The 1153433-nt window shown below is 44.9% G+C and overlaps 8 protein-coding genes and 1 long non-coding RNA gene across 47 annotated transcripts; 5 read left to right on the top strand and 4 right to left on the bottom strand.

Moving 5' to 3' along the window:
• The first annotated feature begins 1562 nt into the window (after positions 1–1562).
• On the top strand, positions 1563–18635 carry LOC132593825 (uncharacterized). Of its 11 annotated transcripts, none has more exons than XR_009559743.1 (6): positions 1563–8672; positions 9328–9522; positions 9606–10669; positions 11136–11177; positions 11258–11518; positions 11792–18635. It is a non-coding gene; the product is annotated as an uncharacterized lncRNA (long non-coding RNA). The 11 variants fall into 11 exon arrangements; XR_009559744.1 differs by having other exon boundaries at positions 11132–11177; XR_009559737.1 differs by having other exon boundaries at positions 1563–5733; positions 6402–8672; positions 9606–11518.
• Positions 18636–32401: 13766 nt separating this feature from the next.
• WASF3 (WASP family member 3) lies at positions 32402–122906 on the bottom strand. 6 transcript variants are annotated; one of them, XM_030882641.2, is made up of 10 exons: positions 122792–122906; positions 89086–89180; positions 71710–71852; positions 54223–54357; positions 51765–51918; positions 48097–48214; positions 43031–43206; positions 38922–39185; positions 37250–37617; positions 32402–35542 (listed from the first exon to the last, which is right to left on the bottom strand). In XM_030882641.2, the coding sequence occupies exons 3-10, from the start codon at positions 71840–71842 to the stop codon at positions 35385–35387; spliced, it is 1506 nt and encodes a 501-aa protein (XP_030738501.2). In that variant the 5' UTR covers positions 71843–71852; positions 89086–89180; positions 122792–122906; the 3' UTR covers positions 32402–35384. The 6 variants fall into 6 exon arrangements, with proteins under 6 accessions (XP_030738501.2, XP_060143738.1, XP_060143734.1 ...); XM_060287755.1 differs by lacking the exon at positions 43031–43206 and adding an exon at positions 39977–40143; XM_060287751.1 differs by lacking the exon at positions 122792–122906 and adding an exon at positions 120228–120358.
• An 85117-nt stretch (positions 122907–208023) lies between these two features.
• On the bottom strand, positions 208024–329304 carry CDK8 (cyclin dependent kinase 8). 6 transcript variants are annotated; one of them, XM_030882642.2, is made up of 14 exons: positions 329128–329304; positions 277151–277226; positions 265695–265805; positions 262269–262409; positions 244019–244076; positions 241557–241688; positions 234785–234928; positions 232291–232360; positions 231411–231483; positions 228728–228825; positions 228048–228126; positions 227766–227924; positions 209894–209988; positions 208024–209078 (listed from the first exon to the last, which is right to left on the bottom strand). In XM_030882642.2, the coding sequence occupies exons 1-14, from the start codon at positions 329253–329255 to the stop codon at positions 209015–209017; spliced, it is 1428 nt and encodes a 475-aa protein (XP_030738502.1). In that variant the 5' UTR covers positions 329256–329304; the 3' UTR covers positions 208024–209014. The 6 variants fall into 6 exon arrangements, with proteins under 6 accessions (XP_030738502.1, XP_030738503.1, XP_030738510.1 ...); XM_030882643.2 differs by having other exon boundaries at positions 227766–227921; XM_030882650.2 differs by lacking the exon at positions 234785–234928.
• A 14831-nt stretch (positions 329305–344135) lies between these two features.
• On the top strand, positions 344136–354201 carry RNF6 (ring finger protein 6). Of its 15 annotated transcripts, none has more exons than XM_030882659.2 (5): positions 344136–344393; positions 345088–345149; positions 346741–346951; positions 347850–347945; positions 351406–354201. In XM_030882659.2, exons 3-5 carry the CDS (start codon positions 346759–346761, stop codon positions 353106–353108), a joined length of 1992 nt encoding a protein of 663 aa, XP_030738519.1. In that variant the 5' UTR covers positions 344136–344393; positions 345088–345149; positions 346741–346758; the 3' UTR covers positions 353109–354201. The 15 variants fall into 15 exon arrangements, with proteins under 15 accessions (XP_030738519.1, XP_030738513.1, XP_060143934.1 ...); XM_030882653.2 differs by having other exon boundaries at positions 345088–345161; XM_060287951.1 differs by having other exon boundaries at positions 345088–345165.
• An 18183-nt stretch (positions 354202–372384) lies between these two features.
• Positions 372385–401773, top strand: LOC115866783 (phospholipid-transporting ATPase IB-like). The gene is made up of 5 exons (XM_060288155.1): positions 372385–372451; positions 383800–383849; positions 387266–387335; positions 390272–390356; positions 399673–401773. The coding sequence occupies exons 2-5, from the start codon at positions 383800–383802 to the stop codon at positions 399708–399710; spliced, it is 243 nt and encodes an 80-aa protein (XP_060144138.1). The 5' UTR covers positions 372385–372451; the 3' UTR covers positions 399711–401773.
• Positions 401774–439551: 37778 nt separating this feature from the next.
• Positions 439552–445908, top strand: SHISA2 (shisa family member 2). The gene is made up of 2 exons (XM_030882671.2): positions 439552–440794; positions 443731–445908. The coding sequence occupies exons 1-2, from the start codon at positions 440464–440466 to the stop codon at positions 444282–444284; spliced, it is 885 nt and encodes a 294-aa protein (XP_030738531.1). The 5' UTR covers positions 439552–440463; the 3' UTR covers positions 444285–445908.
• A 19612-nt stretch (positions 445909–465520) lies between these two features.
• LOC115866786 (phospholipid-transporting ATPase IB) lies at positions 465521–994964 on the bottom strand. 2 transcript variants are annotated; one of them, XM_060287727.1, is made up of 37 exons: positions 994815–994964; positions 907034–907178; positions 877687–877786; positions 877118–877216; positions 876140–876185; positions 875087–875127; positions 870610–870683; positions 868662–868731; positions 867873–868000; positions 866555–866666; positions 860331–860496; positions 857166–857293; positions 856268–856345; positions 853717–853805; positions 848717–848761; positions 846255–846330; positions 843744–843849; positions 843305–843387; positions 840354–840403; positions 839330–839399; positions 837412–837496; positions 835994–836133; positions 834641–834779; positions 827147–827211; positions 748207–748379; positions 677711–677894; positions 673408–673518; positions 622498–622572; positions 615552–615674; positions 613512–613590; positions 595757–595818; positions 595041–595097; positions 593353–593460; positions 521019–521107; positions 514534–514638; positions 479266–479357; positions 465521–467931 (listed from the first exon to the last, which is right to left on the bottom strand). In XM_060287727.1, exons 1-37 carry the CDS (start codon positions 994840–994842, stop codon positions 467834–467836), a joined length of 3519 nt encoding a protein of 1172 aa, XP_060143710.1. In that variant the 5' UTR covers positions 994843–994964; the 3' UTR covers positions 465521–467833. The 2 variants fall into 2 exon arrangements, with proteins under 2 accessions (XP_060143710.1, XP_060143709.1); XM_060287726.1 differs by lacking the exon at positions 994815–994964 and adding an exon at positions 981795–981955.
• A 19627-nt stretch (positions 994965–1014591) lies between these two features.
• On the bottom strand, positions 1014592–1049288 carry NUP58 (nucleoporin 58). Of its 3 annotated transcripts, none has more exons than XM_030882673.2 (15): positions 1048973–1049288; positions 1044730–1044872; positions 1040123–1040272; positions 1039360–1039497; positions 1037792–1037902; positions 1036078–1036102; positions 1034701–1034766; positions 1034208–1034382; positions 1030762–1030841; positions 1029006–1029124; positions 1028505–1028587; positions 1025143–1025344; positions 1019680–1019778; positions 1017991–1018086; positions 1014592–1016756 (listed from the first exon to the last, which is right to left on the bottom strand). In XM_030882673.2, exons 1-15 carry the CDS (start codon positions 1049077–1049079, stop codon positions 1016587–1016589), a joined length of 1764 nt encoding a protein of 587 aa, XP_030738533.1. In that variant the 5' UTR covers positions 1049080–1049288; the 3' UTR covers positions 1014592–1016586. The 3 variants fall into 3 exon arrangements, with proteins under 3 accessions (XP_030738533.1, XP_030738535.1, XP_030738534.1); XM_030882675.2 differs by having other exon boundaries at positions 1039360–1039488; XM_030882674.2 differs by having other exon boundaries at positions 1044730–1044869.
• A 14621-nt stretch (positions 1049289–1063909) lies between these two features.
• Positions 1063910–1092082, top strand: MTMR6 (myotubularin related protein 6). Of its 2 annotated transcripts, XM_060287967.1 has the most exons (15): positions 1063910–1064066; positions 1075044–1075160; positions 1076885–1077047; positions 1078317–1078474; positions 1078688–1078816; positions 1080070–1080204; positions 1080862–1080975; positions 1082342–1082474; positions 1083448–1083557; positions 1083968–1084093; positions 1086620–1086669; positions 1087117–1087317; positions 1087699–1087830; positions 1087918–1088044; positions 1089884–1092082. In XM_060287967.1, the coding sequence occupies exons 1-15, from the start codon at positions 1064043–1064045 to the stop codon at positions 1090142–1090144; spliced, it is 1980 nt and encodes a 659-aa protein (XP_060143950.1). In that variant the 5' UTR covers positions 1063910–1064042; the 3' UTR covers positions 1090145–1092082. The 2 variants fall into 2 exon arrangements, with proteins under 2 accessions (XP_060143950.1, XP_030738540.1); XM_030882680.2 differs by lacking the exon at positions 1080862–1080975.
• The last annotated feature ends 61351 nt before the right edge of the window (positions 1092083–1153433 follow it).

Here is a 1153433-nt window from a genome sequence, read left to right as displayed (position 1 = left end):
TTTCTAAATTGTTTTGGGTTTGTTATTGTAGGTCTTTTCCTTCTCTTGTATTTCTTGCCTAGAGAAGTTCCTTTCGCATTTGTTGTAAAGCTGGTTTGGTGGTGCTGAACTCTCTCAGCTTTTGCTTGTCTGTAAAGGTTTTAATTTCTCCAACAAATCTGAATGAGATCCTTGCTGGGTAGAGTAATCTTCGTTGCAGGTTTTTCTCCTTCATCACTTTCAGTATGTCCTGCCAGTCCCTTCTGGCTTGCAGAGTTTCTGCTGAAAGATCAGCTGTTAACCTTCTGGGGATTCCCTTGTGTGTTACTTGTTGTTTTTCCCTTGCTGCTTTTAATATGCTTTCTTTGTATTTAATTTTTGACAGTTTGATTAATATGTGTCTTGGCGTATTTCTCCTTGGATTTATCCTGTATGGGACTCTCTGTGCTTCCTGGACTTGATTAACTATTTCCTTTCCCATATTAGGGAAGTTTTCAACTATAATCTCTTCAAATATTTTCTCAGTCCCTTTCTTTTTCTCTTCTTCTTCTGGAACCCCTATAATTCGAATGTCGGTGCATTTAATGTTGTCCCAGAGGTCTCTGAGACTGTCCTCAGTTCTTTTCATTCTTTTTTCTTTATTCAGCTCTGCAGTAGTTATTTCCACCATTTTATCTTCCAGGTCACTTATCGTTCTTCTGCTTCAGTTATTCTGCTATTGATCCCATCTAGAGTATTTTTCATTTCACTTATTGTGTTTTTCATCGTTGTTTGTTTCATCTTTAGTTCTTCTAAGTCCTTGTTAAATGTTTCTTGCATTTTCTCTATTCTATTTCCAAGATTTTGGATCATGTTTACTATCATTATTCTGAATTCTTTTTCAGGTAGACTGCCTATTTCCTCTTCATTTGTTAGGTCTGCTGGGTTTTTATCTTGCTCCTTCATCTGCTGTGTTTTTTTCTGTCTTCTCATTTTGCTTATCTTACTGTGTCTGGGGTCTCCTTTTTGCAGGCTGCTGGTTCGTAGTTCCTGTTGTTTTTAGTGTCTGTCCCCAGTGGCTAAGGTTGGTTTAGTGGGTTGTGTAGGCTTCCTGATGGAGGGGACTAGTGCCTGTGTTCTGGTGGATGAGGCTGGATCTTGTCTCTCTGATGGGCAGGTCCACGTCTGGTGGTGTGTTTTGGGGTGTCTGTGGACTTACTATGATTTTAGGCAGCCTCTCTGCTAATGGGTGGGGTTGTGTTCCTGTTTTGCTAGTTGTTTGGCATAGGGTGTCCAGCACTGTAGCTTGCTGGTCGTTGAATGAAGCTGGGTGCTGGTGTTGAGATGGAGATCTCTGGGAGATTTTTGCCGTTTGATATTATGTGGAGCTGGGAGGTCTCTTGTTGACCAGTGTCCTGAAGTTGGCTCTCCCAGCTCAGAGGCACAGCACTGACTCCTGGCTGCAGCACCAATAGCCTTTCATCCACACTGCTCAGGATAAAAGGGAGAAAAAGTAGAGAGAAAGAATTAGTAGAAGTAGGAAGAAAGGAAGGAAGAAGAAAAGAAGGAAAGAGGGAAAGAAAGAAAGGACGGAGGGAGGGAGGGACGGTGGGAGAAAGAAAGAAGATAAAATAAAAGTAAAATATAATGAAGTTATTAAATTAAAAAATAATTATTAAGAAAAAAATTTAAAAAAACAAGGATGGATAGAACCTCAGGACAAATGGTGGAAGCAAAGCTATACAGACAAAATCTCACACAGAAGCATACACATACACACTCACAAAAAGCGGAAAAGGGGAAAAAATCATAAATCTTGCTCTCAAAGTCCACCTCCTCAATTTGGGATGACTCGTTGTCTATTCAGGTATTCCACAGGTGCAGGTACATCAAATTGATTATGGAGCTTTAATCCGCTGCTCCTGAGGCTGCTGGGAGAGATTTCCCTTTCTCTTCTTTGTTCGCACAGCTCCCGGGCTCAGCTTTGGATTTGGCCCCGCCTCTGCGTGTAAGTTGCCGGAGGGCGTCTGTTCTTCGCTCAGACAGGATGAGGTTAAAGGAGCCACTGACTCGGGGGCTCTGGCTCACTCAGGCCGGCGGGGAGGGAGGGGCACGGAGGGCGGGGCGAGCCTGTGGCGGCAGAGGCCAGCGTGACGTTGCACCAGCCTGAGGCCCGCCGTTCGTTCTCCCGGGGGAGTTGTCCCTGGGTCCCAGGACCCTGGCGGTGGCGGGCTGCACAGGCTCCCTGCAAGGGGTGTGTGGATAGTGACCTGTGCTCGCACACAGGCTTCCTGGTGGTGGCAGCAGCAGCCTTAGCGTCTCATGCCCGTCTCTGGGGTCCGCGCTGTTAGCCGCGGCTCGCGCCCGTCTCTGGAGCTCCTTTAAGCAGCGCTCTTAATCCCCTCTCCTTGCGCACCAGGAAACAAAGAGGGAAGAAAAAGTCTCTTGCCTCTTCGGCAGGTCCAGACTTTTCCCCGGACTCCCTCCGGCCAGCCGTGGCGCACTAGCCCCCTTCAGGATGTGTTCACGCCGCCAACCCCAGTCCTCTCCCTGCGCTCCGACCGTAGCCCGAGCCTCAGCTCGCAGCCCTGCCCGCCCCGGCGGGCGAGCTGACAAGCCTCTTGGGCTGGTGAGTGCCGGTCGGCCCTGATCCTCCGTGCGGGAATCTCTCCGCTTTGCCTCCCGCACCCCTGTTGCTGTGCCCTCCTCCGTGGCTCCGAAGCTTCCCCCCTCCGCCACCCGCAGTCTCCGCCTGCGAAGTGGTTCCTAGTGTGTGGAAACCTTTCCTCCTTCACGGCTCCCTCCCACTGGTGCAGGTCCCGTCCCTATCCTTTTGTCTCTGTTTTTTCTCTTTTTCTTTTGCCCTACCCAGGTACATGGGGGGAGTTTCTTGCCTTTTGGGAGGTCTGAGGTCTTCTGCCAGCGTTCAGTAGGTGTTCTGTAGGAGTTGCTCCACGTGTAGATGTATTTCTGATGTATTTGTGGGGAGGAAGGTGATCTCCGCGTCTTACTCTTCCGCCATCTTCCCCTCATCCCCTGCCCTTGATGGTTGAATGTAGTTAACCATGTGTCCTGGGTGGGCCAGAGCTGAGGCTCAAACTGTCCAGAAAGTAGAGTCCGTGCTTCTTCAGGAACCTCTTTATGGCCCTAATTTTCAGCTGGGGGCAAACACCCCACCTTTGTCTACAGCTGACACCCAGACGTCTACAGGCCCATGTGACATACATGACGGGGGTGGCAGATCGAGGTCAGTTTTCAGTGAGCGCTATCGCCTCCCAAGAAAAAGTGCACCACGGGGACGAGGAGGTTGCGCAAAACACACAGCCCGCCCTCCAGGTCGAGTTTCCAGAGGGTGTGGTACTTAGACCCACCCTCACCAAGACACCCGGCCACACTCATGGTGCGGCCTGAGGAGCAGAGTAGCTGACTCTGGGACGTGCGGGGGCCCCTCCCCGAGGGACCATCAGGGTGGTAGGTTCTCTTCTGTCTCTGGATGTCACTGACTGGGAGAAAACTGCAGGGCCTGACATGCAGGCAGAGGAAGATATGGCCTACCAGGTGGAACACTGGTGGCCCTGCCAGCCCTCCACAGAGGGTGGGTGGCACCTGGCCTCCTGTGCAGGGTGCCCAGAGTCACCCAGGACCGCTGCGTGAGGCCTGATGTCAGTGTTCGAATGATTGCTTTCAGACCAGCGGAGAAGCCAAAGCCTTGGGTGGTTTGTGGGGGGGAAAAAAAAAAAAAGAAAACCACAATCTAAACTACAAAAAAAAACAACCACCACCCAAGTAGGGAATGTTCGTCCTAGAGATCGTAAGATAGGGGCTTGAAAATCGCCAGGCCGCACGCAAGCTTCTTGACTTGAAGCCACAGACTTGAGGCGGACGTTCTAGGCAAACCTTCCAGGAATCTAATCAGAATCACACTGAGCACCCGTCAGTCATTTTTCTGTAAATGTCTGCCCCTTAAAGACGACGTCTTGCTCGGCTGTGACCTCTCTCAGTGCACCCGTGTCACAGCCGCCCTGGCGAAGCTCCCAGACCCTCACAGCCGTCCCCGGAATCTCACTGAGGGGCGTGGGGACCTGGGCACACATCGTGGTGCCCAGAAATGCCAGCCCCTCCGCGAGATCCCAGCAGCCACAGGAGGCAGGAAGCCTGTGGGTCTGAGCCCAGGCGCTGGGGGCACGGAGCCTTTGCCCCAGAGGAGAGGGGTGAACAGACTGCAGGCGTGACAGACGCAGGCTGATAGCTTTTAAGCCGCCCCCCTGCACCTGTTCACGGCTGGTTGGGAGCCCCCTGTGGTACGTTTTATGCCTGTGAGACATTCGAACCACAGGAGTCCCTCCCAGCCTGTGCACGACCCTCGCCCTGGCCCCAGTCCCTAAATACCAGAAAAACCCCACGCCCGTCTTCCCCTGCAACCTCATTTGGGGACCTGCTTGGGAAGCCTGCCCGCTCTCCCCAGGAAGCCTCCTTGTGTGAGTAAAGAACCTTCTGTACCTTCTTGGCGTGTGTGGGGTTCATCGTTTAAACCCCTGGGGCCAGCTTCCGACGAGACCCACCCTGGTTCCGCAGGTGCCCCCAGCGTGGCCACAGGGAGCACGGCCTTGGGCTCTGGATTAACTAAATGAAGTTCAGCTGTGAGTGGGGACGCAGGTGGGCCCCTCTCCCCACTGGACTGTGCACACAGCTAGGACCGGGGGCCAAGTGTGCCTCAGGAGACATTTGCATAAAGCTTTTAATTAAAGTCACTGGCTGAACAGAGGCTAGTGGGATGGGGACGCCCCACCCGACAAAGGGAGAGGGAGAGGGCGCTGACCTGGATGAGGGGGGCCGTGAGGACGGAGAGAAGGGGATAGTGTCCAGATGTGTCTTGCAGGGCGTGTTTGCGGAACCCAGCACCTACCCTGAGCATCGGGAAAGGAGCCTGTGGCCATCTCCTTAGTCTTATGCGTGTGGCCCATAAATCTTGCCTATGTCCCTCAGCGGCATTATTAGTGGCAATATTGCCGTGTCCCTTAGCCTGTTTTGGTGCGTGTGGCAGCTAGAGCCACCCACCGTTACCTGTGAGATATGGGCGGATCCCTCATGTTAGCATTTATGTCAATAATGGGGGCATTTCTATTTTGAGCCAGAGGACAAGGGATCTAATATCCGACATCTTGATCATTCCTTCAAGAGCTTAGTTCATTGCACATGATCAATATTTAATATAACTTCCTCAGTTATTAAAGCTCTGCTTCTTTAAAAACAATGATGTGCCCTCTCCTGCCACGGGATTCAGTGACACCGGAGCCCTGGGAGCCTGTGATGCTGGTCACTCTGTGGTAATGATGGATTCCCTTCTTCTGCAGGTATATTCTTCTCTTTGTAAAACTGCACTTGATTGGGACAAACGCATGGATGATGTCTTGAAAAATGACCCAAACTGAGCTTTTGGGAGAGAGTAAGATCTCAGTATAACCAATCTTTGCAAAGAAGAAAGACAGGAAAGTAATAAGTGACTCAAAAGAACACTAGGGTTGGGGACAGGAAGGACCAAGGGCTCCCCAAATAAGAGGCTTGTTCGGTTCAAAGTGCTAGTGATGGGATCACCTTCCAACGTGGTCCTAGGAGTCACAATGCTTGGGTTTCAAATCCTCATTCTACCTCTGTGACACAGGCACGTGAACTCAATCCTCAATACTGCTCCCCCTTCCCTGTGTTCCAGATGGGGAAACTGAGGCACGGAGAAGTTAACATATGCAGAGAACTTAGAAGATGGCTCAACACGTGGTGAGTCCAATATAAATGGTAGTTACTTGAAAACTGGCAGCTGGCTAAGGGCTACGCACGAGATGAATAGGGTTCATCTCCTAAACTACCAGCAACGGTAGCAAGGTTGCAGGATACAAGGTTAATACACAAAAGTCAACCACTTTCCTATTCACCAGCACAACCTGGGCACTGGGACTTTCAAAATCACCCCAGTTGATTCTTATACACAGCCAATGTTGGGAACCCCGGCTCCAGGGCATTCAGGCACCCCTGACCCACCAACCGAGGCCTGATGAACAGGCGGCTTTACGTGATCATAATAGCAAGTTTGCATCCTGCTAAGAAAAGTCAGCTATCTTGCTATTTCGCCATCCTAATCATCCTAACATTGGAGTGCGTGGCATAATTTGCAATCTTAATGAGAACTACTTCCTTAGTCTTAATTGGATTCCAAGTTACATTAATTCTTTATAAAAATCTCTCAATATATTATGCTTACTAGGCCAGAAATATTTTGTTCACGCTGCATTTTAAACATGAGAGAGAGAGGGAAAAGAAAAAAGAACAGAGCAGATAGCTCATTTAAAAATACTCTAAAAGGCAAAAGCAGCCCTTCACACACGCCAGCGTGGCAGACGTGGATTTAGTCCCAGCTCATGTTGTAGAAACAAGACTTCTTTTTGCAGGAAACGGAAAACAGCAGCCCAGGAAGCAGCGTGACTCGGGGCTCACGACCTGCCCGGCTGGAGACACACCCCTGCCGAGGTCACCTAACCTCTTTGAGCCCCTGTTTCCTCAGGTCAGGAAAGAGAAGAAGCCAGCTCTCACTACCTGTGTGGGGCAGGTGCTGGGCCAGGCCCCTGTGTTTACAACTTAATGAGAGAAATTCTAAGATTTGCTTTAACTCAGGTGAAATGGAGGCCCAGGCACATGAAGTGAATCGTCCAAAATCACATAACCAGGAAAGGCAGAGACAGGACTCAAAGCTGGGCACCTCTGAGTGCAAAATCCTTCTGTCTGCATCACTCTGGCTTAACAATTCCAACTGAGATTAAAAAAAAAAAAAAACCAGTTCAGATCTGAAGACACCACGCCAAGCGAAATCAACCAGACTAAAAGGACAAACACTGGGTGACTCCGCTGACACGAGGTGTCCAGAGCAGTCAGATCACAGAGACAGAAGGTAGGATGGCGGGTGCCGAGACTGGGCGTGGCAAGAAGGGAAGTTAGTGTTTAACGGGGACACAGTGAAACATTTCTGGAGATGGATGCCCAGGGATGCGGACACACACGACGCTACTCAGCTGTCCACTTAAAGATGGCTAGGATGGTAAATTTTATGTTATGAGTATTTTACCACAATAAAAAAAGATAAACTATATTTAAAAAAAACCATGTGCCGAGAAATGAGCAAATAGAGGGACTGAGACCCACTTTAGGGCATGAAAAGCAGTGGAATGCCTGAGCCCACGACTGCCTGCCCGGCAGCTGGCTCCTCCCACCGAAGGCTGAGCCCAGGGATTCGTCCTCCAAGGCGGGAGGGAGAGGAAACCCAGAGCTCCTGATGTCAGGTGCCTGGTGACCTGGGACAGCTCCTCAGTAACTTTTCCAAACCCCACCAGGAAGCCAACGGCACCAGGTGCCATGAGACGCGGTAAGATGCGGCTTTGCTTCAGGCTAAGCCCCTCACCCCGGGGGAGGATGATCCAGTGGCCGGGGCAGGTGTGCTGCACCACATCCTGCAGGGGTTCATCCACTGGGGGCCCGACTCAGCAACGGCCCCACTCCAGACCTACTGAATCAGAAGCCCAGGGAGGGACCCCGGCCATCTGGGCTTTAACATGCCCCCCAGGTGAGTCTGCCGGCCGCCGGTGTTTGAGGACCAGCTGTGTGTCTCGCTCCCCATGAGGGAAACACAGTCACTTATGTACTCACGGAATCGCCAACAGAGCCTTTAGAAAACATTAGAAACAGGGAGACAGGAGGGCTGTCATGACAAATGTACACTCAGTGTGGACCGGCCTTGGTGACAGTAGCAAACGTTGCCAGAGTGGCCAGGACAGTCAATGTGGTCAGCGGTTCGAGACAGAGACGGGACTCGTAACGCTGGTGACCGTTCTGAGAAGCCAGGGAGACCAGGGTCTGTCCTCAGAACAGGGCAGATGAGGGAAGGAAAAGTGGGACCTTGGAAAGGAGGCACTGAGCAGGGTAAGAAGCGTACCGGAGTGAAGACCAGTGAGATCGCGCAGCACCCAGATCGTAGGGGGCAGAGAGGCGGGGCGACAGCCGCAACGTTGGGGGTAAGAGTCACAGACCGTTCTTCCCAAGGCCACGCGCTCTTGGTGTCAGACCCTGAGCAACACAGACAGCGAGAAACCCCTCACACAGTCCCGTGTGGGCAGCAGGTGTCCCTGGTGGGCACACCGTCAGCGGCCGATGCTGTGTGCTGTCGACTGTCCTATTGTGGCCTCACCCTTCACCCCGGATCTACTGGATCTGGAAGCAGAGGGGGGTCACTTTCATGTCTTTGAGCAGAATAGTACAATTCTCAAGGCAGGACTTATGCTGGTGAGACTTGTGTGTTTGGGACTTGCTGGCCCTCGTCCTCTCGGAAAGGGATCCTGCAGCATCTCGGGTTGCACCCCTGCTCACACTGTGACGGACAGGGTGTCAAGGGCTGTCACCTGAGGCCACATCGGGGATTATTGCACCCCTGCTCACACTGTGACGGACAGGGTGTCAAAGGGCTGTCACCTGAGGCCACATCGGGGATGACACCTGAGGTGAAGGTCAATAGGTCATACCTTATAATCCAGAAAATCCAGTTTCATGTTGCTCTCTCTTTTTTCTTCTTTCGAGCTTCCTGAGGCTTAGAGAAAGGCTTCTCTGAAGTCCAGCCTGGTCTTAGTCACACTCTGGGGATATGAAGATACAGTCATCAGTCCCTGCGTGGCTGAGTAAGTATAAAAACACATACAGGGCTTCCCTGGTGGCGCAGTGGTTGGGAGTCCGCCTGCCGATGCAGGGGACACGGGTTCGTGCCCCGGTCTGGGAAGATCCCACATGCCGCGGAGCGGCTGGGCCCGTGAGCCATGGCCGCTGAGCCTGCGCGTCCGGAGCCTGTGCTCCGCAACGGGAGAAGCCATAACAGTGAGAGGCCCGCGTACCACAGAAAAAAAAAAAAAAAGAACAAGAAAAATCGAGAAAAAATACTTCAAAACACGTATTTTGCTCACAAGTCCGCAGTTTTGGCCGGCAGATCTCAGGGCGGGTGGATGTCCCTGCCCCAGCGCGTGTCAGCTGTGGCAGTTCATGGTGGGGACTCGAGAGTCCTCTGAAGGGATCTTGCCCACTCACGGGGCTGGCAGGCGATGCTGGCAGGCGATGCTGGCTGGGACGGGGAATGGAGTTGACGGACCCAGTCCACTCTGTCTTCCACAGATGCATTTGGCTGCAAGGAAAGAGGCTTAAATTAATCAAAGAACAGTGGCTGAAATTATAAGGACTTGGCTGTGGAGGGAGGGAGTTGCAGGGTGAAGGAATTCAGAGGCTCAGTGAATCCCAGGCTCTTGACCGGACCTGGGAAGGGTCTGACGTTTTATCTACTTGCAGAGCCACTGTTTCATGAACACTGGCGGCCACGGCTCCTGACTTCACACAAGATCTCAGGATGAGAAGGGAGGCAACCAAGGTCTCTTCAGGCTAAACTGCAGTCCAGAGCTGGAGAACTGACATGGTCTTGAGTGAAGAAGGTACAGGTGAACTAGTGATACTGGTCCACGAGCAAGTCCACTGTTTTATCAGAAGGTCAGTCTCTTCTCACAAGCTCCACGCTGACTGCTCCCAGGTTCCAACGCGAAACCACGGCTCCATTGGTTCTGTTTCTCCAGGGAATCCTGACCAGTACGGGGACATGAAGACAACGGTCTGCATCCGGGCAGGCTCACCCTGCTTCATACCTATTTCTCTGGACGGTGGGAAGCGTGCATCAAGCCCGAGTAGCCACAGGACTCGGGGGACCTGGCCCCAGGGGACCCTCACTCTCACGCTAGGACATTCGCCGGGACCCTCTGCTTCAGCTCTGTCCCGTAGGTCGGGGCTGAATGGCAGAAGGAGGGAGCAGCTCCGGCCACAGCCAGGCTCTCGGAAATGGGGCTCGCCACCTCCACTTGCAGATTCCCAGGCCAGGCAAGGTCAGGTGCCACAGGGACAGGCCCTGTTTCCTCCGCTCCTGCCTTCCTCTGCTGAGCCTTCTTACCAAGCCCACACGGCAACATAATCCTCCTCACAGCACCAGCCTGCCCGGAAGCTTCGGCCCTCAGTGCACCTCGGCTGGAAGACGTGACGGCTCAGAGTGAACGAGGCCAGGCCCCCACGATGCAGAGCTGACAGGGCAGGGAGGCGGGGAGTGCGCTCAGCTGGGAGCCCAGCCATGCGGAGGGTTTGCGTGGGGAGCAGATCAGGGTCAAGGGCAGAACGGAGGTGTCCACCTCCTAGAACCCGGCGCTGAGAACCCGTGGGACTGGTGGATGCAGGGCAACTTCCTGCCGACGCTTGTCGACCTCCACAGGTGGGTCTTGGCTTCCAAAAGAGACTAGAACTTAGGGATGATAATCTTGTCTCACCCACCGTGCCCTCCACGGAGCTGTGTTGTCACGGAGGCAGCTCAGTTGAGATTTCCACACTGTAACGTGTTTAGAATCAAAGCACTGATTCAGAAGAAATCCTCCGAAACCTTACGTGGAGCCAGCCCGCCTGCTCCGTTCCTTTGCACAGGTACCCTAACCTCCAGCGCCAGAGGGCCAGTTGGTATGTGCCCGTTTCCCTCTACTTCTGGGAGAAAAGAAAAGTACTCGAAAGTCTTCAGCGAGGTGAAGCACAAAACCAGAGAGCCGTAATGAACCTGCTGGCAGGAAGATTACGGTGGATAAAGGGGTTTCTCAGACCCAAGGCGGTAAGTAGCAGAGGTGGGGACCAATTCATTCTTTCACTTGAGGTGCCTTTGGCCATTCAGCTGCTGAGTCCAGGAGACTCAGGGTCCCCTCCCACAGTGTAAGGGGTCCTCCTCCCATCGGCCCAGGGATGGGAACGGGATGCGGGGGCCAGGGAGGCGAGGGAAAGGGGACGGGGGTGCACACGATGCGGCACGGCCAGAATCCTCCCTCGCCATCCTCGGAGGCCGGCCCTCCCTCCCTCCGTCCAGCCCCCAAGAGGGCCTCAGGGTCCCAAAGCACAGGTGCAGGTAAGTCTGTGGCTCTCCTCCCCCACCCAGCCCCCATCCCAGCCCGTCCGGGGGCCACGGCAGCCTCAGCTGGCCGGTCCAGCTTGCTCCAGCCTCGGTTTCTCTTGTACAACAGCCTGGCAGCTCCGAACAGGGAACTTACTTACTGTGCTTCTTGTCACTTCTGTTTTTGAGTCAGCGGCTCCGTGGAGCAGAAGATGCTGTGGGGAAAAGCTTCCAGGTCAGGGAGGCGCTCACCCACCGGCTGCTCGGTCTGAAGTGACAGCCACCTTCACTGAACACGCAGCTCTGTCCACACAGCCCCCAACCCCCCATCGAGGTCTCTTAAAGTGTCCTTCGTGCCCATCAGGCAGCGGTTAGAGAGTAGACGAGGGCTACGTGACACAGCATCCTGCCTGTGAGGACCCGCCCGCTCAGACCCACGTCTGGACGCAGAACTGACGGCCTGCAGTTGGAGGAGGGCGATTTAATACCTGCTCCTTCCAGGCAGGAGTGAGGACCCAGGCCGGGCACCAACACCACCCCGCTCTCCCAGGCTCCATCAGGGGCACGTTCCATGCGGTAGGAAATGCCTATTTTCAGGCAGAAAGAGCCTTGGGAAGCAGTTTTGGGTTAGACCACTCTGACTGCATACCCTACACGCAGAAGGCTCAGCTGGAGGGCCGGGAAGCCGCTGGGCTCCAGACCCCGGGGTGGAGGACGGGCCCAGCGGCGATGTCCACCTGCACTGGGCAGCTGGTCACTTGAGGGCAGGGGATGACAAGGCGGGTGGGAGGCCCCGCAGGGGTGCTGAGGGCCCCTGCGCCGGGTGACACCTCATCCTGGTTCTTTCAGACACATCCAGGCGGGAAGCTTCCGAGGTGCACGAGGCAGTGCTGACCCCTTGTGGAAGGTCCCTGCACTTCTCCGTGAACTAGCTTCCCAGCCAGCTGGTTCCTGACAGCACGTGTAGCAGCGGCGCTAAAATCCACGTATCGCTGGATTTGGGTCCACCGACGCTCCCGCTATGGAGTAGGCATCATTCTCACCTTGTTACAGGCGAGGAAACTGAGGCTCAGAAACCGTATGTGAGTAAGGCCAGCAGGTCCGGGGAAGGGCCCAGGGAGCCGGGCGGAACCCCCGCCAAGGAGGCGGATGCAACCGACCGGTCTTCCCGCTCCCCGAGGGGCGGAACCCCCGCCAAGGAGGCGGATGCAGCCGACACCCAACCTTGCCACAACACCCGAAAGGTTACCACAAAAGGGGGCTGCTTCACACAGCAAGCGCCTCCCCTGCGTCCGCTCGATAAATTTTGTTGGCGCCCGCACCCGGGCGCGACTTCTCTGGCCCCTTTCTCTCGGACCAGTGAACCTCGCCCGGGAGCGCTCCCAAATAAAGCTTGTTTAAGCTCTCCTCCGTCTTTGGTGCCCTTCCTTACATTTGGTGCCGAAACCCGGGAGGGGTACCCAGCCCCACAAATTACTGCAGGGCCATCCCTCCCCGGCCCCCCAGGGGACGACTGGCGACCTCTGCTCACCCACCCGATCCGGCAGAAGCGGGGTAAGTTCCTCCTTCGTTCCCCTCGACCCCCGGGGTCCCTACCCACTGGACTCCCTGTCCTTAACCGCGGCCGCGTCAGGGACTCCTCCATCCTCCCTCCGAGCCTCGGGCGATTGTGGAGACGTCCCAACCGCCTGACTGCTCTCCCAGCCGCCGTGACCAGAGATTGAGACCGGAGACGTCTCTCTCTTTCTCTGTTCACCCGGGGACAGACCGGAGGTCATGGGGACTTCAGAATCCAAACCAGATCCTAAGGCACCCCTGGGGTGTCTCCTGGCCCACTTTTCAAAACTCGGCTTTTCTCAAGATCTCCGCCGCAGGCGGCTCGTATTCTATTCCACCGAGGCCTGGCCACGGTACCCTCTAGAAAATCAATCTAAATGGCCTCCTGAAGGGACTTTCGATTTCAACATCCTCCGCGATTTAGATAACTACTGCCGCAGGACGGGTGAATGGTCCGAGGTCGCCTACGCCCAGGCCTTCTGGTATTTACGCTCCCGCCCTTCCCTCTGCATCGATTGTTCCACTTCCCAGATCCTTCTTGCCAAACAGACATCTCCTACATCCAAGCCCCTAATTTCCTTTGACGATGACCCCTCTCCACTCGCCGACCCACCCGAATCTCTCGCCTCTCCCCCGTCCAGAGCTCCTCTCCAACCCCCACCCTACCCTGGACCGGCCCCTCTCCCTCCCGAACCCACTCCAGCACCCCCCCCCTCACCTCTCCCCCGCTTCCTCTCCCTCAGTCTCTCTCCCATCACCCCTCTCCTCGCCGGTCAGCTCACACACCCACTCTCACCACCACGACTCCCAAAACCCAAACCTTCTCTGTCCCTTAAGAGAGGTGGCCGGAGCGGAAGGATTAGTTAGGGTTCATGTTCCCTTTTCCTTCCAAGATCTCTCTCAAATAGAAAAGCGATTAGGCTCCTTTCCTGCCGAGTCCTCCCGCTACATCAAAGAATTTCGCTACCTCTCTCAAGCTTATGATCTAACCTGGCACGACATCTATGTGATCCTATCTTCCACTCTGACCCCCCGAGAGGGAATGAATTCAAACTGCTGCCCGTAACCACGCAGATCAGGTCCACCTCACTGATAACTCTATGCCCGTCGGAGCCTCTGCCGTGCCTGGCACTGATCCGGGCTGGAGTTATCAGAACGGCCAAGACGGTCACCGCAAACGCGATCTAATGATCCAATGCCCCTTGGCTGGTATGCAGGCTGCCTCCCACAAGATTGTCAGCTTCGAAAAGCTAAAAGAGATAACCCAAGAGCCCAGTGAAAATCCAGCCGTTTTCCTCAACCACCTTACAGAGGCCCTAACTCTCTACACCCGCTTGGACCCTGACACCCCCGCAGGCGCAACGGTCTTGGCCACCCACTTTACCACCCAATCAGCCCCTGATATCAGAAAAAAAAACGTAAGCGGGCAGAGGACGGCCCCCAGACTCGCATTCGAGACCTGGTAAAAAAGGCCTTTAAAGTCTACAATGCCCGTGAAGATTTGGTAGGGTCCAGCCGGCAGGCCCGGATGCACCAGGAGGTGGCCCTCCAAGCCCAAGCCCTCGTAGCCGCCCTGCGGCCGGCCATCTCCCATGGACAACATCCACGGGACCCGCCGAAGGCAACCCCACCAGGGGCCTGCTTCAAGTGCGGAAAGGAGGGGCACTGGGCTCGCCAATGTCCCAATCCCCGGCCTCCTTCCAAGCCCTGCCCTGGCTGCGGGCTAACAGGCCATTGGAAGAGTGACTGCCCTACGGCCGGCCCTCCCTCAGCGCCTCCACGCGGAGGGCGAACCGACCCAACGGCTCTACCACTCGAACTCCTGGGATTGGCTGACGACTGACATCACCCGGACTCAAAGACCCCCATCACCCTCGCCGAGCCCAGGGTAACGCTACAGGTAGCGGGTAAGTCCATCTCATTCCTGGTGGACACGGGGGCTACTTATTCGGTCTTGCCTACATATTCTGGGCCAGGTTTTCCTTCCCAGATCTCGGTTATGGGCATCAACGGTAAGCCGTCCTTCCCGCTCCAGACCGGCCCCCTCTCATGTTACATCGAGAGGCTCCCTTTTACTCATTCTTTCTTAGTCATACCTCCTGCCTGGTTCCTCTGCTAGGTCGTGATGTTCTCTTCCAATTAGGGGCCTCTCTCCAACTGGCCAGGCTTGATCCTAAGGCCCCCTCCTCTCAACTCCTGCTCCCCCTCCTCGGTCTGGTAGCGGAACCCTCTCCCTCCTCTCTCCCTCCTCCCATCTCCCCCAACCTGATAGACCCCCAGGTCTGGGATACATCAAAACCCATAATAGTGATACACCACCCCCCCTGTCCTAATCCATCTTAAACACCCCTCCAAGTTTCCATCCAGGCCCCAATTCCCCAGCTCTGAGACTCATCTAAGGGGCTTACAGCCTATTATCACCAGACTCTTAGACCAGGGGCTCCTCGTCCCCACGGACTCTCCCTGCAACACCCCCATCCTGCCTGTCCGCAAGGCCTCAGGAGATTACCGCCTGGTCCAGGACCTCCGACTGACCAATGAGGCGATAATTCCCCTCCACCCAGTTGTGCCAAACCTGTACACTTTGCTCACCCATATTCCCCCGTCCACCACCCATTTTACGGTCCTCGATCTCAAAGATGCCTTCTTTTCTATCACCCTGCACCCTGATTCCTACTTCCTTTTTGCTTTCACCTGCACAGATCCGGACACCCAGGCTTCCCGCCAGCTCACCTGGACGGTTCTTCCCCAGGGCTTCCGCGACAGCCCCACCTCTTTGGCCAGGCTCTGGCGCGGGACCTCGCTTCCTGCCCTCTCACCCCCAGTATAGTCCTCCAATACGTGGATGACCTCCTCCTCTGTAGCCCATCTCTCAGCCTCTCAAAACAGCACACTGCTGACCTCCTCAATTATCTCGGCTCTCGCGGCTATCGGGTCTCTCCAGCCAAGGCCCAACTGTCTACACGCTCAGTAACCTACCTGGGGATTCACCTTACCCCCACAAGGAGCCTGACAGCCGACCGCACCCAGGCCATCCGCGACCTCCAATCTCCAGAGACAGCTGACCAGATTCTCTCCTTTCTGGGCCTAACAGGATTTTTCCGACACTGGATCCCTAACTTTGCTCTTCTTGCTAAGCTCCTATATTTAGCTGCTAAAGAAACCCCCCAAGGACCCCTTACCTCTCCCTCCACTGTTCAACGGGCCTTTCTCACCCTCAGAGACACCCTGCTATCCTCCCCTCCCCTCTCTCTGCCTAACCCAGACCGTACTTTCCACCTCTTTGCAGATGAACGGACCGGAATAGCAACTGGACTCCTTGCCCAACCCGTAGGGCCTTCCTTTCGCCCCGTGGCCTACCTTTCCAGACAACTTGACCCGACCATTCGGGGACGGCAACCATGCCTCCGAGCTGACCAAACAAACACTCAAACTGACCCTGGCCCGCCCCTGACTGTATTCTCCTCCCACCGACTGGCCGACCTCCTAGGCCACAAGTCTCTCTCTCTCTCGGGCCCCTCCTGCATCCAGGAATTCCACCTGCTGTTCATTGAAAACCCTGCTATCTCCCTCGACCTCTCCCCCCGCCTAAACCCGGCCTCCTTCTTGCCTATCTCCGATACCGGGACCTCCCCTTCCCACTCCTGCCCCCAAGTCGTAGAGGCCCTCAGCCCGCCGAGGGAGGGACTCTTTGATGCTCCACTGTTAAACCCGGACCGCACCCTCTTCGTAGATGGCAGCTCAATACTCGGCCCCGACGGACGCCGCCGGGCGGCCTACGCGGTAGTAGCCATCTCAACCATTATCGAGGCCAACCGCCTCCCAGAAGGGACAACCTCTCAAAGGGCTGAACTGATCGCACTCATGCGGGCCCTTGACCTCTCTAAGGGCCAAAGGGTCAATGTCTATACAGATTCAAATACGCCTTCCTGATCGCACACAGCCGTTCGGCTCTTGGGAGGGAGTGCGGATTTTTGACCACCAAGGGCTCCCCGGTGGTCAACGCCTCCCTCATCGCAGAACTCCTGGATGCCCTCCAGCTGCCTGAGGAGGTGGCAATCACCCACTGCAGGGGCCACCAGGCTCCCTCTAACCCAACAGCACACGGTAACTCAGAGGCCGGCTCCGTGGCCCGCGAGCTCGCCAAAGAGGCCCCTCCAGCTCCGATCTTGTTCCTCACCACCTCAATCCGACCCGCATACGACCCCCACGAAGAGACGGCCCTACTATCCAAAGGGGGCCACCAGGCCGAAAAAGGATGGATTTTTATGGACAACAAAGTTGCCCTCCCTTCAGCCCAAGCGGCCAGCCTCCTAGCAGACATCCACAAGTCCCTACGCATTGGCCCGAGGGCGATGTTCCGTTTCCTAGATCCCCTCTTTTACATGCCTGGACTCGAGATGCCATCTCACAAACTCACGCGGCTTGCCAGACTTGCGCGTCCGTCTCTCCACAAGGAGGCCTACGGCCCCGAATCCCTACTCACCAGATGCGCGGACACCAACCTGGCGAGGACCGGCAGACTAACTTCACCCATGTGCTCCGCCATAAACGCTTCCGATATTTGCTCACTCTCGTTGACACCTTTTCAGGTTGGATCGAGGCCTTCCCAACGGCCCGAGAAACGGCAGACACGGTCGCCACCATCCTTCTGCAACGTATCATCCCCCGATTTGGCCTGCCGATCTCCATCCAGTCGGACAACGGACCCGCCTTCATCTCACAGGTGGTTCAACAGGTTTCTCCGCAGCCGTATACAAGAAGTCTGTCGGGTGGCGGTGAATCAGATGCTCCTCCACCCACATGCCTTACTACCCACAGAACCCCCCGCTGCCGCCCTCCCCTAACCTCCGGACCGCTGGCCGCCCGACTCCCTTCCGGCGCCCCCGTACAGCAGGAAGTAGCCAGAGACCAAACGTCGCCCCATTACACCAAAGAAGTCGGGACGTAGGGCCAGCAAGTCCGGGGAAGGGCCCAGGGAGCCAGACAGAACCCCCGCCAAGGAGGCGGATGCAGCCGACCGGTCTTCCCGCTCCCCGAGGGGCGGAGCCAACGGCTCTGAGGCTGATGCAGCCGACACCCAACCTTGCCACAACACCCGAAAGGTTACCACAAAAGGGGGCTGCTTCACACAGCAAGCGCCTCCCCTGCGTCCACCCTATAAATTTTGTTGGCGCCCGCACCCGGGCGCGACTTCTCTGGCCCCTTTCTCTCGGACCAGTGAACCTCGCCCGGGAGCGCTCCCAAATAAAGCTTGTTTAAGCTCTCCTCCGCTTTTGGTGCCGTTCCTTACAGTGACCTGCCCAGGGCCATGCAGCCAGCGGAGGGCCGATGGGCGACCAGAGCTCCGGCCACAGGCAGGGCCCTGCTCCCCGCTCTACCTCCGTGCTGCCCCTCCCCTAACCCCACCCTCTCCTGATCACTGCAGCGTTACAGTGAGTCTTCAGCAGGAGCGTCAGCCCTCTGTTTCCTCCTTCAACATCGTGCTGGCCGCTCTTCTCAGACCAGCCCTGGCCCAGCCACACCCTCTCCTGAGCCCAGCCCCCCTGCACCGCACCCTCTGGCCAGGCCAGGCGCCTGCCTGCCCATCCTCCAGGAATAGTGGCCGCTGTATAGACCAGTGCCAGCCCACAGCCTGGCAAAGGGCTTGTTTTGTCTGAGTCTGGTTTCCCCCCAGCAGACTGCGGGTTCCTGCGGGACCGCCGTGTGGGAGGGGTCCCTGCCCTAATCCTTCATTGCCCCCTCTTGCCCAGCCGAGAAGCAGTAGCTGTTCTTTCATACCTCTTACCTCTGTACTCCTCGGGGTCCTCTTAAGGAATTAACCACCTGGTAGGACTTCACCTGTTAGGAATTAACCACCTTGTCTTGTTCTGCTTAATAATTCTTTATAGAATTCCCTGGTGGTCCAGTGGTTAGGATGCCACATTTCCACTGCGGGGGGCACAGGTTCAATCTCTGGTCGGGGAGCTAAGATCCCGTAAGCTGCAGGGCCAAAAAAAAAAAAAAAAAATCTTTATATTAAAATACCCCTGTTCAAATAACCAGTAAATTTCTGTCTCCCAATTGGACACTGACAGGCCCCCCGGCCGAGCTCCAGGCTGGCAAGAGGGGGAGTGTCTCTGGCAGACTCCCCGCCCCAGGGCACAAAGCAGAGTGGGGATAGGGGGTTGGGGGATGGGGTGTGCCTGTGGAGATACGGGAGAATCACTCAACAACGAACTGAGGGTGAAATAAAGATATTTTCAGATGAAAAGAATGAGTTTTTTTCCATCAGCAGATACTCACTGAAACAAATTCTAAAATAACATACTTCAGGACACAACGAAGTGATCCCAGATGGAAGTCTGAAATATGCAAAGAAAGGATAAGCAAAAATAATGATAAATATTGGGATAAATCTAAAAGGACATGAAACAATGCTATCTTATGAGGTTAAAAAAAGGGAACACGCAAGTCAGACGGTGGGGGGGAGCTATGGACAGAATCGTATTTCCCCAAAATTCACACGTTGAAGCCCTACTCCCACTGTGATATACCATTTGGAGGCAGGGCCTTTGGGAGGTGATTAAGTTATGAGAGGGGCCCTCATGACGGGATCGGTGCTCTTATAAGAAGAGACCCCAAGGACTTCCCTGGCCGTCCAGTGGTTAAGACTCCGCCTTCCAGTGCAGGGGGTGCGGGTTCGATCCCTGGTCGGGGAGCTAAGGTCCCACATGCCTCGTGGCCAAAAAACCAAGACATAGAACAGAAGCAATATTGTAACAAATTCAATAAAGACTTTAAAAATGGCCCACATCCAAGAGTAAATCTTAAACAAACAGAAAAAGAAGAGACCCCAAACAGCTCTCCCTCTCCCCCTGCCCGGCCGTGTGAGGACACAGTGGGAAGGCGGCTGTCTGCAAACCAGGACGGGGGGCCCCACCAGAATCCAGCCACACTGGCACCCTGATCTTGGACTTCCAGCCTTTACAACTGTGAGAAAATACATTTCTGCTGTTTAAGCCACGCAGGCTGTGGTACTTCATTATGGCAGCTGAGCTAAAACAGGGATAAATGCTGCAAAGACCCTTGTATTGTCCTGAAGGAGTGAGCAGACAGGGCTGGCACCCAGGCGGCGTGAACCTGTACATCGTCCCAAGTGAATTGGCCACTAGGGTTCTGATTGGTCCGTGTGTGTCATAAAACAAATATTTTTATCACCTCTGCAGAAAATTATTGACTAACTTTAGACTTTGATAAATTAAGCTTTCATATTATAATTCTTAGAGTAATGACCCATTAAAATTTTTCCATTTAAAACACAGAAACTGTCAGAATGAGGAAAATATCCAAATATTTGCTAACAAGAGGCATATCTAAAACATAAGAATACAGACGTTGAAAGTAAAAGGACAGTAAAACATGCAACAGGAAGATGTTAATCAAAAACAAACAAGCCACTGGAACATTATAAATATTAGACAAAATAGATTTAAGGCAAAGATAATCACCAGGACGAAGCTCGTGTCATAATGACAGAAGCTCTTTCAGTAGAACAATGTCAGTTTGGTTAAAAGAACAGGTTCCAGAGTCAGTCTGTTCAAGTTCCAGCTCGGCTACTTACTATACGTGTGATCTTCAGCAAATTGCTTCGTCTCTGTAGTTTTCAGTTTCCACACGTAAACGGGATACTAATAGTAACTACCTCGTAGGATGGTTAAGAGGATAACAGAGTTAGCATATATTTAAAGCACTTAGAACAATGCCTGCCATGTATGGACACAGTAGGCATTACACACATAGGGCATGAAATTGCAAACCCTAATAACATGCATCAAAATACGTGAAGACAAGTTTAACAGAACGACAGAAATGAACAGATACCAGTCCAAATTCTCAATGGGCTATTTTAAACACATCCTCTGAGTGATTAAAAATTCAGTAGCAATATGGAAGAGTTGACAATACAAAAAGTCTATGGACACATAAAACACTGCATCCGATAACGTATACGTTATTTTCCAAAATTTGCCGTATACTGGGTCGTAAAGTGAATCTCATCAAATTTCCTACAAAGCATGCGTGAAATCATGAGAGACATGTTCTAGAACTACATGCAGTAAAGCTAGAAACCAAGAACAAGCCAAAACACCTAGAAAATCCTCATCTGGAAATTAACATTTCTAAATAATTCACACAAAGTGGAAAATGTCTTGAACTGAGTGCACCATCACTCCCCACTGTACAGAGGAGGAAACTAAAGAATCGGTCATTTGAGTAACTGCCCAAGGTCACAGAGCAGAGGCAGGACTTGAACCCCAGAAGCCTGATTCTAGAGCCTCACTCTTTACTGTCGTACTTTACTGTTTCCCTTAATTATAGAAAAATAAGGTGAATGTTATAATGGTCAGCAGCAGTCTTTCGTCTCTATATCACCATGTCTAGCATATCAAAAGGCCTTTATACATTTAAAAATAATTGATCAGTTTTTTTTAGGTAGGTGAACATTTACTTGGTTACAAAATTGACAGGTACTGAAAGGGGAACATAGCAGAGATTCCCCTCCCCACCCCCAGACAGCCGGGTGCCCTCCAGAGGTAATGCTGTCACAATCTTATGGGTCCTTTCAGAAATGTTTTATGCACATATAAACAAAGACATATATTTTTTCTTTTTATCTAATGAAGAGCATATATGCACATTTTCCTGCTCTTTGTTTCTTCACTTTAATGATCTATCTTGAAAATCACATGAATGCATTTGAAACATCCTCATTCTTTGTACAGTTGCAGAGCATTCCATTGTGTATGTACTATAATGTCATCCATATTCTGTTGCTAGAACAGTAGGTTGTCTCCAATCTTTTGTTATTTTAAACCATGCTGTGGGGAATATGTCATTTTGCACATGTTCAATTAAGTCTGAAATACCTATCCGTCCCAGTTACTGGAATCTGTCTCGGTTCCTAAAGATGTATAACCAGTTACACCAAATCTGAGTTACCTAAAATGATGGCATTTATTTCTGCTCACAGATCTGCAGTTTTGCCCTGATGAGCTCTGTCGGGATGGATGTCCCTGCCTCAGCAGGTGTCACCTGTGGCAGTTCATGGCGGGGACTCTGAAGGGGTCTTGCCCACTCATGGGGCTGGCAGGTGATGTTGGCTGCTGGCTGGGACCATGGCTGGAACCAGACTTTGCATGTGGCCCCTCAGGTGGCCTGGGCTTCCTTACAACATGGTGGCTAAGCCCAGAGGGGGGTCCTGAGGGAGAGCCAGGCTTCTTGCCTTTGTGACCTTGCCTTGGAAGTCAGGCCTGCAGTGAGGCAGCCCCCAAGTCCCATCAGCTCCAAGGGGAGGGAAATAGAATCCACCTCTTGACAGTGGAGGGGCAAAGTGCTGGAGGAGAACATAGGGCTGAAAATACTGTCCTCACACTTTTGGAAAATCCACTCTAGATGTAGATTTGCTTGATCACGCATATGTACAGTCTTTTTTTTTTTTTCTTTTTTGTCCTTCTTTGTTGGCATTGCCTACCATTATTACTATTATTATTATCATCTTGGCTGTGTTGGGTCTTCATTGCTGTGTGCGGGCTTTCTGTAGTTGTGGCGAGCGGGGGCTACTCTTTGTTGCAGCGCGCGAACTTCTCATTGTGGGGGCTTCTCGTTGCAGAGCACGGGCTCTAGGCGCGTGGGCTTCAGTAGTTGCGGCACGCTGGCTCAGTAGTTGTGGCTCGTGGGCTCTAGAGCGCAGGCTCAGTAGTTGTGGCGCATGGGCTTAGTTGCTCTGCGGCATGTGGGATCTTCCCGGACCAGGGATCGAACCCGTGTCCCCTGCATTGGCAGGTGGGTTCTTAACCACTGCACCACCAGGGAAATCCCCTACCATTACTTTAAAAAAATTTTTTATTGGTGTACAGTTGATTTATCAACACAGTGTTGTGTTAGTTTCTGCTGTACAGCAAAGTAAATAAGTTATACGTATACATACATCCACTCTTTTTTAGAGTATTTTCCCATACAGGTCATTACAGGGTATTGGGTAGGGTTCTCTGTGCTATACGGTAGGTCCTTATTAGTCATCTATTTTATATATAGTAGTGTGTATATGTCAATCCCAATCTCCCAGTCTATCCCTCCTCCTCCCCCCGGTTTCCCCCCTGGTAACCATGTTTGTTTTCTACCTCAGTGACTCTATTTCTGTTTTGTAAATAAGTTCATTTGTGTCGTATTTTAGATTGCACATATAAGCGATATCACATACTTGTCTTTCTCTGTCTGACTTACTTCACTCAGTATGACAATCTCTAGGTACAGTCAGTGTTGACAGATGTTTGCTAACTGCCCTTTGGAGAATGTGTCCCAATTCACTCCTAAGAGCAGGGCGCGAGAAACACATGCAGGACGGATTGAGGGAAAGAACGGGTTACGTGCCGCAGGAGTGAAGCTGGTGCACCATGTGGCCACTGGGGGGCGGAGCTGCGCCCTCGGGAGGCTCCCTAGCACTTGGTGACACGCACTTTAGCAGAGGGAGGCCGGAAGCTCCCTGCATCCGGTCCGTACTTCGGGGTCACACGGCACGGATGCCTCGGTGGACGGAAGAGGGGAGCCGGGATCACAGATTTCCGTTTCTCTAGCTTATCTGTACAGGGGGCGTCTGTTCCCCGTGGAGAGTCCTCCCAAAACCACAGGACCGGGACTCAGAACCCACCTGTCTTCTGCAGGGACCTCAGGGGGTGATGCAATTCCTTTAAAGGCAGGTTTCCAAACGGCCTCCGTGTTAAGCCGGGAGTCGCTCCGCCCCGGGAGAACAGGAGATGCTGCTCTGCGGCCCAGAGACCGTGCGGATACTGAGCCCCGCGCTCCGGCTGTTGCCCAGGTGATTCCAGGGGCGCTGCTCCTCGCCCCGCCCTCCTGCGTGCAGAATCCTCAGTCGCTTCCAGGGACCCCAGACCAGAGGCCCCCGAGACCACGGGCGTCGGCTCCGGGCGTGGCATCCTACAGGCAGCAACACCCACTCTGCAGACATCTGCCCACACGGTCGTTTGCGGAACCTCGCATCCTGAGATGCAGGCCCGCCCTGGTGTCATCATCATACAGATGCCTACTCCTGACAGACCCAGTGGGGATGTCCGCGTCCACCACTGAGACCCGGGCGGGGCTCGGGACCTGCTGGAGTCAGGGAGGGTCGCGGGAAGCAGCACAGCGCCTCGGGACATCCAACAATTGCTTTTAGTCCAAAGTGGGGGACGAGCAGCCTTCTTCCGCCGAGCCCTGCCGCCTGCCATGAAGAGGCCGTGTTGCCCCTTGCACGGACTCGTCTAGTTCTGGGGTCCATTTGTGCCCCAGCCCCTCGCTTCCACCTTGCAGTCCAGCCTCAGTCCGGCAGCGGGGAAGGCTGCCCAACGAGTCCTCCTGCAAATTCCTCCAACGCCTGGGAAGGCGGGGGCGCGGAGTCCCATCAGGAAGGCCTGGTTTGAACCTCAATCCTGGGACCCTGGGCAGGTGATGTGGCCTCACTTTTCTCACCTACGAAACGGATCACAGCCCCCACGGCACAGAATCGCTGTGTTCAGTCAGAAAGCACACGCAGCCATCCTAGCGTGAGGCCTGCCACGGGGGGCGGGGGGGCCAGCCCCTGTGCCAGTCCCGCCACTCTGGCCCTGCCCTGACCTTACAGCTCCCAGCCCTGATGCCTTCGTCCAAACGGGAGATGCAGGCGTCCTGGCCACACTCACAGCAGAGGCGGGTCACGCTGAGACTCAGCACCAAGGCTGCCGGGGCTCACGAGCCTCCCTCCAGCTTCCCCTCCACGCTGTTTCTCCAGCTGATGTGGACGGGCCCTTGGGGACACGGCAATTGCTCCCCCTGCATCACCTGTGTTGGGGGGCAGGTTGAGTGTCAGGCCCCGGGTGCCGGCTCCACCAGGGCCCAGCCCCGCCTGACTCTCTGCTGGACTAAATGGATGCTGGACTTGGCCCTGAGCCCGGTGCTGGTGGCTCCAGGCCACAGAGGGGTGGGGTGCCCTCCTCTCCATGCCGTGGCTGGCCCCTCACTGCCCTCTATCCACATCCACTAAGGAGCCTGCCTCCTACCCTCCCAGGTCGGAAGCGAGGCCCCTGCTAACCTCCTTTCGGGATTGCTTTCCTGCGGTGGCCTCGGAACAGACTGCGTATGAGTCCAGCGGGCAGGGCCGGGAGGGGTGGGGGCTCCAGCAGGCTCCCTGGGCCCCCAGGCCGAGCACAGGCGCGTCTTTTTCATGTAGAGGTGGAGGGCCCGGCGGGGCGTTCATTAGTCTCTTTGACCGCTTGTCTTAGCAGAGGGCACATAACCATGGTACTAGGTGTGGGGCTGACTGGAGGATGTTTATTCTGTTTCCCACTTAAAGGCAGTTACCACATGGGAAAGGACAACCTAGGATGCTCCCCACCCTGGACCGGTGGTTAGGGACCCACCCGCCTGGGTCAGCTCTGCACACCAACTGCACCCGGGGCAAGGAAGCCCCCTTCCCCCCTTCCCCGCCCTGCGTGACGGGCCAGGACCCCACAGCAGCATCTTTGTAAGACACGCGGCCCAAAGAAAATCAAGGAAGTGCTTGGCTCTCTTTCACGCCGCCTTTGACGCTGCCCGGCCCCGCGGGGCCGAGGGGCAGGGCACCCCCCGCCATCGTAACCTGCCCCACAAGCTGGTTTTATGGGCCATGAAGGGAGATAAGGGAACCTTTAAGAGTAGGTGCTCACAAGCCCAGGAGAGAAGTCCCGGGAGCCTGGGGCCAATTCACACACCTGCGTGCATCACGCCACCTTGTTCCCACCCCAAGGACCCCATGGCGGTAGAAACAGAGCAGAGACTCAGACTAACATCTCCCAGTCCAGCCACGGGAGGACGAAGCCCTGTCCAGTGAGTGACATCAACGGGGACAGCCCCCAGGCAAGGATCAGGCCCCAGCATTTGTCTTCCCAGGTTCTGAGGCCAAGAGCTCAAAGGGGCTCCTAACTTACCTGCCCCGAGACCATAACATCTCCCAGGGGCTTTGGGCAGCCAGGACCCGTCGATATAAACAAGTGAGAAGCTTGGTGGAGGTGCCGAGCCGCAGGCAGGCTTGGAAGCGAAGGGACAGCTGCCCTGAAAGGAACATGGAGCTGGGCCACCGGGTGTGAAATCAGGGATGGTGATTCTGCATCCCTGCACCTGGGGTCCAAAGACGAAGATGGCCAGCAGGGACTCAGCTCGCCCCTGAGTGCACCAGGGCTGCACAGAGCCTCCTTCAGGAGCCAGAGTGACACACAGCCCCCTCCTGTGGTCTGGGGCCCAATGTCCAGTCCGCTTGGTGCCTCCGCCGGCTGAGCAACAGCCTAGGTCACCACAGGGGCATCTCTGGGCTCCTATCAACCATGGAAGGGCAGGTGCTGACCTGGCGTTTCTGGAACTTTGGTGTCCCTAAGAAACACCTGCGTGACGGGATAAACTGTGGATTCCACAGTCTCGTGCTCAAGGTTTGGGAGAGGGCCCGGAAATCTGCATTCTAATACGCATCCCAGGTAACTTTGAGGTGGCTAGGGTGGGGGACCGCCCTGGGAGAAAACCCCGGCTCTGCTGGTAAGACAGGGAAGGGGCGCCTGGCCTGGCTCCTCCCCCCACATTCAGGAGCACCTCGGCTCCGATGCCAGGCTGAGTCCTCTGTTAACTGCCTTGGGCCCCTGTGCCCCCAGCGTTGCCTCAGAACCCGCTGTGGCCGCCAGCTGGCCGCTGGGGCCCGGGGGGGGGGGGGAGGGGGGACGGTGGCGGGCGCGGGGGGAGTGGAGGGGCGGGAGCGCCCTGGAGGGGATTACGAGAATACCCCGCGGTGACTCGCTCAGCTCTGCCTCAATGCACAGCCCGTTGAAACTCTCTAACTTACAAATCAAATGAATGCCTGGGTCCTTGAAATATTTCAAAGGAGCTCAAAGGTAACAACACCCGACCTTAATTATCAAGGTCATAAAGTCTCGATTTCGAGAGGGTACATTTCGAGCCACCGTCACGCGCGCTCGCAGAAGGCAACGTCTGATCCACGCAAACGCTAAGTTACGCTCACGTCTGCGGGATGCGAAGGCTACGTACTCTTCAATTGCCCGACTTCAACTTAAACTGGTTTTAGGCCAGAACAGCCGAAGCACATCCTAGAATATTAAATGCTTTGAAATGTCACTTCATGGGAAGGCTTGGTAGGCTTTAAATTACTCTCAAAGGGCATATTTTCTTCATTTATCTTCATTGTGAATCCGCTACCAATGCACCACCTCTAGCTAATCACGGCGCTGTGTTTGACGCTAATTACTCATATCCCAAATGTGCGGGACGGATGCAGTGGGGGACCTGGAAAGACGACAGAAGCAAATATTCACGACAGAGCTACTGTGTTCGGGCAAATCCATGTCCAGCAGGTGTCAGCTCTGTGAAGAAAGTGTACTTTCAAAGCAAATCTCTTTCTCATCTAAGTCCCTGTCAAGACAGATACCTCTACAAGTTACTCACACCTGCAAATTCAATACGTAAGTCTTCTCAAGCTTTGACATACCTCTGTATTAGCACTGCCTTTGCAGAATACAAAACCGGCGCACAGTACAATGCGCTGTTAGCGGTGTGAATGCTTCTTGGTCTAAGGATAAGAAAATCAGAGAGTGATGATGTCAAGCAGTGGTTCTCAAACTGTTAAGTAGTGAAACCATATTTTCAAAGGAACCCCCAATAATAGAATTTCCATTTCTAACACTCAATGAAAACATTAAGGTTCTTTGGGGAACATAAAAATTTGAGACTGGGGTTAATTAAGGCCGGCAATTTGCAAAAGTAGCTTCAGTCTCCACATTATTTATGTACTGTGTTTTGCCGGCGGTTTAGAGAATACCCTGATTCACAGACACAAGGAGATGCATACAGCACGTGTTTCAGAGCACACCATGCGTGCAACCCTTCTATACCATATGAATAAAGATATCGCAAGTTTTATTGCAGAGTCCTTGCAAAAACAGGTTTGCCTGGTAGAAAATCTGAACCGTTGGTGGTCTGTTATATTTTGGTATTCAACAACAGTCTGCATTTTTAAAAATCACATTTAAAAATATTTTAAAAATAAACATTGCATCAAATATTTACAGACTGAGGGCTCCTGGGAATGAAGGACTAACCCATTCCAGACCAATTCTTTACAGAAAACAATTATAAACTGGACAAAATAGACCTCACAACTATTTAAGGCACTGGAGAGAAATCAAAAAGACAGTAGAGGAAGTTGACGCTTGGAAGGAAAGAAGTTTGGTGCATTTCCTGTTTTTTAATGGCTTTTTTGCCTGAGGACAGGCTCCGTCCTGCCAAGCAGGGCAGCTAAACTTGAATAGAAACCCTGAAGCCTTGCTGGCGTATCCCAAAGTCCACTGGCTCAAAGAATAAGAGGACTAAGTTCAGAGAGACCAGAGTAGATAGAAAGTGAAGGAGGATCCAAGAAAGGAGAGCCTGAGAAGGGACCCAAACATTCTGTGAAAAACTGCCCACCTCCCGTTGATCCTGCAACTAGGCCTGAGCAACGCAAACTCCAGGCAGCCTGACTAAACTAAAAGAACCTAAAAGATTTCTGCTGTTATACATTGCAAGGGGAGTGGGGAAGCACTGGGAGCTTAATTCTAGCCATGTTAACTGTCTCTCTTAAAAAGAAAAAAATTGGCACTTTTCAGAGGAACATAATGGAATCCAGAGTCTCTGAAATGCGTTATTCACCAAGTTTAGGATACAAACCCAAACTACTAGGCCTTGTGCACTCAGGAGAAGAGGCCATCAATAGAGACTCATCCGGAAAAGATCCAGATGTTGGAATTAGCAGGCAAAAATTTTTAAAGAGCTGGTGTAGCTATGTTCAAAGAGGTAAAGGAACATAATTCTTATTTTTTGGCCGTGACGCGAGGCAGGCAGGATCTTGGTTCCCCGGCCAGGGATCGAACCCGTGCCCCCTGCACTGGAAGCTCAGAGTCTTAACCGCTGGACCAACAGGGGAGTCCCGGAAAATAAGCTTTTAATAAATGAACAAGTAGGAAATCTCAGCAGAGAAACTATAAAAAAAGAACCAACAGCAAATTCTAGAATGGAAAAAAAAGAACAATGAATAAAAGATATACTAGATGGGCTTAAGAGCAAATTACAGATTACATATGAAGATCCAGTGAACCTGAAGATGGAGACATAAAAATTATCCAATCCGCAAAACAGGAAGAAAAAGAATTTTTAAATCGAAAGAGTCCCAAGCAATTGTGGGCCAACATCAAAAGGTCTAACATATGTATACAGGCAGACCTCGGAGATACTGCGGGTTTGGTTCCAGAACACTGCAATAAAGCGAGTCACGTGAACTTTTTGGTTTCTCAGTGAATATAAATTTATGTTTACACTATACTGTAGTCTATTAAGCGTGCAATAGCAATATATCTAAAAATTAATGTAAATACCTTAATTTAAAAAACTTTATTGCTAAAAAATGCCAAAACAATTAAAAATAGTAACATCAAAGATCACTGATCACAAACCACCATAACAAATATAATAATGAAAAAGTAAAATATTGAGACAGTTACCAAAATGTGATGCAAAACATGAAGTGAGCAAATGCTGTTGGAAAAATGGCACCGACAGACTTGCTTGAGGCAGGGTTGCCACAAAGCTTTGATTTGAAAAAATTTCAGTATCTGTGAAGTGCAATAAAGCAAAGCACAAAACGAGATCTGCCTGTAACAGCAGTATAAGAAGGCAAGTATGGAAAGGGGCAGAAAATATATCTGAAAAAATAATGTCCAAACATTTCCCAGATTTCATGAAAGACATAAATTTACAGATTCAATATCAGTGAACCCCAAGCAGGATAAATACAAAGAAAATCACATCTAAGGATGTGGAGCAACGTTGCTGATGGCGATGAAACAGTATATCCACTTTGCAGAAGTCTGGCAGTTTCTTATAAAACTAAACAGGCACCTACCGACGATACAGAAATGTCACTCCTAGACTTTTATCCAAAGATAGATGAACACGTATGTCCAGAAGGGACTTGTGTTAAGTCTTATCCAAGAAAATGGATAAACCCACTGTGGTATATTCATACAAAGGAACAGTACTCAGCAATAAAAAGGAACTAACAATTGACACATGCAATAACGTGAATGAATTTCAAGAACATTACGCTCAAAGAAGCCAGAAGCAAAAGGGCACGTACTGTTTTATTCTATTAGATGAAGTTCTAAACAGGCTAAATTAACCCATGGAAAACAAACAAACAAACAAAAAGCTAGAACAGTGGTTGCTCTGGGGACTGGAATAGGAGAGAACTGAATCTGAGAGCGCCCGAGAGAGCTTTCTGAGGTGAGGATAATGCTTCTATCTTGATGGGATTTGCACTACACGAGCGCACACATTTTAAAACTCATTGAATGCTATACCTAAGATGTGTGCATTTCACTCTAAGTATCTTTTACCTTAAAACATTAAATACAAATATTAAACTCTAATTTATGATATACTGAAGTGCTCAGGGGTGAAGTATACTGGAACTTTGAAATGCATGAAATAAGGTGGATTGATGGATGGGTGGATGGATAGATACGGGTGCGTGGGCATTTACTGAACAGGTCTGCTGTGGAACAGGGGCACCACCGTTTGAAAATAAGACTTAAGAGACCAAGTTCTGCAACCCAAGCGATGGCCAGATTCCCCATCTTTAAGGCTAGGGAGCTGGACTAGCCTAGCACTAAGAAGCCTTCTAAATATAATATAAATAAATAAGTAAAACTGACCTAAGTAAAACTAATACGCTACATAGAGTATTAGTACTAAGGCACGAGGCTGTCGAGATCAATGAATAACCAACATGCTGCAAATATGGAGAGATTTTCTATACGTTTGAAGCTGCAGCTGTGGTGGCTTAAAAAGCCCCCTCAGGGGCTTCCCTGGTGGCGCAGTGGTTAAGAACCCACCTGCCAATGCAGGGGACATGGGTTCGAGCCCTGGTCTGGGAAGATCCCACGTGCTGCGGAGCAACTAAGCCCGTGCGCCACAACTACTGAGCCTGCGCTCTAGAGCCTGCGAGCCACAACTACTGAAGCCTGCACGCCTAGAGCCCGTGCTCTGCAACGAGAGGCCACCGCAATGAGAAGCCTGCACACCGCAACAAAGAGTAGCCCCCGCTCGCCGCAACTAGAGAAAGCCCGCGCACAGCAACGAAGACCTGATGCAGCCGAAAAAAACAAAAAGCCCCCTCGGTCCTGAGTACTGGGCCCAGGAAGGTCTCCACCCTATTTGTACCCCATCTCATGACACTGTCCTTCTTCTCGCTCCATTTCACTGATCCCTGGGTTCCATGGTCACCTGTCACGGTCTTTCCCACTCAGCAAACACCAACGCTGTCCCCGCTATTGAGAAACCCCCTCCCTGCCCTTGGCTCCCAGCTAATTTCTGTCCATTCCTAGACCTCAGCTTCCCCTGGTCCAGTCTAGACTGAGCAGACCTCACCTCACCCCTGAGTAAAGTACACAGACAATGATCAAAATTACTTATTCGACAACATATGACGTCTTTCTCTTTAGACGAGATGCTCCATGAGGGTTAAGACCGACCTGTGCCTCATCTTCAGCAAGTGGCCTGCAGATGCCTACAGCCAACATTCCCATCTGTCGACAAGGTGTCCAGCACAGTTCTGTGCACTTTACGCGGGTTATTGCATTTACACTCTTCTTAAGCCTTCGAGTGTGTGTTGACGAAGGCTTCTCTTCTGCTCTTTCTTCTGCAAACGACCATCAGTCAGTAAAGATGTGTGGGCCCCTAGGAAGTACCAGGTGCTGTGCTCAACAAACAGGCTGTAACAGTAAACACGAGGCCCCACGTCTGTGCTGCGGAGCCCAGGCTGTTGGGAACACACCCAGACAGAGTGGGAGCCGTGCGTCCAGGGACAAGGAGGAAACACGGGGTACCTGGCAAAATGCTTCATGTTGTAAAAATGGCACACAATTAACTTCTGGTGAAAAAAAGTAACTGGAAAATCTGTCATTCATCCAATCACTGCACAAGCAGCTGCTCACCATCGAGGGGTCGGGCCGTGCCGGGAGGGTCTCGGGACATGCAGAGGAACGTAGCACACGCGGAGCACACCATGCACACGGGCAGCTCGGGGCAGCGGCCACAGCAGCCTCGACGCCAGCCTGCTCCTGCTAAGGCGCCCCTCTTACCCCCCGACCCCCCGCAATGCTGCAGTTCAGATCCCCCGAGAACCTTCCCCGGGCCAGCAGCTGATCTTCACTCCGTTCCCTCCCACAGGACGCAGAGAGGATGCCCCTTTCAAAGGTTAAATGGAAGCATCTCAGAAGCAATCAATGCTCAGGGTATCAGTCGCTATGATAACTGAGACTGGATGCGGTCGAGACGCCTCTGTCTTCCAGGCAGGCTGCTTCCTGCTCTGGGAACGGCTTCTTCTTTCTAACTGTACCAGTGCTTTCCCGACTCACTCGAGAATCCAACCTGAACTCTTGGCTACACAAGAATTGTGCAGAAATTTAAATGGAAATCAGAGCAGTATCTTCTGTTACCTAATAAGGAAAATGCTAATTAAAAGCCCCACCTTTGGGCTTCCCTGGTGGCGCAGTGGTTGAGGGTCCACCTGCCGATGCAGGGGACGCGGGTTCGTGCCCCGGTCCGGGAAGATCCCACATGCCGCGGAGCGGCTGGGCCCGTGAGCCATGGCCGCTGAGCCTGCGTGTCCGGAGCCTGTGCTCCGCAACGGGAGAGGCCACAGCAGTGAGAGGCCCGCGTACCGCAAAAAAAAAAAAAAAAAGCCCCACCCAACCCCCAACTTCCCCCCCTCCCCGCCAAAGATGAAACATACAACACTGTTATAAATAAGCAAAGGTGTTTAGGGTGAAAAGTGTAGTTTTATTTAGATGTTACTTGTACATAATCCATAGTAAGATCTACAAACAGATAAAAATTGTTTACTAGGAGGTTTTTTTTTTTATACCACTTTAAATTCAATGTACAACAGCATTGGTAATACTGCAAGATGACAGACTCTGGTTTAGAAAACAAAAATTACTTGCTACTGTCGCTGACACATTCCCATGAGTGTTCAATGGATGAAAATGTATCATGGATTTCAGCTGCAAATTATTACAAAACTTTCACAACCTAGCCACTTGGTGCTCAGAAAAGATTTCGATATTCTAAAAATTTACTGAAATGAAAATGCTAATTCTCCAACAGTATACTTCTACTGAAGAAAACCAAAAGTGACCAAATCTTATGGTTTGGGGCCAAGAACAGAAAATCAACCACATCATGGGTGGTTCTGAGGAATCTTCTCATCCCTCTGCCTGATCTATGACGTGAGGAAAAGCTTGTAAGAAATTAAACTAAATACATGCCGGGGGAAACGGGACAATTTAAAATAACCTTACCACATACAACTACTTTAAAATGTAAAATCCATGGATATGAAGGATGCATTTACATGTTTTTCTCCATCTGTTTTGTAAATACTTTTTGCAAATGAGAACGGACAATTCAAAATAGTCACTTTTTCCTTTTCATGTACTATCATATTAGAAAAAGTCTGGATTTCATTTTTAGAATAAATCAAATGCGCTGAGAAAAATACTGCAAAAAATAATCTACACTGGATTTTAGTCCTCTCCCCTTCTGTTAAGGGCTACGTAACACATCAGGGCGAAAGCTTTTTCACTAGTCAGAACATCAAGTTGAAAATAACTTGCTAATTAAACTACAGGAAGACAACCAATACTTAACAGGCTCATGAATATTTACGGATAAAGTGCCACTAATTTTATCGTGATGAGATATAAACAGAAGAAATCCTGACACGGATAGTAGCTTTACGCATTCTCTCCATCCTGAGGACAGAAGGGCCGTAAGAAAAACCAAAGAAGCATTCCAAATACAAGTTCTAGAATGACACAGGTGACTCCTTATCCAAAGTAAAGCTAAAGACGAAATATTATAAGAAAGACAAAATACGATCGAAAGTGGTAAAAGTCCCAAGGAAAATGCCAACACAGTTGGCCTCCACACTGGGGAAAAAAAGGAGAGAAATTAAAGAGAGAAACTGAAAAGTTCATTAACAGCTACTACTTACAGGCAATAAACGTATGGTGACGAGCTCCAAGACACAGAAACTCAATCAAGAACCACGTGCCCAGACAGCTGGCTTTAGCTGAAAAGACTCAGATAACCTGGCCCGGGCACTGGGAAAGGTAATACAGACCTGAGGCTTTTCAGAGTTCCAACCTAGGTGACTAAAAGCCCGTCAGGCTGGCCTTACAGGATGACCACGACCTTCCACAGGCCACAAGTGTCCCTCGGGGACACAGACGTGATGGGGGGGCCGGTGACGTCCTGAGGAGAACTCATTAACAAAAGCCGGCAGTCAGGGTCCTGCTGACATTCTACCATCCACCCAAACACCTCTGTCTCAGCTACAGATTCCTGGGCCACAACTGAGTCACTAGGACCCACAGTCCGTTTGACACACGGTACAGACGAAAGAACTGCTCAGTGGGTAAAGTGTCTCGTACATCTGTGAAGTTATATCTGAGATCAAAGCCTGGGATGTTTATTCCTTCCAAACAAGCAGTTACCCTTCACCCAGCATTACAGAATGTAAGCTCTCATTCATGAGTTTCCCAGGGGTTTGCCTTGGGCAGGAAAATCTGCCTGGGCTCGCGTGTCACCACGTGGGAGGGGACAAGGAAGGGACATGACCTGCTCCAGCGAAGGGGCGACTCTCCTCTGAGGTACCTGGTCCAGCCTCATGTGCTGACAACCGTGTGGGAAAGGGACCGATGTGCTTCTAGGACAGAGCGAAGGCCCTACTCGTGCTGGGTCCCTAACTGGCCATCGCGCCAGGAAAGGTGAAAAGCTGCCCCAGTCTCCTTTCACCTAAACTGAAGCTGTCAGGATTCAGACCAGGTGGGGCGAGGTGCCGCCCGGCCCCTCCTCTGCAGCACCGAGGCCTCCACGTGGCCTCACTTGGCACATGGCTCCGGAAGAGAGGTTGTGCAGGGCTCTGCACCCGGGGCCACCCGGGGCCGGGCAGGCTGGCACCCGAGCTGCAAGGACCGCCAAGGGCTCTGCATGCCATCGCAGACGGCAGTGGCCCTGAAGGAAGAAGGGCTGATCTCCACTTTCATTACGGCTGCGCTGCTGAAACCTCTTACAAAACTCCTCAACAAGCACCGGCTCCACGGATGCCCACAGGGGATCCTGCCTGCAAAGGGCCAAGTTCCCATTTCACAAGAGGGAGCAAAGGAAGCGCAATTCTTCAACAGAGCGTTCCCACGCACAGAGGCTACCAGGCCGAGAGACTGAAAACAGAAACATCTAACTCTCCTACTTGTCAAATCTTTCTCTTTAGAACCAACTTCTTCTGAAACACATTTAAAAAAAAAAAAAAGTGGAAACAATATCTCTTACGGATGGGAAGACATCAGTCTGACGCACAGTCATTAATCTTGCAAAGACCAAACATCAGGCAGCTTCACAAACGCACAGCGAGTCTGCAGGATTCTAATGATCAAGGGGAGTGAACCCAAACTGCACTAAGTACTCTCGTGGCCAGGAGGAAGGAAGCAGAAGGCTGTTTTCGGGACAATGCAATAGTTACAGCTTATTTCCTCGTGTGCAGCACGGTTTGCTATGTTTCGTGGCACTTAAGTATTCCACAGTAAATACTGAAAAACCCAGAATTTTTGCATGTGCAAGAGCAATCTCACGTTATCGATACAAAAGTCGCTAAACTACGGGATTATAATACCACTATGTGGGCGCCGGGGCCACAGAGATCGTCAGCACACTCCCCAGCCCGGGGCCCTGGGCGCCAGCCTCAGTCGGACCAGTCGTTCTCGTCCAGCTCCGAGTCATCGTCCGAGTCGCTGTACTCGACGGCGATGCGGCGGGACAGGATGGTGGCCACGTCGTTGCCCACGGGCTCGCGCTTGGCTTCCTGCTCCTGCAGTTCTTGCACCTTCTTCAGCTGAATTCCTGGATACACGGGACACGGCTTAGAACGACACCCCTTGGCTTACCGCTCCAATCACACAGAACGGACAGGGAAGTCTACCCGGCTGCTGTTCTCCCCACTGACACTCTCAGAAAAAGCTTGAGAAATCTGAGGGGAGAAGCTTGGGAAACAGAGTTTCATGAGCAAGAAAAAAGGAATGTGCGAAGTCATAAGGTTCTTTACAGCGGTGCATTGAAATGTAAGAAAGTCAGTTACAATTTCAGCGCACACAAGCACCGTGAAAGAAAACTCCAGGACGGCACAGCCTGACCCGGCAGCCACCGGGCACGAGAGGCTGTTTCAAGGTAGATTTACGGTGGCCGGTGGCCCCCATAGTGGACCGTGTTCCTGGACAGCCTGGGACCCAAAGGCTTGGAAAACAGAGCCAAGCTTCTGGCTAAGCGGGCGAGGTAAGTGAGAAAGCTCAACTTCAACAATTACCGTTGAAAATGGGTATGAGATCGCAATCACCTTACTCTCTTACTTTTGTAAGTAACAAAATGGGATATCTAACAATGTGCTGTGTTATTTCCTTAACCTTTTCTTTCAGAGTAATTTCAGACCTATAAACTAGCCGTAAGACTAGTAGAAAAACGTTCCCATATAACCTACTCAGATTCCCCAACTGGTAACATCTGACCAAATTTATCCTCTTTCGCTCTCATTTACACACACACACATACTTTTTTTCTGGACCATTTGAGAGTTAAGTGGCATATAATGTCCCTTTGCCCCTAAAATACTTCATGTGTCTTTCCTAAAAAAAAAATTGATCAAAATCAGACTAGCAGCAGAGATACAATAGTACCATCTATTCTACGAATTTTATTTAAATTTTGCAAATAGACCTAATATAACAAACGAAAAAAGTTTTCCACCAGGTTTGGGATCCGCCATGGGATCTCACCTGTTACATTACTCGCCACGTTTCATTAACCTCCCTTAGTCTCTGTGTTCTACGACCTTCACGTTTCTGTAGGACGTCCCTCGATGTGGACCCCTCAGAGGTTTCCTCTGACACATCCAGGTTACGGATCCCTCTCATTGGACAAGGCTCACAGGTGTCAAAAAGCAAAACACTGTCCTACCAGGCCCGCAAACGCGTGATCAGTGAGGTATTCTGACTCTGGGACTTTCTTCTTGACAAAATCATCGTGCGTCAGTAACGTCAATGCATACAAGAGCTCCCCGCCCTGATCTGACCAGAGACGCTCCACTTCTTAAGGTTTCGTGCTCTGGGGTTTGGTGTAGGACCTTCACCTGACAAGGGTTTTGCTACTTAAATAAATGTTGAAAATCTACTGGCTTAGTACATCAAACTAAAAATATGAAAAGGCTAAGTAAGTTACATCCTAGGTTTCTAAAAAAACTAAATCACTGACATGAGCTCATTTTCTTTCATTTATACTTTGGCCCTTAGAGTAGAACGCAGAGAAAAAAGATCCAATTAACTAATGATCATTTTTATTATCCGTTTCTGCTCAAGTAAAGCTTTCCTGAATTCAGTGCTTTATCACTGAGCTTACTTTGCACTGAAAAAAAAATGTATCCACTATTAAGAAAAAAGAAAACCAAACAAGGCTCCTTCAACCCTCTTCTACCGGCCCTCTGGGGCAGAGGGGGTCCCTGGAAGCAGACGAGGCTGCAGCCGCCGGGACAGGGGGCAGCGTCCCGGGACGCGCACTCACCCATCCGAATGGCAGCGAGGAGGTCGCTCCGGGCGTCGCTCACGGGCGGCTGCGCAGCCTCCGGCCTCTTTGCCTCGGCTCCCGGCGGGCCGTGCATCGGGGAGGGGGAGAGCGAAGAGCCGGCACCTGGAGGGCCCGGCGGCGGCGGCGGGGGGCCCGGGGGGGGCGGCGCCGTGACCACCAGCCCACCGGAGGGAGGGTGGGTAGGACCCGCGTAGGAGGGGCCGGCGGACGCTGGGAAGGGGGGCTGCGTGGGCATCTGGAGGGGGCTGACGAAGGCAGTCTGTGCGGAAGGGATCATGGGCGGGGGCGGCGGCGGCGGGGGTCCTGAGGGGTTGTAATACTCCATGATCTGTGCCGGGAGCATCCTGGCGGAGACACGAAACAAGAGTCACCAAAGAGCAACCCAGGGTCCCAACCTCGGAGTTCCCGCACGCCTCGGAGAGGGGCCTCCCCGGACAAGACGCACACTGGCAGCTGAATTTACAACACTGCAGGACACGAACATCCACGCTTTGGACCACAGGACCACACAAATCCCTAGGTCGGAATTCAAGAGCATCTACTGACGTGCACCAGAAAGTTAACCACTGAAAACGTAACTTTCTGTGGAACACTGGAACAGCTGACTGCAGAGGTAAGAAGGCAGCACAAATGCATCCTTTGCACGAGGCATCTCAGAAGTGGGGGCTTGAAAACCCATCTTACAAGGGTTCTGTGGCCAATCAGATTGGACACTTCTGTATTTTATATCGCGTCTCCACGGAAATTCCCCAAGCCCATGACGCCCATCAGAACATCCAAAGCTTTGAAAACCCCTCCAGCCGAGAAATCTGCTGAGTTCCGCGTAGCCAAGAGCTTTCCAAACCAGCTGGACCGCAAACCCTCCCTGCCTGATACTTGGGAAGAGCCACAGAACACACTCTGGGGATCCTGACTTAAAGAGAAGCAACCACGGGAGAAAACCTCGGGGAGCTGAGGGACCGACATCCAGAACGTGACCCACGCTGCTCTGGAGTGAAGAAAAACAGTCGATGGGAACACATTTTCAACTTCCCTGGGCGCTGACTCGGAGGGGCTAACTCTTTAAAGGCTGAGGTGGTGCGAAAACCACAGCCTATCAAAACACAGGCGGGGGCTTCAACGAACAAACGCTGAACAGGAGGGTCTTTGTTTAGGTGGTGTTCGAATTTTTCCCCAACGACAGAAAACAAGAGGACCTGGTGGCAGAAGAGTATTTGGGTACCAAGAGGTCCGGGTGACATGTACAAGTGTGGCAAGCGCTGCACTGTATAGCTTTCTCCTTTGAGATACGAGTTCTCTGCGGTTCGCCCGGCATATCAGAGAAACACTGGAGCAGCTGGGACAGGCTCACAAAACCGGCAGCTCATCCTTTGTCAATGCCTTGGCTCAGTCATTCAGACATAAAGGGAACGTGTGTTTGCGAATACAGACACCAACCTGAGGTTTATCTGTAATAAAAAGGGGGAGTAGCATGACACTGCATTTTTTCACACAGGATTTCTCACGACTGACAGTATCCGTATCCGGTCATTCTGGGCTGCATCCTGGCCTCCACAGTGTGATTACTCAGTGAAAATTCTTCCACCACGCACAGCAAGACCCCAGTGCAATGGCAAGGCACGGTCAGAGCCCGGGAGTGGGGAATTACCCGTAGTCGGCGGGAGCCAGGGGCGCGGGGGCCTGCGACACCTCTGCGGCCTGCGGCGGGGGCGGAGGCGGCTTCTGGGGCCGGTTCAGGGCCAGGTGCCTGGCCGAGGCCGACGGGGGCCGGAACTCGTGCTCGGGGGCCTGGGCTGCCGGCCCGCGTGGCGGTGCGTCACCGGCTCCGTGGGAAGGCGTCCCGGGCTGCGGGTGCAGAGAATGGTTGGGGGTGGCAGGATACGAGTAATCCGTGACGTCCGACGCGTGGGACCTGACGGCCAGAACCAGGGGTGGGAGAAAACGACGTAAGTGAAAAAGATTTCCCCTCCCAGGCATCAGCATGTATTTGAATAATAACACGGCCGAGGCACAGAAATCACACGCTTTTTCCCTTTCCCATCAGCTAGATCCAGGCCCACAAGCGACAATGTAATCACGACTTTGGCAGCAAGCGCCAGGGTCACGCGGATTCAGAGCCGCAGCTTTGAAGTGAGTGCATCAGACGGACACGGACGGGCAAGCGGCAGACAGCAGAGCCCCCTCCCTCAACACCGCAGCCGACTCTCTTCTAAGAGAGGCTGCAAGACACACTGTGCTTAGCTTGAAAATGGCATCGGAGACCTAAGATTTTAGTGCAACGAAACTGACAGCATATGATGAGACCTTATCAAACGGCAGACGAACCGGATACATATTAACAGTAAGAACAGAAAAAGAAATCAAGGATGCGATACGGTGAGTCGCGGTTTTCTTAAACAGAAGAAACATATTTAGCCAAAAAGGAGAGGAGGAGTGCGGTGCCACGCGCAGAGGCCCTCTTGCTGTCTCTGAACGCACGGGTGGGAGGGAAACTCTGAAAGGAATGCGCGTCTTGTTTTAGTCAGCAGGGTTCAGGAGGATGCTGGGACCCGGCCGCTGGGGGAGGGGAGGGCTCGGCAACGTCACACGGTGTTAGTCACCCGGGTTACGGGACGCGTGGTCAGTACAGGGGGCACATCCTCTCGTGACGCCGAAGCAGGGGGCTGCTGAGGCTGCGATCCAAGAACAAGCGGAGCGACAAACCCTCTGGGCGTCCTGTCGTCTCCCGAGCTCCCTGCCTGCTGCAGTTTCCTGGCGTCACTCATAAACTCAATGCCCATCTTCCTTCTCTCCCACTCTTCTCTTCTCGTTCTTACTTTTCTCACACTTACTTGCTGGTTTCTGTTAGGATTCAGCTTGTGTCTCTCCCTCTGAAGGAAAGAGGCAAACACACATCGGGTCTTTGGAATTCAGACAGTAGCGTCCCTGGAGCGTCACACCACACAGAAAAGTTCTTTAAATGGCAAAAGATCACTGGCTTTTTTCTTTTTCCTTCCCTAATTACAATATAATAATAACCTGTAACTCACTTTCTTCTCCCCTAAGTGCCCTATGAACTCTAGCTTACAGTGCGCGTGTGCCTGCCTTCTGAACTGTGGCAACCGCTTGCTGGTCAGAGAGTTAAAAATATTTTCAACGGGGGAAGACTCTGACCTGTATTTAGATTTATCTTATTTTAAAAACGTAAATACCTAAAACTCTGGAGTCCTTGACGATGGGTGCTTGGCTCTGTCGGGGGGGCTGCGTCATAGACTGGGCATAACTTTCTAAGGGAAATGGACTCGTCTACAAAACACGGACTGCTGCTGAGGGGATGAGAAGCCAGGAACTGGGAATATTCTGGCACCATTTGGAAAGCTGTCCTGAAAAGCAGCTTGGTGATAAAGGGCCGAAAGGAGGCAATACAAACGGCATAATCGGACGGAGGAAAGGAATGGGCGGTGAAGGTCCGACATCAAGAATTACAGCAGGAGAGCGGGAAGGACAGGGCTCTGACGAAGGGTGGGTGGGAGACGGGACCGGTCACTCGACGGGTCACTGCCCAAGTACAGGGGACACCGGTGGGCTGGAGGAGAGGTGAGGAGGGGGGTGACCTCTGAGAGACAAGGACCCCTACAGGAAGGCAGAAATCAGCCACAGAAGACACGGCACTAGTGTGGGCACGAGCGGGTGGTCCTGAAGCTGCATGAGCGTCAGGAATTATCTGTTACGGGAAAGAGAACTTGGAGGAGTGAAGACAAGATGGAAACAGGAGGAAGTAGGTGTAAGCAGTGGAGACCCAGTGGGAGAATCAAACGAATCCCGCAGGGTTCTGTGGGTGGGAGGGTGGGCAGAGTCGGGCGTCTGCAACACCCAGGACAGGAGGAGGAAAGGGGCGAGGATGGTGGGCAAGGAGGCATCCTGCTTCCGGGTCGCTGGGGAGAGCAGTGGACAGGCACTGCATCAAGTCTCATCCTAAACGTATGCTTAGAATCAATCCATCCCTGACCATCTACAAAGAGAGTAAAACTTATCATCAGTTCATGCAATCAGCTTAAAATATGTAGGTTATATGAACAACTTATACACGTACCAGGATACCTGATACTCAAATTTCCCTCAGTTATCCTGAATACATCCACTAAAAACCAAGTTTCTAAGTAATACTTAAAACGTGAATACAAGAAGTTAAAAAATCAGAAGATAGAAAACAGAGCAGGATTTCACTTTTGTAAAAAAAAAAAAATTTGCACATTTACAGAAAAATGACCAAAGAAAGAAATACACTAAAATGCAAAAAAAGTGGTTTCTTTGGATAACAGGATTATGAACACTTTAATTTTTTCTATAATTTGCAAACATGGAAAGTTTATCTTATTTCATAATAAGAAAAATAGTGATATGCTTTAGTCAAATAAAAAATAAAAATTTCCAAAATAATTTAAGGGATCAATTGTACACCCAGTATGGCACAATCTAATCTCAGATTCTAGAATAAATATCAATTATTCAACTGAGGGATTAAAAAAAGTCATTTTCCATCTACCTACTGAAATGAAAGGGAATATATGGAGAATTGCAAAGTATATGTTTTGCATGAGTCAACAGTCACAACTAAGTTAGCTGGGAAAAAACAAAACCCAAATGGCCCTCCTGGGACCGATCAAGTTCGAGCACTTCTCCCACCCAAAGAACTATGGGCACAAGTGTGTCATCATTCTTACTTTCCACAGAAATAAACTGACATAAAGATTAAAACTTGAGGCCAGGGCTCAGTTAAAGCTCCAGTAATTCTCTGATAGCTAACCGATCGCAGCTTGTACAGAAAAATGACCTAGACCTGCCTCACAGGCAATGACTGACAGCCCTTGTGGTGTAGGAGCATCTATAGGGCTGTAACCACCAAATATCAAAAGCATCTTCCATCTGTCAGTCTGTGCTAAACGCTGAGGTTAATAAAGACAAACATAAAAAAACCCAAAAACCCAGATCTAACGCAAGGTCCAGGTTGTTGCTGTTTGTGAAACATCCTTGAATCATGTAAGAATTCTCTATTCACATTTTTAAACACTGACGGAAGACTCCAACTTTACAGAAGCAGAAATAGGAAATTAACCGTAAGTTACAATTGACTGGTCAGTTCTTCTCCTTCAGTGAAGCCCTTTTGGGATAAGTGCTGCTTACTGACCACATCTTTCACATCTGCAAGAGAGATTTTTACTTAATTGCTAACAAATTTTTAAAATAAACTTCCACAGAATTCTCCTCCTGCAATTAGAATACATAAGATTAGCGAACTGAAGGAAAAAAATCTTTGTTCATCACTTTTAGAAAAGGTTATCAAAAAGAACAACAGTTATTCCTTGATCACATCAGCTACCACCTACCAATCGGTTCAGATACCAGGTGAAAGGAAAGGCAACATTCTAAGCAAAAGAGGCGGAGAGAGAATTAAATGATTATTAAAATTAAAAGGGTCAGTCATAGGCAGTTACGATGCCCAAATTCAGAATCAATGTTAAAACAGTGCATCTAGGTTAACGGAATGCTCGAGTTAAGCCAGAGAGACAGAAAATCACACAAGTAACCCAACGTCACAGAAAGCTGCTGTGAACTATTACTTCGAAGTCAAAGCATATATACGTTCATTTTTGAGGAAAGTTTGGAAACACACTGTGGGCCAGAGAAGCACAATGCTACCGTGCGTTTCCATTCACAGGGACGCCAAGGCCGGCTCTGCACACACACATGCACACGAACACGCACACGCACACACACCTAGTGTCTGGGGACAGGGATCCCTCGGAAGATGCTCCGTGGTGTACGCTCTGCGACAACCTGGTGTCGGGTCTAAGCTCTTTGTCATACGCCATCATATTCCATTCCTGGCGCCTGTTTCTGGCTTTTCTAACCTTTTTCACCTCCCGGGTTGTGCCATCTATGCGCTTTTGCTCCTGACGTCCGGGAAGGAAGGCAAGCGTGCCGAGACAGAGGGAAGGAAAAGAGCGGGTTAGTGCAGCGGCCCCGGCAGCCACGAGCCTGGTGTGCAGGCAAGGCAGGCCCGTTTCCATCACTCCCGGGTCAAGAACGTTCTAACATGCTTACCCAACTCAGACCCGACCAAAATAACACATACCTAACGATTTAATGTCGACACATCAGAGTTACCGTGCTGCAACTTCAAGAGTCGCTTACCGTCATTTTGGATCAAGGATTCTCACTTCACTAGGATTTAGCTCGTTTTCAATGTACGACACCTTTTAGATCCCTATTACACACATGAAATACCTGCCCACACCAGACAGAGAAATCGTTTCCCACCCCCACACCATTCTGACTTGTTAACGTGCAATCATCTTTCAAAACATAATTTTAAATGCTCCATTTCAGTTTGAAAAGGTTATTGCAGAATATTTAAGCGAACCCTGCAACTAGCTTAACAAAAAAAAAACAAGATAAGAACTTACCTTCCGTCCCGTACAAAGAATCATTCCTGCTCCAGCCCTACTTTGCCAGCAAAAATGTCTTCGATAAATAACTTGGGTCCTACGCAGGTGCTTCTTTAAAGGTGAGGACAGTTACTTCTACATGTGTTTACGTCCCTCCTGCTTCCCCCGTGAGACCTGCTGACCTTTAGGGAGGTGAACTATGCGCCTTTATGTCCTACGCTCCCCTCACGGCACCTCCACGCTCAGTGAACGCGGACTGAATGATCACGTGCAGGTGAGCGATGGTGCTCACTACGTCCCAGCACCTGCCAGGCCCGGACGGTACAAACGGCAAACAAAAGAAGACAAGGATCTGCCCTCATGGAGCTTGAGGTCCAGCGGGGAAGCCCACAGAGTCACACAGGTAAATGCACAATTATGAAATGTGCAACAACACGATTGTATTACACAGAGAACGCTGTCCGGTCTGGAAGTCAGGGAGGGTGCCCGAGAGGCTGGGACGAGCTCTGCAGGGTGAGGAGGCCTGAGTCCTGCAGAGGAGGGGGGCAGACGCACGCAAGAGGCCATGGGACAGCATCTCGCCAGGAGAAGCGACAGAAGGCGAGTGTGAATTCGGGCGAACGGTGGGTAAGACCCTGAAGGCTGTGTAGAAATGTTGTTCTTTATCCCAAGAGCAACGGGAAACCATGAAGACTGAGAGGGGAGGGGCTGGCACGTGAGAGGAGCCCCTGTGCTGGGGACAGAGTCCACGGGGAGAGGCAGGGATGCCGGGCAGAAAGCTGCTCAGGTGTCCAGAAGGAGAGGAGGCCCATGGGAGAGGAGGGGAGCCGTTAGCCCAGGTACCCAGGAGGCTCAAGTGATGTGCTGGCAGACGACGTGAACGTGAAATTCACAGAACACATGCCAAGTGTTAATAAAGACACGGAAAGATGTGCCATTCGTATTTGATTTTTTGGGGGGTGGGGAAGCTCATCAAAAAATAATAATAGTTCATCAGCAGATGAATGGATAAAGAAGATGTGGTACATATATACAATGGAATACTACTCGGTCACAAAAAAGAACGAAATAATGCCATTTGCAGCAACATGGATGGACTTGGAGGGCATTATGCTCAGTGAAATAAGTCGGACAGAGAAAGACAAGTACTGTATGATACACTTATATGTGGAATCTAAAAACTACAACAAACTAATGAACATAACAAAAAAGAAGCAGACTCACAGATATAGAGAACAAACTAGTGGCTACCAGTGGTGGCGGGCACGTAGGGATGGGGGAGGGGGAGGTGCAAACTAGTGGGTGTAGGGCAGGCTCGAGGATGTATGTACAACATGGGGAATAGAGCCAATATTTTGTAGTAACTGTAAATGGAAAGTAACCTTTAAAAGCTGTAGAAAATTTTTTTAAAATTTTTAAATAAATGAAGATAATGCCAGATAATAATAATCATCTTCAGGACTGGAGGAGGCCTGTTAGGAGTATAAGCTGGCTCAGTCCTTAAAGGGTCAGGAGCAATAGGATGGGATCTTTCCAATTTTCAAGTTCACATTGCACTTCTGGGAATTTACTCTGACGAAGTATGTGCACATGAGTACAGGTACCCCCTACAGTGCTGTAACAGCAACAATTTAGAAGCAACCTAAATATTCGTTAATTCGGTAATGGGTAAATAGTTTATGAAGCCTCCGAACTTTGGAATATGACACAACTATTAAAAAGCATGAAGTCCACCTTTATTACGTCACTGTATGTATATGTCTGTGTGTGTGTGTATACAGGTCAATTCTAGGAATAAAAAATACTCTGTGAAGTGTGTACACATGTATTTATGAACGCCCTACAAGGCCGAAAAGTATGCACATGTGTTACCAGAGGGTGGTTATGCCTGGGCAAGGGAGAAACTCACCCCCAAATTTTCTAAACAAATGTGTTTTACTTCAGGGTAGGTGGGGCATTTTACAACTGGCATGTATTGTGTGAACACTTTTAAATCCAAAAGAGAGAACAAAGAAGGGAGACCTCAATGGACTCCAATATACATCTCACTCAAGCGTCACTGTATTACACTAATTGATAACTATCACCCTTACTTTTAAGAGATGTATGCTGACACATTCAGGGATAAGTGTTATATCTGCCACTTTCTTTACAATGGTTTAGTCTCCAATCTACCCATCAACACACACCCGACACACACACACACACACACACACACACACACACACACACACACACACACACACACACCCCAACTATAATAAAATGCTAACCATGAGGCATCTGCATCTCAGCTACGCTGCCTAGGTTAAAATCCTGAGGCTACTGCAAGCTGTTTCCTGCCCCAGGATGATCCTAGCTGCTCCTACCAATACCTGAAAGCCCCTCGGTCTGCCCAGCACGCCTCCGGCATCCCCTCTCATGTACATGCACGCACAGTCGCACACACATTCACTCTGCGGAGCTAACTTCTGCTATCAGTTCTTGCACCTCAGCGAGCAACACCGAGGGGCCTTCCTCAACTCACCACCTCACCTTCTGCACTGTCACCCCACCTGCTGCTGCCACCTCCCCCAAGGCTTCTCCTTCCCAGCACTGTAACTACAGCCTCACAACGACATAATTATTTGCATAACTTAAAAAAAATGTTCTTAGACCATCAAACCAAGGAAATTTAATGTTCAGAAACAATGGATGTCTTATCCCCAAATTTTCTAAACTAATTCTTCCTTCAGATAGAATTGTCTGTTCCAAAGTGAAAGTGACTTTTGGGTTTCTAAAATCCTGCGAAATTAAGGATATCTTGCCTCATTTTCTGTTCCTGTATAAAGCAGATTTGTATTAAAATTTTCAAATTTCTTTCCCTCTTTGAGTTCCAAAGGACAGCATGATTATCTAATGTTTGTTTCCCCCGCTATATTTTCATCTCCATGAGGGGGATAATCCTTTCTTTTTCATCACAGCATTTACAAGCCATTCAAAAAAGAACCGTTATATAAACGAATGAATAAGAAATTCTCATCAGAATTTTATGTCTTTGAGGAATATGGAATGAGACAAAACTGCCAAGGAAATGACAAATAACTTTGAAGACACAGTAACCACACAGAGTAGATTAAGACTAAAGAACAGTGGCAAAAAAGTTAAATATTTTTGTCAAAAGTATCACTGATGCTTCTAGGAAATCCCGGGAGGCCACTTTAAAAGCAGGAGATTTTTAAAGGAGAGTACTCTTAAAAGTACTTGGGGGTTTGCCCTGTTACCATAAAAGAGTTCGGGGATTCAGACCAACAGGCCTTTAAATCTCTGTTCCTTTTCCTTTGGAGAGATTAGTATCTTCTCTTTCTTCACCTGAACACTTTGCAGCTTCTTTGCTTGGATATTTCTCCGCGTGAATACCCAGCAACTCTTCGAAGATTTCCCATTAACTCTCCCCAACCCATCAGCACGAGAAGTGCACACAGATAACCAAGTCTGTGGAATTCTCTCCCAGAATTCGTGGTAACCTCTCATACTTGCAGTCTGCAACCTATTTCCATGTTCCCTTTCCTAAATCCTGTTTTCAAATCTCAAGTTCTCTTCCATCTCGAACTGTCACTCCTACTGGGCCAATACACCTACTAGATGTCTCAGAACCTTCAGGCAGCCAGCCCACAACATGCTAAGCTCTTAATTCACACACCCTAATAGTTGTCAAACAAAGCAGGTGGTCATTTTTTAAAACACAGCTCACATATAAAAGGCTTGGCAAATATCTGCCTTTGGAGAGTTAACTCTGATTTTCAATGGTTGAAGTCTAATTTCTGGGCCCCAAAGGGATAATTTTCAAAACAGAAGTTCCTTAATCTGAGAGTGGGTTTGTCCTCCCAAGAGCGTTTGCAGTACAGATGTCTCTCAACCTTCCAACTTGCAATTCTCCTGCCTACGACCACCCCACCAAAGGGAATCTCATTTTTAGTAAATACTACCCTCCTCCAAGTGTGCAGATCACACACGCTTTTCAATCCAATATGAACCTCTCACCACGGTCTTAATTACAGTTAGGTGACAACCCAACAATTAATAATGTTAAAAAGACCAAAGCAGAAAATTCTAACTGATACGGAATGTTGACTACTTTACGAAATTTGAAGAGCAAGAGAAAAGTTATAAACCACAGTTACGAACAAAACTGTATTTATTAAAGCAAGTATTAGAGAACAAATCAACAGTATTTATTGAAAACAGTATTACTGTGTTAGACTGAATGGTATCTTCATGTGACAAATGCAACCTCTAAAACAACTTCACGAAATTCAACATCTCAACTGTTTAAAGAATTTACTGATTTTAAACTTCTAATTTCTAAGGGAGAATCCCATTTATACGCACGTTTCCCATACTAGAATTATTTACCTTTTGACGTCTTTTCTCTTTCCTTTTGTCTTCTGTGTCCTGTAGCATTTTTTCTTTCCAGAGGTCAAAGAAATAGGAAGGATCAGTATAGAACTTCAGCCCGTCCTTTTTATCATCTCTATAAACCAATGTATTACAAGTCGGGGGGGAGAAAAGGTCGTTAGAGAGTTTCATACGGGGTAAACATTAATGTTAATTCTAAATCATGAGATGATAACATCTACGTGAGGAATTTGAACTGTCCTTATACACTGTTAAGTCTCCCAATTTTCCTTATTTGGAAAAATGTGTGAACATGCAAGAACAGCACTTTTTTTCTAGAATAATGAAGTAAAAACTACTCTTGCAAATTTAGATTTCGGTACAGCAAAGTGCTGCCCAAATCACAATATGGCTCGTAAACAGCAACATTTAGTTCTACAGTTATTTCAAGGTATGTTCTGTTTATTCCAATGGGGGCCACACACACAGATGGATTCTTAGTATATATGTACATTCACTTCTACTCTGGAGCGACAATGTTATTAGGATAAAAATTAGCAAGTACTCTGTGCTTTTCTCTTAATCAGGTTTGCCCAATGTCTACAATTCAATTAGGAAAGGAGCAAAAGGTTCATGGTGTATAAATGTAACTAGGATAAAAAGTGATGACCTAGATATTTTTTTAAATGGAAGTAACCGACAAAGAAAATTCACTTGTAGCCATTTCATTGTCAAGAACTGCTACAATTACTATATTCTAAAAAATACTTCAAGTCTTTTTTTAGAAAATTTATTTATTTATTTTGAGCTGCATTGGGTCTTCGTTGCTGTGCACGGGCTTCTCACTGCGGTAGCTTCTCTTTGTTGCAGAGCACCGGCTCTAGGCACACGGGCTTCAGTAGTTGTGGCTCACGGACTCAGTTGCTCCACGGCATGTGCAATCTTCCCGGACCAGGGCTCGAACCCGTGTCCCCTGCATTGGCAGGTGGATTCTTAACCACTGTGCCACCAGGGAAGCCCCAAGTCTTTATATAAGTTATTCATTTATCATAAAGCCAATAAGAATGCAGCCAATATGAATCCACAGTTGTAATATAAATCAATAGACAGCAAAGCTCAAAATAATCATGATAAGGAGGGAACACTCTATTTATTCTACTAATGCTTTAAAAAGTATCTGGCCTGTATATTACCTTCAAGAGAAGGCAAAACATTTACATTTAAAATTAGCATGTCAGGGACTCCCCTGGTGGCGCAGTGGTTGGGAATCCGCCTGCCAATGCAGGGGACACAGGTTCGATCCCTGGTCTGGGAGGATTCCACATGCCGTGGAGCACCTGAGCCCATGTGCCACAACTACTGAGCCTGCGCTCTAGAGCCCGTGAGTCACAACTACTGAGCCCATGTGCTGCAACTACTGAAGCCCGTGTGCCTAGAGCCCGTGTTCCGCAACAAGAGAAGCCACCGCAATGAGAAGCCCGCGCACCGCAGCGAAGAGCAGCCCCTGCTCGCCACAACGAAGACCCAATGCAGCCCAAAATGAATTTATTTTTAAAAATTAGCATTTCAATTAGTCATTTAAGGCATACAGAGAAAGAAAAAAAAAATCAGAGAAATGAGTATAGAAAAGAGTTTGTAGCCACACAGTCAAAGAAAGTGACATGAATTACTCAAGGAAACCTGGTCTTGAAGTTCCTGCTATGCCGTGTTCTGTAAGCTTCTCAGCATCAAATAAAGAGACCCAGGCTTTCATGAGGGTCATCTGGTAGCTCTGTCTTAAAGTCGCTAACAAATCAGCACAATTCACTCTGTACTTTAAACTTTAATTACTTAAAATCCTTTCTTTTCCAAATTTCCTAAGTGAGAAGCAACCTGCACTATTGAGATTTTATTAATAACATGATTGTGAAAAATATAAATTATTTCCCTAAGATACTAGGCCTTCAATACAGGTGAAGACAGAAAAACTGAGCAGGAACTTGCTGCAATTTTAAGACGTATAAAATGCACCTTCTTTTTTTCAAAAATGGAGCTAATACTTAATGGAATAAATATGTTTAATAACTTAAGCAAATGTTAACCTTGACATCAGAATATAAGCAGAAATGTCCTATGTTTATCGCAACTAAACATTCGATTTTTCAGTCACATTGTACATCTCATATTTAAGACTGCATTGTGACTGTGTCATATTTAAGTCCAAATGCAAAAGTTTATGTGCTTTCTTACCCCAAACATTTCTGTATTAATAAAAAGTAGATTTGAGCTGGCACTACTATTCTTAAATACTATTAAAAAGTCAAAGACATTTTTCTTTTCCATAAAACTGAGTAAACACACAATAATATAATATATAAAGGTCGATTCATTTTTTATGCAATTAAACATTTTAAATCACCACAAATATTTAATCATGATCTTGAATAATCAAACACAAGTGGTTCATTGAATTTTCTGGGTTTCTTTTTTCCTTTAGAACAAAGTATTTACTGAGGTTTCTTAGGAAAATTTTACTACGTTCTCATGGCTCTGGGCTAATAAGTAAAACTGAAATTGTCCCAGAAAAATGTCTATTGAACAAAAGCAAAGTCACAAGTTAAAACGTTAGGCTTACAATACCACTATTCATCTACATCTTTAAGTGAGTGCGCTAAAACCTCCAGAAAAGTGTGCTTGTTTCATATAAAAATGTGGTACCCTGGTCCTCTCCCATCACGGTTTCCGTGGAATCTCTATTACATTTTTTGGAGAATCTTTCTGTCCATGCTGAAAGACAGGGATGCAGTCTGAATTACTGCTTTACTAGCAGAGCCACAACAAAGCACAGCTCCAAACGTCTCCTTTTGGACCCTGCGAAAGGATAGTTAATTCAGACCCAAAAAACCTCTGGGCACTCCCTGAGAAGGGCCACTGGGCCCAGGAGGACAATAATGGACGTGAAGGACACAGTGATTTCAGGAAGGCCTCTGCAGGGGTACTACCCAGCAGAGCTAATCCTGGGGGACCGTAGGGACCCCACCACCAGCCTGACTGAGCTCATCAGAAGCTGGACCAGTGAGCTCGACAGTGGGGTGAAAAGACAGGGAAGTACATGAAATGGGAAAGAACACACGGATGTGGCCGGCGGGAGGAGAGGAGTTCTAAAGGGCATTTTTAGTTAGTTTCTTAATATTCATTTTTTGCACATTTTCTCTTCTTTTTCCTGGAAGTCTGGTCCTAATAATGTGTCCTACCACTTCACACAGAAGGTTAATTTCTTGACTATATATTCACTCTTAGAAACCTCTAATGCTGTAGAACATGTTTTTCTGAATTCAGTAACAAACGTCTGCAGGGCTGAAATGCTGAGACAGGTGTTTTGCTGCATTAGAAGTGAATTATGCAGTTCCTTTAAACTTGCTTTTGCATGCGAGGAACACCACAATCCCACAGGGTTATTACATAATGTGCCCACTTCTGCTCTAGATATCTGCGTTTAAAAGCGAACATGAGCGCTCCCACTTCTCTTGGTAAACTTATTTATATTTTGAAAGACTCAGACTTTAGCAATTCTGTAAGTAACTAATTTCACTGTGGCTGACACCGCAATTATCATTCTCAAAGTCTGAAAAGATATTTTCACCGCACTGCTCGCCTCTCTCAACTCATTTACGCTGAAAAGGCTCTGGGGATACACAAGGCCGTACCTGTACGGTGTAAGGATATTCAGAGGAGGCGGTTTATCACTCTGGTTGTAAATGTCAGCAACAGGATTGGGAATGCTGTTCTTTGAAACCACCTGCTGGTCTTGGACTGTGGAACTTTTGAAAGCTTTTTTCATGTTGATATCCTGTAGTGACACTATGTAGAGAAAAGTCCAAGTCGGGTTATATGGAAATATTTTAGAAACAAGTATAATTTGACTCACAATCATAAACATCTCCTAGAACAGCCAAATAATGTCTTTTATTGTTCACTTAAAACCATGCTTAAATAGTACATGCATCCTCTCCCTCTGATAAACAGTCATCTCTCTAAGTCGCGCCTTTCCTTCTTCTGTAGCGATATAATGATTTCATTGAACCTAATATTAGAGCGTCATTCTTTACTTAAATAGCATTTCTCAGAAACCACACAGGAATAGAGTTATGAGTATAACAGGAATGTAAACACAATACCCCTGGGTATCTTAGGGGGGAAAATCACTCAAACAGTTAATACCAGTTTAATTACAATACATGTGGGAAATACTTCTGCAAAAAACACACAAATGGAAAAACTGCATTAAATTTTTCTGACACTAACATTAAAGAGAGGGCAAAGCTTTTCAACCTACCTGTAGTCCTAGAAATTAAGCAGCATGATACGAATCTACACTAAGGAATGAGAGAACCAGGCTAAGTATCCTCGTTTCCTGAGTTTGTACAACATGTTACATCTCAGGTTTCAACTCATCTGACCTCCACACAGACTTTTTGAGGTGGGTAAACTGTTGCATTAACCCACTGGACCAATGAAGCTGACGGTCAGGGGTGTTAAATGACCTCTCCAAGGTCACCCGCAGAACAGTGGCAGGCCCAAGGAGAGCACAGATCTCCTAACTCGGCCGAGGGATTTTTCTACAGCTACATCCACGGCAAGGAAAGTAATAAGGTAAAATCTTGATTGGCAAGAAATTTTAAGGATATGAGATATGCTGTGGAATCTCATGAGATTTAACCTACAGACTAACCTTCTCCAGTGTAAGGTTTATCACAGGCGTTACAACTGCAAGAACCAACAAAAAACTGAAGACAAATATTTTTTAAAAAAATACTTGTGATACCATTTGAAAAGTGAATGATTAATTTAAAATGTTAAAAATTTCTTATCTGAATAGACCAAGCAGCTATTCAAATTTTTATTTTTTAAAATAAGAGATAAATTTTAAAAATCAGATTAAAAAGAGCACAGCTTCCGCTTGCTACTTATTGTTCGAAGAGTCAGTAAGAAATGCTCGTAACAGATATTAAATATCAATGTTCTACATTTCTGTTAAATTTTTAGTTTGCTAATTTAATTCTGACCTTTGAAAAAGATCTGAACATGAGAAAACATGTTTTTCTTAAATGATGAGGGATGAATTCCATAAACAACTATATTAAAAAAAAGAAAACCTTCTTATTACTACTACTATTAAAGGCCTAGTAGAAAAATCAGATGCTAGGATTGTTTTAATGTAACAAGAGAAATTGTAAGTACCCTTACATAAAGGTAAAAATAACTTTTCAAAGTAAATATAAAATGGCATATCTTGATTTGGGGGACAGATTTTTTCCAGTCTAATTTCAGTCTTTTGTTCAAAAGAGACAGCAAGTGGAAAAATTTTAAAAGGAATTGTTGAATATTCATTTTGTTGAAACTACCCCAATTTCAGGGTATGACCACCAATTAACTACACAGCGCCTGTCAACACTAACTTTGTTTTAAAACCCTGAAGCCTAGAGGCCTTCAGTAAATGTTATTTCTGGGTAGTTAACCCAGCAGGATCAGCGGCATGACTTAGAAGCCTCGGCCCTAAGGAGAGCAGCAGGTGATAGCTCACCCTCCCCCTTAGCTGGACAGAGTCTGTGATTTTTAGGTAAGAAATTATCTTTACTACCAATAACTACCAATGACGTCCATGAGGACTTCTAATACCGAATGCATTCAAAGAGTCCTTTAAAACAAATACTACATGTGTAGTTTATTTAAAAAGAGAGTGTGGGGCTTCCCTGGTGGCGCAGTGGTTGACAGTCCGCCTGCCGATGCAGGGGACGCAGGTTCGTGCCCCGGTCCGGGAAGATCCCACATGCCGCGGAGCGGCTGGGCCCGTGGGCCATGGCCGCTGAGCCTGCGCATCCGGAGCCTGTGCTCCGCAGCGGGAGAGGCCACAACAGTGAGAGGCCTGCGTACCAACCAAAAAAAAAAAAAGAGAGTGTGGCACACAAGGCTGACAAGATAGGACTCTCTTAATTACTAATTAACCCCATTGTTGTGGGTTTTCCCCCTCATCGTTCTTCTAGAAAAAGACAAGATGAAATAACAGCATACGACCCCAAGGAAGAAGCAGGAATTACCCTGCGATTAACCACTCCTGTCCCGTCCGCATCATTTCCAGCTCACAGCTCTCAGGCAGTTACCTACCCTCTTCCACTGTTGAGTCCAGCTGGGTGACTTTGACAGCAAGGCGATCGATTCTGTCTTGAAGAGAATTTGCTCGGATGTAGAAGTTGTTGGCCTCATTAAACAACTCACCAAATATGTCTTCAGCATGTTTGCCTGGAGAAGGAACGCACGGGAAAGGCCACCTGGTCAGAACCCACATTCTCACCCAAGCCAAACTCCAATCTCAACACGTGGGGTTTTGTGCAAATGATCACAAAAATGAAGTATCACAGTCAAAGGCCTGTAGAATTTTTCAAATTTATTAGGCATGTTCCACATATCTGAGACTGACCCAAAGTTGTAGAATTTTAAAATGCCCCAAAATGGTATAGAATTTTTACTTGATTGTTCCATGAGCTATTCCACCAGTTGCTTTCCATTAAGTTTCTTTAGAAAAAACTACTCTCTCATTTTGCAGGCTGCATGTATAAACATCTCAGGACCTACGGTTTCCCTTTACTTCCCAAGGTAATTCGGTAAATCATGTTGTTTTCTAAACTTAGGATTTTACCTCATTCACAATCGGAAATGTTAGACATCTTATATGGCGCCGACAACTTTCCAATGGCATTAACGTCTTCTAATTCATATTTCAAAATCTAGGTATACAGTGCTGACTCTGGCCCTCCCTAAAAGTCGACATGTTGAATCCTGAGTTACATTTTTCTCTGTGGATCACCTCTTCATGCTTGTGAGTTTTAGACATACTTCCCAATTTTTCTTAAAGTGTAATTAATAACATTTCTGAAAGTTTAACAAGCAAGATAGGAATCAGTACCTTACGATGAATTTCCAAATCCGAACGCTATCCCTTTATTCTCTCAACAATCATTTAGTAACTACCTACTTGAGTGTACAAGGCATGCCTGCATCCTCTCTCCCCGGACAGAGATACCACTATTTTTTTTTTTAACTAGATTTCATTTTTTAGACAGTTTTAGGTTCACTGAAAAACTGGGCAGAAAGCAGAGAGTTCCCACGTAACACCTGCCCCCCACACACACAGCCTCCCCTGCTATCAGCACCCTGCACCAGATGGCACGTGTTATAACTGATGAACACACACTGACATGCCATTATCACCCCAAGTCCACGGTCTACATTAGGCTTCACTCTGGTGTAGGACATCCTATGGACTTTGACATGTATATACAATGAGGGGGATCCACCACTGTAGTTATCATACAGAGTAGTTTCACTGCCCTAAACATCCTCTGTGCCCCAGCTGTTTACCCCACCCCATCTTGGCAACCACTGATCTTGCTTTTACTGTCTCCATAGTTTTGCCTTTTCCAGAATGTCACAGGATTGAAGTCATATAGTAGAGAGCCTTTTCAGACTGGCTTCTATCACCTAGTGATATGCACTTAAGGTCCCTCCGTGCCTTTTCATGGCCTGATAACTCATTTCTTGCTGTCACTGGATAACATCCCATTGTCTAAAAGTAACACAGTTTTATTTATCCATTTACCTACTGAAGGACATCCTGGCTGCTTCCAGTGTTTGGTGATTATGAATAAGCATTTGGGTGCGGCTTTCCGTGTGCATCTAAGTTTTCGACTCACTTGGGTAAATACCAAGGAGCATGACTACTAGATTCTACGGTACGAGTATGTTTAGGTCTTTAAGAAACAGCTAAACAGTCTTTCGAAGCGGCTGCACTCCCACCGGCAATGAACAAGAGTTCCTGTTGCTCCACGCCCTTGCCAGCACTTGGTGGTGTCAGTGTTTTGCATTTTTGCCATTCTAATAGGTGTGTAGTGATATCTCGTTTTAATTTGCACTTCCCCGATGACATATGATGTGGAGCATCTTTTCATGTGCCTGTTTGCCATCTGTACACCTTCTCTGGTGAGGGGTCTGTTCAATAAAAAGCCTGCACACAAATTACATATGTTTTAAATACTGCAACTAGACGTGGCACCAGAGTTAACGTTTGTTTGCTGCCTTGTCAACTCTTTCCTGAGCAGACCTGTGCATCTAATGACCTCATAAACATCTCCACATGGATGTCCTGTAAGACTCTCAACGCCAGCACAAGTTCTCATAGGAACTCGTGTCCACCTTAACTCAAACGTGCACCCCCACGTGGAAAGGCACGGACCACCCCGAAAGAAGCCCAAGCGAGAACACAGTCCTCCGGGACAGCTCCCTCCCTCCACGGCCACTGACACCAAACCTCGGCCCCTTACGCCCCCAGCCCCTCGGCTCTGGCCCTCCTTGTTTCTCGCCCAAATTACATCAACAGCTTTGTTCTTCTGCCTCCAGACTGACCTTCCGCCCTCAAATCCCTGCGGCACGCTGCTACTGCGCCGACCCTGCACGGCTCCCAGCAGCCTAACGCCACCCCTGAGGCTCTCAGCAGGACACGGGGGGCCCTGTGCACCTCCGCGCTGCCCCTTTTCTGGGCTCCAGAAGAACGCACTGGCGAAACCTGCCCCACTTGCTCACAGACCCTGTTAGTCCCTCCTCAGGTTCGAACCCGTGCACTGTCACCTCGCTCAGAAGACGCTGAAGGCCAGTGACGGCCCAGAAGGTTCTACGTGGTCCGGCTCATCTGCCTCGCTGGCCCATCCCCTGCTTTCCTCTCCCTCCCACGCCCCACGCGGGCCACACTGGCCCCTGCTGACGCTCAGCTGCGCCGGCCACGCCCGCTCCTCCCCAGGCTCACATCTCCTGTCCCTCCTGCCTGGGCCACTGCTGCCATCCAGGTCTCGACCCAAGGTCACCTTCTAAGGGAGGTCTCCTCCAGCCACTACATCTAAATGACCATCGCCTCCCGCCCACTCTCACAGACGTAAACAAACACACAGGCAGCCCGTCCCTGCCGGGCTGTATTTTTCTCCCGAGCACTTACCACCACGTAGTAAGTTACACACCCGTACTTATTCATCCCGTTTCCTGCCTGGCTCCTGCCACTAGGACATACGATCCGGAGAGGAGGTCTCTCCTCGGTCTGTGCGCTGCTGTTTCAGTCGCCAAGGTCTAGGGCGTGCCTGGCTCATCACAGGTGCTCAAAAAGAGTTTTGAATAAACGAATAAAAATGCATACACTTAAAATCAATCCTTCCAGATGCAGACTGGGGTCTGTGAGATCAGAGGCCCCTCTCTGTGTTCGCAAATACAGTAAGTCTGTTACATACGAACCTTCAAGTTGTGAAATTACAAAGACCCGAACATGCGTTCCCAGGTCCAGTCGTGTAAGTTAGTTCGCGTGTCTGGCGTACATGGTCACGTGCGTGCGTCCTCTACATGTGGCTGTGCTTTTGTGTGCTTTACTGTGCAGTACGGTATAGAGCACAGCAGTACAGTCCCTTTATTTCAAGCCCAGGACATCCAGAAGCAAGTGTAGAAGCAGCAATGATGTGGCTGGTACTACTGTACTTTTCAAGGTGCTGTACTGTAAGATTAAAAATGTTTTATTGTTTGTGTTTGTTTTTTATGTATTATTTGTGTGAAAAGTATTATAAACCTATTACAGTACAGCACTATATAGCCAACTGTGTTAGCTGGGTACCCAGGTTTTGTTGGCCTTATGAACAAATTGGACTTACGAACGCACTCTCAGAACAGGACTTGTTCACATGTCAGGGACTTACTGTACCCAAAGGACGCCTCAGTCACAGGACGCATCACATGCCCCTATTCTTGTCTTTATTGACGGAAGTTCTTTAAGGGTGTGAGCCATGCCTTATCTGCATTGCTTCTCTGCATTGTCTGTGCTGAGCCTGTGCTCACTATCTCTTGAATAAAAACACATAACCTGTACCAGTGTTTTCTTGTTAACAAGGACACAGCCAATAAAGGCTCCCTGCTCATGTAAGTTTGGGAAATGCTGGACTAGAAGGATTAAACATGTATTTATGCCTCAGGGCATCTTAAAATCTTTAATACACTCGTGTGTGTTAGGATTCTGCAGAAGCCCCTAGCACACCCTGTTTTCAAACTGACTGGGCCTGGAAACACCAGTAACACCTTTCAGAAATACTGTTTTCTGAAGCCCATTTGGGAAAATGCCTGCCCGTGCACCGGGATGACCTGTAGACAGAGCACCGTGTTCCGAATGCTTTACATCCAGGTCTAGGAGTTGTTTATTTGGAATGCCAGACACAGTCAAAATGGAACCAACTGATTTTTGTTTTTCTACTTGCCCATTCATGGTTAGAAAAAAAAAAAATTCCAGTGCAACTCCAGAAGAACCCTTTTCCCTTCAACTCTGCAGAAATCTAACTAATAGGGACAGCATATACCAGCAAGAACACAGGCATATACAGCACAACCTCTTGCAGAAGAGACATCAGTGTTCTCAAAGCACAGCAAGCGCTGCTGAGAAGCACACTCTGCGAGATGCTAAATGAGCTGAAAAGGGCCAATAACACGGGCCCTTTACCTTCCATGCTTAACCGTACTTGAAAAGAACACACAACTGCTGCCATACTCCCACTGGAAGTTCTCAATTTATAAAAAGAAACAGAAATTAAAGACTTGCATACTTAATCCCTTCCAGCTGCTGAAAGCTGACGAGTGACTGAAGAGAAGGAAATGGAAGAACTATATTTTCCGATGAACAAAAATAAAGTGTTGCAATTACAGCATTCCGTTTTGCAAACTGCAACTTATTCGAAAAGCTTAATTGTACTCACTCTTCCAGTGGCAAGTCCAATAATAGCTACACTAAAATAATTCTGAATTGAATTAAAGACCACACAGAGGTAAGCACCATTTATTCATTCTTTTCTGACAAAGGATCCATTTACAGATTTATTGGCACCACCACGAGCTTACGTCCAAGTGTGTCAGGTCGCGAAGTGCGCCTCCCAACTGCCAAGGCATCAAAATTATGTGCGGATTTTCTGTTGTATTTAGGATTTTCGGGGAACAATCAGTGTGTCTGTGAGAGTCCTTTCTGCGGAACAAGGCACCAGTCATAATGAGGTCCTTCAGAAATTTTAATCCGTACACCTAGCACCTTGATCTTGGGTTCGTCACGATTTTGGCTTTCCATTTTCCACTAAAAGGAACGAGGCTCCTTGAAAAAATGACGGATTCTAGGGATGATGGTGAAAAAGTACAAGATGTGCTTAGAATATCTTGGTGTGCTTTTCAAAAAAAGCAAAGAAGTATTCAGAGAGTGGTGGGGACATGTCAAAAGGACACAGGAGCCAGCATGAAAGGGTCCCACTGGCCAAGTCTGGGAAAATGTGAGTACTAAGACAAATAATCAAGATGACGGCTTATAATCCACGGAATAAGAGTCCATGAGTCCAGACTGTTGTAAATAAACGAATGAATGAATAACAGGCAAAGAAGTGAAAGCACTTACATCAGAACTCCAACTAGTAAACGCAGAAGAAATTAGGGAATGACAAAAATCACCATTCTGTGACCCCCCCCAATAATAAGTGCTTTGGCCAAGGACCATCCGTGGATGCTAAGACTACTGGGTAGAACTGGGACAGAACATGGTCTCAAAGTGTCTCCCCACAAGATACTTACTAATTACATAGGGGATAAAACTTTACAGTACAGGAACCCACAGACAAAATGTTAACCAAGCAATCAGAGTTCACAGGGGCAGTTACGGGACAAGCCAGTAACGTGAGCTTCCAGATAGAATGCCCTGAGTAGGAGGTGTCAACCCTCTGTGACAGTCGTGAGAACATCTTAAATCTAGTCATGAGGGAGCATCAGAAGACAGACCAAGGAATGGTCCATAAAACCATGGCTGGTTCCCCTTAAAATGTCAAGATGTCAAGTCATAAAAGTCAAGACAGACTGAGGAACTGCTCCAGATTAAAGGAGAAAGATAGAAATAGATACATGTTTGTATATATAAGAACTATATATGTATGTGTATGCATGTATGTACACACAGACACAGGAGGGGACAGAGGAGGAGAAAGCAGGACAGGAGGAAAAGAGAGGAATTTCTGAGAAAAAGAAAAGATGAGGTAAAATAATATGTGGGTGAAAGTTTGAGAATTCTTCATTCTCTTTTTGACCTCTTTGTAAGTCTGAAATCATTTCAAAATTAAAAATTAAAAAATAGGGCTTCCCTGGCGGCGCAGTGGTTGAGAGTCCGCCTGCCGATGCAAGGGACACGGGTTCGTGCCCTGGTCCGGGGAGGATCCCACGTGCCGCGGAGCGGCTGGGCCCGTGAGCCATGGCCGCTGAGCCTGCGCGTCCGGAGCCTGTGCTCCGCAACGGGAGAGGCCACAACAGTGAGAGGCCCACGTACCGCAAAAAAAAATAAATAAATAAATTTATTACTGTGTCTGTAATAAAGTCCAACTGCTTCTGAATTCCATGAAATAATGCCATAATTATTGGGCCCTACGTTATTTTTTTTTCCTTTTTAAAGTTTCACTTTTTTCCTACTATGAAAGTAATCCATGCTCACAAGAAATGTAGAAAATATGGAAACGTAAACAATAGGAAAAACAGCCCAAAGTCCAACCTAAGGCAGCAACTTCTCACACTCATTTCTTTTGTCTTTGTTGTATTTATAAGTATGTATAAAAGTTAAACAAACAAACAAACAAAACAGGGTTTCCCTGGTGGCGCAGTGGTTGAGAGTCCGCCTGCCGATGCAGGGGACACGGGTTCGTGCCCCGGTCCGGGAAGATCCCACATGCCGCGGAGCGGCTGGGCCCGTGAGCCATGGCTGCTGAGCCTGCGCGTCCGGAGCCTGTGCTCCGCAACGGGAGAGGCCACAATGGTGAGAGGCCCGCGTACCAAAAACAAAAACAAAAACGTAGCATACAGCCTGATTCTCTGAAATGTCTTTGTGGGTATATAAAAGCAACACAAGCTCATGGAAGAAAATTTGCAAAACTCAGAGAACAATAAAAAGTAAAAAATGTCATGCATAGTTAACCACAGTGAACTTTTTCGTACACTTGTTTACAACACCCTTTCTAAGCATTTTATAAGAACTAAGACAACAGATGCTGATTGTTATGCATTTTCAGCTTATTCAGCAAATATGTATCAAACACCCACTGTGTACCAGGCACTATGCTAGTCACTTGAAGAAATACAGCAATGAACACAGCTTTTATTATATGCAGACAATACCACACAGACCATAAATAAACACACAATCCATCACATGACAAGTGGTATGAAGAAAACAAAACTGCAAGAGAATATGGTAGGAAGTGGGTGACACTCAGGTGGTCACAAAAGGCCTCTCTGAGGAGGTGACGTTTGGGCGGACGGTGGCTGGAGGTGAGGGGGCACCTTCCAGGCAGAGACAGGCTGCAGGTGAGGACAGCGTTCAGGGAGGAGGGCGAGTGGCGGAGGAGGACGGAGAAAGGGATGTCCTTCCCTCGCGGTGGGGGGAACCAGAGTGGGGCGGGCAGGTCCCACAGGGCCCCCGTACAGCAGGGCTGGGGCAGCTGGGACCAGAACTGCGGCAACAGAGGTAGGAGCAGGTGTGCGGATTCAGAACACACTGTGAAGATGCAGGAAGAGAGAAGGGAAAGACCACGGCAGCCGGAAGAGCAGAGCCCCCACCTGCTAAGATACATGGGGGGGAAGAGAGAAGAAAATCATTATTTCGGTTTGATCACGTTGCACGTGAGATGCTTCCGGAAGCAGCTGTACACACAAGTTTGAGGTCTGGGGAGAGGTCGTACGTTTGGAAGCCGTCAGCGTGAAGGTGGTATTCGGGCCACGGCGGGTGAGGTGGCCTGGGAACCGGGAGCGGGGGAGGGCTTGTGGCCACACCCTGGGGCCCAACGATGCAGAAGGGCTCGTGAGGCGAGAGACACCCTGAGGGTGCTGGCCCGAGGCAGGTACGGAAGCCCTCCAGGACGGGGAGGGAGTTATCAGGGGTCAAACGGTGCTCAGGCATCAGGCCACACGCCTGAGACTGAGCACGGGACTTAGCAACGTGGGTGTCACTGTGGGTGACCCTGACAAGCACAGTCTCAGGAAAAGATGCGACAGAACTTCAGTGGGGACAAGAGACAAGCGGGGGTAGGGTAAAGGCAGGAGTGGTTCTTTCAAGGAAGCTTGCTGTGAAGGGAGCAAGAAATGGGGCGACGGGGAGAGGATGACCTGAGCGTGATTTCTCAGTGTGTTAACATTCAGTAGGAATGATGCGGACGGGGGTGGGGTGGAGGACACGGGAAAGATGGAGCGTAACCCAGTCCTGGAGTGAGTCCTGGGGTCAGCACTGTAGAGCAGGGGGGGCAGGGCGCCGGTGCACAGGCAGGTCGGAGGGCTGACCTGGCAGGAGGGGGCTGTTTGGTTCTCCCCTGAATGCTCTTATTGTCCCAGGGAAATAAGCAAACCACCAGCTCAGAGTTTGGGGTGGAAAGAGAAGATGTGACACAGGCACCTCCGGGCGGGGAAAACTAACGAGCGAAGGAATTTCAGCAGGACTGCCAGGCAACCGAGTGTTCACCTGAGGAACGCTCGTGATTTGACATCTCTCTTCTTTCCTGATACAAGCATTTAAAGGTACAAATTTCCCCCTAAGCACCTCTTTACGTTAATCTCACAAATACACTGGGGATTCTGTGTGTTCATTACCCACACAGTTAGAGACAGTTTGCAATTTCCTTTTTGATTTCTTCTTTGACCCAAGGAGTTATTTAGAAGCTATTGCTTGGTTTTCCAATATGTGAGAAGTATCTAAAAAGGTTATTGTAATTATTTCCTCATTAACACCACACTCTTTATGGTATCAGTCCTTTCAAATGTATTATTCTCTGGCTAAGCATATGTCCCACCTCGAGGAACATTCCATGTGGACGGAACATTAGAAGAACGTGTATTCTACAGGTGGGCGTTTAGTGTTCTGTAAAGCTCCATCAGGTCAGATTGGGGGGGAGTGTTGTGCAAAACTTCTGTATCCTGGTGAGTTGTGATTCTCAGAATCTGTCTGTCTTTCCAAATTTGGGGGCAGCGGTTTGTCCTGTGACCTCAGTTCTCTGAAGGATCTAAGAGAAGCTGGTGGATTTCGGTTTGTTGAGCTCTTTTCCTGTTATGCAGGTGGGAGTGGCTTCTAAGTTCCTGAAACGCCGGGCTGGAGTCATCTGTGGATCCTGTTGCTACTAACCTCTCTTTCTCTTAATTATGAGTCATGCTTTTCTCCTTTCCCATGTGTCTCCTATTTTAATTTTTTGCTGGACAACGTGTGTAAAAGACTAGTCAAGAATGAAGTAGACAGGGCTTCCCTGGTGGCGCAGTGGTTGAGAGTCCGCCTGCTAATGCAGGGGACACGGGTTCGAGCCCTGGTCTGGGAGGATCCAATATGCCGCAGAGCAACTGGGCCCGTGAGCCACAACTACTGAGCCTGCGTGTCTGGAGCCTGTGCTCCGCAACAAGAGAGGCCGCGATAGTCAGAGGCCCGTGCACCACGATGAAGAGTGGTCCCCGCTTGCCACAACTAGAGAAAGCCCTTGCACAGAAACGAAGACCCAACACAGCAAAAATAAATAAATAAATTACTGAACTCCTACCCCCAACATCTTCTTTAAAAAAAAAAAAAAAAGAATGAAGTAGACAACATTTACTCCTATGAAAGGTGCTATGTCGAGGAGGAACACGACTCAACTCAGGACGCTGGTAATCACAATCGTGGACCTGAGAGGGGAGTGATCATGGTTAGGACAACTTTAGAAAACAACATTAAAATCCTTGAAAATCTTCCCTCAAAGTTTTTAGATGATAATAACAGTGTAAATCACAACCATCAGGAAGACACCTGTAAGTCACTGAAGACACGTTACCATAAGCCTATGAACTCACGAAATGGAAAGAATACCGATGACAAAAGCAGAGAGGTTTGACGGCAGACTTGACTGAACATTCGGACGTGGCTAGCTCTCCACCTGTGCTCTGGACAATTAGTCTACACTTAAATCCTGCTATGTCGCAACCTGTCCAGGGCAAGAAGTGAGAAACGGCCCCCTCGTCGTTTCTTCTGTGAAGGAAGTGTTTCCGATGTTCCAGGTGGGGCGGTAAGTGCTTGGATTCCCAACAGTCCTGCCTTTGTGGGGGACTCTCATTATACTCACCTCCAGTTCTACGGCTGACGGAGTTGTGCCTTATACTTTCCTAAGTACACATTTCTCTTACCTCTCTTCACTGGCTTCCTATTTTCATCCACAAGTAATGCAAATACTTATCTCAGATTGAAGCAGTAAACTTTAAAAAATTCGTGCTGTTTCCTCCAGTCAGCTCTGTCCACTACATTCACACGTTTCCTCTTAAAGTACCTCAACCCAGCCTTAACCTGCATGGAAATGAACTTATGACCTATTTCTTGCATATACTGTGTTTACATCTTCCCTTTCACTTCAAAAATCCCATTTGGCTAAGACCATCCAAGAAATCTATTCAGTGCATGCCTTCAAAATACTTAAATCTCTATTCTAACTAGAACTGCACTTGGTATAATCAATTAATACAACCCTGAATTTCAGATCCAATTACATAAAGCAGATGTATTATACTGCAAGCCCTCAAGGAAGCATTTTTATGACGATTTGGCATTTGGTTTGATACGAGACATAATACATACCATAAGGAGTAGCAATAAAAAAAATAATCACTAATTAAAATCTGAGAAGAAAACAAAATTTCTTTCTCATTTATACAAGTACTCAATATAGAAATTAATAGAAAATAGATTTTGTAATAACTTTTTTCAGAGACTCACATTTAAAATTAATGGAGTCTCAAAATTTTAGACCATTTGTAAGAACGATCCTAGCTCTTTGTGAGGAAGTTTGATGACCTATAAGATGTAAGAAATCTTAAAAAAAAAAAAAAAAAAGTGCCAAAAAAGACTAGTGCCTCCCTGACAAAGAAACATACAGTTATGTCCAACAGCAAGATAATGGTTAATGATACTGTATCAATATAACACAGTAACCTCTAGCTATTAAAAATGTGTCTTAGAAGACTCAACAAAGATGTTTACTATATACAAGTGAGTATAGGCTACAAAACCGTATGTGTGAGGTATCATTTTTATAATGATATATACAAAGCATTATCAATGATTTCCTGATTAATAAAAAAATTGTAATTTTTTTCCTTTGTGTTGTCCTGTGCTAAGTTCTCTATATGATCTTATTAGTATCATCAAATATAACCAAAAACTTTGGGGCAGGGGAGGCACCTAAGGTCTAACTCTTTTCCTTGTGACATACTCTTAAGAAAGGAAAGGGAAGACAGCTATAATCACAAGAACGAAGTGAAAGAAGTGGAAACCAGCCTGGGAGGTATTGAAGTGGATTTGCGTCATCCTTGGTACAAATGCCCTATTTCCTTTTTAAAGCAAATTATATTAAAATTACATTATAATATCAGTAGGAATTTGATTGCAAGACACTGTAATTTTTTTTTTTTTTTTTGCGGTACGCGGGCCTCTCACTGCTGTAGGCTCTCCCGTTGCGGAGCACAGGCTCCGACGCGCAGGCTCAGCGTCCATGGCTCACGGGCACAGCCGCTCCGCGGCATGTGGGATCTTCCCGGACCAGGGCACGAACCCGTGTCCCCTGCATCGGCAGGCAGACTCTCAACCACTGTGCCACCAGGGAAGCCCAAGACACTGTAATTTTAATTGAGCAACTAGCTGATAAGAACAAGAGCACTCAGATAATTAATCAAGGAAAACGATGAAAAAGCACTCCTGATTTAATGTTAATTGCTACACTAAACTGTCATTATTTGAAGAAAAAAATATCAATATTCCATTACTGGAAAACCAAGTGACACACTAATTTTTTTTCAATGAAGTAGAGTTGACTTACAATATTATTTTAGCTTCAGGTATAGAGTATAGTGATTCAGTATTTTTACAGATTATATACTCCATTAAAAGTTATTACAAGATAATGGCTGTAATTCCCTGTGCTGTACAATATATCCTTGTTGCATGTCTATTTTATACCTAGCAGTATGTATCTCTTAATCCCATACCCCTATCTTGCCCCTCCCAGTGGTTACCCCACTGGTAACCACTAGCTTGTTTTCTATATCTGTGAGTCTCTGTTTTGCTAGATACATTCATTTATTTTTTCGATTCCACATATAAGTGATATACAGTATCTTTTTCTGACTGATTATTTCACTAAGTATAATGTTCTCTAGGTCCATCCATATTGCTGCAAATGGCCGAATTTCATTCTTTTTTATGGCTGAGTAATATTCTACTGTATATATGTACCACATCTTCTTTATCCATTCCTCTGTCAATGGACATTTAGGTTGCTTCCATGTCTTGGCTGTAGTGAATAGTGCTGCTATGAACACTGGGGTGCATGTATGTTTTCAAGTTAGTGTTTTCATTTTTTCTGGATATAAACCCAGGAGTGGAAGTGCTGGGTCATATGGTAATTCTATTTTTAGTTTTTTGAGGAACCTCCATACTGTTTTCCATAGTGAATTCACCAATTTATTGATACATTCCCACCAACAGTGTACATATCCTCACTGACATTTGTTATTTGCAGACTTTTTGATGATGGTCATTCTGGTAAGTGTGAGGTGATATCTTGTTTTGATTTGCATTTCTCTAATAATTAGAAAAGCTGGATATATCACCCTCCCAGACTTCAGACTATACTACAAAGCTACAGTAATCAAAACTGCCTGGTACCAGCACAAAAATAAACACACAGATCAATGGAACAGAATAAACAGCTCAGAAATAAACCTACACACTTATGGTCAGTTAATCTACAACAAAGGAGGCAAGAATATACAATGCAGAGAAGACAGTCTCTTCAACAAGTGGTGCTGGGAAAACTGGACAGCTGCATGTAAAAGAATGAGATTAGAACATTTCCTCACACCATATACAAAAATAAACTCAAAATGGATTAAAGACCTAATTGTAAGATGTGAAACCATAAAACTCCTAGAAGAGAACATAGGCAGAACACTCTTTGACATAAATCACAGCCATTTTTTTCATCTGTCTCCTAAGGCAAAAGAAGCAAAAGCAAAAATAAACAAATGGGACCTAATTAAACTTAAAAGCTTTTGCACAGCAAAAGAAACCACTGACAAAATGAAGAGACAATCTATGGAGTGAGAGAAAATATTTACAAATGATATGACTGACAAGGGATTATTATCCAAAATATACAGACAGCTCACACAACTCAATATCAAAACAACCAACCAACCCAATCAAAAAATGGGCAGAAGACCAGAACAGACATTTTTCCATAAAAGACATACAGATGGCCAACAGGCCAAGTAACACACTATTAAGCAAAACCACTTTAAAAAGTGGCTTTCCTTCTCCCTCCCACTCCCCTCCCCACACCGTCACTCATATTAGAAGTTAGTAACACTCAAAGGAAAAAAATCTGAAAACTACTAAACACTAATTTTTTATTTTATTGGACAAAGCTTTGAAAGCTTTTGATACTTATTCTCTAATTATAAGGCTGTTCAAGTTACAAATTTCCTCTTCCTCATTTCTATGACTGTTCTTATACTCAATACCAATAGGCAACATTTTTTCATTGAAAAGAAACAATTCCCTGAAAAGCCTGGGAAATATCTAGTTCTGACAAAATTTCTGGCCCTTTAAAGTCAAGTGTCTAGTTTGGATGTAGTGGGAGCACTGTAACCGGTAAAAACCTAAAGATTTCCCCAAAGTTACGTAGAGTCACTGGGGCTTCAAAGGCCTATCTGGTACCAGGACCAGGTTCTCTTGTTTGATGTAAAGTTATTTAAACCTTCATGATGACCCTGAACTGTTCCCCCATAGATGTGATGAGAATCAGAACGATCTGGTGAATCGGGCCCTCAATTGCTAGTCTTCCTTTTTGGAAAAGACCAAAGAAACTCCTTCTGGCCCCTTGGTCTGTTCTTCCTTCCTTAGACCGACTAGAGAATTAGTTACTCTGGATTACGGCAGGAGGACAAGTCTGCTGCTCAGGCAGGTATGACCGCTCTAGGATCAAGGCAAATCCCTAAAGTTCCCCTTGGGATTCCCCCAAGACGGCCTTTGTAGACAAAGTCTAGCCTCCCTCTGTATCACTTATAGGAAGTTCAGATGACTGTACATCACCTGTCCTAATCTGGGAGTGGAGGCGCTGGGGCAGGGTGGGCAGGAGCCTACTGAATGACGGTCAGAAACTCAAAGGAATAAAAAAATAGACTCTGTTTTGACTTTATCTTGAAAATTCATCCTCAGTAATAGACGAATTTTAATATGACAGACTCATACTTTCCTAAAACTTCACTTTAAAAATAACTGATGAATGATTAGAAAATTAGAAAACAACACAAAAACTCTACTCAGTGCTCTGTGGTGACCTAAGTGGGAAGGAAATCCAAAAGGAGGGGATATATGTGTATGTATGGCTGATTCACTTTGCTGTACAGCAGAAAGTAACACAGCATTGTAAAGCCACTATACTCCAATAAAAATTTTAAAAAAGAAATCTATTTATGTCCAGGAAAAAAAGGAAAAAAACATTGTTTTATTGATTTATAAACATTCTTTTAAATTCTTATTTTCCTTAACAATTTTAGATCATAAAAATTTTTTTGCATATACCTTTTCTCATCTCCTGTATTTCCACTCAGTGGGAAGAAAAACCTACAAAAACTAAAGATTCACCCAAAATGTAGACGCCACTCATCATGTGCGAGAGTTTATGGCAGGTCATAATTGCATGTTGCCTATTGTATGACCATATTGACGTCAATTATATATGCTTTTGTAACTTCTAAGTGGGGGCCCAGTTGACTTTATTTGCTGTAGGCTGCACCTAGAGGAGCACCAAGTGAATAAACAGGAAAAAATAAATCACTGGTTATCAGTAATTTGCTGCTCCACCACCAATAAACAACCATCCTAGTTTTCTGAAGTTACACCCTTGGTTCTCACGCCCCCGTCCTCCCTGGGCGGCGAGCACGGGGCACCTGGGCACCTGTGAGGGTCTGCCGTGAACCGGCCACGCGGCTCCTTGACTGGGCGCGGGGCCATCAGTGCAACCCTCCTGCCTCGCCGGCCTGGGGCCTCGCTTGTGCCCAGTGCCTGTTTCTCTCCCTGCGCCCTCCTGCCTTTCTTCGTCCGCTGGCTTCCTCTAGCTCCTTGAGGCCTCCCTCTAGCTCCTTGAGGCCTCCCTCCACCCCCCGCAATAACCACGCAGGCCTGCGATGGCCACCGGGACCTCTCGGTCCTGGGCCACACCCCAGCGGTAGATCCCACGATAAACGAGCACACGCGCTGTGTCTTAGTTCAAACTTCCCGACAGAACATGACTGGCCCAGACAGGCTTTTCGATCCAGACACGCAGCATCTGACTTCGTAGGTCACCCCGATCACGATCCCTGCAGTGATTCCTAGCATCTTCTGTTCAAGCTCCCCCAGTGATTCTAGCAGAGAATCAGGGCTGAAGCAGGCTGACTGGGGTTGGACTGTGCTTGAGGCCAGGACCCATGCCTGGTCCACTCACGAGGCTAGAGCAGGATGTGTGTACAAAGTGTCACCACGGCTCCAGTGGTGCACTGTTTCCTACTGCTGCTGTAACGAATTTTCACAACTTCAGTGGATTAAAACAACACAAAATTACCATCTTACAGCTCTGGAGATCAGACGTGTGAAATGTTACCACGGGGCTGAAATCCAGGCGCTGGCAGAGCTCTGTTCCCTTGGAGGCCCCAGGGGAAGGTCCAGTTCCCAGCCTTTTGCAATGTACAGAGGCCACCTGCACTCCTTGGCTTGTGGCCTCTTTTCCTTTCTTCGGACCAGCAACGGTTGATGGATCCTTCTCACATCCTATCACTCTGACACTCCTTCCTCCCACTTAAAAGAGCCCCGGGATTACATGGGGCCACCAGACAGCCCAGGATAACCTCCTTCTCGTGAGGTGAGCTGACGAGCAGCCTTAATCCTCCCCTTGCCCGGTCACACAGCACATCTGCGGGTTCCCAGGGTGAGGATGCAGACATCCTCAGAGGGGCTGTGATCATTCTGCCTACACACGGACTCTACAGAACAAAACGTACCCTGCGGGTAGTTTCACTTAGAAGAGACTGTGGCCAGGCAGGCACCTCTGATGTAACCCTGCGCACGAGGCATGGTGTGATTATTAAAACCTCAACAGTTCATGTTGGTTTTCATCACTTAGACCTTATGCCAATAGACGTTTCAGCCATAAGAAAACAAGAGACTGAAAAAACATTCTCGTGGAGATATATGAATGCACACAGAAATACTTTCACCCTTCAATAATTCACAAGGTATCCTCCTGTAATTATACGAATTTATACATTTTGCCAACCACCACTACCAAAAATCAATTATAATTAGTTCAGATTCCAGAAGAAATCTATTTTGAAGCACATTTTAAGCAATTTCCAAATTACTTTTGTTTAGCCAATGATTATAGACATAATATATCAAAAATATACCAATAATGATGCGCTACAATTCTTCTAAAGAAAAAAAAACTCATCCATAGTGTTTCTTCTCCAAAACAAATAAAAGCACTTGAGTTGTTTTTAAAACCACTCTCCCCGGCTTGACGCGGCCAGGATGTGAAATTTCATGGAGGATTTTCTCATTATTAACAGAGGTTCTGAAAATTTAACTGTGAAAACCTGTCATCCAAAATGCAGTGTGAACCATCTAAACTGAAAAGGAGTGGGACGAAGTGAGAAAATAAGATCACGACGTAAATGTAAAAGTTAGGGAGAAAGACTGCAACTTCAAAAAGCTCTGAAGGAAAAGCATTTTCATGCATATGTGAGTCTTAAGAAATAGAATATTTCTTGGGTATTTCATATTCATGTTCAAAATTAGAGTAACAGGAAGTCCTCTCTTCCTTACGCTTGTGTTTGCTTATATTTCTATAATCTGTGTATGCAATGTGTACATGGCACTGCGTACGTGTAACCATCAGCTCATCTGCTGACCTCAATCTGGAAGTCAACACCTGCATTTTAACCTTCAGTAGGTTAAAATCAGCAAGTCTCACTAGCTTGGGGCTTTGATTCTTTGATTCATTTGGAATATTATTCAATCAACAAACATGTATTGAGCCTCTATTCTAACGCCGGGCATATCACAGGTGTGACCTAGTTTTCAATTCGTTACACTGAAAAATAATTAGTCCTGTCCAAGTTTAATGCATAATTCACATTTTTGAAAATGCCAATTATTTTATCCTCATTTTTAATAAGCTTTTAAAAATGAACACTACTTTAAATCTACACGTTTGGTGGTACCTAGTGACTTGTGAACTGGTCAATGCTAACTTCGTAACATGAAGCTGGTAGCAACAGACCAGTGAGGGGGCCACAGCTGATTGCATGCTGGGAAATTCAAGAGGGAGGGAGGGAGGCTCTCTCCTTCAAAGCTGCAGGCCTCTTCTCTGGACAATCACATAACTACTGAATTGAAATCAATTTGCTAGTTTGTTGAACTATGTCACTGGTAATCAGAAGAAAGGAGTCCCGAGGCAGGACACTCACTCAGACTGCTCAGCTGACGTATGATGGCGGCCAGGGTGCTGTTGGTCACACACTCGAGTTCACTGGGGATGCCCTCGGGCAGGGCTCCCCGGCACAAGTGCCGGGGTTCGATGTTCCTCTTCACTAAAGGCATGGCTCACAATCTGAAAATTAAAAAGACAGTTTTAAAAGCTCATATTCACGTTTTAACAAGCCTAGAGTTTCAACTCCCTGGAAAACTGACTCTTTTCCAGGAATCTGCATTATCCTGTCATTTCTATGTGAGAGAATCGGCTCAATATGCAACAGATGTTGAATTCCTTACGTGAATGCCATAGACTTCAGAGATATATGGACAGCACAATCCCACTTTTATAGAAAAGGGATGCACGCGAGATTTCCAGTGAAGCGTTAGCGACTGAATACATGCATTCTTACCCTCCCCCACTCCGCTAAAATGACGAGAGAGAGGAAAGGCACAAGCCCACACGTACTAAGAGAGGAAAGGACACAACAGCCCAAAACCACAGGCAGCGCTTACAGACTAGGACACAGGAAAGGCCGAACCTGGGCTGCCAAGGAGGGAGCAGGACGGAGCCCACCTACCTGGGCGAAGGGTCACCAGACACTCAGGAAAGCCTTCCCCGTTATCCTGGGAATTCAATCCACTTCTCTCCTCAAAAAGTACGTTATACATCCAATGACATCTCAACGTTTTGTTTAAGGAGGTATATAGAATTTCAAGCCTACCACCTATACAAATCTACTGCCCCCTACAGCAGGAGAAAACCCAGTGACTGGGACACACTGTCACCCTGACAGGGCGCCCACAAGGCCCAATTCACAGGAGCAGCACCAGAAAAGCCAAGGAGCCTGGTGGCGTCTGAGCAATTCTCGCTACGTGAGACAAATAATACCCTGTTCAAGGCACTGTTGCTGGGTGTTCTGTTACTGAATTAAATTTATTCCCAACTGGTACAACGGCTCACCTCAAGAAGCCGGAACTAGCGAGGCACACGGTAAATCTTTCTTTCCTTCCTCCCTTCTCCATTACCTCTGTTCACGCATCCCATAAACACCTGCTGAGCACTGACCCGACACCAGGCAGTGTGCAAGGTGACGAGGACCCCGTGGTGAGTGAGACAGACAAGGCCCCTTCCCGCCCCCCCGGGGAAGTGAGACATCGGTCCAACCGCCCAGGTCAGTGGACTCAGGCTATGAAACCCCCTGGGGGACCCTGGGCAGCCTCTCTGTGGACGTGACTGCTGAGCTGAAATCAGAAGGGTGGACAGGGGCTATCTCACAGGGCTCTAGCAGAGGGCGAAAGGTGGGGGCAGCTGTAGAGGAAAAGTTCTGCTCAACTGGCCAGTGTTTTTATCGACTATTTCCGCCTCTTGTCCATTAAGGGGCTGGTTGAGCACACCGACCACATCTTCCAACCCAAATACTACTTCATCCACCGACCTAGGTGCACAGCCTGTGGTACATCACTTCACCCCTCCATGCCTTCCTTTCCTCCCCACAAAACGGGGACAACGGGACCTACCTCACGGAGTGAGGACTTAATGCGTTATTACATAATAAACCACTTAGAACAGGGCCTGGCATATAGGGACACTCAAACAATGTGACTAATTATATTAATTTTATCATACCTCATATGTTGTTATGATGTTAATTCTGACTCTGATTATAACAATAAAAAAGGAACAGTTCACTGGTTGAAAATAAGGCTGAACCACAGAAGACGGATAACAATATCTACATTAAAATTATGTCTAAGAACATATATACACTACTATGTATAAAACAGGTAACTAATAAGAACCTGCTGTATAGCACAGGGAACTCTACTTCACTTTGCTGTCCAGCAGAAACTAACACAACACTGTAAAACAACTATGCCTCAACTTAAAAAAAAGGAAGGTAGAACTGCACGTAATCTCAACAGTCGTGGACCCATCAAACACTGAGCACCGACTGTGTACCGGCCCGATGCTGACGTCTGACACCTTCATAAATTCAAGTGGGAGACTGAGAGGTACCAAAGGAGAAGGGCCTGGAATTATCTAGAAACTGGAAGAAGTGAGGAGAAGCCCCCGACCCTTTCAACTGAAAGCCTGTGGGCCTCCTTCCGTGCAGACACTGCGGTGTCCACTGGGCAGGGTGGGTTTAACAGGCCTCATGATGCTCTCACTGGCCTTCCAAGGCCATCCCATTCCCCACTCCCATCCAGAGCATCAGACTGGGATGTCCCAAAGCCACATCACTGATGGGAGGATATCTGAGTCCTATTTGGGGGACTAGTTTGGGGAAGTCGGGCACCCAGAGGAACTGTTAGAGTCTGGTTCATCTCAGTGATGTCAGCCATACTTCTACATCCGTTCCTAAAATTGTTTTTCTTCATGTACACATACGCTGACATTAGGAAGACATGGGCACTGTCTCCCACCCCGTCCTTAAACATCTCATGATTATTAAGAATAAGAAAGGGACCAGGTGGTGACGAGAGAACCTTTATATGCATAAAGATAAACTAAAAATCTCCCAGAGTGCCAGAAAAAAGAAATGATGTCAAGGAAGAGGTACACATCCAAGGAAAGCGTGTTAAACTATGAAAATTCTAGATATACTAGTCTCTAGTCAAACGTGTAGCTATGATTTATGCCATTTCTTCCTGGGAGAATCAATTAGAGCAAGAGGCTGGTAACTAGTCATAATAAACTAGAAAATCTCCTAAGGAAAAAAAGAAAAATCATTAACAAACTTAATAAAAGCATAAAGTATAGGAAAGAAAAATACTGAGAACCAATCAGCAGAGACTGGAGAACTAGAAGGCAATTAGGCAACAGCAACTACCAGGTACATAAAGAGGCGGCGAGCACTGCGGGGGCGGGGCGGGGGTCGAGCTTCTACAGACGCAGGTGAGCAAGGGATGCGGATGGGACCGCAAGGCTCTGAACCCACCTGCTCAGGACGCTGCTCAGTGAGAACGGCCCACGTGTGAACTAGCTCTCGAGTAAGTTCTCACAAGAGGGTTGTACAAGGGCTTGGGGTAGACATGAGCTCGGAGCTGAGCGCCGACTGTGTATATAACATTCTCTTCCACGTGCATTTGTATTTATTCAAGATGGAATGTCCCTCCTTCCGCATATTTTTCGACCTCTGACAGCCCCAAAACTTGCCAGTCTGACACCCCCCGGCCCACCACCCGTATTTCTTTGGATCCGCCGTCGTTCAGATACACAAAATCCTAACTACACACGCACCCCGCAGACGTCCCCCCTGCACGTGCAAAGCAGGCCAAGCGGTCATCACGTCCCCCTCCTTCCCTGACTGGGTGGCTCTCCGACGTCAGATGTGCCGTCACGTCGTCGTCCTGGCGAATCTGGAGCTAACACTGCCGTTTCCCACAAGCCGTCCTGAAAACCACACCAGCCTTTTCGGAGCCTCCCCTGCCCTGCCGCCCTGCCCCGCCCCCGCTGAAGTCCTTCACGTTTACACCTGAGACACCCGCTCCGGCATCGGTGAGCTGCCTGGAGCCTCCGTGTGTCCCTAACAGACGTGCTGAAGGCGCCCACGCGAACACTCGCCTGTGATGCTATCAGGGCACAAAGGAGAAGAGCTTAAGTCTCTGCAGGGGCATTCACCACATCTTGTCTTTTCTGGATTCTCATGCTTCGACACCTGAGCCCAGGCTCAGCCTGCAGGGGCTGCCCCTCCCGGGACCGGCCAAATCCTGAACTCGCCTCACCCATCCAGCCCACCAGCACAGGGCCCTCGCCACCACCTCCACTGCTCCCAGCAGGCCACCTTCCACCTGCCCTAATCACCCGGGCGCCAGACACCAGGGGTGACCTCACACCCCAGAGCCCCTGAGATTATTCAAATGAGCTGCTCCTAAACCCGCTCACCCTGCCTCACCCGTGCCTCCGAGAAAATCCACAGTACAGGCTCCTTCCCCTGATCCCCCCCCACTCCCTCTGCCTCCGACGGCCCTGGTGCTTCCCCGTGGGGCCCCCGCCCCTGGGAGCGACTCACTCTCTTGTCAGTGGCAGTTGTCTCTGGATCCACTGGCTTCACTACACCTCGTGTTTCCTATTAACACACCATATTCTAAACAGTGAGAGGTCTGAGAAGGATTCAGAAGAGGCTGCGTTGTCAGACGCTCACACAGCTCCCCGCTTACTGTCCCCAGCACCCCGCAGAGCCGGTGTGCCTGCACTGGGCCAGCACAGACGGCGTCTCTCCCCGCAGGGCAGACCGTAAACTGCCCAGATTTCGGGGCTGAGTCTATCGACTCTGTTCCCCACAAAGCCCTTCACAGCCCACACCATGGCTCGAGCACCCCAATGATGCCTGCTGACCTCGTGCCCATATACATACACACGCATATGTCTATCTGCCCCTCCCTGGGCACCTGGCCTATTGTTCAGTATTTCAGCTCTAATTAATCCCAGCCTTCACTTCTCACTGTCATTATACCTAGATGTGGGGTTCCCGCACCTGTCTAAATACACAAGACAACAGAGAGAGAGGACATGCTGCCGTCTGTATAATTTTAGAAGAAGGGTTGCATTTCACAGATCCTTTTGAAAGTTCTAATCACCCAGCAATGACTTTTATGGCTTTCCTGTCAGTGTGAAGTACTCTAACAGATGTATTTTTTCCCAGACAGCCTTTATCTGACACGAATCCAGTTTTGAATAAATGGAAGCGCAAGGAAGAGGTAAAGAAGAAAATGTTGAGTCAATCGATTCTCTTGAAAACGCTTTGCAGTTACAGAAACAGACATGGAATGAGCGAATCCACCCAGTCACCAGCAAACAACTTCCATGCGCTTCACCAGCCCATCCCTGGAACATCCCAACCATGCTTCAAAGCCACCCTACGTGCTAAGAAAAAAATCTAACACTGCTAACCAAATGCTCAAGGACTATCCGAGGTAGCATGAGGTTTACTGCTAAGCCTGCAGTTTGTCCAACTTTTCTGGGAAATGTCTCAGTTTACAGACACAACCTGGTTCACGCAACTGTGGACTAGATTCCAAGGCACAACCAAAACCAGGCCAGGGTCCCTCCCCAGGAACCTGGAAGTGGGACCACGATGTCCAGATCAGTTGCTGCTCTTTGGAGCAGCAGAGATGGAGAACTCTTCACCACTTGAGAGGGAGGCTGACGGTCAGTCAGCAGCAAGAAATGAGAATGGGACAGCTGAGGGGAACCAGCAAAGACCAAACAGTGACGGGGCTCCCAGTGGCTCTGCCCAGGCTCCTGCAGACCTCAGCCAACCAGGACGGAACCTTCTCCTACACACCCACCCCGGGGTCGGACGTGCATCACGCAGGATGCCTCTTCCAGCCTCCTCTCCTCTTTTCACACAGGCACATCCCCCATCAAACTTTTGCAGATGGGATCCCATAAGGACACAGAATAATATAAGCGGACATTAGACTTTGATTTTTGTGTCACCTTTTCAAAATAACCCCGAGTCAGTGTGTACTAATTACACCTTCTGCGGGTTCCTTACAGGCCGTATGGAGGCTCGCGTGAAAACGTGTGCTGGGCAACAACATGTAAGATACTAATGATCTTATTACTTTAATATTAATATCACGTTCATTACTGAAATAAGATACTTAATATTTCCCATCCAATTTTGCTTATTGTACAATTAACCTAAACCTGAATTTTTCCTGTAATTTTACTCATTATGCAACTAAATGTCTGCAAACTGGCATTTAACTTCTCCAAGTAGTACTCTTGTGATTAAAGTCAAAGGATTAAAGAATTTCAGAACCATATCAATGTGTTTTCTACTTTCAAACTTTCCTATCTTCCAATAACGTATTTCACCTCTTTTTAGAATTCCATAAACTGAAACTCTTCCGTTTTCCTACAGCATCATTAATTGGAATGCTTCTTTTTCTTAAAAAAAATTATAGAAGCAATTCCACAGATGTTTAAAATAGTAAGAAGTTCTCAGAATGTCCCTTTCCACAGCCATTCCTGTCCATGTGAACCATCTGGAAGATCTCTTTCGGGCGAGCAGTCGACTTAGTAATACAAACACAATGAGTGGGTTTTTCCAGATATCCCACTGCTGGTGGTTTTCAGTTGAATTTCATTGTGTTCAGAGGACAGGCTTTGTCTGACTTTAACTCCCTTACATTTGCTGAGAATTGTTTTATGGCCCAGAAACCCACGATTGTGATCATTCCCCAGTTTATATTATGATTGTAGAAAGGGTTGATTGGATGCAGAGTGACTTAAAGAAAGTGCACTAAGTCCTTATTACATATTTAAAACTATATTACTGATAGCCCTGTCTGAGTGTATAAAACTGACAAAACTGTGATGGATTTCTGCCTCCACCCTGCAGCCATAGAGACTTCCTGAGGCTGGAGAACACGCACAGCTCAGGAACCTGACGGTGCTAATGATGCTTTCTTTTCTGCTCCCGACGTGCTGGTAACCTCTGCTCCGACTGCCACAGGCCTGGCAGTTACAGCGCAGCACGTAGCAGAGGAAATCACGCGCCCAGACTCTCCTGCACACAGCAGACTACACGTGTGCCTACTGCACATGTCTGGATTTTTAACCACATTGACTTGTATGTAGGAGTTGTGTCCTCAGAAAAAACGTGATCCCAGCACATGTGGCCCCATCCCTGCACCCACACAGAGCCAGTCCTCTGATTCCCACCATATTTCCCGCTGTGCCCCCTTTACTGTGAGGGGCAAGGACCGTGTCCGCTCCTCCCTGGCTTTACGGGACCCCGCCTGCCTGCTGACATTCCCCGGAAGGTACCCCCAACGCCGTCACATTCCCGCAGCCAGAGGAAGAGCCTGGGCCTCCTCAGCGCCCACCCTGTTCTGTGGTCTTCTAGAGCGACACTGCCTCACCTCTTTTACGTGAGCTTCAGAGGCAAGTCGTGATGAAGTCGGGGGGCGAAGTGGGGGAAAGACTGCATAAGTGTAACAGTTGTGTTTCACTGGGATAAATGTCTAGGCTTTGTTACTAGAACATGGTCTGTAGGCTCCTGCATGATGAGGGACAGAAAGGCGCAGAGGAACCGGAGGCCCTGGGTTCCAGGCCCAGTTCTGCCACCAGCACTGCGTGACCCTGTGCAGGTTTCTTAACCAAGGTGGGCCTCGGTTTCCTCCTCCGAAAAAACAGATTTGCTCTCACAGGGCCCCCGAGGGCTGGCGCGCTTTCTTTCCTTCCAGTTAGATATACAGCTGGCTTCCAGAAATATCCACATTGGATTCAAACTGTGCTCCAAACACCTTGTGCATTTTTATTATACTTTAGCCAATGGAAATACAAAGAATAAACATCAAAAATAAGACAAAATCCCTTTCCTGGAGGAAGTAATGGTTCAGTGAGAGAGGCAGGCATATCAATAAAGTTACAATCCAGGGTGACAAGCACTAGTTTAAGGTATTTCTCATACCTGGGAAATTAAAACACAACTGGAGGGCTTCCCTGGTGGCGCAGTGGTTGACAGTCCGCCTGCCGATGCAGGGGACGCGGGTTCGTGCCCCGGTCCGGGAAGATCTCACATGCCGCGGAGCAGCTGGGCCCGTGAGCCATGGCCGCTGAGCCTGCGCGTCCGGAGCCTGTGCTCCGCAACGGGAGAGGCCACAGCAGTGAGAGGCCCGCGTACCACACAAAAAAAAAACAAAACACACAACTGGAAAGACTCCACTGGGGGATGGGGAGGTCACACCGCTTCACCGACCCTGCAGCGCACGCTCGGCACACGGAGGCTACTCAGGAAACATCAGGTGGCGGAGGAATGCAGTTCGTTTCCAAGGGTTGGAAAGTATCATCTCGTTTTTGCTCAACAGCCTCAACAAGTAAATAATAAGTACCCCAGGGGAAAAAAGCAGATGTATGTCTGTGGAATAACATAGTGATATGAAACCCCTGTCAAGTGCTTATTTTTGGAGGACGCTCAGAGATAAGAAACGGTCGCTTGTCTTTTATGGGCTACAAAACATCACCTGGACATTTTTTCAGGTGGACGCTAACATCTGGTTCTAACTGAAAAGGCAGAGAGTAGAGGTCGAGGCTGAGATTCCTCTGCACCAGCGTGTTCACCACTGGCTCCTGTCTTGTTTTTGTCTGCTGTAGAAAGAAACCTCAAGGCCAGAAAAAGTGAAGAAAATAACCTACCACGAGTGGGATATGGAGAAGCAAGTGGTGAAGAGCATCCAGTAAGTGAAGAACAATCCGCGGTCTCTGCCCCGTCCTCCTCTCCTGGGCATCACGGGGGTGGCCATGGGGCTCAAGAAAGCTTCTCTTCTAGAACCTTCCACCAGTTATCTGCGTATCTATATTGAAATTGACTTTTAAGCTCTGTTATGTCCTTCTTTAGTTTGGACTGGTTTTTTTTTTCAATTTAAAGTGATGAAATAAAATTATTTTTAAGGCAGAACAAGAAAATGTTTAAACATAAAATTTTCTCTGCCATTTGAGCCACTACCCTCCCCCCCTCTTTAGTGTGCACTTTGCATCTGTATCACACATTATATTAACTGGATCCCCTTAAAGACACAGGAATGCCTGCTCACCCAAAAAAAGCAACTTCCTACTGGTGCCAGTGATGCAATGACTTAGGAATAACACTCCTTTCTCAATCCTGCAAGAGGTCACCGTGACCCACGACTCGCCTTGTTGGGCTCACAAACTGCCAATATGTTCCTCTGATGTATGACTCTTTGTCTCAAAAACTTACATAACATGTGCTTTGACCTCCGATGAGCAGAGTCTTCAGAGATTTCTAAAAGACTGCCTCCTGGTTTTAATCTTCAGGATGGCCTGAATAAAATTTTCTCTTTCTTTCTTAGATTGACTATTGATTAATTTTTCATCAACAAATTACTAAATTCCTTTTAGATGTAAACCGCTTTAAAAATATATTCGTATTTTATTTCTAAGTCATTTTATAGTGTCTTGGTATCCATATAATCAGACACTCAGTACATTTGGGACTGTAGGATATACTTTATATTTGAGCCTACACCTGTTTTCTATTTCTCTGTTGCACATGAAAGTTTATTCTGATTCACGTTACTAATCCAGGAACCTCAGAGATGCTTTCACCGGGAACTGCCTTCCTTCCCTGTTTTGACCAGCCAGACAAAACCAGCTACTTAAATAAACTTTTTTTAAGATAAATGGAACCTGGGAGATCTAGACTGTAAAATAATCCCAGTCACTCCCAAAAGCTTCATTCTAGAGTAAAGGGGGAAAATCACTAGTAAAATGGATGAAAGTACAAATCACTTATTGAATGAAGGTCTTATATGCAAAACATACAAAGAACTCTCAAAACTCAGTGATAAAACTACCCAATTAAAAACATGAGCAAAATATATGAACAGACACTTCACAGCAGACAGACAGATGGCAAATAAGCACCTCAAGGACATTTCACACCATCAGTCATTAACCATGAAGGAGATGCAAATTAAAACCACAAGGAGATAGCACTGCACACCTATTAGAATGGCTGAAGGCAAAACCACTGACCACACCAAACATCGGTAAAATGTAGAGAAACCAGAACTCTCTGCTGAAGGGGATGTAAAACAACCCAATCACTTTGGAAAACAGTCTGGCAGTTTCTTAAAAAGTTAAACGCACACTTATCAGAATGACCCTAGGAACCATTCCACTCCCGGGAATTTATGCAGAAGAAATAAAAGCATATGCCCAGGGACTTCCCTGGTGGTACAGTGGTTAAGACTCCCAGCTCCCAATGCAGGGAGCCTGGGTTTGATCCCTGGTCAGGGAACTAGATCCCACAGGCATGCCGCAACTAAGGAGCCCGCCTGCCGCCACTAAGACCCAGCACAACCAAATAAATAAATTAATTAAAAAAGAAAAAAAAGCACATGCCCACACAAAGACCCGTACATGAATGTTCATACAGCTTGATTTGCAAAAGCCAAAATCAACCCAAAAGAGAAACGACCCCAAAACCCATCAACGGGTGAATGGATAAACAAACTGCACTGTTTTTTTTTTTTTTTGGGGGTACGCGGGCCTCTCACTGTTGCGGCCTCTCCCGTTGCGGAGCACAGGCTCCGGACGCGCAGGCTCAGCGGCCATGGCTCACGGGCCCAGCCGCTCCGCGGCATGTGGGATCCTCCCGGACCGAGGCACGAACCCGTGTCCCCTGCATCGGCAGGCGGACTCTCAACCACTGCGCCACCAGGGAAGCCCAACAAACTGCACTTCTTAGCAACAACGTGGAACGAATTACTGATACGGGAAACAACAAGGATGAATCTCGGATGGTTATGCTGAACAAAGGCCAGACAAAAAGAGTACACACTGTAGGGTTCCTCCTATGTAACTATGATACTGTGATTTATAATAACAAATACGTATTCTGTCTTCATCACCACTAATGGCACAGAGCTCCTAAAACTTAGAATTTCCTAAGTGATAAGAGCTATAAAGGGGTCTTTTGACACAAACCAACCCCTTTGAACCACACTTGCGTATGTTAATGAAGTGACTTCCGGACCTTCCCTAAGGATGGGGGCTGGTTGCCAGGGGAACCAACCCAGTGATTAGAAGGTTGGAATTTTCAGTCCCACCCCCAGACCTCTGGGGAAAGGAGAGGGGCTGGAAACCATGTTCAGTCACCCACCGCCAATGATCTAACGAATCGTGCCTGTCATGAAGTCTCCAGAAACCCTCCAAAAGGATGGGGTTCAAGAGCTTCTAGGCTGGTGAACCGGATGCATCCACGTGCCAGAAGGGTGGTGCACCCCAAACTCACGGGGTTCTGTGTCTCATCATCGAGCCGCTCACTCATATCCCTGAAGGTCCTTCGCAACGGCCTGGTCGTCCATCTAGTGGGTAAACTGGTTTCCTGAGTTCTGTGCACCATCAGGCCCAGACAGGGGTCACGGGAACCTTGGATTTACAGCCACTCGGCCAGAAGTGCAGGTAACAAAGGAAGCTGGGGGGCTTGGCTGGGGGGATCTTGTGGGACAGGCCCTTCACCTGTGGGATGGGTGCTCTCTCCACCAGATAAACGTCAGAACTGAGTTGAACTGCAAGCCACCTGGCCGGTGTCACCAAACTGCTTGCCGTGGGGACACTACATGCCTGGTGTCAGAGTGAAGAAGCAGGAGACACACAGAGGACTGCTTTTCCTTTACAGTAACATTCTGGAAACGCACACCAATCTCACGACAGAGAGCAGATCCGTGCTTGCCTGGAGGTGCGGGAGAGACGGTGGGGAGTGGGGAGGGTGACAAAGGCCGGAGGAACCTTCCATGGGCGACAGCGTGCGCGCTCACGGCTGCGTGCACAGGTCAGAACTCACCAGACTGCACCTTTCAAACATGCATCATTTACTGTTGGCCAGTTACGCCTTATTGAACGAAGGTCTTATATGCAAAACATACAAAGAACTCTCAAAACTCAATAATAAAACTATCCAATTAGTTTAAAAACTGGATCCGTGGGGTTGGATAAGAGATAAGAGCAGAATACAAATTGGGAGATGCCTGGAAAATTATTTCATATTTAGATTTTGACACGATGGTCAGGGAGAAAGAATTACTGTGAGCCACAGACACGGGACGAAAGACCACGACAGAAAAAAAACAGAAAAAGATAAATTTAGCAACTCGTCAGGCGCCACAGTTAATGGCTCGATGAATACAGCAAACGGAAATGCTAACTCACTTCCTAGGAAAAGTTTTCCTCCTACAGAGTTCCATCCTCCAGAGTGGATGTGTCCCCGCTCCACCATCAGGGATGGGCAGTGCAAACAGTGAGCACAGACAGCCGTCCTGAAAGGGGCCTGGGCCTGGCACAGCAGCCGAGCAAGCCAGACCAGCGAGCAGAACCCAAGTTCTTCAGGAGCTCAAGCCCACTACACCCCAGTCCTCACCTCCAAGATGGAAGCAACGCCTGCCTGCTCCCCTCCGAGGGCTCCGATGAGACCTCTGATGACGTGGTACACCAAGGCCACAAACAGCGTAAAGCGGATCCCAAACCCCAGATGCTACCCCTGTGAAGGAATCCGTGCTTACCTGACACATTAGAAAACGAACTCTGTACCTCCCTTTTCCCGTTAGCTGGACAAGGAGGGGAAGAATGGTTTAGCAGCACCACAGTCAGGCTGCGATCACACTGAGATGCGTAGGAAAGGCTCACAAGCTGCTCAACGCGATGTTATTGTCACTATTTATGACCCCCACTAAGTATCTGTTACATGAATGCCCTTTTAAATAAAACTGAAACTGTCAGCTTCTTATTCAAAGTACAATAAACATAGGACCCATGGACACTTTCTAAACACAACATTAAGCTGAGTGAACACTGCGTTATTTTCATAACATGAAACACGTGAATAAACCCTCAGAAGCTATAACCATCCAGAGTGGCTTTAGCACTTGTGAGGGTGAACTGATCTCAGAGAATCTTCAGGGACTCAGACTCTACCTGTATGACCTATGACCTCAAGGTTTAATTCTCAAAAGCCTCTAGTTTTTGTTTCTATTTACTCGACCATAAATTGAAAGTCTTCTTGAAGATTAGGCAGCATCTCCTCTTCTTGTTACGAAAGATGCAGCACTTATTTTTCTCTGTCCTACTCTTTTGCACCAATTACTTGAGAACAACGTTCACCAAACAAATTAATGAAGCAAATCCAAAATGCGTTAAAAATAAATGTAAGCTCCTAGAGGAAACAACAAATTATAAGATACAAAATTAGATCATTTACCAAGTGTGTAAAGAAAACACTAACAGCAGAGCCTGAAATATCCACTTGGACCATATGGAGCTTCCACTTTTGTTGGTCAAAAATAGCCACACGTTGGCAACTCATACGAACGACATCCTGAAATAAGGTCAAAATAGCAGAAAAGCTGTAGAACCTACCAACTGTTCCCTAGCAGACACGCTACAGATCTTGAGCCTGTATTTTTAGAAACCAAAAGCATCCTGGTGGCAATATTTTTGGCAACTAGAAGCTGCGTTCATGAAAGATAGTTAAGATAAACTGAATGGTTATTTTAGTTAACCACTCCCAACTGTTGGCACTATGCAAGTACCAGAGAAATACTAGTAAAATATCTAACATTTGCAACACTTGGTCTCAAAACATCAAGCCTGGCACCCTATCGGCTTCATTCTTCTCAACACAGTCCAACAGGTGAACCGTGACCATTCGGGGTTTCTAGTTCACCTTATAGAAAATCAACCAAAGAAACAAAATCATAAAGCTAACGATGGTAACCCCGTTACAGGTGATAAAGGGGAACATTTTACATACCTGAGCATTTTATTATATACGTTATGTCATTTACACCCCACTACAACCTTATGGGTTGGCACTGCCCTCGCTTAACAGATAAAGAACTCAGGGCTCAAAAATTAACTTATCCAAAGTGACATGATTCATAAGTAGAAGAACTTAAACTCAAAACCAGTTCTGCCACATGCCGTGGAGTGGCTGGGCCCGTGAGCCGTGGCCGCTGAGCCTGCACGTCCGGAGCTTGTGCTCCGCAACGGGAGAGGCCACAACAGTGAGAGGCCTGCGTACCGCAAAAAAAAAAAAAAAAAGTTCTGGTGGGTGCCAAAGTCTTATGATGTTTCTGCAACTAAGACCCTCTACCAGCATCACCATCCGAGGGTCCACGGTCTCTCAGATGCTCTGAGGAATATTTTCAATGTTTTCAGCAGCTTATCAAGATTATTATCCTCCTTTTACAGATAAGGGAAATGAGGATCAAGGATTTACGTGGATTTTGCTCGAAAGCTTAATTAAGCCTCTATGTTTTTAGCATTTGGACCCAAGATCTTCCGTAACTTCTAAATTTACACTCGTCCCCTGTGCTATACCAAGTACCGAGCACCAAGTGACAGGGCCGGTAACATGTAATGAAATGCACACAATTATTAAATTTGTTTAAGATTTGTAAGTATTCTACTTAGGCCGAAAAACAATTTCATTGCAAGAGACTTAGAAATGATTCCAGTAAAACCACCCAGAGATGCTGTCCTGTCATAATTCTCCCAGACAATTGGGACCACGACTCAAGATTCCCTCAGCCCCACACTGCCAACCACCGCAAAAATGAGCAAGTACTTGGAAATTACATAGCAGCCATTAAAAGGCACAATATGTGTCTTATATTATTACACAAAACACGTCTGTATAGTCTAAGAACTGTTAACTCCTCCAAAGTTAAGTGAGGGTTGTAACAGATTTAACAAATAACGTTGTTTGCCCTCACAAAATTTTAGAGGACATCTTTATATTGTTTCAGATAGCCTTCTTCTTTAACTTAAAAAACAAAAGCTATTTAATGAAGTTTAAACCAATGTGTAACTTTTAAATACTACACGTGGCTTTCCAGTTATATCAACGGAAAGAAGAAGATGCTGAAATAAGACTCTCACAATAGATTATGCTGACTTTTAAAACTTTAAAGAACAGTAATTTAAACCCACAAGTGATATAAATGTTGCCTTGCTTTTATGATTTTCAGATCATGACCACAGAACCCAAAATGTAGTAGATTTTATGTGCTGGCATTCAACAGCTATTCCCCAACTCCTGCTCTCCCTTCTATATCACAGAGGCTGGCAGGCTAAAGCAACATTTCTCAGGCCCCTTGCTAGGGGAGTTCTAAATTTGCTTTTGCTTCTTTCCCTAACCATATGCCTTTTACTTCTTTTTCCTGCTTTATTGCACTGGCTAGGACAATTCTGAGTAGGAACGCTGAGTGACTAGCCTTGCTCCTAATGTCAGGCAAAAGCATTCAGTCTTTCACCCGTAATTGTAATATCAGCTGTAGGTTCTTCATAGACAGCTTTTATCAAGTTCAGGAAGCTCCCTTCTACTCCAACTTTTTTGAGAGTTTCCTTCTGTTCTTAGTTTTCTGAGTTTTTAATCATGACCGGATGATGAATACTGTTAAATGCTTTTTCTACATCTATTGAGTTGATCATAGGGGTTTTAAAAATTCTGTTGTTTAGTTTGTTGATATTGTGAATTATTCCTGCATTTCTGGAATAAATGGTCCTTGGGCATGATATATTACCCTTTCTATATAAACTGTATTTAATTTGTTAATATTTTGTGGCGAAATGTCCGTTTTTTGTATCAGAGTAATACTGACCTCATAAAATAGTGTTCCTTTCCTTCTGTTTTCTGAAGGGTTTGTATATAATTGGTATTATTTCTTTCTTAATAGGTTGGCAGAATTCACCAATGAGACCATGTGGGCTCAGAGCTTTCTTTTGGGGACAATTTTTAACTACAAATTCAATTTCTTTAATAAAGAGCTATACAAGTTACCCATTTCTTTTTTTTTTTTTTTTTTAAGATTTTTTGATGCGGACCATTTTTAAAGTCTTCATTGGATTTGTTACAATATTGCTTCTGTTTTATGTCTTGGCCTTTTGGCTTGCGAGGCACATGGGATCTTAGCTCTCCAACCAGGATCAAACCCGCACCCCCTACATTGGAAGGCAAAGTTCTTAACCACTGGACCGCCAGGGAAGTCCCTATCCATTTCTTCTTGAGTGAGGTTTGGTAGGTTGTATCTTTGATGGAATTTGTCCATTTATCTAAGTTATCGTATGTATTAAGTGGCTCATAATATTTCCTTATCTTCCTATTAATATCTGTAGGATCTAGATTGATGGTCTCTCTTCTCTCTCTTTTTCCTGATCACTATGACTACAGGTTTGTCACTTTTATTGATCTCATCAAAGAAACAGCTTTTGGTTTCACTGATTTTTCTCCTATTTTTTTTTCCTGTTTTTTATTTCATTGTTTTCTGCCCTTATCTTTATTATTTTCTTCCTCTGCTTGTTCTGGGTTTAATTTGCTCTTTGCCTTCTAGTTTCTTTTCTTTTTTTAATTAATTTTTTTGAAGTATAGTTGACTTACAATGTTGTGTTGATTTCTGCTATACAGCAAAGTGATTCAGTTATAAATATATATATTCTTTTTCATATTCTTTTCCATTATGGTTTATTACAGAATATTGAATATAGTTCCCTGCCTTCTAATTTATTTTCTTTTCTAACATCTTTATTGGAGTATAATTGATTTACAATGGTGTGTTAGTTTCTGCTGTATAACAAGGTGAATCAGTTATACATATACATACATCCCCATATCTCCTCCCTCTTGCGTCTCCCTCTAACCCTCCCTATCCCACCCTCTAGGTGGATATAAAGCACTGAGCTGATAAAGTAAAAGTTTATATTATTGTTTCAAAACTTCTGTTTTCTAATATAAGCCTTTAACACTATAAATTTCCCTTTGAAGTACTGCTTTAGGCACATCCCATAAATCTTGATATGTTATATTTTCATTTTCATTCAAGATATTTTCTGATTTCCCTTGTGACCTCCCCTTTGACCCGTGGGATCTTTATAATGTGATGTTTAATTTCAAAATATCTGGTGATTTCCCAAACATCTGATACTGATTTCTAGCTTAATTCTGCTGTGGTCAAAGAATTCAGACATACTCCTGGAAAATTACCTGTAACATGAAAGTATGGGAATCAACATCAGTTTTTTGACAGGAAGTTACTGGAGTGCCAAGGTCAAGGTGAGGCAGGATTAGAGGTCAAGGCTTCTGGCGTGCCCCACACACAGATATCAAGAGTAATACGTTCTCTCTCAATACCAACTCAGAACCAAGACTTGTTATTCTCCCTCTACCCTTAATGCAAAAAAGGACAATTCCACAAACATCAAGTGATTTTTTTCACTCTGTAAAGCAGGCAAGACAGACGGCAGAATTTTGTACAGAAGGAAAGTGAGGTTCCGAGCAGGACCTGCCTTCCTAGTACACCATCCTCGTTACTCGAGGCATTCCTCAAAGATAGGGAAATACAGGTCATTTAAACCCGTAAATAATTCAAAACCTCATTTGAGCCACTGTTGGAATCACCACTTCACTTCAGAGTGAGTTACAGTAACACCTGAGGAGGTTTAAGTCTTATCATCTTGGCTTCTCATACCCACTCGTTATTAACAAGATCCAAAAAATAATGAACTGGTTAAACGTCAGGAAACAGAAAGTAAATGGGCAAGATATATGGGGGGGGAAATGAGACCCCAGTTTAATGAGTCAAAAACTGCATATCCATACTTGTTCACTTAAAAATTAATAGGAAATGAATATATCAAATTATAGTTTTTCTCTTTCAACCTCTCACTGTTGATTAGGACCAAAAGCTCTAAAATATTATCTGCTGTTAATATTTATATATTAAAATATATTGATATTTTGAAACACTAACATATTTTATCCTACTCCATTTCAAATTCTAAACTATAATGTTATAGAAATTAAATGGCTTTAAGGGTAAAAGGCACACAGTCTTACCGTGTAACTGTTGACTTATGGGTTGCAGAAATGTCGCTCAGGTAGCATCACCACTTTGGCTCAGATATCAGTAGTAACAGCAATCAAAATTAAAACTAAGAAGAAAGAAAAAAAAAAAAATTAAGTACCGGCAAGCAAAATGCATTCACGTCTCCAAGAAAGTCTTAAATTCAAATTTCACATTCCAATAATTTCGTCAAGGGAGCTCTAGTCCCAGAACTAGTTCTTTTTAAGTTAGTTTAAGCAGGGAGCTAATAAGGCATGTGAATTCTGGTATAATTCCCACTCTCTATCCTGGAATAAGCTCTGAAATTAACTTCAAGGTATCTAGTAAATAACAGCCGAAGGGAAGAAAAACAAAAAAGCCCAGTATACCACAGGTCTATTCAACTGAACTGCTTACACACATTTTAGGTTTGTGACCGCCCACAATTAACTGAATACAGATCATTTGCATAAGAACACAAGTCAATAAAAATCTTGGTGATCACTTCACAAATATTTTAATAGTACACGTGGGGATAAAACAGTAACGACGACGTAAAACCGGCTGAATTGACCCTAGAAAGTGTTTCCAGGATAACTGATATTAACAGCAAGCCTACAGAGTTATCTGAAGATAAACACTGTTTGTGGTACCAAAAATATAGTACAGTTTCCTACCCAAATAGAGTTACCATTCACTTAGGAGAATACATTTAAGAAACATGTAGAGAACAAGCATTCGTTCATTCGGCAAAACATTTCTAAGCATCTTGCGTAAGCTGGCCCGCCTTTAAACCCTGCAGACACAAAAATGACTGAGAAAACGCCTGCTCACGAAAGAACTGAGTCTTGCAAGGGTGACTGATGCGCGTAGATAATTATAATACAACACAGTAGATTCAGGAAAGAGCAGGGCAGCCCAGAAGTGGGCTGGGGTATAGCAAAAGCTTCGTGGGAGGTCAAGGAAGGGTGGGGGGAGGGGGAAAGGCCGTGCAGGCCCTGGAAAGGAGGGGGTGTGATGTCCGTAGGAAAGGAAAGCAACTTGAAGTCTAGAAGGGACTGTCTGGCTGTGCGTGAATTGTATGTGGGCCAGTGGATAACGAGAATGTCCACAGTTAAGACTGTCACCATCCTTTTGAAAGTGTGAAAAAAAAAATAGGAAGGTCATTCGATAATACTACACATGTCCTCCTACTTTGCTCAGTTAAAATTAAAAGCAGCACATGATTTTCTCTCCCTTCCTTCGGAGCGGCTGGACAGCACTTGATGATGCAAAATGCAAAAGTGACTCTTTCCTGTCGTTTGCAGAAGTGATCATCCTATTTCCAAATACAGAGAAGCATCCCTGGGCTTTAGATTATCCAGGCCAAATTTCACCTGAACCAGATCACCTTATTTGCATGATTTTGAAAGTAACCAGCACTATGTGACTATACAACTAACTGTACCTAAGGGCAATCCAAACGTGTGTGCCCTGGACGCCCCTTCACATTCGCAATCACGTGTTAACTCTTCCTTTGGGAAACACAACTATGCATTTTCCCATTTGTGTGAAAGGTTAAGGTTATGTTACTAGTTACCACTTGGTGAATGCCTTACTGAGGACTAAGCAGAGCGCTGAGTCACCTATGAGTAACTTAATCTTCACAAGGCAGGACGGAAAAATGTTGCCCGCCATCAAGCTAGCAGCCGCTGCAGCTGCCCTGATGGTGCGCCCTGAGGGGATTCAGGACGGAGAAAAATAGGATACTGGTCCTAGATAGTTAAGATGCACATCTAAGGAAGAATTTCAAAGAGCCCAGACTCTTGCATCTTCCCATACACAGAAAGACACTAAAATCATTAACTTGAGATGTTTGGTTTTTGCGATCGGCAGTCATCTTTAGATGTTCCACTACATGCCCCAACCCCACCCCCACCCCCACCCCCCCACCCCCCCGCCAGCAAAAACTCCTATCCTGGCTCCCTCCTCACCTCTTTGGAATACTTCCTCAGAGTATCTGAGAGGCTGTCTCCCGGGTTATAGTCCTCGGTAAATTCCCAAATAAAACATAACTCGAAGCATTTATTTAGCTTGTGTGATTTTCTTCAGTCAACACAGGTAACATCTCCATTAAAAAATGAGGAAATTGAGGATCGGAAGGTGACTTGCCCCAGCCGACACAGCTTGGAAGAGGCAGAGCCAGGACAGGGCTGTCTGGCCACCGTCCCTGTTCTTAATTACTGTATCAGATGGCCTCCTCTGGACGTGCATACGTGCCTTTTTCTTTCCTGCTGAGCTGATGACCCGTCTAACCTAAGTCAGGAACCACGAAGGTCTTGAAGAGTTAACTGGACTCTGTGAATGTGCTGCCTTACTTTACAGGGGAAAAGCGCATGTTGAACTCCTCTGAAGGTACAGGTTAAGGTTGTTAAGTGTGAAACGCAGCACCTCTACTAAGAGGTGTTGCATTAGCACAGGGAAACACATTTATATGAAGCACCAGGATTTACATGGTTTCTGTCCTGGTTAAGCCCTGGCCATGGTGCTGAACATGCCACTCCGGCTGCACCTGGGAGCACAGCCACCCTTAACTTCCTGCCAACTGGCTTGCACCTGTGATGCTCCCCTGCCACGAACGCCTCTCCTCGTGTGGCTTCCGTGCATCCAAATTGGCTCCAGTCTTTACAGCGCAAACTGTGAAGCCTCCTCCACCCACCGTTCCTCCCTCTATCAGTTTAATAAACACTTGCCTGCTGTGGTGATGTGTCGGGCTTCGTGTGCCCCGACCCTGGACAGCCAAAACCCAACCCTGCACCCCCAAGAACCTCTTGATCCCCCAGAAGAAAGGCTGTATCAACAAGGAATTGGTATTCAATGTGACAACTGTGTGTGTGTGGTACCGACAGAGGGGGGGAGGGGCAGGGGGCAGCCGGGGGCGGGGGCAGGGAGGCTTCACAGCTCTGGTAACACTGTGGCCTTAATTCAGATGACAGATGACCCAGACCTACAATAAGATGGGAGAATTTATGAATGGGAATGAACTTGGGAGAGGTGGGCACTGAGTGCTAGAGCGGATGGGCACCGAGGGGTCTCGGGGTGGAGCCCAGGAGCAGAGGCGGGAATGCCAGGCTCAGCCCCCCGCAGTGATGGGCGTGTTCCACACGTGGACGCCGGCCCACGTGGTGGGCCCAGTCACAGAGAGCACTCGACCGACCACTTTGCCTGTGCCACGTGTGACTGAGGGACTGAGTTTTCCATTTTCTTTCTTTTTAATTAATATTGACTTGAATAGCAATACGTGGCTAATGGCTACGGGACTGAACAGTGCAGCTCCTAACACTGCAGACGCGAGATTCTGAGCTGAGGGGTTGTCACCAGACCTGGGAAAAGGATCCCCAAGAGAAAGGGACGCGGACACGCAAATATTTGTTGAATAGATGGACGAACAGGCCAACGGACAGAGTAACAAAGTGGGTGGTCTTAAAGGGTTCCTCCCTTTAAAATCCCATCAAGAGGTGCGTGTCCTCGCCATTCGGGTCTTGAGTGATGCCCTCAACATGGCAGCATCCACACGTACTCATGCTGGCTCCAGGTCGCAGCCTCATCCTTAAAACACTACTGCTACCTTACAATTCCCTGCACTACGAATTCCTCATACTCTGAAGAAAGCAAAAGAGAGACAGAGAAAAGGGGGGAAAAGGAAAAGCTATATTTCTGAAACCATAATTTAGAAAATAATCATAGATTAAAGATAATCAATGAAGCCAGGATAAATTGCTGTCTAGTAAAATACGTTATTTTCTAAAAACATGAAAGGAAGCAGGGAGGGGAGAGGAGTAGCAGCTTTACCATGAGCTCAGGTAATTTCAAATACATTACAGACCCTTCAGCTCCTAAGCAGTTCAGCTGACATTTGGTCTACACTCTTCTGTACTCTGATGAGAGAAAAGACTGAATTTACTCATGAAATACCTTATTTTGTTCTAGAGAGCATTTTAAAAGGTCAATGATAATAAAGTTTTTCCTAGGAATATGCCCTTTCCTCTTAGTTACCTACAACATCCAAAGTCAACATGAAAGAAAGAACTCTGTGACATGAAAACATTTAATCTGAGAACAGATTGTGTCTAAGTAACTCACTGGTAATCTGCCAATATTACCCTAATCTGATTGTATTAGGATTTGTGTACTATTTTGGTCCTTGCCATCTCACCTAAGCTTCTGAATTCCAGCTTTCCAGAAATGGGAAGCCGCGTACATACAACACACACACGTGGTCCAGGATAGCAGTTTCTGCACTGCATTCCGGGGCCACCTTCTTCACCAGGCTCAGATTCTAAGTTCCTCTCCATCCAGGAGGTCGTGTCATCAACGTTCTTCACTATGCACAGAGCAAGCTCTACTTACAAGACTGTTAGACACTCTGCAACGTGCAGACTCCACTATCTTCAGAGAAACACGCATCAGCACATCTAACAGGAATGTTTTCAGCTAGAAGCGTGTCCAACAACACGACAAAACAGCAACCTCCGTGCTGCCTTGCCCGGCCTCTCAGTCGGTTATCTGAGCTTCAATTCCCACGGCTAGAACTGCCCTGCATCACTTAGATCAGAGCCACAAGGAACACACTTAGCTGGCCCCGCAGTTCACCTCAACGCGTAAGTGAGCTCTCACGTAGGAGGGATGAGGAGTAAGACACGGTCCTGGTGCCCAGAGAGCTTTACCTGCTGAGGAAGGATGTCTGTGTGTGTGTGTGTGCGCGCGTGCGTGTGCCCGTAAAACAAGCAGCAGTAGGAGTACTGCTGTACACAACACAGCAACAACGTCGGTCGACACTGACTTAACATCTACATATAAGCCCATTCCCAGCTAGGGACACATTCAGTTAACAATTAATAAAACCACATTCATTATTCGATGAGGGTGCAAATGAAAAATTCTCCCAGTTTTTTTTTTTTGCGGTACGCAGGCCTCTCACTGCTGTGGCCTCTCCCGTTGCGGAGCACAGGCTCCGGACGCGCAGGCTCAGCGGCCATGGCTCACGGGCCCAGCTGCTCCGCGGCATGTGGGATCCTCCCGGACCGGGGCACGAACCCGTGTCCCCTGCATCGGCAGGCGGACTCTCGACCACTGCGCCACCAGGGAAGCCCTAATTCTCCCAGTTTTAAGTAATTTGTTCATTTAAAAAGTATGTACCACAGACCTAAATACTAGCATCATAAAACAATAGTTTCTTCCCCTTAACCTGATGAACAGTAACTACCTAGTGAAATAGGAAGACAAAATGATCAATTCTTGATATAACATGGCTGTGCAGAGAGCCACAGCTGGCCCATACCTCTGGGCTAGCGGTCCCCGGCCAGAGAATCGAATAACGCAGATCAGGATCTGGGCCACATCAACCGCCCATGATCTATTCAGACACTTAGTTCCTTTCTACAATACAGGAGCAACGCAGCCATGAATCAGGCAGCAGGGACACGACATCCAGAAAGACAGCACACCGAGGTCCGAAAGTGCCAAGTGGCAAGAGAGATTGTGCACGGTGTCGTGGGAGGAAAGGACCAATGCCGGCTTCAATAAACAAGACTTATAATGTGCGTGCGGAGCAAAGCGACACCGAGAGACTGATTCCTGTCCTCCGAAACGCACAGAGGATGCGAGGTTAACATAAAGACAAGCGCTACCTCACCACCTAAACATGAAGACATCACGAGGGGGTCCAGAAGTTCCCAGGTCCAGAGCTTGCTCATAAAATAGAGTGTGTACTGCCCGCCTGGGCAGCTACAGGATACGTGCAGGCCAGAGCTGTAAGGGCCCAGAGACCCACCCGCCGTCCAGTGCCGACTCCCCTCTGCCCCATCCCTGGCTGCTTCTCGTGAACACTGTCCAGGGAGAGGAATGTGTAACCTCTCGTTGAGAACCCAAGCTCTGTATTCGGTTAAAGCCTGTATCTTTAACACTTCAAACCAATGCTCTCTGTTCTGCCCTCTGAAACCAGAGAATCTACCAAAGCCTTCAACTCTGCAAGCTTCCAAGGGTCTGAAGGCACTCTGGCCTTTCCCAGTGCTCCAGTCTGCCCTTCACAGGCGCAGGGACAGCAGGGGAGCCGAGGGAAGCAGCACACCCTCTGTTAACGCGGCCCGTCGGCCTGTTCCATCGGCTTTACCTTGGGGTCCCTGACACCGCCGCCCTGCCCCCACAGGGACAGGCCAATTCCTGGGCAGGGTCTGCAAGCTTCCCTCCCATCACTCCTCCCCACACTGCCTTCATGCACACACCCTCCACACCTGCATCTCCCCACACCTGCATCTCCCCACACCTGCATCTCCCCACACCTGCATCTCCCCTCCCCACACTTGCAGCTCCCCACACCTGCATCTCCCCTCCCCACACGTGCACCTCCCCTCCCCACACTCGCAGCTCCCCACACGTGCATCTCCCCACACCGGCCCTCCTGCCCTCTACCTTCTGACCAGCGAGGAGTCACTTCCACCGCAAAGCTCTGCTCAGCTGCCGGCAGAGTCCACCCCCTCCTCTGTGCCCACCAAGTCAGCCAGGCGACACAGGATGCCATGGTGCAGTGGGCTCTCAAGCCAGGATTCAGCTCAAACTGGCCTCCCACTTACACCCTCTAAGGCAGGTTATTTAAGCTTAAATTCCCCGAAATACAACGAGAGCGAGAATCAAAGGAGTGATCCCTGGGACAAGCCTGGCCTCACACGTGGTAACAAGCCCCTGAGAACATCCATCACTGACCCGGCACCACTCCTGCCTGTTGCTCTGGCACTGTGACGGCCCCCAGCGTGGGAAGAGGGTCACCCACGTCCTTATGCCCGCAGGGCTTCACACAGAAAGGAGCTCCGAAGCCTCCCGAACAGTGTTGAGTCCAGAACAAAACAAACAGTGAATCAATAAACGAGCAAACAAAAGCCTAAAAGCAAGATGACTGAAGAAGCCCAGATTTAGTTCTGGTCTTACCCGTTTGCCTGGTTACCATCACTGCAACACAAAGTACCGCGCTGCCGCGAGAGCAAAGAACTCAGAGGCGGAAAAGGTTCGGAAATTCACGGTAAACCATCAGTTTTCAAAGTGCATATTCTAGTTATGTGTCGCTTCTGCCTACCTATGACTGTTAAGCTTTTATAAAATATATATATATATATATTTTAACACTCATCGCAGAGAGGTCTGGCCCTGCGCCACCACCGGAGTCCTAAAACTGCACTCTTCACTATCAAAGACCTTTCTCATTTTCTTTTTTTTAATTCCTGGCTCAATGTTCGGCACACAAGCAACACTCAAAAAACATCTGTCAAATAAGTGAACTTCCTCAAATGACTCGGTTAAAAAAATCATCATGCATCTCCGTGACCTACTTCAGCCAGCAGTGTCCTGCGACCCGGTGCTGGCCCCGTGGTCACCATTTCAAGGGCTGCGCTCCGCCCAGGGAAACAGCAGGAGAACTGGGGTCAACAGAACACCACTTTCAGGGCAACCAAACAGTTAATGAGCTTTTGCGGAATGGGCATAAAAAGATAAAATAATAATAACTTGCACAGGATAAAAATAAGGCTTCCAGCTTGAAGAAAGATTGCTGACTGGGAGCAAGTTTTCAGAAAGCTGTTTAGCAACATTATGGAACAATCCACAACCACTAAACACAAATGTGGAGTGGGACCAACTGGCAGCAGCACGCCATTTGCTTTCGCAATATTCACAGGCAGCTGGAGAACGGAAAAAACAAAGGAGCGGCAGGACAGATGCAGGAGACAGAGGGACAGAACTGACCATTGGGGAGGGATGGAGGACAGGAAAACAGGGGGAGGCCTCGGGACACCTGAACACTTGTTCCAGAGTCCCGCAGATGACAGTTACAACAAGCTTACCCGTTAAGACATCCCTTCTTAGAAATGGGACACTGTGTCCTCGGCCGAGGTCCTGGCACCCTTCCTGTTGCTTGTGACCCCACAGGGATGACAAGCCAACGATTCCGGAGGGGGCAGGGGATGGCTGAGGATAATAGTCTAAACCCTGAAACAGGTCCAACTCAAGTAAAAGATTTTCTTGCCTAAACGATGTTATATTTTTCTCTGCTTTAATTACTGAATCCTGTAACTGGAATTTCACCACTGATTCAAAGAGATGCTAAAAATAGTCTGTTCTAGAATGAGGAATGAGAAGTATCGTGTAATTTTGCTACTAAATGGACTCCTGTTTTTTTCACAGCTCAGTAACTTACTCTTCAAATATATTTCCTCTTTTTATTAACCAAAAATGTAAAGCACTTCAGATGCATATTAAACATTAATTTTCAACACTAATTATGTATTTATAAGTTTATAAGTAAAAACTCAGACATACACCAACCTTACTTAAAAACAGTCTCTTTGACTCTTTTCCTCAACATCTAATCATGACCTTCATTAAACACCTCTGACTGCAAGAATACAGTCTCATTTCCATACGATGAATGAACAGAGCTGTGATCCAACAGGCTCCCGCTGCAAATGGCAAATTATTAGTAACACCTCACATTTGAATCCATGGTGCCGTTTACAAAGGGTTTTCACGTAAATCATCTCGTTTAATCTCTACAACAACCCTGCCACAAACAAGCAAGGCAGAAATTACTTTAACCAGCTTACAACTGAGGAAGCAGGCTCTGAGAGTGAAACAGCTTGTAAAGGTGGGACAAGCCCTCACCTACGTCCTGCTCACGCTAAGTCCCACCTCGTATTCCAAACTCAGCCCCTCCTAAGACTCACACAATTCCCATCCTCCAAGTCCAACAGAACTCAGGATGAGCAGAACCCAGGTGACTCCCAGCACCTCTCCTTTCCACTGAGGCTTACGTCCAATGCACAGGCTCTGTCTTCTCAACTCAACTAGAAGCCCTGGAGGGTAAAAATGGAATCTCACGTTTCGTACTGTCTAGAATGATAGCACGCACATCACAGGGATACACTGAATTACTGTCATGATGCCACCTGATCATGATGCCATGATCAACATCTCTTGATCAGAGAGTCATCAAGGAGACCAAGGTCTAACTCCAGCACCCCAACGATGGCATGACTCTTGGCTTCGGCCCACCTTCCTAGCTGCAACTAGGTTGGAAAATCCTGGAAGTCTGTCCCAGGCCATCGTAAGTAAATATAAAAGAGGTTTCCTTAGCAATGACTAAAGTTGCCTTACATCTTCAACTGGTTTGAGTCTTTGCTGCTCCCCCACCCCCGTAAACGGTCCCTGGATTCTGACTGTGTGTTGGTTCCTGAGCACCCGGGAACGGGACCCACTGGGTGTCTCCATGGGGTCTATTCGCTTGATGTGCCCCGCCTTGACTCCCATATTCACCTGGCTTCTGTTCCCGCCAGGACCCACAGCTTGAACTTCCAGCCCCACTTGGTTCTCTCGAGCCTGGCTTCCCAGCCCACCCTCACATCAACCACAGTCGGCCCGTGCGGGGACCTGCGGAGCTCTACAACTGACCGAGAGAGGGGTCCAGCCTACGTTTTTATCTTCAGCTTAGACCTGGAGTTCTGCATGTCCACAACTCCTTCAAGAGAAGGACAGACGTAACACAGGTACCAGAGCAGTCACTCTGACTCCCCCCCCCAGTGACACAATGTCCTTCCCTCCTCAACCTCAGACTAAACAATATAACAACCTCCTAAAATACCATACAGGCAGCAATCAACATGCTGTCAGATACCAAACAGATCATAACCAAATCAGGATTACTGTTTAGTTTCATTAAATATGCTGAATCTTAAATTTGGACCAAAAAATTATTACATAAATATACAAAAATACTTAGGAAATCTGCACATTATCAGATGGAAACAGCAGATGTAAATGCCGCATGGCAGACGGCTGGGTTTTTTTCCGATCACCATGACGATTTTTACATATTCCAGAATCAAAATCTATTTCAAAGCTTTCTGTGTAATGTTAAACCTGACATAAAGATTACACAAGCAATTCAACAAGTAACATCAGTTATTTTTCTCCCTGAGGAAAGTATAGTAGCAGCCGCTGTAACAAATGGGTCCATAAACGTCCCCCCACAGGTGACCTGTGCGTTCAAACAAGACTGACACACGCAGCTGTCACGTTCAAGTCTCCCGAGCCCCCAGTCATACCTTGCCATGGCTGCGTCTGGGGTGTGGGAGCTGAACGGCTCAGCGCACACAGTGAGAAGGAAGAACACAGCCCACGAGAGGAGACAGAACAAGGGGAATGATTACCGCCCAGAAAGGAAGACAAAATTTCAGTCGCCTGTGGAGAGTAACTCATCACCACTGAATAAACAGGAAAAGGGAAGGACTGAGAATCACTCCCCCACCTCCAACCTTAATCTGTCTCAAAAGGGAGCAGAGGGCTTCCCTGGTGGCGCAGCGGTTGAGAGTCCGCCTGCCGATGCAGGGGGCACAGGTTCGTGCCCCGGTCCGGGAAGATCCCACATGCGGCGGAGCGGCTGGGCCCGTGAGCCATGGCCGCTGAGCCTGCGCGTCCGGAGCCTGTGCTCCTCAACGGGAGAGGCCACAACGGTGAGAGGCCCGTGTACAGCAAAAAAAGAAAAGAAAAAAACTAACAAACAAAAAAAAGGGAGCAGAGCAGGGGAGAGCAGGTCGCGATGGAAAGACAATAATTACACGCTTGGAGGTGGAGAACTGACGTGCAGGGGACCTCCAGATCACCAGTGAACGCAGAGCTGAGGCTGGAATGAGAAGTCACAGGCCTCCAGCACTGCTGTAATTGAGGGAATGGAACAGAGACACAACAGATGGCAAGGCCAAGGGGAATGAACACGAGATGGGGAGAAAATGGCATCAGAGACCAAATTCCAGGGAAAAGGGGATCTCCTAAAATGTCAGTGGGGGCATAAATTGTGCCACTTTTGTTGTCAGTATGTGTTAAGAGCCTTAAATTATTAAATTATTTAAACTACTAATTCTTTAGCAACATATCCTAAAGGAATAAACACAAATGCGGGCAAAGATTTATACATAAAGTTGTTCCCCTTAGTGTTACTTGTGATAACAAAACACAAGAGAAACTAAATGTGCCAAACAAAAGAATTAAAGTAAATTATGCTAGATCTATCAGATAAATTATTACGCAATACCCACGTTGCATTTTAGAAGACTTTCAAATTATGTGATAAAAGTCTTATGACATGAGATTACATGCGAAAGCATACAAAATAGTATATACAGTATTTACTTATGAAAGAATTATTTGTTGAATACCTTCTATGTACTAGCACCTAGGTACTGGGGAGAAAATGCAATAAAAGAAATAAGTCCTTATTTCTGTGGAGCATGGATTCTACTGGTAAGTGTCCCAGAAAGGGTAAATAAATAAATCTGCAAGAGAACCTCATAGGAAATAAATGCTAACAAGGCAAACATAACAGGTGATGTAAAAAGAATACTACCAACTATAAAAAGTACCTGAAATTGACTTAAAATAAATAAACTGCAAGATTAATAGTAAAAAATAATGTCAACTGAAAACCAAAAGCAAATTTCAGGTGGCTTAATAAATGGTCTAGAAAAAGAAAGGTGGCATTGTTATAACCGGAAAGTGTCCGGGCCCTTTATGGTTTACCCTTCAGCATCCCCAGAAGGCAGAACTTACAAGCTCTCCCCTTTCTCAACCTCAAACATAAAAATCAGGAAGTGCACGAAAGCAGCCTGGCTACGGAGGCCTGTGCCCCCGCTGGACTGCTCTGGACCAAAACGATCTCCTCCGTAATTTCACAAGAGAAGTGATCCTTCCAAACACAAGCTAGGACGGTATTTGGTACCTTTCCATTTTCACGACAGATCAACCCCCCCTCCAACACACACACACACACACACACACACACACACACACACACTCACTTACCTAAGTTTGTTCATTCATTCATTGAACCAATATTATAGGGCAGGGACTCCCTCAAAATCACAACATCCCCTATAGAAACCAAGGACCAGTTCCCCAAATGCAAAATGTTCCATTCCTTAAGCATTTGTGAAAACACTAAACTGAAGGAAAGCACTGAGAATACTGACGCGAGCTGTACAACATCTTACACAAACGCTCTGAAAAATAATGCGTCTATACTTAAAACACATGCACAACTCGGATGACATTTATCCTCCAAACAATTACTCTTCAGCAGATAACTGGTAAGAATGTCCTCATAGTAGGTATGGAGAAATTGAGAAAACATTGTAAAGTAAAAATACTATATAATTCCATGAGGAAAACTACTGCAAAAAGCCACACAAATATTCCCTGTATTCTGGAATATTTCCTGAAAAGTAAGATTTAAATGCATACTAATTACTTATATTTTTAAAAAGTCAAGTTTCAGAATGAGATATTATATTATGGAGGTTGGTTAAATAAAGCATTTTGCAGAGGTAGGTGACATCATAAACTTCATTAAAACCATAATACAGGAAAGTTTACCCTATGGAGATCAGGCAAAGCCCGGAGCAATCTAGAATCACTCTGACGTAGGAAGCAAAAGAGAAAACCAACTTCCTCTTTCCTTCTAGGTCCTTCTAAGCTACTCCCTGATAAATATTTCCTTCCATCAGGCGGTCAGCCACCCACCCTGAAGAAGCAGCTGAGCACACTGGGGGTTAATGCAGAACACAAGGCCCCACAGCTCAGTCCCTGGACCTTTGCTCTCCTCCATCACAGCCCCTCCTCTCAGATCTCATCCAGTCCAGACAACCGCCAAGTTCACATCACCAGACCAGACCACTGCCCTGAATTTCAAAGCAGTGCCCTCGCTCTGCTCCCTGCTCTCACCTATGGCTCCGCCAAGCCCCCCAGCCTGGTCTCCACTTCTCACCTTGACTCTGCTGGCCCCAACCTGATCTCCCACCTCCACCCTTGGCTCCCAATAGCCTGTTCTCCACTCGGGAGCCAGAGCAATTCTGTCAACAGGCAAGTCGGATCCTGTGTCTCCTGGATTTGAAACTCTCTCAGGGCTGGTCACCTCACTCCGACAGTACACGGAGCGTGACAGGGAGTCAACAGCTAGCTGCTGGGAGTTTGCGTGGCATTTCATTCCTACTTTTTATACAGAAGACACTAGAGAATTGTGAGATTATCAGACTTCTGATATATTTATTTGGAACGTTTCTTGGGTGATCTCATCTAGTAACCTCATCTATATCTGCCTGTACTTAACTCTCAGCCAGATCACCTTCCACGAGTAGATTTTTAGGGGATATTTCTGGTTTAAGATCTACATTTAAAGATGAGATCTGTAGGGAGAAAGACATTTTCAAAGAATCATCAATTCTCCACCTTACGCCTCCTTTTAGTGTTTTCCTCAAATAAAAAAGGTCAACATTCCAAAAAAATGACTGAAGCAGAAGTAAATACGTTACATCTTTCTACAGAGAGAGGCGGCAACCTCACCAGTACAGAAACCATTAAAAACAGATATCAGGTGGTTTACCCTTTTTTTTCTGAATATGATTAAATGGGGAGGGGAGACCTTCTCAGCAGAGGATCACGGATAAGAAATGAACAGGATGGAAACCAAGCACCCCGGCCTACGGCCAAGAATACCCTGACAGCGTCTTGTAATGAGAAACCCTGTTGCTGCACTACTCAGACAGGGCCCTTCAGCGTCAGTTTCCCCAAAGGAACTGGGTTCATTCACAGGGGGAGGGAAAGTTACACACACAAGAACAAAGGCATGTTTACATTTTCCATTCACTCCTGTAACCTGAGCTGATGAGGCCACATCCGCTGGCACTGGGGGTAGGCGGGGGGCAGTCAAGGAACTAATGCAGAAACGGGACACTGCTTTGCTCCAATTCAGTATAAGAGGCACGACAACAGTGCTCGCGGATGCTAAAATCTAAAGAAACATCTAAGCCCCGAGACTCTGTGTTCAAGACAATCCAAAGCACGAGGTCTAACGTCCTCTCGGAGGGAGAAGGTTCACTCCAACCCAACCTCCACCAACGGGACTGTTTTTAATTTAATTTCAAGAGAGGTACACACATAAATTTGCCCAGCTCTGTGGCGCTTTGGAGAAATAACAAAAGGGAAGATTTAAATACCAGATATAGCAAAATCATTCCCTAAGTATTATCATGGTACCGAGTTTCCTCTTAGAATTCTATTAATGCTGAAGCAGCCACCCCTCCTACACATCCATCTATGGACAGCGCTGCGCCAGGCTGGAATCTCTGACCTTCACGGAATTTTGTCACTTGAGACATCAGGAACTGTCTAGACCAGCAGTCCCCAACCTTTCTTCCACCGGTTTCGTGGAAGACAATTTTTCCACGGACAGGGGCTGCGGTACGGTTTCCGGACCTTTCAAGCACATTACATTTATTGTGCACTTTATTTCTATTATTATTACATTGTAATATATAATGAAATAATTATACAACTCACCATAATGCTGACAGGAGGCGGAGCTCAGGAGGTAATGGGAGCGACGGGGAGCGGCTGTGGATACAGATGAAGCTTCGCTCGCTCGCCCGCTGCTAATCTCCTGCTGTGCGGCCTGGTTCCTAACAGGCCACGGACCACTACGGGTCCGTGGCCCAGGCGTTGGGGGCCCCTGGTCTAGACCATACAGCTCCTGAGGCCCACTGGGCTCAATGTGTGGTCTACCGATGCACCCATCACAGCGGTTCCCACCAGACACGCTGCTCCCCCATCACTTCCTTCTGTGCTTTGCTGGCACCTGCCCACTCCCTCTGCCCGAGGCAGTCTCGAGATGAACCATTCCTAGTGCTATATTTGATGCCTGATGGAACAAGCTGAAACTTCTCCCAAACGATTCCTCTAACAAAACAGAAGACTCCCTGCAGCCCAGAGATTCAGCTGAACAAAAACAGAAGAGAACCACGTCACACTCCATCCAGCGATTAACAGAAAAGCAGGCGTGAAGAAACGCCCGACCTCGAGTGACATCCATATACGCGAATGAAAGCCGCAATGCCATACACTCTTTTCACTTACCGTATCAGCAAGGACTGAAACACGAAAACCCCCGTGTTGGCCAGGCTGGGGTTCCTCAGGCACTCTGACACTTCACTGGCACAAGCAGAAGCTATAAATGAGGCTCTTTTTAGACTGCAAAGGGTGCCCAGGATCAAATTAGAATCTAAGGGAAAAAATATGTATTTCCCAAAAGGTAGTCTGTGATTGCTGACACAGAAGTCAGTTTGGGATGCTGTTTAACGCTGGCGGAAACCGGAAGGGTTAGCGTGACACCCCACACTCCCCACACTTCCTGGCCACGCGGTGACCAGGACGGACACAACCCAAAACGGGCCAGTCGGCTTCCCTCCCAGGAACGGGGATCTGAGAGCCCGATTCTGGTGGAGTCTCATCACGTGAGCTGGAACGAAGGAAACTGAACTCACATCGAGAGCTTCATCTAAAGAAGTCCCGAGTTCCTGGCATATTCTCTTCCTGCTTAGCACACAAACGGCATCTGGATTCAGTGAACCGACTTTCACTTTGAGTTTTTCAAATTTATACTCTAGGATTATTTTCTGCTTATGTCCTCGTTTTTCCTAAACTCCGATTTCAACCAGTTTATTTGACGACCATATTGACTTCCTGTTTAAGAGCATGATGAGCTATGTTTCTTAAACAGACTGGGTCTGGTGCAGCTAGATTCAACAAATCCCCAAACTCCCCCTCCGCTTCAGAGTATTATTCTGATAGGATTATAGGATTTCTGGTCAATTTTTTGAGGTTTTTTTTTTTTTTAAGTCCTATAACAATTTTAAAATCAACGAATCCTGAAAGTAATTTTCCAAAGGGGGCAAAAAAAGAATTATCGTCTCCTCATTTTTAAAACTCACTTTAATTTCATGGTAACTGCCGTTCGCCAACAGATGAAGGCCAATTTTCTCTCATCATTTGTTCCATTATTTTCCAACCTGTTACAGAATTCTACAGACTATAGATGCGATGTGCCCTTCAAAATGTGAAGTCTGACTTTAGAAAATTAACATAGCCTGGCTTGTCTTCTCCCATAATCATTCGTCCAGGGCTCTCCCCCAACCTCACAATGAACACTCAGAAAGGGAAGAAGATATATACATACTTATTTCAATCATAATAGTCAACTATGACAACACAAAGAATTCAAGCTTTCAAAGCACTTAATTCTGCTGAAGATGCAATCATGTTACATGCTTCGAAAATAACGCACTCCCCCATCCTGTTTTTAGAGAACTTTGAAAATCTAGACAATATGCTTCCTTTCAAAACACCAACTGCTTCCAGAGAAAAAGAAAGAAACAGACAAATGATCTTGCCAAGAACCATCTCTGCAGTTTCTCTTGGTAGAGTAGCCCTTTCAGTGGCTACAAAGATTTAAATTCAATCCTTGATTGGATTGATGATATACCACCTTTCATTTACTTAGAACTGGATTTTAGAACAAAAAAGAGCTTAGAGTACTCTAATTCAGTTGTTTCCAACTTTTGCAAGGACGAGGACCCTTCTGTGATGCTAAAAAATGTTAAGGATTCTTACAATAGCTGTGTCTAGTGATTGAGAAAGTAAAGAAGAAAACCATGAGTGCACAGTAATTCTTTAACAGCCACCTGCAAACACCTGTAAAATAGTAACACATGAATCTTTTTTTCTTATTACAGAGCAAGTTAACGTCAGAACTGAGTCTAAAAACAAGTCTCCAGACTTACGACACAGATGGGGTTCTAAGATTCCAGAGCATCACTCAGCACAGAGGAAGGTTTTCTCTAAGTATCCCCAACAATCCGCTTAGGAACTACACAAAGCGATCTTCAAGTTCTTACGGGAAAACAAGCAAAGATCCGGAATTCTGAAAAAGACGACTGAAGAGTAGAGGGCATCCCTGTCGGCTATGAGGCGCTGTACAGCTACAGTGACTAATCAGTGTGCCTCAGTGTGCCGCTGAAACGCAGAAATGACTCCTAACACCTCGGAACGCAGTATAAAATGGGTGTGGCATTTCGTATCGCTGGAGTAAAGATCATTCATTAAATGCTACTGTAACAATCCATGGGGGGAGGGCAATCAAACGGAGTCCGTCCTTACCGCTCAGGCCAAAAGAAGCTCCAAATGGAACCAACAAAGGACCAGAAGAAACACAGAAGATTTTTTTTTTTTTAATAATCTTGCAGTGGAGAAGGTCTTGTGAAACATGATTGAACAACAGAAGCCAAATGTTAAACTACTTGAAAAAATCAAATATTACTTCATTACTGAAAATCCGACAAACAAAGCCAACGTCACCCACCGAATGAAGCCCCTCCGGAGCGTTACAATTCTAACCATCAGACAAACCCAGATTCTCTGCCATCCAAGCACAGCACTCCTTCTGTTTGCCATACAATCCCAGATTCCTCAGAAGATAGTTTTAAAACCATGAAAAATTAAATCTCACAGAATCCATGGAAACGACCTCACCTAGGCCTGTGGAGTGAGATTTCTACAGCACCACCCTCAGCTGTGACCTCTACTCACACTAGAAACCATCAGCAACACAGTAAGTCTTTCGTAGGCATTGGGGGCCACAGTTTAACTTTAGCAAAACGTACACGGGGCAAAGCAACAGGCATTTTTTCCGAGTAAGTCTGCTCTGGGATGTATGGTCTCACAGTCAGCATGCAGACTCAGCAGTGAATGCTCACCTAGTTTACAATGTCAACAGACACTACTGGGCGCCTCCTGCATGTAAGCCAGCTCTAAGATGAAGAAGAACCAGTCTTCTGCCTTCCAGAAGCTTACCATCTAATTTATCCGCGAAACAAACCGTGAGGAACGGATGTCCTTATCAACAGCGGCAACATATGTTTCAATCTTCATATTTCCCCACGTGACTGAGTAAAGCAAAATTACAGTTATCTAATGTATTACTTATAAGCAAATCCCTTCTAACCATGGGATTTTTAAAAAGTTAGTTTACGGGTATACCTAAGTGACTCGGCCCCCAAACCGGAAGGCACCACGTAACAGCCCATCAGCTGAGCGGGTGCTCCATCTGCAGGGAAATGTAAACAGCTGCTATTTAAACTCAGTCATCATTCAGTATCATATTGGTCCAGAAACCAGGCAATTTTTACCTCTTGTGGACTTTTCCCCTTTATCCCTATCTGGTATTCCACCAAATTCTCATCCATTCATTCTTTCTCTTTGACATGAAAATATTACCTGTTACAATTACGTATTCGCTCACTTCTGTCAATTTTTTCAAAGTTTTTCTTCCTCTTTTGCTTCCCACACTATCGCTTGGGAGGACGTTGTGTATTTCACGATGAAAGCTCTGATTCAGAAGGCATCTGCCCAGCCCCCCCTCCCCCCCATCTCTTCCCAGAGGCTGGACGCTACTTCTCCTCCATAACCTTGGCCAAATGGCACCAGCCATCAGAACTATCAAAGGAGGAACTGTTTTCACTTCGTTCCATTTACAAAGACTTTGAAACAGTTCTGACTCTCTGTAGGATCATCTACAGGGCAATTCCGACTTTGCAAGAGATGCCAAGACCGCTTGTCCTATATGTACCTTCAACGCACAGATACTAGCAAGTAAAATTCCTGAATAATTATCTCACGTGTTTCTTTGCCGCCCATGAGTGCTTCCCAGATAACATAAAACGGAAAAATATTTTATAAGTTCCTTATTTTAATTTGAAGAATGACTGAACTCAAATCATCCTTTTATCTGTTAATTATAAAGAAATGAATGAAATTATAAGTCAATCCCAATAAGCTATCCTTAATAATCTGTAATAAATAATTCTTTGGTTAACAACCAGACCCTCAATATTCTACAGTGAACGTATCACCTACAGATTAGGTTAACAGAGGCCATACAGTCTTAATTCTAGATCCCATGAATACTGTTTCAGAAAAATTATGTTCACTGCCTAGTACTGGAAATTAAAGTCACACTTTTACTCTAAAAATAAGCGCTCTAGAGAAGCACTCTTAGCAAGTACTTCCCGTGAATTGTAAGACACCCTCATTTGCCACAGTCAAGGATTTTCATAGTAAGATCTTTAAAATCCTGAGATGTTTCATTTGTATTCCAGCAGAAACCATCAGCCCTCAAGAAAAAGCAAGAGAAAGGCTCCCCATTCTGTTAATTTACTGGTCCCCGGTGACTAAGCCATGATGAAGCACCTTTGCTATAATGCTTGCTAGATCTCCATAATCCTGCAAAACCAAGGGTGTCTTTTTTTTTTTTTCCTGGAAGGGAGGGGGATGGTAGGAGAGCACCAGAGGTACCACTTAAAAGTTAGAGATTTAAGTAAACATTAGGAAAAAATGCAGCATCTTCCAGGAGGTCAGAGATTCACTGCCCTGAGCCCAAAAGGAACTTCACTGAACTGAGTTCTCAGGATCTTTCTGAGCAGATCACTTCCTGGTGAGCCGTGGCTTCTGCCCTCCAAACCTTTTCGGGCTCCTGAGGCAGCACCCACACTCCGGATGCCTGTTACCATCCGCTCCCACTATCTGAGGGGAATGAAACGGTCCTGACACAGCCTCCCGACCACAAAGGCAAATTTCAAGAAAGCAAGAGTGGCTTCACAAGACTGTCACAGCTTTAAGGAGGAAGAAGGGACATTCTACAGATTACAGAAGGATAATTTAAAGACAGCTCCCAAGCCCCAGTACAGTGTGTTTAGGGCCACTTTTCTGAAAAACTGCTCAAAGAAGCGACAAAAACAGGAAATATCATCAAATTCATAATTTTAAAAAAATGCTTTTTAATAGAACAAGGAATTTTTAATGAAAACACCACCTAACATAAAAGAACTCTGCTTGGGTTTGAGGATCCCTGGGCCCTGCTTCCCCCTCACCTGTGCCGACTCTGACTACGGCCTTCTCTGCATCTTCTGTGGGACCGTTTTGGGCACAGACAGAATAACAACAGGTGCACAGGAGAAAGGGCCCCCCGCTGCATCAGGTCCTCAGCCAGCACTACCCATTCACCCGCTGCTTGAGGCCCAGGAGCAGTTCTCTGTGTCTCATCCATTAAGGAAAATCATCCTACTTTTTCCCATCCTTGCTTGTCTCTGTTGCCTCTGGAACTTGCCCTCACGTGATCTGGTACCATCTGAATAAAAAGCTCCCGCAGAGGACTGCCGTAGACATCAAATTTGATCACGTAATGAAGACCCCTAACACGTAAATCATCAGACGTGCACTCTTCTGAGGGCTGACACACATCGCCCACACGAACTCTGTCCAAGCCACGGCACCTTAGCTGTTACCCTCTTTTCACTAAGACCCCAGGCTGCAAATTACCACTTAGCATTCATTTCTTTCTGCCCCATTTTTAAACGTCCATAGAGGTGCCCTTCCACAGCTTTCTTAGTGACTAATTATGCCCTCAAGGTATTGACCCTCTTAGGAGATCTGTTAACAGCTAAGAAGGACATCTAGGTTGTTCTGCCCTCTCTTCCAAGGTGTGGTCCCAGGACGCACACACAGGTCTGAAGGTTTCTTAGGAATTTTCTTGCTGTTGCTATTGTTCTTTTTTCTGCCGATTCCTGGGCGATTTTTTACTCTCAGTACAGAAGTCGACCCTTCATTCAGTATTCACGTGGCTTCCTTTATTCCTTCCATCAACTCTGCGGGGCAGGTGCTGTTTTCTTAGACAAGGAAGTCAAGGCTCACGGAAGTTAAGAAATGGCCCCCAAACCACACAGCTAATAAACGGCAAAGCCAAGATGTGACCCCAAATCAGTCTGGCCCCAAACACCGGCTCTTGACTGGGTTGCAATTCTGTCTCTCATCGGGTCTGAGAGGCACTCAATCATCCAGCCCTGTGCACATCCCACTGTGTTCCAGAAACAAGACAGCATTTATTGGAAGTAGGTGAAAAAAAGAAAAGGAAAATAAGAATAGAAGCATTAAATGAGCTAGAAATGAGACACATACAGAAGGCATCCCTTAGATCCTGCACATCTGCTTCAGGTGAGCCACAAATCTGGTTCAAGAACCTGTAAAGGGGAATCTAAGGTTTTACAGAATAGTGTCCACAAGCCACACATCTACCAACTACTAAACCAAAGTGCCTTTACTCCTGATTCTAAGAGCTGGAAGCAATTCCAGCAAACACAGAGTCCACACCTACTGACATCCTATCCCAAAGCAGGGGCTGAATAATCCCCAAGGCATATTCCTCTTTCTTCAATGTTCCAAATGGCCCCTCTGTTCTGATTCCAGAGCCTAGCTGGCATAGCATCATAGCAAATGACTGTCGAGGAAAGAATCTCTAGTAAATGGTCATTAAAAATAAAAAGCCAAGAAGCTCTGATCGTCTTCCATTGATAATGTAAGTTGGGACCCCTTGCCCACAGAGCAGTAGTTTTGTAACTTTTTTTTTTTTTTTAAAACAAAATTTTCACCAGAATGCCAAGCAGCCAGAAGGGAGTAACTCTGGTTGGAACTAGAGTGAAAGCTTCCAACTGATTTCTTCATCATAACTTCTCTGAAACTTGGCAAGTCACTCAGGACTGTCCCCTGCCCTCCCCGACACTTACAGCTAACCCACCTCCTACTGCTTCCTTCAAAGTTTATCGCTTGTTTTCCTTCCAAAAGGAGCAATTAGCAGCAAAAGTGAAACTCGGGGTGGTAAGTCTATTAAATAATACACTTCTTAAACGTACATACAGGATATCTCAGCAAATTAAGAAAACTAAAGCAATACGCAACTTACATATGGCAGCAAGGAAATAGGAGTGACTAAAAAAGTTATAAAACTATGCTAGATTTAACAGTGAGAGCATTAAAACATAATCTTAGGATACAGCATTTACCGTTTATACATCTGGGGGAGAGGGAAGGAAAACATCAAAAAGCTCTGGTCAACTCAAACCTCTCTGGGTTTCTATTTATTCAACTTTCCTAAAATGTGATTTAACTAACTACTGTTCATATCCCTAACACTTCAGGAATTCTGGGAAGTTAAATGTAAATGAAATTTGCCGAACCTTATGATTTATTTTAGTACTTTCATGAGAAGACCAGGATGAATCAAATTTCACTCAATTTAGGAAAAGAAATCACATTCCATTCATCCAGATAAGGAAGGATTCCTCATTCCACCAATGACCAATGCGTGCAAAACAAACATCATCTTTAAAAACAACAGAAAGAAATTCCAAAATTACCAGAAATAATTTGAGGCTGACACTAGAATTAAAGGGGGAAGAAAAAAGTCAACAAGCACCAAAATGTATTAGATGAAATCCAACACTTCAGAAATAATATTTGAATGCTAACTGGACCTACAAACGCATATGCGTCTAATGCTTGGCCGCTTTTATACAAAGCCCGCTGAAAGTGGGAGTCCATTCACCGAGGTTCTTTGAGATGTTCCAGACAGAAACAGCAACTGCGCAAATGTTTAAGCTGCTTTATGCTACAGCACTTCTGAGGGAAAAACAGCATGAAAGCCAACTTTTGAACATATTCATATTAATAAAAACCTATCCCAATACCCTTCTAAATGGAAAACCTTAAGAGGTTATTTTTAAATGCAAATTTACATATTGGAAAGCCAAAAATACGCAGCAAGAAATGACTGGAAATACAGGCATCTCTACTCTTCAACATCTAAGGTTTCGGAAACGCAGTCAATCTAGAAATCACGTGTTTTTCGGCATGATTCAGTTTCATTTTTTCTGGGCTCATTCATTCGTTTCTGATGACCATGCACAATCAGTGGGCACGCTAACCGTTGGGAATGCTGTCTCCTGGTGGAAAAGGGTCATCACAGGGGTGTATATCATGTCTAAAGATCACCGTAAGGTGGGGACAAAGAAGGAGCAAGATACAAAGAGAATAATGCTTTCCTTGTCTTTCATTCTTTTTCCCCCAAAAGTTCAAAGAGACAAAAAAATAATGGTAAACTAGGCACGGTGATAATGGACGTGAGATTTTGTTTTATCTGCAAAACAACCCAAAATATCAATGTCTCCTCAGCGAAAGAGAACTGTTGTTTTCAACCTTATTTCCCATTCTTGGCACTTCAGTTTAGTGTTTGTCTGGAATCAGGCTACTCACCTGTGTAATCCATGGAACGTTAAAATATTTGAATTTTGTCTGTCTATCATCTCAAATTACTCAATAAAAGGAAAGCAAAAAAAAACCAATCATTAAATAATTTGCTTATAATGAATCATAACCAGCCTTCCCCTTCTCTAGCTTGGATATTTTATTGACTTTTGTATTTTAATCTAGTTTCTCTCTTCTTGTTGTTTTACAGTTTCACAATAGAAAGACAGTTCCGCACAACTATCATTCTAAAATTCTATAGTCTAAAACACAGTCAACATAAATAGGTACATAGATGATTTCCATCATTTCCTTTAAACTCATTTCCATTTTTCCTCTCACTTTTAACTTACCAAATCAAATTATTACTGAATAACATTTTAGCCTCAGATAAGCTCTCAAATGTTTCTTTGAAAAGATGACTGTTAATTTCAAAACAAATGCTTTTCACCTCTCTTTAAAAAAATAAAAAGTAAAACACAGTCACAGATCATTTTTCGACAATTTTGAGGTTAAGTTCTACCTAGATGTTAGGAGATTAACAAAACTGACAAACCTTTAGAATGACCACACACACACACACAGAAAAACGAGAAAAATCACACGCTGGTAAAATCAAGAATGAAGAATAGACATTGAGGGGCTTCCCTGGTGGCGCAGTGGTTGAGCGTCCGCCTGCCGATGCGGAGGACACGGGTTCCTGCCCCGGTCCGGGAGGATCCCACATGCCGCGGAGCGGCTGGGCCCGTGAGCCACGGTTGCTGAGCCTGCGCGTCCGGAGCCTGTGCTCCGCGGTGGGAGAGGCCACAGCAGTGAGAGGCCCGCGTACCGCAAAAAAAAGAAAAAAAAAAAAAAAAAAAAGAAGAATAGACATTGATCACTACCAACCAGAAAAACTTCACAAGGATTACGAGGGAATACTCTCAAGAAGTTTATGCCACCAAACCAGACAACTTAGATGAAAAGGAAAAATCCTGGAAACATACAAATTAACAAAACTGACTTAAAAAGAAAGAGATAAGCTGAATAAATGTATAGCAAGTTAAGAGATTGAATTAGTAATTAAAAGTCTTCCCACAGAGAAAACCTCAGGCCCAAATGACTTCACAGGTGAATACCTAAAACAGAAATACCAATCTTTCACAAATTTTTCTAGAAGAGGAAACACTTCCTAACTCATTCTATGAAACCAGTTTTATGCTGACACCAACGCCAGACAAAAATAGCACAAGAAAACTACAGATCAGGGCTTCCCCGGTGGCGCAGTGGTTGAGAGTCCGCCTGCCGATGCAGGGGACGCGCGGGTTTGTGCCCCGGTCCGGGAAGATCCCACATGCCGCGGAGCGGATGGGCCCGTGAGCCATGGCCGCTGGGCCTGCGCGTCCGGAGCCTGTGCTCCGCAACGGGAGGGACCACAACAGTGAGAGGCCCGCCTACTGCAAAAAAAAAAAAAAAAAAAAAACTACAGATCAATATCCCTCATGAATTAGATGCAAAACTACTCAACAAAATATTAACAAATCAAATCTAGAAACACAGAAAAAGAATTACATACCATGAACAAACGGGATTTATCCGAAGAATGCAAAGTTGGTTTAACCTCCAAAACTCAATTAGTACTATATGTCATATTAATAAACGACAATACTACATGGGTGTCTCAACAGATACAGATTTTTCTTTCACAAAATCCAACACCCATTTGTGGTTAAAAACTCCCAACAAAGAATTTAGCATCTATTCATTCACGGTCAGGGCTTTCTATTTAAGACATTTTTCCCTGCTCTAGGCCATGAAGCTACCCTATATTATTTTTTATCTTTCATCTTTAGATCTACAGTCTGTCTGGCATTGATTTTTGTGTATGTTATAAAGTAGGAGTCAAATGTCATCTATGGACATCCATCTCAAGGGTCACACACCAATGACCGAAAAGACCAGCCTTTCCAAACTATTTTACACTTAACATAATCAAATGTCTACAGATGTTTGGTTCTGTTTCAGGTCTTTCTGTTCAGTTTCATTCATCTGTTTGCCCACAGTTGTGACAATACCACATGGTCTAGAATATTACAACTTTATAAACTCTTGATATCTGATAAGTCCTGCCACCTGTTGTTCTTCAAGGGTGTCTTGAAATTCTTTGCCCTCTACATTTATATAAATTCTAGAAACAGATAGTCAATTTCCACCTCCTAAGATTTTTTCATGCTATGGACTAGGGTTGAACAGTATCGATATCAATTTTGGGTGAACGGACATCTCTATATTTAGTCTTTCATACCATGAACATGGTATATTCCCTCTTTTCTTACCTGTTCCTTAAATTCTCTAAATATTTTACGGTTTCCTATGTAAAGGCATTATAAATTTCTTACAAGTTCTATTCCTATATATTTGGATTTTTAATGCTATTATAAGTAGTACCTTTATTAACTTCATTTTCTAATTGTTTACGGCTATAGAGAATCTAGCAACCATGCTAAAGACACACCTTAAGTCTAATAACTTACACGGATTCTTTTGGATGTTTCTGCATACACAATAGTTTCACCTGCATATACTGAATTTTTTTCTTCTTTTCCAACTCTAGTATTTTTTATTTCTTTTTCTTATCTTACTGTGCTGGCAAGAACCTACAATATAATGCTGAATAAATGTGGTAATTACAAGCATCCTTATCTCATTTCCAATTTTAGAAGATAACTTTTCATTATTTCAACACTAATATGATATTTGCTCTATGTTTTCTCACCGATACTCTTCCTAGTTTGCTTAAAAGTTTTTCATCATGAATAGATATTAAATTTTAGTGTTTCCTGCATCTAATGATGACTGTATAGTTTTTTTCTCCATCAATATGGTGAGATGCGTTGGATTTGTTGAATGCTAAACCAACACTGCATTCTAGAATAAACACAAATTGTTCATGATATATTATCATTTTATGTTGATAGATCTAATTGTTATTTTAGGATTTTTGCAAGCATGTTCATGAATGAGACTGTCCTATGATTTTTTTCTTGTAACATCCTTGACAATATTAGATATTAAGATTATGCTGGCCTGGCAGGACTTTCAGGCTCAGAGGATTTTGTCCACCTGCTTCCAAATCTCCTCATACATTCTCCCTCCAAAACATACACAAGGAGAGCAAAAGAATCCACATATGATCTATGCCTTCCAGCATTAATATAGGAGGCAGAATACAACAGCCTTCAAATCATCTGTAAGTGGAGGGATAAACTAACTGAATTCCAGCAGAGCTTCCAACACACACCACTGCAAGCCTGGAGATGCTTCTCGTGCTGAGTCACTGACACGTTGCATTATTCACGTAAGCCCACCACACCTAAAACACCAACTTGGGAGGCTCAGCCATCACCGAAAGTACAGGTTTTGTTGTTTTCATTCCTGATCCTCATGTAGTTTTGATTCTCATTATTTATATACAGCTTCATTATGATGAGTATTTCCTATAAGTTCATTCAAATCTTTATTTAATGGGGGACAAGACAGACAAGCTCCCACCACTTACGTCCAATAAAATCATAAGCATCTCAAACAGTAAAAAATTGCATAAAGTATACATTCCATTAAAAAAAACTGTACATGCAACTTTTACTTATACACAGTTGATCTAAGTTATATCAGTGTCCAAAAAGAGAAAAAATGCTGAGTAAATATTAAAATGCAGGGCAATACTGTTTGTCTCAAATGAAATTTGACTATCAGTAGCAACCAAATAGCCTAAGAAATAAAGCCACAAACTTCTAAACTGCATAGCAGAAAAAGTAGCCATAAGTGTAGTTTAAAAGAAAAATTCTGTCCTAAACCCTTTAATGCCTGAGCCCCAACACAATTCTTCCAAATGATACCCTAAGTTTTGTCATGGCCATAATCTTTTTTTTGGAGGGGCAGAATGGAAGGAACTGGGCATATTGGAAGTGGAAGAAGGCTTTAATTAGCCTGTGTGATGCAGTGGACAAACAGCACAGAAGCTGTGCGTTTTTAATTACAGCTCAGGTAGGGACTTCATTATCGCTGATAAGCCTTGTAACCGTTCAAAATTACAATGCCAATTTTTAAAAAAAGAAGTAACGTTTTAATAATCTTCCTCCCTGGGATATCTCAAAGAACAATTCCCACTTTAGTCAAGCCTTTGGAAACAAAGTTGTTTGCAGTGTGTAATTAAAATCTGAAGGCAGGTGACTGGGGAATTTGGGGGTTTCTGTGACTGCTGGTTTTTAAACCAATAATCAACGTAGTTAACTCTAAAAGGTGTACAAAAACGGGAGACAAATCCTATGGAAAACTAAGAACCAAGATATGTTTTAAATCTACAGGGTTGGTTATAAAACAAATGTTTTCCCATTTCTACTGAAACAGACGAAGGTCCTATTCTGAAAAATTACAATCATGCCCCCCAAATTAAGGTCTTACTTTGCAGAGATGGAAAGTGAATCTATTCCTCCCCTTTCTAGGCTGTGGACAGCCTCGCACAGGATGAGACCAACGTGAGCACAGGCTCTATCTCCTTGCAACCTTCTGGTTAATGTCATCCTCCCTTTGGATTGGACATTTTGCTCCCTCCTGTTTAGACACTATTCCTTCCATGCACCACGGGGAGTAATTCAAATCCATGGCCTCTCCTTAAGCATTCACTCTAACCTGAGGAAAGAATACCACCCAGCAAAGAGTTACAAAGTCAACTGAAAGCTGATATCTGCCTAGGTAATTCCCTAACACAGGACTACATAAGGTAATAGGCAAAAACCAAAACCCCCTGTGTCATACACATATTTTGAGGAGCTGAAAAAATAAGTGTGACATTAGTAGGGCAAGATGACTCAGATCAAGTTTTTAAAATTACATAGTAGGGGTAGTGTTCTGCTTAGGTCATGAATCAAAACTTATGACATATTCAGTCAATGAAAAAGTATCTGTTGAAGCTCTTCTATGGCAAAGAATACACTATTACATCCACTTAGCTGATAAAATACGGCTACACGGGTTGTGGCTCACAGTCAATCACATCCACACTTTTATACTGCAACAGAATTTCACGGAACTGTTCACGTGCACAGAAACAAGTCCCAGCACTCATGGGAGGATGCTATGAGATGAACTAAAATGCAACGGTTGTAGCAGGCGATGCAATCTTTGCATTGCGCTGGAGCACAACTTTTATAGGCCCAACACGGTTTTCAGAAATCAGAAGTACTCAGAGACCAAAGGTCACATCCGCTGGGGGAAGACAATGTGTGTTATCACTGGGAGCTAAGGCTATGACCTAACGAGGTCTTTACCTGAGGTTATCTGACAAAGGCAGACACACCTACGAAACAGACACCGAGATGTCTGGTTGTTGACCAGAAGGGAGTTTATAGTTATGTGAGCTGGACAATCGACCCTCTGCCTCACCTCTCTAGCTTTTGACGACAGGACCTTGGCTGTATCAACACTGTTATCACCAGTAACTAGCGTGATACACAGTAGGCACTCAAACACGTGTGGACCTCCTGAAAAGAACCAGAAAGCAACAACTGAAAGAAAGAAATTAAAATAAATAAAACACTGAAAAAGTTCAAGAATATAGCTGAAGACGTCTTTACATTAGTTTCAAGACCACTGCTCCAGAAGGTCAAAGGGCATCCCAACAAGAGGAGCAAGGGACAATGTCACTCGTCCAAAGTTTAGAAATGATCCCAGATGCTGTGCTCAGGGTCAAGGCCCAGAGGCTCTAGTAGACCTGAAAGGTGGGGAAATACCCTGGGATGTTTGGGATGTTTAAAATTAAAAAAAAAAAAAAGTCAACAGAAGCAAAGAGCTAACCTCAAAGAGAACAGGCACAGGTCGGGGAAGACGAAACAGAACAGGGCAGCTCTAAAGATCAGGCCTGAAATCCGAGTACATGGAAAAATATTCTAATCTAGGGACATCTATTAAGTTAGGAGGATAGGCTCTGACACAAAACAAACAAGACTGGCCTTGAGGTAAGTGGCTGAGAAAGCACTGCCAGGACAGGGCAGCAACGGAGAGGACGTCACAGATAATGTGACCCCAGAGGACACCAGGACCTGGAAACAGACAAGGCTGTGCGCACATAAACCCACCCTTGGAAGGACCACCCACCCTAGGAAAAGCATGCCTTAAAAGGAAAACAGCATCCTAAAAAGTTTGTTTTTAATAAGAGAGAATAAAGTCACTGTTAAAAACATTCCACCCTGCGCCAGACGTTCCTCTCTAGTGAAGGCCCTTCTCTCCTCTTCAAAATCCAGCCTCCCCTGACTGGCTTCACCTCCTTAGCACCACCACCCCTTAATCCACGGCAATAAGGCTCCACTGTGATGCCTCTTGCCAAAATCAGTAATTACATCCTAGGGCTAAAACCAATGGAAATTTTGAAACCACCATCTAGCAACCTCTGTCTAGCAACCTCTCTCTCTTGGTACTTTAATATACACAAGTCCCTCCATTAAAAAAGAAAAGAAGGTCCCCCTTCACCCACCCTCCCCTGTCACCCTTCAGCACCAGCACACTTCGTGGCCCCTGCTCACTAGGAAGCCCTCTTACAAACCAGCCATCTCACTCCTGTCCCCATCACTGTGTCATCACTGCCGTCAGCTATGTTACAATGACCTGGCTGTTATCATCCCTCTTTGCTGACGTTTTCCTGGACCATGGCTTCCCAGACACCCAATCCTTTCAGTCTCAGTGTGGGAGCTTATCTTTTAAACACAAGAGTCCTTCAGATCCCATTCTCCCCACTCCTTTTCTTTACGCATGCTCTGCACAAGCTTCTTGAATCTACTCCATTAACAAAGGCAGAGGTTCTAGAACTTTCTCTTCTCACTGCACCGGTTCGCTCAGCCCTGATTGCAAGGACAAATGCCTACTGAGTAATTGAACCATTAGATACTGCAAATAACAAGTATCTATGTCCTAGCAACTTAGTACCCATTTGAAAACAGCACACTTCAACTGAGAGAAAGTGGGTATTTCACTTCTCCCTTCAGTAAAACACAAACAGCATAATTTCTCACACCTTGGAGTCAGACTGGATAGCACCTCCCCCGTTCCCTGGTCCACACCGATCTGCACGCAGAACAGCAACCAGTGAAACCCCAGCTTTGCAAAGATGATGTCATCAGAAGGAACGTGACATAAACTCCTGGAGAAACCGAGCAGGCAGGTCCCGCAGGGTTGACAGCTGTTTGCACTGCTGAGCGTCCTTCATCGAACTCATACTCCCTGCGAGTTCACTGTGGCAAGCAGTTTGGGAACCGGTGCTGAGAACTCTCACGCGCGTGCCTCCAGTCCAGACACCTCCCAATATCCGGATCCCAGTGCAGCCACTGACCGCTGCGTCCCGCAGGCACCTTGAACTTGACAAGGGCAGCATCTTTCCCCCAAACGGCGGCTGCTCGCTGTCCTGGGGCCTAAGGACGGCCTCACCACCCACCAGCCGCCCAGCCACAACTCGGCACTGCCCTGTGCCCTCGCTCTCCCAGCACACGCGCGCGCACACACGCGCGCCGACCACGCCGTCCTACCCCCTCAGGCTCCCCTCCCTCCAGCCTTGCCCCGCTATCCGTTCTCCAAGGGCACGTCTGACTGCGTCCTTCTTCGGCTCGGAAGGCTCCGGCCGTTTTGGTCACCCAGCAGGGAGGCCAGGCCCCTCCTAACGGGCCTCGCAGGGCCCCGGAGGCCCGGCTCACCCCTCCTCCTGCCACGCGGCACCCCGGCCCCCTCCCCCCACGCAGCCCTAACCTTGGCTCTAGCTGCTCCAAAGCCTCGTGTCCCCGACAGGCCTCTGTACTCTCTCCTTCCCCCCTGGCACTTCTGGGGGCGCTTTCCTCGTCTCTCCGAACCGGGAGCTCGGGTTTCTGGTCATCCTGGGAGCTCCGCGAGGGCCCGTTCGGAGCACACTGCGCCGTGACCAGCGGCTCCCACGGTCGCAGATGCCGCCGAACCGGGAGCTCATCCGGGGCCCACAGAGGCACCTGCCTTGTTCCCCTGTGTCCCCGAACACCCCGTGAACCCTGGAGTTCGCTGAATGAATAAAGCGGGCCAATGAGTGGGTCCGGCCACTCACGGGATGCTCCACGGGCCTCACCGCGGGTTCTGCCTCGGTAGCCGCCGCGTTGCACGCGAACTGTTCGTCTCGGCACACCACGAGCATCCTCAGAGCTGTCGTCTCTTATTTCTGCAATCCCAGGATTGAAATAGCAGCGCCCGGTACTTCGCAGGCATCCACTAAAGGGCTTTTGAATAAAAAAGGTGACTACCCCATGGCATTAAGTGCGGTTACCCCTGGAGAAAGAAACAGGACCAGACGGGGGGCGACAGGACCAGGAGGAAGGGGGAACTCAGACTTCCGGCTCCACTTATCTCTACAGTGACAGTAAATGTATGTTACAACATGCGTTATTTACGCATTGCTGGTCTACGATATTCCTGCATTACCAGCCTTAAATGAAGGCAGGGGTAGAGAACCAGCGGGGACGAGGCATGCATGGGTCCCAACGCCACGAGCAGCTCCCGAGAACATCTGCCCTCTAAGAGGAAAACCAGGCCTTAAGAAAAAAAGAGGACTTAAAAGAGAAGTCGAACATTTGCAGTCTGTCCAGCCATATGGAGGCGCTCCCAAGAAAACATAAGGAATGATAGCAGCCTGTGAGTGAAAAACACAATCTCGAATATTCTCCAGAGAAAGTCCTGGGAACTCTAAAAGACCATTAGCAGTGGCCCACGAGCTATACGTTGAATACTTATAACAGGCAACTATTTCAATCAAAATGTTCCAATAACCAGAAGGTTCCTTGCCACATGAAGGCTTCCATGGGAAGGGTAAGGCGCGTCTACAAGGACACACTGAGAAGAGATGGGTGCTATAATGTTGGCAGGACCGCTCGGCAAAGTGTCTTTTTTCACCTTTATTTTCAGAATTTTGTAAAACTGGGGTAGCACATCATTGCCTATTAGGCCATAAATCTGAGGCAAACAGAGAAAACAATGCTATAATGCAACTTCATGTCAGCAACCAGACATGAAAGAACAATTTTTATAAGGATATAGTTCCAGAACGAGCTTCTTTTCACTGTGTCAAGAAAACAGAGACTACAGGTCAGACGGTAACTATATAAAGCCAACCAAACTTTCCAACCTAGTGAGCTTGAAACATCTGAAAAGACACAACTCTCATGAATATCAATTAAGGAGGTCTTTAAAAAATAAAGAAAAATGAGTATGACGTGGACGCTCTTAGGAAGGAGACCAGACGCACAATGAGAACTGCCTATGGGAAAGGCCAAACCCGGCTTTCTTTCGTTTAACCTCTCAAGTAGATAAAAGAACTAGCTTTAAAGAATCTCTGCATTGTTTCACTGCTAGAAAAGGAAAGTTGGGTAAAGCACGTACAAAAAGAAGCCACCAGCATTCAATAGAATTTGCCCTAGAGGCAATAGAGAAGTAAGTCAATTATAACACTTTGAACCTAGTTTTGACAGAGAAGCAGACATTTTAAGTTTTAGACAAACCTAATTTTTTTTAAGATGCAAAACATTTCTAATGGCTGGCTCCTGCCCTTAAAAAATGTGGATTCCGATTCTTTTCATGCCCCACGACGCATTTGATTTGAAGAGCTTCACAGCAAAAACAGGCCTTTTTAATTGTCAGTTGTTAAAAACGTAATAATTACTGCTGGTAATAACTGAGAATTTAAAATTCATCCCCAAATGAGAAAGAATTCCTATTCCGCCCAATAGCGGCTAAGAAACGAGATGCTCCATTCATCCTTAAACCCACAGCTGAGTTTCTTAATAATTAAGAACTCTGCTCTCCACCAGGGAACTCTCCCTTGCACAGAAGCTGAACCAAGAAGAAATCGCCATTGCCGGTTAAGCAGCACACACGGAACACACACGGAGAGGCAAAGGCTTTCCCCTCACCGAAGCCCCGGCGCGGAGGAGGCACGAGAGCCAGGCCCCGCCGGGAGAACCTCCCGAGAGGACGCATCCCGGCCCGCGGGCCCCGGCGCGCCCAGTCCTCGCGCCCCGCAGCGGGCCGTCGCAGGCTGCCGACCCCTTCCCGGAACCCGGAGCCCAGCCCGGCTACCGAGGCCGGGACCAAGACCACGGGCGCCCGCAGCCCCGGGGGAGGGGGCACCGGCCGCGGGGAGGGCGAAGCCGAGGGGAGAGGGCCGGACCCGGGCGGCGGGCACGCGGGGACTGGGCCAGGTGCGGCGAGACCGCGCGCAGCCCGGAGGGACGCGAGGCTCCTGGACGCGAGGCAGCCCCGGGCCCACGCGTGCGGCGCGGGCCGAGGCCCGGGCGCCACCTGCGGCCGGGATGGCGAGCGCCTGCCCCGCAGCCGGGTGGCGCACACCGGGGCCGGGGGGCGGCGCGGGCGAGAACGGCGCCGGGCCGCGCGGCGACGGCGGGAAGCCCGGGCCGGCGCGGGAGGATGCGCCGGGCTGCAGGGCGGGCGCGGGCGGCGGCGCGGCCGCAGTGGGCCCCACCGCCCGCCCGAGCGCCCGGGCAATGCAGCAAGTTCACTTGGCCGCGGGGCTGCGGGGCCCGCGCCCGCCTCTGCCCGCGGGGCAGCCGCCCAGCCCGAAGCCGAGCAGCGCAGGGGTCAAGGCCGGGTACAGGGAGCCGGCTGGCTGCAGCCCGCACTCACCGGTCCGCGGTTCCGCCGCCGGCGCCGGCGCCGCGCTCTCAGCTCCATGGTCCCGCCGCTTCGCGGCCGCCCGGCGCCCCCACCCCGCACCGCCCCGCACGCAGCGGCGCCAGCGACGCCGCCTCCGGCCCGGCCACGGCCGCGGCCACGCCCCCTCCCGGCGGGGGGCCAGGCCGGAGCGAGAGGGGGGCCCAGCGCCGGCTCCACCAACCAGGGCCGGCTCACCGGCCGCTGCTCCCGGATTGGCGAGCGCCTCGACCAATGGGGGCGCGGCAGGAGTGCGGCGCGTCGGCGCCGGGGGGCGGGGGATTGCGGAGGAGGTGGCTCTAGCCCTTCGTCCTCCGCCCCTGGGGTCGGGCTGAGGCTTTAGCCGGAGTCCCTCCCGGAGTGGACAGGTAGGGATTCTTTGGGCAGAGTTTAGCCTGGGGGCCGTGCAGCACCTCCGCTAACGATGTACCACTGCAGTCCCTTTGGGTTTCCACCCATACTCTAACCTTCCCTGGGTTTGAGGGCTCTTGGAGACAGAGGTCCATCTATCTACCTGTGTGCTGCAGAGTTGAGGGTTCACAACCCTGAGAGGATTACAGCCATGCCCTCGGTTGGTCTTATGCCCTTCTCAAATCCGTCAGCATTCTGCCTGCAGAATCTTCTCATTCCCTCTGCAGATTCCACTCTTCTTTTCCCCCCCGCCCCCGACTTCAGTCTCCGTCCGCCCAAATGTGAGAGAATCCACAATACCTATTAAATACAGGGTATCCCTTAAACTGCCCAGCCAAGCCCCCTGGCAGTGGGACTTGATTGATGACTCGGGGGTAAGCTTAAGGAGGAGGAAAAGGAAGGAAAGGAAAATAAGAAAAAAAGGAAAAGCCAATTATGTTCTCCTAGGTCCTGAAGGAAAGGTGTTTAAAAATGGAAGTGTTATTTTTATTTTACTTGCCTTTATGCTTTTTGGTTTACCAATAAGGTCACTAAATTGAAAAGCTTTTAGGAAATAAGTTCAAATCTCAATAAAGAGTCCTAGAAAAACTAACTCAGGTTGTCTTTACAGACATGTGATAACTACCCACATCTGATCCGGCTCCTAACAGCAACTAAATGCTAGGGAAAATGCATAGCAGCTGAAAACAATTTTAGCAAAGTTTGAAGCACCAGAAATGCAGAAGAAAACTCATGCATCCCTCTTCATGTGTAATCTATTAACCTACATTACTTCCAAAGGAAGCGTTTTTAAAGCTCTATTTTAAGGTGACATATATTTAATTTCCATACCATGTCAACATGAAATATTCTGGTCATTAATAAGGTAAACAGGGTTTTAGTGAATTATTACAGTGCTCTGTATTTGTAATATTGATAGTAGGGTGATAAATTTCTGTTGCATTCAAAGCTGACTTGTTATTCAAGTTGAAATGGCTTTCCTTCATTTTATCTTCATTTACCCAGGGGAATAGCTTCCAGGTCTATATTTAGGTCATTGATTTAGAATTCAAAAATGTGAAGGTGTAAGATACCCAGAGTCTGTTTTCAGGGTTGCTAATCACATTTCCCTTGCTTCTCCTGTCTTCAGTGACCCCCCCCAACTTTATATGAACTGCTGCTACACTGAATTCACACCCACTATTAGCCCTTAATTGTACTGTCCTGAAGTGTTCAGGATTGTTTCATATAAGTCGGTTTTATCTCTAATTAGATGTTAAGTTCCATTAGGGTAAGGTCCTTATTTTATACTACGGTTTCCTTCCCCCGTGATGTCTAGTGCAGTGCTGAATATGTAGTAAATATAACCCTACCCTTAGTATTGTGTCCATATGTAGAGAATTTTCTTCAAATATAGTACTTCTGTGAACCAGCCCTTTAAGTAAAATTGCTCAGAGCAGTTGCCTGAAGGGGCTAATGCCTCATACTTAGCTGGAAAAATGTTGCCAAATCAGGGAGTAAATTGGTTGCCTGTAACAGAAACTTGAGTAAAGTGCAGACCAACAGGGGTTGCTTCTTACCACGTGACAGGAAGTCTGGAGACAGCCTGGAGGGTCTGCAATATCTCCAGGGTGTCAGTATATCTCAGGCTGCTTCTCCCCGTTGGCTCTGCTGTCCTTAGCATGTGGCTTTGTCTTCCTCTCACAAGATGGCTGCTCCCCTTCTGGACATTGTATCATATTCTGGAAAATGGTAGGGGGATGGGTAAAGGACGTAAGATCAAAGAGATGCCCGCCAACTGAATCTTCCCCTTAACAACCTTTCTGGGAGGCCCCAACCAGCACCTTCTGTTTGCTTCTTATTGGCCAGACCTGTGTCACACTGTGACATACCCCTGAGTGCCAAAGCGTCTGAAATACTAAGTAATATAAGCCAGGGACCTTGTCTGCAGCAATGTGAGGGTTCCGTTAGTAAGGGAAAAGGGGAATGCAGTTTCTGCCACAGTTGCTGAATAGATGACATTCTCTATTCACTCCTGTTTATTTATTCATGAAATGACCCACTTTTTTTTTAAGCCATTCAAATTGCAATAAGAAAACAACCCAGTATAAAAATGAGCAAGAGATCTGAAGAGATGCCTCATCAAAATAGAGATGGCAATATTCAGATGTCAAATAAGCATTATATGTCAGAGAATTGCAAGTTAAAACAATGAAATGCCACAACATACCTTCTAGAATGGCTAAAATTCAAAGAGCTGATAATACCAAATGCTGACAGGGATGGGGAGCAACTGGAATGCTCATTCATGGCTGGTGGGAATGCAGAATGGTACAGCTGCTTTGGAAGACAGAATGGCAGTTCTCCACAAAGCTAAGCATAGTCTTACCATACAATCTAGCGATCGGGCTCCTTGGTATTTACCCAAATGAGTTGAAAACATAGGTCCACATGAAAACCTGCATACAAATGTTTGTTTATAATTGCCAAACACTGGAAGCAACCAAGATGTCCTCCAGTAGGTTAATGGATAAACAAACTGGTACATCCAGACAATGGGATGTTATTCAATGATAAAAAGAAATGAGCTATCAGGCATGAAAAGACATAGAGGAAAAGGCAAAACTATGGAGACAGTAAAAAAAAGATCAGTGGTTGCCAGGGGTTAGGAGGAGGGAGGAAAGTACAGGCAGAACACAGAGGATTTTTAGGGCAGTGAGACTGCTGTGTATGATATTATAGTGGTGGACTCCTCATTATACGTATGTCAGAATCCATAGACGGTACAACCCAATGTATAACACAAAACGGGACCTTCATGTAAACTATGGACTTTAATTAATAAAAATGCATCAGTCTTGGTTCATTCATTGTAACCACACTAAAAGAAGATGTTAATGATAGTAGAAACCGTGTGAGGGGCTAGAGGGGTAGCGGGTGGGTATACGGAAGTCTATGTACTATCTGCCCAATTTTTCTGCTAATCTAATCTAAAACTCTACTAAAAAATAAAGTCTGTTAATCATTTTTTTAAAAATGGGAATCATAGTTACCGTAATAATGTCAACATACTGAGGTTACCATTATAAAGAGAAAAAATTTGCTTTGGAGATGTCACCTTTGTTTTATTTATGGACCTTGAATGCATTCACAGACAAATTCTATTGCCCTTCAACTATGGCTAAATCTTAAAAAATTCTTCACATATACTTTTTTTTTCAGTTTTAGTTCTGGGTAAAAGATTTACCAATTGTCTGCACATTGCCCCTTTTTTTCCTCAATCTTTATCAGTCTCTGTCTCCCTCCCTGTCTCCCACTGCCACTTTATCTCTGTCTCTCTACCTCTCTGCACACAAGCAGTTTTTTGTTACTCAACCACTGAAGGTGAATTGCAGACACCCAGACACTGTACCCTAAATATTTCAGCATGTATCTGCGAGAACAAAAATGTCTTATTCTATAATAAGAGACAAGCAGAGCCTACGAAATGGGATCACAGAGACTAGGTATCTCTAACTTCTCAAGACTTCATCACTCCCTTTTTTTTCCCCTGTAAGTATTTGTCCAACCTGATATATAGGTGCCTTTATCCCCAGGAACTGATATGCTGAAGCAGGAAAATTAAATTTGGGAGCATGGGAGGTGATGATAACGCATCGCGCTAAAGAGAATTCTGGGGATGTGAAGCGATCAGTCATTTCGTGTTCCGTGAAATGATGTGTGTGAAGCACGTGGTGCAGCCGGTCCTGACCCGCCAGTGAGCTGAATGCACGCTGTCCCGTGTTATAACACCTGAACAAGCTCTCAAGCATGTTCCTAATGAGATCCTCACAGCTATATATTTTTAAACCTTTTGAAATGTGCCATCTTTGTTCCACTTCCCTCTTGCCTGGTCAAAATCTTGGATAAATTCCCAAAGTTAAAATGTAGGCAGCTTTAGTGTCATCTTTACTTCAAATCAGATGAATCTGGGAGTGATGACACGGTGACTTTTTCAAGACGCTTTATAAATGAGATACGTACTCAGTGAGTTACTTAAGTTCTCTTTTGTCATTACGAAGTCTTTAGTGGAAAAACAATTGTCATTCTTTTTACTTAATAGCATGTCATCTTACGTAAAAATTACAAACTGTTTTGCATTAGGAAGTGAATTCAGTCTCACTTCAGGGGAAGCAAAAGAACAAGAGTGGTTACTAATTAAAAGAACATAATTAGAATACGTAAGAAATCAAATTATAAGAGCACAATAATTGTCGGCATTTTTGACATGTTCATCTGTACTTGTTCTTAGAATGAAGTGAAATAATGGCTATAAATACCTCAGTTCTCAGGAGTTAATTTAGCTCCACACGTAAATCTTCATAAACACACTTCACTCATTTAGCTTTCTTTTGAAGGATAGTATCTATTTTTATCTTGACCCTAGAGTGAGATAAATACACATACCTACATACCCACATCTCACAAGAATAAAATCTACCCCAGAAAAATGAGGAACTTTACCTTCAATCGGAATATTAGCCCAATTATCTCACGAGAGCAGGGCAGCATATTGATATTAACCTTATTTTCAAGTGAGGAAAATTACGGGAAGGTGAGAATAATTCACACATATTGACAATTCATAATTTGCAGTATGATGTGCTTGCTCTATTTAACATTCATAACATCTATTCAGTACATGGAATTACGCCCATTTTACAGATGGGGCACAGAGAAATTACGTTCTTTAACCAGGGTCGCTCAAGAGTCGGTGATATTTTTGTGGAAAAGCTATTTTTCCAATGAACCAGGACAGCTGTGAAAATGGCCACGTGTACACACTCTTCTACGACCACAGCTGGTATGTCCCTTGTCTGTTCCCTGCCCTCCTTTCCTAGTGCCACTACCCAAGCTGAGGGCACTGCCACTGCCTTCTGTGCTGTAGAATATTTCTAACACATGTACCCTGGCTTTATTCCTCTTCAGCCTGTCTTCACATTATTTTATGGGTGATTTTTAAAATTCATATAGATCTGATTGCACCTCTCTGCTGCTCAAAAACCTTCAGAGGCTCCTACCGTCTACAAGATAAGTCAAATCATTTTCCAGCTCCAACCAGTTTCCCTAAAGCATCCTGAACTACTAGCATTCTCCCCATGTGCCTGGGCTGTCTGAATACCTGTGGTGCCCTTCCCTTCTGCACCTGGGAAGCCCACCTTTCACAAGGCAGCTCAAACGGCACCCTCTCCGGAGCCTTCTTGCATTTATCCACGTCTGCCTCTGCGCTCACATTGTACCCCTCCGCCTGCCTTTCCTCCCACAGTTATTTCACTGTCCCCCACCAAACAGGGAGTCCCTATAGGGCAGAGGCTATTTCTTATCCATCTTGAATTCCCAGCCCCTACGGCATGCTAGGCATATAACTAATGTTTGTTGAATGGATTTCATGATAGCAGAGGAATAGCTAATGTCCGAGCCATCCAAACAGCACTTAAAGACAGAGGGCTCCAAGACATCAGTCTTACAAATTTCCATGGTGAGCGCATGGGAAACAGGCTTCCATTCCCCGCGAAGGCCATGAAGCTGATCACGGCAGCAACAGGAAGAGGGAAGGTGTCTGGGTGGTGGGCAGCCTGGCAGCGCGGGCCTGTGTGTCCTGCCTCCTCCACACTGCCCCAGCCCCGCGACACTCGTCAGCTTCTCCTGACCCTCATCCAATAGCCTCACAGTCTGACCTTGCTGCGGGGAAAGCATCTGGATCTGAAGTTACCTGGCTGCCAAGTGCGTTACAGCAAGATAAGCACGGGCCATAATTAGACGCCATTTATTGTCTGCTCACTCTGGGCCCCAGAACCTTGGGAGGCGGGGGGGATGGGCTGCAGACAGCGTGAGCTCTTGAATGAACCCCTCAGGATCTGCACTCCACACCCCTGTTCACTTAGGACAGTAACTTAGTGTCTCTGAGCCCCCAGTTACCTCAGATAAAATGAGCATAAAAGTGGTTGTACCATTGCCAGTGTTCAGGGAATGTTAATCACTCCTCTTCTCTGCCCTCTCCCTGTCCAGACAGCACTTATTTATCAGCTCTATTCCCTTCTCCACCTGAAGGAAATCTGTTTTAAGTCAGTATTTTACAAACAATGCAGAGGGTTACCTGGAAATGACTGAACCAAAGCTATGACGCGGACTCAAGTTCACAAGACGTATTTATTTATTTATTTATTTATAAAATAAATTTATTTGTTTATTTTTGTCTGCGTTGGGTGTTCGTTGCTGCGCGCGGGCTTCCTCTAGTTGCGGCGAGCGGGGCCTACTCTTCGTGGCGGTGCGCGGGCTTCTCATTGCGGTGGCTTCTCCTGTTGCGGAGCACGGGCTCTAGGCACGCGGGCTTCAGTAGTTGTGGCGCACGGGCTGAGTTGCTCCGTGGCATGTGGGATCTTCCCGGACCAGGGCTCGAACCCGTGTCCCCTGAATTGGCAGGCGGACTCTCAACCACTGCGCCCCCAGGGAAGCCCACGAGACGTATTTAAACAGATAGTAAATTGGGTATAGGATGAGCCTATGTATTGCAATAATGAATTAAAAAAAAATCAAACCCTGTAAACGGATGTCGCTGAGGGCAATGACCCTGTGCTGGTCCCGTTGCAGCCCACAGAGAATGTGTTCATTCCTATCTGGGAGTGATGTTGCTTTTAGATCCACATGTACATTATTTTCATATTATTACAAAAATTGAAGAGCACTTGCTCGGAATTCGGTTATTAAACTACAGAGTCTTCATTTTGCTGCTTGGGTTATTACTGTTCCTAATTTGCTTCTGAAACAAGTATACAGCTGTCTGTTGCACTGCAGACTGCAGAGTGCCCCGCTACAGCTGCTGGGCTGGCTTTGGTCTCGTGTGTGGTGAGGTCGAGTTAGAGAAGCCACCAGGGCCCTGACGGAAGAAAACGGCTCCCAGGTAGATGCTACCTGAGGAACGTGCCTTTGTTATCAGACGTTCCCCTTGACCACTGGGGCCTAGGAGTTTTGCTAGTTAACCATTCCAAACCCATTTATATGTGGGTTATTATGCAATGGATTTCCTATAAAAATTAAAGAGCTTAACAGATTTGGGTGCTTTTTACATTTTACTTTTTTCTTAGAAAAGCCCTTGAAGATAAAATATTTGATAGATAAGGCATCTAAGGCTCAAGGAAGTTAAATAACTTGCCTGGGGTCATAGAGGATTTTTATTTTAATAAATCCCAGAATATTTCCTAATTGCCTTAGCTCCCAGTCTGAGTCATTTTGGGTGGAAAGGGCTGTTTGACTCCTCTTTGCGATTCCCCATGTCAGGTCCACTAGCCCTCACTACCCATAAGCGATAGTCAAGTGTTCTTACTTACTACAAAGCGCTGATTATATTCAACAAACTTTTCTAAAAGGAGACAGGTTGCAAGGTGTTCTGGAGGGCGACAAGCCAAGTATCATGTTTCTTCCTGCCACCAAGGAGCATCCCTCCAGCTTGGAAGGGGAAACCCAGGAATGTTATCAAATGCAAACATTGTTAGTCAAGGAAGAAAGGTAGTAGGTTCTAGGAGAGAAGTCAATTATAAATTAAATTCCACTGGAACGTCATGAAGGGGGGAAATAGATCTATCCGAGTGGAAGCATGGAAGAGATAACCTTCAAGTTGAACCTTCAAGGGTAGATGTCATTTTGACAAGCCGACATGTTGGAGGAGGACGCCCCTGTGTGGGAAATGGCAGAGTTGGGGAGAAATGGGAGAAAGTGGTGGAGAAGCTGGAGGAAGAGATTAGGACTTAACTCTGTAGGGTCATGAATGTCTTGCTAAGAAATTCAGACATTATTGCATAGATGGTGAGGACCCACCAGAGGCAGTTCATCCATCCAACCACGTGTGTGAGCGAGCAAATTGGCCCAGCGCTGCAGGAAGGAGTTGAAAGGATGAGCACCTGTGCTTTGGTAGGGCTCCTGCCCTGCCCGGATGGGAGGTGGGTTGGAGAGGAAGGACCCGAGGTGAGGAGGTGAGTTATTAAGTTCTCACAGTTAGTGACAGGTAACGAGGGTCCAAACTGGGAAAGCAGCAGAGAGAGCAAAGAGAAAACGTGGGTGTGGGGCATGGGACAGGGGTCCAGCCCCAGGATTTGGTCCTGGACTGGAAGGAAGAGGAGAGGAGGTTAAAATGTCAGAGATGGGCTTCCCTGGTAGCGCAGTGGTTGAGAGTCCGCCTGCCGATGCAGGGGACATGGGTTCGTGCCCCGGTCCGGGAAGATCCCACATGTCGCGGAGCGGCTGGCCCCGTGAACCATGGCCGCTGAGCCTGCGCGTCCGGAGACTGTGCTCCGCAACGGGAGAGGCCACAACAGTGACAGGCCCGCGCACCGCAAAAAAAAAAAAAGACACTTCCCACTCGCTTGCCAGTGGACACCAGGAGAAGAGGTCAGGCTCAGCCAGGCTGGGGATACCAGCAGTGCCCCATGATCTGTCTGTAATTCCAGTTTTGTTTTGTTTTTTTTGAAAGAGAGAGAAGCTTCAGGCAGGTGCCACAAAACATGGCTCCAGACACCAGGACTGAGGACCTGAAACCATCAAGTCTCTGGGACCTGGCAGCCCTGTTTGTTTAGTGCTGCCCTGGCTTCTTACCTGGAGTCCACACACTGCCTCTCTTCCTTGCCCTAGAGTCGGGTCTTTAGAGCTGAAATTTAACACAGCATGAATCTATTCCTCTCCCCATCTCAGCGCCCCCCATGCAACAGTGACCGTTCTCTTCATATGATTCACAATGAAGTCATCATCTCTTTGAATGGTCCCTATTGTATTTCTTCAATTATAACTGAAAGCTAAAGGCTTTCTGAATCAATAAATGATCCATCTTCATTCCCAACAACTTTACCCATTTGACCTACATAGTTTCCCAGTTTCCCATGTTTGTTTTCAAACTAAGCAGACAGCCATCCACCCACCCATCCATCCATCCATCCATCCATCCATCCATCGACCCACCCACCCACCCACCCACCCATCCATCCATCCATCCATCCATCCATGCTTTAACCCCTCCCACACACGCAGAGGGGTCCCAAGAGCCCAGGGGAAAGGCAGGAATGCTTCCAGAAAAACAAAGACCCTGGGTCAAAGCCAGGACAGACACCTTCCCATCACCTCCACATCACCCCAGCGTCCTGCTGCCCAGAGGTGACCCCAAGAGGTGGGGCTCAGGCTTCAACACAGGAATCCACGGGCCGTGACGTCCCAAAGCCCTGTGCTACCTTCCTTCACGTCTTCATTTTCTTTACCTGCTTTACAGGGTCACACCTTCTAGCCCAACTCAGAAATTATTTCTCCTGTTAAACCCATACGCTCCTCACGCATAGACACCGTTTCTGTTCCCTCCAGACATTGAATAAATGTCACAAGGCAACCAATCTATAAGCATTTGTTGAGCACCTATTCTATGCCCAGGGCAACAGCAGCCCTTGCTGGTCAGTTTTCAGTGGGCTTTGGGCAGGAGGTGGTGCGGAGGGCCAGTTAACCCAGACGAAACGTGCTCGTTGTGTGGCCTCGAACCCTCATGCTCACGTCAGTGTGTGTGGTTAACACACAGCCTTGGGCAAAGAGGTACCCGCCTTGCCGACCACTTCTCACTGGCAGGTTTTGCTTTTGGTTTTTTTTGAAGTTTGTTTTATTAAAGTACAGTTGATTTACAATGTTGTGTTAGTTTTCGCTGTGCAGCAAAGTGATTCAGTCATACATTCTTTTTCATATTCTTTTCCAATATGGTTTATCACAGGATATTGAATATAGTTCCCTGTGCTACGACAGTAGGACCTTGTTGTGTTTCCATTCTATATATAATAGTTTGCATCTGCTAATCCCAACCTCCCACTCCTTCCCTCCCCTCCCCACCCTCCCCCATGGCAACCACAGGTCTGTTCTCTATGTCTGTGAGCCTGTTTCTGTTTCATAGATAGGTTCATTTGTGTCATATTTTAGCTTCCACACATAAGTGATATCATATGATATTTGTCTTTCTCTTTCTGACATACTTCAGTTAGTATGATCATCTCTAGGTCCATCCATATTGCTGCAAATGGCATGATTTCATTCCTTTTATGGCTGAGTAGTATTCCTTTGTATATATTTACCGCATCTTCTTTATCCACTCATCTGTTGATGGACACTTAGGTTGCTTCCATGTCTTGGCTGTTGTGAATAGCGCTGCTATGAACATAGGGGTGCATGTATCTTTTCAAATGATAGTTTTGTCTGGGTATATGCCCAGGAGTGGGACTGCTGGGTCATATGGTAGCTCTCATTTTTTGAGGAACCTCCATACCGTTCTCCATAGTGGCTGCACCCATTTTCATTCCCACCAACTCACTGGCAGGTTTTGATGCCGTCCTACAATCAAGATCCTGCGGCTCCCCGGCAAATGGGACACAAAAACGTTTGAGAAGGAAGTACGGTCTAGATGGAGAACAAAACGACTTACAGTTTATTTGCCGAGAAGTGCAGGAGGGAAGTGTCAAACACAACTGTAGCAAGTCTAGCATTTTTCTTCTCCAAATATACTGCAGCTGACTGCGCAGCCCCACCTAAACAGCCCACTTCCTCGTGCTAACATGGGCCGAGAATGACAGGCCACCACTGCTCAGCACAGACATGCCATCCCAAACATTTGCAAGTTTGTGGCCAGACACTGGTTTACTCAGTCAACCTGCAACCTTATCTGCAACCGACCTTGCAGATAGCGAAGATCTTAATGGTGGAACTCTTTGAAACGGCCAGGCTTTACACGTGACCAACGATCAGATTTTGAATGTGCAATTAATCTTCCTTACAGGTGTGAAGCAACAAGTGAAGGACAGTTGCCTCAAAGCACTAAACCTCAGCGTTTCACAGGTGCCCAGCTGGGAGATTTTTGTAGGGCCAATTGGTTGTCTTCAAAACGTGCGATTCAACTCAGACAATTCATGTGTACTACAGCCTGGCAGCCATGGCACAGTTTCCCGGCATATGGTTCCAAAGAGGAATAAAACAAGTGCCCAACTGACTGGCAGAAGGCAGGCACATTCAGAGTACCTGGTGTAGAGTGACAGACAGATGCAGGGGAAGGTTCGGCCACTCCTGGTCGGAGGCTCGGAAGAGGAAATCTTGAGTAAAGGATGTGGCGTCTGAGATGGAGTTGAAAGGCTAGATGGGGGACTTCCCTGGTGGTCCAGTGGTTAGGACTCCACGCTTCCACTGCAGGGGGCGAGGGTTCAATCCCTGGTCAGGGAACTAAGATCCTGCCTGCTGCGTAGAGCGGCCAAAAATGAAATAAAATAAATCGCTTTAAAAAAAATAAAGAAAAGAAAGGCTAGGTGGGACTTCGGAGATATAAAAAGGAGGAACCTGAGGGGTGTTAGAGGGCCAGGTGGGTCCTCAACCCAGCCCTTCTCTCCCTAGGAGCTAACTGATTGCATACTTATTGTATATCAGACACCATTTGAAGTACTTATTACACAATATGATCCATTTAATCCTCAAAATATTCCTCTGAGATTATCCATAAAATAATCTTATCCCATTTTTCTTATCAGAAAAACCAGGCACAGAGAGGCACGACATTCTACCTTGTTCTCGTTGCCCAGCAAGGCTTGACAAGTGGCCCCTCTAGGGCTGTAGGACCACAGACCCCTGGCTGGGTGCCGGCTCTGATCTGTGGACTTCCTGTCTATCGGAACCTGAACATTTCCACACACCCCCCATCACGGGACCCCTCCAAACCTTGCTCTGGGTTTCAGTGTGTTTGCTCACATGGCTTCAGACACCGTGTTCTGCCTGCCAGATGGGCTGTCCTTCCCACACCTGTACCTTACCTGGGCCTGTCCCACCCAGGGCCTCCGTACGGCAGGAGTCAAGCAGGCTCCCCGCATCATGTCCAAGGACACTGCGGGAAAAACAGCAAGATGGGCAGTGAGAGGAAGACAGGCAGGCCACTGGGTGGAGGTGGGCTCAGCCAGGACGTCCAGGGTCTCAAAGAACAGGACGAGGAACCCGGCCAACTCAGAAGTCAATGGAGAGCCATAGGAGGTCCTAAAGCATCACTACAAAGGTTCATCTGGAAGCAGTACGGAGGACGGATGCAGGGGCAGAGGATCAAGCAGTGCTTAATTCTGGCTTCTCTGACATCCCCTGGGAAGCTTCTGGTTTGCCCATCTTCAGAGACTCTAGTGTAACTGGTCTAAGGAAGATATTTTTCAAATACCGTGAGGGTTTTCATTGGGAATGGGGAGTCTTAAAGAAAGAACATATCCCCAAAACACAGCTGAGTGGTCTACTCATTTTTTTTAAAAAAAGCAGTCAGCAGAACGCTATCTCCAGGATCCAGTTCCTCCTTGGGTTTCTGGTTCCTGCTCTCTCTTCTGCGTTTGTTCCTGAACCTGGCACCCACCCTCATCCTCTGCCACCTTCATCCCTACTCAACAGTTCCTGCTCACCTGACTCTCGGTTGGTCACCCCACCTCTTGGTAATTAGCCCTGGCTACGCTTCCAAACTCTGCATTTGCCGCCGGAGTTGTTTTGACATCTACCGTCGTCTTCCCTGCGAGCCCACACCCCCAGCCTGAGTGGAGCAGAGAGCGGGGGAGGGATGTGAGAGGCATCGCGAAAGGAAGCACACAGGTCTCGCAGCTGATTAAAGTTGACAGCCTACCACTGAAGAAAGAAGAGCGAGACTTCACTGAACAGCCACGAATGCCTGCAGCGTATTAACATTTCCTGAGAACACAGAGTGCGAAGTCTGTAGGAGGAAAAACATCTCCTCGCCTCCACGTCCTGGGCTGTAGGAGGGTTTGCGTTTCTGGCAACAACACGATGGTGGTGGTGAATGATGGGAGGGGGGTGAATTGACAGGTGTGGAGAGCAGAGCAGGAGCCCATCAGGAGGAAAAGATAAGAGAAGATTAGTAAACCCACGGCGGCTGGATTAGAAACACGCAGGAGGTCCGGCTCCTGAGAAGCCAGAGCGAGGCCAAGGCTCTGCGTGAAGGAGAGTTCCGGGCTTTGACTTGAGCCGTGATTTGAGTAGAATGAGTATCTGATAAGGATTTTCCCTCCTGGTATAAAATGAAATGATTACAGGTGTGGAGGCTTAATGTTTAGATTTCCTCTGTGAGTCTGATGCTTCAGATGGGCTCAGTTTGGAATTGGCACATAAGACAAGGACGTTCTGGTCTGATGGGAACAGAGCTGTGCATTCATGGGTGGAGAACCCCTAGTCCGCTCTGAGACGTTCCGGGGAGTCCACAGGCCCACACAGCCCCCGTCCAGAGACCTCAGCCTGAAACCCAACAGTCTGTATTCATCTCCTTATGTGCCTTCCCCTTAGGTTCTCTTTTTAAAATTCACTCTCATTTAGAGACAACACGTTAATCACATTTGCACCAAGGTGTTAATGATTTCTCAGATCTCCTTTCCTGATGACAGAATGTTGAGTAAAGGGTGAAATCACCAGAAACCTGGATTACAAATCAGAAGGAAGGAGAGGGAGGGAGGAAGAGGAGAGAGAGTTATTTGTATAGATGTTCAGAGCAGCATTATTCACAGTAGCCAAAAGGTGGAAGGAACCCAAGTTTCCTTTGGGGGATGAACAGATAAACAAAATGTGGTCCCACCATACAGTGGAATATTATTCAGCCTTTAAAAGGAAGGATATCCTGACACACGTTACATCATGGATAAACCTTGAGGACATCGTGCTAAGTGAAATAAGCCATCCACAAAAAGACAAATACTGCATGATGCCACTTATGTGAGATACCGAGAGCAATCATAGAGACAGAAAGTAGGATGGTGGTTGCCAGGGGCTGGGGGAGGGGGGGTGGGGGAGGTCAGTGTTCCATGGATATGGAGTTTCAGTTTTGCAAGATGGAAAAAGTTCTGGAGACTGGTTTCACAACAATGTGAATATGTTTAACACTATGGAACTATTCACTTTAAAATGGTTAAGAAGGGAAATTTGATGTTATGGGTTTTTTTTTTTTTTAATTCAGGGTAGTGAAAGACAAAAATAAATTTTGCCTATTTTGAAACTCTGCACAGAGCAGGCCCTGAATGGAAATTTTTTTGTTTTATTTGGGTTTATTTTTGGTCTCGTTCTCTTTTTAAGCGACAGAAGGGAGAGATGCATCGTCCTTACTGCTTTTGTGCCTGGAGCTCCCACCTCGGAATCCTCGTTGGCAGGTGTTAGGGTCTGTTTCACCATCGTTGTCAAGTTCAGTTCCTACAGACTGAAGACCTCCTACGGCGTCCGTGCTCCAGGCAGCTTCTCTCTTGTGAGTCCTCACAGCGGTCCTAAGGAGGCAGGGACCACTACTGTACAGCTGGAGAAACTGAGGTCCCTAATCCTCCAGGGTCCAAGAGCTGGTGTGCCGAACTCGTTTTGGAGAGGTTTTTGCCTTTGTTTTTTGGCCCTAATCAGTGTTTGTATTCCCCACATCTTCTTTACTCACCTCTGAAGATGACAGAAAACCTGGAAGTGGAAAATAAGAGCCTTCATAGATCTCCTTGAAAACAAGTGAGAGACGCAGCGTGAGCGGAGGAGCGCAGCTCAGTGACGCCCGCCGTGAGCACGCCTCCCAGCCTGCGTCCTATGGCTGCACGCACGTTCACACCATGAGTCCAGTCGAAGCCCAGAACAGGCACGCGCCCCTCAGTGTGAAGACACGTGCCTGCAAAGTTAGCAAATGTCCTTGAGATCTTGTGACATAGCCTGTGGGCTGGGAGCCGAGGACTTCTGAGCTGGTGGTCTTCCCTCTTCCTTTGCCTTCAGCAAACAGCCGTGTTTCCCTGCGTTTACACTTCAACACCCGAGGGTAGAGAGGGCTCCTCCCCTCTCCCCGCTCCCCTCCATCCTGCTTTCACTCCTATCCCAGCCAGACCTTCCACTGGTTCTTCTGGACTTAGGTCAGCGCCCAAACGCTGCCCCACAAGGCTCTTTCGAGGCCCCGCCCCCTTCCAGCCTCCTTGCTCTTGGCTGACGCACACGTGGCCAGATCCACACTTGTTAAGCTGCTTGTAGTTCCCTGAACACATCACTTTGTCATACCTTTTACATGGTAATAATTGTCTCTACTTATCGAGTGTGTTAAAGGCTTCACATATGTTATCTCCTTTCATTTGTAGAGCGATGCTGCAAGGTCAGTATCATTGACCCCGTTTTACAGATGCGGAAACTGAGGCTCGGAACTATTCGTCAGTTTGTCCATGATCACAGAGCTTGTAAGCGGCAGTAAGAAGTTGAAACAGGGGACTTCCCTGGTGGTCCAGTGGGTAAGACTCCACACTCCCAATGCAGGGGGCCTGGGTTCTATCCCTGGTCGGGGAACTAGCTTCTCACATGCATGCTGCAACTAAGCGTTTGCAAGCCTCCACAAGGACCCCGCAACTAGGACCCGGCGCAGCCAAAATACATAAATAAATAAATATTTTTTTTAAAAAAAGAATTTGAAACAGGCCTGCCTGACTCCAAAGCCAGTGCTCTCAAACATGGCCAAGTGTGCTTCTCAAAATGCTACAAATCCTTCTTCAAACCCTCCTTGAATCCCTGCCCTCCCCGCTTGCAGGCGCGTTCCGTGACGGATCCTTCCTGCCTTCCTGGTTAACGCCTGTGTACTGAGCGCCTGCCGTGGGCCAGGCCTGCGCGGTGTGCGGGACAGCGGTAAGTAACTGTCAGTCCCTCGAGGGCAGCGCCTGGGCTGTGTTTTGTTGCTTGCCCTCATTTTGCACAGTTCCCCGGTTGTTGAATAGATCGACCTGATTGTCAGCCTGGAGGCCATTGGTTAAGAGTATTTTACTCATGGAGTAAACCAGCTTTGTCAGTTTCCTCAGGGGGGTTCTTCTTCTCTCCAAATCCTTCGGGACCCCCCCCACCACCACACACACACAACAGGGCTGTCCAGAATTAGGCTCAGGGCAGCAGGTCATGGACCCATTTCCCCCGCCCCCAAGGTGTGTGGTCATCATAATCCCCAACTAATCATTTCCTTTAATAGATCCTTTCAAAATGATATCAGTCCAAAAACAATCTGGCTGCCAGATGACTTCTAAGAAATATTCTGCTCAAACTTGCCATGAACCGATTGCCTGGGCACGGGTGACAAAGAGAGAAAGCCAGGTGCTCTCTCCTCCAGAGGCCATCAGTGCCAGCAAAGCACAGGACACGTGGCGACCGGCCTGTCCTCGAGTCCTGCCAGGGCGCTCAAGGTGCTGGCTGTAAGAGCAGGTGTATCCACCATGGGCGCCCGCCCATTCTCTGTTGACTCATTCCCACGTCCGTGAAGGGATCCAGTCTCCTGTCCTGACCTCCGGAGAGCAGCCAGGTCACCCATCCAGAGTCCCGCATCCCGTCCATCTGGTCAAAGGAACGAGATGCCCGGTGCCAAGGATTCTGCCCTGGATGGTAGCCAGAGGGAAGCTGCTTGAACTCTTTTCGGCCATGAAAGTACCATTTACCAGATTACAGAATGTTCAGAGCACCTGAGTCGTGGAATTACATCCCGGGAGTCCGTGGTTCCACTAAAACGTGTGAGAAAGGAATCAACCAGCACACAGAAGACTTGGCTGTCTATTCTGTGCCTGGGGAATCATGTCTGCTTTGCGAAACACTGCAAACCAGGGCATTTTATCATGTTTTATGAAAATCCAGTCTCCTGATACCCTGTTAACAGGTCACCCGTGGTAGGTGCCGCCTGTCTACCTCTCGCCTAACTTGAGTCGTCGGTGTGGAACACTAAACAGCCTTTGGGAAAAAGTGCTTAGACGCTGGCAGAGGCCTCCTTATATAGATACAACCTCAGGACTGAGATTCTTTCTTTCTTTCTTTCCTTCTTCTTTCTTCCTTCCTTCCTTCCTCCCTTTCTTTCTTTCTTCCTTTTTTCCCTCCTTCCATCCTTCCTTCCTTTCTCTCTCTGTCCCTCCCTCACTTTCTTTCTTTCTTTCTTCCAGGAAACACTCCGGAGGGCACATCAATTAGTCATGTAAGCCCAGAGCTTTCACGCCATTTTCCTTCCATTGAGACATGTTGAATTTATGAAGCTGGGCTTACAGAGTAAATATTTCCAACATCTCATGGGAAGCTCTTTTTTTTTTTTTTGCGGTACACAGGCCTCTTAGAGTTGTGGCCTCTCACATTGCGGAGCACAGGCTCCGGACGCGCAGGCTCAGCAGCCATGGCTCACGGGCCCAGCCGCTCCGCGGCATGTGGGATCCTCCCGGACCGGGGCACGAACCCGTGTCCCCTGCATCGGCAGGCGGACTCTCAACCACTGCGCCACCAGGGAAGCCCCTCTTTTTTTTTTTTTTGCCATTTTGTATTGTCTAAACTCTAGATATTTCAGGTGTTTCTTTAAAAAAAGACAATATTAAAACTTGTATTCTCACTGAGTTTCAGTCAATAATTTTTCTTCTGGAAGAATGTTCCGTAATATGGCAGGAATAAATTGTGGTTATTTCTGAAGAAAGGAAAAGGGAAGCAGGTTCAGGGGTGATAACAAATGGGATTCTACTCTTTTTCTAACTGTTGAATGCTTTCTAAAGAAGTATATACTCACGCACTACCAACATAGCTACAAATTAAAATTTAAGTAAATATAAACAATAATGTGTTACATTTAGGTCTTTAATCCATTTGGAGTTTATTTTTGTGTATGGTGTTAGGGAGTGCCCTGATTTCATTCTTTTACATGTGACTGTCCAGTTTTCCCAGCACCACTTATCGAAGAGACTGTCTTTCCTCCGTTGTATGTTCTTGCCTCCTCTGTCGTAAATTAGGTGCCCATATGTGCGTGCGTTTATCTCTGGGCTTTCTATCCTGTTCCATTGATCTATATTTCTGTTTTTGTGCCAGTACCATACTGTCTTGATTACTGTAGCTTTGTGGTGTAGCTTGAAGTCGGGAAACCTGATTCCTCCAACTCCTTTTTTCTTTCTCAAGATTGCTTTGGCTATTCAGGGTCTTTCATGTTTCCATATGAATTATAAAATTTTTTGGTCTAATTCTGTGAAGAATGGCATTGGTAGTTTGATAGGGATTGCATTGAATCTGTAGATTGCTTTGGGTAGTAGAGCCATTTTCACAATATTGATTCTTCCAATCTAAGAACATGGTATATTTCTCCATCTGTTTACGCCATCTTTGATTTCTTTCATCAGTGTTTTATAGTTTTCTGAGTACAAACCTTTCGCCTCCTTAGGCAGGTTTATTCCTCGGTATTTTATTCTTTTTGTTGCAGTGGTAAATGGGAGTGTTTCCTTAATTTCTCTTTCTGATTTTTCTTTGTTGGTGTATAGGAATGCCAGAGATTTCTGTGCATTAATTTTGTATCCTGCAACCTTACCAAATTCATTGATTAGTTCTAGTAGTTTTCTGGTGACATCTTTAGGATTTTCTATGTATCGTATCATGTCATCTGCAAACAGTGACAGTTTTACTTCTTCTTTTCCAATTTGTATTCCTTTTATTTCTTTTCCTTCTCTGATTACCGTGGCTAGGACCTCCAAAACTATGTTGAATAAGAGTGGTGAGAGTGGACATCCTTGTCTTATTCCTGATCTTAGTGGAAATGCTTTCAGTTTTTCACCATTGAGAACGATGTTGGCTGTGGGTTTGCCTATATGGCCTTTATTATGTTGAGGTAGGTTCCCTCTATGCCCATTTTCTGGAGAGTTTTTATCATAAATGGGTGTTGAATTTTGTCAAAAGTTTTTCTGCATCTACTGAGATTATCATATGGTTTTTATTCCTTAATTTGCTAATGTGGTGTATCACATTGATTGATTTGTGTATATTGAAGAATCCTTGCATCCCTGGGATAAATCCCACTTGATCATGGTGTATGATCCTTCTCCTGTGTTGTTGGATTCTGTTTGCTAGTATTTTGTTCAAGATTTTCACCTCTATGTTCATCAGTGATATTGGTCTATAATTTTCTTTTTTTGTGATATCTTTTTCTGGTTTTGGTATCAGGGTGATGGTGGCTTTGTAGAATGAATTTGGGAGTGTTTCTCCCTCTGCAGTGTTTTGGAAGAGTTTGAGAAGGATGGGTGTTAGCTCTTCTCTAAATGTTTGACAGAATTCACCTGTGAAGCCATCTGGTCCTGGACTTCTGTTTGTTGGAAGATTTTTAATTACCATTTCAATTTCATTACTTGTGATACGTCTGTTTATATTTTCTATTTCTTTCTGGTTCAGTCTTGGAAAATTGTACCTTTCCAAGAATTTGTCCATTTCTTCGTGGTTGTCAATTTTATTGTCATATAGTTGTTTGTAGTAGTCTCTTAAAATCCTTTGTATTTCTGCAGTGTCAGTTGTGGTTTCTACTTTTCCATTTCTAATTTTATTGATTTGAGTCCTCTCCCTTTTTTTCTTGATGAGTCTGGCTAAGGGTTTATCAATTTTGTTTATCTTCTCATAGAACTGGCTTTTAGCTTTATTGATCTTTGCTATTGTTTTCTTTTCTTCTATTTCATTTATTTCTGCTCTGGTTTTTATGATTTCTTTCCTTCTAATGACTTCGGGTTTTCTTTGTTCTTCTTTCTCTAGCTGTTTTAAGTTCAGGGTTAGATTGTTTATTTGAGATTTTTCTTGTTTCTTGAGGTGAGATTGAATTGCTATAAACTTCCCTCTTACATGTAAGACCAGACACTATAAACCTCTTATAGGAAAACATAGGAAAAACACTCTTTGACATAAACCACAGCAAGATCTTTTTGGACCCACCTCTTAGAGTAATGGAAATAAAAACAAAAATAAACGAATGGGACTTAATTAAACTTAAAAGCTTTTGCACAGCAAAGGAAACCATAAACAAGACAAAAAGACAACCCTCAGAATGGGAGAAGATATTTGCAAATGAAACAACAGACAAAGGATTAATCTCCAAAATATACACACAGCTCATGCAGCTCAATATCAAAAAAACAAACAACCCAGTGCAAAAATGGGTGGAAGACCTAAATAGAAGGTCTGTATGTTTTTCACCACGGAAGACATACAGATGGCCAAGAGTCACATGAAAAGATGCTCAACATCACTAATTATTAGAGAAATGCAAGTCAAAACTACAATGAGGTATCACCTCATGCCGGTCAGAATGGCCATCATCAAAAAATCTACAAACAATAAATGCTGGAAAGGGTGTGGTGAAAAGGGAACCCTTCTGCACTGTTGGTCAGAATGTAAATTGATACAACCACTATGGAGAACAATATGGAGGTTCCTTAAAAAACTACAAGTAGAACTGCCATATGACCCAGCAATCCCACTACTGGGCATATACCCTGAGAAAACCATAATTCAAAAAGAGACAGGTACCACGATGTTCATTGTAGCATTATTTACAATAGCCAGGACATGGAAGCAACCTAAGTGTCCATCAACAGATGAATGGATAAAGAAGATGTGGCACATATATACAATGGAATATTACTCAGCCATAAAAAGAATGAAACTGAGTTATCTGTAGTGAGGTGGATGGACCTAGAGCCTGTCATAAAGAGTGAAGTAAGCCAGAAAGAGAAAAAGAAATACCATATGCTAATGCATATATATGGACTCTAAAAAAAAAAATGGTACTGACAAACCTAGTTGCAGGGCAGGAATAAAGATGTAGACGTACAGAATGGACTTGAGGACACGGGGTGGGAGGGGGAAGCTGGGGCGAAGTGGGCGAATGGCACTGACATACATACACTACCAAATGTAAAATAGCTAGCTAGTGGGAAGCAGCTGCATAGCACAGGGCGATCAGCTCGGTGACCACCTAGAGGGGTGGGATAGGGAGGGGATATGGGGACATATGTATGCATATGGCTGATTCACTTTAGTGTACAACAGAAACTAACACAGTACTATGAACCAATTATACTCTGATGAAGATCTATTAAAAAAATAATAATGTGAAAAATGTAACTGATTTGGAGGTTGACATCGTTTCCCCCAACACAGTTAAACTAACTCCGTCCCGGGTCCTTGCTGCCTTCTGAGGAACATATTCAGTCTGTACCAGCTGCCCCGTGCTGCTACCTGGCCAGGCCTGTGGACAGCACCCTGAGTGCCGGGCACCTCTGTCTCCTGGCAGTAGTTTCTGCCACAACCTTCAGGGTGATGCTGGCTCTTCCCAGGGGGCTGCTTCCAACATTCCCAAAACTGCAAACTCTTTAGGAGTCGAAATAGCTTCCTGTTCCGTTCAGGCCTCCCAGCCCTAGGGCCTTTCTTTTTGTGCATGAATTGGGGAAATATTCCTCTCCCTAAGGCCCATCTTAGCCCTTGGGGCTGGGATGAGCACCGGGTATGAGGTTTTCTGCTTCTTTTCCTTGGCGTGACTTGAGAATTTACCTTGTTCATTGTTTGCTCCAAGCACCTTCAGAATTCTCCCTTTGAAGACCTTCTTCCCCTTGCAAATCATTCAGGAAGATGATTTGGGGGGAAAAAAATGAATTCTCCCTGGCTCCATATGCAAATAGCTTAGATTCAGTCATATGTTTACTTTATACGTGCATGTAAGAAAATATATATGTGTGTATTTGAAAGCGTGAAACCATATTTATATATATGCAGATGTGTGTGAACACACAATTCAAACAGAGATTCAGGCAACCACTAAGAGCAGTGCCCAGCTCATAATCTGACAACTTGTTGCTTTTAGAATTTTATTTTCTTGCAGTCCAGTACATCCTTATTAAGGTAGTTCTAGCTTATAATTAATTCTCAGTGGGACACACTATTTCAGTATGTTTGGAAAGATCTCCTTAGGCCTTTAAATATTGCTTTAAAAAAACCCAAAACCTGGGACTTCCCTGGTGGCGCAGTGGTTAAGAACCTACCTGCCAATGCAGGGGACGCGGGTTTGAGCCCTCGCCCAGGAAGATCCCATATGCCACGGAGCAACTAAGCCTGTGCACCACAACTACTGAGCCTGTGCTCTAGAGCCTGCAAGCCACAACTACTGAGCCCACGTGCCACAACTACTGAAGCCTGCGCACCTAGAGCCCAGTGCACCACAGCAAAGAGTAGCCCCTGCTCACCACAACTAGAGGAAGCTTGCATGCAGCAATGAAGACCCAACACAGCCAAAAATAAAGTAATTAATTAATTTTTAAAAACCCCATAACCTTGCAAATGTCATAATGGAGTAAAAAGATTTCAAAATACCAGAGGTTTATTATTCATGCTATTTTACAAGTTACATTATACATTAGGGTTATGTATAAGGTAAATGATAAGAAATGATGGTACAAAATTCAGTAACTAACCATGATTCACAGAGAAAAGTATGGGCGGGTGCTCATCTCATGTTTTCAACATTCCTGTATCCACTACATCTTTTTTTTGAAATGACATGGATATTACTGCTTATACAGTAAATATATATCCCTTTATAGAAACATATCTATGGGGCTTCCCTGGTGGCGCAGTGGTTGAGAATCCGCCTGCCGATGCAGGGGACATGGGTTCATGCCCCGGTCTGGGAAGATCCCACATGCCGCGTAGCGGCTGGGCCCGTGAGCCATGGCTGCTGAGCCTGCGCATCCAGAGCCTGTGGTCCGCAATGGGAGAGGCCACAACAGTGAGAGGTCCGCGTACCGCAAAAAAAAAAAAAAAAAAAAAAAAAAGAAACATATCTATGTGCATAAATGAGAGAAGCAATGAAAATATTCTAAAATAAAGGAACTTATTTGATTTCTTAGAGAACTCATTAAGTTAATCTCACTTTGTTCTTAGGGTGGCTAAGCTTGGAAAATCAGGTCCAGGAACATCTGCTTCACAGAGGAAGAATCTGTAATTCAAGGCAAAAGAATACAAAAAGGAGACAAAATGTTCTACAGCTCATTTGGCTGGAACACACAGGCGTTTCAGGTTTGTAGGGGAAAGGAGTGTGTGCGCACATCTACCTGCATCTTTGATTTGCAGAGGTTTGGTTCCCGGCATAACCCAGACACCCAGCAGTAGGAGATGGCATGCTTAATTACTTAAGAGACCCAGAGAATAACACCAAATCTTTATTAATGGAGGCGTTTTGAGCTTCCTGCGCTCCTTCCTTCGATAAGCTGATTATTGCATTATTGGTACCGGTCTTGTCAAGACCATGGACAGCTCCATCACAGCAGGGAGCCTCATCGCTGCCTCCTTCTACTGGTAGAATTTTAGAGGAAAATAGACCTGAAAGGTTAACTGTTTTCACACCTCACTGTACAGATGCCCAAACGGATGCTCATAAAAGTTAAATGACGTGTTCAAGGCACATGTTTAAATCCAAAACGCAGTCTCTCCCCCGACATAGCATAATTTAGGGAAGGGATCACTTAGAGTAAGTGGGTTTAAATCCACATTCTGCAGAATTCGGGCTTCAGTTTCTTCATTCTGTAAAATGGGTGTAAGGATGCCTTCCATGCAGTGTAGTGAGGATCAGAGGTGACGCCTGTAACATGCTGAGCTCAACTTGACAAAAAGTAAGGCCTCCATAAACAGTAGCCAGGGATAAAATCAACACAACCCACGTACCACACTGAGAAAAGAAGAAGTGCAAGATACCACTCAAGGTGCGGTTGGCACCCCAAAACGAGTAAGACTGGATTCCAGAGAGCCCAGATTTCTACCTGACTTACCCTAAGCCGTATGCTTGTCCTTTAAGGCAAAGAGTTTCAAAGATGACCACACTTCCTCTTTCTTCCTCAGGTCATAGGTTTAAGTAATAACAAAAACATATGTACATAACTGAGTAGTTTGAAGCCGGATTTAGCAACCTTAGCAAACTGGGACCTGCTGTTTAAGGTCGAAACCTGTGCTATAGCCTTCCGTACTGTGTGCTCCCCATCAGTCTCTCCCGCTCGCTTAGACGGCACTAACATCATTAATATCCGTCCTCACTTTGTCTGCACCCACCTCCTCCAGCCATATCCTTTGAGTGGGGTGTTTGCTGAACACCTGCTGTGTGCCAAGTACCAAGTGAGAAGGCAGGCAGAGCTCCCGGCTTCATGAAGCAACCATCCGAGGCAGGAGACCAGCATTCAATAGGCTGTTACCATAAAGCAGCAGTGTTATCACCTGTAAGTTTCCCCCTGTTTCAAAGTGAAAATATCGGGTTTCGCCAAGAAGTTCGTTCGGATTTTTCTATAACATTGTATGGAAAAACCCAAGTGAACTTTTTGGCCAACCCAATAGCTCTTTCTTATACAGGACTCTCATCCAAACTGAAGAAAAGTGACAGAAGAAGTCACCTCTACGTTATAATAGTTGTCATGTCTACAATGGACGCATGTGGCAAAACCCAGCATTTCAAATCTCATAAAATGAAATATATGTATTTTTTTTAGTGCTGTCAACGTTTTCCTTCACTGGAAAAAAACATCCGAATGGGGTCCTTTTAATGTATCTAACAAAAAAAGGAAAATCTTCTAGAAGTACATTAAAATATACATCACAAAGCCCTACCCCGGGCCAACAATCGAACGCACACAAAGGATTAAAATTCAGATTATTGGGGCTTCCCTGGTGGCGCAGTGGTTGAGAGTCCGCCTGCCGATGCAGGGGACGCGGGTTCGTGCCCCGGTCCAGGAGGATCCCACATGCCGCGCAGCGGCTGGGCCCGTGAGCCATGGCCGCTGAGCCTGCGCGTCCGGAGCCTGTGCTCCGCAACGGGAGAGGCCACAACAGTGAAAGGCCCGCATACCGCAAAAAAAAAAAAAAAAAAAAATTCAGATTATTGGCAGTCCAGTCTGGAGTGAGCGTTTTTGATTTTATATGATTAATGTGAATGATGAATATGTACTTTGTACATGGCTTTTCTATTTTTGAACCATGTTACTTAATTTGTTGTGTAAATTTCACATCTAAGGCTTATTGTACAGAGCATAGCCAATACTAATAAGGATTTGTGTGTAAATTTTCATCCTCAAAGTACTCTGTAAGCATTAATTGATACATTCAGCCCCTTGTTGAAAGAGATGTGCTTTGTAGCCCTATTTTGAGAGGCTCAGGACACCATACACTTCACCACAAAGCGCTAAGGGAATTAGTGATGGAATGTGGTTATCTCAGCGTTTAAAATCCTCAGTGTGTGTGTGTGTGTGTGTGTGTGTGTGTCTAAGTATGTCCTCCCTCGCTCTCTTTAACTTATTTCTTTTCTCTTTTTCCCATTTTTTTTCTCGCCAATCTTAGAGCTCAGCAGTTTGAAAACAAGTTATGTTAGGAAGAAATCAGCAGAAGAAAAAGAAGGGAAATGGAAAAGAAAAATTATTTAGTTTGTAAGTAACTCATACTAACTTGTATAATACCTACCATTCCTTCCCATGATCCCCTACTGTTTGACTTAAGATGCTAACAGCTGTCCTGCATTGCACGACTTATATACCAGGCATTGTGGCAGGCACCGAGGATAAAGTGGTTTTTTTTTTTAATGGAAGAGACAGGCCCTTGCTTTCAAGGGATGTACGGCATACTGGGAAGACAACCTCGGGAATGGGTAACTGTGATGTCCTGCAGTGAATGATATGATAGTTGCACTCACAGCGTGTAAAGCCAGCATATAGAAGAAGCATTTGATCTCGTCTGACTCAGTCATGGGAGAATTCCTAGAGGAGCTGAAATCTGGGCAAAGTCTTATGAGATGAATAAGAGCTATGAGGGTGAAGTGGGGAGAGGCATGCCAGGCCAGGAGTGCAGCGTGCTCTGTGTGCGTGTGATGGGCAGGGGTGCCTGGGGGCAGAGGCAGGTAGAAGCGGCAGCAAAATGTTTCTCTCTGTTACAGCACGATGATCAATGCAAAGAGTAATAGGACTTACATCTGGAATATAGACAGAAGCCGTCTGTAACTAACGGGAAGCCAGCGCTTCCCTCCGCCGGCTCTGCATCACCTGCACTGTGCACATTTTATGGAAGGAAGCTGCGTTCCTGAATATAGTTTTCATAAAATTTGTGTCTCTCATTTGAGCCTCCAGTGGCACCGGCAGCTACAGTTTCTCAGGATGCCAAATGAGATAAAGACTTTTCTGTTCCGTCATTCATTCTACAAATATTGGAGTCAAGCGCTGCACTGGGTGATAGGGAGTGAACACTAACGAGGTCACACTACATCCAGGGAGCCCGTGACCCGGTGAAGGGAGGAGGGAGGTGAGAATACCAACATTTCTCAAACTCCGAGATACAAACCGATAGACGGTAGGGGTTTCTTTCTCCTGAGGCCTCTCTCGTTGGGGTGTAGATGGCCACCTCCTCTCTGTCTTCACGTGGCCTTTTCTCTGTGCACGTGTGTGTCTGGTGTCTCTTCCTCTTCTTATAAGGACACCAGTCATATTGGATTAAGGCCCACCCAATGGCCTCATTTTCGTCACCTCTCTACAGGCTCTCTCTCCAAATACAGTCACATTCTGAGGTCCTGGGGGTTAGGACTTCAGCATATGAATTTGGGGGACACAATTCAGCCTATAACACTAATAAAACTTTATTCCCGTATTTGCGCTGCATTATGCATCAACACAACTAACTCAGCCTCAAAAAAAAAAAAAAATTAGTAGAGCTACCAGGAAATCCTCTTTTCTAGTTACTCTGAAGCCACTGACAAATATGTTGAGAAAACAATTGCCTTTATCCGGCTCCTGCACTTCCCCACCCACTCGTACACACACATCCAGGAGATCAAGTCTGGCTTACCTCCTTAAACATCTTTGGAACTTCTCCCCTCTTCTGCCGCTGCCTTCATTCAGACCTTCATGGTTTCTTTCCTGAATAACAGCACCCTCACCAGTCTCCCTGATGAGGGCGTGATTTCCCTGAAACACCCATCCCACCTTGCCGCTCTCCTGCCCACATCCCTTCAGCCGTGCCCCCGTTGACTTCCAGGATTCAGTCCAAACCCTCCAGCATGGTTTAAAAGGAGGGCAACCAAACCAAGGATGTCAAGCGCTGGTGAGGACGCAGGGCCACCGGAACTCTCGTACATGGCTGGCAGGAACGCAGGATGGCTAGCCGCCTTGGAGAGACAGTTTGGGAGATGCTTACAAACTAAACACACACTTTGCCCTATGAGCCAGCAATCCCACACCTAGACAATTACCCCAGAAAAACTAAAACCTACATCCACACAAACACCTGCATAAAAATGTTCAGAGTGGGCTCAGTCATGATTACCAGAACCTGAAACAACCCAAATGTCTCTTAACTGGGGAATGGATAAACAAAGTGTAGGGCATCTATGAAACAGAATACTCTTCAGCGGGAAAAAGAAACCACTCCTAAAAAAAAGAAAGAAAGAAAGAAACCGCTCCTGCTACACACAGCAACATGTATGAATCTTGTACGAACTATGCTAAGATGTCAGGTTGAAGTCAGTCAGTTATAACTAATAGACTTAGTTAATACATTTTTTAAGATATCTATTCCGTTAAGTGTAAAAACTTTCAAAATGTCTAGTCATTTTGGCAGAATACGTTTCTAAGCTGTATGTATAAATGCAGTACAACGAGTCGTATTTTATCCCCTTGTTGACTCCATCAGGCCGTGCCCATCTTAGTTTCATATCAGGTCGGAATGGGGCACGGCCAGGCTCTCACAGACTTGAGAATACAGGGCTCTCTGCCTTTCCCCCAGCTGGTCCCAGGATGCTGTGCTTGGTGAGGACTTTCATTGCTTTTAGGGTTTGGTTTGGTTTTGTCTTTTTCTCCTCCTACTCTGTCAGGCTGTGATTTCCTTCCATTATTCATGTTCTTGCCTCTAGAAGTCTTCTGCATTCTTCTTCTTTTTTTTTTTTTTGCGGTACGCGGGCCTCTCACTGCTGTGGCCTCTCCCGTTGCGGAGCACAGGCTCCGGACACGCAGGCTCAGCGGCCATGGCTCACGGGCCCAGCCGCTCCGCGGCATGTGGGATCTTCCCAGACCGGGGCACGAACCCGTGTCCCCTGCATCGGCAGGCAGACTCTCAACCACTGCGCCACCAGGGAAGCCCTGCATTCTTCTTAAAGGTGCTTCTCACTGGCCGTGAGTTGAACACCAAATAACCAAGTCTGTTGGAATTCTATCTAAAGATTCATGGTTTTTTGTCACAAATGGTGTGACATCTCTTTTAACTTTTCAGAGATGCTCTAACTTCCTTCCTAGATCTTGGTGGTGTCACAGATACTTGAGATGGCTGCCAGATAAATGAGATGTTTTTTAGCCAAGATGATGGCTAGTCCTTCACAGGTGTCACTAGTTGTTTCCCAGGGCTCCAGAGTGTGAGGTTCATTTATACCTTTCAGCTGTGTTCTGTCCACCTTATCAGAGAGCCCTGGGGTCTTTCACATGTGTTGTCTGTTCCATGGAGTTGCTGTCAGGAACGGTTCCCTTTTTGCCTTCCCAGACTGGCATTCTGCTGACTTTATAACTCTCATAGAAGACAGATGCAATTAATCTTCCTACATCTCTATCAAGATCCAGAAAGATACCCTAATTTGTCAGAATTCATTCAGAACCATCACAAAAATCAGGGCCCACAGACAGGCAAGGCAGTTTTTTAAACGTCAGAACAAAAATTGTCTTGAGGACCAAAATTGAAGTTGAGCAAACTGGCCCGTGAGACAGCATCTACCAACACTGTGGCTCCCATAAGGGCTGGGGCCGTGCTGGTACCTGAGGGGAAAATGTCGAACCCTCTGTGCTTTAGTTTAAATGAAGTGATGAATCCCTCTGAGCAGAGCTGCATTAGGTACCCTGACAAGTTGCTGACCTCGCTGACTCTATAGATTGCTAAGCATAGTCACAGTGGATCAGGGAGGGCAGGAGGAAGTGGACAGATCATCCTTTCAGCCACGTCCACTGCTACCGAACCACAAATCCTTCTACTCTCCATGTCTCTCCAAGGGTATTTTCAACCTGGCATCCTTACTCTGTTAGCAGATGTAGGGAAAAGATACGTTTCTGGTTTATTTTATGCATCCATTATGGCCCAGATAAGCCAATTAACCATTCAAGGCGGGATTTGTACTCAAAAACACAGGCACCAAATGGCAGAGAAAGCCAACGATCTACGCCCGGCCACGTTCCCACCATCAGCTAGTAACCCATGTAGGCGCCAGTCGCAGTGCCCTTGTGGAATGCTGATCCACAGGCCTGCCTGCCGTTGGGATGAACAAGATGGGGCTCTGTGACCGGGGGACCATCAAAGAGCCTTCCTAGGGTTTCAGGGTCCTTAGAAACGATGTGCGGAGGTTATACTGTTGAGAAGTCTGTTTTTCATCAATATGTATTCCATAAATAGTAAGCACCTTCTATGTGCAGCGCACTGAGCTGAGCACCAAGGGAGAGGCTAATAAGGCGAGTCAGACAGGAGCCCTGTCCCCAGAGAGCTGCCGTTCAGAGTTTAGCGGGGACAGAGAATCGTACAGAAGTGCTTAGACCACAAGATAGAAAGCGGTTGGTGTCGTGGTGGATTCAAGATGGCCAACAATTCTTCTCCAGTGGAGGTGGGGTTGTGTTCTCCTGCCCTTGAACCCAATTGGCCCTGTGGCTTGTCTGGACCAATTTCATAGGTGACAATGACACCATGTGACTCCTGAGCTGGCCCTCAAGAGATCTGCACCTTCTGCCTTTGCTGTGTGAAGTGCTCCCTCTTAAAAGTCAATATGGTAGGGCTTCCCTGGTGGCGCACTGGTTGAGAGTCCGCCTGCCGATGCAGGGAACACGGGTTCGTGCCCCAGTCCGGGAAGATCCCACATGCTGCGGAGCGGCTGGGCCCGTGAGCCACGGCCGCTGAGCCTGTGCGTCCGGAGCCTATGCTCCGCAACGGGAGAGGCCACAGCAGTGAGAGGCCCACGTACCGCAAAAAAAAAAAAAAAGTCAATATGGTAGTTCGACATCCCTGAGACCGCCATGCTGTGAGGAAGCCCAAATTAGCCACGTGGAGGCAGGGCCCGTGGAGGAGGCTGCTCCCAGCCTCATTTGTAGCAAATACACACTGATGTGTATAGATGTCAAGGGGCCAAATATATGGCACTGACTCTCAAGTACTTCAGAGAAAGTCATCTCTAGCTCCTATTACATATGATATGATAGAATATAATGCAATATAAGGTAATATATGTATGTTAGAGAATGTGCAAATAATAAAGCAAACAGAGCAACACATTAGCAGCAGGTGAATCTGGGAGATATGGGGATTCTGTGTACTATTCTTTTCTTTTTCTTTTTCTTTTTCTTTTTTTTTTTGGGCCACACTGCACAGCTTGGGGAATCTCAGTTCCCTGATCAGTGCCCTGAATTGGTGCCCTTGGCAGTGAAAGTGCAGAGTCCTAACCACTGGACCGCCAGGGAATTCCCTCTGAGTACTATTCTTATCCTTGCAACTTTTCTGTGTATTTGAAATTACGTGATTTCAAATTAAAAGTTACTAAAGAACAAATCCTGGCATGGACGTATTTTTCCTTGTGGATACACAGTTCTATTTACACAGCGTTGACTCATGAATGAGAGCGGCCCAGAGAAGCCACTCAGCCTTGCTGGGCTGCTGGGTTTCCGCTAACGAGAAGGAAGCCCCCGCGTTCAGTCAAGCCCTCTGGGTGACCCAGCATAAAAGCTGACACCTCCCCGGAGGTCCACGTGGGTTGGGACGCAAGTGCAGGTGTTGTGTTTCGTGTATGTTTGCCTTGGCTCCAACAGGGCAGGGACTAGGCCGCTGGCATTCATTCGTGTAAGCAAGCATTCATTTACTCACATATGCATTTAATTTAATCTAACGCTTATGGGACGCCTACTCTGATCATCAACCTGGCTTTCCTCTCTCATATGAGCTAGAATAAGTTCACACCTAACGTGTTTACTCAAATGCTAAGTGCCATGCCCTAACGCGGGCTGGCGCGGTGGCCTCTGGGGGAGAGGCTGAGGGCGTTCCAGATGCCATCAGATTTTGCCTGGGCCACAGGTGGGGAAACAAACCCCAGCTCTCCCTCTTCAGATTCAGGAACACTGGCCTCATTTCTCTTGGCACCTCCTATGGTAGAGCCACTCAGTCCTGCTGACTTAAGGGGAACCCCGCCCTTATCTTCATGGCTCTCAAGCATTCAATGCTGAGCTGACTTTGGAAGCCACCATGTGCCCTGTGCTGTATCTTAATTCATGGTTAGGAAGGGGTGGTATCATAGAATTTTTATTCGATGACTTCTGTAGTTCCCATTTCATGTAATTTTCACAGGAAGAAGGCTCACGTGAGCCCCCTGGTCCTGATCTGCGCTTTACTCTACGACCTCCTGAATCTCGGATTTCTCAGCCTGTTTCCTCTGCAGCAGGGGCTTGTCTGGTGCAATCAGAGGCGACCTTAATTGGAATCTAGATCTAACATCTCCCTCCGGTTAGTTTCAGAAAAAGACCGCTCTGAGGAACCTGCAGGCTGCTGGGCGGTGGTGAGGAGAGGAAAGATGACACTCACGTGACGGATGGAGGCTCAGAGTTAGGGGTCCCTATGCTTCCGAGTGGTCCCCGTGTTCAAGCACCTCTGGCAGGAGAGAATTAGCTTGGGGACCTCCCCTCCTGTGCTCGTCCCTTCCTGGCCCTCTCCTCCCGCCTCTGACCCTGTAGGTTTGGTCCAGGGGGGAACAGGACAGGCGGAGAAAAGGAAGAAAGAGCAGATTGGGGATGCGGTGGCTGCAGAGGAGGGAAACGCTCACCTCTCCCTCCCCCAGTCCAGCCTGTAGCTGAAAAACAGCTCCTGTTGCTTTAACTTAACTCTAACCTCCCCGGCTGGGGGTGGAGAAGCCTTCTGCACAGCAAAGCTGCTTTTAGCGTTTGCCATTCCAAGCTGAGAGGGGAATTACGTGAGGAAAGCACTCTTATTTCGTCTCTCCCATCCTGGAGGAGAGTCTCTTGCAAGCAAATAAGAAAACTGTTTAAAAAACAACAAAAAGCCCTTCAACAGACTGTACTCCTAGACGTATGCCCTAAGAAATTCTGTAAAATAAAGCTGACCTGAGGGGGTCATACAATGAATCAGAAATATTGCCAAACAGGAAAACGGATGGAACAGAATATTGAAAATATTACCTGCCTATAAACCTCTGCTCGTCGAACACAAGCCACCTGGGATATACCAGCTGGTAAGCTACAAGCCAGCTTCCACCAAGCACACCTACTGTCATCTACATTTTAATTATCACATTTTTATGAGGCTGTTACATCTTAATGAAATACAAATTTGTTCACCCAAAATTCTCTTTGCCATATGGCTCAATAATTGGGCCTGTCTCGTAAGCTTCACGGGGTCAGGGAGGAGAATAATGATGCTTCAGGATAACACAATCTTCCAGAAGAATGCTGTCCCAGCCGTAACCCAGAGGTGCTGTCCAGTCCACCTCGGGAGCCGGCCTTGAGGGCTTAAAATGCCATTTGAAAAATCTCTCTTCAGAAGAGATCTCCACTGTTGCTCTCAAAATGTGCAAGGGATATGAATTGACTTAAAAGTGGACAGAAAATACAGAAATCACCCTCACATCTCGCAGGGAAGGGCCTCGTCTGAGGTTTTCCCATTCCTGACAAAGGAACATTTTATTTCGTCAGAGTAGAAAACGGTTTAGCTTTCTCCTGAAATGGCGTATTCTGTGGGGAGATAAAGACTCCTTCTACCTTGCAAGGAGGAGAAAGCTTTCTAATAAATCCATCTCTCCTTCCTTTCATTTAGAAATTCTCTCCTGGAACTATAGTCAATATCCTGGGATAAACCATAATGGAAAAGAATATTAAAACAAGAATGGATGTATATGTATAACTGAGCCACTTTGCTGTACAGCAGAAATTAACATGACATTGGAAATCGACTCGACTCCAATAAAATGTTTAAAAATCTCTCCTGGTGACCCTCAGTCTGAAGGCCCGAGGGGTGAGTGGAAGCTCACAGCCTCAGGGGTTCTCCATGGCTCTCACATTTCTTCTGTCCTGATCTTGTGCTGCCCCAACGCAGACAAGGGATGAAGAGGCCTCACCGTTTGCACAGGAAGGACAGCTGTTCTTTCCCTGTGTTAACAGGAACCGAAAGGCCACATGCAGAGCTGGGGTGTATCAGGGCTCAAAACCAAGCACAGGACAAACGGCAAGGACCTCTCTCTGATTTAGCCCAGAATCGGGCTGGAACCGCTCGCCATTCTCGCTGTCACCCCAAATTGGTCCCAGTGGCTGGAAAAGGGTTTAATCCAGAGGCCAAGGGCCAAAGTGGGTGGTGGGTTGCAGTGAGCGTGTTGGCCAAGGATTAAGGAGGGGGAAGGCAAGAAGGTACAGCCAAGCTGATTCTAACTCTGGCTGCGGCAAGGTGACCCCGGGATGCAGGGTTGTGCCCCAGGCAGGGGCTGCCAACGGGAGCAAGTGCGATGCTCCCGCAGGCCTGGCCAGGCAGAGATTCCAAGGGTCGCCTCTCCTTCCCTGAGCTTTGTGTAGTGCTTCCTGGGATGGTGACAATCACGATCGTCATCAAAGGCATCTTTATCGTTCGGTCAACGTTGCAGTCACGTCACACACACATCGCATCAGCGTGAGGTAGCCTGGGTGGCTGGTCACGACCCATTCAGAGACAGAGAAACCAAAGCTCAGTAAGGGTCAGTGACTTTTCCCAACCTCGCAGCAATAAACTCAGGATCTGAGTTATTCAGAGTACGTGACTCCGAATCCTATGTTCTTTTCAACACCAAGTTTTCTTCCTTAAATCACTCCAAACGAAACAAAACAAGAAAACCCTAATATGAGAAAAGAGGGCTGGCCTTTCAGGAACAGCTAGTCATCGTGCTGAGTCACGTGTCTGGCCAGTCAAGGGCACGATTTTCGAACTAAGGTCATATATCTCAAAGCCTTCTGTCTAGACTTTTGCGGTACGCGGGCCTCTCACTGTTGGGGCCCCTCCTGTTGCAGAGCACAGGCTCCGGACGCGCAGGCTCAGCGGCCATGGCTCACGGGCCCAGCCGCTCCGCGGCATGTGGGATCCTCCCAGACCAGGGCACGAACCCGTATCCCCTGCATCGGCAGGCGGACTCTCAACCACTGCGCCACCAGGGAAGCCATGTTTAGACTTTTTTATTTGACAAGTTCAATGTTGCCTGGAAACAGAGAGCAGAAGAAATGAAAAACCAATATCACCTCTTTTTTTACTCCCAATATGTAATTCAATTTATTACTCAGATGGGAATTCTGATGTTAAAAGTCTATTTTTATATAGCCTTCAGAAAGGCAGCCTCCCTTCACTTTAATAAAATTTATCTGCAATGACTCTGTAAATCTACAAGCGCCTCTGAAATCTCATTGACGGCAACAAAGCTTTCTATTAATCAGACAATGCTGTGTCCTGTGGGGAAGGGAATATTACATGGAATACTTAACCCTCAAGCTGCTTATCATCTAGTGGGGATTGGGGGGAGAATCACCATTTCACACGTGGATGAGTGAAATCCAGGAAGGCCAGGGGCAGTGAGGAGGTGAACAGGGCGCACACATCGGCCCCTGGAGGCTGGTGGGTGGGAGAGGACCGAGGACTTTGCAGGCCTGGGAAAAGCATAAGCGCACAGGCACGGGCGCACTGGCAGGGAGGGGTCTGAGGACAGTGTTCTGACAGGCTGGAGGAAAGGAGAAGACTCACGTGGACAGTTTGGCCAGGACACGTTCTGACACGTCAGACGACGCAACAGGGCTTTACCTTACACACAGTGCAGGGCCCTGGAAAGCTTTGGAGCAGGGATGCTAACTGGTCTCGTGGTTCCTATTGCGGTGAACCTGGATGAAGAGAGCCTTTAGGAGGTTGTTGGATCAGAAGTCAGAGAGGAAAACGATGGAGCTTCTCCAGACATGTTTCTGCCTTTTTAAACACTCCTCAGCCCTTTCCTGCCTCTCCGTCTTTAACTTCAAGGACCATCCGTCTGTCCATCCATTCGTCCACTTAGCCTGTCAACGACTCAATGTTTACTGTGTCCCATAAGAGCAGGAGCCATCCTCGCCTGCTTGAGGACAACTGATTGATTTAAGTTTCCTTGAAGGCATCAGTTTCTAGCCCAGAATACCTGGGAACTCTTGAATCAAATTTTCATGACGCTGATGAACTTTCAGTTCCTCCTTGAAGACTTCCTATGAGCACCCAATGTCAGCTAATGAATCAGAAATTGGCCTAGAAACAGAACTTTTTAGAACTGGAAGGAACCTTAAAGATCATCTCTTTTTACAGAAAAGGGAGCAGAAACCTCCAAAACGAAGATGCTTTTCCAAGGGCTGCCAGCTGTTGGGTGATGGTCCGGGGCGGGCACTGCGAGATGGCCAAGTCCTTCCCACCTCCTTAACTCCTTGGCGTTATTTATGTCTGATTTCCAAATAGTGCTAGTCGGTTGTAATAATAGAGTCTACAGAAGAGTTTCTGCCCCACTGCAATCTGGCTGACCTCCCGGCAGTTCTCTTTTGCCAGATGCCGGGTAAAGTCTGAAGGGAAATTAACAATGACGTTGATTTTTTTTTTTTAAAGGTTAAAACCTTGATTTTAGTTTTCAGATCACTGCCATTTTATTTCAGCTTTGAAGTTTTTCCGGAATTTCCAGATTTTTCTTATATATGAACATACACCACTTTCAAAACTACCCAAGCAACCAGGAAGTAGTTAAAATTAACCTATATAATAACTAACAGGAATGTTATGTGATGCTCAATTCAAGATATCTTCAAAGATGAGTACAGACTATGCCCGAACAAGGATTTTTTTTCCATCTTCTCTGTAATTTAAGGTTGCATGGTTCAATAGTAAACAGCTCCCAGCTGCAAAAAGGAAGTTGGAGACAGACTATAATTTCACATCAAACACAATTCCAAAGAGGTCTGTAATTTGTGATAACGGTATTGTTACTCTGACTGCTTCCTTATATACCGCCTTCCCTTTAACACAAACCTTTACAAAGGAGGCCATGTTTCGAAGCATTAGCATCTCCTGTGAAAGAACCCAAGAATTTTAAATGTGCCCACAAGCCCTCAGTCTCGCCATTTGGGTCAAGTGCCTAAGCCCAGCAGATAGACACTATTTCCAGAAGCTTCTGGGACAGCCTTAAATTAAGCTGAGGTGAAAAGGACATGTCTTTGGTGGTCTTTTGTTATAAACAGATCCGGTCGTATAATCATTCCTATGTTTCCTCAGAGTACAATTCAACTGTGTACACAGAGCCGTGGTCTGAAAGCTATCAGGGCACAGAACTTGGTGTTTAAAAAATACCCAAATGAGGCAATTTTATGGCCTAGGGTTTCTAATAGAAAACACGCCGAGAGCTAAGGAGGTTTCAAAATGTCCCCTTCCTCTTCAAATTCCAGGGTAAGGCTCCCCTAAAGCCTCCGGAGATGGTTTGGAATAAATGCCATGAATTGCAAAGCCAGGGCAATCAGATGCTGACGATGTGGAAAAACACGCGTTAGCAGGACTGGACTACAGGAGGTCTGCGGCCTTTCCCGGGTCAGCTCTGAGCCTTTGGAGGGAGCATCAGAGACAGGGATTTGCCTGCTGCTTGGGCAGGGCTGGGGAGCGGGGTGTTGAGGAGGGGAGTGGAAGAGAACCTAGGTGCCCTCCAGCCACGGTGGAGACAGGACTTAGGGACAGTGTGGTTAAGACAGAGCAGTGCATTGTTCTCTTCCAAACTTCTGGGGATTCAGGTAGATCTTTTTTTTTTTTTTAATGTTTATTTTGAAATAAATTTCACACTTACACAGAAAAGTTGCAAGAATAATACAAGGATTTTTCATGTACCTTTCACCCAAATGTTAATATATTTAAAATTTTTTATTTTATACAGGAGTGTGTTTGATTTACAATGTTGTGTTAGATTCAGGCGTACAGCAAGGTGATCCAGTTATGCACATGTCTATTCTTTTTCAGATTCTTTTCCCACATAGGTTATTACAGAATACTGAGCAGAGTTCCCTGTGCTGTATCACAGCGATCTTGAAAGGGGGAAAATCCTAACAATGATGGAGAGAAAGAGAAGGAACTGGCAGAGAGTAAGCAGAGGGGAAGCCAGGCTGAGTCTCCAGCTGGTCCTGGAGAGCAGATGAACACGTCCGGGGGACACTCAGGAAGCAGCGGGTGCCTTTAAAACTAGAGACTGAGGGAGCTGCGTTTCAATAGGAGACAATGTTCCCGGCTATCTATTTTTAAAAAGAATGTCAAATCACCCCCAACACAGGCCAGAGCCAATTAAGCTGCTTTTCTTCATCTTCAAAGCCCAGGAGAAGACAGGCCTTGATATTTAACTACTTGTCTTTTTCTTTTCCCTTTGCCCAAAGAGGGGGAAACCCCTGCTTTAGCCAAAATGGTAAGGAATTGTCCAGATGGGCTGGGGTCAGTGTTTGTATTTGAAAAGCCAATGCCATTCAAACAAAGCAAAACAAACCCCTCTTTAATCTGGTCTCTTCAAACCAGAAACTAACAAACCTAGTTTTAGGAAATTCATCACCTGGAATTTGCACCTGTAGGAGTTTCTTTAGATTCCCAGGGCTGCCAGAGCAAAGTACCACAAGCTGGGCAGCTGGGAACAAGAGAAATTTACTGTCTCACAGTCCTGGAGGCCAGAAGCGTAAGATCAAGGGGTCAGCAGGGCCTCGCTCCCTCTGACACCCGTGGGAAAGAGTCCGTTCCAGGACGCATCCCCTCCTTGGGCTGCCGGTGGCCTCAGGGCTTCTTGACTTGTAGGTGCCCGTCTTCTCCCTGTGTCTTCAGGTCATCATCCCTCTGTGTGTGTGTGTGTGTCCGGGTCCAAATTTCCCACTTTCAAGAGGACACCGTCACGCTGGATTGGAACACACCCTCATGGCCTCATTTTAACTTGATCGCCTCCATAAAGGCCTTGTCTCCAAACAAGGTCACATTCTGAGGTCCTGGGGGTTTAGGACTCAAACATTTCTTTTTCGGGGGACACAATCTAATATATAACAGGGTTTTGAACGTGGATGGGGGCATGATACTCTGGCCTGACCTGCTTCCGCCGGAGGCTGTGACCACCCCGAGGGTGGACCCTGCCCATCTCCAGAAGCACTGCCGAAGGCCCCAGGGCTGAAAGCTCCAGAGGCCCTAGGTCTGTCCATATCCAACCCTCTCCCGCAGGTTTTGAATTCAACCTACAGAAGACTTTTTTTCTTCCTAGGGAATTCATTTTCAATTTTAAAAGAAAAATTAGTAGAAAAATGGGGTTCACTTACCTTCCATTTAAACGTGACATATATTTTTTTTACATCTTTATTGGAGTATAATTGCTTTACAATGGTGTGTTAGTTTCTGCTTTATAACAAGGTGAATCAGTTATACATATACATATGTTACCATATCTCCTCCCTCTTGCGTCTCCCTCCCTCCCACCCTCCCTATTCCACCCCTCTAGGTGGTCACAAAGCACCAAGCTGATCTCCCTGTGCTATGCGGCTGCTTCCCACTAGCTATCTACCTTACGTTTGGTAGTGTATATATGTCCATGCCTCTCTCTCGCTTTGTCACAGCTTACCCTTCCCCCTCCCCATATCCTCAAGTCCATTCTCTAGTAGGTCTGTGTCTTTATTCCTGTCTTACCCCTAGGTTCTTCAAGACATTGTTTTTTCTTAAGTTCCATATATATGTGTTAACATACGGTATTTGTCTTTCTCTTTCTGACTTACTTCACTCTGTATGACAGACTCTAGGTCTATCCACCTCATTACAAATAGCTCAATTTCGTTTCTTTTTATGGCTGAGTAATATTCCACTGCATATATGTGCCACATCTTCTTTATCCATTCATCCGACGATGGACACCCAGGTTGTTTCCATCTCCGGGCTATTGTAAATAGAGCTGCAATGAACATTTTGGTACATGACTCTTTTTGAATTCTGGTTTTCTCAGGGTATATGCCCAGTAGTGGGATTGCTGGGTCATATGGTAGTTCTATTTGTAGTTTTTTAAGGAATCTCCATACTGTTCTCCATAGTGGCTGTACCAATTCACATTCCCACCAACAGTGCAAGAGGGTTCCCTTTCCTCCACACCCTCTCCAGCATTTATTGTTTCTAGATTTTTCTATGATGGCCATTCTGACTGGTGTGAGATGATATCTCATTGTAGTTTTGATTTGCATTTCTCTAATGATTAATGATTAAACGTGACATATTAAACACCAACTTTTTATATTTTTTATAAGTTTATTTATTTATTATTTTTCGCTGCGTTGGGTCTTCCTTGCTACATGCTGGCTTTCTCTAGTTGTGGCGAGCAGGGGCTACTCTTCGTTGCACTGCGCGGTCTTCTCATCGTGGTGGCTTCTCTTGTTGCGGAGCATGGGCTCTAGGCACGCGGGCTCAGTAGTTGTGGCTCACAGGCTCAGTAGTTGTGGCTCGCAGGCTCTAGAGCACAGGCTCAGTAGTTGTGGCTCGTGGGCTTAGTTGCTCTGCAGCATGTGGGATCTTCCCAGACTAGGGCTCGAACCCATGTCCCCTGCATTGGCAGGCGGATTGTTAACCACTGCACCACCAGGGAAGTCCCAACACCAACTTCTTAATCTCTTTTTTCTCCCACACCCTGCTAAGTATTAACAAAGATTCCAAGTATATGACATTCTGGAAAAGGGAAAACTATGAAGAAGTAAAAAGATCAGAAGTAAAAGGATTGGGGGAGGAGAGAGAGGAACAGACAGAGCACAGGTGATTTTTAGAGCAGTGAGAATATCTGCATGATACCATATTGATGAATACATGTCATTACACATTTGTCCAAACCAGAGAATGTACACCACCACGAGTGATCCCTGGTGTAATCTGCGGGCTCTGGGGGATGAGGATGTGTGAATGTGGGTTCATGGATTGACTGGAACAAATGCACCCCTCCCGTGGGGATGTTTATTGGGGGGCGGGGGATGCTGCCTACGTGGGGCAGGAGGTATATGGGAAATCTCTGCATCTCCTGCTCAGTCTAGCTGTGAATCTAAGACCACTCTAAAAGATAGTTTAATTATTAAAAATATTAATTAACCCCAAAGACAAGGAGGGAAACTAGACACAGTTTGGAAGGCTCACATTAGGAGGAGTGGATGAAGAAGCGTGGGTGGGCAGGGCTGCGGGAGGACCGGACTCAGCCCCTGAGCATCCCCGGCCTGCCTGTGTGCAGCGGCTTGGAGGCGTGCCCAGGTGGCGGGTGGGTCCGCGCAGTGATGCAGAGCCGGCGGTCACAGTGGCCCCCTTGCACGCTGGCCGTCTTACTGAGCTGGGACTCTGTTGCTTCTACAGCCCTTTTCACCTGGAGAGAAGCCCTCCGCTGGGCCGGCTGTGGTGGGGGGCATGAACGGCCCCCCCGGTGGGGAAGGAGGCCGGAGAGGGTCTCATGCCCTCGCGCTCCCGTGATCCACTGTGCTCAGGGTCACCTCACCCGCTTCCGGGGCCCGTTCCTGAGACCCCTGGCTCTGCGGAGAGCGAGGCGCAGGGCGGCGGGGGCCTGTCCCCCACCCACCTGGCAGGCGGCCCCGCGGCAGGAATCACCTGCTGCTTCACCTGCCCCGCACCCCGTCTCCCTCGCCTTCATTTTGTGAATAGATGACCACTTAACCTGTATCAAAATCCAGACACTTGTTTGGCTGGACCTAGAGTGTATTATGTTTAGCAAATAAGTCAGATGGAGAAAAACAAATACTCTATGTTATCACTTGTATGTGGAATCTAAAAAAATGAAACAAATAAATGAATATAGCAGAACAGAAACAGACTCACAGACATAGGGAACAAACCAGTGGTTAACAGTGGGGAGAAGGAAGGGGGGAGGGCAAGATAAGGGGTAGGGGATTAAGAGACACAAACTACTGTGAATGAAATCAAGAAGCAACCAAATATAGTGTACAGCACAAAGAAATAGAACCATTATTTTGTAATAACTTTAAATGCAGTATAATATAAAAAAAGTTGAACCACTATGCTGTACACCGGAAACTAATATAATGTTATAAATCAACCACACTTCGATTAAAAAAAAGAAAAAATCAGTGATAAAAAAATCCAAGTACTTGTAGAAAGGTGTGTATTTTGAGATGCCTTCCCTCGGCTCCTTCTTTTCCCACCCATCCCCCTTTCCTCTACAGGTAACGATATTTATGGGTCTTTTGCATCTCCCAACCTGTCCTAGTTCCCTCCCGCCTTCATTGGGTGCAGGGGTGGGGGGGGTTATGGTAAGGTGTCAGGCTTCCCACTCTGCTAAATTGGTTTCCACTCATTTCATTTTCCAAATATTTGTTGAAATACTCTGTCATCTGCTCTCTCATTTTTTTTTCCTTGTGAGTTTATACTTCAAACAATTTCTTTATTGTCATTTTAGTGGCCTCATGGGGGAATGGAGAAAAAAGCAGCAGGAGATTTCATTCCTGCACCCTCATGCTCTCTCTGTTAACCCTGAACAAATTGCAAAATAGAACTGACTGGAAAAGACACAAAGCTGATGTGTACAGTTTGACACCTAAAGGGCAAATGCTCACGGAACCATCGCCAGGCCCAAATATAGGACATGACTGAACCACAGAAGACCCCCCCATGCCCCTGACGCCCACAGCTCCCGCCCCCATGAGCACTTTAAGCTAATGACTGTCACCACGGGGAAGCTGGGTGAAGGGTACGTGGGACTCTGTCCTGTTCCTGCAACTTCATGGAGGTTTATAATCATTTCAAAATAAAAAGCTTATACATATTTATATATATAAAATGATGAATTACATGTACATCAAAATGTGAACCGATTGTTATACCTCTTGTGAGAGTTGCATTCACATACCCAACTGGATAAGTTCGCTTGGGATAATTCAGAAAAATTATTTGGAAAAGCACATGTTCACCATTTGCTGTCTGTTTAGAAAATATATAAGAAAAACTGGCAGGCAAGGAAAGTAGGAGAATTCAAAATTTGTAGACACTATTACTATCTCCATTTTCGTGATGAGAAAAGAGAGGTGCTCTGTAAGATGCCCAAGGTCACACGGCTTGCATGGAAATGGCCTTGGTGCCTGTCCAGTGTGAACCTTATGTTGTTGTCACTCAAACTTACAGGGTGTCACTTCCCCAGAGACACTGGTGACCCATCTACAACCACCTTTAATGCTTCACGCTCTCCAAAGCGTAACCACTTTTCCTCCAGAGTGGTCACTATCAACCGACACCGCATTATACACTCACTCATATGCTTTTTACTGGCCATCTTCCCCCTCCCCGGTATATAAACCCCATGAGGGGTTTTGTCTGCCTTATTGATCTCTGATCCCTAGTGCCCGGAAAAATGCCCGACACGTAGTAGGCATGCAAGAAATAGGAGGTTAATGTAAAAAAATAAATTCATTTTTAAAACAAAGGAATGTATATAAACCTTAAGAGAAAAGTAGCTCTATAGGAGTGCCCTAAATAGTTTGAAACCAAAGGCTAGGGAAAAACTTGTCTTCCTCATTATGGATTTTTTTCCAAAATCTCAGACTGGGTGTGTATCAGAAAACCATCAAAATGTTGCAAGCAACGTAATATTAACAGGGCATCTAGCATTTCCTACTAGCTTCATGTCCTTAAAAAGTTAGTAATTGAATTAATAAGTGTAACAACGGTTATCATGACATCTACACTGTCACTGAAAAGTCAGCTTTCCTCGTTGGCATGTTCGAATCCCCTCTAGCCTCTGTAGGCAGCCGCCCACGTTCTCCTGGTTTGTATGCAGCAGGGGCCCTTTGATCACGGTGCTGATTCCTTGCGTTTAGCTGTTATCCCTGTTAGTTAAGACAATATTTCCCCAACTACGGTCCATGTAAGAAAACATTTCACTCGAAAAGAAATCCTTGGGACTTCCCTGGAGGTCCAGTGGTTAAGACTCCGAGCTTCCAGTGCGGGAGGCACGGGCTCGATCCCCGGTTGGGGAACTAAGATCCCGCGTGCTGCGTGGTGTGGCCAAAAAGATAAAAAAAAATAATAATAAATTTTTTAAAAAGAAAAGAAATCCTATATTTTCGTGTACTTGAAAAAAGGTAACTGATATTCTCACAAGCTGGCCCAAGGAAGCCTGGCTATTACGCTGAGTCCCTATGATAACGCGACACAGAAAGCCATTTAGCGGTAATCAATTTCCAAGTAGTACTCAACTTTGAAGTCATTCTTTTCACACCCCAGTCTTTCTGACACCTCTTACCTCACTGCGGTCTGAGAGAAGTAATTTCCAGGCAGGAGAAGGAGAAGCACGGGCCTCTCCGGAATCTCACCCCACGGAGGCAAATCTAGCCCATGGGGGAGAGGGAGGACCCTCATTCTATCTGGATGGGTTGCTCAGCATTTATGTGCCCCCATTTCCTCATCTCTAAAATGGGGATATACTAGTAGTACTTATCCAGTAGGGCTGGGATGAGGATTGAACAAGTTAACACATTCACATACCTAGTAAACGTTAACTCTCCCTGTCTCACTAGAACTTAAGCTTACTGAGGGCAAAGACGTGGTCTCTTTTGGGGAATGCAGTGCTCCAGGCCTGGCAATGTGGTGAGCACTCATGAAAATATCTGCAGCATGAATGAATGACAAATTCCAGCACAGCAAGGATCTGTGCAGTAGCACAGTAGGAAGGGCAGCAACTGTATCTATTGAAATAATGCCGAGAGCTGCATAGTTAATATCTGAATTTAAGCAATTACAAAGGAAGAGTTCTGTCTATGATTGGCAAATCCACGCTGATAGAAGGGAGTTAGGTCCCACTGCGGGCTGGCACTGGTATGAAAGAGCACACGGCACATACAGCATCAAAACCAGGGCAACAGATAAGAGCAGTGACTTTTCCTCGATCACTCCTGGATAAAGATATCAATTCCCCAGGAAGGAGGGATTTGATGTTAAGAACAAAACAAGGTTCCAGTTTCCCAAACATTTGAGGACAACCAGCTGGCCGTGGCATCTCTTTCCCCAGCTCTGCACACCCAGCTCCAACTTCAGCTGCCCCATCACATGATTCTCAGATTCCTCACTGCCCTGAAAGTACTCCTACGTACTTTCTGGTTGTCTTAACACGTGGTTCTGGATGGGAGACTCTGCATGCTACCAGCCGGCACAGAGAACAGCAGGAGTTCTAGAAACCACACTTTATTAACACCAACTAACAAGCAGCAGCTGTCACAGTGACTACTTCCCACTGGTGGACTCCTGGGAGACTCCGGCTGAATCACTAAACCACCAAGTCCTCTACACTTGGCTTCCTTTCAAGTCAGGTAGCTGCCTCCCAGGTCTGGAAGAGCTAACTGTCTTAGGCAGTCAGTGGAATATTTTTCCTTTGGAAAGTTATATTCATATTTTCTGTTATAAAAATTTAATTATGGAACTGATGGGAATTCCCCAGTGGTCCAGTGGTTAGTACTCTCCCCCTTCACGGCCGAGGGCCCGGGTTCGATCCCTGGTTGGGGAACTAAGATCCCGCAATCCAAGAGGCCCAATAAATAAATAAATACAATTTTAATTATGGAACGAAAAATTTAGAAGAGAAAGAAATCATCCATGATCCTGCCGCCCTTCTGCCATCACTGTTATATTGTAGCAAATCTGATGGCAGGTGTTTTTCCGTCTCTATCGAGTACACGAATACTATCAATTTTACGGCCTAATTTTTTCCCGTGAATTTACCATCTTCTTGTCTTTTGTAATGGCTGAATAATATTCCTTACAGGGGATTTACAGGGTTTATGTAACCATTCTTCTGTCATTAAGCATTTAAAGTGTTTACTGTTCTTTCATGCTAGTAAGCAGTGCTATAATAAGCATAGTCGTGAACGCAGAGTTTTCAGGATTTAGGATTATTCACTTAGGTGAATTCCCAGATTACTTGCACACTGGATTGGGGAAGAGATTGACCTTTTTACCAAGGACCAAATAGACTAAGCTGGTTTTTGAGAAAATCAAGTTACCCATCTCCACGGAAGCCCTAAAATAATTGTTATTATTATTTTTTTGCGGTACGCGGGCCTCTCACTGTTGTGGCCTCTCCTGTTGCGGAGCACAGGCTCCGGACGCACAGGCTCAGCGGCCATGGCTCACGGGCCCAGCCGTTCCGCGGCATGTGGGATCCTCCCGGACCGGGGCACGAACCTGTGTCCCCTGCATCGGCAGGCGGACTCTCAAACACTGCGCCACCAGGGAAGCCCTATTTTTCAAAAAGTTTTTAGAAAGCAAATATTCTTACGGAAGCTAACAATGAGGCAGAATTCAACGAATCTGGGAACCACGCTTCTTGGCTCCGAGTTGGAGCAGGTTCTCGTCGGCCCTCCCGTCTGACTAGTAAATGGAATGAGGGTGAACATTGCCTTTTCTCTCTTAACACTCTGAGGTCCATCATCTATATTTCACGTCAAGTTGCAGAGGAAGCGGGATTGATACACCCTGTGGGTCCATCTCCCTGTTTAGCCCTCCCCGACTTTATTATCAAGAGCCCATTTTAATGAGTGTCAGCATAATTGATGAAGGACAGGATTGCCGTGAGGGGTGGAGTTTTGCCTCCAGACCCGGGAAGGCCTGGGGATCGCATCACCCTTCCCCTGCCCGGCACCATCCTCCCAGACCTCATGCCTCTCCCCCCGCCCCAAGCACTGGGTAGAAAAGCTGGGCTGCAGGAGAGCTCATCCCCTACAGTCCCAACACCAGGGATGGTTCTAATTACCTAGGAGTTCCTTCCCTCACCGCCCGTGGAAATAAACAGGGTCGTGGAGACTGGGGACCAGCTGTCACACCGTTTGTGCCTCTAAGAATGGAAACCCACCAGCTCTGTTCCTCTCGCCTAGTCTGGCCCTTCATCCAGGGGTGTCTGACACTCCCTCCCCACAAAAAAAAAAAAAAGGCCTCTTAGGCCCCTTGACACTGTTCCCTTCACAGGTATTTATTTTGGCAAGAGAAAATGGCACGGGTCACACTGTCTGAAAGAGGCAGGCAGGATGGGCTGCACACGGGACTTGAAGGCACCAGGAACTTCAGGCAGCCTGGTGACTTACAGGCCATCACAGCGCTGTCTGCGATGCTGGAAGCCTTCCTGTGCTTTGCTTTTCTGTCTTTGATTCAGGAGAAGAGAAGGGCGGGTGGGAAGCAGGGAGGATGCAGAGCCAGCCCTGGGAGGTGCCTAAGTGTCTCCTGCTGAGCATCTGTGTGGCCAAGGTCCCTCCTGCACCTGTGCTGGGGACTGGACGTTGTGCCCCGACAACATTCTTAGGCTGGATCCCAACCCCCAGGGTGATGATGTGAGGAGGCGGGGCCTTTGGGAAGTGATAAGGTCATGAGGAGGGAGCCCTCGTGAATGGGATTAGTGCCCTTATAAAAGAGGTCCCAGGGCTTCCCTGGTGGTGCAGTGGTTGAGAGTCTGCCTGTGGATGCAGGGGACACGGGTTCTGTGCCCCAGTCCGGGAAGATCCCATATGCCGCGGGGCGGCTGGGCCTGTGAGCCATGGCCGCTGAGCTTGTGCGTCTGGAGCCTGTGCTCCACAACGGGAGAGGCCACAACAGTGAGAGGCCTGCGTACAGCAAAAAAAAAAAGGTCCCAGAGAGGTGGGGTCACAGGGAGAAGGTGACCATTGGCGACCCGGGGAACAGGCTCTCACCAGACACCAGATCTGTGGGTGCTTTGATCTTGGACTTCCCAGCCTCCAGACTGTGAAAAATAAATGTCTGTTGTTTACGTCACCTAGTAATTTTGTTGTAGCTGCCCAGACAGACTAAGACAGACACTTAAAACCAGGGCTGGTTGCCTAAGCCCCGAGCGTACAGGGCTGTGTCCTGTCCTCAGGGCAGTGCTGGGGGGTGGCAGGGTGGGAGGGTAACAGACTGGACTGGTACCCTCTCTGCCTCTGACATCCCGTGTAACCCAGGGGACATCACTCAGGCCTGCGGGGTTTGGGGTGCTCATCTATGAAACACATTGTGTAGAGTGGTGGATGATGTGGCCTCCAAGTTGTTTTGGAGCTGGGACAGCCCATGAGTCTGCGACACCGATTGTTAATTGCACAATGGACTTAGTTCTAGGGACCACGCTCAACCCAGCGGCTCTCTCGTCTCCAAGGACCTGAGGTCCGACTGGCACCAGGCAGGGATGCCACCAGCCCCAGCCTGCCCTGCTGGGCTCAGGTCTATAAGTGGCATCTGCCTTCCCGCTGGAGAGCAGTTCCCCCCGTCACTTCAGGTACACTTTCAGGTCTTCTGGAAAAATAACATTCCATTGCGAGCACAGGGCGAATGAACGTAAGCAACTTTGGTTCCAAAAGTGGTTCCTTCAGGGTCATCATCCTTCCTCACCAGAAAAGAAACAGCCTTCTGAGTTCAATGAATTCCTCTGCCTGTTAGGCTGCTCACAAATTGCTGGGCTATCAAGGGAGGATTGGCGTTTAAAGCATCTTTTACTGGCTATCAGCCACAGTTTCATCTACTATTGGAATTCGATATTAGCAATGACTTCTTGGAGACGGGAAGTGTCTGAAATTGCCCTGTCTAGAAAATGCGGGTCGATGATTTCTTCATAAATATGTAAGAGCGAGCACTTCTGTGAATCCAGGCTGACTAATGCCAAGTGGTAATTAACTTGCGTGCATTCTTGGGTTTTCAAAGCCAAGTTGGAACAACTTATAAAACGAACGTTTTCTCGTGAGAGGGGGAATTGCAGGCTCGTGCCAGACCCCGCTCCTTCTGGGAAGTGACCTAGTGAATCTTTCAAACTCATTCACTTCCTCCCAGGAGCTGCTTGTTTCCTCCTGGTGATGTTAGAGACAAAACTGGAGGCCTCTAGGACTTGAACTTGGTTTCTGTAAGATGGTTAGAGATGAGGGTGTGGCCATGTATTCATCCAACAGTGTTGAGTGGCCATCAGGTACAGGTACTGCAGACACAGTAGGTCAAATTTAGTCCAGAGGTGACAATGGAGGGTGATTATTAGTAGCCTGGAGATGCCGTAGGAGCACCCCAAAGGAACTGCTCTGATACCTAGGGTGACACCTGAGGGTTGTAGACTGTCCCTGAGCAGATGAAGGTGGTGTGTTTGTGCTCCAGGCAGAAGGAACAGCATATGCAAAGTCCCCAACGTAGAAGAGAGCACGGAAAGAGTGGGCAGCAGAGCAAAGTGTGGGCCGGGGGTAGAGGGGGGCGGAGGTGAGGGAGGAGGTGTCTGATGACAAGCCGGTCAGGCACTGGAGAGCTTGAAAGTGCAATGAATGGATCTGGACTTTATTCCAGAGCAGGGCTTCTCGGCTTTGGCACTGCTGACATCTGGGGCTGGAGGAGTGTACTGTGGGGCAGGGCAGGTGGCCGTCCTGTACCTTGAGGGATGCTCACCAGTATCTCTGGCTCACGCCCACAAGATGCCAGCAGCATCTCCCCAGTCATGACCATCAGAAGCGTCTCCAGGGCTTCCTTGGTGGCGCAGTGGTTGAGAGTCCGCCTGCCGATGCAGGGGACGTAGGTTCGTGCCCCGGTCCCGGAGGATCCCACATGCCGTGGAGCAGCTGGGCCCGTGAGCCATGGCCGCTGAGCCTGCGCATCCAGAGCCTGCGCTCCGCAACGGGAGAGGCCACAATGGTGAGAGGCCCGCGTACCGCAAAAAAGAAAAAAAAAACGAAGTGTCTCCAGACATTGACAAATGGCCCCCTGGTTGTTGGGGGGTGGAAAACCTCCCCCTGCTGAGGACCCTTGCTCCAGGGGCCACGCGGAGCGTGGAAGGGTCTCGAGCGGCCCCAAGACCCTGAGAGCAGGGAAGTCTGCAGCATGAGTTGACAGTCCTTTCCTCTGCTGTCGCTCCCCATCTCCCTTCCCTCCTCTGAGGGTGAGCTTCTTGTGGGCATCAAACGCTGCAGGAGAAAAAGGAGTTGCTGTGTCTTTCAGAAACTGGAACTAGAAAGACTTTCCTCTTCTGATGAATTGGTGTACTTACCTTTATGATGCCAGAGCCCTGAACGGTTTCCCAAAAGCATAGACTCATCTTTCCACTCAGCTCCATCAGCCTCTCTGAGCAGGTGTGAGTTGCCCACTGGGGCCCAAGGCGAGTGGACACAGCAGACGGGCAGGCGGGGACCTCAGGAAACGATGTTGCGTGTCTCCGTCTCCCGTCCAGCTGTGGGACCACTGCGTAGGATTTTAGAATTCTTCAAGGAAAACAGGAAATCCAGACTTCTGTGTGAAATCTCCCAATATTTAACTACTGGCAATAAATTAAAATGTGTTTAAGGTATGTGCCAGGCTCAATCCAACAGTCTTCGGGATTTTTTCTGCTCAAAGCTTGTTTGTAACCTCTCAACCCGTGGTTTTTGTTTTGATCTTTAAAAAAAAAATGTATCCTTTTTTCTTTTCTTTTTCTTTTTACATTTATTTATTTATTTGTCTGCATTGGGTCTTAGTTGCGGCACTCGGGCTCTCCAGTTGCGGCAAGCAGCCTCAGTAGTTGTGGTGTGCGGGTCCTAGAGCCCATGGGCTTAGTTGCCCCGAGGCAGGTGGGTCTTAGTTTCCCGACCAGGATCAAACCCGCGTCCCCTGCATTGGTAGGCGGATTCGTAACCACTGGACCGCCAGGGAAGCCCCTATCCCTTTTCTCTTTTTGCTCTGGTTTTAAATTTTTTAATTTCCTTTTTTCTTCTTTGAAGTAGAGGATTGTGTTGTGTGTCCTTCTGTTAGCCCCACCCAATTCCATTTCCATCTTTCCCCACCTCGCCCTGGGTCCCGGGAACAACGGCAGGTCTCGCCTGGTGACATTGGCAGGGTTCAGGGGGCGGAACTGAGTTGGAATAATTGCTGACCCCCTGTGGGAGCCGCTCAGGTTGGGCGATCTTGCCCACAGCCCCCTCTCCGGGCCCTGGAATCTGCTCTCTGCTCCCCGTCCTTCTAGGGCAGGTGACCCAGGAAGCCTTGACACCTTCACCATAATCTCATTGGTTTCCCTCAACCCTGCCCAAATCTCTGTGGACAGCCCCATCATCTCTCCTCAATCATCTAGCCTGAGGGTCCCATTTGCTTCCTGCCAGGGCATGAGACGGACAAAGTATAAGTCATCCAAAGTAGACCATGGGGAGGTTGGGGGACTGGGTTTGTGAACAGAACATAAATACTAGGTTGGTCTCAGAGGATGGGTACCAATAGGACGGATGGGAAACGATAACCACAAGGTAAACAGGGCAAGTGTCTAGATCTTCTTTATCCAGTCAGGTCCCCCTCACCTGACATGAGCTTGAACCCTTCGTTTAGAGCAGCTCTTGGTATTTTCATGTGGAACAGCGTTTGTCCTGTGTGAATATCATCGTTTCCAACGTGGAGAGCCTTCCCTGGAGGTGAGCCAGTGCGTGAGGAATTTCACAGAGGCCTTGCTGGCCTGCTCCCACCCCCGCCCGCCCCCCACCCCCAGGCCTTATTTCTGCCTCTTTCTCCACTTCTTTTCACTCATCATAACCATCTGGTCTTTTCCAGGCGGTGCAGTGCGGCAATTAAGAGCAATTGCTTTTAAATTAGGGACTTTTGTGTTGCAGTCTCAGCTGTTGTCATTTTACCTGTGTGGCTGGATACAAGGTATCTGGTCTCTTCAATTTCCTCATCACACAGACCTCTTTGGGTGGCCAAAAGGATTCAATCAGAAAATGTAAGGACAGCACTTTGCACTGCTCCTGGCATGGAGGGTGCCCGGTAAATAGAAGAGATTATCAACCACTCAACCCCTGTTGCCCAGGAAGCTGTGAACTGTTGACAGTTCATGTGTTTATGGGAACATCTGTCTGTTTCCAGCACACAGTGACTTTCGTTTTGTGCAATGACCCTGAATCAATGCACGATACTAAATGGTCCTCCGGATCATCAAAGAGAGACCGTGTTACATTCAGCCTAGTGGTCAATAGGTCCTCACTGTTTCCGCATTTTGAAAAGTCCTACGACGGTTTCAGTGTCCAGTCCTTCTGTCCTCCCATCCTCTCCCGTGTGTTTCTCGAGGATCGAGATGGAGGCTGACAGGTGACACCTGCAGATCCATTAGCATCACAGGGACGGTTCCCCCACCATCTCCATCGGGAGACCCCGACTCACTGAGAGCAGGACGTTGCCTCCTTCTGCCTCTGCACTGATTGGGGACTTGCCGTTCCCTTTCTATGTGCCCATTTCCGTGAAAAGCCTGTTCTCCCGATGTCCTCTTAACTTGCCACGACGACAGGTTTCACATTAAAATCAGCGTGTCACTTCCTGGGGCCATAAGGCCAAACACGCTGAGTTGGGAGAAAGGAAGACGGGAAGGCAGTGGTGATTCAAACCCAATAAAGCTGACACGGATTAAAGGGAAATATTGAACCCCCTCCTGGTGTTCAATGTGAGACTTGATTCACTCTTAAAAACTGGATTATGTGCCCCTGCAATCCGCACCCCCCAGTAGCTCTACCCCTTAGCCTCTTACTCAGGGTGAGGCGGTACAAAGTCACGATCCTGGATTACAGGCTGTGCTGTCCCATTACACAGCTCCCGGTTCCTCATCTGTCAGTTTGACTAATAAAATCAGCAATGTCTTGATTGGCATTTATTGGATATTTACCATGTGCTAGTCTTTGTGAGGATTATCCCTTTAATCCCCCCCAAACAAACCTATGAAATAGAGACTCTTATCGGCTACCCTATTGGACAGCACGGTGCCCGACAGTGGTGAAATCTGCGGGCTGGGCAGGATGACTTAAGATGCATTTGCAGGCCTTCCCTGGTGGCGCAGTGGTTGAGAGTCCGCCTGCCGATGCAGGGGACGCGGGTTCATGCCCCGGTCCAGGAAGACCCCACATGCCGTGGAGCGGCTGGGCCCGTGAGCCATGGCCGCTGAGCCTGCGCGTCCGGAGCCTGTGCTCTGCAACGGGAGAGGCCACAGCAGTGAGAGGCCCCCGTACCACAAAAAAACAAACAAAAAAAGCAGAAATGACCCCAAACTAAGACATTAAAAGGAACAACAACAACCAAAAAAAGAGATTAAGAAGGACAAGATGTAAGATGGAAATTTAAGAAAGATCATTTGTTTTTGTGGAAAAATGGTTAAGACAGGTAAAAACTAAAATGTAGATAAGAAAAGGGTGTGAGCTTAAAGAAATTTAAATGATTTATAAGTCACAGTAAAAGGAATTTTTAAAAGCTACAAGTTGAGGGCTTCCCTGGTGGCGCAGTGGTTGAGAGTCCGCCTGCCGATGCAGGGGACGCGGGTTCGTGCCCTGGTCCGGGAGGATCCCACATGCCGCGGAGCGGCTGGGCCCGTGAGCCATGGCCGCTGGGCCTGCACGTCCGGAGCCTGTGCTCCACAACGGGAGAGGCCACAACAGTGAGAGGCCCGCGTACCGCAAAAAAAAAAGATAAAAGTTGAGGCAAAATAAAGAGAAGAGAAAAATTATAAACAGTGGCTGGAAGGCAGTTAAAAATGGATAAAGTTATAAACCAAAGACCGGAAGAAAATGTAAAGACTTAGAACGATAAGGAAAATAAGCACTAGACTATGTGCAAACTGATAAAATATTCTCAAAGAGTACCCAAAACGTAAGGCTCTTCAGGCAAAGGTGATTGAAAGCACAAAGCAGCCGGCTGGGAGCCAGGGTGAGACGAGAACCACCCTCTGACCTCTGTGCCCACGGTGAAGGGGCCCAGCCGGTGCCACTGGGTCTGGGGTCCAGGATGCCCCCCGGGGCCTCGGGCAGCCTGTCTGTTGTCTCTGCTGGGCTGGCCAGGGCCCGGGACTCTCCTTCGAAAAGAGCTGCCGCCACCAATCCGCCCGAGTCTGCCTCAAGCCCCAGCGCCCAGGAGCCCCCATACTAGGAGGGAGAGCCCCTCCCCCCGACACCCTCCACCCCCTCCCACCATTGCAACAGGATGCTTGACCCACACACTCCTTCCAGGGCACAAACACGGGGGAAGGCCCTCCTGGGCTGAAGGGGAAAACCCAGCATGAGAAGGCAGATGAAAGAAGGGAAGAGAAACCACCATGGGTCCATACTGAGTGCTCGGCGTTGTTCGGTGACGCGCAGATGCTGCTTCCCTTAGGGACCCTCCCAGCGCAGCCGCCAGGTAGGTGCAGCACTGTGCCCACTGCACAGATGGGAACCCTGAGGCCCGGGACCCTTTGCTCACCCCCTCTCTAGCCTCTGCAGCTCTGGTGCTCTGTGCTGACTGTGGAACTTTCCCCACTGATTCTCAGCTCCTTTAACCCCCTTGGAGCTCTTGCAGCGTCTACTCTCTTTTCAGCCTGTTCATTCTGGCCGACAGTCAATTCCGACTGGTGCTCAGCTTCTCTCCTGATATACGTGTGTTACACGGACATTTTGTACCCAAGTATCAAGAGATGGAAGCTCTGGCATCAGATTTAATGCTACTTCCATTTTGCCCACTAAACAATAAGAAAGCCCCCCAGGGGACCCCTAACAGGTGAAGATTTCCACAGCCTCCCCAGGATGTGAGCCGTCGCCCTAAATATAGCTGAATGATTCTGCCATTAATAACGACCCTTTCTAGGAGCGGGAGCCACACAGGGTCCACAGGAGACCAATGCCCCTAATTCACTAACAGTTTTTGAAAGGTAAGTACCCAGAGAGAAACTGCTAAGTCAACCCACGGACAGTATTTGCCAGGCGTCAGCTCGTGGGCAGGCACAGCGGGCTTCCAGAGCGCCTCTCCTCCCTCGAAGAGCCTGTCAATGGATTAGGAGAGTGACGCAAGGTGGGACTCCTGCCCTCGAAGAGCCTGTCAATGGATTAGGAGAGTGACGCAAGGTGGGAGTGATTAACTGCTAGCAGTGTGGAGATGCTGAAAGCCAGGAGTTCAGAGGCAGATCCCGACTCACCTGTGACGTCGGGCTTCTCGCTTATAAACGCATAATAAGGCCTGTAAGCATTCCCAGAGCTCATTTCTGCAAAGCATTGCTGGCACGTGGTCGTGTGATGAAGGGTAGCCGTGCTTGCGAGTAGGTTAGACGTGACATGTAGACAGCGTGGATGCCATGGGCTGGACCGAGCGAGCTGCCCCCAAGAGGAACTGGGTGGGATTGCGGCTCCGCTCGACGGCAACGTGACAGTTCTGTGCTTCCAGCTCAGGGCTCCTCCACCAGGGCAGTGTGGACATCTGGTGATGTCTGGAGATGTGTGGTTACTGTCACCACGGGTGGGGAGTGGGAATGGGGGAGGGGTGTGCAGGCATCCAGTGGTTGGAGACTAGGGATGATCCTCACCACCCTGCAATGCACTGGGCAGCCCCACAGCTGAGAATCACCCAGCCACGCGGCAGGAGCGCTGAGGTTGAGACGTCCAACTGAAAAAGCTTTAGCTGGTGAGCCTACCAGGCGGGCTGTGCTGGGCATGACCCCCAGAGGGTCTCGGTCGGCAGGTTTCAGGTGAGATCCCCGCCCCAGCATACACAGCCAGAGATACAGAAGCAGGCGGCCCAACACTGCTCTACAAGGCGGAGGTTAAACTTGGCAAGTGTGGAACTACTCACAGGGGCTTTGCATCCTGAAGTTTTCCAAACTTCCCCAAGTACCTAACTGTACTGAGTCCTGAAGAAGTCTTTGACGGTCGGTATCAGGCCCCTTATACAAATGAGGAAGTGGAAATACAGAAAGTCTGACTTGCCCTAATAGCCTAATAGCCACCAAATGGCAAAATCAGGACTTGAATCCAGCACCCAGCTCGTTGCCTTGCATTCAATAGCAAATTCTTGTTGACCGAATGAATAATTGAATAATTATTCATTAATTCAAATAATTGAATTATTATTCAAATAATAATAATTGAATAAATTCAATTTATAATTGAATAATTGAATAAACCATGCAATAGGGACTTCCCTAGTGGCGCAGTGGTTAAGAATCCACCTGCCAATGCAGGGGACACGGGTTAGATCCCTGGTCCGGGAAGATCCCACATGCCACGGAGCAACGAAGCCTCTGTGCCACAACTACTGAGCCTGCGCTCTAGAGCCCGTGAGCCACAACTACTGAGCCTGCGTGCCACAACTACTGAAGCCTGCACACCTAAAGCCCATGCTCTGCAACAAGAGAAGCTACCACAATGAGAAGCCCGTGCACCGCAACGAAGAGTAGCCCCCGCTCACCGCAACTAGGGAAAGCCCGCGCGCAGCAACGAGGACCCAACACAGCCATAAATAAATAAATAAGTAAGTAAATAAATAAATAAATAAAACAAGCAATAAATTCAGTACTGACTTAAATGCATTGTCTTTCCACTCTTGCATGATGATTCTTTAACGCTCGTAAGGTTTTAGAAGATGAAATCATGAAACTGAAATTATATGAGTTACACTAAAAGGTGATAGGAACAAAGAGCTTCTTTTTTGAACTGATTTTTAAAATTGTCAAGACATCCTCACCCAGGAATGGAAAATTATCTTAGTTCATCATGCCAAACTTTCAAAGAAAGGGAAGAATGGCCTTTTGAGACTTGAACTGTTAATACGTGATGTTAATAAACAGCGCAAATCTTATCTGTCTCTGAGCATTTTTTTTTATTTAAAAGAGACTATTCACGCAATAAAGGGTTACACGTCAAGGCTAATGGTTTAAAATGAGCACTTTAAAAGTTTGCCCTCTACTGGACAGAGGTAAAAATGCATATAATGTCTAGAAAAGGTTATGCCTTCCTGATTCCTGCGCTTTGCCTCCGTGCTCGCCTGAGCTCTCAGGAAACAGGAGAGCGGCTGCTGAATCATGTCACATTCCTATGTCGAAGCCCCACGCCAGTGCCTCAGAACGTGGCTGTGTTTGGAGATGGGGCCTTTAAAGAGGGGATTCAGTTACAATGAGCCCTTTGGGGTGGGCCCTAATCCAGTCTGCCTGGTGTTCTTATAACACAAAGAAGCACCAGGACGACGGTGCAGAGAAGAGAGAGACCAGCTAAGGACACAGGGAGAAGGCGGCCATCTGCGAGCAAGGAGAGAGGCCTCAGGAGAAACCGGCCCTGCTCTCACCTTGATCTTGGACCTCCAGCCTCCAGAACTGTGGGACATAAACATCTGCAGTGCAAGCCACCCGGTGTGTGGTATTTGTCACGGTGGCCCTCGCTGATTCCTACAGCTGCTACTTGGGAACAAGCTTCCCCACTGATGAGAAGGTTAAACAGCTGGTACCACTGAGCATCTGCTCTCTACACGTGTGTCCTACCTCCCAAGGGGCCTCTTGCAGGGTTGATGGCCGTCTGACTCAGGTGAAGCGCCTGCCAGGTGTCCTGTGAAGAGGGCAAGCCCCACGTGGCTCTCACCCCGGCTGGTTTCTTTGCGGCTGCCCCAGCACCCCATCCATGGGTGCGTTACAAACGTGTGTTAACACTCGACTTGGCAGATCTGCTAAGGGAAGAAAATTCATCTAATGCTTTACACAGTAACACCTAAATAAGTGTGAATTTTCTGTTTCCTACCTCTGGCTGCGCATTAATAGGGGGAATCTAAAATTATCTGTAAGGGGAATGTACTCAGGCCATTTCCTCACCTACCACTTTGTTGGGGAAGGAAGTGTGTTTTCAGGAACTCTGTTACCCCTTCAAAGGATGATGCTTCCTGTGTCAGAAACAAGACATGACTCCTGTGGGTGAACCCCTCGCAAGCGATCATAAAGTGCGTCCTAAGTACACGGAGCACATTCCAAGGGGCCTTTTCAAGCCACGTGTGCCTTGAGGTGTCCCTGGTCCCGACACCTCTCTGTGGTTTTCCCTCTTAGTATCTCCTTCCCAGCCCCGGCATCCACCTGGGCACTCTCATTGGCCAACACGTCGCCCTCCCTCCAAACACACATGTGCTGGACCCACTTCCCTGTGTGGGCCAGGCTCTGTCCAGGACCCACACTGCCATGGCCCAGGGGGCTGGGGACACATGTAAACGGGGAGAACTGAATTCGACCCTAATCCAACTTTAGGAGGTTGACGTCCATTCTAAAATCCAGCCATGACATTCGGGATTTCAGACATCCAGATGGGGCAGCAGTGAACTAGTTGGCAGTAGACACAGAGGTGTTTCCCTGAAAGGGAGGCCCCCTTGCCCGAGAAGGAGACCCCGGGGCCATGTCTGACCCAGGAACACGCGGGCCAGTCGGTCATCTTGGGGTCGCTGCTGTGTCCCCTGGGCTCCATGGAGCAGGCCACCGCCATCGTCATCCTAGGGGACCCTCACGAAAGGAAGCCCAGGACTACAGCCCAACAGGGGTCTAAGAGGAGGGGCTGCCAGCTGGAGGGGGCGTGTCCTTGCTGGAGCTCTACGAGGCCACGTGGAAGGACCAGGGCTGAGAGGGAAGGAGAGGAGCAGGATAGGAGCACAGAAGATGTGGATGAAGCACAAATGGGAAAACCTGGGGACCACACGTGATAAGAAGTACACACACCATGGCTGACAGCTCTGGATCCAAAAGGTTAGGGATGGTCGCGCTTAAACTCACACTTCCGAGTGCATGTTGGATGCCTACTTCAAGACAGCCATATGTGGAAGCTTGGAGCAGGCAAAGATCTTTTAAGAAAAACTCAAACGTGCTACCCATAAAGAAAAAAGTTGGTAAATTGGGCTATATTAAAATTAAGAACTTCTGTCTTTAAAGAGACACTGAAGAGGGTGGAAAGGCCGCCCACAGAGGGGGAGAAGGCACATCATCAGGGAAAAACACACTAAAATCACCACGAGAGTCTAGTGCACACTCACCAGGATGTCTGAAAGAAAAACGATGGGCAACATCAAGTGCTGGTGAGGGCGCAGGCAACAGGAACCCTCGTAAGCTACTGGTGAGCGTGTAAATGAGTACAACCACTTCGGGAAACTGCGCTTATCTAAGACTGATCGTGTGCATATTCTAAGGCTTTGCCCCCAAAGACACGCACAAGGTTGTCTAGAGAAGCACTGTTTGCAACAGTACAAGACCAGAAACCCAGCCGCCCATCAGCATGAGGACGGACACATCAGTGGTGGGATGTTCCCACAGGGGAACGCCATTCAGCAGTGGTTCTCAAAGCGTGGTCCCTGGACAAGCAGCACCTGCGTCACAGGGCAACTTGTTAGAAAAGCAGACCCTGAGGTCCCAGCCCAGACCTACCGAATCTGAAATCTGGGGACAGGGCACAGGTGCTAACGGGTCAGCCACATCACCTACAGGCACACCTGGTAAAGAAAGGGTCCCCGTCCCACACCTGCCCTCCAGGAAAGCCGTGGTTTCTGTCTGACTCCATGCTTCTGTCTTAACCTTCTGCCACTCTGAGCTCTAGGAATGGCCGGACCCACCTTCATTTTTTCATACAAAGGGGAAATGTCCCCACTGGCTGTGCTTCCTGAGCTGGGCTGGGGATGGTGACAAGGCATGAAGGAGGCCAGACTCCAGGAAAATCAAAAGCATTCTGCTTAAATGCACAACAGTGTTCATTGCAGCTCTATTTACAACAGCCAAGGCGTGGAAGCAACCTAAGTGTCCGTCGACAGAGGAATGGATAAAGAAGACGTGGTACGTATAGACAATGGAATATTACTCAGCCATAGAAAGGAATGAAGTAATGCCATTTGCAGCAACATGGATGGACCCGGAGATTATCATACTAAGTGAAGTAAGTCAGACAGAGAAAGACATATCATGTGATACCACTTATAGGTGGGATCTAAAAAAATGATACAAATGAACTTATTTACCAAACAGAAATAGACTCACAGACATAGAGAACACACTTATGGTTACCAGAGGGGCAAGGGGGGAGGGATAAATTAGGAATTTGGGATTAGCAGATACACATATAGATGTATAAAATAGATAATCAACAATGACCTACTGTATAGCACAGGGAACTATACTCAATATCTTGTAATAACCTATAATGGAAAAGAATCTGAAAAAGAATGTATGTATATGACTATATATATGAATATATATATGACTGAATCACTTTGCTGTACACCTGAAATGTAAATCAACTATACTTTGATTAAAAAATTAAAAATCGAATATTAAAAAAAAATTTAAAAAGCATTCTGTTTAGATTATCAAGAAAACATGAACAAGTCATCCTGGTGTCTCCCGCCTGGATACTGGATGAATCTGATGGGGGTGAGGACAGAATGAGCCCCACTGAGTCCTGAGACGCTGACCCTGGGCCCGGCAGCGGGAAGCAAGCAATGAATGACAAATGGCTCCTTTGATAACGGTCTTTCCTACCGCAAAGGCCTGGGACAGCCTGTGTAAACAAGGACAAAAGGGAGCCAGAGGGGCTCTGCTCTCCCTCTTCTGGGTTCTAACCTACTCTGGGGACAGATCCTGCTTCTGACCCTCAGCTCCGACCTGGGAAACGTAATGACCCAACCAGGCCAGGCAGAGGGACCATCCCGATGTGCTGAGCGGCCAGCGGAGAGTAACTCTGTGTCTCTTTCACCATGACTTCACTGTCTAAACGCCCCCCGAATTTTCTTGAATACGTAAGTATTTCAGCAAATGTGTTATCCTCTCTTCCTCAAAAGGACACTGTAAAGCGCCTAGTTTCATTTAGTTCAGGATCCAGGTGCTTATGTGAGGAATCATTTTAGGGATCTGTTTGTCTCTGTTTAGAATGCAACCGCTTCCCCTACCCCCGGAGCCTCCAACCTTGCAGTACAAAAAAAGTAAACTGTCTCGTGAGTAATCTGAACACCTGTTGAAATAATAATATTTCAGATATATTGGGTGACATAAAATATATTAATTTCACCTGCTTCTTTTTTGCCTTTTTTTAGTATGGCAACTAGACAATGGAAAAGTACACGTGGCTGGCGTATTTCTATGGGACAGCGCTGGTCTGTGGGGCCCTATGTGATCTGATACTGGTGCCTTTCTGGATTCATCTTCTTCCTTCCTCTGCCTCACTTGCTCTGTCCCCACCACACTGGCCTCCTTGACGCTTCTACGAAGCACCCAGCAGGCTCCTGCCTCAGGACCTTTGCATGTGCTGCTCTTCCTACGTACACCCCGTGTGGCCGGCTCCCTCCCTTCCCTCCCGTTTCTACCCCACGGTCACCTCCATGAGGGTGGTGACTGCTCTGGCCTCCCTCTCTAAAAGGTGAGCATCACCTCCCAAATTCCTATCTCTCTCCCCTGCTTTATTTTTCATGCTTAATATGTATCTCTAGCCAAAATCGTGCTTGTCCACCTTGTTTACGGTCCATGTCCCCCACAGCAGGAAAGCTAATAAAGTCAGGGTTTTTGTCTCTTTTGTTCTCGGCTGTATCCTCTGTACCCAGAGAGAAGAGTGCTTTGCACAGAGTAACGCTCAATAAATATTTGTGGAATGAGTGAATACAGAATACAGGCTTTTAGCCTCAGAGTCCTTACTCCAAGTGAGAGAAGTCAAATATATATAACAGATAAAAACGGTATCAGGGTAGGGGGCAGTGAATGGAGCAGGGGAGAGTCCCATGGGGGGTTGAGAACTCAACCTGCTAAGGAGGACTGGCCGTGGCTAAGAGGCACTCAGATCCACTCAGACCCACTCAGTCCTGCTGTCGGATGGTGGTGGGTGGAGGGTAAAACTGGCTGGAAAGTGGAGAATGGAGAATTTGTGTTTTTCAAAAGCTTTCTATAAGATCTGTGGGACTCACTCGCCGAGACCAGCCCTTGGGGCTGTGGCTTATTTTTATAAGTGTGACGGGACACAGCGGATGAAGACTTGGCCTGGTTTGTAGGGCAAGTGGTCCAGAACTTGCTGCAGAGGCCCAAGGCCCATCCCAGAAATGCTGATTACAATTTGTGTTGAATCCTGCCCCCAGGGAACTCTGTGTGTCTTGCACCTAAAAATGTAGTCAGGGGACTTCCCTGGTGGCGCAGTGGTTAAGACTCCGTGCTCCCAATGCAGGGGGCGCAGGTTTGATCCCTGGTCAGGGAAATAGATCCCGCACGCATGCCCCAACTAAGAGTTCACATGCAACAACTAAGGAGCTGGCAAGCCGCAACTAAGGAGCTCACTGGCCGCAACTAAGGAGCACGCCTGCTGCAACCAACACTTGGTGCAACCAAATAAATAAGTAAATAAAATAAATATTTTAAAAAACATAGTCAGTTCCATCAGCGGATGAATGGAGGGACAAAATGTGGTCCATCCATACAATGGAATATTATTCATTCTTGAAACGGCAGGAAATTCTGACACCTGCTACAACATGGATGAACCTTGAAGACATTGTGCTAGGTGAAATAAACCAGACACAAAAGGACAAATATTGTACAATTCCACTTATCTGAGGTACCAGAGTAGGCAAATTCATAGAGACAGAAAGTAGAAGGGTAGGGCTTCCCTGGTGGCGCAGGGGTTAAGAGTCCGCCTGCCAATGCAGGGGACACGAGTTCGTGCCCTTGTCCAGGAAGATCCCACATGCCGCGGAGCAGCTGGGCCCATGAGCCATGGCCGCTGAGCCTGCACGTCCGGAGCCTGTGCTCCGCAGCGGGAGAGGCCACAGCAGTAAGAGGCCCGCGTACTGCAAAAAAAAAAAAAAAAAAAAAAAAAAAAAAAAGAAAGTTGAAGGGTGGCTGCCAGGGGCTGGGGGGGAGGGGCAGGGAGAATGGGGAGTTGGTGTTTAATGGGGACAGAGCTTCAGTTTGGGAAGATGAAAAGTTCTGTGGATGGATGGTGGTGATGGGTGCCCAACAGTGTGAATGTACTTAATGCCACAGAACTGTACCCTTAAAAACAGCTAAGACGGTAAATATTATGTCTGTATATTTTACCAAGTCTTACAAGTGTTGACAAGTCTCCTGGGCCGGGGCCTGGGAATCTGCATTGCCAAGGAGGCTTCTGAGCAATGCTGATGCTGCCTGCCCGGGGACCTCTAGCGTAGCCGACACAGGTGAGTACAGCACAATCGACCTCCCCACCTCGCAGCTTCTAGGTCCGGTGTCCAGCCAAGGACCAACATTGCGTCTGCTGCCCCCCAAGCTCGGTCCTCTCGGTTAGGACCAATTTCAACAGTAGACACAAGGAGCCTCGCAGCTCCACGCCCTGCATTCAAGGAGCGACCGCTCTCCTTTAAAGGTCCTGTGGAAGGAACCTGACTTCAACAGCTTCTCCACCAGAGTATCCACACAGGAATTTCTCACCGGCGTGAAGGGGGGTGTGCTCTGGGTGGCGGTGTGTGTGAAAGTTGACTGTAGAAAGCTTGCACGACAAAGAATGAGTAACACCCTAATGGGAAAATGGCCAAGAGCAGTCATGAAGAGGCACTCAATGAAATAAGAAATACAGATGGCCAAGAAGTGTCAAAAGTGATAACTCTCATGAGTAATCAAACAAATGGAAGAAAACATTACAGGAATGCATTTTTCATATATTGGTTTGGAAAAAAAATTAAAAGAATAATAACCAGTGTTGGCATGGGTGTGAGGAAAATGATCACCTTCTCAGATTGGAAGGACCATAAACAGGTACACTTAAGGAACAATCCAGAGAGATGCAGCAAAAGTCTTCATAAGATACACAATCTTTATGTTACTCCCTTTCTGGGAGTTTGCTCTTAGGAAATAAGCAGACACGTGCACCAAGATACACGCACAAGACTGCTCACTGCAGTGTTGTTCAGAGCAGCAAGAGTTATCCAAACCTCCTAAATAATTGGAAAACACACTGAATCTGTCTATAGTGGCAAAAGAGTACTCTACGGCCATTTAAAAAGATACCGTGGATCACAGTTCTATCTTTACTTATTGGGAAGGATGTTCAGCATATATGTGTCGGGAAAGCAAAGAGCCATGTGTATAATGTGAATGAAATCTGTTTAAAAAGCACATACATATTTACCTTAAAAGTCAGGAATCAATCTTACTGGGGTTGTCCCTGGGTGGAAAGATTTGGATTATTTTAATCGTATCTCTGGTTGTTGCTTACCTGTATCATCTAATTTTTCTACAGTGATTATGTATTACAAGAGGTTTTGTTTGTTTGTCTGTTTTTAAATCTCTTGTTTTGGCGCATGAAAAGGAGCCCACAAAGGAAACCAGTTACAAAGACGAAAGGTGTTTGCCAGACTGAGCTCTTGGGTATATTGCGGGGTCACTGCAGGTGAACTGAACAGGCGGTAATTAGACTGAACGTCAAGAGATGAGGCATTCAGGGGAGCCGCAGAGTCGCCGGTGGTCACCGAATGCCAGAGGACCCTGGGAACCAACCGCAAACGCGGGGTGCTGCGGGAAGAAGTAATCTGCCTCTTGCGCCCCCGAAGCGGGCATCTCGGGATGGGCGGCGCCGGCCGGGCCCTGGCGATGACCCCGGGCGGGGATGTTGCCGCGCGGATGCAGAATGCTCCAGCCTCGCTCATCCCAAGGCCTCCTCTCCGCGCGCCCCCGCCCCGCGCGTGACACCCCGGGGTGCGAGCCGAGCCCGGCCGGGCAGGGAGCGAGGCCATCTTCCCCGCCCCTGGCACAGAGCCGGGTCCCTCCCATCCTGCCCGCCCTGCACAAGTGGTTCACTTTGCGGCCGCTCCGCGGGCTCCGGTTTGGTTCCCACGGCAACCTGGACACGGCCCAACGATGCAGTGAGAGAGGGCAGCCCAGCTGGAGGCAAGGTCACGGCCACGCACGAGGCCGGGAGGGGGGGGCGGGGGGGCGGGGAGCGGGCAGAGCAGCCAGCCCCGCCCAATGACCCCTCCGCCCCGCCCCCCGCGGGGCGAGTCCAGACCCTGCCCCGCCCTCCGGGGCGGCGCAGGTCCTGGCGCCCGACTCCTGGGGGCGCTGTCCCCATAGACCACGCCAGGAACGGCGTTTTCTGGGGACTTGTGCCACGGGGGCCCCCACTCCCCCATAACGACCCTGCACCCTAAAAGGAGGACAGTCTGTCGGGGACCCAGACAACAGCTCGTTTCCTCAGAACTCACCTTTTCAGCAAACTCAACCATACCGAACACAGCCAAGAACTGGATGGGAAGCAGAAAAATCCGAAGTAGGAACAGCGATTTCTAAAGCCAGCCTTGAAAAGCGCTCCTTAGCAAGTCAGTCGGGCCCCCAGTGAGAGCTACCCGCTCTGCTCTGGTACATCCCCTGTTTCTGCACCAAAGCAGCACAGACTGGGCAGCTTGCGAGAGCAGGAATTTATTTCTCGCAGTTCTGGGGGCTGGACGCCCGAGATCAGGGTGCCAGCCCGGCCGGTTCTGATGAGGGCCCTCTTCTGGGTTGCAGCCTGCACACTCCTTGTCTCCTCACATGTGTGTGGGGCTCTCTAGGGTCCCTTTTATGAGACCATTGATCCCCTTCACAAGGGCTCCACCCTCATGACCTAATAACCTCTCAAAGGCCCCACCTCCTAAAACCATCTCGTCGGAGGTTAGGATTTCAACATATAGACTTGGGGGGAACACAAACATTCATGCCATGACATCCCCCAAGTCAGTTTGGTCATCTGGTTTCCCAGCCAATGGAAGAGCAGAAGAGCCTGGGAGCGGAGTGGACGCCCCACCCAGGCCCCTCTTATTGGACCGGGGCAGCCGGCTCCCTACACCCCGCCCCCCAGCCCCCAGGAATATTGGCTGCTAGGGACTCACAGGTGTCCCCTTCTTGGGAGACTTGTCTTTGGCAGAACCAGATCCAACTCACCCCGGGGGATTAGAAGCATCCACCGTCCCTCCCCCAGGCAGCCCACAGCCAATGACCGACTGACAGAGGGGTACCCTTTGCCTCCAGGTGCAAACAATTCCGTGCGGTTCTGCCCCAGGGCTCCCAGCCGAGACCACAGCCTTCCTAGCTCTCAGCATCCCGGCCCTCCTCCCTTCACTGCCTTCTCCCGAGAGCACACGCCCTCCGCGCGTCTTGGGCGTCAGAGTCCTCTGACTGTGCTTCCAGCAAACCTGGGCTACAAGTGAGAGCTTGGAAGAGATGCGCCGCTAGCAGAAATGGCGCCTCCGCCTCCCACCGTGTCCAAGTCAGACACCTGGGTGTCATCTTCGCCCCTCCCTCCCCCCCAATCGGGCGCCTCGTCTTGAGTCTGTCCACTTGTCTAGGCCCTGGGACACCACCGTTCAGGACACCTTCGTTTCCCACGGGTCTTGCTGCTGCCCGTTGTGCTTCTCTCCAATCTGTTCCCCTCGTGTCATCAGAGAGGGCAAATCGGGCCGTGCCTCTCCCCTGCTGTGTCCCTCCCCTTGTCACACTGCTGGGTGACATCCACTTTATTCATACTGCAGTCTTCTGTGATAGGACCAGACACGACCAGGCCACTCTCATCCCCCTGCCATCCCCCCACCTCCAGCAACCCCACACCATCACCCCCTCCGGACATCCGGCACCATTCAGACAGTGCCTTGAATAAGTGCAGGACCCCTGGTGCCCTGGGCATGATCCACTGGAAATCTCTTCCCCACCCCTTTGCCTGGCCCACTCCTTCCTGTCCCTTTTTCAAGATGGGGTTTGGGCATCTCTTCCGGCCAGAAGCCACCTAGACCTCTCTGTGCCACCTCACCCCTTATGGCCTCCATCAGAACAATTCTTCGTATTTTTGGCATTCTCAAGCACATGAGGTCAGGGCTGGGAATGTTTGTTCGTGGCTGTACAATGGGCATTCAGTAGTTAAGTGTGTAATCAATGAATGAAATGACAGTGGATGGCCTGCCATCAAGAACTCAGAAAGCCGGGACTTCCCTGGTGGTGCAGTGGTTAAGAATCTGCCTGCCAATGCAGGGGACACGGGTTCGAACCCTGGTCCGGGAAGATCCCACATGCCGCGGAGCAACTGAGCCCGTGTGCCACTGAGCCTGTGCTCTAGAGCCCGCGAGCCACAACTCCTGAGCCCGTGCTCCACAACTAATGAAGCCCGCACGCTTAGAGCCCGTGCTCTGCAACAAGAGAAGCCACTGCAATAAGAAGCCCGTGCGCCGCAACAAAGAGTAGCCCCTGCTCACTGCAACTAGAGGAAGCCCACACACAGCAACGAAGACCCAATGCAGCCAAAAAAAAAAGAATAAAATAAATAAATTTATTAAAAGAAAAGTTAAAAAAAAAAAAACTCAGAAAGCCATCTGGGGCCGCCTAGGGTGGGACAGAGCCCTAGCCACTTACTTCCATGGCCCCTGAAGCACTCCTACACCAGAATTCAGGGTGGTCTCTTCTGACACAGAGAAGGAGATGCCAGCAGGGTCTCTGGGGAATTCTAAGTTTACTGGGACGTGTTTCAATTCTCTACTTCAGTCACTCTGGCCTCCTTGAACAAGCAAGTGTGTTGTACCCCAGGTCTGTGGTTCCCCCCAGGCACCTGCATGGCCTGCCCCCCACCTCCCTTACCTGTGAGGTGACTTAATACCTTCCCGTGAGATGTTCCCAGATGGGCTATTTCCAATCTCCACTGCCCTGCGCCTCGAGATCCAGCACCCAGTCCCCCCTCTGCTGTGCTCTCCTGCACCGAGTTATCGCCCCCAACACGTCAAGTATTTACTTGTTTGCCTTGTTTATCCATTAGATAAGATTAGGTTTCTGGGGTTTTTCCCCCATTTTGTTCAGGGCTGAACCACCAGCATATACAGCAGGTGCTCGGTAAATCTTTGTTAAGTGAATGTGTGAGATCAAAGCATACAGTTGAGAATGGACCTGCAGGACGGAGTAATGCAAATTGTGAGACTGGATTCAGGAAGCCTAAGCCTGGAATCTTTGACGCTGTGCTTGGCCAGTGGCCCGATGGCAGAAGAGAGCTTGGAGAAGACAGAAATACTCAATCCTAGTTTTCTCCCTTTGTCTTCTTCTCTCTCAGTGAAAATGATCTTAAAGCCGGAAGGGGAGGAAGCCTTATGAGATGGTGTAAGTTAGCTCTGAGGCGCTCGTGAGGGGAGACAAGCCACTTTCTTCACATTTTCTCCATCACATCAAGCCTCCTCCTCCCCCTTCCCAGCCTGAGCAGGAAAACCAGTCTCCGTGATTTTGTGGAGGCCTCTTCCCCACACGGTCATTCAAGAGTCCCGGCAGGGCATGTTTAAAAGTGCCCTGCAGGCCCCTCTCCGTGTCTCCTGGCCCTGCCCCAGGCCACGCATGAGAGGGCGTAGGCCCCAGGCAACATCCCCACCCCCTACTTCCAGACCCGGCCCCAGAGACCCACTTCCAGTCCTGGCGAACAGCGAAGTGGGGTCCAAGAAAGGAGAGGAAATAGGCACGTGGCACTGAGGGCTTTCCACCAAGTCAGATACGCAGGTCCAAGTGAGGCCCTTCTGGGGAGCCAGGGGGAGGCTTGCTGGCGGCACAGAGACAGGAGTCTTTGAGAAATCACAGGGATGGTGAGAGGCAAAGGACTGAGGATACTGGCGGGGTCGGGGGGCAAGAACAAGGTGGACACCAAACCACAGACAGTGAGTGTGACCTTGAGCACTAACATACGTCGAGGTTAGATTAACAAACCAATGTCATGTTACTAAGCCAATGTTTCACGTACATTAAGGAGAAGAATGAATGTTTCTGGGGAATTCACTTGTGTCCAGCTAACCTCATACTTCATTACATTTCTTGCTAGATCGAAAGGCTGCGGGATGAAAGAGTGTCTCCATTTGGACAAGAGGATGATTTAGGCTTCCTCTCATCTCTAGACAAGTTGGGGAAATGTCAGCCAGATGAGTTATCCACACCACATACCCCTCACACCTACTGCGCGGAGCTAGACACTGAAATCACAAAAACGGATCAAACACGGTCCTCGCCTTGGAGAAACTCAGCCTGGTGAGTGAGACAGCTGTGTAAAGAAGTGATGATGATACAGTTTGATAAATGCTGTAACTGAGTCATTTACAAAGTGCCCTGCTCCACAGTCCAAGTGGGTAACTTTGTAGCTGGTGGAAGAACATTACATTTTCAACATCAAGGTGGAGGGAGGTCTCTATACTGCTTCACCACAAAGATTTATATCAATTCTACACTGTCCAAACTCCTTTTAAGAATTTACAGGAGGACACTGCGGTCATTCTGATCCAGTTTGCCGGTGACATCAACTTGTGGGGTACGGGAAAGATGTCGGTGGTAGACCAGGACTCAGAGAAACCGCCAAAACCTAGAAAAGCTATGTCAAAACTAAAAGATGAAATTGAGAAAGGAAAAATGTAAAGTCTCTACTTGCATTCAGATGTGATTTTAAGAGAGGTTCTGTGACAATGTTCTAGAGGGTGTAGACATCTACAAGGTCAGCGTAAACCAGTCTGACTATAGGACCGCTACGTTGACTGGGAGGTTTGGGGGCTACAAAGCTAGCAGTGGTGTCCAGAACAAAGAAGGTACTGGCTCCACTCTGCTCCATACTGATTAGACAGCTTCTGGGATATTGTGTTACTGACTGAAGGTGCTCAACCAGGGTGGCAAAGAGTCCTTGAAAACTGAGAGGTAGCTGGAGGCCCGAGGACGTGGCACCGGCCCCATCCTGGAAGCACAGAAGCCCCCAGTGAGACCCAACCCTATGTGTAGTCCCTGGCTGCCCCCGCAAGAATGAAGGGGCCCGTGCGGATGACTGCCCTTGCCCCACGAATGAACGGGATCTAGAAGTTGTTTTTACAGCTCCGCGCTGAAAGCTATTCTGATACTATTCTGACACTGTGACCCAGTAGCTCCTTTTCTTTCCCTACGTGGAGGGACGGCTGACTTCTTTCTGCTCAGGTCTCCTGGGTATTTTGAGGTTTCCCCGGACCGGTTTCCTTAACTTCATTTGGTACCCAAGGCTGGCTGCCTGCCTCTCTCTTCCAGCCCCCATTTCTGAAGGTCAGGCTCTCCCCACCAGGTGGAGTCGCTTGGATAAGCTGGTCTGGTGTCAGCGCTGCCCGGCTTGTGCACACCCGTCCTGTCCATCCTCCCCAGCCTCAGTGGCTGCTGGACCTGGACGCACCAAGCCCCCATTTGATCTCTAAATGTCAGCTTCCCTTCTGCCTCATTCCTGCTCCGGCCAATCCCCCAACACATGCAGGGGTGCATGCTTTTGTACACACACACACACACACAAGCACACACACTCCTACTCACAACCGACCGACCCCCCTGCCCTGGGCTGTGTCCCCAAACCCTCACATTCAGAAGGCTTTCATTTATTGTGCCAAGGGGTAAACCAGGGCAGACGGGTAAACAGTTCTCTGCGGCAGATTTCAGCTCAGGAAGAGAAACAATGCTGTTGGCTCAGGAATATCGTGGAAGGGGTTTCTATGATTCTATGGGGGGAGTTAGACCAGGCCAGTGTCCCCAAATCCAGCTGTCCAGCAGCTTCCCGAAACGCAGCTCCCAGGGCCTGCTCCAGACCTACCATGTCAGAACCCAGCATGGGAGGTAGGAATCTGTATTCTCAGCAAGTTTGCCAGGTTATTTGATGCAGCTGGTCCTGAGACTGGCATCTGAATTAGATGATCTTGCCTCTGAAGATCACATTTATGCTTTTTTATAATGATGCCTCTGAGAGATCAAGATACTGTTCAAAACGTTAGGGCTTCAAAGGCTGCGTTTCAGAGCCGCTTGCCCCGTAACACTGCCGGCAGAGTCAGCACTGCTGCTCTGCCCATTCGGGGATGCGGCTGCTGGGATTACTTCCTGCTCACATACCCCTGAAAGGTCAAGTGCACGAATGCCAGACCTTGGCGAAGGTTGCCCCGCCAGAGGCTGGGGGAATTCCCCTGGGGCACTGGCATGACCTTGCCTTGTGAGCACAGCCCTGGCCAGGGCCTGCCTCTGCCAGCGCTGGAAACAGCCCTGAACATCCACTTCCCTCCTGAACTCGTGAGCCTGCGTGCGAATCCTCGGTGCCAGGGCCAGGAGCCAGCACGCGACAACTGTTCCTAATCGTGCAGGAGATCAGACCCCACCTCCACTGGGAGAACAGCCCACACTCCTTTGTCTCACAGCCTGGCCTGGGTTTGCCTTCTCCTTAAAGAAAAAGAAATTTTGAACTGCCATCATTTAGTACTTGAAATTAGCCTCTCTCTATAATTACATAGACAGATAGATACAACAGGCACATAAAATGTAAGTGTAATGTATATATATTTCTATCTATTTCTCTACCTCTCTTGTCTATGACGTCTAACAATGATCTGGCCAGTTCCTAACCCTTCCGTCAGGAACAGCCACTTTTTTTCAGCATGTCACCTGACACAAATAAACATTTTCTCATCTCCAAAAAGAGGCTAGAAACCGCATCACCCATAGTCACCGCAGACCAATTCTACTTGTTTCATTTCATCCCACGATACACTGAGATTCAGATAAATATACACAAACAAACAAGAACACACTGCACTAACCTTGGATTAAAAAGGACAACCTTTTATTGAACGAGCCCCTAACAGATGCAACAATACCCGTGACAGCCTGCACACTGGGGACGGAAAGAGGACAGGCGAGGAGGGACATCCAAGGGCTTAGATGTCCTTGGAGCTCTCCGTGGGAACGAACGTGCATTCAGAAGTCAGAAATCCCATGACAGCTGCTCAGGGCCTCTGATGCCCATGAAATCCACCCTCCATCAACCCGGGGCCTTGGATGGGATTTATGCAGGAATTTGGAGGCAAGACAAGGATTTTCTAATTATCAAAGCAACACACCCAGGGAGTCAGAGACTCTTCGGCGCTCTTGGAAAAGCAAAAGGACCTGCAGGAACATGCTCACCCACCCTGGGCAGGACAGGGAAGCGTGGGCCCCCCTCCCCCTCTGGCCCCGCCCACGGGCCCTGGCATCTCTGGGGGGCCCCGTCGTGGGCCTCAGAGAGCACTGGGGGCGGGGGTCGCAGGACGCGGCAGCATGTCACTCTGTCAGGGGTGTCGCTGGTAGAGAAGTCAGCCAAGCAGAAGCCCTGTCCCCCTGGTCTTGGAGGCTCCTCAGCACGTCCTGAGGCCAGGGAGTTCGCAGCTCACGGGGCCCGTGGATCACGCTTGCTCTTGGGGGAATCACCTTTCTGTTTGTCGGCGGTGTTATCAACCCGATGTGTGAGTCACTGTGCGTCAGATGCGTAAGAGGGCAGCAATGGGACGTTGGCTCGTCGCCACTTCCTGCCGCAAATCAAGCGCAGCGTGGTGGAGGCGGAGGACGGTGTGTGGACGGGACCAGCCAGTCAGGCGGCCGGTGCCACGGGAGGGCCCGCAGGAGAGTCCTCTTGCCCTAAAACCTCTTTCTCAACAGGACACCGTGGTGCCTGAGTTCCCGCCATTATAGTTACTTCTTCAGTTGAATTACGCCATAAAGCTACTGCCCAGCTGGAAGGAGTAAGGAGTTAATGCAGCAATTCCGTGAACAGTCGTCTAGTCCCAGTTAGCCTGTAGGATGAGTTAAGCAGCAGAGAGGAAGGGCAGGGGAGCTTCGGCGGAGGAAGTCAGGACCACTTGTGTGGCTCGCAGGACGCCTCCCCCTGTGCCTGCTCAGACGCGCAGAGACGGAGGGAGGGCTCTGGGCCACTGGGGGTGGGGGGAGGGGAAGGGGGGAGAACGCGGAGGGAGGAGTAAAATAGGTCGTAATAGGCTGGGGGTCTTGAGCATTAATAATGTTCATACAAAAGTGATGTCACAGTGGACTCTAGCCACAATTTCTGTTAAAATGAGATGGAGGCTGTAGATCCCCTACCACATGTATGCCACAACTAAGAGTCCACGTGCCGCAACTAAGAGTTCACCTGCCGCACATGCCGCAACTAAGACCCAGCGCAGCCAAAATCAATCAATCGATAATTTTAAAAATGAGGTGGAGGAAATGCAAGTAGACTTGGTCCAAAAAGCAGCACAAAATCATCATCAATAAGTTGAAAAACAACTTGTTTCCATCCCCAGGAATCGTCTGTTGATTGTTATGCTTAGGATCTGAACAAAAGGGTACCGCAGATTCCATGTCTGCCTCCTTCAAAGCTTGCCAGTCAAAGAGAGACACATAAGCAGGACACAGAGAACAGGGAAAAACACTTAACCTGGATGGGCTGTGAGGTCATTACAGCGCGTGTAACTCTGGAGTGCACAGCTGCAATGCGCAGCACGGCTGGGAGAGGGCAGTGCGCGGCCCCGCCGCCAGCTCCGCCTCCGTCTAGTCCCGCAGCCGCCAGAGTGCCGGCCGCGCGCCGAGCCCAGCGCCAGGAGCCTTGAGGTGTGTAAAGAGGAAACAGACACGGTCCTTACTCTCAAGGAGGTTCCCATCCAGAGGAGGTTAGACATAACACGCGATGGAGTGGAAACAGCACAGATGTGAAGGCTGCCATCAGAATTCAATTTCATAGTGCCACTCTGAGCAACTGTTTCATCTTCTGTAACAAGGAGTAATAGTATACACCTCCCAGGTGTAAACCTTGTGTAAACCTTGAAGGAGCTAATAAAAAGTCTCAATGCGATGAATGATCTAATAAATGTTAAGTTTTCCTCCTTCCTTTCACAAACGTCTCTAATGCAAGGCAGAAAGTGATGTGTCGCAAAAGAAAAGTGTTCTGAGAGCTCAGAGAATGGAGGTGCAATTACTTACAGCTGGGGAAGCTCAGAAAAGAGTTCACGGAAGAGGTGGCCTTTGAACTTGAAGATGGGTAGATTTAGAAATGGAGAAACAGGAGACGAGGAGCTCCAGGCAGAGGGACCAACGTGGACCAAGTTCGGGGGCAGGTGAACGCTGGCACGGGAGATAACGTTGGGACGTGACCAGGGTCATCCACTGAGGGCCTTGATGTGAGGTTAAACCTCAGGTGTAATCAAAGGTATTTGAGCAGGAAGGTGAGATTGGTCAGAGCTATGCTTTACAATTATGAATCTTAGAGCTGGGTTTCTTATCAATTGGAGAGGAATCTTACCAGTTCTAGAGGCCAGAAGGTATGCCAGTAGGTACTGGTGTGGAGGTGCAAGTGAATAGAAGGTAGCTGGGAGATTCCACAAGCAGGATGTGTGGGTGAAGAGTGCAGAGGAGCCCTATGGTACTGGAGCCTGCGAGACTGGAAGGACAGAGCCCCTTGAACAGAAGGAGGAAATGCAGACAGCAGAGAAGATGACGAGGTCAAGCTGGTGGATTCTATTCTGGACTATTCAGAAAGGACCTGCAGGCAGCTGAGCCACGGCACTGGAGCTCAGGAGAAGTCCCGCGTGGAAGTGTGTGCTTTTGAGTCACCAACGTCAAGGTCGATGGAGCTAATGAAGGGAAAAGACGGCAGAGGTCAGAGCTCTGGGACGAGGTCATCGTGGGAGTGGGGGAGGAAGAAGCAAGGGACAGTGCAGCCTCGGGGAGGCCACAGAAAAGAGAGCCCCTGGCAGAAGAGGAGGGCACCTCTGGTCATTAGTGACCGATGGTGCAGAGACGCTAAAGAAAATGCGGAACAAGAACGTAGGCTTGCGATTCAAAGCTCATCGACAGTAATTCTTTCAAACTCCATTCTTGTGGATGAAATTTTTTTTTGCTTTTGGATTTTGCATGGATAACTTTCGTAATAACAACAAAAATTACTAATGATCCTGACCAGGTTAAAAGCTCTCCAATTGTAAAGGCCTTGGGATGGCACAAAGTTAGGAAGTATAAGTGATGGTTGTAGATTGCTCTTTGAGACGTTTCATCACCAAGAGGGAGAGAAAGATGGGCCAAGTAAGGCAGAGTCAAGGGAAGGCTGCAGTGATGTCCCAGAACCCCCCTACTTTGGGGACAGCTGATTATTACATTTTCAGGAATTCCATGAGCATCGTGTTACAACTGGCTTGAAACAGTCTCACTATGGGAGTGTTTACACTACAGACATTGGCAAAGACTACAAATCAGCCACGCCCCCTCACCCCCGCCCCCCTGCCCCCCACCGCCAATTGTTAAGATGGGAAGGCGAGCATGTTTCTACTGGGTAGATGAATAGGATGCAGGAAGAGACTGGAAAGTAGGTCAAGGTAGAAGGATAGGAGGTGGGCCAAGGGAGGGGAAGCACTTCCAAGGTCTCGTGAGGCCCCAGGTGTCACTAGGGCAGGTGGGGATACGGAGGTTATGGGGGATGTGGGATTGTGAGGACAGGATGCTGGAAGCATCACCTCATGGACTTGGATGAAGGAGTGAAGATATCCCCTAACCCACCTGACCCAGCTGGTGGGCCAGTAAGCTTCAACTCCACAGCTCAGCCAGGAAAGAAATTAGGTCAAACTGAAAAACAAATTATGCCTGAATGAAAAATACCTTTACCTGAAGTTGGAAAGCCACGCCTTCACTATGGTGTGGCATATCCTTGGGTTGGTGTGTCTAATGCCTTAGAAATGTCATCACTGTCAATGTGAAGGCTTGTGGTGGAATCTCTGAGCTTATAGGACACCTCAGTCCCATCACCAGGAGTACGGTCTGAGCGAACATGACCTCACATATAACACGCTCTGTGTTTTCTTACTTAGGGGAAAATGAACAGTCCAAAAATCATCAGAATGTGAGGCTAAGATGGGAAACTTGGTTCTGTGGAGACTGGACCCCTAAATCCAGATTGGAAGCATCTTTTCTCAGATACAGTGTTTGAGATTTGCTCTTTCCTGATACTCCCATGACACATTCCTTGACCTTTCCGAATTTTTATTTAATGTTAAGAGGAGTTACGATAAAAGTACATTTTATCCTAAATATATTTAACCTACATGGTAGGTTTTATTAAAGCATAGGTTCACACACACACAAAGAGAGTACAAGGGGGGTGCAGAGAAAGACAAAAGTAGAGAGACAGAGAGAAGGACAGAACAGAACACACTTGGCAGCTCTCAGGCCAGGACCCAGCTGTGATTTAAGAGCTTTCTGTGGGACTTCCCTGGCGGTCCAGTGGTTAGGACTCTACACTTCCACTGCAGGGTGCATGGGTTCAATCCCTGGTCGGGGAACTAAGATCTCGCATGCTGCATTGCATGGCCAAAAAAAAAAAAAAAGACCTTCCTGTAAGGACATCACATCTCTCGGGTCCCCTTGTGGGCTGTTGAAAACAAAGGGATTTCACGCCATTTCAGGGCCAATTGGAGGAGAGAGCTACCAACTGCTTCCTCACTTAAGATGGCAGTCCCACTTGCAAATGTCAGACCAGACGAACATCTCCGGAAAGACATCCTCAGGGCAGCTGAGGGCACTGGCTTCTGTTCCCGTCACATCAATGATGTCTTCTGACTACACGCCTGGCCCTCTGCTGCTGAGATCTCCAGCGGGGAAGTCTTCCCAACTCCATATGATACATCGTCTGGCCCATAAATGAAAACCTGCTTTTCTCTCCTTTGAGGATAAACAGTGTCGTCAGTGGACGGGGGAGGGACTTCCATTCTCAAAGTAAGACAGAGCCCAAGATCTTGGGCTCAAAAGGGACGGGTCACCCTCTTTGATTGAAGGTTTAAATTAAGGAGACTTTCACTACCAGCTCAATGTGAATGAACTCGGAAACGTGACACTCTGTGAAAAGAAGCCAGGACGACATTTCAAAGAAAGGAATAATAGTCATAACAGAATCTGGAAAACTGCGAAGCGGGTAATAAGAGTTTCTCAGTGTGTCCGTGCCACTGTCCCCAGCGGGGAGAAAGGGAGGGTGACTTGGTGTCTGACCTGCTTGGCATTATCATGAACTAATAATTTGCTACCCTGGTTTATAAAGGGGTGTGAGTCTGTTCACCAGGATTTGAATAGATCTAGGTTGTAAGAAAACTTCTGAATCTATTTCCCTTTAAAAGCAATAAAAGCGATGGTTAATATGTACGGAGACTTCACCCCGTGCCAGGCACTGTGCAAAGAGCTCTGAACACAAGGTCTCACACTTCAGGGCAGCGCTGCTGCTTCCTCCGCTGCTTCCACCACCATCTCATCACCCCCATGTACAGATAATGTTGCGGCTTTAAGAGGTTGAGGAACTTGCCTAAGGACAGCAGCTCCTAAGTGGCACAGCTGGGATTTGAGCCCGGGGTTTATTTGGCTCAAAAATCCAAGCATTTAATCACTTACTGAGACCATGAGGCTCAAAAGAGCTGGATGTGAAAGATGCAGAATAGAAGAGACCTTCACAGGCCAGAGTTCAGAGCCCCATTCTGCAAACGAGATTCCGTATAACCTTGGACAACCACTTTTCTAAGCCTCGGTTCCCTCGCTTGTAAAGTGAGGACTAACTAATAAGCTAGTGGTATTGACCTCGAAGTTACTGGAGGATTAAATGAAACAACACTCACAGAACACCTTGTTCATAGGATGCTGGGCAGGTGCTGGCCCACTGGGTCAGAATCCTGGGTCTCTCTCTCCGCTCTTCATTCTCTTATTCATGCGTTCATTCATCTATTCACTCATTCATTCATCAAGTTACTAAGAACCTATCATTGTTCCAAGAGCTAGGGATACAGCATGAAAAGACAGTCCTTAACTTCAAAAGTTTACAGTCTAGTTAAGAGATATGCAAGTAATGAGGTTCTGGACCCAATTCCAATGTGTGGATGGGAGGTTTCCCCCCGACACCACCAAGCAATTCTCTGGACAACAGCTGAGTGTCCTATAATTCAACTGAATTCTGACCCTATCTGCCCGGAGATGTCTGCGTTGTTACCTGTGCTTCTGACCGACCGGCTATAGATCAGAGGTTCCCACAACCCCCTCTTTGGGTTCAACTAGTTTGCTAGAGTGGCTCACAGAACTCAGGAAACCTGTTTACTTGCTAGATTACCAGTTTATTAAAAAGGATATTAAAGGATACAAACCACCAGCCAGATGAAGGGATACAGGAGGGTCAAGTCCCCAACGAGGTGGCACATGGAAGGGTTTGGGTTCCCCAACCGAGAAGCTCTCCGAACCCCATCCTTTTGGGTTTATGTGGAATCTTCATTTTATAGGCATGATTGCTCAAACCATGATTAAATTATCAGCAACTGATTCAATCTCCAGCCCCTCTCCTCTCCCTGGAAATCAGGGGGTGGGGCTGAAAGTTCCACCCATTTCCTGGTTGGTTCCCCTGGCAACCAGCCCCCATCCTAAGTACCTTCCAAAAGTCACCTCATCAACCTAAACCCAGTTGTGGTGGCAAGGGGCTTATTATGAATAACAAGATACCCATTTCACCTTGATGGCTCTGAAGCAATTTCAGGAACTGAGGACAAGAGACCAAATATTGTAACAAAAGATGCTCGCATGGCTCTTACTGATCAGGAAATTCCAAGGTTGTCAGAGCTGTGAGCCAGGAACCATGGAAGAAAACCACAGTAGAGATGAGAAATATATTTTGGTCATCTGAATGACCAAATGTATATTTCTTATAAATCACAATATCACAGCAAGAAATTCTACTGTGACAAGATCATTGCTGTAACGGAAGTAGGGGAGAGTGTAGGAGGAACGTAGCAGAGGGAGCCCCCAGGCATGCCTGTAGAGCCAGAAAATGCTGAACAGAAGAAGGCTTGGCTTTGCCCGGAGGCAAGACCCTTCCAAGGAGAGAGAAGAGCATGTACGGGGAGACAGAAGGAGCTAGACCAGTCTGCAGGAGCACAATGGTCAGAGATCGCTGAAGGGCCATGGAGCAGTGATGGGGGGCGAGCTGGAGGGAGAAGGGTCCAGAGCATGGACCACAAAAGTGCACCTGAGGGTGGACTCCTTCCTGTGGAGTCCTGTGGTCACTCCTTCCTTGTATATTTTCAACTTCTACTCCACTGGCTTTTCCTCAACAGCCAATGAAGTTTGTCAAGTCTCCCAATATTTTATAAAACAAACACTTTGATCCTACACCTCTCCCTACCTACTCACTACCTTCCTCTCTCTTTCATGTCACAGCCAAACTGCCTGCTGACTGTCCGCATTTCTTTCCATCTCACTCATAGCTTGGCCTTCTGCAATCAGGCTCTGCCACCACGTCATAGGAACCACCTTGGCACATAACAGCAACGACCTCCCGCTTGGCAGTTCCAATGGCCTCTTTCTTGTCTTCATCATGTTTGACCTCTAGGTGGCACTGGACAGTGTTTGACCATCTTTCTCTAACATCTCCCTCATTCGTCTGCTTCTCCCCACCACACTCTTCCTGCTTCAGCTGCGCCATTATTTCTGGGACCGTCATTTCTCAGCTCCTATGAAGGCTTCCCGTTCTCCACTCATCCCTTTCATAACCTGCCCCTCTGCGTTCACCCTCATTCACCCCTTAGCTTCAGCTGCCATCTATGTGTGGATGACTTTGAACCACACATCAAGTCTGGATCTCTCTTGAATTTTACTCTTGGGTATTCAATTTCCTTTCAGACACTCTACTAGAACGGACCGTTATAAAACCCAACATGCCCCAGACTGAACTCATCTTTCCCTCCCAAACTCACTCTTCCTTGTATTCACAATCTTGACAAAAGTCACCACCAGCCGCCCCGTCACCCAGGCCAGAATCCAAGGAGTCCTCTTTGCCTTTCTTCCTTCTGTTATGCACACCCTCAGACACATTCTGTCCAGTTGTACCCCCTTAATGCCTCTCATCACTCTTCCCTCTGCAGCAGTCTACTCCACAGAACAAAACTCATGGTGTATCTTATCTGAATGATGGCAATAGTCTTTTTTTAAATACAATTTCTAAAGGTGGCTTTCCATTTACAGCTATTACAAGATATTGCAATTACAAACTATTCCCTGTGTTGTACACTACATCCTTGAGCCTATTTGACACCCAACAGTTTGTACCTCCCCTTCCCCACCTCTATATTACCCCTCCCTCCCCTCCCCACTGGTAACCACTAGTCTGTTCTCAGTATCTGTGAGTCTGCTTCTTTTTTCGTCTTATTAGTTTTTTGATTGGTTTCTCAGCCTTCAATCTTGCTGTCCACTCCAATCTGTCCTCCTCCCTGCTTCCAGAGTAATATTTACAAAACACAAAGCTGAGTATGTTTATTACAGCTTAAAACTATTCAGCAATTTCTCTTTGTTTATAGGATATAACCTAAGTGCCTTAGTATGTGGTATGAGACCCTTCAAGATGTACTGCCACCCACATTTTCACTTCCGGACATGCTCTTCCTGGAACCTTAGGTTTCAACCAACCACTTGCATTTCCTAGAATCTGGCTGGCTATTTCCAGCTTGTGAGATTTTGTTCTTCTGCCCACGCTGCCTAAAATTGTTTTCTCTCCTTTATTACTCGGCAAATCGTTATCTATCCATCTTTCAAGACTTGGATCAAACACCCTCCAGCCTGTTCTCCCTCTCATGGTTAGAACCAACTTCTCCATCCTGTGTACAGATCTCTATCTGCAGCACAGGCAGAAGACTTCAGTAATTTTCTTGGTCAGCTTCCTTGAAATATAATTTACATACAACAAAGCTCACCATTTTTAATTAAACAATTCAGTGAGTACTGACAAGTGTATACAGTTAGGTACTAACAGCACAATCATGAGAATATTTCCATCTCTCCAAAAGTGCTCTCATGCCCCTCTGTATTCAATCCCCCTACTTCTACTGCCTGACCCGTGGCAACCTCTGATCTGCTTTCTATCACCAGAGTTTTGCCTTTTCTAGAATTTCACATAAGTGAAATCAAATAGTCTATAGCCTTTGTGTCCAGCTTCTTTCACTTAGAAGAATATTTTAGCGATTCATCCATGCTAACACACACATCTCTAATTCATCCTTTTTCCTTTCTGAGTAGTATTCCACTGTATGGATGTACCACAATCTGTTTATCCATTCACAGGTTGATGATCATTGGAGGTATGTGCAGTTTGGGGCTGTTATGAACAAAGCTGATAAGAACATTTGAGTGCAATCTCCTGTGGACATATGGTAGGAGTGAAGGTCCTGGATCCCATGGTAAGTGTATAATTAACGTTATAAGAAATGGTCAAACTGTTTTCCCAAGTGACCGTAATGTTTTTCATTCTGACCATCGGTGCACAGGAGTTCCAGTCACCCCAGATCCTTGCCACAGACTTTTTACCTTTAGCTATTCTAGTAGGTATCTCATTGATTAGTAAGGTTACAGCATCTTTTCATGTGTTCATCTGCCACACACACATCGTCACTTATAAACATACTTTAAATCTTTTGTCCATTTTATTAAAACATTGGGTTGTTTTCATTTAGCTGTATGCATTCTTTATCCATTGTGGATGTAAGTCCTTTGTCAGATACATGTTTTGGAAATACTTTCTTCCAGCCTGTGGCTTGCTTTTTAATTTTTTAGCACCATCTTTGGAGGAGGAGAAGTTTTAAATGTTGATGAAATCTAATTTATTAATTTTTGCTTTTTGTGTCCTATTTAATAGATCACTGCCTATGTTAGGTCACTAAGATTTTTCTCCTCTGTTTTCTTCTAGTAGTTTTATAGTTTCAGCTCTTTTGCCTTTTATTTACATCTGTGTTCCATTTCAAGTTAATTCCTATCAATGGTATGAGATAAAGGTGTATATATACACATATATATATATATATATATATGGCTCTCCAGTTGTTCCAGCATCATTTATTGAAAGATTATTCTTTCTCCATTAAACTGCCTTAGTAATTTTGTCAAAAATCCAATGGCCAGTTATCTATGGGTCTATTTTGGAGTTCAATATTCCGTTTCATTGAACTACTTGCCTGTCTTTACGCTGATACTATTTTTTTTTTTTTTTTTTTTGCGGTACGCGGGCCTTTCACTGTTGCGGCCTCTCCCGTTGCGGAGCACAGGCTCCGGACGCGCAGGCTCAGCGGTCATGGCTCACGGGCCCAGCCGCTCCGCGGCCTGTGGGATCTTCCCGGACCGGGGCACGAACCCGTGTCCCCTGCATCGGCAGGCGGACTCTCAACCACTGCGCCACCAGGGAAGCCCCGCTGATACTATTTTGACTACTGTTGCTTGTAACCAGGGAATGTGAGTCCTCCAAGTTTGTACTTCTTTTTCAGAGCCGTTGGACTATTCAGGGTCTTCTGCATTTCCTTGCAAATTCTTGAAGCAGCTTGTTGATTTCTATTAAAAAAAAAGCTCGCTGGGATTTTGATTAGTATTGGTATTGCACTCAATACATACATGTCAGTCAATTTGGGAAGAACTGACATAATTTTAGTTGAATATGTGAACTCCTTCTACATATAAGGTGCTTAAACCCACTCAATTTTTATAGCACTTGATAGTTTCTAAAGCCAGTTCATACACATTATCCCATTTGATCCATCACATAACCAGAGGAAAATGCTGGCCTCACTTTGCAAATGTGAAAACTGAACCTCGGGAGACTTGACTCGGGTCAGCCGGTTGGGTATGTGGTGGCGGGAGTTGACTCGGGTCAGCCGGTTGGGTGTGTGGTGGCGCCGGTTGGCCTGGCTCTTTCATTTCACGTCGACAGTATATGGGATGCTTCATCCTGTAACTATTGATCTGGTGTATCTAAAATGCTGGCATGTGGACCTGGGCAGAGAGGACCTGGCAACACAGCAAATTCAACCCCTACACTTTTGCTCCCTCTTACTTGGGTAAAGTAGTGGCTGGAGACCCAGTCACCCTGCTTCCAGACCAGCCCTGGGGAGCTGGTCCAACCATCTTGTGCATCTCAAATAGTCGGGGAGCTTTAAAAATGCAGATGCCTCAGCCTCACCTCCAAAGTTTGGATTCAGTTGTTGGGGGTAGGGCCCCAGTATTAATATTTCATAAAAACTTCAGAGGTGACCCTAATATACAGACAGGTTTGAAAACGGCCATTCTGGTGTTTCCAGGGAAAGAAAGAGCAGGAAAGTCAGGAAAGATTTCTGAGACTTGGGCAAAGAGTGAAAGGCCTGAGGGTCAGGGGTCACCAGCATAACTGGCCCTCTGATCAGAAGGGAAGGAAGATGACAGAGCTGGACGGAAGGTCTTGCCAGATTCCTTAGCAGAACCCGGAAGAGATACTAAACACATGACAATTCCCCTCCGGGGACTGATCCCCATTCCTTTAAAAATATCCTCACCCTCAGTGAATAATAAGAAATTCAAGTCTCATAGAATCAGATAAATTCCTAACAGGAAAATTCGTCTAATTTTCTTCTCTCTCAGATAGGAAAACCAAAGTCCTCCGAGGCTACCGGCTGCGTCAGCGCTGTGCCCCCCGCCTCACCCCACCCCACCCCGGGGCTGGACTCCCCACGCACTCCTTCTGCTGCTCTGTGTAGCCTGGGCCATCCGCTCACATTTTTATGGGGAGGTGAGGCCTACTGGGGTGTGGGGCCGATTTCTGGGCCATTCAAGCCACTGGCTTCCAAGCCTTGGTGTATCCAAATCACCAGGGAATTTAAAATACAGATTCCTGAGCGCAGCCTAGAAGCCAGATCTCTGGAGTGGAGACTAGGAATTTGATTCACACCCTTCCCTACTCTTCCTTCGCTCCCTGTGGGCCCGTTTTGTCTTGCTTAGTGTTTGTGAACTCTGGAGGGTCTGACACTGGAGTATTCGGTGACCCCCGGGTTTGGTGATCACCTGTGAATTTTACTTGTGGAAACATCTCTGCCCCCATGTGCAATCAGGAGTGAACAACACTAGATTTATAGCCTGATGCAACCAGGATTTTCTTCCTCATTTCCACGAGCTGAAATACAAACTGAACATAGCAATCATTTTAAGGCCACGGAAAAGCGGATGCCACGACCAGAGCTTTGGGCAACCACGGAAAGAGCAGGACCTGCCCCAGCACCCAGGCATCTGTCCTGCAGGGTGGGCGGGCACTGCCCAGACAGTGGACATCCGGGTGCCCCCAACCCTGCAGGTTCTGGGACCACCAACCCCTGGCCAGGCACAGTGCTGGATTCCCAGCCAGCACCTGTGGGTGACCCGTCTTCGAATCCCTGCACTGCAGCTGCTCAGTGGCACCTCTCAGGTCCTCATCTGCAAAAGGGGGCACTGGCGGCTACTTTATACAGTGCTTGGGGCAGCCCTGCCTGCCGAGCTGAGCTGTGAGGCTCGGGCCATCACAGTGTCCCTCGGTGCCTGCCGTTGAAACCGCCTGGCTGAGGGCCCTGGGGTTTGCGTATCACAGAAGCAAGAAATGCCACCTCCCCACACCAGGCTAGACCGAAGTAGATCTGACCCCAAGGATTGCCCACAGTCTGTGGGGAGACAGGTGGGTTTACAATCCATTATAACGCAGTGACTTGGTGCTGAGCTAACAGGCGGGGAGGGTGGGGTGACCAGGGTCAGGAACAGAAGTGCTAGAAGTGTCTTCAAGCTCCACCAGGAGTTTTAAGGCAAAGACCAAGGGCCGAGGGGTCGGCATGCTGGGCAAGGGTGCCACGTGTGACACAGGACAGGGTGTGGGAGCTCAGGAGGTACGGCTGCTGGACTCAGGGAACAGCCAGTCTCCACCGGACCCAACAAACGCTGCCGGAGAGTGGGCGGCACCAGGAGGGTGGCGTGCTCTCGTTTCCTCCGCAAAGCAGGCAGATAACTGTTCAGTGATAACCACACGGCCCGGGTAACACTGGCTGGGAGACAGCTGGGGACGCAGAGGTGAGCGCGGGCCAAGGGCCTGTGACAGCGTAGGAGCTCTGTGACCTGTTCTTTGATTTGTGGACCTGGATCTTGCCCTGGGACCCCAAGGGTTACAGGAAAGGGTTCTCTTGACAACCGCATTAGCCCAAGGGAAGGCCATCTAGATTCCGAGCAGCTGGCAAAACCCTCTGCATCTTTGCCTGATTCTGCGCTGCCTCCTCCTCTCCCGGCCCGGATTCCAAGCGCAGAGCCTCAGCTAGGGCCACATGCTCCTTCCTCTACTCCCCTCAGAAGCCCTGTAGGGCAGCATCTGTATCTGACCCTCCTGGAGGCCAAGGTCCAATAGCCGTCCCGGCCTCTAAGCGACGGACTCCCACCTTGGTCCTCGCCTCTCCGGGGCTCTCCCTGCTCCTCAGGGGCCCTTCACCACCCCCAGCCCCCCATTCCCGGCCACCCCCAGGGCCCCTCTTCCCCGCCCCCTTCTCCATCCCTCCCCAGCCCCGCCCCTCAGGCCTCAGTAGCCGCTCCCCCGACCCCACGCCGCCCTGGGGAGCCCAGGGGCCCCCTTTCCTCCAGCTCCCACTTCAGGGCGGCTGTTGAAGCCCGCGAGCACAAAGGGGAGACACAGGACGCGGGGCCCCGGCCTGGAGTGGTGGCGCCAAACCACAGCCCTCACGCCTCTGCCCGGGCCTCGGCCGCCGGGAACCCAGCCGCCCCGCCGCCGCTGCATCCTCCGTCCTCCGCGCGCGCGGCGGCAGCATCCTTCCCGCGGCGGCGGCATCCCCCATTCTCCGCGCGCGCGCGGCGGCGGCATCCTTCCCGCGGCGGCAGCATCCCCCATTCTCCGCGCGCGCGGCGGCAGAATCCTTCCCGCGGCGGCGGCAGAATTCTTCCCGCGACGGCAGCCTCCCCCATTAAACGCGCGCGCGGCGGTAGAATCCTTCCCGCGGCGGCGGGCTCCGCTGAGCCGCGCCCCGCACTGTCCTCTCCATCAGGTCCCGGGCCCTCGTTGGTCCCGGGTGCAGCCTCTGTAGGTGCTTTGCTGGTGACCGTGAGAGTGTTCAGCTTTGGGAAGAGAAAGTGGAGGGTGTAACCGTGAGTCAGGACAGCCGGAGGAGCCGGGCAGGACAGCTGCTTCTTCCTCTTTCCTGTCCAGGAACCAGCCACTGCGTCCCACTGACTACACCTCCTTAACGCTTCTTTTTAATGCGGTAAAATATACGTAACATCAAAGTTACCATCTTAACCATGTTTAGGTGTACAGTTCAGTGGCATTAAGGATATTTTCCTTGTTGTGTAACCATCACCCGCTCCGTCTCCAGAACTCTTTCCATCTTGCAAAACTGCAACTCTGTCCCCATTAAGCATGAAGGCCCCATCTCCGCTGCTCTCCAGGCCCTGGGAACCACCATTCTACTTTCTGTCTCCAGGAATTTGACTTATAAAACAAGAAAGAAAGCAAATTGCCATAGAGCTTTTATTGACAAATAAAAGTCAGTAAGTGGTAACAGTATAATTTTTTGTGAATGAGGGAGGAGTGGCTGGATCTGGGAGCCCAGGTCTCCATGACCTTCACCTTCCCTGGGGGGCTCTGTGCTGCCTTGGAGGGGGCTCACCCCTTCACCCCAAACAGCGAGGGGCCCAGTGCTGGGGGACAGAGCGCTGGACACATCTTCTGTGCTCCCTGCGGCTGTTAGGAATCACTGGGTGATCTTATGCAAAGGCGCAGTCCGTGTTCTGAACAAGTTCTAGGCGAGGCAGACCTACTGGCCCAGGGACCACACTCTGAGCAAGGCCTCTCTCCACCTGGGTGAACCTTGCCACCCAGGCCAGGCAGGACCTCTTTGAGGTTCAAAAAGGCCAGGCCCGATTCCTTTTTTACTTTTTATTAAATCACCTGATATATTTTTTAAAATGAAGAATGCCAAAGCAGTTACAAAAATATTGGCGTATTTTAACAGTTCACAGTTTAACAAATCAACAGATTTGTCACGCCTGCACAGATACAATGCATATAATTGTGCCTGTCACAAAATAATTACTGCACTAAAAAAACCAGATTAATTCCTAGGGCCCGGTGGGTGTGAGGAGTGGGGATGGGATGCAATTTTAAGGTTGTGGGATGAGCAGCTTCCACTCTTGTCAGTTTCCTCTGGGTCTGCGTGTGTAACTTCACTGGGAAATAGTGTTGAAGGGCCTGCACTGGAGGCTCCTCAGGGACCAGGGGGCCCAGCGGTCCTGCAGGCTCCCGGGCACACACCTGGTGAGCGAGGCTCGGAGACCAGAGGCCTGGCCTTTCCAGCGGGGCTGCGGTTGTCCTGGTCCCGGTTTGGGGACCCTCTCTTTCCAAAAGATTGTCACAAGCCATGTCTACTTCCTCCAGAAAGTCCCGACACTCTTTCATCCGCAGAGGTGTGGGCTGACTCTGGCCTCCGCTGGACGTTGCAGGCCATGTCACAGCAAGTGGGAGAGATTCACTTGGAAACCTCCGGGAGGGGGCCTGGGGGCCATGCGGCAGGCACTCTCCAGGGGCTGGGCGGGGTCTGGCGCACATCTGGAGGATGAATTCAGAAGCTGAATCCAGCTGCTCTAAGGCTTCCCAGCCCCTCCGTGGGCCTGTTTCTCAAGCCCCTGGTGTTTACAAATGGAATGACTTTGTGTTATAAAATTTCTCATTTTAGGAACGGATTAGGACAACATTTCTGTGAATAAGAAGCTAGTTTAGCACATGCAAAATATTATTCGACTCGCAACACAGACCACCTTCCCCTCACCCACCCAACAAACACACACACTTATTCTCCTTCATCCTTGGAATCTAACACGATGTCTGGCTGGCCCCAAGGAATGAATGAAGTTTTAAGGGCAGCCCGAGGAGACTCTAACATCACAGCCACTGTCTGTCTTCAGTCTTCACCTTGCCGACTCTGCGGGGACAGGGCCCACCTAAACCCACAGAGGGGTGCAGGCACGTCAGGACCATGGGCCAGGGTCTTCTCGCCTGGTCAAGATTCCATCAGGGTGCCTGTCCTCCAGGAAACACCTGGTCCCGTTGTCCTGTCGCTGGCTGTCCTTGTCACTTAAGCAAACCTGAGCCACAGCACTAGGGAAATCAGTCCTCTGTGGGCGCTGGAGCCCAAGGTGCTCCCCCCACAAGAGCTGGGCTTGCTGTGAAGACCTTCATTCACCCACATCTGTAGGTCTGTCTTCTCCAGGTCACATGCACCATGGGCACTGCCGGCTCATGACTGCCTGCTCACCCCCCTCTCTCCAGCCAGGACAATTAGAGCTACCCGGAGCGTCCCCATTTGGAAGTGTCTGGAATCCCTCCCTGCCTGCCCATCCAATTTCCCAGGCAGGGCTGAGCAGACTCCTTAGTAAATAGGTTAGCATAATACCAAACTCTTTCAGCATTCAAACCCATTTTCTCCCAAGCCACAGCTCACCTGGCTGTGTGATTACCCTTTAGACTGCTGCTTTCTCCCATCCTCGGGGCTGGGAAACAAATCGAGTGCTTCCTGGTGGACTGAGAAGGTGGGTTCTGTGTAAGGATAAGAGCACCATTTAGACATAATCAAGGATCCAGAAGAGACTTCGGCTTGGACAAAGACAGACCATTTCTAAACCTGTCACTGCTGTCTGAACGTGGTGGACTCTTCCCACAAGGCTGCGACTGTGCAGCTCGCAAAGAAATCAATCAGCCTGCAAGTGAGTGTGAAAGGGCTTTCTGCCCAGACAGCACGCTTGTGGTGCGCCACCAAGAAATGAATGTTACCTCTTTCTCCATGTAGAGCCGGACATTTCATAAACTCTTAGGGGCATGAAATAAACACAGAAGTTAAAACAGGAAAAGAAAATATATTCACGAGAACAAAAGCATGTGAACACATTTTGAATCATCTATTGGTGTAGTCTGATTTCCAATTGGCATAAGATAAATATTTGCTAACATTTCATTAATGAATATGTTCCTGCGGAAAAGAAGCACCTCTGTAAATAATTAGTAAGTGGAAGACGCAGCAGTAATGAAGGACCGCAGAGCCAGCTCGCCCAGTGTATATCAGTAAGAGTACTTTCTATTACAAAGAGCCAAACACCAACTCAACATGGCTTCAACAGTAAGGCTAGGGCTTCCCTGGTGGCGCAGTGGTTGAGAGTCCGCCTGCCGATGCAGGGGACGCGGGTTCGTGCCCCGGTCCGGGAAGATCCCACATGCCGCGGAGCGGCTGGGCCCGTGAGCCATGGCCACTGAGCCTGCGCATCCGGAGCCTGTGCTCCACAACGGGAGAGGCCACAACAGTGAGAGGCCCGCGTACCACAAAAAAAAAAAAAAGAGTAAGGCTATTTGTTATGGAATTTGCAAGTCCAGCGAGGGGACAGCCTTCCAGTGGTAGATCCACCTCCAGCCCCCCGGCTTCTTGTGGTCTCTGCTCTGCCATCCTCGGGGTCAGCTTTGTCCCAAGACTGCTGCCCCCCTCTCCACTGACTTAATGGAACAATATGACATCACTGATTCACTGTGGAGGTAAAGATGCCAGCTCCAGAGGCAGCTGGGCCTCAGTGGAATCCTGGCTCTGCCGGAGCTGTGCATCCTGGGTAAAATGTGAACCTCCTAAGCACCAGCTTCCTCATCTGGAAAATGGGAATAATAATAGGGCCTGTGGCCTAGGATGGCTGTGAGCATTAAATGAGATGGTGAGATGGTGGCTGACATGAACAAGGCACTTATAAATGTCAGCGCCCACTGTGTCTTTACGGAACGTATTCAGTGCTCACAGAGCGTGGGGCATCGTGCTGGCTTACGGAGACAAGAGCCAGGGAGAACACAGGGGAGGAAGTAGGTGCCCTGCCCTTGATACCCTCACCCCCAAGACAGGAGCAGGAGTGGGGACCTGACGGCACCTGGTGAACAGTGGACAGAGAAGCAGGGAAGCAGGGGGGAAGGCGACACTGGCCTCCAGGGCTGCTTTCAGGCTCCTTTATGTTCGGCACAGACAAACCAAGTACAGCCAGACCTCAGAGACAGCACGGGTTCTGCTCCAAACCACCAAGAAAGGGAAGATCACAGGAGAGCAATTCACATGAATGTGGGGTTTCTCAGTGCATGTGAGTTAATGTGTACACCATACTGCGGTCTATGAAGTGTACAGTCAAATAGCATTATGTCTAAAGAAACGGACATGCCTTAATTAAAAATAATTTACTGCTGAAAGATGCTTACCATCGTCTGAGCCTTCAGTGAGTCACAGTGTTAACATCAAAGATTCCTGATCACAGACCACCATAATCAGACGTAACACGTAACAGTAACGAAAAAGTTTGAAATATTGTGAGAATTGCCAAAATGTGACCCAGAGACAGGAAGACAGGAGCAAATGCTGTTGGAAAAACGGCTCTGACAGACCTGACCAACACGAGGTCGCCACAGACCTTCAGTTTGTAAAAAACGTAGTATCTGCGAAACACATTAAAGCAAAGTGCAATAAAACAAGGTCCGCCTGTACTGGTATCGTGAAATTAGAAAAGCAAAACCCTCCTACACTGTTGCTGGGAATGTAAATGGAGCCAAATGCAAATGCAGCCACTATGGAGAACAGTATGCAGTTTCCTTAAAAAACCAAAAACAGAATCACCATATGATCCAGCAATCCCACTCCTGGGCATACACCCGGAAAAGATGAACACTCTAATTTGAAAACATACATGCACCCCAATGTTCACAGCAGCACTATTTACAATAGCCAAGAGGTGGAAGCAACCTAAATGTCCATTGACAGAGGAATGGGTAAAGAAGATGTAGTATATATATGTGTGTGTGTACACACACACACACACACACACACACACACACAGTGGAATATTGTTCAGCCTAAAAAATAGAGTGAAATATGCCATTTGCAGCAACATGGATGGAGCTAGAGATTATCCTACTAAGCAAAGTAGGTCAGACTGAGAAAGACCAATATCATATGATATCACTTATTTGTGGACTCTAAAAAAATGATAAAACAAACGTATTTACAAAACCGAAACTGACTCACAGACATAGAACACAATCTTATGGTTACCAAAGAGGAAAGGAGTGCAGGGGAGGGATAAATTAGGAGTTTGGGATTAACACACACACACTATTATATTATAAAATAGATAAACAACAAGAGCCTACTGCAGAGCACAGGGAACTATGCTCAATATCTGTAATAACTTAAAATGGGGAAGAACTTGACAAAGAATATATATATACATATGCATAACTGAATTACTTTGCTGTATACCCGAAACTAACACAACATTGTAAATCAACTATACTTTAATTAAAAAAAATAAGATAAATTTTTGTTTTTAAAAAGCAAGAAAGAATTTTCTTGACTCAAAGGGACCAGAATACCTTTTTTTTTTATCCCAACACAAAGGAACACAACATTTTCTAGGATTGGAGACAAAAGCCAACCACACCCTGCTCAAGCCCAGAGAACCTGTGTGGTGCAGAGCCATGCGAGGTAACAGGAGCAGGGGAATTATGTCCCTGGTTATTTATTCTGGACGATGTTAGGCAAGTACTTAACTGTGCCTGGAAATGTTCCATGCTTTTAGTAGATAACGAAAATCAAAATTTTTGATATTTAAGCAACTTCCCCCAGGAAGAGAAAAAGCAATGAGAATCTATTTTAAATAACCATAGAAGTGAAGACATTTGACCTTGCATCTACTGCTCCCTTCTCCCTGCTGCCTGATGCCCCCCATCCTGAGTTCTGCTCAGTGGGGTGTAGAGGGGGGAAACGTCGACTAGAAACTGTAGCTGTAAACATCATCTTTGTAGATGAACTAGTTAAACTGACGTTTAACCATCAAGTGCCCCCTCTCTGCCTGCCGCCGTGCCGGGTGCCACCCCTGGGTGCCAGAGTTCTCGGGGAAGCACATCAGGCTGGGTACTGCTCCTGTGAAGCTCGCAGAGGGTGGGCGGTCCACGCAGACAGAGGATGCTGTGAGCTCAGGAGATTCCTGCCCCAGACCCTCTGGGAGGCTCAGCTCGCCCATGCACACGGGTACTGGGACTCTGTTGAGACGCCAGCCACAGCTTGGGATTCACGAGCGGCCCTGAAGTCCTCCTGTTTGGACCTGTTACTCTCCACACTCCCTGTTTCATGCAGGAAAACCCGAGCCCCAGAGCAGCAGACTGATTTGCCCCAGTGCTTCCCCAAGAGACCAGCACAGGTCGGAACACAGTTCCACATTTCTTCCTCCAGAACTTGCCATTCCCTTGGGCAAGGAGCAGACGGCCCATTTTCAGTCTCACTCTGGACCACAGGTCATCATTCAGTATAAACTACTGTGAAAGAAATCAAGTTGTAAAGGAAAGACCGCCGGGCATCTTTTCAAGTTGGCTTGATAGTTACAGGATGAGAGAGGATGCTGTGAACGCACTGGCCCCGGGCGCACTTGCCCTTAAGAATGGAAACACCAGAGCACCGAGGAAGTGCCATTTGTTAAATTATAGTTTAAAAAAATTTCTTTCTTTAAGAATGTGAAATCGATCGCATAAAATGAGTCACCGGTGTGGGAGCGGGTGACAGGGCTGGTAGGGCTCTGGTTAATGTCAGTTGTCTGGCTGGTAGGGGAAGAACTGTGCTGGAAAGGAAAGCAGGGATGCTCTTTAGGGATAGGAATGTGTTGGAAGAAATGCCTTTTAAGCCAGGGCATGAAGAAGTTTCTGGCCCAAGCACTCTGGCCCCTACCACCTTGCATCAGCCTCCAAGGTGGGGAGCTCTCGAATTTTCCTCAGAACTAGCAGTGTCATCTGCCAGCAAGATCAGCAGCTGCTTTTCTAAGTAAAAAGGAGGAGGAGGAGGAGGAGAAGAAAGCAAGCAAGCAAGCCAGAGAAAATCACTGCATTAAAGAAGGCAGTGAATATTTTCACTGTGTGGAAAGGATATTTCCAGCACATCTGGGCAAGAACTTAAACCCTCCAAGTGGTTAATCTAAGATTCTCATGCTTCCCAGGGATGTTTTATTGTGTTACTTCCAAGTTTTATCACTTTACTTCCAATTTGTATCCTTGGGGATGGAACAAAAATGATTTTCTGAATCACAGGAAATGATTCAAGCTGGGTACAATTAGATATTAACCGAGGGTACTCAGGAACCACAGATGAACTTAGCAGTTTTTCATAGATTCTAAAATGGGATTCAAAGTGGCAAACATTATTTTTTCCTCCTAATTCAATAAAGTGACAGAACGAGTTAAGTTATTAAAGATCTGACACCCCACCAGGATTCCGCAGTACTGGGGTAAACTCAATTACTCTTTCTAAATAATATAGCAGGGGAAAATGAAAGCATTATTGTGACCATGCCCAAGAATAAATGAAGAAAACATGTTTAGTTTTATGAAGAAACTCAGTCCTCAAGACTTATGTTTTCGTAAAACAAACAAAGAAAAAACAGTCAATTGGATTAAAGAGATTCTTTAATCCTAGATTTCCTCTTAGATCCTACCGACTTGCTATTTAAATTGCCTCGCAAGCATGTGTGGCTTAGGAAATACCTACCTACACTTTGTGCAGTCAGGATGGTGGTGAGAAAGATGACATTTGCCTTTGAAAACTGTCCGTGTGCCGAAAGGCTCAGGGAAAATAAAGCTGAAAATATGAAAAGAAAAGTGAGCACGCTCACCCAGTCCAAACCCGTGTTAAGGACATCGTGCTTGAATTAGTAATACGGGTTCTGGTGGCATATTCAGAAAATTGGTGCACTGAGTTTTCTAATATTTTATCCTCTGAATTAACTTCCACCTTCCAGCAAGGGAAAATGCCTGGAAATATATTTAAGAGTGCTTATGGTATTACATACTTAGGAAGAAAATGATGGAGGACATTACTGCTCATGCCTAAATATAAAGTGAGGTCGTCTCTCAATATTATCACTCAAAATAGAAGGAATCATCTGATAAGCAATATCTTAGAAAGATTAATTGAGGTAGGCACTGGTCTAAAATAGGATCGTCGGATTTGACAAAGAAAAATCTGTAGTTGGGCACTCTGTATGCCCAGTTAAATCTGAATTTCAGATACACAACATTTTTTTTTTTAGTATAAGTATGTTCCAAACAATATGTGGGGCATTCTTACACCAAAATGTATTTATTGGTTACCTGAAATTCAAGTTTAAGTGGACACCCTATATTTTATCTTGCAAGCTGAGTCTAAAATGACCTTAAAACACTAGTTTTGGATGATTATAGAGGTCATTTGATGGAATGGATTTTGAAAAACAGAGACAAAAAAATTGAACAGGTTTAGTATTTAGTAATTATTCTTGGGGCTGTGACACTCGATTACAATTGTTTATATTGTTAACAATGCTTAGCCACAAAGTAAGTGTTTTACACGTGGTGATCACTAAGTGAAAACAAACAGAAAAAAGACAAGCACAGAAAGGCAAGCCATTTCCTTGTGGCCTGCGTAAAATTTCCAGAGAGAGCAACATATACTGAAAGTCAAAAAGGGCCGCGCTTCATACAACTTTGATGATATAAAATGATGTTTTAGGAAACTCAAAAAGAGATAATAGCAAGGACAAAATTACTAAAGCCAAAGACGCATATAAGTGATTGAATAAAATTATTTCATGTTAAGTGAGAGCAGGAAAAAGCAATATTCTAAAATCATGTTAGTTTATCTAATGTGTAATTTTACATACTTATAACTGAAAGCAGATATTTAAGCATTCCATCTCCATCTCTTAAAGGATATCTATATCAATGTCTAAATCGCTATCATCCATCTGTATATCATCTATCTATCCATCTAAGCTTTTCCTTTTTTAATCTTCTCATTGGGAAACTAGAGGATCCCATTATATACCAGACTGCCTTATGTTTGGTCATGTATGACACAGAGTACACAGATTTTAGGAAAATGTACGGACTGTCTTATCAAGCTCAAACTCACTTATATCATGATGCTAATAAAACTTGTGACTCTGCCTAATGTTTGACCCACCTAACAAACTGTTTCCGGGTGTGACCCCTGCTTCCAGCCAAGATGGAGTAATGGGACCAGGTGTACCCTCCCCCCTTAAACAATTCAAAAATTGGACAAAATATATTTCAAAACTGGTTTTCAGACATCAGACAATGGACAGCACAAGTACTGTTTCCCCAAGAAACAAAGTGAGTCTTACTGTTGCATGAGCTTACTGCTTGAAAGCAGTTCCCAGTACAGGAAAGAAGAATCTGAATAAAGTCCAGTGTGCTTGGTGTTTTGAGCAGATGGAAGTTGCACTGCACGGAAGCTAAGGTGGCTGGAATTTAAGGGCAATGTTTTGGAGAGCGAGAGCTGCACAGAGGGCGAGCTTTGGAGATCTGCAAAAGGGTCCCCTCAAGTCAAAGTGATGCATGAGAGGCCTCTACCAGAGGCTGAGAACCACTTCCTGGAGTTCACACAGGGCTGAGAATAGGCTGTGTCCTACCAGTCAGAGTGGTAGCTGGGGCTTCTGGCAGAATTCTCAGAAGGACATTTCTTTAGCAGCGGGGACTAATTAGCCCTAGACTTAAAGGCAGTTCTAGACTTGATATATAAGCTTAGAAACAAGTATCAAAAGGATCCAGTTCATTTAACAGCGTGCCAAAACAAAATTCAACACTGAGCAAATATAACGAGGTCTAGCAACCAACAAAGCAAAACTCAAACTATCCAGCATCCAATTAAAAAAATTACTAGGTTGAGAAATTAAGAAGATGATCCCTTAACAATGCATCAGTGAGAATAAAATACCTAGGGATAAAGTTAACCAAGAAGTGAAAGATCTGTACACTGAAAACTATATGATTTGATGAAGGATAGTGAGACACAAATAAATGGAAAGACACTTTGATCATTTTTGGGAAAGAATTAATATTGTTAAAATGTCCATACTACCTAAGTAATCTACAGATTCAATGCAATCCCTATCAAAATACCAAAGGCATTTTTCACAGAAACAGAAAAAATAATCCTAAAATTTGTATGGAACTGTGGAAGACCCAATTGCCAAAGCAATCTTGAGATAGAAGAGCAAAGCTAAAGATATCACACATCCTGATTTCAAAATATATTACAAAGCTATAGCAATCACAACGATATGGTACAGGCATGAAAAAAAGACATATAGATCAATGGAACAGAATAGAGAACCCAGAAATAAACCTGTGCATATACGGTCAACTTATTTACCACATGGGAGCCAAGAATATAGAATAAATGGGGAAAGGACAGTCTCCTCAATAAATGGTGTCAGGAAAACTGGACAGCCACAAGCATAAGAATGAAACTGGACCCCAATCTTATACCATGCACAAAAATCAACTCAAAATGGATTAAAGACTTAAATTTAAGACCTAAAATCATAAAACTCCTAGAAGAAAACAGAGAGGGTAAGTTCCCTGACATTGGTCGTGGCAATGATTTTTTGGATTTGACACTAACCAAAAGAAAAGGTAACAAAAGTAAAATAAAAGTGGGAAGTATCAGGTTGGCCAAAAAGTTCATTTGGGTTTCTCCATAAGATTTTGGCCAACCCAGTACACCACGCTAAGAAGCTTCTGCACAGCGAAGAAAGCCATTAATAAAATGAAAAAGCAACCTACAGAATAGGAGAAAATATTTGCAAATCGTATCTCTGGAAAGGGTTTTATATTCAAAATATTTAAAGAACTCACACAACTCAATAGCAAAAAGCCAAAGAATCCAACTTTAAAATGGAGAGAAGACCTGAGACATTTTTCTAAAGATGGCATACAAATGGCCAACAGGTATATTAAACGGTGCTCAACATCACTGCTCATCAGGAACATGCAAATCAGAGCCACAGTGAGATATCACCTCACACCTGTTAGAACAGCTATTATCAAAAAGACAAGAGACAACAAGTGTTGGTGAGGGTGTGGAGAAAGGGAGCCCCTGTGCACCTGCTGGTGGGAGTGTAGTGGGTTGGCCAAAAAGTTTGTTTGGGTTTTTCTGTTACATTATCTTATGGAAAAACCTGAACTTTCTGGCCAGCCCAGTAATTGGTACGGCCACTAAGGAAAACAGTATGGAGGTTCCTCAAAAAATTAAAAATACAACTACTGTTGTATTCCCACTTCTGGGTATCTATTTAAAGGAAATGAAATCAGTATCTCAAAGAGACAGTTGCATCCTCGTGTTTATTGCAGCATTGTTCACAATAGCCAAGGTATGGAAACAACCGAAGTGTCCATCAATGAATGAATGGATAAAGAAGATGAGTGTGTGTATATATGTAAAAATACACATACACACACATCTTCTTTGTATACACACACACACACACACACACACATATTTTTCCCATGCTGTTCAAGGGCCCCAACTTCTTCATAATCCAATCCAATGACCCACCTGTAGCTCATCCCAAACCACCACAGGGAAAATCTTAGTAAATTGATACTACTGCGAAGCATAGCCTAGCACGACCTACTTGACCAACAATGGCTTCCTCACCGCTGACATCTTTTGAACACACTTTTTTAGCCTGGATTCCATGCTACCCCAGTGCAGAAGCCAAGACAAAGCATTGTGCGCAGTTGATTTACGTGTGAATGTGATCTCAGGGAGCAGTAGTGTCAGGTGAGGGAGAGAACAAGGAAGGAAAACCAATTCAAGGATGCATTATTCGGTTGGCTGCCACCGTGGGTGACTGGGGCTCAGTTCTGTCAAGACCTTCTAAAGTGCCTTACGAAATGCCTCTCCAAACTGTTCTGCTTTGGGAGATCAAAGGAGGAAGCATCTATATATTGATTCTTTTTTTTTTTTTAATTTTTTTAACTCTTTATTTTTCAATTTAATTTTATAAATTAATTAATTTATTTTTGGCTGCGTTGGGTCTTCGTTGCTGCACGCGGGCTTTCTCTAGCTGCGGCAAGCGGGGGCTACTCTTCGTTGCGGTGCACGGGCTTCTCATTGCGGTGGCTTCTCTTGTTGGGGAGCACAGGCTCTAGGCACGTAGGCTTCAGTATTTGTGGCACGTGGGCTCAGTAGTTGTGCCTCACGGGCTCTAGAGCACAGGCTCAGTAGTTATGGCGCACGGCCTTAGTTGCTCCGTGGCATGTGGGATCTTCCCGGACCAGGGCTCGAACCCGTGTCCACTGCATTGGCAGGCGGATTCTTAACCACTGCGCCACCAGGGAAGTCCGCCATTGATTCTTTTAATCCATTGGTCAAGGGTAACACCCTGGGCATCAGTTGCCCCTCGTATCCTGAGTTCAGAGTGGGTCCTACGAGCATTCTGCACGGATGAGGCATCAGAGAAGCTCCACTGCCGCGGGCCCCGGCAAAGCACCTGCCCGAACATGGCTGCAGCCCATGTGGACACAGTCACTGTAATAGCAGCTGGAGGATGAAGGGGCCCGGAGGAGTCTGACGTGCACAGGAGTCCTGCGTAACTTGGCACAGTGAAAGCCTCTGACGACATCAGAGAAAAATTTTAGTTGTCTGTTTTTGCCTATGTAGAGCATATTTTCCGCCAGTGCAGAAATTCAACTGGAAAAGCAATTACCGCATATTAATCAAGCAGATTTTAGGGCCTACTGAACCCAGAGGCAGGTTTTAAAATCCCTTATATTGTTGAGTATGCTTTCAACAGACATTATCAGTAACTAGTAAAATACAAATTCTTTTTGTACTTTGTAATTTAAATGGGAAAGCACACCAAGAAATGACCTCATCTGAAAATAAAACAGCCCTCGCTGGCAGCCCACAAGCTTATTTATTTCATCTCTGGCTCCTGCTGCCCAGGACATGTTCTGTGCTCTGGACAGATGCACACTTCACCCTGTATGACATTCCTAGGCTTATTCCTTTCTCTGAGTCCTGGAAGCTGAGGTAAAGCAAATCTGACTTGGTCACATAGCTGAATAAGTTTGAGCAGGGCACGGTCTCTCAGAACTTCATTATTCTCATTTGCAGAATGGGGGAAAATACTACCTAACTCACAAAGCTTTCGTGAGGAGTAATTCTGTGTGTAAAAGGCTTCACGTAGTGCCTGTCACGTGGTAGGCATTCGCTGTAACTTTAGGGTCCAGGCGACATAATAAAGCTAATTATGCAACTTTGAAGCGTGATGCATAGTTTGCTCTACGCAATGCCTTCTGGCGTTTCTGTGACAGTGAAAACATCATTGTTACGATTACAATTCTTATTATTGACAGGGGCTTGGAAAAGGCGAATGACTTGACCAAGGCTGACATTAAGTAAGCGGCAGGGCCAAGACCTAGGTCTTCTGACCCCAAGCCCCGTGTTCTTCAGATGCTCCACACCAATCCTCCCCACCCCAAACCCTTCCCACAGTGCCGCTTCCTCTCAAGACGGGAGAGTCATGGTTCCAGCCCTTTGCTTAGTGCTTGATCCCGTCATGGCGTCCACTATTGTGTTTCCTGTGTGTATCCTGACTCCTCAATTAACTGTAAATGTAGTTCCTTGAGTGTTTGAGGACGGCGATTGAGGTTTGTTTCAGTTCTGTTTGGCTACAAGTCCTAACGGACTATCAAACACTTACCAAATGCTCAGTAAATATCTAGTGAATTCAACTCTCTTGCTCGCTCAAAGAACATTCAGGTTATGAGCAAATTCATACATGAGATGAAGATTGTATTAATTGTTTAGTAACACTTTAGAAAAGCAGGAGCCCCAAACCCTTGCAGAATTAAAACAAAAAAATCTTAATGAAGACTACTGAATTCAGGGGGACCTTTGAATATTCCAGCCTTGGGATTATCAATGCGCTAGCTCTCCGTTTCGCTCATTGAAACACTCTAAGCTGATTCGTGAGAGGCTAGGAAACGTCTGGTCATGAAATGACTCCAAGTTTAACTTACCTGCTAGAACTAGGTCATACTATAAGTCTTAAGAAAAAAGTCGGATTTCCATTTGGAGAAAACACTAATAATAGCTAACATTTATGCACGCTTAAAAGCTAGGCATGTGCTAAAGCTTTACAAATACTAAATTTTAAATCAAGTTTAATGCGCAATTTACATACAAATCACCAATTTAAAGTGTACAGTTTGATGAGTTTTGAAAAACGCATATATGCGCACGTGTAACCACCACTACAATCAAGATTCTACCAAACTTTCATTTTTATTGCTGAATAATTTATTTCACTGCATGGATATCTCACAATTTATCTATTCATCTGTTAATAGACATCCATTTGCGGGCTATAATATAAAGGCATTTTGAACATGCATGTACAGACTATTGTGTGGACATGCTTTCCTTTCCACTTTCCTAGAGTGTGATTGCAGGGTCACATGGTAAGTATACGTTTAACTTTATAAGGAACCATCAAATTGTTTCCCAAAATGGCTGTTTTTTATATTCCCACCAGTAATGTATGAGCATTCCAGTTGCCAACACTGGATTTTGTAGGCTTTTTTTTTCCTATTTGTTTTTTATTAAGGCTGAGTTTAAAGCCACTAAGACTCACCTACACAGTTCTGAGGATTTCTGCATTCACTTGCGCAGCAAAAATCAAGATACAGAACGGCTGCATCACTCAGAGAAATTCCCACACGTCCTTTTGCAGTCAATCCCTATCTCACTCTTGCACCCCGGCAGCCACTGCTCTGTTTTCCGACCTCATGGTTTTGCCTTTTCCAGAATGTCATATAGGTGGAATCATGAGTATCAAATCAACACACTGTACACTTTAAACTTACATAGTGTCGTATGTCAATAATATTTCCATTTTAAAAACAAAACCAAAAACCTGCCTTTGTGGAGTTTACCTTCTGGGGCGGGGCGAGGAAAAACAAGAGGCAAGTGTACGTTAGTGATGGTCAGTGCCATGTAGAAAATAAAGCCGGGCCAAGGGGGCAGGATGCTGGCTGGTGTGGGGAGACGAGGACAGACTGCAGTCTTATACACAGTGCAAGGCAGGAGCCTCTAATAAGATAAGATCTGAGCAGACCTGAAAGAGGTGAGGGAGGAAGCTGAGAAGCTGGGGAGAGACAGATGCGGATGGAATAGGAAGTGCAGAAGTCTCGAGACCACAAGCGCATGGCAGGTTCCAGGAACAGCGAGGACAGCGCTGGAGCTGGAGCAAGCAGGTGACGGGGTGGGAAAGACACAGCAGGACACGCAGAGCCTTGTTGGGCACAGTAAGGGGTCTGGCTGCCACGGATGGGGGTGAGAGGGGGAACGGCAGGAGGACCGCCCAGGCTGCTGTGACGAAGAAGACAGGTGCGGGGAAGGGGGAGGAGACAGCAGCTGGGAGCCACTGAAGGAAGAGCCGGGTGTGGGGTGGAGGGGGTCGTAGGCGTGCGCGTGTATGGAGCCAAGGTCTCCCTGTGGCTCGGACAACTGGGAAGGCGGGTAAGTCTGTAGGACGGCAGGCTGGACGGTCGAGGCAGGAGGCAAGTTTGGGTACATTCAGTCTAGAGAGAATCTGAGTCATGGGTCAGATGTGCCAGACAGGTCTGGGCTGGGAATCTGGGACTCGGCAGCCAGGGAGCAAGTGTGAAGAGGAGAGGCCTGGGATGGAACAGGGAAGGGACAGAAAGCAGTCAGGTGTGGATGAGAGGTGCTTCGTGGAGAAGCAGAGCCAGGGAGCAGGCTAGAGAACCACAGCAGGTGTGGGTGTCTGTCGTCTGTCACAGACGCAGTTAAATATATGAGTCTGCAGCTCAGGGAGGAAAGAGGCTGGACTTGTGAATTTGATGGTCACCAGCAAGACTGGGCAGGGCTGCTCAGCGAATGGGGGTTGATAAAGGAATAAAGAAATCTGAGGACCGTGCCCGAGACGTTTCCAACACTTCAAGTGGAACTTGTTATTGTGGGTTTTGCTTTTTGAAATTCACGCAGGAGAAGATGGCTGTCAACAGAGCAGCCCTCTCTCCGAGCCACTTAACTGCTACTGTTTGCTCAAGCTTTAGACCAGCCTGGGAGCGTTCCTCGTGCGTGTCCCTCAACTACTGCATCAGAACCAACTGGGGACCCTGTTGAAATCGAGGATTCCATGTTCCACCCCAACCCTACCAAAACAACCTCGGGGGCCAGACCCCGAGAAGACAGAAAACTCCAGATGATTCTCATACACACTAAGTTTAAAAGCACTTCATTAAAGGCAGGGAGAAAAAAGCAGAAGACAATCAGAGCGGAAGGGAAATACAGGTAAGACTGACGGCGGTGACACAGCGGGGGAACTCTGTAGCCAGATCTGGGCATCGTGTGCAGAACTGGGGTGGGAAGACTCAACACGGAAACACGGGTTCAGCTCCTAAAGACCACCGTTACCGTTAGGGTCAGGCCACTCACTATCGGAATTCCTCAGTTCTTAACATGTTTTCGAATAGCTTTATATGAATGAGTTGAATTTTTAAGAAAAGGAGTATGGTAGTTTCTTAATCTTCTGTATTTTGTGTCGAAGGAGGAAGTAAAAATAATTGTTTGGGATAAAAGAGTCAAAGTAGGCTCAGCATATCACAGAATTTGGCATTATTCTAGAAATGGAAGGCTCATTATGATTTCTTTCTACTAGAAAGGTGTCTATTTCACATCTTGTATTATAGCACTAAGTGTAACAAAGAAACGAATCCGTATCTAAACCATAAGTCATTAGTTCATTATGGAGGCAGAAGATCTAGATATTATTAATGAAAACAACTGAAGAGATTTATTTGGAGGCCACCTGTTAAGGCACGTTTTAAAATAAAACACCTTTGTGTATATAAAAATACAATTGACTCCATATTTTGATTTATGAAAAATAAATTTATTACATAACACCTTGTTTTTAACAATGTTCAATTTCTTTAAATTCAGAATACTTGTGTCATTCATGTAAAATAGTTTGATACAGTACATTGTATGTTATAGGTTTTCTTTTTTCCTCAAAAATTCTAAGGCTCTCCTACTCCTTCTCCTTTGCTGAAGTAAGGGCACCCTAAACAACGTGCGAACAAGTTTTTAAAAAGAAAATGAACTGAACAAAATTTTAGTAGCACTACACCAACCAGCTTTCAAATCAGGACAAAGTATCTGAATTGGATGCCGCACCTTTTTAAGGAAGTTATCATTCATGCTTTTTTCATCTTTAAAGCATGCTCACAAGTCAGCAACACCAACAGGAAAAATGAAACACCGTCTATGACAATCAGTTTAGTTTGTTTGCTGAACCAAACAGGTTTATATCAATGACAACATATTTAATTACTATCAATAGCAGCTTTAATACCAGTCAAGTCATAGATTAAAAGTAAAAACAAACTCATAAGTTGGAAATCAATCTTTGGGAGTTTTGAAACCTTCCTGGAAAAACTATGTGGCTTCTTGTACTTTCAAAAAATTCCAAGCAGTATTCTTGGTCAAAAAACACTGATTAATGTAGAAAACGAATCAACCCACTGTTAAGACACTAAAATGAACGGTGAACCGAAATAATCTCATTTTGAGTCTTGGTTACTTTGTTACCATATACTGTATGTTTCAAGTACCAGTTAAACTTTTGTGTGTGTGTGTACTATTGGTCAGACAATGTTGTTACACTGGAAGAATTCACCACATACAACGACAAATGCTCGCCCCTAGCACGTTTCACAGCTTCAACTGCTACAGACTGTCACTGAAAAAAATGCATTGGTCAGTCTGAACCATGTCAAGTAAACTATGGAAGTAGCAAACCCACAACACAAACTGTGCTAGCACTTTCTTCTCAAGTCTAACTCCAAAAAGGTACAACTTGGAAGCCACTACCCCAATCTGTGAAAAGTGGTGGAACTCGGCTACCGGACATTTGACTACGTGGCTGCACAGTACATTCTCATGGCCCATTCCAGGTTCCCGCCGAGAGCCGCAGGCAGCCCTGCAGCACAGCGACAGTGCATGGACAGTATCCGATGCAGCTCAGTACCGGTGTGTCTGATGAGAGTACTGTGGAGGCTGCTGGGAGGTAGTTGAGTATCCCATGCTGCTCTGTGGCTGTGATGTGCTTGGTCCAGGGTTGGGATAGGCAGCATGTGGATTGGAACGCTGGAAAAGGAGAGGGAGGGCAGATGTGACTCAGGTGTTCTATGCGCTGGCTGTATCCTGAGCCAGCAAGGCTTATGTGTGGTTGAAATGTCTTCTATTTTACGGCAGTAAGAATTTTAAAAGTCTTGTGCTATGTATTGGCTTTAGAATTAAAATGACAAAACCCCCAAATCTTTTAATATCAGCTTTTCTTTATGAAGGTCAGAAGTATTTCTGGTAAAATAACACTAAGCTGAGTCTTACTACTGTGCTGTGCAGTTCAGTTTTTTTCTATAACAGGAACTCCCTTTTATGCTGTTTTGTATCTACCTGATAAATGATAACTAACTTGCCTGGGATGCTTACTCTTGAACTCAATGATGTGTACGTTAAGAAATTCAAAGCTAATCTACATGCTTGTTTCTTCAATAGAAAACTCTCAGCACACACGCATGACTAAAGAACAAAAATGAATATGACAAAAAAGGGTACCGCAGAATCATTTCTTCAGCATTAGATATTTTTACGCCCTTTACATTAATGAATCTTACTTTCTGCTACAAGTGATATACAAAAGTAAAGTTACAATTATTAAAATGTAGGAAGAGTGGTATTCTCAATTCTACAAACAGTGCAAGGGGCAGCGTTCAGAGTCCTCTAGTTTTGATCTCTCCTATTGCTATTCCCACGCCTGCACCTCTCTCTCATACTGTTAGTTCCCCAAGACAAACACTACGAAAGATTAACCGTGATTTAATACCTTCTTCTTTCAAAGCATGTTTAATAAATCATGTAATTTGAAATTCTGCCAGCCCTAGCGAAAATAACATTTTAAAAAGAGTGGACATGTGAAATTGTAGTCAGAAATGCTATTTTTGAAACCACCCACAAAAACCACCACAATAATAACGTCAACAAACAGAAGCACGGCAGCATGCTCCACCCTGCTCCATTTTCACGCTCAGGACGCACCACCTGGGCGTGCAAACAATCCTCGTGCCGAGGATTGCGTTCTTTCCCTCCAGGTGGGGAGGAAAAGGTAGTGGAGCAAACATCAACCCACAAGACGCCTGTCTGTGAGCTTACAGGAGGACAATTACTACTCGGGCAGACGATGATTCCCAGGGTTTGGTGGGCCGGACCTCCCGTTAACCACAGCAAAGAGTTCATATCTAGTTCTTGAGGTGGAGCCGCAGGCTCTGGGAGCCGTATTAGTTTACTAAGACCTCTTTCTCTCTTTTAGTAGGGAAATAACTCTAACTGGTCAAGTTTTCAGTATGCTTCCACACTGAAATCCAGATCAGTTGAGAATAGGATTAGAACCAGCAGGGAGGTGGTACACGATGTTCAAAATGGGTCTGTCGGCAAAGGACCTGACCATGTCACTTGAGAGGATCCACAAGTGGCATCGGAGCCACCCCCAGCAGATCTGAGTCTGCGTCCTGAGTCTGCCTCCAGCTCGTGGGGTGAACACGGGAAAGGGGTTTAACCTCTAGAGCCTCAGTTTTCTGAAACGACAATAATGCTGACCTCACAGAGTTGTAACGCTTGGAGGAAATGATGTCTGTTTCACACTTAGTAGAAGAGCTGGCACATGGTAAGTACTCAGCAAGCTCTTCCCATGATTACAGTCACCACCAGCACCACCACCAGCACTCAGGAAGTGTGTCCTGTGCACTGTGAACGCTACTAAGAATTCTAATGATGACGACGATAATAAGAACGAATAGGTGAGTGGTGTCATCTACTAAATGCCTGTCAGTCGGGCCGGCCACTGTCCTTAGCTCACGTCCGCTCATGGAATCCTGACCACAGCCTCACGCTGACCATCATCCACATCCATCCGACAAATGAGGAAACTGAGAACATCTGAACCACCTACTCAAGGTTGCCCAGAAGTCAGTGGCGGGGCTGGGATTTGGAAGCCTGAATCCTTAATCACTGTGGTTTCAGAAACGACAGGCATCATTTCCTGAGCGCCCACTGTACGCTGGGTGCTGAAGTTCACCACAGCTGTTCCCACGGCAACGGCAGGTTAGGCTTCGCCCGTCTCATGTTACAGATGAGAAGCTAAAGCCTTGTCCAAGGTCACAGAGTTAATGAATGGCGTAATTTACGTCTGATCATGTCAAGTCTGGCTAAGCCCCCTCTACTGTACCACCAAGTGCTTTCAATGCCAATAACTTCATGTCAACGTGTTTCCCAGGCATGTAAAGGTCGGTATTTTCTTAACGACGTCGCATTTTCCAGTGGTCACAAGCCCACATGCAATACTGACAAGGCAGGTCAATGCGAAACAGACGGGAAGTACCTGATAGTCTGAGGTCATGATCAGTCCACCTGAGGTAGTGGTAGGAGGGACGACTCTCACTTTCTTCAGCGGGGGCCCCTGGGTGTGACTGCTGTCTTGATTCCCTGGGTGGCCGGTCCCATTCGTGTGGTTATTGCCCTGCTGCTGCTGCTGGTTCTTCTCAAGTGGTTAAACACAAAAATAAAGCTCAGCTCAGGAGGAGAACAGAACATGTCCAAGCCAGGAAACGGCAGAGTGGCACCGAATCAAACAAGAAGCGGCCAAGCGCACTTTAATACTTACTTTGTCTCCTTTGTCATCAGGCTCCTCTTCTGTTAAAAATTCTCGCTTGGGGTAAGGGATTTGACAACCGGCAAAAACGCTGATCATAAGAAAAAAGAAAAGTGATTTCGGGTATACTAATCAATATTTCAAATGCTGCATTTAAGTGGTTTTTGTTTTCATCTTTTAAGATGGACTCTCTGCCTGCTTATTTGTGATATAAGCACCTTTCATGCCTCTGTGACACAATGAATCTCTTCTTCTAAGCAGTGACATCACAGCAGGTCAAGGGAGGGCTTTTCATTGTATAAAAGTAATCAATAATCATCTGATAGGACTCAGCTTTCTTCTTTGATCCCAGGCTCCTTTTTCATCACCACAACCAAAAGATAGATTCCAGCTGGAATGTCACTATTTTACTCTCCAAACTGCATTTAAAATGAGAGTATGGAAACACAAATATATTTGGGAATGGAGTCTGCAACTGGAACACAATACTGTAACTGCAAGCAGTGAGCCAGCTCAGGGAGTCTGAAGGAGTGACAGCTGCAAAACCCCTGACGACACTTCAGTCATCAGAGCTCATTTTTCACTTCTCATAAGGATTTCCTTGGGTCCCCATGTAAGAGCAATGGCAACTGAAATAAAGCATGCGGCAAAAAAGTCTATCATGCTAGTGAGTTAATAAATTGATCACTTACTCTGATGTAGGAAGTGGGTCTTCTAGGAAATAGGGGTCCTGCATAGCCTGCTCTGAGGTAATTCGCTTTATTGGGTCCATGGTAAGCAACTTCTGAAGCTGAAACCACAAATCATGAACACATCACTGCATTACTTCCCTTTGCTTTATACTCTTTGGCACATTTTTGGGAGGCATATGTTTTTTGATGAATAACACCAGAATTTGGAGGGTATTTATTCCCCCAAACTAACAAAAAAAAAACTCCCAATTGTTCCATTTAATGTAATAATTCACATTTTAGTCATTCTAAGACTCATTATCTCACTTGGTTCTCCTACAAGAAGTAACTAAACTTATGTCTTCTTACTCTAAACCAATGACCTTTTCCCTAAATTGCTATATCCAATTTAAAATGGGACTAAAATTCTTGTATTTTCTGTTAAGGGGAAAACTTATTATAACACAAATAATACACCAGCCACATGTGGCTATTTAGATTTAAATCTAAATGAATTATAACCAAATTAAACCAAATTAAAAATTAATTAATTAATAACCAATTAAGAAATCAGTTTCTCAGTCATGCCAGCAAGCACACGTGGCTGGAGCTGCCCTACCAGACAGCACGGGCGTCTGAGTCCTCCTGACAGTGCCGCGCTGGTCTGAATAAATGTGGTGGCTGGCACAGAGCTCGTAAAGTGCAGAGGTGTAGCTATGAATTTATTAGTTGAGAGATTCTGAACAAGTTACTTAACTACTTTGTAACCCCATTTCTCAAATGGAGATTAAAAACAGTACCTTTTATCATAAGTTTATTTTCAGAATTAAACGAGTTAATAGGTGGAAAGCAATTATAGCAGTGCTGGGCACAAAGAAAGCACTATATAAGTGTTAGCCATTATTATTACTATTATTACATAAAGCAATGTCACACTAACGTGAAAACTCAGTATCTTTTGGCTGAAATATAATTTACTGAAGGCTCTATGAACTAGAGTATTTGATGTAAATATGTGATTTAAGAGATGATCTAAACAGTAGTCTCTTAGCTTAGATCTCTGATCTAATGCAGTGTTTTCCAAGCTTTAGAGTACACCAGAGTCATCCCTGGAGCACTTCCTAACAACTCCCAGATATCTCTGGTGCTGCTAACCTATGACCATACTCTGAAAACCAAGCAACTAGCAGACATGTGGAGACAGTGGGAGATGACACAATCAGAGAACAAACGGACAGAAAATATTTTTAAATGCAGATGAAATGCTGGGATGCTGAGACTTTAATTTTAATGAGCTGATATTTCAGTGGAAGCACAATTTATTTTGAGATTGAAAGGAAAAGCATGCATTTGCTACTTAAAATACTCTACAGTTTTAATGGAATTGTATTAGAGCTTTCAGATGGAACCACCCAAGATAGGTCACCCTAGTAAAAACAAGCAAGTAAGCTGTAAAGGAAGCCTATCTCTCTACACTTCTTGGTGGTGGTGGTAGCGAGAGTCTCCTCAGACTAGACCGAGTAGCAGTCAATTGGGGGGACGTAAGATAATTCCCCTAAATTGTGACTTTTGTTCTACCACTATTATCATTATTTTGTTAGAATAAATAAGGCCATAACTTTGAAGGATCTAACTTACCTTCCAATTTGGGTACTATTTTAAGTACATTATAAGAAGCCATGATTTGGATAATAATACACTGTGTGGTAATATGGTCAGTTAAGCACTGCTTTTTAAATTGCTGATTAGATATGAAATGTATGATACACAACATGATAAAAAATTACTGAAGAAGATGCAGAAGCAGAAGAGGAGAAGGAGAAGAAAAAGCAGAAATACAAGAAATATTTGCCAAGGGGCCTGGTACTGTAATAAAGGAAAGCTTAATCCTTTCAAAGTAAAAAAATTCCCATTTAATGAACTCATTTAAAAATACTGGGAATAAAGGATTAAAAGAATTTAAAGCCAAGCAAAATATAACCCGCTTCCCCAAATTCCCCCTTTATATTACTTTTTTTGAAAACTGAAAAACATTTTTAATTGTTATGATGTAAAAATGGAAAGTTTACTGTAAACAAGTTTAAATTGACAATAGTTGAATATAATGTCACAAATTACCTTGATAGTGCAGATTCATTTAGATTCTAGGTCAAATCATTTTTCCATTATATACTATCTATATACTACATTTCTCATATTCTTCCAGAAAAAGCACATAAAGGTCCCTGAAGGACCTTTAACAGCCAAGTCTATAAGAGGTAAACTTATAAAGAGGTAATCTGTAAAGCTTATTTCTGAACAGTGGGATTGTTTTCATCTTGATTCTTCTTTGAAATTTTAAAATAACTGATGAAAACCAATAAATGGAATTTTAAAAATGACTTGACAGACTTGGTACACTGACTCTCTTTAGAAAATCTAATGTAACCAAACATTAAGTCTGTGAATTAATGTTTAGAAAAATTAGTATTAATTTTTCTAATTAATTAGAAATTCGAATTAATTTTTCTAATTAATGGGTTTAGAAAAACAAGTATTTGATATCTTTACTATATGCACCAACGAGATCTCTGCATTAGTATTACTATTAAAGAACTCTAAGAGTGCTGAGTAACCACAGAAATTGTCTCAAAAAAGCCTCAGTTGGGCTTACCGGGGGAAAAAAATGCATTAGTACTGTTTAGTACTTTTCTCTAATGCTTACCAAGTGGAATGCTTTACTATCTGGTTTAACTTTATGTTTTTCCATATACTTGATAAGGCTGCAGTTGGTATACCTGAAAGAGAAATACTATGAAATAGCTATATTAGATATGAGGTTAATTTTACATTGGCTGAAGTTTTTCCAAACAGAATTATTTTAATGATAACCAACACAGAACATATACTGAAAATGGTATTCAATCAATTTTATATTCCATTCAGTATTCACACCAGTCACTTCTGAATGGATACTGTGGATTAAATGCAAGATAATTTCATGAATAATGTACACACTGTTTGGCTTTGTTCACATGAATGCTATCTCAACAATTATCTTAAATAACATATGGGTCAAGAGTTTAACTCAGCCTTATTAGTAAGTTTAAAATAAATACAAATTTAAAAAAATTTGTCACAGGTCTATAAAATCCCTCTCCCAATCCCCTTGATCTTACATTGAGAATAAACGAAATATTCCTTCTTCTCCATTAAAACGTACTTAAATTTACAACCAACCTGGGTGGGTAGGCAGGTGGCTATCAGCAAGGTTTGTTTATTTCAGTCTCTTACTGCTTCAGCTATGATACTTTCCATGGATGCACAGCTTCCAGAAAGTAATAAATATGGAAAGAAATGAACTGACTTTTTTTCTCATATCCAAATCAGCTAATATAAGATATTCACCTTCTTTCTATCACCATTCAAACATCTTAAGAAATGAAGACTATCATAATGCAAAAGTATTTATTAGACTAAATAAGTAAAATTATTTAATAGAATGATCTTGTGTTGAGTATTCTACCATGTTGAGTATTCAATCTTATACTAAGAATTCTAGAAAAGCAAAAATCAATAAAAGGTCTATTTTCTTTCCAACTTACGTATTTCTTCTGAAATCTTTCATTAATGTTGAATGTTCAGGCATCTTTTTTATATCTTCCCAATCTTTATCTGTGAAATACATTGATATAATTTTATATTGTCTAGGTTCCTATTCTCAAGAATTTTAATAAAGGTTACTTCACTTTTCATTACCTGTCCTATACTTTTAACTTCCATGAAAGCACAGACTTCAAATAAATGGTCAGCTATAGTAAACATCTTAAACATGTAAATGCAATTCCCCATACCTTGTACTGAGTTCAATCTATCTCTTTTTAACTTTACTTTTTGAATGCCTACTTTCTACATGTTTTACTATAAGTTACCTCAATTTCTGTAACAACAGAGGAACAAGTTATAAACAAATATTTCTGTTATTTAATAGTTCTATTTCTATTTGTAAAACCACTTTTGTTCCACCAAATTTCTTGGTTAAATCAGCACCCAATCTCCTCAACAAAAAGTGTACTATCTTCCCCCTCAGTAGCTTTAAGCTGTACCTCTTTTCCTATGGCCCTCCTCACTTTCCCCTCATTAAATACACTGGTTTATGTGGTCATCAAGGTAAGCAGTAGCAGCTCTTTGAGATGGAACAGAATAGGATGCAACTAGCATATTAACAAGTCAGCTGGTGCCTTGGCTAGTTTCCAGCTACTGGATACATTAGGTGGGAAATGCCTAGATCAGTCTTGCTGGCATTAGAGCTACTCAGACACCACACGCTTTTTTAGAAGCCTGCTGTCACCCTCAGGGCACTTCACTGCGAGCCCACAGGTGCCCGCACTCTACCAGGTAGCTTCACAGCACTTCAGCTTTTAAATGACCTTCAGAGGTTTGCTTTCCTTTCAACTGACTTATAAAAATATTTGCTACCTAACCTCCAGATATCACATATTGTAAACTAAACACATACTTTAAATTCCTAAATGGCATTTTCTCCTTAACTACTTCCTTGTTCAATTTCTCAAGCTAGAAATCCTGAGATAATCTTTTATTCTTTCCTCAATTACATGCTTCCTGTCAAAAATTATATCTTTATTCTTTCTTCTCCAACCAAATCACTTTATACCTGGAGTACCGCTACAGGTAAGCAGCTGGTTTCCTGACTTGAGTTACCTTTCTTAAATTGATTTTTACATACCCCTGCCATACTAATCTAAGATTGAACATAAGCCATGTCACTAGTTCTCAAGGACTTATCACAGAGTCTCATTCTTTAGCACAAGTCTAAATTTTGCTGCCTGCCTTTTAGGTTCCTTATAAGCTAAGCCTACCCTAACTGTGGAACCACATACTAAGAACTATTTTAGAACCATCACCAATGGAGGCTGCCCCCCAACTCCACCCCTGTAAGCCATGCTCTTTCCCCTGGGGCCTCTGAAATGATGGGTACATTCAGAGGTGGGAAGAAAAGGCCATTCTCCCCATTACTCAAACTACTCCCATTCTCTCAACATTCTCCTTAGAGCAGTTCAATGTCAACTCCAAGAGGGCAAGAGTCATGTCTGTTATATGAACAATATTTCATATTTAACACAGTGCCTGAAACATGGCAGGTGCTCAATAAATATTTAGTGAATAAATGAAATTCCCATCACAACAAAGCAATCTTTGTAGAAATGTCAGTCAATTTTGGAGAAAGGTAGTTATTCTGCATTTACTGATAATTAACACTTACAAGGGATGTGGAATTATAACTCCCAGATATTTCTGTATTAGTTTTGAGTTACTGACCTAAGAAAAATTCATAATAAGAAATAACGTCTAATAAGTACTTGACTAGCCAGAACTATGTAGGGGTTTTAAACAAATTTTCTTTATTCTGGACCTCTGGGCAGAGTTTCTGGTGGGTGATGAACGGCTGTCTTGTGGCACAAGGGACTGGGATGCAGCTAGAGATCTAAAGCCTGTGACGGGACACCCAACAACTCCCTCCCTGCTGCAATCAGTGCAGGCATGGCCACTGTGCAATGTGAGCCCTTCACTCCCATCCTGACTGTTCTAACTTCAAAGAATGTTCTTACTGACAAGAGTTATATAGCAAAAAACGCTATTATTCAATACAATGTACTGCACAGTGCCCTAAATAGAAATACTGTTCAAAATTTGTAATCAAATACCAAGTAATGACATTATTATATATATTGCCAGACAAAAATATATACTACTGAATTTTATTTCATCTCCAATGGTGAGAACTAAAGGCACCTTTTAAATACAGATATTGCAATCATTTTAAATATGAAACAAAACAAAACCCAAAACCAAACAAAAATACACCCTGCAAATTCAAGAAACCCCTAAATATTTTATGCTAATATGTGAACTCTACAAATTTTGCTATTTCTATGGGTCTTTGATTAATGCAAGTCATCAACACAGAGAATTGAGTAAGAGTAGCTTTCATCAGCTAAAAATATACACCTTTCCAATGAAGATATCTAAGTTCAAACAACAGTGATTTAAAAACAAAAACAAAAACATAATGTGTACCTGCAGGAAATCCCATTACATTGAATATTCTGTCCAGCTGGTCATGGTGATAAGGATTACTAGTTTTGATGTCCTCTTGTCGACAGTGAAATATTGGTTCTGACGTTAGTAGTTCTGCAAATATACACCCTATAGCCCAAATATCTTTAAAACAAAAAGAAAGGAAAAAAAAGGAAAAGAAAAGAAAAAAAAGGAAAGGAAAAAAGAAAGGAGGAAAATAAAGTGGTTCTTTCCAAAAGAAAATGCATTTTTATGTTGGCAGGGAGTGTTTTTTAGTTCTTTTTCTCCCCTAATAAGCCATATTAATTCCTAGCAATTATAAATATCAAGGAATATTGTCTGCACATACATATTCCCACCCCACCCACCCCAGTGTTTCATTCCCTGTTAAACCTCCATCCCACCCAGTGGTCTCAGTCCAAGTTTAATTGAATTTATTACCTAAAAATTTTGGTGAGTGTAAGTGCTTCAAACATTACCTTATCTGTGAAATACATACAAAGCTGCAGATGGAACATGGGAACCATAAACAAATAAAGCGAAACGAAAAAATAAACAAACAGAAAACCCAAACAGCCTGTGAAATTGTGCATACTTGCCAAAAACAATCAGCACCATTTTTTGAGGTAAAAAATATTTTTTATTCCTATCTAGTTTATGTACTTATTAATTTGTGAAGCTTAACAATTATCCTGCCATGTTAGCACTAGTTAGCAAGGTACTGTTCCAACAAGAAAAAGACAATGCCTAGCCTCAAATATTCTAATGAAACAGTATTTATACTGGAAGAGCTTCTTGTTCAAGTGTTTCTCCATGCTATAGCAGAGTCAGACTTTGCAAGTTTAAGTGTTTTATAAAGACAAGAGAATATGGGGCAAAATACTACCTTTAAATAGGCACAGAGGTGACAAATTCATAAGAATTATTTAAAAGCCAGGCAAATGGATTCCTCTTTATACAACAAATTTCCTTCACTCACTTTAAGACACAGGCTAACTTTCATTCACATTAAATTCTTACTAAGAGAACTATTGGCAGTGGAAAGATATACATGCCAACCTGGAATCTGAAGCTGCAAGCCTCCATTTCTACTCAACAAATCCCTAAATCGACCATGGTAACTTCCCTACACTCAGCACAATGCTGTGCACACAGCAGCCACTCAGTAAGTGGTTTCTCACTGACCTAACCAATACTGTGGTAAACACAACTACAGAAGGACAAAGTAACATCACTATTTTATTAAGGCTGATTAGTCAGGTATGTTAATAATGGTCACTTAAATAGAAAGTGGGAAAAATGTTAATTTATAAATAACTGAAAATTCCTAAAATCTACAACTGGAATATAGATATTTAATTTAATGTAAAATTATCACACTTACATTTCAAAGTAACAAGTTAAACATCTATTTACTTTAAGATGACAAATGAGACTACAGCAAGTGATTTTAAAAATGACACTGTCTGCCCATCAGTTTTCTCCCCCATCAGAGAACCAAGTCTGGCCAACACTACCATATGGAAAAGTCTCATCAAGAAATAAAAGCCAAGCTATTTTCGTTTTACTACCAGAGAGTAAGCGGGAAAATTAATTATTTTGTGATTATTCTTTATACATGGTTATCCCATAGGAAGCTGACCTTTGATCATCTCAATCCAAGGGAAGATAGGCAAGCTGAGTGGGGTCACCAAGAGGGCCGGGGGGGGGTCAGTCTGCATCTGTAAAACGCTACTCATAGCACCCAAGAGACACTGTAACAACTCAGCTTCGTTATGAAAACTCGAACAAAAAAATAAAACATGTAAAGGAAGATGAGAGGTAAGTAAATAGTTTAGCTATCCTATGTTGCTTTAAAAAAAAAGTCAGGAAAGTAGGATTTCCATAATTACTTTACTGAACCTTGCTTAACTTTACCCTAAATAACCTCTCTCTTCCTATCTTTTCTATTATCTTTCACCTTCTATCAATTTCACCATCCTTCCCTTCTTCAAATCCAGACATTAATCACGAATTTGAGTTAGCTGATCAGGCTATTACTTCGGATAAATTTCTAAATCTTTGTAAACAAGTCTCTCCTATCTTGCCTATTTTTTCAGATTGTGCCAAGGGAAAGTCCCTTCCTGCTCACCTACCTGTCAAACTCCTTCTAGAAAGACTTTCCAAATTAAAAACATACAAATCCCATCTATTTCTCAAAGTATGTGAGGTTCATGTGTAGCTACTGAGCTAAGCAGGCAAAGTGGACCGCAACTGGGGGCTGCACAGAACCAAATGGGGGGAGGAAAGATGTGTTAAATTTGTTTTCATCAACAAGTGTACTAACAGTTAGCCTCCATCTCAATGAAAGAGGAAATTCACATCCTCCCGGTTTCACTGAAGTTCAGACTTTAGTAAAACTTTTAAGACTGCCCTAGTTGACTGTTAATTAAAGATTGATACCCCTCTTTCAGCCTTCTCCACAAGGTCAATCAAACAAAACCCCCAACAGTCAAAACTGAATTAAACTTTGTCCCCAGGAGCACAGTGTTGACTAAGCTATCATTTTCTCTCTTGGGTTCAATGACTCGGCTTGCAGTTCCATACAATGGAGTGAATGAGCGCAGCACTAAGATCTATTCGCCACGAGGGTGGGAACATGCTGGCTGATGTGCTCAGATTTCCCCTATGCTCTCTTGCTTCTTCTTAGCACCTTTAGTCTAACATAACCCACCAAACTCCACTGGCAGATTTAACCCTTCTAAATGAGACCACTAAAATGAACGTACATCCAGCAAATAATAGGTAAATTCAACCACGAAGGTTCTTCTATCTGCTGAGCCTACTACAACTACCAGACAGGGAAGTCAAAACGCTGGGCAAGTGCCTTCAGGGTGGTGGTGGGGATGTGCTGAGTGTTTACTGCATGCTCAGGCTACCCACCTGTGGAGCTGGAGGAACGAACCGTGTGAGAGAGACTGGAAGCAAGGAAGACGTTTCATTTTCTACTCCTGGATTCTATTTTTTAAAACTTATATTAAAAATGGCTTATATATGATTTCTGTCTCTCTCTCAAACAAAAAAGCAATTTGTAAGATATCTACATTATCACTTTTTTGAGCAAACATTTTGATAGAAGAAAGCATTTTCCAGTATTGCTCTGGGCCAGGCCAGGCATATGCGGAGGGACTCGGACTGACCTTGGTCTCAAGTCATCTGCCCTCAAGTCAGTTCCCTCTGTGCTCTCGCTACCTCAGAAGGCAGTGGTTTCTATCCAACGTCACAGAACTTTCAGAGTTGAAGGGGATCTGAGAGATGATTTAGGCTAAATTCTCATCTTCAAAAAATGAGGCCATAAAGGACTAAACACCTTGCCTAAACACCGTCCCCCTCCCCGAGTGGCAGAGCTAAGGCTACAAGTCAGAGCATTAGTCTTGGTTACTTCTGTTGTTCAAAGATGACAACATAGTTTATGCACACAGTCATACTGTTGTCTCAACTGGATGGAGATCCCTTAAGGGTAAACGACATAATCTGCGTTCATTTTGGTTTTAAAAAGTCTAACAGTTATCCAATAAATTTTGATGCTGATGAGAAGGAGGAAGCCCTTCTCTTTGCTAAATTATAAAGCCATTTGAACAAAGGAATCTATCTAACAGCTGGTAGTCTAGCTTTGTGACAAACAGCCCTAACCTAAAACTGCTAGACTGCAGACTGTCCTGGTAAATAACAGCTTATACAATTCTCAATGCTCACAATAAAATATAGATTTCTTAAGAAAAAAGTAATAAATGATGAGCCAGAGTCACAAACCTATGTTATAGTTTATTTTTTACTCAATTTAAATCAATTCAGTGTTGAGTTTTCTGTTAACAGCAGCTGAAATTAGGTAATTATTTCCTTATTTGTATAGCCTCTTAATATGTCTTACCAAAAGTAACACTGCTTTTAAATATTCATTTTCTAGGTGGAAAAAATATCTATGTGTCATATTAGTTTTCATGCTTAACCATTTAGAATACCTTTGTAAAAAAGATAACCAAATAAATGTGTGCTTAGGTAGTAATATACATTCAAAAACAGGGCTAGCTTCAGTAACTTTTATTTTTCCTCCTAATTGACTTTTAAAAAAATAAATATTTTATTTTGGAATAATTTTAGATTTTTAGAAAAGTTGCAATGGTATACTACAGAAAAGTCTTATACCTGACTAACTTAATCTACCTTTATTTTTCTATACAATAAAATGTGATCTCAAAGCAGGTATAAAGATTAGTGAACATAAAAGATTTTGTGAAAAAAGACATGCTGGATTCAAGATTAATATGGGGGAATGATTACAAGTATTTTTCCTTTCCTCTTCTTGAGTATATATTGAAATGACAGCAAAGAAATAAAGGTCCAAATCCACAGTAATAGAGAGAACCAGAGGAGACCATCAGGGACAAGTCCCATTCACTCACTCAGCAGAGTACTCAGTTCTCACCATGCAGGTAATGGCCTCCAGTGGTGAACAGCTGGTCAAGGCTTACCCATTTAGGGGATTTCAGACAGGAAGACGGAAGTGTGATGGGTAAGGCTGATGGTGTGACCAAGGAAGTTCTCTCTGAAGAGGGAGTATTTTGACTAAGATATGGATGAAAAGAGACTGGACATATGCAGACTTGATCTAGCAGAGATACAAATAAAAACACTTCTGCAAACAGTTCAGAGAAGGCCCCAGCCCGCAGTATTACTGCTGAGTGGGAAGCAGACTTGCCCCGCACTGCTCTGGGGAGATTCTGTGCTCGGAGAATCAGCTACAAAGTCTGTATTTTGAACACTTGATCCCTCCCCACCCACTACTGCCCTGGGGCTACCAGGTACACAAAGCTTGGGCCAAAAGTTGGAGATTCTTCCCTTAAAGAATCTGAATGTCCTCAGTGCAAAGACATGTGCATACTGGCATTTAGGATTCCCCAGTTAATGGCAGTTCTCTGCTGGATCACCCTGAAGTAAAGCCTGCCAATCTATGAGCCCTCTGATCCATGTACACTAAGTTCCCAAGCAGCTTTTTGTAACCTGATTCTCAAATGCAAAGAGACATCAAGGGTCAACAAACAGTTCAAGAACACCAGCCACATGAAAGTGAGAGAACAAGACATATCAGTAAAAAAAAGCGACTATAAAGAAAACACAGATAATTATTCCAGAAATATAGCAAATTACAAACAATTCAAAAGCATCTTTATCACTGTCCTCACAGTGTATTTAAGAAGCTTTTTTTTTCCATAAAGCAATACAATATGTTAAAAAAAATAATCAGAGAATAAGAAGGGGTTCTTAGAAATAAAAAAGACAAAGGCAGAAAAGCATGAGAAGAAAAGTGGTATAAAGGATCAATCCAAGAAATCCAACATCTGCCTATCCTCAGTTTAGGAAAGAGAAATAAAAACACAGAGGAGCCGATCAAGACTAGCTCAAGGGGATTTCCCACAGACATGGGACATAAACTTCGAACTGAATGTGCCTACCAAGTGGCCAGCACACCACTGTGAAATACAAGGGTGAGAAGTTCTATTTGTTTTCAGAAAGGACAAAACCCCAGGTAATTCACCACTGAATGAGAACAAGATCAATGTGAGACTTTCCATTAGTAACACTGACGCTAGAAGACAATGGATGAACATCACCAAATTCTGAGGGAAAATCATTTTGTACCTATAATTTTAATCCCTACCAAACTGGAAAGTATCATGAAGGCATTTTTTTCAGAAATACAAGAACTAGAAAATTTACCTCTAAGATAGGTTACTTAAGAATATGCTGTAGCAAAGTAAGGGATGAAATAATGAAATCCAGAAAGAAATAGATCCCACCCAGAGGAATAAAAAAAGGAAAAACTGGGATGAAAACCAATCCAGAATAGAGCGAAATATAGAAGACTTGTGGGTGGAGTTATCCAAAAAAAATAAAAATGGGTTTAACACCATCCTGGAGAACACAGAACAAGTTAAGTAAGCAATAAAGGCACATAAAAAAGGAAAAAAGAAAGGCAAAACACGTAAGAAAAAACTACATGATGATAACATTCTACCAAATAAAATGAAGCAGAATAAAGATGTCATTAATGGAAAAGTTGTGATAAAAGGGTTGTGGTAGTTGAACACCAAATCCATCAGAATATGCAGCCTAAGTATAAACAACAGTGGGCATTATGGTTTGCAAACAGAAAGTAAATGCTGTAAACACCAACAAAGTGGTGATGATGATGACAATGGCACTAGAAAGTGAGAGGTTGGTGGGGGAAGAAGGAGAAGAGCACTAATTTCCTAATTCTTCAAAGTAGGGAGATAATCAATGCTATCAAAAATTGAAAAGTGAATTAAGATGTTCTAAACGCCTACTTATTTTCATAATCTTTTTTCCTTAATTTTAAGGGGATCTCTTAGAAGCTAGTATTTCTTTTGGTGAAAGAAAACATTTGTTTGAAGTTCAACGATTAAGAAATTTTACTGTATTTATTTCTCTCTTCAAGTAAAATTAAAATACTTTTTACTTAGAATTCATAGTATAGTCCCATATATTTAAAAACTTTTTTAGCATCTATTTATCTATCAGAAAGGGATGTCTGGAATGGTACACCCCTAATGCTAATGATGGTATTTCTAGAGAGTAGAATTTCATGTTAGTTTTTGCTCTTACTTTTATAATTTTCTATATTACTTGATTTAAAAATATACAGAAATATGTATACTTTACAACAACAAAGCCACTTTTAAAAAGTCATGGAATTTTAATTAGTTCTACTCACCAATAGCTTTGGTATAATGTCTTGCTCCAAGAAGTAATTCTGGGGCTCGGTACCAGAATGTTACGACTACTGGATCCAAATCTGCTAAAGGCTTCAAAGGTGAATTAAATAATCGGGCAAAGCCCATATCAGCTGTAAAGAAGTAACAGCAATGCTAAGGACACAGATTTTTACAAATTTCATTGATTACTCTAATTTTACTATTATTATTAAGATATGAAAAATGTGAATTCCAGGGGGAGAAAACTAACAAAACCAACACAACATCTCACCCCTTTCAGAGTCTAAATATAAAACAAGTTTGAGATCTTCATTCATTGCCAACTATTGTCACTCACTCTTCCACTGGGTTACAGACACACTCTGCTGCCAGAGGTCAAGGGTGACCCTACCCCTCCGGGCAGATTTCCTTCCATCTGTCTTACCACCATTGGGACAGGGCTGTGAAGCTGCATTCCCATTCTTTTTATTGGTCACAAGCACCAAGAAACTAGATCAGTTAGGGTGAGCCTTTCCATTATTTGCACCAATAAGCATGTTCACTGGTATAATCAGAAGCTGACTGTACAGTATAATAATACCACTATTTCCCCCCATTTATTTGGGTGGAGTTTTTTCTTTAAAGAATCATGCCTGTTTTTTAAGCTGGAAAAGACTTTAAAGATCATATAATTCAATCACCTCCTTCTTCAAATGAGGAAACTGAGGTTAGAAGAAATTAAGTGATTTGACAAATGTCTTAAACTCGTATCTCAGAGCTGGAGCTGTAATGAGATACAGTTCACGGCATTTCACACGGTTTAATACATAGCGTGGTAATTCGGGCATGGACATTTTTCCTAATAAACTGCCACCTTCTTATAGGCAAAAACTGTCTCTTTTTCATCTCTCTCCCCCTTTTAGCATCAAGTACAGTGTCATTATACATTGCTTTTGCCAAACACACGCTGAATGAACAATCACTATTCATACCACCTATTCGAAAATTTCAAGATTCATCCACCATTTGTTTAATTTTGCTCTCCTAATATATATTTTTAACGAAGTAGGCCCCAATCTAATCTACTTAATTACAGAGGATAAAAAAAACCCACAGAAATTTGGCAAAGAATTAAAACCATGAGTCGGATTACTAAATACTGGTTTACAGAAGAACTAATATTTTTTCTTAAATGTGAATACTTTAAGCCGTTAGTGGCCCCCAAACCTGCCAACATCATACATGTTACACAGAAGTATAATTCCAAACTAGATTACTTTTAACATATAAAATTCCCCTAAATCTTACAGTAAAGAACACATCTGTAAATACTGTTTGGCTGGGTCTTTTAGATTTTGCATGCTTTGAACTTACATTTGACTTTGATACCACCAAGGTGGATTGGATGAAATCCTTTAAAAGCACATGTAAGGACTTAACAGGCATTTGATACTATGGTAAGCACTGACAGGGCCTGGTTCTCAAAGCAAGTCAATGACTAGGAGCATTTCGAGGTGCGTCAAATGTTCGCACTACTAAAACACTTGCAAAATTTATATCAAGAGTATTTCGAGAGTCTAATTAGAAGTAGAAAATGAGACTTGGGGAATTTATAGGGGAGGGGAGGGAAGAAGGGTTAAGAATGCCTGGGCTTTTCTTTGTTGGTGAGGTGGTACAAATCAGCTGATAATTCTAATGCATGTTAAATCTTACAATCAGAAGTCCCTATTTACTTTGTTACATACTCCCATAAGCCTGCTTGCTGCTCTTAAATTAATATAATTTAGTGACTACATTTCTTCTATCCACACACAAAACAAACTGAATAAATGTGACAAACACAACTCGGAAATGACAATGAAAAAATAACCAGTTAGGAAAAATAAATCTAGTTCTATCCTTACATGTTATCAGACCAGGAATGGGTAAAATTTTGCATTGATATATAAGAAAACAGAGCTATTAGAAAACATGCCGGGGTAGAGAATGCTTGTTAATTTTTTCCCTTCAGGCAAAGGCTCATTAGAACCTACTCAGCCTCAGTGGTATCCTTAGTTTGTAATTCCTAATCTAGATGAGGCTAACAGAGGCATATGTTCTCATCTAATGTGGCTCAGGTAAACAGAACCGATGGTATAATTACTAGTACACTGTATGCCCTTGTGACTAAAGGTGAGGCTGGCTTCTAACATGGATAGAAGCCACTCACCTCTATAGGCTATTTTTAATGAAAGCAAAATTTCTAAGAAACTTGCATGGCTTATTTTATAATTAGAACACTTCAGTCTCTAAAGATTGTCTGACACCTTTCAAGAGTGTGAAACATTTTTCACTTTTAATGTATACTCTTTAGAAATGGCTTCGATCACATGGAACTATATGAATAAATGCATATTATTACAGCAAAAATTAGAAGTGATAAAGCTGCCTGCAAAAGTTTTAAAAGAGTGCTACACTGTGACTTATCAAAGATATAACATACCAATTTTTACTCTTCCTCGCTCAGGACCTTCACCCATAACTAAAATATTAGCAGGTTTCTGTGGAAACAAAATAGTGTTTTTTTTCAGTAGACAGTAGTGGTTTCTTTTAAATAGACAATATGCCAATATAACATAAATCCACCTTTAAAAAAACCACATTTACTCAAAAATTAAAATCAAACACAGGAAGTCACCAAAGAAACTTTATGTGTATATATGCAAAGCAATATGCAACTTCATGAAGGCCAAATATGGCAGTGCTTTTCTCCAGGCAGAGCTAAGGCTTTTCTTGGCCCTGTTATCAGTCTGCTTTCACTACTGCGGAACAGCTGGCAGAAAGTTAAAATGCTGTGCTTCCTTCTAACTCTTTCAGTTACATAAAATGTCCTGCAACTTCAAGGGAAAATGTATCTTCAAATATAATTTAACACTAAGCAGCAAGTTAATTATAGGGAAGGGACCACCTGATACCCTTTTTTGCAAACCGCATAATATGTACCTATGTTTCAAGTAAATTATAGAGAAATCAATTTAATAAAGTCTCTTCTAAATGAGTTAGCAGAGTAATAGGAATTTTCCATGACCTGAACATCTTTGAGGTTTTCATTTTTAAATAAAAAAGGAAGCTAACATTTAAAGTGAGATTTTACAAAAGTAGTATTTCAAACAGTTCTTAAGTCTCTAGAAATAACAAGGTTAACTGCCATCTAAAATGTGTCACAGTGGCGTCTACTATACTAACACAGAAGGGTTGTCCCTCTTCAAGGAGGAGAGAGGGAAAGGAGGAAGAGGCAGTCTCCAAACGTCTCTCAGGCTGCCACCCTGCCATCGGCCTGCTCTGACTGCAGTTCTACCAGTCTGCTGAATAAAAGTGAAACCAGATCACGACGCCTTTCAAATACCCATCAAAGCAATCTTGGAATCAAGTTAAAGATTTTAATGAAGGCTGTTTACAGTGGTAACCAATTCACAGGCTTCCCTGACCATATTTAATGACAGCCCCTATGCTATTACTGATAAAACGTAACTTACAGTACCTTATTCTACCAACTACCAAAGACCAAAATTATTTTTTTATCCTCAGTGCAAAAACACTGCTGAAATGGTAGCACATACATTTCAAAGGCTGAAAATTCCTAGTTTTTAAGATGAGGAAACTAGGCACCAGAGCGAGTGCATGACTTGCCCCAAGTACAATCACGGAGATGGGGGTGGGGGGGCAGTAGCAGGATGTGCCCCGTCTCTGAGCAGTGCAGTGCCCCTTCCTAATAGACCCTTCTGAAGGTCATTTATGTAGCAAGCTTTAAATGGACGTGTATTACCGTAACTATAATGTTCTGTTCAAGAAAATGTTTTCAGAATGTCCATCATCACACACACGCTCCCGCCCACTGAGATAGCTGGTGAAGCACCGAGAGGCAGCGCAGCACTGACAACACTCCCTGTGAGCCACGTGGGGCTGCCAACAAAGCTGCTCATCAGGGACACTGCAGAGCTCAGCCTGCTTCAGAGGAAGCCAGGTCTCAGAGACTCGTGCGAAACGCCGACAGCGTGTGTGTGGGGTGCCCTCCAAGAGAAGAGGCAGCCCGTCTGTCTGGCTGAGGGAAAGGCCTGCTCTCAGTCACAGTGTGGCTCAGGAGGGGACTGGATATTTGGGCTAGAACTCTCTTCTCATGGTTCATCAGGGCACGACTCCCTAGACATCTCTTGAACCCCATTTTGATTCTCCTCCCGTCAATTCAGTCTTCTGTACTATTGCCAGGGTTACCTTCCTAACAGACAAAGCTGATCACATCATCACTCCCTTGTTTAAAATCTTCCACAGTAACAGAGGAAATTATTAGGAAAACAGTGGAACAGAAAATTATATATAGACTGTGATTACAACTGGGTTAAAAAAAAAAGTGTTGAGTAAGGACTAGAAGAACAAGAAAGGTTAGAGTAACAGAGGCAGGGACGACCTTTTCAAAGCTTCTTTGAATGCTGTTGCTGTGTTTTATTACTAAAGTATTTCACCTTTACGTGGCCCCTCACCGCCTGTGAATAAGGTAGAAGTCTTTATGATGGAATGCCAGGCACCTACAAGCTCTTACCCACTGAGCTCTCCTGCCCCGCCTTCCACCACTCTCCTGCCACATGTGTGTCTGCAGCGTTCTGTGACTAGACCTTACACAACTATGTCAGTGCTAGCCCGTTATTTCTACCGTAAGAACTCTCCTCTGCATTACTTGGGAAAACCTGATTCTCCACGCCTACCCTCTAATGATGTAAGTAATACATGAATACGCTCTGATTATAAACAATTCGAACTATGAGGCCACATAGAGTTAAGCGTTAAAGGCTCTTTTACCACCCATCACTCCTCCACCACATCCCGAATCCCACTCCCTCCTCCACAGTTACAAGCCGATTAACTGGCTTGCTGTGATGGATTTTTCTAGCACTTAAGTGCTCCTAAAAGATTACTTCCATATCTGGCAAAAGCACAAGCACACATGGGCATCACTTTCCTCCTTCTATTTTAGATGGAGTGGAAAAGCTCTCTCTCTCTCTCTTTTGCTTTCTTACTCATTCAGCAGCCGGACCCAGATCTGAGAAGCCCTGGGATGGGTGGTACTGGTCAGCCTGCTACTAGGCAAAGGGGGAAAAACTCCCTCTCTTGGTCTTCATTTTATTATAGACTCACTGGACTGGCCAAGTCCCAAGCCTGGGTTTCAGCATTGGTGGGGAACAGCTTCTCTGTCAAAGTCTTTCCTAGTATTAGGGTTTGGGGCCAAAGCTCCAGCTAATAATTAAAACTTGCTTTGCAAGACAACTCACTGCCTATTGCATGATCTGAAGTAGATCTTGGGGCCGAGAGTCACCACGCGCACTTAAATTAATGGGTTTAAGTTCAGTTTGGGCATGCTATGTAGTCATAAACAAAAGAGAATGGTTTTAAGTGCTGTTTTAATAAAACTGTTTATAAACAACGAGTCCCTCCTCATGGTGTCTCCCACGGTGGTATCCATATGCCCCAGGGCGTGATACTCTGATTTAGTAGACACATCCCACACTAAATTTCTTTTGTGAATGTGATCTAATGGAAATCTCAAGAGAAACTGGCAAAAAAGCCATAGAGATCATGAATACTCTTGTCAGTATTTGTTTTGTTGCTTAATCAGTTTTAAGGAAGTCTTCAAAAGACCTGACGGATAATTTTTGTTTTCGTACTTAATGCCACATTGAAACAATATTATATTCTCCAAAAAGCTAATTTCTTTTCTTTCTTTTTTCAGTGGGAGAATTTGGTAGCAGTTTTAAGCTCTAGAGCCAAAGCATCCAAGTAACTGGTGATAATTGATGAAACAATCAGTACTAACCATGACTTTGGTAAATAGTCTGCGATCTTTCATGTGCCATCAGACATAATCACCTTAAAAAAAACATACTTTGCTGGTGACATTTTGATGAGGCACATACTCCATTAAACTATTTGTTGCTATAGAGAGCAGAGGTCCAACATGACTTAAAAGTACTATAACATCATGATAACATCTTCGAGAAGAGTTATCTTATGCACAGAAATGATTACAGAACACCCTTTACTGCCTGCTGAACAATGAAATAGATCAATGAGATACTTGTTTGAAGTATAATTATTTGATTGTTTGAAACTACGATAGCCTTCTCTTGCTTTATTTCTCCCAGAAAAAAACTGTTTGTAATTAAAAGAACATGCCCTTGTTTTACAGTCTCATGTTTTTTCTTCTTGTTTTATGTTGTTGTGCTCCAAAAAAAAAACCCCACTGACATTTCCTAAAGCAAGATGTCTGTGTTACAGAGATAACCATCCCTGTAGAGGCTTTCTGTCCTCCAGGCTCTGTCACGATGGGAAACGGCACACTGATGATTCTGGCATACAGCAGGGATGGCAAACTGGTTTCATTTAAGGGGCCAACTCTGGTAGAAGACTAAGGACCGCAGGGAGCTGCATCTTGAGAAAGACAGGAATTGGGCTGGTCTGGAAACTTCCATCACCAATCAGAGGTACCTCACACAGGTATGGAAGTGCAGAACACTGGCATCTCTGTCAAGTTAACAACTTGTTATTCTAGGAGTAAAACCAGAGTCTTCATATTCACTAACGTTATCAAGGCAAAATGGAGACTCTGAGTCAACAAGAAAAGCTGGTTTTTAATGGATCTGTCTATGAAAAGAAGACAGGGATCCCTAAGAAACCACCGTTAAGTGCTGTTCTCCAAGATTTTTTCAGAACTAAACTTACACACTATAAACAACACAACCTGGTGGCACACTTTCTGGACACTCAATGACTTTGTTTCAGTTTGGCTGTTAATCATTTTGTACTACGACACACACTGATCTGTATCTCAAATGGCACATTTTCAATTGATGTCTAATAGCTAAAAAATAAAATTCTGCTTTTACTTGTTTTTTTTATTGTGTTGAGAGATTAATGTAGAATTTGTGTCTTTGTGAATACTTACCATGAATATCTTCATCTTCTAGTACACACTGAACTTTTCTAGACATACATTTTTAGCAAATGGTTTTTCTTTTTTTTTCTATTCTTTTTATTTTTTGACTGTGCCACACGGCTTGTAGGATTCTTAGTTCCCCAACCAAAGACTGAACCTGGGCCCTCGGCAGTGAAAGCTTGGAGCCCTAACCACTGGACCACCAAGGAATTCCCAGTGAATGTTTATTTTAAAATATGTTCTTTTATATAGTCCTAAATGCCAAGCAATTCTATTATATCACATTGCTTCATTCTATAATTTTTGCTCATTCTTTATTTAAAAAATTTTGTCAAAATCTGATTTAAAGAATGTCAAAGTACACAATTATATATTTCTATTTCCTTTTGTACAGCTGCCAAATTGAACAAACCGTAAGTTCTTTGGTGTATATCCATTATTTTAATCATTCTGCTGTTACAAAATATGTTTCAGTCTTTTGAAATAAAATATACTTTATCTGATACTATAATATTTTTCTATATTTGAATAGACACAGACTTTAGACCAATAGTTCTCAACTTTTTTCTTCCCCTAAACATTTGAGGAATATAATAGACTTCTTCAGAAGATGAGGAAGTATGGTTAAATGGTTAAGAACAGGCTAAAAGAAAATCAAGGATGCTATCAGCTATTAGTTCTATGACCTTCACCTCCATTTTCTCATTTATAAAATATGGATAAAAATAATGACAAGTTAGCGTTGCAAAGATAAATGTTACTAATGCACATAGAAGACTTAATACGATGCTTGATATATTAAAAGTCCAAAATATATTATAATGACAGCTAACACTATAATCTGTTAATAGTGACTCACAACTGAAGTGATTCTTAACTGAAGACTTCTGGGGGGCGAGGTAACCATGCATGATTGGATAATACCTCCAAGATGATTTCTCTACATCTCCCTATGAAATGCCCCTAATTGTTTTTGATCACCTTTCTAGCTTCTAGTTACTTATGCCTTTTATTGATTAAAAAACTGTTTATTATTAGCAATAGCTTTTTAAGAGTTAAAGTAATAAAAATACACATCTTGTAGAAAATTAAAATACAGAAAAGTACAAAGAAAGTAAAATTTATCTGAAACCTCACCTCACAGAGTTAGGTCATTGCAAGTATTTTGGTGGACATAATTCCAGATTTCTCTATATTATTTACATTTATATAAATATCCTAGAAAGGCTTTTTTTTTTTTTTTGCGGTACGCGGGCCTCTCACTGTTGTGGCCTCTCCTGTTGCGGCGCACAGGCTCCGGACGCGCAGGCTCAGCGGCCACGGCTCACGGGCCCAGCCGCTCTGTGGCATGTGGGATCTTCCCGGACCAGGGCACAAACCCGTGTCCCCTGTATTGGCAGGCGGACTCTCAACCACTGCACCACCAGGGAAGCCCAGAAAGGCTCTTTTGATTCCTGTATTTGTTCACTCAACAGTGAACAAATAATAAATAAATGCATAGTACTATTGTATTGATCCTATTTTATTTAGCCTCCCCTATCATAGTTACTTAGGTTACTTTTAGACCAGAAAAGTTCCAGGACATTGTTAAATAATAGTGGTAACAGAAAGGTTAGAACAGAGAAGATAACAAAAGGTAACAGAAAAGATAACAGCTGTTGATTTGGTATGTACACTTTTTTATGCTTAGAAGTTTTCTTCTTTCCTTATTTTTATAAAGAATTTCAATCAGAAATGAATATTAAACTTTGTCAAACATTGAATTTTGCAAAAGTTTTATATTTATAACTATTGAGATAACCACAGTGTTATTCTCTTAGCATTATTAATATGAATTCTGTTAATAGGTTTCCAAAGATTGAATCATCTTCACATTCTTGAAATGAACTTCATTTACTTGGAGCACAGTAGTATTCTTTTAACATTCCTCTGGATACTATTTGCTAATATTTTATATAGGATATATGCATAAATATTTATACATGACACTGACCTACTATCTTTATTAGGTCTGTGTCAGTGTTATGCTTTCTTCCTACAAAGTTATTAAGGAAACTTTCTTTCTGGAACAGTTTATATAATGCAGGATTAACTGTTGCTTCATGGTTGAAGCAACTGTGAAAAATGTGCATTTGTTACATTTTTTTAGAGGTAGCCCTGTGACAAATGTCTTTAAGTCTTCCACAGTTGCCAGTCCATTTAGTTTTTCTACTTTTTCCAGGGTCAATTACGGTAATTTGTATTTATTTTAAAATGTTTATTCTATCCAGGGTTTTGTAGAACACCAGAATAATTTAACAACTATTAAAGAAATTTAAATGATAGTCAAAAATCATCCATCCTCATTTCAATGCACCAGAAACAGTTTTACAGATGACTTTTACCAACCTTTCAAGAATAAGTAATTCCTCTATTATACAAGCTATTCCAGAGACTAAAATCATTTTCTGAGGCTAGTATAATCATGATAACAAAAAAAAGAGTACAAACAGATCACTGACCAACTTCACTTGAGAATATAGACACAATAAAGTATTGGCAAAGGGAATCCAACAGCAACTGGAGAAAAGAAAATCAAAACCAAGTAGGGCTGATCCCACTAAGACAAGGATGGTTCAACATTAAAACTGAAATAAAACCTTATAAATGTCAGCTACCATATTAACAGATTAAAGGAAATAGCCATATGACCATCTCAAAAGATGAAGAAAAGCATTTAATAAAATCAATTCTTGATTTAGAAACAAACAACTTAATTGGATATAGAAGGGAACATTTTTAACCTGATAAAAGGTACCTACCAAAACCCGAGAACAAACATCACACATAATGATGAAACTTAACAATTCTTACTAAAGACAGAAAAACAGTTACCTCAATCATTTGCCACTGCACTAGTAATTAAGTCCTAGCTACTTACCATTACCAAATGTCAAGGGAAAAATGCACTTTATGTATTTTTACTTTCCTTTTAAAATTTTAATATTTCTGTGGCTGGGTTCTGTCTTATAACCTCCATGGTATGACAGTCAAGTTGCCAGCATGTTTTTTCTATCTTACTGATACATAAAACAATGCTGCAGCTTGCAGCTCTCCAGTCTTCGCAGCAAGAAGATATAATAAATATTTAGGATAGACTTTGAGTACACCTGTCTCACAAGCAGGAGGCTACTGAGGAATTTTAGGTAGGGGAATGACATGGTGTGATTTGCTTTTTAGAGCGATCATTCTGATTGCTATGTAGACTGGACCATAGGAACATAAGACTGCAAGTAGGGAAGATTCACTTGGACATTTTTTCAGTAATCCAGGTACCATGGATTAGAACAGTAGTGACAGAAATGATAAGAAGCAAAGTCAAGAGGCAGTAAGTGGACTGCAAAAAACTCAACTGTGTGAACTGTATGAACTGGGAGGTCAGGTTACTGTAGGGTTAATGAACAGGAATTCACGAATGAGCACACCTGGAAGTCCACCTGGAAAATCCAAATCCATATCCTGGCAGTGAGGGGTTTTGGAATCTCCCTGTTAGTCGGCACCTGTTCATTGGACTGACCCAGAGACACTAGGAGGACTCCAGAATCTCTGCTAATTTGCTCTTCCCTTCATGGCTGTCTCTTCCCACAGCTGTTTCTCCCTGAAAACAAGCACTACAGGTCACTCTTATTTGAGAAAAGACACTGGTCAGATGACTGGGACCAATGCCAACTGCACCACATTCAAATCTCAGTTATAGGACCGTCTTACTGTAGTTCAATCTGAGATATGTTTTGAAGGTAGCATTGATAAGAATCCAGTTATTCAATCAATCAATATTTATTGTGCAGCTAATATGTGCTACTCTGGGTAATAATGATACAGCAGTAAATGAAATGGATAAAGTTCCCGCCCCTAAGGTACTTATTCATAGTTCTAGGGCAATGTGATGATGGACTGAAGTAAAATGCACTTACTGAACACTTATTATGTGCCAGACAGTCCTAATACTTCAGATGACTCTCTATCAAAGAGATGAAAAGACAGGTCTGGCTCCATTTTATGTTAAAAAAAGAGAAAAGATACCAATGTATGTGACTTAAAACTCAGATAATCCTCTACTTCTAGTCAATTTTTAGGATTACTCAAAGATATTATCTTACACTCCATTTTTTTTAAAGACTCAATTAAATTATTTAGAATATCTGTTCTTGATTGGTGAGAAATCTGACTTAAAAGATTCTAGCATTGTGCTGATAAAGTGTCTGAAAAGACTCAGACTCTAAAGAAAGTAGATTAGAAGCAATATGCAAACTAAGTAACATAATATTTTCATAATCAACTTGTAATCTGCCCATATAAGCAGGTACGGTATTTGCAGCTGTGCTATACAGCAAAATTAAGTAGGCCACTTTTTCATTATGTAAAACGATAGAACGCAGTTCACTGTGTATGCTCAACATCAATATCAAAATTACACAAACATGGCACATATCAAGAAATCAAACAGACTGTTTACAAACAATCAAATACTTCCAAGAAAGAAAACTGCCCAATTGGTCATTTAAGTAAATATACTATAGAATAAACACAATTCATTATGTTAACTAAAATTAATGCAAACCTCATTTAAGTTTGCCTTAACCCATTCTTATCAATAAAACCTATGCTTTATCTTCAAGCCTAAATTTTATGATCACAATTTTACATGTTTTACTAGTTATAGAATTAGACAAATAAGAAAATTAGAGTAAATCCTTGGAGATTTATTTACTTTCATTCACTCCCAGTAAATGAAGCAAATCTCAAGTAATAAGCAGCGATTAAACCTGACAGTCACAAAGCATTTTTCTTCAAAAAAGCTCTGTTGTAAAGAAACATGCTTAATATATTCCCAACACTCATTTCAAGGAAGCTAAGCACAGAGAAGGGGCAACAGCAGTTAGAACAGAGGCCAAGAACGCAGGCTCCTTTCTTCCCAGCTGGTCAATTATTTTGTTGCTTTGCCTCTTTCAGCATTTGGACAGTGGTAGGGTCCTTTCTGCCTTTTTCTTTCTTTTTTTTTCTTTTTTCTTTTTTTTTACCCTGAAGAAGGTACTGTCCTCTTTTTTTAGGCAGGAAAAAAAGTGTATGCATGGCTCTTTTTTTTCTTAATAGCAATCATCCTCTACCATAAAATAAATACACTAAAGCACACTCAACATCATGTGTGAACTTTCAATAAAGACTAAATAGAATCTTCCTCTGTTTTCTTCCATATAACAATAATATATGTTAACTGCAAACTATGCAGACAATTTAGAAAGGTATTAAAGGAGGAAGGTGAAATTTGCCTGAAATTCTCCTACTCGTAAATAAACCCTACTTAGAAAAACATATTTCCTACAGGGCTACGGCTATTCAAAATATTTTATTATCAATGTCAAGAAATTTGCATAAAACATTAAAGTACTTATAATTTGGGACAAAGTGTTTTCTAAAGATTTGACTACTTTTTTTTCCTTGATGTTCTCTTTTCCTAACCATATCAAGGACCTTTTGGGAAACAGTCTAGTGCAGCAGCTTTCAAACCTTTTTGAACACAACCCACAGGAACAAAAATCACTTAATATTGTATGACCACATTCACATATACCCATGTATAACTGAAACAAAAGTTTCATGAAACAATAATTTCCCTCAAGACATATGATGCACTCTGATATTTTCTCTATTCTACTCTACTCCATTAAAAAAATAAAAAGGCTGGTTGTGTTGTGTGATTTCCCAACTCATTTATGGCTTTTACAACCTGCAATTTAAAAATCATTGATCTAGAGGAAAAATTCCCTAAATTCAGTGACCCAGCTTTGAAAACAGTTCTCTTAAGTAACCAGAATCAGGTCACTTAATCTCTTTCCTTCTGAGTCTTCCACTTATTGTACAGAGCTCAACAGTCAATAAGAAAATGCATCTAGGGAGATCAGCTCGGTGCTTTGTGTCGACCTAGAGGGGTGGGTAAGGGAGGGTGGGAGGAAGACCAAGAGGGAGGGGATATGGGGATATATATATATATACACACATATATACGTAGAGCTGATTCACTTTGTTATACAGCAGAAACTAACACAACACTGTAAAGCAATTATACTCCAATAAAGATGTGAAAAAAAAAAAGAAAGAAAATGCATCTAAAAAACCCAACAAACCAACTAACCATATCATTGTGGGCAAACTTTAGTATTAGTAAGCAAAACTAATAAAGCAGGCAATCTCACTCAAGAAGAATCAGATCCAAAATACCCCAATAATTCATCACGTTACCATCAATACATAACTAGGTGCCTTCATAAAGTAGGCCCTATGAAACTGAGTTTGAGTCAATGGCTCACTCCAAGATTTTGACTGTATTGAACAGGAAACCAACTCATCCTTCACCAAACAGCTAAAACCCCACCAAGTGATTCCAAGTTACCCAGTATAATTAAAATAAACTGCATGGCAGCGGCACTATCAGATTTGTTTTTAGTAAGTCAGATTAAAGCTCTGAAATAGCTCCAGCATCTTTTAAATACGTTTATGCAATGGCCCACTGGGCTATGTCACATCACATACTACACATGATAGCACATCCCCACTGGGATACTCCAAAGGAAATCTCTACAAAGATTTATTTTCTAGGAAATTTTACTATGGCAAACAACCACACAAAAAAACAAAGAGCCTATTTTGCAGTCAAATGCTCTGCCACTGAGCTATACCCCCCCCCCAAAAAAAACTACTTTGAATTGGTTTAGGGCAGGAGTGACAAACTAGCAGCTAGTTGTAATACTCCAAAACACTCCAAAGTTTGTATACAGCCTTGTAATTCAGCTTAAATGAAAAAAGAAAACAACACAGTGGAAACTTATATTACAGTATATCTCACTTAATACTATATTATAGTATATAATATAATACACTATGTTATATTATCCACTTAGTGCCACAGGACAAAAATACAACCCTATGTGTCTGGTAGTTCCAAGTTAATTAACACTATGATAAAACCATTAAGGTAATAATTCAAATGAAATTTTGGACATTAGATTTTTTTTTAAAGTAGAACACGTTAATGACCATATGAGAACCTGATATATACTTAACGAAAATTAATGGTAAATAGGCCAGTCATCATAACTACTTCTCCACTTTCTATTAAGTTCCTTAGGAAACATGTCAAAAGCCCAAGTCTATAATACTTACTTAAATACAAGTCTGATTTGAGTGTAAATCATTTCTATGGTATATCTGATACACTGCATGAATATTTTCAACAAAAAGCACAAAATTCAGCCAACATTGAGTTCACTAGAAAATTTAAAATGAACAACTATTAGCTAGATATTAAAATATTTACATTGTGATTAGTAATGAACTGGTCAGTTAAATGTAGTATTAAAGTGAAACATGAGAGCTGCAAGTTCAGAACAGCTGGGATGTATAGGAGAAGGGAGGTATGGGCCCCTCACCTACAATTAAAGAATAATTCACACAGAAGGTACTTTAAGACGTTCTTGAAAAAAAGTGAGGGATGTAAACGAACTATGATGGAAATGTTCGACCCTTAAGATTAAAGGAAAATTGGAAAAAATAAATGACATGAAGAGAAGAACATCAGAACAGACAAAGGGCCAGGAAATAGGTCTCAGTGGGAGGAACAAAAATATGGGGTAGAGGAAGAGTGCAATGGAAAAGGTCAACAGATCAGTATCATTAGCTGAATGGTCTCTGAACTGACTGCTAAGAGCGAGCTGAGCTCTTTTAGGTGGAAAGAGGAAGGCTACTGAAAGGACTTAAAATGTAGTATAAATAGAAAAGAACTTTTTCTGCACTGTTCCACTGCACTGAATCACAGCAGAGATAAGAGGGAGTAAAAGGAAGAAACACAGCAGAGTCTCTGTGTGTCTGCAGATATGGACCAGCATCAGGTAATATCAGAGATAAGCTATGGAGAATAACCTTGGAGGCCACTTTGCTTCTGTTACAAATGGGCTAGTTCATTCATTCAACAAATATAAGCAATACTGTATACACTAATGTGTATTTTGCTAAGTGCTGGGCAGGATACAAACATATACAAAGTCACAGTCTTTGCCCTCAGGACTTACCATCAAACAGAGGACATACAATTACCAAAACTAGCAAGTGCCCCAGGGGTAGTTCAAAGTAACTGCTACAGGGTGTAGAAGTAAACATTCTCCCTCCCAGCTAGTGTGACTGGGGTGGGAGTGGGGGAGTGGAGGTGGAAGAGGGGTGCACTTTACTGATGAGGTAGCAGGAGCAGAGCTTTAAAGGATGAATAGAATTTCAGATGCTGGAGATGAAGGGAGCAGGGATTCAGGAAGGCAGCGCAACCTTGGGGTTGGCTGGAAAATAACTATAAAGAAAGAGAGAAAAGAAAAAAAGGAGACTGGAGTCAGACTGTACTGGTGTGTTTTTTTTTCGGTCTTTTTTGCCGTACGCGGGCCTCTCACCGCCGCGGCCCCTCCCGCCACGGAGCACAGGCTCTGGACGCGCAGGCCCAGCGGGCACGGCCCACGGGCCCAGCCGCTCCGCGGCACGCGGGATACTCCCAGACCGGGGCACGAACCCGTGTCCCCCGCAAAGGCAGGCGGACTCCCAACCACCGCGCCACCAGGGAAGCCCTGTACTGGTGTTTTTAATCTCTAGTTCACTAACACCAGCATGCATACGTTTGACAAGCGTTTTTCAAATTCTTAATCTATCACAGAATTTCTCCTAGGAAAAGAAAAATTAACTGAGTTTGAAATTTCACGATTTCACAAGAAAACCATCCCTAAATTTAGAAAGTTTTATAAAAAGTAATCAGTTCTCGGCTTCCCTGGTGGCACAGTGGTTGAGAGTCCGTTTGCCGATGCAGGGGACACGGGTTCGTGCCCCGGTCCGGGAGGATCCCACATGCCGCGGAGCGGCTGGGCCCGTGAGCCGTGGCCGCTGAGCCTGCGTGTCCGGAGCCTGTGCTCTGCAACGGGAGGGGCCGCGGCGGTGAGAGGCCCGCGTACCGCAAAAACAAAAAAAACAAAAAAACAAAACATCAGTTCTACTGAAAGAGGCCAGATAGAGTAAACTGGCTGGATGTCCTCACACAGGTCACAATGGAGTCACTGTTAGTGAGAACTTCTCACACTCTGTCCGTGTGCTTTAACTCAATCCAGGAGGACTACCTCTCACAGGAAAGAGTTCAGTCACTACTGCCAAATCAAACTTAGCTTCTACACAAAAAGTATCGAATATGATTTTGGTGTTTCAAGTTTTTTACTAGACTGGGCTCAGAAAAAAATCACCAAACTCAATACAATCAGGCTAACAGATCTCAAACCTTTCCTTATTCTGAGTCACTTAAACATATCTTTATTTGAAGCTTTCATAATATTTCACACTTAGTTTCTCTTTATGATATCTGGCAAAAAAATCTTAGTATTCCTTAAGCCAACAGAACACTCCTATTTTAAATAAACAGCAGATAACGGGGGTGGGGTGGGGTGGATGGACGACGTGACCCAGCAATGCCTTTTCTCACAATACCTTAACGGGCGTCTTGGCTAACCGACTTGTATGGGGTGCTTATTTTATCTGTCACCTTGGCTGGACCACAGTGCCTGCGTATCTCGTCAAACAGTATCCTGGATGTTTCTGTCAAGGTGGTTTTGGATGAGATTAACATTTAAATGGGTGGACTTTGAGTTAAGGGGATTACCCTCCATAACGTGGGTGGCTCTCATCCACCAGGTGAAGGCCTTAATAAAACAAACTGACCTCCATGAACAAGAAGGAATTCTGCCAGCAGACTGAGTTTGGACTCAACTACGCCTCTTCCCTTGGGTCTGTCAAAGCTGCCAGCCTACCCAGCAGATTCTGACTAACCAGGCCTCCACAACTGCCTGAGGGAGCTGCTTAAAAGAAATCTCACTCTCTCTAATATATACACATTCTGTCTCTCTGGAGAACGCTGATTAATACAGATGGTAATGCCAGAACCAGGACTACAGACTATTAGTCAAACGATTTTACTTTCCAAGGAGAGGAGAAAAAAGAAGAAAGGAGAAGGGTGTAGTCAAAGGAAACAACATAGCTAACTTACACACACCTCTGTTTTTATTTCTCTCTACTTACAGCAAACAGATTAAGTGTATAAGCAAACCAACTTATACATACATATTTTAATGCTCTAAAACTAGAAAGTTTACTTTGGATTCATAAATTATCTCACAAAATAAATACTGAATGTTTTTCCTTTCTAGCCCGTTTTTCTTAAAACATCCACACATGTGTACACATTACCACCTTCAGCCCAACAAGAGTTCCAGAATTATTAGATCTCTATTTCCTGCCAAGGATGACAGATCCCAGTTACTGAGTTACTGATCTGCTACTACATAATCATTAGTAGTGACAAAATTAATCTTTATTTATTAAATAACAACTATATATATCAAAGAACTTCATAACTCTATCATCTCAAATCAGTATTTCTATTAATAATAAAGCCAATGCTATTAAGCAAAAGCTTCAGTAACATTCTGGGCTACTTTCAAATTGTGTTTTTAGGCTGTCTATGCCAATTAATCACCTTAATATGAAGTTTCTTGTGGCAAGTCAGCAACTTAACCAATTGGTTCAATTATTAACATTAGAAATCTATGTAGGGAATTCCCTGGTGGTCCCAGTGGTTAGGACTCCACATTTCCACTGCAGGGGGCACAGGTTTGATCCCTGCTTGGGTAACTAAGATCCTGAAAGCCATGTGGCACGGCCAATAAATAAACAAACAAATATCTACATAGATCTATTAAGGTTGGTATCGTCTCATTTCATCTAAACCTGACTGAAAGGAGCAAAGAATATAATTAACTCGTAATTATATTCATTCTCATAGAGTAAATATCTCATCCGCAAATCATAACAACTATTTGAGAAGGGGTTAAAAAAAGGCATATCATACAGCTTCTAAAGAATGTTCTTCAGAGTAAATACTTGATTACTCCATATATGAATATCTTATGTAGCTATCGTTGAAAAACTATATAATATCAAACTCCAAAATTTAATTTTCAGCTGGCAGGAAGGTGAGCACGTATTTTTTAAAAAACTATGATAATGAATCTTTCCTTCAAGAACTGAAGAATAATTCAAGAGGCAGGTACCTGAAACAGTAAGATCCAGCCTGGGACAGAGGTTATCGTTTTAAGGAGACGATGGTGCAGTGTGCCTGTGATGCACAGAAGGGTCAGGAGTTTGGAAGGATCACTAAGAAGTCACGCACAGACAGTACAGGAAACCACACTTCAGATGGGAAAGCCAAAGGAGGCAGCAGCAGAAAAACAACCACTTACATTTTACAAAATATTTTGGATGAACACACTTTTAAACAGAGAGCAGTGGCATATCAAGAAGGGCACAGGAGTAGGAACAGTTTGCCTCAGTGAACAGGAATATTTTATCACTGATACTGTTCAGAATTGCCAGCATACGGTAACAATAAAAAGTAACGGGCCTCCCTGGTGGCGCAGTGGTTAAGAATCCACCTGCCAATGCAGGGGACACGGGTTCGAGCCCTGGTCTGGGAAGATCCCACATGCCGCGGAACAACTAAGCCCGTGCGCCACAGCTACTGAGCCTGCGCTCTAGAGCCCGCCAGCCACAACTACTGAGCCCGCGTGCCACAACTACTGAAGCCCGCGCACCTACAGCCCGTGCTCTGCAACAAGAGAAGCCACTGCAATGAGAAGCCCGCACAGAGCAACGAAGAGTAGCCCCCGCTCATGGCAACTAGAGGAAGCCCGTGGGCAGCAACAAAGAACCAACGCAGCCAAGAATAATTAATAAATAAATTTTTCAAAAGTAACTACTTTTCGTCTGTTTATTATTTTTAAATCAGCTACAGACAGTGCATCCCTCTGTCACCTGCACCTAAGTGCACTGCTCCACTGCATCTGTCTCCTGGTACACCACCAACAGAGACTTCTGAGATGACCTGCTCTATACCGTCTCTGTGCCAAAGACAACTTGTTCTGGCCGTATCAATAGAAAGAGCTCTCCCAAGAGAGACACAAAAGAAATCAGACTTTGAAATTATTTTCACTACTGTAGTTAATACTAATGTGAGTAGTTCAGGTATATTATACATTAACATAAAAATTAAATACTGGTTTAAAAATCAGTTTGTATTCATCTAATGAACATACATATTTTAGTGATGAGAAAATACTTACATTAGAAAGAAAATGTAGCGTTATCGTAGCATAATTAACTCTATGGGGAAAAACCAGATTCTATTCTTTTAGAATCATAAAAAAGGTCAGTAACTCAAAAGTAGTAATAGTTTTTCCCTAAGTTCACTCTACCCCTAAAAGCTGAAATTTATATTCAGTTTCATAGAGCGACAAAGGATTTTTTTTTTTTTTTTTTTTTTTTGTGGTACGCAGGCCTCTCACTGCTGTGGCCTCTCCTGTTGCGGAGCACAGGCTCCGGACGCGCAGGCCCAGCAGCCATGGCTCACGGGCCCAGCCGCTCCACGGCATGTGGGATCTTCCCGGACCGGGGCACGAACCCGTGTCCCCTGCATCGGCAGGCAGACTCTCAACCACTGCGCCACCAGGGAAGCCCACGACAAAGGATTTTTCACATTCATGTTCTATAAATTCATTGTTTATAAATAAAATAACCTAATTCTATTAAAAATAAAGGAAAATTTTTTGCATAAGGGAAAAAGTTATTTCAACCAAATTTCTGATGTGTTATTGGTCCTACTCTAAATGGTTTCTAGATTTGACAACTGGAGATAAACTAACTACCACTAAACTTATTTCAAGATTTACTGAAGACAGATGAAAGAACTAGAAACTAAAACACCTGACTGAAGGCCAGAGACTGAATGCAGAGAGCATTCAGAGCAGCCTGGAAAGAATATCTGCGTGAGGGGCAGAGCAGCTCCACCTCCAAGTTGGCGACGGGTTTTTTCCTAATGTACACATGTGACTAGAGACCAAGTCATCACTTCCAGTATTGTGTTTATAATTGTTTGAAATGAAGGCACACTTTACTAGAGTTACTACATTACGCAATATGAAAGGGGAAAAGGGGAATTTGAGATTTACATAATTTAAATCTATGAAGATTTAATGAACAATGCACCATTTAATCACCAATTTAATGCTATATGGGTTTTTTTAAAAAAGGGCATAAACTATTCTGCCATGTGAAATAAAAATAAAGTCAGTTTCTGAAGTTTCTAAATTCGTAAAAATTTATTGCAGCTTAACATGACAAGGCACTCAATAATGTACTCAATCATGATTATTAAAGGCTGTTGGCAGAGAGACTGCTACTAACATAGTGGGTTTAAAAATAAGCAGATGAATGCTCCTCTTCTAATATACAACTTAGGATACAGTAGGCTCCAAAGGGTTATTTTCAAGTTACTCATAAACATACCAACTTCTAGAGTTTGCCTGGCATATAATATTCAATGTAAAGCAGGCCAATACGTTATTTACAGACTTGAAGAAAACCCCGAAAGCTTAGCAAAACAAATGTGCCCTCTTTCACCTCTTCAGCACCAGCTTAACGTATGTCAAGAAGCAGGATGCATTACACAAAAGCACAAGGCTAGGCTAGTTTTGAGACTAGCATTCCCACTTCCTCTATAAGGTTTGCAGGCCTGTATAGCACTGATATCTAGAGACAACTAAAAAATCATCCAACTCCAAATGCATCTTTCTGGCTTAAACCTAACTATATTTCAACTTACCAAATCCCTGTGCAACACCCAGTTAGCATGCAGGTAGTGAATCCCATCTAGGATCTGATACAATAGTGACTTCACCATTCCCCGAGGTAACTGTACTGGCTTCTTGTTTGCTTTAGACGCTCTGTGAAACTTGATTATATGCTGAAACAAAGAAAAATATCACCAGAAGCTTAAAAAAGGAAAGACAGTTTGATATATAATATTTTCCTAACAGAAAAACACTCAGGGATTTCCAAAGATTTGAAAATATAATTTCACGTTCTGCTGGATAACATAAATAACCTTAAATTTTCCAAATAACTAGAGCTAAAATGTCATTTCCTAAGCATATGATACGGTCTCAGAAAATAAATGATGACAACAGAGAAGTAATGTGATTTTATTTTTAAAGTATAATTAAAAATTACTTTCAGAGTTACTTGACCCCTGTTTATCTGGTGAAAATTTTCAAGAAAAGAGTATTTTTTATTCTGCAGTGATTAAATGAAAAAAAAAAAAGAACAGATAGAGTTCTGGTTGGTTGACATAGCATAGATGTGGTACCTATTTACAATACATGAGTTATAAAGAAAGCAAATGGGAAAATATTTCAATTAAGTACACCCAAGCACAAAGGAATAACACGTAAATGACCAATTCACACTGGACATAATTAGAAATATGAAAGCTTCTTCAGACGAGGAAAAAAAACAGCCTTGTAACATCCATCAAAGGTTTCTAGGTATCAATATAATGTTAGTGGACATCCGGTAAACACAATACCACTTTATAAACAGAAAAATCATTTTACAAATAAATGTACCTCAACAGAAACAAGATACAATGTTTCAAACTCTCGACAGGTTTCATTTTAATTAAAGTTCTCTTAAACTGCAAGAAAATCTACAAGTCAGCTGCAGCCAACTCTGCTGTGTGCACCACTGTGCACATGCCTGTGTCTAACATGCGCAAGAGCAGACTCCTGACCAGTATTTGTGAGGGAATATCAGGCGTATTCTTGAACTTAATAAAAATAATTAAAAGAGGAGTGAGATATTTAATATTATACATTAACCTTTTCATTTCTACTTTCTTATGATATAGAGGTAGAAAATGGGTAAGAAATAACTAATGACTAATGAGTGAAGGAGTTTTATCTTCCAAAGAAAAAATAAAAAGCAAAGGTTTATTTCAGAAGGTAAGGGGTATCAGTCAGTACATATGTAGTATGATTAATCTATGCTTTCGTAGCAGCATTACATTATGTTAACTTCCTTCTCAGTAATTTTTTTAAAGTATTTAAGAAAAGGCAAACAAAACAGAGCTACAATAACTCTTAATAATCTAGACTGTTTGTCACCTATCCTAAGAAATGATGTGACAATCAAGTCTGTTCACCTTAAGAAGAACCAGTGGCCCTCAGAGCTTAAAAAAAAAAAATTAAAATACATTAAAAAAATTAAAACCTGCCAGAGTAAGAATGAAAGGAACAAATATTTAGGGAGGTAAGATAACCAACTGATGCCATATACCACTTCTTTAGTTATACTCTCATTAGGGTATTACATATTACTTTGTAACCAATATTTTATAACTACAAAAAACTACAGTAAGAGAATTTTTTACCTTCATTTTTATTCCAGGGCAATATAACAAATGTGCACTATGTATACCATAAGGTTTCACCAACACCTAAGTGATTTCTTTAAATGATCTTTTTACTGCAACTGTTTTCTTACCCTCTGCTGCCTTACCCCATCTAATTCATTTCAATATCCAAATTAAAATAAGAAAATAAAATGGATAAAGAATAGGTTTTAATAAAATTGAATCACCATTTGGTTTTTATTAAAATGAGCACTTAAAGTACTTATTTGGCTTAAATGAGTATTAATAAGATGATGATAAAGCCAATGGTGACTATATGCACAACATTACATGCAGTATAATTTGTGAAAGCATAATTATACCTACATATAAAATTAAATATTACATACCAGTTTGTGAGAAACCATAGTGAATACAATGCGATCTCCTATGCTCAACTATGTTTTATTACAAATCACCTTTACAAACCAGCCTGGATATTTTCTCATAAATTTGGATTATATAATTTGATTTTGTGTTAGATTTCAGTATGATGAATGTTCAATTCAATACTGGCCACCCTGATGTAATGAATTTTTATTAACAGAATCCTAATTTGATTAGATCTCTTTTAAAAGAACAGAAGCCAACAAGAAAAAAATATTTACAACCAGTATGAACCCTGGACAATAGTTTCATAAAACAGAGAGAAAATTTCATGTGTCTATTTTCTGTTTGAAAACAGTTCTTTCCAGACAACTTACAAAAATAATTTGAATCAAACCACATTTAGTCATGGAAAACAGGAATCTACAAACAGTATGAAAACATTTTTTTCTAAATCTGAAAGCATATGACACCAAAATAAGTTTCAGTTTCTGAAGTCTGTTAAAGTTAAAATTATGTAAATGAGGATACTTCTGGAAATTAGCAAAAGAGTTTAAAACTATTTAACTATTTTCAGAAGGTGAATTTACTTTTAAACAGTTTTACTAGGATTTGTGCTAGTTTTATTTCAAAATTTTGTATTTGCATTTACGAACTACAGCTGAATGAAAGAATAAATTATTTTGAAGATTTTGAAATTGAGCCCGGATACTATAATCCCTTGCATGTTTTCTCTTTTATTTAGCTCAATAAATGCAGTCACGCTAACTTAGTAAATATAGATAGGATGCAAAACACAGTGAAATATTTAAAGACCTTATTACTTAGTAAATATCAGAAAAATATATCTCACAGTACTGAAGTAGTTGCTAATGAATTAACTTGACGTAATACTGGGTTTTGTTTACTTGTTTTGTTTTTTAAACTGAAATCTGTGTTAACATGTTCTTCACCCAAGACTGATCAGGATATAAGTTTTGTATGTTTCAAAATTATTTGGGCTATCCTATTATAGATTTTCATCTATATATATCATTAATCTTATCCCCAAGATGGCCTTTCAGGTTTTTTTTAAAAAATGTAGCTGTTATATTTAATAAAGGAGTAAATTTTATAGTTACTTAAGGCTTCTGTAAATCCTATTTTAAAAATAATCTGCTGAGGGCTTCCCTGGTGGCACAGTGGTTGAGAGTCCACCTGCCGATGCAGGGGACACGGGTTCGTGCCCCTGTCCGGGAAAATCCCACATGCCACGGAGCGGCTGGGCCCATGAGCCATGGCCGTTATGCCTGCGCGTGTGGAGCCTGTGCTCCGCAAAGGGAGAGGCCACAACAGTGAGAGGCCCACGTACCGCAAAAAAAAAAAAAAAATGTAAATCTCATACGAAGATGAGCTCCCAAAATTGTTTTCAGTCAGTCCCTCTTAATCCCCAACTGAAACCATGGCTCCATGTCCACCAACAATTCACCTTACCCAAAGGTCATGTTCAGCGTAGTCAAACAGAAGCCATACTTTCCTATCAGCATGAGACAGAAACACCTTCTGAAGAGAGATGACATTTGGATGCTTAAGCTCTCGAAGTAACTGCAAAACAAAGGCGATTCATTAAAAATCTTTGCCATAAAAATAGCATTAAAAACCCCATACCATTTGTAATTCAAAGGCAATACAAACCTAATGGCAATCAATCCTAAAATTCTAATAAGTACCCATACAATTTTGAGATGCCCATAAAAATGAGTAAAAATCAGTGGAGAAAAGATACTGAAAAGATATAACTGTGTAAATCTGTCTGTATGGTAGCTATTGTTTAGTTGGTTTCTTTTTTTGTTTTGTTTTAATGTTTTTATTATGGTAAAATATATACATAACATAAAAAATCACCATTTTAACCATTTTCAATTCAGAAGCATAAGTACACTCACAATGTTGTGCAACCGTCCCCACTATCCATTTTAGAACTGTTTCATTATCCTAAACAGAAACTCTGTACCCATTAAACAATAACCCCCCACTTTCCTCTCCCCCTCAGCCCCTGGTAACCTCTATTCTACTTTCTGTCTCTATGAATTTGCCTATTCTAGGTACCTTATATAAGTAGAATCATACAGTATTTGCCCTTTTGTGTCTGGTTTATTTCACTTAGCATAACGTCTTTAAGGTTTATCCATGTTGTTGCATGCATCAGAATTTCATAGCTTTTTAACGGCCAAATATTGGGTTGGCCAAAAAGTTCCTTCGGCTTTCAAGTATAAATTAAAGACACATTTTTCAATTTCACCAAGAACTTTACTGAACAACGTATTCACCGTTTTGCTCCACTACTTCTGCCATTTTTCAGGCAACTTCATAATTCCATCTTCCCAAAACTTTTTATCTTTTTGAGCAAAGAACTGTTCCAGGTACCTTTTACAGTCTTCCAGGGAATGGAAATTTTTTCCATTAAGAGAATTTTGTAAAGACCGAAATAAATGGAAATCCGAAGGTGTAACGTCTGGTGAATACAGCGGATGAATCAGAACTTCCCAGCTAAGCTGTAACAGTTTTTGCCTGGTCATCAAAGAAACATGTGGTTTTTGCGTTATCGTGATGGAAGATCATGCATTTTGTTGACTAATTCTGGAAGCTTTTCGTCAAGTGCTGCTTTCAGTTGGTCTAACTGGGAGCAGTACTTGTTGGAATTAATCGTTGGGTTTTCCAGAAGGAACTCATAATAGAGGACTACCTTGCAATCCCACCATATAAACAACCTTCTTTGGATGAAGACCAGCCTTTGGTGTGGTTGGTGATGGTTCATTTCGCTTGCCCCACGATCTCTTCCATTCCACATTACTGTACAGTATCCACTTTTTTTTTTTTTTTTTTGCAGTACGCGGGCCTCTCACTGCTGTGGCCCCTCCCGTTGTGGAGCACAGGCTCCAGACGTGCAGGCTCAGTGGCCGTGGCTCACGGGCCCAGCCGCTCCGCGGCACATGGGATCTTCCCGGACCGGGGCACGAACCCGTGTCCCCCGCATCGGCAGGCGGACTCTCAACCACTGCGCCACCAGGGAAGCCCCAGTATCCACTTTTAATCACCCGTCACCATTCGTTTTAAAAATGGAACGTTTTCACTACATGTGAGTAGAGAATCGTATGCAGAAATACCTTCAAGAAGGTTTTATTCTCTTTAACTTATGCGGAACCCAAACATCAAAGCGATTCACACAACCAAGCTGGTGCAAATGATTTTCAACGCTTGATTTGGATATTTTGAGTATGTCAGCTATCTCCCAAGTGATGTAACGTTGATTGTTCTCAATTAAGTTCTCGATTTGGCCGCTATCAACTTCAACTGGTCTACCCGACTGTGGAGCATTGTCCAGAAAGAAACCTCCAGCACAAAACTTCGCAAACCACTTTTGACACGCTCAATCAGTCACAGAACCTTCTCCATACACTGCACAAATCTCTTCTTCGTTTCAGTTGTGTTTTTACCTTTCTTGAAATGATAAAGCATAATGTGCCAAAAATGTTGCTTTTTTCTTCCATCTTCAATATTAAAAGGCTACACAAAAACTCACCAATTTTAATGTTTTTTTTTAAATGCACACTAATATGACAGCTGTCACAATACAATCTAACAAAATTGATTCTAATGAAGTTAAAGACAACTCAGTGTTACTAGAGCTGTCTTACGGGAAAACTGAACAAACTTTTAGGCCAACCCAATACATTCCATTCCATTTATATACCACATTTTGTTTATTCATTCATCAGCTAATGGACACTGGTTGTTTCCTCGTTTTGGCTACTGTGAATAATGCTGCTATGAACATTGGTGTACAGGTACCCGAGGCCCTGCTTTCAATTCTCTGGGTAAATACCTAGGAGTGGAATTGCTAGATCATATGATAATTCTATGTTTAACTTTTCGAGGAACCACCAAACTGGTTTTCACAGCAGTTCTACCATTTACATTCCCGTCAGCAATGCATGCGAATTCCAATTTCTCCACACCCTCACCAACTTTTATTTACCTTTTTAAATTTTCTTTTTGTAATAGTCACATCCTAATAGGTATGATGTGGTATCTTGCTGTGCTTTTGATATGCAATTCCCTAATGACTAATGATAAGCATCTTTTCATGTGCTTACAGGTATATCTTCTTTGGAGAAGTGTCTATTCAAGTCTCCTGCCTAATATCTAATATGCGGGCTCTAGAGTATAGGCTCAGTAGTTGTGGCTCATGGGCTTAGTTGCACGCGGCGTGTGGGATCTTCCCGGACCAGGGCTCAGACTGTGTGGATTCTTAACCACTGTGCCACCAGAGAAACCCTCTCTGCCTATTTTTGAATTGGGTTTTTTGTTGTTCCTATTGAGTTGTAATTCTTTACATAGTCTAGATATTAATCCCTTAGCAGATATATGATTTACAAATATTTTCTCCCATTCTACTAGTTGCCTATGTTTTGACATCACAAAACAATTAAACTTAAAACAAATCTGTAGCTTGTAATTATTTAAAAAAATTATCTACAGTCGTCCCTCAATATTTGAGGGGGACTGATTCCAGGATCACCCCTCAACCCCACCCTGCCCTAGGAGGGTACCAAAATCCCCCAATGCTCAAGTCCCTTATACTTTAAATCATCTTCAGATTACTTATAATATCTATTACAATGTAAATGCTATGTAATTAGTTGCTGGAGCATGGTAAATTCAAATTTTGCTTTTTGGAACGTTCTGGAAATCCCCCCCCCAATATTTCCTATCCATGGTTGGTTGAATCCATGGATGCAAAGGGACAACTGTAACAGCAACAATAGAAAATACAAAATTCATCGCCACCAAATATCAGATAAGAACTAAGATCTGTAACTCTGTGAGATACAGTACCTATTTTTTCTATAAATTACAAAGGAAAGTTGAATAAAATTTTGTAAACTTTTCACGAAATAATAAAGAGCTTATACAGACAGAAACTTGCAAGTAGAACACATTTGCATGGGTTTATTAACCTTTCTCATCTCCTAGAAAGACATTCTTCTATTTAAAATCTTTCATCTCCTTATTTTATCTCCATTTAATAACCCAAGTGGCACTAATGATCCGTAAGTTAAAAAGCATTCCCACCCCACCATGCAAAAACAAATACAACAGCAACAATGACAAGAAAAAACTTCTCATGAAGCCTGATATTCTGTCTCTATCAGTTAGAACTGACTTAGTGCCTTGCAAATGTGTTCCAAATACATGACAGACATGTAAGAAAGCCAAGGTTTTAGAACTTAGGACTTCAGTACCTTTTCTAAGAACACTCTTCACCAAAACAAGTATCAAGGTAAATGTAATGTTAACAATATATTAGGGGCTCTGAAATGAATTCAGCAAAGGAAAGACTATGAATGGACTATATATTAAGTCATTTATATTAATGATTACTCTCTGGAAAGTGATGGTTATTTTATTCAGGAGCAAGATTAAATTCAAGTTATATATTTCTGCTTTCAGAATATAATTTACAACTTATGAAACTCCAGAGATATACACAAGTTCTCAGAAACTTAAGGTCAATATCTAAAACTGACCATTTGCTAATTAATAAACAAGGCAAAGAATGTGATACGGGAAAGCCTGGACTTCAGGGTCGCCCAAGCTCAGCCAGCTGGCTGGAAGAGTGGACCTGGCCCTAAGTGCACGTCAGTTCTGGGTCAGGGTTTTCTCCATTACCTCACAACTGGAACACACTTCTCAGCTGGGCAGCTATTTCAAATCCTTTCTGGAAATCAGCAGGGTAGAAATTATAACAAACAAACTCCAAAGCTTTGGCAAAAGCTCTCTCCAATGATTAGAAACCTACATATAAAGCTATTCTTAGATGTCACCTCCATCTCACCTCCAAGATGAGGTTTAGCTCTTGTATTAAAAAGGAAACAGCAGCAACCATTTTATTAAGCTCTTCCTAGGCGCCAAGTATGGGGCTAAGCATACAACATGCGCCATCTCACTTAATCAGGAATTACCCTATGAAATATTTATACTCTTACTTTACAAAGAGGAAATGGTGGTGTAAGGGGATTAAATAATTTGCTCAAGGTCACATTCCTAGGTAGTGGCTAGAATCAGGATTCAAATGCTTTCAAAATTAATTAATTTCTAAAATACAGAGTAATTTGGTCTAACAACAACACGTCCCAAGACCTAACACCCAGGGGGAGTAATTCTTATCATCCAGAGACACAGATATTTTAAAAATATACTAGGTTATGAACTGGACAATGGTAGGCACTGTGTCTAGCTCAGCACCGTACTGCTAGTTTCTAGCACACTGCCTGGTACGTGCTCATTAAATACCTGGTAAAGACATGAATAACTGAGTTCACGAATAAAGAAAATACACCAACTAAAGGGCATCATACAACACACCCTTTGGCTTCTAAACTGTGGGCTAAGATCAATGCTTTCATCAAAAAATCAATCCACTTTTATTTTTAAAAAATCTGATTAGTCAAATATTAAGTCTTTGAGGGCAATGATTTTAATAGTAAGTGCTATTACTATGGTAGTAAGTAATGGTAAGTGTTATGGGCTGTCCTCCCAAAATTCTTGTGTTGAAGCCCTAACCCCCGGAACTTCAGAATGATTCTATTTGGAGATAAGGCCTTTAAAGAGGCAATTAAGTTAAAAACAGGTCAGTAGGATGAGCCCTAATCCAATCTGAATGGTGCGCTTACAAGAAAAGGAGATTAGACGCACAGAGAGATGACCACATGAAGAGGCCACAAGAGGGTGGCCACTTGCAAATCAAGGAGAGAGGCCTCACAAGAAACTACTCTGCAGGCACCCTGATCTTGGATCAACAGCCTCCAACAGTAAGAAAATAAGTTCCTGTTGTTTAAGCCACCCAGTCTGCAGTATTTTGTTATGGCAGCCTTGGCAAACTAGTACAGTAAATACCTATTACTACTGAGTAAGTACAACACGCTATGCTGGGAGATGGGTCTCTGCGGGATTGGAGATGGAGCTGAGAGTCTCAGTGGCGAAATGCCTCTAAGTAAATATTTACACTGAAGCACTTCCAAAAGACCAGGAAGCTGGGCTACATTTAGCAGAGCTAATGCCTGCCACATGCCAGGCCCTGCGGCAGATGCTGCACTAGGTGCCGGGATATAAAACGTGCTGAGACCTTCCGCTGAAGTCCTCTGGCAGCAGACAAGTTCAAGTGAGCAGGCAGTTCGCGTGCTGTGGCTGCAGCAGTGCTAACTGGCATTGACTGAGGAACTAACGTGCACCCAGAGTTTACTGTGTCCCAGAAGTGACCTACGCTCCTCACACACTAAAACCCTATGAGATAACTATTATTCTCATTTTACAAAGAGGAAACTACAACACGGGGAAATTACATCACCTGCTTTGGGTCCTACAAGCCAGTTGAGTGGTAAAGCCAGAATGGGAGCTCAGGTAACCCGGAAAGGGTCTTAAGTGCTCCATGGAACCCCGTGAGGCGGGTGCTCCGACACTGGGGGTGGCGAGCAGTTTTCATACCTGATGGGCTTCAGCACCCCACACAGAGCCCATGGGCTGCAGATGCCTCTTCTTGGCACTGTATAAGATGTTCTTGCCTTTTTGAAAATTTTATGTCCAAAAATGTTTAACGGAAAAAGGTTTAAATAAATTTATACAATGGTTTCATCACAGAAACCACCTAAGTTTTCCTAATTCTACTGGGAATAAAATCTTATAATTTCCTGAGTACTAAGATCACTGGTAAAAATACAAATGTTTTAAAACATCATTCGTCATAAACTTAATTCATTCTAATTAATGCCACACAATATCACCCTTAATCTGAACTCTAAAAGTACAAATAAAAAATAAATAGCATTTAAAACTATCTTGTCAATAAATACCACTTACATGGTGAGTGAGAAATAGGTAAGAAAACCTCTAATATTCTCAAAATAACATTGATTTCTAATATTAAAATTTTACAATATAGCAAAAATAATAAATTCTAAATGTATGCCCTAAGTATGAGAGTTGAGTTGAAATTACTATAAAAGCATCAGTAAAATTATTCCAAAATTATTTGTTTTTTTTTAAGCTGTGGAAACTTTTCTTCAATTGAATTCTTGCAAATTAATTAAAGAAAAATTTAAAAAACCTGAGGTGCCTAGGTTAAAGCAGATGTGAGCTTTAACAGCAGCTGAACTACAAGGCAGCCCCTTGGTACACCGAGAGCCCACTGAAGAGTTCTGAACACCACTAAGCTAAAGGGATCATGACTCACAGGAAGCTCTGGAAATACAGAGCAGGCCTCTTAGAATACAGTGAGGATGAAGACATGCAAAGCTCTTCACTTCAGTAGAAAGTCTCGGAGTTCTTTCCTTCTTCCCTCCCTTTTACAATTATTTACTAAACAAAAGACTATGCGTGAGAGCTAGCACACACTGGTGAAGAAATGCATTCCAGTCAGGCAGAGGTAGGACCACAAACAGAAAATAAGTTAACAAAAAATAAAAAGAAACTCCTTGTAATTATAATTTGTAATAAATGCTATGAAAGGAACAAACTGGGTGTAGATCGTAAGAGAATAATGGAGGTGACTGGTGGGGAAACCAGACTTCTCAGACAATGGACTTCCATAATAAATGTGAGGTCTGAGAAGACTTGTCAGACAGATGGGATCCTTTTTCCTTTTGAATTTTTATTATAGAAAAATTTTCAAAAGTAAATAGAATAGTAAAATAGAACCACCCCCATGTATCATCATCCACTCACAGCCTCTCTCATTTTATCGATATTCATATCCGCTCCTCCCACCCCACCCTGAATTATTTTGAAGTGAATCTCAGACATATGATTTCATCTATAAATATTTCAGTATATATTGCTAAAATATAGTCTCTTTTCTCTGACTGCAACAGAAAAAAATTAGTAGTTGACAACAATAAATTATCTGGAAAGCCTCACATATTTAAAAATTAAACAATATATTTCTAAATAATCCATGAATAAAAGAAAAAAATACAAAGAAAATGGAAATTATTTTGTACTAAATGATAATAATAATACAATGTGACAAAATTTGTGGAATGCAAGTAAAACACTACTTGGAGGCAAATTTATAGTTTTAATTGCTTATATTAGAAAAGAACTGTTTTTAAAAATCAATGACCTAACGGTCCACCTTAAGAAGATAAAAAAGAGGGACTTCCCTGGTGGTCCAGCGGGTAAGAATCCACGCTACCAATGCAGGGGGCCTGGGTTCGATCCCTGGCCAGGGAACTAGATCCCACATTCATGCCGCAACTAAGAGTCCATGCCACATCTGAGAAGTACGCATGCCACAACTAAGAAGTCCGCATGCCGCAACTAAGAGTCTGCATGCCGCAGCTAAGCATGCCACAGCGAAGATCCCACGTGCCGCCACTAAGACCTGGTGCAGTCTAAATAAATAAATAAATATTTTAAAAAAGAAGAAGAAGATAAAAAAGAAATGCATGCTAAAAGTAAGTAGAAGAAATAATAAAGATAAGAGCAAAAATCAATGGTATAGACAGAGAACACAAGTCCACAATGAAACAGGGACACCACTATAGGAGCCACATTTGTGAAAAGATAATAAGAATATTATTAGCAACTTTGTGCCAATAAATTCAGTAACAAACAAAATGAACAAATTACATAAAAAATAGGACTTATCATACACAAGACCAAATATTAAATGTGAAGAGCTCTATATCTATTAGGGAAATAATATTGGTCGGTGAATTCTGTCCAACATTCAAGGAAGAATAACTGCAGCCATACAGAAACTCTGTCAGAATGCAGAGGATGAAGAAAGGCTGCCTAACTTGTTCCGTGAGGACAGCACAACTTCGATACCAAAGACAAAAACATTACAAGCACGATAATCACAGGCTAACGTTCTTCAAAAGACCTAAAACTCCTCAGCAACACATTAGTAAATCAAATCAAGTGATATATAACCAAGCAGGGTTATTTTTGCAAAATATATATTATATATATAGGGTTATTTTTGCAAAATTATTGCAAAACTGCAAAACTGGGTAAATGTTAGAAAATTAATCAATGTAGTCTACCAATATAACAGAATAAGAGAAGAACTATATAGTCATTTCAGGACATGTAGAAAAAAAGCATTTGATAAAATTCATTACCATTTACAAAAAATAGAAGGGAACTTCCTAAGCCTGACTGATGGTATCTATAAAAAACTTATAGCTAGCATTTAACTTGATGGTGAAACACTGAAAACACTTTCCCCCAAGACTGGGAACAAGTAAGATGCCTGCTCTCACCACCATTCAACATCTTCTGAGAGGCTCTAGCCAATGCAAAAGAAAAAAATCAAAAGCATAAAGAGAGAAAGAAGTAAGACTATTCCTATTCATAGATGACACAATTACTTATGTAGAAAATCCCAAAGACATCACCAAACCTACCAGTGAATTTAGAAATATAATGTATATATTTTTAAAAAATCAATTCTGAATACAGAAGCAAATACAGAAGCAAACAAGTGGAAAACAAAATTTTAAAAATAATCCCATGTATAATAATGTCAGAAAACATAAAATCCTTAGGAATGAATTTAACAAGTGTGTAAAGCCTCCACACTAAAAAACTATAAACATTGTTGGGAGAAATTTTTTAAAAGCCTTAAAAAATGGAAAAGTATGTCTTTCTAAGCCATGAAAGAAACACATACTTTCATGGCTTAGAAGTTTCAATATTATTAAGATTCAATTCTCCCTGAATTGATGCAAACCATAATGTTAGCAGGCATTTTTTAGAAATAAAAATTACTAGCCAATTCAACAATGTACATGCTAATGCAAAGGACCTAAAATAGCCCAAACAATCCTGCAACAAAAAATAAAGCTGGTGGCATTATACCACTTCACTTCAAGTCTTGCTGTATGTAAAGTAGAGTTATCTGGTATTGGCTGAGGATAGACAAAGTGATCAATGGAACAGAATAGAGCCCAGAAATAGTCCAACACTTACAGTCATTTAATTGTTTACAAAGATGCCAAAGGAATTCAATGGGAAAGAATCTTTTCAAAAAATGATGCTACAATTGTACATTCACATGGGGTGAGGGGAGGAGATGCTCAAACATTACATCAGACTACAAACAGAAATGAAGTGAACAGATCATAGACTTAGAAGTAAAGCTAAAATTGTAAGGCTTTAGAAGAAAACAAAGGGAAACATCTTCACAATTAGTGAGTAGATAAAGATTTCTTCAGCCAGACACAGAAAACAACAGTCATAAAAGGAAAACACTAGTAAATGAGACTTCATCAAAATTAAAAATTTCTGCTCACCTTAGGTTGAAGAACCACAATCAAGTACGTTAAAAATAAGCTTTCATACTCCTTATTGTGCTTAACTGCATTTACAGTTATCAAAATAGATAAAAAGCTAAGAATGTCTGTTCCTGAAATGAATGGAGTTTTGTTTGATGTTAAAACTTTTTGCTGAAGAATAATAAAGACAGAGGAAAGCACATGAACAGCTCAGTGAGTTTTCACATGTGAAACCCACATGACCAGACCCAAAGCAAAACCAAGAAACAGAATAGCACCCTGAAAGCTCCCTCTTGTCTCCCCTCTGGTTCCTCCCTGCCCCTCTAAAGGTCATCCCTATCATGATGCCCAACATCACTGACCATAGTTCAACAGATTTTAATTCTTTAAAAGCGACTGCAGAACTGACAGTTAATGTACAGATATCTTGCCTCAAGATACAAGAGTATAAGAATTTTATCAATGAAATGAAATATAATTTCCAATACAGCATACCTTTCGTGAAGAATGCCCTCCATCTCATTCCTATTCTTCCCTCATCGAGGTAATTCTTACGTGTCCTCCAAAATCTGAAACCTTCCTTGATTCTCTAGTTTAGATACATATACCCTTTTCCCATTCTCTATTCCCTGCTACCACAGTGCTCGGCACACCATTCCTATTATTAGAAGAATTATAAGCCTTTCCTCATCAGTGTGCAAACGCTTAAGGCCAGGGATCCTGACTTGCTCTACGTGTTCTATGTTTACTTCTTCTTGGTCTAGTTCCTGTCAACATGATACACAATAAATGACTCTTAGTTGAAAACCCAGTGGTATAGAATCTGTTAAAAGAGTAATATTATTTAAATTAATACCTCCAGGTCGCAACAGCCTATATCTGTGTAGACAGAGGGCTGAAAGCAATAGAAGTAAAGATTATTACAATATATATTCTAGAATATTCTGATTAAAGACAGAAAAGACAAGTTTGGACCCATAGTTTCACAATAGTAAAAGCTGAAGTAAAGTCTCAGAGAATACTCACTTTAAATGTAAGAATAATTATTTAATAATGCATTAACATGAAGAATATTTTCCTTCAGAATCAAATTGAGATTCTAATTACCATATGGCAATGGTATGCCTCCAAAAAGGGGGGGTATATAATTTTACTTATTCAAATGAACAGACAGATACAATGAAAATCAAATAATCTCATTTTAAGTTCATAAGTAACGACATTAATCTCATCTTATTAAAATAGAAATATTAATTTTATATGAATTAACATATAACATAATAAACAATTTTATTGCACTCAATGAAATAATAATAACTGGATCCTTAACTATTTAGTGACATTTTTTGGAAAAATATATAGTTACATAAACAACTGAGATTTACTTAACCCCAAATACGTGAATTTACATAGAAATTTTTACTAGAACTACATGCCACCTTTACTTCTCTTTAAAAAACAAATATATTTTGCTATAGATAGTAGATATGAAAAATATTTCTCAACTTTCAATTAATGTGTGTATGTGACAAATACAATTCAGAGACCTATATAGATGACACCCATAAATCAGCTGACAGTAACGATGATAAAAAGAGCTTCACTTACTGCTATTTCTCTACATGCCGACATAGAGATCCCGGTTCCTTCTATTTGTTTTAAAGCATAGTCTTTATCATCTTTCCTGTAAAAACAAAGTTATTTTAATATACAGATAAATCTAAATGTATGTGCATTTTTAATAAAATAAAAAATAAATATAAATCACATACACTTCGACACCTTTCACATATAATCACATAATTTCATATGGGAGAAACTTCAGGTAATCTATTCCAATCCCATTACTTGATGAGGAAAGTTAGATTCCAAGGAATAAAAAGACTTGTCCAAGGCTCTATGGTTATTTGCAGAAGAGAAAGATTCAGAAATGAAGCTCCTGACTTCCAATAATAGGTTCTTTCTGCTCTAATATGTATACACTTCCTGTGTGTGTGTGTGTGTGTGTGTGCGCGCGCGCGCGTGTGTGCGTGCATATATAAAACACGGTCTCTTAAAGCCCATTTGGATATTGGGGTGTCAAAAAAATTAAGAAATGAATGCATCATTCATAAAGTACAAAATGGTTATAATTTAAAACATGTTATATAGTTCATATCCCCAAATACCTTCAAAGGGATTCACTCGACATATGTTTACTGAGCACTTACTGTGTCTCCAGAACTGTGCTAAGTCCTGGGGATACAAGGGAATTCCTTCCTTTATGGAGCTTTCTGTGGCTACTGGCGGTGAGAGATAACTAACCCACCACAAGACAATATGATAATGCTGTGACAGAGCAAGTACGAACCGCAGAGCTACCCAAAAGTCACTCTTTTGCCTGGAGACCCAGGCAAAGCCTTCTCAGAGGAAATTCCATCTCACTGAGGCCCAAATGGCAGTCCTCAGACTTTCTGGACTCAGGACCCTTTTACTCTCTTAGATGTCTCTGAGGACCCTGAAGAGGTTCTGTTTGTTCTATCAATATTAACCCTCTTAGAATTGAAAAATGGGAACTCTTAAAAAACACAACCTACGAAAGCACATATCCATTATCCACCAGAGCAATGGCATCATCACGTGTCACGTCACCTTTGAGAAAAACCCACTGTACACTCGTGAGAATCAGCATGAAGAAAGGCATATAACATAGCACTGTTATGAAAACAGTGTTGACCTTGCCGACCCTCTGAAAGGATTTTGAGGACACCTAGAGCTTCTCAGATCGCACTTTGAAAACTGTGCTCTGTGTGTGTGTGTGTGTGTGTGTGTGTGTGTGTGTGTGTGTGTGTTAAGAGGGGAACAAAGTGTGAGGGCACATGAGGTGAGGGAAAAGCACTTGAAGAACATACATTAAACAACGGGAGATGAGGATGGGGATACAGTTAGGAACCAGATCATAAAAGTCTTTTTATACTCCAAGAACAAGAGGAGACGCTCTGTTAACAATTTTTAAACAGGAGAATATCAATCCTCCTCTGCTTTGGCGGCCTTTTAAATGTTGGGGGGCAGTAAATAAAGACAGGAAACCGAGAGACCAGCCAAGTCCACAGTGTCCAAACTACTCAGGTGGGAGATGATGCTGGCTGCTGCCAAGGGGACAGACTGGAGCGACGGAAGGCAGACCAGCAGCACAAAGGACAGAACCCTGGGAATGAGGAAGGAGATGGGGTCAGACATAATGACTCCTGCCCCAGGGAACAGGCCAACACAACATCATCCCCCGGAACAGGAAACACAGCAGGAGGAAAAGGTCCAAGGGAACAGGAGGATGATGGCTCCACTGTGCGCAGGCTGAGTCTGGTACCTGTGAGACACCTACGTGGGGATGGCAAGCTGAATGAGCACGTCTAAAGCTCAAGAGAAAGCTGAAGATGTCAGCATATGCACACTGTCAACCAACCCAGGAGAGTACATGAGGCGAGACCAAAGAGCAGGACTGGTAAGAAAAGGATTTTCCAAAAAGGGCAGAACAGTAAACAGTATCCAAAGTCGCCGAGAAGTCTAGTGAGGTGAGGAGCGAGCAGTGTCCACTGAATTTAGCAACGATCAAGTCACCAGGGGACACTGGACTAGGCAAAAATAGTCGCAGTGACGTCTGGCAGATACTGCAGAAGGCTGGGGAATGAAGGGGGCATAAGTTAACTGAGACAATAAAAGTAGGTAATTCTTTGAAGGTGATAAAATAAGGCAGCAGCTGGAGGAATGCACAAGGTTAAAGAATTTTTTTTAAGATGTAAGAGGCTTGATTATGTTAAGTACTGAAAGGAAGAACCCAGAGAGAAGGAGATGAGAGGGAGAAGAGCAAAGACTGAAATGCTGGGGAGAGATTAGATTCAGAGCGAGAAGGAGAAATGTGTCTTCCACTGTTAACAGGAAGACAAAGGAGGGAGGAAAGGATAGATACCGGTGCAAAGAAGTTGGTTCAGAGGCAAAAAGTCAGGGGAGTTCTCATTTTGATGGCTTTCATTATTTTTCTGATGTTGGAAATGAGGTCAAATACTAAAAGTAAGGGGGCTTCCCTGGTGGCGCAGTGGTTGAGAGTCCGCCTGCTGATGCAGGGGATACGGGTTCGTGCCCCGGTCCAGGAGGATCCCACATGCTGCGAAGCGGCTGGGCCCGTGAGCCACGGCCGCTGAGCCTGCACATCCGGAGCCTGTGCTCCGCAACGGGAGAGACCACAACAGTGAGAGGCCCGCGTACTGCAAAAAAAAAAAAAAAAAAAAAAAAACTAAAAGTAAGGGCAGAGTGATAGAGCCGGAGTTAAGGTTTGACTGAACAGATGAGTAACTCCTTATAAAATCAGTAAGTTTAATACTTTATCATTTTAAGTTATCCATAAAGTTTATGTAACTTTATCTTTCCTTTTATAACATATTTACACCACATCCTTAGTTGTAAAAACAAATCACAATTACATTATTTTTCTGAAAAAAGATTTGTTTTACGACAATCAGATTTACAAGTACTTTCCTGTAAAGCACCATGGGCACACATTATGTTAAAAATACACTAAGAATATCTGTACTTAATGTTCACCAAGTCTGAATGATTTCTGAAAGAATTAAAGGAGACATTAAAGAGGGTGACACAAAACTAAAATGAAATTGGGATCAGAATAAATCTGTTAGAGATTAGACAGTTCATGTGCATGGTACTGATTTAACCAGATGGTCAACCCAGGAGTGTAACAGGTTCTGTTATATCTACTGTTGAGGATAACTTCCTAGACTTGAGCCTTCTAAGGAAAGAGAGAGAGAACGGTGGGGAAGGAAATAAATTAAACCAGAGACTAACTCACCTCCTTGACAACACCCCCTGGACTTTCTCTTTGTTAAAGACAGCCATGTGAAAATGTCTTCAAAATGAGCTAAAAAATTCTAATCTGCAATCAGTTCTCTCCCCCATCCCAAGTAGTTAATGTTTTATATTTTATAAAAGTAAGTTATCAGAAAGAAAGGTAAAATGGGAGAACAAAAAAACTTTGAAAAGATGTGATTATCAAAAATGCAACTGCCTCTTAAAAATCACCTAATAATAATTACCATCATAACATAATAGTGCTTTGTGGTTTACAGAGCACACTTATCTCTCTAGCCATGCACACAACACTTTTTTGTAAAAAGGCACCCTGGAGAGGAAAAAGATTCGTTCCCTACGTTCAGTCATGATCCAGTCGAAGTAGTCAGATTGTATCAGTGATAACTGCAGTACAGTGCTCTATATAATAGTACCATAAACAGAGGGAATGATCAACTAACTATACCTTGAAGGGTTGAAGGAAGATGAAAGAAAGCTTCAGAAAGAGTCTACTTAAGCAGAGATTCTTAAGACTTAAGAAGTTTGTCAGGAAAGGAAGGAGGGGCTGGGAAAAGAAATCAGTAGTTATATGAGGCATCCCAGGGAGTGGGAAAAGCATGTATAAAAATACAGAAGCACAGACAGGATCTGGCATGCTCAGAGAACAGCAAAGACCGGCAGCAGCTTAAAATCATGGAAACACATGGACAGCCCTGAGGTTTGCCTACCTTAGAAACAGACAGAGGTAGGGTGGGAGGGGGACTTTCATGCCAGCTCTCTCCAAAGGGTGCAGAATATGTATACTTCACTTCAAGGAGTGTACAAAACAAATGAGTATGACAAGAAAACATCACATTTAAAAATAAATAAACAAAGTTGAGAGAAAGTGTGTCATGTGAGAAGACCAAAAAGAAGAGAGCACAGCCATGATGAACACTTGCCTTTAACAGATGGGAGGGGAAGTCAAAAATATAAAATGGCTATAAAGGAGTGGTTAAAAAAAAATGAGTAGTGTTTTGGTAAAATAGAGTACTGAACACATATCAAATTTCACTCCCCTCCTAACACCCTACTAAGACTATGGCAAAGAAAAAATTTTAAAGACATAAACCCATAAGGATGAAAAATGAGAGAGAAGATAGCATAAAAATTTGGAAACTAGAATGTAAGTGGACAAACAGTAGAACAGTAGCTGATGACAAGGATCCAAGAAAACCAAATAAGAAGCTGATAGCAAAGAAAGCTGAGAACCAATTAGATTTGCAGAGCCAAATCCTCCAAAGCAGAGACTTGAGAGGACAAGATCCATCTGGAAGCAGAACTGGCTGGGTAGAAGATAAACTGAAGAGAGAGCCTAGAAAACAGAGCAATAAAACAAAGTTAGAGAAATGTGAAATAAAAATAGGGGAACTAGAGAACCAGTCCATGAAATCCAACACACAAATAATTAGGAGTTTCAGAAAAAAAGAACAGAGAAAAGAGAGGAAGAAAACTTACAAAGTAATTCAAGGAAACTCCCCAAACTGAAGGACAGGATTTGTAAACCTGGAAGGGTTCAGTGAGTTCCTACCACAAATGAATTAAAACAGATGCACATCAAGACAATATTTAGGCATTTCAGAAAAGTGGAGACAAGCAGTAGATTTTACAAGCTTCCAGTGAAGATGGGTAACGGCCACTTAAAAAGGGTCAATATTATTCAGCCACGAGAAAGAAGGAAATCCTGCCATTTGTGGTAACATGGATCATGGGTAGACCTTGAAGGCATTATGCTAGGTGAGACAAGTCAGACAGACAAGGACAAATACTGCATGCATATCACTTATATGTGCAGTCTCTCGTAAATACAGAAAGTAGAATAGTGGTTACCAGGGGCTGGGGGCTAGGGGACTGAGGAGATGTTGTTTAAGAGTAAAACTTGCAATAAGAAGATAAAAAATCCTGGAGCTCTAATCCCGGAGATCTACTGCACAGCACAGTGATTATATACAACAATACCGTATTACAAACTTCAAAGTTGCTAAGAGACTATATCTTAATTATTTCCATCACAGAAAAGAAATGATAATTATGTGACATAATAATTCTGGTTAACAAAATAATTTTCCAGAACTGTTCAACCTTATCACTGATGTAAACAACTATCTTCCCTTGCCAGACACTTAATCAGCTCTACATGCGCTCGGATTAGGTGTTTGGCTATTTTTGAAGCATCATTAGGGAAAGACTGTACTTGAACCCCCATGGAAATGACCTTGCCATATTCTGCAGTAAAACTCCTTGGATCCATAGCTCTCAATTACAACAACACAACACTTCCTCAAGTTACTGGAAGACTGTCCAGCCAGAGACCCCAAATTGAGGATTGCTAAGAATCGTCCAGAAGATGGTCTTAGAATGAGAAAGCTTATACCCAAGACCTTTGGATCAAGCAGCATGAGAGAGAGAGCTTCCACCCCCAGGGCTTATGGAACAAAATCTAAATGGCCAGAACCAAAGACAGTCAGGCTTTAATCTGCATGCTTTCCCCACCTTCCCGCACCGCCAGCTCTTCCCTTCCTCTCTGCTGCTTTAAATTTCTGAATTTTTAACAGATACTTGTTATCTCTAACAATGATATCTATAATATTGCTCTTTGCATCCCCAGTCACTCCTTGTATGAGTCTCATACCTGGCTGCAATTTGCTCAGGATTTCACTAAAATATGCAAACAAGCCAACTGTTGAGATTGTAGCCACTTTCTTTTGGGTGCAACTCAGCTCACTCTAGTTCTTGGGCAATTACACTCAACTACTAAGCAACTCTTTCTTTTGTTTTGTTTTGTTTTTTATTTCTTTTTGGCTGCACTGGGTCTTTGTTGCTGCTCGCAGGCTTTCTCTAGCTGTGGCGAGCAGGGGCTACTCTTCGGCACGCGGGCTCTAGGTGCATGGGCTTCAGTAGTTGTGACGCGCAGGCTTCAGTAGTGTGGCTTGAAGGCTCTAGAGCGCAGGCTCAGTAGTTGTGGTGCACGGGCTTAGCTGTTCCGCAGCATGTGGGATCTTCCCAGACCGGGGCTTGAACCCACGTCCCCTGCATTGGCAGGCAGATTCTTAACCACTGCACCACCAGGGAAGTCCATAAAATGGTAAACTAAAATAGTAAATAAGACAGACAGCCCCTCTGATGTCAAACCTAGGAAAGTTTCTGTCTACACCAAAACCACACTTGGGACCTTGGCTCTTGGCTTAGAAGTAGACTACAAACTGTCCGTAATCTCTCAGCATTTGTCAGTGTTCTAGAGTTCAAATGTGATCTCCAGAGTCTTATATGTGCACAGCCATTTTTGCTTTGCATGATTCAATAACTGACCCCACAACAACAAAAAGTAGTCACAAAGAACTGACTGCAGTCCAACAGTAGATGAGACTCTCTGAAGTCTCCTGATCAACAGAATTCCAGCACAGAGAAGATCTGGATTTCACAGAACAATATCCTCAATGGCTGAATCTGGCCAAAAAGAGGGACTAAGAAAGTGAAAATAAACCCCACTGAAAATCAGATTGTGATATCCCTAACAGATTAGCAGCAAGGCCTCTGTAGAAAAGGCAAACAGGAAATAAAGTTTTGCCCAAGGCCACACCAGAATGGCAAAATGACTAAAATGGCCCTTTTTTGAGTGATTACTGCTCTCTTACCAATGAGTCCCCAGCTCTGCTTCATTCCGCCTACCTCTGAACAGAATACTCAGATACCCAATTACCAAACTGACCCCACCTCACAACAGTATCCAATGCAGAGCTGGTCTACTTCCCAATCTCTCCTTAGAATCATTCAGCCCAAACCTACCGACGAAGCCCCACTTGCTCTGGTTCCCAGGTTGTGCACTTGCCCTTGCTGCAGCAGGCAAGTAAACTTTCCTACAGGTGCATTCGGTGGCCTGTAACATTCATGATGCCCAATTACCTTACATGAAGTCACAATGCATTAAAGCAAATTGAAACACCAGTCCCTTTAATTTACATCGGGTCAGCTCTTAGAGAACACATTCTAACTAGCCATGCTATACTTTGCTTAAAATTCCTTGTCGTAGTTAACATGTTTTGCTCTTTTGATCATTCTGACAAATGAAATCCACAAGTTAACTTGCTGGTTAATGACATAAGCTTATTTAAAAGATTATTAGACCTACTAATTCTTGATTTGGGGGCATTCCTGTGCTCGGCACAGCTATAGTACCTGAGATACACCAGTGAGCAAGATAGACCCAACAGGAGGTACTTTCAAGTCTCTTGGCAACTCCAGAGGCCAAACTCCAAGAAGTTACAAAGCTTCTTGTAAACCTAGCTATGAATCTCTCTCCTCTGCATTATCTTGTGGGATTTAAGCTCAATTTGTTAGCTCTCATACTTCAAACACATCTTTACCTTGTTTGGAAAAAAAGCTATGCAGAGCTTAAAAAGTATTTCTAACCTTGGAAACTGGAAAGAAACTCCTGGTCCTTTCTGTCTGTTTAGTTACAAGATTACAGTAACATGATCAGATATCACTAAATGTAGGGGGTTTCCATCAAAGACAACTACCAACCTATCTTTCTTAGATCACCTTCCCAGTGTCATTTTTCTGAACATAACTCTACAAAGAGTAAAGTTATATAATCAGGCATCCTGACTTCAAGAACTATATTTTGACACTGGTCATATAATCATTCTTTTTCTCCTTAATATTCGTGCTAGAAGAAATGAGCAACAATGAAAACAGAAATTAATGTGTAATATTTTCCTCCCTAATAACTGGTCTTCCCTGCTATTTCGCATATCTGCCTAATTTATTTCTACTTGGCCCCAAACATTTTCTTCTTAAAAGTAGCATTACATCGGGCATGTGAATACACCTGAATATTTCTTAAATATTAACGTGTTGTACTCCAAGTATTATTGTGAATAAGTACTCAAGATTGATGTGCTATTAAGGTACCCTATAAATGTTTTTCCCTTAATCTACCTTTTAAATTCATAAGAATGGGAGCCTATTATAATGGAAGAAGAGAATGGGACAGAGATGAGAGGATGAAAAATAAAGAAAAACGTAGGGCCTTGTACAGACTGACAATGCCAGGATGCCATGTATCGAGCAGTATTTTCAACTCAATTCCATGTACAAAAAACAGCAAAAACAATCAGTTAAATGGAACTATCACTACTCAAGTACAAAAATAAAACTTCCTAAAATTACGGGGGAAAAATTATGGTGGGAGGAGAGTTAAATTTGGCAAATGCCAAAGATATGTAAAATTTATGAAAATTTCAACAGAATTACATAGATATTTGACAATGTTAAACACAATAAAATTAAGATCTGATTAGATTAGACTTAAAAATCACACAACATCAGCACACACTAGTAGGATCAAGATTGGAGGCAAGCACATAGCACAGGGAGATCAGCTAGGTGGTTTGTGACCACCTAGAAGGGTGGAATAGGGAGGGTGGGAGGGAGACGCAAGAGGGAGGAGATATGGGAATATATGTATATGTATAGCTGATTCACTTTGTTATAAAGCAGAAACTAACACACCATTGTAAAGCAATTATACTCCAATAAAGGTGTTAAAAAAAGAAAAAAAAGTTGAATCACTATGTTATACGCCTGAAACTAACATAATATTGTATATCAACTATATTTCAATTTTTTATAAAGTGTATTAAATCCATGCAGTTATACTTTATATTTGTTGAATACCATAATGAATAAGAATTGTCAACCTCAATCAGAATTAATCTCAAAATCTAAAAAAAAAAAGATTGGATGCAAGAATGTTAATTAGGAAGCTATTGTCAATAATCCAAAAATCAAATAACAAGTACCCAAACTATAAATTTTGCTATTTTCAATACATAAGTGAACAGCAGTGGAATTAAAGAGTGATAAACTCAAGCCGGCTGCCTAAGAACAATCCCAGATACAGGTGCTGGGCTTCACAGGAAAGAAGAAACCTGTCTCTTTCTCCCGTTTCCTTCCAGCCCTGCCCCACCTCAATCACACATAAGGTAAAATTGGCCAGGGACTCACTGTAATTAGCTAAGGATGTAACATCTCACCAGAAACGAGATGGCTGCACAGAATAAGAAAAGATGCAGTATATCTCCAAGTGGGCAGGGCTGGGGGGGCACTAGCTGCCGGCCGGGGTCGGGTCAGATTGGAGAAGCTTACGTCTTGCAGCAATATCAATAGTAATCTTTTGTATTTGGCACTTTCATACCATTCTGCAAAAAATCACTCTACTAGTAGATTTATAAGCCCTGTGTTCTCCTAATTCTGGGAGCAAGGTCACCTGCGGGGAGGAAGCAGAGACATTTCCCAGGAGTGGGAAGCATACCTCTGCCCTCAACTTCCCCAAATACCAGAAAGCCTATTTCTCCACAAGTGTATATTCAACAAATGTGACTTCCAGACAGGGAGACAAAGAGTGGGACTCCCAGGAGATGATGACAATGCGTAACAAGCACTTTCCACATACCAAGTACTACACTAAGCACTTAAGATAAACACATGTTAAAGTCCATGCCTCACATGATCTGGAACAATTTACATAAAATGTGTTTTGCGTGTATGTAGTTATGTATAGAGAGGATGCATACATGCTTTCTGTATAAATATTTATGCACGTACATAAATATATTTAAAATACATGTGTAAATGTGTGTACATGTATACATATATAGTGTATACATATATACATGTATACTTACCCATATATACAGAGAGATATATACAGATATACATCCCAATATACATGTGTGTATATGTATACACAGAGGAAGAGGAAGAAGAAAATAATTTTTTAGTATAGTTAAGTTACTAACTGGCCATTGTACTATTTTAACTCAAATAGACATGAGAATAATTATACAGGTGTTTCATGAAGAAAAAATGTACCATGGTTATTATACAGTTTACATAGCTATGACAGATTATCCCTTATACAGCAAGAGTTGTGTTTAATAATGACTCACAACAACTTACAATCATTATCCTATCTTACATACAAGGACAGAGAATCCAAAGTCACAAGGCTAGACAGCAGCAAACCTGGACCTCAAACACAGGCAGTCATTCCAGAAAATATCTCCCCACAAGGCTCTATCAGTTTGTTCTGAAAGTGTGGCTACCAACTCGTTTACAAATTGCTTCCAGTTAAAATACTCTCAGGCAGCTTCACCACAGTGCAAATGGGTCACGTGTGAATGAACACACCTCCTCTATCTACATGAGCTAACACACTATTTTGCTTGTCATTAAAACACACAAACACACACACACACACTCTCAAACTCTGCTCCTGTCAGTGTCTAACTAACAACTTATCTGGCAATGAGCAGATATAAGCTATCAAAAACTTTTCATTTAAAGCTGTTGTCATATATTCTATGAACAACAAAAAAATAGGTCTGATACCTTAAAATAAAAGACCACCTGAATGTTCAAGTTTTATTTGTAGCATTCACATATCTATAATCTTTCAATTGTATAAAACTGAAAGAGAGCAAAGAGGTGAAAAAATTTTAATTGTGTATAAAACCTATGATTTAACAAATTAACATTCTGAGTGGTTTGAAGCCAAGAGAAAAGGCACAATAAGACTACAGGAAAGGAGGGAAGTACCCATAATTATCAGAACTAGATTAATCCCAAAATGTAAAGGTAGTGGGAAAAATTAATTTCCCACTTGGGGAAAAAACCCAGCTTGGAGCTTTTCACCATTGAGTATGATGTTAGCTGTGGGCTTGTTATATATGACTCATTATTTTGAGGTACTTTCCCTCTACACCCACTTTGTTGAGAGTTTTTATCATTAAAAAAAGGCTATATTTTGTCTAATGCTTTTTCTGCATCTATTAAGATGATCATATGATTTTTATCTTTCATTCTATTAACGTGGTGTATCATACTTACTGATTTGCGTATGATGAAGCATCTTTGCATGCCAGGGATATATTCCATTTGATCATGATGCATAAACCTTTTAATGTAATGCTGACCTGGGTTTGCAAATATTTTGTTGAAAATTTTTGCATCTATATTCATCAAATATTGAACTGTAGTTTTTCTTTCTTGTAGTGTCCTTACCTGGCTTTAGTACCAGGGTATGTTGGCCTCAAAAAATAAATTTAACAGTGATCCTCTCCTCTTCAATTTTTTGAAAGAGTTTGAGAAGAACTGGTGTTAATTCTTCTTTACATGTTTAGCAGAATTCCATAAGGAAACCATCTGGTCCTGGGCTTTTCTGTGTTGGGAGGTTTTCAATTACCGATTCAATTTCCTTACTCGTTTTGGTCTCTTCAGATTTTCTATTTCTTCATGATTCAGTCTTGGTAGGTTGTATGTTTCTAAGAATTCGTCCATTCTTCTACGTTATCCAATTTGTTGGCTTATAATTGTCCATAGTAGTCTCGTATGATCCTTTGTATTTCCGTGGTACCGTTTGTAATATCTCGTCTTTCATTTCTGACATTATTTGAATAATCCTGTCTCTTTATTTTCTTAGTCTAGCTAAAGGTTTGTCAGTTTTGTTTATCTTTCAAAAAACAGCTTAGTTTCATTGACCTTTTCTATCGTCTTTCTAGTCTCTATTTCATTTATTTCTGCATTGATCTTTGGTATTTCCTTCTTTATGCTAACTTTGTGCTTAGTTTGTTCTTTTCCTAGTTCCTTGAGGTGTAAAGTGAGGTTGTTTATTTCAGATCTTTCTTGTTTCTTATTGTAGGTGTGTATCACTATAAACTTCCTTCATAGAGCTGTTTTTAACACATCCCAAAAGTTTTGATATGTTGTATTTCCAGTTGTGTTTGTTTCAACGTATTTTCTTATCTCCTTTTCAGTTTCTTCTCTGACCCATTGGTTGGTTATTCAAGAGTGTGTTAATTTCCACATTCTGTGAATTCTGCAGGTTTCTTCCCGTTACTGATTTCTAGTTTCATACCACTGTGGTCAGAAAAGTCAGGTGATATGATTTCAATCTTCCTAAATTTGCTAAAACCTTTTTTTTTTTTTTGTAGTGAAGCAAGTAAAGTGTTTATTAGGAGGAAAAAGTACAATACGTGTGGATAGACACACAGGCAGGTTCAGAGAGGGAGTCACACCCTTGTGGTAGTTGCTAATACCTGTTTTATAGCTTAACATATGATCTATCCTGGAGAATGTTCCATGTGTGCTTGAGAACAATGTATATTCTGCTGCTGTTTGATGGAATGTGATATATATATATATATGTCTGTTAGGTCCATTTGGTCTAAAGTATGGTTCAAGTCCAATCTTTCCTTACTGATTTCTGCCTGGATGAAAGTGGGTTACCGAAGTCCCTTACCATATTGTATCATATTTCCCCCTTTGTATCTGTTAGTTTATACTTAATATATTTGGGTGCTCCAACGTTGGGGGGTATATATTTATGATTGCTATATTATTCTCTTGGTGAAATAAACCCTTTACCATTGGCTTTTAAAGAATCTCTTGCTACAGGTTTCGAGTTAAAGTCTGTCTTATCTGACTTAAGTATAGCTACTCCTGCTCTCTTTTGGTTTCTACTTGCATGGACTATCTTTTTCCATCCTTTCACTTTTGTGTGTGTGTGTGTGGTACGTGGGCCTCTCACTGCTGTGGCCTCTCCCGTTGCGGAGCACAGGCTCCGGATGTGCAGGCTCAGCAGCCATGGCTCACGGGCCCAGCCGCTCCACAGCATGTGGGATCTTCCCGGACCGGGGCACGAACCCGTATCCCCTGCATCGGCAGGCGGACTCTCAACCACTGCGCCACCAGGGAAGCCCTCCATCCTTTCACTTTGAGCCTATGTGTGTCCCTTGACACTAAAGGGAGTTTCTTACAGGCAACATATAGTTGGGTCTTGTTTTTTAATTTATTCAGTTACTCTATGTCTTTTGATTGGAGATTTTAACCCATTCACATTTAGAGTAATTATTGATAGATAAGGACTCACTAATGTTACCTTAATAACTGTTTTCTGGCTTACTGGTAATTCCCATATTCCTTTCAACCTCTCTTGCTGACTTCCTTAACGAATCAATGATTTTCTGCAGTGGCATGTGTTGATTCCCTTCTCTTCACCTTTTGTATATCAACTGTAGGTTTTTGCTTTGTGGTTAACATGAGGATTATAACAAAGATCTTAGAGATATAACTGTCTACTTTATACTGATAACTTCAATTGCATACAAATTGAAAGTAATATGCCCACGTTTACGAAAGGTAAGAAGGATCAAAACAAGATGAGCACAGAAGCACCAGAGCATACAAAGAGGGTTAGAGGTTAGAAAGGAGAAGGGACACCTTCAAGGAAAAGTGACAAATACTTGCTGTCACAGGGTCTGGCACAGCATATATGCAGTTGACACTGTTGGTTACTTACCCAGTATCCATTCCTCCTGATTCCTTCTTACAGAATGCTGTTTTGTTCAGGTTTATTTACTCTTCCTTAATGTAACTATGTGCCTCAAAAGAAGATGAGCCCTGGGGATTCCCTGCTAGTGCAGTGGTTAAGAATCCACCTGTCAATGCAGGCGACACAGGTTTGATCCCTGGTCCAGGAAGATTCCACATGCCACGGAACAACTAAGCCCGTGCACCACAACTACTGAGCCTGCGCTCTAGAGCCCGTGCGCCACAGCTACTGAAGCCCACGCGCCTAGATCCCATGCTCCGCAACAAGAGACGCCACCGCAGTGAGAAGCCCGCGCACCGCCAAGAAGAGGGGCCCCCGCTCGCCGCAACTAAAAGAAAGCCTGTGCACAGCACCAAAGACCCAACACAGCCAAAAACAACTAAATAAAACTTTTTTTTTTTTAAAAAAAGGAGCAAGACCGGTTTGGTGCACTATATTAAAAAAAAACAAAAAAAGAAGATGAGCCCTCCCTAGCCCTCAGGTGGGCCAGAATGGTCCAAAAGTAATTTTACTTCCCTTGCCTATGATTAGTTCAGAGACAGGCTATGAACCAATTCTGGCCAATGAGTCATGTGAAGACTGCTGGGTGGCTTCCCTGAGAAGGAGGGGCGGGGGCGTGACTTGATCATCAAAGAGCCTCTGGAAGAGAGAATCTCTCTCTTAGGAAGCGGAGCCCCACGTGCCTGTAACTATTTTACCTGCATGAGAGGATCTGCCTCAGGATGAAGCTAATGCTGAAGGCGACAGGACAGAGAGGGAAGGAGCCTGGCATCTCAATGACAACAGTGAGGTGCTGCGCCTGGAGAATGGCTGGAGGCTGCCTTAAATCTTGATTTAAGGGTTTTGTAAGATATCGAAACTTCCTTACTGAAAAATCATTTTGAGATAGAATTTTCTATTATTTGAAGCCAAATGCATTGTAATAGAAGAAAGGGCAAAGAGGAGAACTAGAACAGAAAGCCACAGTAAAGAACAAAGAAAATGTGAGGTAGCTCTTTAACAAGGTCTAAGGTGAAAAGAAGGCAGGATAAGAAATCTCTGCTGGGTGGCCCCCTTTTTTCCAATAAAATATAGATAGAAAGTTTGTTTTCACTTATTCAACTGTTTTAATGCATATTTATTATTTGTTAGGTCTTATTCCAGATGTTAACATCAGCAGTCCACAAGGCACCAGGTTCCCTGAGGCAAGAAGGAACTTGGTGCTTAGGAGGGGCTGAAACTCGTCCAACAGGGAAGGGAATGATGAGAGGTGACAATGGAGGTGAAGCCCAATCACCCAGGACGGGGAGGGCATGTGAAAGATTGTGAGTCATCACAAAATGCAATGAGAAGCCAATGAAGAGACATGATCAAAGTGACATTTTAAGAAGATCACACCAGCTGTTATGTGGGGAAAACTGAAATGAGGGAAATATGATGGAGAGAACAGGTTAAAAACCTATGGCTCACAAATACTGTAAGTCCACTTACGTGAGGTACTAGAGACAAAAAATGAAACGGTGGTCTTCAGGGGCTGGGGGAGGGAGAATGGGGCCTTAGTGCTTAATGGGGACAGAGTTTCAGTTTTTGCAAGATGAAAAGAATTCTTTGGACAGATACAGGGTAAGTACCATTCAATACCCTTTACATGAAGTTTAAACACATTCACAGCACTACTTAACACATATATGGTATGGAGGGATAAAGGCATCCATAGCAATTTTAACAGCAGCATGTTTGTTACTTCTAGGGTGAGAGATGTAAATTTGATCAGGGAGGGTGTATTAGCTTCTTATTGCTGCTCTAACAAGTTACTACAAACTTGGCTTAAAATAACACAAATGTATTATATTACAGAGCAGTAAGTTGGAAGTCCAACATGGGTCTCAGTGAGCTAAGATGAAGAGTGCCAGCAGGCTGCACTCTTTTTGGGAGGCCCTGGGTGAGAATCAGTTTCCTGCCCTTTCCAACTTACAGAGGCAACCACCACATTCCTTTGCTCATGGGCTTCTTCCTCCATCTTCAAAGCAAGAAACAATGGGTGAAGCCCTTCTCATACCATGCCGCTCTGACCTGGCTTCTGCTGCCACATCTCTTCCATTTCCCTCTTCCACTTTTAAGGATCTTTGTGATTACACTGGGCCCACTCAGTTAATCCAGAATAATCTTCCTATTTTAAGGTCAACTGATAAGAAACCTTAATGCCATCTGCAAATTTAATTTCCCTCTGCCAGTTAACTGAACATATTCAAAGGCTCTGGGGCTTAGGACATGGACATCTTCTGTGGGGGTAAGCATTACTCTCCCTCCCACAAAGGGCGCACAAGGAGCTTGAACTTTCTAATGTTTTATTCCTTAAGTAGAAAAATAAAAGTGTTCATTATGTTTTTTATTATGTCTCTTTATATGCCTCAAATATGTTTAAAGGCTTCTGATGTGAGGTTTTCTTTCAAGACAAATTTTTTAAACTTTCACAGAGCCTTAAGATTTTAATGAGATCACTCAGGAGCAGTAAGGGGAAAAGGGAAGGAAGTACAGAAGAATCAAGGCCTTGGCCCTGCTTCAACCTAAACAGATCCTCTTTTTATTGCTTCTTACTTTTCTACAAAACATTTCATTTGAAAAGAAAAAAAAGGATTCCAATTATTCAAACAAACAAATAAAAAGAATATCACTGGCCTGAGACTGTAAGAAAAACTATAATAAAATAAAAACAATTTATATGGTACAAAAAGTAGATAATTGACAAGCTAACTCAGGATTTAATGATAGCCAAAGAGATATGTTTAGCTCTACAAAGAGGCTATTGAGGAGCTGAATGATGCCTCTGATAGCCCTGCACGACTAAGGAGATAAAACTTACAGTCCAAGGACCACTAAAGCCAAGGAGAAAGAAGGAAAGGGTGTCAAGGAGTGCCCATGCACTTTTGATTGACACCCTAAAGAGCAGTACTCTAAGAAACAAGAACTATACTGACTCTCACGAGGACTGAAGCTCAGCTTCAAATATCAAAGCTTGAAAACAGATTAATGTAGTCCCAGATTGCTAGCTCCTTCAGGCACCAGATAAAGGTGCTCATTGTTAGAAGATACTACCTCCTAGGCATAAAGTTATTTCGACAGAAAAGTTTCAAACACAATGTCTAAAACACAGTTAAAAATAACCAAGCACACAAGGAGACAAAACAACTAGCAGAAACTGCAAACAATACAAATAGACTCGTAAGGGCTAACTAAGCATACAATATTCAAGATGATAAAACACTGAGAATTCTGACAGAATCTCAAATGCCCAAGAAAAGAACACAACAGATTTTTGAGGAGAAAAGAAAAAGTTCTAAAACTGAAAAAATGACTGCATTTAATAATACAATGGACGAACTTAAAAACAGAAGAAGTACAGCAGAAGGGATTATTAATGAACTGGAAGCTATATCATACGAAAATATTCAAAATAAAGAATAGAATGACAAAATGATGAAAACCATGAAGGAGAAAATCAGAGACATAAGTAATACAGATGAGAAGGGCTAGCATGCATATAATTGGATCCCATCAAGAGAGGAGAAAGAAACAAAAGAGAGACAGAGGGTACAACCAATATTTAATAAGACAATGGCTGAGAATTTTTCAAAACTAATGACAAAATTACAGATTCACGAAGCATTATGAATCATAGCAGCCTAAGTAAAAAGGGTGATCTTCAGGTAGAGAAAATGATCCAAAACGAAGCATGATAATGCAGACACATTACCTGCAAAGGAACAGTTCATTAGACCAACAGCTGATTTCTTGACAGAATCAACACAAAACAGAAGAGTAACAATATCTTAAAATACTGAAAGCAAAAAATTGCTAATCTAGAATTCTACACCCAGTAAAATGGTGGCATTTTCAGACAAACTAAAAGAGAGAATTTGTTAAGAGTACCACAGTAAACAAAATACTATGGCGTATTCTTCAGGTAGAAAGAAAATGATCCAAAAAGGAAGCACAATAATGCAGGAAGGAATAAGAAATGGAAAAAATGGTTGTAATTCTAAAGGAATATTAACTGTATACAACAATGGTAATATCTTGTAGAGTATAAACTTACAGAATTAAAAGATACAACACTGTCATATTAAGTCAGGGATGGGGGGAGTAAATGGGGTTGAAGTGCTCTAATATTCTTGTACTATTTGGGAAAAGAGTAAATGCACCAATTAATATTACACATGGTTAAGTCAAAGATGCATCTTTTAATACCTAGAATAACCATCAAAGGAATAGCAGGAGTATAGAACCTCCAAGTTAATAAATGAGTCTCTTGATAAAGACACTTGTAGATACTATAATTAGAAAGGACAATGGAAAACCAATAGTTCTGCCATTGTTAAGAAAGTGAAGGATAAAAAAAAAAGTGGGTGATCAAGGAAGGGGATATGATGGAGAATGTCACATTTTATCCTTAAACTCACAAGGAGAAATTTCTCTAAATATTAAAGGACAACCTTGCAAAATCCGTATTACTTCTAGTGCTGTAACAATCTTAATTAAACCCTACCACTATTACGGAACCTCTCCCTTGGAGCTGACAAACAACTTCAGTGGTGGCACCTCTAATAACCTCCAGACATTCTCACATACTACCCTCAACTCACTGGCAGGCTTTTAACAGGAACATTTTCTTTCTCCTATATGATACCACTCCAGGGAATTTAACAGGGAGGAATCTATTGGTAAAAGGAATTACTAGATTAAATGTTCTCCTAATGGCCCATTCCTTGAAATCTTCCTAACCAATAATCAGGTCATAGCTAATTTACTGGTGTCTCCTTATTTAAACCAAGCCCCAATTCAACACTGTTAGGAGTCTGACTTTTTGTGTGTGTGTGGGGGGAAAGTCTACTGATATTGGCAGCTTTATTAGGGCTAAACCCATCAAGGCCTGGATTACCTCATCCAAACGTCTACCCAAATTTAGACAATACTCTCTAAAAGCAGAAGTTAAAAGGACTAAAACCAACAATTGAAAACCTTGCAAAGAACTCATACCTCACACTAATCCTTGTAATACTCCCATCTTCATGATTAGAACAAAAACAAAATGGAAAGGGATATAAATTTATTCAGTATCTCAGGGTCACAAATAGGATAATTCATTTCCCCTCCCATCTCACTTTCCTACAGAACCAAACCAAAATATTATCTTCACTGCCTCCTGAAGCTGTATATTTCACACTTGTAGATCTGTGTCTTTCTATAGTGTTCCTTTAGATCAAAATAGTCAACACTTGTTTGCCTTGGGAAAGTCAACAATACATCTGGATAGTTATGCCCCAAGAGTTCACAGAGGCACCCTCCAATTTTTCAGCAAGTCCTCAACCAGTACCTCAAGGATCTTAAATTTGCATGGGCTTCTACTCTAGTCTAATATGTGACTGATCTTTCATTGTGTTCAAAAAGTGAGGTAAGGGACTTCCCTGGTGGACTCTGCACTCCCAATGCAGGGGGCCCAGGTTCGATCCCTGGTCAGGAACTAGATCCCACATGCATGCTGCAACTAAGAGTTCACATGCTGCAACTAAAGATCCCGCATGCCACAACAAAGATCCTGTGTGCCGCAACTAAGACTCAGCGCAGCCTAAAGAAATAAATATTAAAAAAAAAAAAAGGGTGAGGTAAGATCTAAGATTGATTACATTTTTCTATTTTAGCTCAGAAAGGACATAAGATTTCCAAAGAGAAGTTATGACATTATTAAAGTATACTAACTAATACATGATATATCCTACGGAGGTAGATCCCTTATTATTGACAAATTACAAATTGTTCAAAACTTTCCAAGGCATGTAACTAAGAGACAATTACAAAGACTCCTAGATCTCACTGACTACTGCAGGCAATGGGTTCCCATTTTCCTATAATTGTATGATTATTAATGATTTAACCAAGTCCTCAATGATTACAGCTCTTCCCTGGAAACCTAAACATGAACAGATCTTTTGCAATTTAAAATGAGCACTTCAGCAACTTTCTACTCTGAGATTACCTAATCATCATAAACTTTTCTACCAATCCATCCATGAGAGATCTGAACAAGCCCTCAATGTACTGACTTAACTTCATGGGAGTCATAAGAGATCAAGAGGTTACTAAAATTTCTCTTGACCCAGTGGCAAAAGACTACCCAATCTGTCTAAGAATAGCCACAGTAGTCAAAGTCTTCTGTCCACTTCGTTTGAGGATCTTCTTTCAACTCCAAGGTCCTCCTGCTGCACAATCTTTATTGCTCACTGGAAAGACAGAGTATGTCTCAGCAAGAGGATAAGCTCATATAAAATCCTATTACTTTATCCCTCACACATTTCCATTCATTGTTGTAATACTTCAAGGGTCAGCAAACTATGGTCCATGGGCCAAATTCAGCCCAAAAGCCTGTTTTCACACTGCCCATAAGCTAAGAATGTTTTTTTTATACTGTTAAAGGATTCTTTAAAAAAAAATAAAGAATACACGACAGAGACTGTTATGTGGCCCACAAAGCCTAAAACATTTACTGTCTGGCAGAAAAAGTTTGTTGATCCTTGCTACTCCTCCATTCCATAAAAAAGGGGAAATTAGTCTCTGTTGGCAAACTGTGCCCCAAATAGACTTAACAGAAACTCTTCTAGAAAATTCAGACTTAATCTTCATTGTTGATGGGTCATATATTAAGAATGAAACAAGAAAATATGAGGCAGAATATGCTGGGACACATCTCATCTCAGCGCCTAGAATGTGACCCCTTGCTACAGGCAAAATATGCCCAGATGACAGAAGTAAGTGCATTCACCAGAATTTGCCAGTTAGCTAGCTGTTTAGCTAGAGATAAAAGGATTAATATATATAAATTGAGAGTGGTATGCTTTTGGGTAGTCCATAATTTTGTAATGCCTTGGAAACAATGAGGATTCTTGATTTAGACATTAATGCTTCCTAAAACGATAACTATTATAAAGATAGAAGCCCATTAAACAAAGAGAGATAACACAAAGGTAGAAGAAAATGTCCCGGCTGATCATTATGGCAGACAGGAAACCCTCACTAGGATCCTAGCCCTCGTGACAGGATAAGACTAAATCTTTAAAGAGGTTCAAAAAGGCTAGTACAGAATGCCAGTGGTTATCTCCAGAGTTGGAAAAGGAAGGGGTATTGGGAGAAGCCTGGGTGCAAATTACCCAAGTTAACCTCTGAGGCTCTCAGGACAGTCTGTGGCATCAGAGGTCCTCAAATGGAACCTGTGAAAATTTTTTGCAATACATAAATACTCAATAAAGATCAGGAATTCCTACAGGTCAGTAAGGAAAAGGTAGACAAACCAGTAGAAAAACAGGTAAAAGATCTGAATGAGATTTCACAAAAGAAGATATTCAAGTGGCCATTAAGCATATGAAAAGGTGCTCACTTTCACCAGTTATCAGTTAAAAAAAAAAAAATCACACTGAGGTACCACTACATGCCACCTGTGGCTTAATGGCTTAACTTATAGACAGATAACACCAGGTTCCTACGGGAACCACTTTGAACTACTCACTCTTATAGAACCATGGGACCTGTATAGTTGCTAGTGCCCCCATCTCACTGTTCCCAAAGCTTTATCAATGCAGTCTTCTGCGGCACTCAGGGCTCAGCTGCTAATGAGAACAGGATCTCCAAGGAGAAATACGTGAAATATTCATAAAGTAACATAGTCATTCAAGGTTACTTTTAGCGCTACCTTTGTTATAGGTTTCAAAGGAATATTTGAAAGTTTAAAACCACCATTTATAAAAATCATCCCTATAAAATAATTTATAAAAATACTTATAAAAATAATCTCACTGAAAGATTTATATTTAACAAATTGTCATATACAGCTATATAGAATTATGATACAGTCATTAAAAGTCATGCTTTTGTGAAAATTAATAAAGGGAAATCTCACTAAAATGGAGTCAGAAGCCAGAAGGGGAAGCTTTTAAGCAGTGCCACTTGACTTCAAATAGAGAAAAACTATCAATTACAGACCCCAAAAGAATACTCATCAGGACTTCCCTGGTGGTCCAGTGGTTAAGACTGTGCTTCCACTGCAGGGAGCACGGGTTTGATCCCTGGTCAGGGAAGTTCCACATGCCATGTGGAACAACCCAAAAATTAAAAAAAAGAACACTCATCAACAGGAAAGAATCAAGTACAGGCCCCAACAGGAAAAGTGTACATTGCATCTCCTACATCAAATCAACTACCCCAGCAACTCAGCCAATAAGAAAATGTCATCACCCTGAACTCTCACTTTTCTCCAATGGACTTTCATTCAAAACAAACCCTTCCAACTTCCTCCTTTTTCTCTATAACGTTCCTCTCCTTTGTTTGTCGGATTTGCCTGATTTTTGCTATGGCTTGCTTGTCCCAAATTGCACTTCTCTACTATTCCCAAATAAACCCATTTTTGCTGGCAAAACAGCTGTTTTAAGGTCAACACTTCCAAAAAATTTATTGTTTGAAAATTTTAAACCTAATGAAGAATTGAAGGAATTGTATAATAAATACCTATGGATTTAAGTTAAACATTTGGGTGAGAATACATCATAGGTGATTTTTTTTCTTATTGCATCACATCGGAAGATACACGATATGGGCTCTCCCACTACCTGTGATGCTGAGATTGATAATTTTGTTAAGCTGGTGACTGTCAGATCTCTCTGTAAATAAAGGGACATTTCTCCTTTACAAGTAGTAAATTATTTGTGAGGTGATATTTGAGACAAAAGGAGTATTCTATTTCCCAAGAAACTTTTACCAAATGACTTTAGTATCCATAGATGATTCTTGCCTGAATCAAGTATTACACTTCGAGTTACAAAATGCTTTTTCTGATTCTATCATTCCTTCTACATTTATCGATTGGCATTCTTGTGTAAAGAACTCTCTCTCCCTCCGTTTTTTACTACCAATGGGGATTCATGGATTCTTTATATAACACGTTATAATCTATTATTCTTTTTGATGCTCAAATCAACCCGAATTTGTCCAAAAAACCCTCTTCAAGTCAGCTCCTATTCCTTTTGAAATAATTTGACATCTTTGAAGACAAGATGTCACTAGAGGCCAATCAAAATTCAAAACATACAGAATTAAATCAGACAAACAATATAAGACAATTTAATAAGACTGCCCCACACAGCTTCTTGTTCTTCCAAGTCTTACCTCATCTCTTCATTAATGGCACCACCATCATTGACTCAGTTGTTCAGGCCAGGCACCGTGGAATGACTCTCCACCCTCCCTTTCCCTTACTACTAGCTGGAGAAGTAAACATGATGGTTGGAGGAGTGGAGAGCCACTACTTTCCACTTCATGCCCTTCTGTGTACTACGTATATACTGTTTATACTTTTCCTATGACCATTTCATTATGTTTTTAAAAATTTAAGTATTGTTTAAAAAATGTAAAGCAAGTTTGTGGCTCATTAACTTTTAAAGGTAAAGCAACCATCTGCAGGTTTCAGCTTACCTTACCGTACTTTTTCTAGATTTAGCCCGTTTGGTCCAATGTTCTCCAACTGATTACGGTTCCGGATATTTTATTATAAAAATTCAGAGCTGACAGGACTATACTTGAGTTTCCTCTACAACTCCATCAATCTGTCATTCAGGATATACTGAAGCCATGTGTAAAGAGAAAGAATTCCCTACCTTTCATTCCATGTTTGGACAACTTTGTTACAAAACTGCTCCTCATGTTAACAGTGACAAAGTGTATCTTCTTTAGTTTTCAGTCACTGGTCACAGTTCTACATCTTGGGTCACAAAGTTTTGTTCCTCTTCCACATACTTGAAACAGCACCCATATGGGAAAGTAGGCTTATGCCCCTTGATTTAAACCTCAGAAGACTGGGGATGAAGCCCCAAATTCCATTTAGTGATTAATTATAGATCTATCATTCATGAATACATCTAAACTTTCCTAGAAATTCATTATGTTTTCAGCAGCAAAGTAAAGTACTGTAGAGCTTCTATCCCACTGTCATATTTCAAGATTGGGATAGAAGGAAACAACACGTCATAAGCCTGAGATCTAGAAACAAGCCCACATTCAACCTATCTATATAGTCACAGTTTTCTCTACAGTCAGCCCTCAGTATCCACAGGCCCTGCATCTGCGGATTCAACCAACAGTGGATAGAAAAATACTCATGAAAAAAAATTCCAGAAAGTTCCAAAAATCAAAACTTGAATTTGCTGCACACTGGCAACTATTTACATATGATTTACATTGTATTCATTACTATAAGTAATCTACAGGTAATTTAAAATATGGGAGGATATGTAGAGTTTATGTGCAAATACTACACTTCATTTATTTGTTTATTTAAAATTTTTGGCCACGCTGCGTAGCATATGGAATCTTAGTTCCCCGACGAGGGATCGAAACCACACCCCCTGCAGTGGAAGTGCGAAGTCTTTTTTTTTTTTTTTTTTCATTTTAACATCTTTATTGGAGTATAGTTGCTTTACAATGGTATGTTAGTTTCAGCTTCACAACAAAATGAATCAGTTATATATATACGTATGTTCCCATATCTCTTCCCGCTTGCATCTCCCTCCCTCCCACCCTCCCTATTCCACCCCTCCAGGCAGTCACAAAGCACCGAGCTGATCTCCCTGTGCTATGCGGCTGCTTCCCACTAGCTATCTACCTTACGTTTGGTAGTGTATATATGTCCATGCCTCTCTCTTGCTTTGTCACAGTTTACCCTCTACCCTCCCCATAGCCTCAAGTCCATTCTCTAGTAAGTCTGTGTCTTTATTTCTGTTTCACCCCTAGGTTTTTCATGACATTTTTTTTCCCTTAAATTCCATATATATGTGTTAGCATACGGTATTTGTCTCTCTCTTTCTGACTTACTTCACTCTGTATGACAGACTCTAGGTCTATCCACCTCATTACAAATAGCTCAATTTCGTTTCTTTTTATGGCTGAGTAATATTCCATTGTATATATGTGCCACATCTTCTTTATCCATTCATCCGATGATGGACACTTAGGTTGTTTCCATCTCCGGGCTATTGTAAATAGAGCTGCAATGAACATTTTGGTACATGACTCTTTTTGAATTATGGTTTTCTCAGGGTATATGCCCAGTGGTGGGATTGCTGGGTCATATGGTAGTTCTATTTGTAGTTTTTTAAGGAACCTCCATACTGTTCTCCACAGTGGCTGTATCAATTTACATTCCCACCAACAGTGTAAGAGGGTTCCCTTTTCTCCACACCCTCTCCAGCATTTCTTGTTTCTAGATTTTTTGATGATGGCCATTCTGACTGGTGTGAGATGATATCTCATTGTAGTTTTGATCTGCATTTCTCTAATGATTAGTGATGTTGAGCATTCTTTCACGTGTTTGTTGGCAGTCTGTATATCTTCTTTGGAGAAATGTCTATTTAGGTCTTCTGCCCATTTTTGGATTGGGTTGTTTGTTTTATTGTTATTAAGCTGCATGAGCTGCTTATAAATTTTGGAGATTAATCCTTTGTCAGTTGCTTCATTTGCAAATATTTTCTCCCATTCTGAGGATTGTCTTTTGGTCTTGTTTATGGTTCCCTTTGCTGCGCAAAAGTTTTTAAGTTTCATTACGTCCCATTTGTTTATTTTTGTTTTTATTTCCATTTCTCTAGGAGGTGGGTCAAAAAGGACCTTGCTGTGATTTATGTCATAGAGTGTCCTGCCTATGTTTTCCTCTAAGAGTTTGATAGTTTCTGGCCTTACATTTAGATCTTTAATCCATTTTGAGCTTATTTTTATGTATGGTGTGATCTAATCTCATACTTTTATATGTAGCTATCCAGTTTTCCCAGCACCACTTATTGAAGAGGCTGTTCTTTCTCCACTGTACATTCCTGCCTCCTTTATCAAAGATAAGGTGACCATATGTGCGTGGGTTTATCTCTGGGCTTTCTATCCTGTTCCACTGATCTATCTTTCTGTTTTTGTGCCAGTACCATACTGTCTTGATTACTGTAGCTTTGTAGTATAGTCTGAAGTCAGGAAGCCTGATCCTTCCAGCTCCGTTTTTCATTCTCAAGATTGCTTTGGCTATTCGGGGTCTTTAGTGTTTCCATACAAATTGTGAAATTTTTTGCTCTAGTTCTGTGAAAAATGCCAGTGGTAGTTTGATAGGGATTGCATTGAATCTGTAGATTGCTTTGGGTAGTAGAGTCATTTTCACAATGTGGATTCTTCCAATCCAAGAACATGGTATATCTCTCCATCTACTTGTATCATCTTTAATTTCTTTCATCAGTGTCTTATAATTTTCTGCATACAGGTCTTTTGTCTCCTTAGGTAGGTTTATTCCTAGATATTTTATTCTTTTTGTTGCAATGGTAAATGGGAGTGTTTTCTTGATTTCACTTTCAGATTTTTCATCCCTAGTGTATAGGAATGCCAGAGATTTCTGTGCATTAATTTTGTATCCTGCTACTTTACCAAATTCATTGATTAGCTCTAATAGTTTTCTGGTAGCATCTTTAGGATTCTCTAAGTATAGTATCATGTCATCTGCAAAGAGTGACAGCTTTACTTCTTCTTTTCTGATTTGGATTCCTTTTATTTCCTTTTCTTCTCTGAGTGCTGTGGCTAAAACTTCCAAAACTATGTTGAATAAGAGTGGTGAGAGTGGGCAACCTTGTCTTGTTCCTGATCTTAGTGGAAATGCTTTCAGTTTTTCACCATTGAGGACAATGTTGGCTGTGGGTTTGTCATATGTGGCCTTTATTATGTTGAGGAAAGTTCCCCCTATGCCTACTTTCTGGAGGGTTTTTATCATAAATGGGTGTTGAATTTTGTCAAAAGCTTTCTCTGCATCTACTGAGATGATCATATGGTTTTTCTCCTTCAATGTGTTAATATGGTGTATCACATTGATTGATTTGCGTATATTGAAGAATCCTTGCATTCCTGGAATAAACCCCACTTGATCATGGTGTATGATCCTTTTAATGTGCTGTTGGATTCTGTTTGCTAGTATTTTGTTGAGGATTTTTGCATCTATGTTCATCAGTGATATTGGCCTGTAGTTTTCTTTCTTTGTGACAACCTTGTCTGGTTTTGGTATCAGGGTGATGGTGGCCTCGTAGAATGAGTTGGGGAGTGTTCCTCCCTCTGCTATATTTTGGAAGAGTTTGAGAAGGATAGGTGTTAGCTCTTCTCTAAATGTTTGATAGAATTCGCCTGTGAAGCCATCTGGTCCTGGGCTTTTGCTTGTTGGAAGATTTTTAATCACAGTTTCAATTTCAGTGCTTGTGATTGGTCTGTTCATATTTTCTATTTCTTCCTGATTCAGTCTTGGCAGGTTGTGCCTTTCTAAGAATTTGTCCATTTCTTCCAAGTTGTCCATTTTATTGGCATAGAGTTGCTTGTAGTAATCTCTCATGATTTTTTGTATTTCTGCAGTGTCAGTTGTTACTTCTCCGTTTTCATTTCTAATTCTATTGATTTCAGTTTTCTCCCTTTTTTTCTTCATGAGTCTGGCTAATGGTTTATCAACTTTGTTTATCCTTTCGAAGAACCAGCTTTTAGTTTTATTGATCTTTGCTATCGTTTCCTTCATTTCTTTTTCATTTATTTCTGATCTGATTTTTATGATTTCTTTCCTTCTGCTAACTTTGGGGTTTTTTTGTTCTTCTTTCTCTAATTGCTTTAGGTGCAAGGTTACGTTGTTTATTCGAGATGTTTCCTGTTTCTTAAGGTAGTATTGTATTGCTATAAACTTCCCTCTTAGAACTGCTTTTGCTGCATCCCATAGATTTTGAGTTGTCGTGTCTCCATTGTCATTTGTTTCTAGGTATTTTTTGATTTCCTCTTTGATTTCTTCAGTGATCACTTCGTTATTAAGTAGTGTATTGTTTAGCCTCCATGTGTTTGTATTTTTTACAGATCTTTTCCTGTAATTGATATCTAGTCTCATAGCGTTGTGGTCGGAAAAGATACTTGATACAATTTCAATTTTCTTAAATTTACCAAGGCTTGATTTGTGACCCAAGATATGATCTATCCTGGAGAATGTTCCATGAGCACTTGAGAAAAATGTGTATTCTGTTGTTTTTGGATGGAATGTCCTATAAATATCAATTAAGTCCATCTTGTTTAATGTGTCATTTAAAGCTTGTGTTTCCTTATTTATTTTCATTTTGCATGATCTGTCCATTGGTGAAAGTGGGGTGTTAAAGTCCCCTACTATCAATGTGTTACTGTCGATTTCCCCTTTTATGGCTGTTAGTACTTGCCTTATGTATTGAGGTGCTCCTATGTTGGGTGCATAAATATTTACAATTGTTATATCTTCTTCTTGGATCGAGCCCTTGATCATTATGTAGTGTCCTTCTTTGTCTCTTCTAATAGTCTTTATTTTAAAGTCTATTTTGTCTGATATGAGAATTGCTACTCCAGCTTTCTTTTGGTTTCCATTTGCATGAAATACCTTTTTCCATCCCCTTACTTTCAGTTTGTATGTGTCTCTAGGTCTGAAGTGGGTCTCTTGTAGACAGCGTCTTGTTTTTGTATCCATTCAGCCATTTGTCTTTTGGTGGGAGCATTTAGGCCATTTACATTTAAGGTAATTATCGATATGTATGTTCCCATTCCCATTTTCTTAATTGTTTTGGGTTCGTTATTGTAGGTCTTTTCCTTCTTTTGTGTGTCTTGCCTAGAGAAGTTCCTTTAGCAGCTGTTGTAGAGCTGGTTTGGTGGTGCTGAACTCTCTCAGCTTTTGCTTGTCTGTAAAGGTTTTAATTTCTCCAACAAATCTGAATGAGATCCTTGCTGGGTAGAGTAATCTTGGTTGCAGGTTTTTCTCCTTCATCACTTTCAATATGTCCTGCCAGTCCCTTCTGGCTTGCAGAGTTTCTGCTGAAAGATCAGCTGTTAACCTTATGGGGATTCCCTTGTGTGTTATTTGTTGTTTTTCCCTTGCTGCTTTTAATATGCTTTCTTTGTATTTAATTTTTGACAGTTTGATTAATATGTGTCTTGGCGTATTTCTCCTTGGATTTATCCTGTATGGGACTCTCTGTGCTTCCTGGACTTGATTAACTATTTCCTTTCCCATATTAGGGAAGTTTTCAAATATAATCTCTTCAAATATTTTCTCAGTCCCTTTCTTTTTCTCTTCTTCTTCTGGAACCCCTATAATTCGAATGTTGGTGCGTTTAATGTTGTCTCAGAGGTCTCTGAGACTGTCCTCAGTTCTTTTCATTCTTTTTTCTTTATTCTGCTCTGCAGTAGTTATTTCCACTATTTTATCTTCCAGGTCACTTATCCGTTCTTCTGCCTCAGTTATTCTGCTATTGATCCCATCTAGAGTATTTTTCATTTCATTTATTGTGTTGTTCATCATTGTTTGTTTCATCTTTAGTCCTTCTAGGTCCTTGTTAAATGTTTCTTGCATTTTGTCCATTCTATTTCCAAGATTTTGGATCATCTTTACTATCATTATTCTGAATTCTTTTTCAGGTAGACTGCCTATTTCCTCTTCATTTGTTAGGTCTGGTGGGTTTTTATCTTGCTCCTCCATCTGCTGTGTGTTTTTCTGTCTTTTCATTTTGCTTATCTTACTGTGTTTGGGGTCTCCTTTTTGCAGGCTAAAGGTTCGTAGTTCCTGTTTTTTTTAGTGTCTGTCCCCAGTGGCTAAGGTTGGTTCAGTGGGTTGTGTAGGTTTCCTGGTGGAGGGTACTAGTGCCTGTGTTCTGGTGGATGAGGCTGGATCTTGTCTTTCTGGTGGGCAGGTCCACGTCTGGTGGTGTGTTTTGGGGTGTCTGTAGACTTATTATGATTTTGGGCAGCCTCTCTGCTAATGGGTGGGGTTGTGTTCCTGTCTTGCTAGTTGTTTGGCATAGGATGTCCAGCACTGTAGCCTGCTGGTCGTTGAGTGAAGCTGGGTGCTGGCGTTGAGATGGAGATCTCTGGGAGATTTTCGCCGTTTGATATTATGTGCAGCTGGGAGGTCTCTTGTGGACCAGTGTCCTGACGTTGGCTCTCCCACCTCAGAGGCACAGCACTAACTCCTGGCTGCAGCACCAAGAGCCTTTCATCCACATGGCTCCTTAATTTGGGATGATTAGTTGTCTATTCAGGTATTCCACAGATGCAGGTACATCAAGTTGATTGTGGAGATTTAATCCGCTGCTTCTGAGGCTGCTGGGAGAGATTTCCCTTTCTCTTCTTTGTTCTCACAGCTCCCAGGGGCTCAGCTTTGGATTTGGCCCCGCCTGTGCGTGTAGGTCGCCAGAGGGTGTCTGTTCTTTGCTCAGACAGGACAGGGTTAAAGGAGCCGCTGACTCGGGGGCTCTGGCTCACTCAGGCCGCGGGGGAGGGCGGGGCACTGCGTGAGGGGCGGGCCTGCGGCGGCAGAGGCCAGCGTGACGTTGCACCAGCCTGAGGCGCGCCGTGCATTCTCCCAGGGGAGTTGTCCCTGGATCCCGGTACCCTGGCAGTGGCGGGCTGCACAGTCTCCCCGGAAGGGGCATGTGAATAGTGACCTGTGTTCGCACACAGGCTTCTTGGTGGCGGCAGCAGCGGCTTTAGCGTCTCATGTCTGTCTCTGAGGTCCGCACTTTTAGCCACGGCTCGTGCCCGTCTCTGGAGCTCCTTTAAGCAGCGTTCTTAATCCCCTCTCCTCGCGCACCGGGAAATAAAGAGGGAAGAAAAAGTCTCTTGCCTCTTCGGCAGGTCCAGACTTTTCCCCGGACTCCCTCCCGGCTAGCCGCGGTGCACTAATGCCCTGCAGGCTGTGTTCACGCCACCAACCCCTCAGCTCCCAGTCCCGCTCGCCCCGGCGGGTGAGCAGACAAGCCTCTCGGCTGGTGAGTGCCGGTCGGCACCGATCCTCTGTGCGGGAATCTCCCCGCTTTGCCCTCCGCACCCCTGTTGCTGTGTTCTCCTCCGCGGCTCCTAAGCTCCCCCACTCCGCCACCCGCAGTCTCCACCCGCGAAGGGGCTTCCTAGTGTGTGGACACTTTTCCTCCACAGCTCCCTCCCGCTGGTGCAGGACCCGTCCCTATCCTTTTGTCTCTGTTTATTTTTTTTCTTTTGCCCTAACCAGGTACGTGGGGGGTTTCTTGCCTTTTGGGAGGTCTGAGGTCTTCTGCCAGCATTCAGTAGGTGTTCTGTAGGAGTTGTTCCACGTGTAGATGTATTTCTGGTGTATCTCGGAAGTGCAAAGTCTTAACCACTGGACCACCAGGGAAGTCAAAAAGGAGATGAGCATCCTCGATTTTCGACATCCAAGGGGTCCTAGAAACGACCCTAACCCCCTCCCCACCGTAGCGAGGACCAACTATATGTCAAATCCAACCCTGTAACTTCCAAGCTGAAAGACCAAATCCTTTTAGATTATATACTATGGTACCCTTCTCCCAATCATTTTATTTGCCTTTCTCCAAACCTATTCTAGTTCTTGTCTTCCTACAACGTGACGACACTCGTCAAAAGTAAAAAGGTACTATGATTTTGTACAACGGTAGGATTACATTTTCTACTTGATTTTCAACACATGATCTAAATGGTACAGTGAATATAGTAGTCCCCCCTTACCAGTGGTTTTACTTTCTGCGGTTTCAGTTACTCGTGGTCAACCACAGTCCGAAAATATTAAATGGAAAATTCCAGAAATAAACAATTCATAAGTTTTAAACTGTGTGCAGTCCTGAGTGTCATGATGAAATCTTGCATCTTGCCAGGGATGAGAATCATCCCTTTGCCCAGTGTATCCACTCTGTGTATGTTAGTATACGGAAAAAACATAGTAAATACAGGGTTACATTACTATCCGTGGTTTCAGACATCCACCAGGAGTACTGGAACATATCCCATGTGGATAAGCGGGGACTACTGCTTCATCTGCACAACTCCCACCTCCATACATGTGTTTTTCTAGAGACACCCTCCCCCTGGAATTTTCAAGCCATTCAAGTGCTTTAACAAGAACAACGTATTTGTACAACTAGATCCTATCAATAAGCACAGTTTACTGAGCAGAGCATCAACACCTGCACTGAGCTAGAACAATAACAGTATCTCAATCTACAAAATGGGTCATCTGGTCACTTGCAATCAACAAATATTTACAGTACTTACTATTTAGCCTGTACTGGCAAATATAGGCAAGTCTCTTATAGCATGAGTTTTTACAACATAATATGGTTATAACATCACTGATTAATTAGGGGTAAAAAACCACCACACAAAGGCATTATTATTAGGATGCAAACTGGAATCAGCACAGAGTAAACAGGAAAAATAACAGTTGCATGCAAAGAACAGCCACATACAGATGCATTGTTGACTGTCTGGGTGTTCTTCTGGAGTGGAATTGTTTTGTTTACCCAAGCATTCTTTTATTCTTTTACTGCTGGCAATGGTAACAGTATTACAAACAAGACTGCACAGTCAAGGACAAAGATGATAGGGGAATCTAAGAACCTTCTGAGTAGATTACATGGTAAAGGAGGAAACATTCAGTTTATTCCTATCATTTTTAGTCAACAGACGTATTCCTTTTAGATTACAACTATAAAAATACTTGTATCACAGCAAGTTCAACAGAAACCCTCTAGCCCCCTTACCCCAGTGAAACAGCTGTTTTTATAAGGGATTTTTCATAAGAGATTGCTCAGAAACACAACCATGACATTGCAGGCAGAAGCACTATAAGTTACCATCTGCAAAAAGACATATTTAGGAAAATTAACTACTAATAAACATCACAAATTCTTCTTGAAAAATATAAATTAACATAATTGGGTAATGGAGAAACAGGGAATCACAAATGACTGAACAAGTGAGATTAATTTAATAAATACATTAAAATATATGTAACTTACATGTAACTTTTCAAGCTCTTATGAGAGCTTGAAAACTTTCTCTACGTGTCTTGTCTTATTATACTACGCAAAGGATCTCTGTGGGATGAATTTATTTTACAGACAAAAAATCCAAAGTGCTCAAAGAGATTAAATGAATTGTTCAAGCTGGTATACTGCATACATCCATCTCATAGCTAATAATGTTATGAGAATAAAAATAAGAGTTCTTACCTAACAGAGAAACACTAGAAACATTCCCATTTAAAATCAAAAGTAAGGCAAAAATACCCGCAACACTACCATTATTAAAAAGTTACAGTCGGGACTTCCCAGGTGGCACAGTGGTTAAGAATCCGCCTGCCAATTCAGGGGACACGGGTTCGAGCCCTGGTCCAGGAAGATCCCACATGCCACGGAGCAACTAAGCCCATGCGCCACAACTACTGAGTACACATGCCACAACTACTGAAGCCCGCGAGCCTAGAGCCCACGCTCCGCAACAAGAGAAGCCACCGTAATGAGAAGCCCATGCACCGCAACGAAGAGTAGCCCCCGCTCGCTGCAACTAGAGAAAGCCTGCGCGCAGCTACAAAGACCCAACACAGCCAAATATTAATTAATTAATTTTTTAAAAAAGTTACAGTCAATGCAATAACATCAGATTTTCTAAAGTTGAAGTACTAGAAAGGAATTAATAATATTCGTCAGTATTTGCAGTTGTTATGAATATCTACCTAGAAAAACCAAGACAGTGAACTAAAAGTGTTCAGAACTAAATATATGAGAAAATAAGTATTTTAAAAATATAAGATGAAACTCACAAATACAATTAAAGATTTTAACTAGGTAAGAACAGTAGAAAGGTAGATTAATGGGGAATCACTGAACTGTCTTTACTTTTGGGTAATATTTTTTAAATTGTATAATAAATAGCTAAAGAATCATTTTTTAGTATGTCAAAAATATTACATGAGACCAAATGACACATGAACTTATGCGTGACTACCAAATAAAACAAAATACACAGTAATAAACAATATGTAGGCTCTATATGAAGAAAACTGCAAAGCTTTATCAAAATTCATTAAGATAAAATTTGAACAAATGAAAAAAACATAGCCATACCGCTGAGTATGGAGAGTAATTAATCAACACGTTTAACACAGTTTAAACCCAAGTAAAAAAATATATTTTTTAGAATTTAAATTGTTGATTTTAAAGTTTAAATGGAAGGGAAGTTTATGGAATAAATAAAAGGAAGAGAAAGACTATCATTTTTTTAAAGAAGAGTGATGAAAGGGTATGGTCTTACCAGGTATTATAAATCTGCAAGACTTAAAACAATAGGGGAGTAACAAAGGAATAGATCAATGAACCAGTAGACAAGGTCCAGTATTCAAGAGAACTTAGGGTAATGGTGAAGGTGGCATTTCAAATCAATTGTAAAAGAATTATTCAACAGTATTAACAAGACTAGAAAAATTACAGTTAGAACCCTAATAACATCTTATACTAAATAAATTTAAGATTAAATAATTTAACTGCAAAATTTTTTTAAACTTTAAAAATGTTAGAAGGAAATGTAAGAAAAAATGTCTACAGAGAAGAAAAATCAGAAGCAATGAAAGAATGACCGATGATTACATATTAAAATAACATAGAGTCAAATATCATAAATACAGTCAAGTCTGTGTCCAGAATCTGACTTTTGTGCTTTGTGTAATCATAGAATTCATTGCTGCTGATTTCTATCATAATTCACATTGTCATGCAAAGTGTTTCTTAATAACTGAAGGCTGTCGATATCCTGTGATTTCACCTTTTCTATAGTCTTACTCCCATGGAGAACTTCGGTTCTGATGGAGAAACAGTGAAGAGCTTTAGTTTTTTTCTCCAGATATCTTTATATTTCTATTGTATTTTTAGTTGTGTACTGTGTGCTACAGATTTTTTTCAGTTTGTTACAAACACAATTTGGTAATTTCCTAAATTGGTTCTGCCTGCCTTCAAAGAGAAACATCTGTATAACCTTATAGGTATAAACTACTTTCTGGTAAAATGATCAGAATAAAATGAGCTCATGTCTTCCTGAAATTTGTGAGAGGATATACGGTATTACATGTTCCAGCAAATCTCGCTGTTTGAGTTTGACACTTGATTCAATATTTCTAGTATTCAGTAACATATGTGTTTGTTAGTTATTCTAATTTGGGTCAGTTTAAAAGATACGTTGTGGGCTTCCCTGGTGGCGCAGTGGTTAAGAATCCACCTGCCAATGCAGGTGACACGGGTTCGAGCCCTGGTCCAGGAAGATCCCACGTGCCGCGGAGCAACTAAGCCCGCGAGCCTAGAGCCGCGCTCCACAACGAGAAGCCACTGCAATGAGAAGCCCGCACACCACGATGAAGAGGAGCTCCCGCTCGCCGCAACTAGAGAAAGCCCGCACACAGCAACGAAGACCCAACGCAGACAAAAATAATAAATAAACAAAATAAATAATTTTTAAAAAAAGATACGTTCGTTGCAAATTATGCATAGAAAATGTGGGCACCGTTCCTGTTTGCCTCTTGATCAAAAACTTCAGCAGGGCAGTAAAGAAGTCCATGTGATTCAAACTGATCTTTAGTTGCTGTAAGAAGTTAAATGTAAAAAACCATTTTTAGTTTTAGGCCCCTTTGAAAAACCTTGAAACATGGAGTAGAGGCAGGGAACTGTACTCACTGAAGTAGAAATGACTGCCCACTTCAGAATCTTCATTGTATTTATACACAAATGCGCTTACATAAATCAGAGGCATTTTGTAGACGCTTTGCTGACTTGTTCACCTCTACAGAAACACAGAAACCAGACCCATTTTGTAAAGCAGAAAGTCATGTCACGTGGAACATGTCCTGTATGTATTTCCTACATGGTAATGGAGTCTTAATGATAAGTGCAAGGTGATAATTTAATGATGGGATTAGTCTGATCACTTAATATACACAATCCTGGAAGTGAATTACTTGCATCAGATATAGTGGTATTTATTATTCTGTACAGAGAGGAGAGTACATATAAAATATATGCTTACGTTACATGCATGCAGATTTCATGCTCCATAAATCTTTTCTATTTTTTAATTTACCTTTCTCTAAATGATGTGCATGGAATATGCCTTATTACAGAAAATGCTGTTCATAATTTGACTACGAGGAAAAGTGCCTATATGGTGGTAACGCTAGTTAAGGCAAATGAGACAAATTATCAGTTTACTACATCACCAGTTAACATTTTATATTGTGATGTTCAAAAAAGAAAAGTTTAAATCTCAAATGTATATTTTATTTTACAATCAGTTGTGGGATTGGGGTGGGAGTATGGGAGGGTTGGGGAGGAAAGGTTAATTCACCATGGCCACTGATGGGAATCTTTTTTATATACCCACTGTGTTTCTATGTTTGCCATTTCTGGTAACTATCATGACTAAATTGGATAGCTTTATTTTACAAAGGTATGGAAACTTTACAGAGCAGTGTCTAAATCTACATTAGTTGCATTTGCACTATATGTTAATGATATACTTTTGCAAATTATTCTGTAAATAAAATGATTACAGTAAAAATATCTGTATTAAAAAAAGAAGAAAAAAAACAGATACATTTTACCTTCAGATAATTGCACTGGTACTTCACTAGGGTTAATCCTGCCCAACCAGATTTAGAAATGAGTTGGGGAATATGAAAGGAGTTTAAAAGAGATCAAAATTTGGAGAGGTACCAGCCCTTTAGACAACATTCAGGCCCTCTAGAATTATTTCCATATGGCTAATTCCTACATACTGAATATACATGATGTTTTCTCATCCACAGTTATTTCCCACTTCTCTTCCCCAAGCAAAAATAAATCATCTTACTCTCTCTTCTACTCAGTTACTCTTTTGTACTGTGATAGAAACTTGAAAAATATTGGTGATGAGGGGTTTTGTCCCTGAGTGTCCACTGTACAGTTCAAGAGAGCACAGTGTTTCACCTGGAATTCAGGGCTCCTGATTTTCTGGTGGAGGGTGATCACAGCAACTCTTGATTTGGGTTCGCCACAGGGGTAGCCAGACCAAGGAAGAGGATGACTGGGAGGGATGCAGGAATACAAAAAAAGGGAAAGGAGGAACGGGGCCCCCATTTGCTCAGTTTCATTAACTAATTTGTACTCCTATACAACATCAGTGTCAACTGCTATTAAGAAAATCTTAGTTGGGCTGAGCTGGTTCTCTTGTGAAATTGTGCTGGTTATCTTTAAGCTTATCAGTTGTTTGTCCAATTAAACACTTTCACCAGTATTTGATCCAAGTTGTACACACAATGTATTTGGATTATTGTCATTGTTCATCTACAAACTCAAAACAATCATTTTAAAGTATCTTGGGAGTGTGTAGAGTGTAACTATTCTAAATACCTTTATGATCCTGATGATATTTTTTAAAAATAATAAAGTTGGGAGGTTCCCTGGTGACGCAGTGGTTAAGAATCTGCTTGCCGGGCTTCCCTGGTGGCGCAGTGGTTGAGAGTCCGCCTGCCGATGCAGGGGACACGTGTTCGTGCCCCGGTCCGGGAAGATCCCACATGCCGCGGAGCGGCTGGGCCCATGAGCCATGGCTGCTGAGCCTGCGCGTCCGGAGCCTGTGCTCCGCAACGGGAGAGGCCACAACAGTGAGAGGCCCGCGAACTGCAAAAAAAAAAAAAAAAAAAGAATCTGCCTGCCAATGCAAGGGAACGTGTTCAAGCCCTGCTCCGGGAAGATCCCACATGCCGCGGAGCAACTGAGCCCTTGCGCCACAACTACTGGGCCTGCGCTCTAGAGCCTGTGAGCCACAACTATTGAGCCCACGTGCCACAACTACTGAAGTTCGCATGCCTAGAGCCCATGCTCTGCAACAAGAAGCCACTGCAGTGAGAAGCCCTCACACCACAATGAAGAGTAGCCTCCGCTCGCCGCAACTAGAGAAAGCCTGGGTGCAGTAACGAAGACCCAACACAGCCAAAAATAAATAAATTAAATAAATTTAAAAGAAAAATAATAAAGTTGGATCTTCCATGTTACAATCACAAAATTAAAACCAGTATTTAAAAGTGGAAAAGTATTAAAATATTATGGGGAAAAAAAAGAAGCAAAGAAAGAATGACAGATGATTACATATTAAAATATAAATAGAGAAATAAAAATTGGAAATACTTGCAACATGAATAAAAGAATTTAATACTCCAAGAAGCAAAGTACTTCACAAAAAAAAAATTTAAGAAAACTATTATAGGAAAATGGGTAAAATATGATCAGGCAATTCACTAAAGAAATTAAATAATGAAAAAACAAGAAACTGTAAGTTTAAATATTAATGAAACAAATGTAAATAAAACCATGATTCCATAGCTTTCCTATCAAATTTACAAAGATTAAAAGAAAATTATTTTAAAGATTAAATAATAAAAACACTGATCAAGGGAGTGGCAAACATTACTCCTGTTCATTATGAATGAGAGGATGAATTAGTTCAAACTTTCTAGGAGAAAATCTGGCTAACTAACTCAAAATGGATCCATGGCCTAAAGAACTAAAACTACAAACTACAGGCTTTACAACCTTGACTTAGCAATGATTTCTTGGATTATGACAACAAAGGCACAGGAAATAAAAGAAAAAATAGACAAATTGGACTTCATGAAAATTTTTCACATTGATGTGTCAAAAGACAATATCCACAGAGTAAAAGGCAACCTACAGAATGGGAGAAAATATTCGTAAATTGTATATCTTATAAGGAATCAGTATCCAGAATATACAGAGAACTAAAAACAAAAAACCAAACCACCAGATTAAAAAATGGGTAAAGGACCTGAACAGACAGTTTTCCAAAGAAGATATACAAGTGGCCAACACTTTTTTTTTTTTTAAATAGTAGCCATCCTGGGCTTCCCTGGTGGCGCAGTGGTTAAGAGTCCACCTGCCGATACAGGGGACACAGGTTCGTGCCCCGGTCTGGGAAGATCCCACATGCCGCGGAGCAGCTAGGCCCATGAGCCATAGCCGCTGAGCCTGCGCGTCCGGAGCCTGTGCTCCGCAACGGGAGAGGCCACAACAGTGAGAGGCCCGCGTACCACAAAAAAAAAAAAAAAAAAAAAAAAATAGTAGCCATCCTAACAGGTATGAAGTGATATCTCATAGTTTTGATTTGCATTTCCCTGATGATGCATCTTTTCACGTGCTTATTGGCCATTTGCAAATCATCTCTCCGATAAGGGTCTAGTATCCAGAGTATAGAAAGAACTCCTATAACTCAATAATGAAAAAGATAAATAACTCAATTTTTTTTTTTTTTTTTTGCGGTACGTGGGCCTCTCACTGTTGTGGCCTCTCCCGTTGTGGAGCACAGGCTCCGGACGCGCAGGTCCAGCGGCCATGGCTCACGGGCCCAGCCGCTCCGCGGCATGTGGGATCTTCCTGGACCGGGGCACGAACCCGCGTCCCCTACATCGGCAGGAGGACTCTCAACCACTGCGCCACCAGGGAAGCCCAATAACTCAATTTTTAAATGAGCAAAGGATATAAATATGTTTTTACAAGAAGATAATCAAATGATCAATAAGTACATGAGAAGTATTTACTGATACTGAATGATACAATAAGTACAATTCATCATTAGAGAAATGCAAATCAATACCACTTGATAGCCGTAAGGACAGCTATATTAAAAAAAAAGGGGCGGGATCAGTGTTGGCAAAGATGTGGAGAAATTGGAACACTTGTGCATTGCTAGTGGGAATGTAAAATGGTGCAGCCACTGAGGAAGCAGTTTGGTGGTTACTCAACAGTTAAGCATTCAGTTCCCATATGATCCAGCAATTCCACTCCTAGGTATATATCCAAGGAACTGAAAGCAGGGACTCAGATACTTGTATACCAATGTTCACAGCAGCATTATTCATAATAACCAAAAAGTGGAAATGACCTAAATATCCAACAACTGATGAATGACTAAACAAAATGTGATACATGTTAAATCATGGATAAGCCTTGAAAACATTATATTAAATGAAAGAAGCCGATCACTAAAGACCACATATTAGATGATTTCATTTAAATGAAATGTTCAGAACAGGCAAATCCAGAGGCAGAAAGCAGATTAGTGGCTGCTCAAGGCTGGAGGGTTGGAGGGACAGGGGAATGACTGCTGATGGATACCGGATTTCTTTTAGGGGGGATAAAAATATTCTAAAATTAAACTGTGGTGACAGCCACACAACTCTGTAAATACACTAAAAGATGGTGAACTGTACACTTAAAACAGGTAAACTGTATGGTATGTGAATTGTATCTCAATAAAGCTATTAAAAAACCTTATGAAGTATAAATGTGTAACTTCTTAAAAGGTTTTACTAATATTTCCTCCATGAAGACAACTGGTATTTAATTTCCCTACTTAGTACACTGCAACTAAATCAAAACTACTTTTTAAATACTTTAAAATAAATAATGAATACCTAGTGGCAAATGTTATCTTACATTCCAAAGCATTTCCGGGGTAATCATAGCACAGAATCTCACTCAGGAAAAATGTAATTGTACTGCATTCTGATTTAAAAGCAGCAAGCATACTTAAACTCAGTGAGTCCAGTTCTCACAAAGTGCAACAGAAATAGGGCAAACGCTACATGATCCAAGTCAAATAAAGGTTAAAAAGTGGTATACTTGGTTAGTGGTTTTTGCTTGCAATGAAAACTTCAAGTACTTAAAGAAGATCAGGTTGAATCACCTTCCGAAACTGAACGGTCCCATCCCACCCCCACAAAAAAAAATCCAGAAGAGAAACAGATGAAATATGTGAAGTGTGTGCTACTTTGACAGACTTCCTTATGTTTTCCACGTCTGCATGTCCAAGCCTAGCACATGTCAAAAACCTAAAGGGGCTCTGCAGGTCAGCTAGTCTCGGCTAAAACAGGACAGTAGTAACTTTTGGCTACAGGGTACCTGGTTTAAACTCTCAAGCAGCCCTGGACTCTTGTGTACTAAAATAGATTTTCAGATAAAAAGATTAAATGTTTGCGTACTTTTTCAGCTTCTTATCTATCTATAAGGAGTAAGTACTTTCCAACTTCTGTTGAGGAGAAATTATGTCTATGAAGAAAGAGTTATGTTTAGCAGTACTTAAAACTTTCTAAAAGTCTCTTCCAAATTAATAAAATACATCAGAACTGTCTAGTAGATAATCAGCTGCCTGCTTACCTACATAAATAATTCCCTCTGCTGAATACACAAAGTCAAGAAATTCCATTGGCAGCAGAAAAGGAGGCCAGTCCAGAGGGGAATCCTACTGAGACTGGTGACAAGGAGCAAGGCCAAAGCCAAAATCAGTATCAAACAGAAAAAGCAAGCCAAAAAGGGGAGAAAAGGAAAAGACTGGGTATAGGAAGGTCAGTGCTGGTCAGGAAATGAAAGGATGACCAAGGCCAAGCAACAGGAAACAAGAGAGAAAGATCATCTGATGAAAGTGAACATAAAATAACATGTAAACTTAATAATGACTGTAATCTTAAGTATCCACAAGACTCAATTTTTTTATGCCAACCAGTAATCTAAAATACATAGGACTATGTGGGGAAAGAAAACCTAAGGCAAAATTTCCAAAAGAATAAACAATTCCAACTTTACAATGCATTTAACCCCAGGACTCAAGCATGTCATTATTATATTTATTTCCATTTCTTCCTTCCAGATTAAGTTTTGTTTTGGGAGTTTTGATGGGAGTATAAATGGTGCATAAGATTGGACCTCCAAAGAGCCTGAAGCCTACGCCTGTTAAAGAGACATTCCGGGGAAACTGACCTGCACTGCAGCAGTCTAGCAGTTATGTACTGAGTCGTTACCAGTAACTTGTGCTTGGGCGTGATGATCAGTCTCTAGAACTTTTGAGAGAAGCCAGGAGGGATAAAACTCCCTGTGGATATAGCAAGGGAGTTTCTCTTGCTTCATGAAGACTTTGCTCCTTGCCAGTGGTATCATCCACAGCAAATATCCCTGTGGGGAACTTTCTGGGTACCTGCGAAGTTCTATCTCCATCTGAGAGAATGTTGTGTGGAAAGACTGATACAAAGGACATTTATTGCAGTACTGCTTAAGGGCATAAAAAAAAAAATGAAAGCAACCTAAATGTCCTTCAACTGGATATGTATATTACATTATGTTCATAAAAAAGAATGACGAGCTGATGAAATGAATTACGTTACATGTGCTGTTACCAGTCTCTAAAACATATGAACTGAGAAAAGCAAGGAACAAAATATACGTATACGCCATCATACATTTTGTGTTTAAAGATGACATAAAGTCCTTTCTAACTAATTCTTACACATAACCCAGCAGCCACTGATAAATGTGACTTTATAAAAATAAAAGAGTTATGCATGAAAAATAATACCATAAAGTCCAAAGATGTTTGTGTCCACAAACTGGAAAGCATACACAAGAAACGTATCAGTGGACAGCTGTGAAAGAAGAAATGAGTGCCTGGAGGAGAGAGAGGTGAGAAGACTTAAGTTTTCACTTCCTCAGTATATTTACATTTTTTGCATACTCATGTATTATTTGCTCAAAATGAATGAAATAGTAAAGTAAATTTTAAAGTCGATCCAGACATGTATCTGCTCCCATACGCATATATACAAAGAGGGGCTGACAATGATCTTCCGGCATATTCTTACACACTGTTTGAATTTTTATCCTGAGAGTTTATTAACTGTATAATCCAATCTTATTTTATAACAGAAATACAGCTGTTGAAAGTATACAATCTTTGACCCTAAAATTCCACTGCAAGAGCTTGATACTATGTTGAAGAACTGTAGTCATATTTTCTAGGAGGTACTTCCCTAACTGCAATGGCTAAAATTTAGAGACTACTTATATTTCATCTATCACTAGAGAACTGGTTAACTGGATACATATCTACTGTGTGTGTGTGTGTGTGTGTGTGTGTGTGTGTGTGTATAATGTGATGCCAGCAATAATTAAAACTGATGATTTAGAGCTATATTTACTGACATGGAAAGATGCATAATATGCTTTTTTTAAAAAAAATCAACGTTCTCCATCCGATGGATCTATTTATTTATTTATTTATTTTTTGGCTGTGCAGCATGTGGGATCTTAGTTTCCCAACCAGGGATCGAAGCCACGCCCCTTGCATTGGAAGCGTGAGTCTTAACCACTGGACTGCCAGGGAAGTCCCGCATAATATTCTTGAATGAAAAAAAATAACGTCACAGTAGATTTCATTAATCATTTTCTCCATCACAGCTGTATACCACTGTATTGTAATTACCTGTTTACTTGCCTGTGCCCCTCAAAGTCTTTAAGTTCCCTAACGACTTACAACTATGGCCTGTTCACTGCTGAATCACCTATACCTGGCACAGAACCTGGCCCATTAGACATTCAATGAACAGAGACCAAATAAACTGTAAATACACATATTTGCCCTCCCGCAAAATTACAGCTAAAGAGAGACTATAATGGAACATCAAATATTTAAATGACTTAATTTTACATTTAAAAGAACCTTCAATGTTAAGTCAGCACTAGAAAACAAATACAAATACTCCTTACTCTGTGCTTAACATTTTCTTGGAAAATGTGTATAAACTGAATTTTTGGCAAACTGAGTCACAGGATAAGTATGCTAGGAGAGCTCCCTTACTTAAAGGGCTTCTTTCATAAAGTGAAAAAACTCCAAACAAATGTATTTATTCTACACGAGCTTAAATTTTGCACGATTTATCGGCTTTCCTTAAAACAGAAGCCTCATAAAAATAATTTTTCAATACCTACCTCCTCTTTCCCCTAAAATAATGACTTGCTTAATATAAACCATAATACCACTGTTTGACAAGTTTGGGTTTTTGGTTTTTTTTTAAAATCCCTTAGTTCTCTAGAAAAGCTATAAAATTCAGGTGTACAGAAACACCCAGAGTAGGCATCATGATGTGAAGAATTCCTCTCCTTAGGATTATTTGTTAGAATTCATGGGCTATAATAAAGTTATGGATTTTAAAGAGCTTATCTAGAGAGAGGAGTAACTGAGTTACCTTGAGTAGTTGTTAAACTATATAATTTTTTATTCACATAACAAAAGGAAACTTCAAATATGAAACAACCACAGAGTTTAAACAAACTAAATGTCAACTCTGGTTCAGAGACTAATTATATTTTCCTTAAGGTTAGAAATATAGGTGTGATCCCCATGTAAACTGATTCATTTACAAGGTATACTTTAGAAAATACTTTATTCTTTGTAGTGGCTCAATTTTTCAAATACCTGGGACTTCTATTTGGTTCAGTCAGTTAACAAAGCTTGCATCTGCCTTTGGCCTTTGGTTTTGTTCAATTCTGTTCCTGGTATCAATTTAACCAGCCCATCAAACTTTGCTTCTCAGGGTATTTTCACAAGGCGCTGCTTTTCTATTCCAAAATATGCTCAAGTTTTTAAGTCTAGCAAGTTTAAAAGGAAAATTTTCAAATATGAACTTTAGGTACACCAAAAATTAAGAAGTATTAAATACCTGTCGACATTTGACAATATGCCAGGAAGTAAGGGGAACACAATTACTGCCCTAGAGGAAATCCATAATATCTAACCCATAAACCTTCACCAGAAAGACCCAAAGGACATATAAACATTAACCACATATACACTAATGTAGTTACATAATATATCTATGAAGAACTAACTGTTTTGCGGGGTGGTGAGTGAAGAGAGAATTACTGGAGTTGTATGTTAAGATAAGGTAGTTAAGATTTCTGAAGCTAAATGTTAGAACCAATTTCAGCTGAGGGAAAACTGCTCCCAGCACAAGGTGCTGCCTGAGAACAAGCTCGGAAGGCGGTCTGATTTGATGGAGGAGGGGCAGCTGGATTAGTCTGTATTGCAGAATCGCCACAATAGACTAGTGTGTGAACACTTCCTGGGAATAAGGTGGGCTACTGATTAATAAGGTGCCCTGGGAATTAAGGTGTCCAGGTTTTGTGGACAGAGGACAAATCATGGTTCTAAACCAAAGTCAAGGTAAAGCCACTCAAAAGTGGTTATCAGCTGCTTTCAAAAGTTTGGCAGTTTCTCAAAAAGCTAAACATAGAGTTACCATATGACTCTGGGTATTTGCCTAAGAGAACCAAAAACATATATCTACACAACAATTTGCGCATGAAGGTTCATAGCAGCATTATTCATAATAGCCAAGAAGTAGAAACAACCTAGATGTCCACCAACTGATAAATGGATAAACAAAATGTGGTCTATCCATACAAAGCAATATTTTTCAACCATAAAAAGGAATGAAACACTGACACATGCACAACATGAATGAACACTGAAAACGCTATGCTAAGTAAAAGACAAATGGCCACATACTATATATTTCTATTTACATGACATGTTCAGAATAGGCAAATCCATAGAGAAAGAAAATAGATTAGTGGTTGCCAGGGGCTGGGAAGAGAGGGAATGTGGAGTGACTACCAATTGATACGGGGTTTCTTCTGACACGATAAAAATGTTCTGGAATTAGGTAGTGGTGATGATTGCATAGCCTTGTGGATACACTAAAAGTCAGTAGACTGCACACTTTAAAAGGGTGAATTTTATGGTACGTGATATATCTCAATTTTAAAAAGGGGATTCTCAGCATTTTTTCTGTGACAACACACCTGAAGGACAAGACATAACTCTTATCAGTAAAAGCAGCCTACTACAGCAGGGACTGGTTTTGTGACTTTGACAATCACTATACTGAAGAATCTTGAGAAAATGATAACTTAAAGGTCTTTAAGCATTAAGATCAAACTAACGGGTGAAAGTCACTTTTTAGTGACAACTTCAAGAACTGCCTTGAGGTGACAACAGATATTTTAAGACAAAAAATATCACAGTAGTTTCTAAATAACAAAGAGATGGATGGCCAAGGCCTACTTAAGCTGCTGTGAAGGAAAGGATTCACAAATTGTTCTGAAAGAGGTAAGGACAGTAGGATTTTCATTCTCTAGCAGCAGCTAAGAACAGAAAAAGAATAAAAACATAAAGAGACAATGAGGGTTGGATTCAACAATACAAGGCACTACAAAAAAGATGACACCAGCCACAGGGAAGAATATATATTTATCAACACTGATTTGGCATATACAGTCCCAACTTACATATGGATCATATTTCAAATGTTTGTAAATCATAATTCTGAACACAACTGCCAAGAGAACTAATTTTTGAAAAAGTAGGTAAGCTTGCAAATGACCTACAGTAACTTCTAATAATTTGTCATTATTTCTATTTTCCTAGCTGAAATTCAGTTGCCGGAAGCCACCTCCCTACCATCTTCTCACACAACTGAGAGTCCCAACAAGAGGAATTCCCCTCCGACCTGTTGGCCACCACCATCTCAGCAGCACAGAAAATTCTGGATGCCTACTCCTCATGGAGGTGAGGCCAAAGGAGAGTCATCTGCTATCCAGAGCCACTGTTCTGCCATGGCAGTCTTACATATGAGAGATATTCCTAAATCAGACAGTTGGATTTCAGAGGCTGCTTGTACCCTGATTCACCAATGTTCTTGTGATGGGAAACTGCCACAGAGACAATTAAGGTGCTCAGTACATGCTGATAAATGTATCCCCATATTGAATCACAGAGACTTCATCATGTCCAGTGGGTACAACGGAACACCTGTAGCACATGTATGTAGCACTACACAAGCAGCAGGAGCTCAAAGATGCCGGCAACAGAAAAGGTGCGGCGAGGAAAGGCATGGGAAGAAATAATTCAGACCCACAAAATTTGTTGGGGTGTTTAAGAGCACACACAAAAAAAACCCTTTGTCCTATTCCTCTTGAAATGCCCTTTCTGGGACTTCCTTAGCAGTACAGTGGTTAAGACTCCACCCTTCCAATGCAGGGGACACAGGTTCAATCCCTAGTTGGAGAACTAAGATCCCACATGCCCTGTGGCGTGGCCAAAAAATTAAAATTAAAAAAAGAAGAAAAGAAACTAAGTTAAAAAAAGAAATGCCCTTTCTGATGAAATCTTCCCTGTCCTTCAAGACTCAACGAAATGCTGCCATCTCTGAGAGGTTCATCCTGAAAACCCTAAGCAGTTGGGAGCTTCCATGTCTGTGTTCCAATAGCACCTTGTATTAATTATCATAATGCTTATTAAATTGCTATAGTTTATTTACGTTTGTTTCCTCAGTAGGTGTCTTCTGAAATAATGGAATATTTTATTCATCTTGGCATTCTCAATACCTTGTACAGTGCCTGGCAGATAGAAGGGTCCAGTAAATATTCGCTGAGTGACTGAGGGAATGGATTTCTTCCAATGTTAGAAGAAACAGTAAAATAATCAAATAAGCAAATGCAAAATGAATTAATTTGTCAGTTTGCTACTAAGAAAATGGGCTCTGGGACTTCCTTGGTGGCACAGTGGTTAAGAATCCACCTGCCAATGCAGGGGACACAGGTTTGAGCCCTGGTCCAGGAAGATCTCACATGCCGCGGAGCAACTAAGCCCGTGTGCCACAACTACTGAGCCTGCACTCTAGAGTCCGCGAGCCACAACTACTGAGCCCGTGAGCCACAACTACTGAAGCCCATATGCCTAGAGCCCGTGCTCCGCAACGAGAGAAGCCACCGCAATGAGAAGTGTACGCACCGCAATGAAGAGTAGCCCCCACTCGCTGCAACCAGAGAAAGTCCGCGCGCAGCAACAAAGACCCAACGCAGCCCAAAATTAATTAATTATTTTAAAAAGGAAAAAAAAAGAAAATGAGATCTAAGCATGAAACCTCAAAGTGGCCTACCCAGTGGATCTGAATGCACTGAGTATTCAGGCAGATAAATTCAACTGCAAGTAGATAAGAAATGCATAGTGAATATTCTGCTTGTCCCTTTCCATCACATTTTTTAAATGTTATAAGGAATATTCCTTATTGGGCATGCAAAATCCCCACTGATGGGGATTATTACATGTTGTATTGGGCATTTCTGACATCTAAAGAAATACTTAATCAAACTGAGCCTAGATACAGGGTTCAGCAATATTCAGAAGAAAAACTATTCAAATCCTTCAGGGGAAATAAAGGGTTCCACCCAAGTTCTGACCACAGCTAAGGAATTAAAGCTGACTTAAAAGCTCTAGTGCAGATCAAATCAGAAGCGTTCCTCGTGCTAGCCACCAAATGAATGGTTCACAGGATGGGAGCAGCCACATAAATCCCACACCTTAAGATGTAAACAGGAGGGAATGCCACAGTGGTACAAGGCATGTTAGGTAAGGGAGCTGACAAGTCTTTGGAAGCTACTTATTTTCTTTTTGGCAGTTGATGAGAACCCACATTAAAGCATGAGATTAAGAAACATGGATGTGTATTACTGTCTAAAGTAAAATTTTTGTCTTAGTGGTTGCTTACCTGATCTTGCAAAAGTATTTTATATTTTTACTTCCTCAAATTATAATACTAGGAAGGCCCTAAAAATGATCAACTCAAACCCTGTAATTTTAGAAATAAGGAAACAAAGGTCTACAAGGGCAAATGATTTGCCCAAGGTCATACTGGTGATCAGAGGCAGAGTCTGAACTCAAACTCAGTTCTCCAGTCTCCCCAACTTAGAGTTCTTTGCACTACATGAAGAATTTTCACATCCTAACATGCCCTATTAGAGTCTGGTCCTACACACACACACACACACACACACACACACACACACAGAGACATACACGTATACGTGTGTGTGTATACACCACATAGCTACACACTTACTTTTGCAGCACTAGAAAAACTAGGGCTGTTCAGAAACATACTAAAAAAGTATCAGTTAATTGAAAAGACTAGTCCTGTGATAAGGCATTCATGTTTTCTGAATGACCCACTAAAACACCAAATCCCCATGTCTATGTTTATATTTACCTTAATATGAAGCATAATGGTTAAGAGCCTGGGCTGTGGAGTAAGAGACCAGCCTGTAATCCCCCAATTCCAGCTCTGACATTTAATTAGTCATGTAACCATGGACAAATTTGCTTAACCTTTTAAAACTTCAGTTTCCTCAACTATAAAACTGAAAAAACACAACTGACTTGTATGGTACTTGTGAGGATTCAACAGATGATGGCTGTAAAGGGCTCTGCCCAGATCCTAAGACTTACTCAGTAACTTAGCTATTATTATCATTACCACTGCCTACTAATCTCTGTGCTGTCTACAAAAGTGCCCCAACAAAAGTTTTCTGTATATTTCTCTCTCTCTCTCTCTCTCTCTCTCTCTCTCACACACACATTCACACACACACAATCCCAATTATATAGTATCTGTTCTTTTGAACACAGAGTACAGCAGCCTAAGAACCCTATTCAAGAAAAGTCTTTTTGCTTTTCTTATTTGGAAATCAAACTCTTACCCCAAATTAATTTTTAAATTCTACAATGTTCAGTGCCAATAATGAGAATTTAGAATTTAAAAACACAAACTGTTTTCTGGTTCTCACACTTTTCCATTCCTTTAAACAAGATAAGTTTGGTTGCCTAAATTCTGCAAAGAGGAAATGCAATTGACTCAGAAAGAAAATGAATCCCCCTGCTTCCCACTGAGTACCCTTTTGGTGTTCAGACACAAAGGACACTCTCTATCTCATTTATGGTGACAGCGAGAGTGAATTATTCCCAAGATTTACTGTGCATTTATGTTTTAACTCTATTAGAATCTGAAAATAACACAACTATAAAAGGCCCCCTTTCCATGTATATAATCATGCCTCAAATAAAGTGTTCCACCTTCCCCACATTCCTTAAAATGCTGAGTTTACCAAAAGTGTGGTATACTAGCAGGAGAGTATTATTAATACTTAAAATCAAAGAAATGACCTTTCAAGCTGTTTTATTTCCTAAAACAATAATTTAAGCAGCTAACTCCTCTGGTCTAAATTCCATTACTAATTATTCATGTCTATGATGCTCACTGGACAACTGAAAGGATACATTTAGATACCTTCATTTTAATAGCCAAATATATCTAAATGAAATTTATTTCATCTTATTGTAAATCTCAGTATTCTCTTTGAAGGTGTTATTGTCTGGGTTCCTAGAGTTCTCTGAAATTCCAGTTGCAGAATATATAATTTCATTTGAAAGTAAATCAATACTAGAAACAAATTATTTGATCATCATCTTTTTATAAAAGATTAAACAGCCACAAATTTTATTTTACCAGGACTAAAATGCACTAAATTACATTTCACTGACATAAGATCAAAAGAGCTTCATAAATACAATGCTTCATTTTACCAGAGTGAGGTTATAAGAAGCCGAAAAACATTCCCTCTGGAGCACAAAAACTGTTTTAAGTAATTTTAAAACTCTCTTGACATTTCATCCATTTTTTAAAAAACAGTTCTTCCTATATACAAAATCATTAGAGGCTACTGGAAAACAAGCCCAAAGAATTATAAACAAAAAGTTAACTTTTTCCAAAATGCAATGCTACCTACTTTTTGGTTATCATGAATGACAAAGAAGTGTTCATATATTATACATTCAGCTAATTTTAAACTGTATAATTTAATCTTCTAAAATTATTCTTAGCCTAAATTAAAACTTGACCATGAGATATAAAATGTGGTCAAAAGTACCTCTTGCTAGTAAACAATATTATAGTTTTTCATAAAATGTAAATTCAAAATTAATAAAATTTATATGTTTTATTAGCTTAAATTGGTAATTGATGAAAATAGCACTGGTTTTTCTCAGAGAGATTAGAAAGAAATTAAGATCACCAGAATTTTATAAAAAAGATGACAGACTTGTCAAATGCACTACAATGTCTAATCTCATGGGATCAGGGATTTTATGAATATGCCCCAAATTACATAATATTGGGGGACAGGGAGATGGTGTAAGTCCTTTAAAAAATATTTTATGGGAAGTTAACAAGGATAACTTTTTAAATATGTACGTTATTACAGAGTAATACTTCAATGAGAAATATAATTAAACAACAGAGTCAACAACATCTCCAGAAGCTGATTTCTCAAGTGTCACCAGACTATCCATTCTGCTAAAGAGTACTTTTAAAGACATGCAGCACCCACAGTATCAAGTTTTCAAATCCCTACCTTCTGCATATACCAGTACTGCTTTACTGCTGCATGTAAGCACTGAAATGCACATTCCAAATTAATGAGAATTACTATCTTCTTCCTCTTAGAGTCCATTTTAAGTTATTTTAAAAAGATATCTCAGTAAATCTAAGAAAAAATGTTGAATAGGTAGATCCTTCCTTCGCCAATATTTAGAATACTAAAGTATTTATAAATATGGCTTCCCCCCCAACCCAGGTAACTTCAGCTTTTTGAATGGTTTCATTTTTTTAGTGCTAATATAGTTCTGAACATACCCTCCTGTGTGATTTGGGGGGAAAAAAGCAATTATCTTAAACGTTAAACAGCAGCTAACCAAACTAACAGCGATGTTCAAGTAAACCTACTTTGTTTATAATAAAATCTAAAGATTATATAACAAGCTTTGACGTTCTCTTTCCAGCAGTTTCCTACAGTGTCAAAGGCGATAAAGACAACATCCGTTTTTAGAAGAGGAAAACAGGAGTTAATAAATTATATTTTCTCAACTAAGAAATGCCTTCTCTTTTGTCAATATCACAAGCTATTCACCTAGCGACAAAGGAAAAATGAACACTTCACCTGCCCGTTTCGGAAACTAAATTGGGAGCGTTACCAGTCATAGACTTAATATTTCTCGGGAAGAATATCTGAAGCAAAGAGATTATTGAAAGTTCATTGCCAGCTGCTACATCTGGGGGGAACGGCCTGAACAAGACTCCCCTATTTGTCATCAGCCTTTTTCCTCACCACCCACCCTGCACCAAACCCCCATTGTTCTAGGTAAAACTCACAGCTAATGATATCGAAAGAGTAACTACTACGTTTCTGCGGCAGGTGATCACCAAGAGGAACTCTTCAGAACCACACTGACTTGCTGATTTTTTCCCCCAAAATAAAATCCGAATTTGATCGTAAATCAATCACAAACTGGTGGGGGAAAAGGATCCCAGCTTCCCTTCCAGACTGATGGATGTCAGTCCAGAGGCAGTTGAGGAAAGCCCCAGAAGGTTCCCATAACAAATCGACCCCCCTTAAAGATCATTTAAACTGACGTTTCATAACGAAATTTTAAAGAAATCTGTACCGAAACCCCTGAAAAAAAAAAGTACACAGCTCCCTTGCCCGACGAGCGGCGCCAGGAGAGACAGAGGCAGCGGCTCGCCGGGTCTCTTACGGGCCCGGCCCCCTCGGCACCAGCTCCTCCCCGAGCCCGGCCGGCCGGACCCAGGCCGGAGGGAGGCTGCCCACCTGCCCGGCGCCGCCGCCCGCCCGACGCCGACACTCACCCATCCTTCCGCTTGGCTTTGTAGACGTGACCATAAGTGCCTCGGCCAACTTTGCAGCCCTCGTATTCAAACAGGTCCTCAACCCGCTCCCGCTCGCTGCTCAGCTTCACTTTAAAGTCATAGTCCATTGTCACGGCCTGCGAGGCCGGGGAGCGGGGTCGCGGCGCCGCGGGGCGGGGGTGGGGACCGGGGAGGCTCTGGCAGCCGCGGCCCCCGGGAACCCGCCCGCTCTACGCCCGGCGGCCGCAACGCCGGCCCGGCCGCGGCGGCAGGAGGAGGCCCCGCGAGGGCGCCGGGGACATCCAGGGGGGCGGTGGGGCGGGGGCCGGCCGGGGGGGACGGCGCGGTCCCCGGGCGCAGAAGGGTGAGGGACGAGGGCTGGGGGCGGGGAGCGCGGTCGCTGCCCTTGTCCCCGCGGGCTGCGGGGCGCCGGACCCTGCGCTCCGGCCGCGCGCTCGGCCCCCGCGGCGGGCAGCGGCAGGACGGCGCGGCGGACTGCCCCTCGGGCGCTCGCGCCTCGCCGCGCTCACACACGTTCACACTCACTCACTCGCTCGCTCGCTCGCTCTCCCATCCACTCAGACAGAAAGGCAGCGCCGCACAACAGCCGGTACCTCCTCAGAGAGCGGAGGGAGGGGACTCGCGGAACACGGCCGCGCTGTCGCAAAAACGTCGCGAAGCCTCGGGCTGCTCGGCCCTCCCTGCAGCCCGCGCCGTGCCGGCCGGCCGGCCTCCCCCACCGGGACCCGCTCCCCGAGGGCTGCGCGGACAGAGCGCGGTAGCCGCTGCCCAGAGCGGCCGCCACACGCACCACGTGGGGCTTCCCGGCGGCGGCTGGGGCCCCAGACTACAACGCCCAGAATGCACGCGCCGCTGCCGTGGCCGGCCCCCCTACGGCTCCACCCCCCGCGGTGGGGTTTTGGCAGCGTTGCATGATGGGATTCGTAGTCCAAGGGGAGGTGAGTCGTTTCAATCTCTAGGGGAAAAAAAATTTTTTTTTTTTTTACAGCGATGTCTTTAGAGTCTGATTTGGGCTAGAAACTTAACCAAAGAAATTTAAGTGTGAGGGAGGCTAGTTTGTATTAGAATCACATTTTGCGCCACTTCCGAACTCCAGAGTTTAAAGGGCATTATCGTTATCGAAAAAAGTCGAAGTATTGGTCAACAGCTCACAGACTATTATTTGGTGTATTCTAGTCGTTCACAGTCTGATAAGGGCTGCACAAAGATAGCAATGTGTTGACACACATTACAAACATCAGTAAAAGTGAGTCAGCGAGGTGTGGCTACGCTGCTCCTGAAGAGCACCAGTCTTGTGACAGACGACCATCCCAGTGCGCCCCATCCTTTCAGAGGGGACGTTATTTTGAGTATGACCTGTGCACCACTGCCCATACGCGCAGCAATTTTTAGCCATGATTACAGCAATTGATCTAAATCCATGGAAACCGTTGATAATTTTGAGGTAGGAAAGGTGTCAGCTGCAGGAGTCCTGATATCTTGATAATAATCCCTCATGTTGTTTTATCCCCCTTATTTAGACGTCTGTTTTTCATTTTTTGATTTTATATTAATTTTGTATTTATATTTATTTTACTTTTCCCAATCGCTATCGTTTCCACGAAAGCTCCCCAGCTCCCAAAGGACATATAATCTCTCCCATTTTTAACCTCCATCACACATTTTTTTCATTTTTCCTGTGGTACTCATCAAATTCTGTTTTGTCTTTTATTTCCTCTCCCTTGCTCGATTATAAATTCCTATAGGAAGTAATATTTGCATCTTCCATAACACCTAGTATCATGGCTTGATTTTGGTGCACAGTAAACATTTGTTGAATTAATGAGTAAGGATGTTTGTGTCCAAAATATCTATGTACAAATGATGACCATGATACCATTTTATGAAAAATCCTCAGAAGGGATCTTATACAGATTTCCCTGGAGAAAAGAGTGACTTCACCACTGGTTTAAACAAAGTTGGTTTTCCTAGTACATCAAATACTGTTTAGTGTTTAAGCACACTGACCGGTTAGGTGGGCCTGGGTTTGAATCTTGATGGGCCATTTATTAGCAGTATGTCCCTGGACCCTCAATTCCTTTCTTTGCAAAATGGAGATATAAAAGACCTCAGCTTAGGGTAAGTGCACCAGAAAATTAAGCTTTCATGAATGGGGCGTTATATGTTTCCAGTCAGTGATGTCAGTTGGGTGATTCTCTAGCGGGACTGCTCCTTTGCATAATTACAGAATTCAATTCTTTTTCCTAAATATGATTTTAGAATAGACTTCCTGAAACATATATATTTTGTATTTCTTCAGTGCTGTCTTTTTGTCCAAGTTTTTACTCATAGATCTTGAGAAACCAAACCACGACGCTAGAGAAAAGGTTGTAAGAAGCATGAGACTGGGCTTGCCCCACCTCACCCCTGCACCTGTCTCCCACAGCCCCTGCACACGATATTCCTGAACCCTGAAGGTCTCTGGCTTCTTAAACTGTACTTTTGACTACTGCTTTGACTCTGTCCACCCTGTGGATGAAGATAAGACCTTCCCATGAAGAAACAGAGTGTTTTTTAAAAATAAAAATTATATGGATTTAAGAGGTACGATGTGATGTTTTGATACACGTATACATAGTGAAATGATTACTATAGTCAAGCTAACTAACAGTGTTCTTACTATGAGTAATCCCGGGACAGGAAAGGACGCCAGCCTAGGACCAGGGAAGAGAATGGCTTGCTTTGCTCTCTGCAGCTATGGTGTGAGTTAGGGGTCTGGACTCCAGGTCGGGGGCACACGGTGGTGTGAGGTAAGCTGGCCCCTTAAAGGAGCATCACGATGGGGAGCAAAGGAAGAGAGAGCCACGAGGGTCCCTTAAAGGGGAGCTTGGCTAATGTGTTAGGAGCAGTACTATCTAATATCCAGCTTGAGGTTTTTCTTTTCTGCGTGGTAATTCCCTTCTGTTATCCCCGAGATACCAGCTGGGTCTTACCTGTGGAGCCTGTGTCCAGGCTTGGAGGAAAGGAAAGGGCAGCAGCCGGAGACTCAATTACGGGAGATAAGAAGTAGCCTGCAGAGCCAAAGCAATGAGCTGGGAAGCCCTTGGGGCACATGCTTGTATTCCAAAAACTTGAGGGAAGGAAACTGGTTTTGGGAAGGATTTCCTGTAGATCGGGGGACCCCAACCCCCAGGCCATGGACTGGAACCCCGTGGCCTGTTAGGAACCAGGGCAGGTGAGCGAAGCTTCATCTGTATTTACAGCCGCTCCCCATCGCTCGCAGTACCACCTGAGCTCCGCCTCCTGTCAGATCAGCAGTGGCTTTAGATTCTCTTAGGAGCGCGAACCCTCCTGTGAACTGCGCATGCGAGGGACCTAGGTTGCGCGCTCCTTATGAGAATTGAACGCCTGATGATCTGAGGTGGAGCTGAGGCGGTGAGGCTAGCGCTGGGGAGCGGCTGCGAATACAGATTCTCATCAGCAGAGAGGTTTGACTGCACAGACACCATAATAAATCAATTGCTTGCAGACTCATATCCGTGAGTGGCAAGTGACAAGCTGCATCTTACGGAGTAGACTGGACATAAGCAACACACTTCAGGTGTCACTGTCTCCCGTCACCCCCAGATGGGACCATCTAGTTGCAGGAAAACAAGCTCAGGGCTCCCACTGATTCTGCATTATGGTGAGTTGGATAATTATTTCATTATATATTACAATGTAATAATAACAGAAATAAAGTGCACAGCTCACCATAATGCACTTGAATCATCCCGAAACCATCCCCACCCCCGTCCGTGGAAAACTTGTCTTTCATGAAACTGGTCTCTGGTGCCAGAAAGGTTGGGGACCCTGCTATAGATCAAAGAATCAGGTTCAGACTTAACTGTTATTTGACTGAATTGAACACATCAGGGACCTAAGAGCTGCTGTTTCAGTTTGATTTTCAGCCTCCGGTCATCCTGATATCATGTCTCTTTGCTCCACGATGACCTCTAGTGACACTGTAGAGTCTGTGACCCTCGTTGGTCCATGTCCCAGACAATGCGCAAATCACGCTCATGCTTCTTTTCTTAAAATGTGGTTCTTTTCATTCTAAATTTAACATCTCCAGTCTAAACATGCCTCTCAGACACCAGCCCCACATTTCCACTGCCTCCTGTTCAGCCTCAGGGGATAATGTGCTGTCATCGCAAACGTAAAATTTCTGAAACTGAACATACCATACCGTGTCCTGAACCTCCCAATTCCCCAGCACAGTGATGCCAGTAGACAGACGTTCTGTTGTTTTCCTGCCAACCCTACGAGCTCAGGCCTTCATTAGCTGCTCAGTGTGCTTCGTGCTCATGCCAAGTATACCTTTGTCCAATCCTCAAAGGCGGGATGCTTCCTCATACCATCTCTGACCTTTGCAGGCCTACCCATCCTCCAAGATACAGCTCAAATGCCTAAGTTAGTCATGCAGCCTTTCCTGGTTCTTACAACTGAATATGAAGTTTCTCTACCGTGAACTCCTACCCCAGCCCTGGCACCATTGCACTTTATTTGTAACTCACATAGAAACATCACAGCTGCCTTGTATTGTAGTCATTTATTTTATATACTTAAAAAAATAGCTTTCCTTTAATAAACACCTTAACGACTGAGTCTGTAACTTATCTTGTGTCTCCCCACAGTGCCCAGGACATAGTTTGCATAATTATTTAGAATTAGAATGTGTTTCACTGGCTTGGTTTCTATAAAGATTGAAATGGACCTTAATAATAATAAAAGGGGACAGTCATTTTAAACCATTTGGCATTTTTCCTCAGTCCTGCCTCTGAACACATACTTTTTTGCAGCATGCAGAAGGGTTTGGTGCTTCGTGATATATGAACGTAAGAGAGTCCTACTGGGCCTTCTCAGTGGTGATCACTTGCTGTCTCTACAACTTTTAATTCCGTTTTCTCACTCAGTATCAAAGTGTGATTTAAACGGAAAATATCTACTCTCCCTTCCTGCAGGTAGAATACACATCACCTTTATTATCGAAAAGCACATATTAAGCATCTATATTTGAGTGTAATGTTAGACACAAGAAATAGCAAGTTAAATCAATCAACGCTCTAGTCTTCTATAATTTTTCAAAGAAAATCCTGATGCAAAAAGTTTCTCAACTATATAAGCATCCAGAATTTAATTCAGACCTCAGAAACAGTCAGAACCAAAAAAACACTTTCAAAAATAACTTCCTTTCTCCCCTTCATCATGTGAGTGTCATTTGTTCTCACAGAGTCATTTGCTCCACATGACTCGACACATGACCACTAACTGTTGCTGAATTTGATGTAAGATGCCTGTCATTAGAGAATAATGGATTCTGCTTCTCAATTCCAGTTCTGAAAATCCCAGGAAGGGCTCTGGACCAACTAGGTTAGGGGCCCATCCTGGACCAGTGAAGTATGGCCACAGAGCCAGGGTCATATAAGAATATGAGAGCGCCTTCATTTGGAGGGATGAGGAAGCAGGGGGTAGGGAGCTCACAGGAGAAGGGAGAAAGCTCGAAGTACCACGAAGAAGTGAAACAGGGCAATGAATGGAAAGTGGGTCCGTGAGGAGATTCCTTAAATTGGGTGGATGGCCAAAGACGCTCTGAGATGAGACTTCAGCTGAGATCTGAGTGATGAGAAGCAAAACCTGCTAAGGGGAGGGAGCAAAGTGGTCCAGGTGGATGGAGCAGAGGGACAGCAGGTGCAAAGGCCTTGAGCTGGGAGCCAGGGAGCAGAAAGAAGGCCTTGTGTGATAGGAGTGTCATGAGTGAGGGGGGAGGTTGTGTGACATAAGGACAAAGAGGTGGGCAGGCGCAGGTTATAGAGCCTTTTAACCCACTTCCCCTCTCAGCAGTCAATCTCACCCTTCCTTACATTGCCTGGGAGGGCTCTCAAAGGGCAAAGGTAAAGGCGTAAGGTCTCTTGAAGCCTGAGCTCTACAACTGACACAACGTCACTTCTGCCACATTCTGTTGGTGAAAGCAAGACTCAAGACCAGCCCAGATTCAAAGCGTGGGCAAGTAGACTCCACCTCTTGTTAGTAGGAAATGCAGAATATCACCCATGCCTTTCCGTCTCCCCAGGCGCAGATACACATGAATCTGTAGATGTGGTGCAATTAGTTCCCTTGCAGATGGCTTTGGTTTTCTCTCGAAGGTAAAAGAAAAGTTCACCTGCTGTGAATGAGCAGACGGGGTGGAAGGAGAGAAAGCAATGGTTTCATATCTGAAAAGGCTGTGGGTTGAAAACAATCTTTCGGCAGAATCAGAGAGATAGCTGGCAGATCATCGTAGGACTTTCTAGCCAATGTCAAGGGCCCGTTTGCAGGTGCAGCTATGCATTGTATCAATATCCATCTGCCTTGTTGTGAGATTTTCATCACCAGCACTCAACAGCCCAGGTGGAGACCGGGTAAAGACAGATGTTGGATTCATCCGGGGTTAAGGCCCTGCCAGCTGGGTATGATGAAAAGAAGATGAGGGGCGGGGAGTGAGGATTATTGGCAGCAGAGTAGTTAGAATAACAGATCATGACATTAAGCTGGGTAAGGAGCAAAATGAAGACAGGATTTCCCCTCTTACATCCTAATACTAGCTTGAAGTTTTTCATTTAATTTTTTGCAAAGTAATTTTAAAAATAAATACCTACCCTCATTCCTTGCTTCATTAATATCTGTATATGAGGCCAAAATCCTTCCATCAAATACATACTAAATAAAACAGACAGCTGAAAAAGTAATATAACAGGTTAAAAATGATTTCTCCTTTTCTTAGCTGAGGGATTCCCATTCCAGTGACCGGTAAGACCATCCCAAACTGAAAACCTCTCCCATTTGTTGATGACGAATTCTGCTCTCACGTTCTATAAGTATTAAAGAAAGTTTACCTCTTTAAATTGATATTCAGTACTATAATCTTGTCCTTTTCTCCTTGAATAAGCATATGACTTTAATTTTCAGTTCAAAATATACTTTGCCACACAACAGCGTAGCAAGTCATCTCTAGAACACCATTTAGGTTTGTGTTCAGGTTTTCAAGGTGTAACATTACTCTGGATTCTCCTCTCATTCCAATATGTTTCACCTTCCAGGTAGCTGGACTATGTTACTCAGACCCAATCACGAGAAAAGCTGAGTCTTTTCTGGCTGGTTTCTGTGCAAAACTGGATCTCCTGTGAGCCACAGAGGTCTCTTTCTACGGAACATAAACACGCTTAGGTCATTTCTGCAACCACCTGATACTTGATACCTGGGGTTATTTGTTTCCGTGCAACTCCATGCCCAGAACCTCTGGGACTTTTTCACCCTCAGTAGCCTTTGCCCCTTACCAGCCAAGGTCAAGTTCCATCAGGTATTGTCCTTCTTGCTCTGAAACCCTACATCCTGTTTAAATTTTAAAATGCTGTTTTATTTACATCATTACTCTGCTCAGAAATCTTCAAGGACCCTGTGTGACCTCTCATCACCTACAGCATAAAGTTCAAACTCCTTCCTCTAATATTCCAGCCTCTGTATTTACTTTAGCCTGACTTATGAAAATACCTTAAGGCAGCTTGCAATAGAAACGTTAGAATTAGATTAATCAGCTCTACATAGCTAAGTTTCCCACAATCTGAGCTCTTCTGTTATCTCTAGTAGGGTTCTAGCCAGTTTCCCCTGTGCTGCTTCCCATCAAATAAAACAGTGGTTCTCGACCTTGGGTGTCCACTGGAAACATCTGGTGAATCACCCTAGCAATTCTGGTGTAATTGACCTGGGCTACGGCTGGGTGTTGGGATTTTTTTTTTTTTTTTTTTTTTGCGGTACGCGGGCCTCTCACTGCTGTGGCCTCTCCCGTTGCGGAGCACAGGCTCTGGACGTGCAGGCTCAGCGGCCATGGCTCACGGGCTCAGCCGCTCCACGGCATGTGGGATCTTCCCGGACCGGGGCACGAACCCGTGTTTCCTGCATCGGCAGGCGGACTCTCAACCACTGCGCCACCAGGGAAGCCCCTAGTGTTGGGATTTTTAAAGCTCCCTGGTGATCCTAATGAGCGTTCAAGGTTGAGAACCGCTACATTAGGACAAGTTTATTGATTCTCCCTGAAACATTCGTCATTCCCCTCCTTCCCTATCCACACTCTCCCTTTCTTCTTTACTTCTCTAAACCCTATCCCCTCTTTGATATCCAACTCAGGTACTGCTGGGATCTTAACTTATCACCCAATGCCAATACATTCCCATAGCAATACCATTTACACTTATTTGGCACTTTGCATATACTTCTTTTTGTGTGTTTATCCTGTCTCTTCAATGGGATTCTAAGGTGTAGAAGAACAGGGCCTGCATTTTATAGCTCTTTTTGTCCCCAGAACATAACACAATGCCTTTCCAACTAGGTACCATTGTGTGATTTATGGGAGATGGTGATGGTGATGACGATAATGATGATGATGGTGATGATGGTGGTGGTGATGATGATGACAGTGATGGTGATGATGGTGGTGGTGATGATGATGATGGTGATGATGACAGTGATGGTGATGATGATGGTGATGATGGTGGTGGTGATGATGATGACAGTGATGGTGATGATGATGGAGATGGTGATGATGGTGGTGGTGATGATGGTGATGATGACAGTGATGGTGATGATGATGGAGATGGTGATGATGATGATGGTGATGGTGGTGGTGATGATGATGATGGAGATGGAGATGGTGATGTTGGAGATGGTGATGGTGATGATGATGAGAGTGTTGATGGTGTAGCAGATGCCAAGTCAATGCTCGGACCATATCCGTTCAGATTTCTTTCTCTCTTTGTAGAGCTACCACCCTTAGGCTACTGGAACGCCTTTTCACACACAAAACTGAAGTTCTAGGAATTAAGCTCACCCCCACCTTAGTGACTGTGAGTGCAAGTATGAATACTCCAGCTCTCATGACCTCTGATTGGGACCACACTGGGGTAACTTGCACTGTCTCCTGTGTCCCGCTGAATTTAGGTCTGAACTGGTATTAAAACCCTGACTTAGGCTTCTTTTTTCCCAATTCTACTCCCTCACTCCCTTACTGGTGTTTCCTGGGAACACTTCCTAAATCATTTTCACATGAATCCTTGTCTAAGGTTCTGCTTTTCTGGGGGTAGGAGGGAGCCAACCTAGGACAGATGATAATATAATAGTAATAGCAGCTAATATTTATAGAATATTTTCTACGTGCAAGGCATTAACTCATTTCATCCTCAGAATTAGGTAGGTACTATGGTTATACTCATTTTACAGATTAGGAAATTGAGGCATGCAGAGATTAAGTAATTTGCAAAAGGTCACACAGATAACCAAAGAAGGAACTGAAAAAAGAAAAGGATAAACCTACAGGTCAGGCACAGTAGGGGATCAAATAAAATGAAAAATGAATTTCAATCAATTACCACTTAAGCTTTATGGGCAACTTAGAAACTAAACCATCATGTATAATAGTATCAGTTATGGCCTTGGGACCAGCTGCAGCAGCAGGGACTGTAGGTTGGCCCATCACCCTCCTCTTATAAAATTTCCCAGATGTTGTGGCTAATAAGAATTCTGGAGAAACTGTGCTTAGATGGAGTACCTTTATGCAAAAAGCAAGCGATCTGAACATTGCAAAGGTGGAAGACAGCGCCCTGCCCAAACCCACTTATAAGCTAGTGCATCTGTACCCCAGCTGCTGTGAGCATTGGATAACCATTCCAGATGCCACCTTCTCTTGTCCTCCTGCATCGAAGACCTCATCCAGGGGTAATGGGGGTACAAAAAGCTGGCCTTCTTGGATAACACTTGCTGGTGAATTGTGTGGGATCAGCTGAGGCTCATTCTTATTTCCTTGCCTTCCTGGCCAATCCTGCTTCCTTCACTCGCCTTTTCCAGAGAGCACTCCCCTCATAAAATCACTTGAACAAGAATCCTTGTTTCAGGCTCTGTTTCTAGAGAACCTGACCCATGACAGTCTCTGGCTGAACTGGATAGGTGAGATTGATGAGAATGACATTGGGTACTTTCAACCTCCTTGCTCAACCTCCATTCTTCCCTTCTTCTGGTGTGCCATCTTGTATAAAGCCTGGAACACTAAAAATGACGTTACCCAGGCTTTCTTGCAACCACAGCTCTGGATGCAGATTAGGTTCTGCCAGTTAAAAGGGTTCAACAAGATGTGGAAAACTGAGCTGAAGGAGAAGCTGTATTTCTACCCGCTTTGGGCTGTTTTCCTGTTGGTAAGCAAGGCTCTGGAGTGTGAGGATTTTCTGCAGTAGTGATTCAGCATGGTTACCAGCTTTGACGGTGTTAAGAGATAACCCATGGCTCTGGGAACAGGATTTCTGCTGTTGGCTTCCAGATCGCTGTATTACAGCAGCTGATGCCGGACATTCCTGAACCCAGGACTCCAGTGGCAACCTGAGAGGTGGTAGCTCTCCTCTGAGGTCGGTCCTGAACGTATGTGGGAGTTGGTCTGAGGCTCAACCCACAGCCCACACTCCTCTGTCCATTGCAATGATTTTGTAGGTACCTATTTATTCCCTGTAATAAATACCTTTCTGCTTTAAAAATGTAAAGTGATTTTTGCATCCTGCCTTGAATCCTGTTTGATTCAGAGGAAGAATTTTTAGCTGCAAGAACCCCAGTAAAATAACCTAATTAAAGACAGAGAATGGGGCTTCCCTGGTGGCGCAGTGGTTGGGAGTCCGCCTGCCGATGCAGGGGACGAGGGTTCGTGCCCCGGTCCAGGAGGATCCCACACGACGCGGAGCGGCTGGGCCCGTGAGCCATGGCCGCTGAGCCTGCGCGTCCGGAGCCTGCGCGTCCGGAGCCTGCGCGTCCGGAGCCTGTGCTCCGCAGCGGGAGAGGCCAGAGCAGCGAGAGGCCCGCGTACCGCAGAAAAAAAAAAAAAAAAAACAAACAAACAGAGGATGATGTAAAGGAATAGGAGAATCACACAGACCCATTTGTTGACAAAGTAACGGAGCCCCTAGGGAACTGGCAAGCTCTCTGTTCCTTTTCTAATTACTGTTTACATGCTCATGGCCGCCATCTGAGAGGTCTTAGCCTGTTCATCTCTATGACCTTTCAGTTCTTTCACTCACAGTTAACTGACAAAATCTCCATGACAGAATTCCAAATTCCCAGAAAATCTGGAACATGTACCTTATCTCAAATAGCCATGGCCAGAGAGGTGGGGTCACATGGTCTAGAATGGTTCCTTGCAAGCAGCTGGCAGGTTCTCTGAAAGGAAATGATGAACTTCTCTAGAACACAGGTTTAGGAGTTCTACTGCTCCATTTCCCTGGGCACATGCTTCTATCTGGAGGAGTTTCTGATAGAGTAAAACTCTAAGCTGTTGATGTAAGGGGTGCATTAGTTTGCTAGGGCTGCCATAACAAAACACCATAGACTGAGCGGCTTAAACAACCGAAATTTATTTCTCACTGTTCCGGAGGTTGGAAGTCCAAGATCAAGCTGTCAGCAGGTTTCGTTTCTTCTGAGGCCTCTCTCCTAAGCTTACATATGGCTGCCTCCTTGCTGTGCCTGTACATGGCCTTTCCTCTGTGTACACACATCCCTGGTATCTTTTCACGTATCCAGATTTCCTCTTCGTATAAGGACACTGGTCAGATAGGATTAGAACTCACCCTAATAGCCTCATTTTAACTTAATTAAGACCATAAGGCCCTATCTCCAAATGAAGTCACATTCTGAGATGGGGGCGGGGTGGGGGGGGAGATTAGGGTTTCAGAATATGAGTGGAGGGGCACATTCAACCCATAACAGGGGGTGTCCTTGGAGGTGGTTTTCATATGCAGAAAAAGGCTATTAAGAAGTTTCTCTTTAGGAATGGAGCACTGACCCAGGCTGCAATATGGATGGCCCTTTAAAACAGGGCTAAGTGAAAGAAGCCAGGTGTAAAAGGCTGCTCTCGGGCTTCCCTGGTGGCACAGTGGTTGAGAGTCTGCCTGCCGATGCAGGGGCACGGATTCGTGCCCCGGTCCGGGAAGATCCCACATGCCGCGGAGCGGCTGGGCCCGTGAGCCATGGCCGCTGAGCCTGCGCGTCCAGAGCCTGTGCTCCGCAACGGGAGAGGCCACAACAGTGAGAGGCCCGCGTACCGCAAAAAAAAAAAAAAAAAAAAAGACTGCTCTTGCATGATTCCATCTATAGGAAATGTCCTATAAGCAAATGCACAGAGACAGAAAGTGTCTTAGTGACTACCAGGGGCTGGGAGTGGGGTGGGAAGGAATGGGATGACTGCTAATGGGTGTGAGATTTCTTTTAGGGGTGATGAAAATATTCCAAAATTAGACTGTGGTGATGACTGCACAACTCTGTGCATATAGTAAAAATCACTGAATTGTACACTTTAAATGGGTGAATTTTATGGTATGTAAATTATAGCTCAATAAAGCTCTTTTAAAAAAATATTTTAAGAGGAAATTAATAAAATACTCTTTGAAAAAATCTTTGCTTTAAACAGTTAATATTCAACTTATCAAATTCCAATTCAATGCCCTACTTAAACCTTAGGCTTTTAAATCTAGTCTACAGCTCTCATTATTCTAGTAATAAGTAAACTTTAACAGTCATTTGGAATTAGACTCTGACTAAATTTAGATCTCATTCACATACTTATTTAATTAATACTTATTTAATTAATCATCTTCAAACAAACATTTTAAACTGTTTATAAATGTAATATTTTTTCATTCATAAGTACTTCAAATGTTGGATTTAATGTCCTCCTGAATCCATAAGTACTTCAAATGTTGGATTTAATGTCTTCCTGAATCCTTAAATAATAATCTTAAAATTAATCAGAAAACAATATGATGAGCCTAAAATTCTCTTAGCTGTTCTTATACTGTCCACAAACTTATTAAGATTTCAACTTAAGGGAATTCCCTGGTGGTCCAGTGGTTAGAACTCGTGGCTTTCACTGCCGTGGGCCAGGGTTCAATCCCTGGTGGGGGAATTAAGATCCTGCAAGCCAGGCGGCACGGCAAAAAAAAAAAAAAAAGATTTAAACATAAAAGTCTAAATCAACATCTCAGTTTGGATTTTAAATTTTAATTAAGGCTGTCATTCTAAGAAGCCAAAATCACTTAAACACTATAAGTACATAAAATAGCAAATATACAGAAAATCCTTTTAATGTTATGGTTTTCTTTTATACCTTTTTATTCTTCACTGTAAAAAGTCCTGGAGTTAAAAGACGCCTACACACTAAAAAGGCCAGGTAGCATCCCAGTAAACGAGGTTAATTAGACCAAAGATTTTGGCAGGTTATGAGAGCTGGAAATACAGATATCCAGAATGATCCACCTCTCTGTCCCAATTATCATATGTAGAACCCTTTTATAGTCACTTTGTCTTGGGCTACAAAATTGAAGCAAGGTATTGGATTAAAGTTCCATACATTATCTGACTATCTATCCACAGAAATCTGCAGCCTGCCACCAGGTAAATCACTTGATGAGACTTTGTATTTTTTGACTCTTAGGATATATACACGTCTTTTCGGTTTAACGTTTTAAAGTATTTGCCCTTGATGGCGTATTACACTCATTACAACTCGTATAGGTATTTAAAATGATTTCTGCTTGAATTTTGGATATCTCACGTGTGATTTTCTCAGACGTGTACTCGGAATTCCTGAGGTCATTGTACTAACATGCATTAATCCTGTTTGTAACAAGTTTGCATTTTTCTCTGCTCATCCTTGCAGTTGGCTGAGGGGCATTTCGTGCCAGGTGCCATGCTGAGCTCTGGGACTCTAAAAATGAATAAATCCATTTGTTTGAACTGAAGGAGTTTGGACTCTTAGATGGGAGAGAACTATAATTGAACAGAAAATCATTGTAGGTACTCGTTCAGTGGCTGTCTTTTTCCATTCAAAAGGAGGGCACGGGCCTGGTTTGTCTTATCTTCTGCTGTTAGCGTGAGCACCCAATTCCTAGCGGCACCCAGTAAATATTTGTTAAATGAGTAAGTGCTAAAATAATTATACAGAGGAAGCTAAGAGAGCCACCGTACTAGGGACATGGGCCTAGTTTTACGCGTGGCTGGACGATGGGGTTAGAGCGCCACTTCAGAGGTATCAGAAAAAAAATCCCTTGACCATGAGATATGAAATGAGTCCTGCGAGATAAAGGAAATTAGGTAAAAGTGGGGTTGGGAGTTGCTTAATTGAACTTCAAGTAGTTCCAGAATGCCAAGAAGCACCCAGTCTGTAGTGGTATACAGCAGAGATATCGTGAAGGGCCTTGAAGACTGCATCGTTTATGTATTTCCATTTTCGTATCTATAACAATATGCCGATTTTTAAAAAAATCTTGTCCCTTCTATCCCTACTACACTGGTAGCTCATGGATGCTAAAGTTTGTTACCCAGGCGCTAAGCATGAGAGCCGGGATAGATTAGCTCCTCCAAAGTTAAGGCAGGAATGAATGAACGAACGAATGAATGAACGAACGAATGAATGAATGAACGAACGAACGAATGAAGAATCACAGCACCGTGAGGACGGTGCAATGATTAAATCTTCTAGCGGGTAGGGAAGTCGGGGAGCCTATACCAGGCTGGGCAGGGACTCAGTCAAGGGCGTAACTAGTGGTGAGGCGAGTTTGGTAAGCGTCACATCTCAGAAATAAAACCAGAGACACGACTGTGGGGAGGGGTTGTGGGTTCAAAGTGCATTCCTAGCGGGAATTCACTTTTTTCACTGAAACCCGAGTAGAGGCACTCGAGAATTGATTAGGGTTTGTAATTTCCGATTGGCAATAAGGGAAAGCGCCTGGGTGGTGAGCTACGTGGTACCCAGGCAGTCAAGGGACAAGAACAGACCGCTGGGTTGCACTCCAGCCCAAGTCGTCCTTGGGCCGCCGCACTCGGGCTGGAGAGGCGTCCACGTGACATCAGCGCTGGCGCGAGCGCCGAAACCCGGAACGCGGCACGCGGCATCCGGGATCCCACCGGACGCAGTTTCCACTCGTACAGGCTAGCGCCCGGCGGCGGCTGAGCGTCTCCTGTCGCGCAGGGGGCGGCCCGGCCGTAGGGAGAGACGGGTGGGGCCTGCCGTCCCTCCTCCAGAGCCTCCGCTCCGGCTGGACCGTCCCGCTGCAGCAGGCTTCTCTTCAGCAGACGAGCAGAGGGCGCAGCGGCCTCCGGAGGCGCGGATGCGAGCTCCGCCCGCCGCCCGGTCACAGCCTCCGGGGCCGCACGCTTCTCTCCAGGTAGCGGGAAGACGGCCAGGTCCCCGGCGTAGTGAGCTCAGGGGAAGCTCCAGGCCCTCCGCGGCTTCCGGGAGACGCGGGGACCGCAGGCCCTCCCTGGGCCCCGCCTCTCCTGATTGGCTACCTGCGGTCTAGATGCCCTGCCCTGGCCGGTGATTGGCTCCGAGGCCCCGCTGTCACTGGCTTCCTTGTGGGAATCTAGGTCGCTAAGCGAAGCGTTACTCCAGGACCGGTTGGGGAGAGGTTGGTTGGGCACGAGTCCAGTTTGTTTATTGTACTGGGGGCCCTACCCCGGCGCGAGCTTCTGTCGCAACTTCCAGGAAGAGAACCGGTATCGGGACGGAGGGCAGGGGTGGCGAGCGAGTGAAGGTTTAGAAGTAAGCTGGAGGCCCCTAAGCCTGGCAACCCCCGAGTGGTAGCGGGGTGGGAAGGAAGGCCTTGAGAGAGGAGTTGTCATCCCAAGAGGGGTGACGGTGGAGGAAAGAAAGGCCTAGTTTCTGTTGTGGCAGAAACGGGCCGTGCGGGAGCTTTCCATGACCTAATTGTTTGGGGATCTCATTTTCTAGGTGAGTTTCTAACAGAATCCACTGGAGATTTTGCTTTAACTTTACAGTAGAGTTGGGAGACGACTAGCCGTTCCTAGCCTTCAAAGAGGCAACTTATTGAATAATTCGACTCTCTTTTATCGCTTCAGATGGGCAGCTGTCAAAAAAAGCACAAACAGTGGAAGGATGGATACCATTGCATATATTAGAAGTATGTGGAAAGGCAAGTAAGGTATTCACGTGGATTTAATTGTGGTTAATTGCACGAGAAAATTACCACTTAAGGAGAAGCTCTTAAAGTTTTGAATAATATTAAAGTAGCTTGACTCTATGATAGGTTTCAGATATTTAAACTGTTTAATCCAAAAAGCTTATTACTGCTGTACCTACCAAGTATGCTCTTTGCTAATGATGGTCTAGTCCTAATTATTCTGAAAATGGAAAGAAATCCGTAGTTTTTGATAATGTTAATTTGCATGTGACTGGATAGTGCTACTAGATCTTTCCTTAAACAAATGACATAGGGATCACCGTGAAAAAAGCCTTTGAAGATGTAATTTAATGTCAGAATGTGCATGAGAGTGGTTAGTTGCTAACTCATACAATAATTGAGACTTGTAGGCTAATTTCACTCTGTTTTTAAAGTAGTTTGCTTATTAAACACTGAGTCCTAGTTACCGAAGTTGCTCCCCTGGTCACCTAGTCATTCGATCCTGCAGCCTTTATTAAGTCATGTGCTGTATTACACATACCCTTTAGTGACATACCAGAAATTGTCAAGGAATGGTTTATTTCAGCCACAGAACACCCAGATTAGCTCTCGAAGGTAGACCTGGGCCCTACCCTGGAAAATTCTGACCTAGGATTGGGGGTGAGCTCTGGGCATCTGTAGTTTAAAACATTTCCTCAAGGGTGTTTGATGTGCATTCCCAGTTGAGAACTGTAGCTTTAACGACTTAGTAAATAGACGTGTTTAAGAAATTCTAAGATATTTATGAAACAATTACTTTCCCCCCTTGATTTCCTTATGGTTTAAAAGTAAACTTCTCAGGAATGACATTTCAGTATAATCCAAAAGCAGGGTTTGCCTAGCGGGGTCAGGAAGTTTCACTGGCACTCAGAGACCTCCGGGACTAACCATTCCAGGCTTAGGAACAAGGTTTCCTGTGGGGAAACCCAAAAGCTCTTACGTGCTTTTACAATCCCCAGAGCTGTGCACAGAGTGTTGTTTCCTGTTGGCTGTAAGAGAAATCAACTCCAGGTCTGTTCAGCTAAGTTATTTTTACCTCAGCAAAGTGCAGGGGGGGTAATATTACATTTATGAACTTTTTTGGGGAAGAATACCCTTACTGGAAATAAATGTAAATGATACCCTCTTGATACCCAATAGTCCTTTGCTTATGAAGTAAAGAACGTGCATAATGCAAGCTTAGAATTTGTGTGGTAATGTGAAATACCCGGATATTTGGAACATCAGTGGGGGCTTTGGGGCCAACAGGAGAGTCAAAGACGTAGAAAATGAGATAATCACTTTGATTTTCAGCTGTGAGAAATGTGGGGTGAAACCAAATCCAGCCTGACTTAGAGGATGGCTTTAGGCAAAGAAGTAGGTCCAGTTGTGTTCTATCGCCTAGGAGCTGCTATTCATTTTATATGTAAGTTCTTCACTGCAAGATTTGGCATATGAAGTATTTGAGTAGCGGACAGAATTTTAAAATGAAAATGAAAAAACGAAGTTAAAATATGAAGCCATGTGTAGTCCACGGCTAATACCTTGAATTTTGTATATACTGTTTGAACAGAAAGCCAGGAATCTCAGCATGAATTGGTCTAGATCTAGACCAGATGGTGGTGGTGAAGAAACCTCATCTCAAGACCAGAATCATCATGAAAACGAGAGAAGGTGGCAACAAGAGCGTCTCCACAGAGAAGAAGCCTATTATCAGTTTATTAATGATCTCAATGACGAAGATTACCGGCTAATGAGAGACCATAATCTTTTAGGCACCCCTGGTAAGAGATGGGTAAAAGAGGAAATACCTTTTTCAGCATTATTAGAAGTTTCAAAATAAGGAGGGGTTTTTACCCCATCTTCCCTCTCTCAAAATATAGTGTACTGTTTTTGTGACCTTAAGAGCATTGTAACATAACAACATAGAAAATCACTGGCTTACTTCTGTATTTTATAAGTAGGTAAGAATATTGAACATATAGCACTGTTACACAAGTGTCAAACCAACAGGTTAACGTACATGATAGTGTCAGATATTTATGTAGTCCTATGTCTCTTAAGTAATATTTGTACAAATAAAATATTATTCATTTAAAACCTAATTCTAACTCATTTGAGGTCTTATCATTTATTTATTTATTTAGCTGAATTAATGACTCCCAAAAAGTTCAATGTGCTCCATTAACTTTTTACAAATTAATTTCACAGATGAACTAATTGAAACTGTATGCTTGTATATATTTGTGTGTTGCATATTTGCATTCTGTATACATATATAATGAAGGGCATTCATTACCCATATAATGAACTAGGTAGAATTCAAGTAAATAAAGATTTGAAATTTTCTCTAGAAGTACTCCCTTCTTAATTTCTTTTTAAGTCTGACGAAAATCCACAGAATTATAGCTTATAGGTTCTAAGTATATCAACTAGGAGCACTTCATTAATGATTCAAATTAAATCTTATTTTAATTTAAATAAAACATTAATAAATGAAACAACGAAAATGATGTGTATTTGCATGAATAAACGTTTTTTGTTGTCTTCAATTTATAGAACATGAAAACAATAGAATGTCTTCTACAGATTGCTAAAAATTAGTCTTACCCTTCATGAGTTTTCATAAAACTTAGTAATTTAAAGATTTTAACTTTAGTGGGCACTTTTCCATTGTTTTAGGAGAAATAACATCAGAAGAATTACAGCAACGTTTAGACGGAGTCAAGGAACAGCTAGCATCTCAGCCTGACTTGAGAAATGGGACAAACACCAGAGGTATTGTAGATTCCTTTCCATAAGGAACAGGTTTGATTGGAGTAATTGCAGAAATGAACTTACAGGACCTTGTACAATGTTTGTTTTTAGTGTTTTCCAGATTAAATGTGATAATCATTCAGGTAGTATTTACATATTATATGCTGAGCAGTATAGTTAGGTAATACAGGACAGGGGTTGCATATAAAGATGTCTTACACACCCATTGCCTTCAGGGAGCTCATGTGTATGAAATAGTATACAATTAATTACCAGCAGAGTTCTTTTTAATCTTAGACTTTACACACTACTGTTTTTTTTTAAGTAATATAACTAAACTTACCTTCTAAAAATTTATACAGAACAATACAGAAAGACTGAGTCAGGAAAACCTATTTTTGTTGCTTTGTTTTATTGGTTTTGTGTTGTGTCATTTTACTGAACAGACACTAAGTCATAATATAAGAAATTCTTATAAAAAAACAAATCGGGGCTTCCCTGGTGGCGCAGTGGTTTGGAGTCCGTCTGCCGATGCAGGGGACACGGGTTCGTGCCCCAGTCCGGGAAGATCCCACATGCCGCGGAGCAGCTGGGCCTGTGATCCATGGCCGCTGAGCCTGCACGTCCGGAGCCTGTGCTCCGCGACGGGAGAGGCCACAGCGGTGAGAGGCCCGTGGACCGCAAAAAAAAACAAAACAAAACAAAACAAATTACTTGTAAAAAAACAAAATTCAAACTAAACAGAAGTGTATAGAGTTAAAAGTAAAGCCAACTTTAAGGTCCCTCTTACCAGTTCTACTTCCTTCTCCAGAGGTGTTCGTTAGTAGTGGTTTCACATATTACATCAGGATCATGGTATTGGTTAGGGTGAAGACTATTAAACACCCCAAACGCATCGGCTGATGAGATGGAAGTTTACTTCCGTTTTGTGCTCAGTCCAGGGCAGACACACGTCAATCCATAAAGCCTTCTGGGACCCACGCAGCCAGCACAGTGCTTCTACAACTGTGCTGTCCAGTGCGGTAGCTACCGGCCACATGGGCCTATTTAAATTTAATAAAATTGAAAATTCAGTTCCTCAGGCACATTAGCCACATTCAAGTGTTTAATAGTCCCCTGTGGCTAGTGGCTTCTGTACTGGACGGCACAGGTACAGAACATCTCCACTGTTGCAGAAAGGTTCACTGGGCACTGACTGCTGCTCCAGGTATGGTTTGCATGATCAAGCTAAGTCACAGCCACTTCTAGCTTCCAGCTGGCAGTTCCAGGTTCCAGGAGAAGGCCCAGGCCCCTGCCCGGAAATGAGCTCCCTCACTTCTACTCCCGTTCCATTGATGAGAACTTAGTCCCGTGGCCACACCCAGATGCCAGGTCGTTCACAGGACACTGCAGTGCATTTCCAGTGGAAGAATGGGGCGACGGATTTTGTGAGACATGAGTGACCTCTTTCACACACTGCCATCACTATATTCTAGTAATTAAAGAAAGAAGTGGCATCTGGAATGACTTCATGTTTACCTGCCCTTTACTTATATCTTTTTGCAAATTAAAATGGAAAGTGGATGTTAACCTTTTTCTTCTTTGTGTTTAGATATGCAAATTGTACTATATTGGTATAGCTGGTAATACTGGCCCTTTGAATATGTTTTGATGGAGAATGTACTCGTCATGTGTGCAGTAGCTTATACCTTTAGAATGTGGCTGCGGTTGCTGTCTTTATTGATGCCAGCAGCTGATTAACAGGTTTAACTTTAATATTTAAAAAAGTTTTTTATGAGAGATTGCAGTAATGAAATAAAATCAAAGCAGACTCATTTAACAACTGTTTTTGAGAAGAGCGAACTTGGTAAAGTCTGTGTAGTTAATGTGCATTAGAATGCTTTTCACTGAGTTTTGTACTTTATATAATCCACTGGTTAAAATGGAAAACTTAAAGCTTCCCACAGTAGCACTATCATACTCAAAGAAGTTTATTAGGGGCACATTTCTTTCTTTCTTTCTTTTTTTAAATGTGTATATATTTTAAATTTTATTTTATTTTTGGCTGCGTTGGGTCTTCGTTGCTGTGTGTGGGCTTTCTCTGGTTGCAGTGAGCGGAGGCTGCTCTTTGTTGTGGTGCGCAGGCTTCTCATTGCGGTGGCTTCTCTTGTTGCGGAGCACGGGCTCTAGGTGCACGGGCTTCAGTAGTTGTGGCTCACAGGCTCAGTAGTTGTGGCTCGCGGGCTCTAGAGCGCAGGCTCAGTAGTTGTGGTGCACAGGCTTAACTGCTCCGCGGCATGTGGGATCTTCCTGGACCAGGGATCAGATCCGTGTCCCCTGCATTAGCAGGTGGATTCTTAACCAGTGCGCCACCAGGGAAGTCCCAGGGCACATTTATTTCTAAATCGATTCATTCAACAGTATTAATTGAGAGTCTGATTTGTCCCAAATACTGTTGTAGAGGTTGGGGATTTAACAGTGAGTAAAATAAGGCAAAACTCATTGTCTTCATGCAGCTCATGTTCTAAATGAACAGAAAATGTATTTTATTGTATTATATATAATGGCTAACATTTATTGAGTGCCTCCTATGTGCCAGATATTATACTAATCATTTTATATACAGTGTCTTATTTTATCCTCATGATAATCCTTTGACATCTGTACTATTATTATCAAGTTTACAGATAAGGATTTAGCCAGAGAACTTAAGTAACATGCCTGAAGTCTCCTATCCTCACATGAAGATATGATGTGGTTCTAACATTTTACTCATGAAGCCATATTTCTTGACTTATACATTTTGGGCAGTTTCTGAGAAATAGGATAAAATTCTTAAGGTTGCCAAAAATACCTAATTGCAAAAAAGATTGAGTTACCTTTACCAAAGAATTCTAAAAATTCAAGATAAATTATACATAAGTTTTGCCACTGTATTTTATTGATACTGCCATATGAATAACGCAATTTTTAAGATTTTTATTTAGTTGCAGCGGGTCTTAGTTGTGGCAGGTGGGCTCCATAGTTGTGGCATGCGAACTCTTAGTTGCAGCATGCATGTGGGATCTAGTTCCCTGACCAGGGATCAAACCCAGGCCCCCTGCGTTGGGAGCGTGGAGTCTTATCCACTGTGCCACCAGGGAAGTCCCAATAAAGCAATTTAAATGTACAGTTTTGATACTGGATATATTTTTCATTTGCCTTAATATTTTGCCAATAACAGGCATATAGAAAGCAAGAGTGAGGATTTCTTCACACCTTTGCACAAATAGTATTTAAAATTTTATAATTTTGATACAGTGTGTATTATAGTATGCTTATAGTATACACCTTTCTTTTAGAAAGTTCAGCTTTTTGGCCATTTTTCATTCATTAAAATGCACAGATGTTCTTAATTATATTTTTAATTTAATAAAAACGTAGTTTATCTTACAAGCTTTCAATAAAGATCTAAAGATAGATTTTAGGAATTGATGTTAAGTTGATTTGGTTTGCTTTCCAGACTCAGGGGTCCCTCGAGAAAGTTCAAATGAAGAGTCTCTGCTGGAATGGCTCAACACCTTTCGTCGCACGGGAAACGCAACTCGAAGTGGACAGAATGGGAACCAGACTTGGAGAGCTGTGAGTCGAGCAAACCCACACAGTGGAGAGTTCCAATTTTGTCTGGAAATCCACATAAATCACGAGAATAGAGGATTTGAAATGGACGGCGAAGATTATGTGGGCGTTCCACTTTCAGATATTAGCCAAGATCACACCGCAGATGGGCCACAGAGATCAAGTAGCCCTGTGGCCAGGCGAACCAGGAGCCAAGCCGCAGGGGCTCTCAGTGGTCGTAGTGCCAACGTTCCGAGAACTAGGCTTGGATCGAGGGGGCGGAGTTCAGTAGAAGGATCTTTGTCAGCACTGGGTAGATTAAGAAATGGAATTGGGGGGGCAGTTGGCACCCCTAGAACTGGTGCTGCACGCGCTAATCCATCAGGTGGTAGTGAACTCAGGCAAAGGGAGGGGCAGCGATTTGGAGCAGCCCATGTTTGGGAAAATGGGGCTAGAACTAATGTCACAGTGAGGAATACAAACCAAAGATTAGAGCCAATAAGATTACGGTCTACTTTCAATAGCCGAAGCCGGTCACCGATTCAGAGGCAAAGTGGCACTGTTTATCACAGTTCACAAAGGGAAAGTAGACCTTTTCAGCAAACTAGTAGGCGGTCTGTTAGGAGGAGAGGTATAACTCGTGTCTTTCTAGAGCAAGGCCGAGAAGGCAGAGGTACCGCATATACTCCATTCTCTAACTCAAGACTTGTGTCAAGAATCACAGTAGAAGAAGAAGAGTCCAGCAGGTCCTCCACTGCTGCACGACGACACCCAACAATCACACTGGACCTTCAAGTGAGAAGGATTCGTCCTGGAGAAAGCAGAGACTGGGACAGTATTGCAAATAGAACTCGATCCAGGGTGGGGCTGGCAGCAAACACAGTCACTATCGAAAGCAGTAGTGGGGGCTTTCGGCGCACCATCTCTCGTTTAGAGCGCTCAGGTATGCGAACCTACGTTAGTACCATAACTGTTCCTCTTCGTAGGATTTCTGAGAACGAGCTCGCTGAACCGTCATCAGTGGCTCTTCGATCAGTTTTAAGGCAGATCATGACTGGATTTGGAGAACTGGGTTCTCTAATGGAGGCCGAATCTGAGTCAGAGGCCCAGAGAAGTGGTCAGCGTCGGCCAGAGACACACTCAGAAGTGAGTCTCCTCGGTGAGGCCGTCAGCCAGCACAGGGGAGGGTCCCCCCAAGGCAGGTGGACCCGAGAAGACAGCCCTGACACCCCGCCTCGTGCCCCAAACAGAGGTGGCAGGCGGTCGCAAAATTCAAGTAACTTGGTGGAAACTGGCACCCTACCTATCCTTCGCCTCGCTCACTTCTTGCTTAACGAAGGGGAGGATGATGACCGCATGCGTGGTTTAACCAAAGAGCAGATTGACAGTCTTTCCACCCGGAGCTATGAGCACAGCGGTATCGATAGTGAACGAGGGAAAATCTGTAGCGTTTGCATCAGCGACTACGTAACTGGAAACAAGCTCAGGCAGTTACCTTGCATGCATGAATTTCACATCCACTGTATCGACCGGTGGCTCTCAGAGAATTGCACGTGTCCTATCTGTCGGCAGCCTGTCTTAGGGTCCAGTACAGCAAACAACGGGTGACATGCTGGATCCAGTCAAATGTTGCATCTTAGTAGAGCTGAGTATTCAGGCATTCTTTTGTTGAATTATTTGTGATGAGCTAACCAGGATGAAAAATAACAGATGATTATAGTTTGAACTATTTTTTTGTGTGCTTTTTTAACTTGTTAAAAAGAGAAAATTTATAGAAAATTTAAAATGCAAATGTTAAATTATCCTAAAGTACAGAATAGTTAATATTGCTAGAACCAAATAACTTTTAAAATGTTTTTATTTTGGTAATTTTGTCATGCTGAGCACTTTTGTATCTGCACAACTCAGTAGGTTACAAATCAATATTCTTTTTCTGAGAAGTCCAGCAGATTTTGCTTGGACTTTCAGGCTTCGTACCATGTCCAGACATTGGTGTCTAAATAAGCCTTTCTTTAACTTTTTATTCTAAGGACAGTATCTTTTCATGAAAGAATATTTGGCTGAATGTTTGCTAAATGCATTAAAGTTACTTGAAATATTAAATTTAATATGCAGCATATCACGTGTGTATATATAGGTATATAATTTTAAGGATAAAGTATTCAGTCTAAAAACTACCAGTTTGGTTCTTATTTCAAACTGTTGGGCTATTACTGCATATGGCACAATGTTTAATACTTACAGGATCATCTCTGGGAGGAAGTAGATTAAGATATTTAAAAATAGACATAATTTATGAAGCGTCTCTGACAATCTGACTTATTAGACAGCAAGCAATATATAACACTGAACAAGTATTTCTTTTTTCAGAAATGGAACGTGGACATTTTAGAACATAGAGGTTATTTAACTTGAGTTCTACCTTTTTGTGACATTTTTGAAAGTGCAAACAATTTTTTGGATTACATTAAGTAAGATATACAATATGCATGGTTTTCAAATTTAGTTTAAAATCTAAAAACAAGGGTCTATAAAGAATCAAAGGCATAGATAATATGTTAAGTTCAACTGGAGACCAAAAAACTCCAAATGAAACAATAACAACAACAGCAAAAAAAGTTAAGAGAATGTAGACTTTAAAACACAAAGTATGCATTGAAGATCTGTTTCTACCAATAAATATTAAAATGTGTCAACTGTTCTTTATTGGTCCACCGTGGTTTATTCACTGAAAGAAGTAGTTATTTCGCACTAACTCGATGCAAGGCAGTGTTACTGGTGTAGAGGATTCAGTAGAGGACAAAGTCCCTGTCTTCATGGGAAAGACATATTTGCTCTTAGAAAATTGGAAATCGAGCAATACAATGAGTTACTGTTCTGACTTTGATGTTTGTTTATGAATAAATGACATAGTTTGCTATGGTGATACCACTTGGACAAAATCACAAGAACAAATACCTCAAGGCCGATTCTATGAAATTTAGGTATATCTCAAGGTTTAGTTTTTGTTTCCAATTAGTGATTATATGTAGTTCGTTCAGTAAGATGCATGCACAGGACTTGTTAGGGGGTGCATTTAGCCCGTGGAGTGAGAGGTTTTAGTAAAGGTGGTGACTTTGTTTGGAGTAAACGGTTTCTGTAGGTCACATATGGGACATAGGACTGGGGAGTTTGATTTTAAGGCTTTAGATACCAGACTTACGGGATTTTTGCTCTACAGAGTCTAGATGGCTCTTGATAAATCGTATTGGCGAAGGGTAAGATCACTTTTCATGTTTCAGGAAGATTGGTGCGGTGCAGTGTGCAGAACGCGGTGGAGTGGAGAGAGATGGGAAGCAAGAAACCAATAAAGGAAATATTATCAATTTTTACTATCAATTATCATCATCAGTTATTATCTAACCTAGGTTGATGGAAGTGAAACTGGAAAGAAAGAAAAGGGCATAAAAATGTTGGGAAAAAAAAGACATTATTTGGTTTCTAGTTCACTGTGAGGAGGTGGGAGAGTCATGTGTTCACAGGTGGAGAATCTCTGAGTGGAGGAGGGCGGACAAGTTACAAGCTCGGCCAGTGTAGACATTGACCTGAAATGGAGCCGTATTCATGTATCTATCACACTCACTCTCGTGGCACCATTTGTCCCCAATAGGACAAGAGACTAAATCCAGCAGTTACTGCTCATATGGAACCCTCCTCAGGAAGTTCTACCTCCCCTGGTTTGAGCAGTTCGGAAAATCAAGAGGAAAACAAAAGGGGAAATGAACAAAGTAAGGATAAAGAAGAGAAAAAAGCATGTTGATCCTCAGTCGTTTGCAAGACATGGGAGGACCAGCACGTGAAGGGATTCCCGAGTAGGCACTGGAAATAGGATTGTGCACTGTATGGAAAAGTCCCTGAAAGCAGCAGGAAAGCCTAATGAATTTGGTAGATTGGTACCCTAGTTGGGAACAAAGAAGTGTTTTCTTTAATATTTTCATTCATCTCCCAGTAAACAAGGCTGATGACAAACACAAAGGCTCATTGTCTATTTATAGCATCTACTCAGCAAGGATTTTACCCTTTGTGCTTCCAATAAAGAAAGGAACAAATCATTTAAATTCTTCATTTGGGGCCTTCCCTGGTGGCGCAGTGGTTAAGAATCTGCCTGCCATTGCAGAGCCCTGGTCCGGGAAGATCCCACATGCCACGGAGCAACTAAGCCCGTGCGCCACAACTACTGAGCCTGCGCTCTAGAGCCCGTGAGCCACAACCACTGAGCCCACGTGCCACAAGTACTGAAGCCCACACGCCTAGAGCCCGTGCTCTGCAGCAAGAGAAGCCACTGCAATGAGAAGCCCACGCACAGCAACGAAGAGTAGCCCCCGCTCTCCACAGCTAGAGAAAGCCCGCGTGCAGTAACGGAGACCCAACGCAGCCAAAAATAAAATAAATTTGTAAAAAAAATTCTTCATTTGACTCTTTTCCATGACATGTCCTTAGAGCTTGTTCTATATAGTGTGGCTGTCTTGTGAACTTCTGTTTCTAAACTGTCAGCTTCCTAGCTGCCTTCCTACGTATTACATCCTTTTACCCTCTTTTTCTTGTATCTCAGAGTTTTATAATTTCCACTAGCATTGTTACGACTTGATTATCTTTCACTCTTAGGTTGTGTTTCTTTCAGTCTTCAACATGAATTCCTAGTTTAAATCTCCCATGCTCTCCTTGAAATATTATTGCCACTTAACATGGTAGGAGGCAGAGTTAGAGAGTCAGTCACAGGACCATTTGCCTCCAAAGCCTGTGCTCTTTCCACTACCCTGCATCCTGGAGAAGCTGAAATGCTTTGGGAAGTTTTCAGCCTAACTCCTTCCCAAAGATACTTGTCTAATTTTGTAACTTTGTTATATCATGTGTTTGTTTCCATGTGCAAATACACCTTTTCTTTCCCAAGAATGAAAAGAGAAGGACCACTCCTGAAAGATATCAAACAGAATCTATACTATGAGGATGAATCCAGCAAAGAGATGAATGAGGCATCTGAAGATGCTGTGTTAAGGTCAGAGTTAAGAAGCTGTCTGAGGCCTTTCCGTGAATATTTCTCCCAGACAAGAACTTACAGTGAACTTCTCATCTTCCTACATGTCTCCATTTGAATAACCTCTGGCCAGAGGAGGAAGAAATGGTGTAGAAATAGGAGCCCATGTGAAGTGGGTGGTTGTTACCTTTGCAGTGGCAGCAGACTCCTGTAGGGTCTCTCCCTCAACCTTGTATGACTCTGGCAATCAGAGACCTGGGATATCTCTCAACACAGATGCACAGATTTCCCAGGAAGCCAGAGCCATCTCTCATCGAGAGGGCCAAACGTTCCATGTTCCAAAGGACATGACTGAGTGGCAGTGGTGCTCGTTTCCTTGATGTCGTCAGACAGGTTGGGGGTGCTTTTCAGTGACTGAGTGTATTAGGCCTTGATGTATCTGCCCTTGTGATAACTGGGGATCCATAAATACTTACAGCAAGTATGTTTGTTGTTTTATTTTGAGCATTACATCTCTGAAGACTCTTGAGTTGGCCCCTATAGTTTTCTTTCTCTTTTTTCATTTTTAAAAAAACAACAGTCACACTTCTGGAAACTCAACACTTTCAGACGTATTTTTCCTCTATTAATGTCTCATTTGAAGACAATTACATATTTAATCACAAAATGTTCCTACTTGACTATAATCCAACTGTCTTCTGTGCAGCTTCAGACATGTTCACATTCTTCCCGGTGGGAGACGGTCCAAGGTCATGTGTAGCTTCTGTAGTGTGAAGTGACACAATTTTGAGTTCAGGTTCTCTGGATGGTGTCCGTTCTTCCGTTAGCTTGGATCTGATAATAAGCGCTTTTTTTTAAATTTATTTATTTATTGTTGGCTGCGTTGGGTCTTCGTTGCTGCGCGCGGGCTTTCTCTAGTTCATTAGCTTGGATTTGATCAGGTTTAATTTCAACTCCTCACCATCCAGCTTATGGGATAAATGATCCATGTAGCTTGTATCTACCTGCTAGAGTGAAGTGGAATCAAGATCAAACTAGAAAGGGGGAAGGACGTGTCCCTGAGCACATCGATTGCTGGTGCAGAATATACACCAGGCCTTGCTGAGCAAGCTTAGTAGGATGAATGGCAGAAACGGTCTCATGGCATCTCTTTGCTGCCTCACTTAGCTGGACGTGTTTGGTCAGCCAATACGGCTGGTTCAGGTCCTGAGTCGGGGCCCCTTCAGAGAGGCCCCGAGGGCTGAGTTCCCTGTTGGCGCTGGTGGCGGCACCAGTGAAGGCAGGGGCGGGAGGGTTTGAGGGGTGCTGGTGAGCACGTTTGATATGCGTGCTTGGTTCGGGAACTGCTGCAATATTGAACAGTCATAACTCTGTGGAAGGGGCTGAGGCTTTTGTGACAGTGCAGCTTCCTTAAAACTTTAATTAGATCCTTAACAACTTCATTTGGGGTCTTGCATCCAATGCCAGAAATCTTGTCTTATCCTTGATTTGCTTGGGGGAATAGCCATGGCCGTAACACCTTAGGTTTTTGTTTGTTTGTTTTTCGAATTTTGTTAGGAGTATCCTTCTATGGCTCTAAATCTTAGTTAAATAAGGTATTGTTTCTGGCATAGCCGGGAGCCTTTCGTTAATCTTCCCTTGACCCTTTGCTGCATTTCAGACCAGTGTGCCTTACAATCGGAGGGCACCATCTTCATTTTCGTCTGCAGGATGAGGCAACGGGACCATTGCACTCTGACCAGCTGGGGTCAGGTCATGTGGCCGGTCCACTGCAACCATGTAGATTGCGAGGGGATCAATTCCATTCTAATTCCCAGCACTGAATTACCTGGTGCTCCTGACAGCTCCCTGTGTTGGAGTTTCCTGAGACCACTTCCAGGTTAGTGGTTGGCTAGGACTCAGGACTCAGCATACGGTCGTGCTTACAGCTCAGATATATTACAGGGGAAGAAGGCAAAGCACAGTCAGCAAAGGGAAAAGGCACATGGGACAAAGTCTGGAGGAAGCCAGGCCAGCTTCCAAGACTCCTGTCCCCGTGGAGTCACACAGACGTACTTAGTTCCTCCAGCATCGAATGTGACAATGTGGGAGAAATGTTGTCTCCCACGGAAGCTCATCACTGACTCAGTGGCCGAGATTTATTGAGGGCTGGGCGTGTAGGCATCCTCTGCCTGGCACGTACTAAAATTCCAAGCTCCTGGAAGGGAAGCAGGTGTTCAGCGTAAACCAGATGATTTGCACAGATAGTTCAGGCCCATCGAGACACGCCTGTCAGGGAACAGTGGGGACACCCCCAAGTCAAGTTCCTGGATGCTAGCCAAGGGCCAACCTTGCACACAGGGCTTTCCGAGGACGTCTGAGGCTTCTACGTGAATTCTTCTCTGCACACTCCTGCATCACATCTCCATCTCTAGCTCAGAACGTTCTCCTGTACTCCAGGACTGCATTTTGACAGCCTTGGTTAACGTCTGCTAGGCTGGCCCTTTGGAACCTGAGGGTCAGTATATTCAGAACTGAAATAATCTTCACCCAGAGTGTTACTCACTTTCTTTTTCTGAGCTCAATGCCTCTGCCATTCACCAGTTCAATGAAGGCAGGAACGTCTGATCCCCTTTCCCTGTGGGGAGGTCAGGTGGCACTGGCTTGCTGAGGATGGTTCCAAGGGGTCAGAATGAACCTCCGCCTCATGGCTGTGAGTGCAGAGTCAAAGTTCAAGTACAAAATTGTGATCAATACACTGATAAGCCTGATAAGAGGTGGAGAACTGGGTTTAAATAGGGTGTCAGAACAGGAGGGATTGGAGAGACGGTCAAAAACCAGGAGGAATTAGTCCAATCCGATGAATGGGAGAGTGATCAGGAAAAATCCCTCCGACGGTGGCTGTTCCCATAGCTGGTTGGTTGCTTGCCTTGAGTTGGTGTATGTTTGACGGGGAGTCAAGCACTAAAGAAAGGGCTGAGAAGGGGATAAATAAGAACCCGGATTCCTGCCTCTTTCCTCACATCCAGTTGAGCAGCCTGCGTCCTTTGGAATCCTCATCGTCTCCTTCCCATTGTGTCAGGTCAACGAGGGCCGTGCTCGTGTCCCACGTCACCCCGTACGTGGCGGCAACCCCCCTGCAGTCTCTCAGGGCAGTCCTTCCACAGGCTCATTTGGGTGCGTCCCATGTCCACGTCCCCAGCTGTCTCCCTTACGTCCTCACTGTTCTCACAATAACATATAAGATCTTTATATTTTTGGCCTCTGCCTACCTTTCGCAACTTCATTTTCTACCATTTAGGGTGCCTCTTGGGGTCCTCACCTTGCCCTTCGCACTTCCAAGTTTGTGACCGTGCTGTTTTCTCTTCCTGTGACGGCCTTTCTGGTTAACTCCTGTTTATCCTTCGACTCTCACCTCCAGCATCGCTTCTGCAAATGCTCCTCTTGTCCTGTCTCCAGGGCACAGCAGACACGAGGTCTGGGACCCGCACTACTTCTTAGGGGCCCATGAAAATGTTTTAATTTCTTTTAAAATCATCAAAATATATACGTATATGTAACTATGATGTAACCTGTATCACATTTATCATTATACCAACACAGCAGTAGAATATAATTTTGATATTTTTTATGGAGGAAGGGGCCAAGGTAAAAGCGCCGAGAATCATGTCATCCCCCATGTAGGAGCTTCGGCTACACTCTGTCTTCCCCTGAGAACCGTGAGCTTCTTGAAGTCATCCTCAGCCCCTAGCATGAGGCCAGGTACACAACAGGTCACTCTATGTATTTAATAAGTAATGGATAAAAGTTTGGGTATGTAGGTAGACGCTGGCTTACAAATAGCTTGTATCAGTACATTAAAAGTTGTTGGTAAGATTTTCTTTTGGAAATTCAGAAAACATTTACCATGGAAATAATACCACACGTTTGTACTTTGAGGCAAGAGGAAAAGGCTTCTGTTCCAGGCCAGCCCACAAAAATTTACATTACTCAGAGAAATGTCTATTTAGGTCAAGAAAAATCTCAAATAAACAATCTAACCCTACACCGAGATCAACTAGAGAAAGAAGAACAAAGAAAACCCAAAGTCAGTAAAAGGAAAGAAATCATAAAGATCAAAGCAGAAATAAATGAAATAGAAACAAAGAAAACAATAGCAAAGATCAATAAAACTAAAAGCTGGTTCTCTGAGAAGATAAACAAAATTGATAAACACTTAGCCAGACTCATCAAGAATAAAAAGGGAGAGAACACAAATCAATAAACTTAGAAATGAAAAATGAGAAATCACAACTGACACCACAGAAATACAAAGGATTATAAGAGACTACTACAAACACTTATGTGCCAGTAAAATGGACAACCACGAAGAAATGGACAAATTCTTGGAAAGGTACAATTTTCCAAGACTGAACCAGGAAGAATTAGAAAATATAAACAGACCTATCACAAGTAATGAAATTGAAACTGTAATTAAAAATCTTGCAACAAACAAAAGTCCAGGACCAGATGGCTTCACAAGCGAATTCTATCAAACATTTATAGAAGAGCTAACACCGATCCTTCTCAAACTCTTCCAAAACATTGCAGAGGGAGGAACACTCCCAAATTCATTCTACGAAACCACCATCACCCTGATACCAAAACCAGAAAAAGATATCACAAAAAAAGAAAAGTATTGACCAATATCACTGATGAACATAGGGGCAAAAATCCTGAACAAAATACTAGCAAACAGAATCCAACAACACATTAAAAGGGTCATACACCATGACCAAAGGGGATTTATCCCAGGGATGCAAGGATTCTTCAATATATGCAAATCAATCAATGGGATACACCACATTAACAAATTAAGGAATCAAAACCATATGATCATCTCAATTGATGCAGAAAAAGCTTTTGACAAAATCAACACCCATTTATGATAAAAACTTTCCAGAAAATGGGCATAGAGGGAAACTACCTCAACATAATATAGGCCATATATGACAAACCTACAGCAAACATCATACTCAATGGTGAAAAACTGAAAGCATTTCCACTAAGATAAGGAACAAGACAAGGATGTCTACTCTCGCCACTCTTATTCAACATAGTTTTGGAAGTCCTAGCCAGAGCAATCAGAGAAGAAAAAGAAATAAAAGGAATACAAATTGGAAAAGAAGAAGTAAAACTATCACTGTTTGCAGATGACATGATACTATACATAGAAAATGCTAAAGATGCCACATGAAAACTACTAGAACTAATCAATGAATTTGGTAAGGTTGCAGGATACAAAATTAATGCACAGGAATCCCTGGCATTCCTATACACCACCAACGAAAAATCAGAAAGAGAAATTAAGGAAACACTCCCACTTACCATTGCAACAAAAAGAATAAGATACCTAGGAATAAACCTGCCTTAGGAGGCTAAAGACTTGTACTCAGAAAGCTATAAAACACTGATGAGAGAAATCAAAGATGACATAAACAGATGGAGAAATACACCATGTTCTTAGATTGGAAGAATCAATATTGTGAAAATGACTATACTACCCAAAGTAATCTACAGATTCAGTGCAATCCCTATCAAACTACCAATGGCATTCTTAACAGAATTAGAACAAAAAATTTTACAATTCGTATGGAAACACAAAAGACCCCAAATAGCCAAAGCAATCTTGAGAAAGAAAAACAGAGTTGGAGGAATCAGGCTCCCTGACTTCAAACTATATCACAAAGCTACAGTAGTCAAGACAGTATGGTACTGTCACAAAAACAGAAATATAGATCAATGGTACAGGATAGAACGCCCAGAGATAAACCCATGCACATATGGTCACCTAATTTATGACAGAGGAGGAAAGAGCATACAATGGAGAAAAGACATCCTCTTCAATAAGTGGTGCTGGGAAAACTGGACAGCTGCATGTAAAAGAATGAAATTAGAACACTACCTAACACCATACATAAAAATAAACTCCAGATGGAATAAAGACCTAAATGTAAGACCAGACATTATAAAACTCTTAGAGGAAAACAGGAAAATCACTCTTTGACATAAACCACAGCAAGATCTTTTTTGACCCACCTCCTAGAGTAATGGAAATAAACACAAAACTAAACAAATGGGACCTAATTAAACTTCAAAGCTTTTGCACAGCAAAGGAACCATAAACAAGACAAAAAGACAATGCTCAGAATGGGAGAAAATATTTTCAAATGAAACAACAAAGGATTCATCTCCAAAATATACAAACAGGGCTTCCCTGGTGGCGCAGTGGTTGAGAGTCCGCCTGCCGATGCAGGGAACACGGGTTCAGTCCGGGAAGATCCCACGTGCCGCGGAGCGGCTGGGCCCGTGAGCCATGGCCGCTGAGCCTGCGCATCCGGAGCCGGTGCTCTGCAACGGGAGAGGCCACAGCAGTGAGAGGCCCACGTATCGCAAAAAAAAATAAAATAAATAAAATAAAATAAAATAAAATTGGGAGAAGACCTAAATCGACATTTCACCAAAGAAGACATACAGATGGCCAAGAGGCACATGAAAGGATGCTCAACGTCACTAATCATTAGAGAAATGCAAATCAAAACTACAGTGAGATATTATCTCACACCAGTCAGAATGGCCATCATCAAAAAATCTAGAAACAATAAATGCTGGAGAGGGTGTGGAGAAAAGTGAACCCTCCTGCACTGTTGTTGGGATGTAAATTGATACAACCACTATGAAAACAGTATGGCGGTTCCTTAAAAAACGAAAAATAGATCTACCATATGACCCAGCAATCCCACTACTGGGCATATACCCTGAGAAAACCATAATTCAAATAGAGACAGGTACCACAGTGTTCATTGCAGCACTATTTACAATAGCCAGGACATGGAAGCAACCTAAATGTCCATCGACAGATGAATGGATAAAGATGTGGCACATACATACAATGGAATATTACTCAGCCATAGAAAGAAACGAAATTGAGTTATTTGTAGTGAGGTGGATGGACCTTCACTCATACAGAGTGAAGACAGAAAGAGAAAAACAAATACCATGTGCTAATGCATATGTATGGAATCTTAAAAAAAAAAAAAAAGGTACTGCTGAACCTAGTGGCAGGGCAGGAATAAAGACGTAGACATAGAGAATGGACTTGAGGACATGGGGGGTGTGGGGGAAGCTGGGGCGAAGTGATAGTAGCATGGACATATATACACTACCAAATGTAAAATAGCTAGTGGGAAGCAGCAGCGTAGCACAGGGAGATCAGCTTGGTGCTTTGCGATGACCTAGAGGGGTGGGATAGGGAGGGTCGGAGGGAGGCTCAAGACGGAGGGGATATGGGGACATATGCATGCCTATGGCTGATTCACTTTGTTGTAAAGCAGAAGCTAACACAGTATTGTGAAGCAATTATACTCCAATAAAGATCTATTAAAAAAATATGTAGGGCTTGGTTTGCTCAAATTGTCTCAATCATGTTGTATCTTTTATGATCCAAACTCATGTACAAATAAGGAAATAAAGCAAGTTGTGGTCACCTGCCCCAGAAGGATTACACTTTGCCCTATGGGAATGGGAACCACTGATCTTTGCTAGTAGTCGTGCCCAAGTTCCCTGAGTTGATACAGGTAGTAAAAGAAAAGAGCCATCAGAGTTCTCCAGAACCTTATAGAGAACTGAAAGGATGATATCATTATCATTCCACTGTTTACACAGACAGCATTGTACCACCTTTTAGTTCTCATTTTAGACCCTGCCCCCTCTTATAATACAATTTCAAGTTTCAACTCAGCACACCCCCTTAGGGACCAAACAAAATTTAAAAATAAGAATCACTGAGAATGAAGTATCATCAAAGGATACAAATTTGTATCCAACCAAAACAATGCCAGAAACACTTCCAGCAGTCATTAAGGTCTTGGGAAATATGGCTGAAGTTGATCTGCAGCCAAAGAAGTCAGAATTTGAGTCTTATTCTGAGTCTTAAAGGCAAACACGCCTAAAAGAAAATACACAAACTTCAAAGATCATTTTGCAACAAAGTATCCAAATAAGAAAGCCAAAGGGAAGGAGAGACCTCAAATGTTAATTACAAAATGTATCCATTTCCAAACAATGGAGAGGTGGAGTCAAGATAATTCACTCCACCAATGAACTTTCAACTTTACAGTAACAGCCGCAGAACCTCTAGAAGCTGGATTGAAAAAAAGCAGATTTTCATTTTCTGTCAGAAATTTGAGTGAAAATTAGTTAGCTTTATTTACAGTATTTCAGTTCATCTATCTTTTGGAAGCAGCAGTACAGAACGTGAATGCGAATTACACAATCTATTCCCAGCTCCCAGCATGCATACGGCAGGGCTGAATTTAGACCGTGGGAAAAGGGGGAGAATTTAAGTTAAGTGACTAAGAACAAACACCTCGATGATCTTCACCCACCGGAGCGTCCTCCTGATTTTATAGGTTGCCACCCCCTGGAGCTCTGCAGGAGACGCAGGTAAACTCAGTCACAGGAAGCTAGAGGCTGTTTAGCTCCAAGTTTTGTAGCCTGTAGAGGTGTAGCCTCTTGTTTTCCAGGAGCTTTACAGATAGTGTGGGGAGATGCCAGAGCAGTGCTACCCCATTGCCACTGAATTCCTAGTCTTCTCAGTGCCTTTGAGAAGACCTCTATTTAAAACTAGAGTAAAACACCCAAAATATGCCCTACCCACAGCCGGACGCCCAAACTAAAAGGCTTATCTGCCCCAGTTCTCCTCTTATCTGGCTGCTGTCTCCCCTCTAGCCTTTATTTATCTAACTCTACTCATCTTGGAAGGATCAACTTTTTTCAGGAAGTCATCTTTGTTTACTCTAATTGAAACTTCTCTCTCACTCAAATTTTCTCTCCCCCAGGCCTAGAGTAAGATTTTCAGAGGACTGTGGGTGTGAGGTTTTGATGCTCACCCATTATACTTCAAAGCAAAAACAACCCTAAAATATACAATATGTGTACAAAGTTTCTAACTTCTTCCTATAATTGTTACTGTTTTTATAAAGTTTTTCATTTAAAAATAATAAATTTGTTTTTGGCTGCATTGGGTCTTCGTTGCTGTGCGCGGGCTTTCTCTAGTTGCGGCAAGCGGGGGCTGCTCTTCCTTGCGGTGCGCGGGCTTCTCATTGCGGTGGCTTCTCTTGTTGTGGAGCACGGGCTCTAGGCACGTGGGCTTTAGTAGTTGTGGCACACGGGCTCAGTCGTTGTGGCTCATGGGCTCTAGAGCACAGGCTCAGTAGTTGTGGCGCACGGCCTTAGTTGCTCTGCAGCATGTGGGATCGTCCCGGACCAGGGCTCGAACCCGTGTCCCCTGCATTGGCAGGCGGATTCTTAACCACTGCGCCACCAGGGAAGCCCTGTAATTGTTATTTAGATGATTTTTTAAAAAAAAATCCAATTCTTTCAAACGCTGTTTTGGTACCCTTGATTTGATGGTACTCAGGGCAGTGCTAATGCTGTTTGTTGGATTAACCACCTGTTTCCTTCACCAGAAGGAATGCATTATGAGATTAGGGACTTTGGCTGGTTAATTACTGTATCTCTGAAGCCTAGAATAGCATGCACATATAATAGGTTCTCAGTATGTTCAACTCATGAGTAAAAGGGAAATCTTCTAGCTGTGTTCAAATATTTTAAGAACTTCATGTGGCAGATGTGTAAGTGGGGATACCGGGTTGGGTTTTCTTCTGTGCTTCTGAAGGCAAAGAACTACGTATGGGAACTATTGGGACTGAACATACAAATTTTCTGATATTTAGAGCTGGTCATTATTACCTCTAGATTAGAGTTAGAGTTGAACATTACCCTCGGCATCCTCATAAGGCAGTGACCTCTCCCCATCGGTGGAAGTACTCAGAGTCAGAGCAGCATCTGTCAGGGGATTCCTTCTTGCAGAAAGGAGTAGACAAAATAATCCCCCCGCCCCTCCAGCTATCCATGTCCTAATTCCTAGAACCTGTGACTGTGACCTTACATGGCAAAAGGGACTTCCTAGATGTGATTAAGATAAGGACCTTAACATGGTGAGATGATCCTGGATTATTGGCAGGGGGTTAGGGGTGCTCAATCCAATCACATGTGTCCTTCAAATCAGAAAACCTTTCCCGGCTGAGGTCAGAGTCAGAGGATGATGTGAAGGAGGGTCAGAGAGATGCAACGTTGCTGGCTTTAAAAAAGGAGAAAGGGGGCCACAAAACAGGTAATGCAGTTAGCCTCTAAAAGGTCAGAAAGGCCAGTAAAGTTCTCCCCAGCAGGAGCCTCCAGAAATGAACATAGCCCTGCCCTCACTCCGATTTTTTTGTGACATGTGTTGAAGTTTGGAATTCCATTGGAATTCCAAAGGTACAGAACCGTAAGAAAATAAAGTCATGTGTTTTCATCCATCAGGTTTGTTGGAAAACGAATACAATGACCTTTAAGATTATTTGCCAGATTTGAGACTCCATAAGGCTAACCTGTCGGAGGAGGGATTGGATTAGAACCAGGAAAACAATTCCCAAAGTGAGGGTCATTAAACATGGCGGTGATTTATTAAGCAGACTGTGAAATCCCCATCTCTAAAGAGCTTAAAGATGAGAATGGATGAATGTGACCTGTCTAGAACTCAGTCTACAGTTCCATCATCCAAGAGTCCAGGGGATGAGCGAGATGAATCCCTACTCTCTGGAGTCTATGAAAGGAGCCCAGTCTATGAAAAGAGGCAGGATTTCTGTAAGACTGGTGCAAATTGCCTTTAAATGGAAACAATTTCCCTTCTGAAAGCATTGGGGTATTAGGTGAAAATGTCCAAATTGAAGCAATTTAAAACCTCCGTTTCCTATTTGGCATGAGTTATGAAATTTCATATGAACATATAGATACATAAACAATGTAGCCATTGATATTATGCCCAAACTGAGCCTGTCATTTGCTTTTGAGTGATGGAGCAAGACCGCATATTTCCACCCAGGGATCTGTTACAATAGGAACCGTTTTGATTATATCTTAAATTTAAAAAAAACTCCCTCTTACCTTGGGGGAGTGCAGGCCTCTGAGTCTGCAAATCAGTTTGCATACAGCCAACACCCTCTTCGGGAATCTGTTCTGTCTTGCCCAACTAAGGTCCCCACAGAGAGGGAGAGAAGAGCTGCAGATTTCACTTAAAAGTTCCCCCAGTCTGCTCTTCTGGGTGCCTTAAGCAGTGACTGGAAGGTCCTGCTCTCTTTTCTTTTTTTTTCTGATAGGAGGGAATTTTTCTTTTTCTTTTAAAAAATTAATTAATATTTATTTTTGGCTGCGTTGGGTCTTCGTTGCTGCGCGCGCTTCCTCTAGTTGCGGCTAGCGGGGGCTACTCTTCGTTGCGGTGCACGGGCTTCTTATTGCGGTGGCTTCTCTTGTTGCGGAGCGCCAGCTCTAGGCGCGCTTCCGTAGTTGCGGCTCGCGGGCTCAGTAGTTGTGGCTCAGTGGGACTGCTGATAATTCCAGGAGTAGGTACTCAGCTCTCTCTGAAAGTGATCAGTAGCGCTTTGACCATAGATTCGCTCCTCTAAGGAGTCCGCTTCTCTTCCCTAATTGTGCCGCACGACTAAGTTCTTGTCTATGTCTGTTTGAAGGGAGGGTGGGAGGGTGGCTGGGCTGGGGGGGGACTGATGTCATAACTGCCTCCCTTGCACCGTCAGCATTTCTCATCTGTCCTTGTCTACCGACCATTTATTCTTGTAGAATCTAGTTTCCCATCAGCAATGATGAGGACACCTCACCTTGGAGCTGCTGCGTCACCGTTAGTATGGGCTGGATGGTGGCCTGCAAACGACCTTACACTCCCTAGCATTTGTAGACCTTGGACATTAACCCCACTTCTCCCAGGGGAAACTGTAGTCTTGTTTTAGGTCACCTGGTGACTTCTAGTCCAGTGTGCTTATACTTCAGGGCACTGTGGTCCAAGCCAGCTTCAAATAGGGCTCAAGCTAAACATTTCAGAGAGGGATCTAGCATGACTCAACCGAGACTCTCTGGAGTCTAAGTAGTCTGGGTTTGAATCCTGAGGGCCACTTTTGGCAACGTGACCTTGGGTAAGTTACTTAACCATGAGTTTACCCACAAAGTCACTGCTTCCAGACTTTGGCTTAACCCCTGGGAAAGGGAACCCCAAGAATAAATGCGGTAATTTTAATTTTTTACGCAATCCATCAGATGGGGCAGGGAAGGGTGGGCTGCATGTAGCTCAGAGTGGTCAGAAATTAACTGAGATCCAGAAAGTTAAGAGGCGTGATATTTCCTGCACACCTGAGCGGACATTCGTACCGATACACCAGACACCTCGAGAACTTCCGTATCCCGCCATCCCCACGGCTATCAGCCTCGCCCGCCCACCAAACGGTCACCCCTTCTGGAGCCGGCTCAGTTTTCCGGGCCTTTCCCCTTCCTAGGCGTCTCCTGCGGGTTCCCAGTCCGAAGGCTGAACCCCCACGTCGCAGCCGTGGCCGGAGGCGCCCACGGCGGCGAGACTAGCGGTCCTCCGGCTCGTGGCCCGAGCACGGTCCGGCAGCGAACCTCGGACCAGTAGAGGCCCTCGGGAAGCCCCCGCGCCAGGGTCGCGGATCGGCGCGTGGGCGGGCAAGAGGCCGGGGCGTGGGGGGGTCAGTCCCGGCCACACCCCTCCCCGCCTCGCGCCGGCGCTCTGGCAACTGGGGCGGGGGTGGGGGGCAAAGGTGGGCCAGCACCGCCCTCGCACCGCCCCCGCACCGCCCCCGCACCGCCTACGTTGGGGGAGAGGGCGGTGCCGCGACAGGAGGGACGGCCGAGCGCGGACGGCGGCCGAGGAGTCCCAACCTCAAGCCCGGTGCGTGCGCGAGTGTGTGCGGGCGGGGCGGGGGCGCGCGCGCGTCCTGACAGGCTGGTGTCAGCGGCGGCGCGCCCCTCGGCGCGGCCGGAGCTCCAGCTCCAAGCCAGAGTCTGCCCTCCTCGTCTGGGGGAGTTTTAACTGTTCAAAGCTGCACACGCTCTGGCCGTTCAAATTTCCAGAAGTGTCTTGATTGCTTGCTTCCTTTTTTTCACTTTGTTTTGAAATCTTGACCTGCAGCGTGTTATGTCCTGGCTCTCGGACACGCTTTAGGCAACCAGGGCATGAAAAATGGAAATGGAAGCTTCCGTAAGTGATCTTGAATTTCTACCCCTGATGAAAACCTGTGACTGGCTCCCCCGTTGCATTTTTAGGTACAGTCTAAAACGCTTCCACGGTCTCCGGGTCCCCAGGGGCCCGGTCCAGCCCCACCCGGCGGGCCTCACTCCCTCCCCGCAAGCTCCGGGCACATGGACCTTGTACAGTTCTTCAGCGAAAAGAGATCTCCGCTCAGCTGACACTTTTGCCTTGTTTCCCACGACTGAGATTCCTCCTCTTCCTCTCTGCCTACCTCATTCTCGTCCTTTAGATTTCAGATCAAATGCCACTCCCTCGGAAGGATTTCGCTGACCTCTCGAAACTTTATTTTCCTTGGCACTTAACAGTATATCATTAAAAAAAATGTTATCTTGTGTTTATTTGTTCAATGCTTACGTTTAGTAGACTGTAAAGTTCAGGAAGGGACGACCATGGCTCTTTTGCCTTTTACTGTACTTTCAGAACCTCGCAGGAGGTGGGACATAGTGGATATTCCCCAAATATGTATTGAAAGTACAAAAGACCTTTCCAAGCATGTGATTACAGACCTTTGATTCTGGGAACGTGCAAGGTTTGCAGTTTGCCCCGGAGGAGACAAGTTTCGAATCACGGCCTCTAAACTTTTTCCACGGTACCTTACTTTCATTAACAAATTTTTTTTTCTTGCACTCCAAATATATGTATATTTATTTATTTACAAATTATAAAAGTGTAGTGCATGCTCATATATATTTATATATTATTATAAAGCACACACAACCAAACAGAACCTTTTTAAAGCTAAGATAAAAATAATAGCTATAAATAAAAGTTCTACAATTTTTTTCCTGCACTATGCTTTGGAGCCCACTATGCAGATAATTTGTGAGAAGAGGGCTGCCCTCTCTTGGTAGAGGGCAGCTAAAGACACTTGCTTTGCATGGCCCGAATTCCTCAGGCTTTCACAGGGTTACCGTTTTGTGACCTCTCGTATACTCAGCATTCCTGGTCTACACTATTTTCATTCAAGGAAAATATAAAGCGAGGCATTGTTTTAAGCCAGCACATTCTTTAAAATGCAGAGGTACTCGTATTATGCACTTATATTGGACCAGGAAACAATGAAACATACGCATGTATAAATGTCTCAAAACTGAGTGTCCATCTTTATAACACCATGGTCACTACTCTATAAACGGAAAAATAATTAATCTGTTCTCATGTTTCAAGGCTTACAGAATTTTCACCTTTGAAGGCAACTGAATTATATTATTTTAGGTTTCTTTCTTTTCTTTTTCTTTCTTTTTTTTTTTTTTTGGCAGCGCTGTGCATCTTGTGGGATCTTAGTTCCCCAACCAGGGCCCACAGCAGTGAAAGCCCGGAGTCCTAACCACTGGGCCGCCAAGGAAGTCCCATATTATTGTAGTTTTGATGGTGGGATATTCCCTACTGACTTTTATATTATATATATAATCTATCTATACTGTATTATACATTTATAATATAATTATGTCATATTATAAATGTTTATACATTTATATATAAATAAAGCCTTATACACTTTAAGCCTTAAGAACTTCTAGGGTAAAAGCATAACAGATTTCTATTATACAGCATGTCTTTTGGACTTAAATAGTTCAGTGTTTGAACAAATTCTGAAATGCGTTTATGTACGGGTGAAATGGGGGAGACCAATCATAACATCGTCCTAGGAAAATATTACAGATCTATGTATGAGAATTTCCAGCAAAGTCAGCTACACCTTCTGAGAGAGCTAGGAGTGAAACATGTAACATAAGTCAAAACTGCAATTGTTCACTAATTGTTTACAATTTCCAGTTGTGTAGATAAATAATTCACTTAACCATTATTTATTTCTCCAGAGCTATTTTTTGCTACTTGATCAACATATTCAATTTTACCTTTTCATTTCTACTTCTGCAAAAACGATTATGTTTTAGAATCTGTCTAAACTGCCCCTATTTTCAAGTTGACACGTGTCAGGCAGGAATATTACGCAGGCAGTGCACAATCCAACCACAGTTCCCCAAGGGTACCAATCTCCCAGAATTGCTATGTCAAAGCCCACATCCTAATCCAACATTCCCATCCCTCTGCCTATTCCAGTCACCAAAGGAATTCTTTGGGGGTATGTTGTTTTACTCGGGCTCTACGGCATATCGAGTTGCATGTTACCAGAGTTTCTGAAAATAGCAGCTCACTTATTAATTACACACGGGAAAAGGTGCCATTACGATGGAGAGAATTAGAGGACACTGTTTTAATTAGAAGATCAGTGTATCATCACCAACAACTTGTGGAGCCCTAGCTGGGCCTCCTCCAGCCGCAGGCGGGCACCGCGACGGCTCTTCTCTCCCGGGGGCGTGGCCCACCCTGGGTGAAGGGACGGAACCGCGGTGGGTGCTGAGTGATGGTTCCGCGACCTGGTCGTGGGGCCTCCCTGGCTCGCTCCCCGGAGCTCCCGGCAGCCAACCGGTGACCCCATGCGCCGGCAGGAGACGCGCCGCCGAGGCCCCCAGCGCACCGACTGCGCAGGCGCAGAGCCGGGCAGACCCGCGGCGCAGGGGAGGCCGGCGGGGCTGCTGCTCGCTGGCCGCGGCCCGTCCCGAAGAGCCGGGGCGCCCGGGGAGGCTGCCGGAGCAGCGGCCGCAGACCCATGGAGGAGCGTGCTGGACGCACGGGGGAAGCCGCTTCGCACGGGCTCTGAGGAGAAGCCGAGCTCGGCCGTTCCCGGCCTGGGTTTCCTCCTTTGTGACCCTGCCTCGCGGGGGCCGTGAGGGAGCAGTGTCGGCCGCGTGGCCGGTGCGCTTGAAGAAGAAGGTGACGGGAAAAAGGCGCGGGCAGAGCGAGCGGCCGGCAGGCTGTGTCCTTGTGTCACCTCCCGTGGGAAAGCCGCCCGCGCCCAGGCGGCCGCTGCGCTGGGTGCTCGGGCGCCGGATCCCTGCGGTCGTTGGTGGTGGGAGCCGGGCTGGGGACCCTGGGGACGGCCTTGCTTCCTTGCTCACACCGTTCACATGACATTTCATCGCAGCCTTCAGTGTCGACGTTGGACTTGAGTGAAAGTTCATCTCGTCCAAATATTTATTGAATGACTATTCGAGAATTATTTTAAAAATCTGAGTGCTTAGGCGAGCGCCTGGCACCCAAAAGGGTCACATTCCTGGTTTAATACCGTAACCTCACAAGGCCCTTTTTCTTCATCCGTAAGAGTGACTCCACCGCCCAAGGTTGCCCAAGGTCACAGGCCAGGGAGCTGCAGTGCTTGCTGAGAGATTTTTTTTTTTTTTAAGATTTAAAAAAAAAAAAAAGTACAGTTGATTTAGTGTTGTGTTAATTTCTGCCGTACAGCAAAGTGATTCAGTTATACATATACGTACATTCTTTTCTTTATATTCTTTTCCCTTTTGGTTTATCACAGGATATTGAATAGAGTTCCCCCTTGAAGCAAGGCGTTTGGCCTCCAGGCTCTGTGCTCTTAGTCACAACAGTTAGTGACTAAGGAGCACGTTTTTAGATGCATTCTGCAGGCTCTTCTTCTATTTTATTTGTACTTCTGTTAGATTAGGAGATAAATCACTTTGGATGGAATCTGTGATCTATCAATCCTACGTGGACCTTAAAAGTGCAGTGGATTGAGATTCCTGTGTTTTTCACCTCGTCTTAGGGCACAGTGTGGTTGTCTGAATTACTTCAGTGTAAATGATATCCACACTCAAAATACACATAGGCAACAGAAGGCAACTACAAAGCTCACAGGACTCAAACTTTCTAGGACCCACTGGGTCATCGCTCATCTAAAGGAAATTGTAGCTGTAACTGCTGGTGAAACTGAAGGGGTGCAGGTATAATCTCCCCTAGGAGGCTGGTTGGGCATCTCATAGAGGCTGTACTTCCAGAGGTTAGTCGTTTATGAGATTTGTTCTGTTCTTTGAAGCTACTCATTTCAAAAACACTTCTTCTGAAGGCTATGTATTCCTATAATGTATTCCTTTCACTGATTTCTGTGCTAGAGGAAATGAAGGTAATCAGTGGGGTGTATGTGAGAAGACTCTTCAGGGGAATTTTAAACAGTTGGCCAGAGGGCAGTTCACCAGACAGCTGGCATTGTTGCATGAAGAACGATGGGAGCAAATATTAGACTCTTGTTAGGGGTCACGGTTGGGTTTTCAGGCATTTCCTGTTAAATCATGGTAAAGAATGCACATTTGTGCATTAGAGGGGCCTATTCTACATGTTAGAAACAAGACCTTTCGGGGAGTACAGTTATGCTTTAGGAAGTGTGAGCCCATTGTGATAGGCTGAAAGTGCCCCAGGCCCCCGACCCCAGGATATCCACAGCCTAATGCCTGGAACCTTGAATGTTACCTTATTTGGAAAAGTCTTTGCAGATGTGATTGACTTAAGGATCTCGAGATGGGGAGGTTCTCCTGGATTACCTGGGGGTGCCCTACATACAATCACAAGTGTCCTTAAATAAGAGAGAGGCAGAGGGGATTGGATACAGGAAAAAAGAGAAGGAGGCCATGTGAAGATGGAGGCATGGACTGGAGATATGGCCGCAAGCCAAGGAATGCTGGCAGTAATCAGAAGCTGGAAGAAGCAGGGAACAGATTCTTCCTTAGAGCCTCCAGCGGGAGCACAGACCCCCTGATACCTTGATTTTGGTTCACTAAAACCGATTGTGGATTTTGGCCTCCAGAACTGTGAGAGAATACATTTCTCTTAGGCCACCAAGCTTGTGATATTTGTTACTGCAGCCGCAGGAAATTAATGCTCGTGGTTAATTCAGGGAACTAATAGATCTCTGAATCTGTCTAACAAGGAATTCGTTGATACTAGTTTTGTCCCTTTGATACTATTTTCCCTTCTTGGAATGCTTGGCTTTGTGGTTGATGGTATAGAGACTGACTTGGTGACCCTGAGTCGTGTGGCTCCATCCCGTACATTCAGGTGTTTTTGTTTGTTTGAGTGGTCAGGGATAGCAGTATAAATAAGACAATGTCCATATCCAGGCCATGAGGTCAGTATCTGCCTATCAAATGTCAATATTGGCCTCAGAATATTAACGTTAAAATTAATTGCTCACCTTGGCTCACCACGCACTAGTAGGGTTGGATAAGCTTCACAATCTGACTGGGGTTATAAGGAGGACCAAGCCAAAAGAAAAGAAACCCTTGGTTATATACATTTAGCACTGTGATATATTTATGTTATACTGGGTTTGTAAATCATTACGTCTAAACATACGCATGAAGTCAAGATTGAGTCAGGAGCCCAGCGGGCCAATTCTGGCTCCTCTACTTTAGGCAACTTAGTTAAACTTTCTGGAGAGTGGAAATAGCATGAGATATAATAATAAATATTATTTAATAAACACGTATGTATCAGAAACTGGACTAAGTGCTGTACGTATATAATCTTATTTAATCCTTGTAACAACCCCTAGCAATAAGTGTTATCCTAATTATATAGATGAGATTGATGTTCAGAAAAAATTAAGAAAACTTGTCCAAATCTGCAAAATCAGTGGCTGAACTGGAATCTGGACACAGGATGTCTTATATCCAAGTACATACTCTTTTTTTTTTTTTCCAATATTTATTTATTTGGCCACGTTGGGTCTTAGTTGCAGCACGCAGGGTCTTCGTTGCTGCGTGTGGGATCTTACTTGCAGTGTGCAGGATCTTTGATTGCAGCATGCAGGGGTCTTTACTTGCAGCATGTGAACTCTTAGTTGCGGCATGTGGGATCTAGTTCCCTGAACAGGGATCGAACCCGGGCCCCCTGCATTGGGAGCATGGAGTCTCAGCCACTGGACCACCAGGGAAGTCCCTCTAACTACATACTTTTTTTTCTTAATAATTTTTTAATAGATCTTTATTGGAGTATAATAGTTTCACAATACTGTGTTAGTTTCCATAGTACAACAAAGTGAATCAGCCATATGCATACATATGTCCCCATATCCCCTCCGTCTTGAGTCTCCCTCCTATCCTCCCTATCCCACCCCTCTAGGTCATCGCAAAGCACCGAGCTGATCTCCCGGTGCTACGCTGCTGCTTCCCACTAGCCGACTATTTTACATTCGGTAGTGTATATATGTCGATGCTACTCTCACTGTGCCCCAGCTTCCCCCTCCCACCCTGTGTCCTCAAGACCATTTCCTATGTCTACATCTTTATTCCTGCCCTGCAACTAGGTTCATCAGTACCATTTTTTTTTAAGATGCCTTATATATATGTGTTAGCGTACGGTATTTGTTTTTCTCTTTCTGTCTTCACTCTGTATGACAGACTCTAGGTCCATCCACCTCACTACAAATAACTCAATTTCGTTTCTTCTCATGGCTGAGTAATATTCCATTGTATATATGTACCACATCTTCTTTATCCATTCATCTGTCAGTGGACATTTAGGTTGGTTCCATGTCCTGGCTATTGTAAATAGTGCTGCAGTGAACACTGTGGTACCTGCCTCTTTTTGAATTATGGTTTTCTCAGGGTATATTCCCAGTAGTGGGATTGCTGGGTCATATGGAGTTCTAATTTTAGTTTTAGTTTTTTTTTTTTTGCGGTACGCGGGCCTCTCACTATTCTGGCCTCTCCCCCGTTGCGTAGCACAGGCTCGGGACGCGCAGGCTCAGTGGCCATGGCTCACGGGCCCATCTGCTCCGCAGCATGTGGGATCTTCCCGGACCGGGGCATGAACCCGTGTCCCCTGCATCGGCAGGCGGACTCTCAACCACTGCACCACCAGGGATGCCCCTATTTTTAGTTTTTTAAGGAACCTCCATACTGTTTTCCATAGTGGTTGTATCAATTAACATTCCCACCAACAGTGCAGGAGGGTTCCCTTTTCACCACACCCTTTCCAGTATTTATTGTTTCTAGATTTTTGGATAATAGCCGTTCTGACCGGCGTGAGGTGATACCTCATTGTAGTTTTGACTTGCATTTCTCTAATAATTAGTGATGTTGAGCATCTTTTCATGTGCCTCTTGGCCATCTGTATGTCTTCCTTTGTGAAATGTCTATTTAGGTCTTCTGCCCATTTTTAAATTGGATTGTTTGTTTTTTGGATATTGAGCTCCATGAGCTGTTTGTATATTTTGGAGATGGATCCTTTGTCTGTTGTTTCATTTGCAAATATCTTCTCCCATTCTGAGGGTTGTCTTTTTGTCTTGTTTATGGTTTCCTTTGCTGTGCAAAAGCTTTGAAGTTTAATTAGGTCCCATTTGTTTATTTTTGTGTTTATTTCTATTACTCTAGGAGATGGGTCAAAAAAGATCTTGCTGTGGTTTATAAACGTCAACGAGTGATTTTCCTATGTTTTCCTCTAAGAGTTTTATAATGTCTGGTCTTACATTTAGGTCTTTATTCCACCTGGAGTTTATTTTTGTGTATGGTGTTAGGTAGTGTTCTAATTTCATTCTTTTACATGTAGCTGTCCAGTTTTCCCAGCACCACTTATTGAAGAGGCTGTCTTTTCTCCATTGTGTGCTCTTTCCTCCTTTATCCTAAATTAGGTGACCATATGTGCATGGGTTTATCTCTGGGCATTCTATCCTGTACCACTGATCTATATTTCTGTTTTTGTGACAGTACCATACTGTCTTGATGTCTGTAGCTTTGTGGTATAGTTTGAAGTCAGGGAGCCTGATTCCTCCAATTTTCTTTCTCAAGATTGCTTTGACTATTTGGGGTCTTTTGTGTTTCCATACGAATTGTAAAATTTTTTGTTCTACTTTTGTGAAGAATGCCATTGATAGTTTGATAGAGATTGCATTGAATCTGTAGATTACTTTGGGTAGTATAGTCATTTTCACCATATTGATTCTTCCAATCTAAGAACATGGTATATTTCTCCATCTGTTTATGTCATCTTTGATTTCTCTCATCAGTGTTTTATAGTTTTCTGAGTACAAGCCTTTCGCCTCCTTAGGCAGGTTTATTCCTAGGTATTTTATTCTTTTTGTTGAGATGGTGAATGGGAGTATTTCCTTAATTTCTCTTTCTGATTTTTCGTTGGTGGTGTACAGAAATGCCAGATATTTCTGTGCATTAATTTTGTATCCTGCAACCTTACCAAATTCATTGATTAGTTCTAGTAGTTTTCGGGTGGTATCCTTAGGATTTTCTATGTATAGTATCATGTCATCTGCAAAGAGTGGCAGTTTTACTTCTTCTTTTCCAGTTTGTATTCCTTTTATTTCTTTTTCTTCTCTGATTGCTGTGGCTAGGACTTCCAAAACTATGTTGAATAAGAGTGGTGAGAGTGGAGATCCTTGTTTTTTTCCTTATCTTAGTGGAAATGCTCTCAGTTTTCACCACTGAGTATGATGCTTGCTGTGGGGTTGCCATATATGGCCTTTATTATGTTGAGGTAGATTCCCTCTATGCCCATTTTCTGGAGAGTTTCTATCATAAATGGGTGTTGAATTTTGTCAAAATCTTTTTCTGCATTTATTGATATAATCATATGGTTTTTATTCCTTAATTTGTTAATGTAGTGTATCCTACTGATTGATTTGCGTATATTGAAGAATCCTTGCATCCCTGGGATATATCCCAGTTGGTCATGGTATATGATCCTTTTAATGTGTTGTTGGATTCTGTTTGCTAGTATTTTGTTCAGGATTTTTGCATTTATGTTCATCAGTGATATTGGTCTATAATTTTCTTTTTTTGTGACATCTTTTTCTGATTTTGGTGTCACAGTAATGGTGGCTTTGTAGAATGAATTTGGGAGTGTTCCTCCCTCTGCAATTTTTTGGAAGAGTTTGAGAAGGATTGTGTTAGCTCTTCTCTAAGTGTTTGATAGAATTTGCCTGTGAAGCCATCTGGTCCTGGACTTTTGTTTGTTGGAAGATTTTAAATTACAGTTTCAATTTCATTACTTGTGAAAGGTCTGTCTATATTTTCTAATTCTTCCTGGTTCAGTCTTGGAAAATTGTACCTTTCCAAGAATTTGTCCATTTCTTCGTGGTTGTCCATTTTACTGACATATAAGTGTTTGTAGTAGTCTCTTATAATCCTTTGTATTTCTGCAGTGTCAGTTGTGATTTCTCCTTTTTCATTTCTAATTTTATTGATTTGTGTCCTCTCCCTTTTTTTCTTGATGAGTCTGGCTAAGGGTTTATCAATTTTGTTTATCTTCTCAAAGAACCAGCTTTTAGTTTTATTGATCTTTGCTATTGTTTTCTTTGTTTCTATTTCATTTATTTCTGCTTTGATCCTTATGATTTCTTTCCTTCTACTGACTTTTGGTTTTCTTCTTCTTTCTCTAGTTGTTTTAAGTGTAGGGTTAGATTGTTTATTTGCTATTTTTCTTGTTTCTCAGGGTGAGATTGAATTGCTATAAACTTCCCTCTTAGAACTGCTTTTGCTGCATCCCATAGGTTTTGGGTCGTCGTGTTTTTGTTGTCATTTGTTTCTATGTATTTTTTTATATCTTCTTTGATTTATTCAGTGATCTCTTGGTTATTTAGTAGCGCACTGTTTAGCCTCCATGTATTTGTGGTTTTTACAGTTTTTTTCCTGTAATTGATTTCCAGTCTCACAGCACTGTGGTCAGAAAAGATGCTTGATACGATTTCAATTTTCTTAAATTTTCCAAGGCTTGATTTGTGACCCAAGATGTGATCTATCGTGGAGAATGTTCTATGTGCACTTGAGAAGAAAGTGTATTTTGCCACTTTTGGGTGGAATGTTCTATAAATATCAATTAAATCTATCTGGTCTAATGTGTCATTTAAAGCTTGTGTTTCCTTATTTATTTTCTGTTTGGATGATCTGTCCATTGGTGTAAGTGGGGTGTTAAAGTTCCCTACTATTATTGTGTTGCTGTCGATTTCCCCTTTCATGGTTGTTAGTATTTGCCTTATGTATTGAGGTGCTCCTATGTTGGGTGCATAAACATTTATATTTGTTATACCTTCCATTCCATTAGACTTACAATAGATTTACAGAGCTTGGCAAGAATGACAGAAACAAAGCCATTCCAGAGTTCCTTCAAATTAAGAAAAAGATTTCTTAGGTGACAACCATGTGTTGACTGAAGTTAATACTTCGTAAGTTGTGACTGAACAAATATTCCAATTTGAATGTGGGGTTGTAACTTTTAGTTGTTTTTAAAAATATTTTTCTTTGAAATAAAATTCTTGCTGGATGTCACCTGAACATGTTTCTCCCAATAGGTCAATGAACTACCATCATTTGGAAGAGGATATTATTTTAGCAACCACAAAATTAGACAAAGTCCTTTCAAATATTTGTATTCTCATTTGATTTTTGCAGTAGCTCTATGAGTAGTGCTGCGAGGTCCCTGTTACTGCTCCCATTTGATAGATGTAGTAACTGAGACGCACTCAAGGCCACACAGCGTGTCTGAGGCAGAGCCAGGATTTGAAAGCCACGTCTTCCTAATCACCTCGATGTTTGTTTCCACGTGGCTTTGCTTCTCCTGAATTGACTGCCAACCTATGTGAGAAACTAGCACATACGGGTCCAAAACCAAGTATTCTTGACTCTCCACTGTGAATTTTTTCTAAATGTCACGTACATTGGAAGATCAGGGGCAGTATAGATTTCCTGAAAATTTTTTGAGCCAAGTTCTGATTGTGTGGCTTGGCGATTTTGTTTGTTTCCTGCAGGATGAAGATATGCATTTTAAGGGAAATAATGTGTACGCCATGGCCAGAGCATCCAATCTTAATGAAGAGCTTGGGCAGATGAGGGCCTCTCCAGGGCTGAGCAGGGTGATGGGAGCTTCACAGAAGGTGGATTCAGGGAGAGCATGTGCGGAGTTCAAATGCTAAATGTCGCCATGGGCTATAGATAGTATGACACACACGTGGAGCTTCAGGAGTACAGTTTGTTCAGATATTAATAATATTGCATCATGGGTTGCAAGTAGAACAGACCAAATACAGGTTATTATGTGCTTACGAAAGAGTGGAAGAGCTGGAGGGATAGGTAGGAAAAGCTGTGGGGAGCTCCCAGGGTTTCACTTATCTCTGAGGGAGCCACAGGGACCCTGGAGCCTGGGAGGTGGCCATGATTATGCCTCCCTAAGGCAGGTGACCCACAGGGAAGCATCCAGAAAGTGCTGCAAAATTCCATACCTGCCAAACCCATGCATCTGCCCACAGCTGCCAGAAGGGAAGCAGTAGAACTTCTAGCTCTTTACTGAAAATTCCTCTCAATGGTAGAAACGAACCTGCTGACAAGAGATTGGGAGAAAGGTAGCCTCGGGCCTCTAGACCCTGCCATTCAATAGCAAGAGGCAGGAATGATGCCAGGTTACCAACAGACAGATGTTGGTTACCTTTTAAATGACACTGGCATCTTTACAAGTTAAAATTCACCTTTAAGAACTGCCACGATTTTTTGTCAATTATACTACAGTAAAGCTGAAAAAAAAAAAAGGTACAACAACTCTCACAGTTGTATAGTATCTAAAAGGAGAAAGACTTGTAATTGTTAAGTTTTTTCTATCTATTTTTTGTTCTCAATATATTTTTTTTTACTAGATTATGATTTTCCTTCTTTCAATTAATTGGAGGCCACATATAAATTATGGTGAAAGGCAGAATTTTGGAGTTAAACTTCCTGAATGTGAATCCTGGTTTCACCATTTACCAGCAGAGACAAGGACACCACAAGAAAAGAAAATTACAGGCCAATATCCCTGATAAATTTGGATGCCAAAATCCTCAACCAAATATTGGCGAATCAAATTCAACAATACATTGAAAGGATCATACATCATGATGATTTATTCTATGAGTGCAAGGCTGGTGCAACATCCACAAATCGAACAGTGTGATCCACCACATGAACAAAATGAGGAAGGGCTTCCCTGGTGGCGCAGTGGGTAAGAATCCACCTGCCAATGCAGGGGACACGGGTTCGAGCCCTGGTCCGGGAAGATCCCACATGCCACGGAGCAACTAAGCCCATGCACCACAACTACTGAGCCTGCTCTCTAGAGCCTGCATGCCACAACTACTGAGCCCACATGCCACAACTACTAAAGCCCACGTGCCTAGAGTGCATGCTCTGCAACTAGAGAAGCCACCACAATGAGAAGCCCGCACACCACAATGAAGAATAGCCCCCACTTGCTGCAACTAGAGAAAACCCTGCATGCAGCAACAAAGACCTATTGCAGCCAAAAATAAATAAATTAAATAAATACAATTTTTAAAAAATGATGGATAAGAATCATGTAATCATCTCAACAGATGCAGAAAAAGCATTTGACAAAATTCAACATCCATGTATGATAAAAATGTCAACAAAGTGGCTACAGAGGGAACATATTTCAACATAATAAAGGGTGTATATGACAAGCTCACAGTTGAAATTATACTCAATGAAAAATTGAAAGTTATTCCTCTAAAATCAGAAATAAAACAAGGATGCCTACTCTCACTACTTTTATTCAGCTTAGTATTGAAAGTCCTAGCCACAGTAATTAGGCAAGAAAAATAAATATAAGGCATCCAAATCAGAAAGGAAGAATCAAAGCTGTCTTTTTTGGCAGATGACATGATATGTATAGAAAACCCTAAAGACTCCACCAAAAACCTGTAAGCAATAATAACTCCAGCAAAGTTGCATGATACAAAATCAGTTGTTTCTAAAAATAAAAACAAATAAAAGTTTTTGAAAGCTTATGTGAAAGCTTCTGCCTTTTATTATAATTTCTGGTGACTTTATTTAACAAATAGTTAGTTGGTATCGGTCTATTCTTTCTGAATAATACAAAGATCTTAAAACTGTTTAACTCCACATTGCTTTGCAGTATTTGTTGGACAGAAATGATCACCTACAGAATTTCCATTTGTCTTTAAAACGAGTATTATACTTGTGATCATGATTAAAATGGCTTTGGGTTTGGTTTTCTTTTTCATCTGAGATATACATATACATATATATATATATATCAGTATATCAGTGTCTATCTACTTAGTGTTTTCTAGATACTTTTAATGAGATTTCTTGTGGTAGGAAAATGAACTTGGACTTCTGAATTTCTTAGGTTTGATGACTTGAAGTTCACTTTGTGTATTACCATAGAATTTCACCTCCAGTGTACAACAAAGAGAAGAGTATGGCTTCTGAAAGAAATAAATATTACATATAGAATTCTTATAGACTGAACTTCTTGTTTTCTAAAAACTCACATAATTTGAGGGTTTAAAGAGAAAGAACACCATCTTTGCTCTCTAAATACTTTTTTTTTTTTTTTTGCGGTATGCGGGACTCTCACTGTTGTGGCCTCTCCTGTTGCAGAGCACAAGCTCCGGACGCGCAGGCCCAGCGGCCATGGCTCACGGGCCCAGCCGCTCCGCAGCATGTGGGATCTTCCCGGACCGGGGCACGAACCCGTGTCCCCTGCATCGGCAGGCGGACTCTCAACCACTGCGCCACCAGGGAAGCCCCAACGCACTGTTTTTTTTCCTAGTAGTAATTCAATGGTTAGAGATGCTCACTGGACGTTGAGTCCTTGCTAGAATGGACTGATTAATTCATCTTTATATCACATAGATATGTATATAAATATCATACATCACATTTGAACTTCTGCAGTGGTGAAGCTGAGAGCTGGTAGATGCAGAGATAAATTGATCATGGTTACAGGAATCCAAGAGGCCGTAACTGGAAAAATTTAGAAAAGAATGCATATTTCATTGGTACATTTTTTAGCATGCTACCTCTTTTCATGTTTACCTCTTCAAATTATCTAAGCATTAAGGATTTCATTTGATCCGTGCAATTTTATTAAAAGATTTATTTGTTCTCATTTCTCTCTGCTGATTTTCTCCCTTACTGCTTGTAACCTTACAACATGAGAGTGTTCATACAATGTTTCTAATCGCTCGGATTTTAGATGGAAGAGAGAAGAGGTGTTTCAGTCTTAAATTGTCACTGTCAGAAGCACTTTTGCTAATATTGCCTAGGTTGCAAACAATATTCTTACCAGAGGAGGGCACCATTATCTCATCGGACTTGCAGGAAGATTTATATTTTGAAAAAGATATGTATTTGGAGGGTAAAACTTGTTTGTGATTGGGAGAATGAGTTATTTTGTGAGATGAATACTTTTTTCCTCAGGTAAGACTATGTTGTCTTATCTTCTTGTAGATGGGAGAAGAATTCACATTTGAAATTCTTATTGTCCTGGAGTTTTCTAGGTAAGCTGCCTTTTCATTCTATTTGTGTATTTCCCAGGGCTCTTTCTGTGACTATTCAACTGAGATTTGGCAATGTAAATCAAAACCTTAATACAGAATCCTGAAATTCTAGTTAGCTTCTGCGCGCCCTTTCATCTCAGCTCAGTCTTCTCTTCTCTAGTAAAAATTCCCTTTTGTAGTTGGTGCAGGTTCTTGACCTCTCCTTTCTAGCACTTGTCATAGTCAGAGCTGCGATTTCAAATCTGGGTTACAACTTAACAACTGTGTCGCTAACTAGACTGTAAGTTCCAGGAGGGCTGGAGTCACCTCCTGCAGGGGCTGGTATCCAGCAAATACTCAATAAATATTTGGTGAATAGATTTTTGCCTTAAAAAGCAAAATTCAACTGAGTAGATTTTAAAGATCTTACTGGCTTTATTCAGTGATTCATGAGTTGGGCAGCATCCCATCGAGCAGATAAAGTACCTCTCAGGAGTTGTACAACGTGGAAGACTTTTTAGGCAGATGGGGCGGGACAGAGAATACGAGCATAAAGTAGATTGTTTGGGACAAGGTCATCTTCCTCACCCTGAGGTCTGTCACTCAGGTTACCTCACTAGTGCTGACCAGGTGATTCCACACTGACTGGTTAAGATTAGATTCCTGGGAGAGTCTGAAATTGCAGTTAGGTCAGGTATTGAGTCTCAGTTTGGGGTTGTGGGCTGAGCACACGACTCCATTTTGGGCCTATTGTCTCTTTTTTAACAAATGGATATTGAACATTATTTTCACAAATAAACCAAAAACTGTTTCTTTAAAAATAGACAGTGATTTGATTAATTTTTTCCCAAACGATGTGCATCCTTCTTTCCTCTTACACCCCAGCATCTGTGGCCTGATTCCCCAAAGCATGTTGTCAGGATATTGGTGATGGTTTTATTTCCATTGGATTTTCCTCCAGACTCATGAAGTCATATCTCTTGGACCATTTCACTATTTCTAATGTGAAATTTGAAAAATTAGAAAAGGAAATTAATAAGTAAATCATTCGTTCTTCCTTAAGTCAGATGATTTTTTTAATTGTATTTTTAAGCCTTGTTTCCCAATGACATTAAAAAAAAAAAAAACCCTTTAAACCTCAGAAAAGTTTTTGTTACCCCCTCTCTAGGAGATTTTTTTTTTTTTTTTTTTTTTGGCCATGCCAGGTGGCATGCAGGATCTTATCTCCCCAACCAGGGATTGAACCTGTGCCCGCTGCAGTGGAAGCATGGAGTCCTAACCACTGGACAGCCAAGGAAGTCCTAGGAAAGATTTTTCTAAGAACTTTGTTACAAGAAGATACATCTCAGTATTCATTCTAATTTTCTCCTTTCTTAATATTTGACTACTGCTACCACTAGAGCAGTCATTTCCTGTCATTAACACCTGCTCTCCTAGTTAGGTAACACTTAAATGATTCATTTGCTTTGAGTAGTGTTCTAACAGCTTTCTAAGTATTTAAAACAATTGCTAATCCTTTATCCCTGTTGGAAAGTCCCTTCTAGATGAAGCGTTCCACTGTAAGATTGGTCACCGGGACCATCCCTGGAGGGTGGGAGCTCTAGCTTAGACTGTTGGCAGTGAGGTGGGGACAGATGAAGACTGTGTTTTCGGCAGGCATGGCCATGGGGCTCCTGGGGGGTGGGAAACATCTTTTCTTACTGGACTCCCTGCTTGGTGACCTGGCAGAGTTGCCATCTCAGCGGCTCATTTTGCTCCTTGGTGGCTATATTGACAGAGGCCAGCGGACCAGAGAAGGAAGAAGGGGAGAAGGGAGATGACAAGCATGGGTGCATGTGGAGAGGAGGGTGAGAGGGTGAAAAAAGCTTGGGGGACAGAGGAGGGAAAAGGATCACTTGTGGTCGTAGTTGTGGTTCTGTTACTTACTAGCTCATGACCTTCCTGGCCACCTAACCTCTCTGTGCCACAGTTTCTTGATCTATAAAATGGGGCTAGCAATGGTGTCCGCCTCAAAGGATTGTTGTGAAGATTAAATCACAATGCCCGGCACATAGTAAAAACTGATAGAGCACTTGGTATGAGTGTTTATTATTACTGTTATTTTAATTGGAACACTCTTCTCTGAGGCTTGTTTGGATTTCACTAGGGTTTTCTTCTCCCTGAAGGAGATCTTCCTTCTCTCCTTCGGCAATCATTTCTATGAACCTCTTACTTCTCTTCCAAGCTTGAACGTCCTTTTCTTGATCAATCTTATTCCTGAAGACAAATAAAATTCTTTCTGTTGGAAGAGCTTGAAAATGTGGAGGAACTAATGACTGAAAGCCCAGCTGGTCTGCTGGACACACACAGAGCAGTCCTCCTAGGCCAATGGTGGTCACTGCACTTGAAGGACCGGCAGCTGGGGCTCCATTTAAATGACCTTCCCAAAGTCACTAAGCAAATAAGTGGCAGAATCAGGGTTCAAATCCAGGTCTATCTGGTTCCAAAGTCCTTGGTATTGTCAACCAATCTGTGCCTCCAGAGGTGAAAGAAAAGTTAAAGAATGTAAAAAAAGCAAACAAAACGTATTTTCGTCTTCATGGGGAGAATTGCAGTCTATGCAGCTACAAATATTTTTCTAGAATACTGTTCTAGGACTAGGGTGGACCACCTGTTTGTGGGGTCCCCTGCTTTAGTAAACAAACAAGGTAATTCCCAGTCGTTAGCAGGGTGATAAAGAATATTGAAGAGTATCTGATGGAGACAGCAGTACCACTGGTGGTGGAGGTTTATCTCTGAGGGGCCTGGGAGCCTTTGTGGGGAGGTGGGACTTGGGCTGATAATTGAACGATGACAGGAGGGTGAAGCGTGGGCGAATGAGATGGTGAGGAGGAATTTAACATCTCTGTGCAGCAAAGTGGGGGCAGGACGGCCTAGTTGATAAAGATGGTGTGAGGACCGAATAATACACAGACCCAGGGCTGCTTTCCCCTTTCCTCGTCAAATTTTCATGATTATATTATATATATTACATTTATATAAAATTTATGTATTATATTATAAGTAATATTTGTACATATAAAACATAAGAAAGGTATATTACATTATATATGTCATGTACTATGTTATAATAGTACATATTAATATAAAATATCATAATATATCTGTAATTATATTAATATAACATATCATAATAGAATCTATTACATACATTTGTGTCAGTAAACTTCCATGGAAGAAAAGAACAGTAGGAGAAGAAGGTGGAGGTTTATAATTAGAATCTCAGTTAAAGGAAGCAGGTAAAGAAGAAAGAAGAGGCTGGCAAGAAACATGCTGGCCTTTTCAGCAATGAGCAGCTGAGGACTCGATTAGAATTCTTTGGACTTTGAATTTTTGTGTGGGTATTAGTGTCATGTACTGAGGAAACTAGAAACTAATAATACACTCCATTGTTTTAGTACTAGAAAGAGGATGTCTGTAATTGTGCGAACTCCTACAGGACAGCTCCGGCTCTACTGCAAAAGGGCTGTAAGTTCTGGGATTCGGTTTTTGGGGGGTTTTTTTGAACAGTTTTATTGAGCTTTAATTTCTACACCATGAAAACACTCATTTTAAGTGTACAAGTCGATGGTTTTTAGCACATTTACAGGGCTGTGCAATCATCAGAATCCGATTTTACGTCTCCATCACCCCGACAAGATCTCTCCTGCCCGTTTGCAGTAACTCCCTAGTCCTACTTCCGGCTCCCAACAGCCACGAATCTACTTTTTGTTTCTATAGATTTGTCTTTCTTGGACTTTTCATATAAACACAGTGGGATTCATTATTCATGTAACTCCTTCCCTCTATGTTCCAACAACTTACAGGAAGCCTTTTACAACTTCACAATGTTTTATTTTATTATTTAATTTTTTAAAAGCAAAGAATGGTTTATTGCAGGGCCAAGCAAGGAGAAAAGTGGCTCGTGCTCAACAAAACCCCCAAACTCCCACAATATTTTAAAACGTTGTTACTTTGTATGCGCTGTTATCACTGGTTGTTAACAGCATTACCCAAGATTGAAAAGTCTCGGGCAACCGAGAAGGCTTCCCGCCCCCCGCCCAAGCTGAGCCCATTGAAATTTGTGGTGGCTCACACCATAATTTTACTAAACTTTTATGTCAGTGAAAACTTGCTGTCACTCAGTTGTTTTTTTGAGAACCAGTGATTAGATGGTTGACGCTAAGGGTTTGTAGCAGGAATGTTGATCCCAGTTCCAAGCCCAAAGTGCTTGGATTTGGTGTCTCAGGAATTCGCTTTACGTCTGTAAATCCCTTTTTATAAAGCACCTATGTATTTGTTCACTACCGTGTGTACCTTAAGAAACCCAGCTTTACTGAGGTAAACTTGACATAAAATAAATGGTACATATTTAAAATGTACATTTTGTTAAGTTTTTTTTTTTTTTGCGGTACGCGGGCCTCTCACTGTCGTGGCCTCTCCCGCTGCGGAGCGCAGGCTCAGCGGCCATGGCTCACGGGCCCAGCCGCTCCGCGGCAGGTGGGATCTTCCCAGACCGGGGCACGAACGCGCGTCCCCTAGCATCGGCAGGCGGACTCTCAACCACTGCACCACCAGGGAAGCCCCATTTTGTTAAGTTTTGACGCTGATCTGCTTTCTGTCACTATAGATTCATTTCAATTACTAAAGTTTTATACAAAGTCATATAGTGTATATGACTTTCTGTCTGGCTTCTTTCACTCATAATTAATTTAAAATTCATTCATGTTGTAGCTTGTACCAGTAGTTCATTTCTTTGTATTGCCGAGTAGATTCCATTGAATGGATATACCAGCATTTGTTCATCTGTTCATTTGTTGCTGGACATTTTGTTTGCAGTTTGGGCTACTACAAAGAATGCTCCTATGAGCATTTGTTTGCAACTCTTTGTATGGACATATGGTCTTATCTCTATTTGATAAATAACTAGGAGTAAAGTTACTGTATCATGTGGTAGGCATATTTCAGCTTCTTAGGAAACCACCAAATTGTAGTTACATTCCTACCAGCAGTTGTCACCAACACTTGGCCTGGTTAGTCTATTTAATTTTGCCGTTCTAATAGGTGTGTACCTCATTGTGAATGTAATTTACATTTCCATGCTGACTGATGATAGCAAACATCTTTTCATATGTTTATTTGCCATCTGTGATGGGGCTTCCCAAGACCACCCCTATGCTTTTAGTGAATCTCTAAAAGGATTCATGGGACTAAGCATATAGTTGTGCTCATGGCTAAGATTCATTACAGCAATGTAATAAAGATATACAGCTAGATCACAAAAGAAAAGACATGAGCAGTGTCTGGAGGAATCCCATGGGGGTCACACAGGGAAAGTTTGTATCAGTTTAGAGAATTGTTTACCAGCCAAATTTCTAGATGCCAGCCAAGGGCCAATTTTGTAAGTAGGTCTTTCTAAGGATAGCAGTCTCTGATCTGCCATGTCAACTCTTTTTTACACACCATCCACTTATTTTCCTTGTTAAAACGTGTTTAAATAGTTAACTTTTTTTTTAAGTAACTTTTTTTCTTATTGAGTTTTGAGAATTCTTACTTATTTTAGAAACAAGTCCTTTATCAGATATATTACTTGCAAATATATATATACATTTACATCTTTATTGGAGTATAATTGCTTTACAATGGTGTGTTAGTTTCTGCTTTATAACAAAGTGAATCAGTTATACATATACATATGTTCCCATATTTCTTCCAGTCTGTGGCTTAACTTTTCATTTCCTTAACTGTATCTTTTGAAGATCAGAAGTTAGTAACTTTGATCTAGGTCAATTTACCAATTTGTTCCTTCAGATTTCTTTTGATTAGTATTAGTATGGTATAGCTTTTTCTTTCCTTTAACCCATTTGTGTCTTTAAAGTGTGTTTCTTCTAGGGATCATGTAGTTGGTTCTAGTGTTAAATAACAAGAAAAATAATGTATATATACTCATGTGAATACCATTTTCAGTGCTCTTCAGACCCATGTTAACATTTGGTATAATGATTTTTATCTGAAGGGGTTCCTTTACCATATCTTATACAGTAGATCTGGTGGTGATAAATTTTTTCAGCCTAAGTTGGAAAAAAAATCTTCATTTCATCTTCATTTTTTTCTAATCTTCATCTTGAAATCAATTTTTGCTGAGTATAGAATTCCAGGCTGACCATTTTTTCTTTCAGTGCTGTAAAGACTTTGCTCCGCTGGCTTCCCACTTGCATTGTCCCAATGAGAAATCTGCTGTGTTCCTTGTCTTTGTCCCTCTGTATGTAGCATATTTTTTCCTGGAATTGTGCCTTCACTGGGGCTGCTTCAGCTCCTTCACATCTATTAGCTATAACAATAAAATTGTAGAATAGTATTTATAATTTAGACTGTCATGCTTAAATGTTAATCACAGTGTGTGTATTTGTGTGTGTTTTCTATAGGATTCAGTGATTTATGAGAGACTTTCAGAAGATTCTCTCTTTGTGGAGGAGACTTTAGCCCATCTGGAATGTTTTGCCAAAGAAGGTAAGTGAAAATTGTTTAGAATCGATTTCCCTTTCGTAATGCTGTTCTCAACTGTTGAAATTGTAGTCTCAATGCATGTCACTGATGCTCAGGCCCACAGGTGGGCAAGGGGGAGCTTGTTGGTATGTGAGACCTTGTATGCCTTCTGTTTGCTTAAAAATAAATGGTTCCCCAAACAAACCCTGTCAAGACATTACTAGTATTTTCCCTTCCTCCCACTTCCAACGGTATTTTGTGCTTATGCACAAACAGTAAAATGTATGTTTTTACTATGTGGCTCTTCCTTTATTCCTAAGGCAACATCCTCAGTCTATTATCTGTTTCTATCTGCTAAGCATTACCTTTTATCAAGCTGTAGTAGGAATGACGCCTATAGTTGGAGAAAAAGGGAGGTTTTTCCAGCTTGTTATGTATTTTGAAGTTAATTATTTTGTGCATATAACTCAGAATGCTGACATAGTTGATATTTTCCTGCCATTCTCTTATCCGTCTGATTTTGACTTATCATCCATCTCTTAAGGAAAGAAAATTCCTTGAGTGAGTTTTGAATAAGAACCACATCTACTGAAAGGTTTATAGAAGCTTTGCAAAGCAAGGTATAATATCAAGTAAGGGTAAAGCTAATAATACCTTGAAAGCTGTAGCCCACTTTCTCCTTTTAGTTTATAAGCTGCTGCTTCCTACAGACACGTGTGTCTTGTCTGAAAGATGGATAGTTTGCAAGTTTGCATTTTGGGCCTCTTACTGCTATCTGAAAATATACCTGTGCTGTAAGCAGGTTACAATAGGTAGAAGCGTATGGGAACTATATTGCAATTGAGCTCAAAGCAGAATAACAACTTCTATAGCTCTTCTGCAGAGCATTCGTTTCTAGGGAATCCTTAAGTATTTGAATGTTTTACAGGAGTTAGCCTAAAATACTACAGTCTGGTGTAAGGAAAAAATGTTTTTCAAACAAGTCCTTGCAAAATGGGATTTAGATTCATTTTCTGTTATTTTGGTGATTTTCTGGCGTACTAACTTGGAAACTGAAGCCTCATTGGTTCTTTCCTTCATTCAACAAATAGTTATTGAGCATCTGTTCAGTGCCATGCACTGTTCTCAGCTTCCAGGACAGAAGTGAACAAAACATAGAGAGCTAATGCCCTGTGGGAATTTGCCAGTAATAGATGATGTCGTGGGGTGATGAGTGCTATGCAGAGGAAGTAAGCAGGATGAAGGGAACAGAGGGATGGGGTGCTCTCTGTATGGGGTGAGTTAGGCAGAGACTGCAGGAAGGGAGGGAGAACCACGGGCTCTCCAGGAGGAAGTGTTCCAGTAGAGGGAAAAGCAAGTCCGAGTGTTGGGAAATAAGAGGACTGGCAGGGCGCCACAGTGAGCAAGGGGGAGGGGACGAAGGAGGATCAGTAGGGAGGCCAGGGCAGGTCCGGCAGGGCCACGCGAAGGCCTTCTCTGTCCCACGGGCTCTGAAATGCTTTCGGATTTTGTTTTCAATTTCTCCTTCTCCCTGATCCCTGGAAGCCTGTCCAGGTTATCCCTCTCTCGCAGGTCTGAGAACTCTGTGTGTTGCCTACATAGATTTAGCTGAAAGTATCAGCAGTGCTTGGTGATGTATAAAGAAACCAGTACAGGGCTTCCCTGGTGGCGCTGTGGTTGAGAGTCCGCCTGCCGATGCAGGGGACGCGTGGTTCGTGCCCCGGTCCGGGAAGATCCCACATGCCGCGGAGCGGCTGGGCCCGTGAGCCATGGCCGCTGAGCCTGCGCGTCCGGAGCCTGTGCTCCGCAACGGGAGAGGCCACAACAGTGAGAGGCCCGCGTACTGCAAAAAAAAAAAAAGAATGAAAGAACTTTGGAATTCAGTATTGAACATCCTTGCCCTTGAAAGTTAAATGGCTAGTTCTGTTAAATATTTTTTACTGTATCATTTTCTTAGACTCATTTTTAAAGAATTCTAAATAGATTTCATTTATTCCTTTTCTGACACTTCCTTTTAAAAAATGTAGGTCTGAGTTTCTGACATCATTCTTCTCTACGAAAAACTTTAAAAAATATTTCTTACAAGGCAGATCTGCTGGCGATGGATTTCCTCAGTTTTTGTTTGTCTGAGAAAGTTTTTATTTCTCTTCCACTTTGAAGGTTAATTTCACTGGATATAGAATTTGAGGTTGGGGTTTCTTGTTCTTTCAATACTTTAAATATTTTACTTTCTTCTTGACTGCAAGGTTTGTGATGAGAATTCTATCATTTCTTATCTTTATTCGTCTACAGGTAAGGTGGATTTTTTCCCCGCTCTGGATTCTTGCAAGATTTCCTCTTTGTTTTTGGTTTTATGTACTTTGAATATGATATGCCTAGGTGTAGATTTTTGGCATTTATCCTGCTTGGTATTTTCTGAACTTCCTGGGTCTATGCTCTTGTGTCTGCAGTTAATTTTGGAAGATTTTCAGTCATTAGTACTCAAACTTTTCCTTCTGTTCTCTATTTCTTCTTCTAGTATTACAATTGCTTGTATGTTAGACCTTTTAGATTGTCCCACAGTTCTTGAATATTCTGTTGTGGTTTTTTTTTTTTTTTTTTTTCCTCTCTGAATTTCACTTTGGGAAGTTTCTGTTGACATATCTTTAAGCTTGTTAACTCTTTCCTCAGCTGTGTCCAGTCTACTGTTGAGCCCATAAAGGACATTCTTCCTTTCTGTTAGTGTTTTTACAGCCCTGTGGGTGTGGTGTTAGGGTGTGTGGGAGGGGAAGTGTTCTGTAATCTTACGATTAAATCTCAGTCTTTAACTGAAACTGTGCCCCTGTGTCTTCATAAGTGTTTCTTAGTGCTTTCTTTCTCCCCTTAGGTGAGACAGGGAGGCCCAAGGGGGCTGGGGTTGGGTAAATGCCTTTCCCTCCAGGTGGGATAAGGTTCTGGTAAAGTCTTTAACCTGGGAGACTAGGCTTTTGCAGTGGAGAATGCTCTGGGCATATTTCAAAATTGTTACTTTTCCCCTCCTTCTGCTGAGCCATGAGGGGAATTGCTTTAGCTTTTCACCATGAGAATCTCACTGTGAGGTTCTCAGAGGTAAGCGCACAGAAGTGTGAGGGCCACCTGCTAAGATCACACTCACTTTCGTACTAGTCCACACTCAGCCTCCAACAATTCCTCAAAATTACTCTTTAAGTGTTCCTACTCGCTCTTGGCTCCAGCTTCTGCTCCAGATAAACAGATCTCAGCTGTAATTCTCTGTGTCCACACGTCTGTCCAGATTCTGGGGTGGCAGTTAGTCGTGTAACCTCAGTTCTCTGACGGATGCAAGCGGAGTTGATATTCAGTATGTTCAGCTTTTTTGGTGTAAGAACGGCAGTGACATTCTTACAGAAACCTAGAATCGTAACGGTTTATTTCTTACCCTCTACTGAACTTTTATAGTTTTCCTATACACTCATTTAAATGTATTTATCTTAATACGTTAAATCCTCATAAGCCAATGGTATAATTTTTGCTTTAAACAGTTCAGTGTGTTTGAAAGAAATTAAGATAAAAATAGTCTTTTATACTTTACTCATAGATTGACATAACTTTAGATTTTCATGGGGTTTTTTTTCTGCTTTTTATGTTATATTCTATTTCACTAAGTGTATATTTTTAATCTAAACCATTTTCCCCCAGTTTCTTGATTTTTATGTATCAAATAATCACTTTTTATTAGAACTTTAAGTTTTCTTCTGAGTAAACACTTTTATTACATGTATAGCAGTCATGGTTCTTAACTGGAAGCAAGTGTGTGTGTGTATAAAGATTCATTGAGCTGTACGTTTAAGATTTGTACATTTTACTGTCTGCCTATTATACCTCAATAAAGTATTCAACATAATATAAGAAAAGTAATCTCATCATGTTTAAGGAGTAGTCAATTCATGTCTTACCTCTTCATAGCATATAATAGTGATGGTATCTTTTCTATCATTTTTCTTTATTTCTCAATTTAGTTTGCATGTGTTTGGGGTTGTATATAGCTTTTGTACTATTAATAAGGCCTTTAAAAAAATTAATTCATTTTTGGCTCCGTTGGGTCTTCATTGTTGCATGTGGGTTTTCTCTAGTTGCAGCGAGCGGGGGCTACTCTTTGTGGCAGTGTGTGGGCTTCTCATTGCGGTGGCTTCTCTTACCGCGGAGCATGGGCTCTAGGCGTACGGGCTTACAGTAGTTGTGGCGTGTGGACTTACTAGTTGTGGTGCGTGGGCTCTAGAGCGCAGGCTCAGTAGTTGTGGCACATGGGCTTAGTTGTTCTGCGGTATGTGGGATCTTCCCGGACCAGGGCTCGAACCCGTGTCCCCTGCATCGGCAGGCGGATTCTTAACCACTGCGCTACCAGGGAAGTCCCATTAATGACGGTTTTAAAAGTATAACATAGAGCAGCATCTTCTTATGTTTTATAAAGCCCCTCCATGGTTAAATATTAGATGAAATCTGAAGTATAGTTTTTATTTCTCCAAATTATATACACCAAAGGAAACTGAGACATATGTTCAAATTTGTGTTTACAAAATTTGTGTACATTTTGGTCTCGATTACATAGGTAATTAGAATTATCCAGAAGCTAGTCTTAGTGTAGCCTACTTTGGAAGGCTTTATTTCACTTAAATATTGTGGTTTAAATAGTGATCCTGGTACTTTGTCTCTCTAAGCTTTTCTCATGTTTTAAGTTCCTGTAAACTTTAAAGTTATATCATTTTCAAAGCTCGTTATCCCTAAATAATCATTATGAAATTACTGATGTACTTGTTTTACATAATTGAAGCGTATAAAGCAATTTTCCCGTATAATGTGCTGCCAGTTACCAAACTGTATTTTACGTCATTAATTTCAGAAAGTCAGTCACAAAATCACATTCTAGAATGAACTATGTCAGAATTGGCTTAACTCCTGTTGGTACTGGCAGCAGAAGCAGTGGAAAAGAGAGACAGATAAATAAATTAGGGACGAGAGAAAAAAATTAGACATTAAAACTGACAGTTTTAGCTTGAAGCATTTAGTGTTCCTAAGCAATTGTAAAATTGAAAACAATATGGTAATTAGAAAAGCACCAAGTTTTGGGTTCAGTAATCAATGAAACGTGGGAAAAGTTATTAAAGTAGAGGCAGCCTTCAATTTTGTCAGATTCCATTTGGGGGAAAGAACAATTGCAGTCACTTGAGACCATTCACAGGACATTCAGTCAACTGTGTGGAAAGAGTAGAGATGGAAATGTTTAATATGATGTATACGTTATATTACACTTAATAGTTCCTATATAGTGTGAAATCCAATTTCATGCTTTTGAATTCCATCCGTTGTTAGACCTTCAAATTTATCTAAAGGCCTCAGTAATTCAAGGATTATTAAATTACCTTTTAATTCAGGAAACACACACAATTATTGCATTTGAGTAATAAGTAATGAAGGCCTTTTGAGAAAAAGAGGCTTGAGGATTATTTTATTAAATCTTTTGGTGCTTGATACCTGTTGTGCTTTTTAAAATTTTTCCCCAAGTGGCACATTTTGTTAAAATTTCATTTATTAATATGTTAAGGAAAGTAGAGATCTTACATCTCCTCTATCGATCATTGAATATAAGTGAAAATTATAGTTCAGAAAAATAATTAAATAATAAACTCTTAAATATGATTTACTACTTTATGGCATTCATTTTAGCGAGTCGTAGAAATAAAGCAGATACCTCAATAAACATTTGGTACACTCATCAGGTCCACCAGTCTTTCAATAAATGGCGATAACTGACATTTTTCAGTTTTTTTTTATTCTACTTGCATTTGACGAAGGAATTTTATTTACTGTTAATCTATATCACTTAAATTTTTATTACATGTTTTGGTGGAAATACTCCACTACTTGAATTTTTGACTCTGTCACTGGCATGGGAGTCATCTGTGTAGAATTTTGAGCTTTCAACAGTTTATGTGAATTTTGAAGGAAAGAAAGGATGGGGTAAAAAAAAATAAGGTACAGGAGGTGACTCCTGCATCTTAAATCGAGTCTCTACAACAATCCTTCTCTCTATAACAGTCCTTCTCTCTTAGACACCTGATACCCAGTTTTACAGAGGTCGACCCCATTATTCTGTTCCCATCTTTTAAAGTTTTTCCAAAATTTCCCCAAACTTCCTCGTCTGCTATTAGCACCCTTCCATATTTTCCAACTAAGAATTCACTCCTACTTACATACCTTTTCAAAAACAGCTTTATTGAGATATAATTCACATGGCATAAAATTAATCTGTTTAAGATAATTCAGTGGATTTAAATGCATTTACAGATATACGCAACCATCCGCAGAATCAATTTTAGAAACTTTTCATCATCTCTAAAACAAACTCCGTACCCTTTAGCTGTCATCTCCCTCACCCTCCTTCCCCTCACCCCTGAACAACACTCACCTACTTTCTGTTTCTATGGATTTGCCTCTGTGGACTTTTTTTTTTTTTTTTTGCGGTACGTGGGCCTCTCACTGTTGTGGCCTCTCCCACTGCGGAACACAGGCTCCGGACGCACAGGCTCAGCGGTCATGGCTCACGGGCCCAGCCGCTCTGCAGCATGTGGGATCTTCCCAGACTGGGGCACGAACCCTTGTCCCCTGCATCGGCAGGCGGACTCTCAACCACTGCGCCACCAGGGAAGCCCTCTGTGGACTTTTATATTAACCAAGTCATATAACAGGCAGTCTTTTGTGACTGGCTTCTTTAACTTACCATGTTTTCTAGGTTCATCCATGTTGTACCATGCATTAGCACTTCATACCTTTTCTTATAGCTAAAGAATACTTCATTCTATGGATATACTGTGTTTTGTTTATCCATTCATCAGCTTGTTTCCACTCCTAGGTTAATTATGAGTAATGCTGCTGCTTGTACATTAATATACAAATTTTTGTGCAGACATATGTTTTCATTTCTCTTGAGTGTATATACGCTAATGAGCGGAATTGCTGGGCCATTCAGTAATTCTACATTTAATCGTTTGAGGAACTGCTGGACTATTTTCCGAAGTTGCTGCACCATTTTACGTTCTGACCAGCAGTGTGTGAGAGTTCTGATTTCTGTACATCCTCACCAACACTTGTTATTATCTGACTTTTTAACTTTAGTCATGCTAGTGGGTATGAAGTGGTATCTCATTGTGGTTTTGATTGGCATTTACCTGATGACTGATGATCTCAAACATCTTTTCATGTTATTTATTTACTTTTAAATTTCAATTCTGTGAGATTTTCACAGGGAAGAAGGAGCTAAACATACGCCTTAATCTATCATCTAGACTCAAAAGGTCTTTTCATTTATATTTAAAATGATAAAGATAACGTAATTTCCCCCTCTTTGTTTTAGGCAACACAACAAGTGATTAATCAGAACTGCCAAGATCTTGGAGCCTTGTTAAGTAAACAAAATGACCTGGCCCTAATCATTGATGGTAAAACATTGGCGCATACCCTCCACTTTGAAGTTAAGAAGAGCTTCCTTAATTTGGCCCTCTCATGCAGAGTAGTATTATGTTGTAGGTAAGAATATATTCGCTGTTGTGTTTTTCCCTGCTATATTTAATATTATTTATGTGAAGAAAATATAGGCATGGAAATATAAGTTTTTGTAGAGACAAATTTCCTTCCTGGGAAAATATTTGCTCAAACTGAAATGAAAAGTCTGAATTTAATTCATATTGTCAGGTTTAAGATTTATTCAAAAGCAGTTTATAATTTTTCAGTGGTACATTGTTCATCGATGTAATGGCCAAATGAAAGAAGTCTTTCAGGTAGAACAAAGGCCCTCCGTTTATTTCCAGTGAGGGGCAAATTTAAAAACAATTCACTGACACCTAGAGGAAAATGAAGTTATGAATAGGAGTGCAAGCAAAAACATTGTTCTTTTAAAAAAGCAAATCATCTACAACCAAGATGCCTGGAACTGAGAAAATCATGAAACTATGTACAGAATAGTTGTTCCTTGCTCCTCGGTAAAAATAGTAAATGGACCAATTCTTAGAGCGTGTTAGGGCACTGGACTCGTCAATATTATCACAGGCGTGCTCGTCAATCAGTGCGGTCCGCTCTACGCTTCACACACCTCCCTTAAATGTCCTTCTGTGCTCACTGTCATTCAGCATCTACTAAAAATATTCAGCAACTTCTGTTCTTCACTCTGCTTTCCCCTGAGCTGTCTGTAGTTTATTTAGCCTTCAGGATTCTTTGTGACCTAGTCTTCTATCAGTTAGAGCTGACAGACATGATGGAAAGCTGAATTCAAATCCAGCTTAGGCGAAAAGGGAATTTATTAGGTCACATAGCTGAAAACTCTGCAGGTAGAACTGACCTCAAGAGAAGCAAGCAGGGCTTCCCTGGTGGCGCAGTGGTTGAGAGTACGCCTGCCCATGCAGGGGACACGGGTTCGCGCCCCGGTCCGGGAAGATCCCACATGCCGCGGAGCGGCTGGGCCCGTGAGCCATGGCCGCTGAGCCTGTGCGTCCGGAGCCTGTGCTCCGCAACGGGAGAGGCCACAGCGGTGAGAGGCCCGCGTACCGCAAACAAAAAAAAAAAAAAAGAGAGAAGCAAGCGAACTCATTAATAATCAGTTCGCCAAAATGGTTTCTTTCAACCGTTTAGATTTGATAAACCGGGTTTCCTTTTGCATCATAACAGTATTTTGAGGAATTCTCACTTTTTCTCTGCTCTCACTCCCTACGCATGCTGGTGGAAACTGGAAGGGACAATGAAAGGATGTACCAGAGAAGCAGAGAGGGGAAACACAGCAGCTGATTTTGCCGCTAAGGATGGATATTCCAGCAGTTGGCTTGCGTGGACTATTGGTGGTTTGTCCTAAATCTGGCTTCACTTAGGGTTTGATGTGGGCTCAAACAGTGTCTCCTGTGTGATTCATCTGGTGCAGGCTTTATCCCCAGGCTGGTTCCCATTTGGCAGTGGCAGACCCGAGCCTCGCATCCTCATAGGTTTGTGTCCAGAGGAAGATTTGCATACGCTCTCTCCCAGAAATGGGGCATCATCTCTCATTGGCTCTGAAAGTAAACACTTGCTGTCAGGAGCCTAAAATGAGAAGCAAAACAGAGGGATTATTTACATGCTGGTAACAGTGAAAGCGCTGCTGTAGACCTAGGTCTAAAGGGATCAGAGGAGGTCGTGGTCACTGGGACCTGAAAGGAGAGCGTCCTGCAGAGTGGGCTGCCCTGAGAGGAGCAGTGAGCTGTGGCGGACAGACAACCAGATGGGGAGGACATTGCAGGGAGGAGCGCGGAATGACCAACCTGACCTCACTCTCTTTCCCTTCCAGCTTCTGCAGGGGTCACTCACCAGCCGGCACAACTATGACTCCAACTCTCAATTATCCAGGCTTATGTGATCCGGTGCCTTGGTTTCTCTGTGTCCTCACTCTTAAGTGTCCGCATCAGATGAACGGTAAACATAAATGCACGTAAAAGTGAAGTCTGCTGACTGACCTGTATGCTGAGCTGGTGAAAACAACTGGGTATGGAATTGGCTGAAACTGTTACTTAAAAGAGGAGTGGAGGGCAGTAAAAAAGAAGAGAGGCTGCGTCTCCAAACATCCTTCATGGCTTTAAAATTTTATGATTTAATTTTATTTTTCTACACATTCTGCTAAAATTTCATTAAGAATTTTTAGTCTATGCCCCTGAAGGATACTTCTTTGCGGTTTTATTTCCTTTCATGTCTTTGACTAGCATTGGTATCAGGACAATTCCAGCCTGATAAAATGAGTTGGGAAGTGTTCCTCTGTCCTCTGTTTTCTAAAACACTTTCTGTAGTATTAGTGTTATTTCTTCCTAAGATGTCTGATACATTTCACTGTTGACACAATCTGGACCTAGACTTTCTTTTTGACAGATTTTGATGAATAATTCAATTTCTTCAGCAGATATTTAGATATTTTCTACTTCTTCAGTTAGTTTCGGCAGTTTGTGTCTTTCAAGGAATTTGTCTGTTTATCTAGCTGTCAAATTGGTTGGCATAAAGTTCTTCACAGGGTTATTTTATTTTTTACTTTTGCGTAATTTGTGGTGGTATTCCTTCTTTCCTTCCTCATGTGGATAATTTGTGTTTACTCCTCTCTTTTTTTTTCCTTGATTAGTCTAGCTTGGGCTTCACCCATTTTGCTGATCTTTTCAAAGGGCCAACTCTATGGTTTGTCCAGTTTCTATTTGCATTCTGATATGTATAGCATATATAATGTGTACATATATATTATATATATAACATTAATATGTATATAATATAGTCATATAATGTATAATCATAATATATAATAATATAATATTCCAATATATAATACAACATATTCATATCTGTATTATTTTCTACTTTCACCTTATTTTAGATTTCATTTCTTTTTCTTTTTCTAGTTCTTTAAGGTAGAGGCTTTTATAGTTGATTTTAAGCTTTTCCACTATAAAGCATTTCAAGACATAAATATTTCTTAAGCAATGATTTAACTACAGCTGACACATTTTGATATGTTGTCATTTAGTTCAAGGTACAGTATTTTCTCATTTTCCTTGCAATTTCCTTTTTGACTCATGGGCCATTTAAATGTGTGTTGTTTAATTCCCACACATTTAGGTATTTTCTATCTTCTTTCTGTTATTGATTTCTAACTTAAATCTATCGTCAGGGTAAATACTCAGTTGTTTTTTTCTCTCCATACTTTGAATTTGTCATTCTGTTGTCTTCTGGCTCCATTGTTCCTGACGAGAAGGTCACCTTACTGTTGTTGCCCTGTATGTGATGTATCATCTTCCTCTTGCTGCTTTCCATATTTTCTCCTTGTCATTGGGTTCCTGCAGTATGCCTATGTTGCCACTAAGTGTAGTTCTCACTGTGTTTATTCTACTTTGGATTCATTGTATCCCTAAATTAATGTGTTTTAACCAAATTGCAAAGTTTTCAACCATTATTTCTGCAAGTATTTTTCTGCTGCTTTTGTTTTCCTTTACCTTTACTCCAATTTCATATATGATTGAATGCTCGATGTTGACGAGAGATCTGTGGCACTGTGCATTTTTCTTCAGTTTTCCTCCCTTTCTTCTTTGGAATAGATTTTTTTTTTTTTTTTTTTACTGGTCTAACTTCAGATTAGTTGATTCTTTCTTTTCCCATCTCAGATCTGAAGTTCATATAGTATATTATTTCATCCCTAGAGTTTCCATTTTTTGATAGTTTACATTCTTCTTTTGGGATATCCTGGTTTTTGTTGATTTATAATTGTCATAAGTTTCTTTGATTTTTTTTGGAAAGTAATAATGTCTGTTCAGTTGAAAAGGGTAGGAATTAGCTGTTCAATGTCTATTTTGAATTCCTACTGTGTTTTAGGATTATGTTTTCTTATTGCATTATATAGCATATTGACTTTTTTTTTTCTATCCCTAGTAGATTTCTCCCCCTTATTTCAGATATTGTGAAATAGAACACTTTGGAACTTCTGTGCTGTTTCAGCCAATAGAATGACAAGATGAACTTTTCCAGACATGACTGTAAAGACTCTCGATTGGGTATAATCAATTCCAGGATTAAGGAGATTTGGCTTAATGCCCACATATGGAAACATGACTTAAAATATTTTATTGATTGAAGCTCAACTAACAGATAGTTGTTAAAAGACTAATATTATTTTAGGCTGGATTTTCATATATGGGTGGGGAGCTCCAAAATCAGAATTGATAGTCCAGTGCTCTCCTTAACTGGTCAGAGCTGACTTGGAGCTTTGGTAAAGGGTGCAGAACTGCTTGAAGAAGTGCTTGAAGGACTTGAGGGTGTGTGGCAGGGGGCAGAGAAGGCTTACTGGGCTGGTCCCTGATATTGGGAGAACTTGGTTGCCAAGAGGATGGAATTAAGATTTGAATTAAGACATGAAGAGCCACACTTGAGATTAATCAAACTGAGTTAGTTTTTTTCCCCTTCACAAATATCACAGTCTAAATATGAAAGTGATCATCAGTCTAAATGGTGAAGTTATTTTCATTGCAAGTATTTCAGTAAAAGGACCAGTATCTCTTGATGGGAACTAGGCTTACAAATGGTCTCTAACATCCTCTACTTCAGAAACTTTTCATATTATACCTACAATGTAGTGATGGTAATGCATTATATTCTCTTCATTATGAAGCAAAAGTTTTTACCAACAGTGCTTCTACCTTAAATTTTGGAGTGTGTTCTAATCAAGAAACCCTTCTCTCTCCTCAGTTTTTAATAATCTCACCTGAAGTTTGAAAAGGTTAAATTTAAATTAGTTTTTAGGAGCTGTTCTGTGGGAAGAGAATGATAACTGAGATCATTTTCTTACTAGAATATAAAACCCTTGTGTGCCCTTATCATTTTTGATGAAGTGCGTGTCTAGCTTGCTGAGTGAATGAATAAATGAGTGATAAATAAGAGGTAAAGTTTTGCCCTCCTTCCTTGGCATATTTGTAAATATGTTACGGGTAGACAGGGTCTGCTATTCTGAAATTTTTTAGGAATATAAAATTTGCTTCTGTAGCTTGTCTCCGAAAAAAAAGGTATCAATGACGTACCCTAATCTGCAACGGACACATCACAGGAGAAAGAAACAAACTTTTGTTAAGTCACTTAGCTTTTGTTTGTTGCTGTTGTTTCCACAACATGACCTTGACTCTCCCGACTGATAACCTTCTCGTTTTTATGTCTCCTTGTATTTTTCAAGTAGTTTGATTTTCAGAGGCTACTCTGTGTTCCAGTCTTTGGGTACATGCCTTCATACAGTTTCAGAAATAGTAGCCCTCCACGTCTTCCTCTCACGTATGTAGATAATGTAAATTAATATAGCAGGCCAGCGTGAGACAACAGGTAGTGGTGGGGAAAATGGCAAACTCCATGTAAACTGGGCAACTAATATTGTGTATTTCTTTGGGGATGTTAAAGCAGTGACTCTGTGTTTTTTTGGTTTTACTTTTTATTTTGCTTTGTGTTTTTGGTGGGGGTAGGTAGGAACTTTCTTATATCTGTAAAAAGCTTACTTAATGAATTGGGAAATTTACCAGTAACTGCCATTTGAATGTGGCTGTGGGTAGATTATTGCGGACTCCTTTGTAAAGCCTTTCAGAACAGGATGAAGTAAAATGAACCAAAACAGAACACTAAAACATGGTCATTTGTCTTTTTTTTTTTTTTTTCCAGGTTATCTCCCCTCCAGAAGGCTGAGATAGCAGATATGGTTAAGAAACATGGAAAGGCCAGCACCCTGGCCATCGGGGACGGATGATCCAGACGGCCCACGTGGGTGTGGGAATCAGTGGGAACGAGGGCACGCAGGCCACCAACAACTCGGATTACGCCATCGCACAGGTCAGTGGCGTGGGTGGTCAGGTGGGCGTGGAGAGGGTTGAAGACCTCGGATCCACCCCCCGAGATGTACCCCACCCTCTAAGCTCCTTTCTGTAAGAAACTACCAGCACTTTGTTACCGAGGCCAGGCTCGTGCTGCTCGCCACATACAGGCCAATAAATGGAGAGACAAGGTGTTGGGACAAGGAATTGCAACTTTTTTTGAAAAGCCAGCAGACCAAGAAGATGCCGGACTTGTGTCCCAAAGAACCACCTTGCCTGGGTTAGAATTCAGGCTTCTTTTATACTGAAAGGGGAGGGAGAGAAGTCAAACACTTCTGGGTTCTAGTCAGCCTCTGGAGGGGCTGTGTTAATTTCTCCCTCCTGCAGTCATTCGCAGGTGGGCCTGCTCAGGATGTTTCCTGTGAGCTAAACAAAGGTGTTTTAGCTTAATGCTCATGACCTGGGGGGCAGGGGTCCCAGAGATGGGCCCTTACGTGTAATTTAAGCTTCTAGGCAACATCCCTTTAGTGATGAACTTGTAATAGAATACAAAGATTCTTTCCTATTACAACATTTGGGGTTCTCTTTAGTTTTGTCCTTATGCACTTTGCATAAATAAAATCTCTCCATTACCAGCTCTGGAGTTGGCAAAACTGCTGCCACTGAGAATCTGTAGCTCTACTAATATAACCTCCAAATCCTCAGTCTCTCCAGTCTGTACTGTGTGCTTTGCTTTGTGGCGTCTCTTGGTAAAGACTTAAAATATCCCTATTTCCTTTTTTTTTTTTTTTTTGAAGGAGACACTGCCTCTTGGCAGGCATTTTTAAAAATTGTGTTTTTAGAGGAGTTTTAGCTTCACAGCAAATGGAGCAGAAAGTACAGATATTTCCCATATATCCCTGTGCCCCCCTACACAAAGCCTTCCCTATTATCAGCATCCTCCACCAGAGCAGTACGTGTGTTATAACTGATGAACCTACACTGACAGGTCATTATCACCCAAGGTCCATAGTTTACATTAGGAGTTACTCCTGGTGCTGTACAGTCTGTGGGTCTGGACAAATGTTCAGTGACACACATCCACCATTACAGTGTCATAGAGTAGCTTCACTGCCCTCAAAATCCTCGGCACTTCACACATTCATGCCTCCCTTTGCCCTAAACCTTGGAAACCACTGATCTTTTTACTGTTTCCGTAGTTTTGCCTTTTCCATAATGTCATATAGCTGGAATCACACAGAACGTAACCTTTTCAAATGGGCTCCTTTCACTTGGTTATATGCATTTAAAGTTCCTTCAGATCTTTTAAGCCTTGACAGCTCATTTCTTTTCAGTGCTGAATAATATTCCATTGTCTGGATGTATCACAGTTTGTTTATCCATTCACCTGCTGAAGGACGTCTTGGTTATTTACAAGTTTTGTCAGTTATGAATTAAGCTGCCATGAACATCAGTGTGCAGGTTTCTTCTTTTTTGGCTGCGTTGGGTCTTTGTTGCTGAGTGCGGGCTTTCTCTAGTTGTGGCGAGCGGGGGCTTCTCTTGTTGCAGAGCACGGGCTTTAGGCACGCGGGCTTCAGTAGTTGTGGCATGTGGGCTCTAGAGCACAGGCTCAGTAGTTGTGGCGCATGGGCTCAGTTGCTCCGTGGCATGTGGGATCTTCCTGGACCGGGGATCAAACCCATGTCCCCTGCATAGGCAGGCAGATTCTTAACCGCTGTGCCACCAGGGAAGTCCCAGTGTGCAGGTTTTTGTGTGGACAGAAGTTTTCAGTTCCTTTGGGTAAACATCAAACAGTGCAATTGCTGGGTTGTATGGTATGTATAAAAGTATGTTTAGTTTTGTAAGAAAATGCCAAACTGTCTTCCACAGTGGCTGTCGCATTTTTGGGAAGGTGTTTAAGAAGAGTGCATGGTCCTATGGTTTAAACCTCCTGCATGTTTATGCACCATCCTTTGCTGTTAACAAGAACACCTCCTGTGTCTACATTTTAATATTTTTACTTTTGAAGAATATTTTAATGAACAATTAAGATATTTTTGGAACAATGTTTTAATAATTTAATATTGGCTTTTAATAGACGTAATTTTTTTAATCATATTTGAGCAATGAGCAGTAACGCTCTCATTCTTGCTGGATTCAGGAACCACATGTAATTCTTGAGCAGCTCCCTAGGAATAACCCTGGGCCTCTAGGTAGGCCATCCCTAGGGGGCTGTTCTTATGGTGGCTGTCCCTGAGAGGCTAGCTGATTTAGTAGTCTGTCCAAAGGTAAGTGGATGCCTAAAACTAGAGTGGTAACAGCATGGATTGTTAGGGCTTTGCCACATAGATGGAAAGCATACGGTCTCGATGTCTGAATCAGGTCAGTTCTAGAATCTTCTCTTTACTCATGGATTAAGTGTCCTGGTTTTATAGATGGGAAAACCGGGGCTCCTATGTACGAGGGAGTTAAGGAAAGCGTCAGTGGATTACCATCAAAGCACTCCTGTCTGTAAACACAGGAGTGTTCGCACCACACTCACCTGTTTCCTTCACTGCTCAATGCCATTGGGATACATGCTTCCTGTGAGCTCAGCAATTACATGTGCTGTAAACACTGACCTAGTAAACACCCCAGCTGCACACAGCTGGCCGGAATCAGGTGTCCTGGGCCCCCGGGGAATATCTGTTCACCATTTTCTCTAGGGAAGGCAATTCCAGAGTTCTCTTCTTATACCAAATGTTAAAAGGGTTTAGAATTGCAGCTGCAGCTGTGATCAGGCAGATGGTATAGGATTCCAGGCTTTCTTTTCTTCCTTCCACCCGCCCTGAGTCGCCTCACCAAGCCAGTCACTAATGCGGGAGACTGATCTGACTCATGCTTTGACCCCTTTTTATTAAAATGCTATTTCAGGTTAATGAAAACACTTTGAGCTCCATCCGTTTTTCTTGTTGTTTGTTTTTCAGTCTCGATTTTACCTGAGAGCAGCCCTTTGACCGGAGCTGGGCAGAAGAGTGTCCTCCACGGTGTGGGCTGTTTCATACTCCCCCAGGATGAGTCTCATTCCCAGGGCCGTAGTGGCCATTCTCCCATTTCCGCCCCATCTGCCCCCCCACCCCCACCCCGCCTCAGGTGGGCTGGAGCAGAGGGTCCAGCCGTCTTTCCTTTGCTGCCTCTTGCAATGCACGACTCTCCCTTCCTCAGAGGATCAGTGTAATATTCTGCTCACAACCTAGATCTTTTTCTTCTCAGAAAAGAGTAGAGTATTTGTTTCTTCCTCCCTAAACTTCTTAATATTTTAAAACCATCCCAGGAAATGCAACTTTGACTTCAAATGTCTTTGTCCCCCCTGCAGATAAATCAGTGCAAAGCTAAAAGTTGGGGCAATAGGAGTGTTGTCTATAATGACTGGTTTAATAAACAGCTCTAGGCAAAAACAAAAGCTGGCCGCCTTCCTGAATTCACTTATTTCAGTGTAGCCGCACATTTCATGACTCAGCATCTCCCCCCGCCATCCTGACTCTCATATTCCAAATTCTTTTTTTTGGTACACGGGCCTTTCACTGCTGTGGCCTCTCCCGTTGCGGAGCACAGGCTCCGGACGCGCAGGCTCAGCGGCCATGGCTCACGGGCCCAGCCGCTCCGCGGCACGTGGGATCTTCCCAGACCGGGGCACGAACCCGCGTCCCCTGCATCGGCAGGCAGACTCTCAACCACTGCGCCACCAGGGAAACCCCTCCAAACTCTTAAGCAGTCTTTTCTGAAAGGCTATTTTTCCCCATATGTACCACCTTATGCCACTTGGAGGTATTTAATTTTCGTGGTCACAATTACTGAATTGTCTCATTTTGTGGAATAATTCTCCCAAATATTCATCCCCCCAAATGTTTATTGAGTGCTTCTCACATCTTAGGCATGAATCCTGGGTGTAAGCAGTGAGTGAGCAGTGAGCCCTGCTCACTTGCTGAAGGTGCAAAGTGCTGTGGAAAAGGAACACATAGATGAGGTAAGGCAGCTGAGGCGTGCTGCAGAGGTCACACGTTACCTCCTTTATAATTTTACTTTTTCTCTTTATATACTTATTACAGGAAATGGGGGAAGTGATTCCCATAAGTCTTACGATTCCTATAAGACTTGATCAGACGGAAACATCCATGACAGAGGTTCTTGTTTCCAGGTTCTTACTTCATTAAATAATCCTGACCCCCTTCTCACGATTAAGGTCCTAGATGTGGATCAGATTAAATTCAAAGCCTTGTAGGTGACAAGTGAAAATCCAAGCAGAATTTGCTGGGCAAAAAAGTGATGTTTATTCATTTATTTTAATGATAAAAGTTAATTTTATAAAGCTTTAACAAAATTCCTTTATAGTGAACAGTCATGTCAGGTTGTCTGGGAATAGGTTTCATTCTGCTTCTCTCCTCCAGAGTGGGAACTGCTGAGCTGGGAAAACAACACTTTGTGGAATTTGTCTGTAAGTGGTAGGTTCCTTTGAACTCCATTGACCATTATTTCTGTCTTTTAGTTTAGCTACTTAGAGAAGCTTCTGTTGGTTCATGGAACTTGGCATTATTTTCGAGTGACCAAATGCATATTGTATCGTTTGTACAAGAATGTTGTGTTATACATCATTGAGGTAAGAAAGGAGATAACGCTTTCTTTACTTGAGGAGTTAGATCTTATCTTTGACATAGAGCTTGATAATTTACGTTTTTTTGTATTTATCTCACTTAAAATACTGTTACATAATCCTGCTTTAAGCTTTTGCTCACATAAAATCGATTTAACATTTTTGCTTAACATTTTTTGTTATGATATCATGATAACTTGTTGACATAATCTGTGCTTAAAAAAAAATATCCTGGGCTTCCCTGGTGGCGCAGTGGTTGGCAGTCCGCCTGCCGATGCGGGGGACACGGGTTCGTGCCCCGGTCCGGGAAGATCCCACATGCCGCGGAGCGGCTGGGCCCGTGAGCCGTGGCCACTGGGCCTGTGCGTCCGGAGCCTGTGCTCCGCAACGGGAGAGGCCACAACAGTGAGAGGCTCGCGTACCGCAAAAAAAAAAAAAAAAAAATCCTGTTTGGAACTGAAGTGCATCTCTGCGGGCTCCAGACCCTCCTGGTGATTAAAGGCACCAGAAATCTCTGGGCTTCTGAGCTGTCTTCCTCCTGACACGGGAAATCTTGTCCCAAGGCTATTGTTGCCTTCCTGACATCCCACTAAGGGACGGGAAGGGCCTTGTTCTCGCAGACGCACGCTCTTTCCTTTTGTGTCTCGGCTGCACTTAGCACTGGTGGTTGAAGCAAGTGGAAAAAGAAAACTTTTCACTAGCATTGTCTCCACATGAACAAAATAACGTGAAAGAAACCCGTCCCCGCCCTCCTCTCCGTGTTGGGGGCAGCGGGGCCGTGGCTTCCACACTGCAGCCAGCCGTGCTGCCTCCGGGGGGCTGCCCTCCTCACAGCCACACAGGCACAGCGCCCGGCAGCAGGGCCTCTGTTTTCCTGAAAATGGACCCAAGAAGAGATCCATAACTGCATTTTTCACGGGCTCTGAAAGTTTGCCATGCCTTTATTGCTTCTGAAAAAGCATGTTTTCTCTAGTGTGTAGTGCATAAGGGTTATGGGATATGGGAAGTGAATCTTCCTTTTTTTATTGAAGTATTGTTGATTTGCAATATTAGTTTCAGGTGTACGACATAGTGATTCAGTAGTTTTACAGATTATACTCCGTTTAAAGTTATTACAAAATAACTACTGTATTTCCTTGTGCTGTATAATATATTCTTGCTACTTTTTAAAAAATTATTATTTATGTATTGGTTTTTTTAATTGAAGCATAGTTGATTTACAATACTATATTATTTTCATGTGTGCATGCTTAATTTTTTTATACATGGTAGTTTGTGTCTATTAATCCTACACCCCTATCTTGCCCCTCCCTCACTTCCCTCTCCTCATTGGTAACCACTAGTTTGTCCTCTCTGTCTATGCCTGTTTTGTTATATACATTCATTTGCTTCAATATTTAGATTCCACATAGAATCTATGTTAACATAGAGTATTTGTCTTTCTCTGTCTGGCTTATTTCACTTAGCATAATACTTTCTAGGTCCATACATGTTGTCTCAAATGGCATCATTTCATTCTTTTTTATGGCTGAGTAATATTCCGTTGTATGTATATACCACACCTTTATTCCTTTGTAGATGGGCACAGTATTTACAATAGCCAAGATATGGGAGTGAATCTTCTAACTACCGTTCTGACTTTAAAAATACCTGTGTAAGCTTTAAATTTGGTTGTGGAAATATGTTTTGAAACATTTTATTTTGAAGTAATTATAGATTCACAGGAAGTTACAAAAAATATTTACAGGAGATCTTGTGAACTCTTCACCCAGTTTCCCCCAAAGATAACACTGTGTATAATACAGGTGTTAGTATGAAAACCGGGACATTGATACTGGTACAACTTACAGAGAGTATTCAGATTTCATCAGCTTTACATGCACATGTGTGCATGTGTGCATGTGTGCCGCTCTAGGCACTTTTATCCCTGTATAGACTCACATAATCACCAGAGTAATCCAGATACAGACCTGTTCCAATAAAAGGTAGAATCCTGCCCCATCACCACAGGATCCGCCTTGTGTCATTCCTTTATGTCCACACCCACCCCTAACCCCTGGCAGTGGCGAATCTGTTCTCTTTTCCTACAACTGAGTTCTTGCAAGAACGTTATAAAAGTGCGATCACATAGTACGTAACTTTTTGAGACTGGATTGTTTTCACTCAGTATAATTCCCTTCAGATCCATCCAAGTTGTTGCACGAACAATCATTTTCCCTTTTTATTGCTGTGTAGTCCTTCACCTGTTGAAGGACATGTAGGTTGGTTCCAGGTTGGAGCCATCATGAATAAAGTCCTGTTAACATGTATATAGGCTTATGTGTAAACACGAGTTTTCACTTATTCAGGGTAAGTGTCCAAGAGTACATTTGCTGAGTCATATGGTAAGTGTATGTTTAGTCTTAAAAGACACTGCCAAACTGTTTTCCACAGTGACTTTACCATTTTAAATTCTCACTGGCAAATTATCTGTTCTCTTGTTTTTCTAGATCTTTGCCAGCATTCGGTGTTACTACTATTTGTTATGTTAGCCATTCTGATAGATGTGTAGTAAGATCTCACTGCGGTTTTAAATTACATTTTGCTAGCGGCTAATGATGTTGAACATCTTTTCATGTACTTATTTGCTCTTTGCATATCTTCTTCAGTGAAATGTCTCTTCATATCTTTTGTCATTTCTAACTGGATTGTTACGTTTTTTCACTGTTAACTTTTGAGAGTTCTCCACATATTCTAGATATTAGTCCTGTGTCAGAAATGAAGTCTGCAAATATTTTCTCCCAGCCTGTATCTTGTCATGTTGTGTTTTCATGGTATAATGTTAGCTGTAGGTTTTTTTGTAGCTGCCCTTCATCAAGGTGAGGAAGTTCCCCTCTTTTCCTAGAATGCTGAGAGGTTATTTTTTGTTTTTTTTAGCATCTTTATTAGAGTATAATTGCTTTACAATGGTGTGTTAGTTTCTGCTTTATAACAAAGTGAATCAGTTATACATATGTTCCCATATCTCTTCCCTCTTGCATCTCCCTCCCTCCCACCCCTCTAGGTGGTCACAAAGCACCGAGCTGATCTCTCTGTGCTATGCAGCTGCTTCCCACTAGCTATCTATTTTACATTTGGTAGTGTATATATGTCCATGCCACTCTCTCACTTTCTCCCAGCTTACACTTCCCCCTCCCCGTAACCTCAAGTCCCTCCTCTAGTAGGTCTGCATCTTTATTCCCGACTTGCCCCAAGGTTCTTCTGACCTTTTTTTTTTTAATTCCATATATATGTGTTAGCATATGGTATTTGTTTTTCTCTTTCTGACTTACTTCACTCTCTTTGACAGACTCTAGGTCCATCCACCTCACTACAAATAACTCAGTTTTGTTCCTTTTTATGGCTGAGTAATATTCCATTTTATATATGTGCCACATCTTCTTTATCCATTCAACTGTCAATAGACACTTAGTTTGCTTCCATGTCCTACCTATTGTAAATAGAGCTGCAATGAACATTTTGGTACATGACTCTTTTTGAATTATGGTTTTCTCAGGGTATATGCCCAGTAGTGGGATTGCTGGGTCATATGGTAGTTCTATTTGTAGTTTTTTAAGGAACCTCCATACTGTTCTCCATAGTGGCTGTATCAGTTTACATTCCCAGCAACAGTGCAAGAGGGTTCCCTTTTCTCCACACCCTCTCCAGCATTTATTGTTTGTAGATTTTTTGATGATGGCCATTCTGACCGGTGTGAGATGATATCTCATTGTAGTTTTGATTTGCATTTCTCTAATGATTAATGATGTTGAGCATTCTTTCATGTGTTTGTTGGCAGTCTGTATATCTTCTTTAGAGAAATGTCTATTTAGGTCTTCTGCCCATTTTTGGATTGGGTGGCTTGGTTTTTTTTTTTTTTTTTTTTTTTTTTTTTTGCGGTACGTGGGCCTCTCACTGCCGCGGCCTCTCCCGTTGCAGAGCACAGGCTCCGGACGCTTAGGCTCAGCGGCCATGGCTCACGGGCCCAGCCGCTCCGCAGCATGTGGGATCTTCCCGAACCAGGGCACGAACCCGTGTCCCCTGCATCGGCAGGCGGACTCTCAACCACTGCGCCACCAGGGAAGCCCAGTAATGGTATTTCTTTAAAAATTTATTTTTTGGCCACGCCGTGTGGCATGTGGGATCTTAGTTCCCCGACCAGGGATCGAACGCGCACCCCCTGCAGTGTAAGCACTCAGTCTTAACCACTGGACTGCCAGGAAAGTCCCAATGACAGTATTTTAAAATCTCCTTTTCCAATTGTTCATCGTTAACATTTAAAAATTTAAAAAAATTTATTTATTTGGCCTTGCCGCGTGACGTGCGTGCTCTTGAATTCCACGTGCACTGCAGTGGAAGCAGGGAGTCTTAACCACTGGACCACCAGGGAAGTTACTGTTTTGAAGTACAATTTTTATAATTACCTTATAGCTCGTGACTTGCTAAATTCACTAATCATTCTCGTAGCTATTTTTTTTCTTTATTAAGATTTTCTCTATATACAACCATGTTGTCTGTGGATAGAGAGGTATGCTTCTTCCTCATTTATTTTTATTGCATTAATGCACAGGCTGGGCCATCCAGTACAGTTTTATTTATTTATTATTATTATTTATTTTATTTATTTTTTGGCTGTGTTGGGTCTTGGTTGCTGTGTGTGGGCTTTCTCTAGTTGCAGCGAGCAGGGGCTACTCTTCATTGAGGTACGTGGGCTTCTCATTGCGGTGGCTTCTCTTGTTGCGGAGTATGGGCTCTAGGCACGCGGGCTTCAGTAGTTGTGGTGCGCGGGCTTCAGTAGTTGTGGCACACAGGCTCAGTAGTTGTGGCTTGCGGGCTCTAGAGCGCAGGCTCAGTAGTTGTGGTGCATGGGCTTTGTTGCTCCACGGCATGTGGGATCTTCCCGGACCAGGGATTGAACCCGTGTCCCCTGCATTGGCAGGCAGATTCTTAACCACTGCACCACCAGGGAAGTCCCTTGGAGTCATTCTTAATTCTTCCTTTCCATTGCATTGTCTCTGCCATCTCATTATATTCAGTCTGGTCACTTCCCACTCACCCACGCCACTGCTGGCACATGGTCTGAACCACTGTCGTATGTCTACACTGCTTCAAAAACCTCTTAAGGAGTTTCCTGCTTCTACCCTTGCCCCTCAGACAGCAACCAAAGTGATGCATTAAAATTATGTTAGCCCAAGCACATCGATTTTCTGCCCAAAACCCTGCAATGGCCATCCATCACGTTCAACGTAGAAGACTGCCAGTGCCCGAGAAGACTGACTTATCTGGATGCCGTACTTTCCTGGTGTCGTCTCCTACTCTTCTCCCTCCTGCCTCATCCCACTCCAGCCTTTGTGCTCTCCTCACACTGTACCAGGAGTACTCCTGCCCTAGGGCCTTTGCACTGGCTGGCAGCTCTGCCTAGAAAGCGAATCCCTCATACATCTGTGGGGCCCCCTCCTTCACTTCCTTCAAGCCTTTGCCCAAATATCAACTTCTCAATGAAGCCTACCCTGACCGCTCTCTTGCTACACAGCCCTCACCCCTGATTCCAGTTGACTTTTTTATTTGTTCATAGCACACTCTTGGGTGCTATATGATTCACTTTTTATTGCATTCTTATTTATTATCTGTCTTCGTGGCTAGACTGTAAACTCCATGAGAACAGGATTTTTTTTGTTTCACTGATTCATTCCAAGAATGCTATATCCAAAAACAGGAATATTTCCAGCATTATGGATTCTCTACCAAGTTTAATATTGTCTGTTGTCCCCCACCATGTTTTCAGCTTCATAAACTACCTTTCTGGGTTCTAGTTGTAAGTTTCAGTTTCAAGACTCAGACGTTTCTAGGGCCTCTCCTCTTGAATGGCGGTGGGAAAATGAAACGAGGGACCCCGGGTCACGGTTTCAGCTGCTCAGACAAGCCCCATATACAGGCATGAGCCACCCAGCCCCTCAGCCAGGCTGCATCCTCCAGGACACGTTTCTCATGTAGGGCCTGGCACTACAACAGAATTCCTGGGAGGACTTCAAAAGGCACACACCGATGTCCAGCCACCCACAAATCAATTGTGGCCCCAGAAAGAAGGCTGTAGGAAAGGCTTCTTCAGTGGTTCTCATGCAGCCAGGTCTGCAAATTGCGCCATCACCAAGCCCTCCCCAGACTACCTGCCTCCGTCACTGGCCTGGCTGACATAGCCTCTGTATCCCAGTCCAGTGGGAGTTTTGATGCCTGTCACCGGAATGTTCACTTGGATGTGTTAGTCGTCTGACAGAGCCCCCTGTGCTTTGCTCTCTTAGGTGGGTACGGATTTTCTCAAGCAGAACATGCTGTGATTTCTCAGGAAGAACTAGTCCGTTCTCATGACGCTACCAACAGCAAACCCCGGAGGACTTTTTCTCCTGCCTTTTCCACGTCCATCACCGAGTAAGATCTGGGTCCCCGGGTCCCGCACTTATAGGTCCTTCCCTGAGATGGCTACAATGAGCCAGTACCCCTCAACACCCCTTTCTGTGACTGGCCAGTTTGTTATTTATGTATCGACTGAGTCACGATCCTTGGGTATAAATAATGGAGGAAACCTATTGGCTTTTTCTTAATTTACCTTCAGTGTTTTACCTCATTTATTTATTTTTCTGTGGCTGTGAGATAATTTGTCAGTTCGGTGTAAAGTATAAAATTAAAAGCACTATGTTTTACCAAAATTTAAACTTTGGTACAAGTTGTTTTGGGGAAAAAAGGTAAAGGATGTTATGTTGCATAATAAGCTTGTCTTGCTTAATTGGAAAGGGGTCAGACAGAAACTATCTTTTGAAAACTGACAGATTAAGGGTACAAGGCACCATATAAAACATCTTTCTAAGTAGAGTGTCCTGTCCTGTCCTGTTTGAGTTATATTTGATGTGTATAGAATGTGCACTGTAGTCTTGATTTCAGTGAACTCACATAATGAGTGTAGCATAGACTAATCTTGGGCCTCAAAATCAGGTGTGCAAGAATTACCATATCTCATTAATCTCCCTCTGGGTACCCCCCACATTAGGGCTAGTAGAAAATTCAACCCCAATCACTCTTGTGGCTCTGCCTTAGGTGTGTACAAACTTCCCAGGGTTTCAGACACTGCAGAGCACTGGCTCCTCCATCCTTCTGTCATCTGCCCACACAGGTCACCAGTAAGACACACGGTTTCTTTTGGCCACTTGATGAGGGTTCTGTGCCAGGTATGGGGCATTGGAACCTTTGGGGAGGTTGAGATGCCCACGCCTGTGGTCTAACATTCCTGTCCTAGAGAACATCGTCTCCCCAGCACACTTTGAGGGAACGAAGAGGTGTCTTTCAAATCCCTCCTCTAGTCCAGGGTAGAGCCCCCTTTCTCAAATCCTATTCTACTTAGTTTTTAGAGGTCAAGACGAAGAATTCTTGTAAACTACCTCTGTTTTCTGTGCTGCCAAGCGACCCTTCTGAGCAAATGAACTAAAAAGCCTGACACCTGTTTGAATGGAAATAAGGCAACAAGGAAACACTGGGAGAAAAAGCCCAATAAACATCTCAAAAAAGTTATTCACAAATAGATAAACAAAATGTGGTATAGCCATACAGTGGAATGTTATTCAGCCTTAAGAATGAACTACACACAACATGGATGAACCTGAAAAACATTATGCTAAGTAAAAAAAGCCAGTCATAAGGGGCCACATACAACATGATTCCATTCACAGGAAATCTATAAGCAAATCTATAGATGTAAAGTAGATTAGTGGTTGCCTAGGGCTGGGGGCGTGGGGTTGAATGGAATGTGGAGTGATTGCTAACGACCACAGTGCTTCTCTTGAAGATGATGAAAATGTTCTTCCTTTGGACGGTGGTGGTAGTTGCACAATTCTGTAATATTCTAAAGAGTATTGAATTATGCACTTAAGGGTGGATTTTATGGTATATGAATTATATCAATAAAGCTGTTAAGTTTTTTAATCACCTATTTAAAAAGTAATAAATAAATTCAGAAATTGTGAAGCTACAAGGTCCGTATAAAAATCAATTGCATTTTTATATATTACCAACAAACAACTGGAAAATGAAATTTCTTTTAAGATAACATTTATAGCATCAGAAGACAGGAAATAAGTATAGGTCTAAAGAACATATGTGCAAGATCTATATACTAAAACTACAAAACACTGATGGAAAAAAACTAGGCAGACGTAATAAATGAAGAGATATACCATGTTTTTGGATCAGAAAGCTCATTATTGTTAAGATGTCAGTTCTCCCCAAACTGATCAACAGGGTCAACAAAATCATAAATAAAAATACTATTTACAGTAGGGATTTACATGTAGGAATAAATTTAACAAAATAATACTGAACACCGTAAAACATTGCTGGGAGAAATGAGAGGTGATGTAAATAAGTGGAGAGATAGGGACAAACACATCCTATAGATGAATAAGTGGAAAGAGTCCAATCCTTGGTAGAAACATATCAGCTCTGGTCAGACTACCGTAAGCCGCTAATTTGAGAGGAGCCGGCCTGGAGGCAAAGCCAGCCCTCAGAGGTTGGTGGATAAAGAGATGGAAAAAACCTGGGTCCTTTCCGTGATCTAGTTGAGCAGGTACCAGGGGATGGGGGTGGGAGGGTGGAAGGCAATTGAGTTAGTATGAAGGAACTGTGAATAGACAGGGTGTCCTCGCTGACATGTGGGTTACATGAGTGACTTTCAGGAATGCCAGACTCATTCTACGATTCATCAACACTTTTATGTGTTTGCAGTAAATATTTGTTATGTAGATAGTGCATACTGCACCTTTCGCTAGGGGTAACCGCAGGAAACAAGAAAAACACGTTGCCTGACATCATGCAGGTTACAGTCTGGTTAGGGAAAAATTATTACATACATACTTTAATTTGACAGAGTCTTGCCTATTCCCTGAAAAATGTCGTTTCCCCAGCCAGTAAGGCTCACTGAGGAGAAGATTTCCTGACCCAAAACTAACCCAACTATGGACCATCCTACGTAAATTATCTGGAGAAATTTCTTCTTCCAAAGCTCCCCGTTGAAGCTTTATTTCTGCTCAGGAAGCCTATTTTGGAGGTTTCCTGGTGGAAACGAACTTACTAAAGACCTGTGTGCAGTCTATTGCCAGCCTGTGCTTCCCAAGGCTGGGTGCTCAAACTTCCTGTCCGTTGCCGCTGTTTGGTTGGTTTTTCAACTAGTAGGACACTAGGTGGAACGGGTGGTCTGTCCATTTCCGGTCAATACAGGCCAGCCACAGGCCGCCTTTGGGTGCTTGGTCCACTACGGATCCCCAACCTAGTAGAATGAAATGCAACATTAACCAGGAAATGAATGATCTCACGGCACCTACAAGATCAGGTCTTCCCTGAATTCGAGTTTTTAACCCCTCAAGTTGGCATTTTTATCCACTTAAAGTTTTTACATTTATGAATCGTGCCCAGAAAGACCAGCCACATTCCATACTTTGAAAACTAAAACAGAAATTGCTTAAGACACCCTGGGACAAGTCACCTCTCAAGAATCTTGTTTGTGCGGAACAAGGAGGCCATCCTTTGGAGTCCCTGGGAGCTTTAACATCTGGGAGCCCTCCTTTCCCTGCAGGGGGCTGGGGGACTTGGAGAGACCCAGGACGCTCCGGAAATCCAGGACCAACCGGGCGCGGGGCGGGGTCGAACGAAGAGGAGGGGCGCGGCCCGGGGGAGGGTGGTCGTCCGCGCCGGGTGCAGGCCCGGAGGTGAACGCCGCACTGGCGCGTCCTCCCCGCTCGCCCGGTAGCAGGGCACCCGGAGGGCAGGAAGCGGGCCTCCTAAAGCGCCCCCAAGGCTCACGGCAGGTGGCGCCCCCGCCAGCCACACCCTGCCCCGGCTCTTGCTAAGCCGCCCAAGTTCGCGACACCCTCTTCTCGTTTTACCAACCCGGGGCCTCCTCCAGCCGCGCCAGGTGAGTGGGGTCGCGCTGGGCCGGCGGGGAGGGGAGGGGCCGGACTCGGTGGGGCGGGGCGGGGGCGGGCCTTCCCTTCTCCGCGCCCCCCGGGCAGCCTCGGGTGAGCAACCTCGCAGCTCGCGGTTACCGGAGGAGGAGATGGGCGCCGGTGTGTGCACAGGTGTGTGCGCCGCCTGCACGTGCACGTGAGTCCGCTAGAGGGGAAAAGCGCCCCGACACCCGCCGGGCGCCGTTTGTCCCCCGACCCCGGGGGTAGGTCAGCCGGGGCAGGCGTTGGTCGCCGAGCTCGGAGGCGAGGAAGCGGCGCCGGGCACGTTCACCAGCCACCCGGCCTCGGCCTCCTCCTCCTCCGAGACCCAAGCCCGCGGCGGTTCTGCGCGGGGGCGGACAGCGCGGCGTCCTTGGGACTCGTTAGAGACGCGGGTTCGCTGCCCATCCCCAGGCCGCGGAGTCGGAAACTCGGCGCTTCCCGCACGCGTCCGTGTTCGCCGACCAGCTCCGCGGGGGTTCCCACGCGCAAGGGCGCCCCGCCCTCGGAGAGCCTCAGCCTGGGCGGGTTTGCACCGTCCATGCGGGGAGAGCGCGGGGCTTCGGACACACCCGCAAGCCGGTCGTTAGTTCACCGGCTCCTTAGGCGCCCAGGTCTGGCTGAGCTGCCTGAGGACAGCCACGTCCGACACGTGGTTGATGCCCAACTCGGAAAGAGCAGTTTTACATGCTTAGGGTTTCCCTGTCCGGGGTGGCCCTGCAGTCTGGCCAGGGCTCAGCCCCTGCTGTTGGAAGCCGCTGGGTGGTATTCACAGCGAGGAGCCCTGAACCCCTGGGCTTCGCTGGGCGCGGAGTAAGGCTTCAGGGAAACAAGCTTTTGGGTTTAGACAGTGGGGAGCATGCTGCCCTCCACTGACGATACAACTAAAATTGTCCCCGGTTCCTAAAAGTGAGTGTGCTTCTCGGTTCATTTACTATGCACAGCTGAAGGTTCTTCTGCTGGGCATCGTGCACGTTCTTTGAATTCTTGGAAAAAGGAAGGCGTGGCTGCGGATTTCACCTGCCCCCTGTCAAGCGGGCAGAAGCTTTGGTGTTGTGAAAGTGTTCTCCCTGGGCCAGGAAAACATCAAAGTTGTGGACTTAAAACTTCTCGCTTCAATGTAAGCAAATCCTTCTGATTCTTTGGGTTAACTTAAGTCAACCGGAGGGGGGGTATTACACAATAAAGGGCCACTATTAGTTTTCTTTCTTCCTTTTTTTTTTTTTGACACTATTAGTTTTCTTCTGCCTTTCAGTAGGTTCTCTTTGAAAACAGTTGAGTTATCTCATCGTTTTGTTAGCTGTTAAGCCTTAGGAAGGTTTTGAGCAGACACACAAATTGTTCTCTGAAAAGCAGTGCCTTGTGACCTTATCTGGGTGTAGGGAAGCTGGAAAGGTGGAGTAAGTAGATGGAGACTGACCGGCAGGAATATGCTAGAGGGCTGGGTAGGTAAATCCCAGCAAAATCTACACCAGCGTAGGAAGAGTCAGCTGCTCAAAATGGCCCAGGCTGCCGCAGATGGCATTATTTCGTGATGTAGCGAAGTGATCACTATTTGTATGTGTGGGACCTCTTTAATGCCGCGTCATTTGCCTTGGTCAGTCCAAATTGTGCAAAAACGAACCTTTCCCGGGATCTCGTGTGCACCTGGCGTGGTGCTGGGGGGCTCAGGCCTCAGGCTTGAGCAGAGGGAGATTTGGCTTTGGATGCGGCAAGTAGGGAAATCGATTGTTTGAGCCCTGTGTTCTGTTCCCTCCTCCCACCAAAAATCACGTACACGAAAAATACTTTCCCAAAGTCTGCTGTCTGGCCTTTAATTTTGTTCGTGTTCTGTAGATATTTAAACTTTTTAAACATCAAATTTCTGAAGCTTCTAGTACAAGTGGTAACAGCAAATATAAACCATTCTCTTCATTCTTCTGATCACATTATTTTGATTATTTCTCTGAAATGGGATTTCTTTCCTTAATGACCTCTTTCTGTTGCTTTGTTTTGAGAGCTGCTTATTTGACTGTCTGTCTTAGATCTATACTAGGTTAGAGCAATATTCAAAATTACCAATTCTACACAGCCATCAGCAAACACCCGACCTCTTGTCGTACTTAAATAGATACTTGAATTATTATAATAATTAAAAAACTGTCTCATAAGTAAGGATGGGGAATTAAAATTCATTTGCTGTTCTAGGAATTGTTCTGAATTAGGGAAAAAGCCACAGGAATCTTTTCCCCTGAAATAATGATTCAGAAATTTTAGAATACTGCAAGGCAGACCGAAAGACACCAGGGGGCAGGAGAGACTTTTTTCCTTTGGTCAGCTCTTTCCCTAGTTTATGAAGAAAGAACACACCTCCCGTGTTACATCTGTAGCTTTTCCACCTATGAGATCTGCGTTTGTTTTCTTCACAGTTTACATATTTTCCTGTTATGAACTGGCTTTTCCCCCTGCACTCGGTAAAAATCTAATTGGCTGTGTATTAACTGCAAATCAAACATCTGGCCCAACAGATGAATATTTGTTTCACATAATTGGCTCCCAAAGCAGCAGCTGAGGCCTGGAAGTGCGTTCTCTTCTGGTCAGGCCGCATCCTTCTTCTTCAGAATGTTAGGATGTGTTCAAAGGGGGCTTTAGGGAAAAAAATATGCATAGAGTAGGAAGTATTTCCTAGAAAATAGGAACTGGGAAAAAAAACCCACCGGTAGCCAAAACAAAATGTGAATAAATGGTAGGCATTATATTGTGTTCAATAAATATTCCTTACCTGGATGAATTTATAAAACGTGCTTTGGGAACAGTACTGGTCAACATTTTTAACCCCATATACCCAATGATTAAAAGTAATTTTCCTGTCCCTTCTTGTATGATATTGGGAAATTTCAGAAAAAATGGTTTGCTTCATCTTCCAAGTAGGCAGTGGTCTTAAAACAGTGAATTTTATGCCTGCCCCTTTCAGAGATTCTGAAGTGTCTGCCTGCTTTGGTTGGGGAAATAATCATCATGGTGGGAGCAACTAGGATGTGTTGTGTAACTAATGGGAGACAAATGTTGGTTTGCTTCTCTTGTGGTCCCTGATCAAGCTCCCTGCCCTCTTTAGCTCACCTGTCCAGGCCATCTTCAGACTCCCGGTAGAGTTATCAAACGATGACATAACCTTGGCACCTCTGCTAGAGGTAGTTGAACACCCCACCACCACCTGCCTGCTGGACCTCTCCTCCCTGCCCTGGGCTGTAGCACCTCCGCACGTGCTTCTCCGGTCAGGACTCCCTACCGCCCATTTTCAGACCCATGTGTCTTTGCAGGGGCTCCCCTCCTGCCTGAGATGCCCTGTCCCCCTCCTTCACCCAGCCTAGAGATCTTCCTCCAGTCTCCTCTGAGCTCTGTTTCGACCAGTTTTTTGTTTTGTTTTGTTTTGGGTTTTTTTTGGCGGTACGCGGGCCTCTCACTGCTGTGGCCTCTCCCGTTGCGGAGCACAGGTTCCGGACGTGCAGGCTCAGGGGCCATGGCTCAGGGGCCATGGCTCACGGGCCCAGCCGCTCCGCGGCATGTGGGATCCTCCCGGACCGGGGCACGAACCCATGTCCCCTGCATCGGCAGGCGGACTCTCAACCACTGCGCCACCAGGGAAGCCCCCGACCAGTTGTTTTTAACATCACACGGTCTTGTCTCCATCCTGTAGACTAAGTGTCTGTTTACTCACATTACCAGCGCCTCACACATGTCTTCCCTATAGTAGATGCTCAGTAAATGCTTGCTGGGTAAATAGAGTTCTGGCCAGGTCCACGGCTGAACTTTTCCGCAGGTTTAGTTGACGTTCTCTGGCAATGAATGATCCATACGTTTTAACTGGACCTTTAAAACTCATTCTTATGGAAAGCACAGGGAAAAAAATTCCAGATCTGAGTAATCACTTGAACCCATCACGTTTATTGTATCAGGCACTTTTGATTGCCGTCCCGTATTTCGGGCGGAGTTCCTGAATGCAAGTAGACAGCTGGCCCTGGCCGAGCATTCAGCAAGGAGCCCACCCTCCCTCGAATCTGTACCAGCTGCTTCTCAGCTTCTAATTCCACAATCTGTTAAATCCCCACCAGTTGAATTTCTTGATACTGATTTCGGAAGTAGCTTTATAACAATTAACTAAAAGTTAGGCTATTCCAACAAAAAACTCTAACGTAGGAAATAAAATTATGTCATGTTTCTTCTACTGGGTGTGCCGTTCCTTAACTTGGAGGGAGAAAAGGGTTTGTTGTTTTCTGTTTTTAATCTTCTCCGGTACATAATATTACAATCCCCTCCCCCTCTCACATACTCTTCTGCAGTTTTAAAATAGCAACTACAGCTGCCAGTGGAGACTCTTCCGGGATTTTAAGGCCACTAATCAATTTCACAGCTGGGGCAAAGCACTTTGCTGGGGAATAGTTTGCCGTGACATACCAGGTGCTTTGAGCTTGTCAGGGCGGCAGAGGGTTAGGGTTAACGAGCAGGGGGAGCTGCGGCCACGTGATGAGGCCAGCAGCGCCGACTCCTGCCCCCCCTTCCCTGCACTGTGCAGGAACCGGGCCGGGGGGACCCCAGCTCCTCCGGGAGCAGAGAGCTGAGACCAGGGGAACCCCAGCTCCTCCAGAAGCCTCCGGGAGCAGAGAGCTAGGACCAGGGGGACCCCAAGTCCTCCAGAAGCCTCCGGGAGCAGAGAGCTGGGACCAGGGGGACCCCAAGTCCTCCAGAAGCCTCCGGGAGCAGAGAGCTGGGACCAGGGGGACCCCAAGTCCTCCAGAAGCCTCCGGGAGCAGAGAGCTGGGACCGGGGGACCCCACCTCCCCCAGAAGCCTCCGGGAGCAGAGAGCTGGGAAGGTCAGAGCTGCCGGTTTCCTCTCTTGCTGAGCACAAGCCGCAGACTTGAAGTGTGTGAAGAAGCGAAGTCTGCCTTGAAGGACGCCTCTTACCCGCTGTTCCTCACCCTCCACAGGCATCGGAGCTGCGGAAGTGTTCCCTGGAACACGGATTGCTGGGCCTCATTCCAGAGTGCTGACTCCATTGGTCTGGAGTCGGGCCCGAGAATCTGCATTTCTAACCCATTCCCAGGCTACGCCAGTGGCTTTGCTGGTCCTGAAACAGACCATCGTTGGAACTTCTTCTCTAGCCAATCAGTTTGCTTTCTTTCACTCAAATATTTACTCACAAGAGAGTTTGTTTCCCCCAAACAAACACGTAGATACAGAGAACAGAGTGGTGGCTTTACCAGAGGGGGGTTGAGGGGAGGGTGACATCGGTAAAGGGGGTCAACTGTATGGTGACCGATGGGAACTAAGTTTTTGGTGGTGAGCATATTGTAGGGTAGACAGAAGTGGAAATAAAATGTACACCTGAAACATATAAATCAATGCCATTTCAGTGATGTAACAGTTTGTTTCCTTGTGTCCCTTACAAACACTCTGCTTCACTCACCAACACTTCCCTCCAATGTTAGACTAAGATCCATATGGTCAGATAATTGCTCTTGCCTAATTTTAGACTAAGTGTGTCGGGAGAATAACAGGACTGTGTTAGAAAATCATCATTGTAACAAATTTCCTTTCTTTAAACATGTTTTTAAAGGTATCTTTGGTATGTAAGTTTCATGAACTCAAGGCACTTTAATTTTGCATCTGAGCCAGTGTGTGGTGGGATAGAACACTTTCTTCTATCCAGACTCCCTTTTCCCAGAAGCTCAAGTTAGTTTTAATAGCAAACGGAGGGGGTCTCTTTTTCTTTTTCTTTTTTTTTTTTTCGTGCACGGGCCTCTCACTTGTTGTGGCCTCTCCCGTTGCGGAGCACAGGCTCTGGAAGCGCAGGCTCAGCGGCCATGGCTCACGGGCTCAGCTGCTCCGCGGCATGTGGGATCCTCCCGGACCAGGGCACGAACCCGCGTCCCCTGCATCGGCAGGCGGACTCTCAACCACTGCGCCACCAGGGAAGCCCCGGAGGGGCTCTCTTAATTTCCTACCAGGAATAAGCTCTCCGTCAGGTCATAGGGTGACTTATTGTAAAGTGAACTTCTCCATCCTCGCTGAGCTCATCCCAGAGGCTGTCAGAGAGAGAATGTAGCTCAGTCTTTAGAACTCAAGTTCTGGAGTCAGATTGACCTGACTTGGACCTGAGAAAGCTTCCAAACCCTCGTGGGCCTCAGGTGTGTGTGTGCGCGCGCGTGCGTGCGTGTGCGTGCATGGGCGTGCGCGTGTAATTCTAAATTGGAGACAGTAACTCTTACCCTATAGAGATGCACCACACACGTGCTTGGGCTGACTCCTAAAATGGTCACATGGCAAAGTCACTGAGGCCAAAGCCAAATATCGCCATCACGAAATAGATTTCTGGGATGAAAGAATAACCCTGGTATTGCTATTAGAAAGTAATCATTAACTGTACCAGGTGTCTATTGCCACGATAATGCTATGTAACCAGTAACTACAAAACTTGGGCGGCATACGATAATTAGCATTTATGGTTCACTGTTCTCTCGGTCCTCTGGGCAGTGGTGCTGATCTGGGCCAGCCCCGGGGCATCTCAGCTGGGCTCCTGTCTGCTCTCTCACAGGGCTTCTGTGACCTGGGGGCTGGCGGTCCAGGGTGGTGTCAGCCCCAGCATCACGACTCTGCTCTGTGTGGTCCCTCATCCTCAGGCAGACAGTTGAGCTTGTTCTCAGGGTGTGGTGGGGTTAAAGAGTGAGAACTGAAGCATGGTAGCCAGCAAGGCCTGTAGAGATTAGGCTCAGAACTGGCACATCCGTCACTTGTGCTGCATTCTGTTGGCTAATGTGAATCATAGAGCTGTCCAGGTTCAGCGCGCCGGGAAAATAGACTCCACCTCTCGAAGGGAAGGGCCTCAAAGTTGCATCACAAAGGCTATGACCATATGGAGGGGTAGAGAATTCGAGTTGCTTTTTCAGTCAACCTACGACATTAACATGCTTCTGTTATTAAAGTTTGATCAGTCAAATGTTATAAATTTGACATGATGGTGAAGAAACAATAATTTCTCCACCGTCAGCTGCTAGATTTCCTTTCTGGTAGCTACCTACCTATTTCCAACACTAGATAGAAGCCACTTTCACCTGTGATTGGTAGAGAAGCAAGGTATTTAACTCATTTTAAAATAAATATTCTACTTTAGTCTTCGTTATGTCTGGATCAGAGATAATTTATCACATGGGCATTGTCGTAGAATAATTTGGGAGTTTTTCCTTGTGAAATTTTAGGTGGCAGAGTTGCCACGCTGATTTTAAAGCACCCATACAAAATTGAAAGAATTTCCAAATAGTACTTTTTCTTAAAAGGATTATGACTTACGTAGAATTTTTTTAAAAAACAAATACAGTTCCTTTTTTTTTGGGCTGCGTTGGCTCTTCGTTGCTGCACGTGGGCTTTCTGTAGTTGCGGCAAGCGGGGGCTACTCTTCATTGCGGTGCGCGGGCTTCTCATTGCGGTGGCTTCTCTTGTTACGGAGCCTGGGCTCTAGAGCGTGGGCTCAGTAGTTGTGGCTCACAGGCTCAGTAGTTGTGGCTCGCGGGCTCTAGAGCGCAGGCTTCAGTAGTTGCAGCATGCGGGCTCAGTAGTTGTGGCTCACAGGCTCAGTAGTTTTCGCTCGTGGGCTCTAGAGTGCAGGCTCAGTATTTGCGGCACATGGGCTTAGTTGCTCGGCATGTGGGATCTTCCTGGACCAGGGCACAAACCCGTGTCCCCTGCACTGGCAGGCGGATTCTTAACCACTGTGCCACCAGGGAAGCCCAATAAATATAGTTCTTAAATACCACTTTATTTAATGTTAAGAATGCTAGTTTACCAAAACATTTGAACAAGGTCTAGAATTATGATACAATCTATTAATCTTTATTTTTCTGCTACATATTATCATTTAAATTTGCATTTCGTTTGCTGACTCACAAAGGATATGTATCCTGAAGCCAACATGCTTTCTTTTACCTAATCTTCACAGTTTTCACACTCGTTGTAGTCTTGTAATAACAAATGTAGATTTATAATTCAACTGACTGGTAGAATTCCAACCTCTAAACACACAAAAGAGGCTTTCACCCCAGATTTCATTGTAGAATGCTTATCTATATTTGCAAGTAAATACTGTCTTTCAATCTTAACAACAAATCTAAATATCGCACCTTGTTTGTATCTCTGATGTCATTAACGTGATTAAATGTGGTGGTAACCTATGCACGCAGATGACCCTGGATCATACACAAGTTCAGGGAAATACCGTTGAAACAGCCTCTGATATTTTCAGTGGATTCCAGCTGCACAGCAAAGCCGAGGCTGAGCTGCGGGTGTGACTTTACTGCCAAATGGGGTTTAGATTAAGTGAGGCAACGTGTGTAGACAAGGTATGACACACAGTAGGTGTTCAGCTGATGCCAGGTACTACTTCCTACTATTTTAGCCTTTGGTCAGGATGAGTCATATCATGACATTGTATTTCGATGCCTAGTGAAACTTATCACCAAAGCTTCTGGAGTCAGAGCAGGCAGGAAGTTAAGATGGGGAATGTCTGTGCAAAAAAAGATCCCTTCCCTTGGAGTTTTAAATTGAATATTGTGTAGAAGGCTGTCTCCAAGCCTTGTTGCCTCTGTGAACCCAAATATCCATGTTTTACTCTGCTGTGACTATCACAGCATCATGACAATTATTTCACCTCTTTTAACGGTGTGCTGCAAATACGATTAAACCCAGAACGGGCTCCCGACACGTATGGAATCTATAGATGGAATCTGTATAATTGTTTATGATGATGTTTCAAAACCAAATGGATAACTATTGGTTTTGGATGTAAAGTACATACTTATTATAGCCCATTCCAAGTCTACACTAGTAGGATTCTAAGTGGATCATGTGTTTCTGCAAATAGGTTGGATTTGAGGAGCAAATTTAAAATGTGACTAAATAGAGAGATCTATTGATATAGGATTTTGGCTACTGAAAAGCTATTAGTGGGACTTCCTGGTGGCGCAGTGGTTAGGAATCCGCCTGCCAATGCAGGGGACACAGGTTCGAGCCCTGGTCTCGGAAGATCCCACGTGCTGCAGAGCAACTAAGCCCGCGTGCCACAACTACTGAGCCCACATGCCACAACTACTGAAGCCTGCACGCCTAGAGCCCGTGCTCTGCAACAAGAGGAGCCACCGCAATGAGAAGCCCGCGCACTGCAATGAAGAGTAGCCCCGCTTGCCACAACTAGAGAAAGCCCACGTGCAGCAACGAAGACCCAACACACCCAAAAAATAAATAAATTAAAGCTATTAGTTACTAGATGTCTAGCTATTGTGTACTGTAATGATGTATTACTTTAGTATTTGTGTATTTCAGGTTCAAACTTTAGCAGCATATGCCTGCACATGTTAACCAAGGACAAATAAACTTATTTCTCATTCGTCACTCATTCAACAAGAAGCTGTACAGTCTATGGATGACGCAAAGGCAAATTGGACTGGGGTCTTGCCGTCAAGTAGCCTAGATCTAGGAGTTGTGACTTGGAGGAAGGTTGCTTAAGATTTAAAGTAAAATCATGGTGGGCTGCTGATTGCTCCCTATCACTGGTACCCGGCGTTTACCCCCACGTCACCTTCCCCTTGGCCAACACCAGACTGACATTCCAGGTAAACAGAGGGGTCATTTCAGCCTCCTAGTCATCTTCTTTCTGATCTTTCTTTTTTCCTGTGGATTTAGTCCATTTTCACTAGTATAAAGTCAGAGCCTCTTTTTTGTTTAAATCTCGTTCCCAGGATGCTTTATGTTACTTAATTGATTGTAACAATTGGTTACAATTTAACCGTCTCACATTCAACTTTTAGCCAGAAGGCGGCGCTCAAGAGCCAAAGACAGGAAATCTTGGAAAGTTTATGGCTTTCGTATCTTTTTCTGTTTTTAAAGGTCTGGAATTATACTTTTCAATTTAGCACTTAGAGCCCAAAGTTCAGTAGCAAAATATGTGTGAAGTTAGCCAAGCTGTTAGGAATCGGTACTCAAATAATGAGTTTTAACAAGCATAAGATTGAAATTTAATAATTTGTTGACAATAGGGAAAAAGCGTAAATCGATCACCAGCATGAGAGAATGGGGTTTGGTTCTCTTCTAACAAGCAATGTACAATTAGTAATGTTGGCGCTTTGGTGTACATGTCTGTGTGGCAGATCATCCCAAATCAGAAGGAGCAGGGTTCATCCATTTTTGTGAGTCACTGGCCATAAAACAGATTGCCCAGATGTTAACAATCGTCGACCATGGTAAAGGGGTATAGAGCAGAGTGCTTTAGCTGTTCTTATTTCTGCAGCTCTTTCTCCAAGTTTGAAATTATTTGCGAGTAAAAAGTAAAAGCAAACAAAAAACCAATTTTCCTAGTTTATAGAGTCGAGCAGACATGGTCTGATTTTATCCTTTGGTTAAAAGCAGCACTTACACTGCCCTCAGCTTACTTTGTAGGGAAAGACACTCAACTACTGGAGTTGGCTGAAATCTACAGATAATTGTGAAATGATACATCATGAGCGTTCGTTAGGGGAGTTTGAAGATTTGACATGTGTCAGTGATCTGAATCCCAAGTGTCGATGATCCAGGGAATCTCGGCGCCTCCAGTGAGCTGAAGCCGCGGCAGAGAGTGGCAGAATTCCTCCACGGAGGCGTGGGGAAAGGTGAGGCACTGGTTCTTGGCGTTCTCTGTTTGTCTTTTAAAAAGCCTTCCAGCGTCATGAGCTCACTCCTCATCCATGACTCAGCCACTGTAATTCCAGCATGTGTCAGAGCATCTGCTCCACACGCCAGAACCCACAGGTGGTTGTGCCTCCAGACCTGGAGCTCTGTTCCAACGCTCGGACTTTAGAGTAAACCAGCCCTGACCTGTAGCTTCACCTCCAAGACGACCAAAGCAGGACCCACCATAATGAAAAAAGCAGCAGTTGAGGGCTCTGCTTGGAGGCGGTTACCCATTTTTTTTTTATTACTTGGAGTCTGTCTTAGTCTTTCTCTTCCTATCAAGCAACATGTGGATTATATTTTCTCAAAACTCAGGCTGAGTTTGGCTGCCCCATACAGTTTCTGGAAGCGTATCGATGAGTTCAGGAGGAAGCGGGTGTTTTTTTTGCTTGTTCGTTTGCTTGTGTTTTGTTTGTTTTGTTTCTGAGCACTTGATATTCGTTCTCTACCAAGAGGATATCGGATATGCAAGTGCCTCTGCAGTAGTACCGTAGATGTTGGAAGTTCAATTTCAGCGGTGGAGTTTGCCCCTCCTGTGGTTTTAGCTCTCAGTGTCAGGACCGCTGTGTTCAATCCCGTTGGCACGACCGCTTCATGTGGAGTGAGAGACGGGTTTTTACCGCACTCTATAAATATGACCATTTATTGGCCCCAACATATTTATGTGCCCCTTCATTCAGTGCTCACTTAAACTGTCCAATTTGCTTGACCTGGTCTATAAATGTAAATTGCCTAATTCTGAAACTCATTCTGGTTGCCTTCCGAATGTGCAGGAGTTGGATTCTCATTACCTCAGCGGACGGACAGGGACCAGGTCTCAAGGTAGCCCTTGAGCAGGGGCTCACCTTCTCACTCTCTCTTCCCCTGAACACTCAAAAGTGCTAAAAATGCATATTATTCCCAAACTTTAATTAAAATATTACAGGGATGGGATGCCGGATACATTTCTCTAGGGGCAGCCATCTCATCTGGTTTTAAAATGTTTTCTTTGCTGAAGGATGTCAGGAAGTTTGATTGACGTCAAAAGAACAAAGATGAACCGCGTTTGCTGTTTTCCTTATAAGCCTAACGCTTTGACATTGCCTAGAAAGATTCAAGGAATACTAGTAGGAATCTCAAGAATTTAACTAGTCCTGGCCCTGTCTAAGGCACGGCTATCCTAAGACACCCCTCGTCCTTCCGAGGCTGGAGTTTATTTAATAAATTCTTAAGGAACTTAGGGGCTGGGGAATTTCATCCCCTCTTTTCATTCTCTTGTGTTACTGCTTCTGCATCTACACTGGTTAGAGAGTGTGCTTTAAATATCACTTTCTGTGACCCGACTCCGCTTCCTCTGGTCTGCCTTCTCTGTGCTGGAGACTAAGGGCCCCCCTAAAATAATCCTTTGCGTGGTTAAAGGGAGTTTTGAAGCAAACTCCGTCACCTTTTTTTTTCCTCAGCACCTGAAGTCTTTCTATAGTTTTCTGCTTTCTGTTTTTCTAATATTTTCTTCTGGACCTCGTGTCTCTAAAGCTAGTCAAGCTACTTGCAGAAATAAAAGAACTGAAAATATGTATACCTTACAAAGTCAAACTGCTGTGCACCAAAAAGGAAATCGGTAATAGAAATTAAGAATGCCAGTGATTGGCGTCTTTCTGCTAGGACATCTCATTTGTGTAACATTAGAAACCACTTCATTGACAATAAAGGCTGGGAAAGGAATCCTAATGTTACTTGTGTTAAGATTAATTGGATGACATTCTCCGTAGGCTGGAAATTCCTTTTTAACTTCTTTGGAAATTTTAGAAGAGTAGATGAATTTAAACCTTTTTTTTTTTAGCTTACTAAATAACAAACTTATTAGGAGAGACACTGTAATGATAATCAAAGAAGTTAGCACAATGCCTGGCACATACCAGATGCTCAGTAGTCAAGGGTCCTTATTAGCTGACTGAGCTTCAGTCTTAGAGCTATTCAAGCATATTTTGGAACATAAAGACATTAAAAAAAAAAAAACAACCTTTCTTCTAATTAGGTAATGAAGGCTAGCAAGTTGGAGACTGTCCAGAGAACAGTTACATTATACGAGAACTTACACTATCAAGCAAGAAGTGTTCTCAGTGCTGTAAAGCTGCAAAGTGGTCTGAAATACTTAACAAGTCTTAAGGTGTAATTGGGACGCTAACATTTGTAGGACATGGAACTCATCAAACCCTTTTCTGCTCATTTGAATACTTGCACAATGCAGGGCGCTCTCCCTTTATTCTTTCAACAGAGACGTTTTGAGGAAACGCAGATGTGAGGCGCTATCCAAGGACTTTTAAACAAATATGAAGTTTAATTCAGTTGTTTCCTGAGAGGTTGACTTCTTGCAAAAGCCAAAGAAAATCTCTTACTAATCCAAAAGGTACCCCCCAAAAAAGGTTGATGCCATAAAATGGGGGGAGGGCTCGGTTTCAGAAAGTTAAAGTATTTGGACAGGGATAATTACGAGGGCTGTGAGGCTGCACTGTGAATCCCATCATTCTGTTTCTGCTCAAATAAGCAGCACAGTGGTCCTTTTATCTTTTTATGTTTTTACCAGGAGACTGGTGGGGCAGCTTTGATGAAGGAAATTCCTGTTTACGCCAAATCTGAACACCCAGGATGATTGGGATTTTTTTTACGATGACCCAGGCATATAAAAACAATGATCTTAAGGGTCAGAAATCCCAAGGAACCTATGACCCCAAAGTGCCTTTTGAATTATTTCCATTAAAAATATGCAATTCCAGGTCTGTGTAAAACAGCATCATTTCATGGGACGTAATATTAGACATTACTCCACCTTGTCTTGCTTTGCAGGGACCAGCCCTGCTGCACCCGGAAACTCCTCTTTGGTGTGGGAGTCCCCGCAGAGTGACCCTGTGCTTCTTAGACTCGCCTTTGTGGTACCCACGGAGGCTGGCAGCATCGTGGGCCAGCCCTGGCTCTCAGTGCTAACCAGAGCCTCGGTGAGCTGGCTCGTGCCTGTGGAAGGCCTGGTGATGTCCACGGCCACCAACACTGCAAAGGAGGCAACCTGCTGCCACCGATTCTGTGGACGGCAAACGTTTCCATGTCACCAGGTGACACCCAGGAAACAGCTTGTTCCTTTCCTCATCTCCCTTCGTTGCAAACCACTCTCACCTTAAGCCTCGAAAGTATTCTGTGGGGCGGGGCCCTGGGAGGCTCCGACTAGAAATTCCCTGCCTCTGAACCCGCTGGCCAAGGATTTCATCCCCAGCGCCAGGTTTAGGACCCTAGTCTTACCAGATATTTTATCTCCAAATTGCTACACTCAGAATGGCTTTCGTAACTAGGTGCATTTTATTGAATTCAATTCCTTGAAAGTAACACTTCAGTATTTTTGTGCCTGGCGTATAGCACGTGCTTCATAAACCAAGCCTGCTCCAGGTCTACACTGTGGGACCCAAAGATGAACAGGATTTGATCTGTGCCTTCAAGGAGTTATTGTCTAGACAGCAAGACAAAAGGAATCGTAATCCCAGTTATATCAATAGAGACATGAATACACCGTTCCGGGGGAAATTGAACCTGGATCCGGGGTATCCAACCCCATTCTCCAGCCTATTTTTTTTTAATAGAAGTGTAGTTGACTTACAGTGTTGTGTAATTTCTGCTGTACGGCAAAGTGATTCAGTTATATATATATGCATTCTTTTTTTCATATTCTTTTCCATTATGGTTTATCACAGGATATTGAATATAGTTCCCTGTGCTATACAAGAGGACCTTGTTTATCCATTCTATAGATAATAGTTTGCATCTGCTAATCCCAAACTCCCAATCCATCCCTCTCCCACCCCCTACCCCCTTGGCAACCACGAGTCCGTTCTCTATGTCTGTGAGTCTGTTTCTCTTTCATAGATATGTTCATTTGTGTGGTATTTTAGATTCCATATATAAGTGATATCATATGATATTTGTCTGTCTCTGTCTGATTTACTTCACTTAGTATGTGGATCTCCAGGTCCAGCCATGTTGCTGCAAATGGCATGATTTCATTCTTTTTTATGGCTGAGTACTATTCCATTGTATATATTGATGTATACCACATCTTCTTTATCCATTCATTTGTTGATGGACGTTAGGTTGTTTATGGTTGTTGGCTGTTGTGAATAGTGCTGCAGTGAGCATTGGGGTACCTGTATCTTTTTGAATTAAAGTTTTGTCTGGACATATGCCCAGGAGTCGAATTGTCCAACCATTTTGAATCAGCATACATTTACCTTAAGTACCATATTCTAAATGAATATCTAGTTTCCTCAAACTGTTTCTAGCACATACTCCAGTCACTGCAGCTCCTCCCTCTGTGGTCCACAGGTATAGGGCTATGACCCAAGCTGCCTCACATTTTAGGAAGACCTCAGTTGTCTTATGCATTCCTGCCATCAGTAGGTTAGAAGGAGCAGGGAAGGAAGAATGTATTGGTCAGCTCAGGCTGCCATAACAAAGTACCACAGACTAGGGCGCTTAGACAACGGAAATTTATGTCCCACAGTTCTGGAGGCCGGAAGTTTGAGATCAAGGTGCCAGCAGGTTTGGTCTCTCCTGTGGCCTCTCTCCTTGGCTTGTAGACGGCCGTCTTCTCATTGTGTCCTTACTGCTCTTTCTTCTGTGCGTGCCCACCCCTGGCATCCCTTCCTCTTCTTGGAAGGACAGCAGTCCTATTGGCTTAGGGCCTTATGGCCTCATTTAGCCTTGATTATCTCCCTAGCACCTCCTGTATTTGCCTCTCCACATACAGTCACATCGGGGGTTAGGGCTTCAACCTATGAATTTGGGGGTGGGGTGGGGACATAATTTAAGTCCATAACGGAGGTTTTGCAACATTCATCTTAGAGGCTTGGAATTACATTCAGAAGTATCTGACTGTGACACAGAACTTTTTAGCTGATCATCTTTCAGTGCCATTCATCATGAGGAGAATAGAGTTTTGAGACTGGATTAGTGAACCTGCTTCAGGACCTTCATGTGACATCACAGGTAGATGGCCAGTTTCACAGCTGCAATCTTTTTTTTTCTAGATTCTTCTTTATTGTGGTAAAATACACATGAGATCAATTTTACCATTAATGTGGTTTAGTAGATTCACAAGGTTGTGCGACTATCACCATTTCTAGTTGCAGGACATTTTCAACCCAAAAGGAAAGCCTGTACCCATCAAGCCATCACTTCCCCTTCTGCCCTCCCTCCCCAGCCCCAGGCAACCACTGACCTTCTTTCTGTCACTGTGGACATTTCATATAAATGGAATCATATATTATGTGCCTTTTTGTGTTTGCCTCTTTGATTTACCATAGCGTTTTCAAGGTTCATTCATGTTGTAGCGGGTGTCAGTATTTCATTCCTTTTCATGGCCAAATAATATTCCAGTTGTATGGATAGACCACATTTTGTTTATCTGTTCACTGGTAGATGGACATTGAGTTGTTTCTACTTTTTGGCAATTATAAATAGTGATGCTCTGTGTACAGTTTTTAAAATATTGTCCAATTATCTTTTATTTTTAAAATATATATTTATTTATTTTTATTTTGGCTGAGCCAGGCTGGACATATGTTTTCAACCCTTTTGGGTATGTATACGTAGGAGTGCAACTGCGGGGTCACATGGTAACTCTGTGTCCAACTTTTGAGGAACCGTCAAGCTGTTATGCACAGTGGTTTTATATTCCCAACTAGCAAAGTGCGGGTTCCAGTTTCTCAACATGCTCTCCAACACTTGTTATTTTCTGTTTATTATTATTACCATCGCCATCTTAGTAGCTATGAAGTATTATTGTGGTTCTGACTTGCGTTTCCCTAATGACTAATGATGTTGAGTATCTTTCCGTATGCTTGCTGTGTGTCTTCTTTGGAGAGATGTCTGTTCAAGTCCTTTGCCTGTCTTTTGATTGGGTTGTTTGTCTTTTTGTTGTTGAGTTGTATATATACTCTGGATACTAGACTCTCCTCAGCTGTATGATTTGCGAAAACTTGCTGCAGGCTTTTGGACGTTATGTTGATTTTGTTTACGCCACCCTTTTAGATACTCTGGCGTTACTGGAAGAAGTCCTGGGTGGTTTTTAACTCCGTATTTTCAAAAAGAAAATATACCAATAGTAAACATCAAAATCAACATAAAAATGTTTCAGTAAAACTCTGGGGTTAGGGGCTTCCCTGGTGGCACAGTGGTTGAGAATCCGCCTGCCAATGCAGGGGACACGGGTTCGAGCCCTGGTCTGGGAAGATCCCACATGCCGCGGAGCGACTAGGCCTGTATGCCACAACTACTGAGCCTGCGCGTCTGGAGCCTGTGCTCCGCAACGAGAGGCCGCGACAGTGAGAGGCTCGCGCACCGCGATGAAGAGTGGCCCCCGCTCGCCGCAACTAGAGAAAACCCTCGCACAGAAACGAAGACCCAACAGAGCCCAAAATAAAAAACAAAACAAAACAAAACAAAAAACTCTGGGGTTAGGGGTGAGGATGGGGCAGGGAGAGCAGAGTATGTCAGATGTTTCACGTTAATAGTAGATGAGAAGAAAAAGAATTTTAAGTATGGAAATTACTTTTCTGAAAGTATATTAATTACAAGGAAAAAACAGGAGGATGAAAGATGAAAAACTTTTAAAGCAACAAGGCAGATTTTTTTTTTCAAAATTTTATGACCGTTTTTATTTTCAGATGAGGTTAAGTAAACCACAAGACAAAATTAAAAGAAATGTAAATTAACATATTTGTTTGGGTTTGCGGTCTCATTTGTTAACACAAACACTTTAACTTAAAAGAACTTCTGGTAAACCCAAATGTGAGTTTTCAGTACTACTCCTGTTTATAAAAGAGGAGGGAGAGAAGTGAATGAACCCAGGGAAAGCCATTTTTCTTAAACAGACTGCTGACTGGTGTGCAGATGGTAGGAACCTCTGCTCTTCCTGAAATACACAGAAAATCACTGTAGATCTTGCAGCTTTTAGAACTGCCAGCCAAAGGAAATATGATTACCTCCATACGATTTGCATCAACTCCAGTTAGCCGAGTTATAAGTAATCATTTCTTTAGTCCTATGACTTGGTACTTGTACTCTTAAAGATATATCAGAAGTTTGTTTTTATATCAGTTGTATTTTTTTTCCCCTAGAGGTAAAATATAACATTCTGTTAGCTGTTACAATTAAAGTTAACAATGCACTAATATTGAGCAAATGATTTTCTATGTTTTAGAAGGATAAGTGTTTTACTTAGCTCCTCCGGCTGCTCTCTTTTATCAAGAAAGTATGTCATTTGCACATTCGAATTACGTAAATTCAACTACTGTGTAGGAGCTTGGTGGAAAAAGAATAACGAGAGGGAGAAATAACGATGTAAACAGTGTGTGTGATTTTGCCCTCATTCCACTCAGAAGACACACATATCACAGTGATTGTGAATCAAGCAACCTGAAGTGGTTTCCTCCCCCTCGTGCCTCTCGCAATCATGAGCCTCTTGCCGCACTGAGCCTGATTCAGGGATAAAGCTGACTACGTCGTTTTTTTCACCATATATGCTGATGCTACACATGAGTGCTTTAAAATGGGGTTGGTTGCAGCCCATGTCACAGCTAGGAATCCCATGTGAACAAGCAGAGTGAAAGGTACTAAGAAACATCTTAAACTGAAGAGGAAAACGTCCAAAGGCAAAACAGAGGTACCAAATAAGAATCAAGTTCAGTTCGAGCAATCAAAAACACGAAGGTCAAAGTCGGTAGATGGTGATAAAATGCATTTTATTCATATATATATATATATATATATAGAGAGAGAGAGAGAGAGAGGCACAGACTGAAAGGCAAAATAAACTGAAAATATACTTCTGCAGGTAGTATCTACAGAATTCAACTTTTTAAGAGGGAGGAGGGCACTCCTTCGTAGGTGTTTAAATCTACTTAGGCAGACTGCCTGACATTTAGTTTTGATTATAATAAATTATTACTACTACCTGTATGTTTTGATAACTAGTTACGGTTGCTCAGAAAAGACTAGTAAAATAGTTTAAGACTGTCAAGGATGGTGAGGGAATTCCTTATGGAAGGTACATCGCCACCTTAATATGACCCAGTGGCACCTCCCACAGAGATGCTCAGTAAGTACTTGACAACTTACGTTATAAAAAATTTCAATACAACGTACTAGATACACAAAGAAAAAGTAAAATCAAGTCAGAGGGAGGAACAGAGTGGTATAAAGTCTCTATGAGCATGGATGACAAGCAACCACCACATTGAGTAACCATGAAACAGGCCTCTCCTTCACTTTTAGGGAATAAGGGAACACAGCAGTAAAAACAAGAGCTCAAAGCTCTGCACTTCCAAGTCTGCTGATTGTGGACTAACCATTCTAATGGTTCTGAACCATTTGGGAAAAACTTCTTGGGTTTAAGCTCTGGCATTACCAGGTCATAAATCAATTTCAGGATGAAAATGGCCAACAGTGCTTTCTTCATCAATAAACTGACAAATCATGGGTGCTTTGGAGAAGAGGATAAATGGATAGTGGAAGGAGGATATGGCATAAGTACTGTCTGAAGAAATGGACAATGCCCTTGCATTAATTTTTTTCCCAAAGGCAAAAAAAAAAAAAAAAAAGTAAAGTATTAACCCTCTGAACCCCACCCCAGTCATTTTCTGGTGCCGTAGGAAAATAATGATGCCTCGCCATCTGGTGATCGTGCAGAGTCAGCAGTTAATTCCGGGCTTTCTGTGGTGGAGACTGGTGACCAGCAGCGTGGTGGGCAGGCTTTGGAGTTCAGGCAGACTGTGGCTTTCTGTCTGTAAGGACTGGGCAAGTTATCCTCACCAGCAAAGTGAGGCGAGTAGTTACGTCTTCTTTGTAGGGTTGCTGTGAGGATTAAATGTGCACGTAAATCTCAGCACAGCGTCTGGCGTGGAGTAAGCCTTCAATACACGTTAGCTCGCAGTACCAATGTTTTCTAAGAAAAAGACTCAATCTGAAAAACTGAGTCTTCCCTTGGCTTCTTCTAGTCCAAGTGCTGTTGCTCTGATGATTTTTCTGATCCCGCTCGCCTCCAGGGATCCAGCACATAACCCCCAGGTTATGTGCTTAAACTGACCCTGTACATCACCGATCGTAGCTTTATAATACTTGTGCGCTATCTTTGCTTATTCAGTTCTTTGTCTCTCTGTCCAATTTCCAGAGACTTTCATCTCTGTTTGAAGGAAATGGCCACGACGTCTGGCTTCTTGGAGAACCCCCCGGACCCAACACAGAACACGGTGTACTGTAACCGCTTAGCTTGTAGTTGTGGAACGAATAATTCGATATTAAAATCTCGTTCATTTCCTAGGTTTAGAAAAGTTCGTGGCCGGTGCATTTAAAATACATAATTTTATGAAGCTAAAAATACCCCTCCCCCCGCCACAAAGTCTAATGAAATCAAGTGCAGTGCTTGGAGACGGGTTTACTGAAAAGAGTAAGGTGTTTGCTTCCAGGGCGTAGGGTCGGTTTTTCCTTTTGATTCCGTGGGGCGAGTGGCAGGGTAGCCAACCTGCCCCAGTCCGCGCGGTGACCCGGCCCGCCCAAGTGCCCGACCATGCCTGAACAGCGGCGTCTTTGCTGTGAATAAAATTGCTTTGTGTTCCATAGACACGGACTTGGGGGGGAACCTCAGTGGTCAGCACCTCTTATGCTCCACTTTAAAGATGAAGATTCTTTTTCTGGTCGGGCTGGGCCTAGATGTCAGGTCGCTGACTTCCAGACCGTGTCGGAAGGGTCACCAGATCCTTTAAAAATAATCACGGCGGCTTTAATAGCATCAGCACCTGTTGTTTCAGCTTCCGCAAGGCAGGAGCTATTAATCTCTCCTCCTCAAAGCCGCGTTGCTGGTCTGTCGGAGCCTTGTTTGCTTCTTCACGCAGCTGTCTACACCATCGGGGCCAAATGTGGAGCCGAGGCACCTTTCTGCTTAAATCCAATAAATCGCTCTGCCCAAATTTAGAAAGAAAAGCGACACAGATCATCCGGACAGCGGCCTAATCTGGCAAGTCTCCACCCCACCTAGTAGAAGCCCGAGCCCACCACGCAGCCCCAGGCCAGTGACCGGCCGTGGCCTGGACATCGGGCTGGGAACTGGAAGGACAGTGAGTCTAAGTGGCAACTTCAGCGTCTGTAAATGGAGCGCAGTTATCATCCTTCTTTGGGAAGTTGTGAGAATCCGAACTGTGAATGCCGCCTAAGACCTGCAATGAGCAAGTTGAGTTGGCCCCTATTGCCGTTACTGCTGTTGCTGTGTTAGCTCGAGCGCCGTTGTCTCCCGCGCCCTTTCTACCCGGCAGCCCACGGCCCGCGGCCGCTCCAGCCCGAAAGTGAAGGGCTCGCGGCCCCTGGGGCGGCGAGGGCGGGGCGGCCCCAGCGCGCATGCGCGCCCGCGGCGCCAGCTCCTCTTAAGAGCGCGGCGCGGCGGCGCGGCGGGCGAGTCGGGGGTCGGGCGCGCGGGTGGGTGGGCAGCTGCTGCGATCGGCTTGTTCCGCAGCCCCGCGGGCCAAAACTTCCGTGGGAGGCGTCCAGCGGTGCGCACCTACCCAGGGCGCAGCGGCGGGGGGGGAGGGGGAGCCAGACGGAGCGCGCCGAGGCCGGAGAGCAGAGGAGGGGAGCAGGGCGAGCCGCCTGCCTGGACCCGCGCCCAGCAGCAGCCGCGGCTGGCTCCCGGGACCCCGGCAGGGCGCGTCGGTTCTCGTCCGCGATCCGGACGCCCGCGTGCGCCGGGAGGATCGACCGTCCGGCCCGCGGAGCGGAACGTGGTGGCTGCACCCAGGGGGCGGCCCGGGCGGCGCGGCCGGAGCCATGCGGACCGAGTTCGGAGCGCAGGAGGCTGAGCGCCGCCGGCCGCTGCACTTGCTGCCCGGAGCTCTGTGCCTGCTGCCCGCCGCCTTGGCCTCTTCAAGCCGCCCGAGGGGGGAATAAAGCCAGGAGACGCGCCACGACTAGCGCGCAGGACCCCGAGGCTTAAACTGTGCGGCAGCGCCCTGGCTCCGGGTCCGAAGCGGCGCGCCCAGTGGTCCTCCGGCCCGAGCGAGCGTCCCCTCGGGGATGCACGGGGAGGGTCCTGTCGCGGGTGAAGCCTCCGGGGGCTGCGGAAAGGCAGCCCCGGGGGCCCTCTGAGTCGCACCCGGAGAGCTCCATCGGCGAGTGCCCACGAGTTACAGGCAGCTCCTGCTGGGGCCGGGCCGCCGGCCGAGGGAGGGCATGGCTTAGCTCCCGGACGTCGCGGCGGGGGGGGCGGGGGCCCGCGCGGAAGGCGCCGCGGAAGGGACACTCAGCGCAGAGGTCCCGGCCTCAGCACCGCCGGGACCGGGGCGCCGGGCCGCCACCTCCCGGAGTCGGCCCTGTGCCCTCTGGAGACGCGCCGCCCGCGCCCAGGGTGGTGCCATGTGGGGCGGACGCCGCCCGGCCGCCTCCTCCCGGGACGCCGCTTCGCTCCTGCGGCTGCTGCTGGCCGCGCTGCTGGCGGCGGGGGCGCGGGCCAGCGGCGAGTACTGCCACGGCTGGATGGACGCGCAGGGCGTCTGGCGCATCGGCTTCCAGTGCCCCGAGCGCTTCGACGGCGGCGACGCCACCATCTGCTGCGGCAGCTGCGCGCTGCGCTACTGCTGCTCCAGCGCCGAGGCGCGCCTGGACCAGGGCGGCTGCGACAACGACCGCCAGCAGGGCGCCGGCGAGCCCGGCCGCGCGGACAAAGACGGCCCCGACGGTTCGGCAGGTAGGCGGGCCGGGCGAGCAGAGAGGGGAGGAAAGGGCTCTGCCTCGCCGGCGGGACCCGGCAGCCTGGAGAGGGGGAGGGAATTCGGAGCCTGCCATTTCAGGAAAGGGGCTTGGAGCGGGAGGCGATGCCTGCGTCCCGGCGCAGCCTTTACCTTGTGTGGAACGGGACAGCGGTTCAGCGCCCTGGGCCTCAGTTTCCCCATCTGTCAGCTAAAGAGCGGCTTGGCTTGGGTTTTCCGGAAATAACCCTAACATCCAAAGCATGGCGGGCCGCAGCCAGCCCCACGTGCCTCCTGCCCAGGGGTCTCCGTGCCCCCTCCCGGGTCTCCTGTCTCTATGGGTCTAAGTCCGAGGACGGGGTCATGTTTCGGCGGCGCCCCCTAGCGAGAGGGCTGGCCGGGGAACCCGAGGGCTCCTCGGAGGGAAGGCCGCTCCTTGGGTCTTCCCGAGGGTGATGGGCTCTACCAGCCCCCGGGGGAGAGTCTATCCCTCCCTAAGATGCACCTCCCCCACCCTGGCCTCCTTACCACGTCGGACTCGGAAGGTGTGACATCAGAGCCGTGCCATCCCTGCTCTTTGTGCCCTTGATTCTTTAACTGTATTTTTTCAGATTGCCCAAGTTAGAGTTGGAGAAACAAATGCGTGAAAGCATTTGATAGGTTCTACTGCCTCCGCTTGTCACCAGTCTCCCAGACCCTTCTCTTGAGGGCCTATCCCATAATGTGTTTGGGAGGGAGGATGTGGTCCGAGTGGAGGTGGAAGGGCACACATGGCCCGGAGGGGCGTCTCCGCCCGTTATGAAAAGGAGAGGACTGTTATATTAATGCTGTCTCCCCCCCACCCCAGCCCAGGGTTCCAGCCGCCTGAGCCAGGGCCCCGCTGGTCCCTGTTCACAGAGCTGGCTGGGGCTGCTGAGAGGCAGCTCGTTTCAGTCCTTCCCTTTGCAGTCACGCATTTTATTAGCTACTCCTACTGGTCGGCTGCTGCCTTGACTCTGAAGAGGAGAAGGGAGGGGAATTCCAGAAGAGGAGTCGTCTTAGCGCAGCATAGCGGGGTGTGTGGCCTCCCGAATAAACCCGGGGGGACGAGCCATGGGCACACTGCTTGACTGCCTTCTCTGTGTGTGCCAAGATGGGTTTTTGCCGGCCTCCTAGAAGCTGGGATGACTGTGGACAAATCAGTAGGCAGCCGACTTCTCAAGACGCCGTGGTATGTGGGGATGCTTTCTAAATTCCACTTTTGAATCTTTTTTCCTAAAAATTCTGCACTCAAGAAGGACAGCGCATGTCTAATTAAGCAGAGCCGAGGGCTTCCAGGAACACTGCCTTCTCTGCCCTGAGTTATTTACTCTTCCAATTAAAATCCTGGAAAGAGAACAGTGATATCTCCCCCAAACTCATTATATGGACTTAGACTGCTTTGGGGGTGTTTTTTTTGTTTTTCTTTCTAACTGTTATTTGTTTATTTGATAACATATAAGGCTGGTATCTTTAATTTAGAAAATGAAGCCTTCAATCGTCAGCCTTTGGTTACATACTTGATAAGGTATGTTTACTTACAAGGCCTCATTTCTCCATGGCTCCGTGTGGTACTATGTTCTAGAAACACTGACTGCAGGAATATCGGTTCTGTCCAAGGAGCGTGATTAGAACGGCTGCTGCCCTAGCGGACAGAGGGCGTTGCGTGTGTGTGACTTCAGGCGAGGGAGAGCTGAGCGTCTCCCTGGACCACGTGCTGGCACTGCCCTTTGCCAAGACCAGCGGGACCAATCCCTGTCCTCGCGTGGCGTCTAATCGAGTAGTCAAGGAGATGGGCAGGAACGCGTCGAAAGACATGGGTTCTTGGTCATCTAGGGTGGGATTCCACAGACCCCTCCCTCCTGATTCTCGGTCCCCATCAGCCAGTGTGTCCAGCTTCTGAAACTCGGTAGTGCTAGGCCCACGGCACCCCAAAGATCTTTTTAAGTAAAAGAATTGGAAACTGGAGTTCGCTACTGATTTTAGTAAAGTGTCTATTTTTATCTTGACAGTTTTCTTTTCTGGAATAAACCTCCCTCGTTAAGTAGGATGCCCGTTGCCTTTTGCTCTGCGGGCTTTTCCCTGTGGTTCTTCACACGGAATCCAGTGTCCTAACTCCAGACCTGACAGCTCCGCCCCAGCCACGTGGTCCTGCCTGGGGCCTCGGCTCACTGTGGGCTCTTTCTGGAACAGATGTCAAGCCTTGTCCTCCTGCTGCCTGGACAGCCTCCCCCCAGCCAGGCGCACATTCCAGGGACCAGCCTTCAGCTAAGTGTGTGTGGAGGGCTTTTTTTTTTTTTTTTTTTTTTAAACCCGTCTTTGACCTCTGTATCTTAACAGACTCTTTTCGGAAATGGCTGTGACTAGGGTCTGCCCGAAATTTTTGATTTATCTGCCTATGAAACAAGAACCTGCGAAAAAAAGTTCAAAGAGGTTTACGAGAAATGTAAATAATTTTCTGGGGGGAGAAAAGACTTTGAAGTAATTTCAACTCGTTTCTGTGCAGACCCTACAAACTGTTAGGGTAGACTGAAATGTGGGCAGTTCCGTTACTCTAGGGATTTTAGAAGAGTCTTAAACCGGTAAACTCATATTTTTGCTAAATTGGGTATTTGCCTCCATGAGCGTTGCAGTTGGTGAGTCTAGCTGTCAGTGTTAACAGCTTTGCTTTGGGGGCTGATCCCCGCTGCCTGCCTGCAGTAGGCAGGCCCTACTGCGCCCTCCTCCCCATCCCTAAGCACTTGATAAAGGACGGTGCTTCCTGTGTGCGGCCGATAAGCGCACACACCGGGCCTGGCCCAGGTTCCTGGCTTCTGGGTACCAGCGTTGTTCATTTATCCATCTCCGCTGCCCATCCCTGATTTTTACTGCATCCTTACAGGAAGTCATCACAGTATGTCTCTCTCCTTTTCTTCAGTCCCCATCTATGTGCCCTTCCTTATCGTCGGGTCGGTGTTTGTCGCCTTCATCATCTTGGGGTCCCTGGTGGCCGCCTGCTGCTGCAGATGCCTGCGGCCCAAGCAGGAGCCCCAGCAGAGCCGGGCCCCGGGGGGGCCCCGCATGGTGGAGACCATCCCCATGATCCCCAGCGCCAGCACCTCCCGAGGTTCCTCTTCCCGCCAGTCCAGCACGGCCGCCAGCTCCAGCTCCAGCGCCAACTCGGGGGCCCGGGGGCCCCCGACCAGGTCGCAGACCAACTGTTGTTTGCCCGAAGGCACCATGAACAATGTATACGTCAACATGCCCACAAACTTCTCCGTGCTCAACTGTCAGCAGGCCACCCAGATTGTGCCCCACCAGGGGCAGTACCTGCATCCCCCCTTCGTGGGGTACACGGTGCAGCACGACTCGGTGCCTATGACCCCGGTGCCGCCGTTCCTGGACGGGCTGCAGACGGGCTACAGGCAGATACAGGCCCCCTTCCCTCACACTAACAGCGAACAGAAGATGTACCCAGCCGTGACTGTGTAACGCAAGGTGAGGCCGGGGTCCGGTACCAGACAGAGGAAGGCAGAAGCCGTGGGCTTGGGAAGGATTCTCAACGTGGAAGTCCCAGCGTATCGCTGGTGTTTGTGGCACAATTCTGTTGGATGGCTTGCTTTGCCCCCAAACTGTATGAAAACATCTTTCTCCAAATGAGCGTTTCTGGACATGTTTCATCCCAGTGCATGATTGATTTATGATGGAGAAGAGCATCCCCTGGAGATGGCTGTGTGGTCGCCAGTGGTTGTGTGACACATGTGCGCCCTTAAGTGCCCTTGAGGTGTGGCTGTCAGAAGAATTTTGTAAACTGATTGTTTTTATTATTTCGTTACTGTTACTTCTTTTTTATTTTTTATTGTATTGGTACAAGATCAGAATAGTTGTTCCTTCCCTTTTACCTGGGCCAGTTTCTAATAAGTATCCAAAATTTTAGGGGGGATGCGAAGAGCACAATTCTTATAAAAGGAAACCAATCTGGACTCTGAGGTTAGTCCTTGATCTCAGTATTTCCCAGACACACCTTAATTCATTGTAAAAAGATATATATATATTGTTTATTTTTGTGCTTTTTTGGGGACTATTTTGTGCTTTTTTACCTTGTGTAGAGATCTTATTACAAAGTGATTTCCTACATTAAAAAGAGGCTGAAAGAAATTGTATAGTTACTTAACTGATGACATTTCAGAACTCTGGGATTATTTTAATCTTGAAGTAGAGTGATGGTGTAGTAATAAAACCATTCAGCCCCTTCTCGATTGTATCTTTTAAATTTCTGACTTTACATTGACATCTGAGAAGAGTAATAAAGTGTTTTCATATTGAAATCATAAACTATCACCTGCCCCTTCTCCAGATGACTCTTCATTTTGCTGTGTGGTGTGGTTTGGCGTTTCACTCTGGTGTTCAGACCTCCGTGTCCATATAGTACTGAGTGCCGGTAATTACTGTTGTTATAAATGAACGTCAGCCTTTCTGCCTAGATCTGATAAAACATTTTCTTGTCTTCCCTAGAAAAGCTCAAAGAAACGCTTGCAGAGAGAGAGAGACTTAATATCGCTCCTCAGCCCAAACCTGAGACTTGGGATGAAATTTAAACCGCAGATTCGATTTACTTCGCAAATCATAGGCTTTTTATACTGTCGTTATCAAAATGTCTTGTTTTTCAGGCAAGAGAGACTATCAAGTTGAGAAGAGCTTTTCAAAGAGATATTGCCTTTCTTCCCCACAAAGTTAGTTCTTGTTTTCCTCTCTCTTTTAGTCCTCAACAAGCACTGTATTCATTACCAGTCTTCTGAATTATGAAATTCAAGTGAATTTATTTGTGTATTGTTCCCTTACAAGAAGTAAGTTGAAGTTAATTTCCAACTGCTAGCAAAACGAAGATTTGTAATTAAACGGTTGTAAGGTATGGTCTTCTACACATATTTATATCTGTATCTATGGCCATCTGTCTATGGTCTGTCTACCTTTTCTATCACCTGTCTGTATCTCTGTCTATCTCATGACTGAAAAACGTAAAACCATTGTTGGCAATTGGTATCAACAAAGATACCCCGTCAAATCTTTTAATAGCCAAAGGCAGGGGAAAATCATCTTACTTATTAATAAATGTTTTATGGCATGAATTCCTAGAGGAGTTGGGTTTTTTCATTTTCATTCTACTTGGTAATTTTTCAGATGGTCTGTTAAACCTGTTAATAGGGGGAAATTGCTAAAAGTCATAAACATTGCCTTCTAGAACCAAGAGCCTACCTTTAAAAGTGATTGATATCTGTGAAGTCGATAGTATGTTCTGAGTCAGTGGGTATTTTATGTGCTCTATGGGAAACGCTGACAGCGCAAAACAAACAGTTCTTTTGGGGTCATTATATTAGCAGGCTAACGTGTGTTCTGTACATTATCTTTGATGGAGGAGTCCAGCTTATCTAAGGAAGTAAAGTGCTTAGGAATTTGGAGGTGAAAGGGGCCTTAGAGATCACCCAACCTGGGATTGGCAAACTTTTTTTTTCAGTGAAGAGCCGGAGGGTAAATATTTTAGCCTTTGCACGTTGTGTCTGAAACGACTCAGCTCTGCCGCTACAGCACAGAAGCGGCCACAGAAGGTACATAAATGAGCCTGGCTGCGTTCCAATAAAACCTGATGGATGGACACTGAAATTTGAATTTCATATAATTTTCACATGTCACAAAATATTCTACTTTTGATTTTTTTTTTCCCCAGCTATTTCAAAATGTAAAAACCATTCTAAGCTCTAGGGCTGTGCAAACCCAGTGTGCCAGATTTGGCCATCAGGCCATGGTTCACCAGTCCCCAATCTAGTCCACTCTTTCCTAGTGCTAGAGTCTCCCCTGCGACGTTCTCAGCAGCCCTTTCTAAACACAGGGATGGAGAGTGCTCGCTTCTCCTTACGAGACTGTCTAAGTGTAACTTCGTTTCAATATCGTGATTCAAGCAAAAGTGCACTTTAATAAAAGAAATGAGTTTTTCACTTAGTGAATGCTACTTGGTCTTTCCAAAACATGTAACATCCCTAGAAGCAACCTCAGATCTCTTCAGTTTTCATCAGAACTGGAGACGTTTAGGTGACAAAGTAAGAACGTTCAAATATGTGGTTTCGGTATACCTTCCTTACTGTCAGGAAATCAGAGCCTGTAAGGTGTAACATGCACCCCGTAGAAACATTGTAAACTGTTGGAAAAACGAAAGGAGCACGTGGAGATAGAAGGTGGTTTGCTGTTGCACGTCTTCTGTATGGAAGCCTTCAGTGTCGGTTGGTTCATGATGGTTCGGGGTGCGGGGGCATTTTGTATCCCTTGTGTAGGAAAGTCAGACCCTTTGATTGCAAGGAAGAATGAACCAGTTCTTTGTGTCCACCTAAGAGCCCGGAAACTCGGCATCTCCTATCACTTCTGCTGCCGCTGGGAAAGTTAAAATTTAACAAGAATATCAACATCCGAAGTGGCGAGAAGACCATTAAGACAAATAAATGCATTTTCCCGGCGTGTTTACTCTGCGATGCTCAGCTTCAAGCCAGCCTTCCTCTTCCGATTAGCCTCCTGGAGGAGAGACCGAGGACATAGTCCATCTATTAAATTTACCTTGAGCTCGTTTTTTTTCAAGATGGCACTGTTTTATTCCATGAATTCTGTGACTTGGATTTTCTCCGTGTTTTGTCACAAGTTAGGATTTAAGTTTCCTCCAGAAGCATTTCCTGAGGAACCCACGAAGGTGAGAACGGGGTTGGCGAGGCAGATCGGGCAGATGTTCACGAAGGGACTGGACGCGGGGAGAAAAGTTTAAATGGCGCTACAGTTGGGGGTCAGAAGGTTTGAACACCCCGCTCTCTCCTTGGGTGGCCCCTACCTAGGAACAGCGATCACACTTCGTCCCCCCTTTTTCTCTCCCAGGCTTTTTCGGTGTTCCTTGCAGATTCGCAGCAGTCTTTTGCTTGCATAACGTCTTCCCAGCCCACACTCCCTCAGCTGTTCATGAACGTGGTGTAAGCTAACGCACGGCTGCTTGCTTTTAGTTGCGTGACCTTCCTAAGCGCCTAAAAGGAACACGTTTGGTTCTCTTTAATGGACTTTTAACATTGTGACTTCCCAGGAACTTAGCCTGGCCCTCCTCTAGCCTGTCAGAACTGCGGCACTAACGGGAGTCCTGGGTGTTTGATCCCACTGTCCATCTACTCCCAGCCTGTGCCTGGGGTCAGGGGGGCAGACCTGGGAAGAGGGGTTTTGCAGACCCAGAAGCCAGACCGACCCTGTCAGTCATCAGGACAGAAAGCAAGCATCCCGGGCACCTGCCCGCCCTGCTGGACTTGCTGAGTTGCTGCCCGGTGAACCAGGTGTCTCCTGCAGATGCACAGCAGTCTTTTGCTTACATAACATTTTTGTTTTGAACTTTTTCTTTTATATTGGAGTATGGTTGATTAACAATGTTGTGATACTTTCAGGTGTACAGCAGAGTGATTTAGTTATACGTATACATGTATCCTTTTTCATTTAGGTTGTTACGTAATATTCAGCAGAGCTCCCTGTGCTCTGCAGTAGGTCCCTGTAGAACCATCTCCACTTTAAATGTAGCAGCGTGTACCTGTCAATCCCAAACTCCCTAACTGTCCTCACCTCTGCCGCCAACACCCGTAACCTTAAGTTCCTTCTCTAAGTCTGGAAGTCTGTATACCACCCTGAACGCGCCCGATCTCATCTGATCTCGAGAGCTAAGCAAGGTTGGGCCTGATTAGCGCTTGGATAGGAGCTTTTAAAATGTGATCACTTCCCTGTTTTGCTTATGTCCTCTGCCCCTTGAACAGGAGCAGAATCACAGCGCCCGAGGAAGCTGCATCATCTTGAGTGGAGGAATCTTCCAGACCCAGAGCGGGTGGCAGCAGGAGCTTTAACAACCCAGGGAAGGGTGCGGACGCCCTGGGACCTGCCTGCCCAGAGAAGGGCCTGGGAGCCCGGAAGTGGGTCGGAACCTGGCCGCTGGGGAGGGCACGCCCTTTGGGCTCCACTTTCAGAGCCCTTGCATTTTTAGAGGAGCAGCCTGAATGCTGCAAGGAGGGAATGGATCGCGCATGCGAGTGAGAACCCCACTCATCATCAACCTTAATCCTCCTTTTCTTCCCGTTCTCAGATGGTAGAGCCCAGAGGACAGCTCCATCCTTCGCCTTCTCTCTTTTTTAAGAGCCAGAGAGGAGCTATTTTCATCAGCCCGTTCATTCCAAAATACTTACATAGAAAATTTCTTTGACTTCTGAAATTTTTTTCTTAATTCAAAACTCGGATGTTATTGTGATTCCAGGGCCTTGAAGGGGGTAAGTGAAAGACGACAGAGTTAACGCCCTTTCCTGCAAGTCATGGCAATACACTGGGCAAATACGTGTCCTGCAGTGGTCTGCATTGGCTTCCCTTTATCCTCTGTTCCTCTGGGTAGAATCATTTATCAGTGAAAAACGGAAAAATAAAACCCTAGAAAAACAGTCCCTGCTGTCTAAAATGTTAGGTATTTTTGAATCTTAACTATAACCCACAGCACCACGACAGAATCACTTTGAGATAAAATTCCAAAGTCTTATGTAAGGCGTTGGCTGTGATGGTCATTTCACTTTTCACAGTTGAATGTCTTCAACACTTATACCCCAGAATTGAAGGACATAGATTCAAATCAAGAACAAAAAATACAGAATTCGTGTTTAAAAAAAACCAAACTTTTAAACGAGAGAGGAAAAAAAGGGGTAAAAACTTTATGATGGCAGCCTTCAGATTGATTTTAAGCATAAAACCGGCATCTTAATTTCAACCATCTTGAAGTGCAGGTCTTTCCATTTAGAAAAATCATGGGTTACACAAGACATTATTTACTCAGTAGACATAACAGCCATAGAAGACTGATCGCCATCTGTAACATGTATATAAGACTGCCACATGTGTGTACACATATGTGTCCAGAAGGCGCCCAGGGAAATTTGAAACAGGAATGATTATTACATGAGGCTATCTCATCCATGACTCCGCTCTCGGCCCTTGACTGGTATTTTGAAACTGGAGTTTGTTTGCAGTGCTCAGCTTTCCCTGTCGCAGATGTAACTGGTTCTGTCTAACCCTGCTGGAGATGGATGGACCCAAGTTCGAACCCATCGCTACCACCGGTGGTGTGGCCTTGGAGGAGGGCTCTCCAGGCTCGGAACCTCGGTGTGAATTCTGTAAAAGGGGATTAACACCCACCTCCTAGGGTTGGTGTGGGGACATAGGAAGTAGCATCGCACAGAGCTGGTGGCATCCAATAGGTTTTTATGATACACATATAACGTCAGATATTTTTAACCTCAATATAGAGAAATATATAATTTATATTGACAAAATATGTCAAATATATATGTGTATATATACATAGCTCCTTATAAGAGAACTAGCTTAGGAGAGTTCCCTTATTTTTGTTTCAACAACTAATGAATTTTACCTAGGTTAGTCTACATTTCTTGTGTCTTGGGGTCGCCCAGCAGACTTGTACGGAACTGGCTTTCTCCGACCCTGGAGACGGTCCCACTCTTTGTGCCCTGAGAGCCTCCCTTATTTCTGTGCCACTGTTGCTTTGTGAAATCCCAGGCGCTCTCTCCTCCCGTGTCTCTACTAGGCTTGGCGGTTCCTACCAGGCTTTCCTACTCTGCCACTTGCTATCGCTTTGAAGCAGTCAGGCTTCAGTCCGGAAGCTGGACTGAAACATTTTATTTTTAATTTTTTACTGAATTGTACCCTCCACACTGCAGAGCGCATGCATCTTAAACGTACCTCACAGTGAACCATCCCCCAGATCAAGAGAGAGAAAAAATCCACTTGATAGCGCCCTTGGAAGAAGAGTGCTCTGTCACCATAGAGTAGCTTTGCCTCGTGTGGAACTTTGTATGAATGGAATCACAGAGTATGTACCCTTTTGTGTCTCAATGTTATGACCAGTGTTGAATGGGGCTGTATTTTTCTTTTTCACTGCTGTGTAGTACTCAACCCTAGGAATGTACTGTAATTTTTTATTGACTCTACTATTGATGGACACTCGGGTTATTTTCAGTTTGCAGGTGTTAGAAATATGCAGTTAGGGACATTTTTAAACATGCCTTTTGGGAAACATAAGCACTCAGTTCCCTTGGGTGGGATTCCAGGAGTAGAATTGCCATGTCGTAAGATACATTTGTACATTTGCCTTAGTAGATATGGCCATTGTCACACCAGTTATTTTTAACAGAGGGAATTTGTGTGAATATTGGTTAAACAGGTGCGAGAGGCCTGGAACCGCAAAAGGGGACGCTGAGGTGACAGAGAGAGAGAGAGTGTCATTACCTGCCCGAAGCAGTTACTACCCCAGGGCCAAACCGCAGGGAAGAAGTTGGGGTGTTGGAATCTAGAAGCTTGAAGACCTGTCATGCTCAGAGAGGGGGCACCTGTGGACTGGTGCCTGGGGGGACACAAGGAGGCTGGTTCTAGGAATGCCCCCCAAACCTGGAGCTGGGTGCCAGCTGCTGCCAGGTGACGGCCGGGATGGTGGGCACTGACCGCAGCTGCCAGCCTGGCCTCGCCCCCTGCTCCCGGCCTTTCGGGTTCCCTCCAGTGCCCCCTATTGGCAGGGCCCAGTGTTGGCCCGAAAGCCCAGGGGAGGGGCTGTGCAGGCCCCCAGGCTCACGTGGCTGAGTTGGGAGGGAGGGGCCGGGGGCCAGGAACCGGCATCTCTGCCGCGGAGACGCTGCTTCGCGGCTCCAATGGCTGTTGAGATCTTCGTCACCTTTCTGACGTGTGTGTTGCAAACGTGTCAATCTACTCGCTACGGTCGTGTGTGTCGCCGGTGATTGAACTTAAAGCAGCACGTCCGTCCCATCCTAATGCGGAAATGAGACTAAAGGCTCCGTCGGAGGCGAGTTCGGGGGCCTCCCCTGGCCGGGCCGGGGGGCGGGTGGTCTTCGCAGGCATCCCTTTCGGAACAGCTCTCGCACACTCCTTGGAAGGAAGAGCACTTCGGAGGCGGTGACAGTGGCATTCAGAGCCCTCTCCCGCCCCGGGCCAGTGCGTGACGACCCCGGGGGCCCCTCTGAGCTCCAGCTGCTTAATGTGGGACACGGCTCACCTCTCCCCACGGGGCAGCCGTGCCTGCACCCAGCTTCCTAACGCGAGTGGCTCCGGGGACTGCTTCACAGGGACTCTGATTGATGTAGGTGGCGGGGATTCGGGTTACGTTTGAAACCGTCTTCAAGACCGCACCTGGCCGCGTTCTGCTGGGTTCCTTTGCTCCTCTGCTCTCGTCTTTTCCCATATTCCTTAGACATCGGGCCGCGGGGCCGGAAGGGCTGGAGGGCGGGGCGGGGACAGGGCTGTCCTCTGCCCCTCTTTCCCACGCTCGGTGTGAACCTCTTTGTTCTCCGTCCCCATAGCACTGGCTTGTACCCTTGTGTCATGCTGCCTGGGACCACATTTAGTGTGTGCGTGTCCCCTGGGGTGGTGAGTTCCTTGAGGAGAGAAATCAAGACCTCATCAATGAACAGCACCTCAGCACCTAGTACAGGGCCCGCATACACTACACACGCCGTTATTAATTGCAGAGGTAGAAAGAAAGAAGTGGACATAAAGATTTCATGTACTTCAAAAGGAATTTAATAGGAGGTATCTTTAGGCCAAGGCAATACCATTTATAAACTTGTAAACTTGTATACACACACATATATATTTACAGACACTTACGTATATGTATATACATTGTCTGATACAAGGAGGCGTTACGTGGACTCGCACACAGATTTTCCTTTGATCACAAAAATGTTCAAATAGCTGCTCAGTTAACAATGCCTGAGATAGAACAGGAACTTTCGTCCTATCTGCTTTATTCTTGGACCCTTCTTATGGAGACCTTGGCGAGAAGGTTATCTCTTGCTCTGTCTAGATTTTAGTCACGGGTTGACTCCAAATATTTGGTCCAACACAACCAAGTGAGGCTGGCTGAAGTTTGCGATTGCCAGAGCCATCTCAAGACAGTTTCTCCTAATTATAAACTGGAAGGCTGTGATCGGGGATGGAATTTTCCTCGCTTTTATGATTAGTGAGAGTTTTCATTTTTCTTCTTTTTTTAACCAGTACAGTATTTCTCTATTAGTTTTAGTGTTAAGAAGTTTTATATCTAATGAAAGGTGTATTGGAACAAAAACACCCCTCGTTGAATGTCTGAGGATCAATACTCATTCAGCCATCATTTATCGAGATGTACCGAAACCTCATCTGACTCGGCACCTTGTCTTTTTCACAGTGGGGTTGTAAGAAAAAACCGTGCTTGACAAACGGTATTTGAACCCACATACACTCGCTACTATACCCGGAAGTGGGGTCCGGCTGCTCGCCGCTCAAAAGCCCATAAAGAGGCCAGCCTGGTGGAAAGGAAAGATTGCTTTATTTTGGAGGCCGGCAACCGGGGTGGAGTGGGGGAGGATGAACTCCTGTCCAAAGGCCGACTCCCCCCACCGACAACCAGCGGACAAGGGCTTTTATAGACGGAGGGAGGGGCTACCTGCAGAAAACAGCACAGTCGGATCTGACAGTCATCTTGAAATTGGTCACTGGTGGTCTGATCAGCGTCATCTTGATTGTTTTAAGTACAGTTCGTCTGCAGTTCCAGGGTCGGTTTGTGCCCATTTCCTTGAAGCCAGTTCTTGGAATTGTGGCAGCTTCTGTCATGGCTACCATCTGGTCATCATGTAGTTAACTTCTTCCATCTGGTGAGGGTTTCAGCATCTATAAGACAGCTCACAGGATATGGCTCAGAATATTATCTGTAGCCCTTTAAGGAGGAACTAAAGGTCCCTTGACTTTGCTTACTGCCTAAACTATTATTATTTTGTCCTATTTGACTACTTTCCTTTGTTTCTGCATTTTCTCACTTCTCTGATTAAACTTATTCTTTGGCTGAAGTTTTTCCACAGACAAAAAAAAGGCTGAGGACGGGGGGGGGGGGCATAGATCATAGGGTCCTGCCCCGTTTCACTTCGATTAGCAGAAGATGAATTGGCCGTGATGGAAACTCATGACTACGACTCCCCTTGGAGTGCACTGCATATGGCTGGCGTACAGTGCCACGTTGGTGGCCTTGTGTGGGATACAGAGCACTTGGTTCCTGAAGGGCACGCACATCTCTTCACGTGCGCGCTACACGTGTTCCTGCGTTAGCCGCCCACAGTCCCGTAATGACTTTAGGAGGGTGAGAGGTCTGTGATTGCATCTTACTAACTGGGAAGCAGCTGCAAAACCTTAGTCTTAATGCAGCGTTTACTGTCATTGATCAGGCATCGGTGAAACAATTTCATGGTTTGTAAGATGTTCTCACATCCATTACTTCATCCTGGAGGAGATCATCTCCTTTCCCTGGAAAGTCTCCTGAATCCCCAGAGAAGCATCTTGTGTCCACAGTACTTCAGTACCTTGTACACACTTCACTTCCACCTTGTGCTGGAGTAAAAATGGACACAAATTCTCCGAAACGCCTTCTTCCATGGAGAAGCGGGGTGGGGGTGGGGGTGGGGGTGTCAGTCCCCTCCCCTGGTATCTGGGTGGGCTTTGTGGCTTCTGCATCGACAGCATTTTGGGAAGTGATGCCGTGCCCGTCTCCAGACCCGGGCCTTAGCGCAGCTTCTACTTCTTGTCTCTTGGACGCCTGAGCTGCCGCAGATGACCTTTGGCTATGATGAGAGAGAAACCGCGGGTAACCGTTAGTTAGATGCATTTCACCTGTAACCTGCCTTCACCAATCAAGGTCGTTTGAATTGTAACGAAGGACCGGCGTGTCTTCCATGCGGCACGGAGCCTAAACAAGATGTTTTCTAGGATCTTGGAGTCAGCTGTGTCTAATTCACGTGGAGCCTGTTAAGACTGGGTAGGACCGCCGACCCTCCAAGGGGGCGTGCGTGAGGGTTACAGGCTCCGAGGCTGTTGGAAGTGAGAGGGCCCAAAGCCCCGCCCTGAGCTCGTGCCCCGGGCCTCCGGCTTGGCGTGCCGAGGCCCGCAGTCTAGTTACGCCTGCGCAGAACGCGACGACGCACCTTCTCCCAATCCTCTTTCCCCGCCCCCACGCCCCCCGCGCCTGCGTCTTCGTCCCTCATCCCTTAAGTACCCTCGCCCCTCGCCTTCCCGTGAGCGGGTCTGCGGCTTGTGCCGCGGTTTCTGCATTTGGCTGGCTTGCGGGTAAACCGTGTCTTTGCTGCTAGACGTTGGCGTCCCACGTGTTGTGGCTCCTGACGCGGCGGGCAAATGGACCTGGTTCAGTGACAAGGTGAGACCACGCGGAGAAGCCACCAAGGAAGCCCAGAGACAGGGTGAAGAGATGGAGGCGCCGGCCGGCCGCCATTGAAGTCGTCCCAGCTGAGGGCCCAGCGTCGCGGAGCAGAGGTGGGTCATTCCCGCTGAGCTTTGCCCAAACGACAGATTTAAGCGCAAAAGAAATGATTGTTGTTTTTCTTCTTCTTTCTTCTAAAATTGTGGTAAAATATACATACAGTTTGCCATTCTAACTCATTTTAAGTGTACAGTTCGGTGGCATTACGTACATTCACATTGTTTTAAACCTTCACCACCATCTATCTCTGGAAGTTTTTCATCTTCCCAAACTCACACTCTGTACCCTTAATACTCCCTGTACCCCTTTCACCCCGACCCTGACGACCACCATTCCACGTTTTTGGGGGAAGATTTTATTTCATAATTTTTTATCGAAGAATAGTTGATTGACTAATATTGATTACAATATTAGTTTCTGGTGACTCAGTATTTTTAGATTGTATTTCATTTAAAGTTATTACAGGGCTTCCCTGGTGGCGCAGTGGTTGAGAGTCCGCCTGCCGATGCAGGGGACACGGGTTCGTGCCCCGGTCTGGGAGGATCCCGCGTGCCGCGGAGCGGCTGGGCCCGTGAGCCATGGCCGCTGGGCCTGCGCGTCCGGAGCCTGTGCTCCGCAACGGGAGAGGCCACAACAGTGAGAGGCCCGCGTACCGCAAAAAACAAAAACCAAAAAGTTATTACAAGATAATGGTTATAATTCCCTGTGCTATAAAATATATTCTTGTTGCTTATCTAGCTTATACATGGTAGTCTGTAAATATCTTTTACTCCCCTCCCCCTGTTGTGCCCCTCCCCCCTCCCCACTGGGAACCACTGGTTCTCTCTGAGTCTGTTTCTGTTTCGCATATACATTCACTTGTATTATTTTTCAGATTCCACATGTGATACCATACAGTATTTGTGTTTTTCTGACTTATTTCGCTAAGCATAATATTCTCTAGGTACATCTACATTGCTGCAAATGGCAATATTTCATTCTTTTTTATGGCTGAGTAATATTCCATTTGTGTGTGTGTGCGTGTGTGTGTGTGTGCCCGCGGGTGAATGGCACATGTTAATCCAGTCTTCTGTTGATGGGCACTTGGGTTGTTTTCATGTCTTGGCCACTGTATATAGTGCTGCCATGAACACTGAGGGGCATGTATCTTTTCAAATTAGTGTTTTCATTTTTTTCCCCAAATATATACCCAGGAGTGGAATTGCTGGATCACATGGTAACTCTGTTTTTAGTTTTTCGAGGAACCTCCATACTGTTTGCCACAGTGGCTAGGCCAATTTACATCTCCACCAACAGTGTAGGAGGGTTCCCTTTTTTCATATCCTCTGCAGCGTTTGTTATTTGTAGACTTTTTGATGATCGCCATTCTGACTGATGTGAGGTGATATCTCGTTGTTGTTTTGACTTGCATTTCTCTAATAATTAGCGACGTTGAGCATCTTTTCATGTGTCTGTGGGTCATCTGTATGTCTTCTTTGGAAAAATGTCTATTTAGGTCTTCCACCCGATTTTTTTTATCAGTTTTTTTTTGATATTGAGTTGTATGAGCTGTTTGTATATTTTGAATATTAACCCCTTATCAGTCGTATTATGTACAGTATTTTCTCCCATTCTGTAGATTGTCTTTTCATTTTGTGCCTGGTTTCCTTTACTGTGCAAAATCTTTAATTAGGTCCTATTTGTTTATTTTTGCTTTTGTTTCCTTTGCCTTAGGTGTATTTTGATACACCCTTCTTTCTGTGTGAATTTGCCTATTCTAGGTACACCATATAAAGTCATTACAATGTTTGTCCTTTTGCATCTAGCTTATTTCTTAGTGTAATGTCTTTGAGGCTTATCCATGTTGTAGCATGTGTCAAAATTTCCTCTCCTTTTAAGGATAACTAATTACGTTGTATGGGTAGCTGATTTTGTTTATCCATTAATCCGTTGCTGGACATTTGTGTTGTTTCCACCTTTTGGCTATTGTGAATGATGCTGTGAACCTGGGTGTGAAAATATCGGCTTGAGTCCCAGCTTTCAGTGCTTTGGGATATATTCCCAGAAGTGAAATTCCTGGGTCGTACTGTAAGTCTGTTTAAATTTTGAGAAACCTGTTGTTATTTTGAGCCACCGAGTTCTGAAGTGGTTTGTTCCCTAACAGATAACCAAAACGCTCCTCGACTGCGTTCTGTTTACTGACACGTCTGTCCCCTCCACTGGGCTGCGCTTTTTGGATGCTTTGTCTGTTAGCATCATTAGCTCATAGCGGGTGTGGAACATGCTTCTGGACTGAGTGAGTGGAGAGTCTCACAACCAGATGTGATTTTAAGAATATTTATCAGTCTGATGGGCAGTAGTATGGACTTGTCATAAAGGACAAGTGCCTTGTAGGGTCAGGAACGCCCCACCCCCGGTGGGTATTACCTGTTAGTTGCTGGATGGTGGCAAGGTCCAGAGGTGGTGATGGTGTGGTACCCATCACGCTTTACCAACAGGGGACGTGCCTAGTTATCAACTGGTGTGGAAGTGTCTCGGCATCTCTACGGGCAGTCGAGTCGTCGCAGTGCCGGTGTAGCCCGCAGCGCTGTTCACCATTGCCGGTGGGTCAGCAGGGAGCGTGGTCCCCATCCTGCTGGCAAGGAACTTGCGGTGCAGGGGGGGGTTAAGTGACTTGCGTGAGGTCACAGAGGCGGTAACTGGCCAGGCTTCTGGGGTCGGGGGAGTTCACGGTAGCCTTGGAGGGATGGGGCTCGGGTCTGTAATCCATCTCACTGCAGGGCGTGCGGGCCTCGGGGCCCGGGGCTGTGGGTACGGGCTGCGAGCACTGCTGTCTGGGACGTGCCCCAGGGGTGGCTACGGGAACCGGCCCCTGAGGACCGGAGGCTCGTAGGCCTGGGGGTTGGGGGGAGGGGAAGGGCGCACAGGAAAGCCGCCTGGGCCTCGGGCCTGGGCGGTCAGAGGTCTGGATGGGGTGTTGATTCCCTGGCGAACAGAGGGACGGCCATCGGGTGGGGAAGGGACACTCTTGTCCCCTCTCTGGTCACTTGTTTGTATGGCCGATGGGGACGTCCAGTTACAGAAGGTTTCAGAGGTTGTCTGACAAGAGGAGGACAGTAGCGTTGGCTGAGCGAGACTAAACCATGTGCGGGGCGTTGGGACCTGGCCCAGGCGTGGTCGGCCACCCTCGGCTGGGACTGAGCACTGCGCTCCCCGTGGGATGTGTTTGGAGGTGGGCCGTGGGAGGTGATGGGGTCCTGAAGCCCTCGTGGCGGCGTTAGACCTTTTATCGGAGGGACCCTAGAGCTCCGCAGGCGCCGGTGCCCCGGAGGACGCCGCGACCTGACCAGACCCTCACCTGCATCTCAGCCAGCACAGCATGGGAAAGGAAATGGGGCTGTTACAAGCCCGCGGAGCTGGGTGGTCTTGTCGGGGCAGCGTCTGTGCCGCGGGCCAAGGTGTCGGGTTCTACGTCCCTCGCCCCAGGTCTGTCACTCCCCCGGAAGATGAGCTCCGAGAGGAGAGGTGGGGACCTGGTCTGGGTCGCCAGCTTCTCTCTGGGGTCGGGAAGACGGCTCCTGTTCCCAGGAGCAGCGAGGCAGGGTGCGTGATGGCCCCGGAGGCCGAAGCCCCTGGACGGCCGGGCGCGAGGTCATTAGCGGGCCTTGCTGCCCACGTGGACCGCGGGGTCCCGGATCTCCCCCTGTGCTGCCGGCCGGGGCCGCTCCCCGCGCGCCGGCGCCTCCGCAGCCTCCTTCGAGAGGCCCTGGCTTCTCAACCAGCTGTCTGGGCCAGCTGGGACCGCCGGGGCCCGGAGCCGTGTCCCCTGCGCACGCAGTTGCCAGAAGCGGGGCTCCCGCGTCTCCAGAAGCGTCCAGTGGGTTCAGCCCTCGCGTGCCGTCCTGGCGCTGTCGGAGCTGCTTTGCCAGATTCTCGAGGTTAAGAGGTTTTGTTCTTTTGTGTTCGTGGACTACGTGTCACCTTCATTGCCTCCCTCAGAATCAGGCTGTGCGCGCGCTGTGTCCCCGCGATTCCAGAAGCGTCCAGTGCGCCTGTCCCGGGGACCCCTCACGCGCGGGGCAGGTAGTGGTGATGGGGCCACAGCGAGCCCACTGGGGCTGGTCACCAAATACCTTGGAAAGCGGGATTCCAATAAAACGTTTTACAGCTAAAGTATTAAATAAATTTGCTTGGAGGTGTTTTCTTTTACTGATGCAGGAGGGTCTCCCGCGCCCGCCCCCCACCCAGTTTTAAATGGAATGTTGAAACAAATTCAAGGGCTTTTCCTGCAGCCGCCTTTGCAAGTCATTTGCCTGCAGTGGCTTCTCTTAAGAACACTGGGAAGGGAAAAAAGTGACTGTTTGCAGCTGAAGGGCTGGTCAGTTTCGGCTCATACCAGCCATTGGTACCCTCTGTTCAGGGCCATTTGGGAAGTGGCGGGACAATCACCTGTCCCCTGGCCGTGGGCAAGATGTCAGGTCAGCAGAAGGGTTTTATATTAAATGAAATGTAATATATGCACAGTTGTTTTGCTGGAAGAGAATCAGGAGGCGCTTCTCAGCAATTAATTGTATTTCAAGTCAAAACATGTTCTTCAGGGGAGAGATTACAGGTAGCATTAAACTGCGTAAACAACTCTTAACAGCAATCCTGTAGAAACTGGGACGGACCAGTTCCGGGCTCCGGCCAAGGCTGTGGCTCTCAGGACAGCCCTGCACCCTTTCAGCATCCATCAGTCTGCAGTCTGAGGTCAAGGATCGTTAACTGCCAAGAGAGACAGCAGCTGAAGACGGTGCTCTGAGGCCAAGCCTCAGGAATTTCAAGTCCTTCTATTTATGTGCGTGGCCTGCCTTACATAAGCGAGAGCTCAGTGTTTAGGAGCTGGACTGTGTATTTGGTGCTTCTGGCTTCGGTAGGTGGAGGGCTTTTCTTCTCTCCTCCTCTGGGAAAAGATAAAGTCCCCGACCTCCACCTATATAGTCCCAGGCACATCAACTGCTTGGCTTTTCAACAATTGCTGGAAAATTCTCTTGAGAGAGTCCTACGTGGAAAAGAATGTAGGCAGAAGATACTAGAGGCTGGAGCAGGCTCCTGCCATGTGCCGTGTTCCTCTGACCACACTTCAACCCCACAAATTATGTATATCGTGCATAAACATTTAGAAAATACACAGCAGAATCTGAATGATTTTCTAAAGTATCCTGCGTCTCTTTCGGAGAGAGAACTGTCCTAGGGGACGTTGCCTTAGGCAGAAATGTAGGGTCTGCACACTGTCTTCAGCTGCCGTTGGCCTCAGAGGTTCAAGTTCATGCTGGCGAGCACAGTGGCAAAGGCAGATTTTGTAGACACGACCGAGAGATGGCAAAGGTTGGAATTTAACACTTGCCTGTTGATTGTATTAAATCGTTTTGTTTTGCGTGATGAAAACAAAGGCGCGGGTTGCTGGGGGCGCAGGCCTATGTAGAGCAGAGGAAAAGCTGCAGAATTCTGCCTGGAAGTGCGGCTGGCCTCCTGTCCCTGATGTGCCTGGAGATGTGGCCACCAAGGTGGTGACGGCTACCCAAGTTCAGTTCTAATGGGACAAGGCCTGTTTGGGAGGATTTGATACTGGCCAGGGTTCCTGGCCTTCCCCAGTCGATAGAAATTGATCAGAGGCCAGACAAATTCAGGCAGGGCTTTATGGAGGCCCCTGCTGCAGCTGGTGTGGGGGGGGGAGTGAGAATAAGCAACAGGTGCCCTTGCTCACTCCCCGAGGGAGGGGCGAACTTGTTCCTTATATGGAGAGAAGGTAGGGGTGTGTCCAGGGGTCGGGCTGGAGGCGTGGCTTAGGTGGTCTGCCCGCCCCTTTGGTGGTGTTGAGTGCAGGGGGCACGCGCAGTACCCTGCTTTTGCGCTTGGCTTTTCAGAATTGACAGTTGGGTTTTTTGGTCTTTTTGTATTTTTTTGTCCATAATTTGCCCCGACTGCACGTGCATGCAGTTATTTTTAGTCCCTTAGAGTTTCTTTATATTTTCCTGCTGGAGGAGAGGTGTGTCCAGGTGCCGGCCCTGCGGCCCTGCCTCTGCCCGGCTCCCAGCCTGTCTCAGAACCAGTCTGCTGAGGGAAATTGTAATAAATTTGAAGTGGGCAATTAAGAGGTTTTCTTGGGTTTAAGCCTCTGCAGGGAGCTGTCTCCAGGCTCTCTTTCCTTCCTGTCCCCCACTCCCAGGAAGCGTAGAGCTGCCCAAAGCCAGGGCCTGAGGCCGGTTTCCAGTGAGGACACCCCCTTCTCTACGCTTCCAAGGCCAACTTCTGGGCCCTCAGCTCCCCCTGAGCCCGGGTGCCCCAGGTTCCACGTGGTCTCCGCGGTGTGAACTGTGCACCCCAGGGAGCCCCAAGGCTGTGGACTCTTGCCTAAATGCCACGTGTTGTGCCTGCAGGGAATCCAAGAGGTCTCTTCACACTCTTTTGAAATAAGGTCAGGGGAGGAAAACTTCCTTCTGCCCTCTCAGGTCTGCGGCTGGTCTAAGAGATTCACTGACGTCAGACATAAACATTTACTTAATATTTTTAGGTGGACGTGGGAGTCTGCAGAAGTAAAATGAAGACCCCCCCAAAAGCCGTTAGGCCCAGTAGCTTATCTACCTTTTTACACAAAGAGAGACTGTGGGATGTGACCCAGGGGGCTTGGGCGAAGTGGAAGCAAACTGCGGGGCAGTGGCAGGGAAGCTCGTGGAAGATCAGGGTTATTGCAGAAGGTGGTCTGTCTGGGTCCGTGCCCGTCTCTGGTAGTGAGAACGCCGTTCTCTTCCTGGTGCAGGAAGGGCCCCTTTCTCACGGGGATGCTAGGACCTGTGTTTAGGTGGAAAGGGGAGGGCAGAGCTACTTCTCAGGTGCCTTCAGCTCAAAATCATCATTATGCCAACGTGGCCTATCTGGGGGTGGCATGTTCTGACCCCCTTCGATGACACTGTCATGACTTCATGCTGGCCAATGGAATCTGAACTTCCCACATCTCAGTTTGCAGGGAAACTGGATGAACCAAAGGGAATAAAGTAACCGAGGGAGAAGCCCTTCCGTGCACAGTTCTTCCCTTTGCCTGATCCATCAGACTCAGAGTGGCCCTCAGGCCCCCTTCTCAGAAAGGGCCCTGGGCTCAGAGCAGCCGAGCTCCTGTTCATCTGCCATTCAGATCCCCCTGCACTCCTGACATTCACAGCGTTTCCAGGCTGTCAGCTTGGCGGGCAGAGCATGTATGTATGCAGGTACAGACCCAAAGTACCTGCTGACAAAGCCTCTGTGTCATAGTCCGGAGTCCCTATGGCAGTAACTGCTTGTTAGTGGGAAAGAAATTCACAAATAAAGCGGGGTCCGATCATTTACTTTAACAAAAGATTTATTTGAAACAGGTTTGTGCAGACATACACCAGTCAACGGACTGATTAAAGCCACGAATCACTACGTTTTCCAACCCCCCTAAAAACACCAGGAAAATGCCCTTCATCTGCATTCACTCCAGGAGGGAACCCAGCTCCACTGTTCTGTGCTGCTGTAATTTAACAACCAGAGGATGTTAATAGGATGTGAAAATGGTAACACTTCTAGAGGGAGGGAACAGAACCCCCAGACTCCATAAAAAAGCTCCCCCCCCCCACCGCCCGCTCTGCTGGGAGCCAATTAAACGTGCCTCCACTGCCCCCTTCCCTCTGCATAGACAGATTAAAACCTCCCTGGCGCAAACGGTATTTCAGCGATGTGAGCACAGATGTGACAGCAGACAGGAGAGCACGTGGCTTTGCCTGCATGAGGAAGACACCACGAGCATGGCATGCTCAGACAGCAGCCCAGGAAGGATGCAGCGCCCACTGAGGCTGCAGGCCCTGGGGGGAGGCTGGGGGGCAGTGGCCCAGCCCGCCTCCCAGTTCAGCGCCGCGGGAGAGGGAGGGCGGAGCAAGGCTGTCAGGACTTGGATTGAGTTTATTAATGAAAAGCCGAAAAAGTGTTCCCCGGTGCAGGGATCTCGCTGGAAGGAGGGAGGCTGTATGACAGGGCAGATTTTTCCTTCTCAGTTCTGTACCTGGTGTCTACTGATCTCCCTGGAGCTGCACGCCCAGCTGTCTTCAGGAATACGACCGGCTCCAGTCCCCTCGGAAGTGGCTTCACATCCTGGTCTTCAGGCGTCCCTCCTCCTTCTGGCCCTTTCTCAACACTGTCGAGCTGGTCTGTGAAAGGCTCTCTCTCGATAAGCTCTCTTGACCCCTGGGTTTCCTGGGCAGGGTTATTTGGATAGCGCCATTCCTTCAACATTCTTCTTCCTCTTGCTGTTGTAAATCAAAGCCACCTGACACTTTGTTCCCGACTTTTAAAACGAACAGGTCTCCTTTCCGTAGCCAGGTCGGGAGAAATGCCGTCGGGCTAATCTTGGGAGCTTGTTTTCCTTGGTCTGATGCCTGGGAGTAGATATCTCTAAGGCAACTAGGGCAAGAGATTGTCACTTGAAAATGAGCCAGCCTGGGTGTAAGAAGAATGGCTCTCTTGTCTCCCCTGGGTCAGGGGAGCAGAGGTGCTCTGCAGGGTGACAGCTGCGGGTTATGCTTGGTGTGGGGAAACGGGGGAGCTTGCCCCTCTTCTCCAGTCCCATTGGTTTCTTAGCTCTGGCCCCTGAGAGCTGTGTGGGCTCAGAGACCTTTCTTCCCACTGAGAGGATTTCCCTTCACCCCTCACTCAGACCCACCAAACCAAGAGTGCTTTAAACAGCCCAAGTTGGAAGTCTGGCATTAAATGGAGCTCTTGTAAAAGAGAAGGGAAGTGGGTAGTGGACAGTTGGGGATGCTGGAAAAAAACTCAACGAAGAGTCCAACACGTCAAGTCGAGTCGCGTATCCCAGGTCTGCTCCTTTTGGGAAGAACACTTATTAATATGTCATTACAGAGGAACTTGGGTCCTGACCTCTGAGACCCACTGGAAAATCTTCTACCTGTTCTCCTAGCTCTTCAAGAGGGAAAGATGGCTAGTGTGAGGCGAAATTATCTCCCCCAAGGCTGACAGAGACCAAGAACTGCCTCGAGCCGGTGACGAACCAGCCTCAAAGCCAACCGCTCTATTGCTCCCCCCCTTTTTTTGGAGGAGGTCTTTATTTTCACTCTCTCCATCACTATTACACTTTCTAACTTAAGCATTTGCATGAAGAAGTACTTAATGAATACCATGGGGGATGCCATCCTTTAACTTGACCTGGTAACTCATTTCTTTGCCATATTATTATTTCAGGCTCTGCTTAACCACAGTTTTTTTCCCTGTTCAAGTTTTTGATTTTATGGATCCCAGGAGATGAAGGCTACATTTCAAATGCTGGGCCTAAATCACTCCTTGAATTACTTTGGGACAATGACCCTGGGCAGTAATTCAAACCCTGGCTGAACCGTGTGTAGTTCTTTCACGTGTTCAAAACCAAGGACTACCTTATCCCACAGCAGAGTTTTGCAAACATTCTGTTCAACCTGTGGTCTAAGGCATACATCTCCAGGGGCAGGAATATGATAGAATATTCTCTTCCTTATGGTTCAAAAGGATAAAGGGTCATTGTTTTCACGGTGAGATTATAGACTAGAGCTTTCTTTAAGAAAAAAAACATCCAACCGTAAAGTCCGTGATGTATGTCCATGTGCGTTTTCAGATATTAGTTACTTACACTTACTTTTTCGTTATTCACTGTTTCTTGACAAGTGATTACAGATTCTCACTGCCAGCTCCCTACAGCAAGACCTAAAGCCTTGTCAGGTGAAGGAAAGGCCAGCAGAGCTCTCAACTGTGAGCTGCAAGCCCAGGCTCGCGTGTTAGGGTATCACTCCAAGTGTTAAAGAAACGGCATCTCCTTTCTCCAAAGCACAGGGCAAGAAGAGAGAATGTGACACTGGTCAAGAAGCCTGGAATATTCTGCCTAGAGACGGGCTAGGCCACTGGCCCTGAGTGGAACCTGCCACTTCAGCCCAGTCCAGGGTCTGGCTCCGCGGTGCCGACCTGCCAGCCCGTGTGTCACTTTGTGTGTTGCAGAGTGACAAGTCCCAGGTGGCATCTCCACTGAGCTGACAGTATGCAGCTTAAGTCTGGCCCACCCTACTCCCCGGGGGAGCGCTTGTGTGTGACACTCTGACCTCAGTTTAAAGATAGGACAAGTGACACGGCCCCCGAGTCGGCCCGGCTGAACGTCATACATCACACGTAGTGACAGCTGTTCCTCCTAGAACCCAATTTAGTCATCTGGCTACAAGGTAGCTTAATCACAGGGGAGAATAAATAGAAAGGCATCCCTCCAATGCTTGCTTCTGTGTGCATGTTTCATGACTGCAAAGACTGTTTAGTCTGCTTCTCAAGGGAACTGGAAAATACACTTAAAATACTCAAAAGTCTGAACTGTATTTTAATGTAAAAAATAAAAACCAAAAAGCCCCAGATAAGCGCACACTGTAATTCACAAATCTGATTCGGAAGGCTTTAAGTTCAAGAACGAGCCAAGTGTTTGACCGAGAACTGAGTCTGAATTCCCTTTTCCAACTAGGCTTAGGTCCCAAATGAAACTGAATCGTCAGGGTGCCTCACAGGACTCCGTGAGAACGTCCGTGTCTCCTCTGCACTCGGGGCTTTAGCCCTGCGCCCACCTTGCTCCGCTGTGCTAATTACAGGCACATATTCTGCTGTGATTCCTGCATGACGGTCCTTCAGCCACTCAGCTTGCTGGGTGCTCCAGCGTTTCAGTTGCCTTAGACCTTGGGGAGGAAGGAGTGGCAACTGGACCTGCCTGTTCGCTGCGTCGTTCTGCTCGCCCTGGAGCCCTCTCTGGGTCCCCGTCACCTCACGAGCGGGGGATTCGTCTTTGTGGTCCACGCAAATCATACTCTAGATTATCTCCATGCCCGATGAGATGCGGGTGCTCCGAAATGATGGGGAGGAAGCAGGATGCCCTGTTGTTTCACTTCCTGACGTAGCTCAGCCCTCCCCAGGGGGGCCGTGCCGTTTTAAGCATTTTCTCCATGCCCGGTGAGATGCGGGTGCTCCGAAATGATGGGGAGGAAGCAGGATGCCCTGTTGTTTCATTTCCTGACTTAGCTCAGCCCTCCCCAGGGGGGCCGTGCCGTTTTAAGCAGCAGCAGCTGCCCGGAAGTGGTGAAGTTAAGTCAAATCCCCAAATCTGGTCCGGCCGCCAAAGCTGCGAGCAGAGGACGTGCCTCCAGACCGGGCGTTTAGGAAGGGCTCCAGGTGCCGCTTTCCCGCCCCAGGGCCTCCGGGTTCGGTCCCCGTTCAGAACGTGGGACTCCGTGCTTCAAAGTCAGGGACTCGGCACTCCCCTTCCTCGGCTGAGATTCGGGGCCCCTCACGTGCAGAGAGCCGCCTGCGCCTAGCACTGGCTGGATAAGGAAGGAAAACCTGTCAGTGTAAGGAAGGCTGTTTCCTTGAAATGTTTGGAGTTCTGTTCACTTAAAACCTGTGTCCATGGACACCTGAGGCTGATCGTGACAACTGTCTGGGCTTCAGGGCTTGGTTTCAGAAATTTCTACTGAGATTTGCAGGAAAAGTGTCTCCCTCCAACGGTCGTCTTCCTCAGCAGCCTCGGGGGCCCGCCCTCTTCCCACTGGGTTACTCATCGGCTCAGATTCCGGAGCGACAGGTGTGCGCCTTCGTTGGGATGATGTGCTATAAATTCACTCAAAAGGCAAAATGTGCTCTGAGCTCCCAAGAGAACAAGCGTGGGTTCTAATTTAAGCAGGTGCCCAGGTCCAGGGGTCTGGAGGCCGGGAAGTGACTTCTGAGAGCCTGACCAAGGTGGGCAGGGCCCCAGCGGCTCCACCATTGCCCTGACCTGCAGGCTCCCCTGTCGTCAGAAAGAGGCAGATAGAACAGACACTTAGAATCTACGTGAATTGCTACGTTTCTTTAGTTATAGAGGAAGGGGTTTCTGGCATCCATATCTGAATCTGGGGAGAAGGAGGGAGGGCGGGGGTCTGGGCGGTGCCCGCTGCCACCATGCACCAAGCGTGGGAACAGCCATGCAGCAGGTCTGAGTGTGGGGCGCCCGGGCAGCAAGGGTGCAGGGACCATGGGGACCCCGACGGGCCCGCCCTGCTGGGAATGTGACTGAGGTTCCAATAATCGTTCTCAGGTTTACCACCCAGATATCTATGTTGTGATTTCACTGCAATCAGGACGTTTATGCCAACTTCATACAAACAAAGGGGGGAATCAAAGCAAGCTGGCAGCTTGCCTCCAGTGAGGTTTACACGCTGACCACGGACCGAATCTGTGCGTTGACAACACAGGAAGTCGGCGTGCCCACTGCAGCCCCACCAGGTGGGTTTCTCATGCACCGTGAAACCCACTCTGTCTTCTCCCAGAACCGCCGGGACTGATGTTGAAATACTGGTGAAGCATAATGTTTTTAATTTCACACCTCACAGGGCACAGTTGAATGCTTCGGAACAGCGTAAACAAAAGTCAGGCCAAGCACTGCGGATGGACGAGTGGGAAGGGGGAAGGTGGCTTCCCCTGCGGCCCGTGTCCAGGTTTCTGAGGGCATCGAGAACTAACAAACGGGTGGGCTAAGGCCACGGGATGTGTTTCCGGTGTTCTGGCCACTGACACCCGTGTCTTCTGACAAGCACGTGTTAACACTGGGTGCAGCAGACCATCTCTTTCGGAGGCTCCACCGGGAGACCGCGTCTTACTTCTTCCTGGATTTTTGTTTGGTGGTGTCGTAGGCGCGGACTATTTCTTCCTGGGTCACGGCCCCGTGCTCCTCTTGCGAGAAGGCGTACCCATCTGGAAGAAGAGCACAGCGGGGCTGGTTAGGGGACCAGGAGAGGCTGCTCGGGGGCTGCAGCCGAGCGTCTGCACACTGGCCTCCGCAGCCTTGGATGGGGGTCCAGAGACCCGTGACCCCCTTGAAGGGGTGGGTGGCCAAGAGTGGGCAGAGGCCGGGTGGTTCTGTGCTGATGGGATGGGCAGGGCTCGGGGCTGGCCTCCCATTTCTGCCTGTGAAGCATAATCAGTGGGTCACTGGTCCACGGCTGCACTTTCCCACCACCAGTCAAGGGGAAAGGCAAAGTCATTCTGCGCCGGAAATGTCCCAATCTGCCCGAAGCTGCAGGCCAGTCGGTAATTTCTGAAGCTGTAAACATGCCAGGTAGGCAGATAGGCACATGCTAACGGTAAAGGCTGGCAAAGTGCACACAGTGCTGGGAGCTTGCCTCACTGAAATCGCATGGATGTGGACCATAATACATTGCAGCGGGTTTACTTTTGGGTAAATAAAGAAAAAGATCACTAGATAAAGTCAAGAGGAATTTAATGATTGGCCCAGTGGCTACAGAAAGACTGGTTTTTACAGTCAGTTCCAGTAATGATGCTGGTGACGACAGCAGACAGTTATCGAATGCTCCGTGTCTCAGGCACTGTTGTATGTATTATGCACACATAGCTCAGTTCTTCCTCCCGACAGCCCTATGAGATAGGTGAGAGTTCTTCCCGTGTCACAGGTGGGGAAACTGAGGCACAAGGTGATGTCATGACTTGCCCGAGGGCCGGCGCTCTCCTGCAGCTCCGTCCTGAGGTTCTGAGACGGGGTTGGCATTCACACCCCAAGGCAGGGCTGTCCCTCCTAACTGGCCCTTCCCACAGGAGGGACATTTGCAGGAGTCCCTCTCTGTTGGCTGACCCTTCTGGGTCAGGGGTACGGAAACGTCCTGCAGCTGGATTAGACCTTCTGAGCAAAAGACGTCACAGGCAGCAGCATGCCTTTTGTCTGTGCATGTTTATGGCTGTTACTGGAGCTGTTAGTTCGTCATATCCTTTAAAGGAGAAGAAAAGAGAAATCTTGCCCATGTATCGTCCTGGATTTCTCTTTTTAAAATCTTTAATTTTATTGATATATTGGAGTATAGCTGATTAACAATGTGTTAATTTCAGGTGTACAGCAAAGTGATAGTTATACATGTACCTATTCTTTTTCAAATTCTTTTCCCATGTAGGTTATTACAGAGTATTGAGCAGAGTTCCCTGTGCTATGTCCTTGTTGGTTATCTATTTTAAATATAGCAGTGTGTACATGTCAGTCCCTAACTCCTAATCTATCCCTACACCCCCTCATCCCCGGTTCCATAAGTTCACTCTCTAAGTCTGTGATTCTGTTTTGTAAATAAGGTCATTTGTACCAGTTTTTGAGATCCTGCATATAAGTGATATATCATGGGATATTTGCCTTTCTTTGGCTGACTTACTTCACTTTGTATGGTAATCTCCAGGTCCATCCATGTTGCTGCAAATGGCATTATTTCATTCTTTTTAATGGCCTTGTAATGTTCCATTTTGTATATGTACCACATTTTCTTTATCCGTTCATCTGTCAGTGGACATTTAGGTTACTTCCATGACCTGGTTATTGTAAACATTGCTGCAATGAACATTGGGGTGCATGTATCCTTTCAAACCATGTTTTTCTCCAGATATTATGCCCAGGAGTGGGATTGCTGGATCATAGGGTAGCTCTGTTTTTAGCTTCTTAAGGAACCTCCACACTGTTCTCCATAGTGGCTGCACCAACTTACATTCCCACCGACAGTGTACAAGGGTTCCCTTTTCTCCATAGCCTCTCCAGCATTTCTCGTTTGCAGACTTTTTTCATGATGGCCATTCTGACTGGTGTGAGGTGATATCTCATTGTAGTTTTGATTTGCATTTCTCTAATTAACGACGTTGAGCATTTTCTCATGTGCCTCTTGGAAATGTGTGTCTTCTTTCAAGAAATGCCTATTTAGGTCTTCTACCCATTTTCTGATTGGGTTGTTTGTTTTTTTGATATTGAGCCATATGAGCTGTTTGTCAATTTTGGAGATTAATCCCTTGTCGGTTGCATCATTTGCAAGTATTTTCTCCCATTCTGATGGTTGTCTTTTCGTTTTGTTTGCGGTTTCCTTTGCTGTCAAAAGCTTTTGCGTTTAATTAGGTCCCGTTGGTTTATTTTCGTTTTTATTTCCATTACTCTAGGAGACGTATCAAAAAAGATACTGATGGGGCTTCCCTGGTGGCGCAGTGGTTGAGAGTCCGCCTGCCGATGCAGGGGACACGGGTTCGTGCCCCGGTCCGGGAAGATCCCACGTGCCGTGGAGCGGCTGGGCCCGTGAGCTGTGGCCGCTGAGCCTGTGCGTCCAGAGCCTGTGCTCCACAACAGGAGAGGCCACAACAGTGAGAGGCCCGTGTACCGCAAAAAAAACCCCCCAAAAACGTGATGCGATTTATATCAAAGAGTGTTCTGCCTATGTTTTCCTCTAAGAAGTTTATGGTATCTGGTCTTATATTTAGCTCTTTAATCCATTTTGAGTTTATTTTTGTGTATGGTGTTAAAAAATGTTCTAATTTTTTTTTTTTTTTGCATGTAGCTGTCCAGTTTTCCCAGTACCATTTATTGAAGAGACTGTCTTCTCTATTGTGTAGTCTTGCCTCCTTTGTCATAGATTAATTGACCGTAGATGCATGGGTTTATTTCTGGGCTTTCTATCCTGTTGCATTGATCTATATTTCTATCTCTGTGCTAGTACCACACTCTTTTGATGATTGTAGCTTTGTAGTATAGTCTGAAGTCAGGGAGCCTGATCCCTCCAGCTCTGTTTTTCTTTCTCAAGATTGCTTTGGCTATTTGGGGTCTTTTGTGTCTCCATAGAAATTTTAAGACTTTTTTGTTCTAGTTCTGTGCAAAGTGCCACTGGTAATTTGATGGAGGTTGCACTGAATCTGTAGATTGCCTTGGGTAGTATAGTCGTTTTGACAATATTGATTCTCCCAATTCAAGAACATGGTATATCTTTCCATCTGTTTGTGTCATCTTCGATTTCTTTCTTCTTACAGTTTTTGGAGTACAGGTCTTTTGCCTCCTTAGGTAGGTTTACTTTTGGCATTTTATTCTTTTTGATGTGATGGTAAATGGGATTGTTTCTTTAATTTCTCTTGCAACTTTACTAAATTCATTGATGAACTCTAGTAATTTTCTGGTTGCATCTTTAGGATTTTCTATATGTATTGGGTTTGCCAAAAAATTCGTTTGGGTCTTTCCATAGAATGTTATTGAAAACACCTGAACGAAGTTTTTGGCCAACCCAATGGTATCATGTCATCTGCAAACAGTGACAGTTTTACTTCTTTTCCAATTTGGATTACCTTCATTTCCTTTTCTTCTCTGATTGCCACAGCTAGGACTTCCAAAACTATGTTGAATAAAAGTGGTGAGACTGGACATCCATGTCTTGTTCCTGATCTTAGAGGAAATGCTTTCACCTTTTCACCATTGAGTATGATGTTAGCTGTGGGTTTGTCGTATATGGCTTTTATTATGTTGAGGTAGGTTCCCTCTTTGCCCACTTTCTGGAGAGTTTTTATCATAACTGGGTGCTGAATTTTGTCAGAAGATTTTTCTGCATCTATTGAGATGATCGTATGGTTTTTATTCTTCAATTTATTGATGTGATGTATCACACTGATTGATTTGTGGGTAATGAAAAATCCTTGCATTCCTGGGATAAATCCCACTTGATCATGGTGTATGATCCTTTTAATGCATTGTTGGATTCGGATTGCTAGTAGTTTGTTGAGGATTTTTGTGTATGTTCATCAATGATATTGGCCTGTAATTTTCTTGTTTTGTGGTATCTTTATCAGGTTTTGGTATCAGGGTGATGGTGGCCTCATAGAATGAGTTTGGGAGTTTTCATTCCTCTGCAATTTTGGAATAGTTTCAGAAGAATAGGTATTGACTCTTTTCTAAATGTTTGATAGGATTCACCTGTGAAGCCATTTGGTCCTCAACTTTTGTTTGCTGGGAGTTTTTAAAATTACAGTTTCAATTTCAGTACTTGTGATTGGTCTGTTCATATTTTCTATTTCTTCCTGGTTCAGTCTCGGGAGATTGTACCTTTCCAAGAATTTGCCCATTTCTTCCAGGTTGTCCATTTTATTGGCATACAGTTGCTTGTTGTAGTCTTATGATCCTTTGTATTTCTGTGGTGCCTGTTGTAACTTCTTTTTCCTTTCTGATTTTATTGATTTGAGCCCTCTCCCTCTTCTTCTTGATGGGTCTAAAGGTTTATCAATTTTATCTTTTCAAAGAACCAGCTTTTAGTTTCATTGATCTTTTCTATTGTTTTTTTGGCTCCTTTTTTTTTTTTTTTTGGCGGTATGCGGGCCTCTCACTGCTGTGGCCTCTCCCATTGCAGAGCACAGGCTCTGGACGCACAGGCTCAGCAGCCATGGCTCACGGGCCCAGCCGCACCACGGCATGCAGGATCTTCCCGGACCGGGGCACGAACCCGTGTCCCCTTTGTCTCCATTTCATTTATTTCTGTTCTGATCTTTATAATTTTTTTCCTTCTGCTAACTTTGGGTTTTTGTTTGTTCTTTCTCTAGTTGCTTTAGGTATAAGGTTAGGTGGTTTATTTGAGATTTTTCTTGTTTCCTGAGGTAAGATTGTAATTGCAATAAACTTCCCACTTAGGACTGCCTTTGCCGTGTCCCATAGGTTTTGGATCATTGTGCTTTCATTTTCATTTGTCTCTAGGTATTTTTTGATTTCCTCTTTTGTTTCTTCAGTGATCCATTGGTTGTTTAGTAGTATATTATTTAGCCTCCACGTGTTTGTGTTTTTAATAGTTTTTTTCCCTGTAGTTTATTTCTAATCTCATAGTGGTGTGGTCGGAAAAGATGCTTGATATGATTTCAGTTTTCTTAAATTTACCGAGGCTTGCTTTGTGGCCCAGCATGTGATCAGTCCTGGAGAATGTTCCATGTGCACTTGAGAATAATGTGTATTGTGCTGCTTTTGGATGGAATGCTCTATAAATATCAAGTCCATCTGGTCTAATGTGTCATTTAAGGCCTGTGTTTCCTTTTTGACTTTCTGTCTGATCTGTTCATTGATGAACGTGGGGTGCTAAAGTCCCCCACTATTACTCCGCTATTACTGTGTTACTGTTGATTTCTCCTTTTATGGCTGTTAGTATTTGCCTTGTATGTTGAGGTGACCTTATGTTGGGTGCATATATATTTACAATTGTTATATATTCTTCTTGGATAGATCCCTTGATCATTATGTAGTGTCCTTCTTTGTCTCTTGTAATAGTCTTTATTTTAAAGTCTATTTTGTCTGATATGAGTGTTGCTCCTCCAGCTTTCTTTTGATTTCCACTTGCATGGAACGTCTTTTTCCATCCCCTTGCTTTCAGTCTGTATGTGTCCCTAGATCTGAAGTGGGCTTCCTGTAGACAGCATATGTACAGGTCTTGTTTTTGTATCCATTCACCCAGCCTGTGTCTTTTGGTTGGAGCATTTAATCCATTTACCTTTAAGGTAATTATTGATATGTATGTTCTTACTGCCATTTTGTTAATTGTTTTGGATTTGTTTTTGTAGGTCTTTTTTCTTCTCTTCCTCTTTTGTTCTCTTATGATTTGATGACTAACTTTAGTGTTGTGTTTGGATTCCTTTTCCTGTTTTGTGTGTGTATCTATTGTAGTTTTTTGGTTTGCAGTTACCATGAGGTTTTGATATAGCAGTCTGTATATAAACAAGATTGTTTTAAATTGTTGGTCTTTTAATTTCAAACGCATTTCCAATATCTTGCATTTGTGCTCTCCTCTTCTCATGACTGCTGGTTTTGATATCATATTTGTGTGCAGACAGTTTCTTACCTCTACTGTATGTTTGCCTTTACTGGTGAGCTGTTCTGTTCATAATTTTCTTGTTTCTAGTTGTGGCCTTTTCTTTGCTGCCTGGAGAAGTTCCTTTAGCATTTGTTGCAAAGCTGGCCTGGTGGTGCTGCATTCTCTTAGCTTTTACTTGTCTGTAAAGCTTTTGATTTCTCCATCAAATCTGAATGAGAGCCCTGCTGGGTAGAGTATTTTTGGTTGTAGTTTCTTGCCTTTGATCACTTTAGATACATCATGCCACTCCCTTCTGGCCTGCAGAGTTTCTGTTGAGAAATCGGCTTATAACCTTAGGGGAGGAGAGTTCCCTTGTACATTATTGCATCCCTTGTTGCTTTTCTCTTACTGCTTTTTTTTTCTTTGTCTTTCTTTTTGTCAGTTTGTGTCTTGGCATGTTCCTCCTTGGGTTTATTGTCCCTAGGACTCTCTGTGCTTCCTGGACTGGGGTGACTGTTTCCTTTCCCATGTTAGGGAAGTTTTCAGCTATTTGCTCTTCAAATATTTTCTCAGGTTCAGAACTTTCACTCCTGTGGGAGAACTTGTGGTATAATTATTTTCCAGTTTGTGGGTTGCCTATCCGGCGGGTATGGTATTTGCTTTTATCAAGATTGCTCCCCTCCTGCTGTCTCGTTGTGGTGGCTTCTTTGCTTTTGGATGTAGGGTGTCTTTTTTGGTAGGTTGCAGCGTTTTTTTGTTGATGTTGTCCAGCAGTTGGTTGTGATTTTGGTGTTTCTATAAGAAGAGGTGAGCTCATGTCCTCCTACTCTGCCATCTTGTTACCCTTCATCCTGGATTCTTACTTTACTCAAACATTTGGCTTAAAAAGGAAAGTTTCTGGACTATAAAGACATACAGTAGCACTGTCTAAAAAAGTCCTTGTGGGATGGAGGAGAGGAAGTGACTTCCTGCTCTGATCACACTGTAAACCAAGTCTCCCTCCCCCCCAGGGCTGGCTGGCCAGCTCTTCCTGAGAGCATGCCTTTCAGCCTGAGAGGACCCCGGGGCTCAGGAGGGCCACCCTGGGAGGCAGGAGGTGTGGGCTGAGCTGCAGAGGTGGCCTGGGAGCCACTGAGGACACGGCTGGGCAGCAGGGAGCAGGTGGGAGTGAAAGAGTAAGAACACAGGTGCCCCCATGGGGCGTCGGTCGAGCTGCTCACCTGCATTTCTAACAAGACCAAACCCACAGCCCAAAGGCCCCACCCTGGGACAGCAGCCCGAGGGCAGCGTGAGCCCCTCCAGCCTGTGCAGGCAGGCGGCTCATCCTGCCCTGGGTGGCCCTGGCGCTCCTGGGCTTCCTCCCGGCCCACTGCTTCCTACAAGGAGGCTGTGCTGGGTCTCCCAGCCTCAGGGGCTTCCTGGGATCTGAAGAGGAAATGCCTCCTCTCACCTCTGAGCTGTGGGGTGGAGGTGACGGTGGACGAGGAGGCCTTCTGAAACCTGTGTGGCTGTGGGCACTGCAGCCCTGGTGTCCAGGCCCCAGCGTGCTCTTCGTGCTGTGGGCACTGCAGCCCTGGTGTCCAGGCCCCAGCATGCTCTTTGTGCTGGGTCTTGGCTGCCACGATGTACCAGACCAGCTGCCTCTCCCTGGGCCATTTCAGGGCAAATCGAGCAAATAGCCCTGTCTCCTCCAGCAGTAAGGCTGGGCTCTGGACAGCGTCCACCTTCCAGTTTCCTCAAGGGGATGTTTCTGGGCATGTCGGTTGTTTCCCGAGCTGGCCCCAGAGCTGTCCTCGGATCCCCCATGCTGCTGGGTGGTGGGCCTGCCACCCAGGGGGACGCTTCCCTGCAGAAGGGGCCCTGACCCCGAGAGATGGGGACACCGTGTAGCTCTTCCCTCCCCAGGGAGGTAGGTGACCGCGGGGCTCTCTGTCCCTAGCTGGCCATCCCCCTGCCCTGCTTTCAAGGTAGAGCTGAGCCCAGGGCCGAGGCGCCAGTGAGAAGCGCTCATTCCAATCCTCGCTTGGCTGTGACTTGGACACAGAACCGGGGCCCTTTAAGCTCTCCGTCTTCTTGGTTTACTTTTCTGTAAAATGAATGGGCTGGACTGGGCCAGGCCCAGGTCCTTCCAGCTCTTATCCACCACATGGGCGCCAGCATGGTTCCTTGGCTGGTGACGCCCAGGCCACAGAGCCCTCTCCTGTGGTTGGGACTAATTCTACGCTTGGCGCCCGGAGAGGAGGCCTCTGCTCCAGGCCAGGGACGGAGGAGCCTATCTTGACAGTCAGCCCAAACAGAGCAGTTACTACCTGCCTTTTAATGTGTTTTTTTGTGGGGAGGGGGTGGGGGGCAGGGGAAGGAATGAAGGGGACTTGCTGAGACGTAAACATGAACATTGTTTGCGACTGTCCTTTTGGGAAAAGCATCTGGAATTGTCTACCCCTGTTCAAGTGGAAGGGGCAGCAGCCCTGTCTTTATTTATTCGTTGTTTTCCACTCAGATCCACCTGTACCTGCGGGAAGCCAGCTGCAGTGCTCTCCGCAGCTCCTGTTTGTGTCATGGGTACAAGGGCCGTCCAGTGGGATAACTAACTCAGCCCCTCTGGAGTGGGAAGGGTTCTAGGCATCTGTCCTAAGGGACAGCAGAGGGAAGCTTCTGGTTCGATAGCAAATCTCTTCTCCCAGGGTCAGCAGGGTGCCCAGAGGTCACTACCAGAGGGCTTCTCCACCAGCTCCCCTGGGTGCATCCACCATCATGTTTCCAAAATGGGCACCAGGATGTTCTTAGTCTCTTCTGAGCTTAAGTGGACTTTGAATTTAAGAAAGAAAAGAGGACTTCCCTGGTGGCGCAGTGGTTGAGAGTCCGCCTGCTGATGCAGGGGACACGGGTTTGTGCCTCGGTCCGGGAAGATCCCACATGCCGCGGAGCGGCTGGGCCCGTGAGCCATGGCCACTGAGCCTGTGCATCCAGGGAAAAAAAAAAAGGAGAGTGGCCTGATAGGGTGGTCCTGGGAGCATGGGCGTCTCTGTGATTCAGATAAATATTTTCCTCTTAGAAACAAAGCCTGATAGGGTTAGAGCAGGACAGCAGGGACCATAATCACCCAGCCAGCCTCCGCCTGCCCAGCCTGACAAAGAAACACCATCCCTTCACTAGCTCCTGCCTGAGGGACGTTTAACTGCCATTATTTGCATCCAAACTCAGAGGGAGCCCCTGGCTCTTAGCATTTCCCACAGTCATTCATCTTCAGGAAGTCCTGACAGCCAGGAAGGAATGATGGGGGCCTGGAGAAAGCACTCAGTGGACCAGACCTTCCTAAGTGCTCAGCCATGGCCAGGATCCGGGGGTAGAATTCGGGTAGGTGCAAGGGCAGGTTGCATTTCTTGTTTGTTGTTGCATGTCTTGTCTGGTAGAACACTTGGTGAAGTCCATAAAATCATGTCTTTTTTTTTTTTCATTATTTTGGAATAAAACTTCTCTGAAATAGCGTTTTTTTGAATCGGAGCTCTCATAACATCTTAATGAAAGTAGCTATTTCCTGTCTGGGAAAAGACTCCTAATAGCACTTGGGAAATTGGGAACACTGTGTGGATGGTAAGGAAATTAGACCGTGTAGGAAACAATGAGCTCGGTTGCTAGTACTGTGTGCGGGTGGTCCATCAGAACAAGTGCTCCAAGACTAGGGCTTTTCCTTCCGGTTTCCTGGGAAGACTGAGGCCGGAGACAAGCAGAGGCCAGGAGCCCCGCCCGATGCTTGATGGCCTTCTCTGGTGGTCCGTGACTGAAACACCCTGGTATCCATTAGGGTCCTACTCCTAGTTGCTGAGGAGTGCCTTTAAAATGTGGTGTGATTTTAGCAGCTTGCCTGTTTTTTGTATTTGTTTATCAGAATTTTGGTTTGGTCCTTCAAAATACTGAGAGTTCATAAAACGTTTTGTAGTAGTCTTAAGACCCTTTATGGCACTCCCACGAAAGCTCTCGCGCCGCCTTTGCTGTCAGTGTCTGTTCTTTCTCCGGTCGGACGCTGCATGGCACGAGCCCTGCGTTTGGGGAACCAGTACTCATGTTCTCTGTGCCCATCACCGTGAATCCTCACAGGCTGTGTAAGATGCAGATGATTCTGTTTTTCTCCTCAGAGGAGAAAACAGACGTTTAGAGAAATATGTAAGTGGCCTAAAGTTATTCAATTTGTGGCAGAAAAAACAAGTAATACCTAACATTTGGACTCCACGCTGTCAGGCTCTGTTCCAGGCACTTTATGTGTACAATCTCAGTGAATCCTCCCAGTAACCCCAGGGAGGTTCTCACGTCACCTGTTCTACAGGTGTAGGAACAGCGGTTAACTTACCTAAGGTCACAAAGTGGCAGAGCTGGGACGGGACCGCAGGCAGCCCGGCTCTGAGGTGGAGCCCCGAACCTCGTGGCTGGGACCCCGCCACCCAGCCTCCTCTGGACTCAACCTCTCTCGAGGATCAGAGGCCGTGGCTGGGGTCCGGGGCCCGGGCTCTGCGGGGCCACTTAGTGTGCCGACCTGAGGCTCTTGGCCAGGTGGCTTGGGGCCGAGAAGCCTCAGAGAATGCGGGGCATGTGGGCCCTGCTGGGAGCTACTGCAGCCCCTTCTCCCACGGGGATGTCCAGGTGGGGGCGGTCACCGACGGCCATGACGTCCCACCTGTTCCTTTCCTTCCCTCTGTTGAGAAAGTCTGCAAAGATGTGTTCACCGTGGGGGGGCGGAGCTCAGCTGAGCCGGGCAGAGGTCCTCCAGCACCTGTCCTAAGGGTGCAGTGAGGCTTCACTTTCGACCCCTTGTTTCCGTCTCAACTCAGGAGAGAAAGGAGAGCAGAAGTGGGGCGTCAGTTGAAGGGATGGGAGTGCAGGCGGGGACGCGGCAGGATTCAGAGGCAGGAACCAGGGCCTCAGCTGGGGAAGGGAGGCTGCCTGCGCAGGGGCCCCTGCACTCGGCTGCAGCACCCTCGCCTGCCCGGCAGCCCCAGGGGCTGGATTGCAGGTGAGCCCATCCCCTCCTCGAGCTCCATCTGGCGTTTCCCCGCCCCCCACCCCGCTCCTCTGGGCTCTGACGCATCCCCACAGACCCTGCTTGGCAGAAACGGGGCCTGGCCTCCAGCTGCAGGGGTGGCGTGTGGGGCACAGCCTTCCTGGGAAGACCAGAGAGACTTCCCCAGTGATTGCCATTGTTGTGATTAATATGCCAGTAGCGTAGGGCTACTTTGGGGGGAACCATGTAAAAGGAGCATCACTTCAATCTTAGAAAGAATCTGATGGGGAGGCTGCCACAGGAGCTGAACCACATCAGATCTGAAGTTTACGGGTCGTGTCATTCAGACATTTGACTGGATCCCGGGGAATCGCCTACCCACCGGGTGTACCTGCCTGGGGCCAGATACACCATTTCCACTTCCGGGTGTAGAGCCTGGCAGTGGTCCGCACCACGTGCCGGCGGGCTACTCACGTGGCACTGACTGCTGGAGGGAACCTCCCCGGAAGTGGGTGGGCGGCGTCTTCCTGCCCAGCCTCTTGAGCAGCCGGTCTCGCTCGTTGGTCCTGGGGGCACATCACACACGGTCAGTCTCCGGCCACGAGGACACCTCTCGAAGGTGCTCAGAGAAAGAATGGCTTCAGGTCGTAACACGAAACAGACCGGGAAAAGGCTGCCCCACGTCAAGGAGAACGTCCCGTTTCGTCAACTGCCCCTCTATTTACAGCAGATGCTGCCTGGATGCCTCGAGAGCGGCTCCCTCCTCTGAAAACCCGCTCTGCGCGCACCCCGTCCCTACACGACCCTCGGAGCCCCGCCTGCCTCCTGACGGCAGGGGACCAGGGCCCCTGCCTCCGGGGCAAGGAGTGAGCTGTTGCTCCGGTGAACGGAAAGCTTCCATTCCACCTGCCCCCCGGGCCTGGAGCCTCGCCTGGGTGCCCCAGGACCCGGCCAGAGACAGTTGCCTCTGCAGAACCTGATGCTTATTTTGAACCACAATGAAAACCAAGGTGAGTTTTCTTTGAAAACACAAGGATTAGGCGTGCTTCCTGCCTCTCCTGAAATGGTCCCTCCTCCAAGGCTGCCGCAGCTCTGGGGCAACACGGAGGTTCTCCCTAGAGGACAGTTGGGCTTTACTACCAACCAAAGGTGGGGGGTTGGGAAATGCTCGAGAGTGGCCCCGATTTCCTGCTGCCGGGGTGTCACCGGGCTTGCCCCCAACAGACTGCGGTGTACAGCGTTGGCCGGCACGCTCTGTAACGGCTGAACTGTACCCCTCCAGACTGCACCTGCAGGAGCCCTTACCCATTCCAGGGTCTCAGGATGGGGCTGCATTACGAGACGAGGCCTTTAACGTTCACATGAGGTCATCGGGGTGGCCCTAATCCACCTTATGGATTAGGGGTCCTTATGGGGAGAGGGGATTAAGACACACACACTGAGGGACGGCCATGTGAGAACACAGGGAGAAGATGGCCTTCACCTGCAAGCAGAGGAGGGAGGTCTCGGAAGGAACCAGCCCTGGAACACCTTTGCTCTGGGACTTCTGACCTCCAGAACCGTGGGGAAATACACCTCTGTTGTTTCAACCACTTGCTGTGCAACACTTTGCCACGGCAACACGTACATCCCCAGTCTGCTGTCTGGGAACTTGAGGGCGCGGAAGTTGGAAGAGCTGCAGTTGCTTGTGGTCCAAAGCCCCTCCCCCCAGCCCATCCAGGCCTGAGCCCAGGGTCCACTTCACGCTCCCCCAAGGGCCTTTGCAGGAGGAGCAGGGCCCAGCTACTCTCAACAGTCCTATGAGCTGAAGTTCACTGTGCTCTTGGGTTTCTGCAAGAGAGCAGTTTCTGATCATCTTGGCTGAAAGAACAAGGTTTAATTCATCACCAGCTCAGGGCAAGCCCCAGCCTACCCACCTTGGGAAGATGGCTGATGAGAACACACACTTTTTCTGTCCCCTCACACTGCCTCTCCCTTCTCTCTCATCTTTCCTTCCAGGGGCCACCTTAACCGCCCTGGGCCACAGGGATGAGCAGATGCGCGGTCCTCGTGTGGCCGCCTGACGTCCGCAGCTCCCGTGCTGGCTGCTCTCAGGGCTGTCCTCCCTGTGTGACCCACACCGGCCACGGTTCCTGCACAGAAGGCACTGCCAGGCAGCTCCGAGCCCAGCTGAAAGGGGCTCCCTGAGGCCCTCCCCGCTGGGACCCTGGTGAGATGAAGGCATACCTCCCCAGGAACTGAGGGACTGGGCGCTCCACCCCGCCTCTCCTGGACCCTCTGACGTTTCAGGTCCAGAAGGTCCTCCTAGCGCTGGGGCTCGTGAGAACCTCACAGAGCCACGGACAGGAAGGGCTCTCTGAAATCATGCATCCCGGTCTCTAGCTGGGCGGCTGAGGAAACAGCCTCAGCCTCGCCAAAGGGCACAGGGCACTGTGCTGGGCAGACGTCTCTAATTCCCGCGTGGGACGGCGTATGCTTTTCTCTCTTTTTTATAATGAAATATTCAAACACAGAAACTAGTGCAGAGAACATCCACCAACCTGCTCAGCTTTAGCCAACGACAGCACCACCCTTTGGCCCTGCTGTGTCCTGCAGCCCTTCCTCCCATGTGGGGAGGGGGACATGGGGCCAAGGAGACATGTCCACCAAGAGCCCACACCTGCCCCCAGCCCAAGTACGTGAGACCTTAGAAGTCCCTGCCCAGGAACGCCCAAGCTGGCATCCAAGGCCAACCTGACCCCCTCGCTAGCTCCGTCTCCCTAGAAGTAGACCACACAGCCAGGGTCCATGCTCTGAGGCCTGGGGGGTGGCCAGAGGGTGGTTGTAGCGCGGGACGTGTGGACTGGGCTGTCCACACGCGAGTGCAGGTCCCCTGCCGGCGCAGGACAGAGCTGGGGTGGGGCTGGGGTACACAGGGCAGCTACCTTTTCCCTGTGTTAATCACCGTCTCCGGAGAATCTGGGCATCACAAGGCACTGTGGTCTTCACCCAGGTGTGTTAATCAAGGTACATGGCTATTACAACTTGCACACACTCAGACACACCCTCCACTTGTACTCTTGTACCATGTCCTGCAAGTGTTGGAAAAGTTGAAGCTAGAAAGGGGTATAACATTTACCATTTATAGCATTCTATTATCTATAGATGGTTTGAAAGCCATCTACTCACAAAGACATAGGAAAAAGTGAAGAAACACAATCAGATATTTACTTTGGTTAATTCTGGTTAATGAGAAGAAAAGAAAAAAAGGAGTACAGATTAGCACAGGGAAATGAGATTTGGGTTTATAAACGAAAACTCTTGACAAAATACTACAAACCAAATTCAGCAGTATAATGAAAGGATTACACAACCTTACCAAATGGGATTTATCCCAGTAACGCAAGGGTGATTCAACATACAAAAAGCAATTAATATAATACACCACACCAACAGAATGAAGGAAGAATATAATGATCATCTAAATTAATGCAGATCATCTGACAAAATCCAACACCCTTTCATAATAAAAATACTCAGCAAACTAAGACGGGAAGGGAAGTTCCTCCACATAACAGCATTTATGAAAAACCCACAACTGACAACATACTCAATGGTGAACGACTGAAAACTCTCTCTATGATCAAGACAAGGATGCCTGCTTTTACCACTTCTACTCAACGAATTTACTAGAAGTGCTAACTAAAGCAATTAGGCAAGATTCCAAGTTTTTTTTTTTTTTTTTGCAGAAACAAATATTTATCCTATGATTCATAGGGAATTACAAGGGGCCCCAGATAGCCAAAACAATCCTGGAAAAGGAACACCACAGTTATAGGACTTACACTAACTTATTTCAAGAGTTAATATAAAACTACAGTAATGAAAATAGTGTGGTACTGGCATCAGGATACACATATAAATCACTGTAATGTAGTTAAGAGTCATACGTCTATGGTCAGCTGACTTTTGGCTAGGGTACCCAGACCATTCATAAGGAGAGGAAAGTCTGTTCAGCATATAGGTCTGGAGTAACTGGATTTCCACACTCAAAAGAATGAGGTTGACCCCTTACCTGCAATCACATATAAAAAGTAGCTCAAAATGGATCAAAGACCCAAAATATAAGAGCTAAATGTTTACGACCTTGAATTTGGCAATGTTTCTTAGATATGACACTCAAAGCATAGGCAACAAAAGGAAAAAATAGATAAATCGGACTTCATCAAAAACCTTTGTGAATCAAGACATTATCAAGAAAGTGAACAAACAACCTAATCCTAAACAGACATTTCTCCAAAGAAGACAGATGTCCAAAAAGCACATGAAAAGATGCTCAACATCGCTAATTATTAGGGAGATACAAATCAAAACCACAATGAGATTTCACCTCACACTGGTCAGAATGGCCCTCATCAAAAAATCTAGAAACAGTACATGCTGGAGAGGGTGTGGAGAAAAGGGAACCCTCCTATACTGCCAGTAGGAATGTAAATTTGTACAACCATTATGGAGGGCAGTATGGAGGTTCCTTAAAAAACTAAATATAGAACTACCACTTGATCTAGCAATCCCACTCCTGGGCATATATCTGAAGAAAACCATAATTCGAAAAGATACATACACACCAGTGTTCACTGCAGCAATGTTTACAGTAGCCAAGTCATGGAAGCAACCTAAGTGCCCATCGACAGAGGAAGGGATTATGATTGGTACATATACACAGTGGAATATACTCAGCCATAAAAGAAGAACGAAATAATGCCATTTGCAGCAACATGGATGGACCTGGAGATACCATGCTAAGTGAAGTAAGTCAGAGAAAGACAAATATCATATGCTATCACTTATATGTGGAATCTAATAAAAATGATACAAATGAACTTATTTACAACAGAAACAGACTCACAGATCTCGAAATCAAACTTATGGTTACCAAGGGGAAACATGGGGGGAGGTGATAGGAGCTGGGGATTGACATATACACACTACTATATATAAAACAGGTAACTGACAAGGACTTATTGGTATGGCACAGGGAACTCTACTCAATATTCTGTAATAACCTATATGGGAAAAGAATCTGAAAACGAATGGATGTGTATATATGTACAACTGATTCACTTTGCTGTACACCTGTAACTAACAACGCGGTAAATCAACTACACTCCAATAAGAATTTTTTAAAAAGGGAAAAGACAACCATAAAATGAAAGTATTTACAAACCATATAGCTGGTAAGGGTCTAGAGTCCAGAACATATCAATAATCCCAACAACTCAACAGCATAAAGACGGACAAACCAAATCAAAAACAGGCAAAGGATCTGGATACGTTATTCGAAGAAGAAACACAACGGCCTACAAGCACATGAAAAGATACTCAACATCATTAGTCATTAGGGAAATGCGGGTCAAAACCACAAAGAAATAGCACTTAACATCTACTAGGATGGCTATAAGTGAAACAAGAACAGATAATAACAGGTACTGGAGAGGATGTGGAGAAACTGGAACCCTAGCACATTACTGGTGGGTCTGTAAAATGGTGCAGCCATTGCTCTTCACTAACTTCAACATGGAATTACTGTCTCACCTAGCAATTCCACTCCTAGGTCACATTAGCCAAAAGAGCTGAAAATGGACTCAGACACTTGTACACCAATATCGAGAGCAGCATTATTCACAAAAGCCAAAAGATGAAAACAATCCAGACATCAACTGCTGAATGGATAAAGTGTGGTCTGTCCATACGATGGAAAATTATTCAGCCACAAAAAGGAACACAGTATGACACATGCACAACACGGAAAAACCTTGAGAACCTCACGGTGAGTGAAAGAAGCCAACGCCGTAGGCTGCGTCTTGCACGGTTCCATTCATATGAAATGTCTGGAACAGGCAAATCACAGAGAACGAGCATCGGTTCCCAGGGAGCGCAGGGCATCCCGGGGGTGCTCAAAGCATCTGAGGTTTCCTTTCAGGGAGACGAAAATGTTCTGGAACTAGACAGGGGTGACGATCGCACATCATCATGAAGGTACTAAACGCCACTGAACTGTACTCTTTAAAACGGTAAATCTTATACACAGGATGGATAAACAACAAGGTCCTACTCGAGCACAGGGAACTACATTCAGTATCCTGTGATAAACCATGATGGAAAAGACTGAAAAAGAATGTATTATATATGTGTAACTGAATCACTTTGCCATTCAGCAGAATTTAACACAACATTGTACATCAGCTATACTTCAATAAAATTAAAAAAAAATAAAAACCAGGAGAAGGAATGTGTCCTGAATTGGAGGTAAATTCCCTCCCATCACCTGAATGGTTGGTAACGATGTCATCTTCATGGTTTATTTCTCCGATGGTGGGGGTGGAGTTCAGTGCTTGCTTTGACCTTTTTCCATCCCAGCTTAGGCATGGGTGCTGCCTGAGATCTGTCCCCCCACATGGAAGGTGCAGGTAAACACCAGTGATAGTGGTGAAAGCCCATCTCACACAGCCCCTTAAGGCAGGCTCTGCTGAGAAGCCACCGCCTCTCCAGGGAGGTGGTTGGTGCACTCCTGTCTCAAAGAACAAGCAGCGTCAGGAAGGAGCAGAGAGCTGGCAAGCGTTACTCGCGAGAATAATAAACTTTTACGTCCGCGTTTCTGTCAGGAGGCTGTTCCTGCTAAAATCACACACGCGTAACTGGCACAGAGCAGAATGCGGAGAATAGAGCAAATAATTACAAATCTGTTGTTTGGTCTTGTCAGCAGTTACAGCTGGTAGGAATCACAGCTGACACCACAAAGCAGCCAAAAACATAGGTATTTTTAGAAACTTACTGTTAAATGATGGCTGGATGGTCTTCAAAACATAAATCTGACAGGTTCCTCAAGATAAAAGCGAATCAAAGTCCCCGTTCCTTCAGGTAGGGCCAGACACCTATCAGGCTATCAGACTGCTGAAATTCTAACCCACTTTTTTTCTTTAATTATTTATTTAATTTTATTTTTGGCTGCGTTGAGTCTTCGTTGCTGCGTGTGGGCTTTCTCTAGTTGCGGGGAGCGGGGGCTACTCTTTGTTGCGGTGCCCGGGCTTCTCATTGCGGTGGCTTCTCGTGGCAGAGCACGGGCTCTAGGCACGTGGGCTTCAGTAGTTGTGGCACGTGGGCTCAGTAGTGGCTCGCGGGCTCTAGAGCACAGGCTCAGTAGTTGTGGCGCACGGGCTTAGTTGCTCCGTGGTATGTGGGGTCTTCCTGGACCAGGGCTCGAACCCGTGTCCCCTGCATTGGCAGGCGGATTCTCAACCACTGTGCCACCAGGGAAGCCCCTCTAACCCACTTTTAAAGATCCCTAGGGAATGAGACTTCATAGCCTCAGTTGGTAACTTATGTTACTCATTATAATCTGAGCATTAGGAAATGAGAAACTTTGGGCTCAATCATATTCCAGACCTGCCCAGGCCTCTGTAGGATGAGGGGGGGAAAAAAAAAACCCTCACCTTAGTTATGTAATGAGGGAGAATAGCAAGAATAAAACAAATCAGAATAGGTTTTCCAGCCTAAGATTCCAATAAGATAGCTGTTCTACCCTGAAGGTAGGAGCCCTTCATAAATTCTATTCTATTAGATGGTAGTAAATTATTCTCCCCGAGTTACCTCTGAGGTATTGGGGGGGCCATACAGGAGATGCCACCCTGGGCCCCTGAACCTTCAGGAACCGCAGAGAGCAGGCGGGGAGGAGTCCCTGTGAGCGGAGATTCCCAGAAACACCAACACAGCTGTGCGTGTCCCTCTGGAGGACTCGTCCTCAGACAGGGACCAGGTCTTACGCCTTCTCTGCGTTTTCACAGTGTCCGCCTGGCTGCGAACAGGGCACACGGTTACACACACAAAACCGCACTTGTGCTCTGCACGGCTGGTTTGGATGTGACTCACTATCTTATTCCTTTGTGACTCCATCAGTGGATCCTGCACCGCGTGTCTGTGTCTGTCCACACTGCCCAGCACTGAGCTCAGGACAGCGGTTTCCCAACAGTAGCTGAGAAAATTCCTCTTTACCAGAGAAATGCTTCTTTAAAAATGACAGAACAGGGCTTCCCTGGTGGCACAGTGGTTGAGAGTCCGCCTGCCGATGCAGGGGACACGGGTTCGTGCCCCGGTCCGGGAAGATCCCACGTGCTGCGGAGCGGCTGTGCCCGTGAGCCATGGCCGCTGAGCCTGCGCGTCCGGAGCCTGTGCTCCGCTACGGGAGAGGCCACAACAGTGAGAGGCCCGTGTACCACACACACACACACAAAAAAGACAGAACAGGGACATCATCCTCATTCTCTCCGAGAGGAGGGAAGCCCCCTCCAAATTCTGGACAACACTGTGAGCAAGAATTAAAACAGCTCCGTGGCCTTTACAGAGACAGGATGTTGTATTTAGTTAAGAAAAGAATTCAGATTGCATAGAACAGTTGGAGGACAGTCTGGCTGAGGATAGGATAGCATTCAAGGTTAACTAATTTAATACAATTCCCATTCCCAAAGTAAAAAGGTAGATTCCTGTAGTCCTTCCTGGCCTCAAGTCTCCTCTGACTATCAAAACTGGGAACTGGAGGGAAGAAAGCCCTGTCTTAGCACAGTGATTTTCTTCTCTTCTAGACAAGGCTTTGGAAAGTGGGGTAAGGGGACCATTCTGGGCGTTGGAAGAAATCTCATTCTCGTACAGTGTGGACTGGGTGATTTCCTGCCAAAAAGAAGACCAAGGAGTGGTAGTACCAAACTAGGCAGTGACTCTGACAGGGGAAGCAGCAGACCTGCAGCCTCAGAAATAGGTGGGATCTGCCTGTTGACAACCATCCCTGGCTCAGAACAGAGGTGGTGTGTATGAGGTAAGTGCGCTGATTGATGGGACTGCCCAGGAAGACTTTAACAAAAAGAGGCAGGGGACACTGAAAAGATCCAAAAGCAAAGATAGGTACACGTAATCCTTTTCCGCTGTGCCTGCTAGCGATGTGGTAATGTAAGTAAACCAGTGAGCAGTGAGGTTAGGAGGAAAGTCCAAAAAAATAGAAGGTAGTAGCCACCAACTACACTGTCCTTTCACCTGAAACAGCAACTTAGGTAAAACTGGCAAAATGGCTTCTCCTGAAAATTAGAACTGCATTACTATAATCTATATACTTTTAAAAGGTTAAAAAAAAAACTTAAAAAAAAATTCCTGTCCGGAGAGACTTCTGCTTCCAAGATGGAGTTGATGTATTTTCTCTCTTCCTCCTGTTAAGTACAACTGACAACCCTGGACTATACATGTAAAACAAATATAAAGGTGAAGATGGAGAACTGGAAAGGTGGAGATAGGAAGGAAGACCAGCTATGAACATTGGAGCATGAGAAACCCGAGTTTTCTTTTGGCTCGTAGATTCCAGACTTGGAGCAGAAAAGCCTGGCAACCCAGAAATGCCCGGGGGCACAGCCACAAGAGCCCAGGAAGAAAGCCCTCTTCTCTTCAGCCAAAGGAGCAGGAAAGCGGTGGCCTCGTAAGACAAAAAACTTTCAGACCATGATCACTCTACTCCAGCCAAACACCCCAGAAAAAAACTGTGGCTCCACTCCGGTCCAGCCAGCAGAGACCAAGTGGGGAGCCCAGATGTCCACCCTCACAAGGCTGCTACATGGTGCTCCAGAGCCCCTACTGAGGTGGTGACAGGGGAGGCCAAATAGGAACCTGGGACTTTCATCCCTGCCAGCTGATAACGAGGCCTCTGGTACCCTGTGGTGTCAGCAGAGATGTCAGGAGATGCATGGGGAGAATGGACTTCTGTCCTTCCTCTCCTCACTGGAGCGGTATCAGAAGAGGCCTAAGGGAGAATCAGGACTTTCAGCCTTCCTCAGTAGTGACAAGGCCACACCCATACTTCTGACCCCTCCCCACCCCCTGCAGTGTCAGTGGAGACCACGTGAAGAGCAGGAATTCTCACCCCCTCTCTGCAGGCATCAGCACAGACCGAGTAGGGGATCTGGATGACCTCTACCTAGCAGGAGAGAGCCTGCCGTAAAATCCAGGGTCACATAACATGACACCCAAATGTCCAGGTTCTATGTGAAAGCTGTTATACCAAGAACCAAGAAGACCTAAAACTGAATGTAAAGAAAAATCAGTAGACGCCAACGTCAAGATAACAGATATGGTGGAATAATCTGGCCAAGACTTTAAAAACAGCCACGATAAAAATGCTTCCATGAGCAATTACGAACATGCTGAAAGCAAATGGAAAAAAAGAGGAAAGGCTCAGCAAAGAAACGGAAGGTATAAGAAGAACCAGTTGTAAATTTTGGAACTCAAAAATACAATAACAGAAATTGAAAGCTTAGTGGATGGGCTATCTTGATGGCAGGGTAGAGGGGACAAAGGAAATAATCAGTAAACTGGAAGACAGAACAGTAGCAATGATCCAATGTGAGTAACAGAAAAAACAGCCTGAAGGAAAAATGAGCAGAGTCTCAGGGACCTGTGGGAATATAACAGGCAATATAACATTCACATCTTCAGAGTCCCAGAGGAGAGGAGAAAGAAGATGGGGCTGGAAAAGCACTCCAAGTACTAAAGGGTGAAAACTTCCCAAATTTGGTGAGAGAGCTAATCCTACAGATTCAAGAAGCCACATGAATCCTAACTAGGATAAATCCAGGCCAAGACAGCTTGTAATTAAACGTCCGAAAACTAAAGACAAAGAAAAGGTCTTAAAAGCAGCCAAAGAGAAATGACCCTTTACCTATAGTGGAAAACCAGTTTGAATGACAATGGATTTCTCATCAGAAATCACCGAGGCCAGAAGTGGCATAATATTTGTCAAGGGCTGAAGGAAAACCGTCAACTCAGTGAAAAATATCTCTCAGGAATGAAGAAGACAGCAAGACACTCTCAGATGGAAAGAACAGAGAGAGTCTGTCACCATCAAAACCACCCCATAGGGCTTCCCTATCGGGAAGGTGGCGCAGTGGTTGAGAATCTGCCTGCCGATGCAGGGGACACGGGTTCGAGCCCTGGTCTGGGAAGATCCCACATGCCGCGGAGCAACTAGGCCCGTGAGCCACAACTACTGAGCCTGCGCCTCGCAACAAGAGAGGCCACGATAGTGAAAGGCCCACGCACCGCGATGAAGAATGGCCCCCGCTTGCCGCAACCAGAGAAAACCCTCACACAAAACGAAGACCCAACACAGCCAAAAATAAATAAATATAAATAATCCTTAAAAAAAAAAAACACCCTATAAGAATTTCTAAAGGAAGTTCTAAAAACAAAAAGGGAATAATAAAAGAAGGAGTTTTTGGAACATCAGGAAAGAAGAAAGAACATGGTAAGTGAAACTATGGGTAAATACAATGGGCTTTCCCTTTCCTCTTGAATTCTCCAAATTAAGTCTGACTAGTTAAAGCAAAAATTACATACTGTCTGATGTGGGTCTAAATATATGTAGAGAAAATATTTAAGAAAATTATAAATGTGGATGGGTTAAGAGCTATAACAGGAGGTAAGGTTTCTGTATTTCATTCAAATTGGTAATATGACAGCACCAGTACACTGTGATTATTTATGTATATATAATATAATGCCTAGAACAACCAGTAAAAAAGCTATGTTATGAGACACACTAAAAAACACAACAGATAAGTAAAAACAGAATCCTAAAAACTGTGCACATAACACACGAAAAGGAAGAAAAAAGAAAACAGAGAAATGAAAAACAGAACAGAAAACAAAAGATAAAATGGTTAACTAAGCCCCAACATATTAATAATACATTAAATATAAATGCGTTAAATATACCAATTAAAAGACACAGCCTGACAGAGTGGATCACAAAACATGACCCAGCAATGTGATATGCTACAAGATATGTCTACAAGAAACTCACTTCAAATATATTGCTATAGGAAGACGGAAAATAAAAGGATGGAAAAAGATACATCACATGAACATTAACCAAAGAAAAGCAGGAGTAACTATATTAACATCAGATAAAGTAGACTTCAGAGCAAGGAAAAATTACCAGACAGTGAAAGACATTATGTAATAACAAAAAGGTCAGTCTACCCAGAACACACAGCAATCCTAAATGTCTATGCACCAAGCAACAGAGCTGCAAAATGTGTGAAGCCAAAACTGATAAAACTGAAAGAAATAAAGTCACAATTATAGGTGAATCAGTCAGTATTCCTCTCAACGGTTGATAGTACAGATAAGCAAGGAACAAAAATCACATGATCACATCAGGTGATACAAATTAAAACCACAGAGAGCTATTATTACAGAACTATCACAGTGGTTAACATGAAAAAAAAATAGTGACAATACCAGATGCCTGCAAGGATCTGGAAAGCTGGATCACTCAGACATTACTGGTGGAGATGTGAAGTGGTCTGACCACTAACTAGTTCCTTAAAAACACCAAACATACCACATCCTTCTGAATATACTAAAACCACTGAATTTACACTTTAAAAGGTGAAGTTTATGTATTTGAATTGTATCTCCAAAAAATAAAAGATAAGCCTGGGCTAACGTGCAGCCCGAGTTGCCAGTCCACAGAATTGTGACCTAAATAAATGGTGGTTATTTTTTTTAACGGAAAAAAAATACCGAAATATGCAACTACCATAAACCCAGCAATTGCACTCCTGAACATGTATCGAAAAGACTTAACGTTCATGCAAAAACTGGCACACACATGCCTATAAGAGCTTTATTCATAATAGCCCCGAACTGGAAACCCAGATGTCCTTCAACAGGTGAATGGTTTAACGAAGCTTGGTACACGACATACCACTCGACAACTAAGAGGAAGAAAGTACTGACACACGTAACAAGGCGAATCAGTCTCTAGAGAACTATGCTGTGTGAACAGAGGTCACTACCAGAAGGTTACATACTGTATGATTCACTTACGTGACATTCTTGAAACAACAACATTATAGAAATAGAGAACAGATTAATGACAAAACTGTAGAAATAAGAGAACAGATTAACAGTTGCCCAGAGCTAAGCGGAGGATGGACAGTAGATGCGGCTATAAAAAGACGACATGAGAAACCTTGTGGCGACGGATATGTTCTGTACCCTGACTGCATCCATGTCCGTTTCCTGGTTGTGAAACCGTTCTCCAGTTTTGCAAGATGTTACTATTGGGGTAAACTAAAGAGTACATGGGATTTCTCTGTATTTCTTATAACTGCATGTGAAGCTGCAACTGTCTCCAAATAAAAAGTTTAAATGAAAACAAAAATCCTTCTCAGTTTTATGCATTCGCCTCTGTTTCGTGTTTGTCTGCAGTTATCCTTTGTAAAGAAGGATACGTCTCAGAGCGGCGTTAGAGTGGTGGGAGGCCTTCCTCCAGCCCCTGCTGGGACTGCCCCAGAGAGAGGCCGGCCACCTCCGCAGAGCCGTCTGACCTCATTAGCGAGCAGGCAAAGTCGACTTTGAATGACAGCCCCAGCACATATGGAAACCATTCCCGCATCCCAGGACTTGCAGTGAGGTAGGAGGCTCCTCTCGAACGGAGCTGAGCTCCGTGGCCCAGTCGGAGAGCCCATGGAGAGGTCAGGTCAGAGTCATGGGGCTGTTAGGAACAGATAAATTAGCAGGGGCACCTGGCTGACCCAGAGAGGCCTCGGGGAACGGCCGTGCGGGTGGGTTGAGAAGCCCCAGGTGTAATGGAACAAGCCGGGGATGGTCCGGGCTCAGTGCGTTTCCTGATGGGCCATCTGGGGAAAGGACAAGCCCGAACAGGACCACAGCGGTGAAGCGCCACGCTAATCAGGAAGATGCAGCTTTACGAGCAGAAAGTTCTGTTAAAGTTCTGTTTCCACCCATTGGACTGGCCTCTTACCTACTCAAAATCATACGCTAAAGGACCCAGGCTTCCTTTCAAACCCAGCTTCCCACCAGCCCTCCCCTCCCTCCCTGCTCCAGCCGCATGGCCTTCTGGCCAATCCTGGAACACACTTTCCTGGGGTGGATAGCTTCCCACCCCAGGGCCTTTGCACTGCTTTCTCTCTGCCTCCCAGGCGGCTCCCTCCCCCAGTTCACTCAGAGCAGCCCCTGCACCGGTCACAGGAGAATCCTCTCCTCTCTCTACACCGTTCCCTGCTTTATCTTCATCCCACTTTTCCCTAAGTTTAGGAATTGAAATCTCAGGACACGTGATCACGAACGGCCGACTGGGCTTGAAGCGACGGCCAGTCAACGTCTCCTTGCTTTGCTTCCCCTCCTCCGGGTACAAGTCTCTCCCCAGCTCCACTTCCGTTCGCTGCTGCCCGACTCAATTGCTTTTTGCTCAAATAAACTCTTAAATTTTTAAAATATGCTTCAGTTTTCCCTTTTTGTAGGACAGTCTGCGAATGTGATGAAGGGAAGACAAGAGAGCTTGGGAGGCTGGAAAGAATGTTTATAAAAAGGCAGCAGTGGGCTTCCCTGGTGGCGCAGTGGTTGAGAGTCTGCCTGCCGATGCAGGGGACGCGGGTTTGTGCCCCGGTCCGGGAGGATCCCACGTGCCGCGGAGCGGCTGGGCCCGTGAGCCATGGCCGCTGAGCCTGCGCGTCGGGAGCCTGTGCTCCGCAACGGGAGAGGCCACGACAGTGAGAGGCCCGCGTACCGCCAAAAAAAAAAAAAAAAGGCAGCAGTGATTCCTGAGGTGTTTGATGGTTACAGGTAACAACTGGAGGATGGACTGATGTAGCGCAGGGTGCTGGAGAGAAGCCCTGGGAAGCTGAAGCCGCGTAGCAAGGGTGGATTTTGAACAGTGAAGCCTGTTGGGCTGGAGTCTTAATTTCCCGAGGGAATAGCTGGCAGCTGTGTCACGTAAAATACTGAAAATTAAACGTGCCTTGACAAAGTAGCCAATATATGAAGGTTAAGACGTGGGGATAAGGACTTAACAGTATTTTTTTAAATCAGTTAAATTCCTTGAATGTGAACTTGCCCTTAAATGAGAAATACAATTTGCCTATTAAAGCTTCAGAAGATTTGAAGCTAGTTTGAAACCACTGGTGTCTCTCCTGACAGTTATTTTGTTTGAAAGTAGCAAACTTTCTAGTAGGCCCATGAAGCTGCAAATTAATTACAGTAGAATAACTTTCCCCTACCATTGCCGCTCTTTTCCTAGCATCCCCTCCAATATGCACAGGGTCTGGGTCTGGGCAATAAACACCTGACTTGACCAATTTCAAATCAGCGTCCAAACAAACAATAATTCAGAGCTGGCCAAGAGGTCCCCCGACTCAGTTCTTGAAGTAATTAAAGAAAGATGAGCTTCTCTACCGGTTAACCGCCTGAACGCTAATTAAAGACAGTAAGGGTTGAGGTGCAGCCTGTCCTCTGTTCTCGGGCATCGCAGGCAGGTGCTCCGGGGAGGGAGGGCTCCCGGGAGGGCAAGGATGCGGTGGACGCAGGGCCACGGCCGCTGCCTCCCTGCTGATCTGTGGGAAGGGCAGTGAACCCTCCCGATACGAACGACTGAGGACGCCCTGCAGTCAACCTCAGGTGTGTGTTTACAGGACTTCAGGCCACGGGCGAGCCACTCCTTGTTCAGCGCAGCCCGTGGAGAGAGCTGGAGGACCTCAAGAAATTGGCTTTTAAACAACAACACTTGATTCATGGTCTTGAGGTGCCTAAAGCCCGTTCTGGAACCAGGTGGGGCACGGAAAGGAGCCGTCACGACGGGGGGATGCGCTCGTGGTCCTGAGTCCCCCGGACTCCAGCTGGGCCACCGCCGGCACGTGGGAGAATCTCCTTGAGTCCTCCTTCACCGTACCCCCGTGGAGGAGGGGACAGTGGCAACAAGTCCTGGGGAGACTCAGGAAGAGCCACGAGCTGCGCCCCCTTTCGGATGACTGTGCTCCACGTGGGACGCAGTGCAGGGCTGCAGCGACTGGGGACGGGGTGAGCGCGGGGTGAGCCCCGGTCTGTCCCCAGCCCTGCACAGATGCTGGAGCCCAGCATCTCCACGCTTGGGGCACAGGTGGCATCCGAGCCGTGTGACCTGCTCCGGGTCTCGGCTGGGCCCCCCTCACTCACTACCGGGGGACAGGTCTCCACTACCCGGCGCAGCTGCTTTGGAGTTGGAGCTGACACTGCATTTTCCAGAATCCCCTCTGGGTACCTGCAACTTTGTTTCCTGTGGCCAAGCAGCTGGGCTAAATACCTAAAGCCTCTCTTGAAACACGTGTGCATCACCCAGAAAACACTGAACCCTGTCCTCCTCTGCAGAAGGTGGCTGTAAACAGTGGGCTCAGCTCAGCCGCGAGAAGACAGCACGTGTGCGGTCGTGCTCAGCTGAGGCCACGCCTGCAGGGACTAAGATAAAGAATAACCATGTGGCACAGGCAGGAGCTAGTAGGAGGCACAGGGCCTCCTATTTGGGGGTCGGTTGTTGAGCGTTAAGGTAAACGGAAAGGGGAACTTCACCTGCAGCTCTCTTGTGCCATTTGAAGGCTGTCCAGATGGGGGTCCAGGCGACAGGAGGCGTGACTCCACCTCTACCTGGCGGGTGGCCCAGGTGCGACCAGGCAAAGCCTCAAGGCCACTCTGGGCCTCATCTTTAAAGAAGTGTCTTCACGGTGCAGGCGGGGTCGAGGCAGCCCCCACACAGATGTCGCCAGGCCTACATTCACTACTTTTAAAGCAGGGTTTTCTGGAAACCAATAAGCACACGGATAGGTGGCACCAAAGGGCACCCCCTGTGAGGCCCTGTCTTCCTCCAGCTAGGAGAGGTGCTAAGCCTAGCCGGGATTTCTGGCAAACCATCGCTTTCAAAATAAGATGATTGGGCTTCCCTGGTGGCGCAGTGGTTGAGAGTCCGCCTGCCGATGCAGAGGACACGGGTTCGTGCCCTGGTCCGGGAAGATCCCACATGCCGCGGAGCGGCTGGGCCCGTGAGCCATGGCCGCTGGGCCTGCGCGTCTGGAGCCTGTGCTCCACAGCGGGAGGGGCTGCGGCGGTGAGAGGCCCGCGTACCACACACACACACAAAAAAAAGATGATTGTCTCCATCATCGCTGACTCACGCTTTCCATTTTGAAGAGCCCTCACTGAAAAGATTCACCTGGATCCCACAAGGTGCGGCTGTCCTGACAGGTCTGGCTGGATTACCGTAGTCTCGGTACCCAGCAGTCTGTGGGAAGATTCACGGCAAGTGATGTGGGGACAGCATGTGAGAGCTGTGGTGAACACGGGGTGTGGGAGAGGGAAACATGTTTCCCTTTTCTTTCCCAATGGGAAGAAAACCCCTTTGGAGTATGAATTTTTTAAAGAATGCATTGAAAGTTTGAAATTAATTCTTCATATATTATTACCTGGACTCTCTTTGGGTCATCCATAAAGATTATGAAATAGCAACTAAAAACCATGATCTATCTCCAGGGTTTGATCCCTGTACTTCCTGAGTGAATACACCACACAGGAGAATGCTGACATCTCAGGGTATGTGCATCTCTGCCTCTGGGAAGCGATGCTATTTTTCTAAGATAAGGAGTAACACCCATCGACAGATGAGTGGACGAAGATGTGGTTCATATATATACAGTGGAATATTACTCAGCCATACAAAATGAAACAACGCTATTTGCAGCAACATGGATGGGCCTAGAGATGATCATACTCGGTGAAATAAGTCAGAAAGAGAAAGACAAATACGATATATATCACATCACTTATATGTGGAATCTAAAAAACGGACACAAATGAACTTATTCACAAAACGGAAGTGGATCCACAGACACAGAAAACAAACTTACGGTTACCAAAGGGGAAGGGTTGGGGGGAGGGATAAATGAGGAGTCTGGGATTAACAGATACACACTACTATATATAAAATAGATAACCAACAAGGACCTACTGTAGAGCACAGGGAGCTTTACTCAATACTCTGTAATGACCTAAATGGGAAAAGAATCTGAAAAAGAATACATACATGTACACGTATAACTGGATCACTTTGTTGTACACCTGAAACTAACACAACGTTGTAAATCAGCTGTACTCCAGTATAAAATAAAAATTTAAAAAAAGGATAACAGCCTTCAGGGTGTTGTTGAATCCCCTAAAAATCTAATGCAGAACTGACCGGCAGGGGGACGGGGCGCGGCTTCCATCAGATTATCAGAGGCCCGAAGGAGACGTGCCATTGTTAGCCCGACACCCATTTCTTCCCTCCCCCACTGAGAGACACCCCAGCTTCCCACACGGATGGATCCTGCTGGTCCAGGACTAGCCACCGTCCACCACAGAATTTTCCTGAATGTAGGACTGGCTCAGGATGGTCCCGTCAAGGAGAAGAGGAGCTTGTTAACTGGTTTTCTGGAAAAAGCTCTCCGTTCCCCATTGGTTGAGAACAAAGTTGCACATGGGGTCACGACAGGGTTCAGGGCAGAGTGAGTATAAAGCGTTGGTGCAAAGTGAAAGTGAGACAGGCTGGGACCTGGGACCCCTGGCTGCCATGCTTGCACCTGGACACACCTCTCTGAGCAACAAAATACAAAGAAACCATATGGGACTAAAAATAACTGCATGCATGAGCAGTTGGGGCAAACTAAGGACAACAAGATACAAAAAGACCAAAAATCCCAACTGTCAATCCTGAAAAGCCGAGCGCAAAAGCAGGGTGCTGCGCGTGCCCCCTGCACTCAACACCACCAAAGGGGCGGGCAGACCACCTAAGCCACGCCTCCAGCCCGACCCCTGGACACACCCCTACCTTCTCTCCATATAAGGAAGAAGTTCGCCCCTCCCTCGGGGAGTGAGCAAGGGCACCTGTGCTTATTCTCGCTCCCTGCCCCCACGGCTGCAGCAGGGGCCCCCGTAAAGCCCCGCCTGAATTTCTTGTCTGGACTCCGATCAATTTCTGTTGATTGGGGAAGGCCAGGAACCCTGGCCGGTATAAAAAGGATGGAAAGAAACCGGGTCCTTGATGACATTCCTGGCTAGGGATCTACCACCCAGGGCTGCCCTGCAGCAGGACGGCACATGAGGCGAGTCAGGGACTTTGCCCATCCTGACGGGGCCTCTGTTGTCTGCAAGTGAAGCAGCTCTACTGACATTGAGAGCTCTTGTTCCAAAATAGCTAAGAACCACTGGCCCAAGGACAGATTTAAGGAACCAAGAGTGTCTGCTCAGGAGAGAGCAGGGAGAGTGAATTGAAGGGACAGGGGTGACAGAGAGATGGAACTTGGCCTTTCATTCTTGACCTTGTGACCTTGAGGTACACCTAGCAGTTATTTTTTAAAGCACACTTTCGGATGTAATCTGTAATAGTAATCTGGGTTTTATCACCCTCTCCGTTCCTGTAAGCAGCATATATTATCTCTACTCGCTGAATAGACGCATTAGGTCTTGCCTGAGGGGACCACGTTCCCCACGAGAGCGTGCCATGAACCCCCCAGGGCTGGAGGGCAGTTCACCGTCAGCCCAGAGGGCAGCGCTGTGAGTCTGCACGGGAGGCTGCTTCGTGCTACTCTGCAAGGCCGTTACTAACCTATGATTTTCTTTTCTCCTCAAAAGTGGTGTGAGGCCACTATAAGAAAACCTTCGTGTACTGGAAGTTGTTCTAGGGTGGGGTTGAGGGGTGACCTTCAAACACTCGGGGGTGAAATATGCATGTCCCAGGACAGCCCTGCTCAGGGAGGAATCCTGGGGACATACAAACTTTGTGTCTGCACGAACACACTGCACAGACCCGGATGAAGGAAGGTCAGGAGTCTCTGACTCACAGGATCTCAGTCTACAGCTGTTTCTGGTAAGCGAGGCCTTCGATGGCTCCCTGTGGCCGCATCACAGGTCATGTGATTTGGCCCTTACCTACCGATCCAACCTAACTTCTCACCACCATGCTGGGCTCTCAGCCCTTCGTACTGAACTTTTCACTGTGCCCGGATAACGCGTTCCATCTATTGAGTCGTTTCCCTGCAGCCAGAATCCCCTTGCCCCGCTTCACCCCCTGGTAACAAATTTTAGTTTGCACTGCATCTCCTGGCAGTCTCACCATCGCTGTGTTAAAACACTTCTCCTCTGTATTCCTGTTCTCCGGCTACTCATCTGCCATCATTCCATTACGCTATTTTTCAACTGCCCGGGATGATCTCTGGCAAAATGCAAGGACTCAGTATACGCTCTTGCCTGGATTAGTATCACCATGAAGGCGTCTCCGGGTGAGCAAACACATGAGCAGTGCTGTGGGGAAAACTCTCAGAAGCTCTACTTTTATCCAAGCCGAGCCCTGGAGATTAGGAGGAAATCGCACCAAGGTTCCATCAGAGAAACCCCTTTTGATAATGTGATCTTGAACAACAGGACATATGCCCACTCACAGGCCTTTGAAAAACATCAGGATACTACTTGCTCAGCAGATGTTTTGTGCAAAACGTTTGTAAGAGTTTGCACATAAATGGTAATGGTTTATAGAAGAAAAAAAATTAAGGGAGTATTATGTACCTGCACTGCTCACAGATGGTTGACCCAAACTTTTGCGAGAACAAATTATAAACTTCACTGTAAACTCTAGGGTTGGTTTTTCTGCTGTTACTTCATTTTCTTTTGTTGTTCCTATAAATGGTAGAAAATAGATGTTCTGTTGCACAGCAAAGGAAACCATCGACAAAATGAAAAGGCAACCTACTGAGTGGGAGAAAATATTTGCGAATGATAAGGAGTGAATATCCAAAATATATAAACAGCACACACAACTCAATATCAAACAACAAAGTACCCAATTACAAAATGGGCAGAAGACCTGAACAGACATTTTTCCAAAGAAGGTATGCAGATGGCCAACAGACACAGGAAAAAATGCTCAACACTGTAATCATCAGGGAAATGCAAATCAAAACCACAGTGAGCTATCACCTCACCCCTGTTAGGATGACAGTCATTCATCAAAAGGACAATAAGTAACAAGTGCTGGTGAGGGTGTGGAGAAAAGGGGACACTTGTGCACTGTCGGTGGGAATGTAACTTGGTGCAGCCACTATGGAGAACAGTATGAAGGTTCCTGAAAAAATTAAAAATAGAACTACCATACGACCCAGCAATCCCACTATTGGGTATATATCCAAAGGAAATGAAAAGACTAATTAGAAAAGATAAATGCACCCCAATGTTCATAGAAGCATTATTTACAATAGCTAAGATATGGAAGCAACCTAAGTACCCACCAACAGATGAGTGGATTAAGAAGATGTGATGCACACACACACACACTGAAATGCTACTCAGCCATAAAAAGAATGAAATTGTGTCATCTGAGGCAACATGCACGGACCTAGAGAATATGATGCTTTAGTGAAATGAGTCAGAGAAAGACAGACACTGTATGATATCACTTATATGTGGAATCTACAAAATAATACAAATGAATGTATACAGCAAGACAGAAACAGGCTCATAGATACAGAAGACAATCTAGTGGCTCCCGGTGGGGAGAGGGGAGGGGGGAGGGGCGAGATAGGGGGAGGGGATTAAGAGACACAAACTACTATGTATAAAATAAATACGCAACAAGGATATACTGTGCAGCACAGGGAATTACAGCCATTATCTTGTAATAACTTTAAATGGAGGAGTCTATAAAAATATTGAATCACTCTGTTGTACACCTGAAACTAATATTATAAATCAACTATACTTCTTCAATAAAAAAATAGAAATCGATGATCTTTTGTGGTTCTTGTAAATGGTAGAGGTAGATGAGAAATGCTGGCTGAGTACACGTGTGTATGCATGTGTACCTAATATGTATATCAATCTGTCGTTAGGTAGGTGAAAGTATTTGCTGCTGACATGAACACGAAAGCAGCACAGAATGTCCAAAGGGATCAACGGCAGGTGCATCTCCAAGCCTACATGCTATGTCTACTGACGTCATAGGCTGGGCACGCTCCAGCAGGGCTATAAACGAACAAAACTCAGAAACCATGAGACCTCTGCAGAGTAGAAGCTGCCGCGTTCAAGAAAGAAACAAAGGCAGGGAACACAGCAGTGGCACAGCTATGAAGTAAAGCTGATGGAATGATGTGGTTTTGTCCTTTGAGAATATTACACAAAAAGGAAAAAGGAGAAAAAGTCGCCTGTACGGATCAAAGAAGAAAGGAGGAAAGGAGGACGTCTGCTGGGCTGAGCAGGCGAATTTCCTCAAGATGCTCAAGACAGTTCTTTATCTGGAATCAGATGGCGCACTTTGCCCGTAGACATTCTTTACAAAACGGCATAGATACAAATCAACTGTTTCTGAGGACGAGAGGGTGTTTTCATTGCCCAACACTGAAGAAGCTGAAGCAAAAAACCTTGAAGGACTGCAGAAACGTGGTCCTCAGCCACTGGCCAGCACGATTTATAGATGCAAGAAGCAGAGGCCAGACGGAGTGAAAATGCAGCTGCAGCGTTTCCCTGGGTTATCAAATAAGAAGCTCGCTTGGATTTTACTTTGGGAAGTCGCTGGGTCTCAAAAGCTCCAGGACAAAGAATATCTGTGATGTCGGTCAAAGAATGCAGCATGGTGGCCACCGGGCCTGCACACAGCCCAGCCAGACATCTCTGCTATCGGGTGCTTTAGCATCTTTCATCTGCTGCAAGAAAGACTGAAAGATGCTGCCTGGATGGAACAGGCAGAGGGCTTGGTCTCCTGTGTCCTACATGTTTGCGATGGCGAAAAATGCACCTGGACTGGAGCCCAGAGTTGCACATGACAAAAGTGCTTCCAGCAAGTTCCTGTCCTGTGTGCTTTTTAAAAAAGCAAATGCTTTCTGAATAGGTAACACAGAGCCAGGAAGACAAAAGGTCTGGGTGAATGATCAATGCCTTAATGAACAAAACAACTATCATTCGAGAAATACCTTGAATACCTAAAATTCATGACTATTTCTGATGAACTGGCAAAAAGAAATATATAGTAGAATTTGTATTTTTAAAATTTCATTAGTAATGAAAAGTTATATTTGTCAGTAAATTAAACGAGTGCACGTAAAACTCTTGCCTAAATTTTACTTTTTAATTTAAATACCAAAACTTCAAGTTATTCATTTTCTATTACTAAATTAGATGTATCAGTAATATTGAAATAATTGTGTTTTACTTTCTCTAAAGCGTATATTCTTATAAACACTCTAAGTTTTTTGCAGAATATGTGCGTCTGGATTTGGTGACTGAATTGAAATACAAGGATAATATATGCTTATAAGGTTACTGTTTACTATTTTTTCAAACCATAGTCTAATTACAGTCCCTATACCTTAAATATTTTAAAAATATTTAACTAAAATAAGCACGTATAAATATTTCCTATAATTCATATTAAATCATTTTTATTTATTATTTTATTTATTTAATTTTGGCTGCGCTGGGTCTTCCTTGCTGCATGCAGGCTTTCTCTAGCTGTGGCGAGTGGGGGCTACTTTCTGTCGCGGTGCGCGGGCTTCTCACTGCGGTGGCTTCTCTTGTTGCAGAGCACGGGCTCTAGGCACGCGGGCTTCAGTAGTTGTGGCACATGGGCTCTAGAGCGCAGGCTCAGTAGTTGTGGCACACGGGCTTAGTTGCTCCGTGGCATGTGGGATCTTCCCAGACCAGGACTTAAACCTGTGTCCCCTGCATTGGCAGGCAGATTCTCAACCACTGCGCCACCAGGGAAGCCTCATATTAAATCTTAATATATCAGAAACCACAAATGTTTCAAGTTAACTTGCTTCCCAAAAGTTCTCACATTAAAGGTTCTTTTTTAAAATTTATTTATTTATATTTCTTTATTTTTGGCCGCGTTGGGTCTTCACTGCTGCATGCGGGCTTCCTCTAGTAGCGGCGAGCGGGGGCTACTCTTCGTTGCAGTGCGTGGGCTTCTCACTGCGGTGGCTTCTCTTGTTGCGAAGCACGGGCTCTAGGCACGCGGGCTTCAGTAGCTGTGGCTTGCGGGCTCTAGAGCGCAGGCTCAGTAGTTGTGGTGCACACGCTTAGTTGCTCTGCGGCATGTGGGATCTTCCCGGACCAGGACTCGAACCCATGTCCCCTGCATTGGCAGGTGGATTCTTAACCACTGCGCCACCAGGGAAGTCCTAAAGGTTCTTACAGTTGATCTTACAAATCGGTCACTTACTAGAAAGGTTGTAACTATATATCGCTATTTTAAAGAAAGCATTCTATGTGTCCATTCATGTAAAATAATAGTGACAACGAGCCTATTCAACTGAGTGCTTTGCTTGACCCTGTTCCTGTCTGCAGTCAATTCTGCAACAAGAGCAATCAGTTATTCAGGATGTATTTCAGAGAGTTTAGTGCTTACGGAAACTGTTGGTTGCTTCTTTATATGACTTGTACATTTTTGATAAGAAATTTAAGCGAATTTATATTATTTATATGTTATGTGTTCTTTATATTTATATATTATTTAATAATTATAAAATTATGTAATTGTTTAATATATATTAATATTATTTTATATATTAATTTAAGCAAATGAATCATTATATGAAATATAATCAAGAAAAAAAAGAAAAACTGTCTGAGGTTACAAGGTGAACTGTGAAACCCTTAAACTTGGCAACTAAGTTCTGTACATCGAGGCTTTTCTAGGTACAACCCAAAAGAAAGTAGAGAAAAATTGGATATAGAGATAAGACATCTGTCCTCCCTAGGATATTAATTTCAGATTTTTGTCATTTTGAAAATCATCTGAGTGTCACCACCGACTGACTTCAAAACAAATACATGTGTTAATTTGAATTTTTATAATAAATTCGTACTAATAAATATCTTCCGTTTTATATTTCGGTATTTTGCTTAACTTTTATTTTATTTTTTTAACATCTTTATTGGAGTATAATTGCTTTACAATGGTGTGTTACTTTCTGCTTTATAACAAAGTGAATCAGTTATACATACACATATGTTCCCATATCTCTTCCCTCTTGTGTCTCCCTCCCTCCCAGCCTCCCTATCCCACCCCTCCAGGCGGTCACAAAGCACCGAGCTGATCTCCCTGTGCTATGCGGCTGCTTCCCATTAGCTATCTATTTTACATTTGGTAGTGTATATATGTCCATGCCACTCTCTCACTTCGTCACAGCTTACCCTTCTCCCTCCCCATATCCTCAAGTCCATTCTCTAGTAGGTCTGTGTCTTTATTTCCATCTTACCCCAGGTTCTTCATGACCTTTTTTTTTTTTTCCTTAGATTCCATATATATGTGTTAGCATACGGTATTTGTTTTTCTCTTTCTGACTTACTTCACTCTGTATGAGAGACTCACTACAAATAACTCAGTTTCGTTTCTTTTTATGGCTGAGTAATATTCCATTGTATATATGTGCCACATCTTCTTTATCCATTCATCTGTCAGTGGACATTTAGGTTGGTTCCATGTCCTGGCTATTGTAAATAGTGCTGCAATGAACATTTTGGTACATGACTCTTTGAATTATGGTTTTCTCAGGGTATATGCCCAGTAGTGGGATTGCTGGGTCGTATGGTAATTCTATTTTTAGTTTTTTAAGGAACCTCCATACTGTTCTCCATAGTGGCTGTATCAATTTGCATTCCCACCAACAGTGCAAGAGGGTTCCCTTTTCTCCACACCCTCTCTAGCATTTATTGTTTGTAGATTTTTTGATGATGGCCATTCTGACCGGTGTGAGATGATATCTCATTGTAGTTTTGATTTGCATTTCTCTAATGATTAATGATGTTGAGCATTCTTTCATGTGTTTTTTGGCAATCTATAAACTCAAAATGGATTAAAGACCTAAATGTAAGGCCAGACACTATCAAACTCTTAGAGGAAAACACAGGCAGAACACTCTATGACATAAATCACAGCAAGACCCTTTTTGACCCACCTCCTAGAGAAATGGAAATAGAAACAAAAATAAACAAATGGGACCTAATGAAACTGAAAAGCTTTTGCACAGCAAAGGAAACCATAAACAAGACGAAAAGACAACCCTCAGAATGGGAGAAAATATTTGCAAATGAAGCAACTGACAAAGGCTTAATCTCCAAGATTTACAAGCAGCTCATGCAGCTCAATATCAAAAAAACAAACAACCCAATCCAAAAATGGGCAGAAGACCTAGAGACATTTCTCCAAAGAAGATATACTTAACTTTTTAGTTTAGGTATGGGATTCCATGGCTTTAAAACATCACGGTAATCACGTGTTCAAGACAACCGGGTCCTGCGTTCCCCTTGCTTATACCCTTCCCATGGCTCTGGCGGCTGAAACCCTAGTCCCCTGGGCTGGCTCACAGACCCCCGAGGGACCGAGTGACGTGGGCCCTGCCGCTGCCTAGAAGACTCTGCCCGCACCTCGGAGGCACGGGCCAGACCAGGCGGGCCCCCTTGGCCTTCCCACCAGACCTCTCTGCAGCCAGCAGGGCTCCTTCCCCAGATCTCCATCTGGGTGGCCGTGTGTACTGTTTTTATTTGGGTCTCGGTAAGTGTCATCCTGGGAGGCTTTCCTGCCCACTCCAGCCCGGCCAGTCATGCCCCAGGACAGAGCTCTGCCTCACTTTCCTCATTTTCTCCTGTTCATTCACGTGTTGCGTCTGTTACCTTCACGGGACCACGTGAGACCCGGCACAGTGGGAAACTGTCTCTCTTGCTCCGAGCTGCGCCCTGGCCTGGCCCGCCCTCGCTTCCGACGCGGCCCCGATTAAGACATCACTGGTTCTATTTGCTATGAAACCAACGTGGTGACTCATCTGCAAGTGTGAACTCCCAGTTACCACCACCGACCTCGCCCTGAACCGATCCTAGTTACTAGAGAGAGAATAAACCCTGAACATCCCTTTTTTCACTGCCTTGTTAGGAAGGCTTTGCTGGGCTCCCTGAGTGGCTGAAAACCGAGGCCGCATGGTTAGCAGTCATTCCTGTGTCCTGTGTCCTGGCCCAGGGAAGAATTTATTATCATGAGACACAAATAAATCTATCGCTAAATGCAGTGATGCCCGCTACGGTGACCATCTCCTAGCTGTAACTTTTACATGTTCTCCAAGTTCTTCTCAACCACAAGGCCAATGATGTCCTATTCACCTGTGACCACATGGGCCTAGACTGGCCTTCCAAGTGCCAGCCAGCTACAGAGATGGGGGCCACCTCACCTGACACCACCGACCACACCTGGGACCCAGGCGATGTGTTCCGAGTAAGTGTCGGGCAGAAGCAGACATCGACCGTGAATGCAGAATGTGCGGCAGGACGCCTCGACTTCTCCTTCCCTCCGACAGTCCAGTACGACCAGGGGAATCAGTGACTCGCGCACGCACTCCAAAAAGCACTCTGTGCCCGTACTTTCAGGGTGTCGCAAAGTCTACACTTCTTTCCTCGGCCTCCCCAAACTGAGGAATGAAACAGGCCAGAGGATCTGGTTCGTCCTGGAAGTCATCTCATTGTGACTCAGTTTCAAAGCAGGAGTTCCTGGTCACCCATTTTCAGCCCGCTGGGATGTTCTGCTCCCCTCCCAGCTGTAGCGAAGACAGGGAAGACAAACAACTCACCGGTGATGAAAGAAAAGCAATTAGCCGAGATCTTCTAAGAATTTCCCAAAGAACGAATCCCTGCTTGGAATGTAAAACACCACTATTCAAATTATATGACCTATACAACAAAAACAAAAATTTCAAGTCTACCTCTGATTGTTTCTATTGTTGATCAAATAGCTTAAATAAAATCAACTTTCAAAAAAAAAGGATTAAAATATTTCATGTTAGTTTAAAAGGGACGCAGTGAGCCATCAGCGCTAGTTACTTACTGACGTTAACTTCATGTAAAAATGACTTTATCCGCCAACTTTTGGCAGAGAAAGTTGACACTGAGCTAACTTAAGTCATAATCCAAAAAATAAATGTATTCAAGTCATCCGAGAAATAGGATGAGGACTGTTGCCAGCAAACCACTGACCAACGCTGAACCTGTCACCTCCCTACACTGCAAGGAAACAGAGTTCCTTCCCGGCCCTCTCCAGGCGTCCTGTAAAGAGGCTGTCATCGTTCATCAAGCCGTGGGCAGTGGCCGGGCTCTGGGCAGATTCTAGAACAGCTAACACACCACTCAAAGGTGGATGAGAAATCCTTTTCTTGTTTCAAAACGAATGACACATGGTATTCAGAAAAGTTGTTTTAATTATTAAACACCAGGCCGTAACAACCACAAAAGGCCCTCAGGATAGAACATCTGTAAAATAACAGCCGATTATTTTTAGTCGACGCGGCAGCTTAGGTGTTCAGTAATCAAATGCTAATTAGGCCTCTCTCCTCCTTAAGAGTTTATTCCCTCATCCTTTCCTTCCTGTGCCCAGGATGCAGACAGTCCCCAGAAATCCTCACTTGGGTAATCCCACCAGCCCTCCTGTCATTTCACTCTCTTTGTCCCACGAATGCATTTCCTCACCTGTCCTGAGATTTCCCTGGTCTTGCCTGGGAGTGTTGCTGACTCCCCAGGTGGTGGTTTTCCTGAGGAGGCTCCTTGGTCTCTAAACTAAAATATTTGCCGGACTTAGGCCTTGCCCAAGGTTCTTCCCCACGCGGGATTAAACACACTCAGGTTCTTTTATAGACGCGCTGATCCCCAGTAAGGTGATGCTGGCTGGAAATCACTTTCTCAACAAGTCTGTTCCATGTTCTTTCTATATTTAGGGCCCTAAAGCCACCAGCACCACGACTCTCTGGCTCCTGCAGAGCTCTGCTCAAGACCCCATCAGGCTGGCCAACGGCAGGCCCCGGTGTGCGGCCTCTGATGGGGCTCCCGCCCCCAGGCGGGCACCCCTCCTGGCCTCCAGGGCTCCGCCGCTTTCCGGGGACTCTAATGTAGGTCAGATTGTTAATGGAAACACCTGGGTGATCGTCAGTATCTTGGCTTCTTGGAAAGAGGCCTGGACTTCAGAGATGGGGTCCAGCCCCTGTTTAGTTGGGCCACCTGGGCAGGTGAGTCCACCTCCCAAAGGCCAAGCTCCCCCCTCTGCACAGGAGGAGACTGTCATTCGCTGCCCACGGTGATGATGAGAAAAATCTAATTCTGTTAAGCCCATGGCATTAGAAACAAGCAAGGGGGCACTTCCAGAGATTAAAAGACTTAGAAACACAGCCCAGAACATTACGTGTGGACCTCGCCTAGATCCTAAAACAAATCTAATGAAACCCTAAAGAGACAGGGCTGAGATGATCCAGAAGATCTCTTCACGGACTGAGTATCAGTCGATACAGAGGAACGATGGTTAATTATTAGATGTGATAACAGGCCCTGGAGTTACAGTGTTTCTATGTCACAACACAAGCAAGGATAAGATGTATTAGTTATAGACATGTTATAATGTAAGATATTTAGAGCTACATGTTGAAGTATGTAAGGGTGAAATGCTGTCACGTCTGGGATTTGCAAAGAAAAAATAGGGGTGAGGAATTCCCCAGTGGTCCAGTGGCTAATTAGGGCTCTGAGCTGCCATGGCAGGGGGCCCGGGTTCAATCGCTGGTCGGGGAGCTAAGGTCATCCTGCAAGCTACGAGCATGGCCCACCCCACCCCCCCAAAAAATAGGGGCAAAAAGGGGCTAGATGAAGCAACTGTGGCAAAATCTTGGTAAGTGTTGAATCCGGGCAATGAGTATACAGCAATTCGTCGTCCTAGTCTCTCTACTCTCATGTATGTTGAATATTTGAATAATTTAGAAAACTTGAAAAATGAATGTACTAAGGGAAGCCCAGGCAGATGTCAGGATAGTGGGAGAAGTCAGAAACGAGGGGGCAATGTCAGTGTGTCTGGAGAGGAAGCATCTGTCCTCAGGTCTGGGTCCCTCCAGGACAGGGATCTGACTCCTTTGTCCAAGTCCTCTGGGAAAACCATGTGTGTTCAAAGGGCCAGCGAAACTGAATTGATTCTGCTTCTAAGTTAGAGACAGAGGGGTGTTAACGCTTTCGGGAAGCCTACATATGCTACAGATTTAACATGTATTATTTCATTTAAACCTCAAATCAAATTGAGGATAAGACAACTAAAGTTCAGAGACGTTAGTAACTCAGCCAAGGTCACACAGCTCAGTGAGTGGCAGGGCCTGGAGCTCAATTCAGGTCTGTCTCTACAGTCTCTGCTCTGGCCTCAGCTTCATGACACATCGATGGAAAAAATGCAGCTGGAAGTGAAATAAATCTTAAGCAGGTGTTGGAGGCAGACATTTGCCACCTGGCCTGGAGAGGTTCGCTAAACTGATGCCATAGTTTCCTAAACTTTTAGCTAATAAAATGACTAATAGGTATTTTAGAGGAAAAAAGTGGGAGAAGGGGTGGGAGGGAAACAAAAGGAAGACAGAGCTCACACCCTATACTTTGAGAAAAAAAGTATTCTTCCTGAAATGACATAAGGCTTATATTGGAGAAATGTATCTCCTGTTTTGAGCCTTGCTTATACTCATCTTTGACTCAGCAGTTGTACCAATTTTGACTTGGAGATATGGTGATACCAACACTATTTTAAACATCAAAGGATTTCTGTTTAAAGACCAAAGCGTAATGGATTTTTTTTTTTTTTTTTTTTTTTGCGGTACACGGGCCTCTCACTGTCGTGGCCTCTCCCGTTGCGGAGCACAGGCTCCGGAGGCGCAGGCTCAGCGGCCACGGCTCTCGGGCCCAGCCTTTCTGCGGCATGTGGGATCCTCCCGGACCGGGGCACGAACCCGCGTCCCCTGCATCGGCAGGCGGACTCTCAACCGCTGCGCCACCGGGGAAGTCCCCAAGACCAAAGCATAATGGATATTTTTTAGTTGAGTACACACTCAAAATGTATTGGGAAGTTTTTGTGTTTTCTTTTTTTCTTTAATTTATTTTTAATTATTTATTTTTGGCTGTGGTGGGTCTTCGTTGCTGCGTGCAGGCTTCTCTCTAGTTGCGGCGAGCAGGGGCTACTCTTCATTGTGGTGCGAGGGCGTCTCATTGCGGTGGCTTCTCTTGTTGCGGAGCACGGGCTCAAGGCGCGTGGGCCCCAGTGATTGTGGCATGCAGGCTCAGTAGTTGTGGTGCATGGGCTTAGTTGCTCCACGGCATGTGACATCTTCCCGGACGAGGGCTCGAACCTGTGTCCCCTGCATTGGCGGGCGGATTCTTAACCACTGAGCCACCAGGGAAGCCCTGTGTTTTCTTTTTAATGTAATTGGTTTCAAAAGAGCCTGGGAGAGTACGGCCTGGTCGGGGGGAGTGGACAAGCTTTCCTTTGTCTGAAAATCTTGCTGATGTGTTTCAGGCTCTGACTCTGGTTGTTGGCAGGTAACACTCCATGAGGAGGCCCGGATCGTCAGTGAGGACAGCGCCCTGGCTGTGCGGAGTAGCCTTGATGGAATGGAAGCTGGGTGGACACGGGCCGTGGCCCAGACGGAGGAGCGGATCAGATTCCTCTGGAATTCCCGAGAGGTGGGTGGCCGTCTAGACTTCCCCGTGAGTGCTGGCTCAGGCCGGGGGGCAGGGAGCCTGTGCTTCAATGTTCACAAAGGACAGAAAACCACACGGGGGATGCAGTGATGGCTCACGGCCCGGGGAGGACCAGCCGCACGGCTTCCTTTGCCCAGGGCTCAGCATAAGCTGTACTCGGGGAAAGCACTTAAGCGAAAGGGAATCCCACTGCCTTGCTGGCCCAAGGCAGGGGCAGCAACCAGAACTCTTGACCTTGAAACTGGAGAAAATCAGCGCAGGGCCCACCCCACTCCCCTCCCACCAACGATGATGAGCAGAAGGAAGGTCTAGAACAAGACAAGGGTCTCCTTGCTGTTTATCCAGACTAAGCATAACTGGGAAACTAGGTGTTTCCATCAAATACATTCAACCTTTTTTCTCGCTTTGATGAAACACCTAAAAGACCAGGACACCCCCTACCACACACCAAGGAAGAAAAGAAGTTTAAGGGGAAAAAATTAGTTTGTCATTTACATGACATTTTAGGCATTTGTGTGAATTATGTTTGTAAAGTAAGTGAGCATCGGTAGATTTTCTTCCAGCAGGAAAAAAAAAAAAAAAAAAGAATGAGCTACACGTTGGGCATAAAGAGGGATGAACAACAAGGTCCTACTGTATAGCACAGGGAACTATAGTCAATATCCTGAGAGAGACCATAATGGAAAATATAAAAAAGAATGGATGTATACGTATAACTGAGTCACTTTGCTGTACAGCAGAAATTAACACGACGCTGTAAATCAACTGTGCTTCAATTAAAAACAAAAAAAAAGCAGTAAAGAGGGAAAAAATATTACCAAATATTGAAACAAGGAATTCTTCCGCTTACCTCCTCATTTTTCAGATGGTACAAAGTGATGGTGTGCATGACAGACTCTGCTCCACAGACGGAACAGTAGGGCTGTCTCTTGGGAAAGATCACTGGGAAGATGGTTTGGGGAAAGGTATTCTCAACGATCTAAATATCACTAAGTTTCTAGCATCTCTAAGCTACACACACTCCACAGCAAGAAAAGTGTTCCACCCGGAAAAACCAAACTAAAAATCAAAAAGACCCATTTTTGTTCATTCCCTTGGTATTTCTTACTTGATGATATTTTCTAGATATCGAATTCCCCTTCTCATTATCAGCTTGTTTTCTCTAAGTCGTGAGAACAGGCTGATTTATGCCCAAATGACACAGGTTACTGGAAGCCGATTTACTCATGAGAAAGGGCAGAAGCCCGTTTGTGAGATTTTAAGGGTTATCAAAATCGTGAAAAAGTTTGGGGGCTTAGATAAGATCACTACAATGTTCAAGTATTTTGCTGAATGAATGAAGGGCACATAGGGACACTTAAGCATCTCCAGCTACCATTTCAAAATGGTCATTGGGCACAAGGGGGTTTTAGGATTCATGCATAAAGATTTTGGTTCTATTTCTTGTGAGTACGTTCCTGAGGAAAACGCCAGACTATTTGCCAGCCACCTGGATCGGGGTTTTAAGACTTGGCAGGCTGTCCTCGAGGGGCCCTCGGGAAGGGCGTCAGAGCTGAGCTGAGGAACAGCGGTGGTCAGGGAGGCAGGATGCCAGGTACTGGGGCAGTGGGAGTTGGGAGGACCAGCTCCAGGCCTGTGCATCTCTGCACAGATAGGACCACCTCCCCATCTGTGCTTCCACGTGAGCTCTACTCTCAAGCCACGAGATGAAGGGCCCTGTCACTAGAGGCCAAGCGATGGCCTGTATCCCTCTGTGGCCACTTTCAACAGGAGCAAATGCCCCGGGGCACCAGGTGCACGGACGCTGCAGGTTCACCTTCCTCTCTTCACTGGACTTTGGCGTTTTCCGCTCAGTCAACAGATATTTACAGAGCTTCCCCTACGTGCCAGACTGACAGTGGGAGAGAGATGCACGGATGAACCCAAACATCTGACGGGGTGGGGAATCGGGCACGGGGAGCTGAGAGAAGAGACAGAACACTCAGGGTCTCTCAAAGAGGGAGTCAGTGCCTGAATCTCCGGAAGGAAGGACAGCGCTGCGGAAATCTCTGCCCGCGCTCCTGCGCTGGCCACCCCTCCCCCAGCCCGCAGCAGCTCCGGAGCAGCTCAGGAATCCAAGCAGGTGATGAAGGAACAATTGTGAGGGCAGAGTCTTCTCCCAAAGAGAGCAGCTGCCTCCCCAGGCTGCACATGGACCACCCAGGAGATCTGGGGGACGTTAGGAGGGAGAAGGCAGACGTGCGTGCGGGGAGGTGGCACTGAGGATGGTGGGAGGCCTGGGGCCCCTGAACTATCTTCCTAGGAGCACAAAAGTGAGGCCAGATCCTGGGACAGAGAGAAAGGAGGCCGTGACCCCTCGAGGACCTCCTGCATCCAGCCGCTCACAGACACTACCATCGACTACCACCGTCGCAGGTGTACAGAGCGCCCACAGAAGAGATCCCAGAACGCAGAAGGCAGGAGACCACGTTTAAACTCTAGCTGTCTTCTGATCCATCTGAACATGTAGAAGTGAATTTTGAACAGGATAAGGGCATTTAGAAATTACATTCTTTTTGAATCTGCAAAAGAACGTGTGTGTATATATATATATACACACGTAGGTATAACTGAATCACTCTGCTGTACACCTGAAACTAACACACATTGTAAATCAACGACACCTCAATAAAAAAATAAATATTTTTAAAAAATTACATTTTTTTAAATCAACCGCAAGCTCTCTCAAGGCTGACAGCCCACGACACCCTTCAGCGTCACGACCCTTCTTCCAGACTGAAGCCCGGCCCCTGACGTTGTGCTGGTCTTCACAGGTCAACGTGCCATCACACGCCTTGTTCCATTAAAACCCTAACACAACATGCCCCCCACCAGCCGGCCATTCACCTTCTTCTAGAACAGATGAGGACAGTCTCGTTATAGGAAATCTCTCACCCAAGGCCGTGTGGGTCATCAGGACCAGAATTCAGACGCGGGCTCTGAGCTCTGTGGACGCACGCGGTCCTTCCCTCCACACGTCCGACTCAAGCCTTTGCCCAGGCGTCTGCCGCAAACACGCCCTCATCCTTTCTGTCCGTTACCATCTGCCCGTCCTCAAAGCCCATCCTGTCATCGAGAAAGGCTTCCCGATGTCTAATGGGGAGAAGAGCCCTGCTCACCCTTAGCCTGTGTGGCCCGTGTAACCGTTACACACAGACCCCCTTAAAGCCCGGCCCCGCCCGCCCCAGTCCTGACTTCAAGCTTCAGGCGGTGACCCTGTCCCGTTGATAGATAACTACTCACAACAACAAGCACAGCTGCCATACAGTGTATACTAATGGACTCAGTAAAATTAAGTCATAAGCACACACAGAAGCCCCAACTTCAACTCCATACTCTTCAACCCCTTTCCTAAAATATCTAGTCATTTGAGATAATATTCCAAATACTTCTCAAAATGTTTGGATTGTCTTTCCTAAAAGCAAAATAGAACAAACAAAATGCTTTGTTTTCACTGCTTTGAAAGATGTACAACAGAACAGAAACAAAACAGAACATAAATACAACAGAAGTATTCAACCTCTAGACTTTTGTTTCTTGAGCAGTTGGCTACAGGGTTCCTTCTAAGCACGGAGAGGAAAGTCGTGCTCATAATTTCCCAGACATTCATGTCCCTAAGGCAGTAGAAGTCTCCTTACTACCCTGCAAATTCTCCTTGGGCCCAGGTCAATTTTCTTCGGTAAATTTTAACCGAATGCAATCTGATAACATTTTAACATATGCGATTAAACAAAACCTACTCACGTGCCCAGCAGTTAGGTGTGGGGGGAGGAAGCTGAGGCTCTATGAGAAAGAAGGCGGGTCGGGAGCCCTTGCGTCCCTGGACCAGCCAGTAGGTCACGTGATGCTTTCTCAGCACCAGTAGCAAAAAAAAAATTCATTAAAAACAAAACAAACCCCGGGTATACCCGAAATGAACTGTAACCAAACCTACACGAGTAACACGCATTCTTCAGCCAGCAAACCTTCAGGGCAGATACACTTTAGTGTCAGAATTGGGCCTGATTTTTAAACACTCTGCTAATGCTGCCAACACAGAACTTCCCCTGAGATCACAACGCTACTATTTCTATTTTCCACGCGTGGGTTGTTTTCCCATGTCCAGACCCCACATAAACCCCCATCTCACCCAGGGGCAGACCCAGGGACCCAAAAGTCAGATTTCACGTTGCCCCTGAGAGGGCGAGATCTACACCTCACGCAGCCCATCTCACGCTGCACACCAAGAAGCGGGAAGGAAACCCGGGAACGAAAGGCGGGAAAAAGGAGAGGGGATCCTCGGGGCGTCGGCCCGGAGCTGCCCACCTCTTTCCGTTACTGTCCCGGAGCATCGCTCTTCCCATCACTCTGGACTTCCTTTCCAGCTCCTGCACCTCCTCCAGAAGTGTTTTCTTGCAGGTGTGCTTGGCCCTGTGTCACAAGGAAGAGACAAGAAGGACATGACACGTGAACTTTACACAGCCTTGAAGATGAGTTGCTCCCTTCGTGGGCCACATCTCATGCCCGCTGACCCGGGCCCAGGCCTGGGGACATGGAACATTCACTGTCCCCGTGCATGGCAAGGGCTCCACCTCTGCAACCTGGGAAGCACCCCAAGTCCTTGCAGAACAGACTCGGGCCGTGAGGGTCAGAAGCTGCCCCCCTAAAGAGCATCGCCTGTCACTGCAGAGCTGGCTGAGGCCCCCTGCGTCCAGACAGAAGCCCGGGGTACCTGGAGAGTCGTGGGTCAATCTCTAAAGCTTTTCACTGCAGGACCAAAAAACCCAGAAGATGCTTTAATCCTCACCCTAGTGGATGCATGTGGGTCCCTCGGGCTGTGCCCTGACAGTGAGATCAGGAGCCTGGGGGGGCGGGCGCGGGCAGGGGCGGGGGAACAGTCTTCTCTCTCCTTTTAGGGTGAAAAGAGCCACTGTTGCAGCAGGACTGGGAATTATGATGCCAGAGTTCACGGTCATCGTGCCGAACCCTTGACCTGAAATTTGGGTCAACACAAATATCTGGACACAGATCTCCTTTCTTCCCTTGCAGAGACTTACCATCAGGGCCCATGTCTGCAGGCCTCGGCGGCGTGAAACAAGGGATGAGGTAACAAAACGGTCGGGCCTTTCCAGCCGTGTAAACTGCAGACGGGCCCCGCTTCCTGACCTGCAGGAAGAGCTACCTGCCCCCTTTCCTGATTAAACTAAGAAATACCTTAACAATGTTCCAATAAGTGTCCGATTGCAAAGGTCTTCCTAAAATTGAGATCAAACAGAGAGCAGCTGGTTGGAAACTATACAGGGGAAGAAAGGGCATTTAAGGAGACACAGGTTAGAAATGGGAAAAGAAAAGCTATAAAAAGCAAGAGGGCCCTAACGGAGCAGCCCAGGGCAGCGTTCCTTCTTCTGAAAAGCTTGTTAGTTTCCGTACAAATGCATGTGAGGAGCCCACCGAGTAGCCGGACTCAGAGACAGAATCAGAACAAAACTGAGCGCATCTTCAAGGACGTGGGACAGTGAGATGGAACACTCTGGAGACGTGAGCTGTTCCACGGAAACACGTACTGCCATCTGCCCTCCACCTTCAAGGAAAGGAAGTCTGTGAAGACAGCGCCCGGTCATCTGCTGACACCCCAAGTTCATCTCCGAGGGAGAATCGGGGCTGAGACTCTGTATATGGTCAGTCATTAATTTCCCCGGAGGAAACAAGAGAAATGAACCACACAGGTTTTCACACATAATTCCTTAACCACACCAAGCAATGTCCTGAGACTCCGGGGTGTAAAATACTGCAGTTCAAAGCGGAGATGGCGGCATTTTCATTGAAACAAGAAATGAGAAAACGTTTAACTTTTTGCTGGAAAGGAGACAGTCAAAAAGAATGTGACAGTTGATACCGCTCAATATGAATGAATACGCTGGGCCCAAACTTTACCTTTGAACTCACGGGTTTCTGGGGCTGTGTGGATAAAAGCCAGCTGCGTAAACAGCCAGCCCCACTCCACGGGTTCACGCCAGATACGTGGGTCCCGTGGAGCATGTCGGGTTCGTCCTAGAGAATGAGCTTTCTCGCTTACTGTTTCAGGACTGTCCTCACTCCATCATCCTCCCTTGCTCTGCACCCTCCTGCCCACAGAGCAAGCAGGGTTCACTAACCCCTAGACCAGCCCCCAGTGTTCTCCTCTGGGCTGGGGGCTAAGGGGAAGGGTGACACAAAGAAGTAGGCTTGGAACAGGAAGCCTGGACCACAGGGCGCAGAGCACACTGGAAACGTCCAGCCTGGGCCAAGAGCAAAGAGAGCCTGACCCACTGTGCTGGGGCTGCCGGTTTCCACTCATTCACAAAACTGCCTGAGAGGGAAATAATTTCAGTATCTTGATGCTCCTGGGCGTTGTTCACGTTCCCAGTGGATGAAAATGCACCCATATCCAAGATGGATACCACCCAATTTTATAGTGTCAATATTTCCACTAGGCTAGTTCCCGTGAGCCAGCCTGGGAGCTTAACCAGTGTGAGAACACAGTTAGTCCTTCTGCATGAAGCACTGCTGTACATACAGGTGACGCTAGCAATTTAAAACCATTTTCTCGGGCTTCCCCGGTGGCGCAGAGGTTAAGAATCCGCCTGCCAGTGCAGGGGACACGGGTTCGAGCCCTGGTCCGGGAAGATCCCACATGCCGCGGAGCAACTGAGCCCGTGCACCACAACTACGGAAGCCCATGCGCCTACAGCCCGTGCTCCACAACAAGAGAGGCCACCGCAGTGAGAAGCCCGCGCACCGCAACTTAGAGCAGCCCCCCGCTCGCCGCAACTAGAGAAAGCCACACGCAGCAACGAAGACCCAACGCAGCCAAAAATAAATAATAAATTAATTAAAAAAAAATAAAATGGAATAAAACCATTTTCTCAAGAACCTTTACCCAATAAGGCCTTACTTAAAGAAATGATTCTAAGACCTCCCCTGTCAAAGTCTGCGTATGAATGGACTAAAATCTAATACTTATAGGTTTCAAAGGCCAGGCTCTAAGCGTTAGCCACTGGCATGGAAACTGGATCTCTCCCATTACCTGTGGACAGCTGGTTCCCAGGGGTCCAGGACTGCTCACCCAACCCCACGTCAGGAGGCCAGGTGATCACGGAAGGCTCAGGTAGGGGCACTTAGCCCCTGTAAGGGAGTGTGGTGACCCACAGCGAGCCTTCAGATAGAACAGGAGTATCTCCAGGTTATTGGGGATTTTTGAAATAAATAAGTCGGCTTAGAATCTTGCACTCTTCATCTCCTTGTTTCTGAAACTTTTTTCCTGGACTCTTTCTTTCTTTTCTTACGGAAGGAAAGCAAGTCAGAAGGAAATGGTAAATTCTAAGTGGGGATGAAAATATAAATGCAATGTGCTTCAAAGAAATCAGTCCAGTTAGAAAGTATTAAAAAAAAAATCAAGGCCCCCGTTGTACACAGGAATTTCTTATTACCTTCTATTTCCATTGAACTGCCTATCTGGGATTATAATAAGGAAATGAAGTCATTCTGGACTTGCTGAATGCATCGTGTGCTGACTGGTAAGGTACCAGAGATACAGCTAGACAAGAGGAGATGGGTTCCTAAGTTCCGTGGCCTTGAGCTTTGTATTATTTTTATAAAGCAACATAAATGAATTTCTCCTCAATGAGCGTAAGTACATGGCAGCTTACCTAAAAATGCTGTCATAGGTCAACATTTTGGAAGCACGTAAGCTAAAGGATATTAAAATAGTTCTGGGCAATTTAAACTTCATGCGTGTAATAACAATATTCATTAGCCAGGTATCGCATACAATCAATCAGTTATTTTAATAAAAGATGTGTTAGTTTGGTCCCTCATGAAAATTCTGGTTAACAGGATAACAGAGGAGGTATTATACGGTGTCCAAATCTGACTTAAGATAGACTAATAATGGATCTTCATCAGAAACTCGATAGACTTCATGGAAAAAATGACCGAGTTACCTCATGCTGTTTTTTTTTTTCTTTACTGTTAACAATGCAGGTCCTGAAATGGGAGAGAGACTGGACAAAGAAAAGGGAAAATGCAGGAAGACAGAGCAAACCAGAGCATACAGAAATATATGTGAAAGGGCAGGCCTGCCTTGGGCTGGAATTTAAAAGCTCTTTCCAAATAGAGTTAGCCACCAAAATTCAAAACAAAACCAAAAAGCCTTAAGACTGGTTCAAGGTGGACTTTCCCTGGCGGTCCAGTGGTTAAGACTCTGCGCTCCAAACGCAGGGGACCCGGGTTCTGATCCCTGGTCGGGGAACCAGACCCCTCATGCTGCAACTAAAGAGCCTGCACGTGGCAATGAAGATCCCGCGTGCCGCATCTAAGACCCGGAGCAACTGAATAAATAAATATTTAAAAAAAAAAAAAAAGATCGGTCCAAGGTAAGATGAAAGAACCATCGCAAATCTACAGAAGGTTCCGGATGCTGCCCCAAGCTGACTCACCACAGCCACGTTGTCCAGCTACTCCCCGACTCCCCACCACGTAACTCAAACTCTTCTCTCAAGTCCAAGGTGCGGCCTAGCACATCGCGTGTCAAGAAACATTCCAAAATTTGCACCAAATAATGGGCGATTTTCTGGAAAACCAGGATGAATATTTGTGTTCAGTGTGCCAGAAGGAAAAATGGGACACATTTTATAAAGCTGAAGAAGGAGAAATGACAGTCGAGTATCGTGGTCTCATCAGAGGTAAGCAACTCATAGTACGCTTTCCTTCTTGGGAGAAGCCTCTGATTTTCCTTGACTCAACAAGAAATATTTCAGGCTGGGAGTATGACAGGAAGTAAAACATGGGCCCCGTGATCAGAGGGAACATGTCCAAAGAAACGGGCCCAATTCCTGTTTTTGAGGAGAGGGCTAAGTATAGTGTAGACGTTAACTGTATGTTATAAATTGGGCATATACTTTGGGCAGACACTGCAGGTGCGATGAGACCATATACCCTGCTCCTACCTGGCTGGCGAGCTCCTTGGAAAGGAATTGACTTTTACTCTTTCCAGATGGCAGAGCTGGAAGCGGTGTCATTTGATGTATCCTTGCTAAAATGTAAACAGCACTAATTTTACAGTGCCAGGAAAAACCAAAAACAACTCCTGTTGGAGGGAATAGATAATTTGCTCCATGGCGACTGGGAACTGCTACTTGGAATGTATTGGAAAAGATCCAGAAAGCAGAGGAAGAGGCAGAGACACACTCTGAAATGGTAGAAAGATACTTCTGCCGGCATCTCCCTTGGCAATTATCTCGATCTCAACCAAAAATGTTTTTCATGACATTAATTTAACAGTTGAATTAAAATAGGCCGAGATTGATTTCTAATCAAATCACTGTGCTCAACCCCTGTACACTGAAAAGTGATCTGACGTAACCAACACCACGTTCTATTTACCTGAAACTAACTTGATGATCTTGCAAAATTGAAGAAATTTGGCAAAGGTAACTATACTGTGCCGCAACTGGGCTATGTGACGAGAGCAAATCCTAGAACTAACATTTTCTTCCAGTTCATTTATTAGATTAAGAAAACATCTTTCCTGGGCATTATAACTTCATTTCCAAGGATTCTGATCCTGCTACTTCAAGAACACAGTTTTAGCAGATACCATGGAAGCAGTGGTAAATCAAGGCATTTAAGAAATTAGAGTTATTTAATGTTCACTAACAGTTGTCAAACTTAGTGAAGAGAAGAAAAAAAAAACCACCTAAAACATGTGCTATAAAATTCTCTCTGTCCCCTTCCCTCTCCACATTAGGTATCATCGGTTGTCAAGATAATGCCAAGATGAAGATTTTTTCCAAAAACATCCTTAACTGTCAGGCAAGAACAATTCTCACTGAGTATGGGAGGAAGGGAGAGAGAGAAATGAAATCTGATGTCTTTTCCTGGAAGGTTTGGAATGAAGTCTCAACTCTCTACCTCAGGGGCCCCAAATAATTATGCTTTGCCCAAAGTAAAGCCAGTCCAGGAGTTGCAATTTTCAGGGAAGTTGGCAACTGTAGGAGGTATCATCAGGCCTACCCCAAATAAAAATCGATATGACCTCATTTTGGAGTATTCCATCTTTTCCTCGCAGATGAAATACAATTTACATTATCTTGGAACTCAGTAGCTTTTTTTTTTTTTACATTGTACATAAGATACTTAGGAGATGACATATTTTGAAACGTATAAACGAAAATCGAGCATGAATTATTTTCTATCGAACCTATGTTATAATTTCATCCTTGTGATTAATCTTCTCATAGACTTGTAAATGGACACTTCAGAAGAATGATATTTGAAGGATTCCTACTGGGAATTATTTGGAGAAATGAAGAACACTTGATTCCAGTATTTGGTGATTTGAAATGACTTCCATAAACATACAATTTCCCTTAAAGCATGGGGTTTAAAGCCAGGTTCTATCTGTGATCACAGAGCACTGATTTTTAGATAGAAGGAGAAATGAATTTTGAGTTATGTTCCTTAAACCTGATGGAATTTCTAAACTTAGAAATTCTCCCCTATAATCGTGTACAAGCAACATCTCTCCTGACCTTCACACAGCCTGACTCCTTTTTGACTATATTCTCATATTAAGGTGAAGCACAGGTTAAAAGAAAAAAAAAAAAAAAAAAAGACACAACCCCAAATCCTTTATATCCGTTTCTGGCAGGTGGCAGGAGACGTGTTTCTTCAGAAGTCCCACAGCATCTAATAGCCTACGCTGGGGCCCACTGAGGACTAACTGGAGGGCATCGGACAAGACCTGGGGTACCACTTCATCTTTCACTTACGCTTTCCACACCACATCTTCCATCAGACACGCGGTAGGAACCAGAAATAATCCCAGCCAGAAGTGCGCAGAGCTCAGGACCATGGCTGCCTGCAAGAGACAGAAGTGACATGTGCATTAATGCTCTTTCAAAAAAAGAAAGAGAGAGAGATAATTTAATCAGTGAAACACGCCCCAACACACAAAAGCAATAGAACGTATTAAACTAGTGAAAGCTGAAATATACACCCAGGAAAAACGGGAGGGGGACCGGCAGGGTGAGCGCCTTGCCGCGATGTTCATCAGCTCTTGTCTCCATCCTGATATTTTGACGAGTGTTGTTGCCTTTTCTAAAGCGCTTCGAACCCCCACTCTGGTCAGAATATGCTGTCCTAAACCCCTCCTCTGGAGAAATGCTGGAGTCGCCAGACTCCACAGAAATAAACTTCACTCCATAGGCGCCTTGCAACCACCCACGTATCCATCAGTTCCTGGTGCTTCACTGCTCTCCTTCACTGATGTAACCACACCTGGGTGCAGGGCAGAGCGGTTCTCAGCACCCAGAGGAGGAAGGTGAACAGGTTACGGTCCTTGTCTTCAAGGAACTTAAAATGGGGTGGTGTCTCCTACATCACACGTGGAATGGATGTGTCATGCTCATATGCTCTGGGGGTGAGAGGAAGGCTAGAAGGCTGGGGAGACTTCTTAGTGACAGAGTGTGGGATGTGATGGGAAGAGAAGCAGGATTTCAACAGCTACAGGGACAGAGGGAAGGCGATGACAGGGGGAGACACAGCCTCCAATGATGAGACTCCCAGTTCCCAGGGTGCAGGGTCACAGAGAATTTGGGAGGAAGTGGGAGAGGGTCTTAAGGAAGAGTTACAGGGGCAGCTGTCAGTTAGGTGAGGACCTGAAAAGAGGGCTCAGGGCCAAGGCAGGGGGAGGGAAGGAGGCAAGGGGGGAGGGGAGGGAGGGGGAGGGGAGGGAGGAAGGGGGAGGGGGAGAGTTGATTTTGCTCTGAACAGAATCGGGGCTGGGAAGGCAGAGTCTTTAAACTTTGTTTTGAGTGAGCGAGGCCAGAGGGTGGAGCTGGTAGCAGTGGCCAACTACTCGGACAGGGACCGAAGTTAAGTGTGACAGAAGCCTTCACATTCACTGGTTTCTCTTTTCTAAGTGCTCACCACTGGATTCTACCGCAATCGATGTGTTCTGCTCCAGCCCACATCTAACCACGTCAGTCTTGCCGCTGAACCCCAGCGTGTAGCCCTGTCTGTGGTGTCGGAACTTTATGACAACAAAACGGAGAAGCAGTGAGATCTGGGGTAAAGTTGAACACCAACCCTGGCCCTGGAGCCCTTGCTTCCCTTTTCTAAAAACAAGATTGCCAGCTTTCTGGAAGAGCAATTTAACACCTTAAAAATACGTGAGTACGTCTTGCCCCATCAATTACCCATCTCAGAATGCATCCTACGGACACAAGTGAGAACTTGAGTAAAGAAGGAAGTACAAGAGTATTCACGCAGTGCCGCACCGTCAAAGGAAGTAAGAAATAAGTGTCCCAGAAGAGGGCTTACTAACTATACTGTAGTGCCTGCACCCAATGGACTTCTGTGTAGCAATTAGAGGGATGCAGAATTATAATGTTGACATAGAGAGGTGTGATGCGATATTGCTAATAAAACGGATGGGTTCTGAGCGTCTGAAGGGGACCTCCTCCGGCAACAAGGGTAGGGGTGGGAAAGGACGCAGGATTGGCCCAAGTCTCAGAATTAAACCTGAGGTGTGATCTCCTGATGCTGCCCACCCAAAAGTTACGCTGCATCTTTAAGTGTTAAGCACTGTATATATGTCACTATACATCAATACATATAATAGTTTTCGTAAGTTCTGTTTTGGAATTTCCTCACCTTGAAAAAAAACCACACACATTCCGGGGCCTCAAATGCAGTTCAGTGGTCCAGACCTTGATCCACTGAGACTGTGCAGACCACCAACCCGTGTGCCCCCTGTGTGCTTGCATGTCAGGAAGAAGGCACAAAATGGTCTATCGAGGGAGTGCGTTGCAGTTTTCTTTTCATATCTCTTTGGCTAGCTCTAGTTCCCATTTCTCATACAGAAAACGTATTACTTACGCATACAAAAAATGTAACTCATCGCCCTCCCCGCCCCACGCCAGTGGCCCAAGCGAACCACAGGAAGGAGTTGGATTATCCAGGTCCTTTCTTTCTGCAAGTCCCACCTTCCCCCTCTAATCCATCCTTGGCTGACCCAGCGACAGGAGGCGGCCTTGTTTAAGATACACTTGTGGGCTACATCCTAGATCATCGTCTGGTGTATTTTGCAAAGAATACAGTCATTTAAGAGTACGATTTTATAGAAATGATAGTTACTGTGATGGGATGGAGGTGTTAGCTAATGCTATGATGACAATCATTTTCCAAGATATAAGTGGATCAAATCAACATGTTGTACACCTTAAACATACAATATTATATGTCACTTCTATCTCAATAAAGCTGGAAAATATTTTTTCGAGAAAAAAATAAAAATAACATGTTCCAACAATGTGTACTATTTAAAATAGTTTATGAAACTCCATAAGAATTCTCATTGCTGACGGAAAATAGGAAAATGACCTTTGAACTGCCCTGCTGAAAATAGGGAGCGTCTCCCCAGTTGACAAAGGTTCCATGGAAATTTGGAAGCACTGTTGTTTTGTCACTGGTTTTTAAAACTTGGGGCTGTTTTAAAACACATAATGGACGTAACTCATTTTAAAGGTGTGTCTCCAGAGAGGCTTCTACTATCTCGATTTTCACAGATGGACTGAGCTTTGAGGTGCTGAAATCTTTGCTAAGGCCACAGCTTTTGGTATCGAAATGTAGTCAGATTGCTCTTGTTCTCTCAGAATAATAATAAAAAAGTGCTTACGGAGCTGGGCTAGGTGACACATGACACTCAATTACTCCCCCCTCCCCTCTCACCTGTACTACTGAGTGAGGTTTTAAAAGTACCCTTTTGATGTGCTAACAGCCCCACTGGAAGAAGGGCATCCTCAGTTAACGCACCTCTAGCTACAATGACTGTTAACCACTTAAGTGCCAAATGCACCCACTGGATCTCTTGGGGTGCTTCTCAGTCTACTTTCAGAACGGATACAGCATGGACAAGAAGGATCCTCCGTGGGGACAGGGCCGCTGTGCTTCTCCTCCTCCCCCTAAGTCACAGTGAGCACGTGCTGGGGAGCAGAGTTCCTGCCCCCCAGGCAGCGGCCTCGGGCTACTCTTTTTTTTTGTTTTTTGTTTTGCGGTACACGGGCCTCTGACTGCCGTGGCCTCTCCCGTTGCGGAGCACAGGCTCCGGACGCGCAGGCTCAGCGGCCATGGCTCACGGGCCCAGCCGCTCCGCGGCATGTGGGATCTTCCCGGGCCGGGGCGCGAACCCGTGTCCCCTGCATCGGCAGGCGGACTCTCAACCACTGCGCCCCCAGGGAAGCCCTCGGGCTACTAACTCTTGCTGCTCTGGGGGATTTTCAGCATCTGAGCAGGTAGAGCAGAGCGAGGACTTTGGGTTCAGACGGACCTGGGACGGAACTGTGCCTCTCAGCTTTAGACTGTGACACTTGCACGGGGTAACTGCCCTCTGCGTTCCTCAGTCTCCCCCGCCCCGCGCCGTTAAGATCAGGACAGCAGAAGCACCTCCCTCGCGGGGCTGTGGTACCCAGCACCCTGTTAGCTGTGCTCACAGACAATCCATCTCCCCAAACACCCAGGAGCCCTGGACCAAACCTTCCAAAATAAACACACGCTTCTTCCTTCCTTGAAGTCTACCTGGCTCCCCCAACCCCCAAACATCTGTACAGGGCCCTGTGATGCTCTGGAAACAGCTCCGCCTGTAAAATGACTCCGAGGCAGTGAGTGCGCTCGGGGGCTGGCGCATGGCACCCGGCATCTGAGCCCCAGCCAGCTGGCTGCGCTCCATCCCTCAGCTGCCTTTCCGGAGCAGAGCAGTCCGGGGACCCCTCGATGAGACATTTTCTCCACTGTTTTCTTTAACTCTGACAACTGCAACTGAAATTGAGCAGCAGCCCGCGGCCCCCCAGGGATTCCTTCTGCATTTTTCTCTCTCTCTCACTCTTGCCGTTACTTTTTAAGGCTCCTCTAACCAAAGTTCAGATTGCATTTTTTTTTTTTAAACAGAAAAAAAATGTTCTTGGGGAGAAAAGACTTGACTTCATAAAGAATTTATGATAACCAAATGAGGATGGCCAACGACCCATCCCAAGGACCAAACTGAGCAATTAAGGTGTATGCTTCTACTTTTAAAATGGATCGATTGGGCTTCCCTGGTGGCGCAGTGGTTGGGAGTCCGCCTGCCGATGCAGGGGACATGGGTTTGTGCCCCGGTCTGGGAGGATCCCGCATGCCGCGGAGCGGCTGGGCCCGTGAGCCATGGCCGCTGAGCCTGCGCGTCCGGAGCCTGTGCTCCGCAATCGGAGAGGCCACAACGGTGAGAGGCCCGCGTATCGCAAAAAAAAAAAAAAAAAAAAAAATGGATCGATTCTTTCACGAAACTAGAAACTTCACAGCAACAGTCCATCTGCATTCCCTCCTCCAGTGGTTTGGAGCCCTCGTTACGTGCCAGCCTCACGGTCCCTTGGAGAGACCTACAGATGGAGACTGCACAGCCCTTCAAGGCTTCATCTCCACCCGCTCACAGAACGTAGGGCGTGTTGTTAAGGTACCTTTTCTTCGTCTCCAGGGATACGTTGCAGGATGCACATAAGAATCCACTAGCACACCCTGCAACAGCTCCAAAGTCCCCACGAGGGTTTCCCAAATAATAGACCTGTGTATTAGTAGCCGAAAACCAACCCTCCCCTCTTCCAACCCCTCCCGTAGCATTTCCTACTTGAATTAAGCGACACCGCTGGCCTCAGGCACAAGTAAGAAGTGGGTCTTGGTTTCTGCTTCTCCTCTCTTCTATTAAACCTCTCTTCCTGGGCGTTCCCGCGTACATGATTTCTAAGCCCCACAAAAACCCCTGCAAGAGAGACACTAACTGTTCCCATTTTACAGATGAGGCAATGAAGGCTCAGGGGTTACGTGGCCAATTCAAGGTCACCTGGTAAGGGGCTGAGTCAGGATGTGAACCCAGGTCTCTCTGAGTCTAGAGCCAGGGCCTGTCCTGTGGTCTGAGATCCATGTTCTTAACAGACAGTGGCTTTAATGTCTACTCATAATTCACTAGCATTTTTTTTCTTTTTACTATATTTGCCAGTGTTTCAATAACTTCTATTTTAATAAATTACAAGCCTTTAGATGTATATAATCCAGCTTCCATTTTTATCCCAGGAGTCCTACGCTGACTTTTCCAAACGTAAATTAACTCTGCTGCAACACTTCTGACACTTGTCTTCTTCTATTCTGCTTAAAATGTAACATTTTTAAATGATGAATTTAAAAACTGGGCTCTTTCATGGTAATGTCCTTGTTCCAGAGCATGATGCCACGTGCTGACTCAGCGAGCAGGTGTGCCTCATTATTCAGTGAAGCACAGATTCCCACGTCTTGGGGCCCAGTGAACAGACAACACAGCACACGTCCGTTAACCGACGGCTCAGAATCGGGACAGCCTGTGGGTCTGAGTGGGTCTTGAGGTCCTCACTATTCCTCGGTAGGACAAGTCTTATTAAGGTTGGTACCTATGAAGCAAAACCAACATCTTAGTCTTCAAAGCATCCTGGCCGGCATTGACAGGACAGGTGAAAAGCAAAACCTTAACACCCGTAGAAGAAAAGGTGGGAGAGTATCTTTCTGACCCCCATTAGCTTTTAGAAAATTTGATACAAAACAGTAGAAACATTGCAGGAAAAGAGAGGAGTTCGCATTAAAAGGGAAAACTTTTGCTCTAAGGGACACCAGAAACAATGTTTAAAGAAAAGCCACAGATTGAGAGATTTCCAGGGCACATTCCAATCCCGGTTACACGTATGCTCTGGGGAGACTCATATGTGTCCACAAGCAGACATGTGCAGGAACGGTCGCTGCAGCATTTCTGGTGACTGACCTCCACCAGAAGTCAAAAACCTAAATGTTTATCAATAGGAGAAGAAATACATTTTGGCATATTTATAGAACCAAAAACAGCGTTAAAATGAGCCAGCTACACTTACATCACTCTAGATAAACTTCAAAACCCAGTTCCGAAAAAAACCAAAGCACTCCAGTGTCGAGGGGGAGGGTGTATATGATACGACCTATATAAAGTTTCAAAACCCTGCAAAAATCAACATTGCCTACTGTTTATATTTTCTACAGGTTTATACCTACATAATACATGCATGAAAATAGTAACATGAAAGTAATGAGAGTATTTCTAGCTCAAGGAGGATGAGACGGGGAGGGCTACTAAGGGCACTCAGCAGCTTGGCTAACATTTTTTTTTTTTCTTTTCGAAAAGATATGAGGCAAGGAGCATGTCAACATTGGACTAGGCTGGGGATATAATTCCACATCCTTTGTCTCTACGTGTGAAGTCTGTCGCCATGTTGAAAAATTCCACCAAAAGGGGGGTCTCTAAAATAGCCAGGGGGACAAAGGTGAGCCTTGATTGGTCAGAGGGCAATGGGCAGGGGGCACGGAGCCCAGTGCAGAAGCAGGAGCCAGCAAGGAAGGGGAAGGTGGAAGCACAGGTTCTGAGGCTGAACGAGGCCAACTTTCAGAAAGTTCTGGTTGTGGAGAGAGCCTGCAGCTCACAATGACCACCCTGGGGCGACGGATGAGCTCGGCCATGACAACAAGGAAAGGGCCACAGATACCTGTGCCTGCCGTGTGCTCAGCCCTTTTCCCCAATGAGCTGGCTCTCTCCTCCCCGCAACCCTGTGAGGTGGGTGCTATATGGTCACTCCCAGCTTACAGATGAGGTCAGTCAGGCAAGAAGGGTCTAGGGTTTGAACCTGAAATGGGGAAGAACCTTTGTATTCTGTTACAAGTTCATTACCAAAGGGATGTTGCCTAGAAGCTTAAATTACACATAATGGCCCGTCTCTGGGTCCCCTGCCCCCCCCCACCCCCAGGTAATGAGGATTAAGCCAAAACACCTTTGTTTAGCTCCCAGGAAACATCCTGACCAGGCCCACGTGCGAATGACCTCAGGAAGGAAGAAATTAACACATCCCCTCCGGAGGCCGAACCAGGACTTTACTCCCTCCCCTTTTAGTACAAAAGAAGCCTGCATTCTGACTCAGGGAAGATGGTTCTTTGGGACGTGAGTCCAGCATCTTCTTGGCCTGCTGGCTTTCTGGAGAAAGTCACTATTCCTTGTTCCAACACCCTGTCTCTTGACTTATTGGCCTGTGTGCGGAGAGCAGTACAAGCTTGGACTTGGTAACAAACCCAGCCGTCTGACCCCGGGGCCCACACCTTCTCACAAGACAGGTGGGCTAGCCCTATTTATTCGGGGGTCATTTGTACACAGTGACGGGTGAACCTGTGGAGGTAAATGAGATCACAAAGAAAGGGAATACCGGGTGAGGAAAGGCTTGAGATCAGCGTCCGGGTGATTCCTATACTAGGAGGTGGGGAGAAGGAAAAGGAGCCGGGACTTGGTGAAATCTCAGGGGGAGGGAGTCCAGGATGCAGCTGTGTTCTGAAGGTGAGGAGATTTTAGGGATGACGAGAGGGAGGGTGCTGAGGACAGGCGTGCAGCCATACCATGAGGAAATGGGGGAGGGAGGAGGGCCGGATGGGGCTTGTCCAGGACCTGAGATGGCAGTGCGGGTGGGACAGGAGGAGAAAGAGCCTTGAAAGGTAAGAAGTCAGGAGGGGAGGGTGGAGAGTGGTCCCGGGGGGACTGCAGAGAGGGGATGACATGGAACGTGTGGCTTTGGAAATTCAAGCACCAATGTTAACTCAGAGGTGCTGTGGACGGCCTTCCACGACCCCGGGACACACAAGGCCGCTTCACAATCGTTAAGGAACCATGATCCCAGCTCTTCCGGTGAACAACTGACTTGGAACAAAATTTTCTCTCCTTCTCGCTCTTTCCTTGGGCTCCCAGGCTCCTGGGTGACTCGGGAAAGGAGCAGGGGACCCACTGCGCATCCTGGTTGCACCTTTGTTCCTGTAATTACAACCGTAATTCAGACGAAAGACACATGTGCACGCACGTTTAGGCGTGAAAGTTAACATCACAACCCGGAATATGAAATACTACCTGTGTGCGATGGGGCTAATTTACATTTACTGCGGGATCCATACCTGTGTAATTTCCTGGTTTTGGTCTGTATAGTTTTTCAGACTCAACATTTTATTAACTTTTCCTTTAAACCAGCTATCTGTCTTCGGCCAGGATTCCCCATCGTACTCGCATGCATATTTCCAAGCTGAATATCCTGTTTTAAAAGTCTGTCCATTTCCTCTCATCTCCCTCAGTCCATCTGTATTTTTTACATCGAACCTCCTGGGTCCTCACCTTTTTTGACTCTGTAAATTTAATTAATGTACTTTTGACTTTCTTTACCAGGTCACTGTTGAAAATTTACATAAAACAGATCCAATTTTTTTTCATCACGCTCTAATAGAAACACATCAGCTACATTTCCCTTTCCCATATATTTCAATTCCTCTTTTCCATACAGCTTCCCAAGTTTAAAAATTCTTAGATACAATGGCACATGAACGCTTTTGACTGATTCTTCTATAGAGAGCCTACTACATTTCAGCATCCTCCCATGTTAGAATTGGGTTATCATGTAAATAACATCTGATACCATTTGCTCTTCATAAAATCATCTAGACCTTCTTTTTTTTTTTTTACGAGTTCAGCACAAAGATTTTACTTTATTTTTCAGTTATACATATATATATATATATATTCTTTTTCATATTCTTTTCTATCATGGTTTATCACAGGATATTGAATACAGTTCCCTGTGCTCTACAGTAGGACCTTGTTGTTTATCCATTCTATAGATAATAGTTTGCATCTGCTGATCCCAACCTCCCACTCCTTCCCTCCCCTCCCCCTCAGCAACCATAAGTCTGTTCTCTGTGTCTGTGAGTCTGTTTCTGTTTCATAGATAAGTTCATTTGTGTTGTATTTTAGATTCCACATATAAGTGATATCATATGGCATTTTAGACCTTCTTTTCTTATGTCTTTGTTCCCCTCAATATTGTTGAAGGCTCTGAGGGATTTCTTGTGCTTTTTTAGAACTGTCTTCTTATATTTCTATTAATTTTGGAGAAATGAAGATGTTCTCAGAGGAGAAACGAATACGATAATTAGCCTTCTTTCCCATTATTTCAAAAACAAAGCCAATGAGGTTACTTTGAGTCTCTGTTAAAAAAGGAAATTCCTAGCTGACGGCATGAACGAAGTCTACTAATGCATTTGAGATTTTGAATAATACAATTATTATTTCAAGGATCCACTTTGTTTTTCCTCATAGTTTTACTTATTTACTCACCATGGCATTTAATGCCAATGATATATAATTTTGTGTTTCTTTTATCTCTTTGTTTCTTTAAAAACATTTATTAGTAAGCCATCGTCATTCCTTTGTTCTCCATATTAACAACCTGCTTTCTCCCTAGCACAAACATTTATGTGTAGCCCCCGAGAAAGCAAAAACAAAAAATTCAGACCAACTCTAAGGCGGGAATAGCTGAACGTACACCTTTGCCTGTAATTCCTTCTACTGAAATCCTTAACAGGCTATAAACAAGTTGGCAATGAAACCAATGGAAGAGAAAAATCTGAAAAAAAACATGTTTCCTGAGTTCTGTTCCTCTTAGAATCCCTATTTAAACACTTTGCCTTATTTCTAAATTTTTCTTCGATGACCCTCACTGGTTGAGATGATTCTAATCAGAGCATCCCTTTCTTTGTGGCTGTTTAAATAACTTTATTGTTTTAAACCAATAACACATTGAAATGTACTGACCAATGCAATTGAATTGTATGAGAAAGCTCAAACTGAAGTTCATTAAACCCACGGCATCACCTGGGAGCACTCCAGGTAACTGCCTTCTGGTTAGCTTTCCACAGAGCAGCGCTCAGGAAGCGCTGAGGTTCACAGGTGGTCTACTGGCAGATACTAAAACTGTCACCTACAGCACTGTGCGCTTTGGACCTCTAACTCACAGTGTCTTGGGAAGCGGGCTGAGGGTTTAGACAATAATAAAAATACCGCTGGTGGAGCAGGGGGACAAAGGAACTTCAGGATGGCAAGAAACGGGCAGGGAGGAACGGCTCTGTGTTACATTGGGGTAAATCAAGGCCAGCCTTAGAGGAACGTTCCTGGAAGCTGGGTGAGGGAGGGACGGCCAACCTTCCAGGGCTCTGCCAACTGTTTTCCAGTGACTCACATGGAATCAATCAGAGGAAGCGACTCTGATGCTTCCATGTCACGGTCCCGCTAATTAATTCACAGATTAGAGTTTAAATGAACATCTGTGGGACTAGGGTTTCTTCCCTTCTCGCTTCATATGGACTTGAAGATGATGATTTACGAGTTTTCTTTCAATTCAAGGACACCAGGAGAACATGTGTTTGGAGTCCGGATCCGCAGGCCCACGGAGGCTTTTTCCTAGAACTTCTCACTGCAGGTCCAGCAGGGCCTGTCCACGTCCCCACAACGAATTACTTCCGCAGACACCGGGCCCACGGCCTCCCCGAATCCTCCCCTGTAATCCCCAACATCTGTTCTGTGTCCAGCGCTGACCAGCGGGGGAATTGGCAAGTCCTGGCCGTCAGCATCGCACAGCTGAGCCGACGGAGCACAGCCCTGTGATCCCAGCTGAGCACACCGGACGCGGCGAGGCTCTCGGCTAAGCCCTTGGCGGCGCAGCGGAAACACCTGTTCAGAACTTGTTCAAAATAAATGCGTGGCCAGCACCTCGAGGGGTCAGTGGACAGCAGCCGTGAGGGTTACGGAGCTCGGGGTCCTTGGGTGCGTTACGCACCCCGATTCCTAGGGTCGATGCGCGCCTGTCCTTCTCCACGTTTTAACTGAAGATGCTCTATCTGAGGCCAGCACCTCGAGGGGTCAGTGGACAGCAGCCGTGAGGGTTACGGAGCTCGGGGTCCTTGGGTGCGTTACACACCCCGATTCCTAGGGTCGATGCGCGCCTGTCCTTCTCCACGTTTTAACTGAAGATGCTCTATCTGAGGCCAGCACCTCGAGGGGTCAGTGGACAGCAGCCGTGAGGGTTACGGAGCTCGGGGTCCTTGGGTGCGTTACACACCCCGATTCCTAGGGTCGATGCGCGCCTGTCCTTCTCCACGTTTTAACTGAAGATGCTCTATCTGAGGCCAGCACCTCGAGGGGTCAGTGGACAGCAGCCGTGAGGGTTACGGAGCTCGGGGTCCTTGGGTGCGTTACACACCCCGATTCCTAGGGTCGATGCGCGCCTGTCCTTCTCCACGTTTTAACTGAAGATGCTCTATCTGAGGCCAGCACCTCGAGGGGTCAGAGGACAGCAGCCGTGAGGGTTACGGAGCTCGGGGTCCTTGGGTGCGTTACACACCCCGATTCCTAGGGTCGATGCGCGCCTGTCCTTCTCCACGTTTTAACTGAAGATGCTCTATCTGAGGCCAGCACCTCGAGGGGTCAGAGGACAGCAGCCGTGAGGGTTACGGAGCTCGGGGTCCTTGGGTGCGTTACGCACCCCGATTCCTAGGGTCGATGCGCGCCTGTCCTTCTCCACGTTTTAACTGAAGATGCTCTATCTGAGGCCAGCACCTCGAGGGGTCAGAGGACAGCAGCCGTGAGGGTTACGGAGCTCGGGGTCCTTGGGTGCGTTACGCACCCCGATTCCTAGGGTCGATGCGCGCCTGTCCTTCTCCACGTTTTAACTGAAGATGCTCTATCTGAGGCCAGCACCTCGAGGGGTCAGTGGACAGCAGCCGTGAGGGTTACGGAGCTCGGGGTCCTTGGGTGCGCTACACACCCCGATCCCTAGGGTCGATGCGCGCCTGTCCTTCTCCACGTTTTAACTGAAGATGCTCTATCTGAGGCCAGCATTTCGAGGGGTCAGTGGACAGCAGCCATGAGGGTTACGGAGCTCGGGGTCCTTGGGTGCGTTACGCACCCCGATCCCTAGGGTCGATGCGCGCCTGTCCTTCTCCACGTTTTAACTGAAGATGCTCTATCTGAGGTTGGCTTGGGGCTTACTCCTCTCTGGGTGACACGCAGAACTTCATGAAATCCACAGCTTCAATCTCAACCAAACGTCCCATATTGCCTGATTTGGGGCTCAAGCCTAATACCTATCGTGCTGTTTTTAACAGGATGTTTGATTTATCTGGAGAGAATATGACGCGAAGTAAACATGAGTCTCTGCATCAGTGCAACACCTCTGACAGGGAAGCACAGCCCCACTTCATCCGGTAGGCGGTCCGGCTGGGGAAGGTGACCCGACACCTCTAAGCCTCATCATCAGTGGAGACGGCGCGTTTTATTTAGTTATGGTACCGTTTGGTTCCAAATGCATCCAAGGGGGAACGAGTAAATATGAAAGAGAAAATAAGGCAGCACAATTGAACACGAACTATCGAGAGAGACATGTCCTTCAGCTGGGCAGCCTGCCTGATTCCCCAAAGTCAACACGGCGAGCTGAATGCTGACGTGACAAGCTCCCTGAAGCCACGTGCACGCATCTGTAAACTGGGGCCATCTTATCCTTGCGGGCTGCTTGTTGGGCACTGAGCACCATATGTAAAGAGCCTAGTACGGTACCCGGCACTGGACTTCTTTAGTACCTTGCAAAAGTTGGCAAAATCGCACTGTCTACAGGGGTATCTGAGGCCATTTGCGGCTTTTCATTCAAGACCCTGCCCTTGGCTTTCCATCCCCTGCCCCACGCTCTCTGGCCACATTCAACTGTCTACGTCTCTTCAAATCCTCAAGGTTCTGTTTCGTTCTTCCTTGGCCTTTGCCCATCTCGTTCTTGGTTCAGCCGGCAGTGCCCGCCTCTGCCGCTGTTCTGACTGTGAGAACTCCTCTTTCCCCCTCCAAGACCCAGTTCGTGGGTTCTCCGGGCAGAATGGCACACTCCCTCCCCTGCATCCCTCTATGATGGTGACAGTTCTATTGCTGCCATTTTCCACACGACTGCTGTCTGCCAGGCGCCGTACTGGCCACTCGCCGTCCCGTAAGTTAATACACACGGATGGCCCTACAACGATAGCCACAGCCTCTACTTCATAGATGTGGAAAGTCTGGTCCAAAGAGGTCACATGATCTTCCTCTGGAGCCAGAGGTAAGAACCACCATCTGATCCGGGTCCGCAGACCCCAGAGTGCACCCCCCTTTCCACTGTGTCTTGTGATTCTGCTTTCTTTCTTTCTTTTTTTTTTTTTTGCGGTACGCGGGCCTCTCACTGTTGTGGCCTCTCCCGTTGTGGAGCACAGGCTCCGGACGCGCAGGCTCAGCAGCCATGGCTCACGGGCCCAGCCGCTCCGCGGCATATGGGATCCTCCCGGACCGGGGCACGAATCCGTGTCCCCTGCACTGGCAGGCGGAATCTCAATCACTGCACCACCAGGGAAGCCCTGTGATTCTGCTTCATGCTCAAGGATGCTGCCCTGTTTCCTCATCTTCTTCCTTAGACTGAAAGCCTCCTGATGGTAGAGATGTGTTCCCTACACCCCTGTGTCCTCAGCAGCTGATGTCAGAGGTGGCCACTTATTAACAGGTTCACTGGAGACAGTGAAGGGGAACCCACTTTGACAGAGGCCAGCCATATACACTACAGGTTCTACACTGCCGGCTTGGTTGGAGTATAAACATCTGGAAAGGAAGTTAAGGCCCGGCACACAAGTACCAACCAGGTGCCACCTGTTCCTAAATCTTTAGCAACTGACACTAAGTATTTTCATCCAGACTCTTTTTTTTTTTTTTGCGGTACGCGGGCCTCTCACTGTTGCGGCCCCTCCTGCTGTGGAACACAGGCTCCGGACACGCAGGCTCAGCGGCCATGGCTCACGGGCCCAGCCGCTCCGTGGCACGTGGGATCCTCCCAGACCGGGGCACGAACACGCGTCCCTTGCATCGGCAGGCAGACTCTCAACCACTGCGCCATCAGGGAAGCCCTTCATCCAGACTCTTAAGGATTCTTCCACTGGCATTAGGCAAACCTCCCCACTTGGGTGGCTTTCCAGCAATTAGATCAAGTTAGTCCGTAGCCTGTGGGTCCCTTCTGAGCCAGTGACTGAGGAGTGACCCTCTCTGAGGGGCTGGCATTGTGCTCTCAGGCCGGACCACCCCAGCCCTGGGAGACACGGCTGCTGGCCTGTAGGTACCGCCGGGACCGTGATCCTGGCACTAGTTCCCCCTGGAAACCTGACTCTTTGAGTGCTGTCTTCAGAGTGAGAGCCCCGTCACGTAACAACCAACTGGCCCCAGCAGCTGAATTTCTGCAGCTGCCCTGGTCACTGAGGAGGCCTGCTGGGAAGGCCGGTCACGTGGACACGCTCCACTGGCCTCAGCCTGCGTGTGCCCACGCGTGGAGCCTCTCCTGCGACCTTGAGGCCCTCTTATGTTGGGTGAGCTCAGAGCTCTGAAGCTTTGAGGGGACCCAGGTGCACAGCCCTTCCTGGCTCCACTGGCTGCAGCAATGGGGGTGTGCCTGCCTGTGTCCCGGGATAATCACGATAACCGCTGCCGCTTACTGAACACACGTCCCGAGCCAGGCATCCTGCTAAGTCCCTGGACACGAATTCCTTACTGAATTAACACAGCAAACCCTATGATGTTGGCACAGTTTCCACTACCCCGACCCCCCTCTGGCAGATGACACAGCAAAGCATAGAGAGATGGTGACTCGTCTAAGGTCACACAGACAAGAAGTGGTCCAGCTGGGAGACCCCGTGCTCTGAACCGTGGACTACAGTGTCTCTTAGGCAACCCCGTGTCTTATTGAAGCAAAGGCCATCAGGGAGAAGTAGGAAAGAAATCCGATATCACGACTGCCAAACCAGGCAGAAAAACTGGGCTGGCCCTGTCGTGTAATCCGGCATCAGCAGAAGGAAAGCTGAGTAAACAGAAGTCAGAGTAAAAGTTCATTGACGGCTCACAATAACGCACTGGGAGTGGGGAAACCTAACCGGGAGGATGAAAAGTGAAATTTGGGGGGCATGAAATATGGTTCCTTTCAGCTCTAAAGCCCGTGACTGACTTCCCCAGCAGGCTTCGGGCAATGCAAACACCCAAGACAAATCCTAGAAGCATATCTAATGGAATAAGCCAGATTCTGTTTGCTTGCGTTTCTGAGGCATCAAAACGGTTCCTCTCTGTGCTGACTTTGGCTCCCCTGCAGTTTTAATTAAGCCTCCCAAGGCTCACAAGCATATTAAAATTAGGCAGAAAGAAAACCTGTGGCCTTTGATGCCAAGGGCTGCTAAGTGCTGGCCTTCCAGTTTGATCTTTGCTCGGGCAGTTTCAGCAGATGCTCAGAGTCGACCTAAAGGAAGAATTTTCCATTTATTTTGCTTTGTGGGGAGGGGCTGTGATTACTCAAGTGATGAAAAAGTTTCTTGCTTGGGGGAAGCTGCGACAAAACAGGTACTGGGAATCCCTAAGTGGGCTGGCATTTCTCGTTCGAACCATCCCAGAAGGAGGGATGATGGCAGGCCTCCTCCCTCGTGTTGCTCTCTGAGATCCACCTTCTGCACAGCATCCGCCCACCACTGGTCCCACTCTTTTTCTGCTGGGGGGGAGGGAGTCACGTCACGCCACCAGCCATCGCTGCATCGCCATTTCGGCTCTCATCCTGTGCGGTCCAGAAATGGTGACTGCTTTCCTCCCCTGCACTATAATGGGAGATTCTGGAGGAGACGGTGTCTCGTTGGTCTCCCTTGGTAGGTGTGCTGCATACACCCCTCCCTCGCCCGGCCTGTAAAGAAGCTTTGCTGAAACACTTTAGGGAGTTTGGGGTTTTTTTGAGCACGAGCCCCCCGTTCTCCTTGCTCAGCCCTGCAATACACCTTTCTCTGCTCCAAACTCCGATGTCTCAGTTTCTTTTGCCTCACTGTGTATCGGGCACGGGAACTTGCGTTGGGTAACGTGGGCTACTCTCTCAACAAGCCTGGGGGTGAGGGAGGGCACAGAGTAACTTACGGGGTGGAGACTTAGGACAAGTAAGATGCTTGCGGAGCTCATGTTAGCAAGAAAGCCAATCAAGACAGACAAATTAAAAACGTACAGGAGGTCCCAGGATTAGGCATGGTTCTTATACTTGTTTTGTTTTGGGGACAGGGAGTATCAGGTTGTGTTTGTGTGTAACTAAAAATTCAACCAACAGTGGCTCAGACAACAAACAGTGGCCGATTTTGCTTTTTCTCCCCAAATATTTCTGGAAGAAGGTGTTTGCTCCTCCATGCTCTGGAGCACCCGGGCTTTCCCCGTCCTTCGGCAGCACGACCCTCATTGTTGGCTTTCATCTTTCCTCTCGCCTGTGGCCTCATGGCCCCAAGAGGGCGGCAGTAGCACGAGACACTCCATCTGCCTTCCAGGAGGAAAGCGGAGGTAGCCCACCCAGCTCCCGTCATGCAGGAAGGCCCTGGCCCACTTCCTTAGTGCCCACTGGCTACCTGTGGCTCACAGGGCCACTTCCAGCTACCAGGGAGGCTGGCCACCCAGATATGTGTCCTCTTAGCATCCTTGGCAGGAAGTCGTGGGAACCCAAGAGGCTGTTACTGGCACTTGAGTCAGCCATGGGGATGCAGATGGTGACCTAGGGAAGAGTCTTAGCATACGGAGCGATCACACAGTTCCTAAGAAATAGGGTGAAAACACATGACACAGAGGAGTTTTGAGAAAGAGAAACACAAAACTGAAGGTGGTGACGGCTCAGTCACCAGTGTGGGGCATGGGACTGTCCTCTGATAAAGCATGAGGGAGAGAGGGAGGGAGAGAAGTGGTGACCTCGGGAACGTCCCACTGGGCAACATGGTAGAGCGTCTGCACGAGGAGTGATCCACCAGGCTTGCCGCTAGCACAGGAAGCCTAGGACTACGTTCTATTATTGAAACACCTCTTCTGATATCAATTTCCTTTTAACTATTTAGAATAATCATTTCATTTTTCTTAATAGGTTGGCTTTCAAATTTGTGGGAAGTTCTTCCTCTTTATCCCTTTCAATATTTAAGGGATTGGTTGAGCTAATTTTGGGGTGTAAATATCAATGGAGGCTTAGAGTAAAGAAAGGAGAGAGGACTGAGAAATATTGTCAACAATTTCCATGTGAACACAGAGGAGTAAAGGGAATAAATAATTCTTCTACCTTCTTCAATTACATAATCATTGAAAGGATTCTGGTACCTATTATTCCAAAGGGAGTCTCCTTAAATACGTCTTCTGTCTCCTTGCCTCTTCCTTAATAAGGCCCCCTCGCCATCTGCTTTGGGAAGCCCAGAAGTGTCAGGGAAGTTGTTCCTTCTGCCAAGCTGGAGCTCCTTTCCAACTTTCAGGGAGAAAATGTGGGTTTGTAGAACTTCCCAATTGTTTTCTCTGGGGTTTGAAACCATAACATTTCCATTCAGAGGAAATAGTCTTAGGATGTTTATTTTTTCAGACTTCATGAATATTAAAAGCGCTGTGATTGAAGCCAAAACATAAGAAAAATGAAGGCAGTGATACCAAATGCGGCTGTTCTGCTTTCAAAGCCGTCTTCATCCGTGTAAAATGTTTGAAGCAAAAGAAGAGAAATGGTAATAAACATAAAGCAAAATCAAACGCAGTTCTAGAGACACGGTGATCACAGTTCTATCTGGGCTTTGGACGCAGCTGGACAGTGGCGTGGGGAAGGACGGCAGTGCTCTGTGAGCAGACACACTTCAGAGAAGGAACAGAAAACTGAGTTTTCAGCTGAAAACTCAATGTGCCAATTCTTTTTTAAAGGTTCACACGTATTCAGCCCGGATATATCATGAACCTCTGAGGATTTACATATCTCAATGTGAAGAACTAATAACCAGTGAGTGGCTTCGATAAGACCTTATGAACACTCAGACCTTTTAAATCTTCAGGTGCCAAGATGCAGTTCCCCACGTGAACCCATTTACTCCAGTGAGCATCAGACTACTTCTTTTCTAGCCCTGCTGGCCCAAGAGCAGCCCCATGGGTGGAGAAACACCAACTGGCATTTCGACAACAAAAGCTCAGAACGCTGACACAGACAGCTACCTGCCCATTCTGGGACTAAGTATGATTCAGGGACCCCCATACATCAAACCTGGTCTATTTTGTATGAGAAAAACCAAACGCTTCTGAAATGAAGAAGCCGTTAAATTTTGTCCGGTGAAAGTGATAAAATACTGAATCTTAACTTTTTCTGGTGTGTTGAGTAGCATGGGAGGGAGGTGAAAAATACCTTGACAGTGGGGTTCCCAAGCACAGGGACCAGACATGTGGTGAAGCAGGGGAGCCCAGTACTGAACTAGCATTGATGCGCTCGTCTTAGAACAGACTTTGAACCAGAGACACCAGGAAGGAAGGAAGGAAGGTGGAAGGATGGAGAGCGGGCAGGAGGGACAGGAAACACAAGATCAGCAGAGAAGAGGGAAGTCCAGGAGAATCTGGGAATGCACATTGCCTGCTGTCCCTGTGGTCCTCCAGGGCTTTCTGGAGTCAAGGAAAGTTACCACCAAGCCATTTTTCGGTTCATTAGTTCATTCTTCCGAACATTTCTGTTAACTAAATAAAACTATGTTAGCTCTGCAGTAATTTAAAATTTAACTTTGTTATTGCTAATAATTGATTTTTATTTTCAAACTTTAAGCTTATTTTTTGAGACATGATCCATCAGTTCATGTGTTTCTCATTCATTCATTTAGCAAAACCTCCAATGAACACCCATCATCTGCCAGACACAGTCTCACATGCTAGAGATACCATGTGCTCAGCGGGGACACAGGTCATGCCCTCCAGAGCCTCCACTCTGTTGGAGAAGAAGGATGTTAAGTGAATGATAAGGGCCTTGAAAGTGACAGAGTGGGCAACAGGGCATCTGGAGTGGATGGCAGTTGAGGGAAGGAGAGGGGAAGAATCAGGAAAGACTCTCCTGAATGAGCCATTTCTCAGCAGAAACTTGAAGCAGGAGTGCAAGTTGATCAGGCAACACAGGAGGCGGGCAAAGCTCCAGAGCCTGGAGAGAGCCTGCAATGTTCCAGGAACTAATACAGCAGAGCAGAGAGCGAGGGAGGGCTGGCACAGACAGGAGTTAGATCGGGGAGGATCTTTACATCTCGTTTAGAATCTGGACCACATCAAAACGTCAAGATGAAGCTGTGACAGACACACTCATACTGACGTTGACGAAAGATGATTTAACCGTGGAAGATGTCCTAAAACAATTGAAAACTCTAGCCTGAAATCGTCAAAGCTAAATCTTCTTTATACTTATCAGTGTACCTACAATCACACCCACAAGAATTGCATTTTCATCTTAGACGATAAGGCATTTCTCCTCTCGTCCAAAGCTACCTTCTCGTCCTGAACTGATCCCACTTCTTCCCCTTCTGTGTGCATTTGTTACCCTTGCCCCTCCCCCCTCTGCCCTCTCTCCCATCTCTCTGGTCCTGGAACCTCTTCTCTCCTACTGCAGTGCTGTCCTGCCCCTGAAATCCTGGGGAAAAGCTCCATTTCCCTCAGGGGCTGGCTGAGGGGAGTCACTATTACACTTAAGAAGTTCCCATAGTTTCCTGGACTCTGCCCCAAAGTTGACTCTGTTCTTTTGTAGTCTGAGGTAATTTGTTCCATGTATATATTTCATGCACTACACAGAACATGTTTACTATATGCTGTTTCTTTCTCCAAGTCTTTAAGGGCAATGGCCAAGCATTTCATCTTTATATTCTCAGCACACAGCTCAATGCCTGACAGAAAGGAGACCCACCACATAATTTTTTTACCTGAATTCCGTAAAAACAGCAAACATTTTAAAGTCCTTGTGATTCCCCAAAACTACCTGAGAGAAGACGCTTCTGTGAAACAGAAGTACTACACCATTTGCAAAAAACAAAAACACAATTCAGTCTTTTACCTGGTTAGCTCTTTTTTTCTTTGTTTTTTGCAGTACGCGGGCCTCTCCCGTTGCGGAGCACAGGCTCCGGACGCGCAGGCTCAGCGGCCATGGCTCACGGGCCCAGCCACTCCGCGGCATGTGACCATGTGACCCGCGTCCCCTGCACCGGTAGGCGGACTCTCAACCACTGTGCCACCAGGGAAGCCCCTGGTTAGTTCTTAATGAGAATTATATACAGTATGAACCAAAAATGTCTCAACGAAAAATCAATTTAAGATACTGTTATAGGTTGAACTGCAACCCTCTCAAATTCTCATGTTGAAGTCCTAACCCTCAGTATCTCAAAATGTGACCTCATTTGGAAATAGGGTCATTGCAGATATAATTAGTTAAGAAGAGGTCATTAAAATGGGACCTTAATCCAATATGACTGGCATCCTTATAAAAAAGGTGAGGGCTTCCCTGGTGGCACAGTGGTTGAGAGTCCACCTGCCGATGCAGGGGACGCAGGTTCGCGCCCCGGTCCGGGAAGATCCCACGTGCCGCGGAGCGGCTGGGCCCGTGAGCCATGGCCGCTGAGCCTGCGCGTCTGGAGCCTGTTGCTCCGCAACGGGAGAGGCCACAACAGTGAGAGGCCCGTGTACTGCAAAAAAAAAAAAAAAAAAAAAAAAGGTTAAGTGTGGACATAGACATGAACACAGGGAGAAAGCCATGTGAACATGAAGGCAGGAATTGGAGTGATGCCTCTCGAAGCCAAGGAATGCCAGAAATCACTGGCAAACCACCAGAAGGTGGGACACAGAGGCCTGGCACAGATCCTCCCTTATAGCCTCAGAAGAAACCAACCCTGCCAACATCTTGACCTCAGACTCGCGGCCTCCAGAACTGTGAGACAATACATTTCTGTTATTTAAGGCGCCCAGTGTGTTGTACTTTCTTACAGCATCCCTAGCAAATGAACGTGGATGTTAACAGGTCGTCTTCTGTTTGTAGTTCAGTTGCTCTTGTCAAACCTTCTGTTACTCTCCTGTGGGTCGGGGAGAGGCACGGGAGGAAACTGGGAAGGCGTAGGGCGTGTCTGATGGGATGTAAACCATAGACATGACCAACCCATTTGATTCTTGCAAAGACACGGGAAGGTGAGTTGAAGGGCTGCTGACCGGGTAATAGTCGTTTCCCTACCCATGCCAGCTATCTGGAAAAGAAGGACCCTTTGATAATGATACAAACTCACCAATTAAAACGCCAGACACTGTAACTATACTATCATTTTCTGGAATGTCTTAGGCAGCCAGAGAATAACTTCACAGAAAATGCTAGAATCACACAATCCTATCTAGATGATATTCTTAGAAAAAATAATGCCAGAAAGGAATTAAATGGTTCAACCCCTCTGTCTACAGAAAGATGAAGACCAAAGCCATCATCACGTACTCCTTCTTTGGATGTGGGCAGCATTTTTAATACTCACAGGACCTCCAATCCCTTGTTTTGATAACTTCCAGGTACCAGGGGACTTCCCATCATCCCCATTTTACAGAAGACAAATGGAGGCCAGCAGTCAAGTTATCCCCAGGCTACAATGTAAGTAGATGATGGTAGGCTGGAATCTGAACTGGGTAACTGGAAGCAGTCCCATGATCAATCAGTGCAATTTCAGTCTCAATCATTTTTCTAAAATAAATGGTGCCTGGATGGCATCAACATTGAGAGGGTAACTTCTTAACTTGAGAGAAGGTAACGGTAAATAGCAAAAGAAGATGTCATGCCCTGTGCATCTCATGCTTTTCAGCGCCTAGACCAGCCCTCGGCGGCGGAGGCCACGGCTTCGCCTACTGTCTGCGGTGCCCAGCAGAGTGCTGGCTGGTGGAAGGCAAACAGTCAACGTTCACTGAACGTGAAATAAAAGACTTTAAAAAAAAGGCTCTTCTAGGAGATTCCATGAACTGGCAAGTCGATCGCTGCTGCTCTTGGCAGGGCGATGCCGGCGAATCTGGTTATGGGAAAACTTCACTGCGTTGTTCGGCCACATATGATAACTGCCAACCTTTTCTGATGTGAGGAGGGGCGCTCTCTTTTACACCGTGTTCCTCCCAAGACATGTGTTTCTAGGTCGTTCTTGACTTTGTAAACAGGGTCGCCGAGTCTGGATCTGTTTAACCCCACCTGTTCTTTCCCCTTCACGTTGACAACACAAAGAAGAGACTCGACCTTCAGATCTGGACCGACAAAGCACAGAGTCCAAGACTGCCCCTAGAAAAGAAGGCGCTCCCTGGGTTTCTAACAGGTGAGGCTCTGGGTCCAGTTATGGGGCTGAGGCTACACGGATTAGAATGAGCACATGTCCCTGGCTGGCAGCTGCCTGATGGCGACAGATGAGCAACAAACGTGTAGCAGACCGACCCCCCCCTTCAGTTTGGGAAGCGCGGGATCTCTGGACACACACAGGCGTATGCGCCGTGGCGTCGGATCCTAACAGCAGGCCAGAGAAAGAATGCCAGGAGTCACTCACCTTTCTGCGTGGTCTCTGAAGGCGTTCCAGTAATTGCTTATTTATAACCTCTGAGCACTTGGTGGCCGTCCCGGCAAGGAGCGAGCAGCTGCCTGCAGGAAACCCGCGGCCCTGCCCACTGACTGCAAACACATGTTCCTTTCTGTCATCTCGAGGAAGAGCTGCAATTCCGTAATGGGATAGTCGTCAACTGATTTCCTTCTCTTTGTGGTTCACTGCAACTTCAGGATCTAAAGGTCTCATCATCCTGTCACCAGCCACTATTCATACCTCAAACGATGTTACAACAATAAGACCAACCATTCCTGTAAAATCATCCTTTCATCCTAAACTATACATTCGCATGGGGCCCCACTCAGAAAGCAGCACTCAGATAGCCAAATTCTGAATGCTGGAATAAAATTCTGAATGTTTAGAATAAAAATTCTTAACAAGCAATAGTGAGCTGACCAGAGAGATTTTTTTTTCAAAATTGCATGTTACTGGTTAAGATGACAGACTCTTTCGTATTATTTTAGAGTTGAAGAACGCGTCCATTCCGAGGTATAGTTTCACCTCCTTATGTTACAGATAAGATCCGGGCAACCACCCGCCAGGATTTTCCTGTTCGATTCTGAAACTCTGAAACTGCAGCTAATTCTCACCCTCCAAACTTCACACAACAAGGGTGTCACTGTTTTTATAATTCAGAAGTTGAAGAAATAAACCAGAGAAGGAAAATATTCACTACCTCAAGAAGTTATTTAACTTATTTCTGGGTTAGAAATCTAGTACAATATACGTTTCACTTTTATACACATCTGATCAAATAAACACCAAGAACTACACTTCAAACTATAAAATATGGAACTGTGCCACAATGTCTCCTATCCCAACAAAATAGCATATCTTGGCCTTTAAGTCTTTCATGCAAGCACGAGATTTACAGGTAAATTAATTAAACACAACACACAGATATGAATTACTTTCAGTTCAGTTTTTCTAATATCTGATCATCACTTATATATTTTAAAGGGGAAAAAAGATTCAACAATATGTTCGCCTTGAAATTTGCTTACGCTAGCTTATTCTGTTGGAAGCAAAGTCTTGCAGCCTTGCTGTTGAAATCTGTTAATCTTATTCATTAGTCGTTGCTCTTATTGTGTGTGTAGGAGTGGGGAACACAGGACAGTGCTGCTTCTTGGAACGTCAGGAGAAAGACAGAGTTTCTACCCTCTGAATCCTCACTGCTTTTCCCCTGGCACGTAAAGAAAAGTGAAATAAGAAAATGTTGGGAACATTCGGGAAAAGAAGTCTGTTAAAGGCCAAGGAAGGGCTGGGAACTTGAGATGCTGGGGTCAACTGCAAAACTGCGGGATGGGGACCCCTGTGGCCACCCTGGCCAGAAACAGTGCGATTCTGCTGAGCCAGGCAGCTAGCATGCAGGGAGACCTGCCAATGTTTCGGATGCAGGATCCCCAGGCTCGGTGATGACTACCCTGGTGCCAGGGAGGACAGTGGCTCCTGGCCATGTGGGCCGGCAGGTGTGGGTGTGCCGGGGAAGGTGAGGACGCTCTCCCGCATGCTGGGCTCGGGATGTGTGTGTGTCATCCGGGCTGGGAAGTCGGGAAGACGCTGGATCACTGAGTCCGGCACTTAGAGAGCTAACGTTTCGGAGACTCGACCTGGATGCCATCAGCACATAAGCAGCAGTGGCATCCACGGGAGCAGGTGAGACGAGGCAGGAAGAACAAGCTAGCAGCTGAAGACGGAACCCTGGGGAGGGAGGCTTCGCAGCAAAGCGATTGAAGAGGACGAGGGGCCAGGATGGAGCACGAGAAGGGCTGGCTGGAGAATGGACAGCATCCCGGGCAAGACGGCTTCAAAGGAGCAGAGGAAGGTGTGAGTTTAAACAAACCAACAAACTACAGAGACGTCTGTAAGATGGAAAATATTCTTTGGAATTGGAATTAGGAGCTGGTCGCAGACTTGGGTGACACTAGTTTCAAAGACATCATGGGGGCAGCTGCCCGCGCTGGCAGGTAAGGGTGAACTGGAAGTAGGAAAGGGGGTTGAGGGACATCCCTGGTGGTCCAGTGGTTAGGACTCCGCACTTGCACCGCAGGAGGCGCGGGCTGGATCCATGGTCGGGGAACTAAGATCCCACAGGCAGCGCGGTGCAGCCGGGGAAAAAAAGGGGGGGGGGGTTGAAAAAGTAAGGATAAACCTTCCTTAAGAATGTCACTCCGGAGTTTCTCTGGACTGCAGCCGAGGGGAGCAGAGGCTCCCCACCCCTCCCAGCGCCTCCTGCTAACTCAGAGCTCAGAGAACGAGCCTCTCCCTGGACCAGTCTCCTCAGCGCTCAAACACATTCAATTCTTTTACATCCTAAGAACAAAACCAGAACCCGGATACTCACAACCTCTTGCCTACAGTGTCTGCATACAGTTCATAAGGAGACCGTACGCTCAGCTAAGAATCCCCCTAATCCTGAAGGTTAAAAGGTGTTAACCCTGGCCCGTGGTTGTAGTGTTATTTTTATAATATGTAATAGAATATGTAACATACATATACAAATGATAACAAGGATACTTCAGTAGTTGAAAGAAAAATATTTTAAAAATAAAATTCAAAATATAGTAAAAAGGTTATAATCAAGGAAAGAGTCATAAAGATAACCAAATAAAGTTTTATATTTAAAAATTAATTCCTGGGGGCTTCCCTGGTGGCACAGTGGTTAAGAATCTGCCCGCCAGGACAGGAATAAAGATGCAGACGTAGAGAATGGATTTGAGGACATGGGGAGAGGGAAGGATAAGCTGGGACGAAGTGAGAGAGTGGCAGGGACATATATACACTACCAAATGTAAAAGAGATAGCTAGTGGGAAGCAGCCGCATAGCACAGGGAGATCAGCTCGGTGCTTTGTGACCACCTACAGGGGTGGGATAGGGAGGGTGGGAGGGAGGAAGACGCAAGAGGGAGGGGATATGGGGATAAATGTATGTGTATAGCTGATTCACTTTGTTATACAGCAGAAACTAACACACCATTGTAAAGCAATTATACTCCAAGAAAGATGTTAAAAAAAAAAAAAGAATCCGCCTGCCAATGCAGGGGACACGGGTTCGAGCCCTGGTCCGGGAAGATCCCACATGCCGTGGAGCAACTAAGCCCGTGAGCCACAACTACTGAGCCTGCACTCTAGAGCCCACGAGCCACAACTACTGAAGCCCACGCGCCTAGAGCCTGTGCTCCACAAGAGAAGCCACTGCAATGAGAAGCCGGCGCACCGCAAGGAGGAGTAGCCCCTGCTCACCGCAACTAGAGAAAGTCCACGCGCAGCAACAAAGACCCAACGCAGCCAAAGATAAATAAATAAATAAATTTATAAAATAATTAATTCCTGGTCACTTAAACTGTAAGTGTGAATAATAAGCACAGAGGACAGAGCATTGGAAATGCTATATATGAAATACACGCTCATTGAAGGAAAACCACTGTAACTGTGGCCAAGGCTCTGAGCCCTCAAGCTATGTCTATTGTCCAGCCAGCAGGAGGTCCTGGGGGCAGGAAGGCCGGCCCGTGGGAATGACCACCCTTTACCGATATAAGTAAATGCTATTAATAGTCCCAGGAAATGGACTAGTTTGCCTCTATTTTACTAAAACGTGTGTGTGTGTATGCAGATAGCATTCATCAGATATTACCTGTAAAATATCTAGAAAGAGCCAGAAGTCCTGATGTGTGAATAGTCTCACATCCCAGTTTACTCCTGAAGAAGTATTCACGAGCCCTTCTGTCCCCCCTTTAGCTCAAAGATCACACGTAAGGAATCAAGCAGAAGAGTACGGGTCATTTGTCAGAATGCTGGATGCTTTAGCCAAGACCTGTTGGGTGTTTTCCCCCAGATGAACACGTGTAGTTTTTCTCTACATCTAAGTCTTGATCTTTACTATGAGCTCACTTGAACCCTTCCAGTAAAAAGCACAATGTAAAATTTTGGAGAATATATTAAAAACATGGATGGCCTCATATCTAGAAAAATACATCATTCTTTTCGATGTGAATGTCATTGACTTTCAAGGAAGCATTTAGCTCAAGTTCAAAAAGCAAATTCATCACCTTGGTTGGCTCCATCCTCTAACTCGTCAACTTACAAGATCTCAAGCAACACAGGTGCTCACGCTGACTTTTAAGAAAACATGTATCAATAGCCCTGCCTAAGAGGAATAGTATTCGTGGGGTTTTTGTTTGTTTTTTTGCGGTACGCGGGCCTCTCACTGTTGTGGCCTCTCCCGTTGCCGGAGCACAGGCTCCGGACGTGCAGGCTCAGCGGCCGTGGCTCACGGGCCCAGCCGCTCCGCGGCATGTGGGATCTTCCCAGACCGGGACTCGAACCCGTGTCCCCTGCATCGGCAGGCGGACTCTCAACCACTGCGCCACCAGGGGAGCCTGAGGAATAGTATTCGAAACCTCTTTTTCCTACTGCTTAACCTCCATTCTAGTACTAAACCCGAGGTAGCAATTTGCTTTTTTTAATAATTCTTTTATGACGAATACGCGGGAAATTAATTTAAAATAATCACCATATTAAGTATGGTAATCCCCTAACTAACACCATGGTACAGGAGGGGTCCAAAATGAAATGAAATGGCCAGGACAGGTGTGGGGAGGTGGGGACGGATAGGCATCAATCAGGTACCAATCGTGATACTGGAAATCACACTCTCATCGGTTTCACTGCATCCAAGTCTCCCGTGTACTGATTAATGAATTTCAGCGGGGAGCCTAAAACTTTCACAAATTAGAGCAAATCTTCCATAAAATAAGCCACTGTAATATTTATCATGTACACTTCTACTCATTCCCTTCAGCTTGAAAATGGGCTCTTCTCAGGGCTTCCCTGGTGGCGCAGTGTTTGAGAGTCCGCCTGCCGATGCAGGGGACGCGGGTTCGTGCCCCGGTCCGGGAAGATCCCACATGCCGCGGAGAGGCTGGGCCCGTGAGCCATGGCCGCTGAGCCTGCGCGTCCGGAGCCTGTGCTCCGCAACGGGAGAGGCCGCAACAGTGAGAGGCCCGCGTAACGCAGAACAAACAAACAAAAAAAGGGCTCTTCTTTCCAGGTTTCCCTTTGGTGCCACAGGTAATGGACCCCATTTTCACACCACGGAATGGTCCAGACTACATTGGTCCTTTTCTTGTTATTAACCAGGGAGCCGGCTCTTTCTGCAACCATGTGGTCACCACCAAAAAGTAACCTTGAACATCACATGGTTGGAAGCTGACACAGTCCCATGAACACATGTAGCATTTTGGCTTCCTCATTTCCTGTTACAAATTTCCCTCCCTCCTATTTTAGTAATTGATGTTCTCCCCAGGATAACCTCCTATCCATCCCTCATGCCTCTCTAGCATCTTGAAGTATTTTCTTTTTACCGGAAGGCTTTGGGAAACCTCCCCTAACGGGCTGCACCACTGCCCTCTCATTTCTAAAACGCTCCTTATCTGGCAATCAGTTCATGTCTGTTTATGTGGTTTGGCCAGGATTTCCACTTCATAAAAGATGAATTCACTGACTCTAAAAACATATGTACCTCTACAGATAATTATCCTCTGCAAATACCCGCCTTCTCTTATTTTCTCCCTTCTTTCTTCATGGTCATCAGTCTTCTGAGGCCTCTGATACTCAAAGCACAAAAATGTATTTTCTGATATTTAAGAAATTTTAGAGTTAAATAAGGCATCTTATTCGATTGCAGTCCTGTGCTATGATATAATTAACATTTAAAAGTAATGCATCCCATACAATTGAATAGTACTCAGACATTAAAAAGAATGAAATAGGGCTTCCCTGGTGGCGCAGTGGTTGAGAGTCCGCCTGCTGATGCAGGGGACCCAGGTTCGTGCCCTGGTCCGGGAAGATCCCACATGCCGCTGAGTGGCTGGGCCCGTGAGCCATGGCCCCTGAACCTGTGCGTCCAGAGCCTGTGCTCTGCAACGGGAGAGGCCGCGGAGGTGAGAGCCCCGCATACCACAAAAAAAAAAAAAAAAAAAAAGAATGAAATAATGCCATTTGCAGCTACATGGACGCAACTAGAGATTATCATATGAAGCGAAGTCAGAAAGAGAAAGACAAATACCATGTGATATCACTTATATGTGGAAACTAAAATATGACACAAATGAACATATCTACGAAACAGAAACAGACTCAGAGAAGAGACTTGTGGTTGCTGGGGGGATGGGTTGGGGGTTTGGGATTAGCAGATGCAAATTATTACATATAGAATGGATAAACAACAAGGTCCTACTGTATAGCACAGGGAAGTATATTCAATATCCTATGATAAACCATAATGGAAAACAATATGAAAAAGAATATATACGTATAACTGAGTCACTTTGCAAAAAAAAAAAAATGTGTTCCATTATGGAAAGAAATTGTTTTTATATTTACTGGGGGGAGTGGGGGAAGACATGTCTTTCTTTAAATATATACCAGCACAGTGAAAGCCATGTTAGTTTTAAACCTCACCAAGACAGAACTTTCTAGTAAATTATTTGTCAAAATTAATTAGTGATCATTCCTGAAATTATAGTTTATATGAATTCTAATTAGCCTGGCCACCCACTGATCGTATAATGGTAAAATGCCGTATAGTGAGTTACACGGTGCCGTGAGCTGGTCCCAACCAGTCAGACCCGGGACGGGACGGAACCCAGCTTTGCACCTGAACAGCTCTGTGAGGCCAGGCAAGTTCCTCAGTCTCTCTATTTCCCAAGTTCTTCATCAAGTGCAGACGATAAAACTGGTGCTTCAGGGTCACCGTAAGGAATGGATACACTCAATGTAAAACAACTGGTAGGGTATTTGGCTCGAATTAGACGCCTACTAATCTAACCTGCAGAAGCAGAGTTCAAATTGGTTCTCTGCAGACTTAGAAAGTCTCTAAATGGGGAAACAAGAAAGGAAGAGAAGGGAAGAAAAGGGAAGGAAGAAAAATGAGGAGAATATAATGTCACTATGCTCAACATTTGGGGTCATCTTCGAGGAGCTGTATCCATAATCAATGTCCAAAGCAGAGGAGACCTGCTCGGGCCAGGAAGCAAGTTGGATGATGATTTTCCTTGCTTCTCAAAGACCCGGAAACTCTATCTACATGAGAGGTGCTCCCAGGGCTGGGTGCCTAGACCCTATCCTTTGGAGCTGAGTACCATCTGTGCACGCACTAACGAGTCAGAGTGAGTGTGAGACTTGAGGACCTAGGAGTGAGAGCAAGTGACTTGAGGGAAGGACGCAGGTGCTGGAAAAGCCAGGAAACGAACCTGGGACATTGTCTAGAGGTCAGCAAGTGCTGAATATACAACCTCTGAGTCCAGACCCAACATGAGCTAATAAAAGAGGTAGAGAGAAAAAAAATAATTCAAATAATTAGGAATAAGAGGAGACAGATAGGAAAAGGAGAAGCCAATGCATTCACGAATGAGGACAGGCCACTGCAATATGCTACTCACAGTGAAGGTTTAAAACCACCCCTGGAACTTGCACAACAAGGGGCTCGGGATGACCCAAGTCAAATTCTAGGTCAGGTGCAGTGCCGTCCGGACACCGGCCAGGACTGTCACTCGTGTCCAGGCTTCGATTTCCTCATGGAAACAAAGGGCTGGGATGTTCTCTAAAATTTCCTGCAACTTTGCTCAGCTACATGCTTCAAAGGGTAGATTCTATGGTGCATTTTTAAAAATCGGGGTACCGCTGACTTACAAGGTTGTGCTTGTTAGTTTCAGGTGCACAGCAAAGTGATTCAGTTGTATATACATATGTTTTTTTTCAGATTCTTTTACACCATAGGTTATTATAAGATATTGAACATAGTTCCCTGGGCTACCCAGTACGTCCTTGTCGTTTATCTATTTCATCCGTGGCCCATTTTAAGTTGAACCCTGTGTCTGACGGACTCAGTCTATAGGATGGGCAGTGGCCAGGTGACATCAGGCGGGTAAGGCTGATTCATAAGCAAGAGGGTGATCTCTGAATGCCAGGGCCATGGGCACTGCCCTGGGGATACCTTTCTTCTTTGGAATGTCTCCTCTGACGGAACAGGACCAGTGAGGGAGGCAGGCAGCTTGGCTACACAGCTTCTGCCCCATACCTGCTGTGCCCTGCCCACGATGGGCCTGTTCTCTCTGGAAGGTCGGCTCTGAGTGGCCCAGGGGAGCCTGGCAGCAGCCTGGGAAGAAGCCAGTTCAAAGGCATATTTAGGATGAGTTATGTGAAAATTGCCCACAACATCATGTTTTTCTTCTTCTCTCACATTGTCAGCATTTATGAAACCCACGTCTCCATTCCCCTTCCTTTATTTTCATCGGACTCACAGTTGGTGGAGAATGTTTTCAGAACCAAACCTGGAGCTGATAAATAGCATCGGTTTAATGGTAATAAAGGAACAGAGTCGAGATGGAATGAAAGCCTGGGCTTAAGTAAATAATGACACAAAACCCTATGATTTTGTAAAGAGAAATTTCATGGAAATGTTTCATGTTTTTGTTTCAACATGATGATAAATGGAAGCAAAGCATGGGTAGAGAAAGGATCATTTTAGTCCTGGAAGGAAACTTGAGAATTCAGTTCACTAAATATTTATTAAACCCTACTTGGGGCTAGGGGTTGTGGTTACAAAAGCCAGTAGGATGAGGTCCCTGGTTTTTTAAAAAAAATTATTTATTTATCTTATGTTTTGGTTGCATTGGGTCTTCGTTGCTGCACACGGGCTTCCTCTAGTTGCGGTGAGCAGGGGCTACTCTTCGTTGCTGTGCGTGGGCTTCTCATTGCGGTAGCTTCTCTTGTTGAGGAGCACGGGCTCTAGGCTCGTGGGCTCAGTAGCTGTGGCACGTGGGCTCAGTAGTTGTGGCATGTGGGCTCAGTAGTTGTGGCGTGTGGGCTCAGTAGTTGTGGCACGTGGGCTCAGTGGGAGCCCACCAGAAGTGGGATCTTCCCGGACCAGGGCTCAAACCCGTGTCCCCTGCATTGGCAGGCGGATCCTTAACCACTGCACCACCAGGGAAGTCCTGAGGTCCTGGTTTTTCAACAGCTCAAAACATATTAGGGAGACAGATACAGCCTCTGCCTGTGCTTGGTCTCTTCTGCCTCAAGTCCCTTCTGCATTGCCCCTGCTCTGCTGCATGGAGCTGACGCCTGAAGACTGCAGGTTCCAGTAGCTCCAACTGGGTCCTGCCAAGTGGGAGGTTCTGGTAAGAGACGAGCGGGTGGGACGCAAGGAGAAGCCAGGATTTCTCCCTCTGCCTGCAGGTCTCCAGAGTGGCTCTGTGTCCCCTGCACCCTTGCTCTTCCTGGACACGCCCGCGAGGACTGCTGCTCCGGGGAGTGGTCCAGCCCCTTCCCTCCACTCTCCAGCCTGGGGTGGGGGGGGATTTTCTGTTGTGGTTCACCTCTGGCTACCCTCTGAGCCCTCGTATTACTTGCACAACCAATTATTTGAATTAAAACAAAACACTATCAGGGACTTCTCTGGCGGTCCAGTGGTTAAGACTTCGCCTTCCAGTGCAGGGGGTGCGGGGTTGATTCCTGGTCGGGGGGAGCTAAGATCCCACATGCCTCGCAGCCCAAACCCAAAACATATAAAAACAGAAGCAATATTGTAACGAATTCAGTAGAGACTTTAAAAATGGTCCCCGTCTTAAAAACAAAACAAACAAACAAAAAACGCTGTTTAAAATAATTAGCCTGGCTTCTGTATTCCTGGTTAGACCCTGACTAAGGTACAACAAATTAATGATGAGACAGTGGAATAGATGTTCTTCTAGCAGTTTGAACGCTTCAGAGCTATGGGTGGGCACGGAGAGAAAGATTAATTTTGCTCAGAAGACGGGAGAAGACCCAACCAGGTAGTAACACCCCTCATGGTGAAACCCTGACAACTGATGAGCGTTTGGTCCTTGACAGGTGAGCCAAGTCTTAAGAGCTGAGGAAGAAGGATGGGGGGTGTTTCCCCAGGGAGACAAGCGTAACCAGGAGCTTGGAAACAAACAGCAAGTTTCCAGCAAAGGGTGCAGTGAAAGAAGATGCTGGGTAAGGAGGTGGTAGGGCTCCACTGGGGGGATCCTGAAAGCCCTTCCAAGGAGCTTGGGATTTGCTCTTTATATCGCTGTGACCCTTAGTGCGTTTCTAAGCAGGGACAGGATTGCAATACAGAGTAAGGCACAGTGCGAAGGAGGCTATGACACGAAGACCATACAGAGTAACTGTTCCAGTTGAGTGAAAGCTGACGACGGCCACCACTGTCACGGTAGCAGTTGAGACCACGGAGAAGAGTGGATTTACAGGACATACTGGTGATGGAAAGGATGGAGCTGGAAAAAGACAGATGTGTAGGCCAGGGATTAGTAGTAAGAATGTAAGAAAAGTTCCACGTTCCACGTCGGAGCCTGGAGATGAACACTGATGCTCACAGGCCCACAGGTGGCAGTCAATGAGTTTGATTTCTGAGGAGTTGACTCCGCGGTGACCATATAAACACACAGGTAAAAAGCGTGAGAGGGTCTTACAGATGCGAGTCTGGTCCTCACAGAAAAGGCGGCGGGGGGGGGGGGCTGGAGATCTATATCGGCAACGCCAGCACTTCTATTTAGTTGAAACATGGGAACTGAAGAGATGACCAGAAGAAGAGCTACGAAACCCACGAAGGACTGAACTCAACTCTGACAAACACGGCACTCAAAGGCCAGGAAGAGAAGAACCAGCAAGTGAGATGGAAAGAGACGCATAGAAGGGAATTAGGCAAGAGAGATAATTTGGGTGTCAACAGAAGAGCCCTCAGGTATTGAGAGCCACGAAGGCAGTCACTTTTTATATTTATCCACGATAACCTAAGAGAACTTAATTCTTCAAGACAACTTTCCCACCAGATCAAAAATCCAGACAAACACAAACAAGAACTCTGATGGAGACGTTTGAAGCCGAAAAGATTCTTGACACCAAGTTCAGGCATTAGCACGCACCCCGCAACCTAGCTTGTAAACGGTGGCTTTTCCCGGGGGGAAACAAAGAGCGACCTTGAGAACAATCAATGTCTCCTTCACCCGATAGAAACCTGCCAGAAATAAGTAAATCCTAGTTTTAGGAAAGGAAAAGAATTTCCTGACCAAAAAGATCAGAATACTCCTTATGAATTTTCAGTCATGTTTCATTGACATTTTTTCTCATCTGCTGTTTTAAAAGATGGAAATAAGCTTTCCTATTTTATTTTTCAACATTTTTGAAGTGTGTTCATATTTTCCCTGAAACTCTAGTGCTGAGTTGACAGTGAGGCATACTGGGAAAGCACAGGGTTTAAGAGTCAAACAGGAGTTGGTGCAAATTTATCTCCGTCACTTCCTGGCTCTGCAGTTTCGGGGCGATAAGCGTAACAGATGGCCTACCTGTGCTATTTACCTGGTGCCGAGTTGAATGAAATAAAAGATGAGCTCATTTCATTTATCTCTGCCATTACTTTAGGAAGTAGGCGTTTTTACCCCTTTCTCAAGGCTGAAACTTAAGCTCAGACATTTTAGTACCTTGCTTGAGGGCATACAGGCTGAATGTAGCTAAATTGGGAGGGGGACCCGGCTCTGTCCCACCTCAAGGGCCACACCTCATCCGATGCACTACAGCGTTTTTGTGGTCTCACAAACACCTCCCACCCGGATTCGGTTGTTAGAATCACTAAATAAACGCTCCACCTGAAATGTGAACACCAGGTAGCCCCTAATCGATATTACGATGCGGGAGGAATGCTAGTTTGAAATACTAACCTTGCTGAGAACTAGAATGTAAACTGACCAGTAGGACTTTACTAGGTAGGGCAGCCCAGCCCAGCCCAGCCCATCCCAACGTAGTTAATTTTTCAAAACAAATCTCCAAGAACCTCAATACTGTACACAATTATTTATAAGTTATCTAATGATTTGTGATAATAAGGAATGAGGTCACACTAGGTCTGGGGGACGCATGTAACCTGACATCTTAAATTTAAATGTCCCTTTTTACAAAAGGGGGAACCGAGGTGGAGGCTGGACATGAACCTTGGGTTCTCCTGCGGAGAAGCAAACGCTTTGGAATGTCCCTACCTGTGCTGGAGCCTTTGACCCACACCCTATCACTGACCACATGGGTCCCGGACTGCCAAGCTACTAACTCTTTCCTTTATGATTCTAAGGATAAATTCTAATGGCTCTCAGCACATTTCTTCATGGTGAAGCCCAAATGAGTCCCCTCTCCTGGACTCCCACTGTGCTGCCTTGGTACATCACAGGACACTGGCTGAGAAAATCTCTTTTGAGTCCCTGCCAATCACCCTAGTACCCGTGACTCTGCTGAAGCCTGTGCCATTATTTATTCCAGCATAAGCCCTAGCTGTTGAGGGTCAATTATTCCATTGACCAGGCATTACAATAATTCCTGGTAATTAAAAGAGGTACTTATGTGAATCTGGGTGCATATTGAAAGAAACATTAGTCCTTTTGTCAACTTGGCAAGTCTATTGTTCTGAGACAGGCCCAACCAATTAACATCTTTTGCCAATCCCTGTCAGCTGCGGCTTGAAAGAAAGGAGAGAAAGGGGGTCACTCAGCTGCTAATTTAGATACAATTGTGTCAGAGCTGGGGGGGGCTGGCTTTAAAGAAACCACCGGGGGGTTTAATGAAGCAAACAGCTTGGGTCCCAGTGACCCTGCAGGGGTAATTTTAAAAAGACCCTTCTGTATTCCTTTGCCAAATAGAAGAGGGGCATCACAAGAAGCCCTTCCTTAAAAAAAAAAAGAAAAATTAAGAGAGGGATAATCATCTGTTTAATCTGCTCATTAAACAAATCTCTCAGGCGGACTTAACATGAATTAGCACTTCTCTAAAAAGGCAAAATGTGACATACAGCAGACAGCTCAGGTCATTTGAAAGGTCACAGTTCTTTGTCCTAAGCTCAACTGTTAATGTGTTAATATTCGATGATATGGAGCAAAGACCACCACCTTCATTCAACCCTGGGAGAAGAACAGTATATGTTTTCCTAACTGGAAAACACAAACACTTTCTTCAGGTCCCGACACAGATCAAGGCATAAGCTAAATATAGAAGATGGCCTCCGTTGCGTGCTTTTCAAACATAGGAATTAAGAGAGAGGAGAGAAAGCCACAGCCGAATCAGCTGGCTCCCGGCACTGCTTTCCACCTGACACTGCTGGGCTCACACGTGTGGTAGGAGCTTGAACAAGACTGCCCTCCTGCAGGGACCCTCAGGACCTGGGGGCCACTTGGTCTGAGGACCACAGCCTGGAAACAAGGACTCCAGTGGCTGAGGCTCCAGGGAGGTTCACATTGACAATATCTGGAAGGCAAACTTCCTGGAAAACAGTGGAATCTATCGTTCACCAGTGAAACATCACACTGACACCTACACCGTTCAAAGACCTCAGCTGCCTCTAAAGGGGGATGACTATATTAGGGGAAACACTGACTGAAACTGCCTGCCCTGGCCAGGCAAAGGCAGCAACAATTTGCACGAGTTATTTTATGACAGGAGATCCTGGTAAGGAACAGGGAACTAACAAGCCACCACCAACCAGAAGAATTCGGGAAAGGTCAAAAGGAGAGAGGAGATGCCAGTCCACACGTTCTACCAACCTCCCAGAATCCTCCTTGCTGGAATCCATCTTGGCTGAGCGATGTGCACGTGCCACCAGGAAGGACCCTGAGTCAGAGTGATTGGCCAGAGGCAACCCGGAAACTAACCCCATCACCATAAACCCCAAGACTGCGAGCCACGTGGCAGAGCAGTCCTCCCGGGTTCCCTTACCCTCCTGCTCTCCGCCCGGGCGCCCCTTCCCAGTAAAGCCTTTTGTTTTGTCAGCACGTGTGTCTCCTTGAACAGTTCATTTCCGAGTGTTAGACAAGAGCCCGCTCTCGGGCCCTGGAAGGGGTCCTCCTTCCTGCAACAATTAGTCTTCCCTCCATATTTACTAATCATTTGTAGCTGCTGTGAATGGGGTGGCTATCATGTAGAGAAGGTGTCTACAAGGAGGCGTGAAGACTTACACAATCCTTGAACCAGTCAACCTAGACCCTCACATAGGACGCTTATACCAGTGGAAGAATTGTTTCACGGGAAAAGAGCAAAAAGGCCAGTCCTGGACCACTTTTGCAAGAGATAGGAAATACTTTTTGACAAGAAACGTTAACTATCATAAGAAAAAGAGAGTGAGTGAGGCCCATGTCAAGAGAAACCAACACTCAAACAAACTTGCACAGCCATATCCATGGCAGCATTATTCACAATAGCCAAAAGGTGGAAATAACACACATGTCCATCAACGGATAATGGATAAAGAAAACGTGGTCTGTACTCATGGGGTTCAGGACACGCTATCCCCAAATACGGCACCTTGGCAGAACGAATAGTTTAAGTTGAAGGAGTTTGAGAAAATGGCAGAAGCAGGAAGGTGTCTCTGACCTTCTCCTGCCCAGCACCCCTGAAGCGGGTTAAGGACCTTCACGTGAGAGGACCCCCCACACCCAGAGTGAAGAGCGTGGACACAGAAGGGATCCCCACAGACAGGCCTTGCTGAGTCCCCCCCCAGTTCACCACCCTGAGCTCACACTCTTTGCTCAGCACGTCCTTCCACAACTTTCCACTCTTTACCAAACTTAGCATAAAAACATTCAGATTTAACCATTTCTTTGGGTCTTCATTTCCTTATGAAGGTTCCTGAGTCACATAAAACTTATATGAATAAATCTGTGTGCTTTTCTCCTGCTAATCTGTCTTCTTCAGTTTAATTTTCAGACCCAGCTAGGGACTCTAACAGGGTGAAGGAAAACTGTTTTCCTCCTCTACGAAGCATTTAATGGAATCATGTTATTTGCCCTTAGAAAGGAATGAAATTCTGATGCGTACTATGACAGAGATGAGCCTTGAACACGTTATGCTAACGGAAATAAGCTAGACACAAAGGACAAATATTGTATAATTCTACTTACACGAGGTACCTAGACTAGGCAAATAGAGAAAGACAGAGAGGGGCTGGGGGTGAGGGTGAGTGAGGAGTTAATGGGTACAGATCTTCTGTTTGGGAAGATGAAAAAATTCTGGAAGTGAATAGTGGGAATACTTGATGCCACTGAACTGTACACTTAAAAGTGGCTAACGTGATTAAAAATTAATATAAACCAGAATATGACGTGGATAGCGCATCATAGCTACCTGACGTTACCAGCTACATTATTCTAGAAACTCATGTTACAAAGCTTGTGAAACTATTCCCTCGGAATGATTTCATTATAGTAACATAAATGTGTACTCAGGATTTCCTTTTATAGGAAAGTAAATAAATAATTACAAGATAAATCAATCAGCAACTCCAATGTCTATTTGCAAAGCTTTCCTACTCAGCTTAAACGTATCAGGTTGAAATAAAGATTTAATACATGGATATTACTGATAAATAAGAATCCTCAAAGTTCAAGGTATACTTTACATAATCTAAAAATTTAACACTGTAAGTTCAGTTTAACGCCACGTGTATTTACTTTTATGAATACTCCTTAACACTGTTTGTTCCTCTTATTTCCCAACGAATATGTTCTACTTTATTGGCTTGTTAAATAAAAGTTAAGTATCACACACTAAAATGTTTCAAAATCACTGAGTCAACTGTCCCCACTATAAAAGGGCCATGAAACAAAAATGCTGCCCAAGTCGGCGGAGCCAGGATCACGATTGCCTGAGAGCTGCTCCTCTGAGGTCAACTGCTTCTGAGGAGAGCAGCAGTCAGTTGGTATTTGAACTGTCTTCCCTCTTTGGAACTTGTTGTCTGAACAGTCAGTCATGTCAGCTTTGGTTCAGCCCCCTTGAGGCTTAAACCAAGTGAAGCCTGAATTCACCATTTAGTGCTGCAGCAGCCGTGGGGCGTCTGGAACTTGTCGAGCGCAGTGAGCCTTACAATGGCACAGCTGCTGTGGAATGCTGTTACAAGACACCCACGGGGCTGGGGCCTCATGGACACCCTGTTTATTCGGAACAGGGAGGCCAATCACTGCTTCATTACCTTCTCACCAGACAAGAAGTTGCAAGCAGGAAAGTATCCAAGAGCAGTCTAAGGACCAATGGGGAAATCCTCAGCTCCTCTGCAGCCCTAACTGGATAAGACAACTCAATGGGTGAAATTCCATTCAGCTCGCCTATGTCACTGTGACCACAGACCAGAGTGCCCAGAATACAGCTGCCCGGCTGTGAGCACACAGGATTGGTGACTCATAGAAACTATCCGTTGTCTATATGTACCACGTCTTCTTTATCCACTCATCTGTCGATGGACACTTAGGTTGCTTCCACGTCCTGGCTATTGTAAACAGTGCTGCTATGAACATAGGGGTGCGTGTTATCGCTTCGAATTATGGTATATTTATACAATGGAATACTACCCAGCCATAAAAAGAATGAAATAATGCCCTTTGCAGCAACATGGATGGACCTAAAGATTATCATACTAAGTGAAGTAAGTCAGACAGAGAAAGACAGATATCGTATGATATTTGTATGTGGAATATATTTTAAAAAATGATACAAATGAACTTATATACAAAACAGAAATAGACCCACAGACATAGGAAACAAACTCATGCTTACCAAAAGGGAAAGGTGGGGAGAGAGAAATTAGGAGTTTGGAATTAACAGATACACACTACTATATATAAAATAGAAAAACAATAAGGACCTACTTATAGCACAGGGAACTATACTTAATATTTTGTAATAACCTATAAGGGAAAAGAATCTGAAAAGAAATAGATACCTATGTATGTATAACTGAATCACTTTGCTGTACACCTGAAACAACACAACATTGTAAATGAATTATACTTCAGTTAAAAAGAAAAGAAACTATAAACACGGGTGCATGAAAGACCTGCTCTACAGATGCAGGAGCAAGGAGAGTGTATCTCAATAGGAAGCCATGAGGCATGGAGACGCCAGCTCCCACGGAGATTTCTAAGGTTTATGTCAAATCATGGCAGTTATATAAATTATTTCAATTTTGATAGTCTGATGTGGGGGGGGGGGACACTAGACCGTAGAGTTGATTTGTTACCGGAGAACCATTATCCGAAAAAAACTATCAAGGATACAGAGATAAGTAAAGTCTTAAAATGACACAGCAATGCAACAGGACAGCTTAACTCCTGAAAAGAACCTGTGCGACCCCACTTCTGCTCACAGCCAGCTTCACCAGGTCACACTTTGGTCCATCACAGAACTCTGAGAAAATCTCTTTTCACTCTATAATCTACTGCATTTATTTAAGAATGTAGTATGATATCTGATAGCCAAAGACACAGGGGCCAAACCTTGGATGGGAAATAAAGGTAGGACAAGAGAAAAAAAAAAAGGGGGGAGGATTGGGGGTGGGAAGAGGGCATGTGGAAAGCTTGTAATGGCAAAAAGGGAATAATAAAAATCTGTCAGAGGCCTGATGATCAAGTAAGGTTTGCATTTGACTGTCTTCAGAAAATGTCATTGATTGCTATTTACAGCTGAAAGCAGCCTTAGAGATCTGCACGTCCCTATCATATGTATTCACGAAATGACTGTTGAATGGCTGGGTCAACGGACCCTTTTATTGTATAAATGAGTCAAGCAAGAGATGTAAAGAAATCTCAGACTTCTGTCGCAGAGGAAGCCACCAAGGAGGCCAAGATTCCAAACAAGTGTTAGTATAAATGGTGAGCAAAACGGGGGGGGGGGTTGATTTTAATTTAGTCCCCTTTCCAAGTTATCATTTGTTGGGATGTGACAATATACCAGTTTTTTGAATGTTTTCGACCCTGTTTTAACTGCTCGACAACCCGTATTGATTAAGGAGCTGTGCTCCAAGCCCGATGTGCTCACCAGGCAGAAACAAAGATGCAAGGTCCAGCCGGGGGCCACCATGTCACAGAAGCCAGGATCTCCTATCCAAAGGCTCTCGTTTTGTCATCTCCATAATTAAGTAGGAAAAGCAACAGGAAAGCAAAGATTTGGGTAGGATGTATTCACAAAAGGACAGGAACAGGAAGAAAGGGCAGGGTGTCTGGGTGGAGAGAAAGATGGAGACCATTTCATACAGAAACACAGCAGAATTCACGGAAAGGCAGAGCAGAAAGGAGGGAGGGGACCCTGATGCTGGGCAGGGGGTGCCAAGGGGTGCGTGCAGTGGGACGGGCTGTGGGGAGCCTGGGACACGGGGGAGGTGAGTGCAAGGGGACTAAGGGAATCACCGCAGATTCTGGACAGAGGGACATAATGAAAACGGGCTTTCAGAAAAGTCAAGGGTGTATCTGTGCGTGTCCCAAGAGAAGAAACTGGAGCTTCCTGCCCCGCAGGAAGCAATAAAGGACACGAAAGTTTACACTCAGGCGGGAAGAGACTCGACAGGATGCAGGCAGATTGGCTGTGAAGGCAAATCACGACAGAGAACAGAGATGATCAGAGACCTGGGACACGAGTCAGAGGATGAACAACAGCAACAGAGAAATTAAGGGGGCGTCTGTTTCAAAAGGGAGTGAAGAAGAGAAAAGATAAGTTTCAGACAGTAAAGTTTAAGGGCAGGGCAGAACCCATGAGGGGCACAGCTGGCAGGTGCCCCTGGGATGGAATAAAGAGGGAGCGGGGACCACGGGCACCCTGGGAGAGAGGATTTCTTGACGATCAGCAAAGAACTAAGGGGAAAGGAGAGTGAGAAGCGGCACGTGCTGAACGCGGATGTGCCCACGGGCTTTCTTGTAAGTTCTCGTTTGTGCACAGCAGCCCCGCAGGGTGAGGAGGGAAGATCCTGGAAGATGCAGGATGGGGACCCAGGAAAGTGCAGCTCACAGGGGCCTGGCAGCGTCCTGCAGGGAAGCAGCCGACAAGGGGGCTGAAGCTGGTCAGCGGGCAGAGGGCGACCAGCTGGGGGACTGCAGAGTCCGGACTTCAGCTGGTGACAGTGACCTCTGCTTAAGAACTGAGCAACAGAGGCTCCAGGCTCCCCAAGTAGACAGGAGTGGAGAGGAGCAAGCAGCAAAGGGGGTCAGCCAGGTTTTTTTTTAAAAACGTTCTTCTGTTTTAAATAAGAATAGAGACCAGAATATTAAAAGACACGAGGGAGCGGGGAGGGGAAGGGCATAGGAATAGGGGTGAAAACAGAATCAAGGTCCATTACAAAGTGATAGATGGTAGGATCAGAGAACTGGAAGAAAAGTTAAATCTGGAGAGCCAGAGAAAAATCTTATTTGTTTAGAAGTGAATACACAAGAGGTGTCCCTTAGAAAGTCTTCCTTAAAAATATTTTTCATGTAGAAGTACCTCCTGAGGTCATCTGCTGAAAAAGAGAACAGCAGAGCTTAAATTTAGGAAAAGGAGAAGGCAGGCAATGGACAGTAAGGGAACAGCGGGTAACCTGGGCTCTCCCTTCAGGACCAAGGAGTCAGCGCTGGACACACACACTTCTCCTTAGAGATGTGTGTGTGTGAGCGCGTATGCACGTGTATCCAACCACCAAACACTCAAGAAAACCCAATAAAGGTATCTCATATCATCAAGATAATTGTTCTTTCGGTGCACTACTTAAAGAACTGTATTTAACAATGTGCTAGATGTCGAGGATAAAGCGATGGGATGTTCCCATAACCTTTTAGGCATTTAGAGTCCGACGGGCAGCAGTCTAACTGTAATGGAATAAGACAAGGATAGGCCAGACCAGCTGCTCTAAAAGTAACCAGTGATTACTGCGTTAGTTGTGGAGAAAAGAGGGCATAAGGGAAAATGACACTTAACCACGGACATCTGAATCAAAACTTGAACCATGCAGAGAGTAGGGGAGAAAGCGCTGGGGCAGAGACAAAGCACCTGGACAGGAAGCCACGTGACACGCCGGGAAGACACGATGTTTCTGTAGGTGGCAGGCAGGCAAGCAGCAGGACTGACTTGGGGTCCCCAGGGGTCCCGTCTGCACAGGGTCTTGGCTGTCACCTTAAGGACTCTGGGCAGTGACTCCGGGGAAAACGGGGAGCTGCTGCAGGTTTCCACCGGGGGACACCCGCGGTTTAAGATCTCGCTCTCTGGCAGTGATGGTTTTCCACCTGGGCTGGGGCCTGGATCACCTGGGGACCCTGTAAAAATATCAACTTCTGGTCCCCAAACCCTGAGGTTCTGATTCAACAGGTCTGAGGTACAATCTACACAACAGTATTTTTTTGAGGGGGGGTACACGCGCCTCTCACTGCTGTGGCCCCTCCCGCCGCGGAGCACAGGCTCCGGACGCGCAGGCTCAGCGGCCATGGCTCACGGGCCCAGCCGCTCCGCGGCATGTGGGATCTTCCCGGACCGGGGCACGAACCCGTGTCCCCTGCCTCGGCAAGCGGACTCTCAACCACTGCGCCACCAGGGAAGCCCCCGGCATTTGTTTTTAAATCATCTATTGAGTTCCTGTTTTCAGCTGAGAACTCCACAGTAAATAAAATAGATAAAAGTCGCAGCGTCAGAGAGCTGATGCGGGTGGGAAAGCAAATCAAAGACAAAAGGAAGCTACACGGAATATCAGAAGGGGAGCAACAGCGGGGATGAAAATTCAGCGAGGGTGGTGGGGTGACGCACACACGTCACCATGGCTGTGGACGGAGGCGAGGCTGAGGACCTGAGTGATGACCCGGAGGGCGACAGCGCCAGGACAGGGACCTCTGAGCAAAGGACGACTAGTCGGTTTACAAGCTGAGGACGGAACTTACCTCAGGTGGTGGAATGGTGAGAGCAGTGGGGCAGAGAAGAGTGTGTAAGGCAGGCAGTGGCAGAGGACGGTCACGAGTGGTCTCCTGGACCATCGCAGGGACTTGCTCTGAGTGAGGCGGGCAGTGCTGGAGGTTTCCGAGCAGAGGAGGGACAGGAGTGACCCAGGCTCCAAACCGTCCTCTGGGCGCTGTGTTGACAACGGACTTAGAGGGACCAGGACGGAGGTAGGGAGATCAGGTGGGCGGCAGCGGGGCTGGAGAGAGCGGTGGGACCCCGATGCGCGCTGTAGGGAGGGCTGAGATGAAGGGAAGAAGGACAGAAGTGGCAGCCAGACCCTATGAAGGTGAGGAAACTGGACAGCAAGGTCAGGGTCACGCTGCCCACCTCGGGACGCGTGCATGTGCGGAGCGAGGGAGGGGAGAAGCCAGGGATGGGTCCCTGGTTTGGGTTACGCGAAAGCAAGACGGGGCTCACAGCAGGAGAGGCAAGTGTTGTTCTGCTTTGTCCCCTCATCTCTGTTGCACGCGTGCGTGTGTGTCTGTGTGCGTGTGTGCAGGGGCTGTAAAAGTTAGTTACTATTTCGCCCTGTTGATTTTGAGACGCCTAGAGACCAAGAGTCATTCAGGAGGAAGTGACCAGTTGAAAAAGCTGGAAATTCACGCAATCAGCGTGGGCCTGAGGCTCAGGACGAGGTCTGGGCTGGACACAGACTTGGGGTCATGGTCCAAAATCAGTGGTTGACGTTGCAGCTATGATGCGACCGAGCCATTTCCAACGAATGAATATAATCGACTGTTTGAAATAATCATGGTCCAAAATGTAAATACAGACACGTAGCCTCTAGACTCATCTTTGCCCACCAGATATGGGGATTCTATGGATAGAAGCTGGATTTCCTATTCCAAAAATGCGCAACATTTGGACAAATAACCCAATCGGCTTGTGCAGAAAAATGTCCAACCTCCCTCAAGGCTTTGGGGAGGCGGGTAAAGAGATATTACTGAAGCTTCAATGTGTAAGTAAAAACGAAGACCAGATAGACCATTATCACATCACTCCGCAGTCAGATAATGCCTTCTGGCAGGAACTGAATTTGCCTTTTGAAAGGCCAAGATGGTGGCGGGAGAGATGGGTTCCCACAGGTCTGCTGAGGAATCTCCCTTTCCTGCTCAACGTTTTCATTGTTCTTTCTCAAACTCCATGTTTTTGTTCCATTTGTTTGCCAAGAATTTTTAATCTTGTTGTCTTTTGCTATAAATACTAGGCTACTTACTTAAGGGGTCCCCAATCTAGGTCAATATAACCAAATTATTTGGAATTATCTTTAGTTAGTCATCTTCCAATTTGGTAGATCACCTAGTATTTTATACGCCTGCACATATAACATTTTCATTCACACCACCTTTATGGGTTTAAAAGCCGTCCCTCTGAGTGCCCAGGGATGAGCTATTGTCAGAACCAGCAATGATCATTTACAAATAAACACCACATCCTGTTTGGAGAGAGTTTCCCAGCCAACAGGCTAGAAGAGGCCTCTCTGGAGTGGAATCTAATCTGACTTTGAAATCTCAGCCACCCACAGCAGTTTCTTTGTTATCAACGGCAGTTTAAAGCCTGGCTGTTTACGCCTCTCAGAAAGGGACCTGTGAAATGACGGTTCCTGCTTCTAAGATCTGTATATGAAAATAATGGGAAAACGAGTAATTAAAATTTTTATTTTATCCTATCTAGTTGACTTAGTTTCTTCTACAAATCATACTTTAAATTATATGTATCTAAAACAGCCATGATTAGTTTCTTCTACAAATCATACTTTAAATTATATGTATCTAAAACAGCCATGAATACAAATTCATGGCTATGATGAATTTTTGCATAAAAATGTACATCTCCTGAGTATAAAATATAATTCCTTTAAAGGTACACGCACGCATAGAAGACTTCTCAACTCCAAGTACTACGTGTGACTTTTTTTTTCCCCCCTTGGACACGAACACAGATGCTGCTGGAGCTCCTTACTTAACGAAAGTTCTCCAATCCCTCAAAATTCCCCAAGCCTCTTCGGCTCGGTCCATTTCTCTCTTTCCTGCTCTTCAAACTAACGCTCAGCTTCCGTGTGCTACTTCCGAAATCCCTTGGTCCAACGCTCGTATCACCCACTTCCAGTACCACCCAGGCTGGCAGAAGCCTCCAGAGATGCTTCCTCCTCCAGGTGAAGCCTGGCACCTTCAGCAAATCTCATCAGCCTCATTTAGTAGCCATCCCTGTCTTTCTTCGCCCCCTAAGCTTCTCCCCTTCCTCCTTAGACCAATGGAGAGTCATTCCCTGGGGCCCACCTCTGAGCACAGCACTAATTATACTGCCGTTTGCTTCCAGGACTGTTCTCTCACCTAGACCCAAACTCCACGAAGATGCTCTCTGATTTTCTTGCTTCTTCCACGTAGCCCCACGGCACTAACACGGCCAGAACAGAGGGGTTGATTCCCCCGCAAACTCACACCATTCCCAGTGTTTGCCGCCTTGCTAAGCGGCACACACCATCTCCCCACTTGCTCAGACCAGCCAACACCCGGAAGGTGTCTGGGATTCTTCTCCTTCCCCAAGCCCCTAATCCAATCCTTGTGCAAGCTCCGTGTATCCTGGACACATTTCCCTCACCTCCACCCACCACTCACTCCAAGTCATCGTTGCCTAACCTGATTGGCCGAGGCTGGGCCATCCCGGGGTGCCTTCCCGCCTCCACTCCTTCCAGGGTACCATCTCTCTCCTACACAGCGGCAGGTTCATCTTTTAAGATGTATATAACAGATCGTGTAGTATGCCTGTTGAGAACTCTTCAAAGCCTTTCCATCGCACTGAGAATAAAACTCAAGTTTCTTACTTTGTCCTTTACAAAGGCCTCCATGGTCTGGCCACTGCTCACCCCTCTGCATCCCTTTCCCGCTACGTCCTCTGCACGCACTCCAGCCCCACCAACCGCTGCTCTGACTGGGAACATGCCACGCCCCATACCCTCTACTCCCTCCTTCACCTCCGGCTTGAGCTCCCTGGGCTCCCTGAGGCCATGGAGACCCCAGCCAAGGCGGGAGGGAGTCACTTGCTGTTGTAATTCTCTGCACAGTAACGATAACAATAGTTTCTCCTGCTTATATGCCTATTCATGTGTGGCTGCCTGACGTCACTAGGAGAGAAGCTCAAGGAGAAAAGGGGCCCCGGCCTCCATCCTGGCTGAATCCCAGGTCCTAGGACAGTACCTGGGACATCGTAGCCATGGATTAACTTGTACTGAACGGACTACATACAGAGTTTTTGACAGAAAAGACTCCCAAACTATTTCAGATAGGCTGACACTGTGAAGTGAGAAAAATCCTATAATAAGTGTCATTTACCAAGTAACTATCATAGGAGTTTCCCAACACCTGTGTTTTCTCACAAAACCCTTAATAAATTGGATCCTAAATCCTCCACCTGCCAGACATGCTTGAGAGGGTAACCAGGCTGTGGCACGTCACGTGGCAAGGGGCAGAGACGCTGATGCTGGGCAACCCCAGGGTGTCCTGGGCCTTCTGGGGTGTCCTGGCTCTTCTGGGGTGTCCTGGCTCTGTGAGCTCCAGCAATCGTACCAGAACCAGGGAAAGCCTGCATCCATGCTTGTCAGAAACAACCCTCCCCAGACCTACACTAAGACATGATCTGCTTGAAATGTCCAATACGCTTGATGGGAACAGTCCAAAACCCGGCCTGATACTAACCACCTCGTAACACATTGTGCTGGCGTGAAAGGCTTTCAGACCCGGGTAGTGTTTGAAGAATATTTTCAATCAGGAGTCATTTAACGACCCAGTCCTCATGGGCATGCAAAAACCCACCGAGCACACAAAACAACACCTCTGCGCTTCACACAAAGAAAACCTAGCCTGGGACCCCATACAAGTCACATGTGCTTGTGACGAGGCCACTGCAGAGGAGGGGAGGAGACGCAGGAGAAGCTTCCAGCCGTAAAGGGGAGATAGCCCTGTACTCTATGTGCACAGACCTTCCCCGAGCATCGCATTAACACAGGTGGAAGGGACAAGAAAAGTCACTAAGGAGAGTGAAAAGAAAGCTTCCATGGCTCTTCACTTACTTTCTACAGGCATCAGGAAACTTCCTCTCCTTGAGCCCAAATAAATCTCTTATAACCAAAGAGATGCCACACCACGTCCAGAGAGGCCCGACATGGTAAGTACCCAAACTGACATGACCTCCTGACAAAAATGAGAAGACATTCAAGGTCACACATTTTCTAAAAGGACACAAAGCCTCAAAATCAAGCAAACGACAAAAAAACACCAGTCCAATCAATCTGTTAGACACGTTACCTTGGGATTTCTTTTCAACGTGTCAGACAAAAGAAGACCATCATTGGTCTTTCTGTTTTTTGTCCTTTTCCCAGCGTGGGACACTTTGGTCCTTCCTGGAGAAACGCTCAGACACCTGAGCGCAGAGGCAGAGACGGCAGTGTCCCTCCAGAGTTAGTCCCCTGATGTCGAGAGTTTTTATTTTAATTTATTTTATTGGAGTATCGTTGATTTACAATGTTGTGTTAGTCTCAGGTGTACAGCAAAGTGATTCACTTTTACGCACATGTATATAGATATATTCATTCTTTTTCATATTCTTTCCTGTGACGGTTTATCACAGGATATTGAATATATTTCCCTGTGCTGTACAGGAGGACCTTGTTGTTTATCCATGATAGACAGATTTTTTTAATTCACAGGGACGAAGGTGGGTGGTGGCAGGATCAAATGGTTCAGATCTAAGAAGCAACCCCATTTCTATCCCATTCCAGATTCTGTGGGCTTTTTAACATGATCATTTTTGAGTGGCATAACTTTTCCCTAAAGAAACAGCAAATACACATTCAAGAAAACCCATTGGTTTTCTTCAGTGAGAGCCAAGTACAGTGTCTATTAAAACACATTTTTCATTAGACAAAAGTCAATCTCGGGCTTCCCTGGTGGCGCAGTGGTTGAGAGTCCGCCTGCCGATGCAGGGGACACGGGTTCGTGCCCTGGTCCGGGAAGATCCCACGTGCCGTGGAGCGGCTGGGCCCGTGAGCCATGGCCGCTGAGCCTGCACGTCCGGAGCCTGTGCTCCGCAGCGGGAGAGGCCACATTAGTGAGAGGCCCGCGTACCGTAAAAAAAAAAAGTAAATCTCAAAGACAAGGGAGTTTGCTCGACTCAGGAAGAGAAGCACGATGCTGCTCTCAGACGTGAGGCTCCCCTTCCCTCCCCTCCCCGCCTGTGGCCACTGCACACCCTCAGCCCTGAGCTCTGCTGAACCGTCAGAATGCGCTCCACGTTATAACTTGGCAAACATGACTTAACCTGAGAGAAATGCTTTACAACAAATTTTCATTACATCTGCCACGTCCTTTCTAAGCAATACCTTCTGTTTCCACAGGACTTAAACACAGCTTTGTTTTTAAAAGCTAAATTTCATAGGTCTTTCTTCAGCTCTATGGGAGATTCACTTCTGGCCATAAAAGGCTCCCTGCTAGGAAAAAAAGGTTCCCAAATGTTTTAGCATTTCTGCACCACGGACTTAAGTTCAAAATCAGTCAGTCCCACAAGAATCAAGGAAAAGGAACATTCTGCAAGGTGTCAGCCTGATCCCCAAAGAGGCACTTCTACAGGGAGTCTGATAGGTGGGACCTTAGGTAAAAAGGTACCAATGGTGAGCGTGGCATCAGGACAGAAGTGTAACTAGGTACCAGGGAAAGGAAACAGCCTTCTTTATCTTCCAACACGCCATTATTCGGGGAATACTTCATTAGAATAAGATCGTTGAATTGAACATAGAAGTTAAAAACCTTCTACCAACGTGGGCACGTTTGTCATCCATCTGATATTTATTGCGTACCAGGTATTCTGTTAGGTATTGAAAGAGATGCAAAAGGTGAAAAAGACCTGTTTCCATTTTCAAAGTAAATCCAGCTGTAGGCAACTATCAAGTGTTGGCTGAAAGATATATAGTTGGGAGCTGTTATTGAAGACTCTGGTATATATACTGTAACCTAAGAGAAACTAAAAATAAAATAAAATGAGAAGAGAATCCTTCAGACCAATTATACTTAAGGGATGTTCCTTAAGGGGGTAGGAAATAGTGGTAAAGAAACAGTTAAGAGAAATAGGCGAGAATTACGTTTCAGAAGCAAAAGACAGAATTTCTAGAAGCCTCAGGGTCAAGTCCTGCCAGGAGATCAACCACCATGAAGGCGAAGAAGAGGCTATTGCATCAGGGAGGGAGGGGGCGGAAACGGTATTGATAATATCCAACAGGAAAAGAGCTAAGGTTTGCATAAAAAACCCAAACTGAGCCTAAAATAATAGTCCTTCCTCAAGAGCGCTTTCTTCCTCTGCCACGGAGCCTCAAGCAAGTGTGAACAGAGCTGTGATCAGACTACATCTCAGAAACTTTCTCAAAAGAAATGAATCCATGTCTTCAAGAGTCCTCCAGCCAAGAAACAGAGAGAGGAAACGGTGATTGCAACAAAAGTTATTCATACAGTGCTCTGCCCCGGGCAATTTCAACTTCCTGAAATCATGAAACCTTTCATTATCTTTAAAAATCATTTCAATGATATATTTGACAAATGAGAAAGCAAATTTAAGAGCAATAAAGAGACACGGGTCTCTGTCGGAAATGGGAAAGAAGATTAGGACAGCAACAAGAAGACAGTAAAAGAAATGATGGTCTGAAATGGTCTTCGAATAACACTTAATTACTCCTTTGCAGAAAGAAGTCCCCCTTATGGACGGAGCTTAAAAAGCTTGCTTCTTGGCACAGCCCTTGTGCAGTCATAGAGGGAAAAAATGCCATTTTAAGGGGAAAAAGAGAAAGGGAAGCTTCAGAAATAGTATTTTTTCATAAACTTAACATATGGGGAAAGTTGATCTATTCCAATAAACCTTCCATCTCTGAGAACGGCCCCCCGAACCCACACAGGCTGACACATCAGCTGGTTCAACAACGCAGCTCCTGCCCTTGTGTTGCCTGAACCTACTCAGCACGTCGACCCTCTAGAGTGGCAGCTTCCCGTGGCCTCTGTATTTGGCTGCTTTCCTTTTGTTTTTTAGCTTTTTCTGCACTCCCTCTTTAGGAAAAAAAAGAAGAAATTCTCCTTATTGTCCAGTTTCAGAAAATTTACACAAAGTATTTTAAAGTTCTTTACGGAAGTAAACTGTAGTGCTACTAAACTCTCAGTCGGGGTATTGTTCTCAAATTTCAGATAAAGGATCTCACGGTAAAAAGCCATTTCACTTATTTTATTTTTTTATTGAAGTATAGTTGATTTACAATGTTGTGTTAGTTTCAGGTATACAGCAAAGTGATTCAGTTATACAAACATATTTTTTTCCGGATCCTTTTCCCCTATAGGTTTTTACAAAATACTGAGTACAGTGTCCTATGCTACACAGTAGGTCCTTCTTGGTTATCTATTTTATATATAGTGGTGTGTATATGTTGATCCTAAATTCCTAATTCATCCCTCCTGCACTGTTGGTGGGAATGTAGACTGGTGCAGCCACTATGGAGAACAGTATGGAGGTTCCTTAAAAAACTAAAAATAGAGCTACCCTAGGACCCAGCAGTCCCACTCCTGGGCATATACCTGGGGAAAACTCTAATTCAAAAAGAAACATGCACCCCAGTGTTCATAGCAGCACTATTTACAACATCCAAGACATGGAAGCAACCTAAGTGTCCACTGACAGATGAATGGATAAAGAAGATGTGGCACATACATACAACGGAATATTACTCAGCCATTAAAAAAGAATGAAATAATGCCATTTGCAGCAACATGGATGGACCTAGAGATTATCAAACTAAGCAAAGTAAGCCAGAGACAAATATGATATGATTTCGCTTGTATGTGGAATCTAAAAAGAAAAATGATACAAATGAACTTATATACAAAACAGAAATAGACCCACAGACATAGAAAACAAACTTACGGTTACCAAAGGGGAAAGGGGAGGGGGCAGCAGATCTAAACAGACATTTCTACAAAGAAGACATACAGATGGCCAAAAGGCACATGAAAAGATGCTCAACAAAGCCATTTCATTTTTATAAAGAGAAAAGGGGACTGAATTATTCAACCCACCTTCCTAGAGGCATCACTGTACCTAGCTAACGTGTGCTACCTTTGGTGAGCAGAAGGCCGTTTAAGGCACCTTGTAAATGTTGTGTCCCCTGGGGGCCGTTCTCTTCTTGTCTCTCTGCCCACTCACGATGGGCAACGCCACCCCCTCCCATGACCATCACCCACATGGTGGTAATTTCCAAGCCAGCGTACTGAAAGGAACGTTTAAGGGTATTCACTGAAGAAGCAGCAACAGAAGCATTTACTCAAAAGCATTCTACTGAGATCAAAAAACATATTGATATGCTTATCATTAAAAGAAAAACCAAGCCATAAAACCAACCTGGCACCCTCAAAAGCCAACCCAAAGCTTAACAGGAAGAGTAATTAGAAGCTCCATAGCCCGCAGGTTCCCACCTCCGGTGCTACAGGAAATACCTATTGTACTTAAATTTGCAGCCTCCTCTCGTCTGAATTTATTATTAATGCAAGTTGGATTGAGGAAAGAACTTTTTCCTTATGCTCTCATGTCATATTTTTAAATATAAACTTTTTTTTTTTTTTGGCGGTACGCGGGCCTCTCACTGTCGCGGCCTCTCCCGCTGTGGAGCACAGGCTCTGGACGCGCAGGCTCAGCGGCCATGGCTCACGGGCCCAGCCGCTCCGCGGCATGTGGGATCTTCCCGGACCGGGGCACGGACCCGCGTCCCCTGCATCGGCAGGCGGACTCTCAACCACTGCGCCACCAGGGAAGCCCTAAATGTAAACTTTTAATCAAAGTGAAACATGTACACGACAAAGTGCACGGATGACATGTGTACATCGCAAATTAGTTTTCATTTTTGCAAAATGAATTCTGTGGACACAGCATTCAGATGAAACGCCCCAGAAACTCAGCAGAAAACTCCTCAGGCCTCTCCCATGTCTCCCTCCCCCTCCACCCAGGCATAACCCCTGCCCTGACCTCTAACACCATAAATCAGTCTGGCCAGTTTTTGAACTTTCTACGAATGTAATCCCACAGCATGGATGTTTAGAGAGACCCCTTGGACGTTATGGAGAGTCAACTGGTCCACGGAAAAGCGTTCTGTCTGCTGGTTGACCGGGTGTTGTTCACGGCCTAAGCGGATGCCCCTCTCTTTGCAAATTCTGTAATGAATAACCAGTAATGGCGCGTCCGTAAAGCCTACGGAACGCTAATAAGGACCCGGCAAATGGAAGCCTCATCGTGCTTTCCTCATCGTCTTCCACTTTCATGGCAGTAAATCTCTGACGGTCCCTCCGGAGAAGGCCCTGAGTTCTCGGGACGTTTTTCCTACACGCCGCTCAGCGGCCACCAGATGGTACAGAGATGCTCCGGGCTGCTGCTTGGCACGGAGCCCTCACATGCCCGGGAGGCGCTCTGCCCACCAGGTCAAGCCCTCAGGGCCTCCCCTCCCCCGCTGTCGGCACCCAGCGCGCGTGGAGCGCGTAAGGCCACGCGTGGCACCAGCGGCGCGTCACACCCTAGTGTGGATTTAGTGACTTGTTTACAAAAGGCAGGCTGTGCTCACAGACGTGACCAAAGATAGGGAGGCCAAAGGGCGGGCAACACACGACAGACCCTGGATGGAAAGTAGGGGCACAGAATGCCCTTCTGTTAGAAAAAACACACCAAGCACATGTACCAAATCCAGCAAGCGTCCAAAGCCACCGCGTCTGCTTTGAGGGTCTCCCAGAAGGAGAGCTAACTGAGATTTACGACCTCATCCCAGCAGCAGTTTAATCCACCGTCATCACCCTGACAGTCCAACTTCTTTGGGGTGTGGGACAGCGGTCCTTTTAGGTAATGTGGAAAACTTAACATTGTTGATTCATACCGGTCTATAAACACACAACCTAATCTAAGAGACGATATTCCATTACTTGTCAGTTTCAGAACTAGCTGCTGGAATACTTAGTGAAAAAACTTCCTTCAGATCAAATGCAACTTTAAAACAATGGAGTATCCGTAGAGATCCAGTAACATGCTGCTCTGGGAGACTGCTTTTTTTTTTTTAATTTAATGTAATTAAAAAAATTTTATTGAAGGTAGAGTTGATTTACAGAGTTGTGTTAATTTGGAGATTAACACAACACCCCAGAGACGGTGGCCCCAGGAGGCAGAGCAGACACCACTGCCCCTTGGCTAACCGATCGCCCACCAGCCACAATGCTGTGGGAGGTAAAAGAGACTGACATTGGGCCTGATGCATGAGCCTGGAGAACTGATCTCCCGCCCTTCTGGGCCCCTGGAAATCCCTTTCCCCTGGCAGGAAAGGCCGTGTGTGCAAAAGGGATAAAGTAACCAGAAGCGAAGGCTCCTTGGTCCAGTGGAGACAAGGGCCATTTTGAGCTGGGAAACAGATCTCTCTTTAGAACACACAACATTGAACGAGGTCCTACACGCGACAGCACGAGAACCACCTTGTGCTGGGTTGGCCAAAAGTTCGTTCGGGTGTTCCCGTAGATGGTGATGTTACGGAAGAACCCAAACGAGCTTTCTGGCCAACCCAATAACACGCAGGCAAGCGTCCTGCCCACCGTGTCACTCGGGGTTTAACAAATAGGACTCGGCGATGATCGCTCGGCCCCCAAAACAGTTCATGAACATCAAGTGTCAAAAACCAACCCTGTGAGCATTTGATAGGTTTATGGTACCAAGGATGTTCTTACCCTGCTCAACTCCATTTTTCCCCTTCCTGTTTCTCAGGGACTCAGTTTTGTAAGGTAAGAGGGGCTGTGAGACAGGTTATTTATTTGGACACGCCGACAGGCTGTGTGGGACAGGCCACTGTCCTACTCATCTGAACCCCTGGAAATCCAATCTGTACTGATTTAAAAGAAGAGGAGGGGGCAGTCCAGGGACCTTCATCTTTTCAAATTGTTAAGATTTGATCTCCGCCGGCAAAGTCTCTCCAGTTCCACTTGGTTTGGCACTTGACGCTGTATTGAGAGTCTCCCTCCCACGAGAAGCGTAAGACCATCTTCTCCGTCATCATCTCATGGTTGCAGGACCATCGGACTGATCCCCAGTCAGGTTTTTGCGGCTCGGCCCCTGCATTCCTGCCTGAGCCCCGCAGGAGACGGAGCCTCTGCAGCTGCCAGTGTTTATTTGCACACATTCCTGCCTCAAATTGAATTAATGAGCATAATTTAACTCAGCCAATGCCCTCCCCGCACTCCTTCCTTTTCTGCCCCACACGTTCCCAGGAGATCTTACTGGGATGTAAGATCTGGTGGCCGGGACCTAACTGAGGGCTTCTTTCCCTTTTGTGTCCCATGAACTCCGAGGCTCTGGTTAAAATGCAGATTCTAGTCCAGCAGTTCCTGGCTGGGGCCTGAGAATCTGTATTTCTAACAAGACCGCTCTCCCTCCGGTGATGCTCAGGCTGCTGGCTGGGGGCTGCAGGGGTTACTGAAAAACTCACCTGTGTTGCATATAATACGAGATGTCCTCAATGAGTCACCGAAGGCAAATGGGACCCTGTGATCCGTCTAACAAATCCGATATAACGTAAGGTTTCTCAGAAGCATGTCCACAGGGGATCTGTTTCCCTCCTCTACCTTCTCCGTGTGTGCATAAATAACACAGAATGAGTCCTATTAAACCGCAAGGCGTATCAACCCCTCAACAGTCATATGCCGATTCCAAAGCGTAGGAGTTAAAGAAGCTGGAGTAGGAATGCTGGGACCCTTAACTTTTACACAAAAAGCAAAAGGAACCCCGCATAAGAAACTTCAGCGTGGATGCAGTTAGATGCAGGAGGTCTGTTTATTGCACTGGGCAGACCTAGGAGGACTTTCCTGCATGCCATGTCACAGTCAGAGTGCAAGGAACTTTCTCTGAAGTCTGCAATGAAACCAGCAGATCTCCTGTGTAATTCACACACTGTCTACCTTTGCTCATTACCCCTGGCAAAAATCCTTCCAAATTCTACCAAGTGTGGCAAAGGATTAAAACAGGGAGCGGGGAGAAAAACATTCCCCCTAAGACAAAAGAAAGTAAATTAATATATTTGAAAACCACTGTCAACGTGTTGGATTTTGTGCTTCCTGGATACAAATACATGTAATACCTCCAGCAATAAATATCGTTAACCTTGGACCCAAAACTGTTTGCCCAGATCCGCACGAACTCCGTATTTGGCTGCTTCGATAGAGAAAGGCTTTCAAGTCGAATTTTGCACAGAAAAGTAGAGTTGGGGAATTTTCTTTTGGAGGAAAGATTGAATTTATCATGAAACATATTGCATCGAGAAACTGGTAAAATGAACCACCTTTTCCCCAAACCACAAAGACTGCAAATTCCTTCGCTGGAAAAGTTGGCTGCTCTGTTGAAAAGATTAACTTATCCTGAATAGCTTTTGAGGGGCACGCATGGGTAGATGAGATTGCATCTTCCATTGGGGCACAGAACTTGTAACGATACTTAGTAACTCTTGGGAGAGAAAAATGGAAAAGATTCTTCCGGAAAATTTACATGAATTGATCTAAAGGTATTCTAGAAAGGTCCTCACGATGCCTAAATTCTGCTGCAAAGCCGAAATTCATCTCAAACCTTTCATTCCCACTTAAGGTCTCACTGTAAGGATTAAGAATAGGGGAGCAACTTCCCTTGGTTTTAGTAACTGAGTTGCTCAAGTTGAAACTACTACAGTGTTTTAATTAATAGGATGAAATAATGTTAATCGTATGTTTTCCCTTCTCTTTTTCTTTTTTTTGTTGCTCCTGACTTGACAGTATCCTGAAAAAACAGAGAGATTACACTTTTTAATCCGGTGGAACGTTTAGCTACTTCACACGGAGCAAGTTTGCCGAGAGGCAACCCTCCACAGATTAGCTGCTGGCTTTCCTTGAAGCAAAAGGAAAAGGAAATTTGTTCTTTGGACACTGACAGGTTATAGATAATTATATGTCTATACGTCGTTAACTTCTGATTTTACGATTACGTCCTTCTAGGGTCCTTAATGAGCAAGGCTACTTCCCAAGCAATGTCTGAGGGACCAAGGGGCTTACAGAATGGCTTCAGAATTCATGGCGACAGAGAATTTGGGTAGGAGACACCTTGGCAAAACTGTGATCTATAAACTAAAATTTAAACTTAAGCCACTACAGCAGTGTAGAGAAGTTCAGAAAGGCACCTGCTCTAAGAATCGTGAGAGGAGACATCCCACAGAAACTACTGCTGACTGGGACCCAGAGTCAGACGGAAGAACACGGGGCGACCATGACCGGACTTCAAAGGGAAAATCAAGAACTGGCCTGAAAGAAGGCAAGATGTATATAAAACTAATGAATAGAAACAACTTGCTGTGAAACAAAGTAAAATGACAGAGAATTCACAAACAATGCAGCTTCAAACACATCACTTTATGAGATGTTCACTGCTTACAGTTTTGAGTTTCGGAAGCTCATTCCACCCTATTGGAAGCTTAGGGGATAAAGAGGGGTCCTCTGTGCCCCACCTGCCCCCAAACTGCAACTTTCTAAAATGCCAACTCCCAATCTTGGTAGTTACATAAATGATGCTGAGGACTAATTACTTTTCTTAAAAAAAAAAAAAAAAGTTTTTAGGAGAGAAAGTGGCCTGAAATGGCATCTAGTAGATGGCAACCCCTCACTAAGACCTACTCGCCAGAAGAAGGTTTTAAAAGGCTTGGATAGAATTCTCGTTCACGCCTTGTAAGAGAACACTACCTTCGTTAAATTATTCCACTAAAACTGAACCACTGTAAAAAGAAAGGATCAGTTTTTCTTTTAACAAAATGAACAAATCGCCAAGTAGACAGCTTTGTTAATTATCTAAAGTCGCTTCTTCATTTTACGTTTCCGGTTCAAAACAAACTATTCCGGCATAATAAGCTCTTTTCCAAAATCGTGATCCTCTCAGATTGTTAAAATCTCATTTAGAATCAATAAGTTTATATTGTAGAACATTATACTGTTTATATTATAGAACATTATATTGTTTATATTAGAGAACATTATAATGTTCTAATGCAATATTTAATTATTTTTGAACGGTGGAAGGAGGATTCCTTTTTTCTTTATAGCCTAGACAAGGCCCACTTTTTAATTCATTTAAAACGATTCGGTCATCAGAAAGTTAACAAAAAATAAAACTCCTATGCTATTTCCTTTTGTTTCTAAGAATTAATTTTCCCACATCGATCGTAAGAAGGTAAAATTCTGACTTATTACATTACAGGACCTTTATTTATGGTCAACCTCATTCTTTCCTGATGCCATGTCTCGGAAAATTTCTCAACAGCCCTGTAATTTCCTTCGGTGAAAATTTAAAACCCTCTCCTTCCAGTTTCATTGCCCCACCTGGCCTTCTCCATCACACTAAGACTTTTCATGTCCTTCCTGTATCAATCACTTTTCCCTCCGTCCTTCTCTTTTTCCCACCTCTGCTTCCTCTGGTTTTAACGGACACAGAATCACTTTACTTACCGGTTTTCTTGCCTTTCATGAAGATGCTGTACTGGGGACATATTTCAAATCTTAAACTTTTTCTTTTCTTGTAATATCACTTTACTTGACACTAAAATTCTACGTCCCAACGAGGCTCTTGGTGTCAGATCCACTCCTGCTTTAAGTCACGAGCCTGGACTGCTTCCCCATTTAATTGAGTAAGGCACAAACCCCCAGAGAAGGCCTGTTTCTCCCATGAAATCATCTCAGATTTATCACAGGCCAGCTGCTAACGAAACTTTACCTAAGCTTGACATTTTCTTGACCAAAACCTCCTCTCCAACTATGTGCTTGTACTTTTTACTCCAAAAATACCAACCCCTTCAACATAATACTGAAAATGCTGTCCAATGATGTATTAGTCCAGGGAACTTACGTCTCTGCTAAAACTATCTGTGATCCACTAAGTTCATCAGTTTTATCTCCCTTAATAAAACTGTTGGAAAATGATTAGCTTAGTACTTCCTTAAACTAGGTACTCAAAAATCCATCTCGATCTCACATTTGTCTTTTCTATAATATCACTTCCAAAACAATCATTTCCATTAGGTAATTAAACCTTATTATTAACCCTTTACAAATACCAACATCAACAGACAGTATAGCGCATATATCACCCATGCAGCTAAAATAGTTCAACTAGGATTTTTAACTGGAAATGTTCTTAAATATTTTTTAACTGAAAATCCTTCTTCGGGTGGGAAGAACGCATGGTTCGTGCTACTGGTGTTTTGAGCACAGTTCAGAAAATGCTAAACTCATGAATTAATCAATCACTTCCACGTGCACATCCTGTGCTAGGCTATTCCCAAATGTTTGAGTATTTGTCATCTGCTTTTGTTAACAATTCAGCAAACAGATTTGAAGCACCTGTTACACCAAGCCAGCTCCGTTCTCCAATTCTACAGGAGAGGTGTTTAATTTTACTTTATTAATTCATTCATTTAAATATTTACTGAGTGCCAGAAAAGAGGAGAGGCAGGTACTGAGGATATACTGAAGAGCATTTACTTTCCTCATAAACTTACAATTTAGAGGAAGAAACTGATATTAGTTATGAAATCACATAAATATAAATTTTTGACGATTGTGATAAAAACCCAGAACATAAAATTTACCATCTTAACCATTTAAGTTCAGTGTAAGCTATCTTTACGTTGCTGTGCAACAGATCTCTAAAACGTGTTCATCTTGCAAAACTGAAACTCTGTATCTGTTAAACACGAGCGGCTCATTTCCCCTCCCCCCCAGCCCCTGCCGACCACCGTTCTATTTTCTGTTTCTGTGATTTTGACGACTCTCGGTCCCATACAGGGGAAACCATATGGCATTTGTCTTTTTGTGACTGCCTTCTTTCACTGAGCATAATGTCCTCAAGGTTCATCCATACTGTAGCGTGTGACAAGACTGCTTTCTTTTTAGAGCCCGCATAACGTTCCGTCGCCTGCATGGATCACGTTTTGTTTATCTGATCATCTGTCGACAGACAATTTGTTGTTTCGACCTCTTGGCTACTGTGAATCATGAAGCTATGAACAAAGGTGTACAAATAGCTCTTTGAGATCCTGCTTTCAGCTCTTTCGGGAATAAGAAGTGGAACTGCTCCATCCTATGGTATTTCTGCGTTTAATTTTTTGAGGAACCTCCATACTGTTTTCTGCAGCGTCCGCACCACTTTACATGCCCACCAGCCGTGCACGAGGGTTCCGTTTTTCCACATTTTTGCCAACACTTGCTATTTTTGAGATTTTTTTAATAGTGGCCATCCTAATACGTGTAAGGTATTATTCTCATACACAAATTTTTAATTGTGGTAAATGCAAGGGAGGAGAGGTAAACTGTCTTAAAAGAACACGCACTGTGAGGGTTTCACCTTGTCAGGGACACAAGGAAAGGTACCTGTAGGAAGTAATGACTCGCCTGAGGTCTGGAAACCAGGCGAGCCCTAGCTACGTAGAAGGCGGAGACCAGGGCATGCAGGAAGTGAGGGGAGCAGGTGCAAACGCATTGTGGGAGCCCAAGCAAGGCCTGCCGGGAAGTGAGGGAAGGCCAGTGCAGGCAGGGCAGGAGCAGGCTGAGGGCTGCACAGGGCTAGGGGCTTGGCAAGTGGCCTGGACCTTTACCCTGCGGGCAACGAGAAGCCAGGGGAACAACTCCATCAGACTTACGTTTTGAAATACTTTGGCTGCAGTAGAACGATGGGTCCAGACAGACTGCACGCTAAGAAACTAGTCACGAGGCTACTGCAATAGTCCAGGCAAGAAATGCCATCTCACCAAACTAACTGGGCAGGACCAGAACTGGATGGAAGGAGACACAGGTAGGAGAAGGACAGGGTGTGGATTCAGCATAATGATGGGGGAAGGGGCCTGAAACTCCAGAAGGAGAAAAAGGATGAAGTGTTTGCACAATCTTAGGAATTAAGAAATCCTACTTAGAAATTGCCACCTGTTGAACAAATTAACTACCTGTTCGACACAGACCTAGTTTACTTTTGGCGGCACATGTTACAACTGCTCAGCTGGTTGCAGCAGGTCGGAAAAGAAACCAAAGGCCCCTGTCCTGACCTCTTCCCTCCCACATTCAGGAGGATGTGGCTGGGGAATTAGCCAATACTTTGGAAAAACTACCTGAAGTCAGACCCACGCTTCGTAAATCTTGCTTTATAAACTCTGCTTGAAGCAATTAATAAGCAGAGATGAACAGCTCAGGGGTGCCCAGATTTTATTCTTTAGGGGAAAGCCTTGTGTAAGAGCCGAGACCCTTTTCATTGTAGGTGATGGAAATCAAAGTCAGCAACTCACACCCTGGTGCAGGGGAAGGTCCTGAGGCCAGGCTTCTCCCAAGCCCCAATCTTATCTGAGCCTGCGTTTCCCACCTCTTCATCTTGCCTGCACTAAATTTCGCTTTGGAGAGTGAATCTGCTGGTGAAGAGCGGGGCTGTCCAATGCATTAGCCACTGTCTGTCCAGATGTGGCTATTGAGCGCTTGAAATTGATCAGGTCTGCCTTGGGATGCGCTGCAAATCCGATATACACACTGGATTGCAAAGATATAGTGCAACGATGTCAATTATCTCAGTAATTTCTTTTAATGTGGATTATATGTTGAAGTGATACTATTTTGGAAATGTTGGGCTAACTATATTAATAAAACTAACTTAACCTGTTTCATTTTCCTTTTTTTAATGCGGCCACTAGAAAATTCAAAATTATGATGCATCTCCCATTATACGTCTGCTGCACAGTGCTACTCAGGACCATGTGACTCTGAGCCATGTTGAATTCTTGGCTGCAGAGAGAAAGAAGGCCCTCTTAGAAAAACTTCTATTTCCCTCCATCTCTGTTTTGAACAATCAGTTCTACCCAAACGTGTCTTCTTTTTCCTGGGGGGGGTGGGGGCCGGCAGGGGAGGGGCATAGGAAGGCCACAAAAGGAGGTAAAGCCCCTTGGTAGCCTGACTTTCCGACCTGGAAGATGCACAGTAGGGAAAGTTCACCAGCTGCTTTTCTGCAACATAACCAATTTTCCAGAAGGGATAGGAGAGCTCTCACTACCTTAACTTGACCCAGCTGATTCTACCTCTTGTATCTGTAACTTAATGATTTCTTCATTCATTAGGACTCTTTTCAGAAGTAACAGAAATCCAACTTGAACTGTCTTCTGCAAAAAAGGGAGTATACTGACTTAGTGTATCTGAAAGTTCAGAGACAGCTCCAGCTTCAGGCAGAGCTGGATCCAGGCACATACTCAATGCCATCATCTCTCAGTTCAGCTTTCCTCTGTGCTCGATTCATCCCCAGCCAGGCACTCTCTTGGTGGTGGCCCCTTGCAGCTCCAGGCTGATGACATCCCTGATATATAACAAACCCAGCGGCAAGAGAGCTTTCCCCTTCCTCTATTAGTTTCTATTAAAAAAATCCTTGAATTGTCTCTAAGTGGCCTTGGTGGGTCATCATGCTGTCCCTGAATCAACGGCCATGGTCCATGAGATGAAGCTGGTAGTTGACTAGTCCTCGGTGTCCGGTCCAGACCCAGAGGTAGAGCAGAGGTAGAACCAGCACTGTTTGAATGCACGTTCTGAAAAAGGGGACGGGACTGGGGGGCTGTGACCAGAAAAGGGGGAATTGGATGTAGGGCAGGTGATAGACAAGGAGATACCACTGCACCCACGTTGCTGCTGCTGGGCTGAGTGGGTGGGGTTGCCTTCACAGCACCCTGGGAAGGACGTGCACATCTAAATATGCCCTTCTTTCTGTTTCTATCCTTTATCAAAACTGGGGAACCCTCCTACACTGTTGGTGGGAATGTAAATTGGTGCAGCCACTATGGAAAACAGTATGGAGGTTCCTTAAGAAACAAAAATAGAGCTACTGCAATCCCACTCCTAGGCATATATCCAGAGAAAGCCATGATTTGTAAAAATACATGCACCCCATGTTCATAGCAGCACTATTCACAATAGCCAGGACATGGAAGCAACCTGAATGTCCACTGACAGATGAATGGATAAAGAAGATGTGGTACATATATACAGTGGAATACTACTCAGCCATAAAAAAGAACAAAACAATGCCATTTGCAGCAACATGGATGGACCTAGAGATTATTATACTAAGTGAAGTAAGTCAGACAGAGAAAGACAAATATCATATGATATCGCTTATATATGGAATCTAAAAAAGGATACAAATGAACTTATTTACGAAACAGAGATAGATTCACAGACATAGAAAACAAACTTATGGTTACCAAAGGGGGGTAGGGATAAATTAGGAAAAATAAATTTAAAAAATGTATATTAGATTTTTTTTTTTTTTTTTGCGGTACACGGGCCTCTCACCGCCGCGGCCTCTCCCGCTGCGGAGCACAGGCTCCGGACACGCAGGCTCAGCGGCCATGACTCACGGGCCCAGCCGCTCCGCGGCATGTGGGATCCTCCCGGACCGGGGCACGAACCCGCGTCCCCTGCATCGGCAGGCGGACTCTCAACCACTGCGCCACCAGGGAAGCCCTGTATATTAGATTTTTAAAAAAGAACAAGGTTGGAGACAAAGGAGAACGGGGTGCCGGATTAAGGACGGATCTGCCTTTCTATCAAGTAAGACTCTGAAATCAATGGCCATCTCCTTATAAGAGACGCATTGTCCTGCACTAATGATTTGTGTTTACTTTTGTGTACATCTAAAATTTTCCATAATAAAATGTCTTAAAAAATTTTAAAAAAATAGGTTGCAGAAATTTAAAAAATCTGTGAATGAATTCGCTGGTGGTCCAGTGGTTAAGACTCGGCGCTTTCACTGCTGGGGGCCCAGGGTTCGATCCCTGGTCGGGGAACTAAGATCCTGCAAGCCTCACGGTGTCGCCAAAAAGAATTGAACAACAAAAAACAAACTTGTGAATGGAAGTGCACTATAGCTGCAGACACAGGTAACCTAGATTTCTCTTTTCCTGCCTTTAGCCAAAGCAATGCCAAAGACTTACGACAGCTGCTTAATCCGGTTCAAAAAGCATACGATTTCCTCACTGAACATTTGATATCTTGCAGTGCCAAAGGCAATGACAATACCTGAAGCTCTCACTTCCTTTAAGTCCTTCCACTATTCTGATGCTCCGGATGCTGTCGACAAGAGCTCTGCATCCTCATTTACACGAAATGGGGAAACCTGGGCACACGCTCCCTAGCGTGCTATGATTCTGTTTTCTCCCTTCTTAGTCTAACCTACCCTGTTATCGTTTCCTGCACGAATCCTTTATCTAGTGGCCTTTATCGGACACCTCTCTATCTCTTACATAGAACAAAAATCAAGAACACGCATGTTTTTGGCGGAGTGTGAGGTGGGGCGAACTACAGCTCTGGTCACCAGACGAGGCATCTCCCTCCGCAGATGTCTGAGAAGTAAATCCCTGCAGAGAACCTCAACCCCAGGCCCCCCATGCACAATTCCACATGTTTGGAGAAAGGAAAAGTTCAAAACCACATCAAACATACTCTGCGACCACGGCGTATAAATGTTCCAAACAAACAAAATCAGCGTGTAACGTGTACTTCAATTTGCTGACAGATATTTAAAAAATTAACATCAGAATGAATGGCAAACACCAACACCACCACAAGACCTTTAACCCCAGAGAAAAGTAACTCACAATCAAAGCCGCCTTGGCCTCGAATTAGCGCACAGCATCCTTGAAACGAGAGGCCAAGATAAAACAAACCGCCAAAATGGAGAGAACGGTGCAGAGGGTCGGAGGCAGAGCTAAGAAAATGAGGGCTTTCCGTAAAGCACTGAAAAAGAGGAACTCTACATTTATATTTGAAAAATTCTATTACACTGCAGGGCAAGTCACTTCAGATACAATTTAATAAAAGCAAAATTTTAAGAAGGAGTGACTGACATCTCTTTGACCCCTGGTTTGCACCTAGGTGCTGGCCATCATGACAAGGTGTGCGGGTTCGTAGTCTAGGGGACTTGGGAAGTCCCAGCTACTCCTCTCCCCAGCCTGACCGAGGTACTGGTTCTTTCTTTCGAAGCCCTCGTTTGCTCATACGGTTGTAGCGTCGATTGTCAGATGAGCTAATGCTTAACTCATGATATACGTAATTTCACAGGCAGAACAGACGTATGTGAACATATATTTCGTCTGGGACATAGTACTTTCTCAACAGACATCACCTACTATTACTTACATGCCTTATTTTCTTTCATGTCCTTATCAACTCCAAAGATAGATATTATCTACTACTTACACCTGACGAAACTAAGGTTCAGAAACAACACGATTATGGCTATTACGAACAACAGACTGAACTTGATAAATTTCTTAGGCACTAGGTTAATCTAGTTCAAATCCCACTTTCACCGTTAGGATTTGCAGTGAATAGGAAAGAAGTCTGAGTCGGGCCACGTTCACCCAGATCTGATTGATCCTGCGGACCTGCAGGAAGCAACCAGGGACCAGCGGCTGCCGGTCCCATCCCTGCCTGTAGGGAGAATCTGGAATCACTCTGAGGGGCGAACGATTTCATAGAACACACTTTCTTCCTTGTTTGGTAATCAGGAAGAGAAAAAAAGAAACAGCTTGGCATGACATGTAGCGACTACAAAAGCCATTTTCGGATGGAACTCTTGCCAGATACCTGAATTTTCTGATTTTCAGAGCCCAAATATCTATAGGCCTATATTTATATTGAGAACTCCACTGGATAGCCCTGATCATATGAATGTTTCTGATTTTTCTTTTCATTATCAATGAAGAACTTTTTGTTGTAGTTGTAATTTTTTTCTAGGGCTTAGTGTGGGGAGGCTTCAAGGGGGCAAAACGCATATGAACGCAGGGGCCCTGGACGTGGGCTAACGCGTATGAACGCAGGGGCCCTGGACGTGGGCAAACGCGTATGAACGCAGGGGCCCTGGACGTGGGCAAACGCGTATGAACGCAGGGGCCCTGGATGTGGGCAAACGCGTATGAACGCAGGGACCCTGGATGTGGGTGACAAGAGGTACAGACACGGAGAAACCCGGAAGTCCCTACCTTCTTAATTTTGTTCATATCGCTATTTTTTCAGATAATAATGTCATCCAGAAACACAGCATGTTCCTTTTTGTAAGTCAGTCTTATTATCACACACAATGCACAAGTTGAAAACCAAAATGCAAACTGGACTTCAGCCAGTAATCTGGCCACGATCCGCACACAAGAAAGTTATTTCAAACCAAGAGGCAAGTCTCGAGTGGTAGGACCTCCTACCTTACCAGGCTGGCCGCTTCTCACCCTAGCCGGGCCCCATGCTCCTGAAATACGTTCTTTGAGGAAAATAGGACCAACTCTATCCAATATTGCTGTATTAAAGATAATTCCAATGAATTTACGATATTCACATTAGGTGTTTCTGGGATGTTATCATCTAAAACACTCATAATTGCAACACTCGAGTAATTTGTTACCAAATCCTTAAATAAATCTACAAGCACCTAACTTTGAGTACAATATAACACGCGATATTAAAGCCTTAGGCCTGTTTTTTAAAAATCACCTATTTCCTTCGTTGCCCTTATACTTGTGAACATAAGAGAAACATCCCCACATCCACAGGAGGCTGGAGAGTGTTTCCTGACACCTGCTTCTCACTGAGGCTAGGCCGCCCTGGCAGGACGCTCCTGGGAGGGCCCTCTCGGGGGGTAGCCTTCGAGGCCGGTGGCATCCGCTATCTGGACAACTGCGTAAGAGACTTTGCCTGTTTTTGCTGTTTCTATCAGTTCTTTCGCAGCAGCAGTCGGATTCTGGAGCTAGTGTCCCTCGTTGTGGTGAACGACAACGCCAGGCAACTTTACCCGCTGCGCATGACAGGTCACGTCTCTGATGGGTTTCTTTCAGGAGCGAACATGCTTCTTTGCCAGAAACCCCCAGCGAATGTCTCCTCGCGTCTCCTTCAGGGTTTTGAACCACCCATGACAGCACGGGGCTGGGATCAAGCTCCCTGCTGCACTTAGGGGTGGAAAGGGCTCCCTGAGCAGTTGGGTGCTTGCACAGGAGCTGGAATGGGGTACAAACTGGGCCCCTCACCAAAGGGGGAAGCAGGATGGGTACTGGGGACAAATGACCATGTCCCACGCCACGAAAGTTAATCTGAGGACAGGTCCTCTCCTGGCCCTCCGGCTGGCCTCTGGCCAACACAGATGTTCTGGAATGTTCCGAGCAGAGATGGCCCTTACCCCTGCTTCTCGGCTTACTTCCTAGAGTACATGCAACCTGGAAACAAAAACGCTCTTTTTATATTTATATGGAAAATACCCAGGCCTGAGATTTTGCTCAGCTGCAAAGCCCAGGAGAAAGCCAGCACGTAGGGAAGATGAGTAATTAATCTCTTTGATCCAAGGGCGGCACCGTGACAACCAGCCCTCGTCCTGCCCACTTTTAGTCCATCGGGATTTGCACTATGTATACAAAGTGTGTATATACAACTCAAAAGTAAACTCAGTCCTGGATTTAGGATTAAAAAAAAAAAGGCTGCCCTATGTCAGAAGCTGGCTGGAGCCTGGAGCGTGGCACTGCAGACAGAGTTAGCAGTCTGTAGGCTTTGAAGTGAAAGGTTTTCCCCCTCTTTTACTAGCCATGAAAAGAACTTTACAAGAAAAGCATCGGAGTGGGTGAGGAGTATTTTTCCATGGCGAACGATGTAACGCCCTCGGGTATAATCCTCTATTTAGAAAGCCGGGGCCTTACAGCTGACACCACACCACCTGCCGGCCCTCACAGACCCACTGCTCAGAGGAACAGGGCCCTGGTGGACATTTAAAGATGCTGTCTTCTCCTGGAACCCCCAGCACTGGCTTGAACATTGTCATGGGGTCACATTTTAGGTGTTGTGAGCAGGGGCTCTCTAACTTTAAATGGAAGAATAGTCAGAAGACTTATCAAAATTCAGAGGCTGGGGCTCCAGGTGCAGGGATTCTGACTGTGTGTGTGTGTGAGTGTGTGTGTCTGTGTGTGTTTCAAGTACATTTTTTTTTTTTTGGTGGGGAAGCAGGTTGTCATTTTAAGAATCAGCCCAGGTGATTCAGAGGTAGGTGGTCAGTGGACCCTACTAAGAAACTTCACATCAAGAACCTGTAAAATGTTAAAAATAAAACGAACAACAACAACAAAACAAAATCAAAAAGAACCTATAAAATGTTGAAATTCTTTAGCCAAAAGAAATGGGAGTTTAAGTCCCAATATTCCTATTTACAAAGTCTCAAGAAAATAATTAATCACTGCAAGATAAAGAAGAACAGACATGTCTTACTATTCCCACAGGTACTCCTATTATATCTCCACCACAGTCCTCTGAGGTAATTAGGTCGGGTAACAGTATTCTGACTTTGCTGATAAGGAAATTAAAGCAGGTTAAGTGATTACCACAGGCTCCAAAGCTAGTTGGGGCAAGTCTCTCGACTTTTAAACAAAGGTCAAATAAGAGGCACACCCTCAGAGACCCCCAGAGTAAGCCTTGAGAAGTACATGAAGAAAATAAAAGCCCGTTTCCTGATCCAGGTGTAGATCGAGTTTTCTTACCTCTCTAATTCAAAACCCGACTTCAGCAGGCAACTCTGCGCTAAAGAACGCTGATCGTTTTCCACCCACCGGCCTTGGCTATGGGGACCCATCATGGAGAAGCTTACATAACCCATGGTGATGGTACTGGCAGAAAGGAAAACACACGGTCCCGTACGGAAAAACCTCATCACATACTTCTCCCCAGCCGAGGGCTGTGGCATCACCCAGGACAGACACAACCAGAGTTTCTAAGTTTCTAATTCACTTTAGGTGAATTCACTGTGGGCCTAGGAAAATGGAAAAACAGGGTGCCCCCTGAAGGTCCCACAAATGCTGACTGTTCTCAGGAGAGGAAGGATACACAGGACTCTTTTATTTTATTTTTTAAATTAATTACTTTGTTTATCTTTATTTTTGGCTGTGTTGGGTCTTCGTTGCTGCCCGTGGGCTTCTCATTGCGGTGGCTTCTCTTGTTGTGGAGCACGGGCTCTAGGCATGCGGGCTTCAGTAGTTGTGGCTCGCGGGCTCAGTAGTTGTGGCTCACGGGATCTAGCGCTCAGGCTCAGTAGTTGTGGTGCACGCGCTTAGTTGCTCCGTGGCGTGTGGGATCTTCCCGGACCAGGGCTCGAACCCGTGTCCCCTGCATTGGCAGGTGGATTCTTAACCACTGTGCCACCAGGGAAGCCCCAGAGGACTCTTTTGATTCGAGAAATTTCCACTGGGACTTCCTGACTCACTGGTTGGCTTTCATGGACCACACTGTGAGGTGCTTCAGGGAAGATGAAGATGCTTTGATGGTGGAAAATCCCCCCCACACTACAGCCCTCCCTCCCTTTGCACTCAGGGCAAAACCTGCCTTTTCCTCATGAGAAAAACTCCACATATCGTGGACAAGACAAAGAAATATTCAACTGAATTGGTTTAGGAAACCCCAGCAGAAATGATGTATCTTTTCAACAGTTTAGGATGCTACGAAGAGACAGAACATTTTGTGTGAGGTCTATCTCCAGCTCCTAAGTGAGAAATGCCGTTTGCCACCAGACACTAGTTTAATTCCACAGCTCAAAAGAATCACGTTCCTTTGCCAAAACCCTACTGCTTCATGAACGACAAGAAAATGGTTTATAAAAGTCACTAGAAACATTCTTATAATAATAACAACACTAAGTTTTTAAAAGCAGCCTTTTTCCAGAATACCATCACTCCTAAGCATACACCAACCGTCGTCGTCAGCATGGGCTGCTGAAACAGCATACCACAAAGTGGGTGGCTTTATCAACAGCAGAAGTTTATTTCTCCCAGTTTTGGAGGCTGGATGTCTGAGATCAGGGTGCCAGCCTGCCTGGGTTCTGGTGAAGACCCTCTTCTGGGTTGCAGACGAGTAACTTCTTGCATCTTTTTTTTTTTTTCCTGCTGTTTCTGTCAAGCGTTTTTTAAAACTTGAAGCCTAGCTTCATTACAATACCGTGTTATTTTCAGGTGCACAGCAAAGTGATTCAGTTACAGGTATGCGCACGTACATATATTTTCAGATTCTTGTATCTTCACGCTGCAGAGAACGAGTGAACTGGCTCTCGGGCCTCTTCTCCTCAGATCACTAATCCCTCCCAAAGGCCCTACCTCCATGTTGGAGGCTGAGGTCGGGGCTTCAACATGAAGTCGAGGGGAACACAGGCATTTAGTCCACAGCACCAGCCTGGAACGGAAGGGATGTACGTGGCTCGGCCATATTTTCAACTTCCCCCAAAGGAGCTGCCTCCTGTCACTGACGGCCCCTCTTTCTTTATGACAGTACATCACCCCTCTGGAGACAGCAGAAAGCCTGTCTGAGACTTCAGGCTTGTTTAGCCACTCTCCACCCAAGTGATTCTTCATAAGTGTTAAAAAAAAAAAAAAAAAAAGACTTCCCTACCACTTTTCAGAGAATGATGGCGGCAGACACCGGGTGAAGGAGCATTACAGTTGGCCTTGACATTGTTTTCTGACACCCTGTCTCCACTGAGAGCTCCATCCTGGAGCAAGATGAGAGAAAAGAAAGAGCTCTTTCAACACCGACAGCGGATTACTCATCCGGCCGCCCCGGAATGCGAAAATTACAGTAATATCTCCTTCCATGTCTAATGAGAACCTCGGTCTCAGCCAGCGATGGCTGATTTCAAAACGACATCATCTGCCTCATGGAAACAGACCAACCAACCAAAACGCTGAAACGACGTGGTTTATGTTAAAAAAAAAAAATTTTATACCCAAGTGAAATGTGATTTAATATTACAATTTCTTTGCTGTTGGATGGTAGGAATAGCTCATTCGGTTTTTTCGGGAAGTCCCCAGCTATGGAAATTTCACCATTTATGCTGAGCCTTCAAACCACAAGGCATGCAACCCGGACACTGAAAACGTGGCGTGTCAGTGACTACATGGTAAATGGTCCCTTCATACTTCAAAAGTCAACCTCCTGATGGGCTGGTGACCATTGTAATGTCTGAACTGGAGTCCCTGGTGCCGGCGTACACAGAGGGGTCACTAGAGCATCCCTCCGTGGACGGCACTGGGAGGGGCTGTCAAAGGAGTGGGCTTTGTCGCCAGTCACCTGTCAGCTGACTCCAGCCTATCAGCTGTCACTCTTCTCTAATTTCAGAAACTGTCCACAGCAGTCGGTGCCTTTCATTGTCCTGCACCACAAAATCCCCCAAATGAAATATTCATCGGGCCACATCCATCCTTAACCAAAAGGAAAGACCATGAAGCAGGTATTCTAGGCACCAAACCTTACCAAGTGATCGTGACTGTGGATACCTTTCTTGCTTTAAAACAGAACCGATTCAAGTGAACCAAGTATCTTTGCTGGGAAATGCTTGTTTTGCCACAAAACGATCTTCTTGATTCATTCAGGGCTCTGTAATTTCCTCCATCGCTTGTATTTGGAAAGGAATTGAAAAGTGTGTTCTGTGTTTGTCCTCATGCCTTAGAGAAGGCAACGATACATTTGGGGACACACAAGCCACCCCTGTAGGACACATCTGTCTGCTCAGCACCCACACTCAGAGGAGGTCCCAGACACCCTGGGGTACATCGGTGGATTCACCAAGTAAAAAAGGCAAGCAGCCCACCCAGCATGACCTCACGTGGAACAGCTGCTGGGCACGTATCTAGACTTGGGGAGGCCCAGAGTTTGGGCTCATTTCTGCAGAGTAAGTGAGGCAAAGATGGTGGCGTGATGTACCATGCACAGGCGTGCCCCTAAACTATGTAGTCCTGGGGCAGGAACCAGCAGAAGCCCCCAACCCACAGTCCTTCTCTTCCCACGCTTGGTTCTGACTCACGGTACAAGCGTCCTCATGCAAACGTGGGTGGGTGTCCCAGAGCAATCCTCCAGTGGACCCAGCACACATCACCCCCCTAAGTAAGCTGTCCTTGGGCCCAAGGGTGCGCTCCGGGCCTGGATCCGGGGAGAGAACCAGGCAGGCCTGGCGAGTAGGCTTCTGGCCATTTGGAAGACTTGGGGTCCTGAGAACCCGGGGAATGCACTAGAGTCGGGATGCTGCCCTCGCCCCACGACCGCCTGCCCTGTGAAAAGGGACACGCCCAGCCAGGGACCGCCAGCGCAGAGATCTCCAAAGGAGTTCAAATGTAAAGAAAAAAGAAAATGCAACGTCTTCATAAACATTCTGTGTCCCTTACTACCAATCACATATTCTTCTGTAAACCCTGAAAAATTTCCCTGTAAAACAAAATTTACAGCTTCATTTGTCAACTGAGGGCATTTGGAACCCAGGGCTTTCAAGGTCCTCTTCAGACCCGATCCTGTGGGATCCTAAGACCCAGGGTGTCAGTGGTGATGGCTCCATCTCAAACACTGGACAAAGATAATATAAAAGACGAAAAAAATAAAATCTAAAGGATTTTAGATTTTAGCGTAAAGATCTTCAATCTCAGCCTCTCCAGTTAAGAGATGAACAGTGAGATATTCTGCTTAATTAATGATCTGGTTGTAGAGTGGTTAGATCTATCCTTCACAGGTGACTAATTATCACCTAATCAAAGTATAATAACACCCAACATCGAAACTACAATCAGCATAATCATGGGGTTATGAATGACCCAAAACATCTCCTGTTTTCCAAGTCCGTGAACTGTACACATGAGACCTGTAATTAACACGCAATTCATTAAGGAAATGGGGACACGGTAGGTCATTAAGTCCACAGTTTATGTAACAGTTATAATTTCCAAGGCTGTTTCTGTGGCCTGGACAACCTCTTCCAGGAGCTTTGATTTGGTTTGTTTCCCACCTGATACATTTTGACGGAAGCTGGCAACACCAACCTGTCCAGAGACACGGAAAGCCCACAGTTAATAGCACTGACCTGCCCTTTCATATCTGGAGCGATGGGAATGGTGGGCCAGATGGTTGAGTAGATGCCAAAAAACACCAACCAGATGAGCATGCTTCCCCAGACGGCCAGGTGACTGAACTACAGGAGAAAACAGACACTCAGGCAGGGTTCTCTGCTGAGCCAGTAGCCACCTGCACCAGCCGCGGCAGCAGCCCTGGGTCCACGCCACCTTTCTTTATGGAAAGATTTCTACTAGACACTGGTTGAGAGTTTAAGTGACTAGTGGCCCCAAACTATCCTGAAGAGGAAAGTGCTTTTTCCACCACAGCTGACCATCCTGTAGACCCATCCTACAGTGCTACCAGGCTCCTTTCTGTCCCTCGCCAGTGTTCACTCCACTTTGGAGTGGAATAAATAAGGTATCATTGCTCTGGCAAGAGGGCGTGGGACAGACAAAACTAACAAGATGGGTTTATTTATTATTTTGAGACTCTGACTGTTCATTTTCCAAAGAACTTTTAAAAAATGTGGAATGGATATATCCCTTAGCGATAACACTCTAAGCATCTACTGAGTTGCGAATTTCTTCTCTGTCCTCTTGCTAGGTCGATCCTTGACTTCTTTTCAGCCACACTCCATGATCTAATCCAGCAGGAGCCTCTGCCAGCTGCTTAAAAAATCTGACCACTGCTCGCCACCTCCTCACGTCCCAGGCTAAGCCACTAGCCCCTCTCACCTGGATTCATTGCCTCTGTCTCTCAACGAATTCTCTGCTTCCACATTCACCTCCCACTCCACCCCCAATTAATGAGCACAGAATCAGAAGCCTATTTAAACAGCAGAGACAAATGTGAAACATTGGCCATAATCCTCAAGAGTTGGAAATAACCAAAATGTCCAAAACTGGGGACTGATTCAATAAGGGATGGGATATTGATAAAACTCAATACTCTTTAATCATGAACTATGACCTTGTAGAAGTACATATATATATATATATTTTTTTTTTAATTTATTTATTTTTGGCTGCGTTGGGTCTTTGTTCCTGCGTGCAGGCTTTCTCTAGTTGCGGCGAGCAGGGGCTACTCTTCATTGTGGTGCGGTGGCTTCTCTTGTTGTGGAGCACGGGCTCTAGGCGTGTGGGCTTCAGTAGTTATGGCACACGGGCTCAGTAGTTGTGGCGCATGGGCTTAGTTGCTCCGCAGCATGTGGGATCCTCCCGGACTAGGGATCGAACCTATGTTCCCTGCACTGGCAGGCAGATTCTTAACCACTGCGCCAAAAGGGAAGCCCAGACTCTGTGTTTTGTAATATGTTGTCTTATTAAAAATATACACAGAGAATAGAGTCTGGAAGGTTGTACAGGAAATATTAACAGTAACTATATTTTGGTGGTAAAATTATGGAAATTAAAAATTCCTCTTTCTGTCCTTCTGTATTTTCTTTGTGTGTGTGATTTTTTTTAATACAATGCACACATACACTGGAAATGAGCTGACTGTTAACAGCTTAGAACTGTATTAAGTGCTCAGCAAACGAATCATCAGGGAACTCTGGATGGCAACTGTGCCCTGATAAAGATCAAACCACAATTTTTACATGCAAAATTTAAAATAAGGCAGCTAGATATTGTTTACTGTTTTCCCGGGGCTTAAAAAGATACTACACCATAAAAAATATCTATAGTGGATAGAGAAATAATTCTAGAGAAAACTTACTTTTGTCCAAGCTGTAGTCTCCAAACCGGCTTTCAGGCAAACAGTAACGACGACATACTGTGAAAGCAAGAGGAATTTGGGAAATGCGTTATCCTCACTTACTTTCACTTCCCAGAAGAAATCCCAAATCCTCCCCAGAGGCAGTTTCTCCGTGGCGTCTGGACTTTGAAAGTGCTATCTTGGTAGCTAATTCTCTGGGGGTCAGTTTTAGGAAAATTACAGGCAGGTTCTTATAAGAAAAGCCCTCATTTTAGTGATTGACTTCTCACAAGTAAGTTACTTTGCCCTTTTCTTAGCTTGGAAGATTTGGGAGAAATCGCCTTCCCTTGGTGTTGGTTTTGTTTTCCCCCCCCCCCCCCCACCCAAGTACATGTGAAACGGTCATCTGAAGAATGGGGGCATCTGCTGATCACCTGTCCAGAAATCTTAACTCTGCATAATCTTCACTCAAATACGAGGTAAGCATTTCACAAGCACTCTGAGCCCTACGTGTTGCCAAATCTTGGCTCCCTGTACACCGATGGCGAACAGAAATACGGAGACAGAGTAGGAAATAGAAAAGAGTAGCTTCATTCCTTTTGCCAGGCAAGACAAGGAATCTCTAATATATAGTTTAAAGATGTGAAATAAGTCATAATGACAAAGGCTTTATATAGAGGGAGAGGTGAAACCCACACATGCCATCTAAGAAAGATTCAATAAACAGGTAAACTTACCGTATAAACGATATTTCCAACAAATAAATAGTCTGTGGCATGACCGTTGGCCAGCACAGTATCTGAAAAACAAAGAGGTTACAATTACCCTCCAGAGCAGAGCACTGCAACCTATTTTATTCAGAATGTAAAAACAGAACTTTAGAGACATTGATCAAAATGTAAGGGAATTTCGAAAATTGCATTGTCTGTGATTCTAATGCCTCCTTTTTCTAACTCTGCATTTTTTCACCTTATATTTTTGCCAAGTGAAGCAAACAAACAAAACCAGGTTTCCAACAAACCGAACAACCAAACCCTTGATCTGTGTGGAAATTTACATTTTCATACAGATTCAAATCTCCCTTTTGTCAGTTAGAAAAAGGAACAGTATAAACACATATTAATCTATCTTTGTGGGCGCCAGTATTAGACCTTTTCCACGTGTTCATTTACTAGTCGTCTTTCATTTTTGCTAAATTGGAATTACAGGCCAACAGCAGAAGATAGCTACATGATACAAAATGAGTTCATGATTATTGAACTCAGAGAATTGAAAAGAGTATTCACTACTTGTGTTCTCTGTCAACTTCTGCGTGAACTTCTGGAGTCTATAAACGGGTGAATGCAAACAACCCAGTGAGAGATGCCTAGACGATACAACTAGGATTCCGAAGTTTTAATTTTATAGCTTTCCAATTTTTTCTTCATAACGATGACTATTACAGCGTAGGTAACAATCACTAAGGCAGAACTCTAAGAGAATTGTCTAGTTTGGGTCCGCTAGCCTGCTGTGAAAAGTCTGGTCTGTATCCTGAGGAGTCAAAGCCTGTTTTAAGATCAGAAATAGTTTCTTTGGGTGACACTGCCGATCCCCTTTTATTCTCTTTTATGCTCATCTGTGGCCTACAGGCCAAGTGTATAGGGATTTTTCTGTTCAAATTTCCAACCCAGTAGCTGTTGTACACACATATTTGGGCTCACCAATTTACCCAACTGTTTGTTGAAGAATCTGATTCTTATTAAAGAATCAAGATCCTTTTAGTTTCGCAAACACCATAAGGATCAAGTACCGTCACAGGGAAAATCTGGTAATGGTGGGACCCTGCATCCAGCCACAGGGCAGGCCCTTTCTGCTAATGCTAGATAAGGACAGATGAACCCACAAAGTGACATCACGGGCTGCGTTAGGTACTGGCCTAAACCCAGGGATTGCTCCTGGGGACCGTGACAGTTATCCTAGGGTGGCCGCTGACTTCAAAAGGATTAATCTCAAAGCCTAGGGGAGACATGGTGAAGGGAGAATCAAAACTCAGGCAGGACTTCATTAAAAAGGAAGGAAGGAAAACAATGATCAGAAAAGTAAAGAAGAGGCTACGTTAAGCTGGAGAAGGCCACAAGTTGATGTATTAGCAAACAGCTATTCAAAACTGTAAGGGTTTGCATTTTAGTAACTGGCCCTAAGATTGCTTTAATAATAAAGACGACACTTTTAAAGAAAAGCCTCAATAAAGAAACACTTGAGATTAGACCAGAGACCATTGCTTTGATTCTAACAGAGATGATAGCTGTGAAAGGGGTAACATTAGTCTTTTATTTACAGGACAAATATTTATTTAAAGCCTACTTTAAAGCGGGAAGTGGGGAGACAAGATCCCTGTCTCCGTGGAGCTCCCAGTACAGTGAGGGAGACAAGACAAAAACACACAAAGACGTAGCAGGTATGGAATAGAGACGGACGGGGCTGCTACTCTAGACAGGGAGTCCCGCAAAAATCTCTTTGAGGAGGTAACATCTGAGCAGATCGCAACAGTTCAAGGGAGTGAGTTAAGTGAACATCTGGGCTAGAGCGTTCCAGGCAGAGGACTGGCCAACAGTCTGAATACAGACAGCAACGATGAGCTCAAAGACCATCACAAAGGCCAGTCTGGCTGCAGACTCTGGGGAGAGCGCCCAGACAGTAAGAAGGGGCCAATTAACGTAGGTCATAGTGGGGAGCTTGAATTTCTCTGTTAACTACGACAGGAAACCAGAGAGTAAAATGGTATGAGTTACGTTCTTAAGGGAATAGTCCAGCTTTTATGGGAGAACAGATCCTGGACGACCAAGAACAGAATAATAACAGGTGCAATTCCAGTTTGGAAATGATTGGAGCAATCCATCCAGGAGGATGATACTGGTGGCATGCAGAGTTGAGTCCAATACAGTAGCCTCGAGCTGCTGTTTACATTTAAATTAATTAAAATACAATAAAAAAATTCAGTTCCGGCTAGGGATTGGGGAGGAGGGGGGAATGAGGCATTACTGCAGCAAGTGTACAGCGTTTCGATTTAGGGTGATGAAAAGATTTTGGAATAGATTATTGGTGAGGGCTGTAAACATTCTGAATGTAATGCCTCTGAATTGTAGACATAAAATGGACCATAGAACAAAACCCAAAAAGCTCGAGGATAAAACACAGGATTAAATCTTTATGGCCTTAGATTTGGCAATGGTCTCTTAGCTTTGGCACCAAAAGCGCCATGACAAAAGAAACAAGGAGATCAATCAGACTTCATCAAAATTAGAAACTTTTGTGCTTCAAAGGACACCATCCTGAGAGTGAAAAGACAAAAACCTCCGGAATGGAGAAAATATTTGCAAATATTTATCTGATCAGGAACCTGTATCCGGAATACAAAAACAACTCTTACAGCTCAACGGTAAAAAGACAACACAATTTAAAAGTGGGAAAGGGCTCTGCACAGAAATTTTTCCAAAGAAGAGGTACCGATGTCCAAGTACATGAAGGGATGCTCAACGTCATTAGACATCAAGGAAATTCAAAACCAAAACCCACGAGATATCATTTCACACCTACCAGGGTGGCTATGATAAAAAAGATAGATAGTAACAAGAGGTGGCAGAGGATGTGGTCAAATTAGGACCCTCAGACACCGCTGGTGGGAAAGTGAAATGCTGCAGCCATTGTGTAAAACTGTCAGGCAGTTCCTCAAAAGGTTATGCCTAGGGACTTCCCTGGTGGCACAGTGGTTAAGAATCTGCTTGCCAATGCAGGGGACACGGGTTCGATCCCTGGTCCAGGAAGATCCCACATGCTGCTAAGCAATTAAGCCTGTGCACCACAACTACTGAGCCTACGCTCTAGAGCTCGTGTGCCACAACTACTGAGCCTTCGAGCCACAACTACTGAGCCCACATGCCACAACTACTGAAGTCTGCACCACAACTACTGAGCCTGTGCTCTAGAGCCCATGAGCCACAACTACTGAGCCCACGTGCCACAACTACTGAAGCCTGCACCACAACTACTGAGCCTGTGCTCTAGAGCCCGTGAGCCACAACTACTGAGCCCGCGAGCCACAACTACTGAAGCCCACGTGCCTAGAGCCCGTGCTCCGCAACAAGAGAAGACACCACAATGAGAGGCCCGCACACCGCAACGAAGAGTAGCCCCCGCTTGCCGCAACTAGAGAAAGCCCGTGCACAGCAACAAACACCCAATGCAGCCATAAATAAGTAAATAAATAAATAAAATTAAAAAGCAAACAAACAACGTTATGTCTAGTTACCATATGACCCAGCAATTCCACTTCTAGGTACACACCCAAGAGAGATAAAATCACGAATGAAACACACAAAAACTCATACATGAATGTTGATAGCGGCATCATTCACAGCAGTCACAAGTCCATCAATGGAGGAAATGTGGACTATACATACAGGGGTGTATTACTGAGCTATTAAGAGGAATAAAGTACTGGTACGTGAACGACATGGGTGAACCTTGAAAAATCTTACGCTAAGTGAAAGACGCCAGTCACAAAAGGCCATGTATCATATGACTCTACCAGTGTGAAATGTCCACAACAGGCAAATCTATAGAGACAGCAAGTAGATTAGTGGTTGCAGGAGCTGAGGGTGTTTGGGTGGGAACGGAGAGTGGGTGCTGATAGATATGGAGTTTCTTTTGGGGGTGATGAAAATGCTTGGACACTGATTAAGGTGATAGCTGCAAAACCACGTGAATACATTAAAAACCATAGAACTGTACAATTTAAACGGGTGTGAGGCAGGCAAGACAGGGCGGGGCCCAAGGACAGCCTCTTCATGTATAGGCATTAGACAAAAAGCAAAGCCACTTCCTTGTTCTGCACTTAATGAGGCCACGACTCATAGAGAAACAGCATCTAAAACAGAAACTTTGTAGCACCTGAGCGAGAAACTCCGCAGCATGAAAACCGTGGAGCGCGCGCCACCGCCAGGTAGGAAACAGATAGGCTTTGGGGTGACCTGCTGCAGCTGGTTTCATGCTGACCCTTTGAGATAAACTATGATACTATCAGGATGAAGAGCCTTCACTGGATGAGAGACTGCACAGCCCACGCAGCCCCCTCATTCTTGTGGTCGAGAGGAGGTCCCGGCCAGACACATGCACAGAAGGGGTCTCAAGTCGTCCTCTGGTAACCCTGGCTGCATTGTAATATCCTTATAAAATCATTAGCATTGTGGTTTTGACCCCCGCCCCCCAAATCAGGTGAATTGTATGGTATGTAAATTATATAGCAATAAAGCTGTTATTAAAAACATTCAGTTCCTCAGTCACACATAACCACGTTTCAGATGCTCAGTCGGTAGCCACGTGGCTTGCGGCGACTGTCCCGGAGACCACGGATGCAGGACATCTCCACCATCACACAAGTTCTGGTGGACACCGCAGGCCAGTGCGTATGTTGTAAGCAGAAGGAAGTGACAACTTTTGGCACGTATTCTGAACAGAGAGATGACAGCATTTGTTTTTGATCTGGGTGGGGGTGAGAGTGAATGGGAAGAATCAACAGAGATTTTGAGGTTTGGGGTCTGAGTAACGAGGTGAACCGTGGTATCATTCACTAGGTCATATTAACGCGGGAACGCTGATGAAAAGGGTGGCCCTTGAAAACTCTGTACCAGGCGATCGATGTCTGAAATTTACAACAGGACGAAGAGACAGCAGTGAAGCACGTGCTATTAGGAAGAGAGACAAAAGGATATTTGGAAAAATGAGGTGGAGAGAAGGAGTTGGGTTAGTAGAAAAAGCTCCCAGTAATGAGGGTTAGAAGACCTTGTTCAGCCCCACTCTCTTGTTCCAGCTTTGCCATGATTTCGTATTTTAACATTTTAGGTTCTGGGTCTCAGCGTCCACACCTACAAAATGGGGGTGGTTCTATCAGACACAGACAATGATGACTGAATTATCACCAAGGTTCTTTTAGGTAGAAAATGCTAAGATTCTAAGGTCCATGTTCTTAGCTGCTAAATCAGGGATTCAGTGGTAGAAACCTGAGAGCTTCAGAGCTTCGTCCTGTCCATTTTAGCTCAGGATGGATTTCCTAACCTCAGTCTCATCCTATGTGTTCATGAATGAAGAAAAGACCCTTTCATTGAGAAAAGCAGTGATCTGAGGGCCCTGAAGTTCTACCTACACGAAGCCCTGACAGAGTCTGGAGAAAACTCTGGTCAGATGAAAGAGTTAGAAGGGCCAGGAGACTAAGCTGAAAACCAAGGTTTACAATTATGGCTTGACAACTTGTGAATTTCCTTTTGATAGTAATATTTCAAATGCTGGTTGATTCATGTACTAAAAGAAATTAAATATACAAAGCATTTGTCTAAATATGGAGGGCTTAGAATGTGTTTCATATTTTAAGGATATACAAATAGTGAACAAAAAACTGTTAGACATTGTTAATTCTACATGGAAAACAGATAACATATGTTACTAAGTATAAGACAGGCTCTGTTCTAAGCACTTTACCTACGTGAGTAAGTACTTCTTTAATGCTCTAACAATGCTATGAAATGGTATTATGGCCTGCATATTTCAGATGAGGCAACTGGGGCAGCAAAGAGAAGCTAAATGACATGCAAGGTCACACGCTTAGTGAGAAACTGTAAGCTTTGTAATACAAGATTGTTTTCATTAACTGAGTTAGAAAAATGGACCCCAAAGAAGAAAAGAAGACAACTTCAAGGGGAAAAATAGACTAAGAACTCTTTTGAAATACCAACACCTAACAGGGAGGAACTTTCTAGCAGAGAAATAGGTGGAAAGAAAATGAGATTCACACGGCAGAGATTCTGTACAACCCAGGGCACAAGTGCGGGAAGCAGCAGTAGCCCCTTGAGATCTGTCTGGCCTTTTAGTTTGAGTTCATTAGTCCGGAGCTGCTCATCTCAGCACTGCTGACATTTTTCTAGGTAATTCTTAGTTGCGGGGCTGGGGGGCGGCACCGTCCTGTGATTACAGAGTGTCTGGCAGCACCCCTGGCCTCTCCCCACTAGATGCCAGTTGTGACAACCAAAAACGCCTCCAGACAACGCCAGTGTCTCCTGGGGGAAAAATTCCCCGGATTGAGAATCACAGCATCAGAGGAAAGAAAACAGAGGAGCTGGAATAAGTAGAGAGAATATACCCCAAAGTAAGAGTGGCTAATGAGGGGCTTCCCTGGTGGCGCAGTGGTTAAGAACCCGCCTGCCGATGCAGGGGACACAGGCTCGAGCCCTGGTCCGGGAAGATCCCACATGCCGCGGAGCAACGAAGCCCGCACACCACAACTACTGAGCTTGCGCTCTAGAGCCCGCAAACCACAACTACTGAGCCCGTGTGCCACAACTACTGAGCCTGTGCTCTAGAGCCTGCAAGCCACAACTACTGAGCCCGTGTGCCACAACTACTGAAGCCCATGCGCCTAGAGCCGGTGCTCCGCAACAAGAGAAGCCACCGCAATGAGAAGCCCGCGCACCGCAACGAAGAGTAGCCCCCGCTCGCCACAACTAGAGAAAGCCCGCGCGCAGCAACAAGGACCCTATGCAGACAAAAATAAATAAATGAATAAATTTATTTAAAAAAAAAAAGAGTGACTAATGAAGGGAACCCCCTCCTCTGTGGTCAGGCCGAGGGGGAGAGTGTGGTGGGACCTCACAACTCACACCATCAGCAGAGAAACAGGGTGAGGCCTTGGTACAAAGGGATGCGACTGCCATCGCTCGATGGCCTTTCAAGTGGGTAAACCCTGTGATTACCTCTGGGACTGAGAGCTCACTGGTGAAGAGAACATCTCCATGGAGACACTTAAGACCACGGACCACCATGCTGGCAATTCGGCATGAACAGAAGGAACAGACAGTGAAACCCAGGGACATCTTCCAACCGCAGCTTCTAGAATTTTATAATGCATTAATTTCTACCTTGCCATGACAGTAAAGTGCTACTGGCATTACATAATATGTCTGCACTTGAACCAATCGGAATGAACCTCAGATAACGTTTAGTGAAGCAGGATCACCCTACTATTTCAGCTCATCATTTTGGAAGGATAACTCAACACTGCATTTTAGCTTTCTGCTTAGGAAAGAGCATCTCCTATCCCAATCGAAACTAATACCACCTGGGAATAATTTATTCCTTGGAGGAGAAACTCCCAAACTAACTTGAGATTCTGGGACACGTCAAGAGCCTCGGAAAAGATAGCATCCACTAAACAAGTCACAAGTCATTGCTTTGCCCACCCTGTTGGGGAAATTCCCACGGAATACAGTCTTCTCTTAAAGGTTATATTTCAACTGTTTTAGAGGCAAATACCTGCGGGCCTCATTCCTTGTTAAGATTTGCCAATAACCTCCTCCTGAAGAAAAGATCTGAAGTCCTAAACAATCATTGGCAGAGGAATGCATTAATAAGATACAGCTTGGCTGATAATTCCAGGCTGGAAAAGCCCGTGTGGACTGTCGAGTTTATTCCTGAAGCATGTTGCTGACAAATTACTTCTTCCCACTTTGTTTAATCTTAACAGTACTGTTAGGATTCCACCATTCCACTCAGGAAAACAACTTTCCTGTGGTTTAGCTGCTTTCATTTTAGTTGGATATTTAAAATCTCAAGTGATTTTTTTTTTTTTGATAGGAGAAAAAGAACCCCCAAGCCAAGATGAGTAATTGGGTCCCCAAGCCAGCCTTCAGAACAACACTTATCCACCATCTATGTAAACGATAGGAAGATTACTGCAGACAAAGCAGCATGGGGTGGTACAGTGGGATGTTTGGGAGGAAGGGGGCAGAGAGGGGGAAAGGACAGTTCAGGCACAAAAGGACGCACGGCCCGCCTAGACGCACGGAGGTGGACTCCTGCCCTGCTGGAGTAGAACCTTGAGATGCACGGGGCGGGCGGGGTGTGGGATAGGAGCGCTACAGTGGCCAGAATGGTGAGGCCAGCACGGGCCAGACCACACCAGGTTCTAAAAAAGGTCCCTGTAAAAGAGATCCACCAAACGTGCAGGTGGAGACAGGTGATCTCACCAGAACTTTGTTAACCGGCAGGATGCTGAGCATTTCCCAACGGAAACCTCGCGCTAGCGCACGAAGGCTCAGCAGAGCTAGGGCAGAGGGAAGGAGAATCCGGCTGCCTGTTGCGTCGGCACCGCCGGCGTTTCACTGAACCGTGTGAGATCAGCCAGGCCTTGGCAGGCGGAGGATCACATCCACCCAGGTGAGAGCTGAAACGTTGCTGGACCAAAAGTCCAGGGAAGGAGTTCCACAGAGTAAAGAACCTGAACGAGCGAGAAGGTTTCCCAACTGCTTTGTCGGATAAAGGACTGAGTCACATTTAGAATGACCAGCTGTGGCCACGTGTGGTGTAAAACCTAATCTAATGATGGTGCCGACCCTATACATCGAAAGTATTATTACAAAATACCAGAGCTAGAAGCCGCATCCTGAGAGCCAGTCATTCTCTTAGAAGCCGACACAATGCCTTGGCTTCAGGACCCTCAGACCCAGCCTGTTCGTCCAGACTTACATTATTTGCAAAATCTGGTTGGATCCAGGGACTGACATGATGTAGGTTTAGCCAAATGAGGTTTAGAAACGCAGACACTAAAACAGACTGTTGTGAACAATGGGGACAAACCCACACGAACCCTCGCGTGAGTAGTGATGACCCCAAACGCTGCATGCAAAAAGCTCTCTGAAAATATCTGTTGGAAAACCCACGGTTTGTAACAAAAGTATGTCTCGTTTTCTAAACAGAATGATAAAGGAACTTACCTCAGATGCTTCCAGAGGGCTAGGCTGATGACATCTTATAAGGATGCCATTTCAATTAAATGCTCATTAAACACATTACATCATGGCCCAGCTAAACCACAAAAATGTATTCCGAAAGGGCTCTGACAAAAAGCAAAATATGAAACTAAGTTATAGCATAGTGCTGTGCAGCCAGAGAGGACAGGGTTTAATAATCAGGAAAACAGATGGGGTGAACGTATGTGTGTGTTTTTAGTGCAGTAAAAATCCGTGGAGTGCCTGGATTCCAAATCACAGGTAGGGCTTCCCTGGTGGCGCAGTGGTTAAGAATCCGCCTCCAAGGCGGGGGCCAGGGGTTTGAGCCCTGGGCCGGGAAGATCCCACATGCCACGGAGCAAGTAAGCCCGTGCGCCACAACTACTGAGCCTGCGCCCTAGAGCCCGCGAGCCACGACTACTGAGCCCACGCACCACAACTACCGAAGCCCGTGCGCCTAGAGCCCGTGCTCCGCAACAAGAGAAGCCACCGCAATGAGAAGCCCGTGCACCGCAACGAAGAGTAGCCCCCGCTCGCGGCAACCAGAGGAAAGCCCACGGGCAGCAACAAAGACCCAACACAGCCAAAAATTTAAAAAATTTAAAAAAATAAAAAACTTTATGTTAAAAAAAAAAAAATCACAGGTATCTCACTCACATAGGACTCCGTCAGAAGAATTAGGGGAGGTGGCGCCATTCCCTCCACGTCAGGACACCTGCCAAGAATCCTGGCTGCAGAGCAGATACCAAGTTCCTCCTGTTTCCCTTCTCCCACCCTTTTTGCTTCTAGAAGCTTCAGCAGCACTCGTTCAGAGCAGGCCTGATTCCAGCATATTAATCCGGCTCTCCATTCCCCCCGTCTCACCCTTGGGGCCTCTTCAGACTCCAGAGGCTCAGAGGAGGTATGATGCCAACCAGCTACTATTAGATGAATATCAAGAGTGCAAACGTCTTCCAAGTTTCAAGTAGCTAATTTCCAAATAAGCTTAGACTTAATCCCGCTCCAATGTCTGTACTGTCTGTACTACAACTGAAACAATTCTTTCTGCTTCCAACGCTATGTATTCACAAAGAGAAACGTTACTTTTTCCTTTCTTGGTAAAGAGCGGTATAAGCTATTGGAAAGAGTTTCTAAAACGTAGAGTTTATACAAGTGTTAGTGATTATAATTACATTCATAACCAGCACTGGGTTAAGTTCCTGGTTATATAAGCCTTTTGCTGGATTTTCTCCTCTTTACTGACATTTCTGCTGGATAAAGTTAAGGGTATGAAACTCAGATTTCAATCTCTTTTTTCACTCTTGTTTACTAAAAATAGACTTGAAAAAGGAAGTAAAAATGATGGAAAGTGCACTCGATCACCTGCCAATGTCAAACAGCCACCTCGTAGGCATGGACTCTTTTTTTTATTCCCGGGAGCATAGTCTAACGACATTCCGCAGCTCTTCGTACCTAGGTGGGGCCCCAGGACTAGCTCTTGCCAATCAGACGTGAGCAGAAGTGATGGATCGCTTCCTGCCAGAGGAGGTTGAGAGCAAGCAGTCCTTCTCCTGCTCTCTCCCATCCCCACGCGAAGGCTGAGGGTGAACTCAGGGGCCCCGCACAGATGGAGCGCCACTGTATTGAGAATAACTAGGGCTTGTTTCAATCAGGTGTCGAAAGACACACAGACGTGGACGTGACGATCGTGAAGGAAGGAGTTTATACTCACGGATCCCTAGAAACAGGACGCATGGGGTGTCAGGCAGGGCCAAGGGAAAGCACCAGGGTCAGTCAGGAGGCAGGAGGGGAGAGCATGGCCCAGAGCCTCTAGTGGGGTTTTCACGGGACAAAATGGACTGAAGCAGGGTAGGTACACTGTTTAAGCTCAGGATTGGATAGTGTGAATTATTTCAACCGTCTCTGGGTTTTAGGTCGATCCCTAGTTATGTGGTACCTGGCCCGGGGGTGATTTAGGGCAGGGGATATTGGCCTGGTGTGAGAGAGTGAGGTACAGAGATGGCTGGGGGTGTGGGAGGCGGAATGGTTGGCTGGGAAGCAAAGGCATGCTTGTGGGACAGTTGTTTGCTCTCCCTAGGAATTAGCCAACCCTGGGAGCACAGTCTCTCCAGGATCATGGGCCCAACTATCAGGGCATCACAAATGCAGAAAATAAGAACATACAGTCAACACACCCATGTACAATGCACTTCTCCGTTTGATCGGTACACGAGGCAGAACTAAGCCTTTACCGGACTACGGCCCTGATATTTGGGGGCTGCTTGTTGTAGCAGCTATTCCCACCTTAATACACCTCGATTCAACTTCCCCATAGAAGCTACGTGGGTGAAATCTGGGAACTACGACTCACGCTTCTTACAGCATTACATCAAACCCAACTGTTTAAAATATATGTAGCTCAGAGTTTATTAAGAGAGACACTGAAACGTAAGAGACATTTGAGTGCATGAAAGCCACGGCCCTTCTGCCCCATTCTGTGTTTCCAAACAACAGTGCTGTAGGCACATGAGGCGGACTTGACGTTACTAGTTCACCGTGTTTAAGGGTAACCAGAACAGAAGAAGACATTCTGAATTTGGAAACTGGGTTTTGAATGTACTCCAGTGACCGGGTTAGCAACTAGTGATTTAGATCTCTACGCTAGCTATAGTTTCATTTGTATAATTCCAAGAAGCTTCTAGAGTGTTCTGTCCTTCTCGTTTTTAGAGAGCAAGTCCCATTCACTTCATGTATACGCTTCAGGATTCTGTGACTGTTCATACTACCCTGTCCTCTCAGTGGCTTTCCCAGATGCAGAGGCCACGTGGAGTTACTACTCCCCTCTTCTGTCCCACTTAGCATTGAATGCGCGTCCCTGGATCGCCTTCATTTACCTTGTATCTTACAATGGGTATACAGTATGGTCACTGACTTTGCAACGGGAAGAAAACACCGCTCTTGTTTCCCGTACCTTCCTTTAAAATGCTTTAAAATATAGTATTTTACGGGTAAGTTTTGTGACAGAAGAGCAGATTCTCCTACAACCAGGCAGACTAGGGAAGCACTCATGGATACAACATCAGATCCTTCCAGTTCTACCTCCTAAGCAGCCCTCAGATCCATCCTCTTCTCTGACACGGTCACGACACAAGACCACACGACAGCCAACCAGCCGGACGCCGACAATCATCTCGGCCGGTGTGGTCCCACCAAAGTTCATCAGATACGTGGTTCTCTGCTTATAACCCATCAGTGGCTCCCAGCAAACTCACACTACAAAAGGCTCGCTTGTCCCGACAGGCTGGAAATGGTCTGACTCCTTGGTCTCCATCCTTTATCGTCCCTTGCTCCCCAATCCTCCAGCCACAGGGGTCTTCTCTGACTGGGAGTCACACCCTCTCACCCCATGCTCTTTCCCGTAACCTGAAACCCCTCCCCCCTCCTCTTTTCCGAGCTTGTTCCTGTTCATCCTTCAACTATGCTGTCACATCCTCTGGGGGGCAATCCTTAAAGCTGGAACCAGGTTAGTGGTCCTTGGTATGCACTCCATTTGACCTTGACTGTCCTCTCTTTTTGTTCAGTCCTGCCTTGTCCAGTGTAAGCTCCACGAGGGCAGGGAACTTGCCTGTTATGTGCACTACCATCTACCAATACTGACCTGCACAGAGGACACACTCACTTATCTTTTCTTTTTCAATGAATGAGTCATTGATTTTAAGAAGTTGCAATCTCGGGGAACAACGGCAGTCATGCCCCAACTCAGCTGAACGTGAAACTGACATGATATAAAATAACCAAGTTTACAGTAATAGGCATAGGTCATAAATAATTCAAGCTTAAATGACCCAATAATGGCACAGGCAGAGAGAAGTACCCTACATCTCATTTTATGCATGTGCACTATTATTTGTTTATAAAACATGCCTCGTCTTACAGTAGCACATTTACCAAAAAGTATAAAATAGCCTTCTCCAAGAATGTTCAGAGACCCTGTTGCTTAATTAGGGCCAATAATTATCCACATGGTATTGCAAAGTATCCACAGGGTAGTTCTTCTTCTAGAAAGAGGAGGGAATGGTTTCCAGAGTGTGCACTGTGAGGAGTCAAGAACAATTCTTTTTCGGGAATTTTTCTCTGCTGGTAAGTATATTCCCATCACCTCCCTCTTAAATTTCATCAAGAAAAATCTGAAAATTTCCTTTTTTTAAATCAAAACGGATTTTACGTCCTTTTGCCAATAACCACATTCCACTTCAAGGATGGTTGCTCAAATATGCAGACTGGATACACCCATGGAAAGCCCGAGTGTGGCCTGACACCGAGGTCTGGATGAATTTCGGTCCCTGCAAAGGTGATGTCTCTGGTTTTAACCTAAAATCATGTTTCAGATCAAAGGGTGGGAGCTACAGGCCAGCCGTGGCCGTGAGCGTAAGGTTGTGACGGTTGGAAGAAATCTGATTTACGGAATTGCTGGAGTGGAAAAATGTATTTGGAAGCTTGAAATGAATCGTCACCAACTCCACCAGCCAAGGAACGCTTTGAAAATTCTATCCAAAACCACGCAAAAATAAGCAAGGCAAAATTCTTGGAAGCTTCCTAAGGAATGAACAACAGGCTCACACCTTCTTAGAAACGTTTCTTCCCAACCATGATGCTGGGAAGTGACCAGCACTGCATGTACCTAAGCCTGTCTCCATGGAGACCGGAGAGAATTGCCCGGTAAAATCCACCATCTTCACGACACAGTCCACAGAGCATGAAACAATGGAACAAAGCTACTCTGCAGCCCTCAGCCCCTGGTCAAGCAAAGCCCCTCAGGGCTCAGAGTGTGGCACGTGACACTGGAGTGTGACGCTGGAGTGGGGCCCAAAGGCACTGTTCTGTGAGATCAGGGTCCCCATACTCTGAAAGTGCCCCAGTTTGTCTCAAACTGCTGTCACGCTTCTTTGGGAGAAGGGTGACTGCATCCTTCTAAGGGGCGATTCAAAGTGTAACAGGAGCGCACTTGTATTGAGGACAATCAGCACGTAAGTAATCGGATCAGCTGCCGTATCCCGGCTCTCCTCAAACTTGCAAGCTTCCTTGATTTTCACCTCTGACTTCCGTCTGCCCCCCCCCCCGAAGAAACAAACACACAAAACCCACGCTCTTGCCAGACCTTATGTATTTCTCCACACGGCTGTCTTATCTTCCTCAGAGGCAAGTCCCATGGTGTAACTCTCCTACCTTAAACCCTTCACTAAAAGAAGTCCCCATGTGTATTTTGGTGATCTGACTGTCACCTAACACCCAGAATGCTCGACTAGGGACGCTGCTGCAGACCCAGAGCGGATGCTGGAGATGTGTGCAGACGTGTTCTGATTCACAGTTGCACAAGGATGGGAAAAAGGGTGACTGACGGTGGGCGGGTTCACCGACCAGGGCCAGGGATGCTCAGTGTCTGGAAACGCTCACCAGAGGCTGAACAAGGTCCCGACTCCCACCCCCCGACCCCCACCCCATTGGGAGCCACTGCCCACGGGCTCTCCCAGCTCCTCGGCAGCACCAGCCCTGTGTGCTCGTGGTCCCAGCCAGGAATGCTTCTTCTCCCCGCCTTTACCCATACCTCCCGGCCCTACTGGATCATCCCCTATTCATCTTTTAAGAACTCAAGTGTCACTTCCTTGGAGAAGATGCTTCCTTGACCCGCTAGACTAGGCTGTGTCCCGGTATTACAAGCTCGTCCTGCAGCCTGTAGGACGCAGCACACTGGCCATGAAGCAATTATGTGTGTGATTCCTGATGGCCAGCTCTGACCTTATGGAAGCCCCCGGAGACCAAGACATGCTCTTATGTCCACCGCACCCTCGGCGCCTGGCACGTCATAGGTCTGCAGTAATTTTGCTGATCAAGTTCTTCTCTAAACATGCTCCCTCCTCTCTAAACACATTCCCAGTCCCTGGGTCTGACCCTCCTTGGGCTCCCCTGGATCAGGAAACCTAACTAGGATTCTTGCCACCAGCTCGCCTTCTACCATTCACCTTAACGAGATACGATGGATTCATTTTCCCCAAATTGCTCTGATCACAATACTTGCCTTGATCTAAACTCTACTGACTGTTCACTGCCTCCAAAGCAAGTCCCGATTTCTCAACATCGCATTCCAAGCCCTCGGCAATCCGGCTTTCACCTGCCTTCTCCCACTTTGCCCTGCCTTCCACCCCGGAAGGGATGACCTTCTCAAGCTCTCCACATCTGTCTAGAACCGCTCTCCTTCGTTTGCCTCTTCCTCTAACCCTGCACATCTCCCTTTGCCTGGACTTTCAGGCTAAGGCTACACATCATCTCCTCGAACGAGCCATGGATCATCCCACCTGAAAGGCGTCTCTCTCTCAGCCCTCTACAGTCTGAGAGCACTTTACCTGTATTTTACTTGAGAATGATTTTCCGCCTCGCGAGAGAACTACCTGCTAACTCACCAGACGGCAAACTCCTTGAAGGGTGAGACCCGCATTGACTCATTTACCCACCACCCTCAGAACCTACCACAGTGTCTCAGACATAAGGATCACATGAATGAACAGCGCTAAGGAACAATAATCATTTCGCTGTCTATTAATAGTGAGAATTTAGAAATTCATCCTAACATAGTCATTCCATTGTTAGAGGACATCAACTAGTGACCAAGAACACCAACCGGCCTCCGGTTGTTCTTTGCTAAATACGCTTAATGTTTGCTATTTATTTCACCTTCAACAGTTTCCCTCAAAAGGTTACTGTTGGGCTTCCCTGGTGGCGCAGTGGTTGAGAGTCCGCCTGCCGATGCAGGGGACACGGGTTCGTGCCCCGGTCCGGGAGGATCCCACACGCCGCGGAGCGGCTGGGCCCGTGAGCCATGGCCGCTGAGCCTGTGCTCCGCAACGGGAGAGGCCACGGCAGTGAGAGGCCCGCGTACCGCAAAAAAAAAAAAAAAGTTACTGTTTACAACACAACCAAAAGAAAACCTCTGTGCTGAAGGCATATGATGAAATAATGATGGTGATGATGATTTTAAAGATGGGGAAAAAAATCATTCTTTCGGCTGCTTGGCCAATTGCTAATCTGAGGGAAGCAGGTAAGGGTGATAGAAACCGACTTGAAATTCACCTGGTGATATCTCTTAGGTAAATTAGTAACCGTTTGGAGTCTATCCCCTTTCAAATACAGACCATGTTAGGAGAACGAATGGATTTACAGGATGGAATCTAGGTGAACAATAATGATCCCAACATAAACTACAAACCACAATCTCAAAGCACATATTCATGACTCGGGATCAGAAACCATCGTCTTTGCTGAAAACAGGCCCTGCTCGCTCCTTCTGAAGCAGGCGAGTAAATGACCATCACGCCAAACTTCTGTGAGTCCAAAGGCAAGCACCGCACGTTTAGGGACAAAGTCTATGCCGAGATAAGAGGGTGGGGGGCCTGTCTCTTCCTAAGGACGAAAGGTTGGGCTCCTGGCCGAGAGAACACCTGCCAAACCTGTTCTTGTGCTCACGAGACACACAAGACACACTACCTCCCATCCCCAGCCCAGCCTGATACAATGACGGCTGCTTTATCACCAGACTGTCAGAGCTTCTAAAACAAACCACAGTCAACACTCTTATATTTGTGAGCCCTTACTCACAAAACCATTTCAAAAGAAATTAAATCTACTATTAGTGAAGATGAACCACAGGAAAGCTTTATCATTCAAAGAGAACGATTCCACTAGAATGCCCCTTTGGGGGTGGGGCCGGAAGCAGAAAATTGTATTTTCTGATTTAGAGACTTAGGGACCCTTGAAGGAAAAGGGCATCGGATGAAACTGAGAGAAAAGGTCACAGGGTATATAACACACTTGTTGGGCATGCATTTGACAGGTTAAAGCACATCAGTAAGGATGAATCATGTCCATCTGAAACACAGAAAAACACTGACAGAAACAAAGAAGCTTGGAAACTTCCTATTTGTTGGTTCTCTATACAATGAAAGGCCTTGTCTAGTCAACATTTGGAGTGATTTTCCCCAGGGGTATTATTATGATTTGAGGGGTAAAAAGTAGCATTCTTGTGACACATTTTCACTTTTTGAGACTAAAAGGTATGTCTCTTTAAGAGGTCACATTGTGGATGTATTAAGAAGTATGAACAAATACACCCCTCCTTCAGCTTAGGGAAGACTGAAACCAACAGGGAGAATCAGTCCTCCAGCAAGCTTTAAACGTTTGCTTGAAAAGCGTACGTCAAGGAAAGGAGACTTTCGGAAAACTGGGCATAAGATAAAACTCTCACGAGATTTGAGTTATTTGGCATAGAGGTACGTCAGGCTTGGAAAACGAAAGCCCAAGTACTTAACAGAAAATTTCAAATTGGTGCACAAGAGGCATCGATGTTTCATTATAGGACAGTGCTTTTCTTCAAGATCCTTGACTCAAATGGTTATTAAAAATAAAGTTTAGAATTCCTAGCATTTAAACTCTCCAGGCAACTGGAAAGAAAATGGGTTCTCCGAGCCAGAATGGGTGAAACCTACAAGCTAGTAATAAGCCCATCAGATGTTTCCTATGTTTTTCTTTTGAAATTTGTTCCTGTGATCTCTGGGTCTGCAGAACTGGGGAAGAAAATTGTGAACAACTGGCGCTGAGGGGCTGCAAAGCTACCTGCTGAGAGTTGGATCTCGAAGCCATTACCTACCGTGCTCCAGCGCTTTCATGGGAAACCAGAAGAGGATGAGGGAGTGGACCAAGGCGTTGATGCAGTGACCCCAGAAAACCTAAGGGAAAACAAACCAGGGGAGTCAGGAGCTGCCCACACTCTTGAACTCTGTGTAGCTCAACAAGCCCCTCATTGTCAGGGATGCTGGCTGCGATGCCCAGCTCCAGAAGGCGAAAAAACCCCCAATTTTTTACATACAGATGACTGGGCTATCTCCAGATGATATTACTCTAGTACAAAGACCTAAAGAGATATTCCCGTATAAACAGGACAACATACAATCTATCCACATCCAAAAAATAAATGACGATGCATTTCCTTTAGAACGGAAAGAAAGACCACATTTTACAGTCATCCAGAGAAAGGGTATTGGGTCAAACTGTTAATTAAGAGACTGAAGCCATACTTCTGAAAGCATGAAAAACATTTAAAATGTAAATTCCTACACAGCACGCTCACTCTTTCGTTTCACCCCTTAAAATCCCTCCCATACAGTTTTTCAGTTTTTAGGATTTAGATGAATATCATACACGTTTAAAAATTCTCTTTAACACCTGAAAGGTCAAACAAAAGAACACGAAGTTTAGTTTCTTCTAACTTATAGTTTCATAAATGCATTTCATTCATCTTTTTAACTCTGAGATGACAGAATTACTAAAGCCAGATTGAATTGATTTAAAAATCTACAAATTGTTCTGGGAATTGTCATATATATATAGTTGGAGCTTAAGTAGTGATGGGACAACAGAAAATAATAAGAAATTGTAAGACAGTGGGATTTTCCTATTTTAAATGCTCATTTTTTTCCTATCTTCTCCCTGCTCTCTGTATGCCCCCTGTCCCCCCACCCCCAGATCTTCAAAATGCTTGCAGGTCAGTCTCCAAGCATCCTCAGTTCGGCTCCCTTTCCAATGGGTCCCCCCCCACCTCTCTCCTTACGTGGCCTTTGAATTCAAACTCTGTTGTAACGATTTATGTGAACAATGTGGAATAAACAGGCCATATTTCCCACTGACAGAGCCACGGTGAACAAGGACCGATATAATTAGTCAGCCCCGTCTCCTTGTGCATGGAACACACTAGAACCAGCAGTATCCCCTTGTGTTTTTTCCAGATGTGGACATGCCTGTTACACTTTCCCAAACAGGAGGCAGCCCTGAAGGAAGACAAGCACGACACCTGGCTCAAAACGAAGCCTTCAGAGACTGCTCTCTACCGAGGACGCCCGTGGCATCCTCCCTAAAGCCTTGGTTGGTGTCCACGCAGGCTAATCACACACAACCGGCACATGGTGTCTTAACTGAGCTGGGCATCGAGCCTCTGTTCCAGCCTCCAACTCCCCTCCTGCACAAACACTGGAGACGGAAACACGGCGATGCAGGCACGTGGGCATCTTTGCCTCCCAACCCAGCCGGGTACCTACTTCCCCTTCCAGCCGGGGGCCCTCACCTCTGCCCTCCTAGCTGTGGCCGGCGGGTCAGTGACACACCAGACTCCTTAGCCGCTCCTGATGGCGGGACCCCGTAACACCTAAGCCAGGCTCATCTCAGGACTGCCTACTCCATGTCTGTCTAGATGTTTTCTCTTTCCTGGTCCACCAGACTGAAAATAATACCCACGCCTGACTCGATTCCTGTGTTCACCTCTGGCCAACTTTCCTCACTGGCTAAAGGGACATTTTCCTGTCCCTGAGAACCAGGCAGTGACGGAGGGAGGGCCGTGCCAGGCGACAGGGCTCTATGAGGTGGGGGATGATTGGATCCTACAGGTCCTGGGGCGTGCGGGCCGCCGGCCACATGGTCATGGGGGGCCCACATAGGGAAGAAGAAGGCGTTACTGAACAGGAAGGGACAGACGCTTCCTTCCCGATGTGGCAGCTTGAATTCACCGTGCTTGAGATACCGGGAGAGACCCGGGGCCTCACCTCCCTTCAGACGCCCCCTCTGAGCAGGTACCAGCGCTGAGGGACAGGACACAGCACCTGTGCCTTCTGAGGGGCCCTGTGCATGCGTGGCTTACCTTGGTGTTGAAGCCCTCGGCGTTCTGGGTGATCTTGTAGAGTTGCGGGAACCTCAGCATGCTCTCCTGGCTACAGGACCTCTCGAAGATGCCCAGAGTGAAGGGGGGCAGCGCCGTGAAAATCTGCGTAGACAACAGTGCGCCATCACCAGAGGCCCTTCCGCTCACACGGTTCTGGTGGTTCAGGTCTACGCGATGATGACTTAGCTCTCGACTGAGTCCAAACCTGAGGTTCAGTGATTCGCGACTCCCCGGACACCCTCCCGACAAACAAACGAAAAGACCATTTTAAACTGTTGCCTAATCAGCACCAAATGAATATACTGAACGCTAAAAACGACATCCTAAGTATCTGATTAGCCAAGAAGTCTGTTCCAGGAACAAGTGCCCTCCTCTGTAGACGAGCTGTGACTTAGAATCCTACCGTGGTGAGCTCTGTGCAGCGCGGCAGTGTTTTCCTGTGAGTGCTGGGGTGCAACTTTCCATCCTGATTTCACACTCACATTTCAGGAAGCACTATGTACTTCACCCACTTATTCATTCGATGGACTTTTAAGGGGAACGCATGATGGGCCAGGTATTGTGAAAGAGAAAGAGAGATTTAGAAGCAGAAGGAGGAAGAGGCAAGGAAGCAGGTCCCTGACTGCTAGGAACTCCGTCTGCTGCAGAGCTGGGGACGGGCAGCTGGCAACAGGCATAGAACAAACTTAAAACACAGCACTCTGCAAAATCACTCCTGGGGGAGAGGAGAGGGGGAGTCAAGGAAGGATGCTTGGACTAAACAGCTTCTGCCCTGTAAGGTACTGGACCTGCAGGATTTGGTGGGAGGGACGCAGAGGGAAGCACCACCAGGAAAGGAGCACCCGTCACAAAGCTGTGAGGCACAAACACGGATAGCACGTTTGTGGGGAAGCTTAGGACGTTAGGACGGCGGTTAGCTAGGGACACGGCACAAGACAAGGCTGGGATGGAGACAGAATGACCTCCCAGGATGACAAGCTCTTGGGCAGAGGGTACTTCCCTTTTTTTTAAAAAATAAATTTATTTATTTAGTTTTGGCTGCATTGGGTCTTCATTGCTGTGCGCAGGCTTTCTCTAGTTGTGACGAGCGGGGGCTACTCTTTGTTGCGGTGTGTGGGCTTCTCATTGCAGTGGCTTCACTTGTTGCGGAGCACGGGCTCTACACATGCAGGCTTCAACAGTTGCAGCACATGGGCTCAGTAGTTGTGGCACGTGGGCTCAGTAGTTGTGGCTCGCGGGCTCTAGAGCACAGGCTCAGTAGTTGTGGCACGTGGGCTCAGTAGTTGTGGCTCGCGGGCTCTAGAGCACAGGCTCAGTAGTTGTGGCACGTGGGCTCAGCAGTTGTGGCTCACGGGCTCCAGAGCGCAGGCTCCGTAGTTGTGGTGCACGGGCTTCGTTGCTCCGCGGCATGCGGGATCTTCCCAGACCAGGGCTCGAACCCATGTCCCCTGCATTGGCAGGCGGATTCTTAACCACCGCACCACCAGGGAAGTCCCTTGGACGGTGCTTCCTAAGACTGTTACCTTCACCTGTCCTCTATAGCGTGTGACATAGCTGAAGAAGAGGGTTGGTACAAGCACGTCATCCAGCCCAGGCGGTGCGGCAGACCCGAGGACCACCTTCTCCTCGGGTGTGTGCACGGGTCGCTCCCTACTCTGCATCAGCATCAAGCAAATCTGGACCCACGAGCCCAGCGAGCTCTCAGGGCCGTGGGAACTGGATGTGCGTCTCTACGAGAGTTCTGATTGCACGCCAGTTCCCGGGAGCCTGAACATCCGACCAGAGGAGTCAGCCTTTTCCAAGTCTGTTGGGATAAAGCAACTAGAGCTGCGGTGGGGTGTGGCCCATAAAACTCACCAGCAGCTCCATCTTCACCCGGGAGCGTAGAGGAAAACAGCCCTGGGCTGTCAATGTTCTAGATTTCAGGGAGAACAAGATCCAGAGCGGTGGCATTCACATCTCACAATAACAAACGCTAGAGCAGAGCACCCCACAGCATCTCAAAAGCTCTGCACACTCAGTATATAAACTCGCCCTCACTGTTTGGTTAAAGAAGCTATCTGCGTACTCTTTACACAGCCAGCTTTATTTTTTCTTTTCCTTTTTTCACTTACTTCCTCCTTCCTCCCACTTCAAATTCTCTCCCCCATCACATCCCCAGGCTAACAACCACCCAGCTTGTAGCATACCCCTTCCCCCTCTACACACACACTGCTCGGGATCATTATTTGTTTTACAGAAGCAAGACATCAAACACATTTTCTTCATCTTATTTTTCTCATTAAACAATACACCACGGGAAGTCCCCAGGTACCCTGGGTTTGACCCCGAAGCAGCCTTTTTCGTGCTCACATAATATTTCACAGTGTGGATGGATCATAGTTTTTCAACCATCACCTATGGACAGGCATTCATGTTATTTCTAGTTCTTCACTGCCACAAACATCATGTAATAAACACCTAGAACACATTGTAACATCTATCCTTTATCTTTTATTTCTATGCGAAAGGTTCCCAAAAGCAGGTCTGTAAGGGCAAAAAAATCCATGTATTTTAAACTTTAGAGGATGCTCCTTGCTGCTTTCAGAAAAGGTTCCCATTGTTTATCTCTCCCTTCAGAAAGGACAGCAATCTTCTCCCTGCTTCCCTGTCAGCAATGCTTGTTATATTCTATTTAATACTCTCCAGCTTGAAAAATTAGTATCAACCTAAGTTTTGACTCTTACTTTGAAAAAATGTTCATTTCCCTGGACCACCAACTTTAGCGCTAAGTTCCCTGACTTATTTGTCCAGTTCTCTGTCAGTATCACATTGACGTGGTTATGGTAGCTTTATAGTATAGTCAGATGTTCAGATAAGTCTACCTTTCTGATTGGTCTTTTTTGAGCATGCTTTGCATATTTATTCTTAGATGCCTGTTAATTCCATTCATACCTTACTATCATTTTACGCAATTCCCTTCTCCCCCCACCCCCGAAACAATCATCCGCTGGGATTCTATATGGAATCACATAAATTTATATACTAATTTTGGAAGGGTTGATACTAAGTTTTTTATGATACTAAGTCTTCCCATACAAGGAAATAGTATGACTTTCCATTTGGTTAAATCTTGTTGCATATACTTAGGTAAGATTTGGGGTGTTTTTCATGGAAGTACTATAAAAATTGTTCCTATGAAATGTATAATTCTAATTGCTATTTTGAAAGGAATTACTATTCTCCTTGCATTTCTAAGCGCTCATTGTTAGAATTAAAAAAAAAAAAAAGCTAGTGATTGCCAGGACGGAAAACAACTATGGGTTTTTATATATTTATTATGAATCTGGCCACCTTATCAAATTTTCTTATAATCCTAGTATTTCTTTACTGGTATGTTTTGGGTTTTTTAGATGTACAGTCATATATGAACATATTTAACATGGCCATTTTTGGTGCATATATTTGTATAAGCACAGAAATATTTCACTTTTTCCTAGTATTTGTAATAGTTATTTAATTTTCTTGGTAGTTGCTGAAAATTCCAAAACAATGCTGAATTGTAGAGTGATGGCAGGAATCCCTGACTAATTTCTTATTTAAAATGAAATCATTTTAGCATTTTACCATTTATGGCAATATGCTGCTGGTTTTTTTAATAAACAGCCTGCCTTATAGTTAATTGACTTATTTCTTTCCTATATTATTTAGGGTCCTTATTTTGGAACGGGCAGCTGAATTGACTCAAAGACTTTTGCACCATCTACGGATGGGATCACATTTTTCTTTTTTTGGCTGATACAGTGATACTTAGAAACATTTAAAAGTTTTGAGCCTCCTGTATTCCTGAAATAAATCCTTTGTCAAATATTTTATTCTTTTGATTCATCGTTGAATTCTATTTGCTGATACCTTATTTACAATTTTTATATTTATGTTTATAAGTAAGACTGGCTCAGTTTTCTTCAAATTCTGCTGGCTTGAAAATTAAGGAGGAGATATTTTCTGAAACAGTGCTCAAAAGAGTTATCTCTTCACTAAAAAGTGGATAACATGTAGCTAACATCCATCTGATCATGGTAGCTTTTGTCACTGGTAGCCTCTTTAGTCTCATTCTGCTCATAACCTAAAATGATGTAGAAATTGGACTATGGATATAATGAGCATCTAATAGGATGGCATTGATTCACGACCTTGGGAGATGGAGGAGTTTCAATGCTATGTAATCTGCTCTGAGAATGAGACTGAGAAACGATGACTTTCTACTTTAGCTGGCTTGGGGAATCAAACATGAAGCGTTAAGTACCGAAAAGGAAAAAAGCAATACTGCTTGCAGAAAATGGCAACGGATATAAGTGATTCACTTTGTTATAAAGCAGAAACTAACACACCATTGTAAAGCAATTCTACTCTAATAAAGATGTTAAAAAAAAAAAAGAAAATGGCAAGGGAGACTCCAGCCCAGAAGAGGGGTCAGTAGCAATGTCTCAGATGTCACAAACTGCAGAGGGACCTGGAGTGGAAGCAAAGGCTAAACAGAGGAGTAACCACAAAATTGGAATACGGGGTAGTAGGGCTTAGACAGTAGTATTGTATCCATGTTACACTGTATGATTTTGATCATTATACTGTGGTTATGGAAGAGAATGGTCCAGCTATGCACTAAAGGATGAACAGTATGGGCATTATGTCTTAACTGACTCCCAGCTGGCTCAGAAATATACGTGTTGGAGTGTATGTGCACACGAGCCTACGTAAGCACATGTGTGCGTGTCTTTAGAGAGACGCATGTGGTAGGCAAAATGCCAATAATTGATGAGTCTGGGTATACCGTTCTCTGTACTCTTTCTTGCAACTCTTCTCTAAGTTTCTATTTATTTCAAACAAAAGTTACCAAGACAATTGTTATGGGGGCAGACTTCCAAGTCCTCAAAAGCTTTGGTCCTTCCAGTGATTGACTGTGGAGGCCAATGACCCTCTGACCCCACTGGATCTGACTGTCCCAACTCTGCCACCGCTCCCTGGTGACCGTCTGCCACACTGGTACCGTGGACCCGTGGTCACAGGGCCATTTCACTTGGGAATTCACTTCTCTGCTGCCGTATCGTCCCTCATCTGGAGGATACAAAGGGGATAAAACATATCCCCAACCCTAGGGATCAGAGGTCATCGTGGGTCTTAAACTTTAATGTGGGTAACCACTGCTAGAAAGTTTTATTTAAATTTTTGTTTTGCTTCTCAGTACCTCTGAGAAACTCTTTGTTAAGTTAGGATGATGTTTGGGAAATCTGCATCTTCAGAGAAATCCTGGTGCTTCTCCTGCAAGTGGTCTGGGGACCATATCTTGACCACCATCATCCTATAGCCTATGGGCATCTGATGTGTAATAGCCACTCCCTACGAGTTTGTTGGATGAATCCGAACTGCCCAAGACTGCAGGGTGCTAAGGAAAGAACCTAGCACTCCTGCCTGAGCATGAGAAGAGGGCTAAGATCCATTTATTGTGTAACCAGTGACATGTATTTCAGTCCTTAGCACTAAACATAGCCTCCTAGGTCCCAGCCTTCTAGTTACAAGTACGTATGTGGGCCTGGGTTGGCCACTCCCAACACTAAATCACTACGGAGCAGTCAGTATATTTCCCCCTAAACGGTCACATAACTTTAACCTACTCAAGACACTTTTAAGTCCTGCAAAGTTAACCATCTGTCCAAGGGGAGGCCCTGGAGCCCCTTTCCATGTGGTAGGGGGTCAGAGTAGCTTTTCAAGCATAGGTGATACGCGGCCATCAATTCAGCCCTGCTCTCATCACCTGTCAGTTTTGTCTTTGGGGGCATAATTATTAGCAACAAATGTACTAGTGTACTTTGCAGTGAGTAACACACTTACCATCTTCGGAATGCTGCCTAAACCCAAGATCTGAACATGGTTCAGCGGCATCTTAGTCTACACGTGTGACCCTCTGAACCCATCGAGCTCTACAGGGCTGAAGCAGCGTGTTGTATGCAGCATGTTATACATAACACCTAGCACAGCAGCTACTAAAAAAGGGTGTGTGTGGGGGGGAGGAGTCTGAGAATGGATGATTTGAATAGCCAGCCACGAATGTATATACAAATTGTAAATACTTACAGCACCACGATTTATCTCATTGTATGTCTGGTAACTTCCATCTATGTCTACCTATGATGGCTGCTTCAGAGTATAAACTCCCCCAGGGCAGAGAATGTCAGAGTTAGGGTCCAAAGCAGTGGTGAAAGTGCAACTCCAGAAATGTGGCGTACTCGGGTCTCTACAGCACCAAGCTATACCCCTTGCCAGTAAAAAAAAGACTGAGTAGCTACACAGTCATCTTAGTCTATAGTTTATATTTATGTCTAGCTTTTGAATTCATTACAGTCGAGTAATGAAAACAGAGCTCTAAAATCATGAAAAATACCAAATAAGCTGATTACCAGTCACCATGGGAGCTGGAAGTCAGAATTCATTATTTTAGCACTAACTGTGGGAGGAAACATTCTTCCACAAGGACAGATACGCTTTTAAGAAGGACAAAAAGGACACCAGGTTACACGTTGTATATTCGCATAGGTTTAAGAATTCAGAAATAAAATCATGGAGTGGAATGAGTTTAGACGTAGCTCAGAAATTTTTTTCTTGAGCTAAAAACATGGAAATGTTGCCCGGGCATTCAGTCAGGAGGTAACAAGGGTCTATTTTCAAGATATATGGGTTAATAATTTCATGGGGTTATTCAAGAATGATCTGCTATGATTGAAACCATGTGTGGAGAGTTTGGGCTTCTGCAGGATGTGGGGCAGCAACAAAGGCCCTAAAGATGTATTTGTGCTGCCTGCCATGGAGGCAGATGAGGGACTTAGATACACTTCCCAGACACAAACAGTTTAGTTCTGCACGCCATCAGAGAGAAGTGGAGAATGCTTACCACGTTGTACAAGCCAATGCACCAACGTTCAAATAAAATCTGCCCAGAAAATCCATTAACGAAGGCGAACCAAAGCTGAAAGAGAAAAAAGTTCATGAAGTTTTGTATCAATATGGACCTAAATGCTTCCATTCACCGAAGGCGTGGTGGGGAATGTGGACCACCAGCTGGACACAGCTGCTGCGAGATAAAGCACCAGAGGATTGCAGCCGCGGCTCTTTCACAAAATACAGATTCCCAGTATCACAAATACCAATATTTTAACGAAAATTTAAGGCGTACATCGACTTTAAGAGGTAGCACGTACATATTTACAGAAAAGCAGTTTATGTTTAATTTACATCTAATATGTTTTGTGTCAACACTTTCTCAATACTGGAAGGGTCTCAACTTCATGTTCTTTCTCCTATAAAGTTGACTCGATAAATATGATTTATCTTTGTAGGACTTTCAAATAGATAAAAATAAATAAAAAACCACAGAAACTCCTCTGTTGGTCATGTGTGTTCTTAGCTCATAAAATACTGACCCTCCTTAATCAAATGTCCACCACCTCAGCAAAGGGCAACATACTCAAATCATCTTTTGGAGTAACATGGGATGTATAAATAAATTAAGTACAGATTATATCTTCAAGTAGACCATAATTCTAATTGATTAGGCAAGACTGACATAAAAACAACTGCAGAGCAAAGTGCCAGGGACATGAACGACAAAAAAAAAAAATTATTGGGACTTCCCTGGTGGTGCAGTGGTTAAGAATCTGCTGTCAATGCAGGGGGACACGGCTTCGAGCCCTGGTCCGGGAAGATCCCACATGCCGCGGAGCAACTAAGCCCGTGCGCCACAACTACCGAGCCCGTGTGCCACAGCTACTGAAGCCCGCGCGCCTAGAGCCTGTGCTCCGCGACAAGAGAAGCCAACACAATGAGAAGCCCGCGCACCACAACTAGAGAAAGCCCGTGTGCAGCAACGAAGACCCAACACAGCCAAAACTAAATAAATTAAATAAATACATTTATAAAAGAAAAAAAATTATCTTAGAGAAGGAACCATTACCAGGTATAATTAGGAGAAGATATGGAGGCGGTGAGAGTGAAGCGGAAGACGGGCGAGCCATAAGGAGGCTGAATGGAAACCTGATTTAGAAAAAAGTAAATACAGAAATACGGGATACAAAACGCCGCTGTTTAAAATTCAGCTGAATTTATATGATACAGCAGGATCCCGGTGATGTGGGGTAGTCTTTAATGTACCCCATGCTAATCACAGAATCCACCTTAGTGGTGTAATATCATGACAGACTGAATCCATTACTACAGTGGAAGGACTCTGGCAACACAGAACAGCCACCCCATAATCATCTGGGTTGAGATTAACTCTGCTACTGACATTTTACTAAGTCAGATTTTTCTAAGTCAGTTTCTTGGCTCCCCCAGACTAAGTTTCCTGAGCCAGGAATTGTTCCCAGATTTGCACAACTGTACCCAGTAGGATGCGCGGTACAAACAGGGACTCACTCACCATGTCCCAGTGGGATCGAACGAAATACCTCAATTCAACCGCCAGATAGAGTTTTCTTAGCACAGCTTTTCATCATCTCACTCTCTCATTCAAAGGACTACCAGGGATCCCTCCGAAATCTAGGATAAGCTTGCTGACCTTCAAAAACCCTTCCTCACTCCTATGTACTCTTCATGTCAACTACCTCCCCAGAGGTCCCCATGAGGCCTGGCTATTCTCAGTGAAGAAATACTGGTGGAGAACTAAGAATCAGAAGTTTGTGCTCTGTTCTGCACTCAGAATGCTGTTACCACACCTCTTCAAATATTAGCCATCCCCCAAACAACAATTTTATTTGCACGGCCTCCCTATCACATGAGGTCTCGGCAATCAGTACTCCAACCAAACTTTTAGTGCAATGACAGTCCAGGTCCACACCTGATTCAAGCATACTGACAAAGTGCTTCAAGGGTCTTAATCTAATTTTCCCAAGATTGTGTTATACTTTTCTATTCAAACAATACAGAGAACATTGATAAATATCTACTGAACACAACTATTTTATTGCTTAATTCAGTTAATGTAGTGCCTTTTGCTGAAGGTAGAGTAGTACTGTTTTTACTGTCCTCCCCTCCCTAATATCAACAGAAAGCAGGAAAACAATTGAAAATAGAGAAGTTATTTTCAAGGAAATTATGCGATAGCCTTAATTAAAACTACAAATGACATAGAATAGAGGCTGAAAAATATGATGAAGTAGGATCAAATCAAGGGAGGATGTCAATAAAAGACAAAACCTTCCGAGGGAAAAGGTTTCCAACAAAGAGGTGGAACCACCCCAGAAAGAGCTGAATCAGCGCTTATTCAGAGGGTGAGATACAGAGGTAGGTATGCGTCATGGCTGAGGTCCCTGGTCCAATTCAACACAGCAGGCAAACCGCAGTTCAAGGGCAATGCACACACAGATGCCTTTTCCCCCCAGAGGTGACTGAGGAGAATGGCAGGGCGCGGGACCGAGCAAAGAGCGCAATCAACTCAGCTGATACCAATCGAGGCAAAGTGAAAAGAAAGAAATGCAACTTCACCTAACAGGAAACCTGTGATGCACAGAGATTCCCTGTGAGGCATGCAGGTCTCCGACTCACCTGAGGAGAAGAAATGGTGGCGAGGGAGGTGGTCATTACTACAGAGTGACAGGTGACCAGTGCGGAAGAGACAGACACTGATGAGAAAGCGTTCTGAAAAAACTGTGAAGCCCCCTCCCCTAGACATCATCAAAAAATAACAAAGAAAAAATACAAACAGAAGAATGTGACATATAAATAAATGATAATAGTATGAAACAATCTCCACAGAAAGAACCAGGTCAAAGCACAGAAAAATATTTTGAATGCTCCTGACGAGGCGAAAAGAGCTGAAGAATATGTGGTCTTTCACTGAAACAAGAGCTAAAATGAGATGTGTAAGATATCAAAGAAGGAAACAGATAAGGAAAGGTCGATGTGACAGATTAAGGCCATGGAAATAAAACCCAGAATGGACACTGCTGAAAGCAGTCAGGGTAGGGTAGGGCAGGCTCGAGAAAACTGAGCAATGAACAAAAGTTAACATTGAATTTGAGAGAAACTGACTGCTTTCCAAAGATAACAACAACAACAAAAACCCCAAAAGGTGTACCTTAAAAAAAAAACACAAAGGAGAGGGCTTCCCTGGTGGCACAGTGGTTGGGAGTCCGCCTGCCAATGCAGGGGACACGGGTTCGAGCCCTGGTCCGGGAGGACCCCAAACGCCACAGAGCAGCTAACCCCATGCGCCACAGCTGCTGAGCCCGCACTCTGGAGTCCGTGAGCCACAACTACTGAGCTCGCGCACCTAGAGACAGTGCTCCGCAATGGGGGAGGCCATGACAGTGAGAGGATCCCGCTCGCTGCAACTAGAGAAAGCCCGCACGCAGCAGCGAAGACCCAACGCAACCAAAAATAAATAAATAAAATAAATTTATTTTTAAAAAGGTATAAAAAAAAGCATGGAAACAAATGTTCGAAGATATAATAGAAGAAAAATTCCTGAAATATTCTAAAACCTCAATCAGCCAATAAATAGAGAAGACACCTGTTGTCTCCAGGAAACAAAACAAAGGCCACCAAAAGATCAACAACCACACAAACCCTGATACATGAATTAATGAGTTTTAAAATTTTATAGGATCAGTTTTTTAATATATTCAGGCAGAAAAAGCAATTAGCCTACGAGGGGAAAAGTCAAGTTTGGCTTCATGTTTCTCGGGCACAGTAGACAACACCAGAAGTCAGCAGTGGATGTTCACAAGTCCTTAGGGAAATAAAGCATGACGAGAATTTCAGCAAAAGGTAGAAACCAAGGAAACATCAAGAGTTGAAAACATAACATGAAATATGATGACAGAAGTAATACCAAATATGTGTTATATTAATAATACATTTAAAAATGCTGAATGGATAAAAATATAAACCCCCAAATATATGCTAAGTACAAGAGCAATGTGAAAAAGAAACACTATTCGAATAAGATTGAATTCATGACCCTAACTTACAAAGCCCTACAGTGGACAAGGCCCTCGCCTGCCATTCTGAGGTCACTGCCTTTCCTCATGGAGCTGCAGTGGCCCTCCACTGCTTCCCTGCAAGCACCAAGTATGGAACCAGCTTCTTTATCTTGTACCCAAATGTGAGGCAATTATGTCAACAGCACTGGGTTAATAAACCACCTTTATCTCACTCTGTTGAAATACCCTTTAACATATAATAAATTACCATTCTGTATAGGAAAAGTTATACCTGTAGAGTATTGTGGTCTCACTCCATATACTCAAACTAATCACAGATGGCTTGAACACTTAACCATAAAAAACTAACTCAAAGCATTAGGAAAAAACAGGAAAATAAAGTTATTTTTTGTATGTGAAACTGACTCTCTGTATGACAAACTCAGAAATCAAACAAAAAGAGGAATAAATTTGAAACAATTCATTTCTATAGCAAAAAATATTAATAAAGTTGAAAGAAGATGAATACACAGTACACATATATTTGTAACGTCTGTGAAGATCTAATTTCCTTACTATATAAAGAGTTCCTACAAATAAGAAAGAAAATGCCAACAAGCTGTTAGGAAAACAGGGAAAGAATATACAGGCAGTGTGATCACAGGACACAAAACCACTTATAAATGTAGGAAATCTCACTTTTTATGAAACACACACACAAAGGGATGTCATTTTTTTTTTTTTGCGGTACACGGGCCTCTCTGCTGTGGCCTCTCCCTCTGCGGAGCACAGGCTCCGGACGCGCAGGCCCAGCGGCCATGGCTCACGGGCCCAGCCGCTCCGCGGCATGTGGGATCCTTCCGGACCAGGGCACAAATCCACGTCCCCTGCATCGGCAGGCGGACCCCCAACCACTGCACCACCAGGGAAGCCCGGGATATCATTTTTCACCCAACAAATGGGCAAAGATTTAAAAGCTTGATAACCAGAGAAATCAGCTACCCTTATACCCAGATGGTAATATAGCATTGTCCACAAATATGTTTAATATATTTTTCCTTTGACCCAGCAATTCCAACTTTTAGGAACATACTCTATATCCTACAGCTATAATCACATAGTATTCAACATAAAAATACAAGGATGTTACCATGGCATTATTTGGAAGGATAAGAAATTAGAACCTGCACGGATATCGGTAGCTAGTTAAATGGATATAATTCATCCACAGCGATGAAATACTATGTAGACATTAAAAAGAGCAATATAGGTGTGTGACATGGTAATACAGAACTCTCACTGATATATTATTACATGAAAAATACCAAGGTATATGTTGAGTAGTCATGATTATGCAGAGCAGGTGTATACACTCTCATACGCATGGCGACTTTCCGGAAGACCCATGAGAAACTGTTCATTATCTTGAGGGAGCAGAAGTGTTCTCTAGGTGGTAGTAATGGAGACTCACTCATACCTCTCGTACTATTTTGAACTTTTTAAACACGTTCATGTTTTATTTAGATAACTGTTGCGAGCAGTTATTCTCAACTAGGGTTGATTTTGCCTTTGAGACACTTGACAACGTCCGGAAACTGTTTTGAGGGCGCTGTTGGCAACCAGAGGGTAGAGGCCAAAGATTCTGCTAAATACCTTACAATGCCCAGGCGAGTTCCCTACAGCAAAGAATTATTTGGTCCAAGATGTCAAGGGTGCCACTACTGAGAAACCCTGGATGAAAGAAATAGGTTCATTAGGTCAACCTGATAAAACTTCGAAATAATGTTGTAACGTGTTTGTTATAAGCAAAATAACGCCATGGGACAGACTGCAGGAAGCCATGATTAAATCTGTGTGTAGCGGGTGAGGATTCAGAACTCTTCGCTTCTTTTCGAGTAATTACTCTCTGGCCTGACGCCTCATGCACAGAACCACAGGCCTTACTCTTCAGAGGCCGTGGTAGCAATGCATGTGAATGCAGACCTTGACAAAATTAGATCCCTAAACCAGAAATAGATCTTGATAAATTATTAATGAGAAATCAGTTTAAAGACTGAGAGTGAATTTCATATAACTATGACATTCTAGTTGTTGAAAATACACAGTAAGGGGAAAAGATCCTAAGAAATCAAGCTTCTCTTTCTCAGCATTAACCTTTGCTCTGAGCAATCCTAACCATGTCACAATTTTCAATCTTTACTTCAGATTAACACCCTTGATTAGTTGAATGTTGAGATATTTCCTCTGAGCAGCCAGTGTTCTGATCCTGTCCAAGTTGGCACTGGGTGGACCACATGTTTCTTCAAAGATTTTTGATATGTTTGTCCTAATTTTTATCAGTTGCAGGTGCTGCGGCTTTTTGAAAAGTATAAGGCAGCTAATTTTCAACATTTCCAATTCAATTTCAACCTTCATTCAAATAATCCATCATTAGGTGATCAGACCTGTGTATTTCATTGGAGAGATTTATTTGGGAGAGAAAAAATTAAAACCTAAAGAAACAAAACAAACAGAATTCATCTTCTCATTTCAAAATCCATGAGCTGGTTTTCTCTTACACTGTAAAGACTCAAACTTGATTTTATTTTGGCAAGATTTCCCTAGGTGAAATGGAAAAAGGAGGAGAACACACTGTATTTTAAAATATTTATGAAAACGTACCGACTTTTTACTTTATTTATTCACAGGACAGGTACACGATGGCTCCCTGACACACTATAAAATCAGACTTTCACAGTGGTTAGTCATATACAAATGTTGATTCATCTACAAAAAAGAAAGCATTGCGCCATTCATAAACATCAATGTCATTTTTGGAGGACCACGGTTTCAAGCTGCGTGCCCAAGCACACAGTCCGCGATACACACAGACTGCCCGCCCCCTCTGCTGTGCGGTTACTCGGACCACGGCTTCTACAGACACTAAATCTTACTCTTCTGGATTAAGGGGGCAAAGAGTCCTCTGCTTTCACTCTGTTAACTAGGAATGCTATTAAATGGATACAGTCAAAGCAGAGAGCCAGGTTCTGCCCGGACGGCCTCAGACTTGTGAGCTGGGAGGAATACTGGCCAGTAGTGATGGTTTGCCAAGCTCCTGGGGTTTCTCCTGCTCAAATGTAGCGCTGTTATGAGCGAACTGACCCAAACTTATTAAATGGCTTTTCCTTCTTGGAAAAAGATTCTTTTTTGCTTTAACTGCTGCCCCACTGCCAAAAATGCAGTAACCGTCCTGGCTAATTGCACAGACTCCTGTCTAGGGGTCCCAGCCGCCACTGTACCACATTGGCAGCTGGACCTGCTGCCACTCAGATTCTCAGCTCCCAGCCACATACTTGGATGATTGCTTCATCCGGGAATGGGGGGAGCTGTTCCTCAATTTACTCGGCTCTTCCAAGACCCACGGTAGAGGACTGAAGTGGAAAAGTACCCTACAGAGAGTAATTAAATAAATTAGCCATTCGGTTTCTCACTAAAGTGGCAGCAACATCATGATCTAGTGATATGCAGTCAGGTCTGAGCTGATTAAAGATATCTGTTTAAAAGTCAAAGGGCTACGGTCTTTTTGGAATTCGGTCTGGCAGTATGCATTAGGATAAAAAAGAAGCATACACTTCATCTAGAAATTCTATGTTTAGAAGTTCATTTCTCATAAATAAAATCACCTGTATATAAAAACAGATCTTGTTTTGCAGTACTGTTAACAGTGGGAAACAAAACAAAACAAAAAGCATAGGGGGAAACCCCTTAAAGTTCTTCATTAGGGGATAAATGCAGCAATCCTGTCTTTTAAAATGTAAAATCTATATGTATGTAAATGAAGGAATGTACGCCAAAGAAACAGTATGAGATTGACAAAAGAAAAGGCAAAATGACTAGGTAAGTCATTAGGTAGGTAGACAGCAAATTAAGGGAGAAAAATCAGGATGCTATTATAGGGTAAGGATTATCAGAAATTAAAAAATAATAACAGCACAAAAATAACAGTAGTAGCAAGATAGCCTAGGAACTTCCCCTCCAGTATCTTTTTTTTTTTTTTTTGCGGTACGCGGGCCTCTCCCTGCCGTGGCCTCTCCCGTTGCGGAGCACAGGCTCAGCGGCCATGGCTCACGGGCCCAGCCGCTCCGCGGCATGTGGAATCCTCCCGGACCCGGGCACGAACCCGTGTCCCCTGCATCAGCAGGCAGACTCTCAACCACTGCGCCACCAGGGAAGCCCCCCTCCAGTATCTTTTGCCCCATAAATATGGGATTGAGTGGCCAGAGTTAAATGAAGACTGTGGTAATAAACAGGCTGGGTTCGTCTCTGAAATCTTTGGAGAGTTTTTTCTTTATGGGTCAGTCCTGGACAGGCCCAATGCTAGCAGCAAACACCACATACTTACAAAACTTCTAAGGATTTTTTCAAGGCAAACCAACACAAGAAAGAAAGTTAGAGTAACGGGTACAGAATCCATTTCTTGTAAAACCACAACAAAAATGCCACATGTTTACGTATTTTCATGAATGCAAAGAAAAGCATGGAAGCTACTGACTACTAGTGCAGAAATAAAGGCAGCTGAGAGGAAGTTACTTTTCCTTTATACACTGCTACCATACAACAAAGAAGCACTCCTTTCAAGAATTATGTAGAGGAGAAGGCCTTGTTACTCTGTCACTTCACCGTGTTCATTTCTCTCCGGTACTTTCTGTTGCCTTGTTACCTGTATACCCCACCATTTGTGAGATGCGTGCAGCCAGAGATTATATCAATTCCATTCACTGAATTGCTACGTGATCAGGGCAGCTTCCTTAATCCCCGCCCCCCCCCCAAGCTTCATGTTTAAAAACTTTTTATTTTATATTGGAGTATAGCTGATTTACAATGTTGTGTTAGTTTCCGGTGTATGGCAAAGTGATTCAGTTATACATATACGTGTATCTATTCTTTTTTAGATATTTTTCCCATATAGGTTATTACACAGTATTGAGTAGAGTTCCCTGTGCTATAGAGTAGGTCCTTGCTGATTATCTATTTTATAGAGAGTACTGTTAATCCCAAACTCCTAATTTATTCCTCCCCACACCTTTCCCAAACTTCCATTCTTAATGAACGAATGGAAAGAAAACCACACACTACAGAACCGTCATTGTTGTTTTTGATGATGATGATAAAAGCTAATGTGTATTTAATGCCTACTCTGCACAGAACCTTCGAGCAGAACCTTCTAAATGGAGTACAGTATCTCATTTAAAGCTCCTAGCAACCCTAACAAATAGGCATGGTCTGCATTTCACAAATGAGGAAATCAGGGCACAGAGACAAAGATATTGTGGCTGCTACCAAATAGGTGTTTGACAGACTGTTATAGTTAGTAACAGTAGACCCTACCTAACAAATCAGTGACTTTTGAAAAAAAAAAAAGTTAAGGCGATTCAGAATCAAATCAATATTTAAGGCAACTAACCATGCTGTTGACAGTTTAAGATTGTGACAGGAACAAAATACTTCACAACTATAAGCACGTCAGCAGTTCAAAAACACTTATTAACAAACTGATCTCATTCTTACGCCTCTAATGCCATGGAAGGAAGCTAAGGCTCCTTTTCAGATTAAGATATAAATTCCTTTGAAAAACACACCACATAACAAAATGCAATCACTCTGGTTTTAAAAACATTTCCCTGCAATATTTTAAGCTGAAATCTCACAGTCCTTCGCTAAATATGGTTGAAATCGACCCAGCAGACAAAAGTAAGCCTCTCACCTTTCATTATCCAGATTTTTTGAATAAAAAAACACCAATTCATACTAACATGACCATCTAAGTTATGTTTAAAGGGATTAGAATGTCAAAAGCATAAGAGAGGAATATCACATGCAAATAAATATAGCATATGATGCGCACGTAGAAATTTTCTTGCTTCAGTTGAAACATTTTCTTTTCCATTAAAATCCCAAACAATGTAAGACGTTGAATCTTACAGCTCAAGAGTCCCACAAGTTAGTAAAGGGAAATCTCGTAAACACTTTCAATGTTTCCTTAATTTTTCAGGGCTACCAAATGACATGCTTATCCTACGGACCATCAGGTAAATACAGAATCGTGTTTCCTTCCCATAAAAGATCATAATATCGACCGGATGGAGTACGCACAATTAAATCGATTTTTAATACGGAATTCTTGGCACAATAGAATGTAATTGCTCCAAATTGTGTCAAGGACTACTTACATTTCTTAATAGTTCAAGGCTCAGACTCTCAGCCCGAATCCCGTGCTCCAGTGTTAGGAGACCAAATCGCCCTGGAGGCTAGTAATGAAATAATGAAGCTTTCATCTGGGATCCCTGGTTAGGATCTGTTCTCGTCCATTAATGACACAGTTGTTTCCAACCTCCTGGTGTTGGAACAGTGGCAGGGGGTTTATTACAGGAGAGGTAGCAGAAATACTCATTCCGTTTATGGACAGGACCTATGGCAAATATCTGAGAACGTGTGTTTTATAACCAATAAAGGAATGCTCTTAACATATGGATGGTAAGATTTAATGCCTGGCTCCAAAGACCAGGGATGTAAGAAGGCAAGACTTCTGATACCGTCTCTCCATCCCCTTCAGCCACTTGATGCCTGCAACCTGGGCGAGGTGTGACATTTCTTTTCCTTATTTATTTGTTCTGGAAAGTGGGGGAAAAGGTCTGTCTACTCTCTCAGAGAAGGATTAGAAAAATCATATGTATTTTTAAAAGTTCAGTTATCGAACTGTTTACTAAGACCCTGCTTCAAATTATGCTGTGCTACGTGCAGCAGTCACAAAGGTGAAGCAGACACCGTCCTTGCCCTTAAAGACCTCACTGTGGTTGAGGACAAGTTTGGGATGAATCAGAAGTATGGGAAAGTTGTTTTGGAAATGGATTCTGTCTATAGGACTCACCACAGCTTTCCCCAAGGTGGTAGGTACTTGCTGGGTCTGGAAGTGTCAGATTCCATCATCAGCTCATGGGGGCAGAGGACTATTAAAGGCAGAGGAAAGACTTGTATGTAATCATAGCAGCTGTGAATTTCCAGGTGGCCAGAACAAGGATAATGAAGTGAGAGGAGAGGGCTGGCTTCAGACTCTGAAGGACACTGGACAGCTGTTCTTCAAGGTTGCGAACAGCGCTGCATGCATTGCCCTAGAGAAATGTGAAAACTGTGTGTCTACATATCTGAAAAGACTCGCTCAGTATAGCTTTACTTATTTTATTGTGGTAAAATGTACATAACATTTACCATTTGAACCGTTTTTAAGGGTACAGTTCAGTGGCATTAAGTACACTGACACTGTTGTAAAATCATCATGACCGCATCTCCAGAACTTGTTCATCGCTCCGAGCTGAAAGGGTTCCCATAACCAGCAACTGCTCGTTCGTTCCTCCCACGAGTCCCTGGTAACCACTGTTCTGCTTTCCGTCTCTCTGAATTTAACTATTCCAGTTACTTCATATGAATGGAATCAGGCAATATTTGTCCTTTTGTGTCTGCCTTATGCCTCTTAGCATAATGTTTTCAAGGTTTATCCATGGGGTAGCAATTAGCAGAATTTCAGTCCTTTTGAAGCCTGAATAGTATTTCAGTGTATGCACAGACCACGTTTTGCTTATCTATTCAATCGCCGATGGACACTTGGGTTGCTTCCACCTTCTGGATACTGTGAATAATGCTCCTGTGAACACGGATGTCCAAGTAACTGTTCAAGTCCTTGCTTTTGATTCTTTGGGGCATATGACCAGAATGGAATTGCTGGATTATACGGTAATGCTACGTGTTCAACTTTTAAAGGAATTTCCATACTGTCTTCCACAGTGGCCGCACCACTTTACCTTCCCACTAGCAAGGCACAAAGGTTCCGATTTCTCTATCTTCTCACCAACACTTGTTACTTTCTGTGTCTTTTTTTTTAAAAAAAAGTAGCCATCTTAATGAGTGTGAATTGGTATTTCACTGTGGTTTTGGTTTGCATTTCCCTAATGGTTAGTAACCAACGACCACAACCAGAGGTGAAGCTTGGAGGTGAGAGGGCGGAAGACGAGTTTGTTTTGGGGGCGTGTGAAATGGGCAGTACCTGGGGGCTCTCCAGGGAGAAATTCACAGTGCAGGGCTGATGCTCAGGGGAGAAGCTATATAAGGAGAATGTTTGTGATATTAGTAAATAGATAGTAATCACATCGACGGGAGAAGAAGTCATCCAGTGAGGGACACTGTGTCAGGAAGAAAGAGGAAATCCATGGACGGGGCTCTGGCTGACAGCAACATTTACAGATCAAGGGCCAAAGACAGAAGCGACGCAGAGGCACTGTGCATTAAATTTTATAAATGGTACTTAAAGTTTATAGCTCATTTATTTTAACCCTAAGTAAATATTTATTCATGGGCCAGGCACTTCTGGAAGTCTACCCAGAGGCCTTCACTTATACATGACCGGACAGAGCAAGGCACAAAGCCGGGTCCAGAACCATTGCTCTGGGGGTCGTGGTAGAGAGCTATGGGGAAAAAGGTTACAGATGAGATCAAGTGAGTCCAACAAGCCTGTCTGTACAATCATAGCAAACACCACATGAGACAAAAGCTGAAATCATGCCGCACTTTGTAAAGGCACTCGCCTACCCTGCCCTTTGTCCCAGCTGTGATGTTCAAAGTTCCTAACGATCAGTTTGGGGCCCTGACAAGTGGCAGCTTCCTCAAATGTCCCAAATTGAGAGCTGCTTCAGTAGGTGTAATCTCAGGATCTCTGAATGAATTAGAACAGGAAATATCAACAGAAGCGTCACCTCTCTCAGAGGTGCCCCAGGCCTTACGAAGGTGTCAGTATAGGGGAGAGTGACGCTGGTGAACGAGACTTACAGCCTCACATGCAAAACCTCCTTGAACACTTTTTCCTTTTTCTTCCCCCTCTTCTCAGCTTTTATTTTCAGAAGGAATACTTCCTCAATAAATTCAAAGCAATCAAACTACTCTGATAGCATTTTATCGCCTTTTGTTTAATTGTGCCATTATTCGCGTTTAGAACGTAATTTAAAATAATTTTGAGGCATCGATATAGCAACTCGTCTAGTTTAAGTGTATGTATTTATGATTTCAGAATAACAGTCTAACAACCAGCAGAAATATTTTTCAGTCTTGCTAACATGCCTAGAACACTAATGTAGACAGAGAAACAGCAAGTACTGACGGCACTAATTACAGCCTGGTATGTATTTTACGGGGAGTTAAATTCTCAAAATAGCCTTTCTTGCTACAGATACTTGTCAATCTTAGACTTCCACTAAATAAGCTAATATACAATTTACCTTGAATCTTATCTATAACACAGTTAATTATTAACAGCTGGGAAAAATTCAAGAATTCATTCCACAGAAAGCCCTCCTGATTGCTATCCAAGGATGTATGCACGTACATGGTAATAATGATGCGTTCTTTATACTCGCACAATAGAAAACCCTTTTTCACGACAGGATACGAAGGGACGGGCACAGTGCTTGTCAATATTTAGATTTGCTAAGAAGTTTGTTCTCAGTTATTTTTATAACTTTTTTGGGAAATTCTTTCAGGAGAGGAAAATAAATGTGATAAACAATGGAAAATGCTGTCACCTTTCACTGCAGGGCCAAATTACTACGAGCGTACTTTAATTTTATGGTCATCTGAAATGTATTAATTTATTCAGTGTTTCAATGTTTACAGTATTTGATGAACGTTACAATATGTAAATAAGAAATAAATGAGCTAATTAAAGAAAGTCTAAAACCACATATTGGAGCTTCTACGAAGAACTTTCAAAAAACAGGAAAAAAAACCTAGACAAAATAGAGAAAAATACAGGAACAAAAGAAAACTTCAAATAAATTTTATTTCACATCCTCAAAGAGATATGAGAAGATATTACACCTATAAACGAAAATCGGAATGTTACTCTAAAAGTAGGGGGAGAGGGGCTTCCTGGTGGCTCAGTGGTTAAGAATCCGCCTGCCGATGCAGGGGACACGGGTTCGAGCCCTGGTCCGGGAAGATCCCACATTCCACGAAGCAACTAGGCCCGTGTACCACAACTACTGAGCCTGTGCTCTAGAGCCGGCAAGCCATGACTACTGAAGCCTGCGCGCCTAGAGCCCGTGCTCCGCAACAAGAGAAGCCACCGCAATGAGAAGCCTGTGCACCACAAGGAAGAGGAGCCCCTGCTTGCTGCAACTACAGAAAAGCCTGTGTGCAGCAACAAAGACCCAACGCAGCCATAAATAAATAATTTATTTTTAAAAAAGTAGGGGGAGAAAGAAATAAAGCACTTGTAAATTAAAAAGAAATAAAAAGATTAATATTTTTTAAAAACCTCAATAATGGGGCTAGCAGATAGACGAGGAATCTCTAAAAGAGCAAAGAATAAGACAGAGTAATAGTAAAGAAAATATAAGCAGCTTGGGAGATACATCCAGAAGGTTCAATATATGACTAAGCTATAGAAAGACAAAATGCAGAAAATGGAGGATGATATTACAAAAAAAAAAATAATACAGGAAAATTTCCCAGACTAAAGAAAACCAGTCTCTAGGTTGAAAAGGCACATAAAAGAAAGACGATCCCTCCCGTTCCCCAGGTTTTGCAAATTTCAGAACATTAAACATACAGAGAAGACAGAAAAATATTCTGGAGTCTAAATACAATGGACTGGGAATCAGAACTGCGTTGAGTTTCTCTCCAGCCAACCAGAAGAAAGTTAAAAAAATACATAGAATTCTGAGAGGAAAAGAATTTCAGCCTAGGATTTTATATCCAGCCAATCTACCAACCAAATACAATCACAGAATAGATATTTCTGGTTATCCAACGTCTCAGAAATACACCACCTATGTAATACTTCTTAAGAATCTACTGATATGTGTGCATCGGGAACACGAGTGAAGAAGTTGAGAATAAAAATGACAAGGGGTCCAGGAAACAAATTTCAGTAGCAGGAGGAAGCTCCTGAGAACAAGAGATCTGGATGGAGCCTGGAGGACAGGGCTTCAGAAGAGAGAGAAAGGTGGGCAGGAGATGCAAGGAAACACGTGATAGGATAGAGCACCTGGAGAGTATTCTGCAGAGTATTAAAAGTATGTAGAGGGCTTCCCTGGTGGCGCAGTGGTTGAGAGTCCGCCTGCCGATGCCAGGGACACGGGTTCGTGCCCCGGTCCGGGAAGATCCCACATGCCGCGGAGCGGCTGGGCCCGTGAGCCATGGCCGCTAAGCCTGCGCGTCCGGAGCCTGTGCTCCGCAATGGGAGGGGCCACAACTGTGCGAGGCCCGCGTACCGCACAAAAAAAAAAAAAAAAAAGTATGTAGAATTCAGTGAGGGCAAGAGACAAAAAGAACGGTTTTTAGAAACTACAGGCAAAACTGAAACCTAAGCAAGAAAGGAAAAATAATCCTAACATACTCCTTGGCTCTAGAGCAAACGTTATTTACATCACTTTAAAGCGGTTAACATGGATCCGTGCATTAATAAAATGATAGATGTAACTACCCTGGGAGGAGGGGAGGTAGGGCAGGGCTGGATGGGAGGGAGTTCCTCACCTACCAAAACAGGAGGTCAAAGGTAAGGTGTGAAGTAGACAGGCCAACACACAGCACAAGCGTGTTCACTGGAGATAGAAAGATAATTTCCAGGAGAAACATCCAAAAGGGCTTTTCTTTTGGAATTATGATCAGAGGAGAAATAAAAGTAGGGGGAAGGATTATCATTTTTAATGGAATGTAAATATATACAAACTCCCAATGTATACATGTATATACACACACACACATATCCTATGCCTCCTGGGACTATGACTTTTAAGTTTGAAGTAAACTACATGTTTTATTTTGATTAGAAAATGTAGTATAATTGACTATATTTCCCAGAAACATTATTTCCCAAATTATTGACTACCTGATGTTGGTTTTATTTCTGTATTGACATTTGGATTACATTTTTCTACTGCCAAGGTTATACCACTGATGTTGCTGTATACTTCATTGCCAAGTGCCTTCCACACACTAATTATCTACTTAAAATCATGTTATTACAGCCCACTCAGCACAGCTTATATAATTAAGAGGGAAAAAAACAAAGACGAGAGGTCTTTCAATACAGTTACGGGTATTGTTTTCTCTTAGGTGAGGCAAAAGGCAAACATTTTGTATAACTATTAAGTTCATCCCTTAAGATCCTTAACTCTAACAAGACTTAACAGGGCAAACTGAAAACAGAAGGATGAAATAAAATGTGAAGATGGTGATAATTCTATTCTTTTATATTTCCAAGAAATTGGAAAAGATCATCAAAGATTTGAGGGTATAAACTAATATACCATAATCGCATCAATAACTGTGAAAAAATTCAAGGAGCCAACCCAGGAAATAAGCGACCTGCCTGCACTTCCGCAACTGAAGGTTCAATCTGGCTTCTCCTGCCTGCTCTCACTCTCCCTACAGCCCACCTCTTCCTTAATACCTGAGTCCTCTCGTGGAGCCATTTGTGTCCCTGTATCTGAGTTTTCTGCATATTTATTTAACATCACAGCAAAGTCACATATCACTGCTGCTGGAAGACGGACCCATGAATCACAGATGTCAGCATTTTAAAGCTGGAAAGGAATGCTTACTAGAGATAGAGTGACTGAAAAAAAAAAGACAAATGTGTTCTCTGGCCTCAAGGAGTTTTTTAGGCTGGGGTAGGACAACTACAGCCTGGACAATTAATTTTGTCACCACGAATGTGACAAATGCTATTAAGGACAGTCAAGGTTGCCAAGGACCCAAAACAAGGATTCCACTTCAGCTGTGGCATGAGAGACGGGGGGTAGCTCCTACGAGGATGGATGAGAGACGGGGGGTAGCTCCCACGAGGATGGACCGGCAGGGTCAGGGCTCTCGTTCACTCTGTAATTTCTAACTTGCTATCCAGAGAAATAGAATCTTGTATCAGTTCATCAGCACTGAGATCAGAAGCACGGCTAAATTCAGAAACAACACAAGAGCCTCATTCAGACAAACTGCTTTCCCCGGAAGTCAGTACTGAATGAAGGTCACAGACCAACGGAGTTGAAGGAAAGCTGCCATGACAATGAATTCTGGGGGCTCAAAGCCCAAGGAAAAACAAAACCGAACAGAACTGAAACAACTTTATTGCATTCGGATGGTGGAGGCTAAGTGGGCTCCCCAGGAAGCAGGCGGTGTAGACGGTCCGCTCTGTGGCAATACATTAATTATGGCTCTACACAGAGACTCATTCTTGCAGACTCTGCAGGAGTTTGACTCTTGGTTATAACTCACTACTTACTGTTTGATCATGTGCTGGACACATATTAATGGAGCTCCAACCATGGACTGGGCTCTCCTCCAGGTGCTGGAGATTTAGGGGAAAAGAAAGATCCTTATCTCCAAGGTGATTATGGACCAGTGGGAGACACAGGAAATAGGGAAGTAAACATACAAATCAGAGCATCAGGGCTGTGAAGAAAATAAACAGGGTGTTGTGAGCTGGAGGTGACAACATCAGCCTTTCAAAGGGAGACGGATCAGCCCCGTTAAAAAGGAAGGGGAGTTTAGTCTGTTCATGTAACAGAACAGAGGGCAATTCCACTGGATCTTAATAAGTAATTGGGGAGACTTCCCTGGTGGTGCAGTGGTTAAGAATCCGCCTGCCACTGCAGGGGACACGGGTTCGAGCCCTGGTCCGGGAAGGTCTCACATGCCGCAGAGCAACTAAACCCCTGCACCACAATTACTGAGCCTGCGAGCCACAACTACTGAAGCCCACGTGCCTAGAGCCTGTGCTCCACAACGAGAAGCCACTGCAGTGAGCCCATGCACCACGACGAAGAGTAGTCCCTACTCACCCCAACTAGAGACAAGCCCACGCACAGCAACAAAGACCCAACACGGCCAAAATTAATTTTAAAATTTAAGAAAAAAGAAGTAATTGGGAGAGTGGTGTTAAGAGGCTGAGGGATTGACAAGGGTGGACCATGAGGGGAGGTGCGAGGGGGAGGGGAGGGGGGAGGGGAGGGGGAGGGGAAAGGGAGGTTTTGTTTTGGTTTTGTTTTGTTTATTTTTGGCTGCGTTGGGTCTTTGTTGCTGCGCATGGGCTTTCTCTGGTTGCAGCGAGCAGGGGCTACTCTTTGTTGCGGTACACTGGGTTCTCATTGCAGTGGCTTCTCTTGTTGCAGAGCACGGGCTCTAGGCGTGCGGGCTTCAGTAGTTGTGGCACGTGGGCTCAGTAGTTGTGGCACGTGGGCTCAGTAGTTGTGGCACGTGGGCTCAGTAGTTGTGGCTCATGGGCTCTAGAGCACAGGCTCAGTAGTTGTGGGGCACGGGTTTAGTTGCTCTGCGGCATGTTGGATCTTCCCGGACCAGGGCTTGAACCCGTGTCCCCTGCATTGGCAGGCGGATTCTTAACCACTGCGCCACCAGAGAAGCCCTGAGTTTTTTTAAAACTAATTTTTTTTTTTTTGATGTGGACCATTTTTTACCGTCTTTACTGAATTTGTTACAATATTGCTTCTGTTTTATGTTTTGGTTTTTCAGCCAGGAGGCACGTGGTATCCTAGCTCCCCGACCAGGGATCAAACCCGCACACCCTACATTGGAAGGCAAAATTTTAACCACTGGACCGCCAGGGAAGTCCCAAGAGTAGGTTTTGAGAAGAAAGAATCAACACCTCTCTTGGACAGATTAAGTCTGAGAGGACAAAAGAATGCAGGTTTTAATTTGAAATAGCAGTCTTAACCTGTCTAATCATTTTAAGCTAGTATTTCACATACAAGCCAAGTCATTGGCAAAAATGGATCATTTAAATTACGGCATGTGAATGTTCACTGGAACAATAAATTTTAAAATATTACATGTGTTTTTCACGTTTAGCTCTTAAGGAGGACACAATCCTTCCTCCAGAGATGTGAATTTCTTAGATCTCTTTCAACTGTTTGAAAAGCTCTCAGCTCTCTGAAAATACGGATTCCCAGTTTGGTTCTCAAGAGATCTCTTTGTTTGTAAGGTCACAGAGGTACCTAAAAGTTAAATCATGTGTAGTAAAGTATAGGTATCCGAAGGATTTTTTAAAAAAATTTCAAGCATAAATATCTTTGAGTAGGTATTTTAGGTATAAAAAAATCTTTGGGGGCCAAGAAACCAGTTTGAACTTAGGTTCAAAAAAGGTTTATGTGTTGTTCAGAATGCTCTTACTTCTTGCCCTAAAATTAAGGGAACCTGTGATTCAAAGCTCTCATGAAAATATTTCTAAAAGTGTCTTAAGAGACAGACTTAAGTGCACAGCTGGTGCAGGGCCCCTGTACTGCACTCAGTGAATCAGGGAACAACAAAGTACAGAATATTAAAAGGAAATTTAACAACCCTTTTCCCCTTCCTGTGTGTGTGTGTGTGTGTGTGTGTGTATAAAGTGATCCTAGGGGTCCTGCTGATTTGTGCGCTCCGTCTTCTGCAGTGTGCAGGAAAACAAATGAGCAATGCAAGCAGAGTGAGTTTTTTTTTTTTTTAAAGAAAAAACAGGTAAGAATAACAACCGTAAAGGAATTAAATGGTCCAAGTCTCACTCAAGGGAAACACGGCAAAACATTCACAGTGACAGGATTACAGATATTTTTCCATCCTCTCTTTTTCACACGGAATAAGTAATGTGACTAAGTTAATTGTCTCACTATTGGTTTTTATTTAAAGAATTTTGAGGTTAGACATACAGATCAATAAAATAGAATTGAGAATTCAGAAACTGACCCCCACTCATTTGTGGTCAACTGATTTTCAACAAGGATCCCAAGACAATTCAGTGAGGGAAAGAATAGTCTTTTCAATAAACAGTGCTGGTACCAGTAGATATTCACATGCAAAAGAATGAAAGTGGACACCTACCTTATACTATATACAAAAATTAACTCAAAGTGGGCAATAATCCTAAATCTAAACCTATAGAACATCTAGAAGAAAACACAGGAGTACATTTTTGTGACCTTGGATTAGGCAATGGTTTATTACATATGACACTAAAAACAGTGGACAAAAAAGAAAAATGGGACTTCATGAAAATCAGAAACTTTTATGCTTCAAAGAATACCATCAAGAAGGTGAAAAGACAACTCACAGAATGCGAGGAAATATTTACAAATCCTACGCCTGATAAGGGAATTGTATTCAGAAAATATAAAGAAGCCTTACAGCTCAATAATAAAAAGACAACCCGATTGGCAGAGAAGAAAACGGGCAAAGGATCTGCATAGACATTGCTCCATAGAAGATATACAAATGACCAATATGCACATAAAAAGGTGCTTGATGTCATCAGGGAAACGCAAATCAAAACCACAATGATATACTTCACACCCACTAGGGTGGCCATAACCAAAAAGGAGGATAGTAACAAGTGTTGGCGAGGGTATGCAGACACTGGAACCCTTGGACACTGTTGGTGGGAATGTAAACTGGTGCACCTAATTTGGAAAACGATTTAGCAGTTCCTCAAAAGGTTAAACATAGAGTTACTATCTCTCTCTCTCTCTCAATATATACACAATTCAACAATTCCATTCCTAGTACACACCAAGAGAATTGAAAACATCTGTCTATATAAAAACTTGTATATGAATGTTCATGGCAGTATTATTCATAACAGACAAAAGGTGAAAACATTTCAAATATCTATCAACTGTCCGATGGATAAACAAAATGCGGTCTTATCCATACAATGGAGTATTATTTTGCCATAGAAGAAATGAAGTACTGACACATGCTACAACATGGATGAACCCTTGAAAGCCTCATGCTAAGTGAAAGAAGCCAGGCACAAAACATCACATACTAAATTATTCCACATACATAAAGTGTGCAGGACAGGCAAATCCACAGAGACAGAAAGGAGATTAGAGGGCACCAGAGGTTTTGGTGGTAGGGCAGTGGGCGTGATGTGGGACGACTGGTAAGGGCGTGGGGTTTCTTTTTGCAGTGATAGAGGTGTTCTGCAATTATAAAGTGGTGATAGCTGCACAGGTAAATATACCAAACACCTTCAACTGTATACTTTAAAGGGAAAATTTTATGGTATGTAAATTATACTTCAAAAAAAAAAAAAAAACCTCTGCTTTTAGCTCTCACCTCTCATTCCAATATCAGCTATCTATCTACAGTCGCCTACCAGGCATCTCATTGGATCAGCTCAAATGCTCCGCACCTGCAGTGATGTCATAGAAGAAATACAGCAGATTACCTGAGAGACGAATTCCATTCTAGTCCTGATTCGGCCCCAAACAGCCATGTGACTTCAGGCAATCTACATAAGCCTTCTTTATGCCTTTCTCCTCCAATTTTTACTGTCATTCCTCTCTGGTCCTCGCTTCTTCCTTGTCATGACCCAGACTCCTTTGTGGGAATATGGGGGGGGGGGCGATGCTGAGCCTTCATGTCATCCTTTCATCACTCCCTACCTGAAGCTCATCTACTCCCGAAGCCCCAAAAGCCTCTTTACATCAGAGGACTTTCAAACTGTGTTTCTAACATTCACCCTTCACCAACCACCAGCTACACTCTGCAATTGAAAAGAATAATTAATAGCATTTATAGGGGAGTTTTAGGCTTACAGAACAAGTGAACAGAAAGAACAAAACTCTCACACAACCGGGACAAACCCAAACAGTTTTCCCTCCTACTAACATCTTGTATCAGTGTGGATACAACTGAAGAGCTAATACTGATACGTTTTTATTAGCTAAGTACACAGTGTACACTAGGGTACACCCTTTTCCTCCACAGTTCTACGGGTTTTGACAAATGCAAGATGTCATGTATCCATCATGCCGGTATTTCCCAGAATACTTTCACTACCCTAAAAATCCCCTGCGCCCCACCTACTCATCCCTTCCCAATTCCCAACCCATCACTGCAATTTTAACACCTCTAAAATCAGCTTGTCACTTTTTAGCCAACCTGATTTCTCTCTGCATGGCCCCAAGTGAACGCTTAAGATCTGGAGTTCAAGATTTCTTTCCTCCTTCTCTCTTACTCTCTCTTCATTCATGCTCTTTGCGGTGTCTTTGGTTTCCCCTCCCTTCCCTTTTCTCTGATGATCTGTTCTACTGTAAATTATGAGATTCAGTTCAAGCGGGGAACTTGCCCTACGTGTGTGAAGAACGAGTTATCTCCAGGGTCTGAAATAGACTCAGTCTTCAAACAAATGGGCGACGGCCTCCCACGGCATCCCCAGAGCTCGGTCGTGATCTGCTCTCCAAAGTAGCAAATGCCACATTAGAGGAAGTGCAGATTGGCACTGTTTTTGAGGTTAAAGTATTTGCAATATTTTTCACTTTCTCTTAAGTACTGAGACATACCTGCAGTGAATTAAACAGCCCCCCAAATAATACAGCTAGCTATTAGCAATCACTTAGCATCTATGGATGTCTTCAGATCACTGTAAGCACTTAACGTTGTAACAGTTGGAGGCTTCATCAAGACAGTAACTTAAATATTTCCACATTTTCAAAATTAGACGCCACATGCCATTTTGTAAGCGCAATTTGTACTTACTTTCTGAAACGCCAGTGTGGTTTTCAGTGTGGAATACGAGTAGAAACTCTACCTATATGCACAGCTTTAGATTCCAGGCATGTGGAAATTTAAAAAGCAAATTTTGCTTTTGAATAAATTATACATATTACAGATTTTTATGATCAAATAAGATATATCACCTCCCTACTCTTAAATAAGGGTAAATAAGAAAAAGGAAGCAACCTTTAAGTATTTATCTCTAAAGCAAAGACAGAATTTGCAGGATATGAGAATTCAAACAAGAAAAGATATTTTAACAAAATCCTTAGCCAAGCACCTAAAACACGCGCTGAAAAGTAACAATCCAGAAAACAGAAGCTGGCGACTGAATGTTTAATGACGATGAGTTGGAAAGGGTTACATTCTGGACTCAAGACCTGAATGGTTCCGAATTATTATTAATCGATGCTAAGAATTTGGTGGCTGTGTCTGTCTAACACCTCATTCTTCTCCTAAACAAGCTTCTTAAACCTTAGCTAGCCTCTGCCTTTTCTTATCCTAGAAGTCTCCCTGGGCTGTGATTTTAAGTTCACAGAATTCATTTTTCTACACACTAAGAAGGGTCACCAAAGCTAGACTGTGACAGCCGGGCATTCAGGCCGCACCAGGTTCAGACTCTCTCTCCCTAAGCAGCCCCTTTATAGCAAAAGGCCAGCCCAACTGAAACCCTGTCTTAAAAGAAAAAGGGAAGAAGTTCACTTTTAAAGGTATTTTTAGACTTAGAATTTTACAGAAAGCTTTTGACAGTTTTGGGGCCACAATAATGATAGAGAAACTAGCCCCATCTACTAGTCCTATAAATGCAGACACACCCATTTCCTCTATTGAATTGTTAGATCAATACAATTACAAAGCTACAAAACTCATGATATGAAATTGGCTAATATCACAGAAAATTAAACTCCAAAACACACGGAGATGATATTTCAGAGTTAAAATTCGCTTCCTCATCCCTTGTAGGTTCTACATTTTATAGCTTTTCAAGTAGGCACCATTCAAGTAGGCACTTATTTCTATCTTCGCACTTTTAATAAAAATTGTAATATTTACTAACACTGCTTCCCAACCCAGAATCCCCTCTATGTTAATATCACCAAAGTGACCCTTCTTCACAGCCCCCGCCCCCAAGAAAATGATGATAAATTAATACAAACATTTAAAAATATCCTGGCAACAACTAAAAAGCTCTTGAAATTTAAGCAAAACGTCCGTTTTGTCAAAGTACATAGTGCACTATACATGCAGGGCATCACTTCAACAGCATGTTATCATTAATGTGCTTTTTCCTCAAAAGACGGATCTGTTCCTGTTTGCTCTGGACCATCATTTGCTGTCTCTTCCAACACCTAAGTTCTTGTTGCTTTTTGCGGTATTTCCGTGCAAGCTCTCTTAAATGCAGGTTAAGTAAAAGTGCTGAAGACAGTGTTCCAGAAAAACTGGAGATTTGGTGCTGCCCATAGACAAACATACATCCAAGTGCAAGGACATTCTCAGATGCATTGTCTGTAATACAGCCCCCAAATCACAGTACTGGGATCAATTCTAACCAAGGCAAATGGTAGGTAACAAGCCAATGTACCAGCAACAGTTTCATGAGTCCCCTGTAGTTTCACATGGAGAACCTAGGAAAACCTTCAGGTAAAGGTAACATGGGAGCTGGTTTTCAAAGGATGTGTAGAATTTCAATACTAAAATATGGAGAACAGGCAAGTGACATTTGGGTTCAGATGCTGATTTAGACAAAAGCACGAAAGCAAGGAAGCATATATAATCTGCGTGATATTTATGAAATGACTGCAGCTAAATCAAATTTATACCTGGGCCAAGTCTTTATAAATATACTATTTAAGAATACACAAATAGGGCTTCCCTGGTGGCGCAGTGGTTGAGAGTCCGCCTGCTGATGCAGGGGACACGGGTTCGAGCCCCGGTCCGGGAAGATCCCACATGCCGCGGAGCGGCTGGGCCCGTGAGCCATGGCCACTGAGTCTGCGCGTCCGGAGCCTGTGCTCCGCAACGGGAGAGGCCACGGCAGTGAGAGGCCCGCGTACCGCAAAAAAAAAAAACAAAACAACACAAATATATTTATATATTATGGGATAGCCCTTAAATTGACATCAAGAACCTCTATTTTTTTTAAAAATTATTTATTTACTTATTTTTGGCTGCGTTGTGTCTTCGTTGCTGCGTGCGGGCTTCCTCTAGTTGCGGCAAGTGGGGGCTACTCTTCGTTGCGGTGCGCGGGCTTCTCATTGCGGTGGCTTCTCTTGCTGCGGAGCACAGGCTCCAGGTGCGCGGGCTTCAGTAGTTGTGGCTCGCGGGCTCCAGAGAGCAGGCTCCAGCAGTTGTGTCGCAAGGGCTTAATTGCTCCATGGCATGTGGGATCTTCCCAGACCAGGGCTCAACCCCGTGTTCCCTGCATTGGCAGGCAGATTCTTTTTTTTTTTTTTTTTTTGCGGTACGTGGGCCACTCACTATTGTGGCCTCTCCCGTTGCGGAGCACAGGCTCCGGATGCACAGGCTCAGCGGCCATGGCTCACAAGCCCAGCCGCTCCCCGGCATGTGGGATCCTCCCGGACCGGGGCACGAACCCGTGTCCCCTGCATTGGCAGGCGGATTCTTAACCACTGCGCCACCAGGGAAGCCCCAGGAACCTCTACTAAATGACCCTGTTATAGATTTAACTGTTCCCCAAATACTGAATTATAATTTTGATATTCAGTTTCGATTATATTATGAAATTCATTTTAGCAATCTGTTACACTCCTGTCATCTGATTTTGCTGAGATCTGCATAAGTCACTTAATTGAAAAATGAATCAAATCTGATACATAAATACCGTATTTAACTTGGAATACATAAATGTAAATTTGTTCACCAAACTGATTCTACAGTCAGGAACTGCTCTCCTGGCTGAAGCTCCCTTTTCTCTATCACACATAGATACCACAACCTGTCAATACTAGTAAGTTACAAAATGCTCCGTTTCCCTTTTTTTTTAAGGTAAAGAGAAAATGTGCAAGGCAATCTGAGTGTAAATCCTTCATGATTTTCTTTTTAATCCACCAGTTTTCCGTTGTTTTACTCCTATCTAATTATCTCTTAAAGGAAATCTCACCTTTGAGTCTTTCCACAGCATACAAATTAGTTCTCATTAGAACAACACGACTCCCTTTTCTGCACGTGTATTTCATCACTTCACGTTAAGTTTATACTATACGGTTATGACAACTTGCACTCCTAGCATGGCGGTAACCACTGGAAGGGATGCGTGGAATGAAAGGGAAACAGAACTTCACTTTTCTTCCTCTCAGCTAGAGGAGACAAAGTTTCCATGTGGAAGGCCGGAGGTTTACTTTCATGATGAAACTAAAGATAAGTTGATTTTCAGATTTCTCTCCTGCTAAGTTAATATCTAGCGTCTAAGCCTTCTACTTTACAAACAAAATCAGAACTGGAGTGCACAATGGTAACAGAACCCCAGTGGTTACGTTTTCTGTTGCTTCTCAATCTGCCATTTTCAACTCAACTTGAGAAAAGGACAATGAAAACCACCTCCCTATATTTTGTGTAGGAAATGAAGGTTACTTGGGGTTATTGTTTTTTTTCAAGTAAAACATGCAATTCATATCTCCTAAATCTAAAATTAATTTGTCAATTAATTTTTTACTTATTTTTAAAATTGAAATATAATGAAACTAACAGTACTGTGTTAGTTTCAGGTGTATAGCAAAGCGATTCAGATATACATATATTTTTTTCCTCTTTTTCAGATTCTTTTCCATTATTGCTTATTACAAGATACTGAATATATTTCCTTGCGCTATAAGTAGGACCTTGTTTGTTATCTATTTTATGTATAGTAATTTGTATCTGCTGATCCCAAATTCCTAGTTTATCCGTCTCTCACCCCTTTCCTCTTTGGTAATCAGAAGTTTGTTTTCTGTGTCTGTGAGTCTGTTTCTGTTTTGTAATATAAGTTCATTTGTGTCATATTTTTTAGAGCTCATACATAAGTGATACCATATGGTATCTGTCCTTCTCTGTCTGACTTACTTCACTTGGTATGATAATCTCTAGGTCCCTCCCTGTTGCTGCAAATGGCATTATTTCATTCAATTTGTTTATTTTTCACAAGTCGGCAAGCATTGACGGGGCATTCATCATCCCATCTCTCACCGCTCTTGCCTGCTCCCAGGGGATCGACAAAGGGAACAGAGCTGCTGGCCTTCAAGGTCTCCGTGAAGCTGTCCTACAGAAACTGAGCCTCCCTGACTGAGTCCTGATTACTTGTTCCACTGCAATTATTCGTTGTGTGTATTTGTAAAGACAAGTTCTAAAAGGATCTTCGCCTATTTTTAACAATCATGGGAGGCGTCTCAACGCAAGACAAAATTTTTCTATGTTCTATTATCCAGATGACGAATCTCTCATTAATGGAGGTTAACACACAGATCACATTTTTAACATTAAATCGTCAAGTAACATCCGTTCACATCCAATCACTTAATGATCTTCAAGTTTCAAAGTGTATTTAAAAATCACCCAATAGCAAGTCCAAGTCCTCTGGGAAGAGGAAGGAGTTAAGATTCGGAAGGAATTCCTCCCCTGATCATCCTGAAACTACTGGCCACCTTCGTGAGAGCACCACCCACAGAGAGGGACATGGTAGGCAGATATTTAAGAGCGGCACTGGGTAAAGTTTACCCACGTGAGCTTCCAAAAGAGGGCTGTGCTTGGCCGCTGGTTGGAGTGATGTAGCAATCCCGAAGCCTTAGAGAATGTGGCTTGAAGCTGAGAGACGAGGGGAGTTTCTTCAGGTCAGAATGCTAAACCACTCCAGGCGAGCGTGTCTGGACAGCCTACCAGGCACGGAAAACGCCTTAAGGAGAGAGATACCCCGGGCTCCACAGCCGTCCCAGGAGGGGGAGTGCGGATTCCATGGGAGCCCAAAGGGGAGGATGGCACGGAAGTGGAGTGCCCACCCGGCACATTTTAATCCCCTTTCACAGGCAGATCCTTTCCTGGCTCTAACTGGATGTAGCTTATTTCGACAACTGTCCAATGTGTTCCTCCAGACAGACCTCAGAAAAGCAAGCAAGGTTAGGGCTCAGAGTTCAGGTTCTGGGGCTGAATGGAAGCGGACTTTTGCTGAGGGTCAAAATCTCAGTCATTCTCGACCCGCAAAGATGCATTCTGCTGCTTCTGCCCGGGCTCAGGACAGAGTTGGCAACCGACAGCTCTTAGTAACGGGAGATCTCAGAATCTTGAGCCCCTTTGGCTGCTGAAACCGTATCCTAACAACACGCTGCAGTTCTTTTCACTGTTGTTTACTGAGAATCACAAAGGTCACCTTCTCCAAGTGTGGACGAGAGGAGGCAGGCTGAAGCAGGACTGGAGATGGAAAAGCTCAGTGCAACTCTAACGGCTCGTCCTACTCCCGGCCCCGAGACACACACGTCCTTTGTGAGAGCTCATTTCTCAGCGCAGCCGTTTCCTCCCTAGGGACAGTCTTTAAGAAAACAATCCACAGAGTGCCTTCAGGTGTTCGGGAGCCGCCACACAACTCCTTCAAGGCCAAAATGAGTAGCTGCACCTGAAATCATATGCAAGATTTCTGAAAATCACTGGGAAAAGGGTTCTATAAGACATCTGGACCAGATTCAAGGTGTTGCATCATAATTTCTGGTGTATCTTTTTCTTGGCTTCTTAGGACTGACCTGTCATCCAATTTGAGATTTTTTTTTTTTTTGCAGTACGCGGGCCTCTCACTGCCGCAGCCTCTCCCGTTGCGGAGCACAGGCTCCGGACGCGCAGGCCCAGTGGCCACGGCTCACGGGCCCAGCCGCTCCGCGGCACGTGGGATCTTCCCAGACCGGGGCACGAACCCGTGTCCCCTGCATCGGCAGGCGGACTCTCCACCACTGTGCCACCGGGGAAGCCCGGTCCGAATTTTCTTTTCATGAACAAGGGTGACTGTTCTGCTCTCCTAGGAGCAGAGTGGTCCTTTGTTAGCAACGCTGCTGCCGCGCCCTGAAATGGCTTCACCTGCCATCGGTAAGAGCAGCTGAAATCCTTGCCTATGAGAGCTGCTTAGGGAGGAGTCCTTAAACATACAGAGAAAAAGCTCCATGTTCATCTGAACACAGGTGCGGTTAGGAGCAAGTCTCACCTGGACTCCTCTCTCCAGGCTCCTGTTCAGCCCCCGTCTGCCCTCCAGGGAGGCAGACCTGTTTAAAACGATTTTCAAGTGATGCACTTGTGTCGTGCCCCATCTAACCATCTGCCAGAATGATTCCATATTTGGGATGCGAGCGCACTTAGTAGTTTCGACTGCGGCAGCTGCCCATATGTCAATACCATTTAACTGCGGCAACTACCCAATAGGGCATTGAAGTCCTGTTTTATAATTAGGACACCGAAATGCAGAAAGATTACCCAATAAGAGCTCGAGTCCAAAGCCAGCCTCCAGCCTCTTCCTTGTAATCAGTCTCTGATACCCCTTCCCTTCAAGTACTGCTCTAGTGCACAGCAGTTCATAACATTTTCTTACTAAGCATTTAAAATTGTTTCAAAGAGTCTTTCTCCATTGAGGATTGGACAATTTTTTTTTTTTAATTCATCTATAAAAGGAGAAACGTTTAGCTTCAATAGACCAGGTGGACAGAGTTACATCAAAGTACACAACTGCTTGACGGTCACGTGTACTAAGTCACCACGGTGGATACCTCCCCCTGTGTTCCCGTGCTTCACCCCCAAACACATATTTGAGGACATTTCCGCAAATAACAGATGCTTTCCTGAGGGAGCTTCAGAGATATGTGACTCACCCATCATTTTATGATAAGGGTCTTCCCAGTAGAATAACTACTATTTCTTGCAGTACAAATGAAACAAACATAGTTTGATATTAATCTGGAGGCTTATTATACAACACGTTGTGGCCATGTGTAATGTCCATCAATCGGAGAGTCTCAAGAAAGGACCTTGAGCTGAGGGCATCGCAGCCTCAGCAAAACACAACAGGGAAAATAACGTGGGAAAGAATTTTTGAAATAAAATTAACGGTGGAACGCAAAAAGGGATTTTTTATTACTGGATATAGACCTGATCTGCGTAAATTATGTAAGCATCTAGGACTCATGTATCTCTAAATACGTCGGATTTACCAAGACTCCCTTCCCATGGACGACCGTTCACGCTTTAACAGAATCAATCTGTGAACGCTACACTGCTTCTCTTTTGATTATAATTAAATATCAAGACCATTACTTTTTTTTTTATGAATTCAGCATGGGATGTTAAACAAACCTTAGCACTTCAAAAATGCGCTATTATGAGTGGCACTGAAACGGCTAATACGTCCTTTGATATTCTACTCTCAAACACTCAAGCCATCAAATAACACTAGTTTGGGCCCTCCAACACTTAAAAGACATAGTAGAAAATAGATCTTGAATAAAAGCTATAGTAAGACGACCTATACGTCAAATTTCCCCATCAAATACGCATATGTGCTTGATTAATAGTCTATAGAGTTGAAGATGAAATCGTTCCCTTCAATTTATTTGGATTAAAGCTCACCACTGATTATTATAACCAGTCACCACTAAGTATCAATATAAACTTTTAAATACACAATCACATTTTAAAACCTAAAAGGAGCAAATTATCAGAGAAGAACTCAACAGAAGGCAACACAGCTGACTGAAATGGGAATGAAACAGTCCTTGGGTACAATGTCCACATTTGAAGAGCACTGGACCTGACACTCAAAATGCAAGATAAAATGAATGACTGTAACGGGTTTTACAACCCAGCTGTTTTGTTTACCCCTCACCGTGGCAAGTTTTTATTATTATATTTGGGTGCATTTAGAACTGAACTCATGTAGAGGTATAAATTACCTAACGTCCACTAGAGACCCTTGAAGAGAGTTCACGAAACCCAGCCAAGTGTTGAAAAACTACTTCATAGCATTTATCTTTCGGGGAAAACTGTTAGTAAATAAATATGTACTACTGACAGCAAAAGGTATTGTAACCACAGAAGATGCTCTAAGCGATACTCTCCCTGTAACAGCCTAATTTTTGCCACCATGGCCTACCTTCGTTTCTATGGATTTGGGGGGTGATTTTGTTTTTAATATGCACGTCAGCTACAACTTCTGGTTGTCTTTCTCCTAACCCTCTTCCGTAGAGCATCTATCCACACATGTACAAATTAAAATGACATTTTTCTGCATATAAAGTCAACATACTATTTTAGAACAAAATGTCTGTAAAACCCATAGAAAAATCATCCATGCTTTTACTCAAAGATGAGTATGGGAATATGTTAATATTTACCCTTCTAGCCTTTTTTATATGCACGTGTATTTGCATAGCTGAGTTTGTAGGATATAAAAAAATGCCACTATTTACCTTAACAAAGCTTTCTCGTGGTCATTATAAATGCTCAGTCATCATATTTTAAAATACAGGTTTATAGTGGGGCAGTAACTGCAAATAAAGTGTCAAAAGGTTTCCCACCCACATTACCCTAAAAAGAAGAATTTGACACAGGCTAAGACCGAGGGCACAACCCAGCCAAGGGGTACAGTTTTGGGGTCAGAAGCAAAGCTGTGAATGGAACCTGTTATCTGCAAGTGTGTTTTAGTAGTTTTGTTTTCATATTCTTCTTTGATTTACCATCATCATTATTTTAAATTACCACCCTAGGCCTCTCTCATTCCTGCAGCCAATGAGGTACTAGTGCCCCGGGGCCCCTCTTTCCGTTAAGGGGTAGGACAAAGTCTCCTGCTCAGACAGCCCGGACAGGGTCAGGGTGGTGCAGGGCAGGTGACGGAGACCTGAGATCTCCTGGGTGTCGATGGGGCATCCGGAGCTGGAGTTCTATGGGGCAAGATCCACATTCCCACAGGACGTTCCTGGATTCACCTGAAAAAGCTCCACTAACGATCCCACCGAGGAACCTACGCTGCTGGGAGGCAGCCGCTGAAGGACTCGTGGTGCCCGGAAGCTGTTAATTATCTTCCAGAGAAAAATTACAACTGCTTTCTCCTCTACACAAAATTTACCTTCTTCATCCATTTTATGGTGTTTTCACCTCCCTGGGCCGTGTCCTCAAAGATCTCTCCTGTAAAATCTTACCAGTTTAAAAGGAATCAGGCAGGTGACGTTTTTGTGCAGTACAAAACAACGAGATGGCCATTGCCAACGAGATGGTCCCAAACGTTCAGGGGCAAAAAAACAACACACAACCTGCTTCCCGAACAACTTCCACAACTTCCAGGTAGTAACTGAGTCATACGTAACCACACAACTTAGCCCCTTATCCTAGTAAACTACACGGGATCTCACGATGTGGTCACAGTTCTTAAAAACAGATACATTAGGGAAATACTGTCCCACCAACTCCAGATTTTAGTTCAATTTCACAAATAAATATAAAGAAGTGTCCTCTCTATCTACCAAGTTTTCGTCAGTTCCTTTCCCCACACATTATCCAAGTAATAAGATACAATAAAGGACCCAAAACAATTCTAAAGTATTAAAAAATTTTTCTCTGTCTTGAGCCAATAAGATTGAGATGCCTTCTTTACTATTTATCCACAGGTCTATTTTTGTAGATGTGAGAATGTCTTCCGGCAAACTCCATATTTCCTTTTTCTTTCCTAAAATACTTGTCAATAATTACCAATTGGATTGACCATAACCCCCAAAAAGGGAAAATAATTCTGTACGTTTGACACATGGAATAACAATCCTTCTCCCTATTATTATATTTCAGAGAAAAGCTCACTGAAAAATCATTCATTCCCCCTAAAAATATACATCTAAAACAATCTATGTCAATGTGCTGACAATCTGTCATCCTAAGGAAATTCCTTCAGCTGTCACTGAGTCGGGAGGGAAAAGCGTTGGCATTGTTTGAGTTCTGGTTTATGATTTACTAGAATATTCATATCTGAAGGTTAAGGAAACGTCCAGAAAGATGAGCATTTTAACTATTTTCTTACAACTCAAAATTAATGAGGCATACAAACCTTTGACAGCCCAGTGGTACGTAAGCAAACTGCGGCCCCAACACCTTTGAACCACGTAACCTCGCAGGGATGAGAAAACAGCACGGAAGAAAACGCCCTGGTGCTCTTCACTTATGCACAGATGAAGGGCGTGCATTACTTTCCCAGGATTCGGCTGTTGTGAAGGCGACCAAGTTTCGTTTGGTCAAATGTTCCCCAGGTTTATAAGGTATAGAACCAATATTCTGATCACAGCTCTATCTGTTGCATTAAAATGCAGGCACGGGTGCACAGATCAGCCTTCGCAGGCCTACCCACCAAAAATGATTATAAGGAAGTGTGTGGGATTATGAGAGAGAGAAAATGTGTGTGTGTGTGTGTGTGTGTGTGTGTGTGTGTGTGTGTGGAGGGGGAGGGGAGAAGCTCCATATAAATGAAAGATCTTCTGATAAACATGACACTTGGCCTGATTCAAATATCAAGAAGTAATTAGTAGACTCCTTCTCCCCTTATTTTTATTTTTTTTTTTAGATATAATTTACATACAGTGAAATTGGTTCTTTTCCATGCACGGTCCTATGCGTTTTGACACGGTCCTATGAGTTTTGCATACACTTGCGTGGCAAGAGGAAAACCTGGTACTTTTCTGTCCTCGGGGCACTGATGGTTCTAGTGTCACGGCAGGTCCAGTTGGAAAGGACACCAGGGTAGCCAGGGCACTGGGCAGCTTGCCTGCTGCTGGATCATTACAACCTCATGGTGACAACAAGGTCCTTGTAACTAGGCTTCTTTTCAATGAACTGAGCATTTGTATATAACACAGGGTTCCTCAAAGTGACTGGCTCAAAGGAACAGGAACCAGGAGATAAAGAAACTTGTTGGCCTGATGGGACATTAATTAAGATCAAAATCAGCACAGCTATTTTGTTCCAGCGATTGCGGTAAGTAAACAAGTTACTCCCAAAACTCGGTGGCTCAAAACAAGAGTGGTGTGAATGCCACTCGCAGATCTGCACCTGGTCGGGCTGAGCAGGGGGCACGTCTCTGCTGCCCTGGCATCAGCTGGGGGCTGGAGTCCTCTGAAGCTTACTCACTGGTGTGTGGCTGGCAGCCGAGGCCTCAGAGAACTGTTGACCAGAAAGCTCTGTGTTTCTTCTCTGTGTGCCCCGGGCTTCCTACAATAGGACAGTTGGGTTCCAAGGATGGTGTCCCTTTTATGTCCTATCCTTGGAAGTCACCTAGTGTCCACGTAATAGGGAAGAACAAATCTGACTCCATACCGGATCTGTTTCTTTTACTTCAATTGCTTTGGCTACAAGTTAAGAATGTTGCCTGTAGCCTGAAATATACAGGAGAGTCCCTTCTCAAGGCTCTGACCTTTGAAGGTATCATTCATAGAGAGATAAAAAGTTGCAGAACAGAGAATAACCTTTGTCTTGGGGGAGGTTTACAGGGACATCATGACCTGACCTATAGAGAAAGCTGCAAGAACAAAGGATTCCGATGGCCAAGAAGTTGGCAACAACTGGCCACACCCCTCCCCTTTTAGTATAAAAGCAGCCTGAGCTCCAACTCAAGTAAGCTGGTTCTTTGGGACACCAGGTCACCGAATTCTCAGTCCGCTGGCTTTGGGAATAAAGTCGCTATTCCTTGCCTCAGCCATTCCTCAGCGACTCACCTCTCAATTGATTAGTCTGTCGTGCAGTGAGCAGTACGAGCGTGGACTCAGAAACATCTCCTGCTTCAGGGTGTTACGAGGGTCCACCCCAAATCAGGGGGAGGAAGCACAGCCGCCACTGCTCAGTACCGAAGTGACAGAAGATCTTTGTATGAAGATCACGGGACGTAAGACGCGTTGGTGGAGCCCTCTTTGGAGAATACGATCTGTTGCTCTGTTATGAGCCACCAAGATGAAGAGCTACCACAACAATCTTGCAGAAGTGCAGAGCTCATCCCATCACCGCTACTGTATTTAAAATACCCTGAACCACATGCATCTAAGCCTTACCTGACATCACCCCAGTTTTCTCCCCCACTGCCTTTTAGGACATTTCTTTCACTCCTTACTTTCAACCATTCAGAGCTCCTTGCAATTCTCCAGACTCACTTGCATACCCTCTTCCTAGGGAAGCCATCCTTCTTTGCTTTACTTGGCTTACTCCCAACTCGTTTCTTCAGGAATGACTTCTCCCGGCCCGTGGTCTCCTCTAAGATGCCGTCCTTGGAAGAAGCAGCCTGTACTGCTGCGGCTCTACCAAGAGCAGGGGTCCGTGGTCTCCTCCTGGCTTTGCCCCGGCCAGTCGTCTGACCCAGGGTTTCACGCGTTTACCTGAGTCAGTTTTCTCGTGCTTCCATCCCTCCCATCGATAGACGCTGATCTCAACGAACACCCCTCAAGCTAACGCCATTTCAGAGCCTCCTTCCCAGGGATCCCTACCCGCAGTGAACGGTTTAAGATGATTCCAATCTTTTACTACGACAATGAAAAATAAAACGATCGCAACTCATGCCACTGACAACGGGGTAATCTCCCCAGAATAGAAAGAACTGCTAGAAATTTTTTTTAAAAAGGGAAAATGCCAGTATTTATCAAAATTATTAATGCATCTGCCCTTTGACATGGAAGTCCCACTTCTGGGAACTCATCCAGCACTGCAGCATAATTTGTTGAAGCAAAATGTTGAAGTTGGAAAAAACCCAAGTGTCCATCAAGAGGGGACTGGTTAAGTAAACTATTTACCTAACTGAACACTCGGCTTTTTTTTTTTTTTTTAAACTAACTGAACACTCTGCTATTGAAAAAGACTGAGGAGGCCCTCTAGCATTATGTGGGGAGATTCCTGGGATATCCTGTTATGTCACAACAGTGGGTGCAGAAGAGGTCTGACACTTTGCGATATACGTAGATATATGTGTACGCATATGCACGTGTGTGATGTGTATGTATGTACGTGTGTGTCTGTCTCAGGGTATGTGTGTACATATTTTTTCCTATCCAAGAGTGGGGAACACCTTCCTTTTTATTCACACTGACTTCATAGCTTTAGTATATTTCGGTTCATTTAAAATATTATATCTTTTTAATTAATGTTTAAGAAAAATCTTTTCATAACTCATCGTAGACAGAGAAACTTGATTTTCAATATCATTTTAATTTTACTCTTTAGAATTCCTTCTACCAACTTAATCGGCAACAACAAAGACTTAGCTGTTTTAAACAGAATGTAGGGTTCTTTTCTTCCATTTATGTTCACTGTGTAGAAGCCACTGAGAAGCATTTTTTGATATGGGCAGATATCCCTTGTGGGGTTATACATTGTAACAGATGCTACAGAAACAGGAAAAAAAGGAGAAGCAGCAGAACCCTCAGTCCTGACTCCTATCTATGTAGACTAGGGCTAGAGGCAGGGTAACCGTGGCACTGGCTACGGTTACAGGAAGTAGCCGACAAGGAGGAGAGACGCAGGAAGAGGCATCCGGTGAGGGTTCCTGGGGGAGGAATCCCAGGGCATTTCCATCACAGACAGATTTCTATCAGACCACACAAACAGAAAAAGGAAGGAAAAGCAACCCCCCAAGGGCATGTGTAGGTACACGGCTCTTGTGAGTCTGCGGCCGTGCTTATTCCAGGAGGAACTGCTAGAAAGACGGGCCCAGGAGACCTGTGTTAAAACAAGGGCCATCTGCTTGGTGTGATTCCGGTGGGAAGAAAAACCCAAAGCTGCTGTATAACCTCCCTATGGTGAGTCTTCCATCCGTCTTTTCAGATACGTTCGGGGATAAAGTAACAAGATCCTGCAAATACTCACCATGAGCTTTTAACATTTCCAGAAACAATTACTGAGTCAAATGCATGCTTTACGTCAGCTAATGATGCTATGAACGGACCCCAGTGGCCTCTACCATGACCTATCAAACAGCACAGGAATGTTGTACAGCACTGCCTTTTGGGTTAAGTTTCTCTGGCAAGTCTCCTCCCCCACCAAAAAAGTCAGGATATACAAAACACACCCAAGGTTTATAGATTTAAAGTATTCTCAGCCGCAAGAACCCAGGAAAACTTATTTTCCATTTTCATACCAACACATACTGGTGGCCAGGCTGTATCTCATCGCGGCTTGCTCTCACGATGGAGTGTCCCAAAGCAAGTGAATTTCAAAGCACCCTGAAGGCAGGTGTAACTGACAGAACTGCTGGACACTTCAAGGTTATAGCTGGAAACCACCCAAGATCAAGACAGCACTTTACCCACCTGAAAGCACTGACAGGATCTCTGCTGACATCACGGCTCCCGCCCGGTTCGTACACAAGGAGAAAGGAGGGTGTGCTTTCAGGCAATCAGTAGGCACTTAGAGGCAGTGCTAGTCTGGCCTCTGAAGCAGGCAGGCAGACAGGCATCTGGATCCATTAGAGCCTGGAGAGCAATCTTCAATCACCACGAGAGGGCTTGGATTGGAAAGAAACTGGCAAATCTCCACTCTCCGGTGGATTCCTTCCAGCAAATTCCAGCAGAGTGGACTGCTGAGAGGCTGAAGTTTTAAGGGCCGAGTCTGAATGTTTCATTTAAACGCTGCTGATGTAACTCGAGCAGAGCGTGTGAGCACCAAGCGGTCCAGGCTACTTAATGATATCTGAAAATGCCGCTCTAGGTCAGGGGAGAAGATCAGATCACAGATGATGTTAGAAGAATTATTTCTCAGTTATGGACAAGGGCCCACATTACTGGGAAACAGTTAATTTATTCGCAAGCAACCTTCCAGTTCATCTGACAGATTTAATCGTGGTGGTTCTGCCCTACAGTGATCGTACACAGCTGCAGAGTTGACGATTACATAACAAGGGCCAAGCGTCGGAAGATTCACCTCCTCCCGGGAAGGCTTCCGGCAGAGGGTGGACAAGAAAACTAGATTCCTGTTCTGGGAGGGGGCAGGGACGAGAAGAGCCTCACGCCCATAACCACAGCAGAGCTGTAAGGTTGTCAAATATGAAATACCTTAAAAGGATGCTAAAGGCTGATGTGAGAGCTTGCTACATGGTTGACACCACGCTAAAGGCTTTCCAATGTGATTTCACTTCATCCTCACCAACTTCTGGAAGTCTGTACCTTCTTATTGTCATTTTACAGAGAAGGACGCTGAGGCTGTGAGTGGTCCCGAGGCTTGCCCAAATCTGTGTGTCCTGAGTTGGAGGCAAAGCCCCCGGGGGAGCCCCCAGCCGTGGCCGTGATGATGCTGCCCTCGGCTAATGGACACCAGCCAGACAGCGGTTGGAAGCGTGGCTCCAGGAAGACAAGTCTGTGGGTTCCTGGCCTTTCTTTTCCCCAGGAGGGCTTAAGCAGAAGGCGTTCACCAGGCTGACGCACTTGTCCACTACCGTCATCTTGCTTTATTACGGCCAGTGTCATGCTAGTCAAACTTTACTCCAGCCCTTCCTTAAACTATGATATTACCTGCAGTTCACTGACTTCCTGGTCCCTGGTTCTCAACCCACTGGGATTGGATTTCCAGAACTCCCCAACCATGGGAAACCCTGTTCGTATAAAGGAATACTACTCGGCAATAAAGAATAAACTACTGATACTCTCAACAACTCTCAAATGCATTACGCTGAGAGGAGAAGCCAGCGTAAGAAGACCACACACCGTCCAGTTCCATGCCTACAACATTCTAAGAAAGGCAAGACTACGGCATCGGAAACTAGGGACTGAGTGGGAGGGTAGCGGCCGATACAAAGCGGGCTGGGGGGATATGGGGAGTCATGGCGCTGCTCTGTATCTGAGTGTGGTGATGCATTTGTTAGGACTCACAGAACTGTACACTAAAAAGCATTAATTCTGTGCATGTGAATTATACCTGGTAAAACAGGACAGCGGCATACCTTACTAATAAATACCTTCTAAGGAAAAAGGGAAACCAATTAGCTGAGGCTAATGAGGAGGTAAAGCTTCCAGTTAATAGCTAGTGTTATGAAAAAGCAATTCTCAAATTGACGAGTGACCCACAAAAGATTATCAAAACAACGTGCAGGGACTTCCCTGGTGGCGCAGTGGTTAAGAATCCGCCTGCCAGTGCAGGGGACACGGGTTCGAGCCCTGGCTCGGGAAGATCCCATATGCCGCGGAGCAACTAAGCCCGTGCACCACAACTACTGAGCCTGTGCTCTAGAGCCCGCGAGCCACGACTGCTGAGCCTGCGAGCCACAACTACTGAGCCCGTGTGCCACAACTACTGAAGCCCACGTGCCACAACTACTGAAGCCCGCATGCCTAGAGCCCGTGCTCTGCAACAAGAGAAGCCACCGCAATGAGAAGCCCGCGCACCGCAACGAAGACCCAACGCAGCCAAAAATAAATTAATTAAAAAACCCATGAAACCCAAAAGCCCAATAGATTCCTAGAGGCTGGCCTCTACTGAAGACCTGCTCAATCGATTACCTGTTTATTGAGTGCTGTGTCATCAGTCCTGCCTGGGCCACTGAGCTGGTGAATAGACAAGCACCCGGTACTAGCCTGTGCAGCGCCATCTCTGAAAGCAGGAGAGCCTTTAGCCAGGGGAGCAAGTTGGAATCTGTGAGCGTTAGCGCAGATGTGAGGAGCCGGACCCCTTGCTGGGTCTGAGTCGTTTATTTCTGCCACAGCGCCAGGTGGGGGGGAAGAGCGGGCACCTGGAACAACGCACCCGGCAGAGCTCTCCAAGTTCACGCGGGCCCCATGAGTCCTTCGCATCGATTTTGTTTCTGGACTTGCACTTCTTTTTTTTTTAATTCCAGGGAGGCTTAAACAGTTTATGGAGTTAGAGACTCCATATTATAACATCCATGCATAAATACTTTTTTTCAGAATACGGGATCTTTATAACAATCCTCTTAGGTAAAGCAGCTGCGAAAACATCATTCAGAAAGCATATATTGTCACCTGTGAAAAGCAGTAAGAGTCTCTTTTTATAAAGTTCAAAGTGCTGGGTATCTGGTAGGGGCATCCCTCCAGACCTAAGCCTTCTCCGGCTTTGTGACGGTTCCTCCCCGTCACCCCTCCCCCTTGCCTTTTGCTAACAAACTCCCCGCTCTATGGACCAGCAGCAACCCACTAGGCTTTGAGAGCCCGGTCCTAAGCCCATGTCTAACTAGTTCTGCAGCCGCTTTCCCGCTGAAACGTAAAACCCCAGCAAAGTGCACGTTTTCCCTGTTGTTTACCCTGCCGATGACTCCTGACACCCCTCACAGAGCTGGAATAAACGCAGCGGGTGGGATGGTAAAGGCAGGTGCGGGCTCTCCTTGGTACACAGGCCTAACCCTCCCTTCTAGCCCCTGGTCAACCTTCAGGTCTTAACTCATTTCATCCTGGAAACCCGAGGCCCCTACCTTCCCCGGCTGTGAGGGAAGAGCTACCCTTCTGATCGATCTCACCTCAAGCATCTTCCTGGAAGCCAGCGCCCAGCATGGTACTGAGTGGTGGGAGTTCTCACCTGTGTCCCCTCCAAGAGCCAGAGCTCCGTCTTGTTCATCTTGGATCCCACGACCCGAAATTGCGACGGTTTAAATCTCTATTTCAGTGATAATACTTCCGGACCTCTAGGCTAACACGCATCCCATCTCCCAGCTTGTATCCCATACCAGTTTAACGACCCCAGGAAAACATTAAAATTTCTCATATATGTTGCCAAAAATAAGTAGACACTCTAAATGGTATAAAATCCCCATTTTTTTTCACATCGATATCTATGTGTCATGGTTATTCCCTGTATTAGGAACCACCAACTTCTCACCATCATAATGGCCATGATTCATGCCCCAGGTTAAAACTACAAAATTACATTAAAGGTCTCCGCTTACCATGTGCCCAATGTATTGAAAGACACATTTTCTGAAATTGCTTTGACTACGGAACTTGCCTATTCCGGAATGAAAAAGGGATCCCAGTCTCCAAAAGCAACAAAGCTCCCGTCTGGTTTTCAGGCCCCTCCTCTGGCCACTCCGGTACCCCTACCTCCTTGCCTTTGCTAATTTCATTCCTTTTCCTGGCCCGAACGCACACACACGAGGCACACTCCCCTCCAGCTGGCTGACGGGAGTCCCACCTGCGTGGCCAGCCTGCAAAGCCCCACCTGGTCCAGCCTCAGAGCAAGGTTTCACCTTCTGAGAAATACGGTCCATCTGGTCACGGCCACTAAACTCAGCATTTAACTGGTTGTAATACAAAGTAAAACTCCAGGCAACGTTTGTCTTTCAAGCCTTCAACGAGCTGCTGCGCAGTTTTTGTTTCCCTCAAGGTGAACAAAACAGCCGAGCGCTTGTGACGTTCTTTTTTTAACGTTTTAGCATTTTTAAAAAATGGTGGCGAAATACACATAGAGTTTACCATCTTAACCACTTCCAAGTGTGGAATTCAGTGGCATTAAGTACGTTCACACCGTTGCGCAACCATCACCACCGTCCACCCACAGAACTCTCTGTGACATTCTTGTCTGTCATCGTCTGCGGGAAGGCAGACAGAATACTGCCAGTTAGTTTCTAGTGATAAAAACCCAGCTTTAATTCACGGAACTGTACACCTAAAAATGGTGTATCTTACTGTATATTCATTATACTTCAATAACACTGATTAAAAACAAAATAAGAGAGATGTAGTGTGGACCATCAGGGTCTAGACCACCAGGGGCTCGAGGGAGAGATGGGATTTTATCAAAAGACACAGGAACCCTTGAGGAGTTTGAAGAGAGTAGTGGAATTCACTTGCTCACTCACTGCCGACATTCTGGGGCACCCATGCTCCAGACACTGGGCCAGGCACTGGAGCTGGTCAGATGTATGTTTCAGAAAGTTCATCCTGGCTTCATTATAGATGTTTGAACGGGCAAAGCTAGTGGTCTCTGCTATCATCCAGGTAAAAAGTACTAAATTAGGGCTTCCCTGTTGGCGCGGTGGTTGAGAGTCCACCTGCCGATGCAGGGGACACGGGTTCGTGCCCCGGTCCGGGAGGATCCCACATGCCGTGGAGCGGCTGGGCCCGTGAGCCATGGCCGCTGAGCCTGCGCGTCCAGAGCCTGTGCTCCACAACGGGAGAGGCCACAGTGGTGAGAGGCCCACGTACCAGAAAAAAAAAAAAAGTACTAAATTAAGGTAGTAGCAGAGAGGACGGAAAACAAAGACGGAATATATTTTTAGTTCTACCATTAATAGGGCCCCTAGGAAATCACTGATTCCACCATTTTGTTCCTAGTTTTTAATCACTTGAACCAATGGTTGCTTTGGCCTGAATAAATTTCAAATGGCACACCACACAAGCATTAAGAGCTGTCAGCAAGGAGGAACGTGTGGTACAGATAATAATACATGAATTGAGCACGGACTATGTTCAAGGCACTGCAGTGAAAATGGTCTAATTAGATCAACATCATTTTGGTGGAGTATTTATGGCCTGGTTAGAGGGAAAGGTGTAATTCCACAAGGCTTTTTGTGGGTGAAGCTGGAGATGACTTGAATGTTTATCAACACAGGAAGGGCTGAACAGGTTGTAGAACACCACAGTGTGAAGCACCAGGCAACAGATCTCTATGTAGTGATGGGAAATGATTCCGAAATGCACTGTAAGTAGAACAGGGGCTGCAGGACGTATCACGAAACAGGATGATGTGTGTGTAAAACACTGATTTGTCTGTATATATAAACATCTCTATAAACACAGAGAGAAAAATCAGAAAAGAATACACATAAGGGACTTAGGGGTGGAGGGACTTTCAGACTGAGACTTGTATTGCAGTGAGAGTATCACCAGGCATTCCCTCTCTAGAGAATTCCGGTTCTATAGGTTAGTACACCAAGTGCGTGGACAGTATTACATCATAGGCTCTGGTTTCTCCGTACAATCTTTATTGCTAATTCAAATCATATACTGAGCCTCATAATAATGGCTAAGACTATATACGTGTGTGTATGCACACGTGATACCTTTTTTAGCTAGCATATTATTTTAAGTTTGTACTCTTAAATGACTGCTAGTTAAGAATATCAAAGGGCTTCTGAGATGAGAATGTCCTGGCTATCACAAAGGGTTTCTCCTTGATGTACAAGAAAACCAGTTCAGAAAAATACATAATATACTTAATTTATTCTCACATAAGTAATTAACTACAAGACAACCCTTAGAACGCAACACTATTCATTGCAAATGAGAAAATCAACTTACAAAAATCTTTGACCTTTCAGCTCAGAACACACTAAAACAGCATACAAGCAGTACTTTCCCGTGTTGGAATTCCACCTGAAGCGCACACGCTGACGCCACAGAGGTTGCTCGGCAATGGCAGAGGCCGTCTGGGAGAACGCTCGAACTGTCTGCCCTCAGCTAAGGATTCTGCTTCTTGGTTTTAAAATTAAGATCAGGAAGCCTCCACCGAAGAGAGAAGAGAAGAAGCTTGGAGGTAATGGCTGTTGTAAAAAGCTAGCTATTTTCGGAGATTTCTGGTGACTTGGCAGTAAAGCTTAGGTTAATATCACAGACATACATGACCTGGGGAATCTGCACATGATACCAGCTGCGCATCAGAAAGGCAGCGCGACCACAAAAGTGCTAAGCAGGGAGAAGGCTCTGCTGGATAAGCAGCTGGAGTGAGACTATAAACAACTGGATCACAGGGCCAGACCCTCCACAATCCACGTGACATTGGCCATGTGGCTGACAGGGTCTTGGTTCTCCAGCCGGTGTCAGGCCTGAGCCTCTGAGGTGGGAGAGCGCAGTTCAGGATATTGGTCCACCAGAGACCTCCCAGCTCCATGCAATATTAAATGGTGAAAGCTCTCCCAGAGATCTCCATCTCAACACTAAAACGCAACTCCACTCAACGACCAGCAAGCTACAGTGCTGGACACCTTATGCCAAACTACTAGCAAGACAGGAACACAACACCGCCCATTAACAGAGAGGCTGCCTAATATCATATTAAGTTCACAGACACCTCAAAACACACCACCGGACGCAGTCCTGCCCACCAGAAAGACAAGATCCAGCCTCATCCACCAGAACACAGGCACCAGTCCCCTCCACCAGGAAGCCTACACAACCCACTGAACCAACCTTAACCACTGGGGGCAGACACCAAAAACAACGGGAACTACGAACCTGCAGCCTGCAAAAAGGAGACCCCAAACACAGTAAGTTAAACAAAATGAGAAGACAGAGAAACAAACAGCAGATGAAGGAGCAAGGTAAAAACCCACCAGACCAAACAAATGAAGAGGAAATACACAGTCTACCTGAAAAAGAATTCAGAGTAATGATAGTAAAGATGATCCAAAATCTTGGAAATAGAATGGAGAAAATACAAGAAACATTTAACAAAAACCTAGAAGAACTAAAGAGCAAACAAACTATGATAAACAACAGAACAAATGAAATTAAAAATTCTCTAGAAAGAATCAATAGGAGAATAACTGAGGCAGAAGAACAGATAAGTGACCTGGAAGATAAAATAGTGGAAATAACTACTGCAGAGCAGAATGAAGAAAAAAGAAGGAAAAGAATTGAGGACAGTCTCAGAGACCTCTGGGACAACATTAAATGCACCAACATTCGAATTATAGGGGTCCCAGAAGAAGAAGAGAAAAAGAAAGGGACTGTGAAAATATTTTAAGAGACTATAGTTGAAAACTTCCCAAATATGAGAAAGGAAATAGTTAATCAAGTCCAAGAAGCGCAGAGAGTCCCACACAGGATAAATCCAAGGAGAAACACGCCAAAACACATTAATCAAACTATCAAAAATTAAATACAAAGAAAAAATATTAAAAGCAGCAAGAGAAAAACAACAAATAACATACAAGGGAATCCCCATAAGGTTAACAGATGATCTTGCAGCAGAAACTCTGCAAGCCAGAAGTGAGTGGCAGGGCATGATGAAAGGGAAAAAACTGCAACCAAGATTACTCTACCCAGGAAGGATCTCATTCAGATTCCACGGAGAAATTAAATCTTTACAGACAAGCAAAGGTAACAGAATTCAGCACCACCAAACCAGCTTTACAACAAATGCTAATGGAACTTTTCTAGGCAGGAAACACAAGAGAAGGAAAAGACCTACAATAACAAACCTCAAAAAATTAAGAAAATGGTAAGAGGAACATACATATCGATAATAACCTTGAATGTAAATGTATTAAATGCTCTAACGAAAAGACACAGACTAGCTGAATGGATACAAAAACAAGGCCCGTATATATGCTGTGTACAAGAGACCCGCTTCAGACCTAGGGACACATACAGATTGAAAGTGAGGGGATGGAAAAAGATATTCCATGCAAATGGAAATCAAAAGAAAGCTGGAGTAGCAATTCTCATATCAGACAAAATAGACTTTAAAATAAAGACTATTACAAGAGACAAAGAAGGACACTACATAATAATCAGGGATCAATCCAAGAAGAAGATATAACAATTGTAAATATTTATGTACCCGACATAGGAGCACCTCAAAACAGAAGGCAAATGCTAACAGCCATAAAAGGGGAGATCGACAGTAACACAATCATAGTACGGGACTTCAACACCCCACTTTCACCAATGGACAGATCATTCAAACAGAAAATAAATAAGGAAACACAAGCTTTAAATGATACATTAAACAAGATGGACTTAATTGATATTTATAAGACACTCCATCCAAAAACAACAGAATACACCTTCTTCTCAAGTGCTCCTGGAACATTCTCCAGGATAGATCATATCTTTGTTCACAAATCAAGCCTTGGTAAATCTAAGAAAACTGAAATCATATCAAGTATCTTTTCCAACCACAATGCTATGAGACTAGACATCAATTACAGAAAAATATCTGTAAAAAATACAAACACATGGAGGCTGAACAATACACTACTTAATAACCAAGAGATCACTGAAGAAATCAAAGATGAAATCAAAAAATACCTAGAAACAAATGACAATGCAGACATGACGACCCAAAATCTATGGGATGCAGCAAAAGCAGTTCTAAGACGGAAGTTTATAGCAATAAAATCCTACCTTAAGAAACAGGAAACATCTCAAATAAACAACCTAACCTTGCACCTAAAGCAAATAGAGAAAGAAGAACAAAAAAACCCCAAAGCTAGCAGAAGGAAAGAAATCATAAAGATCAGATCAGAAATCAATGAAAAAGAAATGAAGGAAACAATAGCAAACATCAATAAAACTAAAAGTTGATTCTTTGAGAAGATAAACAAAATTGATAAACCATTATCCAGACTCATCAAGAAAGAAGGGAGAAGACTCGAATCAATAGATGTAGAAATGAAAAAGGAGACATAACAACTGACACTGAAGAAATACGAAGGATCATGAGAGATTACTACAAGCAACTCTATGCCAATAAAATGGACAACCTGGAAGAAATGGACACATACTTAGAAAAGCACAACTTTCCGAGACTGAACCAGGAGAAAGAGAAAATATAAACAGACCAATCACAAGCACTGAAACTGAAACTGTGATTAAAAATCGTCCAGCAAACAAAAGCCGAGGACCAGCTGGCTTCACTGGCAAATTCTATCAAACATTTAGAGAAGAGCTAACACCTATCCTTCTCAAACTCTTCCAAAATAGAGCAGAGGGAGGAACACTCCCAAACTCATTCTACGAGGCCACCATCGCCCTGATACCAAAACCAGACAAAGATGTCACAAAGAAAGAAAACTATAGGCCAGTATCACTGATGAACATAGATGCAAAAATCCTCAACAAAATACTAGCAAACAGAATCCAACAGCACATTAAAAGGATCATACACCATGATCAAGTGGGGTTTATCCCAGGAATGCAAGGATTCTTCAATATAAGCAAATCAATCAATGTGATAACCATATTAACAAATTGAAGGATAAAAACCGTATGATCATCTCAATAGATGCAGAAAAAGTTTTCAACAAAATTCAACACCATTTATGATAAAAACCCTCCAGAAAGTAGGCATAGAGGGAACTTACCTCAACATAATAAAAGCCATATATGACAAACCCACAGCCAACATCATTCTCAATGTTGAAAAACCGAAACAATGTCCACTAAGATCAGGAAAAAGACAAGGTTGCCCACTCTCACCACTATTATTCAACATAGTTTTGGAAGTTTTAGCCACAGCAATCAGAGAAGAAAAAGAAATAAAAGGAATCCAAATCGGAAAAGAAGAAGTAAAGCTGTCACTGTTTGCAGAGGACATGATACTATACATAGAGAATCCTAAAGACTCTACCAGAAAACTACTAGAGCTAATCAACGAATTTGGTGAAGTAGTAGGACACAAAATTAATGCACAGAAATCTCTTGCATTCCTATACATTAATGATGAAAAATCTGAAAGAGAAATTAAGGAAACACTCCCATTTATCACTGCAACAAAAAGAATAAAATACCTAGGAACAAACCTACCTAAGGAGACAAAAGACCTGTATGCAGAAAACTATAAGACACTGATGAAAGAAATTAAAGATGATACCAACAGATGGAGAGATATACCATGTTCTTGGATTGGAAGAATCAACGTTGTGAAAATGACTCTACTACCCAAAGCAATCTACAGATTCAATGCAATCCCTATCAAACTACCACTGGCATTTTTCACAGAACTACAACAAAAAATTTCACAATTTGTATGGAAACACAAAAGACCCCGAATAGCCAAAGCAATCTTGAGAACGAAAAACGGAGCTGAAGGAATCAGGATCCTATACTACAAAGCTACAGTAATCAAGAGACTATGGTAGTGGCACAGAAACAGAAATCTAGATCAATGGAACGGGATAGAAAGCCCAGAGATAAGCCCACGCACATATGGTCACCTTATTTTTGATAAAGGAGGCAGGAATGTACAATGGAGAAAAGACAGCCTCTTCAATAAGTGGTGCGGGGAAAACTGGACAGCTACATGTACAAGAATGAAATCAGAACACTCCCTAACCATATACCAAAAAAACCTCAAAATGGATTGAAGACCTAAATGTAAGGCCAGACACTGTAAAACTCTTAGAGGAAAACATAGGCAGAACACTCTATGACATAAATCACAGCAAGATCCTTTCTGACCCACCTCCTAGAGAAATGGAAATAAAAACAAAAATAAATAAATGGGATCTAATGAAACTGAAAAGCTTTCGCATAGCAAAGGAAACCATAAACAAGATGAAAAGACAACCCTCAGAATGGGAGAAAATATTTGCAAATGAAGCAACTGACAAAGGATTAATCTCCAAAATTTACAAGCAGCTCATGCAGCTCAATATCAAAAAACAAACAACCCAATCCAAAAATGTGGAGAAGATTTAAATAGACATTTCTCTAAAGAAGATATACAGATTGCCAGCAAACACATGAAAGAATGCTCAACATCATTAATCATTAGAGAAACACAAATCAAAACTACAATGAGATGTCATCTCACACCAGTCAGAATGGCCATCATCAAAAAATCTACAATCAATCAATGCTGGAGAGGATGTGGAGAAAAGGGAACCCTCTTGCACTGTTGGTGGGAATGTAAATTGATACAGCCACTATGGAGAACAGTATGGAGGTTCCTTAAAAAACTAAAAATAAAACTACCATACGACCCAGCAATCCCACTACTGGGCATATACCCTGAAAAAACCATAATTCAAAATGAGTCATGTACCACAATGTTCATTGCAGCTCTATTTACAATAGCCAGGACATGGAAGCAACCTAAGTGTCCACTGACAGATGAATGGATAAAGAAGATGTGGCACATATATACAATGGAATATTACTCAGCCATAAAAAAAATGAAATGGTGTTATTTGTAGTGAGGTGGATGGACCTAGAGTCTTTCATACATCGTGAAGTAAGTTTGAAAGAGAAAAACAAATACCATATGCTAACGCATATATATGGAATCTAAAAAAAAAAAAAAGGTTATGAAGAACCTAGGGGCAGGACAGGAATAAAGACACTGATGTAGAGAATGGACTTGAGGACACGGGAAGGGGGAAGGGTAAGTTGGGACGAAGTGAGAGAGTGGCATGGACATATATACACTACCAAACCTAAAATAGATAGCTAGTGGGAAGCAGTCACATAGCACAGGGAGATCAGCTCTGTGCTTTGTGACCCCCTAGAGGGGTCAGATAGGGAGGGTGGGAGGGAGACACAAGAGGAAGGAGATATGGGGATATATGTGTATGTATAGCTGATTCACTTTGTTATAAAGCAGAAACTAACACACCATTGTAAAGCAATTATACTCCAAAAAAGATGTTAAAAAAATAAAACAAAATTGAAACACCCCCCCAAAAATATAAACTAACAAATAAATAATAAATAAAATTAAAATTGCCCAGAAATACTAAGGAGAAAATTGGGCATGGATCAGTGGAGACATTCATTCATTCATTCATTCATTCATTTTTCACCCTGTAAAGAATGTTTAAAAGGCTGTTTAGAAAAGACCATTTAATCCCTGTTGCTTGGCCACAATTGAAATATTAATGTAAGGAACTCGCCCAGCACTTTCAGAATTGAAAGTGTTCCAAACAGCATTTTTCAGACAGACTGAAATTGTACTCATCACAGCCTCAGCCCCCTTGATTTTTTTTTTTAAAAAGGAAAAAGGCAAGATAGTAGGTGTAAATGACTAAGAAGGGCCCCCAAGGAAGCTCTGGAAAATTCAAGGGTTGGGGCTTCATGGAGAATGTCTTGATAAGAAGTCTAGACTATCTGTAATGTGCTGATTGTGAGGAAAACCAGATTATTGAGAAATCTTCTGAAGCCAGCACCTCCAGGAGACGAAAATGCCCGTGAAAGTTGGGCTGTTATGTGGGACGGGGACTCCAATGCTCGTCACTTCAGTCCACAGCACTAATTATCTACGACCCCAAGTGACATTCAGGAGTGACTCCTATCACAGACGCAAAAAATGCCATGGGGGGTGGCGGCAAACATCTTTAAGCGCCTAAAGCGAATTGTCAAAATGTGGACAGGAATAAGACAGACACTACAAAGTCCATTACGTGTAACATCGCAAAGTTCTTACTCGGAGTGGGTTGAGGTGAACACGGCAGCACGAGACGAGCAGACAAGGCAAGCGGGCTGCCCTTTGTGCAGATTAGAAAAATGCATCTCTTTTTCTAGGTGTTCCTGTGTTTCAGCCCTACTGACCACTTTGGCTGGGCAGGCTTGTGCAGTGCACAACCTGTGCAACTTGGGAAAATTACTCGGTAGGAGTTTAGTTAAAGAGTGAGTGACGTGAACCTCTAAGTCTGACCTGCATATTCAACTGGAAGAAACAGACAATTTGGTAAAGAAATGGTTAATCACAGTTCCATGAGCAAACCACTTGTTCAATGATCTGAGTTGAGGATTTTAAGGGACCACATCAGAAAAAGTGGATATATGCCTTGCTTATTATTTCTGCCAAGAGTTGAGAAATCAGACACAAAATAACCCACAATGGAAGGAGATATTAGCACCACACACAATGACCATGGCTCTTCTACTGTCCCATAGAGTGACTGCCTGCTTCCTCTTTAGGAAACACGTCTGGAAATCTCTTAGTCATGACGGCCACGCCTTTATAGCAAAGCTATTCTTCAAAAGGAGGAACGAGGTGGCTGGTGGTGCCCCTGGGACCAAACATGAAATGCCTTTTCCACTTGTCCCTCGGCCCCATCCGCCCTGCTAGTCCCAGACAGCACGTTTATTTCACTTACAACGGAATCAGCATCTTGAAAAACAGGCTGACAACCCAGTGAGTTCACTGAGAGAGTTTTAATTACGTTCCTGGCTTCCTCCCACTCAATCCCACATCCTCCCTGCTGCAGTGGCAGCATCTAAACATCCCCGAAGCAATGAACAAAAGCTCAGGAAACCTGCAGATTCCATGAGACAGCCAGCCAGAAGCCCTTTCATTCAAGATAGAAACAGATGGGTTGCCTAGGAATGTCTCCGTGCCCACCGGCTGCTGCCCAGGCTCTGGCCACCTCGGGGAGGAGGGTGTGAGTGACAGCAGGAGGGACACGCAGAAGAGGGCCTCCCCCTGTCCGTCTGTCCGCTGGGCAGAGGGAGGAGGGCGTGCAGTGTGGAGAAGGCATCCCGGGACTCCTGGCTTTTGATCCAGAGAACCTGGACCTGGAAGGTGTCCCCGGTTTCAAAGAGGCTGTGTGTGTCACAGGTCTCGATACATCAGGGGAGTATCTTTTTACTTATCCCTGAACAAAATCCTTCCTTGAAATGACCTAATTACCTAAAGGCTGTCCTCTTCAAGGAAGAAGCAGCCTTACTCACCTCGATGATGTAGAGGACCACGTTCTTGTAGAAACAGTACAGGATACACTTGGTCACCCGGTTGTAACTCCAGGCGCCGTGAACCAGCAGGAGCTTCTCCAAGTAGGAAAACTGAAAAAGGAAAGAAAAAGGGTCCAGGAGAGCCCATCACTTGGGAAGGAGAATCACAGAACGTCCTCTGGAGGAGGAGACTGACAGGGAGTGGAGGAAACCGGATTCTGCAGGTAACCCAAGAACATCATTCCCTCTAAAGGCAGAGCTTTCAGGCCAGGTGAGAATGACTAAAACCTCCTCTTAAATCTACGGAATTTTTCTTTTCCCCAAACGCACAGCTGGACTTCGAACGGCTATTCTTGTGAAAATCTATTTATGCAACTTCTTTTTCAGGATCTTAATTATTAAAAGAAGGTAGCCCATCAGCACTGGAAGAAAAGAGCAGTGGGAATCAGATGCTTCTGTTGAATCACAGGTTTTATGATGACAACAGGAACAAGGGACAGGGACACTCGTGCACCAGTATCCTTGGAAACAGAAGGGATGCACATACACGCGCTACCTGTCTCCGCTGTCAGCCTGCAGGTTAAAGACAGTGAGACTCACAGACGCAGACACACACTCTGCCCTCCACTTCTATACCCACGTCCTTCCCCTTTTTGTGGCCTCCGACAAGTACACGGCCCCTCTTGCTGGAGTGCGACGCAGTCATCCATCCGAACAAAACACCAACAGGCAGCGGCTACTAAGTTCAGAGTGACGTAACAGCTTAGCTCTCACAGTCTGAAATATTCAGCAATATTCCAATAAAATACTTGAATCCTCCTTGTGGCAGGGGGTCACCACTCCAATCATATCTCCTCAGCCTCCCCTTCCCTTAGCCTGGCTTTGCTCTTTCTGTCCTCTTTCCCAAAGGTCCCCAAAAGTGTGAACAAGGGGCCGGAGGGAGGGAAATGGGTTGTTTCTCTGGGCTGTAGCCTGGGCGTACTCTGGCGTGTACGCACCGTCTGTGGGTGCAGCCCTGCTTAAATTCACAGTATATTCAGTTGGCCTCGCCTGGTGCTGGATCCCTCCTTGGTTGCCTTGAACTAAAACCTTAACTCCTGTTCTGAGTCGTAGGGAAGTCCACAAACTCAAACTCTGTTTACTTTCCCAGGAGAGATAACCAGGTTGGAGTGAGAACATCCACGGATACTAGAAACCCTGGTGCTATTGTAAATTTCGTATTCGTTCCAGATAGCTTTTGAGATTATATTGAACTATCTGTAAAAAAGAAAGGCTTCCTGAAAATATAGTATCTTTTTAAAAATACTCTTTCAAGAGGAAGGCATGCAACAGTTTGCTTTAGCGCTAAGAAGAGGGGCTCAGTCCCACGTGAATCGCATCTCGGCGCGTTTCTGCAGATCGGGGAAGGCAGATGTCTCATCTACGTGCTGCTCGAAAAGCTGAATGAGACCCCAAAATGGGAGGAGTAGGTACATATGGAAAAATAAAACCCTCCATAAAGGCTCATCAAGGATTCCAGAGGGGAACGGGGAATCATAAAATAACTAGCGAAACAAATAAAAAGGAAGTTTGCATTTGACCTGGACCCCCTGGAGTTCAGCCTTCAATGGGTACAGAGAACATCTGCTGGAATCATCCCGAAGGTGCTGGCTTGGCGCTACAGTGACTTCTTTTCAGGAAAAAAAAAACACAAAAAACAGATCCTAAATCGAAATGCTATTTTCATGAGGTCTCTCAAAAAACATTAAGAAGGCAGGGGGCACGAATGACTCTCTCCCGAGGAGAGCAGGCAGCCGAGGGCTGGAGACCCAACACTACACGGGCGGCCCACTCACAGCAAAGCAGCAAGACGGGGGCCGGCCGTCCGTCCCAGGGCCGCTCCTGCGGACAGAAGCAGGGGCCGGTGGGGAAGAAATAGAAGCAGAGCTTTGCCGACTTCCTCATTTTCCCAAGGACAAGTCTTTGAGCTAACTTCTTCCCTTCTGGAACGACTCTCCAGGGCACGTTCTCGAAAACCCAATCAAAAATGTATTCGTCCACATGAAAATAAACAGACCCAGGGCAAGGCGTTAACTTCAACCGAAGACACTGATTGTTTTATTAACTTCAGCTAAAGGAATTCAGCAAACTGCGGCATTTCCTACCTAGTAATTAAGGCGGAGGAAGCAAACTGTCGGGTGGAGAGGGTGTAGGGCAAGGAGAACGCAGCCCCCGAATAACGGGATCTCTGCCTAAGCGTGAACGGGACGGCGGGCAGGAGGGATGGCGGCCATATGGGGCCCCCCGTCAGCTCCACCCGTCAGCTCCCCTCCTCTGGCTTGCGCTGGATGGGCAAGAAAACCCCTAACTAGAGTTACAAAGTCCTGCTCCCCTCTCCGCCCTCCCTTGATTTTGATTTGCCTTTAATTTTGACTGGCCTTTAATAATCTGAAAAGACCAATTGCTCCAGATCCCACATCCTATTAGTACAGTTTCAATAAAGCAAGTCATGGAATCTCCCTTCCCTAGACATTTGAAAGGAAAAGACAGACAAATATTTGCCTGGAGCTCCTAGGAAATCTCTAAAGATCCTGCCAGCCAGATGATGCTATAACTCAAGTATTTAATAATGCTGGGGTGCATAAAGTCTACAGTTGCTGACAGACTGCGGGAAGCATGAGTCCCACAGGCCTTGGAGCAGTTGACGCGGCAAAGTAACTGGGCAGGTGTGCGGGGCTGGTCCCCCAAGGTCACGTGCAGGTCCGCTGTTCTCTGACCCTGGGGCCTCAGACCCACGGCAGGTCACCTATGGTGAAGGAGCCCCAGTTTCCCCACCCGTAAAATCGGAATTCATTCTTCCTACCGACTTCAGCAATCATCTTGAGGATTTATTTGAAATCAACAAAGGAACAAGGCTGGGGCCTCCCTGGTGGCGCAGTGGCAGAGAGTCCGCCTGCCGATGCAGGGGACGCGGGTTCGTGCCCCGGTCCGGGAGGATCCCACGTGCCGCGGAGCGGCTGGGCCCGTGAGCCGTGGCCGCTGAGCCTGCGCGTCCGGAGCCTGTGGTCCGCAACGGGAGAGGCCACAACAGCGAGAGGCCCGCGTACCGCAAGAAAAAAAAAAAAAAAAACCCCAAAGGAACAAGGCTGATTTCATGCACTTTTCGGAGCCATGAGGATCCTGCAGTTCTTCCCAGTGTTTGCACAACCACCAGCTGGGAGGGAGTTGGAGATGGGATCTAAGGCACAGCCCCGCTCCGGGAGGTGGAGCTCCCAAAGCCGCAGAGGACCAGCTTGACGCAAGCTCCTCCGTGTTTAAGATGCAGCCCCACAGCTCAGCTTGAAGGAGGAAAAAGCCATCATTACTGTGTCCACGTGGTTAGGTTAACACATTCTTCAAAAGACTGAACAGTGGAGAAATACGAGGGAACTATAGCCAACGAGCAGGCATTTAATCCCAGCACACTGTGACCCAGAGACAGGAGGAAACAGTCTGTGATCTCCACGATGTCTAGATTTTCCTGACGGTCGAGCAGCATCAACGGTCTAGATATGCACCCCAGGGGTCAGGAGGTTGGGTATATTTCCTTCACTTCTGGGTTGTGATTGTGGAGTGGACATTTCTTTCAGCCTCAGGCTGCCGGGACAGGAACTACTAAGGAGGTCAGGAGCCTCTGCTGAAACGTACGGTCCAGAGAGGAACGGGCTGGATGTGGCCGAACTGCCGGAGGCTATGGGCTGCTGACCGCAGGGGAACTGCCGCCCAAACCCAGGGCTCACGCTCCCGGCACTCCACCTGGCAGCAGTGGTCCTGGAGAGCCCTGGACACAGCCCCGGAGGGCAGCGGCAGTGAATCCCTGATTCCCCCTGACCTTAAATAGCTGCTGAGAGAGGGTTCCAGCACCTTCTGGAAGAGGGGAGATCAGGATAGGAATTGCAGAGAACGGATGCTACGAGCACAGCCATCCTTGGGCACGGGATGGCATTAGAAAAGGACATGCAGCAGCTGCAGAGTTGAGGGGAAGAGATTATTATTTATAAAATCAGTGAGACCCATCTGTCAGGAATGACATCTCACCTGGACGACAGAAGGCCCAGCCTGCCCCACAGCTGGAAAGGAAACCCAAACCGCAGGACAGGGCCTCGTAACTGCACAAGATCGAGGCAACAGAGAAACCCAAATACACTGGTGGTTTCTCCTCCACGCGGCTTCCAAAGGGGGGGCAGAGGTCTAGGGCTGCACTGAAGGTCAAGCGCCAGCCAGGCCTTCGTGCCCAGCGGACCCTGTCGACAAGGTGGGACGGCGGGTCGACCACACCACTGACCTGTGCGATGGCGTAATCCGAGTTGTTGGTGGCCTGCATGCCCTCGTTGCCACTGATGCCCACACCCACGTGGGCCGTCTGGATCATCCCGACGTCATTGGCACCGTCCCCGATGGCCAGGGTGATGGCCTTCACCCGCTTCTTCACCACATCCACTATCTCCGACTTCTGCAGAGGGGACACTCTGGAGGAGAAGAGAGAGGAGTTACGACACTATGCGTCTTTCCAGAGGAAACAGCTGTAATCTACATTTCACTGCATTAAAAGGGCAGTTACTGGACAATTTCCAAATTCAATACAGACGTTTTAGGCTCATGTGCAAAGAAGCTTTCAGAAAACAGTAGCTTGTGGCTTTCAAGTATTTGCCAACTTCACAGATGAATACACAACTCAGACTAACTTAAAGCACAGCCCGTTGGTAATCGCGCCGCTCAGCGGGAGCCGTACGTGCAAACTCCTCCTGGGCACGTGTGCCCTCCCGAAGGACCAAGGCAGCTAAGCTGGTTACAGAGGTCTTAGGATGTGTCTTCCCGATAAATCAGAAAACTAGCACAGACCCCAGTTTGGCTTTGCCATCCGTCATACATAACCCGGGCTGGCAAGGGAATTTTCTATAAAACCTGCTTTCAGAGAAGGGAACGAAAATTGGCAGGGCTTGAGAAGTGCAGAAAGAGGACTGGTGTGAGAGGAAAGAAGACAGACTCCTCCATCCCTAGCCCAGAGATAGAGGCAGCGTTTGAAGGGCAGTCCCCAGGGCAGCGGGTCTATAAAAACTGAACTGCGCACAAGCATGGCCCCAAAGGAGAAGGTGAAGTAGCCAGTACCTAAGAGGGTTGTTTGCACAGCGAATCAACAAAGGTGGGCTATTTTCCATAAGCCCCCCCCGGGAGGAAGAGCCAATATAAATCTACAGGGTCCAAAGCACAGCAGCGTTAATTATGAGAAAGTGTTTGTTCAGACTATAAGACCCGATAATAAAACAACATGATAAAACCACTAGTACATCAGGACTGACCTATTCTACATTTTAAATTGGTAAGCTGATACTTGATCTGTGAAATTTACAGGTAAATCCCTAAATCACTCTGTCTCTCTCTCTCACACACACACACACACACAGAGCAAAAGACCATTCTGAGCTTCCCGGAGACAGACCTCCGCACCTACGTGTGGACTGCGCTTACAAGCTAGAAGGGACCCTCAAAGACTCTCTCAGTAGCATCTTTCATGTGGCCTCCAACCTACAGGAATACCTGTTTCCAACAGAAAACTTCAATTTCACCAACCCTGGAAGGAAATGTGTTTGGTGAGACAGCAAGCTGAACTCGCAGACAGGTATTCTGGAAGCCTTTGCTCGTTACAAAGAAATGAGGACGAACAAGTTGGGAAAACAGAATCTAAGTGTCGAAAGGGCTGTAGGAGCCATGTCATGTGACCTACTCTCTCTTGTATCATTTTCACAGGTATTTTCAATGATGGGTTGGAATTTACTGCCTCCTTGGGGAAGCTGCAACCACTGAAAATTATTATTGCTTTTTTGTTGTTGATAAGCATAGTTAAAAGTCCTAATCGTGTCCTTCGGGTTAGAGCAGAACAAATGTAACTCTTCTTCCAGATACTAACAAGGCTGAAGTATGACGACACCCATCACCTCTTTCCTCCTAAAGCCCGGTTTCTGTTGGTTCAGTCGGGTCCTCCATCCGTCATTTAACAGGCAAGCTACAGACCTTAAAAAGAGCTTCCATGGAGGGTCTTCTAGACAGCTGAGAGCAGAACAGAACAGACCACCATCTCTCTGGTAGCAGATGACAGACCTACTTTAATGTAGCCTGAAAGGAAATTACTGGAAGCTTTCATTGTTTATCCCTGAGCTTCCAGTCGACTATGTGAAAGCAATTAAACAATGTTAACATACAGGCGTGTAAGCTCTGTCTGTTCCCTCCAAGTGCACGCAACTGCTACCTGGATCCAAGTAAATTTCTCATTGGCAGACGCAGCCGGTAATTCTCATTTGCTACACAAATGTGATTTCTCGTCCCGTTGTTGAACTCGATAGAAGCAGAGATCAAATGTGGTACAGAGAAAACAGCAGAGGATTCAAATTTAAATGGCTGAGCATGACCTTCTCCTGGGCCCCCTACTAATGATTTAAACAGGGAAATAATTCTACAAGTTCTTGTCTTTCATCAGTGAAATGGGGAAAATGATAACCGCCCACCTCATGAGATGGTTGTGATGTATGTATGTGAAGCCATATGTTACCTAGCAGGTGTGAAACAAATGTCTCCTACCTCACCCAAAAATCTCAATTATCGGAAAAAATAAACGGACACACCTGAGAAGTGCACGCCATCTGACCCACGATTCCCAGACCATGTGTGTGCGCCCCTGGGGTACCGAAGGGGTAATTACCAATGTCCAAGGGAAGCACAGCATCTGTGGGGCGGTACAAAACACCAGCTGGAAAGAGCTCACAGTTTCAGCATTAGCTCACTCTACATCCCTCTTTATGATCTAGCTTTGCGAAGCTGAGTGTTCATGGCCGCTGGGATACAAAGCAAATGCCCCAGGAAAGGTCACTGTGGAACAGGAAGTGAGGAGGGCAGCACCCACGCTTAGGTCAAGGTTTGAGAAGCTGAACAGTGCCCTACAGGTGCCCCCCACCTTACCATCGGAAATGGTTATGGTCGCTTAAGGATGAAAGGAATTAAGTATCATCTCTTTGCATTGAGGTGCATTCTTGTTTCAAACGTCTGCTCAGTGGTTAGGACAGAATCCTTCTTCAACTGTTCGACTTTACCTACCCAAGAGTTAGAAACTGTTCCATTTTCGTCTGGCCTAGGGGCTTTACAAAGCAACGAGGAAGACACTAGGGACTCCTCCGGGGATCTCTGCGTTCATCGTGCCTCTCCGTGATGACATCAGTCACTCTTCAAGGACAACTATTCACTCCTTGAAGCCTTGGGTTGACCAAAAAGTTCATTCAGTTTTAAGTAAAAATAAAAGACAGTTTTCACTTTCACCAACTTTACTGAACAACGTATTCATTAACCGAATGAACTTTTTGGTCAACCCACTAGAACTGCACCTAACAGCGCCATCCTTTCATCCTGATCTCTGCTTCCACAGAGACATCACAAGGGAGCGTGAACAGACTCTTCAACAGCACTGGACTGGACTGAGGCTGCAGCTCCTTGAGATTCTATGTGCCACCCAGGTGACCAAGCAAGGTGACCAGGTGTGGTCTGGAGAGAAGGGAGCCCAGGGGCAGACGCCCAGCCATGCGAATATGGTGTTTTGGGAGGTTGAAGGGCCGAGGTGGTGGACCAGGGAAGGTGCTGAGAAAATCCGGGTTGCAGCTGTCGCTTTTCTTTTTGCGGTTTTAGCAGTAAGCCAGCCAACGTTGAGACAGTAGCAAGTCCAACAGGCTCACTGCGCTTGCCTCTCTGAGATCCGTATCTCAGGTAGGTCCAGGGAAGTCCTGATGGCTTAAAGTAAAATCTATGCAAGTCCCAAAGCTGCCTTTTCCCAAAAAGCAAAAAGCAAAGAGAAACCCTGACTGGGGTAAATAAACCAAGTCATATCCCAGTGTTTTGGAAGCATGAGATTCTCATCCACAATTCATTACGCCCTCAGCTGTAACGTCTCGAGAAAACATAATTCTAACACACAAGAGGGGTTCAAAACAGATGTCAAACAGCTAATGTTTACAGAACTGAATAGGCTTCACTACGCTGAAGCCATCAGTAGTATTTTAGTAGACCAAGTTACCAGGAAGCAGTAACAGCTCTTTTTAAATCTTCATTTGTGACCTGGAATCACAAGTCACACTGAAGTTAAGTAGTCCCAGCACAGAATACATTCAACCCGTCTAATAAGAATTCCAGACCATATCTGAGCCAAGCTAGGCGCTGGGTCACTTGTATAACCTATTTGGGTGCATTATGAATAAAGATATCAACTCAAAGATCTTCAATCACCTGGAGAGGTATTCTACCCACTTTTTTAAGCTAACACAGCAGATTTTAACATACAAAACAAATTTTCCTTTTGATTTAAAAATATTCAGTATCCTGGAGTCCCTCATTTTATGATACATGTTCCTGAAATTTTAAAACTCACTTTTAAAAGTTATTTCAAATATAACCGTTAAGTAAAACCTTTGGTAACTACTTTTATAAGATTAGTGTCCGTGCACTAATTTATTTGATCTACAAAAGCCCTGGTCTCAGAGTGAGTTTTTCAATTCGGATTTGCAATATCACCAGAGTTTCTAAATTTTGATATTTGCAAAATCAAGCTTAACCAAATCCCTTCCCTTCTCAGAGCTCAGTTGCCCCATTTGTCAAAAAGGGGCTGGATCTCCATGACTGATTTGTAAACTGAGCTCAGATGAACCAGGGGTGTTACAAGGCTCTCCACCCAGGGGCACCCAAGGGAACTTCGACCAGGACCACAACACTTACCAGTCAACCAGACGCACTACACACGTCCACTAACTCGACTTCCAAACTTCTTTATTCCACGTGGACAGTCCTCATGACTGAAATGGACGTCTGAAGACCACTGCCCGAGATCACTGAGTCTCAGTATTTAAGGGACCATCAGAACCACCTAGAAAGCTTGTAAAAGTACACATTCAGATTTGGGAAGTCTGGGGTGGGACCCAGGAATGTGCACTTTGACAAGTTCCTGGTGACCCAGATGCTGCTGTCCGTAGACCACACTGAAGCAGCCCGCGCCGTTTCGGACAGGATAGCAAGTTCTCTCTCGCTCAGCGTTTTAATTAGCTAAGTTTATATTTCCATAGCACAAGAGTCATGTAAAATTTTCAGAGAATAACAAAATTAATTAGCAGAAACAGTGAATTTCATCCTCTTTTATTTCAAGCTTGACATATGTAGGTAGTTCTTTGCTTTTAAACCCCATCTAAGTACAAATTTGGGTTGGAATTTCCTTTAAAATCGCTTCCTGTCCGAGTGCCTCACATATGTGGGTGAGAGGGAAAAATACTAACCAAAATAAGGTATACAAGACTTCCTAGGTTTTTTTTTTTTAATGATGCAGAAGCCAACATATATGATTTCATTTGTGAAAGTTTCTGTTTTTCCATTAAAGATACTATCCCATGAAAGAGATTTTCTTTGATTAAAAAACCACTGATGGGCTTCCCTGGTGGTGCAGTGGTTGAGAGTCCGCCTGCCGATGCAGGGGACACGGGTTCGTGCCCTGGTCCAGGAAGATCCCACATGCCGCGGAGCGGCTGGGCCCGTGAGCCATGGCCGCTGAGCCTGCGCGTCTGGAGCCTGTGCTCCGCAACGGGAGAGGCCACAACAGTGAGAGGCCCATGTACGGCAAAAAAAAAAAACCACTGAAAAAAGCATTACACCTAATTTCTTATAAGCAGTCGGTTATCCTGAATGTTTTAAAAATTGTAGCACCTTAAAAATTTCATATAGTTTAAAAAATTTAATATCATATAGAGTTTGTAATATACAAACACCTAACATATGAGTCTAAAATCTAAAAATAACTGCACGATCATATACCTGTTTAATAAATGTTTCCATGGCTGCCTTACTAACGTCCCTCTGACCCCTGTGTTCTTTCTCTAGATATATCTGGTGCACTTACGTAGGGCCAGTGGTCCAGGCTTCATGGACAGTTACCCTCTTCTGGAATGTCCTACATCTGTGCTCCGACCCAAAATGTGTAAGGCCGTCACACTTAACCACATGTCCCAGTTTGCAGTGCATTTCACCATAGCCTGAAGCTCCAAAAAGCAGCTTGGGATGGGCCCCGGAGCCCAGCAGCAAAGGCGGGAGGGACTCAGGGCAGACAGGTAGCAGGAGGATGGGGGCGTGTCTGGTGGAACCCAATTGGAGCCTGTGGGCTGGCTTATTTGTGGGCACAAAGAAGTGAAATTTAAACTCAATCACTCAAGGGTTCTAGAGGAGACTGAAGTGCTCCCTCAACATAAAAACTTACAAGTAGGGCTTCCCTGATGGCGCAGTGGTTGAGAGTCCGCCTGCCGATGCAGGGGACATGGGTTCGTGCCCCGGTCCGGGAAGATCCCACATGCCGCAGAGCGGCTGGGCCCGTGAGCCATGGCCGCTGAGCCTGCGCGTCCGGAGCCTGTGCTCCGCAACGAGAGAAGCCACAACAGTGAGAGGCCCGCGTACCGCAAAACCAAAACGAAAACAAAAAAAAAACAACAAAACTTACAAGTAGAGAGGGGCTGTATTCTATTGGGTTGGGTTAACATCTTACAGAAAAACCTGAACGAACTTTTTGACCAACCCAATCCATGAGGAAGCCATGAGAGATGGTACCTTGGAGAGATGCAACAGCTCAACGAGCACTCCAGGGTTTTTTCCAAAGAATACAGTGCCTGACCAAGAGGCAGCCTCACAAGTGGGGGCTAGTGCAGAACACACTCTAAAAAGCAGGATGGAAACGTGCAGAGGAAAATGCCGTCCACGAGCTGAAGGCTTTGAGAAAGTGGCACCCCACCCGAGGGGTCTTTCGGGGATGAGGGTTTCTAGCCATGGCGGCTTCAGCAGTAAAGGGTTCTGTCCTACCCCAGCATTTCCTCTGAAGATTAAGACCCTCCAATCATTTGGCGTTTCTCTCGATCCTTAAAATTTCAAGACCGCATCTGGAATCGAGTGAAATAATGCCATCCGCAGCAACCTGGATACACCTAGAGATGATCATGTTAAGTGAAGGAAATCAGACAAAGAAAGACAAATGTCGTATGATGTCACTTATATGTGGAATCTTAAAAAAAATGATACAAATGAACTTCTGTGCAAAACAGAAACGGACTCACACACTTAGAAAACAAACTTATGGTTACCAAAGGGGGAAGGTAGGGGGGAGGGATAAAGGAGGAGTTTGGTATTAACATATACACACTAATATAATCAACAAGGACATACTGTAGAGCACAGGGAACTCTGCTCAATACTCTGTAATAACCTAAATGGGAAAAGAATCTGAAAAAGAATAGATATATGTATGTGAATCACTTTGCTGTACACCTGAAACTAACAGAATATCGTAAATCAACTCTACTCCAATATAAAAGTTAAAAACAAACTTCAAAACCACATCTGATTGGTAATATAAAAGGTGGGGTTTCCTACAAAATGCCGTAGGACTAAGTTACCATTCTTTCTCTAACCTCACTGGCTGCCTCATAAAAGAGCAGAAAGGATGACAGACCACATGGGGGGGCCACCAATGCTTTAAGGACTGATCCCCAAATCTTCTAACAGGTGTATTTATTTCTATGAACTCTGTATTTTCAGTATCACTGGCCACATCCATTCTGTGGGATGTGTTTGTTCGTCTCTTAGATTTACCTTGCCTTCCTTCACATCCTGCCCGTCCCTCACCCCAGCCTCACTGCCAATCCACGATTCATACGGTGGGCTTTCAATCAACGGGAACTAACTACCACCATCATGATTCTAAGACTAGTTACATCTCTAACCGTAACTATGAACAAGAGGAAAAAACTACAGTTCTACTCACACAAAAATATGTTAACTTCCACGTAAGTAACAGACCTAGAAACATGGTGAATGAAAGCATTCCCAAAATGACCAGATGCCTCTATAAGATCTAAACTTACCACCCTCAGAAGCAGATAAAAACACCCCACTTTTCCTGTGGTCTCGGAATGGACACTGTTTGCAAACTTCCTGACCAAACAAGCAAATGGTCTTGATTCTGTTTTCTGCTAACATCCTTGGAAACATTATAGGCTTATTACAGGCTTTTTGTGACAGCTCTTAATGACATATGGCTGGCAGCGCTCTCTGGCATTGGGCTCTCCTGGGAAAGGCCAGCACGTAAGCCTGCTCTCTTTCCCCGGCCTCTCTCAATCACGATGCTTTGACTATTATAAGCCAACAGCGAGTCCCTGAGTATCATCTTGCACAAGCACTTTGAAGGCGTAGCAGACACGGGCTCACCCAGTCTTTACAGATGGTCTTGGGGATGCCGGGTGGCACAAATCCTCCAGGGTCTTGCTATTTAAGCGCCTCACCGTGTATTTGCTCTTTGCACAAGGATTTAAGTCTGAAATCACACCCTATTGCAATCTCGAATACCTCAGTACCTTTGCCCTGTTAATAACTATTCAACTCAGTGGTTAGTAGAGTAAGCACTGAACTTGCTGATTGAATAAAATGATGGCCTGTATCTCATTATTGGTGATGAATATCTGCATGAAATAACTACGAACGCTGATGTGATTCCGTTAACCCTAGGAACTACACGCCAACACGCCACTGGATTTGCTGAGAAATGAATCTAAGGGCCCAGATATACCAATGGCATTACTTATTTTGGTACGGCTGAAATGTACAAGTTCTGATAACATTTCCGGTATTTTGCCAGTTTCAGCCATAGGGCGGCCTCCCTTTGATCACACTGAAGGTTGAGTGCATACTGCGGGCGCGATAGGACGATTCTGACTGCGCCGGGTGGGGCAGGACGCAGGCAGATGCCCTGCCATCTTGCTTTATATCCTGGTGGAGCAATTCTGTGGTCATTTTAGGAATTTAATACATATATGTGGGCATACATTAAATTCAAACTGCAGAAGGCTTAAAGTATCCATGGCGTCCTGTAAGTGCAAAGATGATTTTCAACATGGTCTAAGTATTCATTTTTCAAAAATATTAAGGGTAAATGATTCCACACTCCAGAAAAGACTCTTTAGGTATAACTCAACTTTCAAAAGCAGCAGTTGAGTTCATCTTCAAGCTCTATCAAAAAGGGGGAGGAGAAGAAAGGGGAAAGGGGACAAGGGGAAGCAGAAGGGAGGGGGAAGAAGGGTGGAAGCAAAAGAGATCCTGAGACTTTTAAAAAATACCGTTTATATAAATTTGCCACTATAACAATATATTAACCTTTACTACTACTAATATCCTCGTTGTTTAAAAGGTTCATTTACCTCATTCAATGTTTAATAGTTAAGAATCACATAAAGTTTGAAGGGGTCCCTGATATCTCAGGGCGGTACACACACATGCACTGCACAAAACACAGTCCTGATTCTCCTCCGTCTGGACCTTGAAAAACAAACTCGCTCGTGCAATTTCACTAGGCTGAATCCCCCAGCGTTTAAGGATGAAGAATTTTAAGACCAGATCTTCTAGTCATCTGAAGTCATCCTAATACAGCCTCTACAATCTTGATTCCAAACTCTAAAAATTTCCTCAACAAACAGGAATTTCAAAGGGAAGGATGCTACCAACTGAGATGAAGCAATCTATTTATCACTGACCTCAATGACTACCTGCCGGGTGACGGCCCCCCCCAAGCCCCATCCTCCCCAGCCTCAGGGGTGCAGACCATGTAACGCTGCGAGTCGAGAGGGAACTTGATCCTCCTTATTAAGTGAACAAAAACCCTTATAACCTGATCCTGCGCCACGGCCGTAAACGCTGCCGGGGCAGCTCAGGCTTTCAGAGGGCTCTCGGTAAAGGGAGGACACCCCGTCTGCTGAAGATCAGCTTACTCTGCAATTGAGAATGGGCCCCCTTTGAAATCAGGATACCCTGCTTGGGGGTTCAGAATTTATCATCCGTCCTTGCGTCCGTGACAACTTTATCATGTGTCTGGGAAACAGAGCAATTCAAGGGGCGCTCAGACAGGAGGCTGGCTTCTGAAAACCTAACATCTCCATTAAATGGTGTCGAATCGATTAAGATCTGGGCAACCGCATTTTATAAAAACTTTACTAGGTTGTATGTTGTGAATTACACACAGTTTTATATTCACCGACGTCGACTGGTTATAGACTCTTTCTTCCTGTACTAGGCTCAAAAGAACGGCGCGGCCGAGGAAGGCTGGGATTTAAATAAAAGATATTGGATTCTCCTGTTCCCAGGCTGCAACAGGGATCAGAATAACACATTTAAATACCTTAATGTTTTTAGTACAAAAAGCATGAATTCGATACTCCGCTTCCTTGAAATGCTTTATTAAGGCCCCCAAGACCCTCTCAGGAGTGTCTGCCTTCCTTGAAGTTAACATACATTTACTGTTCCCCACTGTAAATTTCACTACTGTTTCAAAACAGCGCGCCTGGCCTCTGCTGCGGGGCGGGTGGGTACCGGAAACAGAGCCCAGAGGAAAGGTGAGAAGGGCTTGAGTTTTGAAGCTGCTCTGGAGCAAACTTGTGGCCCCATCAGGACCGGGCGGCATGAGCTGATGCAACGCTGAAAATGAATGACGAGCAAGGTGCTTGAGAGAATGATCTTAATTACACCTGCCCGTCACCTGTCACCGGTGCCTGGAACAAAGGCCACCTGGTTACCAATCCAACAAGCAGGCCAAGCTGTAACTACCTGCACTCTGAGAAAGGGGGCAGCCTGTCCACCGCCGACCTTCACCCCAGTCCCAATCCAAACAGCCAGGAGCCCTGAGAGCCCCGGGGATGGCGGTAGCCAGTCTAGGTTCTGACATCCGGGGAGTTAGTGCACAGATGAATGCCTCTCTCTTTTCCATTCCTTTATTTTTTTTATTTCGAAGTGGGATTTGTTGGGTGGGAATGGAGGTAAATTAAACAAAGCTCTTTCTTCCAAATAGCATAGACCCTTCTCAAAGCTAAAGCCTATATTACATAAAAGCCACTAATGCTTGGTGTCAATAGCAGGAAAGGATAATGCTTTTCTGTTTCATTAGCACCCACGTAAGACTGTTAAAATCAAGAGGTACATTTGTCCCAACCCATAGAACATACAACACCAAGGGTGCACCCTACCGTCAACGATGGGTTCTGAGTGGTTATGACGTGTCCATGTGGAGTCACTGGTTGTGACAAAGGTACCGCTCTGGCGGGGGATGGATGTTGATAGTGGGGGAAGCCATGCATGTGTGGGGCAGGGGCATAGGGGAACCTCTGTCCCTTTCCTTCAGTTTTGCTTTGAACCTGAAACTGTTCTAAAGCATAAAGGGACTGCGGAAAAAAAGGAAAGAAACAGCAGCATTCTACCACTCCCCAGACCGAACACGAAAATCAGTCGTGATGGTTCTGGTCATCTGCTAAAGTCCTGGACAGTGGCAGAGAGACATGGCCAGCCATCAAGCACCAGGTCCTGGGCTGGTGGGCACACCGGCATCGTGACCATCCACATGTGGGTCTGTGTAAAGAGAGGACACGAAACCCAATACACCGTGCACCCCCAGAGGAAATGAACTATAAGGGCAGCCCGCTGAGTCTACCACAGGCTTAATCTGTAACTTGGTCTTCTAACTGATCAAGGCCATTGTAATAGTGCTTCTTCGGATAAAGTCTGGTCTGAAACGCCGTCAGCTGTGTACTTCTGTCTCCATGACTGGGCTCTGAGCTACCTGGTGTTAGGGACTTGCTTTACTCAACTTCAAATCCCATTGCACCAAACACAACAGGTAACAAACAAGTGTTTGTTGAATTACCCATTTCTTAAATGATTTTTTTGGGACTTCAAACATAGGTCCCAGGACTTCCCTGGTGGTGCAGTGGTTAAGAATCCACCTGCCAATGCAGGGGACACAAGTTCAATCCCTGGTCCGGGAAGAACCCACATGCCACAGAGCAAATAAGCCCGTGCACCACAATTACTGAGCCCGCGTGCCACAACTACTGAAGCCTGTGTGCTGAGAGACCGTGCTGCACCACAAGAGAAGCCACCACCGTGAGAAGCTCTCGTGCAGCAACAAAGACCCAACGCAGCCAAAAATAAATAAACAAACAATTTTTAAAAAAACACAGGTCTCTTTCTCCTCCTTCTTAATTATAATGAACAGTTTTCATTTCATGTTCAAGGACACACTTATCATACTAAGTGAATAATGATCATCTTGCAGTTTGGTTAAAGAAAGTGCAAGATTAAGAGTATTCATTTGCCTGTTCAGAGAAGCCCAAATCATAGCCTTTGATTCTACCTGGTACATTTCAGAGGAAATGAATTCAGGAACAGACACGTGTATGGGGTTACCACATTTTGTAACCTCTTGTACCACTGCCTAAATATCAAGGCTGCTGTTTACAGGCTGGTAAGTGGGGTCGATGCCACCAGCACCTGCTACATCCACCTCGTCCGGTGGCACCACGCCGCGTTCAGGGCAGAGCACCTGATGCTGAGCTCGGAAAGGGGACCAAGGCAGAGCTCCCCAGACACCTGACCGAGGGGTTAGGGCTGGTACCAGATCGGGGGGGGGGGGCGTGGGGTTGGAGTGAAGAAAGTTCCAGATGAGAAACCTGAGATGTACCGGGGGGTGCTCCTAGAGAGGGGCTCCCAGCTCTACGCAGACGGCTCTGAGTACTCGGCCCACAACAGGGAAGGAACCTTATGATTCCACCCAACTCACAGCCCAAAATGGGACTCATTGACCAAACTTGGCCCCCAATCAAGGGAATGTGACAGAGGGGGCGGCTAGAGCAGTGTCACAGTGAGCTAAGTCACAGCAAACACCTGCTCTCTCCCCTTCATTTTCACACACACACACACACACACACACAGTCTCGTTAAACTGAATTGGTATACACTACAGATAGAATCTAAAGCAGCAATACCTTCGGTGTCGTAATTTTTTTTTTCAAGCAATGTAACAAAAACCCAACAATGTTGCTTTGTCCTCTGGTTCTCGGTTTCCTGTTTGTCCTGTGGTGGGTTAGTAGGCTGATAGATAAAGGGTATGGGGTTTCTTTTTGAGGTGATGAAAATGTTCTAAAATTGTGGTGATGGTTGCATATCTGTGAATATACTAAAAACCATTCATTGTACACTTCAAAGAGGTGAACTGTATGGTATATGAAATTATATCTTCTATAACGCTGTTTCTTTAAAATAAAAAAAAAGAAATTCTCCCATACTGAGGTCTGGGGAAGTCATTCTGGCTTTACAGGAGGTAACCTGAATTTGACGCTGACTAAAACAGCCTGTCTTGTGGTCTATCAGACATACATTGCACATCTGCTTTAATAATTAAAGAAAAGCACACGTTGACCGAAAGTAAAGAATGTCCATGTTCAACATAAAGATTAAATGCCCCTCTTCCTGGGACGCCAGCACTGGTTACTCCTTTGATGATAAGCCTTCCTTCCCTGGTGCCAAGGCCGTGCTGGCTCGCGGTGTACGTGCTGGTCTGTTTTTGGAAACCTTGAAGAAATGTCTCCCTGACTTGTTGAACGTTCTTTGTTCTGACAAGACGTAAAACTGGGCTGAAAACCCTGCTTCTCCAGAGAAGTTTCTCAGAGAAATCTGGGAAGCTGGCTTCTGGGCTGTAGTCCTCAGTCTGGATCAACAAAAACTCTTCTATTCTTATTATTGATTGTTCATTGATTATTTTCGTCAACAGAAGCCTCTGTGGTCCTGTGGTTGCTAAGAAAATTCCACCCTTCCTTGGACAGCACCTCCCCATCCCCTGGAGTCTGTTCTCTTCCCTATAAGTTTTCAGGGTTCCCATGATTAAAGCCGTGGGGAAGGGAGCTCCAGCAATGAGCACGTGTGAATGAATGAACAAGCTGCATTCCGCGGGGAACACGTCACGCGAGAGGAATCAGATGACAGGGCCTAAATGGGGTCCTGGCCTCTGTGCATCCAGATGGACGACCTCCCTGGTTCTGTTTCTCTTCCTCTGTGGGAAACAGTGAAGATTTCTATCGCTCCTCATGCTCTAAAATCCATACTTTTAAGTTGAAAGCAAAAATATGTGACTCTAATAACAACAAAAAGCGTAACAACAGTATAGGAGCAGCAAGGGGTGATTTAGGAAGTACTGCTGACTCATCAGTAAACTTCCCTACACTGACGATTCGTGTCACCCTCACCGCAACGCTGAGAAACCGGCACCAGTATCCTGACCATCTCAGGGGTGACGAGGCCAGGCTCAGCAAGATCAACACGTGTGCAGGGTCACAAAGCGAACGAGTGGCGGAGACAGGACTGGACACAGCTGTCTACCTCCAGGGCCTGCCCACTCACCACCGTGTCCCACTCTTGGCTACCTGGACACACACGTCTGGAATTCTCACTTCGTTCTGCTGAGCCATGAGGCCGGGCTACGGTCTCCACCCCCAACCTTGAGGACCCAACAGTGTTATTACTCTGTCCCCCGGTTCTCAGTGTCCTGCCTGTAATTTGGGGGTGTCACCACTGCCATCGGCCTCACAAGACAGCCATGAAGACCGAAGAAATGCTAACGTGGATAAGCATTCTGAAAGGTAGGAGAAAAAGCCCGTATCTTAGTGTCTACCTGACTCTTGGACTCACCGCCAAGCACCAGCAGCCCCCCTCTCCGCTGAGGATGCCCCCACAAGCTCTGCGCCAGTCCTGGCTGGGAACATCCTCTGTGAGCTCCTGGCTTCAGCGCCTCTCGGGGTCTTCAGGATGGAGATGGGATGAGAGTCAGAAGAAAATTTTGGCTGATGTGTCCTTGTTTGAATTTATCAGCCCTTCCCTTAAAGTCCTGTGTTGGATTGTTTCCGTGTACAATTTAGTAGAGGGTTTCTTTCTGTACCAACCCATTAAATGGTATAATAATTTACGCTAATTTTCATACCTAATGAATATGAATGTAAGTGAACACCAACAAGATTTCTAGTTCTTGGACTTCCCTGGTGGTGAGGTAGTTAAGAATCCGCCTGCCAACGCAGGGGACACGGGTACGAGCCCTGGTCCAGGAAGATCCCACATGCCGTGGAGCAGCTAAGCCCGTGCACCACAACTACTGAGCCTGCGCTCTAGAGCCCACGAGCAACAACTACTGAGCCTGCACGCCACAACTATTGTAGCCCGCACCTAGAGCCCGTGCTCCACAACAAGAGAAGCCACCGCAATGAGAAGCCCGCGCACCTCAATGAAGAGTAGCCGCCGCTCGCCGCAACTAGAGAAAGCCCACGTGCAGCAACGGAGACCCAACACAGTCATAAATTAATTAATTAAATTTTATTTAGTTAGTTATTTAAAAAAAAGATTTCCAGTTCTTGCAGGGTGAAGATTAGGCCTTCCCTTTTTCAACCGTCCACACATCCAACCAAGTGTTCGGCCCACAAGGGCTGCAGCTCATTTGCCCACGGGACTCGGGCAGCAGAAGTGGCTCCGGTGTGTGTTGGGGGGAGGGTAGGCACGCGGCAGAGAGCAAGTGAGGAGTGAGCCACCTTGTCACTGCCAGCACCCCTCGCTCAGTAGCTCTGTCCCTGGGGACGTGGGGAGCTAAGTGGCGGAGGCCTGAGTCTGAAAATGGAGCTCTAATAACATCAGCGTTTCTCGAATGATTAGAAATGGGCAGTTAGCCCACTCCGTCCTCACGCCCTAAAACAACGCCAACTGTTCGCCAGAATAAGTTACAAACACGACAACGTGCAGCTACCACAAGCACCACGTCCTCCTCAAGCGACGTCTCACACAGAAGTGTGCTTCTCTCCACGCACACCCCGACCCCAAAGCGTTCTTCCTCTTGCTCTCAGCTCCGGCGGCAGGACAGAGTAGCAAACCATGACTCCGCTGCGATGCAAGGGATGCGAGTGGAAGTCTACGCTTTCTAAAGAAAATGGATAGAAACTGATAGAGGAAAAACGTCACACACGCGCAACTACGTAAAACACCACCAGTGAACAAGTCAAAAAGAGAACTACCCCCTCCCGCAGATGACTGTTCTCAGTTAACCTACAAACCTAATAAAATGTGCAATTATTCTCTTATATCAGAGAGAGTCTGCGATTAGAGTAAAAAATAACAGAATCTGAAAAGCACTTCATCTCTGACATGATTAAAATTACAGAAAGAAATTAAATTATTATTCGAATTTGTTCTTTATATTTGATCCGAACAACTTTAAGAGCTAAGGCCTCCTGCCTCTGTCACATCAGACAATTCTCCAGGGTGACCTTTTACTCACTTGGGGCTCGTTTGAGCTACAAACCTCCACGTAGAGTTCTTTTAAAATTGAAGGCATTAATTTTCAGACAAAGGAAAAGATTTTTCAGCGTTATTGAAAAGATGCCTTGGTTTCCAAGAAGCTAGCTATAGCCTATTAAGTCATATTAGCAAAAGCAACCCCCCCCCCAAAAAAAACCAATCACATTTCTCCGTCTGAAATGTTTAAATGCTGGAGTTTTCCTCAGAAGCAAACAGAGACCACTGCTTCCTGGGAAGATGATGGTCTGATGGGTCTGAGCCTTCAGCACGGGGATACGTCTGCTCCGTGTGACTTGCCCACGGATGTCCTGAGCAGAGGCCTGGCCCAGTTAGTTTAATGAGACACAGACACGCTTTGCTGGTTTTCCTTCTACATTTTGGGACTTTTTAATCAGCATGTTACAAAGTTCAGGTCATCAGTAGAACAAAGAAAAATACATGCAACGATCCAGCCAACTGGTCAACCAATATAAATGCATGGGACAATCAAGTTGGACGTGTAGCGATAGCTGCCCCGCTGCCCAGGTCCTGCAGGGGTAAGTCGGGGCCATCGATCCCCACTGAGTCAAATGTATCTGCAGGGCACCCAATGGCTCTTGGAGGAAGTCACACAGACACGGTGCTAAATGCAAGGGGAGCGATTTCCTTCCAAGTCCTTGAGTGAATGAAGGAGAGAAAAATATATACGAATGCTGGCTTAACACACCTTAATGATAATTGGGAAATAGCCATTTTCTATTTCTTCCAGATGCACGTTAACCAAGGAAATAGGCTCTTCCGGAATTCCGGGGGTCCATTTTGACGCAGGTGCAGTACCTCTTTTCGTGCACACCTGCTCACCAAGCTCAGGGGAAAAAGAGACCCTTCACAGGCAGGAAGCCCTTTCACTTCAGAGCATCATTCTGGGCCCCTGATGGGGCTGCGAGTTCTCAGACAACACGTCCCTAAGAGAAAAACTGGGAAACGGCATCACGGACATGGGGAGGCCGACTCTCGCTCTGCAATCCCCCCCTTGAAGGCGGCACCAGGGTCGCTGTTCCCCAACATAACGCCATTGTTCACCACACTACCTGGCACGTGGTCCACACTCATGATGTTTGTGGACGGACCTATTGCATTAGAATGAGAGCCTCCAGGCCCACAGCTGCACCTTGCTGTGGTCTGCGAGAAAGGCAGAGTATTGTGTTCATTAAGGGAAGGGGACACGACAAACCACACACACACACACACACACACACACCCCACTCCCCCCTGCAGAGTGTCTGGCCAGCATCCACGTGGTTCAGCTCTGAGCTGGTGCTGAAGGACCTGGAGACGGTTTCACACGTGTGTGGGGGTCAGGCATGGGTGGAGCAGCTACAGGACCACGCCCGGGAGAGTCAACCGGCTCGTGGGCTCCCATGAGCACCCCCCGGGCTGTCTGTAACGTCACCTCCCAGCTTCGCCTGCGTGTTTTGCTCACACAGCGTTCTGACACATGCTGTGACCTGTCCTGCCAGCACGTCTCTGCTCAGTGGTGCCCAGTGCACTGCTGCACAAACCTGGTCTGTCCCTTCTCTTGACAAATGAGCTGCAGGCCCAGCTTGGTGAAGCGTTCCACGGGAGGGTGCAAAGACCCCACAGTGAGCCAGACCCCATCCCTGTCCCCCAGATGCCACACTCCAGTACGAGAGATAAGAGCTGTTTATATGTCACCCCAGCCGGGGGGACAGCGAAGATGGCCAGGACATCACAGCTCGGCCAAGGACCCAGCAGAGGGTGGTGAGCAAAGAGCAAGAGGACGGTTAGGAAACAATTACAGGAGCTCTTCTCCGAGCTCGTCCTGAAAGGATGTGCAGAGACAGTGGCCAAACCGCCAAGACGTCTTCAGGTGGAGGGAGCATTCTGAACAGAATTTGGCAAAAACTAAACAGACTAAAAGCACATAATGACGATGTGTGGGTACACGAGCAGCACCCTAATATACTACCAACAAGGCTGACGTAACCGGATAGAACTTCTGAACAAAACAGGCAACTCAACTCCAGGAACTTCTGCTAAGAAAGCAAACGGATAGTAGGCAGGTCACAGTGTCAGCACAGCCCCGAGAGCGCTGCTCGCAAGTACGGCGCCCGTGTTTTTCTTAAAAACAAAAGCTGATTAACAACTTTTTAAGGTCTCCCTTAATTCCACACTCCCTTCATGACCACCTCTGGCCCAGATCCTGGCCATCTGAGTTATATTACCCTACAGGAAATTCATCAGAGATGCATCCGCACCTTCCAAATACAAAGCACAGGAGCAAGAGAACAAGATGCGGACGTTTCTTTGCACTGTACCTCCATCCCTTTCACGATGGGCACGATTTCTTACCCACAGTCTCAGGCTCGCTAAACGTCTGTGGATGAGACTGACTTCAAAATAAACCACGGGTGTAGGAGGTTGACTTAGTCACCTTCAAATAACCACAGAGAAGGTTGCAGGAGAATCCGGAACCCCACCAAATAAATCAGATTCACGCCGAGAGCTCAGCCTCACCAGGAAGATGTGCGTCTGTCCCCTGCAGACAGTGGTGCTGGCCGAGCTCATGGGCACCGTGTAGTCAGTGCCCCAGAGCCTCCGTCGGTTTTCTAACCCACTGGGATGCAGTCAGAAAACTCACTTCACTTTTAGACTCTGGACCCACACAACGACACATTCTCAGGCTTGAAAAATGGATATGTTGTTACTATCTTGCTTTCCTGAACTAGCAACACAATTCCCCAAGGGATTTCTATTTTTTTTCCCCCAAGGAACTCTTTCAAAATAGAAATTTTATAGACACAAGTAGGAGCTCTTTACACGCAACTAATTATTTTTTAAAGTAAACTTAGATATAAATGATCAGAAACTAAGGAGACACTATTACAGTTATCTGGAGTAATTCATTCTTCTCAAAAATGACCGGAACTTCTTGTTTTAACGTTCTTTCCATTTTTAAAGAAAATCTGAACAAACACAATGGGTTTTGTCGACCCTGCAGCCTTGCTCTGCTCATCATGCCAGTCTACCCAGTGTACCTTGTCTTCAACACCACACCTCTCCCCTCCAGAAACAAGCCCCGGCTCAGCAGCTCGCCATTCAAAAGGCTTCCTGACCAGCTTCAGAGGTGATGTGTGTGGCTGGTACCCTGACAGCGGTGATGGTTTCATGGGTGTTTGCATGTGTTCGAGCTCATCAAATTGTACATACACACAGCTTTTGTCTATCGATTATACCTCCACAAAAGTTTAAAATATGCAACAGTCATGGACTCTGCAGAGAGCATCACATTTTATACCTCTAATTGTGTTTTCCTGCGTATACCTCGTTTAACTTTCTCTTTTGTTTGACTCTCTTCTGCATTTGGGCTGCAAATTAATATTTCGAACACAGACGCTTCCCTTCCTTTCTCCGAACTCGGACCACTGTATTATATTACAGTAAATCCCTTTTCTAAAACAAACAAACAAAAAAAAACGAGGTTTCCTGACCGTTCCCTGCATAAGGCTGTTTCCTCCAGACACTGCCTCTTTCTCTGAGAACATAAGCGACCAGAACCACACACTGTCCACACCCGCCCACCCACATTCCTGTGCCCGCTTCTTCTCCCGACAAAATCTCCTCCCCCAATTCCCCAGTCTCCCGTGTCCCCTCAGCTAACTTCTATCCATTGTGATGACCAGATGCAAGGTCACCTCCTCCTTGGGAGAGGTCTGCCCCGATGCTTCTCCACCTCCGGTCTACCCACCAGCCTAGCCCAGCCGCCCTCTGCTACCCTCCTGCTGTCCCCCGGTACATAGGCTCAATCAGAATCCTCACCCCATCACCCTGAAGTGACCATTCATGTGTCTGTCGTCTAGTTCTTACAGGCAAAGATGATTTTCTTTTGTATCCTCAGAGCCTAGTACAACACAAAACGTGCCAATGATAATAAAAGTGTCAACTTTTATCCACTGGAAGGAAAAAAACCCCTAAAGACCCAGAATTTGATGTTAATAAAAACTATCCCTATAAATTCTCTCTCACATGGTGTTATAACTTCACTGTCTTTTAAGGACAAACATTGATTACTCTACCTATGTGAGCTTTCAAACGTTCTAAAAATCTCAGCATAGAACCAAACTGGGTTCCTGTATTTTGACCTCCATGTCTTATGTTTCAGTTGAGGTATGGTGTACAATGTTGTGCTAGTTTCAAGTATACAGCAAAGTGATTCAGTTATACATATATATATATATATATATATACATGTTCTTTTTCAGATTCTTTTCCATGATAGGTTATTACAAGATACTGAATATAGTTCCCTGTGTTCTACAGTAGGTCTAAGGAAATGCCCATGGTATGTACGTTCGGGAATGACGATGGGGCTGGCTCTTCACAAATACTAAAAACGTTAAAAGAGAAAGGAGAAGCCATTTTGAAAATGCTATAACCCAAACCAGAAATAACTGCTAATACAAACAGCCTCCTTCCCAAATGTAAGCGGGTCACAAGTCATGGGTCACCTCAAGGCAGCCACAGCCATACTGTTTACTCTCCTCTGGGGGCTTAAAAGCATCTTAGTTGATGAACAGGCTCTGAAGCAGAAACATCTAAACCCACGCTAATGCCCAGAACAGCAGTAACTTCTTTTGATTAATTTACCAGGACTGAAAGCACGAGAGAGATCAAACCACGCTCTTTACTAAACAATTAAACAAGCAGCCACTGCCTCTAGCTTGGTGTGTGTCAGGATGAAAGCAGGATGGGGTCGCATGAAAAAGCAACAAATAGCTTCCACTGATTAATGCTTATAGGACTTTTTCCCCCTTAAATGTCATAACAGTTCACTCAAGGGTCCAACCAAAGAGTTTATATAACATTTAAAACAGAGAAAAAGATCCAACAGCTTAAGAAAATTCAGATGTGTGGTGCGGAGAAAAGTCAGGTCAGTTTCAAAGATCCTTCCAAACGGGTTGGCAGGAGGCTGTCCAGTTTGTTGAAAAATCTTCAACATGAAACAGCATGGGGGGGAAATCTCATTGTCTCCTTTCCTCAAAAAGTAACTGTACTACTATGAGTGAAAGTTTCTCAAACCATTTAGCCCAGTTACAACTGTGCAATACTAGCTACATGTCCTGCTTTGAAAACATAGAGCTATAACAAATAGAGTGCACGTGGATCTCTACCTCATGTTTTCTTCTTTGAACCAACAAAGTGGAATTTAAACCAAACCGACTCCCAAGTCACGATGAACTGCAAATATGTTAGGAACGAACCCTCGGATTTTCTCAGTGATCAGCTGAATCAATTTTTTAAAAAACCCAACGAACCTTCTGTAATGAAACAAAAGTCATTTATATACTTGTGGAAAAATATCTGGATAAAGCCAGCTAAAAATGTCAGCTTACCGGAAAGTCAAAATTGGCTAATTTTATATCCCCGGGGAACATGTCTTAGATAATTCAATATTATTTTTAAATTTATTGCTGTGTCTTTGGGGCTACTCACTGCTACTCTTTCCTAATCCATAAAATGAGGATGATGGGGCACGCCTCGTAGGATTTTAAGATGAACTGCAACAGTGTACACGGAGCGTGTATCTTTAAACTCTACCACAGAACATGCCTCACTGCACACTCCGCACTGGTCGCACTAGATCGTCCGCAGAGCGGTCCCTCTACCTGGGATGCATCCCGCGTGGCCAGCTCCCCTCCTTGCCAGAGCCTCACCCCCGGTTTCACACGGATCCCACGTACCCTAAGGGCTCCTTCCCAAGCAGCCTTAAGGGCAGCGTTTGTTCTGCAGAGGTTCCCTGGTGTGTGAAAGACATCACGATGCCCTTTACTACTTCTGCCAAAAAATTAAAATTGAATCCCTTAAACCCTTATGTGGAAAGACCACAGAAATTGGGGAATGCAGAAAACTGACTGTTTTACTGACCTGTCCCCAATCCTGTCCCTCTTGTTAAGATATGTGAGCCCAAAGAGTATGGACGCATAAGCATGTTTTCCCGCTTAAGTTGGTTCTAGCAGGCTCAAATCCTTTATTACTACTAATGGAGAAAATAAATGGGTTATAGATGAGATGGACGTGGGTTTCTATTGACTCCTATTTCTGATTTCTCCTATGTATACAGAAAACCAAAAATTGTTCTTCCAAAGTTTTCATCCTTCTTTGTTAAAAAAAATAATTGAAAAACTCTTGGGTGAGATCAGGAAACACAAGGAAGAAGGGTCTCATTTTACAGAGGAAGAGAAGGAATGTGAACATGATCCCCAACAGACTCTGGGATTCCCCAAAATGAACTCATAAATGCCTCCGATCTAAGACGCTCCCGTCGCAGGCGTATTTTGAAAGCCCAGATGGAAGAGCTAGAGATGACACCACAGTGTTTAAAATATGAAATTAAGAAATACCTACGAATTATTCCACGGTGATTTTCACTCCGGTGGTAAAAATCGGCTTTCACTCTGACCTGTTTAAACAGTTCAGGCTCAAATGCGATTCTCTCTCAACACCCTGAGCAGGTTTTAGTTACTGAGGAAATGCTTTGCTGTTTATTGTAACTGTTGTTGAGGCATAAAGAGTGTCCATCTAGAGCAGAGAATGTTCTGGTCAAGTTTCCTTTCAGTACCTGATCCTCAGATCTCCAACGAATGAGCAGGGAATGTAGCAGACTCAACCTGGGTTCATCTCTTTCCAACTCTAATGTAATTTCACAAACATCTGAGCACCTATAATATATGAAGTCATCTTAAGTGTTTTCGTAAAAAAAAGAGACCATTATGTGTACAAAAAGGACCGTTTTAAAGTCCTTCCAAGTCCAGATTCAAATTCTTGTGACAGCATTACTCTAAGGAACTTCACCTGCCTGTGTGCAAACATCAGTCTTCTCGTTGCCCAAGTTCCGTAACCGGGGAGATGCCCACGCCGTGTCACCTACCCTGCCTGAAGTCCATGTCCGCGGCGGAGCACACTGACAGCCAGAGAGCTCTGAATCAGTCTTCCCTGTTACCCCTGAAGTTTTGTTTCTTTTTAGGTTTTTGGACTTGAATTGGTTTTATCATTAGTTCATTAAGAACGTCAGTGAGCACACCAGTTTCAGCTGGAAACATGATGAATATGAATGACATTATCTGGATTTTAAAGTCTTTCCTGAAAAGCATTATTTCAACGGCAGCCGTCTCTTGGGTACGGAATGACACTGTTACAGTGTCACCGCACAAGAATGAGAACTCAGCCCCAAAAGGTACCCAGAGTGCGGTGAAAACATCAGAGGGCACAGACGTGGGCAGGGGGGACGCAGTTCTCACTCCATGCTCAGCAATTCTGTCCAATCCAGGGAGACCTATCCCTACAATACTATTTCTCTCTGACTAAAATACCATTTTAGGCACCAAAAAAATATTGCATTCCTAGGAAGCTGAACTAGAGGATGAAACTCAGGTGTTTTTTGTTTGCTTAAGAACAATTTTGGTTTCGAAAAGAATAAACCAGAAAAGCTCTACTAGCATTAGAAATGGATACCAGCACTTACTTCATTCATGCAATACTCATTTCATTCTTTAAATATTACCCTATTACCCCATCTAAGGATCAACTCTATCCCGCCTGAATTCATAGTGTTCTCCGTGTAAACTCTCCAGCACACCCAGTCACCAGGAGAACTCCACACCCAGTCACAGGTGGATGGAGTCCAGAGCATCAATGGAAATGAAACAGTCTAAGTCCTCATGAGACAGTCCTGAAAATGATACCAAATCAAATGCAAGCACCTCGTATAGGTTACTGGGAACAAGACAGACTTTTATAGTCTGTCTATACCTTTCTATAGAAAGGTGAGTTAATAGTATAATTGACTTTGAATTCTAGGCCGGCTCCCCTGTCACTGGCACACGACTCCCGCTGACACCAGTCGGCTTGCAGCGTAACGCACAGGGCTTGCCATTAGCCTCAGGAAACAAGGAGCGAGGTGAGTTATACACCATCCACACTCCCATCTAATCTTGAAAATTCCGAAGCCAAAGCAGAACAGGTGGTCCCTGACCTAGCGTCCTCCTCCCTTCTTCCTCCCGACCACTGAGTACAACCATAAAGTCACTACAGGTTTTCTCAAAACGGTGTTAATTTCCCTCCCCCCCAGCTTTATTGAGATATAATTGATATATAACATTAAGGCATATAAACATGTTGATCTGGTCCACTGATATATTGTAAAACTGATTCACTTAGCTCACACCTGCGTCACATCACATAATTACCATTTCTTTTTTGTGGAGAGAACGCTTAAGATCTGCTCTCAGCAAGCTTCAAGTGTATCAACAGCAGTGTTAGCTATAATCACTATGCTGTTAGGTGCATTAGGTCCCCAGGACTTATTCATTTTACAAATGTGAGTTTGTATTCTCTGACCAACATCTCCCCAGACCCTGACAACTACCCTGTTCAACTCCATTTCTACGAGTTCAGCTTCTTCAGACTCCATAGGTAAGTGATATCACACAGTATTTGTCTTTCTCTGACTTACAATTTCCCTTTTCTTATCTGCAGGACATGGGGCAGTATCCTCAGAAAATATATCTAAGATCCTTTCCTCTGAAATGCAACCTGTGTCTAATTAGCAAAGATTAAGGGCTTCCCTGGTGGCGCAGTGGTTGAGAGTCCGCCTGCCGATGCAGGGGACATGGGTTCGTGCCCCGGTCTGGGAAGATCCTACATGCCGCGGGGTGGCTGGGCCCGTGAGCCATGGCTGCTGAGCCTGCACGTCCGGAGCCTGTGCTCTGCAACAGGAGAGGCCACAACAGTGAGAGGCCCGCATACAGCAAAAAAAAAAAAAAAAAAGATTAAGAAAACTCCAGTAGTTCTCTCCAGCCGGACGCACCGTTAATTTCACAGCAGGCCTTGTAATGAGCTTATTGTTACATTATTTGAGGCAGGTCACTCTCACCACAGTGGCTTTGAGATTTCTAACCAAGGTCGCATAATAAGGACACAGCTGAGCTAGGATCCACAGTGCCACCTCGATTCTCAATCTAATTAACAGCCTGCAATTACTTCCTAATTATTACTACCACAGATGGAACTGAAACGATACCATCATCTCAAAGTACGGAACCACATGGATACAAATTAAGTTCTCCCCTTCGCCCATCTTGGTCCCCTTGAAAGGGCCAAGGAAAGTGCATTCTAAATGAAACGTGGGAAACCACGTAGAGTGTTCATTTCCCAGTAGTGACCCCATACCCTTGCATATTTGGGTAGAATGAACCTCACAGAGAGTCTCTCTCTCACACACACACACACACACACACACACACACACAGGGCAGGAAGGAAAGAGCAAGAAGGGTGGGGGAAGGAGGAAGCAAGTGAAGGAGAAAAAGAAAACTATTCTACCTAATGTTTCAGGGTCAAATCAAATCTACTGCACTCACATTGGTTTACAAGCTGAGAAGCTAGAAAGACTGGGCAACAGTCTAAGAAAACTCATACTTCGGGTCAAGGGATTTCAGTCTCTTCCCCGTTACAAGATCAAGGCACTTATTGGAAGATGTTAGTCTGTAAAACCTACTAAACCAGATCCACAACAGAAGGTAATGAAGGGCTTTAAACGTTGCTGCTATGCTAAAAGACAGTATATACTTTTTCTTTCCTAAGTAATAGATGTAGTCACAGGATTAACTTACAGCCTACAGCATTTCAAAATACCTTCCTTCTAACCCAAAATGCTTTTACCAAGGACGTTCCATCAACGAATAAATCAACTGTTAACTGATAGGAAGCATGTTCCTCAAGGGCCTTCACCTCATTCATCAATATAGGTTTTCACAACTAATTAGCATTCTTGCTAAAGTTAAGAAAAACTCCGCAACAGGTGAAGTGGGTGAAATTGATCAACTTGTTGAAAGCTTTCGAACAAATCAGGGCAGAACTCTTTCAGTGTGCTGCCTGACACCCCGAGAGACACGCTGGTCTAATGTTTCCCTCCCAAGCCAGCATACGCCTGAAGCTGATGCGGCATCTCCCGCTGCAGATGGAAAATGTGACTGGAAATGGCCGCCCACGCTGGGCACGTCTCCTCCACATCCTTAAGCTGATTCTCTGTGCTTCCTTCTCGGGAGGGGACCATCTGCCCCTCTGCAAGAATCCTGCAAGAACTTCTCCTTCGTGATACCATCTCCCCTTGTGTTCGTTTGCTGGGGCTGCCATAACAAGGTACCACACACTGGGCGGCTTAAACAACAGAAGTGTTATTGTCTCAGAGTGCAAGAGGGCGCAAGGCTAGGTGGAGGGGTTGGCAGGTTCCTTCTGAGGCTGCGAGGGAGCCCGTCCCAGGCTCTCTCCTTGCTTCTGGTGGTTTGCTGGTGATCTTTGGCCTTCCTTGGCTTGCAGAAGCATTGCTCCAATTTCTGCGTTCATCATCGCATGCTATTCTCCCCGTGTGCTTATCTGTGTCCAAACTACCCCTTTATATAAAGTCATCCTGGATCAGGGTGCATCCTAAGGCGCCTTAATTTAACTAATTACACCTTAATTTAACTAATTACATCAGAATGACCCTATTTCCAATTAAGGTCACATTCTGAGGAATTGGGTGGGTTAGGACTTCAACATAAGAATTTTGCAAGACGATTCAACACTTAACACCCCTACGTTATTCACCTCTTGGAAAATCCTCCACCTCCCAAATTGGAACCTGGGTCCCCCTGGAAGGCCTGTGCTACAAGGGTGCCCCCCACCTGGGCGCTCCCACCACACTGCCTCACATTCCACATCCTTCAGACTGAAAAGGCAGCAGCCGCCTTCTCCTAAACCTCCCAAGGCCATTTCCAAACCTCTGCTTCCTCTACCTACTGTAAAATCCCTGGTTATGACTTCCCTTCCCGAGGCACATTCCTCAGAGTAAATGATCGAAAAGATTCACTGCCAGTAAAAAAGGGGGAGTGTCAAATATGTGTGGGAATCACAGCCGACTACAGATCCCCCTCCTGAAAATTTAAAATAAACGATGCCAGTAAGAACGTGCTGTACGACACAGGGAACTCTACTCAATACTCTATAATGGCCCATGTGGGAAGAGAACCTAAAAAGAATGGATATATGTATATGTATAGCTGATTCACTTTGCTGTACACCTGAAACGAACACAACATTGTAAATCAACTACACTGCAATAAAAATTTTTAAAAATAGTAACAATAAAATAAAATTAAAAAATAAAATAGGGCTTCCCTGGTGGCGCAGTGGTTGAGGGTCCGCCTGCCGATGCAGGGGAGACGGGTTCGTGCCCCGGTCCGGGAAGATCCCACACGCCGCGGAGCGGCTGGGCCCGTGAGCCATGGCCACTGAGCCTGCACGTCCGGAGCCTGTGCTCCGCAACGGGAGAGGGCACAACAGTGAGAGGCCCGCGTACCGCTAAAATAAAATAAAATAAAATAAAATAAAATAGACGATGCCAACAGGGAGACACTAATGGTGGTGAGAAGAGGCAGGAAACGCTCTGCAAAGTACAGAGCCTCAGCGACTCCTCAGCCCCTGACCTATCCTAATTCTTTCTTAGGAGGAAACCCACGTGTCCCTACATGCTGTCTGCTTTAGTCCCGTGGTCGCTGCTGACATGCTACAATGCACTTCACACAGGCAGTTCATCTCGCATACCTCATACGCACCCTTAGGAATTTGACTCTTAGAAAGACCTGGAAGGAAGGCTGCTGAGATCTCCATCGATGAACATCCACACCGGAAAGTCTACAAGGAAGGAGGAGAGAAGGGCAGGCACCTGCCCTCAGGTAACCGGCTCAGACGTGCGCAGAGCAGCCAGCGCCTTCTCAGAGCTCACACATCTAAAGGGCAGATCCAACCCCGGAAAACAATTCTCCCAATTTCGGGGTCCAGCGCTCTCCCCACAAATACCATGACAATGAGCCCTCATTCTGTAAAGGTTGCATTTTTGTTGAAGGTCAGTATCAACTTCCCTAAGGGTTTAAACTTAAGAGCTAAAATTTTGCTTGCATGTGTATTTCGGCTATTTGCGGGGGCAGTTCTATTCTGGGTATCCTGCTCATTAACTGCTAATTACCATGGGGGAGAAAGTTCCAATACATTAAGAAACAAAGCAACCATCAGATTTCAACCTGGCACATCCTCAGTATCCCGAGAACGTTAGACTTACATCCAGTACTCATCAAAATTTCTATGATGTGCTAGAATTAGTGGATTTTTGAACTAATTTTTTTCAGGCAAAGGTCTTTCCTATAAAACTAAAATATAAGAACCTGTGTGTTCTTAAAAAGTTATTTTCTTATATAATTTGTAGCAGCTATACATGTTTTTAAATCTCTGATGATTAAAATAGCGTTATTTACCATACCCATAGTTCAGAAAGGTGAAGAAGCATAGTCTCGTGAAAAGAGAAAAGATGCTTAAGTAATTGGCTTCCGTTGCTTTGCCCAAGGTGTCTGAGATTCTCATACTTTTCACCCTTTTAGGATGAAATGCTAAAGGTCTCTACAACATAATAACTGATGTTTCGTATCAATCACTAACACGTCATTCTTTACAGACTAACCCAGCTGGACCTAAACACCTGTTTGGATACTAGAAACCCCTACAGCTGAATATACCTTTTAGCCTCTGCAACTCGACAAATAGGGACTCTGTATCTTTCCTGCCAGGTCTGGCTTGCCTCCTAAGCTCCCTCGTGTGGGTGCTCACCTGCTGCCGTAACAGTGGCACCATCTTCAACTTCTCCTTCTCCCTTCCTGGATTTTCATCCTGTTGACTTTGCCTCCTGAATTTCACTGAGGTCCATCTATTCCAACATACCCTGCTCTCACGGTCTCCATTCAGTCCTCATCTCCATTCCCACGCTCCCTAGTGGTATCCTCCCAATGGCTGCCTTCCAATCTCCTTAACTCCTAACACGGTGAAATGATGGGAACTGAAGCCAGCACTGCTGGTCATCGTTCTGCAAACTAAATCAGCTCTTTATTGAGGACGAGCACTAGAGGTGGCCCCTAACGGTCAATCCACTGCAGTGTATCGCACAGCCCAACGGATACTTCCAAATACTGCTCTTCTTTGGCAATTTAGCACACATCTCTTCTGTTCACTTGGATCCTGCATTTTACGTTATTTTTCCCCAGTTGTATTAGTGTGCGTTTTGCAAGCTGTATCTCATTTTGTTATTTCCTGCCTATATTTTTAATCCTTAAGGTATAATTATAATCTGTTCTTCCAGATTTTTGAAATCTCCGGATTCAGGACCATCTGCCAACCTCATTAACACAAAGTTTATGCCTCCTTAAATAAAATGGGATAGATCCTACAGATCCCTGTAACGTCAAGCTGCAGTGGTAACCCTGCCATTTATGGTACATTTATTTACTGTCTTCCCACTATTTTCCATCTGTGTGGCTCTTCTCCAAGCCAAGTTGAACTTACTTGGCAATAGAACAGGGTCAAAAGTACTAAAAAAATAAATAAATAAAAAAATAAACCGAAGAAAACGAAAGCCTCCTTCTCTCTGTGTCATGACTGCTTGCACCTCTCGGTTTACCTAGTTACAGAGGAAGAAGTTAACGTCCACTGGTTTCACTCTTTAAATCTTTCTGGTCCTGTTTCTCTCTGTTTCAATACGGTTTGACTGAGGGAGAAAAGAATTTCTCCTGCAAACAAGATCAACAAGCTCAATTTAGGATAATGAAGGGGTTGAGAGAACACCTCCCCCCCACCCAGCGCCGCTGATGCCTTGGGACCTGTGTTGGCAAGTGGTGTGAGGAACGGCACCCCAGCATTCATCCTGTGACTAGGAGGCACTCACTCAGGCATCAGAGAGAAACCCCAGTCTATTTCCTTCCCCTCCTCAAATGCGGGATGTGACTCTCCTGCCCCAGAAGCTCAAATAAAAAGGCAGAACTTTTACTCACCAGTTTCACATGCCAGTCTACCCTTTCATGCCTCATGTCTCCCTTCCACACTCGCCAACTTGGGAAGAGAAGTTTACTCATGATGAGACCAATTATCGGCTCAATAATCTACACGATTTTCAGAGCTGAAAAGTTTTCTGTTTTCAGGTGTCATGTTTCTTTTTAAACTGGAAACCAATACTCAGATATCCTGTGCTGAACAGCTGTAACAGATGCAGCCTTATCTCGCCACCTCATTAGAAGAAACAAACAACTATAAATCTTGTATTACATCCAAAAAATTGTCAGCCCCAAATAAAAGCCGGCAAGGATCCAAGTGGCATGCGCCTTGGTTCTAGCCATGTTTGCCTGTAGTTCTTACATATGTAAATTGAGAAACTGTTAGCAGAAGCCAGCCAGCTGAAAACAGATGTGTTTAGAGTACGCAGACACATTAGAGGGGTCCTCCAGGCTCAGCCCCCTTCCCACCCTTCACTGAGAATCCCTTTCTACTTCCTACCCTGGGTGTCCCCTGCCCACGTCCGTCCCATCACAACCCATTTCCATCATTTCTGTTGGCCAAGCACACCAGCCCAGCCGTGGCGGTAGACCACAGGATATGAAAAATTCCACAGCTTAAAGATGAAACCAGAGCAACTGTCAGAAAAGGAGGTGGGGGGCAGGGGGAAGAGGCAGAAACAAGAGAAACAAATAAGGCAAGAGGAACATCACATCTGTGTTTCCGAATCTGCCGTCCATGCTGCCTGCTTGTCAGAAGTCTCTGGCACATGGGGGTTTAAATCCCAGCCCACCGCTTACTCTGGGGGCATCCTGGAGTCTACGAGGCTGTTTTCATGGGTAAAATGGAAATAACACTTCTGAAATCAGAGGGCTGATATAAAGATTAAGCAAGCTGGCATGCTTAATGCTCTGGGCCCAGGGTAGGACCTGGTCTTAGGACTCAGCCCGCGGTATCCTAGGTACAAAAAGGGCCGCCTGGTCTCTGGACACGAACGTGATACTTTACTGAAATAGGAATGGAGGCTGTTGTGGATTACTGGGTTGGCCAAAAAGTCTGTTCAGGTTGTTCTGTAACACGTTATGGAAAACCCGAATGAACTTTTCGGCCAAGCCAATACTTGTAGGAGAGAGGCTTTGACCTGCACCCAGTAGACCAACAGGTAACCAATCCTTCTTGGTCAAGCCCAAAAGGATTCTCTTAACTTGGGACTTAACAAAATAACCAAAAGAACTTGCCAGGGCCCAGGTGGGTATAGTAAAACAAACAAACAAAAACCTGTACGCAAACACCTGAGTTTGAGTTTTGTCTCAGGCTTGAGTAATTTTTTTTTTTTGCGGTACGCGGGCCTCTCACCGTTGTGGCCTCTCCCGTTGAGGAGCACAGGCTCCGGACGCGCAGGCTCAGCGGCCATGGCTCACGGGCCCAGCCGCTCCGCGGCATGTGGGATCTTCCCGGACCGGGGCACGAACCCGTGTCCCCTGCACCGGCAGGCGGACTCTCAACCACTGCGCCACCAGGGAAGCCCAGGCTTGAGTAATTTTATTTACCTTTGTGAGGGTCCCCTTCCTTGTATTTAAACTTGGGGTAAAGATCCCTGTGCTCACTTGCCCACCTTCTATTCACTCTTCAAGCTACCTGTGACCCTCCTTCCTGGCTTACGCCTCCCCTACACGTCCCTCCTGCCTGTCGGGCATCACAAGGTCGTTATCTCAGCACTCAGATTGTCATTGTGACAGCTGGCTTCGACACCCACCCCGCAAATACCGAAAGCCTCTCCCCCCACTTTTATTTGCAGGTTAGTGTCCCCCAGGGCTCTGCGTCAGACAGCCACACAGCACAAGGTCTCAGCCACTGCCACGTTCAACGGCAATCTCGACATGGATGATCTCCTAGACCAGGGATCGAAAAACTGCAGCCCGTGGTCAAAGCCAGCCCCCTGCCCATCCTCGAAGTACAGCTGTCCTGGAACACAGTCCCCCTCGTTTGTTATGGACCGTCCACAGCTGCATGAAGCCTAGGATTCTTATTATCTGACCCTTTACAGAAAAGGTTTGCCAACCCTCGATGCACACTGTGTCCCGGGAGACACGTGGGTGTCTCCCAGGCCACTCTCCAAACGTCTACAAGTGACCACTCCCCTATCATCAATCACCCTCACGTCGCACTTGGAATCAATGGAAGTGTGGTCCATCCACACCCAGGAATCCACCTGTGACAGTGAGGTCGGCCTTACCTCTGCTCTCGAAGCCCTCCCCCGGCTCCACCGCTGCCGCCCCTCCATCCACTCCCCCCGGAACGCTGCAAAAGCCTCCTGGTTTCCTCCCCTCCCCCATACCTCGCCTTCCTCTCATTCACCCTTCTGCCACTGTCAAGGCATTTTTCTGGCATAAGAATCTCCAACTCTTCTTTCTTACCGGGCGTCCCCTAAGATATGGTCCCCAACACTTCCTGAACATCTAAACTCGCTCTGCCTTCACATCCACAGATCCAACAACCTGCGCTAGGATTTCCAAGACGGAAGATACAACACCCACCTTCTGTGAGGGGGATGGAACCACAGAACTAAATCAATGAAACTGGATTCTAGGTGTTGGGCTAGGACCCAAGTCAACCACTTTTTCCTGAGTCACCCTTGACCAGCAGATGAAACTGATCACGTGTTCCTTTCTGCCACGATCGTGCCCTGATCTCACCGCTACTAGAAAGCTGATCACAACGGGTCATGACTATTCGTTGCATTGTCCCCTCTGCTGGGCTGTGAACTCGGGGTAAGAGCTGTTTTGAGCAACCCCGAAGTTCCACTGTAGTGTGTAATAGTTGCTCAATAAACACCTGCTAAGACACAAAATGCTCTGTGAACTGCAAAGTACTACACGAGTTGAAAACAGAGAAACCTATGCTTCCCACTGTTTTAGGCTCAGTTTACTACCCACTTCATACCCTACAGACACAAACTGGAGAAGGAAAGGCCATTTGTGAGGGCTTGATCAAATTCTGAGCCAAGTGCTTTCCCAAGTGTTATCTTAGCAATGGGCCTACTTCCCATTCCCAACTGGACACAGGGGCCTTTCCAAGTAGTATGAACCGGGAAGACAGAAATGGGGGTGAAGATGGGGAGAAGGTGATTCGGAAGGAAGGTGATGTTTCATCTACACAGCAATTCACAGCCAATAGTGAAGTTTATCTAATCAAACGTATTTATGGAACACGTATCACACGGCGGGCACGATATTCGAGGTATCCACAGCCAGTCCGTCACGGTAAAAGAGGACAAAAGAAGAAACTTAACATGAAGAGAAAGTCAGAGGGAACTTGATCTTGTTTGTACGCTGGGAAAAGGTAACGTTACAAAAGAGCTGACCAGCTGTTCTCCATCTCCAATGAAGAAAAATCTAAAGGAAATGGGGTAAGCTATGCCATAAGGTATTGAAATTAGGGAGAAGGAATAATTTGCCAACATCAAAGGGTGCTAAACACTATGTGTGGCTTACAATTTTACTTTCAGGAGGTCCTTAAACAGTTTGAGAGAATCTGGGCGGTTCTATTTGAAGAAAGGAAAGGGAGCTGATAAATTCTCAAGGTACCCCGTTGGATCATGACGGACTGACTTTTGTTTAAAGTGGGCTCATGCGTAAAACAGACTAAGTGATTCCATACTTGCAACCACTGGACAGCACACCCTCTGGAAACACTACTATGATCCAGCAAGTACGAGAGTTGACCAAGTACAAAGAACAGAATAAATAACTACTGGATCAGCATGAATGGAAAGGGAAAGGTTCCCTAGTGGGAAGAGTATAACTTTTGAGTCCTGCTGGCCTAAGCTTGCAACCTTCTCCCACCACTGATGACCGATCTGACCTTGTGGAAAACGCATGATAGACACAGCGTACACCAAGAAAAATGAGACCCACGTGTGAACACACACACAAGCACATGCAAAGAGTGTTGATAAGGAAACAACAGTAAATGTCTGAAAATGGGGTACCATTAGTGATTTCTAGTTCCTGCACTTTTTTCAAATTCTATAGTAAATATCTATTGCTTTTACAGTTGGGGGAGGGAGAAATTGCTCCCCCTCCCCCCAAAAATCTGTCTTGTTTTTTGGGGCAATATAATCCTTCATGCCATTCTTTATTATGCTATAAACTAACTTCTCTGTTCGTCAAAACACCTGCTGTTAAGTCAGCTTCTTTCCTTATTTGGCTTGAAGACTTCACGATGCACACATCCCACTGTCCGTATTGCATCCTGAAGGCGTGTAAAACTGTCGTTTCACAGCCTATTATTCTCAGATCCTCCCCGTTCAATTTTCTCACATGTGGGAAATGACACCACTGAGATATAAGAAAAACCCCAGCCAACTATAATAATTCTAGAGTTTGGATGGGAACAAAGGAAGGGTGGGAGTTTTGTACTACGCTTCCAATAAATTTTCAATAACTTCCAAATGTTCATGCTCTTTCCGGCTTCATTCACACCTGTGGGACAAATCAGCAATAATACCGAGTATAAGATATTCTTTTCAGCTCTACGTTAGTTCTTTTACTGGGACAAATTATGTATTTTTTTCATAATTTTTAATCCCTCGGAGACCTCACTGACTGACTCATAAAAGGGGGCATCCATTCTGTTATTGCTGTTTGTTGGACCGACTCAGCTCGCAGACAGGCTGAGATCCTTGACAAGTCAGGACGCCGCGAAAATAAAACATTTCAAGTCAAATATAATCCCACAGAAAATTTAAAAAGCACTTCCTTAATGATGCACTGACATGCGTGAATATTCTTGGCTACGAACTACATACCCAAAATAAATTCAGGAGACACTTCATTTATTTACCTTAGGTATTGAAATTTAAATATCTAGAATTTCTGATCAACAAACAATACCTTGGAGATCGTGGAGACTATTTTTACTTCACAACCAGGAAGGGGGCGGCCTGACGTGTGAACAGTTTGTTCAAGGACTGATGGTGAGTGACAATGTCCATGTGGCCACAACCCACATCTTCTGAGCCCTGGTCCAGATGCTCTCCCATCATGCAGTGCCGCTCATCCCTGCAAACCCATCAGTAGTAACCGCCCGCAGAGGCCCATCTGCACGTCCAACGTCCCAACACTGCTCTGGGGGAAAAGAGCCTCCTTTCTCCAAACCCAATGACTGCAGTAGGGGGTTCTTTCCTCCTGGAAAAGCCCAGCTCTTTGGGCTGGGGAGAGAGAAACTTGGTTTTACCCCGACGTGAGGGAGATGCAGCAGCATGTCCGAGGTACAGAAGCACAGGAGGAACAGTGAAGAGGGAGGGCAAACCAGCAGGGGGTGACACTGGGGACCCCATAAGGACACCGGAGCTCCGAGAGAGAAGGCACTGCTCGCCTGTGGAAGATGTGTCTGGTTTGCCAGCGTTGATGGTTTCACCTTTGGATCAACCACGTGCATTTTCAGAGCCTAAGCTAGTGTTAGTGAAATCCAGTCCCAGATGTGGACGCTCACTGCCCCTGGAGTGAGGACACCATGTAGGTACCCGTGTAGGTGACCACAGACTCCCCCGGTTCTCAGTGACATCTTTGCTTTAGTCAACGAATGCACCCCATTCCGTGTGTGTGTGTGTGTGTGTGTGTGTGAGACCCTGCCGTACATCCCTCCACTTTTTTAACTGAAGAAAGAATTATATTCTACTCTTTGTGGATTTCATTACACCAATAGGCATATTCCACGAACCACCTGGTGACCCTAAATGTTTTACATTTAGGACTCAGCACTCTTACCCAGAAAAATGGAAGTACAAGACTGGACAGCGTTCCTCCAAATAAAAAGCTTTCTGTGGCCAAAAAAGTTTGGGAACACAATGGGAGAAACAACCAGTACAAGAATTCAGCTGGTCAATATTTTAATTATAATGGCTTTCCAGCAATCCCACTCCTGGGCATATATCCAGAAAAGATGAAAACTCTAATTTGAAAAGATACATGTGCCCCAATGTTCATACAAGCACTATTTACAATAGCCAAGCAACCTAAGTGTCCATCGACAGATGAATAGATAAAGAAGATGGGCTATATATATATATATATATATATATATATACACACAATAGAATATTACTCAGCCATGAAAAGGAATGAAATAATGCCATTGCAGCAACATGGATGGGCCTAGAGATGACTATACTAAGTAAAATAAGCCAGAGAAAGACAAATATCCTATGGTATCACTTATATGTGGAATCTAAAAAAACGATACCAATGAACTTATTTACAAAACAGAAATTACAAAAAATTTACAAAACAGACGCACAGACGTAGAAAACAAATTTATGGCTACCAAAAGGGAAAGGGGGGAGGAGAGATAAATTGGGAATTTGGGATTAACAGATACACACGACTATATATAAAATAGATAATCCACAAGGTCTTACTGGATAGCACAGGGGACTATATTCAATATCTTGTAATCACCTATAATGGAGAAGAATCTGAAAAAGAATATATGTGTGTGTGTGTGTGTACAACGGAATCACTTCCTGCACACCCGAAACACTGTAAATGAATTACGCTTCAATTAAAAAAAAACTCATCCTTATTCCTTCCTTTAAACAATTAAACAATAAAAATCCAAGAACGCCTCAAATCCCACTTCCCGTAGTGCGCTTTTCCAGAATAAGTAAATTGGGCAGAGATTCTACACTTGGCCACTTTTATGGTAATTCATGTCAGGCCTATTAAACACGAAAAACTATAAAGTAAGAATATAGAAGAAAATAAAGAAGTCCGACCCATAAGGAGGACTCAGCCCTGCAGACTACTCGTAAGCGTGAGGGCATGGACGCCACGTGAGGCAATGAACTCTCCCGGCAGAGGCCGCCCGATGGGCCCTTTCCCACGAGCGGTACACCGTGGACACTGGTGTGATCCCAGGCAGTCCTGACACACAGCTGCAGCTTCTAAACCTCTCTTCCCCTTTGTTCCTCAAACTAAAGTCAACTGGATGGAGTTGAAGACAAATCGGTCTTCATCTGATTTTTGCTTTCTCCTGAATTAAGTCAGATGTGAACAGACCAACATTCGTCTGGGAGGTGCTACGTACTCCGGGCCCAGTGAGCAGAGGCAAGACTCAGGGGGAAACACTACCAAACGCAGAAACTGTGCATTTGCTTGTACAGGGAAACGCTTCCCTTCCCAATGCCATCAGCAGCCTGAACAATTCTGTCCTCAGTGAAGTTGTAAGTGCCAAAGGAGCAACGTATGTCCCTCGTTAATATCACAGCTCATCCCCGTTGCACGCTTCTGCAGTGTTAACGAAGTCGCCTAATAGAAAAAGGGGAGAAGAAATCAAACAGGACAGGCCAAGCAAGTGTAGGACAGGACAACTTCCTCCAAGCCTCGCTAGGGGAATAATAATAATAATACCATCAAACCAAGAAAAAGACAAGTCACAACAGACTCCAAATAAACGAAACAGTAGCTGGACTCAGCCCCAAATTCTCATCGTAAACGATCTACGTGCGACACACTCTACAGGGTACTTGACCCCCAGTGACACGGGAGGGAACGTCCAGGCGTGCCCTGAGGGTACTCATGAGGGTTCAGCGACTCAACACAAGGAGGTGGCCACCACGTGCCTGGTCTGACCACATGATTCGTTACCTCCTACCCTCCCTGGTTCTCAGTAGGATGGAGGGGCTAAGAGAGAGAGGGGAACAGAAATCAGGGCCAGGTCATCCTGATTCTGCCTTTCAAGGTCAGAAGTAAATATTCTGAGTTTATGGTCCCAAAACAGAAGGAAGGAGGGAGAGCACGGGGGGAACAAACAGAAGCAACGCAAGGATGCGGTCACATAAGGGTGACCCAATAAACCAATGAAATCTTGTGCGAGAGAGTGAAAAAAGCAAGGTGAGCCCTGAGGGAACATGAGCGCAACAGGAAGACACCCATCTGATAGGGGCTGAGATGAAATTATACCTGCACTTTGAGAAACAATTTTCAGAGTCAGCAGTCCCAGCAGTCATTGTCCAAGGAGAACGCAATGGGAACCTCGCACACACCTCCACACCCACACGTACATGCTAATTCCAGATCTCCCCACACTCCCCGAAGTGGATGCAGTGAGGATCTCAACCTGAAAACCCACGGCCACGCCAACAGCACGAGACAGGAGGTAAGATCTCGGCGGTTCCACTCTCAGCGCAGCTATGCCCGGGGACACAGCAGCGCCCTTTTCAGAGGCTCCGATGCTTCACCACTCGGATTTCAGACGCTCAACTCAAATGTCTGCCGGCAACAGTGTGACGCAATCCCAACCACTTAAAAAGTCCATTTTCTCTCTAAGGCAAAGACCTTTTATCTGTCCATTTCATGGCTCAAATATCCTAAGCTGTCCTGAAAAGCAAGATGACCTTTAAGTACAGACCTTCCTGAACTTACGGCGGGGTTATGGTCTGATAAACCCATCACCAAGTTGAAAATACGGTAAGCTGAAAATGCGTTTAATACCCTACGGAACATCACAGCTTAGTAGCACCTGCTTCAAAGCTCAGAACACTGACGTTAGCCTACAGTTGGGCCAGCTCCTCTAATACAAAGCCTATTTCATACGAAAATGCTGAGTACCTCGTGTAATTTATCAAATACTGCGCTGAAAGTGAAAAACAGAATGGCTGTCCGCATCCAGCACGGCAGTCGGTGTATCGGGCGCTTCCCTCCTGATCGCAGGGGAATTTTGCTCACCGACACTGCCCGGCATCACGAGGGAGATTCAGACCCCAGAGTGCCAGCCTGGGAAAGCATCCACACCCGAGATTCGAAGTACGGTTTCTCCTGAATACATACCACTTTCCCACCATCGTAAAGTCAAAAAATTGTTAGTCGAACCATCATAGATTAGGGACCATCTGTCCTGGTGGCTTCAACTCAAAAGGAGCAGCTCAGTATAGATGAAACAGTGGGCAAGACCTCGCTGCAAGCAGAAACTAACACACCACTGTAAATCAATTCTATCTACTCCAATAAAGATGCTTAAAAAAAAAAAAAAGACCTCGCTGCTGCTTCTACCACCATTATTAAACAGGTAATACCAACAGCCAGGTAGCGTGCTGGGCACCTCATTTGCACGGATGTGTCTGGGAGATGGATGTCCCCACGTCGCACAGGAGAAAACCCACGATTCCGGTCCATTCTTTGCTGAAGGCCCCATAGCTGGGAAGCGGAGGAGGCATGGTTCAGAAACCACGCCCTCCTCATTTATAAGTTTCTTCACACAAGATATTTAGATATTGTTAAATCCTAACGATAATCAATTATTACTAGTGATGACTTAAAATAAATGAACAAACAATAAATATTGTTCCAAATTTTGATGATTGGTAACGACGACGAAAACGGGTTTTTGTTTAACTCATCTGACACAGTACGCGGTTGTTCGACAGACTACGTGTGGACTGAGAGCAGGAGATGCCCCGCGGATGCCCACGCCGCGGCCACGCCCAACCACGCCACGCCCACTGTGCCCCTGCCACGCCACGCCCACTGTGAGGGTCGGGGGGCCACCCCTGGGAAACGTGCCAGGGACCACAGGTGGGCTGTGATGTTGGGACCTCAGAACACAAGCCTCAAGGCTAGACTGAGGGTCTGACCAATTTAAGGTTTCCGTCTGGGTCCTTCCCCATCTGCAGCCTTTGCAGAGTTAACATTCTGCCCCGTTAACTGAGGCAAACCGGTAGGAAATTACAAAGGGGGCATATTCCCAGCGCTGTGTCACACCGGAGGAAATGAAAGGATTTAAGCATATCTGGCTTGAATAAATGTTTTCTCTATAAAAGTTAATCTACAATTACATTTAGTGTGAAATATTATATAGGACAACATCCCACGTGTTTCTGCTGCTGGAGGACTCTTTATAGTTTGTGTTTTACTACTGGTCCCCTGTGTAAATCTGGAAACTTCCCTCTGGGGAAGTTTATTCCAGGTGAGGGCTGGCTTTAGCCATGAGCATTTCCAGTCCTCTAGGACACAGGTTCTCAAGTTCTCCAAATGCCCGCCATATCTGCTTTTCACTACTGCAAACACCTCCCTACCTCGTGGTGGTCGCTTTGCCCTGGACAAGTGAGAACAAAAGTAACACCAGGGACAAAGTCACTCCCCTGGTCCACAGCATCTTGTGGAAACTGACGTCTTCCTGAAACCAGACAGAACCCCAAAAGCTCTAAACTTTTTGCTGTAATATTCCAGTGCCGTAAACAATATTTCTCAGAGGACCAAAGTTTGTCACGTGAGGGTTAAGCTTGAATAGGTTTCAGGTTTCATGGTTTATCTTGAAAATTCAGGTGACCTTTACAGTCTCCATCATACCACAGTTAGGTTAATTTATACATAAAGGCTTTCCTCTGAGAGCCGAGAAAAAAATGTTCCTGAGACGGGCCGGGTTTTCTGTGTGGCTCTGCTTACCCCAGTCCTAGACGACAAATATGCACACACCATACCACACCGCACCCCAGCTGGAGGAGGACGGCGACGCCGTGTTAAAGGAACCAGGGATTACACTGCACATCAAGACAAAGGAAAGGGGGGCTGAAATGCACACACGTGTCCACCCAAGCCCCTCCCCCTCCCTCTCCAGCCGATTTTTAAAATATAAATTTATGTATTTATTTATGTATTTACGGCTTTTTTGGGTCTTCCTTGGGATGCACGGGATTCTCACTCTGGTGGCTTCTCTTGTTGCGGAGCACGGGCTCTAGGCATGCAGGCTTCAGTAGTTGCGGCACGTGGGCTCAGCAGTTGTGGCTCGTGGGCTCTAGAGCACAGGCTCAGTAGTTGGGGCGTACAGGCTTAGTTGCTCTGCGGCGTGTGGGATCTTCCCGGACCAGGGCTCAAACCCGTGTCCCCTGCACTGGCAGGTGGATTCTTAACCACTGTGCCACCAGGGAAGTCCCACTCTGGCCGATTCTTAACTGCTCTTCCCTAAGGAGCGTCCTAGCATTCCTGCCTCGTTGCCGGATACGTCCTCCAGACCCTGGAAATTCCGACTTCTCATGAAAAGGACTCCTTTAATCCATCAGGCCAACCATTCTAGGCTGAATGACAGTTTACGTCCACATCTCAATCCCTGCCACCTGTAAACGTTACCTTACGTGGCAAAGAGGACCTTTGCAGAGATAATTAAGGATCTGGAGATGGAGAGATTATCTGAGATTATCTGGGTGTGTGGGCTCTGAATGTGGTCACTCATGTCCACTGAGGATTTTACTGCAGAAGAGAAGGCAATGTGATGACAGAAGCAGACTGCAGTGGTGCACTGTGAAGATGGGAGAAGGGGCCACAAGCCAGGGAGTTTATTATTTTTTATTTTTATTTTCTTGTGGTACGCGGGCCTCTCACCGCCACAGCCTCTCCCGCCGCGGAGCACAGGCTCTGGACGCGCAGGCCCAGCAGCCATGGCTCACGGGCCCAGCCGCTCCGCAGCATGTGGGATCTTCCCGGACCGGGGCACGAACCCGCGTCCCCTGCATCAGCAGGCGGACTCTCAACCACTGCGCCACCAGGGAAGCCCAAGGGAGTTTACTATTTAAAGAGACTCTTTAGAATTCAGCATCCGTCAGAAGCTGGGAAAAGCAAGAAAAGAGCATCTCCCCCTGGAGCCCCCAGAACTGTAAACGAATGAGCACTGTTTTCAGCTACTGAATTTGCGGCAACTTGTTACAGCAGCAACAGGAAACTACCATCCAGCTTCCAGGTCGTGCCTGCCCTTCCCACCCCCATCCCTGCCATGATCCCCACACCCACTGAGGCTCCCCCAGCCCTGCCCGTCTTCCAAACACAGTGTGCCTCAGCTTGTGGACCACAGAACATGACGACCTATCTCCCCCAAACTGGAAAACTTTTCTCTTTGGAAGAGAATTCTCATTAAAGGATTCTTTAACTAATAAGCACCACTGATGCCTTTGAAATAAACAGGTCCAAGATATTTTGCCTTCATTTCCTATTCAATGTGTTTGTCTCTATACACCATGGGTAAACATAGAACTCAGAAACCGTAAGTGCTTGTCAAGTCACTTACCCCTTCTGAGCTTCAGTTTTCTTTCTAGAAAAATAGTGTAGCCATGGAAATGAAATAAATAACACATAAAATTTCTTGCATAACACCCAGTACATGATGAGCGCTCAGTGCGTGCTGTGTCATCACCCCAGCAGGTGACACTCAGCCACAGGTATCGTCAGACGGATCCCGGGTGGTCCTGATGCGGACAGGACTTAAGAAGCACAAGAACTGTCTATGAGCCAGAAAACCAATCCTTATGATTTCTTCCCAGTCTCACCACCTGTGGACTCAAGGATGTAGAGAAAGTCTGCTGGTGAGAATGGAAAATGGTGCGACAGCGGGGGAAAACAGCCTGGCAGCTCCTCAGGAAGTTAAGCATACAGTTACCATCGACTCAGCAATTCCACTCCTAGGTACTCACCCAGGAGAGATGAAAACATGTCCACACACAGAGTTGTCCGTCAATGTACAGCAGCATTGTTTGTCAGAGCCAGAGGGTGGAACACAGCCCGTATGTCCATCAACCGATCAAAACAAAACAGGGTAAGTCCACACGATGAGGTATTATTCCGCCACGCAAAGGAAATTCTGATCCGTGACGTCACACGGACAAACCGTGAAAACACAATACTAAGTGAGAGGGGCCGATCACAAAAGGCCACGTGCTATGAGTCTTATTTACATGAAATAACTAGAGGAGCCCAGCCTACAGAGACAGAGGTAGACGCGTGGCCGCTAAGGGCTGGGTGCCGGGGCTGCTCTCGGGCACAGGGTTTCTGCTTAAGGGGATGAACTCCCAGGGGACTGGGAGTTTGGGGTTAGCAGATGCAAACTATTATATACAGGATGGATAAACAACAAGGTCCTACTGTAGAGCACAGGGAACTACATCCAATATCCTGTGACAAACCATCATGGAAAAGAATATATACATGAATAACTGAGTCACTTTGCTGTGCAGCAGAAATTAACACAACACTGTAACATTGTAAATCAGCTATACTTCAGTACAATGTTTAAAAAAAGAGAGAAGGCGCACCAAGTTCTCAGCAGACGCCACGGCACCGTCTGCTCAGAGATGAATGAATGGAAAAGAAGTTAAAGACATAACCAACGAGAACCAAGAACGGCTAATGGGGAATGGTGAAGCGGGAGAAGAGAGAGGAGAAAGGCTCTGAGGATGCTCCTGGAGCAGGCTCACAGAGCAGCTGGGAACATGAGACTGTCGTCAGCAACACCTACAGAATTACACCTGAAATGCAGGAGGCAGCCGATGTCCTTGAAATCCACCCCCAGGGAATCATTTATCTGTCCGGCCCTCTGCCTACCCACCGATTGGTTTTTTCCAAGTTAAGAGCCAACCTTCAACCCGACAGCAACTGTCCGCACAGATCCAGGCAGGCTGCAGCCCTGCAAAAAAAACCCCATTTCCTTGGTCTGAGAAAGGCAACCATGCCAAAGCGACGGTGCATCTGACTTTCCCTCTCCTTTGAGCGTGAGCTAATTAAAATGTGTTTGGTCATCCCTGAAGGAGAACGGGCAGCTGCTGAACCAGCACAGGGCAGGGATGCTGTGCAACTGTTTCATTTTGGAAGAAATTAAATAGGGAGACGTTCCGAATTGAAGCCTGGAGACCAACGATGAAGTCTTTCTCTGGCGCTGAGTTGGAGTCACAGGATGGCAGGGCTCAGCGGAGGAAACCTGGGGTGACAGCGCCCACGGAAACCGATGGACAAGCATTTCACACACGTTCTAACTCAAAGGGGCAGAACAAGGCACAGTCTCTGAAACCCTCAACTACACAGAAAAATGCCACCGGGTGTCCACGTGTGTTTTTTTACACATGAACAGGGGCCCGGTTACTTTCACTCCCTCTGCCATTCTGCACCAACTCTGCCCATTCATTCAGTTTGTTCTAATTGAAGCCAAAAGCCAGTTACAACAGAACAAACATTCCCACACTTTACCATCACTAAATAAAACAGTCCATGTTCGTACATCTTTACGGCTAACCAAGTTTTTAAAAAATCAATTTAAAACAATTTACTGGTGTTTTAATCTCTCATTGTTATTCTTGGCTAAAATCACCTGTTTTCTTTTCCCTGATTCAGAGTAACAGGACAATAAAAAGGAAACAAAGCTCAAAAGTGAAGGGTAAACGAAAAACTCTACTTATTTATATCTAGTCAGTTAACTTTTTTCTGACCCTGAGTCTCTGAGATATGAAAATGCTCCTTAATAAATGTTATAACTCAAGATTTGCTCCAACTCAAGGAATTACAAAAATGCTCGGTTTTGAAATAGTTGTAGTATCTCATCATTATGACAAAGAAGTGATCTCAATCCAACTTTCCTGATGTCACTATCCTGCCCCAAAAAAACAAATAGTGCAACACCACACAAATTCAAATCCCACCTATCCACTTCCAACATCAAGGAAATAAGGTATTGGGATACATGTGACATAATTTAGGAACAGGGCCCACGCCCTCCTGCCATCTAATCCCCAAGTCCTTAACACACAACATCGTTTCCTTTTCCTTGTTAGCCTGCACTTTTAAGCACCATCATCAAAATATACATCATGTAGTAAAAGGGAGAAAATTAAAATGCCAAAGATAAGCAAGCTTGATCTCAATTCTTCAATCCAACTTGTGTGCGTTAGGCCCTTGCCACACCATAAGGGACTTCACCGGAGCACAGGCTCTAACAACTAGGATCTATTATACAAAGAGGAGCGTTCAGATTAGGGTGTATCTCCCCCAAAGACAGCAAATCCGCCGAAAGACACTCATACGTTACATAGAGTCAGTGAGATTATGGGAAATGTATTGGTTTTGGTCAGCTTTCCCTCAGAATTTTCTCTATTAAAGATTTACTTACAGCTATTATATAGTCTTTCATTCAATCTTTGGCTACGTTTAGAAAAGAAGAGCTCAACAAGGTAAAAGGAAGTTCATCAAAGTAGTGAGAGACGCCATTATTTATTAAGGTTCACAGTTTTGAGATCTAGGGCAAGTGACTTCATCTCCCTAAGCCATGGCTTTTGTCTGGCGGTGGTGGTAGTGATGGTACCCACCTTGGAAGGATTTTTTTGGACACCACGTGAAATGATGCCTGAAAAGTGCTCAGTAGAGAGCTCATTCTCAGCATTAAATAGCTATTATTACCCTCAGAATATTGCATCCCTGATCCCGTTCTTGACAATCTGCTCCTTTCACTCTTACTTTTCATACGTGATTACAGAGTGCTCTCCATTTTCCATCCTGACCTCCCTCAAATCTGTTGATTTCTCTTCACCTCCTTAATCCAAGCTACCCAGATCTGATTTACTATGGATGAATAAATGAATGAGATGAAGAAATGAAAGAACGGTCATTCTTTCAGTCTGCCCATCTCTGGTAATGTTGCCAGCAATTGGAAACACACATTAAATGAAAACTCACAGGTGTAGGGCTTCCCTGGTGGCGCAGTGGTTGAGAGTCTGCCTGCCGATGCAGGAGACACGGGTTCGTGCCCCGGTCCGGGAAGATCCCACATGCCGCGGAGCGGCTGGGCCTGTGCTCCGCAATGGGAGAGGCCACAATGGTGAGAGGCCCGTGTACCGCAAAAAAAACCCTCACAGGTGTAAATAGCACATATGGGGCAATGACAACTAAAGACATCTTTCTTTCCATACGACTATTTCTGACTCCGTTCTACCCAACTTGTGTGTGACTTGGTGTGTTCAGCCTGAGTGCGGAAACGCATTTGAAATTAAAGGGAAAAAAATAAACAAGCAATTCGCGTTTGATGGATTCAATATCCACATCATTTATAATGTGCAACATCGCTGTTTCTTCTTCCACGGTTTGTAATCATCTCATTTGCTTTTATTCTTTTTCATGTTAGGTTTGCATCTTCGTCCTCTGTACCTGCATGAGGCCAGGGTAATGTCTGACCATATTGTTTATCACCATAGTTCTAGTGTCTAGAATAATGTTTAACACATGACAAGAACTAAATAAGTGTGTGTCAGATTGATCTCCTCACCTCTCCTCTCACCCCTCCTTTGGACCACTCTCCACACCACCAGTTAGAGTGATCTTTTTAAAAATATCAATCTGGCCAAGCCCATTCAATGGAGATAGAAGAGTCTCTTCAACATATGGTCCTGGGACAGCTGGACAGCCACACGCAGAAGAATGAAATGGGACCCTCACCTCACGCCATAGACAAAACTAACTCAAAATGGATCAAAGACTTAAATGTAAGAGCCAAACTATAAAACTCTTAGAAGACAACACGAGAATAATTCTTCACGACCTCGGATCAGGCAATGGCTTCTTAGACGTGACACCAAAAGCACAAGCAACAAAAGATTAAGTGGACAGACTGGACTTCACCAAATTTAGCAACTTGGTGCTGCAAACGATGCCATCTAGAACGTGAAAAAGCCTATAGAGTGGGATAGAATATTTGCGAATAATGTGTCTGGTAAGATACATGTATCCAGACTATATAACGTTACAACTCAATAATAAAAAGACAACCCAATTTAAAAGTGGGCAAAGGTAGGGAGGGTGGGAGGGAGGGAGACGCAAGAGGGAAGAGATATGGGAACATATGTATGTGTATAACTGATTCACTTTGTTATAAAGCAGAAACTAACACACCATTGTAAAGCGATTATACCCCAATAAAGATGTTAAAAAAAAATTAAAGTGGGCAAAGGATCTGAATAGATATTCCTCAACGAAGGTACACAAACGGTCAGTAAGCACCTGAAAGTATGTCCAACATCATTAGTCATCAGGGAAATGCAAATCAAAACCACAGTGAGGTTCTACTTCATACTCACTGAGATGGCTATAATGAAAAAGAGACAGTTCACAATTTTGGGCAAATATGGGGTGAAATTGGAGAGCTCATACATTGCCGTGGGTAAAATGGTGCAGTCACTTTAGAAAACAGTCTAGCAGACCCTCAAAAAGTTAAACGTAGAATTACTGTTTGACCCAGCTATCCGCTCTTAGATATACACTCAAGGCTACTGAAAACATACATCGATAGGAACACTTGGACTTGAATGTTCATAGAAGCATTACTCATACAGTCAGAAAGTAGAAACAGCCCAAACGTCCACCAATTAATGGTATATCCATACAATGGAATATTATTTGGCAATAAAAAGACGTAAAGTCCCGCAACACGGACGGCCCTTCAAAGTATCATGTTAACTGAAAGAAACCAGCCATAAAAGACCACATATCATGTAATTCCATTTATACAGAATGCCCACAATAGGCAAGTCTATAGAGACAGAAAGTAGATCAATGGTTGCCTAGGGCTGTGGGGTAGTAAACTGGGATGAAAAGGTGATAAAAATTTTGGGGGTGACACAAATGTTCTAAAATGGACTGTGGTGATAGTTGTACAACTCTGTGAAGATACTAAACACCATTAAATTATACACTTCAAATGTGTACACCGTATGGTAAGTGAATTAAGTCTCTATAAAGCTGTTATTACAAAATACACATCTGATTACATCATTCCTTGGTTAAAATATTTCAAAGGTTTCATCTTGTGCTGAGGATTAAGTCCAAATTCCAACAAGAACTGGAATGGGCCCCAACTTGCTTCCCCAGCCTCACCTTACATCACTCTCCTCAATGCAACGCATATACGTAGTAGTTGCTCAATAAACATGAGCCTAGTGAACTGATTTTACCAGAGTCTTCAGTGGTATTAGCTATAAATGAAGCCAACTTCAGCCTTAAGAAGGCACAGGAGAATGAGAAAGATAAAAATAAGGTAGGTGACTTTCAAAGGAAGCATTTATTCAAATTTCCAGTCAATTCTTTTTTTTTTTTTTTTTTTTTCCTATTTCTAGAGCCCAAGGAAAGATTCTATGAGCACCCTGCCCTCAGAATCAAATGGCAATTCGGATACAAAAGCTCTTTGTTGCCCCCTTGGGCTTCTGTATTCTGACTAGGTGTCAAATTCCCACAGGAAGGTAGCCCAGAACCTGGACATAAACGCAGCTAAGGAGGTATCCTGAATTGGAAAGATAATGCAAGGAGAAGAAGCTCAACTCTGAGAGCATAAACATCTTCTTTCCCAGTGTTACATCCTCAATGTTATCAGCATAACTTCAGCAATTGTCCTGAGAAGGGTGTCCACTGCCTCCAAGAAAATAAAGGTTTAGGGAGGGTATCACACCACTCATTATTTGCAGGTATTTACTGAGCGCTCACCTTGTGCTGGACATCAGGTAGGCACAGAGGACGCAGACAAAATCCCTGCTTTAATGGAGCTTACATTCTGTTGGGTGGAGACAAGACTATCAATCATTAAACGAAACTACAGCATGTCAGGTAGTGCCAAGTGCTATCAAGCAAAAGAAAGCTACGGAAAGAGGAAGGGGTGCTAATTTAGCCAGGTGTTTAAGAACGGCCTCACTCAGAATGCAGCATCAGAGTAGAGATCTGCATCACGTGAGGATGCTGCTTTGTAGAGTAAGGGCTTTACAGGCAAAGGGAACAGACCCCTCAATGTTCCTGAGCTGGCAACCTGCTCGGAAAGGCCCAGGAACACAAAGGAGGCCAAAGAGGCCAGGGCTTGGTAGGCAAGGGGGAAGGCGTATCCACCGAGGTGTTTTCATGTTATTCTCAGAGAGACGAGAAGCCGCTAGAAGGCTTCTTAGCTGGGCATATGGCTTCTCTTTTAACCCAACTCTGGGCTAATCAAAGCAGATCATTGAGGGTAACCAGAGAAATCTGCATCAGCTACAGCAGGAGAGAAGCTAAGACCAAAGGTATCTATATACCAAAATACAAGAGACCGAATAGTAAATTCACAATTGTTCAAGCCGCGCGGTTTCTACTGTCCAGCTCTTCCTCCAGACCATGGAGATGCGCGCTGTGCTGATCTTGTTTCCACCCCCCAACCCCATACAGCTGAGCCCCCAGAACACACAGGGAGCCCCAGGGAGGTGTTGGGCAGGAAACATTTTTGCAGCACATACCTTTAACTCATTCAACACATATGCAGATTTCATATTGATTTTCAACTCAAGACACACAATGTGACCTACATTTGAAACACTCTTCAGAAGACTTCTAAATCTCCTGGAATAGTCACAGGAAAGACACTAAGGCATCAACGGGAAAAACTTATCAATCACTAGCAACTACTAGATTCAGACTGGGCTTTTCTAGAACCTTGACTGAGAATCTTAGTTCAGGGCAAAGAGATATTTATTTTTCCATAAAATATCTACATGAAAGTTGTAGTACTCAAAATCATACTAACTCCAGGATTTTGAAAAGTGGGCTAATATAAATTTGTTCTGAATCAGTACCTTTTCATACATAGAGGTATGCTTGAATAGTGTAATACATATAAAACTGGTGAAAATTTCTAAGCCAATGAAAGTCACTCCTTAGTCCCATCAGAGACCACAGACTCGGCGAGAACGCTGAAATTTGTCACACAGAATTGTAAACGTGCCTTTCAAGCTGGAAACAGAAGAGGCAATTTCTGCTTCTCAAAGCTTACATCAAAACTGAAAAATGGAATGAACTGACAAAGCTGGGAATTTAGTAAAAGAGAAACAGACAGCATTTTGGGAAAGGAGGGAATTCTGTACAGTGATCGCCATCTCTATTTTTAAGGATTAAGTTGCTAAACTTAAGACAAAATAAATCAAGTTAATCTTAGGATAGTTTTAAGGGAAGATCGATATAGTAAACTAAATACAGTATTAAAGTTTCAGTTCCATGAAGATATTCCTTACTTTGGCTTCTATCAGCTGAAGTAACTTATCCTTTGTTGGAATGGCATCATTTTCGATTCAAAGCAGTCTCTGGTTTATTTTGCAAGGAAATATTTTTAAGGCTATCATCTCCTACTCATGCAGTTCTCCACACCCACCATTCACAACTCCCCCCAATCCTTTTACATACACAAACTCAGAATTGATTAAGGGAACTCCAGCTGAGGATTTTATTAATTAGTTTGGGCAGTATGGAAACCTAAGCTTACTATACCAGTTGGCTCAGGCTGGCATAAAAAAGTACCACAGACTGGGTGGCTTAAACAACAGAAATTTATTTTTTCTGCAGTTCTAGAGCTGGAAGTCCAAGATCAAGGGGCTGGCCAGTTGGGTGTCTGGTGAGAGCTGCTTCCTGGCTTGCAGATGGTGCCTTCTCGCTGTGTGCATACATGGCAGAGAGCTCTCTCGTGCCTATTACAAGGACACTAATCTTATTGGATCAGGGCCCCACCTTTATGACTTCATTTTACCTTAATTACCTCCTAAAGGCTCTCTTTCTGAATACTGTCATATTAGGGGCTAGGGCTTCAACATACGAATTTCAGGAGGACATAATTATGTCCACAGTACTTATATTTCCTTTCACTATGTCTTTGGTCTTGGGCAAAGCATGAGGGGAGCCACTTAGATCTCTGTCATCTCATCCCCTTGAGTCCGTAAGGGTTTCAGCAAACCCACGGGATTGGCCTTGCTACAGGTAGCACGTGCATCCTACCCTGAATAGGCTTACGATTCAGCAAGCACGTCTGACCTCACCCAAAGCCCTGCCTCTCGGCCACCTTGACAGAGGGACTGAATTATGGGGGACCCTTCACCTTTCTCGACTTTTCCTCCTGTTCCAAGCCTGCAGCTAGAAATAGGGACTTCCTACAAGGCTCGTCCTCCTGGCTCTGGAAACCTAGAGGCAGCATCACTGACCAGTGAAGATCTCCATGCCTTGAAGGTGAAGACCCCCATGGTTCTGTGCAAACCCAGAGGAGCTCAAGGACCCTTTTCTCATGGGGAACTGGTCCAACAGCCTGGCTCACAAACCCAAAGCCAAAGAGCCTGGTAACTACACCTGATGGAAGCAAAACAAGTCAGGACAAGAGGTCACATGCTTTCAGGGGCTGCTTATAGGTGCTACTTCACGCATCAAGAGACTTAATACAGAAAAGCAACGGCCCCTCAAAATCGACTACAAAACATCTGAACTTCCTCCCACAGTCAAAAAGGGTGACAAACTTGTTCTATGAATGACGATGACAATGTCGCCTAGTGTCCTAGAAGACCGATGTCACCTAATATGATGCACATGCCTCCTGAAGTCTTGTCCTCTCAAACCCAGCCTGGCCCGTCTAGAAGGACAGCCTCTCCCCATGTTAAAAATTTCCATCACCTTCTACAAGCTGCACAGGGAATTCACCTTCTCCAGAAAACTTCCCCCGATTAGACAAACTCCAATAATAGATACTGGAACTTGCAGCTTTACGGTGTTTAATTTGCGATCAATTCTCATCATCTACATGAGTCGTTTTATGTGTTTTCGAAAGCCATATTATGGCTATTCATATTATTGTTTCCCACTAGATTGTATGTAAGCTAAGGGTGACTGTGTGTGTAACCCTGAGTCTCATTTTCACCCTGCAGCTGCACAACCTATCGTGACTGGTCAAAACCCGGCATCTGGCACGTGCTAGCTACAGGTAAATGGAACAGGGGGGCATTTTCTCTAGCTTCTGACAGATCGACAGGCTGTCTCTGGGGGACTCTGGGCTCGGACACCCACCTGCACAGACCCAAATGCACGGCAGCTGCTGGAGAGTGCGCAGCATCACGAAATGCTGGAAATTAATTTCCCTCCAGTGTCCCCTCTGACGTGGCCTGTCCTACAGTGAGTCTTAACTCATCCTCCACCCACTAACCCCACTACACTCCATCCATCACTAGGAGTTACTGATTCTAACTCCTTAATGACCAAGAATCTGGATCCCCGTCCCTTGCAGAAAATCGATAAACTACATCTGACAGTTTTTTGCATCCCTACTCTGTGTCAGAGGCTCAGGCTACCACTACCCTAGTTCAATATCACTAAGTTAAAGTACTGCAAGGGCCTCAGACCTCGCAGAGTCTATTTTGACCTTCGCATTGCTGCCTTCCCCCAAACACACGCCAGCTCTGTGAAACTGCTCAAAAACCCTCACCTTCCTCACCATCATCCTTAAAGCCTTTCAGCATGGCCTCTGGAGGGGGATCCGTGGGGTTCCGACCTTGGATCCGCTCGCTGGAGCTACAGGGCACCTGGGGGCAATGCCTTCAGTTCTCTGAGGCTCAGGTCTCTAAACTGTACCATCAGGATGGCAAGCTTCCTCTCTGTGGGATCGTTTCAGGGGTCCTCAGAAGTGGTAGACGGTAGTTGTCTACAGAGGGTCGGGACATAGTGCCAACAAGTGTTAGTGTCAATATCACTAGTATTCCCACCAACGCCCTCCCCTTGGAACCAACAAGTCCACTTAGCTCCCGAGATCTGACTTCACGGCACCTTGCATTGTACACTGTGTTCCTATTTGTCATATCTGGGCTGGCCCTCCCGGCACACTGAGTCCTCCTGGCAGGCACAGATGGTACCGTTTGTGTTTATTCATCAACTTTCATTGATAGACACTTGCTTAGCTGGGTCACAGCGAAGAGCCTGGGCAGCCCTGTGATGTGGGGCAATGTGGTTACCTGTGCAATCCCACTAAAACCAGTTTATTCCAAAAAAAAAAAAAAAGATGTTTAAAAGCCCTCTTAAAGCAGAAACTAACACACCATTGTAAAGCAATTATACTCCAATAAAGATGGTTAAAAACAAAAAAAGCCCTCTTTTTCTCCTCAACATTAGCTAAATACACATGACACTGAATCCAAAGAAATCTTTAGCTTGAGACAGTCTCAGGTAGATAAGCGGAACTGCAAGGCCCCCAAGGATGGAATCACGCTAAAGACTCGGCTGCAGTTTTTAAATACAGGAAACACAAATAGGACCACAGCAAACCCCTGCCTTCTAACTTCTCTGATTAAAAATATTTTAAGGGCTTCCCTGGTGGCGCAGTGGTTGAGAGTCCGCCTGCCGATGCGGGGGACACGGGTTCGTACCCCGGTCCGGGAAGATCCCACATGCCGCGGAGCAGGTGGGCCCGTGAGCCATGGCCGCTGAGCCTGTGCTCCGCAACAGGAGAGGCCGCAACCGTGAGAGACCCGCATACCGCAAAAAAAAAAAAAATTTTTAAATTTATGAAATGTTGGTACCAGCCCTAATGCATTTGTTATTTATTATTCTTAAGTAGCTGTGCTTACACTTACATAGGTTAATGTACAATTACAGCTATATAGGAATAGAAACGCATATCCCAAGTGTCATGAAAGTAAATGAACATCATTAACATTTTTCTTCCATTTTTCAAACAGGCTTCACCGCCTTCTATATTCATCTTGTATTTGTTCCCAGATTTGATCATTCAAAATTCCTGTTTTCATGTGAAGCATTAGGGTTTGAAAAAATACTGAACATATACCTATACGTTCACTTGTTCGGTGATGTACAAATAAGCATATATTCCCTTGCTCTTGTTATCTTCTGTCTCAGGAAAAATAATATATGTTCACCATGATTTTATAAAGACAAAATAAGGACTTAAGGCTCAATTATCTCTACATTGGCAAAATACCGTGATAACATAGGACTCCTAATTTCTCAGGCTCTGGTATTTTCAAACAACATCTATTCATTGAAACAAATAAAAGGAAAAATGCACCAACGATTGACAGATGGTTTTAACTTGGCGCTTGTATATTTGCGAAAGGATTACCTTCATGCTGGTGTGTTTACTTTGGTCTTTAATGACTGGTGCACCCAACTGAAAGGACGCCCCTATGAGTACTTGCTTTGCAAGAGAAAAAGGCTGTCTCTGGTCTTCTCAGATGACCCAGATGTCAAGATTTTGATGGGATGTTGCGGGGGGCGAGCGGCTGTCTGTTTGCCTGTCTGCCTGTCTGTCTGCCTGTCTCTCATTTGCGGAGCTATCAGGACTCAGCCGCTGGAGACTGTTGAGCCCGGGAACGTGGACAAACCTCAGTTACCTGATTAACAAGAAACAACAGGAACCAGACCTTTCAGCAGAAGCTCTCAGCCTCTGCTAACCCAGCAAAGCTGTGCAGAGGACCATAGTGAGCTCAGAAATCACCAGTCAGAGAGCTCAAGCCAAGCCCAGGGATTCCAAAGTTTGGCAACTTTGCTTCACCAACCTGGCTTATCTCCTGTTGACAATTTACTTGTGACCCTAAGTGGGACTAAATGGAAATAAAATATCAAGAACTCTGAGAAACAAAAGACGAAAACGTTCTTCTCTTGTCTTGCATCCTCTCTCGAGTTCAACAAGTAAGAAATAGAATCACAGGGGCTCAAAGGAGAGAAGCCGTCCTACCCTTGTGATGGGAGGATGGACCCAGAAGACATCTGGCTGGTGAAACAAGTCAGTCTCAGAAGGGCAAACACTGCACAATTGCTCTCACGTGAGGCGTCTGAAATAGTGAAAGGTACAGAAATAGACAACAGAATGGTGGTGACCAGGGGAGGGCTGTGGGGGGCAGGGGAGCTTTGTCCAGTGGGTACAAATTTACATTTATACACAAGGATTAAGTTCCAGAGACAGTGCCTGCAGTTCACAATGAGGTCCTGCGCACTTGACAATTTGTCAACAGGGTCCATCTCACGCTAAGCAGTCTTACTACACCAAACCGAACCAAACAAAAACAAAAACAAAAAAACCAGTGGGGGCTTCCCTGGTGGCGCAGTGGTTGAGAGTCCGCCTGCCGATGCGGGGGACACGGGTTCGTGCCCCGGTCCGGGAAGATCCCACATGCCGCGGAGCGGCTGGGCCCGTGAGCCATGGCCGCTGAGCCTGCGCGTCCGGAGCCTGTGCTCCGCAACGGGAGAGGCCACAACAGTGAGAGGCCCGCGTACCACACACACACACACACAAATACCAGTGGGACACAAGAAGACTCTGGGAGGTGGTGGATACGTTAATCACCCAGATTATGGTGGCGGTAAAAAGAGTGGATATATGCATCTTGACTCACCAAACTGTATATGTTAATTATGTGCTGTTTTTGGTACACCAATTAGACCTCAATAAAGTTGGAAAAAACAATCAGAAACAGATAAGCCTGCAGTCCGCGGGTAGTTGCAACTGCAAGGCCGGCCCTTCCTACTCAAACTGGAGGACAGTAAAGCTTCAGGGTGGAGTAGTCCTTACGATTTTCAAAGTCATAAGAGGAATCCTGGCTGTCAAATCAGGAAAGGGAAGGCATCGATAATTCAGGAGGTGATAAATGAGGGCAAGTGTCAGATGTATAGACAGGGAAAGGGAAAACATAATTTTCTTTGGGACCAATTAAGGTAAGAGCTGCTTTGCATATTCTCAAGCAGAAAGATGTCGATGCTGTCAGAAGAAGTGGAATGTTTTTCCTAGTGAAAGTTAACATGACACTTTCTTGCATTAATGAAACACGTTCGGAACGACTGCACGGGAAAAAGAAAAAAGCACTTTAAGTACAAACCCTACCACAGGGAGAAACGAGGAGACAAACATTCACGACGTACTGCACATGTTTAACTGAGCTCTGTTCTTGACTTTTCCTCCCCTGGTTTGTTCTTCTAGTAGGAAAGATGCCAAATATTATGAGCTTCTCTTTCAGAATCCTGGACCACAGTTTGACCTACCAACACCTTGTTTCGTTTGGCAAGCAGTATTGTCAAAAATAACAGGCACCGACAAATTAACCATTCATGAAAAGGCGGGGGAGGAAGAAACACGGGAAAAAACGTGACACGTTACGTGTCTCTGAGCGCCTCTGGCATCTCCTGTGGGTCCCAGTGTGTTGGAAGCAGCAGAGCAGAGGGATGGAGATCATGGGATTCTATTGCCATAATTCTTAGACTACGGCCGAAAGAGAAAAGGTCCTCATTCCTCACGCTGCCCATTTTCTACCTGAGCTTCTGTGTGGACCCACTAGTGTGAAGGGCACCAACCAGACAGAATCCCCGCCATGTAAAGCACTTTTCATGTAAAGCACTTTTCAGAACTGTTCACATGGATAGTTCTATTACAGAAGAAAAGTGATGTGATCACACCGATTTCATAACCAATAAAAATGGTTTTTCTAAGAGACATGTTTCTAATTTCACAGCATATTGTTATAGTTCAAACCCTATTATTGAATGCCCCTCAAGAGATATTTCTGTCATGTTATCGTACTGTAAGCACTACCTTTTAATGTGGGTTACTTAAAGAGGATTTTCCTGCATTCTCAACCTATACTAAAATATTTGCCCACATTCTGTCACATGGACTATATATATCTCCCTACCAAACCATCCTGCTAGCTCACGACACAAGCAACCAAGTGGACGGGTTAATTTAGTTTTCTATTTCTCACCCAAAGGAGTTATATATAAATAGTGATGAGGGTGGAGTCAAGATGGTGGTGTGGGAAGACACCGAGTTAGTGTCTCCCCACAACTAGGGCACCTGCCGGCCACTGGTGGTGGACCCTGACACCCAAGGAGAGAGGAGGAACCCCCAAGTGAACCACCGGGGGTCAGGCCAAAGCGCCTTCGGTGGGAGCTCCGTGTCCGAATCACTGGACTGACAGAGAACCTCAGACCCCAGGGAATATTCATCAGAGTGAGGTCTCATGGAATTCCTCATATCAGCACCAAGACCCAGCTCTACCCAACAGCCTACAAACTCCAGTGTTGGAAGCCACAGGCCAAACAACCAGTAAGACAGGAACACAATCCCACTCGTTAATAAAAAAAAAAAACAGACGGCAAAAAAATATGTCACAGATGAAGGAGCAAGGTAAAAACCTACAAGACCAAATAAATGAAGAGGAAATAGGCAATCTACCTGAAAAAGAATTCAGAGTAATGATAATAAAGATGATCCAGAATCTCAGAAACAGAATGGAGGCACAGATTGAGAAAATACAAGAAACGTTTAACAAAGATCTAGAAAAACTAAAGAACAAACAAACAGAGATGAACAACACAATAACTGAAATGAAAAATACATTAGAAGGATCAACAACAGAATAACGGAGGCAGAAGAAGGAATAAGTGAGCTGGAAGACAAAATGGTGGAAATAACTGCTGAAGAGCAGAATAAAGAAAAATGAATGAAAAGAACTGAAGACAGTCTCAGAGACCTCTGGGACAACACTAAACGCACCAACATTCAAACTATAGGGGTCCCAGAAGAAGAGGAGAAAAAGAAAGGGTCTGAGAAAATATTTGAAAAGATTATAGTCCAAAACTTCCCTAACATGGGAAAGGAAATAGTCACCCAAGTCCAGGAAGCACAAAGAGTTCCATAAAGGATAAACCCAAGGAAAAACACACCAAGACACATATTAATCAAACTAACAAAAGTTAAATTCAAAGAAAAAATATTCAAAGCAGCAAGGGAAAAACAAAATATAACATACAAAGGAATCCCCATAAGGTTATCAGCTGATTTTTCAGCAGAACCTCTGCAGCCCAGAAGGCAGTGGCAGGATATACTTAAAGTGATGAAAGAGAAACACCTACAGCCAAGATTACTCTATCCAGCAAGGATCTCATTCAGATTGGATGGAGAAATCAAAAGCTTTTCAGACAAGCAAAAGCTAGAAGAATTCAGCACCACCAAACCAGCTTTACAACAAATGCTAAAGAAACTTCTCTAGGCAGGAAACACAAGAGAAGAAAATGACCCACAAAAACAAACCCAAAGCAATTAAGAAAATGGTAATAGGAACATACATATTAATAATAACCTTGAATGTAAATGGATTAAATGCCCCAACCAAAAGACACAGACTGGCTGAATGGATACAAAAACAAGACCCATATATGTGCTGTCTACAAGAGACCCACTTCAGGCCCAGGGACACATACAGACTGCAAGTGAAGGGATGGAAAACGATATTCCATGCACATGGAAATCAAAAGACAGCTGAAGTAGCAATATTCGCATCAGATAAAACAGATTTTAAAATAAAGGCTGTTACAAGAGATAAGGAGGGACACTACATAATGATCAAAGGATCAATCCAAGAAGAAGATATAACGATTATAAACGTTTATGCCCCAACATAGGAGCACCTCAACACATAAAGCAAATGCTAACAACCATGGAAGGAAAAATCAACAGTAACACAATAATAGTAGGGGACTTTAACACCCCACTTACACCAACGGACAGATAACCCGAAGAGAAAATAAATAAGGAAATACAAGCTTTAAATGACACAATAGACCAGATAGATTTAATTGATATTTATAGAACATTCCACCCAAAAGTGGCAGAATACACTGTCTTCTCAAGTGCTCATGGAACATTCTCCAGGATCACATCTTGGGTCACAAATCAAGCCTTGGAAAATTTAAGAAAATTGTAATCATATCAAGCATCTTTTCTGACCACAACGCTATGAGATTGGAAAGCAATTACAGGAAAAAAAAAAAACTGTAAAAAACACAAATACATGGAGGCTAAACAGTATGCTACTAAATAACCAAGAGATCACTGAAGAAATCAAAGAAGAAATTAGAAAATACATAGAAACAAATGACAATGAAAACACTATGACCCAAAACCTATGGGATGCACCAAAAGCAGTTCTAAGCAGGAAGTTAAGAGCAATTCAATCTCACCTCAAGAAACAAGAAAATCTCAAATAAACAATCTAACCCTATAGACTTAAAACAACTAGAGAAAGAACAGCAAAGAAAATCCAAAGTCAGTAGAAGAAATCATGAAGATCAGAGCAGAAATAAATGAAATAGAAACGAAGAAAACAAAAGCAAAGTTTAATAAAACTAAAAGCTGGTTCTTTGAGAAGATAAACCCTTAGCCAGACTCATCAAGAAAAAAAGGGAGAGGATGCAAATCAATAAAATTAGAAATGAAAAAGGAGAAATCACAACTGACACTGAAGAAATACAAAGGATTATAGGAGACTACTACAAACAACTATATGCCAATAAAATGGACAACCATGAAGAAATGGACAAATCCTTGGAAAGGTACGATTTTCCAAGACTGAACCGGGAAGAATTAGAAAATACAAACAGACGATACTATCACAAGTAATGAAATTGAAACCATAATTAAAAATCTTCCAACAAACAAAAGTCCAGGACCAGATGGCTTCACAGGCAAATTCTATCAAACATTTACAGAAGAGCTAACACCAATCCTTCTTCTCAAACTCTTCCAAAAAATTGCAGAGGGAGAAACACTCCCAAATTCATTCTACGAAACCACCATCACACTGATACCAAAACCAGAAAAAGATATCACAAAAAAAGAAAATTACAGACCAGTATCACTGATGAACATAGGTGCAAAACTCCTGAACAAAATACTAGCAAACAGAATCCAACAACACACTGAAAGGATCATACGCCATGATCAAGTGGGATGCAAGGATTCTTCGATATATGCAAATCAATCAATGTGATACACCACATTAACAAATTAGGGAGTAAAAACCATATGATCATATCAATAGACGTAGAAATGGCTTTTGACAAAATTCAACAGCAATTTATGATTAAAAACTCTCCAGAAAATGGGCATAGAGGGAACCTACCTCAACATAATAAAGGCCATATATGACAAACCTACAGCAAACATCATACTCAACGTTGAAAAACTGAAAGCATTTCCACTAAGATTAGGAACAAGACAAGGATGTCCACTCTCACCACTCTTATTCAACATAGTTTTGGAAGTCCTAACCACAGCAGTCAGAGAAAGAAAAGAAATAAAAGGAATAAAAACTGGAAAAGAAGAAGTAAAACTGTCACTGTTTGCAGATGACATGATACTATACATAGAAAATGCTAAAGATGCCACCAGAAAACTACTAGAACTAATCAATGAATCTGGTAAGGTTGCAGGATAAAAAATTATTGCACAGAAATCTCTGGCATTCCTATACATTAACAACGAAAAATCAGAAAGAGAAATTAAGGAAACAATCCCACTTACCATCGCAACAAAAAGCATAAAATACCTAGGAATAAACCTGCCTAAGGAGGTGAAAGACTTGTACTCAGAAAACTATAAAACACTGAAGAAAGAAGTCAAAGATGACATAAACCGATGGAGAAATATTCCATGTTCTTGGATTGGAAAAATCAATATTGTGAAAATGACTCTACTACCCAAAGCAATCTACAGATTCATTGCAATCGCTATCCAACTACCAGTGGCATACTTCACAGATTAGAACAAAAAATTTTACAATTCGTATGGAAACACAAAAGACCTCGAATAGCCAAAGCAATCTTGAGAAAGAAAAGCGGAGTTGGAGGAATCAGGCTCCCTGACTTCAAACTATACCACAAAGCTACAGTAATCAAGACAGTATGGTACTGGCACAAAAACAGAAATATAGATCAATGGTACAGGACAGAAAACCCAGAGATAAACCCACGCACATATGGGCACCTAATTTACAACAAAGGAGGCAAGAACATACAATAGAGAAAAGACAGCCTCTTCAATAACTGGTGCTGGGAAAACTGGGCAGCTACGTGTAAAAGAATGAAATTAGAGCACTCCCTAACACTATACACAAAAATAAACTCCAAATGGATTAAAGATCCAAATCTAAGGCCAGACGCTATTAAACTCTTAGAGGAAAACATAGGAAAAACACTCTCTGACATAAACCACAGCAAGATCTTTTTTGACCCACCTCCTAGAGTAGTGGAAATAAAAACAAAATTAAACAAATGGGACTTAATTAAACTTCAAAGCTTTTGCACAGAAAGGAAACCATACACAAGACAAAAAGAAAACCCTCAGAACGGGAGAAAATATTTGCAAAGGAGACAACAGACAAAGGATTAATCCCCAAAATACACAAACAGCTCATGGAGCTCAATATCAAAAGAAAAACAATCCAGTTAAAAAATGGGCGGAAGACCTAAATAGACATTTTACCAAGGAAGACATACAACGGCCAAGAGGCACATGAAAAGATGCTCAACATCTCTAATTATTAGAGAAATGCAAATCAAAACTACAATGAGGTATCACCTCATGCCGATCAGAATAGCCATTATCAAAAAAATCTAGAAACAATAAATGCTGGAAAGGGTGTGGTGAAAAGGGAACCTCCTGCAATGTTGGTGGGAATGTAAATTGATACAACCACTATGGAGAACAGTATGGCGGTTCCTTAAAAAACGAAAAATAGAACTACCATACGACCCAGCAATCCCACTACTGGGCATATATCCTGAGAAAACCATAATTCAAAAAGAGACAGGTACCACAGTGTTCACTGCAGCTCTATTTACAATAGCCAGGACATGGAAGCAACCTAAGTGTCCATCGACAGATGAACGGATAAAGAAGATGTGGCACATATATACAGTGGCATATTACTCAGCCATAAAAAGAAACGAAACTGAGTTATTTGTAGTGAGGTGGATGGACCTAGAGTCTGTCATACAGAGTGAAGTAAGTCAGGAAGAGAAAAACAAATACTGTATGCTAATGCATATATATGGAATCTTAAAAAAAAAAAAAAAGGTACTCACGAACCTAGTGGCAGGGCAGGAATAAAGATGTAGACATAGAGAATGGACTTGAGGACACGGGCTGGGAGGGGGAAGCTGGGGCGAAGTGAGAGTAGCATCGACAATATATACACTGCCAAATGTAAAACAGATAGCTAGTGGGAAGCAGCTGCATAGCACAGGGAGATCAGCTCGGTGCTTTGCGATGACCTAGAGGGGTGGGATAGGGAGGGTGGGAGGGAGGCTCAAGAGGGAGGGGATATGGGGACATATGTATGCATGTGGCTGATTCACTTTGGTGTACAACAGAAACTAACACAGTATTGTGAAGCACTTATACTCCAATAATGATCTTTTAAAAAAATAAAATAAATAGTGATAACATGTAACTTTTACTTGGAGGAGAGAATCAAACATAATAGAAATCCCTAAAAGTCAAAAGTTGATCTCGCAGAATGATAAGCATAAATTATTTCCTGAAATAGTTATTTAAGATGAAAACAGTCCTTAACTTCTAAACATGAGTCATCACCAAAATTATCTTTGGTTTACAAAAGCTTAATAAGAATTTTTTTTCTATGCTAGAAATGTTTAGAAAGGGATTCCTTTTTCTACTCTGGATTAATTCTCCGAAATCTCCAAATATGCCAGTCTCTACAATGGTTAACACAAGCGATTTTTTTCAACACTACAAAATCTTCATCCGCCTAATTTTCATTCCAGAGAAATACTAGTAAAACCTGTGGGTGGAAAAACATTTCTTACACGTTGGGCTTCTGGAAATTGTTTTCATTCAACATGCTGCCCAAGACCTGTTACATCTGAGCACTCATCTTTGCAGACTAACAATAAGGCCAGTTAGGACCACGTAAATTGCTGCAATCATTCAAATAATAGCATTCATTTTAGAGCTCACCCCCAAAAACCTGTCTGAAAATGAATTCTCCCTTAATTGCATTTAATCAACAAATGGGCAAACATACACTAAGCCATAATACAAACAGCCCAAGGATAGGCTTACAACCTCGACAAGTTAATAACGCTCTCTGGAATAAAAGATCCAAGGAGGGAACTGACTTTTAACTAAACATGTAGGATGCTGAGAAATCACACCATGAAAGAAACCAAAGAAAAGTTTTATTTTTACAACTGTATGACTGGATCCCCACCAACACAGAGGCCAATCAAAACATGATCGGTGGTACAATTTTAATTAGTGTGTCTGAACTCTGTTTTGATACGATTCTTGGGGATGGTTCACAGGCTGAAAGATACCACACAACAAATGCATCCTGAGATGTCTTAGCGTCCATCACACCCCCAGCCGGAGTGGAGACCAAGTGGGAAGAGGCAATTCCCTTCCACAGGCGCAGTCCCCAGGAAGGACCGATGCACAGGGTTTGGATAAGGGCATCAGAGGCTTCAGAGAGTCCACAAAATGGGTATAAGACCGAGCCAGGCGTGGGAACGACAGACTGTCAGCATGTCAAAATGCAGCATCAGTTTCTCTCTAGAGTCTGCTCATGTGTGTCCTGCCACAAAATAATCTCTCATCTGCTCCCTTTTCCAAGTGAGACTAACAAAGTCCAGCTCTGCTGACTAAACAGGGGACAGCACGTGTCTCCCAACCAGGCAGGGAGTGAGCTACTGACTGTACCTAAGACACATCCCTTTGCTTTCCTAGGGAACGGGCACAGATACTTTTGCAAATTTCTGTGCTGCTTACTTTTTTAAAAAAATTTATTTATATATTTTTGGCTGCGTTGGGTCTTCGCTGCTGCACGCGGGCTTTCTCTAGTTGCGGCAAGCGGGGGCTACTCTTTGTTGCGGTGCGCGGGCTTCTCATTGCGGTGGCTTCTCTTGCTGCGGAGCACGGGCTCTACGCACGCGGGCTCAGTAGCTGTGGCTCGCGGGCTCTAGAAAGCAAGCTCAGTAGCTGTGGCGCACGGGCTTAGTTGCTCCGCGGCATGTGGGATCTTCTCGGATCAGGGATCGAACCTGTGTCCCCTGCATTGGCAGGTGGATTCTTAACTACTGCGCCACCAGGGAAGTCCCTATGTTGCTTACTCTTGAATGCATCATTATTTTACAGCAATCATCATGTGTCCTTGCAAAGACTGAGCTACAAAAATCTTATTCATAGTGATACTTAAAATAGTGAAAAAACCCCTCTTAACCTGAATATTCAACAACTAGGAATAAATTAAACCAACCATTGTGTTTTCATAACAGAACACTACAAAGCTTTTTTAAAACACATTTTATGTTACTATTTGCCGTAGAAACTGTGTAGCATCTTTTCACTTTACATATTGTGAACTGGCTAACGCTCTTTCAAGAAAAAGCATTTTAACTGAAAAAGATCTCCATTTAAATACCAATTGCTAACAGTAATGATCTCTAGTCTACGGGACTGTGAATGCTGTGTTTTTTCTTCTTGCTTATCTGCCCTTTCTAACTTTTCTCCACAAGAAATATAAATCACTCTACAGTTAGCAAAATCAGCCCCGAAAGTTTCTGGGAACATTGGTTGTTCTCCCTCAGCCCTCTCCTCTGGAGTGTCTTTACTCCTGCGGTATCAGAGTAAGTACATACATGTTTATCTTCAAATCGATCCTGAAAGACAGAAGTCTAAACACATTGGAGAAAATAAACGATGTCTTCTGAGGTCCCTAATTTGCACAATCAGGGGGAAATCTCTGCTGTGATGTTTTCCTTCCACTCCATCTCCTGCCCAGAGACTCAAAGCCATAAATCACGTCTGCCCGGGTGGCGGCACTGGGGCCCTGAGCATCTCCTGTGTTTGCAGGGGGCTGCAGTGAGGCCATCTATCAGCTCCCTCACAAGGGGAGCCCTGATGACTCTTTCATGACTCTTTTCCTGACAATACAAACCTTTTAAACTTCTCAATGTTTTCAAGAGGTCGAAGTGTCCCCCCAGCTCCCATCTGTGCCTACAAAATTGATCCCCATTTTGACAGAAATAAAGAGCTGCACAGAAAAAGGGAAAATGAAAACAAGAAAGACGGTCGTTTTAAGTAAAGGAAAACAAGGAAGAGAGAACAGAGAACTCCTTCTTCAACACACTGAAAACGGTTTACCCATTTTCTACATGACTGTTATCCCCCTGGAGAATGGTAAATCCCACAAGACTTTATGCTAAATCGGTGTAAACAAATTCTACTTTTTGAAAAATGTGTTAAAAGCCAAACCTGTCATCTGACACTGAGTCTTGACAGTAATAAACATGGGACCATGGCTCTGCTGGCAGAGACAATTACATGACTCAAGAGCAGAGGCCCTGATCTCATTCAGATCCAGGAAGCACAGCTAACGCCTCTATCACCTGCTGAACCCGGGGGCAAGATGATATAATTTGTCTCAGGCTCTTATTTCCTCATTTATAGAAACCAAGACAACACTTATCAAAGATCAACAAATCGCGAGACTGCAGTTTCAGACCTCGACATCGTAATTTGTTTATACGGTTTAGTCTCTCTAAAAGTCCCTTGGATATAACATCCTGCCTGTTCCGCTATGAGAAGGCTCTGGCAACGGAGAGGAGTACCACTGTACTGTATCACTGAGACAGTAAACTAGGAGGACCAGTGGGGAGACCAGCAGGGATGAGGCAGTGCGGGGACCAGAGAGGATGGTGACCCGCTCAGTCACATTCCAACTAAAGGTGCCCAAGAACGTCAGTGTGAAAAATCCCAGGTGTAGTTGGATCTACAGATCTGGAGCTCAAGGAAGAGGCCACGCTGGACACGCAGACTGGGAAGGTCATCTACTCTCAACCCTGACTACTCATCAGAACCACCTGGAAGTTCGTAAACTTCCTAGACTTCTGCTTTAATTGTTCTGGGGTACGATCTGGGGCTCACGACCTTCTTTGTTTGATGTCTCTCAACAAAAATTTTGTGCAAATAAATAAAACTTCCATCCAACATTTCATTTTTTTCATTCAACAAACATTTTAATTCAAGGGATGCGTTCTTGTGTTCATTTGCCTATATCTTTAAGGTAAAGTTAACATAAAATTAACCACTTCAAGTGTAACAGTTCAGTGGCATTTAGTACGTTCACGATGCTGTGCAACCATCACCCCTATCGAGTTCCAGAACATTATCATCGCCAAAAGGAGACCTCGTACCCACTCAAAAGTCACTCCCAATTCCTCCTCCCCCAGTCCCTGAAAACCACTCATCTGCATTCCCTCTGGATGCATGTGCTTATTCTGAATATGTCATAGGAATGGAATCCCATAATACGTGGTCTTTTGTGACCGGCTTCTTTCCCTACCTATGTTTTCGAGGTACATCCACGCTGTAGCACGTATCAGTGCTTCACTCCTTCTTATGGCTGGAAAAAAGTCCGCTGTATGGACAGACCGCATTCTGCTTGCCCATTCATCCATCGATCGACACTCGGGTTGTGTCCACCTTCTGGCCATTATGACTAGCGCTGAGGATCACTGATGGAGAAGGTGGATGAGCAGAGGGCACGCGCCAGAGAAAGACGCAGGGTGGGAATACAACAGGGTCAAGGGCAAACCCTTGGAAATACAGCATTTCCAAGGTGCTGTGAAAGAGTCCATGGGGGAATACATAACTAGGGAGAAGAGGGGGGTGTCACTGAAACAGAATCCAAGGGGAGCCCTGGATATCAGAGGCTGAGGACGAATCCAGAAAGGAATTGAGAGGCTGTGCATATGGCAAGATGGAGGTCTTCCTGGAGGAGGTCTGATTTCAAGGAGGAGGGGCGTGCACGAGAGGCAAGGGCTACAGACACACATTCATCATTCGCACTTAAGGCAAAGACCAGTCTTGTCTCTGTTCTCCTACGATGCCCAGGAACGGCCAATATCAAGCCTAAAATAAAGATCTTACTGGACAAACCAGTTTACACCTCAACAAATAACACCCCTGCCAGACAACAGTAAACTGCCGTCCACATTGACCGGTAACTGTTCCACTGACCAGATGATGACTTTTTGAGGATTTTAACCACGTGTAAAATACTCGGGAATAGCAATGTGTAATTAGCAAAATTGTGTGATTCCAATCTCAGCAAAATCTTTAACAAATTCTTAGACTTTCCCTCTTTCTGCTGCCTGAAGTATTGTTTTAGTTTAAAAGTATTTATCCATTTTCACACAACCTTTGCCAGTCTCTGAATCAATACAGCTGGGAGACAGTGCATCACGATTTCACTGAAAAATTATTTTCTGAAAAAAAATAAACTACTTTGTTATTGGAGAAAAGGGTAACTTTTATAACTATTGCATTTTAAAGATGAAAAGTGTGAAAAGGTGAACCTTATATTTGAAGTCACATATTAAATTTAACTGAAGTTTAAATTCTCAGTGAATAGAAAGCATGTCTGAAAAGTGAGTGCTTTAAAAAAAATTTTAAAAAAAAGTCTGTGGGTTCTTTTTTCTTTTCCTTAATCTGAAGTATGAGACCAGCCAAGAAACGTCTCCTGAAGGTAAAATAGTGCACCATCCTGGATTCCTTTTCTCAATTAGTGTTTCTATTTTGTAGACAGTAACCGTATTTAATTTGAAATTTCCTCTTTCAGTGCCAAGTCCAGTTTGAACGCCTTCCTGTGGAGCCGTTAGGGGTACAGCGTGATGTGACACACGAAGCCCTCTGAGCGCAGCCACAGTCAGAAAGGGAAAAAGATGTTTTTCTTTGGTATCAAGCACCTGGCAAGCAGAGCGCGTACTCGCATAGAGCCTGGAAGGCATTCCTGGCTCTCCCCTGAGAATCCAAATGGACTCGTTCTGATTTCCCTCTGAAAAACCATGAAGTTAGAGCACGTGTGCTATGAATTACAGTTTACCAGATTTTCCGCATCTCTTGCTGTTTCTGGTGTGGTGTGTCTCTGCTCACCGCCACAGCGCGGTGCCGGCTCCCTAATGTGGCAACTGCTGGGGACCGTTGACTTTCTCACCGTGACCTCAGGCTCTACGTGAGACAGTGACCACCTCGGGTGGTGACACTTCGTAGACATCAGGTGCTGCCTACCCAGCCACTTAACAACGTAGACCCAAAGGGGGAAATTGTGAGCAAGTCCTTCCCCATCATTCTTTCTAGCCTTCTTGCCCTGTGTATGTCCCTCATCTAAACCTTCCCAGTGGAATCCAGGAAAGAAAGCGCGGTGCCAACTGCTCAGAAAAGTGGGCTTGTTAGATAACGACACCAAAACACAAGGGACAGAAGAAAAAACGCTTCATGAAAATTAACATCTTTTGTGCTACAAACAGTACCCACTGAGAAAATGAAAAGACAGCCTACAGAAGGAGAAAAAACATTTGTAAATTATATATCTGATAAATACTTTATCCAGAACATATAAAGAACTCTTACAACTCAATAATACAAGAGACAAATAATCCCATTAAAAAAATGTGCAAAGGACTTGAACAGACATTTCTCCAAACAAGATATATAAATGGCCAATAAGCATATGAAAAGATTCTCAGCATCGTCAACCATCAGGGAAGTGCCTATCAAAACCACAACGACAGACTTCCCTGGTGGCGCAGTGGATAAGACTCCACAGTCCCAATGCAGGGGGCCCGGGTTCGATCCCTGTTCAGGGAACTAGATCCCACATGCATGCTGCAGCTAAGGAGCTGGTGAGCTGCAACTACAGAGCCCGCCTGCCGCAACTAAGACCCAGCGCAACCAAATAAATAGTAAAAAATTAAAAAAAACCCACAATGAGGAATCGCCTCACACCTACTAGGATACCCAATCAAAAGATGGATAATAACAAGCGTTAGCCTACATGTGGAGAAACTGGAACCTTCACACACTGCTAGTGAGAATATAAAACGGTGCAGTCGCTTTGGAAGCCAGTCAGACGGTTCCTCCAAAGGTTAAATATACAGTAACTTCCTGACCCAGCACCTTCCCTCCTGGGTGTGTACCCAAGAGAAATAAACACAGAAATCCATACAAAACCTCGTACATGAATCTTCACAGCAGCATAACTCATAATAGTCAAAGAGTATCAACAGGGCTTCCCTGGTGGCGCAGCGGTTGAGAGTCCGCCTGCCGATGCAGGGACGCGGGTTCGTGCCCCGGTCCGGGAGGATCCCACATGCCGCGGAGCGGCTGGGCCCGTGAGCCATGGCCGCTCAGCCCGCGCGTCCGGAGCCTGTGCTCTGCAACGGGAGAGGCCACAACAGTGAGAGGCCCGCGTACCGCAAAAAAACAAAAACAAAAACAAAACAAAAAATAAAAAATAAAAATAAATTAAAAAGGGAGGGGACCACCATAAAACCAGGAAGCACGGTCTTTCATTTCCAGATGCTCTGATCATCCCTCACTGTCTCAGGTCCCTCAGAGCTGTACTGAGCGTCCTGACTTCCAGGCAAAATGGGCTTCTCATCCAGTGTTTCAAGCGCATTTGAATCTGTTCCTCGCCCCCATGGTCCTCAGATGTCCTACAGCCACACGCACAAAAGCAACATTTCTCTCCAGCAGGGAGGCCCCACCAGCCTCCAGCGCCCCCTGGCCTTCGGTGGCAGGTTCCAAATTACGAAAAGGGATCAGGACAGAGAAAAGACACGGAATATCATTATGTGAAGACAGACGGTCAGGGCTCTGGGGGGAGGTGCACTCGTGGGGACAGTGAGAACAGATTCTTTGGTCTCGTACAGAAACCAGTAGGAGGAGGGGGCAAGGCTGGGGAGACCTGGGAGAGAAGACCTTCCTGATGGCAGGGCAGTGGGGCTTGCCCTCAGACCGGCTGGGCATCCCCAGCGGGCAGGGTCCTGCAGTCTGGGCAGAGACGCGTGGCATCACCAGGGCCTTCGGGTAAGGCAGAAATGCCAAGGCCACTTGTCAATGTGACAACGGTTATTCTAACTGGACCAGGCTCAAACCCACAGGAGGCGCTCCTCAGAGACTAAAACAGCAAGGAAGTTCAAAGCATCTTGATAACAGGCTTCTGAGAAAGTATCAAAGGAAACAATGTAGGAAAAGTGTATAACCGTAAAATATAAGAACAGGCAGCAGTGAAATGATGAATCCAGCAATATGCATTGAGCATTTAACAACCACATACGAGGCGCGGCCTGAACACAGCGCTTTCAGAAACGGGAAGCTCCCCTCTCACCTTTCAAGTTGTTTGCTGCAAAACTGGGATGGTGCTGCTCGTCTTTATTTGGTTTATTCTCTTTATATCGTGCTTTGCTTTATTGCACTTCACCAGATACTGTGTTTTTTACAAATGGAAAGCTTGTGGCAACCCTGAGCCGAGCAAATCTACTGGTGCTCTTTTTTCCAGCAGCATCTGTTCACTTTGTATCTCTGTGACTCTGTGTCACGTTTTGGTAATTCTTAAAGTATTTCAAACCCTGGACAGCAAAAATGACCGCCGCTGAAGGCTCAGGTGATGATTAGCATGTTTTTAGCAATAAGATATTTCTGATTTATTTGTACATTTTTTAGACACAATGTTACTGCACACTTAACAGACTACAGTATAGTGTAAAAATAACTTATACACACACTGAGAAACCAAAAAATTCTCCTGACCTGTGTTATTGCAATATTCGCTTTATTGTGGTGGTCTAGAAACAAACCTATCGTATCTCCCAGGTCTGCCTATAATTTGCCTGACTTTCAAATCTCTATCAAAACTGGACCTTGTATAGCCAGTAGCCAATGGGTTGTTAACAATCCCACCCTAAAAACCCTTCCCAGATTTCGAGAAAAGCCAGCAGGGGCATCTGGTTAGATCTTAAAACAAATATTGTCACAGCACGGTCCCCAGCCAAAGCTCCTTGTGGACTGAAAAGCAGCAGCGACGGTCCCTCAGGAAAGAGGCATCCAAACCCCACAAGACTTGGAAGGTGAGAGCATCCTTCCGGAACCAAGGAACCAAGTCCCTGGGACCCTTCTAACATCCCACGAGCTGGAGGCCGAGTGTTTCATTTTACCTCTGTGAATATGACCAGAGACCCTGGCTTTGATCACTCTGATCTGCTCAGAAGTCAATAAACAAAACAAAAATGCAAAAACCACTAACCACCTTGCGCGCAGTCTGTGAGTGGACAGTTGAATGTGTATTATTGTTTTGCTTTTTTTTTTTCCCCAAAGCTTATTCCCATGAATGGTTCTTTCACGTAAACCCAGGACTCAGACAAGTCAGGATATGAGTCTCGGGCAGCCTCCGTGAGCCTACCTGCAGCATATGACCGCTTTGCACGAGAGGGCCAAGTCCAGGAAGCTTCTCCTGACCTCGAAGGACAGCGCGTACTTCAGGGTGTGCCCGTCGATGATGAGGGCCGCGTCGTTCTCCTTGCCTAGAAGACTCCCAAGGTCAGCGCAGTGCTGAGTAATGGCTGCCCGCGTGGCCTGAAACAAGGGGGGGGGGCGGACGTGTCACATTTTAATAAATCAAAAACAGAAGCTTTTAAAAAGCAGAAAGAAAGGCCCAGAAATCCGAAGTACGTTCCTTAAAATGAAAACATGCCCATTCTAATGTGAAACATGCAGAGCTCAGCTTGGCATATCTACACATTAAATGACACCGGCCTGCCCTCTGGGTCTGTGCTATGGGTGAAAACATCCCCATCGTGAAATTTTTTTTTTAAAGCTTTTTTTTTTGATGTGTACAATTTTTAAAGCCTTTATTGAATTTGTTACAATATTGCTTCTGTTTTATGTTTTGATTTTTTTGGCCCCAAGGCATGCAGGACCTCAGCTCCCCAAAGAACCTGCACCCCCTGCATTGGAAGGCCAAGTCTTAACCACTGGACTGCTAGGGAATATCACATAGTGATATTTACATTTGATATTTACAATAACCTACTCTGGTTGCCAGTCTATCCAAATTCTTCTCCATTGGAACTTTAATTGCTTAGGTTCTGATGACTATCTTTCTCTCCCCTCCTTTACACTACACACATATTATTCTTGGTGTCCCTAGAACAGGAAACTCCATAAAAACAAATACATTTTTGGGGAAAAGGTAACGCTGCTGGAGTTTAAATGCCAAGCATCTCTCAGTTCACACAAGGTCACCTTTAAAGCATCCAAAAGATATTAGAGGATATAAAAATAACACAAAAGATGAATTTCCATTCTCTGCTGAGATCTGCAGATTAAACCATTTCTCTCCACGTATCATCAGAGTAAGAAACGAACTGATAATTTTTTCATGTTACAAAAAATATCCAATAAATTAAACTGCCAATACGTTTTAAAACATTGCTACCAACCTAAATAAGTGCTTTGGTGTGATGTCTACGATCAGATGGAATTAAAGCATAGAACCACTTTTGAGATTTAAAAACAAGGACGTTCTGATCTTCCAACGGAATCTGTGATTACGAATAGGATATCAAGTTCAAATATAATATATAAAAGACAATTTTTGGTTCATGATTAAAAACCTGCTTAAGTTAATCAGGGAAGTATATAGGTCAGCTGAAATTATTCCGTCTGGACAACTGTCCTTCGGCTATTAAGTTATATTTACATCTATCATCTGGTAACATAAATTACAATTAAGAAATATGTGGGGGCTTCCCTGGTGGCGCAGTGGTTGAGAGTCCGCCTGCCGATGCAGGGGACACGGGTTCGTGCCCTGGTCCGGGAGGATCCCACATGTCGCGGAGCGGCTGGGCCCGTGCGCCACGGCCGCTGAGCCTGCGCGTCCGGAGCCTGTGCTCCGCGGCGGGAGAGGCCACAGCAGTGAGAGAGGCCCGCGTACCGCAAAAAAAAAAAAAAAAAGAAATATGTGGAATGAACAGGGATTCTTCCAGCCCTCGTTAAACTGAGGATCAGCTACCATCACCAAGTGAGAAGCAGAACATACTATCTTACTGCTCGGTTACCCTTTAAACAAGAGACTCTGACAATATTAAAAAGCTGCACCTAAGGCACAGTTGGGGTGCTACGGTTAGGCGGCCTGGGGTCTGGCCCCGACTCTCCACTTACCACCTCTGTGACCTTGGGCAAAATACAGAACCTCTTTAAACAGCAGTTTTCTCGAGTGTAAAACAGAGCTAAGGATGCTCACTTCGAATACTCACTTCATAGCACTTTTCTTATGAAAAGTGAGCTACTCGGGGTAATCTACTTGGCATATAATAAGCATCCAGTAAAACCCATTCCTCTTCCTGTTACTGTTTATTCATGAAGAACTTCCTACACCAAGGAAAACACACACCTCCGCCACTTCAGACAGTGAATAAATGCCCTAAGTGACAACGCCTGCTTTGTCAATGCAATAATAGAGGAATTGATAAAATAATGCTCTAAGAAAAAAAGTTAAATTGACTTTTACTAAAAATAAAGGACACTTTATACTTCTTACTCTTGGTTAGTTGCGTAATCCCGAATCTCAAACAAAACATCTATGTTTACTTTATCTGTGCAAACAGCCTGCCCTTTAGAGTTTGGGAAGAGAAGAAAATTCCACCCACTTAGGGAAACCCCAGCTTGGCAGCCTGGGGGTGTCACCGGGGGAATCAGACAGGTCCGGGCAACTCTGGAGGGCGTGCCTGCCGGGGTCCAAGCACAGCAGACAGGAAACCCTCCTGGGAAACGTCTCGCCAAAGCAATCAGGCCGGTTTGCAGATTTGGTCCATGGACAGCAAGCCGGCGCCGTGGCAGAGGCTCAGACCAGCCCAGGGTCCTTCGAGGAAGAGGCTGAGGGCACAAGTCCCGGAGGTGCGCAGACCCTGCCTACGGCTCTTCTTTATGGGGACACAGCACCAGTGGAGCTACGCAGAGGCAGTGATATTATGAAGCGTACTTTCTCTACTTGGGATTATTTCTGGAGTGTGCATGAGGACAGACCGGACACTGACAGCTCTTCTTCCTGGGGGAGGTCCAAGTGTTGGTGGTTGACCACCTATCACTGTGGGAGGCTCGGGCATGATGAGGAGGGATACCACCAGAAGAAGCCTGAGCAAAGGGAATATGATGGGAGAAACATGCTGAGAAAACTATGTTCCTGATGTTACCAAGGCGGTTGCCCCAGAATCATACCCCTGCCCTTCCCGGGAATGGAAACCAATAGCTCTTATCTAAGTTTCAGGAGGAAGCTGACAAGAACTGCTTAGAAACATCTAGGCCCAAGATGGCGGAAGACTTGACTGCCAGTGGACTTTGAGCCTCACTGTACACTCGTTAGCTGCTAAATGACACACCCACCAGTGCCAGGACAGTTGACAGTTGCCATGACAACAACCAGAAAAATCCAAACGACGACTGAAAAGGAGTATTACATCAGTTCCGGGTCCAAACACATCCATATTCCCGGATAACCCCTGAATATTCCTGCTACTCTTTCCAAATCCCTCCCTTTCACTCTGACCCTCCTATATATTGGGTATACGTGTCAGCTTCTCAACCCAGTTGGCCGCTTCTCCATTCTTTGGCCGTTCGGTAAAGCTTGCGCTGTCCCAGTGTCAGCATCAGTCTTGTTACTGGCTGTGCGATCCCTCTTCCTCCCTCCACCCCTCAACCCTAGCTTCCCCCTCCGGCCACGTGAAGACACAGCATGAAGACAAACCAGGAAGAGAACCCTCATCAGGCCCTGGATCTGCCGGCACCTTGATCCTGGGCTTTCAGCCTTCACAACCGTGAGGAGTGAATTCCCAGTGTTTAGGCCACCCAGACCATGGTACTTTTGTTACAGCAGCCCGAGCTGACTAAGACGAAAGGTCACTCCTGGAACTCACTGGCGAGCGGATATAGAGATGAAAGGACCATGTAGGTACAGTCAGTGCGCAAGCAACAAGCTGTCACGTTTACTGCGTGGAGTAAGGTTTCTACTTTAACATCGTAACTGCAGGGACAGCATACACAACACGGGAGACAAGGCTGTGAATGCATGGCGGGGTTGGGAGTGGCAGGTGGTCAGGGCAAGGCCTCTAGGAGCAGGCGATGCCCATGGGGGTAATGACCCCTTGGCGGTGCTGAACTGCACCCTGTAGAAACATGGCGGCCAAGCTGTCCACTTGCAGTGAGAACACCAAACATTCCTAAATCGCGCAACACAGATAGAAGAGACTTCACATTTATATTCCATTGACCGGGCACTTTCTCACACGCTGGTAAAGAGTACAGTACATTAATAAATGGGTTCAACTGAACAATTACATGAGTCAAACCTATTACCGTCAACCAACCAAGAGGTAGTTACTGAAGTTCCTACTATGCTCTATGGTATCTACCCCCATAAGTCCTACAATACAAGCAGGGTGGCAAATACACACACAAAAGAATGAACTAATCAAAACCTAATATTCTCCTGATGGGCAGATTGTAGACCTCACCAGGATCATACCTTGCCTGGTGTGGCTCATTTTTGTGTTTAGCTGGAATTATACTAAATTTTAAATTCTATGAAGGCAGAAACTCCTTTTGCCAAAAATCTCTGATCACGAGAGCGCAAGGCAGGTGCGCCGTACATGTGCTGACTCCCTAAATTAACTGATGTGTCTAAGCTAAGCCTTCACTGTAATATCTTTAAGAGATTATTTACTGGTCTTCGAGGCATCTGTTTGTCTGACCTTCTTGTGAGCTATTCAGCCTTCCTGGTATATTTTTACGTTACATCTTCCTTAAAAACGATCGGTCCTTGATTCTTCTTATTCCATGTATCCTGGACTCTTTGCCTTCAATGTCCTCGAGGCCTAACCTTCCCCCTTACCTGAACCATCCTGTTCTCCCGGCAGTTCATCTGCTCAGAATCACACCTGTGCCTTTGAGACTGAAAACCTTTCCTACCACTAAACTCCCTCCAGATTCATCCTTCCAACTCTACCCTTGTCTCCAGCCTCTACTTTGGTCTTTAATTCCTACGTTTTCAATGCCCACTCAGCAATAATCTTTGATCAAACCCAGACTAGCTCGGCCCACCACACATGTGTGGCAGAATATAGGTCCCTTCTGTGCAATTCTCGAGCAAGCCAATCGGAGGTGTTAATATCCCAAACAGTTCCTTATTCTCAAATGGACCGTGGTTCAAAAGTCTATTTGTGAGTTAGTTATTGGGCACTTAGACTCTATTTTCCCAAAGGAACGACGTTACAAAGTGTGGCTGGATCCCAGGGCCTGTTAATGCCTGCTTAGCCCAGTTGCTAAAATTTATACTGCAGTCTCTGATTTTAATAAAACACTGACTACGGAAGTTACAAAGGACTTGGCTGTTAGCGGGGGCACAGGGAGCCGGGGCTGGGGCTTCATTTCCTGAAAGTTACGAAACATCCCGAAATTCTTCATTAGAATTTGCCTTTTAGGCATTATTATGAAAAAATATATTTCCAGCTTAGCATACATGTTCTTCCATTTTGTTTTCCTTCACGATTGAAAACACACATGACTTAAAGCCAAAAGTGGGCAACTCTGAGTAAAGGCTGATCTCTGAGCCACGCCAGACACTCTTCCCCAGACATGCTGTACGATGAACCCTGCGCCTCTTATCAGTAAGGTCAGCACTTGTCTCTGCCTTGCCGGGTTTTTAAATAAGATTCTATAAACACCATAGACAGTGCTACCCTGTGATCTTGGGAAATGGTTGTCTCTCTGCTGATTCACAGATCAGAGGTTCCTCTGATGGCCCCTGAGCACAGCTGAAGCGCACCCCGCTCAGCCTACAAGCAGATGGGACCTGGAAGGCAGTTCTACTGTTAATCACTTTAGATTCAATAAACAAAGCGGGAGAGACAACCATTTCTAGAATCCGGATGCATTTTTACCAATTTGCAGATACCAGGAATCTCTCCTCAAAATTAAACAGGGCCGGCAGCGGTGAACCCTGTCGAGGCAGGTCATCGTCTCCTTCCCCGAGCTCGGCAGTGTCCTGAGGAATTTCTGAGACGCCGTGGTAGCAGCAGCTGCCTCAGCCCTCACTTTGATGTTCTGCAAATTCCAACGGGCGCAGAGCTGACGATGCTGAAAAGCCAGGATGGCTCGAGTTTCAGGAGCAGCAACTCAACCAAATCACACTCAGCCTTAAAGTTCAGGAGCAAAGTACCTTCTCCTGAATGAACCTTGGGCCTGTGAGCCTCTAACGGTCATGCTCATCCTCTAGACCACAGGTTCAAGAGAAGAGGAATCTGTAGATAAGAGGAACCTATTAAATGTGTCATGTTTCAAGGACTTCCTATAATACAAATCATTTCAAGGAAGATCAGATTATACTTCACAGGCATGAAGCAAACATCCTAAAGAGATAATGTGGACTCTTGCTACAGGTACCCAGGTGCCTGCCTGGTACCCTCAGATCACCTTTTATCACCACCCCCATCAGGCTTTTCTCTACACTGGCCGTCTCTACCTCCCATAGAAGGTTTCCATTTCTGATTAAAAAAAAAAAAATTATCTTCTCAGTGTAAACCTACTCAATTTACTGAATTCACACTAGCATATAACCTCTACAGAAGTCTTTTTGCTTTTGTTTTGTTTTTGTTAATCAGCTTCTTTGAACCTCTTCTACAATGAAAATACAGAAGACTTCCATCACCCCAAATGTCCCCCCGAGCCATTTTGCAAGCACTCCCCTCACCTCCCCCACCGCCAGAATCCAGCCATCATTGATCCACTTCTGTTACTATAGTTTTGCCCCTTCTAGAACGCCACACAAATAGAATCACAGTTGCTAGTCTTTTCTGTCTGAACTATTCACTTAGCCGAATCCTTTGAGATCTGTCCAAAGTTTCTGCACTTATCAATAGCTTATTCCTTTTTATTTCCAAGTAGTATTCCAATGTATGACTATACCAGAACTGTCCACTCACCTGTTATTATACATTGGGGCTGTTTCCAGTTTTAGGATATTCCAAATAATTCTGCTATAAATATTCGTATCCTAGTCTTTGTGTGAACATGTTTTTATTTTTCTTGGGTAGATACCTAAATTGAAATTACTCCGTCATACCGTCTATACAGATACATGCAGAGCACACGCATGTTTAACTTTATGGAAACCATGAGACTGTTTTCCAAAGTGGCTGCACCGTTGCCTTCTCAACGGTCCCATCTGAGCATTCTAGCTATGCCGCCTCCTTGTCGACACTGACACCAGCGGTCTGTTTAACTTCAGCCTTAGATTCTAATGGCTATGTTGTGTTAGATTTAGTAGTTTAAATTTGCATTTCCCAAATGACTAACGGTGTCAAATCTCTTTTAATGCTTAATGAATTAAATGGATTTCTATTTGCTGGGATTGCACGGCATACAACTAAGCACAGTGGAATAATTTACGTAATACACGGGGAATTTTTTTTTTTTTTTTTTTTTTTTTGCGGTACGCGGGCCTCTCACTGCTGTGGCCTCTCCCGTTGCAGAGCACAGGCTCCGGACGCGCAGGCTCAGCGGTCATGGCTCACGGGCCCAGCCGCTCCGCGGCACGTGGGATCTTCCCGGACCGGGGCACGAACCCGTGTCCCCTGCATCGGCAGGCGGACTCTCAACCACTGCGCCACCAGGGAAGCCCACGGGGACTATTTTTTATATAGGGTAATAACAACAATGTACGGAGGCTAGCACCAAGAATCTCTCTTTAGGGCTGGAGACCCTATTTTTTCAGTTCCTTCTTTTCTTTTTACATCTTCCATCTCTCAAAGATCCACATTTTCCTGGAAAGGCATCCCCGGCAAGATTAGAAGAGAGATTCAGTAAGTGGGGCACGTGAAAGAAGCTGGGCAGCAGCTGCTCACCAACAAGTATCATTTTTAAGAAAGAGACCATTTATTCTCTTAGGCTTCAGAGCCTAGAAAGTTTGAAAACTATCAATCACCACTATTTATTGAAAGAAAATTTGACTAACAGTTGTGACAGAGCTCAAGTCACCGAGGTTAAAAACCTCCCTGAAAATATGTACTTTCTTTCGCTTCTCAAAGGATATTAAATAGCACACCTAATATGCTTAATTTATTTTCTGCCGCAAAACTAGATTTTGATTTTAGCGCCAGGAATCCTTTTACATACTAAACAAATGTGTTCTTGCATAGCTGTGTATAATAAGATCTCAAAAATAATGCAGATGCGTGAAAAAGCGTTTGCTATTTGAACCTCTACTATGGAGTCTTTTTGCAGTTTTTAAGAAAGGAGATAACCCTTTTTAAGAAATGATTTCAAAGTGGGACCCTCCCGCAGGAAGAATGTGACATCCCCATTTGTGAGGGATCCCTCAGCTGCGTATAAAATGACCCTCTCTAATTCCACGGAACAGTTGCTTCTCACACATCTGTCCAGAATGGATCTCAGGAAGTCACTGTCTATTTTGGGGACACAATGAATCACATTTAAAATCATCACACTAGATAAACAACAAGGTCCTACTGTAGAGCACAGGGAACTACATTCAATACCCTGTGATAAGCCCTAGTGGAAAATAATACGAAAGAACGTATGTATGTATAACTGAGTCACTGTGCTGTACAGCAGAAATTAACACAACACTGTAAGTCAACTATACTTCAATAAAATTAAAAATAAAGAACTCATACAACAGAAAAAAAAAAGTACTGTCAGTGATTCTGAAAGAGTCACAAATAACACATTAATCTCTAAAGTACCTTATGCACTCCAAGCTTCTCGGGCACACCCCTCCCAAAAAGAATCATCACACTCACCAGGAATAATTTTACTGTCAACATAACAACCTCAACTTAACTACTTAATTTCCTGACCTTTGGAGATTTACATTTTTAACTTTTAACGTATCTACATTATATATCTATAATAGAGGCATTGGTTTAACTATTTCTGAAGTGGCCTTGATTCTTGGACGGATTATAAAGTGCCCAAAGCAAACACAATGGTGACTGAGTTTAGAAATTTTAAAACAAAGTACTGCAGAAAAAGTTGCTGGAGTATTTTTAATGAACTGTGTGATTAAGTATGTCAGCTAAACTTTGGCCAAGGAAGACAGAGTGCTATTAGTCTCACACAAAAAGATAAAATACCCCAACAAGGACCCACTGTATAACACAAGGAACTATACTGAATATTCTGTAATACTGAGGACTACAATACTCAATAATAATAAAGGGAAAACAATTTGAAAAAGAATACATACGTATATATACATATACATATATATGTATGTGTAACTGACTCACTTCGCTGTACAGCTGAAACTAACACAACATGGTAAATCAACTATACGTCAGTTAAAGAAAAGATAAAATACCAATTGCAAACTAAAGATCTACATTTGCTCCACAGTGACAAATGCTAACATCTGTTACGCCCTCATAGGGAGCACGTCGTAGGTACCACAAAATCATCTCAGTGCCCGACCTACTTATTTGCTGTATGGTAAGACCAATGTCTTAATAAACATACGCTAACCTTAAAAATAAACCTTATGGATGCCATGTAAGAAAATAAACATGATAGTATTAATTTCCCGACGTTGGGTTGATTTAAGCTTTTCACGTTACTATTTCGATGATACAGCCTTTGCACTTCCTACTTCTAAAGGCTTCTGGACTCTTAGAGGAATTATAATGTGTCCAGACTGTGTTTAGACCGGTGTGAACAACAAAAACAGTAAAAAACCAAAACATTTCTGAAAGAGAAATAGTGAAGGCAGATCACGGAAGATCCCCAAATGCATGTGTGGCAGCAGCAGGCCGTGCTGACAGGCAGTGAAGGGTGTAGCCACGCGAGAAAATGGGCCCTTGGGCTCCCATCTCGGGTCCATGGAGGCGAAAGCACGGGACACGAAGGGCTGGGCCTCGCTGCCGCCCACATACTCCCCAGCCACAGCTGACCCACCCTGGCCCGGTTCTGGAAAGAGCCTGTCCACGGGTCCTCTTCAGTTTTCCTGGAATCACTGTCGTTGGGGAGAACAGGCTGTCACGTGCCTACCAACCTCTGCTCTGTTAGGGAAACATCTCATGTCGGCGTGGGACACTGTCACACACTTACACACTCCCTAAACGATCGCCTCCAGTCGGAAAAGTCAGGGGCATGTTCCATGACACACACGTCTTCAAAACCAATAAATAAGACCACATGAATCAGTAAAAGTGTAGGAAAGGTCTCGTTTCCACGGGAGACCTCCACACTGATGACGGAGCGGGGAGGAAGCCTCGTCGTGTTTCATCTGGGCGCCTGGCCGAGAGGCAGACCCCGTGACCAGCCAGGGCGGGCGAGGGCGGGCAGCCTGGGACACTCCTCACCAGGCTCTCCGCAGACTGGCAAGGACTCAGGGTTATGGAGATAAGTTGACACTGAAATACAGAGCAAGGACAAAAAGCCTCCGTGTCACCTTCACGCATTAAGGGTCTATTATGTGCATACGCTTCTGGGGGTAGAGAGGCCCAGAGACAAAGAAAGAGCCTCACAGACGACACACAAGTGCCAAGAATCACCGCGTGCGCACATCCAGGCCGCAGGCCTGAAGGCCTGTGAGGCGCGGGGGCCCCAGGCGTGCATTGGGGTGCACCGGGGGACAGGCTGGCGGGCTGCGCTGGGGGAAGCAGGAGGACCCCTTCCCAGAGCCTGCAGGGAGCTGACGCGGGCTTCTACGTGTAAAATGCCCACCGGATGACACGCGTGCAAGACGCGAGGAGGACACAAAGCAGCTAAGGGGCCTTCACGTGATGAGGGTCTCGCCTTCTTTGGGATGACAGAGACAAAACCAGGAAAGGCGCTGAAGCAAAACACACGCGGTGCTCGCTGAACAGTCAGAGGCCGAGAGGCAAGACGGGGCTGAGCTAAGCCTCTCGGCAGGTGGATAAACTGGGCATCACCGGGAAAGGCACAGGAGGATGGTGGGGGTAGCCCGGGACTGGGGGTCAGAGCAGAGCGGATTTGGTTTAAGAGGAAACCCCTGTTCCCTGCGAGACCGTGGCGGGCAGGCCGGCTGGATGGCGGGGAACACCCGGCCTTGCTCTGGGGGGGCTCTGCTTCTCGGAAGCCACGCCGGCCACTGCGCCCGCAAAGTTCCCACGGAACATCCGCAGCTCGTTCTGTGTGGGTCACATGACCTCTCCATCCACGCTGCCCCGAGAACGGAAAGGAAACCATCTGGGCAGTTTCCCTGCTACTCCTCAGGGAGCAAAGCCAACAAAGCACATCGCTCCGCAGGTGCTGAGCTACAGCCGCCGCCGCCCGGACACTGACCCGGGCAGAGCCATCGTCCGCTGTCGGCTGAGAACCACCTCCGCTCTGCTTGGTCCCCTGCGCGCATCATCACGTGCCCGCGGTCACGGGCTTCCAACTGAAGCTCTGAGAGGCCTGGAGGCGTCAGCGTCCTGCACCACTCACACCTTCAGTAAGCAGGCGTGGATGTGACTGAGACACGGCCGTGCCCCCAGATCCAATCTCCCTGGGGACACGTAGGGGGCACATCCACGGGTGCACATGCCAGGGAGGAAGGTCAAGCAGGGCAGGAAGCAGGAGTCCATCGGAAACTGGACACGAGTGGCCACCGTCAAGGAGACACCAATTTACAGGCCAAAGCACAACAGTTTACGCTTAACTGGACAAAAGGTCCCGACGTCCGTTTGAGGCCAGGAAATATAACCCATAGGTTGCCTTTAGGTTATTCATCCCACTTTAAACAAAACAAAACAAAAAAACCATTTCACCCAAAATTAAAAAAACAAAAATGGGCAATTTCACACGAAAGCTCTGACACCAGTTTCTCTTGAAAACTACAGCACAGGGGACCCCTGGGCCCACGTCCTGCATGGCCGCTGCGCCTGAGATGCAGGAAGGAGCTCTCCTGGCTACGACGCCTCCCCTCCGCACCGACTGCCCCTCAGTACTGGGCACTGGGCATCACGGGCTCCTGGGAATGTGCTGCTCTGTTTCTCTGCCCACCTGCCACTAAAAGTGGGAATAACCGTGAGGAGGGCGGCCACGGCCCCCTGGTTCAGGGATGCTGATGGACCTCAAACATTCCCTGCACGTTCCTGGCCCTGCAGGACTGTACTGGACCCACTCCCCTTGGTGAGCACCGTCTTCTTTGATCTTTAACGGGACACGACTGGTGCAGAGACACGCTCCCCCGAGGGCTCCGCCCGGCTTCTCTCAGCGCTTTCCAGGCTGTTTCTAATACGGGTGCAGGGCTCTATGTTCCACCCAGCTGACAGAGGATCAGCCTCTACAAATAAACTAGTAATTTTGAGAGAACATACAAATTCCCAGATGCAAAACCCAAAGGGATCCAGAGGAATGACTTCCTGAAGCTCCTTAGACGGCTTTCTGCAGAGATGTCACCTCTAACACACACATACACACACACACACACACACACAGACACACACACACACAGAGCTTTCCAGATGGCTAGCATTTCTACAGGGAAAAATAAAGCGTCCACTTTACTATTAAAAACTTTGAATAAGATGGCATACTCGATGCAGTTAGGGACTTCTAAAGTGCCTATGAGAGCTTCCTTCTTTATATATATATTTTGGGGGTCCCAAGTCTTAGTACTAAAAGCTTAAAAGAAGAGATGAAAAGCTATTCTGAGAAAAATATATACATACATCCTATATATTATATATATGGCATATATGATATATAAAATATATATATAAAATACTTATATACTATATACACTACAATATACCATACCAAATAGTTTTATATATATATATACATATATATATATATATATATATATACACACACATCACAAACCATTTTTGTTAACCTTACTAAACTCTATTCAACAAGTACTACGCTGTTACGTACAGGTGATACTCAAAGTATTGGGGGTATAAAGATATAATAGATTCCCCCCTGCCCACAAGTCTTTAAGAAGCATGCTTTCTACCAGGGACACAAGAATGGAAATGCTTGATTTGGTCAGAAGAGTAGCACAGGTCTACCAGACTGAGCATGTACTTCTGTGTGAATGTTGGTAGGTGGGACAGACAGTTTGCAATTATCCGCAGACCCCACCACTCCTTAACGTACTATTACAGAGAGCTGTGAAAAAAAAAGAATAATAACGTAAATGAAAGAGAAATAGATTCTAACGGGAGAGAAACAAGGAGCAAGAGAAAACTACTAAAAAACAAACAAACAAACAAAGCCCAGAGATTAGTTTATAATTGTCAACCTTTAAAGAGAACTAAAGAGGAAAATTTAATACTGGAAAATTTAGCAGCATTCACAATGGACAAAAGGGTACCCCAGCAAAGAATCAACTCTGCAAAGGAACTGCAACCTGACACCTGTCCTCACCCATCAGCACCCATGGAGGAACACCTAGACACCCCCTGGGAAGCTAGGCTTGGGGCGAGGGGGAATGATCCTGGGTTAAGAAAGGTGAATTTCTTTTAATTTTTAAAATTTTTAATTTAAGCATAGTTGATTTAGAATATTGTGTTAATTTCTGCTGTAAAGTGATCCAGTTATACATATATATTCTTTTTCATATTCTTTTCCATTATGGTTTATCACAGGATATTGAATATAGTTCCCCGTGCCCTACAGTAGGACCTTGTTGTTTATCCATTCTATATTTAATAGTTTGAATCTGTTAATCCCAAACTCCTAATTTATCCCTCCAGAAAGCTGAGTTTCTGCATCCTATAAGGAAACTGACTCAGGGCTCAGCTCAAGGACCTGTGTTACCCTCAGGGCACTCAGCAAGCCCACCTTCTCCCCATTTACTGCCGGACCCTCTCACCATCTGCCCTCCTGGGGAGGAGGGATCTCTCCGCTGATGCTTTCACTGCTACCTCTCGAGGCTCAGGTGGCTGACCTGCAGATATGCTCCAATCTTTCCTGAGGGAAAGGATGGCGTAGGGGAGGGAGCCCTGCGTGCGGAGTGGAGTCTGGGCCAGGGGCTGGGCCAAGATCCACACACGGTGAGGCCGGGGTGAGGAAGAGTGGAGATGAAGACTTCAGGAGCAGAAATACCGGGGTGGGGGGTTGGTAACAAAGCCAGGCCGTGGGAGGGGCCGTCACCTTCAACAACAGCCGGACGACCTTTGTGGAGATGGAGACGGCGGAGAAGGCCAGAGGGATGAAGGGAGCGGAGGGCGGGTGGACATACGGTTCAATTTTGGAGCCTGTTAATTACACGAGGTACCTTGATCCATCCTTCTCAGATGCACTTCAAAGCCTAATAAACTCCTCCAAGACAAGTTTTAAAGGTTTAAGTTATTCCCAAATTGAACAAGCCCGAAGACTCACGGGGGCTCAAATTCACTAGGTATCTGTGCTAGATTACCCCCCGTCCTCCAGAATAAAAGAAAACTCACCAACACCAGAAATATGTGGGAAATGATGATTTGCAGGAGGGAGACCAGAGCGTCCCTAGTGCTTGAAACTATGTAGAGAATAAAAAAAAGAGAAGCGGCTCTGTTCTCCAGACTTACATTTACTAGGTTCTAAATCCAGCCCAGATTTGACCTTTGCTTTAAATAGATTTTCTTGGAGAGAAGGGAAGAAAACATTGATTCATCCGAGACTTCTGAACGACCTACTGTTCACATTACTTGAAATAATGTCTGCTTTAAATCAGAATTCTTGAGACACAGAAATAAATATACCAAGAGGTTTCTAATTCTGTGCTTTCACCAATGGATTATTTTCATTCACAACAGTGGACGAACTTGATACGGCCTTTCCAGAAGAAGGGCTGCAACCACAGAGCCGGAGCCAGGGAGGAATCCATCAGATCGCTACCATCCAGGCTCAGGCTGCAGCCTGTCTCGAGATCAACGCGTTCAAAAGAACAAATAAGAGAAGTATGTCAAACGGAGAGGACTGTTCAGGGGTTTCCAAGGCCTGTGTTAATTTAGCAACACTTGGGGAATGAGGGAAACCTAGCGGCAAAAATGTTTCCAGGAAGATCGAAAAAGGGGAAACACGAATCATTCAATACCAGGACTGTTCCCTCCGGGGAAACACGAATCATTCAATACCAGGACTGTTCCCTCCGTACATGTGAAACATACAAGCTTCCCACACTGCTAAACACAGTCCTTCAGATCAATGTCACCCATGCAAGGGCTCATTAGGCGGTTAATCTATAATCCTGGCCTTAAGCCTTCTTAGTCTATCCTTTACCAGTTTTATTTCCTCTCACGAGTTTTGAGCGTTTCACTGTTCATTTTCCACCACTGTCAGAAGACAGCTGGAGAGAGAAATACAAATACAACTGACCCTTGAACAACACGGGGTTTGAACTGTGTAGGTCCACTTATCTGGAGACCGTCTTCCAAAAAATATAGTGCCTGTCTTTTCATCATTTTACAGATCTTTCAATTAACCGTGGGGAAAAGTTTGTGTTCCATTAGAGATCACAATATGTGAAATCGAAAGAACGAGGCTTTGAGTCCTGATTCTACCCCAAATGTTTCAGCTCTCTGCCCCTGGGTGAGTTATCAATTCCTTTGTTTTTGAGGCAGAGATAGTAATACACAGATTTTCGACTACATGGGGGTCAGCGCCCCTAACCCCTGCGTTGTTCAAAGGCCAACTAAACAAATCGAATAGAATTGATCTCGGACGTAGTTCAAAGCCTAATGAACTCCTCCAAGACAGCTTTTAGAGGTTTAAGTTATTCCCAAATTGAAGAAGCCCGAGGACTCACAAGGGCTCAGATTCACTATGTAGCTCTGCTAGATTACACCCTGTCCTCCAGAATAAAAGAAAAATTACCAACACCAGAAATATGTGGGAAACGATGATCTCCAGGAGACCACTATCTATTTGCTTCTGGTTGGGGAAGAATTTGAATATGTACTTCTGGTACCCATGTAGATAAATGATGTCAGGGCACCAGGCAGGTAATAAGAGTACGGTTGACATTAAGGAGTGGTGGGGTCTGTGGCCAACTGCAACGTGCCTGTGCCACCCACCAATATTCACCCAGAAATACACACTCAGTCCAGGAGACCTATAGGACTCTTCTTCCAAATCAAGCATTTTGAGAATCTCATGTGTCTAGAAGACTTACAACCCAAAGGACCAACCACAGTCCAGAGAGACAGGACTAATGCAGAGAAGAAGCAGAAATCACTCGTCCACACGCCCCACCAGAACCTCCCCTTGGACGTGGCAGCTGAAGCAGCTTCACACCCGAGGGCCATGTGTTCACCGAGCCTCCCTCTTCACTGGTCTCCTTGGCTGTCTCACCCTAGGCACCATTACTAAAATAGCCTCACATAGTAATATTAGCAAGTCATCTTTCTGTTTATGGTCTTTTGCTATTTCTGTCCTATCCAAGTCAGTATTTAGAGATCACTTTAATGTTTAGTATTTGTTTATTTTATGGCTTCTGTTATTAGAGCTTTCAAACCTTTCATGGCAAATGACCACAGAGTCTCTCTCTAGTTGCAGTAAGAATGTCTTCTTTAAAACTCAAGGCAAGGGACTGCCCTGGCGGTCCAGTGGTAGAGACTCCACCTTACAGTGCAGGGGACACGGGCTCGATCTTGGTCAGGGAACTAAGATCCCACGTGCCACGGGGCAAATAAGCCCGCGTGCCGCATAATACAGAGCCCACGTCCCGCAACTAGAGAGAAACGCGAGCAGACTGCACACCGTATGGAAAAGATCCCACGAACCACCACTAAGAACCGACGCAGCCAAAAATAAAGAAAATAAATAAATATTAAAAAAATTAAAATTCAAGGCAAGACTGTTAGGTTGAAAAAAAAAGTTGGGCTTCCCTGGTGGCGCAGTGGTTGCGAGTCCGTCTGCCGATGCAGGGGACACGGGTTCGTGCCCCGGTCCGGGAGGATCCCACATGCCGCGGAGCGGCTGGGCCCGTGAGCCATGGCCGCTGAGCCTGCGCATCCGGAGCCTGTGCTCCGCAACGGGAGAGGCCACAACAGTGAGAGGCCCGCGTACCGCAAAAAAAAAAAAAAAAAAAAAAAAAAAAAGTCATTAATATGTGTGAAACCAGGCAGAAGGAAGCGGCCTGGACAGCAAGTCAGCCTGAGCTCCGGGCCCTGTGAGAGTACCACCCTCAAGTAACTCATCCATCCACTGCAGGGGGCGGGGGAGCTTATTATTTTATTTTATTTTATTTATTTTATTTTTGGCTGCTTTGGGTCTTCGTTGCTGTGCGCGGGCTTTCTCTAGTTGCGGCGAGTGGGGCTACTCTTCGTTGTGGTGCGTGGGCTTCTCACTGCAGTGGCTTCTCTTGTTGGGGAGCACAGGCTCTAGGCACATGGGCTTCAGTAGTTGTGGCACACGGGCTCAATAGTGTGGCACACTGGGCTCTAGAGCGCAGGCCCAGTAGTTGTGGCGCCCGGGCTTCGTTGCTCCGCGGCATGTGGGATCTTCCCGGACCAGGGCTCGAACCTGTGTCCCCTGCACTGGCAGGCAGATTCTTAACCACTGTGTCGCCAGGGAAGCCCGGGGGAAAAACCTTCAATGCTGCTGTCAACCAATCCACACACGTGAATCCTCAGAGCAGGGCTTGCAGCCCAAGAACTCTGGGGAAAGACATCCTGCATCTGAGAACCAATCGGGTTCAACAGTCCTCAAGGTGTAACATTATCAGTCGCCCTGCAGAAACCCACCAGGTGACAGCTTTGCCTACAAAGTAAGCAGCGGGCACAGATCACCTCGCCAGCCGTGGACCCTGTGCAGAGAAAATAACCCCAATAAAGAAGGTGGGGAAAATGGCTCTCGTGTGAGTTTTCATCACAGACGAAGAGAAGAGTGGCCAATTAAAGCAACAACACAACTAAGGAAAACAGCGGCCGGGGAGCAGGCCAGGCTGACCCAGCCACTCCATCCAGAGGGCACATGGGGCCCCAGGGCCAGACTGCGGGGAGGGGCTTTACTCCATCCTGGTCACCATCTCTCAAACCTGTGAGGTGTTTGGAGAGGAGGGTGGAGGGAGGGTCCAGTTAACCACAGACCACGAGGAAGAGGGAAGGCTAGGAAGGCCGACTTTGGAAACGCAGTGTGGCTGCCCGAGAGCAACGCTTCCCCAAATCTTCCCACATTTTCATTAAAACTGCAATGACGCTTCTTACTGTAATAGAGTCTGAATTACAAAGAACAGCAATCATAAGTTCCTTCCCCGAAACATTAGCTTTCCTGAGGCTACAGTTACGCACATGTAGTCACGCACAGAGAACGACGTGTGGTCGTTTTGCTTCTGTTTGACGTGTTTTTCTTGTACGTTTCAGCCAAGGACCCCAGTGTTCTTTTTGGCCTCGATTACAGTCAAACACAGTCACTTGGGTAGAGGCTCGCCCTTTATCAGTGAGAGGGCGAACCAGACCCCAGCCCCAGCGTCAGCCCAAAGCTTTACCCTCATCCCCTCTGTTCCGAAAAGTACACGGAATGGAACAGACCGCCGAGGGTCTCCTTTTTCCTTGCCATCTTAGATCACTGTTTTCACACATTTTCAGCAAGTAAATTATTTTGAGGTATTCTCAAGGAGCCACCTGCTTTGTTTCGGTAAGAGGCAGGAGGGAGGTAAAAAGAGAAGGAATGAAATGGCCGGATCTGTGGAGGAGAAGCAGGCCCGTCCACAGTTGCAGTGGACCACATCCCTCTTCCCACCGGGAGAAACCGCTGCTCCTGGAGCTGCCCTGGAAACTGCGAGAAGGGCTCCCCGTTGGCTTCCTTCCCCGACTGGACTCAACAGAGGGGCCACTGCCCAGAGCCCACGGCGGCCAGGATGGCAGGAATGCACACAGGCCGCGCTGCTACCCCGAATCACACACCTGTCCGTCTCTGGAAGAAACACAAGCATGGAAACTTAAAGGAAACACTAAGTGAGGGGAACACAAACATTTCACCCTGCACCCAACACAGGACGAATCTTCTAAAACGTCAGCACTGAGGCCAAGCTCACCTTCAAAACCAGCTGTCTCCTTCTCTTTAGAGAAAACATCCCAAGGCTGTTTGATCACATTCTCTGCAGTGACAATTACCAGGGGGCGGCTGGCACACTGGACCCTGTCAACCTGAAGACCTCAGGCCCATTTAGATGCACGGAGCCCCTTTTATAAAACCTACCTGCAAAGAAACCCCACGTGCCGGGAACCTCTTGCCGGCTGAGATGAGTAAAACCATGAATGGAGAAGGCACCTTCGTGATGGTCACGTGAGCCCCTCACTTTACTTTCAGAGAAATGGGTACAGAGCTCGTAACGGCGCGACCCGTGGAGGCTGCAGACCACGCCCCTCATCTAGAGCTTTCCACGCTTGGCACGTTCCTTCCCTCCATCTCTGCACACTGTCCTCTGAACCTGGAGCATGGCCTCCATGACCTTCATGCCCACGTCCCTTTAGCCATATCACTTCCCAGGCTGCCATAGCTAACCCTAAACAGGTGGCTTAAACAACAGAAAATCATTCTCTGGCTGGCAGTCTGAATTCGAGGTGTCAACAGGGCCAGAATCGTCTGAACCCTGAAGCGGGGGGTACTTCCGGCCACTTCCTACCTTCTGGTGGGTTGCTGACTGCGGCCTCTGCGCCCGCACTCTCCCTGTGCACACGCATCTCTCCGTGAGAGGACAGGGCCCACCCCTCCAGCAAGTCCTCATCTTGACTGATCCCATCTGCAGTGACCCCGCTTCCAAATACGAATCCCGACTCTGCCCTAATCCCCTTGACCTTCTGGGTTTCATTTTTCCTAATCCACCATCAACAGTTTGTGCTCTCATGTACAGAGCATCAGAGGAGAAAGACACTACCAAGATCACGTGGTCTCAGAGAATGTCACTCGACCTGGAAGGGGCCCAGGAAGGTGACCTTGACCCTGCCCTCCCCTGATGGTCCCTCCCAATCCCCACCTTAGTTTCAGAGCACTCATTCACTCGTTCAGAAGATTTGCAAATACTTACCGTGTGCTACTAGGCAGTTAACTTATGTTCAAGATTTGATGGTACCCAAGATGAACAGAATCCCCTGCTCCCAGATAAGAGTGTGTCAGGAATATGCACAAGTGAACACACGGTGCTAAGTGTGACAAGGGCCAGGATTCAGGCAGCAAAGGAAGCTACCAATGCACCCAGGAAGCCCTAACCCCAAAGGATGTCACATCCCATCATCTCCCCCCGGAGTCTGTCTCCGGCCTTCTGATGCTGCACCTCTACCCCGGCGACAGCAGTCGATTCCACGGCTTCTGCTGGTTGGCTCCCAACCACAGCCTCAACGGCCCTCTGTGCTTACAGCTGGGTATCCTCTTGCCGTTGTCCGGCAGGAGGTCCCAGTAGCACCGGGAACTCATTAAGCCCACAGCCAAGGTCCTTGCCAGATTTCCAGTCTGTCCCTGCACGACTATTACTTTCTACTTAATTTCACCCCCAGACTCTCAGTCATTCAAACTGGAATCCTGTTATCTTTCCTAACCCTTCCTTCTCTTTCACCCACCCCTCCTCCCCCACCCCAAATTGCTTAACTGGTTTCCAAGCGTAATTTTTAAATTCTTCCTAGAAAACTCTCCATTATTGTCTACTTTTTTTCCATTACCATACCCTAGATTCATGTTCTCATTAATTCATTGTGAATCTTGTAAAGACATCTGCCCCTGATTACCTCTTCTCAAATCTCTACCAACTGCAGCCCAACTTACAGATAGATAACTTGCATTTTCGTCACGTGTTACAACTTATAAAATGCTTCCAAACAGAAACAGACTCACAGACACAGAGAACAGACCTGTGGTTGCCGAGGGGGAGGGGGAAGGGGGAGGGAAGGAGTGGGAGGTTGGGATCAGCAGATGCAAACTATTATATAGAGAACGGATAAACAACAAGGTCCTACCGTAGAGCACAGGGAACTATATTCAATATCCTGTAATAAACCATAATGGAAAAGAACACAAAGAGAAAATGTACATATGCGTATAACTGAATCACTTTGCCATACAGCAGAAATTAACAACACTGTAAATCAACTAGGCTTCAATAAAATAAATGCTTCCACACCAACCACCTTTCATCCCCAGGCCAGCCTGCAGTGGTTGGGAGAGTGAGAATTATTCTCCTTGTCTTGGGAAGAGGAACTGGCCTGAGAGGTTAGGTGACCTGCCCAAGGTCACAGAGCAGAGGCAGAGACAGCTCTCAACCCCAGGTTGGACTTCAGGTCCAGCCACACTGCTGCACAGTCATCATCGTTCCAACGGACGCCTCCGACTCCAGCTCTCTGCACAGAACACGTGTCCGGCAGACAGCCACAACCTGGGAGGCGTCTCCCGGATGCGGCTCTAGTGGCCTTGCCCCGGCTGGCTCCCCCTACCCTGCCCTTCTGCTGCAAAAGGCCCATCCCCACCCTAGGCGCTGCTCTCGGGGGAGGGGGAGGAGCCGGCACCTGGAGGGAGGCGCGAGGCTGAACCAGCAGTGATCGCTCGGCGCCTTGGGTCTAGGTAACCCAATAAGCTCTGCAGCTCCCCAGTGGGGCTTTTAACTCCATCAACTCAGCAAGGCTCCTGGCCACGACCTCCAGCTGCTGCCAGCCCCATCATGGAGTACCTGTCCCTTTCTCCCCAGCCTCTTCCATGACTGTAAGATGACCACCCCAGGCTTGGAAATCTATTCAGCACCAGAGGCCATGACTGCTCAGTGGGGTGAAGCTCAACCTCCCACACAGAGCTGAAGGCCAAGTTCTTGCCACCACGAACGACCTGTGCCTCCATGACCCTTCCCCACCTCCCTCAGCCCAGGGACCTGAGCAGGCAGGAACCATCTTCCACTGATCTTAAACATCTTACATTCCTGCATCAGGGCCACCATGAAAACCTGACTTTCTCCGAAGACACCCCTTGCCTCATAACCCCCTGTGGTATTTTCTGTGTCCCCCACGCCCTGCTCCCCCTTCGCTCCTCTCTCGTGTGCCTCGCGTTATCACGGGGCTCCTTCCAGCATCTCTGGACCTCTCTCATCACCACCTCTCCTCCCTCTGAAGCATCATCTACAAACATCCTTGCTCCCATCCTATTTGCAGTTATTGGATAAACTCTTTCAAGTTCTCTTTTTGAGGACAGAGGAGATTAAAGATGGTTGAATTCAAACACAAACTGAAATCATGACAAGACGCTTTCCCATAAAAACCCCAACAGAGAACCCAGGCCGTCTTTTTCCTGCTGCCTGTTACTCCCCTTAGACTTTACCAAGACCAAGATCCTCTACGCTTCCTAAATTGATCTCCCCATTCACACTTTTCCCCAGAACCACCTTCTACCACCTCCCGCCTGTTGGAGCACCACTCATTCTTGAAAAAGGAATGCGACGCCTCTCCCGTTCTGAGTCTCCTGGGAGCTCCAGCCCGTGGAGCTTCCTGACCACCTTTTAACAAGTCACACAGAAGCCAGGCTAAGGTATTTACATGTAAAGTCTTAAAAAACAGGAAACCGTTACGGGTGTTAGACCAGCATCATCGATAGAACTTTCTGTGATGATACAAATGTTCTTCTGTTCTGTCCACGTGTGGCCAGTGAGCAGCTGAAATGTGGCTGACGCAACTAAGGAGCTAATATTTCCGTTCTGTTTAACTAATTTAAATAGCCGTATGTGGCTGGTGGCAGCTGGAGTGGGCAGCAGATTTCTAGACTAAGTCAATGCCAGGATAGAAGTTTTTAAAAAGATGAGGTTGATCCAGCAGGCAGGCAGACAGTGTGCTGGGGACCCAGCGAGAGAAGCTAGCCAGGAGGCCCTGGAGGTGATGTGGACAGATTTCTCTTTCTCTAGAAAGGAGAAGAAAGCACTCTGTCCTATCACCAAGGCACTAGGAAAAGAAAAATGAAGGGAAAAAAAAAAAAGGAGTAGGGAGTTTCCTAAATCCCTTCAAAAAAATAAAAATAAAAAAGACTAAAGAAGATAAAAGACACTTTTCTGTTTGGGAGTCTTAACTTGTCAAATGGAATTTCCTATTGAATAACCCTACCAGTAAGAGATTTTTTTTTTTTTTTAGCGGTACGCGGGCCTCTCACTGTTGTGGCCTCTCCCGCTGCAGAGCACAGACTCCGGATGCACAGGCTCAGCGGCCATGGCTCACGGGCCCAGCCGCTCCGCGGCATGTGGGATCTTCCCGGACCGGGGCACGAACCCGTGTCCCCTGCATCAGCAGGCGGACTCTCAACCACTGTGCCACCAGGGAAGCCCCCAGTAAGAGATTTTGATTCCCTACTAATAAGTTCATCGTTCTGTCAAGTGAAATACGAAATAATTATTTTCTAGGAAGAATATATAAAATGTAAAATAATCATGTAATAGGCTATCCCGGTTTTTCCTCTCCACTTTGGCAAAATTCAACCTTCTTATTTTGGCACACGTAAAACAATCGATTTGTTTCTGATGAAGCGTGGGGAGGCTGGGTAGAGGTAGTGGGGTGTTATGATATGCTCACGTATCAACAAACTCAACTGCTGCCAGGGAAATGGTTAGGATGTCCTGAGGGAGAGTTCACAAGCGGTCCCTGAGCCAGACTAGATCTCACCCCCCTGAAACGACTTGTTTCTTTACCACCCTCTCCTCACACAGAGGTCTGGACTTTGCCAGTATAACTCAACTTTAGGGAAGAGCTACTGAGAATAGCAAATTCGGAAATATCTAAGCCACGCAGGGGAGAAAACAATCTAGCTCACCTCCCTGCCCCTGACACCTGTGGACATTAAGGACATCTGAACATCTCTGTGCTTGAGCTCTCAATTTAGAAACATAGTCCTTAATTTGAAATTTCAATCCTCTGATTTGTACCACCAATCAGACCATGAGCTGACAACCAGTATCTTCTAACCTGTCAGAAGACTTACCCTCCAAGGCACTCCAAGTTTTCAAATAAGTAAACAAACAAGTAAATAAGTAATATAATTATAGTAATTGGATTTATGTAACCTAAATCAAAGGGAGAAAGCACCAACTGGGGGATTTCCATTTAAAATGTCCTTTTTTCATAGAAAACAAACTTAGGGTTACCAAAGGGGAAAGGTTGGGGGGAGGGATAAATTAGAGGTTTGGGATTAACATACACACACTACTATATATAAAATAGATAAGCAACAAGGACCTACTGTAGAGCACAGGGAACTCTACTCAATATTCTGGGAAAAGAATCTGAAAAAGAGTGTATATATGTGTATTTATATATAACTGAATCACTTTGCTGTACACCTGAAACTAACACACTGTAAACCAACTATATTCCAATATAAAATAAAAAAATAAACTAAAATACAGTGTTCTTTTTGGAGCCTCTCCATCACTCACTGGGAGAACTCAGGCCTGCTAATTGAAGGTAAGCTTATTCAACCCACAAACTCCAGCAGAGCCCAGGAGAATATTTTCAACACTCTTCCAAACACCTTCACTCTCTGAAGCACACTCATCAGAACAAAAATTAATGCCCAGATCTTCTAAAGTGTGTGCATACGATATCTTTCTTTCATAATCCTGTCCTACTTCTGGTGGAATGACTTCACGTTCTATCAAAAGCACAAGAGATATTCGTGCGCCAAGGTTGTGTCATCACATTTCCCAAAATATGAAAGTGAGAAACTACTTGGTAAAATGCCTAACTTCCACATAGTCGTTGGCATCTGAAAAAAAAACTGGAGGCATTTCCCAAGGTGCCACTGTGCACCTGGCCTGCCGTGATTCCGTCTGTCCTGTTCTACAACTCGTATATCCACCAGGCTTGATTTCAACAGCAAGGATGTGTACACACAGCACGCCTTCTGGAAAGGAAGAATGTCAGACGTTTTTAAGCATTTCAAGATTGACAACTGCAGGGCAGTGGCCCTGGAGACAGCCACCTGGCATTCCAGGTCACGTGACCCAAATCCTCAGGACACCACAGACGCGTAAGCTACGTTGCTGCCATTCCCCAAATTCCACCTCGCCAGGCCTCCCCCTCCACCTCGTGGGGACCGTGTCTGTTTCATCAGTTCACCTTCTTTGTAAAGCCTGACGCTAACAAGCAAGGCAGATACGTTCAGGGAGCAATCGGAATGAGGGACAAAGGGAGTGAGAGAAAGCAGGTTCACCCCATTTGGTTCCAGAACGCTCCCATGAAAACAGAGACGGAAAAGGGCAAAGAATAAAAGGGTCCTTCCACGGCTTCTTGAATTCATTTGGTGACTGACTGCAGTTTGCTTTCAAACCACTCAGAAACACGACCGGCGAATCTGATACGTTCAAAAGCCCACCAGTGAAATGATATTCGGGAGGCAAGTGGGAAATGATTCAGATGTGGTTTCAGCCTTCAAGCCACGGCTCACTTCAGCACTACTCCCAACTCCGTGCCGTTTAAAACTACAGTCACATTGTAATTATGAAAACTGATGCAAGTTTCACTCTCGATAACCAAGCATTGGGAAGAAACATACTGCTGAGGATTTCGGGGTGCGGAGAATGTGCCAGAGAAGAGTCTTTCTTTCGAAGTTTCCATCTCATTTTGCTCTCCAAGTCCGACGGGAATTTTATACTCTTTAGAGGAAAAGGGAGTAAGAAGCTTAAGTGTGTTTCAGGGATTGTAAAGTGACAAATACACCACCTACTAGGAGAGAAAGAAACACGAGGGCAGCCCTGGCAGGGAACTCATTCTAACCTCCTCATGCTGAAATACAGGGGCCAACAGGCATCAGAGACATTTAAAAGCCAATTTGTTTCAACCAACTCAGGACCTAATGACTTGACTGGGGGCCTAAAACGGACTGGAACTGAAAAAAACATTATGTGAGGAGGCATAATTTATAAAATACTTAAAATTTGCATGCTTCCCCCCACAGATGGCTGAAAACAAAAAAAACAAGCTTAGAGCCTGCCCTAGGTCCCTGCAGAACAGATACAGTTTCTTGGGGGCATGCATCTGGACCCTCAACAGGACCCCTGGAAAGGCACCTCGACCAGGATGAATGTGTTCACATCACAGAGATCTGGTGGCTTCTCTAAGCACAGAAATATTACTTTGGGCAGAAAATGGAGATCCTTGGATGGACAGCTTTTAACCTAAGACATCATTCTTCAGGCAGGGTATGGCCATGATGGAAACAAAACCAAACGGGATTCCATGATTGTAGTCAAGCTCTTGGGTGTCTTCTGCTGCACCACAAAAAACTAGTTTAAAACACAGGCTTCAGGATGACAAAGCAGCAAACGGACTACAGAATTTCCACCCAATGTTCTGTACCGTCTTTCACTTTTTTCCCCTAAAATCGCTTTTTTTTTTTTTTTTTTTTTTTGGCTGTACGCGGGCCTCTCACTGCTGTGGCCTCTCCCATTGCGGACCACAGGCTCCGGACGCGCAGCCTCAGCGGCCATGGCTCACGGGCCCAGCCGCTCCGCGGCATGTGGGATCTTCCCGGACCGGGGCACGAACCCGCGTCCCCTGCATCGGCAGGCGGACTCTCAACCACTGCGCCACCAGGGAAGCCCTAAAATCACTTTTTATTTTTCTCCCATCCCCCTGTGGAACCAAGTGTAACTAGGACTACACAAGCAAATAAATACATCTTCTGAAGTACGGGATTTCTTTTCTGTTAGTTCAGTAGTCACTTTCCTTTCTTTCTTTTTTTAAACTCTGGTGTTGTGAATCATTCTTTGTAAGCCTAAACCGTTTTCCCCACTTACCAAGAGCTTTTCTGGTAGGGTAGATGGGAGACCACAATTCCATTTGTGTTTGAGGTAAGAAAGCGAGCTTACTAGGGGAACAAAGCAGGGTAAACAGGGAGCGATAAATGCCAATTTGTAAAATGTCATGAAATTACAGTAAATTAGTCGGTAAGGCTGTAATGACTCTCAGTATCACACTGGTTATTTTTTTTACTTCCATTCCTATAATTACATCCGTATTATACACGACAGGATTAGAGTAATGAGACCCAATTTCCTGTGTGGTGTACAGACATCAGAGTCATTGCTTTCCAGTTACAGCAATTGGTCTCATCATGGGTCACCTTGTAACCGATCCAGAATCTCTGAAGTTCAACAAGAATTATCAAGTAGAATTCCTTACAAACGCATGGAAGGCCGTCAGCATTCACCGGCAAGGATCGCAACAGGAAGGTACAGACAGTGTGATCTCAAAGCCACGCGAGGAGCTAGAGGTCAGGAAGAGTGCCTGTCTCCCCGCCGGTCCTCCTCTCCCGATAGGACAGGGGCTAAGTGGAAAGATGGTGCTAATGTGGGAATTCTGTGATTTTTCGATCTAAAACACCACACATATCCTCCTTCTGAAGACGGAAGCTGGAGAGACTATTTTCAGGGCATACTGACCATGAAAACTACCACGTGAACAGAGTTTTTGTCTTTGTCCTGCGCCCTTGTCTTTCCCACATTGTCTTGGATTATACACGTCCCCAAAGTCTCCCAAACCACCTGAGCCTGCCCTGTCCCACTGTGGCTCCCACCCTCTGTAATCGCCTCCTTGCTCTGTGACCCAGGCTCTTCCGGTCTTAAATAAGCATGTTCGCAGTCGTGAAATGTTTTAATAGCTATCATATGCAAGGGAAATTAGATTGACTATATTAGCTCAAAAAGGCAGAACCGGGACCCACTGGTACAGATTTTGACCCCGTCCTAGGGTCAAATCCACGCACACTCGGAAGAGTAAATTAGCCAGTGCCTGGCAACCAGAAGAGGCAGCTCCAGAAATGCTGCTGACAAAGGAATTTAGAGAATGAAGAAAAGAAATGGGAGCCAGGGGCTTCTCTGGTGGCGCAGTGGTTAAGAATCCGCCTGCCAATGCAAGGGACACGGGTTCAAGCCCTGGTCCGGGAAGATCCCACATGCTGCAGAGCAACTAAGCCCATGCGCCACAACTACTGAGCCTGCGCTCTAGAGCCCGTGAGCCACAACTACTGAGCCCGCGTGCCACAACTACTGAAGCCCGCGCGCCTAGAGCCTGTGCTCCGCAACAAGAGAAGCCACCGCAATGAGAAGCCCGCTCACCGCAACGAAGAGTAGCCCCCGCTCGCCACAACTAGAGAAAGCCCGCGTGCAGCAACGAAGACCCAACACAGCCAAGCATAAATAAATAAATAAATTAAAAAAAAAAAAATGAGACGGGCAGAAACACTGGACACGGAGGGAAGGATGAAGAGGCAAGGTGCAGGAAGCCACCATGACAACACAGGTGCGAGGCCGAGGGTCGGTCAGCTGAGAGAGAAAGTAAAGGGAAGAGAACATCTCAGCCCAGACTCCATCCTCTCAGCTGGGACCTTGACCCCGGGGCAGGAGGCTGCTGGGCAGAACAGCCAATTCAGTCACCCCCAGGCAGGAAGACATTCCCAGGCTCCGAAAGGCTGCTTGAGCGACAGCATGTTTACATAAAATATTACTCCTCAGGTCTCAAAGTGGAAATACATGCCTTCAAAAAGTAGTTACCCACACCCGTTAGAATGGCCAAGCTCCAGAACACTGACAGCAGCAAATGGTGATGAGGATGTGGAGCAACAGGAACGCTCACGCACTGCTGGTGGGAACGCAAACGCTGCAGCCACGCTGGAAGGCGGCGTGGAAGCTTCTTACACAACTAAACACACTCCTACACATGATCTAGCAATCTCACCCCTTGGCATTCACCCAGAGGAGTTGAAAACTTATGCCCACATAAAAACCTGCACATGGATGTTTATGACAGCTCCATTCACAATTACCAAAACTTGGAGCAACCCAGGTGCCCTTCAGTAGGGGAATGAATAAACTGGTCCATCCAGACAATGGACTATTATTCAGCACTAAGAAATGAGCTATCAGCCATGAAACCACACAGAGGAAACTTAAATGCATATTGCTAAGTGAAAGGAGCTTATCTGAAAAGGGTACCTGCTGTATGATGCCAACTCTATGACATCTGGAAAAGGAAAAACAATGGAGACAGTTAAAAAAAAAAAATCAGTGTTAGCCAAAGGTTGTAGGGGAGAGACAGGGATAAACAGGTAGAGCACAAAGGATTTTTAGGGCAGGGAAAGTATTCCGTATGATACTGTAACGATGGACACCTGTCAGTATACACTTGTGCAAACTCACAGAATGTACGCCAGGAGTGAGCCTAAGGTAAACCATGGACTTTGGGTGATAATAATGTGTCAGTGTAGGTTCATCAGTCGTCACTCTGGAGGGGGATGTTGACGGTGAGAGAGGTTATACACGTCAATCTTAAAAGTCCTCATCACACAAAAAAATTTTTTCTGTAACTATGTATGGGAATGGATGTTACTAAGACATACTGTGGTGATCATTTTGCAATGTATACAAATGTCGCATCATTATATCGCACACCTGCTAGTATAATGATATACGTCAATTATATCTCAAGTTAAAATATAGATAAATAAATTAGAAAAAAATCAAACACAAAAGAAGGCAGCATGGGATGCTAAGTAAAAGAAGTCAGACATCAAAGGTCACTTAGTATATGGTTCAGTTTATATGACATAACCAGAATGAGTAAATCCACAGACAGAAAGCCGACGGGTGCTCGCCAGGGTTTGTGGGGAGAAAGGGATGGGGAGTAACTGCTTAATGGGCACCGAGTTTTATTTTGGGATAATGAAAGTATTTTGGGACTAGACAGAGGTGGCAGTTGTACAACATTCTGAATGTGCTAAATACTGCTGAACTGTCCACTTTAAAATGGTTAATTTTACGTTATGTGAATTTTACTTCAATGGAAGAGTAAGCTGGCAAAAAAAGTAACTAGCTCTAATTTTGTTTTCCTTCTGCTAGTCATATAAAGAAAATAACCAATGCTTATCCCTTGTAAGAACAGATGGAACAAAATCATTCCTCCACAGAGATACCAGAAGTCCCAGAATCATTTCAACCTTGCCCCTACCCAGATAACCTAGTTGCAATTCCATCTCGAAGTTTTGCTCCTTTGCCCTAATCTTCCTGAAAGCAAAGTTAAAATGCATGTTCATTTCTCATACTGCAGCTTGGTGTCAAAATCTCAGAGCTTAACATGTGTAACAATGAAAAGAGGGAAAATCCCCACAATACCCACTTTTAAGCCAAAATCTTCAAGTAATTATGATAATAAACCCCAATATTGCAGAGAAATTTAACCTGAAATCATTCATTTTAAAACTAATGTTTTTAAGATTTGACAATTTAAATGTTCCAAAGAATCTCTTCCCATGAAGGTTAAGGCCTATGTCATACCATGTCAATTTTTGAAAACAGGGAGGCAAACCCGCCTTGGCCTGGGTAAACATTTTATGTTTACGATCCCGTGATGTCCTTCCCCCCAGCCAATAAAAGGCAAAGGAAAGAAACACCATTCTTAATCTTAAAATTTCTACCACACATTTTATGAATATACAAGGCTTAATAATCCAGCTCTGGATTTCAAAACCTAGCCAACATGGTTACCACGTGCAACTTTAAAATCCAAGTTTCTGGAATTCAAGGTTGGATGAAGCCCTCACCTGACACAGGCACGACTGCGCAAACACTTATGAGTATTCCTCCCCGTGAGACCCACAACCGTGACCATATTTCACGTGTGCAGCTAAAGCCGGATGAAAGCCATGTTCCAGGGAATGAAAGTTTCCACATAGCATCTTGCACTTGGTAAAAAAGATAAATCATCCCAATTCTGACCCGCATATTCTGAAATACTCGATAAAGCTGAATGATCTGTCGTGACTTCCGGGTCCACTGACATTACCCTGAAAAGCTAGACATTAACTTGAACACTAGTTATCAGGAAATAGTTACCCTGCACCTCACCGTGCGTGGAGACTTCCACCTCCAGGACTTTGCCAACCATGGCCTCCTGTTCCTGTCCCGGACCTGTGCACCCTGGAAGAAGCCACGCCCGTGTTGCTCCCAGTCTCAAAGGCTTTCTTTACCTATGATGCTACGGGAAATGATTTTAGTGATTCTGCAACATTCCAGACCAAAGGGTGGATCTTCCTGAGTACATGCAACAGATGTCTTTTAATTGTCATCTTCCTTGCAGTTAGGATAACATCCAAGGAAGTTAGTTATGTCACGTGTTCCCTCAAGGAAAAAGGTCACTAGATATGCAGGAGAAAAGGAAAGCCAAGCCTGGGGAAGCCACAACCTGGTGGGCTATGGGAATGTGGAAAAAACCTTTCACGTGTCTTCTTCCACGGTGCCTCTGGTTCTCTCTGGAGGGCTTTTTATATCTTCTTTACTGACTGGTTCCCTCTCCCTACCCAGTTTTGGCTTCACGGGACCCATCCTCGCCAAACAGACCTGAACTTCATTTGACTTTCCAGCTCCAGCAACCACTGACCCCTAGCAACTGCTCTGTCTTGAACAGTGTCTTGCGGCATTCTTTCTTCCCCAACTTTATTCAGGAATGATTGACAAATACAGTTATACATAATTAAAGTGTACACCGTGATGATCTGACATACACGTACACTGTGGAATGACTGCCAAGATCAAGACAGTTAACATCCATCTCTTCACATAGTTGACTCTGTGTGTGTGTGTGTGTGTGTGTGTGTGTGTGTGTGTGTGTGTGTATCATAAGAATGCTTAAGATCTACTCTCAGAGACTCTCAAGTATAAGATACCATATTATTAACCACAGTCACCATACTGTACACCAGATCCTCAGAACTACTATGTCTTATAAATGAATATTTGTGCCCTGGGGCACTCTTGTTGGCATAGTTCGTCTTTTGAGTCCATCTGCATCCGTGCCTCTGTTGGCAACTTATAGACACACTTCCTGATAGTGACATGCACGGTCCAACCAGCTGAGAGGAGACAGAGGGTCATGTAACCCACCACCCACCCCGAAAGTGGTGTGGGTGGGGTGAGCAGTAATAAAATCTCAAATATCACTGCAAATAGTGACAGTTTTACTTCTTCCTTTCCAATTTGGATTCCTTTTCTTTCTTTTTTTTTTTAAATCTGACTGCTGTGGCTAGGACTTCCGATACTATGTTGAATGAAAGCGGCAAGGCTGGGCATCCTTGTCTTGTTCTTGATCTTAGACGAAATACTTTCATCTTTCCACCATTGAGTATGATGTCAGCTCTAGGTTTGTCATATATGGCCTTTATTAGGTTGAGGTATGTTCCCTCTAGGCCCACTTTCTGGAGAGTTTTCTTTTCTGCATCTATTTCTTTTTCTGCATCTATTGAGATGGTCCTATGGTTTTTATTCTTCAATTTGTATTGGCATTTTTCACAGAACCAAAACAAATAATTTAAAAATTTGTATGCAAACACAAAAGACCCTGAGGAGCCAAAACAATCTTGAGAAAGAAGAACAGAGCTGGAGGAATCATGCTTCCTGACTTCAGACTATACTACAAAGCTACAGTAGTCAAAACAGTATGGTTCTGGCACAAAAACAGACACATAGCTCAATGGAACAGAATAGAGAGCAAAGAAATAAACCCACACACCTATGATCAATTAATCTATGACAAAGGAGGCAAGAATATACAATGGAGTAAAGACAGTCTCTTCAATAAGTGGTGCTGGGAAAACTGGACAGCTACATGTAAAAGAATTAAATTGAAACATTCTCTCACAGCACATACAAAACTCAAATGGATTAAAGACCTAAATGTAAGACCAGAAACCATAAAACTCCTAGAGGAAAACATAGGTAGAACACTTTTTGACACAAATTGTAGCAATATTTGTTTGGATCCACTTCCTAAAGCAAGAGAAACAAAAGCAAAATTAAACAAATGGGACCAACTTAAACTTTCCTTTGCACAGCAAAGGAAACCATCAACAAAAAAAAAGACAACCTACTGAATAGGAGAAAAGATTTGCAAATGGTATGACCGATAAGAGGTCAATATCCAAAATATTTAAACAGCTCATACAACTCAACATCAAACAACCCGATGAAAAAATGGACAGAAGACCTGAATAGACAAAGAGGATTTTGATGTTAAGACCTGAATTTTCCAAAGAGGACATATGGATGGCCAATGGGCACATGAAAAAGGGTTTAACATCGCTAATCATCAGGGAAACGCAAGTCAAAACCACAACGAGATATCACTTCACATCTGTCAGAATGACCATTATCAAAAAGAACACAAACAAATGTTGCTGAGAACGTGGAGAAAAGGAAACCCTCATACACCCTGATGGGAGTGTAAATTGGTGCAGCTACTGTGGAAAACAGTATGGAGGTTTCTAAGAAAAACTAAAACTAGAATTACCATATGACCCAGCAATTCCACTCCTGAATATATATCCAGAAAAAACAAAAACACTAATGCAAAATGATACATGCACCCCAATGTTCACAGAGGCAATCTAAGTGTCCATCAACTATAGATGAATGGATAAAGAAGATGTGGTATAAATACACAATGGAATACCACTCAGCCATTTAAAAAAAGGAAATTCTGCCATTTTCAACAACATGGATGGACTTGGAGGGCATTATGCTCAGTGAAATAACTTACAGAAAGATAAATACTGTACGAGCTCACATGTGGAATCTAAAAAATACAACAAACTAGTGAACATAACAAAAAAAAAAAGACTCACAGAGAAAGAGAACAAACTAGTGGTTACCAGGGGGCGGGGGAAGGGGGAGGGGCAATATAGGGACAGGACAGTAAGAGGTACAAACTATTCTGTATAAAATAAGCTACAAGGATATATTGTACAACGTGGGGTATATAGCCAATATTTTGTAATAACTCTAAATGGAGTATAACATTTAAAAATTGTGAATTAGGGCTTTCCTGGTGGCGCAGTGGTGGAGAGTCCGCCTGCCGATGCAGGGGACACGGGTTCGTGCCCCGGTCCGGGAGGATCCTACATGCCGCGGAGCGGCTGGGCCCGTGAGCCATGGCCGCTGAGCCTGCGCGTCCGGAGCCTGTGCTCCGCAACGGGAGAGGCCACAACAGTGAGAGGCCTGCGTACAGCAAAAAAATAATAATAATAGAAAAATATATTGTGAATTACTGTATTATACATCTGTAACTTATGTAATATTGTACAGCAACTGTACTTCAATTAAAAATATTGATGCAAAAGTCGCAGTTGCACTGAGTTAACGTGCAGACGCATTCGTCGAGTTTTATTAAACCTGCCCATTCAGGAGCTTCAGCAGGTTTGGAGTTACTCCAGACTGAATGATGGGAGCCCTGGCTCTGCCCTCCTGTGTGTGTGTGACCTTGGCTGAGCTCGCTCTCCTCCAGAGGCCTGCGGGAGCCTCCACGTGCCATCCTGGACGCCACAGCACGTTCACTGGGATGACGGCTGGCAGTGCGGGTGGTTCAATGTCCACCTCCTCACTATCTACCTGCTCTGTGCGTTCTAGGTGGTCCCTTTCCTTTGTATTCGGGCTGCTGCCCTCTGTTCACTGACAGAGTACTTGGAAAGGAGCCCGTATCTGCATAGGAGGGTTTTCTTCTTCATTATAACAGGATGCTGCAAGCAAATATTCCCGGTTCCCCAAAGAACCTTCAGCACAGACGCAGGTTTAAGCTTTTCAAGGGCACCTTCTTAGATCCCTCAGCTAACAGTTTTCAGGGACATGTGCAGCCTAAAGACAACTGCACGTAGGTACCTTCATGTGTAAGGTCTGTTGCCAAGGGATCCTTTTTTCCCCCAGGTTAATCACGAATTCACTTTTAGAACAGGGGTTGGGAACTCATGCTTCCCAGAATAATCGTTTCCGTTTGCAGTGACTTGCTGTGGACTTCCAGTCCGTTTTTTGTCAGTTTCGCAGACCATTTCAAGAACATTCTTATATTTATACCAAAGAACCTAAAAATCAGTAAGACCGCTCTCCTGTTCAATACAATTAAGAAAGAAGTATTCGATAGGCAAAGCTAGAGAGCAACGAAGTTAATCGGGGAACCAGAAACCCACACAGAGGCAGGCAGTCAGCATTTAGGCTCAAATCAGCCACACGTTAGGCCCACAGATTCTTTCTTTCTAAAAAAACCAGGGAACCATGCTGGGGCACCTACCAAACTTTTTCTTATTGAAGTGAAGTTGACTTACAATGTTGTGTTAATTTCTGCTGTACAGCAGAGTGGTGCAGTTTTACACACACACACACACACACATTCTTCTTCATATTCTTTTCCATTATGGTTTATCACAGGCACCTACTAAACTTTATCAAGGATGCAGCCCATAAATAACTTCATCTCTGATGCTGTGAGCTTCCTTTGTGTCCTAGGAAATCTTTGCACGTTAATCACAGCAAGTCATGGTAGCCAACACATATGGTGCTGACAATACGCTATCATTCTTTTTAAACATGTGCCTATTTTAACTCACTTTAATCCTCACAATACTACGAGGTTGCTGTTATTATTACCACCATTTTACAACAGGGAAAGTCTAGGCACAGATAGTTTAAGAAACATGGTCTAGGTCACAGAGCCAGGAAGGAGAGCCACGTTCAAATTCAGACAGTCTGACCTCGGGGTTCTTCAGCTAATCGCCACCCTGTGGCGCTTCAAGTGTCTTGGAAACAAAGATGCTCAAAGTACATAATCCTCACTGTTTCTACTGGTTCTTGCTTCAAATCAATGATTCCACACGTGTCAATCACAGCCTCACACCATCACTTCAATTAGCATCTAATCCTTCCTTTTTACTTTAAAATGTGATGCCTTATTTTTAAAATATCTTTATACAAACAACAAATTTCCTCCTCACTCCCAAACAATGTGCTTAATTGAATGTCAGTGCCCATCGGGATGTTAGAAACAGATGCCATAGGTAGGGCCCATGGTTCATGATTCAGATATTACATCTCATACCTTCTAAATTCTGCTTTACGCAAACGGTATGAAGAAAAACAGCTTCTCCAGAGCTATGAAAATTGATTTAATCCTGCTTAAGTTCCTAGGCATTTCCCTGCTTCTTTCTTCAAGCAATTTTCACTTGATTTAGTATATAATTGAAATATCAAGAGCTAATGAACAAGAAAAAGATAACTCTTAGGCTCCACTCAATGATCTACATAACAATTGTGGTCAAAAGCAAAAATTGGGGGCTTCCCTGGTGGCGCAGTGGTTGAGAGTCCACCTGCCGATGCAGGGGACGCGGGTTCATGCCCCGGTCCGGGAAGATCCCACATGCCGCGGAGCGGCTGGGCCCGTGAGCCATGGCCGCTGAGCCTGCGCGTCCGGAGCCTGTGCTCCGCAACGGGAGAGGCCACAACAGTGAGAGGCCCGCGTACCGCAAAAAAAAAAATAAAAATAAAAATTGTTTATCCTAACCAGGACCAAAAGACCCATCAATATGCCAACAAAAAAAAATGAATGAACAAATATCACCTGAATCAAGAAAAGTAGAAAAATAATTCTGATCTTTAATACCATTCATTTTTTTCAGCTTATAGATTCATCTAAATTAGGTGGCGGGGCGAGGGGAGCTCTAGGCAGCAGCACGTTTTGGGGAAATGGAAGAATAGAACAGATGGTCTTATAGTCAGTATCTGATAGGTGGGCCACGTACATTCCTGTGTCAGAGAACCCGTGTATCATGATATTCTTGAACTTCAAGGAACTCCCAATCCAGCAGAGGAATCTAAATCCTCCATGAGCGTATCAAGTTAACTCTCTCTCTCAGACCCATGTGTATACACACACACAAATCAGCTCTCATTACAGGTTTATTGTTAACATGAACTCAGAAACGCAAGACATTTCATACAGTTGCTGTGAGCAAAGACATTTATTTTTAAAGCATCCAGCATGTGGTGAGAACTCAACAAATCCTGTCACTACCATCCACCTGAGAAAGAGACAACAAGGTAAACACCTAGTGCTGGGTCAAAGACTTTCTATAAGCTAAAAGCCATATATAATCATATTGTTAAGTTTACTGTTTGTCCCAACTTTCTGAAAATATGCTAAAGGGGTTTTTATTAAAAAACTCTCCACAATGTCATCACCTCAGCATATTTAAACTATTTTTTGTGTATTTTCTGACACATCCACACAGACCAGTTCAGACACTGGCCCCTCGTTTGTAGCATTCGTTTATAGCTAGGGTAGGTGACTACCCTAGCAACGGTGTGGGCTTTTCCTAAGGAGGTGTGTTAGGTGCCAGAAACCAAAAGACTACCCGACAGGCCCTGCTCTCAAGGAGGCCTGTTATAAGGGAATATTTCTAGATTTGTGTCTTCATTTATTGCTTCATTCCTGAGCACAGTCCATTTTCTACGATGTTTTCTGCAGCTTGACCATTTGTCATCATTAGATAACCCAGGGCAGCCTTTGTTTCAGGTTTACAGTATGGGATCTAAATTTGTGGCTCCAAACTACCATTTTTCTACGCCCACGTCGTTCACGGTAAGTTCTAATGTCTTACTTGGGAGTAATTATTTGATATCAAAATAAACTCAACGTGTGAGCTGGCGATTTCTCAGCTGCCCTCAGGGTTTCTGCTTAAGGATCAGCGTGTTAACTTGGGCTCTAGTATTTGATGGGTTAAGCCCTCTCCCCAGATTTGCTGTTTCAGAATATACTATTGGCCTTTCTGGCCCATTTATTTTACACGTGAATTTTAGAATCACAACAAGATTTCAATGAAGATGGGTTTTACTTTAGGGAACGGAAGCTTAAGGGTGAGGACTGAAGGGCATTGAAACATAGAAATAGAGAAAGTAACAAAATGGGTTCTCCCATCCCAATTTAATTAAGAAAGAAATAAATGGATACTGTGTAGAAGACTTGTAATAGTCTAACATTTAGAAGAGTTGAAATTATCTGAAGTACAGGTCCTGGCAGTAAAAGATCGAGCTCCTTTCTGACTGCATCCTGCCTGCGACAACTGGCTTCGACTGGTTCTAGTTCATTAAAGATAAAAGGGGGAAAATGGCTAATAGCAAAAAAGAGGGTATCTTGGCGCTCAGTAACTTAATTCTAAATGTGAATAACATGCTTATTAAAAATGGAAGGTCACTCTTCCGAAACTTTCCCCAAAGGCACAACTGCCAAGTTGACTTCTGATGTCGTCTTTACAACATTATTAATTCACTGACATAATAAAGCTGGCGAGGGAAAGCTTCGCGTTTGCCTCACAGAGGGAGCTGCCAGTGCCTGAGAGAGGACCTTGCACGTTTCCTAGAAAAGTGACCTGAAAAAATAAAAGTTAGCTTACATTAAAAAAAAAAAACAAAAAAAAAACTGTCTTGATAAAGGGCTAAAAATGCTTTTCTCTGGCTTTTGGGAAAAGCCTACCAAACCGCTTCCCTAACTCTACCAACTCACAGATTCTGCTCTGTCTTCAGGCATCAGCAACAAAGCGTCCTACGTTCAGCGGTGCAGAGAGGGCTGGCCCAGGGTAAGCCCCCGGCGTCGGGTCTACCAGCAAGCTGGTCTGGAGAAAAGGCAGCACCTCCTCGGAGGTTCTCCACGGCAACCGCTGAAAGGCACCTGGCATGAAAGCCGGCCTGCAAAGCATGACCTGGCAGCAAACTCTGATGAAATGAAACGTGACCACTAAATGCCTGTGGATCTTAACTTGTCTCAAGTTCCAGACTGGGACAGCAGGTTGAAACCTGCTATGATCGTAAACCGCACAATCGATAGTTTTTAGAAAGAACTTTTTCTACCTAGGTTGCCGAGGGTCATCTGCTCCGCCTGTCTAAGAATCACCACGTCTTGCAGACCTGCCCCCGGAGACTCACGGGCTCTCCCAGATCCTGAAGGGGCCACCCCCCAGGTCCCACAACCTGGACAGGGAAACCGTCTGTGAAACAGCTTTTAATGAAATGGATCACTCATTCAGTTTTTTTTTACCATTCATCTTCCTTTATAAACTTTCCTCCTATAATATATCCTTCTGCCTTTAATTTTTCACAAGTACCAAAAGTAATAACGATGTAATAACGTCAACTCTTCCATAGGTATCAATGCCCTTCATCCACAGGTCACCAGGACAGACTGTAGTAGCTCATGGGAATCAGGGGACCAGCAGGCTAAGGGAACTTGGCGAGGGGGGAGTTCCGAAACAGATGTATAGGAGGGGCTTATGACCGATCTGGGTTCTGTTAGGTGATTTGGGGAAGGGTTCACGGAAGCGTGAGTTTGCTCTGGATTGGGAGCTGTCGGAAAGCAGAGGCAAATCTATGATTGGGGGTCTTGGTAATTTTATCGACAAGATGGAAAGACCAAAGTGAGGGACCATCTTCAACAGGCAAAGCAGAGCAGTCCCCTGTGTCAGCCAGGGGAGGAGAGCACATGCTCACATCTGTGGCTTGGACATCGGTAATTCCTCACGTGTATCTGCCTATATGGTCAACTTGCAAATCTGCAAACATTTTTCAAATAATACAACTTAGGGAATCTTTAACGAAAGGCAAGTAACTGTCTGCCGAAGTGGCCAATCAGTCGTTCAACCAGCTGTGATGCACTAAGACGATGGTCTGCACATCCATGCCCGTGGTGGGAGGTCAGGGGGTCCCACACATTCAGGTGCCTCTGTCGGTTCCCAAGCCTCCCCTGAATTCAGGACTCCGAGCCATAAAACTGAAATCTTTTCGAAGGCGATAGGGTCAGTGGAACATGAAAGAACAGGAGAACCAAACCTTGAACCCTGACAAGGGAAACGTCACTAAAAGGCAAAAGACATGCATCCCAAACATATTACAGAACGGCACCTGCTACCTCCGGGTCACGTCTGACTTGGAGCAATTGCTCTACAGAGAAACTCTGAACGAGGCTACATATTAACTCACACAGCAGGTGTGTCCCAAATAACCAAGACCAGGCATCCCACAATAACCTTAACTAGTCCACCCGGGTCATTTGACTCAGAGATTCTAGTAACATCACGGGTTATCGTCAGTGTTTGTGTGCTACGTGCAACATAAATGTTTTCTTCCCATTTCAGAGACTGTCAGCTGAGAGCTTTAAGCCTGGATCTAATCTACAGACCTGATTCATTTCGGCCATGCAGTACTCCTGAAACATCATTTCCAACATGTCAAAATCAAGAGGTTTTATGTAAAGATCTAGATTTCTGCCTTCTTTTGAAAAATCAGGTTTTGGGACAGTGGCCCTGAATTCCTACATGAAACAAATGGTCGGCACTGGTTAGTGGCTGCTCCCTGAGGAGAAGGCTCTGCCTTGGTGACAGTCCCCACCTGGCCACCACATTCACGTATGTCACCATCCCACCCCATAGGCATCGGAGCCTGTGAAACAGAGCAGGACCCTACGGGGCCTTCCCAGGACAGCCCACACCCACAGCCCGGCAAGCCCTACCCCTCCCTGCTCCTTGCCTGTAGACAAATTTTAGTCAGAGAATAAATTTAATCAGAGAAATGAAGACATTCGGAAACAAAGGAAAAATGGTCAGGACAAAACAAAGAAATAATAGTTCAGTCATTAAACAAATGACCTTGACCTTCAGTTCCTCCTCAAGGGCTACAGATAATACTCTGAGCCCTGTCCTGTGAGCTGTCTTGTAGATACAGAAACCCTCACCAGATGGAAGAAGTTAACTACGTGATGACCACACTGGAGCCATGACAGAAGCTGCCACAATTCCGAGAACTGGCCTCAAGGAAATGGGCACAAACCGACCCTGGAACTGCAGACGAACTGTACTTAAAACAATCAAGATGACGCTGATCAGACCACCAGCGACCAATTTCAAGATGACGGTCAGAGCTGAATGCCGTGTCTGCAGGCAGCCCCCTCCCTCCACCTACACACCCCTGAAACTCCCCTTTAAAAGCTCTCAACCTCTGATTGGCTGGGACGGGGGGGAGTTGGCCTTGGACACGAGTCTGCCTTCTTCCCAGGTTGCCAGCCTCCTGGATGAAGAAACCTCTCCTTTCTACCAACACTTGCCTCTCGATATTGGCTCTCGAGTGGGGAGCAGCCGGACGGACCTGAGTTCAGTTAACATTTGCTACTCCCGCTTTACAGAAAGAGACACAAAGTCGGTTTCTAGGATGGGGGGGAGTGTGCACATCAAACTGCACTGCTTCTAGGACTTAGTCGTTCTCAACACCCCACACGTCTCCAGACGAGTCATCTGGAAGAGACAAACATTTCCTGCTCTGTGTTCCCACTTCGGTTTCCTGACCTGAAGTCCACAGCTTGATCCTCAATTCATTTTACGTGGTTTTCTGGGGTTAAAAAACAAGTGTAGGGCTTCCCTGGTGGCTCAGTGGTTGAGAGTCCGCCTGCCGATGCAGGGAACACGGGTTCGTGCCCCGGTCCGGGAAGATCCCACGTGCCGCGGAGCGGCTGGGCCCGTGAGCCGTGGCCGCTGAGCCTGCGCGTCCGGAGCCTGTGCTCCGCAACGGGAGAGGCCACAACAGTGAGAGGCCCGCGTACCGCAAAAGAAAAAACAAGTGTAGCTTCCACACTGGCTTTTTCCCAACCTCCTTAGATACTTTCAATTCTGAAGTAATGAATAAAAAATACTTTAATACAGGTTATGAATTTCAGTAAGCAGAATCCATTGGGACTTTTAAGGAAAGAAAAACCCAAATAATTGCGCAATTCACTAAGAATCAATTAAGTCAGCATCCTGGTTGTAAGTGAAGGCTACATGTTAGGGACTGCTTCATAGTAACGTAGGCTAACATCTGGGTGCTCATGCTTTGGCAGATACAATCCATACCTGTACACGCGTGGGCCTATTAGTCCTCGTAGCTTTCTCGGGGTACTGTGTTATCCCCATTTTACAAATAAAGAAACTGAGGCCCAGCATGTTTAAGTAACGGGCTCCAGGTTACACAGGACGGAGTCAGGATTTCAACCCAGGCACTGACTCTGCCTGTGACTTCCTGCTTCCTATTTCCTATTCCATTTATTGAGAGACTCTTGGAACTAACAAGCGCTGTTGCACTTGGAAGCAAGAGCTTGCTCATCAACAGATGCTGAAATCAAGTGACCTAAACCTTGACGTCCTACTGGCTGGTAAAATGGCTGGCACTCCCAATTCTTTCAGCCTGTATGGACACAAATATTTCTAAAACAAATATAAATTACGTGGGGTACCCGCCACATTCCCTACAATCACGTTGAGCAAAGATTCATTTAAACTACAGGAAGTGGACAGTCAACTAACGATGTTGCAGGATCTGATCATAGACTGTTTCCTCCAGCGATCTGTTTGGGGTTGTGAGCTTGGGGAACACCACGTGGACGCTACGGACCTGAGGGATCTGTGCCCAGTTAGTGATGTCAGACAGCTGCTGTCCCCCACCCCCAGCTGTGTCTCACTCCCCACCGTGAGGGGTCACTGCACTGGGGAGTATTTCATGTCACAAGTGCACAACGTCACTCTCTCCCGGCAACCCCAGTGCACCCCCGATGGTGTTTGACGGCAACAATACTAATTCTCTGAATGAGGTCAGGACATCCACTGAAGAAGCAAGGATATGAGCCCACTGTCAGGGTGACAGACTGTCTCGTCACCATGTAAGATAAGAGACACTCCGATTCTTCCGCCCCCAGATACCACTTGTAAAACACTCAGGTTTCACTGAGAGGTTAATACCTTCCACCCATTTGCATTCCCCCAACCCGCTGCTCTGTAAATCAGGCAACTGCAAACCCGGGACTGGGGCCAATTTTGGAGGCTTTTCTTGAGCACAGTGGGGTGCCAAAAGGTACCCACAGAGAGCACGTATCTGCTGAAAACACCTCGGGTTCACGGCATCATCAAAACACATGCCAGTGACAAGTATGTCATCGAACCACCTACAGGGCGTCACCTGCAAAGAGCCTTAAAAGGGGGCCCCAGGGACAAAGGCAAGACACAGGGATTCGACCGTCTACAGCTACAACCCCGGGGCGGAGACTAAGGGCAGGACAGAGCTCTCCCAGGAGAAGGTCTGCCACCCCAGGGAACCACACAGAGGGTGGGATCCCCACATTCTCAATCTTGCACAAGTGACTCAGCGCAGTGGCTTCACATGACGGCGACTATTTTCAAAACTCTGCCACAGTCTTTAGAAGCAATTCACTAGAAAGTACAAGTAAGCAAAACAGACTGCTTTCTAGTCACCCCTGAAAACAGTTTTGTTGGATTTGAGGCCAAGAACAATTCCTAAAGTACACTCCATGCTGCCTCATCCTCAGGGTACAGAGGGGGGAAAGCAAATGTCACCACCTTCCCCCTACTTTCCTTTTCAAGTCCAGCTCCTCGGGATTGGAAGGTGCCCCAACGGTCAGTGCTGAGTTCATGGCTGTTGATGTCTCACAGTTTGTCATAGCTATTTTGTGACTCTTGATACTATATATTTTTACAAAAAAACAGTAAGAAGATGGTATCTTCTGGAGAGCTATGAACATTTGGGTAAACTCCAAATAGGAACTACCTAGAAGAAAGAATTTACAAATTTGGTGGCTGGCGGCATCACGGGGTCTGCACACGCACATCGAAACGTTGTGACATCATTCATGTGAACTGAGTCTTGTCATCAGTAATATTCTGTAGAAGGACTTTGCACATTATAAAATTTAATCAGTCCATTCATATGATTTGACCTCTGCCCTGTAACAGGCAGGAATCTAGCTGGAGACACAGCAGGGAGTTTTTTTTTAAAAAAAAAAAAAGCCCTGCCTCTGGCCAGGGAGAATATTTAATATTAATTTGCTCAAGATAGAGGCTTTCAGAATCCCAAGATATTCCTATCCCATCTCCCAAGTCCACTCCCCCAATCCCATGTTTCACCTTCTGCATCTTTCCTGCCAATCCCCAAGGTCTCAGCCCTGCACCTCCACCATTCCACGACCCTGGGACCACTGTGTCCCCTCCATCCACCCTCCAGGCGTGCAAATCTGGACAGGAGGCGTCACTGGGAAGCATCCTCCCTGCTTAGAGCCTTCTGCAAAAGCTCTATTTGCAATTATCTGTGTATCGAGGTAGCTTGCATGTCTGCCTTCCCCCTAAGCCATGAGTCCCCTGAGAAGAAGAGGCTGGCCACTTCTTTTTATTCTTCTCCAAGGCTGAGAGCCTCTGGTAATAATGGCAACTCTGTTTCCAACAGGGCAGGGGTCTTGGTCCATGGCCTGTTAGGAACCTGGCAAGCGAGCGAAGCTTCATCTGCCGCTGCCCATCGCTGCCCCATCGCTCGCATCACCTCCTGAACCATCCCCAGCCCCCCTTCCCAGTCCGTGGAAAAACGGTCTTTCACGAAACCGGTCCCTGGTGCCAAAAAGGTTGGGAACGGCTGTGATAGGGGTTGTGAAGACACTACAATTTCTACACAAAGGCAAAATGCAAAATCGGAGCGAGCATGGCTGATCAAGGCTTCCGCCAGCCCGGCTCAGCCCAGCTTTGCAGGCTTCTCACACCCCAGCAGATAGCTTTCCCCAAACCACAGAACAGAAGTTACTCTTCGGAGAATTACAAGGATTCCATGCTGAACTAAGTTTGCAAAACCCCGGATGAAACCAATTACAGCGGGTTTCTTGGCAGGGGGACATCTCAGAGACCTCAGCACAGTCGTGTGATTAGAGAATCTCCAACAGGAGAATCGGGACATGGCACCCACAAATCCCCCCAGCCACAATCACTCTTTCTCGAGGCGCACCTGCTCACAGCCTGCAGCACAAATACCTAGCAGGACACTCCCCACATGACGGCAATTTCCTTTAAGGAAGAGTTTCTCCCGCCATGTTTTCCCCCCTGTGCTTTCTCTCCAATTCATTTTTTCAGACATAACCCTCCCCAATTTTAGCCCACTTCTGTCCCGCATCCCCCCGATTTCCACAGCCCTCTGTATGTCTGCTTATGAGTCTGCACTTTTAAAATGTTACGTGGGTCCCCCTCCCTTGAACTGAACTTGGTGAACGTGGCGATGTGGGCTTGTCTCCCCAGCACAGAGCAAAGCCCCCCTGCCACGTAGTAAAGTTGAGTAAAAGTTGACAAACACTAGTCAGAAACAGCACACACACAGCAATGCAAATTCACTTTCTTCCTAGTTTTGCTCCTGGTACTTTTTTTTTTTTTTGCGGTACGCGGGCCTCTCACCGCTGTGGCCTCTCCCGTTGCGGAGCACAGGCTCCGGACGCGCAGGCTCAGCGGCCATGGCTCACGGGCCCAGCCGCTCCGCGGCATGTGGGATCTTCCCGGACCGGGGCACGAACCCGTGTCCCCCGCATCGGCAGGCGGACTCTCAACCACTGCGCCACCAGGGAAGCCCACTCCTGGTACTTTTTAAAAATTATCAGTAGAAGGAACATTCCTCAGAGAAACTTCTGGACATATTTTGCTGCTTAAAAAAAAAAAAAGTGTTCGCAAATGACTGGGTAATTGTATTTTTTGTGTTTACAGCTTCCAAACCAATGGCTAACCATGATGGTAAGTGTCAATGAGGTGAGTCTTAATAGTCCTAACTTCCCCAGGAGACCTATGCTGGTCAGAGAACAACGAGTTAAAATCGTAATTCTGGGGCTTCCCTGGTGGCGCAGTGGTTGAGAGTCTGCCTGCCGATGCAGAGCACACGGGTTCGTGCCCCGGTCCGGGAAGATCCCACGTGCCGCGGAGCGGCTGGGCCCGTGAGCGAATGGCCGCTGAGCCTGCGCGTCCGGAGCCTGTGCTCCGCAACGGGAGAAGCCACAACGGTGAGAGGCCCTCGTACCGCAAAAAAAAAAAAAAAAAAATCGTAATTCTATGTCAACTTGAATAGATGCAGAGGCGGCAAGTGGAAGAAGGGCACGGCACAGGTCTTCTTTCCAATGTTTTCCACTGAAAACAAAATGCAAAAAGCACTACCACAGGACACAGCAGCAAAAGCAAACCAAACATAGACTTATTTTCAATATGCCACTATTTGGTACGGGAGAATTTGAAAGAAAACATCAGTTCCAACTTCCTACGAGAGTCTTAAGAGATCGTTGTAGTCATAATTGAAAAGCCTTAAGAAAAACTACTTCATTAAAATTTGAATTTTTGTTATAGTTTAGATGTAGCTTGAGTTTATGATGTGTTAGAATTTTATTTCTGAATGATCACTTTATAGGGCGGACAAACTGAACACACAACTCCTAACAGCACTTCCTGTCGTCGAAGCAGAATGTCGCCATTTTAAAGGTCTAGAGACTTAGTATTTACCTTTTAGAAATGATTAATATTCATGAGTCCAATTGATTTGATGCCTACTCCATCAGGAGCACAGTTCCCAACTGTAGAGACAGTCCCCAGAGAAAACCTGACGGCTTTCCTGACAGCTCATTTGGAGACGCCGTCTACTGAAACATCTGGAGCTAAAAGTAGAGACAGCGCAGGTCCGTGTCGAGCCTGACTGAGTTAATCCTTTCAGCTCTTACATTTTCTGGTAAAGTTTTGTAGATTTTGAGAGACAGCGTTCAAGTTCGTTTTTTCTTGACCGCTTTTAATATTCAAGTGTTTTTCCATCAACAAAAGGTACTTGCAAGGTACTCTTCACTAAGATCTTGATGTAGCTGATGCTACATTACATCCAATTTACCCACACCTCAATTCCTGGGATGCAGAACTTTCCCAAAGACAAACTGACATCAAGTGGCTGTCACATCATCATCATCATCATCACTGTGACCACTGTCATCTTACTGCTGTCATTGAAAGGGCAAAGTAAGAAATTAATTTTGATGCCTACATCTAAGATCTGTAAGAAGACAAAGAGGTGATCGCGCTCACGCGCTCTGATGCGTTTCATATTCTCGTTCTCTCTCTCCCTCTCCCTCCTACCCCGTTCTCTGGAAAAAAAAAAAAAAAGTCAAGGCTGTAACTCAAACCACTGAGTCTGGTGATAGATTTTATCCGTGCTTCATTTTTAGAAATCATACTATAGGATGAATTCCCTTAGAAGCAATGAACGTGGAATATACAATGAACACTCCAGGAAGCAATGAACTTCTCTACATGCCACACTGAAGGAGAGGGCGTTACTTACCGGGCGTGAACATTCGAACCTCAATCTTGACTCTATTTGTAAAAAAGAGCGCGCTCGGCCAGATCAACGTCGATCTCCGAAGGGTATCGTAACGGATGTCACCAGGCTCAAGAGGAATCTAACTTCATCTTTCTTTGCTAATGGAGATAAGTAGAGCCTTGAGCAAACCAATCTGCAGGATGCCCCTTCTTCATTCAATACTTTGGAAATCAGTCAAACATTCTCAGACACTAAATATACCCCCCCATGACTCAGCGCTTTCACTTAAAAGGTTGAATTATAAACAACTGATCACCTAAGCATAAAAGCATCACCACCGTCAGTAGCAGATAAACCGCGCGACTCTGAGAGTGTCTTCCGGAACCTCCTCCCTGGGGAAGTGACAACAACCTGGAAGCTAAGCAGAGGACCCCACTTCCCCCGAGAAGAGCAGCTCCCCACTTGAGCTGGAGACTCAAGAAGGCCCCGCGGGACTTCCCTGGTGGCACAGTGGTGGTTAAGAATCCACCTGCCAATGCAGGGGACACGGGTTCGAGCCCTGGTCCGGGAAAATCCCACATGCCGCAGAGCAACTAAGCCTGTGTGCCACAACTACTGAGCCTGCGCTCTAAAGCCCACGAGCCACAGCTACTGAGCCCACGTGCCACAACTACTAAAGCCCGCGTGCCTAGAGCCTGTGCTCCGCAACAAGAGAAGCCACTGCAATGAGAAGCCCGCGCACCGCAACGAAGAGTAGCCCCTGCTCACCGCGACTAGAGAAAAGCCCGCGCGCAGCAACAAAGACCCAACGCAGCCAAAAATAAAAATAATTTTTAAAAAAATCTGAAAAAAACAAAAAAAAGAAGGCCCCTCCTCACGGAAGACATAGATGCCCACTCTTCCTCCGAATGTCTGCTAAATGAAAGCTGCTCTCCACAGGGCTGCCCCCATACAGCCCAGGATTCCACCATCCATCTACCCCGTTTCTCCCCTCCCCCCCTCAGTGAGTCAATCCCGTGCTGTGACCTCATCCACGGCCTGCAGAAGCCAACCAGGTACAAGACAGCGTGAGGTGAAGGACAGGAGCTTTAGGGCAAAAACCAGGTGAGCTGTGAACAACACACAAAGCTGGAAGAAGTGGAGAGATGATACCTATGTTGACGGTAGCAGCATTTTCTAAAAGCTCTTTCAAAACACTGTAATAATGTTCCACAGCCACTATAAGGTAAATCGGCCTCAGCTGAGAAAGTATCATGCACAGGACAGGTACAGCCTTGGTCCTCCCCTGCTTGTGAATGAAGCAGTATCCACCAGGTTACTCTCTTCCCATACAAGCAGCAAGGTTTTTCTTTGAGAGTCGATATCATCATCAACCAGCACTGGACAAAAGGACGCTGCATAAACAGAAAGTTTAGATGATATCAAATACAGAAGCCTCTTCCTCACATCAACTTAGGACCAAAAATATAAACGTATCATGGAGGGGACCTAAGCACATGACAGTTACCAGCAGGTAGAACTGTCTCAGGTCTTTAAAAAAATATTCTAAATCGACACTGTCCTATATGGTAGCTACCAGCCACACATGGTTAGTTATACATAAATTCAATAAAGTAGAAAGTTCAGGTCCTCAGGCGCACTGGCCACACGTGACTAGAGGTTGCCATGGTAGTGGACAACTCAAGTGAGCATCTCCATCCCTGCAGAATGGGGCACTGCCACTGTAAGTTCTGAAGACAAGTTTTTCCCCATGGAAAAAATCACATATATGGTATGTGATTGATGCTTGGGGAAAGTATTTCGCTTGCTGGGTCAGAAACTGAAAAGGAAATGGCACTAAGCTCTCTCAGTCTGAAAACCCACTGTCAACAACTCAAGATGAGTTTGTTTTTTGCAGAAATAGACACATAGATGTAGAGAAAAAACTTATGGATACCAAGGGGGGAAGGAGGGGTGGGATGAACTGGGAGATTGGGATTGACATATATACACCACTATGTATAAAACATACAACTAATGAGAACCTACTGTATAGCACAGGGAACTCTACTCAGTGCTCTGTGGTGACCTAAATGGAAGGAAATCTGAAAACGAGGGAATATATGTATACATGTAACTGACTCACTTTGCTGTACAGCAGAAACTAACAGCATTGTAAAGCAACTATACTCCAGTAAAAGTGAATTTAAAAAAATAAAGCAGAAGAAACAACTTATACAGACATGTTACCTAAATCGAGATAAGCAAAGGAATATATAAGTCTAACAGAAAAAAGAAAACACAACTCAAGACGCAAATGCTGTAATTAAGTTACAACAAGAGAGGCCCCTCACGGCGAAGGCTGTGGCCTTCAGCACAGTCAAAGGCCCCTGAACAAGACTTAAGCCCCAGGAAATTCTCCAAGTCAGTCCCCGAAGCAGTCACTGCTCTTGTAAATTAAAATGAAGGATGAGAAGTAGAACTCTAAGGACTTCTCAATAAATGATGCAGTGGCCTTTGGTATGTCTAGCGTGTCCATAAACATCCTGCTTGTCAGCTAATCAGATTGCCCAAGCTCTCAGTCATCACTACATCTGTCTGATTATCACCGACGCCTATTACTAAGAAGCATATTTGACACGTGTCAACATAAGGGCTGCATGCAGACTTCCTGCAGAGCCATTTCCTCCAGGAAATATCTGGAGGAGTTTTCTATCCACTGGAGGACATAAAACGCAGCTCGCTGCATGGGCAAAGCACAGCTCCATCACTTAAAATCGTTAGCCTGGAGCTAAGCTTCACCCATGCGGGATGAACACGGGTGCGTGTAAAATGAGGATTAGGGCCGCGGCATATCGGCCAGGAAACTGACACTGGGAAGTCAGTGTCGCACCAAATAAACGTCATCAGATAAAGAGGGAAAGGGCTTAGTGTCCCCTGACTGGCCACCTCTACGGAGACCTGCCACTTCTATTGGACACATGACCGTAACTGGACTGCGCGTTTTCGCCAGTGGGTCTGTGTGAGTTATAAGTTGTTCTGTGAACATATGATTTCCCACTAATTGTGAGCAAAACTAAAACACTTCAAGGCCACAAAATTAAACCTCTGAACCACCTAGCTTTGGCTTCATGTGACCATATGGTCTCAATTCACTTAGAAATAAAACATTAGAAGGCAAGCACCAAAACATCCTAGGCATGGTTTCCCCTCCCAGTTGCTTGTTCAGGGAAGGAAAAAAAGAAAAAGTTGTCTTTAACAGAATGAGGGTGGTGTGCAGGTCTATGATAGAATAACAGGAATGGCTTTCTTGGAAAGGAATTGCCAACACAAAGCTTTCAGTACTATAAATACATCACCCTTTCTAAGGCCGTTGATTTTGCCATAAAATTAAACTGTGGCTGCCACGTGAACTGCAATATTACATTACCCCTTTTTCCCCACATCTTCAATTCTCTCTCAAATATCAAAATAATAAAAATAGTAGTATACAAGTTGTCATAGAAAGAAGACCAATTTACGTTGTATGTTAAGCCGGCATTTCTTCTGTTGAGGTCAGGGGTTTTATACTGGAAAAGAGAAGCCACAGTGGCCTGAACAGAGAGATGAACCGGGGGAAAGCCTGTGGGTGGAAAGGAGAAAAGAGATTTGAACACAAGAGGACACTCTGATAGGCCCTGCCGTCTAGTCTATGCTACCTCCTTCACGCCAGAAGGTAGTCTCTCCAAAAGCTACAGTCAATTTCAGCACATTAAACATATCATCCGGCCTAATGCAAAACAGCTGGCAGCTCTTCAAATAGCAAATGAAACAGAGTAAGGATGTTTATGTTTTGAGCTGTTACTTCAAAGTGAAAGAATATTCCCAAAGAAGATCAGAAGTAATTTATGAAGACTACTACAAGATTGAGTGACTAGGGCTTCCCTGGTGGCGCAGTGGTTGAGAGTCCGCCTGCCGATGCGGGGGACACGGGTTCGTCCCCCGGTCCGGGAGGATCCCACATGCCGCGGAGCGGCTGGGCCCGTGAGCCGTGGCCGCTGAGCCTGCGCGTCCGGAGCCTGTGCTCCCCAACGGGAGAGGCCACACAGTGAGAGGCCCGCGTACCGCAAAAAAAAAAAAAGATTGAATGACTGATTAAGGAAAATAATTTAGCATGAATTTAAAAAATAAAAGGCATCCAAATCAGAAAGGAAGGAGTAAAACTGCCACTATTTGCAGGTGACGTGATATTATATATAGAAAACCCTAAAGATTCCAGCAAAAAACTGCTAGAACAAACTAATTCAGTCAAGTTGAAGGACACAAATCAATACACAAAAATCTGTTGCATTTTTATACATTAATAAAGAACTATCAAAAACATAAATTAAGAAAACAATCCCATTTACAACTGCATCAAAAAGAGTAAGATATCTAGCAATGAATTTAACCAGAGGTGAAATACCTGTACACTGAAAACTGCAAGACATACTGAAAGAAATTAAAGACGACACAAATAAATGGTAAGATATTCCATGCTCATGGATTTGAAGGATTTATATTGTCAAAATGTCCATACTACTGAAAGTGATCTATAGAGTCAATGTAATCTCTATCAAAATTCCAATGGTATGTTTCACAGAAGTACAGAAAAAAATACGTAAAATTTCTATGGAGCCGCAAAAGACGCTAAATAGCGAAAGCAATCTTAAGAAGAACAAAACTAGAAAACAAAGCTCTCTGATTTCAAACTTCATTACAAAGCTATAGTAATCAAAACAATGTAGTACTGACATAAAAATAGACACAGAGATTAATGAACAGAACAGAGTCCGGAAATAAAACCATGCATCCACGGTCAATTAATTTATGACAGAAGATCCAAGAATATACAATGGGGAAATGACAGTCTCTTCAATAAACGGTGTTGGGAAAACTGGACAGCCACAAGCAAAAGAATGAAACTGGACCACTATCTTATACCATATACAAAAACTAGCTAAAAATGGGTCAAAGATTTGCATGTAAGACCTGAAACCATAAAACTCCTAGAAGAAAACAGGCGGTCAGCTCCTTGACATCAGTCTTGGTGATGAGTTTTTGGATTTGACACCAAAAGTAAAGGCAACAAAAGCAAAAAGAAGTGGGACTACGTCAAACTAAAAAAACTTCTGCACAGCAAAGAAAACCATCAACAAAATGAAAAGGTAATACACCGAGAGAAAATATTTGCAAATCATATCTGATAAGGGGTTAATATCCAAAATATATAATGAACTCATATGACTCAACAGCAAAAAAAAAAAAAATCCAATTAAAAAATGGTAGATGACCTAAATAGACATTTTTCCAAAGAAGACATACAGATGGCCATCAGGTACATGAAAAGATGCTCGACATCACTAATCATCAGGGAAATGCAAATCAAAACCACAATGAGAGATCGCCTCACACCTCTTAGAATGGTTATCATCAAAAGGACAACAAATAACAAGTGCTGGTGAGGGTGTGGAGAAAAGGGAACCTTCGTGCACTGCTGGTGGGAATGTAAATTGATACAGCCACTACTTAAGACAGGATGGAGGTTCCTCAAAAAATTAAAAACTGGAACTACCACATGATCCAACAATTCCACATTGGGCACCTATCTGAAGAAAACAAAAACACGATCTCAAAACGATACGTGCACTCGCATGTTCACTGCAGTGTTATTTACAATAGCCGAGATATGCAAGCAACCTAAATGTCCACTGACGGAGAAATGAATAAAGGGAATGTGATATATACATATGTATATATGTGAATATTATACACCCATAAAAAAGGAAATCTTGCCATTTGCAACCACATGGAATCTTAAACAAAAAGACCTCACAGATACAGAGAACAAATTGCTGGCGGCCAGAGGTGGGGTGGGGAGGGGAGTGAGGTGTGGGCAAAATGGGTAAAGGGGGCCTAAAGGTATAAACTCTAGTTACGAAATACATAAGTCCTGGGGATGGAATGTACAGCAGTGACTATAGGTAATAATACTGTATGTATATCTGAAAGTTGCTAAAAGAGTAGCTCTTAAAAGTTCTCATCACAAGGAAAAAGCATTGTGACTATGTCAGGTGATGGATGTTAACTGCACTTATCGTGGTGACCATTTCCCAAGGAAAAAAAGCGTCTCTCTACCCCCAGCCACCACTACCAGGCTCTATCTCTGTAGTCCACGCTGGCAAATACACTGCACTGTTTTCACTTCTCCCTGCCTTTGTTCACCCTGACTCCTATCGTCTGAATACCCTTTCTTCCCTTCCTAATTCCAGTTGGGCAACACTACCTGTATCAGTCAGCTCCAGCTGCTGTAACCAAGTGCCACACACTGGGCGGCTTACACAACTGAAATCATCGTCTCACATGTCTGGAGGCTAGAAGTCCAAGGTCAAGGTGTCGGCAGGGTTGGTTCCTCCAGCGGCTGTGAAGGAGGGTCTGTTCTAAGCCCTCCTCATGCTTCTGCTGGCCTCAGGGCTCCCCAGTGTGAAACTGTGTCTTGACACTGCTTTCTCTCTGGGGTGTCCGGGTCCACATTTCCCATTTTCATGAGGACACAGTCATACCGGATTCAGGCCCTTCTGATTACTCCTGCCAAGGCCCCATGTCCAAATAAGGTCACACTCTGAGGGATTGGGCGTTAGGGCTTTTATTGGGAGACATGATTCCACCCTCAACACCACCTCTTCTGCCGTATCTTAGTGTAAATATTACATCAAAAACACCCTGACCCCTCATCCGATCTTGGGTGTGATACTCTCCCCCGCAGGTGACCTTGCTGTGGCTTGTGACTCACCAACCTGTACCTCTTCTATCATGTTTATCCTGACTGGTCTGTCGCTCTCACTAGCCCATGGTCGTCTTGAGGACAGGGTTGACCTGGTCAGCTGTGGAGCCTGTCCCTGGGCCCCAAGAAAGTCCTCACGGCAGGAACACATGGCTACACACTGTGGTGGCCTTCAAGTCCAGACATCGTTTGACTCAAACTTATTTTTTTAGAATAGCTAATTACATCATCAAAAAGAACAGAGGTTAATTTCTTTTAAATTAAGACTAGTAAAAATGCTATCACGAAGGCATAGGTGACATCAAGTGTCTTTTCTTGCTACAAAAATTGAAAACATAATTTTTTTTCCCCTAGGTGCAATGTGACCCAGTTGACTGGGATGGAGAAGGCAGGGGGAAATGCGTCCTCTCCTCCGGCAAGGCCGCTCTAGCCTTCAGCGCAGTGACGCACGCTCCGTCCTGTTGGATTCAGACGCGACCAGGGCTGGTGATGCCACCCAAGCTCACAAAGTTCTAGGAGTCAAGATGCAAGTGTATTACCTGGCAATAAAGTGCTACCTGTCAAATGGGCCAAGCATACGGCTTGAGCTGACCCCATTAGCCAAGCTTGTCTATCAGAAGGCGGCCTGGTGAACTTGGATTCAGGATACAAGGGAACGTCCTCCTATAATTTAAACGTTTAACGGCATCAGACGGTGTGGCTAGGTCTGGGAAGGACCTCCACAAAGCGTGGCCGGACCCTCCTGGGCACCTCCCTTTGCTTGATTCAAACATCCATGCTATCGGCCTCTAAGGACCCTTATCGTTCTTCCTTTTATACCAACTTTTTTCTCTTTGCTTTTTTTTTTTCCTTAATGTTAATTCCTCCAGTCACGTTACAGTAAAGGCCCACTAGCCCAGGAGCCATTCATTCTCGTTAAGAGAATGTCACACAACTTTGCTTTGATCCTTTGTGTTAATCACACCACATTTTCTAGAATTCAAGTTCTAGAATGTCTAGGATACTCCTGCCTCCTTCTGTGTCCTACAAGGGCCCCACGTGACCTGCTTCTGGTGCCTTAAGGCGCCTTCTATGTCCTTTATACCCTTTTATTCCCTGTTGCCTAAAATTGCACCCAGCACCTAGTAGGTGCTCAGTAAATTTATTCAACCGAAGAATTCAACCTCTTTTAAGGAGCATCCAATCTTCATCTCTTGAGCTTGGATTGGAAAATCAAAATCACTGTAGATTCGATTTTGACTGTAATACATCTGAAATCTCAGAATAGCTAAGATACAGTTTCTAAGATTAAAAAAAAAATTGGAACCAGGAGAGCCAGTGTCAGCAATTCTACTTAGTTGTGTGACCGTCGATAAGTCACTTTTGAGCCTGATACCTCCATGTGTGAGATGGAGACAGAGCTCCTGGGAGAGTTAAATCAAAAGAACTGAGTTATGTACCAATGTGTGCTCTTTGGTTCATAAGTCATTTAATTTCCAGTTACCTGGAGATCAACCCAACATTCAAAGTAAGAGTCCAGTGACTCAAGAGACCTTGGCTTTTTCCAAGCATGCGATGGAATGAAGGCTCAGATCTCCCTTCTTAGGAGAGGAGCAGCAACCCACACAAGCTCCAGGGCAGCAAGGCTGTAACGAGACACCCATCACCCCGCTTCCCCAAGACCCGCCTCCCCACTGCTCAAACCCACGGATGCTGGTTCCCACAAGAACGTGTAATTTAAGCATCTCTGAATTGCTGAGGTCTGTGTATTTTAAAACCTGATGGCTCAATTAGCAGCTAGAGTTCAATCACTACAGCAGCATGGGTAATTTCAGACAATTACTTCACACCATGCAGGAAACTTCGGGTGTAAGAGCCACGTTATTTTAAGTCACATTCGCCCTACTGCATTTCTATGCCCTTTTCATTAAACAATGTTTTCAGGGACTGCATTTGAGGGATGTGATAAAAAGTTTCTCTCAAAGAGAACTCTCCTATGCAGTCGGTGGGAACGTAAATTAGTGCAGCCACTATGCAAAACAGTATGGAGGTTCCTTAAAAAACTAAAAATAGAGTTACTATATGATCCAGCAATCCCACTCCTGGGCATATATCCAGACAAAACTATAATTCAAAAAGATACATGCACCCCTATGTTCACAGCAGCACTATTCACAATAGCCAAGACAGGGAAACAACCTAAATGTCCATCGACATACGAATGGATAAAGAAGATGTGGTACATATATACAATGGAAAACTACTCAGCCATAAGAAAGAATGACATAATGCCCTTTGCAGCAACATGGATGGACCCAGAGGTTATCATACTAAGTGAAGAAAGTCAGACAGAGAAAGACAAATACCATATGATATCACTTACACATTGAATCGAAAATATGACACAGGGCTTCCCTGGTGGCACAGTGGTTAAGAATCTGCCTGCTAATGCAGGGGACACGGGTTCAAGCCCTGGCCCGGGAAGATCCCACATGCCGCGGAGCAACTAAACCCATGCGCCACAACTACTGAGCCTGCGCTCTAGAGCCTGCAAGCCACAACTACTGAGCCCGTGTGCCACAACTACTGAAGCCCGCATGCCTAGAGCCCATGCTCTGCAACAAGAGAAGCCACGACAATGAGAAGTCCACGCACCGCAACGAAGATTAGCCTCCGCTGGCCACAACTAGAGAAAGCCCGCGCACAGCAACGAAGACCCAACACAGCCAAAAATAAAAACAAATAAATTTTTTTAAATAATAAAATAAAATATAACACAAATGAACTTACCTATGAAACAGAAACAGGCTCACAGACATAGAGAACAGACTTCTTGTTGCCAAGGGGGAGGAGGGGTGGGGGAGGGATGGATTGGGAGGTTGGGATTAGCAGACGCAAACTAGTATATGTAGGATGGATAAGCAACAAGGTCCTCCTGCATAGCACAGGGAACTATATTCAATATCCTGTGATAAACCATAATGGAAAAGAATATGAAAAAGAATATATATGCTTAATTGAATCACTTCGCTATACAGCAAAAATTAACACAACCTTGTAAATCAACTATACTTCAATAAAGTAATTTTTTTTTTTAATGGAAAAACAAAAAAGGAAAAGGTTCTTTCTTCTCAACGAACCACAGCTCAGGTGTCCCCCTAAGGAACAGTGTCTGATTCTCGGAAGCTGAGGCAAGTGTGTGTCTGGATCCACACCGATCTCTTTTCTTTCCGTCACTAAACGTCTATCTTCTCATCGCCCGCCCTTCCTACTAAAAGTTCTTTCTACCCCAAATGTGACTACATATAACTGATCACGCACAGTCCGCTGTTGCTGTGAAGTTTTCCTTATACCATTAAAGTATAACCTTTTTGAGCATTTAGAGACAGTTCAAATGCAAAAACCTTCTAGATTTGGCCAATTCAAGTACGCCACAAGCAACACACTAGTGCACGTGGAAGGGACCTCTTTTAAAATCAGACAGTTGTTAAACTTACAGGAGCTGAAAGAGAAGTGAAAACTTAGAGGGGCGGTCACCAGGAAAATTGTACTAATCACTTTATTTGGGTAAATTGACTATTTTTCTGAAAAGCAGCTCACGTAGACAGGACCACCCCTGGGCAAGTGTAATTCATACAACTTGTACTGACCCAACTCATAGCAAATCACCAATGTCATCAACACATAATTGCATACATAACTCAAGTGCCCTTCGTACTTATAATTTGGGGAAATACTGTAATTTGCGCTTGGGAAGTGCATTGTTCAACCTTCAGGCAATACTTTCCAATACAGGTGCCGTTAAAAATATACAGAAAGACTAACATCAAGTATTTGTCAAAGTCCACTGGCTCTCCTAACAACTTAGCAAAATGTAAATTAAACTGAGATGACATTTTTAAAGGTAAAGGACTTGTCTACAGTTACAAAAAATTAGAGCGTTAAGGTTATAACTCAATCAACCCGAGGCAGTTTCTATAATTTAATTTCCTCCAAATTCCTCTCCATTTTCACTTCTGTACTCATAAACCACAGGTATACATAGGTGATAATAGGAACCCTGGCCCCTTGACTTAACTTACAGTCTCTTAAGGGGCTTGTACAGACCAGCAAAGGCCAAGAAAACTGAGGGATATGCCAACTAGTCAAATGGTAAAGAAACAGAAAAGAAAAAGCAAGACAGCTCCCATCAGAAAATATGCTTCTTTGGCTTCCCTGGTGGCGCAGTGGTTGGGGGTCCGCCTGCCGATGCAGGGGACACGGGTTCGTGCCCCGGTCCGGGAGGATCCCACATGCCACGCAGCGGCTGTGCCTGTGAGCCATGGCCGCTGAGCCTGCACGTCCGGAGCCTGTGCTCCGCAACGGGAGAGGCCACAGCAGTGAGAGGCCCGCGTACCGCAAAAACAAAACAAAACAAAAAAAGGTATTTGATTGAGAATATTTCTAACAGGCTTAACACACTAATTTTTAAATGAGAAAATCTTTGCAAATCCATTTTTCTCTTACATGATAAGTTAGGTCTGTAATGACCCTACAGTAAGTTCTATAAACATTTGTTTCAGATTATAACACTCTTTCCCAAAGTACGGGAGCGGGGATAAGTGGGGCAGGACAAGATTCATTGCTTTTCTAGGTTTCAAATGTAATAATGTTACACCTCAACATTCCCACTCTTTTTTGAAAAAGTTTATTGAAGTATAGTTGATTTACAGTGTTGTGTTAATTTCTGCTATATGGCAAAGTGATTCAGCTATACATATATACATTCTTTTTCATGTTATTTTCCATTATGGTTTATCACAGGATATTGAATATAGTTCTCTGTGCTCTACAGTAGGACCTTGTTGTTTATCTATTCTATGTATAATAGTTTGCATCTGCTAATCCCAAACTTCGAGTCCATCCCTCCCCCACCCTCCTCCGCCTTGGCAACCACAAGTCTGTTCTCTGTGTCTGTGAATCTGTTTCTGCTTCGTAGATAAGTTCATTTGTGTTGAATCTTAGATTGCACATATAAGAGGTATCATACAGTATTTGTCTTTCTCTTGCATCAACATTCCCACTCTTTCGTGATACCCTTTCTTCTCCCGGCTTCTACTCACCATCACCCCTCACAAGGCCGCTTAGCTCATTCTGAACATTCTCATTTCTTTATTTCTCTCCATAAGAAACTAAACCTGCCAGTTGCCAAAAGTCTGCTTAGCTCCACTTACACATCTCCCACTTGGCATATAAATTCCCTGAACGTCTTAATTTATAAAAATAACACAGGGTCAAGGTGTGATTGAATCATGTCCACAGGTCAAAATTCAAGGTCCGCTGTGGGTCTTAAAGACGTCAACCTTTGAGGTAAATATGCTCTAGATTCAGTGCAAACTTGTTCTCTACAACTTCCAATTTTGACACCAACCTTTCCACACATCAAAAGAAACAGATCTTCAGGTTCCTCGGGGAATCCATTGTCATATAAGCATTCCCACCCTCACCACCCGCCCCAATTTCCTACTTCTGTATGAAGACTGGATTTGGTAAATAGCAACATTAGCTGGAATGAAAAAACAGTGGCCTCACTCTAAAAAGGCAGAATGATTTTGGGTGTGACCAAAAAAAAAACACTATGAAAATCTGTCAACAACACCTCTGATTGGGAAGAACATAGATTATAAAGGGGTTTTTTTCTTTATTTTTTCCTCTACAATTCAGTCTTTTATTTGAGTAATTATTTTCAATCACTGACTCATTGCCATTATATAGACTTTGACACAAACTCAGAATCAGAAATGACCAACCGGGGTCCCTAGAGAAAGGGCGTACAGAAAATATATTTTGCCCATTGAAATGAATTTATAATTAATGCGTATTTGCCGCATGTTTACAATTTAAAACAAAAAGTACAAGCTTACTTAGAGGAAGAAGGGTTCTTCTTTTATTGTCTCAAAACTTTTAAACATAAAAACTCCATGTGCACATACGTCTTACAATACAGGAATAAGAAGGCATTACGTGAATTTACTATATGTGAATTACATTTTGGTAAAAAATAAAAATGCATGAAATAAAGCCCAAGAAAATTATACTTAAGAGAAAGGAACTGATCTCTTAGCTCTGCAAAGTCCCTCGAGAATTTCCAAGATCAACATTTAGAAGCATTATCTACCTGAGATAACACTTTAGGGAGTTAAACATACTTTTTCTAAAAACCCAAGATAATGGCAAGTAAGCACCAATAGCAGAAAAGGTTGCAGAAAATAAAAATAGAAACATAAATAGATGCAATCAAAAGTAGGCCAAATCTAATGGTTAATTTGTCATCCAATGTTTCCACCAACACTCAGCCCAGGGAATAAGAAATCTGACATCTGACACACATAAGTAGATTTTATACTTACTAACGCACAGGTTATATTAAGAGCCTCTTTCCTGATTTTTAAGTAAATGTTTCTTGACACATCTCAAGGTACCTTCTTGTGTACTGGAGAAGGGGGGCAGACTCAAGGATAATGAGGATAAGATGGCTACCCTGGGGATGCTGAGGCCAGTGGGGAAGACGCTTGGACCAGTCCCTCTAACACAGCAATGGAAGCAACAAAACACAGGCCAGAGAGCAACACCAATAATCCTTCTGCAGGGACACTGTTCAATCCTCACCTTACCTCCCTCAAAAGAACTTCCCATCGTAAAGATCATATATTTCTTGAGCCTTCTTTGTTGAGGTCTCTTTTCCCTCTACAGTTTCACACAGTTCTACTGAAAAAAAAAAATTAAAATGTCGCCAATGGAGCTAAGACATGGAAGCAACCTAAATGTCCATCGACAGAGGAATGGATAGAGAAGATGTGGAATATACAACATACAAAGGAATATTACTTGGCCATGAAAAGTGCCATTTTAGCAACATGGATGGTCCTAGAGGTTATCATATTGACACTAAGCAAGGAGGAGAAAGACAAATACCATATGCTATCACTTATATGTGGAATCTAAAAAAAATGAACTTATTTACAAAACAGAAACAGACTCACAGACATAGAAAGCTTATGGCTAACAAAGGGGATAGCATAGGGGTGGGGGTGAGATCAATTAGGAGGCTGGGATTAACATATATATACTACTATATATAAGATAAGTAAACAAGGACCTACTATATAGCACAGGGAACTATATTCAGTATCTTGTAATAAACTGTAATGAAAAAAGAATACGAAGAAATATATATGTATACCTGATCACTGCTGTACAGGAGAAACACAAAACTTTGTCAATGAACTTCAGTAAAAATGAATGTCACCACTGGTTCACTGATTTCCAGTTTTCCCCTCTGATGACAGGTATCAAGCAATAGGATTCACTGTGCCTACTTTGAACACTTTTATCCGCTACTCTATTACAAAGGGAGTAAAAAGGTTTTAGTTGGGGCTTCCCTGGTGGCGCAGTGGTTGGGAGTCCGCCTGCCGATGCAGGGGACACAGGTTCGTACCCCGGTCCGGGAGGATCCCACATGCCGCGGAGCGGCTGGGCCCGTGGGCCGCTGAGCCTGCGCGTCCGGAGCCTGTGCTCCGCAGCGGGAGAGGCCACGGCAGTGAGAGGCCCGCGTACCGCAAAAAAAAAAAAAAAAAAAAAAAAAAGAAAGTTTTAGTCATAAGATTTCTTTCAACTGTAAAGCTACTTCTGCTTGAAAACTATTTCCAAACAATAGGAGGATTTTCAACACTTAATATCTATTTCCCACCCTTTGCAACGTGTAGGCTATTGTCATATTATATTTCAAATCCACGTTTTATCCCCCAGGTATTACTGAATACATTCAGTATTAATCTAGGTTTTACCACATATGCAACATTTTCTTTGCTTTTTAGTCTGTTGTGCAACTCAGGCCTTCTGCCCAAGATCATTTTCTCTCTGTATAAAACTCAACCTTCAACTTCTCAGACCTTGTTCTGTGAGTGCTTTGCACGTGACAGGTGAAAGAACCCAGGTTCCAAGCCCACAGGAAGCCAGTTTCACCCCAGCTCACTCTGGCCCCAAGGCTGTCAGGACAAGTGCCCCCTCCCCTCCTGGGTTCACTCTCTTCCTCCAGCTTTACCTGAGAATCCCTGACCTATCTTCTCTTCAGTGCTTTAAAAAATATATATATATTTAAATATTTTAATTCAAAAGTCTTACTTATTTTCAGCAGGAGGGCTAGTTAGGGTACCCTTACCTACCACTGCTGGAAAACAGAAACTCGAGGTTTTAATTACATTAGTGCCATTTAGAGAATTGGGAATTCTTTCTATTTCAGGTCTAAGCACCTGAAAAAGCTAGGTCTTTCCCATCATCCAAGAACCTAATAAAAACGGATGTGGGATGTAGTCCAGGAGCACGCTGTTCCGTAAAAAGACTTGCGGTAGCTACTAGCTACCTCTGGGCATCACCTTTCCACCAGCAGCGTGAGATCCCCTGTCCCGCAGAGAGGTCCTGCTGAAAAAGGAAATGTCAACTGCCAAGAGAACCTTAAGTCCTATAATTTCTAAAAAGAGACACGGTCTTTTTAAATCAATTTTTACTCCCATTAAGGGAATTCTTTACTGCTCTAGAGCTTCCAACGAACAACTTTCCTAATAAATGGTTTTCAAGTACTCACCAAGGTGACAAGAGAAGGCGAAGCCAGCATTCTGTGCACATGGGGGCCGCTGGACGCCACCTCCCGTCCTGACACCCAGCCTGGCACACTCTCTCCCGCAGGTGACGGAGCCTTCCTGATGGCACTGAGCAGGCTTGGAGCAGATCCACCACCCGGCACAAGAACCACCTACACCAGTATCTCTTCCACACCCTCCCCTCCCATGCTGCCCTACCGGAGTCCTCAGCACCTCACGCCTCGGAGGTCTGTGCACACAGTTATCCCACACACGTGCAACGTATGCTGCCAACCAATCCTGGGCCAGGTACCACGGTAAGTCACTCTCAACCTGCCTGTTGTACTTAAACATTAAAAAATTACTGAAGTCCTAGAAGTGGTAGAGCAAGGCCAGTTATACCCACGTATGCAGAGATGAAAATATCCGAAATTTAAGTGAAATTAAACATAGGGACTTATGCCATCAACAGCTTCAATTCTTAAGTGCATTAAGGAATCTCCTTTCAAAGTACAGCTAAATAGTCACCCAAGCTCACATCGCCTTTCAGCTCCTATGCCCTGAATTCTAACCCTGCTTTCATGAATATGACATGTTTACATGCTGGGAACTTGCACGTAATTTACAGACCAATAATCAGTTTCTGCATTGTTTAAATTCAAAATATAAAACACAGGAACCCATAGATTAGCTAACATAAACCATGTGTCATGAGGCAGAGGAGTTGGTAGATTAAATGGGTAGAAAGGGTTTAGCGTATCAAATCCTAAACACATACGCATCACACTACCAATTGCTATCTTGCCAAACAGTAAGAAGTCCTCTCCTTTCTTTCCCTGTATCTATTAGTTCTTACCCATTGTGCATATTTTAAGTCTAGACGTAAGACTGGTGAGGGGAAGCTCATGGGAGGGAAGAGTGAAGGAGCAAGGGTGTTACTTCAAATATTCTCACCCGACCACTCTGATTTTTCCAAACCTGCAGTAATGAAGAAAAACCATGGGGAAATATAAAGAGAAGTAATTCAGTAAACTGCATGATGGAATTCTAACAAAAATGAGAAATTCATAAAGAAAGCCATAATGAACAACAAAGTCGAGGTAACACCAAGTAAGAATCAGGTCAGCTCCTAACTTAAGAGTTTTTGTCAGATAAACCAGATTTTAGTTTTATTCTACCAAACACTTCCAATCATTTCCTACTGTCAATTCTCAATGGAAAGAACTGAAATACCGAAAAGTGGTTATAACTCAGATTCAATGGAACACAAAATCCCCAAATTTAAATAAATTAAAATACAAAGGGAATTCCCTGGCGGTCCAGTGGTTAGGACTCGGTGCTGTCACTGCCGTGGCCCAGGCTCCATCCCGGGTCGGGGAATGAAGATTCTGTAAGTCACACGGCACAGCCAGACCAAAAAAAAAAAAAAAAAAAAAGATACAAAAATAATCAACCTCTAAATCTAAAACCTAATATCTAAATACTGCAAATGCCATATAAACAACAAGGAAAAGACCTTCAAATTAATCTATTAGACAATGATAAAGAAACTGTATGGTCATGAAATAATAACTCTTCATATAATTACAGTCAAAAAAAATTAACTTCAAGGAAACGAAACTGTTTTTACATTCCATCTGGCATTATAGCTTTTGTCATTTCCGTACAAATGCAGGATTTTCAGTCCTACGTGAATCTCCTTGTGGAGACGTATCAATTGAGCCTTGTCTCCTACTAACACTATAATTAAACTGTACAGTAAGCTATTTATATGTCTGCAATAATTTCCTTCTCAAGATACAGCAGACTTTCGCTTTATTCTACAAAATCATTGCCAATGACATATTTAATCTCGAGGTTACTGCTTAAATTACCCGTGCACCACCGTCTAAGCCCAGATCCTGGTTGGAGACTCTGGTAGCAGCTGCCACACGTGTCAAAGGGTTACTATTATTACCTCTTCAGTAGGAGCCATGTGTGCCGGTCGGCCACGACAATCTGTCCCCTATGACCTAATTCAACCTATCAGATTTTGCTAATTTTTTTTTCAAAGGAACAAAGGGTGATTCCTAAAACTCATGATTCAGAAACAGAAAATAAATGTTCCAGAAGTGGGTGCGTCCTAGAAGTATCACTTTCTCTCTAGATCCCCAAATAGGTAACTATTTAGGGACTTGGAGAATTTGACAAGGTAAGCTGTACATCAAATACTGCTCTTAAAACTTAGATTTCATTAAGTGGTCACTGAAGAATGGAAACAAGGAAAGGATTCATACTCATGCATTGGGGGAGAAAAGGGTTGCTTCAGAAACCATTTAACCACAAAGGAAAAAAAAAGACCACCAAAAAGGTATGGAGGACATATTGAGTCCACCATCCTTAAAAAGAGAATAATGTTTCACATACTGATAATATAGTTTGTCACACAGGTCCCAGAAGAACTTGTGATACATCAGGTCAGAGGAACACGCTGCAAACTTTGCCCGACAGCCAGGAAGCAGTATCAGTAAGTCCCATTAAGGGCTTCCCTAGTGGCGCAGTGGTTGAGAGTCCGCCTGCCGATGCGGGGGACACGGGTTCGTGCCCCGGGCCGGGAGGATCCCACATGCCGCGGAGCGGCTGGGCCCGTGAGCCATGGCCGCTGAGCCTGCGCGTCCGGAGCCTGTGCTCCGCAACGGGAGAGGCCACAACAGTGAGAGGCCCGCGTACCGCAAAAAAATAAAAATAAAAAATAAGTCCCATTAAGAGGTGACCGCCACCCTTCAGCAAAGATAGAAGAGGAAACTGACATCCTTTTCTGCCCGTTGTATTACGGATGGAACATCTGTGTGGATGGGGATTTGAAGCCATGGAAACATGTACGCACTCCTGGAGAAAGTGAGATTGGTGGAACCACTCGAGAGAGAAATGAGGCATTGCCTGGTAGTACTGAAGGTGTGCACAGTAAGCAGCTGGATTCCTGTTTCTAGGCTCAGGGAACACGCACATACAACGTCCTCCGCAGCACTCGTGACAATACAGAAGCGGAAAACAATCTGAAATGTCTACCACCAAGTTTTAAATGCCGTACAGCAAAGAGCTACAATTAGATTGATCATCACGAATAAATGTCAAAAACATGGGGGAAGACAGCAAACTTCACAAAGATACATAAACTATGATATCATTTACATACAAAATAAAAGATCCAAAACCAGTTTCTACATAGCTTATGGATACACACACATGGATGGCAAAGGTACCCAAACATTCCAAACAGTGGATAAAGGAGAAGTAATGAAGCTTCAATTGTTAACGTTTTGTTTATTTGAAAAAACCATCTTGCAACCCAGGACATACAGCAAAAAAAGGACATCTAGTAACAAAAGGCACTACTGGCGGTAAGGTGCCCATCTCTCTGCTTTACAAGCAATGAGTCTATCACTTGACCATGAATGATGTTTGACAAAGAATTTAGGTAGCATCACCTTATCAGGTTAAGAAACTCCACGCCTACGCCAGGATTTAAAGTTTGTTGCTACTGTTGGTTACAGATAAATGATTACTAAATTTTTTCTGCATTCAATTAGATGGTTGTATTTTTTCTTCTATTTGTTAATGAGGTAAAGTATATTAATAACACATTTTTCTAAAGAAAACACATGCTTACATTCCTGGAATTAAATGCAACTACATCATATGTCTGCTTATATATATATATATATATATAAAAAATTGGATTTGGTTTGCCAGTCTTTTATCAAAGATTGTTACCTCTAACTTCACAGCCGAGATTGAATGGCAACTTTTATCATTCTGCCCCTACTGCTTTTGATTTGAAGGTTACTTTAAACATCAACCTACACTGAAAAGGATTGACTGTTTTCTGTATTTTTTGGAAGACTCTATAAAATTGCAACTATCTGCTCTTTTAATTCTTGACAAAATTAGAGTATGAACATCACGAGGGCGTCTAGCGTTCTTTTGAGAGGAAAAATCAGAAGTAGTGATACTATTTCTTTAACGGATGTAAGGTTATTCAGGTTTCCCGTTTCCTCAAGTCTAAAGTTTTACGTATTTCCTAGGTAATTACCCATTTCACCTAAGTCTCAAATTTACTTACACAGAGCTCTTCATATTGTTCTAATCACTGCTCTCTCTAGCTGCAGTTATTCCTCTTTTCTCACTCTTAATTTTTTCCTTGACCAGCTTTGTGTGTGTTAATCTCGTTTGCCTTCTGAACAAAACTGAAGAATCCGCTTTCAGTTTTGTTGATCTTTGGTCTTTTGCTAACATCTTCAACTGGATGAATAGCTTTTACTAATTTTAAGCATTTCCTCTTTTGTAGGATAAGCAGTGATGCTCCAAAGTTCTCTCTCCGGGAAATTTAAATCCAATGAGTTTGGATGCAAAGTATTTTTCAATCATTCTGTTCTACGTATTTTCTAATTTCCAGTGTGATTTCCTCTTTGAGTCCTGAATTATAAGTGGAGTTTTAAAATTTTCCAAGAGTACAAATTTTTATAATGACTGTTTTTAATCACTGATGTGTTAGTTTGGGGACTTGGATTCACAGGACATGAGGTGAATGGTAACCAATTCTCTAAAATGCCACTGAGACTTCCTGTAAGAGTTGTACAATCATTTTTGTAAAATACTTAAAAATGTGAATGCAGAGAGATCTTCAAGATGGCAGAGGAGTAAGACGCGGAGATCACCTTCCTCCCCACAGATACACCAGAAATACATCTACACGTGGAGCAACTCCTACAGAACACCTACTGAACGCTGGCAGAAGCCCTCAGACCCCCCAAAAGGCAAGAAACTCCCCACGTACCTGGGTAGGGCAAAAGAAAAAAAGAAAAAACAGAGACAAAAGGATAGGGACGGACCTGCACCAGTAGGAGGGAACCGTGAAGGAGGAAAGGTTCCCACACACTAGGAAGCCCCTTCGCGGGCGGAGACTGCGGGTGGCGGAGGGGGGAAGCTTCGGAGCCGCGGAGGAGAGCACAGCAACAGGGGTGCGGAGGGCAAAGCGGGGAGATTCCCGCACGGAGGATCAGGGCCGACCAGCACTCACCAGGCCGAGAGACTTGTCTGCTCCCCCGCCGGGGCGGGCGGGGCTGCGAGCTGAGGCTCGGGCTTCGGTCAGAGCGCAGGGAGAGGACTGGGGTTGGCGGCGTGAACACAGCCTGAAGGGGGCTAGTGCACCACGGCTAGCCAGGAGGGAGTCCGGGGAAAAGTCTGGACCTGCCGAAGAGGCAAGAGACTTTTTCTTCCCTCTTTGTTTCCTGGTGCGCGAGGAGAGGGGATTAAGAGCGCTGCTTAAAGGAGCTCCAGAGACGGGCGCGAGCCGCGGCTAAAAGCGCGGAACCCAGAGACGGGCGGGAGACGCTAAGGCTGCTGCTGCCTCCACCAAGGGGCCTGTGTGCGAGCACAGGGCACTATCCACACCCCCCTTCCGGGGAGCCTGTGCAGCCCGCCGCTGCCAGGGTCCCGGGATCCAGGGACGACTTCCCCGGGAGGACGCGGCGCGCCTCAGGTTGGTGCAACGTCACGCCGGCGCAACGTCACGCCGGCCTCTGCCGCCGCAGGCTCGCCCCGCCCTCCGTGCCCCTCCCTCCCCGCGGCCTGAGTGAGCCAGAGCCCCCAATCAGCTGCTCCTTTAACCCCGTCCTGTCTGAGCGAAGAACAGACGCCCTCCGGCGACCTACACGCAGAGGCGGGGCCAAATCCAAAGCTGAGCCCCGGGAGCTGTGCGAACAAAGAAGAGAAAGGGAAATCTCTCCCAGCAGCCTCAGGAGCAGCGGATTAAATCTCCACGATCAACATGATGTACCCTGCATCTGTGGAAGACCTGAATAGACAACGAATCATCCCAAATTGAGGAGGTGGATATTGGGAGCTACTACAGACTTGGGGTTTGCTTTCTGCATCTAACTTGTTTCTGGTTTTATGTTTATCTTAGTTTAGTATTTAGAGTTTATCATCATTGGTAGATTTGTTTATTGATTTGGTTGCTTTTTTTTATATAAATAGATACACATATTTTTTTCCATTTTGTCTTTTTGTGAGTGTGCATGTATATGCTTCTTTGTGTGATCTTGTCTGTATAGCTTTGCTTTTACTATTTGTCCTAGGGTTCTGCCTGTCCGTTTTGTTTTGTTTTTTTTTTTAGTATAGTTTTTAGCACTTGTTATCATTGGTAGATTTGTTTCTTGCTTTGGTTGCTCTCTTCTTCCTTTCTTTTATTACGACTTTATAATTTTGTTATTTTTAATACTTTTTAAAATTTTAATAACTTCCTTCCTTCCCTCCTTCCTTTCTTTCTCTCTTCCTTTTCTTCTGAGCCATGTGTCTGACAGGGTCTTGGTGCTCCAGCCGGATGTCAGGCCTGTGCCTCTGAGGTGGGAGAGCCGAGTTCAGGACACTGGTCCACCAGAGGCCTCCCAGCTCCACGTAATATCAAACGGTGAAAACCTCCCAGAGATCTCCAGCTCCACTCAACAACCAGGAAGCTACAGTGCTAGACACCCCATGCCAAACAACCAGCAAGACAGGAACACGACCCCACCCATTAGCAGAGAGGCTGCCTAAAATCATAATAAGGTCACAGACACCCCAAAACACACCACCGGACATGGTCCTGCCCACCAGAAAGAGAAGATACAGCCTCATCCACCAGAATACAAGCACCAGTCCCCTCCACCAGGAAGCCTACCCAACCCACTGAACCAACCATAGTCACTGGGGACAGACACCAAAAACAATGGGAACTACGAACCGGCAGCCTGTGAAAAGGAGACCCCAAACACAGTAAGTTAAGCAAAATGAGAAGACAGAGAAACACACAGCAGATGAAGGAGCAATGTAAAAACCCACCAGACCAAACAAAAGAAGAGGAAATAGGCAGTCTACCTGAAAAAGAATTGAGTAATGATCGTAAAGATGATCCAAAATTTTGGAAACAGGAGAAACTACAAGAAACGTTTAACAAGGACCTAGAAGAACTAAAGAGCAAACAAACAATGATGAACAACACCATAAATGAAATTTAAAATTATCTAGAAGGAATCAATAGCAGAATAACTGAGGCAGAAGAGTGGATAAGTGACCTGGAAGATAAAATAGTGGAAAATAACTACCACAGAGCAGAAGAAAAAAGAACTGAGGACAGTCTCAGAGACCTCTGGGACAACATTAAACACACCAACATTCGAATTATAGGGGTCCCAGAAGAAGAAGAGAAAAAGAAAGGGACTAAGAAAATATTTGAAGAGATTATAGTTGAAAACTTCCCTAACATGGGAAAGGAAATAGTTAATCAAGTCCAGGAAGTGAAAAGAGTCCCATACAGGATAAATCCAAGGAGAAACATGCCAAGACACATATTAATCAAACTATCAAAAATTAAATACAAAGAAAACATATTAAAAGCAGCAAGGGAAAAACAACAAATAACATACAGGGGAATCCCCATAAGGTTAACAGCTGATCTTTCAGCAGAAACTCTGCAAGCCAGAAGGGACTGGCAGGACATATTTAAAGTGATGAAAGGGAAAAAACTACAACCAAGATTACTCTACCCAGCAAGGATCTCATTCAGATTCCACAGAGAAATTAAAACCTTTACGGACAAGCAAAAGCTAAGAGAATTCAGCACCGCCAAACCAGCTTTACAACATAATGCTAAAGGAACTTCTCTAGGCAGGAAACACAAGAGTAGGAAAAGACCTACAATAACAAACCCAAAACAATTAAGAAAATGGTAATAGGAACACACATATCAATAATTACCTTAAATGTAAATGGATTAAATGCTCCAACCAAAAGACATAGACTGGCTGAATGGATATAAAAACAATGCCTGTATATATGCTGTGTACAAGAGACCAACTTCAGACCTAGGGACACATACAGACTGAAAGTGAGGGAACGGAAAAAGATATTCCATGCAAATGGAAATCAAAAGAACGCTGGAGTAGCAAATCTCGTATCAGACAAAATAGACTTTAAAAGAAAACTATTACAAGAGACAAAGAAGGACACTACATAATGATCAAGGGATCAAAGCAAGAAGAAGATATAACAACTGTAAATATTTATGCACCCAACATAGCAGCACCTCAATACATAAGGCAAATGCTAACAGCCATAAAAGAGGAAATTGACAGTAGCACATTCATAGTAGGGGACTTTAACACCCCACTTTCACAAATGGACAGATCATCCAAAATGAAAATAAATAAGGCAACACAAGCTTTAAATGACACAATACACCAGACAGATTTAATTGATATTTATAGGATATTCCATCCAAAAACAACAGAATACTCTTTTCAAGTGCTCATGGAACATTCTCCAGGATAGATCATATCTTGGGTCACAAATCAAGCCTTCGTAAATTTAAGAAAATTGAAATTGTATCAAGTATCTTTTCCGACCACAATGCTATGAGACTAGATATCAATTACAGGATAATATCTGTAAAAAGTACAAACACATGCAGGCTAAACAATACACTACTAAATAACGAAGTGATCGCTGAACAAACCAAAGAGGAAATCAAAAAATACCTAGAAACAAATGGCAATGAAAACACAACAACCCAAACCCTATGGGATGCAGCAAAAGCTAAGAGGGAAGTGTATAGCAATACAATCCTACCTCAAGAAACAAGAAACATCTCAAACAACCTAACCTTACACCTAAAGCAATAGGAGAAAGAAGAACCAAAAACCCCCAAAGTTAGCAGAAGGAAAGAAATCATAAAGATCAGATCAGAAACAAATGAAAAAGAAATGAGGGGAAACGGTAGCAAAGTTCAATAAAACCAAAAGCTGGTTCCCTGAGAAGCAAAATTGCTAAACCTTCGCCAGACTCATCAAGAAAAAAAGGGAGAAGACTCAAATCAATAGAATTAGAAATGAAAAAGCAGAAGCAACAACTGACACTGCAGAAATACGAGGAATCATGAGAGATTACCACAAGCAACTCTATGTCAATAAAATGGACAACCTGGAAGAAATGGACAAATTCTTAGAAAAGCACAATCTTCCAAGACTGAACCAGGAAGAAATAGAAAATATAAACAGACCAATCACAAGCACTGAAATTGAAACTGTGATTTAAAATCGTCCAGCAAACAAAAGCCCAGGACCAGATGGCTTCACAAGCAAATTCTATCAAACATTTAGAGAAGAGCTAACACCTAGCCTTCTCAAATTCTTCCAAAATATAGCAGAGGGAGGAACACTCCCAAACTCATTTATGAGGCCACCAACACCCTGATACCAAACCCAGAGAAAGATGTCACAAAGAAAGAAAACTACAGGCCAATATCACTGATGAACATAGATGCAAAAATCCTCAACAAAATACTAGCAAACAGAATCCAACAGCACATCAAAAGGATCATACACCATGACCAAGTGGGGCTTATCCCAGGAATGCAAGGATTCTTCAATATATGCATATCAATCAATGTGATAAACCATATTAACAAACTGAAGGAGAAAAACCACATGATCATCTCAATGGATGCAGAAAAAGCTTTCGACAAAATTCAACACCTATTTATGATAAAAACCCTCCAGAAAGTAGGCGTAGAGGGAACTTACCTCAACATAATAAAAGCCATATATGACAAACCCACAGCCAACATCGTTCTCAATGGTGAAAAACTCAAAGCATTTCCTCTAAGATGAGGAACAATGCAAGGTTGTCCACTCTCACCACTATCATTCAACATAGTTTTGGACGTTTTAGCCACAGCCATCAGGGAAGAAAAAGAAATAAAAAGAATCCAAATCGGATAAGAAGAAGTAAAGCTGTCACTGTTTGCAGATGACATGATACTATACATAGAGGATCCTAAAGATGCTACCAGAAAACTACTAGAGCTAATCAATGAATTTGGTAAAGTAGCAGGATACAAAATTAATGCACAGAAATCTCTTGCATTCCTATACACTAACAATGAAGGAGAAATTAAGGAAACACTCCCATTTACCACTGCAACAAAAAGAATAAAATGCCTAGGAATAAACCTACCTAAGGAGGTAAAAGACCTGTTTGGAGAAAACTATAAGACAGTGATGAAAGAAATTAAAGATCAAACAAACAGATGGACAGATATACTATGTTCTTGGATTGGAACATCAACATTCTGAAAGTGAATATACTACCCAAAGCAATCTACAGATTCAATGCAGTACCTATCAAACTACCAATGGCATTTTTCACAGAACTACAACAAAAAATTTCACAATTTGTATGGAAACACAAAAGACCCCAAATAGCCAAAGCAATCTTGAGAAAGAAAAATGGAGCTGGAGGAATCAGGCTCCCGGACTTCAGACTATACTATAAAGCTACAGTAATCAAGAGAGTATGGTATTGGCACAAAAACAGAAATACAGATCAATGAAACAGGATGGAAAGCCCAGAGATAAGCCCACGCTCATATGGTCACCTTATTTTTGATAAAGAAGGCAAGAATATACAATGGAGAAAAGACAGCCTCTTCAATAAGTGGTGCTGGGAAAACTGGACAGCTACATGTGAAGGAATGAAATCAGAACACTCCCTAACCATACACAAAAATAAACTCAAAACAGATTAAAGACATAAATGTAAGGCCAGACACTATAAAACTTGTGGAGGAAAACATAGGCAGAACACTCTATGACATAAATCACAGCAAGATCCTTTCTGACCCACCTCCTAGAGAAATGGAAATAAACACAAAAAAAAACAAATGGGACCTAATGAAACTTAAAAGCTTTTGCACAGCAAAGGAAACCATAAACAAGACGAAAAGACAACCCACAGAATGGGACAAAGTATTTGCAAATGAAGCAACTGGCAAAGGATCAATCTCCAAAATTTACAAGCAGCTCATGCAGCTCAATATCAAAAAAAAAAACAAACAACCCAATTCCAAAATGGGCAGAAGACCTAAATAGACATTTCTCCAAAGAAGATATACAGATGGCCAACGAACACATGAAAGGATGCTCAACGTCACTAATCATTAGAGAAATGCAGATCAAAACTATAATGAGGTATCACCTCACACGGGTCAGAATGGCCATCATCAAAAAGTCTACAAGCAATAAATGCTGGAGAGGGTGTGGAGAAAAGGGAACCCTCTTGCAATGCTGGTGAGAATGTAAACTGATACAGTCACTATGGAGAACAGTATGGAGGTTCCTTAAAAAACTAAAATAGAACTACCATACGACCCAGCAATCCCACTACTGGGCATATACCCTGAGAAAACCATAATTCAAAAAGAGTCATGTACCACAATGTTCATTGCAGCACTATTTACAATAGCCAGGACATGGAAGCAACGTAAGTGTCCATTGACAGATGAATGAATAAAGAAGATGTGGCACATATATACAATGGAATATTACTCAGCCATAAAAAGAAACGAAATTGAGCTATTTGTAATGAGGTGGATAGACCCAGAGTCTGTCATACAGGGTGAAGTAAGTCAGAAAGAGAGAGACAAATACCATATGCTAACACATATATATGGAATTTAAGAAAAAAAAAATGTCATGAAGAACCTAGGGGTAAGACAGGAATAAAGACACAGACCTACTAGAGAATGGACTTGAGGATATGGGGAGGGGGAAGGGTAAGCTGGGATAAGGTGAGAGAGTGGCATGGACATATATACACTACCAAACGTAAGGTAGATAGCTAGTGGGAAGCAGCCGCATAGCACAGGGAGATCAGCTCGGTGCTTTGTGACCGCCTGGAGGGGTGGGATAGGGATGGTGGGAGGCAGGGAGACGCAAGAGGGAAGAGATATGGGAACATGTGTGTGTGTGTGTGTGTGTGTATATATATACATATATATATATGTATATATATATCTGATTCATTTTGTTGTAAAGCAGAAACTAACAAACCATTGTAAAGCAATTATACTCCAATAAAGATGTTTAAAAAAAAGAATATATATATGTTAACTGAACCACTTTGCTGTACAGCAGAAATTAACAACATTGTAAATCAACTATACTTCAATAAAATAAAAATTTTTAAATATAAATAAATAAATAAATGTAAGTACTTTCAAGGGATTAAAGGAATTATTAATTGAACATGCCTAAAATTATCAGGAAAAAATTGCTCAAGGGACATTTCTAGTATACCACAATGTTACTACCTTCACAAAAAGATGTTGAAGAACAAATATAGTTATAAGGTGATCTTACCAAGTAGGTAAATATTCTCAGGAATTTATTATCAAGCTGCTAGGAAAAACAGAGAAATTTTCAATCAAATATTTTAGTACGAGGGCTTCCCTGGTGGCGCAGTGGTTGAGAGTCCGCCTGCCAATGCAGGGGACACGGGTTCGTGCCCCGGTCCGGGAAGATCCCACATGCCGCGGACAGGCTGGGCCCGTGAGCCATGGCCACTGAGCCTGCGCGTCCGGAGCCTGTGCTCCACAACGGGAGAGGCCACAGCAGTGAGAGGCCTGCGTACTGCAAAAAATATATATATGTATATATATATATATTTTTTAGTACGAGACTTAAAGGCAGTGAAATTTTCTTATTTCAGGAGTTACTAGGAGGATGAAGAGAGCCAGTTCCCATAAAGGGCCTGGCACTCATGAATAAGCACTCAACAGATGTGAGCATCTGTTACTAGAGAGGCAGTTTAGTTCACTGCCTAAGATATGGGACCCACATGTGCTGCAATGAAAGTCACCTAACGCAAGCATTTCTAAACGTACCTTTTCAAAGTGTTCTCGCCCCACCAAAAAAGTCCTCAGCACAGCGCACATAAACATCACCTCTTGTAGCAACAAATAATGGCACTGTGCCTGTGGGTATGAATATGTGCCTGTATTTAGGTATTTTAAACATATTTTAAGTAACTGAACATGGAGCCACCTGTCAGAGAAAAGATCAAATTAGGAAACTGGACTTTTAGGATTTACTGTATAGCACAGGGAACTATATTCAATGTCTTGTTATAACCCATAATGGAAAGTAATCTGAAAAACATAAAGTGTTTCAGATATGTATATATATCTATCTATTTCTATATTTCTATCTATATCTATATAGGGACTCACAGACATAAAGAACATAGAAGAGAAATAGTGACTGCGACTTAAGAATTTATTGTGGGCCAAAGACTTTTCCACGTACAGAAGGTGGGGTGTGATCCCGGCCAGGCAGCCCAGAGCGGGCTCCCTTAACCATTATGCAATTCTGCATCACTTTAAAGTCTCATGACTGTCAGGTTCTTTGTCATGAGGACAAAAACAATGGAAATAAAAGAGTAAACTTCTGAGGTCCACAAGACGTCCATGGTCACCCTGCATGTCGTTACAAAGTACCGTAAAGAACCTAGCGTATGTTAAAGGTCTAACTTGTGAAACATCAACCATATCTGTGAGATCCTATAGCATTCTGTGTCCTCCTGATTCCCACTTCTTGCTTATAAATGAGTCAGTGCTAGATACTGTTTACTGATTGACTCTCAGCATCTATTTTCATCCTCTTCTTTTATATATATATCACAGGGACTGGAAAGCTAAAAGCCACATTTCCCAGAATCCCTTATCAGCAGGATTCTGGATGAATTCTAGCAACAAGATACACTTGCTTAAGATTGCGGAGACAGAGGAATTCCTTTTCATACAGGGGAAGTTTTCCACATTCTCTCACCCAGTCCCAGGTTCACAGGTGCAAGGCAGCTGGACCATCAGCTGTGATTGCCTCAAGTCCCCTGGGGAAGCAGAACAGAGTCCTGACCTTGGGAACAGAGCCACAGACATATGAACTTGAAGCCTACCTTGCTGACGTCTGCTCCTTCAGGATTATCCAATAATTTGGCAAGCACCTAATTTCCTGTTTTAACTTCCTCTATACTTCAAATTAGTTTCTGTACCAGTTACTGAATTAACATCTCTCAGCCTCCAACCTACCCTTCCATACGCAGCTTGTGATACAGGAGTGGGGATTCTACAAACCTCATCCCTGATTTGCCAGTGGGCTCCCTGCACGGCTCTGAGAATTAAGTCTCACGGCCACACCCAGACCCAGGGATGCTGGGAAGTGTAGTCTCTGCCATACATGCCATTAATGAATTTTACATGATTACATTTTCATTCCATCACTGATTACACGTACTTATTTCATAAAACTTTGGGTTAAAGAATGACTATTTTGCTCAAGTATATCCTTACCAATTCATCTTCCTTTTAATGGCTCATCAGAACTAGTTTTTTGTGTATTCTATAGGTTAACATGTTAAAAACAACTGCACCTTCCTCCAAATAAATTTCATGGTTAGTTCAATCATTTGTTTCTTAGAAAATGCTGGCAAATTTTTCTATATGTCTCCATCCATATTCATTTTAATTACTGCAGCACAAAAAACAAATGATCCTCAAATGGCTTGGCCCTTATTGTCTTTTACTAACAAATATCAAAAGATGTCTAGCATTCAGTAGCCAGCAGTGGGACTTCCCTGGTGGCATACTGGTTAAGAATCCACCTGCCAATGTAAGGGACACGGGTTCGATCCCTGGTCCGGGAAGATCCCACATGCCACGGAGCCACAACTACTGAGCCTGTGCTCTAGAGCCTGCGAGCCACAACTACTGAGCCTGTGTGCCACAACTCCTGAAGCCTGCGAACCCTAGACCACGCGCTGCAACTACTGAAGTCCGCACACCTAGAGCCCATGCTCCACAACAAGAGAAGCCACCGCGAAGAGAAGCCCGCGCACCACAATGAAGAGTAGCCCCCGCTCGCCACAACTAGAGAAAGCCCGCGCGCAGCAACAAAGATCCAATGCAGCCAAAAAAAAAAAGCCAGCAGTAGGTGCTGTGAAATTTGACAGGGTAACTGATTTGAATATTACATGTTTTTTATAAACTGCTGATAACATTGTAGATTTTCATTCTCATACTCGGTATTCTTCGTTTTTAAAGTCTCACTAATTCATAGCTTCATTTTGCAACAGCTAAGGTTTCAAGATACCATCATACATTTAGGGCAAGAATCATGATTAATGATAGTAGCCTTAGGGAGAATACTGAAATTTGTTTAGCTTGTCAGATCTGATCACTGTTTTAATTCATCAAGCAGCCGAAGAAAACTTAAACTAGCAGCGTGCGTGTCCAGCAAGGCCACACCATTGCAGCTTCTGCTCACACTACTGTCATCTCAATACCTTTTTTTTTTAAAAAAACAGAAATCTTTTCAAGCCAGCACCTTGTAAGAGTCAGTTTAACCGAAACTAAATATAGTCTGTAAACCCATTTAACCAGTAACACAAACGGCAAGATTTCACAATGAGCTCCAAGCAAATGGAAGAGTGAGGGTCCCAGCGTCACCCCTTCTTATTTGTGGAACCCCACGCCTCCCTCCTCCCCTTCCTCCCAGACCCATCCCTGGTTAGCACACCAGAAACAGGATTGGGTGTGCCAGAGCCAGTCCATGTGCTATCAGCAATACTGTGATTTCACAGTACTTTTTTTAACCAAAAAAAAAAAAACAGGAGGAAAAAAGAAAATGACATTTTCTACTGGTATCTTAAACATATCATCTAGTGCCCCCCTGGCGTGCACTTCATCACCCGCCTTGTTTCCAAGACCACTGATCTCTGTATTACAGAGCTTAGATGTTATTTTGGTAACAGTTGAAACACTCAAAACAGGGATAAATCCTGAGCATTTACAAGCATTTGGGGTCCTAGCCTGGACCTACGTACGGGTCAACTGAAGCGGGTGGATGCCAGGTAATTGATGGTCGTTGAGGTGACCCCCTTAATTCCCTCAGACGTACACAGGAGATGAGGGAAGGAAGCCAGGCCCAGTGCTTCTGATTCGTGGTTCACTTCCTTGGTCCCTGTCTCGTTCGCTTCACCATCAGAGCCTCCCTTTACAAGCGTAACTAACCCTGTCATCTGCTCTGAGCAGTGGCGCTGACTGCGAGTGTGGCCGTAGGTGCCTGCCAGGAACAAGCTCTTGTTAAACGACGCACAGGTGGAATCTCACTGTTGAGCTCCCATCTTCATGTCAAACCACCAAAGCAGGTCACTGGGGACTCTCAGATCAGCTCCCAACCAGGGTCTCAGCAGAAGCTTTAGGCCATGACGGGCTGGGTACACATCTGTACCATTCTCCGTGAGCCGGTGGCACTGGGATGTTGGGGAACTAAGAGCCTGTGCATCCTATTACGACGTAAACGTCATCAACTCCTGACACGTGAATATCATCTTGAGTGTCTGTACTACAAAGAAACGCCTACAAGTCTCCTAGCAACCACCAGGAGTTGAACATCGCCCCTTAATGGAAATCCTAACAGGAAGTCAAACCAGATTAAAACTACCCCATTTTAAATGCACTGTTCTAGGTGAATAAAATAATGTGTTATCGCAAAGCAATTTTCTGGGCTTACTAGTTTTTATGTCAGTTTGGAATATTTATTGTATTTCTTAACATCCATGGTACCCCTTGATCAAGAGTATAAAGTCATCTACTTAGGATTTGCCAAAGTGAGGAACATTCTTAGAATCACAGAATGATAAGCAAATAAGTTTACAAATACTGCAACCATCAATATCATACGTTTTCCAAACCATAACTCTAACATGGAGGTATATTATTCTCCAGACCTTGCAAATTCTTAATGTCCATTTTATCAGTACTGGGAGAGTATGCTTTCAACCATGCAGCTAGCCAGAAAGACTTTTTTATATATGGAGTGTGCTTCTCACAAAAACCTTCTCTCCTTCCTCTAATATGACAGAAACTGTAGCTGAATCTGAAGACAAAGTGACTTTCAATGATGGCCATCACCTAAAAACATACATAAATTCCTATATCTGGTACCAGAGGTAGAACTTACCATTTTGATGTTTAAAGAAATGACTTTATGACATCCGTTCATAAATAAAAAGAGAAAACACATTGAGTAGTTTTATAATTGCTTTTTTAGTAAAAAAAAAAAAAAAAAAAAAATTAAATCCTGATTATTAGTCATAGCAGAAACAAACGGTTTAACACAGTGATATCAAGTACAACTTTTTAAAAGCTACTTACGTCCAAAGAATCCTCCTTCAGTAGGATAAGCGCCATGTTCTGTGACACCAACCGGCAGGAATAGCCTAGAATAAAAGAAGGAGCAACATACGTGAATTTACCATCCCCACCAGGAACTCACCACGTTCAAGGTCCCCTGAATTCAGCCTCCCTTCCTGCACCTTCCTTATCACTGTGTTTGGCCTATGGGCTCACACAGAGGAATTGAGCAAGTGTGGGGAGGAAAAGCTTACGCGGATTCTGACTTTTGCAGACAGCTCTAGCAGTGCTGCTCGGAAGGGTCTTCATAACTAATGGCTGAAATAAATACTCATCAGTTTTCTTTATCCCTGTTATCTTTGTATTAGGATGAGCTTTGGGTTCCCTAAAGTAAAAGCAAACGCTTTAGGAAGACAAACGGAATCAACGGTGCTCCTCAAGTGGCATACACGTGCCTACTGTGATACCAACGTCCCTCACTTGCTTTATAGAAAGCCAGGTAATTCTCACAGCAGGCTTCTAAGGAAGCCTATGATACCCAGAGAGTCACTTTTCCTGCGAAAGCTCAAAGCAACCCCCACTGCAAGAAATAAACCTGAGTCAAGAGTATCCCAATGCTAATTCTTAACAATTCCCATTACATTTTTAGACAATGGTATCTCTGTAGGTTAATTTCAGCAAGATACACTTTTCCACTTTTCCTCCCGGAAGGCAAACGTATTTTCTATGAAGCTGTTTCCTACTCAGACTTTGCAGTACACGCGTGACAGGTGGAGATGCTTGGTGACACAACGACCAAGGTAAGAGCCTCTCCGGACTCTTTCCCTTCTCCCCACACTCTGGGGAGAACGAGGCAGCGGCCCCAGCCAACTCCAAGTCCAGGGGTGTCTGTCGGGGCCCTGGGCTCTCTTTCAAATCACCCTCCACCATCTTGGTGCCCCTCAAGAGAGCTGCCATCAACATGTGCTTTTCACCAAGCTCCATCTTAATTTATCTCATCGAGAAAAGTCAAAGAAACAGTCCTTTCACCTAGAGAAGTGGTCCTTACAACGATCATGGACCAATGATCACAGAAACAGGGAACAAGTGGTCAGCGTAAAGAACGTCAACCTTCAAAACAAGGACGCGGGTGACCATCTCAAGGAAGGGCCGTAACCAATGCTTAGGCAACAGGAGTCTGGGTTCTCCTCCGCAGAAGAGCCAAAATACCCCTTCCCACAGATGCTATATTTAACTAGAAAAGGAGACAAGCATTTAACTAGCGGACAAGTCACAGAACTGCTGCGTTCACGTGCTCAATTCTACCCAGAAGGTCCTCTTTTCATCCTCAAGAAACCCTACTAACAGGCACAAAACAGAACTCAAGACAGACAACAATTAAGATGAGAGAAAGCTTGGGGTATTTTTGGGGGGTAGAAAATAAATATTTGTGTTTATTTTGGAATGTATGAAGTGTATCCTTCACTGATGAGTGTCATTTGAGAGGACTATTATAAACCACCTGAGAACACAAATTTTAAAGCACAAAATTATGACTTTTCATCTAACTGTCATTTTCTTAAAGCAATACCTTGAAGATCTATTCCAGGCAGTTAACGACAGTTATGTGAAGGGAATGAGATAATTTTGCTGGTTAAAACCTCACGTATCACTTGCAAAGTGAAAACAACTGAATAGTTTAAAATCACAGGACCACATGGGCAAATACCTGTTCAACCTCTAAGAGGAAAACTAAAGGGAGGAAACACAGCACAATTTTCCACACATTTTCAAATTTGTTCAAGTCTGTATTTTAACAATATACAGACTTGAACAGTGATGAGTAGAAATGAGAGTTTCCCAGAATGCCATTGAAAATTCTGCACAGCACGATGGAAATAACTGAACTTTGTTTCCCACTAAAATCTTACAAATATATTCTTCCTTTCTATAAATTCTTAGATTAAGTGCAGAAGGGAGGTCCATATTTTATTTTCATTTGCAAACAGGGATATTGGAACTTTCATCATTTTTCTTCCCTTGCCCCAGAAACTTCCAGCAACTTCACGCAATAGAGACTGTTACAAATTTAGTATAACTCACACAAGAGGATTTGCTGGTAGTTTTTGATATGAACAGCGGTTGCAGAAGCAAGCTGAAATGTTTAAGCCATCGCTTCCCGCTTGATTTTATATTTTGCAATTTAAGTAAAATGCCACTTGACAACTGAAGCTGCATAAAGATATTATGGAAAAACTCAAAGTATTTTTCTAGCCGTTGCAAGGAGAGGGTAACAAATAAAACCACTGACACTTTCATGAATTTAAATACACAAAACTCAAGGTTTCTGAGAAGAAACAGGTTCTCTTTTTTTTTAGTTTGGAAAACGAAGCAAGATTTTGCTTAATTATCACACAGAACACTTGCTCTAGACAGACCATGGGGGTTTAACACAGTTAAATGTGACTTAGCTAACATGGCAAATTAAATTATGTCAATCCAAGTTCGGTGTGCTTGATTTCTAATGTTTTTGGATAAAATGAGATCAGCTCTTGGAGAACAGCCAGCTATGAAATGTCAATCCACACTTGTAAATTGTGGTCTATTTCTTTAATCTCACAATCTAACAAGATGACCATAAAATGACTGAGAAGGGAACCTCTGGGATTTCACTTTTTACTACGGCTGAAGTTAACAGCACACCACAAAAGTGTTTAGTCTCTCTACTACCTGAGCATAATCAACACTCAAAGAAATTAAAATATTACAGCATCTATGGTCCTTAGAGCAGGACTTGATTTTAAGAAAATAAAATCATCATTCACACTAGAAAACAGGACCAAACCAAACCTCTCTTGGAACTCGCAATCAGCGTCTTTTTTCTGAGGTAAGCATATATTGTCGAAGACATCCCAACCTAGATTGCTTCGGAGACACTTTTGGAAGGGTTAACAACGACTGATTCCTACTAACCATATACCTAGGATCCATCAGATTACCCCTCAGTGGGATTCAACTTGGTTCCAAACCCTCAACAGGTGTGTTGTTGGTTGTAAATAATTTCAGGGAGAATCTGGTCACTCAATATTTGAAAGTAAGTGTATGAAACACACGGACAGACGTCAGGAATGGAACTCTTCATCTGCTCCAGACTCGATCAAGGATGCTGAGAGCAGAATCCCTCCCCATGTGAGAACCAGGATATCAAGGACTCATCCACAGAAGCACACCTGGGCACCCTTCCCTCCAGACCCTCAGATGCTTCTCAGAAAGGCACCATCACAGGTAGGGACATGCTGCCTCCACCTTACCTTCTGATCTTCCCCCAAACCAGGCCATCCTGATTCATGCTATTCTCATTCTTTATGTACTTGTCTTAAACAGATTCTTGAGGATCAAGATCTAAACCTATCTCATCTGCAAAGCCTTCCCTGATTTTTTTTTTTTTTTTTTTTTTTTTTTTGCAGTACGCGGGCCTCTCACTGTTGTGGCCTCTCCCGTTGCGGAGCACAGCCTCCGGACGCGCAGGCCCATCGGCCATGGCTCACGGGCCCAGCCGCTCTGCGGCATGTGGGATTTTCCCGGACCGGGGCACGAACCCGCGTCCCCTGCATCGGCAGGCGGACTCTCAACCACTGCGCCACCAGGGAAGCCCTCCCTGATCTTTTGGACGCCTATCTTTCCGAGAACTGAATTATCACGTGTCATGGTCACATGCTCAGATTCTCAGCTCTCACACCTGTGCGGCCCAGGCTAAGTTACCTGGTATCTCTGTGCCTCAGTTCTGTCTTTAAAAGGGGATAATGCCTATCTCAAAGGGAATATTAAACTTACCTAAAGGACTTGGCTGTAATATGACAAATGCTGTGCTAACATTTAATGAGTAACTATTACTCGCACCAGCCATGCTCAGCATGTACACTGCACAACTGGTATTTTCTCATCTATTTTATTCGAGTTTGTCTCAAAATTAACTCAGTCCCCAATAAGGGAACATAAGTGCCCCAAGCCTATAGGGGAGCATCTGGCAACAACAGAGCTGCAGGTAATCAAGAAATCACACACCTGACTTTTCTGTGAACATTACCGGGGCTCTGGCCGTGTTCCCCCAGCCCCACCTGAAAACCAGACTTGCCTCCCTGCCAATGGACAAGAATAGGGTGGGCAAGTCCACATTTACTCACTGTCAGAAATTAAACTTCTAAGACTACAGAAGTGGTTTAAAGGGATCAAGTAATGGGTAACAAAACATGGGGGAGGGGCAGCCAAATTCCAACTCAGATGGTTCACCGTGAAAGCGATTCCCAACGCGATGACTTTAAAATGGAACACGCACTAGGATTTTGTTCTCACTCATCCTATCTCCGTTAGAAAAAATATTATAGACTCTGAAAACTTCACATCTATTTTCTAACTATGTAAGAGATGCTTTATCCAGTCATAGTAAGGAAGTGACAACTACATGATTCACAAAGGCTATACAGCTGAAATTTCACTTTAGACTAGGTGATGCCAAATTTTTAAGCTAAAAAAGACAACTTCCAACTCCCGGAAACACAGCTAGTTAGCATAAATCCAAGCACGGCGCAGCAGGGTCCTGGCATCGTGTCAGTTCCAAAGGACCTCAAAGCCACACGCAGGATGACTGCATCTACCTAACACTCATAGGCTCATAATAGACACAAATATCCTGGAACCTAATTTGACTAAGTATTTATTTTCAAGGTATGAACTGAAAGTTACACTTTAAATTCTCAAACTGTGATAGATTATGGATGGATGGATGGATAGATGGATGGATGGGAGGATAGACGGATGGAAGGATAGATGGATGGATGGGAGGATAGATGGATGGATGGGAGGTTAGGTGATAGATGGATGGGAGGATAAGTGATGGATGGAGGGAGAGTAGCTGCATGGGAGGATAGATGGACAGATGATAGATAAATGAGAGAGACAGCAAATACTAAAGACAGCCAACAGCACCAAACACCTCTAAACAGAAATGTTGCCAGTTAAAACTGTAAGAGTCAACAATCATAAGACATCCCAACTCTGGAGGCAGTGAAATATGAAAACAAGGTGTCTTAGAATGGATGAAATTTAGTACCGTTCTCCAGGGTTTTCTAACTCAAATTTCAGAGAGGGTTTTCGTGAAAGCTTCATGAATCTACATTCTGTCAAACTGTGGTCTTATGTGTTGAGGGAAAGACTTATTAAGCTCATTTTTGGAGACTGTGTCGAGAAATATGAGGCTACACTAGGATCAGTGATTCGTTGGAAATCTTACTCGTCTTTACCAATTGTGGGAAGAAGTATTTGAGGACAGTGACAGAGCTTTTTAAAAAGTGGGTAAAAATGTGTGTGAATTCTAAGGCATCCGATCTGGACTCTAGTAGTCTTCTGGTAGGATCTTTAGAATTTTCTGTGTATAATATCATGTCATCTGCAAACAGTGACAGTTTTACTTCTTCTTTTCCGACTTGGATTAGAATGTTTTTTAAAAGGTCAATTTTAAAATATCTAATGGATATGAGTGCTTCTGAAACCAAAACTACAAACACTGCTACACCTTCTTTGAAAAAAGCACAAAATAATATAGCTGTTAATGGAAAAAACTGGACAGGTATCAATCACCTTGTGAGGTTCAGACAAGCCTCACTCCAGCAACGACAAACACCTTCCTTCGGGAATAATAAGCCATTCATGTTTTCTGGGTTGATTTTGGGAACTCTGCTTTCACTTGTGTTTACCTAAACTTGGCTAGACCCTGACAGATGCAGGTGTGACACAAGGACAGGAGGACAGGGACGGGGCAGGTGCAGCATCACTGCTCTCGTGCTTTCTGTGCCCTCTGTGAACAGGAGCCGTGGATCAATAGCAGGTGTTTTAGACCAAATTTACATGGGAAATACCTTGTAAGGGCTGATGTATATATATAGAAAGAGACATTCCACCGAAAGCAAACGTAGTATCCTTCATCTATAAAAATGTTGCTGACATCACCAAAGGGCTGTAAGCAATGGGTTTTTATTATCTGGTAGTAGTGACAGGTCTACACAGAAATATCACCACGCTTTTCTCCAAAGATATGTGTTTGGGAGACAACAGGTACAACGTCTACATCTCATCCTTCAGAGACTGTTTGTGAATCACATGTCAGTCTCTGGGGACTTTAATCTCACTTGTGTGCGAGTCCAAGAGGACTACAGTCTTGGTAAGAAATGATTAAGTGGCTTTTTTTGTCTATTAAAAAAAAAAAAAAGAGGAAATCCACCCCAGACAGTAGGCATTGTCTATAACTGAGGTTCTCTGAGAGTCGGGGCTGATTCAAAAGAAAAGACTGAAGGAAAGGGCTCCACTGGAACCAGCTGATCGCGTTCCAAGGAGACTCCTCTGAATAGGACACCAGTCACTCAACTTCAGATGTTCTTTCTGTATGTTTCTTCCTGCAGTGAGCTGTGACATGGACTCTATTCCCATCAACACATGAGAAGTCATGTAGCCCTTTCATTTTATCACCTATGCACCAGAGCTTGTGACACAAGGGTGACAGAAGTCCTAGATAATTTTAAAGCAATTCAAACAATCAAAATTAGATTTTTTGGGACTTCCCTGGTGGTCCAGTGGTTAAGAATCCGCCTGCTAATGCAGGAGACACGGGTTCGAGTCCTGGTCCGGGAAGATCCCACACGCCGCAGAGCAACTAAACCCGGGCGCCACAACTACTGAGCCTGTGGCTCTGGAGTCCATGAGCCACAATTACTGAGCCTGTGTGCCGCCACTACTGAAGCCCGTGTGCCTAGAGCCCGTGCTCCGCAACAAGAGAAGCCACCGCAATGAGAAGCCCATGCAGCGCAACGAAGAATAGCTCCCACTCGCCGCAACTAGGGAAAGCCCGTGCGCAGCAACGAAGACCCAACGCAACCAAAAATAAATATAAAATAATAAATAATTTTTTTAAAAAAAATTAGGTTTTTTTAAAATTAGTAGTTTCACAAGTCCTTTTCAAACTAAAAACGTGCTGCTTTAACACTCATGAAGTAATCTGGGCTTAAATTCCCTTTCTTCAATTTTCATTTCTGCGATGCTTAGCAGGCAGAGGTTGCCAACCCAGATGGGGAAGGGAAAGGTTCAAGCCTATCAGAAAAACCTATGAATTGCTAAAAATCATTATAATGGCTATAGCTATATAAAATAATAATGCATATCTAAACTTAATGAAAACATGCTTAGTCTCTGAGACTAAATTTTTGTGAAGAAAGCAGTAAGAAAATCAAACTCTCATCAACTTTTGAATTCTCTGGCCTCTGTAAGTATGTTTAATACTTTTCAGGAAGGTGTCATAGTCTTATTGTTTATAACGGACAGATAATGCTCATAAGAGCATCTTAAACTTTTCTCGGTCTTATGAATGAAGAATTCTATAAAGCACTTCTGTCAATGCATCTGAGGAGCCCTTAGGCACCTCTATAAGACGGTTCAAAAACGTAATACAAAAATCAGCATTGGGAAATTATTCTTTAAATGAATTACCTATGTTAATTGCAGTTTCTTGTTTGTCGCCCGTCAACACCCATATTTTAATTTCTGCCTTCAACAGAGTTGCTATGGTTTCTGGCACGCCTGCCTGAAGACGATCTTCTATGGCTGTGGCCCCAAGCAGCAGCAAATTCTGAATTAAAAAACAGCTTCCATTAAAGATGGGGACACACGTAAGAGCAGCATGAATGACGAAACTCTTGACAAAAGGAAGGCAGTCAAAGTGTTCTGAGACAATTACCTTATTTCCTCCACATTAAACCTTTGTCTGCAGATAATTAATGACAGTCACATGTGCGGCATCTCAAAACCACCCACAGGGCTAGAACCCCTCCACACACACGGGCCAGCACATGCCATCTACTTCTGGGTACACGGGCACCTTGGGCTAGGAAACCACCTGGGAAACCACCTGGCAGCAGAGCACATGGGTGAGTTATCCTGGGGACACTAACAGGACTGAGGCTTCTCTCTCACTCCACTCATGAGTCAAGGGCTGTGGTACAGTTAACACATGAGAAAAAATTATTCAGTGACCAAAACGGCCAACTACCTCCCGAGTGCCCACCTCTGGCCAGGGGACGCACAGACATCGTACCTATTGAATTGCTCTATGATTCTCAAAGTAATTTTGGCATTTCCAGGGAAGCAGGGTAAGTGAACATTTGATTTCACTTCCATCCATACCCAAGTTCCATTTAAATGACAAACAAGGGGAAAAAAGTCAAAGGGGAATTTTAAAAAGATAAATAAAATAAAGGAATGAGAAAAGCAAGCAAGCAATGACTTCAAAGCTACTGAAACTGGAAGATGGATGGACCAGTGGTTGCTGACATGAAACGGAAAAAGCTGAAATCCAGCTCCCAGATTCGAGGGATTCAATCTGTGGCAAGCTACCTCATGTCTTGGGAGGAACTGAAATAACAAAATCCCATGGGCAGCGCGGAGCGGCAATGGCAAAGCTCAAAGAGGACAGCAAGCGTGAAAACATTTAGTAGGTACGATGTCCAGCCAGCCTAGGCATTTCGACTGCTCAGGAAACTCAGCAGGGCCAGCTAACGTCGTTACACCTCATCTCAGGCAAACCCAGAAAGTCGCCGATGCCGTTTTTGACCTGATACTTCTTAAGACGTGAACGCTTAGCAGAGGGTGGCTCGACCTTTCGGAGAGCTCATAAAAACTGGGTGTTTCTTAAAGCAAAGAAACGATGAAAAGCTAATGGTGAGTTAAGATACTTACAAGATCAGAGAACATCACTATATAGCCAAAAGGTTTCTGCACCAAAACTTTTTTGCTCATTAGGTGTCGCTGGGCATGTAATGTAACGCATCTACCACGTGCAATTACCTTCTCAATGATCTCGTAACACTCTTCCAGCCGCTGAGCTCTGTCCTTCAGGATGGTGCTGGCTTCTTGGTAGACTTTGAGCCACTCTGCGTAATCACTCTCAGAGAGGTCGGCGTAAGCCACACAGAGGGTCCGCAAGCCTGCAAAACAGTCCCGCGTCTCCCGGTGAGGGCCCTAGTGACGGGCAAGTAGGGTGCCTTATCCCCAGGGGACACCACGTGTGCAGAAAATGGAAGAGACCATCCCTTTATAGGTCACTCTAAGTCAACGTGCACACACTCAAAATGAACTGAAAAGCGACCTTATTTTAATAGAAACCACTGCTTCTACAGATGTTGACGGAACAGGAAAAGCCATGAGACTGAACTCCTCACAGCAGAGAAGGACACGAGGAGGGACGCACAGACATCACACCTATTGAATTGCTCTATGATTCTCAAAGTAATTTTGGAATTTCCAGGGAAGCAGGGTAAATGAACATTTGATTTCACATCCATCCATACCCAAGTTCCATTAAAATGACAAACAAGGGGGAAAAAATCAAAGGGGAATTTTTTAAAAAGATAAATAAAATAAAGGAATGAGAAAAGCAAGCAAGCAACGACTTCCCGTCAGCCAGGAGGCAAGACGGGAAGTGTGTTTCTAGACAGCAGTAAAGGCCCAGTGTGCTACCACGTGAAACACACAGGCTTTCAAGCAGCCGTGCTTGTGTGTGCGTGTGTGTCCCTGTGTGCATGTGTCTCTGTGTGTGTCCCGGTGTGCATGTGTTCCTATGTGTGCACGTGTGTTCCCTGGTGGGCACATGTGTCCCTGTGTGCATGTGTTCCTATGTGTGCACGTGTGTTCTCTGGTGTACATGCGTGTGCCTGTGTGTGCACAGACGTGGATACATGCGGCCAGAGAGGCTCAGGAAGGCAACGAGGCAGCAGCCGGCACTCAAGCTCTCATCACATCCACGTGCAGGGGAGCCTGACAGGAGTGTTGTTTAAAGCCCTTCTGAGAACTCCCTTCCTGTTCTCCATGGGTTCGGTGGATTATTCTTGCCTGAAGTCTAGGGTAAGCCAGTGTCATAAGGGAAACGAGAGAGGGCCTGGGAAATAAGGTGAGTTTTCCGAGAAAGGAGTGCAAAACTGGAGGACGATTCTGCGTAGCATCGTGGGCCGGCCTGCCTCACCCTCGTCCCTCTGGTTAAGCGTTAGCGGATGACGTTTAGGTAACAGAGCAGTTGGTCTATAGCCACGACTCTTGTCACTGCCACCGGTGCAGAGGGTGGGGACGGGCTTGGCACTAGAAAATGACCCGCCTTTGAAGCAAGCCAAGTGCTGCACAAAAATGACACGTGAACACGAAGGCTCACCCGACTGCCCCCTGAAAGCACAACTCCAAGGGCAGAAATAACGTTTCCAAATTCCACTCACCTTCCGTGGCAAAATACTCCAGATGGCATAGTGTTTCCTCCATGTATTTTGAATCTTTAGAAAGTCTCTCAAAAATCACGTTATCCTGTAAAACAGGGAAACGCTGTGACTGGCAAACCTCAGGTCAGCCGACGCTCTAGCACCGCAAGCCCAGCTCTGTTTTCGTGGTGTGGATCCAACGCACACCTGGGTGGGCGAGGGGAAACACAGTTCTTGGCTGGATTCAGTCATGAGCTTTGGAAAACAACCTGGGGGCGGGTATGCATCCACACAAACACGCCGGGGAGGACCCTGGGTGTCAGGAGAATGAATAATCAGGGACACGACGGGGCCGACGTTCACCTCGATTTGCAAAGCTCACACCAGACTTTGTTAACACCCTTTGCGGAAGTGGGAAGCATAAAACACACACCCTAAGTTGCTCAAGTGTACTCTCCGTTCCTGATGCTGCAGGAGCTCCCACCCAGGGAGGGCACGACCCACCCTGCACAGAACCTGGTTCAGCTGAGAACACACGGTGTGGACAGCTCATCACCTGGGGACTATTTCCATGACCCACAAGCAGGGCTGGAGGATTGCAGGCTACGGATCATGCAACAAACATGTGATAAATGGCAGTTTGGGGCCCCCCCAAATCTAAGAAATTTAGTTCGGTTTGGGGGGGAAGGTTTGTGGAGAATTAAATCCTATAACAAATTAAATGCACCCCTGCAGCATTTCCTGTTGACTCTGCTCTGTGGTTGCCCCCCTTCCTCTGTACCTCACACTGACCCCCTTCTGGCCCTGCTGTGGTTCTCAGAACACAGTGGCAAATAAACAACCAAAAAGGTAAGAAAGAGTATCATATGAGAACAGAATCTAACGTAATTATCTAATCTTTCCCAATCTAATCCAATATAATCTGGACCTTAGTGAGTGCAGATCGGATGCCTTAGAATTCACACACGTTTTTACCCACTTTTTAAAAAGCTCTGTCACTGTCCTCAAATACTTCTTCCCACAATTGGTAAAGACGAGTAAGATTTCCAACGAATCACTGATCCTAGTGTAGCCTCATATTTCCTGACACAGTCTCCAAAAATGAGCTTAATAAGTCTTTCCCTCAACACATAAGACCACAGTTTGACAGAATGTAGTTTTGTAGGTCAGGCTCATGAACAGTAGCATCTTTCCTTAAAGATTTAGATGCGATGACCAGGAGGCAGACAAGACAGAAAGCCTGACATAGGAAATGACCGGAGGGGGCAGTAATAATAGACCACAAATGGACGCTACCTCAAACCCACCAGCCAGCCTCTGTAGTGAATAAAAACTAAACCACGAATATTGAGAATAGCTGCTACAGAAAAAAATACACATCAGAGGGCTTCCCTGGTGGCGCAGTGGTTGAGAGTCCGAGGCAGGCGGACACGGGTTCGTGCCCCGGTCCGGGAAGATCCCACATGCCGCGGAGCGGCTGGGCCCGTGAGCCATGGCCGCTGAGCCTGCGCGTCCAGAGCCTGTGCTCCGCCACGGGAGAGGCCACGACAGTGAGAGGCCCGTGTACCGCAAAAAAAAAAAAAACAAAAAAAAACACATCAGAGTCCTTAAAAGATCATAGGTTGATACAACTGACTGAATCTTCCAAAGTCACCACACGAGGATAGAAAACAGGAATCAGAATTCACACTCTAAGGATTCTGCAGGACATGGCCAGCTACTGTTTCTGAAACCAACTACCGATGAACAGCAAGCTTTCCACCGACCTCCTTGCCACGCTGGCTTGAACCCCCATCATCTTCAGGGGGCTTTTACTACTAAGTCAGCGGCAGGCTGACTGAAAGAGCCTTTCAACCCTGGGCGACCATCAAGGATGCTGAGAACAGCAGTCAGGGAAGCAGCAGGGGTCTCTGGCGTGCAGACCTCAGCCAGTACTTACAGCCCCTTTACAATAGAGTCGAAGCTGTCCTGAAGGGGTTCGCACAATTACAGACATTCTTTTTCTGTCGCTGTAGGGTAAAAACAAAAAGGAAAGAAAACTGTCATTGGTCTGTTTTCTAGGACCACATCCTGTGATTAGACACCAAACAACCCAAAAGGTGGTCTGGCTGTCCCCCAAATGGCCAAGCTCCGTCTTCCCTACCTTTGTCCTCAAAGTCAGACTTTAATTGTGTATCTCCTACTCTTTGGCATAAACCTATTCCTTTCCCTGCCGTGGAAACTCACTAGCACAGCTCTATGATAGAAGAAGAGACAGAAATGGACAACTTGAGCGCTTTACTCTGTGTCTAATTTGCTCCTGACAATACTGTGTCCACGTACTTTTATTTCACAGCTCAAAAATGTTCAGTTACCTGCCCAGTAAGTAGCAAAATGCAAGATTCAGTATAAACCCACTCCACTCAAAAGCATCTCATCGTATCTTCTTTTGACTGAAGTGGAAAGAAATGATGAATTCCGAGGACCTCCCGATTTAGCACAGAGGTCCCTTGGCTTCCTCCCCAGCCGCAGCCCCAAGCACATGCCCAGGCACCTCCTTCCTCAGCTTTCAAAGGGACCCGCCCTCAGTCACTGACTCATTTCTCGCCCATCTGTACATATACAGGAAGTCCCTTCCATACGAATGAGTCCCCTTCCGAGACAGCGCGTTCGTAAGTCCGACAAAGTTAGCCCAGGTACCGACTGACACGACCCGCTATACAGTACCACGCTGTAATGGGTTTATAATACTTCTCACACAAGTAATACATAAAAAACAAACAAAAGATAAAGAAAACATTTTTAATCTTACAGACACATGAGCTAACTCACTGGACGTGCGAATGCACGTTCGTGTCTTCGAAAGTTCGCAGCTTGAAGTTTGTATATAGGGGACTTACTGTGTGTATATGGAGACAGACAGACAGATAGACAGACAGATAGACAGGGACAGTTTATTTCAAGTGCACAAAAGAGAAACATACCTAGAAAACTCCAGGACATTAAGGATTCCAAATGTCTCTTCCTGTCCCATCTAGAGGAAGAAAAACAGGCTTTTACCTGAAGTGCAAAGTATTAAAATCTCAAAACAACCAGCTCCCCAATCATAAACCTCTCTATCCATGCCTCTCCCCAAGCCCTCCCCTCCTGTTCCCTCCCTCTCTCGCTCTCCCTCCATCCATCCATCCCCCTGCAGACACCTTCCGCCAAGTACTGTCTTCCCCGTCAGTCTGGTGGGACCATAGCTCCCCCTTCTGGTGGAAGCGTCTCCTTTTCCTCCAGCGGGAGTGGCTGTCATAGTAGCTGATGACAGAGTAACTTCCAAGACACACAAATAAGGGACACAAGCGACACAGGTCCATCCGAGACCGGGGGCCAGTTATGCTTCCGAATCCAGAATTTCACACATCTCGCAGAAGTACGTGCACACCGTGTGCCACTACATCCCCAGGGGGCCCAGGCACTACACCCTGTAATACAACAACACACTGGCTTCCTGCAGCCAGATGCACGGCTATCCCCACCAAGTGAGATCCATAAAGAACAGAGGTGGCCCCACGGGAGTTCCATTAGGCTTCCCTACCAAATGTCCACACCCCAAATTTAGGGGAAAAAGCGTGGAATTCAAAACTTTTTCAATTTTGGATTTAGAAACAAAGGCGTATAACTCTGCACCAGATTTTAGGGCAACTCATCAAATGCCTTTTCTCTTCGGGTTCTTCAAAGTTGGAACGTCAATATTCTTAATTGGGCTTCCCTGGTGGCGCAGTGGTTGGGAGTCCGCCTGCCGATGCAGGGGACATGGGTTCGTGCCCTGGTCCGGGAAGATCCCACATGCCGCGGAGCGGCTGGGCCTGTGAGCCATGGCCGCTGAGCCTGCGCGTCCAGAGCCTGTGCTCCGCAACGGGAGAGGCCACAACAGTGAGAGGCCCGCGTACCGCAAAAAAAATAAATAAATAAAATTCTTAATTTTTCTCCATGAGATTCCAGATTATGTGTGCACAATTTGAAAACTTTTTAATCGAATCTTAAAAAGATCCCTTGTCCCCTGGGTCTGAGAGAAATAATAACTGAAGGAACACACAGATCCCCAAGTGTGTGGCTGACACACAAAGCACTGGGAAGTCACACTGTCCCCTCCACAATGCCCCGCCCCTTCGCTTCCTAAAACACAGTGAATGGGCCACTTAACCCAGCCCCCGTCAGCATTTACCCCCTTCTGTCTGCAAGCCCCAGTTCCCTTTCCCCTCAGCCTGGCCCAACTTTGCCAGGTCCCCGCCCAGAGGGTCACCGCTGCCACCCCCTCGGCACCCGTGCCGTGACCGCCGGGAGCCCACCGCCTCTGCGCCGATGTCACATCAACACCCTCACGGCCCCCACAGACCGCATGATGATAAGTAAAGCCACTTCGTTTTTTTTTTGTTTTTTTTTTAGAGTATGCACTTTTGCATCTGATTTTTTCTTAAGTCTTTATTGAATTTGTTACAATATTGCTTCTGTTTTTTTTATGTTTTGGGTTTTTTTGGCCATGAGGCATGTGGAATCTTAGCTCCCTGACCAGGGATCGAACGCGCTCCCCCTGCATTGGAGGCAAAGCCTTAACCACTGGACCACCAGGGAAGTCCCAAGCCACTTCTTGTAAGTAGCGGGTAACCACCTCGAGGACTTGTGGGTTGAGGATCCCCCAGTATTCACAGTTGAATAGGATTTTTAAAGTTACTGTTACTTATAAATCTTATCTAATCACATGGTCTATTTACTCCATCGCCCCTCCCAATCCCCATGGCTGCACTGCGGAGAAATACAGCAGCACCCACACACCTGAAACCTGGCCGTGAAGGCTAAAATCTCCTCAAACTGGAGGTGAAGACGACACCACTGGTGAGAAGCTTCCACGGAGGAAGCTCTATATTGTCAGTACATTGTCCCAACTTGTAGCGACTGTACGCTTCCCTAAGCTAAATTCCCTGTGTTGGCTGAAATCAAGCACAAATAAACAGCCTCTGATCTCTGTACTCTGTAAAGAAGAAACTGAAAATGCCGAGAAATGGGCGCTCTGTACACGGTACGATACTTTTTAGGTTTTGCACGTAAGGAAAAGAAAGAGCAGACTGCCGCCAGGTCAGGAACAACATCGAGTTATTACACCAGATGGAAGCGAACTTCAAATGCCTTCAAGAGATCCAGGGATTTAAGGATGCAGAACGCCAAGAGCGGTAAAAACCCCCGAGTCCTCCCAGATTGAGGGTGGGAACAGCACAGGGGCGAGCAGGCGGGGACTTGCCCGGAGACGCTCATCCACCCGGGCAGCAGTGAGCACGGCCCCCCCAACTGCTCAACACAGAGAACGCCCATCCCACCTACCCACCCGTGTCCCTGCTGCCACCCCAAGGATCCCTATTTGACCTCATTCCCGATTCAAACTTTCTCTTCTCCCCAGATTTCTCCCTCTGGCTCCTTGAGAGCGAAACTCAAAAAAATCATAAAATAAACTTCTTGATTTCAGGGGGAAAAAACCCATATTAAAAAAAAAAAAAAAAAAGATCTTAAGTGCCAACTCCCTCCTCTGTCAGCCCAGGAGACCAGAGCCAGTGACCGAGGGCTTCAGGGAGACAGACGCAGACCCGCCCCCGAGGACAGGAGGCTGTGGAGCTTTTCCCAACAACTACGGGACCCAGGGCAGGCTTCCCGCATTCTTTACTGCCCGTTACTCCACATCAGTGGATGAAAGACTGCAGACAGCGCCTTTAAGAGAGATGACGCAAAAACAACACACAACACTGAGGCGACAGAACCACACGACATATTCTCACAGAGAAAAAACAAACCAAAAACTCAGCTCTCATATGTACAGTAGATGTGCTATTTCTAACATACAGTCTTCTAAAAAGCGGGTGACCAAGAGCGTCCGGCGGTGCCCTGGGGTGTCACTTACGGCCTCTATGATGACAGAGTAGGGCGTTCTGGCTGTGAAGACGAAGCCCAGCTTTCGAGCCCCTTTCACCAAAGCAGCTTCATCTGTCAATAAAGAATTGATGAGGCATTGACCAGTCTCTGGGAATGACAGGATTCTGTTTAGCACGTGTTATCTTTCACGTGAACGAGATCCACACCAGCGACAGAGGTCTGGCCTTTCGTGCAGTAAAGACCAAGGATCTAGAAGGCGCTCACTTACTCTCCCCCAACCGGGACCCTGAAAGGAGCACTTCCATCAGAGGAGAAGCCACGGACCTGGAACTAGTCCCCCCCGGGCACTCTGCAGCCAGCGTGAGACCAGGGGCACACAGTGGGGGCTTTGCGGGGCCGTATCACCTCCCAACACCCAGGTCCCCAGAGAGGGGAGCAGCAGGGCACACCCAGTCAAGAGGCCTCACCTGGGGAGGAGGCCTGGTAGATGATGTTATCTCTGTCCTTCTCGGGGACCACGGTGTGGCACACGGCCAGGAGGGTGAGGAACTCCTGGATGCAGGGGGCTGTGGGCTGCAAACGGGAGCCGAGGTCACCCGACTGTCGGGACACCACTGACGTACACCAGAGTCAGGTTCAAGGCACCCTCCCGCTTAGAACCCCGGACGCCTTCCTGCTCGCGTGAGAACAGAGGTCGGGAGCCCCAGCGTGGACCCCAGGTGCCCCAGGACCCAGCACCTGCTCGCCATCCGGCCCATCTCCTGCCACTCGCCACCCCCCAAGCCTGAACCCTCCACCAGCCACTCTGTCTGCAGCTCTTCACACTGAGCTCGACCCTTCCCGCTGGCCCATGGCCGTCCTCCACCTGCTGTCAGCCAGTCCCTCTCTTCGCGCATCCTCGGGGCTTCCGTTTACCAGCTGCTTCATCGAGGAGCCTGTTAACACCCCGTCTTGGAATGCGGTCTCTTCCCCTACTACCTGGCAAGGTGTCTGATGTAAACTAGGCCCTTAAACTGTCTGCTAAGTGAATGGGTCTCTTATTTGATCAGTTTGCTGTTTCGCAGTCTAAACTGTTTGGTGCTGTTCCTAAGACAACACCGGGATTCCGTGGGACTAGCTCTTCTCACCTCCTCTGCTGCTTTAGCACCTAGTGATCTATGGCAGGAAAACAAATTCGGGAAACTAGACTCAGAGCCATCTGCAGGCCTGTCTGTCACCCTGCACTTTCTCCTTGCCCCTCCACCATCCCAACGCAAACAGACCATTTCAGTCACCCACCCGCATTACTACCCTCAACCTAAATACTATTTGAGGATGCTTGAGTCCTCTTTCAGAAAGCAAGGCCTCACGGGGTGCTTGTTTCTTTGACAACCTTAATGAAAACTACTCTTCTCCAGAGACGGTTCTTCTGAGATGTTGTTCCTTCCTCTGTTTGCTCTACCCTAGTAGCTGTGTCTACCTCTAAGATCAAATACAGGAAAGGACAGTATCAGTGTCTGTGACCGTGACACAGAGCACGGCCTTCAGCAGCATCCTCTGTGAGGTCTGGGACCACTTTGTCAGAATCACCAGGGCTGAGGCCCTGCATCCCAGCCCGGGAGCATGGGTGCCTTCCACACTCCCATCTCAGAACCACTGCTGGGAAAGTTTTAGCATCAACAAATACGGACTAACTGAAATAGAGAAAAGGAGGCTTCCTCACTGAAAATTCAGAGAAAGTTTTAAGTCTATCTATCTCTTCACAAAAGTTGGGAAAGATAAAGTTTTCATGTTGCTTGAGTTTACCTAATTTTAAAACTAAAATGTTTTTCAGAAAAGAGTCATATTAGGTCTCATTTATACAGGTTAAACTGGTTGTGAAATGCTTTGATCACTGAATACTTTTCTAAGTCGGTGTTTTTCAGAATAGCCTTTAGAACAAAAATGAATTCAGATGAACCGGCAATAAATCCTGGTCTGTTACAATAGTTCAGAATGTGACATCACAGTTAAGAAGTGAACAGACCAAGGTCCTGACTCTCATTTCTACATCTGTTTGCCAGGTGACTCTTGGCCAAGTCAATCTTTCTATGCAACTTCCCATCACCTCTCTGGGGTGACTCGGGTGCTAAAGGAAATAGACTGCAAATGCCTAGCACATAGTAGGATGCTGTAAATGCTACGTGTTGCTATATCTTACTTTTGTTTCCTAAATGATCCTAGCCAAAGGATACCGTAATTACTTTTCAAAATACATGACGTCTTATATTCACAACTACGAAGAACTGGTATTGCAGAAACCTTACAAAGCAAAAGAAATCTGAAATGTTAGAGGATTCGACGGTGAGACTCATCTTGATCGTGATGTGCCACTTTATAACTTCACCCCGTATTTAGTTTGGCTTTGAGTTCTGCGAAGTGTTCACCACACATTGGTCACATCCCTAAAGCACTAACACTATATAAGCGAGGTCCCATCTCTTCCCCAGACTCCAAAATGGTAACTTTCAAGACATGACACACGTACATAAATGAAACTGCATCACAAGTTATTTAAAGTCCTAGAAGCGTGTATATGTTAACCCCAATCTCCTAGCACTTTGCCCCGTGTTTCCTCTTTGGTAACCATAAATTTGATTTCGAGATCTGTGCGTCTGCTTCTGTTTTGTAAATAAGTTCATGTGTATCGTTTATTAGATTCCACATATGAGTGGCAGATGATATGTCTTTCTTTGTCTGACTTACTTCACTTAGTATGACAATCTCTACACACTACTATATATAAAAAAGATAACTAACAAGGACCTACTGTATAGCACAGGGAACTCATTACTCTGTAATAACCTACATGGGAAAAGAATCTGAAAAAGAGTGGGTCTACGTATATGTGTAACTGATACACTTTGCTGTACATCTGAAACTAACATATTGTAAATCCAGTATTCTCCAATAAACATATAAAAATAAAATAGAGTTCTAGAAGCAAACGGCAGCCTTACATGATGATCCTCAATGTTCTTCAGGAGTCTGGGGTCATCAAAGTCACATGAGTCACTAGGCGGAGGAGGTATCCGGCTGAAGAGAGAACAGAAGATACTTACTCAGCTCAAAAGTTCCTTCAAGATAACTCACACCTAGTAAGAGTCCGTCTTCAGGAAGAACCACACCTAAAAAGCGTCTAACTTTGTATTAAACTTTTCAAGATTTGAAATACTCGCTATGATTTCAAACCTCAAGGCAGTAAATCTTTAACCCGACTATAAACAAAATGCAGATGGTCCCTGACTTACGATGTTTCGACTTAACAATTCTTCAACTTTATGATGGTGCAAAACTGATATGCATTCAGTAGAAACCGTACTTCGAACTTTGAATTCTCATCTTTCTCCAGGCTGGCGACACGTGGGACAACGCTCTCTCGTGATGCCGGGCGACACGCGCAGCCCCAGTCAGCCCCACCATCACGAGGGAGAACGACCCATACACGTACAACCACGCTGGACCCAGACAGCCACTCTGCTTTTCATTTGCAGTACAGTATTCCATAAATTACATAAGCTATTCAATGCCTTACTATGAAATGGGCTGATACTGCCCACCGGTGGGCTAACGTTAAGTGTTCTGAGCACGCTGTACGTAGGCTGTCCTAAGCTGTGATGTTTGGTAGCTTTGGGGTATTAAATGCACTTTTGAATTCTGATCTTTTCAACTTACGATGGGCTCGTCAGGACATAACTCCATTGTAAATGGAGGAGGATCTGTAGTTACAAGGAGAAGAGATGCAAGGATGAACGCCATGGCTTTACCATTTCTGTTGGCCCCTGCATCTACCAGGGAGAATTCCCCAGCGTGCTGGCTCCAAGCATGTAAAACAGGAGGAATTGTGGCAAATGTATCTATGCAGCCATTCGTGGCCAGAGCTTGTATGTGAAAGAGAAAAAGGGGGCAAATAATTACAAAAAAGGAAACGTGACGCGATGGCTCCGCGCCGTCACACTGACGAGACGCGAAGGGCTGAGTACGCTCCCTTCTTCCTGAAACCCTGTCTTCAGGACAAAGACAAGGGAAGACAAGATGACAGCAGAGCTGATGTCAAGCGGAATGCTGAATAGATATCAGAGTTTAGTGCAGCAGAGAAAACAGAAACCAACAGCTTGCAAGGGGAAGCACCTAAAATGCAAGCTGCTGACCCCAGCAGGACCCAGGTGGAAGCTGAGGACGTGGCAGCACGAGGTACCTCTGAGACAAAGGGAAGGTGGAAAACAGGACAGGCTCCAAGTCCACCTGACCAAGACTGAGTCTGTGAGAAACCTCCCTCATCCCAGGCAGCCAGGCACCTGAACCCTCTGCCCCCAGAACGAAATGAAGGTCTATCCTCCAGAGAGCCTAAACCAGAGGAGCCCTGGACCCAGAAACACTGAGCGCACAGGTGGACAGGATACAGCTTCCTCCCTAAACCGGAGTTTTAAGTGAAAGGTATGATCAACAGCCCTCTGCCTCCACGCAGTTCCCATAACACCTTCAGCCAGATTTACAGCGCTTGGCAGGAAACTGGAGCGGTCCTCTTGCAAGAAGATGACTGATCGGCTCAAAAGAAAGACACACAGATGCTAACATCAGAGATCCTCTAATAAAACAGTCCTGGCTGTCCCCCCTACATACATGGCCCCAGCAATCAGCTTTCTTGGTGTAAAAATCTTAAAACGTTAGCAGAGAACACCACTAGTCTTAAAGGAAATGCAAATCAAAACCACAATTCACAGCCATTGGGATGGCTATTATATATCTAAAAAAGGCAAATGCGATACCGCTTCACAGCCATGGGGATGGCTACTATATATATGAAAGACAAACAGAAATTAACAAGTGTTATGCGGACGTGGGAAAACTGTGCATTACCAGCAGGAATGTAAAATGGTAGAACTGCTATGAAAAATAGTTTGGTGGTTCCTCAAACAGTTAAACATGGAATTACCACATGAGCCAGCAATTCCACTTTCAGGCATAATCCCAAAATATGTAAGAGCAGAAACTCAGATACCTGTACATCAATGTTCATAGAAGCATTATTCACAATAGCCAAAAGACAGAAATAACCCAAGTGCCCATCAACAGATGAATAAACAAAATGTGGTATATACATATATGGGATATTACTCAGCCTTTAAAATAAATGAAATTCTGATACATGCTACAACATGTATGGTACGACCTTGAAGACATTATGCTAAGAAGTGGAAAGTGAGTGGATATATCAGACCGATAGCTGGATATTTTCGTTAAAGCCTTGTAGTACCACAGGGCTTTTAAAACCACATTCATGTTTCAATTTTATTCTGGTTCTCTCTTGAAATAACACATGCAACTTTTATTTTCAAAATATTCAAGTCAGAAGCGCCAATATAAAATTGTTCCCAAGTCTTTCCCACTAAAGTGTCAAGAACTGCTAAAGTCTACTTACCAGAAATCATCTGATGATGGTTCCCTTGCCAATTCTGGAAAATGACTGACAGAGAGAGAGAAACAGAATGGTTACAAAACTGTGATCAAAAATACAGATATTCCCACAAAGAACAAGCTCCAGCATAGATCATACGTTAGGCCCCGAACAAGTCTTAGTAAATTCAAGAAGACTGAAATACCAAGCATCTTTCCTACCACAAGGGTATGAAACTGGAACTCAATCACCAAAAAATGGAAGACTCACAAATATGTGTAGACTGGACAACATGTGACTGAGCAACCAATGGATCCATGAAGAAATCAAACATGTAATCAAAAACTACCTAGAGACACATGAAAATGGAAATACAACATACCAAAACTTACAGGATGCAGCAAAAGCAGTTCTGAGAAGTCCATAGCAATAAATGCCTACCTCAAGAAACAAAAAAAAATCTCAAATAAACAACGTAACATTATACCTAAAAGAACTAGAAAAGAACAAATGAAACTCAAAGTTAGAAGGAAGGAAATAAAGATTAAAGCAGAAATAAATGAAATAGAGACTCAAAAGTCAATAGAGAAAAAAAAAAAAACTATGAAACTAAAAGCTGGTTCTTCAAAAGATAAAGTTAAGAACACTTGGGACTTCCCTAGTGGCTCAGTGGATAAGAATCCGCCTGCCAATGCAGGGGACACAGGTTCGAGCCCTGGTCCAGGAAGATCCCACATGCCGCGGAGCAACTAAGCCCATGTGCCACAACTGCTGAGCCTGCACTCTAGAGCCCACAAGGCCTAGAGTCCGAGCTCCACAACGGGAGAAGCCACAGCAATGAGAAGCCTGCGCACTGCAACGAAGAGTAGCCCCCGCTCACCACAACTAGAGAAAGCCCACGTGCAGCAACGAAGACCCAATGCAGCCAAAAATAAATAAATAAATTGATAGATAAAAAAGAAAAGTTAAGAAACCTTTAGCTAGACTCACCAAGAACAAAAGAGGACTCAATCAGAAATGAAAGAGAAGACATTACAACTGACATCACAGAAATAATAGGATCATAAGAGACTACTATGAACAATTATACGCCAACAAGTTTGACAGCCTAGAAGAAACAAATTCCTAGCAATATACAACCTACCAAGACTGAATCATGAAGAAACAGAAAACCTGAACATACTGATTACTAGTAAAGGATTGAATCAGTAATCAAAAACCTCCCAACAAAAGTCTGGGACCAGAAGCCTTCACTAGCAAATTCTACCAAACATTCAAAGAAGAATTAATACCATTTTCAACCTCTTCCAAAAAATAGAAGAGTGGGGAACACTTCCAATTCATTTTACAAGGCCAGCACTGCCCCGATACCAGAAAGACCACCACAAGAAAAGAAAACTACAGGTCAATATCCCTGAAGAACATAGACACAAAAATCCTCAGCAAGATATGAGCAAACCAAATTCAACAATACACTGAAAGGATCATCACACACAATGATCAAGTGGGATTTATTCCAGGGATGCAAGATTGATTTCATATCTGCAAATCAGTATGACAACACCACATTAACTAAATGAAGGATAAAATCATATAATCACCTCAACAGATGCAGAAAAATCATCTGATAAAATTCAACATTCATATATGATAAAAAAAACACTCAACAAAATAGGTACAGAGGGAATGTACCCCAATATAATAAAGACCATATATGACAAGACCACAGTTAACATCATACTCAACAGTGAAAAACTGAAAGATTTTCCTCTAAGATCAGGAACAAGACAAAGATGCCCACTCTCATATTCTTTCTTCAACACAGTATTAGAAGTCCTAGCCAGAGCAATTAGGCAAGAAAAAGAAGTAAAAGGCATCTAAATAGGAAAGAAGAAGTAAAACTGTCACTATTTGCAGATGACATGATATTATATATAGAAAATCCTAAAAGATTCCACCAACAATCTGTTAGAACTAACCAAATTCAGTAAAGTTGCAGGATACAAAATCAATACACAAAAATCTGTTGCATTTCTATATATTAATAAAGAATTAACAGAGAGAATTTTTTTTAAAAAATCCCATTTATGGGGCTTCCCTGGTGGAGCAGTGGTTAAGGATCTGCTTGCCAATGCAAGGGACACGGGTTCGAACCCTGGTCCGGGAAGATCCCACATGCCGCGGAGCAATTAAGCCCGTGTGCCACAACTACTGAGCCTGCGCTCTAGAGCCTGCGAGCCACAACTACTGAAGCCTGTGCGCCTAGAGCCTGTGCTCCTCAACAAGAGAAGCCACTGCAATGAGAAGCCCACGCACTGCAACTAAGAGTAGCCACCTCTCTCTGCAAGTAGAGAAAGCCAGCATGTAGCAACGAAGACCCAATGCAGCCAAAAATAAAAATAATTTTTTTAAAAAAATCCCATTTACAACTGCATCAAAAAAAATAAAATACCTAGGAATAAATTCAACCAAGGAGATTAAAGATCTATACACTGAAAACTGTAATACGTTAAGAAGTTTTAAAAGACACAAGTAAATGGAAAGATATTCCATGCTCATGGATTGTAAGAATTAATAATGCTAAAACGTCCATACTACCCAAAGCAATCTACAGACTCAATGCAATCCCTATCAAAATTCCAGTGGCACTTTTCACAGAAACAGAATAAACAATCCTAAAATTTATCCAGACCCACAAAAGAGGCCGATTTGCCAAAACAATCTTGAGAAATAAGAACATAGCTGGATGCATTACGTGCCCTAATTTAAAACTATATTACAGAGCTATAGTAGTCCAAACAGTATGGTACTGGAATAACAACAGATACATAGATCTATGGAATAGAACAGCGAGCCCAGAAACAAACCCATGCATATATGATCAATTAATTTATGACAAAGGAGCCAAGAATATACAATGGGAAAGGACAGTCTCTTCAATAAATGCTGTTGGGAAAACTGGACAACCACATGCAAAAGAATGAAACTGTACTATTATCTTACAACATACACAAAAACTAACTCAAAATGGATTAAAGACTTGAATGTAAGAGCTGAAACCGTCAAACTCCTAGAAGAATACATAGGTGATGAGCTCCTTGATATTGGTCTTGGCGATGAGTTTTTGGATCTGACACCAAAAGCGAAGTAAAAATAAAGAAGTGGGACCACATCAAACTAAAAAGCTTCTGCACAGCACAGGAAACCATCAACAAAATGAAAAGGCAACCCACCAAACAGGAGAAAATATTTGCTCCCATCCTAAATTAGAAATTATAAAGCTGATAAGGGGTTAATATCTAAAATACATAAAGAACTCATACAACTCAATAGCAAAAAAAAAATCCAATTTAAAAATGGGCAGAAGTTCTGAATAGACATTTTTCCAAAGAACATATACAGCAGGCCAACAGGTATGCAAAAAGATGCTCAACATCACTGATCATCAGGGAAATTCAAATCAAAACCTCACATCTGTTAGAATGGCTATTACCAAAAAAAAAACAAGAAATAAATGTTGACAAGGATGTGGAGAAAAGAGAACCCTTGTTCACTGTTGGTGGGAATGTAAATTGGTACAACCACTATGGAAAACAGTATGGCGGTTCCTCAAAAATTAAAAATAGAACTTTCATATGACCCACCAATTCTACTTCTGGGTATATATCTGAAAAAAACAAAAACAGTATCTCTAAAAGATATCTATGCACCCCCATGTCCATTGCAGCATTATTTACAATAGCCAAGACATGGGAACAACCTGAGTGTCCATCGATGAGTGAATGAATAAAGAAAGTGGTATATATGCAATGGAATACTATTCAGCCATAAAAAAGAATGAAACCTTGCCATTTTCAACAACATGGATGGACCCTGAGGGCATTATGCTAAGGAAATAAGTCAGACAGAGAAAGACAAATACTGTATGATTTCACTTACACGTAGAATCTAAAAACAACAACAACCAAGCTCAAAGATAAAGAAAACAGGTTGGTAATTGCCAGATGCAGGGATGGGGGTGGGTGAAATGGGTGAAGGGGGTCAAAAGGTACAAACTTCCAGATATAAAATAAATAAGGCATGAGGATGTAACATACAGCATGGTGACTATAGTTAATAATGTTCTATTACAGGGACTTCCCTGGTGGCACAGTGGTTAAGAATCCACCTGCCAACACAGGGGTCATGGGTTCGAGCCCTGGTCCGAGAAGATCCCACATGCTGTGGAGCAACTAAGCCCATGTGCCACAACTACTGAGCCTGCACTCTAGAGCCCACGAGCCACAACTACTGAGCCCGTGAGCCACCACTACTGAAGCCCTTTGCCGAGAGCCCGTGCTCTGCAACAAGAGAAGCCACCGCAACGAGAAGCCCGTGCACTGCCACGAAGAGTCGCCCCCGCTCGCCGCAACTAGAGAAAGCCTGCGCACAGCAGCGAAGACCCAACGCAGCCAAAAATAAATAATTACATACATTTATAATTTTTTTAAGAAAACTGTTAAAAAAATTTTTTTAAATGCTCTATTGCAAACTTGAAAATTGCCAGGAGGGTAAATCTTACAAATTCCATTACAAGAAAAAAAGAATTTCTAATTATGTATGCTGACAAGTTAACTAGATTTACTGTGGTGATTGTTTTGCAATATACCCAAATATCAAATCATTATGTTGTACACCTAAAACTAATATAACTTTACATGTCCATTATACCTCAATTTAAAAAAAATGGCGTTCAGATCGAAACATGAGTAAGAAATGTATAATTAGATTAGAAATATAAATTTATAGATTCCTTGAGATTTCTCACTAGGTTAGTATTTGCAGGAATAAACCATGCTTTAACTGGTCTAAATTGGGACCCATTCAGTTTTAAACACCGTCAGCAGTAATTACACATCTACATCCCTTATAAATGTCCTTTCAAAGTATCAGAAAGTCAAGGTATTTGACTAAGCAGCTAAAAATAAACTTATTTTGTTGGAAGAATACAAATAAAATTTTCAGAAAGTGATCAAGACACTCACCCATAGGTTACCCCAGCAATGCTACACTTCTTGAAGTTCATGATATTGCATGTAAGAGTTCCAGTTTTGTCAGAAAACAGGTATTTTACCTAAATCAGAGAAAAGGAAAAAACATACACCAAGAATGTAAGAGACCAACAAATGAAGTCTTTTCTTCTGTGTTTTTCAAAATCTGTATTAGTTTTCAAAGGTAAGTTCCCTTAAGCGAGCAAAATATATTTTATAATTATATATGTTATACGTAATAATTATATATTAAAAAAATTAATATACTTTAATGCTTAGGCCACTTAAAAACCATTTCAATAACCAATTCTAGAGTCCAATTGTGTGGAAATGTACAAAGGAGGCTTCAGTAACAGCTCTGGATCCATTTCAGATCTGTAAGAACCAAGTCCTGCCACTAGGCATCTCAATGACACTTATACAGAATTCGTTCTTGTGTCCAATATGTCAAGACAACAAGCTCAGACTTTAGCAACCACAATATATTTCTTTCTCAGAATCCATCCCCTAGTTGGGCTAAGAAGACCTATCCTGAAACAGCACGGAACAAACACGAAGCCTCTCGATCACGATCACAGTGAGGTTACGTGAAGGCAGCTTGGAACTGCTACAGATTATATAACTTTCCAAGGCACGAAGTTTTACACATATAACACACTAAGCTCTCAATACACAAAGGTGAAAAGAGAAATTCCTGTGGAGGTTAATAAGCAAACCATTTTGACATGATTAACTGCAAAAGAGATGAACCCAAATGTCCGTGTGCTGTGTGAGTTTCGTCCCCCTGGGGGGATGCTGTGAGAGGGAGGGGGAGAAAGGACTCAGGACCACAAAGGAAGAGAGCCCAGGTCAGGCTCTGGATACTAACCAGCCCTGTGGGCTCAGGAAAAGCCACCTCACCCTACTTGGACTCCATTTCCATGTCTATGAAATAAAAGTTTTGGCCAGAAGATAAGTAACATCATTCTACGTGTAACTTTCTGGGAAGTTACATCATGGATGGGTGAGAGGGAGGAATCAACAGAATTGTCTCCAGGAAAGATTCCAGTTTCTCAGGGATTTTCTAAAGAGGGGTCATGATCGCGGCAGGATGTGAGGGAGACTCCAGTGATCCCCAAGAACTGTTCTGGGGAAGCCACATTGCCCCGCTTTGTAGAAGAGGGATTAATACCATGAAGTGTGTACTGTACTTTTTCTTACTGATACACTATAAGCAAATACACTGAGAATTATTTTTAAAGCAATTCAAGGCCCTTTAAGAAAGATTATTAATGATCCTAAAGAAGTCAAATAGTACCTAGAAATATGAAATCAGTACACTGTGGATAGTGAATGCTTTAACTATAAATAGTAAGTTTTTATATAAGTTTTATATGCAGCAAGTCTAGGGGTACAAAAAGCTCAGTGGGATCAGCCTTCCAATAAGCAGTATTTCTTTCTGCCTCTTTCTTAAAAAATTAAAGATGATATGAAAATATTTAAAAATGACATTTTATAATAAGGAATTATTAGCATTTTCTATCCTTGTGTCTACTGAACACTAAGTTATCCTTTAAGTCCCAACTCAAAACTAACTCCCCCATGAAAACTTGCCCTATTCCCAATGAGGATGAACTATTTCATCCTGGGTGCTTGAGTATGTTGAATCGTTCAATCTTCCAGGTCCAGTTCAACGGCAACTGAGAACACAGTTATACTAAGCGTTGTGCTAAAATGACAGAGGCGACCAAAGACCGTGTCTCAGGCACGTCCACACCTTCGAATGGGCTCTAAAGCCCCAGGATGGAAATGGACATATATTACTACCACACCTCTTACTTTACTGCATTTATGTTTGGAAAAATTGTTATGGAAACACTGAAGAGAGATAAATTAACTTTCCTGGAAGTCTGGAGAAGGCTTCAAACAGGAGGTAAATTTCATCTGATACATATATATACCGCACTCACCTCCCGGGGTTGTTGGGAGGTTCACATAAGATTTATAAAATGAAATTATGATCTGTAATTGCAATGCATTCAAAAGAGGTATTCCTTGCAGTGATTTCAACAGAAGATGAAGACATAATGCATCAGTAAAGGCAGCAGGGGGTTAAGGGTGATGGTGGGAAAGAAACCGGTTCCCTGAAATGTTCCAGAGATAAAACCTGGAACACGTGAGAGACTGTATGGATTTATGTCCTTCAAATCAGCCCCCACATATTCTGTACGATTACCCAATATCTGAGGATCTTAACCATTATTTTCCCTTTACTTGCCCCTGATTAACAATTTTAAGAGTCCAAAGTAATGTTGCACTGTATTTTTTTGCACTAAATTTGTCGCAGGAATCTTCCAGCTGATAAGATATACCCATGCCTCAAAAAGTAAGTCAAAATCAATTAACATTTGTATTTAATAGTACCTCCAAGTACTACAGAGCTCTTATAGACATCAAAACCACCTTTATGGAGAACTATTTTTGCAAAATCTCTCCGTGGTTCTTCCAACACTTGTCTGCCACCGTGTTCATACACCGTTCCCAAAGTCCCCAAAGAGGCTCTCACCTGCCCAAGCTCTTCATTAAGGTTTGATGTCCTGGCCATGGCAGGAGTGTCATTTCCTAGATAATACATATCTGTGTCCTGAAAGAGAGAAGCGGGGCACTTCAGAAATTATCTACCACCGATTCCTCATTTCCATTAAGAAGAAACTAAAAACATACAACTCAATATAAATGTTAGTTTTTCATCTGGGGGTGAACATACAGTGTCTATTAGTGTAGAGAAACACTGAGATACAGAGGAAAGCATGGTATTTATTTATATCTAGATGATTGGGCTTCAAGGTGATCATCTCCTGACCTAGACTAACTCACACTTCCGAGTTTAGCGAACGCCTCATTCACAGGATTGTTGTGAAGCTCAAATAAAAAACGCACATCAAAGCGTCTGGCCTCCAAATACTGGCTGCTGAGGTCGGGTGCTTAACGGCCATGGCAGTTCCTTGAAAATTCCACCTCGACTCTTGCAACAGAATCCAAATTTACTGTCACCATGAATTTTGACAGATAGGGGACACGTAAGTAGACACACTTAAGAGAACGTGACTTCAGCACTAAGGAGAATTTAAAGCATGAACAGCTGCAGCGACTTCATCCCCCCTCCCCAGAAGACAGGCACCTGCTACACATTCTGCTCCATTTCTCCACTGATTCTCCTCAGAGCCCCTGCCCTGCCCATTTCACAGCCCAAGAAGACATTAGGTGACTAGTCACAGATACCACTGGCTCAGGGACACCCTTGCCCATTCTCCAGGCAGTTCAACTCCCAGACTGAATCGTAATTAACGACGTTCTTCCTTTTCTGGGAGCTGAATTCCATCACTGAGGCTCCAGGAGGGTATTAGGAAATAGCAGCTGACACGTGCCCAGCACCTCAGCTTCCAGCCAGGTGTGACACTCACCCAGTTTATGAAGAGGGCTTGTGTGTACTTCACAACCTCGAGGGTCACCAGTAGACTGATGGGAATCAGATTGTTGTACAAGATGATGAAGGTCAACAGGTTATATCCAAAATTGTCTGAGCTCGTGTCTGTGGAAGAAAACCAGAATATCTGCAGAGCTTAGTCTCTGCTCAGTTTCCTTGTACTTTACGATGCTGGAATTTTTCTGAAAGATGTTCACAAAAAAGTTTATTGGCTTAAGTATACATTTAGAGATTCAAGTTAAAATAGTTACTGAGCACCTACTCTGTGGCATGAACTGTGGATACAAAGACCGTGATGCCACAATTCCTTCCAACACAGAGCTGGCTTCCCAGAGGAGGCTGCGGGGTAGGGGGGTGACCGTGCCGCAGGGCACACAGGCTAACAAGGCCTTCACAGGGCACTGAGGAAACCGAGGCACAAGGGTTTTGATGCGGAGGCCCAGTCACTAAAGGCCGCCCAGAAGAGGCTACAGACGAGTCCTGGAGGATAGAGAGAGGGCAGCTAACTAAAACGGATGCAGAAAAAAGGACAGGGGACTTCCCTGGTGGCACAGTGGTTGAGAGTCCGCCTGACGATGAAGGGGACATGGGTTCGTGCCCTGGTCCGGGAAGATCCCACATGCCGCGGTGCGGCTGGGCCCGTGAGCCATGGGCACTGAGCCTGCGCGTCCAGAGCCTGTGCTCCGCAACGGGAGAGGCCACGACAGTGAGAGGCCCGCGTACCGCAAAAAAAAAAAAAAAAAAGAATCCGCCTGCCAATGCAGCGGACATGGGTTCGAGCCCTGGTCTGGGAAGATCCCACATCCCATGGAGCAACTAAGCCCGTGCGCTACAACTACTGAGCCTGCGCTCTAGAGCCCACGAGCCACAACTACTGAGCCCTCGTATCACAACCATTGAAGCCTGCGCGCCTAGAGCCCAGGCTCTGCAACAAGAGAAGCCACCGCAATGAGAAGCCCGCGCACGGCAACGAAGACCCAACACAGCCAAAAATAAATAAAATAAAATAAAATATTTTAAATAAGGTAACAAGGCACAAAGCATTATGAATGGGGCCAAAAATAAATAAATTAATTAATCAATTAATTAATTCTTCCACTGTAAATCACACACCCTGTACTGGAGTTTGACATTATCTGAGCAATTTAAATGACAGTTTCCACAAAACTTGTATACCAGTATAGTGTCAATGCTGTTTATTTACCCAGACCATGATATTTTGGAACTAACGTGTAAACAAATGTATCTGTCTTCACATTTGACGCTAAACATACAACACGGTTGAAATCCAGATTTTAAGAACCAAAATCAAGGATTTTGACCCAAGCTACAACTGAGGTCCCAGTCACATTTCCCACATCTGTAAAGCAGCAACAAGGACACTCCTGGGCAGTTCAAAATGTGTGAGTTTTCTACATGACGTAACTAGAAAAGGGGAAAAAGATGTTTCCATCAGTTTAATTAAAATATATACAAAGATGGAAACAATAATCATCCCGAGAAAATATCCCAAAGTTTTAAAATTCAAATTTATTATTCAAAAAACTTTTGTCATTAAATTTTATTCTTCTGGAATTGCTGTGTAAGGAGATTGGCAAATCTTCTCTCAAAACAAAAAGCAATAAAACTGGACAAAATTGTCAAAAACAAGCTTGATGAAAACTATTAATGTGCATATCCAAAAACCTCAACAAACTTCAAACAGGATAAACTCAAAACTACTGAAAACCAACGAAGACGTTGAAAGCAGCAATAAAAAAATGACTCACGTACAAGGGAAAACTCAGTAAGAGTAACAGCTGACCTCATCGGTACAGTGGAGGTCAGAAGGAAAGAGGACGGTATATTCAAAGTACTGAAAAGAAAAGAATGTCAACCAAGAATTCCTACAAGAATTCTGTATCAGCAAAACTATCCTTCAAAAACAAAGGAGGGCTTCCTTGGTGGCGCGGTGTTTGGGAGTCCACCTGCCGGTGCGGGGGACGCAGGTTCGTGCCCCGGTCCGGGAGGATCCCGCGTGCCGCGGAGCGGCTGGGCCCGTGAGCCATGGCCGCTGAGGCTGCGCGTCCGGAGCCTGTGCTCCGCGACGGGAGAGGCCACAACGGTGAGAGGCCCGCGTATCGCAAAAAAAAAAAAAAAACAACAAAGGAGGGCTTCCTTGGTGGCGCGGTGGTTGGGAGTCCACCTGCCGGTGCGGGGGACGCAAGTTCGTGCCCCGGTCCGGGAGGATCCCGCGTGCCGCAGAGCGGCTGGGCCCATGGGCCGTGGCCACTGAGCCTGCGCGTCCGGAGCCTGTGCTCCGCAGCGGGGGAGGCCACGGCAGTGAGAGGCCCGCGTACTGCGGCGAAAAAGAAAAAAAGAAAAACAAGACAAAAGGAGAAATTAAGACACTCTAAGATAAAAATTGGGATAATTTGTTGCTATCCAGTCTGCCTTACAAGAAATAATAAAGGAAATCCTCCAGGATGACAGGAAGTGACACCAGACAGTAATTAAATCCACGTAAAGAAGCAGAGGGCAATAAAGGTAATTATATAGGAACTTATAAAAGACCATATAATTACATATTTTCTATGCTTTCTCTTAGATTTAAAAAAGTAGGGCTTCCCTGGTGGCACAGTGGTTAAGAATCCGCCTGCCAATGCAGGGGACATGGGTTCGAGTCCTGGTCCAGGAAGATCCCACATGCCGCGAAGCAACTAAGCCCATGCGCCACAACTACTGAGCCTGCGCTCTAGAGCCCGCGAGCCACTACTAAGCCTGCGCTCTAGAGCCCGTGAGCCACTACTGAGCCTGCGCTCTAGAGCCCGTGCTCCACAACAAGAGAAGCCACCGCAATGAGAAGCCCGCACACCGCAACGAAGAGGAGCCCCCGCTCGCCGTAACTAGAGAAAACCCACACGCAGCAACGAAGACCGAATGCAGCCAAAAATAATAAATAAAATCTTTAAAAAATCATCTGAATATAAAATGATCCCCAAATGTGTCCACCTTCACTGCGCCATGTGACTCATCTTTCGGTTCTTGAAGGGTGGGCATTGTCTACAACAGCCAACGGGCGGAGAAGGAGGGCACGGCCCGCACACGTGCGTCACACTTGGAAGGATGGTCAGCTTCAACAAGGGGTCCGTTCGCCACTTACCCATCTTCTTGATGTACCAGTTCTTTCCTCCTTGAGACCCATTCCAGTACAGGGCTCCCGCCGAGCTCACCAAGGCCATGACCAGGAGGAGGCCAAAGAGTACCAGGATCTGCACATTAGTTACCTTCTCCACATTCGATCTCTTGAGAGGCGCTTTGGTGGAATTCTGTACGAGAGCATGTAAAGCCAGTAAGGGTCGCAGAACACACTTGGGGGCAAAGAGCAGGGAGCGAAGGAGGTAAGTTAACCACATTCAACACAGAAAAAGTAAAAGACTATCTTTTTGTCAAATAACCAATGAGACTGAGAAGTGTACTATGCGCCTGAATCAACAGCTAGTTTTAAATAAAGAACACAGAAGACACACTGTCATTTTCAAAGGGCACATTTCAACTCTGCATGACTCAGTCTGTACTTCTTACAATTACAGTCTGTACTTCTTAATTTTAGCATAAGATTAGCTACTTTCACGATCTTAGAATACAGGTTCCAAATCATTTAAGCCCAGTTTAAAAGAAATCAGGCGGCTGCTAATTCAAGGGAGACCAAGATTCTACACCACAAAAATCTAGAATCTTCAAGGCAATGACGTAGCTCTGTAATTAACACACAGAGAGCTATTTGAAGCCCAGTAGCTCAGGATCTGAGAAAAGACATACACAAACACACACACATCAATAATGCAAAATAGAACAACAGGTGTCAAAATAAATGGATGGATAAAGAGTCCATTTGGAAAACTATGAACAAGAAACGAGCAAGAAGAGCCGGGGAAGCTCTGGTGGCCAGTGGAAATCTGAACGGGGTCCTAAAGCACAAACAGAAGGTGGGCAGGAAGTTACGACGAAAGTGGAAACACAGCCCAGCCATCTGTAAATGCTCAAGGCCTGCCTTCTCACTGCCGGTGGGGAGACCAGCCCAGCTAGACAACAAGCCAGTGTCGGGAGTGAGTCCAGAAAGATCCATTAAAACCAGATTCAAGGACCACTGCACAGCGGGTTTGCAACTATATCCCCTCAGCAGTGGAAAAGTCAATAGAACTGTTTGCCCTGGACAGTTATTCACTTAAAGTCATTTTATTAAAAAAATTCCTGAAGGCAGTTGTGGTGGGCAGAGTAACCGCCCTCCTCAGTGACATCCAGGTCCTAATACCTGGACCAGTGAATACGTTACTTTATATGGCAAAGGGGCTTTTCTGGTGTGATTAAATCAATGCCCTTGACTTGGGGAGATTAACCTGAATTATGCAAATGGGCCCGATTTAATCACACAGGTCTTTAAAAGCACAAAAGGAAGAGATCCTTCCTCAGTTATGGTCAGAGGGAGATATGAGTACAGACAAATGGCCAAAGAGGCTCTGAAGATAGAGGAGAGGTGGTCATAAACCAAGGGACTCCGGGAGCCTCTAGAAGGCAAGGAATGGAGTCTCCTCTAGAACCTCCTAGAATGTTCTAAAAAGGAAGGCTGTCTGGCTGACATCATGATGTGGGTGAGACCCAGAGCAGACTTCCGACCTACAGAACTGGAACCTAAGAGCTTCGTGTTGCTTTAACCCGCTACGTTTGTGTCATTTGTTGTGGCAGCGACAGGAAACTAACGTGTAACACAGCAGACGGTAACAACCCCTTCCTGGAGGAGGACAGACCCTGGACTAGATCAGAAGCCAGGAGTGGATGGGGGAGATGGCGGGAGCTTCAGTCCACTGTCTCCGTCCACAAGTCATGAGCCTTGTCCCTTTAAGGCAATACTGATACGCAAGATCAGGTGATCTGAATACTTGCAAGGCACTGACTGGCCATGAAAAATGGTGCCTTGGGCCAGACTTGAGTTAGCACTCTGTCTTCATCTTCCCAACCCACCTGATCCCTAACAGAGCTAGGATGAAAATGTCTCCGAATATAAGGATACAAATAAAGTCACAACATGAAAACAAAACCGAGATGAAAACGAGCGGCCATTCATTCCTACATTCCATCGAGTAGCTCATACCACAAGGCGGCTGAAACTCATCTGAATTCTATCCCCGAACCCAGGACTGCTGCGACCATGACCGTGGCTTTCCGCGGGGGTGGGGAGTCGGGGACTTGCAACGCTGGTGATTTTGCAGCCCTGTAAGCATCTAAACAGCACGGCTGCAGTTCCTCTGCGTATACTCTTTTTCCCACTTCCCTTTAAGTCGCTGAATTATCTGTCCTTTAAAGACTTTAAAAAATATTCCTCTAGAATCTAAATGGAAATCCATCAGTAAAGGACAACTTACCAATCAAATATCATCTCAAGGTCGATGGGGTCGACACATCACCTTTGGCCTCATGGCAAGAGCCAGAAGACCAGTTTCAAGACCGCCTACCCCAATCTTTTAAAAGCTAATCTTACTTTTAATAAACATTCGTTGGAGGCACAAGCAGAAAAAAATTTACAATAAACATTACTTCTATGACTCCATGAGTTTATTGACTTTTGACCTTTCCCAGTGGTTGAATCCTGGCCAGTGAATAGGATTAAGAAAAGTTATGTTTCATCCAATACAAGAGCAATGACCCAACACTTCAGGCTTCAGCCCATGCACTTAGGAAAGCCAGGCTCTAGCTACTCACCCGCATCCCCTGAGCATTCCACCTTGCAGTGATGAGCTTGTAATGTCAAATTCCTACTAGATTAAAAGTTCTTCTCCAAAATCCTTAGAAAATACTACTTTTGAGTATTGGAGTTCGAAATAGAAATAGACCAAAATGTCACATTTTGAAAAAGCTTAAATCTGGCCTGAATTTTACACATTTGATTCCCTTCTAAGACAGCAGTCAGCAGAGTACTAGTTAAGACAAGGACTTGGGAGCCAGACTGCCTGGGCTGGAATCTCAGCTCTCTCTCTTACTGGGTATGTAACTTTGCTAACCTACTGAGAGATGCCTCAGTGTACTCATCTAGAAAACAAAAACAAAAATAGTATCTTCCTCATAGGGCCACTGTGAGGAATCAGTGAGTTAATACATGAGAATTTCTTGGAGCAATGCACGGGGCACTGTTTGCTGGAATTACTGTGACAATCTCTCTTTCCCATTAAATCAACCAACAGAAACATCAGACATTGAAATATTTCTACATGTAACTACACTCAACATGAAACGAGGGAACTCTGAAGTAGGAGAGTAGAAGGCATTGAGGTGAGAGTTTAAAAAACAAAAAAGTAGGGGCTTCCCTGGTGGCGCAGTGGTTGAGAGTCTGCCTGCCGATGCAGGGGACACGGGTTCGTGCCCCGGTCCGGGAAGATCCCACATGCCGCGGAGCGGCTGGGCCCGTGAGCCATGGCCACTGAGCCTGCGCGTCCGGAGCCTGTGCTCCGCAGCGGGAGAGGCCGCGGCAGTGAGAGGCCCGCGTACCGCAAAAAAAAAGAAAAAAAAAAAAGTAGAAGAACCCTAAAGCAATTGTGTTTCCTCTCCGTGGTCAAGTAGCACACGTAGAAACAACGTATGTTATTTCACCCACAGGATGGCTTCCAGCTATGTGTGTTGTGTTATATTCCTTTCAAAAGCTTGTTATTTTTACTCGTTGTTCGAGCCCTAAAGGCACAGCGAGTCCAGCACAGGTGTTCCTGGGGCTTTGGACTGTTCTGTACTTGAGCAGTCAACATGTAATAAGCCACTCAAAGAGGTTTAGCACATGTAGGTGCAAGGAAGGCACCCAGCACACTCACGGGATGCAAACGTCACGGGGTAACTTAGTGAACACCTTGCTCCCTGAGGGGAGGATGGAATTATGTTTAAGTGTCACTTCATTGCTCTCTTACACCTCAGCTGCAAAGCTGTATTACCAACGCACGATCTAGGGAAACAGCATCGTACCCTGAAAACAAAAACTCCAGGGTACAAGGAATCTTGGGGAGTGGTCACATTTGTAAAATGCACAATCTGAAAACTAGTCTTGGGGCCCTGCCCGCATCTGAGCGAGCGCCTTGTGATCTGTCACTTCATTGTAAAAACACAAGTGATCTGTGGTCAGCGGGGCTCCCAGTGTTAGGCGGCAGCGGCGGGTGCTGGCCTGGGGGAGTCTGAGGACACTCACTAGGTGGCAGGGGGCTCGGCTCTTCACCCAGAGAAAGTCTGCACACAGCTGCTCAGACCCAAGACACTTTACACATCCTAGTCAGTGCGCGCACATACACACACAGAACACACACACAGAACACAAAGAACACACACACAGAACACACAAAGAACACACACGCACAAACACACACACAGAACACACACACAGAACACAAAGAACACACACACGCACACACACAAACACACACAAAGAACACACACGCGCACACACACACACACGCACACACACCCCTTCCTCTATAACCATCCCACCACATGTGCGGCCTCGCAGTCCCCGGGCCCTCCCTGCTCCTGCCTCACCCCCCACCCCGAGGACACCCCTCCCCTGAGGTCCCCCAGCAGGGGCTGCTCCGCACAAACTCACGTGCTTCAGAAGACAGCACTGCGGAACGGATGCTCGGGGTCCAGTCATACTTCCGACACCTGCTGCCTCTAACGCCGTGTTAAAAACCCCCTTGTAAAATTCCTGCCATCTGGCTACACGCCCTTCTGCCTCTTCCCTCAGCAAGTCCACCAGCTCTCCCCTCCCCCCCACTCCCTAAAGACTTGAGCCACCGGTTACGGCATCCGTCTCTACCCCGGCCCGGCCGCGTCCCATCTTCACCAAATGCCGTGGTCCCTCCATCCTTCACCCCTCAACACTGAACGCCTCCAACAGCTCCGCTTCAGCTTCCTGCCCCTGGGTCTCTCCGCTCCACAAACCCTCCGCCCCAGAAGATCAAAGCCAAGCCCCCTGCACACCGAGGCCTGTCACGCAGCAACTCCAACAATCTTCTTCAACTCCAGTGAGTCTCTCTGCCCCACCCCCCGCCCACCCCGTCTGCCCTGCGTTACCCAGCTGGTGTGGACACAGGGCTCTATCACTCCATCGGTTCTAATCAATGGTTAACTCTCTCCTCCTACACCACTTGAGTGAACCAACACAACAGCCTTCCTTCTTCAACTTGACATCTGAAATGTGCTTCTTAGTATCTGGTCAACTGACACCTGCAAACCTGGGCTGGATGACCTTCCATATGGACCCCCAGCACCCCGTAACGACACACATCACACGATCATCTCTCCACTCTGTAATCCCCACCACTCCCAAGTCTGCCTGGTTCCCAGGGGTGAGACTGTGCCTTCACTATTGTACCCACACAGCCTGGCACAAGATATGGTGCACGGTGGCCACAAAACACTTTTAAATCAAGAAATATTGCCAGATCTGTACTTTAGAAGTCACACAAAAGGGCAGACAAGCTGAAAAACCAATCCTTGTTGACAGCGACCATTAGAAATGACATGTAGGGGCACTGATTTAGGCAGGACTTCAAAGCTGTCCGGAAAAATACGTCATAAAAGAAATGTGGGCTACAAGGTCACAGATAACAATTTTTATGTACACACTAACAAACGTAGTAAGATAGATAGCTAGTGGGAAGCAGCCGCAAGGCACAGGGATATTGGCTCGGTGCTTTGTGACAGCCTGGAGGGGTGGAATGGGGAGGGTGGGAGGGAGGGAGACGCAAGAGGGAAGAGATATGGGAACATATGTATATGTATAACTGATTCACTTTGTTACAAAGCAGAAGCTAACACACCATTGTAAAGCAATTATACCCCAATAAAGATGTTAAAAAAAAAAAAAACTTAATAGGGAGAAAGAAGAAAATCATTTTAGTATTTTTTTTCTCTTTGGTATATGATATGAAGAATAAACATGAATTCAAAGATAACTGATTTTCAATTGCCTAGAATTCAGTTAAATAAGACAACTTCCTATAAAATCTGAATTAACGGGGTGCGGAGGAGAAGTAAAGAGAGAAATAAAGAGGTTAGAACAAATCCCCCCTCGCGTTTGAAGATAAAATAGGTGAGGCCTGACTGTCCCATTAAATCCAGAAAACAAAGACTGTGGATATTTCAGGCAAGGGGTAACAAATACTTGATACAGTAACAGAAATTCAGGAGGAACTACCTAGGAACCAAAATAAAAGCACCTCCTTTCCACATTTAGGTTCAGAGACAAAGCTTAAGGTTCCTAAATGCAACGTCTGCATTCTCTACCCACGACTCCATAAAAAACAGAAAAAACGACTGAAATCAGCATTGTTTTTCAGCAGAGAAATGTTTTACCTGCATGAGTTTGGTGTCGTGTCCAGTATAAACAACTATGCCGAACACCCACTGAGTGTTTCTCAGCTGTGTACCTCGTAATAAGATCTGGTCAGGCCCAAGGGCAACAGGGCTAAAAACAAGAAACAACGTTTATATTTAATGACACTTCGAAAAAATGAGCATGAATTTTCCCCTTAGACATAAACCCACAATACATCAACCGTTTCCTTTAGTCAAATTTGGACTATTTCACGGGGACACAGGGGCCATAAAGGTTACCCCTGGCTTCATCTACCCAAGGTTTATCTCATCCATTCATCAACACAGAAAAAGCGTTTTTTTTTTTCTCCTATAAAACGTTAAAAGGAAATTGTGTCTCTTATAACTCTCTTACGAAACTCAGTATCTGAAAAGGAAATTAAGATAACCAGAAGTTTCTTCATTTGGGAAAGTCAGTTTCTAGACTCTAAGAAAAAAAAAAAGCTACAATAACAAATCTGTCGAAGCTAACTTAATGATTAAATAAACGTCTGAGTGATAATTTAGAACTTTAAGGTGGGAGCCTACAGAACAGCCCTGTGTACTACACGAAACCGAGAAGGGTGCCACACGTAGACTTGTCAGAGTTATTTTGGGTTGGTTCCCGTGAGCGGGTCCTTCCCTTTGGGTCTGTTCAAAACATAAAGGTGGAGACCACTGGTAAGGAGCATGCAGGTTGAAGATAAGCAGAAGAGAGAAAGCACGCCCCAATGTAACGACAAAAAATGACTCAAATGATAAGTGCCAAGAGGGCAAAGACAACAGAATAGAGACAACAGGGCAGTGAACGTTCTGAAGGCGGGGTAACCGGTCCTTCCATTCAACTTGCTAAAAACACAGACTACTTAGAAGACAGCCAAGGGAAAAAAGATGTTTCTCTAATAAATGTCAGCTCTTACACGCTTCAGACATCTCTCTTCTGCTTTTCTGGACAATTTTACGCAGCCAAAATCAACTACTCTCCTCCCTGGCGAGTAACACACACAGAAAGACCAGGCCAGTTCTGTGAAGCTCACTTCAGACCCTCGGGATATTTTCTTGCCAAAAATCAGGTCTTTCCTTAAATTTAAGGGAAGGTTTAAATGGATTAAAACGGTGTTTCAAGAAAAGCTCAGCCTCCCATATCTAAGCTAAACATGAAGAAATCTGTTTTAAAAATATTATGAAAGCAGAAAACAGACTGACATTTGCCAAAGCTCCTGTAACTCTTAGTCACATTAAAAATAAATTAAAAAAAAATAAAAAAAAAAAATAAATAAATTAAAAGAAAATCCACTAAGACAAGAGGAAGCGATACCTTTTCCCATCCAAGTTCAAGTTTCCGGTGAAATCGTAGAGGTGGCGATTGGGCCCTTCACACTCTATGCTCCCAGACAACTTCATCAGCACCTCCCTCACCTGCATGTCAGCCGTGTGACTCACACCCTGAAACGTTCAACCCAAAGAGGAAACTGAACACAATCTTCCAGGTTTACGAACGACACTCAGCATATCCCTACTGTTAATCAAAAGGAAATAATGAATCAACTAAAATGGAATAGTTGGGTGGGGTCCTCAAGCTACCAGCCCTTCAGGATGGACTTCACAGGCAGCTTCGGTCACAGCAACCTAATACAAAAGGTTTGGAAGAATTCAATACATAATAACAATTTTAAATTTCAATTAATAACTCATTTTGACCCAAATTTTCTGCTGTACCAAGTTGCATTTGATGATTCTGCCCACATATCTTTCTTTTCTATCTTAGATATCTGACTTAGACATTTTTTTCTCTTTAAAGAAGAGTTACAGGGTGCCAGATATCACACTATGTTAAAGGGGTACTTTATTCTGTGTTTATGGCCATGTCAGGGTACAGCTAATGGAGTGTGCTTTCTGTAAAGGGTTTGGGTGTGTTGATTATGACTTTAGCACGGATGTGTCAGCACAGTGGTGGAGTCCTGACTCTGTGCTTCACTGAATTCTTTCCTCCAGAAATTCCTCCAGGAATTCTTTCCTCCAGAAAAAGCACTGACTGGTACGTGAGGGGAGCACCGTCGCCATTTGGGCCCCATAACGATGCAAGTCATAAAAGGTGACTTTTTACCTGACGTATTTTAAGGTTCGTCTCCCCATCGAGATTGGCTGTTTCAACATAACACATTGCCTGAGGTTCACTAAGGAGAGAAAAAAAAAAAAGTTGAGTAAGGTCCCCTCCACCAATTCACAGCTCAGAAAGCCTCAACCATGGAAACTCTGCTGACCGGCCCTTCAGAGTGCTGTCATAACTGACCACCACGGGAAGAGTGACTGATGAGACAGACAGGACAGACAGACAGGTGTGTGGAGAGCACAGCGCCAAGACGAGCTGTCTCTCCAATGATCTACCCGCACAGGCCCCACAAAACGGCCGCCCGACTCCAAGTGGACAGAAATAACAGAGGATGCATGGGAAGGGGACAGGCCTGTGATGGGAAACAAGAGGTCCCAGCTAAGACCGCCCAGTGGGCTCAGGTGACCCTGAAAGTCAGAGGCTGGCCTGCCCTTGACCGAAACAGCCGCCCAGGCCAGGCCAGGCCAGCACACACACCTTCTGAAGGAGATTACGGCCAGAGGAACTGAGAAATCAAGGCATAGGCTTGGCAGGGTTTTTCTTCCCTGCAGTTTTTACTGTGTCCACAGGCAACTTTTTAATCAAAACACCTGATTTTAAGGACAGAAAACTCAAAGAATAGATACAGAGTATAGCACCTGCCGTGCTTAAACATAAGCATGGCAGATACTATACTCCTACTTGGATGTTCAGGTCCAGGGAGCACAGTTAGGGTTTAACAAGATTCTATGACCACCAGCCACTTACAATCTCCTGGCACTGCCCTTCCTGGCCGTGTGGCCTCAGCGCGTTCAACGATCTCTCTGTAGCCCTTGTTTTTTCATGTATCAAGTAAGGCTGTCAAGGGCTGTTGGGAAGATTAAATGGGGTCATGTGCTCAACGGGCCACTCGGGACAAACACCAGGGAACCTGGAAAATGGGATGTTACCTCAGGCAATCCTTATTCAAAGCTGGCTTTCTGAGGGTCACACCCAAAACTCATAACCCAAACGATCTCAAGTGATCAACGTTTTACTATTTCTGAGAGTTTCTCTGTTACTAATCAATAGGGACAAACATGAATCCTGCCCCATGTATATGGGGCCTCTCCCCCTCTACAGACCTGGGGTCCTTTTATTAAACCTTTTATCTCAAGCAGAAAATTTGTGCTAAGCGTTAAAATCTGACAAAGTAAGTGATTCAATCCCATAAAAGAGAGTCTGCCTGCACTCAGACACATGCGGTGGGAGATCTGATGCCCAGCAGCACATCAGTACAGGGAGGTTTAGTCCTGGCATCGTCTAATTTAATCTTGTGCTCAAACAGAAGTTTATTCTTATCCTGATTCTGGCTTTCCTTCTTTGATATCTACTTTTACGTATCATCCAAGGAAAAGTCAAGGACTGCGTTGTTTATCGTTTACACCATTTGGTGATGAAACCTCTGTAGCACAAAATTACCTAAAAAACATGGCAATGGTGCTTAGACAGACAGGGGGCAAAATACGGACCGTCTACAAGTCATGTGCACACTGAGAAGTGCCTGTGGGTCTCTGAACTACCGTAAGGGGAGGCATTCGATTCTGCGGAGAAGGCTGCTGGCTGGACCCACCAGAGCCGCTCCTGAAGTTTCAGACACGCCGTGACCTGGATGTTACCGAACAAATCACTCCACTGCTCTGGAATGTGTCCCCACAAACGAGGAATAGCCCAGAACAGCCACGAGATGAAAGTGAATCGATAAATATAAAAAGACGTCAGAAAAAAAGTACAAAGAAATGAATGGGAGAAAGAAAACTCAGGGTTAAGGCAAAAAAATGCAAAGGAGTAAAGGGAGAAAACGTGGGGGAGAGGGTGGGGACCCAGAGGGTGCAGGGAGGGTAGCTGGAGGCTTCTGCAGGCACTAGGTAACACTCCATTGTTCTCAACACCGATTTCAAAACCATGCCACGAGCCACCTGACCTGGAGGACAGCAGGACCACATCTGCGGGAAGACACTGCCCGTTGACGACCTTCACGATGTCTCCCACGGCTACCTAGAACACAAGAACAAGGACCGAGAAACATGAGAGACAGGAAAGCGCAAATGGTGATAAAAGTGGTTAAACGTCGGGAGAAAAAAATTACTGTGTAAGTGTGCCGTGAAGTTTAAGGCAGAGAAGCTCAAATTCTTTTCCTCGACAAGAATAAAAGGAACATTTCAATACAGACAAAAGGCAATGCTGCCTTTCTGCAATGATGCCGAACGAAGAAGAAAAAAAAGGAGGAGAAAAAAGATGAGTCAAAACAACCATCAGGTTTCACTTTCTCACTGGCTTACAGATACATGCACATCTATCCCCACAGCTGTGGGCAGCAGGGTAAGCGGTTAAGTGCACAGCCCGAGAGGCTGCCTGGATGCCTGGGTCAAATCCCCCGTGGGACCCGTTCCTAGTGCACGTAAACCTTGAGCGACTCATGCAAACTCTGCTGCCCCACTTTTCCCATCTGTCCAACAAGGTCATCAGCACATGTTTCATGGGGTTATTGTGGGGATCAACTGAGCTAACACAGGCAAATTTCTTCTGTTTTACATCTGGGGAAACTGAGATACAAAGTGAAATACTGGGTCATGGTCACAAAACCAGTGAGTGTTAGAGCCAGGACTCAAAACCAAGCCATCGGGCTGGAAGCCCAGTGGTCTGATCAAAAGGCAATACTAAATTCATGCAGGAACAATGCATCTCAAAGGTCCCCTGGAAATACTCCACATGCAAGAGATTCGTGTGGCCTCAAGAAATTGCCAGAAAAGAATCACAGAAGCCCCCAAGCCACGGAAACAGGTGCTCGTCTGCAGGACACAAGCCCACGGCCGAGGGCCCACAGGGCCTTTAAATAACCTCACAGACACACCAGGCTGGAGAGGACATGTGCTTTCAAGCCAGGTAGGCCCAGGCTCAGATCTGAGCTTCACAGACACACATGAACTCACAGAGCCTGGCAGGCAGGCTCTCCACCTCCTTGAACTCCAGTGTCCTCACTTATAAAATGGGACACGCCACCACTGACCTTGCAGGGTTGTTGCAATGAGTAAGGAGGGATATGCCAGCACCAGACATGAAGCAGGCACAGCTACGTGTTAGCCTTGAGCATAACCGAATGGGCACCATGAGTGTGAGAGTGAGGATGGTGGAGTTCTCTGACAGCGCAAGCAAGGCTGCTCCTGGTATATAATTTCAAAACTCAAAGTCTAACTGAGCAGGACCCTATGGGGCCTTCCCAGGACAAACCTCTCCCCCATATCCTCTGCTTTAGCTCCTGGCTGAAGTACCTAGATAACAGCATGTGATACACACTTCCTGGGTCGTTTTACAGATGTTAAAACCCCCACCAAATAGGAGAAATTAACTACTTGATGACCATGAGCACATAGCCCCCAGACCTGCTGGCACCTAAGGACGATAATGTTAAACCTGTGACACCACCCTGTTACTACCATCAACCAATCACAGAACTGTGCACAAGCTGACCACCTACCCTGGGATGCCCCTCCCTCACCTGGCCTTTAAAGATGCTTTGCTGAAACGCTTTGGGGAGTTTGGGTGTTTTGAGCACTAGCCACCTGGATTCCTTGCTTGGCACCTGCAATAAAGACTGCACTTCCCAGCACCGCTTACTGAAGAGGCTGTCCTTTCTCCATTGCATGTTCTTGCCTCCTTTGTCGTAAATTAGGTGTCATAAATATGTGTGTGTGTTTATCTCTGGGCATTCTATCCTGTACCATTGATCTATATTTCTGTTTTTGTGCCAGTACCATACCATCTTGATTACTGTAGCTTTGTGGTATAGTTTGAAGTTGGGGAGCCTGATTCCTCCAACTGCATTTTTCTTTCTCAAGATTGCTTTGGCTCTTTGGGGTCTTTTGTGGTTCTATACGAATTTTAAAATGTTTTGTTCTAATTCTGTGAAGAATGCTAATGGAATATTACTCAGCCATAAAAAGGAACGAAATTGAGTTATTTGTAGTGCGGTGGATGGACCTAGAGTCTGTCATACAGAGTGAAGTAAGTCAGAAAGAGAAAAACAAATACCGTATGCTAACACACATATATGGAATCTAAAAAAAAAAATAGTACTGATGAACCTAGTTGCAGGGCAGGAATAAAGATGCAGACGTAGAGAATGGACTTGAGGACATGGGGTGGGAGGGGGAAGCTGGGGCGAAGTGAGAGTAGCATCGACATATATACACTACCGAATGTAAAATAGTCGGCTAGTGGGAAGCAGCAGCGTAGCACAGGGAGATCAGCTCGGTGCTTTGCGATGACCTAGAGGGGTGGGATAGGGAGGGTGGGAGGGAGGCTCAAGAGGGAGGGGATACGGGGACATATGTATGCATATGGCTGATTCACTTTGGTGTACAACAGAAACTAACACAGCATTGTGAAGCAATTATACTCCAATAAAGATTAAAAAATAATAATAAAATGAAGCACATGCATATACCTATTCAGAAATCTAAAAAAAAAGACTGCACTTCCCTTCACCACGACCCCGTGTCAGCAGATTGGCTCTACTGCAGGCGGGCAAGCGGACTTACGTTTGGTTCAGTAACAGAAGGGCACGACGCTTTCTGTTTCCTATTCTAACCCATGTCACTCATCTCTTTGAAATCAAGGATTGTAAAAAAAAAACAAAAAAAAACCACTGCATCTTACAATCCAGGAAAACGGCCTGACAGGTGACTGTGTTTAATATTTTATCAGGACAAAGGAATGCTGCTAAAAGTCATCCTGTTAGTGCCTTGATTTGCTTATCAAAGTGTGTGGGTAAGTCTAAGGAATCGGGCTCAGCATCGAGAAGGGTGGTAAACATTACATTTCAGAGCCTCTGTACATCTGAAGTTCGTATCCAGCTTAAAGGAGAAAGAAAGGCAGGGGCCGTGCTTAATTCTTATCTGCATCCCCAGCGCCTAACACTGCCTCTGGCACATACTAAGAGCTCCATTTAAAACAACAAAATCCATTTTTAACTGAAATAGAAATGCAGGTGGCAAAACAAAACAGGTATTTGGTTGATGGGTTGGGTTTTTTTCCTCTCCAAATGTGTGTAGGAAACAGTAATGAGCTTTAGGGGTCTGATCCAGACCCCTAGATCCAGAATTCTGAGATCCACTCCTAGATCCAGAATTCTGAGATCATCACTCCATTTTCTACCGTTTCAAGTAGTGTCAACAGCCCAAATTCAAATAATCCTCCACTCCTGCCAGTATGAGCGCCTTCCTGGGGAGGGGAGTGGCAACAGGAACATCGGGGAGAGAGGCCACTCCTAAGTGCCGTGGGAGTTCTCAAGTTCCCATGGCACGCTAGGAGCATTGCTACCATCTGTGAAGGCAAGAAACTCCGAGCACCTGACCGAGAACCACCACACTTCCCAGTGAGAGTGAGATCAATGAATATTTACAACACAGGGCTTCCGGATGGCTACCCAGGTTAAGGTGTTGCCACAAAACACTACCGAGGGGCTTAATGGATCTCCTGTAACAAAGTAAAAAGAAAATGACAGCCAAAAGGAAGGCTGCGGTTACCACATCACGGGCATCCTGCAGACTCCCAAGGTCACTAGAGGCGTTTTAAAACGTTTTATTAAATGTTTAGCAAGAGATACTATTATATGTTACTCTTCTAAAATGTAGTTTTCTTCTGAAATCATGTTAATCAGCTTTGAGTCTTGGAGGCATGAGAGTCACCCTCCAAAAACATCTTGTGACCATTAAGTTCCAGCCACAACAGAGACTCACTGAAAAAGCTAATTTTAGTAACCAGAGAACACCCAGGTGGCACGGGATAGTTCTTCTCAATCTTCTATTTATCACTAGTAACAACCAAATCACCACGCCGTTCTCAAACCCCGCCGACCCCATAACTCCAGCGAGGCAAACACTCCTTGCTCTTGTAAAGCTAAAAGCAGCAACTTTCAGCCTCAGAACCCACCCAGGATGGTTCCCAGCCCCCAGTCTACCACTTCTTATATTTAGGGCTAATTATAAACCCAAACTCTTTCCACCAAAAATGTCAGAAGTGAGAATTTCAAAAGTTAAAAAAAAAAAAGTCTTTGAAAGAGTGCATTGAGATAAAGAGAACAACAGAAGACCAGGGGAAACGCTTCTGTACTTGGACTCAGAAACTAGAAAATGATTTGAAATTTCAGAAATATCCATCAGGGGCAATGAATGTCCCAGCTCTGAACTGACACAGGGAATGGCTTCTAGAAGATGCAGCAACAGAGGAAGCATGCACCCGTTCTAGGAAAGCCTCAGGGAAAAACCACACTGCACCACTTACACGACATGGGCATGGCTTGTGTCTTAACACAAACTTTATACCAAAATCAACACTAGCAGTGAATTACAGGTCTCCAAACCAGTACTTTCTGGCATATCTTTAAAATTTGTTATTACCTCTTTCCACATAATGGTATGCCACATACCATTCCTTAACACTGCAAAAGAAAAACAAAACAAGTATCAGTTAATACTGATGATAATCAACATAAAATCAGCTTTCCAAAATCCAAAAGGCTCCTTTTAAAATTCCACTGATTAATTCCAACATACCATATCCTTAGACATAAACGTATAACATCATCACTGCCCAAAACAGAGCCCCAACTAGGTACTTATGTACCATATAGAGAGGAACGCATACACATAAATATTCATGTTTGCAAATAAGTTACATCTATCCATATTTAGCCCATATGAAGAACAATCACCTTGCATTTACAAGATTCACCAAAACACACACTCGCATAAACACACTGCCCCCCCCCCGCATTAACACAGAGCTACCGTTCTAGAAATGCAACAATAAGCAGATAGAGGTCGGGGGCAATTATAAACCAAGGCTATGAACACTTTGACTTTTATGGACATAAAATATGTCTAGCTCCTGAAAATTAAAACCTTTTCTAAAACTCTAAAATACACAAATCCTGTTCAGATTTTAATTACCAGGACTCACCTTTTGTTGGATTTGTTTGTCATTTTGCTATTTTTAAAGTATCTTATAGATTTCCCTCAATTATTTATTTATTTAGTTTTGGCTGCCTTTGGTCTTCGTTGCCGCGCGGGCTTTCTCTAGTTGCGGCAAGCGGGGGCTACTCTTTGTTGCGGTGCGTGGGCTTCTCATCGTGGTGGCTTCTCTTGTTGCAGAGCACGGGCTCTACGCACGCGGGCTTCAGTAGTTGCGGCACGTGGGCTCTAGCGTGCAGGCTCAGTAGTTATGGCGCGCGGGCTTAGTTGCTCCGCGGCGTGTGGGATCTTCCCAGACCAGGGCTCGAACCCGTGGTCCCCTGCATCGGCAGGCGGATTCTTAAGCACTGCACCACCAGGGAAGTCCCAGATTTCCCTCAATTTATCTCAACACCATTAACTACTTATTTAAAATTCCTTAACTGCAAGTCTTCTTCTTAAGTTTTCTAGTGGAAAAAATGAGTCAGCCTGGGGTCTTACCTATCGTTTTCTTTTTGTTAACCGCATTGTCTGCCTTATGTCGCTTCTGTTACAGAAAGAAAAAAAGGTGTTAGTTTCAAAAGTTCCTGATGAATAACTGAAACAGCGAACAATAAGATCCAGCAAAAAACAAGACAAGGAAACCAACGGGCAGCTACACTAACGTCCTAAAGTTCAGTTCAATGGTCGCGATCCAGTGCCACTCGCTAAATTCAGAGACTAACACCGTACATGTAGATGCGGCTTAAATGCTTGTATTTTGGTTACAGCAAGGAAGAAACACTTGGAAGCATAAAACTTTCTACTCCTTGATTGTTTTAGATCGAACTAAAAGAATTATTCTATAAGATAAACTAACAACAAACAACTGAACTCATTTTATTGATAAAGAACTTTGGAGGCAAAGTACCTCTGCTTTGATTTGTACTGCATTTATTCATTTACCTATTCCCAGAAAAATGTGCATGCATGTATGAGAGAGAGGGGGAGACAGACAGAAAGGAAGGGGAGAAGGAAGAGCCTGAAAAGAGGACAGAGAGAAAACAGGAAAGAGCACGAATATGGCTGTAGCCAATGAATTTGGAGATGCACTGAAGTATAAGGAGGGAGGAGATTCTTGTAAAGTAACCTCAATGCTGCTCTACTAGACAGCAATTCAGTCTTTTATGGACATAAAATATGCTTTTATATTTGCTACCCAGACTAGCACGCTCTCAAGGAGGATGTAAGGAACATCGGCAATAAAAATCAAAGCGGGTCCATAAACCTAACATCAGGAAATACAGATTGAACTACTTCTGTTTCACCGTATAGTTCAGACACTGTGTGCACACATTCTATCCCCAAAAATACCATCATGAAACTTGAGAGCCTAGTTAGCCTATAGACCAACCTTTCTGTCCTAAAATATCCAAAGCAGCAAATAAGTTGTAAGTTACATTCAATAAATGTTTTTATTATCTGAAAGCAAAAACTTACAAAATCTTCTACAATCTCTTTGATGCCTGCGATTGTTAAAATAATGATCAATGGCACCAGGGTGGTATATCTTCCTGTTGGAGAAACATCTGGAATTTGCTGTAAGATAGAGAGACCAAAAGCGGGAAGTTGGCAAATTAAAATCCTCTCCAAGAAAAAGAAAATATGGCTCACACTCCTTGCTCCTCTGCAGTTCTGTTGCATTCATTTCTGTTACAAAGCGATTACCTTATTTTAAGAGCTAGCTAAGTCCATTACCTATTTTCAAAATTCTACCCAACGTCGTTTTGTGTTTGGATCAGAAAAGAGGGTTAGAAGTCGGATCCCGCAGTCTTCTTTCAGTGCCTCTTTTCGTAACTGCAATTATCCTCAAGCAAAGAAGGATATACCTAAAGAAGTCTCCCTTTATGCAAAGATCCCATTTGTTCAAGCAAACAGTAATTGGATGAAGGAGGCACATTTCATTCAAGTCTGATGACCCTTTCTCGGTTAAGCGACCTTTTTAGCAAGATCTTATTTTGCATACAATTAAGGTTATGAATTTTAAGTAACTTTTTAAAAAATGTCACCTGTAATAAGGCAATGAAGAGGAAGAAGGCATTGGCAGCTCTCCTGATCTGCTCGTACAAGAATCGAGGTAGAAACGTCAACACGCTGTACTTGGCCGTACTGTGAGGACAAAGGAAAACGCTGCTGTCAGTTATGGATGTAAGTTCTAAAACACAGGAAAACAAAGTTTCCAAAATTACACAAGTGATTGTAAAAACAAAATATTTCAAAACTCAGTACAAGAACACTGCTGTGCTGGCCCTCTCCGTCTTGTAAAAAGACACCTTTCCTACGAAAATCTTCTAATGGGATCTCTGTTTTCAAACTTTGATACATACGTGTTCATTTAGTGTCACACGGTGTAACCAGGGAAATGTACCCACCTTCTAGGAGCCTTGTGCTATGAACACACTAAGCGTATACACGATGTCTGTATAGATAAAGATACGTATCAAAGATCACAAAACAGAAAGAGGCACATGTTCCCAAAGCAGTAATATACGAACACAGAGAGAGGTGAAGCATCTGCCTAGTAACGCACACAAACCAAGGTAGAACTGTTACCCCAGGATTGCTGAGTCACTACAGTTCTTATCACAAAGCCGCTGATTCAACGTAGAACGTCCACTGTATCAAGCATGCCCTGGTAACGGGCGTGTGGTTGACAGTTCAATGTGTCCCTCTGGACACTCAACACAGACATTTTATGCTCAGCCACACCTGAATGAACCCCCCTTCCACACATCCTTCATTCAGCCACCTTCACTCACACTCCACTTCCACGTGAGACATCCTCTCCTTCCACCCCGTGTCTCCAGGACTAATCTTGCCCTCCCATGAAGTGTGGTCCAATTCGCGAAGGCTCTTCTTCCTCCAAGTCACAGGGTGATGTTTACACCTCCGTAATATAGTCTCTGCTTTGCTTTGTATTATATTTATGTACCCCCAGAATAGATTCTTGGAACAGTACGAATGTTTACTTTGTTAAAAAAACAAATAACAGACCCAAAATGGAGTCACCTGTGCTCAGCCCACATCATCAAACTGAGACTCGATGCCTGACCTAATTGCAGCTTCAGCCTGTTCCAGGAATCTAATCTTAACCAGTCAGTCTGGAATCACCTGGTCAGCACTAGGGAGGTTATCAACCTGATACGCCCCAAAGGAATGTGACTTTGCCCCAAACAATTGACTCTTAGCTAGTAACTTCCTTGTCCCACTGTTTTTTACCTATAAAAGTCTTCCACTTTGTACAACTCTCAGAGCTACTCTATCTGCTCGATGGGATACTGCCGAACTCATAAATCACTGAATAAGATCTTTAAAATTTACTCACCTGATTTTTTTTTTAAAACAACTTCTACTTTGTATGTTCCTAGCACATAGCAGATCATCAACGAACAGTGCAATAATGGAAAGGCATAAACTGGGGACCTGAGGGATAAAACGAACCATACCTCCTTTAGCTGCTCAAAGCCTCATCCATAAAAATACCTGCCGAGTCTGAGCTCACCTTCTGAAGCCACCTCTTACCTGAAGTATAGTCTTGAGAGGTTTTCTGGGTTTAAAATACACATTAATTAGAAGCACCAAAGAGAAGAGCCAGGCGCTCAGAAGACAGAGCACCTGAGGCACATGTACTTCTATAACACCTGACGGTGACCAAACCTGGAGTGACCGAATGAAATGCCAAAACTGACAACTCGGGCTTCCCTGGGGGCGCAGTGGTTAAGAATCCACCTCCCAATGCAGGGGACACGGGTTCGAACCCTGGTCCGGGAAGATTCCACATGCCGTGGAGCAACTAAGCCCGTGCGCCATAACTACTGAGCCTGCGCTCTAGAGCCCGTGGACCACAACTACTGAGCCCGCGAGCCACAACTACTGAAGCCCACGTGCCTAGAGCCCGTGCTCCGCAACCATAGAAGCCACGGCAATGAGAAGGCCGTGCACCGCAATGAAGAGTAGCCCCCTGCTCTCCGCAACTAGAGAAAACCCGCACACAGCAACGAAGAACCAAAGCAGCCTAGATAAATAAATAAAATAAATTTATTTTTTAAAAAACTGACAACTCAAAACACACAGCAGCCTGAGGCCATATGATGGGGGCGGTGGGGAAGGAATGGGATGGGATGGGATAGCTCCATGTACCATTTGTGGCCACTGCTGCAGGGAAGATCTGGTGTCACAGCCTGGTGTTTTGCAATACACAATGATTAAGAGTCATCCTTAAGACAGAATTATGTCTAGCCTTCTTCTGAAGGCGCTGTGATACTGTGATTTATTACAAGAAACATATATTTGGTCTTCATCCCAGTTACTGGCACAGAGCTCCTAAAACCTTTGGGATTTCTGTTGTGTTGAGAGCGATAAAGGTATCTTTTGTTATGTCAATGAGGTGACTCATGGAAAGTCCCCAGGTAACCTAAGGATGGGGGCTGGATGCCAGGGGAACCAACCACATGATTGGAGGGTTGAAACTTTCAGTCCCACCCCCTCCTAAGAGAAAAGAGGGGCTGGAGATTTCAATCACCGACAGCCAATGATTCTATCAATCACGTGTCTGCAATGAAGCCTCCATAAAAAGCAAAAGGACAGGTTTGGAGAACTGAAGACCCAAGGGAAGATCTGATGTTGCCATTTAAGTCTATAGACCATCTGCTGGCAGAATTCCTTCTTCCTCAGGGAGGTCAGTCTCTGTTCATTCAGGCCTTCACCTGATGGATGAGGTCCACCCACATTACGGTGGGCGATGTGCTTTACTCAAAGCCCACCAATTTATCCATAAATGTTAATCTCATCCAAAAGGTACCTTAAGAGAAACACCTAGAATAACATTTGACCAAATGTCCAGGCGCCCTGGCCCAGCCAAACTGACACATAAGATTAACCACCGCAGGCATATCCCGATTCAGTGGGTCTGGAATGGGTCTGAGATTCTGCATTTCTAATGAGTTCCCAGGTGCTGGTCTGAGAACCACACTGAGCAGCAGCTACCCCTGAGGAGGTAGATGTGTTCAAGTCACCCATTTGAGTTCCACCCAGCTGAACAGGATACAATGTAACTGGATTCCCCGGGGGAAAGAAAATTGACAGGATGAAAAGGGTGCGTGAAGAGCTTCCCAGCAGAAGAGTTTTTTCACCAGCTGAATTCGTTACCCCAGAAGATTCCCCCTCAAACTGCACGTGTCAGCCTCCCTGACGGCCCGGCCAGGCATTGGCTGCAAGCACATCTCAGGCGTTTAGTGAGTCTGTAGGGCCTGGGGCACGGGGAGAAATGACCAGGAGAAAACAGGACTGTTTCCCATGGCTCACCCAGCTTCCCTCTAAGTATCTGTTAGATCAGTGTTTCCCGAAATCAGGTGACATGAAGAACGACCAGGGACTTGTCAAAAATCCATCCATCCATCCATCCTTCCACAGGTATTTACTGAGCCTTATCTATGTACCAGGCACCGTGCCCAGCACTGCGGGGAATCAAAGGGTCACAAAAGCATTATCGCAAGGGAATTACATTCTAGAGACAAAACGACACTTTAAAACCAAATAAAATATGCGGCAGGATAGATAGTGAAGAATACCGTGGAGGAAAACAGACCAGGGATGGAGGACACAGAAGAGGACACTGCGGGGTGAGGGGGGCGGGAGCAGGGGAAGAAGTTATTTTCGACAGTGATCAGGGAATGTGTCACTTAGAAGGTGACCTGTGAGCAAAGGCCTAAGGGAGGTGACGAAGCAGGAACCAGCCACGTGGATGCACAGAAAAGAAATCTGCAGAGAGAGGGAACAGCGCGCACAAAAACGCTGAGAGGGAGGGCAGCCGCCGTCCTCCTGCTGCAGGGGCAGGGAGGGGACCGGGGGGCGGGGCGATGGGGCTGACTCAGGCCCTGCAGCTCGTGTCCCCACTGGCCTTTCTGTCTTCAGGAGACAGGAAGTCTCTGCAGGACTCCGAGGATAAGACAAGGTCTGCCGACAAGGCCAACCTGCAAACCTCTCTCCGGGCCCCTGACCCAGCAGGGAAGGAACGTGGCTACGTGTGTGGTGGGCACATTCCTCGTGGAAACTCTTAGGAGCTGGCGAGTATGGGAAACAACATCAGAAAACAGGGCCTGGAGACACGTGGGTCAGGGGCTCCCTCCCGTCACAACAAAAGCACTTCCAGCATCTGACCTCCGGAGGGCAGCCCCGGAACCCGGGGTGATGCCTGAGTGCAATTTTCCAGCCGGGAGAAAAAATCCTGTTCTCCAAAGGCAAGTCTAACAACGCAGTAGCTGCCCACAGACTAACTTCTCTGGACCACAAGCCTCCGGAAGCCCAGCAACCAAACTAGCTTAACACGCTCCTTCCAGATGTGAACAGTAACCCACACTGGGGTGTTCTCCTTCTCGGGCCTCACGTGGACAAATACATTTCTCGTACGTGCCCAAGGTAGCCTCAGCAGTCAGTGTTTACTGGAAGACCGGGGGGCCCCTTTAAACCCCTTCACAGAAGCTGACTCTGTGAGCTGACCAGTGGCTCCATGACCCTGTTCTGGGAACCCTCCCTCTCCCAGCTCCCTGCAGGAGACCTTCCACCTTTCTGCTCTCACATGTTCGCTCAGCAAGGAGTTCCGGATTACTGAAGGTAAAAGACACGGCCTAAGACGGCCATTCATGTCCTCATAAACAGCTTCATTCATTTATCCCTTAAGAGTACATTACACACCAACCCCTAAGAAAGAGCCATGAGACCAGTATATACAAAGCCCCCGGGGGACCCCCTGCCACTCCCGTTGACAACGGGCCTCACCGCACACCTGGGACTCGCCCAGGAGGACGTGCCGACAGACAGCCCGCCGCGGACAGGTCCTCTCCCCTGCCGTGGACTCCTGACGCAGTCAGTCGCCCCTCCCAAATTATATTCTGGAAACCTTGAACGCAAAAATCCCTGATCACCAGGGCCCGTCCATTGTCAAGATAGGCCCACCTCACTAGAAGGTTTTACTTCATTTTACTGAGCTACTGAAATTTCACCAGTTACAAAGAACAGACTAATAAGCTCATTTCCAAACGTGGACGTGTTTATTTTCAACACTTTTCCAGTTTGTCTACAACTGGAAAAGATGTGCTAGATACCGCCTGGCCTCATAACCTGTTCCCAGAATGCAGTCACTGGACCTGGACCAGTACTGAGAGTGCCGTAATTACTCACAGCACTTCATCATAGACCGTGCGGGCTGAAAAATCAGCCTAGTCTTTACAATACACATCCAATGAGAAAAATGGGTTGAGTCCTAATCGATCAGCTTATAAATATACCTTTGAACATAAGTTCAGAAATTAGACACCCCTGTAATTCCCATTAAACAGCATGAGTGTCCTGTTCCTATCACATTTCTAATTTGGTTTTTTTTTACTCAATACATTATTCAATGAATAGCTTTGGACACAAGGCAATTTATCTCACATAGAAACGTGGGCTGAAAAGAAGATAACAGAGAGAAGGCAACATTTTGAGCACGGAGCTCGCTGCCAGGCGAATCTTTCGGTGAAGAAAACTCCCAGGCAAGCAGTCCCGAAGGCCAGACATTAGACATGCCTACGGCTAACATCTTTAAACATGGCACCGTGGAAGAGTAGGTTTGATTCGTTTGCTTTACGAGAAAACTTGGCAACTTTCTGCTACAAAATCAGAAGAAAAGGAGTTTGAGACTCTGACTCAATTTTACATGGCAAATCTCAAAGGATCCCTTTCCGTGGGATTTCCCATCTTCAGTAAAAAGATACAGCAAATACCTCTTATGAAACTACCTGGCCTAAAGGCAGACAAGCACAGGAGTCACAGTTCAGGCCCAATCCCACCACTGCCACCAAAGAAAAGCACTATGGGTCAGTCTATTGAATTACAACACCCTTGGCCCTTCACTGAGAACTCAGTATATCCTTTCCAAACCCAGAGAAACAAGCCCTAACAAAAGGAAAGGGTTAAGGCTGCCCTGGAAGTCAAAGGTGTGACATGACTCTGAAAATCAGTTACGGGAGCAGAAGCGCTCAAATCCATCCTGCAGGTCTCTGCCCTCAGTCACAGAGGCGGTGTCGCTGCTGGTCGCAAAGGGAGGTCACCGTGACTGTCCAAGAGGTCACTCCCAAGCAGGTAGAGCCCAGGAGCTCCAACCATGAGTGACATCTACATGGGCGACCAGCAGAGGTGGAGTCAGGGTGCAGAGCTCACTGGTGTGGGACACACACAAACCTCACTTGGAGCTGAACGTAAAGCAAGTCTGTCTCTCCTTTATCATTTTATTTTTGTCTGTTTCTCACATGACTGCCAACCTTCATCCAAATGTTTAATTTTTTTTTTTTTTTTTTTGCGGTACACGGGCCTCTCACTGTTGTGGCCTCTCCTGTTGCAGAGCACAGGCTCTGGACACACAGGCTCAGCGACCATGGCTCACGGGCCCAGCCGCTCCGCGGCATGTGGCATCTTCCCGGACCGGGGCACGAACCCGTGTCCCCTGCATCGGCAGGCGGACTCCCAACCACTGCGCCACCAGGGAAGCCCCAAATGTTTGATGTTAATTACAAATTTCCTGTTGGGTTCTGTGCACTTTCCTGAATGCCGAATAAGCTAAGGATGCTGCTGAAGTTCCCGGAAGTGAGCACACCCATGGAGGCGCTGGTCAGAAACTGAACACAGAGACACGAGGGGCCTAAGTCTTTATGTATGGGATTCGACAGCATAAAGGCCAATCTCAAGGGCACCTGGCTTCTGACTCCCCACTGTAAAATGGACCCACACATTTCACACTTCTGCCTACTCAGGCACCATTAAAATAGTAGAAAACTGTGTAAAAATACACTGCCACGTTTTTAAAATCTAGGAGCGGAATTATCAGCTAAGGAGTTTCTCCACCCCCCCCCCACCCCCAAAATAGACTCCTTTCTGCTTTTGGCAAGAAAGATGTCTCCTTGCCTCTAAAATGCCTTCTGAGAATGAGCCATGGGAAAAGAGGGGCATGCAGAGGGGCCTGGGGCCTGAGGAAGGGCCCTGGGCTGTGAGGCAGGCAGCCTGACCTACCAGAGAAGACAGGTCAGTCCATTTTCAAGAGAGCAGAGGGTCGCTGCATTCGTTGGGGTTCCCCAGAGAACCAGAACCAATAGGATGTACATGTACATGTATGGGCTCACACAAGTCCCAAGATCTGCACTCGGCAAGCTGCAGACCCTGGAGGGCCGACAGTGTAGCTCTAGCTCAGAGGCAGGAGCAGACGACATCCCAGCACGAAGCCTGTAAGGAAGGAACAGTTCCCTCTCACTCAGCCCTTTGTTCTATTCAGGCCCTCACCTGATTGGACGAGGCCCACCCACACTGGGGAGGGAAATCTGCTTTACTCAGTCCGTGAATCCAATGTTAACCACGTTCAAAATCACCCTCACAGAAACACCCAGAATAATGTTTGACTAAATATCCGTCAAGTTGACATAAATTCACCATCGCAGTCACCTATTAGGCAGGACTGACCTAGGAGAGCCTCCTGGAGAGAAAGGAGGTACCTGGGCACAAGGACACTCAGAGCAGCCAGTTTGGGGGCTCACCCCACCACAAGGACACTGGGGCTGGTAAGCAGTACTGTGAAACACCTCCTGTAGCTTAACAGTGCCGGGACCCGGCCCTGCCCTGCCCACCAGAGGGCCCAGGACCCTGCCCCGCCCACCAGCCGCGAGCAGCCTCTACACACGGCAGGGCCTGGCAACCAACCAGAAGAGGGGCCAGCTGCACCCACCAGCACACCGACAGTGGTCAGCACCGCCACAGCAGAAGGGCCCATGCAGCCCACATAAAGGGTACCCCTAGAGCATACAGCTCTGGTGACCAGAGGGGAGTGTCCCGCTGGTACCCACAGGGCGTCTCCCTCATAAGGCCACTTCCGCAAGATCAGGAAGCATAACCAACCTACCTAATACATAGGAATAAAAGCAGAGAATGAGGCAAAATGAGGTGACAGAGGAATATGTCCCCAACAAAGGAAGAAGAAACCCCAGAGGAACTAAGGGAAGTGGAGATAAAGCAATCTCCCTGAGAAAGAGTTCGAGGTAACGACCATAAAGATGCTCAAAGAACTCAGAAAGGGCTTCCCTGGTGGCGCAGCGGTTGGGAGTCCGCCTGCCGATGCAGGGGACACGGGTTCGTGCCCCGGTCCGGGAAGATCCCACGTGCTGCGGAGCGGCTGGGCCCGTGAGCCATGGCCGCTGCGCCTGCGCATCCGGAGACTGTGCTCCGCAGCGGGAGAGGCCGCGGTGGTGAGAGGCCCGCGTACCGCAAATAATAATAATAATAAAACATAACAAAAGGTTGCAAAATATACAGTGTTCTGATGGAAAAAATAAGAATTGATATGTAAAAAACAAAAATGTTCCAGGAGAAAAATGAGACAGGAAAAATAAGTTATACTAGAAAGGAGACAAACACGATATACGACTTCACTAATTCACCCTGAAGTAAGTAAGTTAAATCTTCATCTATAAGAATTCAGAGAGATGTCTTCTAAACCTAACTTAGAAATACAGTGGAAACCACCAAAAGAATTAAAAACAGTGGTTGCCGTTGGTGGAACAGAATCAGAATGGGAGAGACAGGGCTGGAAGCTACTGATTTTCATGATAAGCTTCCACAGTATTGGAACTTTTAACTACCTTATGTATTATTTTAATAAATATTTTAAATAAAAATTAATAGTACCAGATGTAACTGTCAAGGGGCCATCAGTTCTTGGATGTTTAGCTAATTTCAGGAATGGTTGTACGTAAGGAGCTGTTTATTAGAACATGAAATTAGGCTGAAGACCTAGTTTACTCGTATACTGCTTCCCACCACAAAATGAGATAGTTACACTCATATCTGATATTCAATCACCTCCTTCCGCCAGCAGCAACTGCGCCCCGGGTCACGGACAAAAGGAAGGGAATTTTAACCTGCCCTCCGTGAGTCTAACAAGAAGCAAACACCCAGAGCCTGGCACCCAGAGTACAAAGTGTTTACACACTCGTTGCTTTGAGAAGAGCAGTCTGGCTTTCAGGACTGGAGTCTTCACCCTGTAACTCAGCCCACGGGAGAAATGAGAGTAAAGTTCCTCCCCCTTAAATGGAAGTCACTTTATTCTGTAGCATTTTAGCTCTTATTCAGTTCTCTTGCTTCCTTTCATCCTCTGCTAAATTCCTAGAACATCTCTCTTCTGCTCATCAAACCACATCCTTCTCTTCTGAGCCAACAGCCCAAGGGGTCACCTTCTCTGCAAGCTTTTCTCTATTCACGTCTACCCAGTGCACCATCATTTCAACTGTGTGTGTGAGTATGAGTGTGGGCGGGGGTGAGGGGTAGGGGAAAGAGAGCAGGGAAAGCAATTCTCTCTCCTCTGACCGTTGAGCTCTAGGTTGGCCACATCAAATAAGTATTCCCTTAACCCCTGTGCTTGCCTTGCGGGTGGAGAGCCCAGAGCACACCTCAGACCAGCAGCAGCACAGCGCCCTCTGCTGGCCGGTCGTCACCGCAGTGTTTCTGCCAGGTAGACCTCACTGCCCCATCCAGTCTGAGCCAGACCACGGTCCTCAGTCGTTCTCCAACAGAAGCTTCAATTCACCCCATGCTCAGAGGGTTCAAATCCGGGGCGGGGGGGCGGGTATAAAACGCACTAACCAGGAAGCTTGAGCTGTGAGCTCAGATCAAGGTCCGCACAACATGAAACTGTGTTAGAACGTGGCTACAGGAAGCAGGAAAGTGATGGCAAGAAATAAAAATACAGTGGGACGCACATATGGCCACCTTACCTTTGATAAAGGAGGCAAGGATATACAATGAAGAAAAGACAGCCTCTTCAATAAATGGTGCTGGGAACACTGGACAGCTACATGTAAAAGAATGAAATTAGAACACTCCCTAACACCATATACAAAAATAAACTCAAAATGGATTAAAGACCTAAATGTAAGGCCAGACACTATAAAACTGTTAGAGGAAAACATAGGCAGAACACTCTGTGACATAAATCACAGCAAGATCCTTTCTGACCCACCGCCTAGAGAAATGGAAATAAACCCAAAAATAAACAAATGGGACCTAATGAAACTTAAAAGCTTTTGCACAGCAAAGGAAACCATAAACAAGACGAAAAGACAACCCTCAGAACGGGAGAAAATATTTGCAAATGAAGCAACTGACAAAGGATTAATCTCCAAAATTTACAAGCAGCTCATGCAGTTCAATATCAAAAAAACAAACAACCCAATCCAAAAATGGGCAGAAGACCTAAACAGACATTTCTCCAAAGAAGATATACAGATTGCCAACAAACACATGAAAGGATGCTCAACATCACTAATCATTAGAGAAATGCAAATCAGAACTACAATGAGGTATCACCTCACACCGGTCAGAATGGCCATCATCAAAAATTCTACAAACCATAAATGCTGGACAGGGTGTGGAGGAAAGGGAACCCACTTGCACTGTTGATGGGAATGTAAATTGATGCAGCCACTATGGAGAACAGTTATGGAGGTTCCTTGAAAAACTAAAAATAGAACTACCATATGACCCAGCAATCCCACTACTGGACATATACCCTGAGACAACCATAATTCAAAAAGAGTCATGTACCACAATGTTCATTGCAGCTCTATTTACAATAGCCAGGACATGGAAGGAACCTAAAAGTGTCCATCGACAGATGAATGGATAAAGAAGATGTGGCACATATATACAATGGAATATTACACAGCCATTAAAAGAAACGAAATGGTGTTATTTGTAGTGAGGTAGATGGACCTAGAGTCTGTCATACAGAGTGAAGTTAAGTCAGAAAGAGAAAAACAAATACCATATGCTAACACATATATATGGAATCTGAAAAAAAAAAAGGTTCTGAAGAACCTAGGGGCAGGACAGGAATAAAGACACAGACGTAGAGAATGGGCTTGAGGACACGGGGAGGGGGAAGGGTAAGCTGGGACGAAGTGAGAGAGTGGCATGGACATATATACACTACCAAATGTAAAATAGATAGCTAGTGGGAAGCAGCTGCATAGCACAGGGAGATCAGCTCGGTGCTCTGTGACCACCTAGAGGGGTGGGATAGGGAGGGTGGGAGGGAGATGCAAGAGGGAGGGGATATGGGGATATATGTATATGTATAGCTGATTCACTTTGTTACACAGCAGAAACTAACACACCACTGCAAAGCAATTATACTCCAATAAAGATGTTAAGAAAAAATAGGGTGGGAGACAAGGGACCCCAGTCTCCATCCTCGCTTCCAGGTCCCTCTCCCCCTCTCCCCCTCCCCCGGAGCCCTCCATCAACCTTTGCAAAAGCAAATCCCGTTGCTTCTTAAAACCAAGTCAAACCTCTCGTCAACGTCTTAACCACTGGCCAATCCTGAGGTCATTAGATACTCTGGCCTTTTCTGAGCTAAGAGGAGGTGGGTAGGTGCCACCCTGCAGGGAGGAAGCGGAGGGTGGCGACGGCACCATTCTCAGCTCCCCAGGTCCTGTTTTGTTTTTACCCAAATCTGACCCTTATAGTCCTTAAGAGCAACACGCCAGGACAGCGGGGCTCACACAGCTGTCGGGGAGGGAGATGCCAGCCAAGGGGAGAGCTGAGCAAACACCCAACTCCGTTCAGGAAGGGGGATCCTGCAAGGAGGGAGGTGGCGCTGGGACAAGAGTACAGTCATCTCCGGGACACCACCTAGCAAGGAGCCGCCAGGGGACAGGAGGGGCAGGGGGGCTCACGAGTGAAGCCCAAGGACATCGCTGTGACCAACGAAACCACCGGAGCATCACGCTTACTCGCTGCTGGATGGACGTGGACGGAAGGCGTCCGAAAGAATCAGTGGGAAGATAGTGGTGACTGTGTTTGCAAACAGTTATAAAAATGTCAGAAGCTTCAATTCACTTTTTATCCTGCTGTTTTCAGTTTTTTGAACAGAGATGAAGGTCCTGTGACTATCAGAGAAGCAAAGCTCTTCTAAAAACCCACAGGTACCAGGGTCCCTGCCCCTCCAAAAGCGGAAACAAAGAAACAGAACACAGGCTGCGTCCCCTCTCGTCTCCCCTCTCGCTGTACCTGCCGCCTCCCTCACTGTCTCTGCCAAAGCGGCCTCCATACCTTCTCTGCTGCGGCAGCGGTTGGGCTCCCAGGAAACCTAATAAAACATTTATGCGTGTTTCAATCCTCCGCAGTGGCAGGAAGGTCAAAGCCCCCCCACCAGGCACAAAGCCCCCTCGGGACAGTCTCCAGCACACACAGAAGTCACTGCGGCCAATCCAGGCTGATCTCTTTACCTCACTGGGGTTTTTCGTTTCCCCAAAGGTTTAAAAAAACACTAACACGTGTTCCTCAAGGAAGCAAAGCCCAGCGGGCCCTCCACTGCGGCGCAGTGACCCGCATGTGGCTCCCTGGGTTCTCTGGGCCACGGGGCGGGGGGGGGGGGGGGGCGGGTGTCAGCTCCCTCCCCAAACCACCAGGTCGCTGCTCCGGTCCCTCCCCCTCCTCTAACCATCCCCCCACCAGCCTGGCTCCTTCCCTCTGAAGCCCCTCCCCCTGCCGTGGGGGAAACAGGACTTGATTCACCTCGACCCCCAGCTCCCTAGCTGCCGCTGCTCCTCGGGCCTCAGCCCTTCCCATCCTCTTAGGAAGGGACGGTTCTCCTGTCCGCGTCCAAGTCCACGGGCTGCCCTTTAACCCCGGGCACCTCCACCAGGCTCTCGTACCATCCGACGGTCCAATACCTCAGCCTTCCCTCCCGCCCTTCACTGCTGACCCCTCAACCTTTAAACATGCTCACGACTCTTCCTAGCAAGATCTATTTTTATATAAAATCATGCCCGAGCTTCTCCCCTTCATCAGCCTCTCTCTCTTCATCGACTCATCTCTGCGGAAGGGTCCCTACCCACCTCCCTCCTCAAAGGGCCATCCTTGGCTTCTGTACCCTCCTCCCCGGGTACCATGTCCCCTCCCTCCTTTGCTGAGTGGCCCTTAGACAGGACCCTCTCGTTCAACATCCCCAAGGGTCTTGTCCCCTCACTTCCGTATCTCAAATCGCCACCAGTGTGTGCACGGTCACCAAATCCACCTCCAGCCTTGACCTCTACCACAAGCCCTCCCTGGACCAATATATTTACCTCTGGACACACCTGCCTGCCCATCCCAGACGTGCAAGGTCAGTGTGGTCCAAACTGATGGCTCCGCCCCCCGTTTCCCATTTGGTTAGTGATTCTATGACGGGTGCCAGTAGCCACGCCCAGGAGTCCAGAAAAAACGCAAAAATAGGAGATGGAACAAGTGACAACAGAGGTCAGGCGCCCCCAGTGAACAGAAGAAGAGGGTGGGATTCGGTGGGGATTCTGTTACTTAGAAAAACTAAGAGCCAGTTCACGAGCAACAAACACAAACGTGAACAAAAAGAAAGCAAAGGCTGCACTATGACGTCAAAATTAAGTCTAAGGCCAAAGCAATGACTAAGGCCAAAATACTCACTGCAGCCACATCACCACCAGCATGGCAAATCCTGTGCATTAAGTGACACAGCTCAAAGCATGTCAGGCAAAACTCAGGAGCGAGCTGACCCCCAAATCTGTGACAGTCTGGTAATAGCATTAGTCTCCTAACTGGATGGGTGCGAACATAGAAGAATGTAATGTAAGACTCTGGAGCCTACGGAGAATCTATCTCCTCCCAAATGCAGAGGGAGACCTGAGCCAATCTCTCACTCCTAGTCGTAGGGAACGAAGCAACAGGGAACCCGTGACACATTCACAGACCACCTGCAACACCTGCCAACGGGCGAGAGACACGGGTCCCGCCTGCCTCAGGCGCTAAGGACGGCAGGCGTGGGAGCTGCAACAGGAACTGGTCAACAGGTCAACGGAACCTGTTCCCCCAAGCCAGGCCACGGACTCAGGATACAGTCACCACAGGATTTCACAGCCAGAACAGCGCTTGAAAGATCTACTTCGAGACCCTCATTTGACACAAGAGGAAACCTAGGCCCGGAAGACAGGATGCTATGGCCAGATACAGCTGCACAGGTGCAGGAGAAGATGCAGCCCACGGTCAAGGGCAGCTTGAGACCCAGGACGATGGTAGAGGGGCAGCTTGCCTCCGGTGGGTCACAGACCCAGAGAAGATTGCGTTTTAGTAGTCCCCTCCTCCGTGTGGCAAAATTACATTCAGTAACAATCATGAAACTAAAACATATAAAATTGACCGGGAAGCAGCAAACACTGCCTTTATCAAGTTTTATCTGATCATGCCAATAAATACTAAAATCATAGTACAAGAAAAAGCACAACCCTTTGTTATAAAGCAGAAACTAACACACCACTGTAAAGCAATTATACTCCAATAAAGATGTTAAAAAAAAAAAAAGCACAACTATCTGTTCAATCATTTTTATATTTACATAACAGTTTGAATTTTGATCCTTTGGTTATAGGCTGCTACAACATTTACATCAATAATTGTCAAGTAACTCGTAGGTGAAATTTAACAAAACCAAAACATCTGTAAAAAAATATAATGTAGACAACTACTGAATCACACCACTAATGGTAGCTTTTTATTTTCTTGATTTGGTCTCCAATTTGCAAACAAGGAATAATTATGAAAATGTTTCCATTTTAAGATTTTTATTAAATCTAGTCTGTGTGCACGGGGGGCCAGAGGGTTACCTGGGACTGCTCCTAATCCCCATGTCGAATATAACATGTATTTAAAAGTAATAAAAATGCGCTAGTTTGAAGCACATACGTGTATTTATTTTATTGCCGACACTGCAGACCAATGCTGGTGCACGAGGACAAGGCACAGCAGACAGATTTTTAGTCGGTTTTACTGTTTGCACCTCGGGCAGGTGGCTCCTTGGTCCTCCACAAACTGTGGGGTTCAGGTGAGTTACGTACCTTTTTCCTGTGAATTGGGGATTCCAGCTCCACCTCGCCCACACCTCCCTTCCGGCCTCTCCTTAGGGGTGCAGGCTCAGATGTGGGAGCCTGGCCCCCTCACCTGGGTGCAGTCTGTACCGCAAGGTGAGCCTAAGGGGAAGGTGCCGTGGTAGTGAAAGTGCCACACGGCACGACTCAGAAAGAACACACCAGAAGGCTGCGCTGAGTCTTCTGCTCCTGGAATTCCTTTTCTAAGAGGCTGAGGGTGTGAGCCGGAAAGCAGAGGGGAACTAGCTGATCCAGGCCTGGATAACACGTGTGATCCCTAAGTCATCACCTGCACCCAAACCCACCAAAAAACTAAAGCAAAACGGGAAAAGAAACAAGTCACCAATGCCTTGCTTTTCCATCACATCCCCAACGGCAGCTCAGTGACTGGTGTGTACTAGACACTAAAAATAAATTGGCCAAATGAACACATTTTAAACTTCAGCTGATAGAAATGACTAAGCGTGCCAGCTATCACATTAAATCCCAAAGGCACCTGCATGTGAGGACAGACAGAAATCTGTTAAGTCTGAAGAACTGCCATTAAAAGCATGTAACTCAGCACCCCCCTTTCAGGAGTACTTTATATATAAAAGCAAAACATGAAAAGCACACAAAACACAAATTTCTGAGGCTTAAGTAACTGCTTTGGGGGTTCGGTTCTGTTCAATAAGCAATTAAGTAGGAAGGGAAATCTTAGAACAACGTGTGAAGCCAATTCCTATTTTCTGGTCAGTTCTGACCTTCACCTGTGGAAGAAAGTCATTCAGTGCAGTGCCGCGGGGCTGGGAGTGGGCTGGACAGCCAAGGGGGTGGGAGATGTGAGACAAGAAGGGCACTCTTCTTAAGAGATGTGGGACCCTCCTGTGTAAACCATAATGGAAAAGTATATATACATGTATAACTGAGTCACTTTGCCGTACGGCAGAAATTAACACATTGTAAATCAACTATACCTCAATAATATATTTTTAAAAAGAGAGATGTGAGACCCAAATCTTAAAAGACCGAAAGGCTTTAGCAAGGAAGGAGAAAGCACTCCAGGGAAAGCGCGTGATTAAAGGCCCAGGGAGCATCTCGCTGCAGTCAGAACACAGGATGAGAAGAAACAGGGGGAGATGGACCGGGAATCCAAGGGTAGAATGAGCACAGCCTTGCATACCTTACTGAAGACGCAACACAAGTAGAAATGGTCCCTGGATGAAGAATCCCAGAGCCTTCACTGTTCTAGAAAAATAACCCCCTGGAAGGGAAATGGTTGAGGGGTGGGGGTCACCGTAACAAGTGGAGAAAGAGAGCCTGAACCGGGGCAGGAGAAACCACCTGCTTGACAAGGCAGGTCTGGTTAAAGCCCATGCCCAATCCCACCAAGCGTCTTCCCCAGCCTTCAATTCTCCATCCTGGTCCAGGAATATCCCAACTTTCCCAGGACCATCAGGGGAAAATGGGTAAAGTCGACGGGAGAAATAGGGAAGAAAATAAGTCATTTGAGTTTCCTTTAAACTTTTATACCTATTTTGAAAAATGGGGCTTTTTTGTACCATGGTACACAGCAAGACGTAAGATCAAGCACAGGAGAATCAAAGGATGGAGACACCATAAAAACAATGACAGCTTGATAGAGTCCTGAAACTCCCGACAATGGTGGAGAATTACTATTTCAAAGGGCAGTAAGAAGATTACAGGAGGCGTCCGGAGTAGACAGATTCAGAGAGACAGGAAATAGAACAGTGGGGGTCAGGGGGAGTGTGGGTGGGGAGGCTGGAGGGATAGAAAGTCTTAGTTTGGGAAGATGAAGAGTCCTGGCGATTGTCTGCACCATGACGTGAGTGTACTTGACCCTACTGAACCGTACACTTAAAATAATGAGGATGGTAAATTTTATGTTACGTGTATTTAGCACAATTAAAAAGGGAAAGAAAAAAAGCGATAGGCCTACATGACATATTATGAAGGACCGGAGAGGCGATATCCACGGTGCATCACGTTCTGGACATTTTCACACTTGGAGCCCCATGTGATCACAAGAAACCTCCAAGGAGATGTGCTTCCCATCTGACAAATGCGGAAATGCAGGAAATTACTGGCACAGGTCATTCAGCCAGAAATCAGGAGAGCCAAGACCTACAGACCGGATTTGCTTCGCCCACTTTACTTCACTTTGATGGCCTTTCCTCCTCGCGCTATTCAAAAAAAAAAAAAAAAAGTTTACACTGCTAGTTTTTTCTGTTACTATTTTTCCAGTAAGTACTTAGCAATTTAAAATTCTCTGTGATAACCTCAGGCAAACACTAAAATTAAATCTTAAAAATCAGGTTTAAGCAAAACGAAAATGTTTGTGTTTGTTCCTTACATCCACTCAGCCTACTCAAGGTGCACTTTTTTTTTTTTTTTTTTTCGGTACACGGGCCTCTCACTGTTGTGGCCTCTCCCGCTGCGGAGCACAGGCTCCAGACGCGCAGGCTCAACGGCCATGGCTCAAGGGCTCAGCCGCTCCGCGGCATGTGGGATCCTCCCGGACCGGGGCATGAACCCGCGTCCCCTGCATCGGCAGGCGGACTCTCAACCACTGCGCCGCCAGGGAAGCCCTGCACATTATTTTTTAATCTCTACTAACACAACACCAAACCTGGTGGGTTGTTTTTTTTTTTTTAACTCAAGTGATCATATACAAAGTTTAGTGGAAAGTTATTGCCAAACATACTATCTAAAATGCAAATGACGGGAACATCAAAATTCATAAGGCACTCAGTCAGACACTGTTTACAGTGTTTTCTGCATATTAATTCAGTAAATATGCATATTAATTAATTAATCCTCACAATAACCCCGTGACATACGCACTGCAGGACGGGTGACAATAGGATCGCCTTCAACAAAATCACCACGTGCTAGTTTCCACCCCAGACCAAATAAACAGATTTTTCTTATGCAATGTAAGGTTTTTTAAAAAAATGATCTATATATCCTCTCTCCAACCATGCGACAGGAGATGGGAAGCGCAATACGGCCTGTGGAGTGCAAGCATGAAGTGACCATCGGCACTGATGCTGTCTCGCAAAGGTTCCACGAAAATGCATTTGATCATTTATGGGCTACATCAACCTGGCAAAAAGGTTTTAGAGACAATTCACTTTTTTTTTTAATTTTACTGAAGTATACTTGATTTACAATGTTAACTTCTGCTGAACAGCAAAGTGATCCAGTTACACATATATGTTGATATATTCTTTTTCATATTCTTTTCTATTATGGTTTGTAGGATATTAAATACAGTTCTCCGTGCTGTACAGTAGGACCTTGTTGTTTACCCATTCTATATATAATAGTTGGCATCTGCTAACCCCAAACTCCCAATCCATCTCTCCCCGACACCCTGCCCCCTCAGTCAGCAACTATCTTCAAAGTCTTACTAAGCAGAGAACACATCTCAGACGTTACAACAAAGCTCTATCACTCAACTACTGCTCTATTCATTACGTTATAAACATTATTATTCCATGGACATATGTGGACCCATTTTTAGGTCGTTCTAATTTTTTAAATACCCGATGTATTTCAAAAAGTAAACAGCATATGAGTTTCTCAAAAAACCTAGCCATTCTTACTGTATTCATTTTTTCTAATTGTAGTATCTCAAAATATCAAAATTCATGAGGTCCCTTAGCCCAACAGTTCAAAAGAGCACGCGATGCATAATTGATTCATCTTCAGCTGCTAGGTGAGAAAACATACTTGGCTGTGAAGAACATTAATATCTGCGAACTATTTATATAGAAAGTATTATGATTTAAAACCTAACTGAGCTAACTTTCTTATAAAGCAATCCACTATTCCCAAATCCTTAAACATCAGGGGTTGGTTTCTATAAAACACTTATTTTATTCCATAGCAAACACAAGCACTGTATTAAAAATTGCTTCTTGTCTAGGTAAGCGTATGACTTGTGAAAAAAAATTTTGCAGCACTGTATTGTGCCCATGAACCATCCAAAGAAAGTTACTATCAAATGGACCGCAAATCTCAAAACACATGGTCCTCAGAACTTGGAATGAGAAACATGAAAAAATGGTCAGTAACATGAAGCTTTCTCAACATGCCCTCAGGGTTTAATGTGAGCAATGTAGTTTTGGAGTTTTCAGGTACCGTTTTAAGGGCAAAAATATCATAGATAACTTCTCCAACCCTCAATGGAGACAGATGTTCCTTGGCAGGCAAATGAATTATAAGCATTAAGTGAGCATTTCGGGCGTATGTGCGTGTGTGTGTACGTGTGTGTGCGCGCGTGTGCGCACGCAGACATTTACACAGAATGGAGGAAGGAGATTGGTAAAGACATCAGAAGGAATCTCCCATGATGTTTTCTTTGGCCTTGGAGTTTCCCAACTTCATAACATTGACAATACTGAGCTTATAAACATGGTTGACCCATGTCAAGACCTCCATACAGAGAATAACTCTGTATATACGTGCACACACGCTCCCTCCTGTCCTTAAAATTATTTCTCCTGCAACATCTAAGGAAACATAGTGAACAAAACTTTACTGAAATCCTAGTGGCAGCTGTCCAGCAAAACAGTAACACTGAGAGAAGTCAACGTTTCTGTTTGCCCTTCTGCCATAGTCATTGATGAGGTAATTCAATTTATTCTGATCTATCAATCCTAGAATGATTAATGATTTGTAAAGGTAACATGAAACATTAACAGGAGGCAGTTGTAACAGATGGAATACTGGGGAAGTAAGTGTGACACTACTCAGCCTATATAGCCTTACTGTTTTCAAATAAAGAGCTCTTTTTAAATTGTCAGAGCTTGGTAACACATTTCATATGCTAGACAATACTTTTGAAACCTCCACTCTTTACAGGAGCAGAAATAAAGGAGTCATTTTTTGATTGGATAACTTAAGGAATATTCCTTTATATAACTGCATCAGCCAGAAGGGTCCCGGAAACAATGTAACGCTCTCACCTGCCCCTTTAAAAGCCTTCCTCTCTGCAGCTAACTCACCTCCAGGGGCCTGGCTTTTCTCGGCACCTCAGGTATCATCCGCATCGTTTCTGGAAAGGCACACACATGGCTGGTAGACCTTCTGCCCTTCGCACGTGCCTCCCCCATGCCTGGATGCCCTCCCGATGTGAGCCACTACTCACCTCCAACCCAGCTCACTGGTCATCTACCGTCAGCTTCACCCACACCCACTCTGCCGCTGGCCTGCCCTCCAGAGCCATGACCCACGCCCAGCCCCGGAGCATCACTCTTGACAGTCGGGGGCTGACGTGCTTCCCTAGCACAGACCAGCGCAGGCTTGGAAACGGTGCTCCAGCCTCCTTACTGTCATGTATCTCAGTGCTGCTGAAGCGTAAGGTCAAGGTCAGACTGGGTCAGACCACACAAGTTTCCTCCAAGGAAAAGAATCTAGAGCAGGTGCTTCCACCCTGGGGTGTAGGAGAAAGGTATCAGAGCTTATATGTACATGTACCTCCAAGAAGTTCGCTTTAACAACCTTTATTGAATGCCCCAAGACCCTCTGTAACACAGCTGAAGGAGAAGCGCCCTAACAGTGGGGGTCAGGGGATGCTGTGGACTGAACTGTGTCCCCTAAAAATCCCTATGTCGAAGCCCTAACCCCACCCGCATCCCCCGTGACTGTATTGGAGATGGCGCCTTTGGGAGGTGATTAAGTTGAGATGGGGTCATGAGGGTGGGGCCCTCATGATGGCATTAGTGCCCTCACAGGAAGGGACACCACACAGCTTGGTCTCTCTCTCTCTCTCTCTCTCTCTCTCTCCTCACCACGTGAGAAGGTGGTGGTATACAAGACAGGAAGAGGGTCCTCACCAGAACTTGACCATGCTGGCACCCTCCATCTTGCACTTCCAGCCTCTAGAACTGTGAGAAAATGCATCTCTGCTGTTTAAACCCCCAGGCTATGGTATTTTGTCCTGGCAGCTAAAGGGACTAAGGGAGTAACAAAGGTGCCCTCCCCTGGCCGTTCTCTCAGCTTATTACTGCACGTTTCGGTGTCTGCATCCAGCTAGGCGCGCTTGTCAACTAGACTAACTCTCCCAAAAAGAACAAGTGGCTTCAGAAACATGCAATGGACTTCCCCGGTGGCGCAGTGGATATGAATCCAGCTGCCAATGCAGGGGACACGAGTTCGAGCCCTGGGCCGGGAAGATCCCACATGCCGCGGAGCAACTAAGCCCGTGCGCCACAACTACTGAGCCTGTGCTCTAGAGCCCCTGTGCCACAACTACTGAGCCCATGAGCCACAGCTACTGAAGCCTGCGCACCTTAGAGCCCGTGCTCCGCAACAAGAAGCCCGCGCACCACAACAAAGAGTAGCCGTTGCTCACTGCAACTAGAGAAAGCCTGCCCGCAGCAAAGAAGACCTAACGCAGCAGCCAAAAAAAAAAAGAACCACGCAATGAAGCAAACCGCGTTTTGAAAATAATAAACGAATGACAAGCAAATAAACAGTACAACTGGCACCTTTAGGAAATAAAAGCTCTTCAAAATCATTTTTCCAGGTTAAATGTTAGGATAATTTAATTAAATCTGATAAATCAGCCGAAAATATTCAAAAGTCAAGAAAGTTACCAACAATGTGGATTGACATCCGTAATTCTTAACTGAGAATCTTGGTAAATACGTATTGGGTCTTCAGATAATGACAGTAATACATATAGACAGATAGTTAAATAGACATATTCCAGGTTCATGGTAAAAAGTTTGACGGATGGGACATGTGATCAAAAAAATCTGGAGACCACTGATGTGGCTGTAGAGCTTGTGTGACAGAGCGAGGCCCTCTCCCCAGCTGTCAGCTCGTCTCAGGCAGGTCTGAAAGCCCCAGCCAGCCACACCTCTCCAGGAGCCTACGGAGGACAAATACTGAAGATACAGAGAATAATCGCTCTGAAGGACCAACCACAACATCCCAAACTCAACCCCAAATCCTTTCCTAACTACATCTAATTAAAAACATAGGTAAGGGTATCTAAAAGCCTACAGTTTGAGTTGTGAAGAGCTGGCGTTCATTTAGGAGAAAAGGGCAGATCAGCATTTAGATGGTCAAAGCCAACCTCATGGATTTCAGGAAATTTCTTTGTAAAACCTCCCTCCCTCCCAACAATGGTCAGACCTCCCCTTTTGTTCTCACGAGGCATTGTCCCTCTTGAAAGGGCTGCTGATTAGCATTTCTGAGTAAGCTTCTGCTGTCTGTTGAGTGACTCAGCCAGAAGTAGCAGAATGAACACTTAGACGCTACTTTCTAGATAACTACACAAAAGCTCACATGACTGAACTCTGACTGCAGAATTTTCTGCAGCCCACGGTTCTACTTTTTCAACTTCGACACAACTACATCGGACGTTTGCAAACAGACCCTACTGTTGCCAGCTAAGGGGATGCTGCCTTCCCATCTGATCGGCACCGTGGATATGTGAAGATACTGGTCCAGTCTCCCCTGACCACCACCCCTTCAAACACACATCTGTCCCCAGTAAGGACCCAACATCGCCCAAAGCATCCAACAGAAAGACGAGAGTTGAGCATTTAGTTCCTACTGTCCCAGATACTTCTGGTTTTTAGTGTATTTTTACTTTGAGATAAGTTGATGCTCACAGAAGAGTCGCAAACATAGTAGAGAGTTGCCATAAACCTTCACCCAGGCCCCCCACAAAGTCAGTATCTCCTATCACCTTAGAAACATGATCAAAACTAATTTAATGACATTGGCACAATACTACCCCAACTACAGAGTTCAAAATTCACCAGTGTTACAGATATACAATGGAATACTACTCAGCCATGAAAAAGAACAAAATAATGCCATTTGCAGCAACACAGTTGCAAGTACACACTATCATACTAAGTGAAGTCAGTCAGAAAGGGAAAGACAAATATGATATCACTCATATGTGGAATCTAAAATAAGACACAAACGAACTTATCTACGAAACAGAAGCAGACTCACAGACATAGAGAACAGACTTGTGGTTGCCAAGGGGCGGGGTGGAGGGCTGGATTGGGAGTTTGGGATCAGCAGATGCAAACTATTACGTAGAGAATGGATAAACAACAAGGTCCTACTGTATATAGCACAGGGAACTATATTCAATAACCATCATGGAAAAGAATATGAAAAAGAATGTATGTATGTGTATAACTGAGTCACTGTGCTGGACAGCAGAAATTAACACAACACTGTAAATCAACTATACTTCAATTTAAAAAATAAGTTCAGTGTTTCCTCCAATGTACCTTTTCTGTGCCAAGATCTGATTTAGAACTGATACTGCGTGTAGCTGTCACATCGCCCTAGTCGTCTCCAATTCTGGTTAATTTTAACGTGTGTTTTTCACAAATCCTGATGCTTAATTCTTTTTATCAGTAAGAGTCAGAAGCGCTCAAGTTCACAGAAGACAGACAGTAAGAGTTCAACAGAATCTGGGACTAGGGGAGGGGAAAATAAGTGACTGACTAGAACTCAAACCCAACACCTTTGCCTGTTTTTATAAATGGGAATGGCACAGACATTTCTTTAGTCAAATTCAAAATCTGCACCAGATCTACCCATACAAGGGTCAACTCGATAAAGCAATTCACCCGTCCAAGTCGGTTCTCCTAGACATTTGCTGTTTCCTTAGAAACATCAAATACAAAAGCGGCCCAAGGCTGACACGCTTCTGTTTCTAAAAATACTACATTTCAAGAAAGCTCAAGCACGTCATAGTTACCTGAAATAAACAGCGCCAAAGGCCCCCGATTTGAGTGCTTTTATCTGCAAAATGCCTCCGAAGCCTTGTCCAGTGGTGCAAACCTAGTAAGTGTTCTAATTACAAGCATCTTCTGCGGCCTTACTTGCTACTGGCACGTATAAAAGTAAGGATTCTTGATGTGCTGTGACATTCATGTTCAGGAAATATAGGCTAGGAGTGCTTGGTTTGGAGATTAACCAAGTCTATGCCTTGAAATTAAAAACAGCTAACGCTAGCTATGTGAAGAGATTATATGTTGATTAGCTTGACTGTAGTATTTTGCTCTGTGTATGAAACCATCACGTTGTATGCCTTAAGAACATACAAGTTTTATTCAAAATATAAACAGATCAAGAAAAAACAGCATAAATGGAAGAAAATCTTGAGGCCGTTTTAAAGTAGGCGAATGGAATGCTTTCAACATCATCAACTATTCTTGATAAGGATTTTATATACCTTTACCTTTGCCAAACTTAACAAGGATGACTGTCTCACGTGAGATCTATAAACCTTGGTTTTTAACACAACGATCTGTACGTGAATCAAAAGGAAGTTACGATTGTTACCGGTATCTTGGTATGGTTTCTCTGTTAAACTGTAAGCACCTTAAGTGGGATGACCAGATCCTACCTAAATTCTGCGGCTTTAGCCGTTTAGAGAGAATCGCTCGTCCTCGCAGCCCTCCATGATCTTAGATCTGGTACCATATACAAACATTTACCACCGCTATTCGGGTACAAACTGCTTTTGAAGATGATTTTGTTCTCTTCACTCCGTAAAAGAAAAACCTCCTCTTAGGCATCAGGACCCCACCCTAATATTATGAAACTGTGATGCTCCCACCCTAATATTATGAAACCATGATGCTTAAACCTACCACCCAGTGCTCAATTCTCCTCTCTATAAAGGCAAAATTCTACTCCAAACTTATCCTGACAAAATCAGCAAACTATTCACATGAAGCAATTTTCTCTTAAGGCAAAGCAGCTTTAAGCAATGCAATAGCTTGACAAAGCTCGAGTTATTGCTTTAATGAAGATTTTCGCCATCTTTAACTCCCACCTGAAATGAATGACTCATTCACATCTGAGTGTCTGTAAACATTCCTAACTTGCTTTGAAGGCCTCATTTCAAATACTGGAGAAAACCGTTTGACAGCCTTGAAACTCACTGTTTTAAATGGCACGCTCGATAGTCACATAAAAAGACTGCACGTGCCTGATCTAGATGACATAAATATTGCCCATTCCTTTGACCAGGAAATCATTTCAAGGTATTTTCCGGAAGAAAAATTGTGTAACTTGAAACTTTTAAATTTACATACACAAAATTAATTATTCGCCACCAGGTTCCACTAGATAGCAAGCTTTCTATAAGCTTTTAATACTTAACTTAAAATGCTTAAAGGGAAATGGTATCGTTCATATGAAACGTCCAGAACGGGAAAATCTTCAGAGATAGAAAGTGGATCAGTGGTTGCTTCAGGCCGGGGAGGAGGGGATGGGGAGATGTCAGCTAAGGGGCACAGAGTTTCCTCTGGAAGCTATAAAATGTACAACCAGCACCACAACTTCAGAACAACCTTGAATACAGTAAAAGCCGCTGGACTGTATCCTTTAGACGGGTGAATTATATGGTATGTGAATTATTTCTCAATAAAGCTGTTAAATTTTAAAGGAGATGTGATTATACACTTGAGAAAAAAGGAATCTTGTCAAGTAGACATATATACAATCTTTCATGTGTAGATGTAATAATTACACTGTAAAATCTAGTCATTGCTGGATGATTGAAGACAGTTACTGTCTTCACAGTTAAGGTCCTAGAAGATCAATGCCTAGGAGAAAAAGACCATGTTCTATTTCTCTATGATTTTGATAATCCAAATTCATTGGCTTCAATAATGGAAAACTTCAACATACCACAGCTTCAGATCAAATGCTGGTGTTACCTGCAGCGTCAAGAACAAGGTTTAGAGAGACATCCATTGACACGGCACGAACCCTTCCAGAATTTCAAGGAATTGCTTGGAATTTGAGTCACCATGTCTGGCATTCCCCTGGGGCTGCCAAAGCCAGTTAACCCTGGCAGTGACCTTCTCACTCCCACTCACCTGGCGGGGAGCTTCCTTCTTGGATGGACACACCAGTCCAAACGTTAACCCCGGACCGTCCATCGCTGCCCTGAATGGTACCATGCTGCCCCTCGCCAACCTCCCCGAACGCACAACCACCACATCCCGCCTTGGCAAACTCCAACCCCTTCCGTGAAGTCAAAACACCAGTTGCCCATGAAGGCAGTCACATAGCAACTGCCCCACCATCATGAGCTTCCAAGCCAGAGATGGCCTCGGGTGGGGAAGGTAAGTGCGAGAGCTCGGTTCCAGGGACGGCCAGCCTACGGAGGTGCAGGGCATCGGATACACCAGACACCCCCACTCCATGGACCAGCGTGACCCCATCTGTCCCACGTGGTCCCTTCTTTTCAAAAGCCTCAGTTTAGATGCAAGCTATCTGGGATCAACACTCCATACGCCCCAGCTTCCGGGAAAAACCATTAATGTTTTCCCAAGAAAAACTATATTAAGAAAAATAACTCCTTTATCAACTCCCTTTAATGAAAATACTCCTTTGAGTAGCTTTATCAACTTTCAACAAACAGCCATGACGAAGACAAAAGGCCTTATTTTTTTAAAAAAATCAGTATTTTATAAAACGATTTCAGCAATATTCAAGTGCTGAAACAATATTGTTCAACATTTTGTAAAATCCTTAAACTATATGCCAAGAAGCTTTAAAATCGATTCTTTAATGAACTACGAGTCACATCACCATTAGTAATTCCTAATTAAATATACAGTGGAGGTAAAGTGAGTATTGGAAGACCATTTTCTAGAACAGCCGGCACCATACTTTAATTTCTTAGAGCCTATTCAGTAGACTCTGAAACCTATGCTCACAGTATAAGCCATGAACTCAAACTGTATGCATTGTAAGATTTAACATATTTAACTAATTCAACTATACACTCACATACAAGGCTTTAAATGGAATGGTTTGTGTCTACCTACTTTCTTCCTAGCCGACCCACGGTATACTCCCACTTAGCCCTCCCCCACCCCCAAAAGAGTACAAATGAAACTGTATAACAGGCAGCCGCTGGAAATCTCTTTGATTAATAATAAAAATCAGTTTCAAAAGTCAATGTGAGTCTTCAGATATAGAGAACAAACTTATGGTTACCAAAAGGGAGGGGTGAGGGGAGGGATAAATTAGCAGTGTTTTATACACTACTATATATAAAACAGATCCAACAAGGACCTACTGTACAGCACAGGGAACTATATTCAATATCTTGTAATAACCTATAATGGAAAAGAGTCTGAAAAAGGATTTATGTATATATGTGTGTATAACCGAATCACTTTGCTGTACACCAGAAACTAACACAACATTGTACATAAACTACACTCCAATAAAAAATAAATTTAAAAAATTTTAAAGTCAATGTGCGTCTTAATTACAGAACAGGTTGTGAGGCCTCGCTACCAAGGCTTTTAAAAAGCTTCACCTTCCATGGGAACTAGAGAATTCGGACAAAAAACAAAGACCCCTATTTCATTCTCCCAGCTTTAAGCATGCATAAATGGATACCGAAATTAATAGGAACTAAGCAAAAGTACTACTTGAAAATATCTTAAGGTCACACATGAGAAAGTCTAAGGAAATGGAACTATAATGTCAGTGCCGGATTGCAGATGGTTTAAGTGTATTTCACAGAGTTGTGTATCCATCACCCCAATGAAACCCCGTGTACATTACAGTCATTCCTCTTTTCCCAACCTACTCTCAGCCCTAGAAGCCACTAATCTTATGTCTCCGTAGATTTGCCTCCTCTGGGTATTTCATATAAATACAATCATACAGGAGGCCTATTACTGGCTTCTCCTAGCATAGTGTGTTCAAAGTTCATTCATGTTGTAGAAGTGCATTCTTTTTTGTGGCCAAATGATACTCCACTGTACGGATGTACCACGGTTTATTCACTCACTTGTCAGTCGACAGACATTTGGACGGTTTCCACTTTTACCTACCATCATAATGCTGCTAGGGACTTCTATACCAGTTTCTGTGTGGACATACGTCTTCATTTCTCTTGGGTATATACACCTCGAATTTCTGGATCATATGTAACTTCACATTTAACCTTTTAAGAAACAAACTGTTTTCCGAAGCAGCTACACCATTTTTCATTCCCATCAGCAATGCAGGACGGTTCCCATTTCTGCACATCCTCGCCAGCACCTGCTACTGTCTTTCTGATTAGAGCTATCCTAGTGGGTGAAGCGGGAACTAGTGCTTGAGGCTCTGTATCTTAAACCAAGCCCACTCAGCCTTGAATTCGGTCTCAGCTATTCTTCCAAGCTACACGCTTAAGTATTAAATAGGCCCCAACGGTCATCCTTAAAACCCAAAACAGAGCCATCCAGGATCATCTAACACTCTTTTAATAAATGAAAGCGTCACTTCTGCATAGTATATGCACCATTATTTTATCCCAAATCCTATCAAGCTACAATAATGTCCAACAGCCGGGCCTTTCTGAAGAAAGATGTCAGGCTAAGCTCAAGTGCCACGGCTGCAGAGGAACACTTAACACATAACAAAGCTTAACACATAACAAAGGAGCCCTGGCCTGGGATTCAGGTTTGTCAATAATCCGTATGTAACCTGACCAATCACTTACCTTCTCCACACCTGAGCATGGTGTTCTGAGCCACGCACAGAACTACATCCTCTGAAGTCACTCCCAGAGATAAAGCTGTCTAAGCCTGAAAGTTTAATGAAATTTGCAAACATGCTAACTCACATGCCTAAAAGATCTAGCTTGGCACAGCAGAAAGACTTTGGGTTTAGTAGTCAGGCAGGCTAGGTTCTATTTCCAGCTATGCCATTTAGTAGCTAAATGGCCATATTTAACATCCTTCTCTGTCAGTCTCCTCGTGTGAAGGTAAGACTGCCTTCTTCAAGGGGTTCTGAGGTTTTATAAAGCCAGTGCAGCTAAAGTACCCAAGAGAGTGGCCCGCAAAAAGCAGACGTTTACATGTTAGCGTCCATCCATCTTCCCGCTAACTCTGGGCAAAGTTTCCCAGCAAATAAAGCCCTCTTAACAAATGTCCTGGGCATTGAGAGCTGAATGCGAGTCCTTGTGACCTGAGGGATTCCAGTATAAAGCGCTTCTCCACATTACAGTCGGTAACTTGTTAAGGAGAGCTATCGGTTGGCTTAAAACAGGGCTGGGGAATTCTTGGAAGGGCACTCAGGGATGAAGAGACGAGAAACCTCATTTTTGCCAGGGACGGAAGCCTAAAAACGTCCTCCGGGCTCACAGCCAGCCTGAGCACAGAACCAACGCAAAGGAGAGAAAGGTACGAGCTATATTCCCATGACCCGATTGGAAACGCGGGTGTAGACTGCCAGGCTTGAGGGGGAGGGGAGCGGAGGGGGCTGGCGACAGCAGAGAGGGGCGGGGGGCTGGCCAGGTGCGTGGAAAAGCCCAGGAGAGGAAGCCGAGCCACATCCCAGCTGTGAATTAACCGCTTCCTGCGACTCTCGGCTGGCTGCCGCCTCCTACCTGATCCGGTTGTCACGGAATCTGTTGAGATGCGGTTGGTTGAGGTAAATGGTGCGGGCTGGTGCGTCCAGCTGGTCCCCAACAGACGTGGCCCGGGACATCTCATCATCTGCCTTCTTGTAGCCCGAAGAAGAACGAACAGGTCCTGCGGAGAAGAGGCGCGGTCAGAAAGCAGAACACAAAGAAGTCACGCCCGGCACAGGCAGCAGCACGGGCGGGCGGGCGGGGACCAGCTGGAAAGGATGCTCCGGGCGACGCGCCGCAGCTGTACCTCGGCGGCCCCTGGAGACGCGCGCAGCTTGTCGGCCCCGCCCCGCCCGCGCTGGTCCCCAGCGCTGAGGAGCCCCTCCCGGGGGTGGGAACCTCGGCCCTCCCGCCCCTCGCCCCGCCCTCCCTCCCCTCCCCACTCGCCGGCCAGCCGGGCCTGGGCGCGGGGAGCGCAGTCCGCGCAGGGGTGGCGAGGGGCGCACCCCTGCAGGTAGGACCACGTGGGCCGAGCGGATGCAGGGAGCAGAGGCCAGAGCCTCCCCTCCCCGGGGCGAGCTCCCCCTCCAGGCCCAGGGAGTGAATTCCCGAGCTAGGCTTTCCCGGCTTCCTTGCGCTGAGGAACGGAGAGACACATTAAGGGGGTGTGCCCTGCATTCGGCCGCCAGAGAGGACGGTGGAAGACACCTCTGTGCTCCAGAATGAAATTCCAGACCCTCCGTGCAGAGGGCTGGTCTCCTGGTTTCTGGAACGAACCAGCAGCTTTTCTCCCCCGACGCGCCTGGCGACCTGAGAGCAGAATCCCGCCCATCCCCGCTCGCGGGCGCGACATGAGCCTTCATCCAGGGCTTCTGTGGTTAAGACCCAAGCCAGCCTATCTCCTTAAGATGCGATTTCAGTCCTAGAGCCGAGCCGAGCCTCTCTTGGGCTAAAGCTCCCCATAACCTTCACTTGAGGAGGGGTCGGCAGGGACAACGATGACACACCCAATATGTCTGCCCAGGTGCACACCCCTCCACACACACACCCCTCCAAATACAAGACAGGGTCCCTCACTGCACGGGGCCACCCACCTCGCGATTTGACCTTGGGGTGGGGGCGGGGCCCTGACCTCAAGGCCCACAGAAAAATAAGTGCCCTACAGATGACAGAGTCTTCTCTGCTTTTCCTTAAATTGCATCTGCCCTAATACCTGCCGCACTTTCCACCTATGAAAGAAACAGGTGTCGCATATCACTTAGGAAACGGGCATCTCACTTCAGTAAACAGCCACTTCACAGCTACAAAGCACATTCAGAAACATTTTGAAAGAGACAGCTTTGGCTGTGGAAGTATGTCATCTTTTTTAAAGTGGTTAGAATCCTATTATAATCCTCATCCTAAGAAGAGGACACCCAAATATCAAACTGGGTATTGAGAGCTGCTGTGCTGTCGTGAGATGTGCTCACAGCCGGGTCCCTGGTCGCAGAGCAGGCGCAAGTCTCAGTACACGACCCGAGCCTCAGACCCTGTCCTCCGGCCTCCGCTCTCCGGGGTCCCTCTGCTCCGCCTCTGCTTATCCACAGGGGCAGCAGAGGGCAGCAGGTCCTTGGAGACTGGCTGGCCCGGGAGCCGCCGGAGTAGGCTGGTTTTGAAGCATTTGCTGATTTAAGGCCGACAGGGGCTAGTTTGTAAGCCAGCCTGAATCGAAGTGCTGCTTTCCGCTCTGCTCCCTCATCCCACTTCGCTCTCCTCCACGGCTTTATCATCGTTACCTGGCACTATTTATTTATGGTCTGTCTTCCCAAGTCCAAGAGCAAAAGCTCCAGGGCAGCAGAGACATGTTCTGTTCAATGCAGTGACCTTAGCGCCCAGAAGATGCCTGGTACACGGCGGGCACTCATATTCGCTGGCTGAATAAGTCCCTTTTACTTCAGTCTAATAAAAGGTCGATTTGAATCCTCCAGGCAGGGATGCAGTGACCTGCCCCGAGGGCTCAGACCCGTGACCCTACTGTGGACAAAACGGTTCACTGCCAGGTGGTCTTTGCTCGGTGGCTCTCAACTCTGCACATCATCACCGAGAAAGCACTCAAAATTTACTAGTTCCTGGGCCCAACCTTGACCAATTCTGACGCTTTTCTTTTCAAAGCTCCTCAAGGGACACAAACGGGCAGTCATAACTGAGAATCCCTTGTAAGAGGCAGCCGAGAACACAAGCAAAAAAGAGCTGGCTCCTGCTCTCAAAAACGTTAACCAGGGCTTCCCTGGTGGCGCAGTGGTTGAGAGTCCGCCTGCCGATGCAGGGGACACGGGTTCGTGCCCCGGTCCGGGAAGATCCCGCATGCCGCGGAGCGGCTGGGCCCGTGAGCCATGGACGCTGAGCCTGCGCGTTCAGAGCCTGTGCTCCGCGATGGGAGAGGTCACGACAGTGAGAGGCCCGCGTACCGCAAAAAAAAAAAAAAAGAAAAGGAAACAAGTTTGCCCAAACAAGAATTTCAATGTAGGATAATAAATATTAGGGTGAAAAAATTATTGATACAAACAATTAGTGATAACAGAACTAAGTGAGATATGTCCCAAGTACGTGGCATGCACCAGGCCAGCTCGTCTTCCTATACGACAGTAGGGCCAAATCTGGAACTTTATTTTAAGTAGAAATACAGTCTCCCTCACCCCACCCCCAAGACTCAGATAACTTTCTTCTGCCTCAGTGGCCTCATCTTGACCCAATCCTCCTTTGGAGAAAAACGTTAATATTTTCAAAATAACACAATTTGTTGAAAATGTCTTGCCTAAGGAAAATACTGTACCGTATATAGCAAAGCACTTTGTGACTAAGGTTTCAAATTCAGACTCATGAGACGAATCCTGAGTTAACACGCTTTGAAAATACCACCGTACAAATCAGAGTGTGTTTACAACTCCCCCACGTACATACACCTGGTGTCAGCAGACAGAGGCAAGTCAGGAAGCATCTACTGAGAAAGAAGCCGAGGTAAAAGGAAAGAGGAGACACAGATGAGCACAGTGCAACAGACGGAACAGCTGACGGCCAAGACCTGGGGGCAAGGCTTTTGTCTATTTCCGGGCTCCACCCCGTCATCCTGAGTAACGCCCAGCACACAGGAGGCGGCCTGTAAGCACATGTCAACTGGATACACAAAGGGCTCATGTAGTGTGTGCCTTCTGAAGAGGCCCACCCCGCCCAGCCCCGGAGCCAAGGACTGCTCCCTGGTCTGGTAACCTGACCCCTCTCCTCCCCACTCGCTTGGGACAGGGAGCCCGGCAGGCAGGTCTGTGTCTTGCAATCCCCTTCATCCTTCCCACCAGGGACAGTTACTTGGTCCACGTCGGGCCACTAAGGGTCTGCCTTCCGGAAACTTTGACGTGGGACCCGGGGAGATGATCTGTTTTTCTGTTAAGCTGTCTTCTGCCAACTTGATTATTAGACCAGCTGAAGAACCTCGAAGGGTAGAAGGAAAATTTTTCTGCCCTTTTCACTTGCAAAGGAGTTTTACTATCTCACAGAAGAAGTTCTTGGAAAGGAAATATTCTAGTCTTCCTAAGTCAGAAACCTATGAAAGTGAGAAGCCTTTGGGCAGCACCTCTAACCAGCTCCGTGGAAAGAGTCAGACCTCGGACATTGTCTCAGAATAAAGAATTTGGTTGGTCTTAGCCCTGGCTTCCTGGGGGAGTGGCCTCTGGCCTCTTGGAATTTCCCAAGTAATAGGAGTGTCTATGGGCCCTTCTGAGCAACCTGCATTTATGCCAATGAGGTGACTCACAGTGGACCGTGGACAGTCTTAGAATGGGGGCTGACCTGCCAGAAAAACCAGGCGACTGCAGAGTTGGGGGTTGAGCCAGTTGACATCAGCCTGACCTCCTGACTGGGGGTGCGGGAGGGAGACACGGGGACTGGAGACTTATATACAGGAATCCCATAAAAATGCGGGACCCTAAGTGTCCACTGACAGACGAATGGATAAAGAAGATGTGGCACATATATACAATGGAATATTACGCAGCCATAAAAAGAAACGAAACTGAGTTATTTGTAGTGAGGTGGATGGACCTAGAGACTGTCATACAGGGTGAAGTAAGTCAGAAAGAGAAAAACAAATACCGTATGCTAACACATATATATGGAATCTAAAAAAAAAAGGTTCTGAAGAACCTAGGGGCAGGACAAGGATAAAGACACAGACATAGAGAATGGACTTGAGGATATGGGGAGGGGGAAGGGTAAACTGGGTCGAAGGGAGAGAGTGGCATGGACATATATACACTACCAAATGTAAAACAGACAGCTAGTGGGAAGCAGCCGCATGGCACAGAGATATCGGCTCGGTGCTTTGTGACCACCTAGAGGGGTGGGAAGGGGGGGTGGGAGGGAGGGAGACGCAAGAGCGAAGAGATATGGGAACCTATGTATATGTATAACTGATTCACTTTGTTATAAAGCAGAAACTAACACACCATTGTAAAGCAACTATACTCCAATAAAGATGTTAAAAAAAAAAAAAAAGAGGCGGCCAGAAAATTGCAGCTTCTAACACATCCTGAGCTAAAGAGAGGGGGAGGGGTCAGGACACACAGGAAGGAAGAGCTTTCATGGGAAGGCGGAGGAAACATTTGGAAAACAAAGGTCACCCTGTTAGGCAGGAAAGTGTCTCAGGTAGAAAGTTCTCTCTGGTGAAAGTTCAACATGTGGACAAGTAATAACACCCATGTAATGAAACTCCAACAAAACTATGGACACCAAAGCTCAGGTGACATGTCCTGAGGAAGCTTCCCACCGAGAGCCTGCCAAACCTCGCTCTGTCTCTTTGGGCTGGTCCTGATTTGTACCCTTTCTGATAAAACTATAATCGTAAGTATAGCACTCTTTCCTGAGCACTGTAAGTTATTCTAGTTATTACTGAAACTACAGGGTCAGTGGGAGCCCTGAATTTGTAGCCAGTTGCTCAGAAGTGCAGGTGGTCCGGGGACCCCAGACCTTGCAGCTGGGGTCTGAATGAGGACAGACTTAGAGAATTGTGTCCTTAACCTGTGAAGTTTGACTAACTCTGGGTAGTTAGTATTAGAATCGCCCTGCAGACATCACTGAATTCTAGGATGACGGAGTCAAAGGGAAACTGTTAACAATCACAAAAGTGTATTAGGTCCAAGGAGAGCTGGGTGAGAAGCCAGATGTGCAGACACTTGAACCCGATTCCCCTTCCACTGGAACCAGCTGCCTATGAGCTCAGGCCACCTGAGCCTTGGTTTCTTCATCCGCAAAACAAGTCAATTACAGAAGTCAAGGGTTGGCAAACTTTTTCTGCGAAGGGTCAGGTAGTAAATATTTTAGGCTTTGGGCCACATGTGGCCTCAGTCTCATTTTTTTTTTTTAAACACAAAAGTCTTAAATGTAAAAACCATTCCAGCCCCCAGCCCCGCAGGCCAGATTTCACTGACCCCTCATTTAAACCAAGTTCTTTTACAGTTAAACTGACTATATCCCAACACCCTCCTCAAGGGGAAATTAGACTAAAGATCCCACATGTCGCGGAGCAACTAAGCCCATGCGCCACAACTACTGAGCCTGCGCTCTAGGGCCCGATGCCACAACTAATGAAGCCTGCGCGCCTAGAGCCCGTGCTCCACAACAAGAGAAGCCACCGCAATGAGAAGCCCACGCACTGCAACGAAGAGTAGCCTATAAGAATGGCTATGGGGCTTCCCTGGTGGCACAGTGGTTGAGAATCCGCCTGCCGGTGCAGGGGACACGGGTTCGAGCCCTGGTCCGGGAGGATCCCACATGCCGCGGAGCGACTGGGCCCGTGGGCCACAGCTACTGAGGCTGTGCTCTAGAGCCCACAAGCCATAACTACTGAGCCCGCGTGCCACAACTACTGGATCCCGTGCGCCTGGTGCCTGTGCTCTACAACAAGAGAAGCCACCGAAACAACAAAGAGTAGCCCCCCCCCGCCCCCCGCCGCAACTGGAGAAAGCCAAAGAGCAGCAACGAAGACCCAACGCAGCCAAAAACAATAGATAAATGTAAAAAAAAAGAATGGCTGTGATTTGGATGTGCAGAGAAAGCACGAAGCCTTCCAGGAATGGTACCACGGGAGCAGAGACACAGGCCAGTGATGCGTTATTCACAACCTGGCCGGCTCCAGCTGGCGGGTGAAAGGTGAGCCACGGTCTTCTGAAGCCTAGTTTCCAGTAAGTACAGTAATGCAAACTGGGCTGTTCCTGGAAACCCATTTTATACCTTAGATATGTTGAAATCCATCACGTAGATTACGTGAAGACAAATGTGCTTTTAAGGAAATACGTTTAATAGACAAAACTAAACACAAAGAAGAAAAGCTATGCTTCAGATATTCAATTCAGAGGATTTTTCTATATGGGCTGGATTGGCTAAGGCTTAAAATACAAGCCCAGTGAATTTTCTGGAGCAAGTCCCTCTGTTGCTGGGATGGATATTCTCCATCACTCCTGGGACCTCAAAACTGGGCTCAGGTTAGGGACACAGACTTTAAAATCCCATCGCCGATTCAACATGCACAAATGCGGTCTCTGAACAGTTCATCCTAGGAGAGGGGCAGTGTGAAGTTGGAGTTGGCCTGTTCTAAGCAGTTTGAAGACCCACAAGACTGGGCAAAGGCACACACGTTCGCTGCACGTGGTCTCACAGCCCGCCCACCTCTCCGGCATCCTTGGTGACCCATCTCTCCCTTGGTCTTGAAGCTCCCCCCATAGCAGCCTCTCCCCACTCCTCAACTCTGTTCCCGCCAGAGCCCTGGTACCTGCTTTTCCTTCCACCCAGAATTCTCTTCCTCTAGGCCTGGTTTATGCCAACTTCCTCCCATGGCACTGCCTGGCAACCATCCCTACCGCAGGCCCTGCTGCGTTCTTCCCTGGCGCCGTGTCCTTTCTTTCACTGCACTTAGGAGATTGGTTTGCTCGTCCTCTGTCTTCCAACATTAGCTGTAAGCTCCATGAGCACGGGGCCCACGTTCATCTTAACCACCTGCACTCCCCACTGAAGGGACCCAGAAGGTGCGCCGTAAGTGTATCCAACACACAGAGTGGACACGGCCACAGAACTTCACATCCTGTCTTACGTGGACGGAGAAAAACGCTGTAGGTTGAATTCAAGGAGTTACAAGTTGGACCCTAAGGTACCACCCAAAAGAGAATCGGGGGGAAAAGGGGGAGTACCCGGCTTTGTTTAGAAGTTAATCCAACTTGGTAATTTCAAAAATTCCTGTAAGTGGTGTTAAGTCCCTCTTGAGGAAAGACGCTTTGCCTCCCAGAATTTCTTCCTCTTCTTTCCTTCAGGTGGCGCTGGGGAAACGGGGGGCAGGGAAGAGCCGGGGTCCTTGGACACGGATGCCTCCTGCCTCCTCTGATCCACACCCTCAGGGGCTACAGTCCATGATGGGTCTGGCTTGGCTTCATCAGGGGGCATTCGTGTCCCCAGCTGGCTCCCCCTCACCTGGGCTCCCTCTGCGCAAACCACAGAGCCCACCGTCCTCTGCCTCCGGGCTGCCTGCGTCAGCCATCCACCTGCAGCCCCGCAGGACCTGCCGGCTGGAAGAGCCAGCGGCTTTCAAGTCAGCTCCAGACCACTTTGAATGTACAGGTGGGCAATGCAAGAAAACAAAACGATTACCCCTCAGTTTTATCCGCATGTATCCCACACACCTCGGCTCTCTGATTGGGCAAACTTTCCCCAGGAGAGAAAAATTAAGATGTCTCTTGTCAGATGATTCTCCTCTCCCAACCCCTCCCCTGTCTACCCGCTAAGGATCAAAAACAGAGGCGAGCTTTTTAATGTCCTGCCCTGACATCATCCTTCTGGATGCCATACAACACTTTAAAGACCCCCTGAGCTCTCTCTTCAGTGTAGAAAACGCTGAGTCAAGCCCCCTGCAATGTCTGTTGTAAATATGACAAAAGGGAGAGAAAAACTGATCTGCAAAGTCTCCTCAGAAACAAAAGCCTAGCTTGCCTATTCCTGCCTGTTCTGAAAGGTACCTTGATGTTTCTAATCCTTCCCAGGGCGGAGGAGGGTCTGAGTGCCTTGAAGTCAGATGCCACATACAAGAGAAAGGCACGCGTGTGTGCGTCAGCCACCATCCCGTGTCATGTGCAGACCAGCCTGTTAGGGTCCTATGACCCGTGGTGACAAGCAAACATAACGCTTTTCTTCCATCAACGATCTTAACCTCCAAAAGCAGGCGCAGATTTGAACAAACCAGCACGGAGGCGAAGTCATCCATCTTCACTCCCAGCTCCTCAGGTACACAAGATGCTCTCCCAGTGCGACGGCTCTTCCCGACTCTCATGTTGAAGCGACATTTTGTGTATCACGTTTCTTCTCAGACAGAGACGTGAGAAAGTTTCAAATACGGAAAATCATTAACAAGGTAGCACAATGCCAAGGAGACGCAGATGGAGGAACCTGGATCTCCAGCCCCTCCACCAATGCGGTGTCACCAGGTCAGCCGAGCTTTTCAGGTCACAGGGTCATCGTTATGATAAAAAGCACCACTATCTTCTGCTGAGCCCTGTCTAAGCATTTCATCTGTATCAACCCTTATCATTGCTGTAACCATCACTGGATGAGCACGCTCACCTGGTAGAAAAAACTGGGGCGAAGAGTAACTCAGCAATGAGTTCAGTATCTACAAGATGAGTTTCTTTGCAGTTCAACACAGGCAGCCGCTAGGCCTCTCTTCACTTGCATAACACGTCCCCGTCCCTCAGACGTCCTCGGAAGCAGCCACTTTCAGACCCACCCGCAGCAGGAAGCGAGGCCCCTCCTACACACACCTGCAGGCCCCAGACCTCAGCCAGCTCTCCCGTCAGCTCAGGGTCTACATACACACGCATTCTGCCCTGGTGTCAAGCAGACCCCTGACACCAGGAAATTGGTTCCAGCCACAGACGCGGGACAGCCGACACAGAAGGGCCCAGCACACTTGCCCTGCTCTCACACGGGTGAGTCACGCTCGCTGGCAGGGATGCAGGTTTCATTTCCATGCTTAGTGCGTGCTGGCATGTTAGCTGGCCTAAGTAACGTTCAAAAGAAAGACTTTTACTTTCTGTTTTGAATTTTACCATCACCTTCTAAGAATAAATCGGTTTCGAAAAACAATGCTATTAAGCAGAAGTTTCAAAGTCAAAAGCCGATGAGCTAAACAATCATGGGGACTTCCCTGTTAGTGCAGTGGTTAAGAATCCACCGGCCAATGCAGGGGACGCGGGTTCGAGCCCTGGTCCGGGAAGATCCCACATGCTGCGGAGCAACAAAGTCTGTGTGCCACAACTACTGAGCCTGAGAGCCTGAGCTCTAGGGCCCACAAGCCACAACTACTGAGCCCGCGAGCCACAACCACTGAAGCCCGCGTGCCTAGAGCCCATGCTCTGCAACAAGAGAAGCCACCGCAATGAGAAGCCCGCGCACCATGACGAAGGGTAGCCCACGCTCGCCGCAACGAGAGAAAGCCCGCGTGCAGCAACGAAGACCCAACGCAACCAAATTAATTAATTAAATTTTTTAAAAAGGCAGTATGTGCACTTTAAAAAATAAACTTAATCATGTTTTATAGGAAGATAGAAAAGAAATAAAGCCAACCCCCCAAAAAAGAATTCCTTGAGGGAAACGGAAGATGGAACCACCTGAAAGGCGCAGCTCGTCACCAACAGAGCCTCACTCTAGGTAACATAGTTCCTAATTCCGTCTCCCGCCCCCATCGCGACGGGTGCACACAGCTGTCAAGCAGCCACTCCCTGAGGTTGAAACTTCAGCCTTACGGTAGACGCAAAGCTGCGCTCTGCGGCACCCACACCTGATGCTGACACTGTTAATGCAGCTACTACACCACATGTTACAATGAACTCAAGCCTGTCTAATCCAAAGGCATAATCCTACCTCCAAACCTCAGAAGAATCTCTTAATCTTCCTGACCTCAAACACTGATATGCTCTCCTGCGAGGTATTAGACTTAACAAAGACTCTCTAATTTTACAAGCACAAGTTTTTTGTTTTTTTTTTTGCGGTACGCGGGCCTCTCACTGCTGTGGCCTCTCCCGTTGCGGAGCGCAGGCTCAGCGGCCATGGCTCACGGGCCCAGCCGCTCCGCGGCACGTGGGATCTTCCCAGACCGGGGCACGAACCCGCGTCCCCTGCATCGGCAGGCGGACTCTCAACCACTGCGCCACCAGGGAAGCCCAGCACAACTTTTTTAATTAATTCTGTGAACTTATATGGTGATAGTTGTCAAATGAAAAGGTTCCAACACCGCAAGAAGACTTATTAAACATCTAAGTATCAGCTACTATAATTCCTCAACGCATGCACAACCCTCTTTTTGTCAAAAGTCATTTCTCCCAAGAATTTCTCTGTATTTACTTACTCAATATTCCAACCAGGAACCCCTCTGCTCAGTGCACTGATAAGCATCAACTCTGAGTCTCAGATTCCAAGGGGCATCCCTGTGCCCACTCTTCCCTCCAGCCATACCGCTCCTGTACCTCAGAAGTCTAAATTAAGTCCCATATTTTCCTTGCACACAAAAACAATCTACTGGTATATTGTACTAACGGACCCGACGAACTCTTCTTTCCCTACAGTGGAGTCACGGTTCATGGTGAAAATATTTACCAGGTGTTTAAGGTTGCCCCCAAATCTGTATCATGGTGAGGCACTGCACCATAAAAAACCCCTGTCAATTACCCAAAGAGGTAAAAACTTCCTGGCTAGAGTACTGGTAAGTAAGAGTTATGAATTGCCTGCAGCCCAAAGATTATTCCATGATAGCTCTCCCAAGTGCATTATAACAGGTATTGTTGTAATAAGGAAGAAACTTTGTATACTGTTACAAGTTCATCACTAAAGGGATGTTGCCTATAAGCTTAAATTACACATAACAGCCCATCTCTGGGACCCCTGCCCCCCTCCCCAGCTAAAGAGCATTAAGCTAAAACACCCTTGTTTGGCTCACAGGGAACATCCTGACCAGGCCCACCTGTGAATGATTGCAGGAGGGAGAAATCAACACATCCCCTCCAGAGACTGATGGGAACAAGGAAATGTTTTGATTTTACTCCCTCCCCTTTTAGTATCAAAGAAGACTGCTTTTTATTTTTTTTAACATCTTTATTGGAGTATAATTGCTTTACAATCGTGTTACTTTCTGCTGTATAACAAAGTGAATCAGCTATACATATACATATATCCCCATATCCCCTCCCTCTTGCATCTCCCTCCCACCCTCCCTATCCCACCCCTCTAGGTGGTCACAAAGCACCGAGCTGATCTCCCTGTGCTATGCGACTGCTTCCCACTAGCTATCTATTTTACGTTTGGTAGTGTATATATGTCCATGCCACTCTCTCACTTCGTCCCAGCTTATCCTTCCCTCTCCCCATGTCCTCAAGTCCATTCTCTACATCTGCATCTTTATTCCTGTCCTGCCCCTAGGTTCTTCAGAACCTTTTTTTTTTTAGATTCCATATCTATGTGTTAGCATACGGTACTTGTCTTTCTCTTTCTGACTTACTTCACTCTGTATGACAGACTCTAGGTCCATCCACCTCACTACAAATAACTCAGTTTCGTTCCTTTTTATGGCTGAGTAATATTCCATTGTATATATGTGCCACATCTTCTTCATCCATTCATCTGTCGATGGACACTTAGTTGAAGAAGCCTAAATTCTGACTCAGGCAAGATGGTTTTCTGGGACCCGAGTCCACCATCCTCTCCGTCTAGCAGCTTTGCAAATAAAGTCGCTCTTCCTTGCCCGACACCCTGTCCCTCAATTTGTTTCCCTGTTGGGCAGTGAGCAGAGCCAACAGGAGCTTGGACTTTGTTACATTGTAAACTTTCAACACTTTACTTTTACTGCAATCTGGGTGTGCAGGTAGAAACCTTTAATGGTAAGAGCAATGCAGATCAGACAACAACCAGGGTCTAACGCTGTGCTGTCCACCTCGGTAGCCACTGGCCACACGTGACGACTGGGCACTTGAAACATGGCTGGTCAGAAGAGAGATACACACAAGTGTAAAACACACACCGGATTTTAAAGACTTGGTATTCAAGAAAAGAATGTAAGATGTCTCCATTTTTATAATGATTGTGTTGAGATTACATGTGGGATATACTGAGTCAAGGGAAGTATACAATTAAAGTACAAATACGCTCACATTCCTACTGGACAGCGCCGGGTTAGCAGTTATGATCGATAATTATCTTACTCTGTCTGCTTCTTACCTCTCAGTATCTCCCGCAGCCCTTCCCACCCTTCAGTTAAACCTGCAGCTTGTATCGAAAGAAGGAGAAGTAATTTCGATTCCAGCTGAAGGAAAATTTAATAGGGAAGACGATTTGTACCTAAAATCACCACATCCTAATGCTAAGTACTAACACTTCACCCAGCTCTAACTTAGCCCGCTGGCAAACTGCCTATCCAGCTGCAATTTGGGGATAAAAATGCCCGTAGAGAAATTCAAGCTCATGGAAGAAAGAGTTGCACTAAAATCCAAAGAGTTTCCTTGTAAGAGAACTTTAGTCCTGCCTTAGAAGTGAGCATATATTTGTTTATCCCTGTTTCTAATAAGACTAACTAGATACAGCTCTACCTCAGATTAGAGACAAGGGGAGGAAAAAAATGGCTACAGTAAAGGCACACTAGTCACTGGTCAGAAGTGACAGCTCATCCCAGGGAAGGGCACAGAAACACACACACACGTTGACCAAGCACAGCAACCTCTGAGAACGTAAGTTAGAGGCAGTGCACTGTCCTCATGCCCAGACACAAAGACAGCCCTAAGGAAGCACAAGATAGCCACTCATGATCAGTTACCATTGTGTCATTAGGAAAAATTTGAATAACACTTTCCTAGGGGCCCTGATGCTTTGTGCAAAAGTTTTTAATTCAAAAGTTGCCTATTATGTTTTGGTAAATTAACAGTTAATGTATCAGAGCTGCCTTTTTAAGCAAGCTTAAATTCTTAATTTAGTATCTATTGATCAAGCTAACAAAGATCTTTGCTCTTTTAAATATTTGAGATCTTTCTGAAAATATAAGATGTATACGACAGCATACAGTAGTGTATCTTAAACACATCTGTGCCTATAAATGCTTTTATAGCAAGTGAATTACTTCCACACACTTAATACAAACTTAAATAGGATATCAATCTTTAATAGCGCATTTTTCAAGCATACTACATTGGTATTCGATTTACACAAAAATATCATAACCAAGTGGACCTAAAAACCAGTCCTAAGTTTATAAAAAGAGAAAAAGCCCCGAAACAGAATTGACTTATTTTAGTGAAGAAAAAAAAAAATCAGGATGATGCTCTATGTCACCTGTAGAACATAACATCCTCTTGCTGTACTTTTAGCCCTTGATGGTGGGAGATGCCAGCAGTCATGTACTTTTCCTCTCCCCATGTCACAGCTGTCTCTTGTGTGACTAACAGTAGAGCTAGGTTGCAAACTTCCACTAAGTTCTCCAATTAAAACTCATGGACTTCCTCAAGTTCAGGAAGATGTATTTGCTTACAGAAAAGGATCTCTCTTCCCCTTCTCTCCGCCTTGCAAACTCTACATTGAGATTTTGAAAACTGAACCCAGCATGACACCTGAGTTTTTGGTATGGGGTGACTTTCCACGGCTGTAATAACAACCCAAGTTAGAGGATATTTAATCAGCTGGCTCCCTCAGACCATGCCACAGCGAGCCCAGAAAGTCTGAGCTAATTAAGACCAAAAAAAAAAAAGCACACATCAATGACCAAGGAAATATACAGTAAAATGAGATTATCCTATCTCACAAACTGACAGTTTAAAATACACCAGTTGAGATCTGTCTCTGACCGTGAGGTTTACAAGGAGGTCCAAATAAGTGTCCTTTCACTGTAACAATTAGAAAACTGGAATCTAGGAAACTTTTTTTTTTTTGCGTTACGCGGGCCTCTCCCGTTGCGGAGCACAAGCTCCGGACGCACAGGCTCAGCAGCCATGGCTCACGGGACCAGCCGCTCCGCGGCATGTGGGATCTTCGCGGACCGGGGCACGAGCCCGTGTCCCCTGTATCGACAGGCGGACTCTCAACCACTGCGCCACCAGGGAAGCCCTAGGAAACTACTTTTTTTCTGATATCAAACAACAGGCAGTGTAGGAAAGTAACTTGAGAGAAGAGAAACAAACAAGGTGAGCCCAACGATCATACCTTTCTACTTGAAAACAATTTCTGGGCAAAAGTGCAATGAAGGGGGAACCCAGACAAAAGCCTGGCAGTCTCACCAAACTGAGGAGACAGACATCTCAGGGTGATGAGGCCAAAATGCTGAGAATTTACAGAGCGGGAACTGAGGAGGGTGGGACTATGCAAAACAGACCCTCTAGAAATTTGCATACGGTCACCTCGACTCTTTGGCTAAATTCCAATTTGCACATATGCGTGGCAAAATTCATCAGGGGAAGAATAATGACCAAGGAACTGCCAGAGAAAAGATTTCCAGAGTTCACACGAAGCCAGAAGATTGTTAAGAGTTCCTAGGAGCCAGAGATGACAGACCGTGTTGACTACATTGGAGCTAAAATAGATCCATAAAAACTTAAAGGGCTTCCCTGGTGGCGCAGTGGTTGGGAGTCCGCCTGCCGATGCAGGGGACGCGGGTTCGTGCCCCGGTCCGGGAAGATCCCACATGCCGCGGAGCGGCTGGGCCCGTGGGCCGTGGCCGCTGGGCCTGCGCGTCCGGAGCCTGTGCTCCGCAGCGGGAGAGGCCACAGCAGTGAGAGGCCCGCGTACCGCAAAAAAACAAAAACAGTGAAACAAGAAAGTATGTAGCAATTTGAACATCATTATAAGGCAACTTGACACAGCTGGCTCTTCAAGAACTCTCCACCCAACAAAAGAACACACAGTGGGCCATTCAACAAGAGAAACCACAGTTGTACTCTACTAGTCTCAACTCATTCAAAAGGACTGAAATTATGTAAAACGTGTTCTCTGACCACAATTAAAAATCCATAATGAAAAGCTCTTTGGAAATTTTTGAAATATTTGAAAATTAAACACACTTCTAAACTGTAGGGTAAAAGAAGAAATTAAAAGGAAAATTAGGAAGTATTTCAAACTGAATAAAGATAAAGTAACGCTCGAGTTTGGAGCAGGGGGGAGGCAAGGCAGCAGTCTGAGAAGAAGACACATTAAAATAGTCAAACCAGATCCTGCCCTCATTCATGTCAGGGCTGTGTAGGTAAAACGTAAGCGAGATACACGAAAACACACTGTGTTGTGTTACAAGCGCCACAGGAGTTATGAAGAGTGCCTTCAGAAAAGGCAAAGCTTGTCCTTCCGTGAGTGGGTCGTGGTCATGAGGGGAGGATGGCGGGCGGGGACACGCGGACAAGGGAGGGAAGGGACAGAGGAGGCAGTGCTGCGAGGAGAAGGCAAGGGAAACCCAAGTACCAGGAATACCATCCGGACACTGGAGCACGTAGTGTGCTCTATATTCACATTCTCTTTTGTTTACAGTAATTCCGGGAGTTTGGCATTAACTTCACTCCATACGCAGGAATCTTACAAGTTGGTTGACTTGTGCAAGTTCACAATAATGGCTGCAGTGGGCGGAAGGTCAGAATCCAGGCTCCTTGTCACCGCCAGCTAACCCTAACGCTAACCGAACGGTCATCACTGGGTTCCCATCCCCAGGCTGCCCACATCCACAACCTTGTCCCATCAAGTTCACTCCATCTCCCAGTAACCCACCAGGCATCCTTATGCTTTTGCTTCAACTCTGCCCGAAAGCTTCTCCCCACACCCTGCCATTCTCTACGTGAATCTTACTCATTACGTGAGACCGAGGAGTCCTCCCCTAGAACCTTTCCTGCGACCTCTTTAGAATTTACATCCTCTCTCTTCTATGGTCTCTCCTGGATAAGCACAGTAAGAGTTTATACCGGTACGTGAAGATGTACATTTCAGCTAAAAATTATTTTTTAAATCAATACTGAAGTCAGCATACATCAATTCAGTCGATAAAACCAGCGCCCACTTTGTACCCAGAACAGCACTTAAGGCAGAGGTGAATGAGACAGTCCCTGCCCTTCACAGATCCGGGAAAACACTAAGTCCCTGTAAATCAACAGGGCAGTTCTCAGAGAGGGGAAAGCAAGGGCAGGAATGACACTGCAGCTCGGGACGTGAACAGTGGGTGCGACACCATGAACTGCAAGGGAAAGGATGGTGTTTGGTTGTCAGTGGTTGAAGGGAATGCAGAGGGAGGAAAGGATGAATGAGATGAGAGGGGTTTTGCTGGGTTTAAGACATTTCAAGTTTGCGGTGGCTGTGAACGCTTCAAGGGGAAACGCTCAGTATACATTTGGGCATTTGTACACAGAGGCTGAAGCCAGGTCTGGCTGGAGATTAAGGAACCATCAGCATGAAAAGGGTGGATGAGATCGTCTCAGGAGAGTATGTTCACTGAGAAAATCCAGACTGGCATTGGCTTTGTGCTGCACTATGGCTTAGAGACAAAATAAGCTTTAAAAGCTGTCCTTTCAGAAGAAGATCAGTCTAAAATAAATGAGCTAAGCTTTTATATTCAGAAACTAGAAAAAGAGCAAATTAAACACAAAGGAAAGGAGAGAAATGAAGAGGGAAGAGAGAAAAGAAACTAAAGAAATAGAAAATATACATATTACAAATCTTAGTCTTTGCTATGGTTTATCTGACAATTTGAGTACAGAATTTTTTTAAATGCCTAAAAAGAAACAAAAAAAATTTTTAAACAGGCATTTTTTCTGAGAACTAAGTCTTTTTATATACCTGAGCATAACAAAAGTAAAATTAAAATGGCCTAGGAACTTCTCTGGTGGTCCAGTGGTTAAGGCTTCGCCTTCCAATGCAGGGGGTGCAGGTTCAATCCCTGGTCGGGGAGCTAAGATCCCACATGCCTCATGGCCAAAAAAACAAAACATAAAACAGAGGCAATATTGTAACAAACTCAGTAAAGACCTTAAAAATGGTCCACATAAAAAAAACTTTTAAAAAAATAAAGTTTAAAAAAAATTAAAGTGGCCTAAAAAAATAAAAGCTTCCCCTAGCCATACCTTCAAATTTTCACTATAGCAGGTAATTCGTTTGACAATAGACTAAAAGGAGAAATACAGCCTCCACAAAGGCATTGGTGCAACTGCAAGGTGGCTTCCCCACAAGACTGCATTCAAGAAAGAGCTCCACCACTAGAGAAAGCTTGGAAACAACGTTAATAGAACATGTACAGTAACCTCAAATTTTACCACCTAATTAAGTTGCACAATTGGGGGCTACTTTCAAGTATCATGATGTACTCTGACATGTAAGACCACACTGCTACTTCTTTTAGCTGTTGGGTTGTCACATTAGGAAAATGATATAATAAAAGTTTATAACATCACACCTGTCAGAATGGCTGTCACCAAAAAGACAACAGGTATCAAGTGTTAGGGAGGATGCAGAGAAAAGGGAACCCTCGTACACTGTTGATGAGAATGTGAATTGACGCAGCTACTGTGGAGAACAGTACAGAGATTCCTTAAAAAAAAAATTGGAAATACAGCTACCATATGATCTAACAATTCCACTTTTTCCCCCCACCAAAGAAAACAAAAAACACTAACTTGAAGAGATACACGCACCCCCATGTTCACTGCAGCATTATTTACAATTGCCAAGACATGGAAACAACCCAAGTGCCCACCAACAGATGAACGGATAATGATGTGGCATATATACACGATGGAACATTACTCAGCCATAAAAAAGAATGAAATCTTGCCATCTGTGCCAACATGGATGGACCTAGAAGGTATTATGTTAAGTGAAATAAGTCAGGCAGAGAAAGACGAATATGGATGATTTCATTTATATGTGGAATCTAAAAAAGCAAATGAACAAACATAAAACAGAAACAGTTACAGATACAGAGAACAAACATCTGGCTGCCAAAGGGGAGGTGGGTAGAGGGAGGAGGGAAATAGGTGAGGGAGATTAAAAGGTACAAACTTATAGTTACAAAGTAAGTGACCACAGGGGTGAAACGTACAGCATGGAGAATATGGTCAATATTATAATAACTCTGTGCAGTGACAGACAGTAACTAGATTTATCACAGTGAGCATTTTGAAATGTATACAAAAATCGACACGCTACGTTGTGCACCTGAAACTAACAATGTTGTAGGTCAATTATACTTCAATTTTTTAAAAAAGAGGGGAAAAAAGCTTACAGTTGAAGGTTCACAAAGGAAAGGTGAGGGGCAAACCGGAGAATATCTGCCCAACAGTATAATGAGAGACAGGACAAAGGTTCCAAGTCCAAGTCGAACATCTATCTGCTCTCAAATTATTACCCCCTTTCTGTAGCAAAAAGAACATATCCTCTTTTAACATTAAGCAAAAACAAAGTTTAAAAAAAATTCGCGAAGCATCATGGTGGTGTGAGTCGTTCCTTTTTTCTCTCCCCTTTGATTTACAACTCATCAGACACCCATAACTGGGGAAAAAAAGCACCTCTGCACGGCAGACCAGGACACCAAGATGCACCCATCTGTGCACCTGAAAGTGGGTGGACTGCACCTTGGAGGAGACTGCAGAGCGAGGGAACTGGCCACGGGGCCAGCAGTGGCAGAGGAGATAGTCGTCCATCTGGCAGCAAAGGAGCGCAAGCTTTCTGACAGAGATGTTGCAAGGTGAAGGCGGTGAGTGGGGACCTGCCAGGACCAGCTGCTCTCTCAGGAGAGACCAAGGGACCAGGGGAGGGAAAGGACAGGGAGGTGGCTGGACAAAGAAAACTGGAGGGAAGCATCTCCTGTTTGTCCCAGGAGGCAAGAGCACCGCCGCCAGACCTCTGGGATTCCCCCCGCCACTCGAGGACGCCCTTACTGGGTGTGGGCACACCCAGGTGCCAGGTACACACCTCACCCCACTCGGCCGCCACCCTTTGTTTTCTGTTTTTGTTTTTAACGTGCCCACTCCCAACCTTCGCGGGGAGTTAGCTCAGAGAAGAGAAACCAGAAACTTGTGCCATAACACCACCTCCTGGAAAACAAAAAGACTCTTAACTAGCGACCTGCTGAACTGTTAGAACCAAAGTCCGCAAAGAATAGGCTAAATAAGGAGGGTGCGCATGACTTCAAATGTGTCAGCACAGGCACTATTCATCAGACACCATGAAAAATCATGGTAATATGGTAAAACAAAAAGAAAATGACAATTTTCCAGCAACTAAACCCAAAGACATGGAATACTGCAATCTAACTGATAAAGAATTCACAATATCTGTTATGAAGAAATCCAGTGAGCTACAGAAAAACTCCGGCAGGCAGTTCAACGAGCTCAAGAATAAAATTAACAGACAGAAGGAGTACTTTACCAAGGAGACTGAAATTCTAAACAAGAACCTGACAAAGTCTGGAGCAGAACTCAATAAATGAGATGAAGAATGCATTTGAATACATTGGAAAGAGAGCAGATCAGACAGAAGAGAGACTATGTGAGCTTGATGACAGAAAAACATAAATGATTCAGGTAGAACGGGACAGAGAACTAAGTTTTTTTTTTTTAAGTGAAGAAACCTACAGGAACTATCAGACTCCATTAGAAAAGCCAACATAAGAATAATGGGTATTCCAGGAGGAGCAGAGCGTATTTAAGGAAATAATAGCTAAGAACTTCCCAAACCTAGAGAAGGTTCTGGATACGCAAGTCCACAAAGCTAACAGGATACCTTATCATCTCAATGCAAAAAAAGTTTCTCCAAAAGACATATTAAAAATGTCAAAAGTCGGGCTTCCTTGGTGGCGCAGTGGTTGAGAGTCCGCCTGCCGATGCAGGGGACACGGGTTCGTGCCCCGGTCCGGGAAGATCCCACGTGCCGCGGAGCGGCTGGGCCCGTGAGCCGTGGCCGCTGAGCCTGCGCGTCCGGAGCCTGTGCTCCGCAACGGGAGAGGCCACAAAAGTGAGAGGCTCGCGTACCGCAAAAAAAAAAAAAAAAAAAAAAAGTCAGAAGTCAATGATAAAGGATTTTAAAGGCAGCCGGGGGAAAAAGGCAAGAACCTACAAATACCCCCGCTATCAGGCTATTGTTTTGGTTTGTTTTTTTTTTTTTTTTTTTTTTTTTTTTGCGGTACGCGGGCCTCTCACTGTTATGGCCTCTCCCGTTGTGGAGCACAGGCTCCGGACGCGCAGGCTCAGCGGCCACGGCTCACGGGCCCAGCCGCTCCGCGGCACGTGGGATCTTCCCGGACCGGGACACGAACCCGCGTCCCCGGCATCGGCAGGCGGACTCTCAACCACTGCGCCACCAGGGAAGCCCTAGGCTATTGTTTATCAGCAGATTTCTCAGCAGAGCATCTACAGGCCAGGAGGGAGTAGAATGACATATTCAAAATATTGAAAAACGAAGACTGTCAGACAACGATACTCTGTCCAGCAAAGTTCTCCTTCAATATGAAGGAGAAATAAAGACTTTCCCAGACAAACAAAAGCTGAGGGAGTTCACCACCACTAGACCTGCCATACGAGAGATGCTGAATGGGGCTCTTCAAGCTGAAACAATAGGAGAGTACACAAAACTCTGATTAAGATGAAAAATAATCAGAATTAGAATACTCTAACTTTTTAGAATAGTATATTAAACTCAATTATAGCATCAAGATTAAAGGAAAAGAACACTAAAAATAACTATAGCGACTACAACTTGGTAATGAAGTCACAGCATAAAGAGATAATTTGTTTCATCAAAAATATGAAAGGGGAAGAGTAAAAGGATGGAACCTTCACAGGCAAATGAAGATTAACTGCTATCAGCAGGAAAAGGACTATTTTATCTATGAGATATTTTATGTAAAACTCATGGCAACTACAAAGCAAAAATCTAAAGCAGAGACTTAAAACATGAAAGAGGAGATTGAGCAAATCACCTTGAAAAACTGCCAACTTACAAAAGGTAGACAGAAACGGAAGAAAAAAAAAACAATGGAAAGACAAAATAACCAAAAAACAAAAGATAAAATGGCAGTAAAATCCTAATATATCAATAATCATCCTAAATGTAAAGGAGGGAAGAAAGGCACAGAGTGGCTGGATGGATTAAAAAAAAAAAAAAAAAACCAATTATATGCTGCCTACAGGAGACCCATTTCAGCTCTAAAGACACAAATAGGCTCAAAGTGAAGGGATGAAAAATGATATTCCAAGCAAACAGAAACCAGAAGAAGGCAGGTGTAGCCATACTCGTATGAGATAAAATAGACTTCAAGCCAAAAAGGATAAAAGAGACAATGAAGGTCATTATGTAATTGTAAAGGGGTCAGTACATCAAGAAGATGTGACAATTTTAAATATATATGCTCCTAACACCCAAGCACTGAAATACATTAAGCGATACAGATCTTAAGGGAGAAATAAGACAGCAATACAGTGATTGTAGGGGACTTCAATACCCCACTACCAGCAATGGATAGATCATCCAGACAGAAAAACCAACAAGGAAATGTTGCAATTGAACTACACTTTAGAGCAAATGAACTTAACAGACATAGTGAACATTCCATCAAACAGCAGCAGAATGTACATTCTTCTCAAGTGCATAGGGGGCATTCTCCAGGATAGACCTCAGGATGGACACAAAACAAATCTTAGCAAATTTTAAAATATTGAAATTATACCAACTATTTGATCACAATGGAATGAAACTAGAAATCAACAAGAAAAGATCTGCAGATATATGGAAACTAAACATACTTCTAAACAACCATCGGGTCAAAAAAGAAATCAAAAAGGAAATTAGAAATTAGCTTGAGACAAATGAAAATGAAAACACAACATATATATGGCAGGATGCAGCAAAAGCAGTTCTGAGAGTGAAGTTTAGATAAATAAACACATATATTAAGAAATCAGAAAGATCTCAAACAGTCTAACATTACAGATGAAGGATTTTGAGAAAGAACAAATTAAGCTCAAAGTCTGCAGAAGAAAGGAAATAAGTACCAGAGTGAAAATAAATGAAAGAGACCATAAAAACAATGGAAAGTATCAACAAAATTAAGAGCTGTTCTTTGAAAAGAAGCAAAATTGGCAAAACTTTAGCTAGACTAAGAAGAGAGAAGATTCAAACGAAATTAGAAATGAAAGAGGAGACCTTACAACTGATACTACAGAAATGTAGAATCATAAGAGACTGCTATGAACAATTATATGCCAACAAAATACATAACCTAGAAGAAACTGATACCTTTCTAGAAACACAACCTACCAACACTCAATCAGGAAGAAACAGAAAATCTGAACAGACCAATAACTAGTAAAGAAATTGAGCCAGTAATCAGAAAACTCCTAACACATAAAACCCCAGGACAGATGGCCTCACTGGAGAATCCTACCAAACATTTAAAGAATAATTAACATTAATCGTCCTCAAACTCCTCCAAAATACTGAGGAAGGGAAACACTCCCAAACTCATTCTATGAGGCCAGCATTACTTGGATACCAAAACCAGATAAGAATACCACAAGAAAAGTGAACTACAGACCAATATTCCTGATGAATATAGATGGAAAAATTCTTAACAAAATATTAGCAAACTGAATTCAAAAGCACATTAAAAGAATGATATACCATGGCCAAGCGGGACTTATCCCTGGTATGCAAGGATGGTTCAACATAAGCAAATTGATAAATGGCATATATCACATCAATAAAATGAAAGGTAAGTCACATGATCATATCAGACGCATATAAAGCATATGACAAAATACAACATCCTTTCATGATAAAAACCCTTAACAGACTTGGTACAGAAGGAACACACCTCAACATAATAAGGGCCACATATGGCAAATCCACAGCTAACGTTATACTCAATGGAAGGAAATATAAAAGCATTTCCTCTAAGATCAGGAACAAGGCAAGGATGCCCACTCTCACCACTCTTATTCAATATAGTACTAGAAGCCTTAGCGAGAGCAATTAAACAAGACAAAGAAAAAAAAGGCATCCAAAAAGAATTAAAATTGTTATTTGCTGAGGATATGGTCCTATGTACAGAAAATCCCAAAGAAGCAGTCAAAAAACTGTTGGAATCAATGATTTCAGTAAAGTGGCAGGATATAAAAATCGACATACAGAAATCAATTACACTCTTTACACTAATGAGGAAGCATCTGAAAAGGAAATGAATAAAACCGTCCCATTCACAACGGCAAAAACAGGAAGATACTTAGTAACAAGCTTAACCAAACAGTGGAAGATCTGTACAACAAAAACTGTAAAACCTTGCTGAAAGAAATCAAAGGCAACACAAACAAATGGAAAGACAACTCTTTATGTATAAGAATTAATTGGTTAAAATGGCCATGCTACCCATAGCCATCTACAAATTCAACACAATCCCCATCAAAATACTAAAGGCTTTCTTCACAGAAATAGAAGAAACAATCCTGAAATTTGTGTGAAACCACAAAAGACTCCAAATAGCCAAAGCAGTCCTAAGAAAAAAAAAAATCTAGGAGGTATCACACTTCTGGATTTCAAATTACACTACAAAGCCATAGTCATAAACACAGTATGGTACTGGCACAAAAAATAGGCATACTGACCAATGGAACAGAATAGAGAGTCCAGAATTAAATCATGGCATAGACAGCCAACTAATATTCAACAAGGGAGCCAAGAATACCCAATGGGAAAAGGATTCTCTTCAACAAATGATGCTGGGAAAAGTAGAGTAACACGTGCAGAGCGATGAAACTGGACCCCTATCTCACACTACTCACAAAAGTTAATTCAAAATGGATTAAAGACTTAAAGAGAAGACCTCATACTATAAAACTCCTAGAAGAAAACACAGGGAAGAAGCTTGACATTGGTCTTGGCAATATTTGGGGGGCAGGATTCCAATGCACAAAAGGAAAAAAACCAAATTGGACTATATCAAACTCGAAAGCTTCTGTACAGCAAGAGAAACAATAAAATGAAAACCCAACCTACAGAATGGGAGAAAATAATTCCAAACCACTTATCAGATAAAGGGTTAATATCAAAATATATCCAGAGAAAACCATAATTCGAAAAGATACGTGCACGCTTATATTCACAGCAGCACCATTTACAAGAGCCAGGACATGGAAGCAACCTAAATGTCCATCAACACAGGAATGGATAAAGATGATGTGGTGCATATATACAATAGAATATTACTCAGCCGTAAAAAAGAATGAAGTAATGCCATTTGCAGCAACACGGATGGACCTAGAGATTATCATACTAAGTGAAATGAGTCAGACAGAGAAAGACAAATATCATATGATATCACTTATATGTGGAATCTAATTTTTTAAATTATATAAATGAACTTACTTGCAAAACACTCACAGATTTCGAAAACAAACTTCTGGTTACCAAAGGGGAAATGTGGGGGAGGGATAAATTAGAAGCTTGGGATTAACATACACACACTATTATATATAAGACAGATAACCAATAAGGACCTAGAGTATAGCACAGCAAACTCTATTCAATATTCCGTAATAACCCATATGGGAAAGAATCTGAAAAAGAATGAATATATGTATATATATAATCACTTTGCTGTACACCTGAAACTAATACACTGTAAATCAAATATACTCAAATAAGATTTTTAAAATAAATAAAATTATATATTTATATATATACATATATACATGTGTATATACATTTGTGTGTGTGTGTATATATATATATATATATAAAAAGAACTCAGTCAACTCAATTTAAAAAACTCAAAACAATCCAATTTTAAAATGGGCAGAACTAAACAGAAATTTCTCCAAAGACATCAAAACAGCTAACAGGTACATGAAAAGATGCTCAATATCACAGATCAGGGACTGCATATCAAAACCACAGTGAGTTATCACCTCACATCTGTTAGAATGGCCATCATCAAAAAGACAAACAGTAACAAGTGCTGGCGAGGAAGTGGTAAAAAGGGAACGCTTATACATACATTGTTGGTGAGAATGTAAACTGGGCCAACCACTACGGAGTACGGAGTTTCCTCAAAAACGTTAAAAATAGGACTCCCATATGATCCAGCAATTCCATTTCTGGGTATTTATCCAAAGGAAATAAAAACAGGATTTTGATGAGATATCAGCACTCCATGTTGATCACAGTATTATTCACAGTAGCTAAGATATGAAAACAACCCAAATGCCCATCAGTGAATGAATGGATAAAAAAGACGTGGTACCCGTACAAAAGGGAATATTACTCAGCCATGAGAAGACATCCTCCCATTCGCAACAACGTGGATAGACCTTGAGCACATTATGCTAAGCAAGATGTCAGAGAAAGACAAGCACTGCACGATATGCACGATATCACTTGTAAGTGGAATCTAAAAAAAGCTAAACTTGTAAAAATAAATAAATAAAATGGTGGTTAACAGAGGAAAGGGGTGGATAAGATTGATGGTGTTTAAGGGTACAAACTTGTAACTAGTAGCAAATAAGCCCTGGAGACCTAATACACATTATAATGAATACAGATAATATTATTGTACTATACGTAATGGGATAAATATCGCTATACTGGCAATCGTATTACAATACATAATGTATCAAAGTCCCATACTGTACACCTTAAACTTACACAATGTTACACAAATATATTCAGTTAAAAAGTGGATTAGAAATTATTTGTGTAGGTGAAAGACCACAGAAAAGAGGCCTTGTGTCTTTGCCTTATTCTTAATGGAAAGGTGTTTCGATTCCACAGTTGTCTAAACTGAACTCTTTTTCCCTTTCAAATGAGAATGTCTAATTCAAGCTTATTTTATTGTGCTACTTAGATTATTGGCTTCAAAATCATTCCAATATAGGCAAAGTTTTCTTAAATAAAACACAAAAAACAGGCTTTAGGGCTTCCCTGGTGGCGCAGTGGTTGAGAGTCCGCCTGCCGATGCAGGGGACACGGGTTCGTGCCCCGGTCCGGGAGGATCCCACATGCCGCAGAGCGGCTGGGCCCGTGAGCCATGGCTGCTGAGCCTGCGCGTCCAGAGCCTGTGCTCCGCAACGGGAGAGGCCACAATAGTGAGAGGACCGCGTACCACAAAAAAAAAAAAAAAAAAAATGCTTTAAGTAAAGCTTGATAAATTTGATGTCGTTAATATTGATAAATTCCATTCATTGAAAGATATTGGGAAAAGAAATAGGCATGTCACAGATTGGAGAAAAATATTTGCAATACGTGTATCTGACAAAAGACTTGCATCCAAAATAAAGAATTCAGGCAAAACAATAAAAGGTCAAAGCAAAACGAGCACAAGACTTGAACAGCATTTCACAAGAGGATACCCCATGGCCAGTAAACACATGAAAAGATGCTCATCATCGCTCACTAGTAGAATGCAAATTAAAACCACAAAAAGACACCATGAAACGCCCACACGTGTGGCTTAAAAGAATGAGACACTCGTGTTCACCATAATGTGGAACAATCGCTGGTGAGAATACAAATCCTATCAACCACGTTAAAAAAACCCACGTGGCAGTTTCTCCAAGTATCCATCGAGCCCATCATGAGTTAATTCTACGCCTACGTATTTTATCCAAGATAAGTTATGTCCACAAAAATATAAAGAATTTTACTCAAAATAGCAAAAAATGGAAATAACCCAACGTCCCATCATCCAGGGGTGGATAAACATATGGTGATCTATCACAGGACGGACACTCCCAAGGCTGAGTCCCACAGACCCACGGCGGCTAAAAGAAGCCAGACCAAAAAAAAAACACATCCTGTAAGATTCCATTTATACGTAGTTCAAAGGCAAACGCATCTTTAGGTATAAAAGTCAGAACAGTGTTTGCATCTGGTAGGGAGCAGACTGTCCGGGAAGGGGTGAAAGGGATCTTCCTCTGGAGTGATGGAAATACTCTTATTTGGGTGTTGGCATATCGATGGACAAAAATTCATTGAGCTATGTACTCTAGATTTGTATGCCTTGTATGTTAAATCTCCAAAATAAAAGATTTTAAAAAATAAGATATCCCAAATGCATTTGTCATTCAAGTGACTTTATTTTACTTACAATGTTCTATTACTCAACAGATCCTGGCTGATCACTTATTATGTGCCTGGAACCCTTCTAGGCACGAGAGCTGCAGCAATGAACAAAACAGGCAGAAGTGCCTGCCCTTACATTCTGAGGGTCGGTGGGAGAGACAATAAAGAAAATAAATTACAGTATTTTATAAGGAGAAATGTAAAATAGCAAAAAAAAATTTTTTAATGAGTGAGGATGGGGAATGCGATGGGGAGGGAGGCTGGATTACAGTTTTGGCATTGACCCCATAAACTACTCTTTAAATTGAATCACGATGGACATGCACACACAATCCCATGTGTGGTTTTTAACTGTGGTAAAACTGGTTAGGATAAATATGTTTTAAGCATATAGAGGTGTTAAGCACATTCACAGCGCTGTGCAGCCAACCTCCAGAACTCTTTTTCTTGCAAAACTGAAACTCTGCCCCATTTAAACACTAACTCCCTATTCCCCTCTCCCCCCAGCTCCTGCAGCAACCACCACTGTACTGTCTCTACGAGAGCAGTAGGTTTCATTTGTTACACACAGTAAGACAACAAGAAAAAAATTTCTAGCTGTGTGTGACGCATGTTAACACGACTCACTGTGGTGATCATTTTGCTACATACAAGTATCAAATCATTATGTTGCACACCTGAAACTAACATGTTATAGGTCAATTATCTCAATTTTTACAAACCTAGTCTAATTGTTGAAAAAGTATATATGCAAAGCAGGACATTTTAGTGTTGGGTGTTTACACTAGCAATTTTCTCAGTCAGCCAATAATACTCATATAAAGTATATCTGAAAGAATCACAATTTGTATCAGGTTACAAAAATCTGAGTTCCAAGTTATAGTTAGGATGGAGAAAAACTGAATGAGTAGATAGGCCAGGAGGCCAGACAGGATAAGGAGAGCTCCTGGAATACTTCATGGTACCCAATGTATCAGCATCCTAATCACACAGATTTGGTATAAATCACTATCAATGCTGTACAAGTTCTAATTGTACGGTAGGGACCCAAACATTCAATTGCCGAAAGCACCGTACCTTGACAAACAGAGCTTAGAGTCTGCTCGGCTACAGTTTAACAGTTGTAATTTTTACCAATTAAAAGAAGTTGCCCAGAAATTCAGAATTCAACTCATGTTCTTTGGATTTTTATACCTTAGCAGCTGCTACATCACTGTTGCAAAAGCAAATTCAATACCTAACAATAATTCACCATGATATTTAAACTAAAGAGTTAAAAAAAAAAAAAAAAAGAGGAGATTGTGATAGTCAACAGTATTTTAAAATTACTTCTCTCACCAATCAGGAGCTTAAAGTTTTGAGCTTATAATATTCCTGTCGCCCACTGAGGGGGAGAAAAACCTATTCCAAGACCACAGAATATTATTAGCTCATTTTCACATGTAACTTCTGTTCTAAATACCATCTAATTCATTTTAAGGTTTCATCTAAATATTTTGATTACAAAAGCTATTTCAAGGCTCTCAACATACACTTTAAAAATATCTGGCTAACATTTGCAAAAAGAAAAAGAATTCCCTAAATCATCATCTAGGCTGTTTTGGCTTTGTTTTAAGCTATAGGACCCACAGTCAGTATCTAGAAGGCGTAGGAATGAAGAATTGCTAGCTACAGACTCACCACCTGCTCAAAAAGTTGCTGCTCTTCTCAGGGTCCCCCATGACCCATGCCTTGTGTGGGCTACATCTATATTCAACAGCTGTGCAGATGTGTCTGTTACCTATAGAACAGCATCTTCTCCAGCTGTGGGTCCCAGGCATGGCACTCCGTCCTCTACACAGACGCGTAAAGACAGAGGCAGCAGTAACCGTTCATGGGTGTCTGAGTATTAGGAACGTTCAAGGTTGATCTGCACGATAATCTGGGAGAATCGTACTATGTCCTGAAACTGTCCTGCTCTAATTCACCCGGCAGGAAACACAACCCTTGAGTATGAGAAGTTCACAGTGGATAGTACAGGATCACATGGAATTGGGGGGGGGTGCAATTTTTAATGAAAAATCAAACAACAACAAAAAACTCTTTTACCTACTAAATTAGGGAAGGGGAAAAAAAGGGAGAGGAGAATAATACTCAATGGTATTTCCTGCTATGTTACAGTAAACTCTCCAAATCAGTAGAAGTCTTCTTGGCTTGCTGTATTTCCCAGTCACATCTGAGGATTCACAGTAGAGCCTGTGATCAAATCACAGGGAGAGCCACATCGAGACCCAGGCTGCCCTGGCCACACCGGAGCTCCTTCCCACTAACCAGATCTCCCTGCAGAATCCAGTTATACCCAGGCAGCACCACCGGTCAGGTCATTTACAAAGAAGGTGCAAACAGGTGACACGTGCACCCCACGGAGATTCTCCCTGGTTAACCACCTCTCATAACAGCGTGCAAAGAAAAGGGTCCGTCCTACGCTGCTGGTGGGAATGTAGATTGGTGCAGCCACTGTGGAGAACAGTGTGGAGGTTCCTCAGAAAACTAAAAATAGAGCTACTGTATGATCCAGCAATCCCACTCCTGGGCATATACACAGGCAAACCTATAATTCAAAAAGATACATGCGCCCCAGTGTTCATAACACTATTCACAGTAGCCAAGACATGGAAACAACCTAAATGTCCATCAGATGAATGGATAAAGACGTAGTACATGTATACACTGGACTACTACTCAACCATAAAGAATGAAATAATGCCATTTGCAGCAACATGGATGGATTTAGAGATTATAAGTGAAGATAAATATCATATGATATCCCTTATATATGGAATCTAAAATATGACACAAATGAACATATCTACGAAACAGAAACAGACTCAAAGACATAGAGAACAGACTTGTGGTTGCCAAGGGGGTGGCGGAGGGATGCATTGGGAGTTTGGGGTTAGCAGATGCAAACTAGTATATATAACATGGATAAACAACAAGATCCTACTGTATAGCACAGGGAACTATATTCAATATCCTGTAATAAACCTTAACGGAAAATATTTTTTTTAAAAAATGTATATATGTATAACTGAAACACTTTGCTGTACAGAAGTTAACACAACACTGTAAATCAACTATACTTCAATTAAAAATAAATAAAACGGCTCTTGGATTTTAATCCTCCAACTCCACAGACACCAAAGGTCTCTCAGCATGATGGCTTTTGGTTTTGACTTTCATCTAGAAAATATACAGAAGTCCCCAAATTAAATATATTTAACGAAACCATATGGGGGATATGTCCTAGTTAAAACCCAAAAACAGTGGAGGGAAAAGCCTGCCATGCCTCAAGGGATGTGCAGAGGCAACGGCAAACGTTATCCTTGAATTCGACGGCAAAAATCAGAGACTCTTTCTTATACCAAATGGCCTGATCGATTCTGTGGTTCCCCACAAAGACATCCAGGACATCAGAGTCGGCAACGTTGCCCTCTGTAACTTCTTCTGTCCTGAAGCATCTCCCACCTCCAGGGAAGACTGAACACCACCTCCCTGGTAGGGAGACCCTGCCGCAGCTCCAGGCCCATCTAATGGGGACCACTCGCAGGAACGGTCCCAGAATTGTGCCCGCCTGGCCGTGGCACACAGCGGGCACCAGGAGAGCTGCTGGCAGGTACATCCCAGGCAACACATGGTTCTGTTTTCTTCAGGGATGGTGTGAAAGCTGTGGTCCCGGATCACAGCACCTGTTTGGATTCCCACGGGAGAAATTCCATCCTAGGCTCAGAAACAGCTCAGCGTCCCCAGGGCAGAATTCTTCTCCTCTAACAGACGCTAATTCTTGTGACAGATCATGTTTCCTTTTCGCTTTGGGTGATTAGAGCCTGAGCCAAGTGCACTTCTCTGCCCTCGGACTTTCTCTTACTTCTTACTCCTATTCTCTTACCCCCTGTTTTCTTGCTTGTTTTCAATTGTGACATACCATGCCATATTGATAGGTGGGGTAAATTATTCTTCCACAAAAGGACTATAGTGACGTAAAAAATAATTTGTCACATAGAAACAGAACCTCAGCATAAACAAGGCTGAATCTCCTAACAAACGTGGTTCAAAGCTGGGAGAGACTGTATTTTCTAATTCATCTTTTTTTTTTTTTTTTTGTAGAAAGTGAAACTCTTTCTAAAGAAATCATCCCCAAAAGTTGATAACAGGGGCTTCCCTGGTGGTGCAATGGTTAAGAGTCCGCCTGCCGATGCAGGGGACACGGGTTTGTGCCCTGGTCCGGGAAGATCCCACATGCTGCAGAGCGGCTGGGCCCGTGAGCCATGGCCACAGAGCCTGTGCTCCGCAACGGGAGAGGCCACAACAGTGAGAGGGCCGCGTACCACCAAAAAAAAAAAAAAAAAGTTGACAACACACTTAAAAGCTCTTACTGAAAACAGGAGGTTTTTAGAAGTGGGCTTCTTCCTTAAGTATTTACTAGACTTTTCTAGGCTACCAATCTCCTGCCCAGAACTTCCCTCATATCTCATCTGCCTTTTCAAGGTTTAATTATCTCTTCTCTCACTTTACAATCCACTAAGGATCACAGAATGCCTTAGAGACATTCACAGATTTAAGATTTTAAAACAAAATTGTGACTCTGAAAAATAACATAGAGCAAAACCAGTGAAAGCAAAGAATTAAAACTCATTATTTCTTGTTAAGAGGATAGACACCAAAATGTTAGTAGTAGTTACCTTCTTTGGGCTTTAAGAATATAGATGAGGGACTTCCCTGGCCGTCCAGTGGTTGGGACTTCGCTTTCCAATGCTGGGGCAGTGTCGGGGGAGCGGGTGCGATCTCTGGGCAGGGAGCTGGGGTCCCACATGCCTTGCGGCCAAAAGGCCAAGACATGGAACGGGGGTGATGTTGTGATAAATTCAATAAAGACTTTAAAAATGGTCCACATCAAAAAATAATCATCATCGGGGCTTCCCTGGTGGTGCAGGGGTTGAGAGTCCGCCTGCTGATGCAGGGGACACAGGTTCATGCCCCGGTCCAGGAAGATCCTACATGCCGTGGAGCGGCTAGGCCCGTGAGCCGTGGCCACTGAGCCTGCGCGTCCGGAGCCTGTGCTCCGTAACAGCAGAGGCCACAACAGTGAGAGGCCCGCGTACCACAAAAAAATAAAAAAATTTTAAAAATAATCATCATCATCTTAAAAGGATAGAGATGACTTTTCTTCTTCATTCCTCTTTCTGTTCTCATTTTCTAAAATGAGAACATTTTATGATTAGAAAAATAAGAAGGGTTGTTTTCTGTATCTTTTTTTTTTTTTTTTTTTGCGGTACGCGGGCCTCTCACTGTTGTGGCCTCTCCCATTGCGGAGCACAGGCTCCAGATGCGCAGGCCCAGTGGCCATGGCTCATGGGCCCAGCCGCTCCGTGGCATGTGGGATCTTCCCGGACCGGGGCACGAACCCGTGTCCCCTGCATCAGCAGGCGGACTCTCAACCACTGCGCCACCAGGGAAGCCCTATATCTTATTTTTTAATGCCTTATTAACATTGGATTAATAAATTACTGCTGTCTGTAGAAAGACAAATACTGTATGATATCACTTATATGTGGATTCTAAAAAATCCAACAAACTAGTGGCTATAACAACAAAGAAAGAGAACAAACTAGTGGTTACCAGTGGGGGGAGGGAAGGGGGAGGGGCAATACACGGGGAGGGAATTAAGAGGTACAAACTTACGTATAAAATAAGCTACTAAGATATATTGCACAACACAGGGAATATAGCTAATATTTTATAATATCTATAAATAGAGTATCGCCTTTAAAGGTTGTGAATCACTATATTGTACACCTGTAACTTACAATATTGTACAACTATACTTCAATTAAAAAAAAACACACTGAGGTATCACCTCACACTTGTCAGAATGGCTATTAGCGAAGAGACTAGAAATAAGTGCTGGAGAGGGTGTGGAGGAAAGGGAACTCCCGGGCGCACCATTGGTGGGAATGTAAATTGATGCAGCCACGATGGAAACAGCATGGAGGTTCCTCAAAAAATTAAAAATAGAGCTACCATACAATCCGACAAAGAATATTACTGCTGTCTTATCCATATGATATTCTATATCTAAACTGGAGACTGTTCAATGTCCTTTGGGGAATTATGAAGATTCCAGAGTTTCAACTTGTTTAAAATCTGTCTTTCTTTCTCTGTAAAGCAGAGTTCACACTCCCCCACTCTCTTTCCCTACCTATTCTTTAGACTTCAGATAAAGCAGGAGCTTCACTTAATGTATGTTCTTTAAATTCCATTTTTAATTTGACTTTAAAAGATACACGACTCTCTAGTTCTGTTTAACGGTTAAGTTTCTACCATCAAGCATCATTCAGGGACTTCCCTGGTGGTCCAGTGGATAAGATTCTGCGCTCCCAACGCAGGGGGCCTGGATTCGATCTCTGGTCAGGGAACTAGACGCCGCGTGCCGCAGCAAAGACCCCGCGTGCCGCCGCAAAGATCCAGGTAGCTAGCTAAACAAATAAATAATCTGGGACTTCCCCTGGGGCGCTGTGGTTAAGAATCCGCTTGCCAATGCAGGGAACACGGGTTCGAGCCCTGGTCCAGGAAGATCCCACGTGCCAGGGAGCAACTAAGCCCGTGCGCCACAACTACTGAGCCTGTACTCTAGAGCCCGCAAGCCACAACAGCTGAGCCCACGAGCCACAACTACTGAAGCCCGCGCACCTAGAGCCGGTGCTCTGCAACAAGAGAAGCCACCGCAATGAGAAGCCCGTGCACTGCAATGAAGACCCAATGCAACCAGAAATAAATAAATACATTTTTAAAAAAAGCAAACTAAACTTTCCTGGTTCTCTCTCCCAGCAGACATATCCCACATGGCTTAATCGACTGTATAAGGATTTCCCATAGCCAGAAACTCCTGCAGATCAGACCGCTTGTGAAGCTGTCACTCTCTGGTCATAACACATTCCTACCAGGCTCTGTCAGGTCAGCACACAGCCCTCCAAGGTGTCCCAGCATGCAACAGGTGAACACACCCCACAGAGGGTATTTAGGATCCAAAAAGGGTCCTGTGGCTGTTTCCCCCAAACTCCCCCCATCAACCAGGGTTGAGACAAGATGAGAAGTAAAATGCCACACAAGCCACACCTGGATCAACAAGGCAGGGGCGTGTCGGCACCAGGAGACCACCTCCGTGTTGGGAAAAAAAAAAAACCCCGTGTGTGAGGGCAGTGAGCTCATTTGTACTCAGGCCTTCTAGACAAGAGCATTTTGACGCAGGAGTAAAAAGTCGGAGAGAGACAGCCTTCAACAAGACAAAGGGCTGGGGGTGGGCGGGGCTGGAGGATGGGCGGGGCTGGGGTGGGCGCGGCTGGGGGGAATAAAGCGCGGTTCAGTGACTCTGGCGGGGCAGCTGATGTGGATGAGACGGGAGGTAGGAGAAGAGCCCACGATCCTCTGCACCGAGTGGTGGCGAGCCCCGGCCCAAGTCCTAAAGGACAGACACGCGGGCAAGTGTCCCGAACGCAACTTCGGGTGCCGGCCTCCAGTCGTAACCATCTTTGACGAAGTCCCCCCTCCACCCGACATAAGGAAGGCTGCAGGAAGCAGGGGTCTAGCACGCTTCCCTTACACGACTGCCAAATGCACGGTTCTAACGCACCACGGTTGTGTGTGGGACTAAGCCTTTCAGCCCAAACCCAAGAACCGGGGTGTGCATTTACTTTCATAGACGCGTGGGACGCTCTGAAGACAGACCAGAGACAACGGGAACTGCAGGATGCGCCTGAGATTCAGAGAGACCCCACACCACTCCCCCCTCCTCCCCCCACACCACTCCCCCCCTCCCCCTCCCCCCTCCCCCCACACACACCCAAGTTGAGGAATAAACATGTATTCCATCCCCACGCAATCCCAGCAGGACGTGGGGCCAAAGCTTAGGACCTCAGGACAGACCTTCCAACAACTGAACTCTCACAGATAAAACCAAAAGGAAAAGAGAATTGGAAGTCATTCTCCAGACAGATTTAGATTTCTCCAAAACCGTGATAAAAATACACAAGCGAGACAGGCTGGGACCTGGAACCCCTGGCTGCAGTGCTTGCACCTGGACAAAGGTCTCCTTGAGCAACAAAATACACAGAAACTATACGGGACTAAAAATAAACAGAGGCATGCCCAGTTGGGGCAAGTTATGGACAAGACAGAAAAAGAGCAAAAAAACCCCAGCTGCCACTGCTGAAGAGCCGGGAGCAAAAGCGAGGTGCTGCGCACGCCCGCTGCACACAGGGCCCCCGAGGGGCGTGGGCAGACCACCTAAGCTGTCCCTGTGGCCCAACCCTGGGACACACCCCTACCCTCACCCCAGACAAGGAACCACCTCTGGGAGCGAGCGAGGGAACCTTGCTGTGTGTTCTCGCTGCCCCCCAACTCCGGCTGCAGCAGGGGCCCCAGTAAAGCCTTGCCTGAATTTCTTGTCTGGCCTCTGACCAATTTCTATTGATGGAGGAGGTCCAGAACCCTGGTCGGTAACACAGGGACACCCCGAGGGGCCCAGGAGCCCAGCTCACAGTGGGAGCTCCTGCCCAAGACGCTCCTTCAGGCCTCTGCTCATCAACATAGGGCCAGATGCAGGCCTAGGATTTTGCCAGAAACCATCAAAGCCCCTGAACTCAAGTGTCATGTTCACACTAGGAAAAAAAATTCACCGTGTTCACGCAAATCTAAAGATTCCCCAGGAAAGAAAGGCAATGGATGTACTTTGTGTGGGCTTTCTGCTCCATCCTAGGGTCCTCAGAAACACCCTATCCTGGGTGCACTGCAGATAAGACCTAAAACTGTGCCCTGGCCGTGAGCACCCCAGCGTGTGGACACGCCAGGGCCCCAGAGGTCGAAGGGCAAAGGAACCCCAAGTACAAAGAGATGTGGGCTGAGCGGAGGGCGAGCCTGAGCGTGGGTTCCTGCGGGTCTCCTCCTGCACGAGCCTAGCCCAACGCTACAAAATGAAAACATCACTGAGCCATCGTGGGCGTGGATGAACAATGCGCGTGGGACAACCCTACAGTGGGGTGTTGTTCACCAGTAAGTAAAGGCATCACGTTCTAATCCCAGCTATAACCTGAATAAACCTTGGAAACATTATGGTACTTCAAAGCAGCCTGACTCAAAAGGCCACGTATCCTAGGACTTCCAAGAAATGTCCCCAATAGGCAAATCTGTAGAGACAAAGCAGGTTAGTGATGGGTGGGGGCTCGGGGGAGGGCAGAAATGGGGAGGGGCTGCTAAGGGTAAGCAGGCTTACTTTGGAGCTGATGGAAATGTTCTGAAATTAAAGAGTGGTGATGGTTGCAGGACTCTGAATATAGGAAAACCCACTGAACTGTACACTTCAAAAGGGTACATTTAATGTATGCGATTAAAATCATCAAAAATAAAAATGCTGCACTTTTCTATAAGTAGGTCACAGTACAATAACAAGTTAAACTTTAAAAAATGCTGTAAGCACTTTTCTAAGGAGCACCCCCTATTAAATTAGAAGCAATCAGGCGAGAGCTAAACTGAATCTCAGATAACCTCGGATTGTTTTCTAGAGCTCGGAGGAAACAAAAATCAATGCCCATTTTGTTGTTACTGCGTGGGGTTTCTTCCCAAAGTAAAGGTCACTATTAGAACTCATCGATTTCAGGCTGTTTAGCGAAAGCATGCAAAATGAACAGTGTTGAGGTCTCCTGGCCCGTTCAAAGGCTTTATTATCAAAATAGGAGATTATATAAACAGACATTTATATAACTAATATGATCAGTGTTATGTATCGTGTATTATATGTAATGTAACGGAAGAACCAATCCTGACTCCATGTTGGATCTGTTTCTTTCCTTTAATGGCTGCTTCCTGTTGTTTTTGTTCCCTAAAAGGATATAGTCTATACATAAGGGCCTTCCCTGGGGAACCCTGCCCCTCTGTTAAACCAAAGTGCCTTTGTTCAGGGGAACATCCGGACCCTGTGCCCCTGGCGATGGCTGCAAGAAAGAAGAAATGAACACATCCCCTCCCCGAGGCTGGCCATTCCAGGGGGTATTTGCAAATCTTATGGCCTTTTCACTTTACTTCCTCATCTCCTCCCCCTCTCTGTGCTGTCCAAGAAGCTGGCATCCAAAGCCCCTGGGATGGTTATTGGAGACTGTAGTCGGCCGCGTCCTCGGTCTGCTGGCTTCCCGAATGAAGTCGTATGTATTCCTTGCCTCAAAGCTGCATCTCCGATTCACTGGCCTGGGCGAGCGGAGTGAGCTTGGACTCGGTAACAGTAATACACGTACATGTGTATCTATACACACACGCTGAATGTCTACTTTGTAAAACACATCTTAGGAGGGAAGACACACTGAAGCAAGGAGCTCAGCAGCTCCCCGGTCGTCCCTCAAGCCGCCTCCCTGTCCCCAGGGATCCTGTGTAACGACCACTCATTCCTCAACCCCCTGCAGGGGCCTCCAGCTGATGCCTCGGAGATCAGCTTAAGCTCCTGCAGAGCCCCCCTCCCCCCCACCGCAGCTCCCGGCCTCCTGAGCACCCCGCACTTCCTGCAAGGACCCCATGGGGGCTCCCAGGAACCCCTGTGCCCGGTTACCCTCACAGCTGATGCTTCCTTCCTTTCTCTCCGCCCGAGCGCCCCCAACATTCCCCACGCGTGAGCCCCGATACCCACTTCTCCCCGCCCTGCTCCAACACCCATCCTCTCCCAAGCTCAGCTTGGTCCCAGGTCTCTGTCCTGGACGTGAGCCCACACTGCTAGCTGGTCACGAGACGTCTCCACCCGGCGGTCCCATGTGCTTCTCCAACCAGCTCCAAACTGAACGATCTTTCCTCATTAAATCTCCCCTTTAACTAAGCTCTCAAACAAAAAGCATCACAGACGTCACTGATTTTCTGCCTCTCAGGCGACTTACTGGTCTCACCTCTAAAAGGCCCACCCCACCCCCATCAGGACCACCGCACACCTGCTGACTCCCGCCCAGGCTGTCCCCTGTCACCGACACTGGACCCACAGCCCCGGGCCATGACAATGCCGCCCTGCGAGTCCCTTACGGCTCCTCCACAGCGACGCAGCTGGGCGAGTGACACAAGGCATCCCTGACTCACCAGTACCCCGCCTCATCTGTGGCCTCACCCAAGCACACGGGCAGAACATGCATCCCTAAGTGGGGGCAGGACCATGGGGTCTCTCCTGTTACTCAGCCGTCTATCATGGTTATGGATTTCCTGAATAATCAGTACACTAGAAGGGAAACACTCGAGGGGCACCAATGGTTGTAGCATGAAAAATGGCCCAGCGTTCAGCTGCTCCGTCCCTCCTTGAAGGCAACTACCATCACCGGATTTGGGGGAATCCAAATCCCGGAGAGACTGGGACCCAGAGGACTCTTCAGATCTTTAAAAACCGCACCACAGGGGTTTAAGTGCCAGTCGCGGTTATGGCTCTTTCCCACAACAGACCAAGATCTCAAGAGGGAGACGTTGCTCCTCCCTGAATCCGACACACCTGGCACACAGCTGATGCTCGGTCCTCTTTCACTCAAAGAACAAATGAACACCAAGAAGCAGCGGTCGGTGTCATAACAGTGGCAACAAGTGCAGAGAACTCTGCAAGAGGAAGAGCTCAGTGACTAAGGGCTGCTTCAGGAGTTTCCCCACATGGGGCCAGTTAGGTTTGCCAGCTTTTTTTTTTTTTTTTTTTTTTTTTACTTTTCATGTTGTTAATACACTGGGGTTTTTTTAAGAGCCGTTTTAGGTTTACAGGAAAATGAGCGGAAAGTATAGAGTTCCCATTTACGTGCTCACATTCTGTTTCTCTTAACATCTTGAATGGCTGAAGTATAGTCGTTAGAGTTGATGAACAAGTAGTGATACATGAACTGGAGTCCACCCTTTACAGTAGGGTTCACACTTTGCGTTGTACATTCTATGTGTTTAGCTGAGTGTGTATGACGTGTACCCACCATTACGGTGTCATACAGAATAGTTTCACTGCCCTGAAAATCCTGTGCTCCAACGATTCGTCTCTCCCCCTCACCTCCAGCTCCTAAGATCCACTCATCCTTTTACTGTCGCTATAGTTTCGCCTTATCCAGGATGGCGCATAGCTGGAGTCATACAGCATGTAGCCTTCTCAGATCGCCTCCTTTCACTTAGCCGTACGCATTCAGGGTTCCTGCCTGTCTTTAGGTGGCTTGATAGCTCTTTTTTTTATATCTATATAGCTGAATAAAATTCCACTGTCTGGATGGACCACAGTTTATCCATTCACCTACGGAAGGGCATCTGGATTGCTTCAGGTTTGGATGACTATTAGAAAACTGCTATAAACATTCAGGTACAGGTTTTTTGTGTGGACACATGTTTAACTCATTTGGGTTAATACCAAAGAGTGTGATGGCTGGATCATACGGCAAGAGTATGTTTATCTTGTAAGGAGCTACCGTACTGTAGTACGACACAGTGGCTGTACCGTTTTGCGTTCCCACCAGCAGTGGATGAGAGTTCCTGTCCCCACACCCTCGTCGGCATTTGGTGCTGTCGGTGTCTTGTATTTTAGCCGTTCTAACAGATGTGTGGTGGTATCTCATCCCTAATAACCTGTGGGTCATTCCTAATGCTTCTTTGTCATGTGTTTCTCTTCACTGAGGTATCTGTTCAGATCTTTTGCCCGGTTTTTAATCAGACTGTCTTCTTACCATTACATTTTAAGGGTTCACTGTACATGTTGAATACCTGCCCTTTACTGGATATGCGTTTTGCAAGTGTTCTCCATCTGGTTTGCCTTTTCATTCTCTTAACAGTCATTTACAGATGTTTTTAATATTAAGAAAGTCCAACTTTCTTTCCCCATGGTTGTTTTTTTGGCCACTGCCGGACCATCACCATCTTTCTCCTATGTTATCTTCTAGGAATTTTATAGTTATGTTTTAGATTTATTTTTGATTAAGCTAGATTTTGATTTATTTTTCATATAAGATGTGTCTAGATTTTTTTGCACGTTATGCCCACTTGTTCCAGCACCATTTGTTGAAAAGACTATCCTCTCCCCACTGAACTGCCTTTGCTCCTTGGTCAAAGGTCAGTTGACTGTATTTGTGCGGGTCTATTTCTACGCTCTCTACTCTGTTCCACGGATCGATTTGTCTGTGCTTTCGCCCATACCACACTGTCTTGCTGACTGTAGTTTTGTAATAAGCCTTGAGGTGCTTATTACAAAGTCAGGCAGTGCCAATCCCCCAACTTTGTTCTTCTCCTTCAATATCGTGACCTGGTTTTTCCAGGTCTTTGGCCTCCTCCATAGAGACTTCAGAATCAGTCTGGATATCCACAAAGCACACCGCTGCGATTCTGACTGAGACTGTGTTGAATCTATAAAGCAGTGAGGAAGGCCAGCTCCCTTACATGAAGTCCTGTCCTTTGCGTGTCTCATCCTTCCTGCGTGCTGCCTTCAGTGGTTAGCCCGTACACCCTCCCCACACTTGTCTGCTGCTCCTCTGGGTCCTGAGAAAGAGGAGACCCTCAAGCCCCGGCGTCCCAGCAAGCAGCAGAACCTCCATCAGTGATGCCAAGGGAGATTCAGGACAGCAAGGCCCAGACAAAGCATCCCTGACTCACCAGTACCAGCTCAAACGTCCCACTTTATCGAAGACTTGCCTTCCAAGAAAATCTGAAGAGTAAAATTTTCACCAACATGTCAAAGAAGAGTGCCTCTGGGAGGTAGAGCATCACAGCAGAAAGGAGTTAAACGACACTCATACGCCTAATTCTTTAGCGAGTCCCATTTTACCCCCCATACCCCTTCCCCCAAGTTTAAAACATCGAAAGATTTAATAGAAAAAGCCAAAATTAAAGAGATCTATTTTGATTCAGGTTCGATCATGAAGCTCTGTGGGGTGGTGGGGGAGGAGGGGGACGACACTATCAACCCTGACCTTGACCTCAGGGCAGCTTCTCACCCTCCTTTAAACCGCATCTCCACTGACTGCAACAAGAAAGCTCTCCTGCTGTGTCCTCCACAGATGGTTCCTAGTTGCGATTTTTGGAAGATTCTAGCTTTAAAAACAGAATGATCTTGGGCAATAGTTCAGGGAAATACAAATAGGTAACATGTATACTCTAAACCCAGCAGGCAGAGCGCATCGCAAGTCATCTGATAGGGTAAGACGCCCGTGGGCTAAGGTTGTCACAGAGTACATATTTCAGGGTTTGTACCTCAGGCAGTTCCTTAATTTTTTGAGATGTGCTGTGTCTGCAAGTATCGAAAACCACTAAGAGCTAGAAAAAAAGATGAATCCCAATTATCCGTGAAAGGCACACGATCTATCATGAAAATATTCAGGAAGTGTCGTACTTACATAAACGAAGTCACTTTATTGAGTGGCTTAAGTGAGCTTGTTTCCAAACCAAAGAACTTTAGCTGAGTATTTTATCACTAAGTTTCAAAGAAATCGTGAATGCTTTCAACTGTTTTGCAATACACTTGACACTAAGGATCACAGCATTAAAGCCCACGTGTGTGCCTGTGAGGGGGACGCCTGCTCCGAAGTCCCTGCAGAAAAGGGGCCACACGTGGAGAGCAGAAGTAAGTACCGATTTACTCCCCCAAATCAGCAGGTGTCTGAAATTCAAAACCAACCTTGCCGGAGGATGCGATTAGAGAGGCCACGAGGCCAGGACAAAACTGCTGTCCTGTCCGAATGATCAGGTACAGAGCAAGAGACACAAGGAGAAAAGGAGGGAGGAATCAGCAAGGTGAGCGACTGAAGACACGGCATCCATCCCACGTTCAGTCAGCGCACACTTGTACCGGGTACCAGGTAAGCAGCACTTGGAGAGGAAATCAGGGGCTCCTCTACCGGGCCCCATGCAGGAGGCCTCCCTCCCGAGCCGGGCACAGCTGGTCCCACCTCCCAGCTCCACTGCCCTCCACACTCAGGAGCCTCTCCCAAGGCCCCCAGGACAACTCACCTCTCTACGGCGCCACGTGCTAACAATTTCGCGCTGTTCCTGGGCCCTGCCCACTGGCCTCACCGGTTTCCACCTGGAGAAATCTTCAAAGCCGGCCGGAACCTTACCCTTCCAACACCTTCTCCTCACATCCCCTCCTCTAATTGTTGCCCACACTCCCCACGGAGCACAATACCTTTTTTTTTTTTTTTTTTTTTTTTTTTGCGGTACGCAGGCCTCTCACTGTTGTGGCCGCTCCCGCCGAGGAGCACAGGCTCCGGACGCGCAGGCTCAGCGGCCATGGCTCTCGGGCCCAGCCACTCCGCGGCATGTGGGATCTTCCAGGACCGGGGCACGAACCCGTGTCCCCCGCATCGGCAGGCGGACTCTCAACCACTGCACCACCAGGAAAGTCCCACAATACCTATTTTATTATGATGTGTGCATATCTTGCTGCTGCCCCTGGCTTGGGTCCTCCTTAAAGGAGGACACTTCACCTTCTTAACCCCCGAATCCCACCCCCTCCGAGTCCGTGATACGCAGCAGAGACCTTAAATCATCTTGTTGAAAGATCTACGCCAAACAACTCACCGAGCACGGGCGCCCTCCAACCTCACCTGCGCCCTCAGGTGAGGCATGAAAACAAGTCAGTGCTAGCAAAACAAGCATCCCTTCGTCTGTTGAGCCAATGCTTGTGCCAGAGCGCCTGATGGAGCTAAATACTACAGGCTTTCAAAGAACCTCTGGAGGCGTCTTACGGAATTCTTTACATCACAATTGGTTCAGAAGAGTTGTGTCTAAGTCATACGACAATTGAGGAACCAAGCCAGAAAATGACACTTATGTCTTTGCTGAAACCAGAAGTCAGAGTTTACGCCCTACACCTGTTTTTATCCCTTTCCAATAATTGCTCAGTGTCACCATTATATAACTGCTAGGGCTGGACTAAGGAGCGTGGAACAGGATCCGTTCTAGACACCATGTGAGGTGGAAGAATGGTGATACATTTGCCAAGAGCAAAAAGAGAGATCCAAGTACCCTCAGAAGGACTTCAGTTGCCTTTGTCATCCCTGCCAGGCCCCAGAGTTCCGCAGTAAACATACACACAGTCTTCCTCTCAGATTTCCACGGCACCGAACAGAGCCGGCACAAGGTGACCTACTTCTGTTTTCTTTGCCCTGCTGTATACCTCCAGCTCTGTGCAGGTAAAAAGTGATCGTTACTTGGGTAATTTTCAGGTGGCCATACAGTTTACTCTTCTTTTAGAGGGACAAGAGAGACCGTAAGTTACGGAGAAACATGTTAACACATGTAAGAAGAGCAGTCGCATGCCCCCCACACAGCGGGGGCGAACCCCGAAAACAAAAGGTACTGCCCAGCAAGCATCTGGGCACCGCTACAACGCCAGCCCATTAAGGGAATGTTCCACGTGAAATTAAATGTCACCTGTGTGTTCTACACCAAGGTGATGTCAATGAAAATAATCAGTGAGCAATCAGTAATAAGCACAGAAAAGGGTTTTATTTTAAACAGCTGAGAACTAGCCCGGAAGCCCTCTTCCCAGAAACCGCTCCGGAGAAGCAGCTTTTCAGCACAGTTTTATATCTTGTCAGAACAAAGAACATTAAAACAAGTCAGGGAGACATTTTCTCAAGGTTTCAAAACAACAGACCAGCACGTACACAGCGAGTCAACACGGCCTTGGCACCTGGAAAGGGAAGCTTATCATCAAACGAGTAACCAGCACTCGCATCCCAGGAAGAGGGGCATTTAATCTTTCTCTTTAACACAGACATTCTTTACTTCTGGTCAATGTGCCCTTTTCTTTAATAATTACAGCAGATATACAATATATGTCTGATAGACCACAAACAGGCTGCTTCACTTAGCATCAAGTTCAAGTTAACTCATGTGAAGCCAGAATGACTTCCCCAGACCTCGATATGTGAAAGTTTCTTTTATCGGCGATCGTTTCTTAAAGAATGTGAGGTCTCTGTCCCTCTAGAATTGTCTTATACTTTACACAACAGAGAAAATCTGAGCTATTTCACATTCAGTCCTGGAACTTGAAGCAAAGTTTTGGAAATAAAGGGAAGGCACAACTTAAATAAAATAACCCCAGGGAGACATTCCATGGACGTAATTTAAAGATAAAAGGTATTTGTACAGACCTGTTTACAGCTATCCCAGCTAAATCTTAAAACTGAAATTCATCATTTAAACTTCAAGCTCTCCTAAGACAAGGTCAACATTCCCATGACCGTGATATTAAAGCATGTAACTTTACAGATTCTATGTTAAGCCCATTTCAATTATCGCCCCAAGTTTTATTTTGTACTCACAACACTGCACCTAAAGCGTGGCTAGTATCCAATGTAATAATCTTTGGTACATCACATTTCTGCGAAAACAGGTTTTAAGATGCCAACAAGAGACCTACCTTCCTCCACAGCCTGCTCTCCGCTCCGGCCAAAGCCAGGACCACGCCCTAGCCCCCACCCCGCCCCATTTTATCCTGGTCTCTGATTGCCACTCGCCCCAGCTGGGGTCCTGCGTGAACCAACCCTCTTCCAGCCAATTCATTCTAAAGTGGTTCTTTTCTAATGGCCCCGAGGATGAATCCCCTTTGGCCTCTCCCCACCCTCAAAAGGAGTCAAGTTTGGACATGCTTGCTCCCAGATAGCATTTGAAGGCTGTTTCTGCCATGGTTTTTCCATAGAAACCCTTCAGTAGAAAAACCCAGAACCCCGGCAAGACGGTTTACTCTCCAGGCCAATGCATGCACACACACACTCGGCGAGTTACCTCTGATCATCCTTTCTAGAACTATTCACACACCTGCCTCAGTTCCCGGCAATTGTCAGCAGAATCCTAGTCAAGATGGCCCTTTATCGGGATTGTTAAGCTGTGCACGTAGAGAACCAGGGCCCTTTCCTGACCACCCATACAGCTGTTATCAGTTATTTACATTACTTCTCTTCACAGCTCTTGACTCCATTTTACTCTGGTAGAATTTCCTCCCTGTTAAGCCTTTATGTCCAATTAAATATAAGATCCCTAAAGCAAGTGATTACGGCTTACGGTTCTCCAGAGGCCAGCACAGGATCAGTGCTAATACTCCATACATCGTGGCTGATGGAAGAAAACAAGCTTAGCGATGGTTCCCACCAACTATCGCCGATTTGAATCATAGCCAATGCTCCATGACTGGAAACTCAGCCTAGCGAGAGGTTCCTTGGGTGTTAGTTAAACTTCATGGAAGTTTTGTGATTTGGCCGCTGTAGGGCTCCGTGTTCCTCCCTCAGCCGCAGCCCATGATGGATGAGGATAAAGCCAGCAGAGCTGGGGCGACAGGAGGCGGAATGGAAGCAAACCTGCCTTTGGAGAAGGCCTGCTGCATGCCCAGCAATTTGCACGTCCTTTGATTTCAACTTTACAAGATCCCAGGAGGCGAATGTTGTTATCTCGGTTTGAAAGATGAAACCACGGGGGAGTCAGAGAAGTTCGGTGATCTGTTCAGTTCACGCAGCATGAAGAAAGAGCTAGAAGAAGGATCTGACACCGGATCCTTGCCCCCTCCACTCTCATACAGGGAAGGACCAAAATCGACGGCGAGGAGGGAGGTCATAACCCACGTGACAACGCAGACAGGACCACACAACACATGGGCTGCACATGATCGTGTATAAAGTGCTTCGACACACGTGACAACGCAGACAGGACCACACGACACATGGGCTGCACGTGATCGTGTATAAAGTGCTTCGACACACGTGACAACGCAGACAGGACCACACGACACATGGGCTGCACGTGGTCAGGTATAAAGTGCTTCCACAGGCATATCTGAGCTGATCGTCACGCAGACCTCACCGACAGGCACCGCGGTGCTTCTGCGTGATCAGATGAAGGGTCTACAGTTCCGCGGCTGGACCACAGCCCCGAGGGGCGCCAGCCATTCGGCAGGATGAGTGTTCACGTCCCTAAGGTCAGGGGGCTGGTGCCACTGCCTTGACTGGTAACAGCGGGTACCCAGGGCTTTAGGGCAGTGCCGTGTCTCAACAAGGCCTGGGAGCTTTTCCACCACACACGTGCACACACGTGCACACACGTGGCCGCACACATGGCTGTGCTACAGCCCTCCTCCCCCTCCCCCATCCACTACCTTCAAGGCCCTTCCCTCCTTAGAGGACGTGCTCCTGCCTCAACACAAGGGCCCAGGTGACACATCTCAGAGCCGCCAACTCAGGATCACTTCCCTTCTGCAGACAGACTGTGAACACTAACACCTAAAGCCAAAGCAGGGGAAATGGTGCTTCAGCAGAAAACTATGAATTGTGGCACCCACGCCCTCCGTGGGGATCTGATGCTCGCCTCTCATGGCCTTTGAGCTCCGTGAACTGCAGGTAATGGAAGGCGACGCAAAACAGCTCTCTCACAGACAGGGAGATGCCGTCAGGGGATGGCGCAGTTATCCTCCCATCGAGGAGCATGCCAGCTTTGCCTCGGTGCATGTCAACATCCTTGACTCTGAATATGTCAGCCCTTTGGATTATGCTTTGAACTGATTATAACGTGTTACCGGGTCCCCCTCCTCTGTAAGAGAGTCGGGATTTAGCTTTTTGTTTTTTCAAATCATCCTTTAACGCAGTGTAGTAACAGGTCAAGAGGCAGACAGCGCAGCCCTGTCCCTGAGGAGACCAGAGTCCCTCAGGGGAGGTGGGACAGCTGCCAGGCTAAGACCCTGTGTGTCAACTTCTGCAGCCCTGCCCGTCACGCAGAGACTTTCAAAGTCTGCAGGAAACCTCAGCGGACCCTCCTCAATGCAGAGCCTCCCTGGTCCTGCGCACGCGTCAGATGTGTTATTCCAGAGGGCAAGGGGTCTTTTTCTTCAGGTCCCCTTTCCTCCATGTTGGTGGGTTTGTGGTCATTGAGACAATCGTTCCGGGCAGAGAGACCTTGGTGGGAGAATTCATGGGTTTCCTGCACCAGGGCATCCCAGGAAAGAGAGGGGCAGACAGGCTGTGAACAGGGGCGGGGGATAATGGTTAATTAGCAGTGTGGGTGTCTGCGGTCTAGGAGGTCAGGAGGGCGCCAGGGAGTTAACTGTACCTCCAGACACTTGGGGGCCGTAACAAAGGTGGGTTTCCCATTCTGTCCGCCGAGTGGGCTTTCACCTGTTTATCTCCACCTAGAAGTTTTAATTCTGTTTCTACGGTTAATACTGACTTGAGACTGGGTGTCCAAAGATTACGTCAACAAGCACTGGGTAAGCATCCACGCTGTGTCTGGTACCGTCAGCACAGAGGCAGTGTTCCTCAAAGTGCAGCCAACGGCCCCCTGATCAGAATGGCTACGATTCCTTGTTGGGGTGGAGGTCCTTGGGCTCCACCCCAAACAGTCAGTGGGAAATCTCCACGCTAAACAAACTCCTTATTTACACCCAGTGAAGTTTGAGAATTACTGAAAGGGAATCATTATACTAACTAGGCGAAGTGGAACGCCTGGACTACAGAATCATCAAATCCGGGTTGCTGGAAGGGGCTTCTATCCCATCGGTACCATGGAGCTCATCATATCTATATGACCTGCCTCACAGAAATGGTATGAAAACCAAGTGGGATCATATACGTGAAAGTGCTTTATATGCTGTGAGAGCAAATACAGATTTAAGGCACCCGGCTGCCTTAAATTCTTCCCAAAACAAATTTGAGTTGATGAATAAGTGACTCAATCAACGACGAGTTATCCAGTGTCCGAGAAGGCGATAGCCCATAAATATCTGTGGATGAATGAATTATCTGACAGAGGGTATAATACAACCGTGTCATCTTACAGGTGAACAATGGAGTGGGACAAAATGTCAACGTAACTTGGCCAATATCACAGAGCTAGACTGTGACGAAATCTTGCCCAGACCAAGAAGGCAGGACACAGGGCCAGGCATCTTTGCGGGGAGTGGGGGAGAGCGGAGGGAGAAACCTGCCGTGTGGTCAGGACACATCGTCGCAGAAGGCGGAGACCCCGTTATACCATCAGGCCGAGGATAGAAGGAAATGCTGGGTTCAGCCTAAACTGGGGAAAACAGAATCACACCTGCCTCCAGAAACGGCCATGAATTCTGTACAGCTGAGGACAGAAGGCCCCAGGGGACAAAGACAGGGCCTTCAGTCAAGTGGAAAGAAACAAAGAGCTGATAAATGACATCGCTTCATCTGGAACCCAGTTTCCTAAACGGCCCCCCTGAAATGGCCCAAGTTTTAAGCCTGGTGACGATTCCGAGCAGGACCAGCCCCAGACCTCCCATCATATGAGAAACACAGGCCACAGGTACAAAATAGGGCCCTGGGTGCTGCTTATCTCAAGGTCTTTAACACGTGCCTGTCTCAATACTTTCAACCCAATTAGAGGAGGGGCTGCTGTTAGCATCTCGCATGCATAAAAGAAACTAGTAGGGCTTCTCTGCTGGCGCAGTGGTTGGGGGTCCGCCTGCCGATGCAGGGGACGCGGGTTCGTGCCCCGGTCCGGGAGGATCCCACATGCCGCGGAGCGGCTGGGCCCGTGAGCCATGGCCGCTGAGCCTGCGCGTCCGGAGCCTGTGCTCCGCAGCGGGAGAGGCCACGGCGGCGAGAGGCCCGCGTACCGCAAAAAAAAAAAAAAAAAAAAAAAGAAAGTAGTAAAGCGACAAGAAACCACTCAGGGATTAATCATAAGGGGTACTGAAGTTAGTCACTCGGCAAGAATTATGTACAATTCAAGCTTCTCCTGGGCAACGTATGTCTTGTGATGCGACACAAAGAATGACAGTAATGCACCGCGAGGAGGTTAGAATCTGCTCATTTTGAGAGAACTGGGGAGAGGAAGACAGATCCTCACTTTCTTTTTTTTTTAAATAAATTTCTTTATTTTTGGCTGCGTTGGGTCTTCGTTGCTGTGCGCGGGCTTTCTCTACTTGTGGCGAGTAGGGGCTACTCTTCGTTGCGGTGTGCGGGCTTCTCATTGCGGTGGCTTCTCTTGTTGCGGAGCACGGGCTCTAGGCGTGCGGGCTTCAGTAGTTGCAGCACGCAGGCTTCAGTAGTTGTGGCTCGCGGGCTCTAGAGCGCAGGCTCAGTAGTTGTGGCACACGGGCTTAGTTGCTCCGCGGCATGTGGGATCTTCCACAACCAGGGCTCGAACCCGTGTCCCCTGCATTGGCAGGTGGATTCTTAACCACTGCGCCACCAGGGAAGCCCCAGATCCTCAGCTTTCTGTCAAGGTAACAAGCGCTTGGACCACAGGGCTGCCCCGAACCCACACACACTGTCTCGGCTTGCTGTCACCGGATGCCAGGTCACGAGGAAAACACAGAGGGCGCTCACCTTCCAACTCTGGCACCAGGACCTGCCCTGGAGTCTTCCAGAGATATGAAATCTATAGATAAGCTTGTATAAGTGGGGCTGGGGCTTGGGGAGGTGGGGCGGAGGGAACACAAACTAATCCAGTGAGGGACAATGAGAGCAAACCCTAGTATTTAACATCTGCGCGTGGCCGACACCCTTTCAGCCCTAATGTGCAGCAAAGCTCTCGGCATTAATAGGAATTTTAATCATCGCAATACGGTCTCAGATGGTCCCAGTTATTCATTTAACAAATACTGGTGTTCTGTAGCAGAAACAGTGATCAAAACCCAATGCCTGTCTCGTGGAGCCTGCCATCTAGTCAAGGGGCAGATGCATTTACCATAAATTCAGCAAAAGAAACATAAAGGCTAAGGACATAGAGGGTGAGCCCAGAGTTCAATTTCAGATGCAGAAAACAGCAGTCAGCCCCGTGAGGGCAGAGCATCCTGACGGAGGCCAGAGCACGTGCAAAGGTGCGTTTGAAAGTTGGTGGGGAAGCCACGTGCCGGACGTGCAGGCCAAGAGCAGGAGGGTGGCAGGACAGTCAGTGAGGTCCCCAGGGCCCTGCCATGGAGGACCTGTACCCGCCATGAGCTTTAGACTGAATTCTAAGTGGGACTGAAAAGACACATTAGTATTGGAGCAGGAATTCAAAGCATCTGTTCCCCAGAAACCATCCATCTTTATCATCTCCTTGATCTGCAAAAGTACTACACTCTTTCGCTTCTTCCCTGAAAATTTCAAATATGTACGCTCTCCTGGTTAATTATTTACATAGTACCTGCTTGACGTGCCCTGGGCCACCAGGAACTGATAAAAGAACAAATGAAGAGATAAAATAACAGCTGGGTGGTGGTGAGGACACGCAAGGAGGAAATAAATTAAAAGCAACCAAGGGCAACGCTCTGAGAACAAAATGTACATGAGGTAATAAACCGCAGATCCGGCAATGACATTCAGCATCATTTGTGGTTCTGAGACTTTGCAGCATGGAATTAATATACAATGAGGGTCATTAACATACAGGAAGCCCCAATTAGCTACATGGAAGCACTCAATTTATGGAAAAGCGACATATGTAAGATGATCCCAGGGACTGATTAATAGACGCTTCTGATTCTGTCCTGGGGTAAACAGCGGCCAGCTGCATCTCCTAAAATGTGTTACATTTACTTCTGTACTTTAATGCAACTGATACTTCTCTTTAGAAATACCGTCCTTCAAGAAGACAGTCGCAGCGTCAAGGGTCTCGAGTCCCAATCACAGCCCTGGTCCCTGACAAGCCATTTGGTGTCCATGGGTCTCAGTGTCAGAGTTTGAAAGTCAAAGTCAGGTCAGTGACCACCCAGCTTCCTCCTCTCCAACAGGTCTGCTCTCTGGTCATGGTCATCCCACACGGCAAACGCTGACCAATCCCCTGCTCTCATCACTGAAGTCACTAAGGCAAGAAGAGGGCCAGCTGCTTAGGGGTTTTTTTTGTGGTTTTTTTTTTGCGGTATGTGGGCCTCTCACTGTTGTGGCCTCTCCCATTGCGGAGCACAGGCTCCAGACGCGCAGGCTCAGCGGCCATGGCTCACGGGCCCAGCCGCTCCGCGGCATGTGGGATCTTCCCGGACCGGGGCACAAACCCATGTCCCCTGCATCGGCAGGCGGACTCTCAACCACTGCGCCACCAGGGAAGCCCGCCAGCCGCTTTTAAAGATTTTTCAGCCCACCTGTGGGAAAATGATGACCCTCGTTAGTAAACAAAGAAATACAAATGAAAGCAGAGGGTTACTGAGGGATAGCAACAGCAAGGCCTTCGAGAAATTGAAGAGCCTTATTCTGAAAGCACCGCCAGGCCTTGGGTAAGCGATGGGAGGAGAGGGTCCCCCAGGTGGGAAGCCCTCTCCCGAGGTCCCCGCCAGCCTCACAATCACTGGTCAAGGAACACTTCTGGCCTCCAGTTTTTTGTTTAAAAAAAAAAGTGGGTTGGACTTCCCTGCAGGTCCAGTGGTTAAGACTCCGCGCTTCCACCGCAAGGGGCGCAGGTTCGATCCCTGGTTGGGGAACTAAGATCCCACATGCCATGCCATGCGGTGCGGCCAAAAAAAAAAAAAAAAAAAGTGGGTTTAACTCCACACTATATTTTAGCTTAAATAAGAACCAAAATAGTAACCAGACTCGGTTGTTAACTTAGATGATCAAATCAGGTTGTACATCTTTTGAAAAGTAAGTCTGATGGCAAAGTATAAAAGATATTCCCACCAAACTACTTGATTTATTTATTACAGTACTTCACATAAAAGCGAGCACAGGGGGCTTCCCTGGTGGCGCAGTGGTTAAGAATCCACCTGCCAGTGCAGGGGACATGGGTTCGAGCCTTGGTCTGGGAAGATCCCACATGCCACGGAGCAACTAAGCCCGTGTGCCACAACTACTGAGCCCGTGTGTCACAGCTACTGAAGCCAGTGCGCCTAGAGCCCGTGCTCCAAAACAAGAGAAGCCACCGCAATAAGAAGCCAGCGCACCGCAACGAAGAGTAGCCCCGCTCGCCGCAACTAGAGAAAGCCCGCGCGCAGCAACGAAGACCCAACGCAGCCAAAAATAAATAAAAATAAGGTAAATTTATTAAAAAAAAAAAAAAAAGCTAGCACAGGGTTCAATTTCTGTTTGGGTTTACTGAACTAACAAATGGATTCATCTGGCATCATGGGGGCACACCCACGCGTGTCCTGCCCAGATGCTGTGGGCCCAAGACAGCACAGGCTGGGGGGCCAGCCAGCTTTGCTGCTTCCCTGTGAGTCCATGTGTCCCTAGGCCTCTGCTGCCTCTGGCCACCACGACCAACTGCACTGCATCCCCAGGTGATCATGTCTGCCTTTTGCTGGGGTCTGAGGCCCCTCTCCTGAGCCCTCCAGCAGACACCCGGCCAGCAGCTTGGTGGACGGTAAGTTCTAAGCTCTGCCTTCCTTAAGTGGGTCACTTTGGCACCTAATACACTGAGCCCAGCCTGTAGAAAGCAGGTGATCTCTGCACAGGCAAATCATGTTTCCACAGGAAACGAAGTCATGATTAAAAAATAAATCCCTTTCACCACTCCCAGTCCCTGAACACTGTGGCTTAAGCTATAGTTTTTTACGGTAAACAATTTCCTACTTTGGGTTACTGCTTTATGTGTACTCACTGGCCTGCAGGAGCGGTCAGGTAAACTCGGCCCATCGTTAACTACATCCCGACACGACTGCCCTGAAGGACCCCTGCATGGACTCAGCCATCCACATATTCCACGCAGCTCCACGACCCGACCTGTACCTGCCCTGGCGTGGCCGTCTGTCTGTCCGTGCAGTGCCCCCGGTCCCACCCCAAGCCCACTCAAGCGAATCTTCAGTTTACAAAGTGGCCCGTATTTTAAGTCAGACCATTCCCAGCGCGCCCTGCCAATTTCGCTAAAGAGAAATCCACACGGTCATTTGGGTCTCAGGCAAGAAGAAGCCGATCTACAGGCAGACAGAAACTGCATTTCATGTATACAGTACAAGAAGGAGAAGAGTTTTGGCAGGAAATTTTATAGTTCTTTTTACTAATTTGTTTTAAATGCTGAGAAAGAGAAGGCAAAGGTCACCCAGAATCCCACCATCTACAGGAAGTGACACCAACTCCCCGTCCACACTGCACGTCCTCGCGGGATCTGCCCCCTTTCTCCTACACGTATACACAGACACACACACGCCCTTTTCTTACATACAATAGAATCGCGGGGTAACTTTTTGACGGTGCCTCCTAAGCATCTTCTCAGGGTCATGACTACAAAGCTACGACTCGGCACCGCTAGATGGAGGCGCCGAATTTGGCACACCTGTGCCCTCTCTCCTAACGATGGTGGAAACAATTTTTTTTTAATTTATTTTTGGCTGCGTTGGGTCTCTGTTGCTGTGCGCAGGCTTTCTCTAGTTGCGGCGAGCGGGGGCTACTCTTCATTGCGGTGCGCAGGCTTCTCATTGCAGTGGCTTCTCTTGTTGCAGAGCACGGGCTCTAGAGTGAGCGGGCTTCGGTAGTTGTGGCACGTGGGCTCAGTAGTTATGGCTCGCTTGCTGTAGAGCGCAGGCTCAGTAGTTGTGGCGCACGGGCTTAGTTGCTCCGCGGCATGTGGGATCTTCCCGGACCAAGGCTCGAACCCGTGTCCCCTGCATTGGCAGGTGGATTCCTAACCACTGCACGACCAGGGAAGTCCCGATGGTGGAAACATTTTTGCTGACATGACAGATGACGACTTTCCAAGGTAGACAGGGACTATTAACCTTGCTTTATGTGTGAAAAAATTAAGGCTGAGAAGGTTAAGTGCCTTATGGAAAGTCACAAGGCTAGCAAGTGGAGAAGCAGGACACAGATGTTAGACTCCAGGCGCCCTCCTGGTCCCAGCTGCCTCTTGTGAGCCATTAACCAGGTGCAAACACCCTCGGACATCCTCTCTGTGGCTGACGAGGACACGGCCTGAGCGGGGAGAAAACCTTCATCTTAGCAAAAGAAATCTTCCTCCTTGAAATGGATGGATGGTGTGAAGCTGCTAAGAGGGGTTTTAAAAAATATGTTTGACAACATTATAAATAAGCCATTGTCTTTGGCCAGTATTGACCGATGGGCAGCTTTCTAGAGAAGAGATAAGGGAAGTATCTAATGGGGGGGGGGTGGATAGGAGCCCAGAACTCCTGGAAGACAGAGTCGCTAGGAAGCAGGGATGCTGACAACAGCTGGATGGACCTCGCAGGACCCCACACGGGAAGATGAGAACAGCAGGAAAGAGGATGGTGGAGGGAGTAGTCAGGGAAACGTGGACACAAGTGGTGGGCCCAGGAGGAGGGCATAGCCGGTTCCTGGAATTTCCCAAAGTGCAATTCCTGGGAAGACGTTGGCTCAGCCTGTTGACAAGGGGTGAGGCCACAGCAGGGCTGGTCAGTGGCAGAGAACGTCCCTCCAGTCCTGACGGCAGGCTTAGCAGAACACACGCCCGCGCTGCTCACTGGAGGAGTTGAAAACCGTGGGCTGATTCGACACAGTCTGCTTATGAGGGTACCAATCTTTCCGGTTTACTTCGAACTAATTTAGTCCTCCAGCAAATATTTCCCGAGAGCCTACAGTGTGCCGTGCGCTGCGCAGGACACTGAGAACAGAAGGGAGAAGAAGATACAGCAACCAATGGGAGAGACTGGAGTGTAAATCAATACAGGACAGTGAACGAACGTCTCCCTAGAAATAGACAACGGTGCACTGGGGCTTTTGGGAAAAGTTAAATCCACACTGATGAGAAGAGACAGGAAACGCTTCCCAGAGGAAAGAGCCTTTGGCCAGGTCTTGAAGACAAAGTGAATTCAACACTCAGAAACTGGAGGGAACATGCTCTCGAAGGGGGAGAAGGCCCTAGAAGTGCCCTCTGCACAAACTCATTTGCACGTGTAAGTGTCACAGCCCCGTGTGTGCTGGGAACCAAGGCCCTGCGGAGGGGCCACACGGAAGCCCCGCTGCACGAAGCTTCGCACGTATTCTGGACAAGCGCTGCCCTAGGGGCGGCTTCTCTGGCCCTTGCTACTCACTGTAAAACGATTAGGTGTCGGTGCAACAGAAAAATTTTTCTACCCCCGTTGGCAAACTTAAAGGCCCATAGTCCTTCCTGCAGATAAGGCAGTACATCCTATTTCCTTGGTGAATGTTAATTTTTAAAAATATTTTCCATGTTTTTCCCCACTTGCCCTCTGATTCAGAGGCAGTAACCACATTAGACCCAAGTTTCAAGGTCCCTGGTGTAAACCTTTGTCTCTTCCTGAAGGTCATGATTTATCCTTCTAAGAACCCGAAATAAAACCTTATCATCGGGGCTTCCCTGGTGGTGCAGTGGTTAAGAATCCGCCTGCCAGTGCAGGGGACACGAGTTTGATGCCTGGTCCGCGAAGATCCCACATGTCGTGAAGCAACAAAGCCCGTGCGCCACAACTACTGAGCCTGCGCTCTAGAGCCCGCGAGCCACAACTACTGAAGCCCATGCACCACAACTACTGAAGCCCGTGCGCCTAGAGCCCGTGCTCTGCAACAAGAGAAGCCACCGCAATGAGAAGCCCGCGCACTGCAACGAGGAGTAGCCCCCTGTCGCCGCAACTAGAGAAAGCCCGCACGCAGCAACGAAGACCCAATGCAGCCAAAGATAAAAAAATAAACAAGTAAATTTATTTAAAAAAACAAAAACAAAATTATCATCCTCTTGAATCACTTTCTCCATTTACGCTCGCAGGTTATCTATTTGACCATCTCTGTCTTACTTCCACCTCGCTATTTGCTATGCTATTTGGAATTTTTCATCTTAGATTTTGAGTCCTGGATGTCAGAGGTCTCCTCTTTTCGTTTTGTATTTTTCACACTCTGTAATGATCACGCTCAGACTGAGAAACAAACGTCGTAACCGTCTCCTTCCTCCCCCAGAAGAACTGAGGCCCAGGCAAATCCCTTTTCTGTAAATAGACACATCGACGTTAGTACTGAGCCTGCAGACTGAGTCAATACTTCAGTAGACAGAGTGTATCACGGCAGAGACAGGATGCAAGCCAGCCTGCGGGTCTAGCCTGCTGGTGTTATTTCCAGAAATTGTTGTTTGCAGAAAAAGTAAGCTTTACAGGAATATCAAAACAAACGTAAGGTAGATAGCTAGTGGGAAGCAGCCGCGTGGCACAGGGATATCGGCTCGGTGCTTTGTGACTGCCTGGAGGGGTGGGATAGGGAGGGTGGGAGGGAGGGAGACACAAGAGGGAAGAGATATGGGGACATATGTATATATATAACTGATTCAGTTTGTTATAAAGCAGAAACTAACACACCATTGTAAAGCAATTATACCCCAATAAAGATGTTAAAAAAAAAAAGAAAGAGCATACACCAGTACAGTCAGAGAACAGAAAAAATTTAAAAAAGAAGATTTTCAAATAACAATTCCATAAGATGAGATACAAATTTGCAAACTGTAATTGAAGGTACTAAAATCAAGCATCAAAATAGTGCTTTATTAAAGTGTTATAATTCTTTCCATGTCTTCAGAAAGCCCATCATGTCTATATTTGAGCTGTTCCTTGTGCAACACTCCAAGAGGATCACAGTGTTGTTCTGCATCTATAATCAGAAATTAAAATTATTAGACAGAAAATCAGCTTCCAGGAACCATGAGAGCTGTTCCAAAGCACAAGAGAGAGCTATGAGGATTCCCTAAATTAAACTGTCTTTTAAAATAAGGCCAAGAGGGCTTCCCTGGTGGCGCAGTGATTGGGAGTCTGCCTGCCAACGCAGGGGACACGTGTTTGAGCCCTGGTCAGGGAAGATCCCACATGCCACGGAGCAGCTAAGCCCATGAGCCACAACTACTGAGCCTGCGCTCTAGAGCCCGCGAGCCACAACTACTGAAGCCACACGCCTAGGGCCCGTGCTCTGCAACAAGAGAAGCCACAGCAATGAGAAGCCCGCGCACTGCAACGAAGAGTAGCCCCGCCCGCCACAACTAGAGAAAGCCTGCGCACAGCAACAGACCCAACGCAGCCAAAAATAAATAAATAGAATATTTTTTAATTATTATTATTTTTTTAACATCTTTATTGGAGTATAGCTGCTTTACAATGGTGTGTTAGTTTCTGCTTTATAACAAAGTGAATCAGTTATACATATACATATGTTCCCATATCTCTTCCCTCTTGCATCTCCCTCCCTCCCACCCTCCCTATCCCACCCCTCTAGGTGGTCACAAAGCACTGAGCTGATCTCCCTGTGCCATGCGGCTGCTTCCCACTAGCTATCTACCTTACGTTTGGTAGTGTATATATGTCCATGCCACTCTCTCGCTTTGTCCCAGCTTACCCTTCCCCCTCCCCATATCCTCAAGTCCATTCTCTAGTAGGTCTGTGTCTTTACTCCTGTCTTACCCCTAGGTTCTTCATGACATTTTTTTTCTTAAATTCCATATCTATGTGTTAGCATGCGGTATTTGTCTCTCTCTTTCTGACTTACTTCACTCTGTAGGACAGACTCTAGGTCCATCCACCTCATAAAATCAGGTCAAGCATATTTGGGGGGAGAGAAGAGTTGAAGGTAAAGGCTTAGTATAGAAAACCCATAAATAGAACTCATTAATAAGACGTGAATACAATACTTGGAGAGTTTTTACTTTGCTATACTACAAACCTGGCGACCAAGTAGTTATCCACTGACGGAAGACTGGGGAAAATGTCTCTCTGCAAGATGAACACGTCACCGCACGTGATCCCGCCCCGGAAACAGGGCGTTCCCCGCAGGGTCTTCAGTGCTCTCCACCTTGTTTCAGCGGGACCGGAGGGGCAGGGCTGACGTGCTGGGGCCCTGACCACACTTGTTAATGCCAGGGGAGAGAGCGCCTCTCTGGCGTCAGTGGAAACGTTATCTCTGGCCACGAGAGACACCAGCTCCGCGTTAATAAAATTAGAGTGATGACACGAGCTCTGTCTGCAGCAGCTCCCACCACCGGTGCAAATGCACATGTCCTGGGACAGAAGCCACAAATACCCTCTTCAATTTAACCACTTCCTTCCAGGCCTTTCGATCACGTCCCCACTGTGAAATGTCTTAACAGCTGCTGTCGTCTTCCCCATGAGACCCTGGCACAAGCCCCCTATAGAGGAAATAATCCCTACTTCCCAATCCCGTACATTCCCCGAGACCTCAAGAGGAAGGGAGATTCTATTGACGTCATTGGGAATTTGGGATACAAGTGTCAAATTCAGACTCTGTTTCAGTATTACCGCAGCTGATTCAGATTGCACTTTCCAAGACACAGAAAGCTGGAAGAGTTTGACTTTTTAAGTCGCCTTCCTTGCTTGGTGGATTTTAACTCTTGGTCATGAGTAAGGGGAGCATAAAACCCAACTGCCTTCCCCTCCCTCAGGAGTCTGGGCCCAGGGCAGGGAAAAATGCCAAGTGTTGGGGCTGAAGGACCATCCTTCTTGCTCCCTGCAGACCCGCACCCTCAACATCTCATCCCCACTCAACTGCTCTCTGGCCTGATCCTTTCAGAAGTGTTTGCATGTTCCCAGGGGACCTTGGACCTAGAACATGATGGGATGGCCCGAGCCTCTTCTGTCACCACACTACTGCCCGCCCCTGACATGGGCCTGGTCTGGACGTCGGGGCCCCCAAAGCCCCTCGGAAAGGAGGACGCTGCTTCTTCACAGAGGGACCAATTCCTGAACCATCAGGGTGCAACCAGACACATTAAGGCCAGCAAGAAAGAGCCAGGATTGCACCTATAAACGGACAGGAAAAGCTCATGGATTTCTCACAGTATGCAGTCCTTGAGGATGTATGACTTCCAGAGAGTTCTGGACAGTGAAAACAATCCAGGCTGCCCACAAAGACAGATGTCGCCGAGGCCTCAGGTGAGGCATTGACAGCAGAGAAGAGAGGAACTCAGCCACAGCTGCTCCGGTCACTTACTGCTCTGGAGGGACCGGTGGGAGAGGGCGGCCCACTTGGATTCAAGGGCAGGAAACTTCAACTGTTATGGAAACCTTAAACTTTCACAGTAGTTTGACCACGGCAATCTGAGGAAACTGCTGTTCCTTCCATCTCTCCTTTATTTAGTAAATGTTCACTGCGAGCCTGCTGTGCCCTGGAACCCATGTAGGCAGGGGTAACACCGCGACTTACAAATTAGCCTTTGCCAACATGGGTTTCCCATCTAACGCCGTGCTCCCCAGCCACCCAGGTGCCCGACCAGACATCTGCATGGCTGGCCGGCCGGCCTCCTGTCTCCCCCCATCCCCACACCTCATCAAGTCTCTCCCGTGAGCATCCCTCCCTCCGCCCTCACTGCCATGCCCGGATGTGCCCCCCATGCATTCCTCTCCCGTTAACCGTTTCCTGGACGTCATCCCTTTCCTCTCCAAGCCTTTCCCCAGAGTGGAACCAGAGTCAAAACTCTCTAGAGCAAATCCCATTGTGGGACCTTAAAGTCCTTCAAAGGATCCTCCACCACCTTGCAGAAGAAGTTCAAGTTGTTTAATGGGGCTGGGCTTTCCCGTTCCCCAGACTGGACACGCCCAGCACCCCCCATCCCGCAGGCTCTCCTTCCAGGGCTCTGCTCAGGCTGCTTCCGGTGCCCTGAACCCTTGTGTCACCCACACCCTCCTTCACACGACTCAGTCTTACGTGGAGCCTCCTCTGGCCGCCACGTCTGGGTGCCCCCTCCCGGGCTCCCCTCCCCGGCTCCCCTCCCCCCCTGCCGTGGCACCTACGCATCGCTCTGAACAAGCCTGCCGGCTCGTCTAGATCCCCCCAGCCCCCCAGCACATCATCAGGGCCTGCACACGGCAAGTAATCAACGAGCGTCCCAATGGATGGATGAGAACACAGGTGAGTGGCCCCTCCTTCCTTGTGCTTCTAGATTTATCATCTGTGATAAAGCAAACTGATACCTTTCACGCAGGTCATAGAATCATAGATGTGGGATTTTCCTGGATACTCCCAACTTCAAGGTCTCTACTCCTCTAACCTAACCTTCAAAGTGTCATGGCTGCAACTAGCTAGGAAATGCCTCAAATCAGTGGGCGACAGTCCCTTAAAAAATAAGTATATGTTAGAAAAATATATTTCAAGACCATGTGTTCCCGTTGGGTTCTGGGAAGATATGGTGGCCACACGTACAGAGGGAAGTCCCCACCTCGCTCTAGAGAAAGCTGGCCTGGAAGGAAAACATCTGGATGCAGAGAAGATGAAAACTGATTCCAGGTCACCCGGGGAGCTCCTGGCAAAGGTGGAGGTTGACTCCATAACCCATACAGCTCAACCTGAATTCTGCTTAGCGATGTTTCTTCCATATTCTCTCCGGCCCCAGTCTGCTCCAGCTCAGCACTACTAACCAAGGTGGGCTGTTTCATGGGACAAGAACCATTCTACCAAGGAAGCCCCTCTAGGTGGGTGTGGGGAACTTAAAGTTCAGAGGACCCTATTTCCACTAGTCTTGAATTGGCACCCAGCCTGACTCAGCCACCCTCTACTGAAAGGCAGACAAAGAACGAGACAAACGGAGACAAGTCCTCAGCTTGTGGGGTTTTTTTTGTTGTTTTTTTTTTGCGGTACGCGGGCCTCTCACTGTTGTGGCCTCTCCCGTTGCGGAGCACAGGCTCCGGATGCGCAGGCTCAGCGGCCATGGCTCACGGGCCCAGTCGCTCCGCGGCACGTGGGATCGTCCCGGACCGGGGCACGAATCCGTGTCCCCTGCATCGGCAGGCGGACTCTCAACCACTGCGCCACCAGGGAAGCCCCCTCCGCTTGTTTTGATGCAGACCCAGGGGCCACCAGCCCGGCAAACCAACAGGGGAGACAAGCTCTTTGTAAAGGGCACTTTCAATCAACCCTGCCCTTTCACCCACTCAGAAAGACACATCCCCCAACAGGCAGAGGCCCCGCGGCCACGACGCCTGCTCGTGGCTGATTTCCTGCCTCTCGCACACACCCGCTGCCTTTACCCCCTGAACCAAAAAGCACTTATCTTTGTCACTCACAATCTGGCCTAAAGTGTATTCATTGCTAAAAAGAAGAACAGCTTGAAGCAGAAGAATAAGGACGAAAAATGGTTATTTTGGGAGAAAAAGCTTTGGGCTGCCTCTTAAAGGGAACAAAAGCCTCCTATTACAGCCCGAGCAAGCGTTTATTAATAATACTGCTGCAGCCTTTTTCCCAGATTCGATTTATAACCCGAGAGACACAAACACCTGCGCCGGTGAGGCAAAGCCTGGGAGAAAACGCTGCTTCTATGACAGCATCACGCCAGTAATCTGCAGATCCCAGTTTTAACGCTTTCAGTAAAAAGAACAAGGATCCCTTTCGTTTGTATAATACTGAACCATTTTAAAGGGCTTCTGCATGCTTTTCATTTTATCCTCATGACTCTGCTAATGCTGGAAGGGCAAAGAACATATTCAAATTTTACGGAAAGAACAGGCGTCTCAGAGCAGGTAGGGACCCGTCTCATTTCCCAGCTGGGCGGCACTAAGTGCCTGATCGATTCATCTTTGTATAAACCCAGTGTGGCCGTTGTTCAGTGAATTGAATAAAAGTCAACAATTAATGACAGCTGAGGACGTGATCATAACAAAGAGACGCTAAATAATAAAAGACCCATCGTGGAGCCGGGCAGTAACAGAACCCACGTGTACTCAGACTGTCACCTCTTAACCTTACCCACACTTTCAGTAAAACGTATCACGTTGTATGGGACCTAAATCTATACAGATCTCCCTCCTCTCCTCACTCTACCCAGTGGCGGCCACTGTCCAGCCCCCAGCGCCACACCCCAGACTCCACGGCGAATCCACGGCGCCAGCCGGCCAGTGTTTCTGTTCCCCAGATGGGGGCCTGAGCCTGACTACACCTCACGTTGTGTGGACTCAGCACTAAAAAAGTGGAACCAGGGACATGCTGGCTACTCCTCCGTGCAACGGAATCTGATAGCTTTATTTTTAAATCCGTGTACTTATATATTGTACATTATGATAGATGGTTGCTTGCTGGCGTTTTGCAAAGCACATTCTCAACCACGAACAGGTATTGAGGAAAAGGTCCCTGCTGCCCACTGTGATCCTCCCTGAGCTCTGCATCCCCTAACACAGGCTGCTCCAGGGTGCCCACCATGGCCAAGACACCTTCTGCACGGCATCCTGCAAGGACAACAACGTAAACATCGATACAAGTAGGTTTCTTTTCTTTCCCAAAGAGCAGAACTAACCCAAAGGGCTTCAACTTAAATTATCTTTTACACTTGTTTAATGCCTACGATGTTCAACGCACTGAAAGAGAGGTAAGGTGAGCCTCCTGCCTTCAAGGACCCACAAGGAGAGTTAAGTAATTTAAATCCTTCTAGGATAGCGTTTTGTTAACTGACCTTCCTGCCATGTCCTTCACTAGACTAAGAACTTCTAGGGGTCGGGGATTATGATGTTGTTTGTTTAACCCGATCACAGCTCAGCGCCTGGCACTTTGGAGGTCTTCAACAAATGTTGCTGAATGATGAATAAACAGAATAACTAAATAGTTTCTTTAATTGAAGTATAGTTGATTTACAATGTTGTGTTAATTTCTGCTGTACAGAAAAGTGATTCAGTTACACATATATATACGTTCATGTTGATATATATATTCTTTTCGTTTTGGGTTTATCATAGGATATTGAATGTAGTTCTCTGCTATACAGTAGGACCTTGTTGTTTATCCAACCTATATATAAAAGTTTACATCTGCTCCCCTCAACCTTCCACTCCATCCCTCTCCCAACCCCCTCCCCCCTGGCAACCACCAGTCTGTTCTCTATGTCCATGATTCTGTTTCTGTTTCATAGGTAGCTTCATTGGTGTCATATTTTAGATTCCACATATAAGTGATATCATATGATATTTGTCTTTCTCTGTCTGACTTACTTCACTTAGTGTGATCATCTCTAGGTCCAGCCATGTTGCTGCAAATGGCATGATTTCGTTCTCTCTATGGCTGAGCAATATTCCATTGTATACACGTACCACATCTTCATCCATTCCTCTGTCGATGGACAGTTAGGTTGTTCCCATGTCCTGCCTATTGTAAACAGCACTGCTATGAGCTTAGGGGTGCATGTGTCTTTTTGAATTATAGTTTTGTCTGGATTTATATCCAGGAGTGGGATTGCTGGATCATATGGTAATTCTATTTTTAGTTTTCTGAGGAACCTCCATAGTGTTTTCCACAATGGCTGCACCAATTTACATTCCCACCAACAGTGAGGAGGGTCCCCTTTTCTCCACACCCTCTCCAGCATTTGTTATTTGTAGACTTTTAAATGATGGCCATTCTGACTGGTGTGAGGTGATACCTCCTTGTGGTTTTGATTGCATTTCTCTAATAATTAGCGATGGTGAATATATTTTCCTGTGCTTTAGAATATGTAAATAATTGATGGAAGAATGGATCGATGGACAAATGGATGGATGGGCAAAGAATAGACAGAATGATAGGAGTTCAGGGTAGGGGACAATTACTGCTGGTTGGAGTACAAGAGGGAGAAAATGCTTGAGCTGAATTTATCAATAATAAAAATGCAGACTAATCCTCCCATTCAAGAGTCTTCCTCTCTGTTACTCGTTCTGCCCAGAGGCAGGATGTACCTCAGAAACTCACTCTATTCTATCTCATGCCGCTTTACCTCCAAATTGCCCTGTCCCCTCCCACCACCACCTCCATCTAGATCTATACAGCCTTTGAGACATAACTGAGGATAACCAGGTAAACGGATAAACAGATTGTGGTACATCCATGCAAGAAAATACCTGTCAGTGATACACAGGGATGAAACCACAGACAGGAGTGAACCACAAAGGCAGTACGTGAAGGAAGCCAGACACAAAAGCCTGCCCACAGGCTTCCCTGGTGGCGCAGTGGTTAAGAATCCGCCTGCCAATGCAGGGAACACAGGTTCGATCCCTGGTCCGGGAAGATCCCACGTGCCGTGGAGCAACTAAGCCCGTGCGCCACAGCTACTGAGCCTGCGCTCTAGAGCCCGTGAGCCACAACTACTGAAGCCCGCGTGCACAGAGCCTGTGCTCCGCAACAAGAGAAGCCACCGCAATGAGAAGCCCGCGCACCGCAACGAAGAGTAGCCCCCGCTCACCACAACCAGAGAAAACCCGTGCGCAGCAACGAAGACCCAGCGCAGCCAAAAATAAATAAATTTAATGAAAAAAAAAAAAAAAGAAAGAAAGAAGGAGGGACTCCCCAGGCAGTCCAGTGGTTAAGACTCTGCGCTTCCACTGTAGGGGGCATGGGTTCGATCCCTGGTAGGGGAACTAAGATACTGCAAGTCACGCTGTGCGGCGGGGTGAGGGGAAGGGGGGGAGGAAGGAAGGAAAGAAGGAAGGAAGTGAGCTATAAGCCATGAAAAGAACCTTAAATGCATATCACTAAGCAAAAGAAGCCGATCTAAAAAGGCTACCTTCTGTATTATTCCAACAAAAGAATATTCTGGAAAAGGCAAAACTATGGAGACAGTAAAAAAGATCAGTGGTTGGCAGGGGCTGGGGGTGGCGGAGGGGAATGAGTTAGCGGACCACAGTGGGCAGGGATGCACATCACTACGTATTTGTCACCATGTGACCCTACAGCACTAACTTCAGAGTTAACACACACGTCATCACATCCCAGATGCCACCTCCCTGGCCTCAGTATAACACTGCTGGCATTATCCTGGTGTGTCCTGTCAACACACCATCCTGCATAGAAGAGCCTGGATGAGGGACTTGGAAGCACAGAATACCACTCCCACCCTGAGCATCTTGCCGTACTCCACAGACACACCCATAAAGCCCAGATCTCTACTGAAATCACAGACTGCAGACCACACAGCTCTTCATTATACAGACTTACCGACTAAGAGTCAAATCCTATCCCTAAAGCAAAATACCCACACACCACTGATGCAACTTATCAGACCACCAATAACAACACAAGCATCATCTGGGTTACCAGCACTGTACATATGATCGCTGCCCAAAGTTTCATCAGTGTAGTTTAGAAGAAATTCCTAAAAACTCAAAGTCATGAACAACCTACAAAGTCTCACTTCATCCCCCAGTAAGAAAACTTACCCTGTTTTCTCAACAAGACTCAGTACCACTAACAGCCTGATGGTGTTTGAACATTACCTACTTGGATTTTTTTTCTTTCCTATCTACTTCTTCCATTTTTTTCTGGGACCCTCATTGAAGAAAGTAATACGTGACGGAGAAAATAGACACTAAGAGGGAAACATTTTAAAAATGTGTTGCTTAAAAAAAAAAACCCAACTCAACGCCAATTAGTGACTGGCCTCTGGGAAGACGATGCCGCTGGTTGTGAAGAGAGCCAGCTGCTCTCCCCGGACAGAGCAGCACGTGGTCAGAAGTTCGTTCCACCATAAATCGCAAGTCTATAACGTCTGAAGATCCTCCCTGCAAAGATCAACGGATAATATCTGACGACGAAGACTCTCAAGCAGCTAGGTTTTATGAGACATTAGGTTCAAAGAAATACAGTAGGACTTTGCAGTATTATGACCCAGTTCGTTTTCCAAATTAATTCTAGGTGGATCTTAGATTGTGCCCAGGGGAGATTTTCACTCAGTGTAAGAGGAAGACAAAACAACCCTGACAAGAACACAGCCAGAGCCCGGAGACACAGGCCGTGGTCTCCATCAGCATCCCTGGAGCCCTGGCGGGTCCTGGCTTCACCCGTCCCAGCCTTGCTTCCCCTGCCTGGAAATGCGGGTGATGGACTGCTGGATGATTTTATTCCTGAAAGTCTGTAATTCCATGGACAGTCGATCAAAACTGTTTGGACAAGATGATCTCTCATCGTGCTGTCCAACAGAAATAGAATGCAACGTTTAAACATATGCAATCTGAAATTTTCCGGTAGCCACACTAAAAAGAAGAAACACGGAAAATCATTTTAATGATATATTTTTTATTAAACCTGACATAGCCAAAATATTATTTCAATATATAACACGTATAAAATATTATTAATGAACGTTTTACATTCCGTTTTCGTAATAAGTCTTCAAAATCCAGCGTGTACTTTCTGCTTATAAGAAGCTTGCTTCTGGGCTTCCCTGGTGGCGCAGTGGTTGGGAGTCCGCCTGCCGATGCGGGGGACGCGGGTTCGTGCCCCGGTCCGGGAAGATCCCACGTGCCGCGGAGCGGCTGGGCCCGTGAGCCGTGGCCGCTGAGCCTGCGCGTCCGGAGCCTGTGCTCCGCAACGGGAGAGGCCACAACAGTGAGAGGCCCGCGTACCGCAAAAAAAAAAAAAAAAAAAAAAAACCAGAAGCTTTGCTTCTGACTCACATTCACTGTGCCCAGCAGCCCCGTGCGCCTGGCGGCTCCACACTGGATGGCACAGACCTAGAGGGATGCCTTCAGCTTTGATAACGTCTGACTCTGTGCAGATATCCTGAGCCCCCTGAAGGACAAATATCGGACCAGCGAGATGGAAATACAACTTTCTACTTGCCCACTACCAGAAAGCTCCTCCCTCACCGCTCACCTGCCTGGTGTCCAGCTCTCCAGCTCATGTTTCCATAGTCACCCTCCCTTTTCATCTCTGATGCTGCCCTGGTTCAGGCCATCGTTATTTCCCACCTGGGATATTGCAGCAGCCCCTAACTGTGCGCTTTGTTCGCAGTCTTCACTTATGCCCTGTGTTTCCGTCCAGCCCGATTCATTTTCACGGGAGGCCCCTTCTCAGTCACCTACCCACGCTGGTGTTTCCCCTCCCCCGAAAAAAGTGCCTGAACCCTAACTCAGAAGCAGAGCCGAGTAACGCATTCCCAAGCATCAGGAAGGGTCCACGTGCACACGAGCGCAGAATGGACCCAGAGCATCTATTTGTTACCTGAACCAGTAAAAATGAACAGTTCAGGTACTTTGGGGAAGGGACAGGCAGGGCAGGGGACACAACAGAAACCGCATGATCATACACTTCTAGCAATTTGGTCAGGCTGCACTCCACTGCTGAGTGAGTCCCCTGAGATTCCACAGGACAGAAGATCACGCAGCTTGTTTGCTAGATATATAGTAACTACATCTTTGGGGGTTTAAAGATGGACAACCTAAATGTCCATCAACAGATGAATGGATAAAGAAGATGTGGTATATATATATATATACTCAGCCATAATAAAGAATGAAATAATGCCATTTGCAGCAACATGGATGGACCTAGAGATTATCATACTAAGTCAGTCAGAAAGAGAAATATCATATGATACCGCTTATATGTGGAATCTAAAATATGACACAAATGAACCTATCTGTGAAACAGAGACAGACTCACAGACATAAGGAACAGACCTGTGGTTGCCAAGGGGGACAGGGGTGGGGGAAGGAAGGATTGGGAGGTTGGGATTAGCAGATGCAAACTAGTATATAGAGAGAGAATGGATAAACAACAAGGTCCTACTGTAGAGCACAGGGAACTATATTCAATATCTTGTGGTAAACCATAATGGAAAAGAATATGAAAAAGAATATATGCATGTATAACTGAATCACTTTGCTGTACAGCAAACTTAACACAACATTGTAAATCAACTATACTTCAATAAAAAAATTTTTTTTAATTCTGTAGCTCTAAAACCAAAGTTATGTTTCCTCAGTGCATTTAGAATACAGAAAATAAAAAGAAAATGGGAAAGAGTCTTAAACAAGGATAATCTTGATGAGGCTAAAAATAGTTGATAAGAGGCCTGATCCTGCAGCGCCCTGACCTGAATAAATCAATCACCCAGCAGTGAGCTCTTTCCCCCTTTGAATATGAATGAACATCTCCCTGGTAGGAAGGTGTCACCTAAGCTGGGGAAAAAGCAAGCGTCTTTGTACTTAGGGTCTGGAATGCGATTTCAAATGTCAGAACAGAGAAGTGCTGACTCCTCATGCTGTTCGCTTACCCTAGTTCCCCATATGATCAGTCTCGGTGACGTGCTTAAAATACTGCAGTAAAAAAAATTTTTAAAATACTGCAGTAATCCTGGCATCCTCAGTGCCATTGACGGCTAACACAGAGACGGAAAAGGGAAAAGGGGCTCCCAAACGCTCCATCAAACTGTGGGAAATGTGCCATTCGCTTATTATTTGGCATGAGATTACAAGAGACTGGAAAACGTCCTTGCAAATGTAAAACCTCGAGATCAAAGTTAATCAGGATTAGATTGCTTTTTAGGGTGAAATTTGATGATACATCAGATTTCGATTCTTACAGAGAGGCAGCGAGCAAGGTAAGAGATGAACTGTGAGAGCAAGAGACCTGCACACGGAAACAACACACCACACACACACACACACACACACACACACACATGTGCACGCACACTTCTGACACAGTGAGCCTCCACGACCACTGCTGATGAATGAACGGCACGTGCACTCTGGGGAACACAGCTAGCGGGCAGACCCAGGCAGCTGTGCCCGTGGGACTGTGTCCCTCTGCGCTGTCAGGGTATCTGCAGGTGCAACCAGCCATCCTCACTTCCAGGCGAGGGCTCTCTCCAAGGTCCTGCTTCTGCGTTTGCCCCTTGATAATGGGGAGAAACTCCCAGGGCACGGATATGAGATCACTCTTATTTTTAGCCTTCCTTAATGGGTGTTAACATTTGCTCTAAGCACTTTTAACACCTAAATGGATGTAAATAATACCTTGTATGCAGTGTGGTATTGACCAGAGGTTATATTTAGTCAATGTCAAGATTCAGGGAGGAAAGGAACAGACCCATCTTTAAAGGTGCTCTGTACAGACCCTCCCATAAATGTTTGAAAACTTTTTAGAGAATAATTCTAACTTAACTTGAACTTTAACTTAATCTTAATTATTTAGAGAATCATTTTAATTTGTCTAGCCGGCACCTCGGTCAGATGAGGGTTTAAGATAAAACATTCACTGTAAAAATAAAATCAATGAATGATGAGATAACGGAAGCCGTCAACTGAGGTGTTTATTGACCCCTGCAGGATAAAAAACGACCTTGGAGGCAGGACTACTTCTCACGGAAGGTGACAACCTTCAGAGACATCAGAGGACGGAGACTCTAGCCATAATCAGAGCGCTAGCTGGGTAATCACATACACCCAATAATGACACAAAAAGAACACAAATTCTCCAGTGATGACTATGCAGTCATCTCCTAGTTAAGGCCTCCTTCATACGATGGAGACGGGAAAACAGTGACAACTGAAGTTTTTGCCAATTCTGCTGTTTGCAGGGTGAGTGTCTAGGTGGTGGAGTTGACCTTAGCTGATGACGGGCGGCATGAGAAAGGTCAGATATGTTGTCGATACGAGCTCGGCCGTATCATAAAGCCCCCTCAACGGGTCGAGTAATGCACGCGTGCACGTTTATGCACGTTACTCGCTAATCACAACCATCCCGTGAACTACAAAATTTATTTTCATCCTTATCGGTGACGGAAGCAGAGGAAGCTTTTTAATGTCATACAGGTAGCAAATGACGGTGTCAGAATTTAAATCCACTTCTCTCTAACCTGAGAGCCCGATGTTTTAAATCCCATATACACGAGCTCTAAGAATCTTCCAATCTAGACCCTTAGATCAAGTCCAAAAATAATCCATGACAAAGCTCGGTCAAATCTGTATTTACTGAGTACCCACAGGATAGATAGTACAAAAAATGGAAGAAATTAGACCCAGTTCTTTATTTCCACTTGAGGAAGAGAGAGAATATAGAATGAATGAATTTGTTCTGTGAATGCAGGTCTGATATTGAACTAGGGAGGTTGGAAACAGTGGAAAGCACCCTGGATCCGGAAATTACCTGGTCCTGCCAGAAGCTGACCCGCAAACAGCACACAACTGGATTGTTCTTCTCTTCTGTGAAATGAGGGGATAAACTCTGAGATCCCTTCCAGCCCTTACATTTGAGCTCTTCGCCCTTTCAGCCGCCCCAATTCTCCTCATTCTTCCCTTGAAACTTGGGTCCGATTGTTAGGGGAAAACTAGGTCCATGTAGGAACGCTTTTTAAAACAAAACAAAATTACAACTTAAAACCACCTTTGAAGACCAGTAGGAATGCTCGTTAGGGGAAAACTAGGCCCACGTAGGAATGCCTTTTAAAACAAAACAAAATTAAAAATTAAAACCACCTTTGAAGACAGGAGAGGGCAGAAGAGATGGACGGGCAGAGTGACATCCATCCAACACAGAGGCTCAGCGGTGTTCTAGAATAGGTGCTCTACAACTTAATGGCCCTGAGGGAACATCCTATCAATGAAATTACAATGATATAACTCATATGTCTTCAATTGGAGTACACTACAAGACCTGAAACGTAACAGTTAACTAGTTTATTTGATGAGAAATGACTGTGCTTTACTTTTGTATATTAAACTTTCTATTTTGAGACCATTTCAGATGCACATGCAGTTGTAAGAAATGACACTGAACTTTCTGTGTACCCTTTACCCAGTTTCCCACGACAGCACCACCTTGCAAAACTACAGGACAACATCACAGCCAGGATACCGATATGCAGGAAGTCAAGACACAGAATATCCCCATGAGCACAAGGGTCCTCGCGTTGCCCTCACATCCTTCCCACCCCTGCATCCTCCTTCACCCCTGGCAAGCACTAATCTGCCCTCCGTTTCTATGCTGTTGTCATTTCACGAACGTTACATAAATGCGATCAGACAGTATATAACCTTTTGTGGTTGGACTTTTTCTCTCAGCACAATTCTCTGGAGCTCCACCCAAGCTGCTGTAGCTGGTTCCTGTTTATTGCCGACAGTGTTCCGTGCTGTGGACGCACCAGTTTTTGTTCGATCATCCAGCCCCTGAAGGACCTCTAGTTTCTTGTGATTAGGAGTAGAGCTGCTGTGAATGTTGAAGTACAAGTTTTTGTGTGAAGGTAAGTTTCTGTTTCCCTGGAATAAATGCCCAAGAGTACAAGTGCTGTGTCAAATGGTCGCTGCAGGTTCAGCGTTGGAAGACACTGCCAACCTTCTCTCCCGAGTGGCTGGACCACTTCACCTGCCCAGCAATAACGGATGAGGGATCCAGTTTCTCTGCACCCTGGCCAGGATTTGGTGATGTCAGCAGTTTTCGTTACAGCCATTCTGACAGGTGTGCCATGATTCACTTTTTTTTTTTTTTTTCGGTACGCGGGCCTCTCACCGTTGTGGCCTCTCCCATTGTGGAGCACAGGCTCCGGACGCACAGGCTCAGCGGCCATGGCTCACGGGCCCAGCCGCTCCACGGCATGTGGGATCTTCCCGGACCGGGGCATGAACCCGTGTCCCCTGCATCGGCAGGCGGACTCCCAACCACTGCGCCACCAGGGAAGCCCCCATGATTCACTTTTAATGAACACAAGGATCCAGAGACAAAAGGAAGACACCCTCTACAGCCACCAGGAATCTTTAGCATCTTCCTGGTCCCTTATGATTATCTTCAAGGTACACAGTAAATCAGCCTCTGCCCTTAATGAACTGAGTAATGGGTAGGAATACAAGAGTACCTCCCTAGTGTAATACAACAACCAACTTCTCAGAGCAAATATCATACTCTAGAAGCATGAAATTCTGCAAGCATTCCCTTTAACGTTCTAAGAGCAAAGCAGAAAGGGCACTTCTGGTAAACTTTTGTCAGTACTAGCAAATAAAATCAGATAAGAAAAATAAGGGTTATAACAATTATAAAGGAAGAAATGAAATTATTATTTGCAGATAATAAGAATATCTACACTTGAAAAATTTAGAGAATCCGTAACTATCAAAATTCATAAGACTGTTCACTAGGTTGTTGGGTACACAGTCAATATAAAACCCCAAAACCTTTGCTAGGCACCGGCAACACCAATTGAAAATGTAATTTTGGGGACTTCCCTGGTGGCGTAGTGGTTAAGAATCCGCCTGCCAATGGAGGGGACACAGGTTCGATTCCTGGTCCCGGAAGATCCCACATGCCGCAGAGCAACTAGGCCCGCGAGCCACAACTACTGAGCCTGCGCGTCTGGAGCCTGTGCTCCGCACCAAGAGAGGCCGCGACAGTGAGAGGCCTGCGCACCGCGATGAAGAGTGGCCCCCACTCGCCGCAACTAGAGAAAGCCCTCGCACAGAAACGAAGACCCAACACAGCCCAAAATAAAAATAAATAAATTAAAAGAAGGCTCAACATTTTTAAAATGTCTCTTCTCTCCAGATTAATCTACAAATTGAATGCAACTTTAACCAAAATCCTAACAGGATGTTTTTGTTTTGTTTTCAGAAAAGGCTCTTTTAAAAATACCCGTGGAGGAGTACAGGGCTACTGTCCGGGCCTCGCCACTCTGTCGAGTGGAAAGAAGAGGCCTCAGAGCTCAGGACCCTCCCTCGCAGCCCTCACAGCTCCTCCCCCACTTCCATCTGCCGTCTTTGTCGTCCAAACTGATCCCAGCAGGCCCTTTACCCAAGTTCAAATGCCTGCCCCCTGGGAGCCCACACTGTCCAGGTCGCCCGCTTCCTCACACAATGTGTAAATACCCCAAACAGACCACCGTCTCTTAAAACCTTCCTCCCTGTCTTCCTGAACTCACAGCCTATCCGTCAGCGAAGCCCCTCCCCCTCCCCCTCCCCCTCCCCCTCTGGACTTGCCCGCACTGCTCCGCCCTGATGCTGCTGCCACCCACCGTGGATCTCAGATCCCTGCCCTTCCTTCTCCCTGTAATGCCCTGCCTTTGACCTTCATGCCAGCAACTGTGCAACAGTAGCATTAGCCTTAAAACAGCCTTCTAGAACTCATATCCTCCTTCAGTGACCCTTCACTGTGCTCCCCGCCGCGCGCCCCCAGTTACAAAATTCACCCCGAAGAGTTTTCCGGTCATGCTGTTTCCAATACCTGTCCTCTTAGTCTCTCTTGAAGCTGCTCTTACAGATAGGCTTCCCTGTGATTACACACAATCAGCTCCCCTCAAGGTCACCCATGTCGTCCCCTCCCCACTGCTGAAGAAATGGGCCGTTCTCAAGCCTCACCTGTCCTGAGCGCTTGGTAATGCTGGGCCCAGCTGGACACCCCGGCTTCCTGGACACCGCCTCTCGGGTTCCCTCCGAGCTCACTGGCCATCCTTACAGCCCCCCTGCTGTTGCCCTCATCTCCCTGACCTTGAAATGCTGGAGTGCCCAGGGCTCTGCACAAGGACCCCTCTCTTTCTGGCCACGTGGATACACATCACGTAAGCGGCAGGGCCCAGTGGCAAATGAAAACGCAGGCCCCCTGTTCAAAAATCAGTAAGACCCCCAACATAGCAAGAGCAGAGCATGAAGACAAACTCGGGACTCTTCCAAGACCGGGGCCCGTGTGAGGCGTGGTTACACACCCGTCCTGAGAGCCCATCCTGCTGGGTCCGTGGGCCATCGTGAACGTCCTTCTCTGGTCTGGACACCGGCCTGATTCACACGTTCAAAAACAAATTCCTGACCACCACCCCCGCCAAAAGGAGAACCTTCTCTTCCTGCAGCTCTCCCTGTCTCAGTAAAGGGTACATCCTTCCAGTTTCTCGGACCAAAACCCCTCGAGCCATCTTTGCGTCTCCGCTCTCACTGAGACCCCACAGCCCAAGCGTGAGCAAATGCTGCGGGCTGTACCTCCTAACACAGGGCAGCTGTGCCCTCACGTACACCTTGGCACCGACGCGGGGACCATCTGGCACCTGGACGGCGCCCGCCCCCCAACCGGGCTCCCCGCAGCAGGTCTAGCCTGAGCGCGTCAGCCCTGGGAGCCTCTGACACTGGGATTCTCCGCAAATGTCTCTGAAGGCGCCCTTACGTTACTCAGGTTTACAAAACACTGGTCTAAACTGTCTTATAAGTTGTTTTCCTCTCACATTATTCAACTACAGGAATAGGAAAGTCACTTATTTTTATAGGCCTATTTTCTCCAAGAGAGCAAACAAAACCCACGGTTCCAAGCGACCCCAGCTCCAAACCGCAAACCCTGTACCTTCCTTGTATCAGAGATGGACCTACAAACTTGCCAAGAGTCCTGAAACGGAATGAAATCTAATCCCTTTCCACCTCTCATTCCCTAAGGGTGTCGACAGCCCATCAAGTATCACAATCACGTGACATCCAGCTCAACAAGGCCGAGGTCCCTAAACATGCTACAAAACGAACGCAACACGGCGCCTAAGGATGCGAGCGGACGGGATGCCGCCCTGGGGGCACCGGGCGTGTGGCTCGAAAAGACCGGCCTCCGAGGCCCAGCCCGGGCGTCCCCAGGGAGGGGGGAGGGTCACCGGCTGGAGCGTCGCTGCGCGAGGCCCCGGGGCCCCAGGGAGTCACAAAGCTGGGGTGCCCCGCCGCCCCACCCCCCAGCTCTGCAGCAAAACGCGCGGCGAGGCGGCAGGGGCGAGAGGGTGGTGCGCAAACCGCCCCCAACCCACCGCGGTGGGGACGGGCACCAGCGGCGGAGGGACGATGGCGGGCGGGGGAGGGTGGCGGCCGCCCTCACGAGCACCTGCCCGGCGCCCGGGCTCTGACCGTGTCCCCACCCCCGTCCCAGGCCTCCCTGGTGTCGCGGCGCCCAGCCCCCGGCGGGGGCGGGGCGGGGGCGCGGGGGAGGGCGGGGGGCGGGGCGCTGGGTCCTGACCGCGCCCCCGCCCTCTCCCCCCGCCCGGACCATCCCCTCCCCACCCCCCGCCCGGACCATCCTCCTCCCCACCCCACCCCGCCCCGCCCTCTCCCCACCCCCAGCCCAGACCGTCCCCCTCTCCGCGTCCCCGCTCTCACCTACGGACGTGCGGGTCCACGACCTCCGGGGCAGGGACATCTTAAGAGTCTGGCCGCGGCCGGGGCCGTTGGACATCGTGTCCCCCGCGGGCGCTGCGCGGGGCTGGGCGCGGGGCCGGCGGCCCGAGGGCCATGGAGAGCGCGCCGGGCCGGGAGCGGGCGGCCTCCTGCGCGGGGCTGCGTCGTCCGCGCAGCTGCAGCGCCCAGTGCGGCGGCGCCGGGGCTGCGGGCTCCGGGAGCGGGCGGGCGGAGGGGGGGCCCGGCCTCCGGGGAAGCCTCTGGAACGTCGCGCAGGCCGAGGCGCCTTCAGGTGCGGAGAAGGCACGCGGGAGGCGGGATCGGTGTTTTAGGGGCTCGCCTAGGAGCCGGGCGCCCCTCAGGGACCGTTTCTCTCTGTGCCCATCTGCTACCTGGTTGCCCCGCCTGCCACTTGTCAGGGGGCGCAGGTGGGAGTCGTTCGGGCTCCTACTTTCCTTTTTATCCCGCCGCAGTTTGTCCTTCCGTGTCCAGTACGGTGGGACCTCTGCGAACAGGTATTTCTAAGGTGCCTGACATGTGACCTGGAACTCAGTAAGGTCCTGGGTCTCTGGACTCCTCACCCCAGCCCTGCAGCCTCCCTACACCTTTAGCTAGTGGCGTATTGAAGCTGTAAGAAATTCTGGGCATCACTTAGCGCGCGACACACACACACCTTCTTGCATAGAAACAGAATCGTTGAGAGGTGAGGTGACTGGTCCAAGGTCACTTGATCTACTTTTGCTTGTTTTTACTTTAATGTTAATTTTGAAACTGTGCTTGGTCCTGCTGGGCACCATTCCATAAAGAAAATAAAAGGAAAAAAAGCTGCATCTTTTTAATATCTGATAAAATTCTGACCTCAGAGTGAACACACACGAAAAAACAATTTAAGGAAGAGCCGGCCCCTGCGTTTACCGATGTGACCGCGAAGCTTCACTGAACACAAGTTAAACACCAGGGGCTGACAAGGAGAGCAGGGTTCAGCAGAGAGGATTCTTGCCCGGGAAGGCAGAGCCATGAGGCCCCAAGCTCCCCTCCCGCTGGCCTCTGACTCGCATCTTCTTAGAAAAAATGCAGAAGGGATGGACAACTTGCTTTGAAAACTGTAGGCTGACAATTTCAGCTTCAAGTAGGATTCCTGCCTGACTATCTTGGGCCTAAAACAAAACAAAATGGGTTCCTGATAAGAAATGAGTCTTTAGCAGGAAGCTGAGGAAGAAGAAATGTTCTAAATTGTTGAGCTGAGCTTCAGGGCGGGAGAAAATGTTTCCTCAGTGGGTCGTCACAGATGCTGAGGGTGATCCTAAAAGTTCCTAGCAATGAGTTTCTCTTTATAAATTTATACATAAGACTTTAAGCCATTTCTTAAGCCCTTCTTTACCGTAAACTAAAACCCCATTTCCTTTTTAAAATGTTCATACATGTATACATCTGTATGTCTACCTTTTATATGTCTATAAACATTTAAAAAAATTATTTATTTTATTTATTTATTTTTGGCTGCGTTGGGTCTTCGTTACTGTGCGCGGGCTTTCTCTAGTTGAGGCGAGTGGGGGCTACTCTTCGTTGCGGTGCGCGGGCTTTTCATTACGGTGGCTTCTCTTGTTGCGGAGCACGGGCTCTAGGCACGCAGGCTTCAGTAGCTGCGGCACACGGGCTCTAGAGCGCAGGCTCAGTAGTTGCGGTGCACGGGCTTAAGGGTTCGAACCCGTGTCCCCTGCATTGGCAGGTGGATACTTAAACACTGTGCCACCCAGGAAGTCCCTCTATAGACATTTTTAAAGGAATGGCATATATATGGCACGTAAAAAGGTATAGATAAGCATATAGCTATCACGCATGTCCCTACTCTCCAGTTTAGGGAACAAAACAATATAGACACAGTGGAAGCCAACAGTCCCTAATCCCTTTCCTTTCCCTCTGTCCCCAGACCAATTTCCTTTCAGGCTTTCTTCATAAGGCCTCTCTCCTGTCCTTATTTACAAACTAACTAAAGAGCCACTCTGACAGGACTGGGCGAAGGGTCCGGGAAGGAAGACCATTTCGTGGAAATCCTTATTCTCCTTAGGGGGTCTCCTAAAGCCCTCTGCGAATGCATTCTGATGACTCTTGTCCAGGTTCTTCTCATTTTTACACACTGTTTTTAGAGAGAGTGGGCCACACTGGACATGGAACTATCAATATCTATTGATATCTATTAGTAGAACGAGCAATATCTATTTTCCAATGACAAAGGGGCAGTTGTCACAGACCCTGTCCCCCTCAATCATTCATTCACTCATTCACATTCACATCCAGCGTGTGACGCCGGCTGCAGCTGGGACCCCTACACGTGGCCTCTTCGGGTAGCCTAGGCTTCCTCACACCGTGGTGGCTGGATCCAGTGGTGCCGGGAAAGAGGAGGCGGGTGAAAGCTATGTCATCCCTTCTAACCTGGCCTTGGAAATCATGCGGCATCTCTTCCACCACATCCTGTTTGTTAAGGCAGCCACAAAGGCTGGATCAGTCCAAGGGGACGGGAAAGAGACCCCATTTATTGATGGAAAAGCGGCAAGATTCTGGAGGAGCCTGAGGATTGGAAACACTGTTGCAGCCGTTCGGGGAAGTACAATCTACCAGAACGAGCAAGAAGCAATTTTAATTTTAATAAAATATTATTTATAGGGCTTCCCTGGTGGCGCAGTGGTTGGGAGTCCACCTGCCGATGCAGGGGATGCGGGTTCGTGCCCCGGTCTGGGAAGATCCCACAGGCCGTGGAGTGGCTGGGCCCGTGAGCCATGGCCGCTGAGCCTGCACGTCCGGAGCCCGTGCTCCGCAACGGGAGAGGCCACAACAGTGAGAGGCCCGCATACCGCAAAAAATATATATATTATTTATAATGGTACCAAAATCATAAAATACTTATGGAAAAATTAATGAAAGATATGCAAGACCTCCACACTGAAAACAAGGCATTTGGGCTCCCAAAGGACAAAACAGAAGGACTTACACTGCCTCATTTCAGGTCTTAGGCTAATGCTGACACTGTGATGGGGACATGTGAGTAGACAGAGCACCAAACAGCACAGAGCCCAGAAACAGACGCCTGCACATAGAGGGAAATGATTTTGACAGGCACTAAAGCAATTCAAGAGGGGAAAAGTCATCTGCAATAAATGCTGCTGTGACAACTTGATGTCCATAGGGAAAAAAGAAGCCTTGACCCCTTAACCATACACAGCAATGAACTCAACCTGGATCACAGATGTCAGTGTAAAAAACTAAGCACATAGAGCTTCTAGAAGAAAATGGAGGAGAAAATACTTCTTATGCAGGACCGTAAAAAGCCCTGAGCATAAAAGGAAAAACTAATAAATTGAACGTCATCAAAAATAAACCTTCTGCTCATCAAGACGCCACCAAGAACATCAATAGCCCATCCATTGACTGGGAAAAGACATTCACGAGGCATCCATCCGACAAGGACTTGTATCTAGAAGGTCTAAATAATTCCCACAGTGCAACACTAAAAGAACAACTTGTTCATCATCAGGAAAATGCACATCACAGCGGACATCGTGTGATGTTGCTTATGTGTGGAATCTAAGACAATGGTACAAATGAACTTATTTACAAAACAGAAATAGAGTCACAGACGTAGAAAACAACCCTATGGTTTGCCAGGGGGGGACGGGGAGGGATGAATTGGGAGATTGGGATTGACATATACACACTACTATATAGATAACTAATAAGGACCTGCTGTATAGCGCAGGGAACGCTACTCGATACTCTGTATTGACCTGTATGGGAGTAGAATCTTACAAAAAAGTGGATATATGTATATGTATAACTGATTCATTTTGCTGTACACCTGAAAGTAACACAACATTTAACTCAACTATACTCCAATTAAAAAAAAAAACAATATTCCACCACACACCCACCAGGATGTTGAAATAAAGATAAATGACCCCAACTATCGTGGAGGATGATGAACAACCAGAACTCAGACACTGCTGGTGAGAGTGTAAACTGCTGTGACCACCCTGGAAAACTTGCAGTTCCTGTAGAAGTTAAATGCCCACCTTCCGTAAACCCAGAAATTCCACCTCTAGGTACTTACCCCCAAGAAATGAACACTTATTTACAAAAAAGACTTGTAAGAGAATATTAATAGTAGTTTTATTCATAATAACCTCACACTGGAAACCACCCTACAGGTAAATGGATAAAGAAATTGCAGTATATTCATAGGCTATGACTCAGCAGTAAAAAGGAACAAATTTACAATTACCAATGTGTACAACAGCATAGACGGATCTCAAAAGGATGACGCTGGAGGAAAGCAAGACACAAAAAAGTAGATACAGGATGGTTATGTTAAAGTAACCAGATTAGCCCCAAGATAAGTCGCTTGTGCTAAACCCCACATCAGCAAACCAAAACTTAACTAAATTGCTATGCTCTATGCTTGGCTGTCCCAGGAAAGGAAAGCCTAGTCTACCCATCAGGGCTTGTCTGCTCAGCACAAGTTTCCTGACCCCTCCAAGACTTCCCTTTGCTCCTTATAGGTAAGTAACCCTGCTTTAACCAATCAGCAAATGCCCAGTATAACTTCCTTGTACCTGTTCACTCTGGTCTATAAACACCTCTTGCAAGGTGTTCAACATCACTGATCATCGCAGAAATGCAAATCAAAACCACAACGAGATCACCTCACACACGTAAGAATGGCTGTCACCAAAAAGACAAGAAATAACAAGTGCTGACGACGATATGGAGAAAAGGGAGCCCTCGTGCATCGTTGCTGGGGGTATAAATTGGGGCCGCCACTATGGAAACGGTACGGACGTTCCTCAAAAAATTAAAAATAGAGCTACCGTACGATCCAGCAACTCTACTTCTGGGTGTTTATCAGCAGAAAACAAAACCACTAAATTGAAAAGATATATGCAACCTTGTGTTCACTGCAGCGTTGTTTATAGCAGCCAAGGTATGGAAGCAACCTAAGTGCCCATCCATAAATGAATGAATAAAGAAGATGTGGTCTGTGTATATAAATATATATATATAGAGAGAGAGATAATATATATATGACGTGAAATATTATTCAGCCATGAAAAAGAAGGAAATCTTGCTGGTTGTGACAATATGGATGGACCTTGAAGGCATTATGCTAAGTGAAATAAGTCAGAGAAAGACTGTATGATATCTCTGTATGATATGATATCTCACTTATATGTAAAATCTAAAACAACAACAAACACAAGCTCATAGATACAGAGAACAGATTGGTGGTGGCCAGAGACGGGGGGAGGATGTGGAAAACATGAGTGAAGGGGATCCAGGTACAAACTTCCAGCTGTAGAATAAGTGTCCTGGGGATGGAACGTACAGCACCGAGACTATAGTTAATATTACTGTACGTATATTTGAAAGTTGCTAAAAGAGTGGATCTTAAAAGTTCTCTTCACGAGAAAACAAAGCTTGTAACTATGTGTGATGACAGATGTTAACTAGACTTATTGCGGTGGTCATTTTGCAGTATATACAAATATTGAATCATTATATTGTACACCTGAAACTAATATAATATGTAATTATATCTCAACTTTAAAAAAATCTCTCGCCTTGTACAGCTCTTTGGGACTTCTTTCCATCTGCTAGATTGGATGCTGCTAGATTCATGAATTGTTGAATAAAAGCCTACTTGATCTAGTAAACTGATCTATAAAATGTCTGTGAAAATTTTTATTTTAACAATTCCATTTAAATGAAGTTCAAGAAAAGACAAAAATATATCTCAGGGCCAGGGTGTAGAAATTTACTGGGAAGGGTAACTTCCTGGGATGATAGAAAAGTTCTTTTTTTCTATAAAGGAGTAGATATTGGGTGTATGCATTTTTCAAAACTCATCAAACTGTACAGGTAAGATGTACATGTTTCACTGTAAACTATACCTCAACTTTTAAAATACTAATAAAGGGACTTCCCTGGTGGTCCAGTGGTTAAGACTCCACACTTCCACCGCAGGGGGCACGGGTTCGATCCCTGCTCGGGTAACTAAGATCCCACAAGCCTTAAGTTGCGGCAAAAAATAAATAAATAAATAAATAAAATACTGATACAGGGGAGTTCCCTGGTAGCCTAGCAGTTAGGAGTCCAGGCTTTCACTGCCATGGCCTGAGTTCAATTCCTGGTAGGGGAACTGAGATCCCGCAAGCTGCGTGACGTGGCCAAAAAAAAAAAAAAATTAAAATACTAATAAAGGAAGTGAAAACTTTAAATGCTTGTACTGGGATACTCATAATAATGTTATTTATAATAGCAAAAACCTGGAAAGCAAGCCCAATGGCAAAAGAATGAGCATTTAAATAATTTACAATTCTTTTTAGAAAATGATTCTCTTTAAAAGCAAAATTTTTGAAGACTATTTAATGGCTTGAGAAACCATAATAAGTTAAATGAATGTCAAATGTTAAATGAACAAAGGGAAAATGCAACTGTATATGTTGTGATCTATTTTTAAATACACATATATATTATATATAAATACACACACACACATCCGTATCTAAAAGGAGAGGTATTAAAACTTTAGCTGTTATTACCCCTGGGTGGTGCTAACTTAAAAAAATGCACAACATGAAAGTTGCAACTTAAGTTTTATTTGGGACAAAATGAGGACTGCAGCCCGGGAGACAGCGTTCAGATAACTCTGAGAAACCACTCCGAGGGGGCGAGGGGGGAGCCAGGTTATATAGAAGTTTTGCAACAAAAGGGCAGGTAGTCGGGAACATCAAAAGATTATTGTTAATTAAAGAAAACCAGGTATCTCAGGTTAAGGAATTTAGCGCTTTTCTATGTACAGGAAGATGCACGAGTCTGGGCTCACTGACATCGTGCCGTTGACCTGCACCTCAGCTCTCTGGAGCCAGTATCCTGTGATTTCACATCCTGAGTTTCCTCAGGGCTCACCGGCTCCCGCTGGAGGGCTGCAATCGTTGATGACTGTGACATCCTTTCTTTACTGATATGGCAGGGAATATTCCATTTATAAATATTCCATTTATCAGAGGCGTGCTGGCCAACCAGAATAAGTCTCCCTGGAAACTGGGCTTTACCTCCAGGGGAAGGGGTGATCCCAGCAGGGAAGCCAGAGGGCTTTACAGAGAGACACTTGAGGACAGAGGGGCTGTGGGAAGTTATAAGGAGGACATGAGTTGGGGGTTTCCAGCAGCCATCTTGGCACCATTGGGAGAGACGCTGTCTAGCGAGCATTTCTAAGATGCATTTCTGATAACATTGGGGTTTTTTGGGGGAGGGTGCACCATGCAGCCTACAGGATCTTAGCTCCCCAACCAGGGATCAAACCCCGGGCCCCCTGCATTGAGAGCACAGAGTCTTAACTACTGGACTGCCAGAGAAGTCCCTCTGATAATATTGTTTGACCTGATCGGTTCAGCATTTTCTGAAGCCCAGGCCACTCACTGGACTTCATGTGATTGAATAAATTCCTTTTTTATGCATTTCAGGTAATTGTGCAAAAGTTCTACACAGGAAGGATTTAGGGAGGAAAGGGCTAGGGAACATAGCTTGAACTGTGCCAAAGGCTGCATTACTCACAGTGTAGATTTTGGGGGGGATCATGGAGATTAACGGGGGCGGGGAACTAAACTTTCCCCAAGCCACTCCTGAAACCAGCTACGTTAGTATCACTTGCAACCAAAATATTACTGATTAATACAAATCTCTGTACCATTTCTGCATCTCTTCTGCTCTTTGTCATCAAATTTGCTTGGAACAGGCTGTGTGTAGATGAATGAGTGTCAACTTAAAACAGCAAAGCTTTTTTTTTAATATAAATTTATTTATTTATTTTTGGCTGCATTGGGTCTTTGTTGCTGTGTGCGGGCTTTCTCTAGTTGCGGCTAGCAGGGGCTACTCTTCGTTGCAGTGTACGGGCTTCTCATTGCAGAGGCTTCTCTTGTTGCAGCGCACGGGCTCTATGTGTGCGGGCTTCAGTAGTTGTGTCTCGCGGGCTCTAGAGCACAAGCTCAGAAGTTGTGGCACACGGGCTTAGTTGCTCCGCGGCATGTGGGATCTTCCCGGACCAGGGCTCGAACCCGTGTCCTCTGCATTGGCAGGCGGATTCTTAACCACTGTGCCACGAGGGAAGCCCCAGCAAAGCTTCTTAAAGTGTCTCAATATCTTATTTTTTTTAATTAATTAATTAATTTATTTGGCTTCGTTGCCTCATGCGGGCTTTCTCTAGTTGCAGTGAGCGGGGGCTACTCTTCGCTGCGGTGCGCGGGCTTCTCATTGCAGTGGCCTCTCCTGTTGCGGAGCATGGGCTCTAGGTGCACAGGCTTCAGTAGTTGTAGCATGTGGGCTCAGTAGTTGTGGCACGTGGGCTCAGTAGTTGTGGCTCGTGGGCTCTAGAGCGCAGGGTCTGTAGTTGTGGCGCATGGGCTTAGTTGCTCCACGGCATGTGAGATCTTCCAGGACCAGGGCTCGAACCCGTGTCCCCTGCATTGGCAGGTGGATTTTTCTTAACCACTGTGCCACCAGGAAAGTCCTTAGACGAAGAATACTTTTTTACTTCAAAAATAAAATGTGTTTGTGAGCATCAGCTGGTATATTGGCCATGGTGTTCCCATCACAAAAACAAAAATTCCCTAAACTTGTATCCTATGTGTATTTGGACCTTCTTAGGTCCATTATGTGATGCTCTACTGGGAAGTAATTAAGACCATGGACATAGAGAATGCCTATCTACTAAAAATTCCCCATCAGTGTCTCACTGTCACTTACAAAATTCTCCATAAATCAGGTAACTACTTCCTAACTTCAAGGATGATACAGCTCCTCAAATACTTTCTCCAGTATTTCCTTTTCTTAGAGAAAGTTTAGGGCTCAGAGTCTGAAGTAGCCAAGCAGTAGCCTTCTACCTAAGATAAATTCCAAATATCAAGAGGAAATTTCAGAGACTTATAAAAAGCTTTTAAATATGTGATTTCTATTAAGATCTGATTTCGCAATTTAAACTCAGTTACAAGGCCAAGTAAAACAAGGTTTACAGACTCGCTTTTGTGTCAGTCAGCATTTTTAATTGATCTCAGAATATTCTCTATCACCAGAGGAAGTTGACCTTTCATGTTTAGATGAATGTGAAAGATAACTAATACGTAATTCTTTTTTCCCTGTTTGCCCTCCACAATTCTTTCTCTGAGTTGCATTCTACCTTTCGGTGAAAGGCTTGTTGTCCCATTTGGGCAGCTTGAACGGATGTGCTATTAAGGAGACACAGTGGAATAAAGAAAAATGGGTTTCTCAGCCAAGTCACTACGTATCCATTGGCCTTATTTAGATGAGTAGTAAGTCTCTTTAAACTCTGGAATTCAATGATTACAAAAATAATTAAGTCCATTTGGTATAAAGGGTCTAGAGCCATACTTGTACTCACAACAGCAGTCAATTGTGGACAGCTCTACACGTCCTTCTGTGTACCTTGGACCAGTGGGTGTAAAGCTTCTGCACAGAAGAGCACCTCTTACTAAACCCAGGAACTTAGGAACCGCTGATCCTCACCCGCACCTGATTCAGTAAGTCGTGGATTCTAGTCCCAAGGGTATCTGCCTTTCTGCAAGCATTCTGGGTGGTTCTGATATGCATGGTCTCTGCCCCATTCTGAGAAAACTGCCTTAGATTCAATCCAACTGTCTGTGTTTTGCACAAACAGAGAGCACGGCAGCCCTTCATCTGGTTGGCCCGTCAGGATGGGACCCGTGTGCTTGGGTTGCCGACTGTGGTCACAGCCCTGTCCCCACGTGACCTGAGAGTCAGAATTGCTCCATTTGGGCTCAGATGGAAAGAACCCCAGAGAGTGACAAGAGGGGGTGTATGGAGGCCCAGAGAAAGGCAGGCACTCAGGTGGGGGCGTGAGCACGTGTGGTTGTGATGTAACCTGCGTATACACGTGTGCACAAGGATGGGAAGCATCTTGAAGCTGGCTCTCCTTCAGGCGTGGTGTTTGTTCCTCTAGTGATGGGGGGCCTGGAGCACAGTGACAACCTCTCATCCAGGACGTCAAAGCCCAGGGACCAGCTGAGGAGAACCGGCCTGCACCGCTCTGTCAGCCATACTATAAGGAAGGCAGGTCACTGGGAAACAGTCTTGGAAAAGGAGCTGCTATCCCCCCTCCCACCAGCAGTCACAGCCTGAAAGGCAGTCTTGACCCTGCCCGGCTGCTTCTCAGGAAGACTTAGAGGAGTTTCCTCTCCTCTCTGCCTCCAAGAAAGACGAGACACAAAGGGAAGCATGAGTGTCCAGTGAAAAAGAGAGAGTGCAAGGGTAGAGCATGGTGTGAACTGGGCCATGCAGACAGAGCTTGTAGAAACAACGGCAGTTCGCTTCCAGTTTGCAATTAACAGGTGACTGCTGTGATTCTCGATGCTCACCCAGTGTTTTAAGCAACTGTTAACTTCACGAGTGTTAATTTAGTTAAACGTAGACACGGTCAGTACAGCCACATAACCAGGTATGAATGTGACTACAGGACATGCCAACTGATTTACAAACTCAGCGAGGACACTGTAATACATCTACATAGTACCTAGGAATAAGGTAAATGTCTTTTCACTTCATACATTTTAAAAGAATACTTTTCAACAAAGGATGCTGGAACAAATTGGATATCCATATACACCAAGGTGAATTTAGACCCTTACATCTCACCTTGTAAAAAAATTAACTCATAATAGATCACAGAGCTGAGTATAAAAACTAAAACCATAATACTTCTATAAGAAAACAAAGAAAACCTTTGTGACTTTGGATTAGGTAAAGAATTCTTAGATAGGATACCAAAAACACAGTCCATAAAAAGGAAATAGTGAACTTGACTTCCTCAAGATAAAATTGTTTGCACTTCAAAAAATGCCATTATGAAAAGATTTGCAAATCATATATCTGGCAACAGACTATACAGAACATTTCAACAAGACAAACAACCCAAGTTAAAAATAGGCAACAAGGGACTTCCCTGGTGGCGCAGTGGTTAAAAACCCGCCTGTCAATGCAGGGGGACACGGGTTCGAGCCCTGGTCTGGGAAGATCCCACATGCCGTGGAACAACTAAGCCCGCGAGCCACAACTACTGAGCCCACATGCCACAACTACGGAAGCCCGCGCGCCTAGAGCCCATGCTCCGCAACAAGAGAAGCCACCGCAATGAGAAGCCCGCGCACCGCAACGAAGAGTTAGCCCCCGCTCACCGCAATTAATGAAAGGCCACGCGCAGCAATGAAGACCCAACGTAGACAAAAATAAGTAAAATAAATAAATTTTTTTAAAAACCCTTATGAAAAAGAAAAGGGCACAGAAATGTAATGTGCTTTGCTTCCCCTGAGAGTAAATGGAGTAGCAAGACCTGCTCACTCTTTATGGCTAATTGCATTATGATAGGAAACTACTATACACACCGTGATTGTCATCTTAGCCACATGGAGAAGCTCTTGCAGCGCAGACTCAGGAGCCAGGGACACAAAAACAAGCAAGAGGTGAGGGTGGGGTGCGGGTCCCGCCCTGGGTGAGGGGGAGGTCTGGCTCGTTTATGTTCTTGAATTCGCTCATCATCTTTTCAATTGTCGTTTTTATAATGGATGAGGGACCTTATGCCTTACCATTGATAGATGATCTCTTTTCTCAAGTCACAAGAATCCCTTTCTTTAAGGGATTAAGCCCAGGGCTTATTTCAGCTGCGTCAGAGCTACAGGTGTGGCCGGTTCTGTTACTAGTGTTGCTGAGACACGGGAACAGCGGCTGCTTGAAATTACGCGGGATTCAAAAGACACAATTTTACATGCGGCGGAAAAGCTCCTAACATCCTTCCCTAATGGAGCAACCTTCATGAAAACAATACATAAGTTACGAAAAAATAGAAACATTAAAATAAAGCTCGTTAACTTTTGAGAAGTTAACGTTTAATATTTGGTTTGCTATCTGCTTCTTCACCTCTAAAAATATTTTACAAACATTCATGCTCATATAACGTTCATTTTAAACATTTTTTTCCCTCACTATTTTCTACTTTTTTTGCTCGGAGTTCTAAAAGGAGCGGCCACGACAGATGAATGTTTGGACCGAGGCTCTTCCTGAATTGTTCAACCACCAAGTGCTCTGGGCTGCATTTTGGCGGAGTGACCCGGGCACTCGGGCCACCGCGCGCCCCGAGGGTGAGGAAGGGGGAGCCGGCTCCGCCCAGGCTGCTCCAGGTGGGCGCGGGTGGGGACACGAGGGGACAGGGGACCCAGGTGGCGCAAGGTCAGGCTGGAGGGCGGAAGTCTCAGGGGCGCGCAGCCCTGCTGGTGAGCTATCAGTTGACGTAGACCCATTTACATCCTCCCGAAGAAGCGGCAAGATGCACCACTTGTGCCCGAACTTCGGAAAACAAGCCCATGCAATGCGCCCTCAGATGATGGAGAACGGGGTGCACATTTATGGATACAACAGAGCACCCTGCCGCTAAGCGCAGGTACCCGAGTGCGCAGAGCCGCTCAGGCTGGGGCGCCTCCCAACAGGTGGTCCCGCGCCCCAGGACAGCCCCGGACACACAGTCGCCCCGCTCTCTCCGCCCCCCCCCCCAACCCCCCGCTGATGTGACTGCCGGAGCCTGGAGAGGCAGGAAAGACAGACCGGGTAAAGGGACGAGAGAACAGGCGAGTGAGGGCGGGCAGAGCGAGGGCACGGGGGCGTAGGCCCTTCCGCGGCCTCGCCCCCGCTCGGCCTCCCCCGGCCGCCTCCTCACTCTCTGGATGCCCGCGCCCTCCCTCGCCCTCCTCCTGGCGCCTCTCCACACGCGCGTGGCCGCGCGCACCCCTCACCTGCGCTGGTAAGCTTCTCCCCCCCCGCCCCCCTAACGGCGGGCTGCCCTAGGCGATGTCTCCCCTCCCTGTCCCGTGCCCGTTCCTTCCCTGCTGTCCTCCCCTCCCCTGCGGCCCACACCGCGCCCCCTCTTACCCCGGGCATCCCTCGCAGCGCCCTCCATTGTTTCAGGGGACCCGCGGCAAAGCTCTCCGAACAGAACCGCCCAGGTGTGCGCGGCGGCAGGCGGAGGCCGATCTGAGCGCCCCGGGCGGACACGCGCCGACCCGCGTTAACCCGGCTGCACGCGTCGTGACGCAGCCCGGCCCGGCCCTCGGGAGGTCTCTCCACTGAGGGGCGGACGCCTTAGAGAAAGCGGAGAGCGCCGCGCGGGCCGGGGGTACCCGACGAACAGGGAGCGGGGAGACAGAACCACACAGCCAGCCAGGTTAAGGGAAGAGGGATGTTCACCGAAAAGATTTCCTTAAGAGGGACAACGACAGCGTGGGAACGCAGCCTGTGGCTGACTCTGCCACTGCGCAGATAAGAGGTGCTAAATACGTGATTGTTTCAGAGTTTGCATAGTTTTGGTTATTAGAAAGATTACACATCCTTTCATATGTTTATTGGTATTTTCCTCCTGTGAATTGGCCATGAACGTCCTGCGTCTGTTTTTCTCTGGTTGATCGTTTATCCTTACTGTAAATGTTTTTCCAGTTTGGTGTTTTTCTTTCAACTGCTTTAGAATGTTTTATGGGGTGAGAGGGAGAAGCGGGGCAGGGGATTCCCCTCTCCACCCCACCATCCAGGTCCCTAATTCACTAGAGTCCTTTGAGTGCAAGCGATAAACACTGACCCTGGCTAACTTCAGCAGAAAGAGAATTCAGCCTCGATGACCAAAGGTAGAAGAAGGAGGTGGAGAGCCTCAGGCAGGACAAGCCCCTGCGCTCCGAGGTCCAGGCACTGGACAGTCTCCTTAGGGAACCGTCCCCTTTCAGTCCCCGTGTCCACAACTCCACATTCACACTTGGGGGCGGAGCCTGAGTGGGCCAGTTTCGGTTGGCAGCCCAGCCTCGGTGGACAGGTAGTAGGGAGCGCGGGGATGGGAGGGGCTCGCCCACCCAGGCCACAGAAACTGCCAGCCCCAAGGGTTCAGGTGGTCAAATTGTTTCTAATCTTAGCCCTTAGCTTTCCGGATTTCATGACATTTCAAGAAAGCATTCTTTATCTCAAGCTTATACTTTTTTTTTTAATGACCCATTTATTTTAGTATTTTTGTGTTCGCCTCTTTCACATTTGAATCGTCATCCCATCTGGAATTTCTTTTGCTTTTCCTAAGAGGCGGGGGTGTCCAGTTTTATTGTTTTCTGAAAGGCAAGCAGAGTTGTCCCCACCATTTATTGGACTAGCCATTTCTTCCTCGTGGGCGACACCACCTGTAATGCGGATCTTTACTCCGTACGATTCCCACAGAGACCTACGGCTATTCCTGAACACCATCCTTTACTCCAGGGACTGGGCTCTGAGGGCTGGAAGATCCCATGGCCTCTGGGTGGGCTTGGAGGGGGACAGGGTCGAGGACAGAGCCTGTCTGCCTAGCAGAACCCGGGAGAGGTTCAGAGCTCAGAAACACGGGCTCAAGGGACAGCGGATGAAAGAACTGACAGCAGGGGAGTTAGTGAACCCTGAGGAGTCCACACCAGCGTGTGCACACACAGACTGTGCACACACGCTCCCGTATGCAGGCACACGTGTGGATGCACACGTTTGCATACCTGTACACACGTGCACAAGCACAGACACAGACGCAGACCCCAACACACATACGACACACCTGCCTACTCAACGCACAGAACTTCCAGCAACCAGACATTTAGAGAAATAAAACAGGATAAAAAAAATTAGGACATCAATCTGATCGTTAATAGGGGTTCCGGGAAGAGAAAACTGAAAAAATTAATAGGTGAAAATATTTTTTATAAAAATTTAAAGAGATATTTCTGGAGTTGTGTTCAAGGGTTTTCTCATTAAAAGGACCAGTCAAGTGCCTAACACAGGGAATTTAAAAAAAAAAACGAAAACTAAAAACTCTACAACTATACAAAATATTGTGAAATTTTAGAATATCAAGAAAGAAAGGGAAGAAGCAACAGGCTCACAGAAAGGAATAAGCAAATTACTCAAAGAAATGAGATTCAAACAGGCAGAGATAACTTTCCTCATCATTAACTTGATGCCAGAAAACAAAGGAATGAGGCCTTCAAATTTCTGAGGCAAACAATTTTTAACCTAAAATTTATACCAACCAAGCCTTTACATAAGATGAATGAAGGTAAAATAATGCTATTTTCAGACTTGCAATGACTCATAAAGTTTACCTCTTATACATCCTTCATCAGGAACTGACCAGAGTTTTTTAGGATGTGTTCCAGAAAAACAAGGGACTAAATTAAAAAAAAGGAAGACAGGATTTAGGAAATCATAGATTCTACCCAGGAGATTAAGGGGGAAAATCCCAAGATGACAGTTGTGTGTGGAAATGGAAATTGATCTAAATTGGTGCAACGTGGTGGATGCTTCAGTAAGCAGATATGCAGGGAAAGGGGGATAGGAGAGCTTTGACTCTATTTTTGAGAACGGGAAAAACATAAGGAAGCAATAATAAAGAATTTAAAGGAAAATAAGACAATTAGGATGTAAGAACTAGTCAACATAGCACTTATAGAGCTTTCTGAAAAAAAAATGCTAGAGATGAAATTCAAGCAAGCAACAGAGGAATCAAAATGGAGTGCAAACCAACAAAGACTGGTGAAGTCCAAATGATTTTATAATTACAACTAAATAACTGTGGAAGCATCGTTCTGGAAAGGTAAGTGATGTAAACCGTATCAACAAAAAATAGCAATATGACTCTTGTAATATAAAAATTGGGTATAGAAAGATGGGAAGTGAGAGGAATGAGATGGGGTTACTGGCTTTCTTTCACCCTCCACAATAGGAAGCTAATAACACTGTTTAAAATTAACGCATGCTGCAAGAAATATATATAGTATAAAGACTGTAGCCTCTCATTATTTTTTCATGGTCTTACCTTCATACAAAAGAAATTGTTTGGAAACTAAGTCAAGAAGTTCCTGCAGTCAAGAAATATTTGCCTCTAGGGACTTCCCTGGCGGTCCAGTGGTTAACACTTCGCCTTCCAATGCAGAGGGTGCAGGTTCGATCCCTGGTCAGAGAGCTAAGATTCCACATGCCTTGTGGCCAAAAAACCAAAAAACATAAAACAGAAGCAATTTGTAACAAATTCAACAAAGACTTTAAAAAAATGGTCCACATCAAAAAAATCTTTTAAAAACTTGAGAAGAAATATTTATCTCAATTTCAGTATTTCCGTCCATTTTAGTTTGGTTATTTTTTTTCATATTGGGATATTGGATGAAACTTCACCACACGTAGCACACCCAATAGATTGAAGTCAGAGAGTGGGCCTGAGTGTATGTCTGTGTGCTTCTTTCCCTTTAAAGAGTCCCAGCAAAACAAGCATTTTTAAAAAGTCCTTCCACTGGAAATGTAAAATCTTGCCTTTAAGAAACTCTTAGGTGAAAGGGGAAAATTTTTTTAACCACAAAATTTCTAAAGAATCAAGATATTGAAAAGCACTAAGTATCAGAATCTATGACGTACTGTTAAACATAATGATAAAATGTGTAATCTTAAACACGTATACCAAGAAAAATACAAATTGAAATAAACTAATGATCCAGCTAAATGCTGTTTATAAGAGACACGCCAAAAATATAAGCACACAGAAAGGCTGAAAGCAAAAGCAACGTTTTGCGGATATTAACAAAAAGGAAGCAGGAGTGATTATGTTAATAAGAGACGAAGTAGACGATAGTAATATTACTAGAGGTAAAAAGGGTTCTGCCTAATGAGAAAAGATTCAATTTGCCTACCACAATAGCCTTAGTACATATAATGAAAACCTGATAGAACTTTAGTGGAAAATACATACGCCAATGTTGTGGGAGCTCAGAGCATGCCCCCTGTAGCCAGAAGGCCACGTGTGATGCCTCACCCCGGTCCTTACTAGCTGTGTGACCTTGGAGATGTTACTCAATTTATTTCAGTTTCCTCATCTGTAAAATGAGGATAATAATAGTACTCACCTCACAGGACAGTTAAGATCACAACCTAGTAACTAATATAAAGACTTTGGAACGTTGCCTGGTACATAGCAAATGCTCTATGACTGCTATTTCATCACTGATAGGTCAAGTGGACCAAAAGCAAACAAACAAACAAGAGAGGTAGAGGATTTAAATAACACAGTTAAAAGTTTAATTTTTAATAGGCATTGAAACCTCACACTCAACGGTCAAGAGAATAAATGTTCTCTTCAAGTACACATTGTAAAAATGGAACAAGTGCTATATCAAAAATTTCAAAACATGTAATATTCAGATGACCACATTCTATGACCACAATCCAACTAAGTTAGAAATTCATGACAACAATAAATATACATATTTTAAGGAATATGGTTGAAAATGTAGATTTCTTTCTAGATGACTCACGAATCAAAGAACTCGTGCTGAGTTCTATTAAAAAGACCTCGCCAAAATAGACCCCTATACAATGCTCATTGGAAGGAAAACTCAGTGTTATGTGATGTCATTATCCACAAATTAATCCACAGACTTGATCAAATTTAAAACAAGTTTCCAATAGGAATTTTCATGACACTTGAAAGGTAGATTTTCAACTTTATAAGAGCCAAGAATAAGCAAGATACCCCCAAAAGAACCAAGTAGGAGAATTTAACCTACTAGACTTATTATGAAGTTATAGAAATTAGGTTCATAATTTAGTCTCTATAACAGTTAAGTCAGTGTAGAATTGATGCTGGGAGAGAGAAACCCACAGAGCAGAATAGTGAGCCAGAGATGTACACACACAGGAAACTTGACCTATGACACAGGCTGCACTCCAGGCAGCGGGGAAATAATAGATTATTAAATAAACAGTGTTGAGTTTCCAAGTGAAAATAAATGAGATTGTGTTTCTCACACCTTATACAAGTCAATTCCAGTTGGAGTGACCTTTATGACTTCTAAGTAGGGAAAGACTTTTAAAATAAACAACAACAAAAATCCATGAGTCATAAAGGAAAAAGATGAATGATTTCATCTACTTTAAAACAAAGAACTTCTCATCCAAAGACATTATCAGACAAGCCACAAACTGTGGTTAAATATTGTTAACCCACATAACCAACAAAGGATGAACAGCTAGAATTTATGGATTAATAAGAAAAAAAACACAATAGAAAAAATGGGCAGAATATATCACAGGTATTTGACTGAAAAGAAAGCATGAATGGCCCGTACACATACGAAAATATTTCCAACCTTATTAGTCATTTAGTAACAAAATTAAAACCACCAGGAGGTACCACTGAATACCAATTAGATTGGCAAAAATTAAGGAATCTCTCTTTCCTAATACTAGTGAGGATGTGAAAGAACAGGGGCTCACAAACACTGCCGCTGGGGATGGAAATCTACACAAGTCCCACGGCAACACTGACCGTCTACACACTCAAACACTCCTCACGCCTTTGGACCCTCAGCACAAAATAATACATTTCACACCCCCATCCAGAACACCCCCGTGCTTAGAAAAACAGTGCTGGCTCTTTCTGTGTGTGATGCAGTCTGATGGGCTCTGTTTTTTCATACAGAAGTCTTCCCGTCTTTTATACCAACCCTGCACCGGATCTAACCCGACAGCTTAGACTTCTTACTGCGGGGGCCTCCCGTAAGGCACTTGTTTGGGGCATAGCAGGCGGGTGCTCCCCTGAACCCAGGTGTCTCTCTCTCTCTCCACTTCCATTTGTGTCTGATCATTTTTCTTCACATTCCTGGAAGCTCCCTCTGTTCGTTTGAGTGCTTAGTAATTATGCACAAGTCACACATTCATTCTCTTGCTAAGTATCTTCTTTGACCCAAGTTTCAGAAACCTGCTGTTTGATGTTCTGGATCCTTCCCGGCTTTGCCATGGTAACGTGTGTGAGGCCTTCCTGTTAGAACGGGCTGCATATCCTGGCCCAGAGTATGGCCTTTCTGTGGATCCCCATGTGTCTAACCAGGCCGCCTCCTCTGTTCTCCATTCGGGAGATTACTAAAAGATGTCAGATCTGGTTGAAATCTACACATGCTGGTTGCATTCTGCTAAATTTGTTTTCATGACTTACTAATGTATCGTGACCCACAGTTTGAAAAACACCACCCTGGAGACCCTCTTACATGGTGTGTCAGGAACACACGTGGCAATGTTCATGGGTTTGTCATAGAAAACAGTGTAGGAATGCTAAAGTGCCCACCCTAAGGAGACGTGACAGTTACTTTCACACAATGAACGTTATGTCTTAGTGAAAATTCATGAACCTAGATATGCCTAGATATGGCATGGGTAAACCGTGGAAATATAATGTTGAGTGAAAATAAGCAATTTGCAGACTACATACAAGATAGCATTTTTGTAACACTCAAAAACAAGCAAAGGACTTCCCTGGTGGCGCAGTGGTTAAGAATCCGCCTGCCAATGCAGGGGACACAGGTTTGATCCCTGGCCCGGGAAGATCCCACATGCCGCAGAGCAACTAAGCCCGTGTGCCACAACTGCTGAAGCCCGCGTGCCTAGAGCCCATGCTCCGCAACAAGAGAAGCCACCGCTCGCCGCAAATAGAGAAAGCCCACAAGCAGCAATGAAGACCCAACGCAGCCAAAAATAAAAATAAATCAAAAAAAAAAAAAAAAAGGAAAAGGAAATGTTTAGGGAAATATGCACATGGGATTTTAAAATTACGTTTAAAACATCAAAGGAAAAGGGGAGAATACAACTTAGAACAGTGGTTACTTCTGCGGGGAGCCAGGGAGATGGGGTCAGGTAAGAATACACAGGTAGCTTCAGAAACGTTGACCATCTTCTGGTTTCTAAATTAGATGGTGATTTCATGAGTGTTTATCATTATTACTCATAACTTATACTTTTATTATTTTTATATTTATACGTATTATGCATCCTAGTGGTTATTATTATATATCATATGCTTGTTATTATTATAGACTTCTTATAGGATACCTGCATTTATTTTGTTATTATCCCATGTAAACTGCTCTTCCTTTTCTTGTATGTATCAAAGATTATATAATACATTTGTTAAGTGAAGAAAACTGTAGATTTGGTCCAGGTTCCCGTGTACGAGAGTCCTGAGGGAGCCCCACGTGCTCAAAGGAAGAACAGCTTTGCCCCAGGCCACAGGTCCTGAGGGGCTCACTGGGATTCTGCAAGCTCCAGGCTGGATTCCCAGCCCCACCACTCAACCCTGCAGCCCTGACACCAGCAGCACGAAGCCCGAGATGCCCTTTACCCTCCTGCCAGACCCGCACTACCCCAGGGCCCCCACTTACCCCTCAACTCCCACATTCACACACATTACACCTTGCACGTTGACCCCTAGTCCCATCACTCGCCCCCCCCCCCGCCCCCAGTTCTTCAATTCAGTGTCCTCGGCAATGGAGGTCAGTCATCAGCAAGCCCCTTAGAGCCTCAGCTCTGAAGACCCCTCGCCTTCTGGCTGTGATGGAAACCCCTCTCCCCCAGGGCACTGCATCTCTTCCAGCCTTCCCCTCATCCCCTGCACCTGGCCAGGAGACAGTCGACCTGTCTTTCTCCCCCTAATGGCTGATTCCGGGCCAGTCTCTCTCCTCTTCCAAAGAACCCCTGAGCTCCAGAGTTCAGGACATCGGGCTGTACGCCTGGCTACCCTGGGTCATCCCTCCTTCTCATTCCGCAAAGACTCAGCTCCTGAGTGCCTCCCACTCTTTCCAACACTACTCCTGCTATGATTCTGGATGACTCCATATCCCTGCACGTGATCCATGCGGCGCCCCGGACTCAGGGTTCCTCAACTTCCCTTTCTCCACCCATTCTGTCAGCATCCACTCCCACGGGCACACGCCCGGCACCGTCCAGTAGGGAGGGCTGCGACGATGATGGAAATGCCCTATACCTGTGCAGTGCAATATGGTGTTCATCTGTCACGTGCGGCTTTCAAAGGTGTCTAGCGTGACTGAAGAACTGAATTTTCCCTTTCAGTGACTTTTAATTAATTTACGTAACCACTAGCCGAGGCTAGTGACTATTGTGTTGGCAAGCGCAGCTCTAAACTTGGTCATCACGAGTAACTGGAAAACCTCCCGAATCTCACCTCAGTCATCACATCCTCCTCCATCATCTACTTTTCCAGCACATTCTCTTGAATATCAAATAATCCCTCCATTGCCGTAGGACCTAAAACCCACTGATTCTAATTTCACTGAGTTCAACGCTTCATTTCCCTCCTTATCCAGTTTCAATTCTACAATCCCAAACCCCTTGTCCTTCTCTACCTTTATTGTACCTGCTTGGCTAACCTAAAACCCGATTTCGTGCAAGTCTCTACCTTCCATACACTAAAATCTGAACATCTGAACGTGGAGAAGAAAAATGCCCACTGAGCTGACTGGGCTTGTTGACTTCATGACCGCCAACCTTAAAGGGTACTCAGTACTGCCTGGCTATCTGACCTCTTCACTCTCTCGCTGTCATGAGGTGATTATTTCATAACTTTCTCTCAACCCTCCACACTTCCACCCGCATCACCACTCAGCTTTCACAAGCACTCACCTGGTCTTCCCACCTCCCTCAACGGATGCCCATAAACCCCGCTCCCCTTGAGTGACTGTGATCTGCTGTCTCCAATCTTAAGACAGACCCCCCTCTCCCCTCATTTATCCAAGGACATCTCTCTAACAATTCTCTCCTCTCTCTCTTGCATACCAATTTTTCTTTCTCATTGGGTCTTTTCAGTCAACATACAAATAGACCATTATTCTAGCATGTGAAAAAAATTCTTGATTCTAATTTTCCCTCCAATTCTTACCCTACTTTTCAAGAATCTCCTCAAAAGGGTTGCCTTTTCTTGCTGCCCTAATTTCTTCCCATTCTCTCTCTCTTTTACTTTTCTGAGGTAAAACTGGTGTACAGTAGACCACATACACGTGAAGTGTTCAGTGTGATACGGTCTGGTAAATGCCTTTATCTGTGCGTGACCACAGTCAAGATAACAAACATTTCCTTCACCCCAGAAGTTTTCATCTGTTCCCTTCACTGCCTTCTCTTCAATATTTGAGCTTACATAGCATTCCATCTCCATTTTAATTCATCTTTTGGCATTTTGGCTGTATCTTGTATTTCTGTGTTTGGTGGTGGTGATTGCTCTAGGGATTATAATATACATCCTTAAACTATTCGAATCTATTTGGAGTTAATGAACTGTAGAAACCTTGCAACCACAGAGGTCCAATTCCTCCTCCCCCAAGGCCCTTGGCCTCAGAGTCATCGTAAGCATTACGTCCACACACATCTTCCTTCAGCGCTTTAAAGATGTGGTTCTATTGGCACTCGTGGTTTCTCAGGAGAAATCCATCATTATTCAAATTGTCATTTTCCTCTAGTAACTTTAAATATTATTTTATCCTTGGTCTTACGTAGTTTGACTATATCTAGCAGACTGTCTTTGAATCTGTTCTGCTCAAAGTTTGGTGAGCCTTTTGAATCTGTAAAGGTATGTCTTTCATCAAATTTAGAACGTTTCTGGCTATTCTTTCTTTCAATGTTGTCTCTGCTCCAACATTTATCTCCTCCTCTTCTGGGACTCTTTACACACAAACGTTAGATTTATAAATTTTGTACCACAGGTTCCTAAAACTCTATTCATATTTTTTCAATCTTTCTTCTGCTCTTCAGACTTGATCATTTTTATTGATTATAGACTATATCCACCCAATGGAATATTATTCAGCAACAAAAAGGAATGAAGTACTGTTGCATCCTGCAACATGGATGACCCTAGGGCACATTATGCTAAGTGAAAGAAGCTATAGTCACATTTGTATGAATAGGATAGGCAAATACGTGGAAACACAAAGTAGATGAATGGTTCCCTAGGGCTTGGGGTGGTGGCGATGGGGAATGGGGAGTGACTGCTAATGTGTATGGGGTTTCTTTCTGGGGTGGCAAAAATGTTCTAGTATTAGATTGTGACATTGCACAACTTCGTGAATACACTAAAAAACCACTGGAATGCACCCTTCATTCAACGTACGGTATGTGAATCATATCTCAGTGAAGTTCTTTTTTTACAAAAGAATGAGTTGCATAAAGTTACACACATTTAATTCACTCTACTTGGCCAGTTGTCTCTTGTATCAACTTTGCCTGTCCCATCTATGAATTTTCCACTACTCCTTCCATACACTGGATTAGTGGGCTGCTTGCAATCACTTTAAACATTCCCAGGATCTCGTATATATTCCATTACATTGTCCTTAAACAACAGGGGCAAGTTTTCCTTCCTGAATTCTAAAAATCTTGACCAAACACTCTACGACATGTAGTTCTGTTCTTAAATGAGATTCCCAAAATGATAATCAGAAGTTCCTTGCAAAGTAGATATTTGCTGATTCAATGCCTGCTCAGAACTGGATTTTTCTTCCTAGTTCATTGGTTTCTGTAACACTGGGTTTTCGAAATCCAGTTAAAACCCGTGATTTGTTGCCTGAGAGAAAAAGAAAAATAGTTTAGACTGTATTAGGAGAAGTGTAGTTAATATTTACTACATGCTTAGCTTACACCTTACATAAGTTAACTCATTTCAATTTGCACAATCAACCTGGAACACAGGTATTGGTCACTCTATTTTACTAAAGAGGCACAAAGATGTTAAACTAGGCCAAGGTCATACACCTACTAAGTGGTGGAGGAGAGATTCTACCCCAGCAGCATGGTTCCAACATCTAGACAGAGATAGGTCGGCAATGGGTCACTGAGTTAACTAACCTTTTCCCACTGCACTGCACTAATTACTTAATTCAGAGGTATTTATGGAGTCCAATTAGATGATAAGTATTGAGGATACAAAACCAAACCAAAACAAACACAGGACAGGGCTCCTCTTCTGGGATTACTCAATCTAACGTGGGCGACAAACAGACCATCAAGTAACAAAACCATGACGTGGGAAGCCTGCCCTCTGAGGCCCAAAGTCTAAGCAGAGTGCAAAGGTGTGTATTCACTTTGCAGGAGGAGCTGGGAAGGATGAGGCAAGATGGCACTGAAAGGCCAGCATTTACTCCAAAGAAACGGCTCGTGCACAAGCAGAGGGGTGGAAGGGATGTGTTCTAGGAGGCCCTTGGTGTGACGGTGCCCCAAGGGGCGGGTGAAAGTAAGGACGAGGCTGTGAGGGGCTTGCATTTTATGCTGGAGAGTTTGGAACAAAGAGCGCCAAAGAGCTTGGCTTCCCATAATCCTATTTGCATTTTGAGAAGGTAACTAGGAATTCTGCTGGTGGAGAGGGCAGAGACAATGAAAGCAGGGATACCACACAGGAGGCTGTTACAACGATTGACCTCGAGATTATTTTAAAAAGAAGCAAATTAAAAATCTGCAATTTATTTCTCTTTTTGGTGTATAATAAGCCATATATGGTCCCAGGACCATGGTCAGTATCATCTAAACCAGCACTGTCCAAAAAATATAAAGTCACATACGTAATTTAAAATTTTCTACTAGCCACATTAAAACAAGTAAAAGACATACATGAAATTAACTTTAATCATGTTTCAACTCAATATATTATCCTTTCGACATGAAATCAATATACAAATATTAATATTTTACATTTTTTTCACACTAAGTCTCTGAAATCCAGTGTGAATTTTATACGCAAATGCTTCTCAACCTGGATGCTAAATGTACCTTAGAACTACTTGGTTTGCATTTAGGTTTTGTAAAATTGAAAATTGAAAAAGTAGACTCATGTAGCCAAGTAGTTCCAGACACACTTAAACGTTGCCCAGTATTTGAACTGAACGTCAGTTTTAAAATTTTAAATTGATTCAAATGAACTTTAGAATTCAGGTTTCCAGTCCCACTGGCCCTATTTCATGTGTTCAGTAGCCACATAGGGCTAGTGGCCACCACTTCGGACAGCACAGATTAAAGCCTGCTTGGCTTATAATAGTTCAGAAATATGTTATTATCTGCAAACACAGGATTTAAAAAGTGAAGAATCGCTCATTCTAAACCAACTGTAAATAAAACATAGTATTTTGGAGCAGAAGGAATTCTTTTTGAGACCAGGAGGAATAAATACTCAGCACATTACTGTTTTGGGCTAAATTATTTAAAAGAACCTTGCTCTTTAGACCAACCTTCTGTGCAGCTAACACAGAAGATGTAAACAATGATTGGAAAGAATCATTCCTTGTTATTAACGTACTTACAAAAGAGTAAAACACAAAAAAAGTCTCATTACAGAAGGCTGTCATAACACAACAGGTTAGGAAACATACACTGTGCGCTGAGTACCTGTGCAGCATTTATAACTCGCCCTGGGGTAGGAAGGAAACCACCCCTCCTGCCCCTGCTGGCAGCTGCCCTGCTCTGCAGAGCTCCAGATTCTGCAACTCTGAAACTGCAGAGCTCCAGATTCACTGCATTCAAAGTGATTGACATCAAATGCTTTCCCAGCACTGAGGAATTTACTACACGTGAGTACATTTTCCTTCCTAAGGCTTGTTTGTGAACAGACTGACCATTGGAACTTTAACGCCTGTGTGTGACACCTGCCCTGTGAGTTCGTTTTCCCTATTGTGAAATGGAGAAAATACCTCCCCCACCCTCCTACACAAGTCATGGCACCAGTGGGGAGTGTGTGGAGAGGACTCCTGGGGTAATGAAAGCGGGAAGGAGGGGTGGACAAAGCCAGGGGCAAACAGATGATTCAGTAAGTAGAGTGATGTGCGTGCAGGAGGCGGTAGAGAGGGATGGGGAGTGGGGATAACTGGAGGATGAGTGACAGCTGAAGGGGCAGCTCCCTCTGCAGGAAGGCTGAGGCACTGCTGCCAGATCCTTCCACTGAGTTCTCAGAAGTAAGAGATTTGGAATTTTATGTAAAATCTGATTTTTAAAAATCAGCAAACATTCTGTGGACTAGAAAGATCAAGTGGCAGAACTCTAGTCTGTAACCTCTGAACGTAAAGTCACAGAAGCCAAAACTAAAGAGCAACACCAGAAACAGAGTGAAAAAGTAAAAGCCGGGTTTCGCTGGTGGTGCAGTGGTTGAGAGTCCGCCTGCCGATGCAGGGGACGCGGGTTCGTGCCCCGGTCCGGGAAGATCCCACACGCCGCGGAGCGGCTGGGCCCGTGAGCCATGGCCGCTGAGCCTGCGCGTCCGGAGCCTGTGCTCCGCAACGGGAGAGGCCACAACAGTGAGAGGCCCGCGTACCGAAAAAAAAAATAAAAATAAATAAAAGCCAAGAGAAGGAAAGTTATTCTGAAGAAAGAATAATATAGACTAGATCATGGACAAAGGAGACTACAATCACTACTGAGCTCAGATGCAATCTAGGTCAGCTTACACCCAAATCAGGAATAAGAGAGATTCAACAGAAGGTAGGCCCATAAAAATTAAGTCAAAGCCCTCTATTTAAAACTGTATTTGGATTAGATGTCCAAAAATACAAAACAGCTGAAAGTGATGGATATAATTTTTAAACGTGCCTTTTAAACTCACAGCTGAGTTAGCACGGAAGTAAGGTAAATTCTTAGAAGCCAGAAATGAAGTCAAAGCTTGAGGAAGGGGTACCTGAGACTGGTAGTGGCCCCTGATGCCAAGTCTCAGCAGCTGTTCAAGAGTCAAGCCGAGGCCCAGGAACCCTTCTTCCCTCTTCTCTGCCAACAGGAGTTTAGGGGAGTGTGAGACCACCCACCAAAAGACACCCCCAGCCTCACTTGCAGCCCTGCAAGGAGGTTCTGGCCAGCTGACATGAGCAGAAGCGACCTGTGCAACCGCTGGATCACACTCTGCAGAGGAAAAGTGTCCCTCTCCTCTCCACCCTTTCCTTCCTCCAGGAGCTGGAGTGCAAATCCATCCCACCACGCAGACGGGGCAGAACCACAGTCGGGAGTCTGGGCCCCTGAGCAGCCATGTCAGGGAGCCCCAGACAGCTCCCTGCACCACCGTGTGAAAGAGGAACCATCTTCTCTAAGCCACTGTACCTTGAGTCCTCTAATAGAGCAGCTTGACCACACCCTAAGTGATGTAAGGATGTGAGGCAAGGAGATCAAAGAACCCCTACAGAACAGGGCTGTCAAAGGTCTACACTAGGAGTCTGCAGACATTCTCTCCAGCGGGCCAGAGATAGTGATTATCTTAGGCTTCACGGGCCATGCGGTCGCTGTCCCAACTACTTACCTCTGCTGTGGATGAGCAGAAGCGGTCGCAGATGGTCAGTAAACAAGTGGGCACGGCTGTGCCCTAGTAAAGCCTTATTTATAAACACGGGAAGTGGCCTGGTTTTCACCCACAGGCTATAGTTTGCCAACCCCTTTCTTAGCACTACCATAGATAGATAGATAGATAGATAGATAGATAGGGAGATAGGGAGACAGATAGATAGGGAGATAGATAGATAGGGAGGGAGATAGATAGATAGACAGATAATAGATAGAAAGGATAGGCAGATAGACAGATATGTAGATAAAGTATCTGACAAAGAAAACTTGCCTCTTGTAGCCTTGGCTCTCTGAAGTGAAAGAAAATTCTGCTCTGAGAATTCACTGCTTAGAGCTGACTCTCAACAGGGACTATGGTTTCAAGTCACACTTCATACATGGTCCAAAACATCCTCAGAGTGAGACGTTACGTTAAAGTGGACCCGGGCTGGCCATGCCCTGAGGGGCCTGACAGAAGTTCCTGTCTGGAGGAGCACATCTTCGGCCTCAAAGAATTGATAAATTCCTATCAAAGACGAGCTCACAAATAAAAATTACGAAACACAAGGAGAAAGACAAGTCACATGGAACAAAAGACAGCAGAGAAAACAAGTAACAAAATCAGACCCTATTGACTTTAGGTATTGGACTTACCAATGACAAATACAAAATAAGTATGTTGAATAATACATAAAGAAAAGAAAGTGTAAATAAGGAATAAGAGATTACCAAAAAGTGACCCAGGCATACTTTTTAAAGGACCAATCACAACTTCCAGAAAAGAAAATTGAAATTTTAAATTAAATGAATTTCCAATAAAATTACCACCATAAAAAGATTAAAGTTTTAAAAGTGGCCTAAAACCACAGAGACAATGAAAATAGGAAAAGAGGCAATGACATTTTAGGAACTGGAATGGGAATAACTGACTCAGCAAAATCAAGAAAGCTAAACGTGAAGCTTGCAGTGGGGAAGCCTTAGTGTTTCAGCAAATAGCAGTGGAGGTGGGACTGGAGACAGAGTTGACCGAAAGCTTAACAAGGTCAAAACAGCCCCTTCAAAAAGGAGAGGAAGGGGAGAGTGCTGCTTTTGTAATGAACCTTAGAGAGACATCTGACTCTTTAAACCTTGTTATGTGATTCTGATAAAAAGATAAGAATTAAAAAATGAAGACAAATCCTGCTATTTTCAAGGCTAATAAATTCCCTGGACTAATAATATAAAGTCAAATAAAGGGGCAAAATATTGATATACAAAAATATACAAAATATATCTTTAAATATTTACATATCATCAAAAATAGGGATGACTGTCAATGACGTTTTATTCTACTCATATATGAGCAATTTTAATTATATCTGACACTGGGCTGAAAGTGCTCTCCGTATGATCACCTGTTGCAAGAGGATTTCACTAGAATGACACCTATAATATTGGGGTTTGAGTCTTGGCATCATCACTTCGTACTTGCATAACTTTGGGCAAATTACTTAGCTTCTTCCCTCATCTGTAAAAGAGAAATTACCGTACCATTATTAAGGTTAACGTTATTAACCTTAATGTTACTGCAGGGCTCAAAAACTTCCTCGCGGTGTGAAGTCTTTCGGTCCAGACACGCCCATTACAATCTGACCCCAGCCACCCAGCTGAATCTTGTAAAGGCATCTTCATACAGTTATGATGTGTCAATGAAATATTAATATGACTTTGTAAACTGTATAACTTAAAAGGTCTTATTCTATTTTTTCCTCCCACCGAGTTTTCACTCATTCCCAGAAGTCATTTCAAAAGGACTAATAAATGTTGGCAACGTAAGAAAATTAAAATTTCTACACAACGAAAACAAGTGACCATAAACAGACGTGAAAAGATTAACTGTGAAACATTTGCCATACATAAGACAAGTAATTTAAATATTAAGAATGTTTAAAAACAACATGAAATGGGGTGATGTGATTTTTTAAAAAACAGTCACACGAATCCAAGACTAAAGATTTAAAATTGTTAATTTTTCCAAACATTTCTACAGAAAGTGATTGCATCCAAAGAGCTCTTACAAATAATTAAGATGGCCAATACCCACATGAAAATGTTCAAACTCACATAAAGGAAATGTCAATAAAATTGGATACTATTTTCACCTATCCTAGTAGAATCATTTCTAATAGCCAAAAAAACCAGAAACCATCTAAGTGTTCACCAAAGGAACTAGTTAAACAGGATACAGGCATATATGCCATGCAGCTGTTAAAAAGAATGAAGAAAAACAAGAATCAAGATGAAAAGGAACGTAGGAACTTCCTCTGGAGACGGGGGTATTGGTGGTTTTTAATTTTATCCCTTTATGCTGTTCACACTTATTTATGATTACTTTTAATTAAATGTTTAATTTCAAATTGTAAATACTTTATAAAAATAAATCATATTCATACTCACTGCTCAAAGCCACTTTCTAGTACAACAGATTTCTGACTCCCCCAAGCCTGAAGAATCTCTATTCCGTGCTCACAAGAATTTTCTTTGTATCTTTATCCCATAACTTAATAAGAGAGCCCAGCCTGCATTATACTTATTTGCATCAAAGTCTAGACTCTGAGAAAACTGCCTGGGTTTGAACTCCGGCCCATCCACTTACTAGCTGAGTGACCGTAACTACTTAACTTCTGTGCCTGTTTTCTCATTTGTAAAAAAGGAATGATAGTATCTACCTCACAGGACTGAGGGAGGGAAACAAGTTATATCTGTACCCTCTAAGCTCCCATCAGCGACTCACACATGGCAAATCTAAGTATTTACTGAAGTAAACTGACCTGCTACCAGGGGACTCAGAGGGGTGAGGATGACAAAACCAAGTTCTCTGCAACTTAAATCTACAGCCTACCCTCAGCACTGCAACCTTTGTGACCTGGTAGGTTGTTTGTTTGAATTGACAGATTAAGAAGAAGAGAAAAATGGGCACTGAATGAAGGACTGAGAAAGGCAAAAATATTCTGGGCCAAGACCAATTTTTCTGGTAATCCCTACCCTATCCTCCATCTGCTGCTGTCTCTCAGCCCCTGCAGCCCATTTCCATGGTTTTCTTGGGCCACTGAGGTGCATCTCCGCATGGCAAGAAAAGGATCCAGCCGCACTCAGTCTGAGTTTGTGGTGTTCGTTTCAGTTACAGGGGTCAGGCGAGCCTTCCTGGAAAGGCTTTCTTGTTAAACTTCTTACAAGATTCAAACAGCCCAAACTGCTCCCCTTACCCTGTCTGAGGTGGACAGACCACCCTGTCTGCCAGGAGCTGGGATGTCTTCCTAACACTCCTTGCACCCTAGAGGGTGACTGTTCTCCCTCAGGCCCCAGGGCCCTCGGTACTTCCCTTACCTGCAGGGACCAGTCTACTGTATGTGTGCAATTGCCCCGTATAAATCATGTAACCACGTTACCTTCGGTGCCTTCCAAAGGATGGGCATGAAGGTTAGCTTGCTATCCCTGTTTCACAGAAAATCCCCAGCTGCAGGACTTAAGAGCTGTGTGGCCTTGGGGAAACCGCTTAGCCTACACCTCAGTTCCTCCATCTAGACACACGGGATTTCTGCCTTCTAGGATCATACTGAGACTGAACAAGGTCAAGGATACAGAGTTCTGAGTGTGCTGCCCGAACAGACTACACACAACAAATGAGACACGACCGTGAGATTCAGATGAGACCCCCGGGCCCACGTTAGCGAGCCCCAGAGTCGTGCCCCCTGAGCAACACCGTGTGGCGCGCTCCCAAAGGCACAGTGCAGCCAGACTTACCCACAGTGAGAGGCGGGGGCGAGGCACAGAGGAAGCGGATGCTGCCTATCTCGCGATAGACCGTTGCAACCCAAATATGTCGCACACGAAAGTATCCCACTGCAAAACTTCTAAAGGCACTATTCAGCTTCCCTCGTTGTGAAAATCTCTATTTGAGATTAGCAGTACATTAAGTTGGGCTTACTATGTTATCACAAAAGAACAGTTAATCTGCATTTGTACTAACTGTAGGATACACATCCTCACTGAGGAATAAAATTAAGATGCCGATAGGGAAAACCACCAGGGATCTAACAAGCACTGTAAAACCTTGCTGAAATAAAAGACCTAAGAAATGCATATACCATGCTGTACATATGAAGATGTGAATTCTCCCCAGATATATATTTTATTTGTATAAACCTAATCAAAAATCCCAGTAGGATTTTTCCTAAGAAAAATCGAACTTGACAAAATAGGTACATCCTAAAGAGTATAAGGGTTGTAGAATAGCCACCCAACACAAAAACAGAACAAAAAAACAGAAAAAGAAGATAGGGCAGCTTCCCCGCCAGGAACCGAAATAAAGCAACCAGCTATAGTGAGCAGCTGGGGAACCGCAGCGGGAACGGTAAATGCCTCTGCAGCGTCAGAGGTCCTGCACCCAAGTGCCTTACGTAGACTTCACCTTCACACAGCCACCTGCCTTCACTGTCCTCACTTGGCAGGTGCTGAAGCTGGGGTGTAGAAAAGAAACTTGCCCAAGACCACACAGGTTCGAGGCAGGGGTCTGGGCCCAGCTGACTCCAGAAGTCCAACCTGTCTCATAAGAAAAATACTAGCACACATTGTCTACAGAGACCCTAAGGAGAAACTCCTAAATGATCTGGTGTAAAAACGGACACAGGACATTACCATGCAACTAGGTTAATATGTAAATGGCTAACATGCATGCTAAAAAGTTCAACCTCACATGTACTTGTTTTAAGGACTGATACTATCTAGGGCTGCAGACAGGAAGTGGGTACTCACACATACCACAGGAGTGTCTGTTTATATAGCGTTTTTGGAAGGCAGTCTGACATTAAAACATACAGCTTGTATGCCTCTTCAGCAATTCCTCTTCTACAATCGATCCCAGAGAAACATTAAACGTAAGCACCAAGAGTCATGTTCAAGGATATTCACTGCAGCTCTTCTGTGAAAGCGAAATACTGGAAAGAAAAGGGAACATTTGGAACAAATCACCGGGCGTCCATGCCACGGGACAGTAAGCAAAAAGTCAATCTCCACGGACTGACACGCAGAGAAGATACGCCACTAAAGGGGAAAAAAGGAAGTCACAGAACACACAGACTGTTAACCCATTTGTTTAAAAAAAAAGAAAAAGAATCTAAGAGACAATAAATGTGAGAAAATGAGAGAGAGAAAAAGAATGAACATTTGTACACAAGCTGAAAAGGCATTTTTAAAAAGGATCTGAAAGGATACACACCAAACCACAAAGAGCAGACACTGTGGGGAAGAAAGTGGGTTTGGGGCCCAGGAGCTGAAGGCAACTTTCACTTTTTACTCAATATTTTTGTGTATAATTTAAAACGTTTTTGTAATTTTGAGAAGACAAAAGCAAGTGACAAAGAACTTGCTATCTTGTATTCAGCCTTTTGTTTTTTTTCAAAAGAGCAAGATGTATAAACCAGTGAAAACAAAACACTGAAAACCAACCAGAGAATAGAAGAGGAATAATAAGAAAATTACATATGAATAACAACTACTGACACCTATAAAGATTCAAAGCAAGTGACACAGTAAATTTTATTGTTTACATAATGACAGGCTCTGGACAAAGTGGAGACAATGGACACAGTGACGACACATTTAAACTCCTGTCACAAATTGATCTGTTACAAATTCCCAATGGTCAACATATTAAAATGTAAAATATATAAAGAAAAAAACACAAGAAATATAAATATCCAGCTTTTTCCAGTACAATGCAATGTCCTTTTTAAAAAAAGCTTGCTGTAATGTGTATTTAATTCTGACATTAATTCAAAACACAAAACCACATGTTTTCCTACCCTTCCCCAAAACCTGGATCTGGTGACTGCAGTATTGGGGAAGTATGCAAAAATAAAAACAACTTTCATGCTCAGAAACAAAGCATTTTCCTTATTTTAATGCATCAAGGCGCAAAAATTTCAATTCCAAAAGCCAATCATTGCTATATGCAGATAAATAAAACAGATTTGACAACACTTTCATAATCAAACCCAACTAACGTTATACTAAAATATATGTGTGTGTGTGTGTGTGTGTCTGTGTGTATATATATATACATGTATATATATATATACATATATATATATACCTATTTTAGAAAAAAAGGTGCCTTGGTGAAAATGATTCTGAAAATATTCACTTGATGCACATTATGTACAAAACCTTCTATATAAAAAAATTAAACTATTTTCAGTGAAATTCCATGTTCACATCCCAACTGAAAACTGCACTTGAAAGATAAAATAGGTCTACTTAACGGTTTCTGTCTGAAATCATGGCTAAGGCAGTTCTCTTTCCAAGGGCTCTCTTTTTCACCCACTCTCTGTCACTAATACTAATACAAATAACACATAGATGAAACCTGACATGTCTCTATATGTTATTACCTGGAGCTCTCTGTTCACTGTTAAAACGGGGGATAGTTTACTGTGGCTACAAAGAATACTTTTTTTCTTAAAATATACTGTTTCTTTATTCCAAATTAAGCACTTACTTAAGACATAAAAGAGGCTGATAAGCGACTCCATTTGGTGTCAATATCGATAGCCCTATAAGAACTCTCTATTGGAATAGCTAGAAAAGTCTCCACTAAAATAATAGTGCATCCTTCACCTGCATAGAATCAGTTTGGCTTAATAGCTCTTTGCCCCCAGAACACCAGTCTGGAGTTCAAATATGCTCTTGAAGGTTCATTTCAGATATGAGGATATATAGGATAATAAAGTTGTTGAAGTCGGTCTGATGAGTCCCAGCAGCCCTCATCTGGAGCAGCTGCTGAGATTAACATGGAAACAAAAATGGGAGAGACTGGGGGCAATGAAGTTGAGTTGGTCAATATTTACACCAGTAACCATTTCACTAAGTCTTTAAGCAAATAACTACAATGACTTGGTGCCTTTAGCTCCTTGTTCTACAAGCACTGAGGATTTGAAGCATAAAAGGTGAAAAATGGAGTACCCTTAGAAAAGGGGAACAGTCTGAGGCAAAAGTTGTAGGTCTGTAAATATATATTCTATATGCACACACAATTGTGTGTATTATCCTGTATATATTTTACATACATATTCACAAGATGCCCTGCAGTGTAGTTCAGAAGGCCTTTTATCAAGGAACAAAGTGATTCTGGTATAGGCCCTAGAGTTCATACCATCTACATAAGAAACAAATGTGCATATATTCACATAATGTAAACCTTATCAACAAAAACATTGCTCAAACACTAGGTTAAATAGTAGTAGGTTCTACCAATCAGCGATGTAATATTTCTTACACTGAGAATCAAAATAATGAAAAATACACAAGTAGGTTTCAGATACACAAGAGAAAAGTTGTTTAGCACGGCAAACGAGAACAGAGTTCAAATTCCAGAAGTAAGGAAAAACTATCAAAACTTTATACAGCTCCTGGGATGCAATTTAGTTCCTGCTTCAACTTTAGAAAAATAGATTCAGAGAATGAACGGTGCTGCTACGGATTCTCTCAACACATCAACCCATGTTTATCTTTTTCCTCTTTTGTTTCCAGCTGGAGGCTTCTTCAGCTGAAGGAGTTGTCCTCCTGTTCCAAAGCCTGCAGAGGCAGGATTGGACACCCCAAATGTCAAACCAGCTGACGCCGTGATGCCAGGACTGCTGAAGTTAAACCCAGATGTACTTGAGCTGCCAAAGCCTTATGTTTAGGGAAGAAAATATTCATATCAGAAGTTAAATCACAAAAACAAACATAAAAAATGGGGATGAGAGCTAAGTGTCTAGCTGAAAGACTATATAACCTATGCAAATAGCAAATATCTTAGGGCCCTGAATTTCTAACATGGAATTTTACAGGAAAATAATTTAGCGGACAACTAAGTGGCACCATTACAGACAGAAGTTTAGTGATCCAGAGCAAGAGAGAAACCTTACACAAATAACTGAACTCGACAGAAAACTTCAAATTGGCAGCCACTTTCGTGTTAATTAAATATGCCAAGGTACCCTCCTCCTCAGCCCTCCAGAAACATTTTATCAAAATGTAAAGAAGAGACTTTCACAGCCTTTGGACCCACCCTTGCAATTCTAAGTCCTCCAAGAAAGCCTTAACCCACAATTTCCAGGACAATGACTACACAGAAGAGCAGAGCCCTCCAATAATTAAGATCAAATACTATTACTGCCTAGCTAACTAAATGTTAATATATGCATATTATAATCCTGATACCACTGAACGCTATTATCTTACTCCCTAGGAACTACTGATTTTAAACACCACTTAATTTTAAATGGAATTTCTTTCAAATTCCCGCAATTAAAAACTTTAATCGGTACTATTATTTTAGGCATGCTATTTATCCCTAAGAATTGCACGTTAAAACAAGTCATTATTTACAAATATAGAAACAAATGCAAAAGTAGATGGAATTTGGAAGTTTCTAGTAGAAGCGTCAAGAGATTATACCTATGTCAAAAATGAACAAAGAAGCCAGTTAATCATCATTTGTAAGACTGGTATTCTTAAAATCAGGGGGGCTTATAACTAAAGAACACCTCTTCAGAAGAGAAACTATTCTCCTGAATGAATAATGATAAAACTTTCGCAATGGGTTCATTTTTGTAATAACGAAGAAAACTGTTTAAACATAAAACTGGTCTTTGGGTTCAAAATAATCTCTACTTAGTTAAAAAGACGATGTAGTTATTTATTATATCAAACTTAAGTTGTTAGAAACGTTCTACAAACCTGACCTTCAGCATATGAGACAGAGAAAGCTATGCATGATTACTAGGCTTGCAGGCTTCATCCAGTGGGTAGAAACTGAATCAGGCATCTTTTTTGGATACCGGAAATAACAACACTTATACTTTTAAAATTAAATAATGTGCACCTTTGAATCCGCCTGAAGTTCAGGCCAAAACACACAAACCTGCACTAAGACTTCCTGAGGGTTTATTTGTTGTTCCAAATCCAAATGTGGAGGCCCCTGTGGTGCTGCATCCAAAACCAGAGCTAGCTCCAAAGCCTAGTGGGGGTGATAGAGAGACACACACGGCAGGTAAAAACACAGGTGAAAGGATACTGACAAGTAATACCCAAATTATCAGTGGTCTAATAAACAGTGTTGAGAACCACGGCCTTACTAAGGAGATCTGCTTTACTCCTTTGCGTAAGACTTTTGGAAGAACCAGATCAATTCTGAAATAAAACATTTAGATCTACTTAGACTAAGCTTATGACCGATCCGTAATTTTTAAAGAACAAAGCCATAAAAAACAAGGTCATATTAGTACTTTCTCTCCCAAACGGACTAGAAATTTCAGTGACCATTCAAGTATGATTTTAGTCGAACAGATAGACACATATCTACTTAAGGATATTTCATTTCAGGAAAAAAAAAACACTAAATTCATAAATAAGCAAGGCACGCACAACAGTTTCAATGCAAAGTACCACACACAGTAATTTTACTCTGCTTCCTGCGAAGACATTCTCACTTACGAAGTTTACCACTGGAACCCTGTGTGACTACACAAGGGTCGGTCACTCTACAGCTACTCAGGAAGAGCAGGCTCCTGCCACAGAAGCAGCAACGCAATGCTGAGAAAGTGGGAGGGGGAGCGTCGAGGCTTCTCTCCCAACAACACTACAGTCACAATTTAAACGAAGCACGTGTCTTCATCATACAGAGTGCAAGAGGGGATTTTGCCAAGTGCTGGAAGATTGGTTTCAAGTGCTCAGAAAATGGAATCCGATTCATCTTCGGCTACTCTGCAACAGCTTATCTAAAATACTGAGCCTGACAGTATTACTGCCCGTAACTCTACGAAATATGGCAACAAACGGGAATACAGATCATAGGAATTACGCTGTCTGCCATACTCCCAATATTTCCCATTAGAGTGTAATATATTACATAACCATAATAGCTTATAGGCTTTCCCTCTTATAATGATATACTTTAATGGAAATAAGGGAATCTTATTCGTTACATGACAATGCACCTGTCAAAATACAATCAACCTTCAATTATCCACACCAGAGAACTGGGAATGCATTTGTATTTAACATGCTTTTGCAGAAGACTTACCTTACTAGTTAGACTTAACTTATGAATCTACTGAGATAAACTTAACTGCCTATGTATACAAGTATGCATAAAGGCAAATATGCCAGAAGCGCTCAGGAATGGAGAGAAGTCAAGCTGTTCGATTTATAATACAATTATGTCCCCATTTAAAGTGTTCATTTGCAGAAAGAGAAGATGCTTAGTAGAATGTATGTCCAGCAGTAGTTAGGACTCCAACTAATTTTTTTAAGTTAATTTAATAAAACGAAGTAATTTTCAAGTTCATATTTTAGCATATTCCTTTGAAAATATGAACATCCCTACCATTTGATTTTTAATACGTTTTTATATTTACTATTCACAGACATGAAATGATTTTTTAAGTTCTAAATCTAATACTAGAAAGCACTGATTATGTTTGGAGAATCCTTTTTTTGCCAGATAGAACCTTAACTTCCCAAAGAGCAGATCCTCTTAGAAGTGTTTACAGGCTGGTAGCAATTCAAATGTATCACAGTCCAATGCAATACGAGAAAAGTTAAAGTGTACCTCCAAGGTTTGAAGAACCTAGGCCACTTGACTGCAAGCCAGTGCCAATACCTGAGCCGAATGGCGCTCCAAAACTAACTCCCAGAGATGGCTGTGGCCCTGGTATAAAAAAAAAAAAAAAAAAAATGGGGGGGGAAAAAAAACAAATTTGCCTTACTCTTTCAAGATTAAAGTTACTTTATGAAATTATTTTTAAAATGAACAGTGATTACTTTTAACAAATTCTATTTGCTAAAACTTAGTTTTCAGGATGTCCCCCCAGCCTAATTTATCTGTCCCAGCTGATTTACCTATCCAAAAATAAATTTAAAAAAATTAACTTGTTCACACTAGACAATTAAAAGAGGCTTACCACACGGAAAGATGAGTGTTAGTTTAAATAATTTGAAATCTTTAATGTATTGTAAATTATAGTTCTTTTAGTTCTACTTCTAGAATGGTTTTAGATCTCTCCGCTTGTTTTCTGATAAAACTAGTTGCTGTATTCAGTAAACGTTTTTACTTTTTTTCTTTTTAAAATAAGCTCCTTAACTGTTAGAGTCAAGTCTCAATTGATCAAAAGAGACTGACACTAACATGCAAAACCATCATGTTACTTCATAAGAGTAAGTACCAAAAACTAGGCATGATTTCTTATAGGAAATATAAATGATATATAAATAAATAGATAAAAAACAAGACAATGTTTTATTTTATTAAATTTATTGTTCATCTTAAAGCAAATCAATTACACAGTAACATGACAATTCCAACTTGTTCACAAAGAGTGATAACTGAGTTCTACTGTTAAGCTCTGCTACATTACACCACTTATCACCTGATGAAATAAGATAGAGAATGAACATTTACAAAGGCACCGCTGTGTACCTTGACAGATTCAATACATTCAAGATTTCAATTCAGAAGTTTCTTTCCAACATCTTGGAAAATGTACTCAGATGCAGAACGATTAGTCATCCTTTTCCCATTTGTTACTTTAAAGATTTTGGCTGAGTTTGTTTGGCAAGAATAGCATCAAACTTACTAGCCTCCCTTTTTTAACTACCTTTTTTTTTTAACTAAGCAGAATACAAAAATCTATAAATCTCTCATATTTGATAAATAATTTATGAAAATTATTTGATAAATTTCATAGTACAATCTTCAGTCTTGTCTTTTTCAAGCACAGTGATCAGTGCATCTCAAAGTTGAGGGAACTGCCAAAGTAATATACAGATTGATATTTAGACTTTTTAAAGAAATCAAAGCCTTCAAGTTGTTCAATGAAGAATGAGGTTTGTATATTCAAAAAGGTAGTGTAAAATTATAAAACATTAAAGAAAAAGGAAAGAAAAGAAAAAAGAAACTAAGGAACTACATTTTGCTAGACTGGGACAGAAACTGGACTTTCCCAATAGCTTCTACCCAAGAATAAAGAATAAGGACTAACAGCAGCCAGAGTTCTTATACCACTATTACAAAATAAATTAAAAAAGAGTTAAATTTTTACATCCAGTTTGAGATCAGTTTGAGAATAAAATACCTGCCTAGCAGCTCTTTTGTAAAATGTTACTACAGGAAAAAGAAACTAAGCATATTACCCTCTTATTTCTAATGAGAGTAATATGTAGAAAACACACGTCCAGTTTCTTTAACATTGAGAGACTTAAGTGTCACATGTTCACAGGAGGCACTGCTGGTGGAAGACCCTAGAGCATAATGCACACCACAGCCCTCAGCCCTACAAGTCCCAAGAGTTACTCAAGTAACATGCTTCGTGTTGTGTGCGGGTCTGCTTTTAAGAGCAACTCTAGTCATTAATATTCAGGATCCAGGTAATCAAGAACTCTAACGATGACAAGACTTTCCATTGCACAACAGGTACATGATATTTTGAGTTTTGTACCTTCACACAAATTCTGAAGGCAACATCATTTATAAAACTAGTAGGCAAATGTATAACATTTTTAATAGTAAAAACTCATGATAAATATCTCCCATGCCAAAGTATCAGCATATATTACACTCTGGCCACCATATAAATTATTTTCACTATTAGAAAGCAGAATCTACATCCTTCAGGCAAATGTTACGTAAACAATTCAAGAAATCTGTTTTAAAATCTGAATAGTCATTAGTCATTCAATGAGAGGCTCTTAGTTCCATAAATAAAACCAAGTTAGTAGTAACATATCCCAATGATTGCCCAAAGTGAAATCTTCATGTAGAGTAACATTTTACAAAAGTTACTGAATAATATATTCACACACAACAAAATCAAGTTTAGCACTGTAATTCATATTTTCCAGAATAAATTCTACTTTCTTAAAAGTAAAACTGCATTCACAGGAAAAGGACTAAAGTGCTAAAATTTTTTTATAATTTTCAATGATCACTCAAGATACCTAATGTCACTAGCATGGTTATTCCTAAGTCATATTTTTTAAAATAATAATTTTTCTTAAAAAACAAAAAATGTCTTCCCCAATTTCAAATATTTTACTGATTTAATGGGGAATGTCCTTTGGTTATTAAATATAACAAAATCATAAAACCACAAGGAAGTAAAATGAAGAAGTTTCCTATTTAACACTACACCTTAAACGTCCAAACATACACTTAAAAGCTAGAAAGTAGGAATTCCTAACAAAATGTCTCAGCTCTCCTTAAAAACAGCAGCTAAGTCATATGAGAAAAGTCTTTTTATGTAAACATCAAGAACTTTTAAAAGTGTCAAAACACAACAGCAAAACTTAATCCCAGTACATTAGCTTAAAACAATCTATCCTAAGTTAAAATTATACCGAAAAGCCTAACGTAAATGTCTTAAGCTTTTTAAGAGGCTTCAGAAGCACTGGTGGACAAGTGCACTCCAGATCTGCCGTCATGCAATCCACGGGTGATGCTTATTTCATACATAAGCAGCCTGTGGAGTTTGGCATCAGTTCTCTTCAGCCTTCAGAAGCAATAACCACAAATCACACAGGCCTAGGTTCTATCATATTTTTTTTTTCATTAAAAGACATTGAAGAAGGCTCAAGAAGTCACTTATGTCCATACTTCCACCTCCAAGAAAGACTACACAGAAAGCACCTTCAGAAGGTATCAGCCTAAGAAGCTGCCTGCTTTTTTACATTAAAAAGTCAAGAATCCATATGCAAATAGAAGCAAATCCCCCCCTGACAACTCAAACCTTTCACACACCAACAGGGCTGTGTAAAAACAGCACACAAGCCTCATCCAGATTCATCTAGATGGTCTTTACAATTTGTTACTGGCACTTAAAAAGATTTCATCAGTCACAGGACAGAAGAAATAAGTCACTGGGTACAGAGCACAATGCAATAAAGAGGGGCATTTCTAATGGGCTGCATGCATCTAACGGAGCTGCTGCGTCTCACTCTAGTGGTGACAGGACTGAAATAGCTAATCCTGACGGGGAGAGACAGAAAGGGATGGGCTGTGGAGCATGCGAGACCTTTAGAGAAACAGGTGGGAAACAAGAAGACGATACAAAATGATCGCTATTGTTTGGCTTCTCAGTTCCAAAAATCCATACAACTCAAAATGAAAACACTTTAAGACTGTTTAAGTTAATAAATTACAATTCCTGCCACCTGATTAGAAAGCCCTTATGTGGGCTTCACAACTGCAGGGAATGTTCAAGGGAGTCAGTTTCCCCAAAGCCTGGTGAAAGTCCACAAAAAGCAAAAGGCTCTTCAAGATGATGACTCTAAACTCAGCTAACATTCTCCACCACCACAGAGAGCAAAGACCATCTCTCTATTGTGCACCTTTACGTCCCTGGAGCCTAGCACATAGGAGGCACTCATACAGAATGACCGTATTTCTTCAGATGCCCACAAGCCCGAAATGTGAGAGTGAAAACCTACAAACCTCTCAAAACTGCCTACGTAAGAAAGTGTATAAAACAAAAATCCGACAGGTGGTTCTGCCTCAATTTTAGCTGTACACCGCAGAACATAATTAAATTCCCTTACAGCACAGCAGTTAACTGACTTTTCTCCAGTTTTATTGATTAGAATAGAAATCCCTTATGTTTAAAGAACACCTAACCAAATCCTGCTTCTCTGATCTATTTTGGGATTAATAGTAACCGTAAAAAGTAAACTGGTGCTGTAGTCGGTTGGATGAGCTGGGTAAATAATCATGAGAACTGATGACCGTCATTATGGGGTTGATTTGATATCTATCCATCCCATAATGACCTGATAGGAACCAACTCCACAGTGACTTCTTTTCCCTCTGTAACTGGAGAACGCAACCCTGTGCTCCAGCCAGCTAGAGAACTACTACACAGTCCTTATGTCAGCCACTATTCACATGGGTCCAGCCATGGAGCGTGGAGGGTTTGGCATAAATCCATCATCAATTCTGTCATCTCCAAATGTGAAGAACAATTTTTTAAACTGCCAACAGTGAAACCCAGAGAATGCTTCCCTAGTAGAGGCAGCCTGAACGCAATCTAGAGATGTACGTTTTTTACTTTTTTGTACTATAATTTACTACTGGACTACAAGGAACTCTCAGAAACACACATGCTATAGAATAACTAATAAGCGCTACACAAAAATTTATGAACAAGTAAAAAAAAAAATCAGTATCCATTAAGACTACATTTTTCTCTGTCACACTTCAAGCCTGACAAAATAGGGACTGCAGGAGTAAAAAGATAAGTAATCATCTCTGAAAGTTACAAGACCAAACTAAACACTGCAGAACTAGACCACAAAAATGTTTCTCTCGTAAGAAGTGAAATTAAACCATGGACTAAAATTATCTGCTTTCCAGTATCTCACCAGTTATTTTCATCTGCTCAACCTCCCAGCTCATACTTCTTCATGTATAATCCAAAGCATCTCATAACATTTTTTCCTGCTCTTGCCACTGTTCTGTTCATTTTGAAAAGGTACAAATAATTCTAGCATGTACCTTCTTCCAAATTTGGTTAAGAAGGCCTGTTCTCTGATCAAACAAACCTATTGATCTTCAACACAACTTCAGTCGATAAAGACATACTTCATCCTGAGTGTGGGCATTCTGTAACCACTGCATGTGAGAGCACACCACCCGTCAGCATCAGGTACGAAAAATGCCAACCTATGGCTGGTTTACCTCTGACTTTAGAACAATACACAATACAGTCACAATTTTAGAATCTGTTGCTCTTAAATGTAATTCAGTAGTGGAACACCATGTTCTAAAGGGCATTTATAGCAATACAGCAAATAACATTAATTCACAATATTCAGTATCTAATTGATGTATAATTATTGCTAAGACTACCCTGCATTTTTATCAGGTATATGGTTTATAATTGTGTCCATCACAATTTTTAGACTGTATTGGAACAGCTACTCAGAGAAATTTCTTCAGTGCTAACACAAAAGGAAGACTCATAAAAATGCACATAAATTCTCTGCATTTTAACAGTAAGAAGCTATAACTTGAATGCATTCAGACCTGTAGCAGGCTGTTGCTGCTGTGTAAGTGTTGCAGCCATGGCAACGGCTGCTGCGTTTGGCATGTTGCTGAAAGGGGTGGGTCCCGTAGTGACTCTGGGCGCATTCTGCCACTTCTTGGCTTCTGCTCGCCTGGCTTCAAACACATCCACAGCATCTCCCAAGAACATTTTCCTGTAGCCAAGGTACTGTTCTTTGAGCACCTACAGGAATGAAAAAAAGAAAAGGTTAATCAAGTTTTGTGCTGACTTGGATAATATAAGGATGAACATAACCATGAAATAAGTTAGCAAAGACAGATCAAAAACACTGCCAACATTACACACCTCATCTAACCTTCAAATCAGAAGGACCTGAGTGATGGATCGGAGAGTTCTATCACACCTTTGTATACTGTGTTCCCTATTTTAGTCATATGTCTTTACGATCAACTGCCTAACATATTCTGGCTTCAGGAGGCCCCCTTTAAAATAAGTTAGCTAAGCTTTTAGACAAGCAAAGTAATACCTAAAATTCCATTTTAAATATTAAATATTCCAGTTTCTCATGAAAATTTCCCCTCCAAAGGCCAAACTTTGGATAACTTTTAGATTCAAAGAGCTTTAAAAAAAAAAAAGCCCACTAAATATGTATTTGTTAAATACCTTTTTTATCGGTATATATAAATAAATAATAAAAGGCATGGGTGACACATACTAAAATAAGACATCACCTAAGCAGAGAGAGTTTGGAGGGTATAAAGAGGGCTCTTACTTGCTCAACATTGTTTATTTTACAATGAGAATAACTCATGTTGAGCTTAGGTAACCAAACTGGGGGGAAAAGAAAACAGAGAGTTTATAATTTCAGAGTAAGAAAGAAAAATTACCAAGTTCATAAAGTGGGCTGGATTACCCAATACAACATTTGCCTTAATTAAGGCCATTAATGGGAAGGATTCTGTTTCACCTTAGAATTATTAAATACTTTAAGGGTTGAGCTTAGTTTAGATCAGTTTTATATTACTTTTGAAGAGACGTAAGATTTTCATATTTCCAACCTGTTCTTACAGGAAATTACTAAACATGAGGCTTTGGGTTGTGACAGGTATTTCCAGCATTTGAAAGCTATCGCCTCCTTCCGTGTGGACGTCAGTGTATCATGCTCCAGTCCCAAGCTCTCCCACCTCTGCAACGTGTGCAAGTGGGCCTGCCAAGAGCTGGAAACTGGGGAAATACACTCAGAAGTGGGTCTGTGACATCAGAAACCACAGCTTACGAGAACAGATCTCCCCCAAACGCATCCTCCCTCTTTCTGTGCAATTACAAGCACATACCATGCAGCGTGTGACATCAATAGCCCATAAATTTTAGTTCTACTTCAGATAATGGGAAATAATGACCTATCTTAGAAACTTAAAAAAGACATTTAGTTTTTAAAAAAAAAACACAAAAAACTGACACCAGCCATTATCTACAGAATTAATAAAATTTACGCCTAATTTTGTTGCGGAGGCCTGGCTGACCAGGTGGCTCAAGCCTGTTTCAAGAGGTTATCTGTGTTGTTAATAACACCACAAAAGGATAAAAAAAAACACCTCTTATAAGAGGTGAACAAGTCTAGAAATTACAGTTTACTAAATGCAGCTGAAAATAAATGTCAAATCTGATCATGGAACATCCTTTGGTTCTTGGGATGTGTATTAAAAAAAGGAGTAGGTCAAAATTTCAGGTAAAGTTTATCCAACATGAACTGGAGCTTTTTGTGCAAATCGCTGTCTCATTGTATTATGGCCCTGTTACCGAAAAAGGTAGTTTTCAAACCAGAGAGAAGAAACTGCCATTGAAAACACATCTATATTTACAAATATGTCTCAGATCTCCTTTAAAATACTCCAGGGAAATCAACTGTACTTCAATGAAAAAAATTTTTTAATAAAATAAAAATGTATTGGGGCTTCCCTGGTGGCGCAGTGGTTGAGAGTCCGCCTGCCGATGCAGGGGACACGGGTTCGTGCCCCGGTCCGGGAAGATCCCACATGCCGCGGAGCGGCTGCGCCTGTGAGACATGGCCGCTGAGCCTGCGCGTCCGGAGCCTGCGCTCCGCAACGGGAGAGGCCACAACAGTGAGAGGCCCGCGTACCGCAAAAAAAAAAAAAAAAAAAGTATTAATTAAAAAAAAATACTCCAGGGGAAAAAAGCATGAGTGGAGAACTGATAAAACAACATCAGCAGGATCTGGATAAGGGCCCAAGTCGGGTGGTGGGTACCTGAGCATTCATTATAATAGTGCTCTACTTTTGTGTGTATTTGAAAACTTTCATAATAGAACTTAATGGGAAAAAACATCTGCAAAACACAGACTTCAAAGTGCCAACAGAGAATCACCTTTAGCACTTTAAAAAACTAAACACTTATTGCAGACAAAGTTTCAAGAGAATTTAATAAAAATTCCTCCTTTAAAACTAAATTATTTTAAAGATTTGGTTTAAAATTTTAAATCTGTTAAGGCAAAAGGTCTGAAGTATGCTATCACTTCAAAAATGGTATGATTTAAGAGGTTAACTTAAAAAAAATTCTATTACCATGCATCAAGTGAAAATAAAAATGAAAATACTGGTAATCTCCATGGAATTCTATTACAGTTAGGGATTGATTTAGACCCAGGCTTGGATGCTTTGAATTTTAAAGGTTTTCTCCGATTATACGTAACTCCAAGAAAGACTTTTAATTATATCTGCTTGATGGAAAAAGTGTACATATATTAACATTTCACCCAAATAATTTCTAAAAATGAACATATTACACAAGGTTCAAAATATTCAGTGACAAATTATTTTATTTTTATTATTTTAATAAATACAGTTTCCTGTGTTTAGAAGGGACAAATGTTGTTAGCAAGCTTTTTTTATGCAGGGATCAATAAACATTTAAAACACACACAAAATTAAAGCAGTGAGACATGATTTTGCTACTAAGACTGTTTACTTTCTACAGAAATAAACTAAAAGAGATGGAAACAACCCAATGTCCAACAGAAGACAACGGGTTACACAGACTACGTACACACATGCAGTGAAATCCTGACTACTAAAGATGATGGTGAAGAAGTGTGTGTACGAACGTGGAATGTGGTTCACAATGATGAAAAAAGTTAAAATAACAGAGTGCATAGGACACTTGGATCTTGTTTTTTTTTTTAAAGATCTCATCCATGGTTGTGTCTGGGCATGATCTGGATTATTTTAGTTTTAGTCTTTTTCACTTACATATAATTTTAGCTATTTCTGTAATAAGCATGGATACTTTTGTCCTGTGAATGAACAAATAAATACTTCACTTGGGTGTAGCTGTCCAGATAGATGAACAGGCAATGAGAACTTACCTTCACATTTTCATGAATAGACTGAAGTTGTGCAGCTAAAGCTACAAATGTTTGATAAATTTTCTGCATAGCCATTGACAAATCTATAAGAGAAAATCATATTATCACACAAATATGTATACGACACAATCGATATCATTTTTCTATTACTTGAGTCCAATTTTTGGTACAGTTAAGGTATAGGATGAATAAACTACACCAATACTTCCATGGATGAGAGAAGACAGCAGAACAGACTGAGAGAAGGATTCCTCCATCAGTAACCTGGGGGGCGGGGTGGGTGGATGGGGTGCCCTAGGACATCTGCCATTACATCATAAACAAAGCATTTTATATTTATAGGAAATAAAGATCTAATCGAGGACTTTTAAGGAAATTGTCTTATGGCAGTTTAAGACAACTACTAGTAATAATCTAGAATATCGACTATATAACAGCTTAAGCTCTCTAACTGAAAAAACAGTGCTATTAAAAAAAAAATTACCACGGAAAGCATATTACCTTGAGGGGTGATGTGTGAATTGTTCGCTTGGGTGGCAAGATGGTTTTCCAGTTCTTCAATCTGTTGTCTGTACTGCTGGAGCTGCACTTCAAACTGCTGAACCAGGATTCTGAAGTAGCTATACAATAACATTTACCAAGTCAGATCAGTTTTAAAACACTGTTTCCTTTATATTCAAAATTCCAACAAAAATATGCCCCTGTTTATTTAAGTAGGGCCTTTGAATTAGTCTGATGACATAATGTATCTTTAAGTGACAGAGGTATTATTGAAACAAAAACCCAAACTTGTAAGTTATCAAGGTATGAAAAATAGATGCACAGCCTTACTCCAATCATGAAAAAATACCAATTAAGGGATCAACTAGATTTTACAGCCAAATACTTACAGTTCTTATGTTTATAATCTGAAATACTACTGATATTTATAATCTGAAAACACTACAGTGTGCTACAGAAAGAGTACGTAATTATAATCACTATTCTAATAAATTTAATGAGAGAATGCTAGAAAGATAAAAAGGGACCTTGAATAGCACAAAACACAGTCTGAACACGACTCCACGAGAAATGGGGAACTGTGAAAGCTTTCCACAGTGGAAAATCACACAATTCAACCCATCTCAAAATTATCTCTGATGGCAGCATGAAGAATAAGACAGCAGAATAAAATACTGAGGAAGTCCAGCGAAGGAGCTCATCCCATGCTAATCCAAATAAGATATCAGGAGTATCACTGTTATTGTCCATTTCCTGATTTTGATCACTGTACTATGGTTACATAAGAGAATATCCTTATGTTTAAGAAATACACTCTAAAGTACTCAAGCATTAATGGGTATCATGTCTGCAAACAACCCTAACTGTCCAGGGGGAAAATGCATTTACACATATGGAGAGCAAGGAACGAAACTGCAGTAGAAATGTTAACATGCAGGGAATCTGGATGGAAGAGACATGAGAATTCTTTGTTTCATTCTTGAAACTTTTTTTGTAAATCTGAAATTATAATAAAAAGAAAAAACAAAACAAAAGGGTGAGGGGCCAGGAGTCAACCAGACCCCTACCGCGCAGAAGCTCAGGACTCTCCTCTTCATGCTGCAGGCTCCTCATTTCTAAGACTGGAATGTGACAGCTGTGGAGGGTTTGTGGGAAAGCAGATACAGCAGGTGAAGGGCCAAGCGCGCTGTGCGGCATATGGCAAGCATTTGAGAATATGAGCTATTACTCTCTTGCACAACACAGGCAAGACATATACCACATGCATGGAAACCACATGAATATACAAGCTGGGTACAGGCGGGTTTTTCAGGTTCACTTATCTACACTTTGTAATTTTTCTTCCTGAAGATTTATTATGTATGCAAATAAAAGTTATGGAAATACGTGAAAGAGTTAAACTATACTTAGTATGCCCTGTTTAAGGAAGGGACTATCATAAAGTATTTTTTAATTGAAAGTCCTTATGGGTATAAATACAAGTTTCTACTATCTGCACAATGTAATCAAGTGGAACAGACCCTGTAAGTAATATGCAGTGCAACTGCATAATAGTGGGTAAAAGCTCAGACCTTAGCCTTCACTTACCCTTCAATAAAATGGGGATGATATACCCTCTCAGAGTTATTATGAGAATTAAATTTAAAAATCCACATAAGATGCCCAGACTTGCTACAAAGTAAACTAAAAATCCCTACCCAGTATACTGTTTTTACTGTTCTGCTTTTTTAAAGAGAGAAACATTTGTTTAACTTACTCAGCAGGAGCTGTATTCTCATGTTGGAGTCCAGGTGGTGTTTTCTGGGTTCTTAAAGCTATTTCAGCATTTTTTAACTCCTGATATAATAGAGGTTAAGAAAAAGAAAAAGCCAATTAAAAGTTAGGCTAAAAATACCGACTACCTCTGGACTGAAACTTCAACAACGCCATTCCTGGAGCTTCATATGCTGTGAGAACTTATGGATGAAGCCGCTTTACAAGGTGCTAAAACCTCCTTCCAGGCAAGACAAACTATACTTTTAACAAACTTTATAATAAATTTATGGTCTATTTTAAGATACCATGGATTCCTGTAGGATTTGTGAAGTCAATTCATCCACAGTTAAAGACGGTGTTACTATTTTAAAATCTGTAGTAATACAACTATAGAAAACACTATTTAAAAAAAGCAAGGTAGTAGTAATAACCCTGAGGTTGATGACAGCAGCAGTTAACATTCTGGGTATTTACTTACTGTGTACCAAGCCCTGTGCTACAGGCTCCCCTTCTATTATCACGGTCACTCCTCAGTAACAACTCTATAAAGTGGGTGACGAAGTTACAGAGACATTAAGTAATTTGCCCAAGGCCACGTAGCTGGAAGACCTGAGACCTGAGTCGAGGGGCCCAATTTTGTATGCCTCACACACTTAATCTCCCTTCCACTCCTCTGCAGTGCCACTCTTATCTTCCAGCCAATGGTTTTTCAAGACTCATAATGCGTCTAACCCACTTACACTCCACATTCCTATCATTTCATTGCTTCTGCAACCTCTATTTCAATGTCTATTTAAGTTTCCCTTACTTAAAAAGAAGTCTCTTATCCTAACTTTATGTCTCCTGCAGCAACTTCCTACCCTCATTTTACTGCCCAGCTGTGAAGTCTCTAACGGTCTCTAACTGTCCCTTCCACCTCCGTGTTACCCTCCACCTCAGCCTTCCGTCCTGTGACTCTGGACACGGGCCCAGAGCCTGGACTGCCCAGCGCTGAGCCGCGCCTGGGTCTCACTGGCGGGGCCCCCTCCCGTAACGCTTAACAGCCTGCGGGTCCTCCAACACGCCCTCTTCCTGCCTCCGTGCCTTCCCCGTCACCCTGCCCCTTCCTCGCGGCCTGGGAACCACCGCCGCAGCTCTGGAGGCTCAACTCTGAGTGTGCCACTACCGCTCCATCCTGCTCCGGAGGGGGGCTGGAAGCGCCCACTGAGCCCTCTGCACTCCGTCACACCTTGTCCCTGGAACACTTACGTGAGTGCTTTAGCTCACTCTCCCTAGGATACTGTAAGCGTTTTGATCCCAAATGCCAGAGGAAGTGCTCTGCACGTAACAGATACTTAAAAAGGTTCTCTGAATTTGTGGATTCAGCAATATAACTTCAATGAACCACATGGCACCTGCCCTGCCCATAGAAAACATTAACCACGCAACTTATCTGAACTCTTAAGTGATGTCCCCCAAACGGGGCACGTGAAAGACTTCGCTTCCATAAGGTTCTGGTCTTCACAACCTCAGCGCTGCTCCTTACCTCAGAATTGCTTTTATTTCCCAGAAAGGCTTTCTTTGAACAAAAGGTTTTGGATTTAATAAGATGGATAACTCCTTCACTAAGGGAGTCAGAATGTTTCTGTTTTCAACTGGCAATTCACGAGACTGTGGGTAGAGCACGAATCCCTGTGTATTTGAAATAAGAGAAACCACAGAGCAAACCCCTTTGAGTTCTCATATAAACTTTCCTCAACGCAACTCAGAAGCCATTTTCCCTCAAGGGAACTCTCGACTCCCACCCTCTTCTCTCTCAGTCTTTGAGCACTTCACTTACCCCACGAGACGCACTTTGGAGTTTCTCCTTTTGTCTCTGAAAGACAAGTCTGGTTACATGACAAGTGTCTCACAAGTGCTTGTGGATGGAATCACCCAGTGTGAGAGTTACAATGGTTCCCATTCTTGTGTTCATTTTTTTCCCTTGAGTTTGCCTCCTCTATTACTTTGATAATGACCTTGTGCATATAATTTCATAAAAATTTCACACATGAAATTTAGAATTTCCTATAATGTTTAATCAGAGTCAAAGCACTCTCCACAGTCTAAAGGCTTAAGTAACATTCTGTTCCTCCTAGGAAATTCTGATATCTGAAATATTTGATGATAAGGGAAGAATAAGTGGGCAGGAAACATGGGGGAATACTTTATTCACATTTAACCAAAGCATTTGTAAGTGACCAGGAAACGTGAAAGCAGACAATAAAGCCTTTGAATCCTCTTTAAGTATCATAGTTTAGATTAGCTTTTTTTTGGTAACACATTTATTAAAAATGTCACGAAGTATTCTCCAATAGTTGACTTAAAGACACATAAGCAGGTACAAACTTCCAGTTACAAAATACGTAAGTCCTGGGGATACAACCTACAGCCTGATGACAACAGGTAACAATACTACACTGTACATCTGAAAGTTGCTAAGACTGTAGATCTTAAAAGTTCTCATCTGAAGAGGAAAAAAAATTGTAACTATTTGTGCTGATGGGTATTAATTAGACTTCTTGTGGTCATCATTTCACAACATACACAAACATTGAATCATTACATTGTACACCTAAAACTAATAACGTTATATGTCAATTACAGTTCAATAAAAAGACACAAAGCACTTAAAAATTTTTACTTAAAATATTATCACTTAATTTATGAAGAGCATAGCACTCTGATAAACCCATTAAAAAGACATATCACATAAAGTTCATTAACAGATCAGGGAAAACTTTAGGGAAAGATTTCTAGATTGCCACGATCAGATCAAGTATACTGTATAACTGTGAAATATAAAACAAGTAAATCATCTATCATCATTCTTCCCCACTGATATAAAGAAGATATTTTACGTTATATATTATACCACCGGGACAAGAAGCAAGTAGACATTAGTGACAGAAGGTATTAGCCTCATTACCATTTTTATTAACTAAGACCTAACGAAACTAGCAAGTCACTGGAACTTAATATCTATAAAGTATGATATAATTTATATTTAACAACTGACAGATTAAAAAAATGTGTTTTTCCCTCTTGTATAATATAATAATTTAGGCAGTAGGCACGCTTGTGAAACAAAGCAGTCGGAGCATAAGCTTAGAGCTGGGTCACCAGGGTCTGAATCTACGCTCTTAGAAACAAAGCTCTCCTGTTTTCTTGTTTGAGGTAATAACAGTACCTACCTCATAGGGCTGTTGTGAAAAATCACTGTTTAATATATCTAAATTGCTTAGAATACTGCCTCATACATAGTAAATGCTCAATAAAACCCAGTAACTATTAGTATAGTAATTTAAAAGTATATGCGCTGTACGGTTTTCTTATAGCATGTCGGTATGAAACTTCATAATTTTAAAAAGACCTATTTCTATTTGAAAAACAAACAAACAAAAATCCTACAATGAAATGACAGTTTACCTGAGCAGTTTCTATTTTCAATTTGTCAATATTGAGAGTGTTCCTCTGTAATCCACTGGCAGCCAATGACAAAAGCTGCTTCAGAGCTTTAATATCTTCCTGCACTTTAAGCATTGCTTTTGAAGACATTCTACTAATTTCTTCTTGGACTTGTTTTTGTTCCTTCACAAATTTCCTAAAAAAATAAATGAAACTCAGTTTTAAAAAAATACACCTTTGGTTTTATACAGAAAAAAAAGTAGACTGGTGAGAGTTTTAAGTCCAAGTGTTTTAAGAAGCAACTATTAAAAATTCACCTACAGTTCACAGAATGGCAGTCACAGAATTTTAATTCCTTTATTTATTTAATTCCATTGTTCTGTGTTCTCCCTGATTTCTAAAAGCACCACAATGCTCCCCAAGTTAAAACACTTAGGAGGAGGAGAGGGTCCCCCTGAAACACCTCCCAGCACTCCAGTCTGATTCATCTACTGATGACACCTCACACACTTACTGCAGGTTGTCCACGTCCTGGCAGATGACAGAAGGTAGAGTCTCATCCTTCAGTGCTTTACTGTCCCTAAGAAAGATGCCACAGGCGCATTAATACCAGAGATCATAAAAAGCTGACGGCTATCTGTATATCTTCTTTGGAGAAATGTCTCTTTAGGTCTTCCATACCTATAGCTGATTCACTGTGTTGTACAGCAGAAATTAACACAACATTGTAAAGCAATTATATTCTAATAAAGATGTTAGAAAAAAAAAGCTGACAGCTGAGTTCTACAACAGTATGTGTTAAGATACAAGAAAACAGAGCATATATTCCCCATTTACAGTCTTCCTGTATGATTTTGAAGTTCTTTATAAAGAACAATAAACTTCATGATCTACAAAATAACAATTCATCTGACATGGAGGTTTCTTTTCTAAGGAGATTGGCATCTATTATAAGTACACGTAGATGCATTTGACTAAATGTTCAAGAACAAAATAAGAAAATACTACAGACGGGATGAAATATTAATCTAAGTTCCTCCAGCTCAAAAATTCCATGACTGACTTTTCATTCAGTTCAAAAATATTACAGCATTCACTAAAGGAAGTCTGAAAAACTTATCACAATGAGTTGCTCACAATAGTTTACAACGTCAATCTGTTCTTCAACAAAATAAGACCTAGGAGTAGCTTAAAGGATTGATGACTATTTAAGGAAGACAGGAATAAATGTAACTGGGCTGTAATGGCAGGAGCCGCAGATCTGTACAACTTCGGGGACATAACCCTGGGCAAACGGCAGGCTCTCGCTGCTTCCCCCTTTACGTAACAAATACACACAAGATGTTTGGGAGGCGGGAGCTTCGTCATTTACTTACAAATGTTTTATTTAATGTAATAGAAATTATGTGAGAATACAATTGGCAAGAAAATAATGATCTTCAAATGTATATATGACGTACATGGAGGCTATTCTCCCTCTTCAACATCAGTGAATGGTGCTGGGACAGTAATTTATATATAAAATAAACAGTATATATACATTTTTAATTTGTATATATAAATAAAAAGTGCTCCAAGAGTAAAGTTCCATGAGTTGTTCAACATTTGCTAAGTTAAAAAGACACATACATATATTTGTGTTTATTTATATTATTAGGGGAAAAGCCAACTATTCCCTAGACATAAATGGTTATAAATTTTCTTAAAGATCTGACCTTCCATAATCTCTCCAGAGCCTATGCTTATTATTTTATTTTTGACAAAAACTTTAAAAGAATTTTTCTTCTAAATACCTATAAGGTTCCATTTACTTCCAACCATACACTGGCCTATAGTTTAATAAGTAAAACTCTTTAATTAAAATATTTTAAAAGTCAAACTGTAAACTTACTCTGGTCTTGTTCCCGTTTTATCACCTAGAAAATTCAAGAAGCTTCGTGTAAAAATAGGTTATTTATCAATGTATTCCAAATACAAATTTTAAGTTAACACAAACTAAGGTATAAATAAAAATTGTTAAGGATTTCTTAGAATGCCTCTTAAACAGCAGGTGATGTCACGACTTGTCACGAACTCTGAACACAGCATATTACAGACATGCTTATGTGCACATAAACAGTTATGTAGCTGATGTGCATCCATTTCTTTCAAGGGCAAGAATCTTCCTTTTTCAACTATCTTCCCTGAAAAATCCTCTTGCCTAGGAGTTTAACTCCTGAGAGCTTTATCTGACACTTTTTAAGGCCCTCTTAACAGGCTGCTCCACCTGAGAAAAAAAAATAAGTTGCTAAAACATCTAAGGCTATTTTCTGAATTATGGAGTTACTACAAAGAAAATTAAGTAAAAACAAGAGACAGGACCTTATGTTTAAAATTTTTCATTCAAAGAGAAATAAATCCAAATTTTCTAAGATTAAAAGGATTTTACCAACTTTTAGGATAGTAATTCACTCTTTAAAACAAGTATCTCCTACAATAAACCCATGTCCAATTTCTGAAATCCCTATACAGATACAGGACACTGAATATTTTACAACTTCATGCATCATGCCATTCTAAGCTCTTCCAAGCGGTCAGTGCAGTGTGTACGCACGCGCTCCAGCCGAACATGCTTTCATCAGAAACAGAATAGGTGTTGCGAAACAAACAACAAGCAGATCACACACACACAACCAACAACCACAAAAAAACTGCAAAATGAATTTGGGTTGGAAAAAAATTTTTAAAGAATATTAGGCATGCCAAGAGCACAGCAAGAAGGGCATTTTCATACTGGCTGGTGAGTAAATAAAGTGGTAAAACCTTTCTGGAAAGCAATTTCACAATATATGCCAAGAGACTCCAAAATGTCCCTCCCTATAGGCCTATGATTCAATTTCTAGGTATCTGCCCTAAGGAAATAACCAAAATATGAACAAAATTTATAATAAAAGCACACAGCATCTTCTGTGTGCCTGGCTCTCCTAAGGTTTTACAAACAGCAATCCTCAAACCAACCCCATGAAGCAGGGACTGTTATTTCCCCTACTTTACAAAGCACCGAGATAGCCTGAATAAGGCCACAGAGGCTGTGAACAGCTAAGCCAGGATCTGCAGCCAGCAAACCAGCTACAGAGCCGACACTTAACTACCATACTATGTTGCCTCTCTCTACAAGGATACCCAATACAGTGACGCTTCCCAGAGCGAAGATCTGGAAACAAACACTAACCGCAGGATGGTGGCTGACTGCACGATGACACATCCATTCATAAAACTGACATTAAGCAGCATTAAAATATTTGTAAAGAATTACGGACACTGACTAAAACTTGTGATACATTACACGAGAAAGAACAGGTTACAAAACATGTACACGGTCCCGATTTTTAAAATGCATATTAAAACACGCATTAAGATAGTTACATAAGACATATGCACATACAAATCTGTCTACAAAAATAAAATCTTAAATGCACAACACACACAAAATTTGTGAACTATAATGCAAACTTAAAAATAATACCTTTACTATTGAATATCTAACTAACAATCTTCCAGACATAGGAATTTCAGGTCCGTCAACAGGACTGTTAGAACGTGAAATTAAGAGTGACATTACTTACTCTTTTTATCCGATGAGCTGCTAAAATCTACGCCTCCAAGGCCTTCGTTGCCAGCAGCTGAAGCAGCTGCTGCCGTTCCCAGAGACACACCTAAAGCATTTGGTCCAAGTCCTACAAACAAGCCAGATGCCACTCATGAAGTTCCTCAGTCTTTATGATGATTTCCCCACTGACCAAAGCACTCAAATACATTTAAGTTGGATCCCAGATTATTTTCATTCTTGATTTAGACAAATAGTAAGATACAAGTCTAGAGCATGCTTTGGACAAAGACTGATAATCTCGCTTGGATTCAATGGTATATGTAGTTTGAATGATGTGATTTTATTTATTAAAACGGCCAGAATATATCTGTTCATGGATATTTGTGGATACTCGATTTTATTTGTTGTTTTTAAACCCTCTCTATCAAAGCAGTTTTAGTTTGCATATTTTCAGGTGAATACATCTTGTCTTCCAATCATGCTTTGGAATTCTATACTTTTAAAATAATGTAGTACCGGATGTGTTAATTAACTTGATGGGGGGGAAACAATGTATACAGTCAAATCTTTATGTTGTACACTTTAAATATCTCACAATTTTATTTGTCAATCACACCTCAACAAAGCTGGGGGAAAATAAATAAAATAAATTAAATTAAATAAATAAATAAAATAAGCAAAATTTCAAAGATCCTGCACTGGTCAATCACATAAGTCCATGCATTCTCAAGCTGACACAATTGTGTTCTTTTTAGACAAGATGCTATTTACTTTAAAAACAGGAAATAGCAGGATATACTGGATAAGAGCATGGGATAAATGAAAACTGGATTTAAATCCTGATAATGTGTTAAAAAACACAGCTGAATGAATGTTATGAATTTTTAAAAAATCAGTGGCACGTTTAGGTTAACATAACCATAAAGTAAGCATTGAATATTGTGTCAAAGAACCTAACAAAATTCAGAACAGACCTAAAAACTTAATAACAAGACACAAAAACTACCCTCTAACTCTTGTTTCTATTATTTTTGTGGTTTGCTCCCATGGGAATCTTTGGGAAAGATGTTTATTTATCCTGCAAAGAAATGTACATTATAGTCAACTAATGATTTGGTTATTAGAAGACACTTACAAAATTGACTATAATAAAATCATTTAATACTTGTTTTTAATGTCCTGACTTCAAAGCACTCTAACACCCTTTCCTAACATCTATAACAGAAAGCCATTCCCAGAACCTGGCTTATGAGGTCAAGTTGTGCCACAGTGAATTTAGAGGCTAAACGATTCAAGACTATCCAACTGCCGTTTATTAAAAAGACAAATTTCTCTATAGAATAGTTTACTGACTCCGGAAACAGGCTCTTTCTTGCCTCCTTACCTAGTCAGTCAATGCTGAGAAAATGCATTTCTAAAATATGGCAATAATGTATGAACAACTTTATTTTATAATTCAGTTTTTACACTAAAAGGAAAACATAAAGGTTCAAGAGACCACATGATCTGCTCAAAAGACCAAAACAAAGACAGTAAATTTAAACATGAATATTTACTCTTCTGGAGAGTAAATATCACAGTTACCTGATGCTGCCGTGCTTGCGCTTTGGAAAAGCGGCCCTCCCAAACCCGTCAAGGCTCCCCCTAAAGAGAGGCCTGCTGGTGCAGTGGTGGCTGCAGCTGCCGTCCCACTCAGGCTGCTCAGAGTGAATCCTGTGGACGCTATAAACAGTGAGCCCGTAAGCCCCCAAGAGCGCGAGCATCACAGAAAACACAAGACACCTTCTTAAAAACTGACGTCACGATAAACCTGGCTCTTGAGAAAAACCACTCACTAAAGCTAACATTATACATACTTAAGAACAGAAAGAAATAGTACCTTTAAAGCAAAAACCAGTGACAGGAATAAGGCCTTTGGTTAATACCAGCATGGTATCAGGTAAGTGACTCCAGACAGTAATAGAGTTTTCAACCCAGGCCACCAGCTCCACACTCAAAACCAGATGAATCCTAAGGCAAGCAAGGTTTATGCAAACTCTCTACCCTTCCCTGTCACCAAAGTGCGCCTTGAAAACAACGCAGACATCAAGAGTTTCACCTGTGCCCTCTCACCCGCTCCCCTGCCTTGCTCTGTAAAGAGACCAACTTCCAAGAGGGCCTCTGCTGCTTTAATGCTCAAGGCTGATCTTCACAAACCAGTAATTCAGTAGGTCAACGCTGCTGAATGACTGAAATAAAAATTCTCCCAAACCGAAGTTATCTTTACCAAAGGTGGATACCTACATTCACTGATCGAGTGAAATAAGAACTCAACCAGAAAATGCCACCCTTCCCCGACACGCCTCACCTGCAGGAGTCGACGTCAGAGCGGACGAGAGCGTGAGACCGCCAGCCGAGGCAGACGTGATGGGCAGCGCAAACGGTGTGGCGGACGCCGCGGGTTTACTGAAGCCTAAGCTGAAGCCTGCCGTGGACGCAGAGGTGGTGGCCGGTGGGCCTGTAAAAAAATATCCCAGCTTGCCATAGCTGCGTGTGTATTACACAGGTATCAATCAGGAGCCTAGAAGTCTACTTTTCGTAGATGGAACAAAGGTATATGTACTTATATACGTATGAGAGAGAAAAACCATTCACCAAATCAGGGTGCACACTAAAGATGAAAATCCAATCTATGCGGTAATACTGAAACTCAATCTCAGCCCTACCTCTAAATACACCTAAAACGGCACTTCCCCCTCCTTTCCTTTACACTCAACAGAACACAGTCCTTCTTCTCCAAGACTATTTAAAACATCTTCTCTGCTGCTTGAAATCCTCCTCCTCTGCTTCCGTGTCTGTCAGTGCCCTCCAGTCCCTTCTGTCCATCTCCCTCCTCGGTTCACCTCTTTTTATTTTTTTAATTTATTTACTTATTTTTGGCTGCACTGGGTCTTCGTTGCTGCGCGTGGGCTTTCTCTAGTTGCAGCGAGCGGGGGCTACTCATCGTTCTGGTGCGTGGTCTTCTCATTGTGGTGGCTTCTCTTGCTGTGGAGCATGGGCTCTAGGCGCACTGGCTTCAGTAATTGTGGCACGTGGGCTCATTAGTTGTGGTGCATGGGCTTAGTTGCTCCGTGGCATGTGGGATCTTCCCGGACCAGGGCTCAAACCCGTGTCCCCTGCACTGGCAGGTGGATTCTTAACCACTGCGCCACCGGAGAAGCCCTCGCCTCTTTTTTTAAATTGAAGTATAGCTGATTTACAGCGATTCAGCTGTACAGCAAAGTGATTCAGTTTTATACATATACACACACACACACACACACACACACACATATATATTCTTTTTCAGGTTCTTTTCCATTATAGGTTATTACAAGATGTTGAATATAGTTACCTGTGCTATACAGCAGGTCCTCGCTGTCTATCTGCTTTACACGTACTAGTTGTGTATCTCTGTCCACTTCTTAAATGCTCCTCCCGATGGCTCCATTCTTGCTCCCTCACTTCCTGAAACATCTCACCCACTTTCAGAATCTCACTATAGGTTCATGGGTCTAAATCTACGTCTACCTGAGTCTCCAAAGGCTATAGCTCTACCTGGATGTCCCTCTGGACCCCTACACATCTCCCTATAAAAAAATTTCCTAAATCCCCCAGGGTCAATGTGGTTGCTCAAGCCAGAAATCATAATCATCCTTGACATTCCCTCGCTCCCCTGTATTCTATCAGTACAAGTCCTGTCAATTCTACTTCAGAGATATCCCTGGATTACAAACATCCTCAAAAACCTTAGCTCAGGCCATCTCTCTCTCAAGAACTATTACAATAACCTCCACGATCAGTCTCCTCCAACCTCTAATCTACTCTTGGAATTATCTCAGTTACTTTAAAAAAGAACAAAATAACATGCTGGCGATTCCCCCGACTTAAGGTTCCCACTAAGTCTATACATTAGTCTTTAAAATAGATTCTAAAGGCTTGGTACCCAAAACCCTTTCCTATGTGGTCCTAACCCGCTCCGCCAATCTCCTCTTCCTACCATGCCTACCCTCAGAATCCTAAACTCCACGAGCAAAGTACCTTTCCTGTTTCCCTGGACCCTCTGACGACTGGCCTCTGCGCTCTCCCCTCCTGCCTGGAACAGTGCTCCCTGCCCCGCCAATCAACAACTCCTCTCCTCCTCCTCAGCCTTCCTAGTGCCTTTCATGCGTCTCTTAGAGCGCATGTCAGATGACACAAGAACCCATCGCTCGGCCTGCCTGCTCCCTTTGCCTCACAACAGGCTGAAGGTCTTGCTCAGGCACCCAGCGGCCCCTGACCTCATCAGGGTCCTGCACCACCTTCCGCTGATACTCAATGATCAAGGCATTGTGTAGACTCCCGGCCACAGCCAGGAACTAGTAGTTACGCTAAGTTACTAAACGGAGAATTTATGAATGACCTGCATTTTGGCTTCTCCTGAAGGCACTCAGAGAAAAGAAGTCAGAAACTATGCTTCTGGATCGTCCTTGCCACAAGTGGAAGTCCCTGCCAGAGTAACGTGCTGTGAAACACGCACAGGCTCTAAAATCTCAGGACAGGATCCAACTGCTCGCCCTTGTAACCAGTCCTGTCCGAAACTTTGGTGGTAGACAGACGTGCTTTCTGTTGATAACATGTAAGTGGCATCTAAGTGAGGAAAGTTCACCAATCTTTAATTTATTTCAATTTTAAGTTTACATTTAATTAAATTAAGTCACTTTAATTGCGGTTCCTCACTGTCCTCTCGTCCTTTCACATCATTTCCTGGCATCCAGGTCAAGGTGCCGTCACCCTGGTTACCCACATTCCCTGCAGCATATCACGATAGAGAACCACGATATTTTTGAGCTGGAAGGGAATTCAAAACCTTTTGATTACAATACCCTCATCTGACAGATAACTAAAAGCCGCCAGATATGACCATCTAAGGCCTCACAATTATTTAGAGGTACAACCAGCGCTTAATTCCAAGACTTCTGGCCTAAAGTTTGGTTCTTTTTTCACTAAAAGGGCTTAAATGACTGAAAAATATAAATGTGAAATGAATTTTGACAGAAAAAGCCAATTCTGTATTAAATTTTTTTTCTGAACTAAAAAAGGATTACATAATCATCGATTTTTTAAAAATAGTCAAATACTGAAAAGTTCTTTGAAAAGTCAGTATCTATGATCTATATTCAGTTCCTTATATGTTTCTTCTATAGCCCAGCTCTGTGAGAGATTAGGAAAGAGTAGAAAAACCAGAGATCTGGGACCTTCCCTCAAAAATTCCTACTCGGAGTTAATCCTGTAGTTACAGCTGTTGCTATTCCTGGGGACAAAAAGAGAAATAAACTTTAATCACCAGTGGCAGATGGCATTCTTTTGGCCTGTAACAGGGCAAGACTTGGAATCACCCTCAGGGAGTGATGACACTGCTGGTAAGACTAACGCGTATCACAGTATCTTCCACCACAACCACTGCCTAATACAGCGTTCCTTCTATAGCACTGGTTCTCGTATCATAGGCTGTGTATAATTTGATCAATTAGGGATTAAGAGTTGTAAAGTGCAAACAACTATTGCCTATAACAAAATCCGGCAAGGAGGAAAAAAAGCTAGTCCAAACAAAACACCGGCACTGTCTCAAGAGGCACACTGGCTGGTCTCACGTTTACGCCTGCAGTTCTTCCACGGTCTCTGTGTAGCTGTGAAAGTGCTGCAGTCAAGGCTGGCAGCTTAATGCAAAAGGTGGTTACACAGACCAAGAGACTCTGAGGGCAGAGAATAGAGGTAAATAAGGAAGTAAACTTTTAAAATGGTGGATCCAGTGAAGCGTATTTCTGGCTTATAATAACAAAATATCTGTATTTTTTAAATTAAATATCAGAAATAAAGTACATGCACAGACTCTAGACAATGCTATACTTTTTTTTTTTTTTTTTTAGTTTTGGCTGTGTTAGGTCTTCGTTTCTGTGCGAGGGCTTTCTCTAGCTGCGGCAAGCGGGGGCCACTCTTCATCACAGTGCACGGGCCTTTCACTGTCGCAGCCTCTCTTGTTGCGGGGCACAGGCTCCAGACACGTAGGCTCAGTAGTTGTGGCTCACGGGCCTAGTTGCTCCGCGGCACGTGGGATCTTCCCAGACCAGGGTTCGAACCCGTGTCCCCTGCATTGGCAGGCAGATTCTCAACCACTGCGCCACCAGGGAAGCCCAAATATCTGTATTTTTTTTAAAAACTTTTTATTATTGAAATGCCCACCAGAAACCTTTACCTCCTGCCCTTTTCCCAGTGCAACAATTGTTTTAATAATAAAAAAATCTGAAACATCTCTTAGGTATGTAAATTATAATGTTATAGCAAAATAGGAGGGCTTCCCTGGTGGCGCAGTGGTTGAGAGTCTGCCTGCCGATGCAGGGGACACGGGTTCGTGCCCCGGTCCAGGAAGATCCCACATGCCGCGGAGCGACTGGGCCCGTGAGCCATGGCCACTGAGCCTGCGCGTCCGGAGCCTGTGCTCCGCAACGGGAGAAGCCACAGCAGTGAGAGGCCCGCGTACGGGAAAAAAAAAAAAAAAAAAAAAAAAAAAAGGAAGCTGACTGTCCCATATACTAAATTAATTAATGTCCAAATTGTAAACTTGACTCAGTCTTCACCAAGATAAAACACTGCATTACATAATCTAACATAAACTTGAATTACTTTAATTCATTACTTTTAAATAGATTTATTTCCTTTAATTCTTAAATGTATGTGTGTGCTGTTCTTCCTTACACTGAAGTCAGTCACAGCTAACGGCTGGCCCTATCTCTGACCCTTGATCCCACATCCCTGTCTGCCTTTTCATCTCAGTATTTACCATTTTTTAGGTCTACCACCAGTGATGATCCTTGTAAAGGGAGGAGACACAGGACAGAACCTGCAAAGAATGAATACCCCAAACCCACTCCCTGAGAATCTGACAACCCTCCTTACCTGTGTTCGTTCCTCCTAGAGTGAACCCAGTGGCAGGCTTAGATCCAAAGAGCCCGGCTCCGAAGCCAGCAGAAGGAGCAGGTGCTGTCACTGGAGCTGCCGTGCTCCCGAGGCTCCCAAGACTGAGCCCCACAGAAGGGCTGCTTGTTCATAGAAAACACAAAATAAAGTCTACTAGAGCCAATACTTATTTAAGGGAAACGCAAGTTAGCTCTTCGAGGTTATTTCTCCATTTAAGCACCTCACACATCTCCACAGGATACAAAAGTAATCACAACTCACCTTCAACCAACCACGTTCAAATATTTTTCTGTTCTCTATAAAAATAAATCCACATACAAAATTATTCTTAAAAAATGCAACAGCAGTCTTCAAGAAAAGCAGAATCTATAGCATTTAGGATTTCAGATGCCAAGGAGTCATAAACAAGATCACATATATCCTGCTTTCACCAGTTTTTGTTTGAAAGCTAGCGTATTTTAAAACAGCCATAGGAAATTCTACAAATACGGATCATTTTCCTTCTGAACTATGTATGTACAATTCACACTGCTAAGCTCATTTGTTCTTCCCCGACTGCTAACATAAAGACATGCCCAGAAATAGGAACGTTACTCGAAGCTGTCCCCACCACCTCTCTGTTGCTGTATCGCCAGCCCTGGGGGTGGGGATGAGGGACAAGAATAGACATACCCTGGCACGAGGAAGCTGCAAAGCAAAGCTCCCCTCTAAAAAGACTGTGTAAGATCAGCAGAAACCCTCTTCAGAGGTTCTGAAAGCTTAGAAAAGAGCAGCTGATAATAACAAGTGATGTGAACAAAGTTTACAGCTTTTCAACTGTTCTTAGCAAGCTGCAGAGGCTCAAATTTGCTACCTATAAATGGTAGAACAAATGAAAACAAGCCAAAAAACCTTGACAATTTGACACTTCAAAAATTATGTCGGAGGGTTAAGAGAGATTACAACATGTACAACATAATGGGAAATCCCGTTCATGCTACATATGTATCTTTATTACTTCTCTCCCTGGCCTTCCACATAGACGTAAACACCATGGCGGAACTGCATGTCAGTTTTTTAAAAAAGCTTCAAAGCCTGCGGCATTTCAATGGAAGGGGCAGGCAGTACTGCTCTGGCCAGGCTCCGGTACCAGCTCTCCAATGTGCTGGTACTTGTATGACAGAATGTTTCTGGGCCTCTATCTCCTCATCAGCAAAATGGGAATAACAGTACCCACTTAAGATTTTTTGTAAAGATTTAGAGATTACGAAGGGCAAATTAACTTCACTCAATAAATGCTGTTGCTACCATTATCATAAGAAGCACTTATAAATTCAACTAAACATATCATGTACAAGGTTCTAGGCCAGTTCATCACTGTGAGGGCAACGGAGAGGGAGGAGTTTTCAAGGAAGGAGAACCTGAAATCAGTCATCAACACTGAGCAGGAAAAAGGAGAGGGTGCACCCAAATTGTGTCTTTCCCTATTAGCACGTGTGTACGTGCCCCTCTGTGTATACAAGCACAGGGGGCTGGCAGAGCAGGGCTGCAAGGTGTCACCCAGAATTAAAGTACAACTGAACCAAAACGTATTTTTAAGAAACATTTTGTTGGCAAATTATGAAGAATCAAATTAAGGAAATGTTTATTATGCTACCCTTCCTCCCAAACAAGTCAGTAATCCCATGTTTTTACTGCTATTCCATAAATACACAAAAGATATACAGTGAAAGTATGTATTTTTAAGACAATTAAAGTATTTAAAATTTCTTGACAATCTAAGGTAAGTAACGATACAATGAAGTGTTTCACAAGTTCATAAAGTTGAAAACATTACCAAAGAAAATATATCAAAGTAAAATCTTACTTTACCAGAGAAGCAAAGGAGAAATTTCTGTGGCAGAAATATTCACTTAAAGAAAAACAAAAAGCTACCTCAGACCTAACCAATTATTGCCTCAACGAATATTATCTGCCAGCTCCTCAACAAGGACATGATGCAGAAAAGCCAGCAGACCCTGCCAGATGAAGAATGGAATCTTGCCCTACCGTGGACCTGGGAGCTAACCTAACCTAGGTGCATTTACCAAAAGAACGTTAGGCCTCCAAACCAGTACTCCAATGGGCAGGTGTTAGACCGTCTCTCCTTTTATTAATTTCCCAAGCCTTTCTACAGCATGTATACATTTTTCTAGTTTATTGCTAGTAATTCATTTACTCAGTCATTCAACAAGTATTTATAAAAGCCCTGCCAGGCACTGTCACAGGGACTCGGAGTGGCAGATGAGACTCAGGCCCTGCCCTCAGGAAGTTTCCAACCAGAGAAAGAGATTTATCAATCATTCATGCATTCAACAAATACATATTGAGCTCCACTGTGTCTTCTGGAAAACTAGCATGAAAAGATCTCCACCATCATGGAGCGTAAAGAAGTCAACAAAAAATGTAAGAACTGAAACAACTGTGATAAGTGCTATGGTACAGGGTAAGGGATGGAAACCTCTCTACACTGACAGGTCAGAAAAGGCTTCCCTCCGATGTAAGCACCTGAGTCCCACAAGCAGGCATCAGCTCAGCACAAGAGGTGGTAGGGCAATTCCAGGCAGAGGGAACTGCCCTAAAGTGGGAAGGGGTTTGGCCTTCACCTGAGGAACTGAGAAAAAGCCCAAGTTGTGTTTTTCAAACTAAGATCAGGACCCATGAGATGAGCAAAAAATCAATTTAATAGCTCACAACCAGCATTTTAAAATAAGGAAACGGAACAGAATAGAAAATATCAGGCCAAAAAAAAAAGAAAATATCAAAGAGTATGGGTAGTATCTTTCGCTGAAACTGTGTCAGTTACTTATCTGTATGCCTGTAGATGTTATTATTATTTTCTTTTACAGTTGGGTCTGAATCACTGAATTGGAGCAAACAAAAATGAGAAGATGGGCTCAGGATGTCTGAAGAGGTTCCAGACTGGGCCTTGCAGACCATGGTAAGGTTTATTTTTACTTCATTCCAAGGATAGTGGAAAATCATTGAAGGGAGGCAATGGGAATTTTTTTTTTTTTTAATCTGGCTACAACGTTGTTAAAAAAAAAAAAAGTTGTTGATGTAAAAGCAGTTGAGACAGCAACTGGGATTCCAGAGAACTAATCAAAGTAGGAGGTGATGGGAGCAGTTTTCATCTAACAGGAGAAGGTTACTGGTTGAGAAGCTGGCAGGAATCATTAAGTATTACGATCTTTCATGTAAGCTTCAGGAGAGCAGGACTTATCTTACCACCTAAAGGGGAGCCTACTACCTAGGAATGCGTTCAACAAACATTTGTTCCACGAATGACCACAGCCCGCAACAGGGTGGTGGCCCTGGAAATGAAGCAAATGGCAAGTAAAGCATTAAAATGATCAGGCCTTACTGATTAAGTGCACAGACTGACAGCATAGGAGCTATTAAGGAGAACTCCAGATTTCTGACTTCACCGTGTAGTCTTTGCCCACCCTACCCCCTCCCATACAGACAAAATTGAAGGATATTTGCTTTGTTGATCTACCAGCTCCGGGAGCTATCCTGTAACTCATTCTAGGCACACTATTTGATTTAACGATCTCCATTTTTATCTTCAGAAGTTTGAGCTCTAAAGAGCAAACCTCGCATCATTAAAATGATCTTTATTTTAATTGCCTCTTTCTGGACGTCTGCTGGCCAAATTGTTATCACTTGAAGAGGTGAGGTAGCAGGCTGCACAAAGACGATGACTATGGCGCCTACATTTCACAATTTAAGTAAAAGACAATGAGAGTCAGCACAATATCCTCACCTGTGATATACTAATTTGCACATACTGTTCAAAACTACCACCAAAAAGTGCTGTAACAAGTATTTGAAACAAAAAACCCAAGAGGACAGATAGGGCCCCATAAGGCACAAAAGGTTTGAAAGCGCGTTTAAAATAACCACGAAATCATTAATGTCCCAAAACGTATATCCTGCAATGGCGTCTCAATTATCGGGGAGAAATTTGTCTTTGTCCCCCTTACAATTTCCTATTAAGTCTCTTTTTCTAAAAAGAGCTTAGATCCGACAACCTTAGCTCCATTCATCCCTGCGACATTCACCGGGCGCCGGGATAGGCCCAGAGAAGCGGCGAAACCGCGGCCGGGCCTCCGCGTGGAAGCCGGCGCCCCCCGCCCCAGCCGCCCGCGACCCCCAGGCCACCCGCCCCAGCCCCGCCGGGAAGAAGGCCGCTCGCGGTTACCTAGACGCCGCGGTCCCGAAGGAGAAACCGCCTCCCGTGCCGCTCCCGCTGGCGGCCACGGTGGAGGAGCCCAGCGTGCTGCTCCCGAAGGAGAACCCCGTGGACATGGCTGCGGGCTCGGCGCGGTTGGCAAACTAGTGGCTCGGCTCGCCGCTCCCGCCTCAAGGCCCCAGCGGGCCGGGCAGCATCGCTCCCACCCAGCCGCGACCCTGCGCGAACGCGGAGCCCAGCGGACGCGAAGACCGCCCAACTGTGTGGAGATGGCGCAGCTCAAGTATACTGCGGCTGTCCGCACGCACCTCCGGAAGCGCGACCGTCACGCAGGGGCCGCTGGGAGTGAGCGGGGCCGGCGGCCACGCAGGGGCCGCTGGGAGGGGGAGGAAGGGGAGGGGAGGAAGGGGAGGGGAGGGGGGGAGGGGAGGAGGGGGAGGGGGGAGGGGAGGGGAGGGGAGGGGAGGGGAGGGGAGGAGGGGGAGGGGGGAGGGGAGGAGGGGGAGGGGGGAGGGGAGGGGAGGGGAGGGGGGAGGGGAGGGGAGGGGGGAGGGGAGGGGAGGGGAGGGGAGGGGAGGGGAGGGGAGGGGAGGGGAGGGGAGGGGGCGGTGTCTGGATATCCTGATGGGACCGTGTCTCTCTCGGTTCTTCCTGTTTTGGCATCTGTGCTGACGTAACCTTTGCATTATGGCTGCTTAATCTCAGTTATTGCTTATATCCTTGCCTCCTGCCAGGGAGGATGCACAGACTAGACGGGATAAGAAAAGTACAGAAGCAAGACCGATGTAAGGGTTCTGTGAGCAACCCTTAAACATAAGGAAAATGGGGCTTTAAAGAGGAGAGTCCCTCTGACGGGAGGATGAGGAAAGGCTTGCAGGCGGTGGTGAGTTCGAGGTGCTGCCTTCATAATGCAGATGCTTATTTTCCCATCAGGGGTTGTTACATTACTCTCGCAGAGGGTTTTCCTACCTGCGATTTCTTCCAATAAGATACGTCTTATAAGCAACCACCGTATTTGCTTTCCTAAAACAATTCCCACCAGGACACTGCCTTGATCAGAAACCGTGGGACTTCCCGTGTGGCGCTCAGAGTCTTACACATCACAGATCCTTCTAACCTGACGTCTCACAGCTCACCTTAATGCAGCACTTTCTCCTGCATTGATCTTGGGCATTGGCAACTGCTACGGACTGAACTGTGTCCCTCCAAAATCCACATGTTGAAACCCTAACCCCGCAATGTGATGGTATTTGGAGATGGAGCCTTTGGGAGGTAGTAAGGTTTAGATGAGGTCATGAGGGTGAGACCCTCATGATAGGATTAGTTCCCTAACAGTAAGAGACACCGGAGAACTCACTTTCTCTGCCTCTGAAGACACATCCAAAAGGCAGCCTTCTGTAAACCAGGAAGAGAGCCCATGAATACCTTGATCTTGAACTTAGCTTCCTGAACTGTGAGAAATGAATTTCTGTTGTTTAAGCACCCAGTCTGTGGTATTTTATTATTGCAGCTTGAGCAGACTAATACACCATCTCTGTGTATAATTTAAAAATTAAATGCATTTCAAATATTATGGCGGTCACTGTGGGAATGATAAAAAAGAAAAGGGACATATTTGAACTATTGTATAAAGAAAAAGTTCATAGTGATTAAACAGGAAGAGAAAAAATATTGTGGGGTTTTTGAGCTTCAGTGGTCTAGAGAATGCTATTATCAGTGATGAGTATAGGATGGTCACTAAGAGAACTGGGGATATAAAATCAAAGGGTACTTTTGACTTGGAAACAAAAAAAGATAGATCCAGATGATTTTTGTAAAAAGGTAGAAAGTGGCAACCTATGTGTTAATTCCATTGCATATCCTTTCCAAAACTTTTGAAGAATACCAACATAAAATTAGTAAGAGCAAAATTCCTGGCACTTAACTGCATATATGTTAATTACCAACACATGTAAGATTAGCTGGATGGAAAGAGCATGTAAATATGTAGTAGGGATGAATATAAGACGTTCATAATAGGTGAAACTGGGTGTGGGGTATATAGGACCTCTCTTTGTAATAACTCTGTAAATCTAAAACAGTTCTAAAAATAAGTTTATAAAAGAAAATAGTGGGAAAATCGCTCAGAGATGAGACTTTGGAGGGGTGCCACTCAAATTGACAAACTATTTTTTAAACTTTATTTTTAAAAAATTTTAGTACAGCATTTCTGTCTTGTATCTGTCAGAGTAGTTTAAGTTATTGCTGCAGAAACCCCAAAATCCCACACAGAGGCGCACTGCAGAAATGGAAACTGGAATATTTGATAAACAGTATTACAATCTACCACATGCCTCTAGAGGCCCCAAATGTAAGACTGGACCTCAAAGAGGCTTTGTAATCTTATATGCCTTCTTCTGTTTGTCCTATTAGCAAAAAGAAAAGAAATTCTCACCCATATGCTCTACAGGAATAAAATTCCAAAGAAAGCAGTTTCTGTAAGCCCAATTGTTTGTTTATTCAATTGAAAACTTCACAGTAAGGTGGCAATAACGTAAACTTCATGCCTGTGGAAGATAAAACCCCTTCCAGCCAGGCAAAACCATGGAGCACTGGAATTTGGCTTTACCTTCCTTTCCTGACAAGAGTAACATCCTATTCCAAAGCATGTTTCCAAATATTCTTACTGGGCATTATGGGACTTGAACCCTTGTATCAGTTCTATGTGAATTGCTTCTTTCTGAGGATGAAGCAAGTGATTTGAATTCTAAATTCGATAGCAAGCCATTTTGCTTCCCCTTATTTATTTATTTTTTTTGCAGTACGCGGGCCTCTCACTGTTGTGGCCTCTCCCGCTGCGGAGCACAGGCTCCGGACGCGCAGGCTCAGCGGCCATGGCTCACGGGCCCAGCCGCTCCACAGCATGTGGGATCTTCCCAGACCGGGGCACGAACTCGCGTCCCCTGCATCGGCAGGCAGACTCTCAACTACTGCGCCACCAGGGAAGCCCCCTTATTTTTTATATTGTGAAAATTCTGTTAGGAAACCCCACCTTTGCTGATTTACTTGTGTATGATGACGTTGTTAATGTTATAATCAAGCTGAATTATCTGAAAGGCAATAGTACTGTAAAAAATTCTAGGTGGCTTCCCTGGTGGCGCAGTGGTTAAGAATCCGCCTGCCAGTGCAGGGGACGTGGGTTCGAGCCCTGGTCCGGGAAGATCCCACATGCTGTGGAGCAACTAGACCCGTGTGCCACAACTACTGAGCCTGCGCTCTAGAGCCGACGAGCCACAATTACTGAAGCCTGTGCGCCTAGAGCCCGTGTTCCGCAACAAGAGAAGCCACCGCAGTGAAGAGTAGCCCCCGCTTGCCGTAACTAGAGAAAGCCCGAGCGCAGCAACGAAGACCCAACACAGCCAAAAGTAAATAAATAAATAAATTTATTTAAAAAATAATAATAATCCCAGTTTTGTTCAAGATGGCACACTAACCAGAATCCCAGCTTCCTTTATGTGTAAATGTGGCTGATTAGATGTAAGTGGGAGACATGAGATGAGCGTTGGCTCATGTAGAGGAGGAGAGAGCTGGCATACATCCCTCTTGCCTTTCTCCTCCTTCTTTCTTCCCACTGCCTGGACTCAAGACACATGGCTGGCTCTCCAGCAGCCATATTGGGCCGTGAGGAACTTAAGAATGGAAGTCATATGCTAAGGAGGATGTAGCAGAAAAACTGTATGAACACTGGTTATAGAACCACCGAACCAACCCTGGTCTGCCTACCATCCAATTTCTTTTCAGAGAAAAATCAACTTCTGTGTTAAGCCATTATAGTTGAGTCCCTATTATTCTAAATTTAGGATACCATCTTTAGTAGGAATCCACACTAAAAGATGAATTTTACACGTGTTACCGGGGAAACACAGGAAATATCCAAGATGAACCAAGGTCCAGAACATCTATAGGACTGGAATATAACAATAAATGCTGTTTAATATTGATAATATTAATTGATATTAATAATATTAATTTAATATTCTGGCACATATTCGTAGACCAATATCCACTTCTGTGAAGCAGGAATGCATTCTTAAGACTTTCCCGTAGCATGGATAAAATTTCCCCCAGGCCTGTCCAATTCCCTTTGATCTGTTTTCCCATACCTTAATTAGGCCTCTTTTGGTTGCAAGCAATCGAAATCCTCTCAACGGAGTTCAAGCACAAGTGTATGTACGTGTTGGGGAGACATAAAAAGACAGATATATTGTACAGATACTGAGAAGTTTCAAACGAATCTAGAAGAGGAATAGCCGGCCCTTGAGTATGTCGGAAACCAAGAGCTAGCTCATTAAGAAACAAACTGGAGGGCTTCCCTGGTGGCGCAGTGGTTGAGAGTCCGCCTGCCGATGCAGGGGACGCGGGTTCGTGCCCCGGTCCGGGAGGATCCCACATGCCACGGAGCGGCTGGGCCCGTGAGCCATGGCCGCTGAGCCTGCGCGTCCGGAGCCTGTGCTCCGCAACGGGAGAGGCCACAACAGTGAGAGGCCCGTGTACCAAAAAAAAAAAAAAAAGAAAGAAACAAACTGGAGAGGGCGGTACCTTCTTCAGGCAATGTGAAGGGTTAACTAATTGACTGAGTGCCCGAGGGAGAAAGAGGGGGCCTTCATACATCAGTGATGCCAGATTATAATGGAGCTAGCCAAGTAAGACCCGATTCCCAGGGAGCAGAGGCAGGAGCTAGCAAGCACATGGGGGGAAAGTGGGATGAGCCTGTAACTCCTAAAAATCAGATTCTTCTAAAACCCAAGAATGACCGGTCCTTCTCTACGAGCTCAAGCTCCTACTGAGGAGAGGGTAAAGGATAGCTGACAAAGCAGGCTTGGAGGGCAGCCGTGGAGAAAAAGAAAGTTGCTGCCCACTTCACCCCTGAAGAGCCCAGGGTTCAGTAAAGTGGTTACACAGAGTAGGGCACGACCGGCCACTGTATAGACCAAAGTTGAGAGCGGGTACAAATGGACAGAAAGAGCAGACACATATGCCCCTGGGGTAAATCACCAAGATTCCCTTATCTAAAGGATTCAGAGAGAAGGTCACACAGTTAGGAAAAGCAGAAAAATTACAAATAACTTTCAAGACAGAGTAAGGGGCAAGTTTCCAAACCCTCATATCCTGAGAGAGTGAGGTTCACATTGACCTGGAAACATTATACTAGGTCTCAACTTCAGCATGAGACTGAAGCAGCCCTGTACGTGGCCTAACCTGGAGGTATGCACGTGGCTGGGCCTCCTCAATCACAGGTTATAGAATACCAAATATGATCACTGGGATACAGTATGCAGTGCGCTCAGTTAAGAACGCTTGATACATACGTACGCACAACTGTTATTTATAGAATTTATTAAGGCCAGCTGCTATGCTTAATGGATTTGGGTTCATGATTTCACTTAACCAAAACAAATAACTCGATGGAGGGGATAAAGGTAAGCATTGCTATTTACAGAAAAGAAAACCAGGAGTTGGAGAAGTTAAATAATTTTACTAGATTCACAGTTAATAAGGGGCAGATAGGAGATCTGAATTCAAACAGCTTTGATTCCAGAAAGAATTCTGAGCATAGGCTTCAGCTTCTGCAGTAATCCACCTAAAAATAAAAGCTGAGAAATGCAGCCAATTCTTGCTCTTTTAATGATTTATTTCTATTTAAGAAACACCCAGATTAGGAAGTGTGATTGCTTTCATAATATCCCATTAGACGGTAAGCAGTAAATATAATTATAAAAGCATTAACATTTAATTTTAAAATATGAAATGTTTTCTCACATGACAATCATAGCACCAGACATCTCTTGTGTATTTTATAGGGGAACTCAGTGGGTTTTTTTTTTTTAAAAGTGTAAAAATAAACACTAAGCATTAGGGAGAAATGAATGTGGAAAACTGATTCCTCATTATTTCAAACCATCATGATTGTTTACTTACTGCTTTTTGTGTATTTGTTAATTTTTGATGCAAAAAACCCTCCATTTTTAAATGCAAGGTCAATTAAGAAAATTATATTTTATTAAAGTCATCAATAACTAGTATGTTATTTTAAGTAGTCTTTGTAGGCCCATATAAGGCAAAATCTAGGTGTCTCCTAGAAGTTGGATAATAAAGGAAATTATAAATATATATATCAAGACAAAATTAAGCAAAGCACAGATGTTTTAAGACTCCCTCCAAAAGATAGCATGGCTTCCAGGCTACATCTTGATAGGAACTTAGCAGACCAGGTGGCGTTTCTAAAGAAATGGGGTCTCAGCGCAGAGATGTTCAGAAACTAGATTGGGGATATGTAACATACCCCTATAATAATGAGACATCAGGGCTGCCCCCAGAGGCTTTCCTAGCCCAGAAACACTGCTCTCTTGTCTTGTAGTTGGTACATCACAACTACAGATGGGTTGACAGCTGCATCAGGATCTTGGCTGAATGACAACAGCCTGTCGTATCATTTAGGTCATTTCCCTCGCCCGAATTCATGCTAAGTAAGCTTTGCAAAGTGTCCACTTAGCTTTACAGGAAGAGAATACGCTGACCCTCACTGCTGTCTGCTTTAACGTGTGTTTCTCATGGCCAATGATCAAGCTGGTATTTTGATATTCACCAGTCTGACTAACCCTAAGAGACAGAACTCTTCTTGGCTGGCTGGCCTTCCCTCAGGTTAGCTTATAAGTCTCGGGGACTCCTCCGTTGGTGCTGTAACTGGATTAAGTGACCTGTTTGCGTAAGTAACGTGATAACGACAGCAGAAAATACTTACTCTGGTAATTTTTACTGATCCAACTTTTTTAGGGAAGGTTAGAATTTAGGGACACTGGTGCACATACAGGTCCTCTTAAATTGGACCCTATGCTTTATGAACATTAGTAAGAATAAAAATGAGTCTCAGTGAACAAAACTCTTCTCCTTTATAGTGTCTACTCATTTCCCTTGAGTGACCCACCCCTTCATAGTGACAGAGGAATTGGGGCTCTTTGTTATGTTGTAGTTCTCACCAGGGGGAGAGCTAGCAACAGAGAAGCAGATGGTCTGAATCATTTGCGTCCTGTGTGTGGTGTCCAACTGGGGCTTCTACTCAGGCTCTGCTACTGCTGCTAACAGGACATCTGTTCCCAGGGCTCCTTGTGTCCATTCCCATGCACAAGACCTTCAAGTTGTGATGTGCAAGATCCCCAATAAAAGTGCCACATCGCCACCCCATCATTCTGTAGCAATCCTGGCCAATTATCAAGCTCTCCAACAAAGATTGTTCTCAATGAACATTTTACTACTTGAAAGGATGATCAAAGATGATCAGATATTAGAGGAGAGTTCTGACATGAAAGTCAGAAGCCAAAACAACAAACCTAGAAAGAAACCTTGAGGGAATGGAGATAATTTGGGAAGCAAAAACAAACAGTCAAACAAACAAATACCTTATGTACCTAGAGAGATGAGATCCACAAAATCAGAACAAGGTGATAGGAAAAGAAAACAAACAAACAGAAAATGTATATAAACAAAAAGAACTCTTGGGGCTTCCCTGGTGGTGCAGTGGTTAAGAATCCGCCTGCCAGTGTAGGGGACACGGGTTCAAGCCCTGGTCCAGGAAGATCCCACATGCCGCGAAGCAGCTAAGCCCGTGTGTCACAACTACTGAGCCCGCGAGCCACAACTACTGAAGCCAGTGCGCCTAGAGCCCATGCTCTGCAACAAGAGAAGCCACCACGATGAGAAGCCCACGCACCGCAATGAAGAGTAGCCCCCGCTCGCTGCAACTAGAGAAAGCCCGTGTGCAGCAATGAAGACCCAACGCAGCCAAAAATAAACAAATTAAAATAAAAAAAGAACTCTTGCTAATATTCCAGTAGGAAAAGGCATACCTAAGGCCCAGATCTTGGATTCTAATATCATTCTTCAATAAAAGAACCAGAGCTCTTTGGAGAAATAGTTAATTCTAAGGGCTGGGGTGGGAAAGATGCAAAATGAGGTGGGAGCTTCTTGTAGCGCCAGAAAGTAAGGAAGTGCTAAAAACAAACAAAGAAAACCCCCAGTATTGATGGGGGTATGTCAAAGGGACAGAGGAGCCAAGTGAAAGAGCTGCTAATGGCCAAAACGAGAACAATTTGAGCACGAAAATAAACGAAGAACTATCAGAATATAGCCTGAAGTATAAAATGAATATGCATGAGCCCATACTGATACAAACAAATGATGGAGTAAATAAGAAAATGGGAGAGAACAGAAAATTTTCTTGTGCAGAAGAATTTCAAACAATTTATGTAGAAACTCAGCCCTCAAAGATGGGGAGTATAACTCCTTCCTCCTTAAGTATGGACTTTGAAGAGTGAGCTCCTTTGAGAGAGGAGAGGATAGAAATGGGAGAAAATAGTAACTTTACAGTGGAGAAACTTGACAAACACTACCTCAGCCAGGTGATCAAGGTGTACAACAACAATGATAAATCATATTGACAATATGACTTGATATTGTTATGATGTGATAAGAATGGCATTTTATCTGTCTGGTCTTCTCCCACAAAGCCCTTAACCCTGGTCTAACTATGAGAAAAACTTTAGACAAATTCCAGTAGAGGGGCATTCAACAAAATACCTGACCAGTATTCCAAAAAACTGTCAAAATTGAGTTTTCTATTCTGTAAACAAAGTACATCTCTCCATTTATTTAGGTCTTCTGTGTGTGTGTGTGTGTGTGTCTGTTTGTGTGTATGTGTGTGTGTGTAATATCTATCTACCTATCTATGTATCTGTCTTTTTAACTCTCTATCTCTCCATCCATCCATCCGTCCATCCATCCAGGTAATTTTATAACACGCTCTATAGAGATCTTATACACATTTTGCTAAATGTATTTACTGATATTCTTTTTAAGCTGTGACAAATACATCTTTTTAAAATTCCATTTTCTCCTCATACTAACTTGGAACTTATGTGCTGTTTCTATACTTTAGCAGTTACCCTGGAAATTAAAACATATGTAAATATAACTTTTTAAGGCTAAAATTAACAAACACTCCTACCATCTTCCAAGAGAATACAAGTATTTTAGACTATTTTATCTCATGCCTAACTCATATATTTGAATTCTTTTCTTTTTAAACTTCTTAAAACTTTATTAAAATTTTGTGCCATCAATATTTGTTTACATTTACTAATTTCTTTACATTAAAAAAACTTCAGGGCTTCCCTGGTGGTGCAGTGGTTGAGAATCTCCCTGCTAATGCAGAGGACATGGGTTCGAGCCCTGGTCTGGGAGGATCCCACATGCCACAGAGCAACTAGGCCCGTGAGCCACAACTACTGAGCCTGCGCGTCTGGAGCCCGTGCTCCGCAACAAGAGGCCGCGACAGTGAGAGGCCCGCGCACCGCAATGAAGAGTGGCCCCCGCTTGCCACAACTAGAGAAAGCCCTCGCACAGAAATGAAGACGCAACATGGCAAAAATAAATAAATAAATAAACTCCTACCCTCAACATCTTCTAAAAACAAAAACAAAACCAAAAAACTTCATTTCTTTTTTATCTTAGATCTTCCATCTGTGATCATTTTCCTTATCCTTAAGTATACTTTTGAATAATTTGCTTTAATATGGGTCATGGCAAACTCTCTCAGTCTGTAGTTTTTGTTTGAAAATGTCTGGGTTTTTTTTTTTCCATTTTCATTTTTTGAAAGATAGTTTGGGAAGAGAATTCTAGATTGTCATTGTTTTCCTTCTGCATATTGAAGAGACTATTCCAATGTTACATGGCTTCCTCAGTTGCTGAGAAGTCAGCTGTCAGTTTAATTGTTAATAGACTGGAGGTAATTTGTTCCTCTTCTAGTCTGGATGATTTTAAGCTCTCCAGTTTTGTCTTTGGTGTTACCATAGTAAATTCACCATAGTGATTCTAGTTCACTTCGGTGTGTCTAGATATGGATTTCTTTTTATTTATTCCTCTTGGAATTTGTTGAGCTTCCATATTCTGTCGATTGGTGTCTTCCATGCATTCTGAAAAATTTCAGGTATTATATTATCTTTGCCCCAGTCTCTCTCTCTCCCTTCTCTTCTTGTGAAACTGTGGCAAGACTTATGTTAGATCTTTTCATGCTATCCTCCATTTCTCTTAACTTTTGTTTCCTATTTACAATCTTTTTGTCTCTCAGTAATCCTTTCTGGGTAATTTCCAAAAGTAACTTCCAGTTTTCTAATTCTTTCTTCTACTGTGTCTAATCTGTTAAACCCATTCAGTGGGTTTTCCATTTCAATTTTTGCACTTCATTTATAAAAGTTCTATTTGGTTCTTCTTCATGTCTGCTCATTAAGACACTGTTTTTCCCATACACTGCAGATATTTTCATCATGACTCATTTCTTTAAACATAATGAGCATTGAGCATAATTGTTTTATAAACTAAGCCTGATAGTTATAAAAGCTCTTATTGCCACTCATGCTGTTCTTGCAAATTATCTCTTGAGAATTGTTTCCTTGTGTGCTAGTTATCTTTTATTGTGACTAACAATTTTCCTTGGAAAGTTAATTGTAAGAATTATTTAAAACCTATTGTAGAGTGGCATTCCACCCAAAAAGGATTTGAGTTTGCTTTAATAACATTCCTAGGCACTACTAATCCCAAACTTTTAAAACTATATTCACAACTTGAAGTTTTTCTGAAAGTTTTTTATGTGGTATGAATCTAGGTTGCAAATTCATCTAATAACATTTTTGTGGTTATAATATTTGCAAGACAGGAGATTATTGCCCCCCTCCTGTTTCTTAATGTCAAGGTGAATTTCCCACAGTATTCTGGGCATTGGATTGGTTGAGTTTCCTTCTGGCCCAGGCTTTATGTAGGGAGAGTCCCCCATTGTACTTCCTCCATGGGGTGGGCTCTAGACTTTGACTTCTGGACTTTAAGTCCTGTGAGAACGTCAAAACAGGAACTAAATTCACCTGGTTTGGAAATGGCCCTCTTGCAGGAATTTCCGTATCCTGCTTACCTTTCTGGGTACACACTTTCCCTTATATTTTGCACTTGTGAGTCCTCACTCTCTTCTCAGTTACATTATAGGTGCTTTACAGGATTTGATTTTCTATTTTATTTTAATATATTTTATTTATTTATTTATTTTATTTATGGCTGCGTTGGGTCTTCATTGCTGCATGTGGGCTTTCTCTAGTTGTGGTGAGCAGGGGCTGCTCTTCATTGTGGTGCTCGGGCTTCTCATTGCAGTGGCTTCTCTCATTGTGGAGCATGGGCTCTAGGTGCATGGGCTTCAGTAGTTGTGGCATGCGGGCTCAGTAGTTGTGGCTCATGGGCATAGTTGCTCCATGGCATGTGGGATCTTCCTGGACCAGGGCTCAAATCTGTGTCCCCTGCATTGGCAGGCGGATTCTTAACCACTGCGCCACTAGGGAAGCCCTGATTTTCTATTTTAGATACTATTTTAGTTTTTAAAAAAAGCAGAGTCATTTCCTAGCCTATCATATTACCATAACTGAAACTTTTATATGGATTTTGAAAAACAAATCGATATAGAATAGTATTAAGAATACAGAATCTAGAGTCGGACTGTCTGGCTTTATCTCATGAATCTAGGCTTTATCTGCTGTGTGATATTGGGCAAGTTACTTAACTTCATTGTGTTTCACTTTCCTCATCTTTAAAATGAGGAAGGTGATAGTATTTTCCCCATAGTACAGGTAAAGCACTTAGTACTCTTTCTGCCACCTGGTAATCATTTAAGCGTTAGTTATGATTATTATTACCCTTCTATGAGAATTGGTAAAAGAGACAAAGTGAGAAATGATAAGGGACGAGGGAGATAATGTTGTGAGGATAACGTGCTTGGGGATGTGGAATGGAGAAAATGACAAAAATCTGAGGGAAAATAATACAAAAAGAGGTTTTATCAAGGAAGTCTTGATGTATGTTATGCAATATAATTCACCCTTTTCTACTTTTTCAGAAGATCTTCTGGAAAAGACCTGCTTTAGTTTTCAATTTTTTTTTTAGCCGGATTTGTGTCTTTTGGATGTGATACTGTACGAGGCTGTTTTCTAGGTCGTGCAATCTTATCCTCATTATGTATTCCCCGTGAGTATCTCCATTGCTTTGAAAATCTGTCTGAAACATAGCCTGCACTCAAAACAAAGCAACACCAAGACGACTTGAATAAAATAAATGAATGAAACACTGGCAAAATAAAACATAAATTTTAATTAGAAAAGAAAACCTAGAGGGTAGAGAGGTCTTTGTAGCACCAAACATAGTAAGAAAGATGATGTAAAAATGGTGATGATGTTTTAAAAATAGTATTTTCTAGTTACAACAGAGTGAAGCGGCTTAGGACAGAACACTTGGAGAACATAGAGCAGGGCTCCTCCGCCTCGGCACTACTGAGATCTTGGGCTGGATAATTCTTTGGTGGGTGGTTGGGTGCGGGGTGTGTCTGGTGTATTTTAAAGTGCTCAGCAGCAGACCCAGCCTCTACCCACTGGATGCCAGTAGTACCGCCCGACACACACTCCTAGTTGTGACAACCAAAAATGTCTCTAGATGTCCCAAATGTCCCCTGGGGGCAAGATCACTCCAGGCTGAAATCACTTCAGCATGGCTGAAACAGAGGAATTACAAAAATCACCTGTTATCCTAACCATCTAGAAATGTTAAGTATTTCGTTGTTGTTGTTGTTTTTTTGTGCGGTACGCGGGCCTCTCACTGTTGTGGTCTTTCCCGTTGCGGAGCACAGGCTCCGGACGCGCAAGCTCAGCGGCCATGGCTCACGGGCCCAGCCGCTCCGCGGCATGTGGGATCTTCCCGGACCGGGGCACGAACCCGTGTCCCCTGCATCGGCAGGCGGACTCTCAACCACTGCGCCCCCAGGGAAGCCCCAGTATTTCGTTTTAAATAAATAAAAATGACCCAACACATTCACATTGAACCTACCATTCTATAGCCGCGTTATTTTTCACTCAGTAATTCAGCATCAACACTTTTGTTATGTAATGTTCCTCTACAGCATAACTTGTTTTTGAAGTGTGAGTACTTTCTAATAAACGAATCTTAGCTTCTCCCTCCCGCCCCTTGTTTCACTGTTGTCATTAATTTCACTTATATGTAAGCATTTCACAGGGTACAGAATTCTAGGTTGGTGGACTCCTCTGTTAACCCTTTATTTCACTCCCCTCTCTTCTTGCTTGCACGCTTTCGGATGAGAAGTCAGATCTGATTCTTTTCCTCGCTCCTCTATAGATAAGGGTTTCTCCCGCCCCTGCCTTCTTCAGGATTTCTTGTTTGTAATCTTTGATTTTCCATGGTTCGAGGATGATTGTAGTTTTTCTGGCATTTATCCTGCTTGGTGTTCTCTGAGGGTTTGGTGTATGACATTAATTGGGGGGAACTTTCCAGTCATTATTGTTTCAAATATTTGTTTCTGTTCCTTTCTGTCTTGCCTCCCCTTTAGATATTCCCATTACGTGTATGTTACACCTTTTGTAGCTGTCCCACAATCCTTGCGCATTCTGTTCTGTTTTTTTCAGTCTTTTTCCTTTCTCTTTTTCAGATTTGGAGGCTTCTATAGAGGTATCCTCAAGCTCAGAGATTCTTTCCTGCGTCACATGTGTTCTACTCATAAGCCTATCGAAGGCATTCTTCATTTCTGTTGTAGTTCTTTTAACCTGTAGCATTTCTTCTTGGTTCTTTCTTAGAATCTCCATCTCTCTGCCCACATTGCCTGTGTGTTCTTGCATTCTGTCTACTTTACCCATCAGAGCCCTTAGCCTATGAATCCTAATTGTTTTCAATTCCCAGTCTGATAATTTTAACATCTAGGCCATAGCTGAGTCTGGTTTTGAGGCTTGCTCTTTCCCTTCAAACTGTGTTTTTGCCTTTTAGTATGTCTTGTCTCCTGGATAGTCGGACACTATGTGCTGGCTGAAACGACCTGCCCGGCACTGGTTCCCAGGGAGGTTGCTGCTGGTGGGTTTCTGCTCCCATAAGGTGTTGTTCTCTGTACTTGCCTGTCTGTCTGTCTGTCTCTCTCTCTCTCTAATTTGGGGGTCAGTGGTTTGCCCTGTGACCTCAGTTCTCTCATAGATCTAAATAAAGTTGCTGATTTTTCAGTTTGTTCAGCTTTTACTTTTAGTCACATAATTTTTAAATAAATAATTAATTAATTTTTGGCTGTGTTGGGTCTTTGTTGCTGTGCGCGGGCTTTGTCTAGTTGCAGTGAGCGGGGGTTGCTCTTCGTTGTGGTGCACGGGCTTCTCACTGTAGTGGCTTCTCTTGTTGCGGAGCACAGGCTCTAGGCACGTGGCTGCAGTAGTTGTGGCATGCAGCCTCAGTAGTTGTGGCTCGCGGGCTCAGTAGTTGTGGCGCACAGGCTTAGTTGCTCCACGGCATGTGGGATCTTCCCGCACCAGGGCTCAAACCCGTGTCCCCTGCACTGGCAGGCGGATTCTTAACCAGTGCGCCACCAGGGAAGTCCCTACTCACATAATTTTTAAGGTATGCTGATATCAACAGTGTATGGACATACCACACTTTACATAACAATCCCATAATATTGGAGATTGTGATGGATTCAAATAAGGCTACAATAAATACATCTGATTATTTCCTTCGAGTAGATTCTTGTGAGAAGAACTGCAGCTCAGACAAAAGACGAAGTACTGAAATTTGGTGTCACCCTGTCTCGCCCTCACCCACCGAATTCTCTTCTCACAGCACGTCCACACGACCCTGTCCACGGGGGAGAATTGCTGGCCAGTTTCCCAGGAGAGGACCGCGCTCTCTCGGGGATTGGAAGGCCTCCACCGACAGGAGACGCTGTGGTTCTCACGGCGGCCCCAGGCGATACCGTAGCCGCTCTCTCAGCACCGCCGCCGCTCTGCCCACCGCGCAGCGCCCTCTCAGCGGCCCCGGTTTGCGGAAGTGTTTCCAGGAGACGACGAGCGAGCTGCGCGTGCGCGGTGGGCGCGGCCGGCTGGAGGTGGTGCCTGCCGGGTCAGGGGCGTCGCGGCCCGGGATATCCGCTCTATGGTGCGCAGGTGCTGCGGCCGCCGGCGGACGCGTCTTCGGGATGGAGCACATCCGTACGACCAAGGTGGGCGCGCGGAGGGCCGCTCGCCGCTGGGCGGTTTGACTGGCGTGGGCGGCGGGACGCGGCTGGCCGGCGGACGGGCCGGGGACGCGGGGCGGCCTGGGCGGGCGTGAGGCGGGGTTCTGGTCCGGAGTTGGGTGCGGAGGGTCTGGGGTCCGTTCCGTGGGGCCGGCGGCCGACCCCCAGCGCTGCGGCTTCCCGGGCGGAGTCGGGGCTGCTGCGGCCTGGTAGCCCGGAACACACCTGGGCGCCGGTGCACCTCCCCTGCTCGGGTCCTGCGGTCCCGGGTCACGGATGCTCGGTGCAGGCGTCGGGGGAGCTGGGACCGGCGCTGGGCTCCACCTCACTTCCCTGGGGTTTTGGGGTTTCCGGCTCCGTTTCACACTTGGGTGTTTTTAGTGGCAATCAGCTGGGCAGACGAGTTACGGAGGACGGCTGATGGAAATGCTCTCCAGCTGAGATGATTAAATCCCGTGCTTCAGTTTTGTGTGTGATTTTCAGTTTTGTGTGCATTTACTCTGAGAACAAACATATTCTTATGATTCTGGTACAACTGTGAACACGGATGGAAGTGACCTCAAAATATTGCCAAGTTACTTTACCGACAACGTTGAAGTTCAACTTCCACTTTGAGAGGGCAGGAAACAAGTCGAGATCAGAACTGAATAGCATGTTTTTAAGCCCCGCGCGGAGCCTAACAGAATCGGGACGAGGACCACTGTGAACCTTGACTCTCCGGGTTTTGCGGAAACCATCGGTCAGTTGCTGCCCATCCTCAAGTTATAGCTCATTTAGGGAAAGGGCAGACATCCGTCTTCTTCATTTGTTCCAGGGAAGACGTGAGATCTATGTCATTCAGATGTTTCACAAACTTTTTTAAGATGGACATGGATTTATATTAAAACTTTTTTTTTAACATGGCACGTACTATATCTAATAAAATTAAAGATGCTAAAAAGTAACGCCATTTAAAAAGTTTCTCATTGTGTCTTTAAGAGCAGAAAAGTAAAGTAACTCTAGAATTCAAGTTGCTGCCGCTTAAAGTTTGAAGATAGAAGGGTGATTAAGTAAATAACCGAACTAGTAGAAGGTGCAGCGGACTAGAGTAGGCATCAGATCAGGGTCTGGTCCTGGTTCCCAGGTTCCAGATGTCTTTGTACTATCTGTGCACACAGATAGGAGCTGTATGCGCGTGGCTTCCTTCTGTGCCAAATTAAACCCCATCTTTGCACCTTTCATCGTGCTTGCTACAGTGCAGAACATGTAATAGGAAAACAGTAAAAGTGAGCTGAATTTAATCAGAACAAATCCCATTCCTCGGGATTGGTAAGAGGGAACAGAATGTTAGAAAATCTTTAGGCTCCCTTGGCTTATTTTAAGTCTTTCCACCTGAAATTTATGATGAGTATATATCTTTGTTTTTATTTCTATAGTCATAGCAGCCCTCCCTTATTCCCTTACGATTCTTTCTGGTGACTTTCATTTGGCCTGATGTTCCTCTGTAACGACCAGTTGATGGACTTCTCTTTAGTTTTCTGATTTAGTCTTGCCCTTTCACAGTGGGCCCATGCTGGTGGTTTAGTAAGGTCTTTTTATGATGTTTTTTAAGGACTAAAAGATTTCTGACTAATTTCGTATTAAGATTAATTTTCTACTGTGCTCCTTTATTACTCTGGGTTATTTTTCTAGCATTAGACCACTCCTCTCTTAAGTGGCTGTATGTAGACTGCAATTAAACAAATATTTACTAGGTACCTGTTACGTGTCAGGCACTTTACAGACACCGTACAGGCACACAGCAGTGAGCAGGGCGGGCATGGCCCTCACAATGCATTCTGAGAATTGTTGTGTAGACTATAATATTTTCCTAAATTATAACTTATTCTTAAAAGATTGATTTGAACATAGCCAACTTTTTGTTTCTATTATGCATAGCCTTCACCTGGACAGCTAATTTGCTGCAAAAGTAATTGCATTTGAAAACTAGAAACGAATTTCTTTCAGTTTATTTAGCTGTTTTGAACTCTGTGTAGTTTAGTCACGATCAAGAATTGACTGTAAGTAGTGCTGTGTAACTAGTGACTTGTTCTGTGTTGTTCAGACCACTGTATTTTTAAAGTAATGATTGCCATTTATTGAGCAACTGTATATCAGTATAGCCAACTCGACAGTATGATTTCACAGTGTTTACAGTTCACAAATATGTTAATTTGTACAGAATTATCACTAATTTCTTGACGCTGCCAGTTGGGACATTATCTCCATTTACAGATGAGGACATCGGCTTGAGTGCCCACTTAGCTCATGAGGGGGTAGAGGTTTGTCTAACTCCATAGTCTACATGATGACCTTTCCATCATCTCTCTGCTTTCAGTCTGTTTTGTTCAAATGTATTAATATTAATTCAGGAATCTTAATAATAATTCTAAGAGCTTTTCCTTCCCCAAACCTCTTCTTGACATAAGTAAATCATATTTATATGCTGTTGTTTTTTTGTGCTGATTTTAGTCACTTTTAAAAAGTATTGCTTACTAACCAGAGATATATCAGATAAAGTATTTTAGTTGACTACTAATTAAGTGGCTTTATAGTTCTAAAATTCAGGAACAGATGTATCATCGTGTTTTGGTCACATTTGGTTTACAACTGTACAGCGTCAATAAAGATGTCAAGTCTGAATCGGCAATTTTGAAAGTGCATTTCCAGGCTATATGCATCAGCAGTGTAGCTGCTGCCTCTCACTTTGAGCTCCAACTTTGCCGTAGGAGAGAGTCTTGCCAAGAAACAAAGGGAGCTGTGTGTCTTCCTCCTTTCCCCGCCAGGCTCCGGTGCTTCGGCTGACATCATGTGTTGATGCCGATGGTATTGTTCTAATGTGAGTGGAACTTCACGGAATGGAATGGAAGGATGTTTTCCTCAGCTATCCGTGTGTGAAAGACTGCTTCCTAGAGCTGGTTAAAGCATGGACTGTCCCATGAAAATCTGACCCCTTTGGGACTCAAATTGAGTTATTTCAACAGTAACGCTCAGTTTGCTCTTGGCTTGCTCCCCCTTTTTGTCATTGGAGTGTGAGATCAGTCGTACGTGTGTGTGTACATATATGTTACGTGTCATGGAGAGCGAGGGTGTGCAAAACTAAGAATGGATCAAGAACAAGGAGACCGGTGATATTTTGTCTTTGAAATAAGAGCCAGCACGTTTTCAGGAGCACCTGAGTGCTCCCCACGCAGAGTGCTACGTTGACTGCCACTGGTATTATCCCCTTACGCAGCTGGGGAAAGTGACTCTTGCAGAGATCAAATGAAATAGCCTGTCCCGGCTCAAACAGCTGGCTCCACCAAGGAAGAGGTGGAGCTGGGAACTTGAAGCCAGGTCTGTGCTGTTCTCTTAGCTGCCACACTCCCCTGCCTCAGGTCAGGAGATTAGAGGAGGGAGGTGGGTCGGTGTGAGCAGGCAGGGAAGGGAGGGATGGACGAGCCCTGTGTCTAGCAGGTGGCTGACCACGAGGGTCTGGAGTCAGGGAGTAGGTGTGCCCCGGAGATGTAGGCTCGCGAGTGGTGGGCGTTTAGGGGATCACTGAGATCTTCCGTTGAGGGTGCGTTTATGCCGGGAGAGCATGCGGAGACTGGAGAAGAGTGTGAAGGCCGAGCCCTGGGGATACTCATCAAGGGGCCAGGGAAGGAGTGTTAGGGACAGAGGGGAGAGGAGAGTCCCAGGCGGGCGGGCACAGCCCTGCCGGTTCTCGTTTCCTTCTTTGCTTCCCCCTGCCCCCCTGCTCCCGCCTCTGCTCCTTCCTTTTCCCAGGGCCAGGCACTGTTCTGGGTACTGAGGAAATGGCGCTGAATCAACCACAAAAATCCCTGCCCGTTGAAGACTCATTTTCTAGCTGGGGAAGACAAAGCAATCAACAAAGTAATGAGTCAGATGTGTACCATGGTGGATGGTGGTAAAATCCTGTGGCGGGTGCTGGGCCGGGCCTGGGAGAGGACAGCTGGAAAGAGGTGGTTAGGGACGCCCTTCCAGAGCTGGTGACCCCTGAGTGCAGCCCGTCCAGTGCTGCAGGAGAGCAGAGTAGGCCGGGGCTGGAAAGTGCCCCTGGGTTTCTGGTGTGTTCCGTGTGGTGATTTATGCAGCCAGACTGTGTCGTCGGTGCTGGGGAATACGTGGCCAGAAAAAAGGTCAAAAGCCTCTGCCCTTTTGATGCTTACCTTCCACTTCACAAAGGCAACGTGACGCCCTTTCTTTTTTAAAATTTTATTATTTTCATTTATTTATTTAAATTGGAGTGTGGTTGATTTACAGCGTTGTTTAGTTTCAGGTGTACAGCACAGTGATTCAGTTATACGTATGTGTATATAATATATATATATATATATGTATTCTTTTTCAGATCCTTTCCCCTTATAGATTATTTTAAAATGTTGAGTACAGTGTCGTGTGCCGTACAGTAGGTCCTTGTTGCCTATCTGTTTTATATATGGTAGTGTGTACATGTTAATCCCGAACTCCTAGTCTATCCCTCCTGGCGCTCTTTCTTTCTGAAAGCTAATTCCTGGCACGGTGTCAGTGCTCTGAGTGTGGAATAATGATTACAGGAGTCCCAGGTGGAGGCCTGGCTGTCAGGAGGGACCATGCGGAGCCAGAGAGGCCTTGACAGGGCGTTTCCTGCTTCACTGGCCTCGGCCTGTAGCTGCAGAGTGGGTACATACAGCTGGTGGTCACAGAACCTTGGGGGAGGCCATTGGTCCCTTCTGTCCCAGAGGCCCGCTTATCCCTCTTAGGGGCAGATGGGTGTCTTGCATTTTCAGAATGTGATTCCGTGTATGTGTGTCTCCCTGTGCTTTTCATTTCCAGCTTCGTAGTCAGCTGAAATGTGAACTTGCCGTAGACACCATTGGGCCACCTTTTATTGCAGGCCCAGAGTTGGCCACAGTTCCCCTAAATGGCCCATAAAGTGGTGTGCTGGCATTTCCTCAGGGCTAGTGAAGACAGAGAGAGGGTGGGGAGGGGAGGGGGGAGAGAGACACGTGCTGCCTAAATATCTGACTGAGGACACTTCCAGGAAAACACTGGGAAAAATCTGTAGCGACATCTGTAAAGTACTTTCAGTTCCTCGGTGAAGGGGGGAAATAAGAAGCAGCAGTTGGTGTTGAGAAACTGGCTAAGTCTGTGGTTGGAAATTTGTATGCTGATGGTTTTAGCAAAGAAAAAGATCCGATTTCTGTGTTTTTAATATTTATCTTAGGATTTTCAGCCAAGAACAGAATAATCTGTGTTTCTCAGAAGATCTTCTATATTCTCCAGACCTTTAAGTAGTAAATAAATGTTTTTGAATAATTTCAGATTTATTATCTGTCACATCCACATAGAGGTTGCCATATGGAAGGAGAAATGTCATGATTTTCTGTTATGTGGCCTTGATCTGAGTATAATCCTCCATTTACTAAGGTCATGAATAATCCTCAGATTGTTATAGTTGAGATAGACTCTCTTTCCCTCACACTTACATTCCCTTTGATCCTCTGTCCTAGCAAATGGCCACCAGTGACAAGCTAACATCTCAAGAAGCCCGTTTCTCCTCCTTTACTTCTCACATCAGTTATTGCCCCCAGGTGGGCTTCTTTATCCTCCAGGCCCGTGTCACGTCTCTCCCAGGCACCCCTAGGTTATTTCAGCAGCCTCTCGCCTGCCCACTGCACTAGCAGACTCTTCCCAACGCAGCGTTCTCTCCATGTTGCCATTGGAAAGATCTTCTTAAAACCCCCATCTGAGCACAGACTGCCGTGCCCGCAATCCTCCACTCGTGTCCCTTTACCTGCTGCAGTTTCTCTACCTTTACAGGTGTTACTTTTTCATCAGGTAAAATATTATGGCTCCCCTTTTACATTTTTCCTCCTGTATTGAGAATTCTGTGTTTTCTCTGGATTAGTCAAGAAAATTTTGTTGATCTTTGCTTTTGACACTTACATTAGGAAAGCATAGATTTTTCTGCCCATAGAGCACATTAGAATAGTGCGTTTGCTTTTGAAGTCCATGTACCTCTTCCTTCCTTTCTCTGTTTGAACTTCACTGGGCAGTAGTTTAATACAGAGGACCGTCAGGGCTCGACTTAGCTTATCAGCTTACTAACAATAGTAATTTGTTAAACATCTATTTGAGCACTTTATTGCTTACTATCTGTCAAGCAGACTTGGGGTAAAGTACCTGACATGTGTTATCCAGCCTTTCTGCAGCCCTTGAGGTTGAGATTATTGTCCTTATTCTACAGATAAAGAAAATGAAACCCAGACAGGTTGACCTCCAGCTGATAGCCAGTGTATCTTTGGGCGAATTAGCAAACTCTCTTTCTGTATATTTATGTGCATCTTCTTCCCGGGTTCTTCAAAGACGTGTGTGGGGTGTGTGCGTGCACACGGAACGCAGTGGTATATTTTAAATGGCTAAAGTTGTAAGAAGCTCTTTTAACAAGTGGGAGGATGAGGCAAGCCGGAGCCTTAACTGTTTGGGGAGAGAGTGCAAAGATAGAGAAGGAACAGAGCCTAATGTGAGTTAAGAGCAAGAGGGATTCATTTGGAGTTAACATTAGAAGGAGTATCAGGTGCACGAGAACAATCTGGTGAGTTTCTTAAAAATACAGATTCTTGGTCTCCGTGTCCTGAGACGATTCTGTGGTGGGAGGTGGGAGGTGGGATTTGTACTTTTGTAAAGTTTCGGAGATGAATCAGATGAACAGCTAGGCTTTGAAACTTGTATGTTTAACCCAAATTAAAGCTCTAACCAAGGGAATTTCAGAAAATTTTGGATGTAGAAATTAGGAGAAATCAAGAAATAGGCTTAAAGCGTTAGGAAGAGTATTATCAACCTGAATTTCCAATCTCGATAGACACCCAGCCAGAAAGAAGCATGGAACATTGTACAGACCTAGAGGAAGAAATGAGGAGTGGGGTAGGGGGCTGAGAGTCCACACTTTTATTTAAAAAACAGGAACTGAACTGTAACTGTACACTCTGTTAGTCATTTGTATACTTTAGATTTGTTCATAAGTTACCGAATGGGTGTCTACCGTTCACCTACTTTGTAGGGAAAAGGTGGCAGAGAGGAGTGAGGAACAGTATAATGTTATAAAGAACTCTATTTAATACATGCCTTGATGACTTCAGCAAGAGAGACCACTGGTAAATTTCGGGCACTTCTGTTTCTCCCCGTGGGGAATTTCTCTGTGGCAGTTCGCCCTAGTTCCACAAACATTTACTGTGTCCGGTGCTATGCTAGCCATTAGGTATTCAGACACAAATAAGAGACAGTTCTTGCCCTGGGACATGTTACAGCCTTGGTGGGAGAGATGGACCCTTGAACAGACACTTTCATTATACTGTGGGAACACTTGAAAAATGGTGGATGGAGCAGAATTTAAACATATTTAGACCATGGGACGTCCCTGGTGGTCCAGTGGTTAGGACTCCTCGCTTCCACTCGGAGTGCAGGCTCGATCCCTGGTTGGGGAACTAAGAACTAAGATTCCTCATGCTGCACGGCACAGCCAAAAATATATATATATTGTGTGTGTGTGTGTGTGTGTACATGTATATATATATGTATATTCAGGCCATAAAATTGGTAGACGTTGTGATTCACTGAATGTTAGGGGTCAGGAAGTCATAGGATGGATCTGAGGTTTCTAGCGTGGGTGACTGGATGAGGATGGAGTACCATTAACTCAGTCCAGAAATACAGCATTAGGAACATATTTGTGAGAGGTCAGGGGAAATCCGTTTCGTTCTCAGTATGCTTAACATGCCCCTTAAGATGTCCAAGTAGAGCAGAATAGAGCGGCGGGAATCAGACCTATGATGTAGGGTTAAGACTGGGCTGTTCCACTCCCCAGCTGATGCTAGCACATTTCCCTAACCTACCTCTCAGTTTCCATGGGGATAGTAATAGTACTTACCGCATGGGGGTTGTGAACATTAAAAAAAGTCACGTATGTTCATTTAAACACTTATTGTAGTACCGAGCATATGATAAGACCTCAGCACTACGTCAGGAACTCTTATTGTTGTGTGTGCAGCAGACAGTGTGAACTCAGGAGAGATCAGAGCTGGACATTCGGTTTTGGGAGTCGTTAACGTACAGACTACCACAGTGACAGTGGTTGAGTTTGCCTATAGAGAGTGGAGCCCTGAAGAGTAGTAGTAGCAAGTAGGGGGTGGGCAAGAGAGGGTCAAGATCCAGATGAAGAGGGTGTGATTGTCTTGCATGTAGAGAATCGTGTGTACACGGTTTTGTGCCTTGTAGAGAAATTATTATTTAAGCCTTGTGATTGGAGGACAACAAGAAATATTTATGATCTTTTTAAAATCCACAGATTCAAACCCTTCATGTGGACTTTTTTGTAAAAAACAAACTTACTGTTGAATTCAGTGATAATAAAATCAGCCCGCCACCCCATGCCGGCCCGCCTTTGTAAACTACATGTCAGTACACTTTTTTCTCTTCTCTGGGGGTATCTGAAGTGCAGCAGAGTGATGTTGGCACAGGTTGTTTGCTTGAGTAGAGTTGATACCTTGTGATAACCTTTATCTCCATATATATTCATCAGTTCTCTTTTCTCTAGAGCCGTTAACACTTTGTTTTAATTGCTGCAGGAAATAAGACAGGTGAGATAAATATTTCTGGGGTCGCTGTTGGTTGGCCGGACTTTCCTTGCAGCCGAACCTCATACAGTTAACGAGGCAACAGTAGTTGATCCCATTGTTTTAACAGTGTTTAAGTTTTGATGAGAAGTATGTGGTATAATAAAGTTACATTTTCATTTAAGGAAGAAATGGTCCTGAGCAATGAAATAGATGTTGATTTCCAGTCTTCATTCAGGTTTATAAGAAGGACGTTTTCCTGTTGTCTTAAAGGACAGTGTGTGACGATCTGACAGTTTTTGTCTCTCAAATCAGCTCTCGGACTGGAGCTAGAATACATTGTTAGATCATGTCTCTAAGTTTCCAGAGGAAGGTGTTAAAACTCAATTCATTGCCGTACCCATGCAGATAAAGTTTTGTATCAAAACCAGATATTTTAATTTTAAATTTTAACTTATTTGAATGGATACTGTTATAAGTAAAAAAAAAAACTATGGCATTGAATATCTTGGAGGAGGAGCTGATTAGCCTTTTATTTTTTTATATTTCTTTTAAATTTATTTATTATTTATTTTTAGCTGCATTGGGCCTTCATTGCTGTGTGCAGGCTTTCTCTAGTTGCGGCGAGCGGGGCCTACTCTTCGTGGCGGTGCGCGGGCTTCTCATTGCGGTGGCTTCTCTTGTTGCGGAGCACGGGCTCTAGGCACGCAGGCTTCAGTAGTTGTGGCACGTGGGCTCAGTAGTTGTGGCTCGTGGGCTCTAGAGTGCAAGCTCAGTAGTTGTGGTGCACGGGCTCAGTTGCTCCGCGGCATGTGGGATCCTCCCGGACCAGGGATCGAACCCGTTTCCCCTGCCTTGGCAAGTGGATTCTTAACCACTGCGCCACCAGGGCAGTCCCTGATTAGCCTTTTAAATGGTAGTTATTGATTATTTTGGAAATCATAGTGGGGGCATTTTTTTCTTCAGTTTTAGTAAGTGAAAAGAAAATATATACGACGTAAAGGCATAGAATTAATGAGATAATGGTTAGCTATGTGGTTTTGAAAACACACAATTTAAAGAACTGTCTACAACCTGCTGCTATAGCTGTGGATTAATGTTTTTAAGTTGGTAATGGTTATTTTACTCACCCCCCATACGAATGAATAGTAATAAATACTGTCTTTTCAAAACAGTGGTCTCCTGCAAATGCTTGGCCAACTCTAACCCTCTCTCCAGTGGCACCCGTGTGTGTGTGTGTGTGTGTGTGTGTGTTCGTGTGTGTCTGTGTATGTACTATCAATAAAGATGTACTATGTACTTCACTGCCTCAGCTGTAGAGGGCGAGGGAGCAACATGCAACATAATCTATGCAAGGGAGTGCAGAACCAGGAAGAAATACAAAGCTGACATTAGTAATTAATTAATTAACTGAGAAGCCTTCCTGTTAAAAGACAGGACATCAGTGAGCCCTGAAGAATGCCTCTCACTTAGCTGAGCAGGAGAGCCTGTTGGCAGGGCGGACGGGGTGAGTAAAAGCACAGGGCTGGACACAGAGCAGTATCTTGGGTGCAGAGGTGAGCAGAGTAAAGTTGTAGGCTGCAACCTATTAACTGTTTCCTGATTGATTTTTTTCTGGTATTTTAGTTTCCTAACTCTAGATAATAACCTTATTTATTTCTTGACTTGCCAGCTTTAAATAAAAGATATTGATTCTTGGATACAAAAAACGTTTATGCTTATTTATACCAAATCCTTGCTGTTCCCTTCCATATTTCTTTTTTAAATAAATTCATTTACTTATTTATTTTATTTTTGGCTGCATTGGGTCTTCATTGCTGCATGCAGGCTTTCTCTAGTTGCGGTGAGCGGGGGCTACTCTTCGTTGTGGTGCGCGGGCTTCTCATTGCGGTGGCTTCTCTTGTTGCAGGGCACGGGCTCTAGGCGTGCGGGCTCAGTAGTTGTGGCTTGAGGGCTCTAGAGCATAGGCTCAGTAGTTGTAGCGCACGAGCTTAGTTGCTCCGCGGCATGTGGGATCTTCTCAGACCAGAGCTCAAACCCATGTCCCCTGCATTGGCAGGCGGATTCTTAAGCACTGCGCCACCAGGGAAGCCCACTCCCTTCCATATTTATGTTACCTTTTTTACAGAGTTCTTCTCTATTGGTTATATTTGTCACTGTAAATATTAATAATACTTATATTGTTGGTGGTTTATATGTTCCCCAAGATATGTGCAATTTAACTTTCAATCTTAAATAAACTTATGTTTTTGAACAGAAGGAGAAAATGTACATTTAAATGCTGGGATAACAGAAAAAGAATTTATGCGACTTTTGAAATGAGAAATAACACCTTTCTCTTTTTCAGGTTGAGCAAGTGAAATTGCTCGACCGATTCAGTACGAGCAACAAGTCGTTAACAGGAACCCTGTATCTCACGGCCACACATCTGCTGTTTATAGACTCTCATCAGAAAGAAACCTGGGTAAGGAAGACCTCTGCTGTGCTGTTTACTCTAATTATATTATTGGACATGGTCTAGCTCATGTTTTATTTTGAATATGCACAAAAAATTGTAATCGTTGGGTATTTGTCTCAACCAAAAAATTTTCAAAGTCACGTTTTCACACCTACCCTCCTATTTTAATAAGACAGTGATGTCATTGTGGAGTGGCATTCTTTCTCGGTGATGAATTTTAAGCAAAGGCCAGAAATAACACTAGAAGTTCCTGGGTGAAGAGGTAGGAGCACCGCAGTGCTGTGTAAAGGAGCTTGGTGCATTGGAAGAGCCAAAAGAAGGCTGTTGTCACCAGAACTTAGGGATGTGGCAAGGGACCTGATACGAGGCTAGGGAGGCGGGAAATAACATGACTAGGTGGCTTTTTTCTTGTTTATTTATTTACTTTTGTTTTTTTGAACATCTTTATTGGAGTATAATCGCTTTACAGTGGTGTGTTAGTTTCTGCTGTATAACAAAGTGAATCAGCTATACACATACATATATCCCCATATCTCCCCCCCTTGCGTCTCCCTCCCACCCTCCCTATCCCACCCCTAGGTGGCTTTTTTTATTGCTTTTTATTTTATTTTTATAAATAAAATTTTAGAAAAGCAATTTAAAAAGCCATCTAGCCATGTTATTTCCCACTTCCCTAGCCTCAAGTATTATTGATTTACAATGTTGTATTAATCTCTGCTGTACAGCAAAGTGACTCAGTTACACACATATATACTCTTTTTCACATTCTTTTCCATTATGGTTTCTCACAGGATATTGAATATAGTTCACTGTGCCATGCAGTAGGACCTTGCTGTTTATCCATCCTGTATGTAATAGTCTGCATCTGCTAACCCCAAGCTCCCACTCCTTCCCTCCCCTTCCCCCTCCCCCTTGGCAACCACAGGTCTGTTCTCTGTCTGTGAGTCTGTTTCTGTTTTGTAGATATGTTGATTTGTATGCTATTTTAGATTCTACATATAAGTGATATGTGATATATTTGTCTTTCTCTTTGTGACTTACTTTGCTTAGTATGATAATCTCTAGGTCCGTCCATGTTGCTGCAAATGACATTACTTCATTCTTTTTATGGCTGGGTAATATTCCATTGTATATATGTACCACATCTTCTTTGTCCACTCGTCTGTCAATGGGCATTTAGGTTGCTTCCCTGACCTGGCTATTGTAAATAGTGCTGCGGTGAACATTGGGGTGCGTGTTACCTTTTTGAATTAGTGGTTTCATCTTTTCTGGGTATATGCCTAAGAGTGGGATTGCTGGATCATATGATAACTATTGTTTTTTAATGGTCACTCCTCTGCCTTGTAGAAAATGGCTTAGAGAGGGTCAAGAGTAGGTGTGGAGAGAGCATTCGGGAGGCTCTTTACAGTAACTCAGGTGGGAAACAGTGGGGACATTGCAACTAGGGCCGTGACAGTGGAGATGGAGAGAAGGAGATGGTGCAGAGGTATTTAGGAGATGCCGTTCTCGGGGTCTGATGGTGTGTGGAACACGTGCAGCGATGGGGAAGTATCAGGGTGTGTTTCCGGCTTGGGCATTTGGTCATTTGAAAGTTTAAGTTTGAGTGTGTAGCGTATAACCTCTGAGACTTTATTTGAAGAGGGCGTTTCTAACATTTACGCACTCTGGGAAGCGAGTAAGGTACTTAGTGCTTGTTTATAATGATGGTCAAACGTTTTCTCATGCTGTAGATACTGCACCACCATATTGCCTTGGTGGAGAAACTAGCTCTCACGACTTCCGGATGCCCTCTTGTGATCCAGTGCAAGAACTTCCGGGCTGTGCATTTCGTTGTTCCCAGAGAAAGAGACTGCCACGATATTTACAACTCTTTGCTACAGCTGTCAAAACAAGGTGCTGTTCTTTAGGACCAAAGCTTACTTGCTCAAATGAGATGGATTATCTAAGATACTTTTAAAATATCTCATTATTGTTATTTTGTACTTTAAGTACTCTTAAGTCAAGGTCTTGTGCACTCTGTTCCAAAAAGTTTGGCCTAGAAATAATGAGAAACTTCTGATCTGAATTGTAAGAAGAAGGGGTAATAAGAAGGAAAGAAGGGATAATAAGAAGGAAAGAGCGAAACGTTTATAGTAGTACAGACTTGAAAAACCATAGATTTACGTGGATGTCTTTAAAGTTGATAAAACCAGTAACACAGCTTTTTTTTTTTTTTTTTTTAAATGGTATCCCACAACTGAGAGCAATGACTTGGAAATTGATTCCTGAACGAGAAGTTAAGGACAGTCAGGCTCCTCTGGTAGCAGTGGGACTAGTATATTTAATCTGAGGGAGTGGAGCCTGAGGGGGTGAGCAGAGGGAAGAGAGGGTGACCCCTGCTTTAGCAGAGGTGGCAGTGAGGGCGACATGGCCCTAGAGAGGAGTTGCATCACTGCTTACGCCCCTGAGATCTTACGCCCCTACGCTGACGTGCTGGACTCCACAGCTCTCTCTGGAGGCAAAGCGCACCGGTTCCTGAATGTTCCTTTGTGCTGAACACCTGGGTCGCAGTGATCTGGGAGCAGGTCCACACTCACTCTGCTCTCCTAACCCTGGAAGCCTGTGCTGTGGGTCCCACTGTCCCCAGGGCAGCCCTTACCGCGGGGATGGTTCTGTGACTTTGGAGCTTGGCCTTGTTCAGAAGCGGGTGCTCTCTGGAGCTCTGAGCAGCCTTTGACGATTTTGGTCTACGCTGTCCTGTTGGGGTGTATGCAATCTCAGCCTCTGTGTGCCACCTCTAGCTTTCCATTAAAGCGCTGGGCTTCCATTTTACATCTCATTTGGGAAAAGTGGTGGGTGGGAAGGGTCTACTTGTATCTTTAAATTTTTACTTTTAAGAAAAGGAAATATTGCAGTAGAGTATTTAATGTATGAGTCTGTACTGTTTATTACTAGCTTTTGCCGATGGTGTAAATTGAATCTCAGATCAGTATGTGTGCCTTTAGGTATAATCATCTGCATCAAAGAACTGAGAAAATATTAAGTTCAAGTATGTTCAGGTATTAGCTATCTCTTTGAAGATTTTTTTTAAATGGAGGGATAAAACTGAAAAATTTCTTTCATTTGTAGTGTGTTAAGTCCTATGAATTGCATTTTGACACTCATGTGTTTTGTATACCATAGCAAAATATGAAGATCTCTATGCATTCTCCTATAATCCCAAACAAAATGATTCAGAAAGGCTGCGAGGTTGGCAGCTCGTCGACCTCGCTGAAGAGTATAAGAGGATGGGCGTGCCGAATTCCAACTGGCAGCTGTCCGACGCCAACCGCGACTACAAGGTAAGGGGCTCAGAAAATGCTGTCACCTGTTGGAGGGGCTCAGAAAACATACTGGAGGGGAGGGTCAGAGACCGTCATTGCAGTGACTTGTCTATGTACTGCCAAGTACTGTTCTTGCATTTAATAAGTTTTAGTGGTTTTTAAAGGTGATTTTTAACCTCTTGGTTTTTGAACTATGAGTAGAATGGTTATATTTTATTTGATTTTTTACAGATTTGTGAAACTTATCCCAGAGAACTTTATGTTCCCCGAATAGCAAGCAAACCAATCATTGTTGGTAGTTCCAAGTTCCGGAGCAAGGGAAGGTTCCCAGTTCTTTCCTACTATCATCAAAATAAGGAGGTAGGAAGCTGTCTTTTGATTTTACAAATGGAGTGTAACCCCTCTTCAGATTGTGTCCAAAAGAACACTCATTTTTACATTTAGAGGTCATTGTTACAGTGTTGCCGATAGAGAAATGCTGGCTTTTCGCTTGATTACATTTTTGAAATTTTAAAACAAAATTATCTGAAACACAGAAACTTTCATACTTGTCATCTTCCTCCCCTCCCTCTCATCCTTTCCTTCCTTCCTCTAGTAGTGACTTGAAAATAACAGGATTTGTGAACAGATAGATTCTCCTTCCTTTCCTGTGCTTCTCTTTTGATCCTGCTTGTTTTGGGGGAAACCAGATAGTTCTGAAAAGCCAACTATTGAGAAAAGGGAGAGAGCCAAGGGTGTTTCAGGCTCCCATTTTAATAGTCAGCTCTTCAGATCAGAAGGATTTTTGCTGTATGAATAGGTGGAGGAGTCTTTTCACTGAGATTCTGTAATCGGGCTTGCCCGTCCCAGTACAATTTGCCTTTTGTGGTCTCCACGGAAGGCCAGGAGGTACTGCATACTTAATGTCTTATACGCATGGGATCCTCATATAACTTTATAAGGTAGTCTCTGGGTATTATTCCCTGTACCTTTCAAATGGGGAAGCTGTGGTTCAGAGAGGGCGAATCATTTTCCTGTCCTCACAGCTGGTAACTTGAGAGATGGATGCCAGTTCTGACTCCCAGTCTTTTGTGGCCTGATTTTTTTCCTTGAGAAGGTTTTAGAATTTTCTTTTCCCCCAGTGTCCTGAAATTTCACAATGATTTCAGGCCTTGGCATGTTGTTTTAAATTCTACGTGGAAACTCAGGACTCAGTTGGGAAATTGCCCCTCTATTTCTTTGGTAGCTTCCCCTCTTATGTTAATTTTCTTTGTACTTTTGTGTGTGTATGTGGACAAGTGGGCTTCCTAGCATAAACTTTCTATGCTAGGAAGTTAATACCCTCTAAATTCTCTCCTCTTTATCTCATTCTAGAAGATTCCCTCAACCTTATCTCCAGTCCATCTCCCGGCTCCTTTATTTTTGCTATAGGATTTTTTGTTGTTTTTTGATTTTGTTTTGCTTTCTGTTTTTGTTTTTTTGGCTGTGCTGTGAGGCATGCGGGATCTTAGTTCCCTGACTTTTAAATAGATTGCACATTTGATTTTAACTGTGGGTTTTTTTCCTTTAAGCATGTCTTTGAGGTGTGTTTTAGACATCTTTGGATAATCTATTTCCTCTCTTTTTAAAACTAGGCTGCCATTTGTCGATGTAGTCAGCCACTGTCAGGATTCAGTGCCCGGTGCCTGGAGGATGAACACTTGCTTCAGGCCATCAGCAAAGCCAACCCAGCCAACCGCTACATGTATGTCATGGACACCAGGCCCAGAGTACGTGTCTTAAGTCTAGTATGGTCTGGCAGTTCACTTGTCTCTGCTAAGTCAGTTAGTGGGAACTGATCACTTCGTCCATATTTAACATATCTGAATCCTAGTTGTAAATTAACCGAGGCTAATGATACTAAGGAAATCAGTCTTTTAAAGGATACCAACTTAGGATACCAATTTCCCAATAACCCAGGTGGTGATTTCTTATGTCTTCTGATATATATACAAATTTAGGAAACCTGAATTTTATATTGGGACCTCTAGATGATATGTAAGCCTTATGTTATTGTGAAGAAATACTGAAAAGTATGTGTTGTGAAAATTAGAAATTCTTATTACTTTTTTTGGTGGAATTTTTAATTGGCAAAACGCTGTTAAAATAATGGACTGTAATTTGGAATATTCAGGAAAATAAGGAAAATAGATAGTGAGCTAACTTAGGAAATATTGAACTAGGGAATTATAAATAGTGAACAGGAAATAGTTGTTCTGTTAGGTATCTATAATGTCAGGATAAATTTTTATCATTGGAACAAATGTTAGAATCCCTTTTTCTTTTTGTAAACACAGTTAAACAACCAATTCATGTAAGATACTGAAACTAAAGTAATTAAAATCCTCAATGGTAATAGCTAACATTACTTTTAATTTTTATTATAGCATCGCATGCAGAGCTGGTGGGCTACACAAAAGGACATTGGCAGAATTATAGTGAGAATTTCTTCAAAAATCTGGAATGATGAGAAAATAAGAGAAAGCGATGGGAAAAAGCGAGTGAGCGATATAGAACACAGTTTTAGGCAGCTTTGTTGAAAGGAATGGTAGTTGTTTTAGAAGTAATTCTCATCATTATGCAATTTCACAAAAGATAATGGAGAAAAAAAGATAAGATTAATTTGCATAAATTAACAAGTATTAAAAATTAGAAATTGATAATTTGATATTCTTTTGTTTTAAAAAAAGACTTTCTTAGAATTCAAGGGTGTTGGTGATACCTCTTGTAAGAAAAATTTTAGTTTACTTCCTTGTATAATCTGGGTGGGTTAATTGCTTAGAACTATTTTTAGGTAATACTAGATATAAAAAGATGATTGTAACGTAAGACTTTCTGAACATGAGGTCTGAGGGTGATTTGTTTCTCAGGCCCTCATATCTCTTACTTATATAATTGACTCCTACACAGAGAATAGATCTTTCTTTGATTGGTTCGTTTTACTAGTTAAACTCAAGTGGTAATAATGTGGAAGCATTTAAACACCTAACTCTTGCCTTAGCCATCACAGGTGCTGAATGACCAGTGGGTCAGTAGACACAATTTAACTATACTTCTTACCAACCTGGGCCCCAATCTACTGCATGAAAAGCAACATTTTCTTCCAACTTAGGTTCTGTTTCATCCAAGTTCATAAGCCTATTTAGCAAATTATCATGACGTACCATATGAAATCCTAGTCTGAAAGAATTAAACATGCCTAATCTTAACCTCTGATAGCATTTGATCTAATAACCAAAGACCGTGGGCCTATAGGCAGTCTTCTCTCCCTAGCAACTGGGCTGTTTTTGCCCCAGTTCTTGGAGATGTATCAGGCTAGCTCATCATATGCTGTGTCGTATAGGGTGTGGTCTTCCAGTAACCCTGAATATGGAGGACCTGGAACAATCTAGTGCATGTTTCAGATGTGATTTTTCAGGGTCCCTGTGGCTTTCTGAATGATTAAGTGCTCCAGGCTTGTTCTGAAGTCAATCTTCTAAGTTCATTCTGTAAAAACTCCCCAGCTCTGCTCAACACTGAATCATATAGGGTTTGGACAGGAGACATTTCTTTCTTTTTTTTAAATTTTAAAATATTACAAACATATGGAAAACTGACTAAATACATATGTGAATTAGTTTCATGAATTATATGTGGGGAACTTCTTATCTGATTCTTATATAGCAATCATTTTGTTACTTTATAGGATCCTTCTGTACTATGAATAACATATATGACACTTTTCACTTATTAAAAAATGGTAGTATATTCAGTTTTGATGAGTTCCTTTAAACTCTGCTAGCTAAATTGTGGTTTATTTAGTGTTTTCATGATGTTTTGGTAAACTAAAAGATAAAAGCAATTTGTCTCTAAAATTTTAAATTTTAGCTGAATGCAATGGCCAACAGAGCAGCTGGAAAAGGTTATGAAAATGAAGACAACTATTCTAATATTAGATTTCAGTTTGTTGGAATTGAAAATATTCATGTCATGCGGTCCAGCCTTCAGAAATTATTGGAAGGTACGGTTATTGCTTACCTTCTAGGCAGCTTTGTCCCATAGAAATGTAATGCTAGTCACATTATAAAATTTAAAATTATATAATTAAAAATTTTCTAGTAGTCACGTTCAGAAGAGTAAAAACCAGTTGAAATTAATTTTAATAATATACTTAACCTAATATATTAAAAACATGCTAACATGTAATCAGTGTAAAAAATCAGTAATGATATATTTTGCTTCTTTTCCTTTAAGTCCTAGAAATTGGCTAGTGTGTCTCTTATACTTACCTCTTACTGTGGGCTACCCACATTTCAAGTGTTTAATAGCTGTACTTCAGTAGCGGCTACTATATTTATTAGACAGTACAATTCTACTGGTTTTACAAAAAATTGCTATTGTTAGATAGTCTTGATTAGTCAGTACAGTGAAGATTAATTTATGACAGTGTTCCATTTAAATATTAAGCTATCTTTCCAGTCTTGGTGTGGAACTTAAAAAACTGGAATCTCAGACTTTTTTTTTTTTTTTTTTTTTTTGCGGTATGCGGGCCCCTTACTGCTGTGGCCTCTCCCGTTGCGGAGCACAGGCTCTGGACGCGCAGGCTCAGCAGCCATGGCTCGCGGGCCCAGCCGCTCCGTGGCATGTGGGATCTTCCCGGACCCGGGCACGAACCCATGTCCCCTGCATTGGCAGGCGGTCTCTCAACCACTGGACCACCAGGGAAGCCCCTCAGACTATTTTTAGTTACACATTTGTGTTGAAAATTTTTTTAAAAAGGGTATTGGAGCAATTTTTTTTTTTAAGCATGAAGAATGACAGAAAAATGTACCTAAATCCATTATTGAGCTTTTAATAGCATGTGTTCATGTATAAAGAGTCTTGCCTGTTTATTTTGTCCTCTTCTCTTCTTCCCCACCTCGCTCCCCAGGGGTCTCTTGAATAGAAGTGGGCACTCAAGCTCCTTTCTAACTGAAATGTCTTTCCCCTTGCAGTCAATGGTACCAAAGGGCTTTCCGTCAGTGATTTCTACTCGGGTCTGGAGAACGCAGGATGGCTGCGCCACATCAAAGCCGTTATGGACGCTGCAGTCTTCTTAGCCAAAGTAACCCTTCTTCACTCACGTTTGATCTGGGCTTTCAGTGGTTGGGAAGGAATGGATTTATTCTGCTGGGTGCTGGTATCCTTTCCTGCCAGATAACTTTTATTATGTTTTACCTCTTTAACGAGGTTCACTTTAATTTGAACCTTGAAAATATCATGTAGCACTTAATGTAGGAACTTCAAGAGAAATTCCCCAACACATTGAAACGGCATTTTTGTCTGTGCCTTTTGTTTGTTCGCTTTGTGTTTTGTCCGGTTTCTTGGAGGTTATGCTGTGACAACATAATCATTGCGATCCTAGCTCTTCTTTGCAATGCAATACCTGCCACTTTGGCTTTTGAGTAAATAGCACTTACTGATTTACCTAAAATGGGTTTTGCTAGAATCGAAGTGTGTGGTCTTTCTTTTCAGGCAATAATGGTTGAAAATGCGAGTGTGTTGGTACATTGCTCTGATGGCTGGGACAGGACTTCCCAGGTCTGTTCCCTGGGCTCTCTCTTATTGGATCCCTACTACAGGACAATCAGAGGATTCATGGTAAGGACTTGTTTGGCCAGACCACTGGTCTCAAATAGGAGTGATTTTGTCCCCCTCCAGGTGTCATCTTGATTGTTACAACTAAAGGAAAGGGTGTACCTGGGATCCAGCTGGTGGAGGCCAGCTGCTAATAACCTATAATTCACAGGACGGTCCCTACAACAGAGGATTACCTGGCCCAAAATGTCAGTACTGCTGAGGTTGAGAAACTCTGAGTTAAATTAATTTCCACTTGTGCCATCTCTTTGACAAAAAGTTTTAGATTAAAAGGTGTTTTTTCCCCCCCGTAAAATGTTGCAATAGAAATATTCAGTATTTCTCCCTCATTTTTATCTAACAAATGTAAATATTGCAGTAAGACAAGACATAGATAAGAGTACTTATAAACTATATTCTAGAGGAAACTTTGTTTAATGCACCTTCACTTGTTAGTTGTAACTACACTCTAGGGAGCATGTTTTAAACCTGAAGGTGCGATTTCTAGTTGAGCAGATTCCCTGCTTTGTGGCGCCGAAGCCCCGGCTCCTGGGTTTTGTGTGCTTTTTAATGCACGAGCATGGTCAGATTAACTCCTGTTTTCACAATTTGTTTTAACTCAGGGCAGGTAAAATAAATGAAGAGCTGGTAGGCAGTTTTTATTAGTTTAGAATTATGAAGCACAGTGCTGTCTTAAAGCAGGGGAAGGTTTAACGCAGCCAGACCCCTTTCAGAACCGTTGTTTTCGTGGTGCCGGCATGTTGCATCTGGGACAGGTCAAATGCAAGGGCTTCTAATAAAGTAAGGTTCCACTGGCCTTGGGCGAGTGAGATAGGGGTGTTTCCTTAGCCATGTTTGGCTTTCACTGTCTGCCGGGCGTCCAGATGAAAGCGTGCAGTAAGTGACCGGCGACCGTGTGGGAGCCTCGCAGGCTAGAGGAACGGTGAGGACTAAAGCGTGGCTCCTGCAGGTGACTAAAGCCGGCGGGTGATGGGTCGGGTGCAGGCTGTGTGAGGGGTGAGGCTGGCACAGAAGAACGGGGTGGGCTAGGGCCCGAGGAGGAGAAGTCTGGCAGGCATCTGGACGTCCCCCTGCTGGGGGGTGAGAGCCAGCAACAGGCTTTTTTTTTTTTTTTGCGGTACGCGGGCCTCTCACTGCTGTGGCCTCTCCCGTCGCAGAGCACAGGCTCCGGACGCGCAGGCTCAGCGGCCATGGCTCACGGGCCCAGCCGCTCCGCGGCATGTGGGATCTTTCCGGACCGGGGCACGAACCCGTGTCCCCTGCATCGGCAGGCGGACTCTCAACCACTGCGCCACCAGGGAAGCCCGGCAACAGGCTTTAAACGCGGGAAACGGGAACATGCTCAGAGCTCATCTTTTTAAAAAGATGGTATCTGGAATGCAGAGCGGTGGGAATGGAGGCTAGGAGACCCGCATAGAAGCCGATAGGATGACTTAGGAGAGAAAAGAGGGCCAGAACTAAGGCAGTGCCCCGCGGATGGAGGAGTGGGCGACGGGCCCCTCCAGGGAGGACGAGACAGCGGAGTAAGCGTTTTTCGCGGACTGGGTGTGGGTGGGGGAGAAGACGCCTCTTCTCGGATTGCTTCCAGGCTCTGCGCTCAGTTGCCAGGATGGACTGTGCTGAGAGAAGCGACTGAGTGAGAACGGTGTTAAGTTTCACACGTGGATGTGTGGCAGGATGGCAAAGGTCCCACGGTAGAAGCCGAGGCTACAGCCCAGACCACGTGCCCGAGGTTGCCGGGTGTGGAAGTGGGGAAGCTGGGATATGAGCCCGTGCACTGTGACTTCAGAATCTGCATCTTTACCCACACGTGCCGTGGCCTTCTGGAGAGATTTAAGACAAAGTCAGAGGAGCTAAAAGTGGCAATTTTGACATTGAAGAGAATGTACTTGGTGATTATATAACGAAATTAGAAAGTATAGTAAATACTAAGAAGATAATGTTGTTTAGATTAGACCGAAAATAATTAGAAACCTATTATTTCAGTAGAGTTGTAACAGAAAAGAGTGCACTCAGGAGGTCGCATATCAACATTTGAATTTGAATATAAACTTTTCATTGGTTTCTTTACCATCCTTTTTTTTTTTTAAAGTATTACAGAAGTAACGTACAAGTAAGCCAAAAGGTTTAAACATCCACCCCAGTTTGCCACCCAGTAACCACTGGTAACCTTCTGATTTTCATTTTCCTAACCTTTTTTCTGTGCATATATCATCATACATACAAAAAATGTAAATGCAATAGTGATTTATAACATGCACTTTTCACTTAAAATGTAATAAATGCAACTGAAGTAAATTTAAGTCACAAGACCTACTGTATTTCTTTTTATGTATCATTTTCACTCCTTGTTAAGCCAGCCTCTCACCCAGGTTCTTGCTGTCTTTTGCCTGTAATTTAAAAAATTTCATTTTGTTTGCCACCATAAGTTAAAAGTGTAAATGCTGTTTTTAAGATAATAGGATTTAATCCATTCTAAACAAAAAAAGAATTGTGATTACAAAATGGATTTTACTTTTTCTCGTTAAGGTTTTAATAGAAAAAGATTGGATCTCCTTTGGACATAAATATTCGGAGAGGTGAGTCACAGTTATACATTTAGGCACTTGGTAAAGTTAGTAGAACTAATTTAGAGTACCTGAATGTTCCTGTTCTTCATGAACTCCCATGTCTGATGGGAGGTGAGAGTGGTGTTTTTTTTGTATGAAGCCCGATTTAATTCTTTTTCTGTCATTTTTTTCAAGTCTGATACTTTTGTTAATTTTCATAGCAGTTTATTACGTTTTGTCTGCATTGTAGTAGTTAGAATGTAACAGACCTGTTAAAATTGTGGTTGAAAAACTCATAGGTGTAAATTGTTTCAATAAAAACATGACAGTTTTTTTTTTTTTAAATGCCAATGTAACAATGTTTTACGATTTTTTTTGGCGGGGGGGGGGGGGGATATGTATTTAAATGTAACAATACCTGAACAGTTGACCTCTTTCAGTGGCATTTTCAAAAGCTTGTACTTTCTGGGGGGTTAGGTGTGGCCATTTGGATGGTGACCCAAAGGAAGTTTCACCAGTGTTTACTCAGTTCTTGGAATGTGTGTGGCATTTGACTGAACAGTTTCCACAAGCCTTCGAATTCAATGAAGCGTTTCTTCTTCAGATCCATGAACATATTCATTCATGCCAATTTGGAAACTTTATTGGAAATTGTCAGAAGGAAAGAGAAGAACTCAAGTAAGACAGTTGATTGAAATGGGCTTTCTTCTTTCCTATTTAGCTGAGGTCTAACATAAATCATAGTTGAACTTAAACTATCTTGACAGTATGATATAGAACTGGGTCTTATTGTAAAGATTTTATTGTCTGTTTTTCTGAAGCTGAGTATGCTCTGAGTACCCCTCACACTCTCGGGTTAATAGTTAAAGTTTGTTTTGAAGTGTAGCATACATACGGAAAAGTATGTACAGTGGAAGTATGAAGAATTCAGAGGTGAGGCTAGACTGTGAATAGGAGTAAAAACTAAAACTTAAATCTACATGGGAAATGACTGCCTGCTTTATAAAAGTGAGCGTTAGCATCTCTGGGAAGATCTTCGTGTTTTTCTCATCCCATTAGGTTAAAGGAGAAGACGTACTCCCTGTGGCCGTTTCTGTTGGACGACCAGGAGAAGTACATCAATCCTCTCTACAGTTCCACGTCTCAGAAACTGGCAGTTTTGGAGCCAAATACAGTATCTTTCAATTTCAAGTAAGCCGGCATTATTGAAGTATTTATACTCAATTTTTCTCCAACACAATTTATTGAAGTATTTTTTTTTCTTTTTTTGTCATAAAGGTTTTGGAGAAACATGTACCACCAATTTGATCGAACATTGCATCCTAGGCAGTCTGTGTTTAATATAATTATGAATATGAATGAGCAAAATAAGCAGTTACAGAAAGATGTTAAAGACTTAGAATCTGTAAGTATTCTGAAGTATCTGATGTAATATATTTGGGATATTAAGTTAGTTTATTTCCTTACTTGGTGCTCTCAGTGTAAATGTAGTGTACGTATCAATAGAAATCTTGTAAGTACTCACGGTTGCTTCAAAATCAGGTCTCCTGTGCTTTGAACAGGTTAGTTTAAATCGCTTTCTCTGAATTTTAAAATATATTGAACTATTTGAAGTATGATATATAGAGAAATAGAGATATAATAAGTATCAGGCTATTCACCACCTGGCTTTGTGAGGTTTTAAGATTTACAGTGTTTGATTCAGACCTTTCATGTTTCTGTTTGAAGGGAAGACACATTATCGATCTATTTGCAGACCCTGTGAGCCCTACTGAGTCTTCCCCACTACACTTGCTGCGCTGAATCTGCTGTTAGTCATTCCTGTGCCTATTTTTATACTTCCTCTATATATGTTTATATCCACAAACAATTTATAGTATTGTTGCATATGGTTTGAAATATTATTTTTATTATATATTGAAAAAAGAAGGTAGTTATGTGTAAGATGTAGAGGGCGACAAATAACATGAATGCCCAGGTGCCCTTCACTCGGCTTAAGAAACCACGTTTTAAAGCTATACGAAGGCTGTCACACTGTCACGCTTCACTTTGCTCTACATTGTTTTGAAATTCATCCACGTTGATACACGTAGCTTTAATTCATCTGTTTTATCAGTAGCTACTGTATCGTATTCTCTTGTGTGACTGTATCACAGTCCATCAATTCAGCTCTGCTAGACATTTCAGTTATTTGCAGTTTCGGATTTCCATGACGAGTGAAGTTGAATTTTTCCCTTTCTGCGAATGGCCTATTCAAACCATGTTTCTGTTGGCGTATTTGCCTTTTTCTTACTGATTTATAAGAATTCTTTATATACCACACACTAATTCTTATTTAGTTAAATGTATCACCAATGGCTTTGTCCAGTCTTTTCTTATCTTTTCCATTTTCTTTATGGTATGTTTCATATAGTTACTGTGAATTTTAATATAGTCAAATTGCTCAGTCTTTATGTTTTATGCCTTTTTATATATCTTGTTTAAGAAATCCTTCTCCACCCTAAGACGTTTCTTTACCATTATATGTAACAAAAAGGATCAGTAAGTCCATGTTTTAAGAAATCCTGGCCAATTGTTATAACTCAGTGAGACTATCCTGTCTGCCTCTCAGACAGGAGTGTTGCTGGTCACCTCTCAGATAAGGAGGTCATGACTGCCTGAGTGACCTGTAGGAGAGGCGAGCCCAAGATATAGACGGTACAAGAAGGTTGTCCGGAGATCAGTCCAAGGATCTAGAGAGTGTGGAACTCTGCCAAAGAATCCTTCTAAAATCTCTTAAAATCAAAAAAATTCCGTTGTATTCTATAGCCTGTTGTGCTCACCTACCAAACCATTGTAGGAAAACCACATAAGAAAGCTCTTCAGGCCGTCACACCTTCAACTAAATGAGTGTGTGTTTGTTACATTATATAGCTGTGATTTCAGGGTGACTGTCTCACATATATATTTCTCTCATTATAAAGTGTTTACTTTTTATAGTTTCTAGGAAATGTGTGTGCTTTTCAGATATGAAGGCCTAGTGATCTTCTGTCAAATATGTTTTCCATCGCAAAAGTTGTACACAGTTGGGATTCTCAGCCATGTCTCACCTACACTAGATTTTAATTTTTTGAGATTTAATTTTGCATCGTACATAAAGAGAACATTTGCAGAAGCTCGATTTTTGTGTACTTTCATCTAACATATATTGAACCTGTAGCGTGTACAGTTTGTAATTTTTTTTCAAATTTGGATTTGTTTCTAGCAAATTAAACAACATAAAAATAAGCAGACAGATGGAGTTCTCACCAAGGAATTGTTAAATTCAGTTCGTCCTGAATCACCTGCCCTCAAAACCTCCTTGTGTCTCAAGGAGCAGACTCTGCTGCCTGTGAATGATGCTCTCCGAACTATAGAGGGCAGCAACCCCGCAGATAACCGCTACAGCGAGTACGCGGACGAGTTTTCCAAAGCGGAGCCTGCTGTGGTCAGCTCGGAGTATGGCGTGGCCAGAATGACGTGTTAGGCTCAGAGAGAGTTTTCTGGCTGCCTGCGGTGCGAGAAGTGGATTATTGTGAGGATGGTCTGTGTGCGTGACCCAAGCAATTTGCCTAGTGATGATCTTAGAGTTTACCAGTAGGTTGATAGTTGAAGTCAGGATGCTAACTGCTCTTGTGAGAGAAGGCAGTTTAGCTGCATTTCTAGCAAGAAATGAATGACCTTCAGCTCTTTAAGAAGCTTACTGCAGATGCAGTTTGTACTGTACACTAGTGAACTGACATGTCTATGATTTACATGTTAATTACAGTCAAATAGGAATAGCCTTCCATAAGTATGATTTGACTGCCAGAAAACAAAACTTGACAAAGTGGTCCCTTACTTAATAATTGACATGGCATGTACTTTCAATTGTGTAGCTATGTAACTATGAATATTTGCAAATTTTGCCTATTAGTGGTGTTTATTGTTGAAATGCCATGAAAAATACTTCTAAGGAAGCCTTAAAGTCTCAGTTTATTCATTACACCACTCTTCAGTTTTAGAGCCTAGAGCAAGATGGTTGGTTGTGTCTGTGAGCAGCTGCCCTGGCCCCCGCAGGAGCTGCAGTGCCCCTGTGGAAACGAAACGGTGGTCGAAGGACACTGCCAAGCCCATGTTTGGCTGGTCCCACTTTCGTGGTCAAAATTAACGAAACCGACCTTTTTGTTCTGCTTATAATTTGTTTAGTGCTACATTTGACGACTTATTATTTACAACTTACCTTGTTGATTTCTTGCATATGTGTAAGCACATTTGACTGTCTCTTATGAATGGATTACTGCATCCTGTTGGTTCTTGTTCTGTGGTTGGCTTTATTCCTTTGATAAGTATGGAAGTTTACGAAGCTAAAGCCCTAAACTGTTCTTAGAGACAATGAATAGTACATATATGTATATTTTTAAACTGTTTTCTCTCTCAGTGAATTGTTCTTCCTAGAAGAAACTTTCAATTTACCCAAGAATTTTGGGGTCAAAAAAAGGGAATACGGATAGTTTAGCTTTTGCTTGGTTGCGTGAATTTTTCTCTGTGAAACATTTTTTTCTTCTCTGTTAACATAGAAGAAAAAAGAAAAAAAGGAAAATTAAGGCTAGCCTAATACAAAGTTAATGTTTAACAAAAAAACTTAAATGCTAGGAAGAGTTTCATTTTGCCACGTTATTGATAACTTTATTCTCTGTACTAGTACATATTATTAAAGCACCAAAAAAAAAAAATAGAAAAGAAAGAAAGAAAATGACTTTCAGTTGACGGTATCACCCAGCTGGCTTTAAAATGGACAACTTAACATGGGTGGCACAAGATATGATTGAAGGGTACTAGGAAATCTGCATAGGATCCCTTATGCTTCTTTTTATTACACCTACATCTGTTATATTAATTTTGAACATAAATAACTTTTTCAAATGGAAAAAAAGGCTTTATTGTATGAGCTTATCCTATTTATTTTTCCAATGCTTTTCTGTAATGCATTATGTAATAAGAAAAATACTTCTTTTTACACAGTGACGGAAATGCACTATAAAGTAGGGTTTGTGATTTAGCCATGTCTATTTCCATATTTAAGCACTGGGACGAGAAACTTAAGCCTGTGACCACAGAGGGAAGCTATTGTGCCTTGTTACTTGGTTCCAGTGACTAATTGTGGTTTTAGCATCTTCCACGGCAGACTTCTTACATTCACCTCTTTGGTTTATTATCTTAATCTTCAGTTTGAGGCATATATATATGTGTGTTTATATGCTCACACCTGGGCTGAGAAACCAGCTAACATCCTAAGTGACCTACAGGGTATATGTTGGCAAAAAGTAGTTGTGTATACGTCTTATAAGATTGCATTTGTGTTCAGTGTGTTTGGGATTGTATAGCATGTACGTTATTACATACATTGTTTAAAGGTAATTAAATGTTCATGTTTTACATTGAATTATTATTTTTTTTGGGAAAAAACAAATGGGATCCAGTTGTGGTGGGGGTTTTTCTCCCTCATGTAAGCAAATGGACCTGCACATGACACCAGTCATCACAGTATAAGGTTTGAGCAGTTAATTTTTCAAAAGGGGATGTTGATAAATAATCATTATTATATACAGAAGTAATTACCAACATATTAAAAGAAGCATAGTGCGCTAAAAGGTTCAGCAGATATAGTTGATAATGTCCCTACATTTTCTGTGTGATCCTGTCACTTCCTGCTGTCATATCAGTATTTTATTGTGTCCTTCTCAACTTGTTGATAGAAGGTGGTATCCAACGAATTTGTACGTTTAAGGTGCAGTGTCTCTCCAGAGACAGGCCTGGATGTGATCAGACACAGGAAGTTGCCTGGCAGAGAGGAGTGTGACTTTATTTGGGGGTGTTTTGAACAAGTTGCTTAGGCTAGAAGTAGCCTGGGGAATCATGGCTAAATAAAGATGGCTGGAAGACCTTTTTTTAAAAAAAAATTATTTGGTGGGGTAGCAGGGCAGGGGGTAGTGTCAGGTTAACATCTTTTAAGCTCATTATTTTTGGGGCAGTTTTAGGTTCACAGCAAAATTGGAGGGGAGGTGCAGAGATTTCCGTATATACCCCTGCCCCCCACACACATAGCTTCCCCCATTATTAACATCACCCACCAGATGGTACATTTGTTAAAATCAATGGACCTACACCGACACATCATAATCACCCAAAGTCCATAGTTTACCTTAGGGTTCACTCTTGGTGTTGTATATTCTGTGGGTTTGGACAAATGTATAATGACCTTTACGTATCGTACAGAGTATTTTCACTGCCTTAAAAATCCTCTATGCTCCACCATCCTTCCCCTTCCCCAACCCCGTGGCAACCACCGATCTTTTTACTGTCTCCAAAGTTTTACCATTTCCAGAATGTCATACAGCAGGAATCATACAGTAAGTAACCTCTCAGATTGGTTACAGATTCTCTCACTTAGTCATATACATTTAAGGTTCTTCCATGTTTTTTCGTGGCTTGGTAGCTCATTTCGTTTTAGCTCTGAATAATATTCCATTGTCCGGGTGGACCACAGTTTATTTATCCATTCACCTATCGTAGGACATTTGGGTTGCTTCCAAGTTTTAGCAGTTATGAATAAAGCTGCTATATAAACGTCTGCGTCTGTGTTCAGATTTTTGTGTGGCTGAATACCAAGGAGCATGATTGCTGGCGTGTATGGTAAGAGTGTGTTCAATTTTGTAAGAAACCGCCAATCAGTCTTCCAGAGTGGCTTTACTGTTTGCATTCCCGCCAGCAGTGAATGAGAATTCCTGCTGCTTCACGTCCTTACCAGTATTTGATGTCGTCAGTGATCCGGATTCTGGCCATTCTTACGGATGTGTAACCAGTGTTTTCTGACTTTTTTTCCTTGTGCAGAAGGTCAGCTTCAGAATACTGGACAATTTCCAGTTGGCATTCCGAGTTGGAAGAAGTGCCTGCAGTCACCTGCATTTGCAGACTATGAATGACATCGGTCCATTTCCATTACCCAGGTTTGAGATATTCTGTTGGCTGCTCTGTAGTTGTCCATTTGGCGTTAGCGTACCTCGATTAATTAAATAAAATGTAGAACCTCTTTTTAAAAATGTCACTCTACCTATATGGGGAAATAATCTAAAATAGAGTGGATATACGTATACGTATAGCTGATTCACTTTGCTGTACAGCAAAAGCTAACACAACGTTGTGAATCAACTAGACTCCGATAAAATTTTTTTTTTTAAGTCACTATAAGCTTTAGGAACCTGTACTAGAAAAAAGCCTGTAATTTAGAATGGTTGACTATCTCTAAAAGAGTATACTGTAGTGCTTGCCATCTTATTAAAAAAAAACCAAACACGAATTTCTGCCATTTTTATAAACAGTATTAATGCTACTCTAGTTATCCCTGAGCAAGTAAAATATCCTTTGCACAGCAACTTTTATAAAATAGTGGGATGTGTAACTGAAAGCAGCCTTCAGGAGCTATAAGACTTAGTAGACTCCTAAGGCCCTAGCTTTGAGTTTCTGATTCAGCAAGTGTTGGTTGGGACTCTGGGGTTAAAAAAGCATTTACATAGCATAGCGATAAAGCATTTGCATTTTAAAATATCTTGGAGATTCTTATGCAAAATGGCAGGAGAATCACACTCCAAGGCGCACTGCCTGCAACCACCTGCCCTGATCAGTAGGAGTCTCTCATTCTCAAAGGAAAAGCTGAATTTGTCTTGTACAAAGAGCAGTAGATCGGGGAGCATCTTACTTCTGAAACGGTGCTTCACGGGTGGGAGTGAGAAATAGACCTTCGTCCTGAGCCACTGAGAGTTTGGGCTCTTTGTTACTGTGGGTAACCTGGTCCATCCTGAATGATGAAACCACTGGCACACCTAAGAGGAGAACAAATCTGATTTCTTCTAAAGACCAGTCCCTCACCGTCCTCAGGTGGCCTGTTACTTGTGCTTGCACTCGTGTCTGGTTACGGGTCACTGTGTTTGGCCAGAGCTCTTTCCTCTCTTTATCTCCAACAGTCGCCTCCCCTCTGCCCCTTGGCATTGACTCCTTGAGCCAGACCAGCTGTGAAGTACCACCCCGCCCTCTGTGCTTGTCTAGCTGTTTCCTCGTGGTGTAGTTTAACTTGTTCCTCTATCTGCTATACCTCCTGTAAAGTAGGCACGAGATGAGATTCAGATTAACATTTCAGGAAAGATGCTGTGTACTTCACATTGAATCCCTCAGGAGGGTATCATGTCAGGCTTGTTCACTTTTAGGATGCTGACTTTGGTCGCTTGGTTGATCTCACCGATATAAAGGTACATTTTTTCCCTTTGGACTTAGCAGGTGCTCTGCAGGGTAATGTTTTGGCATCAAAATGAACATCCTATTCCCTGACAACCTATCCACTGATATTTGCCTAAATCAGTTATTTCATTGGGTGTTTCAAAATTGTGATTTTTTTAATTTGCTTTTTTACCCAAATAGTTCAAAATGTGTGTGTATTTGTGTGTGAATGTGTGTGTGTGTGTGTGTGTGTGTGTGTGTGTGTGTGTGTGGTGGAGATATTGATGGGTAAGGCATTGATGGGTAAGGCATCGATTTTTTTTTCTTTTTCCATATATTTAAGGTCATTTTTACTTTCTCTGTGTATTGCCTGTCCATGTCTTCTCATTTTTTTCCCCAGCAGGTGGTAGTGGTTTTTTTCTTTATTTAAGATCTTTTTTCATATTTTAGGGAGACTAACCCTTTCCCTATGATATAATGTGCAGATGTATTTTATCATCAGAATTTCAATTCATTCATTTATAATCAACATGGACTCGTGTCTGGTGTTAGCTCTGCCATCCATATTTTACTGTCTTTATTATGAGTATATTTAGTGTAACTTTGTATAATTATACTTTATAATTTTTGTCTTTATACTATGTAGTCTTATTTTTAAAATACTTTAGAACATTTCTTTTGGTAATTATATATTTGGATTTGTATCCCAGTAGTTGCCTTTTTACCTTTTGCAAGATTGTTTTGGTTGTTCGGGATCCGTTGGAATTCCATATGAATTTTTGGATGTGCTTTTCTATTTCTGCAAAAATGCTGTGGGATTTTCGATAGGCATTGCATTGAATCAATAGATTGCTTTGGATGCTGTTGACGTCTTAATATTCAGTCTTCTTGATCTGTGAACAAGGAATTTCCATTTATTTGTGTTTTTTAAAATTTCTTTCAGCAACATTTTATAGTGTTCAGAGTACAAGTCTTTGCCTCCTTGGTTAAGTTTATTCCTAAGTATTTTGTTCTTTTTGATGCTATTAGAAATGGAATTATTCTCAATTTCCTTTTCAGATTTTTCATTTTTAGCATATAGAAACACAACGGATTTTTGTGTGTTGATTTTATATCCTGCAACTTTTCTGAATTCATTTATTAGCTCTAACCATTTTTGTATGTGGAATCTTCAGGGTTTTATACATGTAAGATCATGTCATCTGTGAACAGAGATAGTTTTACTTCTTCCTTTCCACTTTGGATACCTTTTGTTTCTTTTTTCTTGCCTGATTGCTCTGGCTAGAACGTCCAGTCCTATGTTGAATAGAAGTGGTGAAAACAGGTGTCCTTATATTGTTCTTGATCTTAGGAGAAAAGATTTCAATCTTTTGGTATGAGCTATGGGTTTTTCGTTTATGGCCTTTACCATATTAAGGAAATTTCCTTCTCTTCCTAATTGGTTGGGTATTTTTTTTTAATCATGAAAGGGTGTTGAATTTTGTCAGATGATTTTTCTGCATTAATTAAGATCGACTATGTGGGTTTTTCCTTCTTTCTGTTAATGTGGTATATTACACTGATTGATTTCTATACATTGAACCATCTTTGCTTTCTGGGAATAAATCCCACTTGGTCATGGTCTATGATCCTTTTAATGTGCTGTTGAACTAGTTTGCTAGTATTTGTTGAGGATTGTTGTATCAGTGTCCATAAGGGATATTGGTCTGTAGTTTCTTTTCTTACCATGTCTTTGGCTTTGGCCCAGCTGTTGTTTATGGTTGACTTTTGACATGCATTGGTAAACTAGAAGAGTGACCACCATGAAAACCTGACACTTCAGCAAGGAAGAGGACAGAAAAGCATTTCTCAGACTCATAAACCTAGCCATCATCCTTCAGCTCATCTTAAATTTTTCTTTTGATGTGGTTACCAAAAATGTGAAAATTAAAATCATTGTGGCTAAAAGGGTCACGTAAAATATATGAGAAATTCTAGGCTCATTCCAGCCATCTGAAAGCAAAGGCAGAATACTGTAAAAGACATGGCGTTGGAGACGTGTTGAACACCATGAGTGTGAAATTGGGCGACAGGGAAGCTATTATTCAGATTTCCAGATTGCCCTACGTTTCCATCAGAGGGTGTTCCTGTGGTAAAGCAGTGACTGAAGACGGTGGTGAGGGGTCCAGGCCAGTGCTCTCTAATACGAGTATAGTGCGAGCCAAGGATTTAGTGTTTCTAAGAAGCCACGTTTTAAAAAGTAACAGGTGATATATTTTATTTAACCCAGTGTATCCACAATATTATCATTCTAACAAGTGGTTGAGGTAAAAGTCATAAATGTGACATTTAACATATTTTTTGGTACTCAGTCTTCACAACCTGGTACACTTTCCGCTTACAGCACATACCAACTTGGACTTGCCGCACCGTACGAGCTCAGGAGCCACACGTGCCTACCTGTTTGGGGCAGCAGAAACCTAAGCAGTGGGGTCTCGCTTGTCCAGTCCTGTTCCTCTGTTTACTTTCCCAAAGCTTCCCAGATGAAGTGGATCGCTTTCCTGCCCTCTGTTCTTAAGTGATCCAATCGCAAGAGAGTTCCTGTAGGAAGGTGTAAATCCTGAAGCTTTAGTTTGTGCGATGACACGGTCTTTAGAAATAGCAGACTTCGGGCAGGCTGTCAAGAAACAAGCCCTTGGCAAGCGGTCTTGGCCTCTGAAGGGGAAGGAGGGCCGTGGCTGGGTCGTTTGTGGCAGATGAGGGCCGGGGGGGATTTGTGGAGGGTCTTAGGCCCGTGGGAGCCAGCGGGGGCGGGGGGAGAGTTTGTGAGCAGCTGGTAGACGGGAGAGAGAACATCAGGGAGTCTGGGGACAGAAGTTGATGGGCAGAGAGGCTGGCCTTTCTTTCCTTCTCTCTTGCCCGTGTGTGAGCGCGAACGAGAGCTCTGTGGGGTGGTGAGTTGGGTCGCACGTCACCGGCTGCTCACACAGGCCGTGGTCTCGTTCTGTGTGACCCTCTCATCACCCTTGTATTCCTTCCAGTCCCCGCAAAGCAGCCATTTAATGTAGCTAACGTGCCTCTCAGGATGCTCGCCCTTAAAGTGTGTGTGTGTGTTTTAAACTTACACAGATGTACTCCGCCACCTTTCTGCCCTTCTCCCTGCCTTCTCTCACTTGTGCTGTCTTCTGACTTTCTCCCCTTTGATGCCTTCTCCCCGGGTCTTGCTTGGCCCTTCTTGAGCGCCTGGTGCGTGCCAGGTGGGGTGCTGGGTGCGTCACAGGCACTGTTCCCTTAAAGTCTCATGGTGAGCCTGCGAGGATGGTGGCGTTTTTCTCATTCTGTGCAGGAACCTGCCCACCATCACACAGCCAAGCAGTCTGGACTCACACTTCCATGTTCTGAGTCCAAAATCCACACTCTTTCTGTTACTCCTAAACCCTTCTTATGCTTTAGAAAAAAACGTCCACATCCCTCTCTTAATGAAGAAATGATGCAGGTTACTTTGGCGCTCTCTTGGGACGCAGATAGTCCAGCTTTTTGCAGATTTGGTGATGACACCAGCTAACGTGCGTTCGGGGCTCATGGGAGGCAGTGGAGAGCAGTGGTTAGGTTCCCAGCTCCGCCCCGAAGCCCCTCCGTATCTGTGGACTTTGAGCAGGCTGTCAGCCCCTGCCGGGGGGGAGAAGCCAGATTCTCTGTGCCGGAACGAGTGGATGGTAAGAAACAGGCTGCGTGCTTCCCACGCATTCATTCGTTTGGCAAATCTTCGAAGGGCCTGCCGTGGGCAGCTGGGGAGATGGGAGAGGACAAGGCACTGAGGGTCCCCGCCCTGCCCTCAGGGAGCTTACCTTCCAGTGCGGCAAGTAAGAGGGCTGACACAACAGGAAGGACGGGGACCCCCAGCTCGAGGAGGAAACAGTCACGGTAGCTGCGGCGCACTGCTGTCGGCCTTCTGTGTGTTCGCGCTCGCTTCCCACTCTGCCCCACTCTCTAGGGCAAGCTTCCGTTCTTAACAGCTTTATTGAGGCCCAGTTTACCTACTCTGAAATTCACCCGTTTTAAGTCCACAGTGCAGTGATGTTTAGGAAGTTTATCGAGTTGTGCCACCCCCCCATCCGGTCGTAGAACATTCCCATCGCTCTATAAAGCTCATCCTCAGGAAGAGCAAGACATTTTGTCCTGTTGGTTAGTGAGGCGAGGCTGTGTTTTGTGTGGAAGGGGCACCGGCCTCAGGCCAGGAGAACCAGGACCTCGTCCTGGCTCGGCCACTGTGCCCCCAGGTACGGCCCTTCCCCGCGGAGCCTCGGTTTCCTCACCTACGAGGTAGAGGGCCATCTTACCAAGTCCCCGATACTTGTGAGATCTTAGGATCTTATTTAAGGAAGAGCTGAGTACTTGTGGTAGTTAAGAAGGCATTAGAGAAGAGATTTACAATATAAGAGGAAAGGAGATGTGGATGGGAGAATTATCAGAGGGCGTTCAGGGCGCAGTGTACTGGGAATTAGGAGCTCATCTTTTTCTCTCACCGCTTTGCCTGGGACATTAGGAGGAACCCTCCAGTGTCACTACATTCCTTAGATTTCCAAAAATATTTGAAAGCATCATGTACAGCCGTTTAGCTCCTTGCTTCTTATAAGTGGTTGATTAAGCATATGCAATGCAGGTACTTGGCATATCTCTATAAACAGTTCACCCCATGGACCATCAGTGCTCTCTTTACTACTGGACATAGACTCATTAGCATCTTTAAATCTAGTCAGATTAGAGAGAAAATTCCAGAATCCTAAGAACCAATTCAGAAAACTTATCCTTAAAATTCTGTTCCTCTAGAGTCGCTCTCGGTACCAAAATCTGTATTGTTTCTCTGGAGAACCAGAACCGATGTGGTTCACACAGTCATGGCGGCCGACATATCCATCCCCAAGATCTGTCATCTCCAGGCTGGAGAACAAGGGAAGCCGGTGGTGTAATTCGGTCCAAGTCCAAAGGCCTGAGAAAGGGGGAAAGGTAGGCTGAGGGTGTAAGTCCCAGTCTGAGTCCAAAAGCCCAAGCTGATGTCCAAGGGCAGGAGAGGATGGATGTCTCAGCTCAAAGAAGGAAAAAAAGTGAATTCACCCTTCCTCCACCTTTTTGTTCTATTCTGGTCTCAACGGATTGGATGGTGCCCGCCCACATTGGGGAGGGTCACCTGCTTTATTCAGTCCAAGGATTCAAATGCTCATCTCTTCCGGAAGCGCCCTGAGACACACCCAGAAATAACGTTTTACCAGCTATCTGGGCATCTTTTAGCCAGTCACGTTAACACATAAAATGAACTATCACATAGGGGCAGCCTCTTAAGCGTCTTCAAATCCAGGCCAAGGATTTGAGGCAGCTGACTGTCATGGGGACGCCGCTGAAGCTTTTGGTTATTGCTTTCATATAGTAGTGAATGACCCAAGATGGTCACCTGGAACGAGGCCCAAGCTCGACCCCTGGTCTCCCCCATGCGTGAATCTGCTCCAGCTAATCTCTGTAATCTTTTGTTCCTTTATGTATAGATAATACCAGCCTCACTGGGTTTAAGACAGTTGACAGGTACGTGTGAAGCACATAATCGTGTTTGGTGCCAAGTACTTGATGTTTTAAAATTGTAAAAGCTGTTTTATGAATATCAATTAGGCAGCAACGTTTCGAGTGAATTGCAGGGGAGCCAGTAGTTCAGTGTTTTTCAAAATATCGTTCCTGGATCAACTGTGTCAGAGCCGCTTAGAATACATCGTTAAACAGGTAGATCCCAGGTCCACACCGGATGAATCTGAACGTTGGAATTTAACATATTTCCAGGTGCTTCTTATGCACATTTAGGTCTGAGAACCGCCGGGACTGATTAGCCCTCAGTAAATGTTAGCTGTTGTTTTGTTATTTTCTGCTGCAGCTGCTGCAAATTATTACCGTTACAGCCTAGAGGAATCCTAACCCAGCTTGGGGAGGGGTCGTCAAAGGCTTCCTTTTGAACTGTTTGCCTACCGGAATAGGCTTGGGGTGAACGTGTAGGTTGTGGCCAGGTCAAGAAAAAAGTTATCCATTTAGAACAAGAGCACAGAAATACGGGAGATCATGGCTTTTGTGGGGAATTGTAAGTAGCTCAGAATGTGAGCTAAATGAAAAGCATGATGAGAGACTGGTAAGGGGTGACGTTGAATGTTATGTCGGCGAAGATGGAAAGGCAGTTTGAGGCACAAGTGACGTGAGTTCGGATTGGCATTGTAGAAGGATTGCTCTGGGCTAGAGGGGGTCAAAGGGAGGCTGCTGAGATCACACAGGAGAGCAGTTATGAAGGCCTGAAGTAAGACTTGGTTGGTGGAGAGGGTGGGCCTGAGCAGGTGAAGGGCTGGGAGCGGCAGGGCTTGCTGAGGGCCTGGGCTGTGCACAGATGCGAGGCAGCGTGACTTCCAGGTTTCTCGTAGGGCCCCTGGGTTGACGCCACCACTCACCCAGGTAAGGAGAAGAAGAGGAGAAGCAGGTGTGGGGGGGGAAAAAGCTCTTGGTTTTAGGCATATTACGTTGGAAATGGGACATCCAAGTGGAGATATTTTATAAATATTGGACCATGGGACTGGTATTAAGGGAAGAGACCTCAACTAGAGAGGGAAGTCTGGAAGCCACCGGTTGTTAGTGGAGGATTAAGCTAAGGGTGTGCCTACAATTTATTGGGAGGTCTTAGAATGAGATAGATCTGAGAACGACACCTTGAGAAGCAGACAGAAGGAAAAACAGCAAGAGGGAGAGATCACGCTCTGGAAAACCAAAGAGAGGCTCCAGTGAGAAGAGTTTCAGAAAGTTACTCACTATGTCAAATGCCACATAGAGGTCGTTTAATTTAAAGAGTAGAAATTCTCTGTGCCATTGTCATCTGGCAAGAGCAGTCTCAGTATCAGATGGCAGAGGCAGAAATCAGATTTCAGCGACTTTATAGTTGAAGGAGAGAGAGTAAGTGGAGACCATGGATGCAGACTGCGCTTATGACTGGGAAGAAAAGAAATTCTTTATCTATATAACTTTTCCATTAAAGGAATGGAAGTATATTAAAGACCAACAATTTTAAAAACCCGAGCACACACAGCCTATGGAATGGACACAGAAAAAGAACGTCTCCTAGGGGACTTGGTCCCGGACTGTCAGCCTTTAAAACGATGGGGCGTCTTCCTCTTTTTATCTGCCGTTCAGGGGCACGTGGCCGGGTAGCAGGCAGCTGGGCAGGAGAGCTTTATTGATTGGATGGTGGATGGAGATACAAGCCCAGCCTTTTTAGGTTTATTTCTTTGTAGTTTCAGATGGAGTTAAAAGGAAGGGAATTAAACAGAATCATGTTAAAATATTGATACGTACCAAGAACGATACTTTTAGTTTTCAAATAGCCTGTCATTTTCCCCAATTTGCTAGGATGATGCTTTTTCTCTCAATGTGCTTTCCCTTCCCTTCCTCATAATTCTAGCAGACTGGTTAAATATTTTAGTATCTTACAGAGCTTGGCAATGAGTTAGGCTTTTAAAATCTGAGTGTTGTTACCAGATAATGAGAACATAGGATCCTAGCGGGAATGTTTCACCACGGCCCTGAGCCCCTGTGCCGTTTGACAGCTTCCTCTTAGTTAAAAAACAAGACAAAACAAAACAAGAAACCCCCCCCAAAAAATAAAAACAAAACAGTGATGGGAAGAGTGGGATGCAGGAAACAGGGGTGCTCTATACCGCACCTCGCCCTTGCCTCCGACAGTGTGGGGAGAGAGCTACCTAGGGTATTAGACACTGAGTTTGGTGTCCTCTCCTCCTTAGGCCTGGGAAGTGTGCTCTGAGGGCAGCCCCAGTAGCCCAAGGGCCGGGACCGCAGCTTCAGAAAGCAGGTCAGGCGCTCCCAGCCAAGTGGTTTCTGAAAACGGGCAACGTTAATAGACGTTTAATGTTCCCCTTCCTCAGCAGCTGCTACAAAGCGCCGTCCTCTTTGCGGAGAGCTTGTGTTTGGTGCTTTCTTCCTTAGTTGCTGCCCCGAATGCTTTACCCTGATTTCCTATTCTCTCTTCATTTCCCCTCCCAGTTCTTTCTCTAAAGCATTTTCAAGTTCCTGGGGATTTTGAACTCACACAGTTTACAGTAGTTGCTCTCACAGGACTATATTTTAAAGGGTAAAACGTGAACAGCAAAGCGAGAAAGCTGCTGTCTGTGGTGGAAAAGACAAGCGGTAGAGGGATGGGGGTCTTCAGCTGTTTGCATGTGCCTGGCCATGTTTGCCTGCCCTGCCCAACTGGTGGTGGCCTCCCAGGTGCAGTTTACTTGGGCAACTTTTTGATTCCCGCCTGCCTTTAAGTGACATACACATCAACTACTTAGCAAAGTGGCTGGTTCATGATAAGTGACAAATTCATGCTGTTATTCAACAAACATTGTGCATGACCTATGGGCCAAACCCTGTTTAAGGCACTAAAAATACAAAAATAAGACACAGGAGTTCCTGCCCTCAAGGGTAGCTGGTAGGGGAGAGACGGGCATGTAATCAAGACAGTGGACAGGTGGAATTTGAGTTGTGTGCGTTATTCCTCGTAACTGTGTTATAGGAACAAGGTGGGCGGAGCCTTAGCTGATTCTCTGTGGGCCTGGCGGGGGACGTGTGTAGGAGCCGGGAAGATTCTACAGGAGACCTGGCAGTTGGGTTGAGTTTTAGACGATGAGTGGAATCCACCAGGTGGAGGAGAAGAGGTGGACGGATGAACAAACATGAAGGATGGACAAGAACGACGAGTAGTGCAGGCGATGCAGGTGCTCTGACACGGAGCCGGGGCGGTGGGTCTGGGGGGAGGGGCGAGGTGGGGAGGGCAGTGGTGGCCCGACCAGGCAGCCTTTATCCTCTAGTCCAGTGGGCGTGGTGCTGTGTTGTGAGCCTCAGTGAACTGGAGGGCTTTATGAAGGGAGGCTGTGTGAGCAGGTTTCTATTTTAGGAAGACGTTGGGAAGGCAGGTGGATGCGATTGGGCGGGGGTCCGATGCCCCTGGTGCCTCGCTCCACTCCCCTTCCCCGCGCCTTCAAAGTGCAGGGTTTCACACCCTAGTGGTGAAGGATGGGAGCCACTGGGTCAGTGCGTCTCCTGGTCCCTCCTGGGCGGAGGACAGTCAGAGAGGCAACCTGCACATGCCTGATGAGTGGGAGGGGCCCGGCTGCCCAGCCAGGTGACCTCAGGAACTCATCCTTGTACTGGCTTTGCTCCGCCCACCTCCCTCCAGGCTCCCGTGAGCACCTCCCAAAGCCGCGTCCCACTCAACAGGTGTCAGTCAAGCCTCTGATTATCAGGGGGAAAGTGGGGGGATATCCAGGCTGGGACAGCAGGTCCCAGTGAGGAAGCCGGTGCAGTAGCTCAGGTGAAGATGATAAAGGATCCGCTCAAAACGTTAACCTCCAGGCCATCAACAGGGGAAGGAGTGGGGAAGGTTGTAGCCGGGAGAATGGAAAGGTCTCAAAGGCCCATCCAAGTGCGGTTGGGGGAGGGGGAGGGGTTCTGCTGACGGGGACGCTGGTGGTGTTATCAGTTTCAGTTGAGAAATAAAGCTGCAAGGGTGGGGTGTACAGGGGAGACCACAGGCTCTACTTTGCACGTAAGAATTTAAGAGGCCACCGTGGGAAACGCAGGCAGAGATGGTCAGTGGGAAGTTGGATCCGAGAGCCTAGGGCTCAGGAAAGAGGTCTGCGCTGGGCAGTTTGTGAACGATGAACAGTCGAGGAGTGCAGGGCACCCACTTAGCGTCTAATCGCCTCAGGGTGGCTCTCTCCCCACACTGGCGGAGGGAAGGGCGAGGCGCGGTGCAGGGCGCCCCTGTTTCCCGCATCCCACTCTTCCCATCACTGTTGCGTCACCTTTTTTTTTTTAAACTAAGAGGACATTCATTCATTAAACGTCATATTATCATAGTCTTATTTTTTAACTTGGTCTTCCTAAAAAGAGAACTCAGGATAAAGTAAAAAACCCTTTATCATGTGGGAGGGTAGCGCGGGGAGGAGAGGTGGGCAGGTAGGCGCGGCCCCGGGTGAGGTCCTTGGATTTTACTCCAGGTGTGCTGGGGAGTCGTTGGACGTGGGCTGGCGGTTGAGGAGACCCGCCTGCGGCTGGGGGCAAGTTTATTGGTTACTAGTGTAACCTAGTCCTTCTTTTGCGCTAACTTCTACTCATCCTTCAAGTTTCGTCTTAGGCCAGTGAATCCTTGAATTCATGATCAACAGGAGGACTTCCCTTCACTCCCAGTTGGGGCTGAGTGGTCCTCTTGTGATCTCCCAGCAATTCAGAGAGACCTCTGTTATCTTGAGCGTAGCACCGTGGGGTGAGATGTTTGCACACCTGCCCCCTCAAACATGTCAGCTCCTTCAGGACAAGGACTCAGGCTTATTTCATCTTCGTATCATCAGCGTCTGACATGTAACAGGCGGAAAATCACTCGTTGTTGAAAAGAACTGAGGGAACTAGAAGGTATGGCTGGGGCAAGAGACACTTCAGGAGACTCAGAGGGGGCTGCTGGGGAGGAAGAGGCCATCAATAAACTAAGACCGTTGAGGACTTCACTGGTGGTGCAGTGATTAAGAATCCGCCTGCCGATGCAGGGAACATGGATTTGAGCCCTGGTCCGGGAAGATCCCACATGCCGCGGAGCGGCTAAGCTCGTGCGCCACAACTACTGAGCCCTGTGCTCTAGAGCCTGCGAGCCACAACTACTGAAGCCCGTGTGCCTCAACTACTGAAGCCTGCATGCCTAGAGCCCATGCTCTGCAATGAGAAGCCACTGCAATGAGAAGCCCACGCACTGCAACGAAGAGTAGCCCCTGCTCGCCGGAACTAGAGAAAGCCTGTGTGCAGCAACGAAGACCCAACGCAGCCCAAAATAAATGAATTAATTAATTTAAAAAAATAAATAAAACCATTGAAAGCAATGTGTATGTATGGTAGAAACTGAAGGCTGCGAAGACGAACAGGGCTTAGGAGGCGGGGAGGCTGTGGGTTGCACAGGGTGACTATGGTGGGCTTCCTGGAGGAGGTGGCATGGGAGCCAAGATGGGCAGGGGAACGGAGTTAGCCATGGAGTAGAAAGGCTCTTGGGCAGAGCTGCCTGGGAACTTCCTGGAGGAGAATGGACAGGAGCAGACTTGGGTCCGCCCTTTGGTCCACTTGCAACACAGCTCCAGAGAGATCCTTTCATTTTATTTCTTTTTATTTTTTGGCCATGCCACGTGGCTTGCAGGATCTTAGTTCCCCGACCAGTGATTGAACCCGTGCCCCCTGCAGTGGAAGCGCGGAGTCCTAACCACTGGACCGCCAGGGAAGTCCCTGGAGAGATCCTTTTAAACCATCAGCGTCACGAGTGAGGACAGGGGCGTCGTGTGTGATGTGACTCAAGGGCCTGGTGCACGGTGGGCGCTCAGTGATGGGTCAAATGCAGGACTGATGCCGGGAGTCCGGGAAGATTTGGAAAGGAGAGGGATTACAGTGCAAAAGGCAACAGAGTCACTTAAGAAAATAGGCCCCGGGGACCTTTGCCTTTGGGAAGCTCTCCACAGGGACAGGTCACTACAGAGAAGAAACCCTTTGGATACAAGGCGAGTGCTCTGCGTGGCTCTACAATTAACCCATGCTCCTCCTCCCCCGGCCCATGTATGTGCTCGTGAAAGGCCATCTCTTCTGGCTCTGCCTCTTGAGTTGAGTTCAGATGGGCCCTGTTAAAAGCTATAAAGAATTTTTTATTTATTTGGATTATCTATTTTCATCATCTATTTATGGCCTCAAAGGTTGCCCTGCAGGATGTTCAGTTGTTCAGCACAATGTTTTCCTAGTGGGTTTGGGAAGAGGATGAGAATAAGCTGTTTAAAGGGTTATCCTGAAGTCTGTCCAGGGCTCCGATGCAGCCGATGCAGACATCCCCACTCGATGGCGAGCTGCACGTCCAAAATCAAATACAGTCGTTCATCCTCGGAACACAGACCCTTTGTGTCTATTTCTTCCTAGGTAGACACCTCGTGGTTAACACAGACAGGAAAATGAATGTGGGTCAGGTAGTCAAATATCCTTTTGTAAATAGGAATAGGGTGAAAGCCCTTTAATCGAGGATTCTAGCATCTGGCATTCACTCTGTAGATTCAGTTTAAGATTAGCTGTCTGCCGTGGGGACTTAACATTGTACGTGTGAGAGGAGACTCTTACTCCTGGAAAAGGGAGGGTCAGTCACCGGAAATCAGTCACCAGAAAGCCAACGACAAGGTTACAAGTGTCGTCTGGGGCGTGTGGGCTCCAAGGGAAGGTTTTAAGGCCTGGGATTCACTTTTGGTGGTAAAGTACAGCATTTTGACAGGGAAAGCCTGCTTTCAGCCTCATCAAATATTTTTGTTCTTGACTTCTTTCCAGCTCGCCCATAGGATGGGAGTACCATCAAAGATAAGCATTGGTGGGCTTCCCTGGCGCCGCAGTGGTTGGGAGTCCGCCTGCCAATGCAGGGGACGCGGGTTCGTGCCCGGGTCCGGGAGGATCCCACATGCCACGGAGCGGCTGGACCCGTGAGCCATGGCCGCTGAGCCTGCGCGTCCAGAACCTGTGCTCCGCAACGGGAGAGGCCACAACAGTGAGAGGCCCGCGTACCGCAAAAAAAAAAAAAAAAGATAAGCATTGGTGGGGCTTCCCTGGTGGCGCAGTGGTTAAGAACCCGCCTGCCAATGCAGGGGACACGGGGTCGAGCCCTGGTCCAGGAAGATCCCACATGCCACGGAGCAACTAAGCCCGAGCACCACAACTACTGAGCCCATGTGCCACAACTACTGAGCCCATGTGCCACAACTACTGAGCCCTCGAGCCACAACTCCTGAAGCCTGTGCACCACAACTCCTGAAGCCCGCGTGCCTAGAGCCCATGCTCCGCAACAAGAGAAGCCACCACAATGAGAAGCCTGCACACCGCAACGAAGAGTAACCACTGCTCGCCTCAACTAGGGAAAGCCTGCACGCAGCAATGAAGACCCAATGCAGCCAAAAATTAAATTAATTAATTAATTTATGAAAAGATAGGCATTGGCCCACGGAGGGAAGCGGGGGTCTCGGATGGAGACAGCTAAAACACGTGCTCACCAGGAGGGAGATGTGCTGTATTCAGCAAAAGCAAAATGGGGTTTGTTAGATAGCCTCCACTAGCTTTTGCAGTTATAAAGCTATATTGGAGGGAAAAAATATATTGGGCGTCCACATCAGTGAAATTCAATTTCCAAACATATGAAGTCCAATTTCCTGATGGAAGATGAGGCCATGTCTAGGGGATGGTTCTGCTTTGCTCAGGACCGGAGGGATCACAGTCCTGAATTTCCCTCCGTAGACCCTGGGACCTGGGGACCTTCCTGGCGACCCACGGTTCTCTCTCCTCATACTGGCTTTAGACTAGGATGCAATTTATCTAACTTGTATTCTTGCATTCTCTGAAACAAACACACACACACATGCCATGGAGATTGGCTGCTAAAAAATTTTCAGATGTTCAGAAAATCTCAAAAAGTTGGCAAGCGCAGCAGAGGATGGTCTCTCTCCAGGGGGTTCTCACAGCCTCCTTCCCGCAAACCTCCGACTTTCCGTGGTACCTCCTTCCTACAGGTGATGGCCGGCCTTCCCTGTTCACACCATCGGAAAGGGCTTCCCCTCCCGTGGCCTCCCTGTTGCCACCTCCAGTGGCCAATTCTCTTTGCCCCCCTTATCTGGTCTTCTAGGGACCTTGGACGTGTTTGGTTGTCTCTCCTTTGTGGAACTTTTCTTCCCATCAGCTCTCATCAGCTCCTTGGCCCCTGTGTGTGAAGGTGGCCCTTGCTGCCACTTCCCAGCAGGTGTGCGCAGCCCTGGTTCTCCCTTCCCTGGCTTCTGACTTAGAGTCTAACGCCCGTGTCCTGGCACAGGGGACTGGGAAGGCATCTGGGATTATCATTTAATATGGGTTAGGCAGGCTGCGTTCCATAGTGTAACCCAAAGTGGGGTCTGGCAGCTCGCTGCTCAAAAGCCAATAAAGAGGCAAGGTTGGTGGAAAGGAAAGTCTGCTTTGTTTCGGATGCTGGCAACCAGAGCGGGGAGGGCAGACTCCTGTCCAAAGGCCGACTCCCGCCACTGACAACCAGCGGACAAGAGCTTTTATAGACGGAGGGAGGGGCTACCTGCAGAAAACAGCACAGTGGGCTCTGACAGTCATCTTGAAATTGGTCACTGGTGGTCTGATCAGCGTCATCTTGATTGTTTTAAGTAGTTAGTCTGCAGTTCCAGGGTCGGTTTGTGCCCATTTCCTTGAGGCTAATTCTCGGAATTGTGGCAGCTTCTGTCATGGCTACAGTCTGGTCATCACGTAGTTAACTTCTTCCATCTGGTGAGGGTTTCAGCATCTATAAGACAGCTCACAGGATAGGGCTCAGAATATTCCTTGAGGAGGAACTAAAGGTCCCTGACTTTGCTTACTGACTAAACTATTATTGTTTTGTCTTGTTGGGCTGTTTTCCTTTGTTTCTGCATTTTCTCACTTCTCTGATTTAAACTTATTCTTTGCCTACAGTTTTTCCACAGACAAGGGGAAGGCTGAGGACATGGGGGGCGAGGACCACAGGGTCCTGCTCTGTTTCAGTAGGGTGGAGAGTTACTCAAAGGGGGGAGGGTTCAAAAAGAATCACAGTTGTCCATGTTGGACCTTGATCTAGTGAACTTTGGATCCCTGATGTTAATGCCCTAACTGGCAATGTCTGCTGAAACTAAGGTTTTGCTATCTATCAGATTTATAGGATACACTGAAATCTCTAAATGTTTTTGTTTTTAAAGAAAGCAAAACACGAATGAGCTAAGACTCAGAAGAGAGCAAAAGGAACAGGATGTCAAAAGAAAAGTAGACAGAAGGCAATCACAGAGGCTAAAACACCATTAATGAATTATCGATAACAGAACATCAGAAGAGTGAGTACATCAGGAAAGCCAAGAGCTGCTTCTTAGATGAAAGCAATCAAGCAGGCATACTTCCAGAATATCTACTCAGGGGAGGAAAAGAACAAGCAAAATGAGAGGAGGGACATGGCCACACCCTCACCTCCTGCCCATGCAACGCCTCAACCCCGAACTAGTCTCCCCGCAGCCTCTCTGGTTCTCTGCCCCAACGCCCCTACCACAGCCAGACTGCCCTTCTGAAAGTGTGCGTGGATCCTGTCCAGCCACGCGAAAAGTCCTCCAGCATCTTCCCGTTGCCCTTAGCAATCCATCCAGCCTTCCAGAGATACCCAAGAGGGACTTCACCTGTGCCTGTCTCTTGGCCTCCTTGCTCATCACCTGCCTGCCTTTCCTTCCTGCCCTTCTTTTTTTTTAATTTTTAAATTTCCTTTTGGCTGCCTCGGGTCTTCGTTGTTGCACGTGGGCTTTCTCTAGCTGCAGCGAGCGGGGGCTACTCTTCGTTGCGGTGCGCGGGCTTCTCATTGCGGTGGCCTCTCCTGTTGCGGAGCTCGGGCTCCAGACGCGTGGGTGCACAGGCTTCAGTAGTTGCAGCACGCGGGCTCAGTAGTTGTGGAGCACGGGCTCAGTTGCTCCGCAGCATGTGGGATCCTCCCGGAACAGGGCTCGAACCCGCGTCCCCTGCATTGGCAGGCGGATTCCCAGCCACTGTGCCACCAGGGAAGCCCTTTCCTGCCCTTCCTTTTGTCCTTTAACCTACCATGCACGTTCTGGCTTTGGAGCCTTGGCATTGCTGGCCCTTGGCCTTCACAGGCCTGCTTCCCATGAAACCCCAGCTCCTCTGAGCATTGTGTCCCAGGCAGCCACGTTCTCCTGTCCCCATCACATGCCCTCACTTTGTCATCTTCATGTCACTGTCTGCTATCAATTTGTTTACTTCGTCTATGGTTTCCCTCACTAGGATGCAAGCTCCATCAGAAAAGATCTCTGGGTATTTTCACGACTGTATCATCAGCACCTAAATCAACACCAGGCACAGTGATTTAACCCCTAAAATGTCAAGTCTCCCTGGCAGAGTCCTTATTATGAATTGAATTTATAAAGTTAAACACAGTATTTATTGAAGGAAGGAATGAATAAGTATGGAGGAGTTTTAAAAGATTATAAAATACAATAAATGCTAATAAACAGAAAAATTTTTTAACCGGACAAAATGGAAAACTTGAATAGTCCAATAATTAAAAATTTTTTAAAAATCTGTCAAAGATTTATTTTCCCCAAACTTCAGAATAGAAATCTGTAGATCAACCTGACCTTTTTTTTTTTTTTTTTTTTGCGGTACGCGGGCCTCTCACCGCTGTGGCCTCTCCCGTCGCGGAGCACAGGCTCCGGACGCGCAGGCTCAGCGGCCATGGCTCACGGGCCCAGCCGCTGAGCGGCATGTGGGATCTTCCCAGACCGGGGCGTGAATTCGTGTCCCCTGCATCGGCAGGCGGACTCTCAACCACTGCGCCACCAGGGAAGCCCTCAACCTGACCTTTTAACATAGGTGTGAAATCCTACATAAGATACTAGCCAATTAAATTTAACAGCACATTTAAAGAATCATTTATTATGATCTTGTAGGATTTACTACCGGAATACAAGAATAACTACACTGATACTAATATATTAATAAATCCTATCGGTAACTTAAAAGGAAAAGTTCATTAGATGCTGAAGAGATTTGTGAAGTTCAAGGCTCTTGCCCTATTGAGATAAGAAAAAGCCTTAAAACACTAGAGATAAGAAGGTGCAAATGTGGGATAGAATATGTAGCTTTATTGAGCAACAGCTGACTTAACTGTGAAACCCTAGAAGTATTTCCATTAAAACCGTGGGTAAACCAAGGATGTCTGATACCGTTATTATTACTCACCATTTCCTGGACGCTCTGGGCAATGCACTTAGATATCAAATGGAAAGAAGATATATAATTACCTAAAAGAAGGGGGGGAAACGCACAGCCAATATTGTTGACTACCTAAGGAAACCCCAGACAATCAACTGAAGAAGCATTTCCTGATAAAGAATCAGCAAACTGGCTGGATGCAGATAACTAATATCTAAAAATTGAGAGCTTGCTTGTACACCAGCATGCTGCTGCATTCTTTATCTGGTCTGAACCAAAATGCTTGTCTTAATTCAGAAGTGGGACCAGAACCTTCTTCATTAAGAAACTATTATGATTTCCCATCAATGTGGTTCTCCCTCTTCCTCACTCTGGGAAGTCTACTGTACAGCACCTGCCCACGGGGAAGTGCACAGGCTGAGGAAGCTGCCCTGCTTGAAACTGATCTTAAAGGTGAGAGTCACTTGGATAAAGCAGGGGTGTGTGCAGGGGCGGGTGAAGAGTGGGGTGATGAAAATACAGCACAGTGTTCTCGTGCTGTTTAAAGGGCAGCTTGACAAGAGAATTACTCAAGGGGTCGATATCACTTGGCGCAAGTTGAATAATTTAAGACCTTTAAGCTTTTCTTTTTGGAAAAGAAATCAAGAGTTAATTGGTCTCTGGAAGTGATGGATCGCATGAGTGGAACCGGACGGGAGAAGGGGGTGCAGGTAGGTGGCAAAGGCATTGGGAGATTGTGGTGACTTTAAACGCCCTAACCTCTCCCGGCAGCGACATCCCAGATCAGAGGCTCAGCTTCCACGGGAAGAGCAACACACACGCTGGGTACAAAATTCTGTCAAAGGGTTTCTGCCAGGAGGGTCACCTTCTGACCCAGGGGCTCCAGACACCTGTGAGCCTGTGGCTGCTGCAGGCCTCAGGCCATGGTAACGCTTTGGCAAAATGAATGAAGGGCAGTGTAGTGTGTACACGTGTTGGGTTCAGGTAGTTTACTGTCTTCTCTTGGGATGGATGATCTTTGTTTCTGAAAATCGCTACTTATTTCGCTGTTATATTTTCTTTGTGTGTGTTTGTTGATTGCTTAATGATCTTCCTTGGAATGTGAGAGTGCTACTGTTCTGTCTGCCTAACTCTGCTTCCCCTTTTGTGCTGGGATCAGGTTGTTTACCGTCTTTGGCATGGATGATTCTGAAAATCTCTACATTTTTTGCTGTTACAATATATTTTCTTTGTGTGTGTGTTTGTTGATTGCTTAATGACCTTCCTTGGAGCACTAGAATGCTACCGTTCTGTCTGCCTAACTCCCCTTCCCTTTTTGGGCTTTCCAATACATCTTATTGTTTTATTTTATTTTTTGCTTGTGTGTTCATTTATTCTGTTATGCCACATATATTAACCACCTATGTGGAATTTAGGGGAACTTAGGCCAAAACCATGAAAACAACTTTGCCCCTCATTGCAGCACACTTTGAGCTTCATTAGTTCATTAGTTCGGTGTGGGTTAAGTTTCAGATTCTTTTCCTGAGAGGATGGAGTGGGGACAGAGAATGAGAGATTTTGGAATCCTCAAGAGAGTGGAAAAGACATAGAAAGATGAACAGGGGGGTTCACCAAATCAAACTGTGTGTGCCCCAACTTTCCCGGCACCTGAGTGGCTGGGTGTGGACCTTGGTTAATTCACTAGCGCCAACAGAAAGAGTTGTTCTTAAATCACAGACACTTTAAAGATGCTTGAAGGAGTGTTCACCACGTAAAGAGCTGCAGGATCTCAGTACCAGGGAATATGTGGGTATTATTCTGTAGATGTTTCCACTTGGGGTGAGTTAATAAAACTTATCAAAGCCAGGTGAAATTGGAGCAAATCTTTTCCAACCAGCACCTGTTACTGCCTCTCTCCAGCACCAGGCTATACGCGTCTTAAGGGCAGGGGCTGAGTCTTGTTCACCATTATTCCTAGTACAATACCAAATCAATATTTATTAATTAATTAATCATGCTACAGTGATGGCCCAGAGTGCCAGGACCCCCTTCCCAAATTAAAACCTAATTCCATCTTACCGTGGGAAATTGTTTCTTTTGACCCTAATTTTCTACCACGCTATGAAAATTTATGAGGGAGAAGATAGAGCTCATAAACTTTCCCCCAGTTCCAGGCAAGCCTCTTGTGTTCCAGAGCACACACCGTCCTTGAATGGCTGCACCTCCCAATGACTGCCCAGCTCACTTGGAATAAAATTTCAGCCCCTCGCTGGGGATGTAACCTCTTCCCTGCCAACCTCCCCAGAATGGGATGAAAGGAACCTTTGTCTTCATCACAAATCCTTTCTTAGGAAGACAAAATCAAACACACTGTCAAAACCCTGATGTTACCACTTTTAGCGTATGAATGCTTGCTTACTGAAGGCGATGGGAAATGGAACAGCGGGACGCCTGCCGGAAAGAGGGCAGTTTCACAGCACCCGTGGCCTTGCCCCTCCCCCTTCCTCGGGAGGCCTGGGAAAAGAGCTGCGTGTACTCCTGCCTCAGCCTTGAGGACCAGGGCTTTCATTGTGCTGAGCTGGGTTTCCCACTGAGCTGCCACTCAGCTGCCACTCAGACGCAGCGGGACTGGAAGTCGGCAACCCCGCTGCCAAGGCCGAGTGAGCATCCAAGGACCATCTCCGCGGAGAAACGGCCGTGGGAAAATGCGGCCCCTCCCAGCATCACCCACGTCATCTTCACCAGCGCCTTCCGAGTTCAAGCTCCAAAACTGTAAATCCCCGTTCAGCTCCCACAACCTAGGATTCGCTGCTGCTGCTGCCGGTGGGTTAGGTCCCATCAGGTAGCCGAAAGCAAAGAGAGGAGAAGTGCGGGCTGGTCATCCCTTCCTGGAGGAGAACTTTCTGATTCAAATTCCTCGGTTGTCACTGCCAATTCAATTCACAGTTCACAGATAGATTCAACTGGGATTCCCCAGGAGAAAAGGCAGCAAGATTTGAAACTCAAATTTATTTTTAACATCTTTATTGGAATATAATTGCTTTACAATGCTATGTTAGTTTCTGCTTTATGACAAAGTGAATCAGCTATACATATACATATATCCCCATATCCCCTCCCTCTTGCGTCTCCCTCCCACCCTCCCTATCCCACGCCTCTGGGTGGACACAGAGCCCCGAGCTGATCTCCCTGTGCTATGCGGCTGCTTCCCACTAGCTATCTATTTTACATTTGGTAGTGTATATATGTCCATGCCACTCTCTCACTTCGTCCCAGCTTACCCTTCCCCCTCCCCGTGTCCTCAGGTCCATTCTCTACATCTGCATCTTTATTCCTGTCCTGCCCATAGGTTCTTCAGAACCTTTTTTTTTTTCTTTTTAGATTCCGTATATATGTGTTAGCATACAGTATTTGTTTTTCTCTTTCTTAATTACTTCACTCTGTATGACAGTCTCTAGGTCCTTCTACCTCACTACAAATAACTCAATTTCGTTTCTTTTTATGGCTGAGTAATATTCCATTGTGTATATGTGCCACATCTTCTTTATCCATTCAACTGTCGATAGACACTTAGGTTGCTTCCATGTCCTGCCTATTGTAAATAGAGCTGCAATGAACATTGTGGTACATGACTCTTTTTGAATTATGGTTTTCTCAGGGTATATGCCCAGTGGTGGGATTGCTGGGTCGTATGGTAGTTCTATTTTTAGTTTTTTAAGGAACCTCCATACTGTTCTCCATAGTGGCTGTCTCAATTTACATTCCCACCAACAGTGCAAGAGGCTTCCCTTTTCTCCACACCCTCTCCAGCATTTATTGTTTGTAGGGTTTTTGATGATGACCATTCTGACTGGTGTGAGGTGATACCTCATTGTAGTTTTGATTTGCATTTCTCTAATGATTAGTGATGTTGAGCATCCTTTCATGTATTTGTTGGCAATCTGTATATCTTCTTTGGAGAGATGTCTGTTTAGGTCTTCTGCCCATTTTTGGATTGGGTTGTTTGTTTTTTTGATATTGAACTGCACGAGCTGCTTGTAAATTTTGGAGATTAATCCTTTGTCAGTTGCTTCATTTGCAAATATTTTCTCCCGTTCTGAGGGTTGTCTTTTCGTCTTGTTTATGGTCTCCTTTGCTGTGCAAAAGCTTTTAAGTTTCATTAGGTCCCATTTGTTTATTTCTGTTTTTATTTCCATTTCTGTAGGAGGTGGGTCAAAAAGGGTCTTGCTGTGATTTATGTCATAGTGTTCTGCCTATGTTTTCCTCTAAGAGTTTTATAGTGTCTGCCCTTACATTTAGGTCTTTAATACATTTTGAATTTATTTTTGTGTATGATGTTAGGGAGTGTTCTAATTTCATTCTTTTACATGTAGCTGTCCAGTTTCCCAGCACCACTTATTGAAGAGGCTGTCTTGTCTCCATTGTATATTTTTGCCTCCTTTATCAAAAATAAGGTGACCATATGTGCGTGGGTTTATCTCTGGGCTTTCCATCCTGTTCCATTGATCTATAACTTCAGTTTTTGTGCCAGTAGCATACTGTCTTGATTACTATAGCTTTACAGTATAGTCTGTAGTACGGGAACCTGATTCCTCCAGTTCTGTTCTTCTTTCTCCAGATTGTTTTGGCTATTCGGGGTCTTTTGTGTTTCCATACAAATTGTGAAATTTTTTGTTCTAGTTCTGTGAAAAATGCCAGTGGTAGTTTGATAGGTATTGCATTGAATCTGTAGATTGCTTTGGGTAGTATAGTCATTTTCACAACATTGATTCTTCCAATCCAAGAACATGGTATATCTCTCCATCTGTTTGTATCACCTTTAATTTCTTTCATCAGTGTCTTATAGTTTTCTGCATACAGGTCTTTTGTCTCCTTAGGTAGGTTTATTCCTAGGTATTTTATTCTTTTTGTTGCAGTGGTAAATGGGAGTGTTTCCTTAATTTCTCTTTCAGATTTTTCATCATTAGGATATAGGAATGCAACAGATTTCTGTGCATTAACTTTGTATCCTGCTACTTTACCAAATTCATTGATTAGCTCTAGTAGTTTTCTGGTAGCATCTTTAGGATTCTCTATGTATAGTATCATGTCATCTGCAAACAGTGACAGTTTTACTTCTTTTCTGATTTGGATTTATTTTATTTCTTTTTCTTCTCTGATTGCTGTGGCTAAAACTTCCAAAACTATGTTGAATAAGAGTGGTGAGAGTGGGCAACCTTGTCTTGTTCCTGATCTTAGAGGAAATGGTTTCAGTTTTTCACCATTGAGAACAATGTTGGCTGTGGGTTTGTCATATATGGCCTTTATTATGTTGAGGTAGGTTCCCTCTGTGCCCACTTTCTGGAGAGTTTTTATCATAAATGGGTGTTGAATTTTGTCAAAAGCTTTCTCTGCATCTATTGAGATGATCATATGGTTTTTCTCCTTCAGTTTGTTAATATGGTTTATCACATTGATTGATTTGCATATATTGAAGAATCCTTGCATTCCTGGGATAAACCCCACTTGATCATGGTGTATGATCCTTTTAATGTGCTGTTGGATTCTGTTTGCTAGTATTTTGTTGAAGAATTTTGCATCTATGTTCATCAGTGATATTGGCCTGTAGTTTTCTTTCTTTGTGACATCTTTGTCTGGTTTTGGTATCACAGTGATGGTGGCCTCGTAGAATGAGTTTAGGAGTGTTCCTCCCTCTGCTATATTTTGGAAGAGTTTGAGAAGGACAGGTGTTAGCTCTTCTCTAGATGTTTAATAGAATTCACCTGTGAAGCCATCTGGTCCTGGGCTTTTGTTTGTTGGAAGATTTTTAATCACAGTTTCAATTTCAGTGCTTGTGATTGGTCTGTTTATATTTTCTATTTCTTCCTGGTTCAGTCTCAGAAGGTTGTGCTTTTCTAAGAATGTGTCCATTTCTTCCAGGTTGTCCATTTTATTGGCATAGAGTTGCTTGTAGTAAGCTCTCATGATCCTTTGTATTTCTGCAGTGTCAGTTGTTACTTCTCCTTTTTCATTTCTAATTCTATTGATTTGAGTCTTCTCCCTTTTTTTCTTGATGAGTCTGGCTAATGGTTTATCAATTTTGTTTATCTTCTCAAAGAACCAGTTTTAGCTTTATTGATCTTTGCTATCATTTCCTTCATGTCTTTTTCATTTATTTCTGATCTGGTTTTTTTGTTTGTTTGTTTGTTTTGTGGTATGCTGGCCTCTCACTGTTGTGGCCTCTCCCGCTGCAGAGCACAGGCTCCGGACGCGCAGGCTCAGCGGCCATGGCTCACGGGCCCAGCCGCTCTGCGGCATGTGGGATCCTCCCGGACTGGGGCACGAACCCGTGTCCCCTGCATCAGCAGGCGGACTCTCAACCACTGCGCCACCAGGGAAGCCCTCTGATCTGATCTTTATGATTTCTTTCCTTCTGCTAACTTTGGGGTTTTTTTGTTCTTCTTTCTCTACTTGCTTTAGGTGTAAAGTTAGGTTGTTTAATTTGAGACGTTTCTTGTTCCTTGAGGTAGGATTGTATTGCTATAAACATCCCTCTTAGAACTACTTTTGCTGCATCCCATAGGTTTTGGGCCGTCGTGTTTTCAGTGTCATTTGTTTCTAGGTATTTTTTGATTTCCTCTTTGATTTCTTCAGCAATCTCTTGGTTATTTAGTAGTGTATTGTTTAGCCTGCATGTGTTTGTATTTTCTACAGATTTTTTCCTGTATTTGACATCTAATTTCATAGTGTTGTGGTCGGAAAAGATACTTGATACGATTTCAATTTTCTTAAATTTACCAAGGTTTGATTTGTGATCCAAGATATGATCTATCCTGGAGAATGTTCCATGACCACTTGAGAAGAAAGTGAATTCTGTTGTTTTTGGATGGAATGTCCTATAAATATCAATTAAGTCCATCTTGTTTAATGTATCATTTAAAGCTTCTGTTTCCTTATTTATTTTCATTTTGGATGATCTGTCCATTGGTGAAGGTTGGGTGTTAAAGTCCCCTACTATGATTGTGGTACTGTTGATTTCCCCTTTTATGGCTGTTAGCATTTGCCTTATGTTTTGAGGTACTCCTATGTTGGGTGCATAAATATTTACAGTTGTCCTATCTTCTTCTTGGATTGATCCTTTGATCATTATGTAGTGTCCTTCTTTGTCTCTTGTAATAGTCTTTATTTTAAAGTCTATTTTGTCTGATATGAGAATTGCTACTCCGGCTTTCTTTTGATTTCCATTTGCATGGAATATCTTTTTCCATCCCCTCACTTTCAGTCTGTATGTGTCCATAGGTCTGAAGTGGGTGTCTCGTAGACAGCATATATATGGGTCTTGTTTTGGTATCCATTCAGCCAGTCTATGTCTTTTGGTTGGAACATTTAATCCATTTACATTTAAGGTAGTTATCGACATGTATGTTCCTATTACCATTTTCTTAATTGTTTTTGGTTTGTTATTGTAGGTCTTTTCCTTCTCTTGAGTTTCCTGCCTAGAGAAGTTCCTTTAGCATTTGCTGTAAAGCTGGTTTGGTGGTGCTGAATTCTCTTAGCTTTTGCTTGTCTGTAAAGGTTTTAATTTCTCTGTGGAATCTGAATGAGATCCGTGTTGGGTAGAGTAATCTTGATTGTAGGTTTTTCCCTTTCATCACTTTAAATATGTCCTGCCACTCCCTTCTGGCTTGCAGAGTTTCTGCTGAAAGATCAGCTGCTAACCTTATGGGGATTCCATTGTATGTTATTTGTTGTTTTTCTCTTGCTGCTTTTAATAATTTTTCTTTGTATTTAATTTTTGATTGTTTGATTAATATGTGTCTTGGCTTGTTTCTCCTTGGATTTATCCTGTATGGGACTCTCTGCACTTCCTGGACTTGATTGACTATGTCCTTTCCCATATTAGTGAAGTTTTCAACTATAATCTCTTCAAATATTTTATTAGTCCCTTTCTTTTTCTCTTCTTCTTCTGGGACCCCTATAATTCGAATGTTGGTGTGTTTCATGTTGTCACAGAGGTCTCTGATACAGTCCTCGATTCTTTTCTTTCTTTTTTCTTTATTATGCTCTGTGGTAGTTATTTCCACTATTTTATCTTGCAGGTCACTTATCTGTTCTTCTGCCTCAGTTATTCTGCTATTGATTATTTCTAGAGAATTTTTAATTTCATTTATTGTGTTGTTCATCACTGTTTGTTTGCTGTTTAGTTCTTCTAGGTCCTTGTTAAACATTTCCTGTATTTTGTCCATTCTATTTCCAAGATTTTGGATCATCTTTACTATCATTATTCTCAATTCTTTTTCAGGTAGACTGCCTATTTCCTCTTCATTTGTTAGGTCTGGTGGGTTTTTGCCTTGCTCCTTCATCTGCTGTGTGTTTCTCTGTTTTCTCACTTTGCTTAACTGTGTTTGGGGTGTCCTTTTCGCAGGCTGCAGGTTCATACTTCCCACTGTTTTTGGTGTCTGCCCCCAGTGGCTAAGGTTGGTTCAGTGAGTTGTGTAGGCTTCCTGGTGTAGGGGACTGGTGCCTGTGTTCTGGTGGATGAGGCTGGATCTTGTCTTTCTGGTAGGCAAGACTGCATCCAGTCATGTGTTTTGGGGTGTCTGTGACCTTATTATGATTTTAGGCAGCCTCTCTGCTAATGGGTGGTGTTGTGTTCCTGTCTTGCTAGTGGTTTGGCATAGGGTGTGCAGCACTGTGGCTTGCTGGTCATTGAGTGGATCTGGGTCTTAGTGTTGAGATGGAGAGCTCTGGGAGAGCTTTTGCCATTTGATATTGCGTGGAGCTGGGAGGTCTATGGTGGACCAATGTCCTGTACTCGGCTTTCCCATGTCAGAGGCACAGGCCTCACACCCGGCTGGAGCACCGAGACCCAGTCAGCCACATGGGTCAGAAGAAAAGGGAGAAAAAAAGGAAGAAAGAAAGAAAAAAATAAAATAAAATAAAGTTATTTAAAAAATAAAAGTTATCCAAATTAAAATTTTTTAAAATTATTAGAATAAAAAAATTTTTAAGTAATTTAAAAAAAAGAAAAAAGAGAGCAACCAAAGCAGAAAACAAATCCACCAATGATAACAAGTGCTAAAAACTATACTAAAGAAAAAAACAAAAAATGGGCAGACAGAACTCTAGGACAAATGGTAAAAGCAAAGCTATACAGACAAAATCACACAAAGAAGCATACACATGCACACTCACAAAAAGAGAAAAAGGAAAAAAGTATATATATCTATATAAAAAGGAAGAGAGCAACCAATTCAATAAACAAATCTACCAATGATGATAAACTCTAAATACTAAACTAAGATAAACATAAAACCAGAAACAAGTTAGATGCAGAAAGCAGACCCCAAGTCTACAGTAGCTCCCAATATCCACCTCCTCAATTTGGGATGATTCGTTGTCTATTCAGGTATTCCACAGGTGCAGGTACATCAAGTTGTTTGTGGAGCTTTAATCCGCTGCTCCTGAGGCTGCTGGGAGAGATTTCCCTTTCTCTTCTTTGTTCGCACAGCTCCCGGGCTCAGCTTTGGATTTGGCCCCGCCTCTGCGTGTAGGTCGCCGGAGGGTGTCTGTTCTTCGCTCGGATAGGACGGGGTTAAAGGAGCCGCTGATTCGGGGGCTCTGGCTCACTCAGGCCGGGGGGGGGTGGGGTGGGGGGGCACGTAGTGCGGGGCGGGCCTGCGGCGGCAGAGGCGGTGACATTGCACCAGCCTGAGGCGTGCCGTGCGTTCTCCCAGGGGAAGTCGTCCCTGGATCCCGGGACACTGGCAGTGGCGGGCTGCACAGGCTCCCCGGAAGCGGGGTGTGGATAGTGACCTGTGCTCGCACACAGGCTTCTTGGTGGCGGCAGCAGCAGCCTTAGCGTCTCATGCCCGTCCCTGGGGTCCGCGCTTTTAGCCGCGGCTCGCGCCCGTCTCTGGAGCTCCTTTAAGCAGCGCTCTTAATCCCCTCTCCTCGCGCACCAGGAAACAAAGAGGGAAGAAAAAGTCTCTTGCCTCTTCGGCAGGTCCAGACTTTTCCCCGGACTCCCTCCCGGCCAGCCGTGGCGCACTAACCCCCTTCAGGCTGTGTTCACGCCGCCAACCCCAGGCCTCTCCCGGTGGTCCGACCGAAGCCCGAGCCTCAGCTCCCAGCCCCCGCCCGCCCCGGCGGGTGAGCAGACGAGCCTCTCAGGCTGGTGAGTGCTGGTCGGTGCTGACCCTCTGTGCGGGAATCTCTCCGCTTTGCCTTCCGCACCCCTGTGGCTGTGCTCTCCTCCGCGGCCCCGAAGCTTCCCCCCACCACCCCCATCTCCACCAGTGAAGGGGCTCCTAGTGTGTGGAAACCTTTCCTCCTTCACAGCTCCCTCCCACTGGTGCAGGTCCCGTCCCTATTCTTTTGTCTCTGTTTTCTCTTGTTTTTCTTTAGCCCTACCCAGGTACGTGGGGAGTTTCTTGCCTTTTGGGAGGTCTGAGGGCTTCTGCCAGCCTTCAGTAGGTGTTCTGTAGGAGCTGTTGCACGTGTACATGTATTTTTGATGTATTTGTGGGGAGGAAGGTGATCTCCACGTCTTACTCTTCTGCCATCTTGAAGCATACCTTGAAACTCTAATTTTAAATTGAATCATAGTCTAGTTAATCTTTTATAATTAATTACTCCATGTACAGCCACTAATCATTTCAGCATCCTTAGTCCCAAATCTGAGGTAACTGACGTTTGGCGAAGTCGTTATCTGCTTTTGATTCCATCTGTGCTGTCTTAACTGCTCTTTGAAATTACAGGGTCCAGGTGTTGTGCAGGTTAGACTTTTTTTTTTTTTTGCGATACGCGGACCTCTCACTGTTGTGGCCTCTCCCGTTGCGGAGCATAGGCTCCGGACGCGCAGGCTCAGCGGCCATGGCTCACGGGCCCAGCCGCTCTGTGGCATGTGGGATCTTCCCGGACCGGGGCACGAACCCGTGTCTCCTGCATCGGCAGGCGGACTCTCTGCCACTGCGCCACCAGGAGAGCCCTAGACTTTTTTTTTCGTCTCTTTGTTAGTCTTATTTATATAAATGGGTTAATACTGTTTTAGTTGTGACTCATCTAATTTTTTAGAAAGCAGCTAATATTTGGATAGCCTTAGGTTTAGGTCAGAGTTTACAGAGATGCAGAGAGTTCAGACACACCGTTCCCGTTTCCCCCGTTGCCGACATCTTACTACAGCTGGGTCTGCTCCAGGAACCAACAGTGGTACGTTACCAGTAACCTGCATTCTGTACTCAAATTTCATCAGTTTCCCGCAATGCTCTTCTCTGTTCCAGGATCCTGTCTAGGTTCCTAGATTACATTTAGGTGTCATGTCTCTGTAACCTCCTCTGGTCTGTGACAGTTTGTCAAACTTCCCTCCCCTTGTGCTGCCCACTGACCAGGAACCCTGGAGGGCTTCACGGGAGAGGTCACATCCAGGATCTTTGCTTTACAGCATCCTTTTGATGGCAAACTGATCACTCACTTCTCTGAGAGTGAAAAGGACCCCAACCCTTTGCTTGTCCCAGTCAGCACCACCACCCGTGATAAAGGGAGATGTCACCAGTGTTGATGTCAATCTTCTCTCTTCTGCTGCTAAGAAACGGATGCCTCTTCTGTGAAGCCTGGTCCCCAGTGCAGTTTGTAACTGTCGCTGGTCCCCCGTGTGGCCCCTTCCACTACAGCGTGAAGCTGGGACCCGGCCATGTCCTCATACCCCTGGTAGGGCTCACCGATGGGTGGAAGCCTGTGTGGTATGAGGGATCAGAGCAAGGACCCTGTAGAGGCACAATGCCCCCACTCTGGACAGGCCCTGTAAGTCCTCAGCTGCTCTGGGGTTGGCCCCATCAGCTGCTCTGAGGTCAGGACCAGAGGGTCTCTGGAGGCCACAGGGGAGACGAGGTTGCCCAGCCATCTGGGAGGAAAGCGGGAAGAGGGGATAATATATGAGGACTGAGCCTTTTGCCGAAGGGAATGAGCAGGTCCCTGAGGGTAATGCTTCAATAATCCCATCAGACTGGATTGACTGAATCCTGGGAAATTCCGTCCCCACCGCCTCACTGCAGTGCCCGGGGCTCCTGGGGACAGGCAGCTCAGGGATGGAGAGGGGCAGAGGAAGGGGTGTGGGGGGGGGGCACTGCATGGGCCGTACATGCCCCAGTCAGGTTCATCGTGGGCTGCAGCTGCTGGGGCAGAACCCCAGAGCATCCTCTGTTTCATGTCCCCAGCACTTCTGTAAGTATCGGAGGATAGATGGGCTTCTGCATTTCCTAGTTATAAATTTCATCTTGAGTCATCACTCCTGCAAAAGGGACTCACTACGGGTTTCCAGATAATCACAGAACAATGTGACAGATGGAGCTGCAGACCTACTTTATGGGACACGAGGATGCTTTGCCTAATGAGGGAGATGAAACATTTATGACCCTCATGTTTCACTTCCAACCCAAAGCCTAGGATATTTCATAAATATTATTTTATATCAAAGCTTGCAGAATCACTATCCCAGGAGCATTTGCTCAGTCATATATTTCCTCTCTGGAAAGGCACTTGTGAGATCAGAGCCATGTGTGTAGCTACACAGGACACACACGTGCAGTGGGGAGGCCGACTCCCAGCCTGGGCTGTTCAGCTGAGAGCTGCCCCGGGAAGGAAACACCAGGCTCTGCTCTGTTTCATCAGCACCAGTGCTGCGGGGAAGGGCTGAAGTCTGCAATGGAATTTAAACAGCTATGCGAGCTTTGGAGAGGTCCAATCCTCCCTGCGCTCTGGGGCACACAGATGCAATTTTCAGCACCTCGGAAGGGAGAAAAATGGGGGATCATGGCATAGGATGTGAGCGCTGGGGTTTGCCGGGAGGGGGTGTGCTCACGCCAATGTCACCAATGAGGAAGCAGAGTCAGGGAGGTGCCGGGGATTTGGACCGAGGTCCCAGGGCTGCTCTGTGGGAACCAGGGCTCAGAGCAACCTCTGGGCAAAACCAGAACAAACCCCCGACACTTCATCTGTGTAACTTTACCAGGAACTGTACTGCTTAGCATCTCCTTTAGTCTTCACTACAACCCTATAGATGATGTATAGCAAGAAGTCTTGTTCTCATCTGATGTAAGGATCAGAAGCTCAGAGGGACCAGTTTCCCAGCTTACAGCTGGGCTAAGCCTCCTTCTGGCTCCACTGTGTGGTGCCCATTTCCCAAGAGTGGGTGAAGCTGGCCGAGGGCAGCTGCTTCTGACGTTTCGCACTGGCTCTCTAAAGGGGGCTGTTCTCTCCTCCTTCAGGTCATGGCAGTGCCGGGGGACAGGCCTGGTGGACAGAAAGGCCGAGAGCATCCCAACCACACTCGGACAACCTGACACCGCCAGGCCGACTTCCTGGACATTGTTTGTTACCCTCACCCGCCAAGCCCCAGTTTCCTCCTTTGTCCAACGAGGATGCGTGTAAATCAGTAAACGCACACGCGGGCCTACATGCACACCCACCCTGTTTGCTGGCGAACAACAATGACACTTGCAAGACTTTTCTCAGGCTGAACACGCAACAAGCCTCAGTCACCGCATCCTTGCAGGGGCCCTGAAGTAGGGTGACCGTGATCCCCAGTTTGTGAAGGAGGAGGCTGGGGCACGGGGTCCCCACCTGGGGTCAGCAGAGCTTTTGCCCCCCAGTCCTGCCTCAGGGTGCCCGGCAGGTGGGGACCGTGCAGGGATGGTGGGACCCACTGTGTCCGTAGCCCTGACCACCTACGTGGAACCAGGAGATTCTTTTTTTTTTCACATTTTATTTTTTTTAACATCTTTATTGGAGTATAATTGCTTTACAATGGTGTGTTAGCTTCTGCTTCATAACAAAGTGAATCAGCTATACATATACATATATCCCCATATCCCCTCCCTCTTGCGTCTCCCTCCCACCCTCCCTATCCCACCCCTCTAGGTGGTCACAAAGCACCAAGCTGATCTCCCTGTGCTATGCGGCTGCTTCCCACTAGCTATCTATTTTACATTTGGTAGTGTATATATGTCCATGCCATGCTCTCACTTCGTCCCAGCTTACCCTTCCCCCTGCCGGTGTCCTCAAGTCCATTCTCTGCAGCTGCGTCTTTATTCCTGTCCTGCCCCTGGGTTCTTCAGTACCATTTTTTTTTTTAGATTGCAGGCGATTCTTTGAGTGTAACGTCCAACTGTTGCAAAAAATAAGAAAAATCATTCCAATCGTTCTTGTCTCCTTTTTGAAAGTGTGCTTAGAGTCCATTTCTCATGTCCGGGTCAGAAGGATTCTGAGCGGGCACATGAATGAGCGGACTTCTGAGTGATGCCACGTCCTCAAAGGATCACGTCAGTGAAGCAGCCGAGCCCGGCGTTCAGGCTGTGATCTTGGCCTTGAATCAGGCAGCCAGTTAGCTGCAGCAGATCCTTCTTAATTGTCCAAACTGTAACTGGGAAGCTTGGCCAACCACTCGATATAGGAACACCTGGCATCTGACACCAAAGTCACGTGTCCTTCCCTGGGAACACATCTGGAACCCCGGTACACACACCCTCACTCCTCCAGAAAGTGGACACGCCACTTACAACACTTTGCTATTATAAAATACCTCTACCATTTTTCAGGTTCAAAAGCCAAACACACAGCCATCTCTGTGCAGAGCGCAGGCCTTGTTCTCGCCACCTGGTCCTCGGACGCCCCATCCCCGAGGGCACGCAGAGCCGGCGGCTGGGCTGGTCTCCGCCGGAAGCCCCAGGGTCCGAGGGGTCTTTCTGCACTGGGGGTGCTGGCGGGATCAGTTCCAGGTTGTCCCCAGGACGGGCTGCCTGTCTGGAGAGGACCGCCTACCTGGGGCCTGAAGTGCACGCCTGGCTGACCCCACGTCCCTCCCACCGCCACCGTGACACGGATGCCTCGCGGCCCTCTCTCCTTGCTTCTTCTTCCCAGGAACCAGTGAGCATCTTTTGTCATCTTTCTTTCTCCAGAGCTCACTTGTTTTTGGTTTCAGTCTTTCCACGCTCTTCTCTAAAGCGTCAAATATTCCGGATGGACCTGTGGCATTTTGATGCCACTTTGCTCACCCTGGACATCCCCTAATGTGACACCCAGGGCAGATTAAATACACGCTGAACAAACGAATGACCTGTTGCAGGAAGGGAGACCCCTTCCAGGGCCCGAGGGCGGGCTCTTGTCTAACACTCAGAAATGAACTGTCCGAGGAGACACACGTGCTGACAAAACAAAAGGCTTTACTGGGAACGGGGGCCCGGGCGGAGAGCAGGAGAGTAAGGGAACCCAGGAGAACTGCTCTCCGCGTGGTTCACATTCTCGGGGTTTACGGTGACGGGGTTACTTAACGGGTTGTCTCTGGCCAATCAACTCCCTCGGCCCATATTTGGTCTGACTCGGTCCTTCCTGGTGGCGCGCGCATCTCTCGGCCACGATGGAGTTCAGCGCGAGGGTTTCTGGGAGGCTGGCAGGACCAATCGTCTCTTCCCTCCTCCTCGCGGCCCCGCCCGAATTCTCGCGATTAGTTGTCAGCTGCAGCGCTGCGTTCTCTTTGCGGACCTCCTGAGGTGAGACGACTCGCGGAAGTGGTTAGCGTTCTGTGGCCAAGGCGGGCTGTTTCGGTCACCGGTTCCCTAACGGGACGAAGGAGTGAACTTCATTTTTGGCCACACAAGCCGCACCAGCCAGGCCGAATCCCAGGCGACAATGTCGTTCACGAACAGAGAACTGGGACATATTTCACTTGCTGATTTGGGATCGAAATTGAGAAGACATTGAAGAAGGTTAGAAAACAGTAAGTACCGATTAAGATCTTAACGAGCTTTTTAGTGCTAAAAAAGGTCCCCACCTGGTTCCCTTGTGTAAGGAGGACTCATTAACGGATATGTGGGGAGATGAAGACGTGAGGCTGGGTCCTGTGGCCTCAGGAGGACAGAGCAGAAGCCTGTCTCTCTCAGTCTGAATGGACCTCAGCTCTCAGGGCAGGACTGCCCAACGCCTTCTGTCTTTCACTTTGCTTCCACTATTTTCTGCTAACTCTGTCTCTGTATTTCACATTCAAACTCCCCAAGCGGAGAATCCGATTAGTCTATTCCAGTGGTGAAAATTAAATTAACCCCCAATCCAGAGCAGGGATATTCAAACTAATTAAACCATGCTCTGGGCTTCCCTCGTGGCGCAGTGGTTGAGAATCCGCCTGCCAAAGCAGGGGACACGGATTCGAGCCCTGGTCCGGGAAGATCCCACATGCCGTGGAGAAACTAAGCCATGCGCCACAACTACTGAGCCTGTGCTCTAGAGCCCGCGAGCCACAACTACTGAGGCCGCGAGCCACAACTACTGAAGCCCGCACGCCTAGAGCCCGTGCTCCACAACAAGAGAAGCCACTGCAATGAGAAGCCTGCGCACTGCAACGAAGAGTAGCCCCCCTCGTCGCAACTAGAGAAAACCCGCGTGCAGCATTGAAGACCCAACGCAGCCAAACATAAAAATAAATTAATTAATTTAAAAAAATAATAAAATAAGCCACGCTCTAACCTGCTTAAGTGTTCATCATAAACCAGCAGAAAACAGAAGTAGAAGTAAAATCTGTAAACGCGACCCTATGAATCCAGAGGGAACGGCCCTTTCTCTTTCCTCCTTCATCCTCCCACCCCCCTCCACCTCCCTCTCTCTCCTGTACATACCCCAAACCACACTTGGTGGCTATGTCAGTCCTTAGCATGACCCCCTCCCTGGCTGAGCAAACCCAGCCTCCCAGCCGGGGACGTGGGAGGGGAGAGGAAGCCGGGCTGGCAGTGTTGCCCAGAGGAGGGGCCGGGGTAGCCAATCCCCAGGTGAGACGGAGGACCCTGCAGCCGGGGCACGTGTCCTGGTGTGGCCCCCTGACATGGGGCCCGCTCTGTGACAGCCTGTTCAGAGGATGTACAGTGCAGAAACAAGCCTCTTAAGGCTGGAGGACTCAGCTCCGGTCCCATCACCCAAACCACGCTTGAGTGTGACTGTTTCATTTCGAAGAAGAAGGCCTGACGTTGCTATGATTTGCCCTGGGCGAAGGGTGGTATTTGTCTCTGGTGCCCGTGGTCCACTGACAGCCAGTCCCACTTTTTCCTTGGGTAATGAAATCTCATTTCCATTCTGGGATTGGCTGACTGAGGGGAGATGGAACCAGCTCCAGAGGATGAATCATGATGGGTCTGGTCTAAGACAATCCTGAGAATCCTATTCCCCTTCGTTAGTGATTGGGTTTGGGCAGCAGTGGAGTGAGGGTGTGCAACCCTGTTCTGGCCAGTGAGATGTAAAGGAAAGTCTTGGAGAATTGGGGGAAATATTTTCCTTTTTGATGAGAACAGATGTACTTGAAGTGAATTTACCCTTTCCTTCCAGCCTTTGTATATTATTGTGGATGATGGGATGTTTGGAACTGTGGCAGCCATCTTGGGACCACGAGGAGAAAAAACAAACAAACAAAACAAGACAATGCAGAGAGGCTGACCTAGAACCCTGATATCATCAAACCACTGGATCAATGTGGAATTTTCTACCTCTATACTTATTATATATAATACTAGGTCACTATTGCTTATGTGCTCTTAGTCAGGTGTCCTGTTACTTGCTATCAAGAGCTGGTTGACTGATACATCAGGCACAACATGCCTTGGGACTTTCTTGAGAGGCCCACAGTGGTGATGTAGTCTGGTGAGGCTTGTTGCATACATGGCAGAAAGCAAGAATGACAGGAGAAGACGGAACAGGTTCTTTTATTTAAAAAATTTTTTTATTGAAGTACAGTTGACATACAGTGTTCTTTTAATTTATGCTGTACAGCAAAGTGATTCAGTTTTACGTATATATACATTCTTTTTTAAAATATTCTTTTCCCATATGGTTTATCATAGGATATTGAATATAGTTCCCTGTGTTATACAGTAGGACCTTGTTGTTTATCCATCCTGTATATAATAGTTTACATTTGCTAATCCCAAACTCCCAATCCTTCCCTCCCTGAAACCCCTCCCCCTTGGCAACCACAAGTCTGTTCTTTATGTCCATAAGTCGAACAGGTTCTTTTTTTTTTGATAACCCCTAGCTGAGAAACAGCAGTAGCTCCCAGAAAATGTCAGGATCCTCTGTTGTCCCCACCCCTTCCCAGATGGTATCCCAGTCAAGGGGACCTATTTGTCTCTCTTGGGAGAATTTGGAAAGGAAACGAATGAAGAGACCCCAAAGTCAAGGAATACCCTGTATCTTGCTTCTGGGACATTGGGCTAGGATGAGCTGTGCCTACATGGAAGAGAACCAGCCTGGAGCCATCTTAAAAGGGCCTTCATCCGACAAGGTCCCAGGCAGGAACACTGGGACAATGACAGAGGGTCTGTGTATGTGGGCAGGGGGTGCACTGCTGGAAACATGGACCCTGTGGGACTGGGGCTGTGGCTGTGGCGGGGAAGATGAGGGCCAGCCTGGGGCATTGCCCACATTAAGGGGCCAGTGGGTGAAAAGACTCAACAAAGGAGAGTCTCTAAACAATAATTACGTAAAATCCACCCCTACCTGGAAGGAGAGTGAGCTTCGTACACCTGCCAGGTTCACAAGACACCAGCATTAGATGCAAGTGCACCTGTCAGGTGAAACGCTTCCTGCCCTTGTTTCCCCTCTGGTCCTGCTCCCAGCCAGACATCAGGCGTGGGCGGAAGGAGGGAAGAAGAGCCCTTTCACTCCGGTCCTCAGGCTAGAATAGAACTGGGCTAGAGAGAAGCATTGGCTTGTTAATAAAAAATTCTTTTAATTATTATGGAAATGGGTCTCACATATACACAAAGGTAGAAAGGGTAGAGTAATAAACCCCCATTTACTCATCCGCTAATTTCAACAGTTATCAATATTCTGCCTTTTATGTTTTACCTCTTCTTCCCCAATGTGATTTCTCTTGGAGGATTTTAAAGCAAATCCCAGACATGGCATCACAATACTGATCAGCACTTCAGTATGTGTCTCTAATACATAAGGACATTAAAAAGAAAATCACCACAGTGTTATTATCACACCCAACCACACTTAGCAGTATTCCCATAATATCTAATATTTGAGAGGCAGCACATGTTAGATTTTCCCCTTGACTCAAAAATGAGTGCTTCGGTTCATTTATTCAAATCAGGAACCAAACGAGACTCCCTGTTGCCTTGCATTCATGGGATAGGTCTTCACGTCCTCCTGATGGCTTTTAACAGCCACTGATGCTCGTTCCCAAGCTCCACCGTTTCTTTGCAAGATTGTGATTTTCTAAGAATATAATTAGTTGCATATTAATTATCTGGGTTCTTCTATTAAGAAATTTCCCCATCAACTGCTGGGAAAGGAGTCTTCTTTACATTCCGTCTTCAGAATAATGTGTGGGTGTCCTAGCTGCCTCCAAAGGTAACCAGTAGGTTTGGGATTTTTGTTCTTTGTATGTTTAATTTTGTTTGTTTTCATATTATTATGAACCCATGAGTTGGTATATATTTGGTTGTCATCATCCTTCTTCTGGGCGCTCAAATTATCCAATTTTTCGTGAACTGATGAGCCTTCAGATTGGGTCTTGTGGTCGTTTTAAAAATACTCTGGGCTCTTAGATGGTTTCCTATGTTCACGCTCAGGATGTCAGTTTCATCTTGTACATTTCCTGCCCCAAATCTGACCAAAGTAATTTCTTCAAGGAGCCCTGGTTCCTTTCAGTGGAAAGTGGTACTTAGAAACCAAATCTAGATGGAGAAGCATTTCACTTTAAATGAATTTGGAGCCTCAGATAGCACATGGAACTGGACATTTTTAATTACAGAGAAGTAAGACCATGCTAAAATTGATGAGAAGACTTCTATTTTCCAAGGCTGATGAGAGTCACAGGAGCTGCTCTAACTCAGGCCAAGCTCTGCGCAATTGAATGAACATTTCTAGCCTCAGGTTTTCTCATTTGTAAAATGGGAATAGCCAGTACCTACCAGTGGGCTCTGATGAGGATGAAGTAAGAGTGCGCGTATCATTCTTATGCTAATGAATGCTCCCCAAATGGTGGACGTCGTGATAATTATTGTTGTCTCTGAAACACAGAGGAGAGACTCGCCCTTCTTGGAGACAGGAAAGTCACCCAGAGGATGGAGGGTTCAGCTGGGTAGGCAGGAGCCTTCTCACGGTTGACCAGAGGCTGACTGTGTACCCTGTGGATGACAGACACCAGCTCTGCGGCAGGATGGAAGGTCCCCATGAGACAGCACGTTGGGCATTCTGATCTACGGGCTGTTACTAATAGGAACTGCACTAATCACACACAAACTCAGCATCTGAGATGCAACCGTCGCCCTGAGAATTGAAATAATGGACATAGAACTACGTGGAGCAGTGGACAAAAAGGAAGAAACCCCGCATCTGGCCGTTCAGAGATCTGGTTGATTTTACCCACTGCTTCATGTCGAGCTTCTTGCTGAGTATGTGGCGCCGATGCCCTGCAGCCCTGCTGGGACACAGGGCTTCAGGCAGCAGATGAGCTCCGCTCCCCAGCTTTACCAAGCAGGCCCACCAGGTATGCTGTGGAGTTACGAGTGCTGGGGAGACAGGATCGAAAGAGCAAGGCCGCGAGGAAGGGCATTTGGCCATGAGAAACAGATGTTTTTGGTTGGTGTCTCCTGCGATTTGGGCTGGTTTGTTACTCCGCACTATGGCAGCAAAAGCTCACTCGTGTGGCGTTGTTGCAGAAAGTTGCCTGCAACTTAGTGGTGAAGAAACAAACGTTTATGTGCCAACCCCACGGGCCTAAGGGATGCCCAGAGAGCCAGTAAAAGGGGAGTTCCGAGTGTGTCTGTAGGGTGTTTCCAGAAGAGATTAGCATTTGAACGGGTGGAGTCAAGAAGACCAGCCTCGGGCTTCCCTGGTGGCGCAGTGGTTGGGAGTCCGCCTGCCGATGCAGGGGACACGGGTTCGTGCCCCGGTCCGGGAAGATCCCACATGCTGCGGAGCAGCTAGGCCCATGAGCCATGGCCGCTGAGCCTGTGCGTCCAGAGCCTGTGCTCCGCAACGGGAGAGGCCACAACAGTGAGAATCTCGCGTACCACAAAAAAAAAAAAAAAAAAAAAAGACCAGCCTCACCAATGTGGTGGGCGACATCCAACCCATGGGAAGCCTAAGTAGAACAGCAGGGGGAAGGAGGGGGAGTCTGCCCGTGCTGCTTCAGTTGACCCTGCCCTCGACATGAGCGCTTCTGGTCTTCAGACTGGCACTCACACCACTGGCCTCCCCCTCCCCTTCTTGGGCCTTTGACTCAGACTAAACTGCATCACCTGCTTTCCTGGGCCTCCAGCTTGGAGATGGCAGATCCTGAGACTTCTCAGCCCCCATAACCGTGGGAGCCAATTCCTGTAATAAATCTCCTCTTATCTATATCTAGTTTTATATCTGTATCTATTGACATATCTTTGATCTCTCAGTTGTGTTTCTCTAGTGCATTGTTTTGGGAAAAAAAAAAAAAAAGAGCACGGATGCCAAAGAAGCTATGCTTTCTCTACTCACATAAATTTTTTTTCTGCGGCATGTGGGCTTCTCTCTAGTTGTGGCGCCCGGGCTCCAGGGCGCACGAGCTCAGTAGTTGTGGCACGCAGGCTTAGTTGCCCGACCAGGGATTGTACCTGCATCTCCTGCAATGGAAGGCGGATCCTTTACCGCTGGACCACCAGGGAAGTCCCTACTCACATAATTTTTATCCTTTGACATTCATGTCAGAAATCATTTCTCTTTAAAAAAAAAAAAACGCAAAAAATGGTATAGATGATCTTATTTGCAAAGCAGAAATAGAGACACCCCAGCACAGACCCTCCCCCTCTTGCCCCAGGCAGGCAGGGCATCGGCTGTTTCTCCACATCAGAGGCTGTTTCTCGCCAGACAGAAGCTTCTAGACGCCACAGCCAAGGGAAGTACTTTGTAAAAGGCCTTCCAGGGAGGAAGGGAAAGCTGGCAGGCACTCTGGCTCTGGGAGTGGAGGGGTGTCCTTCCTTCAGGATGGAGAGCATGACGCAGATGCGGTCTGCGTCCTCCTGATTCTCTTCAGCTGCCCTCTCCATGGAGACACGAGGACCAGCTGATGGTGGTGGCGGGGGGAGAGGTGCTTTGTGTCCCAGCAAATGTGGGAGTGGAAGCAGTTCAGCTGGGGGAGATTATACTTGGAACCCTGAGCATAAGTGTTACAATGTTACAATGTTATGTTTGCCAGTGACTTAATGTTTAGGATGTTATTTTATTTTGAAAGGTTATAATTTTCATTTCATATTATTAACTTTTATATAGTCACATCTTTTAATCAGTTCCTTTCCTCACTATGTATATTTTTTAATAGACTGTTTTTATGAGGAGTTTTAGGTCGACAGAACTGAGTGGAAAGTGCAGAGATTTGCCGTGTGCTTCCTGCCCCAGCGTATGCACAGCCTCCCCCGTATCAAGCCTGCACCAGAGTGGCATATTTCTTACAGTCGGTGAACCTGCATCGGCCCAGTGTCATCCAAAGACCAGAGTTTACGCTAGGGTTCACTCCTGGCATTGTAAATTCTATGGACTTTGACAAATGCATAATGTGTAATCACATATATCCACCATTATAGTGCCATACAGAGTAGTTTCACTGCTTTAAAAAATCCTTCCTTCCCATTCACCCCCTGGCAACCACTGATCTGCTTATGGTCTCCATGGCTTTGCCTTTTGCAGAATGTTGTAGAGTTGGAACCATACAGTAGGTAGGCTTTTCACATTGGCTTCTTTCACTTAGTCGTATTCATTTACGGTTCCTCCCCATCTTTTCATGGGTGACAGCTCATTTCTTGTTACTGCTGAATAATATTCCACCGTCTGGTTGGACTACAGTTTATTTATCCATTCACCTGTTGAAGGATTTCTTGGTTGCTTCCAAGTTTCGGCAATTATGAATAAAGCTGTTGTGAACATATGTGGGTAGGTTTTTGTGTGGATATAAATTTTCAGTTCATTTGGGTCAATGTCAAGGAGCGTGATTGCTGGATTGCATGGTAAGAATATGTTCAGTTTTGTGAGAAACTTCCAAACCATCTTCCAGCGTGGCTGCACCATTGTGCGTTCCCCCCAGCAGTGAATGAGAGTTCCCGTTGCTCCACAGCCTCGCCAGCATTTGGTGTTGTCTCCGTTGGGTTATGGCCATTCTAAAGGTGTGTACTTCCCTCATGACGTCTCTTCCTATGCTTATTTGCCATCAGTACATCTTTTTTGGTGAGGTATCTTTTCGGGTCTTTTGCCCATTTATTAATCCAGTTGTTCATTTCCTTGTTGTCGAGTTTAAAGAGTTCTTTGTACATCTTGTATAGCGGTTGTTAATCAGATGTCTTTTGCAAATACTTTTTTCTCAGTCTGTGCCTTGTCTTCTCATTCTCTTGATGTTGTCTTTTGCAGAGTACAAGTTTTTAATTTCAGTAAAGTCCAGATTATTAATAATTTATTTCATGGATTGCTACTTTGGTGTTCTTTAAAATGTCATTGCCATACCCAGGGTCACCTAAACGGTCTCCTATGTTGTCTCCTAGGAGTTTATAGTTTCGCATTGTACAGTCCATTTTGAGTTATTTTGTGGGAAGGGTGTAAGGTATGCGTCTAGATTCATTGTTGTTGGTGGTTCTGGCATCGTTTGTTGAAAAGTGATCTTTGCTTCATTGTATTGCTCTTGTGCCTTTGTTAAAGATCAGTTGACTATATTCGTGTGGTTATATTTCTAGATTCTGTATTCTCTTCTATTGATCTGTTTGTCTTTTTTCCCCTCAAATACCATATTGTCTTGATTACCATAGCTCTATAGTAAGTCTCAAATTTGGAGAGTGTCAGTCCTCTGACTTTGTTCTTGTCCTTTAATATTGTGTTGGCTCTTCTGGGTCTTTTAATTCTATAAACATTAGAATCAGTTTGTTAATATCCACAAAATGAATTGCTGGGATGTTGATTCAGATTGCACTGAATCTACAGATGAAGTTGGGAAGAACTGGCCTGATGACAATATTGTACCTTCTATCTATGAACATATCATAGATGTTTACCAGGAGAGTCACCCTTCTGCAGGACTAATGTAGTGCCCGACATTCGATTTTTATTGAGTCAGAGAGCCCTCCAGTGCAAGCAATAGTACTGATGTCACATTCCTCCTAAAAGATGACAGGAAATTAATTCCATGCTTGTTTTCACAGTGGTTCCCATTTTAACCTCAAAATAAAAATAGAAGTAAAAGATGTTAGTCTAGTGACATGGTTAAACCGAGCTACTATAAATCTTTAATCAGCTTAAGTATTAATATGATTTGGGCATCTGTTACCTCCCAGAGGACCCTGTTATGTTTCCACTGCCCAACAGTAAGAACTAGTTCTTGGCTCAGCAAATGCCTTGACCACAGGGAAGTACCCTGTCTCTCTCTGAAATCAGACCCAGTTCATCACCCAAATTCAGCTGCATTCTCCTCTTCGCTCCCTAGAATCTCCTCTGTTGAGGGTTTTCCAACCTTGTGTGAAACGCCCGCATCTGGACTGTAGTGGCTACCGGGGTCCACAGCACAGAATGTACCACTGTTTCGTGCTCAGCTGACGCCGATCCCTCCTTTTTGCAGCCCCGCCCAGACCCTGCTGCACATCTGTGGTTGACAATGAGTCTGATTTCACATTTTGGCTCCGCCGTGGCATTGTCATGGGAACTGAGCACATGCCCAAAGGTTATAAACAAGGGGCTCTTCAGCAACAAATATTAAAATGAAAAGAAAAGAAAAGCTATTTGTCTTTCCCTGTTATTTTTGGTTCCCCAGGATTCCTTCTCAAGGCTTCATGAGAACGCTCTGGCTCTGTCTACCATACTGGTTTCCACCTAAATGGAAGCTCAAAGGCTTCTCTGGAGACAGATGGCAGGGCGGCATCTGTCCTGGGGTCAGTGTGCCCCTCCAGGACGTCAGCCCTCGTGAACTTTGTCCAAATGCCCGCGAGGGACCGCAAAGCACAGGAGGTAGTCCAGGACTCTTATAACAGTCCTGCTGGGGTCAACAGCAGGAGAAGAGGGGGTGTCCTGGAGTGGTCAACCAGAGCAGTAGTCCCTGCTTCCCGCTGTTGAAAGGGTCCAGTGTCGTTGGGGGGAGTCATGGGATGGTGGGGGGAGTGAGGGAGAGGGGTACCCATCCCTCCCAGGGCGCTCCCACCTGCAGGCAGCCCCGCCCTCACTTCCATCTCCTCTCTCCATCCTCGGGGCTTTGGAAGGTCCTCCTCTGGGCCTGTCTTCCCCCAGGTTGGCCCCTATTCACCTTGGGTCCTTAGGGACTCACAGTACTGAGATGTGAGTCTTGAGCACACTGCTTACCTCGGGGACCCCTCGGCCTCTGTGGGCGTGGGGCAGACACAGAAGGCTGCACAGGAGCTGGTGTTTGTTCAGAGCGTCCACACACAGGGGTGCATGTATTTTCTTTTCAACATACACAGTGATGCTGCTTGCTTTTCTACCCATGGAATGACCAACTCACCCTGGTCTGGCAGGGATTTTTATTTTTTTGGCTGCATTGGGTCTTCGTTGCTGCGTACGGGCTTTCTCTAGTTGCGGCAAGTGGGGGCTGCTCTTCGTTGCGGTGCACGGGCTTCTCATTGCCGTGGCTTCTCTTGTTGCGGAGCACGGGCTCTAGGCATGCGGACTTCAGTAGTTGTGGCACGTGGACTCAGTAGTTGTGGCTCGCAGGCTCTAGAGCGCAGCCTCAGTAGTTGTGGTGCACGGGCTTAGTTGCTCCATGGCATGTGGGATCTTTCCGGACCAGGGACCGAACCCGTGCCCCCTGCATTGGCAGGCGGATTTTTAACCACTGCGCCACCAGGGAAGCCCTGGCAGGGATTTTAAAATTAAAAGACACATCTCAGGAAACCCCTCAGTTCCAGGCAAACCAGGATGGTTGGGCTCTGTCTCTCTAAAGGAAATCTGGAAGATTTGCATATGATTTCTGAAGGTAGGGTCTGTGTTTTTCTGATCTTTGTGTCCCCGAGTGAACTGCCAGCCTCACACGTAGCAAAGAGTGCTCAACCGTGACGTGAGAGCTTTTTCTTCCTGGTGGTGTGGACCAAGGGCGCTGAGTGCTCACACTGTCTCAGCCGTCGCTCTGCATGTGGAGAACTCACAGGTAGCACTTGGCTGTTCTGGAGCTAAGTCGGGGGACAGAGATCTTCCTACAGAAAAGAACCCAAGCGATGCCTGGAGCCCTGGCACTGCCTGGGCCAGATCCTCCCTCTGCTTGCCAGCTGGGCGCTGGCTAAGGGCAGAGCTGGTCTGGCCCCAATTCCCTCATTTCCAGCAGTGGGGGTCCCTGCCTCTTGTGATCGGGAGAATTAAGTAATAATATATACAAAGCCCTCTGCCTGGTGCCTGACGCATAGGGTAGGCACTCGGCCAACATTACCTCTTACTGCTGTTGTCATTATTCTTATTATTGTTAACCAACTGGGCTCTTTGTAAATGGTTCCTGTATTTTCTAATAATGTTTAGGAATTAAATTACATGGGTGGAAAACAAAGCCCTCTAAAGAGAGAAACAGATGATGCTGGAACTAGCCTACTGTTTGGATTCATGTTTAAAAGATACAGAAAATGAATCAATCAACTCCAAAGGGGAGAGAATGACTTCATCTCAGTTATTTGAAGAGAAGGTGGAAATATCTCATAAAGGACGATCATGATTGGCAGGAAGACGGGTGGATGAAACCGAGCATCTCTGCATTTCATAGGCTTGCCCAATGTTATTGAGATGTATGTGTCTCAGGGAAATAATTTATATAGTTTAAAGGTTAATGAGTGAATTTTCCTCATTTATAGAATTGTGAGGACAAAGGACAAAAAGGGCTTGGTCTCTCTTCCACTAACCTCAGCCCGTTTCAGGAGACATTTGTGTATAGTGACATTTATGGTTCATAAATGTTCCTTAAACAAGAAAACCCTGAGGTTCACAAGGGTCTTTCGGGACTAAGGGACTATTTCAGCACAACTGGTTTGCAGTTGTCAGTAAATAAAAAATGAGAACATGATTGACTTATTTTAAAGGCAGTATGGTTTCACCTCATCTCAAACATTCAAGGCTAAGGAAAATCAGTTCCTTTCATAAAGTTTAAAAAAGAATCATACAAAGATGTTGCCTGGCTCATATATCAAAAAAACAAAACAAAACACATATGCCACAAAGTCACCATCATCTATTTACTCTGGGACTAGACACAGGACTGGACCAAGAACAGATTAAAATGGCTTGACTTCATTAGCTTAATTAGGGAGTTCCAAATTAGATTTTTGCAGCTAAATTCTTCAGCCGGGCAGGGTGAGCAGCTGTTGCCAGGCGCAGCCTCAAAGGGAGAGCTCGCCCGGCCGTCTGGCCAGCCCCTGGCCCTCCCCAAGCTAATCTCAGAGGACCACTGTGCGGGCAGCCCAGGGCGCCACACCCCCTGGTCCTGGCTCACTTTGACCCAAAGAGCCACTGCCAACACTGTTTGCAGGAGCGACCCCAATGACCTTTTCTGTTATTCCTGGTACCTTGAGCTCTGCAGCAGGGGCTGGCTCCAGAATCTGCAGGGCCCAGCACAAGATACAAATGCAGGGCTCCCTGTTCAAAATACATTAGCAATTTCAAGACGTGACAGTGGGCCATTAGCCCAGCGGGGGCCCTGTGACACTGGCCATGCCACGAAGCCGGCCCTGCTTTGTGGTCTGAACCAGGCACATACTTACCATCTGAGCTGTGGTTGCTTCTCTCTCTCTCCTCCCAGGTCCCACCTCACCCTTCTACTCAGGAAGGATGCTGAGGTCTATAGTAAGTGTGTTTTGTACATAATGCATGCAGGATTGGACTATTTACTGGGTGAGCACCTTTATTTTGATCTTGATAACACATAAACATGGCAAGATTTGGGGGAGGGATAAACTAGGAGTTTGGGATTAATATATACACACTATCGTATATAAAATAGATAACCAACAAGGACCTACTGTATAGCACAGGGAACTCTACTCAGTATTCTGTAATAACCTATATGGGAAAAGAATCTCAGAAAGAAGAGATATATGTATATGTATAACTGAATCACTTTGCTATACACCTGAAACAAACACAACACTGTAAATCAATCCAATATAAAATTTTTTAAAACAAGATATCATCCCTAGAAGTAGTATTCATGAACGGCAATGCACTGTCACCAACCAAAAATACCAACAGATACACTAACCTAGGGTTTGAGGAGCACTGAATGACTTTGAGATAGCCAGGAAGACATAAATATATAGAATTCTGGAGGCCTAAAAATGCAGAACTATTGTATGATTTGAAAAATGAAGATCAGCAAGGTCATGGAACCAAATTCTGTGATGCAAATTTTGTCAAAGATCTTTCTCAGCAACAGTACATTCTATTACTTGGGAATCATAGTGTCCAACGAAGTAGAGACAGAAAACCCAGCCAAGCAAACCAGGAGGAACACTGTAAGCCAGCTGTGTGGGAGGGCGACATCAAGTTAAAGGTCTCCAGAGCAAAGATATCAACCCAGCTCTCTGGATAGCTTCTATGCTGACCCTCTCTCCTTCCAGCTCCTTAGCTGTGGGTTTTTTCTGTCCCTCCTCTCTGACGAAAGAAAGCACCCAGGGGGCTTCCCTGGTGGCGCAGTGGTTGAGAATCTGCCTGCCAATGCAGGGGACACGGGTTCGAGCCCTGGTCTGGGAAGATCCCACATGCCGCGGAGTGGCTAGGCCCGTGTGCCACAACTACTGAGCCTGCGCATCTGGAGCCTGTGCTCCGCGATAGTGAGAGGCCCGCGCACCGTGATGAAGAGTGGTTCCCACTCGCTGCAACTAGAGAAAGCCCTCGCGCAGAAATGAAGACCCAACACAGCTATAAATAAATAATTTTTTTTTTTTTTAAAAAAAGAAATCTCCCAGGACCCAGAGCACTGCCTTTTCATCAGAGTTGAGGTTGCTACGGGACGGCTGATGGAGAAAGCTGAGGTATTCCCCAAACCACACGGGCTGCTGGTACCCGATTCACACCTGGAGTGTGTTTACGCGGGAAGAACCGGAAAGGAGGCGGAGACCCCTGCCCGTCGGGGCCCTGTCCTGGTCCGCGATCTACCAGAGGGTCCTCTCTCCAAGCCGCTCCCTCTTCCTCTTTTGTGTTCCTTCCGCACTGACTCTCAGATCCGCCAGCCCCTGCGCTGCCTCCGTCTCCCCCGGGGGGCGAGGGGGCGGGAGCCGCATGTCTAAGTGGGGCCCCTTTCTTTCGGAGTATTTCCCTGGGTCTCCGCAAGGACAGGGGATTCTTGCCTGGCTTCCTTCGGCCTTGGTCCTGCCTGAGGGCGAGCGGCAGTTGGCAGGAGACGTGGCGGGAGTGCTGGTGTGGAGCGGGGCCCCTGGAGGATTCGCACAGGTGAACGGGCAGTGCTGTTCACCCCGAGTGACAGAACAGCATCACTTTCCCAGGTGCAGGAAGAATCGCTTCTGGGCTGCCCAGAGAACCAGCCTCTCGTAATGATTTAAAGAAATAAAAGAAGAGCGCACACCGCCTACGAGAAATGTGCACATTCTGAACAAGGAAAAGCATTTTCTTTCCCCTCGTGCTTCCTGTTGGAGGTCGGAAGGGAGGAGAGAAGCTTACTCAGGAATCACCACCTACGAGCCGTGTCTGGCCTCAGACGAGCTGTGAACAGCTGCCTCCGAGACGTCCAGGACAGTAAGATGTGTGTGTGCTTCCACGGTATGCCCTGCGAAAAGTCAGGGAAACCGCTTCGGACTGAGATCGTAGCGGTCCTTCCGTATCCTCGCGGATGCTTGCGTTTCCTCTGGAAACACGCCTGCCAGCTGCGCAAGGCTGCGTCTGCATCCCGGCCTTGGCTGTCGATTAATCGGAAGCTACACGTTTGGCAGAGGTAATAAGCCCAGAGCCGCCCTGGTGAATGCCCTGGCTTTGCTGCTCTGAGGAAAGAAGGGAATGCGTGGGCGTGAGAACCTCATTGGGCGGCTCCAGCGCTAGGGAGAAAGGATGCTCTGTGCGCCTGGGAACTAGCAGGTGCGCCTTCGGGGCTGCAGGGACTCGGGCCCACCATTCCGGCAGGAGCCACGTCCTCGAGGCATCAGGTGGCCCGGGGACAGTCTGGCAACAGGATGAGGAGGACTCATATAAATAGATCTGCCCTTAAAAACATCGGGACCCTCAAGCTTTCACATGAGGTCACGTGAGGTCGGTGGTTATCAGCAAGCGGGGCCGGAGCATCAGCCTGTCTGCGCCCTGGGTGGGAAGGAACCGCATTTTCCTGCCCCACACTGGCTTTTCCTGGCTTTTTGACTTTTTAATTTTTCCAAATGGTAATACCATTCTCTCAGGTACTTCCAAATATTTTCATTACCTCTGAAAACTTGGAAAATAAAGCCATGGACATACAGGAGAATAGAAATCACCCAGAGTCCAGTGACCAGAGATGGCCACCACTACTGTCTGATTAAAGTCCCTCCTGGATGCACGTCGTTTTGCATAGTTGAGACTACCCTGGGCATGATGTTAAGATGGTATCTTGCTTTTTTCCTGCTTAGCTCATGTTATCATAAGCATTTTCCCATGTCACGAGAAATTCCTCATACAATAATGTAAGGGGGGGGAAATGTATATTATTAGCAACTGATACAAGAATTCCTTTTAGGGAAAAATCTGCCCCCTTTTTTGAGGAAAAAGCTCTGGAGAAGCGTGGAGACTGATTTGTCCGTTTCTCCAGGGAATGGAGAGTGGGCTGGCACCCAGCGGCCTCATCTAAGCCCCTCTGCACATCCCCATAATGACACTAAAGTCACCCAAACCATGAAATGCTTGGGGGCTGTGGAAGCTGAGTTTGGGCAGCCCTGGACAAGGGGCTTAGACAGAAAAAATGCATTTGGGAGGAAGGAAGTTCTTGATCATCCACACAATGAGCGGGAAAGCATTGCATTTTCATAACGTGTGGAAAGGAAAATCGGGGCACGTTAATCCGTGATTATCTGAGACAGCAAGGGACACCCTCTTAGGTCCCTAAGCTGAGATCAGGTTTGCGTCCACCATGGTCTTTTGCTGGTTGCCTAGTATTCCATTCAACGGTGGTATCATTTAAATAGCAGCTTGAACAACTTTGTGTTTGGATGACTTCCTCTGACTTTGAAAGCACTAGGTCAAATGGTATAAGCGCTTTAAAGAGATCTGTTGCATTGTCACTTGGCTGTTCTCAGGAATGTCCGTGAACGTATAGGCCTGCAGGCAGCGGTGCCGGAGCCATCTCTCTGCATCCTCACCAGCACTTAGCTGCTGTTTAGGATCTAATCCATATGCCTCCAAGAAGCTTTCTCTCTCCCCAAGGAGAAGTAATTTGTCTTACAAACCCTGTAATGGCTCACTTCCAGCCTTGTAAAGGTGGCGATTATAGTCTCTTTTATCTTATTGTTACTAGCATGCACCTTGAACTAGACTGTAAGCAGCTTGAAGGGAGCATCTGCGCCTTTCTCGTGCTTGCCGTGCAATAAACGTTGAGGGGAGCAGAGACCCACTTTTCTTGGAAGGAGTTGGCAGTGCTTGTGCTCTAACTTTACATCTGCTGACCTAGATTCATAAGAGGATCAGACTGTAAGCAGTGTTGTGGTTAATTCCATGAGCGCATCCCTGAGGTTCTCTCTGGGGGCTCTGGAGCCCAGGAGGAGTTCTGGAGGGCTTCAGATGGGTGGACGGTGCAGTGGTGTCCAGACAGGGCAGCAGATGGACGAGATGGGGGCAGGAGTCCACCGTCGGATGCTAAAGGGACGGTTGGGGCAGGGGGGGAACTTGCCATCACTGGGAGTCAACAGGGGCTCCATGAGAAAGTCAAACTGACTGAATTCCTCGTTCTGCCAGGATCACGGTTGCGGCACACCTGGGGAAGGCACACAGCGGGAAGTTTCTGGAACTTGAGCAAAGTGCCAGCGGTGGTTCTTATGCAAAAACGGAAAGAGGTGGGTTGGATGAAAGGACAAGTTAGTGAAGCCAAAGCTGCCTAGCAACCGCCCCATCATTTGCAAAGCTGCCGATCCATGTCTAGGTTGTGATGTGGAAACAGGCTCTGGTGGTGGTTCTCAGAGCTTTGTTCTTGTCTCCAAACAGGCCAGTAGTGTTATTGGTCATGTGGCAGGAGATGTAGAAGGAGGAGCTAAGTCGTGAGTCAAATGTAGGTTTGGCTGAAAGCTGGGAAGGGCGTGAATACAGTGGCAGACAAGATGAGGATCCAGAAAGGCTCAGTGGACCAGAGAGCCAGGCTGGATTTCATAAGATGGAATTTAACGTGGGTCCCTGGAAACAACGGCACAAGTGCAGTGTGGGGGACGGGATTTCAGGTGACAGAATTGCCACGTGCGGCTGTGTGGCAGTCAGCGATTCCCATCTGGTCCAGTATCCACAGCTGCAAGACAGGAGATGATGGTCCTTCTGCCCTGCACCTGCCTAGGTACCGCCTGGACCATGACACTCAGTGCTGAGCACATCAGATGAGAAGGATGGCGTGAGTCCCTGTCTCATAAAGGACACTTGAAGGAGCAAGAAGGCTAACTTCACAAACAGAGACTCGGAGAGACGTGGGAGGTAGAGCTTTGACTATCTGGAGAGGTGTCATTTGGAAGGTTCATGGACTTCTCTTCTGGAGAGGTGGTGTGGTGGTGTGGTTTTGGTAGATGGTGTGTCCCCAGGTGGCCAAGACAGTGTCTCTCATCTCACATGTTCTTTTGTGTTATGATCTTGCCACCCTTTGATAACTAAGTGGAGTTTGGTCATCCTCTGCTTGAGGCTGGGTCGCCCTGAGCCTTGTTTTGACCGACAGAATCTGGTGGATGTGTCAGGTGACTTCTGGGTCTTGGCAGGTGCGCAGCTTTTGCCTTTGCAGGCTGAAACACTTGCTTTTGGGGTCCAGTTGTCATGAAAAGAAGCACACACTGGTCATTTGGCAACAGCCATGTGGAACGTCAGCTGTCCTTGTCATGTGCCAGGTGTGTGAAGCCACCTGCACATCCCAGTTCTAGCTGCCATCACACCTCGGTCCTCGAGGGACCTCAGTTGGTGCCAGTGGGACAGAAGATCTGCCCAGCTGAGCCCTGCCGAAACATCTGACACACAGGATTCCGAGCAAATCAAATGGTCCTTGTTTTAAGCCACTGACATTTTGGAGAGGAATGTTGTTCAGCAATAAGTATACCAGACGGTGATTGGGAACGTAGGCTTGGAGCCAGCTGCGTGGCCACTTACTGGCTATTTGATCTGGAGCAAATCACTTAATTTCTTTGTCCCAGTTTCTTCTGTAAATCAGGGAGGGCCCACATCATGTGGTGACTGTGGGGATTAAATAATTTAGTGCATGAGAATCACTTGGAACAATCACTGTTCCATAAAGCCTGGGGTAGAACGAGGAGGGAGGGATGGGAGCTGTGAAGGTACAAAATAATCCAACTCTATTAAAAAACGCCTCCAATGGAATCATGCAGATGCAAAGTGAGCTGCCTCGGGAGGTGCTGAGACCCCTCCCCTGGGAGCCTTCCAGTCACGCATAGGCAGCTGCTGGCCGGGCGTGGAGCTCGAGGTCCTCGGTCCCTCGGTCCCGCCGTGCGGGGGCTGTACCTTGCTGGAGGAGGTGCCCAGTGTGCTCCATGCGCTGCTCTTGAGTCGACAGATAAGAAAGAGGCCTCATCCCGCTCAGTCGTTACAATTTTGAGATCAGCCAACGCATCTGATCCACCGTAATGCCTTCCCATCAGCCACGAGTGTTCCTGGGCCGCTCCTCGTGAGGCCGGCATCACTACTTCTGTAAGATCAAGGCCTTGAAGAGCCACGTGGCGTATTCACTATTGAAGGGGTTGCTTGCAGCCCATTCCTGCCTGTGAAGTCACAGCTGGACCACGAGGGCCTCACCTCTGGGTTTCCTTGCCCAGACCTTGTCCAGACTGTCCCGACCTCCCCAAATGCAGGGCCGAAAAGGCACAAAGACACAGAACATAGCTCTCTTCACTTCTCTCCAGCTTCTGAGACAAAGAAATAGCCCAGGTAGCCCCTGAATCACGGAGGCCAAGAAAGGAGCTGCCCACACAGAAGTTCACAGAGAAAGGGAGGCCTGGGTGAGCTGGGGCCAGTGTGATGGGAAAAGGCAGGGAAAACTTCCTGTCCGTTCCGATCTGATAAAGTGTCCCAGCCCTGGTCCCAAGGGCCCCGAGAGATAACAACCCCAAAGTCGCTTGCAATTCAGCTGAACACTTCTTACCAGGTCATTCTAGGGCAGGGCACAAGATAGGGAGAGAGAAGCAGGGGGACAGGGGCCCTGGGTGAGCCTGGGGCGGTTCACTCTCTCACACATGGGCCTCAAGGGCAGCAGTCCTGGCGCCCTAAACGAGGACAGACTGACCCAAGAGACAGGGACAGGTGGTCACTTTGCCACTCAGTCTGAAGGCCCCCAGGGGGTACTTTCAGAGTGTGCCCCATCTGTGCCACCTTGGGGGTTCATCCCTGCCTCGTCTGAGCTGTAATCATTGGCTAATCAGACAAGGCACTCCAAGAAGCCCAGGCCACGGTTTTTGCTTGTTGTAATGACTTTTCTTTCATTAGAGCAGAGAGTAGGTGACCTAGAAATCTCCTGTGTGAGCTTCTGTCTTCCCCTAAACAAAAGCAGACACTCCGAAGAAGCAGGCGTGTTTAGAATGCACAGCCCTCCCTCCCCGAGGGTGATTTTAGTCCCCGCTCCCTGAACAGACAGGAATGAGAGCCGCGAGGAGATCACATGATTCTGTGCTTTGCTGCAAACTGGAAAAAAAGAAAAAAAGAAAAAAGGGAGGGGGGAAAGAAAGCCTCCTGGTATTAGCTTGGGCTAATGAGCTCACTGGTGTGTGTCTGGGAAACATCCCAGAATGAATTCATCTGCTGAGATGTCTGTCTTTTGAAAAAAAAGTACCCTTGTAGTGGTGGATGGCAAAGGAAACACAAATGGGAGCCGCGTGAAGCCGGATCAGGGGCTGAGCCCAAAGCAAGGAGGCCCAGGAGGTGGCCAGCATCTGGGCACAAGCTAAGCCTGCCGTTTGGGGATTAACCCATCGTGGAGGTAAACATAGGGTTTGGTTTTTTTTTTCCAAAGGAGAAAAATCTAACGTGTAAGCTGCCATGTCCCCGTCATACCGGCCCAACACCTGGGAGGGAACAAGGTCCTGTCAGTCTGACCAGGTGGTAGCGTTTCACATTGAACTAAGTGTCACAGTGACGCGTCTTCTGGTCAGCATCCAGGGCTGGCATCGTGCTTGCTTCATGCCAGCCCCCAGCACACGGTAGACGCTTCGTTAAATGCAAATGGACACAGCTAAGGTGACCTGGAGGCCCTTCCTAAGGTACTGGAGGTGGCAGTAACCATGGGCAGGTGGTTAATTCGGTCTCTTTCAAACATTGGAATGTAATGTTTGTAATTACAAGCATTACATGTATGTAATGTAATTGCCTTAAACAGAAAATATTCTCTTTGAAGGAGAAGGCTGCAGGGTATGAGAGAGCTGGACGTGGGTGATGGAGTTGGGGACCCAGAGGTCTTGGGATCTAAGATGCCGGCTTGTGCAAGAGGAGGTGGGAAGGAAGGTGAACTCCGAGGGGGAACTCCCTTCCCCGCGTGGCTGCAGGGTGGGTGGATCTGTGGCAGCTGTCAGCTCGAATCTCTTCTCTCCTTCCCCAGTCGTAGGAATGCGGCCAGGCACGGATCCGACGGAATTTCCCACTCTCTCTGTCGCTAGATGCGGCCATATGACTAGGTGTCACCAACAGAACGTGAAAGGAAGTGAAATGCCCCACATCTGAGCCAAAGCTTCTCCCAGGGTTTCTTCTCCCTTCCGTCAGCTGGATGCAGATGGCAACAGGACCCCGGGGAGACACGGGGCCGTGGCGCCTGGGACCCTGCGTGCTTGATCACGTGGATGCGACCCACTCCACTGACCTGGACACTCACCCTGGACTGGGGGTTGAGCAAGAAACAGTCCTCCGCTGGGTTGAGTCATTATACTGGGGGATCTGTTTGTTTTAGAAGCCAGCACAATTCCAAGTTAAAACCTTAGAATAACCGAGGGAAGTAACCCAGCAGCCCACGAGACTCAGAAGGGGGAGATGGTGGCCCCAGAAAGCGAGGCATCAGCCTCTGATTGAGGTGATGGAGCTACTCACCTGCAGGGGAAGAACCACACTCTTCACTCTCATCACCACCTTCGTTTCCCAAAAGTCAGGGTCCACTTCTGGGAGGTGGGCCCTGGGGCGCCACAAGGACTGACACTACATAGAAAACTGCCTGACCATTTGTGATGTACCATGGCAATTTGCTGCAGCTCAGAGAGACACAGAGGAGCTGGGGTCCCAGCCATCACGGGGTGCATATGTTTCGTTAGCTGTACGGGGGAGGACAGTACTGTCCCAGATGGTTAGTATCCGAGCTCCAGTGGTTCAAAGCAGGACAATATGCATCAGGGATTACGTTCAGACTTGTTGGAACACACAGACATGAGAGCGAGTGTGTTTGTGTGTTGTGTGTAGGGGGTTAGGGATGGGACAGGGCCAGGAAATTAGACTAGCATAGGTAGGCAGAGATGCAGGAAAAAAGAGAAGACTCACCTATTGAAGTCCAAAGTAAACTTTGTAGCCCATGGCTAACACTGCCTCCAGGTCAGCCCCAAAGGAGTGGGGCTGAGACACCCCACGGGCTTAGGAAGGTGAGCGCCCTTGTGTGTGTCCCTGGGCCATTGCAGCAGCGGGGGTGGGGGGGGAGGTGCTATGACATGGGGCGGGGCAGGGAAGCAGGGCAACTTTCTCGAATCTCCGAGTCTGAAGGGAAGTAGCTGAGAAAGGCAGCCAGCAACCCCTCAGGCATCTGCGTGGCCGTGATGAGGCGGTGCCTGGGCAGAGCGCCTCCCTGACCTCCCTGAGCCGTGCAGGCGATTCCTGCGCACTGTCTGCCTGCTGAGAGGGCTGGACCAGCCCTGTGTGTGGTACTGCTTCCTGTGGAGAAGCTGATACGGAGTGGAGCTCCTTTGAGAGGACAGAGGCACACCGAGCGGCCGGGTGCTTGGGCTTCTGTGGCTGTTTGCAGCCTCTCCGGCTCACACTGGAGAGTTCCGGTGCCTGGCCTCCTGTTAACACCTGTGGGCCCACATCTTGGGTTCTGGTTCTGCTTAGCGTCCCTGCTAAGATGACATGATTCCCGCGGCTGAGTCTGGCCTTCCCGAATGTGCATTCATCCGTGACCGGGGCCTGGTGTCCATCCACACGCCCTCTGCTACCTGACCTCATTCTGCCTGTTTTTGGCTTCCCTGTGGCCACCTTGGTGCCGACAGCTTGGAGAGACACCGCCCTACTCTGCAATCTGGGATGGAATATTTTTTTCTTTTAACATTTTATTTTATATTGGAGTATAGTTGATTAACAATGTTGTGTTAGTTTGGGGATGGAATATTTTCTTGAGTAGCTCCACCCAGGTAGCAGACCAGGAGAAAAGGGAACCGTTGAGTTACGTCCCCTCTGGATAATTCCGAGAGACCCCAGGATCTCACAGATGGATGTCAGGACCTAGTCCTCGCAGCCACCCCCATTTTCTTATTTATTTATTTATTTATTTATTTATTGTCTGCATTGGGTCTTCGTTGCTGTGCACGGGCTCTCTCTAGTTGCGGCGAGCAGGGGCTACTCTTTTTATGGTGCACGGGCTTCTCATTGCGGTGGCTTCTCTTGTTGCAGAGCACGGGCTCTAGGTGCATGTGCTTCAGTAGTTGTGGCTCGCAGGCTCAGTAGTTGTGGCTCGTGGGCTCAATAGTTGTGGGTTATGGGCTCAGTACTCGTGGTGCACGGGCTGAGTTGCTCCGTGGCATGTGGGATCTTCCCAGACCAGGGCTCGAACCCGTGTCCCCTGAATTGGCAGGCGGATTCTTAACCACTGCGCCACCAGGGAAGCCCCCATTTTCTTTCTTGTTCACTCTGGCTGGCGGTGGTACTGTCCCCTCATTGCTGGCAACTGCAGAAGTGCTTCCCATGACCTTGAAATCTGCCAAGGGCCCCCACTTGCTGGAGCACCCACGCCCAGCCTGAGCCCACCAACGTGGGTGTCTGTGTCGAGGGCACTGGTGACTGCGCTGAGGGACGGAGGGGAGGGGTACCATCACCATGCTGACAAGGATGCTTGTTGCGGGTGGAATCGTGTCCCCACAAAGATCTGTTGAAGTCCTAACCCCTGGCACCTGTGGATGCGACCTTATTTGGAAGCAGGGTCTTTGTAGGTGTGACTAAGGTGTAAGTTCAACATTGCATGGAGGTGAAGGCAGAGTTTAGGATGACGTGTCTAGAAGCCGAGGGACGCCAGGATTGCAGCCATCACCAGAAGCCACCAGAGAGGCATGGCCTCTGCCCAATTGCAGCACTGCCAGCTGCTGCATGGCCCCTGCGCCCGGATCCCCGGCATTGCAGAGAAGCGCTCATTTTGCTCTTATTTGGTCTCCTGTTGCACACCCCCGTGCCCCAGAATCCAGGTACAAACCCATGGGGCCCAGGCCGAGTGACATCTTCTGAGTGATGACCTGCTGAGCCCAGGCCACCTCACGCACTGAGCTTCCCAGTCATTGCAGAACCCACGTGGGTTCTCGCTCCTCATGGGACAAGCTCGCTCTCCTCAGCAGCCCCAGTGTGCACCGGGTTAATGTGGGAAATTACGCGTCGTGCTGGGCTTTTTACACCTGCATGCGACTCGTTAGAAATGAGTTCCTCCTCTGAATACACATATACCCGGAACAGCTATTAACCCACAGTGAAAGCTGATGTTCGGGAAAGTCAGGAATCAAAGTATGAAAAAGAAAACATAAGACCTTCAATCTAGCTTGGGGCCTGCTGTGCTGAGGTCCCTCTAGTCCCCATTCTCCCGGCCCTGGTCCACGGCACCCCTTCCCCAGGAAGGAGGGCACGATAACCCCTGGCCAGGCTCCCTGCAAGGGGCACCCACTCGGGTCTCTCCTGGCAACTGTGCACTTCTTCTTGTGGTCTCAGCTTGTACGAGGCCCACAGCATTCCTCAGAGGGCAGGGCCAGGCTTGGGATTTGTGGACAGAGTAGACGCTGGCTGAGGGTCAAGGCTCGCAAAGCTGGGGCTGTTCCTAACAGTCCCCATAACAAGGACTTTGGTTTGGAGCACAGTTGAGGTCTTCACTTACATCACAGGGCTTCTGACGCTTGCCCTGGAGAATAATCGTGGGGGTGGGAGTACAGATGGACAGGAGTGGGGAGCTGGCATTTCCAGTGGGGCTGGGGTCCAGAGCAGCTAAGTGGTCTGAGGATGGGAGGTATTGGTCCCAAGTCAAGCATCATTTCCAGACTTCATTGATTAAACATTATCCCTTTAAAGACCTGAAGCAAATTTAAAGTAGAGCCCGTGGTCTCCTTAATGGGGAGGGGCAGGGGCAGCTCCTCTGGCAGCCACACCGTGGCTTGAAGGGCAGCTTGGAGCCCCGCCTTCTCCACGTTATGTTCTGGGTGGTTCCCTTGAAATGGAAAATTCCCCTCAGGAATCTTAGGACAAAGGCAAGGGACAGGCTGGTTGGAAGACACCTGAGAAAGCAGTTGATGGTGATGGTGATGGTGATGATGATGGTGGTGGTGGTGATGATGCTGGTGGTAGTGGTGATGGTGGTGGTGATGGTGGGCTCGCAAGTGATTCCTCATGCATTTCTCCAGTTTTCTTGTTTTGATTATCCTCCTCCAATGGCACGCACTGCCTTGTGCAGAAAAGACGAGCGTGCACACATCTCCAGCAGAAGGCATGCGCTGTGTACATTTGTGAGGCATCCCGCCATTTTGGAATAGCTTTACCCTGAAGCCCCAGAGACGCTTCCTCTATTCCCTTCTCCTCTAATTTTCTGTTCACTCTCTAAATTTGGGGCAGTGGCAAGCTGGAGGAGAAAGAATGAGAGAAGAAAGCATAACCTAAACAGAGGTGCTTCTGGTAAATGATCTTCACGGTCACGATCTGTCTTTCAGAGAAGCAGTCACCATTCTGTGCAATCTTTGCGTCCCCACGCTTGCCTGTGAAGAGCAATGTAAGGTGTGAGAAGCCTTTGCAGGGATTCATGACAATGGCCTTGACTTCAGTCTGCCACCCACCAGCATGATTGGACCCTAACCATCACCCTCCCGAGTGGCCGGAGGGTCTCCCCATCTGTCGGTCCTTTTGGTGAAGTCCTTGTAAGCTGGCCTCCCTCTTTTCTCTCTTGGTCCCCGTAACCAGGCCCTTGGGCTGGAGGACATCTGCGGGTCCCCACCCACACCACAGCTTCTAAAGCTCACCTTCCCCGGGGCCCTTAGATGCTTCCTGCATGCGGGCTCCCTGTGATGCGGGCTTCCTGCATGCGGGCTCCCTCAGGACCACCAGGGCACCTGCCCTAGGCTGAAGACTGCTTTGTCCCTTTCTCTTTGAGTTAGGTTCTGTGTCCTAAAGGAATGATGTCCATCCCAAAGTCCTGGCCAGACTTCTTCCTGGGGTCCCAAGGATTCTCACGTAAATGAGACTCATTCGGTCCGTCCTGTGAGATCAGAGGTCTCCAGTGGAAAAGCAGGTCCACCTTCTCCCAAATCTCAGGCTCAGGGATGGGGAAGGGGAGAGTTTCTATAGACCACTTCATTTCCTTCTGATTCCAGTCATCAGCTCTTTCAGACCCTGCAAGAGTTTATGAAAGAGTTCATTTAGCCTTCCACCCCAGGGTTACTACAGTTCTGTAGTAACCCACGTAGCTAAGCAATTGCATGGTGTGTGTAAAAGAATTGAGAGGTTTTCAATGTCCCCCAAGAGGCTGTGAAGAAATAACAAATGGGTTTCTCTTTATGGTGCTTCATACCTATTTTCTCCCTATGGCAATGAGGACTCTGGCTCATCAGGGCAAGTGGTCAGTTCGAACTGGGAAAAGTCTGTCTGGTCTCAGCTTTGCAGTCTGTCCTGGCAGAGATGCATGCAAATAGTGGGAGAGAGCTGGGAAGAAAACCCTTTCCTGAATCCAAACTCTGATTTCTCAATTTTAAAAGAGTGTCTTTGATCGAAATCAACAGAAGAGGGCAACTATACAACTAGTAACCCCAAGGCCTAAATTCACACCGTGTTCCACGCTACAGAAGCTGCAATGGTCCATATGTTATTATGGACCATTATTATGAACACTCCAAGTTCAGTCCATGGGGTTGGGGTTTCTGAGGCTTCTGAGTAGTGCACAAAAAACAAAGCTCAAGATGATTAGGGGAAAGATGGATATTTGTGTATATGTAAATACCACGTGTTATTAAGTAATATTTAATGAATAACAATAAATACTGTGTAATAACTACTATTATTACGTATTTATTACGTATTATTAAATAATATGAAACATAGATTATGTGTAGGCACAGCTTCTCCAAATTGGCAGCCACTTTCAAAGTCAAAACATAGCAGAGATCCCCGCATGGGGCTGTTCCCTGGGACAAGATTTCCTTTTTCCCAGACCGAGCAGCCAGACCAAGTGGCACTCAGGGACACTGCCAGGCTTCTCCTTGCCCCACAGGGGAGAGGACTGCAGGACAGTCCTGGGAGGTGGTGAACGGGGCTTGCAGCAGCAGGGGCAGGAGTAACGCATGTGTCCCGCTGGATGGAAAAGGAGAGGGTAGACCCTGGACTCCAAGGACCACCTGTGGAGT

This window comes from Globicephala melas, chromosome 18 (genome assembly GCF_963455315.2).
Source record: "Globicephala melas chromosome 18, mGloMel1.2, whole genome shotgun sequence".
NCBI classification, from domain to species: Eukaryota; Metazoa; Chordata; class Mammalia; order Artiodactyla; family Delphinidae; genus Globicephala; species Globicephala melas.
Note: the sequence above shows the minus strand (reverse complement) of the source record. Positions and strands in the feature narration are given on the sequence as shown.

Bases quoted from the DNA above. Each gene is read 5' to 3' on its own strand.
- NUP58 (XM_030882673.2), bottom strand. From the start codon at position 1,049,079: ATGTCCACGGGGTTCTCCTTCGGGAGCAGCACGCTGGGCTCCTCCACC. The intron at 1,044,873-1,048,972 runs GTAACCGCGAGC...TCTATGAACAAG, and splicing joins TTCGGGACCGCGGCGTCTAG to CAGCCCTTCTGTGGGGCTCA. The intron at 1,036,103-1,037,791 runs GTAAGTAATGTC...TGAATTTTCTAG, and splicing joins CAGCTCATCGGATAAAAAGA to GTGATAAAACGGGAACAAGA.
- SHISA2 (XM_030882671.2), top strand. From the start codon at position 440,464: ATGTGGGGCGGACGCCGCCCGGCCGCCTCCTCCCGGGACGCCGCTTCG. The intron at 440,795-443,730 runs GTAGGCGGGCCG...CCTTTTCTTCAG, and splicing joins CGGCCCCGACGGTTCGGCAG to TCCCCATCTATGTGCCCTTC.
- WASF3 (XM_030882641.2), bottom strand. From the start codon at position 71,842: ATGCCTTTAGTGAAGAGGAACATCGAACCCCGGCACTTGTGCCGGGGA. The intron at 51,919-54,222 runs GTAGGTAACTGC...TTCTCTACATAG, and splicing joins GGACTCAACAGTGGAAGAGG to TGTCACTACAGGATATCAAC. The intron at 43,207-48,096 runs GTAAATAATTCT...CCCGGACGTCAG, and splicing joins AAGAGAAAAGACGTCAAAAG to GAGCAAAAGCGCATAGATGG.
- RNF6 (XM_030882659.2), top strand. From the start codon at position 346,759: ATGAATTGGTCTAGATCTAGACCAGATGGTGGTGGTGAAGAAACCTCA. The intron at 346,952-347,849 runs GTAAGAGATGGG...CCATTGTTTTAG, and splicing joins TAATCTTTTAGGCACCCCTG to GAGAAATAACATCAGAAGAA. The intron at 347,946-351,405 runs GTATTGTAGATT...TTTGCTTTCCAG, and splicing joins AAATGGGACAAACACCAGAG to ACTCAGGGGTCCCTCGAGAA.
- CDK8 (XM_030882642.2), bottom strand. From the start codon at position 329,255: ATGGACTATGACTTTAAAGTGAAGCTGAGCAGCGAGCGGGAGCGGGTT. The intron at 265,806-277,150 runs GTAAGTGAAGCT...TTTGTTTTGCAG, and splicing joins CGGCATGTAGAGAAATAGCA to TTACTTCGAGAGCTTAAGCA. The intron at 228,826-231,410 runs GTAAGCATTAGA...TTGTGGTTTCAG, and splicing joins ATAGTAAAGCATTCCACTTG to CTTCAGAAGTTGCTTACCAT.
- LOC115866783 (XM_060288155.1), top strand. From the start codon at position 383,800: ATGGGAGAAGAATTCACATTTGAAATTCTTATTGTCCTGGAGTTTTCT. The intron at 383,850-387,265 runs GTAAGCTGCCTT...CCATTGTTTTAG, and splicing joins ATTGTCCTGGAGTTTTCTAG to TACTAGAAAGAGGATGTCTG. The intron at 390,357-399,672 runs GTAAGTGAAAAT...TTTCCCTTCCAG, and splicing joins GGAATGTTTTGCCAAAGAAG to CTTCTGCAGGGGTCACTCAC.
- MTMR6 (XM_060287967.1), top strand. From the start codon at position 1,064,043: ATGGAGCACATCCGTACGACCAAG. The intron at 1,080,205-1,080,861 runs GTACGTGTCTTA...TTTTTATTATAG, and splicing joins TCATGGACACCAGGCCCAGA to CATCGCATGCAGAGCTGGTG. The intron at 1,082,475-1,083,447 runs GTACGGTTATTG...TTCCCCTTGCAG, and splicing joins CCTTCAGAAATTATTGGAAG to TCAATGGTACCAAAGGGCTT.
- LOC115866786 (XM_060287726.1), bottom strand. From the start codon at position 981,870: ATGTCCAACGGCCCCGGCCGCGGCCAGACTCTTAAGATGTCCCTGCCC. The intron at 877,217-877,686 runs GTGACATTTTTT...TCTATCTTACAG, and splicing joins TCTTCATTGCCTTATTACAG to CAAATTCCAGATGTTTCTCC. The intron at 593,461-595,040 runs GTAAGTTTTCTC...TTTCTCCTGTAG, and splicing joins AGACTACAGCTTGGACAAAA to TTCAGTCACCTGGCCGTCTG.